This window comes from Ovis canadensis, chromosome 8 (genome assembly GCF_042477335.2).
Source record: "Ovis canadensis isolate MfBH-ARS-UI-01 breed Bighorn chromosome 8, ARS-UI_OviCan_v2, whole genome shotgun sequence".
Lineage (NCBI taxonomy): Eukaryota > Metazoa > Chordata > Mammalia > Artiodactyla > Bovidae > Ovis > Ovis canadensis.
The window spans coordinates 87,903,711-89,057,143 of NC_091252.1; the positions used below are offsets into that span (position 1 = coordinate 87,903,711).

General features: G+C 40.1%; 4 protein-coding genes, 1 long non-coding RNA gene and 2 pseudogenes across 8 annotated transcripts; 5 read left to right on the top strand and 2 right to left on the bottom strand.

The window, feature by feature from the left end:
- The first annotated feature begins 23,567 nt into the window (after positions 1–23,567).
- Positions 23,568–425,211, top strand: ESR1 (estrogen receptor 1). 2 transcript variants are annotated; one of them, XM_069598740.1, is made up of 9 exons: positions 23,568–23,708; positions 139,550–140,073; positions 182,263–182,453; positions 212,967–213,083; positions 269,966–270,301; positions 348,076–348,214; positions 386,058–386,191; positions 415,732–415,915; positions 420,606–425,211. In XM_069598740.1, exons 2-9 carry the CDS (start codon positions 139,619–139,621, stop codon positions 420,838–420,840), a joined length of 1,791 nt encoding a protein of 596 aa, XP_069454841.1. In that variant the 5' UTR covers positions 23,568–23,708; positions 139,550–139,618; the 3' UTR covers positions 420,841–425,211. The 2 variants fall into 2 exon arrangements, with proteins under 2 accessions (XP_069454841.1, XP_069454840.1); XM_069598739.1 differs by lacking the exon at positions 23,568–23,708 and adding an exon at positions 138,529–139,461.
- LOC138445164 (RNA-splicing ligase RtcB homolog pseudogene) lies at positions 227,649–229,562 on the top strand (annotated as a pseudogene).
- LOC138445006 (uncharacterized) lies at positions 409,862–434,699 on the bottom strand. 2 transcript variants are annotated; one of them, XR_011258705.1, is made up of 6 exons: positions 434,574–434,699; positions 431,539–431,800; positions 426,744–426,861; positions 426,422–426,539; positions 414,303–414,407; positions 409,862–411,920 (listed from the first exon to the last, which is right to left on the bottom strand). It is a non-coding gene; the product is annotated as an uncharacterized lncRNA (long non-coding RNA). The 2 variants fall into 2 exon arrangements; XR_011258704.1 differs by lacking the exon at positions 434,574–434,699 and adding an exon at positions 429,356–429,436 and having other exon boundaries at positions 411,357–411,920; positions 431,539–431,899.
- A 7,862-nt stretch (positions 434,700–442,561) lies between these two features.
- On the bottom strand, positions 442,562–937,859 carry SYNE1 (spectrin repeat containing nuclear envelope protein 1). Of its 2 annotated transcripts, XM_069598737.1 has the most exons (146): positions 937,420–937,859; positions 927,696–927,987; positions 852,964–853,025; positions 831,272–831,367; positions 825,928–826,011; positions 819,436–819,528; positions 817,815–817,993; positions 814,788–814,984; positions 812,718–812,827; positions 808,891–808,941; positions 805,850–805,957; positions 802,461–802,598; positions 801,299–801,463; positions 787,151–787,263; positions 786,431–786,599; positions 779,908–780,004; positions 779,004–779,206; positions 776,858–777,022; positions 776,245–776,397; positions 775,058–775,201; positions 772,516–772,689; positions 769,442–769,600; positions 768,987–769,151; positions 767,154–767,288; positions 763,373–763,531; positions 762,984–763,192; positions 761,888–761,996; positions 759,644–759,808; positions 756,719–756,886; positions 755,104–755,274; positions 753,900–754,040; positions 749,970–750,130; positions 747,888–748,038; positions 744,547–744,774; positions 744,073–744,171; positions 742,061–742,248; positions 741,586–741,709; positions 738,904–739,070; positions 736,297–736,450; positions 733,658–734,286; positions 730,927–731,106; positions 728,771–728,921; positions 728,115–728,273; positions 726,598–726,780; positions 722,544–722,645; positions 720,000–720,203; positions 718,942–719,149; positions 718,016–718,128; positions 716,061–716,266; positions 714,910–715,065; positions 710,938–711,229; positions 709,742–709,914; positions 707,109–707,418; positions 705,556–705,720; positions 702,834–703,190; positions 697,524–697,660; positions 697,129–697,306; positions 696,118–696,300; positions 693,041–693,184; positions 692,585–692,740; positions 690,906–691,070; positions 689,165–689,337; positions 688,013–688,166; positions 685,593–685,736; positions 684,416–684,580; positions 680,310–680,627; positions 679,253–679,408; positions 678,928–679,098; positions 677,714–678,040; positions 676,166–676,318; positions 675,364–675,531; positions 672,259–672,435; positions 670,131–670,277; positions 665,736–665,861; positions 664,169–664,345; positions 662,885–663,150; positions 656,519–658,679; positions 654,805–655,142; positions 654,006–654,150; positions 653,129–653,347; positions 652,091–652,350; positions 650,488–650,653; positions 649,998–650,153; positions 645,462–645,614; positions 644,404–644,586; positions 643,564–643,701; positions 639,476–639,661; positions 637,826–637,948; positions 637,002–637,184; positions 634,450–634,593; positions 629,247–629,441; positions 628,055–628,195; positions 620,770–620,937; positions 620,328–620,489; positions 611,507–611,701; positions 609,810–609,983; positions 605,715–605,906; positions 598,629–598,760; positions 597,579–597,688; positions 591,986–592,142; positions 588,007–588,138; positions 587,674–587,829; positions 586,736–586,945; positions 581,020–581,121; positions 575,370–575,489; positions 573,627–573,827; positions 571,408–571,581; positions 570,405–570,536; positions 569,621–569,817; positions 568,797–568,929; positions 568,229–568,411; positions 566,505–566,654; positions 565,172–565,348; positions 564,579–564,734; positions 559,738–559,893; positions 555,986–556,156; positions 553,612–553,745; positions 552,797–553,001; positions 550,953–551,135; positions 550,258–550,404; positions 547,975–548,129; positions 547,373–547,520; positions 545,470–545,564; positions 541,443–541,677; positions 539,430–539,624; positions 534,994–535,119; positions 531,600–531,755; positions 519,726–519,884; positions 516,606–516,772; positions 495,410–495,572; positions 481,466–481,653; positions 480,410–480,560; positions 476,335–476,517; positions 475,938–476,075; positions 472,032–472,223; positions 470,757–471,087; positions 468,274–468,342; positions 466,381–466,523; positions 464,153–464,279; positions 463,195–463,406; positions 459,753–459,953; positions 458,203–458,331; positions 456,184–456,396; positions 453,455–453,547; positions 451,988–452,046; positions 442,562–443,541 (listed from the first exon to the last, which is right to left on the bottom strand). In XM_069598737.1, exons 2-146 carry the CDS (start codon positions 927,760–927,762, stop codon positions 443,301–443,303), a joined length of 26,463 nt encoding a protein of 8,820 aa, XP_069454838.1. In that variant the 5' UTR covers positions 927,763–927,987; positions 937,420–937,859; the 3' UTR covers positions 442,562–443,300. The 2 variants fall into 2 exon arrangements, with proteins under 2 accessions (XP_069454838.1, XP_069454839.1); XM_069598738.1 differs by lacking the exons at positions 516,606–516,772; positions 519,726–519,884; positions 531,600–531,755; ... (124 more) ...; positions 927,696–927,987; positions 937,420–937,859 and adding an exon at positions 504,758–504,997.
- Positions 937,860–983,410: 45,551 nt separating this feature from the next.
- On the top strand, positions 983,411–1,000,290 carry MYCT1 (MYC target 1). The gene is made up of 2 exons (XM_069598744.1): positions 983,411–983,605; positions 997,671–1,000,290. The coding sequence occupies exons 1-2, from the start codon at positions 983,440–983,442 to the stop codon at positions 998,180–998,182; spliced, it is 678 nt and encodes a 225-aa protein (XP_069454845.1). The 5' UTR covers positions 983,411–983,439; the 3' UTR covers positions 998,183–1,000,290.
- A 19,993-nt stretch (positions 1,000,291–1,020,283) lies between these two features.
- Positions 1,020,284–1,024,609, top strand: LOC138444689 (mitotic checkpoint protein BUB3 pseudogene; annotated as a pseudogene).
- Positions 1,024,610–1,035,792: 11,183 nt separating this feature from the next.
- VIP (vasoactive intestinal peptide) lies at positions 1,035,793–1,044,772 on the top strand. Its single transcript, XM_069598745.1, has 7 exons — positions 1,035,793–1,035,969; positions 1,037,154–1,037,268; positions 1,039,050–1,039,172; positions 1,040,099–1,040,203; positions 1,041,059–1,041,190; positions 1,042,008–1,042,096; positions 1,043,916–1,044,772. The coding sequence occupies exons 2-6, from the start codon at positions 1,037,162–1,037,164 to the stop codon at positions 1,042,051–1,042,053; spliced, it is 513 nt and encodes a 170-aa protein (XP_069454846.1). The 5' UTR covers positions 1,035,793–1,035,969; positions 1,037,154–1,037,161; the 3' UTR covers positions 1,042,054–1,042,096; positions 1,043,916–1,044,772.
- The last annotated feature ends 108,661 nt before the right edge of the window (positions 1,044,773–1,153,433 follow it).

The window sequence follows — 1,153,433 nt, forward strand, 5'->3', positions numbered from 1 at the left end:
GAGGGAACAAATGGAAGATATTGAAGGTAAACTTAGACCAGAGGCTATGGAACAAGTGCAGTGAGGGGAGTGAGTGTGTGTGTGGGGGGGAGGACTTAGCATTGCAGGGAGGAAAAAAATGGCCTTGCTTTGCACTTGGCCTTGCTTTGCACTTGGAATAAAATCTAGGCTCTTCTCCTGGACCTCCAAAGCCCTCATGAACTGGCTCCTATCTGCCTCTCTAGCTATACTTCCTATTGTCTCTGTTATCTTTTACACTCAGCCCTTCACGTCCACGGGTTCTGTATCTATGGATTCAACCAACTGCAAATGCTTTCCAGAAATCTCCAAAAAGCAAAACTTGAATTTTCCTTGCACTGGCAACTATTTACATTGCATTAGGTAACCTAGAGATGATTTAAAATATACAGGAGGATGTGTACTTCCAGATGTGAAAGCTGGTTTTAGAAAAGGCAGAGGAACCAGAGATCAAATTGTCAACATCCGTTGGATTGTTGAAAAAGCAAGAGAGTTCCAGAAAAACATCTATTTCTGCTTTCTTGACTCTATGCCAAAGCATTTGACTGTGTGGATCACCACAAACTGTGGAAAATTCTTAAAGAGATGGGAATACCAGACCGCCTGACCTGCCTCTTGAGAAATCTGTATGCAGGTCAGGAAGCAACAGTTAGAACTGGATGTGGAACAACAGACTGGTTCCAAATAGGGAAAGGAATACGTCAAGGCTGGATAATGTCACCCTGCTTATTTAACTTATATGCAGAGTACATCATGAGAAACGCTGGACTGGATGAAGCACAAGCTGGAATCAAGATTGCTGGGAGAAATAACAATCACCTCAGATATGCAGATGACACCACCCTTATGGCAGAAAGGGAAGAAGAACTAAAGAGCCTCTTGATGAAAGTGAAAGTGGAGAGTGAAAAAGTTGGCTTAAAGCTCAACGTTCAGAAAACGAAGATCATGGCATCTGGTCCCATCACTTCATTGCAAATAGATGGGGAAACACTGGAAACAGTGTCAGACTTTATTTTTTTGAGCTCCAAAATCACTGCAGATGGTGACTGCAGCCATGAAATTAAAAGACGCTTACTCCTTGGAAGGAAAGTTATGACCAACCTAGACAGCATATTAAAAAGCAGAGACATTATTTTTCCAACAAAGGTCCATCTAGTCAAGGCTGTGGTTTTTCCAGTGATCATGTATGGATGTGAGAGTTGGACTATAGAGAAAGCTGAGCGCTGAAGAACTGATGCTTTTGAGCTGTGTTGTTGGAGAAGACTCTTGAGAGTCCCTTGAACTGCAAGGAGATCCAACCAGTCCATCCTAAAGGAAATCAATCCTGAATATTCATTGGAAGGACTGATGTTGAAGCTGAAACTCCAATAGTTTGTCCACCTGATGTGAAGAACTGACTCATTTGAAAAGACCCTGATGCTGGGAAAGATTGACGGCAGGAGGAGAAGGGGATGACAGAGGATGAGATGGTTGGGTGGCATCACCGACACAATGGACATGGGTTTGGGTGGACTCCAGGAGCTGGTGATGGACAGGGAGGCCTGGCGTGTTGCAGTCCATGGGACTGCAAAGAATCGGACACAACTGAGCGACTGAACTGAACTGAGCATTTTATTTTGTTTATTTATTTTTAATTGGAGTAGAATTTCTTTACACTGTTGTGTTAGTTTCTACTGTGCAGCAAAGTGAATCAGCTATACATGTACCTAGATGCCCTCTTTTTTTGAATTTCTTTCCCAACTGGGTCACCAGAGAGCCCTGAGTAGAGTCCCCTGTTCTGTTCAGTTGGTTCTCATTGGTTATCTACTTCATACATAGTGATGTATATATGTCAATCCCTATCTCCCAATCCATTATTCCCTTCCCACCCCCTTCCTCTCTTGGTGTCTGTATGTTTGCTCTTTATGTCTGTGTCTCTATTTCTGCTTTGCAAATAAGTTCATCTATGCCATGTTTTAGATTCCACATGTGTATTAATATACAGTATTTGTTTTTCTCTGTCTGACTTACTTCACTCTGTATGCACCATTTTATGTAAAAGACTTGAGCATCCGAGGATTTGGGTATCCATGGAGGTCCTGAAATCAATCTCTCCCAAATCCAAGGGAGGACTGTACGTTTCTTGCATTATTTCACCCCTGCCCAGGCTGCGCTCCCCTGGATCTTTGCTCCAGCAAGACTGTCTTCCCGCAGTGCTCTGTTTTCAGACCCTTTCTTGGCTGGCTTCTTTGTAGCACCCAGCTCTCACTTTAAATTCATCAAGGCCTTCCTGGACCATCCAACCCAAAGTAGCCAGTGTCCATTGCAGTACCCACATATCCATGTCTCACTGCACTTATTACCACTTGATGTTCTCTTGTTTATCTCTTGTCTGCCTCTCTCCATTGGTACACAAGCTTCACTGGGGCAGAGACCCCTTCTGCTCCATCAGTACAGGGTCCTTTGCTGGTGGTGCACAGTAGGAGCTCAATGAAATGTCTGTTGAGTGAATCAATGGTTCTTTCTCTAATAGGTGAGAAAAATGGAAGGCACGTCTAGGTGAAGAACATACATATTGGAGAGGAAGGAGTTGAGGAAATGGCTCATCTTACCTGTCTTTTACCTTTTTCACAGAAAAAGATGTAAAATAACATGTAGAAAGTAAGGTGGGATGGAGCTCAAAATAGATCTCAGAGGAATGTGTTCAGGGATCAAGGAGGAAGTGGAGCAGAGACAAGAGAAGAAGATATGGTGTAGCTGTGCCCCCCAGGGAATGGGAGAAAGTTCCTGGAGAATTCCCAGCACAAGGTGAGCAGGAGTTAGAAGTCCTTGCTCTTTGAAATATTTATTTTTGGCTGTCCTGGGTCTTCATTGCTGCGAGCGGGCTTTCTAGCTGCAGAGAGCTGGGGCTACTGTCTTGCTGCTGGTGTGGGGTTCTCTGGTTGTGGAGCACGGGCTCCAGGGTAAGTGGGCGTCAGCAGTTGTGGTACATAGATTTAGTTGCCTGGTGGCATGGGGCATCTTCTTGGACCAGAGATCGAACCTGTGTCCCCTGCGTTGGCAGGTGGATTCTTATCCACTGGACCACCAGGGGAGTCCAGAAGTTCTTGCTCCTGATGGCAGCTGTTCTCTTGTTACTTTTTGCTCTCTTTTATCTGTGTATTTATCTTTGTAGTTTTCTACAAAATAATAGTTAACACTTTCTGAACATGTCGTGTGCTTGGCATGGTGGTAAATCTTTCCATGTGTTTACTGCTCATCACATCAACACAGTAACCCCTCAAGTGGGCACCTCTATTAGTCCCATTTTATGGATGAGAAATGGAGGCTTTGAGTGGAGCCAATCCCAGGCCCAACTGCTGCACCTACTGTCTTAACCACTCTGCTCCACCAACTAGCTGTATTTTCCCAAAAGTGGTCGGGCAGGATTTCTGGGTGCTCTTCGTGGGGGCCTGGCTTCAAGTTTCACTGCTGCTTCGGTGCCACCAAATAAAGGTGGGAAGGTAGGAGCAGTGTTTGCTGCCCCTGGCCCCACCAGACCCCAACTCCATGCCTCTGGCCTGCAAGGAGTGGGGAGCTGACTAGGGCATTAAGGGAATGAATTCGTGTTTCCGTTATGTGTTAAACACAGGAATCAGCGGTGATCCCATAGGATCGTAACCTTATTTTCTTTTTCCTTTTCTCCTGTCTGTGCTGGGTCTTCCTTGCTGTGCTCAGGCCTTCTCCAGGGGAGGAGACAAGGGTTACTCTCTGTTGCCGTGCATGGGCTTCTCATTTCGGCGGCTCCTCTTGTTCTCTTGTGGAGAGTGGGCTCTAGGGCCTTCGCAGTTGTAGTGCACAGATGTAGTGGCCCTTCGGCATTACAGGATTTTCCTGGACCGGGGATTGAACCCTGGAGTTCCTGCATTGGCAGGTGGGTTGCTTACCGCTAAGCCACCAGGGAAGCCCCTCAACCCCACGGTATGATAATTCGCCTACTCAACTTTCCCACAATTTCTTGGGTCAATTTTAGTAATTTATATTTTTTCTAGGAAGGCCTGCCAGGACATTTTTTATATTGTTTTAGGTTTTTATGTGTAATTCTTTTAAACACTACTGCTTTCTCATTGCTAGTTTGACATATTTTAATTCTTTCTCTCTCTCTTTTTTCTTCTGTATCAGGTTTACAAGAAATTTATCTATTTTATTGGTCTTTTCAAATAAACAGATTTCAGATTTATTTATTCTTTCAATTTTTTTGGTCCTTCCTTAACTTCAGGTTCTGATTTCTCTTAAATTTTTGGATTTATTTTGCTCTTTTCTGATTTCTTAAAATGAGCATTAAATTGTATATTTGTATTTATATAATGTATAATGATATATGTTTTCATACTGATATGTTGTATGTATTATTTTATATTATTATGTATGATTATAATATAAAATCACATATATAGTTATAATGATGTCTATATAATATAGATATAATTATACAGATTATTATAAATATAAACATACAATTATACAGATAGCCTTATATTATATATAACTTATATAAAATGTATCATTATATATGATATACAAAAAAAACTTCATTTAAGTCCGCTTTTTTGCAGCCCATAGGTTTTGGTCTGAAGCATCTTTTTCATTGCCATCAAGATAGTTTGAGCATCATCTTTGATTTCCTCAATTCTAAAGGTTAGTTAAGCTTATATATCTTAAAAAGTGAAAATGAAATTCTCTCAGTAATGTCCGACTCTTTGCGATCCCATGGACAGTATAGTCCATGGAATTCTCCAGGCCAGAGTACTGGAGTGGGTAGCCTTTCCCTTCTCCAGGGGACCTTCCCAACCCAGGGTTCAAACCCAGGTCTCCGGCATTGCAGGCAAATTCTTTACCAGCTGAACCTCAAGGGAAGCCCTTATATATCTTAATTTTCAAGTAAAAACTTTATCTTTTTTATTCCAATTTTATTGGATTATTATCTGATTGTTTCTCCTATAGACCTATACTTCCTCTGAAAATTTTTTTTAGCACATTCTTTGTGCCTAAGTTCATAAGTAAGTTTTATAAATGGTTGATGGGAAAATATTCTGCAGTTGAATCTCAGGGTCTCTATATCACTATCAAATGTAGATAATTGAATGTTACACTGATTTTCTCCTACTAGAGATCTATTGACATCTTCCACTATAATTGCATTTTAATCAAATTCTTACACTTCTAAAGAACTTTTGCTTTATGTATTTAGCTATTACATCATTTAAGCCCTTCAGTCTACTGACTGTTATACATCTTTTATAAAAGCATACCACTTATATTGCATAAAATCTCTATGTTTTTTGGTCAGTTTTCCCATAAATAATTAAAATGCCATGGTGTTAACGTTGCTTTTTCAAACTACCACAGGCAGCTCTGCTCCCATCACGTTGCACTGGGCCTTTGGGTTTATCTTCCTAAGACATACAGACTCAATCTTAAGTCTATCAAAATAATCTACAAAAAATTGCATGTTACTTTCTGTACATTTAAAAGACCTGTCTATCACTGATGTGCTTAATTTGGATGTTAATTAAAGCCAAATGGTTTTTCTCTGTTACAAAAGATAATGAATAACTTTCTATTGAACCTAAGTTACAGTTCTGTTCTTATCTAAGATCATCAGACTTACCAGCCCCACTAAATACTTTCCAGACATTGGTGCAAGGACCTGTCAAAGGCAATATTAGTAAGACTGCATTCAATTTCCATTGAGAAATACTATGCTTTATAAAGAACAGGAAATGTAGAGATGTATTTTTAGATCACTATCTTCTGAGCCACTGTCTTCTGAAACCACTATCTTTGAAACGTTTTGGTGATTTATAAAAATAAATACTTTTCCTACGCCTAGGCCCATTTTTTTATAATTGAAGTATAGTGTATAACATCACATAAGTTACAGGTGTACAATAAAGTCGTTCACAAATTTAAAGGTTATACTCCATTTATAGCAGGGTTTCCCTGATAGCTCAGTTGCTAAAGAATCCACCTGCAATGCAGGAGGCCCTGGTTCAATTCCTAATTTGGGAAGATCCCCTGGAGAAGGGATAGGCTACTCACTTCTGTATTGTTGGGCCTCCCTTATGGCTCAGCTGGTAAAGAATCCGTCTGCAATGTGGGAGACCTGGGTTGGATCCCTGGGTTGGGAAGATCCCCTGGAGAAGGGAAAGGCTACCCACTCCAATATTCTGGCCTGGAGAACTCCACAGATTGTATAGTCCATGGTGTCACAAAGAGTCAGACACGACTGAGTGACTTTCACTTTCCATTTATAGTTATCATAAAATATTGACTATATTCTCCATGTTGCACAGTTTCCTTGAACTTATTTTATACATTATAATTTGCACCTCTTAATCCTCTACCCCTACATTTCTCCTCCCCTCTTCCCTCGTCTCCCTGGTAACCACTAGTGTTCTCTCTCTGCGTCTCTGAGTCTGTTTCCTTCATGTTATGTAGACTAGTTTGTTGTATTTTTTAGATTCTGTGTGTAGGTACAATCATACAGTATTGTTCTTTCTCTGCCTGCTTTATTTCACATAGCATAATAACCTCCAAGTCCACCAATGTTGTCATAAATGGCAAAATTTTGTTCTTTTCATGGACCAGTAGTATCCCATTGTCTTCTTTATCCGTTCGTCTCTTGATGAATGCTTAGGTTGCTTCCACACCTTGATAATTGTAAATAATGCTGCTTTGAACATTGGGGTACTCATATATTTTCAAATTAGTGTTTTTGTTTTATTTCAGGAGGGAAACATTTGGGTCATATTGTGATTCCAGTTTTTTCTTTTTGAGAAACCTCCATACTGTTTTCCACAGTGGCTGTACCAATTTACATTCCCATCAACAATGGAAGAGTGTTCCCTTTTCTCTACATCCTTGCCAAGATCTGTTAATTATGTTCTTTTTGATGATAATCACTCTGACAGGTGTGAGGTGATATCTCATAATGGTTTTGATTTGCATTTCCCTGATGGTAAATGACGTTGGGAATCTTTTTATATGCCTGTTGGCCACCTGTATTTCCTCTCTGGAAAAATGTCTGTTTGGGTCTTCTACTCATGTTCTAATTGAATTGTTTGATTTGTTTGTTGAGTTGTATGAACTGCTTATATGTGTTGGATATTAACCCTTTACCAGTTATCATTTTTGCTCAGTCACTCAGTTGTGTCCGACTCTTTGCAACCCCATGGACTGCAACATGCCAGGCTTCCCTATCCTTCACCATCTCCTGGAGCTTGCTCAAACTTATATCCATTGAGTCTGTGATGCCTCCCAACCATCTCATCCTCTCCTCCTGCCTTCAGTCTTTCCAAGCATCAGGATCTTTTCCAGTGAGTTGGCTCTTTGCATTATGTGGCTAAAGCATTGGAGCTTCAGCTTCAGCATCAGTCCTTCCAATGAATATTCAGTCATATCATCTTCAAATATTTTCTCCCATTCAGTAGATTTTCTTTCCATTTTATTGATGGTATCCTTCTCTGTGCAAAAGCTTTTAAGCCCTAGGTCCATTTTTGACTAGTAATAAAGAACGTGAAGGTAGGAGTAACTAAGGCTGAAGATGAAGGAGCATGCTGCCTGTAACTATCGTGCATTTGTGCATATGACACGTAGTCCTGTCACTTCCAGGCGATATAAATTAACAAAGAGAGTTTACTAAGTGAAGGTATGGGTTACAAAGTGCTGATAATTACATATGCATTCACTGATCTATTCAACAAACGCTTGTCGAAAGCCTACTGTGTACATGACTCCAGCCAACGTGCTGGTGATGTGTAGGTGAACACCTGTTTATGCTCCTGCTGTTCCTTTGGTTGTGAATGGCTGCATGGTTAACTCAGCAGCTTCAGATGCTGAAAGTTATTCTAACAAGTTTCTGAGCTGCTTCACAAACCAAGAGCCTTTCTTCCTCCTCCTTTTCTTTCTTCTTCCCACCCTGTTTGTTACTATCATAGGAAATTTGAAGTACAAGGAAAGAAAAACCCAATGTTACATAAATGTCACTTTTTGGAATTACTTTCCATTTTATACAGTGTGTCCTCATGATTTTAGAAAAGTCATCATTTTAGGCTGGACTTTTCAAGGTTTTCAACATGATACTACCATTCAGCAGTTACTTAAAAAAAAAATAGAACACTTTCCCTAAAGTGGCTCAGTCACTCATTTAACATAACTTGTTCATTAAATATGTGATTCTCTGGTAACTCAGATTGTAAAGCATCTGCCTGAAATGCAGGAGACCTGGATTTGATCCCTGAGTCAAGAAGATCCGCTGGAGAAGGCAATGGCTACCCACTCCACTATTCTTGCCGGCACAGTTCCCTGGACAGAGGAGCCTGGCAGGCTACAGTCCATGGAGTCACCAGAGTCAGCCATGACTGAGCGAACTTCTTGGAGTTCATACATTAGGTCAGGTTATGGTGAAATAAAATGAAAAAATTTCGAGTGGGTGTCAGAAATCAGATGAAGCCTGTGTTGGATTTAAGGGATTCCCTGGTGGCTCAGACAGTAAAGCGTCTACCCACAATGCGGGAGACCCGGGTTCGTTCCCCGGGTTTGGGAAGATCCCCTGGAGAAGGAAATGGCAACCCACTCCAGTACTCTTGCCTAGAAAATTCCATGGATGGAGGAGCCTGGTGGGCTACAGTCCATGGGGTCGCAAAGAGTCGGACACGACTGAGCGACTTCACTTTCACTTGTCAGATTACCATCTGCGTATGCTGCTGCGGCCAGATGGGGGCAGCAGAGAGCTGGCTGAGATCCAGGAGCCCAAGTCACAGGTGGAGGTGGCAAAGGGTTAAAAAACAGAATCAAAGTTTTGACCGTGCCTAAGAGGAAGGGAGGAAAGCAAGAGAATTAGAAACGCCACAGAGGTCAGAATTCAGGGAAACAGGGATTGAAATGGGACTGATGTAAGTCAAGAACTGGTCAGTGAAGGCCGAGGGAGCAGGCGAAACAAGAGGGTGAGAGTGGGCGGGTAGACAGTAGGTGCCACTGGGAAGCCAGCCTGCTCCCCCACAGTGTTTCCAGCACCTTCTCAGCACAGGTCTCCGCTTGGTCCTGCTTGGTCTTTCAAGGGCAGTGGCTCTTAATGGACTGAGATATGGAGGCACCAGCCACATACCTTTCTGGAGCTGAAATGGTAATTAAAGTTTTTGTTTTATTAACAAAAGCTAAAGTATGTTGAGTCCATCTGGGGCGATTTGGGAGTGATCAGAGCGTGGCAGTTTTGCTTAGACTTTTCCTTTTGGTTACTCCAGAGAATGGAAGCCCTCAGCATCCTTCCGTCCATCTTTTGGAAGATTTTTCACAACCACCCAGGCAACAGAGTTCCGTACTCCTGTTTACTTAATGGTCTACTCTACTTGAAACATCATGCTCTCCCTGTGTGGTCTTGTCATAATTATCTTCAAATGGCGCTAATTAACAGAGCCAACACATGGGCACCATTCCCACCCCGACTTGGCACCCTCGCATACTGCATTTAGCATTCCTTGTGGGAAGGCGTTCTGGAGACCCCTTATCTGCACCCTCTCTGCATCGATCCCTTACCACTCAGGGAAGCTGCCTCTCCAGGGCAACCGCTAGTCGGGAAAGAATATTACTAAGCCCTAGCAGATGGCTGCTTATCTCGACACATTCTATTCACCAAAACCCTGGCAGAAGAAAAGCCTTTTGGATCGTCCCTTAGAGCTAATTATAACAGAGTTTGAACCACAAAAGGCAGTTGGGAAATGAAGATGGAGGCTGGAATTGGAGACAGTGTGTGGAGAAAGACCAGGGGAGAGTACAGGAAGGAGCTCCTGAAGAAACAGGAACATTTGAGTGAGAACGTGAAATGATAGGCACTGATTTTCTTGCAAAAATGGATGGAAATTTTTTGGTGCGTGATGACACCAAGACACCATCAGAAATGGGCACCTCCCACTCTTACCTGTGCTGGAGGCAGCTTAACTGCCACTCAGTTTGATTGGATCCTGCCTTTGTTTTGCTTTCTGTAAAATGGGAATTTGAGTGCTTGCTGACAGTGTTTCCAAAAGTTGTTTTAAAGAACAGGGACTATTACTGACAGTCCAGTGGTCCTCCGAGAGGCTGCTGTGAATGGGTAAAGATACGCAGAGCACTCCATTAATGAACTTCAGGGTGTCCAGCTTTTCCTGGGAGAGTAAACACACGCCCCGTGGGATCCACTGGGTTTGCATTGTTCTGTCTTGTTGTTTGTAAATCTTTGGAGTGATTACCCAGTATTTATTCTCTATTGTTCGAAATACTCTTTTAAAAGCTGAATATAGAACTTCAGTCCCTGCTGGTTTGTTCTTTTCCACTTGGCGAGGATTGATTGATTTTATTTTTCTTTTGGCCTGTGTTTCTTAGTGGCTTTAAATGAGCATGGCTTTTTTTGTTTACTTCCTTACCCACATTGTCAATAAGAGAATTGCTCTTGCTCTGGGAACGGGGTGCGCTGTGTAATTTCTGCAGCATAGTTTGCAAAGGGAGGAAGTCTTGGCATAAACTTGGAATATTGTATTGTTTTAGTTTTCTTTTTTCAGGCATTGGGATGGTTGCCCAGCAGTTATTTTTTTCGACTAATGAAAGTTCACACGTTCGTTTAAGCAGTACTGTTCAACATAGCAAACTTGTAAAAAAAAATAATAAAAAATAGGTTAAAGCCAATGTAATGAAAGAAACAGGAAGTAAAGTACAAAAATAGAAATGGGAGGAAATGGCGATGTCATAGTCTGGTTTGATTGTATGTGTGTGAGACACAGGAATAGCCTCGATTGGGACAGATTTATAGAAATGGTGACAACAGATTAATCTAATCCAGAGGAGTCAATCCTAAAGGAAATCAACCGTGAATAGTCATTGGAAAGATTGAAGCTAAAGCTCCAATCCTTTGTCCACCTGATGTGAAGAACTGACTCATTGGAAAAGACCCTGATGCTGTGAAAGATTGAGGGCAGGAGAAGGGGGCAACTGAGGATGAGATAGTTGGATGGCATCACTGACTCAGTGGACATGAGTTTGAGCAAGCTCTGGGAGATGGTGGAAGACAGGGAAGCCTGGCATGCTGCGGTCCATGGGGCCACAAAGAGCTGGACACGATTTAGCTACTGAACAGCAAACGGGTTTGATCCTCTTGCAGCATATTGAATTCACCTGGAGATTAAAAAAAAATGATGCTCTGGTTTTTCTCAGAAATGAGAATATCTGAGGGTGTGGTTTAGGCATAGATATTTGTAAAGACTCCTTAGTTGACAGTCAAGTTTGCAAACTGCTAGTAACCAATGGAAAAATGTTTCTTAGAAGTGTCTCCAGGCAAGGCATATCAGCCTGGTACCAGACACCTGTCTGGGCTGACACACATTTGTGATTTTTTTTCCAACTCTCAATAGGCCTCTTCTTCTGGCACTGTTCTCATGCTATCTGGTTCTTCCCAGCTTTCAAAATAATAAACTTTTCTCCATTTGAATTTCTGGAGCATTTAGGATGCTATGAAAATGCTGAATGAAATAGTATAAAATAGTATGGTTTGCTTTTACTTAAACTGCGGTTGGAAATATATATATTTCAAAGGTCTTGATCTAGTTTCAGAAAGATTGTTTTTGAGAGTGGATGAAATGTCTGTTTTGTGTCTCAAGGGCAGTACCTTCATCCTTGGAGCCAGCTGTCTTCCTGTATGCAACTCAAAGGAGGCCGGGTGTCCCAAATGGGGCTTCTGACATGGCCTAAAGTTCCCTATTAAAAAGAATTCACGTTTGCTTGAAAGGTAATTTCCAGACATTTAGACCTATTAATTTAGTTTATATCTGCTGGCCTGTCACATCTAAAAAAGAGCCCTTTGAGGGCATGGGGTTCATGAAAAGCAAATAAATACATTTATGATGAAGAGGGAGGTAACAGCCAGGAGTAAGGAAAGCAAACTCAGTTGAAGACATAACAGGGAGATTATAGGCAGCTGAGAATAGGGAGTCTGGGACTCTGGGAAGCTAAATGAAAGAGAAGAGATGCCGGGGTCCACTCTCACCAGCATGGAGCCATTGTGTTCAAAAAGTCTTAAATCTGTGCACTGATGCGCCCCCTATTTATATCTTCATCCAAGCACTTTCTATTGACCTCAGTTGTCAACATATCCATTTGTTGTTTTTATTGTTCAGTTGCTAAGTCGTGTCTGACTCTGTGAGCCTATGAACTGCAGCACACCAGGCTTCCCGTTACTTCACTATTTCCTGGAGTTTGCTCAAACTCATATCCATTGAGTTGGTGATGCCACTCAACCATCTCATCCTCTGTCTCCCCTTTCTCCTCCTGCCTTCAGTCTTTCCCAGCATCAGAGTCTTTTCCAGTGAGTCAGCTTCATTTCAGGTGGCCAAAGGATTGGGGCTTCAGCTTCAGCATCAGTCCTTCCAATAAACATTCAGGACTGATTTCCTTTAGGATTGACTGGTTTGAGCTCCAGGGACTCTCAAGAATCTCATCCAGCACCACAGTTTTGAAAGCATCAGTTCTTTGGCATTCAGCTTTCTTTACAGTCCAACTCTCACAGCCATACGTGACTGCTGAAAAAACCATAGTCTTGACTAGATGGACCTTTGTCTGCAAAGAGATGTCTCTGCTTTTTAATACTCTGTCTACATTTGTTATGGCTTTTCTTTCAAGGATTGACTGTCTAAATTGGCGCCTCAAACTTAACAGGTCTAGAGCTGGACTCGAGCCCTCTTTTCCCCCCAACCTGGGCCTACTGGGGTCTTCCTTGTCTGAGTAAATGTCTGCTCCATACTAGGGTTCTGGAGACCCAAAGCCTCGGGGTTGTTCTGGCCTCCCTTCTCTCTCTCACTCCTTGGACATCGGCAAACGTGTTGTACCTTTCAAGTTCACCCAGAATGTAACTACTTGGCCCTCTTATCATCATTGCCCTGGTGGAAGCACTCTGGCTTCTCACCTGGACTCTGGGGGTGGCCTCCTCCCTGGTGCCTGCCCCTGCTGTCTTCTCCTGCCACCCCACTCATCCCACAGATCTATACTAATCTGGTATGGTAGGGTCTTTTAAAACTGGAGTCAGATCCTGCCACTTCTGCCCAAAGATCTCCAGAGGAAGCCAGTCCTCTTTGGATGGTCCTTTACAACGTAGAGCTCCTTTTCCCCCTCCCACCTCTCCTCCTCCTTCTACCCCTGTGGGCACCAATCTAGCCCCTCTCGCTCTACCCTGTTCCCCAGACATGCCTGGGACATTCCTGACCTTGCACTTGCTGTTGCTCGGGCTATGGCAGACTCAAGATGCTCATCCCTCACCATCTTTGGGTGGTTGCTCAATGTCATCTCAAAGGTCACCTGTCTGATTGCCGTGCTTAAGGTCAGCCTTGCTCTTATACGCCTTGTCCCCACTCCCTGCTTAATCTTTACCTTTACACTTGGCAGTGTTTGACCTACTCTATTTTCTTTATTGGGCTTCCCAGGTGGCTCAGTGGTAAAGAATCCACCTGCCAATGCAGGAGATGTGGGCTTGATCCCTGGGTCAGAAAGATTCCCCTGGAGAAGGGAATGACAACCCAGTCCAGTATTCTTGCCTGGACAGAGGAGCTTGAGGGGCTAGAGTCCACAAGCTCACAAAGAGCTGGACATGACTGAGCAACTAAACACACACATATTTTACTTATTGGAGAAGGGCAGGGCAACCCACTCCAGCATTCTTGCCTGGAGAACCCTATGGACCGAGGAGCCTGGCCGGCCACAGTCCACAGGGTTGCACAGAGTCGGACACGACTGAAGCGGCAGCATGCACACACACACGAACACACACACACACACACACATTTTTACTTATTGGTTTATCGTTTGCCTCCTCTTCTTTCTCCACTAGAACATAAACTCCATGAGGTCAGGGATTTTGGTCTATTTTATTTACTAAATACTATGTTCCCAACACCTAGAATAATACCTAACATGTTACAGGTGCTCAGTAAATAATTATTAGATGGAAAAAAAAAATGAATAGGTTTCCTAACTAATCTCTCAAATTCTGCCCAAATGACTAGCTCTGCCGTGCTTTGTGGCCGAGTCTTGGCCTTCTTCCCTAGTCTCCCCAGGGGTGGAGCTTCCCACGTCCTGGTAACCTGAGGCTCCATGGCCTATTGTGTGACTCTGCACCTGTCCTGCCCACCTGGGGCTCTGCCAGCTGCCGGGTCGGCTGCTGGTCACTTCCTTGTTTCCGCTCCATCAGCCAGCTGGGGTCCCCCTCGCTCACACTCCCTCTGTCCCTTCTTCTCCAGACCCATCTCCTGGCTGACATCTCCCTTGGGCTCACATTTCTTACTTCTTCCTTCTGCAAACCATCCCCGGCCCTCACCAGCCTGGAGTTTTGGTACGTTGGTCAACCTCAGGCTTACTGACGCATCCCTTTTAATAATTCTTAATGATACTTCAGAGAAGGAAATGGCAACCCACTCCAGTGTTCTTGCCTGGAGAATCCCAGGGAGGGAGGAGCCTGGTGGGCTGCCGTCTATGGGGTTGCACAGAGTCAGACACGACTGAAGCGACTTAGCAGCAGCAGCAGCAGCAATGATACTTCAGGCTGACTCTGTGCAGCAGACCCATAAATAATGGTTCTTTCTAAGGTTGCGTCAGGGTGTGAGAAGGTGGGAAAAACGCTTCCGGATGATTGGACCGTGGTTGTTCTGGAATGACGGCTGAAGGTGTGTGGTCAGAGGTTCCCACAGCCCTGATGAGCTCTGATGGGGGAGGGGGCAGCCGTAGGTAGGGGGAGGGTCCTGGGTCCACCAGCTCTCCTCTGGCTTCCCCTAACCCTGGTCCTAACCCCAGAGCCCAGCGCTCTGACTGTTGATCTTGTGATATAGAAGCTTCTGGGGGAGTGACCGTGGAAACCGAAGGCTGTTTCTGGACTATTTCGCAACACTTTTCTCCAGGAAAAAAAAAAAAAAGCCTCATTTTCTTCATCCCCAGGGTTACATAACCTAACGTTTCCCTCACTGGTTGAAATGAATATCCTCTGTTTGCCTGAATAAATAGGACACAAACTCTTTGGGACGGGCGGCTTCCTCTGCTGAGAGCGTCTGAGGGCTCCGCTGCTTCGGCTGGTTTAGTGGTGACCCACAGTTTGGTGGGGGCTGGTTCTCCCTCCCAGGCTCCTCCTTGGAATGGGAATTCCACCAAGACACCTTTTAAATGTTTCAATAAACAAAGACCCTCCTGTGGTGACTCTGGAAGACGGGCTCCCCATGAGGTGCCCGGGGCGTTGTTTGTAGCTGGAAATCTACCCTCGCTCCTCACACACATCTCCTAAGAAACACCACAAAAGGCACAGGAAAAAAAAGGAAAGATTAAAAACCCAGTTACAAACCCTCACATGCATAGCAATTTTCTGTCCCGCCTTTATAGGAAAGCTATTTACCTGCTTATTATTCAACCTTGATCTCCTAGGGTTCATTCTGAATGCCAGGAGTGGCTCCTTGTTACTACTTGGTAATTACCAGGATGGATCCAAGGTCTTAAAAATCAAGATCTCTTTGGACCTTTACAAGCAAATTGCTAAACAGTGAGAAGTGACTCTTTTGATTTAGTTTAGAAGAAAGGTAGAAACTATAAAAGTTTATTAATTTGGTAGAAGGTGTTAGTTTTGAAAAGAAAAGTAATCTTACCCACGATGTTAAACATTTCAAGGAAACATAGTAGTTGACAGCATGTTACAATTTACAATAAGTCCGTGCCTTTAGTAGTTCTTAATCTTGTTAGGCTTCATAAAGAATCACAAGAAGTTTCTGTTTTCCTTTTTTTTTTTTTAAAGTTTTTATGTTGTATTGGGATATAGCTGATTAACAGTGTTGAGATGGTTTCAGGTGAAGAGCGAAGGGACTCAGCCATACATGGACATGGATCCATTCTCCCTCGAACTCCCTTCCCATCCAGGCTGCCACATAACCTTGAGCAGAGAAAGAATCGTATGAAAATTACTAGACTCTCTAGACTCTCTAGATTCTAGATTCTCTAGACTCTCATCAACACGTATTGATGTAGCTAAAAGGTTGGCCATGATTTCAGAGGATTCCCAGTTCCCTGGAACCATCCATGTGGATCTTTGCTTTGAAAAGTGGAGTAAGCAAGCTAGAAAAGGCTAGATGATTTTATAAGAGAAAAACTTGATATATAGTGGTCAAGCAAAACTTGATTATGGAGAAAATGATTAAACACATTCATTGTCCAACTGATGGCAACACAATTATATTCATATTAGTATCCATTTTAAGCACATTTCACACTTACAGTGATCTAGTAATCTAAATGTTGTCTTATTGTTGTCTATTATCCTCTCATTTTACTTAATGCCAAAACTAGGTAATTTAAATATGCTATGTATTATCTCTGATGTAATTATCTAGTTTTGTTGATTGGTTTCTATGTTTTATTTTTTGCTTCCTGTCCTTACTTCAAAGATCTTACAGGTATTAGGTCTTGAGGGAAAAGTTTCCAGCACAGATTTTTATATTGTAGAGGAAGCTTTCCAAACCCTGACAGGGATGTCCTTGGGGGTTGAGACTGCTCGGTACCCCTGTGCATGGTTAAGCTGTATGGTTTCTGCTGCTTGGAGAGCAAGGTGAATGTTGGTCTCCTAGGCCACTGGGGATGATGGAGGGTTGGGGTTAGGGTTAGGGTTAGGGTTAGGGTTAGGGATAAACAGACCGTTATGTCTCTTCTACTCTAGTTGAAATTCACTTGAGTGAAAAAAAAATATGTGTCTGGTGCTGTGTGAATTACTGCCTTAGATCTAGGTGGAGAAGACACATTCCCAGGTAACCTGCAATTGACTGCAGTCAAGCGGTGGTAGGAGGTATGGGAGACGCACAAGTAACTCAGGACCAGACTGAGTTTCATTTCCCTAAGAGTCTTATCTAGTATTCAGTGAGAGTGTATTTCAGTTCTGATGCACCAGTTACCATGTTGTCTTACAATTCATCTGTTGAAGTGTCTGTTCCTTCTAGGCACAAACTCCTCAAGGTTCTGTCTGTCCATCCTTGCCTGGCACACAGGAGGTGCTTCCTCTGGACTTGTTCCTGGAGACGGGAAGTGCAGGAAATACACAGAGGGGATGCAGAGGTGGGTGAGACCAGGGCAACAGTGGGCAGTCAGGGAGGGCTCCATGGAGAAGGTGTCCTTTGAGATGAACTTTGAAGATGTGATGAGATCATAGCTAACCCAGATGGGGAGGAGGTCGTTCCTCGGGAGCAGGGAATGAGGCTGCCTGATCAGAACTTGAGTCTGGAGAGGTGTGCTGGCACCGGAGTATCAGGGAGATGGGGAGTGATTTGCAACTTTATCTGCACGATGGTGATGGTTAGTGAGGAAGGTAATCTGGTGAAGGAGTGTTCAGTGGATTAGAAATAGAGGCTGGAGGCAGTCCAACGAGACAGGACGCTCTTGCATTTGTCCAGCTCAGAGTGGAAGAAGTCTTGAGTACTAACATGGAGAAGGAAACAGAAGGGAGGGAGGCTAGGGGTATTCGGGAGATAGAGTTTGAAGTTCTTGTGGCCCATAGCTGATCTAGAATAGACCATCCCAGGAAAGAAAGTATGAGGAAAACGGCAAGAAAGCAACACTGTCTCGCTCTGCTCTCCATCGACTCTCTTTTCTTTACAACCTGAAGACCTTTCAAATTCTTCCCTCTTGTGTCCCCAGGTGAGTAAGCAGATGCTGCTGAACTTGCCCCAGGTGTTGAGAGTCACTGCAAGCTTGCTAAAGCCACCACTGTCTGCCAGAGGCGCCAAGGAGGGCAGGGTTCACTTGCCGCTAAGTGGCCCGAATCCTTAGTTTGGGAGAGCTGCTCACTCCTGATGGTCTTCTGGTTTAGGAATCAAGGCTTCCCTTTGTTCTGTTTTGCTTCCACTGTTCTTTCACTGAAGTTGACAAACTTAGTGACAAAAATCTGCGCTGAAGTTAAAAATTGTTTTTCTCTGGCACTGGCTCCTTGGCTTTGGGTGACATTTGTGGAGTTCTTTCTTCCCCCAAGACGTTCTCCTAATAGTCCATGAAAATCAACTCCTGGAAGGGCCCACCATCTCCAAATCCTGGTTCAGACCTTGCTTCCCACCAAGGAGAAGAGAGTGTGTGAGTTTGTGTAACCAGCAACTGAGATAGATAGAGTTGGGCAGTGGTTAGGGACTGGTGTTTTGGGAAAAGAGGGGAGGTGCAGGGTCTTGTGGGAATGAGGAGGATCACAGATTTTCTTCCCTTAGCAGAGTGCCTGGCTTTGCCACTTTATTTTTTATTTACTTTTAAAGATTTATTTATTTTTGGCTGCGTTGAGTCTTTGTTGCTGGGCAAAGACTTTCTCTAGCCGCAGAGAGCAGGCGGCTCCTCTTGTTGGGGTGCAGGCTTCAGTAGTTGCAGAATGTGGACTCAGTAGTTCAGAGTGTGGGCTCAGTAGTTGCCGCGCATGGGCTAAGTTGCTCTGAGGCATGTGGGATCTTCCCAAACCAGGGATCAAACCTGTGTCCCCTGCCTTTGGAGGCAGATTCTTAACCACTAGACCACCAGAGCTTTACCACTTTAAATCATGGTATCCTTCAGATGTTATTCCCTTTGTCACCCTTATCAGTATAAAAACCCATTGATTCTCCTAGCAGAAGTCTTTTCAATAATTATTTCTTCGCGTGGGATGTGTCTTGCTATATATCTCTTTCTGTGTAAAGAAGAAGCATGTGATTTATGCAGGGAGGTTTTAAAGGCCTTTCTACAGATGAAGTGTAAGGTTTAATTGAATTGCTATCTTTTTGTATACGTATTTTCTGCCTAACATCTTTGTTGTCTGAAGAAAGTTAGTCCTTTTATTCTTTTTTTTTTTTTTTAAAGAGACTATCTTTATCCCTGTAAGCTTCAACTGCTGCCGCTGCTGCTGCTAAGTCGCTTCAGTCGTGTCCGACTCTGTGTGACCCCATAGACGGCAGCCCACCAGGCTCCCCTGTCCCTGGGATTCTCTAGGCAAGAACACTGGAGTGGTTTGCCATTTCCTTCTCCAATGCATGAAAGTGAAAAGTGAAAAGTGAAAGTGAAGTAGCTCTGTCGTGTCCTACTCTTTGCGACCCCATGGACTGCAGCCTACCAGGCTAGACAGTTTCAGTTGGAGTAACTAACACTGGGAAGAGTCACCAGATACTGGTGCTATCATGTTGAAAACAGGACTGCTGTGCATTGTGACTTCTGCTATAAGCTAACACTTGTGATCTAGGATGAGTGTTTTAGTTACAGTTTTTGATGGCAAAGAACAGACTCCCTTAAATACCTGGTAATAGGGTTATGGAGAGGGAGGCCTGGCGTGCTGCGATTCATGGGGTTGCAAAGAGTCGGACATGACTGAGCGACTGAACTGAACTGAACTGAATGGGGTTATGGTAGACTTGTGTGACTTCACAACTGCCCAGTGACCAACGCAGCTGTGGCCATATCCTGCCATGTGCTCATGGGTCCAGAGCCCCATATTTGTTGATCTTGGCATTCTCTGTCTTCATGTAACTTCCTTTCAGAAAAGCCTTTGCTTACGATGGCCTCCAGTCTACCCCAAGACATTCTTCCTCCCTGTGTGTCTCGATAGCTTAGTCTAGGTTTCCAAAATTCACCCTCTTGAGAGCTTGAACGTGATTGGTAATGTTCATCCTTTCATATTAGGCATATCCTTGGTCCCTGCCTATCTGAGTTAAATGCTTATCCAATTAGCTCTGATCTGACGTGGGGACTGAGGGTCCTATGGCTGCAACTTGGTTGTCTAGGCAACAGGAGCTGAGCACAGGGCAACTTTCCTGAGAGAGATGAGTGAGTGGGTGCTAGGGCACTGACTGGTATCTCAAGGCAAGCAGAGTTTCAATTGTGATTGCTTTCATGAGGCAAACAAAATGCAGAGCTGCCTTCATAAATGTGATGAAATCATACTTAAAGCAGTGCCCAGAGGAAACATCTTTGCTAATAAGGACAAAGAATTTGGGCAATTAACCGTGTAATTGAGTCACAAACTCTGCTATCATCTGGGGCATCAGACAGAAACACTCCAAATCAAAAACTTGGGTTTTATTTTAATGCGAATCAACCAGAACACAGCAAAATTTTGCTTGAATGGCCCAGACAGATTGCATCAATTTTCTGCTTTACTTTGCTTGTGAAGACCAGACTGTTAGTGATCACTTCTGGAATGAGAAAAGTACTAAAACAAACAAACAAAAAAACCCAAAACTTGGAACCTGGAAAGATTCTAGAATTTCCTTGTTCTGTGCTTCTGAATAAATAACATGCAACTATGAAAGAATGTGTATGTTGATTTTTTTTAAATAAAGATATTGTGGGTGATGTGATTTTATGAAATAAAAGGCTTTATTGTTCATTAACAAAATGAGGGAATTAGACTTCAAGGTATGATACTACTCTTTGAATTATGAGATTGAATTTGCGCTGTGTTTGTTTCAGTCACATTGTTCCCCACTGCTTCACTTACTTTGCTGGTTCTATGGCAATCTGTAGAAACATAATCTTACCCATTCACTGATAACTTCTCAACTTTTCCTTCCAATGATACATGTAAAACATTTGTGTCCTACATGGATGGATCCAGAGATTGTTATATGGAGTGAAGAAAGTCAGACAGAGAAGGAGAAATATTGTATGATATCCCTTATATGTGAAATCTAAAAAGAAATGATACAAATAAGCTTATTTACAAAATAGAACAGATTCACAAATTTAAGAGATTGAATTTATGGTTGCCAGGGGGAAGGATGGGGATGAGATAGTTAGAGGGTGGGATGGGCATGTATACACTGCTATAGTTAAAATAGATAACCAGCAAGGACCTACTGTACAGTACAGGGAACTCTGCTCAGTGTTGTATGGCAGCCTGGTTGGAAGGAGAGGTTGAAAGAGAATGGATACATTAATATCTATGGCTGAGTCCCTTTGCTGTATACCTGAAACTATTACAATATTGTTAATTGGCTATATTCCAATATAGAATAAAAAGTTAAAAAATTTGTGTTCCCAAAGTGTGCTCCCGTATGCTGGTTTTGATTCTGTAGTGGAGTGTTAAAATTTTGGTGATTGAATCATACCACCTGAGTTTGAACTGTGACTCCAGCTGTGAAATGTTGGGGTAGGTACTTAATCTTGGTAGCCCATGGTTTCCTCATCTGTAAAATGGGTTTTCAATAGCACTTACCTTGTTGAGTTGTGGTGAAAGTACATAGAATAATGTTGGCCTCTAGTACATGCTTGGAAGGCAAAATAGCAAAAGCTATTATTTTCCCAGTTGAGAAAGCACATGTTGAACTGCAAATAAATGTCAATTGTAGTCTTTGAAGGAGGATTGATCCAATTTTTATTTTATCTGAATTGTATGTTATACATTTATATTTCTAGTGGGTAGAAAATAATCTATAACTTTCAGTTCAGAGTTAATTGGATATCTTATTTTGAGAATTATTGCTCTAAATAATTTTCTTCTTTGTATTGATCTTTGTATTTTCTTCTTTGTATTGATGTGCACAACTGATTTTGATGGGAAGCTAAATGCTATTTGAAAAGTGTACTTCACGCCTTCTGGCAAATCAAATAATTGAAAGATTTAATTAATTTAGAAAAAAATGTTTTTTCTAAAGACTTAGAGCATTTTCAGAATGCTCTAAGTCTTCAAAACATTTTAGTAAATAACTTACCTTTTGGCACAAATCATAATAAAAATGATAGAAAGCTAAGAAAACTGCCACAATGCATCAATATATATGATGGTTCTTTTTGTGAGTGAATCTTGTTGCCATTTTATGTTTCTTTAGTCAAAATGAAATACTTCACATATTAGCTAAAATACGTCCTGCTCTATGACCAACCTACACAGCATATTAAAAAGCAGAGACATTACTTTGCAGACAAAGGTCTTTCTAGTCAAAGCTATGTTTCTTCCAGTAGTCAAGTATGGGTGTGAGAGTTGGACTATGAAGAAGGCTGAGGGCCGAAGAATTGATGCTTTTAAACTGTGGTGTTGGAGAAGACTCTTGAGAGTCCCTTGGACTGTAAGGAGATCCAACCAGTCCATCTTAAAGGAAATCAGTCCTGAATATTCATTGGAAGGACTGATGTTGAAGCTGAAATTCCAATACTTTGACCACCTGCTGCGAAGAACTGACTCATTTGAAAAGACCCTGATGCTGGGAAAGATTGAAGGTGGAAGGAGAAGGAGATGACAGAGGATGTGATGGTTGAATGGCATCACTGATGCGATGGACATGAGTTTGAGTAAATTCTGGGAGTTGGTGATGGACACGGAAGCCTGGCATGCTGCAGTCCATGGGGTCGCAAAGAATCGGACATGACTGAGCGACTGAACTGAACTGAACTGTCCTGCTCTATGTGGAAATTAATCTCAGACAATTTGCATATTCAAATTACTTTACAGGCTAACTCGCAAGTATAGAGAAGATGGAAGGCAATCCTGTGTGTGCATGTGTGTGTATTCAGTCATGTCTGATTTTTTTGTGACCCCATGGATAGTAGCCCACCAGACTCCTCTGTCCATGGGATTTACCAGGTAAGAATACTGGAATGGGTTTCCATATCCCTCGCCAGGGGATCTTCCTGATCCAGGGATCAAACTCCTGCATTGGCAGGCAGATTCTTTACCACTGAACCACATGAGGATGACCATTAAGAGCCTTTATTTTCAAAATGTTTTCAAGCATGGGCTATGAGGATTTTGATTTTCTTTCCTAAGCTGATTTTGAGATGCATGGGTTGCCCTACAGATGTCAACATGCACTTGGGGATTCTAGAAGGCCTAGGAACAAGACAGACCTCTCTTACCTGTCCTCCACCATCCTCACTTGCAGAAAACCAGCCTCCTTCAGATTTGAGTAGAAAAAGCTAACGTGCTTTTAAAAGATCCTTTAAAATACATATTACGTGGGCAAATGAAAAAGTAAACATCCCTCAAACTCTTAAATGGCTGGACGAAAAGCTAGATGGGCCATGGGACGATCAGATGGCAGAGGAACGGCTTCAGAGGCAGAGAGAAGTTAACCTCAGCAGGACACTGAAGTCAAGAACCTAACTGATCAGGGACCAGCAGTGCAAAGCTGTCAAGCCAATGTTGAATGAGAAAGTTACCAAAATGCTCACTGAACATGCATCCTCACTCCTGCTCTGAGCTGTAACAAAATTTATGTGCCCAGTGAATGTTTGATTATTATTTTTCCAACCCCAAATGCCTGTCTAGACTTTAACCTTTATTAGTAGTGAAGAGAAAGTGAGCTGGTATTCATAAAAAAAGAAAAAATATTCAGGCAGATTAACAGATGACTTATACCCTCGTGAAATGTCTGTCTTGACCCAAGTGGTAGGACAGTGAGAATCAGGCCTGGTGTGGAGAAAGAAAGGCCACCCCCTCCTCTATTTCGTACAGAAGACTTTTCCACTCCTAGTCAAATGGTGGTGCTAGTTCTTTAGTTTTGAGTTTTCTGCATTTCCTAATTTCATGGTCATAACAGCCTCTTGTCTACTGCCTCAGAACGGATTTCACCAAAACTGAAAATAAAGGCTCCATGCTCAGAAGTTCCTTAACGGACTCGAAAGGTTAATGTTCCTTTCCCTTGCCCTTCTATAGCGTAAGAAGACAGTCTTTCAGTGACATTCTTCTCCTCAAGCAGGTACTCCTATTTCTTCTTCTCAGCATATATGTATATATATACTTTTTTTCTTTTTGTTATATGTGCTACTATTTACAAATGTGATGTAACTTTACAGCTTCCCTCTCCTGTGAAAAGATGTTCATTTTTCTCTTAATGCTCCAGGGATATTTTGCAAAGTTGCTGGCAAGCATTAGTATGACGTTGAAATGTTAAGTCTAAACTTGGTACAGTGAAAAATCCACTTTTCAAATAATATTCAGCTGAGTCAGAGGGCAACCCGACTACCCTTTTCTTAGCACTGCACTGACAGGCTGTCTGCTTGCTCCAGATAACGCCTATTTATTTGATCCAGCTCTAGCTAGGAGGTTTTGGATTATTGAAATGTGGCAGAATTTCAAGAATTATTAATTGGACTGATCACGGGCTAGCATGAACACACTACCTGTTTTCGTCATCTCTGGGTGCCGTAACTTCTGTGAGTTGAAACTAAGCAATCTGAATAAGCCATTACTTGTTTCCTGAAGGCAGTCAAGTTTTCTGAAAAGCTACGCCATCTAGCAGTCCAAAAGTCAGCCACCCTGTCTTTAAATTGCCCTGTGATTTCAGGGCAAGTTCTCTTGGGTCTTTCTGCCTCAGTTTGCTCTCCTGTGGAAGAAAGCTCCTGGACACTTTTTACAGGGGGTTGGTGTGTACGTAAGTGTCTCCCCGCACCGCAGAGTGCTACTTAAATAATGATGTGGCAGTCACAAAAGACAGGGCAGCGTACTTTCATTTTGGTTAGAGGCATGCCACAGGGTTCAGGAAATGCGCAGTACGTTCTAAGTTCTGTGCTGTGCTAAGAGGGTAACCAGTCTTCGCTCTCTCAGACATGCCCATAGTAGCCAACATAATAAAAAAAAAAAAATCTTAACGTAAGGATTGAGCTTTATCAGGACTTGGGATCATGGCACTGATTTCTGTTCAAAGAAGCCAGATTTTTTATTGGCTTTCTGGGCCAGATATAACAGACTTGCAAAGTAACTCCATGCACAAGATTGCTGGGAAACTCACCTGGTTTTGAATATTATACACACACACACACACACACACACACACATATATGTTTGTTTATCTCACTTCTATGATGTATATATGGTGTATATATTAATGTTGAAAGTGAGTTTATGAATATGAGGTTGCAGTGTTTGAATTTTATCTTAAAATACCCCGAGAGACGAAATGAAATTAGATGAATACTTATGAGATGTAGGCTTCAGAACCTGTTTCTACTCTATATAAGCCTTTCCTATTTCTCCAAAGCAAATGTTTGCTCCAATTTTGTTAATATCCTATGAAGATTGCCCACTAGGATTTAATGCACGGGACTATACTATTCTAGTGGTTAGATATAACACTGTACAGGGTATTAGGTTTCAAAGAAATTGGGAATAAAAATAACATAATCCTTAGAGACAACAACATGGAGGGAAAAAAAGCAAAAATTTTGAATATGAATGTATTGCCTTATTTCCTAGCTGGATATTTTTTCTTAGACTCTTGGAGATATTTGTTTTGTTTTATGGCAATGACAGTTGAGGAAAGGGATTAAAGCTTATGTTCTCAAAATTGCAGCAAGAACGAAGTCAAACAGTTATCTTTCATTTCAATTAACTCTGTATCTTTCATTCAGTTTAGGATTTAGAGTTATCGAATCTCTTCCTTTCTGCTAACACCCACTCTCAACCTCTATACGATGTAAATATTTGCACTGCAGTTCTGCTAAACATTCTCATGTGATTTTCTGTGGCTTCTCTCAGTATTTGTCCATATTCATTTAGTCCGGTTGATCAGTACAACCGCCAAGACTCAGGGCCTGGTGCCTAGGGTTTAGTTTGCCCAAAACAGAGAACAGAACTTGTTCATGGTTGCAGGTTGTACAAAGATTAGTAGGCAAGAATAGAGTGACCCCCAGCTCTGAGTAAATTATCGATATTGGTTGTAAAATATTCATAGCTTAAGTTTCCCTCATAGTGGTTGAGAAATGGTCCTGCCCATTCATGTCCATCATGGCTGTGTCTGTCCTTAATCCCACTGTTGCGCTCCCTGCACAGAGTGTAATCCACTGCTAGTTTTAGAGCAAGGTACTTGTATGTGTTAGTTGCTCAATCGTATCCGACACTTTGTGACCCCATGGACTGTAGCCCGCCAGGCTCCTCTGTCCATGGGATTCTCCAGGCAAGAATATTGGAGTGGATTGCCATACCCTTCTCCAGAAGATCTTCCCAATGCAGGGACTGAACCCTGGTCTCCTGCACTGTAGGAAGATTCTTTACCATTTGAGCTATAGGGAAGTCTTAGCAGGTGGCTTTTGATGAAGGTGATGGTGAGGAAGGTGATCTTGCCTTCTAGGCACCAATTCCGTTGACTCCCTCTGGTTTATTTCCACTGGACCCTGACAAAACCTTGCACATCAGTGAGTTTATGATTCTTTCTAAGGAGTGTAAATTTTTTTTCTTTCTCACTCTGAGACAGAGTTAGGATGCCGAGGCTTGTGTTATCCCTGTGTGCATGCTAAGTTGCTTCAGTTGTGTCCAACTCTATGAGACTCTATGGACTGTGGCCCACCAGGCTCCTCTGTCCATGGGATTCTCCAGGCAAGAATATTTGAGTAGGTTGCCATGCCTTTCCTCAGGGATCTTCCTGGCTCAGGGATTGAACCCGCATCTCTTAATATCTCCTGCATTGGCAGGCAGATTCTTTACCACTAGCGCCACCTAGGAAGATCCTTGCATTATCCATTTGCCCCTAAAAATATGTTGCTGGAAAGCATCTGCTTCTGCTCAGGTCTCCCCTAGCAAACCTCTTTGGTGAGGATTCAGATGTTCAGCAATTTTGATTCAAAACCACAGGAGATGGCTGAGTCCAAACCAGCATGCCCATCACTTTCTAGTTGTGTGATTTAACTTCTGGCCTCAAATTCCTCATCTGTAAAGTAGGGATAATAGGAGTGGCCCCTGGATTTAATTGTGTGGAATAAACGAGATTAAACCACTTAATAAACCACTTGTAGTCTTCACATGTTAGAAACTCCATAGGATGAAGTCATTTTTATTCCAAGCCTAGTTACACTGCCTGATATTAAATGTTGGTGGAATAAACGACTAGACCTCATGGTCAGTATCACAGCCACTAGGAGTTTGCATCCATTGGACCAAAGAGGGAACCTGACCTGAAAAAAAAAAAAAGAACAAAAGCAGTCAGCTGAGCCTGCCATGGGTGCAATGTTTCTGCATCTGTAATGAGCATAAAGTATTGGAAGAGAAGGTGCAGAAATCCCTAACATCCTACCCTCCATTATGACTTCTCCTTTGTGACCCTAAGGGTAGTTACATCCATTTGTGATAAGAGGAGAAGGAAAGAAAGTGGGCAAATTCTTGCTGAGACAAGTATGAATGAAACGGTACAAATGCTTCCCATTCATTTTGCTGTCAGAAGAAGTGTTCGGTTTGGTGGTTGGGTCAAGCCTGAGTCTGTACATGTGTACAGTTGTACCCTGATTTCTCATTCAATGCGATGCCAAAGACCTGGAGTGATTTCACCCTCTGGCTCTATAACAAACATTTAATGCCCACGAGGCGGTAGGAACAGCAATTGTATTAGTATTTCCCTTTTAGGGAGCTCTGATTTTGTACCATGCTTTTTATAAGCATGATCACATTTAATTCTTACAACCATTCCACGTGGTAAGCAACAGTGTGGCTCCAGTTTTACAAATGAGGACACCGAGGCTTTGCAAACTTAGGTCACGTACCCAACGTTAGGTGTCTTTACAAAGGAGAGTTCTAAGACTAGAAGATAAGCTTCTCTGTTTCCCAGGCCCACACTTCCAGCCATTCCTTGATAGAACATTCATCTCTAAAGTTTTGGATCCATATGATCCTTGCCTAGGAGATCTAACCAGTCCATCCTAAAGGAAATCAGTCCTGAATGTTCGTTGGAAGGACTGATGTTGAAGCTGAAACTCCAATACTTTGGCCACCTGATGCGAAGAGCTGACTCATTGGAAATGACGCTGATGCTGGGAAAGATTGAAGGTGAGAGGAGAAGGGGACAACAGAGGATGAGATAACCATCCGGATGGCATTACCAACTTGATGGACATGAGTTTGAGTAAACTCCGAGAGTTAGTGATGGACAGGGAGGCCTGGAGTGCTGCAGTCCATGGGGTCACAAAGAGTTAGACATGACTGAGTGACTGAACTGAACTGAATTGTTCCTTGCCTTGGAGGAGCAAGCTGAGCATCTAGGTTGATAAGAGATAAGAGCATACATCCTCAGGGTCTCAGTATCTTCATCTGCAAACTGGGTAATGATATCTGACTCATAGAAGCTTTATGGCTATTCATGGGGATTAAATTGAATAATGTAAGTACAAGAACTTTGTAAAAAGTTCAGCTTTTTGAAACATAAGTGTTAGATGCAGAATGCATAAATAATGATTTAGTTACATGTCACCACGTGAGTGAGAGTGGCCCTTGTGTGATGCTATGAAATGGGGATGAAAGGTGGGTTCATTTGTGCTCTAAAGGCCTGAGAGTGTGTGCAGTGGTGGAGGTGTGGGCAGAGAGGCTTGGGCCCTGGGGCAGGTGGGAAATGTAAGTAGGGCAGGCAGAGGGGTGGGGCTTTGGTGGGATAGTGGCAGACAGGCTGGGAGTCAGCCTGTTCCCTCTCTGTAATCCTGTCCCTAGGGCATCCCAGTAGTCCTTGGGATGCTCTCTGATTTGTCTGAGAAGACAAAGGGCCAGGAGCTGCCCTCCCAGTTTTGTTGTAAAAAACCACAAACACTGTTTCAGCTGCACACCTGGCGCTTCATTTTACTAACCTCGGCCATCAGGAGCTTCAACTGGCTTCTCTCTTCTATTTATAGTCATCAGCAACTCTCAGTTCTTTGAGGTTTCCTGCTAAGAATGAATGCAGATGGAGGCACAGCCTTCCAGCTTCCCTTTCTCACTACCTTGACGACAACACACAGCCCCGGGTGGGAACTGGCAGTCATGAGGGGGAAGAGACAGGCCCCAACAAAAGGACAACCTAGGGAAATGGACAAGTCTATGCAGTCACGGCCCCTGGTCTGGGTCCCTGTCCTTTGCTGGGACGGTAACCCCACTGGGGTTTTGGCATTTCTTTTTCTTTTTCTTCTTCTTCTTCTGTTGCTCCTGCTGCTAAGTCACTTCAGTCGTGTCTGACTCTGTGCGACCCCAGAGACGGCAGCCCACCAGGCTCTGCCGTCCCTGGGATTCTCCAGGCAAGAACACTGGAGTGGGTCGCCATTTCCTTCTCCAAAGCATGAAAGTGAAAAGTGAAAGTGAAGTCACTCAGTCATGCCCGACTCTTCACGACCCCATGGACGGCAGCCAACCAGGCTCCCCCGTCCCTGGGATTCTCCAGGCAAGAACACTGGAGTGGGTCGCCATTGCCTTCTCCAATAAATGAAAGTGAAAAGTGAAAGTGAAGTCGCTCAGTCGTGTCCGACTCTTAGCAACCATGGACTGCAGCCTACCAGGCTCCTCCGTCCATGGGATTTTCCAGGCAAGAGTACTAGAGTGGGTTGCCATTGCCTTCTCCTTCTTTTTCCTCGATCCCACCAAACTGTACTCTGACCCAATAACCAGCAGCCGAGCACTCTAAACATGCTTATTCCCCTAGGTTGGTTCAGAAGACCTAAAAGCCTTTTTGCAAATGGATGAACTACATTTCTGAGACCTTTCTTCCCTCTGCTGTTCATAGAAATAGCCTCAGTGGGGTATTTCCCTTCAGAAGTTCGAAAAAGGCACAAAGAAATCCACAAGAAACTATCTCACAGAAAGCTGTCTTTTATACTCTCATCTTTACTCACTATTGGGGCTTCCCTGGTGGCTCAGATGGTAAAGAATCTGCCTGCAGTGCAGGAGACCTGGGTTCGATCCCTGGGTTGGGAAGATCCCCTGGAGAAGGGAATGGCTACCCACTCCAGTATTCTTGCCTGGATAATCCCATGGACAGGGGAGCTTGGTGGGCTACAGTCCATGATGTTGCAAGGAGTCGGACACGACTGAGCGACTAACTATAGCTGTCAACATTCACTTCCTTAAAACCATGTACTGTAAAGTAATAGAGGTGATCACATCATATATGATGATCCATTTGACTATATTTCACCTTAAAACTATGTGACAAATATAGATTTCTTTGAAATTTTGAAAATTCTACTTACATCATTTTTTTTTTTTTTTTGCTTATTTTTGTTTCTACAGTCACCAAGTGAAACTGCTGCCACTCAAGACAAAAGGGCATACACTGCTGCCTCTGTACCTTTTTAGCAAGAAACACAAAACCCTTCCCCAAGGTCTCTACCCCTGCCCTGCCCCCAGGCTTCCCTGCATCAAATTTTACTAAAGGATATTTAGAGATTACTTAGAATCCAATATAGTTCAATTCGACACACACTGTTCAGTTTTTTCCCCCGATTTTATTTAAGGAATGAGTAATATTTACAAAGGCCCTGCTGTGGTTTATTAACGTCTGTCCAGAGTCTCTGCTCCCAACCAGACTGAAAGCGTCTCAAGCGCAATGACGGGTTTGTGCCCACCTCACTCTAGTGCCTCGGGGGTGCTGGGATGCACTGGGTGGTGGTGGTGTTTACTCAGTTGTGTCCGACTCTTTGCTACCCCGTGGACAGTAGCCTGCCAGGCTTCTCTGTCCAAGGGGATTCTCCAGGCAAGAATACCGGAGTGGGTTGCCATTTCCTTCTCTAGGGGATCTTCCCAGTCCAGGGATCCAACCTGCATCTTCTGTGTTGGCAAGCAGATTCTTTACCACTGAGTCACTTGGGAAGCCCTGCACTGGCTGTTGGGCTCATAATTGTGTGTGATAGAGCCTGACCTATTCCTAGGTCCTGGGACATTCGCTATCAGTTATGGTCACTAAGGCACATGACAGGATATATGATTATTACACGATGACCATCATGTCACATATTATAATATGGCAAAGTAGAATGTGATGAGTGCTTCATGAAAAGTCAACATGTGGTGTGAAAGCAAAGAAGGGAACCTATTTCTGGGGGAGGGGTAATGGGAAAGAGGGATGGAGAGGGAGGAGATGGTTAGGGATGGTTTCACATAGGAAGTAACATTTGCCCATGGCCCTAATGGATGGGTAATGTTTACATAGGAAGATTTAAGGAAAGACAAGAACATAAGTAAAGGCATGGGGATAAAGGATTTGAGGACTCATTTGCCAGCTTGTGGAAACATGAGTGAGAAGGGTGCAGGGAGTGGTGTGAGATTATTTTGTAATTGAGAGGTAACTGTCAGACTTCTGGACTGATGGTGTAGACACTCTAGAGTAGGGTTGGAATGAAATGAAAACTTAAGCTTAGGAAAATGCTGTGTAAATTGTAATTCTCAGATGAAGAGTGAGCATGTCACTCTGGAGATGATTAAACTAGTTTAAGAGAAAGTGAAAAGTGAAAGTGACTCAGTTGTGTCTGACTCTTTGTGACCCCATGGACTGTATATCCCATGGAATTCTCTAGGCCAGAACACTGGAGTGGATAGCCTATCCCTTCTCCAGGGGATCTTCCCAGCCCAGGAATTGAATGGGGGTCTCCTGCATTGTAGGCAGTTTCTTTACCAGGGAAGCCCCAGTTCAAGAGAGGTGTGATACAATTTAAAAAATCTTGATTGTTTATGGTTGTAAAAAATATTTTTGCTCCCAAAATGACTAGCAGAGAAAGAAATAGGTTAGGATTCAGAAGATATAACTCTGCCACTGAGGTGCCGAATAATCTCAGCAAATAGCTTGCATGCTCAAGGCTCTGTTTTCCCAACTGTAAAATGGGCATAATAACTACCAAACATTGATTAAAGATGCTCCTAGTGATGGAATGAAGATTAAGTGACAGAACTTGAAAAGTTATATATATGTTACTCATATATGTGTAAAATGCTATTAACTTGGAATATTTTTCTAGTAAAATTATTTTATTTAAACAAAATGTAGATTTAGAAGAGTTCATATTTCTATTAGATTAGATTAAGGGTTGTTTTAATTTGTTTGTAGTTATTAAATAGGTACTTTGTACTAGGTGCTGAATAGTCTTTTAAAAAAATATTTTATTGTGGTAAGAACCCTTAACATGAGCTCTATTTTCTTAACAAATGGAAGGAAGTCCAAAAGGGAGGGACCTATGTATATATATGGCTGATTTACTTTGCTGTACAGTAGAAACTAACATAATGTTGTAAAGCAACTCTACTCCAAAAAAATTGATTAGCTGCACATACACATGTATCCATATGTATGGCTGAATCCCTTCACTGTTCACCTGAAACTATCACAGCATGGTTAATTGGCTATACCCCAATACAAAACAAAAAGTGAATTAATGAAAAAACATTGTTGTTAACTATAGATGTTGTTCAATAGATCTCTCAGTTCAGTTCAGTTGCTCAGTCGCTCAGTCGTGTCTGAGTCTTTGCGACCTCATGAACCTCAGCACGCCAGGCCTCCCTGTCCATCACCAACTCCCAGAGTCCACCCAAACCCGTGTCCATTAAGTTGGTGATGCCATCCAACCATCTCATCCTCTGTTGTCCCCTTCTCCTCCTGCCCTCAATCTTTCCCAGCATCAGGGTCTTTTCCCATGAGTCAGTTCTTCGCATCAGGTGGCCAAAGTCTTGGAGTTTCAGCTTCAACATCAGTCCTTCCAGTGAACACCCAGGACTGATCTCCTTTGGGATGGACTTGTTGGATCTCCTTGCAGTCCAAGGGACTTGCAAGAGTCTTCTCCAACACCACAGTTCAAAAGCATCAATTCTTTGGAGCTCAGCTTTCTTTATAGTCCACTTCTCACATCCATAACATGACCACTGGAAAAACCACAGCCTTGACTAGATGGATCTTTGTTGACAAAGTAATGTCTCTGGTTTTTAATATGCTGTCTAGATTGGTCATCAGTTTCCTTCCAAGGAGTAAGCATCTTTTAATTTTTTGGTTGCAATCACCATCTGCAGTAATTTTGGAGTCCAGATAAATAAAGTCAGACAATAGATCTCTAGGGCTTATTTAATTGAAACTTTATGTCTATTGATTAATAACCCATTTCCTCCTCTCTCAAGCCTCTGGTAACCACCATGCCAGTCTTTAATTTTATTAATTTGGCTACTTAAGATATCTCATATAACTGGAATCATGCAGTACTTATGTTTCTGTGACTGGCTTATTTCCCATAGCATAATGTCCTTCTGGTCCATCCATATTGTCACATACTGAAAAATTTACTCTTTTTAAGACTGAATAGTATTCCATTATGTATTCCATATATATTCCAATATATACCACATTTGCTTAATCAGTTTATCTCTGGATGCACATTCCGGTTATGTTCACACCGAACAAACTACTTTGAATAGTGCTGCAATGAACATGGGAGTGCTAATATCTCTTCCAGATCTTGATTTCAGTTCTTTTGGATGTAAACCCAAGAATGGGATTGCTGGGTCATCTGCTAGTTTTATTTTTAAATTTGAAGAACTTCCTACTGTTTTCCATAGCAATTGAACCTGTTTTGCATTCCTACCAACAGTATGCAAACGTTCCAATTTCTCCACATTCTCACCAGTACTTGTCTTTTTAATAACAGCCATCCTGATGGTGTAAATGATATTTCATTGTGGTTTGATTTGCATTTCTCTGTTGATCAGTGGTGATGAGCATTATTTCATGTATCCATTTGCCATACGTTTATCTTTGGAGAAACGTTTGTTCAAGTTCTTAGCCCTTTAAAAATTGGATTATTTGTATTTCTGATATTAAGTTGTATGACTTCCTTACGTATTTTGTAGACTAACTCTTTTCAGTTATATGGCTTGCAAATATTTTCTTTCACTCTGTAGGTTGTCTTTTCACTTTGTTGAATATTTCTGTGCAGATGCTTTTTAGTTTGATGCGGTTCCACCTGTCTATTTTGTTTTTTGTTGTCTGTGCTCTCGGTGTCATACGTGTTAAATCATTGGCAAGATCAATGTCATGAAGCTTTCCCCCCTTTCTTATAGGATTTTTACAGTTTTGAGTCTTTCGTTCAAGTCTTCAATCCATTTTGAGTTGAATTTTGCATACTGTGTAAGTTAGTATTCAATGTCATTGTTTTCTGAGTAGAATCCAGTTTTCCCAACACCATTTACTGAAGAGACAATACACAGTACAGTACATCACTGTGTACTCTTGGCACCTCGTTGAAGACCAATCAACTATGTAAATGTAGATTTGTTTAGAACTCTCCCATTCTGTTGGTCCATATATCTGTCTTTATACCAGTACAATACTGTTTTGATTGCTGTAGCTTGATAATATTTTTTTTTGAAATCAGAAGGTGTTATGCCTCCTGCTTTGTTTGAACAAGTCCAATTTTGAAGTTCCATTTCCCCCATCAATTAAATGAAGGCATTGTATTAGGGGTGCCCTGTGCACCCTGTTGCTATACCACTTTATGATTCTGTAATTCTTGCTCTCAGCAATCTCCACTTAGAACAGTGACTTGAGATACTTATATAAGTAAAAGCACAATCAAATCCATGGGCATCTACACTGGGAATAAAAGACATGTCATCATTCTATTGATTTAGGACTCTAGTCAGACAAAGAAGATTCTGATATCTCTTGCAGCTGCCTGACATGCTTTGTGCTTATGGATCCTGTGATTTGAGAATAAAGGGAAGGAGTCAGATTGTGCTTTCTTTTTGGCCTGGTTGCAGATGGTGACCACAGCCATGAAATTAAAAGACGCTTACTCCTTGGAAGAAAAGTTATGACCAACCTAGATAGCATATTCAAAAACAGAGACATTACTTTGCTGACTAAGGTCCATCTAGTCAAGGCTATGTTTTTTCCTGTGGTCATGTATGGATGGGAGAGTTGGACTGTGAAGAAGGCTGAGCACTGGAGAATTGATGCTTTTGAACCGTGGTGTTGGAGAAGACTCTTGAGAGTCCCTTGGACTGCAAGGAGATCCAACCAGTCCATTCTGAAGGAGATCAACCGTGGGGTTTCTTTGGAAGGAATTATGCTAAAGCTGAAACTCCAGTACTTTGGCTACCTCATGTGAAGAGTTGACTCATTGGAAAAGACCCTGATGCTGGGAGGGATTGGGGGCAGGAGGAAAAGGGGATGACAGAGGATGAGATGGCTGGATGGCATCACCGACTCGATGCACATGAGTTTGGGTGAACTCCAGGAGATGGTGATGCACAGGGAGGCCTAGCATGCTGCGATTCATGGGGTCGCAAAGAGTCAGACACGACTGAGCGACTGAACTGAATTGAAGGAGAAATAGAAGGCAAGGATACTAATTTAAAAAAAAAAAAGAAAAGGCAAAGACTTGTTGGGGGTTGGGAGTTGAGGGGAAAGGCCAAGCACACTAAATAATTTAATTTCAGTTACAATAAATCTCAAGTGATAATACTCCACTCCTGAGGATGCTCCCTGGTGGGCAATGTTGAGGCATTTTATTTTAAGCAGAAAAGTACAGGGACAGGGTGACATCATAACATTCAGCATGAGGAACATTGCTCATGTTGGTCTGTGGGCCTACCCCTCCAGATTATTTAGGCGTCACAAATCAAGCCAAGAGGTATTTCCAAATCTAGTTTGTGAGGGAAAGGTTTCATAGAAGAATGTTGTTTTCTAGGAAATGAAAAAGCAGAAGGCAAAGGCCTCCTGCTTACTATGGCCTTCATGTTGCATAAGCAATATTAATAGAGTTGAGTATTAATCATTCAGAGAAGCTCACAAATTATCTATGTTCAGACTACACAGGGCCCTTGCTTCACTTTCTTCTCACCATCTGGAGTCTGTCCATTTGACTCCTCCCTCGGCATTTGGAAGAGAAGCGAAACTGAAGTGCGCCAATTTTCTACTTGTTAACAGCCATGATAAAAAGTTCAGTAGGGGAAGGGATTTATACTGTTAAGGAAGTTTTTGGATTGCTTAAGGCTCCAATTTGTTGATGGGATTTCTAGAATTCACCAACACCGATATTTGAGAATTGAGTACTCTAGACAACTTCGTAGATTTACGAAAGTGTAACTAACAAGGGCTGCCCTTAAATTTCTTATCCAGGGCTGTCCTTAAATTTCTTATCCAGCTCTTCAGTTCTAAATTTATTGCCAATTTTGTTTATCAAACTTATTCTCAGAGGAGTGGTATTTGCTGTGGCCACAAGGAAACATCTGTGAGTTTAAACCTTAGAGGCAGATAGCCAGTTAGAACATTTGGCATTTAAGGCTTAGATTGCAGAAGAGAAAAATTAATCAAGGAAACCCTTAAAAATATTGAGAAGGCAACTTTTAAAAAGTCTTATCACTGATGAACTGAAGTACTGAGTTCATGTTAATTAAGAAATGTCAGGATTTATAATGAATCAATGAGGACTGTCATATTATGGCAAGGTTGGAAGTTGATGTCAATCTCTGTAGCCAGGATTTATGGTAGATTATATAATGGAATCCTGAGCTCTGTGAGATCAAAGGAAAATGCTGGCTCTTTCTTCATCCATTCTCTTAGGTCAAGCCTACCCAGCAAGAAGCCAAGTTGAGAGTTGAGCAATTATCTGAAGTGGGCAGTAAAGACTGCCAAAACCAGATAATACATAACCAGAAAGTCACCATGGAGGGAAAATGTGGACTGAAAATAGAAGGGAACGGGGTAAAATGTCAAACAGTTTGGTCAGTGTCCACAATCCAAAGTCACTGGAGAACAGCCAACTCCTGGCTTCATGTAATTATCTAGAATGAGTATAAAGACTAGAGTTAAAAAAAAAGATGAATTCATTATCAAGGTTGTTGTATATTTGTGCAGAATTTCTCCGTATCTGTATTACTATCTGTGACATGTCGATTTTTGAGTATTTCCAGGGATTTTACTCTTTTAGATTAGTACGTCGAGGTGACTGAGGAAGCCCATGCACTCTATTGTCTTACATGCAGAACAAATTTTAGATTAATTAAATGTTATATTTAATTAACCTTTTCCACCTACAGCATAGGCTTATGAATTTTCCATTGAAAACTTTGATTCTCTCTTACCTTTATCCTTTCCTTATGTAGTAATTTCTGTATCTCCTTGATGTCCATAGAATTTATCAAGGAATTGTACAAACCCACTGGAATAGGGTTTGGATTATCTTTGGTTAAAAGATAAAAAATAAAACTACCAAAGTCTTAGATCAATGTCATTTTTTTCCTTCTATTTGAAATGGAAACCATAAACTACTTACTCTGAGCAGATGTTTCCTAGACCTAAAATATAGTTGTCATTCCTTGACCCCTATAAATCTGTCATTGTGTACCTGCTAATCTTGAAAACTCCTTAATTCAACATTAAACTTTCCATTTGTTGTTTTTTTATTGAGAAAAAGTTCATAAATTAGATTCCCTGCTGCTTGGAATTAAGAAAAAACACAGTCTGGCTAGTATTACAGAGAGAAAAACAAAGTTAAGGAGTTAATATTTTTTCACTCTATCATGTCTTGTACTTTGAAAGCCATTGTATACAGCATTTTGAAAAAAAAAAAAAACAAAAAACACCCAAAAAATAACCCAGGGCCTTTTTTCAATAGCTCAGGCTGATGTTTGAAATTCACAGTGAAAATTGCCCATGGAATATTCTTGAGGTACTGCTAGGGAGACCATTGGAATATCTTATATAAAGTAAAAATTCAAGAAGAATTTTGCATGAAGTCAGGATTAAGAAAGTTGTTTTGTAGATAATATGAAAATGTGTATTAAGTGGCATTGTTAAATTTCTCACTCACTCTGTATAGTGACTGCTTTTCCTGTCATAGAGCAATGTCTGAATCTCTGTGATAAACCCATACAACACAGCCACAACAGATTCCAATCTGCTTCTGGTGAACTCATGTTTGGAGATGCTGTGGGCCAGCATTTTTTGCTCTAATAGCAAAATTGATCTACAAAAAACAGAATTCATCCTATGGATCTGAGTTGGTAGAGTGGGTGGTGGTCTATGAATTTCACGTGATTGCTTGCTAATGGCATCCATGGCAAATATCTTATGCCTTCCTTAGCTTTGTAAAAGAATGTGATCAGGGTGTCATGTGCAGATGTGAGAGTTGGACCGTAAAGAAGGCTGAGCACCAAAGGATTGATACTTTTGAAATGTGGTGTTGGAGAAGACTCTTGAGGGTCCCTTGAACAGCAAGGAGATCAAACCAGTTAATCGTAAAAGAACCAACCCTGAATATTCACTGGAAGGACTGATGCTGAAGCTGAAGCTCCAACACTTTGGCCACCTGATGTGAAGAGCCAACTCACTGGAAAAGAACCTGATGCTGGGAAAGATTGAAGGCTAGAGGAGAAGGGGATGACAGAGGACAAGAGATGGTTGGATGGCAACACTGACTCGATGGACATGAGTTTGAGCAAGCTCCGAGAGTTGGTGATGGACAGGGAAGCCTGGCATGCTACACTGCAGTCCTTGGGGTTGCAAAGAGTCAGACACGACTGAGCAACTGAACAACAACAATGATCAGGAAATTTAGAGCTGAACAGTTATGTGAAACAGTGATTCACCAAAACTTATTGATAACTGAGACTGCTTTATCTTCAACCACCTTGTTTGATTTATGCAAATAATCAAACCAGTTTTAATTATGAAAATCTCTAGAAACCACCCACACGAGCCTTTCCCTCACTGTTAAAAACAAAACGAGGAAGCAAACTAGAAGACTTAAGCATACAAACTTCTTCTCATTGTCTAAGATTGTAGCACCACATCTTAGCAAGCTCTTTTTGAGAAACGATGTAGACACTAATCTGGATTTGGAATCACCACTGAGACATATGTGAATATTTTAGCTTTCTTTTTTTTTTTTTTCCTCTCCTGTCTTCCGTGAATATGTTAGACCTAATTCAGCCATTCGGTTTGAAGGAAGGTTTTTCATTTAGTTTCTTTGATTATCAGATATGTTTTGCCAGGGGCAGAGTGGTAACTGATCAGGGTAACTGATGTGTTTCTTGAGACCAGGTTCAGGATACAGTCTGTAAGCTACATCTGCTGTATGCACTGTGTGATCCGAGTTTCTTTATGTGTGATCAGGGATGTTAACCAGCGTATCTACAATGCTCAGTAGTCCACTTTACACACAGAATGCCCAAACTTTTTCTTTTTTAAAGCTCTTTTATTTTATTCTTTTCCCCCTCAGAGCTCTCCCATAGCTACTAGTAAGTAAGAACATTTCCTGATTTGAATTTCACAACCTCCTTTTTCTTTTGACAGTTGTATTGTACTAATTGGAAGCAAAATGTGTGTGTGCTTAAATGTTTTATTGAAGTATAAAACATTTACAATTTTGTGTTTCAGGTGTACAGAAAATGATCCAGTTATACATGCAAATATATACATTGAAATATATATATATTCTTTTTCAGATTCTTTTCCCTTATAGGTTATTACAAAATGCTGAGTTTAGTTCCCTGTGTTACACAGTAGGTCCTCATTGATTATCTATTTTATATATAGTGGTATGTATATGATACTCTGAAACTCCTGATTTATACTATACCCTTTCCCCTTTGGTAACCATAGTTTTGTTTTCTATGTCTGTGGGTCAGTGTGTGTGTTTAACTTAACCCTAAAATAGGAGAACATCTTCCATATATAAACTTTATTTATTCAATTACCTACCTCAAAACAGAGACATGATTCTTATATTCTCAGTCATTGAGAATCCTTTCTACTGAATTCAATTATTCAAAGTGTCAATTGGCAGGTTCATAAGAGAAAAAAAGCTGATATTAGGTGGACAAGTAACCATTTCACTTTATTTGTGATCACCAAGTAATTACATTTTTTTTTTATTTAAAATTTAAAAGAGAAAATAACTGGCTTTCCAGGCCATTCCTCATTTTTTCCGCAGAACATTTCTAAACTAATTAGCAAACCTCTTGAAAAGCTGTGCACACATTACAGTGAAAATACAAATCGCCACCATTGCCTGGAAGCCAATATGAGAGTCTATTTATTAGCAGTTTGTGAATCCAGTTCAGTTCAGTTCAGTCGCTCAGTCATATCTGACTTTTTGCGACCCCGTGGACTGCAGCACGCCAGGCCTCCCTGTCCATCACCAACTCCCGGAGCTTACTCAAACTCATGTCCATCAAGTTGGTGATGCCATCCAACCATCTCATCCTCTGTCGTCTCCTTCTCCTCCCACCTTCAATCTTTCTCAGCATCAGGGTCTTTTCCATTGAGTCAGCTCTTCACATCAGGTGGCCAAAGTATTGGAGTTTCAGCTTCAACATCAGTCCTTCCAGTGAATATTCAGGATTGATTTCCTTTAGGATGGACTGGTGGGATCTCCTTGCAGTCCAAGGGACTCTCAAGAGTCTTCTCCAACACCATAGTTCAAAAACATGAATTCTTTGGCACTCAGCTTTCTTCACAGTCCAAATCTCACATCCATACATGACCACAGGAAAAACCATAGCCTTGACTAGATGGACCTTAGTCGGCAAAGTAACTTTAAATTAAAAAACCTCTGCTTTTTAATATGCTGTCTAGGTTGGTCATAACTTTCCTTCCAAGGAGTAAACGTCTTTTAATCTCATGGCTGCAGTCACCATCTGCAGTGATTTTGGAGCCCCCAAAATAAAGTCTGACGCTGTTTCTCCATCTATTTGCCATGAAATGATGGGACAAGATGCCATGATCTTAGTTTTCTGAATGTTGAACTTTAAGCCAACTTTCTCACTCTCCTCTTTCACGTTCATCAAGAGGCTCTTTAGTTCTCCTTCACTTTATGCCACAAGGGTGGTGTTGTCTGCATACCTGAGGTGATTGATATTTCTCCCGGCAATCTTGATTCCAGCTTGTGCTTCTTCCAGCCCAGTGTTTCTCATAATGTACTCTGCGTATAAGTTAAATAAGCAGGGTCACAATATCCAACCTTGATGTACTCCTTTCCCTATTTGGAACCAGTCTGTTGTTCCATGTCCAGTTCTAACTGTTGCTTCCTGACCAGTATACAGGTTTCTCAAGAGGCAGGTCAGGTGGTCTGGTATTCCCATCTCTTTCAGAATTTTCCACAGTTTGTTGTGATCCACACAGTCAAAGGCTTTGGCATAGTCAATAAAGCAGAAATAGATGTTTTTCTGGAACTCTAATCCAGTACTAGCATGTGATATAAAAGATTAAAACCTCCTCAGGTTTGTAAATACCATGCTAACCTTCAAAATGTTTAAAACCACAGGCAGTCTGAGTCAATGGAGTAATACTGGAAGGTTTATTTTTATGTAGCCTGCCCAAATTACAAGGGAGGGCTGGGGCGCAGGACCTAGGTCTGTCTGAAAATCAGCTAGAGATGCCAGTGGAGTAAACCCTGATTTCTCTAAGGACCAAACTGGCATATACTACCCAATGAGGTCACTTCTTCATTGTAGAACTGGCCTGTTTTAATGAAGTAAAAATTTCAGGAAAGTTTTTCATTGGACCGGCTGTATAGGAAATGAAGTTTTCTGGGTGAAGACTTTATTTCGTGACTAACCAAAATGTTAACATCACCAATGCCAGGCTTGGCCACTGTCCTCAGAAGCACGGTGCGACTGGTCGGGTCAGTATTCCGAGAGTGGGGGTGCACTGTTGTTCCTGGGTCCATGGAACCTACCGAGCCTGAATGCAAGGGCCTGGCTGTTTAGCTGCTGCTGCTCAGACACTCAGTTGTGTCAACTCTCTGCAACCCCATGGACTGTAGCTCCCCAGGCTCCTCTGTCCATAGGATTCTCCTGACAAGAATAGTGGAGTGCCATTTCCTCCTCTAGGGGATCTTCCTGACCCAGGGATCAAACCCGAGTCTCCTGAATTGCCTGCATTGGCAGGCAGATTCTTTACCACTAACCCCACCTGTGAAGTCCGCCGCCTATTTAGAAGCCCTACAAAACCTCTTCTGGCTTTGGAATTCTAAACAGCTATAGTTCTAATCCTGTATTAAGAGTCTGACCACGTATGAAGGAACTCTCACGTGAATCAGAACTGGAACAGGATGAACTGCTGGAGCCTCTTACTTCCAATGAGACAGTCCTCACAGCTACTCAGCTGCCTGCCGCAGACATCTAGTTTGGAGAATAAGGAGATAGACAATGAGGAGGAAGAAAGAAAAAGGATTTTAACCAAAAAATGAATCCTCTACTCAGCTGGGACTGAAGAAAGTAGAGCTAATGCAAACCATTGGGTATTTGGTTCCTACACAATTTTCAAGGCTATTACTCCTTTCCCTCCCATAATTTTCCAGGGCTTCCCTGGTGGCACAGATGGTAAAGTATTTGCCCACGATGCAGAAGACCTGGGTTCAGTCCCTGGGTTGGGAAGATCCCCTGGAGAAGCGAATGGCAACCCACTCCAGTATTCTTGCCTGGAGAACTCCGTGGACAGAGGAGCCTGGACAGCTACAGTCCATGGGGTTGCAAAGAATTGGACACGACTTAGGGACTAACACACACACACACACACACACACACACACACACACTCCTTTCCTCAACTGTTGTGTTTCTATATGCTTGTCAGTTTCGGAATGGTCTTGAATTTCTCTTCACACTTTGAGGTCCTGGATCAGAAGCTGATTATCCTGAAAAGGCCTGACAGTGTGCCTTTGCTGGGTCTATGAAAGAGGTCTGAACAAAACCACTGAGGTTCTACAGGCCATGAACCTGGGGCTTGTTATTCCTATATCTTGTGTCTCTTGGGTAATAACACCAAAATCACTCCTCCCCAATTTTCATTGCCTTTCTAGTTGTAAACAACACAGAGCATCAGGGTTTCTCCCTCTCCAAAAGTTATTTGGCTTTATGAACAGTAAATGTTGGTCTTGAAAGAATCCAAAGTCCAAGGAATAAAATGCATAAAATATGTTAGTAGGTTAGCATAGTACCCACAAGTGGGGTTGTCTGCTACCACTGTTTCTTTCATTTTTAGAAATTTCAAACTTCTCTTTCTCTCTTTTTGGCTCTGCTGGGTGTTTGTTGCTGTGTGTGGGGCTTTCTCTAGTTGTGGTGCTCCCGCTTCTCACTGCAGTGGCCTCTCGTTGCCGACCACAGGCTCTAAGGCATATGGGCTTCAGTAGTTGTGGTGCTCAGGCTTAGTTGCTCTGCTACGTGTGGAATCTTCCTGGACCAGAGATTGAATCTGTGTCCCCTGCATTGGCAGGCAAATTCCTAACCACTGGACCACCAGAGAAGCTTCTCTCTTTTTCTCGAAGATCCAACTGTCTAATTTAAATAATCAATTCTTTAAAGGCTTGTTTCTTTTATGATCTTCTTTGCTCATCCCTGGGGTCAATCAAGTAATAGCAATAGTGACAGTAATACTACCTATTCATGGATTGATCTCTTTTTTGGCCCATCATAGTGTTTGCACCTTACAGAGAATACCTTACTTAGTCATTACAACATCTCTAGGAATGGGTATCATTATTCCCACTTTCTAGGGAGGGCTCACTCAGAAATCAAGTAATTTGCTGAAGATCATCCAGTTATTAACAAGACTTGAGCTTAGAAAAGTAACTCCAGATCTTGGCCATTATAAACATGGGTTTTCAGATGATGCTTGCAGGCAAAGGGCTTCAGTGCTGAAGGAAGTACAGAAAAAGTATTTTAAAAAGTCCCTTCCCTTGAGAACCTCATAATCCACTGAAATGAGGAGCTCAAATTTCCACTATGAAATAACTGTTTCCCTATTGCCTGGGACAAATTCTTATGATTTCCTTTTTTTTTTTTTAGTGTTTAGAACCTATCCACTCAAGTCAAGAGCTCTGAGTGTGAGCCTTTACAGGCTTTGGGCAGTGACTTTTTTGGTTTTCATCAACCATGAGTATGCTTTCCTGCCCGAAAATAACACTTAGAGTTGACTGATTATATCTGGGTCAATTTAACTTAGCAAAAAGACAATAGGTGAGGATTAGTTGACCGGTATCCTCATTTACCAAGTTCAATTCCCATTCTGACTTCTCTCTCGTGAGTGAACGTGTGTCATCAGATTTGATTTCTAGAGAGGTGAAGGGGGTCTTTGGTCAGTAAACCACAGCCATACCATCAAGTTTGCTTTGCTAAGTGAGTTTGAAGTAGGTTAATGGTAAACATTATTTTGGGGTCTCCTGGGTACATGTGAATTAAAGATGGCAGGAGATTACTCAGATGCATGTATGAAGACTGGCAAAGGGAAGGATAATCCAAAAAATTGGTAAATCACACATGAATAACCAAGAATTGAATACAATATAACAATATGTGCTCATTTTCACTATCAAATAAGCTACCTTTATCCTCTCTTCACTCTCCATTTGGGTCAGATTACTTTTCTGCTCTATTTCCATTCTTACTGGTACCTATTTGCTATTATTTCTCCTGGTTTTGATTCTATCTTTTGGCTTTAATCTTGTCTCTAAGTAAATTGCAACCCAGTAAATATACTCTAGTATCATTTATTGTAATCCCTGGCTTTATGCCAGGAGCAAAGAGAAGGGACTTCTTTTATTAATCTATTTGTCTGGATATGTGCTAATGAGAGCCCTGAATACACACTTTGATTATGGTTGGTTAAGTCTAAAAGATTCAATTTGGTTCATTCAATTTATTTTGACCTGTCTACATTACAATTTTACACAGCTAATTATAGTAGTTTTCTATTCATATTGTTGACCTGACACACAGTAGCAAGTAAGATGGATTAGAATTTTCTATCCAGTATGAAGTTATATGTATGCAACAGCAACATATTCTCATAAGAAGTGAAAATCTTAGTCATATGGAAGTTTGGGTTCTATGATACCAAAGACAGCCAGATGCTGGGAGCTAGAATCAGCTGAGGAAATATCCATTCCCACATTTTCTTCCCATTAAAACATGTAGCCATTGTTTGGGCATCTATTTAAGTTCCCCAGAGAAATGAATGGCTACTCACTCCAGTATGCTTGCCTAGAGAATTCCACAGACAGAGGAGCCTTGCGGGCTCAGTCCATGGGTTTGCAAAGAGTTGGACGTGACCGAGCGACTAACACTTTGTTTTTTAAAGCAGTGATGCTATTGCCCATGAAACTGTAAATATTTTGGTACTTTGTTGTTCAGTTTTTAAGTCGTGTCCAACTCTTTGTGATCCCATTCACTGATTCCTAAGATGTTGATGTTCACTCTTACCATCTCCAGCTTGACCACGTCCAATTTATCTTGATCCATGGACCTAACATTCCAGGTTCCTAGGCAATATTTTTCTTTACAGCATCAGACTTTACTTTCACCCCTAGGCACTCTGCAACTGAGCGTTGTTTCTGCTTTGGCCCAGCCACCTCATTCCTTCGGGAGCTATTACCAATTGCCCTCCACCCTTCCTCAGTAGCATACTGGACACCTTCCAGCCTGGGGGGCTCATCTTCTGGTGTCGTACCTTTTTGCCTTTTCATACTGTTCATGGGGTTCTCTCAGAAAGAATACTGGAGTGGTTTGCCATTTCTTCTTCCAGTGAACCGCGTTTTGTCAGAACTCTCCACTATGACCTGTGTATCTTGGGTGGCCCTGCACAGCATGGCTCATAGCTTCAACTGAGTTACACAGGCCCCTTTACCACTACAAGGCAGTGATCCACGAAGGGGATTTTGCTACTAGTTGAGTACTAAAAAGATTTTCAAGAGTTTCTTGAATTTTGCTCAGCACAAGTATGTTGAACACAGTTCTTTCAATTGCTTTGCCAATGGAAGAGATTGGCTGGTGTATTTTAAAGAAATCCACCTGTGTTTCTGTTAATCTTTCTTCAATCCCACTAGACCATGTGGACAAGATGTAGCCTGGAATCTTTGTTAGTGTCTTGGGTTGATGTTTACCTTGTTGGCCTGTTAGGGCAGGTTTTCTGGGACAAGAACAGAGCTTATTGGTTGTCCTTGTCATGCCATGAGACCTCACTAGCTCCATTCGCTGCAGGCCTGTTTGTCTAAACACCAGGGCCTTTCCCTTACAATTCAGCTGAAATCTTTCTACCCAGGAGGAAAACCAATGGAGAAAGAACAGAGGAAGTGTTTCCAATTTTGAGAGCTCAGATCAAACTAGAGATATCTGCTCTAACTGGAAATCTGAAGAAATAAACTATGAATGTTATTCACTAGTGCCCAGTCCTGTCCAACTCTTTGTGACCCCATGGACTGTAGCCCACCAGGCTCCTTGGAGATCAAACCCACCTCTCTTGCAGCTCCTGCTTTAGCAGGTGGATTCTTTACCACTGAGCCACCAGGGAAGCCCCCCTACTACATTTTATCTTAGCCAAAAGGCAGAGAAGTGAGAAGTTCAGTAAGGGTAGTATAAAAAATGACTTTGCTGGTTTTCATAGGAAGGCTTTCTATGTAGCATCTCTGGGCACTGGCTATGTATGTGATTCATCCTCAAAATTTGAGCATGTGTAGTATCCTCAAATCCCAGATGCAATTAGAGGGACAAGTTGTTAATCTAGGGGATGCTGGGCTAATGTGTGTGTGCTAAGTTTCTTCAGTTACATCTGACTCCGTGCAACCCTATGTACTTTAGCCTGCCAGGCTCCTCTGTCCATAGGATTCTCCAGGCAGTAATACTGGAGTGGGTTGCTGTGCCCTCCTCCAGGGGATCTTCCCAACCTAGGGATCTAACTGGCCTCTGGTATGTCTACCTGCATCGGCAAGCAGGTTCTTTACCACCAGGGCCACCTGGGAAGCCCCATAATGTTAACAAAACTCCCAAATAGAGCACAAATTTCCATTTGCAAAAAACATACTTATTACATATACATACACAAAGTATATCTTTTATGGATTAAAATTATGTTTGTCTTGGATTTGCATTAAAATATTTGTATAGTATTTGTGTATAACATATACACAAAATCTGCACACATATGTATATACACATATGCACAATATGGATTTTGCAAATTGAAATTATGTTTTATCTTGTAGAATTTATTATTCAGGTGTTGCAACATGCATTTTATCTACAACTCTCTTTATTTTTCTCCTTAAAAATAATTCTTAAAAGTGAAAATAAAGTGTCAAAAGTCAAAGCTATTTTTAAGGTTCTTGAAAGGGTACTGCCAGATTTCTCTTATTTCCTTCTGAAATATTATATTTCAGAAACTCTCCTTAAAAATTCCAAGCAAAAATTGTCTTAATCCCACCTAGAAATCAAATTATTATTTTATTTGGCCACATCATCCCTGGTCCCTGTCCATGAACTTACCCTATTATTCATTATTCCTATTAAGATAATGGATAGAGTTTTATTTCCTACATTTTCTTTTGTTGTTCTGTCATGTATAGCTTCTATTATTTTTTGTATTTCTTCTTCCATTTTTCCTTTTTTTTTTGCTTTGCCTACACTCCTTCAGAGAAACCAGTGAATACAGCTTGGTGTGTTCTACGTATTTCTCCATGGTCACACACTATAATACACACTATTGTACAGGGAAATGGTTCCTATTTATCTTAAAATGTGGGTCAGGCTGTATATACAGTACGTGCATGAGTGTGTATGTGTGCGTGTATGTATATTGCTCTGTCTTGATTTTCTCACTCTGAAATACATCTTGGAAATTCTGAGTCTGAGAAAGATCCCTTATTCTTTTCCATAGTGGTATGATGTACGAATTTGCTGAAATTTACTCAGGTATTCTGCTATTAATGGTCATTCTGTTGTGAATAGTGTTCAACCCATAAAAAAATATTTTCACTACAAATATCTATAGACACATATTCTTAGCTCTTGGTGGTTTTATTTTTATGGCCTAATTCCCAGAAGTAAAGTTACTGGTTCAAAGGATGTGTGTATTTTTAAATTTTAATGGGTTTTCCCATATTATTTTCTAAAAATATAATAGCAAATCACATTCCCACTAGCAATGTTTGAGAATATAATTTTCCTCACATTTCCACCAACTCTCCTATTTCTCTACTTTCTAATTTTTGCTCGTCTAAGGAGTGAGTGAGTGAGTGAAGTCGCTCAGTCGCGTTCAACTCTTTGCGACCCCATGGACTGTAGCCTACCACGCTTCTCCATCCATGGGATTTTCCAGGCAAGAGTACTGGAGTGGATTGCCATTTCCTTCTCCAGAGGACCTTCACCACCCAGGGATTGAACCCAGCTCTTCTGCATTCTAGGCAGACACTTTACCATCTGAGCCGCAAGGGAAGTCAGGCCTTATTAATTTAAATTTTCTTGACTTCTAATGAGGTTGAACATCTATTTATATTATTATGATTCCTATGGATATCCTTATCTGTCAGTTACCTATGTGTATCCTTGGGCCCTTATATGGTTGCTTTTTTTCTTATTAATTTTTAAAGCCTCTTGGATATTATAGATTTTGAAGATTATGTTAGTTACTAAGATCTTTCCCCTTCAACAATTTGTTCTTTGATTTTATTTTTTAATTTTCTTCCTCCACATAATTTTAAAAAATCTTATGATATCACATTTATCTCTCTTTCTTTACAGAATCTGGATTGCCTATCTTTATAAGATCTTCCCACCAATTTTCTTAAATTTTCTTCTAATTTAAATTCTAAATGCTATTTTTTTCTATTTTTAAATATTTTAGTATTTTCCCATCTGGAATTTATTTTTCTATAAAGCTTGCAGTTCTAACTGTATTTTCTTTTAGATGGATAGCCAATTATTTAAGCACCACATAGTCAGTAGATTGTTTTTTCTCTAGTAAATTAAAATTTCACATTCACTAATATCTGTCTAAAATTTTTTCTCTATTTATCTATTGCCAGGATTTGATTGCTTTGTATATAATAGCTGTGTAATTTGTTTTAATATCTGGCAGATTAAAGCCTCTCCCCTACATCCTTCTTCTTCTTAATTCAGTCTAGTTTTCAACACTTAGAATTCCATATATATAGAGAGAGTTCCATATGCATTTTAAAGGAATTTTATTAAAAATAATCAAATAAAAGCAACACATACTGGTTTTATGGTTATAATTAACTTAAATATGTATTCTAATTTTCAGTGATTTGACAGTTTTGTGGTCTTTACATTTGTTTAGACCTTGTGTTAGTTTCTTCGACAGGATTGATTTCTTTATACAGGTTTGGCCTCATATCTTTTTTGTTATATTTCCTTTTAGAATAAAAGTGATCCAGTAAGAGGAATGAAACTAGAAGGAAGTGGATCAAACCACTGACATTAGTTGATTCTGGTGGACTATTGATGAATAATTTTAGCTTCTTCCACTTTTATTTCCCAACTTTCCCATGTTGTTATAATGATAAGAAGTCAATAAAATTTATTTTTTGAGAGAAATTGGAATAATAGTGTCTTGGGAAAATTCTCTTTGTTAGAAAGAGTTTTGCAAGCTGGAATCAAGATTGTCGGAAGAAATAACAATAACCTCAGATATGCAGATGACACCACCCTTATGGCAGAAAATGTAGAGGAACTAAAGAGCCTCTTGATGAAAGTAAAAGAGTAGAGTGAAAAAGTTGGCTTAGAGCTCACCATTCAGAAAATGAAGATCATGGCATCTGGTCCCATCATTTCATGGCAAATAGATGGGGAAACAGTGGAAATAGTGTCAGACTTTATTTTGAGGGGCTGCAAAATCACTGCAGATGGTGACTGCAGCCATGACATTAAAAGATGCTTACTCCTTGGAAGGAAAGTTATGACCAACCTAGATAGCATATTCAAAAGCAGAGACATTACTTTGCCAACAAAGGTCCGACTAGTCAAGGCTATGGTTTTTCCTGTGGTCATGTGTGGATGTGAGACTTGGACTGTGAAGAAGGCTGAGTGCTGAAGAATTGATGCTTTTGAACTGTGGTGTTGGAGAAGACTCTTGAGAGTCCCTTGGACTGCAAGGAGATCCAACCAGTCCATCCTAAAGGAGATCAGTCCTGGGTGTTCATTGGAAGGACTGATACTGAAGCTGAAACTCCAATACTTTGGCCACCTCATGTGAAGAGTTGACTCATTGGAAAAGACCCTGATGTTGGGAGGGATTGAGGGTGGGAGAAGAAGGGGACGACAGAGGATGAGATGGCTGGATGGCATCACTGACTCGATGGACATGAGTTTGAGTAAACTCTGGGAGTTGGTGATGGACAGGGAGGCCTGGCATGCTGCGATTCATGGGGTTGCAAAGAATCGGACACGACTGAGTGACTGAACTGAACTGAACTGAAGAAAACATTTTCCTATCACTCACCATCTTAACCATAGCATCTAACTGGTATCTGGAAGCACTCTGAATATTTGGTGAATAAATGAATTTTATAAAACATTATAATGAAATGTTGTAGCACTTGGCATTTGCAGAAGAAACAAAAAATGTATTGGTTTCACAGTATGAAAAGAGAAAATGAAATTCAACAAAAATGTCTTGGTGGTGGTGAGAATATACAAAGATACATCTCCACTTCTACGAATCAGTAATAAGATGTATCAGTTCAGTTCAGTTCTGTCACTCAGTCGTGTCTGATTCTTTGCAACCCCATGAATCGCAGCACGCCAGGCCTCCCTGTCCATCACCAACTCCCGGAGTTCACTCAAACTCACTTCCGTCGAGTCAGTGATGCCATCCAGCCATCTCATCCTCTGTCGTCCTCTTTTCCTCCCGCCCCCAATCCCTCCCAGCATCAGAGTCTTTTCCAATGAGTCAACTCTTCGCATGAGGTGGCCAAAGTATTGGAGTTTCAGCTTTAGCATCATTCCTTCCAAAGAAATCCCAGGGCTGATCTCCTTCAGAATGGACTGGTTGGATCTCCTTGCAGTCCAAGGGACTCTCAAGAGTCTTCTCCAACGCCACAGTTCAAAAGCATCAATTCTTTGGCGCTCAGCCTTCTTCACAGTCCAACTCTCACATCCACACATGACCACAGGAAAAACCATAGCCTTGGCTAGATGGACCTTTGTCGGCAAAGTGATATCTCTGCTTTTGAATATGCTATCTAGGTTGGTCATAACTTTTCTTCCAAGGAGTAAGTGTCTTTTAATTTCATGGCTGCAATCACCATCCGCAGTGATTTTGGAGCCCCAAAAAATAAAGTCTGACATTTATAGAGGAGGCCAATTGTTTCCAGAGGGTTCTATCTGGAGAGGAAGCATGATATTGATCTCTTTATACAAAGGATGAGAAACACAACATTGAATTGCAACTAAAAGTCACATCTCATCATCTTACTGCTACAACACTTAACACAGAGACTAGCATTTAATAAGAGCTTATGGAGTACCAGCAGAAAAATTGAAAATATTGGATCGTTTTTGGTGAGCAAAGAACTGAGCATTATTAGGTTGCTCCTTAGTTGCTCAGTCATGTCTGACTCTTTGCGACCCCATGGACTGTAGCCCACCAGGCTCCTCTGTCTATAGGATTTCCCAGGCAAGAATAATGGAATGGGTTGCCATTTCCTTCTCCAATTATTAGGCTTCTCATTTAAAAAACATTCATGAGATTTCCATCTATTGCTAATATATTATACTAGTGAGAAGTATTATTCAAGGACTGGGATAAAAAGTCCACATCTGTCCTTGCCAGTGGGTTGAATGTGGAGGTGATGGAATGGTTTTACTGTCTAAGTGACTGAAAAATAGGTTATGGTGCCCCAAAGAAGTTTCTGTTGCTTGCTGACAGTTAGTAATGTCTGTTTAAATCACATGGTTTTATTGGGCCTTAAAAATATCTTTCAGTTTCGTTCCCATCAGGACAAGAGACGAGCTGAGGAAGGTGGATTGCGGCTCACTATTTTGTTGGAAGATTTTAGCTTCATTCCACCCCTCTCCAGATGAGTGCTCTTTGTAGTTTTTCCTTTTCTCTTTCTCATCCTACCATGTTGCTTCCCTCTTCTTCCTTATCTTCAAGCTTCTTTTCTTGTTCCTCATTTTTGGGAGGGTGAAGAAGCAGCCTGAATCAGGATGAGGTGGGGAAAAGAGAAAAGAACCCTAAACTCGCTAGTTCTTCATTTCCTCCCTATGTCACCTCCTTTTCATCAAGCTCTGCCTTTATCTACCATCTCAGACAATCTAGTTTATAATATTCAATCTTTCGTTCAGTAAGTATTGAGCTCCTACTGTGGCAGGTGGTGTTTTGGAAGCTCAGCTCCAGGAGGCAACAACATAGACGACATTTTACAACACAGAGCTTACATTTTATGGCAGAGGGAGGCAGATGATACACAGAAAGCTTGACAAGTGGGTATAGAGGTCAGAGGTGGTAGGTACTCTGGCAAAGAGCAAAAAAGGAAGGTAGAGAGTGGAGGGGCTAGGTGGGTGTGGAGGCAGGATGTGGCCTACCTGTTGGTTAAGATAAGCTTCACTGAGAAGGGAGCATTTGAACAAAGACATGGATGAGATGAGGAAGTAAGATAATGAGTATCCAGGGTAGAACTTCCCAGGCAGAGTGAAGAGCTCTAAGCCTGGAGGAGTAGCATTCTTCATCGGAGGCCAGTGGGTTTAGAGCCCAATAGGGGAGAGAAGGGTCAAAGGAGTCAGGGGAGAATGGGGTAGGTAAACTGCTTTTCAACTGGGGAGCGGAAAGAGTAATGCTTTGGATAAATTGAAAGAAAAGCTTTCTTAAATTTGTTTTCACATTATCTATAAAATGTACTTTCATGTAAAAACTTGATTAGCAAGCAGATGGCTCTCCTTGCCATTTGCTGGTTGACCTTCCCTCAGAGCTCGTCTTGATGAAGGTGAAAGAGAAGAATGAAAAAGCTGGCTTAAAACTCAACATTCAAAAAAGGAAGATCATGGCATCTGGTCCCATCACTTCATGGCAAATAGATGGGGGGAAAGTGGAAACAGTGACAGATTTTATTTTCTTGGGCTCTAGAATCCCTGAGGACAGTGACTGCAGGCAAAAATTTAAAGACCCTTTCTCTTTGGAAGAAAGCTATGATAAACCTAGACAGCACATTAAAAAGCAGAGACATCACTTTGCTGACAAAGGTCTGTATAGTTAAAGCTAAGGTTTTTCCATTAGTCATGAATGGTTGTGAGAGTTGGACCATAAAGAAGGCTGAGCACCAAAGAATTGATGCTTTTGAACTGTGGTGTTGGAGAAGACTCTTGAGCGTCCCTTGAACTTCAAGGAGATCAAACCAGTCAATCATAAAGGAAATCAGTCCTGTGAATTCATCGGAAGGACTGATGTTGAAGCTGAAGCTCCAATACTTTGGCCACCTGATGTGAAGAGCTGACTCAATGGAAAAGATCCTGATGCTGGGAAAGATTGAAGGCAGGAGAAGGAGGTGACAGAGGATGAGATGGTTGGTTGGCATCACCAATTTGATGGACATGCTATGCTATGCTATGCTATGCTAAGTTGCTTCAGTCGTGTCCGACTCTGTGCCACCCCATAGACGGCAGCCCACCAGGCTCCACCATCCCTGAAATTCTCCAGGCAAGAACACTGGAGTGGGTTGCCATTTCCTTCTCCAATGCATGAAGTCACTGAGTCATGTCCAACTCTCGGCAACCTCATGGACTGCAGCCTACCAGGCTCCTCTGTCCATGGGATTTTCCAGGCAAGAGTACTGGAGTGGGGTGCCATTTCCTTCTCCATGAGTTTGAGCCAATTCCAGGAGATAGTGAAGGAAAGAGAAGCCTGGTGTGCTTCAGTCCATGAGGTCACAAAGAATCGGACACAATTTAGCAACTGAACAGCAACAACAAAACTCCAGGTAAACTTTGTTTTGTAAAATTCTCTTCCATTTTTATTTACCAGTAGAGAGAATTGTAAGGGAGTCACGAAAAACCAAAGCCGTGTTCTCCCAGAGCAGCTGAGATAAAAATATGTTCAAGTTATCACTGAGTTTAGTTCTGTATTTCTCCTTAATGTTTGAGGGGGTAGAAGTACAGGACCTAGTGATTGTTTAGAAATGTGACTCAGCTAGTTTCATGACTCAAACGGTAGCTTTCGGGGAGAATTTAAGGTCAGAATATAGTGGTTGATAAGAGTACAGAAGAAAGCACGGATGCGCACACGTCTAGCAAGAGGACCAGGGAATATACTAGAGGAAAGTGTTCAAGGAAGAGGCAACGGGAAGCAAGTGTGGGTAACAGCATAGGATTTGGCATGAGGAGGGGGCAAGTGGTTCATCACAGCTGGAGCTCAGGGTTTTGTGGACAGACTGGGAGGAAGCTGATCACTCAGGGGCTTGTGATGACCCAGGAGGTTACCAAAACTCAAAATAAGAAAAATCAGATGCAAGTCTAGAAAGAGCACTCCACCTGGAGTATGAGCGTGAGGGAGTGGATAATTGATGGAGTGAGATTCTTGAGGAGACAGGAGGAGATTGGACCATTTAAGTTCTGTGGATATTTTAAAACAGAAATTTTCGGCAGCAAAATTGGGACAGACACACCAACCCTTTGGAAATGATGAAGCTAGAATGTATGGAAAAGAAGAAGTCAGATCATTCACTTGTTTATCATCTATGCATTGAGTGTCTCTGCTCAGACCCAGGTGGCTGCCCAGTGCTCCGAGTACAAGTCAGTGTGGAAGATGCTGGATTCTGACTCCTGCTTCATAGAACCCCAGTTCAGCAGACTCAGTGGTTTAGAGTTGCAAATATGGGCTTTCAGTGTATCCATGATAACAGGAATGCACTCTTGTTCAAAAGCGATTCATTCCTCCAATGAGTGTTTGTTAGATAAATGTGCATGGCACTGCGGTAGGTTTTCAGGGAGCTAGCTGCATCTGCCAGCGATGTTTCACTTTATTTGAAGTGAGTCACAGACATAAACTAGTCAAGTATAATTCCAGGCAAAGTCTGATTTGCTTTCCAAAAGACAGTGACACATTAGTTTCCTAAGAGATTGACCTGCCCTGGTGGCGTTGGGAGAGTCTTGTTTGGGAGATTGATTGTAGTAAGGACCTTGGGAAATAATTGGGAATAACTGAGGCAGAGGAGGAGTATATCTGAGAGGATGGTGACAGCTCTTGAGCGAGAGATCAGTAGCTTTGGGGTGAGCGCAGAGGGTGTAGGGTGCTAGGAGGGCCGCGAGGAGTGAGGGCTTGTTCTGGAGCAAGTACATGGGCTCTGACTGTGGAAACTTTGACAGACCTGCCTGCTAAGACGTGTTGACTTCCTCTGTAGGTGACAGACAGTCATTAGGGCTTCTCAAACAAGAAAGTGGCACACTGAAGAGCCAGCATTTCCACTGAGTAGTCCCCAGATATAGGGAGGATTAGATTAGAAGGAGCTGGGCCTCAGGAGAAGGCAGGGACGATGCGGAGAAAAAGACAGATGTGGATAAGACAGAAGAAAGAGCAAAGCTCTGTGAGTTGGGAAAGCCTTTGGTAGAAAAGAGAGTGAGGATATTTGAACGAGCATGGCTGAGAGGAAAGTGCATTCGGATGAAGCACCGTAGACCCTCCTCCAGTAACAGCTCTGGCACTAACATGCCCATGTGTCTGTAAATCCCAGTATATTTCTGGGCTTGAGCAACTTTAGAGTCTTGCTATATTGAAATGCAAACCTAGAATTCTCTAAACCCATTGTCTTTCCATAAAGCAGTAATATCTTTTATAGGTATTGTGTATCTTCACATGAAACCACTGAAGCAAATCCTGTTGAAAATGAATTTGTTATCTGAGTGACATGTCACTTTATAGTTGATGTAAAGGAAGCTTAGGAGGCAGAGTGTTAGGACTTTTAGCAATGTATGTTGCATGACATTTATTATAGGCCATTCTCTACCCTGGAAAGCTCATAGAAATGTGGCAGTAATATATGCTACACATCACACTAATGTAGAAACAACAGCTACAAAGTGTTAAAGGTTAGATAGTCCCAGGCTCTCGGTGATAAAGAACTATGCGTGTGCGCACGCTCAATCGCTCAGTCGTGTCTGACTCTTTGCAATCCCATGGACTGTAGCCTGCCAGTCTCCTCTGTCCATGGGATTCTCCGGGCAAGGATACTGGAGTGGGTAGCCATTCCCATCTCCAGGGGATCTTCCCAACCCAGGGATCGAATGCACATTTCCTGCATCTCCTGCGTTGGTAGGCGGATTCTTTACCACTGAGTTACCTGGGAAGCAAAGAACTATGTAGTTCTTTGAAAAGTGCCTTTTGCATCTTGCCAATGTCATACATTTTTGATCTATGGATTAGGAAAGGGATGCAGGAAGGGTGTTGGGCATATGGAGCTGTTTAGACAGAGAGAAGCCCTTTAGATTACATAAAATGTAACTAGGAGCTTTTGGCTCAACTGAGAAAATCCACTTCTTGAGAAACTGCTAAAACGACAACAGAAGATTGAGAAAAAGGCACAAATCATAAGGACAAAGATTACGAGAGAGGAGATAACAGCAAGCTGGAGTGATACATGAAATTCCAGGATGTGAAAGCTGGTAGATGACTGGTAACCAACCAAGACTATCCAGGGGCAGCCACTGAAAAGCAAGTCCATCAAATCATGAAATCCCAGAAAGGGATGGGATTTGGAGGCAGCCATTCTCCCTGAAGATAAGGGTTGGGATGGGGCTGAAAATAGAACTGATTGAAAATCTTCAAAAGGAGAAATGAGAGCCACAGACGCCCTTCCAATTTCTGAATCATTTACAGTTTAGTGGAGAAGGGTAAAGGTCTTCTTGAAAATAGAGTGAAGTCTGTCACACTGAATGAGAGGCCCTTTACCCCTTGCATCTTAATATTGACAGCAAGGCTTGTACCATCCAGGCAACGGTTTGTAGGTGCTGTCTCTGAGGAAACAGTCCAAGAGAAAGGACCCTCAGAAACTGACATAAAGAGAAAGGGCCCTCAGAAACTGACACTGAGTTTCTATGAAATGGTGAGGTCCCACCTGATTAGAGATGCTCATGTAGAAATATGACTTGGATAATCAAGGAACACCAGACAACACTGGTAACACGAGAGACAGACACCCAGATACACAAATAAGTGTATACACTCACATGCACACACATACTCCAGTTCTGTCAGAGGAGCTACGTAGGATGAGTAAAGTCTTGTATCTTTCTTGAGCTACTCTATGCCCAGAGGAATGGTTGCATGTTTGTGGCCAAGCTAACTGTAAGACAGAGCTTTGTGAGGCAGAGAAAATCTGGTTGGTTTGAGCAGCATCACTGCTTGGACTGGTTTCCTCCTGATCTCGGTACCTGGCTCCTTCTCATCTTTAGATTTAAATCCAGAGTTATTATGGGTGGTAACACCTGGAACAAATCTATGGATGTTTTTGTAATCCATTTTCTAGGAATCCCAGAAAACATAGGGGAAGGCACAAATATTTTGTTATGCTAAAAACGAAATGTTCTGATTTTAAGAATGTTATTTTGTGTTGTCGACAAATGAAATGAGAGAACACATTGACTGTCATCCTACGCATTTTGCCTCATACTTTCTCATTGTTATTCTGAGCATTTGTGTAAGGGATCATATTCAGAATGAAGGATTTAGAAGAATGAGCTTTCATTTTGTGTGTGTGATCCCATGGAAGGCTTTCTGCCATAAATTTATTATAATTTCCCACTTCTAGCCCCTGATTAAGGTATTGTAGGCCCTTCTCCATGACAATTCTTTGCTGAACAATATTGCTATACCACCATTCATGTGTTTTGAGGTCATGTGGAGGTGGTACGCTTAATTGGATCCCTCTAGTATTATTAAATTCTAAGAACACAGAATTAATTCAAAAGTCTTGAGTCTTTTTGTTTGCTCTCCCAGGAAACCTTATGGTTATGTCCTTTGATTTGAGACTATAGAATTTCTGGGTAAAGTCTCTAGTTCTTAGTTTTCTGGGTAAATTCTTGGGAGCTGGTAAGACTCCCAAGACTACTCTTTATCATACTTTTCCAATCAACAGGGGAAAAGTTATATAAATCTTAGGTTCCTAAGACCTTGGGTTATTGCCTCTACTTGTCTATTTCTTATCCACTAATTGTGGCAACATATTGTGTATAAAACAAATCACATTTTTCATGTGCATCGAGCATTTCCTATGTGGAAGGCATTATCAAGAGAAAAGCAAAGAAATATACATTATGCGTATTTGTTGTCTTAGAGTGAGTGCTCTAGTTGGGGAGATGAGTTGTGAAAAGTAAAATAACACATATTTACATAATACACACAGTTGGTAAGCATTATTAAGACTAATTATATGTCAAAAATATTAGAGAATTCAAGGCAAGAGAAATGAACTTAAATTGAGTTGCATAAAGAGAAACTTATGAAAGTGTGTAACTGTGTTGGAGGAGTGGATTTGGGTAGAAGGAGAAGGAAGGATGGAGTGAAAATAAAGAGGTGGAAAATCTTGCAGTGTATTTGATGAACAGAGGGCAAGGAAGTCAGGTATATGCGGGAGGGGCACACTCAATCCCAACCTTCTGGACCCTTCAGGGTGCTTGTGTCTTAAGAAGCTGAAACCAAATCTGACTTACTTGGGCAGAAAAGTAATTTACAGTATTGGACCTTCCAGCTCATGAAAATGATATATATAAAGAAGGCTGAGCACCGAAAAATCGATGCTTTCAAATTGTGGTGTTGGAGAAGACTCTTGAGAGTCCCTTGGACAGCAAGGAGATCAAACCAATCAATACTTAAGGAAATCAACCCTGAATATTCACTGGAAGGACCGATGCCAAAGCTGAAGCTTCAATACTTTGGCCACCTGATGAGAAGAGCTGACTCACTGGAAAAGACTCTGATGCTGGGAAAGATTGAGGGCAAGAGGAGAAGGGGGCAAGAGAGGAGAAGATGGTTGGATGGCATCATTGATTCGATGGACATGAGTTTGAGCAAACTTTGGGAGATAGTGAAGAACAGGGAAGCCTGGTGTGCTGCAGTCCATGGGGCTGCAAAGAGCTGGACACTCACTACTCAGTGACTGAACAGTGACAAATCATTTATTTAGGTCTCATTTAATCTCTCTTTAATATTTACAGTTTGAATAGTTTTCTATAAACTAGAAGATTTAAAATCTTTTAAATCCTTTTAAAATTTATTTTTATTGACATATAGTTAAATTACAATGCTGTGTTAATACTGCTATACAGCAAAGTAATGTTCAGTGTATGAACATTTTTCATATTCTTTTCACTTATGGTTTATCATATTGAATAAAGGACATTGAATATAGTTCCTTGTGTTATACAGTAGAACCTTGTTGTTCATTCATTCTAGATGTACCAGTTTGCATCAGCTAATCTCAGACTCTGACTTCTGTCCTCTCCCACCCCACACCCACTTGGTAACCGTCAGTCTATTCTCTGTGTCCCTGCTTTTGTTTCTATTCACAGATGGGTTCATTTGTGTTATATTTTAGATTCCACTTATAAATGATATATGGCATTTGTCTGTCTGTCTATACTTCATTTAGTACAATAATCTCTAGACGCATACATGTTGCTGAAAATGGTGCTGTTTCATTATTTTTTAATGGCTGAGTAATATTCCATTGTGTGTATATATTTATACACCATTTATACTTCTTTATCCACTTATCTGTTAGTAGACATTTACGTTATTTCCGTGTCTTTGTAATGAATTCCTTCTTGATCTTCTGCTTTCCTGCTAGTATAGTTTTTATGTCCTGAATTTTTGAGGACCCAGACGTTGGGCTCCTGCCTTCTCCCTGTTCTTTTTCCTAGGGCCAGGGCCAGGCATCCTGGTCCCCAGCTCTGTCACTGAAGCTTCTCTTCCTGCTCCCTTGGAGCCTTGATGCTAAGCATCTGCCGGTTCTGCCCTGCCTCCTGCCTCTTTTCTTGTTCCACATCTCAGATTCTGCCTGCTCATCACTCTTGACAGGAACTCCCTTCCTTGTCTTATTGGCCTGTTCTGGCCTGTTCCCAGGTCCTGCTCTCTCTGACCATCTTCTTTTATTCTGGTCCAGCCTTTAATTATCTACAGCTGATCTGTCCTCAAGGTCTGCCTCCTCAGAGGGACTCAAGTTCCGGCTTCTTCAAGTCCTGTAGCTGGTGCCTGGCTCATGTATATCATCTGAATTCATCACTACTTCTTTTTTGGTATTTCTCTCCTTTCTTGATCTAGATTTGGACTTACTGCATGGATCATTAACAAATAAATATGTGTCTCCACAACCAATCACTTCCAATTTGGAATTCAGTCTAGTGGATTACAAGGAAATAATAGCTCATATTGAATGACTTGACCTCATCAACAGGAACCAGGATCCCTGTGTTTCATGGACGTGTGATAATATGATGTTTATTAGAATAAAGTGTGGCACTTAAAACATTCCTACCTGTCTTCCCTAGTGAAATGTTCATCCTAATCTTTTCTTTTATCTCTGAGACCACTTTTACACAATTTTAATAGGTCATTAAATTAAATAGATTCAATTTTCTCTGTCTAGCCAAACTGCAAATAGAAGAATCTCTGTATAAAACTAATAATGAAAGACATTTTGCTTGCCTCTTTTCTCTAGAAGGGTGCCTGCATGTCACCCATTAGTGAGGGACACATTTTTTCTTTGTACCTTCTTTCTCTGTTCCAGGGAAATTGATTAGCAGACACAACTGTGGATGTAGATGTGGTTTTTAATTTTTTTTTTCAAAGAAAGAATTGAGCTTGGCTGGCACCTGGAACCACGTGGAAATGGAACAGCTCCTGGCAGCATGCACATGGCAGCCTAGCACAGTCACACCAGAGGTGGTTTGAGATGTCTTCAGGTCTCTGCATCTTGGAGGCAGTGATTCCTGCCCCTGTCCGCTACAACACCCTCTTTCCCCACCCCACCCGCCTTCACCATCACAATCTTTGTATAAACTCTCTGGGAGTTTATTCAGAACCAGTGTCTCAGTTGGGACTTACCCATGATGGAATACTAACTATATTTTAGCCAGACTTCATGGGATGCTGGGCTTCCCAGGTGGCACAGAGGTAAAGAATCTGCCTGCCAACGCAGAAGACTCAGGAGACACAGGTTCGACTCCTGGGTTGGGAGGATCCCCTGCAGAAGGGGCAACCCACTCCAGTATGCTTGCCTGGAGAATCTCATGGACAGAGGAGCCTGGTAGGCCACAGTCCATGCGGTCGTGCACACAGTTGGACACTGAATACAGGTACACACGCACACGTGGGATACTGGCCAGGAATCACTGTGAGAGCGACTCGCAGGGGTTTTGGTTTTTAATAATCTTTATCATCTGCCTTCTTCCTTTATCAGGGAGATAACATAAGGTGTCTATATTACCACTGCCATCATGCAACTTTAAGGATGGGATGAAAGTTAAATCTACAGTTGTACTTTGATAGGCTGTAGTGGGTATCTGTGGAAGATGCTGATTTCCTACACATCAGAAAAAGAAATCGCCGGTCCTAGTGAAATGGGCCCTCTGTGAACTAGAAGACAGGAAACAGACTGGTTATGTGGAATTTTGAGCAATGAGAGAGAACCACCCCCTTCATCCAATCATTAGACCAGTGTTATCAACTGGGCTGCTGTTTACTTTGAAAGTGAAAGTGTTAGTCGCTCAGCTGTGTCTGACTCTTTGCAACCTCATGAACTGTAGTCCCCCAGGTTCCTCTGTCCATGGGATTCTCCAGGCAGGAACACTGGAGTGGGTAGCCATTCCCTTCTTCAGGGGAGCTTCGAGACCCAGGAATTGGGGCTGGGTCTCCCACATTGCAGGTTGTTTACTTTGAGCTTTTTCATAATTTCTTTTCAGAAAGATAAAATCTGAAAATGTTTATTTATGGTAACATTTTAGAGCAGAGTTTTAGAAAACTATGCTTCTTTTCTTTTTCTAAGATAACATTTTTATTTCAATTATAAAATTGTCTCTTTAAACAGCCGTCAAGCGCATAGGTAATCAGTCTCATCAGGCAGTTAATTTACGTTGTAAAAATACACGAATCATTAACCTAAATTTAAAAAGTAACTGATATCTTCTTGTCACATATTGTATGTGTTACCTTTTGTCAGAGAGATGAAAAGTGGTTTCACAGCCTTGCCAATAAAACTCCAAAGAAGTAAGAACTTACTTATATTTGCTAATTGAAGTTATTCTGGTTGTGAACAAGAAACCCTGGCTGTGTCTCTGATGAAAATAAAAGGATTTTTCACTTTCAGGATTTTCTTAAGGGTAAATAGGGTCCCTTGATTTTTCTGGTGTGTAGATAATTCTACAGGATGTATACAACTCGTGCTTTTATGCTAGTGAGTGTTAATTCAATTTGGTTATCTTTTCGGTCTGCTTCTTGCATTTAAAGAGAATTTTTTCGTAGTGCCCTAACCCAGAAAATTAACTCCAATGATAAAAAAAGACTTGGGTTTTCATGGAGATTAGTAGGGGGCATATTTTGGGAAAAGGATTTTTTTTTTTTTAAAGGCATCAGATCCAATTTTGCAGACTGTGGCTACTCTAAGCATGGCCTGTGATGGACAGTATTAAACATGATACTGAGTTTGAAAGGGGTGACTGTCTTTGGATAAGAGAAGAGCTACAAACTTTTGACCCTGTGAGTCTGATGTTCCAGCCCCGTCTCCCAGGGCTGCCCGCCCACGTGCCCTGTCTCCAGTCCACCTCCCTCCTCCTGTGAACGACACCCTTTGTTTCTCTCGCTCCTTCATCTTGGCGGTCTCATCTCTTCTGGACCTGTGAAAAGCCTAGATAAAAAGAGCAGACGACATTCACTTCTGAAGCACATGTATATTGTGAGGTGTTCCAGGTACTTGACACATACCAATTCTTGTAATCATCACAGTAGCTCAGTGATAGAGGTTCTAGTCACACTCACATTTGACAGTTGAGGGAGTTGGGGCCTTAAAGGACTAAACAATTTGTCCACGATCACATGCTTAGCAAGTAGTGGAGCCAGGGCTTGGACCCAGGAGTCTAACGCAAGAACCCGTGTTATTGGTCACCACACTATCGTGCATCTTGAACCCACAGCAAATAGGTAGCACCATCATGGCATAACTAGCCAGCAGCATGTTGATCTCTTCTGCTTCATTGTTCCTATTTATTGGAGAAGGAAATGGCAATCCACTCCAGTATTCTTGCCCGGAAAATCCCATGGATGGAGGAACCTGATAGGCTACAGTCCATGGGGTCGCAAAGAGTCAGACACGACTGAGCATCATCACTCACTTCACTTAAGATGAAGAATAGGCACCATTTCCAGTACCTGGAGTCACACACATAGTAGCTGCCCTATAACCTTAATTATTGCCATCATTGTCATCCTCCTCCTCTTCATCTACCCCTTATTAGGCACATGTATGTGTCAGGCATACTTCACATAAATTAGATTTAACTTTCACAATGATCATAATGAGGTTCATCTTATCCCTATTTTATCGTTGAAAAGACTTTGCCTTTAGGAAGCGGCAGAAATAGGAGTTTAAGACCCCTCTGGTGAGTTCCAGAATTCTTTCCCTTAACCATTGTCCATTATATACTCAATAAATTAAAAAAAATTAAAAAGGAACTGAGTAGGTAAGAAAAAGGAGAAGGAAATGGCAACCCACTCCACTGTTCCTGCCTGGAGAATCCCAGGGACAGGGGAGCCTGGTGGGCTGCCGTCTTACATGGCCAACGATGTGACAAGTTTTGCCTCCCCAGGTTTTAGGGTTTCTTCCTTACTTGTGTTAGATTCTGGAGCACTCAGATCATGTGTAGCTGGGTCCCTCAAGGTATGGGCGAGGGTGTTCACCCTGGCTTTCTTGGACTCAGGATCCTTCTGTCCCCACTGGATTCTTCCACCTTACACAATTATGTTCTTCCACACATTCTGTTGATTACATATTCACTTGAGATAGCTGGTTTATCCCTTCTATTTTGAAACTGCAAGGCAGTTTAATTTCCTACTTAGTATGGAACTTTTCAGTTAGACTGTTTTGTTTGTAACACCCTAGCTTAAACCAGTGCAGAAATGCAAATTTTCATTGGTTGTAGGATTAAGAAGTTATTTTGGAGCGTGGCCGTACTTTAAGAAAGACAAACTGGCATTTAAATAATGAAGCATTTCCTTGGGCTTCCTTGGACAGCCAGTTGGCCATGTAAGAAACCTGACTGCTTATGAGAGGGGTGATCATGTACAAGAGAGATGCAGAAAAAGAAGTAGGCACGATCCAAAGTCAAGTTCCGTCTTCTTTGTGGTCCAGAGTGGCAGCTGTGACTCCAAGGGTCACCGAAAGGCATTTTCCTCAGAAATGACTTCAGATGCCAAGTTGTGACCACCTCAGCTGCTATAACAAGGTTAACCTATGAGAGCTGAAAAGGAATTGCCTTGCCTCTAGCTCACCAAGTCCCACCTGCAGCTTGATGCTCTCCTGGTGTCTGAAGCAGTCCATCACTCCTGCCCTGCCAGGGGAGGATCTCAACCTGGACGAGAAGGACTGGGGCTTTTTGCTGCACTTTTGGCAGCTTGCTGCTCTCTATTTAGGGACAAAGCCAAGTTCTAAAAAAAAAAAAAAAAAAACGAAAAAAAAAAGTAAACTGAAATGAAGTCTAGTCCTAATAGGCCTTGGGAGGATATAACAAAAATTGCCTAAAATAAAAACATATAAAGCAGACTGTGAACAGACACATTATCACCTTTGGCCATTATTTCTTTAGAGAAGAATCCTAGTTTCCATGATTGTGTTATTTTTGGGATTACTGATAGCTAATAGAACCAATGTAACATCTACAGGGGTTTTTTTTGTTTGTTTTTTTAAGAATTCTGGACTATATTTCTTAGCATAATGTGCTGTGATGCTCGTGGTCTCTAATTCCTTTTTGCCAGGCCTATTTTATCAGTCCCCCAGTGTCCCACAGATTTTTGAGGCATTGGAATCCTAGCAACAGATTTTTCATTTAAGTAGGATCATCTTGATCACCAGCCTCCCACAGGTTGGTAAAAGTTTTGTGCTGCTTCCTAGCACTCACAGAGCATCCCTAGAGCATATTTTGTGGAGCCTGCTCTCCCATCAATTTAGCAGAAAAATATAACTTGCTTGTGAATCTACAATCATGTGTCAAAACAAGATGGCCTTCTCAGCAACAACACTGCCTTAGTGGGGAGCTGGTTTTTGCTGGTTCATTTGTTTGGGAGTTGATTTTGTATAAGGATATGAATAATAGAAAAGCTTTTAACATTTTAAAATTGGGGAGGCCGAATTAATAGTAGTCTGTTCCATTCCAAGAATTTTCTGATTATTTTTATTCATTGTCCCTCAAATTTATGTATATATGTATATATATATAAAATTCTCAGCAACTTGTATTCAAGTGAAAGTTGAAATGTATACTAAATCACACAGAATGAATTTTTGAAAGATTTCCCCCTAGGTCTAAAAGTAGAAACAATATTAAAATTATGTTCCACTTTCCAGTAGAAACAACAGTATTAAAAGCTTAGAAGGCAGTTCACTTCTATTAGCTCACTGAACTCCCAGTAATGTTTTGCCATGGTAACTATTATTATCCCCATTTTGTAGACAGAAAAGTGAATCACACTGAAGCACAGAGAGGTTAGGCTCAAAAGCTCAACACAAGTAACACTGTATGCATCTGCATCCTGGGAAGTTAATTATTAGCTCACGTTGCTAATAATTGATCTGTGTTTAATGCAGAGAACTTCGAAAGCTTGAAAAAACTGCCCATTTCACCACCATTTATAGATCTGGTAAGAGTGAAAGTCGCTCAGTCGAGTCTGACTCTGTAACCCCATGGACTATAGCCTGCCAGGCTCCCCTATCCATGGGATTCTCCAGGCAAGAATACTGGAGTGGGTTGCCATTCCCTTCTCCAGGGATCTTCCTGACCTAGGGATTGAACACAGGTCTCAGGCATGGCAGGAGGATTTTCTACCATCTGAGCCACCAGGGAATGGAAACAATTAAAGCTTAGCTATAGATACGTGTATGAAACCATCATGTTGTATACAGTGAACTTACACAATGTGATATGTCAATTATATCTCAATAAAGCTGGTAAAAGACTGAGCTACATTTGCTTTCTGAATTTTCATGTGCATATAACTTTAAAAAAGAGTTTATTTGCACATACAGTTTTGTACCCCACCCATACCTCTCCATGTCAAAAATCATTCTTCTTGACCGTGAAATTTTGCTGCAAAATGCTCCATTTTATGTAAGTACATAATTTACATAATTAAATTTCTTATTAAAAAACATATAATTAACTCATGTAATAATTTGCATAATTAAATTTCTTATTAAAAACATTTATGCTATTTCTTCAGTGACCCTTTCTATTTTTTTGTGAGTGTATCTATTATAGGTTTGTGTTTTCCATGAGGTTCACATGTAAACAATATCTATAAATCTAGATAAAGATTTTTTTTAAAAATTGATGATCTCAAGTTTGAACACACTCTAACAACTCTTTTTTCCTTTGCCTATCCCAAATTTAATGTTTTTGCCATAATATTTACATCTTTTTGTTTTGTGTTCCCTTAGCTGCTTACTGATGATTTTACTATTTTTATCTTTTTAACCTTCCTGCTAGCTTTGTAAGGGGTTAATCCATTACTTTTACTGTATGCTTGCCTTGATCAGTGAATATTTTCCTTTCTTAATTTTCCCAATTCTACCTGTGGTCTTTTTCCTCTAAGAGAAGTCCCTTTAACTTTCTTTTTAAAAAAATCTGTTTATTTTTAATTTGAAGATAATTGCTTTACAATATTGTGTTGGTTTCTGCCCTGGCTTCCCTGATGGCTCAGACAGTAAAGAATCTGCCTGCAGCACGGGAGACCCAGATTTGATCCCTGGGTCAAGAAGATCCTCTGGAGAAGGGCATGGCAACCCACTCCAGTATTTTTGCCGGGAGAATTCCATGGAAGAGGAGCCTGGTGGGCTACAGTCATGGGGTCGCAAAGAGTCAAACACCACTGAGCAGTTAACACTTTCTCTTTCTGCCATATATCAACATGAATCAGTTACACGAATACATATATCCCCTCTCTCTTAAACTTCCCTCCCACTTCCTACCCCATCCTGCCATAATATTCCAGGGTATATATGTACCACAACTTCTTTATCCATTCATCTATTGATGGACATCTAGGTTAATTCCATGTCCTAGCTATTGTAAATTTCCTGTAAAGCTAGTTTAGTCATACTGAACTGCTTTAGCTTTTGCTTGTCTATAAACTCTATATTCCTCTTTCAGATCTGAGTGATAGCTTTGTTGGGTAGAGCATTCTTGGCAATAGATTTTTTTCTTTTATCACTTTGAATGTATTTTGCCACTACTCCCTGACCTGCAATGTTTGCTGAAATCCAGCTGATAGTCTTATGGGAGTTCCTTTTCATATGATTGGTTGCTTTTCCCTTGCTGCTTTTAAGATTCTTTAATTTTGCCATTTTAATTATAATGTATAATGTATCCTCTTTGGGTTCATCTTTTTTTGGGACTCTTTGTGCTTCCTGAACTTGAAGTCTGTTTCTTTTCCCAGGTTAGTGAAGTTTATAGCTATTATTTCTTCCAGTAAGGTCTTCGACCCTTTCTCTCTTCTCCTTCTGGGACACAAATGTGAACATTAGTATGCTTGGTGTTGTCCCAGAGGTCGCTCAAGCTATCCTCATTTTTAAAAATTCTTTTTGCTTTTAAGCTTGGGTGATTTCCAGTACTCTTTCAGTTCATTGATCTGTTCTTTTGTATCATCTAATTTACTACTGACTTCTTCTTGTGCATTTTTAATTTCGGTTGATGTATATATATATATATATACATTTGGCTCTGTTCAGTTCTTCTCTGTATTTTCTTTGTTGTTTAGTCACCAAATCGTGTCTGACTCTTTTGAGACCCCATGGACTGTAGCCTGCCAGGCTCCATTGTCCATGGGATTTCCCAGGCAAGAATATTGGAGAGGGTTGCCATTTCCTTCTCCGGGGATCTTCCTGACCCAGGGACTGAACCTGAGTCTCCTGCATTGGCAGGTGGAGTTTTTATCACTGAGCCCCCAGAGACGCCCCCTGTGTTTTCTAACTCTTGGTTAAACCTCTCATGGCCTTCATTCATTCTCCCGAGTTTGTTGAGCATCTTTGTGATTAGTACCTTGAATTATATATTGGGTAGATTACTTGTCTCCACTTCACTTAGTTCTTCTCTGAGTTTTTGTTTCATTCCTGTGTTTAGGACACATTTCTCTATCTCCTCCTTTACATTAGTTCTCCGTGCTTATTTCTATGTAATATGTATGTCAGTTACAATACCCGATTTCGTGGAAATGGTCTCATGTATGAGATGTCCTGTCAGGTTCCGCAGCACACATCCCTCTGGTCACCGGAGCTATATGCTCCAGGGGTGTCCCTGTGTGCACTGCGTGGGTCCTTCTGCTGTGGTTGGGCTGTGGGTGCACTTATTGGCTGTCAGGCCCTATGTCATGTGGTGACTGCTGGACTGCTGGTAAGTGAGGCTGAATCCCAGCGTGGCTGTTTGCATGGCTTGGGGAATCCTAGGACTGTTACTCGGAGAAGGCAATGGCACCCCACTCCAGTACTCTCGCCTGGAAAATCCCATGGACGGAGGAGCCTGGTGGGCTGCAGTCCACGGGGTCACTAAGAATCGGACACGACTGAGCAACTTCACTTTCATTTTTCACTTTCACGCATTAGAGAAGGACATGGCAACCCACTCCAGTGTTCTTGCCTGGAGAATCCCAAGGACAGAGGAACTTGGTAGGAGGCCGTCTATGGGGTCGCACAGAGTCAGATACAACTGAAGCAACTTAGCAGCAGCAGCAGGACTGTTACTGGCCTGGTGGTGGGCAAGACTGAGTCCAGGCATGACTGGGTGGGTGGGCAAGACTGGTATTGGCCTGCTGGTGGGAGGAGGGGCAAGCCCTTGGTGCTAATAGGCTAGAGGGAAGACTCCAATATGGTGGCGGTTAGCACAAATGTCCTTGGGGTAGAATGAGGCACCCCCTCCAACCCCCCCCCTCCCCCCGCCACATGGCTGCTTTGAGCTTCTGTGTCATCAGGGGAAGTACCAGTTACCTCCTGACTGTCTGGATATTCTCTGAGATAAGCAGGTAGGTCTGACTCAAATTTCTTTCAAATTAGCCCCTGCATTGGGACACAAAATATGTGTGTGTGTGTGTGTGTGTGTTTGTGTGTGAGAGAGAGAGAGGTTTTTTTTGGTGTCCTTACAGGATGGAGTCTCTCTTTCCTACAGTCCCTTGGCTCTCTCATATTCAAGTCCCACTGGCCTCAAAGCCAGTCATTTAGGGGCTCGTCTTCCCAGTGCAGGACCTGCGGACCTGTGGGCTGGAGAGCCCAATGTCTGGCTCTAACCTCTTGCTTCTTGGGACAAACCTCTGCAATTGTAATCATCTTCCCCTTTTGTGGCTGGAGGTATGGGTCTTGATTATTCTGCAACTCTGCCCCTCCTACCCATTTCACTGTGGATCCTTCTTAAATCTTTAGTGGCAGAAAATCTTTTCTGCTAGTCTCCAGGTCATTCTCATAGGCAGTTGTTCTATTAAGTATTTTAAATTTTAACGTACCTGTGAGAGGAAGTAAGCTTAGGGTCTTTCTACTCTGTTGTCTTTGCCAAACCTCAGGATAGGCACATTTTACGTTTCTTAATTTGTATTGTCAATTATCCTCCAGAAAGATCGTCTCAAATTACATTAATCCTAGCAGCCAACAAGAGAGCATATTTGCCTGGACACTGGATACTTCTAGGCTATTATTCTTCCTATTCTTCTTATTTAATAGACAAAACAAAAGGAAAAGATTTCTCATTTCAGTGTGTATTTTTTTGATTTTCAGGAAGTACAAAAATGAACAAACATTACTTATCCCTTGAACAAATATACATGGTTCAAGTGTTAAACAAAGATTATTATGCAGGTTTTGTACCTACAACACCTGCTTCCCAGACATCCATCAGTAACCCTCTCAAGGGGCAGCCACTCTAGCATTTTCTTGAGTGGCCTCCCCAAAATAATTATGCACATATAAGGAAAGGGAGCTTCTCAGGTGGCTCAGTAGTATAGAATCTGCCTGCCAAGCTGGAGACACAGGTTTGAACCCTGGTCAGGAAGATGCCCTGGAGAAGGAAATGGCAATCCACCCCAGTATTCTTGCCTGGGAAATTCCATGGACAGAGGAGCCTGGCGGGCTACAGTCCATGGGGTCACAAAGAGTCAGACTTGACTTAGTGACTAAACAACAACCAGGAAAGGAACATGAGAGCAAATGCGTGTGTATGCATATATGTGCGCTTATGTTTTCTTCCACAAACAGAAGCACATACCCTATACACTGGTTTTTTCCTTTTTTTTTTTTTCACTTAGCAAATTATCTTGGAGATTTTTCCATATTAGTAAGTGAAGAACTGCCTTACTACTTTTAATGTCTATACACTATTGCATTATAAAGAAAGAGCTGCAAATACTGACATCTTTTAAAATTGTCTATAGGCATTTCTTCTTTTGCAATTACCTGTCAATATTTTTGGAGCCTTTTGTCATTGTAGTTTTATTATTTTGGTATTGCTAACGATTTGTAAAACTTCTATGTGTAATATGATTACCAGTCCATTTTTACCAAATGATGCAAATTTTATTTCACATTTCATTGTTGGCCTTTCAGTTTCATTTTATGATTATGGGTTTTTTAATGGTTTGTTTTGTTTTTTGTTTTGGTGTGGATAGAAACAATTATTTTTATATAGTCAAATCTATCAATCTTTTCGGTTTTGTTTGTGAATAATTTCCTGGATGATCAAAACCTCCCACCGTCCCTTTGTTTATTTGAATTCTTTTGACATAGTATCGTAGGATTTGCACTAGAAGGACCTTAGAGGTGATGGAGGAAAAATTTCCAGTCAGTGCAAAAAGCCCCATAGCAATAATCATAGATACAGGTCTTTCTTTCTTTGAGTGAATCAGTGACCCAAAACTTACCACCTAACAAAACACATTCCATTGGCCAGCTCTCATAAAACACTTTTTTGAATAAAGTTTTAAGGTCTTTCCTTGAATCTTCTGTCTAATTTTGTCTTAGTCTATACGAAACAGATTTATTTTCTCTTCTACATAGTCATTTTATCATTTTCTCATAATTTATTCCTTTTTATTAATTTTAAAGAATCCATATATTAGATGTATTGTTTAAAATCTGTAAGATAATGCTATCAGAAAAAAATCTCCAAATGGTATGGAAGGACTACCTTAAGATAATGTATATGTGACTTTTTATCATCGTAACAATTTTTAAGTGTTCAGTTTGCTGGTTTTAAGGGCATTCACATTGTTGTGCAGCAGATCTCTAGAACTTTATCATCTTGTAAAGCAGAAACTCTGTGCACATTAAACAACTTACATTTTCCCCCTCCACTCAGCCTTTGGCAACTATCATTCTACTTTCTGTTTCTATGAATGTGACTCCTTTGGACCCGTAATATAAGTACACTCATATAGTTTTCAAATTTTATGATTGGTTTATTTCACTTAGCATAATGCCTTTGAGGTTCACCTGTGTTGTATCATGTGACAGAATTTCCTTCTTTTTTGAGGTCACATATGTCATTGTCTGTCGACACTACATTTTGTTTATTCCATCACATGTGAAAAGATACTCAGATTGCTTCCACCTCTTGGCTGTTGTGAATAATTCTGCTATGAACATGAGTGTGCAAATATCTCTTTGAGATCCTGCTTCCAATTATTTTGGATATGTACTCAAAAGCAGGATTTCTAGATCATATAGTATTCTATTTATAACTTTTTTGAACAACTGCCATTCTGTTTTCTACAGAAGTTACATCATTTTACAGTCCCACCAATGGTGACTAAATGTTCCAGTATCTCACCAATACTTGATATTTTCTGACTTTTTGGATAATAATCATCATAGCAGATGTGAGAAGCAATTGTTTTGAACATAACACATCTATCAGAATCTGTTTTTTTTTAATAGTGTGCAACTAGCAGTTCTCTAATTTTGTGTATTTCATAAAAACAGTATCATAAATTAGAATGGGTCCATGAACACATATTGTTGGAAGACTTTTGTCTTTTATGGGTTAGTTTTATTTTATATATGCCTTACTTATACAATAATTTATATGTGCAGAAACTAAAATTCAGTGTCTGTGGTCAAAGTGGGCTTGATTTGAATTGGAGTTGATTAAAATGAAATGACTTAAAAGCTTCATATTGACTTGGGAGTTGGTGGTGGCTGAAGAAAGTCCTGGGGCAATGTTGAAACCTGATTTACCTCCTACCTCTGTTAAGTTGGAATATTAGTACTGGTTTCAGCACTCAGCAGGTATTTCCTAGCCTCTTTGAGCAGCAGGACACTTCCCACCATTTTCAAAATCAAGGAATACAGACTGTTGGTAGATATTTCTCTATCCTCAATACCTTCTAGTATTTCATGTTTTATCTTATTTGTAAGATGAGGTTTCACTGAGTCCTGGCTTAACTGTCTTGGCCTGAGCACTAGGTGATTAGGAGTCAGGTTTCTCAATCTTGGTAATTGTTAAATTTTTTTAACCTTTTAAATAACGATAAAGATGCTTATACCTTATTGACAGAGTTGTGAGATAAAGTGAGTCTTCACAGAAAGATAAAACATGGAAAGCATTTAGCAAAGTCCTTGGCATGTAAGTTTTACATAAACAGAATGACTGTTGATGTTTGTTGTATCTTGTAATCTTATTGTTGAGGCCAGTCAGCCTTTATTCTCAAGATAAAGGTCTACAACCATGATGTAGCTCTTTCTTTAGGGTAATTTTGCTAGGTAGGATATCTTCTATTTATCTTCTGTGTAGAAGCTTTTTCTTTCTTGCTTCTCATGAACATGAAGGGATCCCCAGTCCAGTTTTGATTACATACTGTCAAACAAAGTGAATAACAGCTGTTTCGTCAGCAGAGTCAGGATTATAAAAGTCTTCAGTGTTGCCTTATGTGATATATCTCAAGGATTTTTCACTGAGACACTTCCGTTTATTCTCAAATGATAAGATGTCCTTATAGACTATAATGCCAAACCTCTCTGATTTCATTGGCCATGAGATCAAAATATGGCCATGCCATAGATTAAAGTAAATTATTTATTTCACCTTGTTGTTCATGCACTGACTTGATTTTTTTTTTAATTTTTTAAAAGAAATCTTTATTTTTACTTTATTTTACTTTACAATACGTATTAGTTTCGCTATACATTGACATGAATCCACCACGGGTGTACATGCGATCCCAAACATGAACCTCCCCGACTTGATTTTTGAACATCTATCTTTATAGGCACCGTAGTTCAATTTCTTGTGGCAGAAATCCTTTCCTCCTTATCTTTTCATTTCATCTGTTAGCAATCTACCATAATCCCCCATGACGTGGTCCTCATTAGCTGTCTCTTCCCTCCCTTTCTCCTTCTTTCCCTTCATCCCTCTCTTTACCCCACTTTGTCCATTCTCCATTCACACATTATTGTTGAGAAGCTGCTGGGTGAAAAGCACTGTGCTCCTTAAGATGTGGACCTGGGTACAGTCTTTGCTGGTTCTGTCACTGCAGATCTAACAAGTCAGTTGAGATTTATGGCTACATTATCACTAGATTGGGCTTCCCCTGTGACTCAGCAATAAACAATCTGCCTGTAATGCCAGAGATGCAGAAGACGTGGGTTTCTTCCCTGGGTTGGGAAGATCCCCTGGAGAAGGGCATAGCAACCCACTCTAGTATTCTTGCCTGGGAAATCCCATGGACAGAATAACCTGGCAGGCTACAGCCCATACCATTGCAAAGAGTTGGACATGACTGAAGTGACTTAGCATGCATGCATGTCTCACTAGGTCTCCTTGTACTTGTTAAAACAAATATTCCCTGAAGATAGATCCATTTCCTGCCTCGTATGGACAGGCTGTGTATTTATGCCACTCCCCAGGCCCCTAGTCCCCTGTACTGTCTCAGAGTGATAAGATGGTCCCCTACCTCTAAACGCTATCACCTTGGCCTTCACCTCTGTCTTGAACTTCCTTCTTATTCTCCAGCAGCCATTCTTCATATTTCATACAGCCTCCTTAGTTATAAAGGAATAAATTTTGATAATTTTCTATTTTTAAAATGAAGCAGAGTGTCACCGGAACTTGTTTCTGGACTGTGCACGCTTGTGGCTAAGTAAACAGTTCTTTTGTAATCGGACGCCCAAACACTCAGAATTTGGTTCACCCCGAAAATTTCTCTTCAATCATTTACTTAGCATTTCTACATCTTTTCCTGAAAGCCTAGGCTTTATTTTGAAAATGTCAAGGTCTGTGTTCTGCTCTTAGGCAGATGAATATGGCTCGAGGTCCAGCAGCGGGTAAGGCTTTCCTCTCCTCTACCCACTTTGATCACCCGTCACATCCCTAGAGGCCACCGGCAGCAGGCAGGGGGCTGCAGCTATGGATTTGCCTGGCTGTGGCTGTGTTTGCCTCCGGCAAGCTCAGTCTCTTTATTGGAAGAAAAGTGTTCCATTTCTGATAGGGGCGTGAGAGGTGGTCTGTCGCTCACTGCTGTTCCCTAGCAATCCACAGCAATGTCAATTTTCTCTCCTCTGTGCCCTGGTGGTAATCTTTCCATTATCACAATCATTTCCTCCTCGTTGTCCCTTTCTCTTCCTTTTTCTTTTCTTACTCCTTTTCCTCCCGGGGCCTTTATCAAAGCTTACCTTCAATGTGTCTCCCTCTAAAGCCTTCACATTTTTAGAATAAAATTCACTGAATCCTCTTCTGTGCTCCGACACTTACCTCTCTGTTATAGCACTTACCATTTTATATTATAGCTCTCTCTCTACCCTGCTCCCCCATGAGCTCATTCACTCTAAATGCGGGGTATTATTAATATCATTTCCCTTAAACTTAGCTGAGTAGTCATGCTGAACAGATAGAGTAGTTATGAGCACTGATTTTGAAACAACCCTGCGGAGATTGACATCTTATCCCTGCCTGTTCTTAACCGTGTAATCTTGGGCAAATTGCTTAACTTCTCTGTGCCTCAGTTTCTTGACTTACAAACTGGAGATAATAATAGTGATGCTTAGAACAGTTCCTGCTGTACAGAGCCTCTTAATGAAAGTGAAAGAGGAGAGTGAAAAAGTTGGCTTAAAGCTCAATATTCAGAAAACGAAGATCATATCATTCAGTCCCATAACTTCATGGCAAATAGATGGGGAAACAGTGGAAACAGTGGCTGACTTTATTTTGGGGGGCTCAAAATCACTGCAGATGGTGATTGCAGGCATTAAATTAAAAGACATGTACTCCTTGGAAGGAAAGTTATGACCAACCTAGATAGCATATTAAAAAGCAGAGACATTACTTTGTCAACAGAGGTTCATCTAGTCAGTTCAGTTCAGTTCAGTTCAGTCGCTCAGTCGTGTCCAACTCTTTGAGACCCCATGAATCGCAGCACGCCAGGCCTCCCTGTCCATCACCAACTCCCGGAGTTCACTCAGACTCATGTCCATCGAGTCAGTGATGCCATCCAGCCATCTCATCCTCTGTCGTCCCCTTCTCCTCCCGCCCCCAATCCCTCCCAGCGTCAGAGTCTTTTCCAATGAGTCAAGGCTATGGTTTTTCCAGTAGTCATGTGTGGATGTGAGAGTTGGACTGTGAACAAAGCTGAGCACCAAAGAATTGATGTTTTTGAACTGTGGTGTTGGAGAAGACTCTTGCGAGTCCCTTGGACTGCAAGGAGATCCAACCAGTCCATTCTGAAGGAGATCAGCCCTGGGTGTTCTTTGGAAGGACTGATGCTAAAGCTGAAACTCCAGTACTTTGGCCACCTGATGCAAAGGGCTGACTCATTTGAAAAGACCCTGACTGTGTGTTCAATTCAGTTTAATAGAATCATTATAATCAAGTTCACCAGTCATGTATTCAGTGACAGTAACTTCGTTGTATGCTGGTGATCATTACACCTACAATAGGGACAAGGATGAAGGCATTCAATCAATATTGTGTAAATGCATGAATGTGCTGGGTGTTATAGACATAAAGAAATATAAGTCCTTATTTCTTTCCTTCAGGTCTCACAGACTGGGAATACAGAAAGGACATAAGACAGTAATTGAGTGCTGCATGAATGCACCACTTATCTGTCTATGGACATTTGGGTTGCTTCTGTCTCTTGGTTATTGTGGGGAATGCAAGCATGAACATGGGTTTGCAAGTATCTCTATGAGACCCTGCTTTCAATTCTTTTGGATACATACCTAGAGTGGGATTGCTGGATCATATACTAATTCTATATATTTTGCTTCCTTTTAGACATATTCCATTAGGATAATCATGAACAAATTATTGATTCTACTTGAATTCCTGACTGTACTTTCTTTTTTAAACAGTGAAAGTGCTGAAGTTAATCAAACTTGTGGCCCTCCAAATACAAGTAGATCGATTGCTGTTCTTGCTGATAAGGTATTGGCTAATTCTTGATTACTCCAGGAACACATTATTCAGTTAAAAAATACATATTATTTCAATGAAAAGGGCACAATGATCCCCTCTCCTTTTTTTTTCTCTTGAGAAGTACGTAGATGCAATGTTTGATTGATTTAACATACGTCAAGGCTGTATATTGTCATCTTGCTTATTTAACTTCTATGCAGAGTACATCATGAGAATCGCTGGGCTGGAAGAAACACAAGCTGGAATCAAGATTGCTAGGGGAAATATCAGTCACCTCAGATATGCAGATGATACCACCCTTATGGCAGAAAGTGAAGAGGAGCTAAAAAGCCTCTTGATGAAAGAGGAGAGTGAAAAAGTTGGCTTAAAGCTCAACATTCAGAAAACAAAGATGATGGCATCTGGTCCCATCACTTCATGGGAAATAGATGGGAAAACAGCGGAAGCAGTGTCAGACTTTATTTTTTCGGGCTCCAAAATCACTGCAGATGGTGATTACAGCCATGAAATTAAAAGACATTTACTCCATGGAAGAAAGTTATGACCAACCTAGATAGCATATTCAAAAGCAGAGACATTACTTTGTCAACAAAGTTCTGTCTAGTCAAGGCTATGGTTTTTCCAGTAGTCATGTATGGATGTGAGAGTTGGACTGTGAAGAAAGCTGAGTGCCGAAGAATTGATGCTTCTGAACTGTGGTGTTGGAGAAGACTCTTGAGAGTCCCTTGGACTGCAAGGAGATCCAACCAGTCCATTCTGAAGGAGATCAGCCCTGGGTGGTCTTTGGAAGGACTGATGCTAAAGCTGAAACTCCAGTACTTTGGCCACGTCATGCAAAGAGTTGACTCATTGGAAAAGACTCTGATGCTGGGAGGGATTGGGGGCAGGAGGAGAAGGGAACGACAGAGGATGAGATGGCCGGATGGCATCACCGACTCGATGGACGTGAGTCTGAGTAAACTCCAGGAGTTGGTGATGGACAGGGAGGCCTGGCGTGCTGCGATTCATGGGGTCGCAAAGAGTCGGACACAACTGAGCGACTGAACTGAACTGAACTGAGACATAGTCTACAAAGAGGATGATAATTTAAAATTGTCACTGTCCTTCCCTGGTGGTCCAGTGGTTAAGACTCCACACTTCCAGTGCAAGGGGTGAGGATTCGATCCCTGGTAGGAGAACTAAGATTCTACATGCTACGCTGTGTGGCCAAAAAAAAATTTTTTTTAATTAAAAAAAAATTGTCTCCATAACAACTATCCATATAAGGGTTCCAATAAATTTATTAAATGGTTCGTGATGATTTTGTGTTTTACTGTTGTTGTTGTTCAGTCTCTATGTCATGTCTGACTCTTTGTGACCCCATGGGCTGCAACATGCCAGACTTCCCTCCCTTCACTGTCTTCTGGAGTTTGCTCAAATTCTGTCCATTGAGTTGGTGATGCCATCCAACCATCTCATCCTCTGTTGTCCCCTTCTCCTCCTGCTCTCAATCTTTCCCAGCATCAGAGTCTTTTCCAACGAGTTGGCTTGTCACATCAGGTGGCCAAAGTATTGGAGCTTCAGCTTCAGTATCACCCCTTCCGATGAATATCCAGGGTTGATTTTCTCTAGGATTGACTAGTTTGATCTTCTTGCAGACCAAGGGATTCTCAAGAGTCTTCTCCAACACCACAGTGCTGTGTTTTATAACAAACACTAAACTGATATGGTAACTCAACTGAAGTGCTATATGCGAAGTAAATGAATCTGGTTGAGGAAGACTCAAGGTGATGAAAGGTACAAATTTGGGTTACTATATGAATTTGATTTTCAGTTTTATTTTGACTAAAAACATTATTAGAGAAAGCATAATATGTGGCAGATCTTTTCTATATAAAACCTGTATTTAGATGAGGAGTGGGTAGACTAGGTCAAGGACACAGTTTCTGGAGTCTGAGTGTTTGGTGCTGATCCAGTGTCTGCCCCGCTTGTGAGCTGTGTGACACTGAGCAAGCTAGTCAGAACCTTGCATTCTCGTGTGTGAACTACAGTTAATAATGGGTTGTTGTGGCATTTATTGAAATTAATATATGCAACTTGCTAGATCTATGTGTTATGGAGAAAGTGCTATGTCAGATTTTGCTATTGATTTTCTAGTATTGGCCACAAATTCTTAGGTTGTTCAACATTCCTCATATCTCAGGCATCAATGTTGTCATCTGCAAAAAAAAAAAAAAATAGTTTTTCTGTTTACTGAATGGCTGTAAAATGTAGACTAACCAAAGGTCTAAACCCCCCTTTCGTTTTAGTCAATTAGTAGTGCATAAATTGAAAGAGTGATGGATGGAACATTTTGTTCCCTGAAAGCTCTTAGATGGTGGATGTGCTAGGAGAGTCAGCAAGCACAACACAGATATATTCTGGGTGACTGCAAGAGTCTTTAATGAATGAATCATTGAACAGGCAGATGGGCTGTGGGAGGCAAACCCCTAGTAACTCTTTTCTCTTACTACAGAAATATTTCTGAGTGGTAAATACCCAGACTACTATTCACGACTACAGACTTTACATTTTAAAAGTAGTCGCTGTTTTTCTTTTCTGTGTTTTGTTGTATGCAGTATCTCATCTGGTCTTTACAGCCATTGTTTCTGAGGACATATATTTCACATAATTTTTATTATATTTCACATAGTATAAAATCCACCCATTTAAAGTACATACAGTTCAGGAGTTTTTAGTATATTCATGTTTTATGCCACCACCTAGCACATCCACAATCTAATCTTAGCACATTTTCAATTCCTTTATTTCTCTATGGAGTTTTATTCTGGATATTTCCTATAAATGAAACAGTATAGTATCTGGTCTTTTGTATCTTATTTCACCTACCATAATGTTTCCAAGGGTCATTCATGGTATAGTATGTATCAGTACTTCATTAGTTATATTGCCAAATAATATTCCATTGTATGGATATAGTACATTTTGGTTTTCTACTCATCAGCTGATGGATGTTTGGGTTTCCACTTTTTGGCTATAGTAAATAATGCCACTATGAATGTTTTTATACAAGCTTTTTGTGTGGATATATATTTTTGATTCTCTTGGGTATGTACCTAAGAATGAAATTGCTGAGTCATGTGGTAGCTATATGCTTAGCATTTTGAGGAACTGCCAGATGGTTGCAGAATTTTACATTCCTGTTGTATGACGATTCCAACTTATCCACATCCTGATCAACACTTGTTATTGTCTATCTTCTGCATTTTAGCCATCACAACTAACATGAAGTGGTGAAAATATTTTTTAATTGAAGAAAATGATGGGATGGGGGCAAGGTGCTGTGGGTTTCTTCTCTTTACCTCCTTCCCAGGTTTGGGCCAATGTTCCCTAATAGCACTGATGAACATAGACCTTTCAGTCTTATGGGTGGACTTGCTCTACTTCTAGGTATTTTAAAAAGGATATTTTGTCATTTTCCTTTAGAACCAGCAGAAAGATGTCTCAGATGAAGAACTTTTTCTGGGTTACCACTGAAAACTTTTTTCATGATCAGCTGCAATTTTACCAAGCTTTTCAAAGGGCTTTTCCTTCAGAGTTAAGAAACAACCACCTTACCTTCTTGAAGTAGGAGCCCTTACTTTGGAACTCTTACCCTAAAAGCAAGACCTCTCTGACAGGTGCTTTGTTTTGGCATCAGATTAGAAGACATGGGCTTTGAGAAGCCACTGAAGCAGGTCAGCTCTGGTCTGGAAATCAGGGCTAATTTTTAGGACCACTTTTTTTTTTTTTAATCACATTCTCTCAGTTGGAAAGCAAAAGTCAGAGTTCAAACTGTTCATCCTGCCTCTAGGCAGGATGGAACCAAGATGTGTTCCAGGAACCCAAGGAGTTTTGAGAAGAAATCTGGAAAATGAACCCAAGTGGAGAAAAAATTTTTTTATATGAAATGCAGTAGAAACAGGCAATCTAGATGAACTGCAATATATTAGTATAAATGGTCTCAATACCAGCCTTCAGACACTTAAAACAAGGTCCAATAGGCAATTAAGTTTTTAAGGAAGCAGGATAGTCTGCTAGGTGTCAGCAATGAAAGTATTAGTCATTCGTCATACCTGATTCTTTGTGACCCCATGGACTGTAGCTCACCCGGCTCCTCTGTCCATGGAATTCTCCAGGTAAGAATACTGGAATAGGTTGCTATTTCCTTCTCCAGGGGATCTTCCTGACCCAGGGATAGAGCCCGTGTCTCCCACACTGCAGGCAGATTCTTACCATCTGAGCCGCCAAGGAGTCAACATTAGTGAGCTCAATTTTTGGCTAACCCTGACTTCACCATATGACCTTGGGAAAATTTGCTTGAAATGATGATACTAACTACTTTAGGGAGAGGGCTGGAATTCCTTGTGAGACATGAACTATGGGGTCCCAGGTACGAAGCAGGAAGAAGCATAATATTTATTTGTGTAATATTTATGTGTGTTTGGTCCAAATCATACTGGCCATCTGAGAGTTAAAGTCTGATTATTTTAAAGTCACTACTTTTGGATTTTTCTCTCTTCATTTATTCACTTACAACAACTCAGTTTATCCCTATAGCCTGTGTCTAATGTAGACAGTCAAAAGCAGAGACATTACTTTGCCGACTAAGGTCTGTCTAGGCAAGGCTATGGTTTTTCCTGTGGTCATGTATGGATGTGAGAGTTGGACTGTGAAGAAGGCTGAGCGTTGAAGGATTGATGCTTTTGAACTATGGTGTTGGAGAAGACTCTTGAAAGTCCCTTGGACTGCAAGGAGATCCAACCAGTCCGTTCTGAAGGAGATCAGCCCTGGGATTTCTTGGAAGGAATGATGCTAAAGCTGAAACTCCAGTACTTTGGCCACCTCATGCGAAGAGTTGACTCATTGGAAAAGATCATGATGCAGGGAGGGATTGGGGGCAGGAGGAGAAGGGGACGACAGAGGATGAGATGGCTGGATGGTATCACTGACTAGATGGATGTGAGTCTGAGTGAACTCCGGGAGTTGGTGATGGACAGGGAGGCCTGGCATGCTGTGATTCATGGGGTTGCAAACAGTCTGAGGACTGAAATGAACTGAACTGAACTGAACTGAATGAAGACTGTAAGACAAAGAGAGTCTTGGAATAAAAGAATGATGATGTACATAGGGCATTTTTATCTGACCTTGATGTTTCGTGAGATTATTCTCAGATAACAGAACTGGTAGAATGTACCGAGGGTGTAAGTTTAGGAAAAAAATGTAAAGCACTAGTATTTAAGCCAGGAAATTTATGTGGTACTGGTAAATGTGGCCCAATTTTCAAAATTTATTTTTAATTGGAGGATAATTCCTTTACAGTGTTATGTTTGTTTCTGTCACACAATGTGAAATAGCTATAAGTATACATATATTATTAAGAAGAGGTGGCAAGAATATACAGAAGAACTGTACAAAAAAATCTTCATGACCAAGATAATCATGATGGTATGATCACTCACCTAGAGCCAGACATTCTGGAATGTGAAGTCAAGTGGGCCTTAGGAGGCATCACTACGAACAAAGCTAGTGGAGGTGATGGAATTGCAGCTGAGCTATTTCAAATCCTGGAAGATGATGCTGTGAAAGTGCTGCACTCAATATGCCAGCAAATTTGGAAAACTCAGCAGTGGCCACAGGACTGGAAAAGGTCAGTTTTCATTCCAATCCCAAAGAAAGGCAATGCCAAAGTGTGCTCAAACTACTGCATAATTGCACTCATCTCAAATGCTAGTAAAATAATGCTCAAAATTCTCCAAGCCAGACTTCAGCAATACGTGAACCATGAACTTCCAGATGTTCAAGCTGGTTTTAGAAAAGGCAGAGGAACCAGATCAAATTGCTAACATCCGCTGGATCATGGAAAAAGCAAGAGAGTTCCAGAAAAACATCTATTTCTGCTTTATTGAATATGCCAAAGCCTTTGACTGTGTGGGTCACAATAAACTGTGGAAAATTCTGAAAGAGATGGTAATACCAGACCACCTGACCTTTCTCCTGAGAAACCTGTATGGAGGTCAGGAAGCAACAGTTAGAACTGGACATGGAACAACAGACGGTTCCAAATAGGAAAAGGAGTACGTCAAGGCTGTATACTGTCACCCTGCTTATTTAGCTTCTATGCAGAGTACACCACGAGAAATGCTGGGCTGGAAGAAACACAAGCTGGAATCAAGATTGCCAGGAGAAATATCAATCACCTCAGATATGCAGATGACAGCAGTATTATGGCAGAAAGTGAAGAGGAACTAAAAAGCCTCTTGATGAAAGTGAAAGAGGAGAGTGAAAAAGTTGGCTTAAAGCTCAACATTCAGAAAACGAAGATCATGGCATCTGGTCCCATCACTTCATGGGAAATAGATGGGGAAACAGTGGAAACAGTGTCAGCCTTAATTTTGGGGGGCTCCAAAATCACTGCAGATGGTGACTACAACCATGAAATTCAAAGACGCTTACTCCTTGGAAGAAAAGTTATGACCAACCTAGACAGCATTTTCAAAAGCGGAGACATTATTTTGCCAACAAAGGTCTATCTAGTCAAGGCTATGGTTTTTCCAGTGGTCATGTGTGGATGTGAGAGTTGGATTGTGAACACAGCTGAGCACCAAAGAATTGATGCTTTTGAACTGTGGTGTTGGAGAAGACTCTTGAGAGTCCCTTGGACTGCAAGGAGATCCAACCAGTCCATTCTGAAGGAGATCAGCCCTAGGTGTTCTTTGGAGGGAATGATGATGAAGCTGAATCTCCAGTACTTTGGCCACCTCATGTGAAGAGTTGACTCATTGGAAAAGACTCTGGTGCTGGGAGGGATTGGGGGCAGGAGGAGAAGGGGACGACAGAGGATGAGATGGCTGAATGGCATCACTGACTTGATGGACGTGAGTCTGTGTGAACTCCGGGAGTTGGTGATGGACAGGGAGGCCTGGCGTGCTGCGATTCCTGGGGTCGCAAAGAGTCAGACACGACTGAGTGACTAAACGGAACTGAACTGAACTGAAAGAGTCGGACACAACTGAGTGGCTGAACTGAACTGATACATATATCCCTTCCCTCTTGAACCCACTGTTCAATATTTAACAAAGTAATCTTAGTCTTCTCAGAGTAAGCATCCTACATATACACAAACGATGATATGAGACACAGGTATAACTTCACAATATTTTCCAGAACTCAAGTCTACCAGCCAGTTGGTACAGCACACTAGAGGGAAGATACTTAAGAGAATACTAATAGCATTTCCTTTTGTAGCCCACTCTACAAGGCATGAGACTTGAAAAAGCATATCATAACAAGGAGAATGTTTACTGTAGTCCTGTTTTAATAGGAATATGTAATGTGCATTAAGAGGTTCACATGTTCTTGTAGGTGGCTCTTTACCCTTTCTGTCTCTATGCATTCAAACGAAGGAGTTGGCTCGACATTTTGGTAGGCGGGTTTTGCCGATATGCAGCATTGGCAGAGGAGAGAGGGATGGTGTTGATGAGGCAGCACTACGGCAACAGTAGCTTTTAGCAGCTACCAGATTTGCTAAAAGCAGCCACATCCAATTAGCAGTAAGTGCCATACACCTGCAGTTACTAGGAATTCAGCCTCTCTAGAGGCTGAGTCTTAATATAGCTTTATTTTTTTTAATAACAAAAGCCTTACTCTCTGGGAGAATAAAGAAAAATCAGCAGTGGCAAAACGGAAGCAATCTAAAATGTTTTTATTGATTTAGAATATAGAGGGAAATGTACAGATAATGATATTTTGCAAGCTGCTTTACTTTAAAATATTGTTTTCCTAAAGGTACTTCCAAATTTTGAATTTCCTCTTCATATTAATACTGCAGTTGTTTCCTTAGAAATTTATAATGTTGTTGCAGGTCCCCCATGCATGTTTCCAAAATATTGTCGCCAGGATAATAAAAATAACAGTTTCAAATTGCAAAGACAGGGAAAAAAAATGTTCAATTTCTTTTCAAGGTGTCAAATTCGCTGCAGTGGAAAAGACTACAATATACTATTAAAATGCTATTTTAAACATGGTACTTTAAAATGTTTTCAGCATGTATTTCCTTGAATATTTGATACCCCTCCTTTTTCCCTGAAAATGTTTGTTTACATTCAGAAAATATTTCTGCAAGTTCTAACAGTATGTTTCTTCTGTGTGCTTCACTGCTGTCTCTTTTTTAAAGGGTATCATGGGAAAAAAACATCCATTGAGTTCAGCGTTTTCTGGAACTGCTAGGTTCTAGTAAGACTAATGGACTAATAAAGTAATTAATTCATTGCAACCGGAGGGTGTACCTTTCCTTTATTTTCTTAATTCTTTTGACAGTGCCAAGAACACCAAAGTAATCAAATCTAATGTAGGGCATGGTAACTTTTATTTGCTGCTCATACTATGAGATTTAAATAAATAAGAATGTTAAAATTGCACCTTTGTAACATACTCATTAACTACTTGACATCTTCAACTGCTGATGTGCTTTAAGATTTAGGATTGCAATAACATGGCAAGAAGATCCTACAGGCTCGTTATTTTGGTTTGTACTGCCAACCCCTGAGAATGAGGCAATTTTACACAAATCAGTTTCAAAAAATTATGCAAGTAGGAAGTGTTTTTCAAAATTGATTATTTGAGTGAATTTTGATGTTAGTTGCCAAACAATATCATTATTTGAGGTGCATAAATATTGCCACGCGTGCATGCATGTTTAAATCGCTTTAGTCATGTCCGACTCTGTGACCCTACGGACTGGAGCCCGCTAGGTTCCTCTGTCCATGAGATTCTCCAGGCAAGAATACTGGAGTGCACTGCCATACCCTTCCCCAGCTGATCTTCCTGACCTAGCGATTGAACCCACGTCTCTTATGTCTCCTGCATTGGCATATGGGCTCTTTACCACTCGTGCGTCTGGGAAGCCCTAGATGTTGCCATAGTGTTTATTTTTAAATGTATGCAATTATTTAATTGGTGTATGTGTGATTGGACTTTATCAACATGGAATTTCTAAATCTTGCAGTTTCTGGTTTAACCAGTTTTTGTGGAAAATAATAAAAGCACACGGTCAGCTAAGCCCACCTCCTCCAGTTTCTTCTCTCTTTTCCTCTTATTCATCTTCCGCTCACCTGCCTTTCTTCTTGCTGTCCTGTTCTTTGAATTATCATATGCTGTCAGTGACATCAATCTGCTGCTCTGAGAATATGCAGAATTTTATGATGCTGAAGATTAAATTGATTTTGATAGTGCAGAGGAATCAGAGATTGGGAAGGGATGAGAAAGGGGAGAAATCTGAGATGCTCACAAAACCTTCAGAAAACCTTCAGTATGACCTGGAAGAGGAGAAAAATAGAAAAAAAAATATCCCTCAAATCAAAACAGTCAAAGGAAATATACATTTTGTTTCATTCCAGGTATGATTTGGAAAAAATTGCAGTTAAGGAAGAAAACCATCTGTGATTTCCAAAGTCTAGGAGGCAAAAAAAAATCTGTACTTCACGTGAAATGAAACCATCCATTGTGAGCTAAGCAGTTCTATGATTAAGTCTGACTGTCACTGTAGAGAGAATAAAGCTCTCCTTCTCAAGTAATATTTATGAAAAAAGGGCCACTGAAGATGATAAGGGTTTTTCCCCTGAAGTCTAATTAATTAGCCAAAAACTTGATCGATTTCTTTTGTTCAGGCTAGTGGCCGTATTACAACAGCACTCAGTCCTCCTTGACCTGACTTGGCACAGTTGCTAAACCTAGTATCCATTTTCAGTCTTTATTTATTTGACTTGTCAGCGGAACTTGACCCAGCTAATCATCTCCTTCATCTGGAGACTTCCCTTCAGTCCAGTATACTCCACTGTCCAAATTTTTTTCCTTCTAAACTGACTGCTCTTTCTTAGCATCCTTGCCTTGTTGCTCCTAATTTCTAGTCTCCCAAAGTTGGAGCTCCCCAGGGTCTGGTCCTTGGACTTCTCTTCTTGGTGTCAATCACATTTGGTGTCATGGCTTTAAACATCATCTATCACCTTCTCTCCCCTTGAACTCTAGGCTTGTCCCTGCCTACTTGACCACTCCACCTGGATGCCTAAGAGGTTGCTCAAACTTATCATGTCTAAAAACAAACATACCTAAGCCTACTCATCTCACAGTGTGTCCCGTCTTAACTTAGAGCAAATTCTTCCATCTGATCCTGTGCCAGATATCATGGAGTAATACTTAACTCCCCTCTTCCATGCTCTCAATCTAAACACCCAAGAATCCTGTTGTTGTTCAGTTGTGTCCAACTCATTATGACCCCATGAATGGCAACACTCCAGGCTTCCTTGTCCTTCACTATCTCCCAGAATTTACTCAAACTCATGTCCATTGAGTCGGTGATGCCATCCAACCATCTCATCCTCTATCGTCCCCTTCTCCTCCTGCCCTCAATCTTTCCCAGCATCAGGGTCTTTTCCAATGAGTTGGCTCTTTGCATCAGGTGGCCAAAATGCTGGAGCTTCAGGTTCAGCATCAGTCCTTCCACTGAATGTTCAGGGTTAATTTCCTTTAGGATTGACTGGTTTGATATCCTTTTGGGTTTAGGATAAAAGCATTTCTGAAATACAATCACTTCCTATCACTTTCATGCCCATTGCCTTGGGTCTATCTACCACAATTCTTAGCTTGGAGTGTTGGAGCAGCCTGGTAACTCATTTCCCTGCTTTTTTCTTTTCTGCTCATAATCTGTCTGTCCTACAACTTAAAACAGAAGTAACATAATGCCATGACTTTGTTTAAAACCTCCCGATAATTTCCATTTACACTTAGTAAAAGCCAAATTTGTGTCCCATCCATCCTTACCTCTTTGACGTCTAACTCTTACTTATTCTGCTTTAGGCATACTGAGGTCAGTATTCCTTGAAAGATCTAGAACTCTGGCATTTGCTCTTTCCTCAGTCACATGGCTCACTCCTCATTTTCTTGAGGACATTATCCAAACTCCTCTTGGGGACAGGCTTTCCCTGACCACCGTATCCAACACTGCAGCCCTCTCCATCTTCCTCTCTTCTGCATGTAGTGCACCTTCCTCCTTACTTTATTTTCTCTCTGTGTCACCTTCAAACCTACTCTGTACTTTACTGATTTATTTTTGTGTCTCCCTACACTAGACTGTAAGCTCTGGGAGGTCAGTGTTTGGTGTTCTGTCCATTGCTGTATCCCCAGTACTTAGCACAGTGTCAGACACTTCGTAGGCATTCAGTTAATGTGTTTTGAAAGAATCAAGAATAATAAATTGTGATTGGGCAGAATCAACTAGGTGATCTCACAGTATATTGTGCCTGATTAGAGGAGAAGTTGGGGGTGTATGGATGGAGATGCACAGAGAGTACTTGGCTTTAAGGTGAGAGCTCACATCAAAGTGATCTAACCTCCCTATTTGGTGGGTCCTATTTTCTCCTCCTGAGTCAAATCAAAAAGACTCTTGACTAGGCTTTTTACTAGTGCTGAGGCTATTTTAGCATTCCACTAAAAACCATTTAAAATACAAAAACATGGCTGTATTACTTTAACTCTGACCTTAGAAGACTCTCAGTTTTACAACTGTTTAGAGAAAATGTGGAAAGGTTGAATATGTTTGCTGGCCTCAATCTTTTTTATTACTCATCTCTATAAAGAGGCTTTTAGGGACATATTAAAAAGTTTCCATCCCTCTTGTCTCTGCTTTCCTTCTCATCTTTCTTCAATGCACCCAGATGGTTGAAAGCAAGACCTCAAGGGTCTGGAGGAAGCGTGCGATGGTCAGAGCAGATGGGGGTGAAGCTGGCCTAGAACCTTGGATCCTGCCCTCAGGTCAGCTACTCAAGTCGTTACTCTCGAACAGAGTGAGCTCACGTTATTACCAAGAACTCACCAAGCTGCTGTTTCCCCAGAAGGAGAAGTTCTCATCTGGAAGCTTCGCTTGTTTGTGTCTTCTCCCACGTGTTTCTCTATGTCTGACTAGATCAAAGATGAAAGTTTTGGTTCTGAGATCAGGTGCCACACTAAGGAAGCAAAAAAAGAGATATGCTGGAGTGTGGTGTATTAGACTGAGAAAGTAGGTAGTTTTCTAGACAAACTGAAAGCCAGAAATGACATCATCTTGTAATAACTTTCCTATAATAAGGCAATGGTCTGACCTTGAGGAACCTATTAAATTCTGCTTCAAAACACAGAGGCCACTTCTAGGGCTGGATGTAGGGTGGTTTTTACCCTCAATTCTATTTGGAAACAAGGCAGTTTATAAACTTTAAGGAAGCTTATAAAACCTTAGGAATAGAAAGCTGTATGCCATCTCTGAAATCATGGAGAGTTTTGAAGTTTAATGTTCACTCCTTATGAATTCTTTTTCAAAAAATTTATTTTACCAAAGTATTGTTGGTTTATAATATTGTATTAATTTCTGCCATATAGCAAAGTGAATCCATTATACATATACATATTTCATATTCTTTTTATTCTGATTTATCAGAGATATTGAATATAGTTCTTTGTGCTATACAGTAGGACTTTGCTGTTTATCCATTCTATTATATATAATAACTTGCATCTGCTAATCCCAAACTCTCAATCCATCTCTCCCCCACCTATCTTCTCCCTTGGCAACCACAAGTCTGTCTCTATGTCTGTGAGTCTGTTTCATAGATAGCTAATTTGTGTCATATTTTAGATTCCACATATAAATGATATCCTATGGCATGTCGTTCTCTTTATGACTTACTTCACTTAGTGTGAGAATCTCTAGGTTCCTCATGTTGCTTTTAATGGCATTATTTCATTCTTATTTATGGCTTAGTAGTATTCCTTTGTATATATGTACCACATCTGCCCCCCCACCCCCAATTTATCTCTTTTTTAAAAATTTATTTTTTAATTGGAGGGAAACTGCTTTACAATGTGTCATTGGTTTCTGCCATATAACAAAGTGAATCAGCCATAATTATACATATATCCCCTCCCTCCCCTCCCCTCATCCCAGCCCTCTAGTTCATCACAGAGCATCATGCTGAGCCCCCTGTGTTATATAGCAACTTCTCACCAGCTATCTATTTCACATATGGTAGTGCATATATGTTAATGTTATTTTCTCCATTTGTCTCACTCTCTCCTTCCCCCACAAGCCACAAGTCTGTCCTCTATGTCTGCATCTCTAGTCCTTCCCTGCAAATGGGTTCACTGATACTATTTTTCTAGATTTCATATATATGCATTAATATGTATCATTAGTTTTTCTCTTTCTGACTTAATTCACTCTGTATCATAGGCTCTAGGGTCATCTACCTTGCTAGAACTGACTCAAATGCATTCTCTTTTATGGCTGAGTAATATTCCATTGTATATACATATTATATCTCCTTTATCATTTAGATTGTTTCCATTTCTCGGCTACTGCAAACAGTGCTGCTATGAAAGTAAGGGTCATGCCGTGTGAATTATTTGTAGTTTCATGTCTTGGCTATTTAGCATTCTGTAGAGACGCCTGGAGAATCCCAGGGATGGGGGAGCCTGGTTGGCTGCCGTCTATGGGGTCGCCCAGAGTCTAACACGATTGAAGCAACTTAGCAGCAGCAGCAGCAGAGACACCTGCGTGATAAAAATAGGGCAGGAATTTTTGGACAGTTTTGTTAGTTATGGGCTGGTTTGTTTTTCCTGATAGAGGTAGCAAATAGATGCCAAGAAGCAAGCTACTTTCATTACTATATATGCCTCACAGGGCCTTCTTTCATCAGTGGAGCTTAAAAACAGTCTTATCTCTTCAGTTCTTTTTTATGCATTTCTTTAATAGTCTTCAACTTGTTTGTTCTTCATAAATTATTCCATAATAATTGAACAGAAACAATAATAATTGTTCATTCAGAATCATAAAATGACTACGTTTAAGCTCCAGGGGGCTTAAGAGAAAGCCTAGCCCAATCCTTTATATTACAGAGGAAGAAAAGGGAAGATAGGGGAAGGGGTTGACTCACCCAAGGTCTTACACTGATCTACTGGCAGAATTGGGCATTATAAAAGCTGCCTATACTATTTTCTCAGCTGTTCTCAATATTAAATCACAAAGAGGTAATTTTTCAAAATGAAAAAAAAAATAAGATTGCCTCTCAAAGTAGCCTTTCTGTATCTTTTGATCATATGGAAAAATAAAAATTATTATGTACTTTGGAGTAACAACAGCAACAATGAAAACTCAAAATAAAACCAGAATATTCCTGTGATTTCCACTGCATGAGATAGTATGATTCTATTAATATAATATATTAAAAATTTATTTACAAGTTTGATTCTTTTTATTGTATTTAAATATTCAAATATTTCCTTGGCATGGCCACCCCTGAGCGCCAAGCTATGGAGCTTTGCTCTGCAGAATACCACCTGGTGGCTGGTATCTAAACAATGGATATCTTGGGACCCATTTTTGATAAAAATGGCACAACATGTGGTTCCCCTTGGTAAATGTTTTTGATGATATGAATCAGGTGACATACCTAAGTAGGAATGGTCCTTACTCAAGGATCCTTCTCAGTGACGTGTAACCTCATTCCTCCCATCATTAGGATGCTGAGTCCTTCTGGGACCTTTCTTTATCAGAACTGGAAAAGGTTGGTGGAAACCTGAAAGTTATAAAATCAGTAAAAGCTTATCAAATGTGTCTGAATCTATGCTACAAGCCAAGCCATGTAAAGTTTACAAAAAGCTGTAACTGAAGCATACATGCCTATGTGTAAACCAAGCGTGATCAGGGATCATTGTACCATGTACCATCTAGGTAAGATTGGCACAACTCTCAGTTTGTAAAGACCAATTCCCCTATGTCTTCAACAGACACATTTTCCCAGAAAACTTGTTCAGTTACTTCATTCCATGCAGATCATTGTACTTTCTGCACCTCTTGTCCACTGAGTGGAGTCAGAGGGAGAATTTATTCTTTTCCTTTGATTTCCACAAAAGCCCACCCAGGCAAGACCTTGTAGTTAATGCCAGATTTTACCAAAGAAAAAGTTTATAGCACAATAAACAAGCATCTTGAAATAGAATAGAATATTAAGTATCCCTCTTCTTAAGAAGTTCTTGAGCAATGCAGACTTCAACATTCCTGGTGCTCTCAGCTTTCCTTTCTTCTTTTCTCCTTATTTCCATCTTGAGAACAATTCCAGCCTCTGTAATATTGTGTCTGGGATTGTTATTTTATGAAAATATTCCAGCTCATCATTTGGTTTGTTTTCTGCTTCCTGGTCTTGCTTGAGTCTATGCATTTTAAAAAGCAAAACAACCCAATATGCCATTGAGTTATTTTTTTAAGTGAAGAAAATTTTCCTCCTGCAAGGTGCCACTTGTTAAGATTTTATAAATAAATATGTAAATAAGTGATTTTACACAAATATACATGACTACCATTAACATACGGCCCCCCATATTTCATAGTCCTGGTATTAATTCTAGTCCTGCTTCATTTAGAATTGATGAATGTTTTGGCTCCACGTGGCAAAGGGAAAATGAACTGCTGTATTTTAAATCTGGGTCCTATTCTTGTAATTGTCTAACTGCTACATCTTTAAATCAACCTCCTTTGGGTTTCAAATATTTTCTCTCATTTAGTACTTTCTTTTTACTTTGATGATGGTGTCCTTTGCTATGCAGAAGCTTTTTACTTTGATGTAAAGCCTACTTTTTTTTTTTTTTCTGCTTTTGTTTCCTTTGCCTATGGAGCCAGATCCATAAAACATCACCAGGACTGATGCCAGTGAGGTTATTTCCTGTGTTTTCATTTAGGAAGTTTATGGTTCAAAGTCTTACATCAAGTCATTAATCAATTTTGAGTTAATTTTGTGTATGGTATAACATAGTGGTCTAGTTTCACTCTTTGCTTGTGGCAGTCCAATTTTCCTAACATCAGCAATTGAAGAGAGTATTCTTTCTCTATTGTACATTCTTTACTCATTTATTGTCCATATTAAAAGATGCTTGCTCCTTGGAAGAAAACCTATGACTAACTTAGACAGCATATTAAAAAGCGGAAACATTACTTTGCCAACAAAGGTCCAACTAGTCAAAGCTATGGTTTTTCCAGTAGTCATGTATGGATGTGAGAGTTGGACCATGAAGAAGGCTGAACAATGAAGGACTGATGCTTTTGAATTGTGGTATTGGAGAAGACTCTTGAGGGTCCCTTGGACAGCAAGGAGATCAAACCAGTCAATCCTGAAGGAAATCAGTCCTGAATATTCATTGGAAGGACTGATGCTGACATTGAAGCTCCAATACTTTGGCCACCTGATGTGAAGAGCTGACCCATTGGAAAAGACTGATGCTGGGAAAGATTGAAGGCAGGAGAAGGGGACGACAGAGGATGAGATGGTTGGATGGCATCACTGACTCAGTGGATATGAGTCTGGGTGAACTCTGGGAGTTGATAATGGACAGGGAGGCCTGGTGTGCTGCAGTCCATGGGACTGCAGAGTCAGACATGACTGAGCAAGTTAACAACAACAATTGCCCATATATGCGTGGGTTTATTTCTGGGCTCTCTATTCTGTTCCATTAGTCTATGTGTCTATTTTGGGCTAACACCATACTGTTTTGATTACTATAGCTGTATCCGTTCAGTTCAGTTCAGTCACTCAGTCGTGTCCAACTCTTTGCGACCCCATGAATCGCAGCACGCCAGGCCTCCCTGTCCATCAACTCCCAGGGTTCACTCAGACTCACGCCCATCGAGTCAGTGATGCCATCCAGCCATCTCATCCTCTGTCGTCCCCTTCTCCTCCTGCCCCCAATCCCTCCCAGCACCAGAGTCTTTTCCAATGAATCAACTCTTCACATGAGGTGGCCAAAGTACTGGAGTTTCAGCTTTAGCATAATTCCTTCCAAAGAAATCCCAGGGCTGATCTCCTTCAGAATGGACTGGTTGGATCTCCTTGCAGTCCAAGGGACTCTCAAGAGTCTTCTCCAACACCACAGTTCAAAAGCATCAATTCTTCAGTGCTCAGCTTTCTTCACAGTCCAACTCCCACATCCATATATGACCACAGGAAAAACCATAGCCTTGCCTAGATGGACCTTAGTCGGCAAAGTAATGTCTCTACTTTTGAAAATGCTGTCTAGGTTGGTCATAACTTTTCTTCCAAGGAGTAAGCATCTTTTAATTTCATGGCTGCAGTCACCATCTGCAGTGATTTTGGAGCCCCCCAAAATAAAGTCTGACACTTTTTCCACTGTTTCCCCATCTATTTGCCATGAAGTGATGGGACCGGATGCCATGATCTTCATTTTCTGGATGTTGAGCTTTAAGCCAACTTTTTCACTCTCCACTTTAGTATAGTTAAAAATCAGGATATATGATACCTCCACCTTTGTTATTTCTAGATAGTGTTTTGTCTATTCAAAATCGTTTGAGCTGCCACATAAATTTTAGTTCTAGTTTTGTGAAACTTACCTTTGAAATTTTGATAGGAATTGCATTGAATTTCTAGATTTCTTTGTGTGGCATAGACATTTTAACAATATAAATACTTCCAATCCATGAAAATGAAATTTCTTTCCATTTATTTATGTCTTCTTTAATTTCTCTCATCAGTATTCTTATTTTCAGTGTACAAGTCTTTTCCCTCCTTGATTAGATTTATTTCTAGGTACTTTATTCTTTCTGATGCAATTGCAAATGAGATTTGGAAATTTTTTTGCTTTTTAAAATTTCATTATTAGTGTACAGAAACACCATAAGTTTCCTTATATTGATTTTGTATCCCGTGACATTACTGAATTCATTTATTAGTTCTAACAGTTTTTTTGTTTTTTTTGGTTTTTTTTTGGGGGGGTGTCTTTATGGTATTCTGTGGATAGCATAATGTACTCTTCAAATAGTGGACCCCAGACCAATTAAATCACAATCTCTGCAGGTGATAATCAGATCTTATTCATTTTTAAAGTTCCCAAGTTTCTTATAATGAGCAGTCAAGGCTGAAAACCACTTCTAAGGTGACTTCCAAGTCAAATATGATTATAATTCTAACTTAAAGGAATAAGAAACAAATCTGTCATGAAGACTCTATTCTTTACTTTTCCATGGATGGTTTATTCCTCCAGGAATAACCATTTTTTAACTTATCTTTGGAGAATCCATTGGGACATATGTTGTGCATCTTGTACCAAAACAGCATGGTATATGCTGAAATATTGCTTTGGACTTCACAGATTTTCATAAATTATTTTATAAGTTAGTTTTGCTGATGTTACTTGATTTTGGGGGAGTAATGTGGACATCTTTCTTTGCAATCCAGGGGGTTGCTATCATATTTTTTAAAAAAACTAGTGAATTCTACCAATTTATTAAAAATAATTTTTATAAACATTTTAAAATTGAAGTATAATTGATTAACAATGTTGTGTTAGTTTCAGACATACAGCAAAGTGATTCAATTATACATATATATGTACATATTTTATATATTTGTATTCTTTTTTAAGATTTTTTCCATTGTAGGTTATTTTGCCTTGTAGGTTATTACAAGATATTTAATATAGCTCCCTGTACTATATAGTAAGTCCTTGTTGTTTACCTATTTTACATATAGTAGTGTGTACATGTTAATCCCAAACTCCTAATTTATCTTCCCCACCTCTTTCTCCCTTTGGTAAATTTGTTTTCTATGTCTGTGAGTCTATATCTGCTTTATAAATAAATTTACTTATATCACTTAATTTAATATGATCATCTCTAGGTCCATCCATGCGGTTGCAAATGGGCTATAACTTTTAAAGTGTGATGAATCTCAAGTCCCAGCTCTTCCATTTACAAATTCTATGACCTTGGACTCATGTCCGCACTTTGCGCCAGTTTTCTCTGTAATTGGGATAATTACAAAACTAGCTTCATAGGGTTTTGAGATTTATACAGCTAAAGCTATTTTACGTAATTAGCACTCAACAACATTTACTTTCCAAATAACATGGAGTTTTAAAAATATGTTTGATATTGGTTTCTCATTTGGGTATTAACTTCTCATTTAAATGCTTTCTTCTCTGCAATCACTCTCTGTGTTTTTCAGTCTCTTAACTCTGTTGAAGCTTACAATGACAAAGTCAAAGATCTCTCTTGGTAAATGTTATATTTGCACTTGAAAATACGTGGGTTATTTTCAAATACTTTTGATATTGATTTCTAATATAACTCTGGTGATAACAGATGCTTTATGATTTCAACACCTTTAGACCATGAAATTTTTGCATCATGTTCTATGTCCCTGGATATGTTCCAGTGTCTCCTGGTTTATAGCTTACTGGAACTTGAATAGAATTTGTGTCCTGCTGTTGTGTGAAAATTGTATAAATATTATTATGTTGAATTGGTTCATAGTGCTTTTCAGGTCTAGTATCCCTCTACTTTTCTGTCTATTCGTTCTACTAATTTTTGAGGGTTTAATATTAAAACTCCAACTAAAAATCTTAATTTGTCTACTTAAAAAGTATTGTAATATATTGTGGAACTATATGTAACTTAGTTCTGTATTTTTGAAGTCTCCTGTAAATGTGTTATCATACTTTCATAATTTAAAAAATAAAAGAGAGAATAAAAAAGATTAGCACTCCAAAAATGAGCACTTATAATCTAGTGTTTTAAAACCTGTTTAAAATCTATTTAAATACATTTTGAAATGTTGCTATATATAAAGGTATGCAAATTTGATTTTACTATATTAAAATGAATATGTTAAGGTACATAACAAAATAAATTAATACATTAACATACATTTAGTATTTAAGTTATTTATGTATTTAAATTTTTTGTGTATTTCTAAAAGCAATTTATTTCCTTAAGTGTTATATAGTACTTTGGTTCAGTTCAGTTCAGTTACTCGGTCATATCTGACTCTGCGACCCCATAGATTGCAGTATTCCAGGCCTCCCTGTCCATCACCAACTTCCGGAGTTTACTCAAACTCATGTCCATTGAGTTGGTGGTGCCATCCAACCATCTCATTCTCTGTCATCCCCTTCTCCTCCCACCTTCAATTTTTCCCAGCATCAGGGTCTTTGCAAATGAGTCACCTCTTCGCATCAGCTGGCCAGAGTATTGGAGTTTCATCTTCAGCATCAGTCCTTCCAATGAATATTCAGGACTGATTTCCTTTAGGATCGACTGGTTTGATCTCCTTGCTGTCCAAGGGACTCTCAAGAGTCTTCTCCATCACCACATTTCAAAAGCATCAATTCTTCGGTGCTCAGCTTCCTCTATAGTCCAGCTCTCACATATAGCTTTGATTAGACGGACCTTTGTTGGCAAAGTAATGTCTCTACTTTCTAATATGCTATCTAGGTTGGTCATATCTTTTCTTCCAAGGAGCAAGAGTCTTTTAATTTCATGGCTGCAGTCAGCATCTGCAGTGATTTTGGAGCCCAAGAAAATAAAGTCTGTCAGTGCTCCCATATCTATTTGCCATGAAGTGATGGGACTGGATGCTATGATCTTTGTTTTTTGAATGTTGAGTTTTCAGCCACCTTTTTCACTCTCCTCTTTCACTTTCATCAAGAGGCTCTTCAGTTCCTCTTCTCTTTCTGCTATAAGGCTGGTGTCGTTTGTGTATCTGAGGTTATTGACATTTCTTGCAGCAATCTTGATTCCAGCTTGTCCTTCAACCAGCCCAGAATTTTGCATGATGCACTCTGCATAGAAATTCAATAAGCAGGGTGACAGTATACACCCTTGATGCACCTCTTTCCCAATTTGGAACCAGTCTGTTGTTAAAGTTACAGATCTAGAAAACAAACGTATGGTTACGGAGGGGTAAGGGAGAGGGAGGGATAGATTGGGTGACTGAGATTGACATATACACAGTATATAAAATAGATAACTATTAAAGACATACTGTATAGCACAGGGAACTCTCCTTAATACTCTGTAATGGCCTATTTGGGAAAAGAATCTAAAAAAAGAGTGGATATATGTATATGTATAACTGATTCACTTTGATGTACATCTGAAACTAATGAAACATTGTAAATCAACTATACTCCAATAAACATTCAAGAAAAATAAATTACCCAAAGCTCATGTGCCTTTCTAAAACACACCAACCTTCATCCACTCACAAATTCGGCTACAGGGTGAAGAGAAGGCACGAATGGATGTCATATCTTGTTGGTTCTGATTTCAAGCAGCTCACAGCTTATGAGGGCCCCAGGGGATGGGACAGAGGATTAAAATACAATGGTAACAATGTACCTCAGCCTGGAGGAATAGGTAAAGAATTTGGAAGAGAAATGATTGCCCGAAAGATTAATAGAAATCAGGCCAGTTAAGAGACTGGTAGGAGAAAGGTGACTGTATGGTTAAGGAGAGGCTAGAAACTGCAGGAAACACAGGCAGTGGAGTGTTCCTGGTGCACAAAGCTGATGCTTCCCCTTTTCTTGCTTTGCTGTCAACAGGTCAGATTGGCAAGTTGGGTGACCAACTGTCCTGGTTTCCAGCAAGGTGAGACTTTCAATACTAAAATGGGACAGGTTTTTGCATATCAGGAAGATTGAGCTCCATATCTCTGTGTGGGTATCTGCCAGCTGAATCATGTACCTGTTCTTTTGTTTTTGTCTTCCAAGTAACAGAAGAATATGTTGAAGATGGGGCATGGAAAAGAAAGAAAGGGGAGGTATGATTTTTGTGGCAGAGAAGAAGATAGCCTCCATGAAGGATAGGGTTAGGCTATGGGGGACTACTTCCCAGCTAAGGACAAAGAGAGGGACCATGGAGAACAATCTGTGGCCTGCGCTTGTGAGAAGGACGAACAGCAGAAGATTGTGAGGAACGGTGCTTGGAATTTATAGACTGGAGATAGGTAATGGAAGAAATGGAACAGAGGACAAACTTAATTGAAATGTCTTTAAAAATGTGTGGTTTCGGTCATCAGTTCTTTCACCATGGTAGAGACGGTTCTGTAATTATACTCATCAAGGTCTACAGTGTCTACCATGTTAAGATATTTATCACTCACAGTGAGGGTCATTGAAAGTGATGTTCGGTAAATTCCCCCAAAGTCGTGTTCTATTCATACATACAAGTATCAGTGTCTACTGCATGCTTTTTTATTAATCTCGGGGCCAGACAGGAATTAAACACTTAGGACCTAAAAATATTTTAAAATATAGAATTTTGTGTAATTCTGAACATGTTTACTTTTTTAAAAATTTCTATCTGTAAATCAGAACAATGCTGTGCAGTAGCAGTATAATATGAGTCATACATGTCACTTAAAATTTTCTAGTTAAAAAACTAAAAAGTAAAAAGAAACCAATGAAATTAACTTTGACACTTTTAATCTAACATTTCCAAAATGTCATAATTTCAAACTGTTATCGATCTAAAAGTTATTAATGAGATAAACAACATTCTTTCACTTTGTACCAAGTCTTCAAAATTTGGTGTGCGTTTTTCACTTACAGCACATCTCAATTCAAACGCAAAATGTTTATCAGAAATATTTCATCTGTATGTAAGTATCTTCAAATTTACACAATTGAAAAGGTAGATTAATATACCTAAGTAGTCACAAGCATACTTAAAAGTTTTCCAGTGATTGACTTGAATGTCAGTTTTAGAACTGAAGTCACTTGAGTTAATTAAAATGAAATGAAATTTAAAACAAAAACAAAAAACCCTTTGTTCCTCAGTCACAGCAGCTACATTTCAAGTACTTCCTAGCCACAAATGGCTAGAAGCTGCTCTACTGGACAGCAAAGAAGTAGAATATATTTAGTAAAAGAATTGGAAAGTGGGGACGTTTTATTACTCTCCATTGTCATGCTTTCTTTTTTTCCCCCCTTCTTTTTAGCTGTTTACAACTATAAAAGCCAAGACTCTCCATCTTTTTTTGTAGGCTTTAATTCCACGTACTTCCTGTAGATGGCAGCACTTTCTTCCCAAAACTCTAAGGGGGAGGAGTTGCTAGGACCTATCACTCATATTTTGGCATTTTTCATAGAAAGAGTAAGTTCTTTGGAAAATTCCTTGGTGGCATAGGTTAGAATCTTTTCAGCTCTATTGTCATTCTGCATAGATGGCTGCTGATTATGAAAACAGTCTCTTAGCCTCTAATCTAGAAAATTGCATATTCCTCAAGCTGAGGAAAGAGGAAAGCAGCTTGAAGGTGAAAGGAGAAAGCGATGCAATTACAGGACTTTTATCAAAATGCTTTCATTTGCTCAGATCCGCGTTTCAGAAATGGTGGTTCCAAGTGCTGCTTAATAAGACTTTTGTAAGCAGATGAGAGGTAGATTTTGTTTTACAGACTGTTGGTAATGTTAATCTTCTGTCAACTTTTGTAACTGAAATTTTTGGAATGTATACATTTCATATTTCTTTTCTATGGAAGACATTCACATCTACTATTAAAAGAACTTAATAAATACCATTTAGATAAAGTTATATATATAGATATCTGTTTAAAGTTCATGGTTTAACATTTTAGCCTCCCTCTCCTCCCTTTCACAATGTGTTTGTGATAATGGACCACGAGATAACAGGGGATGGAGAGATTTAAGTTGAGTTTCTCCTGGTACAGAAGTCCAGCAAGTTGTGGTGTGTTTTTTGATGCTTTTTTGAGTGGCATTTAAAAATCACAGCCTCTATTTTCTGTAATTATTACTCAGTCTATTTCTCAAAGAGAATATCAAAGTGTGGGTTTGACTTTTCATCATGATTTTGCTTATTTTAGCTTTATAGGTAGAATATTTATAGTGTAACTAATATAATGCATCTAATATCTATACTTTTGATTAAAAATTTTATCATTTTTTAAATATGCTCTTTAATTCTCAAATTCTAACATAGCCTGTGAAATGGTAGAATACAGAAGAAAGCTTGAGGACAGGAAGAGGCAACTTTATTTAGTGATAGGTGCATGTCGGAAGATGTGAAAGATTCATTTGCATGTGTTTGCTTATATTGCTATTGCTAAGTCACTTCAGTCGTGTCCGACTCTGTGTGACCCCATAGACGGCAGCCCACCAGGCTCCCCCGTCCCTGGGATCCTCCAGGCAAGAACACTGGAGTGGGTTGCGATTTCCTTCTCCAATGCATGAAAGTGAAAAGTGCTTATATTACCTTCTTTAATCTGAATAGCAATTTTTTATGGGTAAAGAAACTAGACTTGGAGAAGTACCACACCTGTCATTTAGCAAATCTCTAGGTCTAGTTCAGAAACCCTGCTGAAATAGCTACCTTTCTTATCTTTTTAGCTGAGACCACATATACAGACTTATTCTATATGAAGACATCTGAGGAATTAAAACATGGTATCATTTACACCATCATATATTTCTGATTATCTTTCTACTGTTCTATTTCTCCTATTCTGTCTGCTTCCTTAACAGTTTTTTCATCTTTTTCAAAATGTAATAATTACCCAAAGTTCAGCACTTAGTTCCTTCTCATTTTTCTTCTTCAGTTATCATGTCCAGCCCCATGGCTTCAACTCTCTTTCTATGCATATTAATTCCAAATTTGGGATTTCATTCTTTCTGTTAGTCAGAATAGGATAATTACTGAACAAATAGCATCATAAATCTCAGTGGCTTATTTCTCTCACATACAAGTTTTAATGCAAATATTCCCCACCTGCTTTCCTGTGGCTCCCCACCAAGTGGTGACTCAGAGATCAGTCCTGTCCTGCCCATTTTAGGTCTTGAAGCCCTTTAACAGATTGGTGACGCCTATGGGCCTCCTCTTACTGATTTTGATCAGAGTACTGTGGTTAAGTAAAATACAATAAACATTTTTGGGGGGATATACATCCTGATGTTGACAACTTGCTCCCAAATATCTCAGGAAAATAGAATAAATAAGTGGATACGTAGACAGATGACAGAATGATAGCAGATAGGTGATAGGATGAAAAAGTCTGATAAATTGTTAACATTTGAGGAATCTAGGTAAAACATATATGGGAATATTTTATAATATTTTTGCAAAATTTTACTTAAAATCTGAAATAATTTCAAAATGAAAATATTATTTAGACCTTATTCTTATAAAACCAAGAAGAAATGTCCAAACTTTTGTTTGCCTCGTGCTTTTCTGTTTAATAAAGGGCTTTATGAAGTGGCAAGCCGGGTTGGCCACTGGTATTTTAGTTAACCTCGGAGTATAAGTCTAGGAGTTTCTGAGCCAAGTGGAAAGAATATAGTTCTGCATATTTGGATCCCTTTTTGCTAAGAAGAGAACACTGTTGTGCTTTACAGCATGGATGTGTGTACATGCATGCTATGTCGCTTCAGTCATGGCTGACTCTTTACCACCCTGTGGACCGTGTAACCTGTCAGGGTCTTCTGTCCATTGGGATTCTCCAGGCAAGAATACTGGAGTGGGTTGTCATGCCCTCCTCCAGGGGATCTTTCTGACTCAGGGACTGAACCCATGTTGGCAGGCAGGTTCTTTACCGCTAGTGTCACCTGGGTATCCCCTAATGCGTGGATACTGTCTATTAATTTGCATCCCAATCCTGCAGATTCTGAAACATTTTATTATCTTGCTATCCTCTTACACGTTTGGGTGGATTTGAATGTCCAGATTGTCAGTGGTTTTCCAAAACTTCATTGGAAAATCTGGTCTTGCAAGTTTTCTTGCCCAAGGCATCTCTCCAGGCATGTTTCCTTGAACCACAGAAGAAAAGATCTGATCAGATTAGTTTATTAACAAGAGCTTATAGTACTGAATGGAGCCTCTGGGAGGAAATATCTGCTTTCATTTCTTGAAAGTAAATGACTACCATTTTAATCGTTTAACATGTTCTGAAAGTGATCATTACTATTAAAGTAATTCTGATGCTTAGTAACACTAGTCTTGACTGACTGTGTGCATGTACCCACTGTGTTTACGCACACACTCACACGCACACGCATACACACACAGTGAGGTTACAGTAATGAAGAGATTAAAGTGGAGTAAACATTCCTATAATTTTAAAAGATCATTGTGACGTCTCCAGGTGTTAGATTTGTTGGAACCAGTCTGACTGTCATTTGCCTTAGAAATCAGGTGCTGTGTGGTAGGAAAAAAGACATCCCTAACTAAAAAAATCCTCATATATTTGTCAAGGCTCCAAAGCAAAATAAAATCAAGTTGAGGCTATGTGAACCTTATTAAGGTTAGATCCTCATATAAATAATGTCTGTTCGAAACATGTATTAAAATAAATGCCCTTGAAAGGTTTCAGGTTTATCTCTCAGATGCAGTGCTCAAGACTGTTTTAGTATACTTGTTCTCAGGTGTTATTTCAAAAGGAATTATAAAGATATAAATTTCTATTGATGAAGATTGATTGAACTCTGTAGCCTACTGGGGGTTCCTTTGAGGAAAGCCAATTATACTTTCAAGCTAAGATATGATCAGCTAGTGACTAGCAACTTAAAAATGTTTCAAGGAGATGGTTTGACCCTCAAATTGTTTTTAAAATCTGTTTGCAAAAAAAATATAATTTATTTGCAATAGTAGATCTCATATAAATGAAATAAGCTTAACTATAAACAACACTAAAGAAAAAAGAATTTAAACCCATGCAAAATCACACCATCTTTATTTTCTTTTGAACTTTTTATTTTGTACTGGAGTGTAGCCAAATAAGAAAGTGATAGTTTCAAGTGGACAGCGAAGGGACTTAGCCATACATATATACGTATCCATTCTCCTCCAAATCCCTCCACCATCCAGGCTACCACAAAACATTGAGCAGAGTACCTTGTGCTGTAAAATAGGTCCTTGTTGGTTATCCATTTAAAATACAGCAGCATGTACAATATATACATTCCCAAACTCCCTAAAACTATCCATTTCCCCTGGCAATCATAAGTTCATTTTATAAGTCTGTGAATCTCTTTCTGTTTTGTAAAATAAGTTCATTTCCATAATTTCTTTTTAGATTCTACATATAAGGGATGTCATACAATATTTCTCCTTCTCTGTCTGACTTACTTCACCCAGAATAACACTGTCTAGGTCCATCCATGTTGCTTCAAATAGCATTATTTCATTCTTTTTAATGGCTGAGCAATAGTCCATTGTATCTATGTACCACATCTTCTTTATCCATTCCTTTGTCAATGGATGTTTAGGCTGCTTATATGTCTTGGATGTTGTAAACTGTGCTGCAATGAACATTGGGGTACATGTATCCTTTCAGATCATGTTTTTCTCCAGTTATATTCCCAGGAGTGGAATTGCAGGGTCATATGGTGACTCTCTATTTAGTTTTTAAAGGAAACTCCATACTGTTCTCCATAGTGGCCAAAAAATTGAGGTCACAAGCCTATGGAATAATGTTTTCAAATTCACATCAATAAGGGGACAGAGAAAACTCTTTATAAAAGCATGGAATGTTAGTTGTTCCCTTCAATTTAAGCAGTGTACTCACCCCGGAACCAATGGATTGGCTTGGATTAATTGGAATCTCCCTCTGAAGCTGGGTTTGTTGGTGCTAAGGGTGGGGGAATACATAATTTAAATTGTGATTCCTTTAAACTCAAGGAAAAGGATTTTGAGTTGGCATCAGCAGTTTTCACTGCAAGGAAAACATACATTTTGGGCACATTAATCACTATTTGCCATGTTATGTGGAATTTATTGACTTAAAAATTTTGTCCAGAAAACTTAAAGCTATTCTCAATGCCCATTGATCTTTTCCCAATGGCTTTTGATTTCATTGCTAGAAATAATTATAATTCAAAGTATTACCTTGATTTAGAATTATTACTGATCCTTTGGAGTTTGCATCACAAAATAACCATAAAATGAAGAGACAATGGAGCTGTGCATGCATACGTTCAGAAAATATTTACTAAACTGTAATTACATGCTATGCTTGGTGTTAACTGCTAATGATGCAATGGGCAACAAGTCAAGGTCTTTGGCATTTCAAAATTTATAATCTAGTGGACCAATAAGTTCCTATTTTCAGTGGTATGAGACAGCATTCTAGTGACTTCTTCTTAAGCTTATACTTAAACACTTTAGTTATAGTAATAAAAAAGTTTAAATGTTGTGTCTAACTCTTTGTGACCCTGTGGACAATAGCCTACCAGGCTCCTCTGTCCGTGGGATTCTCCAGGCAAGAATACTGGAGTGGGTTGCCATTTCCCCTTAGTGCCATGCAAATGGTACATTCCATCTTGTTACAGGAAATAGAAGACAAGCTCGTTTTTTTTTTTTTTTTTTTGTAGTAGTGGTATAAGTTTGTCTTGGCTAGATATTTTACCAAGAGGTGGTTGAACTCTAGCTAATTGTTATCAGAAGGAACAGTTCAGCAGAAATTACCCAGACTTAAACTCTTAGTTTGGGGTAGACGTTCCCCAACATTTAAGTGAACAATGCCAAACAGTCTAAGCCTACAAGTTAATTCATTTAGCTGCACTTATAAGTATTTCAGCTGGTAAAAAAATCCACCTGCAATGCAGGAGACCCTGGTTCAGTTCCTGGGTTGTAAAGATCCACTGGAGAAGGGCTAGGCTACCCACTCCAGTATTCTTGGTCTTTTCTGGTGGCTCAGCTGGTAAAGAATCCTCCTGTAACGCAGGAGACCTGGGTTCAAACCCTTGGTTGGGAAAATCCCCTGGGGAAGGGAAAGGCTACCCACTCCAGTATTCTAGCCTGGAGAATTTCATGGACTGTATAGCCCATGGGGTCGCAAAGAGCCGGACACTACTGAGTGACTTTCACTTGGTAAACCTGATACTAATAATAGCCTCATCAATGGATAGTTTGTAACATAGACTGTTGCACAGAACCGTCTTTATTTCTCCATGGGTTATCATAAGGGGAGTTGAAATTGTGAGTAATGGAATTGTGGGGAGCATTTAGATTAGATCTATAATTGACAGGCTTGGTGACTGATTGAATGGACTGTGAATTTCTGCTTTGAAAATAATTGAAAGTGGGGGAAGGCATATGAAAACAGAGACTCCTGAAGGGAAAACAGATTGAGATAGGCTGAAGGTAGATTATGAATTCAGTCTGGGATGCACCAAGTTTGAGGTTTGTCTTTGCCACCTCAGGAGTGCCTATGGCAAAACACCATAGACTGGGTGGCTTAAACAACAGACCATCCAATTTGTTGGCTGGTTCTGGAGACCAGGAAGTCCAAGATCAAGGTTCTGGCAGACCTGGTTCTTGGTGAAGCCCTCTTCCTGGATTGCTGATGGCCACCATCTTTCTGTGTCTTCACACAGCCTCTCTGTGTTCTTCCTCTTCTTATAAGGGCACTGATCCCTTCATGAGGGCACCACACTTACGACCTTAACTTTCCAAAGGCCCCACTTCCAAATGTCATCACATTGCCAGGTAAAACTTCAAAAGGTGAACTTTCAGGAACATTCAGTCCGTAACAAGTTTCCATAAAATGTCCATGTGAAGATGTCAAATCAGGAGTTGGCTATTTTTGTCTACATTCCCATCAATCAATGCGCTTCAGAGAAAATGAGCTTTTAAGACTTCTCCGAACAATAGAAAAATAATATCTTAATAAGATACGGTGGCATAACTGGCTATGAAAAGTTTTAAAGAAAGACACTGAAGATAGGTGGTGTAAGTCAGGTTGTATTAGCCTGGATAAAATAGAAGGGTATAGGGACAGGGGCATGATAGCTGAGTTAAGATGGAAATTCTTTATCTCAACAACCAACTCTGATGGTTTGTGAACCTAAATTATGTAGTGACATTCTAGTTGATCTAGGAAAAGTGACTTCAACATGATGTGGTCTTAATTCTTCATTTATAAGTAATAAAAATGAAATAGCATCACTGACTCAATGGATATGAGTTTGAGCAAGCTGTGGGAGATGGTTAAGTACAGGGAAACCTGGCATGCTTGCAGTCCATGGGGTTGCAAAGAATAGGACACGAATGAGCAACTAAATGACAAAGTAATAAAATATTTACTTATTTTCTATTCTTTTCTAAGAGCTGAAATGAGAGTGTTAATGCAATTAAAATGGAAAAAATATATTTTGCTTGGAAGAAATTTCATTATAATTATTTATTAAATTAGAGTATAATGCTCTAGAAATATTTATTATGCAGCATTAAAAATTTTATTATCACTAACAAAGGCAGAATTTTGACTGTATTATAACAGTCCAGTTGTTAAATATAATTAATAACTATAATATTTCATTTAACTATAAAATTTAATTTAATATAAACGTGATGAAATATAATTGATAAGTGAAAAATGTTCAAAGTAAACTATCTGAAGAGTTTTAAAACTGACCAGTTCTTTCCAAGAAGTGATGATGGTATGAGATATGTACAAAACAAAGAATTAAACCAATATAGATCATCTCAGGTAGTGTTTTTTATATTATTGATTAGTTAGTATATAATTTTGCTAGTATAAATTAGATCGAATCTATTTTTTTCATAAAGATTCTGCCACGAAAAGTGGGAGTGTTAGTTGCTCAGTCATGTCTGACTCTGGATGACCCCATGGTTGTAGCCCACCAGGTTTCTCTCTCCATGGACTTCTCCAGACAAGCCATGCCCTTCTCCAAGGGATCTTCCTGACCTGAGGATCAATCCCAGGTCTCCCGCATTGCAGGTGGACTCTTTACCATCTGAGTCACCGGGGAAATCCAAGATTTTGCCATAGTGGGAGGCAAAAAAAGGTTAGAGAGATAAAGCTCTAAAAGTCTCTCTGCACCTCAAATTAGATCTGAAGATGATTAGCTTGCCTATTTTAGTTGTTTCTCTGAGCTTAAAGAAAAAAAAAAAGGAAAAGTGCTCAGATCAGAGGGGGAAAAGTTTGAAGGAGAAAGTAAAAGAAGAAATACAAGGGAAGCATCTGGACCAGTTAAAGATGCCAGATATGCACAAGCAGCATGGATTATACTAGAATTTTCTACGAAAGTCCTGTAAATCACTGAGAAATAGTGTAAAACTTATTTGCTTAAAATTTGCAGCTAATGTACCTTTGGAGTATTTTGCAGGTAATGATGCTCACTGTCTACCTTATTACAGAGGCTGAGCTGTTTCTCTTTGTCCCATTCTCCGTCTGTGATATACTTTTTATTGCTCAAGAGCTATAGAATCATGTCCATGCTATTGTTGTCTGCCTGATGGGAATTCATGTAATTGAAAGCGTTTATCCTCTCTTAGTAGAAAAATTGGGCATTTGGAAGTAATGAAATCCCCCACCTTTGACAACAGCCCAGGAAATACTATTCACTCAGCTTCGTTCTAAAGTTTCCACTTTTTCCCAGTATAACCTGTTGAAAATTTAGTTCTGTACAAGAAATAAAGCTGAAATTTCTTGTGGCAGGCTAGCTGTCCACGTTCATGTAGTTACACCTTTGGTTGCTATTTCACCACTGATCAAAAAATAAAATTACATTCTTTGAAAAGAAACATAAAATTACATGAAGAAAGTCCATACGATATTGTAAAGTGAGAAAAAGCAACTTATAGTGCAAAAGTTGAATAAACTCTATTTTTGAGTAAGCAACTCTATACACAACATTTAAGTATATGTGTTCAGAGGTTTGCTTAATTAGAGAGTGATTACATCTGGGGAGTGAGATGAGGAAACATAAGGAAAGATTTTCACTTTTTACATTATACTTTTTATTTTATTCACTTTTGTATTTTTTGAATTTTTTAAAATGAGCAAGTGTTATGTTGTCATTAAAACAAAAACAACTGACAAAAAAACTCCAGGGAGTAAGAAATTACTTGGAATGGAATTTGTTTAAATAATTTATTTGTCAATACTGCTTGACTATTATTTTCTCTTGCTAAATCAAAACTCCCCTGCTTTTCTCAGGAGGTTGCTTTAAAAAGGAAGGTAAATGTTTCTAATTAAATGAACAGCTCAACCTTCCCACCTCCAGCCTAAATTCCTCATTTTGGTTTTGTTAGTGACAAATGCTACATGCAGATTTTTTTGAAGGTGAATCAAGGAATGTGGGTGTTCAACAGGGCAGTGCACACCACCAGAGTCAATGGGAAATCATTTTGTAACAGTTGCTTTATCAGACTGGAGCAAGAAGGGAGATGCGAGGCAATAGGAAGCAAAGTCTCAATAGGAGTCCCAACTGCTTAACTGTACTGGGCACTGTGACCCACAAATCATGGAAGAGTGGCTCTTTGAGCTTATGCACCAATCTGAATCTTAACTCTACCCCAAATTAATAAGGACAAATTAGTTGTTATTAACTTTTATAGTAACTTTTACATTATATAGAAAGGATGGGTTTTATCTTGTGTGGCCATGTGCAAAACAAACAATCAACAGAAAGTTAGAGGCTGATCTCTTTTTGGTTTTAACTTTTAAAGGCCAGGTTTAGCAAAATATGGGCTTTCCTGGTGGCTCAGATGGTTAAGAATCTGCCTGCAATGGAGGAGACCTGGGTTGGGAAAATCCCTTGGAGAAGAGAGTGGCTACCCACTCCAGTATTCTTGACTACAGAATTCCATGGAGAGAAGAGCCTAGAGGGCTACAGTTCATGGACACGACTGAGTGACTAACACTTTCACTTCACTGAGCAAAATATGAGGCAGATTCTCTGACTATTTGCCAAATAGACAGTATCTGCTTTTCAGGGGATTTACAGTAGAGGCCTCCTTTGAGGGAGTTGTGAGAGCAATGAAGCCAGAGAGAAAAAAGGGTGAAGAGTGATGATTGCCCCCATGATAATCTCCATACAGGCAAGATTCCAAACAGTTCTGCCAACTTGAAAATTCAGATTTGTAAATCAATGACTGCCAACTTTGTATTCTTATCAGCTGGGCAGTCTTAATGCCCAGTGACTGTAAAGTCACTCAGTTTGTGGTGCTTCATTATGATGGGCCGGGTAAATGAATAAACTTTCTCCCCTGTGATGACACTCATTCTCTGGAACAATCCTTTCTCATTCTTCTATAGTACCAGAAAGTCTATTGATGAAGATGAATTACCTTTGCTCGAGTATGTTTGAAGGCCGCTACTGGGCACCAACCAGGTGACTCCGGAAAGCGAGGGTTGTTTCCTTGCTTCATGGATTTTGCACAAACAGAAATTGAGGCATTTTCTCCTTTTCACTTATTTAGGGGGAGATCCTGCTTGTAAAGTCAAGAACAGAGTTTTCAGATAGAGTCCAGTTGCTTTTTAAAAAAGCTACAGGGATGCCTGGTGTGCTGCAGTCCATGGGGTTGCAAAGAGTTGGACACAACTGGGCAACTGAACAACAATCTCTTATTTCTTCTGTTGGCAAATTATTGGGCTGTGGAGGTTCTAGTTGGAAAACTGATCCCTGGGTCAAGTCCAAAAGGTGAGCTGATTTTTTGGGTTGTTACCAGTAGTGTTATGGTGTCGTGTGTGCACGTGTGCTAAGTTGCTTCAGTTGTGTCTAAGTCTTTGCGACCCTATGGACTGTAGCCTGCCAGTCTCCTCTGTCTGTGGGATTCTCCAGGCAAGAATACTGGAGTATGTTGCCATGTCATTCTCCATATGGTGTTATGGCTTTCAAATAAACACACATAACATCTCTGGTAAAGAGAAAGCTTTCTACAATAAGAATGAGGAACAGATTTAAACACAATGCTTTGCACAAAGTAGTTATCTTATTGGATAGCTCAGTGGGTAAAGAATTTGCCTTCAATGCAGGAAATACAGGAGACGGGTTCAATTCCTGGGTCAGGAAGATCCCCTGGAGTGGAAATGGCAACTCCCTCCAATATTCTTGCCTGGAAAATTCCATGTATCTAATAGCTATTTGTGGAATTGGAATAAGTGAATTAAGCAGGGCTATTATAAGGAATATTGTCATTGGGGAGTTAGAGAAAGTTTCTGGAAAGGTTTGGTCAGTTTTGGTTCATGTTGTAATGGCGTTGTGTTGAAACCATTTCACTAGCTGGTAACATTTATTAGCAACAAGAGATAGAGACTTCTGCTCACTTGCTCTTGTTTTACTTCCGTGAGGTTGCTTTGGTCACTCTGAATGGTGCCATTTTGGGAAGCACAGCATCTCAGAGGAAACAATGAAGTCAGGGTTGGTGGGGATGGTGAGAACAGAGGGCTGTTCTGCAATAATGAATAACTTTGACATTTTGTTTGAAGTTAAGTTGTGCTGTTTGAACTTTTCTGCCTCTGAATAAAGCATCATATGCCAAGAATGGGTAATAGTTTCTGGATCACTGAGGGCCAGTTAGTCATGGCTGCAGAGTGGCAGCACTGCCTGGTGGTCTTCCTTCAGTTTCTGAAACCATAGGCTGCTTGTGATGGACTCCCAGCATAGTGTTTGCACAGTACTAGGAAGGCTGGATTGTCTTTGCTTTTTACCACTAAGGAGCATCTTCAGGAGTCTTTGATGATTATAGAGGTTAGAGATGATCAGTTGAGTCTGCCTGTATTTAGGAAAAATGTCTTCCTATCTATGGTGTTTAATATTTTCAGGTGTAACCAAAAGAAACCAATGTCTCTCTAGACATTTACTGGTACATTAACATAGTTAGCTCATTAGATGGGTAGAAAAAAACCTGAGCCTCAGTGAAGTCACTGGTAACCATTAAATAAATATAGATTGACCCAAACTGCTTTTTTCTTGGTTTGTCACTGACTTCATTTTAATGTCATTTAAATGGACTTTTCCTTCATCTTAACACAGGGAAATAAGTGAAATAATAGGGCTAGGGTGGATCTTGAGCCAACATCTAGTCCAATGTATCCCACTGACTTCAGGGAATGTCAAACTTCAAAACGTTACCAGCATGACTACTCCCTAGGCATCCATTTCTGTCACGGGAAAGGTCTCAAGTGTCAGAAGAGGTAAAAGGAAAAGTCACCGTCTACAAAAAGTAGACATTAAAAAGAATGCAACCTCTCTTAACAGAGCAGACGTACCCGAAAACAACAGAACTGCTCATCAGTGGAGAAAAGTACTAGCAAGTTAAAATAGCCCTGGAGGTTACAGGGTAGAGCACCTGGCAAGGGAGGAGCAAAATCTCCTGCAAGAGATGGATGTTCAAGGCCTGTTGGCTCAAATGACACCAGCACTGAGCAGGCCAAGGGAAGTCAGTCCCAGGGATCTGGTCCACCCTGAAGATGTGCTAAATTTTTATGATTTGGAGAGCAAGGGTGGGGTCAGGGAGTCAGTCACTTAAGAAAGGATACGTAAGGCCCTTAAATTCCAAAAAGGAGGCCAAATGAAGAGGATAAGTGATGGATGGGCACTTTTAGTTGTAAGTAGAGGGGTTCTGGCCTTCCCTTGTGGCTCAGCTGGTAAAAAATCTGCCTGCAGTGCGGGAGACCTGGATTTGATCCCTGAGTTGGGAAGATCCCCTGGAGAAGGGAAAGGTTACCCACTCCAGTATTCTGGCCTGGAGAATTAAATAGACTGTATAGTCCCTGGGGTTGCGAAGAGTCGGACATGATGGAACGACTTTCACAGAGGGATTCCAGACTTTGGAGGCAGGGATGAATAGGTGATGCAAATTCAAGGAAGGAAGCTGGGTCGGAGTGGATTTGGCAGCAGGAATCAGATCCATTATTAGTAGGATGCCTGGGGAACATAGGGGAGGACTGGAGACTAGTTTGGGGAAACAGGCAGTGCCCCGGCTGACAGAGGCCAGCACAAGTAGTTGAAACCCCTACTGAAATATTAGGAAAAGGAGCCCTGGGAATTCAGTTCAGGGTGGAAAGGATTAGTAGGGGCAATACCAATGGTTACTGTGTCAATTTTACGATGGGAAATACCAAAGCAGACTCTTTGTTGTTTGTTCTTTGTCCTTCCCATGAACAGACTGACAGGATTATTTGGCAGCTAAGGCAAACCATAGAGCTGTGGGTGCTGGTGGCTATTAACTGCAGGAGCAACAGCAATGAGTTCTCACTTACACAGATGGAGGGGAAAATGTGTTCTGACCACCGAGTGGGCTTGGTTGGAGAAGGAACTGTATCAGGGAGAAATAGGGAGTCGGGATGATGGATGGGCTAGCAGGGAAGTATTTGGGTTTTATATGAGAGGCAAAACAGTTAAAATTTTTTTTTTTTTTTTTGGTTTAGGATGAGAGTAGCATCTCAGAAAAGTTAATCTAGGCTTGTGGGGAAGCTAGTTTGGGGTATGAAACTCCAGAGGAAATCGTGTGCAGCTCTGGGCTTTGGGTTTGTTTTCTCCTTTTGTCTCAGCTAATGTTGTTGGTGAGGATGGGGGGTGTGGAAACTGTGAAGAAGAGGTGAAACAAGCACTGATGTGAAGAACACGAGGTTGTGGTCAGAATGGTGTTGATGGGCATGTGAAGATCAGGAATCCCTCTGGTAAACAGAGGCCAGAGTGGTGGGAGACAGTGTCTGCCTAAAATGCATGGTAGCTTACGCAAAGGGCTTCCCTAGTGCCTCAGATGGTAGAGTCTGCCTGTAATGCAGGAGACACATGTTTGATCCCTGGGTTGAGAAGATCCTCTGGAGGAGGACTGGCAACCCACTCCAGTATTCTTGCCTGGAGAATCCCCATGGACAGAGGAGCCTGGTGGGCTACAGTCCATGGGGTTACAAAGAGTCGGACACAACTGAGTGACTAAGCATAGATTATGTAAAACCAGGAAACCCATGTGTTGGCATTCAGCTCCCCAAGACAGGATTCATTCCTGGTCTAATTTTTAAAAGTAGTTTCCACTTTCCTCTAAAATTCATGGACAACCGTCATTCTTGAATTTAATTTTTTTGTCATGCAGGTTCCCATTTTTTTCCCTTTCTTTGTGCACAGTTTATAAAAAAGCAAACACAACCAGTGCAACCCAGTACATTGCTGAGAAAAACCTGTTCTTTTTCTTTTTGAGTTTTGACAGTTCTCATTCCTTCCTTTTCCTCATATGATTCGTTGTTTAACCCAGTGATTCTCGACTGTCAGTACATTGGAATCACTCTGATTCTAAAGACAATGCATACAGGTGACTCCCCAAGGTGCTGACTTCATTCCTAAGAGGTGGGTTCTGGCCAGGAAAATGATTAAACAGCTCCTCTCATGAGTCTAAGGTGTAGCCAGGATTGAAAGCCACTGGACTTTCGAGTTTTCTCTGTTCTTCTGAAAAGGGGAAGCCCAGACTTGGGCAGAAGTCAGATGAACATTAGGCTGGTGTTTGATGCCATTGGCTGTCTCAGCCCACCCAGAGTCTTCCAGGAGGGCATTTGCCATCAAATCTTGAGGCAAAACTACTGACTCCCCTATCAGCATCTAATACTTAACAGTCCTAAAAGTGTTTTTGCTACTTTGTGTATCTAATCATAGTGCAGTGGACATTTCCAGCTGGATACTGTCTCACTTTTTAATGTGATTTTTAATCAAAATCTGATAAGAGAGTTCTTAAATATAAGTGGATCATAAATATTCAGGTTTTGGTTATCGTTGCTGTAGGAAGCAAATACTAGCAAAACTAAGACTTTGTATTCTTAAATTTATTTTTGCTTTTAAAGCTAGACATTTTCTTTCAAACTTCCTTGGAAGTAGAATTATATAGGTGAAAGATTCCTTGAAGATGATTTTAATATAACCTCTTAAATTTATAGATGAAGAGGCTGAGAGCCCAAGAGATGAAATGATTTCTCTAGGGCACACAGTCACTACACCACAACCCTGATATGCTGGTCCCCAGTTGAGAATGTTCTTTCTCCTATACCCTGTCTTTCCCCTGTTTGCAGTCCTTTGTTTTCATCTATTTCAACATATATTTACTAATTGATACATGCCCAAATTGTGTAGACAGGTCAGAACAACTTTAGGATTTTTTTTTTTTAGTGGAGAAAATAAAATGTTTTTTTGAATAAATGGTGGCAAATATTTGTTTAAAAAGTGCTGTGCAAGAGATGCATATTCAGGATAGAATTTAATTTTCCAAATAAAATTTTAGTGGAAACAGCAGAACTCTTAAGAGGAGCTGATATAACTGATTTTATTGTTACTCTGCCTTTCTGTGAGAGTCTGAAGCAGAGGTGAGTAGTATTGAAGAAATAATAACAACTAAAATCCTAAAAGATTAGATACAAATGGGCAGATTGTAATACGCTAGATAAATGATATTATATGCTATATCATTAACTGTAATATGCTATAGAAATGTATATTATAGTCATGTAAATCATAAAAAAATTGAGGACTTGGATTACTGTGATCAAACCCTTTGTTTTAAAAACGAGGACTTCTTTTCACCTTGCTTATAGTTTCCTTTGTTGTGCAGAAGCTTTTAAGTTTAATTAGGTCCCATTTGTTTATTTTTGCTTTTGTTTCCAATATTCTGGGTGGTAGGTCATAGAGATTTGGGATAATGGCATTGAAATATGTATAATATCATATATGAAATGAATCGCCCGTCCAGGTTCGATGCATGATACTGGATGCTTGGGGCTGGTGCACTGGGATGACCCAGAGGATGGTATGGGGAGGGAGGAGAGAGGGGGGTTCAGGATGGGGAACACGTGTACACCTGTGGTGGATTCATGTTGATGTATGGCAAAACCAATACAATATTGTAAAGTAATTAACCTCCAATGAAAATAAATAAATTTATATTTTAAAAAAGGGATCTCAGAGTAACCATTTTTGAAAAAAAAAAAGTTCATGACCCTTTTCTCAAAAAATAAAATAAAATAAAAATGAGGACTTCAAAATTTCCTTGACTAAAGGTCAGTCAACAACCTGTTGGAACTGGAGTTTAAATGAATTCGCCATCCTTCTTGTTTAGGATATGAAAAAATGAAAGGGAGGAATTTATCAGTCACTATTTTCCTTTTATTATAAAAGTAATATATGTTTATGTAGAAATATGAATTTAGAAAATATTAAAGATTAGAAAGAGACAAGTATCATGTGCATTTTTATAGTCCAATTTCTTCATTTTACATTAAGATTGCAAATCTGTTTTTGAGCAAATTATTTTTAAGAAAAGTATTATAATTCAATTTATAATTTTGTATTTATGGATAATGACTTTATTTAGCCAGCTCCTCACTAACAGATTTCTTTTTTTAGTTGACTTCTAAGGTTTTAATATCTGTTTGTTATTTTAGAGTATATTTTAGATTAGTTCCTTAAGACAAATAATTTTAAAAGTAAAGTATAAATATATATGCAACTCTTGACAAATACTTCCAGATTTCCTTCTAGAAATGCACACACGAATTTAGAAGTGTATGGAGTTGCCCATTTCACCACTCTCTGTTATTCTGTTTGCCTTCTAGAAATCGAGCTACCCTCTGCTATGACTTTTTTCCTGCAATCTAATCATTTAAATACAAGAAGTATATGTGTGAATGAACAATTAAGTCGTGACCAAATGTGGAAAGTGTTAAATATAAATCCAAGTCAACTGGATATTCAATAAGCCTCTAGTTTCACCACCCTGTCCACGTTCTTCTCAATATCCACTCACTGAAATTTGAAATAGAATTTAATCTTATTTTTTATGACACTTGAGATTTCTGAGCTAGTGGTTTTAACAAACCATGTAACAAACCATGTAAACTGGCTTCTGCTCCAGTGCCGTGGCCTTCATTAGTCACCCAATAGCAGCCTACGTGTCACCTTGAGTCCCCCAAGGCCACCACAAAGACGCAGGCTGGGGGAAAGGGCAGAGGGTGGCTGACATCCAGCCGTCATCTGTAACCCGAACCAAAACACCTTTGCACCGGGCTGTGTGTGCCTGGAAGAAGAGGCACATTCTGCCAGTTTCTGCAAAGGAGCTGGCAGCTCCTTGCCCATTGCCCCCTTTCCTGGGGAGATGCTGGCTGTTCTGCTGGCTGGAACAGGAAGGGCATTTTGTTGCCAGGAGCCAGGTTCTTAAATGCCACTCGTCTTTGCAGGGCGTTCAGGCAGAGGAAACCCTCTTGGGGCTTCAAGAACCTTGTAAGCGCTGAGTGTAGACCACAACCAAAATGGGATGATTCCAGAATTGTCAAACAGAAAGTGGTGTTAGCAATTCTATACATGTCTGTTTAGAAAGTAATTTCATATCTCCGTGTTTTACTTTTTATAGAAGGTATCTGTGACTGTGTGTGTATTTAAACACTTTTAGACTCACAGAATAAGAGCTTTCCTGTATACTCTATGCTCAGTTTCCTTTATTAGTAAGATCTTACATTAATACGGTCAATTTACTATGATTAAACAGGCAATACTGATGTATTATTATTAACTAAACTCCATACTTTATAACAATTTTCATAATTTTTGCCCAATAGCCTCTCTCTATTTCAGTATCCAGGTTGCCACATTACATTTGTTGTTATGTCTTGGCTGTGAGAGTTTCTCAGATTTTCCTTGTTCTGATATTCATGACAGTTTGGGGGCTTACTGGCCAGGTATTTTGTAAGAATGTTCCTCATTTGGAATTTTTCTGTTGTTTTTCTCATGCCTAGAGGGGGGTTATAGGTTTTGGAGGAAAGATCACAGAAGTGAGATGTTATTCGCCTTACATCTCATTAAGAGTATATACCATCAACATTTATGTTGCTTATGATTTGACATTGACCTTGACCATCAGGCTGAGGTGGTTTTTGTCAGGTTTCTTTATTATAAAGTTTTCATTTTTCAATACTGTATTCTTGGGAAGAAAGTCACTATGCACAACTCATTCTTAGGGAGTTGGGAGTTAACCTCTGCTTCTGGAGGGTAGGATATGTATATAAATCATTGAGAATTCATCAGCATGGGAGGTTTGTCTATTCTCCCCCATTTATTTTATTTTTTCAATCATGTATATCAGTATGGATTCATGGATATTTATTTTATGCTTTGGGTTATAATTCATTACTACATAATTTATTTTGTTGCTCAAATTGTTCCAACTTCAGAGGAAGATATATTTTTAAGTATAAAAACTTTAAAAAGAACTCTATCAAAGAAGTAAGTCAACTTCAGTAATAGAAGAAAATATTTTTCCCTTTAACTGGTCTCATTTATACCATTCTCTAGCAAATAAAACTTTGATTGCTTATAATATAAAGATTAGTGTTTGTTTTCTACTGTGCTAAGATCAGAGAACAAATGACAAGTTTTCAACGATGAGGTAGGCAATATGTGACTCAGTGTGACAAGAAGTACCTTCCTCAGGCCTCTCTCTAAATCTCCATGGTGACCCTGTGGCTCCTGGGATAAAGGTAACACTCTCAACACAGTTATTCTTAGGCTATGTGGTGTGGCCACTATCACCTCCCTCTCTGGGTTCCAGTTGCTAGGGCTTTTTAAAGTTCCTGTAACATATTATCATTCCCATGAAAAAACTTTGGCATGTACTCATTTCTTTCTTTCTCTCTCTTTTAAAAAATGTCTCCTATTCCAAAACCATGCCTTTTGCACAGATCTTCAGTAATATTTATCAGTTGGCTCACACAATTGTGGTGGCTAGAAAACCTGAAATTTATGGAGCAGGCCAGCAGTCTGGAAACTCAGACAGGAGTCAATGCTGTTATCTTCAGGCAGAATTTCTTCTCCAGGAAATGCCAGTTTTTGCTCTTTTGACCTTCAACTGATTGGGTGAGACCTACTCATATTATGAAAGGCAATTTTAAGTCACCTGACAATAGATGTTAATCATACCTACAGAATACCTTCACAGAAACACCTAGGCTAGCATCAGATTCAATCACTGGGTACTGTAACAGACACGTGGACATGTAAGATCAACCATTACAAGGACCAAGACAGAAAAGTACAAAGAGTGGGAAAACACCCTAATGATGGTTCAGTGAGAGGCTGGAACGGGGAAGAGGGAATGGAGGATGCATTTTCACTGGAGTGTTCTTGGGTGGGGGAGTCTGAGCCAAGAGATGGAAAAGTAAGGAAGAAAGAGGAATTTGTATTTGTACACATTCCTAGGTGATATTGATGAGGTTGCCTTGGGGACTGTACTTTGAGAACCATGGGTTTTAAGAGTTCACTTCTTACATTATATAGTTAATCCTGGGGAGGTCCCCTAACATTGCAGAATGTTTTTCCCCAAAATGCCTTCCTCACATGCCCTGAGAGGCTGAGAGTTTTGTTGAGGAGGTGAAATCTTGAGAAGGAAGTTTTGAAAGATCCTAGGATTGCTAGGGCTGCTGTCAGAAAAGATAAAGGGCTGCTGCAGGTAAGGACCAGGCTTCCCTGGTGGCTCAGTGGTAAAGAATTCACCTGCCAAGCAGAAGACACTGGTTTGATCCCTGGGTCAGGAAGATCCCCTGGAGAAGGAAGTGGCTACCCACTCCAGCATTCTTGTCTGGGAAATCCCATAGACAGAGGAGCCTGGTGGGCTACAGTCCATGGGGTCTCAGAAGAACTGGACATGACTGAGTGACTAAACAGCAACAACAAGAGGTAAGGACTGGCTTTCTTGGAAATGAAAAGAAACACAAGTTCCATCCATTTTTAATGAGTTATGAGACTGTGATTCTAGGTTATCACTCTGGGCAAGCGACTTAACCCCGTAGGAACTCAGTTCCCAGTCGATACAAAGAAGAGGTTATAATGGGCAAGCAAGTCTGAAATGCACTGTGGTGAAATTCTGTGTAGTGAGATTGATTGGGAGGTGTGATTCAGGTCCTTTGTTATCAAACTGTATATGTGTTTTGTGCAAAGAAGAGGTTATTCCCATATTAATGTCCTTTTAATTCTCAAGTTTTTTTTTTTAGAGTGGTATGTTGCATAGCACTTTATTATTTAATTGGAGGACAATTACTTTACAATGTTGTGTTGGTTTCTGCTGTACAATAATGCAAACCAGCCATCAAGTCTTCTTATATTGGAGATAAGTCTCGGTGCAACAAGGGTTGCAGAGAACCTGGGATTGGACAGACATTCAAGCTTTTAAGGCTCTTCCTTCATGTGAGGGGGCAGCAGGGAAGAGATTGTGGTGCATTAACCTAGGTGATCTCTAAGATCTTGTCCAGCTGTTACATCCTGGCTTGTCCCCATAGCCTGCTTACAATGCTCTTGACTTTGACCTAATTTTATCATTAAAGTCACAAGACTGGTCCAGAGCACAGCTGCTACAGAGAAGTGGCTGAGAGTGGTCCATTTCCTGAGAGAATGTTCCTGATTCTCTGGAGCCAGGATCAATCTCTAAAGTCAGATGTTCTTTGCAAACCCCATGTGCCTGATTCTCCCATCTACTGTGCAGCCAAAAGTTGCCTTTTGTGGCCTTGACACAGTTCCACGTGAGCTGCAGGTCAGGAAGCTGGGCTGGAGGGCAGAGGTCCCAGGAGCTTGAGACTTGGAGGAGTCTGGGGCTCTAACTGAATACAACCTTTCTTCATCTCATCCGCACTGGACTTGATTTAGAGAGCAGTTGATGAAAGAACATGCCCATTTTCTCCCAATTCTGTTTTTAAAACATCAACAACAAACAACCATTTATATACACAAATGTTGCTGAAGGAGACATTTGACTTCTTACAAGGGCTAAACCTCTTTATTCAAGGTTATAAGCTGAACCTCTCAGAGAGCCTTTTGTTGACTTGTTTTAAAAATCTGTGATTTGACATATGAACAGTTATTAAGACATTTTATCCTGGTAGGCATCAACTGCGTCCTTGAAAAGAAATAGTAGATATGTTGACTTACCTGGATCAGCAAATTTCACTCTTGTTAGTCTCAACTCTGTTATGGGAGCCCCCCCCCCCTTTTTTTGTATTTATTAAAGCAGTGCAGGGCAGAGCGCACGAGAAGCTTCAGTTCCTTAAAGGAAAATAAATGTTACCATTATGCCGAAAAGCAGGTCGCACGGGATAAGAGAGTATTCACTGTGACTTCAAATTTGTAGGGCCAGTTGTTTCCTTGGATGAAATGTGAAGCAAATCTCAAGACTTTCTGGTTACTTCAAGTAATAGAGGACCTCTGCTGCTGCTGCTGCTGCTGCTAAGTTGCTTCAGTTGTGTCCGACTCTGTGCGACTACTCACTAGTTAATATACCCAGTCCCATGTGAAGGGCTTCCCTGATGGCTCAGATGGTAAAGAATCTGTCTGCAATGCAGGAGACCTGGGTTCAGTCCCTGGGTCAGGAAGATCTCCTGGAGAAGGAAATGGCAACCCACTCTAGTATTCTTGCCTGAAGAATTTAGTGGACAGAGGAGCCTGGTGGGCTAGAGTCCATGGCATCGCAAAGAGTTGGACATAACTGAGCAACTAAACACACACACATACACATATTGCCGAGAATAGTATTTTACAGGGGTAATTTTCAACTGATGATTAAGACTGCCCATGCTCTCATATATTCACTTTGTTAATGTCAATATTTGTATTTGAAAAACCTCATCAATTACTTAACTGTAATTGGCAAGGAAGAACACACAAGTCATGGTAAATCTGTTGAGGTACTTGATATGCTTTGGTTCTAGCTAACTGTTGAGAAAGACTCCCATGTGAATGTCAAATCACGTGAGTTTCATGTAATATTCCATCTCCTCTCTTTCCCCAGTTCATGCTCAAACAAGTTTGCTATGCGCAGTGGGATAAAGGGCAGTTGGCTTCTTTTTCCTTCTTTACATTATATGTCTTTGCGCCGTTTGCCAGTTGAATCTCTGATCTCTCTAGGGTTGAAGGGCTTCCCTAGTGGCTCAGATAATAAAGATCTGCCTGCAATGCAGGAGACCCAGCTTTGAACCTGGGTTGGGAAGACGCCCTGGAGAAGGGACTGGAAACCCACTCCAGTATTCTTGCTTGGAGAATTCCATGGACAGAAGAGCTTCAGTTCAGTTCAGTTCAGCTGCTCAGTCGTGTCCAGCTCTTTGTGACCCCATGAATTGCAGAACGCCAAGCCTCCTTGTCCATCACCAACTCCTGGAGTTCACTGAGACTCATGTCCATCGAGTCAGTGATGCTATCCAGCCATCTCATCCTCTGTGGTCCCCTTCTCCTCCTGCCCCCAATTGCTCCCAGCATCAGGGTCTTTTCCAATGAGTCAACTCTTCACATGAGGTGGCCAAAGTACTGGAGTTTCAGCTTTGGCATAATTCCTTCCAAAGAAATCCCAGGGTTGATCTCCTTCAGAATGGCCTGGTTGTATCTCCTTGCAGTCCAAGCGACTCTCAAGAGCCTTCTCCAACACCACAGTTCAAAAGCATCAATTCTTCGATGCTCAGCCTTCTTCATAGTCCAACTCTCACATCCATACGTGACTACTGGAAAAACCATAGCCTTGACTAGACGGATCTTTGTTGGCAAATAATGTCTCTGCTTTTGAATATGCTATCTAGGTTGGTCATAACTTTTCTTCCAAGGAGTAAGCGTCTTTTAATTTCATGGCTGCAGTCACCGTCTGCAGTGATTTTAGAGCCCCCCAAAATAAAGTCTGACACTATTTCCACTGTTTCCCCAGCTATTTCCCATGAAGTGATGGGACCAGATGCCATGATCTTCATTTTCTGAGTGTTGAGCTTTAAGCCAATTTTTTCACTCTCCTCTTTCACTGTCATCAAGAGGCTTTTTAGTTCTTTTTCACTTTCTGCCATCAGGGTGGTGTCATCTGCATATCTGAGGTTATTGATATTTCTCCTGGCAATCTTGATTCCAGCTTGTGTTTCTTCTAGCGCAGCGTTTTTCATGATGTACTCTGCATATAAGTTGAATAAGCAGGGTGACAATATACAGCCTTGACGTACTCCTTTTCCTATTTGGAACCAGTCTGTTGTTCCATGTCCAGTTCTAACTGTTGCTTCCTGACCTGCATATAGGTCGGGTGGTCTGGTATTCCCATCTCTGTTAGAGCTTGGTGGGTTACAAGTCCATGGGGTTGCCAAGAGTCAGATACGACTGAGCAGCTAACACTCCCACTTTCAAGGTTGAAAGGGGTAGGTGGAAGCAGAGGAAAGGGCCAGAAAATACTGTTGTGAGCTGGGATTGTGATTTCTGGATCTGGCAGGTGTTTGAAGCTCGTGTATGGTGCTTCTGATTCAGACCCTGTACCCCAGTTCTGGGGACCTCTCACCTGTGGATCCTTCCATGCAGGTAAGGTCACATCCTCTGGCGGGTAACAGATGGTTCCCCCTCAGCCTTGGGAATCAGCATTGCTCTTGTTTCTGAGGTCACTTCTCTTTAGGCATTTCTCATGGGCTAGATACAAATTGAAGCTGCAAGTGGTTCTCTCCTGCCTGTTGCCCATATTAGCTCCACCTTTGCCTCCATAGACTTTGGGAGCACAGCCCAGTCCCAACACAGCCCGCTTTCCTTGCTTGCTATCAGAGCAGTGAGCCAAGGTCTTTATCCCTAAGATTTCCAGTGGATTAGACACATGAGGCCATTTTGTCTGCCAATTCTCAAGAGATACTTATCTAATCTTTTTTTTTTTTTTAAGGTTTTTCTGATGCGGGCCATTTTTAAAGTCTTTGTTGAATTTATTACAATATTGCTTCTCTTTTATGTTTTGGTTTTGGGGCCAGGAGGCATGTAGGATCTTAGCTTCCTGACCAGGTGCTAATGGAAAGCAAAGCCTTAGCCATTGGACCACCAGGGAAGTAGTTTGTTGAATCTTCTTAAGAGTGTTAAGGCTGCTTTCCTTGGGCTTAAGATGAGGGTGGACACATTCTACCTCTTCCACTTGAGGGGGAGGCACAGCAAACCACTTTCTCCCCAAATTCTCCCTTTTCTTGACTCCTTTCATACTCTTGATGTGTGATAGGAAAGAGTAAAATCCTCTTTGCTAACGGCTTTGTTTTACCAAACACTGCTTGGTGACTTAAACTTGCTGTTGGATTGAGCCATCTATTATTTACGGAGCTTGGCTCAACTCTGGGACTAAACAGCTCCATTTTAACATTTTGTTTGTAGATATACGCATAAAAGTGAAAACTAAAAGTGAAAGTTGCTCAGTCATGTCTGACTCTTTGTGACCCCAGGGACTATACAGTCCATAGAATTCTCCAGGCCAGAATAGTGGAGTGGGTAGCCTTTTCCTTCTCCAGGGGATCTTCCCAATCCAGGGATCCAACCCAGGTCTCCCACACTGCAGGCAGATTCTTTACCAGCTGAACTACAAGGGAAACCAGATACATTTAACCAGATAAACATGGGGCAGTTTTTTCTAATCTACTGACCATCCAATCACTTAATTCAGTTAATAAAGAGACTGAATTAATGAGGTCAGACTTTGTATCACCCAGGGTCTCCATCGTGTCATCCTGACTTGATTCCTGAACTTAATCTCCACCTTCAAGGAATATCTAACATTGTTTGGCAAAATTGGCCTTATAGTTGGAATTTCTGGACTCAAATAAAAGACAGTATAGAGTTGGATATCATGAGATTTCCCAAAAGGAGCATTAATAATAACTGCTATTTATGATCATGAGGATTTATGGTGATTGAGTAGAACAGTTGCTTCTGGTCATGCATAGAGAAAGCCAGCTGGTCTGCTGCTGTGTATACGGTACTGGCGGGCCTCAGAGGCATTCTGTTTATTCCTCTTGACTTTGTCAGCAGTGTGGTGGACCTGGGGTCCCTGGGCCACGTTGTTACAGAGATCCTGAAGGTCATTAAGAGAAGGCCATGGTGGACTGGGCTGAGATGCAAAGATCTCAGAAGTGACTCAGTGCAGCTACCACAAAGAGCCTTTCCTGAGCTGTAAGGCAGGGTGGGGACACTTGAAGACATGTGGTTTCCAGGGCATCTGTCGATCAGAACATCTCATCTCACCCTATACTTCTTGAGGCAGAGATATTGTTCTATATTTCAGATAGTAAGAAACATCTGGTCAATGCTGTATAGTCAAAGCTATGGTTTTTCCTGCAGTCATGTACAGATGTGAGAGTTGGGCCACAAAGAAGGCTGAGTGCCGAAGAATTGATGCTTTTGAACTGTGGTGTTGGAGAAGACTCTTGAGAGTCCCTTGGACTGCAAGGAGATCAAACCTGTCAATCCTAAGGAAAATCAATCCTGAATATTCATTGGAAGGACTGATGCTGAAGCTGAAGCTCCAATACTTTGGCCACCTGATGTGAAGAGCTGACTCATTGGAAAAGACCCTGACTGCAAACGATTGAAGGCAGGAGGAGAAGGGGGTGACAGAGGACAAGATGGTTGGATGGCATTATCAACTCAATGGATATGAGTTTGAGCAAACTCTGGGAGATGGTGAAGGACAGGAAAGCCTGGCATGCTGCAGTCCATAGAGTCCCAAAGAATCAGACACAAGTTAGCAGCTGAACAATAACAACAATGCTGTATAACTCAAAACAACAGGCTTGTTGTTATGCAGTTGCTCAGTCGTGTCCGACCCTTCACAACCCCATAGACTGTAGCACATCAAGCTTCCCTGTCCTTCATCATCTCCTGGAGTCTGCTAGAACTCACGTCCATTGAGTCAGCGATGCCATCCAGCCATCTCCTCCTCTGTCGTTCCCTCTTCCTCCTGCCTTCAATCTTTCCCAGCATTAGGGTCTTTTCCACTGAGTCAGCTCTTGACATCAAGTGGCCAAAGTATTGGAGATTCAGCTTCAGCTTCAGCTTCAGCATCAGTCCTTTAAATGAACATTCAGGCTTGATTTCTTTAAAGTTTGATCTCTGGTTTGATCTCCTTGCAATCCAAGGGACTCTCAAGAGTTTTCTTCAACACCACAGTTTAAAAGCATCAATTCTTCAGCACTCAGCCTTCTTTATGGTCCAACTCTCAACATCCATAAATGTGCTCAGTTGCTCAGTCTTGTCCGACTCCTGCAATTCAAAGACTGAAGCCCGCCAGGCTCCTCTGTCCAGGCAAGATTCTCCAGGCAAGAAAACTGGAGTGGGTTGCTATTTCCTTCTCCATCCATACACGACTACTGGAAAAACCATAGCTTTGACTATGTGAGCCCTTGTCGGCAAAGTGATATCTCTGTTTTTTTTTATAAGAAAAACTTTTGCTTTATATTGGACTATAGTTGATCTACAATGTTGTGTTAGTTTCAAATGTGCTGCAAAGTGATTGTTATGCACATATCTATTCTTTTTCAAATCCTTTTTCTATTTAGGTTATTACAGAACATTAAGCAGTTCCCTGTGCTATATGCTATATAATAGTTCCTTGTTGATTATCTGTTAATGTGTATATGTCAATCCCAAACTCCCAGTCTATTCTTCTCACCCCAACCCTTCATTCCTGATAACCAAAAATTCATTTTCTGTGTCTGTCAGTTTCTGTTTTGTAAATAAGTTCATTTGCATCATTTGTTTTTGGATCCACAAATAAGCGATATTGTATGATATTTGTCTTTCTCTGACTTACTTCACTTACTATAACAATCTCCAGACACATTCATGTTGCTGCAAACGGGATTATTTCATGCTTTTTAATGGCTGAGTCTGCACTGTGTAAATGGACCACATCTTCTTTACCCATTTCTCTGTAGAAGGAGTGTCTTTGCTGTCTAGGTTTGTCATAGCTTTTCTTCCAAGGAGCAAGCATCTTTCAATTTCATGGCTGCAGTCACTGACCACAGTGATTCTGGAGCCTAAGAAAATAAAGTCTGTCACTGTTTCCATTGCTTCCCCATCTATTTGCCATGATCAGATCCCATGAATCTAGTTTTTTGAAGGTTGAGTTAATTAATTCATTTATTCATGTATTCTCTTCCAATATATATAAAATGAGCAGCAAATATGTGCCAGGTGGTAAGCAAAGGACTCACAAGCTTCTCAACATCTAGTAAGAAACACAAACAGAAACAATATGTGTAATTCAAAGAGACAAATCCTGTAATAGCAGGTCAGCTACCTATTCCCCGTGAAGAATTAGATCTGGTTCAGATGTTAATTTTAGATCATGTACTTATGAGATAAAAACACATTTAAAAAATATTAGGGGAATACAATGGCACCCCACTCCAGTACTCTTGCCTGGAAAATCCCATGGATGGAGGAGCCTCGTAGGCTGCAGTCCATGGGGTCGCACGGAGTCGGACATGACTGAGCGACTTCACTTTCACTTTTCACTTTCATGCATTGGAGAAGGAAATGGCAACCCACTCCAGTGTTCTTGCCTGGAGAATCCTGGGGACAGGGAGCCTGGTGGGCTGCTGTCTGTGGGGTCACACAGAGTCAGACATGACTGAAGTGACTTAGCAGCAGCAGCAGCAGCAGCAGCAGCAGCAGCAGCAGCAGGGGAATACAATGTTATCTTTAATGCTAGGCTGTTTAATCATCTTTTAATTGATTTCTAAAAATTGGGAATAGAGTATATTTGACTGTGGAAAGAAGTCATATCAAACCTCCTTTGACATTTATGTGATGGATCAGAAAGCTTATGAATACATAGCAATAGAGTTTTCTTCTAATGTAAAAATAACTATTTGGCTTCTTTTGCAAAAATGAAAAATTAGTCATAAATATAAAACCTCTTTTTTTTTCATTAAAAATACATTGAAGGTCACAATGTATTCCTGTTTTCCTGTCTTTTATTGGGACCCACATTCTTCAGATTTGCTGGTTGTATTTGTTGAATTGGCAAGACCACAACATGGTTTAAAAAATGGGTGGTTTGTGGTTTGAACTTAATTGATAATCTGTACATAAAGGGATTTCAAATTAGACTGTGGACACATTGCCATTTGAGTTGCAAGCATTATAGCTGTATATCAAAGCATCTTCATACCTGATATTTACAGTACTTCAAAATATTTCTTTTTATTTTTGTGAAAGCCACAGTCCTTCTCCTGTCATGGCAGCCAAGATTTTGTCAACAATCTACCACTTATTTACCGAGGTTTAAAATTTGATGAGGAGTATTTACTTGTCTGTACAATGCCTCCATGGGAGCAGTAGAAGGTGGTTTCAGCAATGAGTCTGAAAACACTGTAAAACAGTTAAAACTGGCATTTCAACAATTCATTCCTCAAACACACTGGATTCATAAGTGAGTCTCTGTTTTTCAAGTTTACATAGCTTGCTTCTGGTGTTAATGTTCTATTCCACACCTAAGGTGCCACTATGCAGAATTATTTTTCATCCTCGGGGAAGCAGTCCTGATTTGCGCCCAATTTCAATGAGGTTGTGCTAAGCAAACTGTCATTTTGGAATGGCAATAAGCAAGGAAGGCTTCAACAACAGCTCTTTATTTCATCTAAAACCTTCTGGTACCACAACCCTGGCTTTTATTATGCTTTCTATTACTTCTAATACATCATTAGCTTTTATTTCTGGGGCCCCTATAGTTGTCAACTACTGGAAAAATAGTGGTGGAAGCTGGCAAGAACAACATGCATTTCCTGCATCATTGCATTTAATCTTGCAATGATTCTTTGATCTCGAAAACTTTAATTCATCCAAATTCACTCAGCCTCTGAGTGGTCAACCTAATATTCAGACTAAAACATATGAAAAGATGCTCACCCTCACTCATAGTAAAAAAGTGCAAATTAAAACTGAACAGAGATATTTTGAGAAATATGAAAAGTTCAAAGATCCATCATATATGTGAGGGTATAGGAGTTCAACCACTTATATAGAGGGCATTTAGGCAACACCTACTAAAATGTTGCTTCCAGGCTTCCCAGGTGCCTCAGTGGTACATAATCTGCCTGCCAGTGCTGGAGATGTGGGTTTTATTCCTGGGTTGGGACGATCCCTTGGAGAGGGGAATAGCAGCCTGCTCCAGTATTCTTGCCTGGAAAACCCCATGGGCAGAAGAGCTTGTGGGGCACAGTCCATGGAGTTGCAAGGGGTCGTACATGACTTAGCAACTAACCACACACAAGCTAAGATGAATAATGTGCATATTAATCCTATAAGAATTGACTTATGTACAAGATTATTAATTGTAACATTGTTTACAATTGCAAAAGACTAGGGACAAATTAATTGCCCTGGAATGGGGAACTGGCAAAATAAATTATGATTCTTTTACACAATGGAATATTATGCAGCCATAAAAATGAGGGATATATTTACATAGCAAAACAGAGAGATATATTGTTAATGAAAAAAAACGTTGATACAAAATGGAGTACGTGTTACTATTTTTAAAAAAGGATGTGGAAATATGTGTGTTCTATATGCATGGAATATCTTTGGAAGGAGTCTTTTAAAAACAGGTAACACCTGTTGCCTCTGGAAAGGGGAAATTGACAGGTGGCACACAGGGGTGGGAGGAGATTCTTTCAAAATTGTTATGGAAATATCTATTGAAGATTAAAACATCGACTCCATGACATACTCAAAAATAAAGGAAAAACAAATTTTAAATAAAATAATACCTGTAAAGCACATGCTAGATGCTCAATGAACAGGCATCAGGCTTTACCTTAGGCTTCCAGTAAGATATCAATAAAGAAATCAACTCTAGAGAAAGGCTGTTTGGGGATATCTTCATTGTAGTCAAACCAATCCGAAAGAAAAGTCTCCAAAGCTGAGTATCAGCTCATACTGCACTAGCCCACTGTGAACAGAAATAATCCCCACCCTTCCAACAGCCAAGCTTACAGAAAGGCTAAGGCAATCTGATTTCTTTTGCCAACCTCTTTCCTCCCCACATACAGACAAAGCGGGGGGAGGTGGGGCGGGGGCGTGGGGTGGCAGATGATGAAACTTCCAAGAACATACACAAAGCTATTATAGCCATTGTGAGGCCACTACAGGCTCAGAGTCATGAGATTCTGGTTGAGTTTCTACAAAAACTTCTTTAAACAATGTGAAGAGTTTGAAACTGGAGTTGCAACTGACCAGTCAGCAAATGCTAGATTACCCAAAATGGTAATCGGGCTGGTGGGCAGAGATGGAAAAGTATGTTAAGTATAGAGTGAAGGGTGAATTTGGGCTGATTGGGAAACATTCATCTGAATGAATGCAGCATTTATTTTCAAGAATAAGCATGTCCAGATTCATGAGCAAGAGCTATATTTAGTTTAATTTTTCTTACGCCCATTCTGAAAAAGCTAAATTACCACGTCAGAAAGAGTCAAAGATCACATTCTACATGAAAGAGAAACCAATGGGAAGGGGACTGTTAGACCTAAATTTTTCCATGTTTCACACAAGCATTCACAAAATGACTTTATTGCTTTTTATGGTCTTCTGCCTCTAGCATCTCAATGTACTGAGGGAGTAAATTTTAGGTATTTGGAATAGTTTCACCTTCAGTTTTTCTTTGGGAAGTAACTGCAATGGAACATATCCTATGAGAGCCACAACTTTGCTCCCGGGCGCTGTGTGGAGCTTGTTTATTACAGATCATTCATTGCTTACACAAAAACAAAGACCATCCAGGTGAGAATAAGGACATATCCTTGTTGAAATGTGAAGAAGAACAGTTCATTCGGGCACCCTGAGGGTTAATCAGGAGATAGTTTGGAATTTTTGAAAGTCTTGAGAAAGAAAAGGGCAGGATGTGCTTTACTTACAGATACCTCCTCCCAGGCCCTTTTGCAATTCTACAAGTAGAGATTTCTCTAGTTTAATAGGATTTCCCATTTAAAAAAATTCAAATACCTGCATGTGAAGTGAGAGTGGAAATTAGTTCAATCAGATACATTCCTATAAACTGCAGGCTGAAGTTAAGGCTTGGAACAAGCTAGAATTTGGATGAGAGGGGGTTGGGAGAGTGGACAATTGTGCAACTTGAACTCTCAGCACCCTGCCCCAAATCAAGGTCTGAGAAGCTTGTGTTGGAGTGTTGTGACTGGGACTGTTAAAAGGGGAGGCAAGGGAGTTGAGGACACATACCACAGATGGGAGAGAACAGAATGACTGGGCAGGATTTTTTTTTTTTTTTCCTGAATTCTGATTAGAATTCTGGGTCTAATCCATGTTGACTAGGGCTGGTCTCAGAGAAGAGGCAGGCTTGATAGCAGATAGGGAAGAGGTAGATGTTTTAAGGACAGAAAATTGAGAAGGGCAGGATGGAGAACATGGGAAGAAAAAGACAATTTGTACATTTTAGCTGTTCATTAGCATTTGGCATAAAAGTTTGTGGAATTATTTTTTTATTCACATTTATGTACAAAAGTTGCTGAAAAGTGTCACAAAAAGTTATATCTGTATTTGAGAAGCAACCAAAAGTTTGCCACTATATTTTTCTGACTCTAGTGTTTATAACGTTATTCCCAACAATTTTTCCAGTTCTTTTAAGAAGCTTTGGTTTTTAGGAAGGTGAGCACTTTTGTATCATAATATAATTTCCCTGATGAGTATGACAGCAAAATGGAAAGGTACTTGAATGTCTTTCAAATTAGATTCTCTTTGAAATTGGAATGTGTCAAATACAGGAAAGCATTTTTTAGGTTAAAGATGCTCTATTTGTAAGTTTGTACAATTTAGAAGATACAGAAAGGATATAAAGTTTGTCTCCAGCTAGAGAGTTTGATTCAAAAGATAGATATATTAATAGGTATCAGGGTCAGACCGTAATAAACTCTATTCTAAGAGTAATGCATGGGAAGTCATTTCTTTATGTTTCATAAGGCAAGTTATTTCTCTGAACACAAGTTGTTTCAATATTTTAAGCTTACATTCTCAAACTCTTCTCCTCATTTCTTTATCAGTGATTTGAGAATGTGAAGCAATCTTGCTGTGTTTTCCAGAGTTGGAAAATTTTAAGACTCTAAGAATAGCCCACTGAGCCACTAAGATTACATCTTAATTTGATTATGCAGATCACAGCCCACATAAAAAGAAAGAAGGCACTATCAACACGAAGCGAATAGGGGTGGGGTAGGATGGAGATCCAGATTCTAGTTCAGTTGTTCTGGACTAGACATTCAACAAAAATGATCTTTCTTTATGGAGACAATTCAGGTTTGGACTTGACAACCCAAAAAGGGGCCATTAATTCGAATATCCTATGTATATAAGATAAGAAATCTGAGTTGTTCTAGAAAATATGAATCTGCTTCCAGATTCTTATCTAAGCTCTAGTTCTGAATTCTAGCCCTTATAATCAGTTCTTTGGAATTAAGTTATTGAGGAATTGAGCTGGCAAAGCAAATGTGATATCAGGGAGAGGTTTAAACGTTCATTATTCAAATAGTATTTATTGGGGCCAAATATTCATCAGAAATTTACTAAGCAATGGGCTCATGATTTGGAAAAAGACAGTCCCTGTGTGCCTTTTAAAAATTTATAGGTCAGGGGGAGGATACAGAGAAATACACAGGAAATTCCAACAGCATTATAAGAGCAATGACCAGGGATTTTTAGGGAGCAATGGGCATTCACAGTCAGGCACACAGTAGAAAATCAAGGAAGGCTTCCTGGTGGCTGTGATATCCGAAGGGAGACTTAAAGGATGCATAGGAGTAAGTCAGATGAAAAGGAATAGGAGGAAGATTCCAGGTAGGATGAATCAAAAATATGAATATTTAGATTCAGACAGAGTTGAGAGAGTCAGAAACTGGAAAATAATTCAGTATGGCAGGAGCACAATTTCTGTGGGATACAACTCTGGAGAAAGAATAATAATAATTCAAGTTCCATTGCTCTCGAGATAGATTACTCTTTCTATAGTATGGTGAATGGACAGTGGAAGAAAAAGTCTGGAGGCATATCTTGGGAGAGAAGATAGTGGCCTGAAAATAATAACGGCAAGAAAATGCAATTGACTCAAAAGAGATCAAGGAGACAGAAATAAAAAAAGATTTGTGGGAGATTAAACACAGGCAGGTCAAGGCTGAAGGCTGGATGTTTGTGGCTTGCACAATTACATGAATAGCAATGCTGTCTGCTGAGACAGGAAACAGAGGGAGGAGTAGGTCTGGGGAAAAGAAACAGCAATTTTGGACAAAGTGAGTTGCAAATGGTGAGCACATAGTAGGTGCTTAAGAAGTCTTTATTGAATGAATGAACATGCAAGTAAAAATGTCTAAGAGGTATCTGGAATGGCTCCTGGCCAGCAGAGACCTTTTGGTTGGAGATTTCTATTTTATTTATTTATTTATTTATTAAAATTTTTATTTTTACTTTATTTTACTTTACAATACTGTATTGGTTTTGCCATACATTGACATGAATCCACCACGGGTGTACATGCGTTCCCAAACATGAACCCAGAGGGAGAGGGAGAGGGTGGGATGATTTGGGAGAATGGCATTGAAACATGTATACTATCATGTAAGAATCGAATCACCAGTCTATGTCCAATGCAGGATACAGCATGCTTGGGGCTGGTGCACGGTGATGACCCAGAGAGATGTTATGGGGAGGGAGGTGGGAGGGGGGTTCATGTTTGGAGATTTCTATTTTAAAGGCTTCAATGTACAGATGAAACTTAGAACCCTGGGAGTGGTGGAGACCCTGGAAAGGGAGAAGTACAGAGGGGCCAAGGGGGCCTGGAGCTGAACCCAGAGGAATACCAACAACTGTGGGCAGACAGAGGCAGGGATTCTCCTATGGGAGGCTGAGTAGGAAGGGCCCATTACAGCAGGACTAAATACAAAGACCCTTAGAAGTAAGCTCTTTGAAGGCACAGACATTTGTTGTTTATGTTTGGGTGGTGCCTGTGGACTTAATGGTGTCCTCCCTACATTCGTATGGTGAAGCCCTAACCTCCCCCGTGATGGTATCTAGAGACAGAATCTTCAGGGAGTAATTAAGGTTAAATGAGGTCATGGGTGGAACCCTCATCCAACAGGACTGTGGCCTTCTGAGAAGAGAGAGCTCTGCCCACCAGGGGTGAACACAGGGAGAAGGCCCCTGTCTGAAAGCCAGAAAGTAGGTCTTCAGTAGACTCGATGAAGGTGGCATTCTGATATTGGACTTCTGGTGACCAGCCCCGTGTGAAAATTGACTCCTGTTGTTTAAGCCATAAGGTCTATGGTCTTTTGTTACGGCAGCCTGAGCTGTCTAAGACAGGACCCAACATCTAGCAATGGTCCTGGTAAATAGTAGGTAATCAGTATTTTTTTGAGTGAACTGAATAAATGAATTATTCTTTGGCATGTTCAATAAATATATCAGTCCTTTGAGACAGTCGGATTGTAACTGAGGGTCTTGGGAGATGGGGGAGAGAGTCCACTGGTTAGCATGGGTAGCCTGGGATCCTGGGTCCTGAGGGAGCTGGTTATCCAGATGAGTGTGGTAACAAAATAGGAAGGAAGACCTGAAAAGATTCAAAATGCAAAAATCACCCCCCTTTTAAAAAACCACTCGACTAAGGCTGATTCTGAAATTTTGCCAGGTTTTCGATTACTTGATGTGTGTGTGTGTGTGTCTATAAAGGTCCTCCTTAACAGTGCATGTTACTATTTGAATCAACTTGAATTTAGGCACAATCTGAATATTGCTCTCCACAGAGAAGTAATACCCTACTTTGGCAATGAGATTCCTCAAGTAAACAATAGATAAAGGGAGGGAGAGGGGCGCAGTATAATAGTAATTGAAATAATTGGAATTCTTTCATCACTCATAGCACTTATAGAGAAAGTACCTTCTCAACTGTCTTATGCTACATCTCTTATAGTTAAATTACATTAACAGTTATCTAAAAAATGTAACATGAAAAATTACTAAATTCTTTTAAGCTGGTGAATTAAATCTGAACCACTCATTGATTCACAATAAAGTGCAGCCATTCTGCCTGACAACCAAAAATCCAAACTAGCCCATTGAGTTCTGGGTAGAAAGACAGGGTATTGCATCTGAGGTCCTGACTTTTATGAGAATTAGGATTTGGGATTTGATTCTAGGCTTAAAAATTATTAAATTAAAAAATAATTTAGATGCGCTGTTTAAGAACATGGTAAAGAATCCTGATTTCATTTGGCTCCTCATCATTAACTCGTATCTTGGCAGGCTTATGTAACACCTGACCAAGGAAAGTCTGTTTTAGTGAAAAAGGTCCCTGAATAGAGAGTAAGTAAAATTCTGGGGTCTTGAGGGAGCTAACCCCAGGGAGAGGGGTCTGACTGAGAAGATAGCTATGTGCCTTGATGCCCTTACAATGCTGTGTGCCCAGCATCGCACTGCTGTGCCCGTGGATGGAAACGGGGTATATTATGTGCTCCAATATGAAAGAAGTCACGGTCCAGAAGGCAAAATAAATCTATGATGATAGCAATCATAGCAGTGGTTGCCTGGAGGGGTTGCATGTTGGCTAGAACAGGGCATCAGGTGAAATTTCTTGAGTAATGGAAATACTGTATGATTTCATTGAGACAGTTGTCATGTGCACATGTCCAAACTCAAGCTTGTACACACAAGATATGTGCATTTCCCTGCATATCAAATTTACCTCATAAGACAAAAATCAAATGTCAGTTGAAAAAAAAAATTTAGGAGCTAATCAAAAGTCCTTAAATAGTATGAACCATTTTTAAAGGCGGAAACCTAACAGGAAATTCTTTTTCTTCTACTTTAGAGAAAAATAAATGGTGTCAAATAAATGTGCAGAAAAACCTCCCAAACAGAGCATTTTTATCATCAAAATAATGATCAGTTTGAACAGAGCTGGAGCTCCACATCTCAGACTGAAGGAACCATTTCTAGGAGTGGAAGCTATTTTGGAAATATTTCCACATTTATTTCCTTTCATGTTTCTGTTGGAGGAATAATGTTTTTGTAAATGTAAAAAGCTTTTAATGGAGCTAGAGAAGAAACTTTGTTTGGTCACAGTATTATCTGGCTACGAACTAAAAATTCAGAGCTTTCTCGTGAATTATGCTGCCAAGAATTGCAGGCTTAATCCTCAAGATTGTATGAATTTAAATTTTGACTTTATGGCCTCAGTCAGTATGAGTATACCAAGATAATCATTTAGGAAAAACAGTTTGAAGATGGTAGAATGTTACAGGGAAATAGCTTCTAAGAGAGGGTTTATCCTGATAAGTATAATATTATTTTATCCTTTTAAGTATCTGGATGAATAAATTAGCCAATATTTGGTGACCCAGTATGACTAGGCACAGTGCTAGGGACTCAGAAAATTCCCAAATACCTCTTTGCAGACCTTGTCCTCAAGGAACTTCTGAGCAGAAGGGGATATATAATGTATATATTAACACAAGGAAGAATGTAACACATGCATGAAATATCACTGGTGTTCAGAGGAGAGGAAATTACCTTTGAATAAAGAATAAAAGAAGGCACTTTTGTTGTGATAGCATTTGGGCTGAACTTTAAAAAAAGATCTTCCCCTGACAAGCCAGCAAAGCGGGGTTCTAGGCAGAGGGGATGTCATCAGGAAAGCTTTGAGTGCTTGGAGCCTCAATTTTTTTTTTTTCCTTTGAATGAAGCACAGGTTACACATGAGTGGGAGATACACTAGACAAGATATTATGGGAAGAAAGGGAGGCCTGAACTCTGGAGGAAGCTGTGATCTGGGTGAAGAATGGAGCTGATGAGAAAATGGGTCTCAAAGCTGTAAAAACAAAATATAAAGCAGTAGGATCTAGGAAGAAGTGTGCGGGGGCAGATGTCCCTAAGAGATCCTTTTGCCAGGTGAGGTAATGCAGGAGGGGCACAGGAGTGTCGGGGGAAGGGATAAATGGCAAAGCTAGAATGCTTAGGCGTGCCAAAGGCTACAGAAAGCCTATAGGAGTGCCCTGGGTGACTGCAGGGATAATGATGCTAGTCACAGACTGGGGGGTTGGAGAGGAGCCCCATGTCTGGGGGAAGGGAGAATGATGACTCATTTTCAATGAGCAGGCAATGCCCAAGAGACTGTTGGCAAAGTGGTCTGGAGATGCTCTCGATGGGGAGCTACAGAAATAGACTTGACCCTAATTCCCCAGCAAATGCCAGGAAGTCAAGGAGGGGAGTGTGAGCCTGTGCAGCTGGGGAGGGTAGAGGAGGGAACCAGGCTGTAAAGTTGTTTGCCAGAAGCACTAGAAGAAAACTGGCAAGGTTCGCTGTCCTTTCCCACCCACCATCATCAAGCCTGGGTGATGATTCTTACCAGGAATAGGAAGAGAATATGGGCAAGAGAGTGTTCTGGAAAACTGACTGTATTGGACATCTGGGACTAACTTTGATGGTTAGTTATAGAATAATCAAAGTCTGTGAAGAGATAATGAGACTTCTTATCCTTCCTGTGTTCAAGTAGAACAGTTGCAAAGTTCCTTTCCTCCCTCTTTCCCTCCTTTCTTCCTTCCCTTTTTTCCTCTCCTTCCTCCCCCTTCTTTCCCTTTCCTCTCCATTCTTTGCACATTCTTGTTTTATTGGGGACTGGCCTAGTACATGCATGGCCACGGTTGACCTAAAGGAGGAGTTAATACTCACAGCCATCAACAACAAAGGGTTCTGTGCTCTAATACTGCAATATTTTGGGACTTTCAAAGCACAAAATACTATTTGCATTATGACATTATTAACATTTTGGTAACTTTTAAAAATAACTTTTTACTTCTTTCTTTGTACTGGTCTTAAGAACCACTCATAAATCTCTCACTAACTGCATGAGGTACCAGGGCGAGAGACTGGCCACTCCTGGCATTGTGATTAGAACCATTTAATACCCAAAGCAGTGACTAATGTCTGGCAACAAAGGCTCCAGTAGGTGTCACATGTCCTTAGACACTGGTTAAGGGCCACTAGGAACACTTTCTTTGTATGTTGGTACCATGGTCAAGAGAAACATTGAGAACCTGGAGGCTCTATGTGGGCATCATTGGGAAACAGGTCCTCTACCCATGGTCAATGCCTCTACAACCAGAAAGCCTAAAATCAGTGCCAAACAAAGGCACCTACCTTTGTCTTATCTTCCTACTCTGGGATTTTAATGATATATTTTTTTTCATGTTTACTGAAAGCAGTCAACTGAGCTATTCGTGGAAAGGTTTGTGGGTTTGGTTAACGAGGTGGAGGAATATTACATTTCAGTTGGAAACACATCCCTAGAATGCCAAAACATTTATTCCAAAGTCTGGTTTCCTGGTGCAATGGGAGGCACGGCAACAGTGTGTCTGTTCAGAGGCAGGGGGATGGTGAGGAGGGACAGGGCGGGCTGGGGCCAGCAAGGCATCGGAGGCATCGGATCCAAGTGGATCCCAGAAGGCTTTTATTGTTAAATTATATTCTTCAGGAAAAACCGCCTGTGTCACATTTTGTAAACTTGATATCCACGCACTTTTGACTGGCATTCTATTTTAGCCATAAGCCTATGACTTCCAGCAAGCCTGCTTTCCCTCTTGCCTCGGATGGCAGCAGACAACATGGCACACTTTCTAGGCTCCAGGGAGAAGGAGCAGAAAGGCTTGGGAGTGTTGGTTCCATCCAATAACGCTGACTTGAGTGTGCCACCCCGCTCCCTGTGAGCAGACAGCAAGCCTCTCCTCACTCTCCACTGCCATTCATCCAGCTCTGTGCGGCAGCCCAGCTGCTCTGTCTGCCGGGAGGGGCTGCCAAGTGCCCTGCCTACTGGCTGCTTCCCGATTCCCTGCCATCCCACATGCAAACACATCCCCATACGCTCTGCCTTGCTCACACCCGGAGCCACAGGCACACGGGAGCACATTCTTCCCTTCCTTCTCACTGTCTCAGCCCTTGACTTCTACAAGCCCATGGAACATTTCTGGAAAGGCGCTCTTGATCCAGCAGGGTAGGACTATTTTGATTTCTCTTCGCAGCTTTAGCATTTTGAGAAAGCAACTCACCTTTCTGACCAGTGTCTGTTATCTGAGCAGGGAGATAAGGATTTGCTGTTTTCCCTGGGTTTGTGTGTGCATCTCCTTCTGCTTTCAGGACCCGTAGGGTTCTTTGTGTAATTTACACAGAATTCGGCAGGTTCAGATTTTTCAGAGTCCTCTGAAGTGCTTGTGCATGGGTTTTTTTCCTTAAGATGTTTGAAAATTGAAAGTGTGATTTATGGAAACGAAGTCATCTGTAAAAAGATTGCTTTGGAAAGTAATGGTTGCTGGCCATAAAGAGAAATATCTGTGATTCGCCTAATGTGTTTTTAACCCTTTCTTTGCTTATAATTCTAGTTATGGATGCTGAGCTCAGTTTTGGCTTCATAGTAAATCAGTTATATCTACATATTATCCCCCAATGCTCTGTCTGTTCTTATAAGAATTAGGTAGGTAGAATTAGAATTATGTACTTACTAGTATAAAGATATCCCCAGGTATTACTGTCAGTGATAGCATCTTTGGCATTTATATATGGAAATTTTGTCAGGTATCCTGTCAAGTGTTTGGGATAGCAATTAAAACCAAGTATCAGTTGTATCAGAATTCATTAGACTGGGGACAAGGAAGTTTATTAAAAAGTATAAACTGTCCATGATTATAGGTACACAGTGTATTTACCATAATTTTAAATATATATTTATATACACACATTATATATATATACATTATATATTATTTATTCTAATATATTATATATATATATAATGTATTTGAGCAGGTTTAACTTTTAACTCAGTACCAAACTTTTTCCTGTTTCTTTTTCAATCTGGATATTTGAATCTGCATATCCTAGTCCAAGTGAACCAAGAAGGTCCAATCGGAGTACAAAGGAACAGAAAGGCATCACTGACTTTCAAAATTTGTTGCTGATTTTAAAATTTGTTGCTGAGACCATCAGTACAACATAATTGCTAAAGATGTGGTTAATGACCTCAGGTTTTGTTTTTTTTTTTTTTTTATGGAAGGGTCACATTTCATATTCAGTTTTCTGAAGTTCTGGTTGCATAGTCCGTGGAAAGCATGAAGACCCATGTCCTCCTAACAGAAAGGTTTTGGTAAATCGTCATTCACATTAGAATTCCTAATGGACACAAGTACAGTACTGTGGTCCAACACAGACAAGGCGGGCTGGGAAAATCTCGGAAGATCGCGGCTGGAGGCGACCACTTTGGGAGAATTTTTTAGACGAGGGAAACTGAGGTCAGGTAGCACTCTCCTGAAGGCAAAACTCGGCTCTTCCTGTACGCACACCTTGAATCTCCGCCCCCTTTCCCCGGACGCCTGCGATCAGTCTCTGCAGCTGCTAAATATAGCTGTCTGCATCGGCAACCGCACACCCCACTCTATCTACCATATCTCGGTTACAGAGTGGTCCTCCCCAGGGTCATTCTATGTACACACTACGTATTTCCAGCCAACGAGGAGCGTGAATCAAACAGCACGGGAGACAAACAGAGATAGATTGGAGCCTGGCACGGGGCACATAAGGTAGCACGTTAGAGAAAGCTGGCCCCGGGATGAGTCTTCCGAGTTGGTTTGAAACCCGTCTTCTCCGGGCCACCTTTAGGAGATCCCTCGGCGCCCCCGCCCTCCTGCCGTGAAATCCAGCCTCTATCCAGCAGCGGCAAGTAAAGTAAAGTTCAGGGAAGCTGCTCTTTGGGATCTCTCCAAAACGAGTTGCGCGCCTGGAATGATGTTGAAGGCAACGTCAGGGGCAGGCAGCAGCCCCTGGCCGGGGGCCAGCACCTTTGTCATGCCTATGAGCTCGGGAGAGCTGTACTTAAAGTTGGAGACCCGAGCCCGCGAGTTGGCAGAGCGCGCTCGCGCAGGGCTGCACTTGCTCGCGTCCGGCGGCCGCCGCGCTCCTCGGGACGGGGTCGGCTCCCCGGGGCCCGGCCGGCGCTCGCGTCGCGGCGGGACATGCGCTGCGCCGCCTCTAACCGCGGGCTGTGCTCTTCTTCCAGGTGGCCGGCCGGCTGCTGAGCCCTCTGCCGCGGGGGGAGACGGTCTGCGCCGGCCCGCGGCCGCTCACCATGACCATGACCCTACACACCAAAGCGTCCGGCATGGCCCTGCTGCACCAGATCCAAGCCAACGAGCTGGAGCCCCTGAACCGCCCGCAGCTCAAGATCCCCCTGGAGCGGCCCCTGGGCGAGATGTACGTGGACAGCAGCAAGCCCGCCGTGTACAACTACCCCGAGGGCGCCGCGTACGACTTCAACGCCGCGGCCGCCGCCTCCGCGCCCGTCTACGGCCAGTCGGGCCTCCCCTACGGCCCCGGGTCCGAGGCGGCGGCGTTCGGCGCCAACGGCCTGGGGGCCTTCCCGCCGCTCAACAGCGTGTCTCCGAGCCCGCTGGTGCTGCTGCACCCGCCGCCGCAGCCCCTCTCGCCCTTCCTGCACCCGCACGGCCAACAGGTGCCCTATTACCTGGAGAACGAGCCGAGCGGCTATGCGGTGCGCGAAGCCGGCCCTCCCGCCTACTACAGGTAACCCGCGCCGCCCGCCGCGCCCCGTCGGGGTGGTCGCCGCGCGCGGGGCGGCGGGAGGGAGCGGGGGCGAGGGGCCGCGCGGCGCGGAGGGAGCGGGGCCCGCAGGCCGCGGGGCTGGGCGCCCGGCCGCAGCCGCAGCCCGAGCCGGGGCCGCGCGACCCGAGGGCTAGCGCGCCGCCCGGCCTGGGGTCACGGGTGCATCTCGTGTTCTCGAGAGTCAAGTTCTCTGGTCCAGCAGCTTAAAAAAAAAATTTTTTTTTTAATTTTAATTTTTTTTCCTTCTCCACCGCTCCCCCCCCCCCGCCCCCATGTCTGCTTGATACGCAGATCTGAAACCCCGTGTGCTTCCTAACTAAACAAATATTGGAAAACCGTGCAAAGCAGAGGTTTTTTTAGTTGGGGAGGGGGACACCCCAGAGCCAACACACATAAGGTGCTTTGAGTCCCCAGAAAAGGTCCCGCTTTGGTACTTAAGGCTGGAGGTGTTTGGGACTCGCTGAGCTCAGTGTTATTTATTTATAATAGTAGTAGTATTTAACAATTTTGTTTTACTGTGCTTGCCAAATTTCCCTGCTCCTCGACTTTCGGGTTGGAAATATGCACGCTCTGATAATGATGAGGATGGTGGTGGCAAAGGTGATTTCCTCGGGGAGCGATTCCTGGCCCGTCTTTCTCCCCGTCCCACCTAGGAGGGCTGCGGGGCTGAAACGCGCCCCTCAGAAGACCCTAGAGTTGGATGGGTCTTAAGGAGTTTTCTGATTTCTGAGTTACCCGGACTGAGTCCGTGTCAGAGCCCAGTGCTGGCAGAAGACTTCTGACATCCCGAGATTTATGTGTCCTGTGAGTTTGAAACATGCCACATCGAAGCACGAGTGTTTTGAAATACTTTCCTTACAGCTAAGTTTCATTTCTGGCCTACGGGGCACAGAATGCCCCCGGGAGTGCCGTGCCCGAGTTCAGCCCGGTTCTGTGCTTTTCCTTCAGGGGAAGAAGCAGATGGTAGCTCAGGGCACACAGGGACGTTTTTCTGACTTAGAGGCAAATGTTTTGTGTCTTCTTCTTTTTTGTTGTTGTTGTTGTTGTTGTTTTTTTTTCTTTTTCATAGAGATGACACTTTCCTTCTCCCTTCTTGCTCTCATTTTCCCTTTGACAATTTCTCCCTTCTCTTCCTGATGGACTCCAAAAGGGCTTAGGCAGGGAGTCCTGGGGAATACCAGTGCTCTAGGTGCTGCTGGACAGGGGTGCCACGGAGTGGGTTTGAGAGACCTTAGGGCGCCCACGTGGCTGGGTGTTGAGTTAGGCACTGTCTCATTGTACACTGGTGTCTGGACCTGCCTTTCATCCTTAACCCAGACCCTTCTGTATTGCAAGCTGGGATGATTTTCCATTCAGTGTTCTATTTCCAGAGATATTTATAGTAGAAGCAGCAGGAGGAAGGTGCCAAGTGGCCCCAGAGAATTTGAAGGGGAGATCATGGGCTATCTGAGCACACTCCACATCCTTTAGCCTCTGAAAAGATTTTAGAACACTCCACAGCCAGGCAGGTCCAGCCTGAGTTATTCCATAGAAGACTCACTAGGATGAACAAACTTTCACAAGTTGGCGTCTGTCAAATTCATTTTACTTGTTTTAATTCAGGGTTAAAATGGGAAATGAAAAAGAATTTATTCTGCCTGCTTTTTTTTTTTCAAGTGTTAGAACAAAATCTAACGATTAAGTCTGATTCACACCTTTTAAACTCCTTGATGTGAAGGAAGGCATTGATATGATGTGAGTTCCATAACCTCGTGGTAGACTCCAGAAACTATTTTCTTTTCCATTTAATTTTCAGTTCTTTTATTGCAAATTAATGCCACTGAATTTCAATGGGCACTAATGAGACTGCTTCTCAGTGGATTATTTACTGCCTTGCCAGTAATTACAAAGTGAGCATGGTCAAATGAAGAGAGGATCACATTTTATTCAAAATTGTTCATCATCCCAGTGGCAAATACTATCCCTATAATATGCCCCATCTTAAACTTTTTGCGTTAGATAATATTCTGGTACTTTTGAAAAAAGAAAAAGGGAACTTTCAAAAATAATAAAGGTAAAAAACTCAGTACGTATGGGATTCCAGATGGAAATTCATTTTCAGAATAATTTTTTCCTTTGGCATTTATTTTCCATAACATCCTTTTTTTAATGTTTGAATTTTGCCTTTTATTACCCAGGGAGGAAAAGAAGACTATCAAACAGAATTATTTTACACAGACAGATGTTACTTAATATTTTTCCCCATCTCAATTTTACTGTTTGAATGACTGGGTAAAAAGAAAAGAGCTGATTAGATTCTTTCAGGAACCCTTAGTTTTCTTCAGTAGTTATCAAAAGTTTGGGGGCCGAAAGCAAGTGTTTTTAGATGGCTTGTCATGATCCAGAGGATCATGAAATTAGTTTAGTGAGTCTAGAACATTTTTTTAAAGGAATAAAATATTAAAAAAATAGAAAATACTCAAGTGGGTAATATCTAATAAGAGCAGATTTTGTTTCCTGACAATTTATTTTAATTATCCATGCTTATGTGTGCTGGATGTGATTAAAATGTATTTCTTATTCTGGCTTGAGGTAAAGAAGTTTGAAAGCTACTGACCTAAAATGTTATGGTCAGTAGAAAACAAAAAGTTCAGGTAAGTGCCTGGTTGTTTTATAGAAACAAACCAAAAAACAGTTTTGATTGTTTCTGTTTTATTTTTTGCTTACAAATCAGCTGGTGACTTTAGGTCAGTTAGGTTACCCTTTATTACTTAACTTTATTCTTAACTTTTCCATTTGTAAAATGCTATTGTGTGGATTGTCCAGCTAAATGTCCCACTGGGATGTTCAAAGAATTTATGTGGCATTCACATCATTTTATCATTAAGATGCTACGGGTGCTTTCTTCTGTTGGCCATAATATGCAGCCATATCTATGTAGGAAGACATGTAACAGATAAGACTGCCCTGGGCATATAGTAACGGGAGAAAGATGGTTATATATCCCAACAAATTGTTATTGAAAGGGAATAAATTTGTAAATGGGCAAGCTGTGACCTGCAAAATATGTCTTAGCTAAAATTTCATGATGAAGGCAAGTGTGAGTTACCTTATCCTGGGTTCCTTAGCATGTTTAAACATCTTAGAAGGTTTGAATAAAACTGAAGAAGAAAATTAATTATATCCACTATGTTTTAAAAATTCAAATGAGGTGTATAACACTCCATGCTGGTGTCAGTCTTATCACTGAGTATTCTTAGAGGTGAAATATTGCCCTCTTTTCCAAAAAATTGACCAATATCCAAACTTCTACATCAAAGCCAAAGCCCTAGAAATTTGTCTTCTGGGTGTATGCATATTTTCAGTGCCTAGTTTGTGCATCGGTGAACATTTGAACTATTTTTCAACTTTAAGCAAGGCTCACTTCTAGAGAGAGGTTTGAATGGTTAAGTTTCAAGTTTTCAGTAATTCTTTCTTTGTAGTTAGGTGATATCTTAGCACCCTTTTTCCCTGGTCTTACTTTTCTTCAGTTATTTAAATTGTTACTGTGTACCTGATTGTGTGGGTCTGCGAATAGTTCAAGAGCCACGTATTGCTTCAAGATTGAATATATTTTGGATTGAAACAGGATCACATCTTAAAACCCCATTTCATTTTCACCTACTCTATGTGGCTTGTACATGTTTGGTAGAAAGCCCCCTGAAAGATAATTGTCACTTATTCTAGTCTTCTTTCTCACACTCAGCTAATTTGGATCTCTGAGTTGCTTTTGTGAATGTATTTAAGATGTAGAATTCATAATTTAGGAAAATTCAGGTTCAGCATTTTGGTTTCTTATAAATTTTAAGGATATGAAAGACAGGGGTAAGAAACTGACCATGGCAAGAACCGTAGATACAGGAAAAACTATCAAAGATATCAAACTTTTCAATAAGGCTAAGATAGTAGTACTTTCATCAAGCGAGCTAGTATATGCAAAAGCAATGCATAAGCTATACAAGCGATTTTATTCACATGTTAATATTTGTTCTGGTGTTTTATAAGCTAAAAAAATACTGTAGGGAAGAACTGGCTTAAATGGTCAGGAGTTTCACTACAAATATAGATTGATGATAATATAAACTCATTTTCTGTGGAAGCCAAATTTAAATAAAATCTTTATTACCATCTGCAACATTTGTTTGCAGTCTGGGTTTTCATAAAGAACTTTTATCTTATACATACATTTTTTAAAAAGTCAAAACCCTGATTATGTGAAAATAGTTTTATATAAGGAAGTATATGAATTATATTTTTTCTAAAATGTGTACTCAGCAAAAAATAATAAATCTAAGTCCTTCCAATGACTTCAGTATTATTTTTAATGTAACTTTAGAAGGACCCAGTAGAGAAGGCAGCGGGCTAAGTATGTTCCCTTCTTCTTTAGGTTACATTGAATGGGTAAAAGCAAATTGCTTATTTTGTTTAATTCCAAGCCCCAGTTTGCGTATCGAAGAAAGGAAAACAGAATGCCGTAACTGTTTAGAACCAAAATTCATACTCCAAAGAAAGTGCTATGTAAGTCCCCAGAATTCAGCCACTTGAACACAAACCAGCTAAAGTGAAAGTGTAAATAATTTTATGGAAAGGAGGCAGTTCACCAAAATCATCGAGTAGTTTTATTTTATATTTTAAACTCTGCTGGTGAGTTAACCTGTAAGGTCAGTTTTTAAGAAGTGTGTCTGAGCTTCCCATACTCTCTCTCTAAAACATATTCTCACAGTGTCGTCTGAAATCTGAGGATTGAACTGGACTGGAGGTGACTGCAAACGCCTTTATGATATTCTTGACCTCATGAGAGAAGAAACGAATGCCGAGTTCTCATCTTAGAGAATATTAGTAGGAATTATGAGGGGGGAGATGTTTTACCTAAATCAACAACAGTTTTAATTATGTGTATATGTTTAGACCCTGTTAAAAATACAAAGGCTAGAAAGGCAACTATTTTGGTCCCAACTGACAAAATTTTATCTATTTTAACAAAGTGATAAGTTAATCAGAAAGACTAGGATTGACTCCACAGGCATCAAGAATGATTGAGTGAAAGGAGAGTTATTTAGTAAGGTGTAGTAGCTAAGTGCAATGACTCTGGACTCAGACTGCGAGGCACCCAGTCCCAGCTTGACAGTGGGCCACCTGTGAGAGCTCAACCAAATTGCCCAGTCCTCAGTTTCTCCCTTTTTTTAAAAAAATGAGACAATAAAATTCTCTTCATTTAGGATGATTATAAAGCTTAAACAAAATACTGCAGACTTAAAAAAAAAAATAGTGCCTAATCCATTGTAAACTCTCAATGACTTAGATCTCAATGCTAGAAGAAAATTATTTCACAATTCTGTAGTCAAACATTATTTTGCACCTGGGTTAATGAAGAAGACTAAGGATTTTAATCAAAATCAGTGTTAAATATTATGCAAAATAAATCTTACACAAACTTCAGTTCGATTGTTTCAATTTACTGAGGTTCTGAGATTCTTAAATAGTGATATGGTGGTGTGATGGTGGAAGCCACGATGATGGTGGCTTTGGCAAAGGAAGGAGGGGATGGTAATGATGGTGGGTTAGCAGCAATGAGGTGCTGATGTCAGTTTGGGTAGGCAGTGTTTCTGAATGTCTATTATGTAGCCTGGAGATATCTATCCAGATAGAAATCAAGCATTTTTAATGTACTTTGCTCTTTTCTGTGGTGATATAATTTAGACACATAGTCAAAATTTTCCATAATAATACTGTCAATGACACGGATATCCTAAATCTCTTAAGTGCCTCTCATTGCCATACAGAAATTCAAAAAGAACAATCCAAACAAGCCTGGATTGCTTTCTTTCTGTGTTTCTCTCCTGAACCTTTTAGGGGAACATGGTGCATCCTTAGTTTGTTCCCATAACATCTTCTCCTTGAATCAAATATGTCATCTTTCAGGAGGTAGTAGGCAACTCCGACTTGTTATTTTCTGCTTTCTGAAACTCCTGTGGTTTAGGCTTGAGAAAATTAGGGTGGTTCAATGAAACTTAATTAAGAAAATTTCAGAACTAGACATTTCCCAATGAGCCCTCAAAAAATTCACATGGGGGTCCTTCTTTTTGAAGGTTCCCCCAAAGTATCACCTCCAAGAGGAGCCAGAAACCCCTGAGGGTTTCATGTTCAGAGTCACAACTTCAGCTTGGCCTCTACAGAGCTGCCTGTCCCAGAGGCTCCCTCTCTGTAGTTGAGGTTCTGTCTAGATTGCATCCCTCTGTCCCCTTGTCCCCAACGGTGGTGGGTGCAGGGACACAAGCTGTCTTGTGTGTGCCTGCGAGGCACTACTTCCTGGGCAGTTTTCTTGGCAAATCAATTCACGACTCATTTCTCTCACGTAAAGACTTGGAATTTCTTTTAAGACCCTGAAAGTAACAGATAATTCTCTTTTGATTCCCTGCAACCAAATAATGTTAGAAATAGTAATTTGTGCATTGGCATCCTTTCTCTTTCCTCCACTGATCTTTGTGCTAATAGTCCCTTGTATTTTGTTTCTTTGCTCTATTTTCTAACGTTCTTCCCTTTAAACATTTCTTGGCTTCTTTTCCACTATCCAGCTTTCTTTCTCTCTTTTCTGTTTTAGTCACTCCATCTGTGTAGTCTCAGATTTTTTCTTCCATCTTTTCTGGTTTATTTCTTTATTGACCTGTGTCGTCTGTTATTTTAATAAAATTTGGAAAAGGGTTCAGCAGAATTCCTCCCTAGCCTAGGAAGGCCAGTGGTGTAAGAATATGCCTTAATAACCCAGTCATGACGTTAAAAGTGGCATTAACAAGAGTAAAAGTTTCAAGAATGATTTTTGTTTCTTGTCTCTAAGGAGAGATGCTTAACAAAAATTCAGGACAAAAATTTCACTTAGTGAAATTGGTCCGGCAACTTATTCATTCATTCATTCATTTGGCCAACTACACACTTGTTCCAAAGTGTGTAAGTTCACCAGGGGCATAGATGAAATAAAACGTGTGTTTATATTCTTAGCAGTTCACACATCAGTGTTAACACGGAGCAGCCAGGAGCCTTACTGCATGGATGGCTGCAATCCCAGGGCCACAGTCTTCTGCATGTGGATTTGTTAAGGAGGTGACAGAAAGTGCAGCCTTGTATGTTATCTTCTGGCGGTCTACGTTTCAGGAGCCTATATCCACACAAACTTACACTACCCATATAGAGCTGACTATAATTTCCCACTTTGTCAACAAAAACACTCTTTTTTTTAACAGTCATAGATCCGTCCATGATTCATTTTACTTGATGTTTTTTTAAGTGTTAGGTTTTTTTTTTTTTTTTTTTGGCATAACTTTCGCTGTACAACATTGTCAGAAATGTACTTGATTTTAAAGGCTGTTTTTGTTGTTTTGGTTGCTGAGTTGTTCTTTGCGACCCCATAGACCTTTAGCCGTCAGGCTCCTCTGTCTATGGGATGTCCTAGGCAAGAATACTGGAGTGGGTTGCCATTTCCTTCTCCAAGGGATCTTTTTGACCCGGTGATTGAACCTATGTCTTTTACGTCTTATGCATTGCAGGTGGGTTCTTTACCCACTGAGCCACCTGGGAAGCTGGTAGTTTGACTTTTTTTTGAAGACCTTCTGTTTCTGCTGGACTATTTCAGGCACTTCAGAGAGAGAAGTGCATTATAATCTTGCATGCTAATTTGACTGCAAGAGTCAATTTAGTTACAATGAGAAGGTATTTTCTTCAGTTACCTGACAAAACCTGAGAGGCCTCCAGAAGCTTCTTGGATTTCTAATGGGAGGAACCCCTGAGCTCTGGTCTGAACAGAAAGCTGATCTTATATCACAGTATTTCTCTGAGCCCTTAGCAAAGCGCATGGCACATGAAGTGCCTAGAAGCGTGGTGGGCAGGAAGTACCAGTTACCCTGATTCCCTCTGGCCTCTTGCAGGGAGAAAGTCCGGTCAGGAAGAGATCTTTAGATGGGATTGGAAGAATGTGAGGAATTTTAGAATCTCCTTTCCTTCACCGGGCATTTCAAGTTCATTGATTCCCATTATTCATGGACTGCACATTTACAAATTCACCTACTCACTGACATTTTTTGTCACCTTCCAATCACTCAGTACTCTCGGTCACTTTCTCGGTCATTCGCGGCAGCACGGGCCATGCGCAAAGTAGTGAAAAGTTTGAATCATCTGACGTGCGCGGTCCCAGCTGAGGTCAGACCAGGCGAGCTCTGCCTGCTTGTTTCAGATCTCAGACTGTAAACAAGTGTCCTGGTTGAGGTCTGTTTACTGCCACTTTGTGTGTGTGTGTGTTTGCATTTTTGTGCTTTTCATTTAGTGATTTTGCTCTTTAGAAAGCCTGGTGCTGAAGTGCTGTCTAGCGTTCCTAAGTGCAAGAAGGCTGTGATGTGCCTTATGGAGAAAGTACAGATTAGATAAACTTCGCTCAGCATGGGTTATAGTGCTGTTGGCCATGATTTTACTGTAGACAAACCAGCAATGTATGTTAAATAAGATGTCTTTAAACAGAAACACACACACAGATGAAGCAAGGCTGTATAGTATTTGGTTGATGAAAATGTTACAACTAGAGGCTCTCTCAATGGAGAAGGCAGTGCCACCCCACTCCAGTACTCTTGCCTGGAAAATCCCATGGATGGAGGAGCCTGGTAGGCTGCAGTCCATGGGGTCGCGAAGAGTTGGACACGACTGAGCGACTTCACTTTCACTTTTGACTTTCATGCATTGGAGAAGGAAATGGGAACCCACTCCAGTGTTCTTGCCTGGAGAATCCCAGGGACGGCGGAGCCTGGTGGGCGGCCATCTATGGGGTCGCACAGAGTTGGACACGTCTGAAGTGACTTAGCAGCAGCAGCAGCAGAGGCTCTCAAGAACCTAACCCTGTATTTCCCCTAGGAGTAATGATTCATTATCCACTAACTCAATGATTGTGGTGCCTTGATAGAATGTAACTGCAAGTACTGAAATAAGATTGTATATAATAGAGTGATGAAGGCACTGGTTTGGGAGACAAGCACCTTATTTCTCAATCCCTGTCTAGTTGTAATCTCTGACTCCATGTGCCTCAGTTTACTCATCTGTAAAATGTCGATCAAAATAGGCCCTACATCTTTTGGTAGTTGGGAAGATTAAACGAGTTCAGAGATGTCATGGGCTTTCAACATGCCCAGCACATAGCCAGCCACAATTTTTTTTATTACTTCTTTGATGGAGAATTGAGTATTCTACACAGAAGAAGGTGAATATGAGTGCTCTTTAAGAGTCTGGAGAGTTTGTAACTTCCCTATGTGTGTTTATTTTGCCTTCAAGGGACCAGCTTTAACACCCTGTTGTGATTAGAAGTTAAACTTTTCCAACCTAAAGGAAACAGGCAGCTAATATTTTTCAAAATGCTTAGTATATGCCAGCTACTGTGCTAGCAAAATGAAATCAAGCAGCTATAGTAAACCCCAAATAAATTTTTAAAAAAAGTAAATCAGTTAAAAAAAAAAAAAAGAGCGAAAGACGTAAAATACTCTGGACTGAAGCAATTCCAGAGAGGGAAGAAGTTAAAACTCAGGTAAACAGTCTATGGAAAAGCTATGACATATAAGGTAAGGAGAGGATTTCTCTGTGATCTGGAAAGAAGGATGCAGAGACGAAAGAGGAATAGAAGCCAGAATGTACAGAGTATCTAGAAAAGTTGATTTTCAACCCGGCTGCACATTTGGATCAAAGATGATTTCAGAATCACCCAGATGATTAAAAAACTACAGATACCTGGGCCATATCTCAGCAGTGTTAATGTCTGCTCTGGGAGTGAAGCGGAAATAAGCAATTAAAAGAACAAAACAAAACAACAAGACTCCATGAGCTTTCCTCCTGGGTAGTCTGCTGATTCACGGTCTCCCAGCATTTCTGAAAGCTTTATCACACAATCTTCCTAGGCCTGTCTATCACAGCGGCCCCAGGCCGTGTTCTGACCCTGAGGAGAACAATTCAGACCCAGGGCTGCCTGCTTTCCGAGTCTCCATTTCACTGAGCCACTTGGGTTTCAGAAGCAGAGAGATAAAGGAATGCCAAAGAGAAAAATGGCAGTAACATTAATTTCTACTCCTCATCTTTCCAAAATAATGTATAAAGCACGCAGTTGCATGAAGAGTATGAGGCTGCAGGCTTTTGCCACTGGATATGAAGATGAATTTAGGAAACGACCTAAAACAGGGATGTAAATATAGTTGACCCTCAAGCAACACAAGTTTGAACTGCTCACATTCTTGTATAGGTGGATGGTTTCAGTACTAAGTTCTATAGTGCTACATAATCTTCCGTTGGCTGAATCCGCAGATGCTGAAGTAGGCATACAGAAGGAACCACAGATACGGAGGCAGACTATAAGTTATACTAGGAATATTTGGAAATAAATTGCAGTCGATTGGCACCCACAATCCCTGTGTTGGTTCAAGAGTCAAGTGTACGTACCTATGCCGATTAGTGGGCCTTATTTGGGTTTTTGTCAAAGGTTTAGATAATTGAAGGTCACTGAAGTCTTTGAACCTTCCCCTCAATAGGGTTCACTTCTCTTCAGTTCTTCTGATCGTTGCCACACACCCAGACGCTAGCATTGTTGATATAACCTCTAAATATCAATATCAGGATAATTGATTGATTGTGCCAGATTTCCAGTTGTGTTTTTGGAAAGTTCCTCAAACATTTCAATGTGGAGGGCTTAATTAAAACTCTTCCTGTGTACTCCTTTTTGTTGGGAAGTGTTTGCAGAATTCTTTCTGGAGATAAACGGCTCACTCGTTGATGAGGGAAATGGGCATCCAGGCCCCTGACCTTGGCACATCGGCAGTTTGGGTTCAGCTTGGTAAAGTTCCCTCATTGCTCAATCTTCCTTGTGTGACTCTGCCCGGAATCTGCTGAAAGCAAGCCTTTGAAATCGCAGAAACATGTATACTTGTAGATCCTCAGGTTAGAAGTGAGCACAGGGCTCCTCTGATGCCCACAAGATGATCTAGGTGCCGCATAATGAAGCGCCATCCGCCCACAGGCCCAGGGCTCTCTGGTTCTTTGTGTCTGAGGCTCAGTAGTTGAGATCAGTGAGATCAAAGTTGCTTTTCCATAAAAAGCCCAACTCTCATCAAAGGCATCTGTGTTTGACATTAGAAAATGCTAGCCAAGATGTCAGGTGGCTGGTGGAAGCATTCACAGGTTCTAGTGTTTTTAATGTTGGATAACTCTATAGTTCACAGAAAGGCTGTATGAGGCATCCATTTGCAGGTCTTGAAAACACACAAAGACACTCCTTCTCCAATGCCTCTCACGTCCTTCTCTCCTTTCTCTGCACTCAACCAGCTGTCTGTTATGGCTGTAATAATTCTGTCCAGGTTTTGCAGATTTTGAGCTTACAAACTCAAATTTTCCAGTTTACCTGAGCTTCCTACCCAAAGTATGCATTTGATTGGGTCCTTCCTCTGTGTCAAAGTCTTCAGTAGCTTCTCCTCATCACAAAACAGAGGCATATTCTGTAATGCAGCATTCAAAGACCTTGTCATTTGATTCCAGCTCGTCTCCTGCACTTAGCTCAGTGCAGCTCCACTCCATGAAGCTCTTGTTCAAAACCAAATCTGAATGGGCACCTTCCCACTTCTGTTGTTCACTCATCTCCCCCATGTACTTTTCTGTCTTCTTGTCCCGCCTATGTTAGACTGAGGGTACACACAAGTCAGGGCTCAGTTGAGTCAGTTCTTCTTGTCCCGCCTATGTTAGACTGAGGGTACACACAAGTCAGAGCTCAGTTGAGTCAGTTCTTCTTGTCCCGCCTATGTTAGACTGAGGGTACACACAAGTGAGGGCTCAGTTGAGTCAGTTCTCCAGATGGGTTTTCCACGTGGCATTCTTTCAGGTTATTGTGCATGTGGAGCACCTTCTTGGGTAACCCTATTATGGAAGTCACCATGGAATGCCTTTCACTATAGTTGTGGATAGATTTGCCTCCCCTATCTATTTAATTGTTACCAATTAATTATAGGGGCTTCCCTGGTGGCTTAGGCAGCAAAGAATATGCCTGAAATGCAGGAGAACTGGGTTCAAATCCCTGGGTCGGGAAGATTCCCTGGAGAAGGAAATTGGAACACACTCCAGCATTCTTGCCTGGAGAATCCCATGGACAGAGGAGCCTGGTGGGCTACAGTCCATGGGGTTGCAAAGAGCCAGACATGACTGAGTGACTAACACTTCAGACTTCAGAATTAATTATTAATAACAGTAATACTATATGGCAGAAATCAACACAACATGGCAAAGTGATTATTCTTCAATTAAAAAAAACTGTTCAGTTCACTCACTCAGTTGTATCTGACTCTTTGAGACCCCATGGACTGCAGCACGCCAGGCCTACCTGTCCATCACCAACTCCCAGAGCTTGCTCAAACTCATGTCCATTGAGTCCGTGATGCCATCCAACCTCCTCATCCTCTTTTATCCCCTTCTTCTCCTGCCTTCAGTCTTTCCCAGCATCAGGGTCTTTTCAAAAGAGTCAGTTCTTCGCATCAGTTGGCCAAGGATTGGAGTTTCAGCTTCAGCATCAATCCTTCCAATGAATATTCAGGACTGATTTCCTTTAGGATAGACTGGTTGGATTTCCTTGCTGTCCAAGGGACTCTCAAGAGTCTTCTCCAACACCACAGTTCAAAAGCATCAATTCTTCTGCACTCAGCTTTCTTCATAGTGCACCCATAAGGGTGGTGTCATCTGTATATCTGAGGTGACTGATATTTCTCCCGGCAGGCTTGATTCCAGTTTGTGCTTCATCCAGTCCAGCAGTTCTCATGATGTACTCTGCATATAAGTTAAATAAGCAGGGTGACAATATACAGCCTTGACGTACTCCTTTCCCGATTTGGAACCAGTCTCTTTTTCCATGTCCAGTTCTAACCGTTGCTTCCTGACCTGCATACAGATTTCTCGGAAGGCAGGTCAGGTGGTCTGGTATTCCTATCTCTTTCAGGATTTTCCACAGTTTGTGGTGATCCGCACAGTCAAAGGCTTTGGCATAGTCAATAAAGCAGAAATAGATGTTTTTCTGGAACTCTATTGCTTTTTTGAAGATCAAAAAAACTGTTAAATATCCCCCCAATGGCAATAATATTCAGTCATGTAGTATTAAGTCATTATTAAAATGAAATGATTGTTTTGTTAATTTTATGGATTCAGTTCAGTTCAGTTGCTCAGTCATGTCCGACTCTTTGGGACCCCACGAATCACAGCGCACCAGGCCTCCTCCCTGTCCATCACCAACTCCCGGAGTTCACTCAAACTCATGTCTATCGAGTCAGTGATGCCATCCAGCCATCTCATCCTCTGTCGTCTCCTTCTCCTCCTGCCCCCAATCCCTCTCAGCAGCAGGGTTTTTTCCAATCAGTCAACTCTTTGCATGAGGTGGCCAAAGTATCGGAGTTTCACCCTCAGCATCAGTCCTTCCAATGAACACCCAGGACTGATCTCCTTTAGAACGGCCTGGTTGGACCTCCTTGCAGTCCAAGGGACTCTCAAGGGTCTTCTCCAACACCACAGTTCAAAAGCATCAATTCTTTGGTCCTCAGCTTTCTTCACAGTCCAACTCTCACATCCATACATGACCACTGGAAAAACCATAGCCTTGACTTGTCGGACCTTTGTTGGCAAAGTAGTATCTCTGCTTTTCAATATGCTGTCTAGGTTGGTCATATCTTTCCTTCCAAGGAGTAAGCATCTTTTAATTTCATGGCTGCAGTCACCATCTGCAGTGATTTTGGAGACCAAAACAATAAAGCCTGACACTGTTTCCGCTGTTTCCTCACCTACTTCCCATGAAGTGATGAGACCAGATGCCATGATCTTTGTTTTCTGAATGTTGAGCTTTAAGCCAACTTTTTCATTCTCTTTCACTTTCATCAAGAGGCTTTTTAGTTCCTCTTCACTTTCTGCCATAAGAGTGCTGTCATCTGCATATCTGAGGTGACTGATATTTCTCCTGGCAATCTTGATTCCAGCTTGTGCTTCTTCCAGCCCAGCGTTTCTCATGATGTACTCTGCATATAAGTTAAATAAGCAGGGTGACAATATATAGCCTTGATGTACTCCTTTTCCTATTTGGAACCAGTCTGTTGTTCCATGTCCAGTTCTAACTGTTGCTTCCTGACCTGCATACAGGTTTCTCAGGAGGCAGGTCAGGTGGTCTGGTATTCTCATCTCTTTCAGAATTTTCCACAGTTTATTGTGATCCACACAGTCAAAGGCTTTGGCATAGTCAATAAAGCAGGAATAGATGTTTTTCTGAAACTCTCTTGCTTTTTCCATGATCCAGCGGATGTTGGCAATTTGATCTCTGGTTCCTCTGCCTTTTCTAAAACCAGCTTGAACATCTGGACGTTCACAGTTCACATATTGCTGAAGCCTGGCTTGGAGAATTTTGAGCATTACTTTACTAGTGTGTGAGATGAGTACAATTGTGCAGTGGTTTGAGCATTCTTTGGCATTGCCTTTCTTTGGGATTGGAATGAAAACGGACCTTTTCCAGTCCTGTGGCCACTGCTGAGTTTTCCGAATTTGCTGGCACATTGAGTGCAGCACTTTCACAGCATCATCTTCCAGGGTTTGAAAGAGCTCAACTGGAATTCCATCACCTCTACTAGCTTTGTTCGTAGTGATGCTTTCTAAGGCCCACTTGACTTCACATTCCAGGATGTCTGGCTCTAGGTGAGTGATCACACCGTCGTGATTATCTGGGTCATGAAGCCCTTATTTGTACAGTTCCTTTGTATATTCTTGCCACCTCTTCTTAATATCTTCTGCTTCTGTTAGGTCTATACCATTTTTGTCCTTTATTGAGCCCATCTTTGCATGAAATGTTCTCTTGATATCTCTAATTTTCTTGAAGAGATCTCTAGTCTTTCCCATTCTGTTGTTTTCCTCTATTTCTTTGCATTGATCGCTGAGGAAGGCTTTCTTATCTCTCCTTGCTATTCTTTGGAACTCTGCATTCAGATGCTTATATCTTTCCCTTTCTCCTTTGCTTTTTGCTTCTCTTCTTTTCACAGCTATTTGTAAGGCCTCCCCAGACAGCCATTTTGCTTTTTTGCATTTCTTTTCCATGAGGATGGTCTTGATCCCTGTCTCCTGTACAATGTTACAAAGCTCTGTCCATAGCTCATCAGGCACTCTATCTATCAGATCTACTCCCTTACATCTATTTCTCACTTCCACTGTATAATCATAAGGGATTTGATTTAGGTCATAGCTGAATGGTCTAGTGGTTTTCCCCACTTTCTTCAATTTAAGTCTTATTTTGGCAATAAGGAGTTCATGATCTGAGCCACAGTCAGCTCCTGGTCTTGTTTTTTGCTGACTGTATGGAGCTTCTCCATCTTTGGCTGCAAAGAATATGATCAGTCTGATTTCGGTGTTGACCATCTGGTGATGTTCATGTGTAGAATCTTCTCTTGTGTTGTTGGAAGAGAGTGTTTGCTATGACCCAGTGCGTTCTCTTGGCAAAACTCAGTTAGCCTCTGCCCTGCTTCATTCTGTATTCCAAGGCCAAATTTGCCTATTACTCCAGATGTTTCCTGACTTCCTACTTTTACATTCCACTCCCCTGTAATGAAAAGGACATCTTTTGGGGATGTTAGTTCTAAAAGGTCTTGTAGGTTCATAGAACCGTTCAACTTTAGCTTCTTCAGCATTACTGGTTGGGGCATAGGCTTGGATTACCATGATATTGAATGGTTTACCTTGGAAATGAACAGAGATCATTCTGTTGTTCTTGAGATTGCATCCAAGTCCTGCATTTTGGACTCTTTTGTTGACCATGATGGCTACTCCATTTCTTCTAAGGGATTCCTGCCCACAGTAGTAGATATAATGGTCATCTGAGTTAAATTCACCCATTCCAGTCCATTTTAGTTCGCTGATTCCCAGAATGTCAATGTTCACTCTTGTCATCTCCTGTTTGACCACTTCCAATTTGCCTGGGAACCTGGAATGTCAGGTCCATGAATCAAGGCAAATTTCATGGATTAATTTAGAGTAATTGCATAGAATTAATTAATGTGTATATTCACTCACTCAGCAAGCTTTATCCAATGTCAACTGTACACTAATCTCTATGATAGTTATAGAGATTGGATACATTACCTGTCATTAAGTTGCTCACAGTCAAGTGAGAGTGATGACAAGTGACCAGATAATCAAAAACCAGTGGAAAAAGAATGGTGGTAGAGGAGGGACCACCAGAGGTACTGAGGAGGGGCACTTAGCCAGATGGAGGGCTCCTGTTTCTGAGGGAGAGATCCAAAAACGTGTGAAGGAGGGAGGATTTAGGCAGTGAAAGAGGGTGGGTGAGGCTGTGAAGAGATGCCGAGTCTGGTTGCCTGGTCCTCCCTAGAGTTCCAGCCCGGTTCCTTGCATGGAATGAATGCTTATAATTTACAAAGCCAAATTGTTGAAGGAACCAAAAAGTAAATTGTTAAAAATAGGAGAAATAACTTTAATTAAACCAGTGGCTAGTATTTTTCTGACTGTAGTGCACTAGGCACCCTGCTGAAAGCTTTAATGGATGATCTTGTTGAATCCTTATACCAGCCATAAGAGGCTGATACTGCTATTATTCCTATTTTATGGATGAAGAAACTAAGAGAAAGAAAGTGACTTGCCCAGGGTCTCACAGCCAAGAATGGAGAAGTTTGTGTGCATTAGCTTCCCTAGTAACTCAGAGGGTAAAGCATTCGCCTGCAATGCAGGAGACCTGGGTTCGATCCCTGGGTTGGGAAGATCCTCTTGCATGGAGAATCTCATGGATGAAGGAGCCTGGTGGGCTACAATCCGTGGGGTCACAAAGAGTCAGACATGACTGAGCACATGAATTCAGTTGCTCAGTTCTGTCTGACATTTAGTGACCCTAAGGACTGTAGCCTGGCAGGCTCCTTTGTCCTTGGGATTCTCCAGGCAAGAATGCTGGAGTGGGTTGCTGTTTCCTCCCCTAGAGGATCTTCCCAACCTCGGGATCAAACTTGTGTCTCTGGTGTCTCCTGCATTGCTAGGCAGGTTCTTTACCTCTGAAGTCCCTAGGCTGAGCCAAAGGAGAATTAAGGATTCCAAATCTAGAAGGTGAATTTTGGAACTCAAGTTTTAACCTGTTCTATTCTGCACAAAAATGGCCAGAATGTCTTCTATCACTGATTGATTTACTTGGCAGTTAATTTGTTGTGTCTTTATATTTAGACAATGCTTTAATCTTAGATTATGTCCCAGAGCTGCTTCTTTTAGTTTTATGGGAAATGGCTTTTTATGCTGCTTGCTAAAAGTGTGTTTAAACATGTTTTCCATTTAGTAGGGGAGTGTTTGCTGATATCAGGGGGAACCATTAAATAAAATCCTGCAAACACTTCCTGATAGCAACCTTGTGCATTTCTCCACGTGAAACATACCCAAGGATTTAAAATCCAGACAGAATTATAGTATTCATTTGGTCCAGTCCTATCTTTACGTAATTAAAATTATAGAATCACAGTATTTGAAATTTAGGAGGAATTTTAGGTGTGATGGAGTCCCACCTCTTTATTTTCCAGTTGAGGAAATTCAAGTCTAGAGATGTGAAGTGACTTCCCTTAAGCTCCCCAGTTAGTGTGGGCAGAGCCAAGGCTAGAACCTATGCCTGCCTTCTGCCTGCAGCCCTCCACTTCATGCGTAACTGCTGGAGGTGTGGCCAACTTCTGTTCACTGAGAACTTCAGGGCCATGCCCTACTCCTTGTAATTCTATCATGGAGAATAGAAATTGAAGCAAAGTAGAATGAAGAAATGCCTGATGCTGATCATGACAAAACTGTAATAATGGCTTAAGTGAATGCACCAGCCGTCCCTGGCTAGACAGGCCATCAGTTCAACTGGTGTTTGGTCCTTGTGAGAATTTTTAATCTTGGTTTGACACTCCAGTTTTAAGAATCTGGGAGACTTTTATATTTAGATCATCCTGTCAGTTCTAGTAATTATACAAACAGCCCTCTGTATCCACGGGTTCTGAATCCAATTAACCACCCATGGAACATACTGGGGGAAAAAAGTCCAGAAAGTTCTCAAAAGCATAACTTGAATTTGCTGTGCACAGGTAACTATTTACTCACATTTTATCGTATTCACAACTGTTTATTATATTAGGTGTTATATATAGTCTAGCGGTCATTTAAGGGTCTTTGGTAGCTCAGACCATAAACAATCTGCCTACAATTTAAGAGACCAAGGTTCGATCCCTGGGTCAGGAAGATCTGCTGGAGAAGGGAATGACAACCCACTCCGGTATGTGCATAAGTTACATGCAAATACTATGCTACTTTATGTGAGGGACTTGAGCATTCATGGATTTTAGGTGGGAGTTAGGGTGGAGGTGCCCCCAAATCAATCCCCTGTGGTTGAATGTCAAGGGACAACCATATCTTGTTACTTTGTGATGGAAGATTTCCTTTCTTGTTTTCTGTTTTTCTTTTCCTGAGTTTAAAGGTTCAGGATTACCTTACTGGACTTCTCTGGAGACTTCTGCTGACTCCTTTCAGATTTCTAAAGCAGTTGGATGCTATTTTTGTTCCATAATTACCACAGTGAAAATGGAACTTGAATTATTTCATAATAGATATTTCACCTCAGTATCGGCAAAATTAAAAAATAATTCAATCTGCACTTGATCCAGCAGCCTTGTTACAATAGACTATTTTTATAACAGGGTCTCATGTTGAAAATCTTGTGTCTTCTTTGGGACTAATTGCTAAACCCAATGTTGGTTATACACTGTTTACTATTAAATTTTCCCCCTTGTAGTTAATATTGTTCCAGGAAATGAAATGTAAAATTAATAAGAATGGCTATTGATGGAACCGTATGTCCCAAGTATAATTAATGTTTCCTGATAAATGTGTTAAAGAAGGGCATGGCTGATGGGTTATAACTGTACTAAACCAAGATGATTTGAAACCACTTATTCTGTAGAAATGCATATTTCTCAGGCTGGAATTTATAGCTAAACAAAACTATAATATTTTTTCAATTTTGTTTTTAAATTAATTAAAGAACTGTTAGACTTGTCAATTAATTAATTGTCAGTTAACTATACTTACATTAGCTTTCAATGACTTTTTGTTTTTCATGAAAAGGATGACTTTTATACATGTGAAAGAAGAGCTTGACGTGGCAAAAGTTCCTATAGACTTCTTGAGGTTGCCTTTCCATTTTTCTTTTCTCTTTTATAAAAAATTGTAGACCACAATGTATTTTCTTCTGGTTGTGAAAATGCTGTCAGCAGCCTCTCGGCAAAAACACTTTTGCTGAGAAGTTGAAGACAAAGCTTCCATAGTGATTTGTGGAGAGCTTTGGCCCTGCATTCTGATTTCTGGTGGCTCCTTGCAGCCTGGGGATGCTACATACAAAGGATGATTAGGTCATTGGTCATTGTTTCTAAAGTCAATATTTCTCCTGAGAATATGATCATTTTAATCTTCTCAAGGTCTAGGATAAAACTCTCTAATTGGATCTACATGAAGGAGAACAGCAGCAGGTGGATGGAAAGTGAGAATGATCAATTAATGTGAGGTCACAGGCCTCATGGTGCGATGCGAGATCATGCTCAGCACAGAGCGAGCTTCCCTTCGGTGGCCTAATCCACGTGAATTGGATGGTGCATTAGTCTTTTGAACTCCTAAATAATTTTAGTAAATGAGTGAGCATTAATTTAATGTGAAGTCCCATTGGCTCAAGGGTTAATGCATGTTCAAAATTGCCTAAGTTTGTCTAAAGCAGTCTTTTGTCTCTTGACGAGAAAAGCATGGTTAAGCCTGTGATGTAACCTTTCCCACTGTCCTGAACTCAACTCTGTCATTGCTGCCAAACTTGTGTATCTCTGCTGCCTGCTCTTAAAAGCTTTGCATTTTGGATTGTCCGGTATATATATAGGATGCTCAAGTGAATTTGAATTTCAGATAACAAACAAAAAAACTTTTGTAGTATAACTATGTCCCACATGATGTTATACTAAAAGATTCTTTGTTGTTGATCTGAAATTCAGCTTAACTGGGTGTCTTGCATTTTTATTGGGTAAATCTGGCAGCCCTGGCCATGTTGCCTCACTGTTTACTGAGTTTCAGTTTTGAAGCCTGAAGGTTATGGTTTATGGCTCTCTCTTCCAACTAGTACACAGATGTCCGCCTGTCTTTTCCTACCAGGAAAGGAGGCACGCTGATGAGGAATCTGCACATTTAAATAGTTGTCATCATTCTTGATTATAATTAAGGATATAGGTTTAGAGTAAACCCAGAATGACATAGCTGTTCATTCTGTTACTCAGAATGATAGAGTACAAGGGAAGATATTATAATACAATATCACAGCATTATAATTCTGCATGAGGAGAAAACCAAGGATAAGGACCTAGTTTAAAAAAAAAGAGTTCTGTCATCAGAATTATTGATTAGATAACTTTTGTGAGTAATCTAGTGAGTGAACTTTTCTTGGTTGTTTGGAGGGAATTCTCTTATTTTTACAGCATTATGATTGATTTCAGAAAACAGTAGGTTAGAAAAATTATTCTTGGAAATGCTTTCCAGAGTGTCAAAGATTTAGAAGAAAAAAATACAGCTTCTGTCTAGATAGAGCATTAAACAGATCTGTACTCCCTTCTCCATTTCTTCATTTTTTAGCACATTGGGGTGGCTGACTCCCTAGCAGGAGAACTTGAGCTTGGTGGTGGCGGCTTGCTGCATGAGGGCCCTCAGTGCATGGCTGCAAACCAGGTTGTCGGGATGGCATGTGGCATGGGGACCTCCAAATGCATGGATACTAGGAGGCTTGTAAAGAAACCAAGGCTAAGGGGGGAAAAAGAGATGCTTGGGGGGCAGCGAACCAAGGAAGTGATCCAGCCATACGGCTGGATAATTGTATGTGTGTAATTTTCTGTTTAGGGGGAGTCCTCTGAAGTCTTTTGGGTGAGACCATGGGGAACAAAGTGTGAGTGAGAAGCCACAAGTCTTTGGAAACATTTCCTTTTACTCCGCCCTAACTCAAGGACATTGAATAGCTCCCAGAGGCACATGCCAAGGCATAGCTGGGCCTGGTGGGGTGGAGTGGGGAGAGTTGGAGCAAGGTTCTCAGCCGCTTGGGAAACTTGCTGCTTGAGCTGGTGGCAGCTGAGGCCACTGGCTAACAGCTGAGTGATTTTGCCCAACTGGATGTGAGCCAGGTTTGAGCAAAGCGCTGGGGATGGGAGGGGAGTAAATGGAAGGTTGGTTTGATTGTTTCTGCTTCATGGGATGCTTATACCTTGCAGAACTGTGGCAGAAGAATCAGGATTATTTCAGAGCTAAACAAAACGAGTCATAAATACCGCTTATAAGTGTAGTAAAGATGTGTAATATTGACTTCCCTCTGACCAATGCCAAGTCTTGCAGGAAGATTGAGCAAGTGAAGTAGAGACTGGGAATTTGAGCCCTTCCCCCAGAGATGTCATATTGCATCTGACTGCACCTTCTAGAAAAAGCCATCAGAGGGTACTGTCTAGAAACTGGAGGAAGCTCAAGAGGCTGCTGTCTAGAAATGAGAGGAAACTGCAAATGCAAAGGCTGGAACACACCAGCCTGTGCCGGGAGGCCTGAGGCACTGATGTTTCCCAGGAGTTTCAGAGCAGCTGTTTTCTTTTTTCTTCATCTCATAGTATTTCTTAATTCAATTTTCAGGATCAGGTCATCTAAAAATCATCCAAAAATTCTTCTCTGAAAAACAATATTCCTCTAATTTATGACTGTTATTTGATTATTCAAATGAACCAAGTCTTTAAAAAAAATTCTGCCTAATTCTGAGCAGATGTATAGAGAAGATCCCTTCTGGAGAGTCATTGTCACCTCAGAACCCCAGCCCTGACCTTCTTCTCAGCCGGAGGTGTTGGGGATCTGTAGTCTGAACTCTGCGCGGAAGCCACTATGGTGGTGAGGATACAGGACAGGCCCTTTGTGACCGGTCTGTAATCCTTAGGTTTGGCCTTCAGGAGTGTTGGGATGTTCTGGCAGGTGTGGGGTGCCTGCAGGTCCAGGGTGTCCATCACGTGATCAGGTAGTCGATGTCAGTGGCCAGCTGCTTGGTGGAGTACAAGGCCCATCTCCATCTCCTGGCTACTTGAGACTCAGGCTCTAGACACCTGTGCTCCATTAACTTTGATGACTTCCTGAGCACCACACTGGACCATAGGTCCAAGGAGTATCTGAAGTCAGTTTGTCTTTCTGATCGAGAGTGACCAATGTAGCCTGTCTGACGCACTCTTACTTCACTCTGGTGATGTTGTAGGACCTCCACCTAGGTGCACTGGATGGCTGAGTCAGTTTGCCCATTCATTCATTCAGTCAGTCAGTATTTTTTGGCCGTCTACCCTATGCCAGGCATCATTCTAGGCACTGGGAATAGACCAGTGAACAAATCAGACCGATCAGGAAAGGTTCCAATATGAAGGCAACACATAAGCCAGGATTTGAAATAGGCAAGGGAATGGTAGCAGGGAAGAGTATTTCAGGCTGAGGTCACAGCAGTGAAAAGACCCCGAGGCAGGAGTGTGCCTGCTGTGTATGAGACAGGGAGACTGGGATGATGAAGTGGAGTACCAAGTCGGAGGTGAGGCTGGAGAGGAGTGTAGGCCTCAGAGTGAATAGGGCCTTTGTAGACCACTGATGGGATGCTGGCTTTTCCTCCAAGTGAGTGAGAGATTCATCAGATGATGTCAAAGAGTGGAATGACCTGATCTGAGCTTTTCTTGTGACTATTTTAAAACCTTTACAAAAAGGGAAAAGCACAATGACCCTTCATGTTTTCATCACCCAGCTTTGACCATTATAATATAGTTTGTCAATATTTCTGTATGCATTTCTAAAGTATGGGGACTGCTTTGTAAAAATACAACTATACTATTATTATCATATTTAAAAGTTAACAATATTTCTTTAAACATCAAGAAGTTGAATTGATTTATATTTTGAAAGTCAAGCTGATAGATTTCCTGACAGCTTTGATGCAGCTTGTGAGAGAGGAGTCAAGGATTAGAGAGTAATTAAAATCCTTTTTAGTGTCATACATTTATTGGAATGCTACTATATATGTACTTCAAACTAGGTCTTTTAAAAATTAATTTAATTAGAGGCTAATTACAATATTGTGGTGATTTTTGCCATATATTGACACGAATCAGCCATGGGTGTACATGTGTCCCCCATCTCGGAACCCCTCCACCTGCCTCCCCAGCCCATCCCTCTGGGGTGTCCCAGTGCACTCGCTTTGGGGGTCCTGTTTCATGGATCAAACTTGGACTGGTCATCTGTTTCACAATGGTAATATACATGTTTCAATGCTATTTTCTCAAATCATTCCACCCTCACCTTCTCCCACAGAGTCCAAAAATCTGTTCTCTATATCTGTGTATCTTTTGCTGTCTCACATATAGGGTCATCATTACCATCTTTCTAAATTCCATATATATGCGTTAATATACTGTATTGGTGTTTTTCTTTCTGACTTCACTCTGAATAATAGGCTCCTGTTTCATCCACTTTATTAAAACTGACTCAAATGTGTTCTTTTTAATAGCTGAGTAATATTCCACTGTGCCTGTTTACCACGATTTTCTTATCCATTCATCTGCTGATGGACATCTAGGTTGCTTCCATGTCCTAGTTATTGTAAACAGTGCTGCGATGAACATTGGGGGTATGTGTATCTTTCAATTCTGGTTTCCTTTAAAGATTAACATCAGCATCTGGCTTCAGGGTTTTTAGTTTCTTTTTGTAAATATTATCCAATACCATCAATTCTTCAGCTAGAGAAAATATTGGTATTGCTATTTTCAAATGTGGAAAAGTAGCACAGAATTGCTCACTTGTTAAGTGACTTATTCTAAAGTCCCTTAAATGGTGGTTTAGAAAATCCTGGTCAACTGGGAATGACTTACCCAAACTTGAAGTTTCTTTTGCCCTCTTATCTCTTCTGCTCTAGAAGAAATTTGGGCAGACAATCAGATATATATTTGGACAGATTTCCTAATCTCTCAAGGTAGTTTAAACTATTTAAAGAGCTGTCATGGATATAGTGTATTATAACTCAGCTGAATTATTGAATTTAAAGAAAATCGAAAGATTAGTTGGCTGCCTCCTATATATTGGATGTCATGTACAAGGATTTCAAGGTCTAACAGGCTTGAAACCTTGGAACTGGAATGTTGAGCAGTGTAAATGGGGGCAGAGAGAATACCAGGTATAGAGGTAGCAGAGGGAAGAAATGAGTCTGGATGCGATCAGGAGTTCTTCTGGCTCGCAGGGGTTGAAAACATGAGCAAAGGCGTGAGAAGAGTAAAGGTGTGGCAAGCTGGGAAGTGCACGCAGTTGGCTACTGAAGTATGTGGTACCTGGCGTGTAGGTAAAGGAGCAGCAGGATGAGTCTGGAGACAGAGGTCAGGCTTCTGCAGAGAGCACTTTGCATCTTTTATCCTCAGTCAAAGAGGTAACAACAGCATCTGAAAGCTCTCCAACTCTCTGCAAGTTACATAATCACTGCCCCCGATGGGGTGTTTCACATGTACCTACCCAATCTTGTCCCGTGTTTGTCCATGAGACTGATGTCGTCTGTGGCTCTGTCAGTGTCCCACATGTTCTGCTGTATTTGGATGCCACTGTCTTCAAATGTTGCCACTGCTACACTTCAGAGTGATCTACTGTGTCTTCTCAGAAGTAAGCAAAATATCAACAGCTAAAGAATAGACAGCTCATTGAGCTTGCATCCTGTAGTGTGGTCATGCTAAGTTGATTCAGTTGTGTCCCACTCTTTCTGACCCTATGGACTGTAGCCCACCATGTTCTTTTGTCCATGGGATTCTCCAGGCAAGAATACTGGAGTGGGTTGCCATGCCCTCCTCCAGGGGATCTTCCCAATTCAGGGATCAAAACTGGGTTTCTCACCTGCATTGGCAGGTGGGTTCTTCATCACTAGTGCCACCTGGGAAGCTTCCTGTAGAGTGGGTTGGAAAAAATCAAAGTAACCCTGCAGATTTATTTCTAGCTTCCCTTTCTAAGTGAGCTCTTAGTCCCTACTCAGAGGTGTTGAAATTTCTGGTCATTGATTATGTTGGACAGTTTGGCCATTGAGGAAGGTTCCGTGCAAAAGAACCTCTGTTCTTTTAAAACCATATCCGAATTGTCTTCTATTCCAGGATATTTCATTTGCTTGTGAACTCTCTCTCCAGCCATGCATGCCAATCTAAAGAGAGCTCCAGAAGATGAATTATGTCTCCTTTGTCATTGATCAGTTCAGTTCAGTTGCTTAGTCATGTCCGACTCTTTGTAACCCTATGAACCGCAGCATACCAGGCCTCCCTGTCCATCACCAACTCCCAGAGTCTAACCAAACCCATGTCCATTGAGTCGGTGATGCCATCCAACCATCTCATCCTCTGTCGTCCCCTTCTCCTCCTGCCCTCAATCTTTCCCAGAATCAGGTTCTTTTCAAATGAGTCAGCCCTTCGCATCAGGTGGCCAAAGGATTGGAGTTTCAGCTTCAACATCAGTCCTTCCAAAGAACACCCAGGACTGATCTCCTTTAGGATGAACTGGTTGGATCTCCTTTCAGTCCAAGGGACTCTCAAGAGTCTTCTCCAACACCACAGTTCAAAAGCATCAATTCTTCGGTGCTCAGCTTTCTTTATAGTCCAGCTGTCACATCCATACATGACTACTGGAAAAACCATAGCCTTGACTAGATGGACCTTTGTTGGCAAAGTCATGTCTCTGCTTTTGTATATGCTGTCTAGGTTGGTCATAACTTTCCATCCAAGGAGTAAGCGTCTTTTAACTTCATGGCTGCAATCACCATCTGCAGTGATTTGGGAGCCCCCCAAATAAAGTCAGCCACTGTTCCCACTGTTTTCCCCATCTATTTGCCAAGAAGTGATGGGACCAGATGCCATGATCTTAGTTTTCTGAATGTTGAGCTTTAAGCCAACTTTTTCATTCTTTTTCACTTTCATCAAGAGGTTCTTTAGTTCTTCTTCACTTTCTGCCATAAGGGTGGTGTCATCTGCATATCTGAGGTGACTGATATTTCTCCCAGCAATCTTGATTCCAGCTTGTGCTTCTTCCAGCCCAGCGTTTCTCATGATGCACTCTGCATATAAGTTAAATAAGCAGGGTGACAATATACAGCCTTGACGGACTCCTTTTCCTATTTGGAACCAGTCTGTTGTCATTGACAGCTCAGCTATATTTTCTTCTACACAGGTTCCCGCCTCAATCATTGATAGAGCTCAGTGAAACAAGAATATGTCAAATATACAAGATGTATTGAATATGTCCCTCCATTTCTTTGTTTCTCTATTTCTTGTCTTTTTTCCCTCTAGTTTTTTTCCTTCCTGTTTTTTCATGCCTCATATTAGTGAGCAGTGACATTTCTGTGGGCAAGCCACTTTTATACTTAGAAACACAATGGCCATCACTGTCAGCTCTCTGATAGAATGGGTGTTTGTCATCTTTGATCGGTCGTGGGACTGAGCACTGAGCAGGCTTAAATACAGTGCTAGGGCCTCTTACCAACTTATCTTTTACACATTTTATTACTCTTGGGAAAGAGTTTTGAAAAATGGGCTGTGCACTGGCGAGACCCACTGAAGAAATCCTAGCTGCTTACAGATGTTATTGTTGGTCAGAAACATGGTCACCCAGCGTAGAGGATGGAAAGCAATTCAGAAAACATAGTTGAAACTTCTCATTTTACAGAGAAGAAACTGAGACCCAAAGAGGTTGGGGACTTGCTTAAGCCATGCAGCTGTTACTGGCAGCTTTTTATCTAGAACCCGAGAGTTCTGACTCAGGGTAGAATTTTTCCACCACAATACCCTGCCTCCCTAATTGAAGTTTATTACATTTGCAGCTCTGTGATCCCTAATGACATACAGATGACATACAGATTCCCAAATAATTTTTGTAAGGAAAACTTTCCATGTGCAACTCTAGACGTGTTTGTGTGGTCTTTTTATGTGATGATATGTTATTGTTCTATCTCTTGGATGGGGTCATCAGTTTATAATTTATGGAGTGATTTATGGATCACATTCAGAAGCAAACCAGAGGCCAGTGGTGGAGCTCCAGGACTGTTTTTGGTGTTTTGTGCCTGGAGTGCCTTTTCCCAAAAGGCCCAAGTCTTCCTCCTTGAGCTGAGTTGTCTGCTTTCCTAGGAAAAAACCTATCCTCCTTCTCTTCCTTCTGTTCCTCTCTCCTTACTGTTCCTCTTCCTCCTTCTGAATCTGTCCTATGTCCTAGGATGCTCTGTTGCTGGTAATAAGTAGACACTTTCCCAGTGCTATTGAATGAATGAATGAATAGATGGATTTCTTTTTTTTAAATAAATTTATTTATTTTAATTGGAGGTTAATTGCTTTACAATATTGTATTGGTTTTGCCATACATCGACATGTATCTGCCACAGGTATACAGGTGTTCCCCATCCTGAACCCCCCTCCCTCCTCCCTCCCTGTACCATCCCTCTGGGTCGTCCCAGTGCATCAGCCCCAAGCATCCAGTATCATGCATTGAACCTGGGCTGGTGACTCGTTTCATATATGATATTATACATGTTTCAATGCCATTCTCCCAAATCATCCCACCCTCTCCCTCTCCCACAGAATCCAGAGGACTGTTCGATACATCTGTATCTGTTTTGCTGTCTCTCCTACAGGGTTATCATTACCATTTGAATCAGTTCTAATGAAGTGGATGAAACTGGAACCTATTATACAGAGTGAAGTAAGCCAGAAAGAAAAACACCAATACAGTATACTAACACATATATATGGAATTTAGAAAGATGAATGGATTTCTTAACGTTCCTGCCTGCGAGTAGATTAGTCCTCTGCTGACGTAGTGTCCTGTCTTCTGCGGAAATTAGACTGGGAGTCAGACTTGTTTTAAAGAGTGAAAGTTGCTCAGTCCTGTCCAGCTCTTTGAGACCCCATGGACAATACAGTCCATGGAATTCTCCAGGCCAGTATACTGGAGTGGGTAGCCTTTCCCTTCTCCAGGGGATTTCCCAACCCAGGAACTGAACCCAGGTCTCCCGCACTGCAGGTGGCTTCTTTACCAGCTGAGCCACAAGGGAAGCTCTTGTTTTAAGAAGATGTGGAGTCAAACCTCTCTTCTTAGTTACCTCCTTTGTCTCACCCATGTTTCTCATTCCTTGCTTCTTATTTGGACTCCTTGTCCTCACTGTTCATTAGCACTTACAACTGGTTGGTACGAGCAGAGAAGGGAGAGGTGATGAAACTCTGATCACATCGATGGGTGGCACATTAGTAACTGATAAAAGATAAAAACATATTGGCTAAATGGTTTTTTTAGGGAATTTTATGCCAGGTTTCTCTTGTTCCCCATTAGTGTGGAAAATCAACACTTGCTTGTATTGTGGGGGTGAAGATTTTTTTTTTAAGTGAGTGGGAAAACCTCTTGACATTTTACAGAGAGACTTAAGTTTTGAATGGCAAATGTTAATATCCTTTGTGCATAAAGAATTTCAGGACTCTTGTATATGAGCACTAATAACACCTCACTTTTTGTTTGTGAGTTCAAGTAGGCATTTTCTGAAATCATATTTTTAGGAGATATTAAAACTTTCGTCAAGATGTTCTTCTGTATGGCTGTTAGCTCCATTAGCTCTGTTTTCAAGGAACTCAACAGAGTTCTCAACCTTTGCACTACAAATTGAATTAGCATTTTCCCTTAAAAAAGTGTTACTGGCCTTGTAATAAATAATTGTGGACAATTTCTAATGGGATTGCTATTTTTGAGTTTAGCGATGAGATATGAGGTAATGACTTTGTTCCTAGTTGTGACACTGTTGGCTTGGGTGAGCTGGGGTGGAGTTCTCAAGGATTCTCTTTTCTTTGGGGAGCAGGGCTCTGGGATCAGACTGCCTGGGTCTTTGACACCATCCTTTTCTGATTGGATGACTTGGTGAGTTAGCTAATCTCTCTGTACCTTGGTTACCTCATTTTAAAAACAACTGCAGTTATAATTGCGTTGCTTGGGATAATTTTGAGGGCCAAATGATTTAATTCCATGAAAACACTTAATATAGTGCCTGCCATAACTATCAATTTTGTGTGAAATTTTGCTTTCCTACTCCTCCAGCTCCTCTTGTCTTGCTAGACCAAGGGTCACACTGGGTTTTCCAGAAGTCCAGGGTGTGGTCTGAACTTTGGGCTGAAGCTGAAATAGCAGCTATAACTCTCTCCCTGGATAATTTCATAGTGTTGAAGTGAACTGCATTTATCTCTAGTCATTTTTTAGAAGGAGTTTTCTTTTGTACTGTTTAGGGAAGGACACTATCTCCCTCTGTTTATTAACCAGAAGATACAACAAATACAAATAAAAATTATACTCATTAAATGGATAATACGCAGCAAGAGATAGAGTAACTTTTCAGATAAGCAGTGTAAGTGAGCTAGAGTCTTTTTCTGACACAGTTGAAAAGACCTATATTTGCCATCCAGAAAATAATTTTTGACTGGTGTGTGTGTGTGGTCAGTTGCTCAGTTGTGTCCAACACTTTGCGACCCCATGGACTGTAGCCCACCAGGCTCCTCTGTCCATGGGATATCCCAGGCAAGAATACTGGAGTGGGCTGCCCTTTCCTTCTCTAGGGATCAAACCCATGTCTCTTGTAGCTCCTGATTGGCAGGCAGGTTCTTTACCACTGAGCCACCTGAGAAGCTCCTTTACTTGTCTATCAGAACAGAACTACCCCCTGTTTTACTGGGCTGCCCAGATGTGACCCAGGACTTATTTAACTCCAGCTTTTCTAAAAATGAGATTCAGGGTTTTTGTTCTCTAGACTACCATTTTACATCAACTTGTCTATTCTTTTCAAGAACATATATGTACTGCCATGAAAAAGAAGTGGAAATCATATTAAAATCCAAATATAAAATTGCCTAGAGAGTAGAAATACCCATAAGTTCTGGCCAAAGGTATAAACCACCTCTAGTTGATACCCATTTATGCTGATATTTAAAGCAGAGAGTGTTACATAGGAAACCATGTTCTGATTGATTTGTATGTTGGTACACACACAGACATCAATAATTGGTTTCTTGTTCTCTTGATACAGCATTCTGGTATTGCAATAGCTGTGTCTCTTGCATAGTTTTTATTAATTCTTTACTGATTAATTTGTCCAGTAAATTTTGTTAGATAGTTTTTTGCAAAGTACAATACCAAGTGCTTTGTGAGGTGGAGATGAAAATACTTGGGCTTCCCTGGTAGTTCCCACTGGTAAAGAATCTGCCTGCAATGCAGGAGACCCTAGTTTGGGTCCTAGGTTGGGAAGATCCCCTGGAGAAGGGATAGGCTACCCACTCCAGTGTTCTTGGGCTTCACTGGTGGCTTGGATGGTAAAGAATCCACTTGCAATGTGGGAAACCTGTGTTCAGTCCCTAGGTTGGGAAGATGCCCTGGAGGAGGGCATGGCAACCCACTCCAGTGTTCTTGCCTGGAGAATCCCCATAGACAGAGGAGCCTGACGATCTACAGTCCATGGGGTTGCAAAGAGTTGGACATGACTGAGTGACTAAGCACAACACAGCACAGAAAATACTTATAGTTTCCATATTGTTGAAAAGCTTACAGCCTAGCTGAGAAGGCAAGACATACAATATGAAACATGTAATCCTACTCATTCACAGTAAGCTATCAAATGCTTACTACTAGTTGTCATTACTACGCTGGAAACTAGGAAGCAAAGATGATACAATTAGGATCTCTTTCCTGGAGACTCACAGTGAATACATATAATGAGGAGGAAGATTTCAGGATAGTTATGGATGTGATACTCTAGGACTGTATGTTGATTCTATTGAGAAATTCAGTGGTTGCTACCTGAGAAGGGGCCATTTTCACTAAGGATATTTTTGCTATTTGGCCAAGATAGGAAGCAGTGTGGACAAAAGCTCAGACATGTGCTAGTCTGTTTGGGGAAGTGAGACACTTAAAATTAGCCCAGGGAGGAATAGGGAGACTGGACAAGTCAGAATGGCTGATACTAAGGACCCTGCGTTTCTCCCATAGACCTGAGGTGGGCACTCTTAGTCTAAAGTCTTTTAAGACCTATCATGGACTTACTGGTGAGTCTATTGGTGGCTCAGATGGTAAAGAATCCGCCTGCAACACAGGAGACCTGGGCTTGATCCCTGGATCAGGAAGATTCTCCTGGAGAAGGGAACGGCAACCCACTTCAGTATTCTTGCCTGGAGAATTCCATGGACAGAGCAGCCTGGAAGGCTTCAGTCCATGGGTGGCAAAGACAAGACTGAGCGAGTAACACTTTCATTTTTCATGACATTAGCGTGCCCATGAACACCCCAAAGATTATAAGCAAAATCTGTGTTTCTGGAAATAAGAGTGTTTTCCTGGAGTCCACCCAGAGGAAGAAGGTTAAGAAGCCTTATATGATGGATGCTGAAGAGATGTGATGGATTTCAAATCGAGGTCCATTTTGCTCTTGCTGTGATATGGAGGACAGGGTTGTGTTGTGGGTGTTACAGGAGGCAAGTTGGGACAACTTTCCAGAAAAGTCACTCCATCTGTACCTTAACTCAGATGACAGATGTTTATCAGTCACTTACCTATGTGTCAGACTGTGCTGAACATGAGCTGGGAGAAACCACACAGAGTGAGGTCACTGCAGTTCTGCCAAGGAAGACGTTACAGTGTATGGGGTAAGATAGGTAATTAAACAGAGCACAGCAAAGTGTTGGTCCATTGCTTCAATTATTTATTTTTGTACTTGTTCATTCAGCAAGTCTTTCTTTGCCAGGCTGTCTTCAAGGCTTTGGGGAAAGGAAGCTCATGTTCAGGGAAGACACATATTATGTTAATGTTAGCATTTAGTTTGGTATTAGATAGCTGTAAAGAAAAGCTGAGCGCCGAAGAATTGATGCTTTTGAATTGTGGTGTTGGAGAAGACTCTTGAGAGTCCCTTGGACTGCAAGGAGATCCAACCAGTCCATTCTGAAGGAGATCAGCCCTGGGATTTCTTTAGAAGGAATGATGCTAAAGCTGAAACTCCAGTACTTTGGCCACCTTATGCGAAGAGTTGACTCATTGGAAAAGACTGATGCTGGGAGGGATTGGGGGCAGGAGGAGAAGGGGACGACAGAGGATGAGATGGCTGGATGGCATCACTGACTCGATGGACGTGAATCTGAGTGAACTCCGGGAGTTGGTGATAGACAGGGAGGCCTGGCGTGCTGCGATTCATGGGGTCGCAAAGAGTTGGACACGACTGAGCGACTGAACTGAACTGAAAGAAAAACAACCATTATTAGGGTGAGCAGTAATAGGAGGCTTATGTTAGGTCAGGAGAGGCTTTCTGAGGTGAGAAACCCTGCTGGAGAGAGGAAGTATGTCAGGAAAAGAGTGCTCAGACGTGTATGTACTTGGTCTTTGTAGAGCAGCAGTAATTTTAGGACCTGGAACTTGGTGAGTGAGAAAAGGAGTGTGAGGAGTCAGGTGAGAGTGCAGCTGGGGGACAGATGGTGCTGGGCCTTTGAATTTTATTCTCGGTGTGGTAGGAAGCCATGAGGGTTTTGAATCAGTTCAGTTGAGTTCAGTTTCTCAGTCTTATCTGACTCTTTGCGACCCTGTGGACTGCAGCACACCAGGCCTCCCTGTCCATCACCAACTCCCAGAGTTTACTCAAACTCATGTCCATAGAGTTGGTGATGGCATCCAGCCATCTTGTCCTCTGTCATCCCCTTCTCCTCCCACCTTCAATCTTGCCCAGCATCAGGGTCTTTTCAAATGAGTCAGTTCTTCGCATCAGGTGGCCAAAGTATTGGAGTTTCAACTTCAGCATCCGTCCTTCCAATGAATATTCAGGACCAATTGCCTTCAGGATGGACTGGTTGGATCCCCTTGCAGTCCAAGGAACTCTCAAGAGTCTTCTCCAACACCACAGTTCAAAAATGTGATTCTGACTCCACTTTGGATGTGTGCATGTTTTAGCACACCACCAATGCCATGAACTCAGTTTTGACACTTGCTCCCTGGAGGTGACATCAAATCCCATAGGTTAAGGGCTCCATCTCATGAGACCCCCTCACTTTAAATGCTGGTCAGAAGCAAGCCCCAGTCATCACTTGTGTTTCTGACCAACCGGCTTTAAATCCTAGTTTCTGCTTGGGTTTGATTAATTTGCTAGAAAGGCTCAAGAACTGAGAGAAACCTTTTGCTTGCTGAATTACTGGTTTATTGTAAACATTTGACTCACAGGCTCAATAGCTAGAAGGAAGCGATGCATAGGGCAAGACATGGGGAAGGGGCACAGAGCTCCCATGCCTCTCCAGCTGCCCCACTCTCCCCAAATCTCCATGTGTTCACTTCCCAGAAGCTCTGAACCCTGTTCTTTTGGGGTTTTATGGAGGCTCCATTACATAGACACAACTGATTAAATCATTGGCCATTGGTGATATATACAACCTCCAGACTCTCCCCTTCCCCCTGAATCAGGTGGGTAGAACTGAAAGTTCCAACCCTCTAGGCTTGGCTGTTTCCCCTTGCAAACAACCCCTCTCCTTAGGTGGGGTCCAAAAGTCACTTCACTAACATAACAAGAGACACCTTTGTTGCTTTCATCACTTAGGGTTTTAGGAGCCCTGTGGCCTTGAACAGACCAAATATATATTTCTTTATTTAAAAAATCACAATATCATAGGGAGTAAAGACCTCTACTATAATTGGAGGAGTTTGGGGTCCATCTAACGTAGCTCATGAGGGTCAGCAAAGCCCCCTGGAGGAAGTTAAGTTTAAACTTTGCACTGGAGGATGAATATGAGTTCTTCAGCAGGTGAGGAAGAGACTGTTCTAGGCAGAGGGAACAGTATGCTTGAATGCCTCAGGTGGATCCTAGGCCAGGGAGCAAGACTTGGAATGCAAGGGTAAGAGTAGCCTTTTGGGGAAAGATCCTGACTTCAGTTTTGTACACATTAAAGTTGAGGTTTCTTTGGGTAGATCAGTAGGAGCTGCAGAGTGGGTCACTAGCATCTAGGTCTGCTGTCTAGGAGAAGAGTATGAGATAGCAGTTTCGTGTGGCCACACACAGGGCTGAAATACCCACGAACAGCTGTCAGCTGAGAAGGCGAGGGCTGGAGGCAGAGCTTCAAGGAGTATTGGCATTTAGGAGCCTGGTGATGGAAGGAAATGCATAGGAAATATTGATAGTGGTGGAGTAGTTGCTAGCGAGACTAAGTTGGTGTCCAGAGAAGTGGTGAAGACTTTACCTGCTGTAAGAATTTAAAGCTAAGCCAGTATGAGTTGGGATACATAAAATAAGCCTTATGGAATGTGGGGAAGGAAGCTTGGTTTTATCTGATAGCTGAGATGTCTATATGATAGGCAGTGATTATGTGGGGAGCATAGTGTGAGCAGTCTCTCAGAGGTGGGTTTGATAAAATTTTGCTCAGGAAGCTACAAAGAGATCAGTACTGATTGGAGCAGGGAATTCAGGCATTGGGGCTTAATTTTATTTGCTGATGATTTTTTTAACTAGAATTTCGCTGGTTTATGACTCCCCTAAAGTTATATGTAGAAGTTTGAGAATTTGCTTATGTGTGTTTTCTAGATAGTGTCAGAATTTTCATTAGTTCATCAAACAGGTCCACGAGCCCCCAGAAGGTAATGATCTCTGGGTATAGGCAATGAGAAGTCATTGAGAGATGAATATTGTCTTTGATGACAGTTCTTTGGACATTGGTTGGCAGGGTGAGTTTGAGGACTGATGGGAAAGTGAAACTGAGACTGTTAGTTCCCTAGGCATGTCTGACTCTTTGCGACACCGTGAACTGTAGCCTGCCAGGATCCTCTATCCTTGGGATTTCCCAGGCAAGAATATTGGAGTGAGTTGCCATTTCCCTCTCCAGGGGATCTTCCCGACCCAGGGATCGAGCTCCAGTCTCCTTCATTGCAGGCAAATTTTTTTATCTTCTGAGCCACTAACAGGAGACAGACATAAATTCTAGTAATTGAGACATGGAGTATTGTTTTCTTAGGCAAGAATGATGAAAACCAGAATGCAAAGAAGGATAGGCCTTGTGTTTTGCAGAAATGATGGACTAAATTTGATTATGGATTAGATGCAGGAGGTCCATTTAGCAAATGTTTATTAAGGACCTACTGTGTGTCAGTTAAAATTGGGAGCAAGTGAGACCTGGTCCCCACCTTCATGGACCTTCATGGCCTTCACAGGGAGCATATATTTGTCAATAATCACTCAAACATAGGGCTGGAAATTGGGGTAAATGCCATGAAAAGAAAGTTCAGGGAACTTGGCTCACAACATTGGGAACTTGGTGAGGGAAGCTCACAAAGTTATTCCACCAGCACTCAATTACTCCCACATTTCTAGAGAGTGGGTATTTGTTGGTTCCTTTAATTTAACTTTGCAAAAATATTTCCTTTAGAAACCAAGGCTTTAAATTTTTTTTTTTTTTCAGTGCTTGGCTAATCAGGGGAATAGAGCTTTTGGATGGCTGGTACCATGATTTATGGTTGGAAAAACAACGGTATTTGATTACATTGAGCTTCAAACTTTTCCTTTGATTAATGAAAATCTTCCCAGCAAATTCTTTTTATTAGGCTCTGTTTTTACTTGGTCCAGGAAAGTCCACTCTCTGACCCCAATATGAATGCCTTCCAACATCTCTCTTAAATCATATCAAATATGTAATATCAGTGGGGCATCCATTTGGAAATATTAGGTTGGCCAAAACATTCCTTTCCTTTGGTTTTTTAAGTAAAAACAAAAGACACATATGCCGAAAATGTTGCTTTTTTTTTCTTTCATCTAAAATGGCTGCCCGCAAATTCTTCAGTTCTAATAAAATTTTTTTTAAAAAATGCTCACTGATATGACAGCTGTTGCATTACTATCTAACAAAATTGTTTCAAATGATATTAAAGAAAACAGCTAGAGCTGGCTAAAGGAAAAAAAATTGAACTTTTTAGCCAGCCCAATATTTAATTGTCAAACTGACATAATGAAAATGGAACTAAATCTAAATCACTTGGGTTTCCTGTTTCTGTAGGTGCAGTGGTGGTGTCTTTGTTATCTGGTGCCCTCCAGCTTCTGCTTTTCCCCTGCCATTACTTTATTCCACTCCTTAGTCATTTATGTGCACCAGAGTTGCAACTTGTTAAGTCACTGATGCGAAACATCCCTCTATGTCTCACTCAATCGTCTACCCTACTTCTTTCCAGAGAATCCTTAAAGGTATTCTGTAGGGCTAAAGAACAGCCACAAGACTGGAAAAGGTCAGTTTTCTTTTCAATCCCAAAGAAAGGCAATGCCAAAGAATGCTCAAACTACTGCACAATTGTACTCATCTCACATACTAGCAAAGTGATGCTCAAAATTCTCTAAGCCAAGCTTCAACAGTATGTGAACTGTGAATTTCCAGATGTTTAAGCTGGATTTAGAAAAGGCAGAGGAACCAGAGATCAAATTGCCAACATCTGTTGGATCATCAAAAAAGCAAGAGAGTTCCAAAAAAAACATCTACTTCTGTTTTATTGACTATGCCAAAGCCTTTGGCTGTGTGGATCACCACAAACTGTGGAAAATTCTGAAAGAGATGGGAATACCAGGCCACCTGACCTGCCTCTTGAGAAATCTGTATGTAGGTCAGGAAGCAATAGTTAGAACTAGACATGGAACAACAGACTGGTTCCAAATAGGAAAAGGAGTACATCAAGGCTGTATATTGTCATCCTGCTTATTTAACTTCTATGCAGAGTTCATCATGAGAAACGCTGGGCTGGATGAAGCACAAGCTGGGATCAAGATTTCCAGGAGAAATATCAATAACCCCAGGTATGCAGATGACACCACACTTATGGCAGAAGGGGAAGAAGAACTAAAGAGCCTCTTGATGAAAGTGAAAGAGGAGAGTGAAAAAGTTGGCTTAAAGCTCAACATTCAGAAAACGAAGATCATGGCATCTGGCTCCATCACTTCATGGCAAATAGACGGGGAAACCGTGGAAACAGTGTCAGGCTTTATCTTTTTGGGCTCCAAAATCACTGCAGATGGTGACTGCAGCCATGAAATTAAAAGACGCTTACTCTTTGGAAGAAAAACTATGACAACTGTAGACAGCATATTAAAAAGCAGAGACATTACTTTGCCAACAAAGGTCCGTCTAGTCAAAGCTATGTTTTTTCCAGTGGTCATCTATAGATGTGAGAGCTGGACTATAAAGAAAACTGAGTGCTGAAGAATTGATGCTTTTGAAGTGTGGTGTTGGAGAAGATTCTTGAAAGTCCCTTGGACTGCAAGGAGATCCAACTAGTCCATCCTAAAGGAAATCAGTCCTGAATGTTCATTGGAATGACTGGTGCTGAAGCTGAAACTCCAATCCTTTGGCCACCTCATGCGAAGCACTGACTCATTTGAAAAGACCCTAATGCTGGGAAAGATTGAGGGCAGGAGGAGAAGGGGACGACAGAGGATGAGATGGTTGGATGGCATCACCGACTCAATGAACATAAGTTTGAGTAAGCTCCAGGAGTTGGTGATGGACAGGGAAGCCTGGCATGCTGTAGTCCATGGAGTTTCAAAGAGTTGGACGTGACTGAGCAACTGAACTGAACTGAAAGCACAGCTGATCTCTGAATACTTAGCTTGACAGACTAGTCGACTTCTCATCTAAGTCTTATGAGGAAGTGTCCAGGATAAGAAATGATAAGGTTTGGTGACAACTGAGGAGGAAATATGAATTTTACAAAAAAGGGAGATGTTTTGGCAGTTCGGCAAAAGGAGGTTAAATCGTCACTTAAGAAAAAGGGAGAGGGCGTGGTTAAGGCTTCTGAAGCCTCTTATTAGGAAGGCAGAAGCTGAAGACATTTAGAACAAGTTAAAGAGAGTAGTTGATATAGGTCCTATGGAAATAAAAAAGCCCAAGGCAAACAGAGGAAGAGGAAGAAAGATTGCCCTAAGTGTAATGGAAGCACTTGCCACCAGGGAGGTGTGCGGTTAAGAGTTCCGGGTCTGTGACAGCTGCAGTCAGGCAAGACCAGGCAGAGGACAGCTGGGAGAGATGAGTCCAGGATCCATAAGTCAGCTCATCCCTGGGGACCAGTCTCTCCTTGGGTTGGTGCCTGGCCCACTCTTGTGTCTTGGTCTGAGTCCAGACACGGGCACCTCCCACTCTGTACCTTTCCACTGCACTTTACCTGGCCAAGTTCATCTGCGTTCTGAGGACAGAGATCTCTGTCTGGATGCAGTTGGGCCAGATGAGCTTGGCTTACCTCAACAGCCTTGACTGTTGCATTTTAAGGCGCAACAGGGCTTCGCAGCCTTTTCACTTGCCCTTTTACTTGATCTGGATTATATATATATTTTTTTTCATGAAACCCTGGCTTGGGAGTCTTTATAGAGCAGGGCTGAGCTCAAATGATGATGGACAGTGTTATTCACGTGAATTTCCCAGTTGGATAAAAACATTGCTTAATGGAGAGGAGATGTGGCCAATGTAATTTCCCCCTCATCTTCTCCGAAGCCTTCTGGTCTTACACCCTATGTCTACAGCGAATTTTCAGTACTCCAGAGCTATCTGAAAGATAAAGTGTGGACGAAAGGCACTTTGCTGACAGCACACCACCTGCTGGGTCTGGGAAAGATGGGCTTTTGCTCTTCTATCTTTTACCAATATTCTTAAAAACAGTATATGCATAGCCTATTATATTGTTTTAAAATTGTTATATTATCGACTCAGCCATTGATTAATTCATTTGGTATTAATATTTATTGAGTTCCTATTCTGGAAGAGGCTTTGTGCCATGAACATTCAGAGTTCCAATGATGAATAAGACACAGGGAACCTAGTGGACAGCAACGAAGACGAGAATGTACAATTGAAGGAGTGATAATGTTGGAAGAAGCGGAAGAGAAATAAAGGCTGGCTATCGAATTCAGAACAAGGATATGTTGCCTCCAGTGTGTGGGGATTAGGGGTAGCTGATAAGAGAGGAATTCATGCATAGATGACGCTTAGTGAAATAAGCCAATCACAAAAAGACAAATACTGTGTGATTCTACTTATGTGAAATATGTAGAGTATCCAATGCATAGAGACAGAATGTAGAATGGTGTTTGCCAGGGGCTGGAGAAGAAGAAATGAGGAGTTGTTGTTTAATGGGTAAAGAGTTTCAGTTTTGTGAGATGGAAAATTTCTGGAGAATGGTTGTATGCCAATGTGAATATACTTATCGCTGAATGGCACATTTAAAAATGGTTAAGATGATCGATTTTATGTTACGTGTATCTTACCATTATTAAAAAAAAATCTTATTATGCAAGGATGGGTGGAAGATACTTAATACCTTGGAACTTTTGCCCATGCACATACTATTCATTCATTCATTTATCAAATGTGTATGGAATGCTTCCTATGTGTTAGGTGCTAAGCTAGTTATTAATATAGGGCTCAATACTTAAAACACTTCCCTCATAGCTCAGATGGTAAAGAATCTGCCCACAATGTGGGAGATCCCGGTTTGATTCCCGGGTTGGGAAGATCTGCTGGAGAAGGGATGGGCTCCCAATTCCAGTATTGTTGGGCTTCCTTTGTAGCTCAGCTGGTAAAAATCTGCCTGCAGTGCAGGAGACCTGGGTTCGATCCCTGGGCTGAGAAGATCCCCTGGAGAAGGGAAAGGCTACCCACTCCAGAATTATGGCCTGAAGAATTCCATGGACTGTATAGTCCATGGGGTAGCAAAGAGTTAGGTATGACTGAGCGACTTTCACTTTCAGTACTTAAAAAGCTTTATAAGACACCAAGTTTGTGAATGTCACACTTGCTAACCACCCCTTCCCTCTCTAGATGCTAAGCTTCTATAGTGAAATATTCACAACTGCTATCTGCTGACTTGACTTGTGCATGAGACACGAGTAAATAAACAGTAAAAAGATTTGAGGTTATGTAAGGGGGTGTGGATGGCGTGGTGATGAAATGGAAAGAGATTGGTAAGAAAATATGAACTACAGGCAGTGCTTTCTGAGGATATTAAAAAATAAAGAACTCCTATTTGTGGCTGCCAACCCAAGAGCTAAGTCATTTAGAATGGAAAAAAGTTGACTCAACCCAAGGAGCTAGTTGTTTTGTGAATATGGCAAATGTAGTTTGAGAACCACTGCCACAAAATTGTGGACAGTATTAATAAGTGAGGAGAGCAGGGAAGGACTGCAAAATTTGAACTAAAAGGAAAGATATGTGTGCTAAGTTTAGTTGTGTCTGACTCTTTGTGACCCCAAGAACAGTAGCCCTCCAGGCTCCTCTGCCCATGGGATTTTCCAGGCAAGAATACTGGAGTGGGTTGACATTCCCTTCTCCAGGGGATCTTCCCAACCTGTGATGTGAACCCGGGTCTTCCACACTGTGGCCAGATTCTTTACCATCTGAGTCACCAGGGAAGCCCTAAAAGGAAGGTCAAGGCTTGTGAAAGGAAGGAATGGTGGCGGTCAGGGTGGTCTGGTTATTTGGGCAGGCAGCAGAAAGCAGGAAGTGTGAGTTTCCTTAATTAAGAGACCCTGGAAGTTCTATCTTCAGTTCACTTTATCTCATCTGATTCTCTTTTTAAATGTCATAGGCATCATTCCATTTCTCCTTCAAATATTTTTCTACTTCTTTTTTCCCTCTATATACCCTGGAACACTGTTCATTCATTTCAAGATAGTATAGAGTGCCAACCACATACCAGGCACTGTACTGGGCTCTGGCCACATGCTGCCCAGCCCTCTACCTTTATTCTGTTGTGCATGCCGAGCAAATCCTGGGGTCAGGGTAATTTCTGCTCCTATACTTGGCTCCATGAGAGATACAAACCTAGTCTCATCTACTCCTTTCCTGATCTCGTTTCTCCCTGTCTTCTTCAAGGTATCTTCAGTGAGGCTGTTCCTTCTACCTAATCCCGACTGCTTTGCTTTTATTCCTGACTTTATTCTCTTTTCCTTTCCCTGTACCTTCCACTGTTCCCTGCCTGCTGGCCCATTCTTTTCAATCTCTGTGACTTCTCAGGTTCCCTCCAGGGAGAAAATCCTTTCTTGTCTTTATATTCTTCAGTGACAACCCTATCTCTTTCTCTTCCTGTTTGCATCAAGTTCTCAAAGAAATGGCCCTTATTTATTTCCCTACATTCCATCCACTCTCCACCCACTGGGTTGGCTTGTACCGTCTACTGAAACTCCTTGCCAGGTGTTATTCATGTCAAATCCAACTTCACTTTATCAATCTCTCCTTCTTAAAGCTTTCTACTTCTTTAAACTTTTTGCTTCCCCATTTCCTTGGGTCTCCCAGAACTTTTTGTTTGTACTTTCTCAGTTTCTTTTCTGAGATGTGCTTCCTCCCTAAAAATTTTCAAGCCTGGTGTAATCACTTGTGTTCTTCTGTTCTTCTCATTCTGCATGTTCATGAAGAGGAATATTGAACATTCACTAGTATGCTCAAGTTATAGCCAAGTCCAAACAACTGACGCCTAGGGTTATCTGATAACAGTAATATAAAAATTTGAATTATCTTTCTGCACTTGTTCTGTGTGGCTTATTGGTTCATCTGAGTTTCAAATGTTCCCCTTTTTTATGCTTTGTCTCCAGTTTCTAAAGACCCTTAGCATGGTCTGGAATTGGAATGAGCATTGATCTCTAATGGTTCTGAGTTCATTGTGAACCCTTAAAAAAAATGAATAAATCGAATAGAAACCAGCTAATTTCATTTTGTCATTTTCTGTATAATATATTCTGGTGTAGGCAGTCCATTTTTTAAGCAGGTTTGCAATAAACAATTTCCCCTCAAGGTTAATATAATAGGCAAACACCTTTTGCTGCAACAGACGATTGCAGAGGTAATGAAGATTAGCTTACATTATGATTCATTATTTCAAAATGTCAGAATAAAGTGGATCTGCTACATCTTCCAAGCCTCTTATTCTTTAGAGGATAGTGCGCATTTTACTTTTCTAATGTTAATGGATTCACTGTTTCTTGTTTTGTTTTCCTATTTTTTTCCCCAGGCCAAATTCAGATAATCGACGTCAAGGTGGCAGAGAGAGATTGGCCAGTACCAGTGACAAGGGAAGCATGGCCATGGAATCTGCCAAGGAGACCCGCTACTGTGCAGTGTGCAATGACTATGCCTCAGGCTACCATTACGGAGTTTGGTCTTGCGAGGGCTGTAAGGCCTTCTTCAAGAGAAGTATTCAAGGTAATAGTGTGTTGCAAACAACTTATCCCATTTTTGAATCCTAAGAGGGGAAGCAACAGAGGAAGACATATGATCAGCCATTTGTACAAAACACTACTACCTCGTGAGTCCACTAGTATCTATGAGAGAAACACGGAGGAGAGATAAGGTCCCAGGAAAAGGAGTTGGCAAATGTCAGGGTAGTTGCGGCTGAGTAATTATGCTTCCTCCATCTGGCAAGATCCCAACAGTCTTGAGCAACTCTGCAGGAAGAGGATTTCAGTAGCTGGTTCTCTGAGACGTTGTCCGTGCCATGACTGGGGGATGGCAGGTGGATCTTTGTGTGTTGTAGGCAGCTAGACTTATGTGATGTTGTGTGATATTAATTATCCATACGTAGTTATTTCTCCAACTTGGCTTTGCCTAGGTACGCATTGTGTTCTGATCTCTGCTCCAGACCAGCTCTAATTTAACTCATTCTTCTCTTGCTCTTCTCCCATTTCTTTGTTGTCTCAATGGATAACATGACCTTTTGCTAAAATGAGAAGACTCAGTAATAAGGGATGTATTATTTGTACCAAATAGTTATTAAGTATGCACTCACAACATTTCATTCATCTCAATCACAGTGTCTGCTTTGACCCTTTTCTTGTATATAGTTTTCCAAGTGCAGTTTCTCTGATAGAGTTCCAGCTACATTTCATTTCTACTCCAGGAGTGTCTATACTTTTGCTATATTGTCTATAGGGGATGCACTGGGGGTGGGACACCAATCATTTTTACTTCCTAAAAGATCTATACTAAAGATGCTTTGACAAGAACAGAGGTCTGACAGCAGTCTAGCTGGATTAATCTTTTGTCTTAATACTGGACCATTTTTCTCTGTTCTTATTCCTTTACCTTTTCAGCTTAAGCAAAGTTTAGTATATAAGTACTGGAATATTTCCGATGGAGTTTTTATGTGATTCCCTGTATAGAAACTGCTGCTGCTGCTGCTTAGTCGCTCAGTTGTTTCCAACTCTGTGCGACCCCATAGACGGCAGCCCACCAGGCTCCCCCGTCCCTGGGATTGGGGCAAGAACACTGGAGTGGGTTGCCATTTCCTTCTCCAATGTGTGAAAGTGAAAAGTGAAAGTGAAGTTGCTCAGCTGTGTCTGACTCTTCGCGACCCCATGGACTGCAGCCTACCAGGCTCCTCCATCCATGGGATTTTCCAGGCAAGAGTACTGGAGTGGGGTGCCATTGCCTTCTCTGGTATAGAAACTGAGACTGAAGTAACTTGTTGAAAACCGGACTCTACTAAATTAAGAGGTACTGATTGCAGACATTTTTGAATAGAGAATGAATCACTATTCTCACAGACTTTCTGATGTAGCTCTTCACTGCCCTAATGTGGGGTGAAAGCTGGGGAATGATACACACTATTTATTTTTCCTTCCCTTGCCAGTGGATGGATTTTTTAAAAAGCTATTCATATCTTAATAGAGCAGTGTGTGAGGTCAACTTGGTCCATTTTAAAAGCACATTTTTTTGGACAGCTATTACTTTCAACATCTTTTAGAAATATACTGTAAGCCTTGGACCTTTTTTGTCAGCATTTTACTAAAATTTATAATATATGCAAGTAAATTTTATATGAATATACATATCAACATAGACTAATTTTTACTAGCAGACACTATTTCATTTAAGAAAATGATATCTGTAGTTTGATTTAAGTTAGTATAAATCCTTAAAGGTCTTTTGACAGCCATCTTCATTTGTGGTCCTCCGTTTTATTTACTTTTATATAATCTAATATATCATTCTTTTTATCAGGTATTTAATCTGACATGGAAAAATCATCTGACAGAGGCAGATTTAGTGGATAGGTTAAACTGCAAACTTGGGCAAGTCATTTATCTGAGACTGAGTTCTCTCATCTATAAAAATGATTTAGAAGAGTGGTCAGCAAAGGTTTTCTGCAAAGAACCAGAGAGGAACTATTTCGGCTTTGCAGGTCATGCAGTCTGTAGCAGCTGCGCACCTTTGGCATTGCGGCAAGAAGTCACAGGCAGTATGTAAGTAAATGGATATGTGCCAACAAAACTTCATATACACCAACAGGTAACTAACTAGAACTGGCCTGTGGGCCATGATTTGCTGACTCCTGATTTAATGTATGAAAAGAGAAATTGATGATTTCCAAATCTAATGTTTTATCTGTTCATGTTATTGAGAACTTACTCTGTACCTGTGCTCGATGCTCTGAGAGAAACAAAAAGATGTGTAAGACATAATCCATAATCCCACAAAATTTAGAACTTGTTTGGGGAGGAGGCAAAGGTATTTGTTCTCATGAGAGAATTAGAAAGTCAGTATAAAGAGCTATGCTGTGATACAGATAGGGAAAACAACACATGAATATAGGGGAAGAAAATATTGGCAGTTATAGATGTAAAAAGACTGAGATTGGAGGTAGAAATAACCTTCCTCCAAGGAACAATGACAGTATTTTCACATAGTTCTTTTTATCACATAGGTTCAACATTTAGGATTGTGCTATGTAACACCATGTTGAACTTAGTATTGTCTGTAGACATCAAGGCATCAGAACAGAAAACAAAGAAAAAAGACTTTTAAAGATGGGGGAACCTTATAAGTCATGAAGTCCCCTAATTTATTAGTTTGTTTATTGAATGCCCCTATTAGGCAAAGCACTATGTGAGGTCCTGGAGATATAGTTATAGGCAAGACATAGCCTTCTCCAAGTCTTTATCCACATAGAGCTTAAAGGTAATAGAAGAGATGGACAAATAAACTAGCAATGAAATTACAGTATAATAAATACCAAGACATGTTGAATGCAGGTCTTATAGAGTCCAAGCTTCACTCATTCCTGGTGGGGGTGTAGTCAGGCTCTCAAAGAATGTTTCCTGTTTTAAAATTGTCTGGAGGATTTTGTAAGTAAGCAAAAAGAAGGGCAGGATGAGTATTCAGGCATATGAAAATAGAACTGAGTATGTGAGCAAAGACTAGGAGATAAGATAGGGTTTGGGGAGTTCCATGAATAAAAATTAACAAAATTAATATACAATTTGATTAAACAAAGGCATTCCTGAGCCATGTATTTATTCTTAGGCTGTGTAAAAACAAAATAATTTATTTCCTTTTTATTTTTGTGGCATTTCCATCTATTTGATTTGTTTGTGCACATAAAAGGAAAACACCAGAGCAATAGAGTCTTTCTCATCATAGTCTTATTAACTTGGAGCTAAAAAGTTTTGCTGAACTTCTATGACTCTTTATAAATCACACCGGTCCTCAAACCTATTTAAGGACAGTGAAGGGTCTGACATGATGCAGGTAGAAAGTTCTGAAGATGCTGTAGCTCTTCCTGTTTTTCTTCTTACTTAAGAAAAGAGCTAGAATTGAGTATCCATCAGATTACTCTAGTGTTCTAAGTGTTTAGTTGAAGAGGTAAAGTGTTTGACTTGAAAACATATGGAGTTTCATCCCCTGCTTAGTGTATGAGCTTGATTACTCAAGAAATTTAGTAATGGCTTCCAGTCAAACATACCTTTTTTTTTTTAAAAGCAAAGTCAAGGACATGACTTAAGGGAGATGGGTGAAATCGGATATTCTGTGAATTTATTAATCATTGCAGGTAGAGAGGCAGTGTTCCTTAAGATGTGTTGTAGGCAGAGACTCTTGGATGAGTTATATAAACTCATATGTAATATAGATATATATACTAAATAATAAATAATATAAATAATATAAATATATAAGAATAATAAATATTATTATATGTAAATATAAGAATAATAAATATTATATGTAAATATAAGAATAATAAATATTATTATATATAAATATAAGAATAATAAATATTATTTATATATAAATAATAAATATATTATATATATATAAATAGGTTCAGCAGCCAGGTACTAGGGCTTCCCTGGTGGCTGCAGTGTGGGAGACCCAGGTTTGATCCCTAAGTCAGGAAGATCCCCTGGAGAAGGGCATGGCAACCCACTCTAGTATTCTTGCCTGGAGAATCCCATGGGCCGAAGAGCCTGGTGGGCTGCAGTCCTTGGGGTCGCAAAGAATTGGACATGACTGAGCGACTAACACTTTCACTGTCACTTTCAGCAACCAGGTACTTCCTTTGAATATTATTTGAAAGAAAAAGGACTCCACAGAACTTGCTGCTTGGTCATAGTATTACAAATAAATGTTATATAGGCCCATATTACAAATGGTCATGAGGCACAGTGGAGGCTTAAACCTATTATACACCCCCCAGCTATGCTGCCACTTTTTCTTTTCTTTCTAAGGCATCTATGGAAGATGCTTAACATTACACCAAATGGACATGGCCCAGGCACACATTGGGGCTTAAAGGTTAGCTAAGGCCAGAAGGACATGGTACCAATTTTCAACACAGCAGGGGCCTTAGGTCCCACAAGGACAACCGATATTCTGGCCCTTCAGGCCTTAGACAGCTTCAGGGTGAGAGTCCAGCACCCTGGATAGCTCCCTCAACAGCAGGGGTGAGCAGAGACTGACTTTCCACGGAACCTCAGGCCTGTTCAGCTGGTCTGTGAAAAGATAACTTAGTTCATTTGTCCTTAGGAACTCACTGTTATTTGCCCAAGATGGTTTAGTTTTTATGTTTAGTTTCCCATTTCCAGTTGCTTTCTATCTTGACATGTGCACCCCTGTCTAGAAAAGGCCAGAGGATGGAGTAGAAGGGGAGGCTGCTCTCTTGTTACAGAGCTGTCTTATCTCTGGAGTCCTTTCAGGGATATGGCTCAGAGTTGGTTCTGACGGTACATTCACACAAAATTCCTGCATTTTTGGCCTCCATATTTCCCCACTTGCCCCTCCACAGTCTAGACTCCACGCAACAGCAGCAGAGATCTTTCAAATGCATTAATCAGGTCACATGCTCTTGTACTTCAAACGCTCACTGCTGTTAAAGTCCAGATCCCTCTCCATGACTTAAAGTACTCTGCATGGTCGTATCCCTGCTCACTTCTCTCCCTATCACTATAATCCAACCAGGTTGGCCATACTTCTCTTCCCCCAACACACCGCATTGTTCCTTCTTCAGCACATGTGGTTCCCTTTTATTTTTTTCTTTGCTTTCAGCTTTCTACTTGGTTGGCTTCGTATCATTCAATTCCTGTCCAAGATCGTATTTTCAGAGAAGTGTGCCCTGATTATGCCACCAAAAATAACTACAAATCTTTGCCTTCAGTTTTTTTTTTAAAAGTACTTTTCTTTAAGGCCCTTAAACCCTTAATGAACTTTAACATTTATTCACTTGATTGATTATTATCTCTCTGCAACAAGTGCCAGGCTTCCTTGGTGGTTCAGTGGTAAAGAACCAAACTGCCAATGGAGATGATGAGGATTCAATCCCTAAGTCAAGAAGATCCCCTGGAGAAGGGAATGGCTGCTCACTCCAGTATTCTTACCTGGGAAATTCCATGTTCAGAGGAGCCTGGCGGGCTGCAGTACATGGGGTCACAAAAGAGTCGGACACGACTTAGCATCTGAGCACGCATGCCTGCAGCAGGTCCATGGTCAAATATTCCTGCCCACACTTGGATGGAAGCTCAGTGAGAGCTGATTTCCAGCCCTGTTTGTTGCAATATCTCCCATGACTATAGTCATGTTGAGCGCACATCTGTTAAATAAGAGAATATGGCGAGAAGTCAAAAGAATGACAGATAAAACCTATAGGAAGACCTCAGAAAAGGGAGGTATTTCATTGAGTAAGACTAGCAAGTGAAGTGTTAACACAAGTGGTATGTTTGATATAGGCCTGAAAAGAATGGGAGGATTTTCATAGGCATTAAGAAGTTTGGAGAAGAATTCCAGAAATGTGAAATAGCATAAACCAAGAAATGCACAGTGGAAATTGAGTAAATTGACTGTGAAAGAACCAAGGGCTTCTTGTCTTCTCCCTGACTCTTTGTTTTTCCCTCTTCATCTCTCTACATGCAGGCATTCCCCAGAGTTTTCAGCCTCTGTTCCTTTCACCTTCTCATCCGTTTCTCTGCTCAGCTTCCTCAGCACTGTCACATATATCTGTTATGGTAGGGGTCCGCAACCCCTGGGCTATGGAGCAGTACTACTCCACTCAGCAGGAGGTGAGCGGCGGGTGAGCGGCCAAGCTTCATCTGTATTAACAGCCGCTTCCCATCACTGACATTACCACCTGAGCTCAGGAAAAAAAAAAGTTCAGGGAGCCCACTGGTTCTGCATTATGGTGAACTGTATAATTATTTTGTTATACATCCCAATGTAATAATAATAGAAATAAAGTGCCCAATAAATGTAATGGGTTTGAATCATCCTGAACATATCCCCCTCCCCCGTTCCATGGTAAAACTGTCTTTTACCAAAATGGTCCCTAATGGCAAAAGGTTGAGGGCTATTGTGTTATGGGTTGTATTGTGTCCCCCCAAAAGATATATTGAAGTCCTAACCCCCCAGTACCTCAGCATGTCACCTTATTTGGAAATAGGGTCATTGCAGGTACAATTAGTTAAGGTGCGTACTCCACCATACTAGAGTGGCGTGGAGGTGTAATTCAAGAGGACTAATGTTCTTATTGGAAGAGGAAATTTGGACAGAGAGGCAGAGATGATGGAGAGAGATATTGAAGTGTTGCATCTACAAGGCATGGGATCATCAAGGATTGCTGGCCAACATCAGAAGGCAAGTAATTCTTTCCTGCAGGTTTCAGTAGGAGCATGGCTCTGCTGACACTTTGATTTCAGACTTTTAGCCTCCAGAAGTTAATGTTGTTTTAACAGTTTTGTGTTAGCAGCCTTGCTACTTCATGACTCCTGTGTGTCCCCAACACTAGCTCCTTCTGACCACCTTTATATTAGTGCCCACAACATTCCCCCAGGTGTCCACACTTAGAAGCGTGGAGCTTGTTATCCTCATCTTTTCAGTTTGCACTCCTTCCCTGTGATGGTTTGCATCAGAGGTGTTGTGTAATCCTGTTGAGTCTATCTCTTTAATGTCTATCCATTCAGCTCCCACTACTCAGAGTTAGCCCCATTAACTTTCACTGTGATCATTGCAGTGATTTAATTTTTTTCTTCTGCCTTCTCCATTTAAGTCATTTATTTTATTTGCTTTCATTCTAAACCCGTCTGCACACTCACAGTCTACTAACATTAGCAAATCACTAATCATATCAACACTTAACACAGAATTCTCTAATGATGTTCTGGGCCCACAGAATAATCCTTTGACAACCAAGCATTTGAGGATTTCCACAGTCTTGCCCTAGGCTGTATTTCTAGTTGTTTTAAAATCACCATTTCTCCTCCTGAAGTAGACTGTCTCGATTGGACTACTTGCTGATACTCAAACACAATCATCCCATTTCTTTGCTGGGACTTTCTTTCCAGATCTACCTGTAAAATTTCTTCTTGTCAAAAGTGTTTGTATCAAACCCCTGATGTTAATGCAGAAGTTCTCTCTCTCCTATGACCCTCCATATAACAGTCAACACTTTGTATCTGTGGATTCAACTAACTCCAGATTGAAAATAGTAAAGAAAATTTCCAGAAAGTTCCCAAAAGCAAAACTTGAATTTTTCTTGTGCCAGCTATTTATATAGTATTGACATTGTATTTACAACTATTTGCATTTACATTATATTGGGTATGATAAGTAATCTGGAGATGATTCAAAGAATACTGGCGGATTTGTGTGACATATATGCAAATGCTATGGCTATATAAGGCACTTGAACAGATTTTGGTATCTGAAGGGGTCCTGTAACCAATTTCCCGAGGATACTCTGGGATGACTATATTCTGTTCCCATTGCCTAGGATGGCAGGTACAGACATACGGTTTTATTGCACTTTGATTTAGTGCTCTTTGCAAATGCTGTATTTTTACAAATTGAAGGTTTGTGGCAACCCTACATCAAGTGTCTTACCTGTGCCATTTTTTGAACAGCATTTGCTCACTTTATCTCGCTTTATTACAGTTTGGCAATTCTCACAATATTTCAAACTTTTAAATTCTTATTATGCTTGTACGGTGATCTGTGATCAGTGGCCTTTGATGTTACTATTGTAATTTGGGGGGCATCATTAATTAAGTCCGTATATGATAATTGACTTAATCGATTAATGTGTGTTCTGACTGCTCCAGTGATGACTGTTCCCTACTCTCTGCCCTTCTGCTTGGATCTATTAACTGAGACACAACACTATTAAAATTAGGCTAATTAATAACCATGAAGTAGCCTCTGATTGTTCAAGATGAAGGAAAATTCGATCGATGTTGCAAACTTTGTTGTCTTAAGAAATTGTCACTTTCAGCAGCCACTACCCTGATCGGTAATCAGCCATCAACACTGAGGCAAGACCCTCTACCAGCAAAATGACTGTGACTTGCTGAAGGCTCAGATGATGGTTAGCATTTTCTAACAATAGAGTATTTTTAAATTGAGGCATGTACATTTTTTAGACATAATACTGTTGTACACAATAAATGACAATATAGTATAAACATAACTTTTATATGTATTGGGAAACAAAAATATTTGTGTGACTCCTTTTATTGTGATGATCACTTGATTGCAGTAGTCTGGAACCTGGCCCTTAAAATCTCCAAGGTCTGCTTATGTTTGTGTGTGTATCTTTCTCTGTCTGTGAGTCTCCCAAAAGCAAGATCCAAATCAAGACTTCATATTACAGGAGTCACTCAATGAATAAATATAAGAATGAAAAGAAGGTTAGGATTAGGCCACACAAAACCATTACATTTTTTTAAATCATGGGAGAAAGATGACAAAACAGTCTTTAAGATTTATCTGCCAAAGGCATATAGGAGAGACCAGAGAAGGGAGCGACTAAAAAAGCATGAGGGTGAATATGGCTCTTATCCACAAACCTTAGACATACTACATACTAAATCTTGACTTTGGTATTTGTGAAATGGGAAAAGGAATAGCATGAAGAATGTTATAAGTGAAAGAATTAACCTTGTTTTAAGATGATTCAATATGAAATATCTGGAAAAGAAGGAAGTTGAACAAGTTAAAAAACAGGGAAAATGATGGTGTCATTACCTGAACTGGGAAGATCAAAAGGAAGGCTGATTAGAAAGGAGCAGCCCTCATGGCCCAGTGGAAAAGAACCTGCCTGCCAATGCTGGAGATGTGGGTTCGATCCGTCAGTGGAGAAGATCCCCTGCAGAAGGAAATAACAACCCACTCCAGTATTCTTGCCTGGGAAATCGTATGGACAGAGGAACCTGGTGAGCTACAGTCCGTGGGGTCCCAAGAACAGTTGGATGTGACTTAGTGACTAAACAAGAGAAAGTTACATTCCAGACATACTGAATTTGACATGATAATTGGATATCCGGATAGAATTATCCAGCAGCTACAGAGACAGAAGTAGTCATCTCTTCTGGTGGGATTTGGAATTGATTTCCTCAATAAATTTTAAAGGAATTTGATGACATGAATGTTTTAAATACTTCCTCACGGTTGTCCACTAATAATGAAGAAGCAACTCCAGAAACACCTTCTTGATTCTCAGGATAATATGAGTTCCTGGATCTTACCAAAACCTTATAAGAAGCACTCTCATTATTAAAAGTTTATGTTCAGGGCCCTTCTAAGTAGGAAAATCACAAATTAGCCCAATAGGACCAAATGCTGCTCTCCAGGATCTTCCAGTTTGAGAACATGCTGGTACCAAAACATTAGCTATAAAAATAGTAAGCAGCAGGAACAAATATAAGCATTTTTATGATGTTCAAATAAAAAGCAAGTTTCCCCCCACATTATGAATACTGTGGGAGTCCATAGACATCTTTTTTTTTTTTAACCCAGAAAAGTGCAAATTTTGCAAGAGAATTAAAACTATTGGGGCCAAAAGGCCAAAGAGTTTTAGTGTGTATACATATGAGCTATCATGTAATTTTCAAATGAAAGCATTTATAGTGAAACTTTCTAGAAGTCTTACCTCCAGCTATTGATAAATTTGCCAGATGCTTGGCTTCTTGTTCTGAACAGAGAAAAAGGAAGGCACAGCCCTAAAATTTAAAACCTAAAAACCTCCTTCAATAAGAATGCCATCCCTATTACCAGTTTTAAGTGCTAGTTACTCTTAAATGCTACAGTATGAAATTTAGAGGTACGTGCACAAGTGCATGTGTGCGTTTGAAGACTGGCTCAGAGAAGCAAAATCATAGTCTTTCTACCTGTGAAATAACACTGGATTTTTTTTTTTTAATATCCTTCGGCCAAGAAATCTTTATCGTGGAGATAATTAAGACAAAATGCATTTGACAAATAAAATCAGTATAGAACCCCTATTTCTTGGCAGCTCTTGTGGACACAGCTGAAGCTTTCAGAGGTCTTTAAAAACCATGGCAACAAATGCCTTTGAAAGGTAAGCGAAGGTTCCAAATGTTTTTAATCGCTGGTGTTTTTTATGCTACCACTTTAAGCATTCTTTTTCATCTTTTTGTTCATCTGATTGAAATTAAATTTCCAATTTCCCTACTAAATGGTTCTGTCCTGGTCATGGCATTGACTGTTTCCATTAAAGGAGTAGACTTTATGCCCATATATAGTGATTAAGCTTATCATCAATTCCATTAGAAAGCCTTGTTTATGAGCGGCAATGATTTCACACTAAAATTATAGATAGCCGTTAATAGATACGTTTTCAAAGGGCATTAACCAGCCCTCAAAATTATGTGCTACGTCTGCTGTTGCAATTCCTACTGATGGTGGCTCATGGCCTAATGCTGCCTGAATTTCCCTCTCCTTCACAGAAAGTTGCTGTTGACATCTTTAAAATGCTATTTCCTTTCAGGTCCTTTCAGAGAGAATGGCCTGATTCTCTCATGCTCATTCAGAGAAAAGTATACTTTGAGATGTATAGTCTGCTCATTTCTGATCTCTATATTATACTTTGCCATTTCAGAACTGTGTATACAAGTTATATGATAACCTGCTTGCCTGACTTTTTTGACTGAAAAATAACAACATTCAAGAAAAATCTATTTCATAGATCTGCCATCCACTTTGTAAAGCTTTTTCTTGCAATTATGTTAATTCTCTGCTCATGTGTAAGTTTTAGAGCAGATTTAATGTTTTTAAAGAAAGGAAATACTTTGCTTGAGAAAGAGTATAGTGGGGGAAGGATTTCTATTATTTTCTTCACATTTTCATCTTTCTTTAGCTGCAATAACAAGAGAGTTCATTTTTTTCAGTTGTTAATAAATAAAGGGACAAAGAAGTAAACAACTTAGTTATTAAATTATAATTTCTCTCTGCCATAGACACTGTTCTCTCTCTTTTCTTTGAGAAAGAGGATGTAGACTTTAAATTTTATTCAAACAAACATATTTATCTGATTCATTTGGCAGTTTGAAAATCATGTATTAAAAAGTGTGGAGTGAATGAGCAAAGAAATTCTTAAATTGCCCCCCTAGGAGTGAGTGGCTAGGTTACATTTATAAATATACATCTTTTTGTGATTCAAATTTAAGCAGAGTGATTTAAAAGAATCCTGCATACACTTTACCGCATTTCATTAAGTGAACTGAAATTCACTTAATGAATTTCACGATATTTTCCTTATACACCAGAGAAGATAAATTACAATTCGTTGTCGTCACTGACTCAATGCACTTGAGTTTGAGCAAGCTCTGAGAGTTGGTGATGGACAGGGAAGCCTGGCATGCTGCAGTCCATGGGGTTGCAAAGAGTCAGAAACGACTGAGTGATTGAACTGAAGATAATCAAAGTTTATCATTGTTTTGTCCCTTTGACACAGCAGAATTCCTAATGAGAGATTTCATTTGAAAATTATGTAAAAGTGCACTTACCACCACTGCTAACCAGTGACATGATGGTTGATTGTAGTCACCTTGGAGATGGTTTTCCTCTCTCTTTTGTTTTTCTGATTGCTAGCATGTTGATCACTCTTCCCGCTACACAAGTGCCTGCAGACCTGCCCCATCTCTGCTCTCTGGACAGACCTCATCATGTGCAATTCCTTGTATTGGCCTCTTTCTTATCAAGTTAATTTGGTGGATGTCTTCACCATCCCCTTGTGGGAGTTGTTTTCCCTCCGCCTGTGTTATCTGGTACAAGCCATTCTCTCCTCTCTCGCCACCCAACCTGACTTTTAAGAAGCGTTGTCTCTCAAAGCAGACTCAATTCTTGCTTTGCCGTAATGCACTCTTCTGAGCGCATGTTTTCTTAGCCAAAAGACCTCCCTGATCAAGTTTCTCACAGCTTTTCCACCCAAGAGGGCTAGCTCTTTGAGCTCAGATACTTAGAACAAGATTTTTTATGCAACAGATATTTCTTGAATGACCATTTTATTTTAACCCTGTGAGAAATGCAGTTTGTACAAAAATGGAAAGATTATAATAATACACACTAAACCACAGAAGCATTAAACTCACTGCCAGGGGATGCCTCAAAGCAGTATAAAGAATCAAAGGGGTATCTGAGAAGGTAAGATTCTGAGCTGAGAGGAACGCATGGGCTCTGTGCACTGGAGTGAACTTGAAAACATTTTGGTGTTTAAATTGGTCCTCTGCATCAGAGGATCAGGCTGAGTTCTACTTCATTGTAAGGGCTTCATGATTTACATTGTGATTGCATGGCTCACTTCTGCATATTTAATACTAAAGAGCATTCTATAATGTTTTAGGGGAGTATGAGTTTTTTATTTTTAAAAATTTTTTGAAGCTTATCTGTAGTTTACTTTTTAAACTTTTATTGAAATTTAGTTGATTTACAGTGTTATATTAGATTCAGGTGTACAGAAGATTGATTCAGTTATTTATATATATATGTATATATATACACACACATTCATACATATGGGTTTTTATTATTTGTAACATGTTTTAAAAACATATCTCATGTATATATCTGTACAGCTGGCATTACTAGTAAGTCTGGCATGTATTCAGAAGTTGATAATACTTTACTCATTTCCAGGATAATGTCCTATTACAGTTTGCTTTTAAAGTTGGACATGGGAGTGATGTTAATAAAAATCTGAAGATGTTCCTCTGCAGAAATATATAACGTAGCTATTATACAGGCAAATGCATTTGATATTTGATGTAGAAGAAAACAAGCTAAGATGTATTTAAGAAGGCTTAACTTAGATTCTGTAATTTTTATGCTTACAAATTTCTTTATGTTTTTTCCTGGTTTAAATTTAAAGAGATGTTTATGAAAGTGTGTTTTTAAGACTTTCACTTCAAAGCCTTGGCATAAACTTCCCTATGATGTGAACCACTTCTCAGATGCATCCTTTAATTTTTAAAATTGTGACAGTAAACTGGATCTCAGAGAAGAAAAAAAAAATGATTTGGTCACCTTTTATCAGTTTTGGACAGGGCATTCAAAGGATTTCAATTCCTCACTGCTCCATTCTTTGCATACAATACTTTATAGTATTGTATAAGATTAGTACTGTTGGTGCAATTGATGTAAAGACATGAGATGACATTAATATGTAAATTTAGATCCTAGAAATGGGCTTTAAAAAACAAACAACAAACTCTGCCCCCTGTCCTTGCTCTGTTCCTTCCTGACTCTTTGCAATCCACGTGAAGATAGGAGGAGCAGCCTGGCTGCTAGGTCAGCCCTGGGACTGAGGTGCCCCGCTCCTTTTTCTTGCTTTTGTATTTCCTTCCTGAACCAAGTGAATGCATCAGAGTCACAGTCCCCGATTTTGGATCCATTTTCCTAGAAATACAAGTACTGCTAAGGGCCCTGTGGACCATTCATGACTCATTAAATGCTTCTTAGAGAGTCACTGTTTCTGAATATAAGGCAGGATAAAGTCTTGGCATCAGAGCTTTCTTGTAAATACTTCCTTTTGTCTGTGTGCGTGCTGTGTGTGTGTTCACATACATATGTCCATCCACATGGCTGGCTGGCTTAGTCGCTAAGTCATGTCTGACTCGTGCAACCCTATGGTCTGTAGCCCACCAGGCTTCACCAGGCTTCTCTGTCCATAGGATTTCCCAGGCAAGAGTACTGCTGTGGTTTGCCATTTCCTTCCAGGGATCTTCCCGACCCAGGGATCAAACCCAGATCTCCTGCACTGCAGGCAGATTCTTTACCAACTGAGCCACCAGGGATGTTCTCATGTACATACACATAGGTATATACATAAAGACACATATTTACATGCACACATATATAGAGAGGGACAGAAGTACTTAACAGACTTTAGAAGTACTTACTACAAAATATTAGCAGTGGCTATCTCTAAGTCACTAAAAGTATGACTACATTTTAATCTTTTGCTAATCTGTATTTTAATTTTTCTAATAAGTATCTTTACATGTGTAATAAAAAATGTTTTAAAGATTGATGTCGAGTTGATTCATTTCCCACTAGTAGAAACTTGTTCCTTCAACATCGGCTTTGTTTTGGTGACCAATTAAGTAGGGTGAACTGTTATAAAAAAGGCCAATGAGCAGGGTGCAATAGCATTCTTTTAAGAAAATCTTTCCAGGTGCAGCCATCACGGGGCTTTCTGCCTCGTACCTGCCAAGCAGTGGATCCAGAAGCGTCAGGAGAACGAAGCCCTAGTATGGAATTAGAGGCAAACACTTTTCAAATTTATACTTGTTGGATGTGTAAATTATTGGAATCAACTTTCTTTTATGATCTGTTGGATTGGAATGGTCCATTTAAAATCTTGCTATGTCCTGAGAGTGACACCAAAGAATATAACCTCTGTGAGCACATTCCCAAAGAGTTCTGCCTCCAAACTGAACAGGCATTTTGCACTAAAGTCAAAGTGTTCAGTCGCTCAGTTGTGTCTGATTATTTGTGACCCCTTGGACTTTAGCCCACCAGGCTGCTCTGTCCATGGGATTTCCCAGGCAAGAACACTAGAGTGGGTTGTCATTTCCTTCTCCAGGGGATCTTTCCAACCCAGGGATTGAACCTGGGTCTCCCACATTCCAGGCAGATTTTTTTTTTTTTAACCTCTTGAGCCACTAGGGAAGCCCCATTTTGCACTAAAGGAGGAAAAAAACTCCACAGTAACCTTTGTATTAATAATTGCTGCTTCAAAATGGGAATTCGGAATGGCACCATTGTTAATCAGTTAGAGAGAATAGATTTCAAAAAACGTGATTATACTAGATCTGGCACTTCTTGAAATATCTTCTGTTAAATAAAATGTAGTCCTTCTTCTATGTTTTCATTTGTAAGCCATGAGGCTAATTCAGGAATCAGAGAATCAGGAATCAGAGTACCAACTGGCTTAGTAGTTTGGGGCTTACTAACTTGATGACTTTTGTCTTTTACCTTTTTGGACAGAAGAGGCAGCCATGTTCACTTTCAAGTCCAGAGGTGAATTGTTTTTGAGTTTAGTTCTTTTCAGAGACATGTTATGACTTTTCTGCATTCTTGGACAGTTAAACTATAATTCTTGGTTGTTTAAAAAGGTATTTGAATGTGTTTTGTTAAGAGGCTCGACTAAATAGCTATTTCTCTTACATTTCCAGTTGCTTTTTCAAGCCTTAGAATAGTTTCCAGCTCTGACAGTTGGCCTTATGCTGGCTGAAGTGAACTTTTGGATAGGATGAAGTGGATGAAGTATTCTGGATGATTTACCCTTGACTGCATAAATGTAGCCTATCACGCTACATAATGTGAAGAGAATTACTTAAGGGTAAAAAAGAGATTTTTTTTAACTATCAGGAAATGATAGGTTATTACAAATTGGTTTGAAGATATTGTCATTTATATGCTGTCCCTACAAAGTTGAGCTCTGCTGGACTGGAGACTGAGTTTTTAATAAGAATGATGGTTCATATTTAATGAGTACCTGCCCTGCACTAGGCTTTATGTTAGGGTTTCATATCAAAGTATTAGTTGCTCAGTAGTGCCCAACTCTTTGCAAGCCTATGGACTGTGGCCCACCACGCTCCTCTGTCCACGGAGTTCTCCAGGCAAGCTTTCCATTTCCTACTCCAGGGGATCTTCTCGACCCAGGAGTTGAACCTGGGTCTTCTGTGTTGCAGGCAAATTCTGTAGGGTTTCATATGCATCATCTCTCCCTGGAGTAGGAAGTGGCAACCCACTCCAGTATTCTTGCTTGGAGAATCCATGGACAGACGAGCCTGGTGGGCTACAGGCCAAGGAGTCCCAAAGAGTCAGACAGGACTGAGCGACTTAGCACACACAACACACTCATCATCCCATTTAATCCTCCACAAAAGTCTAGGAAATCAACACTAAAATTACTCTCATTTACAGATGAGGAAACTGAGGTGTATAAACCAAAACCAGTATTGAACCCAGCTATGGGGCTGCAGAATTCATTGTGTTATATTAGCCACTGTATTCTTTTGCATCTCCCAAGAGAAGAAATGATTCTAAAGGGGGTTCTGAAGGTGAGGATCGTCACTGACCATCACTGGCTTCTTTTCCCACTAGGTTAACAGGCAAGAAAAGCGAGGTACAAAGTTGACTGGTGTTAGTCCTGTTTGCCAGGGAAGAATGGAGCTGTATTACTATCCTGTATCTGTGTGCCTGTGTGTGTGATTAGTTATGACTCTTTGCAACCCCATGGACTATAGCTCCCCAGGCTCTTCTGTCCATGGGGTTTCCCAGGCAAGAATACTGGATTGGGTTGCCGTTCCCTTTTCCAGAGGATCCTCCCAACCCAGGGATCAAACCCAGGTCTCCTGCATTGCAGGCAGATTCTTTACTGCTGAGCCACCAGGGAGGACCACCCTCTGTGCCTACTTATATCCTACTGGCATGAGATAAAAGTGAATGATAACTCTACACTCAGTCTGGGGAGGGAACCAAAACCCTTTTGGGATAAAGGTTTGTGTCAGCAGAAAGCAAGGGGTGCTAGACCCAGGGAGGAGCAGAAGAGACAGATACTCAGGATGGCTTTGAAACAGGAGCGTCTGCCTGTGGTTTGGGCATCTGCTACTCATTGGAGAAGGAAATGGCAACCCACTCCAGTGTTCTTGCCTGGAGAATCCCAGGGACGGGGGAGCCTGGTGGGCTGCCGTCTCTGGGGTCGCACAGAGTCAGACACGACCGAAGCGACTTATCACTCATTATCTGCTGGAGCATCTAAAGACCAAAACACAGCTCACAATTAGCCTTTCCCGCATTCTTTATAAAAGAGATGCGATGTTTTCTCTTGTCTAGTGAGGTTCTGGTGGTTAAGTTTATTGCTTGGTGCATGAGTTGCTGAGTAGAGAGAAGTAACCACTGGATGGAAATCGTAGCAGAACCAGAAAAGAAATGAAGATTGTTGACGCCAGGCTGATGGTGGTTAGATATTTAAAAAATATTTTTCCTTTATTGATTATTTAAAAAAACCCCAGTGAATACACAAATACACATAGTTATATGTTACACAGTACAAAATGGTATATGATGAAAAGTTAAGGTCTTCCTTGGGTCCCATTCCGGAATCCATACTTCCTTTCTTAATAGGTAAGCACTGTGTTAACAGCTTCTTCCAAAAATTACCTAAATGTGTGTACACATACACTTACTCACATATGTGTGTTTTGGCAACATATGTCTGTGCTCAGTTGTGTCCGACTCTTTGCGACCCTATGGACTGCAGCCCATCAGGCTGTAGCCCACCAGGCTCCTCTTTCCATGGGATTTCGCAGGCAAGAATACTGGAGTGGGTTGCCATTTCTTTCTCCAGGGGATCTTCCTGACCCAGGAATTGAACCCTTATCTTTTGCACCTCTTGCATTGACAGGCAGATTCTTAACCACTGTACCACCTGGGAAGCCCCTTGTTGACAGAAATGGTGTTCTACTCTTCACATTATTTGGCGCCTAGTTTTTCTCACTGCATAAGGTATATTGGAGATTTGTCCACATTAGTATGTACTGCTGCTGCTGCTGCTGCTAAGTCGCTTCAGTAGTGTCCGACTCTGTGTGACCCCATAGACGGCAGCCCACCAGGCTCCCCCGTCCCTGGGATTCTCCAGGCAAGAACACTGGAGTGGGTCGCCATTGCCTTCTCCGAGGCATGAAAGTGAAAAGTGAAAGTGAAGTTGCTTCGTCGTGTCTGACTTTTTGCGACCCCATGGACTGCAGCCCATCAGGCTCCTCTGTCCATGGGATTTTCCAGGCGAGAGTACTGCAGTGGGTTGCCATTGCCTTCTCCTTAGTATGTACTAGTTTCATTTTATTTGAATGGCTGTATATTAGTCCATAGTAGTGCCTTCCATTGGCGCAGAGTTTTATGATTGATCAAGCGTTTGCATCTATTATCTTTCTGGGCCTCACAGAAACCATGAGGGAAGGTATCAGATGATCCAGAGGGGTTGCCAGGTTCACCCAGGGTAGCATAGTGCCTGAGACTCAAGTAGGAGTTCTGTGCTCCTAACACTGACATTCCCTAAATGTGCTAATATTCCTTCCATTTAGTTCCATGACCACCAGTGGATGTCAACTCTTGGAATCTGTAAAAAGAATCTTCAATCTCGAACCTCAAGAAGCTAGGTGACAAGGAAATGTAGAAGAAGAAGAAGTGTTACTTTCTCAGTTGTGTCCAGTTCTTTGTAACTATAGTCTCCCAGGCTCCTCTATCCATGGGATTTCCCAGGCAAGAATACTGCAGTGGATTGCCATTTCCTTCTCCAGGGGATCTTCCCAACCCAGGGATCAAACCCAGGCCTCCCGCATTGCAGGCAGATTCTTTACCATCAGGGAAGGCTAGACAAGGAAATGTATACCTCATTAAAGTGACAAAAGAGAATAAAAAGTTTAGTACTAGAATGGGCCCCCATGATCAACACATTGGGCCCTTTCCTCACACAGATGAGGATATGAGGCCAGGACATCAGAGAGCTTGTTCATACCCTACAGCTATGCAGTTTCCTTTCTGAGGCTAGTTCTGGAGAGCAGAGGGAAAGGAGATTCTTTATTTTTCCAGGCTCTCTCATTCTCATCAGCCACAATGGGGCATGGACAGCATATGGACCCCTGAGAAATGAGAAAACTTGACAATGAGGTGATTTGTCTAAGAGAATGCTCCCTCCGGGGCAGTATGACCAAGTAGACTTTAACTATCTGGATGCCCAGGCTTTTAATACCACTTCTGCTTTCCACTCATTCATTTATGGAGCAACTAATGTACACATAGCTCTTTGTCAGGCTGCAGGGCTCCTAAAGCATATGGTGAAGAAACTATCCCCCATCACGAGGACCATAAAAAGCATGAGATTGATTATCTGTGCTATTTTGGGTTAAATTTACCATGCAAGTAAGTACAGTTCAGTACAAAACAATTCTCCTTATGTGTAGGTTGTGTTTTGTTTTATCCAATAGCCATCCTGCAAAAGTTCACTGGCAACACAATGGATGAAAAGCAACGTCCATTTATTTCTGTTTGTTAGGAGAAATTGTTATTCAAGCTGAGACAGAAGACTAAGTCCGACAGATTGTCTTTTGATTTATTCCATGTTTTTGAACTGGACTTCAGTTTTTTAAAAAGTAACTGAATTCATCTGTGAAAGCATGCTAGAAGAGACCTCTGACCGTGGATTCAGAAGCTTCTGCTTCTTCTTTGATTACATTTGCCAGGATGCCCGAGAGGAACTTCCCCCTGGGCATTCATTTTGGAGGCCTCCTAAAGTTGGATGAAACTCTTTATTTAGCAGTTTGATGGTCAGATGTCTACAAGGGAACATTCAGATGTGGCAGCTTGAAGGACGTTCCTATTCCACACCCCACCAGATCTTAGTAAACAGTGTTTCCTTTCTCTCCTTAGAGCACCACAATGATCCAGGACAGGAGGGTAGGAAAATGCACTTTTTCGCGGTTCTAGACATCCCTGATGCTGGGAAAGATGGAGGGCAAGTGGAGAAGGGGGCGACAGAGGATGAGATGATTGGATAGCATCACTTGACTCAATGGACATGAGTTTCGAAAGCTCCTGGAGTTAGTTAATGACAAGGAAGCCTGGTGTGCTGCAGTTCATGGGGTTGCAAAGATTCAGACACGGCTTAGCAACTGAACAACAACAAGACATCCAGGACCAGAAGCACAGCTCTGCTCAGGGTCTCTGAGTATTCACCCTCTTGCTCTGATTGCTTGCCTATTTTACTTGCTCTTCAGCTTGAGAAAAGAACAGTTTAAAATTGTTTCTACTGCTTTTGGCCACCGCTGTGTGGACTTTAAGTGAATGCAAATAAGAAGAAAGCTTAAAGAACTCTCTGGAAACAGTTGAACAGAGCCTGGTGAGTTTCAGGTGGTTAAATTTATTGCTTGGTCTGTGGCTTGCTGAGGAGAGAAAAGTAGAGGAGAGGTGAGCTGAAGGCAGCCTCGCGTGGAATTCTTTGCTTCAGTTGTCACTCTGGTCTTCTCTTCATTTGATACTTGTCAGTTGTTCCAGGAGAAACAATTTCAGAAAGTCCTTCTCTGGGCTGTGGAACAGTACTTGCTTTTGTGTTGACCCCTAGGAGGCATTCTGGAAAGGGGTTCATTGTCTCTGGGCTATGACAGTGAACTGGTGGTTATTGATTTCATTATGTTTTTCTTTATTACAGCTGTTGGTTTGATCCTGTGCCAAGGGCTTAAAACAGTTGTGGTTTTGTACATCATATGCGAGGCTGGACAAGGAGATGGGTCGTGTTGCTACCCTGGCAGAAATTTTTAGAAGGTTGGGGTCTGACAAAGGCACATAGATTGAAGAGTTCCCCTTACTTTATTTAGAAAAAGAAACTTTGTGGGACAATTATCTTTCTTAGAATTCTTTTAAAATTTGTTTCCTTTAAAGCTAGACTGAGATATAAATAATGCTTTTATTTAAAAATGCTTTCATTAAAAATTAAAAGTAAAATGCCGTTTGCAGGTGGTTGTTATCACTGATAAGATATACTAGAATTGATTAGCTATAAAAATATAATTTGGGGATGCATATGAAGGCATACTGTTTTTATTTGCATGCCATTACATAGAGATATGTTTGTGAAATTTTTCAAATCATGGCACATTGAATATCCTCACTGGATTTTTAGGAATGTGTTCGCTGAGACAGCCAAATTCTATTCCATTTTGTTTGGCTCATTGCATTGGCTGTAAATCACTAAATATTCCCTTTAATATCTGAGTCAAGCTTTAGTTCCAAACACAATACTTCAGTTGTTTTTTCACATAATGTAAATTTTTTATTTACTTCCTCAACACTTGACTTTCTACTTCCTCTTTCTCTCTTTATTTTATGCTGGAGTGTGCTGAAAGGTTTTCCAAAAATATTTTTTTTGTTATGTGTTATAACTTGTCAATGAATGTATTTCATGTGATTAAGCTCGCATAGCTTTATCTGTGGAAATATTAGGAATGACAGATTTTATTCAATTTCATTGCTGCTTCTAAGACGCCCTCCCAACGGCATAATAGTAATACAGTGATTACATTAGATAGTTATATTTTTATTACAGTGTCAATTGTAACAATATTTAGGCATTCTGATTCAGTAGTTCTTGCGTTTTTTCCATTTCACCAACCCTATTATGGTGTTACTTGGGAAACCAGGATTTGTGAATGACACAGACCTGAATTTCAGCCAGGGTTCCTCCTGCTACCAGCTGAGTGACTTTCAGTAAGTAATCCAGTGTTTTGGAGTCTCAACTTCTGCTTCTATTACATGAGAATTGCCTTACCTACATCCCCAGTTATGATGCTCAGATGAGATAAAGGGCTGAAGTCATTTAGCACAGTGCCTGGTTCATGGGGAGCACAGCTGGTTCTACTAGTCCTGCCCCCAGTCATGTGGAAGGAAATCTGAATAGTCCAACTGAAAACACACAACTCTGATTCCTTTCCTACCCTGCTTGCCTCATGTAGATGCTCTTTACACCTCCGACTTCTCATTTATTTATTTATCTTGTTGGTCTACAACATGATATAAGTTGCATGTGTACAATCCTACATTTCAGCTTCTATAGGCACTGCATGTTGTCATCACCAGAAGTTTAGTTTCCATCTGCTACCAGACTGTTGACTCCTTATACCCATTTTGCCTTCTCCCTTCCCCACTTCCCTGCTGGTAACCACTACTCTATTCTCTATATTTATGTGCTTGTTTTTGTTTAGTTTGGCTTAATTGATTAATGGATGGATATATACTCCACATATGGGTGAGGTCATATGATATTTGTACTTCTGTCTGAATTATTTCACTCAGCACAATACCCTCAAGGTCCATACATGTTATCACAAATGGCAAGATTTCATCTTTTTTATGGCTGAGTAATATTCCATTGTATATATACATCACCTCTTCTTTATACATTCATCCATTAATGGGCCCTTAGCTTCTATCCATATCTTGGCTATTATAAATAATACTGCAGTCAGAGAAGAAAAATAAAAGGGATCAAAACTGGAAAAGAAGAAGTAAAATTGTCATTGTTTGCAGATGACATGATACTATACACTGAAAATCCTAAAGATGCTAGCAGCAAACTACTAGAGCTCATTAATGCAGGATACACAATTGATACACAGAAATATGTTGAATTTCTGTACACTAACAAAGATCAAAAAGAGAAATTAAGGAAACAGTTCCATTTACCATTGTATCAAAAAAATTAAAATACCTAGGAATAAATCTGCATAAGGAGACAAAAGGCCTGTACTCTGAAAACTATAAGAGCCTAATGAAAGAAATTGAAGATAACACAACAGATGGAAAGATATGCCATGTTCTTGCTTTGGAAGAATCAATATTGTCAAAATGGCTATACTACTTAAGGCAATGTGCAGATTCAATATAATCACTGTCAAATTACCAATAGCTTTTTTTTTTCAGATGTACAATAAAAAAATATTAAAATTTGTATGGAAACACAAAAGTGCCAGGATAGCCAAAGTAATCTTGAGAAAAAAAAAAAAAGCAGAGTTGGAGGAATCAGGCTCCCTGACTAAACTATAAAACTACAGTAAGAAAAACATTATGGTACTGGCATAATGACAGGCTTATAGATCAATAGAATAGGTTAGAAAACCTAGAAACAAACCCACATACCTATGGGTAATTAGTCTACAACAAAGGAGGCAGGAATATACAATGGAGAAAAGACAATCTCTTCAATAAGTGGTGCTGGAAAAACTGGACAGACATGTGTAAAAGAATTAGAACATTCTCTAACACTGTACACAAAAATAAACTCAAAATGAATTAAAGATCTAAATATAAGGCCAGATACTATATAAAACTCTTAGAGGAAAATATAGGCAGAAGTCTTTGATGTAAATTGCAGCAATACCTTTTGGATCTACCTCCTAGAGTAATGAAAATAAAAATATAAAATAAAAACAAACAATTGGACCTAGTTAAACTTAAAAGCTTTTGTACAACAAGGGAAAACATAAACAAAATGGAAAGACAACAACATAGCATGGGAGAAAATATATGCAAATGATACAACTGACAAGGGACTAATTTCCAGAAAACACAAACAGTTCATGCAGCTCAATATCAGAAAGAGCAAAAAACCCAAGCCAAAAAAAAAAACAAAAACAAAAAACAATGGGCAGGAGATCTAAATAGACTTTTATCCATAGAAAACATACAGATGGCCAAAAGTACACGGAAAGATGCTCAACACTGTTAATTATAGAAATGCAAATCAAAACTATAATGAGGTATCACTTGACACCTGTCAGAATGGCCATCATCAAAAGTCTGCAAACAATAAATGCTGGAGAGGGTGTGGAGAAAAAGAAACCCTCCTACATTGTTGGTGGAAATGCAAATTTGTGCAGCTGCTATGGAAAACAATATGGAGGTTTCTTAAAAAACTAGAAATAGAGTTGCAATATGATCTAGCAATCCCAATCCTGGGCATATATCCAGAGAAAATCATAAAAGAGACATACACTCCCCTTTTCATTGCAGCACTGTTTACAATAGCGAGGACATGGGAGCAACCTAAATGTCCAACAGATGATTGGGGTAAAAAAGACGTAGTACATATAAACAATGAACTATGGCTTGGCCATAAAATGAAAAGAAATAATGCCATTTGCAGCAACATAGATGGACCTAGGGATTATCATACTAAGTGAAGGAAGTCAGATAGAGGAAGACAAACATATGATACTGTTTATATACAGAATCTTAAAAAAAATGATACAGATGAATGTACTTACAAAATGGAAACAAACTTATAGACTTATTTATGGTTAGTAAAGGGGAAAGGTGGGAGGCAGGGATAGATTATGAGGTTGGGATTAACATATATATACTACTATATATAAAATTGATAATCAGCAGGGACCTGCTGTATAGCACAGGGAACTCTACTTAATTCTCTGTAAAATGGAAAAAGAATCTGAAAAGGAATAGAATCACATAACTTTGCTATATACCACAAACTAACACAACACTGTAAATCAACTATATTCCAATATAAAATAAAAATTTAAAAAGTCTTCCTTTTTAAGCTTGAATAGTAGTCCCTCCTTATCTGCAGTTTTACTTTCCTTGGTTTCAGATACCTCTGTGGTTAACCTTGGTCTGGAAATATTAAACAGAAAGTTCCAGAAATAATTCATAAGTTTTTAAGTGGTATATAGTTATGAGTAATGAGGTGAACTCTTTTGCTGTCCAGCCTTGTCCTGCTCAGTGATGTGAATCTTCCCTTTATCTAGTGTATCCCACTGCTAGTCACTCAGTAGTCATCTGGTATATCAGGTTGACGAGGTACTATGGTACTTGTATTCGAGTAACTCTTGTTAAACCTAATAATGGTACCAAAGAGCAAGGGTATAGGTGCTAGCAATTTGGATATTCTCTTACTGGGCCTAATTTATAAATTAAATTTTATCATAGATTTGAATATATGTTAAAAAAAAAAAAGCATGGTGTATATACTATCTGTGGTTCAGGCACCCGCTGGGGTTCTTGGAACTTACCGTCTGCGAATGGTGGGAGGATTGCTGCGTATACCACATTTTGTTTATCCATTTGTCTATTAATGGACTTCTGGATTGTTTCTGCTCATCGATTGTAGTGAATCATGCTTCTGTGAACATGGGTGTACAAATATCTCTTTGAGTCTGCTGTTATTTCTTTTGGGCACATACCTGAAAGTAGAATTTGTGGATCACATAACTTCCAGCTTCCTTTTGACTTGCCTCCCAAGCTTCAGTACTGCATTTATAATAGCTTGCTTGGTAGTTGTTTATTGGTATGCTACTGAAATCATAAATATAGTGTGTTTAAAATTGTTCTATACCTCTTTTTCCCACCTGCCTCCAAAATCAGATCCTCTTTCTAATTCATGGTTAGAATGGATTTCAAGACACCCTGGCACAAACCACGAGTATCTTTGACTTCTTTCTCCTCTTCTTTAGCCCTAAGAATTTGCAAAGCTTTTTAAAACCTCTTCGCACTTCTCTCTGCTTTGTCTACTTTACTACTCAGAGATGATTAGATCATCATATTTTGGGATGATTTTTTTCCCTTGGTATAACTTTGAATAGTTTTAAATTCTACATTTTTTAATGAAAATCATACACCCCCGTTTTCATGAAAACTCTTTTGAACTCGCATTTTGACAACAGATTCCCTGCCAGTCTTCTTTTTCCCTTTGCTGGTAGATCCTTACAACATCAATGTTTGGACTGATTCTTCAGTGCTACCCAGCAACTCTTATAACACTTCTTTCCTTTGGTCACAGTAAATGAGTGTGTGGGAGACTGCTAAGCAGAGATCAAGCTTCAGTCCTGAGTCAGGGTTGGAGTAGATGGGGATAATACAGGAAGTCAGTATTTTCCTTGGCGTGTAAGGGATGGTTAGATTTCTCTTCCTCTGTACACTCATGTCCAAGAGAGTTGGACCATTCATTTCATCCGAGTCATCTAAGTCAAATGTTATTGCCAAAAGAATTCAACATTGGTTTGGCCTTGCACAGTATTTTTCTTGCAGATATGTTAAATAGAAGACAATAACATTGGTTCTGTTAATTCCTCACTTTTCACTTTCTCATGCATGCGCTTCCTGAGAAGGAGAACATGAAGAGCTCCACCAATTGCAGAGAATCCGATCATTATTGCCTCTGGAAAGTAGATATACAGTTCCCCAGTGAAGATCTTGCCCTTTGGGAATGTTGAGCTCTCCACATATGCATGAGTTCAATCTCTGGAATAAGGAATACTTTGCTTCGAAACCCGTCTGTGCTGCTTGCTTGCTGTGTGGTTTTGAACAGACTTTATAACGTTTATCATAGTTTTGCTTCTGTAAAAGGGAGATGAATATAATCCCTTCCTCATAGAGTTGCTGGAGAATTAAATGAACTAATCCATGTATAACACAGTGCCTGGTGCGTCATAGTACTAGTCTCCTGCATTGCAGGCGCATTCTTTACTGTCTGAGCCATCAGGGGAGCCCAGTCAGCACCCAAATGGGTCAGTTTTCTTAGTCACTAGGCTGTTTCATCCGGAGAAGGCAATGGCACCCCACTCCAGTACTCTTGCCCGGAAAATCCCATGGTTGGAGGAGCCTGGTAGGCTGCAGTCCATGGGGTCGTGAAGAGTCAGACACGACTGAGTGACTTCACTTTCACTTTTCACTTTCATGCATTGGAGAAGGAAATGGCAACCCACTCCAGTGTTCTTGCCTGGAGAATCCCAGGGATAGGGGAGCCTGGTGGGCTGCCGTCTATGGAATCGCACAGAGTTGGACACGACTGAAGTGACTTGGCAGCAGCAGACTGTTTCGTTAGGCGATCTCGTGCATGAGTGTGAAATGAACAAACCGAGGAGGGGCAGTACCTGGAGGCCCCCTCTCAGGTCGAAGTGGTTGCTTGTTTATATTCAGTGCTTTGAAAATTCATGGTCAAACTCTTATTTTCCCAGTGCTAAATCTCAAAACTGTATTTTCACATGTTTTCTGTACCTGAACACCTCAAGAAAAATACCATCTGATAAAATGAAAAGTTAGAGGCTTCCTTTGGGCCATGCATGTATAACATTATGTGATTCCTATCAAATTTGAAACTGTATAAGTGCATGTTGATTCTTAGAAGGAGAAAGAAACACTGATTTTGCCATCTTATTTGGCACCTTAATTTGTGTATGGCTCTTGGATACTTCAGATTTTAATAAATGCTAGTTAATTTTATGCAAATAGCCAGTGAAAGCCTTTAATGAAAAGACTCTAAAGCTAACTAAGCTTTATAGATGTTAGCTAAATTTATGGATTAATCAGGTATAAAAGAACAGGACTTTGAAAATGAAATACTATTTTGTTGGAACCTTCCATTGAGGCTTCTAAATAGGATTAGCTATATTTGGGCCTTTTTTGGATTTGTGGTTGCTTAAAGACTGGAGATTACCTTTAATTTGAGAATTCATTTTCATGCCTTAAAAATATGAATAATTGGCTAAATGCTCATATGTGAGATAAAAAATGTTAAGTGCTTATTTCTTACCTTTCACTACTTTCCATACTTGAGTTTTTGCTTGACCTCATCAGAGTCTTCTTGATTTTAATCATTTCCCCCCTGCCCCAGAGTACTGTGTATATCTTATTGAGCTCATTTATTTAAAAAAAAATCATAAAATAAGAGTTGATATGTAATTTAAAGTTTTCTGGTTATGACTTAAATCCTGCAGCTCACTTCATGTATTTGTCCTCTTGCACTTCACATTCTGTGCAAGAGGAACTTTTGGGTTGATTTGGTCATAGGTACACAGAGTTCTTCAGTCTCTTCAGCAAAGACACTGTATGTTTCATCAATATAGTTGGTGTGAGTATTAAATGAACTTGGTTTCTGTAAGATTTTTCTCTTGCATTATTTTCACAGGCTCGAATAATAACCTTTAAACAGAAGTTTCTTCTTGAAGCAACTTAAATAAGTTGCTTTAAGAACACACCTTGACCAAATTATACTCATTAGGGAACAAACATTTTTGTTTTTCTATTTTCTGATGTAAGTTGAAGACTGACAAATAGTGGTTAATGGTGTTTGGTTAAGAAAATTTTGTTTTAAATGTATAGCTCAAAGTCATACTTATTAATTGTTTCTTGTTGCCAATTTGTCAAGTCTAAATTTTAATGTAGTTTAGGCAGGAGAAAACCCAGCTTTGTCACAAAAGGTTGGCATTACAACCATGATTCTATTGTACCTCTATTGTAATTCTTGTTAAGGGATGAATTTGATTGTACACATCCAGCATGTTTTGTCTATTAAACATGTTAGTTCAAGAACTTCATTTGGCTTTATAAAGATACGCATCTATGATGGCTGGCCAATCCAAACATAAGATTTAACCAAGTGACTTCTAACCCAATTCAGTTCTCCCATCTTCTGGCTTGCAAAACATCTGGCTTTGGGGAGAGAAACTGAATCAAAGTAATTTTTTTATTCAGATGATTGTTGACTGTTTTCTTCTGAGGGTTAATATAAACTTATTTTTAAGAGTTAAAATAAGTCAACATGTCCTGCACAAACATCATAGGAGATGAAACACTAAGAGTTTCTTTGATGTGTCAGACGAATATTAGAGTTTTAATATTTTAAACTTTTACTTAGAGTTTACATCTGCCCAGGTAAATTTTATTTCTAGATCTATTATTTCTTCAATTTGTCCCTGTTAATAGGGAAGATTCTAAAGATAATAACTGTGCGTGGGTATTTGAGACAGTGTGTGGTCTTACTGAAGTTAAGAAACTTCAACTCTGTTGACTAGTTTGTTGTTTCGTATTATGCAATAGAGGAATGCACATGTTAATTTAATCTGAAACTTGTTTATACAATGGCTTTTATAATGTATATCTAAAGGCAGAGAATCAAGTTTTATGAGACCAGTTTCTCTTGTCGATTCCCCACTCCACCCTACTCTAATTGGACTGACCCTTAAATTAAATAAAGGACAAAGAGGTCTGTAGTTTCACTACATGTTCTGGCTTACCCTTAGTAAATGAGAAAATAGAAACTTAAAACAGAGAATCTGAATTAGAAGTTCACATATACACTTACCTTTTTTGTGAATGGAAAACATTTTAAAACTGTACATATCATCTTTTTAGTCTAAATTCAGGTTGTTTTCCAAAGAGGTAAAAGAATTTAGACTTACATAAAAGGGCTTCTTTATAAAACTATGCTAATGATACTTTTTGATTTGTAAAATTTAATATTCTGCACATTATCAACCAGACTTCTTTTGATGGGTAGAAGAATGGAGGTGACTTCCAAATCTTAGAGCAGAAACTTCATGTGGCCAGTTGGATATCTTTCCCCAAAACTCAGAGAAGAGGACTGGAGTGGCAGTTTAAGTCTGTGAGTCAGACTTTAAGTCTTCAGACTTTAAGTCTGAAGCCCCAGCCTGGGAGGTAAAGAGTGCTGGGAGCATTTTGTGTTACAAAAGCCGAGGGGAGCGCATATTTTAAGAGGAAGGAGGAGCTGTCAAATGCTTCTGATGGGTCAAGCATGAAGTGGGCTGAAAGTGGCTGTTGAACTCAGCCACATGGATGGTTTCTAGGAAGCTACATTTGTGGAGCAAAAGACCTCTGGTGTAGACATCTGTGAGGAGCTGAGCTTAGAAGGAGGGGCAGGATATCTGATTAAAGCTGGCCAGTGTTGTGGGTTAAGGGGAACATTTTTGTGGGACAGACCTGCCTGATGTGATAAAAGTCAATGAGAAAGGAGCCTTTGAGTGAGAGAGATTCAGTAAACAAGAGAGAAAAGAAAGGATTTAGAGTGAAATAACAGCAGCAACAACAACTAAATATACATTCAGTGTTTGCCAGACCCAGGGCATTGGGCTAAAAATTAACTATGACATGTGTTCTCATAGTATGTATCTTACGTTATAATGTATATGATGTTATATAGTGGGTGCCGTTGTGTTTTCTAGATTAGAGTGGGGAAGTGTGATTTAGGGATGTTAACTAACCTGTTCAGTGTCCTTCAGCTAGTAAGTGATGGACAAATTTATTAAAGGATGAACTTGGCCACTGCCCCAGTCTACCATCCCTGACTTAAATTTAGATGTTCTGTGCTGCATTTGGAGAGCTGTTTAAAGAATCTTTAAATTATATTTTAACAAAGAGCATTTAGAAACTCTGTCTGAAGTTCTAACGACTTTATTGGGACAACAATTTTGATAAGTGGCCTGAGTCAAAAAAACCACCCAAACAAACTGTTGTTTATCTACTAAGAAAGCTTAACTTTATGAATATATATAAAACATTATGCCCCCAAATATAGGCTATGTGAACCAAAGTGAATTTTCACAAAGAACTCTCAAAGCAAGTGGGAGAGGCGGAAATTCAGTGTAGGAGAGGTTTGTTTTGTTTTGTTTTGTTTTAACACTTCAAGAAGGACACAAAAAGGACAGTGGGTTGAGGTAGCAAGATGGGAAAGTCAAGTAAATGATGATGGAAAACCTCCTCTAGACAGCTTCCCTGTAGATTCCCTATAGATTCAGACCAGCTAAATTTCCTGAAATAATACTAATTCTGTCCTCTTGCTTTTCATAGGACATAATGACTACATGTGTCCGGCCACCAACCAGTGCACAATTGATAAAAACAGAAGGAAGAGCTGTCAGGCCTGTCGGCTACGCAAGTGCTATGAAGTGGGCATGATGAAAGGGGGTAGGTACCTTGGGCCCAGGGCACCCACCTTCCCACCCGCCATGATGTCCTTGTCCATCACCCACCCCTGGCTGTTTCCATTCTGGCAACTGTGGGAGTGGAGTGATTTCTCTTCTAATTAATTTTTTACTATTCTTATTTTTCTTTGCAAAGAAACTATTTTACAACACATTTTCTTAAAAAAATTAGAAATTTGAGCATGCCATTTTGTGTTTCATATTTTTAATATAAATAATGATGTTTAAAATCAAAGATGTGTGGGAGGTGGTGGTGGAAGGAAAGGAAAACTGCTCAATGAGTTATGCTAGAAATATTTTTCAGTTACTGTTTTATATTGCTAATGCTAGATCATGATATCTGGGAAGACACCTTCACTTCGTTGAGACTTGTGTATGTAAAAGCTAAAGAGCTAATTTATAATCTTTCAATCCCTTCATATTCCTTAGGAAATTTGAATTTCAATTGACAGGCAGCTTTCTCCTTTAGAAGTTGAGTTAGCCAGCTGTTCCCATGATCTCAGTGTCTAGCGTGGTGCTGGGGACAGTGCAGTGATTTCCAAGCACCAACCATCACGAGGTGGCTGGGACTTGGGCTCATGTGCTTGCATCTCTGTGGCTGTGAGTATGTGTATGTATGGCTTTCTGTCTTCTCATGTATCTGGTCTTCCAGTTTTCCCATACAGGAATCCAGTGTCTTGTTCTGGGGGTATTAGGTGCTCTATAAATAGGGTTGCCTCATTGATCTCCTTGTATTCTTTGGAATCTACTTTTGAAGAGCACTTTTAGTCTTGAATAGCCTTCAAAATACCGGGAGAGAACAAAGAGGAAATGTGTAAATAAAGGAATGGGCGCATCCAGTGTTTTAGGGTAATATAAGGCTTCTCAGGTGGTGCTGGTGGTAAAGAACCCACCTGCCAATAAAGGAGATGTAAGAGACATGGGTTCAATCCCTGGGTGGGGAAGATCCCCTGAAGGAGGAAACGGCGACCCATTCCAGTATTCTTGCCTGGAGAATCCCATGGATAGAGGAGCCTGGCGGGCTACGGTCCATGGGGTCGCAAAGAGTCGGACACAACTGAGCGACTTAGCACAGCATGCACAAAGAAGAGAGACAGACCCATGATGGTGCTGCCTGCTGAGCATAATGGGGAAAAGCCTTCCAGAGAGGAGGCTTGAGATTAGTTAAGAAGAGCAAAGTTGCCATGACAAAGATTAGTGACTGTGTAAATAGAGGGCAGCTAACCTTTAACTCATTAACACTTGCACAAAGTGGGAGGCAGAGGAAAAACCAGCATCATGCTTGATGATTAGATAATGGAGCTTATAGGCAAAGATTCCTTAGTTAGCAGTCATAAATAAACCTACTGGGTTGAGATTTTTGAATACAACATTTGGCATAAATTCTCTTGATGAACAGATGAAATGTTGAATTTACACATTGTGTGAGCTATGACTATATGTCTTGAGAGTCTGAAAAAGCAACTTTAATTCAAAGGGTAATTAATTCCAAGAATTTAACAGTCACATTCAGAAAATGACACTTTGAGTCATAAAGGGATTAAATATTTAAGGAATTCATCTTTCTTTGTACTGTTGGAGAGTTAGTCAGGCTTAATTAAACTCACAAAAAGCTTCTTAAGGTAACTTGCTAAGTGACAGGAATATAACAGCTACATGTAAAAAGTTTAATTTGAAAGAGTGAGTCCAAGCTTGATATTCTTCTTTGGCAATTACAGGTAGATTAAGCCCAGCCTCTTAAATTCTCTCTAAAAGCTGGAATAATCAACTTGTAAATAGGTCCAAGACATTTTTTTTTTCTTTGAGGGTACCCATACATTGACCCCACTTCATAGAAACAATTCTGTTTTTCCTAATTAACATCCAGATACAGTCTGACTGCATAAATATAAATTATTCATACTCATTTTTAATCTAACAAAAAATTTAACATGCAAAGACATAATAAAAATCTCCCCACTGTTTTCAGATGGGACTTTGGATAATTACTGCACATAACCAATCTAAGTGTACATGCATATTCTTGTACATGTATATTTATGGCTGCAAAATACATACCTGTGTTAGTCTGCTACTGTATTAGTTTTCTGAACCTGCTGTAACAAAATCTGTAGACTGGTGGCTTAAACGTAGAAATTGATATCTCATGGCTCTGAAGACTGGAAGTCTAAGATCAAGCTGTTAGCAGGTTCAGTTTCACCCTAGACCTTTCCCCTAAGTTGAAGATGGTCCCCTTCTCTCTCTGCTCTCACATCGCCTTTTTTCTCTGTGTGTGCATCCCTGGTGTGTGTGTGTGTGTGTGTGTGCGTGCGCACGCGCGCATTTGTGTGTGTGTGTGTGTGTGTGTGTGTGTTTTCTCTTCTTTGAAGGACACCAGTCATGTTGGATTACGACCCCATCCTTAGGGCCTCTTTTAATCTTTATTACATCTTTAAAGAGCCTATATCCAAATTTAGTACTGTTTTGAAGTACTAGGGTTAAGGCTTCAATTTGATGTTTTTGAGGAGACACAATTCAGTCCATAACAATTTCCCATAAGATTCCTTAGCAGTTGTTAGTAGCCGTCTGCATAAAATGAAAACATGTGTCTTTCTGGCAGTTTATACACGTGTATAAGTTTTACGGCAAGCTTTAAAATTGTAAAACTATAGGCTGTGAGAACATCTCATTTTAATTATGTGTATAATGCTTGCCATAAAGCAATGTAATTTATATTACATTTAAATTGTGGGATAGCACACATAACCTTATAACACCTTGTGTAACAACTCCCCAAATCCCACCCAATAAAGACTTAATTTACAGCTGGAAGTACAGTTATAACCAACTATAAAATCAGAAATTACTTGTAAAGAACAGCTGTGGCTAAATAAATCTTTACAATGTTTTCCTACCAGTTTCACAAGAATCCAGTTTCTGAACAAGGCTAGAGACCAATTATAATATTGAATCTCTACATATGAAATAAAATGTTTCATTTCAGATAAAAGAGAGAGAACCACAAACTTACCCCTTATTTTTAGAGCAAGGCTGAATATGTTTATTAAAGTATTCTAGAGATCCAAAAGAGTGCATGGTTTATCTACACAAAGAAATTATTTTAATCTCTTATGATGCCTGCTATACCCTGAAAATCCCAACATCATTGTTAGATGTGGTCCTGAGGCAAAATGGTTCAGTAGGATGCAGGATGTAAGACATGCTTTAGGGGATGCTCTTGCTCATCTTAGTACCAGTGCTGGTTTCCTCATTTTCCTGCCTAGCTTGCATTTTCCTTTTCATCTGTCTCCCTCCTCTTCAACCTTAAGTGGCAGATTTAAACATCTGTTCCTTAGGGAGAGCCTCTCTGTTGCCTTGGGCTTCCCTTGTGGCTCAGCTAGTAAAGAATCCACCTGCAATGCAGGAGACCTGGATTCGATCCCTGGGTTGGGAAGATCCCCTGGAGCAGGGAAAGGCTACCCACTCCAGTATTCTGGCCTGGAGAATTCCATGGACTGGATAGTCCATGGGGTCTCAAAGAGTTGGACACGACTGAGCGACTTTCACTTTCTTTTCTTCCCCTGTTGCCTCACTCTACATTAGCCCCTTGTGTTCTCCCTTTCATAGCGGATAACTCTTCCCTGCGTTCTCATTACTGTTATTGTTTATCGCTCAACATCTGTCCATGAACTCCACAGCGGTGAGGGTTCCTCTCTCTGTCCTGTTTACTGATTAGCACTAAGCAAGTCACACAGTGAGTGTTCAAGAATTTCCTTCCCCATGAATTAATGGCATAGTTCATTTAAATAGTTATTTGTTTAGGACTGCTCAGGGGTGAGCTACTACAGAGAGTGCAGACATGAATAAACACCCAGTCCCTTGTATCAGTATCCTCACTATACAAAGAGGACGTTTGCTCATCAAGTGACAAATAAAAGTCCTTAAGACAAGTTAAGACCAAGATGGAAGACAGGATGAGAATGGAAGACCATTGGTCAGTGGAAGCTCAGAGCTTTGGCCAGTCACTACTGGGTTTAGTTCAACCCAGAGTGTTACTCAGACCATCTGACTTCCAAAGTGTATATTATTATCCAAGAATGAGGCATTTCTATCTTGGGTTGATGAAAGGGAAAAACTTCAGAGATGGAATTCTTGGTCCAAATACTGGCTTCTCCTCAGACTTGCTGAGCAATCCTGTTACAGTCATTTTTATTGAGTTTCATTATCCTCAGATGTAAAATAAAAATAAACAATTTGTACTTAACAAGTTTCTTGTAAAGATCACAACTCATGTGAAGTACTTATTAAAGTACCACACAAGTGTTAGTGGTTACAGGCAGCCCTCGGAGATATTGCAGGCTTGGTTCCAGACCGCTACGATGAGGTAAATATCGCAAGAAAGTGAATCACAGAAAAAAACTTTTTTGGTTTCCCAGTGCATGTAAAAGATACGTCTATGCTACACTGTACTCTATTAGGTGTGTAATAGTATTTTGTCTAAAATAATGTGCATACCTAGTTAAGAAATGTTTGTTGTTTAGTTACTAAGTTGCATCTGACTCTTCTGCAACCTTATAGACTGTAGCCCGACGAAGACTGTAGCCTGACGAAGACTGTAGCCTGACTGTAGACGAAGGCTTCTTCGTCCTTGGGATTTCCCAGGCAGGAATACTGGAGTGGGTTGCCATTTCCTTGTCCAGGGGATCTTCCTGGCCAAGATGTCTACTCCATGTTTCCTGTATTGCAGGTGGATTCTTTGCCCACTGAGTCACCTGGAAAGCCCAATTAAGAAATACATTAGTGCTAAGAAAAAACAAAACAAAACAAAACAAAGCTAACCATCCACTGAGCCTTTCAGTTCAGTTCAGTTCAGTTCAGTCACTCAGTCATGTCCGACTCTTTGTGACCCCATGGACTGCAGCACACCAGGCTTCCCTGTCCACCACCAATTCCCAGAGCTTGCTCGAACTCATGTCCATCAAGTTGGTGATGCTATCCAACTGTTTCATCCTCTGTCATTTCCTTCTCCTGCCTTCAGTCTTTCCTAGCTCAGGGTCTCTTCCAATGAGTCATTTCTTCACATCAGGTGGCCAAAGTATTGGAGCTTCAGCTTCAGCATTAGTCCTGCCAATGAATATTTAGGACTGATTTCCTTTAGGATGGACTGGTTGGATCTGGTGGTCCAAGGGACTCTCAGGAGTCTTCTCCAAGACCACAGTTCAAAAGCATCAATTCTTCAGTGCTCAATTTTCTTTATGGTCCAACTCTCACATCCATATATGACTATTAGAAAAACCATAGCTTTGACTAGATGGACCTTTGTTGGCAAGGCAATGTCTCTGTTTTTCATTGCTGTCTAGGTTGGTCATAGCTTTTCTTCCAAGGAGCCAGCATCTTTTAATTTTGTGGCTGCAGTCACCATCTTCAGTGATGATGCTCTCACTGTTCCCACTGTTTCCCCATCCATTTGCCATGAAGTGATGGGGCCACATGCCATGATCTTAGTTTTCTGAATGTTGAGTTTTAAGCCAACTTTTTCACTCTCCTCTTTCACTTTCATCAAGAAGCTCTTTAGTTCCTCTTCACTTTCTGCCATAAGGGTGGTGTCATCTGCATATCTGAGGCTATTGATATTTCTCTCAGCAATCTTAATTCCAGTTTGTGCTTCATCCAGCCCAGCATTTCATTTGATGTACTCTGCATATAAGTTAAATAAGCAAGGTGACAATATACAGCCTTGAAGTACTCCTTTCCTAAATGGGAACCAGTCTTTTGTTCCATGTCTGGTTCTAACTGTTGCTTCTTGACCTGCATACAGATTTCTCAGGAGGCTGGTTGGTGGTCTGGTATTTCCATCACTTTCAGAATTTTCCAGTTTGTTGTGATCCACACAGTCAAAGGCTTTGGCATAGTCAATAAAGCAGAAGTAGATGTTTTTCTAGAACTCTCTTGGCAATTTGATCTGAGTCTTCAGTGAGCCATAAAAGTAACATCGAAGATCACTGATTATAGTTTACCATAACAAATATAATATTAAAGAAAAAGCTTGAAATATTGTGAAAATTACCAAAAAGGAACACAGAGACAGAAAGTGAGTAAATACTGTTGAAAAATGGCACTAATAGACTTGCTTGTGTTGCCACAAGTCTTTAACTTGTGAAAAATACAGTATCTTCAAAGTACAGCAAGATGAAGTATGCCTGTATATCTTCCATCCTGAAAATAATCCCTATCACTGATGTGTTTTTTTTTAGGGGGCTGGGCAGGGAGGAAGAGAATGGCAATTTTATCACTAGTACTAGGTATAAATATCTAATTCTTTTGTAGAAAGTCGCACCCTAGCTAAGCTACATCTGCTTTTTCTTTTTGACTTTTTGGTGTCGTATGCTGAGTATATCTTCATGAATGGGATTTGTTTTTTTTTTTTTTTTTCTAATTTTTATTTTTACTTTATTTTACTTTACAATACTGGATTTGTTTTTTTCCTATCATTTTATGATGCCATAGATTTACACAAACTAAAATTCCTCACATAGACTCAGAAGTGTGTTGGTGGAAAGGTTTTCATTTTTTAGATGAGGAAATTGGCATCCGAACTTAATTGATGTGCAAAACTCATGCACTGCCCATCCTGGTTGTACTTCCTTTTTATATATTAAGAAGAAATTTAAGATAAAGTAATAATTGTCACTACTATTTACTTTAGTGACCATGTTGCAGTTTAATTTCGAGAAATACTCCCAAACAATAAATAAATTTAACTAACAGTACAGTTTTAAAGTGAGGAAATAAGATACTAATAATATAGATGGAGAAATGTACGTTATGTGTTTCAAATAACTGAGATGCGGAATGAAGAGCTGGAAAATAAAATGTTTCCTGTTTTTCTGAGCTTAATAATTATAGTCCTGAGTAACTATAATTAGTTTCATTGATAGGATGGGCTTCCAGTCCAGAAAATTAGGTTTCTTTTGATCCTACACTGGCTATTTTTCTTTACCAAAATAGTCAAGTGTTTATTAAAGTTAAGGACCAGAGAACCAAATCACTGAATTAAAAATGTAAATGTGAATTTCTTCCCAGGGATAGTCCAACAATTCTTGTGAGAACTGTAGCTGCATGTGAATCCAAGCTCTTTCAGAAGGCAGGGTTGAGAATTCATGTTTAGGAATTGATTTAAGAAAATGTTAAGGGAAAGCTAATTGCTCTTGACCAAAGAGATTCTGGTTGTTTTAAGAAGCAACTTAGATATTTACGATATTAAAAATATCTTTTACTACTTTATATTATGAATAATTAATTCATGCAAAACTTCTTCCTTATTATCCTTTTTCATTTTTAAACAAAGACATACACTGAATCACATATACGACCTTTAGTTCAGTTCAGTTCAGTCGCTCAGTCATGTCCGATTCTTTGCAACCCCATGAATCGCAGCATGCCAGGCCTCCCTGTCCATCACCAATTCCCGGAGTTCACTCAAACTCATGTCCATCGAGTCAGTGATGCTATCCAGCCATCTCATCCTCTGTCATCCCCTTCTCCTCTTGCCCCCAATTCCTCCCAGCATCAGTGTCTTTTCCAAAGAGTCAGTTCTTCACATCAGGTGGCCAAAGTATTGGAGGTCAGCTTCAGCATCAGTCTTTCCAATGAACACCCAGGACTGATCTCCTTTAGAATGGCCTGGTTGGATCTCCTTGCAGTCCAAGAGACTCTCAAGAGTCTTCTCCAACACCACAGTTCAAAAGAATCAATTCTTCGGCACTCAGCTTTCTTCACAGTCCAGCTCTCACATCCATACATGACTACTGGAAAAACCATAGCCTTGACTAGACGGACCTTTTTTGGCAAAGTAATGTCTCTGCTTTTGAATATGCTATCTAGGTTGATCATAACTTTCCTTCCAAGCAGTAAGCGTCTTTTAATTTCATGGCTGCAATCACCATCTGCAGTGATTTGGGAGCCCAAAAAGATAAAGTCTGACACTGTTTCCACTGTTTCCCCATCTATTTGCCATGAAGTGATGGGACCAGATGCCATGATCTTCGTTTTCTGAATGTTGCGCTTTAAGCCAACTTTTTCACTCTCTTCTTTCACTTTCATTAAGAGGCTTTTTAGTTCCTCTTCACTTTCTGCCATAAGGGTGGTGTCATCTGCATATCTGAGGTGATTGATATTTCTCCCAGCAATCTTGATTCCAGCTTGTGCTTCTTCCAGCCCAGCATTTCTCATGATGTACTCTGCAGATAAGTTAAATAAGCAGGGTGACAATTTACAGCCTTGACGTACTCCTTTTCCTATTTGGAACCAGTCTGTTGTTCCATGTCCAGTTCTAACCGTTGCTTCCTGACCTGCATACAGATTTCTCAAGAGGCAGGTCAGGTGGTCTGGTATTCCCATCTCTTCCAGAATTTTCCACAGTTTTTTGTGATCCACACAGTCAAATGCTTTGGCATAGTCAAGAAAGCAGAAATAGATGTTTTTCTGGAACTCTCTTGCTTTTTCCATGATCCAGCAGATGTTGGCAATTTGATCTCTGGTTCCTCTGCCTTTTCTGAAACCAGCTTGAACATCTGGAAGTTCACGGTACATGTCCTGCTGAAGCCTGGCTTAGAGATGAATAAATTCAGGTGAATGAAACAATATAGCAGGCAGCTCAGTGTTTCTGTCCTTCAGATCTTTTAATGTGGACTGAGCAACTTTCTTAAAAATTTGGCAGAATATGATGGGATCATCTCAGTTCAAGGACTATTTCCCTACTGATTAATGATTTCTTCCATCAGAGTTACCAATGAGTTTCAAGTTGTTAAATCCAGCAGTCAATTCCTAGTCCTCCTCTTGATAGATTAGCAGCATTGCACACAGTAGATAATTCTCTCCTTAATGTGCTGATTTTACTTACCTCTCAGGACAATGTACTTTTTTCCCCGCTCTTACCCGATTTGTCTCTTTCTCTAGATCTTCTCTGAGTTTTTCTCATCTTCTTTCCCGACTCTTAATATTGGAGTGGCCTGGGGTTCAGTCTGGGGAACCCTTCTGTTCTCTGTTTGTTCTCACTCCATTTTAGTATTCCCTAGTTCCATGGCTCTGAATACCATGTATATGCTGACTGCCCAGTTTATAGGCTTCCCAGGTGGTGCTAGTGGTAAAGAATCTGCCTGCCAGTTCAGGAGACGTAAAAGACATAAGTTAGATCCCTGGGTTGAAAGATTCCCTGGAGGTGGGCAGTATTCTTGCCTGGAGAATCCCATGGTGAGAGGAGCCTGGAGGCTTACAGGCCATAGGTCGCAAAGAGTCAGACACGACTGAAGTGACTTAGCATGCGCATGTGTCCAGTTTATACCTTTAGCTGACTTTCTCCCAAGTTTGTGACTTCTATATACAATTCCTCGTGTGTGTTCCTCACTTGGGTGTCTAATGAATACCTCAAACTCAATTTGTTCAAACCTGAATTTCTTGTCTTTATCCTTCAATGTGCTTTATCTGTGATCTTTAATCCTAGCTGATAATTTCATCTTTTGAATTGTTCAGACCCCCAAAACTGAATTATCCTCAACTCTTTTCTTTCTCCCATACATCACATTCGGGAAGTTCTGGTGGCTCTGCCTTCAGATATTTTCGGACTCTGACCCCTTCTCCCCGCCTTTATTGTTGCCACTCTGGTCTGAAATAACATCATCTTTCTCTCACTTTATTGCTGAAGTCCTACTTGCTTTTTTCCTTGCTTCCCTGTAGTCTTTCCCCTGCGAAAGGTATTTAAAAATGGAAAATAAAGCACTTGTCAAAACCCTGCATTGCTTCCCGGTTCACTCAGCTGATGCCATTACAGTGGCCAGAAGACCCTGCCTCCTCCCTCTTCTTACTTCTTTTACCTCTTTTCCTATTACTCTCTGTCCTGCCTCCTCCACTCCAACCATGTGGGCATTCTAAAATGCCAGGTGCACTTCTGTCTTGAAGCATTTACTCTAACTTTTCCTTCTCCCTGGAATGCCATGCCCCCAAATATTTGTGGACCTAACTCTGTAACCTCTCTCAAATTCTGCTGCATTATCAATTTATCAGTGAGGTTTATCCTGACCATTGTATTGATAGTTTGCTTCATCCACACATCCCGCAGTTCTCTCAGTTTTCCCGTGTTGCCATCCTGCATCTCCACCTTTTAATATATTGCATAATTAATTTCAGATGATTTATGATTTGGTATCTGTCTCTCTAAAACGTAGGCTCCAGATGGGAGCTTACAAACAAATAAAACCTGCCTGTTTGTTCACTGATGACCTTTCAAACGCTTGGGTCAGTGCCTGCATCTAATAGACAATCAAGAAATAGTTGTAGCATACACGACTTAATAGAGTGAATGAGCACAACCAAAAGTGCATTGTTAAGTGTTGAGCTGTGAATAGGTTGAGTGTCAAGAGTCCTGTTTTTCTAATTAAGAACATATGCTTGGAAATTAAAACCTGTATAGCAGTTAGCTTTTACTGCATAGCAGAACCTCACCTCAACACCTCAGTGGCAATACAACAAGAAGCGTCTCTTACTCACATGTCAAGGAGATGGCCTAGATGCTGGCATTGGCTGGGTTCCCTCCGAGGCCTGGCGGTCAGCTGGCTGTTCTGGCTGGAGCACCTGGGATGACTCAGTTTTGCTTCACTTGTCTCCCATTCTCCAGCAGGCTTGTCCGGGCATGTTCTCATGGTAGGTCTGAGGCATGGAAGAGAACAAGCCCCACACTGCAAGCCCATTCCAAGCTTTTGTTTGCATTATCCATTGATGTCCAAGGCCCCAAGCCAGTCAGATGGCTGGGTCTTTGGCTTCGTGAGAGAGACTTTCAGAGTTGTGTGGCAAAGGCTACAAAATTGGAACCATTTTTGTAATCTTACCACAATCAGAAATATGAACTTTTCAGATTTTGGACTCAAAAATAGAGACTCACGAACTCTTACACGTGGACGGGACCTATGGTCCATTTATTCTTCTTCCATACTCAGTGTAGGAACCCCCATCTAGCATTGCTGATGGCTGTGTTGGGGTGCTGAATGCAGATGTCAATTTTGTGTTCACACCCCATATACATGATGAGTGGACACAATAGGGCAAAAAAAAAAAACAACAAAAAAAACAAAAAAAACCACACAGGAGTAGATATGAGCCAGTAATTCTGGAAAAATAGGGGCTTGTTTTATATATGCCATATTTTAGTAATTCATTTAGATGTAGGTTTGGACTTCCCTAGTAGCTCAAATGGTAAAGAATCTGCCTGCAATGCAAGAGACGTGGGTTCGATCCCCTGGAGAAGGAAATGGCAACCCACTCCAGTGTTCTCCTCTGGAAAATTCTGTGAACAGAAGAGGCTGGCGGGCTATCATCCTTGGTGTCACAAAGAATCAGACAAGACTGAGCAACTAACACTTTCACTTTTGTTTTTAAAGGACAGAAAGAGGGATCTTCATTTACCTTTTCAAGGATAACCATGTCTCACCTTGAATGAGACATAATTCAAAGACATGCTGACAGATATTTACAAAAATTCCAGAACTGGGTCTTTCTTATATATTCCTATAATTTGCTTTTGCAAAAGCAAATTATTCTTGAGATGATGTAAGGACCCTTTCTGTGGATAGAACTTATAAAATGCAGAACTTTGGGGGCAGTAATTGTATGAATAAATTGCTACTTTTTAAGTTCTGTAAACCTAAAACCTCATAAATGTTCATGTGTTCACTTTTTATTTCAGTGATTGTGATTAGGATAATAAATGATGCTTAGGGCTAAAAGAACTTAAAGATCACCTAGTCCATCTCTTTGTTTTTCAGCTCATTGTTCTTACCCAAGTTACACAGCTAGGTAGCTGCTCAGACTGGAAGCCAGGACTCCTGACACCTAGTTCTTGGCTCTTTTCATAGTCTAGCACTACCTCGCTGACTTGGAGGACTTAGAGTGTCATGAGAAATAGACACGTGCATGAGTAAGATACTAATATCACACAGACCAAAATTATGACTTAGGAAACCTTACTGTGGGCCTCAAATCCTGTTCTTCTTCAACAAAAATATTAACACATTTGGCTTAATTGCACAACAGAAGCGCCAAAATAAATTTATATGGAGAGTGTGCTGTTTTATTTTAAAAAGAATTACTTAATATTTAATTACTTCCTATTGCTTAATATAATTTAAAAAGAACATTTTCTCCTTCAGGCCAAGGGTTTTCACTGTTTTGAGATAACAATGGCAATATTTGTTGAAAGCCCATCTGTTTTCTTTTTTTAAATATTTAGACTATTCTAGTATAAAAAATGGTAACTTTGCCAAGTAAAAAGGAGAGCTGGCTAAGGGTCCAGTCTGAACCTGGCTCTTTCAAGGACTCTTGGGCAGATCATGTAATTTTTCTGAACTCAATTTTCACTTGTGAAAAATAGGAGCTTAGCACTGAGCACTAGAGCATCTTTTGAATCTTAAATTTTATATTTTATGAAGAGAGAGTCAGAATCTAAAGCTAAAGTTATGTATATGAGTGTCCCATTATGAAGAACATATTGGTAAGTAACTATCAATATTTATATTTCAAGCTAAATTTTCAAAGTAGCTAATGACTGGAAAAACCTGTTGAATTGGACAAAGCTATTCTCTTCATTGATTAGCGTGAAAAGTGAATGTCTTCGGAGTGAAGAGCGTCACCAAAATGAGTTTGATGTTCATAGTGATAGGCACAGATGGCTATAACATCACTACATCAAACAGATCAAGAATAAAGTTTGTTGAGATAGATAGGGCTTTGAGAAGATAACTAAGCTCTTTTTTTGGTATTCAGTTCAGTTCAGTCGCTCAGTCATGTCTGATTCTTTGTGACCCCATGGACTACAGCATGCCAGGCCTCTCTATCATCAACTCCCAGAGTTTACCCAAAATCATGTCCATTGAGTCGGTGATGCCATCCAACCATCTCATCCTCTGTTGTCCCCTTCTCCTCCTGCCCTCAATCTTTCCCCCAGCATCAGGGTCTTTTCAAATAAGTCAGCTCTTTGCATCAGGTGCTCAAAGTATTGGAGTTTCAGCTTCAACATCAGTCCTTCCAAAGAGCACTCAGGACTGATCTCTAGAGATGTATCAATTGTAGTTGGGTTTCCCAGGTGACGCTAGTGGTAAAGAATCTGCCTGCCAATGCAGAGGTGGGTTCAATCCTTGGGTTGGGCAGATCCCCTGGAGAAGAGAATGGCAACTCAGTCCCATGGACAAAGGAGCCTGGTGGGCTATAGTCCATGGGGTCACAAAGAGTCAGACATGACTGAGCAACTGAACAACAACAGCAAAGTTATGCTTAAGATTTGAGTCCCAAGAGCAGGTGAAACTTCACAGTGTCTGCTTTGTGGAACAGAGAAAGGAAGAGGCCGAAAAGATAGTGTTTTGAGAAGTTCCTGATTAGATACCAGACAAATGAGTCTGGTGATTTTGGCTTGAAAACTTATCCAGTCGGTATGAACCAACATACATGAGATGAGATGTCTTAGAAATCTTGAAAATATATGCCAGCCCTAAAAGATATTTAAAGGCAAAGTGATGAGACACGTGGAAAGAAAGGTTCTGGTTACACCTGGAGACAACACATGGTTTAATTTGAGCTTGACTGAGCAAATAAAAGTAGTGAGAAATATGGAAATTATACTTAGGGATTTGTATCTTTAAAAGTTTGCTTAAGACTAGTTACTATTATATTTATTTTATATTAAATTTTTGGCAGTCTTAGAAAATTTTATATAACAAATGTCAGGCCAACTTCAAACTTCTTGCCTAAATCATTTAAAATAAGGGTAACCTTTATGGAGCATTTACTATGTGGAGGTGTTTGGAGACACAAGGGTAAAACATGATCACTGAACAGTGTCTAGAAACCTTGTGATTCAAAGAGACCTTTCACTTAAAAGGTGACCAACCCCCTTCCTTCCCTCAAAAGACCTGAGATTTAAGTTGGCCTAAATATTCCTGCTGTCTCAGTTTATCCACCAGTTCCGACCTTAGTGATATCTATTATACTTTGTACTCCCAGGAATCAAGCTCGTTTGCTGGCTGACCTTTCGTATTTTGTGGTTTCAACTTCTGGCTGATATTCATGGGGATATGTCCTATTGCCAAGCTAAGTCCTGTCCATCCTAGATTTATTTCCATCTCTCTGTGGGTCTCAGTCTCACAGAAAACATTCCTGTATGAATCCATTAACTGCATCATCAGGCTCTCCCAAGATCAAAGGCATGAATTATATTTTGGTGAGTAAAAGTTGGTACATGAAAGTTAGCTTTTACTTTTCATATATGATGTAGTATGATGTTTATGTCTTTAGCTTTCAGAATCAGTCTCCCTGGCTTCAAAATTTAGCTCTGCCTAGAAATGAATGAACATGAATGAGATACTTAACCTCTCCAGACCTCAGTGGACCATAATAATACCTACCTAATATGGTTGTGCAAGAATTAATCTGTAGTTTTTATTATTGTATTTGGCCCGTAGTGAGCTCTCCATATAAGTTGGTTGCAACAATAATAAGAGTACAGTCAAAGTCAGGAGTTTTCACCATGAATTGCTGTTATAATGATGAGCTGCACTTCTTGGAAAAGATCAATAAAAAATGCTGGAGAATCAAGAAGGGCTTCATGCCCAACATGCAGGTTGAAGGAGTTTGCTATGTGAATGATGCTTTGGAAAAATTAATGTTTGAAGGATTAAGGAATGCCTGTCAAGATGGTGGTGTTGGTACCTTTCTGCCAGCCATGAAACAAATTGGCACCGTGGCCGCCCCGCCTGGGATTGTTCATCGATCCGTTGGTCTTCCTGATGTCCATTCAGCTTAGGGTTTGCTGTTGGGAATAAGGCAGCCTTTGATATGAATGACCCTGAAGCAGTGGTATCTCGAGATGGTGTCGGATTTGACGTTAACTGTGGTGTCTGCTTGCTGAGAACCAATTTAGATGAAAGTGATGTTCAGCCTGTGAAGGAGCAACTTGTCTAAGCTATATCTGACCACAGTCCTGTTGGAGTGGGGTCAAAAGGTGTCATCTCAATGAATGCCAAAGACTTGGAGGAAGCCTTGGTATAGACTAATTCCTGAGAGAAGGCTATGTCTGGGCAGAGGACAAGGAGTATTGTGAGGAGTACAGAAGGATGCTGCAAGCTGACCCCAGTAAAGTCTCAGCGAGGGCTAAGAAGAGAAGCCTTCCCCAGCTGGGGACTCTGGGAGCAGGCAACCACTATGTAGAAATCCAACTTGTTGCTGGGATTTTCAGTGAGTCTGTTGCTAAGAAAATGAGCATCAGCCGTAAGAAACAGATGTGTGTGATGATCAAAAGTGAGAGCAGAAGCTTGGGACACTAAGCCACAGATGCTCTCACACAGCTATGGAAAAAGCTATGAAGAGAGACAGGATTATAGTCAATGATGATCAGTTGGCTTGTGCTCGAATTACTTCCCCGAAGGGTCAGGACTACCTGAAGGCAATGGCAGCAGCTGAGAAAGAAAATCAGTCCTGCATGTTCATTGGAAAGACTGATGCTGAAGCTGAAGCTCCAATACTTTGGCCACCTGGTGCGAAGAGCTGACTCCTTAGAAAAGACCCTGATACTGGGAAAGATTGAAGGCAGGAAGAGAAGGGAATGACCGAGAATGAGATGGCTGGATGGCATCACCAACTCAATGGACAAGAGTTTAAGAAAGCTCTGGGAGGTGGTGATGGGCAGGGAAGCCTGGCATGCTGCAGTCCATGGGCAAAGAGTTAGATACAACTGAGCAACTGAACTGAACTGAGAACTATGCCTGGGTCAACTGCTCTTCCATGACCTTCTTAACCCATCAGGCTTTTGTCAAGGTCTTCAATGCAACCCCTGACGACTTGAACCTACATGTGATCTATGATGTTTCTCACAGTATTGCCAAAGTAGAACAATGTAGTGGATGGGAAGGAGCGGACTCTGTTAGTACCCAGGAAGGGGTCCACCTAAGCCTTCCCTCCTCACCATCCCCTCACTGCAGTTGATCACCAGCTCACTGGACAACCAGTGCTCATTGGGGGCACCATGGGAACCTGTAGCCGTGTTCTTACTGGCACTGAGCAGGCCATGACTGAGACCTTTGGAACAACTTGTCATGGAGCGGGCCTTGCATTGTCTCAAGCAAAGTCAAGACATAATTTAGATTTCCAGGATGTTCTACACAAATTGGCAGACGTGGGAATTGCAATCCAAGTTGGCTTGCCCAGGCTGGTCATTGAAGAGGCACCTGAGTTCTCTACAAGCGTGACGAATGTGATGAACACCTGCCATGATCCTGGAGTCAACAAGAAGGCCATTAATCTGAGGCCAATTGCCGTTATCAAAGGACAGAATGCTGACTGCTGCCACCGAACACTGCTGATGCTCACTGAAGTGGAAATGGACGAAAACACCCCTCAGACATCAGACTCGAGACCTGACAGGCTCCAGGGTGTGGTGCTCTAGCTGCCTGTTTCAGAATGGCTGGTGGGGCAGCTTCCAATTCTGGAGTCAGTGTTGCAAACTTTTCTTCTGGAAGGAGTCATGTTGCCCCCATTTGGAAAGGAAGGCGTATGCTTCCTCTCTGATTATCCCACAGATTTTTAGGAAAATCTGTTAGTGGGTGGGGCTAAGTCAAAAGATTGCCTTACTCAGTCACACAAGTCTTTCTTCATCAGAATGAAATTCTTTACATCAACCTCTTTTTCCAGCCTGAGAGGTGTTGTGAAGGCCATTCCATTAAATAGGAAGGCTTTGGAATGTTTCTTTTTTCCCTCCATTTGTCACTTTGTTCACTTATCCGCTCTTTTATCCCCTTGCCCTGCACTGAGCAAACCCCTAAAAACCATTCTTATTTGGTGCATACCTATGATTCAAAGCAGGTTGTTGAACAGATGGATAACTCTACAAGTTATAGAGGGGGGATGTGCGTGGAGGTGTAGGGATGGGTACCCAAAAGAGAAAATCACTCTTCATAGACTTGTTACCTTTGTCTTTCTAAATAGAAGGCAGAGTTTTGACTTACCTGTAACAATGGCATCAGCTGGTGTCTGTCATTAATTAGGCCTGGTCAGGGAGACTTTTCTTGAAAAATAGCTCGCATGACTGCATCAGAGAACCCCCACAAAATACTGAGTATCTTTACATTTGTGATTGACATTATTATAAAACATCAAATGGCCACAACTGTGATGCTAATGGTTAATCTGTGTTGACAGGCTGACTAGTCTTGTGCTTCCTAATCAGATGAGGTGCTGTGTACTGTGACGCCCGAAGATGCTAAAGTTATAGGCTACTAAGTCCACAATTGAGTCCAAACACTAAAACAGAAAAACCTAATAAAGTTGTAATACATTGTCTATAGTGAAGCGAAGTCGCTCAGTCGTGTCCGACTCTTTGCGACCCCATGGACTGTAGCCTACTACACTCCTCCATCCATGGGATTTTGCAGGCAAGAGTACTGGAGTGGGTTGCCATTTTCTTCTCCAGAGGATCTTCCTGATCCAGGGATCGAACCCAGGTCTCCCGCACTGTAGGCAGACGCTTTACCGTTTGAGCCACCAGGGAAGTCCACATTGTCCGTATGTCATCCTTTATATTTTATTGCTTAGGACAGTTAGTATTTCTACTTGATTCACTTTGGTCAGTGGTCCTGTTTTCTGATTTTCTCCCTGGTTGCTTTCAGAGATGTACCTTAAAGATATTCTTTTCTAACACTTACACCTCAAAGCCTGGCGTGCTGAAGTCCATGCGGTTGCAAAGAGCCAGACTTGACTGACCGACTGAACTGAACTGATCTCTTAACTTATAATAAACCTCCCTTCCCCACTGGAGTATCTTCTAAATGCAGAGTATCTTCTAGAGGCTGGAATAAAGCTGACTTCCTCTGAAAAAATGTGATGTGAAATAGCATGGTTTTACTCTGAAAACTTGGTGACTTTAATGATTTTGATGGTAGAGTTTGAAAGTTATCAACAAGTTAGTACTATTAATGCAATAATTTATAATTATTAATTGTATAGTGTATAATTATGCCTCTGGGTTGGACCAGTGACCATTGTGCACAGATGACTTAAGGATGCAGGTTATCTGTGAACACTGGAGGGCATTTAAGATGAGAAACAGGCTTCTAGCAGGTGCTAGGTTCTCTAGAGATGAGGCAACACTGAGTGTCTGTGTGGACTCTATCTAACTGGGCTTTCCCAGTGATGTCATTTAGCAAACTCCACTGCCAAAACTGTGATGTCAGTGTAAGAAATGCTGTCAATCATCCTAGGTACATATGTTACGTCCTATTTGATGCTTTGAAAGTCACTCTTTGGGGAGGGGAGAAGGGAGCAAATGAGGAAGAGAAATAAAGAGGAATGGTTTGTGCCATGGTGTTTCTGTATTATAAGCTTTTCTTATATGTAGCATTTCTCCCAAACTTGGCCCTCTTAATGACCTTGGGAAGTAATGGTTAATATTTTGAGTTCAAAAAGAAAACTGCAAACATTGTTTTCCTTGTTCTAAAGATGTTATTTTCCCATTTGAAGCAAAAAGCCATTTTAAAATGAATGTTCAAATGAAGTTGAAAAGATAAAGAGTACACTCAATTTTTGCCTTGTTTACTTAACCTAATCTCCATATAAAATGCAATTCCACCATATTATTATAATTAATTAAGAATTATTTAGTAATCAATTATTCTGTATTTAGTTCAGTTTGGAAAATCAGTGATATGTAAAATGTAGTTGCGTCACCCCAAGGAACCTGTAATTTAACCTCCTGTCCACCTTGGCATTTAGAGTCCTTATCTTCTCAGTTCAGTTCAGTTGTTCAGTCATGTTCAACTCTTTGTGACCCTAAGGACTGCAGCACCAACTCCTAGAGCTTGCTCAAACTCATGTCCATCAAGTCGGTAATGCCATCCAGCCATCTCAACCTCTTGTCATCCCCTTCTCCTCCTGCCTTCAATCTTTCCCAGCATCAGGGTTTTTTCAAATGAGTCAGTTCATTGAATCAGGTGGCCAAAGTATCGGAGTGTCAGCTTCAGCATCAGTCCTTCCAATAAATATTCAGGACTGATTTCCTTTAGGATTACTTCTTTGATCTCCTTGCAGTCCAAGGGACTTTCAAGAGTCCTCTCCAACACCACAGTTCAAAAGCATCAGTTCTTTGGCTCTCAGCTTTCTTTATGGTCCAACTCTCACATCCATACATGACCACTGGAAAAACCATAGCTTTGACTATACGGACCTTTGTTGGTAAAGTCATGTCTCTACTTTTTAATATGCTGTCTAGGTTTGTCATAGCTTTTCTTCCAAGGAGCAAGCGTCTTTTAATTTCATGACTGCAGTCACCATCTTTAGTGACTCTGGAGCCCAAGTGAATAAAGTCTGTCCCTGTTTCCATTGTTTCCCCATATGTTTGTCTTGAAGTGATGGGACCAGATGCCATGATCTTTGTTTTTTGAATGCTGAGTTTTAAGCCAGCTTTTTCACTCTCCTCTTTCAGTTTCATCAAGAGGTTGTTTAGAGGTTCTTTAGTTCCCCTTAGCTTACTGCCATAAGGGTTACCTTCTGAATCACGTCTATTTTTTAAAATTTATTTTAATGTATTTCTTGGCGAATAATTGCTCTACAATGCTGTGTTTTTTCTGCCTTACGACAATATGAATTAGCCATAAATATACATATGTCCCCTCCTTTTGAGCCTCTATCCCACCCGCCCCATCCCACCCCTCGGGACATCACAGAGCACTGAGCTGAGCCCCTAGTGTTATATAGCAACTTCCTGCTGGCTGTCTGTTTTACAGTAATTTATATATTTCAATGCTATTTTCCCAGTTTGTTCCATCCTCTCCTTCCCCCACTGTGTCCGTAAGTCTGTTCTCTATGTCTGCCTTGCAAATAGATTCATCAGGACCGTTTTTCTAATTTCCTGTGATTATACGATAGTTGTTTTTCTCTTCCTGACTTACTTCTCTCTAACAGGCTCTGTGTTCGTCCACCTGTGATCTGCTGTCAGAATTCTGGTGTTAATCCAGGTATTGAACATCTTGAACCTTGCCAGTCTAAGGACAAGCTGAATACAGTGGTGGGCAGTCAGTTCCAACTGCAGGAGACCGGTTTCTGCCATCTTGGCACTTGACTGCTGCTTGACTTTAACATATGTTTACTTCATTGTCTGCCTTCTGCCTCCTCACTTTCATTTTGACTCTTTGGCATGATCCCATCTACATAAAGCTTTGATTTTTGACTACTAGGTTGTTTATCTGACTGATCGTTTCTCAGTGTTTGAATCATGTCTAGACTTTGCTGTTGCTTACCATGGTTATGCATACCACTCAGCTCTGGCCTCAATTCTGTCTTGGAATCTTCTCCCAAGTGGCAGACTGTCCATGCCCCTTAGCTTCGGACCCTTTTTGATTGTGCCATCTCCCAGCAGCCAGCCAGCTGCCTGGCACTGCACTTAATGTATCTTTGTTGATTAAACACTTAATTGAATAGGATATAGATTTCATCTTCTAGGTGCCATGTTGAGTTGAGCCAAGTTAGTGACTTTAGTATTTTATTTTAAAAATATGTTCATCTCATATCTATGTGTGTGCTTAGTCACTCAGTTGTGTCCAACTCTTGTGACCCCAGAGACTGTAACCTGCCAGGCTCCTCTATCCATGAGCTTCTCCAGGCAAGAACACTGGAGTGGATTGCCATTTCCTTCCCCAAGAGATCTTCCCAACCCAGGAATCTAATCCTGGTCTCCTGCATTGCAGGCATATCTATGCAGTTGGCTTTTTAATTTCTGGGAGCAGAGACTGTCATATTCTTGTTTTATTCATAGCACAGTGATATCTTATAAATAGTTGTTATTGATGGTGGGTTTAATGATAATGGAGAAAGGAGGAGAGGTGGTCTATCTTAGTGTTTAGGTAAGTCATTCTCTGGGCATTACTCTGTTGTTCAGATCCTTAAGCATGACTGAAGTAACACCACTAATCATAAGGACCTCTCCTTCCCCTTCTCTCTCTCTCCCTCTTTTTGCCTAGTGCACAGACCTGTGGAAAATTATTATGTAATTTTAGGCATAAAAAATAATGACACCAAATACTATTTATTTGAAATTCGGTGGAAGTAAGAAATAGATTTAAAGGCCTAGATCTGATAGATACATTGCCTGATGAACTATGGACTGAGGTTTGTGACATTGTACAGGAGACAGGGATCAAGACCATCCCCATGGAAAAGAAATGCAAAAAAGCAAAATGGCTGTCTGGGGAGGCCTTACAAATAGCTGTGAAAAGAAGAGAAGCGAAAAGCAAAGGAGAAAAGGAAAGATATAAGGATCTGAATGCAGAGCTCCAAAGAATAGCAAGAAGAGATAAGAAAGCCTTCTTTAGCGATAAATGCAAAGAAATAGAGGAACAGAACAGAAAGGGAGAAACTAGAGGTCTCTTCAAGGAAATTAGAGATACCAAGGGAACATTTCATGCAAAGATGGGCTCGATAAAGGACAGAAATGGTGTAGACCTAACAGAAGCAGAAGATATTAAGAAGAGGTGGCAAGAATACACAGAAGAACTGTACGAAAAAGATCTTCACGATCCAGATAATCATGATGGTGTGATCATTCATCTAGAGCCAGACATCCTGGAATGTGAAGTCAAGTGGGCCTGAGAAAGTATCACTATGAACAAAGCTAGTGGAGGTGATGGAATTCCAGTAGAGCTATTTCAAATCCTGAGAGATGATGCTGTGAAAGTGCTTCACTCAATATGCCAGCAAATTTGGAAAACTCAGCAGTGGCCACAGGACTGGAAAAGGTCAGTTTTCATTCCAATCTCGAAGAAAGGCAATGCCAGAGAATGCTCAAACTACCGCACAATTGCACTCATCTCACATGCTAGTAAAGTCATGCTCAAAATTCTCCAAGCCAGGCTTCAGCAATACGTGAACCGTGAACTTCCTGATGTTCAAGCTGGTTTTAGAAAAGGCAGAGGAACCAGAGATCAAATTGCCAACATCTGCTGGAGCATGGAAAAAGCAAGAGAGTTCCAGAAAAACATCTATTTCTGCTTTCTTGACTATGCCAAAGCCTTTGACTGTGTGGATCACAATAAACTGTGGAAAATTCTGAAAGAGATGGGAATACCAGACCACCTGACCTGCCTCTTGAGAAATCTGTATGCAGGCCAGGAAGCAACAGTTAGAACTGGACATGGAACAACAGACTGGTTCCAAATAGGAAAAGGAGTACGTCAAGGCTGTATATTGTCATCCTGCTTATTTAACTTCTGTGCAGAGTACATCATGAGAAACGCTGGACTGGAAGAAACACAATCTGGAATCAAGATTGCCGGGAGAATATCAATCACCTCAGATATGCAGATGACACCACCCTTACGGCAGAAAGTGAAGAGGAACTAAAAAGCCTCTTGATGAAAGAGGAGAGTGAAAAAGTTGACTTAAAGCTCAACATTCAGAAAATGAAGATCATGGCATCCGGTCCCATCACTCCATGGGAAATGGGGAAACAGTGGAAACAGTGTCAGACTTTATTTTGGGGGGCTCCAGAATCACTGCAGATGGTGATTGTAGCCATGAAATTAAAAGACACTTACTCCTTGTAAGAAAAGTTATGACCAACCTAGATAGCATATTCAAAAGCAGAGATATTACTTTGCCAACTAAGGTCTGTCTAGTCAAGGCTATGGTTTTTCCTGTAGTCATGTATGGATGTGAGAGTTGAACTATGAAGAAGGCTGAGCACCGAAGAATTGATGCTTTTGAACTGTGGTGTTGGAGAAGACTCTTGAGAGTCCCTTGGACTGCAAGGAGATCCAACCAGTCCATTCTGAAGGAGTTCAACCCTGGGATTTCTTTGGAAGGAATGATGCTAAAGCTGAAACTCCAGTACTTTGGCCACCTCATGGGGAGTTGACTCATTGGAAAAGACTTTGATGCTGGGAGCGATTGGGGGCAGGAGGAGAAGGGGACGACAGAGGATGAGATGGCTGGATGCTATCACCGACTCGATAGACATGAGTGTGAGTGAACTCCGGGAATTGTTGATGGAGAGGGAGGCCTGGCGTGCTGCAATTCATGGGGTCGCAAAGAGTCGGACACGACTGAGCGACTGAACTGAACAGAACTGATCATGACAAATATATAAAACTATACCTTGATTAAGTCAAAGAAAAGAAATATTTAGGAAGTAAAAAGAAACCATTTCCAAGTTTATTAAGTTACGATTTCCTCACTGTGGGATTATTTTGGTCGTATTCAGTATCACAGGTATGAACTATTTTGTTACTTGTTAAAACTTTTCATTGTTGTTGTTTAGTCCCTAAGTCGTGACCCCATAGACTGTAGCCCACCAGGCTCCTCTGTCTGTGGGAATTCCCAGGGAAGAATATTGGAGTGGATTGCCGTTTCCTTCTCCAGGGGATCTTCCCAACCCAGGAGTTGAACCCATGTCTTCTGCATTGCAAGCCAATTCTTTACCGATGAGGCACCAGGAAACTTTTTATAGATATTTGTCTTGAGAAGTTCTAGGTATAGCATCTTTACTGTTGGATAATCCCTGTTTTTCCTTTAGCCAATACTTTTATGTTCATTATTTTGTTCCTTGGGGATTCAAAGTATACATTTTGCTATACATGGGAATTTTCTATAAAATATTAGTTGTAGTTTGTTGGTTTCATAATGAGTTTTCCAGGTATTCTTTCTTGTGGGCAGATGTTAACTATATTTAAAACAAACAAACAAACAAACAAGCAAAAATGACCAGACTGTATTTATGCACATTTTTATTGTCTCCCTCTCTCTTTCTCTTTCTCAATATGGTTTCAATTCATTAAATGAAAGATTTCTTTAAAAATAAGTTTTAAGCATTTTCCTTAATAATAATTAATTTTGGAATAACTTAGCTATGTTTGCTCCAGGGCTTCAGTTCACCACTTATTTACTCCAACCCTTCCCAAAATTACATGTTGCACATGTGGAACTGATTCCCTTCACATGGATGTGCTGTTTACTCCCAAAGCAATGTCAGTTTTTGACTTTTAGTAATGGTAATGGGTCAGAAAAGTGCCCATCCACGCCCGTCAGATAATCGACATTTTTGAAATGTAAGCCATTGGGAAGGCAGGGAAATAAGTACTCAGTGACTTTTTAATTTAAATTAAGAGAAAAATTAGAGAATCATCCGATACAAAGATGGGCTTCCCTGATAGCTAGTTGGTAAAGAATTCGTCTGCAATGCAGGAGACCCTGATTCGATTCCTGGGTCGGGAAGATCCCCTGGAGAAGGGAAAGGCTACTCACTCCAGTATTCTTGGGCTTCCCTGGTAGCTCAGCTGGTAAAGAATCTGCCTGCAATGTAGGAGACTGGGTTCGATCCCTGGGTTGGGAAGATCTCCTGGAGAAGGGAAAGGCTACCCACTCCGATATTCTGGCCTGGAAGTCCATGGGGTCACAAAGAGTCGGACCCAACTGAATGACTGTCACTTTCACTGATACAAAGACAAATAAGACAAACCAAACACGTAAACTCTAGTAAGATAAATTTCAAAAATACTAAGGATATTAAAAGAATAAAATTCAGTCAGTCCTTTGTATCATGGATTCAACCAACTGTGGATGAAAAATATTTGGGAAAAAAAATTCAGAAATTTCCAAAAAGCCAAAAGTAAGAATACAATTTTACTTTGTTTGCATTTGGATAATCACATTGTCCCAGAGCTACTAACTGAATAATACATTATTTCCCCATTGATTTGTAAAGCTGCTTCCTTTTTATATGAAGATCCTGCTCTGATTCTGAGAATCTGATTCTGAGCTCTCTTTGCTATTTCTTTCCTCTGTTTGTCAATAAAACCATAGTTTTGATTTCTATAACTTTATAACTGTTTTCACTTTTTGATTCTTGTTAAAGAAACTTTGTTCTACTTCAAAACTGTTTTGGCTATTTATGGCCACTTTTGCTTCCAAAGGAATTTTAAAATCAATTGCATAATCATAAATTAATTTAGGGAATTTTGACATCTTTATGAAATCTTCTCACCCATTGACGTATAATTCTCTGTTATTTTAGATACTTTAAAATGATTTTTGATAAAATTTTAAAATTCTCTCCAAAAGATCTTACAGATTAAAAAAATTTACTTCTAGCTATTCCATGCTAGTTATATTTTAAAGATGTATCTTTTTTAAAAATTTGCTTTATCTTATTGTTTTAGACATGCAATTTTTAAAATATTTGCAAATTCAGTGTTGCATTGCTTATTCATGTAAAGTTTTCTCATGTTATTAAGTATTCTTCAACATAAGATTTTTGGGATCTCTGCATTAATATTCCAAAGTAGATATGCTATAATTTAATTATTTCCCTGATTATCGGTGTTTACATTGTTTCTAACATGTGCAATTTTAAACAAGACTATGAACAACTTTCTTGATAAGTCTTTGCATCCCACAATATTTATTTAGGATTCATTCCTAGAACTCAAATTGCTGAGTTAAAAGGTAAGCTCTTTTCCTTTGACTTTTGATATAGTTAAAATCATCCAGCAGTGTCGATTCAGAAGTCATAATATCACATAAAAGAACATGGTACGAATTACAAAATAAAATATGTTTCTCGATGTGGACTATGTCATGAAGAGAGCAGATTATAAATGGTATTTAAGTATTTTATTTTACTTGTGCTTATATTGAGCAATAAAAAGGAGAGTAAATAAGTGAATGAATACATGATTCTGGAAGGGGACTCAACAAGAAGCTAGTAAGAGTTAGCCTTGGGTAAGGGAATTTGCATGGTTTTTATTTTCTACTTTTTTCTTCTTTCTTCTTTTCAACAATGCACATGAATTATTTATAAATAAAAAAATTTTGAACTTTGATATCTTTATGTAGGTTTAGTGGAATAATATTTCTCCTTCATTTCTTTAATATTTAGGAAACTTTCTTCATGGAAATTTTTTTTTCTTCATGGCAATTTTTTAAATGTGTTTCTTTTGCTCTTTTAAGAATGAGGTTGACCAGCTGTATTACTATAACAACTGTGTACATTATGATCATTGTCTTTAGTTGCTAAATTTCACAATGATAATCATTTTATTCCCCATTAGACACTTAACTATATTTTAAGCGAGCTCAGAAATATCATGGAATGAATTCATTCAACATCAGCATTATAATACTGAAATGTCAATGACCAATGACTGTTTTGTATGTGTATATTAATATGCTTCTTGGTTATAAAGGTAGCCACTATTGCAAGTGAAAAGAATACATGAAATCCACTACTGCCTACTCTTTCCCCCTCTTTGCTTAAAACTGAAGCACAGATGACTAGTGTGATTCACTCATGAGGTACTTCATAAAGCTGTAGAGAAGTAAGTTAATTTTTCCATTCCTTATCAGAATGTTTTCAATCCCTCTTGAAGGTAAACAACACAAAGAGATTTCGTGAACAATAAAAGCTTTCCAAACAATTGAGAAGAAAGTTGTTCTGAGACAATAGCATGTGCCCCATCCTTTTATTTGAATTTGTTTTCTTAAGGCAATTACTGGCAGTTTGATGATTTTATGTTGAAAGTTATATTTTTCTCAGCAAGGCATCGCAGTAGCTCGGGTTTTCTTTCAGAGAGATTTGTAACTGACACATTATAGTTCATTCTGATTGCTTTCTCCACGTTCGCTCAGCAGCACACCCCATTCTGAAATATTATTCAGCAATGCTGAAATATTTTTATTTGGGCCCCTTCTGCAGTCAAGGTAATTCACCCCATCTTCAAAGAATAAAATGGAAAAAGGCAACCCAATCTCTGTGACCTTAAACTTTCACTGAAACTTAAGAGACTGGTTAGCTCAGCTGAGGAGAGCTTGGTGCTAATGACACCAAGGTCGTGGGCTTGATCCCATTACGGGGTGGTGAAACTCAAAAGCTCCATTGCCTTGACACAGACTCCTTGGGGCTTCTGCTAGCCATTCAGAGTGGGGCAAAGGAGTATGGATTTTTTTTAAATTAATCATGTCATAATTTTTTTTTAAGTCCCTCAGTTGTGTCCAACTCTTTGCGACCCCATGGACTATACAGTTCATGGAATTCTCCAGGCCTGAATACTGGAATGGGTAGCCTTTCCCTTCATGACTTAGGGAGTCTCCAACTTGAAGCTGGTTGTGGGATCAGGGAAGAGGGCTATCTGAGGCTGGAAGATAGGACCTAGAGTGCCTTGGGCTAGCGCACAGTGGAGGGTGAGAAAAGCTACATAGGTTTCAGGAAGTGGGTGTCAGTCCAGGCACTGTATTTAGTGGGTGAAGCAAAGAAAAGTGAGTTCAGCCACCAGGAGTGTTTTCAGATGGTGTCATTACATAAGCTGGTGTCAGGTCTCTGCCTGTAAGGAAGATAGCCATGGCAAGCAAGGGCCAAGGTCCGTGCTGGAAGATGCGCGGGCAGGTGTCATAAATGGCTCCCCAGCCACCACTGAGTTCAGGGATTAGACTCACTTCTGAAATGCTTGGGCAGAAGCCTGACGTCTAGAATGTGATCAATCAAGCCATCAGGGAGTGATGTAAGTGAAGAAAGGAGGACGTTTGGAGAACTAGACACCTGTCTTCTAAGGTCTTGGATGTGGATGTGGAATATATGCTGTTCTGTGTCTGGGAGCCTGATTTCCCCACAAGCTTCACCAGACCTGCAGGTAGAAGTTCTGCCACACTGTCTCTGTCTGCAGTGGCTGGCCTGGGGCCTGGGAGAAACTGAACTGTAGGTGTGGGCCACAAAAAAATCCAGCTGTAAGATGCTGTGGAGGAGGAGACAGAGGACAAGAGAGGGCGTTGTGACCAGGTGTCGTGACTGCAGAAACTAGGTGGAGAGAATGTTCCACTGGCAGTAACATCCTTTTCATATCTGACATAGTTCCCAAAGGATTTCATGCAGACTGTTCAGGTATAAATTTCTGCAAAGATGGAACTGTTCAGTTCTGTCCATTTTGGTAGCCACCCACTCCAATGCTCTTGCCTGGAAAATCCCATGGATGGAGGAGCCTGGTAGGCTGCGGTCTATGGGGTGGCGAGGAGTCAGACACAACTGAGCGACTTCACTTTCACTTTTCACTTTCATGCATTGGGGAAGGAAATGGCAACCCACTCTGGTATTCTTGCCTGGAGAATCCCAGGGATGGGGGAGCCTGTTGGGCTGCCGTCTATGGGGTCGCACAGAGTCGGACACGACTGAAGCGACTTAGCAGCAGCAGCAGCAGCAGCAGCAGCAGCTACATGTAGGGGCTTCCCTGGTGGCTCAGACCATAAAGAATCTGCCTGCAATGCAGAAGACCCCTGTTTGATCCCTGGGTTGGGAAGATCCCCTGGAGAAGGAAATGCTACACTCTCCAGTATTTTTGCCTGGGAAATCCCACGGACAGAGGAGCCTGGCGAGCTACAGTCCATGGGGTCACAGAGTCAGACACGACTGAGTGACCAACACATTAACACACAGCTGCATGTAGCTGTTGAGAACTTGAAATGTTGCTAGCATGACTGAGGAACTTTTTAATTCAAGTTCAATGTAGAGGGCAACATGTAGCTAGTGGCTGCTGGATTGGACAGAGCAGATTTAGATGCTAGGGTAAGTAGTAACAAACCCTATACTTAGAAGAGCAAACTGATAATTATAAATAAATGAGCAGGGCAAAGCCCAAATGGTTCTTTCCCTTTGGCCTTGGCTGTGCACCCAACCCCAAATAAGTAGCATTCATTTTTAAAATTTTTAGACCATAAACTCATCTGTCTATAGTGATCAAATTCACCTTGTTGAGATTCTGCACAGAGAAGGTATTGAATTCATTTTCTAGACCTGTATTGTACCACAGTTGGTCTTTCTGTAATATGGTGATTAAAAACCATATTGGTATTTATTGTAAGCAATAGGTAGTTAATCTATCAATTTCCAAATATTCCTGTCCAGTGGTATAGTCATTTTCCAAGTAGTTTCCGGAGCAGACAACTCAAATCTATTCAAGTACAGGAAGAAAATAATGTTTTTTTTTTTGTTGTTGTTCTTATTGCTGCTGCTGCTGCTGCTAAGTCACTTCAGTTGTGTCTGACTCTGTCTGACCCCATAGACAGCAGCCCACCAGGCTTCTCTGTCCCTGGGATTCTCCAGGAAAGAATACTGGAGTGGGTTGCCATTGCCTTCTCCATTGGTCTCACTAAGAAACTTGTATTTTAGCTTGTATGTTTTAGTCATGCAATATGTTAGTACAGTAGTATGTGCCTGCATGCTCAGTCATGTCCAACTCTTTGCTATTCCATGGACTGTATCCCTCCAGGCTTCTCTGTTCACGGGATTTCCCAGGCAAGAATACTGGAGCAAGTTGCTATTTCCTCCTCCAAGGGATCTTCCTGACCCAGGAATCAAACCCGAATCTCCTGTGTCTCTGTAATTAAAATATGTACACCTATTAGGGGTGCTTGCTCAAGTATTTTTTCCTAATAGAGATATGTAGCCAAAAAAATAAACAGCTCTCTGCTCAACAGTATATCCTACAGACAAAACTAGTCCTGTGGCTAAACAATATGATTGAATATCCTAAACTCAGATATTTTGATAACAGAGTAATGGGGAAAGTATAGTTATTAAAAGCTTTTCTTTATAGGTTTTTCAGTAACTGTTAACCAATTCCCTGATAGCTCAGTTGGTGAAGAATCCGCCTGCAATGCAGGGGACCCCAGTTTGATTCCTGGGTCAGGAAGATCCTCTAGAGAAGGGATAGGCTACCCACTCTAGTAATCTGGCCTGGAGAATTCCGTGGACTGTATAGTCCATGGGATGGAAAGAATCGGACATGACTGAGCGACTTTCACTTCAATATTAATCAATTCACTTATTTTAAGTTCCATAGCTCTTTTATGCTCAGTGAATTTTCCTGTTTCTTCCCATGTCTGTATCTCTCCAAGGTTACATTTCCTGTATCTTGATAGCAACCTCTAACAATGTCTGAAAATCAATCAGAGGCTTTAAAATTGTTCCATCTCACTTTATAACCTGCTCTGACTTGAAAAGGGCCTCCACAAGTGGTGTAAAATGAATACAGTGTCACAAACTAGTCCTGGGAGCATCTTCTTCCTTAAGCACATGTATCATTCTGATTTTGAGATAGCAATCGTGCTTCTACTGCCTCTTTCCAGACCAGTTAGGTTAGACACTCTGAGAGAGGCTACCAGAATTGTTTTCAAAACTCCCCACGTGATTCTAATACATGCTGTTTGTTTTCCTCTAGCACTGTTAAGCACCATCAGATATTGCATAGTTTTTACATCCTTGTTTACTGCATAACCCACTAGTTACCCACTAATCACTTGTGGCCATCTAAACTTTGATGAATTAAAATTAAATAATATTACAAATACCACTCCTCAGTTGCACCAGCCACATTCATGAGTGGCTAGCGGTTACCATATTGTCCAGCTCAGAAACATAACATTTCCATTATCACATCGAAGTCCACTGAGTTAAGTTACCAACTGGGAAATGTCAGATTGGAGAAGTGAAGGAGGGAGCATACGATGCAATAGAAACACCAGCCTTTCTGGGTGGTTGGTAGATGCTGGATCTTATACTACATTTGGAGCTTAGTTTATGAATCCTTTAATTTTTAGATTCAGTTGAAATGAGTTTTGGTTAATTTAAGTGAAGTACTGGTTTGATTTTATATGATTTGCTTAGACTTAGAATTGGCAGTTTTAGTCACTTGGTTGTGTCCGACTGTTTGCCACCCTATGGGCTCACCAGGCTCTTCGGTCCATGGAATTCTCCAGCCAAGAATACTGGAGTAGGTATCCATTCCCTTCTTTCTCCAGGGGATTTTCCCGACCCAGGGATTGAACCTGGGTCTCCTGCATTGCAGGCAGACTCTTTACCATGTGAGCTACTGGGGATTCCAGTTGCTTAGCCTACCTTTGTTTAACTTCTCTCCCTTGTTAGAGTGCTTTTAGCAGCATCTCAGTTAATCCCTGTCTCAGTTTTTGTTGCGCGTGTCATTTAAAAACAGTTGAATCTCAGAAGTTATCCCCTCTGAAATCTGTATTGTTTTACGGAAAAGGTGAACAGCTGGTGGAAATAGCCCCAAGGTTTCTAATCCCACCAAAGGAAAACATGATGCCAGTTACTGCCTTGTACTGTGACATTTGTGAAATCTAGGGATGGATTACTTGAAATCCAAATTTCAAATTACTTGAAATCCTATTCATGACCCGATGCTTCTACTTACACCACTGTGTAGATTTTCACCAGTATCTCGTGTTTCACATTGTATACCCTCCTGCTGTTTCGGACACTTTCAAAAAGTCCCTTCCTTTCATGTAAACAGAACACATCAGTCCATTAATGGAACTCATTATGCTCATTTGTCTTTGCCAAGAACTCTTGGAAATGATCGCAAATGACTATGTAATTATAATTAAGATCGCGGAGATGCATTCGCTTTATTTTTAACAAGTTCATTCTATTAAGTTTCACCCTATTTCAAATAATGACATTTGCTGGTACAAAGAATAATTACTAAAATGACAGTTTAACTCATATTTTTGGTGGATAAGCTGCTTATTATATTTGGTAATTGTAATGAGTAGCTGATAGTATGTAGGTAATAAATCGAGGGAGTTTACTCTCTTAGAATACCTATGAACAGCTTCTTCTGATAGGACCTGGTAACCAAAGTGATCTCTTTTTCCCATTTTTATCCACTTATCTTCAGTTTTAATTTTGTTCTCTCAAAGACGGCCGAGTCCTTCCAGTGTGATATTTTAGAAATTGTAACACTGTGAATAAGAATAACATATATCAGATCTCCTTTTCACTTACTGAGCTAAAAATTATAAGCATCACTAAATTACCAGAAAATTCTTTTAACAATCAGGTCCTTAGTTCAAAAATGATTCCTTTTTAAAAGTTGTGATAATCTTGTAATTTTCAAAGTAGCATCTTTAGAAACCCCCCATCTGCCCATTATTCTCCTTGTTTCCATTTAGGATATTTCATAAAAACTTAAATTTTTCTCTCTCCTGCTGCATGTGGTCTTTATGTGCTTTCACTGTGAAAAAATAAAATCTTTAGTTTCAGGAGCTCTGTGTTCTATTCCTTCACTTTAAAATCATGGGAAAAATAACTGTCATTTCCTTATCCCTGTCTTCAATTCCCTCATCATTTTCAAAGAGCCAATTTTCTCTCTTTTTTTCCTGTCTACTTTAAGGAACTTTTTACTTTGCTCCATTCTCTGCAATTCAGGGCTCACAATTTCTTTGAGCTTCTCAGATTATCCTTTGTCCTTGTGTATACTTTTTTTTTTTTTAATTAAAAAAAATCCTTCAACCTTCTTTGGACTTCATCATATGTACATTGCCATATTGAAAATTCATCTGCTTATTGACTGAAATTAACTTTCTGTCCTGCTTATTCATATTGGATGTGTATCTTAAGTTAAAAAATCATTATGTATCATGAAAGAATTTTCTGGCATATTCATGTTATTGCATAATATGCAGTGAAGTCAGAGTAAAATAACTCATAATGAATATGCTATCAAGAAATAATAATCGGAATCTGCATATCCTGAGGACTGAATCAATAAGCCCATAAGACATATCATGACATTTGACAAATCATAGCAGCACTGGAGATGGTATAATGAGACCCCAATGCCGGAAAAGACTGAAGGCAGGAGAAGAAGGGGATGAGAGAGGACAAGATGGTTGGATGGCATTACCAATTCAATGGACATGAGTTTGAGCGAGCTCTGGGAGATGATGAGGCACAAGAGAGGCCTGGCATGCTGCAGTCCATGGGGTCACAAAGAGCTGGACACGACTGAGTGACTGAATAACAACAATAGTGAGTAAAAGGACATGGACATTGAAATGAACAGTCTTGAGTTCTAATTTTTCTGTCAGTTCCTAATTGTGTGCCTTTGGGTAAAGCCATCGTTACTTCCCTGAGCTCTTTCATTTGTAAAATCAGAGTTAATATCTCAGATTCTTCAATGAAGTGCTGTGTAAAGTGTCCTCCAAAGAACATAGTATAATTGCCCTCTGTAATGATAATTCTGTTCCTTCCAGAAAATGGACACTTCTATTTTGAAATCAGGATAGGTGAACTTGAGCCTATTTAAAACCATTTCATTGTCATGACTTCCTTGGTGGCTCAGATGGTAAAGCATCTAGCTACAATGCAGGAGACCGGGGTTCAACCCCTGGGTTGGGAAGATCTCTTGGAGAAGGAAACCCACTCCAGTATTATTGCCTGGAAAATCCAATGGACGGAGGAGCCTGATAGGCTACAGTCCACGGGGCTGCAAACAGTTGGACACTACTGAACGACTTCACTTTCACTTTCATTGTGTAAATGTACTACATGGGTAGCTAGACCAGGAGCTGACTGTGGCTCAGATCATGAACTCCTTATTACCAAATTCAGACTTAAATTGAAGAAAGTAGGGGAAACCGCTAGACCATTCAGGTATGACCTAAATCAAATCCCTTAGGATTATACAGTGGAAGTGAGAAATAGATTTAAGGGCCTAGATCTGATAGATAGAGTGCCTGATGAACTATAGAATTAGGTTCGTGACATTGTATAGCTGACAGGGATCAAGACCATCCCCATGGAAAAGAAATGCAAAAAAGTAAAATGGCTGTCGGGGGAGGCCTTACAAATAGCTGTGAAAAGAAGAGAAGCAAAAAGCCAAGGAGAAAAGGAAAGATATAAGCATCTGAATTCAGAGTTCCAAAGAATAGCAAAAAGAGATAAGAAAGCCTTCTTCAGCGATCAATGCAAAGAAATAGAGGAAAAGAACAGAATGGGAGAGATCTCTTCAAGAAAATTAGAGATTTCAAGGGAACATTTTATGCAAAGATGGGCTTGATAAAGGACAGAAATGGTATGGACCTAACAGAAGCAGAAGATATTAAGAAGAGGTGGCAAGAATACACAGAAGAACTGTACAAAAAAGATCTTCACAACCCAGATAATCATGATGGTGTGATCACTCATCTAGAGCCAGACATCCTGGAATGTGAAGTCAAGTGGGCCTTAGAAAGCATCGCTACGAACAAAGCTAGTGGAGGTGATGGAGTTCCAGTAGAGCTATTTCAAATCCTGAGAGATGATGCTGTGAAAGTGCTTCACTCAATATGCCAGCAAATTTGGAAACTCAGCAGTGGCCACAGGACTGGAAAAGATCAGTTTTCATTCCAATCCCGAAGAAAGGCAATGCCAAAGAATGCTCACACTACCGCACAATTGCACTCCTCTCGCATGCTAGTAAAGTAATGCTCAAAATTCTCCAAGCCAGGCTTCAGCAATACGTCAACAGTGAACTTCCTGATGTTCAAGCTGGTTTTAGAAAAGGCAGAGGAACCAGAGATCAAATTGCCAACATCTGCTGAAGCATGGAAAAAGCAAGAGAATTCCAGAAAAACATCTATTTCTGCTTTCTTGACTATGCCAAACCTTTGACTGTGTGGATCACAAGAAACTGTGGAAAATTCTGAGAGAGATGGGAATACCAGAGCACCTGACCTGCCTCTTGAGAAATCTGTATGCAGGTCAGGAGGCAACGGTTAGAACTGGACATGGAACAACAGACTGGTTCCAAATAGGAAAAGGAGTACGTCAAGGCTGTATATTGTCACCCTGCTTATTTAACTTCTCTGCAGAGTACATCATGAGAAATGCTGGACTGGAAGAAACACAGGCTGGAATCAAGATTGTGGGGAGAAATATCAATCACCTCAGATATGCAGATGACAGCACCCTTATGGCAGAAAGTGAAGAGGAACTAAAAAGGCTCTTGATGAAAGTGAAAGAGGAGAGTGAAAAAGTTGGCTTAAAGCTCAACATTCAGAAAATGAAGATGATGGCATCTGGTCCCATCACTTCATGGGAAATAGATGGGGAAATAGTGGAAACAGTGTCAGACTTTATTTTGGGGGGCTCCAAAATCACTGCAGATGGTGACTGCAGCCATGAAATTAAAAGATGCTTACTCATTGGAAGAAAAGTTATGACCAACCTAGATAGCATATTCAAAAGCAGAGACATTACCCTGCCGTCTAAGGTCCGTTTAGTCAAGGTTATGTTTTTTCCAGTGGTCATGTATGGATGTGAGAGTTGGACTGTGAAGAAGGCTGAGAGCCAAAGAATTGATGCTTTTGAACTGTGGTGTTGGAGAAAACTCTTGAGAGTCCCTTGGACTGCAAGGAGATCCAACCAGTACATTCTGAAGGAGATCAGCCCTGGGATTTCTTTGGAAGGAATGATGCTAAAGCTGAAACTCCAGTACTTGGGCCACCTCATGCAAAGAGTTAACTCATTGGAAAAGACTTTGATGCTGGGAGGGATTGGGGGCAGGAGGAGAAGGGGACAACAGAGGATGAGATGGCTGGATGGCATCACTGACTCGATGGATGTGAATCTGAGTGAACTCCAGGAGTTGGTGATGGACATGGAGGCCTGGCGTGCTGCGATTCATGGGGTCGCAAAGAGTCGGACATGACCAAACGACTGAACTGAACTGAACACTCCCTTTCATCTATCAGCTAAATCCTTGGTATCAGCTGTTAAGAAAGTGTTAGATGGAATATCCCGTATGATTAAATCTCAAATAAATATTCTTTTTAGTTTTAAAAATATCTGTTATTCAAGTTATGAAGCATGTCTATCACCTGACTTGAAACAATTTCTTCTACTTTTTCTCTAGTCAGACCATACAGGCAGTCATCACTACCTTAATGGTTTGTTGTTGTTTTTCCTTCACTGTCTCCTGGAGTTTGCTCAAACTCATGTCCATTGAATTGGTGATGTTATCCAGCTATCCTCATCCTCTGTTGCCCCCTTCTCCTCCCGTCTTTAATCTTTCCCAGAGTCAAGGTCTTTTCCAATGAGTCGGTTCTTTGCATCACGTGGCCAAAGTATTGGAACTTCAACTTCAGCATCAATCCTTCCCATGAATATTCAGGACTGATTTCCTTTAGGATTGACTGATTTGATCTCCTCCAGCACCACAATTCTAAAGCATCAATTCTTCAGAGTGAAGCCTTTTTTATGGTCCAGCTCTCACATCCGTACATGACTACGGGGAAAACCATTGCTTTGACTATACATACCTCTGTCCACTAAGTGATGCCTCTACTTTTTAATACCCCATCTAACTTTGTCATAGCTTTCCTTAGTTCCTTTCAGGGAACTTAATGATTATGTAAGCCTTTTCTGGAAGACTGGAGGACCTAGCCACTGAGATATTCCCATGATAGACCTAAAAGTCCATGTGTTCAATTTTGATAACTTCTTTCTCAACTGAATCAAAGCCCTGCCAGCTTAAACAGGATAACTTCAGATTGTTTACTGAAAATTCTGGAATTGCAATAAAAATATATTCACATATACTATAACCATTTCCAAAAGTAGAGTAAGCTTGAAAGAAGTATACACTTATCAGTTGTCAAGAATCAAAGAATTTGATGAATTTGATTGTCTGTGTGGCACTACCCTTCATGAGAAAGGGCAGAAGTCCCCCTGTGTTCCCTCCAAAAGGGACAATATGCTTCTGGAGAAGCCCTTTCCTTACTAAGAAAGCTTGGAAATCTGTTAATTTTCCACCTATATATATCTTCCTTTGAAATATATCCCGATTACCTATAGTATCTTGAGCTACAAATAGTGCCTAAGAACTTTTCTCTGATTTTGCAGCAGTAGGGTTTTTTTTTTTTTTTCCATTTGGACTACAATCTTCATGCTGATGCTCAACCCTTTATCCTTTATAAAAGCTTTTAATTTGCGCTAACCATGGGCAAAAGGACTGGTGCTTAGAAATGATACAAGTGCAAATATAGACAAGGCCAGGGAACCACCTAACTGTCTTCACAAAGTATCAGGACTTCAGAGAATCACATGACGAAATGGACCTCATTCTGCAAGTTAGATTTATGATGGTTCTGTTAAGCATGCTTGATGAATTATCCAAGTCTTCAGCTCTTTGTACAGATTTTTTTTAAGTTTGCACATGTATCTTATCTGGGTTTAAGAGTCTTCTGGCCAGCTTATTTTGGAATTTCTTCTACTATCCCAACTACTGATACAAGTTTTTGCATTCTAACTGAGTTTTTGCATTCTCTTTCTCTCTCTTCTTCCATTCCCAGCTGTGAAAATCTAGGTTATGTAGGAAACCAATAGTTATGCCCGGTTGCTAAGTATCTTCCCACTGAAGGACAAATATTCTGGAGAAGCATATATTTAGCATTTGATAGTTGATAAACAAGCTTGCTTAAGATATTTTCAATAGAATTTCAGCTCTGGCAATTGAAAGCAAAGGATACAGTTGATATTTGGTGAAGCAAACAGATGTGAACACACTTCCTGCATCGAGAGGCATTAATTTTTTTCCCTGAAAAGTGGATAAGAGCTTGTGAGAGTAAATAATAGAATTCAAATGGAGCAAAGTATTTGATATTCAGGAATAAATCACAGTAAAATAAATTTGTTACTTTGTTTGGATTAAATGCTGCTGCTGCTGCTGTCACTTCAGTCTTGTCTGACTCTGTGCAACCCCATAGACAGCAGCCGACCAGGCTCGCCGATCCCTGGGATTCTCCAGGCAAGAACACTGGAGTGGGTTGCCATTTCCTTCTCCAATGCATGAAAGTGAAAAGTAAAAGCGAAGTCACTCAGTCGTGTCCGACTCTGCTCCTCGGCCCATGGGATTTTCCAGGCAAGAGTACTGGAGTGTGGATTGCATAAGGAGTTGCTAATACTGAAATACAGTCTTAAAAAAGGAAAATGGAGATTCTGTGGAGGAGAGCTGACCCAGAATGATGCTTCTACCCTCAGTGGAATGTTGTCTTCTTTGAAACGCTCTGGTTCAGGTCAGTACATGAGACATTCATTGATCATTACCTAGGAAAGCTAGTTTATTTACAAGGCACAGAGTTAAGTCTGGTGGGAAGTACTAAGAACTAGGTACAGTCCTTATCATTAAGGAGCTTTCAACTCGTGGCATGTTTCAGAGAGAGAGAGACTTCTGGCTTTGGGCAATAAGCACCTCCTTTGGCTTAAGTATGGTGAGAAAGAATTGCTCCTGTTATATCAGTGAAAAGAAATAAATATTTCCTTTTGCTATTATTCAGTCACTAAGTTGTGTCCGATTCCTTATGACTTCATAGACTGCAGGACACCAAGCTCCTCTGTCCTTCACTATCTCCTGGAATTTGTTCCAGTTCATGTCCTTTTGCTGAGCTCTCTATTAATGCAATGGTAGAATTTTGTGATCCTTAAGGCTGCTGATAATTCTGTTGTCTCCTCCTCTAACATTAGTACTTGTTCAGATCAACATTTTAGGAAAGGACCCCCAGTGCTATCTGTTAGCTACCAGGTTAAGTAATACATTCATCATTCAGTTCAGTCACTCAGTCGAGTCTGACTCTTTGCAACCCCGTGGACTGCAGCACACCAGGCCTCCCTGTCTATCACCAACTCCTGGAGTTTACTCTGACTCATGTCCATTGAGTCGGTGATGCCATCCAACCATCTCATCCTCTGTCGTCCCCTTCTCCTCCCACCTTCAATTGTTCCCAGCATCAGAGTCTTTTCAAATGAGTCAGTTCTTCGAATCAGATGGCCAAAGTATTGGCGTTTCAGCTTCAGCATCAACCTTTCCAATGAATATTCATGACTGATTTCCTTTAGGATAGACTGGTTGGATTTCCTTGCAGTCCAAGGGACTCTCAAGCGTCTTCTCCAACACCACAGTTCAAAAGCATCAATTCTTTGGTGCTCAGCCTTCTTTATAGTCCAACTCTCACATCCACACATGACTACTGGAAAAACCATAGCTTTGACTATACGGACCTTTGTTGGCAAAGTAATGTCTCTGCTTTTTAATATGCTGTCTAGATTGGTCATAACTTTCCTTCCAAGGAGCAAGCGTCTTTTAATTTCATGGCTGCTGTCATCATCTGCAGTGATTTTGGAGCACAAGAAAATTAAGTCTGCTCACTGTTTCCATTGTTTCCCCATCTATTTGCCGTGAAGCGATGAATGTTGAGTTTTATGCTAATTTTTTCACTCTTCTCTTTCACTCTCATCAAGAGGCTCTTTAGTTCATCTTCACTTTCTGCCATAAGGGTGGTATCATCTGCATATCTGAGTTATTGATATTTCTTCCAGCACACTTGATTCCAGCTTGTGCTTCATCCATTCTGGCATTTCTCATGATGTACTCTGCATATAAGTGAAATAAGCAGGGTGACAATCTACAGCCTTGATGTACTCCTTTCCCATTTTGGAACCAGTCTGTTGTTCCATGTCTAGTTCTAACTGTTGCTTCCTGATCTGCATACAGATTTCTCAAGAGGCAGGTCAGTTTGTCTGGTATTCCCATCTCTTTCAGAATTTTCCACAGTTTGTTGTTATCCACACAGTCAAATGCTTTGGTGTAGTCAATAAAGCAGAAATAGATGTTTTTCTGGAACTCTCTTGCTTTTTCCATGATCCAATGGATGTTGGCAATTTGATCTCTGGTTCCTCTACCTTTTCTAAATCCAGCTTGAACATCTGGAAGTTTACAGTTCATGTACTATTGAAGCCTGGCTTGGAGAATTTTGAGCATCACTTTGCTAGCTCAATTTTGAGCTCACTTTGTGAGGTGGTTTGATCATTCTTTGGCATCCTTTCTTTGGAATTGGAATGAAAACTTATGTTTTCCAGCCCTGGAAACTCAGGCCACTGCTGAGTTTTCCAAATTTGCTGACATATTGAGTTCAGCACTTTCACAGCATCATATTTTAGGATTTGAAACAGCTCAACTGAACTGGAATTCCATCACCTCCACTAGCTTTGTTCGTAGTGATGCTTCCTAAGGCATCACCAGTCCATGCCCAACCAGCAATGCTGAAGAAGCTGAAGTTGAACAGTTCTATGAAGACCTAAAAGACCTCCTAGAACTAATACCCCCAAAAGAGGTCCTTTTCATTATAAGGGACTGGAATGCAAAAGTAGAAAGTCAAGAGATACCTGGAGTAACAGGCAAATTTGGCCTTGGAGTACAGATGAAGCAGGGCAAAGGCTAACAGAGTTTTGCCAAAAGAATGCATTGGTCATAGCAAATACCCTTTCAACAACACAATAGTAGACTCTACACATGGATATTACCAGATGGTCAATACTGAAATCAGATTGATTATATTCTTTGCAGCCAAAGATGGAGAAACTCTATACAGTCGGCAAAAACAAGACCAGGAGCTGAGCTATGGCTCAGATCATGAACTCCTTATTGCCAAATTCAGACTTAAATTGAAGAAAGTAGGGACCATTCAGGTATGACCTAAGTCAAATTCCTTATGATTATACAGTGGAAGTGACAAATAGATTCAACGGATTAGATCTGATAGAGTGCCTGATGAACTATGGATGGAGGTTCATGACATTGTACAGGAGGCAGTGATTGAGACCATCCCAAGAAAAAGAAATACAAAAAGGCAAAATGATTGTCTGAGGAGGCCTTAAAATAGCCGAGAAAAGGAGAGAAGCAAAAGGCAGAGGAAAGGAAAGAAATACCCATTTGAATGCAGAGTTCCAAAGAATAGCAAGAAGAGATAACAATATATTTATTGAGCCCCTGATTTGCCCAGCTCTGGGCTGTTGGGTGTATCAAAGATTTCCAATATATTTAAGGTGATAGAGTTCACAAATGAGTTTATAGAAAGGAATAGACCCATTTTAGCCTCAGGAAATATGACACGCAGCCACTGGAGGGTTTGTGAAATCACCAGTGAGGGTGAACTAGTATGTTGATCCAATCGTAGGATTGTTGTAAGATGACTGTCCCACTGGCAAGCACTTCTTGTCCAAGAGAATGTAATTGGGTGGTGGTGACTCAAGCGAGGCTGGAAAGACTTCTCCACGACCAAATTAAAGACAACGGGAACTCTACTTGTACCCAGCTCTGCACAGATCGGCATGAGACAGAGGAGACCTATGGGGGAGGTGGGGAGACAAATTGTTTCTTTTTACAAGTTGAAGAAGGAAAACTGCAGGTCTGAGTAGCAGCCCTGCTAAGAAATGGGAGAAAAGCAAAGAGCTTCACAGGCTAAACCTTGCTGTCTTCTTTATTCCTCTTGGCTGCAGAATGCCTGCCAGCAGGAGACTCATCACTAAGATATTACACGGAAATGAAGCCAGGCAAGAAAAATATGTATTGCTTTTCTCCTCACCCCATAAATTTTGTTATTAATAAATCAGATTCTTATAGAACAGCCTGCCACATCTGTCTCTCTAGAAACAATGTTTTATTAGCTGCATTTTTATTAAAATACACAGTAGTTTTATGGGTGAACATTATACTTTTAAGTCAAAACGGATGTCATCAAGAACACATGTGATTGGGACTTGCTTCATACACTTGGTTTTGTGGCTGGGGTAAGGCAGCATGATTTGACATGCAGCAAAAGATATGGCAACCTTGATTGACTTCCCTTTCTTGGCATTCCCTACCTAGACCTTTGGGAAAATCCCAAAACAGTGCAATTCCTATATGAGGGCTACCTCTCTGGTCGCTTCAGAGTCCAAAAGGGACATTTTGAAACCAATTCTACAGCACGTCAGAGCAGGAAAAATGCAATCCATTTTTAAGTTCAATTTCATGAAAGTAAATTTGATAAGTTGTCAAGTATTGTCAAAGCCAGTTATCGTTTTCCAAGATGATTTGGTGAAGAGGAAGACATACTCTCTCCCCACTTGCTTTGCAGGAGGATTCCTTGTAAAAACAATAGCATGTATGGGTTTTGTTTTCCAGATTGTAAATGTAAATACATGGTAATTGCAGGGGAGAATCACTGTGTACTTCTGCAGTTGGTGTTTGTGAAGTGCTTTTCAGGCAGACAGCTCCAGCTCGACAGGGCAGAAACGTGTGTTGTTGTAAACTTCTGGGCACACGCTCTGCAATGGAGCAGGCATGACCAGGCAGGGCTGACAGCATATTAATTAAGTTTTCTTCCATCGTAGAGCTGCAGCTGCTCCCTTCCATCACTGCTAAGTCCTTACTGTCATAGCAGAGAAGAAGCTCGCTCTATGGGATCTGGGAAGAAGGGTGAAGACAGGGATGGGGTAGCATGATTAACCACCATGGTGGGCTCTGATTACTCTTATGCAAATGAAATAATTAGAACAGGTACAAGTGGAGTCCTAGTTTAGAAGGAAAGGCGGGGGTGGGATATGCTCTTTGCACCCACAGGAGGAAACACTGCTCATCTGTACACAGGTGTAATCATCAAGGAAATTGACTCACAATAGTTAATCACCCCAAAGGAGCCTACTTTTAGTAGAACTTGCCAGTTTATTTGAATTTGGGTGCTGGCAGACAGTGCCATGGGATACTGTGATTCCTCCTGAGTACTGCAGTTTGTTGAGAAGTTGATAGGCCCCTGGTCTGGAAGAGAAGGACAAAATGAGTTGGTGCACAGCACTTGGGACAATTGCTGTTAACTGTGGTGGTGACGGTAGTATGGTGGAAAAGTTGGAATTCACTACTTTCAAGGAAAACTGAACTAATTATCCAGTCTTGTCTGAGTCATGTACATAAACCTGTCTCCACTACTAACAGAGTTATCCCAAAGTTATATAAGATAATGAAAAAAAAAAAATGTGGGAAGGAGACAGAGGAATCAAGTCATGAGCTTAGACTGATCCCTACTTACTTCTTTTATTTAGCAATTTATCTGAGACTTTTGTTGCTTAAATTGATTATAGAAAGTAAGTTGCCTTACTAGAAAGAGCTATTTTAAAGACTGCGATAATAAAATTGCAACAACTGATGGTGGCCAAGATGTTTTAACATATCAAACTTGTGCTTTTAACATATTCAATGTGATTCTAGGTCATGCCAAGACTCATTTATGTGTTCCACCAACACGTCTATTGAAGCCTAGTAGATAATTATGTCTAATGGTAAACAAGACAGACACAGTCTCTGCCTTCATGTGGTTTGTAATTCAGTCATCTTTGCTACTTTGTTGTGATGGTTATATGTCTTTAACAGGAGACTCTTAAAATTTTAACTTGTGCTAACACTGAACATAACTAACTCAACTCCCTCTCTCTCATGTCTCTCTCTCTCTCTCTCTCTCTCTCTATATATATATATATATACACATACACACATACATATATATATATATACACACATATATTTATATGTATATATATATATATAAAGTGAAAGTGTAGTGGCTCAGTTGTGTACGATTCTCTGCGACCTCATGGACTATAGCCTGCCAGGCTTCTCTGTCCATGGAATTCTCCAGGCAAGAATACTGGAGTGGGTTGCCCTTCCCTTCTCCAGGGCATCTTCCTAACCCAAGGATTGATCCTGGGCCTCCTGCATTGCAGGCAGACTGTTTACCATCTGAGCCACCTGGGGAAGCCCTATGTATATTTTAGAAACAGATAAAAAACTACAACAGTGTGAAATTTATGTGCCCAATTACAAAGCTTATTCTGCATCCTGAAAACTTTTTAAACAGCCAAGATATAATCTTTGTAGGCCAGTGTATCTGACAGCCTTAAAATTTCCTATTGATCAACTCCATGGTCTTCTCCGTACACAGTGCTCTCATGAATGTAGAATTATACTTTGACTCAAGCTCTTGGGTAAGATGACACAGCTGTCCTCCTTCAACATAGCAATCTGAATGGCAGTGACTAGTTATTCCAGACAATCAAGGGGAAGTATAAAATTAAATTTCATATGATATAAAAACTGTTCTTGCTCAGGGTTTTGCATTTGACTTTTAAAAACTAAACTTTTCACTTTAGATCAGTTTTAAATTTACAGAATGACTGCAGAGATGGCACAAGGAGTGCGCAGAGGCTCCACACTGAGTTTCCTCTTTGATTAAGGTCTGGTGTTATTGTATAGTACTTTTATCACCATGAATGAAACAATATTGATATTTTATCATTAACTGAAGTCTGTAATTATTCAGATTTCCTAAGTTATTACCTAATACTTTTCATCTGTTCTGGGATCCCCTTAAGATATATTGTATTTAGTATTCATGCTTTCTTAGGCTGTCCTTGGTTGTGACAGTTTCTGAGACTTTGTTTTTGATTACCCTGCCCCTTTTGAGGATCACTGGTCAGATAGCTTGTGGAATATCTCTCAATTTGGATTTGTCTGATGTTTTTCTCATGGTTAGACTGGGGTTAATGAGTTTTGGGGGAGGGAGACCACAGATGTAAAATGCCACTGCCAGCACATCATTTCAAGGGCACACACAATCAGTACGGGTTATCGCGGTTAATGTTGACACTGATCATCTGCCTTGAGGCAGGATTTGTCGGGTTTCTATACTGTAAGATTATTATTTTCGTCGCCTTTTCCATACATTTTACTTTGGAAGAAAGTCCTTATCTGCAGCTCATACTTAAAGAATGTGAGTTATGCTTTAAAGATACAACTTAAAAAGAGAGCACTATCATTAATGGAGTCACCTGTTCTTCATTAATTTATTTATTCAATCATGTGTTTATGTTAGTTGTAGATTCATGGATGTTTATGTTTTGGGGTGTAATCCAACTCATTTATTTTGCTTCTCACATTGTTCCAGCCTTGGTACTGGGAAGTTTATGAGTTAAAAGAAGTATTCTTTTGACATATACATCATTTTGCAATTTTTTTTTTTTGAGCAAGTTCTTCCTTTTCTGTCACTACAAGATGGCTCAGATTCATTTTGTATATTTCCTGCTCCAGACCTAGAATAAGCCATTTTTCCATGGATACATGGTTCTCTTATTCGGAACCAAGATCTGGGCAATAGATGTACTTGCTGTTCAGTTCAGTTCAGTCGCTCAGTCGTGTCCGACTCTTTGCGACCCCATGAATCGCAGCACGCCAGGCCTCCCTGTCCATCACCAACTCCCGGAGTTCACTCAGACTCACGTCCATCGAGTCCGTGATGCCATCCAGCCATCTCATCCTCTGTTGTCCCCTTCTCCTCCTGCCCCCAATCCCTCCCAGCATCAGAGTCTTTTCCAAGGAGTCAACTCTTCGCATGAGGTGGCCAAAGTACTGGAGTTTCAGCTTTAGCATCGTTCCTTCCAAAGAAATCCCAGGGCTGATCTCCTTCAGAATGGACTGGTTGGATCTCCTTGCAGTCCAAGGGACTCTCAAGAGTCTTCTCCAACACCACAGTTCAAAAGCATCAATTCTTCAGCTTGCTTGCTGTTCCTGGGAATATTGTTATTTCTAGAGCCTCTAAGCTGACAGTGTATGGAGATACATGTTGTTATACCAGCCCATGTGTATACACCTATTTATAAATATTTTATTTATTTTTTTTATACAGCTTAACATCTGTATCTATTAAGTTTACCATTGAATACACACTGATGCCTCCAACTCTAATCAATTGTAGCATGAATCGTTCTAAACTTCTCTTACCTTCCATTTCTTACTCCAACAGTGTGAAACCTGGCTCTCACCATGTGCCATTCATTTACTTCATTAATTCCAATATGTCTAATAGTGGTTTCACAGTTGTTATAACATTTAAAGGTAAAAGGAGCTACACATAAACTCCATACTCTAGTTGGTAAAGGTATAACAATTAAGGAACTTTTTATGGCCCAGAATATGGTCTGCCCTGGTGAATATGCCACTGGAGCTTGAGAATAATGTGTATTCATTTGTTATTTGGTGGAGTCTTCTATAAATATCTATTAGATCAAGTTGATTGATAGTATTTTTGAGGTCAATTCCATTCATATCGGTTTTCTGCTTACTTAATCAGTTATTAAGTAACATCATTACCGTAATGATGTTTCCAACTGTAACAGTAGATTTATCTACTTTGCTTTTCAGCTCTAACCTCATTGCCTCCCTAAAGAAGTATCTTAAAAAATGGATATGATATATGAAACATGTCATATATGTTTTAAACCTTAGATATCAGGCAGTGTGGGGCAGTGTTTCATGAGAAAGGGAAATAAATGAGATGAGTCCTGCTGCTGCTCCAGCTTCCTACCTAGAAAGAAATTCAAAGCCATAGCCAGGGAGGGGGAACTCAGGTGTAATCAAACACAGAATTAAAACATGATGCTTATCCAGTGAATGACAAAGGAAAGAAAAGCTATAAGAAGGAAGGAGCTAGAGCCAGTAGGCTGGGGTGGGGTCCAAGATTGACTATGGAGGAAATGAGCTTTTACTTGGGATTTGGTGGCCAATGTAAGAGGAGTAGAAATTGCTCATGGTGGTGATATTGGAAAGTATTATAAAAGTGGCACGGCCCAACCCTATTTCATTAAAAAAAATAAAAGTTTGTGGAGGGGATTTGTAAAGAGAGCTTGGAAAAGCACTTTAGGATTATTTGTGGAAATACATGAGTCAGTGTAATGTTTGGTTTTATTCCATAGGTTAGTGGCTTTTTAAATTTAAATGCAACCGGTAAACTCTTTTAAAAATAAGTTATTTCTCATATATATATATATATATATATATATATATATATATATATATATATACATACACACACATACATACATGTATATAAGCAACTGCTTTACACACATGGGGGGAATGGGACACCAGAAGCCCAACCACACTCCTCTGATACCTGCTTAGAATTGCCGAGAGTTTTCAGAGAACAGTTAAACCACTCTTGAGGTTTTGAGAGCTTTCGATGGACAATAAGAGGATATAGTATGTGCGTAAGGGAGATTAATTAACTGACAGTTGATTTGATTGGAAGGGAGATTGAAGGTAGGCAAGGAGACAGTTTAGAAGCTGCAGCATCAATTTAGGCAAAAAGGGAGAAAGGTGTGAGCTAGGGTGGTGGCAGTGAAGACAGAGAGAAGGGGAGTAACAGAAGTCACCGTCCAGCTCAGACAGTCAATGGAGGCAAAGTGGGCTGCTCCCATTGTTGGCGTGCATCTTTCTAAGTCCCACAGTTGAGCAGTGGAAACCAAGGGAGTGCCTGGGCGTTGGTCTCTTCTGATATCTCTCCCCATTGTTAGATATGTGAGGAAATACAGGTAGGGGTGATATGCTGGATACTAAAAGAGGAAGAGAAAGATTATTAAGTAGCTTTAAATGATCTAGGTAATCCCTAGCCTCTATGTGTATCATCTTTTTGCCTTTTCATACTGTTCATGGGAGTTGGTGATTGACGGGGAAGCCTGGTCTGTTGCAGTCCATGGGATCACAAAGAGTCGGACATGACTAAGTGACTGAACCGAACTGAAGTGTATCATTGATGGTGATATATCAATGATACACTTAGAGGCTATGATAATAATAATCTGTAATTGCATAATTCACCTGGGTTGAAATCTCTGTGATGCCCTTGGTATGACTTTGGGGCATGAAAGTTACTGTAAATGTCTTTCTTCTGTTAAGTGGGGACTCTAACAGTGCCTACTTTACAGGCTTCATTTCTGGTATTTGAAAGGAAAGCATTCAAATTGATGCAGGGGAGTTTCTCTGGCTGAAGTTTCATTAGTTATTATTGTTATTTAATTCTTAACTAATCACCACTTCTGTTTTCTTCAACATGTTGAGTTAGAAAGCTTTTAGCGTGTTTCTCCGTCTGGCTTTTTAATACCTCATAAATAATGTGGAATTATTGAGAAACAAAAGAAAGGTGATTATGCAAATGCTTGAAATATTTAATAATACATTAAAGTAGTCTTGGGAAATGGGAGAAATAGCTTTATTGAAGTTATAGTAGCTTTTTGTAGAGGCAGAAGGTATTAAGGAGAAAAGAGATCATTTCAGGAAAAGAAAATTTAAAAAGCAGAATGCATTAGAAGCAAATGACCTAATAAATTCAATTAAGTAATGAATATTCAGATAGCTTTCATTTTTCTAAGATATAATGGCCAAGCCAAAGAGTTTAAAGAATGAGAGAAAAAGGATGATTGAGTCAACTCTAAAGTATTAGAAGTAAGCCTTTCAAAACTCCTAGTTGGGCACATTAGGACAGACATTTTTATTTTAGGGCCAGGGTGTAATCGTTTAAGCAGTGAATATGTCTTCAGACACTTTCTCCCTGCCAGACTTCACCCCTATAGTGCCTAACCATGAACTTCCCCAAGCCCAGGCAGTCTTAAATTCCTTAGGGATCTTAGAGAGTGCCCTGGGCGTCATCTCTCTCCCTTTCATTTTCATTCCAATGATCTGTGCTTGTTAGTTTAGTAAATTCTCTTCAATTAATGCTTCCTTGTGGATTAGAATCACTCAAATTCACATTAAGTACTGCTAAGTGAAAGTGTTATACTTGACTTCGAAATCCTTAACAACAGTGCAACAAAGATATTAAAGAAAGGCTTAACCCAAGGGCATGCAATTCAAAGTGGTGGCATTTCATATGTATAGTGGGCTTGCTGGATGAGAGAGTTTGTATCTCAAGCCTGAAGGTAATCCTTGAATTTTGCAAGTTAAAAAAATTTTTAAAGGAATGTAAAGAAATTTTCTGTGATATAACTCTTGTCTAATCAATGACACAACTTGAGATCTAATAATGTTTGTCCACTAGCAAATCTGTTACATGACGTCTGTATTGCACTGCTAAATATTTTGCTCAGTCATTCTGGGAAATGACATTTTGGGGTGCTGAATACATCTGCTTATATGATGCTACAAGCCAAAGTGCTGTCTGTTACAAATAAACATCTCAACTGTTAAGGAGTTTGTTTAATATTTGCATGATCTAAGCTAGTTGGTTTTTTTTTTCTCTCTGCTTTATGAACATTTGTTAAAATACCAAAATGGTTGAAATAATTTAGACAAAGGAAAATGAGCTTAAGTAAAATACTTATTAATCTATGTTGTCTGGGAAAACCCTTGGTAGGGAACATAGAACGAGTTTTTTAACTTTATTTGGATTTCAGTTATGCGTGCCACTCATCTGCCCTGTCACTGTGCTTAACTAGGAACTGGATGTATATTCCATAGTGACACAGGTTGTAATTATTGGTTGTGATCTGCAGTTCTCATTTAACCTAGGTTAAAATAGAACTGGAAATTTGTCCATTTTTTCACCTTTTGCACTCAATTCCAGTTTGAAATTTTTTGAACTACTGTAAATATGCATTATTATCACTGGCATGTCACAGCTAAGATGACCATTACTGCTTCCAAGTACATATGGTTGCTTTCCTCTTTGAGTTGTGCCCTGGGATCCTATCTTTGTAGTCAGGCACACAATATGTACAGCTTCCTAATTTTGCTCTGTTTGTACATCTGATAGAGCCTTTGGCATTTGAAAAGTATAGAGCATCTAGGGGTAGATTTAAGAAAATATTTGTCAGTGCTAACTGAATCTACCTTACCATATTTGACTCTTTGATAATTTTATAAATATTCAGCTCTCATTTCCACCTCTCCAGTTGTGTTTAATTGTTCTGCATTCCAAGTCTGTGGTCATTTTTGACTTGTGTTCAACAATGTGAATCAAAGATTTGAGACTCAAAGAAGTGTGGTGGTTCAGCTCACTGCTGTGATAGTGCTATACCTAAACCATCTGAAGAGCGTACTTCTAAATTTCTCCAAATTCTCTCCAATTTCTCCAATTTCTCTTCTACATGAGGAAATCTCATGTATTGGCCCAAATGTAACATTGTCCCCTAAAGATACCTTCTTTGTCTCCTATTCTTAGCTTCACTTCCTCTCTTCCATTGTGTTTTGGGCAGTTCATTCATTCATTCCACAAAGAACAGAACTTTTCATTCATGTCTTTCTCCCTCCAAGCCAAAAACGTCATGGAGGATAACATAATTTGTCTTTGTTTAGCATCACATCATCTGTGAATATATATTGTTCAGTTCAGTTCAGTTCAGTCACTAGTCGTGTCCAACTCTGCGACCCCATGAATCGCAGCACGCCAGGCCTCCCTGTCCATCACCAACTCCCAGAGTTCACTCAAACTCATGTTCATCAAGTCAGTGATGACATCCAGCCATCTCATCCACTGTCATCCCCTTCTCCTCCTGCCCCCAATCCCTCCCAGCATCAGAGTCTTTTCCAATGAGTCAACTCTTCACATGAGGTACCCAAAGTACTGGAGTTTCAGCTTTAGCTGATCTCCTTCAGAATGGACAGGTTGGATCTCCTTGCAGTCCAAGGGACTCTCAAGAGTCTTCTCCAACACCACGGTTCAAAAGCATCAATTCTTCAGTGCTCAGCTTTCTTCACAGTCCAAGTCTCACATCCATACATGACCACAGGAAAAACCATAGCCTTGACTAGATGGACCTTTGAATGTCTCTGCTTTTGAATATACTATCTAGGTTGGTCATAACTTTTCTTCCAAGAAGCAAGCGACTTTTAATTTCATGGCTGCAGTCACCATCTGCAGTGATTTTGGAGCCCAGAAAAATAAAGTCTGACACTGTTTCCACTGTTTCCCCATCTATATTTCCCATGAAGTGATGGGGCCAGATGCCATAATCTTCGTTTTCTGAATGTTGAGCTTTAAGCCAACTTTTTCACTCTCCTCTTTCACTTTCATCAAGAGGCTTTTTAGTTCCTCTTCACTTTCTGCCATAAGGGTGCTGTCATCTGCATATCTGAGGTGATTGATATTTCTCCTGGCAATCTTGATTCCAGCTTGTGCTTCTTCCAGTCCAGCGTTTCTCATGATGTACTCTGCGTATAAGTTAAATAAGCGGGTTGACAATATACAGCCTTGACGTACTCCTTTCCCTATTTGAAACCAGTCTGTTGTTCCATGTCCAGTTCTAACTGTTGCTTCCTGGCCTGCATATAGGTTTCTCAAGAGGCAGGTCAGGTGGTCTGGTATTCCCATCTCTTTCAGAATTTTCCATAGTTTATTGTGACCCACACAGTCAAAGGCTTTGGCACAGTCAATAAAGCAGAAATGGATGTTTTTGTAGAGCTTTCTTGCTTTTTTGATGATCCAGCAGATGTTGACAATTTGATCTCTGGTTCCTCTGCCTTTTCTAAAACCAGCTTGAACATCTGGAATTTCACAGTTCATGTATTGCTGAAGCCTGGCTTGGAGAATTTTGAGCATTACTTTACTAGCGTGTGAGATGAGTGCAATTGTGTGGTAGTTTGAGCATTCTCTGGCTTTGCCTTTCTTTGAGATTGGAATGAAAACGGACCTTTTCCAGTCCTGTGGCCACTGCTGAGTTTTCCAAATTTGCTGGCATATTGAACAAATGTTCACAAAATGAATATTTTGATAAGCAGTTTTTAACAACTGTCACTTTTAGAACCTGAATTGAGTTTAAAATTATTCTAGAAAACAGATTTGTCTGTAGTATGACTGCTGGGACCTTTTAAAGTGGGGACAATACTGTGTTTTGTTTTGCTTAATTTACCTTGTGTCTACTGGTCTTTATCTTGGAAATATTTTAAAATAAAGATAAATTGCAATGATAACAGAAAGCATCAACTTCATTTTTAAAAAGTAAAATGCGTGTGTCTAGTCATAACTTGATTACTTAGGTAACTTTGTTTGGTCTTAGGGTGAACAAAATCACCTTTAATTATTTCTTCTTTGTTCAGATCACTTGCCTTTATCTTTCCATGTAGACCTGATATTAAAAGATTATATTGTTTACATCTGTTTACATTCTCTCTCTCTCTTTTTAAAATTATAGAGAGGGAGTCAAAGAGTATTTGAGTTATACACATATACTGCCTAATATTGAAGAACAAAGCATTTTTTTCACCCTAGTTGCCACCCAAAGTAGGTAAATTACAATCAGCATCATCCTCTCAAAAGTCTGACCTCAAAATTTCTGAGAAATATGAATCCCTAGGAATTCTTTGCTTTTGATCTTCCTTTCCTGTTTTTCATCCAAGGCCACTGGTCTTACATTCTAACAGGGAGATCATGGAGTCCTACACTCTCAGGAGAAAAAGTACATTGAAAGTCACCTAGTACAAATACTGGGTAACTGAATGCCTTTGGTAACACCCCTGTAAAGTCTTTGTCTAGCCTTTTCTTGGAAACCTTCAGTGACCCAGCACATCCTTCCCTGTGGTAGCAGATTCCATCTTTGTTGTCAGCGTTGAGTCTTTGTAGTGAGCTCTGGCTTCTCATGATTTCCACATATTTCTTCTATTTTACTCTTTGGATTCATAAAGAGCAAGTTGAACCCATCTCTCTTAGTCGGGTTCAGTTCAGTTCAGTTCAGTTCAGTCACTCAGTCGTGTCCGACTCTTTGCAACCCCATGAATCGCAGCACGCCAGGCCTCCCTGTCCATCACCATCTCCTGAGTTCACTCAGACTCGCATCCATCGACTCCGTGATGCCATCCAGCCATCTCATCCTCTGTCGTCACCTTCTCCGCCTACCCTCAATCCCTTCCAGCATCAAAGTCTTTTCCAATGAGTCAACTCTTCGCATGAGGTAGCCAAAGTACTGGAGTTTCAGCTTTAGCATCATTTCTTCCAAAGAAATCCCAGGGCTGATCTCCTTCAGAATGGACTGGTTGGATCTCCTTGCAGTCCAAGGGACTCTCAAGAGTCTTCTCCAACACCACAGTTCAAAGCATCAATTCTTCAGCACTCAGCCTTCTTCACAGTCCAACTCTCATATCCATACATGACTACTGGAACAACCATAGCCTTGACTAGACGGACCTTAGTCAGCAAAGTAATATCTCTGCTTTTGAATATACTATCTAGGTTGGTCATAACCTTTTTTCCAAGGAGTAAGCGTCTTTTAATTTCATGGCTGCAGTCACCATCTGCAGTGATTTTGGAGCCCAGAAAATAAAGTCTGACACTGTTTCCACTGTTTCCCCATCTATTTGCCATGAAGTGATGGGACCAGATGCCATGATCTTCGTTTTCTGAATGTTGAGCTTTAAGCCAACTTTTTCACTCTCTTCTTTCACTTTCATCAAGAGGCTTTTTAGTTCCTCTTCACTTTCTGCCATAAGGGTGCTGTCATCTGCATATCTGAGGTGATTGATATTTCTCCCAGAAATGTTGATTCCAGCTTGTGCTTCTTCCAGTCCAGTGTTTCTCATGATGTACTCTGCATAGAAGTTAAATAAACAGGGTGACAGTATACAGCCTTGATATACTCCTTTTCCTATTTGGAACCAGTCTGTTGTTCCATGTCAAGTTCTAACTGTTGCTTCCTGGCCTGCATACAGATTTCTCAAGAGGCAGGTCAGGTGGTCTGGTATTCCCATCTCTTTCAGAATTTTCCATAGTTTATTGTGATCCACACAGTCAAAGGCTTTGGCATAGTCAAGAAAGCAGAAATAGATGTTTTTCTGAAACTCTCTTGCTTTTTTGATGATCCAGCAGATGTTGACAATTTGATCTCTGGTTCCTCTGCCTTTTCTAAAACCAGCTTGAACATCAGGAAGTTCACTGTTGATGTATTGCTGAAGCCTAGCTTGGAGAATTTTGAGCAGTACTTACTAGCGTGTGAGATGAGTGTAATTGTGCGGTAGTTTGAGCATTCTTTGGCATTGCCTTTCTTTGGGATTGGAATGAAAACTGACCTTTTCCAGTCCTGTGGCCACTGCTGAGTTTTCCAAATGTGCTGGCATATTGAGTGAAGCACTTTCACAGCATCATCTTTCAGGATTTGAAATAGCTCAACTGGAATTCCATCACCTCGACTAGCGTTGTTCGTAGTGATGCTTTCTAAGGCCCACTTGACTTCACATTCCAAGATGTCTGGCTCTAGATGAGTGATCACACCATCATGATTATCTGGGTTGTGCAGATCCTTTTTGTACAGTTCTTCTGTGTATTCTTGCCATCTCTTCTTAATTTCTTCTGCTTCTGTTAGGTGCATACCATTTCTGTCCTTTATCGAGCCCATCTTTGCATGAAATGTTCCCTTGATATCTCTACTTTTCTTGAAGAGATCTCTAGTCTTTCCCATTCTGTTGTTTTCCTCTATTTCTTTGCATTGATCGCTGAAGAAGGCTTTCTTATCTCTTCTTGCGATTCTTTGGATCTCTGCATTCAGATGCTTATATCTTTCCTTTTCTCCTTTGCTTTTCGCTTCTCTTCTTTTCACAGCTGTTTGTAAGGCTTCTCCAGACAGCCATTTTCCTTTTTTGCATTTCTTTTCCACGAGTATGGTCTTGAGCCCTGTCTCCTGTACAGTGTCACAAACCTCATTCCATAGTTCATCAGGCACTCTATCTATCAGATCTAGGCCCTTAAGTCTATTTCTCACTTCTACTGTATAATCATAAGGGATTTGATATAGGTCATACCTGACTGGTCTAGCGGTTTCCCCTACTTTCTTCAATTTAAGTCTGAATTTGGTAATAAGGAGTTCATGATCTGAGCCACAGTCAGCTCCTGGTCTGTTTAGTGTGCCAGAATAGAAATATCACAGATTTTATGGCTTAAGCAGCAGACATTTCTCACAGTTTTGGAGCTCGAGAACTCCAAGCTTACCAGAAGATCTGGTGTCTGATGAGTGCCTGCTTTCTGGCTTGTAGACAGCTGTCTTCTCATACCCTTACAGAGTGGAGAGAGCAAATGGCACCCTGGCCTCTGTATAGAAGGGCACTAATCCCATTCGTAAAGGCTCTACCCTCATGATCTAATGACCTCCCAAAGGCTCATACCTTTGGGATGGTATTCAAAGTGTGAAAACCATCACACTGGGGATTAGATGTCAACATATGGATTTGGGGGCGGGGGGTCACAGACATTCAGACCACAATGCCATTTTATAAGGTAGAGCCCATGTGAAGGTGACACTCATGTTTCCTCTGTCTTTTTTTTCTCTTTGGCTAACCGCTCTTAGTTCCTCAGTGGTTCTCCGTGTGACCTGATTTCACATCTCCTCCCCATCCTCATTAGTCTGAATGGGTTTGTTTTGCTTGTCTCTGCAGCATCCAGCACTGCGTGTGATAGTCCAGGTATGCTCTGATGAGCTGAGAGTAGGGTGTGTTTCGCTTCCTTAATTCAGATATTATACTCACATTAGCACATCTAGTGATGAAAAGAATTGACCAAGGACAGCAACTGGCCAAATGCAATGGTTACTCTCACTTGACCTGTTTTATTTCTTTTTTGTTTGGTTTGTTTAGTCACTAGGTGATGTCTGACTCTTTTGCAACCCCATGGACTGTAGCCCGCCAGGCTCCTCTGTCCATGGGATTTCCCAAGCAAGAATACTGGAGTGGGTTGCCATTTCCTTCACCAGGGGATCTTCCTGATCCAGAGATTGAACCTGTGTCTCCTGCATTGGCAGGTGGATTCTTTACTGCTGAACCACCAGGGAAGCCCATTTTACTTGTAGATGTCCTTAAATTTGTCAACTGTGTGGGATACAATTTTGAAACTCTGGTAACTGGGGAAAAAACACAAGCTTCATTTAGAAGCTTGGATCTTGGATCATACTTAATAGAGAATGGTCTTGGACCAGGTCATGAATCTTTCTAAAGGAGCAATTTTCTGGCATTTACCTTACAAGGTTATTGTGAGGACTAAATTAGTTGTAAAATGCATGCATGTAAAGTGTATTTAAAGTGTTTAAGCACATGGTGAGTGCTCAGTGTATGATAGTGATAATAATCTTTATGATTGTTACTCATTCCAGGAGTTCTGAGAAATGCTTATTTTGATACTGAACAAATAAGGAAGGGTCTGTGGCATCATTATATTTTTAATATCATGTAACATATCTAATCTAGATCTACAAGAATAAAAGCTATGCATAAAAACCCACCAGTGAACATTTGTCCAAACTCCTTGATAGAACAAAACAGAGCAAAATTCTGACATCAGTTATTCATTTGTTTTGGAATCAGAGGACAGGTGATCTGTTACAAAGAATTTTCCTTCTCATGTCTTTAATATTAAAAATAATTAGATTTTTACCAAAATAATTATTTCTTTTATACAAATCTAAGAGTTGTTGCTTTCTGTTCTATTTTGGAGAGATTAAGAGTTTTTGAAAATATGGCCCCTTGTGTTCATTTTTTTCCTTTAAAATATTTGTTTCTGCTGATGCATTTTGGTACTACAGCCTGGTGTTTTCTAGGTTAAGATGCTGAACCAAGCCTCAAAGAATCTCTGCCAAAAAAGCTGGAGTCTCTCTGCTCCTTTAATTAGTTAGGGGGAACCACAGCTGGTAAATCTTTGAGGGAAGACTATTTTCAACTCTTTTAAAACTTTAATATTAGGAAAATAGAAAGACATTTGTGACATCTTAGAACCTAGTCAACAAGTTGAGGCCCTTGAGTCGATTACTCAGGTGATGAGGTACAGCTTAGTAGTAATAATAGATTGACTCAACATCTGTGGAGGCTAGAGACTGTCAGATACATTTTGGATAAATGATTCCTTTTTAGTGTCTCCCATTAAGAGGTCTACTTGGGTAATAAGGACACTTATTAAATACTTTCTAAAGATGCTTTTTAAATTTGCTATTGAAAGAATATTCATAGCAGGAGCAATCTTTGATATGGCATATTTCAAGAGTAGCTAATTAATATGTTGTCTTTTTTATAGCATCTGTTACACATACACACACACACACACACACATCCTGCAACAGTATGTAAGAGCAACTTGCACTGGCTCACAAAAGCCTATTGTTAAATTTGTAGGAGTTTTGTACACTGCTTGATCTCAGACAGGAAGCTTGAAATTTGCCATGGTGGGAGTCATTACACCATGGAAATTGGTGAATGCTACAAATCAAAGCCTTTTTTTCCCCTCTCGTGGACAGCTGGTTGTTAAACACTTAGAAGCACAACTGTGTCCCAAACTATTTCCTTAAATAAAATAAAGGGCTGTTAGCATTAAAAATGGTTTTCATGTGAAAGTTTATATGAGCAAAAGAATAAGCTATTTTTGTGTGTGTGTTCTCAGGGATACGGAAAGACCGAAGAGGAGGGAGAATGTTGAAGCACAAGCGCCAGAGAGATGATGGGGAGGGCAGGAACGAAGCGGTGCCCTCTGGAGACATGAGAGCTACCAACCTTTGGCCAAGCCCGATCATGATTAAACACACTAAGAAGAACAGCCCGGTGTTGTCCCTGACGGCTGACCAGATGATCAGTGCCTTGCTGGAGGCTGAGCCCCCCATAATCTATTCTGAGTATGACCCTACCAGACCTTTCAGTGAGGCTTCAATGATGGGCTTGCTGACCGGCCTTGCAGACAGGGAGCTGGTACACATGATCAACTGGGCAAAGAGGGTGCCAGGTAAGAAGACTAAGCTTGACTTTTATTTTGAGCAGCCATTAACTATTCATGAACAGGTTGCCATACGTATCATGGGAGAGATAGTGGGACATAATAGCTTGTTATCTAGTTGATTTTAAAGTCATATCAGAACTGATTAATTTTCAGTATCTATACAGTCTTAATTCTCCTGGAAATTAGGAAATAGTGTTTTGAAATAAAAATCTAGATGATTAAAGTCTTTAATCTGACATTATTTTTTTAACCCATCAATATTCACCCCCCCCCCAAATCTGGGGTGAACACTAGATAATAAATGCATTTAATATTATATGTTCACTGTGGCAGAAATTTTTAACACGAAATGATCCATGTCCTATAAATTTTTAATGTTGAGGACTTTTGTTCAAAACACCTAAATTGTGAGTCATCAATTTTACTGTACAAGATTTTATTTTCAGGTATTTATGAGCTAAAGAAATAATAAGTTTTTTTTTTTTTACTGAGTGCCAAATATTCATTGAGCCATCTATTAACAATTTAGAAACAAGGTAATGCAATAGAAAAATCAACTAGGTTCTCATCTCTGAGGGGAGCTTGTGGAGAGATAACAGTGGCTAAAGTTATACTTGATTCTTCAGCTGATATTCTCAGAACTGGTGTTTTTATAAAACATGACTGTTGCTCTATTGTTCAGGGGGAAGAACTCTAGTTATTATGGAAACAAGACTAGAAAATGACCTCCTCCATACCCCATCATATCCATTCAGGAGCTAACATAGATGAATCAAGGCAAGAGGAAGTTAAATCTTCTTTTCTGTGCTTATAGATCAAACAAGTAATGAATTTAGATAGTGACTATCTTGTGAGTTTTCTTTTAGTTCAGTTCAGTTCAGTTCAGTTCAGTCGCTCAGTTGTGTCCGACTCTTTGCGACCCCATGAATCGCAGCACGCCAAGCCTCCCTGTCCATCACCAACTCCTGGAGTTCACTCAAACTCATGTCATCGGGTCGGTGATGCCATCCAGCCATCTCATCCTCTGTCGTCCCCTTCTCCTCCTGCCCCCAATCCCTCCCAGCATCAGGGTCTTTTCCAGTGAGTCAACTCTTCGCATGAGGTGGCCAAAATATTGGAGTTTCAGCCTCAACATCAGTCCTTCCAGTGAATACCCAGGACTGATCTTCTTTAGGATGGACTGATTTCTTTTAGTAGATGAACTTATTATCTATGAAGCATGCATTTTGTTTTTTATTAAACTAAATAAATAAGGAGTTTTGTAGTTACATTTCAGAGATTATAGGCCAAGTGAATATATATCTGGCCTTAGATTTGCATTTATTAACATGTAAGCATGTCGTCCTTTGAATAAGGAGCCAGCAATTTTGTGATCCAAACTGGATAGAAGGCATCTATTTAGGTGGCAGAGGTTGGGTTACATGGAAACATGGGGATTCACAGGCATATTTAGATTTTGAGTCAGTCCAACTGGCAAATAAAGACTCCCAGCCATATTTGGAATTAGGAGTTTTAATGAGCACTTCTCTACCTTAATATTCCTTTGTGAGGCAGATCCATGATAAGTAAATATTGGAATTTAAATGTAATGTGGTAAAGGAGGCAAGAATATACAACAGAGTAAAGACAATCTCTTTAACAAGTGGTGCTGGGAAAACTGGTCAACCACTTGTAAAAGAATGAAACTAGATCACTTTCTAACCCTGCACACGAAAATAAACTCAAAATGGATTAAAGATCTAAATGTAAGACCAGAAACTATAAAACTCCTAGAGGAGAACATAGGCAAAACACTCTCCGACATAAATCACAGCAGGATCCTCTATGATCCACCTCCCAGAATTCTGGAAATAAAAGCAAAAATAAACAAATGGGATCTAATTAAAATTAAAAGCTTCTGCACAACAAAGGAAAATATAAGCAAGGTGAAAAGACAGCCTTCTGAATGGGAGAAAATAATAGCAAATGAAACAACTGACAAACAACTAATCTCAAAAATATACAAGCAACTCCTGCAGCTCAATTCCAGAAAAATAAACAACCGAAACAAAAAATGGGCCAAAGAACTAAATAGACATTTCTCCAAAGAAGACATACAGATGGCTAACAAACACATGAAAAGATGCTCAACATCACTCATTATTAGAGAAATGCAAATCAAAACCACAATGAGGTACCACTTCACACCAGTCAGAATGTCTGCAATCCAAAAATCTGCAAGCAATAAATGCTGGAGAGGGTGTGGAGAAAAGGGAACCCTCCTACGCTGTTGGTGGGAATGCAAACTAGTACAACCACTATGGAAAACAGTGTGGAGATTCCTTAAAAAATTGCAAATAGAGCTGCCATATGACCCAGCAATCCCACTGCTGGGCATACACACCGAGGAAACCAGAATTGAAAGAGACACGTGTACCCCAATGTTCATCGCAGCACTGTTTATAATAGCCAGGACATGGAAGCAACCTAGATGTCCATCAGCAGATGAATGGATAAGAAAGCTGTGGTACATATACACAATGGAGTATTACACAGCCGTTAAAAAGAATACATTTGAATCAGTTCTGATGAGATGGATGAAACTAGAGCCGATTATACAGAGTGAAGTAAGCCAGAAAGAAAAACACCAATACAGTATACTAACACATATATATGGAATTTAGAAAGATGGCAGTGATGACCCTGTATGCAAGACAGCAAAAAAGACACAGATGTGTATAGCGGACTTTTGGACTCAGAGGGAGAGGGAGAGGGTGGGATGATTTGGGAGAACGGCATTGAAACATGTATACTATCATGTAAGAATCGAATCACTAGTCTATGTCCGATGCAGGATACAACATGCTTGGGGCTGGTGCACGGGGATGACCCATAGGGATGTTATGGGGAGGGAGGTGTGAGGGGGGTTCATGTTTGGGATCGCATGTACACCCGTGGTGGGTTCATGTCAATGTATGGCAAAACCAATACAGTATTGTAAAGTAAAATAAAGTTAAAAAAAAAATTCAGTACTTTGGGGAACCTTTAACAAGAATAAAGCAGTCTATTACACATGAAAAAAAATAAAATAAATGTAATGTGGTTATAGGTTTCCTCTTTATATTTATTATTGCTTTCATTTTGTAGAAAGGTACTTCAGGAGAAGAACACAGACAAACAAACAAGTAATGGTCATATCCCTGAGAGCCAACTCTTGAGTTGCTCTTAAGTTTTATTGTTGTATATAAGTCTGTATTTTTCCTAATGAGTTTTGGTAATGTTAGTTCCAGAGCACTCCTGAAGTCAAATATATATCTTTCGTACTTAGCAGTAGATTTCCATCTTGACATTTTTATAAATTTAAAAATTTGAAGGATACTTGAAACAATGGGAATTAAGTTCAAATACAAAACCAGTGGGAGAAGGGCATGGTGACTCACTCCAGTATTCTTGCCTGGAGAATCCCATGGACAGAGGAGCCTGGCGGGATACCATCCATAGGGTTGCAAAGAGTCGGACATGACTGAAGCGAGAGCACGCATACACATTACTAATGAATGAAGAATTCATGGCAGTAATCACCTGTGAAAGTGAGAGTGTTAGTCACTCAGTCGTGTCTGACTCTTTGCGACCCCATGGTCTGTAACCCACCATGCTCCTCTGTCTATGGAATTCTCTAGACAAGAATACTGGAATGGGTTTCTATTCCCTTCTCTAGGGGATCTTCCCAATCCAGGGATTGAACCCGGGTCTCCCACACTGCAGGCAGATTCTTATACCATCTTAGAATCTTCTATATTTAGGGATAAAATGGAAATGGAAATCAAGGGAAGGAAAATATCATGTCCATGCTTAGCCATTCCACTGTTAAACCCCAGAACTAAACACATTTATGGTAATGAGAAGTACAGAAAAACCACTTTATAACTTGATTCGTTTAGGAGACCTGAACGTTTCCAAAGTCCTTGGGCCAAACTATGTCTTGTTATTTGATAATTTAAAAAAAAAGAATTATAAAGGCAAAAATGAAATTATATATATGCTATGGTGATAAGATGAAAAATCAGGGAAAAATAGTCTTCTGGAATCATCTTTGAAGATGATTCTCAAGTTTTTCAGAGAATTTGACAAAGTCACATTTTGAAAAGTTTTTTTACATCCAGATACCATCTGTCATTAAAAAAAAAAAACAACTCACATGAGAAATCTAATAGTACGTTTACATGATCATAGTTTGAGATTAACAATAATATTAATCTAGTATAAATTTACCTTATATAGATATACTTTTTGCCTTAGTATAAAGAGTAGTAGGAAAGCCAGTTGTAGAGGTACCTGGGATTAACTGTATGATACCTGCATGGAACATTTGGATATCCTCAGACAGCTATCAGTATAACAGAGATTGTGAAGTGACTTCATTTAAAAAATTTTCAGCATTAATTGAGTATAGTTGACAAAAGTAATATTTAAAGTATATGTTACAGTCATTTGATAGACACTGTAAAAGAATTCCCTACATCTAGTTAACTAAATATCCATCACCTTTTTACTTTTTTCTTTCTCTAAGTTCTACTTTCTTAGCAAATAAATTACACAGTACAGTGTTTTATACTAGATCCTCAGGCTTTTTTCATCATATAGCTGAGAAGTTATACTCATCAATCTTTCTCTATTTGTCCCATCCTCCAAACCCTGGCCACCACTTGTATACTCTCATTCTATGAATTTGACTTTTGTTTTTAGATTCCATGTCTAAGGGATACCATGCAATATTTATCTTTTTCTGACTGGCTTATTTTTAATCATAATGCCCTCAAAGTCTGTTCGTACTGTCACAAATTGCAGGATTTCTTTCTTTCTCGTGGCTGAATAGCATTCCATTATGTGTATTGTTGTAGACACAGATTTATCAGACCTTTTTCCATTCATCTGTCGATGGTCACTTAGTTTGTTTCCATATCTTGGATACATGAGACTACAAACATTTATTTTGATATTCTGTTTTCATACCCTTTGGATGTATATTTAGAATTGGGATTGCTGGATCAGATGGTGGTTCTGTTTTATTTTGGCAGGAGTAGGGATCTCTTTGCTGTTTTCCATAGTGGTTGCACCAGATTACAATCTCGCCAACAGTTGACAAGGATTCCCTCATCTCCAAATCCTTACCAACACTTATTATTTGCTGTCTGTTTGATGATAACCAGTGTAACAGGTATGAGGTGATATCTCGTTGTGATTTTGATTTTCATTTCCCTGATGATTGCTTGAGGACCTTTTTATGTATCCATTGGCAATTGTATATCTTCTTTGGAAAAAAGGTCTATTCAGTTCCTCTGCCCATTTTTTCAATCAGACTGGGTTTTTTTCTTTCTTTTACTATTGAGATATGTGTGTTCTTCATATACTTTGGATATTAACCTTTTGTCCAAAAACATGATGTGCAAATATTTTCTCCCATTTGGTAGGCTGCCTGTTTGTTTTGTTGGTGGTTTCCTTTGCTATGCAACAACTTCTTAATTTGATGAAGTCTCACTTGTTTATTTTTGCTTTTGTTGTTTTGCAAATAGAGACACTTTGATTTCTTCCTTTTTTTAATTTGCATGTCATTTATTTCTTTTTCTTGCCTAATTACTATGTTAGGACTCCCAGTAAGTACTATGTTAATCAGGAGTCTTGAGACTGGATACCTTTGTCTTGTTCCTGATTTTAGACGGAAAACTTTCTGTCTCTCACTGTTTGGCATGATGCTAGCTGTGGACTTTTTATATATGACTTTTATTATGTTGAGGTATGTTTCCTCTATACCCAGTTTATTGAGAATTTTTATTAGGAATGGATGTTGAATTTTGCAAATGCTTTTTCTCTATTGTTGAAATGGTCATATACTTTTTATTCTTCATTTTGTTTATGTTCTATATTGATTGATTTGCAGATGTTGAACCGCCTTTATATCCCTGAAATAAGTCCCACTTAAGCATGGTGTGTGATTCTTTTAATATGTTATTGAATTTGGTTTGCTACTGTTTTGTTGAGATCTTTTGCATCTATGTGTATTGGGGATATTGGCCTGTAATTTTCTTTTCTTGTAATGTCCTTGTCTAGTTTTGGTATCAGGGTAATTTTGGCTTTATAAAATGATTTGGGGCATATTTTCTCTTCTTTCATTTTTTGAAAAAATTTGAGATTCTTCTTTAAGTGTTTGGTAGAATTCACCAGTGAAGCAATCTGAGCTTGTCTTTGTTGGTATGTTTTTGATTACTGACTCTATCTCCTTACTAGTAATGGTCTGTTAGAATTTTCTGTTTTCATGATTCAGTCTTGGTAGCTTGTATGTTTCCAGAAATTTATCAGTTTTTTTCCTGTTTGTCCAGCTTGTTAACATATAATGATTCATAGTAGTTTCTTATGATCCTTTGTATTTGTGTTGTATCAGTTATAATATTACCTTTCTTTTCTGATTTTATGTTTTTTTCTCTTGGTAAGTCTAGCTAAAAATGTGTCTGTTTTGTAAATATTTAAAAGAAAATTGTCTCTTAGTTTCAGTGATATATTCTGGTGTCTTTTTAATCTTGATTTCATATTTCCAACCTAATCTTTGTTATTTTCTTTCTTCTACTAACTTTTGACTTAGTTTGTTTTTCTTTTCTACTTCCTTGCAGTATTAAATTTATTGTTAATTTGAACACCATTTTTTCTTCAATGTAATGAGCACTTTTCTTTTTTTCCCAATGCAGCTGTAAGCTTCCTTGTTAGACTGCCCTTCTGCATTTTGTAAGTTTTGGTGTTTTATTTCAATTTTTATTTGTGTCCAAGTATTTTTTATTTCTTTTTTGATTTTTGTTTGACTCATCTGTGGTTCAGAAGCATGTTGTTTAATTTCCAAATATTTGTGAATTTTATAGTTTTTTTCTTGTACTTAATTTCTAGTTTCATACCATTGTGGTTGGGAAAGATACTTTATATTTCAGTTTTCTTAAATTTATTGTCCTGTTTTGTGGTCTAACATATGATTTATCCTGGAGAATGTTTCATGTGTGCTTGAGAAAAATGTTTTCTGCTGCTACCAGAAGTTCATCTGGTTTAACATGCAGTTTATACAGTTTAAGTCCAGTGTTTTTCTTATTGATTTTCTGTATGGGTGATCTATCCTTTGTTCAAAGTGGAGTACTGAAGCCCCCTACTGTTATTGTATTGCTGTCTACTTTCTTAAGGTCTGTTAATATTTGTTTTATGTGTTTAGGTGGTCCTATGTTGGTTGCATAAATATTTGCAAATATTATTATATATCATCTTATTGGATTAACCCCTTTGTCATTTTAAAATGATTTTTTGTCCCTCTTTAAAGTCTTTTGCTTGAATTCTGTTAATATTTGTCTGATATAAGTATAGCTGTCCCACTTTCTTTTGGTTTCCACTTGTATGGCGTATCTTTTTCCCATCATTTCACTTACAAGCTGCGTGTCCTTAAACCTGAAGAGAGTATCTTGTAAGTAGCATACAGTTGGATCTTGTGTTATGATCCATTTAGCCTTTCGTCTGTCTTTTCATTGGAAAATGTAGTCCACTTACATTTAAATGAATCATTGACAGCTATTTACTTATTACCACTTTGTTGATTTTTTCTGACTGTTTTGTATTTTCTGTTTCTTTTTTCTTCTTGTGCTCTTTTCCTTTGTGTCTTGGTGTTGTTCTTTAATGGTGTGTTTAGGTTTCTTTCTTATGATCTTTTGTGTATTTAGTACAGGTTTTTGCTTTGTAGTTACCATGAAACTTATATAACAACTTCTAAGCCTATTTTAAGTTGTTAACAACTTCTAAGCCTATTTTAAGTTGTTAACAACTTCTAAGCCTATTTTAAGTTGTTAACAACTTCTAAAGCTATATATTTTTACTCTTCTTCAGCTTTATGGTTGATGTTGTAATTTATATCTTTTTTACCTTGTGTATTCATTAGCAAGTTACTGTAGTTATGGTTTTTCTTTTTTTACCATTTTTCATACTAGATTTAAAAGTTAGTAAATACCTACCATGGTTACAACATTGGGGTATTCTGAATTTTACTCTATATTTACCTTATTATTGAGATTTATATTTTCTGTTTTTAATTGAAGGATAATTAATTGAAGGATTGTTGATTTGCCATGTTTCCAGTGTAATGTGATTCAGTTGTGTATGTGCACCTATCTGTCTATTTGTCAGATTCTTTTCCATTAGAGGGTATTATGTTGAATATAATTTCCTGTGCTATGCAGTAGGTCCTTGTTTATCTGTTTCTTAGATTTATACTTCGATATGTTTTTCCTGTTACTGTTTAACATCTTTTCATTTAAACTTGAAGGCGTACCTTTAACGTTTCTTTAAAGGCTAGTCTAGTGATGATGAGTCCCTTTGATTTTTGCTTATCTGGTAAACTCTTGATCTCTCCTTCAATACTGAAGGAAAACTTGTATTTTCCTTCAGTATTCTTGGTTGGTGCTCTCTTTTTTTTTTCAGTTCAGTTCAGTTCAGTCACTCAGTCGTGTCTGACTCTTTGCTACCCCATGAACTGCAGCATGCCAAGCCTCCCTGTCCATCACCAACTCCCATAGTTTACCCAAACTCATGTCCATTGAGTTGGTGATGCCATCCAGCCATCTCATCCTCCGTCATCCCCTTCTTCTCCTGCCCTCAATCTGTTTTTCCTTCAACACTCTGAATATATGATGCCCTGTAAAGTTTCTGTTGAAATATTGCTGATAGTCTTACCTATCTTGTATGTAACAAGTTGTTTTTTCTCTTGGTTCTTTTAAGATTATCTCCTTGTTTTTAACTTTCGATACTTTAATTTTAATGTGTCATGCTGTGAGTCTCCTTGGGCTCATCTTATTTGAAACTCTTCGAGAAGCTCAGATCTGTATATCTGTTTCTTTCTCCAGGTTAAGGAAATTTTCAGTGATTATTTCTTTAGCTTTCTACTCTTTTCTCTTTCTACTCTCTCCTTTTTTTTTTTCTGAGATCACTGTAATGTGAATGTTGGTTTACTTAATGTTGTCCTTATTTAAATTCCTTAAACCATCTTCACTCTTTTTCGTGTCTTTTTTTTTTTTACTCTTCTGATTGGATGACTTCCACTACCCTGTTTTTTAATTTGCTGATCCTTTCTTCCGTTTGATCTAGCTGATATTGAACCCTTCTATTGAATTTTTCACTGTAGTTATTAATAGTGTATTCTTTTGTACTGTGATTTCTGTTTTGTACTTATATTTTCTGTGTCTTTGTTGAATTTCTCATTTTGTTCTTGCCTTGTTCTTCTGATCTTGGTACGCATCTTTGTGATCCTAACTTTCAACTCTTTATTAGGTAAATCACTTATCTCCATTTCTTTAAAGTCTATTTCTGAGATTTTATCTTGTTCTTTTGTTTGGAACATATTCCTCTGATTTTTCATTTTCCTTGACTCCCTTCATTGATTTCTTTGCCTTAGATAAAACAATTACCTCTCCCAGTCTTAACAGAGTGATCTCATGTTGGAGATGAACCTTACTGATCAGCCCAGCCTGAGCTCTTGGTTGTCTCTCAGACATTTGTGATTTTCCAAGGTGACTTCTTTGTTTTTAGAGGCTCCCAGTACTTGAGGGATCGGGGAGACTGGTGGGCTGCCGTCTATGGGGCCACGCAGAGTCGAACACAACTGAAGTGACTCAGCAGCAGCAGCAGTAGTTGAGAGTATGCCAAGACCTGTCAGTATCTGAAAGGGAAAGATTTCAGTGAGCATGTAGATACAAACTGATTAGAACTGGACCTTCAGGTACCAGCTTTTAATGTATACAAATAGATCTCTTTTAGGGGAAGACTGAGTGATGGGATTTTGTTTGCTTCTTCTGTGCTGAGCCTTGAAAGCATAACCTCTTAAGAACCCTTTGTTGGTTTGTTAAATACCTGTGGAGCTGATAAGTGTAAGCTCTGCTGGACATTAGAGCCAGATGATAAAGTTATGTTTTCCTTAGGTGGCAGCTGCAAAACCTAGGGTACCAAGTATATGTACAAGCTCTTTCCGAAGAGATTTTAGTGACTTGGAACAGGTTACAAGGAGAATGTAGAGATGGTATGTAATGCTTTCCCAGTTTCCAGGGGAGAATCAGTCATTCTCTAGACGGTACTAAATTAGAAACCTAACTCTCAGATAACATCTTTTAAAGTATGCAAATGGGCCTTTTTCAGGAAAAACTCGGAGGTGAATGTATCTGTTTGCTTCTTTTGTTCTGGACCCTGAGAAGATTGTGAGTCCTAGTGAGCCCACTGAGAACAATTTGTTTGCTTTAGTATTGTATGGTAGATATAAGCCCTGTTGGCTTTCAGAGCAATGTGTTTTGGGGGCATATCCCTGGGGTGCTAGATATTAGGACCAACCCGTCCCTCCTCAGGGAGAAGCTAGGAGTTGTGAGTTCCCTCCTGATTGTAGTGCTGTACAAGGTTTGAGCGTGTTTATGGTAAGAGTATGTCTCAGTCTTTCCTACCCATTTCAACGTATTTTTTCATTTGCCCAAAGTGAAGGAATCACTCAACTAGTTTCTGCATTTCTTTTAGTGGAAATCACTCTGCATGTAGTGGAGATATGTCCATGAGAGGTTATGAGTTCAGGGGTCTCCTACATCGCCATCTTGGACCATAACCCCAGCTGACTTCATTTTGCATGATGAATTTTGATTAAAAAAACAGTCAATTCATTGGCCTATTTTATTCTAGAAGTGTATTTGGTAATACAATACTGCCCGAATTTTCAAATATTGGTGATTTTAAGTTGAATTTCCCTTTATCTTAATATCTAGGGCATATTTTTGACTTGTAATGTCTCTCTACTCAGACTCAAGATATGAAGAGCATTATGATAAAATACATCATACAAGAATAATAATCAAGTTCCTATCTGTAAAGTACTTGCAGTTAACCTAGCTAAAGATCACATCATGACATTAATTTTTTTCCTTTCTGCAATTTAAAAAAGCAGCAGCAAGGAGAATGATAAAAACCTACCTACCAACCCCACTCCAACAAGTCATGTTTTTTCATAACACATGTTACATACCTGCTTTTTGCTGTCTAACTATAGAGAAGGATTTTTCTCTTTATTGTTTCCAATGAATTTGTTAATCTTTAAGAAGCACTTGGGTTTCCCAGGTGGTGCTAGTGGTAAAGAACCCGCGTGCAAGGCAAGGAACATAATAAGATGCAGGTTCAATCTCGAGTCGGGAAGATCCCCTGGAGGAGGGCATGGCAGCCCACTCCAGTATTACTGCCTGGAGAATCCCATGGACAGAGGAGCCTGGCAGAGTGCATTCCACAGGGTCTCAAAGAGTTGGACACGACTGTAGCAACTTTGCGTATATGCACACAAGAAGCACTTTACATAATCTATCTGTGGATGGAGAATTAGTTTTAAGAGATTGTTAAATCTCAATTTATTATTATCATATACATGGTGAAATGTCAGCAAATGCAACATCATTATCTGAAGGTCAAAAAGGAAAAGAAATATGACTGCAAAGCTGTTATGTTTTTAATTTCTGCATCACACTCATTTGCATCTTTCACTGGCTGATTCTTAGTTTCAGTGTGAATCAAGTACGTTTGATTTTTACCCCCAGAAGCTTGACTTGCATCATGAAACCATTAATTTGACTTATAAAAAAATTATACATTTTCCAAAATTCACTATAATTTTGAATACCTGAAGGGTAATTTCATACTTCATGTTTATGTTCTAGTTCTGTCTAGTGGATATTTGGACAAATATCTAGCCCTGGGCTCTACACTGCCTTTTAAAGGCTGATGAGTAGAAGTCTGATAGTCTCACTGACCCACCGGGACATCTGGGAGGGTTATGAGGATGCTGAAGCTGCTGGCCCAGGAAGAATAATACAAAGGACATATGTTGACATTTGAGCTCAATTTCATGGGAAACATACTACATTACCCACTTCTTTCTTTCAGTGGCAAACTAGATAACTTTTCTCCTTCTCCTTTCCTGCCCAAGGCTCTCTCTACTCAATAACTAGAGAGTCCTCACTTCCTTCTGAGCCCTGACTCCCCATCATTTGACTGTGCATTCCTTTCTTCTTCTGTTTGGTCCCAGGAGGAGAGGAGAGCTTCACTTTTTCTGGGTACACCCCCCATCAGCCCCAACCATAGGTTTGTCAGGAACTTCTTATATTGTCTCTGTTTGTCTTAGCTGTTCCAGGGCTCAAGGCTGTGTCTGCCCCTGTATTTACTAGGGGTCTAGTAATTAGCTTCCTGGACTGTAACTCATCCTCCTCACTCAAATTAGAGATGAACTGAGCTCAGGACATTCTTATTAATGAATTAATAAATGAATGAATGAATGACGCTCTTTGAAACCCCTGATTTTTAAGAAATCTCTGAGCCCTGTTAGAACTCAGTTTTTCCACAAAGTTGATGCGATTTTTAAGGTAAGGGTGTTACTCTTTTTTTCCTTCCTTCAGAAACTACCCGCTGTTCTGACAGTCCTCTCACAGCTGCCTTCATGAGTCTCATTCCTAACCCTTCTTTTTTAAAAAATTAATTAATTTATTTTAATTGGAGGCTAATTACTTTACAATATTGTAGTGATTTTGGCCATACATGGACATGAGCCAGCCATGGGTGTACATGAGGGCCGGAAGCAGTATCCGCAGGTATGGACAGAGCTTGGTTTGAGGACTTTAACAGGCTTCCTTGGCCAGCAGCAGGGTAGTTTCACTTCATGAGAGTGTAATTTAAACCTTAAAATGGGTATGGCCAAGAGGAGAGCACAATACCTCAGTCTGGAAATTGGGAGTATCTTTAAGGGACACGTTTCTATTCTGGGAGGTGGATTCCAGGGACTTGGCAGTCCTACCCTGTATTCTGTTTCCCAACCTGTAATCAGACCAGTGGACCTACTTTAAAGCTGCCCTAGTTTTCCAGCCTGTTTTAGCGTGGCACAGTGATGAATGATACCTTGGAAGTGACTTGGAAGCATAGGTGATGTCCCAGAGAGGCAACAAATACTTATGTTTAAGGGTAAGATTTGTGGTTTAGATTTTGCAGCCTTTCTATAATAAGAGCCTTAGGACTTGGGTTAGAACCCCCCGCATGAATGGTGGCAGCCCCCTGGGAGCTTTCATTGGAGTGTTCCATTTCCAAGTCAGTCTTGCCCAGGTTTTCACTGCTCCTCTGGAAGCTCTGGTTGAAATCCAAGGAAAGCAGCTACTTCATTTTTTTCTTTTGCTTGAAGCTTTGAAACCCCATAGAAGCTTGTTGGTCCAGATGCAGTTAAACCTTTAAAAACCTTTTCTCATCTTGAGAGTATTTGGAAAAAATGCTCCATCTGGGCTTCTTTGCCCTGCCCTCCTCAGGGTTCTGTTTCATTGAGTCTGGGCTGGGGCCCCTGCGTTCTCAAGCCACCCTGTGGGGAACTGCTGGCCTTTGGCTCTGCTACTTCTGGGGGAAATTGGACGTGGAGAATGTCAGGGTTTTTTGTATCTATGGTTGGGAAGATTCCCTGGAGAAGGGAATGGCTATGCACTCCAGTATTCTTGCCTGGAGAATTCCCTGGACAGAGCTGCCTTGTAGGCTACAGCCCATGGGGTTGCAAAGAGTCGGACATGACTGAAGTGACTTAGCACACACACACATACACACATATATATGTGCTAAACAGATGTAATGCTGTTGAAATGTGTTGAAACAGGTGAAATTGTATCCCCCCAAAATATGTGTGGAAATTCTAACCCCTTTATCTCAGAATGTGCTCATATTTGGAAATAGGGTCTTATAGGGTAGATAAAGTTCAAGTGAATTCATTAGAGTGAGCCTGAATACTTTTTTTTAATCGTTACCATCTTTCTAAATTCCATATATATGTCTTAGTATACTGTACTGGTGTTTTTCTTTCTGGCTTACTTCACTCTGTATAATCGGCTCCAGTTTCATCCATCTCATCAGAACTGATTCAAATGTATTCTTTTTAATGGTTGAGTAATACTCCATTGTGTATATGTACCACAGCTTTCTCATCTATTCATCTCCTGATGGACATCTAGGTTGCTTCCATGTCCTGGCTATTATAAACAGTGCTGCAATGAACATTGGGGTACACGTGTCTCTTTCAATTCTGGTTTCCTCGGTGTGTATGCCCAGCAGAGGGATTGCTGGGTCACAAGGCAGTTCTACTTCCAGGTTTTTAAGGACTCTCCACACTGTTTTCCATAGTGGCTGTACTAGTTTGCATTCCCACCAACAGTGTAAGAGGGTCCCTTTTCTCCACACCCTCTCCAGCATTTATTGTTTGTAGACTTTTGGATCGCAACCATTCTGACTGGTGTGAAATGGTACCTCATTGTGGTTTTGATTTGCATTTCTCTAATAATGAGTGATGTTGAGCATCTTTTCATGTGTTTGTTAGCCATCCGTATGTCTTCTTTGGAGAAATGTCTATATAGTTCTTTGGCCCATTTTTTGATTGGGTCGTTTATTTTTCTGGAATTGAGCTGCAGGAGTTGCTTGTATATTTTTGAGATTAGTTGTTTGTTAGTTGCTTCATTTGCTATTATTTTCTCCCATTCAGAAGGCTGTCTTTTCACCTTGCTTATATTTTCCTTTGTTGTGCAGAAGCTTTTAATTTTAATTAGATCCCATTTGTTTATTTTGCTTTTATTTCCAGTATTCTGGGAGGTGGGTCATAGAGGATCCTGCTGTGATTTATGTTTGAGAGTGATTTGCCTATGTTCTCCTCTAGGAGTTTTATAGTTTCTGGTCTTACATTTAGATCTTTAATCCATTTTGAGTTTATTGTCATGTGCGGTGTTAGAAAGTGTTCTAATTTCATTCTTTTACAAGTGGTTGACCAGAAATAGGGTCTTATAGGGTAGATAAAGTTCAAGTGAGTTCATTAGAGTGAGCCTGAATACTTTTAAAAAGAGGAAACTTGGGAGAGAGACACACAGAGCAGGAAGGTGATGTGAAGGCACACAGAAAAGATGGCTTTGTAATTGAGTGATGCATCTCCAGGCTAAGGAAAACCACACTGTCCGTAAACACCAAAGGCAGGTGAGGTCAGAAAGACCCTCCTTTAGAGCCCTCCAAGAGAGCAGGGCCCTGTCACCTTGATTTTAGACTCATTTCTGTTGTTATTTTATAGTTTGTATGAAAATCCTAGCAACCGATTACCAAGCATTTATTTATTCTTGGCTGTGCTGGGTCTTCATTGCTCTGTGGGCCTTTTCTCTAGCTGTGGCAAGCGGGGAGCTACTCTCTACTTGCCATCCACAGGCTTCTCATTATGGTGGCTCCTCTTGTTAGGGAACAAGGACCCCAGGGTGAGTGGACGTCCGTAGCTGTGGCTCCTGGGCTCTAGAGCACAGGCTCAGTAGCTGCAGTACAGGGGCTTAGTCACTCCTCGGCATGTGGGATCTTTCCAGACCAAGGATGGAACCCATGTCTCCTGTATAGGCCAGTGGATTCTTTACCACTGAGCCACTAAGGAAGCCCACCAACAGATATAAAATAAAAAAGGCTGACTTTTAAGGCAAAAGAAAGAAGGAGTTTTTGATTTAAAAGGATGTTGGGCTCATCTGATGGAGGCTTGGCTAATCATTTACTCTGTAGATTCTTTCCTTTGCTTGTCCAAGTGGTTCCCTGAACTTCTGACTTTGAAGTTTGTTTAGAGCTTCAACAGTTCTATGCACCTTCCTGGCAAATGCCTGGTAAAAATTTTTGACCAACAAAAGAATGTTTTCATCTGGTCCTTTGGTAGTTTCCTTTTTACATTTATGTCTTTGATCCATTTGAATTCGTCCTGGTTTACACTGTGAGGTGCGCTCCAACATTTTTCTACACGTGGCTGCACAGCTGTTTCGGTTCCATTCATTGAACCACCTCCTACAGAAGTATTGTTAAGACTTCTTTTCTTGACCTTCCAAGTTTACCATTTGTTAAGAGCTTTTATGATTTTTTTAAGCACTTTTAAAGGAGAGTGATAGATATGACCCCTTAGTTTACATGTTTCATTGTTTTTCCCCTAATTCTGAAATAAAAAAAAACAAAGGACTTATTCACAAGCTATAAATTTTGCTAAATTTATATTAGCTGAATACATAATATGATTTATATATCTTGTGCAGATATATTTTGTAACATTCCATTGATTTTATAAATAAGGAGGAAAAGTTCATGAGAAAAGATTTATAAAAGATTACTGCTGATAATAGGTAATCAATAGAATTACCATTTAATATTCGCAGGACAGAAAAATTGTTCCCAGGAGAGAAAAAGAAGGCTGCACCAAGTTTCCCTTCTCTCTGGGGAAGGTGTTCCCTGGATTCTCCAGTACTGGGCCCTCAGCACTTCGCTGCCTTTAACCAACTTGAAAAGCGAGTCTCCTCAGAGCCTCAGCTATTAATTTTTAGGCTCATGATTCCAGATTTCTTTCTGGAGGTCCCAACACCTAAATATTCAGTTCCCACTTTCAAATGCCCACATTGCTACCAATATATCTAAAATCAAACTAGTCATTTTCTCTTTCTGCGCTTATAACAAACTCGTTTGTTTCTCTTAATCCTCCCCATTCCTGCCAGGGGCTCCAGCCTTCTTCTCCATCTAACTTCGCAGTCCTCTTTGTGTCTGGCACTTCTTCACCGTGGACTGTCACTTCTTCACCCTCAGCATCTCTGGATTTTGGCTATGTTTTCATTCCACTGTCACCGCCCTGGTCCGCATCCCCATTGTTTTGCAAGCCCCAGTCACTCTCATAGCCTCCTAGCTGGTCTGTTTTCGATTCCAACCTCTCCTCCCTTCAATTCCTCCTGCTCGTCCCTGCCAGAGTAATTTCTATAAATCATCATTTCAGAATGCTTCACTCCCCGTGTTAGTTTCACAAGGGCTGCCGTAACGATGTTTCACAAATTGGATGGCTTAAAATGCTAGAAATCGATCCTCGCACAGTTCTAGAGGCCCCATGTCTGAAATCAACATGTTAACAGTGTTGTGCTCTCTCTGAAGGTGGGGCAGCACTTTCCTGGCATCTTCTTGGCTTCTAGAGGCTTCCAGCAACCCTTGGCATCCCTCTGTTTACAGTACTTCTCTGCAATCTCTGTCCCTCGGTTGTTACAAGATGTTCTCGTGTGTCTGTATCCAAGCTTCCCTCTTCTTATAAGGACACCTGGGCCCACCCTAATCCAGTGTGATCTCATCCTACTTGATTAAATCTGAAAAGACTTTTTGAATAAGATCACATTCATAGATTCTGGGTGAATATGTATTTCAGGGGAGACAACTATTCAATTAAAAATTTGGCAGTAGACTCGACTACCTAACTTAATAATGGCTTTAACAGAAAAGTGATGGTGTCCCTTGAAATTTAAAATGCAGAATTAGACTATGCCTCAGGGCGCCGAATCCCAGGTTAATCTTTCATGGAGCCCTGGGAAGACCCACTGGCTCTTTCTCACCGTGTTTGATTTCTACTTTCCAACCCAATCCCCCTGGCTCACACTTTCTTCCTGCCAGTTTCTGCTCCGCATGGTGTGTTCATTTTATTTTTCTTCGGCTTGAATACCTGCATCTCCGTCTGTCTGTTTCAGTTCTGTGCTCATTTCCCCGCCAAAGGGACACTTCAACTTCGACTTCCTTTCTGAAACTTCAAACTAGCTTAACCAGCATAATCTTGGATCAAGTATGCCATCACAGGATAACCAATCCATGGTCCAGGGTACCTTGTCAGATGTATATAGATGAACTAAATCAACCAGGGTCTAAAGCACAGTAAGAGCTTTTAAACTGTATTCTTATTTCACTAATAGTAGATTTGAGGCTGGATCATTCATTTAACACTATGGTTGGATTTCTCCTTTTAAATGGAAAGTTGAAGTTTTTGTTGGCCACTGTCTCTTTTTGTCTAGGGAACTTTGTCAGAGGAAAAGTATTTTTACAATGTGGGTTGACTGGCTTTAGCCATGAACTTGTTCTTTAAGGGTTGTATATGTGCAAAATGAATGTATATTAAATTAATCATATTTTAATTGTAGGAAGTCTGTCTCACTTGTATAAAACTGGCTATAGATACAGATATGTGAAGTGAGCCTTCCTTTGACAGACAAGTACTTTCCTTTTTGTTGAAATATGCTTCTTCAGAAATTGAGATTTCTCAGTGTTCTGATCATTTGCTGCGTTCTCAGAATGACCCTAAAACAGTACGTCTTCTCCAAGATACACGCAGTAACTTCCTGGGTTGAGAGCACTTACCTTTTGGCTTAATCAGTTCTTTATCTAGAACCCCAGAACCCATTTATTCCTTTGTTGCTGTTGTTCAGTTGCTAAATTGTGTTTGCCTCTTTGTGACCCCATGCTCTGTAGCCCGCCAGGCTCCTCTGTCCTTGGGAGTTCCCAGGCAAGAATACTGGAGGGGACTGCCATTTCCTTCTCCAAGGGATCTTCCCAGTCCAGATATTGAACCCATGTCTCCTGCATTGGCAGGCAGATTCTTTACTACTGAGCCGCCTGGGAAGCCCCCTGCCCTCTTTCATTCCTATCAGGGGTGTTTTTAGACCCACTGTGGGCTTAGCCTCTGTGCCCTGAGCATCACCATGCCAAACGAAAGTTTCAGCTTCCCTGCTACCCCGTGAAAGTTATACCTCAGTGATGTAAGATGTTAGTTTTCTTTAGGGGACTGAAGACTAGAAAACTGCAAAAAGGAGAGAAAATCAGTATTGGCTCCAATGAAATCTAAGGAGGTGGAGCCATCAGCAACAATGAGAACCTTGGAAGCAGTAGGGGGGGGTAGAATTAAAAGAATTCACCTATTTCCTACATAACTCTATATAACCAATAATTTCTAGGCATATCTCAATAAGTAGATTTGAAATTTGTTTCATGCCACCACTCTGTTATTTCATGGGAACCAGAGAGCTCTAATCAATAGGTTTATGCTGCAGTCTTTATGTTAGACTATAGTCTAAGCAGATTATTTGGGACACAATTATTCTCTCTCTCTCTCTGTCCTTATCTCCTCGCACCCATATCTCTCAAACATTCATGTTAAACATTTTTCCTGCCAGTGTGAAAATAAATCCAGTGCCTGTGGCAAGTGCTTAAACATTGCAGTGGTTGGAAAGTATTGGTATTAATCCAGCGATATTATATTAGCACTTATTTATAGCATGTTGTAAAACCTAGTGACCTCTTAACTTTGGGGCTGAATGAACGACCTTCAGAGTCTTGGCATGGACGAAACAGCTGGATGCTGATCTCTGGACTACTGGAATCCAGAGTGAAAGTTTGGTGGGTGTAGGGAGTTTGAATTGAATATCAAGGAAGAATAGACAGAGGTATTTGCTAAGGAGGTAGAGGGCTTCCCTGGTGACTCAGAGGGTAAAGAATCTGCTTACAATGCAGGCAGACCCAGATTCAATCCCTGAGCTGAAGATTCCCCAGAGAAGGAAATGGCAACCCACGCCAGTATTCTTGTCTGGAGACTCCCATCAACACAGGAGCCTGGCAGGCTACAGTCTGTCGGATTGCAAAGAGTCAGACACGACTGAACGACTAAGCAGCAGCAGATATAGAAATGTGTTCCTTTTCTCTAAATCAAATATTTCCCAGAGAAGGCAGTGTAACTGTTCTCTTAAGGTGATTCATAGTCATTAGGTAAATAGATTGGAGAAGGCAATGGCACCCCATCCAGTACTCTTGCCTGGAAAATCCCATGGACGGAGGAGCCTGGTAGGCTGCAGTCCATGGTGTCGCTAAGAGTCGGACATGACTGAGCGACTTCACTTTCACTTTTCACTTTCATGCATTGGAGAAGGAAATGGCAACCCACTCCAGTGTTCTTGCCTGGAGAATCCCAGGGACGGTGGAGCCTGATGGGCTGCCGTCTATGAGGTCGCACAGAGTCGGACACGACTGAAGTGACTTAGCAGCAGCAGCAGCAGCAGGTAAATAGATGCTCCCTCTATACCCTGCTGCTACACAGAGGGTTCAGTTCAGTTCAGTCGCTCAGTCGTGTCCGACTCTTTGCGGCCCCATGAATCACAGCACGCCAGGCCTCCCTGTCCATCACCAATTCCCGGAGTTCACTCAGACTCACATCCATTGAGTCAGTGATGCCATCCAGCCATCTCATCCTCTGTTGTCCCCTTCTCCTCCTGCCCCCAATCCCTCCCAGCATCAGAGTCTTTTCCAATGAGTCAACTCTTCACATGAGGTGGCCAAAATATTGGAGTTTCAGCTTTAGCATCATTCCTTCCAAAGAAGTTCCAGGGCTGATCTCCTTCAGAATGGACTGGTTGGATCTCCTTGCAGTCCAAGGGACTCTCAAGAGTCTTCTCCAACACCACAGTTCAAAAGCATCAATTCTTTGGCGCTCAGCCTTCTTCACAGAGGGTGGGAATTAACAAAAGTGCTGTGGCAAAGTCCTTTTAATGCTTGTGGTATTTTCACATAGTAAGGTTTATCCAACCTTGGGCTTGTTTATACTTGATTTTTAACCTCACCTGAGCCACCACAAGCAGCTTAGTGTTAGTTCATCTTCTTCAAAAGGATAAGTGACAAAATTAGCTGTTCCTGTTGGGAACCCCTGGTTCCAGGAAATCTTAGAGGTTCGATTCTGTTGCCTTGGTTACTAAACTGTTCCATGCAGGTTGCTCAACTTTGTATGGGTATTTCTCTGAGGAACATTCTCCTTTGGAAGTCAGTTAGTTGCTTGATGTGTTAAAATCTAATTTCTGCTTAAAAATTCTTGAGTCAAATTCACCAAGATTTAGTTCAAAAAACAAATGGCCTTGTGGTTTTGGTCTAGGATTTTTCACCTAGTTGTACCTGGCAGAACCCCTAGCACAATAATATGAAAAATTAGAAGTGTGTTTGCTAACTGAAATCTAATAAAATGGCAGCAGTGCTGTTCTGTAGAGTGAACTGAACTGTCTCTTTGTGGTACAGCATGTGTTTATCATATGATCATTTCATAAACTTGAAATCTGCTAAAATGGTGGGCAGTTTCTTTCTCTGGAGGGTATTAAAAGTGTAACTTCATAGAATAGCATGTCATGTAATAACATTTGGTTCTTTTTTACCCGATCAAACTGTTTGCTAAATTTGCTTAGGCAATTTGAAAGGCATTTTTGAAAATTAGTGGGTAAATGCTATGAACTTGAAAAATTGTTCAAGACCTTGAGCTGTGGCCTTGAATATATGCATTTAAGTTGTATCTAGAGGGGTTTTTCTTCTTGTATAGATGAGGCAGAAATGAGATATAATCAGTTTGGGTTTTTTTTTGTAGTTTATTGCTAAGCACAATTCAGAGGTATAAACTGAAAGAGGTATAGCCTTCTTGGGTAGATCTGAAGTTCCCCAAAATATGATCCAGAAAAATGCTGTCTTTAGATTGGATCTGTGAGAGTAATACACTCCACTGAGACTGATTATGAAAGATCTCAAATTTAAAAGGTTTACACATGTGTAGCTATATAATCAATTAGCGTCAAACAAATGTGTGTCAAAACACATGATGCACAATCTCATGAAATCACAGTGATCTACTTAAATGTCTTTTACTTTTCCTTCCTAATAACAGACCACTTTGGTTGAATCTTTAGTGAAAAAATGATTGTCAGAACTGGAACATGGAACAATCGCCTTGTTAATCCTTTTCTGATTTGTCTTGATTATAGTAAATGGAACTTAAGGTATCCTAGAAGCTACACTTTTATAAAAGAGGTAGGTTCTGAAGATGGGTAGTGGTGATGGTTGCACAACAGTGTATTTAATGTCACTGAACTGTACACTTAAACATAGGTAAATGGTAAATTTTATGTTGAGTATATTTTGCCACAATAAAAGAAGAAGTATAATACTTTTTGTAGGAAACATGAAACGGAAAGAGGCATTGCATGGCAAAAAGGTAACAGAGAAAAATGATACTAAATTCAGAGATCATTTGTCTTATCCATAACTTTGCATTTGGTTTTTAGATAAGCATACAAGCACATTGTAAAAAGATAAATTAATAAACCAATGAAGTGAAGTGCAATAGGGAACTGGAACAGTTTATATATTAGGCTCTTACAGAGTCTTCTATAATAAGAGCACAGTTTTATTTATTTAACAGTGATTTAATGAGTTCCTCCTTTATGTTCTAGGTGAGGGAATATTCTAGAGAGCTAAAGTGACAAAATCCCTGCTTTCAAAAAGCTTCTCTTTCACTCTTCTAGCTGTCACACGAGGAGTGTGAATGCAGTTATTATGGTTTGCCCATTTTCCAGATGAAGAAGAAGTGGAGCTGACTTTGTCAGCTTACCTGTTACAAAACAGTAGCCAACTAGGTGTCAGGCTCTGTTCGAAGCAGTTAACTGATATTAAAAGCTGAGTGATTTATTGTCCCCATTTTATAGGAGAGGAAACTGAGGGACAGAGAGGTTAATAAAGTTTAGTATTAGGGAAACAGCATTCTGGAATACTTTCCTGTGTGAAATTCTTAGAATAGGCTAAAAAACTGATTACACAGTTTTGAAAAGTTATACCATTTTATCACTATTAGATTAAAAGAAAAACATCTTCTACCCCCCCTTCTCCTGCCATTTAAGACATAGATATCATCAAGAGGGTTTGTATTAATCAAAACTAATTGAGATTTGACTTTTCTTTGCCTTTGTTTTGTTTTTACATGTTGTTACAATTAAGCAAAAAAAAGAAAAAAATTCCTAAGTTATATCAGCTTCTGCCAATTTTTCTGAGTTAATATTAACTAGAGATTTTGGCTACACTTAAATGTGTTAAATTATCCTACAAGCTTAAAGTATTACAATTATTTACATGAAATTGGAAAGACTATGGGATAAAAAATAGTATCTGTACACTTAAATATGTTAAATTATCCTACAAGCTTAAAGTATTACAATTATTTACATGAAATTGGAAAGACTATGGGATAAAAAAATAGTATCTGTTTTAGAAGAAATTCCTTTCAAATAATAATTTTCTTTTTAGGGTTAGAATCAACCACATACAATAGAAACCCTCCATGTAATAGTGGCCTAATACACAAAGCTTCTTTTTGTCTCACATAAAATAAATCTGGGCTTCTTTACCAGTAGTACAGCAGCTCCAGAGTCAAAATTACCCAAACTCTTTCTGACTTTCTTTTTGCTCTAGCCTAGCCCAGGGCTTCCATTCTTAAGGTCAACTCTTCGTCCAGGGTGGCTACTGGAGCTTCACCCATCATAGCTGCAGCTGCACCGACTCTTTGTGATAATGGGCTAGCCCTCCAGGCTCCTCTGTCCAGGCCCACATGCCTTTTGGGTCTCCTGCATTGGCAGGCAGATTCTTTACCACTTATGCCACCTGGGAAGCCCCATAGGCAAGTGGGAAAGGGAAAAGTCAGTAATGTCACACATCACTGAAGCAATTTCCTTTAAGAAGCTCTTGGAAGTCTTACCCAGCCCTTCCTCTTAGATCTTATTGGTGACAACTTAGGCTCCATCTGCCTGCAAGAGACACTGGGAAATGTAATCTTTAAGCTATGCACATTGTACCTGGAATAAAATCTGAGTCCTGTTAGTAATAAGAGTTGAGCGGATATTTGGTAGACAAGTGGCAGCAGTCCCTATTATAAGTTATCTTCATATAATTTGAGAATTGGACATCCTCTTTAATGAATATTCTGACTTGCTGAGCATGAATATATAACACAGATAGATCATCGTTTTAAAAAAGAATCAGAATGTGAAAAAACAAAATTCATATGAAAGCCATATTGAGGAAAAACTAATACTTACTCAGTGTTTACCTAAGCATTGTGTAAACTGTTGTCACAATATTCCTATCAGTTACATACTATCATTGTGGCCATGTTAAAAAAAAAAGAAATAGAGGCATCAAGGTGATAAATAGCTTTTCCAGGCAGCATAAGCTAAGAAGTGGTAGAGCTTTGGGAAATCTGATTCCTAACAGTAAATCTTCAGTGCCATTGCTTCATTTTGTCAGTCAGATGTTGAAGTATTTCAGGACAGTGCAACTGGTCATCATGAGCATTGATGATCATTGTATGGTCTGGTGAGAAATTCTAGCCATTCAAATGATTTGACTGCTGGGATTCTGTACCCATGTGATTGTACTCTATGCATAATTTTTTAAATGTGGACACTAGTTCAAAATACACATGCTCACATTTACTCCTGAGAATGGTTCTTGAAAGAAGATTTCCTGTATGTGAGGGAATGTTCTGAGCACAAATAGTGAACGAATATTACATCCTTGTCCTCAGAGGGCTTAAGATGCTGAGCCCTCAGAGGCTGAGTCCCAGAACTCAGCGTCAGTGCTGGCTGAGAGCCAGCATCGGAAGTTTTTAGTTTTTGCATCACTTCTGCTTTTGCTTGTCTTTGAGGTTCAAAGATGATAAAATTGAAGTAGAGTTCTACTTCTTCCATTGCAGGAGGCAAAGTTTCTGCAACTGCATATGTGTGTGTGTAGAGTGTGTGTATGGTTAGAGAAATTTCTGGCATTTTCAAGGGGTGCTTCCATTAGCAAGTAGAGTGGCATGGAGTGAAGAGTGAGGAGGAGTTAGGGACCAAGACTGGCATCTCCCTGGGGCTCCAGAACCACTCACCTAAGTATATGACTGCAAACACCCCCCAGTGTATGAGCTGGTCATCTCAGGACAGATATTTTCAACAGGAAATGCCCCCTTCAGACCACACCTTTTCGGGGGTAGAACTTGGCTTGTTCTTTCATCTTTGTTTAAATCATCCCATTAATCAACTGTAGTGAAAGATCCCTTAGTCGTCTGTGAAAGTATAAACTCTTCATTGTTAGGAATCACTGGTGTGGCACACATCTTTTTCTGCTCATGAACAAATGCAAACTCAAAAGCTGATTTTTCTCATGAATTAAAAAAAATGTTTCTTTTGCTAAATAGTCATAGCCTCTTTTCTTTTGTCACCGCACCGCGCTAATCATCCTTTCTCCGTCTCTGTACTCCAACATGTCTCAGAAGAGGCACAGCCAGTGCTGTGCCGTGGGTGGCTCCTGTCTAGGAACCAGCTTTTGTGAGGCCTGCAGCTCTCAGAGGTCTACACATTATTGATCTGAGCATATTTCTATTGCTAAGCATTTTGCGGATCGACACTCACTAAAAAGAGATTAATGTGTGCACTTAGGGAAGGGGGATTGCAGATAGGTCCTCAAAGTCTACTGATGTTCCAGTGGAGTCCTGCCTTTTAAAATGTGGAGAAATGCTAAAGAACCCAGAGTATGGTTGGAAATGGCAACTACGAGTTTACTGATAATTTTGTTCATTTTGTGATTGTCACTGAGTATGCTGCAGGCCCGGCACTGTTTTGGATGCTTACAGTCTAGTAGAGAGACAGAAAAAGCCCAACGTGGTGAACAACCTATATTTGGAAGGTGACAGTGGGCAAAGGAGATGGAGTCAGGGCAGCAGACAGTGAGACAGAAGGAGGAGGTGACATGATTTTCCTCAGGCTGGTTGTAGAGTGTGAGAAAGAACAGTGGTAAGAATGGGTGTGGTTATTTTGGCCTCAATAATTGGAAGGTGGGTTTGTCAGCAGCTGATATGGAGAAGTCTACAGGTAGAAGTTTTCTGGGGGGAAAAATCAGTTCGGTTTTGAGGTGTTTTCAGACAGTTCAAGCAGAGATGTCCTGGGGTTTGGAAGTGATTCTGGACTTGATATAGTGTCATGAGTCCTCAGCATAGAGATGACCGAAGTCGCCAAGAGTGTGAGTATGCAGAGAAGGAGACGGATGTTTTCATCTTCATCTTTATCTCATGCATCTACTCTATTGTTAGATTATGCCACTTTTTCTTAACATCTAGAAATTGTCCAACATCTGAGAAAAAGTGGAGAAAATGGTACAGTTCCCTCTAACACACTTGCGAATATATGTGTATTTAAAAAAAAAAAAACTTCAAATCTTTTATTTTTGCAACCATAAATATTAATACCTTAGTGTGTATCTCTACTAGGGAAAGACTTTTAAAAGTAGAGTGCTATATCATAACTATATTTAACAGGCAAAAATGATGATTTTTTAATATTAAATTCCTAGTTTTTGCCAGCCATCCCCTAAATGTCCCTTTACAGTTGCTTTGTTCCAGTCAGGATCCAGTGTCCAAACCATGCATTTGGTCGGTGTGACCTTCTAATTTTTTCCTCACCACTTATTTACTGAAAAACAAACAAACAAACAGGAAATATATCCTGTAAAGTGTTCTACAAACTTGAGGCAGTCAGCTGAATCTTTACGATGACATTTAGCATAATTTCCCCTACTTTCTTTATTATCTGTTACCTGTTAATTGGATCTTAAGGCTTGATTAGATTCTTGTTCAGTATTATTTATAAGAAAAGAATGAAATCGCATCAGGAGGTGATAAGATCTGAAAACATCACTTTTAGAGATGTTAATATTAATCAGCAATTCCAGTGTTAACAGTTTGTCTGTTATTAAGTTTCCTGTCAGCCTTTCAACCTAATAGTTTTGGCTACCACTAGTTGCCTAGATTCACCAAGGTTGAAAAGAAAGATCATTTTAACAAGGTTGAAAAAAAAGGAGACTCATACATCAGGTCAGAGTGAAGAGAAGGACTTGGCCAGGGACATGGAGATGGAGTCCTCAGTGGCATCTTGAAAGACAAATGAAGAAAATACAGGCAGTGATCAGTTATATCACTCTTAGGTCAAGTACGCTGAGAATCGATAACTGGTCATTGGGGTTAGCAATGTGGAGGTCACTGGTGATCTTGTCAGGAGTTTTAGAGAGTGGTCGGGGTGAAGGCCAGTTGGAGTGAGTTCTTAGAAACTGGGAGGAAAGGAATTGCAAACAGGAGAGAGGAGAGGGAGAGGCCCCCTCTTGGGAGGCTCCAGGAACAGAATTTCTGTGGTTGCTTGAAACCAAAGTGGGTTACCTAAGCTTATACCAGACCCATACTGTGTTCCCTGTGAGGACACTGCACAGCCTCCTGAAATGGCTTTGCTGCTCTGATATCCTTCTCCCTGCTTTGAGTGATCGCAACCTTTAGCACCTACCTTCAGGTGTGATGTAGGGCTCTTAGTTGATCAAATTCCTTCCCAAATAGTATCTTGTACTATAGCAATACAGCAAGAATTAAACTGACTGAGTTTTCTTTCCTTTCAGTTCAGTTCAGTCGCTTACTCGGGTCCGACTTTTTGTGACCCCATGAATTGCAGCACACCGAGTCTCCCTGTCCATCACCAACTCCTGGAGTTTACTCAGACTCACGTCCATCGAGTTGGTGATGCCATCCAGCCATCTCATCCTCTGTCATCCCCTTCTCCTCCTGCCCCCAATCCCACCCAGCATCAGAGTCTTTTCAAATGAGTCAATTCTTCACATGAGGTAGCCAAAGTATTGGAGTTTCAGCTTCAACATCAGTCCTTCCAATGAATACCCAGGACTGATCTCCTTTAGAATGGACTGGTTGGATCTCCTTGCAGTCCAAGGGACTCTCAAGAGTCTTCTCCAACACCACAGTTCAAAAGCATCAATTCTTCAGTGCTCAGCCTTCTTCACAGTCCAACTCTCACATCCATACATGACCACAGGAAAAACCATAGGCTTGACTAGACGGACCTTTGTTGGCAAAGTAATGTCTCTGCTTTTGAATATACTATCTAGGTTGGTCATAACTTTCCTTCCAAGGAGTGAGCATATTTTAATTTCATGGCTGCAATCACCATCTGCAGTGATTTTGGAGCCCCCCAAAATAGTCTGACACTGTTTCCACTGTTTCCCCATCTATTTCCCATGAAGTGATGGGACCGGATGCCATGATTTCATTTTCTGAATGTTGAGCTTTAAGCCAACTTTTTCACTCTCCTCTTTCACTTTCATCAAGAACCTTTTTAGTTCCTTTTCACTTTCTGCCATAAAGATGGTATCATCTGCATATCTGAGGTGATTGATATTTCTCCTGGCAATCTCGATTCCAGCTTGTGCTTCTTCCAGTCCAGCATTTCTCATGATGTACTCTGCATAGAAGTTAAATAAGCAGGGTGACAATATACAGCCTTGGCATACTCCTTTTCCTATTTGGAACCAGTCTGTTGTTCCATATCCAGTTGTAACTGTTGCTTCCTGGCCTGCCTACAGATTTCTCAAGAGGCAGGTCAGGTGATCTGGTATTCCCATCTCTTTCAGAATTTTCCACAGTTTATAGTGATCCACACAGTCAAAGGCTTTGGCATAGTCAAGAAAGCAGAAATAGATGTTTTTCTGGAACTCTCTTGCTTTTCCCATGATCCAGCGGATGTTGGAAATTTGATTTCTGGTTCCTCTGCCTTTTCTAAAACCAGCCTGAACATCTGGAAGTTGACGGTTCATGTATTGGTGAAGCCTGGCTTGGAGAATTTTGAGCATTACTTTACTAGCGTGTGAGATGAGTGCAATTCTGTGGTGGTTTGAGCATTCTTTGGCATTGCCTTTCTTTGAGATTGGAATGAAAACTGACCTTTTCCAGTCCTGTGGCCACTGCTGAGTTTTCCAAATTTGCTGGCATATTGAGTGAAGCACTTTCACAGCATCATCTTTCAGGGTTTGAAATAGCTCAACTGGAATTCCATCACCTCCACTAGCTTTGTTCATAGTGATGCTTTCTAAGGCCCACTTGACTTCACATTCCAGGATGTCTTGCTCTAGGTGAGTGGTCACACCATCATGATAGAGATCATTCTGTCGTTTTTGAGATTGCATCCAAGTACTGCATTCCGGACTCTTTTGTTGACCATGATGGCTACTCCATTTCTTCTAAGGGATTTCTGCCCACAGTAGTAGATATAATGGTCATCTGAGTTAAATTCACCCATTCTAGTCCATTTTAGTTTGCTGATTCCTAGAATGTCGATGTTCACTCTTGCCATCTCCTGTTTGACCACTTCCAATTTGCCTTGATTCATGGACCTGACATTCCAGGTTCCTATGCAGTATTGCTCTTTACAGCATCAGACCTTGCTTCTATCACCAGTCACATCCACTACTGGGTATTGTTTTTGCTTTGGCTCCATCCCTTCATTCTTTCTGGAGTTATTTCTCCACTGATCTCCAGTAGCATATTGGGCACCTACTGGCCTCGGGAGTTCCTCTTTCAGTATCCTATCATTTTGCCTTTTCATACTGTCCATGGGGTTCTCAAGGCAAGAATACTGAAGTGGCTTGCCATTCCCTTTTCCAGTGGACCACATTCTGTCAGACCTCTCCACCATGACCCGCCCATCTTGGGTGGGCCCACATGGCATGGCTTAGCTTCATTGAGTTAGACAAGGCTGGGGTCTGTGTGATCATATTGGCTACTGTTCTTTGATTATGGTCTCAGTGTGTCTGCCCTCTGATGCTCTCTTGCAACACCTACCATCTTACTTGGGTTTCTCTTACCTTGGACGTGGGTTATCTCTTCACAGCTGCTCCAGCAAAGCGCAGCCGCTGCTCCTTACCTTGGAAGAGGGGTAGCTCCTCTTGGCCTTCCTGCACCCGTGCAGCTGCCGCTCCTTGGACGTGGGGTTGCTCCTCTCAGCAGAAGAAAAGCGAACTGAAACAAGCAAAAGAAAAAGCATAAAACATTTTAACACCAAGAACCCTGAAATAATCCTGTCAATGCTTAAGACAAAGCACTTCACATTTATTATAAGTAAAAATTCTGCAGCGCCCGTGCTTAAAAGCAGCTACTAATGTAACTTTATTGTCTTTACTAAATAAAACCAGTAAAGTTTTACCCAGGGGACTCTTTGAGGCTACAGGATTTATTATTAGAAGGCGAAGGACAGGGTTTTAAATGAAGCTACATGATTTCAATTTTATACAAGAGAAGATATGCTGAGATCTTATTCTACTTCTAAACAGGAAAAAATTAGCATAGATAATTTTACTGTATATCTGTATTATTGACGAACTCTGTCATCACAAAATCATGTGACATTGGGAAACATACCAAAATGGAGCTGGACAAATGATCCATAGATTTGAGCAGAGAAAGCTACTTACTGATAGTATTTGCACAATAGTCCTTCAGAGGTGGTCAGAAGCAGGCTGTCTGAAGCAGGTTGTTCAACAGTGAAGCATTCAAACTTGTTGGGTAGACAGATCCTGGATTAAAATCAATCTTTGCTACTAAATAGCTGATTAACCTTGTTTGAATCAGTCTCTCAAAACTTCTATCATCTGTACTAGTATACATGTTATAGGTTTAGAAGGGTTTGGAAGGATTGAAACAATACATATACTTAGTTTGGTACCATCATGTCAGGAACTACACATCAGAAACAAGTTTCCACTCGGTTTGCCATTTCCCTGCTGTCAACAGCTACAATGATATAGAGAATATTTGTTGTTGTTCGTTGCTCAGTTGTGTCCAACTCTTTGTAATCCCATGGGCTGCAGCATGCCAGGTTTCCTGTCCTTCACCATCTCCTGTAGTTTGCTCAATATCAAGTTTGGACTCATGTCCATTGAGTCAGTAATGCCACCCAACCATCTCATTCTCTGTCACCCCCTTCTCCTGCCCTCATTCTTTCCCAGCATCAAGATTTTTTCCAATAAGTCAGCTCTTCACATCAGGTGGTCAAAGTATTGGAATATTTCTTCTTTAAAAATTTCATTGATATTTGATTGATTTACAAATGTAACACAGTTTCTTCTGTATAGCAAAGTGATTCAGTTATACATAAATACATAGATATTATTTTTCATATTCATTTCCATTATGCTTTGTCACAGGCTATTGAGTATAATTCCCTGTGCTATATAAAAGGACCTTGTTTATCCATCCCATATATAATAGTTTGCATCTGCTAATCCCTAACTCTCAATCCTTCCCTACCTCACCCCCCTCCCACTGGGGACCACAAATGTGTTCTCTACGTCTGTGCGTCTGTTTCTGTTTTGTAGATATGTTCGTTTGTGTTGTATTCTGGATTCTGCATTTTTAGCTCTTATGGGAAGCAATGTGAATTAGATACATTCACTTGCAGCCTCTAACACTCTGAACCACTGGGTGTCAATTTAAACTAGTAATTTTAGGTGATAAGACAAAAAGTGTGTAAATACCCTGCAAAGAAGATAACTACTTTACAGATACAGTTTAATTTTTTTCATACTAAACAGAGTAGCTCATTACTAATGAAATTGTTAGGACTCTTGATAACATGCAATCAATGCTATCCATTTAGAAATAAACGTTGTTTTGCCAATCACTGGGTTGATGTTAACCTAGCAATTAAATCATACACTGTTGTAGGACTTTTCATACTAATATGGAGAACTGTCTTTGTTTAGGAGTAGTAGATCCTATTCTCTATTTTCTTAATTATGTGGTACACGCTGGCTTGCTGAAAAAAATCTAAGTGATGAAAAAGTTTATAAATTAAGAAGCAAAAGATATGTTGTCTTTTCAAAACCATTCTCCAATAGATAAACATTGTTGAATAGTGTTATGAAACTCTCTCCAGATATTTTCTAGGCATTTTCACACATATATACACCTAATTAATTTTTATACAGTTGAGATCATGTACCATCTGATCTGCAACTTGCTGTTTTTAACTTAATATACTGTGACTGTCTTTCTAAACCGTGGCCTGTATCTCTAAATTTTTTTAAACTGCTATAGTTTTTAAGAATTTTAATATCTTCATATACTTGTGTGTGTGTAAATTGATTACTTACTTATATCTTTGTCTATTTTTTCTTGTTTCTGTTGCTGTTTAGTCACTGAGTCATGGTATGACTCTTTGTGACTCCGTGGGCTGTAACCCGGCTCCTCTGCCCATGGAACTTCCCAGGCAAAAATACTGGAGTGGGTTGCTATTTTCTTCTCCAGGGGATCTTTCTAACCCAGGGATCGAACCCGAGTCTACTATGTCTCCTGCATTGACAGGTGGATTCTTTACCACTGAGCCACCAGGAAAGCTGTTTCTTTCTTTGTTGTTGTTTAGGCACTAAGCCGTGCCCGACTCTTCATGACCCTGTGGACTGCAGCATGCCAGGCTTCCCTCTCCTTCACCATCTCCCAGAGTTTGCTCAGACTCATGTCCTTTGAGTTGACGATGCCATCCAACCATCTTATCCTCTGTCGTTCCCTTCTCCTCCTGCTGCCCTCAATCTTTCCCAGCATCAGGGTCTTTTCCAGTGAGTCAACTCTTTGCATCAGGTGGCCAAAGTATTGGAGCTTCAGCTTCAGCATCAGTTCTTCTGATGAATATACAGGGTTGATCTCCTTTAGGATTGACTAGTTTGATCTCCTTGCAGTCCAAGGGACTCTCAAGAGTCTTCTCCAGCACCACAGTTTGAAAGCATCAGTTCTTTGGTGCTCAGCTTTCTCTATGGCCCAACTCTCACATCCATACCTGACTACTAGAAAAACCATAGCTTTAACTCTACGGAGCTTCAGCAAAGTGATGTCTCTTCTTTTGAATACGCTGCTTAGGTTTGCTATCACTTTGCCAGGTTCAAATTATTTCTCCCTCAGAACTTTGAAGATACTGCGCAAGTGTGTTTTAGAATCTGTTGCTGCTACTGGGAAATTTGGTTGTCCGTCTGAGACATTTCTTTTAGATCACTTGACTTTTCCTTCTAGGAAACTATTATTTATCCTCTGAATGATGAAACTTTTCTGTCTCTAGGTATGAATATCTCCTTTGTTTAAGTTCTCTAAATCTTCAAAAGGTCTTTGAAATAAGGTCTCATCTTCAACTTGGAAAAATTTTCTATGATGTTTTTTTTTTTCTTCCCCTTACTGTCTGTCTTCTCTTTTGAATGCCTTTTTGATAGATACTGGATTCTGTATTTCCCTCTTCCATGTCTTAGAGATTATCTCATATTTTTAATATCTGTGTTTTCTTTCTACACTACATTCAGAATACGCTTTCACCTTGGGATACCACCTGTTAGATCTTTAGTCATGTCAATTTTTATTAGTAAATCTATCTTTAAATTTTTAATTTCAGTTATGGTTAACTATATTTTTAATTTCTAAGAATTTGTTGCTTGTATTCTACTTTTCCCTGAAACCTGCTTTTATATCCCACAATATCTGGAAAGAATTTATTCATAGGTAAGTAGGAGTACACTCTGAGTGCAGATATAATGGGGCAAGCATTTTATTAGTTTCCCTACCAATGTCCAAAAGTTATCATGTCCCTCCAGATCCTTTTTTCCCTTTTTCTCTCTGTCTCACACCATCACTCTTTGTACTGGGACTAGTGGGCTTCCATTTAATGCTTTCATCCCTCAAATCTTCATCGTCAGTACTGCTTTGCATTCCCTTATTGGAGAAGGAAATGGGAACCCACTCCAGTACTCTTGCCTGGAGAATCCCATGGAGGGAGGAGCCTGGTAGGCTACAGTCCATGGGGTCGCAAAGAGTCGGACACAGCTGAGTGACAAACTACTACTACTACTATTTAGAGTGAGGTGAGAAAAACAGAGACTGTGAAGGGAGATGAATTCAGTCCCACTGTACTCCTTTTCCACTGTAGTCTTCGCCCATTTTATGAATGAATCAACCTGTTTCAGATCTCTCTGAGGATAGAGAAGGCAATTTTAGAAGTACTGTTTTATTCCCAGAATCATCTCTATTTTATTTCTTTCATGACTCATTGATTTCATTTCTTTATCTTATATCCTCTCTTTTTTTGCTCTTGCTTTTCCTCAAACATCCGGTGGTCCATGGTGGTCTGTTTGTTGTGTTCCCATTTATTAGTTGGGGTCAAGGTTGAAACAGGCAGCTGGTCAGCGACTTCACTGTAGTTGTGGGAATCTGTTCCCCCACCGCACCTCTCCCCATTCTGGGCAAGCTGATCTGGTTCTGGGTCAGTGGATGGAGCATTTCCTCTTGTAGGCGTACTTCAGGCTGATGGATGGGAACCTAGCAGGGAGACAGGCTGGAAAAACGTCAAGTTAGAGAAGACTTCCTCCATGCATGGTCCTGGGCAGAGCTGCCTGCTTGATTTATTGTTTCTTCTTCCTGTCTACAGTTGATAATCTAGTTTCTTGGTCTTTCTCTGGCATCAAAACCCCTGGCAGGAATGTTCTTCAAACAAATCACCCACATATTTAGCAAACAGAGCTCAGTCTTTGGGTGGAGGCTTAAAGGCTCAGGTTTATTGGATAAGAGGCAAGAAGAATATGGTTTTCAAAGCTGTTCTGAATGTAGTTCTTAATGAACTATTCTGATAATTGCTCCAGGGTGCTTAGCATTTGTGAACTTCTAGCTCTCAGTGAGAGCCCCATTAGCTCTGGTGTGTTCAGTTCAGTTCAGTTCAGTTCAGTCGCTCAGTGATGTCTGACTCTTTGCGACCCCATGAACCGCAGCACGCCAGGCCTCCCTGTCCATCACCAACTCCCACAGTCCACCCAAACCCATGTTCATTGAGTTGGTGATGCCATCCAGCCACCTCATTCTCTGTCATCACCTTCTGCCCTCAATCCTTCCTAGCATCAGGGTCTTTTCAAATGAGTCAGCTCTTTGCATCAGATGGCCAAACTATTGGAGTTTCAGCTTCAACAGCAGTCCTTCCAACGAACACCCAGGACTGATCTCCTTTAGGATGGACTGGTTGGATCTCCTTGCAGTCCAAGGGACTCTCAAGAGTCTTCTCCAACACCACAGTTCAAAAGCATCAATTCTTCTGTGCTGAGCTATCTTTATAGTCCAGTTCTCACATCCATACATGACCACTGGAAAAACCATAACCTTGACTAGACAGACCTTTGTTGGCAAAGTCATGTCTCTGCTTTTGAATATGCTGTCTAGGTTGGCCATAACTTTTCTTCCAAGGAGCAAGCATCACCGCTGCTCTGATTTCTGTTCCAGTTTCCTCTCACCTGCTTCTGACCTTGGAGAGAGGGCTCTGTCCCTTCCCCTGAACTGGAACCCCTTCTGATCTATTTTAAATAAGATTTTGTATTTTTACAGATTCATGAACTTTACTATTATAGCTTATTAGTGTTTGGGTCCAGAGTCAAACCTTTATAATTCTGTAATTTAAAAAACCAGCTTTCGCTTTCATATGGAAAGAAGGAGCAGACTGAAATCATGTTCTTCTGTATATTCCAAAATGTTTTGGAATGTTTTTCTAAATGAGTCACTCAGGTGTACAGCAGGCATGAGTCCCTGCAAAAGAGTGTGTACATCCAAGTGTGAACACACATACACACACCCCCCCCCACCACCATTTCTCCATGTCTCCTCTCATCTCACCTTGCCAGCGGGCACAGGCAGCTGAGGGATGGCTGATGGCAGTAATTTCGCCACCTGCAGTGCCTGTGGCTGTGGTAGGAATTGTGTACCGACAACAGGAGAAACAGGCCATCAGGAAATGACTTTCCCTCCCACTTACCTCTTCTCTTGCACCTGACAACTCCCCCAAACAGTCATGAAAGCAGTTGTGGTTGACTTGCTTAGCCTGTGCCCACTGGGAGCCACAAAAGCCTTAGAGAGTTTATTTCAGGATGCTGGAACTCATGAAATGCAATGAAACTCATGGTCTCTTCCTACTCCTCAAATCCTGTTCTATGCCTCTTCATAAGTGGTCCTTTCCCTCCCCACTTGACTCACCTTTTGAAACATACTGTAGTTTCCCCCTGCTTTGCTCACTGTCACCCTTGTGGATCTCCCCCTTTCTGGAGACTGTGCTATGGCACAGTCCCCGTAGTCTTGGACACTTACAGTAGTTTCTGCTGACCTTCTGCCTTCTAGTTGCTTCTCCTTCCCATGATTTCAGGCTTTGCCTCCACAGAAGCCCTTCCAATGCATGGCTCTGATGATGACCAGATTAGACCCTTTGCAAAGAGAACATCCCTGTTCCATACCCTTTTCATCCTGTGCAGGCTTACCACATGCTTGGCATTCAGTCATTCAGGTTAATGAGGATCAAAGATACAGAGCTGGCAGAGGATGGAGGTTAATGAGGGCGTGCATTCTTCTGTTGCTATCCCCGCTCTATGCCTCTTCACCACTGGCCCCTGTACTTCCGTCTTCCTATCACGACATGCCTGGCCAAGGACACTGATAAATGAGAAGCCCCTCATGAACAGATGTCTTTTTTATAGAAACAGACATAAATCTGTAAGGATCCAAATCCCTCTGAGGCTTCTTCTTTCTTGGTTCCCTGAAGATAAGCCTAGTGATGGAGTAGTCCCAGCCTTGGAACTTACCTGAAGTGGGCTTCTTTCTCTCCTACTGTAGAAAGCAGAGCTGAGATAATGAAAGATGTTACTTCAGGCAGTGCTGTGGAACTCCTTGAATTTATAATTTAAAGAGAATCATTCACAGTTTATTGCTAGTAACTGATTACCTGGGGAAACACTGGACGGCTGACCAGGCAACTCTGCACTTGAAGAAATGAAACATCGCACTCAGCAAGGTGGTTAGCCTTGTGCAGTGGCCCATCCATGCTCTCTGTTCTGCACAACAGGGTGATTTCCTATCCTGTTGAACTCACTCTTTTTTCTTTATCTTCGCCACACCATTCTCTCCCCTTCAAGTGTGCACGTGTGCATGCATGCTTAGTCTATCAGTCTTGTCTGACTCTTTGTGACCTCATGGACTGTAGCCCGCCAGGCTCCACTGTCCTTGGGATTTTTCAGGCAAGAATACTGGAGTGGGTCGTCATTTCCTTCTCCAGGGGATCTTCCCAATCCAGGGATCGAACCTGTGTCTCCTTCATTGGCAGGCAGATTCTTTATCCACTGAGTCGTCAGGGAAGCCATTAAGTGCACATAAGATCCTCCTAAACAAGCTTAAATGCTGTTTTTTCTATGACATTCCTCATCCCTGTCCCAATAAAAAAACTTTTATCCATCTAGCTGTTTGTTTACATTTTTATTATAATACAGAATTGTATCAGAATTTTTAGTGGAAAAATTTCCAGACTCAATGTATTTCATTCATTTTTGTACTCTCTATAGTGTCTAGCATAGTACCTTTTACGCCATAGATGAACAGTAGATATTGTGGAATGCATTTATATTAAATTGGCATCATTTGTTTGTCCTGGATAGTAGAGGTTTTAATCCAGAGGAGAATGTCTATAGCTAATTTTCAATTGTGACTAGTAGTCTACAAGTGGAGAAGGCAATGGCACCCCACTCCAGTACTCCTGCCTGGAAAATCCCATGGATGGAGGAGCCTGGTAGGCTGCAGTCCATGGGGTCTCGAAGAGTCGGACACGACTGAGCGACTTCACTTTTACTTTTCACTTTCATGCATTGGAGAAGGAAACAGCAACCCACTCCAGTATTCTTGCCTAGAGAATCCCAGGGATGGGGGAGCCTGGTGGGCTGCTGTCAATGGGGTCACACAGAGTCGGACACGACTGAAGCGACTTAGCAGCAGCAGCAGTCTACAAGTGGCACTAGTGGTAAAGAATCTGCCTGCAGTGCAGGAGCCACAAGAGACCCAGGTTCAATCCCTGGATCAGAAAGATCCCCTGGAGGAGGGCATTGTAACCCACTCCAGTATTCTTGCCTGGAGAATTCTGTGGACAGAGGAGTCTGGAGGGCTACAGTTGATAGGGTCACAAAGAGTCGGACAAGACTGATAGACAACAATGAAATCTCATTTAATCCTTATGACAACTTGGTGCAGTAGGTATTTATTTTCATTTTACTGAAAAGGAAACAGGCCTGGAGAAGTTGAGTAACTTGCCAAGGACACAGTGCTGGTAGGAAAGAGTAGAGCCACCGTGTTCCGTCTGTGTTTGCGTGTGCTGGTTTATTATCGTGTGAATTGTAAACAAACTAAAGAATATAGCTGGATTTTCAGTCTACTCCCATTTTGACAGCTTGGTTCACTGTACTGTGAGGCCAAAAAGGGGGACTTTCCCCCAGGTGACTTTCTGCACTGAGAGTTTGGGGTGCCCAAAGCTGTTACCATGCTGTCCATGTATATCATCATTTCCTGGGTACACATTGTGTTAGAAGCTGGAGTTAAGAAAGTCATGTAAGTTACCACCATTTGCCAGATGCTTTTGGAAATAAACACAAGTTCATCAAAGGGCCAATGAGTGTGTCTTGTTGGTAGAAAGTAAAGCTTCATGTACTGTAAACACTCAGTGAATGTTTTCAGGGGAGAGAAAGTGTTAGTCACTCAGTCGTGTCTGACTCTTTGCAACACCATGGACTGTAGCCCACCAGGCTCCTCTGTCCATGGAATTCTCCAGGCAAAAATACTGGAGTGGGTTGCCATTTCCTTCTCCAGGGGAGCTTCCCAACCCAGGGATCAAACATGGGTCTCCTTCATTGCAGACAAATTCTTTACCATCTGAGACCAGGGTGAGACAGGACAGGAAAACCTGGCTTTCTAGATTCACAGATGGTTCACAGACCCTTCGCATCTTTGTGATTCCCTCTCTTCCTGTCAGATACCTAGCAGAGTTATTTACTTGCTTTGTTTTGTTTGGATTTTCATTATTGAATGAAAGCAGAAGTTGGCAAACTTCTTTTGGAAAGGGCCAGATCGTAAGTGCTTTCAGCTTTGTGGGCTGTTTAGTCTCTGTCACTCCCGCTCAGCTATGCCACAGACAGGAAAGCAACCGAGACAATCTGTGGACAAGGGGCATGCCCGTGGTCAAATCCAATTTGATTGGGAAAAATGAGGGGATCGGCCTGGGTTGTGGCTTTTTCACCCCTGATTTGAAATGTGCTGTGTTTCTGAGATGCTTCCATATTTGAGTCTGTGTTCTTTGCATTTTTCTAAAATTTACCAGGCAGGAAATGACTAAATTGATGACACAGCCATCTAATTTCATCATTGAGATAATAGCAGCTCACACGTATTGAGTGTTTGCTAGTGGCTGGCACTTTGTGAAGCACTTTACAGGCTTCATATTATTTATAAAGCAAGTACTATTATTGTCTTCATTTACAGCCAAGAATATGCAGCCTGGGTGGCTCAGATGGTAAAGCGTCTGCCTACAATGCGGGAGACCTGGGTTTGATCCCTGGGTTGGGAAGATCCTCTGGAGAAGGAAATGGCAACCCACTCCAGTACTCTTGCCTGGAAAATCCCATGGACAGAGGAGCTTGATAGGCTACAGTCTATGGGGTCACAAAGAGTCGGACACGACTGAGCAACTTCGCTTTCACTTTGACAACCAAGAAAACTGAGTCACAGAGCGGCTGCCAGGGGTTACATGTCGCCAGTGTGTTGATACAGGCGGTCTGATTACAGGATTCATGAGCATCCATGCAGATAACAATAATACTAAACTGAGAGGGAAAAGCATGGGACTTACAATTGGAAATGGGGTTTATATTCGCTTCCCTTGTGGCTCAGAGGTTAAAGCGTCTGCCTGCAATTCCCAATTCAGGAGATCCAGGTTCAATCCCTGGGTCAGGAAGATCCCCTGGAGAAGGAAATGGCAACCCACTCCAGTACTCTTGCCTGGAGAATCCCATGGATGGAGGAGCCTTGTAGGCTACAGTCCACGGGGTCGCAAAGAGTCGGACACGACTGAGCGACTTCATTCACTCATTTCAACTCTATTCCGTGGCAAATTACGTTAAGGCTGAGCCTCGGTTTTCCCACCAATAAAAGGGGAATACTAATAGAAATTGTTCTTCCAACTTTAGAGACTCCCGGGAGGATAAGAAAGTATATGAATGTTCTTTACAAACTGTAAACACTGTACCATTGTTAGTTACTAGTCTGTTATTTGGATAATTGTTAGTCTTTTTTATTGAAATGTTAGCTTCAAGTATACAGCAAAGTGACTTGGTTATACATATGTATATATCTGTATTCTTCTGGGGATTCTTTTCCATTATAGTTTATTACAAGATATTGAATATAGTTCCCTGTGCTAATCAGTAGATCCTTATCTGTTTTATATATAATAGTAAGCATCTGTTAATCCTATACTCCCAATTTATCCCTTCCCTCCCCGCCTCAACCCTGCCCTGCAGAGAAAGACAAATATGACATCATTTACATGTGGAATCTAAAAAATTGTACAGATGGACTTATTTGCAAAACAGAAACAGACCCCCAGACACAGAAAACAATCTCAGTCGTTTTTTTTTTTTAATGTGTAATAGCAAGTAAAAGCTTTTAAGAAAAGTTGTGAAGTTCTTGAACTGTAAGAGGGTTATCAGGGTGTTGACACCTAAAGCAGTCTTGATTATTTTTCTCCTTGATCTCTTCCAGCCCTGGAGCACTTACCTTTTCTAGGTGTTTGTGGGTTATGCCTCTGGACTCCTCTCTGCTATAAAGGAAAGCTGTACCATTTATTCTTTTTTTAAAAAAATTTTATTGGAGTACAGTTGCTTTACCATGTTGTGTTAGTTTCTGCTGTACAGCAAAGTGAATCCTCTATACGTATGCTGCTGCTAAGTCGCTTCAGGCGTGTCCGACTCTGTGCGACCCCATAGACGGCAGCCCACCAGGCTCCCCGTCCCTGGGATTCTCCAGGCAAGAATACTGGAGTGGGTTGCCATTTCCGTCTCCAATGCATGAAAGTGAAAAGTGAAAGTGAAGTCGCTCAGTCTTGCCCGACCCTCAGCGACCGCATGGACTGCAGCCCACCAGGCTCCTCCGTCCATGGGATTTTCCAGGCAAGACTGCTGGAGTGGGGTGCCATTGCCTTCTCCGATATATCCCCTCTTTTTTGGATTTCCTTCCTATTTAGATCACCACGGAGCATTGAGTAGAGTCCCCTGTGCTATACAGTAGGTTCTCATTAGTTATAGCTTTTATGCATAGTAGTGTCGGACACGACTGAGCAACTTCACTTTCACTTTTCACTTTCACACATTGGAGAAGGAGATAGCAACCTACTCCAGTGTTCTTGCCTGGACAGTCCCAGGGATGGGGGAGCCTGGTGGGCTGCCGTCTATGGGGTCGCACAGAGTCAGACACGACTGAAGCGACTCAGCAGCAGCAGCAGCAGTGCGTATAAATGCTATGCGTGCTAAGTGGCTTTAGTCATGTCCAACTCTGTGAGATGCTATGGACTGTAACCTGCCAGGCTCCTCTGTCCATGGGATTCTCCAGGGAAGTATCCTGAAGTGGGTTGCCATGCCCTTCTCCAGAGGATATGTCAGTCCCACCCCCCAGTTCATCCCACCCTCTTCTTCCCCGCTTGATGTCCATACGTTTGTACTCTCCATCTGTGTCTCTATTTCTACCATGCATTCTTTCACTCCTTTGCTCTGTTGAGCAAGATTAAACTTTTTTCAAAGGGCTTTTCCTAGATAACTTAGGCTGGGTGGATATAGGGTGTGTAGAGTGAGGCTGGAATGCAGAGTAAGAGGTTCAAGGGCACAAAATATAGTTATGTTTTTATGGAGTTGAAATGTGTGATTCTCAGATAGCCATGTCTTGTTAAAGATTGTCTTGGCTGGTACAGTTCTGAGGCTTCTCTTTCCCCGTGCCTCCATCCCTCTCCACAGCCTCTGGCCAGATGTTAGTAGCTGACTCATGGGGATGCATGCATGCTAAATTGCTTTAGTCCTGTCCAGCTCTGTGTGATCCTGTAGACTGTAGCCCGCCAGGCTTCTCTGTTCATGGAGTTCCCCACGCAAGAATACTAGAGTGGGTTGCCATTTCCTTCTCCAGGGGATCTTCCCAACCCAGAGACTGAACCTAGTCTCTTACATTGCAGGCAGATTCTTTACCATCTGAGCCATCGGAGAAGCCCTGACTCACAGGGATGGAATGGTACATATCTCTCCATTTGGAAAAAAACCAAAAACACACAAAGTAAAAGAGTTGATATAACCTTAAATGCTACACCTTTTCCCACCCAAGCAACTCCTTCACAATACTGTGCTTAGTGAATCCCCCTTTAGTTTTTCCTCAGCTCCCTTATCAGCTCTTTGTGGAACAAATGTCCTTATCAATTTATTGTATTAATCAAGGGTCTCCAGAGAAATGAACCAATAGGATCTATGTATCTTTGTATCTATATATCCATCATCCATGGGCTTCCCTGGTAGCTCAGATGGTAAAGAATCTGCCTGCAATGCAGAAGACCTGGGTTCAATCCCTGAGTTGGGATGATCCCCTGGAAGTGGGCATAGCAACCCACTCCAGTATTTTTGCCTGGAGAATTCCATGGACAGAGGAGTCTGGCGGGCTACAGTCCACGGGGTTGCAAAGAATCAGACATGACTGAGCGATTAAGCACGCCCGTCATCTATCTACCTGTCTACAGAGTGATACTTATTTTTAAATAATTGACTTTTGGGATTGTGAATGCTGGCAACTCCTGTAGTGCAGGCCAGCATGGTGGAAACTCAGGGAGGGTTGCAGTCTTGAGACAGAATGCCTTCTGTCAAGACCTTGCTCTTGACTCTAGCTGATTGGACAAAGTCCATCCAGGATAATCTAGAGGATAATCTGCTCTACTTAATTTCCTGACTGTAAATGGTCATCACATCTAAAAAAGATAATATCTCAACTAGTGTTTGACCAAAAGTTGAGCACCGTAGTTTAACCAAGTTGACACATGAAATTAGCCATCTTGCTCGATATCAGTAACCTGCCATTATAGCTTATATATAAACCATATGTAGAGAGAAATGCTCGTCATTCTGAACAATGTCCTGCAGAATGCTAAGATCAAGGAACCTCCTCTTAAGTCAGAGGCAACAAGAGACATCTGGAGTGTGCTTCTCTCTACAATTCACCTGGCTGGTAGATGCTCCCAGTTTGACTTCAGGCATATAATATCACACTGACTAATTAGAAAGAACTTTTGTCAGTGATAGAGATGATGGTGTGTGTATTACTTTTACCAGCTCAAGAATTGTAAAGAGCTCTTCTTTTCAATTAAAAAACTTCACTCTAAAAAAAATGGGGGGAGAAAAATAATCTACGGAAGAGCTATTGCCTGCTATTTGATAGCATCATAACATAATCACTTACGGTATTCTGTTGTGCTTATGAGAAATCTTGGCTGAGTTCAGTTACTGTCTATGTTAGTTTCAAAATAAAATAATAAGTTTATCAACCAGTTCCATTCTCATAGATGAGAGGAGTTTAACACAACAGTAAGCCAACAGTTAACGTTTGCACAGAGACTTGATTTAATTGATCGCTAACTATGGCACCGTAATTAGTTATAGAACCTTTCTTTTCTCTTATCTGAATTCTTTCTTCTAATGACCGTAAAGTTGGGAGAGCATGCTCTGATTGAAATATTTATTTTTTTATTATTTATTGAAAAGTAAGAGTAGACAATATTAACAAATGCTTTCCTAGTTATCTCAGAATAATAAACTGGTAACAGGATGTCCAATGGGAATTTACCCATTCTTAGATTTTTTGAGGGGAGAGGGGTTTCCCAATGGCTCAGTGTAAAGAATCCACATATAATGTAGAAGACATGGGTTTGATCCCTGGATTTGGAAGCCCCTGGAGGAGGAAATAGCACCCCACTCCAGTATTCTTAAGGAGGGAGGAGGTGATGACAGAGGATGAGATGGTTGGATGGCATCATCAACTCAATGGACATGAGTCTGAGTAAACTGCGGGAGTCGGTGATAGACAGGGAGGCCTGGCGTACTGCAGTCCATGGGGTCACGACTGAGTGACTGAGCACGCACAAGCACAGATTTTTTTTTCTTTTTGTTCCTCCAGCATTTATAGTGCGTTCATTTATGCCACAATATCGCCTCTAAAATTCTGATAAATCTGGTCTGAAGTGCAAATTTATTTCTTGAAATGTAGCACCGCATCAATTTAAAGGATTCTTTAGATTTTTACAAAGCGTGAAATTTATTCAAATATAATTTACATAGATATTTTAATGTCTGTTTGATAATGGTTGCAGTGAAGCTCTTCATATTTGTGTTAGGTAACTTTTACATTAAATATCAACACTTTAGAGCTATCTGCTGAAAATGTCATTAAAGTCTGCTTCTGAAAGCTATGATGGGGGCAACAAGTCCTGGTAAAAGTTAACACAATATGCCATACCATTCTGTACACAATTCAAGCTTTTAGTAAGCTTTCAAAATGTGTGCCCTTTCTGAGGTAAATAAACAATATGGATGCAGTGTGAATAACCATGAGAACTAGAAATGGATAATCAAATATAATATCTCTAAAGAATAGAACTAGGAGGTTTTCACTTTTAATTTTGTACTTTCTGTACTCTTTGTGTGCATATTTCTGCATGCATAACTCCAACAATAATAGTTCCAACAGTAATAGCTAAAGGTTTGTCTTCTCAAATGTACAGTTGAGTGAAAAATAAAAGGCAATAATTTGAGATATAAAATTATGAAACTGTTCCAAGTGATTTTTATGTGAATGAAATTTCCTCCCATTTAAATGGCTTCAAAAAATTCTAAAACTTTCCCATCTTTTCCACTAGCTTTTAAGATATAATTGAGATATAACATTGTGTAAGTTAAAAATACATAATGTGATGGCTTGATACATGTATCTATTGTGAAATAATTACCACAATAAGGTTAATTAACACTTATTGACAGAATGTTAATTAACATTATCTGACAGAATGTGGTCCACTGGAGAAGGGAATGGCAAACCACTTCAGCATTCTTGCCTTGAGAACCCCATGGACAGTATGAAAAGACAACATGATAGGATACTGAAAGAGGAACTCCCCAGGTCAGTAGGTGCCCAATATGCTTCTGGAGATCAGTGGAGAAATAACTCCAGAAAGAATGAAGGGATGGAGCCAAAGCAAAAACAATACCCAGCTGTGGATGTGACTGGTGATAGAAGCAAGGTCCGATGCTGTAAAGAGCAATATTGCATAGGAACCTGGAATGTCAGGTCCATGAATCAAGGCAAATTGGAAGTGGTCAAACAAGAGATGTCAAGAGTGAACGTCGACATTCTAGGAATCAGCGAACTAAAATGAACTGGAAAGGGTGAATTTAACTCAGATGACCATTATATCTACTACTGTGGGCAGGAATCCCTCAGAAGAAATGGAGTAGCCATCATGGTCAACAAAAGAGTCCAAAATGCAGTACTTGGATGCAATCTCAAAAACGACAGAATGATCTCTGTTCGTTTCCAAGGCAAACCATTCAATATCATGGTAATCCAAGTCTATGCCTCAACCAGTAATGCTGAAGAAGCTGAAGTTGAATGGTTTTATGAAGACCTACAAGACCTTTTAGAACTAACACCCAAAAAAGATGTCTTTTTCATTACAGGGGACTGGAATGCAAAAGTAGGAAGTCAAGAAACACCTGGAGTAACAGGCAAATTTGGCCTTGGAATGTGGAATGAAGCAGAGCAAAGACTAATAGAGTTTTGCCAGGAAAATGCACTGGTCACAGCAAACACCCTCTTCCAACAACACAAGAGAAGACTCTACACATGGACATCACCAGATGGTCAACACTGAAATCAGATTGATTATATTCTTTGCAGCCAAAGATGGAGAAGTTCTATACAGTCAACAAAAACAAGACCAGGAGCTGACTGTGGCTCAGATCATGAACTCCTTATTACCAAATTCAGACTTAAATTGAAGAAAGTAGGGAAAATCGCTAGACCAGTCAGGTATGACCTAAATAAAATTCCTTATGATATACAGTGGTAGTGAGAAATAGATTTAAGGGCCTAGATCTGATAGATAAGAGTGCCTGATGAACTATGGAATGAGGTTCCTGACATTGTACAGGAGACAGGGATCAAGACCATCCTCAAGGAAAAGAAATGCAAAAAAGCAAAATGGCTGTCTGGGGGAGCCTTATAAACAGCTGTGAAAAGAAGAGAAGTGAAAAGCAAAGGAGAAAAGGAAAGATATAAGCATCTGAATGCAGAGTTCTAAAGAATAGCAAGAAGAGATAAGAAAGCCTTCTTCAGTGATCAATGCAAAGAAATAAAGGAAAAGAACAGAATGGGAAAGACTAGAGAGCTCTTCAAGAAAAGCAGAGATACCAAGGGAACATTTCATGCAAAGATGGGCTCGATAAAGGAGAGAAATGGTGTAGACCTAACAGAAGCAGAAGATATTAAGAAGAGGTGGCAAGAATACACAGAAGAACTGTACAAAAAGGATCTTCATGACCCAGATAATCACGATGGTGTGATCACTAATCTAGAGTCAGACATCCTGGAATGTGAAGTCAAGTGGGTCTTAGAAAACATCATTATGAACAAAGCTAGTGGAGGTGATGGAATTCCAGTTGAGCTATTTCAAATCCTGAAAGACGATGCTGTGAAAGTGCTGCACTCAATATGCCAGCAAATTTGGAAAACTCAGCAGTGGCCACAGGACTGGAAAAGGTCAGTTTTCATTCCAATCCCAAAGAAAGACAATGCCAAAGAATGCTCAAAGTACCACACAATTGCACTCATCTCACACGCTAGTAAAGTAATGCTCAATATTCTCCAAGCCAGGCTTCAGCAATACGTGAACCGTGAACTCCCTGATGTTCAAGCTGGTTTTAGAAAAGGCAGAGGAACCAGAGATCAAATTGCTAACATCTGCTGGATCATGGAAAAAGTGAGAGAGTTCCAGAAAAACATCTATTTCTGCTTTCTTGACTATGCCAAAGCCTTTGACTGTGTGGATCACAATAAACTGTGGAAAACTCTGAGAGAGATGGGAATACCAGAGCACCTGACCTGCCTCTTCAGAAGTCTGTATGCAGGTCAGGAAGCAACAGTTACAACTGGACATGGAACAACAGACTGGTTCCAAATAGGAAAAGGAGTACTTCAAGGCTGTATATTGTCACCCTGCTTATTTAACTTCTATGCAGAGTACATCATGAGAAACGCTGGACTGGAAGAAACACAAGCTGGAATCAAGATTGCTGGGAGAAACATCAGTCACCTCAGATATGCAGATGACAGCACCCTTATGGCAGAAAGTGAAGAGGAACTAAAAAGCCTCTTGATGAAAGTGAAAGAGGAGAGTGAAAAAGTTGGCTTAAAGCTCAACATTCAGAAAACAAAGATCATGGCATCCGGTCCCATCACTTCATGGGAAGTAGATGGGGAAATAGGGGAAACAGTGTCAGACTTTATTTTGGGGGACTCCAAAATCACTGCAGATGGTGATTGCAGCCATGAAATTAAAAGACGCTTACTGCTTGGTAGGAAAGTTATGACCAACCTAGATAGCATATTCAAAAGCAGAGATATTACTTTGCCTACTAAGGTCCGTCTAGTCAAGGCTATGGTTTTTCCAGTGGTCATGTATGGATGTGAGAGTTGGACTGTGAAGAAGGCTGAGCGCCAATGAATTGATGCTTTTGAACTGTGGTGCTGGAGAAGACTCTTGAGAGTCCCTTGGACTGCAAGGAGATCCAACCAGTCCATTCTGAAGGAGATCAACCCTGGAATTTCTTTGGAAGGAATGATGCTAAAGCTGAAGCTCCAGGACTTTGGCCACTTCATGCGAAGAACTGACTCATTGGAAGAGACTCTGATGCTGGGAGGGATTGGGGGCAGGAGGAGAAGGGGACGACAGAGGATGAGATGGCTGGATGGCATCACCAACTCAATGGACGTGAGTCTGAGTGAACTCCGGGAGTTGGTGAAAGGACAGGGAGGCGTGACGTGCTGCAATCATGGAGTCGCAAAGAGTCGGACACAACTGAGTGACTGAACTGAACAGATGAACCCCATGTCCTTGGTGTCTCTTTTATGTCCAGTTTTCCTCTTCTTATAAGGAGAGGGGTCAGATTGGATTAGGTCCCATCCTAATGGCCCCATTTTAACTTAATCACCACTTTAAAGGCATCATATTCCGAAGCAGTAATATTCTGAAGGAGTTGCTGTCAGGACTTCAGCATAGGATTTTTGGGAGGGCTACCTCACAGCCTGTAGCCACACAACGTTTGCAATAAAATCCCATCTTCTGAAACAGGAAGAGACCAAAGTTATTTTGCAGGATTGAAATTGGCTATTTAACCTATGATGATTTTTGAGAATATGGATATTAAATATGTCAGTTCTCTTTTTTGATTTTATTAATGATGTTGAAGCTGAAACTCCAATACTTTGGCCACCTTATGCAAAGAGCTGAGTCATTTGAAAAGACCCTGATGCTGGGAAAGATTGAAGGCAGGAGGAGAAGGGGATGAAAGAGGATGAGATGGTTGAATGGCATCACTGACTCAGTGGACATGGGTTTGGGTGAACTCCAGGAGTTGGTTATGGACAGGGAGGCCTGGCATGCTGCGGTTCATGGGGTCGCAAAGAGTTGGACATGACTGAGTTACTGAACTGGATTGAACTGAATGACTACACATGTTTTTAAAATTCAAGAAAATAAGCAACAGGCTTATAATCATAACTCAGTTATGTGCTTCTTACTTTAGTCTTATAAAACTATCATTTCTAGGGAATACCATCATGAAATTAGTATTTTAATTTATTTTCCAGACTGTATGGTGACTCATATTAAGAAAGCAGATTGTGAAACCTCCTTTTAGGAGCAACAGATAATTAAAAATTAATTAATAATTCCAAAGTTCTTGAGAATAATCTGTTTTAACCACAGTAAATATTCCTCTTCTTCAGTATAGTTTGCAATATTGGATTTCTTGATTAAGCTGGGTTTATTTCTAAATAATAGAACATAAATCTTGGACACATTTGCTTTCTAAATACCAAATTGCAATTGGAGTCAAAGCTTACTGAGCTTTTAGAGTTGTACTCTCAACAAGCATAATCCATAATCTCTGTTTGCTATTTGTTTTTCGGTAAGAAATATTTTGTGATATAATGAGAAGGGATCAGTTGCTCAGTCCTGTCTGACTCTTTGCGACCCCATGGATGGTAGCCCGCCAAGTTCCTCTGTCCTTGGGATTTTTCAGGCAAGAATACTGGAGTGGGTTGCCATTTCTTTCTCCAGGGGATCTTCCCAACCCAGGGATCAAACCCGTGTCTCCTGTTTTGGCAGGCAGATTCTTTACCACTGAGCCACCAATGAAGGCCTTTGTTGGGTAATACAGTGGTCAGCTAAGAACCATAAAAATAATCAGAAGGACAGATTTCCCAAGTTGCATAATGCTATTGCCCAGTTCATCACACAGTTTTTTTAATGACAGCCATTTTACTCAATAATTGCGTGTCAGTAGCTGAAAGATTGAGACAGACAGGGCACTTTTAGTTGTCACATTTTGGAAGCGTTCTTAGGAAAAATAATAGCCCTTTGGTTGGTTAGTAAGTGATGGGTTTCTTAGGACTTATTGCTTGATAATTTTATTAGACAAGCAAATAAATTCAAATGGTCAGCTACATTCCAATTTGTATTCTTCTAAAAGTCCTCCCCTTTTGCATTATTGGATTTTGACACTCCTACACACCAGTTACTTGTTAGAGTGTTCAAAAGAAATTGTTGCAATTAATTTCCTGGTCTCTTCTCTCTTTGATGTGTCATGATAACGCTTTGAATAATTTTCAGTGTCTGGCATTTGTCAAGGACAATTTCTTGTTTTGGAGGAGGGGAAGAAAAAATGAAGGAAAGAATATATATTCTTTCTTAAACAGGGGACAAAAAATCATTTTTGTCTAAATAGCCTAAAGCATTTTGCTAGATAGGTGACAAAAAACAGGTAACTATTTGGCATAGTCAATTATCATAAAGATCTTTTCTCTTTGGGATAGTCATGAAGGGCAGAATTAGACCAGCATTTGGTAGTATGCGATATGTCTAGGTTATCTTGCCCAAAAGAAATTCAGATAGATGAGCTTTGCAAACTGGAGCCATCTGAAGTTTAAAAATGGCTGCAGGTGTCTTCGTAGGAGACTCATTTTATTTTCTAATGATTAGAAAGAATGAGCAGACCATGAACTCTAGGGTTATGCTTGGTCTGTCATGTCCTGCACAGGATGTTCTGAGCAGTTTCTGTTTGTAATTGTACCATGGTTCTACTCTTCCTGTTCACTCTATACTTGCATTTTAAGGTTTAGAGGTATTTTACCTTTCCTTGCTTCTTTACAAACTTGTTTTATTTTTTCGTCCATAGTGCCATTCCTAAAGTAATGACAAATTTTCAGTAGTGGGTAAGAATGGAAAGAAATGATAAAACCATTGATCTGGAGGAGTTTCTTATTCATGGCCTTGTTCATTTAATAATCAGTACCTAGGAGAAGGCAATGGCACCCCACTCCAGTACTCTTGCCTGGAAAATCCCATGGACGGAGGAACCTGGTAGGCTGCAGTCCATGGGGTCGCTAAGAGTCGGACACGACTGAGCGACTGCACTTTGACTTTTCACTTTCATGCATTGGAGAAGGAAGTGGCAACCCACTCCAGTATTCTTGCCTGGAGAATCCCAGGGACGGGGGAGCCTGGTGGGCTACCATCTATGGGGTCGCACAGAGTCGGACATGACTGAAGTGACTTAGCAGCAGCAGCAGCAGCACCCAGGAGGTATTTGGTCAATTTTTGTAGGGTTGAATTGAATTCTTTACAGAGTAAATGACAATAATGAAAATAGTATTACAGAAGCTTTTCATCTAAGGGAAGCATCAAGACTAAAATTTCTATATATCCTTCTTATGGATCATGAGCTTTACCTTGTAAAACAAACTACATTTAAACATAAGACTTTCCTTAGTGACAGATCAAGGCCAACAGAATGAACTTGAGAAATATGTGTTGAATGTTTCTTTAAAAGTCTGTTGTGAAGCATAAACCTAAGAATATAAGATTGTCCCTTTGTTCACATAAAGTTATTGTTGCTCTAGCTTGAGCAGGTTCAACTATATTGACCTTAAAAATTCAGATGTGTGAAAACTTAGTATCTCTTGCTTTCTTGGTAGACCTTTGCCCAGTTTGGCTTCTCAGCAGCTTATCCATCTGTCATTAGGCTCAACCTTTCATGTTCGTAATGACCATGTTTTCCTCAAAAGGATTATATGTCTTTGGTCAAATATAAACATCAACACTAAGAAGTTCTTCAGTGTTTCCAGGCAAATCAGATGTGTCTTCATCCTCTATATATTGTTAAACTTGAGTTTAACATTATGTAGATTCTTAAATTCATTCACTTCGTGTTTCATTCAGTCAACAAGCATTCACTGGTTGCCTGCTGTGTACAAATTGAGAAAGACAGAATATGATTAAGGCAGGGTTTGTGCTCTGAAAGACCTCACAGCTTAATGAGCAGGCTAACATGGACAGGCTGTTCATTAGAATAACTCATGTTGAAGCTGAAACTCCAATACTTTGGCCACCTGATGTGAAGAGCTGACTTATTTGAAAAGACCCCAATGCTGGGAAAGATTGAGGGCAGAAGGAGAAGGGGACGACAAAGGATGAGATGGTTGGTGGCATCACTGACTCAATGGACATGGGTTTGGGTGGACTCTGGGAGTTGGTGATGGACGGGGAGGCCTGGTGTGTTGCGGTTCATGGGGTCGCAAAGAGTCGGACGTGACTGAGCAACTGAACTGAACTAAACTGAACTGAACATGTACACACCAGAAACAAAGAGCAGGTAAGGGCTGGAACTCAGAAGCCGTGGAGACCTGGGTCAAATCCCACTCCAACTTTGCTCCAGGGGATGTTACATGACTTTTATTTAGGAGCCTCTGTTTCCTTATTGATAAAACAGGTTTTAAATATAAAATGCTTATCTTAGTGAAAAGCATTTAAGAAGTGTTCATAGAATAGACTAGAGCAATGCTTATCCAATAGAAATGTAACATAGGCCACATATGTAACTTAACTTTTTCTAGTAGCCACATTAAAAAGGTGAAAAGGCATCAATGAAATTACTTTTAATGATATCCTTTATTTAATTCAGTATGCCCAAAATATTCAGTCATGTCCAACTCTTTGCATCCCCATGGATCATAACCCACTAGGCTCCTCCGTCCATTTCATTCTCCAGGCAAGAATACTGGAGTAGGTTGCCATGCCGTCCTCCAGGGGATCTTCCTGACCCAGGGATTGAGTCTTCTGTATTGGCAGATGGGTTCTTTACCAGTAGCGCCACCTGGGAAACCCTTTATTTAATTCAGTATGTCCAAAATATTAGCTTTTCCATGTGCCATTAGTATAAAATATTATGAATCAGCTAGTTTGCATTCTTTGTTTTGTCTTTGAAATATGCTTTGTATTTTACACTTTTAGCATGGATGTTAACTTTTCATTGAGGGTATTTGAATCTCTATTTAGATTTCATAAATTTTAGGGTGGAAAAAAGTAGATTTACATACCCAAGTAGATCCAAATAAAAGGTTTTTGCAAACTGAATTGAGTATCAGTTTTAAAATTTAGTCCAATTAAGAGTAAGTTAAAAATTCTGGTCCTTATTCACACTAGCCACATTTTAAGTGCTCAACAGCCTTAGGGGGCCAGTGGCTATCATACTGGGTAGTACAGTTCAAGAATGACAACTCAGTAAGATGAATGCTGTAGCAGAGGCATGAGCAGAGAGCTCTAGTGAGTAAAGGAAGGGATCTGTGAAGTGGATCTTGAAAACCCAATAGAAACTTACCAGGAAGAGAGGAGGAGGGAAAACACTTCCGTCTGATCTCTTGCAAGCATGTGAAGTAGCAACAGTAGATTCACTCAATAGTTTAACAGCGAGTCATCGAACACACATCATGTGAGATGCAGGGGCTAGGTGTTGGGGCTTCAGTTAGCTAGACATGACCCTTGAGCTTAAGGAGCTTAGAAACTAACTATGATTCTTGGGCCCTTGAGCTTAAGGAGCTTAGAAACTAACTATGATTCTTAATTAACTATGATTTGCTCAGTCATTTCAGAGAGATAGATGTGGGTGTCATTTTGGGTGTGCCAAAATGCCTAGCCTCTGTAGCTCAGATTTCTAGCTTGTCACCTTCAAAGGATCCTTGTGAATGGGACTTTTTCGAGCTGTAAGCAAATTTACTTTGCATATTAATTTCCAGTGAAAAAATGTTTTGTTGTTGTTTTATTATTGCTTGTAATTGGTATGGCCTGTAGTCATTTGCTTGTTGGCATTTCAGCTGTCAGCTGTTGGGTTGAGCTAAATCTCGTTCCTGTCTTTGGCTCTTTTCATACCTGGGCAGTGGTGGAAGTGCTTGCTGTTCTGTTAGCTATCTGGGATATTGGACCTGTCCCTGAGACAAACAGAAGATGACCTAGATTCAGATGAATCATTTCTGCTGCTAGTGAAGACCCTCATAGAGTCATCAGTACCTTACTTAATTTTGCAATTCTGAGTCCTTAGTATGGACCAAGTCAACTCTCAAATTTGCAGATTTCTATCCAGTTGACTGTGTAGATTTTGCCTGTTGCCTTGTCTTTACCAACTCTCCCTGAACATTAGGCAAAACAAACAAACAAAGACACCAGCAAAACAGACAAGACACAGCTTGGTAATTCTAGAAAGATTCTCAAGAAAAACTATTTTCTGCAAGATAATTGTCTACTCCTTAGAATATTCAGTAAAGGAGACTTCCATGGCATCCCTGATTATGTTTTTCAGTATCTCATAATCCTTCTGGTTACAGGAAGCTTTTCCTAAAATCCAATCCATGTGTCCATTTTGTCACTGGATGTCTTTAATAAGGCTACTTCCCATCAGTAATAGAGCTCTCTTATCTTCTGAGAAATATGGGCTGAGATGACATTCAAAACCAACTGTGAGAAATTAAAATATCTAAGTAGAATTCAATTTGGGAACCAAAACACTAGAAATAATAAATTTGGTAATTGATTTTGGCATTGAAAGCTAGGCTAAAGACAGCAAGTATAGCATCTATGTGTACAAATGCAAAGTTTTTTACACAGAGTAATTTTGACCTCTGTTGCTAAGCTGCAGCCATGCTGGAGCAGACAGTCGGATTCAGAACCTGTTGTCCACTCTTGGTTGTAATAATTTGAGCACTGAAGGACTACTATTTTCAAGTATTGTTTCTATGATTAAAAGTGATTTAAAATAGGTAAATTGCACATTTCGTGGGCTAAGTAGTTATTTTTAGAAAATCTATTTTTGAAAACCTTGTTAGGTATAATGTAAGAGGCAAAAAATTAAAGTGCATGTGGGTATTACATTTTAGAAATGTAAGAGTCCCTTCCTATCTTTTCTTCATTCCTTCATTAATCCACCAGTTCTCCTGGCAGCTATGAAAGTAAAAATGTCTGTTGCTCAGTCGTATCTCTTTGTGACCCCCATGGACTGTAGCCCACCAGGCTCCTCTGTCCTTGGAATTCTCCAGGCAAGAACACTGGAGTGCTTTGCTATTTCCTCTTCCAGGGGATCTTCCCAACCCAGGATTGAACCCAGGTTATAACCCAGTGGTTATGGCCATATTTTAAATGATTTGCTTGTGTCTTTCCCAGCAAACAGAGAGTCCTGACTTCCTGCTTTGGAAAATTAAGAATATAGATCATTTATTCTATTCCTTCTCCCTTCCCCTTTCTCCACCCATCAATTTTTGTTTCATGCACAAATGTGTGTGCATGTGCTTGTGTGTGTGTGTGTGTTATATGCCTGCTCTTGAGTTTATTTTGTCTGGAAGATAGCTCAGGAAGAAGATAGGTCAGAGTTGCTGCTTGCCCATCTTCCTTACAGGGAAGGATTCTCATGCTGGAAACCTTGACCTTTTCCAGGAAGATCACTTACATTTCCTCGCAGATTGTTTCTCGTCCTTCAGCCTAAGTACTGGTGGGCTTTGTTGTGAGCAGTGGCCCAAGGATTTCAGATCTCTGCTAGGCTTCTGTTTTACCCTGCCTCATCTCATCCCACCCATCAATCATTTGTCTTCCAGGAATTCTGTGAAAAGTGTTTGGTTGGTTAATGTTATATTCCTCCAGTTGGCAGCACTTTTAAGAATGTTTCTTCCCTGTATATCATTATCATTTTAATAGGCTCTTGGATTATTAGTATTAATTACAAAAACTATACCGTATCTGTCTTTTAAGCATCTATTTCTTTGTTACTTGGGTGTCTCATAAATGCATATAGTAATTCTTTCCCCAAATAATGTGAAGAATGGAAATAAATGACTATCTTCTTTGCTTGCTGTGCTGTGCTGAGTCACTCTGTCCTGTGCAACTCCTTGTGACCTCATGGACTGTAGCCCGTCAGGCTCTTCTGTCCATGGGGATTCTCCAGGCAAGAATACTGGAGTGGATTGCCATGCCCTCCTCCAGGGGATCTTCCCAACCCAGGAATCGAACCCAGATCTCCCACATTACAGGCTGATTCTTTACCATCTGAGCCCCCAGGGAAGCCTAAGGATACTGGAGTGGGTAGCCTATCCCTTCTCCAAGTTATCTTCCTGACCCAGGAATCGAACTGGGGTCTCCTGCATTGCTGGCAGATTCTTTACCAGCTAAACTACCAGGGAAGCCCTCTTTGTTTGCTACTTGGGTTTCATTGTGAGGTCAATACAATTAAAAGCTCCAACTTCAGGTAGTTTTAAAGAATATGCTTATATTTATATACGAATCTCCAAATATAATCTCTGGTCTCCTCTTTTTATTTCCTGGTGAACACCAGAAAACCCTGTGTGTATGTGTGTGTGCACGCACGTGCTAAGTTGCTTCAGTTGTGTTTGACTCTTTGTAACCCTATGGACTGTAGCCTGCCAGGCTCCTCTGTCCATGGGATTCTCCAGGCAAGAATACTGAAGTGGGTTGCCATGCCCTCCTCTAGGGGATCTTCCCAACCCAGGGACTGAACCCAGGTCTCATTATGTCTCCTGCATTGCCAGGAGGATTGTTCACTACTAGTGCAACCTAGGAAGCCCACGAGAAATCCTAGGCACATATATACCCAATAAAAAGTTGTTAAATTAAGATGGAAAATAGTCCTCCCAATAAAGTGAAAGCAAAGCATAAGAGCCCACTAAAGTCTTAACACACTCCTCAAGCTGCTGATCCAGGACCTGTGGGTTTTAAACTCCATCCCACTTATTATTTCATGTGCGACAGCAAGTAGCTTCAAAAGCCCTCCATCAAAAGTGAGTCCAGGAAACTATGTCAAAATAAGTAAAGAGGCTTTCTTGTTTTCTCTTTATGCAGTAAAGTACGTTGTGACCGGTAGTGGAAAGCTTACTAAATCACATTTTAAAAAAATCTTTGTAACCAGGAGAGAGGTGCTCATTGAGAAAGAGGCAGGAGAAAAAACAGGAGAGAGACAGAGTCATTAAGCCTGCCCGTTTTTTGCTTAGGGTACATTTATTTGAGAATTTATCACTGAAAGGATCAATTTCCCCACTTTCCAAGTCAGGTTTCTTACCTTGACTTAAAATGAATCTTTATAAATACTATTTAAATAATGTCATTTTCCCAGATGCAAAGAAGAAGTCTTTAGGCCTTTCATGTGCCCTCACATACCCTCAGCATTTCACAAACTCCAGCATGGGATCTTGTTGAGGGGATACACAAATAGAAAAGGCACAGATGGACACACACTCAGAAGCTACAGTGTGCTCATGCATCACCTTCTGTGTTCCCAAGGTCAACATCTGCATGAAAATTAGCCCTTAGCAGCAGGGGTGTTTGCTCTAGATACCTAACTCCTGAGTCTGTCAAAGGATTTTTGACTTCCCATGCTGGAAAAGGAAATAACTCTTACCTTACTGATCAGCCTAACTGCTTGTCTTTCTTCCTTCTGATCATCTATCATCCATCCATTCAGGATTTATTGAGCACTTATGTGCCAGAGAAGGCAATGGCACCCCACTCCAGTGCTCTTGCCTGGAGAATCCCATGGATGGAGGAGCCTAGTGGGCTGCAGTCCATGAGGTTACTAGGAGTCGGACACGACTGAGCGACTTCACTTTCACTGGAGAAGGAAATGGCAACCCACTCCAGTGTTCTTGCCTGGAGAATCCCAGGGACAGGGGAGCCTGGTGGACAGCCGTCTATGGGGTTGCACAGAGTCGGACACGACTGAAGCGACTTAGCCGCAGCAGTAGCAGTGTGTACCAGAAGGCACCTAGGAGATAGAAAAGAGAATTGTATACAACTCTTATAGGTGCATAAGCTCATAATTAAGAGACAGTTTCAAATGGGAAATGCTGTAAGGTTATGATTTCAAATGTATGTCTATTATTTGATGAGAGCATTTTAAAGTTCAGCATTGAAATTCTAAATATATTGTGTTCTTAATTTAATTTTTTTGGTCAAACCTTCACAAACTGAATCATCCATACTGTTACTTTATTGGATTTATTTCACCTAACTGGCAAGAATTGTCGGGGAAACTGAATACATTCGCAACAAAATTACTTGCATGGCACACTGATTTTCTCATCTTGAATCCTAGTGAGTACTATGATTATTAATAAGCTCCTACTTAATGAATGATTACCGGACACTGGGCACTATTTAAGCACTTTCTATTTATTGGCTTGTTTCCTCATCATGGCAACACTATGAGGAAGGGGCTTCTTTTTTTTATTCTCTTCTTTTCAGATGAAGAAACCAAGGCATGGAAAAGTTAAGTAGCTTTCTCAAAGTTTCTCCACTATGAAGTTGATGAGTCAGTATTCCAGAGGTCACATTCTTAAGTGCTCACATCTGTGTCACACTGAATATTATCTACTCTACTGAAGTTTCCTCTGGGGAAAGACATTGCCTATCAAGAATATTAATATCTTCTCATAAACAGCTCATCATGTTAGTCCTTACAGTATGCTTGAACCAATGTTCTTGTCTATGAAAAATGAGGACATCATGGCTGCTGGCCATGGTTACCACAGAATTGCATTAAAATTTCTCTGTACAGTATTGAGATGCTTCTCAGTTTGACTACACTCCCCTGGACAAATACTTCCTTCTCTCAGCACATACCCTCTGCTTTAGCCAGAGCAGCCGCCTCTCTGTCATCTAAATGGGTTATACTCATGCCCAGGCCCAAGTCTCTGCTTGTGTGGTTTCCGTGTTGCTTCTTCTGCCCCACTGTCTTCATTTGCGTCTTCATGTTTTCATTTACGTCTCCATGTTTTCATTTACGTCTCCATGTTTTCATTTACGTCTCCGTCGTATCTGATGGTCTGCACCAACCCCCTCCGCTTAGTACACCCCTTCTGCATTGCTTTTCCTCTCCTCAAGATGCTTTAAGCTTGTAGGTTGTGCCTCAGGATTGGGTACCAAGTCTCACAGTGCCTCATTTTGATCCTAAGAGACCATGTTATATATATAACTCTTTATAGATCATTTACTTTCTAGCAATTGAATAATAAACATGTCTGTAGAGGCAAAATTTGGGGTCTATCCCAATATGCAAAATAAATTAAAGTGCACTAATTTCAGTCCCTAATACCTGCTTTGAACATAACAGATCGTCAGTGAATATTTGAGGGGATCACATTTGTTGTATTGGTTTTCGTGAACAAATCTCATAAGTGTCACAGTTGGAGTAAAGTACGGAGAAGCTGATCCTTGAATCATCTTAAACAGGTGGGAAGCCACTGTCTCCTTAGTAAAGACGAAGGAGATTTGAGTGACAAGAAGGTTTTCAGCCCATCCGAAGGTATTTATTCTAATACTTGATCCCAGCTGGCAAAATGGGATAAATAATCTTTCATAAGCAGGTGCTATTTTCTCCTTACCTAAATGCCCTTCCTCATCCTGGCTAAAGGAAGAGTAAGATGGTCAAATAAAACAAGAAGACAATGTGAAGAGCATCTCCCTGTTTATTGTTTTGCCCAAGCTTAGTTAATAGGACTAGATTTGATCATTCTTTGGGGAAAATCAGTATTGTATATATTTGGCTCCTTAGTTTGCTCATAATATACTCATTTAGTTTTTTGCCCATTCAATTAACATATAATTTACCAATCAACTAGTAAATGAAAAGATCTGTGGTAGCCCATTCAAGAAATGGAAATTGAGACATCAAATGTCTGTAAACCCAAACTGTTGTGCTCAAATTCCACAATTGTTTTTTGGTAGTAACCTTAGGAAACTTAGAATGCTTTTACACTGATCCAAAAACAAAAAAAAAAAGCTGTTTTCTTCCTTTCAGTCTCAGTCCCAGTGTTGTAGGATGAGACAGAGGAAACGAAGTATCCTAGAAGGTTAACATTGTAGCTTGAGAACTTCAAATGGACAAGTATAACCCACTACAAACTCTAATACTGGTGCATCAGAAGAAAAATGTACCCTGAGAAGTAATGTGCAGAATAGCTATGATTGCTGGAAGCTGATTGATCCAGGAATTTAAGTTATTTCTCAACCAACTCTGGCCATGCTTTTGACTTTTTATCAAAATGCTTTCAATAATACGAATTCAAAAACGGCATAAAATACACTGTCTGCCTCTTTCTTGACACTGACTGTGCTTTTAGCAGGGCAAAAGTGATTTGAAATTTTTGTTAGAATTCAAAATTCAAATCAAACTCACTTTGCTAAAAGTCCATTGGATGGAGTAGCAGAAGAGAAAAACATAGAAATAAAAGAAAAGGGAATGGAAAAACTTTAGAAATGCTACCACCATCCTGAAAAGATGAACAAACAGGCCACTGAAAGCCAGGGGGAAGGAGAGGGCGCTTGGAGGTGTTTCTGAAGTCTTCTGTAAGTGCTGAGGGGATCCCAGCCCTCCTTGGTATTTGCTAGGATTTTGTTGTTAGAAGGATTATTTGCTTTCAGATGTATTGCTTTCATATTTTCTGTGTAGTTAAGAGTGTTCATTTTCTCATTGTGATTTCTCTGAGTCATTCCAAAAGGGAGGTAGTAACTGGCTAGGTAAATTGTATGTGTAAACATGCTATTTACATATAGCCACAAAGATATTGAGGCCTAGCCCAAGAGACTCTACCATTAGGATATTATAGTTGCCAATAAAATCAGCGTTATGTTTTTTAATTGATTCCTAGACCCTTGCAAGGGGAATTCTCTGGTGGCTCAGTTGTAAAGAATCCACCTGCCAATGCAGAAGAAGTGAGTTCGATCCCTGGGTTGGGAGATCTCCTAGAAAAGGAAATGGCAACCCACTCCAATATTCTTGCCTGGGAAATCCCATGGACAGAGGAGCCTGGCAGACTGCAGTCCATGGGGTTGCAAAGAGTTGGACACGACTTAGTAACCAAACAACAGCAACAATACCCTTGCAAACATTTATTCAGAATCTTTTAGAATGTTAGTTTTGTGAGAAGCACTGTTCTGGGTTCTTTGCGGGAAAGAAAGAGTGAGCGAGCCTGCATCTTCCCCTCCAGTAAGTTCATGCATTAGAAGGGTGGTATCTTCTAGAACTGGACAAAGGCTGACAGAAAGGATGAAAAACCTGATGTAAAATGAAAATCAATTACCTTTTTCTGAAGGCGTGTCATTAATCACACACAGTTTTGCAAACCTCAGATAAAGATGACATCATTGGTCTATTTAGCCAAATATGATCAGTTCTCCTAAGACTGAGCACTGTCTTTATGTCTTCACGCTTTTATGACTAAGAACTTTCTGCTTCCTGCCAGCTCACATTCTGAAGTTTAGGTATTCTTCACATTCTCATGCAGAATCCTATCACACACCTGCATGTGATTCAGATGATTTAGCCTCACTATCAGTTTCTAATCCTAAAATTTGAATTTTATCGTCGTCTAAAGAATATTAGAAGTCCTTCAAAGTGGACTGGGTGGCTTTTTTATTTCTTACCTCGTTTGTCCTGGCCACCCCTTATAATGGTTGTGTCAAAGTTGATGACCAAGTGGGGCGTCCTGTCCCCCTGGCCGGTTCTCAGCTGGCCAGTTACATTTGGAGAAAAGCTCACATATCTGAGATGTTTTTATAAGAGATATGAAAGTTGAAGAGCATGTATTTTTGAGGTTTTGCCTATTTTGTGTATAACTTCATGGTTGATTTTACTCTCTCAAAAAATAAATAGAATATGCTTTTTGATATCTCAAAGTCATTTTATAATTCATTAAATTACCTCTTTATTTTAAGACCTGCCATTTTCCTGTACTCTTCAAATCCTGATAAATTTTTCACAGACATTCTTTAGCTAAGTAAGGGTATATAAATGGTTTCCCTTAGTATTAATAGCTTATGAAATGAGTCACTGAATGTGAATCATTAAGGCCCATTCCTGTACATGCTCTTAAGTAGCAGTTTGTTTGTTTGTTTTTTTAATAGATCCATATCTACAGAGGAGCTTGGTAGGCTATAGTCCCATGGGGTTGCAAAAGAGTCAGACATGACTTAGCAACTAAACATCTGTATTATAACTTTTTTCCTTATCTCTTTGTCTCTTATGCACATACTATTCCAATAGTTTATAATATTCTTGCTCTTCAATAATGTTTTGAGAACATTCCAAGAAAAGCGAAGGAAGAAAGAGAACTTCCCTGCTATAATGTGATGTGCTTGAAATTATTAGCAGCCTCTGTGTATCTGGGAAGTCACTGACTGCAATCACTCCCCTACCAGGGATTCTTAACCCAGGGTCCATGGACCCACAGAGTTCTTAAAAAAGAACTGAATGTCGGTATTGTTTTGTTGTTTAGTCCTTAAGTCATGTCTGACTCTTTTGTGACTCCATGGACTGTAGCCCGCCAGGCTCCTCTGTCCATGGGATTCTCCAGGCAAGAATACTGGAGTGGGTTGCCATTTCCTTCTCCAGTGGAGCTTCCTGACCCAGGAATCAAACCCACTGCTCCTGAATTGGCAGGCAAATTCTTTACCATCGAGCCACTTGGGAAGCCCAGTTTCAGTATAACGGGCTTTATTTTGTGATTTTAAAAATATCTTCCTTTATGTATTTAGAACTCTATTCTGAGAAGAGTCCATGGACTTCATCAGACTTCTAAATTGAGCAAAATGTTTAAGAATCTTGTCGTAAATGTATTTCAGCCTGCAAATTTAGATGATGGAATGCATGGGCATGGTGTAAAAAGAAAATATGTCATAATATTTGTGGCACATTTTTTATCTTTCAAAAGGAACCAAAGCAATGATAGCTACTATTAATTTGTCAACTGCCAGTATTTTCCAGACAATGTCAATTTTTTTAGTTTTAACCACAACATACTGTAGGGATAGTATCATTCCCATTTTCTAGGTGAATTAACTGAAGCCCAGAGCAATTCAGTTATTGAAACAATACATTAAAAGCAGACATTATGCTAGGCATCACTAGGAAGTGGCAAAGTTGAGCTCAACAAAGCCTATTGCCCCCACCTCCCCATCTCACGTTGCATCTTCATAATTCTAATTCTACATTGGAAAGGTAAAAAAAATCCTATTGAAAAACACAGACCTCTAAGAAAGTAGCCAACAGATATTTTTTCCTTTGTATAAATACAAAACATAATTAAATTATCCTGCAGAATATTCGTAATTCCGCGTATACTTTTCTTCATTCTAGCATTGCCTGAGCACACCAGAGTCCAGTCAGCAATTCGCTTTTAGGACCATCACTAGTCTGTCATCATGAGACAGAATATGTAATTTTCGTGATGGTATTTGTATGTCTGGAATCCAAGAAAACATTTCTACTCCTCTGCCTCACTAAATAGTCATAAACCTTGCCTCTAATTTGCCTCATGTGCCATTGGTTTGTGTATGGTGGGGAGAGAAAGGTATGGAGGAGTGGTTTGGAATTTTTCAGTGATCCCATGATTTTCTCTTTGTCATCTGGAACAATTGGAATGAGAGACTTTACAGTCTTGAAGACAGATTATATTTTCCTTGTGGGGTGTTATCCATGTTTATGATGATAAACACAATTTCTTGGAATCAAAAGAGCCACTTCATGCCCTTGTCCAATTCTGGCTCAACTCTTCTTTGTGTATTGGTGGCTGATTTGAGAAGCTGATCTTGACACCAACAGCAGTTGAAAGTATGATGAAGAGTTTTAGCCCGTTATAACCTGGAGGATACCCTAACTGCTTCATAGGTGGTAGGAAGAGAAAAGAGGAAAAAAAAAAAAAAGTCCTTCCTTTGGGTTTATGACAGGGGGGTATAGATTAGACATCTGACTAATCCAGACTTAGTGGGCATGGATATTCTCTTTAATTTTAATTTGTAAAAATAAAGACAACTTCTCCGTAAAAGTGCTTCCCAGCTGGCTCATTGGTAAAGAATCCACCTGTAATGCAAGAGACACAGGTTCAATCCCATGGACAGAGAGAGGAGCCTGGCAGGCTGCAGTCCATGGGGTTGCAAAAGAGTCAGACATGACTTAGCAACTAAACAACAACAGTCTCCACAAGAAGAAGAAACAGTTATGTTCAAAATATGTTTAGTTCCAAGAGCTCAAAATAGACAAAGCAATTTCGAGTTTCATTTTCCTCAAACGTCATTCCAGATTGATACCTTGGTTGCCAGGTTTGTAAGAAAGAAACCACCCCATCGGCTCTGCCTGCTCCCCTCTGGGATGAGCAGTGGATGGCTCCAAGGCTGGTGGCCCCCTCAGTGCAGTCAGACCATCTCTCTTGTCCCCGAAGAGGAAGTTGGTGCAGGGTCTGCTGGGAGGCATGAGGTGACAACATTGCATAGGCCGGGACTGCGTTTGTAGTCTAAGTGGGCTTTCCCAGGGTCCTGGGGGAGGGAGAACACAGCTGCAGCGGCTCCTTGAGGCTGGGACCCTGTCTGCCCTCAGGATTCCCTTGGGATTAAAGAAAAAGAACACATGTGATCCTTTCATGCTCATCTCGTAATGTGAGAAAGTGGATGGAAGTGTTGCCTCTCAGCCAGCAATGACCAGGCAGCAGTGTATTTTATGCCGTTTTCGAATTCGTCTTATTGAAAGTATTTTGATAAAAAGTCAAAAGCATGGCCAGTGGTGTTTTTTTTTTTTTTTCCGGAATCAGTAAATAACAGATGTTTATTTTTCCCTTTCTGGACATCTGTTTAACAACTTTGGACATAATGAGTACAAAAAAAGAAAGCATATGCCAGTCCCATGCTGATTTTTATTTTCTCTTTTAAAGTTATCAAGTCATTGTTTTCAGTATGGGGGAGCAAACAGCTGTCTTCCTGATGCACTGGCATTTTTCATGGCATCTTGGTGTCCTTTTCTCTGCATATCCTTTCTAATCAATACTATCAATCACATGATTTCACTTCGCACCTACTTTTTAATAAAACCCGAATTTATGATTTCAGGCTGCACCAGGCTTCTCAGCCTCAGACTCTAATTTCAGCAATTCACTAGACTTGATCCTTTCCTGGTGGCTCAGCAGTAAAGCATCTGTCTGCAGTGCAGGAGATGCAGGAGACCAGAGTTCGATCCCTGGGTCAGGAAGATGCCTTGGAGGAGGAAATGGCAACCCACTCCAGGATTCTTGTCTGAGAAATCCCATGGACAGAGGAGCCTGGCGGGCTATAGTCCATGGGGTCACAGAGTCAGACACGACTGAGAGACTGACCACCAGGAGATTTTTCCACATGGTTGCGCCTCCACCTGGTGCTTACTGCCTTCCCCTGTGAACCTCCTCTTCCTTCTGTCTGCCCATCGCATGGCCAACTCCACTATCTAGATCCTCCGGAGATGCCGGGCCCCTCCTCTCCCTCTTTTTATCTCATCAGTTGCTAAATTCATTTTATTCACCTTCCTTAATATCTTCTCAGTGGGTCTCTTTCAGTTCATTCTTGTGGAATGAAGTCTTAATGAGTACCCTAGTTAATACTCTTATTTGTAAAATCCTCCAGTGGCTCTTCTTTGTACCAGGATGAAGCCTAAGCTCCGTGGCAACCATGTGGCCCTGTCTTCCTTCTCCAGCCCCGTTTCTGACCACACCTCCCTCTCCTCTGTGCCCTGGCGTATCTGGTCTAGGGACAATTCCAGGAATGTTCCACCCTCTCTAGTCCCTCTGAAGGTTTGCCTCCCCTTTATCAAGTATGCCATCAAGACCTGAATCAGAAATATGAGGAAGGCTTGCCACTATGGATTAGCTGCCAGTCCTGTTGCATCCAGTGGACAGTCCTCTAATGTGATCTTAGATATTACTTTTTTATTTTATTTTTAACCATTTCATAATTGAGGTATAGTTAATTTACAAAGTTGTATTAGTTTCAGGTGTATAATAGCAAAGTGATCCAGTTTTATTCATATATTTATGTATAAATATTTATGCATATATATATACTCTTTTTCAGATTCTTTTCCATTATAGATTGTTACAAGATACTGAATATAGTTCCTAGTAAGCCCTTGTTGTTTATCTATTTTATATATAGTAGTGATTGCAATCTTTTTAAAAATTGGACCGTCTTTTCTTTTAGCTTTGATGTCAGAGACCAAGACAGTGAAATTTTTGTCCATAACATTAATATTGTGCCTGACACGTGGTAGATGTTCAAAAAAGTGAAGAAATTCATTTTTCTATAACTAATTTATGCTTGTAAGTTCTCCAAAAATATTGTATGTGCAATGTGAATTGTGGTGGTGTTTTTTTTTTTCTGGTTGGATTGGGTATTTAAATTTCACTTCTTGCTCCTTAAAAATTGGGTTTGCACAAAGATTTTATGGACTTTTTAAGACATAAGGTCTAACAGTTAAATTCTCCAAGTATTCTTCTTGTCTCATTGGCACGTTCTCTCTCCCTTTGTCTTGATCTCTGTCTCTCTCACTCTTCCTCCCGCTCTGCTTTCTGCCTATTCCGCAGCAATTATTTCAGTCCCCTGCCTTTGCTACCATGACACCTTGTCATCTCCTTCTCCCCCCTAGAGACTAGTTCCCCTTCTTCTTCCCTGAGATACTGGATACCTTCTTACAGGAAGTCCTTCAGATTGCTACACCTACTACTGGGAGATAATTCACTTCCACTCATTATCTCTTTCATTGACATGTCTCCCCACCCCACCCCGATTCATTTGAGAAATGCCTTTTCTCAGCCAGGCACTGCATTAAGTACTGCAGGTAAAATGTCATCAAAGACGTAGTCCCTGTGTGCAGTCTGTTTCCATTCTGGTGAGTGATGCTAAAAAGCACAGGCGTTCACACAGATGAGAGCAACCCTAGGAATAAGAACTTAATCTCGATGCTGTGAGTGCTGAAGTCCTTGGAAGAGCGTGCTGGGAGGAGGGGAAAGAGTATGCAGTAGCCCAAGGGGTAGCCTTCTCTCCAGCCTCCAGAGATTAAGGTGTCTGTGCCTCAGATATTTTCCTATGTTTTGGCACTCGGCACCTGCTGTTATTATCATGTTCATTTTCTTTGCTTCCCCTGTAGACTAGGAGCTTTTTGAGAATGAGAACATTGTCCCATCTCTGTACCCACAGCACCCAGCCTCCTGCCAGGTTTATATATGTTGAAGTGAAGTGAAGTCGCTCAGTTGTGTCTGACTCTGCGAACCCATGGACTGTAGCCTACCAGGCTCCTCCGTCCCTGGGATTCTCCAGGCAGGAATACTGGAGTGGGTTGCCATTTCCTTCTCCAGGAGATCTTCCCAAGCCAGGGATCGAACCTGGGTCTCCCATATTGCAGGCAGACTCTTTACCATCTGAGCCACCAGGGAAGATGCTCAAGAAATATTTGGTGAATATTGAGCATGACCAGGTAAGAGGTAAAATGTTACAGTTTCTTGTTGCTGTGGGTTGAGTTGCATCTTCCCCAAAAGATATGCTGATATCCTCACCCCCAGCACCTCCGGAGAAGCGTGGTAGGCTACAGTCCATGGGATCGCAAAGAGTCGGACACGACTGAGCGACTTTGCTTTTGAAAATGGTATTTTCAGATGGAATCAAGTTAGGATGGTGTCCTACTTGATTAATGTGGACTCTAAGCTTATATGACTGGTGTCCCTATAAAAAGAGAAAAGACACAGAGACACACAGAGAAAACCATGTGATGGTGGGGGAAAGATGGGAGTGACCCGTCTGCAAGCCAAGGAATGTTAAGGATTGCCAGCGACGCCAGAAGCTGAGAGAAAGGCATGGAACACTGCTGCCCCAGAGTCTTCAGAGGGAGCCTGGCCCTGCTGCAACTGTGACTTCAGTTTCTCATTTCCAGAACTCTAGTTTGCTGTGTTCTGATTTTAAGCCTCCCAGTTTGTGGAACCTTGTAATTGCAGCCTTAGAAAACCAATGCAGCTTCTCTTTACTTTCCCTGGAAAATACTATTGTAGTTCCTGTTGTAAACCTTAGGCAGTCAACATTATTGATGAGACCCACTACCAAGCCATGGGCTGTACTGAGTTAGCATAAACATGAAATCATTCTTGCTTTGACCGTAACTGGCGTTTAGAGAATCTCTCAGGTTTTCTTAGTTACCCACTTTATTTTTAGAGTGGTTATTTAATGGAGTGGCACGAACGGCTGTGCTTATAAAAGGATCCACCGTGGGTGAAAGGAATATACTCTGACTTTCTATCTCCTTTTGGCCTCTCTCAACACTGGTGTAGTAGCTAAGGTTCATTGACTTCAGATATGGGGTGGAAGATGCTGAAATCCGTTCTTTCCCCTTTTTGTTGCTTGTTCTCTCTGGGGCTGAAATTTGTATAGGATAATGGAAAGATGTGGGCTGTGGGCATTTTGAGAAGACTGGAGGAAAGGGAGCAATCTTGTCTAAATAAATCCCCCCCACATGCTTGTGAGACCCGCAGGCCTCCACATCGCAAGACTTGCAGCCCTGCCTCTTCTTGTTATGGGGCCCTGGACCTTGTCCTCTGATTTCTCAGCAGAGGTATTCTTATGTGAATTGATACTCAGCATTTCTTTTACTTCTTGAAGATTTGGGCTTGCAAAACTCCCATTCTAACCTTCCAATTTTAAGCAAAGGGAGAATCAGCCTTTTTTTTTTTTTTTTGGCTTCTAATTCATTCATTCTAGAACTAGATGTCCTTGGGTAATTGGCAACAACAGGTGTTCCTCTAGCTTTTAAATCAAGTGTGTATGTGTGTGTGTGTATGAGGGAACACCCCCCTACAATTATTAGGGTCAATTTGGGTTTCCTTGAGGGATTTGAGCAGGGAGGATGTAGGCGGAAATCATCGTTTTTCATTTGTTTGGGGGACTTGCCCTTAAAAGGAGATTGTCTGCTTCCCTCTCAGTCTTTGAATTGATGACATTTGTAGTGTTTACTGGGAGCCCACGGTTATCCGGAAAACTCAGACTGATGACAGTACTATTTGAAATGCTTCTGTAGGTCTGCTTCGAGGTAGCCAGGGAAAAAATGTATGTTCCAAGGTACAAGTGCTTGTTGACTTTTAAACGCAGCCAGCCCGTGCTCTTTATCAGGGAACTCAGAATTGCTCCACAGCGCTGCCTTTTCTGTCCATTTGACAAGCATGTCAAAGGACAGTCTTAAGTGCTTTATAGTTTATTAATTTTTTTCCTTCTTTAGTTTGCCATCTCCTCTCAGAAACTGGAAAATAATTTCTTCGACTCCACCCCCTCCACCTTTCTCATTTAAGCTGAAATTGATTTCTTTCTGAGCTTGGAAGGGAAAAAAAATTAAGCTGTAGTTAATACAATTGCTTGGCTGAATAAAAATAAAAGACCAGTTTACTTTCAAGCTGTGCTGTATCAGAGTAAAAAGCTGTTTTGTCCCTCCGAGGAGGATTTTGACATGAGAGTGTGCAAAATTTTATAGCATCACTATTAGGATATGGTTTTGTAGCCAATACAAGAAGTAATAGAATTGTTTATTTGGAGGATGTGGGGGATGGGATATTTGTGTGTGTTGAGAAAATTGGGAAGCTAGGAGACACTCTTAAATCCATCAGCTTCTCCAGAACTCTTCTCAAATGCTTATTGTCATGACAACCATCTCTTCATGAACCAAAGCTTCGAGTATAATACAGATGGGATTGGTAACAAGGTAGAGCTGCCATCTGCTTTGTTTTCTCTGAGGGACATTTTTTTTGATTCTCAAGTATGATCCTCATATCTGAAAGTCTTGACTTATTTTTCTTTCTAGAGTCAGATAGAGTTTTGAGATTAATTCTTTTCTCCTGACGAACAACTTGTCATCACATAGCTTACTTATTGTTAAAAGTATTTAAAAAAAAAAAAAGGTAATTTTGTCTTTGGATATTCTGTCTCAGTGAGTAATCTACTCATCATATGTAAGATATTTTCAGAGGAAAGACAGTCTTCTGCATTTAGCCTTTCCCTCATGTATGCATTGTAAGAGAGACATCTGGGAACTATCTCAGGTCCTTCCAAGCGAGCTGTCTGTGGGTTCTCTTTCACTTAGATAAAAATGGGGAAGACGTGTAATAGAATTACCACAAACAGCACTGTTTGTTTTTCTTTTGGAGGAACCATAAACAGAAGCTTCGAATCTGTGCATATAAAAAGAATCCTCAGCGTAAGATGCATTCAGCTCTGTTGTCCTGTTCTGAAGGAAGTAACAATTATGTCATAGTGTCTTCATGGTGTATGTCAGCTTAAACACAGCACCCTTGTCAGGCTGCAGAGTCAAAATTGGAAAGTTCATGGGTTTATATAGATACCTTGACTTCCAGCGGGCTTCCCTGGTGGCTCAGTGGTAAAGGATCCACCTGCAATGCAAGAGATGCCAGTTCGATCCCTGGGTCGGAAAGATCCCCTGGGGGAGGAAATGGCAACCCACTCCAGTATTCTTGCCTGGAGAATGCCATGGACAGAGGAGCCTGGCAGGCTGCAGTCCATGGGGTCGCAGAGTCAGATACTGCTGAAGTGGCTGAGCACGCATACAACTTGCATCATCTCTAATTCTTTCAATGTATGGCCATCTATCTGAGTAAGGGGTGTCTGAAGGATGCGCCAGTAGTTTGAAAAGGCAGTACCTTTGTTTAGCCTAAAATCTCTGGACTGAATTCTTCAGTCTTTACTCAAACTAATTTGGCTGTCAACTATGCTCAATGTGACATATTTTAAAAATATCAACTTTGTCACATTCAATTCTTCACTTCCCACTGGTTTTTACTGCCTAGCATTGCCTTGAGAACATCACTGTATTTCCCAAGGCAGGCAGTTACCGCAGGGTAAGATCCATTCTCTCTACCCCAGGGTGAATAAGGGGCAGCGCAGTGTGGTTTTCTGAGTTCAATAGAAAATCATCAGCCATTTATTTTGGGGGTGCACAAAGACAGCTGCATTCTGGATTTGCTAAACATCTTGAAATGCTTTGCGTACAACAAAACCCCAAACGTGCTTCTTTTTCCACATATGTATTTTAGGAGAAATATAATCCACATGCTCTTGTTCTCTCCACTTTTAAATCATGAAAATGTTGTTTCATAAGAGCCATTTGATGTCCAGGAAGTCTTTTATCCTTTTTATTAGTTTTTTTTTAACATATAAATAGAAAAAAATTAACAAAAAACACAATGTGCATGACTTAGGACAAACTGCCCAATTGAATTTCGAAGTTCTGTATCTACAATATCTTAAAGCCTATCATTTTTCTTGGTGCTTTGCAAAAGCAGTCTTCCCTTCTATTGGATGGGGAGTTCCGAAATGTCAGGATAAAGTAGGGAAGAGAACAAATGTTCATTGAGAAGCGACTGTGGTACTTGGGAACATCTGCTAACTCCTTAATGTTAACAGTAGCCCTAAGTGGTCATTTTACAGATGGGAAGAGCTTTCAGAGACCTTAAATAACTGGCTGTGTGCCAAGGAAGAATTTTAAGCTAGGTCTGTGACTTTTTACTTTATAATCTTTTAATTACTTCTGTCCTCCTCATTCTGTTGCAGAGCACCGAGGAGGCATAACTTCCAAAAAAGTCCCATCTTAGGAGGTGACTTGGAAATAACTAATAACCAGGCCTGAGGATAAGGATAACCTCTGGAAAGTGGCCACTTGGTATTGGCAAGGTGGATGTTTAGGACCATGTTTGCATAAGGGCTTTGGATACATGATATTGTGCCAGATAGGCCTGGGCACCTTCTTTTTATTATAGGGGAGGAAAGAGAATACACATGGGATGGGAAGTGGGGCAGGCTCAGTAGGAGGCCCATTTCTTGCACTGTGATTCAGTATCAAAGTGATACTTGATTACCTCTTACTTTGTAACCGTGGTACATATTTGGTAAGAGTGGTACATGACATTACTTAAATGGCTTAAACTCTTTTCTTTGAAAAGAATTTTTCAGTGCTTACATCTTAAAGTATATAGGGTGAGGATCCTTCCATAATGAGGGTACATATAAAAGAGAAACCAAAATTTTATTTGGCGGGGGAAGGTTATAGTCAGCTATACCGTGGGGTACGTGATTCATAGTATGGCATTAAGTTACTATCTTCTGGAGAAAAGGAAAAATAAAATTACAAAATGAAGGATGTGAAGACTGCTTAGGGTTTGACCTAGGATCTAGGTTCTTCTGATATTATCTGTTCTATCCCAGAAATCCTGTTTTATTCAATGTGGAGCTGTTTTGTGCTACAATCTCATGTTCCATTATGTTCTTTTTTTCTTTTTAACCTTGTATTATGTTGGCATCAGGGGAAAAGAGATGAATTATTTAAATCTTCTTTCATTGAGTTAGGGCAATACAGAAAGAATGCAACAGGCAATTTTATAACTGACATTTTGGAGAACACTGGGGTCATCATATGACTGAGAACATGATTAATTTTTTGAAGGTCAGGACACTAATATTTTTTCCAGTGGATTTGCTAAGGGAACCAACCACCTGGTTTCGAGTTTTGAGAGAACTGCTCCCCAGGAAGAAGTTGCTTTTTTCTTCAGAGAGATTGTACGTTGTTTTGCATCTAAATAGAGTGTATCCCATGGAAATAAGAAATATAATTACTGTAGCATTCTTTTTTCTCATGCCTCTACTGAAGAGCCACGCTGGTTTATCTTTTATACAACCACAGTGCAGAACTTGACCGGCATTCATATCATATTAGTCATTTTGCCTTAGGCTCTCGGCACACTTTTCAAAAAGTCTTGCCGCACCCCGTACGAGCGGGTAAGTCTTTAAATGTTTCTTGTGTGCCAAGGCAAATTAAGCAATTAGTATGGCACTCCTTAGCAGAGTGGGGAAGAGGATCTTATGAAGCCCAAGGGAGGGGGTGGGGGAGACATGCCATGAGCTCTTTTCACAGTCACAACTCAGTTAAAAATCTTGGAGGTAGAACAGTTACTTTGCAACCAAGAAAGAAGGCAGGAATATCTTTACTTGGTGATGAGGCTGGAAATAATAAGCTGGTTGACTGTACAGAGAGAGTTTTTTTCCTCTGAAAGAAGGCTCCCTCAGCTTCATCAGATCTATGTCCACACAGCAAGTGGGGAACGGGACTTGAGGCATTTTTGTTTCCAGTATATCCTATCTGTGGGTACTCTGTGACTAGACCTGTGAGTTCAGACTAGAGGAAGAGGCCCTTGTTCACTGTCTTTTGAAGTTTCATTTTATAAAATGAGATTTCCTTGCATATGACTTCACTTGCTCTCAATCAACTGTTGTTATTGCTCTTGACATATGCATTCTGTCCCGCTGGTGTGGACTGCATAGCCCCAGGGGGCCCTTGTCACTGTCACTAAGATAAGGGTCCCCAAGTGACTGGTGTGAATCACAAGTGTCAACTGTAAGGAGATCTCTCACTGATGCCTCTGTTTATATCCCGTAGATGCTACAAGCTCCCAATTCATATTGGTAAGACTTTCGAGCGTTCAAGAAAGGCATAGAAACCAATGCAGTACTCTAAAGCAATTATCCTTCAATTCAAAATAAAGAAATTGAAAAAAGCAATAGTAAAGCTCTTAGTATTCTACTACTTTTTAAAAAAGGCATTGTTGGATGTCTCTAAGTTATGATAGGAGATTTCACTGAAGTTGCATATTAGATTATTCTTCCTTTTATAAGGAAAACAAGCCAAAGGATCAAAACTTGATGTCTATAGATAGTTGTTGTTTAGTCGCTGAGTCATGTTAAACTCTTTTGAGACCCAGTGGACTATAGCCCACCAGGCTTTTCTGTCCATGGGATTTCCCAGACAAGAATACTGGAGTGGGTTTCCATTTCCTTTTCCAGGGGTTCTTTTCCAACCCAGGAACTGAACCTGCATTTCCTGCCTTGCCAGGCAGATTCTTTACCCCTGAGCTACCTGGGAAGCCCCTTTAGATAAGTTCAGTTCAGTTCAGTCGCTCAGTCATGTCCGACTCTTTGCGACCCCATGAATCGCAGCACGCCAGGCCTCCCTGTCCGTCACCAACTCCTGGAGTTCGATTCACGTCCATCGAGTCGGTGATACCATCTAGCCATCTCATGCTCTGTCGTCCCCTTCTCCTCCTGCCCCCAATCCCTCCCAGCATCAAAGTCTTTTCCAATGAGTTAACTCTTCGCATGAGGTGGTCAAAGTACTGGAGCTTCAGCTTTAGCATCATTCCTTCCAAAGAAATCCCAGGGTTGATCTCCTTCAGAATGGACTGGTTGGATCTCCTTACAGTCCAAGGGACTCTCAAGAGTCTTCTCCAACACCACAGTTCAAAAGCATCAATTGTTCGGCGCTCAGCCTTCTTCACAGTCCAACTCTCACATCCATACATGACTACTGGAAAAACCATAGCCTTGACTAGATGGACCTTAGTTGGCAAAGTAATGTCTCTGCTTTTGAATATGCTATCTAGGTTGGTCATAACTTTTCTTCCAAGGAGTAAGTGTCTTTTAATTTCATGGCTGCAATCACCATCTGCAGTGATTTTGGAGCCCTCCAAAATAAAGTCTGACACTGTTTCCACTGTTTCCCCATCTATTTCCCATGAAGTGATGGGACCAGATGCCAAGATCTTTGTTTTCTGGATGTTGAGCTTTAGGCCAACTTTTTCACTCTCCTCTTTCACTTTCATCAAGAGGTTTTTAGTTCCTCTTCACTTTCTGCCATAAGGGTGGTGTCATCTGCATATCTGAGGTTATTGATATTTCTCCCGGCAATCTTGATTCCAGCTTGTGTTTCTTCCAGTCCAGCATTTCTCATGATGTACTCTGCTTATAGTTGGCCCAGTACAATTTTGTGTGGGATTTATTTCATTGTTTTTCTTCACTGGATATGAATTTAGAGTACTCAAGGACATTTATTCTACACCAAAAGAACATTTAGCTTCTGTGTGGTTAAAATAATATTGAGGTCAGTATATTGGAAGAAAGGAGACACTCCATCCAGTAACCCTCTTTGGAATCCCTCACGTTCTTTGGGAAGGTTAATTGACAGTCTTTGCACACTTCCTGCAACCCTTCCCCAGGAACTTGCAGAGGATCCTTTGTAAGAGACAGTAACCCTTGTCTGCAGGCAATATGCACAGCTGGGAAAGATAATTAACTCAACTATTTCTTTTTGAGAGATCTACATCATTTCAACAGAAGGACCCAGCAATTCCGCTGGATTCAGGCTGGACACTATTACTAGCAGACGTACTTCAGACAGATTTCATAATCACTGTGGTACAAATGGTTATGGTGAGCTTCTGAGGCTCCCCAAAGGCCACTAAAACTGTCCGACTTAGATAGCACTGAAGTTTTGATGTGAGAATTAGAAAGTATGGTTCAGTTTAATCTGTAAGGTTGGATACCAGAAAGTGCCCCTTTGGTTTCCCAAACTTGAGTGATTCAATGGCTACTATTCTCTCGTGAGATGGCCCCTAAATCTCATCCTGTGTGATTACTGAGGGCTCATGGAGGGTATAGAATAACATGGGTTGGGTTTCATTATGGGTGACATTATCACATGATTATTTTTTCCCCACGGCTATTAGGGAATGTCATGAGAAAAGAGAAAATACCTTTTGAATGTTAACATTTCTGAAAGTGAGTTGGATTTACCGGGTTTTTTTTTTTTTTTTTTTACTGTAAACTAGATAGCCAGTGGGAATTTGCTTTATTGCTCAGGAAACTCAAACAGGGGCTCTGTATCAACCTAGAGGGGTGGGATGGGGAGGGAGGTGGGAGGGAGGTTCAGAAGGGATGGGATATAGGTATACCTATGCCTGATTCATATTGAGGTTTGACAGAAAAAATTCTGTAAAGGAATTATCCTTCAATTAAAAAAAAAGAAAAAAGACTACTCCGAGAATTTACCCAGAAGATTGGGGTGAACTTGCAAAGAATTAAAACTTCTGTGTGAGTTTTCCTTTTAAGCACTGCTCACTAGAGTTTGTTTATCCCATTAAATGTTGGCTACTGATAAAAAGAAGCATTCCTTGCTGCCACAGACAGTGCTTCTTCCTAGCAAGGCTAGTCCATTTTGACCCAGTGCACACTATGGGTGCAAGATTGCAGGGTGTAGGGTTTGTTCCCCAAAGTCCTAAAACCCAGTCACAGTTTTTTAATCCTTTAATTTTTCTTATGAACAAGACATGCCCATATTCTCTCTGGTTACAAGTCATAAATGAGTGAAACCCACTCTTTCCAGGGAGAAGACTCTCTCTGGTAAATGCTACACTGTTGGCGTGGCTGAATGATGTCGCAGAAGGAGTAATAAATTGAGACTTTAAAAAGGCATAATTTGATAGAATCATGCATTTTGTGCTTCTAATGAGCACATAGTCTAGCAGAATTTACAGATACATGCATTATTAATGTGAATATAGTATAAGATAATGACCTGTTAGAAGCACATGAAAAGATGCACAATATCATTAATTTTTAAGGAAATGCTAATTCAAATCATAGTGCCAGTGTGAAACCTCTGTATATCTACTGCTGCTGTTACTGCTATGTCGCTTCAGTCGTGTCTGGCTCTGTGCGACCCCATAGACAGCAGCCTACCAGGCTCCCCCATCCCTGGGATTCTCCAGGCAAGAACACTGGAGTGGGTTGCCATTTCCTTCTCCAGTGCATGAAAGTGAAAAATGAAAGTGAAGTCTCAGTCATGTCCGACCCTCAGCGACCCTATGGACTGCAGCCTGCCAGGCTCCTCTGTCCATGGGATTTTCCGGGCAAGAGTACTGGAGTGGGGTGCCATTGCCTTCTCCCCTGTATGTCTACTAGAATGACTAAAATGAAAAAGACTGCCCATATGAATTACTGGCTAAAGAGGTAGAGTAACTTACTCTCATCTATTGCTATTGACTGGGGACAGGGGGAGAGGGGCAGCAGGGAGGCTTCCCAGGCAGCCCTAGTGGCAAATGGAACAATCACTTTTGAAAACAGTTGAAGAATTTCTTAAAAAGTTAAACATATACCTACCCCATACCTTCTATATACTCCAGTCATAGTACCTTTAATATTTACCCAGGAGAAATGAAAGCATACGTTCATACAAAAAAATTGTGCATAGATTGCTCATGGCAATTTTATTTGTAATAGCATGAAGTAAACAAGCCGAATATCCAATGAAAAGGTAACAAAATTGTATTTATTGATTGGCCATATCCATACAATGAAATATTCAGCAATGAAAAGAGTCAACTACAGTGTTTCTCTATTCAACAACATAGGTAAGTCTCAAAACAATTATGCTGAGTTAAAGAAGTTTGTCAAAAAAGGTGAGGGCCTCTTGGGAATTAAATAGATAGAGTAGTGGTGGACATATATATTGGAGAAAAATAATTTTATCATTATTTGAAAGATAAAATTTATGAGGCTTGGTTATGGAATAGTGGCTAGAGGGTCTTTCTCTAGTTTGGGTTTTTCTCTATGGATCATCATCTATTTAGTGGTACGGATTTCATGAAAGAGAACACTTAAGTATGAAAGAAATGGTGAGTTAATTGTTTAGTGTTGACTGTTTTAACCAGCATCCCCAAGAGGAAACATTCAGTAGGCAAAACATCAATACTGCTGCTTAAGGAAAAGGAGCTTACATTTTGGCTTTTTAGTAAATGCAAGCATAGATAACTAATAGAAGTATAATATTAGTGAGAAAGGAATAAAGAAGACAAAGAGAAATGGAAATCCTAGACCCAGTCTCATGGATGAGAGAGAACAAAAGAGCTGAGGGCAGAGAGGGAGAGGAAAGAAATGTGATGGGATGTCCCCGGGCAAAGCAGAGGGAACTGATTTGGAAAACAGCAGACTTTATGGACATCTCGTTTATGCAATGCCCTGGTCACTCACTCTGGCATGTCTTAATGTGCGTGGTTAGCTTTATTTAGCCACTTGATCCAAAGTCTGTAATCAATTGCAGCTCACAATAAGTGGTGGCCCTTGTGGTCAAGGGCATAGGTTCTGGAGACTCTATTCCTGTCTCTGACCTCAACAGGTATCTAAACTCTCTAAACTCTCTGTTTCCTATCTGTAAAATGGTATCCCCGTGGGTTCCTCTCTCTAGAAATTATTGTATTAGTAAATACTTTTAAAAATTGGCATGGTGGTACTTAGCATTGCTTCTAACCCATAGTGGAGGTTCAGTGAATTAATCTTCCTCTTCTTTCTCCCTCTTCTCCTCCTCCTCTTTCTCATTATTAGTAGGCATCCACCATATTGTCAGTGATGATTGGAAAAAGCTTTACTCTCTCAATAAGCCATTAGAAAACAAGAAATCAGAATGTCACTTTTTTTTTCATCTGATTCTTTCTGTCCCAAGTGATTTATGTACATGTGCTATTTTATTAGTCTTTCTTTTACATGGTGTGAAAAAAAGCACATGACTTAGTGATGCAGCAAAGAAGTAGAATTTGGGTGACTTTGGTCCTGCCTGTTCTTCAATACCTATTTGGTTTAATGCAAGTAATTTAAATTTCTTACACCTAAATATCTTCAACTGAAACAGAAATGAAGTATAATAATCATATAAGGCTATTAGAAATGCCTAAGTAAAAAGCATACACATGTAAATACCATTTAAGTTCAGAACTTTATAGAAAGCTAAGTGGGTTACATAAGTTAGTACAGTTTTGTAAAGGTGACACTAAGAAAATGCCACATTAATGTTCATTGATATACAAGGCTTAAAAAATAGTTGTTTGATTTTCTTAAGTGTGCTTCTAGTTTATGTTTTAACATCTTATAAAAAATGGACCCTAACCATTCAAATCCCTGGTTGCATTCATTTCACCAGCAATTCCTTTTCATTTGAGTCAGAGAGGTTTTCTTGTCCCATTTCAGGATTTGTGGATCTGGCCCTCCACGATCAAGTCCACCTTTTGGAATGTGCCTGGCTAGAGATCCTCATGATTGGTCTTGTCTGGCGCTCCATGGAGCATCCAGGGAAGCTCCTATTTGCTCCCAACCTTCTTCTGGACAGGTGAGTGACCTAGTTGTAGCTTGGGGAAAGTACATCCCTGAGAATCACCAGTTTTATACTGAAGCTTGTTTATTCAGCATTCCATGAAACTTCCAAGAACTTTATCAGATATGTTTACAAATGGGTGAATTCCAGTGAGGTAGGGTAATTGAGTTCACAGATAGCTAAGGTTAACTGTCTGCCTGATGTCTCTGCAGGTTAGCTCTATCATTTCTAACATAGACATATGGATATTGTATATGTGTTTATAATATACATATATGGATTTATGTATACACATGTATTTGCTTGTATTTATAACATTATGAGGGCTTCTCAGGGGTGCTAGTGGTAAAGCACCTGTCTACAAGTGCAGAAGGCCTAACAGATATGAGTTCAATCCCTGGGTTGGGAAGATCCCCTAGATGAGGGCATGGCAACCCACTCCAGTATTCTTGCCTGGAGAATCCCATGGACAGACGAGCCTGGTGGGCTGCAGTCCATAGGGTTGCACAGAGTCAGACATGACTGAAGTGACTTAGCATGCATGCGCATAACATTATAAACTGTAATTTTCTAACTCCATCTTCACCTTGTGTTATATAAAAAAATCATGAGTAACTTTCCTGTAATTAAAATCTTTTTTTGGTTCACGTACATCCAAACCATAATAGTCTTTTCATTTCCTCTTCCAATTTTTCCATCATTAAATGAGGAAATTTGATCATAGTTCCAAAGGCCACTTCCAGGTTTATGAATTCATAAAAGTTAACTTGCTTATTTGTGAAAATGGAGAATTCAGTTTTCAAATGTGCTACCTTGTTTCATGGGTTGAAACATTTGGGTTGACTCGGAATGTGAGTCCTATTGTTCTTCCTCAGTCATTACTTAGAGTAATTGGATTTAGACATTATTTAACAGCAGCTACCCCTGACAGAGTCCCTACCCAGCACCAGCTGCCGTGCTGAAGGCTTTACATACATGATCTCATTTAATCATCACGGCGCTCCTGGGAAGCCTTATCACTCCCGTTTTACCAGAAAGGAAGCTAAGTTTCAGACACATTCTGCTACTTGGGGAAATATGGAACGAGCTGATGGGGGAGCCAGGATTGGAATTCAGGATCTGTCTGGCTCTGGCATAACACGTTGCCTCCTGCCCTGTGCACGTGTTCTTCACATTCTCTCCTCATCAGTGATGCCATCTTTGGTCTGCTGCTGTGACCTTTTCTTTCCAGGTATACCTTGTCTTTATGGATGCCATAAACATGTGAATGGAAAAGAGCCATTTTCTTAAGTTTCTTGCCGACTTTGTGTGCCTCTGCTCAGCAGTCCAAGGTCGCCAGGTTGCTCTCAATGCATCTCTGCGCTTTCCTTCCTTTCGGAGCACCAGACTGCCTCCCATCTCCTTTCATGCTCCGGCTTCCTTCCTTATACCTGCCAAACCCCCTGGAGCAGACTTCTGGCAACATTGATTTAACTCTGGAGAATTGCATAAGTATTGGTTACCATGTCATCATTTTGTATTATTATAGCTTTTGAAAAACAGTGATGATGCTATTCAAGAAGCAACTCTCTCTTTCCATGGAATATAATCCCATATCATAATTTCTTGGAATGATTGAGGATGGCCACTGGTCTTGTTCCGTAGAGCCCCTCACGTGTCTGTCTTCCTTAAAGGATGTCTCTGCAGTGCTTCTCACTTCTCCTGTCTTCCTTTTCTTTCCTTTCCCTTCTCTTCTCTTGTCAAGTTTCCTTTCACTTCTTTTCTCCTTCTTCCTTTGCTCTCCTCTTACCTTATTTTTTCACCTCTCTCTTCCTTCTTTTCTCTCTCCTCCTCTTCCTCCTTCTTCTTCTATTCTTAAAAAAGTTTTTTTTCCCACCTGTTACAGTCATGTGGTTCTGTGACTGAATTATAATAAATTTGCAAATGAAAATGACAGACCGCATATAATGTTTCCCCACTATAGACTGGAAGGTATCTTGAAGGTTGAGAATTTGGGGGACATTCATGACTGAATTGATCTGCCTCATGATTTCATGATGACTACCTAGTCCATGTTTATCTTCTTGGGTACACACTTCCTGAAAGCAATCATCAATGGTTGCGTTTTAGATGTGAAAGGGTTTTTGACATCACTTCATCCCAATGAACTCACTTTGCCATGAAGTGATATTGCCTAGTTTTATCATGCACCTGCTTATCTCTCTTTTCTGCATATTCTCACTGTGGTTAATTTTCTCCCGTCTCTCATTACAGTGTGAGTGACTAAGAGTTCTAATCTCTCTCAACTCCTACTTTCTCATATTCCAGACATGCAGTTCCTACCACCTCTAGACCAGGATTTCTCAGCTTTTGCACTATTGACATATTTGGTTAGATTGTTCTCTCTTATGGGAAGCTATCCTGTGTGTTTTAGGATGTTTAGGAGCATCCCTGGACTTGACCTACTAGGTGCTCTCATAGCAGCATTCCTTTCCCTGGAGATAACAACCCCAAATGTCTCTGCATGCGTGCTAAGTTGCTCAGTCGTGTCTGACTCTTTGGACCCCATGGACCATAGCCTACCAGGCTCCTCTGTCCATGTGATTTCCCAGGCAAGCATACTGGAGTGGGTTTTTGTTTCCTTCTTCGAGAGCTCTTCCCAACCCAGGGACTGAACCCTTGTCTCTTAGGTCTCCTGCATTGGCAGGCAGCTTCTTCACCACTCGGGCACCTGGGAAGCCCATCTAGACATTTCTAAATGTCCCCTGTGTGTGGCAGGAGAGGAGGCACCGAATTGTCCCTGGTTGAGAACCACTACTCTAGATTTTCCTATTGCAATATCCTTTAAACTCTTCAGACTCACAAGAACTCTCCTTGAATCTTCCTCATCAAGTTTGTTCCTTTTCTTTATTGCTATTAGTGGCATCAACATTCACCTAGACACTGAAGTTGTCAAGTTCAAATTAACCATGGATTCCACTCCCCCAACCCCCATCAGGTTATCCAGTTAATTGTCAAGTCTTTCCTTGTCTGTTTCTGAAATCCACACTAGCCTTTGTCTCCAGGCCTCCCCTAGCACAGGTCCACATCAGCCCTCCCTAAAGTGTGGCCTGGCCACTACTACGTCTCTTTCTCAGCCATCAGCCCTCTTCCTTTCAGTCTCTTCCCAGAGGGCTGCCAGATACTTCTTTGTAAGGCACAGCTGTGATCCTGATGCTTCCTGACTCAGCTTTCATTGGCTTTCTCTCTTCTTTAGAAAGTACTCTGTAGACTTTTTATCTTGGTAATCACGAATCCCTGTTGCAAGTGTCACAGACACGAACATCTGCAGAGCCGGGCCAATGATGTAATGGGGAAAGCCAGTGACTGTGAGTCCAAAAAGGAGTTCTGGGGATTAAGTGAGCCAGGTGAGCTCTTGTTTAGGCTGAAAACACCTGGACCCTGACTTCAGCCTGAGAGCCACAAACTTAATTTCACTCGTCAAGGATTTTTTTTCCACTGCTTCTGAAAGGCCCTGGGTCTTTAGAATTGCCAGAATCTTGGGACCTTCTTTAAGGCTCTCTTTAGTTGCCACTCTTCTGGAAAAACCTTCCTTTAGAGTCTCTCCTCTTCAGCCAGAAAGTAGCCTTTCCTTTGTCTTAAGTTCTCACTAGGTTTGGTTTCTGCTCCTCTTCTTCTCCTTCTGCCTGTAAGTTATGATCATATGCCTTAACTTCTCTTCAAGCTCATGAACTTCTTGTGGGCAGGAGCCAGATCTTGTTTGTCTTTTTTGCTCCCTCCAGTGAACAAAGTCTTCATGATCCCCAATAAGTATTTGTTAATTTCACTGGCCAAGGCCCCTAGGGTGGCTCATGTCAGAGTCAGGAGAAATCACATCTTCTGATGGTCATTTTGACCGTTCTTGTCATCATACTCGCTCACCTCTTGTTCAGAGCTACTCAACAATTCCTGGCTTAGTCCCTCCTAGACTTGGAAGAAATTAAGATACATATGTTTTGAGAGGATTTTTCAAATGACTAAATGCACTTGGTTCATGCTTACATTTCTGCTTTGATTCCGCAGACCTGTTAAATTCTGAATGAGGATAAACAAAGGATCCTACTTTTCTTCCATCACTAGACCCACTATCGAGTAAAATCCTCAAGATCTACATACATTTACATATATGTTAGTGATTAGAAAAATATATAAGTAAATATAAATTATATGTGCACATGTGCTTAGTTGCTCAGTTGTGACTGAGACTCTTTGAGACCCCATGGACTGTAGCCCACCAGGCTCCTCTGCCCATGAAACTCTCCAGGCAAGAACACCGTGCAGGTTGTCAGTTCCTACTCCAGGAGATCTTCCTGACCCAGGGATTGATCTATGTCTCCTGTGTTTTCTACATCGGCAGGTGGATTCTTTACCACTGTGCCAACCCCTGGAAAGCCTCATGAGTTATGTAAATAATTAATACTAAATATGTTAAAAATTATGGCCTATAGTATAAAATTTTCTATACTTTTCTATTATCATGTACCTAAATATGAAAAAAATTTTCAATATTATTAAATTACTCTCTTGGTATTAGAAGATAACTTCTTTCAATGACATTGATATAGTCATAACAGTAAACAATATTGTGACCAGTAACTCACTTGAAATTTTATACATCTGGAAGATGGCTTTTGAGTGAAAGCTGAGAACACTGTTAATGTTTTTGACTTACAGGCTCCCAACCCCTCTGATAACATTCAGCTCTCTGATTAGCCTGTCATCCTGATCTCCCTTTTGCTCTTTTCCAGTCCTTTCTCACATTGTAAACACCTTTTGGTAACAAGCTGTAGAAATCCATGAGTTTCAAAACCAAGTGTTCGAGAGCTGGTAAGCGAAAGATGAGTGTTCAGTTCAGTTCAGTTCAGTTCAGTTGCTCAGTCGTGTCCGACTCTGCGAACCCATGAATTGCAGCACGCCAGGCCTCCCTGTCCATCACCAACTCCCGGAGTTCACTCAAACTCACGTCCATCGAGTCAGTGATGCCATCCAGCCATCTCATCCTCTGTCGTCCCCTTTTCCTCCTGCCCCCAATCCCTCCCAGCATCAGAGTCTTTTCCAATGAGACAACTCTTCACATGAGGTGGCCAGAGTACTGGAGTTTCAGCTAAGATGAGTGTTAGCTGCATCATTTTTGTTTTACCTCAAGCTTGGTGATACTACCTTTGCAAAGTCAGTCTCCCTTGGGTGCTTACATCTTCATAGGTACAGGGACGAGTGAAAGCCAGAAGTCCTAAGGAGTCCTGTCACCCTTGGATTACCAATGTTGCTAACTGGAGACAGGGATTTATCTGCAATAGATTGTATTGATGTTCTGTTTTCTCAGACCTTCTTTGCAAATACAGGCATTTGTGCTTTCCAAGGCTATCAAGAGGATAAAATGTACCCCAGTCTTTCCTTATAATTACTCAAGTGTTAGCACTGGTAAGTGAGGTTTAGTGATTATAGGAATATAAAAATCTGCTGGGTTGTCATCTCATGTTTGTGAGCAGAGGACATATTTCCTATCTTGCACCATTTAAAAAGAGTTATTGCTTGATTTACTTCCTGATGACAGGCCATGATATCTTGATTCTGGTAGTTGTAACTTTCCTGGTAGTCATATGCTCGAAGGCTAATTTTATCCTTGCCATGCTTAACCTACCCACAATTTCCAGTTCTTCCCCCATAGCCTGCAGGAGTGAGTTCCAAACACTTAATGCAGTCATCTCTTTCTGTGAAAACTAAGAAATAAAGCTTATTATAAGGTATTAATAGAGAACCCAGTAATCTCTGTGTGTGTGTGTGTGTGTGTGTGTATGTGTGTTTTACAAGAGGAGAGTTAAAGATAATAAGAACGCCTGTGAAAGTCATCAGGAAATGGAGAAAACTCATTTTCCATTCTAGCACCTAATCCTTTGGTGTGTTTTGGCACCAGAAAACACAAAATATGTCCTCTGTGTCAACTAGGAATGCGCCTCCTCATTGAGTCCTGTTTGAGCGCTCAACCTGGAAAAATAGAGACCAAAAACAGAAGCAGAAGCTTCAAGATATGTCATTCCTTGTGGGATCTCTTTGTTTTCGCAGGAGTAAAGTTTACTATCGCTGGAAGACAGATGTGATGTTAGAGGCAACAATGTGGATTGCCAGCTCAATAAGACCATCCAGTTTGCAGAGCACTGTCTAATTCTGTTTTGCTGGCGCCTTCCATGCTAACAAATTCTGAGAAATATTTGTGGATTTCTCAGGGAGGCCAAAGCACTCTCTTTCAATTCCTATTCACTCTCAGGGAAAAAAAAAAAAAAAACCTATTCATCCATTTAAAAAGCAGAGTTTAATCCGACAAGCAGAATATTCTCTCTACCAAGTGTCTGGCCAGAAGGTTGTTGATCTGGCTCTTTCCATCACTCCTGCATCAAGAGGCTCTGCCTGTAGGAAATAATATTGGACAACAGAAAGTTCTTTGACTTTAGGCATGGAATCAGAATAAGTTCTCTTCCTTAAGAGAAAAACAGGTTGCTGCCCTGGGAGGGGATATTTTGCTTCTTCGACTAAATAGCTGACTGTTTTCAGACCATAAATTCATTTTAAATAGAAAAACAAGTCATTTTCTAGGAGCAAGAACATGCTCGAGTTATTTATTGTCAATATTTCAGAAAACAAAGCATGCAAATAAAAACATGCAAATGAAACAGTGCTTCCAGCAATGCTTTTACTGGACTTTTTTTTTTTTTTTGGCCTTTTAAAATTTTTTCCTGTGTAAAACTTGATGTAAATTCTTTGCAGACTTTTTTTTTTTTTTAACTTGGAAGAGTGAAAAAAGAAAGTTCTGGAATCAGCTGATAAATTCAGAATGTAATTTGTTTAAAGGTTTCTTGGGTATAAAGAGGAGGACCTCCCTTTGTACTCCTGTTTTAAGATTTCTCTTCTCTGAAAAATGTGTCCCCTACTGAAGGGGGATGTTGTTGTAGCAGAGGCAGCAAGTGGGTGGGGATGGCGGAGTGGTTGACTTACCAGCAAAGTGAGTCCTGGGTTAGAGTTTTGGTTACTCCAGTGGCTTTGCTGGATTCCCTCATAACTTTCCAGGTGTGCAGTGGTTTGCGTACCTGTTTGGCCCACTCAGATCTCAAGGACTTAGTTCACAAATTTTATTTATTTATTTTTGCTCTACCTTGTAAAATTGGATGAAGAAAGAAAGGAAGCCGACATTTATGTAACTTCTTTAGTCTGTACAGTAGTGTGTTGGGGTATCTTTTATACTGTAGTTTATTCATGATATGAGAATACAGGGAGCAAGGGGTTTTACCAGTTTATATTCTGGCTCTGTATCCATTGGTTCTTTCCAGTTATGAGTCCTTTCTTTACTCAACAGCAGAGGCCAGGTTGACTTGTAAAAGTCTTTGGTGTAGCATTCCGACAAACTCTGGAAATATGGAACTGTAAACTGCAGAGAGAAAAATGGAGGCCAAAAGAAAAGAGAAATTAGAAAGGAATCAAAATATCTATTGGACTAAATCTCAGTTGCATTATATACTTTAAGTGGGTCAGTTATGTGATATGTGAGTTATATCTCAATAAAAATATTCAACACACATACATATTGGAGTTTTAGAAAAAATCAATTTGGCCAACAAGACCTTCAATCATGAAAGCACAGGTAGGGGTTCTACTGGAGAAAGGTGAAAACCAGACTATTCAAATCATGATTGCTCCTTAAAAATTAAAGCAGTTGAACAGAACAGTGTTATATGCCTGCTAAGCCAGAAGTCTTTTAACTCTTCAAGAGGAATAAACCTATAAAGGGTAAATATCCATTTAATATAAAATTGCTCTGGAGGAAAAGGCATAATTCCAACCAAAGAATCCTGTGTAAGAGGCTTGCTTTGACTTCTCTTACGTGTTTACCTACCACATTATTTTTGTATTTGCCATATGTTGTTAACAATTAAACATTGCTAATTGATCTAAAATGTAATCAGCATAATGTTTTTGACAGTTTAATTCTAAAATATCTTGATGTTATTTAAGTCACACATGCTCCATAGAGGTAATCATGTAATCTCCCTATCATATCTGTTTTAATCTCAGCTGCCTTTCTATAGCTGGCATTGGAAAGATCCTTTGTTTGAATGAATGCAGTTAAAATCCAGTGTCAAAAGGAGATAACACAGCTTCAACTCTGTTAGTTAGGAGTCAGTTTAAGTCAACTCAGTAGATATTTGTTGAGTTTGACCATGTCTCTAGGGTTCTGTCTGACACTGGAGGGTATAGAAAAAATGTGTAAGAGGCAGATCTGGCCTCAGGGAATTCACTGTCTAGTGGAGGAGCAATATTGGTGTACAAATGAATACAAGCAAAAGCAAGACATTGTAAGCAAACCTCCACCACATCCCACATCATCCCTGTCTAGTTTATCCTCCTTCATCACTTTCTCATGAGATATAAGTGACATGACATTGCATTGTACAGCATATGCATACAACATATGGTTTGATATATGTATATATTATAAAATGTTCACCATAATAAGTCTAGTTAACATTCCATCACCACAAATAGTTACAATTTTTTTCCTATAATGAGCAATTTTAAGTTCTACTCTCTTACCAACTTTCAATATAATGAAGTTTTATTAACTATAGTCACCATGCTGTACATCGCTATGCTTAGTCACTCAGTCATGTCTGACTCTTTGCGACCCCATGGACTGTAGCCCACCAGGCTCTTCTGTCCAGGAGATTCTCCAGGGAAGAATACTGGAGTGGGTTGCCATGCCCTCCTTCAGGGAATCTTTCCAACCGAGGGATGGAACCCAGGTCTCCCACATTGCAGGCGGATTCTTTAACATCTGAACCATCAAGGAAGCTCAGGGATGGAATGCTGTACATTACCATCCCCAGAACTTATTTATCTTATAACTAAAAGTTTGTACCTTTTGATTGTCTTCATTCAATTTGCCCACTCCCTACTTCTGGCAAATACCAATTTGTTCTCTGTATTGTTGTGCTTGGCGGATGTTTATTATTTTTTTTAAATAAGATTCCACTGTGATGTGTCTCTCACTGTCTGACTTATTTCATTTAGCATAATGCCCTCAAAGTCCATCCATGTTATCACAAATGTTGGAATTGGATTTCCTCCTTTTTGTGGCTAATTTTTCATTTTATATATATACATATATACACACATACTTTTTTTTTGTATCTATTCATCCATTGTTGGACACTTAGGTTACTTCTGTATTTTGGCTATTGTAAATAATGCTACAATGAACATGGAGGTGCAGATATCTTTTCAAAGTAGTGTTTTCATTTTCTTTGGATAAATGCCCAGAAGAGGAATTTGTTGATCATATGGTAGTTCTGTGTTTAAATTTTGAGGAAACTCCATCCTGTGTTCCACAGTGGCTGTACCAATTTACATTTTCACTAACAGTGCACAAAAGGGTTCTCTTTTCTCCACAACCTCACCAGCACTTGTTATTTCTTCTCTTTTTGATAATAGCCTTTTTGACAGGTGTGAGATAATAGCTCCAGGTTGTTTTTTTTTTTAATTTTAAAATCTTTAATTCTTACATGCGTTCCCAAACATGAAGCCCCCTCCCACCTCCCTCCCCATAACATCTCTCTGGGTCATCCCCATGCACCAGCCCCAAGCGTACTGTATCCTGCGTCAGACATAGACTGGTGATTCGATTCTTACATGATAGTATACATGTTAGAATGCCATTCTCCCAAATCATCCCACCCTCTCCCTCTCCCTCTGAGTCCAAAAGTCCGTTATACACATCTGTGTCTTTTTTGCTGTCTTGCATACAGGGTCGTCATTGCCATCTTTCTAAATTCCATATATATGTGTTAGTATACTGTATTGGTGTTTTTCTTTCTGGCTTACTTCACTGTGTATAATCGGCTCCAGTTTCATCCATCTCATCAGAACTGATTCAAATGAATTCTTTTTAACGGCTGAGTAATACTCCATTGTGTATATGTACCACAGCTTTCTTATCCATTCATCTGCTGATGGACATCTAGGTTGTTTCCATGTCCTGGCTATTATAAACAGTGCTGCGATGAACATTGGGGTACATGTGTCTCTTTCAATTCTGGTTTCCTCGGTGTGTATGCCCAGCAGTGGGATTGCTGGGTCATAAGGTAGTTCTATTTGCAATTTTTTAAGGAATCTCCACACTGTTCTCCATAGTGGCTGTACTAGTTTGCATTCCCACCAACAGTGTAGGAGGGTTCCCTTTTCTCCACACCCTCTCCAGCATTTATTGCTTGCAGATGTTTGGATCGCAGCCATTCTGACTGGTGTGAAGTGGTACCTCATTGTGGTTTTGATTTGCATTTCTCTGATAATGACTGATGTTGAGCATCTTTTCATGTGTTTGTTAGCCATCCGTATGTCTTCTTTGGAGAAATGTCTATTTAGTTCTTTGGCCCATTTTTTGATTGGGTCGTTTATTTTTCTGGAATTGAGCTGCATAAGTTGCTTGTATATTTTTGAGATTAGTTGTTTGTCAGTTGCTTCATTTGCTATTATTTTCTCCCATTCCGAAGGCTGTCTTTTCACCTTGCTTATATTTTCCTTTGTTGTGCAGAAGCTTTTAATTTTAATTAGATCCCATTTGTTTATTTTTGCTTTTATTTCCAGAATTCTGGGAGGTGGATCATAGAGGATCCTGCTGTGATTTATGTCGGAGAGTGTTTTGCCTATGTTCTCCTCTAGGAGTTTTATAGTTTCTGGTCTTACATTTAGATCTTTAATCCATTTTGAGTTTATTTTTGTGTGCGGTGTTAGAAAGTGATCTAGTTTTATTCTTTCGCAAGTGGTTGACCAGTTTTCCCAGCACCATTTGTTAAAGAGATTGTCTTTACTCCATTGTATATTCTTGCCTCCTTTGTCAAAGATAAGGTGTCCATATGTGTGTGGATTTATCTCTGGGCTTTCTATTTTGTTCCATTGATCTATATGTCTGTCTTTGTGCCAGTACCATACTGTTTTGATGACTGTGGCTTTGTAGTAGAGCCTGAAGTCAGGCAAGTTGATTCCTCCAGTTCCATTCTTATTTCTCAAGATTGCTTTGGCAATTCGAGGTTTTTGTATTTCCATACAAATCTTGAAATTATTTGTTCTAGTTCTGTGAAGAATATGGCTTGTAGCTTGATAGGGATTGCATTGAATTTGTAAATTGCTTTGGGTAGTATACTCATTTTCACTATATTGATTCTTCCAATCCATGAACATGGTATATTTCTCCATCTATTAGTGTCCTCTTTGATTTCTTTCATCAGTGTTTTATAGTTTTCTATATATAGGTCTTTAGTTTCTTTAGGTAGATATATTCATAAGTATTTTATTCTTTTCATTGCAATGGTGAATGGAATTGTTTCCTTAATTTCTTTTTCTACTTTCTCATTATTAGTGTATAGGAATGCAAGGGATTTCTGTGTGTTGATTTTATATCCTGCAACTTTACTATATTCATTGATGAGCTCTAGTAATTTTCTGGTGGAGTCTTTAGGGTTTTCCATGTAGAGGATCATGTCATCTGCAAACAGTGAGAGTTTTACTTCTTCTTTTCCAATTTGGATTCCTTTTATTTCTTTTTCTGCTCTGATTGCTGTGGCCAAAACTTCCAAAACTATGTTGAATAGTAGCGGTGAAAGTGGGCACCCTTGTCTTGTTCCTGACTTTAGGGGAAATGCTTTCAATATTTCACCATTGAGGATAATGTTTGCTGTGGGTTTGTCATATATAGCTTTTATTATGTTGAGGTATGTTCCTTTTATTCCTGCTTTCTGGAGAGTTTTTATCATAAATGGATGTTGAATTTTGTCAAAGGCCTTCTCTGCATCTATTGAGATAATCATATGGTTTTTATTTTTCAATTTGTTAATGTGGTGAATTACATTGATTGATTTGCGGATATTGAAGAATCCTTGCATCCCTGGGATAAAGCCCACTTGATCATGGTGTATGATCTTTTTAATGTGTTGTTAGATTCTGATTGCTAGAATTTTGTTGAGGATTTTTGCATCTATGTTCATCAGTGATATTGGCCTGTAGTTTTCTCTTTTTGTGGCATCTTTGTCAGGTTTTGGTATTAGGGTGATGGTGGCCTCATAGAATGAGTTTGGAAGTTTACCTTCCTCTGCAATTTTCTGGAAGAGTTTGAGGAGGATAGGTGTTAGCTCTTCTCGAAATTTTTGGTAGAATTCAGCTTTGAAGCCATCTGGACCTGGGCTTTTGTTTGCTGGAAGATTTCTGATTACAGTTTCAATTTCCGTGCTTGTGATGGGTCTGTTAAGATTTTCTATTTCTTCCTGGTTCAGTTTTGGAAAATTGTACTTTTCTAAGAATCTGTCCATTTCTTCCACGTTGTCCATTAGCTCCAGGTTTTGATTTGTATTTCCCTGATGGTTCATGGTGTTTGAGCACCTTTTCATATACTTGTTGGCCATCGGTATATCTTCTTTGAGAAAATGTCTATTTAGATCTTCTGCCTATTTTTTAATCAGATTTTTTTTTGCTATTGAGTCATATGAGTTGTTTACACATTTTGGATATTAACTCCATATCAGATACATGATATGCAGATATTTTCTGCTGTTTGGTAGGTTGCTTTTTCATTTTGTTAATGGTTTTCATTGCTGTATAAGAGCTTTTTATGTTGGCCTACTCTCTCTTGTTTAGTTTTGTTTTCCTGCCTTTGCTCTGGTGTCAAATAAAAAAAAATATTGCCTAGACCAATATTAAGGAGCTTACCACCTATGCTTGTACTTTTAGGTCTTATGTTCAAGTCTTTAATCCATTTTGAATTAATGTTTGTGTATGGTATAAAATAGTGGTCCAGTTTAATTCTTTAGCATGTGGTTGTTCAGCTTTCTTAACACCATTGATTAAAGAGTGCCCTTTTCCTATTGTATATTGTCAGCTCCTTTGTCAAATTAATTGACTGCATACGTGTGGGTTTATTTCTGCACTGTCTATTCTGTTCCCTTGATCTATGTGTCTGTTTTTATGCCAGTACCATACTATCTTGGTTGCTATGGGTTTATAGTATACTTTTAAATCAGGAAACATGATGCCTCCAACTTTGTTCTTTCTCAAGATTGTTTTGGCGGCTTGGGATTTTTTGTGCTTTAATACAAATTTTTGGACTATTTGTTCTCTTTCTGTGAAAAATGCCATTGGAACTTTTATAGGGATTTCATTGCATCTGTGGATTGCTTTAGGTATTATGGACATTTTAACAGTATTAATTCTTCCAATCCATGAGCATGGATATGCTTCAACTTATTTGTGTCATCTTCAGTTTTATTCATCAATGTCATAATTTCCAGTCCTTCACTTCCTTGGCTAAATTTAGTCATAGATATTTTATTGTTTTTGTTGCAGTTGTAAATGGGATTATTTTCTTAGTATCTCTTTCTAAATAGTTTAGGTCAACATAGAAGCTCAACTGATATATTGAGTTTGAAGATCGCAACTTTACAGAATTCATTTATTCTAACAGTTTTTTGGTCTTTAGGGTTTTCTAAATATAATATCAGGCTTCCCTGGTGGCTCACATGGTAAAGAATCTGCCTACAGTGTGGGAGATCTGGGTTCGATCCTTGGTTCAGGAAGATCCCCTGGAGGAGGGAATGGCTACCCACTCCCGTATTCTTGGGGATTATCATGTAATCTGAAAATAGTGTTAGTTTTACTTCTTCCTTCCTGATTTGAATACTTTTTATTTCTTTTCCTTGCCTAATTGCTCTGGCAAGGACTTCCAATACTACCTTGTATAAAAGTGACAAAAGCATCCTTTTCTTATTGCTGATCTTAAAGGGAAAGCTTTCAATTTTCACCACTGAGTATGATGTTAGCTGTGGGCTTATCATAGATGGCCTTTAGTACGTTGAGATACTGCACCTACTTTGTTGAGAGTTTTAATCATAAATGAATATTGAATTTTATCAAAAGCTTTTCCTGCATTTATTGAGATGATCATGTAATTTGTGTCCTTCATTTTGTTAAAGTGGTGTATGTTGAACCATTCTTGCATCCCTGGAATAAATCTCACTTGATCATGGTATATGATTCTTTTAATATGTTGTTGAACTTGGTTTGCTGACATTTTGTTGAGGACTTTTGCATCTCTGTTCATCAGAGATCTAGCCTATGATTTTCTTTTCTTGAGTGTCTTTGGTTTTGGTACCAGAATGAAACTGGGCTTATAAAGTGAATTTGGAATTATTCCATCCTCTTATATTGTTTGAAAGAGTTTGTGAGAATTTGGTATTAATCTATCTTTAAATGCTTGGTAGAATTCACCAGTGAAGCCATGTGGTCCCATCCCTCTGTTGGGATGTTTTTGATTACTGATTTATTCTCCTTAGTAGTAATTAATTTGTTCAGATGTACTATTTCTTCATGATTCAATTTTGGTACATTGTATACTTCTAGGAGTTTATCCATTTCTTCCAGATTGTCCTATTTGTTGGCCTGTAATTGTCCACAGTAACCTCTTATGATTCTTCATTTATCTGTTGTATCAGTTGTACCTCTATCACTTTCTAACAACTATGAATTCTAAGGGGAAAATCAAACCCTGATTTACACTTACATTTACAAACTGATTCATTCTTGACATTTCCATGCCATCATAACTCTACTCATTTTACATTTATCTTGCCTAAAAATGCATGCTAATATAGATAGCTCTAAAAGATCATTCCATATATTGGTCCTTTGGGACTGGTAGGAGGGCAACATGTGGTTTTAGCAGCAATTTGTCAGGTCTCTGTGCTTGATCACAATTGTAAATCACAATTTACACAGTTTTGAAATATTACTTATGACAAGGTATTAATACTGCTAGGATAGTTTTCTGTGATTACAGCTTTTAATTTTATGACTGGCCAAGGATTTAGAATTTTACTTCAAAGCAAATGAAGTTAGTATGCCTATTTCTGTTTCTTAGAGTTGAAATTGTTTCTATCGTTAGTGTCATGGTTATATGCCCTTATGATCTATAATTGAGTTCCAGTCTCTTCTTTGGTATTATTGACTTCTCCCTATGGGCTCCTAATCCAAAGATTAAGGGTCGTATTTCTCTTGTGATTCTTCAAGAGACACTTCTAAGTCATTTTATATTCTTATTCATTATTTTACCTGTGTTTTTATTTTATCAAACACAAGAGAGATGAAAAGCTCACTGTCAGTATTTTCTTTGGTCTTTTGCCACGGCAGAGAATCAGTTGCTTAACCTGCTATATATCGTGGGCTTCCCTGGTGGTTCAGATGGTAAAGAATCTGCCTGCAATGCAGGGGACCCTAGTTCGACCCCTGGGTCGGGAAGTTCCCCTGAAGGGAATGCCTACACCCACTCCAGTCTTCTTTCTTGGAGAATCCGATGAACAGAGAAGCCTGATGGGCTACCGCCCATGGGGTCACAAAGAGTCAGACATGACTGGAGACAAACACAGCAGCAATACTGACCACTCTCCACTGGCACAGATTCTAAGATCCATCATGACTTCATCATTGGAAAATATGATGCCATGGACATGTTACGATAATAAGGAAAGGTTACTCATATCCCTGATAAGAAAGTGGCTTCTTCTGCATCTCCAGGTTTGATAGGACAAACTTAATACTGTGTGAAGTGGAGCCTGTGCCTGGTCCCTCTTAGCCTTTGAAGAGAGCAGAGCCTGAGGGAGAGCTTAATGTAGTGTGGGTATGGTGGGAAGTTCAGGGAATGAAGAAAGTTTCAACATATGTGGTCCTAGGAATTGAAAGGATGGCTATGCTGTTGATAGAAGACAGAAAAAGCAAGGGTGTTGGAGAAATCTGATGAAGTTTTCCTTATATATGTTGGACTTAAGGGACAGGGAGGGTACTGAAGGCTGTGTCCTTCAGAAAGTTGGAGCTCAGAAGAGAGATGGAGATTAAAAGCTGGAGGTAAAAGATTTGAATCATCCATCTCCTTAGTTGAAAATGTGGAATGCATGAGACAAGTAGGCAAAATATTGGAGAAAGTAGTATCCAAAAGGTTGAGGAAAGACTTCTTAAAATGCTCAGCTTTAAGAGTTATAAGTGGAAAAGAATCCTAGCCTGGGGTTTGAAGCAGAGTTGTTTTAGAGGTAGGAGCCCAAAGTCTCTGATTCCAAGGGAAGGATGGCTTTCCAAAAAGGTTTTTAAATTTATTGCATTTAGGTGGACAAAGTAGTTTCTGATGAATTAGAAAATTTTTTTCTCTAGGTTGATGGTTACTTCCACCTTATAATTTATTTTGTATATTTATCTTTTTTTAGAACTTAGGTCAGCTAGTGGTTTCCCCATTTTGTCAATTCTTTTCCTTTTATTATTTTTATTAGTTCTACTGGTTTTCTACTTTCTAATTCAGTTATATTTTTAGATTTACTGAGACCTTCCTTTTGCTTCCAGTCAGTTAACCTTGTAATTCTTTCTCTAGCTTTTTGAGTTGATATTTAACTCATTTATTTTCATTTCATAATACAGGTAATTAATGCAAAGAATTTTCTCAGAGCTCTAGTTTTGCTTTAATTATGTATAGATTCTGATATGCTTACTCACATTTTTCTTAAGTAACTTTTTAATAATTGCTTCTTAGTTTTTTGTGTGTGAAATGCTGTTGTCAAAAAGTTGGGTGGCAGTCTAACTTACTTTCCTTTGTTAGGGATTTGGACTTTTATCTGAATGCTTAGATAAAGTTTGTTTTTTCATAGACTTAAATTTCAGTAGTATTTATGAAGATATATTAAGTTTTATTAAGATACGGCCTCTTAATGGTCTCCTTGTTGACCATTTTAAGTTACTTATCCCAGGTACATGGTATGTCTTTTTGAATACATTGATTGAAATCTTTTACTTCTCAAGACTCTTGATTTATAGCTTTGAGTAACTTTTGCTATATTGCTTTGGTTTGCTTCTTCAGGAGCTCGTTTATACATACAATGGGGATCCTTTACTGTACTCTATAATTAAGGCTTTATTCTAAATCTTTCTATTCTTTTTTTTTACTCTTTATCTTTCCATCCTTTATTCCCCTCACTGTGCTGTCCATGGTGTCTATTTTCTGTAATACCCTCCTTAATTTAGTCTGTCTTTCTGAATGTTTTTCTTTTATTTTAAAATTTATTTCCAAATGTCTCAGTTCTTGTTTATTTTTTTTTGTTGCCTGATCCTGTCATTTATGCATTTTCTGTTTCTGAAATGTGCAACTCTTCCAAAGCTTTGATTATTGTCTCTAGTATTTTTAACTTATCCTTAAAGATTAGGCTATCGTTTTCATCTGCTTTGTGGATAGTGGTACCTAAATGTGCTGAATTGTCAAAACAGACCCCAGTGAATCGTAGATCTCAATTACACCAAGTTTTTACTAACAACTAGCAAAGACACACTGGAGAAGGCAATGGCACCCCACTCCAGTACTCTTGCCTGGAAAATCCCATGGACGGAGGAGCCTGGTAGGCTGCAGTCCATGGGGTCGCTGAGAGTTGGACACGACTCAGTGACTTCACTTTCACTTCTCACTTTCATGCATTGGAGAAGAAAATGGCAACCCACTCCAGTGTTCTTGCCTGGAGAATCCCAGAGACAGGGGAGCCGGGTGGGGTGCTGTCTGTGGAGTTGCACAGAGGAGGACATGACTGAAGCGATTTAGCAGCAGCAGCAGCAGCAGCAGCAGCAAAGATACATGTTAAAAATGGGCATTAAACAAACATATCATCATCCTTCATTAGAAGGACTCTGAACCATCAGATGGAGCTTTCAAACGACCCTTTTTCTTTTCTGAAATGTGTTTTAAATTTTGGAGCAATAGATGATTGCTATATGTGTGGTAGAAGTTCACTCAGGAGAAGACATTTAGATTTCAAGTTACTCGGTTTTTATATTTCGTTAGGCAGATAGAAAGCCTATGAGATTAACTTCTATTCTCTAGCAGCTGCCTCCCTTAAAATTGAAAATTAGCCAGGTTTTTTGTATAGCCATGAGAAATTTAGACAGACTCGATTTATCTGGTTTAAAACATTCCTAGATAAGAACTTCCCTTGCTATCTTTCTGATATTCAATCCCATCAGAATGTTTACAAGAAGGTTTAGTTCAGTTCAGTCACTCAGTCATGTCCAACTCTTTGTTACCCCATGGATTGCAGCACGCCAGGCCTCCCTGTCCATCACCAACTCCTGGAGCTTGCTCAAACTCATGTCCATCGAGTCAGTGATGCCATCCAACAATCTCATCCTCTGTCATCCCCTTCTCCTCCTGCCTTCAATCTTTCTCGGCATCAGCATCTTTTCTAATGAGTCAGTTCTTCACATCAGGGGCCAAAGGATTGTAGCTTCAGCTTCAGCATCAGTCCTTCCAATGAATATTCAGGACTGATTTCCTTTAGGATTGACTGATTTTACCTCCTTGGGGTCCGAGGTACTCTCAAAAGTCTTCTCCAACACCACAGTTTAGTTAATCAATATGAAAAACCCAAGTCAATTTCTGCCTACCAGCAATAAATATATTTATAATTACATATATAATTATATAAACATTTCATATAATTATATATACTTTTTACAGTAATAGGATATTTAATGTATTTTGGAATAAATTTCATCGAGAGATTTCAGGAGTTTTGTAGACATAATTAGAAATTAGAAATATACTGAAAACATAAAGCATTAAAACAATATACCATGTTTATGGCTAGGAAGACCCATTATTGAAAATACATCAGTTCTCCACAAATTATTATTATTATTATTCACTGATTTGTTCAGTGAATTTATAATCAAAATCTCAAGTTAATTCTAAAATTTATATGGTAGAGGTCAAAGACCAAGTATAGCCAAATGTTTCTGAAAACTGAATTAAGGTGGGGGAGATTAGGTTAAAAATTATAATAATTGAGTTACAAAGTCATAAAGCTATTATAATTAAGACAACGTGGTACTGGCATGAAAATAAGTACACTGACTAATGAAGTAGAAAAGGGTGTTCAGAAACTAACATTTAGGAAAAATTGACATCAGATAGAGCATTGAGATTGGGAGGGAAAGCAAGAAAGCATTAATTGTTCTGAGACAACTGGTCATTTACACAGGAGAAAAAGAAAGAAGGAAATCTGATTTGATTTCATAGCATGTGAAAAAAAGAATTCCAGATGAATGAAAGATTTAATTGAGAGATAAAATTTAAAGTTTTCTAGGAAAATGTAGGAAAATATCTATCTCAAATTTGAGAATGAATTTGAGAACTCAAGAAGGACAATACTTTTTGTGTTCTGTCTAGGCAGGGCACAAAAACTACTAATGCTGGAAGAAATATTGCTAATGTTGATCTCGCTAAAATGAGCAACTTTAAAAAGAAAATAAAAATAAGGTGGGTTGCTGGAGAAATGGGTATTTATTTTTTCATTATGTTTTACCAAACATATATGATCAAAATTCTGTTGTCTGAGTCAAATATTAGGCTGAAAATGAAGTCAGGAAACAGAGAATAACCTAAACAGCCCAGAATGAGCACCCCTTTATATCCATCATCAGCTCAGTCAGGAACCTGCACCACTCTTAAGTTTTCTGAAATGTGAAATGGAAATACTTGTGAAGGGCCCTCACAGATGCATTTAGAAATGTATGTTCAGAAAATGGAATTGAAATGTTTTAGTAAGAGTCATGGGCTCAATCCTTGAAATAGATGATGGTTGAATTTCCTATAGTATGTAATTATAACACAATAAGACTCAAAAGCAGTTTCAATAAAGGGTGGGTGGAGGAGAAGCAGCCTGCTTCTAGGGCTTCATTAGCTTCTACCGACTGGAGCTCTCCAGGCTACGGGGAGGAACCCTGTTTCCCTTGGTTCAGAATCAATTTTAACCATCACTGAGGCCCCGGGGGTCAGAGTGCAGCACGGAGTCCTTGCGAATACACCAGGCCAGGAAAGAAAAGATGAAAACGTTTTTCAGGAAGCCCTGAGACGGGCTGCAGTTTTGTTGACCAGTTGTTCCCAGAACAATGTGTTGTAGTGCCAATCACTGATGAAATGATATTTAGACCCCTACTTTAGTTTCTTCAAGAAGTTTCCGGTAAATTAGAGCGATGCCATTGGCCTAGTTTAGGCTATTCTGTCAGACAAAAGATACAATTTCTACATGTTCTGCAGCCCTGGGAATATTTAATAAGGGGAGAGAGGCAGGGGAGAGAGGCAGCAAAAAAGAAAGGAGTGTCATAAAAACAAATGAACGAAAGAATGAGAAACAAAACCTTGCCCTTTATGGTAAGGTTGCCGAGAAAGACGCACTTATCCGTAAAGGACATGTAGATAATTTCTCATTTCTCTCCTGGAAATGCCAGCACACATTGCTCTGGTTGGAGTAGAATAGATTCGTCTGGCCTTTGAGGTCACATTGATGATGTTGTGTCTTGCTGTTAATGAAACTCTGTGAATTATTCTTAATTTTTATTTCAGTTTCTAATAAGCATTCATGAGCTATAACCTTTCCCTCTCCTAGATTGCATGCTTCAAAAAAATCCTTAGAATCAACCCTTCTAGAAAATAAGGTTATGTTTTAAGTAATAATTATAATTCTACAATGTGTCATACTTGTGGTTTCTAATGTGCTAACCTCCACATTCTCTCATTATCCCTGAAATGGCTCTTTGAGGATATTAAGATAGACATTATAATGTTCACCTTTCCTCTGGGAAAATGAGGTTTATAGCTGTTAATGTATCTACTTACAGTTGTAAGGCTCTCTAGTGGCAGGAATCAAAACTCCTTACTCCAGCGGCAATGTTTTTTGGCTGTTGTTCAGCCGCTCAGTCATGTCTGATTCTTTGCGACCCTACGAACTACAGCATGCCAGGCTTCCCTATCCTTCACCATTTCCGGAGTTTGCTCAGACTCATGTCCATTGAGTTGATGACGCCATCCAACCATCTCATCTTCTGTCACCCCCTTCTCCTCTTGCCCTCAATCTTTCTCAGCATCAGGGTCTTTTCCAGTGAGTCAGCTCTTCATATCAGGTGGCCAAAGTATTGGAGCTTCAGCTTCAGCATTAGGCTTTCCAATGTATGTTTAGGGTTGATTTCCTTTAGGATTGACTGGTTTGATCTCCTTGCTGTTCAAGGGATTCTCAAGAGTCTTCTGTAGCACCATATGGTGCCAGAATGTTTTTTTCACTCCACCATTAATGATCTAGATTAATAAGATCAACATTTACCTGGGAATTAGAAATATAGAGAAAAATAAGATACAAACCTGTCCTCTGATAGCATATAATCTATTAGAGGTGCGGGGTGTAGTAAGACAGTTACATGAATATATACAGCTTAACATGTGTCCGTAACAAGTAGCTAAGTGCCAAATGAGGCTTCCCTGGTGGCTCAGCCGGTAAAGAATCCGCCAGCAATGCAGGCAACCCAGGGAGTCCCTTCTGGTATATAAACTGGCCTATAGGTAGAAAGTGTGAGAAACCTCCCCCAAGCCTGAGTTGGGAGAATCCCCTGGACCCCCTGGAGAAGGGAACAGCTACCCACTCATAGAGGTGCTAAGTGCTGCCTATGGGTATACACTTAGTTCAGAACTCATCTTGAGAGAACCGCTAGTGGGGAGTGGTAGACGGAGAAACAGAAGGGATAGTTGCTGTAGGAAGATTCATGGTTCACTCCCCAGGGAAAGGAAGAAGATGGAAGTGCAGTGGAACCTTCGGTCCACGAATTTGGTGCCAAGCTCCCGAGTCTTAGTCCCAGAACTGACACAATGTCCTTGACACTGAACAAACCTTTGGAACCTGTTGAAAAGAGAGTTGTAGGAATTTGTAAAGTTTCAGAGCAACAGAAGCTTCTCCAGGCTCATGTTCAGATACATTGGTTCGAGGGGAGTCGCAGAAAGGGAAGTCCCTCTGGGAAGGGTTGGATGTGGGCAGGGGTGCAGCAGAGATAAAGGCACATGAAAGTGAGCCTAACTGGAGAAGGGAATGGTCAGCGGGGAGTGGTGGGGTGGTGGTGATATTCAGTATGCTGTTTGAGAGCCCAGGCTCTGGAGCTAGGTTGCAGGTTAACCACCCACCAACTGTGACTTTGGGTAGACACTTAAGTTCTCTGTGCCTCAGTTTCTTTCCATGGAATTTTTTTTTAATTTATTTATTTGCTTGTTTATTTATTTTGGCTGCGCTGGGCTTTGGTTGCTGCACTCGGGCTTTCTCTGGTTGTGAGTGGGGACGACCCTCTAGTTGCCGTGCACGGCCTCCTCAGTGCAGTGGCTTCTCTTGTTGCAGAGCGTGGGCTCTAGGCACGTGGGCTTCGGTAGGTGTGGCTCATGGGCTTAGTTGCTCTGCAGCATGTAGTATCTTCCTGGAACGGGGATTGAACTGGTACCTCTGCATTGCAAGGTAAACTCTTAACTGCTAGACCACTTGGGGAAGCCCTCCATGGAGTTTTATAAGGATTCAAGGAGTGAATGCCAAGTGTTTAGACCACGTCCTTGGACTGCAAGGAGATCCAACTAGTCCATTCTGAAGGAGATCAGCCCTGGGATTTCTTTGGAAGGAATGATGCTAAAGCTGAAACTCCAGTACTTGGGCCACCTCATGTGAAGAGTTGACTCATTGGAAAAGACTTTGATGCTGGGAGTGATTGGGGGCAGGAGGAGGAGAAGGGGATGACCGAGGATGAGATGGCTGGATGGCATCACCGACTCGATGGACGTGAATCTGAGTGAACTCCGGGAGTTGGTGATGGACAGGGAGGCCTGGCGTGCTGCGATTCATGGGGTGGCAAAGAGTCGGACACGACTGAGCGACTGAACTGAACTGATTATCACATAGTGAGAATGAAATAGACGTGGGCTTTCATTGCTATTCTGTTGTCATTGTTAGGACTCGTAAGTTACGACATGGTCCAACCTAGGAGACTTCATTGGTGCCAAGAGTAGCTGTATTTTAAGACGTTTCATCACCAAAAGTGAAGCTTAGTATTATAATTAAAGGACTAAGTGAACCGTTTTACTTTCTCGTAGAGGTTAGTAAGTGTACAAAATGTTGATTCTGTGAAGTATGATTTTGGAGACTTATCTTGTTTGCACTTGGAACTGTAGTAACGTTTAAGACCTAGGGCACTGCTTTTCAAATTGCCTTCTGTGGGTTTTTCCAAGGAGGTAACTAAGAAGTTGCCTTGGAGGAAGGAAGAAGATGTGGTCTCCGGGGCACCCTTAAGAGTTCTTCCAAAGAAGACGCACTTTGTTCTGCCTTACAATTGAAGTGCCACGTAGTATTTCATTTAATAAGGATACCATTGCTAAAAAGAGTTTGAATACTATTGATTCACTGCAGCCTCTAAAGTGAAGTTCTTCATCATGTCCGGCTCTTTGTGACCCCGTGGATGGTAGCCTACCAGCATCCTCTGTCCATGGGATTTCCCAGGCCAAAATACTGGAGTGGGTTGCCATTTGCCTAAGGTTATACAGCCAGCTACTGCCAGAGGGTAGCCAGAAACACAAGGCCACTCCTTCTGGTACTGGGCTTGTCACTAGTTACATAATGCTACCTACTGCGTAATCAAAAGAAAACTTCAAAAACAAATCACATATATTTAAGAGCTACACAAAACAACTCCAATCAAGAGCACATTAGTATTAGGACTTCCCTGGTTGTCCAGTGGTTAAGACTGCGCTTCCACTACCGGGGGCATGGGTTCAATCACTGGTAGAGGAACTAAGATTCTGTATGCCACATGGCGTGGCCAAAAGTTTTTTTCAAAAACTAGTATTTAACTCCAGGCATACATATCCCAGCACACTAGAAACAGCTCTCAGCGTCAATTTGATGTTGTTGTTCAGTCACTCAGCTGTATCCGACTCTTTGTGACCCAATAACTGTAGCCTGCCAGGCTCCTCTGTCCATGGGATTTCCCAGACAAGAATATAGGACTGAGTTGCCATTTCCTTCTCCATGGGATCTTCCCAAGCCAGGGATCAAACCTGCATCTTCTGCCTTGGCAGGCAGATTCTTTACTACTGAACCACATGAGTTCAGTGTCCATTACCCTTCTTCAAATTAATGTTTTCTAGCTGTATTTTTATTTGGCTAAACCTAGGACTGAAATAAATGAAATGAATTTAGAAAGTAGAAATTATATGGTGAAGTCAAGGCAAAGATCATCCGTAATAAAAGAAAAGATAAAATTTTAAAAATGAAGTAAACCAAAGAACTCCACGTGAGTTGTCAACATTAAAGAAAGATGAATTCTATCAAAGAGGATTGGTTCCAGTGTAAGCTAAGAAGTACCGCCGCCACCTTCTATAGACTGTTCATGGGCTGAGTTTGTGAACTGGCTACCAGGGAAAACCATTGTTCTCCTAACAGTTGTAGGTTCAATTTTAGCAGGAAAAAGACTGGAGCTTCTAAGAGGAAGGCAGTGTTCTGGCCACCTCTAATTCTTTTTCAATTCCAGTTTCTTGGATTATTTGGCACAGTGCTTTGTCTGTGTAGATCTGCCTTGCTGCTGCTGCTGCTAAATCGCTTCAGTCGTGTCCAACTCTGTGTGAACCCATAGACGGCAGCCCACCAGGCTCTGCCATCCCTGGGATTCTCCAGGCAAGAGTACTGGAGTGAGTTGCCATTGCCTTCTCCAATGCATGATTGTGTTGCAAAGCCAGAATACTTTTTCCTAGCCTTAAAAATAACCATTAAAATGACTATCTTAATTCTTATCCTGATGAAAAAACACTTGAAAATCTTCTCTTCTAAAATTAGAGTCTGGGTTATCTCAAAACATCTTGTTACTTGGGCCTCAGTCCAGATGTCACCGCCCGGAGGACAAGCTAGCTGGAGGTGGCCCTCTGCCACACTATCCCACTGCTCCCTGGTTTAGTTCCTGTGAAAGCACTTCTCACAGTTGGAGTTATCCTGCTCATTATTTACATTTCTTTACCTGCCTTTACCATGTGAATGGAAGCTCTTGGAAAGTGAGCACTTTGACTCACTTGCAGAGTGCTTGGGGTCTCAATAAGAGCTTGATAAACCCTAATGAAATGACTCCAGAATCCCCATGATAATTCCTAGGTCATTAGTTTAGTTCTAGCTTGTGTATTGAATATATGTCATTTGTCTTAAAGGATAGTGAACAGATTAAAGTTTTCCATATAAGAAAAGTGAGGCCCTAGAGCTCAGGGATTGGAGCACTGGTTTTGTAAACCAGGAGTTGCAAGTAAAAGACAAAAGGAATTGCTTTTTCTTCGGACATTTCAATGGCCATAAGTGATTATGTTGCATTTAATTTCTGCACCATAAAGCAGCATTTGGTGGTGCATTTTGGTTTGTTTTTTTGTGTGTATGTGTGTGTGCTGCAAGTAGAATGGCAAGGATAAGAAATATGAATTTTATATTCTTCTTGCTAAGAGTCTGCTGCAATTCAGGAGACCTCGGTTCGATTCCTGGCTCGGGAACATCTGCTGGAGAAGGGATAGGCAACCCACTCCAGTATTCTTGGGCTTCCCTTGTGGCTCAGCTGGTAAGGAATCCGCCTGCAATGTGGGAGACCTGGGTTCAATCCCAGGGTTGAGAAGATCCCCTGGAGAAGGGAAAGGCTACCCATTCCAGTATTCTGGCCTAGAGGATTCCATGGACTGTATAGCCCATGAGGTCGCAAAGAATGACTGAGCGACTTTCACTTTCACTTCATAGAGACTTGGGGCTTCCCTGGTGGCTTGGATGGTCAAGACTGTGCCTGCAGTGCAGGAGACCTGGGTTTGATCCCTGGGTCAGGAAGATCCCCTGGAGAAGGAAATGGCTGCTCACATCAGTACTCTTGCCTGGAAAATCCCATGGACAGAGGAGCCTGGCAGGCTGCAGTCCGTGGAGTCATAAAGAATCAGATGTGGCTGAGCAATAACACTTTCACTTTCTTTTGATAGAGACTTGAGGAAATAATTCCCCTGTGAGTCTGGTCTTTGAAAAACACAAATCTTGGCCACTCTTCTCTTAGGTTTCCTCGGAATTCTCTTAAAACTACAGTGGCCTCTCTTGGCCTGGGGCTGAAGATCACCCTCCAGATGGAAGCCTAAGGGCCTTGTTTCTGTGGCTGCCTCTTTACTCTGCTCAGGACCACCGTGCTTGGGGTCACAGTGAGTTCCAGCCTTCCAAAGTGTTGACCTTCTTTTTAGTGTCTCAAACTCATCAAGCACTTTGTTTTTGCTTCCCAAACCTATGTATACATCTCTCTCTTTGATTCACTCTTCCCAAAGTTTTTCCTGACTAATTCCAATTTCTGTAGGTTTCAGATTAAGTGTCACCTCTTCCCAAAGGTCTTCTCTGAGACCCACCTTTCCTCGGAGTTAAGGCAGTCAGTCCTCTTGTTGCTCTCTTGTAAGACCCTATACTCTTCCTTCTTGGAACGGATTGCAATTACTAGTTTTATTTGTTGTTGCTGTTGTAGTTGTGTGTGTGTGTGTGTGTGTGTGTGTGTGCTTAATACCTGTCTACCTTACTAAATTGTACACTGCAGAAGTACAATGTTTTGCTTATTGTTAAACCCTCAACACTCAGCTCAGTGCACGGAGCAGAGTAGATTCTGATGTAGTAAATATTCACTGAATGCATAGAGGAATGAATACATTTGATCGTTGAGTTCCTAGCACTGAATCCAACATATATAATAGACTTAAAAAGTAGCGTATAACTAAAATAAGCTAATGAAGAAGTGTTTATCATACATAAAGAAACAATTGTTGGTTTATCAAAAATAGAAACCCTGCTCTCCTACAAACCACATTCTCTCTGTTAATTGGTTTGCCTTCATTTCAATTAATGAAATCTGTTCATTGAAGTACATTCAAGAAAAACTACCTAACTTCTTTGTGTAAATTACAGCGTTTCCAAATGAAAAGTGAATAACCAGGGAATTCTTCCCGATGTTTTACATACTTGATGTGGACATCTTAAAAGATTTAAAAGATTGATTGACTCTCTTTTCAATTGGATATTTGAATAGACACAACCATTAGAGAATTTTCTTCTAGGGACTTACTTTAGCTCTTAAACTGTATACACTGAACAGGCAAACTCAAGTGGATCATTATCTATAGAAGCACAGAATTCCATCTCCCTTTGGGAAACCATTCAAACCCAGAAGTGTGTTTTACACATTCTGACAGAAGCACCTATAATAGCCAAGTGTAACCTTCTTTCTCGCTATGTTAGTACCCAAAAGTATATGAAAAGAGTGCATGTTAAGGCTTTTTCTGTTTATTAGAAAACGTCTCTTGGCTTCAAAACTCTTTTGACTATCAACCTACTAATGTGAGAAAAGTAAATAAGCAACGAATTCCATAGAGTCTTACTGCTGTGTGAGAGGTGGCTTAATAAAGACAATTGGACATGAGATGACTAAGTGTGTGAAGCTAATATACAGACACACCTTTCAGATGGGCCACTGTAATGTTCCCTGTGTAATTTTCATGATGACCATTTGCACCAGTATGAATAGAAAGGGTCTGGATCTTTCTGGGTGAGTAATAGGCGTGTCAATTATCTGTACTCTGTTTCCAGGATTGGGGGTAGGCTCACAGCGACTCTTTTGAGGCTGAAGTCCCCCCTTAGTGACTGAAATGAAGTGAGAGGAGAGTCCTCTTGGCCTTGTATCAGGGCATGATGTTGGGGGTGGGGTGGGGCGGGGAGCATGGGTAGAGTCTTCCTTTTGTAAAGGATTGGATATATGGTTAGATATGTGTGGATGGCCAGTCATTCTCAGACTTCAGTCATCAATGAGTTAATGTCTCAGCAAGGCAAGTCTCTGAGTGACAATGACTTTTCTCTTTTTAAAAATATTTATTTATTTGACTGCATGGGATCTTAATTGCAGCATGCGGAATCTCTGTTGTGGGACAAGGGCTCCGGAGCTCATGGGCTTAGTTTCTCTGTAGCATATGGGATCTTAGTTCCCTGACCAGGGGTCAAACCTGCATCCCCTGCATTGGAAGGTGGATTCTTAACTACTGGACCACAAGGGAAATCCTAAAGAATTTGTTTTTTTCTTGAGCTGAATGTATCCTTCGGACATTGCGTGAAAGAAAGCCTCATTCTTCTCTTTGATTTTAATGAGTGTGGACTTCCTTATGCTGAAAGAATCTTTTCAGCTTTTTCCCCTATTTTTTGGAAGTCCACTTACTGGGCACCAATGTTGACTAGCTTCTCTTGGTAGACTCCTGTATGTTTCTGAGGAAATCAGCAATAGCAGCAAAGCTTTATATGGATTGAAACTGAGAAAAGCAGAGTCCTGAAAACCTTCTTCCTACTGTTAACCTCTCCTGCTTCTTCAGGAAGGTCTGCTTGACTTGCAATGTGCCTTCTGAGAACTTTATGTTTCTAAGATGTTCCCAAATTGTCCCATGCATTTAATTCTCCAACTCTCCATGAAGACAGCACTGGCTTTCAGTCTCATAGCAACTCTCCTCAAGGTAATGGACCACTTGAAATCCAGTTCTTCCAAATGAATCATAGAACGTAGTTTTTATCTCCGTTTTCTCAGAGTAACTCTAAGAAGATGATCTTTTGGCCATATTCTTAAAATTCCCCTGTTGGTTTTTATTGCATTCCACTTTTCCTTTCTCTGCCTAAACACTATCCTTTCTAAGAGGAATGACATTTTTGATAGTTATCATTATGTGTTCTTAGCTTATTTGCCTTGACATATAGCCTGTGATAGGTAAAGTACACTCACATATAAAGCATAGACTTTGATCCAAAGCCATATGGGTTAACATATAAAGCATAGACTTTGATCCAAAGCCTTATGGGTTACATGTTCTCAGGTGCACAGAGGGGTGGCTGAGCCCTGAGAGAGATATGCTCTCCTTCTCGTGAGTTTATTCAGCACATCCTTGCAGATATCAGATCATTGCTTTTGTTCAGAATCATTTTCAGAAGAAAAGCCTTCAAACCTAGGAGGTTTTTGAAGACTCAGAAACAAATGAGTCCTGGGTAATTTTTCAAAACACTCAGACCTTTGGTCAACTCTAAATCATTCACTTAATACTGGGCTTTGTTATAATGATAGCAACCTTGACCTTAGTGTTCATAAGATTCTTGTTGTTATTTAGTTGCTAAGCTGTGTCCAGTTCTTTGAGATTCCATGGACTTTAGCCCACCAGGCTCCTTTGTCCATGGGAATTCCCAGGCAAGAATTCTGCAGTGGGTTGCCATTTCCTTTTCCAGGGGATCTTCCTGACCCAGGAATTAAACCCAAGTCTCCTGCTTGACAGGCAGATTCTCTACCACTGAGCCACCTGGGAAGTCCTTGTAAGAGTCTACATTTCAGTTATTTGGTTTCTTCACTCCTTGAGTGGATGTCACCAGCAGTATCATGTTTTGGAGGCTCCCTCTCCAGAAATACAGGCCCTGGAGCCTCAAATTTCTCCATCCCTTATGCCACATACTCATCAACCTCTTTCCTAATGATACCAGCTAGAAGTGTCTGGTTTCTCTAAAGCAAATTGTCACTGAGATACATTCTTTATATCCCTTTGGTCGGTTATTAGTAGTCGCCATGTCTCAGAAGCACATCTTTGCATCCTAAGTGCATTTGCGTGTCAGTTGTTGTGTCCCGAGTGGCTTGGAGCACAGAGGATGCATCTATGCATCTATTCTGTGTCACAGGGTAGAGGCTAAATATTGTCACAGTTCTCCCTAAAATGCCTGCTATTCAACACAGTGAAAAATCTGTTTCTTACTCAGGTTCCCATCCAATGCAGGCATCTTCCTTGGCAGGTGACCTTCCAATTCAAGGACCCAGAGCCTTTCTAACCTTAGGCTCTGCCCTCTACTGGGTCCGTGGAATGATCTGTATTCAGGCAGTAGGTGGGGACGGGGACTGGAGAGGCATGTCTGTTTCTTATCTATCCGCTTTATCGCAGAAGTGGTCCCAGTTGCTTCCCCTCACTTTTCACTAGCCAGAACCCAGTCCCATGTCCACTTTAACTTCCAGGGAATATTGGGAAATGTTTGCATGTCTAGGAGGAAGCCCAGGAGGAAAAGGAAATGTGTTGTGATCAATTCAGCAATCTTTCACTTCTGGTCACCAAATATCCACTCCCCCCATACCCAAAATTCACACTGTTCCTCTCCAAGAGAGAGAATTCAGAGTTGCCTCCAGCCATGTGCTTGGTTCCGAGTCAGTCCTGTACACTGATTTCTCAGGAATGTGTGGTCCCTTCTGTCCAGCATGGATATGGCTTATCCTGGTTTGGTAACCTTGATCCACAAATACATTCAGTATCACACAGTGGAGTAGGGATGAAAGAACAGCAAGAAAAAGTCAATTGAGAAACAAAGAAGTAGGAATAGCCTGTGTCATTTGTCAGACAATAGTCGGTATCGAGACTGCAAAAAACCAAAGCTTTATTTCACGTCTTAAGAACTGCAATTCAGGAGATACAGATTCAGATAAAGGGGAGAGTGTTCTGGGAAAGAGAGTCAGGAAATTCTAAAGGCAGAAGTCACAAGAAAAGAAATATTTATTTTTAAGGGATAGGCTGTCATGAGTTGCTTTAGAATAAGAATCTGATAAACATTTTGAGTTTCTGGCAAAGGTTCTGGCAATCTTCCTTAGGATAGTGAGTGGTCAAATGTCAGGTTCCATCCAGGCTGAGATGTGCTCAAGTTCCACTTCCTTCGTGGTCTCCTGGCTCCATTGCTCTCTTAGCAATAGTGGCTCCATTTTGATTTTCTTGTCACATACTCTTTCATACCAGTCATTACATCATGCTGGATAGAATGTGTATGCATACTAAGTCACTTTAGTCATGTCTGACTCTTTGTAACCCTAGGGGCTGTAGCCCACCAGGCTCCTCTGTCCGTGGGATTCTCCAGGCAGCAATGCTGGAGTGGATTACCATGCCCTCCTCCAGGGAATCTTCTTGACCCTGAGATCAAACCCCTGTGTCTTAGGTCCTCCTGCACTGGCAGGCGGTTCTTTACCACTAGTGCCGCCTGGGAAACCCACTAGGCAGAATGTGGAGGTTTCTACTCTGAGGAGCCTGAAAGTTCTTTAATTAGTTCCTAAATTTGCTGTCTGGGGAGAAGGAACTTTTCCATTCTTCTTCGAGAACCCTGACTTCATCTTCTGGGAGGTTCTTTCTTTCCATCATCCACACTGGCTGCAGCTGAAGTGAGCGTGAGACTGCTTCTCCTTTCAGTGAGCTCTGCCATGTTCATAGCACATCCTGTCGGCACATGTTCCGAGTCTTCCTGAGTCCTTTCTCCATCTCCTGTCTGAATCAAGAGCACTTCAGGGACCTCTACAGGGCAGAGCTAGAGCTTAGAGGGATCCCGAGTCCCTGAATGGGAAGTTCATTTACCAAGGAAGATGCTTACATTGGACAATGACCTGAGACGGGAATACTTGTGTTGTGTTGAGCAACCTAAATTTTAGGGTTAGAGACTTGAACAATCAAAGGCTTTTGTTTATTAGTTCAGACTTGTGATTTCTTTGGTAGTACAGTTGTCTTAAAGGAAAAAAAAGAAGAGGAAGAAGAGTAGGCTTCTATCCCATTTGCCCTTGTCAGTTTCATCTCTTGTAACTACACCCAAAGTCTTTCCTCGACACTCAAGTCTAATGTTCTCATTTGCTTCTTTGTCCTTTGGCCTCTCCCTCATGATTTATTGGTGACAACCTTGAGGCTATTTGAAACCACAGGCTTGGATGAAGAGGCAAGACCCTCTTGATGTCACCCTTTACCACATGAAGTGCTATAAACACTCTAAATCTAAACCTTATAAATCAAAAAGTCTTACTGGGCCTTCCAAATACAGAATGCTTTTTGACTTCATCTCTTTAATATTTCATAGCCATTTGGCTATGCCAATTTCATAGCCAATTTCATAACATTTGGCTTTTCCAAATTTGTAAGGTTATTTATCTTTGGGATTTCCCCCATTTCCTTCAGTTTCTGCTTCAGAACCACTTCCTTCTTACCTGAGTTCACTTCTGTTTTGTGTGGACAGCCATATACCATTACTTGGACTCCCTCTATCCACTTCTCCAGGTGAGCGGTCTGCCTTCCAATTTCTTTGAGACCATGGTTTTACCTGATAATTTGCTGACAGGGCTCTCTAGCTTGCTATGTCTGTTTCTTATTACTCAGTATCAAGGGGGTAAATATTTCTATATCAATACCTTACTTCCAGGGCCAATTTCATTATTGATCCTCATAAACCAACCACTATATCAAACAATCATATATTAATGACTTACTAATTCTTATTCAACCTACAGTCCACTGTGAGTATATACTCATTCGGGCACACAGAATTTAAGGAACTGGTTCAAGGTGACATAATTGGTAAATAATGGTCTCAAGATTTGGACCTGGCAGTCAGATTCCACAGTCTTAGCCACTTTCCTCTCAAATAATCAGCTTGAAGATATAGCCATTCAAATGTTGTATCTCTCAAGATACCTTACAGTTTGCCATCTTCAGGATTGTGTTCCATACATCAAAGCATTGTATATGTAAACCTCTTGATCATACAAATATTTATGGAGTCATAGCATGTCAGAGCATGTGCTGAGAGATTTTGTAGCATCAAAGATACAGAAACTATTTTGTTATTGGAGTATAATTGCTTTACAATATTGTGTTAGCATCTGCTGTGCAATGAAGTGAATCAGCTATATGTGTACATATATCCCCTCCCTGTTGGAGCTCCCTCCCACCCCGCCACCCCCACCCATCTAGGTCATCACAGAGCACCTGGCCCAGTTCCCTTTGCTTTACAGCAGGTTCCCGCTAGCTAGCTATCTTACACATGGTGATGTATATATGTCAACCCTAATCTCCCAGTTCGTCCCACCTTCTCTTTCCCCAGCTATGCCCACATGTTCACTCTCTACGTCTGCGTCTCTATTCCTGTGCTAGAGGTAGCTTCATCTGTGCCATCTTTCTAGATTCCACATATATAAGTTCAGTTCAGTCGCTCAGTCATGTCCGACTCTTTGTGACCCCATGAATCACAGCACGCCAGGCCTCCCTGTCCATCACCAACTTCCGGAGTTTACCCAAACTCATGTCCATCGAGTTGGTGATGCCATCCAGCCATCTCATCCTCTGTCATCCCCTTCTCCTCCTGCCCCCAATCTCTCTCAGCATCAGAGTCTTTTCCAATGAGGCAACTCTTCGCATGAGATGGCCAAAGTACTGGAGTTTCCGCTTTAGCATCAGTCCTTCCAAAGAACACCCAGGACTGATCTCCTTTAGAATGGACTGGTTGGATTTCCTTGCAGTCCAAGGGACTCTCAAGAGTCTTCTCCAACACCACAGTTCAAAAGCATCAATTCTTTGGCATTCGGCTTTCTTCACAGTCTGACTCTCACATCCATACATGACTACTTGAAAAACCGTAGCCTTGACTAGACGGACCTTTTGATGTTCAGCAGCATCTTAATTTGTAGCCTTTTTCTAACCTTGTTGTAATTTTTCTGGATAGCTAAATTGAATGTCTTATGTTGATCTCCTGGGTTTTCTGTCTCCATCTATCAATGTTCATTTATACAGAGAGGCTACAGGGTGGGCTTCCCTAGTGGCTCAGTGGTAAAGAATCTGCCTGCCAATGCAAAAGACAAGGGTTCTATCCCTGGGTTGAGAGGACCCCCTGGAGAAGGAAATTCCAATCCATTCCAGTGTTCTTGCCTGAGAAATCCCATGGATACAGGAGCCTGATGGGCTACAGTCTAAGGGGTCGCACAAGAGTCAGACACGACTTAACAACTAAACAACAATAACAACAAAGTCCAAGGGGTCGCTTTACATTTTAAGATTACTTTTGAAGATATGCAAGTGCAGGTTTGAGCCATAGATCCTCATTGGAGCTCTTTATTTCACCTGTGGAGGAATGCATACTTAAGGGCTTCCATAAAATGGGCATTCAATTCTGTAGAGGAGAACCTCCCATGAACAAACACGCTTTCCAAACCTGTTTCTTTCCCCATAACTTGAGTGCACATGGACTGCATTGGGAGAGGGTAAGGAGAGGAATGAGGGTTTCCGTCAAGGCAGTTCTGAGGTGCTCTGAACAGCAGACTGTGACGAGGAGAGTTCGCCACTGCAGGCTGACGTGTGTCAAAGTGGGAGTCATGGGCCGGTCTGCTTGGTAAACTACTCGTGATCTATGCCTGAAGCTGGGCTTCTTTTAAAAAAATTTATCTTGTTCTTTAAAAGCCCACATGTCCCACAGCCTCAGGCATACCTCAGGGATTTAGACTAATCCTGTCTTACTGTAGTCAGGTTACCTCCAGATTCTTAGCAATCACCCAATCGCTGCGCCATTGACTCACCTGTTCCTCTGATATTGAGTTAACTGTGCTAGTCTAATTGGCTCCTCGAAGTTAGTGCAGGGTGTGTCGGCAGGGTTTGAAAATGAATCGCTGACCCCAATGTGTCATGACCTCCGTGGATAGTAAATGATACCTTTGTGTCAGGCAGGTGACGAGCGTCTGTTAACCTTCCAAATCCATGTGGATTTGTACCTGACCTTAGAGTGAGAAATCAGCTGTTCACTAGCTCACTCGGCAAACCTTTTCACCTGGTGGTAATGCCAATTGGAGACTCTTACATACCATGTAATCAGTCATTTCCATGCAGCTGACATTCTAGTGATTCACTGAAAATATCATCAGGGCTCTCAGAGTACATGCTTTTTATTTATTACACAAATAACAAATTGGCTGAAGCGTTTAGACCAAATGAAGTTTTTCCACTGAAAGACAGTGAGTTCATTCTTATGGAGACATCAACGTCAAGTTTTTCCAGACTCATAGAGCACGGCTTAGAAAACTGCAGCTTCACTGCAGTGAATGTTCCCCCAGGAGCCTCAGAGTTGAAACTCACACCAGCACATATGAAGCACTTCTGTTTGCATGGAAGGTTAGACCCAGGGTCCTTCTATCAAATTGTCTCAGTGATTTATCCTTAGTGTATGCTCCTTCCATGTCCTCTAAAAGAGAACGTGCATGTGCGTGCAAACACACGTGCAAATACACGCACACAGATACACATTAAGAACTGAATTGAGAGTCGTGGGTATGTGCCATGGCTGAGGGCTTGGCCCTAAAGTGTGCTGAAGTGCCAGCATTGTGCTGTGGCCGGGTAATAACTGCTGTTTAGAAATGCCAGGATAGCATCCGATGAGAAGAGGCTGAGAAGAATACACTCTCACTGGCAGAGTGAAGAACAAACTCCTCATGAGAAAATGTAGGAGACTGTCGTAAGGGGATGAGAAGAAAAGAGGAGGATTGTTAAGACTCCACTATCTCCGTTTCTGAACTGAACTTTTGCTCACAGCAGGCAAACACAGGCTCCCTCCCACACTGAGAAGCCGTCCCCTGCCGGTGTGCAGTCTGTTAAGTAAACAAAGACTTTATACTGAGAAAGGAACATTTCTCTATTTTGGCTACGAGTTGTTATTTTTAAAGCTTTAGCCTCCAAACATTTCTCCCTCTCCTTGTTTATTTTTTCACTAGAAAGAAAAAAAAATCAGCTGCGGGACAGGAAAGCTCACTTGTAGATTAAGGCTACTTTTGGTTTAAGGCTCACTTGGGCTTGAGACCCACTCACCTTTTGGTGTAACCACCAGCTCATTCCTCCCGTGGAGCAATATATCTTTTCAAGATTCCCCTCTGCTTATGTCGAGCTCTCACGCACCCAGATTTCTACAAAGCAGAAGGCACTTTGGGAATTGTTTCCTGGATTCTTCAGGTAAAAAGGCCAGGCTCTACCCTGATATCTATGGCTCTACCTATTTATCACTATGTCTGTAGCTAAGACTTAAATATGGCCCCTGTGGTGTGCTACCTGCCATTTAGGCACTTTACATAAAAACTCATTTTTTAATGTAACTTTAACTGAGAACTTTATGACAATTGCTTCAATATTGATGTGGGTTAAATTTGGAGAAACTGTTACTCAATGTAACATACCTCTTCTGGGGAATATGCCTTGTATTGCACTCATCTTTTTCCTTATCTGTCTTGACTCTGTTTTGAATCTCTTTATTTAAAATTTATATTGAAGTAAAGTTGATATCGGAGAATACAATATTGCATTAGTTTCTGGTGTACAGCAAGTGATCCAGTTATATACATACACATATATATTCATTTTCAGATTCTTTTCCATTATAGTTTATTGCAGGATATGGAATGTAGTTATACTATACTGTGCTATACAGTCAGATCTGGTTGTTTTTTGTATGTATCTGCTAATCCCAAACTTCTAATTTATCTCATCCCCCCATCCCAATCTCTATATTAACAAGGTCCATGGTTTTCCTCCCTGTACCCTAATGTTAACACAAAGCCTCATATATAATGGGCCCTCAATAAGTCATTTTGAATGTGTCAAGACTAAACACAAGTATAGACTTTGCATGAAATGTTTGTAACAGCACAGTACTTGAAATCAAACTAAAAATCAAACGACAAAAAACTGATTAAATAAATAAAATCATTTTGTTTGGTGAAAAACCGTGCCGCTGTTAAAAACAGTTGATGAAGAACTCTAAAGTATTTCCATTAAAAGCAAAATAAAGTGCTGGACAATGTGTTTACTGTTCATGTTTTAAATTTTTATATATGTTACAAACATATGTTTGCATATGCATAAAATATCTTAGCTTCTTCCTATACCCCAAGCTCATCATGCCCCAAATTCAGTTAATGAATAACTAGATGAATGCATTCCTTTCAGGTGTATCATCTCTGCATTTAGTTTCTGTACCAATCCTATTGAAAAATATACTAATACTTTCTTTTGAAGATATTGCATGTTTTGAATCTTTGAAAGTGAAAAGTGAAAGTGAAGTCACTCAGTCATGTCCAACTCTTTGTGACCCCATGGACTGTAGCCCACCAGGCTCCTCCATCCATAGGATTTTCCAGGCAAGAGTATTGGAGGGGGTAGCCATCTCTTCCAGAGGATCTTCTTGACCCAGGGATCGAACCCAGGTTTCCCACATTGTAGGCAGACGCTTTACTGTCTGAGCTAGCAGGGAACTTCCCTTTGGGTTTGCTTATTTAATAGTTACAACTACTAATGTTAAATCCTTGACACCAAAGCTCTGTTGTACAGGGAAAATACTTAAACTTCTTATAATGATGTAAGATCTCTTTCATCTTCTTTCCTAGACTACTGCCCTATCTACTTCTCCCTCCAGATTTTCTCACACTTCCTCCTTTCCATGTTTGGGAGCTCTTCCAATGACGCTTTCATACCTCAACTCAATGAAATCCTACATTTTCTTAAAGTGTCCACTCAATGCCACCTACTCAGCATCTTTACCTGTCATCCTAGGCAACATTCATGGTTTCCACACAGCTACAGCTCATAGTTTTCATCGTTGGTCCTGAATCTCGAAATCATTTTATATACGTTTATTAATACAAATTGTATTATCTCAAGGTCATGAGCATATTGATATTAGAAGCCCTATTTTTATTCTTATTATCACAACAACTAGAATATACTAGGTGATTGATAAATATTTATTAGAAAAATATATTTATCTGAATTAAAATCATGTTTAATTATCCATAGCTTGAAGAACTTCATATTTAACATAACAAATTTGGGGACTGAACAAGACATCTTTTCTAAGAATTTGAAATGGAAGTCTTTTTATTGATGGAAAATCTTTTTTCATCTTGCCTTCTAGGATTCAAGTGAATGTTCATGCTCCATGAAGAGAATGAGCTGTGGTTTTTTGTTACAGATTTGGAACCAGTAGATTTTTTGGAATGTGAACCTTATCATGTCTTCTGGAATATTTTTGTGCTTTAATATTTTTGTCTGTGTGTGTATTAATAGGAACCAGGGAAAATGTGTGGAAGGCATGGTGGAGATCTTTGACATGTTGCTGGCTACATCGTCTCGGTTCCGTATGATGAATCTCCAGGGAGAAGAGTTTGTGTGCCTCAAATCCATCATCTTGCTTAATTCTGGTGAGTGGATCACATGGGAAAATTTAATGCCAAGTTACTGGAAGAAACATTTATTTGTATTTTTCAACCAGATACAAGGTACCTATTACAAAGGCATACTCACAAATTGAAAACAGCAACTGACGTACCTTTAAATTAGTTATCTTTTTGGCGCTAGGGATAAAGAATCTGCCTGCCAATGCAGGAGCTGCAAGAGATGCAATTTTGATTCCTCTGTCAGAAAGATCCCCTGGAGGGGGAAATGGCAATCCACTCCAGTATTGCCTGGAAAATCCCAAGGACAGAGAAGCCTAGTGGGCTAGAGTCAGTGGGGTCGCAAAGAGGCTGGCACAGGTGAGCACAGACACATCTTCTTTGTAGATGACTTATGGAGGCAAAAAAGGGCTTGCCTGGTGGCTCAGAGGTTAAAGCGTCTGCCTGGAATGCAGGAGACCCGGGTTGATCCCTGGGTCGGGAAGATCCCCTGGAGAAGGAAATGGCAACCCAGTCCAGTACTCTTGCCTGGAGAATCTCATGGAGGGAGGAGCCTGGTAGGCTACAGTCCATGGGGTCACAAAGAGTTGGACACGACTGAGCGACTTCACTTCACTATGGAGGCAAAACATGCTGATCAAATAAGATGAATGAAAGCAAAAATTCAACATTGAATCAGGTGGCCTTGTTGAAATATTAGTATCCTTCCACAGATATGAGTTTATTTATTTATTTTTTATTAAAGTGATACATGTATATGGACATAAGTCTGTTGTTAGCTGTATGTATTAGAAAGTAAGTAGAGTGGTTGACCCTATTAGGATATTGTGACCAGTTCCAAGCTTCAGATCATAAGGAAAGAGGCTTATTTGAGACAGACTATGTTCCTGGTCAAAACTGATTAGCTGAAAAATACCATTGACTCAGAGATAGAAAAACCTAATTCTAAAACCAAAGAACGTGGAATTTGGTATGTTGGTCCAGCTAAAAGAGTGGTTTTCATTTGATCCATGGTATCCAATTCAACTGTCCTTTCCTATTTATTCATCTGAGAAATCTTAGCTGAGAGTGGCATCCTTTTTTTTTTTTTTTTTTTTTTTTTGCTAGTGAGGTTGGCTGTTGCATGAGTCACTCCAGGTCATCCAGATGGAAACTATGGTTCAGCCTGAATTAGCGCCCTGACTCGTCCCAGCCTCTTCAGCAGTCAAATCTAAGCACTTGATCTCCAGCCTATAACACCTGATGCTTGACAATGGGGCATCAGGTGCACGGTTTAGATGCCCTAAACCTTGACCTTAGCCCCCCAACCCCAGGCCCACCTCCTGCTGGAGACCTTATTCTCACACAGAAATCACAGCTGCCTTGAAGCCCTGGGCCTGATTTTAGATTTAGCTTCTTACACCCTTCGATACGGTCTCAAGTTTCCTAGTAGCTGAACTAGGGTCTTTGTTGATCCCCATTTGGGGAGAATTGGCACCTGCTTGTCTTTTGAGGTGTTTTGCTGATGAATGTCAATCCCTTCCCACCTCCCCTGACAATTTTCCACTTCTCCCCACCAGTGCTTGTAACCTGTATTACTTAATGGTTCTGCTAGTAATCATTCTCCCTTATCAACTGATAAATGGAAATCTGTACCGTTACCCTGGGCAAGGACTGAATTGCAGGATGAAGTTGCGTGAAAAATAATGGCGTCTCTACTAAGGAAGTGATTACCGCGCCATTCAAGTTTCAGGTTCCACTCGCGTGCATTGTGCTTTTCATTTGAGTCGTTTGTCCTGTTGGTTGAAGGGTCCAGAGCCCACAATGGCTCTTTATTGGAGAAGAGTTCTGGGAGCAGTGCCACTCGGCTGCACCGTGCCAGGTCCCGAACCTGCTCCTTCTTCGCTGGAGGGCTGGCACCGCCGTCGGCTCTCGTGTGGACAATCTGTTAATTTCAGGGAAGGCAGGCCTATAAAGTTCTGGGACTTTTTTGCCTGCTTTTACCAGGAAATAATACCCTGGACAGGAAGTGAAATTAGCCAGAGTGATATAATCAATGGAAGTAGATGCTCTGACCTTGGTGATCAAAAATATTTCCTTTAGGTACGTATCTTATTTTCCTGCATTACTGGTCTGTGCCTGTGAGAGGGTGTATTTTTTTTTCATATTATATAATAGAAAAGGGGGAACTTTTGCCATCAAAATATTGGATTTATAAGCCTGAGTCTTTTAAATCCCAGAGGGAAAAACTTTTAGCCCTCACAAGAAAGTCTTTTATGAAAAGACTGGCACTGGCATCTCAAAAACAGTACTTCTTGCCACAGAATTTGGACCTTCACCTGCTGCCTCCTGACACCAGTTAAACTTGCCGGCTCCATTCTTGTTCCTTCACCTCTTTCTCAGGATATTCCGTGAGCTGCCTTGCACCGGGAGGGCTGGAATGCTGTTTTGGAGAAACAAGGCACCATCTCAGTGACAGTTTATAGTTGTCTTTTTTTGTGAGATGCCAGTAGCTCTTCTTTTCTCAAGAGCAGTACTGCTGGCTCATGGGCTGTAGCAAAACAGAAGCTGTCTCTCAACCTGGGAAAAGTGAAATCATTCTTTCCACCCCCAAAGTGATTTCTGTTTTGGAAAAGTGGATCTGCCTGCTGAGCACAGCTCCCGACGTCTCATATTGTTCCTGAAAAAAAAAAAAACAGAATCGAAAAGGACTTGACTCCAAAACACAGTGGTGTGGCGCTCCGGGCCTTTTTCAGAGCAGTGACTAGTGATATGAGGGTCACCACAATCAACACCTTTTTCCAACCACTGGAGGTATGGACTTTTCTTAAAACCCAACCAAGCCATAGCTCTGATCAGGGGCCATTCTTCACCTGTTCTGAGACAAACTACAAAGTGGCGCTAATTCCTGGACTCTCTGACAGAAGGCAAGCTAGAAATGATTCAGGAGAACTTGCTAGAAGATGCTTTCCTGATACTTGGGAAACAAAACCTCAGTGTGTAGAGAAACCTGGTGTTTCGTGTTGAGCCCCTGTCACTAAAGTCTGAGGAGGGTGTGTTTACATTGGCCTTGACTTTGGCACAGAGACACATGGGGAGTTGAATGGTTGTTATGAGGACCTGCTAGGAATGTGTTTCTGGAAGCCTTGAGGAGGTCTCCCAGGTGCCAACGTTTCCATGGGAAGGCCTCTTCACAGCTATTTGGGAGTGGGAGATTTTCATCTTTTCTGCGACAGAAGAATTTATTCCTTTGCTTGCAAAAGTCTCCAGTCATCCACAGGACAAGCACTGTTTTTCCACCCTCCACCAAAGGACAGAGGCCTCCCTGGTTAATCTGAAGATGTCTTTGCCCAATCAGTACTAGCATCAAGGGATTCTGAGAGCTGGCTGGACAGGGTTCAAGGTAGGACAAATGCAAACAGGGCAGATGAACTCAGAGTAAAAGGCTGTTAAGGGCGCAGCAGTGGAAGAGGAGGACGGAGCTAGAGCTACAGGGGGAGGAGGTTCTGGGCCCATTTACAGTATTCCTGCTATCCAATGGGACTTTAGTTCTTCTTTCTAATTCCAGTATTTCAAATTCTTCAAGCCCAATTCAGATCTCACCTCATTTAGGAAATCTTGCTATGACCCCATCCGTAATGAGTTTTTCTTCTCTAGACTGTTTTAGTTCTTAAAGCTAATACCTCACACTCTAGCATTTAGTCAGTTGGTTGGCTGATTTCATTCACTGATTCAGTCATTTCATTCATTTATTCAAGAACTCATCAGTGATGGAATTCCCGCTGTGAACTTTACACCAAGTATACGAAGATGTATAGAGCTTCTCTGGTAGCTCAGTTGGTAAAGGATCTGCCTGCAATGCCTGAGATGGGGTTTGATTCCCTGGGTTGGGAAGATCCCCTAGAAGAGGGAAGGGCAACCCACTCCAGTGTTCTTGCCTGGAGAATCCCACGGACAGAGGAGCCTGGTGGGCCACAAGAGTTGGACAGGACTTAGCAGCTACACCACCACCAAAAGAAAATGAATGACATGTTTTTTTTGGTTTTGGTTTTCCAGTTTTTTTTTTAAACCCAGGTGGAGTCTTTACTCATGTGTCCTAATTTCTCTGTAAACCATTAATGCTTTTTTGTATTCCTCAGAGCCTGTGAACTGCCAACAAGTGTTATGCCATCTAGTCACTTAATGGATGCTTGTTTGTTGGGCGTGACCAGAGGCACCTAAAAAGTTCCCATTTTTCCTGTGCTGTGCCCACCATGGTGAAACATGTCATCCTTTTCAGTTTATTAAAGATCTAGATAATGGGGAAAATAATGTCTGTCTCCTGAGGTTATTGTGAGATCTGGGGGAAACTGTGTATAAAATGTGTAATGCAGGGACTCCCCTGGTGGTCTGGGAGTTGAGAGTCCACCTCCCAATGCAGGGGATACAGGTTCGATCCCTGGTGGGGGAACTAGGACTCCACATGCTGCAGAGCAGCTAAGTCCATGCCACAACTAGAGAAGCCCGTGTGCAGCAGCGAAGACCCAGCACAGCCTAAACAAACAGAAAGTGTGTGATCACTTCCTGGAACATAGTAGGTCTTCAGTCAGTGACAATTGTCATCATCACTTATGAGACTCTCTGACTTAAAAGGAGTCAGCTCATGCCCCTTTTCAACATAATTAAGTACTTTGGGGCTTCCCAGGTGGCACCAGTGGTAAAGAACCCACCTGCCAATGCAGGAGACATAAGAAACAAGAATTCGATCCCTGGGTTGGGAAGATCCCTTGGATGAGGGCTTGGCCAACCACTCCAGTATTGTTGCCTAGAGAATCCCATGGGTAGAGGTGCCTGGTGGGCTACAGTCCATAGTGTTGCGAAGAGACGCAAGTGAAGTGACTTAGTATGCAGAAGTGCTTTTAGTTTAAAAGCCTCCCTCTCACTAGGCTTAAAAAAATATGCAAGGACAGGAGGGTAATGACAATAGAGTTTGCAGCTGTTCTGAGGCTTTGTTAATTGTGCTATTTAATTTTATTTAGAGAAATTTTAGAGCAAGATTTATCTGATAGATAATAATGAATTGTTATTTAATTTTGGCTAACCTTAATGAAAACTGGTGGTGTCCCTATTCCCTATCGGTTGACTGCTTCTTTGCATCCTCTCTCCCCACATATGTAATCTTCACAAAGCCTTCAGAACCCGCTCCCATTCAGAATACCACCTTTTTAGGGAATTTTTCAAGACTTGGAAAAATTCAAGAGTCAAAGCTCAATATGTATAAATCTACAGTCCCTGATAAATGTTGGATTTGGCTTTCAAATTCAATTTAATAATTATTTCTATCCATTTTCTTAACTTTCTTCTGACCACCATTCTTTATATGTCTCAATAATTCTGAAGAGCCTCACCTACTTTGCTCCCTGGTAACTTTATCCAGCTGGCTCCCTGGAGAGCCTGTCAGACCCCTGACTCCAGCTCCTCTGCCTTCTCTGTGTTATAGTGAATCTCTTTTCCTCTCCTGATGCACAAACTAACTCTTGTTACTCCAATTCTGTGTCTGCTGGATCCCCATGGTATCTTTGGCAGGCCTGTTGGTTACTCCTGGCCAATCTCCTGCTGTAGAAACATACCCTTGATTACCTGCTCATACAAAACTGATCTTCAGACATTTCTCTTTCAATTGATGGAATATTAGAGAGCAGAAAAGAGTCAAAACCATAGGGACTTAAAACCCAAAGTGAAAAATTAAAGGAAAGTGAAAAAGCCAAAAAGGAAGAATTATGACAACATCTCTAAAGTGTGTATCTTGGTGTTCATCTAAAAAAAAGGATGTGGAATATCACCCAAATGCATATATGGTAAGCATAAACATAAGAATGGTACCAGCTCTTGTGTGTCACTCAGTTCTTTGTTAATATGGCACATCTTGTTGTCTTGATGACGTTATGAAACATCTGGTGCTGAAGTTGATGACATTTGCTTTGTGTATGTTCACCAGAGGCTGCGCTCTGCTCAAAGAAGCATTCATAATCATGATTAATTACAACAGGCTCCCATCACAAAGAATACTTCCCCTTTCCAGACCCGAATACTTTGCACTCCTTCTGTGAATTATTAGACATTAGGACACTTAAGAAACATACTGACTGTAAATATTAAGGATCATTATTTCTTAACTGTTAAAGTTCTCCGATAGGAACAAGCCTTGGAATCTCATATAGACGCATTGTCAGATACGCCCATTGCTGTCACAGTGGAGAAGATTTGATTGTATTGTCTCTTGAGTTCTTTGTAATGTGAAACTTCCTGTCCAGGGAGCCCGCCTATTGTCTTGTCATAATTTTGAGATAAATGGCTCTTTATAGTTATTAAGTTGTTCACCGTCTTCTTGCTGGCTGATGGATTCTGTTGGCAGTAGATTCAACTCTTGAGCCTTTCCTTGCTCCCACCTTCTGGTGTGGCCTTAAGCCTCATGGTCTCGGTTAATTTCTTTTTTTTTTACACTGTTTATTTTTATTTATTTATTTGGCTGCACAAGGCCTTAGTTGCAGCCTGCAAGATCTTCAGCATGCGGATGCTTAGTTGCAACATGTAGGATCTGATCAGGGATGGAACCTGGGTCCCCTACATTGGGAGCATGAGTCTTAACCACTGGACCAGCAGGGAAGTCCCTGCCTGCATTAATTTCTCGAACACTTTGTGTGCCATGGACTTTGTCTTAGAAAGGCTAGTCATTCAAGAGAAGCAACGCTGCCACTTAGCAGATAAAGGAAAGCCGCTTCCCTGAGACATATCTATACAATGGAAATAATGATACTAACAGACAGGAGTGCTGTGACTATTGAAACTATGCCTGCCTGGCACATCTTAGGTCAGTTTGTAGACTCTCCAAATACAAAAACTCTAACCGTGTTGTTCTTCAGCTTAGTCGTTCAGTTGTGCCTGACTGTTTGCAACCCCATGGACTGCAGCATACCAAGCTTCCGTGTCCATCACCAATGCCTGGTGCAAGCTCAGACTCATGTCCACCGAGTTGGTGATGCCATCCAACCATCTCATCCTCCCTTTTTCCCTTCTCCTCCTGCATTCAATCTTTCTCAGCATAAGGGTCTTTTCAAATGAGTCAGTACTTCACATCCTGTGGCCAAAGTGTTGGAGCTTCAGCTTCAGCATCAGTCCTTCCAATGACTATTCAGGACTGATTTTCTTCAGGATTGACTGGTTGGATCTCCTTGCAGTCCAAGGGACTCTCAAGAGTCTTCTCCAACACCACTGTTCAAAAGCATCAGTTCTACAGTGCTCAGCTTTCTTTATGGTCCAACTTTCACATCCATACATGACTACTGGAAAAACCCTACCTTTGACTACATGGACCTTTGTTGTCAAAGTAATGTCTTTGCTTTTTAATATGCTGTCTAGGCTGGTCATAGCTTTTCTTCCAAGGAGCAAGTGTCTTTTAATTTCATGACTCAGTCACCATCTGCAGTGATTTTGGAGCCCAAGAAAATAGTCTGTCATTGTTTCCATTTTTTTTCTCCATGAAGTGATGGGACCAAATGCCATGATCTTAGTTTTTTAAATGTTGAGTTTTAAGTCAGCTTTTTCACTCTCCTCTTTTACTTTCATCAGGAGACTCTTCACTTCCTCTTCACTTTCTGCTATAAGGGTGGTATAATCTGCATATCTGAGGCTATGGATATTTCTTCTGGCAATCTTGATTCCACCTTGTGCTTCATCCAGCCTGGCATTTTGCATGATGTATTCTGCATATAAGTTAAAGAAGCAGGGTGACAATATACATCTTGACGCACTCCTTTTCTGATTTGGAACCAGTCTGTTGTTCCACATCCAGTTCTAACTGTTGCTTCTTGACCTGCATACAGATTTTTCCGGAGGCACATAAGGTGGTCTGGTATTCCCATCTCTTGAAGAATTTTCCACAGTTTGTTGTGATCCACACAGTCAAAGGCTTTGGCATAGTCAATGAAGTAGAAATAGATGTTCTTCTGGAGTTCTTTTGCTTTTTCTATAATCCTACAGATGTTAGCAATTTGATCTCTGGTTCCTCTGCCTTATCTAAATCCAGCTTGAACATCTGGAAGTTCTCAGTTCATGTACTGTTGAAGCCTGGCTTGGAGAATTTTGAGCATTACTTTGCTACCATGTGAGATGAGTGCAATTGTGTGGTAGTTTGAGCATTCTTTGGCATTGCTTTTCTTTGAGATTGGAATGAAAACTGACTTTTTTCAGTCCTGTGGCCACTGCTGATTTTTCCAAATTTGCTGGCATATTGAGTGCAGCACTTTCATAGTATGATCTTTTAGGATTTGAAACAGCTCAACTGGAATTCCATCACCTCCACTAGCGTTGTTTGTAGTGATGCTTCCTAAGGTCTACTTGACTTTACATTCCAGGATGTCTGACTTTAGGTGAGTGATCACACCATCTTGCTTATCTAGGTCATTAAGATATTTTTTGTATATTTGTGCTGTGTTTTCTTGTCACCTCTTCTTAATATCTTCTACTTCTGTTAGGACCATACCATTTCTGTCCTTTATTGTGCCCATCTTTTCATGAAATGTTCCCTTGGTATCTCTAGTGGCACACAATTTTAAAAGGCTAAGAGGCAGTTTAGTACCTTTGAGAATCCACCTTTAATTCTCAGAGGTGTGTGGAAATTAGTTTGAAAACTACTGCTATAGGTGAAAAATGTTACCTGATTAAACTGGTTCTCTAGTATATTTTAAAATGAACCATTTTGCAAACCATGAGGGAAACTGCTCAAAAGGGTGCTCAGCCCTGGGGTCAGGGATTGTGGGCCTGTGTTTCACACACTGGTTTGGGCAGGGGACACAGGCAGTTAACAGATCATTTCCATGTCAGGAGAAAAGGGGATGTCATGATGAAAGGAAGCAGAATGATACAGACAGCAGGGTCCTTACCTGAGGAAAGGAGTCTTCAGCTTTTGCTTGAGTTTGACTTGGCTAGAGGCAGAAGAAAGGCGTCGGGGGTGGGGGGAGTTCTGGCTGCATCATTAAACTAACATGAAACCACTGGACTGCTCTTCCCTGGTTGCCTCAACTATAAAATATATATAATAATTCCAGGAGCTTCCCTGGAGGTCCAGTGGCTAAGACCCTGCACTCCCAATGCAAAGGGCCCAGGTTCAAGCCCTGGTCAGAGACCTAGATCCTTCATGCTGCAACTGAGAGTTAGTATGCTGCAACTAAGACCCAGTGCAGCCAAATAAATAAATATTTTTTTAAAAGGCATAGTAATTCTAAGCAGTCCTATTAACCCTATAGGTTTGTTATGATGTAACAAGATAGCTTTAAAACATGAGCTAATATCATCATTACTAATATTATCTGTTACTTTTAATAAGGAAAATATTATGTAACCTAATACTGTACAGCGATTTTGGTGTTAAGGATCTCCCTGTTCTAATCATAGGATGAGAATTACACTCAGGCCCTATATTTGGAAGGGCCTTAAGTGTCCTCTGTCTGCCCTCATGCCTGGAACACTGAACTGTAAATCTAAAAGTGTGTCAACACTTGAACTGAGGGAAACCATGAGGAAACAACAGTAAGCCCCCACTAATTTACTGAGCTCAGAGGGAAAATGCAATATTGTTTTTTAATGGAGTTTTCTTTCCTTACATGTTACTCACTGAACAAGTAAAAGCCAAAATGGAATATGTATGTTTCCTTAAATCTTTTCATGGAAATCCAGACTGCAAAGTTTTCAGTCTAAACCAGACATCCCTACACTTAGTTGGAAGACCTACCTCTGGGCCTTGGCTTTCATGCATGGGCCCATGGTTACATCCACCTGCTTCCCTTGGTTTGAAAGAAAGACGGAAAAACAAACTCTCTGCCTCTTCTTTGGAGTCCTGGTCCTTGAACACTGCATCAGCCTCAGCTTTCTTCAGTGATTTCCTGCAGGGAGTGGATGGCTACTCTTTCCTGCAGGGAGTGGATGGCTACTCTTTCCTGCAGGGAGTGGATGGCTACTCTTTCCTGCAGGGAGTGGATGGCTACTCTTGCCTGCAGGGAGTGGATGGCTGCTCTTTCCTGCAGGGAGTGGATGGCTACTCTTTCCTGCAGGGAGTGGATGGCTACTCTTTCCTGGAGGGAGTGGATGGCTACTCTTTCCTGCAGGGAGTGGATGGCTGCTCTTTCCTGCAGGGAGTGGATGGCTACTCTTTCCTGCAGGGAGTGGATGGCTGCTCTTTCCTGCAGGGAGTGGATGGCTGCTCTTTCCTGCAGGGAGTGGATGGCTACTCTTTCCTGCAGGGAGTGGATGGCTACTCTTTCCTGCAGGGAGTGGATGGCTGCTCTTTCCTGCAGGGAGTGGATGGCTACTCTTGCCTGCAGGGAGTGGATGGCTGCTCTTTCCTGCAGGGAGTGGATGGCTGCTCTTTCCTGCAGGGAGTGGATGGCTACTCTTTCTTGCAGGGAGTGGATGGCTACTCTTTCCTGCAGGGAGTGGATGGCTACTCTTTCCTGCAGGGAGTGGATGGCTGCTCTTTCTTGCAGGGAGTGGATGGCTGCTCTTTCCTGCAGGGAGTGGATGGCTACTCTTTCCTGGAGGGAGTGGATGGCTACTCTTTCCTGGAGGGAGTGGATGGCTACTCTTTCCTGGAGGGAGTGGATGGCTGCTCTTTCTTGCAGGGAGTGGATGGCTACTCTTGCCTGCAGGGAGTGGATGGCTACTCTTTCCTGCAGGGAGTGGATGGCTACTCTTTCCTGGAGGGAGTGGATGGCTACTCTTTCCTGCAGGGAGTGGATGGCTACTCTTTCCTGCAGGGAGTGGATGGCTACTCTTTCCTGTAGGGAGTGGATGGCTGCTCTTTCTTGCAGGGAGTGGATGGCTGCTCTTTCCTGCAGGGAGTGGATGGCTGCTTTTGTATGTTGGGGTAGCTTGAGGGTTGCCTCAGTTCTAATTTCTCTGAGTTTTTAACTTTATATCTACTTTTCTTTCCGTTTTTCTTCTAATGAAAGAAAGACAGAGATCTCCTGGAGATGGAAATGGCAACCAACTCTACTATTCTTGCCTAGGGAATTCCATGGACAGAGGAGCATGGCAGGCTACAGTACACGGGCTCCCAAGGAGTCATACATGGCTGAGCGACTAACATGTTCACTTTCATTGATTTGTAAGCTACTATATATTAGGGTCTGCCCAGATGGCGCTAGTGGTAAACAATCTGCCTGTCAATGCAGTGGTTTTGATTCCTGGGTTGGGAAGATCCTTTGGAGGAGGGCATGGCAACTCATTCCAGTATTTTTGCCTGGACAATCTCATAGACAGAGGAGCCTGACAGGCTATAGTCCTTAGGGTCGCACAGAGGCGCAGAGTCAGAAACAACTGAAGTGACTTAGCACCACACATATACTAGCTTGCATTTCTCTGGTAGATAAGCGGTAAAGAAGCTTCCTGCCAATGCAGGAAATGAAAGACCGATCCGTGGGTGAGGAAGATCCTTTTAGTTCAGTTCAGCCTCTGAAGCATGTCTGACTCTTTGCAAGCCGGTGGACTGTAGGACACCAGGCTTCCCTGCCCATCACCAACTCCCAGAGCTTGCGCAAACTCATGTCCATTGAGTCAGTGATGCCATCCAGCCATCTCTTCCTCTCTTGTCCCCTTATCCTTCTGCCTTCAGTCTTTCCCAGCATCAGGGTCTTTTCCATTAAGTCAGTTCTTTACACCCCATGGCCAAAGTGTAGGAACTTCAGCTTCAGCATCAGTCCTTCCAATGAATATTCAGGACTGATTTTCTTCAGGATTGACTGGTTGGATCTCCTTGCAGTCCAAGGAACTCTCAAGAGTCTTCTGCAACACCACAGTTCAAAAGCATCAATTCTACAGTGCCCAGCTTTCTTTATGGTCCAACTTTCACTTCCATACATGACTACTGGAGAAACCCTAGTTTTGACGAGATGGACCTTTGTTGGCAAGGTAATGTCTTTGCTTTTTAATATGCTGTCTAAGTTGGTCATAGCTTTTCTTCCAAGGAGCAAGCTTCTTTTAGTTTCATGGCTGTGATCACCATCTGCAGTGATTTTGCAGCCCAAGAAAATAAAGTCTATTACTGTTTCCACTGTTTCCTCATATATTTGCCATGAAGTGATGGGACCAGATGCCATGATCTTAGTTTTTTGAATGTTGAGTTTAAGCCACCTTTTTCACTCTCATCAAGAGGCTCTTTAGTTCTTCTTCACTTTCTGACATAAGGGTGGTGTCATCTGCATATCTGAAGTTACTGATATTTCTCCCAGCAATCTTGATTCTAGCTTGTGCTTCATCCAACCTGGCATTTCACATGATGTACTCTGCATATGAGTTAAATAAGCAGGGTGACAATATACAGCCTTGATGTACTCCTTTCCCTATTTTGGAACCAGTCTGTTGTATGATGTCCAGTTCTAGCTGTTGCTTCTTGACTTGTATAAAGATTTCTCATGAGGCAGGTAAGGTGGTCTGATATTCCCATCTCTAAGAATTTTCCACTGTGATCCATACAGTCAAAGGCTTTGGCATGCTCAATAAAGCAGAAATAGATGTTTTTGTAGACCTTTCTTGCTTTTTCTCTGATCCAACAGATGTTGACAATTTGATCTCTGGTTCCTCTGCCTTATCTAAATCCAGCTTGAACATCTGAAAGTTCACAGTTCACATACTTGTTGAAGCCTGGGTTGGAGAATTTTGAGCATTACTTTGCTACCATGTGCGATGAGTGTAACTGTGTGGTAGTTTGAGCATTCTTTGGCATTGCCTTTCTTTGGGATTGGAATGAAAACTGACCTTTTCCAGTCCTGTGGCCACTGCTGAGTTTTCCAAATTTGCTGGCATATTGAGTGCAGCACTTTCACAGCATCATCTTTTAGGATTTGAAATAGCTCAGCTGGAATTCTATCACCTCTGCTAGCTTTCTGAGTAGTGATGCTTCCTAAGGCCCACTTGACATTACATTCCAGGATGTCTGACTTTAGGTGAATGATCACACCATCGTGGTTATCTGGGTCATGAAGATCTTTTTCGTACAGTTCTTCTGTGTATTCTTGCCACCTCTTCTTAATCTTCTACTTCTGTTAGGTCCATACCATTTCTGTCCTTTATTGAGCCCATCTTTGCATGACATGTTCCCTTGGTACCTCTAATTTTCTTGGTGAGATTTCTAGTCTTTCCCATTCTGTTGTTTTCCACTATTTCTTTGCATTGATTGCTGAGGAAGGCTTTCTTATTTCTGCTTGCTATTCTTTGGAACTCTGCATTCAGATGGGTAGGTATATCTTTCCTTTTTACCTTTGCCGTTAGCTTCTCTTCTTTTCTTGGCTATTTGTAAGGCCTCCTCAGACAATCCGTTTGCCTTTTTGCCTTTCTTTTTCTTGGGGATGGTCTTGATCCCTGTCTCCTGTACAGTGTTATGAACCTCTGTCCATAGTTCTTCAGGCACTCTGTCTATCAGATCTAATCCCTTGAATCTATTTATCACTTCCACTGTATAATTGGAAGGGATTTTATTTAGGTCATAACTGAATGGTCTAGTGGTTTTCCCTACTTTCTTCAAGTTGGTATTTGACCATAAGGGGTTCATGACCTAAGCCACAGTCAGCTCCCTATCTTGTTTTTGCTAACTGTATAGAGCTTCTCCATCATTGGCCGCAAAGAATATGATCAATCTGATTTCGGTGTTGACCATCTGGTGATGTCCATGTGTAGAGTCTTCTCTTGTGTTGTTGGAAGAGGGTGTTCGCTATAACCAGTGTGTTCTCTTGGCAAAACTCTGTTAGCCTTCCCTGCTTCATTTTGTACTCCAAGGCCAAACTTCCCTGTTATTCCAGGTGCCTCTTGACTTCCTACTTTCTCATTCCAGTCCTCTATGGTGAAAAGGACATCTTTTTCGGTATTAGTTCTGGAAGGTCTTGTAGATCTTCATAGAACCATTCAGCTTCTTTGGCATTAGTAAAAGAGTATACGGTTCATTAAATCTTTTCATACATATTGCCTACTGCCCCGAAAGCTTTATTAAATTACACATATGCAGAGTACATCATGAGAAACGCTGGACTGGAAGACACACAAGTTGGAATCAAGATTGCCAGGAGAAATATCAATAACCTCAGATATGCATATGACACCACCCTTATGGCAGAAAGGGAAGAGGAACTAAAAAGCCTCTTGATGAAAGTGAAAGTGGAGAGTGAAAAAGTTGGCCTAAAGCTCAGCATTCAGAAAACAAAGATCATGGCATCCGGTCCCATCACTTCATGGGAAATAGATGGGGAAACAGTGGAAACAGTGTCAGACTTTATTTCTGGGGGCTCCAAAATCACTGCAGATGGTGATTGCAGCCATGAAATTAAAAGACGCTTACTCCTTGGAAGAAAAGTTATGACCAACCTAGATAGTATATTCAAAAGCAGAGACATTACTTTGCTGACTAAGGTTCGTCTAGTCAAGGCTATGGTTTTTCCAGTGGTCATGTATGGATGTGAGAGTTGGACTGTGAAGGCTGAGCGCCGAAGAACTGATGTTTTTGAACTGTGGTGTTGGAGAAGACTCTTGAGAGTCCCTTGGACTGCAAGGAAATCCAACCAGTCCATTCTGAAGGAGATCAGCCCTGGGATTTCTTTGGAAGGAATGATGCTAAAGCTGAAACTCCAGTACTTTGGCCACCTCATGCGAAGAGTTGACTCATTGGAAAAGACTCTGATGCTGGGAGGAACTGGGGCAGGAGGAGAAGGGGACGACCCAGGATGAGATGGCTGGATGGCATCACTGACTCGATGGACATGAGTCTGAGTGAACTCCGGGAGTTGGTGATGGACAGGGAGGCCTGGCGTGCTGTGATTCATGGGGTCACAAAGAGTCAGACACGACTGAGCGACTGAACTGAACTGAACCTTATCATGTACGCAGAAGACAGAAATGGGGTATCTCCTGGAACAGCAAAGACAGTAGACAGCTTCCTCCCCCCAAGCTACTGCCCTCAGCTGTGAAGACCCCCAGGCAGGAGTTTCTACACAGAGCATATTGCTGCTACTGCTAAGTCGCTTCAGTTGTGTCCAACTCTGTGCGACCCCATAGACGGCAGCCCACCAGGCTCCCCCATCCCTGGGATTCTCTAAGCAATAACATTGGGTTGCCATTTCCTTCTCCAATGCATGAAAATGAAAAGTGAAAGTGAAGTCGCTCAGTTGTGTCCGACTCTGAGTGACCCCGTGGACTGCAGCCCACCAGGCTCCTCCATCCATGGGATTTTCCAGGCAAGAGCACTGGAGTGGGTTGCCATTGCCTTCTCCATACTGAGCATATTATAAACATCATATTGAAACGTCATATTGGAAACACCCCAAGCTCACTCTTTTTGAAGCAATTTATTGTTTCAGAGAATGTTGTCATATTTTATGATCTATTGTGTATGTAGTTGTTATGTCATTTTTCAATTTTATGACTTGCACAGACACTATGCTGGTGAACTGCTCTTATTCCAGGCAATCAGGATGCACAGAGGGCTGGCATTGAGTTTCTTACCTTCTGTCTTTGATCCCTTTGCCACTGTTTTTATTGAGGGATATTTACAAATAGAAAGCCAAGAGGTTGAATGGCTGTAAGTTTAACCTCCCTTTAAAATCTCATCTCTGGAAGGAGAACCTGGCTCTCCCAAAGATTTCATGTGCTCTGGGTTCTGGGTTGGTGTGATTGACATGACCTTTCCTCGTCAATAACCAGCTTGGATGAACAGCTTACCATGTGACCCCATGGCTGCTCTTTACTTAGTTGCTCAATTGTGTCTGACTCTTTGCAACTCCATGGGCTATAGCCTGCCAGGCTCCTCTGTCTATGGAGATTTTCCAAGTAAGAATACAGAGTGGGTTTCCATGCCCTCCTCCAGGGGATCTTCCCAACCCAGGGATCAAACCCAGGTCTCCCGCATTGCAGGCAGTTTCTTTACCATCTGAGCCCCCAGGAAAGCCCCTCTAGCTGTGCCCTTCCTTAGTGATCAAGAAACTGCTGGTTCCAAGAATGCCCTTTCTGACCTCATGGATTCCAAGGACTAAGTGCAATCTAGTCTCCAGTTCTTACAATTGGAAGCAGTCAGACAATGGGCTGTTGGACAAAGGAGCTAAGCATGACTGACAGGAGGGGGCACTGGCAGCAACAATTTGTTTAGTCTTTAAAATTGGCAACAACAGTACTAATAAATTCAATCCAGAATGCAAAATTCATCTTCATCTAGACGGTGAAGCATCTGCTCTTACTTACTTTTGGTAGAGCAGATGTTACTCTTTGAGTGAGAGAATATAATCTTCACACTCAGTGAAAGCCAGGCACTCAGCTCCATCTAGTAATACCTTAATGCTCTTCTTCCTTCGCAATTCAGCTTGCCAATCCTGGAGGAAGATGGGTTACCAGTCTTTTGAGGCTGATCTTTTTTTGTATATAGATAAGTAACTCAGGTTACCGATGACATGTTGGAAGTATTTCCAACTAAGAAATTTTTTCTCAGAAGCTTTAGTAACAAATTTGTTAGTTCCATTTTCTGCCAAAATGGCAAACTTTGAAGTTTCAGAAACGTGAACAGCCTTACAGATGATAGAAATATTATGAAAATAGTAACAAGGAATATCTCTACAGCAAGCTCCTTAGTCCTTGGAATATCCATTCTTCAGCTTGGGTTTCCCTCTCATCAGTCCAGGCATTGACAAAGCTTGTGAAATAATGGAAGTGAAAGACACTTTGATTTTGTATTTGCAATAGCATTTTCTTTCACCAGATTATGAAAGGCATGCATGCCCAAGGCAGGGAACTTGGAAAATACAGAAAAGCCACCAAGAAAAATGATCTCCCAAGTAATCAGTTTCACCACACAGAGGTGAGCGTTGTTAACATCTTGATAAACATTCTTAATTAAAGAGGCAGAGGCCTCAGTCCATTAGCACCTCTGCTCTGCCACCTTGCACCTAATGTTAGGAAATTCTGGAGTGCTCCTAAATCAACCCAGGGAAATTGTTAGTTTTCTCAAATATCTCTGGAGGTGAGACTATTGTTGGCAGTCATTTCCCGTTTCTCACAAACTGGAAGTTAGGAAATTCTTTGTGTAGCCTTTGACCACTGGCCGGGAATGAGGGATATCGGAGTGTTAGTTCCAACTTTGCCATTTATACCCACAGGGTGACCTCTGGCAAGTCCAGCCTTACGTTCTATCTGAAAACCCTTCCAGCAACAGCATCCACTAGCCCGAGCTGCTTAATCTCTCTGAGCCTCTGTTTCCCAGCAAGTAAAATAATGAGTGGATCAGTAGGGGGCCTTTTTACATTAAAAATAATTTTTTTTTGGTCGTCCAGTGGTTAAGACTTCCCGCTTCCAACACAAAGGTCATGGGTTCCATCCCTGATCAGGGAACTAAGATCCCGCATGCTGTGCAGTGTGGGCCAAGATTAAAATATAGAAAGAAAAGAAAAAGAAATTTATTTAAAGAATAGCTATGTGACTATACTTCAATTTTAAAAATTAATTAAAAATTAATAAAAATATTTCTTTATTTAAAGAATGTCTATATGTGTTTACCTGAGTCGCTTTGCTGTGCAGCAGAGATTGGCATAACATTGTAAATCAACTATACTTCAATTTTTTAAATTAATTAAAAATTAATAAAAATATTTCTTTATAAAATTTATTTTTTAGAGCAGTTTTTGGTTCAGAGCAAAGCCGAGGGAAGAGTACAGAGATTCCCCATGTAGCCCCATCCCCACCCAACCCCCAGCTGCCTTCACCATCAAAATCCCCTACCAGAGATGTATCAGTGCTTTGTTTGAATTGATAAACTTATGTTTACACACTGTTATCACCTGAAGCTTGTAGTTTAATTTAAGGGTCACTTGCACATGCACGTGCTTGGTGTTCTGCATTCTGTGGGTTTTGAAAAACGTAAAATGACATGTATCCTTCAGTACAGTATTGCACGGAGTAGTCTCCATATTGTATGATATTTAAGACATTGAGGACATTCTGCCCTAAAAATCCTCTGTGCTCTATTCATCCCACCCATTTCCATAACCCCTATAAACCGCTGATATTTTTTACTGTCTTCTTAGTTTCATCTTTTGCAGAATGTCATGTAGTTGGAATCATACATTAAGTAGTCTTTTCAGATTATCTTCTTACACGTAGTAATCTGAATTTAAGATTCTTCTATGTCTTTTGATGCCTTGATAGCTCATTTCTTTATAGCCCTGAATAATCTTCCATTGTCTGGATTTACCACAGTTTATCCACTTACCTTCCCTGGTGGCTCAGAGGCTAAAGCGTCTGCCTGGAATGCGGGAGACCCAGGTTCGATCCCTGAGTCAAGAAGATCCCCTGGAGAAGGAAATGGCAACCCACTCCAGTATTCTTGCCTGGAGAGTCCCATGGAGGAAGGAGCCTGGTAGACGACAGTCCATGGGGTCACAAAGAGTTGGACATGACTGAGTGACTTCACTTGCAAATCCACTTACCTACTATAGGACGTCTTGCCTCCAAGCTTTGGCAGTTAGAGTAATGGTGCCATAAATGTCCACGTGCAGGTTTTGTGTAGACATAAATGTTCAACTCATTTTGGTAACTATGAAGGCGCATGATTGCTGGCTTAAATACAAAGAGTATGTTTAGTAAAAATTTGCCAAATTGTCTTCCAAAGTGGCTACACCATTGTTCATCTCTTCCAGCAACGAGTGAGAGTTTCTGTCATTCCACATCCTCGCCAGCATTTGCTGTTGTCAGCATTTAGATTTTGGTCCTTCTAACAGGTGTGTAGGTGCATCTCACTGTTGCTCTCATCAATTCTCTACCTGATGTGAAGAGCTGACTCATTGGAAAAGACCCCGATGCTGGGAAAGATGGAGGGCAAGAAGAGAAGGGGGGCAACAGAGCATGAGATGGTTGGATGGCATCACCAACTCAATGGACATGAGTTTGAGCAAACTCCTGGAGATAGTGAAGGACAGGGAAGCCTGGCGTGCTGCAGTCCATGGGGTCGCAAAGTGTCAGACATGACTGAGTGACTGAAAAACAGCAATAACAATTGACATATGATGCGAAGGATCTTTTTATTGGCCTATCTTCTATCTCTTCTTTGGTGAGGTCTCTGTTCAGGTCTTTTGCCCATTCTTTAATTGGGTCATTGATTTTCTCTTTCTTGAGTTTCAAGTTTTTGTTTATTTTGCTAAGAGTCCTCTAACAGATGTGTCTTTTGCAAATATTTTCTCCCAGTCTATGGCTTGTCTTCTCATGGTCCTGAGATCCGTGGTTTTTAAACCTTCTGCTCGAGCCTTGTGTGTCAGAAGGAGCCTCCGGTCCCCCGAGGATGGGGGCGTGAATCAGAGAGGGAGAGGCTGAGGGACCAACCTCTAGTCGCCCCTTCCCCATTTATTCTGCTTTAATCAGAGAGATTTGACTTCATTCAGTTTATATGTGAGGGTTTCACAGGAAATTCACTCTTTTAAAAGGATTTTGTCCCTCCAAATGGTGTGAAAAACCACGAAACTTAAATTAAATCCACAATTCTAGAATTCTGTGTCTCCTTTTTTACAATGTAATACATCCTTTCACAAGGCTCTGTTAAGGAGAAATGAGACAGACCTGTCACAGTCACGTGACACTTTTTCAACACAATTTTCATCTAATGCAGAGCTCTCTCGAAATGATGGAACTGATATATCTGAAGAATAGGTATCATCTACATGTCCACTTATCTTTCTGAAACAGTAATTTTGGACAGTAATTATCTTTTTCAAAATAATCAGTGAGAAGTGTCAGCCATTTCACCATTTTCATTCTCTATCTAAGAAAAGGGGAGAGAATATATCTGCATCTCTGTGGCTCTGAAGATAAACATGCAAACCCAAACCAGAAGGGGTGGCCTTTACCATCACACAAGAAGGTGTCACTTCACAGTGCCCAGTGTAGATCATCACAGGATTTTTAAACAGTGCTGTTCAACTCAGAATGACAAGAACATGTGCATTCAACCAGCTGTATATTCTTAGATCATATATCATGTTTTGTGCCTTTGCGGTTAAGTCAGATGAATGTTTAATGATGTTTTATAAACATTTGTATTCACGCTAACCCTGTTTATTGCTTTGACAGAGGAGGGCGGCGTGTTCTTTATTTTGTTTATGTATTGCCTTTGTTCCACAAAGGATTTGAAATGGTCTAGTGAATTTCATGTGATGCAAAATGAAGAGAGGGAAGTCACTCAGTCGTGTCCAACTATTCGTGACCCCATGGACTGCAGCCTACCAGGCTGCTCCGTCCATGGGATTTTCCAGGCAAGAGTACTGGAGTGGGGTGCCATCACCTTCTCCGGATGCAAAATGAGGAAGGCAATAATTGACACAATCTGAAAAAAGGGAAAATAATGTGAAGAAAATAATAAATTCAGGAGTCGGATTAGCACACAGCAGTCCATCTGTACAGTTCCTAGGAGTGGGCCACAAATTTGGCTCTCAGCTTCTTTCGCTAGGCCAAAGCAAAGAGAACACATTTCATTATAAGGTCTACCGACTTTTAATAAAAATAAAATAGACTTGTTGTTCAATGTAAAAACTCTCCTTTAGGCAAATCTCTACAAGGTCTATTTACTACAACCAGCACTTGATAAGGATGCTGCAGCTGAGAATTTGAGTGTCCTATTCTCTTGCCATGCCCTCCTCCAGAGGATCGCCCCAACCCAGGGATCAAACCCATGTCTCTTATGTCTCCTGCATTGGTAGATGGATTCTTTACCACTAGCATCACCTGGGAATTCCTCTGATAAGAAAGTAGGGTGCCGATATATGAGGTTGCCAGTTAGGGGAAGATCCGTTTATTTTGATCATCAGCTGGGCAGTTGTTAGGGGTAAATACCTCCTGTGAAATTTGTTAACTGTGTATAGGGTCTGATAGGATGAGCTCAAGCCCTGACCATTATACTAACCAAAGTGGAGATTCAGGGCAAGGGCTGAGGCATCGGGAGTTGGGAAGATTCCTCATGTGGAGTAGGAAGGACTCAAATGCTGTCTCATCTCATGATGTACCAGATCAGGAGTCTAGTCTCTACTTTGCCCGTCTTGTGCAGACACCTAGGTGTGCTCTGTGCCCTGCTGCAGTGTAATAAATCGCCTCAAGACTTAATGGCTAAGAAAAGAGAAAAAAGGGTTTGGATTCTCTTAATCATGGATTTGGATAGAGCACAGAGGTCATGGACTGTTCCTCTTCATCATGTCTGGGGCCTCAGGTGGGGGTCATGCACTAACAGTAATTTGGTAGTCATTGCCTAGAAACATCTTAAAGGTCTTTGTCCACATGCTGCCTACTGATGCTGGCTGTTAGCGGTGCGTCAGCCAACAGTCAATTGTGATGCTTATCTGTGGCCTTGGCTTCTTCGTGGCCTGTTGCACTGTGCCTCTTACAAGGAAGGCAGTGAGGGCTCCAGAAGCAAGTGTTCCAGTTGACAGGCAGAAGCTGTATGCCTTAGATGACAAGCATATTGTACCTTGGAAGCCAGGCAGTGTCATATATCCCATTCTACTGATTGCAAGCAAGTCACGGGTCCACCCAGCCTCCAGGGAGGGGCATAACTCACACATCTCCATGACAGAGTGCCAAGATCACACTCTGGAAACCCATGTTGGATGGGAGATATCGTTGTGATCATTTTTGGAAAATAAATCTGCCCCCATGTGTATAAAGAGCCGCTTCCAGCTCTGCGCTATTGCTCCGTTGTCTTTGAAATGGCAAATGAGAAAAGGTGAGATGCAGGGAAACAAATCCATCCAGACTGCTTTAACCTATGTTTTCTGGGAAAAAAGAAAAAAACAAGACCTCTTGAGACCAGGCCAGCTCACCTGGACTAGGAGTTCCACATGGAACCGGTGAACAAACTCCATTGTATTAGACAGGCCACCCATTTTCCATAAAGTTATCTCTTTAGACTGTCTTCTTCCTGATCTCAGAAAGGTAGTAATTGACTGAGGAATAGGAAAATCAGAAACCTGGCTGTTTCTTCATATATTACAGACATAACTAACAAAAAGGAGGCCCCTAAGCAATATAGGGCTTCCCTGATGACTCAGGTGCTAAAGAATCTGCCTGAAATGCAGGAGACGGGGGTCTGATCCATGGGTCAGCAATATAGATTCATAATGGCTTTATCCTAAAAGGTAAAAGCCTAGGGGACTATTTATTAATTTTAAATTTATTGATTTTAATTGGATAGGGGACTATTTATTATGAAAAGTAAAGACAGTGATTTTATGTATAGGAGGGAGACACATGGATACCACTAAAATTATTTTTTTTCTTTTAACGTTTGATTTATTTTGGCTGTGCTAGGTCTTTGTTGCTGTGCACAGGGGCAAGGGCTCTAGGTGAGGGCTTTAGTACTTGGGGCACACTGACTCAGTAGTTGTGACTCATGGGCTCTGGAGCATAGCCTCGACTGTTGTGGTGCACAGGTTTAGTTGCCCTGAGGCATGCAGGATCTTCTCGGATCAGGGATTGGACCCATGTTCCCTGCAATGGTTCCCTAATTCTTAACCACTGGACTACCAAGGAAGTCCTAAAAAAATTTTTTTTAAGTACACTTTTGAGATTTCATTTCACGTCAATTATATCAAGTCATCAGTTTCACCACCTGAAATCATTTAGAGGTTTGTCCTTTGAGTCAGCTTGAAGGCATTGATATACTAAGTAGAATCTCTATTAGACTTCACTAAAAATTATGCTAAATTGATAAATGTCACTGAATCATTCGTGGATGAGTTCATAGTCATCTGTGCCATGGGAGTACTCGTGGGTATTATAGTGATGCCAAAATGAAAGGACTGCTGTGGTCACTGTTGTGTTGTGACAAGAATCCTTATCTTTGCTGTGATCCCTCTCACTATGAGACCACTTAGAAGATGACTGGAGGAGTGTGTGATCTTACAAAGACTAGAGTAATAGTAAACATTTGCTCAAGGACTGGGAGTTACGAAAAGTTCTTCACCTTTTAGTAAATAATCACACACTGCTAGAAGGATGGACGTTTCCTGCCTATGGACAAATATAGCTCAAGGCAACACTCTTTTTGTTCAGTTCATGAAATGAGAAGTCAGTTCCTGCATGCTACAGTGCAGTCTCTGAAACCTTAATAATGTTGGGAGCGGCATCTTTGAATGATGACTAACTAAACATTCTGGCATCCTGGGCTTTCCTCTTGATTCTTTGAACTTATTGGTTGCTATGAATTATGTTAGTATTCAGAAGGAATGGTTAGCATGACAGGAGATGATGAGGTGGTTCTAGGATCTAGAGAATGCTTTCCATGACAAAATGTGGTGATATCGGCATTTGGAAAGAGAAATGATTTATAACCTAAGTTATATTCCCAAATGCCAGTATCGCCACATTTTGTTATAATTTATAACTATGCAACCTAAGGACCTCCCTGGTGGCTCAGTCAGTAAAGAATCCGCCTGCAATGTGGGAGACCCAGGTTCGATCCCTGGGTCGGGAAGATCCACTGGAGAAGGAAATGGCAACCCACTCCAGTATTCTTACCTGGAGAATTCCATGCACAAAGGAGTATGGTGGGCTACAGTCCACGGGATTGCAAAGAGTAAGACCTGACTGAGTGACTAACACTTTCACTTTCATGCAACCTAAGGCCTTAGGAATGTAGAAACTGGTAACAAAAGGAGGTGTACCAAGCATCACTTTGACTTTGTCTGATATATACAGTTTATTCATTGATACAGTCAGTAAGTCATAAAATACTTCTCATCTTGCCTTAGAGTAGAACAACTATAACAGATAGGCACCAAAATGTATAATGGTGCAAACCCATGAAGGTTTGTTTCCTGTTTACTTAATATCGCTGGTTGCTTGTATAGGATAGTGCCAGAGCCTTCTTCCGTGTGGTTGTGCAAGGACTCTGCGGTATTAATTGGGTGACTTCCATGGTCATCCTGAGTTATCTCCATTCTAATCAAGCCAGCCAGAAAGGGGAAAGAAGCATAGGAGAGCACAACATGACGAGGAAGTTGGAAAGGAAATTCTCAAAGTGGTTTCAGCATTGGGATAAGACACTTCACTGAAAATATAGTCCATGTTTCTAAGAGCTTACATAGTAGTGGCCGTAAAAGAGCAAATCATGGCAATTGTGTGATTCTTAATGCTAGCTAGGCATCAGACTCATCAGTGGGGAGCTTTTAAGAAGCAAGCTCCAACTCCAGCTTTCGGTCAGCAGATTTGGCTGGAACCTGAACAGCCACATCTTGGAAAACCCCACAGTAGAGACCGAGGGACAGCTATGCTTGGGAATCACAAACTCTGGAGATAAATCTCTTAGAATTGCCAGGAACTTCAAATGAGAACCTATTGTATAGCACAGGGAACTCTGCTCAGTGCTCTGTGGTGACTGAAACTGGGAAGGAAATCCAAAAGAGAAGGGATGTATGTATATCTGTTTCACTTTGCTGTACAGCAGAAACTAACACAACATTGTAAAGCAACTATACGCTAATAAAAATTAATTTAAAAATAAAATAAAACTGTGCTTAAGGAAAAAGCTTGAATGCAGGAAAAAAAGAAAAAAAGAATTGCCAGGAACCAACACCAGTCCAATAAAACATGCATATTCCTTTAACTAGCCTAGAACGAAAAAAATAATAGTCTATACATGTACATCTTTTTAAAAAAAATGTAATTTCAGATAATTTCAAAACGGCCATAAAGGAGGAATAACATTGAACTAATTTAAAATAAAATGCTGTATCTTTCAATGCAGATGCTGAGGCTTGACTACAATACAAAAACTGATAAAGTAGTAAAATGCTTACATGTATTTATAATGCATGGGCTTCCCAGGTGGCACCAGTGGTAAAGAAACTGCCTGCCAATGCTTGAGACATAAGAGATATAGGTTCGATCCCTGAGTCAGGAAGATTCCCTGGAGGAGGGCATGGCAACCCACTCCAGTATTCTTGCCTGGAGAATCCCATGGACAGAGGAGCCTGGTGGGCTACAGTCCATGGGGTCACAAAGAGTGGGACACGCCTGAGTTACTGACACTTTCACTTTTATGCATGTGTGCATGTGTGTGCTCAGTTGTGTAAAGTAATTATCCTCTAATCAGAAATTTTAAAAAAGGAAAACTGCCACAGAACATACACACACACTCACATATACACACACAGAGAAACTGGAACTCAAAATCTTTGATGGATAATGCATCTTTATGGTATCTATTTTGGTGAGGTGCATTTCTAACTTTAAATATGAAATTATCTGCCCTTTAGAAAAAGAAAGAGAAAAGAAGTCCTTCATTCTTTGGGACTGTCCCACATATTGTAGGATATCCGGCAGAGCCCTTCTCACTAACTAGCTTCAGCCACCATGAGCCACCCAACATCCCGCAGGACCCACCGTGCCAGGAGGAGGAGCAACCTTCAGACGTGATGCCTCAAATGAATGTGGCACTCGTGAAACTGTCTGCCGAGAAGGCACTTAAGAGCAAACACACCAGTTTGATTGTGGGAGCCATGCCCAGCAGCACACCTAACAGGCTGATCTGCAGATGATTCACTGAGTCCTTCATGTGCCGAGTCCCCCCAAAAGTTCCTTTTTTATTCCAGCAGAGCAGCAGCTTTCAGGTCTAGACCACTTACAGCCAGGGCTTTAAGGAGTTTTCTTTTTTCCTTTGAGTCATCCCCTTTGCTTTTCTGGTCAAGCTGCTGTGGACACAAGGACTCTCCCAGGATCCACTGTCATATTCGTCCTTCTGGAAAAAGAAAAGAAAAAAAAAAAAAGGCCTTACTTGAAGACTTTGCTCTGGAGCATCAGTGTCTTCCTTCCTCACTTCTCCGGGAACAGCTGGATGCGCCCCCAACCCAGTGGAGGTCAGCACCCGGGCGTGTGGCCCCGGGTCCTGCTAGTGTTTCCTCTGGATACAGGCACGTGCAGGCGTCCACTGCCGTCTCCATATCTGCATTCTTCCAGCTTCCCGAAGAGAAGACGGCATCATCTGGAAAAGTGACGAAGGGGTAACAAGGGTGTTCCTGCAGGATGGAGTGGAAAAGCGGAAGGAAGGAAAGGAGGAAGAGAGTGTCCGAGCGGAGCAAGAGGAGGAAGGAGAACGCAGAAGCATGAGGCAGTGAGAGCCAGAGAGGGCGAAAGGCTGAGCTCTCTTCCCTACTGGGTGTCCAGGCGCTTCTGCTCCCCCTTCCTTTCTACCACCAGATTTTTCTCCATAGAGTCTTCCCGAGGCTCCCAGTGTTTGGCCGCAAGATTCAGAATACGTAGAAGCTCGGATTTGCCAACAGCGCTTCGAGCCTGGATAATGACATACAGATTGTTTTTTCCATCTTGGGGATTTGGAGCAGCCTGGGGAGTTGCAAAAGCCTGCCTTGTTGTAAGACCGTTTCTGAAGGCCTGCACTGTCTGATCACTGGCTCCCTGCTGCTGGGAACAGTGGCACAGCTGTCCAGGGTGGCAGGGACCACCTGGGGTATGAAAATTACCAGAAGCCGTAGTTTGGCTCTTGCCAGAGCACCTGAAGCCTTCTGGGAATTAGGATTTCTGTTGTTTCTCTCACTGGCCCCTTAGGAGCAATAGATAACAAACTGGGACCACTTGTGGGTTTTTTTTGTTTTTTGTTTTTTTCCTTGCCAGAAAAGCCCAGCAAGAAGATGGCTGCTGTTGTCGATTATTGGCATTCCAGCAGGACTGTATATTTATTTCTAAGTATATTCGCACAGCTAGGAAGCATCTGCCGACAAGGATGAGATGATAAGCTGTGTTGGTGCCAAAACAGGACTAGAAAAACAAGCTTGTTCTGAGAATGGCAGGTATCCGGAAAGTCAGTTAAGAAAATCAACCCTCTCCAGGCAGTAGCTGCTCTTACGACATTAACATTTAAGAAAAGGCGTGGAATCCCTACTTCTCAGGGAGAGCAGGCTGGAGGGAGGACCAGAACAGGAGGGGGAACCAGCAGTGGGAGGTGGGCTGCACTTCCAGGAGCCTGCATGCCAAGGCTCTGGCCTCCCCTGGCGAGGGGAGGGTGCTACGCGGGGTCTCAGCACGTCCACAGCTCTGTACTGGCCGTTCCCACCCCGGGCGCACAAGCAGGACGAGCAGGTGCAGAGGCGTGGAAGCTCCTCCGTCCTGTGGTTTCCTTGAACAAGAATGGGATGATTGGTGAGCGAGGCCAGCATCCTGGGTGGTAACAACAAAAAAAAAAAGGAAATTGGTAGAAAATGCATCAGCCAAGTTGGATTCAGTCAGCTCTGTGGCCTGGGCAGGTTCCCAGGGTATTTCAGCCAGACGGCAGGGCTTCTGAGAGACACCAGGCTAGAATGTGTGTGATGACATAGGGCAGGGAGAGGCAGGGCCGTGGGGTTCAGCAGGGGCTGTCCCGGGCCCCCCAACCCACTGGTGTACACCCCCCTGGCCACCCGTTACCTCCGGGTCCACCCCAAGGCACTGGACATGTGCCCTTTTTTCTAATGGGCACAACCTTTCTCTATCAGAAACCCACAGGGAACATAAGTAACCCAGCAATTTCTTTCTCGTCCCACTGCCTGTCCACTGCTTGCTTATCCTGGGCTCTGTTTCCTTTGGACAAGAACACCTCCGGTTACCAAAAGCTACGTTATTCTATTCTACAGCCTGTAAGCCAGGAGCCTGGCCGTTCTGGTTTTGTTGTTGCTGTATTTGTTTTGAACATTAGCCGTTTCCCATTCTGGGCAGTTACAACTGTGTTTACTATGAGTTCCTCTGTGTGGGAGTTTTCCCCATTTTCATCCTACAGGCTGCGGCGTGAGCAATAACTCATCACTGCGCCACTGGCACAGAGTCGGGGATTCATAAACTGGGGGGCCTTTAACTTGAAAATACCCAGTGCGGATGAGGGGAGGGGAGAAGGAGAAATATATTTATGGGAGGGCCAGTGGGCTAATAAGACCAAAAATAATGTTGCTAAATAGATGTATATCTGGAGGTAAATACCGTGTCATCTGCTCCCTTCAAGGGGATGTGCTTTGAGCAGGACAAGTTGGCTTCTGCAGGCTCACTCGATAGAACATCCATCGCTGCAGTCTCGAGACAAGACTGCTCCATCCTGCCTTCCTTTTGCTTTCAATACTTCTCACCTCTTATCACTCACCTTCCTTGTCTCCTGAACGTCCAACTTTAAGAGTACGGATTCTTTCGGTTGCAAGTCACAGAAATCCAACTCACACTATCTTAAGCAAACAGGAAATTTATGGATCTGTGTGTTAAAAAGGATATGATGGAAGCTTTAAGGTCCGATGAAAGAAGTAGGGACGAGGACTTTACAAGGGCAACCACGATTTCTCCCCTCCCCCTCCATCACCTCTGCGGGTTGTTACTTGGCTCCACTCAGCAGGGGGAGCTCCTTCTCCTGGGAAGGTGGCACTTACAAGCCCCATATCCTCATCCTCCAAGCACCTCCACCCTAGAGGAAGGAATTTCCATCGACAGCTTCGTATTTGTTGTTGTTGTTGTTGTGCTCACTTGTGTCCAACTCTTGGCAACCCTGTGGACTGTAGCCCACCAGGTTCCTCAGTCCATGGAATTCTCCAGGCAAGACCACTGGAGTGGGTTGCCATGCCCTTCTCCAGGGGATCTTCCCCACCTAGGGATCAAACCTCCGTCTCCGACATTGCAAGCGGATTCTTTACCATCTTAACCACCAGGGAAGCCCAAGGAAGCCATATACAAGCCCTGAAAAAGCTCTGATTTTCTAGTACGAGGCTAATACTATCCAAAGGAACCGAGTGACCAGATTGTCTAATTTTAGTCTGAAGACTATCTGTGGCTCCAAGAGCAGGGGTTTATGACCAGAAGAAAGGCAAGAGGGCACATAAATCCACACTTGGCAATGAAAACAGTGCTCCCCAGGGTCCCTTCGCCTTTCCTATCATAAACCTTTCAGCTGAGCCTGAAAAGTACGAAGGCCCCAAACCTGACCTGAAATGTAGCAGCAGATTAAGTCCTACCTGCATCACTTAATAAATCCCTTTTTCTCACTCTGTGCATCTCACCTAGGGTGTCACGTGTCTTCTGAGAGTTACCATTATAAGACTGGATGTGGAGTCGGCACATTGGGGTTATTCTCAATTCTGCTCTGTCCCGTCGAGTTCACTCCACAAGTTAATACAGTTTTTTTGCACTTTTGTTTCTTCGTGTGAAATGGAGGGATAATGCTGCCTTCCTGGAGCTGTCATCAGCGTTAACAGGATAGTTAGCATTGGCGAAAGTCCTGTCAGAGAAGAGATGGCTGGTACAACCGTCACGGCCCCAAGGCAAGCAGAGCCTTTCTAGGAAATCTTGATGACAAACCCTGGAAACTGGCTCACACACAGGAGGTGACATGAGTTTCCTAGACACATGCTCTCAGACATGTATATTCATGAGGATATTTGCATAGTTGCCTGGACCAAATAGATCCTCAACTTCTCAGTGGTTGGGCTTGGAGGGTGGGGGCTTCAGAGGGGCACTGTCTCGGTATCACCCCACACACATCCTGGACCTTATCCTCTTTGAGTTTCTCTCTTCCTCTGCACATTCAGGGGTGTACACATTTCTGTCCAGCACTCTGAGGTCTCTGGAAGAGAAGGACCACATCCACCGCGTCCTGGACAAGATCACAGACACCTTGATCCATCTGATGGCCAAAGCAGGCCTGACTCTGCAGCAGCAGCACCGGCGTCTGGCCCAGTTCCTCCTCCTCCTCTCTCACTTCAGGCACATGAGGTGAGGCCTCCTTGGGTTTCTCTCACAGCAAAGATGTAAGGGAATCCAGCCAACCCTGTGTGGCAGCGGGCCCGGGAAGGGCTGATGCCTGCGTACAGATAACACACTTGGGGCAGTTCTGGGCCCATGATGAGCATGAACACCGTGGGAGGATGGTGGAGGGAGGCCCTGAGTCTGTCCGGGGTGTGGGCGGGCGTCAGAGAAGGCTTCACAGAGGAAGTGCTAACTCACGCTCAGTTTGGAGCCCATGTAGCATCTTACATGGGGGGCAGAGTGTGCGGCTTGCAGGTCAGGGGAGGGGGAATCCTCTTTGGTTATTCACTTTGTCCCAGCCAGTCACGGGCAGTCTGTGAGCACACTCGTCCTCAGAGGGCACTGGGCACATCTGTTGCAGCTCCCGTGTCACACTCTTACTTATGGGTGTAAATTCGAATGAGACACTCTGGGTCCAAACCCCTCATGGACGGTCAGCCTCGACTCTTCTAGCCCTCTCAAACCATTCTTGTCATCCCCTTTGCCATGATCCAAGTCCGAGCCTCCATCATTTCCTCCAGGATGTCTGTCCCAGCTGCCTAACCTATCTCTCCAGATTTAATTTCAGAGCCATTAACAGACTTTCTCATCTATTCTCCACAGTAGAGCCAGTGTGATCATTTTGATATCAAATCTGATCACACTGTTTTCCTACTTAAAGCCTTCAAATGGCTTCCCCTTGCTTTTAGATGAAAATATAAATCCATTTACTTTGCTTCCATTACTTTTTATCCTCTGCTGCTGCTGCTGCTACTCTTTAGATGTTAAGTCGTCTCCGACTCTTTGCAACTCCAGGGACTGTAGCCCACCAGCCTCCTCTGTCCATGGGATTTCCCAGGCAAGAATACTGGAGTGGGTTGCCACTTCCTTCTCCAGGGGATCTTCCTGGCCCAGGGATGAAACCTAAGACTCCTTCTTGGCAGGCAGATTCTTTACCACTGAGCCGCCTGTAGCCTTACTTAACTTGTAGGACTTCCTGGGAGTCTAGGCTCTGGCCCTGATCAGCTGTTCTCTGAGTCAATGGGGAGGTGCTGCAGGCTGCAGGTTGGCTGCACAGCTCTTTTACTTCCTTGGACTCACACATCTGAAGGTCAGGTGATGGAAGCTGGGCACAGCTGGAGGCTCTGCACCAAGCTGCAGGCCTGAAGGTCAGCTGGGTGACTAACCCGAGTACCTTTTGTCCTCCTTGTACCAACAGGAGAGCTGGGACATGTTCTTCTCATATTCATGGCAGAGGCACCAGAGGGCGAGTCAGTTTGGTGAAGCGCATTTTAATCTTTTAGTTCAGTCCATGTGCATGAACATCCCACTGGGCAAGCAAGTCATACAATAACACCCAAAGTCAAGGATCATGGACACAGGGCAGAGAGTGACTCTTCCTGGACAGTAAGCTAGCCTGTCATAGCTTAGATACGACTCCTTGCAGGAAGCATCTCCTGACCCTTAACACGTAGATGGGATTTACACCCTGTTCTTCCAGATTGTTATTGCCCATTTTATTATCTGTCAGCACCATTAGACTACAAATGTAAACTCTGTGAGGCAGTTCTCACAACCCATTTTGTTTATTCTGTGGACCCAGTACCCCGAAGCATGGGGCTTGGCACAGAGTAACTATTCAATAAATATTTTCTATAGGAGATAAGAAAGGTTGATAGCAGAGGAAATAGAGCCTTTATGCACCAGAAGGTGAAAAGGGCCTTGTTTCTATTCTAAATGCTTGGCCAGGGACTTAGTGGGTACTGTTCCCATGAGCAGAACTTATCCTTCAGGGAACAGATGGAGAAAGTATTAGATTCTTTACTCCAGAAAGACCACACCTGCATGATGAAGTCCCTATGACCTTAGGCTTACTTCAGGCCTCCAGGAATGAAAAAGAGATTCTGTTTCTCAGTGGCTCTGAGGGAAGGGCCAAGGTGTCTGGAAAGAGATTAATTTTTTAAGGGGTCTTTAAACCTTGAAAAACTGTGAGTCAGGTGGCGAGAAGTTCATCCCATCAGAGTCCCAGGTGGCCCCTTTTCTGGAGCTAACTCCACAAGTCGTTAGCTTCTTGAGAAAATAAATGTGTCTTTTTTTTGTTGTAACCCACTCAGTGCCGTGTATGAAGTGTTGGATGCGGTATATGAGCATCACTTCATTACTGAGTGAAGGAGCTGTCACTCATGAAGGAACAGACAAATTACGTGAGGTTTTCCCTGTGAATCTGAAATTCAAAACTGACGGCTCTCACTTGTCAAAGTGAGTGCAGTCTGTGTTCCCAGGAGTCCCCGAGAATCCGGCCAGGTTAAGTAGATCATTGCATTTGGAGTATACATTTTCAGTCCTTTCCCGTCCATTTCTTTTGATGAATATTACACAGAGGGAAGAGGGGGATGGATCAGAATAACATAAGCCTCTACCAACTTTCCTGACTGAGAGAGTAGCCTTCCCCTTGAAGAAAATATATTAGCTTTATTCTGAGCTAGGAATTGATGGAGAAACCGTGTATCACAGATGAAGGATTTTTTTTGTTGGTGGTGGTGGTGGTTGGAATTGCTGAATTTTCAGATCCATTAACTGCTTGTCAGCATTAGGAAGCCTCGTTAGTTAATACCAAAGTATATTTGCACTGAATATACAAGCCTTGCTACTTTTACTGGCAACAGGTGGCCAAGGGCAATGGCAATGGGAGTTTCTGTTTGAATTGTGTGAAGGGCTAAAGAGGAGTTGCTGTTCTGTTGCAAGCTTTGAGCTGGCTTGCAGACTCCCTCCCTCCCTCTTTCTCTCTCTCTCTCACCAACACTGACAACAATATTGTGGTGCCTCATTACAGCCAATCTAAATTACAGAACTCTGTTGTGTTAAGCTTGGCCCCAACCATATGCTGTCATGCAGAGCATTTAACACCAGATTTCATCTCACGGTAAATGTGATTCATGGGGTTGCAAGAGAAAGATGGTGTCAGATCCAGGGGCATTTAACTTTAACAGCATTTTAAATTAAAACAAACTAAAAAAAAAAAAAAACACCCCACAAAATCCCACTTTAAAATGTAATTTTGGTGGCTGTTATATGGCCCAAATTGCTCTGAAGCCTGATTGTTTTCATGGCACGCCTCCAACAAGGGTTGACTTTCCCCTGACTGAAAATGCAAGTAATTTTTAGGAGGCTCTTGGCCTGCCTCCTTATGATACACGATTCTTTTAAAAGGAATTTCAAGGTAGATAATAGTGTTTGGGTTTGTTTGTTTGTTTGTTTGTTTTTTCTCCTGCTGGTGATGTGGTGGAGGAGACAGGCAGAAGTGTGGCTGGTGAAGCAGGACAGTAGGGGAGAGTGGTCAAAGGAGAAAGGCCATTTGCCTGCATTTCCCTGTGTAGCCCATATTTTCTGAGGGTTAACCATGTTCTTGCCACTGTGCTAGGCCTAACGGGGTGGACAAATTGCTACCCCTCCTGGAGCTTGTACTGTGTGTGTTAGGTCTGTGTGTGTCTGTGCTTGTGTGTATGTGCTTGTGCTTAGGGAGCAAGAGTAAAAATACAGGGACTTCCCTGGTGGTCCAGTGGTTAAGAATCTGCCCTGCAGTGCAGGGGACAGGGGTTCAAATCCTGGTCGGGGAACTAAGATCCCTCATGCCGCGAAGCTACTGAGCCGTGTGCCACAACTAGAGAGTCTGCACACCAGAACCAAAGATCCTGCATGCCGCAACTAAGACCCAAGGCAGACAAGCACAGGTGCTTTAAAAAGAGTAAAAATACACATGTGCATAAATACGTACATAGAAGGATTTCAGGTTGACATGCGTGCTGGGAGGAAAAGGAATGACGTTGAAAGAGGCTGGCTAAAGCCACGGGGCCTTGAGCCCTCTGCCCTTGGGGTCATGGCAGGTCTCTCAGAACCGGTGACACCCGGAGATCTGGGAGAAGTGCCTCCAGGCAGGAGCGGGGAAGAACCAGTGCAGGTACCCTGAGTCTAGGCATAAAGAACTTGGTGTTTCTAAGGGGCAGCATGAAAACTCGGCTGGCTCAAGGTATGGGTTAGGGAAGAGGGACAAAGTCTGAGAGGTGGGTGGAAGGCATGTCAGTCGGGCCTTGCATAGCACAGACAGAAATTTAGATTTTATTCTGAGTTAAATGAGAAGCAGCTGGACAGTTGTGAGCAAGGGAACTTCTTGAACTGTTCTGCATATTTGAAAAGTTCCTTCCTGGACCTTCTTAGTGTTTAAGACTCCATGGTTCCAATGCAGGGGGCCTGGGTTTAATTTCTGGTCGGGGTACTAAGATCCCACATGCCAAGCAATGTGCCCCCCCCCACTCCACCCCCATAAAAAAACCTCTTTCGTACTTGGTGGCTGGGCAACCCACTCCAGTGTTCTTGCCTGAGAAATCCCATGGACAGAGAGAAGAGCCTGGCAAGCTACAGTCCATGGGGTCTCAAAGAATCAGACACGACTTAGTGACTAGATGAAAACAACAAACACAACTGTTCTCTTTTTAGATGTAGCGGTGATAGAAGAAAGTAAGTCACCTGTATAGTAAACCCTGAACTGGCTCTTGAAGCAGGAGGAAAGTTTGGCATATCAGTGTCCTGGGGCTTTTCTTAGTTGCCCTTCCTCAGCGTCTCAGCCATCCTGGGTCTGAGGCTGGTCTGAGTGGTCCTGTCTGTGTCTCCCCTCCTGCAGCAACAAAGGCATGGAGCACCTATACAGCATGAAGTGCAAGAACGTGGTGCCTCTCTACGACCTGCTGCTGGAGATGCTGGATGCCCACCGCCTGCACGCCCCAGCCAACTTCGGGAGCACACCCCCGGAAGACGTGAATCAGAGCCAGCTGGCCACCACTGGCTGCACTTCATCGCATTCCTTGCAAACATATTACATCACTGGGGAGGCAGAGAATTTCCCCAGCACAGTCTGAGAGTTCCCCGGCTCCCGGCCCCCAGCCCCCACCGCCAAGGTTCTGAGAATCCCTGTTGCACTTTACCCACATCATGCATCACTCTAGCCGAATTCTGCCCCTGCACACACTCTTGGCATGCACCCACCACTGGCTTTCTGGTATGGATGGCCATTCATTCGCTCGCTCGGTTCTATGTGGCACGCCTTGTTTTGGGAACAGCCAAAGGGATTCCAGGGCTCATTTCTTTGTAACCGTTCTCTCTCTCTCTGCCTTTGCTACCTTACTCACCACGAGGATTCACCTAGCGCTTCATGACTGAGCTCGGTCTCCGAGCTGGGTTCAGGTGACTGTGCACTTTAGCTACTTGTGACCCAGGCCTGGAGAGTGGACATGTCACCTCCATGAACATGAAGCACTTGTTAACGGATCTGAGCATCAGCCACAGGAAAGAACTGGAAGTGGCTCCTTTAATTGCTGACTTGGAGAAAGCGAGGCCTAGGGTTCATTATAATGTCCTCTTGTATTCCTATAGGTCCATATCATTTTATTAAAGCTTTTTCTCTGTTGCATGGCTGTAGCAGAATATTCAGTGATTGTCCACCCACTTCCCCTATAGGAATACAAGATGCACACAGGGAAGGAAGGCCCCTAATTGTCAAGACTTTGTCAGCTTAGTACACTGCCCCTTCAAATTTGCTAAACGCTTTACCATTGAGAGCACTAAATATATATAGGTCGTGGGTTCCAATTAATTCTCGCTTCCCATGGATCCATGGAAAGCAGCAAAGTTGATCCCAGTTAAGTAACCTCCACATCCACCAGTTTAGATAGATACTTGTCTTTTGTTTTCATTTTCATTTTATAAAAGAAAGCCTCACCTCCCCCTTCTCCCCCCGCCCCCCACCCCAGGACTTGCAGTAAATGGGCTTCAGGACCTGTTCTAGTGTGATCTCACTCCTACCAGCAGAGGGCGCTCTACATGGCTCTTCCTGGTGTGTCACTTACAAGGTGAATTCCTAGTGCCTAGGCTGTGAAAATCCTTCTTGGAAAATCCCATGGACTGAGGAGCCCGTTAGGCTACAGTCCATGGGGTCGCAAAGAGTCAGACACCACTGAGCGACCTCACTTTCACTTTCAGGCTGTGACCAAGGGCAAAGGAGCAGGCACTCTGGTGACACTTTTAGCCCCGGGACTGTGGGCTTAATAGTAAACGTGCATGATTCTTGTAGGGGCTAGAGACCAAAGAGGGGCAGAAACTGGATAAAACTGTGAGGCTCAGGATGGCCCTGCCACAGGCTGCAGCCACTTTGGAGTGCTACGGGCTGACCCCACAGTGTAGAATGAGGCTGCCCTGGGGTCCATGGAGGGCTGTCCTCCTCCTCCTCTTCCCTTTTGTGCTCCCAGTGACCCTGGTTGGAGGCAAGTGCTCCTTGGGGGAGGAGAGCCAGCGTTGGAACTTTCTGAACTCAGCCTGCCTGGGGCCTGGTCAGACCACACCTGCCCTTGGTTATTTAGAGCTCATGCAAAAATCAGGGTTTAGCCTTGAGGGGGGAGGAAAAAAACCAAAACTTCTCCATATTCTGTTTCATTAAACTTCCTAAGCCAAGAGAAAAAGACTAGAATTGGGCCATAGGGATCCATTGGACCTATAGACTAAACAAGAAAAGCTCACTAAACAAGAAGCAGCTTCCCTGGGTCTTTGCGTCTCTAAAGCAGTTATGAATTAGTTCCCTTTCTCAGCTATAAAGAAAGTTTGGTTTCCTCTGGTGACCACACTGTCTGTAACTCGAACCCTGTTGATAGGCAATGTGTTAGGCAACAAACCCAGCCAAGGTTCTAGGGCTTCTCTTGGGATGCCTGTTTCAGAAGTGGATTTCACTCATCTGATTACCCAGTAAGTGACCACCAAAGGGCTGGGAACCTGGGAAGGCCAAAAAAATAAAAAGTTTTTTCACAAGTGCATCTAAATTTGGGGGCGATTTTATGTATCTGCAGTAAGAATGTTTAGAACATAATTCTTATGTTGTTTTTGTTTAAGAAGCACCTTATATAGTATAATATATATATTTTTGAAATTGCAATGCTTGTTTATCAGACAACTGAATGTAGTGATTCTGTTTTGGATTTAATTTGACTGGGTTAACATTCAAAGCCAACAAAAAATATGTTTACTTTTTTGGTATCACTACCTTGTCATGTAGTCATTGATGCCTAAGGCCTGGTGATTATTCATTTAAATGATGATCACATTTTCATATCAACTTTTATATCCACAGTAGATGAAATAGCACTAATCCAGATGCCTATTGTTGGATATTGAATGATAGACAATCATATGTAGCAGAGATTATGCCTGAAAAGGAAAATTATTCAGGGCAGCTAATTTTGCTTTACCAAAATATAAGTAGTAATATTTTTGGACAGTAGCTAATGGGTCAGTGGGTTCTTTTTAATGTTTATACTTAGATTTTCTTTTAAAAAAATAAAAACAAACAAAAAAATTCTAGGATTCTAGATGATGTAATACCAGCTAAATCCAAACAATAATCCAGCGGAGGGTTTTACATTTTTCACATAAGATGTTTGTACTCATGTAAAGACACTATTACATTTGAAATGGGCAGAGAGCACCAGATGGTTGGTATGTTAGCCCAGGAGTTTCAAGTAATTTTAGAAATCTCTTATTCTTAAATGAAGTGCCACTGATGGAGAGCTGACACTTTGCAGCTGATGTTACTCGGATGTAGGGAATATGCTGTATTCTTCCCCCCTACTCTGATACAGTTTAAAGTTTGAAAGACAAGGTCAATCAGAGAGGGAGTGGATGGGTTAGTAGAATAGAGTGGGGAAATGGGTTTGGGCATTTTAAGAATGAAAAATATCGTGATAAGAGTCTTGAAAACATTTTGAGGCAGATCAGCACTGGCACTTGGGGTGTGCACCAGGGTTCAGTATTTCACTTGTGTCCTGTTCACCACAAATAGCTGTATATGACAGCTGATCCTATAATGGCAGCTTGAGTTCTGGGGCAGAACTAGAGGCATGTGCAGTACAGTCCAAGAAATAGCTAGTGGTCTGTGTTTCTTTTAGCCATCGCCTAGCTCCAGGCTTGCAGTAATGATTCTGTAATGCTGTCACGGAACAATCATAGAGGTTAGTTCATCCAAAGAGAAGACCCTACGTAGGTTGCAAAACCCAGCCCCTGAGGAAGTGTAGTCATTGATTCAATTTCCCTATTAGCCTTGCAACTATGTTTAACCATGCCATAGCCCGTGCCTTTTGAGGGCTGAACAAATAAGAGGCTAACTGATAATCCAACTTCTGATCCCATTTAGATGTTCTTGCTTTAAAATCTTTATACGCTGAAATGGCTGTTGGTTTAGGCCACTGGTTTAGACTGTCCCTACATGAAACCAATCCCAAATCTCTTCCTAGTCATACTCCCCACCTCTGAGATGGACTGTGGGTACTGGGAGTGATCATTAGGACTATAGTTAACGTTTGATATTCACAGGCAGATTTGCTTCTGGAAACTAGTTATTAGAAACACATGTAGAGTCATATGTAGCTTCTGAGACAGCCGTGATTCTCTTGGGTTCAAGTCTTGGGATGATGACCCAGATGACGCTGCACACTTCCTGGGTGAACTTCCTGAAAACTTACTGTCAACTGGAGCAAATGACTTCAAGTGCCGTCCCACATATCCACCTTTTCATTAGTGTTAGTCTCTGTTTATAATTGCAGTTCCTTTCCATTTGGATTAACGTGAATGTGGCCTCCTTCTAAGTCACTGAAAATTGTTTTCTAAGTAACTGCTGCCTCTATTATGGCACTTCAAGTTTGCACTGTCTTTCAGAGATTCAAGAAAAATTTCTATTTTTTTTTTCTGCATCCAAATGTGCCTGAACTTTTAAAATGTGTAAATGCTGCCATGTTTCAAACCCATCTTCAGTGTGTTTTTACAGAGCTGTGTACCCTGGAAACCACATACAGCCCCATGAACAGGTGCCTGAGGCACGGACCCCTTTGCATTCACAGAGAGGTCATTGGTCATAGAGACTTGAATTAATAAGTGACATTATGCCAGTTTATGTTCTCTCACGGTTTATAAACAGCGCTTTTTGTGCACTACGTATTCTTCAGTGTAGAGCTCTTGTTTTTACGGGGAAAAGCTCAAATGCCAAATTGTGTTTGATGGATTAATACGCCAATGCATACTATTATTGATGTGATTCTGTTTTGTTGCAGCTTTGCTTTGTTTAATGAAACACACTTGTAAACCTCTTTTGCACCTTATAAAAAAAAAAAAAAAAGAATCCAGTGGGATGCTCAAGCACCTTAAACAATTTTCTCTACCTATTTGATGTTCAAATAAAGAATTAAATGAAAGCCTTTTGTTTGTTTTTGTGTCAGCCCCCTGCTTAGCGCTGGCTGCCCAAGATCAGAGTGGTGACATGCATCGTCAGAGCATAGTAAATTCAGGTGATCAGTCTGATGCCAGGCTCCCCTCCAACCCCCACTGACCTCCCGCCCCAGGCACAGAAGGGAATGTGTGGTCCTTGGAGTCAGGCAGACCTGGCCACACTTCTCGGCTCCAGCACATACAAGTTTTATGACCATTGGTCATGAATTTTCAGAGCCTCTCCTTCCTCATCAGCAAGGTGATAACAGTAACACCTAATTCACAGACAATTGTGAAGATTATATGAGATGCTCATGAAAATAGTAGTTCTTTTCTTTTTTTTTCAACTATGTTGACACATGTAAACCCATGGCTGACTCATGTCAATGTATGGCAAAACCCACTACAATATTGTAAAGTAATTAGCCTCCAATTAAAATAAATATATTAATTTTTAAAACTAGTAGTTATTTTCTAATGTTTAATCCCAATCCCTTCCTTGTGGGGAAGTAGAAAGCTTCAGAGTAGTTATGAGGGGATTCCCAAGTGGTGCTAGTGGTAAAGAACTTGCCTGCCACAGGTTTGATCCCTGGGTAGGGAAGATTCCCTGGAGGAGGAGATGGCAGCCCATTCCAGTGTTCTTGCCTGGAGAATCCCATGGACAGAGGAGCCTTGTGGGTTACAATCCATGGGGCTACAGAGTTGGACGTGATTGAGCACTGCGTGAATGCATCTGAAACTTACATAATCGTTCAGAAACCTTACCCCATCATGCACCCAAAGCAGAAAGGACTGGTTCACCCCAACCCCATCCCACCTCTGGTTTCCATTTCAGGACTCTTTTCCCTTTGAAGAGCCACCTGCATGTCCTCTTTGCCCCATTGTTTCTGTGATTTAACTGGTGAACTGGGGAGAGGGGGATAATGGGACTGAGAGGCAACATAATATGCCCACGGGGTCTGCAGCTGGATTAGCCCATTTGAAACCTCATTATACTATTTATGATGCAAACTTGGGTAAGGTACTTTCCCCGTGCCTCAGCTTCTTCACCTGTAAAGATGGACAATAGTACCTCTTGCCTGGAAGTGTTGCTGAGAAGACTACATGGGTTAATTCACAGAGAACACTAAAGGATAGCAGCTGGCATTGCTTCTTCCCCCTTTCCCGAATCTTCTCCAACTGCGTGTCTGCGCTCACCTCTTTATTAGCATGAGTTTAATTTTTCACATTGTTTCTCATTTGGATTCCAAAAAGCTTGTGTTCTGTCATCCCTGGGCAAGTTCTTCAATCCTGATTTTCATTGGCTTCCTTATATCTAAAATATAAATAAGAACAATACCCATTCTACAGGGCTATTCAGTTCAGTCGCTCAGTTGTGTCCAACTCTTTGCGGTCCATGGACTGCAGCACACCAGGCTTCTCTGTCCATCACCAACTCCCAGAGCTTGCTCAAACTCGTCCATCAAGCTGGTGATGCCATCCAACCATCTCATCTTCTGTCATCCCCTTCCCCTCCTACCTTCACTCTTTCTCAGCATCAGGGTCTTTTCTAATGAGTCAGTTCTTCGCATCAGGTGGCTGAGGTATTGGAGCTTCGGCTTCAACATCAGTCCTTGCAGTGAATCTTCAGGACAGTGCTGTTTTGAAGATCAAAAGAGATAAATGTCTCAAGTGTGGGTATAGGACCTACCCATAGTAAGCTCTCAATGCATGTTAGGCACAATTAGGCAACTGTTATCATGCTCTGTGAGCACTGACATTTAGTGGGATCACTGATAGGTTTGGATTTACAGTTACCACTTTGTTATTTTGAATATGTCTCCTGTCTTTTTCATTGCTCTGTTCCTCCTTACTGGCTCTTCCTTTGTTCTGGTGAAATAAATACCTTTAGGGTATCATTGATATTTATCTGTTGATTTTTTTTTTTTTTTACTATTCTAAAGTTATTTTCTTAGTGGTTGCTTTTATAGCATGCATCGTAACTTTTCACAATCTATTTTAGATTAATACTAACTTAAATTTGGTAAAATAAAAATCTTTGTTCCGCCATACTGTAGCTCCATTCTCTCCCTTCTTCATATTATTATTGTCATATTGTCTAGATGTCATAAACCCAGTAATGTTATATTTATTGGCTTGTACAACTGTATATCTTTTAAAGAAGCTTTAAGACAAAAATGAGAAAATGTATATATTTATAGGCTTTCTAATATTAATCCAAGGGCTTCCTGTGTAGCTCAGTTGGTAAAGCATCTGTCTGCAGTGTGGGAGACCTGGGTTCAATTTCTGGGTTGGGAAGTTCCCCTGGAGAAGGAAATAGCAACCCACTCAGTATTCTTGCCTGGAGAATCCCATGGATAGAGGAGCCTGGTGGGCTACAGCTCATGGGATTGCAAGAGTCACACAAGACTTAGCGCTTTTTAAAATATTAATCCACATATTCACCATTTTCAACGTTCTTCATTTCTTCCCGCAGATTTGAGTCACATGTCTGGTATCATTTTTTCTCAGCCTGAAGGAATTATTAAGAGTATTTCTTCTAGGGCAAGTCTACTAGTAATGAATTCTCTGTTTGTCTGGTAATGTATTTATTTCACCTTCATATTTGAAAGATGATTTTTCTGAATGTAGAATTCCTGGTCATCAGTTTTGTTTTCAGTATGTTGACTATATCATTCCACTGCCTCCTGGCCTCCATTGCTTATTCTGTATCTGATGAGTAGAAAGAAAAATTCCTGTGGAATTTTAAGGCAAGTGTGACTCCTAGAAATACGGCACTTCGGGCAGGATGCTTCATGTCCTGTCCTTCGAGTTTTGGGGAGACATGACCTCCTCTCTGACTAATGGGTGGCCCTTGATTAGGACAGTGTGACAATCATTTCTTCTGCCCATGCCTCTGGAACTCAGTGCGAGTGTTCCTGGTCTCTGAGGTCATCCAGGCACCCTTCCTGCCCCTGGTTGGAATAGTGGGTGAGCTGAAGAGGGATGTTCCTCTGTCCCTTGGCACCAGGAAAGGCTCTATCTAGCAGATGACCTGAGATGTTGAAGTCGGAGGAAGTGGTGCCCTCACTGGCAGCAAGCCCTGTTTCAGGGTGACAGTACCTGGGCCAGGCTCACCCCCTTCTCTTGCCCCCAGAGCAGCTCCTAGCTCATGGCCTGGGAATGGGACCACGGGCTCTGGCCTAGGCATGTTTTCTGCATAGAACTGACAAATTAGGCGCTTTCATCCTAACTAGATGAAATTGAGGGGAAAAAAAAAAAAACCAGAAACAAAATGAACAAAGAACAGCAACAAAAAAAACTAGGGCATGGAAACACTGAGAGTAAACATTTTAAAAAGTGATTTTGAATCAGGGTGGGATATCCTCAAGGGGCCAGAGGAGCAGAGGAAGGGACTCCAAAGGGACTCCAAAGCTGCCAGCCGGCCCTGGACCCTTGGTCGAGAGCCAGTCTCTCAGAAGGCCCCGGGGCAGACAGTGTTCTGAGCACCTTCCAGACTCAGCGCTCTCAGAGGCCCCTAGGCAGCTCTACAACCTGTCAGCAGATGCCTTTTTTCTGAGAAATCAATGATTGTGGAGAAGGCCCATGAAAGCTTTGTGAGCTGGTAAACATTTTACGGGCTGCAGGAATTCAGGCTCTATGGGGTGTACGCTGTCCAGATTCCTGCGTATTCCCAGATTTACAACCAGAAAACCCACATGTCAACACCCAGGGCCCCAGACCATAGGCTGGAGGGGAGAAGGGTGGGACAAGGGGACAACACATTCATGGGAGGGATTGTGCCGTGGCCTCTGGGAGCTGCTCTGTGGGCCCTCCCAGGCCCTTGAGGATACCAGGGGTAGGCGAGTCTCCGGGGCTCGACCAGGCTAAGGTGCCACTTTGTTCAAAACAAGGGAAGGGCTGAAGGTGCCACACTGGGGCTGCCAGATGCTTCACTAAGATGGGATTAAATCTAGAGCTAATGACCCATTCATTCATCTTTGAATTTATTATTAAATATTCAAAAACAGTCATTAACAATCCTTACAAGCCAAAGAATGCAAAAAACCAGCCAAACAAAAAATGATATGTAAGGAAAAGCAAGTTTAAGAAAACTCGGGAGGTTCAGATAGAGAAATCAGTTTTCAGTACTTAGCAGTGTAGAAGCAGGTACCAACTTCTTCTAGCCCAGGATCACAGAACCAGCGTCTATGAAGTATAAAGACTTGGACCCTGAAAAGACAGGTGAATCCAGGCTTAGTCCTATGGGAAAAGCTGCTGAGCCTTGGCCTTGGTTTAGAAAAGTGAAAGGGAGCCTGTATCAGAGTTTCAAGCTATATGGAGATCTCCTTGTTTATTTTCTATGATTGCTTAGAGGCAGAAAGATAAAAGAAAGCCTTACAAACATCCTGAGTCCGGTTTCAGATAAAGTGTTCTGAAAGGTGAGTCTTTTTATTCCCCGACCCCCCACCCCAACTTCTCTGTGACCTTGGAGACACAAGTTCACAACAGTCGCCAGGGCAGTACAGACCTCTGGGTAACACAAGGACCATCAAGGGAAGACACTGCTTGATGCAGTCCCCAGGGAAACGATGCCAGGAGCTCAACGAGCCAAAAGAGAGGAGCTAAAAACGCTGAACACACAAAGTTTATCACCTGTTAAGCTATGTCACCATCCTGGTACCATACTTTCCATACTTCATCCCTGCTGAGCTCTGGGTAGCCACGTATGCACTCTCTCTGCCAACAGGAAGTACCCAGCCCCGAGAAACAAGCTCTGCAGAGGGGCCCGAAGCCTCAGTTTTCTCACGTCGGCACCCACAGCTGAGGGAACAGTGAGGACCGTTGACCTGGCAGGCGCCCCAACTAGGACTTTGAACATGCAATTTCTGAGAGGCCGAAGGATTTGCAGAACCCTCTGTGCCTATTATTAATGAAAGAAAGATGCCGTTTTCATTCCAAAGACGAACATGAAAGCGCTGGCCCTACCTCACCCCCCACAAAATCCAACAAAAAAAATTTTTTTTGAGGGGGAAAAAGAAAGATTTCTTCATGGCTGCCACAGAAGTGGTTTCAGCAGAAGAATTCCCCAGGGGCAGCCAGACTGAGGGGAGGGATTTAGTGCTGAGCTGACCCGGTGGAGACGTCCTTCAGAGAAGTCATGTCAGGAGAAGGAGTCTGAAAATCTCAGGGTGGTGCTTCGGTGCCACCCTCTCACTAACAACTCCACCACAACGGTGTTTGTCTCAAGGAACCAAACTCTCTCTGTAAAGGGCCAGAGAGTAAGTGCCTTACTTAATGAGGCTGGCAAAGTTTTCATGTGTCTTTTTTAGTTTTACAACCCTTAGAAAATATGAAACCTGGGACTTCCCTAGCGCTCCAATGGTTAAGACTATGCCCTTCCAATACAGGGGGCATAGGTTTGATCTCTGTCCAAGCAACTAACACAGGGAACTTGTGGTGTGGTCACGCACACACACAAAAAAAACAGTTAAAAAAAATGGACCCCATTCTTAGGTCAAGGGCTTACAAAAACAAGCCACAACCTGTAAGCAGCCAACCAGTTAGCCTTGGTCTATAGGTTGTGACCTTTGTCAGGCATCTTCAGGGTCCAGGTGCTCTCACTCCCATCCAGCTAAGAAGATGGCGAGAGTCTGGGGAGGTGAGGTCCTGAGGGAACTGCACCTGGTGAGGCAGCAGGGGTGGGGATGGCAGCCCAGAAATGCAAACCCAGGAGATGCTCATCTGTTCCTGTTTATTGATTCCCCGGTATCAGCAGGGCTTTCAAGTTCCTAAGCGTTCTTCTCCTTCCCAAAAAGGTTAAAAATGAGTGTGGGAAGAAACTGTGGAAAGCTCTTCTCAAAAACTATTTCTGAAATCAATTAGGAGCTGGAATAAACATCAATGAACTGTCCAGCATTATCGTCCCTTAGTACCTGCCTTGCAGTGTGCAGCCCTTACATTGCTGTGGATAATCCTCATAACAAACCCCACGCAGTGGGTACTATTATTATCCCATCTTACAGAGGAAGAAACTAGGGAACAGAAAGGTTAAGTAACTTCCTCAGGTTACAGGGCTAGGAAATTGCTGAACTGTGGGTTGAGCCCAGGTATTTTGGCTCCAGAGTCTCTGCTACAGGTAGACCCTTTCTAGGATGGGGTTTGTGTTTTATTATCAATTTCTTATTCCGATCACAGAATCAGTGGGGGTGGGGGAAGAAGACGAGGGTCTGAGCCTCTCTCAAAGCCTGGTTTTAGGTGGCAGAATCTGCCAGGAGGTTGCTGAGTAGGGGCAGACTGTAAGGAGCAAGGAGAGCAGGGTGAATCTGTGGCACCTGTTCTGGTAGAAGCTGCCTGTGACTTCCCGGGCTTCCGCTTCCATTCCTTCTGTGATCAGGCTGTCCCAGGATTCACCTGTGAGCAGGGTGACTTCTGCAGGTGGAGTAAATTTAGGAAGTAGAGGTTTTTCCTGAACAAGAATCCCAATTGGAGGACATCTCTCCCGAGAAGGCTCTTCTCCGAGGATTCAGCAAGTCTCCCGATCTGGGAGCCTCCTCATCTCAAATCAGGAGCTTGTACCACCTCTGCTCATGAGTCCTGGAACCAAGAATAAATCCAGGATGACCACCTGGAGTGGAGTCAGCCATTAAGATTCTGCCACTTTTAATACATGACCTGTCACAATTTATTTTGGGCATATCAAAAAAATAATTAAAAAGCAAATCAAATGTCTCATCATGAAAGAACAGGATTACCTTTTTCTTGTCTTTTAAAATTATTATTAGTGCAGCAATTTTGAATCTCAAAAACAAATCACGCTCCTTGTCACAAGTTATTTAACACATTATTTAATGTGTTGAAAATTGTTTCTTCCCCTAAGACTCTATTCACATTGTTAAGTTTTGAATTTTATACATAACTTTCTAAACTTTTCCCTTGCCTTTAACAATTATCAGTTCTCTTTCTACTAAAGTAGGGGCATGTTCATCTGTAGCAACATGGATGGACCTGGATATTATCATACTAAGTGAAGTAAGTCTGAAAAAGACAAATACCATATGATATTGCTTATATGTGGAATTGAAAACCTGAATGATACAAATGAACTTATTTACAAAACAGAAACAGACTTGTAGAATTAGTGAATTTATCCACCGCCCCACCTCAGGGGGTAAGGGTGGGTAGGGATTAGATTGGGAGTTTGGGACTGATGAGTACACACTACTATATTTAAAACAGATAACCAACAAGAACATACTATACAGAAAAGGGAGCTCAATATTCTGTAACAACCTAACTGGGAAAATAATTTGAAAAAGAATAGACACGTGTGTATGTATAACTGAGTCAGTTTGCTGTACACCTGAAACTAATACAACATTGTTAATCAAATATACTCAAATATAAAATTAAAAAAAGTTTTCAGTGGGGATATTAAAGAAACCATTTTATATCTTTTTTTTTAAATTTAAGAATATATTGGTTTTGCCATACATCAACATGAATCTGCCACAGGTATACACGTGTTCCCCATCCTGAACACCCCTCCCTCCTCCCTCCCCGTACCATCCCTCTGGGTCGTCTCAGTGCTAATAAAATATTGTAAAGTAATTAACCTCCAATTATAATAAATAAATTTATATTTAAAAAACTAAATAAAAAAGGAAATAAATAAATTTAAGAATACATTGAAATATGTATAATATCATATGTGAAATGAATCTCCAGTCCAGGTTCAATGCATGATACAGGATGCTTGGGGCTGGTGCACTGGGATGACCCAGAGGGATGGTATGGGGAGGGAGGTGGGAGTGGGGTTCAGGATGGGGAACACGTGCACACCCGTGGCGGATTCGTGTTGATGTATGGCAAAACCAACATAATATTGTAAAGTAGTTAGCCTCCAATTAAAATAAATAGATTTATATTAAAAAAAGAAAGAATATATGACAAGACTTCCATGGTGGTCCAATGGATAAGAATCTGCCTGCCAATGTGGAGAACACAGCTTCAATCCCTGGTCCGGGAAGGTCCCACGTGTCTGGGAGCAACTAAGGCCGTGCACTGCAGACACTGAAGCCCACGTGCCCTACAGCCCGTGCTCTGCAACCAAAGAATCCACCTCAGTGAGAAGCTTCGCAGTGCAACTGGAAAGCAGGCCCTGTTCCGCGACTTCAGAAAGCCCCTGTGCAGCAACAGAGGCCCAGTGCAGCCAAAAATAAACAAATAAAATTTTAAAAAAAAATAATACATGCTTAGACAGCTTCCCTAACAAATATAGATTGATCTCATTTTAAAAAATAGTTGCATTATAGTAAACACTTTATGTATGCGCTATAATTTATTCAACAAACCCCATGCTGACTGACATTTAGTTGCTAAAAGCTGGTGATAATAGACTAGTTCTTGTTCCTGACCGGCATTGGGACAATTATCTATTTATCTGGAAGATAACAAAGTGGTTCTTTGCTTCACAGCAACTACAAAAATAATTCCAGATAGATTAGAGACCTGCTCATAGAGAATGCATGCAAAAATCTGCATAATCTTCCAGTGGAAAAGGCCATCTTAATATACAATAGCCAGAATCTCAAAAGGAAGAAGAACATGTCAGATTCGATGACATAAAAATTAACACTTCCTGTGTGACTAAAGGAACTGTACGTATAAATGATATGAATTACAGGGCTAATTTTCTAATATGCAAAGAGTTCCTTGGAAATAGTATTTAAAAATTGTTTTTAAAAGGCAGCAGAAAAACAGAGAATAAACTGGAACAATGGTCGGTCATACAACCTGGTCATGAAAATGGACATTTTACAAATAGCAAGCTGAGACTTCCCTGGCAATCCGGTGGTTAAGACTTTGAATTACCAAGGCAGGGAACATGGGTTCAGTCCCTGGTTGGAGAACTAAGATTCTACATGCCACAGGGCACTGCCAAAAGATTAAAAAAGAAGAAGAGTGAACTAACAATAAAAATAAAAGAGCTAATGCTGCCTCAATCGTGCAATATTTTAGAAAACAGATAACATCTAGTCCAGACCTTCAGGACTTGTCTACACAAGGGAATCACCCAGAGAGCTTCAGACAGATACTGATAACTGGAGACCCATGATTTAACTGGTTTGAGGTGATGCCTGGGGTTCTACATTGTAAAAGTTCCCTCAAAGAGTATAATGTACAGATTCTGAACATTAATAATTTGGGATGAATTCCCATGATTTGGAAGATACCGTTCTCGACTTAGGGAGGATCTCTGAAAAGGGTTCTCTTCTCTAATTTGGGTGGGGTTGAAAATCATTACCACTTTTCAGAACATAATCTGGCACAATTTATTACAATTTATTAAAGTTTAGAATATACATACCTTTTTTATTCAGTAATTCCACCTTGAACAGCACATCTTGGGGAAATAAAAGCAGCATTATACAAAAGATGAGCACACATATACCTGCAAGCATGATTACCGCAGCATTGCTTAAACAGCAAAAATCTGAAAGGAAACAACAGTTGAAAAAAAAGACACTGAGATGTCCAATGCAGAGGAAATAGACACATATGTATTGATATGTCTGTGGAATATTGGTAAGTGAAAAATGCAAGTCACAGAACAATAAAAATAGATCCAGTTTTAAAAAACATATGTGTATGCTGTTTGAATAAGAAAATCAAAAGACAGAAAAGTCACATCAAAGTGGGAGATGACTAAGAGGGAGATAGAAAACTTTCCTTTAGAAAACAAAAAAATGTTTTGTCATTCAAATAGTTGATCTTTTAAAACAGCCTTTAAAATAGACACATATAAAAAAGAGAAATGAGATTTATTCTAAAATGTATTAAAATGTATAACAAACTAGTATACTCTACTACACTTAATAATGAATTAAGTATATTTAATAATGTATAGTATAATAATATATAGTAGTATTATAATATATAATATAATAATAAGTATATTATACTTAATAATGAATTAAGTGTAATAGTATATAATTTATACTATTATATAATTATTCATATTTATACTATTATAATAGTATAAATAATTTATACTATTGTATTATTAGTATATATATCAATAGTATGTACCATATACTATTAATAATTAATAAAATAATAATATTAAAAATAAATTTATTTAAAAATAAGTAATATAATAATTTATACTATTATATCATTAGTATATCTATCAACAGTATATATAGTAAGCCAGAAAGAAAAATACCAATAGAGTATACTAACACATATATATGGAATTTAGAAAGATGTTAATGATAACCCTGTATGCGAGACAGTAAAGAGACACAGATGTATAGAACAGACTTTTGGACTCTGTGGGAGAGGGAGAGGGTGGGATGATTTGGAAGAATGGCATTGAAACATGTATACTATCATGTAAGAAACGAATCACCAGTCTAGGTTGGATACAGGATATAGGATTCTTGGGGCTGGTGCACTGGGATGACCCAGAGAGATGATATGGGGAGAGAGGTGGGAGGGGTGTTCAGGATTGGGAACTCATGTACATCCGTGGCAGATTCATGTCAATGTATGGCAGAACCAATACACTATTGTAAAGTAAAATAAAAATAAATAAAATTAAATTAAAAAAGAAAACCAATGTGAATCAGCCTTAAGTATACATATATCCCTTCCCTCTTGAGCCTTCCTGTGTTATAGACAGCAACACCCTGCTCTGGCCCAAGTTATCTATTTTACACGTGGTAATGTATGTTTCAACGTTACTCTCTCAGTTCATCCCATGAAGTTTTTTTTGAAGTGATGCAATGTTCTAAGATTGACAATGGCATTGTTTGCACAATTCTGTGAATATATTAAAAACCACTGAAAAACTTAAAAAATAATAAAATAATTTAATAATTAATAAAATAATAAAATAATCAATATTAAAATAAATTTAAAACAAAATTATTTAAAATAATAATTAATATAATCTATACTATTTATCATTAGTATATCTATCAATAGTATATATCATATACTATTATATCATAATTTATACTATATCATTATTAATATTATTATATAGCTTATATTTATATATAGTTGCTGCTGCTGCTGCTGCTAAGTCACTTCAGTTGTGTCCAACTCTGTGAGACCCCATAGATGGCCTCCTACCAGGCTCCTCTGTTCCTGGGATTCTCCAGGCAACAACACTGGAGTGGGTTGCCATTTCCTTCTCCAATGCATGAAAGTGAAAAGTGAAAGTGAAGTCGCTCAGTCGTGTCCGACCCTCAGCGACCCCATGGACTGCAGCCTACTAGGCTCCTCCGTCCATGGGGTTTTCCAGGCAAGAGTACTGGAGTGGGGTGCCGTCGCCTTCTCGGATATATAGTTGCATATATACATTATTACTACATTCAGTTATACTATATACTGCTCCTAATATCAGAGAAGACAATGGCACTCCACTCCAGTGCTCTTGCCTGGAAAATCCCGTGGACGGAGGAGACTGGAAGGCTGCAGTCCATGGGGTCGCTGAGGGTCAGACACGACTGAGCGACTTCACTTTCACTTCTCACTTTCATGCTTTGGAGAAGGAAATGGCAACCCATTCTAGTGTTCTTGCCTGGAGAATCCCTGGGAAAGGGGAGCCTGGTGGGCTGCCGTCTATGGGGTCGCACAGAGTCGGACACGACTGAAGTGACTTAGTGGCAGCGGCAGCTCTTAATATAATGATATGCTGCTAATACAATTAACTACATACCACTAATATAATTAAGACGGCAATGGAAAAGTAGATCAAGAACACAAGACAAAGTCCAGAATAAAAAAGTCCTGTTTTATACAGAAACCTATTATTGGATGAAGTTGACATTACAAGTCGGTGGGGGAGGTTGTGTACACAGCGTGGTGTTGTGGCAGCTGGTGAGAGTTAAAGGGTTCCAAGACAAGGAAATCCAGGACAGTGGTGGCTTGGAAACCCAGCTCTAGAGCCAACAATGGGCAGAAGTTTCCAGGTAACTCTGATGCTGCTGCTCTGGCTATAACACTGAGTCGTGTCTGACTCTTTGTGACCCCACGGATTGTAGCCCACCAGGCTTCTCTGTCCATGGGATTCTCCTGGCAAGAACACTGGAGTGGGTTGCCATTCTCTTCTCCAGGGATCTTCCCGACCCAGGGATTGAACCCGGGTCTCCTGCATTGCAGGCAGATTCTTTACCATTTGAGCTACAGGGAAGTCTAGCTGAGCTGGACCACACTGGAAACGCCACTGGCCTGGACAGACTGCTTGTAGCATGATGCATCCCTACCATTTCTGGTCAACCTGTAAATCCCACAAGGAGGTGTGGCATCGGAGGTGGGAGGTGTGCTGCGCCAGGTGGTTTGGGGTTGAGGGTAATGGTCTGGACCTGTCCTTGGTGTTGGCAGCTGTTTGGCAGCTTCACTTTCTGTGTCCAGCCACTCACTGCCTCAAGAATGTGTCCAGCAGGATTTAAGCTTGGGCTGGGAACATGCATCTGTGAGGCCCTGATGTGAGGATTCCTCTGGGAGATTTGGATTTCTTCTAGACCACCTATGGCATCAGATGCAGGCATCTGTGCAGCTGACCCAGGACTTTTCTTTCTTCTCCTGATACAACTGGGCTTTCTATATTCTGTTATGATCCTGCTTCTGTATTAGGTAACAGGTAAAAAGAGAAAAAAACTGCATCTGAGTCCTTTTACTATGACCATATTTTAGATAGATTATGTCCAAGTCCCACTGGCATCCTTGGTTCCCCAGATTAAATGTTCCTCGTTGTTCGGCCTGTGTTACGGCATATCGCCCTGTTTTTCATTAGCCAATTTTCAACTTTCCGACTTCCTTAGCCTTCCAAGATGCTCCTGCCTGACCACAGAGTTCAAGTGAATTCCTCTGCTTCCCACCTTCTACCCAATAGCAGACAGAACTCCCCCTCTGTCTGAGAAGCCCTCAGCTGCCCTGCAGAGAACAGGCTCCCGGAAGTGTCCCCCCAGGGTCCCCAGTTCCTTCACTTGCTCATCTGAATGAGGAGGGTTCTCCCTGAGTTTATGCCCCTCTGTGATATTCCCAAATAGATTTCTGGTGGATATTTTAAAACTCTGAGGGACAGGTCAGTGAGGAGCCAGAAACTGAAGCATAAAAGTCATTCCTTTTAGGTTTCATCATCTCTGGGTTACTTGAGGTACAACAGTCGGTCACAATTATCACAATGTATTATTAAATCTAAAACTATAACGGCCACTCTGGGTGAAGCACCTTCTCTCACTCAAATTAACGTCTTAGTGCTGCATCTGACTCAGCCGGAAATTGCCTCTGTGTGCTTGCAAACCACTCTACCTGCCTCCACGTCCACAGACTCTTTCAAAAAACACCCCTCTGTGACATCGTCCAGGTGACAAAGATGGCAAAGGAGAGGAAAATGGTTGACAGAACCTAAAGACAGAGCAAGCCAGGCTTAATTTCCCTTTTCTCTTCCAAATTAGAGATTGCTTCTGTTTGGTTCCCTTCTAGTGTCCTCATTTATCCTTTATCCCCAATTTCAGGACAGAATGGGCGGAGGAAAATACAGATGCTCTTGTATGTCAAAGGCCCAGGGATGGCATTTTAATGGGTAATGACACAGTAAGGGATGAGGGCTCAGCTGCAACTTGACTCCGGAAGAGTTTGAAGCATCTTTGCCACCCACTGCTGCTGCTGCTAAGTCGCTTCAGTCGTGGCCGACTTTGTGAGACCCCATAGACGGCAGCCCACCAGGCTCCCCGGTCCCTGGGATTCTCCAGGCAACAACACTGGAGTGGGTTGCTATTTCCTTCTCCAATGCATGAAAGTGAAAAGTGAAAGTGAAGTCGCTCAGTCATGTCCGACTCTTAGCGATCCCATGGACTGCAGCCTACCAGGCTCCTCTGTCCATGGATTTTCCAGGCAAGAGTACTGGAGTGAAGTGCCATTGCCTTCTCCACCGGGCATTTAATACATACTTGTGATGTGAGTGTATGTTGCTATGCTTGGGGATTTGGGGTTCTATTCAGCATATCCTCTCAGAGAGTTTGATTTCTGTCTAAGTCCCTAGGGGTATATTTGGTGACAGTGGACTGGTGGGCGGGGGCAGGGAACCCAGCTACTGGGACTGCTCTCTGGTCCATCCAGACCAGCTAGAGACCCTGCTTTTCTAGTCGTGATCAGCTCTCATAAATCTATTCCCTCCACCTTTCTTTTTTTTATGATCTCTTAACTGGCTTGCCAATAAAATTTTGTAGCTCTAATTTCTTAATATTTGGCCCTAGGGCACAGGCTGTAAATCTGTCTGGCCCCACCTGTCTTTTGACAGTAAATCTCGGCCCTCGGCTTGCTGAACTGCCCATCCAAGACTTTTGAAGGCATCTCTTCTCAGTTCTTACAAAAACAAGGGAAACTGAGCTGCCCCGTTTTCCAGGAGGCAACATTCCTGCTCCCTGGGCACAGTTTCCACAAAAACCTTGCACCTCTCCGTGGACGTTTCAGTAAGTCACTACTTTTAGTTTTAACTCTTTATTTTTCCCTCTTCATCCTAGGTTTATGGGTTTTTTCTTCCCTCAGTTTTTCTAACATTTTCTGTTTGTGCAGACTCCATTACCAAGATATTATTAATCCTACCCTTCATCTCTTCACCAGGCCCTTCCTGACTCACCACTTGGTGGGGGGCATGACTCCCTAACTCTGGGCCACAGCCGGGCTTTGGACAATCCCTACTGTGGAAGTCAGAGCCTCTTTAACAGCCATCAGTGTCCTTCTAGTCCCTTAAAATTCTTCCAAAGCCCCTTTCTCATCCACAAAGCCTTCACTGACCATCTCTCTCTCTGCTACCAGGGAAGCTGCTGGGACAGGCGAGGATGCTCCAAATGGTACCGTGTCCCCTCCTTCATTAGGCATGGAGACTCTAGACAGAAATACTCGTCTTATCTGTGGCTGGTTTGGTCCTTGCTGGACGGGTCACGTTGCCATCTGGGGGAAGACAGCACCTCATGGTTTTAAGTTTACTCTTACAGGGGATTCCCATTTCTGTCCTTTTCCAATGTCCTTTCCTCTAAGTCTTGAAAATATTTAATAGAAACACACATGATGCCTTCTGTTCAGTGTTTCACAGGGTTTTAGAAAGGCAGAAATGGGACTTGAAGACTTGTCTTAGTCAAAGCTACATCACTTTCTCAGCCACATTTAATATATGACCCTTCGGTGATGGGGAATGCGTAGTTAAGTCAGTTAACTGCCATGTGGAGAAGTGACTCTGAAGGCTGTGGGCTGGTCTCCACCATGACTGAGGCCTCCTTGTGTGGTGATTTCCATAACTGGCGACACATGTCTCTTCAAAAGCCAGACTGCTCTAGAAACAAGCCCAGGGCCTCCAGGTATCCAGAGCTGGGGTGACTGGGAAGTGAGGGAAGAGCCCAACTGAAGAGGAACCACCTCAGAGGAGGGCACAGGGCATCCTTCAACTCCAGTGTCCACCACTGCTCACAGCCTTCCCAGAAGCAGAAAGAGAAATCGTGATACACAGGTGTGTGTCTTCTTTAGAAAAGAACATCTCACCTCCGATCTGGTCCCTGAGCGGGAAAGAAGGACTAACTTGACATTATAGAGCAGAAGTATACCATGGGAGGTAAGTTCAGTCCAGGGAAGTCAGTCTAACAGTGATCTGCAAAGGCAACAGGGAGGTGGCTTGTGAGCTGAGGCTTGTGAGGCAGGAAAGAATGAGTAGCGAGAACAAAAAGTTGGAGCTAAGATGGTATAGAGGAGTGCTTTTCAACAGTTAGTAAGACTTAAAAAAAAAAAAAAAAACCCACCACCACTACCACCAAAAAACGGGGCTTCTCTCATAGCTCAGCTGGTAAAGGATCTGCCTGCAATGCAGGAGACCTGGGCTCAATCCCTGGGTTGGGAAGATCCCCTGGAGAAGGGAACACTTACACACTCCAGTATTCTGGCCTGGAGAACCCCAAGGACTGTATAGTCCATGGGTTCGCAAATAGTCGGACACGACTGAGCGACTTTCACTTCACAGGGTTAAAAACCACCTCAGGCATCTGTTTAAAATGTCAGCTCCCAGGCTGGACCCCCAGAGACTTAATTAGAAGGTCTGCTGTGAGCCCAGAAATCAGAAAGCCTAAAAAAACCTCTGAACCCCTAGGTAAGAAGGCACACAGGCTATGAACAACATGAAAACTATGGAAGGAAATTCCAGGTAATTCTGAGTTTCTCAGTTGGGTTTAAATTCTTAGTTTAGAGCAGGATTCGTAAACTAAGTAATTCTGGGAGTTAGGCTGGTGCAGGTAATGAGGGAGACTCATGGGCCGTTTGTGCAAATGTAGTAACTGTCTCCTCTGTTCTTCAAAGGAAAGCGGTCACATCGCTCCAGCTATTACTGTCATGTGGGAATATGTGTCCAGGACATGTGAGCTTTCCACTCACAAGAGAAGTCAGAAACTTGGATTTTAAATAAATCTTCCTACTTTGATTACTCAATGGTGGATTATATGACCACGAGCACCAAACAGCTCCATGAGAGCCGCGAGTTGGCAAACTGAGATGGACAGAATAAAATCTGACTGTCTGAGGACTTGAATGACAAACTAAAATTCTATTTCCTTTGCTAGATGATGAAAACAAGATTCTGGAGCAAAGAAGGGGTCTGAATGAAAGCGTGCTTCAGGGATATTCCCATGGTTTTTTCAGTAAACCTTGGGATGGAATGGAGAAGGGGCCTCAGTCAGGAGCTCACAGGTGGTTGCTCCAATTGTGCACAGAGAACAGAAAAGAAAGGAGAAGAGGAAAGGTATGAAAGATGCTGGGAGGCACCTGGGAGATAGCTGGGAGATGTGACTGGCCCTGGAAGGAGAAGGGAGAAGTTATCCAGAGTTCTCTCTGTCTAAATATGCACTACCTCTGTTCATCCTTCTTTCCTTTTTTTTTTTAAACATACGCTTATGTTTCAGCTTCATTTATTCTACAAAAGAAAGATAATTTAGGTTGCATTCTGGAGAAGGCAATGGCAACCCACTCCAGTACTCTGCCTGGAAAATCCCATGGACAGAGGAGTCAGGTAGGCTGCAGTCCATGGGAATGCTAGGAGTCGGACACGACAGTGACTTCACTTCCACTTTTCACTTTCATGTATTGGAGAAGGAAATGGCAACCCACTCCAGTATTCTTTCCCAGAGAATACCAGGGACGGCGGAGCCTGGTGGGCTGCCATCTATGGGGTCGCACAGAATTGGACACAACTGAAGCGACTTAGCAGCAGCAGCAGCAGCAAGTTGCATTCTGAGAAGTGCCTGCTTAATAGGGAAATTTAGAGTCATTTCTTTAGGAAGGAAAAAAAAAGCACAGACAAAATATTTCATAGTATCTGTAATAAATGCAAATAAATTGATACAAACAAAACTTGGCTTTAGCAAACTGTACATACATAAATATCATTTCTTTTACTATAACATTCAACTTTTTTTTCACATAAAGCCTTCCATGATTTTTATTTATTACATCCAACATTTCTTTATACCTTTAAAAAAAAGTGCCTTTTCAGATTTACAGCTTGTGCTTCTAATTGCAAGGTTAGAACATCATGCCCCCAAAGAAAACAAGGTAAAAAGGAAGCTGCCATATAAGCTCTTAAAAACTGTGTGTTTCAGGGTCTTCAAATCTCTTCAGCACTGGTTGGCTGGTAGATTGTTCGATGCCAGTGTGATGCTCAGGTAGCATCACTTGTTGAATGGATGGAGCAGCACCATGGGAAAGCTGCCCAGATAGTCTCCGGAAGTCCCTGGGTACACACAGGATGGGCCAAGGGCCCAGAGTTCACGTGTCCAGGGAATGGTAGAAATCTTGACTCTTGAGTGCTGAGGCTCAATCAGAATTTCTTCCCAGCTCTGTCCTCTATGTGTCCTCCCCCATCAACATTTAACGTCACCTCCGAAGCTGTGATTTGCACACATGGGAGGTGGAGGTGGGCATCAGCAGCCGTACCGAAGGCATCCGCCAAGACTCACGTCTTCTCTTTGCTCATTTGGGATCACCCTGGGCCAAATTCCTCCTTAGGCGACCAGCAGCAAGCTGTAGAGAACATCTGCTTGATTCAGAGAGGAGGAGGGCCGTTTGTGTATCTGAGCATGGGGTGGAATGATCGGGCAAAATTGTTGGAGAGGGCACAACTGTAGTCTTCCTCTGACATCGGGACTAGGCAGGCCAGCCCAATGAGAAGCAGCAGGAGAAGCTGAAGAGGAAGAGCCGCTCGGAGGACTCTGAACAGGAAGGCTCGGCCGGACCGGGCTGGCCGAGGCTCAGAAAGGGAGGAATCGGAGCCACCTTTTATGGACCTGAGAGAAGAATCGACATCAATAACTCAAGTATCTGCAGTGTTGGGTGGATGCTGCTGTTTGCTTCCTCCCCTTCGGTTAGGCTGAACACAACCCAACCTGGCAGTTAGCTGCCAGTCTTCTGCAGTAAACCCAGGTGATCTACCCACCACCAAATGAAGAGTTGTTTGGAGACTGCACTGATGGAAAGCAGACATTTAGTCAGTTAACAGTAACTAACTGGGTGCAAATTCCACCCCTCCATTTGGCAAAACCTTTTCCAACAAAGATAATTGCTTTACACACACTCCACCAGCATAAATTAAGTAGACCCGGGATAATTAAAATGTAGATGTTTGATGCAGTACATTTTTGGTGTAAGAATATCAAGAGCAACATTAGGCACAATTAGTGGCTGTCAGGATGACACAAGGTCTTCCTCCCGTCTAGCAGTCCTGGACGTGCCAGAGTCCGTGTAGCAAGGACAAGGACAGCTGCAGTCATTTTGCACAGACCCACAGAGTTGAATTAACCTTAGAGTATACCCTGGTTTCATCTTGCACTGAGTCAGCGACTGGCCCTAACATTAGCGGATTCCAAGGCTGTAAGAATAAGCGTGGCAGTGGAGTCAGTCTACACAACGCAGGTGCTGAATGACACTGAATCCAGGGTGATCCTTCTGGCACTGGCTCCATCAATTTGGGAAACAGACACACTGTTTCTGAAGATAGATTGTGCCTTGAAGGCTCCTTCTAGACCCAATGTTCCACTTTTTTCTATCTCCTTAAATTTCCCCATCTACTTTTGAAACAGTGCATTAGAGATGAAGCATGAACTTCAGAATTCATAAGAAAGACTGCCTGTGAAACACTGAATATGGAAAGAGGCTCTGGGTGGGGGGTACTGCTTTCTCTTTGTAAGCATCCATTAATGTTTTGGTTACTAGTGCAGAAGAGGAGGAAAGCAATGTTATTTACAAGAGGAATTGTGTACACACACACACACACACGCAACATTGCAGAAGCAGAAAGAACAGATGTACCAAGGAGACCCCCTCCCCACACCTAGACTGAATTCTCTAATGGTTTGATGGTAAGGGCATTGATTGTGAGACCACAGGAGAGGCACACAGGTATGAACACTGTATTGGTTACTCTGTATGCTTATCTCATGAGAAAACACTCTCCAGCTACCTTGAAAAAAAGAGTGAAAGTCACTCAGTCATGTCCGACTCTTTGAGACCCCAGGGATTATGCAGTCCATGGAATTCTCCAGGCCAGAATACTGGAGTGGATAACCTTTCCCTTCTCCAGGGGATCTACCCAACCCAGGGATCGAACCCAGGTCTCCCTCATTGCAGGCAGATTCTTTGCCAGCTGAGCTACAAGGGAAGCCCAAGAATACCGGAGTGGTAGCGTGTCCTTTCTCCAGTGGATCTTCCCCACCCAGGAATTGAACTGGGGTCTCCTGCATCTCAGGCGGATTCTTTACCAACTGAGCTATCAGAGTTACCTTCTTAGCTATTAATTTCGGAAGCCAGATTACACCATTATCAGTGAGGAGTGGCATCAAAGAAAATGTTAAGATAAAAAACAGAAGTAATCCCCTTAAAAGGGAACAGAGGGACTACTCAAAACTCTTTCATTAAATTCACAAAGAAATACGTGAAACAGTCTAGACCAGCCCTGTAGAAGCTCTGAGCAGCCGTGTACTATACCGGGTTTCTATTGCAGCTCTCAGAGCGTGATTGAAAAAAACAGACCCCTGGCCTAAATTGGGACTGTGTTCTTTTCCGGTCTACAAACCTTGAACAACTGACTTCACCTCTATGCTACAACCTCTTCTTCAAATCCTTCAAATTAGACTAGACAGGCTTCCAACTTGCAAGCTCCATGTTTTATACACTTTATGTCTTCTAGTAATTGGTGAAGGTAAAGAGGTTACCAACTGGGAGGCCACAAGAGTTCAATCACCATCTAGTGGTCAAATTGATTAACTGCCCTCTGCTAGGACCAATCCTCAGAAACACTGTTTTGTGAAGATATGCTGTGTGCGTGCATGCTCAGTCACCTCTGGCTCTTTGTGACCCCATAGACTGCAGACTGCCAGGCTTCTCTGTCCATGGGATTTCCCAGGCACAAGAACACTGGACTGGCTTGCCATTACCTTCTCCAGGGGATCTTCCTGAGCCAGGGCATAAAAGCGGTCTATCACATATCTGTTAAATAGAACTTTCTCTAGCTACCTAACTGTAAAATATTTTTCCTGAGATAAAGCTTTAGAGTAGCTAATCCATCTTCTGATTTTGTAGATAAATAACTAACAAAAGTTCACATTTAATCTTCTAACTGGGGGATAACAGAAGCATTTGTCTCTCGCTTCATCCCCACAGCAGTCCTCGGTGTTCCTGTCCCACCTTCATTTTATAGCCGACATAAAGGAGGCACAGAGAAGTTAGGCAACCCACTCGAGGTTACAGAGCTAGCATGGCACAGAATGAAAATGTCAACTCTGGTATTCTAACTTTTAGAACTTAGGATTTATAAATAGAGTAAATCACTTGCCCCAGTTGACAGTTAAAGGAGGAGCTGTATGGACTTCCCTGGTGATCCAGTGGTTAAGACCTTCCAATGCAGGGGATGCAGGTTCGATCACTGGTCAGGGAACTAAGGTTCCACATGCCTCAAGATGCAGCCAAAAAGTAAAAAAAAAAATAAAAAAGGAAGAGCTTCAGCAGCGTGTCTCTGTAATGTTTTGCTGTTTGGTGGCATGAATGAAGGCCATCCAGGTCATATTTACATCATGGGTATCTCCCATGTAGAGGCAAAGAAGGCAATATCTTAAAATACTTGGAGGTGAGTGGTTTCCTCATGTCTAGAATAAATGCTTTTAATCATAAAGCCTCACAGCTTTACAGAGACCACCAGGTCAGTATATGGACACAGGGACATTCTATTTTAAGGCAGCTGTACAACTGTGGGCAAGTAATTTAATCTCTCTGGCCTTCAGTTTTCTCATTTGCAAAGATGAGAGTGCATTAATCTCCTAAAACTTCTTGGTTCTGACAGTTTATGAATTCAGTGGTTTAAAGTGTCTGGAGAAGGAAGAGACAGTCACCCATGAGCTCCGGACTGAATGATCTGAAAATAGGCCCTGGTGAATAACACTCTCCGTCTGTCAGCTGTCTGACAATTTAAAACACAAAAGAGAGCTCCACGTTTCCTTATTATTCAATATCTAAATAAAATGAGGGAGATTTCAAACTGACTTTTTTCTTTAGGAGACACTTCAGGACGTTAGTGATGGGCAGATTCATGCATATCATTAAGAATCTGACTGACAGAGCTGAACAGCCTGTTTGTCAATTATTAGCTTCTTTGAACAATTAAGCCAAAGACTGAGATCAAAACAAGGGCTACACATTGACTAGTCCACTCCTGAGAAAAGCAAGACAAGGTCACCATCTTTGGATGACAGGCTCAGATGCTGTAGAGTCTACTGAAGGACATGGCACATTTAACAGCATCAGAGCATTCCGTATTAACATTTAATTAGTGCAAGCTTTCTAATGTTGAAGAATGCCAACCTGGGTAGAAATAATGGGCTAAGATGGGGACAAAGAGAACACACGGTGCTTAGTGATTTTCCATGCAGTTGACTGCTCTTGGAAATGTCCAGTTGGTCTACTGAAAACAATGCTACCTGCGTGGGGCAATTACTAAGGTTTCAACAGTCCCAAAGTTCTCTCTCCTTAGGATGAACCTGTCCCTTCTAGTATTAATACTAGCAGGTTAATGATACCAAGTAAGTGAGTACTTTTAATATTTAATCTATTAATCTAAATTCAATTAAGTTTCAGAGTCTTGGGGAATCTGACAGGAGGAAGAACAAAGAGCTCTCACTCATCCCTTTCCAAGGGCCTTACTCTACAAACAGATGTGGTGGAGGCTGTGTTGACAGAGGAAAAACGAAATGTGTAAGCTTGCTTAAGGAACTTAATCAATGGAGATATTTCGGGTAACCTTGTCCTGCAAAAACATGCTTATTCTCTACAAGTAAACATTTATTTTATAATTTTTCTCACTCCCCTCACTCATTCAAATTTGAGGGTAAAAATACTGCCTAGGCATTGTTTCATCTCTTTCCCAAAATATGTGCAATTGTGGAAATTTTGGCCAGAATACTGGAATTCTCAATGGAATTCTCCAGGCCAGAATACTGGAGTGGGTAGCCATTTCCTTCTCCAGGGGATTCTCCCAACCCAGGAATTAAACCCAGGTCTCCTGCATTGCAGGCAGATTTTTCACTAGCTGAGCCACCAGGGAAGCCCCTACCTATGAACACACCACAGCAAAGAAAGTCTCAGAAGGGCTGTGAGAAGCCTAAGGAGAGAGTGTGCACGTGGAGTGCAACTCATCTCAAAAATTTTATGTCACCAAGGAAATAAAATGAGTAAATTCTGTGCATATGTCACTGAAACACAAATGAAAAGACACTTTCAACTCATTTTGTAACTTGTGAGCAAACACTGGCAGCAAAGGAATAGAAAATTTTGTGAGGAAATATCAGGTTGTCCATGATCTTGTCCGTTCTTGTGTGAGTGATCTTTATTCCCTGGGTATGTGGTTCAGAAGACAAATTTTCAGAATCCACTTAGGGTGCGTCTCCTCTTATTCCAAAATGAATATCCTGGCTGGTCCAAAGCTATCTCAGGCAGCCCACGGTAGCCCCAGCCCTGAAACTGTTGTTTCAAGTAACCCTCTCAGGTGGTGGTGCATTGGTAAAGAATCGCCTGCCAATGCAGGAGAAGCAGGTTCAATCCCTGAATCGGGAAGATCCCTTAGAGAAGGAAATGGCAACCCACTCAGGTATCTTGTCTGGGAAATCCCATGGACAGAGGAGCCTGGTGGGCTATAGAGTCCACGGGGTTGCAAAGAGTCGGACATGACTTCGTGACTGAGCACATATGCACGCGCGCACACATACGCACACACACACCCGCACACACCCCCATTAACAGCCTACAGTTGGGTGGAGTGGTTAACAAGCTAGGATTCAGAGTAAGAGAGACTTGGTTTCAAATTCTACATCTTCATGCCTCTATTTCCTGATATCCTTGTCTATAAAATTGGGAATGAACATGTTGGGAGGATTAAATAAGGAAATGAGATAACAGATATATAACGCTTAGCATGGCCCTTAGGATACACTAAATGCTAAATAAATGTCAGCAACTTATCATTCTTATCTGTATGATTAAAGCAAGGGTGTGCTGACTCACATCCTTAGGGAAATTGCTAGATTCAGGCTTTTCTTCCAGGGAAACAGTCCTGATTTATAGCAGTACTTTCAAAGAGGTGATGTATTTTTCCGAAGTGTCTTACTTGTTCCCCGGAAACACTGTGAATGGAGACCTCAAAATATGAAAGAAACATAGTGGAGCCTGCCCCTATAACTAACTGTCCTATGCCAGGGCGTCTAGCCTGCCTTGGGGACAAGGTTGTTTTAGGCTGAGGCCTTTGAGAGCTTTGAATAAATAAATCCCCAGGGCAGGACAGAAAAGACCTGAAAAAAAAAAAAAATTCCACAAGAAATTGACCAGTGTTTACAGTGAGGCCCTCATGTGCGTGTGAAAACCCCACTGTGCCTGCTTAAAAGCTCCCTTGAACACATTTAAAAATGAGGTCCTTTTTCCCTGTTTCAGTGTCTCAGCCAGTCATTCGCCACTTATTCTGTCTCAGCTCTTTGTGTAGAAGGTGCCAAAGACTAAAGACGCCCAGGGAAGATTTACATGTTAAATTCTCAGCTTTGGAATGAAGTCATCATTTCCCTCTATGCAGACTATGGAGGAGTTTTTCCTTTGTCTTGCAGGAAATTGGAGTAGAATCTTCCCATGTGTGAACTTCAACTAATCTATAGGAGAATTTTGAATAGTCATTGGCTCTCAGGTTAGATAATTTCATATCAAAACTGGAGAAAAAGTGTCAGCTGGGCCATCATAAACATGGCTTCAAAAAGCCATGCATCTTAAGTATTTTAATTTCAAAAATTGTGAATAGTTATTGGGAATGTATGCTTTCAAATGTTTTTCAGATGTTTTGAATATTAAAGAGTCTTGACTTAGGGAATCCCTAGATTCTGACATATCGCTATTCTTTTATGACAGGAAGCCTATTGTATTAATTTTGTGGGTCCTGGGCCTCAACATAGTAGGTGTATGGTAAACACTGGGATCAATCCATTGTTAGCCCTAGAATAGCATGTAAGAAAACAGAGAACAATGGCTCTAGAATCAATCTGAAATATACAGGAGGCAAACAACGGATATTCTTAATATCTGACTTTAAACCACAATAAGAATATAAGAACCCTCCCTTCAAACAAATACCCAGCTTCTTTCAAGTCAGCCTCTTTGCTCTCAGAAAGAATACATGCCTAAAATTTTCCCATCACAGATGGCTGGGGTCAATGTTCTAAACTGTTTGTGCTTTGGCAATAACCTTCCAAGTTTGCTGGACCAGTGCAAGATCAAACGCGAGGTAATCTCCAGTCCAATGTAAAGGAACACCATGACAGCCTGGATTGTGAGAGAAGTTAATTCTTTCCCAGCAGACTCTCCATGTTATTGTCCATGTGGGTACACCCCAAAGAGAGGTGCCAAGGAGTTAAGGATCCAAGAATGTTTAACCACAATCCGCCTGCCAAGGTGTTTGCCGACGTTTGCCGTTCAGGTGAGGATTATTTGTATTTCAGGTCCTGTAAGCAGCAAAGTGGACACCGTGCTGTGTGCTCAGAAAGATGTTAATAAACAGTGCTGGACAGAGCAGAGCTGAAGGCACCTTGCGGATGTCACAGTGAGAACGTGGCTGTCCCAGCCGCAAAGCCCCATTAGGAGAATCGAAGCCCTTGCTGCCCTGAGAAATGTGGCCTTTGACATTTCATAAGGCCGGGTGGCTGTCTGAAACAACAGGGGAAATTGGGAACCAAAGGGCAGTTGCTACCAGTATGGATACTGTTAATAACATAAGAGCTTTTCCCCTTCTCATCACCATCATTTATGTCAACTACAGAGTCGATCTCTGGTATCCTTAAAGGAATGCTGCGGGGACAGGATGCCCCATCTCTGTTCATGACACATCAGTAATTTGTGGCGAGAAGATGGACGTTATGAAACAGTGATCTCTCTATAGTACATGATGTCTTTTTTTATAGGGGGCTAAGGAAACATCAGTGGACCTGGAGAAGCCCATCGTGATCTTCGAAAATCCCCATGAGTTTTTCTCCATTCGTGTTTTATTATTGATATTTTGTTACAGACCACCCCCTCAGAAAAAGCCCCACAATACTGTCATCAAACCAAACCAAAGGGAAAGAAAAAAAAAAAGGGCAAAACATAGTGAAGGGAAGCTTAAAACCAGAAAGCAGATCATGATCTGTTCTGTACTACACAGCTGAGTGGAAACGACCAGAAGCAAAGGCTGGTCCCTTTAGCACACAGCTGGAAAGCTAACATTCTGACTCAGGGCCTGTGTGCGCTTCCTCATCCCCCACCCTCCTTCCAGGAACTGAGATTCCAGCTCAGTGGTGAGACAAACCACTTTTAAAAGTGAACTTCTGGCGACTGGAATGAAGAGCCAGCTTCCAAGGACAGTATTTTCATTTTCAAAAAGTTGTCTGGGGAAATGTGAACTGATTAGTGAACGGGCTGGGGGCACAGATATCACACCGACAACGAAGAAGGCAAAGCATCACTAACTGCAGAGACAGGGACTGTTGGAAGCCAGGCATAAAGCAGAGCGGCAGCTGTGAGGAGGCTATCTGGAGGTCCCCGGGCCAGGGGGAGACTGCTCTTGTTTCCGGAGGGAAAGAGCTGGCCGAGTGTCAGGAAGGTAAGTGTGTGTGCTGGCTGAAGAGGAGTTTTAGGAGAAGCAGAAGAGAGAAGGTGCTTATAAATTTTAAGTGATATCAGATTAGGACTTGCCATGTTGAGACTCCCAAACCCACCATCTGGATAAAACACGAAAATAAAATAAAAAGCTGGGGGTGTTAGTAGATTTTATTCAGATTTGTGGGTTCTGGGGATGGTAAAATAATTCATTGATCTATCACCTATCTTATTGTAAAATCTAGAAATAAAGAGGATGATAAAATTCTGCCATGAACCAAATGGCACTGTGCCATCAGTGACGTCGAATCTTTACAAGGACACAGAATAAATACCATCGGATGAAAAGTACTGGATGGCCTATGTATAGTTGAACAAAATTTTGGTGGGGTCCAAATATTTTACACTCCGAGATTTTCTTGTACTTTCCACTTAGAAAATTTTCTCTCAGTTTATTAGGAAAGGGTGTGGACTGAAAAGAGTAGTTTCTCAAGACCAAATACAGGCCTGACTAAATCATGGACAATTTTCATCATCCTCTTGGAGTTCTAGAACAGTGTGGAAACCAGGAGAATAAGGTACCTGCTATGTGGACTGTTGACAGAGGGTCCAGGCTGTGAGAGACTACATTTGCCTCGTGGCTGTTTGCAATGAACAGGGGTAAAGAAAGAAGAATGTTCAGTCCAGGCAAATAAAGACGAGCTACTGATGAAAATTAAACTAAAAGTGCAGCAAAGGAAATTTAAATCAAACAAAATGATCAGTACCCATGAATCAAGGAAACTGGCTTTTCTTTGGTTGAAGAAACAAAATCAATGAACATCTATATTATTCATCACTGAAGAAACATGGATGGTGCTTTGGGCATGCACATCACAGAGGGGACATTTCCCGCCTTTTCGTGGTAAAAACATAAATGACTACACCACCCAAAGATCTCTGCATATTTAATTACAATGAATACAAACTGCAATAAGTTACGTGACGGATTTCAAATGTACTTTACATAGTTTTTCATCTTCCAGTACACTGGAGAAATATTACAATTCTTGGCAGGTAGGTCAAAAATAATGATAAAGTGAGACTGTTCTGTGTATAGTGATGAAGACTCAATAAATTTTCAAATAAAGGCTAAAATTTGACTTGAAAAGCCAGTATTCCTTCACATTCTTAAACTAGGATCTATAGGAAACTAGTGAATGTAGTAAACAAAAAAAAATTCTAAAAAGATAATAACATTTATCAGCATAGAATTTAAGTGTTTATAACAAAAAAAATACAAATGAAATCAATATTTCTAAAAAGTAAAGAAATGGAATGATAATCAAAATGAATATAATCATAAAGCCAGACCAGAAAAAAAACAAAACAAAACAAAAAACAAGCCTCTAATTACACAGAGAAATCAAGGTAGAGAGGGTAGCAGGGGCCAAAACTGGTCTTTTCTTCCTCATTGTGTGCCAGGGAGACAGCCCCATAACAGGCCTTGTGCGTGAGTTATCTTGAGCTGGTGCCGCTCTGGGGGCAATACAATCGCAGAGAACCTTCAAGACCACCTTCAGGAGCTTCTCTGCTTGAGAGTCAGCAGAACCCCCGTTGGTCTTATAAACTCATGGTCTCATGAGATGCTCGGTTTTGTCTACCTCTGCCTGAGGCGCCCCTTTATGTGGAGCCTACCTTTCTGAGGTGGACTATGGCAGTGGTGGTTTGAAGGGAGGGGCCGCCAAAGGGACAAGGGGCACCGTTCTATTAGAAATGGCCCTTGGAGCAAGAAAAATAATTTGTCTCCCTGCTTATGAACTGCAACGTTGAACCCTGATTCTTCTGAAAAGCAGAACTGCTCTTTTCACTCCTGAGTGCTTGTGGAGAGGGTTCAAGGCAGGACTGAGGAAACAGAGCTCTTCTGTGTCACTGAGTGACAACCCCATGCTGCCTGGGGACCCCTGCTCTGCAAGGGGAGAGCCCTTGGACCCTGCGTCAGGTACAAAGGCCGCCGCGCCCCCGTGTTCCCTCCCTTGGGCCAACTGAAAGTAACCCGTCGGAAGTTACCGTTTTCTGTCTGTTTGGGGTGCTTCTTCCTGAGGTAGGACTCACAGATCCCGAGGTGTCCAGTTCGTCAGCAGAAGACCAGGAAGACAGATCCTACGTGAGAAACAGATGCTCTTAACGATGCCACGTCCCGGAGCCATGATGGCTTTGCGATCTGCAAAGTATTTCCCACCCTATCCCCATCTTTGGGAAAAAGAGAAGGGGAGGAATAGAAATGCAGATGTAGAGAAGACATGTGTGGACATGTGGGAGTGGGGGGCACACCAGATGAACTGTGCGATTAGGATTGACATAAATACACGTGTAAGACAGATAGCTAGTGGGACTCTGCCTTATCACCCAGGGAGCTCATCTCAGGGCTCTGTGGTGACCTAGAGGAGTGGGATGGGGTGGAGAGTGGGAGGGAGGTCCAGGAACGAAGGGATGCATGTATGCAAACAGCTGATTCACTTAGTCGAACAGCAGAAACTAACAACACTGTAAAGCAACTATACCCCAGTTTAAAAAACAAATGAAAAACAGAATTGGAAGTTGCAGTAAAAACAGAACCTAATTCTTCTAGTGTGTTGGGCTTTCCTGGTTGTGAGTTTGGGCCTTCTGGAAAATAGAGGTATTTATTTAATAGCTATGTTTTAATAGCTAGGTATTTAATAGCTCTGTCATTACTGGGTCACCTGAAGCTTTGTCATCTCACATGCTAGTAAAGTAATGCTCAAAATTCTCCAAGCCAGGCTTCAGCAATATGTGAACCGTGAACTTCCAGATGTTCAAGCTAGTTTTAGAAAAGGCAGAGGAACCAGAGATCAAATTGCCAACATCCCCTGGATCATCAAAAAAGCAAGAGAGTTCCAGAAAAACATCTATTTCTGCTTTCTTGACTATGCCAAAGCCTTTGACTGTGTGGATCACAATAAACTATGGAAAATTATGAAAGAGATGAGAATACCAGACCACATGACCTGCCTCTTGAGAAAGCTATATGCAGGTCAGGAAGCAACAGTTAGAACTGGACATGGAACAACAGACTGGTTCCAAATAGGAAAAGGAGTACGTCAAGGCTATAGATTGTCAACCTGCTTATTTAACTTCTATGCAGAGTACATCATGAGAAACGCTGGGCTGGAAGAAGCACAAGCTGGAATCAAGATTGCCAGGAGAAATATCAACAACCTCAGATATGCAGATGACACCACTCTTATGGCAGAAAGTGAAGAGGAACTAAAAAGCCTCTTGATGAAAGTGAAAGAGGAGAGTGAAGAAGTTGGCTTAAAGCTCAACATTCAGAAAATGAAGATCATGGCATTTGGTCCCATCACTTCACTGGGAAATAGATGGGGAAACAGTGGAAACAGTGTCAGACTTTACTTGGGGGGCTCCAAAATCACTACAGATGGTGATTGCAGCCATGAAATTAAAAGACACTTACTCCTTGGAAAGAAAGTTATGACCAACCTAGATAGCATATTCAAAAGCGGAGACATTACTTTGCCAACAAAGGTCCATCTAGTCAACGCTATGGTTTTTCCAGTGGTCATGTATGGATGTGAAAGTTGGACTATGAAGGAAGTTGGGCACCAAAGAATTGATGCTTTTGAACTGTGGTGTTGGTGAAGACTCTTGAGAATCCCTTGGACTGCAAGGAGATCCAACCAGTCCATCCTAAAGGAGATCAGTCCTGGGTGTTCATTGGAAGGACTGATGCTAAAGCTGAAACTCCAATACTTTTGGCTACTTCATGCGAAGAGTTGACTCATTGGAAAAGACCCTGATGCTGGGAGGGACTGGGGGCAGGAGAAGAAGGGGATGACAGAGGATGAGATGGCTGGATGGCATCACCGACTCGATGGATGTGAGTTTGGGTTAAACTCCGGGAGTTGGTGATGGACAGGGAGGCCTGGCGTGCTGCAATTCATGGGGTCGCAAAGAGTCAGACACAACTGAGCGACTGAACTGAACTGAAGCTTTATTATTTCTCAGTGACAGGAATGCACTGACGTGAAGTGGGTGATGGAATCTGCCTTAGAGCTGCAGGGTGGTCAGGCTGGAGAGACAGCACATCGGTCATCCAAGAGCCACCCCTTTTAGCATCAGAGAGACTGTACTGTTTCTGGCACCTGCTGTTACTGGGAGTAGATAGTTCTGTTGCCTGCAGCGTGTTTGTGTGTTCATGACAGGATTTCACAAGTGAATGTCTGAAGTCTTACCTGTGAAAGCATTTCTTAAAACCAACAATATTAATATGATGCAGTAGATTCACCAATAAATAAAGAGATAAACAAACAAGTAAATAGATAAATAAAAGCTCATAGAGAACACTTCTGATGACTTAACTGTCATCTGTGTCTGGCGAGTTCATGCCTTCTAAGGTCTGAATATGAAACTCACATGCGCCAGTTGCTTGTGACCTCGTCTTGCTGTATTACTGAAAGCACATGCATTCTTAAATAAACTGGGTAAAATAAAATGCCATAATAATGGTGCTAACAGGGTCAGCAGTAACAGTTCCAAGAGGATTTTTGGATGTAACAGAATCAAACGTAGTATCCTGTTAACGAAAGTTTTCGAGTCGCTTTTTTATTTTGAGACAGATTTGTAAGAGCAGTGATTGAAAGAAAAGACACTCTATTCTGACAAGTGCTCCATTCAGAGTCTTTCTGAAATGGATAAAGATGGTGCTTGTTTGGTCTCCTGCAGGAAATTCGACACAATGATGACTGTTGAGAGCTTACCTGCTGACTGCTTGACATGTCTAATAACTTCTCCAGCTCCTTGATATGACGACTGACCTCCTTCAAGAGAAGTTTGAGTCGATTTCCAATCACGTGGACTTTTTCTTTGGCTTCTAAACAGTCTGTGCCTTCAGCATTCACCAACAGTTGGCAAGACATGTCTTGCAGTGAGGCCACTTTGAGTTGAGATTCCAACAGCTCATGCCTTATTTGCTAAGAATATAATAAAAAATATTTTTCTAAGAATTTTTGATACTTGGAGAAAGTCCGCATGTGCAGGATGACATCACTTTAACTCAGTGGACAATTATATGCAAGCATCACACAAGGAAGGATATAGCAGCCATGGCCTTTGGGAATCAGGGACCTAATCCTACCTCTCCCAAAAAGCACCCTATAAAATCCTTGAACCTTTCTGATCTGTTTTCTCATTTGGTGGTGGTTGTTTTTCAGTCAGTAAGCCCAACTCTTTGCGACCCCACGGACTGCAACATGCCAGGCGCCCCTGTCCTTCACTATCTCCTGGAGTTTGTCAGATGCATGGCTATTGAGCCAGTGATGCTATCTAACTGTCTCATCTTCTGTCACCCCCTTCTCCTCCTGCCCTCAATCTTTCCTAGCATCGGTCTCTTTCCCAGTTGGCTCTTCAAATCAGGTGGCCAAAATATTTGAGCTTCAGCTTCATCATCAGTCCTTCCAATGAGTATTCAGGGTTGATTTCCTTTAGGTAAAACGGTGACATTAATTCTTGCCTGGTCCACAGTATTACTGGAAGGTGCATATTGGTGAATGTATGCCAAATTATTTAAAATATAAAGTATTATGCAAATGAGACATAAAATAGTCATTTAAAAAGAAAAGTAAAACATATAAATGCAGAAAAACAGCTTGGTTGAGGTATACTCTGATATCTATTTGAGATTCTTAAAAAGGTATATGGGTGATTCATCACTCACAACTTACGGTCTGAGGTCAAAAGTCTGGTAAAAATGTAGCTGCACAGCTATTTCCTCTGGGTTTCTAAGACCTTTATAGTACTGAACTAAAAGCTGCCAATTCTGTTGGTTAGGTCACTGTGTTAAATGTTAAGAAATAACATTTTAAAAATACAGAAAGTGACAAAGTGAAAATTATTTTCTCCTAATGGAACTCAAATATGCTTCCTTATCTTCCATAAAATCACTTAAGTATATGGCACATTATATTGTCTGAAGTTCTTTGCATAAGAATCTACACAAAAATCTTGCAAATATCCTTTTGAATTTAGTACTAGAAGAAGTTTCCTATTCCTTGAGAACTAGTATATTTCCTTTTTGTTAGGTAATGAAAATCGTTTAACTTACCATGTTTCCCTTGTCTTAGATTTCAGAAAACTTGATGCTGAGGTTGAATCTACATACTTAATTCTTAAGAATCCTTAATGGTCTCTATTTTAATAGATTCTCTATTTTAATAGATTTAATGTCCTTTTATTATCAGTTATCCAAAATAGTCTTGGGACATAGATTCAATGTATAAAGTTTAAATTAGAAATAAATTGAAAATAAGCATAGAGCTGCCTTGATAAAAACAGGCTAATTAAGATGAAGACCATCTGAGGACTTTCCTGGTGGTACAGCAGTTAAGACTTTGCCTTGCAATGCAGGGGATGTGGGTTTGATTCCTGGTCAGGGTGCTAAGATTCCACATGCCTCGTGGCCAAAAAACCAAAAACATTAAACAGAAGCAAGATTGTAACAAATTCAATTAAGACTTTAAAAAAGTCTCAGAAAAAAACCTTTTTACAAAAGTCTATTAAAAAATTAGCTAAAGAAAAAGATGAAGACAGATTTTTAGATGAGCAATGGCTTTAGAACGAGATTCTAAAGCAAGCATATGCCATCTTCTATGCACATGCTTGCTTCACGGAGATGAGAAGTCATGAGGGGTAAAGAAAGACTAGGAGACTACAACATAAAAGGTAAACAAGTAGAACCACCTATAACATAAGCAGAGGCTGTCCAAGTCCACATATCTTACCTTAAGCTGTTTGTGATGGTCCTGAAGTATTTCTGCATCAAGGTTAGAATCAATGGGGAAAATTTCATTTTTCCTTCTGTCAATGTTCTCCAGCATAAGAAGCAAACTGTGACTCATTTCATGAAAATCCTATGGGGGAAAAAAAAATGGAGCATAAAATCATCTTGAATGAGACACTTTTCTTTCTCTCACAGCTTAAATATCCATGTATTACAATTCCTACCATTGATTTTCAGATCTTATATACAACTCCTTTCTAAGCAAGGCACTGAAGTTATTGTAATTATCTGAGTTCAAGTTCTTACCAAAAAGCATCTAATATATTACTCTAGGGAAAAATTAGACATAAGGAAAACCGGCATCAAATACTGAATTCCTAGGGCTCTAACACAGATTAGAGACAAGAACTCTCCTCCTTTCTCTTCCTCCTGTATTCAAATTTTTCCAACATTAAAAAAAATATATTTATTTATTTGGCTGTGCTGGGTCTTAGTTGTGGCATATGAGATCTAGCTCACTGACTAGGGATTGAACCCAGGACCCCTGGACTGGGAGCGCGGAGTCTTGGCCACTGGACCACCAGGGATGCCCCCAAATCTTTCCATCTTTGAAGGCTTAAATTCAATCCCTTCTCTCCACATCCATGTGTTCATTTAATCAAGGTATGGTTATGGAAGATCTCCATGGTGGGAGACGCTAAACTAGAGATGGGGGAAACCACAGCTTGGGTACCTGCTTTCAAGCAGCCATTACTCTCAGAGGCACCTACAATCCTGGAATACAGGCTTCCCATCCTTCTCAGATTACAACCCAAACTCCTGGCCCTGCCCACAAAGCCCTGCATGATCTGTCTCCTGACCACCTCCTGGATCTTTCTTGGCCATTCGTCTCCTATCACACCAGCCTCCTCTGTCCTTGAAGATGCTAAGCCCTTTCCTGCTTCTGAGACTTGCCACTTGCTTGACCTCCTTCCTGGCAACATCCTTCCAGTATCAGCTCACACATTCATACAACCTCCCTTCTCACCATTCCAAAGTGCTTTCATTCGGTTACCCTTATCATCATCTGGAAGTAGCTTGGTTAAGCATTTATTTGCATTTTTGTTGTCCCATCTTCCCCAGCAAAAGCAAAGGCTGGGCTGTATCCTGCCTACTTGGTGCAGAGTCTGTCATGTCTGTAAACACTAGGCAAGTAACTGTGGTCTGGATGAATGGGTAAATATTTGTAATGCTCACTTGGATGTCTCCTAATGTGCTCAGAAAATATCTGTTGAACAAATAAATGAATGAGTCAAAGGAGGAATGGTGAGGCTCAGATAAACTGATGGGAATAGTCTCTTGCAAATTCTAAAGGAGATGGGGTTTTTCAACTCTGGGTCATATGGACACATTCTCCAGTAAAATGAAAACTGGGCACAAAGTTATCTCACATGAATACTGACTTTGGGAAGTAACTGCATCCCTCTAGTGATCTTGATAAATTGAGTCACAGACTCAGCTGCACTGGAAATATTGGATTCTGGAACGTGGCCTGCCCAAAGACCCACAGACCTGGCATTGCATGAGTGCATCCTGGAGAAGACCCCGCCACTCCTCCAGCAGGGAGCACACGCGGTCCCACCGCCCGTTCATCTGGGATAAGCGATCCTGAAGATCCTGGCTCTCCTCCTGGCCAGTCTGAGTGAACTCAGAGCTGCACAGATGGATGGAGAGGATGATGGCTTTGCGCTGGTCCACAGCTTTCTGGAGCTCCTGCAAAGAGAAAGGAGAACAATCAAACACGGAAAACAACAATAAAAACGTTAAAGAGATGTAGTCTGAGACCTCTGGAAATGCTTCACCCAAATTCAAAAGATCCATTAATTAACACTGGCCTTACCAAAATGGCTAAGGTATACACCACTGGGGAACACACTGGAGCTAAAAGAACTGGATCAGATACAGACTTACTGACATAAACAGGTCTTAAGAAGATATAGTTGTAAGTGAAAGAGTCATAAACAGATTGCTATAGGTTACAGAACAGCACTTAGGCAATTTAAAGTACATTGTGCACACACGAATCCACATTTTTCAGGAATACATGTGAAAAAAGAAGATTAAAATTTTGGAATGGTTGCTATGGGTTTGAGGAATGGGGATTAAGAAACAGTGGGAGAAAAGGGATAGATAAATAAAAAAAGGAACTTTGCAGGAAGCAAAGATGATCCTGGGCAGTGAACTAAAGAGTACGATGAACTCAGCCCCTATCATGGGAGTCCAACAACAAACCAACCAAAACAAACCAAACACAGCATCGTCCAACAGTTCTGAGCAGCAGGAAATGTGCTCTTAGTTCCAGCATACAAATTGCATTTCAGTAGACTAATGCTACTCACTGGGCTCGAATATCACTGTGGACAGTGACTGCAGCCATGAAATTAAAAGACACTTGCTCCTTGGAAGGAAAGCTATAGCAAACCTAGACAACATATTAAAAAGCAGAGATATCACTTTGCCAACAAAGGTCCATATAGTCAAAGCTATGGTTTTTCCAGTAGTCCGGTATGGATGTGAGAGTTGAACTATAAAGAAGTCTGAGTGCTAAAGAACTGATGCTTTTGAATTGTGGTGCTGGAGAAGACTCTTGAGAGTCCCTTGGACTGCAAGGAGATCAAACCAGTTAATCCTAAAAGAAATCAACCCTGAATATTCATTGAAAGGACTGATGCTGAAGTTGAAGCTCCAATACTTTGGCCACCTGATGCTAAGAGCCAACTCACTGGAAAAGACTGAGAAGGACTGAGGGCAAGAGGAGAAGAGGGTGACAGAGGATGAGTTGGCTGGATGGCATCATAGACTCAATGGACATGAGTTTGAGCAAACTCTGGGAAATAGTGAGGACAGGGAAGCCTGGTGTGCTGCAGTCCATGGGGTCTGCTTCTGCAAAGAAGCAGACATGACTTAGCTGCTGAAAACAACGCTGCTCAACGTTGTACACATAGGTATGAAACATGCCGCTTGGTAAGAAAGCAGATTCCTAGGCCCTGGCCTCCAGCTGTTCTGACTTCACAGGCACCGACAGTCAGTGGTCCACAGCCTGAGAACACTGCCTTTGCCACAGGCCAGATTTTTTGAGATGATAAAGAGAATAAATAGTATTTCATCAGCTAACAAATTTAGCTTGGTTTCACAAAAACAAAACAAAACAAAACAAAAACAAATGGGTGACTGATGTGTTACTGTGTGTATTTCCCCAAAATCTAGAACTAAATTTCAAGAACTTGAGTACAAGGTTATACATTAATCACTGAATATCTTGGTACTGTTTAAATGTTCCCAGATCAAAGTAGAGTTAGTGACCCTATAGATCACATCTACCCAGGCTACATTTTTGTATAATTCTCACCATTTGTTATGTTTCCAACTTGTCTTAATTTTCACTTTTAAGCGGATTCTTAACATGTCATGATATAGAGTCAACCACAGAAACAGCATAAAAATCCACAAATATTGTAGAAAGTACTAGGTTATTCCACATATTTATCCTCAGGAAACAGACAGGAAAGATAGAGGAGGGATGAATAAGAGGGTGGCTTTTTCTTATTAAGAAGGGAGACTTTCAAGGTCTCAATTTTTCCACTCTGATCTCACTTAGGCCTCAGATTCTGGCCAGTGTTTGCTTCATCAACCTTTTAAGGAACTGATTATAATGCAACACTGCCTTACATTTTCCTGGAGAGACACTCATGAAATTTAAGCACTCTTAAAAAAAAAAATGTAATCCAGAGAATATAAATTGCATCTCCCATCTGATACTTCATCTTGAAACTGATGGAGCTGGTACACAGGCTACTCTATAAGAAGTCTGAGCAGTGGTCGGGAAGACTCATTTCACTGCTTGAAAATTTAAAACAAAATAACAGCTAAAACAAGGCAGAAGGACATCAGCCCCAAAGAAAACCAGCATACACAGAAACCAGGGAGACACAAAGGCAGTGTGCTTTGCTTAATCCTTGAGTCTAGAGGGCCCAGTAGCTACATCTGAAGAAGAGTACAGCTTGACGTTCTCCAAACAAAAAGGCAGGACCAAGAGAGCTATTAAGAAGACACTGAGCTCTCCATCCATAGTATGCTTACAAAAGTCTCCACACATGCATCTCAATAGCTGGGCTGAGGAGGATTTTTAAGATCTAGAGAGGGAGTTAGAGAAGGTTATCTTCTGTACTACACCCAACAAGGTCAAAATCAAATGGAAATGTCAGGTGTTTTAGCAGGATTACTCCACAGGTTTTGTTTAGTTGGATTCATTACACTGAAAATTGCTTCTGCCACTATCATAATCTAGTTCAGAAGTTCTGCTGATTCCAAGATGACAAGTAGCTTCCTTAGGTCTCCACAAACTCACATGTATACCATCTAGGAGAGGCTTCCTCTCCAGCTCTAGATAAGACTTGTAGGACCCTGGCCATAGCTGTGTTTGCCTTAAAAGACGTTAACTAGGTCCCAGAGGTACCTGGAGGTTTTACGCAATTTTAACTGGTCATTAAATCATAATTATTTTCATGAGGGGCTTCCCTGGTGGCTCAGATGGTAAAGAATCCGCCTGCCATGCAGGAGACACGCATTGGATCCCTGGGTCGGACAATCCCCTGGAGAAGGGAATGGCTACCCACCCACTCCAGTATTCTTTCCTGGAAAATTCCGCAGACAGAGGAGCCTGTGGGCTACAGCCCATGAGGTCTCAAAGAGTTGGATGTGACTGAGCAACTAAGACACACACACATTTTTATGGGGCTGGTTCTGCAATTAAATCCAGCTCTTAACCCTTCCAAGCCTTCCTAGGAACACTCTGACTCGGGATGGCTGGGGAAACATTCGTGTCCATTTCCACCAACCACTGGCCCACTGCTATGTGAGTGTGTAACAGCCAGGGCTGGTTTTTTTCATCTGACTGGGCATTCCATGGGGCTGCTTTCTGTCTGGCGCCATGGGAAAGGCCGAGGGCAGCTACCTTCAGCTTCTGGATTTGGAGTGCGATGGACTGGATGTCGGTGCTGAGCTGCAGGCGCTGAAGCTGTTCCAGGTCACCCTCCGTCTCCCGCAGCCAGGTCAGAACGCTATTCAGATCAGAGTCCAACTGCTGCCTCCTCTGGGGCTTCTGTTTCATCCTCAGCTCCTTGCTCAGGGCCTCTGCCTGGATAAGTTCCCAGCGGTCAATCACACCTGGCAAGACAGGACACGCACATGAGAGTGAGGGGTTTTCCTCCACGCGGAATGTTTAGGAAATGCTTGAAACCGACGGGAGCCAACTCTAAAACAGAAAAGAAAGTAACGCCACTGGGCATTCCTATTGCTGTCAGCTGTAAGTAACAGTACAGCGGCTGTAATTTTCCTATCTGAATTTTTAACAATGATGGGGAAGAAAAAATAAGCTACATAAGATTTAACACTGTAAAGAGATTTATGAAGGGATAGCATTAAAGTGAGTGAACATCGGGACTTCCCTGGTGGTCTAGTGGCTAGGACTCCCTGCTCCCAGTGCAGGGTGGCCTGAGTTCAATCCCTGGTCAGGGAACTAGATCCTGCATGCTGCAGCTAAGACCTGGGGCAGCCAAAATGAATACATACAGAAATATTAAAAACAACAACAACAATAAAGCTGGTGAAGATAACTTTCAGTTCTTAGTTTCTTTCTGCATTAGACCTCTGAGACTACTGGGCATGTATGTAGAAGATTCCTGACTAGTGATTCAAAGATGATGCTTCAAAATAAATGGGACATGGGGGAAAAACCACTGTGATACTTTGCATCTTCTTGTTCTGTCCCCAGAGATCCTTGTAACCTGGAGGAAAGTTCTCAGGACAGAATTGTATAGATTGAGGTAAGCAACACAGTGGAACTCAGAGGCATCAAAGCGTTCTGAGATCTTTTATTTCACTCTGTCCTGAATAGAGCACAACTCACTCACCAGCTGTTTGGGTTTCAGTGCTATTCAAGTTAACAAAGCCAGGAAAATGGTCCTCTTCCTCGGTCAGCTTGTGTTCCAGTCTTTTCACTGAGTCTATGCTGCCGCTGCATTCACCCAGCAGTTTCATCTGTTTAGACACAGAAAAGAGGCTCCCTTGTCACAAAAGTCTCAAGCTGTCATGAGTGCAAGAGATCCTGGGGAAAATATCTTTGGAGTTCCTCAAAAAGGACAGTGGCTAAGTGCTGCCTCTCTGTAAAGAGTAAGCTGCTCTTAGCTTCCCTGATGGCTCAGTGGTAAAGAATCTGCCTGCCGATTCAGGAGACATGGGTTTCATCTCTGGTCTGGGAGGATCCCAGAGTCTACAGCTCTAGAGTCTGTACTCCACGAGAGAAGCCACCGCAATGAGAAACCCTTGCACCCCAACTAGAGAGTAGCCCTGTTCACCACAACTAGAGACAAGGCTCTGCAGCAATGAAGACCCCGCACAGCCAAAAAAAAAAAAAAAGAGTAAGCTGCTCTGCTGGAAACAAAAAAGTCAAGTTCAAAAACATGCTTCTAAAACATGTGACTCATTCATATTTACACAAAGCAATGCCTTGAAGATACACTTGGCACACATGGTTTTGCACAAGTCCTCCCAATTTCTTTTAAAATTTATGAATCAAAACAGACTAAATCGATCTGGGATTTAACACTCAGAGCCCCCAGCTGGCAATATAATATATTGTCTTTGGCAAGCTGCTCCCTTTTTCTTACACTGAAGTGTGGGAACAGTGATATTACCACAAATCTCACAGGGACATCTATTTGCATTAAGTAATTAAAATGCTTAAAAGAATAAAACAATATTAACACCAGCTGTTTCATGAGAAAATCTAAGCAATGCTTAATGGATACTAAGGGAATAAACTTTGACATCAAAAGAAAAGCTTCCAACTCCATATTTAATATCATGCACATATTCAAAGACTAAAGGAAAAAATCACTTCAAGGCACGCCTGCTACACTGATCATAACGCTTTCTTTCAAAGCCTTTACCAAATCACGTTGCTATTAAGTTACTTTGATTGCTTTTGATTGGTGTTAAGTACAATCTCAGTGATTTCAGCACACTCATTGTGAAACTGTATTATATTTTTAAAAAGGAGATTTCACTATAATAGAAGTCAGGATAAGAGGCCAAATGGAACAGGAAGTAAAGTCATGATTAATTAATTACTCTTCTTTGACTGTGAGGATGTTAACGTCAACATAAAAGGTTCTCTCCCCTGGTTTCAAAAAAGCAGTACGTGTGAATTGTCATTAGGCTTAGGGAAATTAATTTTTCCTTCCTTTTACAAGGCAGTCTTTTGGGTGTGAAAAGACATGACAGAAGGCCTTGAAGAGATTTACTTTCAAATCTTCTTGCTTAAGTATGCGTAAGAAAACAGGTAATTCTCTGAGTATTTCTCTGGGAAGTTATTCTGTCAGTAACTTGAGCAGAGCAAAGCTATTACATACTTTACAAAAAGCTTCAAAAATGGAACTGATAATACACACAATCTCTTGTCATCTTCTCTCCAAATCTCCTTGGTCAGAATTGCTTTCCCCAGAATGAGAGAACAAACAAGAGAATAAAAAAGTCCCAGGATCATCAAGTGACTCAAAAGACACCCAGGAAAAGAACTAAGCCCATTCCATGTTAGCAATATACCGGCTTAAATCTGCTGCTCCGAGCATAACCTTGGTCAGAAAATCATTAACTGAATTTGAAAGAATGCCTAATCACCTTCCGGGGCCAAAGCAATCTGTGAAAAGATTTCACAAGAGATCTGGATTCTATCCCCTGGATCAGGAAGATCCCCTGGAGAAGGGAATGGCTACCCACTCCAGTATTCTTGCCTGGAGAATCCCATGGACAGAGGAGCCTGGCGGGCTACAGTTCACAGTGTCAAAAAAAGAGTCTGACACGACTGACTGACTGGCTGACTAACACTTTCACTTTCAGCTCTGTGTAAAGGAACAGGCTGGTTCTTAAGGCAGATCAGGGGTCTGAGCACAGACCGCTTTTGCACCAAAGGTAACTTGGTAACAGGGCTTTGTTTTGCACACACACACACCTATGAGTTCAAGGGCAGCTTGGTACGTGGAGAGCGGACACAGACCTCACGCCACAAACAGATGGTTCTTTGCCACACAGCTGTGATCACCAGGTATGTGTGAGGATCAAGAAGGGCCCGGATACTCACGTAGCCTCTGTAGCCGGAGTCTAGCTCTGGTCCTGTGGGCGTTTTGCTATGGATGATATTCTCCGTTTGCTGCATCTGAAAGTGGCTGTCATCCAAGGCTTTGCCCAGCTGTCGGATCTGTGACTCCAAGGCACCAGGGTCCCCTGCAGCGCCAATCATGAGAATCTCGATAAGCTTGACATTCGAGGGGATGGTTAAGAAATGCTACAGGCAGGGCAGCAGAGAGATGGCAAGTGTGTGGGTGATTGTAAGGCACATTTAGTACTGAAATGCTGGTGGGTTAGGAGTTCAAATGACTAGACTGATGAACGTGCTTGACCAGGAGTCCGAGCTGACTGGGTGCTGCCCCGGGGGCCACACAGTGGGTTCTCACAGCCTGTGAGTCTGCTTTCTCTTAAATCTGCATGCTGTGAGTTAGGGAGGGCCATTCTCAAAACTGCAGGTGGTCCCTTCTGCTGCCCAATAACTGGGAGTCAGTTATGTCTCAGGCTCTCTCTGCAGTCACTTATCAAACAGAAAGTCACACCATCTTATTTTCCTTTCTGCATCTCAGTAGAAGATGGTGCCCCTGAAGTCCCAGGTGGCTGCATCCTCCACCTAAGGCAAGACTTCACGTGAGCTGAGAAAAGGTATGTGTGGAGGAGCCACGCTAGGAATGACTTCCTTTTGTCTGAAACTTGACACAAAATCAGGAGAAAGTGAAAACTGTAGCATTTCCATCCAGGTGTGCTCTCACTCAGAGCTTAGAACTCCTGGCTTTCCTCCTTTGAGAGACGTGACGTTGTTTTGGAAATTTGTGTGTGCGTGTGCGGTACAGTCTTTGAACTCAACAAGAATATGATCGTCAGAGTGAAGCTAGCACAGGGTGAAAGCAGAGTAAATGTTAGTAAGCTTTATTAATTCTCTTCTGGAAAGAAGGCCTAAATGCACTTGGAAGAAGTCTCTCACTGGGAACCACTCAGGTAGTCACCAGTTTAGTAATGAGACTTTATTTCCCATCCTTTTGCTTTTCTGCAGAAATGTAAGTGTGAACTAATAATCTCACGAGTCAACAACCTGTCACCAGGGGCCAGCCCTGTTCTCTCCATTGTCCTCCAGAGTACAGACTCTGGACTACAGTTTGTCTACAGCGAGAGCCTAATTTTTTGGAGCTGAATACCTGATTCACCCTTTGTCTTTTATGGGCCCCCAGAGATCAGGAAGATACAATGGGCCTGGAGTTCCACCTAGAAGCTAGGGAACTTGGGACAGAATCCCTGAGCCCTGACTCCCCAGCCAGTGGTGGGTCTGCAATTCCTCCTTGAAGTCATAAAGTCAGAGCTGTTACAACCAAGCAGGGAGCTACAGCACCAATGCTAAGACTAGTGTTTCCATCTCCTATTTTCTGCCATTAATGGGCATCATAGTTCATACCTAGTGAGAGTGACTACCATTTCTCAAGTTGAATGGTTGCTTTATTGCACTTGCTCACTGAAGCTATGGGCTTCCCTGGTGGCTCAGGCAGTAAAGAATCTGCCTGCAATGTGGGAGACCCAGGTTTGATCCCTGGGAAGACCCAGGGAAGATTCCCTGGAGGAGGGAATGGCTACCCACTCCTGTATTCTTGCCTGGAGAATTCCGTGGACAGAGGAGCCCAGCGGGCTATAGGCCACGGGGTCACAAAGAGTGGGACATGACTGAGCGACCAACATTTTCACTTTCACTGAAGTTTTACTCTTGGTGTGGATCAACCAAGTGGTTTGGGTTTCTGTTTCTCAGACGGCAGTCAGAGAAGAACGTTCTGCCTTAACATGCTTGTGGCACAGAGCTGTGAGAGGGCAGGTAAAGGTGCTCGGAGAGGAGAAGGCTGGTTACAGGTGAGCAGGGGAGGTCTGCTTTGGCTTTGGTGCCTACCAGAGGAATTTCTGATTGCACTTTCTGTGAGTTTAACATAGGCCTCGGGACTTTCAGGGATCACTACATCTGCAAAAAGAGCACAGTCTAAGTTGACAGCTAAGGTCTGGAAACCTGGATCCCCTGATGGCAAGAAAATAACTTTCCTAGAGGGAAAAAAGGAAATTAATCATTCTGGGCCGATAATTCTTGAACATACAGAGAAGTCTGAGTCCGACCACCAAAGGGTTCCTGAAATAAGTCATAATAAAGGCTCTCATTGATGGAGAGTGTTTTATGAGCCAGGCGATGTTCTGGGCACTCGTTTATCCTCACAGAAACCCTACAGGGTGTGTGGAAGTGTTATTCTCATTTTATTGATGAAAAAAACTGAGGCCCAGGGGAATTGTTACTCATTCAAGTTTCAATAGCTAGTAGTGGCATATCTGGAATTGCAATCCATACAGGTTCTAGAGCGGTGCTGTCCAACAGAAATGGCATACATTGTTTTAAAGAGTCTAAGGGCCACAGTGACAAGTCAAGGGATGAAAATAAATTCAATACTTAATTTTACTAAATCAATGAGTCTAAAGTATAACATGTAATCAACATAAGTACTATTATCAATATTTGACACACTTGCTCTGTGCTAAGCCTTTGAATTCTGTGTATTTGTGTAAGTGCACTGGACGCAGCAAGTACCCATCTGCACAGTCGCATTTCAGTGCTCAGCTGTCACGTGTGGCTGAGGGACTGCATATTGAGTATTTCTGCTTTAGATGCAAAATGCTTAGCTATTAGGCTGCACTGTAAAAACAAAATAGAAATGAGAGAAATCATTTTCTTTCTGTATAGTGTCAGCCCCTTGGGAGTCCAAATATGAACCATCACACAAAGAAAAAGCAGAAACTGTCTTTTAGGAAATGTGTGAGGTGCGTTTATAAGGGCTACAAATTGGCCTCTGGTTATTTATTCTATTTAGACTCACCTTTCTTAAAATGCTCCTCTTTCTCTGTCCACCCCTTCACTGCACGTGCTTCCTGAGGGTTCATCTGTCTTGTTTCCCTTTGTACACTCTTCTTGTATGGTCTCCTTCCTTTCCTTGAGGACCACTGACATGCGGATAACTATCTAATCTACATTTCTGTTTCCTGACCCATGCAGCCATCCACTGCTGGCTTTTTCCTGTGGGATAGGCCTCAGCATCTCAAGTTCAGGACATGCACAGAGGAACTCACTGCCTCCCACCTCTCACTACCCTGACCCCGTGGCTCCACAGCCACCCAGAACATTCTCTCCTACTCATGGTCCTCAGAGCCTAGGACTACCTGCGTCTTTTACCAAGATGCTCACACCAGAAAAAATCACTTCAACTGCAATCCAGTCAGCCATCAGTCATGCAGGAGCCGTCTCATGATTTCTCACAGCTCTTTCATCTATTCCCAGCGCTGCTTCCTTAGTTCAGGCCATCATCACATCTGCGTCCTGGACTGTAAAGTGATTCCATCTGGCCTTTTTCTCAATGTGCCCTTCTCTAGATATTGTTGAGACAGGTTCTTTGAAAACAGACATCAGATCCCATTGCCTCCCTCCTTAGAGCCCTGCTGTGACTGTCCAGGGTCTTCATGGTAAAACTGCTTTTCATGGTAAACAGGTTGCTATATGACCAGGCCCTGGTTTGCCTTTCCATCTCCTCTTTGCTCACTCTCCACCTCTCAAGCTGCAGCCCTGTCATTCTAGACAAACTCCAGGTGACCGAAGGTGCTGAGGCTGATGGCTGTCCTCTCCTCTGGACACCGTCACATCCTCCTGACTGACTTCTACTCACCCGGCAGGTCTCAGCACAGGTCTCTCCTCTAAAGCCTTTCTCCAAAGCTCTGGCTCAGCCACCCCTGGGCTCTGTTTTCACATCACCATCTGTACCCTGCTACTCCAGCACTAAATATTTCACACAAGTGTTTCTTATTTGTCTGTATTCCACCCTAGAGTGTTAGGGCTTCCTTGCTAGCTCAGAAGTAAAGAATTTGCCTGCAATAGGGGATGCAAATAGATTTGACCCCTGGATTGGGAAGATCCCCTGGAGTAGGAAATGGCAACCCACTCCAGTATTCTTGCCTGGAGAATCCCATGGACACAGGAGTCTGGTGGGCTCCAGTCCATGGGATCAAAATGAGTTGGACATGACTTGGCGAATAAACCATCTCCACACTACCACACTACCACCCTAGAATGTAAGCTCTTTGAAAAGAAAAGGAACTGTGTATTTCCAGTACTTATAAAGTGCCAGCCATATAGTAAGAATATAAGCATATGTGGGATAAATCAGTGGTCATATCAATTTTGCATTTGTGAATCATGTTAATATCCAATTATACCATTGAGTACAAGTTCCCCTGATGGGAGAAGGAAGATGATTCTGCTTAGCCTATGGGTTTTCAGGACAGTATCCATTCTTTCGTATTTTCTTTCAAGCTAGCATACACATAGGAGGAGCTCTTTCCTACCTGATAAGCCAACAGCTCCCCTGAGGTAGAAATCTTTATCTTCTGGGCCCTCTTCGTCCTCAGATGGCAGAGTTCTGGACACGGCGGACTCCAGGTCACGGCTGAGGTCATAGTCATGGTCCCATTCCAGGGGGATGGAGTCCACACTGGCGGGGGTGTCTCGTCCAGACCTCTCGCTCCGGAGGGGCTGGGCGAGTGAGAGGGAGGGGTTGGAGGAAGGCTGCGGGGAGAGCACGCCGTCCGTGGTGTCCCGCCAGCGGAGGTCCGACAGAGCTCCAGCCTCATCCAGTTCCAGCTCCCGGTCAGAGAGGTCGTGCTCATCATCTGGGAGCTAGAAATGCGGCGAAGACAGCCCTGTTACTGCAGCGGTCAACGGGTCCCCTCCCCACTCTGTGCTCTGCCTCTCATCAACCTCCAGCACCCAAGCCAGGCTGGACCACATCCCTGTCTTGGTAGGGTTAATTTTAAACTTCCTATCATCGAATAATAAATAAGTATCTTCTGAGCACTTTTCAAAATGCCTTATATGTGAATCTAGTAAATTCTCAGTTTTATCGCTGGTAAAATGGAGATAATATTAAGACCTACATCAAAAACTTGACAGAAGATTATAGGATAGACTGTAAATGAAGATAACTTAGTACCTAACGTGCAACACAGTAAGTACTGAATGGCACAGGTCAGGAGCCAAAGGGAATCACGGATAAAACCCTAGTCTTTTACATAAAACCCTGGTCCTTTTACACCTTATATTCCAGAGAGAAAATACACTTTATCACAGAAGATGACAAATATTCTAATAATAACATCTTGACAATGAGCTATGATTGTGGTAGCAATTAGGGAAAAGGAAAAGAAAAATAAATTCAGCTAAATAACGACATCAATTGAGCCACTGTTTAACACTGCTCACCTTTACCCCCTTGTTTCCTCTAGAAGCTTCTTGATCTTCCACGGAAGATATGTGCCAAGTACTCTTCTAAGCTCTTTAAATGCATGTATGTGTATGTGTATATATATATGTATATGTGTATATATATATATGTCAGTTCAGTTTATATGTATATACATATAAACTCATTCCATGCCCAAAGCAATCTTTTCTATGAGGTAGGTACAGTTACTAAGCCAGGTTTACATTAAGGAAACGAAGGCAAGCCATATGAAGCCAAGCACTCTGGCTCTAGAGCCCAGTACCCACTAAACAATGCTACTTGATCTCACATTATTAATTCTCTTTAGATTTCATGACCATGAAAAAACAGTGTCACGTACGGGCAGGCGCATCAGTTTCTTATGGTATCTGTCCACGCGCCCGAAGACCTCCTGACAGTAACGTCGGAGCTCGTCCAGCTCTTCCTCAATGACGGCCGCATCCAAGGGCTCACTCTTTTCTATCAGCTGTTCTCCTTGGGCGATTATCTGCTCAATCTTATTGTGGTTCAACGAGATTTCCTGCTGGAAGGCCTAGGGAGCACACCGCTCATGTTAATTTTTCATTACTCACACAAACATGAGGTAACTCTAAGATACATATTAAGAAAAACCATGTAGGGGATATTAAGTTTACCATAGACAAAGACAAGCCAAGAGGCTATTACTTTCTAAAGTAAGACATAAAATTTTGAAATAAGAACAGGAAGCAGAAATGGAATTATTAGAATTCCATGACCAGAGAGGCACCTTTGCCTAATAAAATTTACCACCATGGACAGTGTGGGTAAGAGAATCATAGGAAAAAACATCCAAACCCATCATAGAGTTGAGAGCACTGGTTGTCCCTGATGAAAAGTAATGGCAAGCAATAGAGAGCCACCGAAATTAATTTAGCATTTTAAACAATTCTACTCAATATTTAAATTTTAGGTTTTCTAAAATTTCAAACATGAGTAAGAAAAACCATCCAAATCACAATTATCACAAATTCTTCTCAGAGGATTTGACTATTTCAGGACAGAAGAAGGAAAAAGTGTAATTATTTGAAAAAACAGGTAATTCTGGATTCCACAGACTTATTTTATATGATTCAAAACAGTTAAACCTCAGGGAACATGTTTCAAGGGATAAATTTTAATTCAACACAAGAATAAACTCTGGAAGAGTTGAAATTGCCCAATAATAGAAAGACTGCCAAGGGAGAAAGAGGGCGGTTATAAATGCTATGACCCTGCCAGAATCCAGAAAGAAAAGATTCAACTACCACTTCGTAGAAATTTCCTGCTGAAGCTTTTAAATAGGTATTTATCTGTGAAACAACTTGGGAGAGTTGAGGTGACGGGGAAGGATGGAGAGGCTGGTCAGGCTGCCGGGACGATTTTATGATTTTTTTATTCTGAGAATCTAGCGAAGAATCTAGTGCTGAGAGTCAGATACGACTGAACGACTTCACTTTCACTTTTCACTTTCATGCACTGGAGAAGGAAATGGCAACCCACTCCAGTATTCTTGCCTGGAGAATCCCAGGGACGGGGGAGCCTGGTGGGCTGCCGTCTGTGGGGTCACACAGAGTTGGACACGACTGAAGTGACTTAGCAGCAGCAGGATTAAAGGTAACTTCCTTGTTTTATTATGACAACTTTAAAGTCACAGGCACCATGAGTGGTGGTTTAGTTGCTAAGTCCTGTCCGACTCTTGTGACCTCCTGCACTGGAGCCCACCAGGCCCATCTGTCCATGGGATTTTCCAGGCAAGAATACTGGAGTGGGTTGCCATTTTCTTCTCCAAGGCAACATGACAATTCTTATAAAAAAAGTCTATGTATCCTATCTTATCTTGGGTTGAAAATTTCATAAGCTTCATTGCATATTATTCAAGATGTTAAACAATCTTCCTTTTAGGGAATCCTCATATCTAATATATATCCCTCGCCAGGTAAAATGCTTCACTCTCTTTTTTCACTTCCATCAAGTGGCTCTTTAGTTCATATTCACTTTCTGCCATAAGGGTGGTATCATCAGTGTATCTGAGGTGTTACTGATATTTCAGGTTAGTGAAAGTGAAAGAGGAGAGTGAAAAAGCTGGCTTAAAATTCAACATTCAAAAAACTAAGATCACGGCATCTGGTCCTATCAATCAGTTCAACTCAGTAGCTCAGTCATGTCTGACTCTTTGAGACTCCATGAATCACAGCACGCCAGGCCTCCCTGTCCATCACCGACTCCCAAAATTTACCCAAACTCATGTCCATTGAGTTGGTGATGCCATCCAGCCATCTCATCCTCTGTCGTCCCCTTCTCCTCCTGCCCCCAATCCCTCCCCGCATCAGGGTCTTTTCCAATAAGTCAACTCTTTGCATGAGGTGGCCAACGTATTGGAGTTTCAGCCTCAGCATCAGTCCTTCCAATGAACACCCAGGACTGATCTCCTTTAGGATGGACTGGTTAGATCCCCTTGCAGTCCAAGGGACTCTCAAGAGTCTTCTCCAACACCACAGTTCAAAAGCATCAATTCTTCGGTGCTCAGCTTTCTTCTCAGTCCAAGTCTCACATCCATACATGACCACTGGAAAAACCATAACGTTGACTAGATGGACCTTTGTTGTCAAAGTAATGTCTCTGCTTTTTAATATGTTATCTAGGTTGGTCATAACTTTCCTTCCAAGGAGTGAGCGTCTTTTAATTTCATGGCTGCAATCACCATCTGCAGTGATCTTGCTGCTGCTGCTGCTGCTAAGTCACTTCAATCGTGTCCGACTCTGTGTGACCCCATAGATGACAGCCCACCAGGCTCCCCTGTCCCTGGGATTCTCCAGGCAAGAACACTGCAGTAGGTTGCCATTTCCTTCTCCAATGCATGAAAGTGAACTTGGAACCCCCCAAAATAAAGTCTGACACTGTTTCAGCTGTTTCCCCATCTATTTCCCATGAAGTGATGAGACCGGATGCCATGATCTTCATTTTCTGAATGTTGAGCTTTAAGCCAACTTTTTCACTCTCCTCTTTCACTTTCATCAAGAGGCTTTTTAGTACCTCTTCACTTTCTGCCATAAGGGTGGTATCATCTGCATATCTGAGGTGACTGATATTTCTCCTGGCAATCTTGATTCCAGCTTGTGCTTCTTCCAGCCCAGCATTTCTCATGATGTACTCTGCATAGAAGTTAAATAAGCAGGGTGACAATATACAGCCTTGACACACTCCTTTTCCTATTTGGAACCAGTCTGTTGTTCCATGTCCAGTTCTAACTGTTGCTTCCTGACCTGCATACAGATTTCTGAAGAGGCAGGTCAGGTGTCTGGTATTCCCATCTCTTTTAGAATTTTCCACAGTTTATTGTGATCCACACAGTCAAAGGCTTTGGCATAGTCAATAAAGCAGAAATAAATGTTTTTCTGGAACTCTCTTGCTTTTTCCAAGATCCAGAAGATGTTGGCAATTTGATCTCTGGTTCCTCTGCTTTTTCTAAAACCAGCTTGAACATCTGGAAGTTCACTGTTCACGTATTGCTGAAGCCTGGCTTGGAGAATTTTGAGCATGACTGACTGACTGAACTGAACTGAAGTAAAATGTTTAACCACTGGCTTTGAATTATATATGAAACATACCAAATATACTTAAACATTAATTTGGCACCTATGAAAGCAGTCTGTGTGGAATGAAGTTCCAATATAAGACAGTTGAACTGGTCTGGATCATAGGAGTCAAACTATCTGAAAGTGCTTGAAACCAATCAAAAAAACCACCATCAAAAACAAAAACAACAACCCGGCAAATCAAGTTCATACTTAAAGTGCATATGTTAAGGGGAGTTGTATCTCCTGATAATGCTCTTTATTTCATTTTTAATATTTTTCTTTTTTCTGAATTTCTTCTCAGTCAAGAAGATCTACATTTTTAAAAAGCAAAGATTCTCATATGTAAAATACATCGCCAATGGGAATTTGCCATATGACTCAGGGAACTGAAACAGGGGCTCTGTAGCAACCTAGAGGGGTGGGGTGGGAAGGGAGCTGGAAGGAAGGTTCAAGAGGGAGGGGACATATGTATATCTATGGCTGATTCATGCTGATATTTAGCATAAAACAACAAAATTCTGTAAAGCAATTATCTTTCAATTAAAAAATAAAAATTTTAAAAAAGAACAGTTCTTTAGTATGCTCTTCATGAAAGTATCTATAAAACATTTCCTCTTCAGACTCTTTGCATACCAATTTGAAAAAAAAAATCACAATTATTCTATTACCTTGAGCTGCTTTATTTTAGCTTGAACATCACACTCAGAGAAGTGCTCAATGTTGGTGAGCTGCAGATCCATCTCCGTCAGCCACACCAGAATGCTGTCCCGTGCCGTCTCAAACTCCTCCCGCTGGCCAATGAAATGCTGGAGAGAAAAGAACAGAAGTGAAAAAGCCACAGACACATGCTGAGACAGAACCGCCAATTCCAGCCTCCTCCTGGGAAGTCATTTCCTCAATGAGCAATGAGAACACCACAGTGTTTTACCAAATGAATCATATGCTAGATATCCGTCTTGTCATCCCAGTCTTACAAAGTCATTGAGATTATGTCCTAACACTGCACTCAAATGGCCCCACTCTGTCCTCCTGGCCTCTAAGCTACAGAAGAGGTGCAGCATGGACCTTGAGTCTGCGCAGGATGGAGGTGACGCGCTTCTGCAGGTTGTCCCATCTCTGGTTGCCTTTGTGAACCATCTGTTTGAGGCTGCCGGCCGCGTCTGTGCGGTTCTCTCTGGCCAGGCGGCGGTACTGCTTGTTGATCAGCTCCAGCTGGGTCAGGCTCTCATGGACCTGTCGCTGGAAAGCCTGTGACCACAAAGAAGCACATCAGCCGGGGAGGCTTGAGGAGTTCTCTCAGCAAGGGCGTCTGGGCGTCCTGTCGTGAAGTCAGACAGAACAGGAGGTCGACTCTTCCTGAGAGAGTCATTTCCTAGGCAGGTTAACAAGATGTCTAGGGGTCCCCAAGGAGAGAGGCGTCTGGAATTCTCAAGGAGGAAGAGAGGACAAACTTTTTTTCCTCTACATTCCTTAGGATTATATAACAATAATGTATCCTGCCTGAGGACAGTCTCTGGACCAAACCTTCTGGCTAATCCTGTTATCTTAAAATGTAAATTGTGGGAGTAGATCTGGTGAGGTCTTTACAACCTCCAGACATCCTTTGGATTCACTGGAGAGTATATAACTCCATTGCTAACACAAGCAAAGGAGTACTCTTTCTACCCCTTTCTGATGTCTATGTCAGAAGCTTTCTCTATCTCCTTTATACTTCAATAAAACTTTGTTACACAAAAGCTCTGAGTGATCAAGCCTCCTCCCTGGCCCGGGATTGAATTCTCCTCCAGAGGCGAAGAATCCAGGGGTCTTTGGGTAATTCTGCAACAACCTTTCATTCCCCTCAAACAGGAAAAGACACTTTGTAACCAGCGTAAGCTCTCCCTTGTGAAAGAAAACTCATGTTACCCCTGTGACTTAAGAAAGGGAGTTGATCAAACAAAAATACAAGAGAAAATGGCAGACAGGAATAAATATTTGTATATATACAAATCCATATATGATACACATATAGAATATGAACATATACATGCAGAATATAGGTATTCACATGATACATGCATAGAAAATGTACACACATACCTATATATACGTATACAAATGGCAGCCCACTCCAGTATTCTTGCCTGGAGAATTCCATGGACAGAGGAGCCTGGTGGGCTTCAGTCCATGGGGTCACAGAGAGTTGGACACGACTGAGCGACTGTCACACGCTCACTCACATGTATAACACACACGATATACATATGTAATATAGCTTTTAAAATAATAGCCTAAAAAGAACTTTCCCATAAAGCAAACTGATTACAAAAATATGTTGTTGCTTAGTCACTAAGTCATGTCCTACTTCTGCGACCTCATGGACTATAGTCTGCCAGGCGCCTCTGTCCATGGGATTTCTCAGGCACGAATATAGGAGTGGGTTGCCATTTCCTTCTCCCACGGATCCTCCCAACTCACGGATTAAACCTGTGTTCCTGCATTAGCAAGCGAGTCCTTTACTACTGAGCCACCAGGGAAGCCCACAAAAATATGGATGTATGCTGAAACGTGAGTTTAAAATGTTCCAAGTTTCTGACGTCAATACTGAGAAAAAAATATCTGTCGTAAAACTGCTTCTTTTATTTATAAAATATGTTATTTCCTAAGAAATCCAGAAATTGCCTCAATTCTGGTGTCCTCTTAAAAAAAAATAAAACTACTTTTTGCAGAATGTCTTCTAAATGCAAGCTATTACTGATTTTTAAGAACAACAGCTTAGTGAAACAGAAGTAACCTTACAAAGAAAAAAGTTTTGAACATGCTCTATTGTATTTTTGCTGTGCCCACGAATGATTTGGTTTGCATGAAACATTTTAAAGCTGATGCCACACCTTACAGAGTATTACAGAGTAGTGTCTATCTACTTTGGAGGTTACCCTATGCACCCCTTACAGTTTCTGCAGGTAAAATACTTCTTTCTCTCTGCAATATAGCCTAGCCCTAGCAATAAGAGTCATTTGGCCAAAATAAAATGAAGCTTTTACATTTCAAACTTAGGTGTGTGATTTATGACCGACTTTTATTCTGGCATTGGACAGAAAAATTCTGTGACTAATTGAACTGCACTCATCGAAATCCCAAACTTTTGCTTCCTTTGGCTCATCACACTGTTTACATGCTACCAAACTCCTGCCTCTGAGATGGCTTTCCTTCTGAGAGTCATTTTAAGAGCCGTCATCCGAGTAAATCCAACCATCTATTTTATAAAACTTCAAATTATTTCCCTAGAAAAGGAAATAGTAGGGGAAGTTCAGCTTTTGCAATTACTGGAAGTCACAGAATATATTTTCTTACTGAGGTGAAGGTGGGCATAACAGATGGGGACCCCAGCACCCCTAGAGCTGTCCCCAATGTTTGTGCAATTGAACAGGCAAAAATCGCCCTCAAAATTTCATTTTTGTATTTTATTTTTCTCTTAAGCAAATTAACTACAAAGATAAATAATAAAATCAATCATTATATCTAGCTAGTTGTATAAATAGCATTTATATATATAAATAGCATATATATAATGCTATATTTATACAGCTTATATGAATAGCTAGTTATATAAATAGCATTATAAGCTTAACTATATGGCTAACCTTTGTCATAAAGTCTTGAGTCTAAAATAGCATCATAAAAGATCTTACATAATCTTCTTTGTAGTGGAAGCCGATTATAGAAGGTTTAACCTTTATGAAGCTGTGGGTAATAAGATGCAGTACAAGAATATTTCCACTAGCACTGGTTCACACCAGGATAATCTGAAATCTACTGCACAGTTTATTGTGGCTTTTTACTAGAATTTTACTAAGGCAAAGTCTTTTAGATAAGAATTTTTTCCCCCCTGGGATATAGACAAATAGTTATATATAGATCCATATTCAGACAGCAGAATAACTCTTAGTTATTTCACATAGTATTTGAATACTTGTATAGCTTTGTGTAGCTCCCCATCTATGACTCTTAGATTTTAAACCCCACAAGAACAAAAACCAAACTTTACATTTACTATAACAGGCCAAAAAAAAAAAAAAAAGCCTGGTTAATTGCTACTACAAGGTAAAAATGAATCCAGCTGAATTTGGTTGGGTTTTTTAATCTTTTTTAAAAATATCTCAGGGAGCTTGAGGCAGACTTGGCAACCAAGGATGATTTTTGTAAGGTAACATGCGTCAGAACTGTTCACGGTTAATACATATGAGAACACAACTGCCCATCAATGGATATTGACTGGAAAAGAAACTTTAAATTAAAAAATGGTCAACTTTAGGGACCAGTCCTTGGTGAAAATGAGAGGCAGTTGAGAACTGGGGTTTCATCCTATCACAGTGATAGAGCATATTTGAGACTGCCCAGACAGGCAAGGAACTAAAATCGGTTACTGAATGACTGCTTTCTTGATAAATATGATTATACTGCTGCTATTTTTCTCTATAAATTTGAAAAATCTTAGTGACTCAGTGGCACTGTTCCTCATTCATAATTACAGTTGGTTTATGATTTAAAATATTTGATCAATTCTGGAGTCAATTTTTTTTATCATGATTAAAAGATAAGGGGAGACTAGCGGGCTACAGTCCATAGGGTTGCAAAGAGTTGGACATGACTAAAGCAACTTAGCATGCACTTACACACACACACACACACACACACACACATGAACACACACATATACATATATATGTATACATACACATACACTCCAGTTAAGTGAAAAAAAATCAAGAAAATATATTGAACACACACACACACATATATATTATAGTTGTTATAGTATGGAATGGCATCATATTTGAGTCTTAGAAGCTTGATTATAAAGAACTGTGAAGTTAAAAGAATGCCAAGATCATTTTTGGGGAATCATGATTCCTGTTTTCTAAAAGTTTATCTTCATTACTACTTTATTTGTAATTCTTGATAATTTTAAAGTAAAAACTTCCTTTCTCTTCTTTGCCTATCATGATGTAATAAGAAAGATGACCAGAAAGTCATCACCACCTAGCTGTCTGAACAAATAATATGTGGGCAAACAGTTTCTTTGGGTCTTGAGACACCAAAGACCAGCTGGCTACTCTCGTAGCAAAATAAAGATGACATATTTGGCATTGAAAATCACCTCAAATTTCTTTAGTTCCTCCTTGGCAACTGTATAGAGCACCCCGGAAGAGCTGGGAAAGGCAGCTGTCCTTTCTGAGATCTTGAGCCAATCTTCAAAATGAGAAAAGTCATCCAGAAACTTCTGCCACAATCGCCATGTCTCTTCAATTCTGAGACAGAAAGGAAAGAACAGAATCTGATTGTTTGAGACTGTTTATACTCCAGAGCCCTGTCTGATGCCTGCAACAGGATTAAGAGTGCCCAAAACAAGCAACTGCTGTGCCAAACAATAACTAACTGTGCCTTGAGCCAAATTTGCCCAGACTGAAAAAGAAACAACTGTTTGAGCTAAAATGAAACAGCTGTGTGAGTGTGTGTGTATGTGTGTGTGTGTTTAAACACACGTCCTGCAGCTCTAGGTTTGGAACGAGTCAAACTGAGTCTGATAAGCACATGGTATGAACTGTTTTGGGTATGTGCAAGGAAGTTTGAAAGTGTAACACTCTGCTCTCAGTGCACACTCATCCTGAGGTTCGCTGGACTAAAACTAAGGTTTGAAAATTCACTGAACGTCAAAGTCACCCTCATCAAAATCAACCAATGATGGCAAGACAAATATTCAGCTTTCAGGAGGTCCCCAGAGAGCATGAAGATTCTGTGCCTTAAGTCATCGTGGTCACTTTCTAACACATCACTAACTTTTCACCACCTTGAATTTCAAAAGGCTCCAAGAGAAGTCCTTTTGTTTTATGATTTCCTTTTTAATGAAAGAAAGTTACTTTTTTCACACCACGGATTATGTAACATAATACTTGCTCAGCAAAGGCATATTTTAATTTTTCTAATTATATTTAAACTGTTAGGTCAGGTGTCACTTGGCTTGTTATATTTGTAAGTGACCTTTATACCTACTTCTGTTTCTAGCTGAACGTAGATGACAAGTTTGGGAAACTGAGGCTATCTTTGGACAATGCAACCAAAAGGAAATGGTGAACAGCAGATACCCTGGATAAATTTATTTATTAATTTTTTTTTGTGCTTCCTCTGTTTCAGCTGTGTACACATCCCCACTTACTTGAGCCTCCTTTCCATGGACATGGCACAGATGTTTCTCCATCGGCGGTCCAGGTTTCGAGTGGCCTGCTGGATGGAATCGCACTCGGCGTCTGTAGCGCAAGCATCACAGTCATGGAGAAGGACCTCGCACAGGTTGAGCACAGAGGCCACGCCCGTGCTGTGCTTCTCGATGTCTCTCTGAAGCTCCTGCAGGGAAGGAGACGTGCTTTAGTCAAACACTTGTTTACCGAGGGGAGAAACTGCAGCTGTATTCACGGACTCAGAAATGGTTAGGCAAAACCTTGACAAGTACTTCATCTCCTTGAATGCATGAAGCTTCTTCAACTTCCTTTGTGAAATACCGCAAGCTCAAAAGCATGAGAAAACAAGTCTAGAAATATTTGGCCTATCTGAACCATGCTAAAATATCAACTGAAAAAGTAAGACTACATCAACTGTGCAGAGTACAATGAGCTTCTTTAGTGATTGAAATATGAATTTTGCCCCAGTTTTTACTTCACAGATATATCACTTCCATTCCAATCCATAGATCAATCAACGGAGCACGTGTGCTCCTGTTAAGAGTTGGCACTCACTTTGATCTCCAAGGATCTGCAAACTATTTTAAACAGTTAATTCCACCATCATTAAAAGGTACCATGGTTTAAGGGACCTTGGTTTATTGTCCTGTATGACAACCATTATTATCAGCAGCTTCTTCAATGAACAAATTTAAACGTAGGACAGAAACTGGAAGATATGAAATAGAATGATAAAGTTCAATTCTTGTAATATTTTATGTTTTAGGACCAGCAATTAATGTGATAGATCCCATATAACTGAAAGAGGTTGTGCAAGAGAGTTGAAAGGACAGTTTAGTGAAACTGAAATATTTGAAAGAATTCATTTTCTTGTGTCTAGTTTATGAAATCTCCAAAGTTAATCAATGGCACTGTTATTGCATTCAACAGTAAAGCTACATTTTGTGAAGAAGACATTGGGATCTGGTGTTAAGGAGAAAAACAGGAAGGAGAATCTACATGCAACAATATAAATCCTACTTATCTGAATAAGTTGAGGAATTATCAAGAGAAAAGTTAGGCAAATTCAAGAACTATATAAGAGAAAAGGAAAATATATTGAAGGCCTGAACGAATAGGACAAGCAAAACATACTAGTAGGCCTCCTTTTTAATAATGGAATGCTTTGAGTAAATTGAGTTAAAAGCTCAACAGAAAAATAATGTATATTTTGTTACACTCTGTGCAGTTAATATGGTAATATGGAAGACTTGATATGGTAGAACTCTGGGCAAATTCAATGCCTTAAACAAGAAAGATAAACATTAATCTGTTGATGGCTACTTAAGTTGCTTACATGTATTCACCTGTAAACAATGCTACAGTAAACATGGCAGTAGAGATTTCTTTTCAACACAGTGATTTCATTTCCTTCAGATACATACCCCAAAAGCAGAATTGCTAGAACATACGGTAGCTCCAGTTATACTTTTTTGAGGAACATCTATATTCTCTTCCATAGTGGCTGCACCAATTTACATTCCCACCAACAGTACATAAGGGTTTCATTTTCTCTAAATCCTTGCCAGTACTTTTTAATCTCTTGTCTTTTGATAATAGCCATCCAACAGGTCTGAGATGATATTTCACTGTGTTTTTTTATTTGCATTTCTACCATGATTAGTGATGTTGAGCATCTTTACATATACCTGTTGACAACTTGACTATCTTCTTTTAGAAAATGCTTGTTCAGGTCCTTTGCTGGATAATTTGGTGTTTTTTTGTTTTTGTTTTGCTATTGAGGTGTATATATGAGTTTCTTGTGCATCTTAGATACTAACTCTTGATCAGATATGTGGTTCAAAAATATTTTCTTTCATTCTTCGGTTGCCTTTGCATTTGGTTGATCATGACTTTTGCTGTGCAGAAGCGTCAGACTTTGATTTAGTCTCACCTGTATCATTTTTGCTTTTGTTGGTTGAACTTCCAAAAGTCACTGCTAACACCAATGTTAAGGAGCCTTTTCCCTATGTCTTCCTTTGGGTTGCAAGTCTTAAATTTAAGTCTTTAATCCATTTCAAATTAATTTGTCTAAGTCGTGTAAGATAGAGGTCCAGTTTAACTCTTTTGCATGTGAATATCCAGTTTCCCCAACACAATATTTTGAAGAAACTATCTTTTCTCCATTGAGTATCCTTATTAGTCAAATATTAGTTGACTGCACATGTGGGTTTATTTCTGGGCTCTCTATTCTGTTCCATTGCTCTATGTGTTTGTTTTATTTATTATTTTTTTTTTTTTTGGTAGTCTTCTATATTTTATTTTTTTTTCTTTTTTTTTTAATTTTTAGTTTTTTATTTTTTAAATTTTAAAATCTTTAATTCTTACATGCATTCCCAAACATGAACCCCCCTCCCACCTCCCTCCCCAGAACATCTTTCTGGGTCATCCCCATGCACCAGCCCCAAGCATGCTGCATCCTGCGTCAGACATAGACTGGCGATTCAATTCACATGATAGTATACATGTTAGAATGTCATTCTCCCAAATCATCCCACCCTCTCCCTCTCCCTCTGAGTCCAAAAGTCCATTATACACATCTGTGTCTCTTTCCCTGTCTTGCATACAGGGTCGTCATTGCCATCTTCCTAAATTCCATATATATGTGTTAGTATACTGTATTGGTGTTTTTCTTTCTGGCTTACTTCACTCTGTATAATCGGCTCCAGTTTCATCCATCTCATCAGAACTGATTCAAATGAATTCTTTTTAACGGCTGAGTAATACTCCATTGTGTATATGTACCACAGCTTTCTTATCCATTCATCTGCTGATGGACATCTAGGTTGTTTCCATGTCCTGGCTATTATAAACAGTGCTGCGATGAACATTGGGGTACATGTGTCTCTTTCAATTCTGGTTTCCTCGGTGTGTATGCCCAGAAGTGGGATTGCTGGGTCATAAGGTAGTTCTATTTGCAATTTTTTAAGGAATCTCCACACTGTTCTCCATAGTGGCTGTACTAGTTTGCATTCCCACCAACAGTGTAGGAGGGTTCCCTTTTCTCCACACCCTCTCCAGCATTTATTGCTTGCAGATTTTTGGATCGCAGCCATTCTGACTGGTGTGAAGTGGTACCTCATTGTGGTTTTGATTTGCATTTCTCTAATAATGAGTGATGTTGAGCATCTTTTCATGTGTTTGTTAGCCATCCGTATGTCTTCTTTGGAGAAATGTCTATTTAGTTCTTTGGCCCATTTTTTGATTGGGTCGTTTATTTTTCTGGAGTTGAGCTGCAGAAGTTGCTTGTATATTTTTGAGATTAGTTGTTTGTCAGTTGCTTCATTTGCTATTATTTTCTCCCATTCAGATGGTTGTCTTTTCACCTTGCTTATATTTTCCTTTGTTGTGCAGAAGCTTTTAATTTTAATTAGATCCCATTTGTTTATTTTTGCTTTTATTTCCAGAATTCTGGGAGGTGGATCATAGAGGATCCTGCGAAATAGAAAATCTTAACAGACCCATCACAAGCACGGAAATTGATACTGTAATCAGAAATCTTCCAGCAAACAAAAGCCCAGGTCCAGATGGCTTCACAGCTGAATTCTACCAAAAATTTCGAGAAGAGCTAACACCTATCCTACTCAAACTCTTCCAGAAAATTGCAGAGGAAGGTAAACTTCCAAACTCATTCTATGAGGCCACCATCACCCTAATACCAAAACCTGACAAAGATGTCACAAAAAAAGAAAACTACAGGCCAATATCTCTGATGAACATAGATGCAAAAATCCTCAACAAAATTCTAGCAATCAGAATCCAACAACACATTAAAAAGATCATACATCATGACCAAGTGGGCTTTATCCCAGGGATGCAAGGATTCTTCAATATCCGCAAATCAATCAATGTAATTCACCACATTAACAAATTGAAAAATAAAAACCATATGATTATCTCAATAGATGCAGAGAAGGCCTTTGACAAAATTCAACATCCATTTATGATAAAAACTCTCCAGAAAGCAGGAATAGAAGGAACATATCTCAACATAATAAAAGCTATCTATGACAAACCCACAGCAAACATTATCCTCAATGGTGAAAAATTGAAAGCATTTCCCCTAAAGTCAGGAACAAGACAAGGGTGTCCACTTTCACCGCTACTATTCAACATAGTTCTGGAAGTTTTGGCCACAGCAATCAGAGCAGAAAAAGAAATAAAAGGAATCCAAATTGGAAAAGAAGAAGTAAAACTCTCACTGTTTGCAGATGACATGATCCTCTACATGGAAAACCCTAAAGACTCCACCAGAAAATTACTAGAGCTCATCAATGAATATAGTAAAGTTGCAGGATATAAAATCAACACACAGAAATCCCTTGCATTCCTATACACGAATAATGAGAAAGTAGAAAAAGAAATTAAGGAAACAATTCCATTCACCATTGCAACGAAAAGAATAAAATACTTAGGAATATATCTACCTAAAGAAACTAAAGACCTATATATAGAAAACTATAAAACACTGATGAAAGAAATCAAAGAGGACACTAATAGATGGAGAAATATACCATGTTCATGGATTGGAAGAATCAATATAGTGAAAATGAGTATACTACCCAAAGCAATTTACAAATTCAATGCAATCCCTATCAAGCTACCAGCCACATTTTTCACAGAACTAGAACAAATAATTTCAAGCTTTGTATGGAAATACAAAAAACCTCGAATAGCCAAAGCAATCTTGAGAAAGAAGAATGGAACTGGAGGAATCAACTTGCCTGACTTCAGGCTCTACTACAAAGCCACAGTCATCAAGACAGTATGGTACTGGCACAAAGACAGACACATAGATCAATGGAACAAAATAGAAAGCCCAGAGATAAATCCACACACATATGGACACCTTATCTTTGACAAAGGAGGCAAGAATATACAATGGAGTAAAGACAATCTCTTTAACAAGTGGTGCTGGGAAAACTGGTCAACCACTTGTAAAAGAATGAAACTAGATCACTTTCTAACACCGCACACAAAAATAAACTCAAAATGGATTAAAGATCTAAATGTAAGATCAGAAACTATAAAACTCCTAGAGGAGAACATATGTGTTTGTTTTAAATGCTAGTACCATACTTTTTTGATTACAAAAGCTTTGTAATATTAACTTGAAATCCTAAAGTGTGATGCCTCCAGATTTGTTCTTACTTAGGACTGCTTTGGTTATTAGGGATCTGTTTGGTTCCATATGACTTTCAGGATTTTTTTTTTTCTATTTCTGTAAAAAGGACCATTGGAATCTTCACAAGGATTGCATTTAATCTACAGATAGCTTTGTATGCACATTTTAGCAATATTAATACTTCCAACCCATGGGATATCTTTCCATTTGCTTGTGTCTGATTCAGTGTCTTTCATCAATGTCTTACAGTGTCAGAGTACATATCTTTCACCTTCTTAGTTGAATTTATTCCTCAAACATTTCATTGTTTTTGACGTCATTGTAAATGGAATTTTTCTCTTTATTTTCCAGATACTTCATTGTTAAGTGTTTGGAAACATGATGATTTCTCTTTGTTGAATTTGTATGCTACAACTTTCCTGAATTTATTAGTTATAAAAGGTTTCTGGTGGAGTCTTTAGGATTTTTCTATATGTAAGACCATGCCACATGCAAACAGAGACAATTTTACATCGTCCTTTCTGATCTGGATGCCTTTTATTTCTTTTCTTGCCCAGTTTCTCTGACAAGGCTTTCCAGTGCTATGTTGAATAGAACTGGTGAGAGTGGGCGCCCTTGTCTTGTTTTCAGCCTTTCATCACTGAGTATGATGTTAGCTTTGGCAGTGTCACATATGCCCTTTATTATGTTGACGTCCATTCTCTCTATACCCAGTTTGCTGACAGCTATCATTTGAATTTTGTCAGCGGTTTCCCTGCATCTACTGTGATGATCATATGATTTTTATTTCATTTTAGTAATGCAATGTATTGTATTCACTGATTTGCATATGTTGAAACATTTTTGCACTCTAGGAATGAATCCAACTTAATTACAGTGTATAATCTTTTAAAGTGCTGCTGAATTTGGCTTGTCAGTACTTTATTGAGAGTTTTTGCATCTATATTCATCAGGCATACTGGTTGATAGTTTCCTTATGGTGTCCTTATCTGGTTTTGGTATCAGGGTAATGTTGGACTCATAAAATGAGTTTGAGAGCATTCTTTTCTCTTCAGTTTTTTGAAAGAGTGAGATGAATTGGCTTTAAATGTTTGGCAGATTTCACTTGTGTTACCAGGTCATGGAAATGTCCAGTGCTGGACATTTCTTTCTTGGGAGGTTTTTGATTATTGATTCCACCTCCTTATTCATTATTGCTCTGTTCAGATTTTCTATTTCTTCAAGATCCATTCTTGGTAGATTGTATGCTTCTAGGAATTGCCCATTTTCCCTAGATTCTCCAATTTGTTGGCTTATAACTGCTCATAGTAGTCTTTTATGATCCTTGATATTTCTTGTAATGTTCCCATTTTCATTTATAATTTTTAAAATAATTTATTTTGGTCCCTATCTTTTTTTCTTGGTTCAGTTCAGTCACTCAGTTGTGTCTGACTCTCCGTGACCCCATGAACTGCAGCACGTCAAGCCTCCCTGTTCATCAACAACTCCTGGAGTTCACCCAAACTCATGTGCATCAAGTCAGTGTGCCATCCAGCCATCTCATCCTCTGTCATCCCCTTCTCTTCCTGCCCCCAATCCCTCCCAGCATCAGGGTCTTTTCCAATAAGTCAACTCTTCACATGAGGTGGCCAAAGTACTGGAGTTTCAGCCTCAGCATCAGTCCTTCCAATGAACACCCAGGACTGGTCTCCTTTAGGATGGACTGGTTGGATCTCCTTGCAGTCCAAGGGTCTCGCAAGAGTCTTCTCCAACACCACAGTTCAAAAGCATCAATTCTTTGGTGCTCAGCTTTCTTCACAGTCCAACTCTCACATCCATACATGACCACTGGAAAAACCATAGCGTTGACTAGATGGACCTTTGTTGTCAAAGTAATGTCTCTGCTTTTTAATATGTTATCTAGGTTGGTCATAACTTTCCTTCCAAGGAGTGAGCATCTTTTAATTTCATGGCTGCAATCACCATCTGCGGTGATTTTGGAGCCCCCCAAAATAAAGTCTGACACTGTTTCCACTGTTTCCCTATCTATTTCCCATGAAGTGATGGGACCGGAAGCCATGATCTTCATTTTCTGAATGTTGAGCTTTAAGCCAACTTTTTCACTCTCCTCTTTCACTTTTATCAAGAGGCTCTTTAGTTCCTCTTCACTTTCTGCCATAAGAGTGGTGTCATCTGCATATCTGAGGTGATTGATCTTTCTCCTGGCAATCTTGATTCCAGCTTGTGCTTCTTCCAGCCCAGCGTTTCTCATGATGTACTCTGCATAGAAGTTAAATAAGCAGGGTGACAATATACAGCCTTGATGTACTCCTTTTCCTATTTGGAACCAGTCTGTTGTTCCATGTCCAGTTCTAACTGTTGCTTCCTGACCTGCATATAGGTTTCTCAAGAGGCAGGTCAGGTGGTCTGGTATTCCCATCACTTTCAGAATTTTCCACAGTTTATTGTGATCCATATAGTCAATAAAGCAGAAATAGATGTTTTTCTGGAACTCTCTTGCTTTTTCCATGATCCAGCAGATACTCTAGCTAAAATTTGTTGTCAATTTTGTTTATAGTACCAGAGAAACAACTCAGTTTTGTTAATCTTTTGTATTGTTTTCTTATTCTTTATATCATTATTTCTGATCTACTCTTTATTATTTCCTCTTTTCTGTCAACTTTGGGCTTACCTTGTATTTTTTCTACTTCCTTGAGTTGAGTTAGGTTGTTTATTTGAGATCTTTATTTCTTAATATAGGTGTTTATCTCTACAAACTTTTCTCCTAGAACTGCTTTTGCTATATCCCATAAGTTTTGGTATGTTGTGTTTCCTTTTTTGTTTATCTCAAGATATTTTAAAATATCTCTTTTGATTTTTTCTTTGATCCACTGGTTGTTTGAGAGTGTGTTGTTTAATTTCCATGTATTTGCCAGTTTTCTAGCTTTCTTCCTGTTATTAATTTTTTAATTAATTAATTTATTTTAATTGGAGGCTAATTACTTTACAATATTGTGGTGGTTTTTGCCATACATCAACCTGAACCAGCCATGGATATCTAATCTCATATTATGGTTGGAAAGACACTTGATGTAATTTACACTTTCTTGAATTTATTGAGACTTGTTTTGTGGTCTAACATATAATCTATCCTGGAAAATGTTCGATGCTCTGAGGTTGGGGTGGGGCAGGGTATGCAACTGGCTGGGCCCTACAGTCACCTCTGATTGTATGAGGTCACAAGCTATGTTTACTGGCAGGGCAGTGTTACTGGTTGGACTCATGATTGGGCAGGGCTATAGGCTGGTCTCTGCAATTGCTCTTGATGGGGTCTCAGCTTGTGCTCCCAGACCGGAGGGTGATGCTGGCTGGACTCTGTGTTCAGGTGAGGCCTCAGGCTGTGCTCTGTGATCATGCAAAGCTGCAGCCTTGGAACTGGGCAGGGCCATAAGGCTTTGCCATCAGATAGGCCCCTGGCTGTGCTCCTCTGTTGGGCAAGATTACTGGCCAGACTCTCTGGTTAAGAGAGCCCTCCAGCTGAATCCCACAGTGAGTGGGTCTAGAGACTGTGTTTCACGGTCAAGCTGGGTTGTTGTCTAGGCTTTCTTGACAAGAAAGCCTTTATAGGGTGGGGCCATAGCTTAGGTTTCAGGCTGGGTTGCGCAATCAGACAAGGCCCTCAGCTGGACTCCACCACTGAGTAGGGATTGTAGGTTGGGCTGAGGCTGTCCAGGGTCACTGTTCAGGCTCCCTTGCTATGCAAGGCCAGAGGCTATGCCCAGCAGTTGGTAGGGCTACAGGCTTGACTTCCTGCCCAAGCAGGGCTCTTGGATGGGCCCCCTGGCTGCCTGGGTTCTCTGGCCAGGCTTCCTGGTGGGGTCGGGTGGAGACAGTGCTCAGCTGTTGGGCGAGGCTGGGCATCTGCCTCCCTGCCCAGGCTGAGAAAGATCAAGGCCAGTTGTCTGGGGACCCAACTCGGGTAAAGCTGCCAAGTGAGTCTGCAGGCTAGACAGGGCCACTGGCTGGGCTCTGCTGATGAGCAGAGGTGCTGGCTAGGATCTCTCTTTGGGTGCAGCTGCAAGCAGGAATACAGTTCCACCAAGACCTGAGTGTGGGTACTGTAAGCCCCCACGCCTTCTCCATCTTATCAGATCCCCTGCAGATGAGCCCTACAGTTTTCCTCCCTGTGAAGTGAGACCCCACTGGGCCTCTTGGGAAGCATCACACAATCCCAGGGGAGGTGGACGTCCACCTGGGCTTCTCTTTTCCCACTGGAAAAACCACAGGCCTGCGGGGTCCCCCTGGTACAGGGCTGTGCCAGCCTGGGGAGGGTGATGGGGGCAGAGTGCAGCCACTCCTGTCATCTTCCGATGTGGGCCTTCCCAGTCTCCGTGGTCCAGGGGGTGCTGCAGCCTCCCTCTGGGTCCTGGGGTTCTCACAGTGCTGCCCTGTCTCTGGATGGATGCTTGTTGGTCTTCTTGTGACGGGGACTTGAGTCAGGAACGGCTTAGGCCACCATCTTGGTAACATCACTCCTCTGTGTGCTTTTGAGTCTATCTCAGAGCAGAGATTCAGGAGTGGAAACCAGCACCGGCATGTGAAACCCAGACTCTGACACATGGCTGGAGGCCCAGCGCTGACACCTCTGATGGACCCAGTCATGGGCGCCCTCCATAGTTTGGTGAGGTTTACTTCCAGGTGCTTGGCCAGGTTCCCACAGTAACTATTGGAAAAAGTCTCCACGTGCTTCTGCTCAAAAGTTTTTGTTCAAATCAACGTTAAAAAATAAAGCTTGAGGGATTTTATAATTATATAAGAAACCAAACACAGATCACAATTTTAGTCTCAGCTTTAACTTCCATTGGTAACTGTCTCCAATTGCCCCACAGTGTCTCCAGATTCATTGTTTTTCATTTATAACACACAGAAATTTGACAAAACATCCTCTGAGGCCACCTCAAGCCTCTATCTATTTCTGCCCAATTAAATTTGTAAGAATTAAGTACATTGGCAAGACAGACATATAGAAAGTCCACATAGGGAAATGGAAGAAAATCTGTTCATTTAAATATTTGTCAGAATTTTTCCCCTTTGGAGACAGATTACTTTTTCTGTTTTTTTTAAAGCATGGATCCAATATGCTATATATATATATATATATATATATATATATATATATATATATATATTTTTTTTTTTTTTTTTTACAAAATCTATGGTCAAATGTTTTCCATAAAGGAAACTAGTAAATATGATATGATTAAAGTAAAACCTGCTAAGCACCCACTTTGTGCTGGACATTGTGCTAAGTGCTTTTCTTGCTAACTTCGGTAATAACACTGTGAGTCATGTACTCTGATTCTTAGCATCCTATATGCAAGGAAGTTGAGGATTAAAATAGTTCATTGCTTTGTTCTATGTCACACAAAAAAGTGGTAAGGCCAATATTTGAATCCAGAAAGTCTTTACTTTTAACTGTTAGTGTACAGTTGTTTATCTTTTAGCTCAGTTTTCTGGGTTTTATTTCTGTTTTTCTAAGTAACATGTTTATATTAGTATTTCTTGATTTTTAAACGTTAGACATTGAGTCTAGAGTAGGGAAGGAATAAACTTCTACATGACTCACCAGGCTCCAATTATTGGTTTAGCACCTCTTATAGCTAAAGCAATAATCATTTCTTTACAAGATTACAGTTCTTTAATATTTTTCACACTTGAGCTACAAAATATGCTATGGTTATATTTCTTTTCTTACACAACTTTTTGTTTTCTAAAATCAATAGTTCTTCATTTCTCTCTCTCTCTCCCTTGCTCTCTTTTTCTCTTTAGAATCTGTATTGCTAATTTGTATTGTATTCTTTCTCTTATGGTGCTAATAAAGCTCCTTCCAAGAATTCCTGGTTGCCAGGGGGAAGGATGGGAAGATGGGAGGTAGGGAGTTTGGGATGGACGTGTACATACTCCTATATTTAAAATGGGTAACCAACAAGGACCTACTGATAGGATAGGAAACTCTGCTCAATATTACGCGGCAGCTTGGATGGGAGAGGAGTTTGGGGGAGAATGAATACGTGTATAAGTATTGCTGAGTCTCTTTGCTGTTCACCTGAAACTATCACATTGTTAATCAGCTATATCCCAATATAAAATAATTAAAACAAAACAAAAAACTCCTTCCAGTATGGTTAAGTCCATCAGGCCCCCTAGTTCAGCTGTTTTCTTCCTTGGAGACGTCCCTTTTAGGGTGCCCAGACTCCCTACTCCTGTCTGGACAGGTTCTTGCTAGATGATAGAACCACTGTCATCTGGGACTTTCCTTTACCATCATCCCGGGGATTTCCTTCTTTCTCTCCTGAATATTCTTTTTCCTCTCATTTCACTATACATAAAATATCCTTCATTAGATTCTTGTGAATGTGGGCAGAGAAGGTTAACTATTTTATACATTAAGTAGCAGCTATAATATTCTAAATCATAAACAATCTTCTAACTTTTAGAAGGCATTCTGCCCATCATCCCGGGGATTTCCTTCTTTCTCTCCTGAATATTCTTTTTCCTCTCATTTCACTATACATAAAATATCCTTCATTAGATTCTTGTGAATGTGGGCAGAGACGGTTAACTATTTTATACATTAAGTAGCAGCTATAATATTCTAAATCATAAACAATCTTCTAACTTTTAGAAGGCATTCTGCCATTGTATACTAGCTGCCAGAATGGTTTTGGAGAAATCAAACTTTTTCATCTTGGAAACCTTGAAATCTCTTTATCCACCATCTTCTGAACTTTCGTAATAGCTTTGCTTTGTGTTAATTTTCCAGGGCACTTGTAGGGTTTGTGCTCTAGAAGTGCTTAGTTTTCATTTTGGGATTTTTTTTTCCTGCATTATCCTTTGATCATTTCTTCCTTTCCACTTTATTTTGGAGAGGGAGAGGGCTTTTACAGCATAACTGAATTGGATTTTGAAACTCTTGCACGAATCCTGGCTGCAGGATTAACCGGATGCAGTGTGGTGGGAGTCAGACCATTTGGTACAGAGTCTTCCACTTATTCCCTCTATTTTTAATAGAGTGGTTCAAGCACGGATGGCATCCTGTATTATCAAATTAAAGGTCCCTCTGGTTTGCCTGACTAGCTGGGCTTAGGCGGGATCTGCTCACTGAACCACTCCTTTTTCTGACCTTCGAGCAATCTTCCCTTTAAAGCCCTGCAGACTTGATAGTTCCACTTCCTGAGTGAGACTTCTGGGAACTCAGTCTGCAGCAGGAAGCAGCTGTCTTCCTCCTCCATTCTGCTAGCACCATCGCTGTTTATCTGCTATCAATCTTCCAAATTCTCTTGGATGGCTGTCAGCTCTATTATCTTCTGTTTTTTTTTTTTTTTTTTCTGTTTAGGGTTTTGACCTTTTATCTCCTTTACTATCATTTTATTGGGGTTTTAGTAACAGGTAGAACTGTAAATGCATATCAGTAATTTATCATTTTTAACTAGATACTTTTTTGGTTTTCTCACATTTGCTAAATCACATAACTGGCCATTAGCATTTTAACTCTTATCACTTGTCCATATTATTACCATGTTCTCCAGGAAAATGTGGGAAAAACTTGAGGCAAACCACAACCCCCAGAGTTACTCATCAGAGTCCTTCAGAGGATTTTAATCTCACAAAAAGTGAAAAATATCCTGCTATTTCTTACAAAAGAAATGCTAATTTAAATATCAAAGTAACCCAACTCCTAAAAACTGTATTTTAATATCCATTCTCTTTGGTTTAAATAGTTTATAAATAAAGTACATGAAACATTTCATAAGACTGAAGAAATAGGTCTGTTTATACATTTTGCAAAATGAAGGAACTTGAACAAAATGGCTTAATGTAATGGAAATAACCGAGGTCAGTAGAATTTTCAAAGATAATTTAAAAGCATGTAATAGCAACACATCTTATGGGGGAGGTATGGCGTTGATTACTGACGGCTAGAGTCTACCATGCTGCACAAGAATCAGCAAAGAGAGTGGGAAGTGAAAATCCGTTCTGCATGTATTTTTCAGGGTCACCCTCTTTTGCTTTGTTGGGTTGTGTATGGTGCTGCGTTTGCTACACACGTGAAGATGACATTATAGTCTGTGGTCTGCAGGTCATGCAATCCTTCTCGCAAAATTAAATTATTTAGACTCTAGAAACTCGATAAGTAAGTATGCACTGTGATCTCTCTCAAAAATACTGTGTGCAGAACATAGAAAAGGGCTCTGAAGACTATGGCTGCGGGTTAGTGACTCACAAATAAATAAACAAAACTGTTAGCACTGTTCCGGATATATCACTGCAGCTCAACCCAAGCTTCCACCTTAGGATGGTTTCTTGGAGGACCCGTGACATTAACTCTATGATGGCAGATCTACTTAAGAGTCAACTTTGTGAGGACTTCCCTGGTTTTCTAGAGACTAAAACTCTGTGTGCAGGGGGCCTGGCTTCGATCCCTGGTCAGGGAACTAGATCCCACATGTTAAAACGAAAGGTTCCACATGCTGTAACTAAGACCCAGCACAAGTAAATAAATATTGTCTTTTAAAAAGAGTCAACTCTGGGAGGAGATGGAACGTATTTGCCCCAAACACCTGTCTAGCCAGTGCCTCCCCTTTCTCACCGGTCTTTCCCAGCTTCCTCCAGATTTCCCATCCCAATTCTCCATCTCACACTCATGTCTCCATTCTGCCCAGGAGGACCAATTTTCAAGAACCTATTGATTCTTTCCTTCTATTGTTTTACATTTTACCTGCTGCTCGTTAAGCTTTTTCTGTATTTCTTCTGAGTCACAGGAATCGTAGACGATGGGTTTGGCCAGCTCTGACTCGATGTGGGCTAACCACGTCCTCAGACTGCTCATGTTCTTATCCAGCTGCTGGACTGCAACCAGAGTCTCCTTCAGCTTCTTTACCCTGTGGGCAGAAAAGGAGAGATGTCAACTTCAGGGAGAGGCCTCATTCATGCTTCCCTCATGAGCAGAAGCCAGTGCTGGGTCTAAACCCAGAGTCCATCCTGATTCAGCTACCTACTATCTGTGTGACTGTGGGAGGTGGGATAGCCCTTCTGTGTCTCTGTTTCCTTGTCTATAAAATAGAGAAGAAGTAACAGTATTTATGAGATTCAAATCAGGTGAATAACGAAGGGGCCAGTACATGGGAAACATTAAAAAGAATATCAGCCATGGTTATCCTCAACACAGCTATAATGATATAACAACCTCATGGTTGTCACAGAAATTGTGACTTCATCAATAATATAATCTATACTATGTACTTTCACAAATAATATAATGTATACTTCTACCAAGAATAACTGGGAGAAAAAGTTAACATTTCCAATGATTTGTCACTAAACAGACCACATATCCATGGTTCTGATCACTTCAGCTCCACTGTGACGTGCTTCAGCAACACTGTAGCAGAAACTTAGTTCAAAGAAGAAGCCACACTTAAGACCCACTATCAGTGAGTTATTGCATGCACTTATGCAGTTTGAGTTTTCACAATGCCAGATCATGTCAAAGGTAACTAAGGGCCTATGGGATTGTCAAGCGGCAGAAGGCAGGTGCCAGATCTACTGTTATCCAGTCTTCTACCTGCAGAGCCTAATTCGGTCCACTCTTCACTACGGCGGTGACGGCATGCGTGCTCAATTGTGTCCGACTCTTTGTGATCCCTTGGACTGTAGCCCAGCAGGCTCCTTTGTCCATGGAATTTTCCAGGCAAGAATACTGGAGTGGGTTGCCACTTCCTACTCCAGGGGATATTCCCAACCCAAGGATTTAACCTGATTCTCTTTTTATCTCCTGCCCTGGCAGGAGGATTCTTTATGGCTTTGCCATGAGAAGCCCAGTATTCACTACATGGCATGCCTAAAAAAACAACAATAACAAAATGCTATTTTCCCATTCTTTCCAGGAAGGAGTAAAAACTCATTTCTTTAAGACTGCCATTTCTCTAACAATAACGTGTGAACACTTTGGAAGTAAGGTGCCAGAAAGACAAAATAAATGATTTGATTATTTTCTTAATGAAATGTACAATCTGATCAGAAATCTGGCATGGAAACAATGAAATATAACAATATGGTAAGAAGTACACTAAAGAAACGAACCAGGTTTCTGGCTAATAAATAAGGAATGATCAGTTCTGTCTTGCCATGTTCAGTAACTATTCATTCATTTACCATGTGTTCATTTCTTTATTCTTCCTACAAACATGTACAGTGCTAGGTAAACACTGACAACGGAAGTCTCATCCTTGCCTTTGAGGAGCTTAGATTTTGATGAAAAAGAGAAAATGAAGAAATGATATGTGAGCTGCATCTTGAGAGGCAGATACAAGCCAAGCAGAATGCTTCTGGCTTCCGAAACATAAAAAAGGAAAGTTGAGATTCTGAAGGTGAAGAGCGTCACAGCACCCAGGAGATTAGGGGAGAAAGAACGGGGAAGAGAAGTGGAAAAGAGATGAGATGTGCTAAGATACATGACTGACGGGTGGATGGGAGTAAGATTATAAAGGCTCCCAGAGTGACATGATAATGAATTTGTCTGTACTTTTAAAGATTAATAAGAACTTTTCCCAAGATCTATTTATGGAGGAATGATAAGATCAATTCTGATTTTGAGTGCAGAAGTTTGAGGCAAGGCTGTTGGAAGAGTCAGTTTAGGAAGTAAATAAAATAGTTAAAGTGGTTTACGTCAAAAGCCTACTTTTAAACAGTGGGGGTGAGAGGCAAGGACTGGATTGCTAAATTCACAAATCGTCATGATGTGAGACAGAAGGAGCTAGAAATGATGTCTTTTCCAACCGAATGATTAGATGGATGCTGCTGCCTCAGAGGATACATGATGAGGAGCAAGCTCTAGGGATTAATGGGGCACAAAGTTTAGGATATGATGAGTCTGGAAATAACAATTCTTAGGTCCAGAAAAGATGACAGAATGTATTGCACTGAGTTACATACTGTGGCATAGAGTTGAAGCCCAATGAAGGATGTGTTTCATTCTGAAAGGGGGTAGACTAAGATGAATGAACTTTAAAAGGTTAAAGGAGGAGGAATCATAGGTGAAGAAAAAATAATTAGAAAGGAAGGAGGTGAAGCAGGTAAGTGTAGCAAAAAACTAAAGGTGGGAAAAGTTTCAAGAAAGAACTTGTGGACTGGGGAATAAGACTGATGGTATTTAAGGGTACAAACTTGTCATGAGCAGTAATAAGCCACATGGATTGAATGCATAGTAAAATGAATATAAATAACAAGAGCGTACTATAATTTCGTACTGTGATAAATATTGCTACAATGGCCACCACATTCTATATTATTGATGTATCAAAATAATACATTGTACACCTTAGAATTACAATGCTGTGTATCAAGTACATTCAATTAGAAATAATTTTTAAGTAGTGTCATATATACGTGTAAGTGAATCACTTTACACTTGAAACTAACATAATATTGTAAATTTACTAATTAAAAAACAAAAAGCAGTATCAGGACATGGTTATCAGGTGTTTAGAAACCTAGCGTGCCACAGTCAAGTGATCTTAAAAAATGATAAATATTTATTAGTGTGCAGGTTATTGGATATGTCTGCATGTTTCCAAATTTTATGTTACACAAACTAGCTACAAAATTACTTTAGAGTCACTAAAAGTTATCTTAAAATTAAAAAAAAAAAGAAAAAAAAATTTAAAAGAAAGTGTTGGTCAGGATATGATCTAAATGCCCTCTTCACTGGAGTTCACCTGGTTTCCCTCATGAAAGTGTAGCTCCCTAGACCCCCACTGTCCTATGGAGCCAGAACCTCAGGGGATATGGCCAGGGAATTTCCATTTTTAAGAAGCAAGCCTTGGGTGTGCTGAATTGTGGAACCAGAGGTCTGCTGAGTCAAAGGCAGAGCAGGACAGCATGATGAGGCCTAAAGAGAGTCATTAAAGAGGTCTGCTGACCCCAAGTGAGCAGCTCAGCAAGCGCCGTGGAAGCAGCACACAGGCGGCGTTTGGCTTCAGAAATACGCTTATGATAAAAGAGGATTGCTGATTATTTTAAGAAAGCAGGCAGGGAAGCTGAGTAAATATGGTTCAAAACAGGTAGAATTATCTGGCTAAAAGAAAAAAATTTGATTTTTCGTTCTGTTTAATGTAGTTGAAGGCTTGGAATCACTTTAGAATGTTTTTAGGCAGAGAAAAAGGAACTCATGGGATAAGAGCCAAAGACAGAAGAAAAAGGCGGGAAGTGATACGTGAATATAGATGATGGCGTGAGGATGCACAGGAGGTAGGGTCAAGGGTACAAGGGTGTGGATAGACACATGAGTTTTGAAAGGAATTTCCCAGTGAGGGCAGAGTGTGAGCAGGAGTTTGGGAGGGACACAGATAGTGCTTTTCAACTCTGTTAATATCAAGTAATAACAGCAAAAAACCCTTATTGAGTCCCTGTTGATGGGCTGACACAGCTGCAAGTATGTACACGGAATGCTCTGAAAAGAAAGGGGATGGGGAAGGGGAGCACATGATCAATTATTTCTGATGCAGCCCTCATTTGAAATTCAGTTTTGCTTTTTAAAAAATATATTGTAGACTTTTTTTGTTCAGGAAATGTGGTCACCTTACTGACACTGCTTATAACAGAAACAAATGGCACATAAGCAAAATACTGCCATTTCCAAGGTGTCAATCCGGCTCGACCAAAGAAGTATCTGCTTGGAAAAAAAATGTCAAGAGCATTATGTCTTTTAAAACTCTAGAGATGTGATAGGGATTTCTCTGGCAGTACAGTGCTTAAGATTCTCTTGATTCTACTGTAGGGGCCACAAGTTCCATCTCTGGTTGGGAAGCTAAGATGCCGCATGCTGAGCAGAAAAAAGAAACAGCAACAAAAACTCTAGGGATGTGATATGTTTCAGGAAGGTATCTGCAATGGAATGTCCTCAAAGATGGATAACCTGCACTCAGAATGACCAAATCTCTCTATTCTGTTACTCCCAGATGGTAAAGAAGGGATTCTCAAGCTAGAATTGGTCGCTTAGGGGTGTCTTCCTGCCACACAGGCCAAAGCTAACTCTCTCCCCACCTCCTCGCTCCCATGACTCTCCAGAAAAATCTGACAGGCTTCTCCGGTCAGGAGCCACCTTTCTGAAGAAACTCTCATAACCAAACTATGCTGAGAATTTTTATTCATTTTTAATCACTTAAAATAGATATCATCACTTCTGTTACATTTTCTGTAAATCAATGTTTACAAAGGAAAATCTAGTTATGACACCTTCACTTTTCCTTTTTGAATGCTTAAAAGGATTTTCACTATGCTCAGTTCTTGATAGTATCTATATTTCATTAATTATAATAAAACCCCTCATGTTTGAATAACATTTTCAGTGTGTAAAGGCATGTTAAGGGGTGTTACCTTACACTGTTTAAAAAATGTGTATTAAAAAATTATATTTATATTCTACAATATATTCAATCGATAGGGAACAGAAAACATGCATTACAATATATTTCTCATGACTTGTAATTCCATTCAAGATAAGACTTCTTTAATTAGCTTTCTAAGTATAATTTGTACCTGTCTTGAGAGCCTTTGAAACATTAGCCTTGAACAATAATTCCAAGCACTTTTACACACAACCCACTCACATTTCTCTCATACATCAGACAAAATTCACCTGAAGGTCAGTTAGAGAAGCTACTGGGTATAAAGTTCAGGATGCATATCCTACTAACAATGATCATGGCATGGGCTTGGGGTTTAACATGACCTTGGCCTTCCTGTCTCAGTGTCCCATATGGAAAGGACAGTCTACAATCAATAAAGCCACTGGAATAGGACTGAAGAGTGGCTCATTGATCTGAGATGTCTGTCTTGGTTTTACCCCAGTTAAGAATGTCCTCGCAGGAACCTCTCCCACTGGACCAGCTTCCTGTCTTCAGATCTGGCAGGATGGGAATGCTGACCATGCTTTGGGATGGGGCTTTACAATAAACTTACAATAGCATCAGGCTTTTGTGTAGAGCTAAAGGCTTTGAGTTGGTGACGGACAGGGAGGCCTGGCGTGTTGCAATTCACAGGGTTGCAAAGAGTCAGACAAGACTGAGCAACTGAACTGAACTGAACTGAAAGGCTTCGAGGGTACCTCACTCAGTGCCTGCTTCCTTCTTGCTGCTGCTGCTGCTGCTAAGTCGCATCAGTTGTGTCTGACTCTGGGCGACCCCATAGACGGCAGCCCATCAGGCTCCCCTGCCCCTGGGATTCTCCAGGCAAGAACACTGGAGCGGGTTGCCATTTCCTTCTCCAATGCATGAAAGTGAAAAGTGAAAGTGAAGTTGCTCAGTCGTGCCCGACTCTTCGTGACCCTGTGGACTGCAGCCCACCAGGCTTCTCCGTCCATGAGATTTTCCAGGCAAGAGTACTGGAGTGGGGTGCCATCGCCTTCTCCTTACTCTTGTTCAAACTCTCTATTGTTATTTATGTCCGTGTTCTTCCTTCCCATGAGAAAATCCCTGGAAAGCTAGAACTGTGAATTTCTACTTTGAGTTTTCCCTTTCCATTTTTGGCTGCCATACTAAGCTCAGTACCTTGCACAAAGCTGGGTTCTATTTAAATATCTACTTTCCCTGATGGCTCAGCGGGTAAAGAATTTGCCTGCAATGCAGGAAGACACAGCAGATACAGGGTCAATCTTTGAGTCAGGAAGATCCCCTGGAGAAGAAAATGGCAACCCATTCTAGTATTTTTGCCTGAAAAATCCCATGGACAGAGGAGTCTGGCGGGCTACTGCCTAACAGGTCACAAAGAGTCGGGCCCGTATGGTACTGGCACAAAGACAGACGTATAGATCAATGGAACAAAATAGAAAGCCCAGAGATAAATCCACACACATATGGACACCTTATCTTTGACAAAGGAGGCAAGAATATACAATGGAGTAAAGACAATCTCTTTAACAAGTGGTGCTGGGAAAACTGGTCAACCACTTGTAAAGAATGAAACTAGATCACTTTCTAACACCGCACACAAAAATAAACTCAAAATGGATTAAAGATCTAAATGTAAGATCAGAAACTATAAAACTCCTAGAGGAGAACATAGGCAAAACACTCTCAGACATAAATCACAGCAGGATCCTCTATGATCCACATCCCAGAATTCTGGAAATAAAAGCAAAAATAAACAAATGGGATCTAATTAAAATTAAAAGCTTCTGCACAACAAAGGAAACTATAAGCAAGGTGAAAAGACAGCCTTCTGAATGGGAGAAAATAATAGCAAATGAAGCAACTGACAAACAACTAATCTCAAAAATATACAAGCAACTTATGCAGCTCAATTCCAGAAAAATAAACGACCCAATCAAAAAATGGGCCAAAGAACTAAATAGACATTTCTCCAAAGAAGACATACGAATGGCTAACAAACACATGAAAAGATACTCAACATCACTCATTATTAGAGAAATGCAAATCAAAACCACAATGAGGTACCACTTCACACCAGTCAGAATGTCTGTGATCCAAAAATCTGCAAGCAATAAATGCTGGAGAGGGTGTGGAGAAAAGGGAACCCTCCTACACTGTTGGTGGGAATGCAAACTAGTACAGCCACTATGGAGAACAGTGTGGAGATTCCTTAAAAAATTGCAAATAGAACTACCTTATGACCCAGCAATCCCACTTCTGGGCATACACACCGAGGAAACCAGAATTGAAAGAGACACATGTACCCCAATGTTCATCGCAGCACTGTTTATAATAGCCAGGACATGGAAACAACCTAGATGTCCATCAGCAGATGAATGGATAAGAAAGCTGTGGTACATATACACAATGGAGTATTACTCAGCCGTTAAAAAGAATTCATTTGAATCAGTTCTGATGAGATGGATGAAACTGGAGCCGATTATACAGAGTGAAGTAAGCCAGAAAGAAAAACACCAATACAGTATACTAACACATATATATGGAATTTAGGAAGATGACAATGATGATCCTGTATGCAAGACAGGAAAAAAGACACAGATGTGTATAACAGACTTTTGGACTCTAAGGGTGGGATGATTTGGGAGAATGGCATTCTAACATGTATACTATCATGTAAGAATTGAATCGCCAGTCTATGTCTGACGCAGGATACAGCATGCTTGGGGCTGGTGCATGGGGATGACCCAGAGAGATGTTATGGGGAGGGAGGTGGGAGGGGGGTTCATGTTTGGCAACGCATGTAAGAATTAAAGATTTTAAAATTAAAAAAAAAAAAAAAAGAGTCGGGCCCGAATGAGTGACTAAGCAAGCAAGCAAACATTAATAACTGGTATTCTAATTAAAATATTTTTATTTTGTTAACATATTTTATTTGACATTAAATGTATACTTAAATTTTCTTCTAGATCATTTGCTAATGATATATTTGTTAAGGACAAAAATTAATTGATTTTCTTGGTTCAAAATTCACTTACAAAAATGAACCAAGACACAAAGGCTATGAATAAACACTGTTCCACCGGATATTATCTACAGTAGCCAAATAATTTACAGATCAGTAATCCTGTATAGTACTGAAGGAGTTCCAGTAGTCAGAGCAGTTAGTGTAATATGTCAAGGGCATTGTGACATGGAAATGCTTGTTCATATAGTCCATTAAGGACAAGTTCCTCTTTCAAATGAATGTGTAAATCTTAGTAAAGTCAGGGAGGTTGAACGCTTAAGTGGTTCTCCCTTCCCATTTTAAAAAAAGTGCACTTTACCACAAATAACAAAATACATTGTGTGCGTAAGTGTTGGGGTAGGGGGAGGGGTGCTGATATGAGCTGAGAGGAGGTGGGGGATAAAGTCCCCATACATCACCCTTGAGCTATTAAAGTTGATATTGGTGGGACAAGGGATCATTCTTTTTTCAGAGAAATGTCCTACTTTTTTTTTTTTTCATTATTTCTTTAAAGGCAACTTTGACTAAAGTGTCAACAATAGTTTTATTTATCTACCATTGTAAGAAGCTTGAGCAACATTCTTTTTGGTAGCATCCAGGATTATAATTCAAAATAAGTGTTTACGGATGTCACTTGTCTGGGTAAGTTTAGCAAACCTGGTCTATCTGTAAGTCCCTGCACCTGGTCCCTCTTTCAGAGTCCCCTGTGCTTCCTGAGTATTTGATCTTTCTTGCGAAGGGTTCTAATACCAAATCCAGTTGTACGGCTTCTTAATATTGCCACATGAATACACACATATACACATACATACATACACATTTCATATATACCTCACTACTTTCCTTCAGACAAATTTAGTATTACATACACCAAAACCAAAAAAAAAAAAAAAAAAATTCATGTGCTCAATATATCAGAACCAAAAGTACCATTAATAAATTCTACCCATCAATAGGGGTTTATTTGGGCTATGTTATGGTACAAAAAAAAGTTGAAAAATAAAGTGAAAATTCCTGATGTAATGTTATTCTAACTGAATAAAAATCATTAGGTAAATATCTGCATTATGCACTAAATTACCATTTTAGACATGCATTTCCCCATTTGCACATACATTTGAAAACCTTTATACTAGTCAGTGACCAATACCTACTGCCATACCTAAAGAGAAACAACTTTCTCTCATACACACAACCCTCCAGGCTGCTGAAACATGAGAGATTATTTTATTTCATAAACGGAACACTTTCAGTTACAAAGCTGTGAACTGGCCATGACTGAATTTTAGTTTCAGCAGCAGCCGTCCTTGAAATAACAGACGGTGGACTGACAGGATCTTTCCACTGGACCTTGTTTCTGAATCCCTTTCCTGTGTCTCAGACTCTCTACTGTAACCATACCCCTCATGTGACGATTCTAATCCAGAGACAACTGGATACCGAGCCATGACAAAGCCCATTAACCTTTCCATCTAGCTTCACAGGCCAGCAGAGGGACAAGAAAAACCAACAAATAACTCTTAGGAGTGCATGGCCAACAACCTCCTAACACCAGTTAGCCCCACTTCACACCGGCAAAAACAATTACAGACTAAAACGCCAGCATCCATCCTATCACCCCTACGTAACAAGAAAATTATGCCCAAGGGAAGAAACTCAAGGAGGTGCCTGCCTTGCGACATTGCAGTTACAGTCCGGGAGGTCTGCATCCGCACAGCCATCGTCTGCCATCCTCGGGCCACAAGAATCTTCCGCCACCACCATGAAGTATCCACTTGCAAAAGTTAGGTTTGCAGAGCAAAAGGCTGAATCTTGCGTGGGGATGAAAGGTTCCCTGGTCTGTGTATGGAAGTATGAAAATGCTCCCTCCAGACAAATGTTGGTAAGTCTCTGCCTGATAATATGACACTGAGCAGTGAGTGACAAGTGGTCATGCTTCTAAATAAAACCTACATTCATTAACATGTGCCAGGCTTGATCTCCTGGAATGTAGGCCACGAGGGTAAGAAGGGGAAAGGCTCAGGGTAATCTGGAAGGAGGGGGAGGCTCCAGGTCTAAAGAAAGAAGGGAGCAGAAATAAGACTGGCTACAGACACATCGCCATTCTGGAAGGACCTTCCCCCTTTTCTAGCAGGCAGTCTGTTAAGTTGGAAAAGATATTTGAAAAGACAAATTACCCAAACACAAACAAGCAAAACCGCAAACTGTAATAGCAAAAAGGAGCAACTTCTATTTTTCTTCAGTTTGCTTGCCAGCTAAGTGATGTAAGTAGGAGTCTAAGGGGTTGTTTGGGAAGATGGGATGGGCTAGAAATTCTGCTCAAAAGTGATTGGTCTTCACCTTGACAAATTACTCATCCTCTCAGTACTTCAATTATATGGTGTAAAAGGTTATCAGGAGGATTAAATGAGGTGGTACCTGTAAACCACTTAGCACCTCCCTGACTGTAACTGCAATGTTGAAAGGCAGGCACCTCCTTGACTTTCTTCCTTTGGGCATAACTTTCTTGTTACTGGGGGTGATAGGATGGATGCTGGCGTTTTAATCCATAATTGTTTTTGCCAGTGTGAAGTGGGGCTGACTGGTGCTAGGAGGTTGTTGGCCATGGACTCCTAAGAGTTATTCTTAGCACAATATATTTATTCCAATGAACTAAATATAAGGCAAAGCTTTATAGACAATTTGAGCAGGAAAAGAAATGAAGAAATACCATTCTCCACTTTACCTCAACCTTTGTCCTTTTAAAACTAATGATATAAAGTGACAAAAATAACATGTTCATTTTAAGGTAATTAAAAAAAATGTTCATTCGCTTTGTGGAATTTCAGTTAACTTGAGAGGGGGGATGGAATTGCAAGAATTTCTAAATTTTCTGCACTGATTCTATATAAACTTCATAATTTAAGCTTTTAAAGAAAATAAGCTCCCAAGTGATTCATTACTGGTAATTAAAAAAAGAAATGTGACCAATGCTGTCTGCTTTAAATCCTTTGAGGATTTTAAAATACATATACACAAATGACTTATGAATAAATAAATAGGCAATAAACATTTGCTAAGCTTTTTTTAAGGCCAATATGATGTTTTAACTAAAATAAAACAAAGCACTTGGTTCTAGTTATATGAGTTGATTGCTTTTAAAATAATAATACATTTTCTCTATAAAAGAAACAAACCTGAATTTTTACATTAAAAAAAATCCAGAAAACTTAAGTTAAAAATAAAATTATTTTTAAAATGCTATTAAAGATATAATATTTTTATTCTTTATAAAACAATCACTTCACTGATATATTATTTTCATCAAGATGGAAAATATTGGTTGCAATTCCATAATAGAAGGTAAATTTGTTTTTTCTTGATTACTACCAACATTAAAAAAAACTGAGACCTTTAAAATTTCTTATTGTCATTATTTCCTTAGAAAATTCCCTTTTACTATATTTGCATTTTTCCATGGGTTACTTTTTTTTTCCATGTTCACTATTCTTAGCACAATATATTTATTCCAATGAACTAAATATAAGGCAAGGCTTTACAGACATGTTTATCATAGTAGCAAAAAATGACAATAATATAAAGTTTCATCGGTAGGGAAAATACTAGATAAGTCACATTATATAAAACTATGGAATGATCTAAAAGAATAAGATTGGCACATATAGTATATGAGAGTATACATGATCCTTTCCCCTGTGTTGTCTCACTGGAGAAGTGGCAGTTATTTTAATGAACATTTTGAAAATGAGGAATCCGAGACTCAGAGAGGTTATACAGTAAGCTCTAGGTCACACAGCCAGAGCAAGGTGAACTAAAGCTAGGATGGTGTCACTTCTGAGCTTGCTGCATCAAAGCATTTCCGATTCTGGCTTGACTTTTCTGAATGGATCACCATGAGGCAATACCAGCTACAAATTCCAAGAATTACTTTTTCTTTTTCTTCTAGTTTGGGCAGAGCTCCCACTGGACTGAAATTCCTACTGGGGGCAGCTGATTCAACTTTGCAAAGCCCTCCTTATTCTCCATGAGCCTCTAAACTCCCTCTAGGATGAGAGCTGACATTTATTGATTGAGCTGCTTCACTGTGCTAAGTGGTTTACAGGTACCACCTCATTTAATCCTCCTGATAACCTTTTACACCATATAATTGAAGTACTGAGAGGATGAGTAATTCATCAAATATCACAGTGCAGGTGAAGCAGAAACATTTTATAATTCAAGCAAGTGAAGCCCCAGGCCCAGGCTCTGCTGTATTACTATCTGCATGTAGGGTGCTTTTCACATGCTGTGTCTCAGGCTGAGAAGCTCAACAAAACACTGGAGGGACTACTACCTGCAAAGAACTACATTAGGTTCTGGGGTTACTGTGGCCATCAAGCTTGATACACTGAACATTTCAACAGAGGAAAGAAACTTTCAGTAATCTTCAAAATGGGATATTGATTATAAACAAGGGAACTGCTACCGACCGTGTACAGAAAGCCTAGATAAGAAGTAAAGTAAAGTAAGTAAAGTCGCTCAGTCATGTCCGACTCTTTGCGACCCCATGGACACCAGGCTCCTCCGTCCATGGGATTTTCTAGGCAAGAGTACTGGAGTGGGTTGCCTTCTCCTTCTCCAGGGAACTTCCCAACCCAGGGATCGAACCTAGGTCTACCCGCATTGTAGACAGACACTTTAGCTTTACCGTCTGAGCTACCAGATAAGAAGGGTGTGATCTAATCTGGAGAAAAGGAAGAACATGAAGAAGAATTAGGAGCTGGCTGGTCCAGACAGAGAGAGAGAGGGCAGGAAGATGAAACAGAAGAAGGGAGGCTCTCAGGTGAAGAGCCCTGAATCCTTGCTTTATCACTCTTATGTTTGGGGAATCCTTTTCTTTTTCATCTTTATATCCCCAGAGGTGTCTGGAAACTATGCCCGACTACCTGCTTTGGTAATAAGATGTTATTGGAATCTATTATGTTTCTCTACACACTGCCTAAGGCTGCTTTTGGGATTTTTCGGCAGAGGGCTTTGTCAGAGGCTGTTCTGCCCACAAAGCCTTGAATATTAGTCATATAGTAATCCAGTCCTGAGAGAGTTTGCAGCTTCTGCCATGTGGCAATATGCAGAGGAAGTATTAATAGTTAATACACTTTTGTATACAGGAGGCATTCCATAGTTTTTAAAAATTGTATTTGTTTTTCCTGTTTTTGAGATCCATGAATTATGGTAAAGTGGACATGATCAAGCAGGAGATGGCAAGAGTGAACATCGACATCTTAGGAATCAGTGAACTAAAATGGATGGGAATAGGCGAATTTAATTCAGATGACCATTATATCCATTACTATGGGCAAGGTGCTGCTGCTGCTAAGTCGCTTCAGTTGTGTCCAACTCTGTGTGACCCATGCTGCTGCTGCTAAGTCGCTTCAGTCGTGTCAGACACTGTGAGACCCCATAGATAGCAGCCCATCAGGCTCCCCCACCCCTGGGATTCTCCAGGCAAGAACACTGGAGTGGGTTGCCATTTCCTTCTCCAATGCAGGAAAGTGAAAAGTGAAAGTGAAGTTGCTCAGTCGTGTCCAACTTGTCGCGACCCCATGGACTGCTACCAGGCTCTTCTGTCCATGGGATTTTCTAGGCAAGAGTACTGGACTGGGGTGCCATTGCCTTCTCCACTATGGGCAAGAATCCCCTAGAAAAAATGAAGTAGCTCTCATAGTTAACAAAAGAGTCCAAAATTCAGTGCTTGGGTGCAGTCTCAAAAACAACAGAATGATTTCGGTTTGGTTCCAAGGCAAATCATTCATTATCATAAGCAATCCAAGTCTGTGCCCCAAACACAAACACTGAAGAAGCTTAAGTTGACTGGTTCTATAAACACCTACAAGATCTTCTAGAATGACACCCAAAACAATGTCGTTTTCATCACAGGGGATTGGAATGCAAAAGTAGGAAGTCAAAGATACCTGGAGTAACGGCAAGTTTGGTCTTGGAGTACAAAACGAAGCAGGGCAAAGGCTAACAGAGTTTTGTCCAGAGAACACATTGGTCATAGCAAACATCCTCTTCCAACAATACAAGAGAAGTCTCTACACATGGACATCACCAGATCGTCAATACCAAAATGAGACTGACTATATTCTTTGCACTTAAAGATGGAGAAATTCTATACAGTCAGCAAGAACAAGACCCGGAGCTGACTGTGGCTCAGCTCCTTATTGTAAAATTCAGGCTTAAGTTGAAAAAAGTAGGAAAAACCACTATGTGATTCAGGTATGACCTAAATCAAATTCCTTATGATTATACAGTGGAGGCAACAAATAGATTCAAGGGATGAGATCTGATAGAAAGAGTGCCTGAAGAACTATGGACAGAGGTTCGTGACATTGTAAAGGAGGTGACCAAAATGATCCCAAAGAAAAAGAAATGGAAAGCAGAGTGGAGGCCTTACAAATAACTGAAAAAGAAGAGAAGCGAAAGGCAAGGGAGAAAGGGAAAGATACACCCAACTGAATGCAGAGTTCTAGAGAACAGCAAGGAGAGATAAGAAGGTCTTCTTAAATGAACAGTGCAAAGAAGTAGAGGAAAACAATAGAAAAGGAAACTGACGATCTCTTCTAGAAAATTGGAGATATCAAGGGAACATTTCATGCAAGGATGGGCACAATAAAGGACAGAAACAGTATGGACCTAACAAAAGCAAAAGAGCTTAAGAAGAGGTGTAAGAATACACAGAAGAAATTTACAAAAAAGATCTTAATGACCCAGATAACCATGAAGGTGTGGTCATTCACCTAGAGCCAGACAACCTGGAGTCTGAAGTCAAGTGGGCCTTAGGAAGCATCACTACAAACAAAGCTAGTGGAGGTGATGGAATTCCAGCTGAGCTATTTAAAACTTCTAAAATAGAATGCTATAAAAGTGCTGCATTCGATATGCAAGAAAATTTGGAAAACTCAGCAATGAGTGGCCACAGGACTGGAAAAGGTCAGTTTGCATTCTAATCTCAAAGAATGGCAGTGCCAAAGAATATTCTAACTACCAAACAATTGTGCTCATTTCATACGCTAGTAAGGTTATGCTCAAAATCCTTCAAGCTGGGCTTTAGCACTATGTGAACTGAGAACTTGCAGATGTACAAGCTGGATTTAGAAAAGGCAGAGATCAAATTGCCAACATATGCTGGATCATAGAGAAATCAGGGGAATTCCAGAAAAACATTTACTTCTGCTTCATCAACTACATTAAAGCCTTTAATGGTGTGGATCACAACAAACTGTGGAAAATTCTTAAAGAGATGGGAATACCAGACCACCTCACCTGTCTCCTGAGAAATCTGTAGGCAGGTCAAGAAGCAACAGTTAAAACTGAACATGGGACAATGGACTGGTTCAAAATTGGGAAAGGAGTACGACAAGGCTGTATATTGTTGTCCTGCTTATTTAACTTATGTGCAGAGTACATCATGTGAAATGCTAGGCTGGATGAATCACAAAATGGAATTAAGATTGCCAGGAGAAATATCAACAACCTCAGCTATGCAGATGATACCACTCTAGTGGCAGAAAGTGAAGAGGAACTCAAGAGACTCTTGTTGAGGGTCAATGAGGAAGTGAAAAAGATGGCTTAAAACTCATCATTCAAAGAACTAAGATCATGGCACCTTGTTTCATCACTTCATGGCAAATAGAAAGGGAAAAGATGGAGCTACTGAGAGATTTTATTTTCTTGGGCTCTAAAATCACTGCAGGTGGAAACTACAGGCATGAAATTAAAAGACACTTGCTCCTTGGAAGGAAAGCTATGACAAACCTAGATATCCTATTAAAAAGCAGAGACATTATTTCGCCAACAAAGGTCCATATAGTCAGATCAGAGCTATGATTTTTTTCAGTAGTGATGTACATATGTGAGAGTTGGGCAGTAAAGAAGGCTGAGTGCTGAAGAATTTACTGCTTAGGAACTGTGGTGCTGGAGAAGACTCTTGAGAGTCCCTTGGACAGCAAGGAAATCAAACCAATCAATCCTAAATGAAATCAACCCTGAAGATTCACTGGGAGGACTGCTGGTGAAGCTCCAATCCTTTGGCTACTTGATTCGAAGAGATGACTCATTGGGAAAGACCTTGATGTTGGGAAAGATTGATGGCAAAAGGAGAAGCGAGCAACAGAGGATGAGATGGTTGGATGGCATTACCGACTCAACGGATGTGAATTTGAACAAACTCGGAGATAGTGAAGGACTATCGGGTGTGTTGCAGTTCATGGGGTCACAAAGAGTTGGACACAACTTAGTGACTGAGCAACAACAATGATGAAAGGTGCAGAGTTCTGTGAACATACTAAAATTCACTGAATTGAATACTGTTGATAGATAAGTTGTACGGTATGTGAATTATATCTCAATAAAGCTATTATTAAAATAATAACTTTACTGGATTCCCTGGTAACTCGGATGGTAAAGAATCCGCCTGCAATGCAGGAGACCTGGGTTTGATCCCTAGGTTGGAAAGATCTCCTGAAGTAGGAAATGGCAAGCCACTCCAGTATTCTTGCCTGAGAAATCCCATGGACAGAGGAGCCTGGAGGGCAAATGTCCATAGGATCTCAAAGAGTTGGGGGACTAACAATTTCATTATTGAAGTAACACATAACTAATGTGTGCTTTGTTTTGGTAACGAGTATTTTAGGTTTGGTGAGGAGAGAAGAATATTTTTCTATCGGTGAGTCCAGTTAACTAAAGAAAAGGAAAGTCATCACAACAGAGGAAACAACTTGAATCTGACCTTCCTAGATACCAAGATGGGAAATGTGGAATAAAGCATTCTCTATTTATTAGAAGCTCTGAACAACTAAGGCTACAGGACATTTTCTGTCAGTCCAGGCTCTGGCAAATTGCCATTTGGGTTTTTGCATAGGGTTCAGAAATGAGAGCTAGAATCCTTGAAGACAGTATTACAGAAATTATCAGTTACACTGATGACTGTTAATTACATCGACTCTTAATTAAAGGCGAAAGCTCAGAAATGCTTTCGTCTAGGCTAGCACTGACCAACAGAGCTTTCTGGGATGATGAAAATGTTCTGTGTCTGCAGGATCCAATAAGGTGGCCACTCTCCTCGTGTGGTTTCTGAGCACTGGAAACGTGCCTTGTGCAACTGACCATAATTAAAATTAAATTCTAAATGAATTGTGTTCCATTTCAGCTCATTTAAATAGCCATTAAATAGCATGTAGCCAGTCACTGTTACGTTGGACTGAGTAGGACTAGAAAGCATACTGGAACCTTATCCATTGAGCCCTAAAAATAACTGCAAATTTTTTTGTTATCTTAAAAAGCTGACAATGCTTGGTGACAGTTTAAAAATTCAATGCAAAACACATCTACTGTGCACTTAGAATGGTTTAAACTAGCTAATTAACTAGTAATAGGAAGCTGACTCAAAGGTATGCATTCTATTCGTACATAACAGGTTATTATCTGTGAATCTTCTTTCTTTTTCCCCCCCATTTTCTGTTAGCTGGAAAGCTGTTCACCTGAAAATATGATCATCTTCAATAACAACTTCTCTATTCCCCCAAAAGCACCAAAACAACATAAAAATATCAAAAGACAAGTTATGTTCTGGTTTAATGAATCAATGTTAAAAAATTTTTTTAGAAGAGGGAGGCGGATGGAATGAGACTGAATCATAGAAACTTGTATTTCAACCGGCAGGTCACAGCTGAAGACGGGTGTGGGAGACGGGCATCTAGCCTGTGCACTAGCAAAATGCCAGCAAACCAAACAATGGAAAGAAAGCAAATGTGATGGCTGGGAGCCATTTAGGAGACACTCCAAGAACTATGAATTCAGCGTGGCCTTAAACCTCAGGACAAACCAACAGTCAGTATGTCATACCGTCCATGTTGGAAAGAGACAATTAGAAATGCACAATATGTATTACATCTGTGTATCAGTCATGTCCGACTCTTAGTGACCCCATGGACTGTAGCCCACCAGGCTCCTCTGTCCATGAGGTTCTCCAGGCAAGAATACTGGAGTGGCTTGCCATTTCCTAACCTAGGGGATCTTCCCAACCCAGGGATTGAACTCATGTCTCTTGAGTCTCCTGCATCACAGGCAGATACTTTACTGGGCCACCTAGGAAGCCTGTATACCCTGTATTCAATTGATTCAAATTTACTGATATGTCTTTGGAGGAATAAACTAAGTAATATCTAAAAAAATTCTTGATTAAATAAACTATACAGAGGACTTCCTAAGTAGTCCAGTGGTTAAGACTCTTCCCTTCTAATGCAGGGGTGAAGGTTCAGTTCCTGGTAGGGGAACTAAGATCCCACAGGCCATGTCATGTGGCCAAAAATACCCCCCAAAAACAAAAATGAACAGATAAAAACTAGACAGAAAAGTTATAAATAAGCATGACTTTGAGGAGTAAACACCTAGTTCATTTTATATAATGTTGTCCAACAGCTGGGCATACACTGAACTAATTGCTTGTGATTAAATTTTATTAAATTAAAAAAATTTTGATTTCATGCAGCCCCATATTCCACAGCATTGAAGCACTAAAAATTGGAAAAGAATATTAGCTACTTTAACATGGCATTGCAAATTACCATGGATCACATGGCAATGCAAATCAATCTTTGAGTCATAATCCGACCAAAAAAAATCCAGGGATGTTTACCAAGTAGGTGGCTTCCCAAAGAAGGGTATTTTTTAGCACAAAGGCTTCAGATCCTCCCTCTGAAATAAGGTTTGGTTATCAGTGCCTGAGAGTGAGGCTAAACACGGTATTGAGGTTCTAAAACCTACATATGCCTAAATACTTCAAGTAGTTTAAGCTGAACCGTTAAGTTTCCATCTCTTTCTATACTTTTATCAGGGCATTTAGTGAGTCATTTTACTTGAATTCTTTGCATGTCTATATGCCCACTTGAAGAAAAGGGCCTCTGTCTTTGTATCCCCGAAATCTCTCACAGTCATTATCAGTCCTTTACAAACAGAACCGGAAAGTTCGGTTATAGAAATAAATTGTCATTGTTCAGCCACTAAATCAGTCTGACTCTTGAGACCCCATGGACTGTAGCCTGCCAAGCTCCTCTGTCTATGGGATTTCCCAGGCAACAATACTGGGGTGGGTTGTCATTTCTTCTTCAAGGGATCTTCCTGACCCAGGGATCGAACTCACGTCTCCTCCATTGGCAGGTGGGTTCTTTATCACTAAGGCACCAGGAAGTCCTGTAGAAATAAATAACAACCTAATTTCCTTTTAATCGCATTTCTTAGAACAGGGACAAAGAAGTCACAAACTTGGCAGGCAGAACTGTGCAGGGCATGGGCTGTAGAGTCAAAGAATGCAGACTCTGCCACTCAGTATGTGCATGACCAGGAGCAAGCCTGAGCCTCAGTATTCCACACCTGGAAAATGGGTATAACAATAATACCCATCTCAAAGGATGTTGTAAACACATAAGAAGATGCACATGAAGCCTATAGTGTGGTCACTGGGACAAGCTAAAGGTTCAGTGTTAGCTACTAGAGTCCTGCTGTCTAACATTTTAAAACCTGGGTAACACTTGTTCCCTTTTTATTATATTCTTACCAAAATTATAGCCTCATCTGCTTCATAAATTAGACCCTTTTTGATAACTCCCTTATAGAAAAAACCTAAACTAAATGTTTTCAAAATCAACATATGGAATTGTCATGCCCATATGCAGTTTTTAGGGGCACACAGTATTCAAAAGGCACTACTTCACATCTACCTTCATTGTTAGGGGAAATAATCCAGATTTTTTATAAAGTGTATTGTGGGATGGCTCCAAAACAACTGTGAATCAGAAGCATTTGTGACATTCTAACTCTCCTAACTTCTATAAAGAAGACTGTCCATTCAAATATTCATCCATACATTCATGCAAATATTTACTGAGTCCAAACTGTGTTCAGGCACTGCTTTTGGTGCTAGTGATAGCCGGTGAACAGAACGGACAAAGACGCCTGCCCTCATGGAGGCTATAGGCCCACAGGAAGCAAAGTTCACTTCAAATAAAGCATCTATCCAGCTTTTGCCTTTAAAAATAACCCTTATGTCAGATAACAGAATAGTTCATTCAAGCATATCAGACTTATATACTGCTAGTAAAGTTTCTCAGATATTATTTTTTCTTTTTGACTTTTATATTTCTCTCACTCTGCCTTCTGAAATGGAGCAGAACCCTATGGTCCTTGCACCCCCCCACCTCCCACCCATGTCCTCTGCCTGCCTTTTGTCTTTGGAAAACCTTAGTCAAAGAATAAGTTTAATCAGAGAAGTAAGAACTGTGGAAACAAAGGAAAATAGAGAAGACTAAATAATAATAATGTGGTCATTAAGCATAGTCAAGGACCTTTAGTCCTTTCTCAAGGGCTATAGATAATATTCTGAGCCATATCCTGTGAGCTGTCTTATAGATACCACAACACCAGGTGGAGAAGTTACCTACATGGTGATCAGACTGTACCCAGAACATGAGTTGTCACAATTCTGAGAACTGGCCACAAAGAAATGGGAACAAATGGACCTTGGCACTGAAGATTAACTGCACCTAAACTAAAACAATCAAAATGACACTGGTCAGACCACCGATGACCAATCTGAAGATGACTGTCGGAGCTGAATGTGCTGTTTCTGCATGTAGCCCCCTCCTTCTGTCTATAAAAGCTCTTGCCCCCTGGTTGCTCTGTGTGTGTGTGTGTGTGTGTGTGTGTGTGTGGTGGTGGTGCGGGGGGAGTTGGCCTTTAGACAGATGTCCACCCCACCTCCCCAAGTTGGTGGCATCTGAAATAAAGCAAACTTTCCTTTTCACCAACCTGGCCTGTTTATTGCCTTTTGAGCAGTGAGCAGCTGTACCCCACCTTGCCCTTTCAGTAACAATTCCACAACAAAAATTGATGTAATATTCCTCTCAGACAAGAAGCAGATGCTTACAGATATCACTAAAGCTAAGTACAAAATACAGTAATGCAGCAGGTTATTTTTACATCTAAGCAAAGTGACAATAATTAGCTTCATTCCCACATCTTACTAATAAGAAATATAGTAGGAATATAATTTTATATATTTTATAAATATATATAATATATAAATATACACTGTATGTATAATATAATATAATATATATGTATATATATTTTTTGTCATTTCAGACAAACACACCCTCCACAGATACTTGTCAGTGGTTTCACTTTCTTTCTTATAGGAAGTTGAGTACTATGAAGCCTCAGAATAAAGACTTTTCCCTCGGGAACGGATTTTGGTTGGATATGACTTTCTCTCTTTTAGTTAAATGAAAACACCACTGAATTTGTGAAGCAAGAACGGGAATTTTAGAGTTAATGAAAGTGACATTTATGAGACAAACATGAACTAAAGCAGTGGGATGAGGAACGCAGAGATTTATCAGATGACTTGCAGCTGAAATGGAAGGTGGCCTGAAGGCGCTGAGATTCTGCACATGTGTCCTGTTGACAGGGGTTCTTTTTACCTGGCTGCCATGAGGTCCAGCAGGTGCTGCCACCGGTCATTGATCTTGCCAAGTTTGTACTCAATCTCAGACGCTTTGCTTTCGTGGCTGGCTCGGGCCAGCCGTTCTCCCATTTGCTGGAGCTGTATTTTGTTCTCTTGGGCAACTGCAATTTCCTCTTGATAATCCTGAGTAATAAATAGCAATCACAGAGGTCAGAAAGCATGCTCTTGATGTAGTCAGCCTAGCTCTACTAGAAACAGGGTAATTACAGTTTTCTACAGCTTGGAAATAGTTTGGGCATCGGGAACGCTATGTGAATATGAGTCCTAGTACACAGGAAGTAATGGTACCTGCTATTTTCAGTATTTAGGCAAAGTCCAGATTTTCAGTACATAGGCAAAGTGCAGATTGAATTTTCATATAGATGTTTTTAAAGGGAATAGATGTTCTTAAAGGGGGGGCTTCTTTTTACTTAAAATAGGCATTTAAAAAATGTAAGTATATACATAGAAGCAAAAGACAAAACTTGAAGAATTTCAATGCTGGGAAGTTATACCTTATTGCTGTAATCACCAACCACGTTATATTTAGAATCAATCCTCCTACAAGTTAACTGCCAAGAGGCTTATAAGATGTGTCTGCATGTATGTATATCTATATATATGTGTGTGTGTGTGCCTGTGTGAGTGAATGTCGACTGTTACTTGTGTAGAATGTTTTAAAAGATTACTTTCATTTTAAGGAGCTATCCTCTATACGGTGTAAAATACTGATTTTATAACCCATAAATCATTGACATAAGTCTTCTCATAGAGGATCAGTGGGCCTCAAATCTCCCTCATTTACCCAGTTTCTATAGGAGCTCCTCCGAAAGACTGTTTTAGGTAAGCAGGACAGGCTCTCAATACGGTCTATAGTAAGGTCACTGAGATAGACCACTGAACAGTATGATTTAAGGGATGATAAAGGCCATCTCCTCTTGACCCCTATCTGTGCCCCTCTTCCCTCCCCCCAGCCTCTGGACCAATGGTCCTCTTAGTTTCTTGTCATAGTGACAGCATCCAAAATTTAGAATCAACTTTTTCATTTTTGGTTTAAGCTTCTGTTAGGCAGGCAGCAAATATTTTCTCATGAAAATAATATACAAACACAGGTATTATAAGGCTATGGGTATTTCAACCTTCTATTGCTCTAAAATTACCTTGGGAACAGAGTTACCTTTTCAAGTCAGTAAAATGGGCCCCCAAAGAATGGGAGGAGCCAGTGAAATTTCATTCAATTCAGGGTTGAATGCTGTCCTCAGGCTCAGTACCCCACCCACTCACCTTTCTATGTTACTTCAACCCGGTGGGAGTCAAAGACCAATGAAATGAATGCTTATTAATAGTTACAATATGCCATTACAAATTTGAGATCATTTTACTGAGAAACGTTTAATGTCAATGGAATCACTCTAACCCTAGAAGAGCACTTATAGTAAAATAATCTGCCTACGTTGTCTTTTAAAGCAAAATGCTGAGTGTTAATGCCAGTAGGTACCCATATCATAGTTACAGTCTGTTTATTAATTTCTTTATCCTAAGTTGAAAAAATTACCAAGACTATTATTTTTCTTTACAAAAGAGACACCACATAGTGCAAGCTCATGAAGATTTTTTTAGAGTCCATAACTTATTATATATGTATACAAAATGGTATAGTTGATATTTTAAATGTTACTAAAGAGTATAACAAAATTATCTGTGTGTCAAGGTACAGTTTTTCTAAATTTTAAATTATGATTGCATTTTGCTCAAGAGACAGTTTTTTCCATACCCCCAAAACATGGATCTTAAATTTCATGATAAAATTAATTGGAGTATAAATACACTTGGTCAAAATTTATTCTATAGCAAATTTCACTATAAGACCTATTACATTAGTCATGTCTAATAGAACATTCTCTGACACCCATAAGCCAGCAAAGGGTAGAACTGTTACAGATGCTTAAATGAAATATGTATTGTCTCAGACCACATTTTAAAGCTTTACAATATTAAATACATTGGGTTAATCAAAAAGTTCATTTGGGTTTTTCCATAAGATGTTCTATTGAAATGCTGATGCTTAGAACTTACACTTTTAAGTGTAAACCTATAAAGTTATTGATATCACATCTTGGCTTTGGAGTTTTTGTTTTTCTGTATATGTGCCTGTGCACACCCATAGAGAAAAAAAAATACAATTCCCAAAGCCAACATATAAATAACTTCATAGACAAAGAGAATTTTTCCTAATACTTATTTATATATTTTTTCAGAATGAGTGAAGCTATTGTTTATTTATTCAATAAATAATGGCTGAGTACTTCCGAGAAGTCAGGAGCTACACCAGTGAACAAAACTGACGAAGTTCCTGTTCCCATAAAGCTCACAGTCCAGTGGGGCTTCCAGTGTAGACAGATAGCAAACAAATAAATCAGGAACATGCCCGGTATCTCAGGTGGCAATAAGTGCTTAAGAGAAATATAAAATTTAAATGATTAATTGTTCAAATGCAGTGTGGAAACACCACTGGAACCATCAAAAACATTTTAAAATGCTATTAAATCTCACCAATCCTATATAGACATGAAAAACATTCTTGATACATTTGAACATAAAAAAAATACTCTCATCATCATATATAACTTGAAATTAAGATGAAGCTAAAATTCCCAGAAAAGTTCTCATTCCTGTAACTGTCTATAAATCATGTTTTATAGAGAAAATGTCAGTTTAATGGGTCCTAGGAATTTTTTCTTTTCGTTCCTCTCTAGTGATTTTTACCTCTTTAAAAACAAACAATAAATCAATTATACTCTGATTAAAAACAAAGAAAACGAATACACATAAATAATTCCTACTGAACAGGCAGACAGAATCCAAAAACTGAATGTTATCTATCAGCAGACAATCTATTTCATCACAAATTGAAAATATTCTATATAATTTATATGCCAAGGAAGCCTTTCCAGGCACATTAATTTTATATCAAAAAGATGAAGTGTTTGTAACAGAGCGCTCCTTTGTCAGGAAAGTAACTAAGAGTAAGGCCATCTTCTGTACCAATGCCTAAACACTACAGAGAGTGAAACATATGTAGCCACACATCTGTTACCTTCCTGAGCTTCTCAATCATTTCTTCAATGAGAATGTCTCCATTCTGAGAAACCTTGCTTTCCATCTGAGTCAGCCATTCGCAAAGCTCCTTGTTCTTTTCACTGAAGACGGCCCACTCATTCAACCTCTCACTTACTTGCTGTCGCCTTAAGGAGAGCTGAAAAGTTCAAAATGGGAGAAAATGCAACAGGATAATCAGAGTGGAACTCATAGCCTGAGGGAAGACGCAAACGAAGTTTGTTGGGTGGACTAAGACAAGCAGTGGTTGTGAATCTCTTTAGGCCACTGTTCCCAGAGGCTCAGTCCCAGGACACTGCTCTAGCCTAGTGAGTTCCACAACCAGGATTTGCTATTAAGTAAGAGTGGGAGACACTGAATCCTCTACTTCCCTCCCAAGAGCCACATGCCTGTTCTCTTATAAAAGGTTCTGAACAATCCAGCTTCTCACTATAGTTGGTTCTGTAGCTATGATACGGGATCACTGAATGTACTTTAACTAAAAATATATATATAAACAAGAAACAAGAAAAGAATAAGAAAAGGGGGAAGGGAATGGGCAGGAAAAAAAGAAAAGACAAAAGAAGGAAGGAAAAGGGAAAAGAAAGAAAAATAGGGAAGAAGGGAAGGAAGGAGAGAAGGAAGAATGAGTTGAGCGTTAGGTGTCTGAAGAGGGTGGACCAAGGGACACAGTGGGAGAGCTCGGTTCCTGATCAGCTCTATCCTGACCACTTTACTTTGAGCAAATTCTTTTATATCCCTGTTGGTTTTCTTTTTTATTTACGTATCCTTGTTTCTTTTTCATATAACAGCCTTACTGAGATGTAATTCCACACCATTCAATTTGTTCTTTTATAAAGTGTACAACTCAGTGGTTTTTTCATTTATTAACAGTTTTACAAACTACCAGCACAATGAATGTTGTAAGATTTTCATCAATACAACTCCCGGCCCCTGCCCCATCCTGTACCCATCAGAACTCACTCCCTTGCCTACCCCAGCATCTTCCTCCCAAACTTAATCTACTTCCTAATAAATTTGGAAAACTCAGCAGTTGGCCACAGGACTGGAAAAGGTCAGTTTTTATTCCAATCACAAAGAAAAGCAATGCCAAAGAATGCTCAAACTACCGCACAATTGCACTCATCTCACGTGCTAGTAATGTCATGCTCAAAATTCTCCAAGCCAGGCTTCAGCAATATGTGAACCGTGAACTTGCACATGTTCCAGCTGGTTTTAGAAAAGGCAGAGGAACCAGAGATCAAATTGCCAACATCCGCTGGATCATGGAAAAAGCAAGAGTTCCAGAAAAACATCTATTTCTACTTTCTTGCCTATGCCAAAGCCTTTGACTGTGTGGATCACAATAAACTGTGGAAAATTCTGAAAGAGATGGGAATACCAGACCACCTGACCTGCCTCTTGAGAAACCTGTATGCAGGTCAGGAAGCAACAGTTAGAACTGGACATGGAACAACAGACTGGTTCCAAATAGGAAAAGGAGTATGTCAAGGCTGTATATTGTCACCCTGCTTATTTAACTTATATGCAGAGTTTATCATGAGAAATGATGGGCTGGAAGAAGCACAAGCTGGAATCAAGATTGCCAGGAGAAATATCAATCACTTCAGATATGCAGATGACACCACCCTTATGGCAGAAAGTGAAGAGGAACTAAAGAGCCTCTTGATGAAAGTGAAAGAGGAGAGTGAAAAAGTTGGCTTAAAGCCATTCAGGAAATGAAGATCATGGCATCTGGTCCCATCACTTCATGGGAAATAGATGGGGAAACAGTGGAAACAGTGTCAGACTTTATTTTGGGGGGCTCCAAAATCACTGCAGATGGTGATTGCAGCCATGAAATTAAACAACACTTATTCCTTGGAAGGAAAGTTATGACCAACCTAGACAGCATATTTAAAAGCAGAGATATTACTTTGCCAACTAAGGTCCATCTAGTCAAGGCTATGGTTTTTCCAGTAGTCATGTATGGATGTGAGAGTTGGACTATAAAGAAAGCTTAGTGCCGAAGAATTGATGCTTTTGAACTGTGGTGTTAGAGAAGGCTCTTGACAGTCCCTTGGACTGCAAGGAAATCCAACCAGTTCATCCTAAAGGAGGTCAGTCCTGGGTGTTCATTGGAAGGACTGATATTGAAACTGAAACTCCAGTGGTTTGGCCACCTGACGCAAAGAGCTGACTCATTTGAAAAGACCCTGATGCTGGGAAAGATTGAGGGCAGGAGAAGGGGACGACAGAGGATGAGATGGTTGGATGGTATCACCGACTCAATGGACATGAGTTTGGGGGGACTCTGGGAGTTGGTGATGGACAGGGAGGCCTGGCGTGCTGCAGTTCATGGGGTTGCAGAGTCAGACATGTCTGAGCTACTGAACTGAACTGAATCTCTATGCATTTTTTTATTCTGGACATTTCATATAATCAGAATCAACTGATATGTGATCTTCGAGAGTGGCTCCTTTCACTTCACATAATGGTTTTAAGATTCATCCATATTGGAACATGCATCAGTACTTCATTCCTTTTAACTGCAGAATATATTTTTTTCACGTGGGTATAGCACATATTTTGGGACTCCCTTGTGGCTCGGCTGGTAAAAAATATGCCTGGAATGCAGGAGACCTGGGTTCGATCCATGGGTTGGGAAGATCCCCTGGAGGAGGCCATGGCAACCCACTCCAGTATTCTTGCCTGGAGAGTCCCCATGGACAGAGAAGCCTGGCGGGCTACAGTCCATGGGGTCACAAGAGTTGGACACGACTGAGTGACTAAAGCACAGGACAAAGCACAATTATTTATCAATTCATCTACCAATGAACATGTGAGTTGTGTCCACTTTTGGGCTGTTATGAATAATGCTGCTATGAACATTTGAGTGCAAGTGTTTGTCTGGACATAAATTTCACTTCTTTGGGAGTGTATACCCAGAAGCAGACTTGCTGAGTTGTACAGTAACACTACAGATTGTTTTCTAAATGCCTATACTATACCATTTTACATTCCCACTCTCAATAGAGCTCCAATTTCTTCACATCCTCACCAATACCTGTCATTATCTGTCTTTTGGATTACAGTCATCCTAGTGGATATAAAGTGACATTTCACCGTGGTTTTGATTTGCATTTCCCTGAAGGCTAATGATATTGAGAATCTTTTCATATTCTTGACCATTTGTATGACTTCTTTGGAGAACTGTCTGGTCAAATTCCATGCCCATTTCTTAAATTTTTTTTTTTTAATTGCTGACTTTTTTGTTGTTGTTCTTTATACATTATAGATACAATGGATTTATTTTCTTATTTCTAGGACTAGAATGATCCTTTTGAGAATTCGAAACTTTTCTGACTTCATAATACTCTTGTCTTTGCAGCACTGGTTGAGATACTATGGAATGCTTCTAGTTGAATTAAACGGCATATTAGTAAAATACAATGTTATAAAAAAAATACAATGTTATTTGAGTGGCAAGAAGATGATCCACTTTTGCAGACATTCTGTACGGTCAAGTTGATAATGCTAGACTTCTGCCATCCATCTCACTGCATTAAACACTTACCTCTCAATTTTCCTTTTTACAATAAACATTTTATTATGAAAAACATCAGACATACAGAAAAGTTGAAGGAATCATGTGGTAAACAGCTATGACATACTCCCTAGACTAAAACTGTTAACATTTTGCTACATTTTGCTTTAATACATATATGCCATTTTTCCATATATCTATTTTACTTTTCAATGATTATTTAATGAATTTTCTTTTTCAAATGAATGTGAAAATATTTCTAAGGTGTTATACATTTCCTAGTTAGCAATTCTGTCAGGGTTGGCTCTGTTATTGATTAGGTAAGTAATATTCAAGGTTCCTTACAGCCCCAAATCTCTGTGATTCTGCCTCTTAGAAAAGGATGGGAGCTAATCACATGAAAAAGAATAAAATACCTAGGAATAAACCTTCATAAGGAAGCAAAAGATCTGTACTCTAAAAACTGTAAGATGCTGATGAAGGAAATTGAAGACTATACAAAGAGATGTAAAAAAAACACAAAAAACAAAAAAAACAAACTGTGTTCTTGGATTGGAAGAATCAATATTGTTAGAATGACCATACTATCCAAAGCAATTGACAGAATCAATGTAATCCCTATCAAATCACCAATGGCAGTTTTTACACAACTGGAACAAAAAATTTCAAAATTTGTATGGAAACACAAAAGACTGAACAGTCAAAGAAATCTTGAGAAAGAAAAACAAAGCTGGAAGAATCAGGCCTTCTGCCTTTAGACTATACTACAAAGCTACAGTAATGAAAACAGTATGGCACTGGCACAAAAGCAGGCACATAGTTCAGTGAAAGCCCAGAAATAAACCCATGCACCTATGGTCAGTTAATCTACAACAGAGGAGCCAAGAATATACAGTGGGGAAAAAAACAGTCTCTTCAATAAATGTTGATGGGAAAATTGGGTGGCTACATGGAATGAAATTAGAACATTCTCTAACACTGTCTACCAAAATCAACTCAAAATGGATTAAAGACCTGAATGTAAAACTGAATACTATAAAAACACTTGGAGGAAAACACAGGTGGAACACTTACTGACATAAATTCCAGCAATATCTTTCTCGATCCATTGCATAGAGTAACGGAAATAAAAACAAAAATAAACAAATGGAACCTAACTAAACTTAAGAGCTTTTGCACAGCAAAGGAAACCATAAACAAAATGAAAAGGCAACCTACAGAACAGAAGAAAATATTTGTAAACAATGCAACTGGCAAGAGATTAATTTCCAAAACTTACGACCAGCTCACACAGCTCAATTAAAAAAAAAAAAAAAGATGAAAGAAATTCAAGCAACAAATGAGCAGAAGATCTAAATAGACATTTCTCTATAGAAGACATACAGATGGCTGACAGGCATATGAAAAATGTTCAATATCACTAATTGTTTGAGAAAAACAATTTAAAACTGCAATGAGATATCAACTCATACTTGTCAGAATGACTATCATCAAAAAGTCTACAAATACTTAATGCTAGAGAAAGTATGGAAAAGGATCCTTCCTACACTGCTGGTGGGAATGTAAATTGGTGTAGCCACTATGGAGAACAGTATGGAGGTTCTTTCAAAACTAAAAACAGAGTTGCTGTATGATCCTGCAACTCTACTTCTGGGCATAGATATAATTTGAAAAGATAAATGTACCCCTATGTCCAAAGCAGCACTATTTAGAATAGCCAAGACATGGAAGCAACCTAAGTGTTCATCAACAGATGAATTATTCTTAGCTATAAAAGATAATAAAATAATGACTCTGAAGTAATATGAATGGCTTTAGAGATTATCATATTAAGTGAAGTAAGTCACAGAAAGGAAAATATTATATGATACCACTTATATGTGGAATCCAAAAAAAATTATATAAATGATCTATCTTATTTACAGAACAAAAGTAGATTAACAGACATAGAAAACAAACTTACGGTTACCAAAAGAAACAGTGACTGCGGGGAGGGAATTAACATATATATACTACTATATATAAAATAGATAACTGACAATGCCCTACTGTATAGCACACAGAACTATATTCAATCTTATAATAACTGATAATTGAAAATAATCTGAAAACTTATATATATACACACACACACATATTCTGAATCACTGTCCTAAAAACCTGAAACTAACAAAACACTGTAAATTAACTATATTTCCATTTAAAAAACAGTTGAAAAAAGATACTGAAGAAGTTTTCTCCAAAAAAAAAAAAAGTTGGGAATTAGACTATAAGCCCAGGATATTCATGCCAGGTCCAGCTTAGTGAGCTGCCTGGACAGCAAACCCCACAACCTGCCATAATTTTTGAAATGTTACCATTAGAAATTCACTCTTTTGAGTTAATATGATATTTTAAAATAAAAATTTCTCTGGGTAGAGGTGATGCTTATGAATCTATTAAGTATTTCCCCATTGGTATAATTCAGTTTACCATTAATTTTTCTTCGAGGCAGAACAATCGTGCATTTACTTGTTGTGGGTATTGATGGGAATGGAAAAAAGAAAACACAGATTAAAAGTTTTAGACACAAATTTCACCTATATCAAGTTCTACCAAGACAGTCCTGAAGAGCACAATTCCTCCAGCACCAGTTTCCTCTCAACCTCTGACAGCAGAGTATAGTTCCATCTGCTGGAATGCTATGATTTTGAACTTTCTGGTGTATGTAACTTTCTTTTTCATTCACAGAATATCAGAATCGTGCTAATATTACAATTTTTGCTTTGACTGCTATCCAAGCTGAAACTATATTTTCATAGTTGAAATTGCCCAAAGCAACTGTTTACCATACAAAGTTTGAAATCCCTGCCCTTCAGACTTTAGATGCTGTGTAGCTCTGCTTTGTGCAGTGCCTCTGAGTCTTCCCTCGAATCCTGGCCATGAGCAAGAACAAATTCTAGGGCTTTTAGCAACAACACTTCAGGGAAGACAACCACACAACAGAAAATATTATCTACTTCTTTGAGAGGTGGGTATTAGGTCAAAAGAGGGTAATACCTACCCTGTTTTCAGAGACAGGGAGAGAGGAGGTTAGATACATTTGAGGGTCACGTTGACCAGTAAAGCTTGAGTTTTTGATACACGTTGCAATATAATGTTATGGTCAAATACCAGAGGCAGGTGAGATTCGAAAACAATCTCTATCACTTACTACTGATTATGACCAGGGCAAGATTATTCATCTTTCTTAAGCTTTATTTTCATTGTTTGTAAATTAATTTTTCATTTGTCCCAAATTTCATTAAATGTTTATGGCTTAGAGTAAACATGTGCCTGCTATATGAAATGTCTTATGCACTGGAACACTGTAGGCTCATAACAGAATATATTCTTCAAACAAGAAAGTAATTCAAGAAAGTGACCAGTACATCCTAGAGCTAACAAAAGTTAAATGCTCAGTCACTTCAGTCATGTTCAATTCTTTGCAACACCATGGATCATAGACCACCAGGCTCCTCTGTCCATGAGATTTTCTGAGCAAGAATACTAGAGTGGGTTGCCATGCCCTCCTCTGGGAGATCTTCCCAATCCTGGGATCAAATCCAAGTCTCTGGTGCTTCCTGCATTGCAGGTGGATACTTTACCACCTGAGCCATCAGGGAAGCCCAACAAAAGTTACTACTAGTAGTACAACTATATACGAAATTTACGTTTTTAACACTTTTTTCTCTTTGACACACATGTATTCATGAAGCAGCTTTAATACATGTTTCTAGTCTTTTTCACATACCACGCAAATGTTATTTTCATTTTACTTGCTTTCACAGAGTAGCAGTTGAAAGAAGGAACAGGTAGGCCATAAACACTGGTTACAAACTGGTGCCAAAAGCTTTTCAAAAGATTTAAATTGATAATGGGGACAGCATTTTCCTTTTGGTTTGTTCTTTGAGGTCAGTGGAAGCCCTCAACTTATTTATCAGTTTAGCACATACTTGTGTTTTCTCAAGGGTTTAAACACATTGCACCACCGACAGCTGACAAACACCAGCTAAAACCTCCAGACTGTGAGGCAGCTGAACAGGAAACACATCCTCTTCTGCTTCAAATATTTTTACCATGACAATCTGAAAGAACACCGAGCAATTACAATGATGATATATTTATATCTCAGCTGGAATTACACACAGCTCTACAAACCAAAGCGGGAATGAAAGCAAGTGGAAGCCATGACTATCTACAGGCACAACAGTCCTTCCAGGGGTTCTACTTGAAGGCAGGACACTTTTCCGTTACCTCAGTTCTGCAGTGGTCACGCACAGGGCGGCCCTCTCCTCCTCGTCTGGAGCCCCAGTCAGTTCGTACTTCTCACCAGTTGCTTTCATTGGAATATGAACACACTGCTTGGTCTTTAACAAGGGGATTATGCCTTGCTTCACTAAAGTTTTTAACTTTTTAAACTGAGACATAGGCACAAGCTTGTTTCCTTTTGTGGTTGCATGCTTGACAGAAGTTCTCCGGAAACACTAACTCAAGAAGTAGTAACTGGTCTATACTTCTCCTTCCGGTTATATCCTGGCAACTCTGGTATGAATACACATGACTAAACTTTTGCTGATTTAATTGTTTGTGTGCTGTGCTTAGCCTTGTCTGTGTCGTGTCTGCCTCTTGCAACCCCATAGACTCTAGGCTGCCAGGCTCCTCTGTCCATGGGATTCTCTAGGCAAGAATACTGGAGTGGGTAGCCATTTACTTCTCCAGGAGATCTTCCCAACCCAAAAATCAAATATGGGTCTCCTGCATTGCAGGCAGACACTTTACCGACTGAGCTACAAGGGAATCTTTAGACTGAAGCAATGTGAGAAGAGTATGCTTCAGCTTCAGGCCTTAAGACATTCAATATAGAAGGTTTCTAGACACACTGTTTCTGCTTCCTCTTTTTTTTACTTGTCTTAGTCTACTCACAGGTGCAAGGTATTATTCTCTTCACAGAATGTTATATGATCAACAGGCGCTTTCAGAATGCATTTCTAAACAGACTGTGGCCTAGCTATATGTAAGTCTGCTGAGAAATTTTACAACCTAACTTTTTGTCCTTTTCTAGCTTTAGTGACATATAGATGACATATAACATTGTATAAATTTAAGATGTACAATGTGATGATTTGATACTCATATATACTGTGAAATGATTACCACAAGGTTAATCAACACTTCTAGCACTTCACATAATTACCATTATTTGATGTGTAGTGAGAGCACTTAAAGAAAGCTGAGCACCGAAGAATTGATGCTTTTGAACTGTGGTGTTGGAGAAGACTCTTGAGAGTCCCTTGGACTGCAAAGAGATCCAACCAGTCCCATCCTAAAGGAGATCAGCCCTGGGTGTTCATTGGAAGGACTGATTTAAAGCTGAAACTCTAGTACTTTGGCCACCTGATGCAAAGAGCTGACTCATTGGAAAAGACCCTGATGCTGGGAAAGATTGAAGGCAGGAGGAGAAGGGGATGACAGAGGATGAGATGGTTGGATGGCATCACTGACTCAACGGACATGGGTTTGGGTAGACTCCAGGAGTTAGCGATGGACAGGGAGGCCTGGCGTGCTGTGGTTCATGGGGTTGCAAAGAGTCAGACATGACTGAGCGACTGAACTGAACTGAACTGAGAAGACTTAAGATATACTCCGTTAGCAACTTTGAAGTACATAATCTGGTCTGTTGACTGTAGTCCCGTGCTGGACGTTAAATTCCTGGAACTTGTTCAGCTTGTAACTGGAAGGGGGCATCCTCTATACACGATGGTTTTCATACATAGTACCAGTCTTCCTAAGCCAAAAAGTATTACATACTCATAATCTTCTCACTCTCCAAAATATTCAGAAACCTTGTCATTATTTTACATTTAGAGGAATGTAAGAAATAAAATAAATGTCCTAAAATCCTATCTTGATAACCAACAGTATAAATGAACACTCAGCTGTTCTAGGTACTGGAGATGCAAAGAAAAGGTTTGTCTTCAAGAGCCTCAGAGTCTTCAAATCAAGTTGCAAACATAAAAAGAAAATGAGAAGAAGGGAGCAACAAAGGAACAGTGTACTATCACACGATGGCATAGACCAGAAGATATTCAGGAGTTCAGAGAAACAGGAAAATACAGAGGTCTGAGCATCTCAAACAGTGGCAGCATAGGAGTGTTGGAATTCAAGAGAAGGGGATAGATTAGAAAATCAAAAACGAAGGAATGAATAGTCTAGGCAGGAAGTTTAGGCAAGAAGAATGGCCTGAGCAAGATCTTGGGGTAGAGGATCTCATGGTAGGTTTGAGAAAGTGATGGGAGCCAGTATTTAAAGTGTTATGGCTCTGAAAGCTTCACAGACCTCAATTAGCTAGAGAAATGGATCTAGTCTAATTCATTTCACATGATCTATTAGAAAGTACTGAGTCAGCAAGCAGTGCTAGACTTGTCTGTTTTAAGAAAAACGGATGAATAAAGCTCACACGGGTAACTTAACACTGCTATGATCATTCTCAAATGACTATATCCACCCAATGACTTTTATTTATATATGCTATGACAAAATCTTTACATTAAAAAAATTTTTTTAAATTTACTAGATGGTATAGATTCTGGATTGAAGACTCAGAAAAGAATAAAGTGTGACGAATATCAACACACTCCATTTAAGTACCTCACTGGGTTCACTGAGAATGTACAACCCTGGGAAACGTGATTAAATGAATTTCGAATGCAAATCATTGACGTGCTTAACGAAAATCATCTCTTACAATTCTTTCTTTCAAAAACACACACACATACACACACACGCGCGCGTGTGCACTTGCTAAGTGTACTCCAGAATTTTTCTCCATTTCATCCTTCCCACAGCTACTTTTCTCCAGCCAGGTTCTCTCTCTGCTCTATTCCTGTACCTTTTTCAGGCTCCAACCTTGTCTAACACATCCACTTTTCCCCCTATACCAAGCCGTCTTTTCCACTCTGATCTCAGCGCTCAGTTCAAGATTTATCCAGTTCAATAAGCACTTCCTTTATTCTTTGCAATCCACACAGTCCTTAGTTTGCTTACATTCTGTATATTGTTTTACTTATACCTGGTTTTCCTCTTCACTGTATAAGTTCTTTTTAACCGATTTTAGTCTCAGCTCAATGGTAAACTACACAGTAGGGACATCTACTATAGCTTGTGAAATTCACAATAATTAATGTGACTGATTCGTTTAACAAATATGCATCGTAACCTATTTCGTGCCAGGCAAGGCGATGAAGGTACAGTAGGGAACCCTACAGACATGGTTCCCGCTCCCTGAAATGTATGATCTCCACTCCTTGTCACTCCAGCAATCTTTCTCTTTCATTTCCAAATCAAAACCCATTCTGGGATCTCTTTTAAGGTATTGTGCACACAGAATGTGGGCTTCCCAGGGGCACTAGTGGGAAAGAACCCGCTTCCCAAAGCAGATGATGTAGAACATGCAGGTTCGATCCCTGGGTCAGGAAGATCCCCTGGAGGAGGGCATGGCAGCCCACTCTAGAGTTCTTGCCTGGAGAACTCCACGGACAGAGGAGGCTGGTGAACTACAGTCCATAGGGTTGCAAAGAGCTGGACACAACTGAAGTGACTTACCCTGCACGCCCTTTGCATGCACTTATTAAATGAGTCAAATATGGCTAAAAATGTCATATACCCATGAATTGTGAGGAAACAACTATCATAAATCAAGAGCAATAAGAAATGTTAAATGTACAAAACCGAGTTTCCCCAGTCACTCAGCAGTAAAGAACCTTCCTGAATGCAGGAGATATGGGTTTGATCTCTGGGTCAGGAATATTGCCTGGAGAAGGGCATGGAAACCCACTCCAGTATTCTTGCCAGGAAAATCCCATGGACAGAGGAGGCTGGTGGACCACAATCCATGGGGTTGCAAAGAGTTGGAAACGACTGAAGTGACTGAGCATGCATACACATACAAACCACTCATAGCATCAGCTAAAACTGCAAATAAAACCATGCTTTTTTACCTATTTTAAGTATGAAAGGGACCACCAATATCAACCTAGCAAAACCACATCTCTGTACCACATAACTGTACTTCCTTTTAAAAATATTTTGACAGCCAGTAAAAGAAAGAGCAAGAGAATCCAGTTTGGATACATTTAAAATAGAGTGTTAAGAAATAATTGTCTAAATTTGAAGCATTGTCATAATAAGCTCAGAGTTTTCCTCTATCCAAATGGGATGGGTCCAAATGTGGACACAGCCACAGACATTTCAAATAATCTAGTTCTCAGCCTTTTTGAGCGGATGCTGAGTGTCTAGAGTTTGTCTCACCTGGTGGCATAGTTCTTCCCACTGCCTCTGCAGAAGCTCCATGCGTTCATTAAGGATGGAGATATCATCTGCGCTGATGTAAGCACAGAGAGCCTTCTTCAGCACTGTCAGCTGTGCCAAGTCATCTGTCCAGCTCCCAACTGCGTTTTCCAATTCCTAGATTTTTTTTTTAAGGAAAGCACAAAACTTGAATACCCACGGGCATCTATCATCACCAATTTCTCAAGCGTATTTGAACTCCCCTCTTGATGTCTCTGGGCTTCCAGGTGGCACCCGGGAATGCAGCAGTCATGAGGCTCAGGTTTGATCCCTGGGTCAGAAAGATCCCCTGGAGGAGGGCACGTCAACCCTGTATTCTTGCCTGGAGAATGCCATGGACAGAGGAGTCTGGCAGGCTAGAGTCCACAGGGTCGCAAAGAGTTGGACACAACGAAAGTGACTTGTCACTGGCACTTTATGTCATTACCTTTCCATTCCATTCTATTTGAACACCCAAACTGGTATCTTATTGGGTTGGTCATGGAAAAACCTGAATGAACTTTTTGACCAACTCAACACTTTATTTGCTTCCTACATAATCTGATAATTTGCCAGGTTCTTCTGATACAGTACCAGGTTGCTTGCAGAATCTTTCCTAACTGGAAATGGAGATCTATTTTCCACTTCACTGACCACTTCTGATTGTCTTTCCTAGTTTAAGTTTCATCACCGTATTGATCTTACTTTTAAAATCAGCTTTCTAAAATCCTTTACCTTTGTCTCTAGTGACTGATCATGTTTGTGAAATACTTTTAAAAAATCCAAACTACTAGATTTACCTCTCCTCTTCAAACACTATCAATTGCTACAGACTTATTGATATACTGTAGCTAAAAAGATGTGTTGCTGGTATTACTTGATTTAAAATAATGAACTGAATATGTCTACTGCAGAAGAAGAGAGATTGTTCAGTTACTGGTAAAATATGTATTTTGTCCTTTGGGGGAATAATTTCAGGAAAAAGAATCCATATAACAATATTTGAATGTTTTTTCAACAGTTTTTGCAATGCTTTGAGCAGATGACTAGTTTTACAATTTGTATAGCTCTTGCTTTTTGCCAGCTGTTGATGTTTTTAGATTCCAGCTAATTTTGTTCGTGAGTAGAATATTTCACACGGCTTTTACCTTCTCTTTTGTCTCATCAAACAGGAGACAAGTTTCCAAAGGAAAAGACAATTAACGGTAGTCTGAGGCTAACTTCTCAGGCAATTTAAGCAAACTAGGTTTTAGCCAGAATTTTCTAGGTAATTGCTTTGTTTTGCTGCTAAGGTGGTTTGGGGGAAAGAGTAGCAAAAAGCTGGACTGAAATGCATCCTTCTAATCTCCAAACTTAATAGCAGGGCGTGTTTGTAACTGTTGTGTATTTTGGGACCTAAGGTCCCATGGTAACAGTGTTTGGCTGAAAGACCAAACCATCCGGGAGTATTATTTTTGCAGCCTTTCTGTTTATATCTGTAGTCATATTAAACTCCCATATCAATGTAAAGATTTTCTTCTTTTTTATACCAATTTCCAACTCAACCCCAAACCCAAATATCAGATTTGGTGTATGCATTTAAAAAAGAAACACCACCACCAGGGACCAGCTACTACAGACTCACGCACTCCATTTTAGATGTTTGTGTGATAAAAATACAGCCTTTGGATTCAGGAAACTCTGATAATTACCAACTTTGAAAAGTTATTAAACTTCTAGCTGCCTCATTTTCCACATCTGTAGAAGGGAAATAACAGACTGTCCTCAGGAGCTTTGCGTTTATGCCAACTGAGATAACACTGGTCAGCCATGGGCACACAGGGGCCCACTAAATGCCCATTCCTGCCTGTTGAAAGTTTTCTTTAATCATTTGTCATAGATTTACAGTCAAAGACTTAAATATTTTTTAATCTTTGCATAGTACTGACTTTACATCTCTAGATAAAATTTCACTCCCTTATCATCTGTGACATAAAGAACACTACCTTTGTTTTTCCTAAATCTGCCTCTTTTCAGTTTCAAAGATCATCTTCACATTTTAATACTGAAGAAAAATTCTTATAGCTACTCTGTTAATGATTTCTGGACTTCTTTAAAAATTAACCTTTCTTGGGACTTCCCTGGTGGTCCAGTGGCTAAGACTCTGAGCTCCCAATGCAGGGGAACTGGGTTTGATCCCTGGTCAGGGAACTAGATTCTACATGCCTCAAATAGAGATCCTGTGTGCTGCAACTAAGATCTGGTGCAGCCAAATAAATAAATAAATCTTTTTTTTTTTTAATTAATCTTTCTTAAAGGCTTCTGACTTCTTGGACAAAGTGAAACAGAGAACTTCTGATCAAAATCTAAATCATTTATATCTGTGTGAAGTTTTAAACACAGTCATTCCAGTATAGTAATTTACAAATGACTTGGAGAACATGAGGACATGTTTCATTGGAGGGAAAAAGCATCTTTAAAGATAACTTTATTTTGATCTGCATATTGCTCAGCAGAGAACTGCTGTCTTGGCACTTGACTTGGCTACACAGGAGTGTCCTGCAGACACTAAATCATGTTGGTCTCACTGAGTGCCCCATGCAGGGAGCAGCCTGTATTAGCTACTGATTGGCCTCCAAGTGCCATTTGAGGTGTTGATCACAATCTCTAAATTGAGAGGGCCCTGAAGATACAAAGGACTGTGCGTCTCAACGCAGTAAGTGAAATCAGCTACTGATAGTTCCTATTTTTCTTACAGAAAAGAGCCTAGAGGGCAGGTTGTGTTTCTCCAAGGACCATGGTCTACAGAATTTCCATGCTGCCGAGCCTCACTCTTCTATATGTGAACTAGACTTTTCTGCTGAATGACTGTCCAGTGTGGACGGTTTAGAAGGATTGTCTTTATTGCTCTTAATCTAGGTTTTAAATGTCTTTTAATGTTGTGGTTTACATTTCCATTGACTCACTCATGGTAATCCATAAACTAGTTTATAATTTCATCAACTGCAGTAAATCAATAAGCAAGTTTCACCAGAGCTGCCTGCCCTAATGCAAGATACCAGAAACTTGCAGCTACATGTAGACAGTTCCAGGAGCTCAACTGAATTATGCTTTCAAAGGCATCACACTAGAAGCACAAGAAAGTGGAAGTGTTAGTCACTCAGTTGTGTATATCTCTTTGTGACCCCATGGATCATAGCCTGCCAGGCTCTGTCCGTGGACTTCTCAAGGCAAGAATACTGGAGTGGGTAGCCATTTGCTTCTCCATGGCATCTTCCCAACTCGGGGATTGAACGCTGGTCTCCTGCATTGCAGGCAGATGCTTTAACATCTGAGCCACCAGGGAAGCCCCAAAGCACAGGTAGGTGACAGTTAAAAGCTTAGTCCAGTGGCTTACCTTGCAGCACATCTGCTCCGCGTGGAGCTCTTCGTGATGATCTGGGAGAGGCTGGGAAAGCCTCTTTTTGAAAGTTCGTAGTTTCTCCAGAGAATCAGCTATTCCATTCTCACATTTTTCCCAGTCCTAGAATGGGCAGAGAAAGAAATTTTAAGGAATAGGAAGTTAGAAAACAAGAAAAACTCTCTTCTCAACTCCCAGACAATGGATTAAAGTTACACTGCTGAGTACTGCAAAGGCATCCACATCCATAGCCATCGAATCAATAGCAGAAGAGCTGAGCTCTAAACTTTTCTCATTATCTGCGTGACTTCAAGCAGGTGAGGGCTATGTCTCAGTGTTCCTTGCTGCTAAGTTGCTTCAGTCATGTCCGACTCTGTGTGACCCCATAGACAGCAGCCCATCAGGCTTCACCATCCCTGGGATTCTCCAGGCAAGAACACTGGAGTGGGTTGCCATTTCCTTCTCCAATGCATGAAAGTGAAAAGTGAAAGTGAGGTTGCTCAGTTGTGTCTGACTCTTAGCGACCCGATGGACTGCAGCCCACCAGGCTCCTCCGTCCATGGGATTTTCCAGGCAAGAGTACTAGAGTGGGGTGCCATTGCCTTCTCTGCAGTGTTCCTTATGAAAACGGAAATAACACAAACTCTCAAAAATTGTGAGAGAATGCAAGGAAACAATAGGTGTCAAGATGTCAAGGACAATGCCCAGAATATAATGAGTTTTCAGAAATGTTTTCTGCATCCAAATCAGTCTACAGAGGTAAGAGTATAAACACACTACTTTGCCTCTAAGCCCGCCCATAACTGCACTCATGTCTTTATTATCTCAACACACTATAAGGGGTAGAAAAGAGGATATGGAATCTCTATCAGGGTGAAAATACATATTAGGTAAGAGAAGTGATATGAAATGTAAAGGTAATATAAACCTGGCTCTGATTCAGTTCAATACATAAACAGTATGAACTAAAGCAAAAAATGTAGAGGCAGAGAGAGAATTCAAAATTTTTAAATGCACATTTTATATGTCAGTACGGATCAGTACTCTGAAGGAGAATGTAACAGGTAAAGAGGTAGAGTATTGGGACTTCCCTGGTAGTCTAGGGGATAAGACTGTGCTCCCAATGCAAGGGGCCCAGGTTTGATTCCTGGTCAGGAACTAGATCCCGCATGCCACAGCAACAGAGCCGCATGCTGCAACAAAGACTGGAGATCTAGCAACTAAGACTCAGAGCAACCAAATTAATTAATTAATTTTAAAAAAAGAGAAAAGAACATGATTGTAAGGAATGTGGTAGATCTCTGCTGCTGCTGCTGCTGCTGCTGCTGCTAAATCGTGTCAGTTGTGTCCGACTCTGTGTGACCCCATAGACGGCAGCCCACCAGGCTGCCCCGTCCCTGGGATTCTCCAGGCAAGAACACTGGAGTGGGTTGCCATTTCCTTCTCCAATGCATGAAAGGGAAAAGTGAAAGTGAAGTCACTCAGTCGTGTCTGACTCTCAGCAACCCCACGGACTGCAGCCTACCAGGCTCCTCCGTCCATGGGATTTTCCAGGCAAGAGTACTGGAGTGGGGTGCCATTGCCTTCTCCTAGGTGCTGACAAAAGAAAGCATACATGCTGTGGTTGTGTTTCAGAATATTACACACCATCGGTAACAAAGGTTACCTCTAAGAAAGATACTAGGAATTGGATTTGAGTGATAGTGTCATGTAGGGGTAATTTAATTTTTTTTACTCTCTGTACTTCAGTTCTTACCTGAATTTTTTTTTAGCCACATGACTTCTTGGGTAATTAAAAAAAGAGTAAAAGAAAAAAAAAAAAGAGAGAGAGAGAGAGCAACCATGATGAAGACCTGATTCTTTACAGCACCCTATGTACAAATCGGAGAAGGCAATGGCACCCCACTCCAGTACTCTTGCCTGGAAAATCCCATGGACGGAGGAGCCTGGTAGGCTGCAGTAAATTGCCCACATCTGGGGTCTCTGTGCCAATTAAATCCAACTCAACAAATCCCCTTCAGTTTGTCTGATACTCTACACTCCTGGTCTCCCTTCGCCCTCCCACAACTTAAATTACTGAGTTCCAGAGACAACTTGAGTTGTTTTTAGTCATCAGTCTAGTGCCAAATTCTGCTACTTTTCTCTTCACATTATTCTTTGGACTATCTTTCATCACCAGTCTTTTCCTGTCTGAGTTCTTTCTATCTTTTCTCCTGATGCCTTATTTTCACCATAACAACATGCAGTTGCTATTTCAACTGTCTTCTTTGAGACATAATGGCCACCTTACCTCCTTGCTCATAATGTCTTTTGGTTTCTAAATGAACTGACAGTTTGGCCCAAACTTTTCATTTTTAAAAAAAAATTCCCTCAGGGAACTTCCTAGAGTATATAACCACATTCCTTCTTCCCATTCACCAGAAAGAACAAAAACAAAACCTAAAAGTCCCAGCTGTCTGTTTTGGAGAGAACTGTTCCAACTTCCCTTTATTAAAATATCTTGGTGTTCCCAGGCTATGCTTAGTTCATCAACACTAAGCACGGTTAGGGCAGATAACAGACTCTCTTTCTGCTTAAGCTGAACAACATTCTCAATTAAATCATCTCACATACTGAAATCTCAACATGTGCGCAAGAAATGTTCACTGATCTAAAAAGAGACAAGGTCAGCTTTTATTCTTCATAATGGAATTAAGAGGTAATAGTGAAGGTGGTCAACACACAGGGCATAGAAATATGATGACTGTATTTCTGGCATATTTACTCAGCATTCAATTAAATGTGAAAATAGGTAAGCATCATGGCTGTGGTGAAAAGATACAGTAACATGAGACTGTAGAAACATAAGAATTTAGCTCCATAAATTCTTTCTTAGGCAAATAGGATCTAATATATGATCCAAAAATAAAAAATACAACTTTAACAAGAGAATAGGGATTCCCCTTCCCAAAGATGGATTAGATGCTAAAGCTATAACCAAGAATTTTACTAAATGAATTATAAGGAAATAACTAAATGTTATGGTCTGCAAACATTTATCAAAGCAGATATTTTATATGCCAACAAACAACAGACAAGGAAAGCAAATGAAATGACTCAGCCATCTCATCTTCGTAAGTCTTAGAAATGTGTCCAAAAGTCAATCACAAATAAAGAAAAATATATGATTAACATGCTCTCTACAGAATGATTTACAATGTTTTTAATCCTTTACTGAAAGCCAAAAAAGAAGAAAAAAGAATAAGGCATATTGTATTACTGATGAATTGTGGTGTGTAAATAATGATTCTCTAACATATGTTGGGCGGCATTTTTGATTCATTGCTTCCTGCACAGAAGGTAATATATTATTCAATAAAATTCAATAGAAAAAAAAGAGTGTGCAAACATTAAGTATTCAGAGAAAAAAAAAGCAAAATGTGTTTCATTAACTTTATTATTATTACCTTTGATCTAAAAACAGACAGGCCAGATTTAATAAATGATCTCATTAAAGTGCTGGTGATTATCAATGTATATAAAACTTTAGTATTTAGTCATGTTCAGTTTCAAGATGTTAATAATATTGACAATAATTACCATCATTTGTTGAGTACTCAGTATGTACCAAGTATTTTGATACATAATTCACTTTCATTATTTCATTAAATCTTCACAAGGTCTTATGAAAGAGATGTGATCATATCCACTCTACAGATTAGGAAACTGAGGCTTTGATAGGTTGAGTTCACCAGGTGACCTCATTTCTTATGGTTTTAACTTAGGTTTATCTGAGTTTAGAGCCCCATACCTTCATTCAACTGCTGATTTAATTGTGTCTTACGCAAAGAATTGGAAAGTGAGGGAGAAAAGCACATTGTGGGAGGTCTGATAAATCTACATTTCCCTACACTTTCTGTATTATCAGCATGCTGTTTGTATCCAACTACGGGCTTAATATACCTCCTTGAGATTTTATCTTACAGCAACCTGCTTGGATAAGCTAAGATCAAATCAAGAGTGTCTTCTTGGATAGTTTTCCCTTGCTATAAAAGAAGAGATATCAATCTCGAAAACCAGTTTAGACTCTTAGATTAGGGAGTGGAATCTGCTCTTTGCATTCTTGTCTGGATTTATAAAGTCATCTCATGGCTCCTGGCTTAGCACTCATCATGAATCAAGAGTTCATCACTTGGACGGTCTTATTAGATTTAAAACTACTTTGTTGGGGGATTTTCCTGAAAGACAAACTATTGAAGAATGGGAAACTTTTCCCGTTGAGGCAAGACAGGACAAAGTCTTAAACGAGACACAGGGGATCAAAATACTGCAAGGTCTGATGTAATGATCAGCATTATTTGATTCACAGGATAACGACATTGAGGAAGCAGCACAAGTGTTACGAGGGCGTTTTAAACCTCATGAGGCCCATAGGAGGGAAGAGCTGAACTTACCTGCAGCAAGCCGGCCAGTTTTTTCTTCTGCTCCTCCAGACACACACTTGCTGACTTCCATTTCTCTTGGATCTCAGCGAGTTCGGCCTGCAGGGTGGCCTCAGCCCCGCTGTCAGCCGAAAGCAGAAGCTGCTTGCCAGCCTCCACGGTGAGGATGTAGCTGCCTTGTTGCCGCAGGAACACTTTTTCTTTGAACTGAAAGGAACCGGAGATTTTTGACTTTCTCATTCTTCTCTTCACCATATCCCCGTTAAAAGTGTTTCTAAATAATCCTAAATTTCTGCATCCATAACATGCCTTTTGCCCCTCAAAGCTTTACTGACCCTATGAGTGGGCCCATATGGGCCCGAGTGAAGGAACATATAAATAAATGAGAAATCCACAAACAGGGCTTAGTTTCTGTTGCCAGCTTTTAAACAGTCATGATGCAACAGGAAGACTTCTCTATGAGGCTGATGCAAAGAGACACAGAGCGACGTCTGACCCACTTGGAGGGCACACTGAGGCTTCTTCAAGAGGCAAAAGCTTCATGAGTCTTAAAAGACATGGGGATACAACCAGATGAAGAAGGATCTGGTGTGATGAGGCCAGAAGTCAAGGAGAGAACACCTTCCGCATAGAGAAATGAGGATGGGCAAACTCGCGCGACAGGATAAATTATGAGTTCAGGACACTGGACTCAGTTGCCAGTGGCTAGAATGTAGGATGTCTATAAGTGAGTGGTGTAAGATAAGGCAAGACCAGACCTTGAAGAGGAGATTGATGTTTATAGTAAAAGTGACTGAGATTCATGGAAGAGTATTAAGCCATCAGGTGGAAAATGGAGTGGAAGATGGTCATATATCGGATACTCTAAGACATGTTAGGGTTTCTCCGGTGGTTCAGTGGTGAAGAAAGTGCCTGCCAATGCAGGAGATGCAGGTTCGATCCCTGGGTCGGGAAGATCCCCTGGAGAAGGAAATGGCAATTCACTCCAGTATTCTTGCCTAGAGAATTCTATGGACAGAGAAGCCTAGTGAACCACAGTACATGGAGTTGCAAGAGAATGAGTCAGCATGATTTAGAGACTTAAGCAACAATAACAAAGATAGGTTAGGAAGTGCTTGCCTATCTAGGGAAGAAAGCATGACCACCTCATCTAAGGCAGTGGCAGTGGGGATGAAGACTTGAGGGATATAAGCTGCAAGAAGCGTGAGAAAAAAGAAGAGTTGAGCTCTAGAAGGACTCTAGGGTTGCTGATGGATATAGACCAGTGATGACATTTTCTTGGTTTGGACACATGGAATGGATTGATGGAGACTGGTTGGTTCAGGGATCATAGATGCTATTGGAACCCACCAAGTATCTTATGTCTGTTATGCAGATAAAGCTAAAAGGTGGCTGGATGCATGAGCTGGAGGCTCAGGAGGTAAATGTGACCAGAAGATCCAAAGTGACCCTTCTCCGCTGGTAGGGAGTCGCGGAAGCCATGTGCAGAAATGGGGTTTCTCAGAGAATCAAGGAGGAGACAGGAAGCAGAGAATGACCTTTAAGAAAGGAGAAGCTCACGAAATATCCTGGGAGGGACCGATGAGAGGATGAGGAGGTCTCTATTTAAGAGGCTGGAGTCCCAAACTCCCAGGTGGTGAAAGTAAGGGGAATGGACAAACAGCCCACCCAGGGCTGACCCTTTCACCTTTTCTGGAATATTTAAGGTTCATGTTTAAACGGCTCATGAGTAAAATATGTATTATCACTGCCAGGTTTTCCTGTCCTTGCCACTGCATTTCCATCCACACTGGGACTCAGTGAGCTGCCGAGAGGGCTTTGGGGGTGAAGTCTTTGAAGAAGCTGGGACTTTCACTGTTAAATACGGACTCTGTAATGGATCATTTTGTATATTTCTGCGGACATTTGAGAACAATGTTTGTTGCCATTCCAGTGTCACTCTAGAATCCTGAAGAACCGGGGTTAGGGTAAAGCATGCAGCGAACACACGGAAGAGGCTTAGAAATTGCCTGCTTTGTACCTTACCTGCACTTGATCAAAGAGGGCCCTTGCTTGCTGCAGTGGTATCCGGACACTCCCCAGACCACTCACGGGCAGACAGGACACCTCCACCAGCCATTTACGGAGCTTTTCTGCCATCTCCCGGTAGCGCTGCCACTGGCGGATCTGGCTGTCGATGATGCCCCGCCTCTGCTGGGCCCGGCGGATCACCCCCTGCCACTGATTACTGAGGAGGGTCAATTTCAGGTTGAACTCATCCCTGGTGAAGAAATAATTACATAAGGAAAACCACGGTTATCCTGATGAAAGTGTTGTGAAAGTGTTAGCCGCTCAGTCGTGTCCAACTCTTTGCCACCACATGGACTGTAGCCCACCAGGCTCCTCTGTCCATGGAATTCTCCAGGCAAGAATACTGGAGTGTGTAGCCATTCCCTTCTCCAATGGATCTTCCTGACTCAGGGATCAAACCCAGGTATCCTGCACAGAAGGCAGATTCGTTACCATCTGAGCTGCCAGGGAAGCCCTGTCTAGGACAGGGGTCTTCATATATCATGCTATGATCTACCGTCAGCTCTTCTGAATGTAATTAGAAAAATTAAAAAACAGTCAAACCATCAGCCCACCAGGACTTCCCTGGTGGCTCAGAGGGTAAAGCGTCTGCCTACAATGCGGGAGACCCGGCTTCAATCCCTGGGTCGGGAAGACCTCCTGGAGAAGGAAATGGCAACACGCTCCAGTATTCTTGTCGGGAGAATCCCATGGACGGAGGAGCCTGGCGGGCTACAGTCCCTGGGGTTGCAAAGAGTCAGACACGACTGAGTGACTTCACTTTCACTTTATCAGTTTGCAGATAGTCAGTGTGTCAGAATAGGTAGACATATGTGTAAGGTCACTGTCATTCACTCTGAGTGCATGAGAGGGGATAGAACATAAGACAGCAGCTTCAGTGGGAATGACCCCCCTGGACACGCCCATCACAACGTATCAGCACGTGGCAGCATCTTATGTATGCCACAGCAGGAGAAAGTGAAGAGACCAGCTTATTTACAACCTCTGTCTCCAGCTACACTTATAAACCGCTTTGGATGAACAAAACTGGGTTATTTTAGCTAGAAATCATAAACCACTCAAATAAAATTATGTTGTTTAAAAATACTTAAAAAACTGTACTCCATAAACTCTCACTATTCCCTCACAAGGGACAGCCCTAATCTTTAGCAAATTATTTCACATTCTAAAACATCCCTTCTACATTTTAAGCCCACTTTACTCGTTCTTAGAAAAATGTAAACTGTCTAGTCATCATTTTTGAATAAAGATTGTCCATATACTTAGAGACATTAAATTTTATTTAAGCTTTCTCAATATAAGGCTGACTAATCTCAGAACTTTTAGTTGCTTCTTCCTACCTCTGTGTTTCCTAACTTTAAAAAATGTTGGTGGTTTTTTCTTTTTTTAAATTATGTTTTCTTTAGCAGCCAACTGTGGCTCTAGAACTGGTTTCTCCAGTACCAAATAGACTGTAGCAGATTATAGTTCTAGTCATATATTTTAGTACTAAAGTGTAACATTACTTGCTGTTTCTCTATTTTACTCATTTTGCTTTTCTTTCTTCTTGTGGATGGGTTCTAATCTGAATTAGATTTATTATTCTGGACTCCTATATTCTTGATATATTACCCAGGGCTACTATAAACTTGAGTTTCCCTGGTGGCTAAGACAGTAAAGAACCCGCCAGCCAATGCAGGAGATTTAAGAGACATGGGTTCCATTCCTGAGTAGGGATGATCCCCTGGAAAACGGAGTGACTACTCACTCCAGTATTCTTGCCTGGAGAACTCCATGGACAGAGGAGCCTGGAGGGCTACAGTCCATGGGGTCACAAAGAATTGGACATGACTCAGAGACTAACACACACACTAAAAACTTTGATTTTGTAACCAAATGTGTTATTCAGTGCTTCTGTTTCTGAAAGAAAATTCTGATGTTTATCATCTATTTGCAATAGAACTAAATATGACAAGTTAAACAGTAATAACAGTTAGACTATCAGTGTTTTCAAACAGTGAGTGTATCAGAATAGGTGGACATATCTGTCAGGTCAAATATGATGAATTAGGTTCATGACACTTCCTTAACGATGCAAGCATCTGTCATCTCTGACAACATCTCCAGGACTTGAGGATGTTCTGTAAAAATGAAGAATACCATACATATTGTTTCCCTATCGGCTAGCATTCAGGGTCTCTCTGGAGCCTCATCTTCACTTTGTAGAACCAAGCTGTCTGGAGCTGTCTGACAGCATGAGGAACTACTCAAGATCTGACACTGGGCTCAGGGCTGAACCTGAACTCTCAAAAACAAGACGGATGAGCAAACCTTTAAAACACAACACTTTGGTAATCTAGGACCTCTCTTATTTGTTAACATGCTCTCATTTGAATTTTTTTTTTCCCACTAGCAACGTTCCAAAATTATCCTCAGATCCAATCCTCATATTTTCATCTCCTTGGTGTTTTTCCCTGCTAACATTTAAAATGAATAGATGTTGGCTTGCACATGAATTTTAAATTTTACTTTACTTAATGATGTGAGCTTTTATAATATTGTCACAGAGAAGGGAGGATAAAGCAAAAGATAAGTTGACTGCATTTGAATATGTCTTATTCTAAAGGCCTTAAATTCTTAGTTAAGCTCACATTTAAGTTTGGCTTCCTTGGAATAAATATGGCATCAAATTTTGTTGTTCCAAGTTTAACCATGAAAATCTTTCATGTACTTCCAAAGAAATATCCACTTAAGACTAAAATTGGTTCCAAAACATGAAAAAAAAAAACCCAACACACTCTTAATCAAAATAATGATTTATTTTCTATTTTGGGTGGGGGGGACTAAGTTAATTATAATCACAACTAGACTCTTGAGAGTCCCTTGGACTACAAGGAGATCCAACCAGTCCATTCTAAAGGAGATCAGTCCTGGTTGTTCTTTGGAAGGACTGATGCTAAAGCTGAAACTCCAATACTTTGGCCACCTCATGCAAAGAGTTGACTCATTGGAAAAGACCCTGATGCTGGGAGGGATTGGGGGCAGGAGGAGAAGGGGATGACAGAGGATGAGATGGCTGGATGGCATCACCTACTCAATGGACAAGAGTTTGGGTGAACTCCGGTAGTTGGTGATGGACAGGGAGGCCTGGCGTGCTGCAATTCATGGGGTTGCAAAGAGTCGGACACTACTGAGTGACTGAAATGAACTGAACTGAACTGGTCTTAATTATGGAAAAGACATACAAATGTGATAAAAGAAATGAGGTTTGTATTCCAAATATCACCATAGAAAATTGATTGGGTAGAGTAAATATTGTTCCTAGGAAAGGTAACATAGGACGAAGCTGCCAATTCACATACCATAAATCTAAAAAGGGGCTAGTTTTTACCTCTGCATTTTTAATACAGAGATACTTTGTTAAGTAATAAAGAGAAAGCAGGGTTTCAGACTGAGTGTAATCTGACTTAAGGTAGCAAACCATTTCCAAATCATGGTAAGGGAAACCTGGCTTTTCCTGAGTACAAACCAGGTACATAAGGGCTAGGCTTGATTCTGTTGCTTCTTAGTTATGTGACCTTGGTCAAATGACTTCACGTTTCTGGGCCTCAATTTTTCATTTGTAAGTAAGAGAGATGGTCTAGTGACCTCTGTGCTCCTCTGAGGAATAAAATTTCTGCAACTGTATGAGAATCTTACCAGCATCTGTTGACACATCATTGACACAATTCATTCTGATCTATTTTAATTCCAGTCTCCTCCAGACCACTAGCAAAGGTTGGCTAGGTGATTTCCACTTACTCTATGTCCTTCATATAACACAACAGAGGTTCTTTAAAGAGATTCAATACTCAGTCATTTCAGCAGTTCAGACAAGTCTTTCCTCTAATCACTGAGGGTCCTTTGCAGGACACTTGCTTTAGGCATATGTTCTCTAATCTGCTCAAAGAAAATGACTAATTTACTGGAACCTTTCTTTGTGATACAATATCAAAGATCCTACCTGTCATCAACTTGACCTTGTTCTAGAAGGTGCTGTCCATCAAAAATGATTGAGTGTAAAATCTGCTGACGGCTGAACATCTCTGCTTGAAACAACTGTTATTAAAAAAATAAATAAAAAAACATAACTTAGAGTTCCTAATTTTAGTGACCAGTTCTCCAAAAACTTTCCAAAAATTCTGGTTTAAGCAAGACTATGAAAAACACTTCCAGATGAATCAGGCTGCATTAATATAAAAAATCCTGCAATGTAAGAACATTTTAAAAACTATCTGTTAAGATAAACTTAAAGATACAGTTTAGTTTTTGTTTACTAAGACTGTGACTAAAAGTATAATTATGTTTCCCTTCTTTCTTTCAAAATCACCCAGTAAAGTTAGTTAATACATGATTTGTATTCTGGTTTATTTTATATGCAGAATATGGTCCATTTTTAGACAGAATAGTTCTAAAACCTTTTAAAAAGTTGAAGAATGGAAAAAATCTATCATTTTTAATAAACTCACTGTTTTTCAATTTAGCTTAGTTAATAAAATTGTTTCACCACTAAGACTTTCAAATTTTCACTGTTTTTTTAAACAGGTTTATTGAGATAAAATTCTATATCCTATAACTCACTTGATTAAAGTATACAATAATTTTTCTTATATTTACAGTTACACAACTATCACCACAATCAATTTTAGAGTATTTTCACAATCCCCTCCCAAAGCTCCATACTCATTAACAAGTTTCCAGCTTTTAGCTTTTCTCTGCCCTAGGAATCCTGGATCTCCTTTTGTGTGTATTTCATAAACACATGGAGCAACTTAGTTATACCAGTAAACAGCAAAATAGAGACTAACAGCAAATTTATTAATTTGCTTTCTGGATCTAATTCTCTCTAGATGTTTCTTGAAAAAGAATTATAATGCAATTTGATCAGGAAGTACACTGAGAGATGTTTGGTAGCTTGATTTTCTAGTATAAAATATGTATGTGCTTTTTAAAGAACTCACAATTTTATTTTATTTTTTATTATTTTTTTAAATTTTTATTTTTACTTTACTTTGCTTTACAATACTGTATTGGTTTTGCCATACATTGACATGAATCCGCCATGGGTGTACATGAGCTCCCAGTCCTGAGCCCCACTCCCACCTCCCACCCCATATCATCTCTCTGGATCTTCCCCGTGCACCAGCCCCAAGTATCCTGTATCCTGTATCGAACACAGACTGGCGATTCGTTTCTTACATGATAGTATATATGTTTCAATGCCATTCTCCCAAATCATCCCACCCTTTCCCACAGAGTCCAAAAGTCTGTTCTATACATCTGTGTCTCTTTTGCTGTCTCACATACAGGGTTATCATTACCATTTTTCTAAATTCCATATATATGTGTTAGTATACTGTATTGGGTTTTTCTTTCTGGCTTACTTCACTCTGTATAATAGGCTCCAGTTTCATCCACCTCATTAGAACTGATTCAAATGTTTTCTTTGTAATGGTTGAGTAATACTCCATTGTGTATATATACCACAGCTTTCTTATCCATTCATCTGCTGATGGGCATCTAGAACTCACAATTTTAATTTATTAAAGATTTTTGACCAAAGTGTAATCTCTAAGCAACTAGCCTCAGAAATATTATTGTAGTATGTCACTCAACTTGGAAATTATCTTACCGTAATTCTGACATGATACCTTGCAGGGTATTGAAGCCTGTCCCATGCTTATAACCAATCACATTTTGGGGATTAAGATATCAAAACTTCAAGCTTAAAAAAGACGAAAAAAACATGGCATGCATCTGAGCAGACTCAGTGCACAGTATAGGACTTTCTTCCACACGGCACTTTGCAGCACCTTCCAAAGGCCTAACACTGTTTTATCAGCCAAAACAGTACTGGCATAACTTACCTCATGTGCTCTCTGCTGCTCCAAAAGATGCTGATAATTGCCTGAAATCTCTACTGCTAACTTTTGTTCCGTTTGAACTAGGAATTCCATCCATGTTTCACATTTTTCCAAGAAAGTCTGATGTTGTAACAAAAATGACTGTAACTTACTGACAGAACAAAAGAAAAAGAATGACGATGTTGCTGCTTTTTTCTTATGCCTGTAGCACATAAAACTAGATTAAATATTCTCTGCCTCCAATTTTAATTTGACCTCTACAAAGCTCTCCCATGAGGTAGTAAAGTGTTTTAAAAAATAAAAAGAAAATCGAAGAAAAATATTTTAGTGATAAAATTATATATCTTTTACATATTCTTATATAAAGGGTTTCCTTGGTGGCTCAGAGGGTAAAGCATATATAAAAGCTTTATTTTTTGATAAAAACAAGATTAAACATTCTTCACTACATTCAACATGGGAAACCGTATCACAATTTGAGTTGCCCACTTTTAGTTCAAATTTTTGTATCACTGGAAAGACCTAGAATGTATAAATATACACAAATCATGAACTTATCTGTACGGATATTTCAGAGTGGCCGAAACGTCTCTGGGTTACGCTACCTGAATCTTTCCGTAGTCTGGGAGGAGATCAGAGCCCAGTGCCGATTCAGATTCTGCACCCTTTTGATTTCTTTATCGTTCAGGGGCAGCCTGTATCCAAGCTCATTCAGACGGTCTAAATCTGGGACCATGCTGCTGAATTTCAGCATCTGTCCCTGGAAGCAAGATGCAAAAGTAGGTTTAGCACCACAGTCAGAAAAGGCAGAGGACTTTCAGAGTGGACAGTGAACTTCTGATTTCAGGGAGAAGCTGGTCTTTGGTCTCCTCTGCATTTCTAGGCACCCACTTGCCATCTCCAGAGTCACAAAGAAAGCAAAACGGCATCTCCCCAACAGCTTTCAGTGCTGCTGCTGCTACTGCTGCACAGCTACTCGCTGTCCTCTACTGAATGCTTAGTAGTTTACATGTGTTATTTACTTGCATCACTTACTCAGCAGTAATGCTTGCTTGAACTGATAAAGGACGAAAATTGTGTTGATGACTGAAAAAACTTATTTCTTACCCTTTATATGTCATTTATCTGTGTTAATCTACTCCATTATTATTTAATAATAATAATAGTTATAGCAGTAATAGCTAACATCTTTTTGAGCCCTTATAAACCAAGCACTGTTGCAAGAGCTTTACAGATAATAACTCGTTTCATCCTCAAAACAATTCCATAAGGTAAGAACCACTACTATTCCTGATTTACAACAAGAAATATGAGGCACAGACTCTTTAAGGAAATTGCTTAAGACCACCCAGCTCATGAGAGAGCCAGATAAGCAACACTTGATGGGTTCTCCCTGGATACAACACAAACTCACTTAAACTCTGAAATTACCATGTGTCATCTCAAGAGCTTTAGCTTTAGCTTCTTGACCCCATCCCAAAGTTGGTGAGATTCAACTGAGAAAGCAGTCTATGCTTTCTGATTTCTTTTGCCCTTCCACACACAGGACAAAGCTGCCTGTCCTGCCTTTTCCTGTGGGTATTCTTAACTCCATTGAGGAAACTGGCTATAGGAAGAAGAAAAGGTCCGGCCACCTTTGGCTGTGCGTGTTTCCACTTTATGTCCTCTGAAAAAAGGCTCATAACCCCGAGAGAGAATCAATCTTTCCAACTGTCAAAGTCAAAAGCGACCTGTTAGATGCCAGAATTTCCACGGGTACGTATCAGCAGTGAACAAAACTGACATGGTGCTCACAGAGTATAAGACACTATTCCAGTAGTGGAGAGAACAGAAGTCAGTTAATCATACGAGTGTCATTAGAAGATACAATGAAACTGAAGAAAAAGAACAGTAGGTCTGACAGTGTGTTGCTGGGGAGCCTGATCATGGACAGAAGGGGAGGCTTTCTGAGAGCGCCATTGAACGAAAGGACCAGGAGCTGATTCCTTTCGGTGGGCATGGGGTTGGTGGGGATAAGGAATGAATTCCAGGAAGAAGGAAGCCAGGGCACATCCTGCCCAGAGATGCTGGGAAACATCGCAGCTCCCCAGTGGCTGGAGAGTGACATGGATGGCGGTGAAGATGAGATCCTTAGGAGGGTGGAAGCTGGGTATTTCTCGTTTTGATACTTCACCACATCTTTACCCTGAGAGCAATGGGAACCCACAGAGGGTTTAAGCAGAGGGATAATATAATAATAAAAATGGTCATGTCTATTGTATTATTTTACTTACTTTAATATAGTTCATAATTAAGTAAATCCCTGCAAAAGGAAAAGATCATTGTAGCATTATGGGATGGAGGGAGAGAGAGAGAGATTCAAGGAGGTCCATGGAGGTTGGAGCTTGGCCTTGGCCCCCGAGAGAGACTGGGCAACTTGAACTAGGAGCGGATGAAGGTAGCGATGAAGCCGAAAGGTTTAAGAACATTGACGGAGGTCATGGACTAGGTGTGAGGAGGGACCAGGGGGAGGAGGAAGAAGAATGAGATGCAGACAGGCACTGCTCCTGGGGTCCCTCATCACGGACCATGGCATCCGCTGTGCTCACAGACATCAGCCCTCTCAAGAGAACAGGAAGGAGAGCTGGCAAGAACTCTCTTGGGAACAAACGGCAGGCCTATGTCAGGAGTTCTGAGTTACCCGTAAGATTCTGAGCATAGAGGATAGACCTGGGGGACTTTCCTGGCGCACCAGTGATTAAGACTCTGCGACTTCACTGTAGGAGGCATGGGCTCGATTCCCTGGTAGAGGAAGTAAAATTTCAACCAATTAAAATGCACATGCTTGGCCAAAATAAAAAAAGAAGCAGCAGAAGCTAGATCTGGGACAAGGATTTGAACACACTTACCTTCAGCTCCTCCATTCTTTCCTGGATGGTCGAGAGGTCAGATGAGTGGCTAGGGTCCTGCCCTTGTAGTATTTCTTCAGCTTCTACTATCCAAGTCTCCAAAGCTTCTAAACTCTTGGTAAAGGTTTCATAGTCAAGAACGCCAGCCTTTGTTTCCACAAAAGAAAATTGGTATTTAGAAATCTAGGGAAAGGGCAAGTGGATGTTAAAATTATTTTTCATATTCTTGCATCAAATTGCCATTCTCCAGATGTCATTTCTAAAAAGACAAGGTTGCCATGATTTACACTTTCTTCTTTGTATTAATGTAATTTTCCTAAAGCTTAGAATAATTTTATGTACCATTGATTAACCAATTAAAGTTATTTAAAATACATTATCAAGAGAGATATATTGATTCTTACAAAAGCTGATGTAACCATGAGTGTTAACATTAACATTACTTAACATTTATTAATTGAACACATTTTGCCATGGAACAAATCACTGATTTTAGGGCAAAATTATATGATAGAGAACAGGGCAAGACTCCCAGCTTTCCTTGACCCCACTGGAACTTTCAAATTTGTTTATTTTTAATTTTTTTTATCTTGAACGAAGCATTGTTTTGATGATGAAAGTTCTCCTTTTCCTATTTACGCCCAGGTTTTACAGGATGCCTAATTCGTAACATCCGCTGAATATAAGCTCTGTACCTGTAACACAGTCTGCTGTTTGCAGAGAGCCTGTTCTAGGGCATGTGATTGTTGCTTCAAAGAGAGCCAATCGGACTGAATGGCTGATGCTGCTGAAGCATCCACTTGTTGCTTGAGTTGCCCTCCCAGCTCATGAAGAACTACAAGAGAATCCTGAATCGGCCCCAATCCTTTGAGGAGGTCCTACAGAAGATGAAAATATGCACATCATGAAACAATAGGTTAAGTGTACTCATTATTGTAAACAATTACAGACACTCATTCTTATTTGTCCAATTATTACACTAAATAACCTCTCCCTGCAAGGGGGAAAAAAAAATAAGAATTGAATTCCATTTTTAAAAACGTGCGTATTAACATTAAAAAAGTGCTATTCTGATTATAAAAGCCACATAGGTTCCTTGTAAGACATAGAGGAAATGCAGAAAAACTTACTTAAAGAAGAAAAAAAAAATTAACTACAAGTAGAGCCAATCACTAGAAATATTTTGGCAGTTTTGTTGTTTTTTCCCCTTGCCTCTTCATGTAATTGATATCAAGTTGAAAATCCAGTGCTACATTTTACCTTCTAGGACTTAATATATTTAGACACACAGGGAGGAGCTGCGTGTGTGGTCACACCCTAGTGGTTACAGTACCCCCCTCCCTGGCCGGTGGGCTTGGAAGCCTAGGTACGGCTCTGTGGGCAGCAGCAAGAGCGGGCTCCATCCTTTTTCGCTGCATCTCTTGCCTCCATGCTTTGTGGGACCCCCGTATATACTCCAAATAACAAGCTGGTGGAAATTCCCTCTTTCAGTTCCATCTACCACTTAGGGATGACAACTGACTGGTTCTTCTCTACCCGTTGCTGATGACTCACAGATAGATGGAAAGAGCAGAGCCTGCCTGGGGACTTCAGTGAGAGGGGAAAAGCAAAGGACAACTTTAAGCCTGACAGAGAGATCAGAAAATTCACAGCCATCATTTGGCGCCCTTGACTATAAAACAAGATCTCTCAACTCAGGAGGACTGAAAATGGAAAATGAAAAATCTCATAAAGATGAGCTATGTGGAAAGAGAAAAAAAAACAAAACACTGAATTAACTTTACAGTAAAACTTAAACTCTAGCTTTCAAGGGATTATTCATTTTTCATGTGAAGGCCTTAGAACGAGTTAAACTTTTATTTATATGTCTTTTACAACCTGCCTAATTCTAATAAACTGATTTGGGAAAGTTTATCAGAAGGTCTTTGAAATAAGTTCATTAAAATAAAGACACAGGGCAAACAGTAAGAGGCATGTGATAGGTGAAATGAGAGAAGAATAATTCCTGAAAACTTTAAGTAGGTTATTGGCAGCTGCAGTGAAAAAGAGAAATATTAAAAAGCTATTAAAAAGAAGTATACTCATAAATCAGGAGAGAAAGACTTCTTCTTACCATTAAATTCTTAGAAGAAATTATTGTGTTGAGGCTTACATAAGAGATAATGGCCCTAACTGGACGATATCTTTTAACAGTGGATTTTTGAAAGATGTAACATTACTTTTCATACAGTCATTTCTTATATTGGCCATCTCTATAAAATAGAGATCCTGAGTCTTTCACACGGACTGTATTCTATTAGGAAAAATGGGAAAATGACTCTTTAAAAAGAAAGCAATGGGAGGGGATCTCTTTGACTCTGATACATGTGCAACTGGTTCTGAAAACCTAGCAGGCTCTCTGATATTTGAAACAATTATTTTTGGAAAGCTGTCCCACACAGAGCAATAACAAAAGCTTACACACAGCAGCACTCGCTCTGTTAAACTTGAGAAGTCTAAGCCTGGCAAGTTGAGAACTCGCGATAGTTCTTGAACGTACATTGCAATCTTGGATCCAGGTGGCAACTTCATCATCACTGATGTCCTTGTCGGTGGCTGCCTTCAGGAACTCGTTGGTTCGTCCCTCCTGTTGTTGAACTGTAGCAGCACACTGTTTGAAGTAGTCCTTGTATCTCTGCCAAAGCTGAAGTAGGGCCTTGCTGGCACGCAGCTGCTCGGCAATCTCTTCCAGCAAGTTATTCCATCTGGAAACGATAGCCAACACTCATGGGTTGATTCCCACCTCTCACCAAATGCTGTTATTTGCTATTTTATTTTTCATGATCCTGGTTCATGTGAATATGGAAATAATGCAGATGTCTCGTTTCTATTTAACGTAATAAAAAGTAACATTTCACAGTCATATTTCAAGGGTAGATAGTAGAAAAGGGGTCAATCTTGGGGTATATTGCAGTTATAACTCCTTTCCAAATGTCTTCACTGCATTTGTGTGTGTGTGTGTGTGTGTGTGTGTGTGCAGTCATAGCCCGCCAGGCTCCTATGTCCACGCAATTTCCCAGGCAAGAATACTGGAGTGGGTTGCCATTTCCTTCTCCAGTGGATCTTCCCGACCCAGGGATTGAACCCAGGTCTCCCACACTATAGGCAGATTTTTTTTACCAGTGAGTCACCTGAGAAGCCCCATCTTGACTACATTTGTTTCTCCTTAAATTCATTTTGTGAAAATAAAAATATTAATAGAATAGAGCCTATAAGGCTCAAGTTCAAAATGTTAGGGTTTTAATTGTATCGTTATTTATAATTAGACTGTGATATAAATAATGAGCAACACTGTAAAACCAGTATATTCCATACCTCATGTTGACTTCTTTTAGTGTATTCGTAAGAGTTTCTGTCACAGGTGGGTGACACTCTTTTAAAAGTTGATTGGTCACAGAGCCAAACTTCTGCAAGCTCTTTTCCTGTTTTTCTAGATCATCTTGAAGATTCTGCCCAAAGAAAAGGCCACAGATGACATGCTAGAGTCTAAAAATTCGAATGATCAAATTTTAAAGTAATATAGCTGCTTTCATACAATACGAAAATATGCACATAAAATACATAAACTGTGACTTTTGCCCCAATGCTTCATAGCTTTCCTTTAGATAAGCATTTTTCCTTTTTAATGAGTTTCTTCTTGTGGGTGTGAGGAGGGACTCTTAACAGTTGAGCCTTGGAGTGGGATGGGTAATTCTGCCAGGAAAGTTCACACAGGGAACCCGTGTTCATCATCCAGGAGGAAGCCGCGGGGCTGGTGGGTGTGTAACCTGGCACATCGTGGTTCTCTTCGCTGCTCAAGATCAAAATCCAGATCTGTATTCTATCACTTACCGAGAGCTGCTCTACCAGAAACTTCTGATAATGACAGTTTAAGATATCATAGCTTTTCTGCACGCGTGCATGCTCAGTTGCTTCAGTCGTGACAGTCTGACTCTTTGCGACCCTGTGGACTGTAGTCCGTCATGTTCTTCTGTCCATGGGATTCTCCAGGCAAGAATACTGGAGTGGGTTGCCATGCCCTACTCCAGGGGATCTTCTCCACCCAAGGATCAAACCCGAGTCTCCTGCGTCACCAGCATTGCAGGCAAATTCTTTACACACTGAGCCGCCCTAGCTCAGGAAGCCCCCTAGCTTTTCTGAGTACCATCTAAGCTCTAGCTCTGAGTGTTCTTCCTGGCAAAGAATCTTTATTACACAGGTTATAGGCTTGGCGGAGTCTTCCACCAAGAACCAGTGAAGAAGGATATTTCCCAGGAAATGCTGAAAGGACAGATTCAGTTCTTAGTAAAACTCCTCAGGGAAATCAGGCTGCAAAAATCCACCCCTACCTGACACTGCTTTCTGGTCGCCATCAAATCAAAACACATGAGGAATAGACCCTGAGTTCTTTCATATCTTAAGATAGAAGAGGTGAAACAGAGTAGGCTAAATTAAAAGGTGTTTCTCCTCAAAGGTATAAAATGTGTTTTTAAACTTACTAGTCTCAAAATTGGAGAAGGCAATGGCAACCCACTCTAGTACTCTTGCCTGGAAAATCTCCTGGGCGGAGGAGCCTGGTAGGCTGCAGTCCATGGGGTCGCGAAGAGTCAGACACGACTGAGCGACTTCATTTTCACTTTTCATTTTCATGCATAGGAGAAGGAAATGGCAACCCACTCCAGACGGGGGAGCCTGGTGGGCTGCCGTCTATGGGGTCGCACAGAGTCAGACACGACTGGAGCGACTTAGCAGCAGCAGCAGCAGCAGCAGTCTCAAAATAAGTTTTAATGATTTTTAGTATTTACAATAATTATTTAAGGTTTCACATGTAACTGTACATAACTCATTTTATCCTTCCTGCCTCCTGAAAAAAGGACATTATCTTCAGCAAGTCTGCACATCAGATAGATCAGCAACATATAAACTTTGATTGCCAAGTGAGAGATGTAAGTCGAGGTAAGGAGGGTCCATGCTGGGCTCTTGCTGACCCCTCATCCCTTAGGCCTGCCATGCCCATGCCATCGGCTGCACCATTCAGCCGGGGAGAAAGATCAGTAGCAGGTGAAGAGTGCCCAGTGCCCAGGAACATAGGGGATGAGGGTAGCAATCAACTGAGGGCGGTGGCCTGAGTGAGGAGATTGTGCTTTTTAAGGCCAACAACAGTCATGTTCTTCTGGATGAAGGACATGATAACAGACACACAGGAAACAAAGCAGAAAGTGCTAGAAAATGGGGATGACGTGCATGCATTGGAGAGACAACTGACATTTTGCTGAAAGCAAAGAAAATAACTTAATGGTTTAACAATTTACTCTTTTGCTATTTTTCTTTCTGTCTTCTTTTAAATCCCTTAGAATATGTTTGGGAAAGCAGGATTAAAAAAAAAGAGAAAGGGAAGACATAAAAGGCAGTGATAATAGATACAGAAGATGGATTTGGGTATAAAGTCATTTGATAAAATACATCCATCAGGATATTCATATAATTTAAAAAATCATTTACTTATATACCAGCTATTCCAAAATCTGGTATCCACAGGTAAGTTTGATTATGTAACAAATAAAGTAAAATTAATTTTGAATATTTTGAAAATAATTAAATGCAAACAATATAGACCAACATTCCAGCACGATGTTTGAATTTGTTCACTTTTTAAAAAAATTTCTCTAATTAAAAAGAATGCTAAGGATGGGGTCAATTCACTCCTTACCTGAAGACTGTCCACCTGAATTTGCACAGCTTCTAAAGAGCCAGTGAGCAGACAGAATCGAGAAAGAGAGTATCGGGCCTCCATGAGGCAACTGTTTATCTCATCAAATGCCACTTTATGGTGGCTCCACTGGTCAAGCACAGATTTCAACAGGATCTTGAGTTGGCCAACCTTTCAGAAGACAGAGACTTCTTATAATTGCATACTATTTTACATGATAAAATATATATTCCTTTGGTGGAAAAGACATTAACATTTAAGAACTTCACTGGGGTTTCAGGCATTGCAAGCAAACTCAAATTAAAAAAAAATTATACATTAAAACAAAAAGTTATAAAATATGTTTTTAAAGTAAAAATGTAGCAATGTTGAAATTTAAGCCTTTCATACATGTGATCACATAGTCTAAATTAAAATGCTTAAAAAGGTTACACATATAACCTTGACCTATAGTATCACTTCAGTTCAGTTCAGTTGCTCAGTCATGTCTGACTCTTTGCAACCCCATGGACTGCAGCACACCGGGCTTCCCTGTCTATCGCCAGCTCCTGGAGCTTGCTCAAACTCAAGTCCATTGAGTTGGTGATATCATCCAACCATCTCATCCTCTGTCAATTCCTTCTCCTCCTGCCTTCAATCTTACTCAACATCAGGGTCTTTTCAAATGAGTCAGTCCTTTGCATCAGGTGGCCAAAGTATTGGAGTTTCAGCATCAGTCCTTCCAATGAATATTCACAACTGATTTCCTTTAGGATTGACTGGTTTGATCTCCTTGCAGTCCAAGGGACTCTCAAGAGTCTTCTCCAACACCACAGTTCAAAAGCATCAATTCTATAGTGCTCAGCTTTCTTTATGGTCCAACTTTCACATCCATACATGATTACTGGAAAAACGACAGCTTTGACTAGATGGACCTTTGCTGGCAAAGTAATGTGTCTGCTTTCTAATATGCCGTCTAGGTTGGTCATAGGTTTTCTTCCAAGGAGCAAGCGTTTTTTAATTTCATGGCTGCAGTCACCATCTGCAGTGATTTTGGAGGCCGAGAAAGTAAGTCTTGTCACTGTTTCCACTGTTTTCCAATCTACTTGCCATGAAATGATGGACTGGATGACATGATCTTTGTTTTCTAAATGCTGAGTTTTAAGCCAGCTTTTTCACTCTCCTCTTTCACTTTCATCAAGAGGCTCTTTAGTTCCTCTTCACTTTCTGCCATAAGGGTGGTGTCATCTGCATATCTGAGGTTATTCATATTTCTCTCCACAATCTCGAATCCAGCTTGTGCTTCATCCAGTCCACACTTTTGCATGATGTACTCTGCACTTTGGTAAATATGCAGCATGACACTATACAGCCTTGATGTAGTCCTTTTTCAATGTGGAACCAGTCTGTTGTTTCATGTCAGGTTCTAACTGTTGCTTCTTGACCTGAATACAGATTTCTCTGGAGGCATGTAAGGTGGTCTGATATTCCCATCTCTTAAAGAATTTTCCACAGTTTGTAGTGATCCGCACGAAGGCTTTGGTGTAGTCAATAAAGCAGATGTTTTTCTGGAACTCTCTTGCTTTTTCTATGATCCAATGGATGTTGGCAATTTGATCTCTGGTTTTTTTGCCTTTTCCAAAACCAGCTTGAACATCTGGAAGTTCTCAATTTACGTATTGTTGAAGCCTTTCTTGGAGAATTTTGAGCATTACTTGGCTAGTGTGTGAGATGAGTGCAATTGTGTGGTAGTTTGAACATTCTTTGGTTTTGCCTTTCTTTGATAGTGGAATGAAAACAGATCTTTTCCAGTCCTGTGGTGACTGCTGAGTTTTCCAAATTTGCTGGCATATTGAGTGCAGCACTTTCACAGCATCATCTTTCAGGATTTGAAATAGCTCAACTGGAATCCCATCACCTCCACTAGCTTTGTTCGTAGTGATGCCTCCTAAGGCCCACTTGACTTCACATTCCAGGATGTCTGGCTCTAGATGAGTGATCACACCATCATGGTTACCTGTGTCATGAAGATCTTTTCTGTATAGTTCTTTGGTGTATTCTTGTATAGGCATATTCTTTGTATAGTTCTCTTCTTAACATCTTCTGCTTCTGTTGGGTCCATACTGTTTCTGTCTTTATTGAGTCCATCTTTGCATGAAATGTTCCCTTGGTATCTCTGATTTTCTTAAAGATATCTCTAGTTTTCCCCATTGTATTGTTTTCCTCTATATCTTTGCCGTGATCACTGATGAAGGTTTTCTTATCTCTCCTTGCTATTCTTTGGAACTCTGCATTCAGATGGGTGTGTCTTTCCTTTTCTCCTTTGCCTTTCAATTCTCTTCTTTTCTCAGCTATTTGTAAGGCCTCCTCAGACAACTATCTTGCCTTTTTGTATATTTTTTTCTTGGGGATGGTTTTGGTCACCACCACCTATACAATGCGACAAACCTCCACCCATAGTTCTTCAGGCACTCTATCAGATCTAATCCCTTGAATCTATTTGTCACTTCCACTGTATAATTATAAGGGATTTGATTTAGATCACATTTGAATGGTCTAATGGTTTTCGCTACTTTCTTCAATTTAAGTCTGAATTTTGTAATAAGGAGTTCATGATCTGAGCCTATAGTATCTATATATATTTATATGAATATACATATATATTTATTTTTATAATATGTATATATATTATATATATTGTTTATAAAATATATCGGAGAAGGGAATGGCACCCCACTCCAGTACTCTTGCCTGGAAAATCCCATGGACGGAGGAGCCTGGTAGGCTGCAGTCCATGGGGTCGTGAAGAGTCAGACATGACTAAGTGACTTCACTTTCACTTTTCACTTTCATACATTGGAGAAGGAAATGGCAACACACTCCAGTGTTCTTGCCTGGAGAATCCTAGGGATGGCGGAGCCTGGTGGGCTGCCGTCTATGGGGTTGCCGAGAGTCAGACACAACTGAAGCGACTTAGCAGCAGCAGCATAAAATATACATATAAAAGTGATAAAAGCTCAATATATTTAGTACCACCATTTAGGAAACATATTAACTGAGTGTTTTACATTCATTAACTCATTTCATCCTGGTAACAACCTTTGAGGTAGATGGAATCTTCACTTATCTTACAGATGAGGAAACTGAGGGATGAAGAGGTGACTTAGACCTAGGTGTTGGCTGCACAGATAGGGACAGAGGTCAGAGTCTAGTCTATCCTGAAATAGGGCTGACAAGACTGCTGATGGACTAGAGGTGGGTCTGAGAGAAAGAGGGGAATGAAGAACAACTCCAAGGGTTTCAGCCCATGCTACTGGATGGGTAGAATTGTCATGAACTGAGATGGCAGAAAGCGTAGGTTTGAGGGGGACTGATGGGAGCTGGGCAGGAAGCTTGAGATGTCTACTGGCCACGTGAGTGGAGACGATAGAGGACTTCCCTCTCTGTCTGTCCCTGACTGAGTTTAGCAGAGAAGTTCAACCTGAGTATACACATTTGAGAACCATCTGTGCCTAAATGGTATTGATAGACCAGGAATAGATAAGATTATTGAGAAAGGAATGTCCATAATAATGTTAATTATAGGAAACATCTGAAGCTAGACTCTTTTTGAAAGGTTAACAAAGTGGACTTAACAGTATAAATACACACTGTTTAGATTCAGTGATTATTTCTTCAGTTACTTTATGAAAATCAAAGCCCACGTCACATTCACATTTGGACACAAGATGGTAAGCGCAGTCTTGGAGCCAACTCTCCACAAGCAACATTACCATGTGGTCTAAATTTGCCCAAGTTTGGTTGAGCTCCTGAAGCGTGCTCCTGACAGTGCCAGAGACTTCTTCTTTCTTGTTCTGAACCAAAGCAAGTCCATTCTGCTCAATTTTCTCTACCTCTTTCTCTTTTGCTTTAATCAAGTCTTCCAGATCCTAAAAGATGAAGAAATAGTCATCTTAAATTATTCTGTTATGGAACTCTGGGGTGCACTGAAATTGAGCCATGATAGTCTCATAACCCCAAAAAACCTTTTACTAATCCAAAAAGCTTATTGTTCTCAGGAGAGGGTTGCCAGAATGATATTTCTTCCTACATTTAACTTTTTAAAATTCTCTTCTCATTCCATGAGAGGTGAGTGTAACTTAAAAAATACAAAATTTGATTACATACTAGATAAGGAAATGGCAACATGGAATTTTTTTTCAACAAGCTACAAGGAAAGAAATATACATTGGAAATGGTAACATGACTTATATCCTTAAATTCATTTATCTTGCTATTGGAAAAGGTTCACAGTCCTAGTCTCTGGGATGAAATGCGATAGAATGGTGTTCTGGACCCCAGTATCTGAGATTTAGCTCCACTTCTGTGACCATTAAGTTGAGCCACTTTGTGCAAGTGAGAAACTCCCATAGGGTCTCAGTTTCTTCAAATGAAAGAAACGAGAATCTCCATTAACCTCCCTTTCTCCCTAAAATACTCTGATTCAAGTGATTCAGAAACACTGTATGGGTTTTTTTTTCATGAGTCAATTCCTCATCTTCCTTAGGATTTGCGTTTATAATGGTCAGCACGAAATGTCCGGGCTTCCCTGGTAGCTCAATTGGTAAAGAATCGGCCTGCAGTGTAGGAGATCCTGGTTCAATCCCTGGGTCAGGAAGACCCTCTGGAGAAGGAAATGGCAACCCAGTCCAGTATTCTTGCCTGCAAAGTTTCATGAACAGAGGAGCCTGGTGGGCTATTGTCCATGGGTTCATAAGAATTAGACACAACTTAGCGACTAAACCATCTCCACCACCACCATGAAATGTTCTAAAAAGAAAATGAGATGATGATAGAGAGGTCATACTTAACCATAATCCTAACTCATATTTTAAATTCATTAGAAAATTTTGAAAGCACCTTGAGCCAGGTTGAGACTGCTATCAACATTTTATGGATGAACAAGTGAGAGATTTAAGTCATACAACGTGTCTCAGGTCACAGAAAGGCCAGAAGCGGAATTAGAACCCGAGACTTTTGAGCCTACTGACTCTCAGCCCAGTGCTGAAGGCGGGTCATTGGCTAGGAGTCATGGAGAAGGTGTAAACCTATGTTGGGGTGATGTGAGCAGCTGTAGTATACGGAGACCTGGTTATATGATCATATTCAGAAGTACATCCCCAGAACTAGGTATGCAGATGTGTAGGCCTTGGGGCTCAGCATGAAGAAAACTGAAAAATATTTTAAGCTTGGATAATGTCTCCATTCTGTGAAAAAGATTTCCACCTCCCTGTCATGATCCACACACGGATCACTCTATCAGTCTTGGGTGGTGGTATGGGTACGGGTAGGGTAACGTCCTGGTCTCTGTTACTTTAAATGAGCCCCTTTAGTTTTTGTTTCTGTGTGGTCCAATCTTTTCATCACTCTCTGTGTGTCTGTGTGTGTGTGTGCCCAGTTGCTAAGTCATGTCCAACTCTTTGCAAACTCAGGATGGACTGTAGCCCACCAGGCTCCCCTGTCCATGGAATTTTTCAGGCAAGCATACTAGAGTAGGTTGCCATGCCCTCCTCCAGGGGATATTCCTGACTCAGGAATTGAAACTAAGTCTCCTATGTCTCCCGCCCTGGCAGGTGGATTCTTTAGCACTGTGCCACCTGGGAAGCCCTGGACCTTATGTACAAAATAGGAATAATAATACACTTGGCTCACCTCAAAGAGATAACATTGGATAAATAAATCTATGAAATCCTTTTTAAGCTGTTAAAAACTAGGCAAATGTAAGAGTATTATTTTATTTAGCCATTTGGTAATTTGCCTTGCTTCAGTGCAAATTTATTTATTTTTCTCTCCTTAATTATTAGGAAGCTATTTTTGTCTTGATGTATTAATTAGAAGTTCTTACAGTCAGTAGCCTAAAGAGATAATTTTTGTTTTTAATAACTGGTCTTTTATTTACAATTTATAATTTTGCCAGTCTGTTGACAGCTTTGATAATTAACCTGAGAATGAACATAATGATTAATAGGGTTACAGGTCCTATATACAGTGAAGAAAACATAATCAACTTTATTATATAAGGATTTTTTTTTCTCTACTTCTCTAAAGGATTACATAACCAAATAATCCTTCCAACATGTCTTTAGTATTATTCTAAAATTCAACCACTAGAATTAACCTTATTCTCATTTATCCATAGATGTTAGCGTTTTAAGTGAGCAATATTAAATAAATGATCCATTGCTTAGAAACACATCTCAAAAGTGTCCTGCACATTTATGTTGGCATAAAAGCACAACCCAGGAGAGAAACAGGAATGAAATATATATTTTGTGCAAAACAAAGGTATGTTTTCATTTCTCTCCAATAATAATTAAAAGATGACTCTGTTTCTGATCAATGAAGGGAAAAGCCAAAACTAACATTTTTTGCAATAATAAATCATTCTTAACTTGGGCTAATTCAGAAATATCAGTTTTTAGGTTGCTTTGAGTTCATAAATTACTCCTGGAAAAGTAAAAAAATATCCAAGACCTTTTAAACAAAATAAAGCTTGAATCCAGTCACCATTGTAAGTATGCTGGCTTGAATTCTATACTTTGGTCCAGAGGAAAAATTTCTCAAGAATAACAATAAATTTTCACCAATGTTTGTGGTGCTGTCAGTGGAACTTGCCAGTTAGGCTACTGTGATTTATCTGTGATACCCCAAAATAAATGTGGACTACTTTAATTCTGTTGTTGTTTTTTTTTAATGACTTTTCATTTGAAATCATGGATTGGCATTGGGGTGAAGTCCTTTCAACCACACATGAAGCTTTCTTTCTGACACTGCCTGATGTGACCCTCTGGGAGACTACAATTTGGGTCGGAAAAGGAGTAAGACTTGGTCAAGTTTCTGCTATATTTTCCATCTAGCAATCTCTCTCTCTCTCTGTCAAACAGAAGACACTACATAAAAAGAAAATGGAAAATGGCAGAAGAAAAGTACATTAAGGAGAACAAAAAATAGCAAGCAAGAAAAAAATAAATGAGGAGAAGGAAGAAGGAAAAACAAAGGACAAGGAAAGCTAACCTATAATTTCAGTCTTTCCATAGTCAAGTTTCTTACAACAAGGTCATAAGGAAGCACTCATCTTTCTCATGTTCATTCTGAAATTATGTTTTAATTTTAATAAAGACACTTGAGGAAGTCATCCTTCAAAGTAAAATTCTGAAATTCTGGCTTACTTGTACATTTTAGAATTGATAGCCTAAGTTAAAAACACTACTGGACCCTGGAAAATTGGAAAGGCAATGAGACTAGCTAATGCATGTTTTTGGTCTTCCATCTTTTACACAACCATCTTATTTTGCAGGGAGAGGGGTTTGGGGGGTGTGTGGGGGCATGCCACAAGGCATGTGTGACTTTAGTTCCTTGCCCAGGGATGGAACCAGTCAGTGTCCCCGGCAGTGGAATTGCTGAATCACCAAGGAAGTCCCTACACACCCATCTTATGATGTGAAGTTTTTTCAAACTATTTCTCTGTATGATAGTTTCCTTTGCCATTTTCATGCATCCTCAAAATTGTACTTCATTAGCTTGTCAGCCCAGTACAAAAGCCCGTGCTCTTTTCTGAACCAAAAGGCTTTGATTGAGAGCTTAAATATATCTCTTTACATATACCCCCTGAAGAAAAAACATTGTTTCAAGGGAAGATCATTAGGAAAGGCCTTTCTTTTTGAAAGCTGAAATAGAAAAACAGATTTGGGGTAAGGAGCATTTCTGTAGAATTGCTTCACAGTTTAGTCTTCAACTATCCTTAGGAAATACTATAGAGAACCATCACAGCTAATCTGTAACACATAAATTACTGAATTATTTTTTTTAATTACAGCATTAACTGTAATAGCTTATATTTCTTTCATATAAACAAGAACCCCTAAGGAAATATTAAGGAGTCCCAAGTCACTGGAAAACATTTAGTTAGCCCACTCCACCTGAACCAACATCCTTATCACTAACTGCGGAATAAGCAGGCGCTGTCTGGTCTTTCTGATGGGACACAGTAGTGGGGGCAACACTGTCCCCTGGGAAGCACTGGCTCACTGGAGTTGAACCAGAATTCAATCAAGCCTCTAATGCTGACTTCCATTTATACAGGAAAGACAGGTGAGAGAAGCGCTTCTTAAGGAAGTGTGTGTGTGTGTGTTCAGTCGCTTCAGTCCTACTCAATACTCTTTCTGACCCCAAGGACCGTAGCCTGCCCTGCTCCTTTGTCCATGGAATTTCCCAAGCAAGAAAACTGGAGTGGGTTGCCACTTCCCACTCCAGGGGATCTTTCCGACCCAGGGATCAAATCCGAGTCTCTTGTGTCTTCTGCCTTGGCAGGTGGATGCTTTGCCATTGCGCTACCTGGGAAGCCCGAATGATCAGTATGGGGGGTTAGAACCATTCTCTATTAATAAATTCAAATTTATAAAAAAAGGTGGAAAAAAACCTACTAGGTGGAAAAACATTATAATTCATGTAATCAGAGAAATTTGTTACCAAATGCAGCATTTTTTAATATGTAACTCTCAATTGTCATGACTTGCAAATTTGGTGTATGACATCAAACTGTGAAGGGTGCTTGTCCGCCACTCAGACAAGTTACCTGACAGTCTTTCATCGCGTTCTGAACTGAAGCCTGGTCTCCAATGCGATGCTGTTGTTTCAGTCTCTCTTCCTGGGTTTCAAACCATGTTTTCAGACACTGTACGTTATTTTCATACTCTGACCAAGATTCCAATAAGCCTTCCAACAACTGAATCTGAACAAACATAACAAAATTTGCAATTTTGTTTTAGAATCCAATTATTGGCAGATCACTATTTCCTTCAGATAAAGAATTCTTAAAAAAAAACAGTCCATTGTATCTATGATTAAGAATGAATGTTAAAGAGTGTAAATCAATGACTATTATCGGTAAACAAGTAAATCACTTAAGTCAACTTTGAAGCAAAGGAAAAAGATATTAAGACCTTAAATAAAGGAAAACAATATGAAATATTCAAAGAGAAGAGGGTACAGAGACAAAATAATGAACAAAGCTGAAGAACAGTTAAAATGAAAACCTCCAGGATCTATCCCTTCAGAAGCAGTCCTATGCCCAGTGGACCCATACTACTTTGTGGAATGAGTTTTCTCTACCGAGTATACCTGTTCTTGGAGTTTTCATGAAACATGGATAAGGAATGCTTGGCTCACCTTCTCAGTGACCAGACCCTGCAGGATTTGCCAGCTTTTATTCATTGCTCCAAGTCGCTCAGCAAAATCAGTCTTGTCACTGCGTTTACTTTCCACATCCTGACTGCTGATCTGTAGCACAGACTGGTTCACAAAATCAACAGTCAGCTGCTTACAGTTAATGTCAATCTGAAAACCCTGAAAAGGGAGAGGAGAAAATAAGAAAATAAGGTTATATGTATACATTTCTTATATGATTTTATACATATCAGCTTCCTTGATAGCTCAGTTGGTAAAGAATCCACCTGCAATGCAAGAGACCTTGGTTCAATTCCTGGGTTGGGAAGATCCGCTGGAGAAGGAATAGGCTACTTATTTCAGTATTCTTGGGCTTCCCTTGTGACTCAGCTGGTAAAGACTCCACCTGCAATGCGGGAGACCTGGGTTTGATCCCTGGGTTGGGAAGATCCCCTGGAGAAGGAAAAGGCTACCCACTCCAGTATTCTGGCTGAGAATTCCATGGACCATATAGCCCATGCAGTTGCAAAGAGCGGGACGCGACTTTTACTTTTTAATATTTTACCAGGAGTTGGAAAGCCTTAAGCAAGCTTAAGATGAATATTATCACTTCCATGATTTTAGTCCAAATGGCACAGTCTGTATATATTAATATAATCTATTATTTTCAGAAATTGAATATATATGTAAATATGCAACATATGAATATACTGAATATAAATTGATTTAATACATTTTGAATGTATAAATATATCGAATTTAAATTTGTGAAAATTTGAACATATAGATATATTGAGTATAAATATGTGTGTGTGTATTAGTTGCTCAGTGGTGTCTGACTTTTTGTGACCCCATGGACTGTAGCCCACCAGGCTTCTCTGTCCATGGAATTCTCCAGGTAAAAATACTGGAGTGGGTTGCCATGTCCTTCTCCAAAGGATATTCCCGATCCAGGGATTGAACCCAGGTCTCCTACATTGCAGACAGATTCTTTACCATCTAGGCCATCAGGGAAAACTTGAGTATAAATATATATATTTTTTAGGAAGAGTACATAGAATTGGACAAACTACATAATCCCACTATATCATATAAATAAATTATAGTATTTATTTTTATGACTTCTTAAAATGACACAAAATCTTATTCAAAATTTTGTCCTTATACTGGACGATGCTCCTATGCCTATAACGAGGGAGGCAGTTTTCTTACTATCAGAAACCTCTCTGGTCACTATATTTCAGACCTGATTTCTATAACTTGAGTTTTTGAGTTTCTTCCAATAAAGCAGTCTTAAAACACAAAGAGCCAGAAACAAACAAGAATGTTTAATTACCTTATATTTCTGAAGGTACTCATGAATTGTCTTGTAACCAATGGAATTTTTAATATTCTCTTCATCCTTTTGAATAACACTTTCCATAAGAGAAATCCAAGTCATGACTTCAGAAATGGCGTGGCGAGAAGGCAGTTTATCCATTTGGAGCTGCTCATGTCAGAGACAGAACAAGTCACAGTGTTAAAATTCAAACTGATTTCTGTTAACTTAAAATTCTACTAATTCCTACTAAAGTACCAACAGAGTAACACTTCTTAATGACATTTTTGGCTATTAACCTCGTTAGAAGCTGGAAATTAAACATCAGGCAAACACTGAACAGTAATAGTCCTCATGTTCACTTGACATCGAATACTATAAACATTGTATTAACACTACCCAATTAATCAAAACACCAGCAAGAAGAAAATATTATTCTTATTTTATAGCTAGTTTTATGAGTATTAAAAAACGTAACTACAAAACATTCAACAGATGTATTTTATTAATTATCTTGTAAAATCTCTGTGTATTACGACTCAGGAATGTTCAAAGAAGGAAGAAAAATACCACCACACGACAAACTATCATTTTCTAGATTTTTGGCACTCTGATATTTGTTCCGAAGAGTATAGCCAATTTCCTCCATCTTTCACTAAAATATACTTAGAATCCTGAATCTTCCTTAACATATCAAACATTTATGCAAATACTTAGAAGGATTGGGGGGACAAAAGCAATCATTCAAAATATTTATGGACTTCTAGGTAGTGCAGAAAGATATAGAAGTCAATGTGAGATGTTTCCTGCTCTCTAGAAATGTTCAGCCACTGATTAGGAGGGATGAGACGTTTATATGAAACACGCCTTTTACACAGTGATGAATGTCAAAGAGAGATACAGATAAAACAGCTGGGAAGTCAGCACTAAGAAGCCTATTTCCAGATAAGGAAACTGCTTACTTTTCCTTACTCTATTTGTTGCATGTCAGCTCTATTGTAGGTAAGATTATAGGTCTTTTACATATACTATTGGGCTTCCCTTCTGGCTCAGCTGGTAAACAATCTGCCTGCAATGCGGGAGACCTGGGTTCAACCCCTGAAGAAGGGAACAGCTATCCACTCCAGTATTCTGGCCTGGAGAATTCCATGGACTGTATAGTCCGTGGGGTCGCAAAGAGTCAGACACAACTGAGCGACTTTCACTTTCACATATACTATTATTAAATCTTCATAACTACTTACTTTTTGAGAGAGGCATGGTCACACTCATTTTATTTATGAGAAAACAAATAATTTAAACATGGACAGACAAGGATTCTAACACACACAATAAAGAAGCCATTGGAAGACAGGGAATTGGTAGATTGGGCATTTGTAGAATCATTCACTCTTTTCTTTTTGGGGGGCATGGGGCACATTGATTTACAATGTTGTGTTACCTTCTACTGAAAAGGAAAGTGAGTCAGTTATACAGATAACACATTCACTCTTTTTTAGATTCTTTCCATACAGGTCATTACAGAATATTGAGTGAGGGTCCCTGTGCTATACCATAGGTTCTTTTTGGTTATCTATTTTATGTCTAGCAATATTAATATGCAATATAAGGGAAGACATAAAAGACAGGGTGTCCAAGACATAGCTGATTTAAATTTGTGAGCAAAAGCAGATAAATGTACTTTTCCATCTAATACCATTTACATCAGTTATGAACAATTAAACTGATGATTATTTCTGTACCTGGTGAAGCTTTTCCTGTACGGCTGGAATATTTGTCAGCAGGTCATTCCACTGGCCATCAATGTGGGACAGCTCAGAACGCAAGGCAGCTGTGTCCACTTTCTTTAATCGAAGAAGCTGATTTCCAGTGCTCAGAACAGACGATTTTAGTGTGGACTTGGCATCTACCTCTTTGGAAAACTCCTAGAAGAAGTACCAACAGTCAAATCAGGATTAAGTAGCCAGACCTTACATTTACAGAAAGGGACTAACTTATTACATAAAGTTTTTTCTTTCCATCTTGAAGGGGAGTGGCGATATTAAGCACTCTGAGGAAAATAAAAGCAACAGGCCCTTGCCCTGAATGAAAGCCAACCTCCCTTAGACACTACTCTAAAGAGGCAATGTGGAGGCTTAGTATTTTGCAGAATGATTGAACACACAGAGTTAACAACGACAAATTCTCTATAGCTTGACTTACTACTATATCCACTTATAGCTGATATTTTTACTGGTGTTAAGTCAGGTTTTACCTAAAGGCTTGAAAACAGTTAAAACCGAATCAAATGCTTTAGATTCTTAAGCTTACCAGAAAACCATTCAGGTGATCACGGACCATTTCCAGTTCTTGTGGGACTGTCACAGATTGCTGAGTCCAAAATTCTAGCCTGTCTTTTGCAGACTGTAACCAGTGGATTAGATCTGCAGATTCACTTTGATATCTGTAAGGATAATAATAAGCCTATTAAGTAAACATCCAATCCCAACTTTATGCTAACCTATGTTGTTCGCAAATGCTAATTTTGAAAGGAGACAGGTCAGGATTTGGGAGAATCATGCCCTGGGTGGACACTCTCAAATTCCCTTCTCTTAATATCCATATCTTAAGAGGGTCAGTCTCTCTGTTTCAGTATTCCCATGTCTAAGCTGAAAATTAAAAAATATCTTTCTCCTACTCCTTCACATTGAGGCTACCTACTGAGAAAATATTAGATGATTGTTAAAGTTCTTAGACATAAAGGTGGCATAAAAACAAGGATTTTGTTATATAAAATCAACCTTCCACCTCTCTTGATTACCTGCTATTGCCCTCAAGGAAAACTCTATCTTTTCAAAACACACTCTCTCTTCTTTCTCTCCTTCTAAGATTTACTGTGACCACCCATGTGCATTGATAGGCAAGGGAGACGACAGCTCAAAAGTTAGATGTATTGCATAATGCCTGCCTCCCTCACCCTTTTTTTAAGTACATGTTTACACAATTACACAAGAATCCAATTTGAAGCTTCGTGTTTGGCTTTCTTTTCCAAACTCTGTGGTATGTTCCTTGAGGGACCACATCTTTTTCAACTCGGAGGCCCAACAGCCTTATAAACACTGCAGCAGTAATTTAAAAATTTGCCCAAGTATTACCTGGTCCAGTGTTTCAATATTGTTTCCAGTCTGTGAAGTTCCTTAGACACTTTGTTGGTATCATTTAACCAGTGTTCTCCAAGTTGATTTAGCTGGCTTTCCAGATCTGGGCAGCTAACAGATATCAGAAGTCGTTTTCCATCATCTATTACCTGATATAATTTGGGCTGGTATTCATTAAGGCTGGATTTCAAATGCTAAAATGATCGAAAATACTGGGTCAAAGTTCAGATAATGCAATTTTTCACCCTAAAGATTATAATTTCTCTATAATGTTCCCCTTACCCCTTAGTCAGATTTTAACTATTTACACTGAAGTTTCTACTTCATGTTTCTATATCTAAGTATATAACTTTGGGGGTACTTAAAACTATTGACGTATCATTATTTGAAGAATATTGTGACACCAACAAAAAAATACAAAGTAATGCTTGGTGGAGGCTGAATTTTCAAAAAGAGCTCTCTCTCATTAAAAATAAGAAAAAAAGTGGGGGGGAGGGCTTTTTGATGCTCTATCATAAAACAACCATCTGTAATTATTTCAAGACAGTGAGACTTCAGCATAACAAGTGGAAACACTTGCTGAAGGCTACATTTTCAAAAGGGGCTCTCATTAAAAAAAAGAAAAAGATCTTTTTATGTTCTATTATGAAACAAACACTGAAAGTAAAAGTACTTAACAAAATACTGGATTGAAAGTTTGAGTAGATCTGTTAAAAACATGGGAAAGCTTCAAAAAGCGATGTGGCAACTTCTTATACCATGCCGTCATCTGGATGCTGACCTGGTAGAGTGCAATCCGGTCGATAAGCCTGTCTTCGCTCTCCTCCACCAAACCCACACTTGGGGTGCTGCCCTCCACCACCTCCAGCTGCCGGCTAAGCTCCCAGTGCTCCTTCTCCAGTTGGGACCATGTCTAGAAACACGACATCAGTGTGTGAGCTGAAGACCCGCATTAAGAAACAGCATCCTTTCTGCGTGCATACATGCACCTGATGGAGTCCTTCAAAGACACGTCTGAGGTGCCTGCGTTGGGGCTTTTCTCTGGGAAGCAAAAGATGGCTTTGAAGGAAGTCATCAGAAAGTCACCCTGCAAAGCACCACGCATGGCTCTCACATCTGTAGCTAAGCAGCTGTAAGACCTGGGCAAATTATTGACGTCTCTGAACCTCACTTTCAACATTAAAAGAAATGGTGGCGATACTAACAGTCTTGTCCATTGTGAGGCTTAAATAGAATAATATATGCAGCACGTCTGAATACAGTGGGCATCTGAAATGCACGGTTTCATCCTTCCCCGCAGTGAGGATAAACCAATGACTTGAGTGAAAGGAACAGGCTTGTTAACTTCCCAGAGTAAGTGAACTAAATACTTCACATTTGCAGATAAAAAACTGATACAGACAGTTAAGAAATATGAATATACAGTATAGACAGTCTATTAAGAAGAAATTTCAAATCACTTATTCTAAAATTATTTTTTTATTTAAAATTGGAAAAAAATTTTTTTAATCATGTGAAGTCTTCTTCAATAATTTATATCAAAGGCAAGTCTATCAAGAGTGTAAATATCACTGTGCCCATTCTGGAATCAGTCTTCTTCTGACTGAACTTACAGAAAGGCACAGCCTTTACCTAAATGTAAACGGGAAACACTAGGGACACACACCACATGTGATGCCCAGTCTGTGATGTCTCCGGGTCATAAGAGACAAATCGCAGGAATGAAGATGTCTCGCCTGCCAGGTCTGCCGAGCAGCCGGAGTGTGCTGAAGGGGAGGTCTCACCTCGAGGATGTATTCCAGCTCCACACCCCTCTTGTGAGCCCCTTTGAGCACGGCGGAAGCCTGCGCCATCAGGTCCGTGTGGAACTGAGTTTCCCTTGGGACTGCAAAGCTGATGATCTTTCTGAAGAGGGTTTCGGTCAAGATCATGTGAGATTCCAGACCCTGAAAGTATTCCTGCAATTTTTCAAATAGAAAGGGGTCAGCAACTCATGTGTTTACTACCTAATGATAAAAACCGTGTCAAACCTGGAAGCTGCTGGAGCTCAGCCAATCCCTGGGAAACAGTGGTCCTCCCCTGCTGGCCTCCACTCACCCAGGCACCCACAGCCTTGTTCAGGGATTGGGGAGCTCTATCTCCTGATTGGGCTCTTCTGGCCCCTCACTGAAAGCATCTACACAATGGTGAGCTGCAGGTACTCTGGCCCCCGAACAGAACCCATCACACATGAGCAGCTGCTAAAAAACTCATCCACCCTCTCAGCTCCTAATCCCTGTACCACCTGGGTGGACACTCGCTTCTGCCACCACACAGACCAGCCTCCCTTGGCCCTGGGACACATCAGCGCCTATCCCTCACCTTCAGCCTCTGCTCACGCTCTGCTTCCTGCAATGCCCACCCCTGACAATGTCACGACTTTCCTTCCTCCAGGGTGGGGCTGGAGCTCTGTTCCTTTGAATTCTCAGAGCATTTGTTGTACTTCATACTCAATGCCAAGCTTAACTGGACACACACTGATTGGCATCAATATATTTAAATTTCCCTCATAAAATGCCTACACACAGTAGAACTGTAGGCCTTGCACAGCCCTACAAATGCATTTCAAAATGTTACTTTCTATACGGAAATGTCCCCAGAGGATGTGTGCTAAGTTACTTCAATTGTGTCCGACTATTTGTGACCCTACGGACTGTAGCCCACCAGGCTCCTCTGTCCATCGGATTCTCCAAGCAAGAATACTGGAGTAGATTTCCATGCCCTCCTCCAGGGGATCTTCCAGACCCAGGGATCAAACTCACATCTTTATGTCTCCTGTATTGGCAGGCGGGTTCTTTACAAGTGCCACCTGGGAAGCTACCCCAGAGGACTATCCCATTTCCTGTTCCCAGCACCAAGGATGGAACTACGACTGGGAATTGACAACATCAGCTAATACTGAGTGTGTACTATGTGCTGGGCAATATAAACACTCTAGTGAGTAACTTGTTGAATCCTTATCACAGCCCTAAGAGGGAGATAGTTTTAATTTCCCATTTTCAGACTGAGCCACTCACGCAAAGCTCTCCCTCAGAAAATGGTCTGGTCAAGAGGAACTAGAACCATTATTTTTAACGGACAGTTATGATATCATAGAATCTCCAAGTTGGAAGAGAACCTGGAGGTCACTTAGCCCAACATTCGCAGAAAGCTGATACTTGTTTCACAACTCCATCTCCCCCGACAGCCTTGGACGGACTTCTGGCCAGGAGGGCTATCAGTTCAATGGCAGCCTATCCTTTTAGAGTTCTTCATCTATTGAGCTTTATTTCTTTGTTATTTATACTCATTGATCCCAATTCCCCCTCTGGAATAACTCAGGATGATATTTTATTGCTATGGTCAAAGATTTGAGAAAAACCAGCTGTTGACTTTAAAGCACTGTTTTCAAAGCCAAATGATAAGGCTTTAATAAATCACAAAGTTTTGGACAAAAACCTCTGGGAAAAATAGCACGAAGTATAGTTCTCTGCCCCTATCCCCAAACCCAAATCTACCTTTATAAGTTACCAAAGAGCTACAGAAAGGTAGAATGTCAACCATCTGTAATCCAAGGGAATTTTAAAAGTTTCCCTATGAGAAATTTGCACTGTCTGGGAAGCTGAGTCTTTGAAGTGGCAAAACCTTTATTTTTGCAATGTCACTAATAATGCAATTTGTGTTTCTGAATTAAATAGGCATTCCGTGGACAGAGGAGCCTGACAGTCTATGGTCCATGAGGTCGCAAAGTGTTGGGCATGACAGTGCACACGCATACTAAGTGTGTGCTTAGTATGAAGGGAACAGGGTCTAACCTGAGGTTGGTTATCGTACATACTGGTGGAACAATCTCAGGTCTACCAAGTTTGGTTATGTAGTAAAAGCATTTGTTGTGCGCAGGAGGAAACTCATGAGGCCTACGGCAACCAGAAGAACACATATTTAAGGACATTTTCTGTTTTTTTTTTTTTTTTTAATATATAACCTTATGTTTATCAAGTAGTTGTTGGATTTCCTCTTTGGAAGACACAATAATTTTCTGGTCTCCTGCCGTCTTTTCTTGTCCTGTTTCCAGTAGGTCAGCCAGATCCTGCAAGGCTCTTTCATACTGACTCTTGAGGGCAAGATTTTGGTTCAGCCCACTCCGCCGGGAGCCAATAGTCATCAAGAGTTCATCATACATGTCCTAAGAAACAGATAAAACTCATGTTCAATTCAAACTCACTCTACATGGGGTACGTCTGACACCTGTCCTCACAGAATATCAATAATTGATGAAGGTTTAGAATGATGAAAAGCTATTCTTGCAGCTAAGGCACATGTCATGGAGAACACAGTTCTAATTTTTATCATGCTCTCAACTTTTCTAATTTTGAAGTAACTGAATAGAGTATCCTTAACATTGGGTCTGCTTAAGTAATAATCAGATCTGAGACTATTCCTTAAATAAAGAGCTCCAGAAACAGCAGTTTCAAGTGAGCAGAAAGACTTTAAAACTTAAAAAGGCAATGTTTTCTGGTGGGTTTTCTTGCCAAATGTGGTGGAGTAAATAAATAACTATTTAACTGGAAAGACATTTTAGCAGACGATGATACACCAAAAACAAAATTTATTTGAGCCATATGGACCTGATTAATGTATCATATTAAGGTTGAGTAGGCCAAAATGGCTCAATCTGGAAAAGTTCAACTTTAATGCCTATTTACAGCTATGACGCTTGACTCTTACACCTGACATTTGAGTACTGTCGGAAAACTATCTCAAAAGGACAGAGTGGGGGCCATGGGCTCATCACATTATGAAATCCTAGATAATGGAATGAGACAGTTGAAATAAAAATGTTCTTTTAAAATAAGAGGTATTTTATTTTCTCAGAAGAATTTGTGACCCTATATTGGACTCAACAGGGCAGAAAAAACTAATACATGCACATTTTTTTCTTAATATAAATTATCTGTGTTATCAGATGCTACACTTCATTGGCTTTGCTATCTAATTATCTTCCTACCAATCCTATACCAGCTATCTGCCTAGGTGCCAGATTTAAAAACACCAATTCAAAGTGTTATTCTCTTCTCCTGGAAGATGCTAGGGAAGTCGGTTTGGATTTCAGCTACCTTCTAGCTTAATTTTTTGTTGTTCTGGAATTGAAACAATCTCTCTTTTCCATTCAACCATGTATGAAATATAAACTATAATTTTGAACACTTGAGAAAATACACTTTCTAAAAGGTATCACCTTAAGTATTTTTTCCTTAAAAACTTTTTTTTGGCTGCGGTACAATATAGGGTTTTCTAGGTATCTAATAAGATTGCCAATTAATAAATTTTCTGGAGTAGAAAGCAATAGGCCACAAATAAATTATACCATAATATTTAACCATCAGAATAATAGTAACACACACACACAAAAATCTTAGAAGCATAAGACTACAAGAAAAATACAAGAAAAGACCTAAAGATTTGACACAAAGTTCTCCAACAAATAGCCCACACAGATTACCTTTCAGTAAATCTCAAAATGTGTCCATTTATTTTATTGCACTAAATATTAATATGATAAATGTTTTAGAAAATGTTCTAAGAGTTACTTGGGAAAAAATTAGGGCCTAAATGACATGAATTTTACAGAAAACCTGACAAAAATGGAGACTATAATTTTTATTTTTTCTTGACTTCCAATTAGGATGTACCATTGAAGCTGAATGCCATTAGTAGAAAACTGTACCTGGAGTTTGGAGAGTTCTTGCATGGACGGCTGCTCAATCTGCAACTTGTCAGCACGCCTTTTTAACTCAATGATTCCCGCATCTAATTCCTTTAGCCCATCTTCAGCCTGCTGTATTGCCTATGGAGGATTTATGACTCGTCATTAAAACTCCCATAAACAATTTCCCATGCATAATATGATTATCGTGGCTTCTTACTTGTTCCTCCCTTCTCCACCTAAAACATTTTCCATACAACAATAAAACAATGTTCCTCTATTATCTAGAAAAGGGAAGAAGGCCCTTTATTATACTACAGATCAGATGTTTTAAAGGTAAGGAGGTTGGAAAGGTTTAATGTGGAGGGTTGGGAGAACAATGGCTTCCTTGAACAAATAAGAGAAATGGTGAATAGCAACCTGAAAAAGAAACATGATTTTAAGACAAAGTTAGAAAAGGGCATTTGCCTAAGATGTTCTAGGGGGATCACATTCTGCTTTTCTGAAATGCAGTTTTGAGCATCTTTGGAGAGAGATTCAGTGAGGAAAGGGGAAAGTACATTACAGCATGGTCAGGGAGAGCGTCCTCATTGTAGGGCAGAAGGACAGGCAATAAAGCATGAAGGTGACCGCCAGAGCTGAGCCTTGTCTTCCCAGAGTGAGGTCTACTGAAGCAGGACAAGACCTCAACCTGGCCTTCAAGGAGCTTCCAGTCTGCTTAGGAAGCTGGAGTAAAGAGAAGAAAATGAAACAAGGCTGACCACAGTTAGGTACTAAACTTGCTTCTGCTCCTCCCTGTGAGAGGACTTGGGAGCAGGCAGTGAATTCTGGAACAGTCAGAGAAGGCTTTTGGAAGACAAGCAACCTCAGCTGCCTTTGAAGGAGAAAAAGAATACGGACTCCAGATGGCAGATAAAACACATGTGTCCTATTTTCTATCTCCTGGGTTGCCAATATTTTGTTTGCTTGTTTTCTGGTGTGTTTTCCCCCAATAAATCTACAAGAGCAAGGAAAAAGGAAAGAAGATGATACTAACAAAAGTTTGCAAGCTGAAAATCAGAAGGATACACAGGAATTGACTTAGGGAATCTGAGAAAGCTGAATTCTAAGATGGCAGGGGTTCTTCATCACCAGATTAAAGCAAAAGGAATCTCAGGAACTTTGGGAAATGCAGGATGAGCACTAACTATAATTCGAGGGTTGGTGGAAAGATGCTTGAAGAATACTGATTCTCAGACCCTCTTCCTCACTTCACATTGGATCTTTCCATCTTCTGAAGAAGGTATTGGATTGCTCAAAAAGTTTGTTCAGGTATTTCCATTACAATGCACTTTTTGGCCAACCCAATAAGACAGATAGTCTCTGGACTGGGGCACCAGATGCTTGAGTCCTTGACTGCAAGGGGATAAAGTGACCAAATGCCCAATGATTGCTGAATGTGGGTCTCCTGCATCTCCTAGAATGCTGAAGCCTTGTCTCTATTTTCCAGACAGATGAGGGTAGGTGGGAGAAAATGAAAAGATCCGAAAAAAACTGAGACAAGGATTCTCCATCAAATGGCCCACATAGATCATCCTTCAATAAATCTCAAAATTGTCAAGCACCATCTATTCGTGAAGCTCCCATTCAGCTGATTACTCCCTCATCCTAAATGTGAAGAGACAGCATGTCCACGTATCCTAGAAAAGCCTCTTACATGAAAGATAGAAACTAAAATAAGCAAACAAATAAAAGCAACCTTGAGGGAAATAGATTACGCAAGAAAAACGAACAAAAACAAAAGCCTTAAAGTCTCCCAAAATATCTTCAACTCCAAAATCATTAATTTACCTAGAGAGATCACAGAAGGCAATGCATCGATTTAAAAAAGAATAAGACACTACTACCAAAGAACACATCACTTGGAGAACCAAAAAGAGCTCTAGGAAGATTAAACGCATGAGAGTAGAACCGAAAAAGTCAATAGAAAAGTTTGGAGCTGAAACCGAGAAAGTCTCCCGAAAGCAGAACAAAAAAACAAAGAGAAACGTCCCTTGATAAGAAAGTTAGACGACTGGACCAGAACATCCAACATCTGCCTAAAAGGAGTTTGAGAAAGGGAGACAGATAAAACAGAAGGATGCAAAATATTTCAATACTCTCATAAAATGTTTCAGAATGGAAGGACGAAGTTGCCACATCAAAAGAGCCCACTGAGTTCTCAGCCCAGAGGATAAAACAGACTCTCCAAGGCATGTCATCATGAAATTTCAGAACACTGAGACCTTTGGGATTCAGAACAATTTTACATTCCTCAAGCCAACATTGGAAGCTAGGAAACAATACAGGAGAAGCCTCAAAACTCTATAAAAAGAGTCCACCAAGAATTCTATAAAGAGCCAAGGTATGAATAGAATGTTAGTGCAGTAATAGAACACTTTGAGACATGGAAAATATTGAAAGATACATCTAGCATGTATCCATTCTTAGCAAGGATGTACACTGATAAAACAGGGAAGCAAGACAATAAGGAGGAAGACGTGGTGTGGACTCAGGGAAGACAAGAGCCAACAGAAGGGAGAGGTGAAGGGGATTCTCAGAACGACAGTAAAAGGGCCATCCCAGGAGACAGCTGTGCACCAGGGTTCTGACACAGGTCTGTTCTAGGTCAGAATGACATGACTTAGAATACGAACATATCCCCTTGCCTTCTGCCACTGTTACCTCCTCAACCCAAGGAGGGTAGGAATGGAATTAGAAATAACTGAGTAATTTTTTATCTTTGAAATTTACATTGGTTATGTTGGCCAACAGTGTTACTTGTAATGATACCTATCCTAAATTTCACGTTAGAAATTCAAAGCAAAACATTCTTTGGACTGCTCAATTTTTTTTTTTTTTTTTTTTACAATCAGATAACATTGCAAGCCAAAACATAAAAATTAAGGTCCTTTCAAGTAGGAGATATGACATGAAAGAATTATTTTTCAGTTTGGGAAAAATGAGGGATCTTTTTTCTTTTAAAAAGGTGAAATTATGGTAAAGAAAGATACATATTCATATGTAATTTTGTAACTTATGTTAAATGGTTAGAGAGAAAAAGAGACATCTCCTTCTATAGAGAAATATTTGGGGTGACTTCTATGGTATGTATTTATGATAGTATGATCACAATTAACACTTTTACTAACTACTGACAGATATAACCAACGTAAATTCAAAAGATAAAAATATATTTCTTGATTAATTGAACAAATGGTGATTTCTATTTCAGGGGATTTCTTAGGGCCTACCCATAGAACCATTATCAGTCTGCTGAAATTAAGGTATGCCATTCTATTAAAACACATGTTTTCATAATGACTTAGCTTGTGAAATGGGATATTCTTTGTAGCATCCTTGCCATTTCTTGTCTCTTCCCTGTTTTCACTGCCACTGTGACAGTTTGAATTCTTAGTCCTTCTCCTCAGAGTAGCTATGAGAGGCCTCAGGATGGATACCCTGCTTCCTGACCCTGGAGTTGCCATGCCAACCACTTAGAAGCAGAAGATGACACTACCACTCATCCTCACCCTATAAACACCCCAAGTGACTTTCCGCTGCCAGTGGTCTCTGAGGTGAGTGCAGTACTCAGAAACGAATAAGGTCTGTGAGACAGAAACACTATGTGTTTCATTTATATTCAACCACATGCATTTTAAATGATCATTTGCATGTATACTTTATGACACAGTACCCACTTACAATTTATAAATAAGTAAGCATACATACATTGTGGTGTGTGCCTATTGTTTTAACCAATGAAGCATGAAATCAATAAAGCTGACCACTCATTCATGGAACAAGCCCCAATTCTCTGACATTCAATAGACTCCACAAGTTGCCTCAAATTTTCTCTTCCCATCCTTACTTCCCCTCAGTCACTTTGGTTCATTGTTCAGTTCAGTTCAGTCACTCAGTCATGTCTGACTCTTTGCAACCCCATGAATCGCAGCACGCCAGGCCTCCCCGTCCAGCACCAACTCCCGGAGTTCACTCAGGCTCACATCCATTGAGTCAGTGATGCCATCCAGCCATCTCATCCTCGGTCGTCCCCTTTTCCTCCTGCCCCCAATCCCTCCCAGCATCAGAGTCTTTTCCAATGAGTCAACTCTTCGCATGAGGTGGCCAAAGTGCTGGAGTTTCAGCTTTAGCATCATTCCTTCCAAAGAAATCCCAGCGCTGATCTCCTTCAGAATGGACTGGTTGGATCTCCTTGCAGTCCAAGGGACTCTCAAAAGTCTTCTCCAAAACCACAGTTCAAAAGCATCAATTCTTTGGCACTCAGCCTTCTTCACAGTCCAACTCTCACATCCATATATGACCACTGGAAAAACCATAGCCTTGACTAGACGGACCTTAGTCGGCAAAGTAATATCTCTGCTTTTGAATATGCTATCTAGGTTGGTCATAACTTTTCTTCCAAGGAGTAAATGTCTTTTAATTTCATGGCTGCAATCACCATCTGCAGTGATTTTGGAGCCCAAAAACATAAAGTCTGATACTGTTTCCACTGTTTCCCCATCTATTTCCCATGAAGTGATGGGACCAGATGCCATGATCTTCGTTTTCTGAATGTTGAGCTTTAAGCCAACTTTTTCACTCTCCTCTTTCACTTTCATCAAGAGGCTTTTTAGTTCCTCTTCACTTTCTGCCATAAGGGTGGTGTAATCTGCATATCTGAGGTGACTGATATTTCTCCCAGCAATCTTGATTCCAGCTTGTGTTTCTTCCAGTCCCGCGTTTCTCATAATGTACTCTGCATATAAGTTAAAGAAGCAGGGTGACAATCTACAGCCTTGCCGTACTCCTTTTCCTATTTGGAACCAGTCTGTTGTTCCATGTCCAGTTCTAACTGTTGCTTCCTGACCTGCATACAGGTTTCTCAAGAGGCAGGTCAGGTGGTTTGGTATTCCCATCTCTTTCAGAATTTTCCATAGTTTATTGTGATCCACACAGTCAAAGGCTTTGGCATAGTCAGAAAAGCAGAAATAGATGTTTTTCTGGAGCTCTCTTGCTTTTTCCATGATCCAGCGGATGTTGGCAATTTGATCTCTGGTTCCTCTGCCTTTTCTAAAACCAGCTTGAACATCAGGCAGTTCACGGTTTAATCGTGGTATATTGTTAAGTCAGCCAAACAGGATTACTTGCTTTTCTCCCAAAGTGTCCTGAATGATACAACATTTATGCCTCTGTTCTTCTGCTCTTTGCTAGAATATCTTTCTTCCCAATCTCTGTGTGTCCAGACTTCTAAGTCCAGTTTGAATTTCCCATGACAAAATTTCTCCCTGATCCTACGGCTGGCTGGAGGTAATCTACCCATCTTCTAAACATCCACAGTGCTTCATCTGTACCGCTACCAGGATGGTCTGACTGCCTGTCAAATGTCATTGAGGTTCACGTCTAATCTCACATGCCTTCAGGTCAGCATCTGTCACTGACACCTTTTCCTCTCTCACATTTCCTGGTCACACAGAAGTAAGTGGCAGAGTCAGTGTAATCTGATGTAAACCTGGCACTTAAAAACAACACAGATGACAAACAAAAAATGCTACAGTAAGTCATCATATTCCATCGGCTGTGTGGAATTTCATAGTAAACCAGATACACTCATTGTGCTTGCTCTTATGGAAAAAGCCGCAGCCGTAAATACCTCTATTTGCTCTGCCACAGGTTGTTCAAACATTTTCGCCAGCTTCTGCAGAATGATGTATTTGTGGTCAGCCAGTGATGTAACGAGCACCTTCAGATCATTCTAAGGAGGAAAGCAATAGGAAGACTTAATATGAGCAATGGGAAACTTAAAATGGTTATAAATATAACACACATTCTCAGAAATAATATATAGCTGTAGGAATTGAATTGTCTCCAGAAGAAACAATGTTATCTTATGGGAAGATAAAAGGAACTGGTAACAATTTATACAAGTGCTAAAACTGACTTTTGAAGAATTTTACAAAGCATTTCCAACTCAACACAGATGAAGGAGACAAAGTTTACAAACAAAAAGCAATACTGGTCACTTTAATCTTGTTATTTCTGTAATAAATGAGCACATTTAAACCGAAACATGGCAGCAGAAGGGCTGCACTAAAGACTTCTACATGTAGATGTTTCCTTGTTTGGGGGAAAAATATTATTCTTAAGAATAATTATGATCCCTTTTTTCCTTTTTCCTCTCCTTCCCTCTCTGCCCTCACTTCCTTCTTCCTCCTATTTTCAAAGAATTTGCACAAGCCTATTAAAAGCCATCCAAAAGTTTAGAAAATATGCATTATTTACAGTGGCCAAAGGCATATGAAAAGACAACACAAAAAGCTCTTAGCTAAGCCTATTCATAAACATTACTCATTTAAATGTCCAAATATGCTTATCTTGAGCTAACTTTGTACAGAACGGAGGTAACTATCAGAATTTTGACACTCAGTTCTAAAAGGAATAATAAACTGGAACAAAATATGAATTATAAATTTTTACATTTTTCTCCTGAAATATCAACAAATATGCTCTATTTTTTATTACTTAAAAATGTCTCTGATGGTCTGGTTGCTCATCATTGTGTGAAGTTCAGCTCATCACATTTTCTTCGCTGGGAACTGATCACATGTACATATATGTCACCAAGATGCAAAAATTCTGTCTCAGGAGAATGATAATCACACCAAGGAAGAAAGTTTTTAAGGATACATGGAAGCATTATAATACAAAATGCAAGGCTAAAGCAAATTAGTAGATGAATTATGCAGTTAAAAAAAAAAAGAAAAGTAAAGAAACAGCACTGAGCATGAGATTTAGAGAATAGCTATACTATCCTAAGAGGCAATAATTGTCCCAAAGTGAAAGTCGCTCAGTGTCTGACTCTTCGCGACCCCATGGACTATACAGTCCATGGAATTCTCCAGGCCAGAATACTGGAGTGGGTAGCCTTTCCCTTCTCCAGGGGATATTCCCAACCCAGGAATTGAACCCAGGTTTCCCGCATTGCAGGCAGATTCTTTACCAGCTGAGTCACAAGGGAAGCCCAAGAATACTGAAGTGGGTAGCATATCCCTTCTCCAACGGATCTTCCTGACCCAGGAATTGAACCGGGGTCTCATGCATTCAAGGCAGATGAGCTATCAGGGAAGCCCAAATCAACACTCAAACATATCTGCAAGCCTAGCTGCAGACTTAATGAGAAACTGCAACAACGGAACTGAAGAATGTTGCCAGAAACAAGGGTTCTGCTTATGAGTTATGCTAATACTTGTGTCATTCAGCTGTGTTGAGGGCCAGGTCACGTGGGCCATTAGAACCAAGACACAGTTATCTGTTTACATGCACAAGAAGAGATGTTCTCATTCACTTCAACAGATTCAAAAGAAATCAAGTTCCTGTTATCTACATGCATTTAGAAAAACATTAGTTCAGTTACTCTAAATGAGAAGATAAGTACAAATAACATGAGTTAAGAAATGAAGAGGGTGTGTGTATTATCTGTACATCAATTTCACATTTTTAAGAGCATATTTTCTATCTTTCTAACATATTCTCCTCCAGGTAAGAGAGAAGAAAGTTCACATTTTCGGAAGCTGTAATAATTACTAGAAGAGATTAGCCAAGAAGATAGTAAAGCAGAGAACAGGACTGATTTAAAAGTTACTAATAAAAGTAACTTTTATTTTATCTTATTTAATTATTTTTTGGCCATGCTATGTGGTATGTGGGATGTTAGTTCCCTGAACCCATGCCTGCTACATTGGGAGTCTGGAGTCTTGTTCACTAGACCACCAAGGAAGTCTCTAAATAAAGGACTTTAAGAGAAGGAAGTAGGAACCCACTCCAGTATTCTTGCCTGGGGAATGCTATAGACAAAGGAGCCTGGAGGGCTACAGTTGATGGTGTCGCAAAGAGTCAGACATGAATTAGTGACTAATCAACAACAAATTGTCCGGATAGAATAGTTTGACCATAAGCATATTCTATTTAAGATGTGAAAAATAATTTGTGTTATAATACAAAATAATTATTTACAAAAATAAAAGACTTTAAGAGGTGCATATAGCCAATGGATGTACATATTTCATTAAAAATAAAAATCCAAAGGCTTTAACCATTTCTTAATACCACACTTGCGATGTGTGTTCAGTTGCTCAGTCACGTTCGACTCTTTGTGGCCGCATGGACTATATAGCTTGCAAGTCTCCTCTTTCCGTGGAATTTTCCAGACAAGAATACCGAAATGGGTTGCCATTTCCTATACCAAGGAATATTCCTGACCCAAGGATCAAATCCGGTCTCCTGCCTCTCCTGCATTGGTAGGGGGATTCTTTACCACGGAGCCACCTGGGAAGCCCTACAATTGTGATACAGCAGGTAATTAAGGCATCTATATACTACACATTTAATAGACATCACAATTGTTTTCCTACAGTTCCTGGAATTACTTGGAGAGCATGAAAAGGCAGGCTTCTAGCAGTTTAAGAAATAGGTCCAAAGAAAGTCTCGAATTTTAAAATCATTTCTGCTGCCCTGATCATTTAATAAGAAATTCTTTCATTTTTTTTCCTTTTTAAATAACTTGAAATATTCAATTACAAAAGTGTCCAGAAAATGTATCTTGGCTTAAGTCTATAAAAAAGCTTTTAAAATATAGAAGAGGTGATAAATAACTTGTGATTACTTGTAGATAACATATATCTACATAACACCTACCCATTCTCCCAGATAGGTATAAGGTAATATTAGCAGTCTTGCAAAAGCTAATGCTCAAAAGTTAACTGGAAAATCAAGGCTGCAGCTCCAATAAGCACTGAACAGTGATAGTGCACCAGGAGCTCAGTGCAACGTAAAGTAAAATGACCTGTGACTGGTCTTTTGGCTTCCCATGTGGCTCAATGGTAAAGAATCTGCCTGCCAATTAAGGGGACATGGGCTAGATCCTCAAATTGGGAAGATCCTCTGGAGAAGGACACAGCAACCCACTCCATTATTCTTGCCTGGAAAATTCCATGGACTGACGAGCTATAGTCCATGGGGTCTCAGAGTTAGACATGACTTAGCAGATATGCATGCACGCACAACTTGACTTTTAATTATATTAACATTGGAAGTCTTTCTCCCAATTAAATTGGAGCACAAACATTTTGAAATGCCAGTGTTTGTTTGTGAGCTGGCCACCAACAAATAGAAACTTGCTGGCAGAAGAAAAATAGAGAATGTGATTGAAACAGAATTTCAAGATGACTTGTTCTTCTCTTGGTCCTCTACTCAAAATAAGTTCCAGAGTATTCACACTTAGTTCATCTTTTACTCTGTCTGTGATTACCAAAGACACAGTGAATGCAATTTGAAAAAGGGAAACATGGGCCCTAGGGATACACCCGTTTGCACTTTTAACCCACCTCAGTCATGGCCAATAGACTAGAAAGCTGTTAAAACTTGGTGTGTTCTTTTACGCAAGAGGAATTTTAGAGTAATGAAACAAGTTTCTATAAGTTGCATACCAGTTTCGCTGATTTTAGACATACACTGTGTACACGTACATGCAATCAGATCTTGCATTCAAGACAGAGTACTCAAATAATCAATGCCAGGTTTTCAGATTCCAAGGGAAATGCTATTTCCTCTCTGTGTACTATACAACACAAGGGATACAGACGCAATGATCCAATGTAGGTCATTTTTCTAAGCCACAGATTTGAGACTATTCACCCAAGTATCTTCATTCTACCAGACAGGGTTGCCCCAGCAGTGGTCCTGCCAGCAACCCAGTCCTTCCCAATGGTCAAGAGCACTGATCCCACATGTCCTCACTGTTGGCCAGTGCCTGCCCCCCCTTCCCTGCCACAACCCCTGCAGATGCTCATGTCAGAGTCCCTGGAGTTCCTCAGTTGTCCCCCTTTCCCGTGTTCCCCAGATCCAAACCATCAACAAGTGCTCCCCTACTGATCCTGCCTTCCAAATATACCTTGACTAGGTTTTCTTTTCTCCATCTCCCTTGCCATCACCCTAACAATATAAAATACACAAATATCTCTGAGTCAAATCCTGGCTTTAGTTCTCGATGGTTAGATAAACTTGCAGAAATATTTAACTTTTTCATTGGTTTCAGATCCTGTATCTAGTATTGTAAGTACTACTATTAACAGCAACACAGTAAAAAAACATGCTGAGTATTTACTATGTTTCAGATACTTTGCAAAGTATTTGACACATTTTAACTCATTTTATCCACACAAAAGCCCTAAAAGGCAGTTAATAGGGGCATGATTTAATAGTTGAGGACACTTAAGTCAGAGAAGGAGCTAAGGTTATACTGCAGCAGGTGATAAAACTATCATACTATTATTATGTCAGTAATACACATGAAAATTTTTTTGTGAATAGAAAAATGATACATAAATGCCTACAAATGTTTACAGATTTAAGAAGGCAAACTGCAGGAAGGCAGGGATAATTTGTCCGTCTAGATGGATATCTAGAAAATTCCAGTTCCTGGTTAATGGTACAGTTACTTGACATTTTATAGTACTTTTTTCCTGAAAATCAAAATTTAACATTAATTGCTTGGCTCTAATTACATGTATTACATAAATCTATTTTATAAATCTTATATGTTTGCTAAAAATAAAGTCCAATGAAGCCTTGAGTATTCCTCAGAGATGGTTTTTATTAGAAATGAAAATCAACCCTAAAGTTTATCAGTGGCTTTTGCATTTGTTGAAGTTAGTAGTCCTAAGAAAAGTCACTTAAGCACACAATTATTCAGTTGGTAGTGAAACTCCAGTCTGGGGCTAAAAGACAGTAAGTCTATGGAGTGAAGACTGGGAAGTAACAGAATGCATTTGTGACACAGACAGAAGTAATGGGGCACGGTCACTTTCAGCGCCCCCAACCGGTATTACGTGTGTAGGGTTGATTCTGTGTTACAGCACTTCCTGTATGCTTCTTTGGTCTTATGAGATGTTTGGATGGCATCATCAACTCTACGGACGTGAGTCTGAATAAGCTCTGGGAGTTGGTGATGGACAGGGAAGCCTGGTGTGCTGCAGTCCACGGGGTTGCCAAGAGTCAGACACGACTGAGCAACTGAACTGAAAAGAACTGAACGTCAACTGGAAATGAGCATTATAATGTGCCAGAAATACGGCTTTTACTGGTTGAATTTAAAGTTCTATTCAGTCCTCAGTCTGATTGGCTAGTTTCCTCAATGAAAAGCATAAAACATTTTGTTTTCTATTCCTCGAATTCAATCTCTTTGTTTTTCTGTAATGGTCATGCATTTTGTACCTTCGAAAAAAAGTAGGTCTAGATTATACCTCAGTAAGATCCTGTTTATTGTTGAATGTAGCTGGAAGATGGTGCAACACCTCTTGATAATGCCTTACCTGGAAATTTAGTATCTGCTGAAGTCTTTCCTTCATCTGATGACATCGCTGATTTACTACTGAGTCTAGCAAAGATAACCTGCCCAAGAGACAACCCAAAGTGTCTTCAATAACATCTAGGTTATCACCATTCTCCGGAAAGGCTTGGGAAAACAAGTTCTTGTTCTTATCCATTTCTTCAGACATTTCCTTAATATCTTTGGCAAGAGTCTGGGATTGATAAGAAAGTGCATGTCAATGTTTAGATCTATGAATTTATATAAGTCATTTCTTCGAAGAAAGCCCATTACATTTCTCTTACTATTCAGTGATAATTATATCCAAAGCAAGCTGGACCACTTTCATACACTTCTATAAACATTTGGCAAGTTACTGCTGGAGAGATTTTTCTCAGAAACTTTATATCATTCACTAATAATAAAATATAATATTAATATTTGGTGAAAACATGAGTTTTCTAAAGTGGTATTTAGAAATTCATAATTATTTTTAGTCTGTTTTTCAAATGTATTTATGCATATAATTCATATATTTCTATATCATTGAAGATCTGCAATATAGAACAAGGCTTCTACAGACTCTTCAGTGTTTTCTGCCTCCTGCATACATACACAAAAAAAAGCATAAAAATTCAAAGCCTATGAGGGAGGTGATATATGTATAATCATGACTGATTTGTATTGTTGTAGGGCAAAAACCAATACAACACTGTAAAAAAATTTAATTGTAAATCTAAAAACAAAAATACAAAAACTAGGTATCTTTCAGAGCTTGTTCTACTTAGGCAATTCTTTTCTGCTCTACGCTGCTTGGAAATGCACATTTGTACTTTAGTAGAACTGGTTTCTGCTTCACCTTCTTTATACATAGCATTAATTAATGTCAGCATTCCGAGTGCTCTGTACCGTGCCCTCATAGACGCAAGCTGCCAAGCTCACCTCTTGGTTGAAGATGCAGGTTTCCGGTTCTTCTGCTAGAAGGGCTGTGGCAACAAAGAGCCGTTCCTCTATATCATCCAGCCAGGTAGAGGTGGCCGAGACCCCGTCATACAGCTTCCGTTCCAAGTCAACGCTCTGCTTCTTTGTCCCTCCACCCTGAGAGACAAAAGGGAAGGACAAAGAAGTCATCACAGCATTTTGAGGAGTCAAAGAAAGATATGAGGATGAGATGTGGGGGTCCAGGGCCTCTGACTTTCCAGTCTCAACAGCTCAGCTCAGGGGATGGGGAACCTCATGGGGTCCTGGATCCACAGACCAAGCACACAGCCCCACCTGGGATGAAACCTTCTCGAAGACCTGGTTCAATCCATCCAGCAAAGACGTCACCGCAGATTTATCCTGGGCCTGCCCGTCCCCTTTGTACAGTGGCACGCCAGACAGGAGCCGATTTGGTCTGCTGTAGAGCTGGAGGCAGACAGGAGAGCTTCTTTAGGACCAGACGTACTCTGTCCAGGTGTTCTCATTTAGACGTGCACACTGAAACAGATGCTGGAACAACTGTGTTTATGGAAACCTCTGCTAGAGAAGGCAGTGGCACCCCACTCCAGTACTCTTGCCTGGAAAATCCCACGGACAGAGAAGCCTGGTAGGCTGCAGTCCATGGGGTCGCTAAGAGTCGGGCACGACTGAGAGACTTCACTTTCACTTTTCACTTTCATGCATTGGAGAAGGAAATGGCAACCCATCCAGTGTTCTTGCCTGGAGAATCCCAGGGACAGGGGAGCCTGGTGGGCTGCTGTCTATGGGGTCGCACAGAGTCAGACAGGACTGAAGTGACTTAGCAGCAGCAGCAGCTGCTAGAGAAAGATGACCTCGACAACACACCATGTCCACTAAACATGGCGACCACATTCAGTGGTGGCAATGTTTCCTGTGATGGACCAAAAAAGTGAAGAAAACAGTGGGGAAACTGCCTGAATTCTCATTATAGCCTTCCTCGCAACTTATCTTGGTTTTAACACTTACTGTTTTAGTCAATCAGTTGTGTCAGACTCTTTTGCAACCTCATGGACTGGAGCCGGCCAGACTCCTCTGTCTGTAGGATTCTCTGCACATGAATACTGGAGTAGGTTGCCATTCTCTTCTCCAGGGGATCTCTTCGAACCAGGGATCGAACCTGGGTCTCTTACATTGGCAGGTGGGTTCTTTAGTGCTGAGTGACCTGGAAAGCCCTGGTTTTAACACTACTCATGATAACTAGGGGCTTTCCAGGTGACACTAGTGGTTAAAAAAAAAAAAACCCCATTTGCCAGTACAGGTTGACATAAGAGACTGGGTTCAATCCCTGTGTCAGGAAGATCCTCTGGAGAGGGGCATGGCAACCCACTCCAGTATTATTGCCTGGAGAATTCGTCGGACAGAGAAGCCTGGTGTGCTATAGTCCATAGCGTCGCAAACAGTCAGACACAACTGAAGCAACTCAGCACGCACACACGCATGATAAAAGAATCCACCCAAAATCCTGTAACTAGATTGATCCCTTGGCTCTCATGATCCCTTTACTTCCCTCCCTAAACTCTAGGTGGCTTTCCTGGTGGCTCAGACGATCCCTGGGTTGGGAAGATTCCCTGGAAAAGGGACTGACTACCCATTCCAGTATTTTTGCCAGGATAATCCTATGGACAGAGGAGCGTGGTGGGCTACAGTCCATGGGGTCACAAAGAGTTGGACATAACTAAAGCGAAAGAGCATGGTGTCTCCCCAGTAAGGACCATGCTATGACCTAGCACTCAAACTCTTAAATGATGTTTCCAATCAAACTCAGCGCCCTATAGTTTTTTAGATCATCTCGTCCTCATCTTACTTTTCAGCTTGATTACTCATTATCCTCCAAACACACCAGCTTCATTCCCCACTGTGGCTGGAATGCCCACCACCCAACATCTCTCTGTGATCCACTGTCTTAAATTCCACATAGACCCTACCTAGCTGCTTTCCACTTTTTAATAAATTGTGTTTCCTTTTTAATTCCCTTATGGAGCCTCCCAGGCTGCTTAATTTTTCAGAAATGTAGAACACATTTTCTTAGTTGTGTTTACGGGTACCTAGGAGCAGGAAGTCATATCTCATCCTGAGGCCAGGTGGGGTGTTCTGCACAGAGATGCTAAATGCAGTGAAGGTGAGCAAAGAAACACTGCTCGGAGAGAGAGACACGCCTTTCAACCTAGTCTACACGAGGCCAAAAAAAAGTAAATAAGTATAAGTGCCTACTTTTACAATTGAGAATAGTAATATACCATCCAGCGTACAAACTGTCAGTAACGTAACGCGAAAAAGGAGGAAGTTCGGAGTTAAACACACCTATGTCCCCACCCCAGATCTGCCTCTTCTTAGTCATGAGACCCTGATCTTCCCAAGCCTTGGGTGCATAGGTGGTTCAGCGGTAGAATTCTTGCCTGCCATGCGGGAGGCCCAGTCTCATTTCCCAGCCCATGTAGCCACAGGGTCCCCTGTTTTTATTCTGGGCTTCCCAGTTGGTGCTAGTGGTAAAAAACCTGTCTGCCAATGCAGGAGACATGGGTTCAATTCTCAGGTCCATAAGACCCCTAGAGGAGGGCATGGCAGTCCACTTCAGTGTTCCTGCCTGGAGAATCCCATGTGCAGAGGAGCCTGGTGGGCTGCAGTCCACGGGGTCACAAAGAGTTGGACACGACTGAGTGCCTAACACTTATACTTGACTTAGAAAAATCAGAAAAGGCTGCAGTCCCCGATGCAGGACTATACATGTTTCTCATAAACAAAGGAAAGGGGAAATCTTACAATATGCATAGTGCTGTAAAGCCCAGGAGAACTGTATCAGAAACCAGGAACTCAAGCCATGAGTCTGAGCAATGTTTGATCAGAGGTGTGAAGAAGCGTTCTTTCAAAGAGAGGTAGGAAGTCCAGGCAAAAGGTACAGGGTCCCGTGTGCCAGGTGGAGTATGCCTCCAGGACAATGGCCTCTGGGAAGGGAGGGCTTTCTACTCCCTAGGACCAGAGCTAGTGACATTCCTCTGAAGGCGTTAGTCGCTCAGTCATGTCTGACTCTTTGTGACCCCATGGACTGTAGCCCATCAGGTTCCTCGGTACATGGAGTTCTCCAGGCAAGACATTCTTGTGGATGGAAGCAAAGAAGACTCCTGGACAGGGAGTGAGAAGGTATGAAACATCCAAAATTTTATAAAAGGAAACAGAAATGAATGGCTCTGTAGGATTTATACAGGGTTCCCAGCAGATGTGGGGGGGGACACATTCTGACCTTTAGGTTGGCCCCCTGCAGGTAACCGGGGCAAGGTGCACCTGTCTTAGTTCCTGCTTTATCACCTTCTGCCTTCCCCTCCTCTGGCACTCTGTAACTACTGATACCCTTTCTCTCCCCAGCTCAGTCTCTCCCAGCTCCTAAGCTAATGCTGGCCAGATCAGTAACAACAGCAGCTCCCCAGATTGCCAGTAAAGGTCCTAGAATGTACTGATGATGCTCTCTCTGGGGAGTGGCCAGTGCAGAGCTGACCCGGGATCTGGGACAAGGCTTCTATCTTCACCATCCTGCTGTACCACAGCTGTGGTGAGCATCATAGCCTTCCCCTATTAGATTTTAAGGGGTGGATTCCTCTGACTCTCTGCTGTTCTCTGGCTTCTGCTTAGGGTGAACTAATAGCTATTATCTGTCTGGAACCTTCTGTTGCTATACTTAATTCCACTGGATTTGGCTTGCTTGGTGGAATCAAGTCCAATATCACACAAGGACCCGCCCATCTTGGGAACTGGCCTATAGAGGGGTCAGCAACCACTGTAACTGACTCTGAAATCCCCTTCCTTTAGCTCCACTGAGGTCCCAGTATGTTTCCCATTAAGATCTTCTGAAATGATTAAATACTGGAAGTAGCAATGGAAAATAAGATAACATGATAATTTACTGACAGATTCGTAGCATTTCTTTTGGCCTGGATGTGTATATCCTTAATTTTCAAAGCTGTGGGGAACAAAAGCAGGGGCGGGGCATTTATATTTAATGGTTTTTGCTAATGAGTCATCAGATATTAATCTTCTCTGAGAACAGTATCTAGCAGTCACATAAATTTCTACATATAAATATATAATTATAAAGGGATATGTGAAACAGGCTTGTTAAGAGTGTAGGATGAGTCATTTGTTTCCTGTCTTATTTTGGAATTGATAATGAAATATGGATTGCTGCAGTTATATTCATTCCCATAGCATAAGCTGCAAATCTTCTCTGTTAGTTAATATGGAAAAGGAAAATGTTCAGTACCACTTGCTCTTGTTCCTGCTCCAGAACATTCTGAAGTAGTTTCTGCTTGGTGCTAAATTCTTGATGTAGGCTTTCCCATTTCATTCTCATCTGGTCTTCAGCAGGTGATTTCTCCCCTTCCATCCCCAACTCCTGGGATAACACATCAGGTTTTTCGCTATTAGAAGAATAAATAATCTAAGTTTATAATGTGCATAAAAAGGCAGTAAGTTCTAGGTAATTTATTACGTGCACTAGATCTGGCCTCTACAATTGGAACCAGATTATCTCAGACATTGGCTTACACTTTAAAAATATAAATTAAAATAGTAAAACAAGTATATTCTTACTGATCTTAAAATTGAACCATGAGGACAATAAATTTAAAAAAAAAAACCTGAAAATAGCTCAGCATTAAAGATAAAAGTAATTGTAACTTTTAGAATCAGAAAGCATATGATCAGAGTAGTAGCCTTTGACAAAGAGCCCACAAATTAAAAAACCCTAACCATATTGCCTAGTCTATTGAGAGTTTTTATCCTGAGTCTAAAGAAAATACTACAGACCAGGTCTCAGGACATGGAACAGCAGTACAGAAGGCGGAAGGAAGGCACAGCAGTATCATCCTTAAAGAGGCAGCAGTGTGACCTCTGAGATGATTGTGGCTTTGGAGGTGAGACAGATCAGGGTTACAGAACGTTAGATCTGTGACTTTGAGCAATTTGCTTCATTTCTCAGAGCCCCAGCTATCTCATCTTCAAAATGAAGGCCGTACTTACCACGCAGAATTATGAGAATTAAATTTAGAGAAGAGAGGAATAATGCCTCTGACCCTATCTGATGAAAAAACAGCCACTAAATCAGTGGGGCCTAGCGCTGATGGTTGGAGAAGGCAATGGCAACCCACTCCAGTACTACTGCCTGGAAAATCCCACGGGCGGAGGAGCCTGGAGGGCTGCAGTCCGTGAGCTCACGAAGAGTCGGACACAACTGAGCGACTTCACTTTCACTTTTCACTTTCATGCACTGGAGAAGGAAATGGGAACCCACTCTAGTGTTCTTGCCTGGAGAATCCCAGGGACGGGAGAGCCTGGTGGGCTGCCATCTAGGGGGTCGCACAGAGTTGGACACGACTGAAGTGACTTAGCAGCAGCAGCAGCAACGCTGATGGTAACGGCAATGATAAGAACCTGGGAGACTCTAGTTTCAGTAGGTCCTAGTTTGTATCCAGGGATTTTGAAGTCCTAACTAGAATCATGTCATCCAAAAGCCATATTATGCTAGAGAGTAATTGTTATTTTGATGGAAACTTTTGATCAAGTGAAGGAAAAAAAATAAAAACTTTATTGGCAGAATATTACACACTACACCAGATCCAACTCATTTCAGATTAAGTATGGAATACAATGGTTTCTTCAAGTAAGTTTGTTGAAGAAAGCCTTAAAAAATGATCTATAAGGCTATGAGGCAAGAGTTCTTCTTCTAGGATATATCTTAGAGAATCTTTCTCACCTACACACTTAAAGACATGTGAGAAAGTTAAGTTCAGCAGTACTAGTAAGGACTTCCCTAGCAGCCCAGTGGTTAAGACTCTGTGCTTCCACTACAGGGGGTGCAGGCTTCATCCCTGGGGGGAACTAAGGTCCAACATGTCACAGGAAATGATCAAAGATTAAAATTAAAAAATGCTAGGAAAAGCGAAAAAAAAATGCCAATAGTGTAAAGGCCCATCTAGAAGAAAACAGGTGAGTTGTTATTATCACAAGATAAAATACTCTTAAGCAGTTAAAATGAAAAAAAAAACTAGATCTATAGGTATCAACATGTATTGATCTGAAAAAGTAATACTAAGTTAAAAAATAAAACTGATACTTCTGATTTTGTTGGTTATATTAGTCTCTGGATTTTCTGCTTTTTAAAAATCTTTTAAAATAAAAAACACTTTAAAATTCTTCTGAAATTAGGGCTTCCCGGGTGGCTCAGTGGTAAAGAATCCACCTGCCAATGCAGGAGACGGGGGTTCAATCCCTGGTCTGGAAAGATCCCCCATCCCATGCACTAACTCAGCCCATGGGCCAAGTAAGCCCATGAACTCACTATAGCCCATGGGCCAACTCAGCCGATGAGCCACAACCACAGAAATTAGAGAGCAGCCCCTGCTCACTGCAACTAGAGGAAAGCCTGAGCAGCAGCAGAGACCCATCACAGCCAAAAATAAATAATTAAATAAAAATCACTTTTAGAAATTCTTCTGAAATTACATTTCTTTATTGTGTTCTTTTGAGATGGTGAACTATCATAACACTTCTAATTCATTCATGTTTATATAACAGTTTAGTATATGAAACCAGAGGATATTTAATATCTATATAGTCTTACATTTAATCACTGACACATAAAATGCCACCAGCAGATCAGTTTTAAATTAGAATACAGCTTTTATTTTCCCATAGAAAATATTCTTCCTTCCCTTTGATATTTATATTGATTAATTTCCAGTTGAATTTCCTTAGTAATCTTGGAAGGACCCCTTCAATTCTCCAGTACATCACAAAGTACTTCTTCTTGATTCAGTGAATCTGTAACCATGAAGCAAGTCATGCTGCTCCCAAAGGGATTTTTACATAAACCAATTCATAGTTGATAGTCTTAGAAAATCAGCTAATATGCTGAAATCTGAATATATACTTTTTTCCCACAAACATTATTCTGTTTTTTAAAAAAATATATACGTGTTTTTCTTTTAGCTTCTGGATATTATTCAATTTATGTTTGTTTGTTTGCTTGGTATATTACCCAAGGCTTGAAAGGCATGACTGAACTGTAATCAACTAGATTTAAAGATTTTTCTAAAGAATTTGCAGAAAAATTAAAGAAGTTACTCTTTAGACTAAATCTTACACAGAAAGCCAGTACTGAACCACCGATTTCTCTTTAAAATAGTCTTAGATTTGAAAGAGCAATTTATAGTTGTTTGTCTTTCATCTGGGCCCTTTCCAAAGCTAAAGGCCAAGGAAAGAAAAAAAAAATGGCAAGAAAGCTGCAGAAGGTTCTTACAGCTGCTTTTCATGATTCTACGTATGATGAGGAAGCAACGTGTGGACTGGTTCTTTGCAAATATAGAGTTTGGCAAAAATATTCAGAAAACCATGAGGGGTGAGTAAACACCTTAGAAGAGCCAGAAACGGAAAATGCAAAGTGGCAGCAAGTCTCGACTTAGTCACCATGGAAGAAACAGAGTTCCTCATTTTAGATTTATACAGATACATGTTATGGTCTTGTCAGCATTTCTAAGCATGACCATAACAGAAGAATTTTAAAATTCTATTATATTTTAACACAATTTTTACAGTATTAGGGTTATCTTTATGGAGTTCCTGATTATAGATGTTATAATCTTATTCATCTCTGTTCCTTTAAATTGATTATCTATTAGCTGTTATCAATATTTTTTATTCCTTTTTTCCCCCTTGAATATCTTCCTATTTCCTAGATGTATAGACACATAGAGTCAACACTTTTGTCATATGTCAGCAACATTATGTCATTAATTAAATTTAAAAAAAAAAAGAAAAGGAAAGAAAACTCTCCAAAGCTGACCTTACTAAAGTTACTTTTGATCATCTACATCTAGTCTGGGTCTTACCCATACATATACTATATACTCAATTTTACATCACATGTTTTACTTGATATCACAAACTATTATTGATACTGTTACATAATTTTTGTTAAGATTATATAGGCAAAAATATTTTCTTAGGCTTTTTTTTTTTTACTAATAGGTATTTCTGTCTTTTTATATGGTATCATAAATAGTATTTCCAAAACCCTCTTTATAATATGCATTTCCTCCAAACAAATGTTCAGAACTGAGAGCACTGGAGTCCATGGGATTAAAGCTATTTGTGACATGATGGTTGTCAAGGGATTTTACTACTGAATTTCAACCTTTAATACTGCACAAACACAGAGGTTTTGCTGAAACTTTTAATGTTTTAGATTTTAAAGATAGTTCTCCTATGCATCTTTTCAATTGACATTCACAGTGTTCACAACCTTTCTGTGATGATGGCAGTCAATTATTAGTTTCATTCTACTGGTAAGCAGACGAAGTCTCGGGGTTGAGTTCCTTTTCCAGACTGACACATGCAGAACCAGAATAAAACCCAGACCTGCCTCACAGCACAGGGACCCTTACACTCTGCTTCAGTTTCTTTTCCTTCCTACCTTTTAAACCAGACTCTTCAACTTGAAAATTCTCCCCTTTCTTTAAATTTTCTTTCAACACTTTACTTTCCTGCTGGTAAGACTTTCAGTCTCACTCTAAACCAGAACTCAAAGCTCAATGACTTTATATATAGAAATTGTAGAAACAGATCATCAAGAAAAGTTCCCTGGGGGTCCAGTGAAAAGGACTCCAGGCTTTCACTGAAATAGTCCCAAGTTCAATCCCTGGTTGGGAAACTAAGATCCCACAAGCCTCATGGTGCCATCAAATTAAAAACAAAAAAAATGTCAAGATACTTATAAGACACATACATTTATTTTTCAGAATGATATTAGAGGAAAATAGATAAGCTCTTATAAGGGAAATGTTTTGCAGTTAGGTAAAATCATTCAGTCATAAACATCATGAATCCAATTTTATAATGCATTTATTATTTGACTTTCAAAACTGTAGTATTAAATAAGCATCATCCCTGGTCAGATATGCTAAGCATACTAGAGAGAGGAAAAGGAAGTCAGCCATTATAATTACTAGTTATGCTGCTCAACTAAACGTTCAAAATACAAGATTTACAAGTAAAAATGAAATGATTAAATTTTTGTAAAAGATGTTCAAAATAAAATTGTAAGGAAGATGTTTACTTTTATTATTGTTTTGTCCACAGGGCATGTGAGATCTTAGTTCCCTGACCAGGGACCGAACCCAGGCCCTTGGGAATGAGAGCTGGAGTCCTAACCATTGGGCCATTTTTCAAATGTCAGGACAACAGCAATAAGAAGAGAACAGTAGACTGTCATCCGAGAAATGTAAAGCGAAACCACAGTGAGGCATCACCTCACACCTGTCGGAAGAGCTGTCATCAAAAAGACCATACGTAGCAAATGCTGGTGCGGATGTGGAGAAAAGAGACTCATGGACACTGCTGGTGGGAATGTAAGTCAGTGTAGCCACTATGGAAAACAATATGGAGGTTTCTCAAAAAGCTAAAAACAGAACTGCAGTAGATTCAACAATTCCACTCCTGGGTATATATTTGGAGAAAATAAATTCTAATGCAAAAATATACATGTACCCTAATGTTCAGATAAAGCAACCTAAGTGTCCATCAACAGATGACTAGTTAAAGAAGATGTGATATGTGCGCACACACACACACACACACACACACACACACACGGAACACTACTCAGCCATAAAAAAGAATGAAAAATGCTTCTATCTGTAGCAATACAGACAGACTTGGAGAGTATAGTTATGCTTAGTGAAATAAGTCAGACAGAGAAAGAAAAATACTGTATGATATCACTTAAATGTGGAATCTAAAAAACAAAACAAACTGGTGAATTAAAAACCAAAAAATCCCAAAGAATGAAAGAAACATACCCAACACCACCAGAGGGCTCTGGAGCTGAGTGTTGCGTTAGAATTTCCTCTCCAAGGCTGGCTACTGACTGGAGGAGGCTCTTCTGCTCTGCCAATCCCTGTTCCAACTCCTGCTCAAGGAAAAGGAAAAATAAAAACATCTTTGTTACTTTATGATTATTGTCTCCAAACACAGTTGTATGTCTAGAAAATCCTCAGAGAACTTTGGTACAATAGCATGTTTTTAAGTTAGCACATTATATAAAAAGTGTGGCTTAGGTAACTGTTCAGAGGTGCCTCCAAGTCCTCTGTAGCTTTCTTTGGCTTTGATAAAATAATGTCTAAATAATCTTGAGTTGGGGGGGAGGTTAAAAAAAAAAGAAAAGAAAAGAAAATTTTGCTTGGCAATGGCGCCCCCAAGTGGTCCAAAATGTACTTTCACTTTTCAAACTCGATACTGCCTTGTTCAAGCTGAGATAGAGAAGGCAACAGCTCTCTTCAATTTCCCACTTGCTTGATAAACTGGATCACCACTGGACTCAGTTTTATTTTTTCACTATTGGTGAAAAAGTCTCTACTCTTTGAGAAATATTTTAATATGCCATATCCATGAAGTGAAGGTACTAATGAGATGTCATTCTTTGAGTAATCAAAGCTCATTTGCTTCATAGGCAGTAGTTTGCAATGCTGTTTTGTGATGGCATCTACTTGAGAGTTGAAAGCAAATTTCATTAAAAAAAATGCAACTTAGATATTTACCAATTCTCAGAGGCCTTCCTGGGGCTTTTATTATATGTAACAGACTCAAATTGGGGCAAGCTAGAAATAGAGGGGAGATTATAATTGAGTTACACTATTTTAAAACTAAGCTTTTCTTAGAGAACCGACTTTAAAATGACCAGTTTTCCCAGTGGTCACAAGTAAATGGAAATAGCCAGGTTCTGCTTCTGTCCAAAATGAAGATACAGGGGCACTCTGTCTTTAGCACAGAAGGAACTTGTCCTTCTAAAACATTTCTCTCAAGGTGCATGCTTGGCTGATCTGCAGGCGAAAGAGGCAGGAAGTGCGTACTTTTTGCTGCTGGAGGCTGCTCTGCCGCTGGTGGGTCCATGTGCTCCGAGCTTGAGCCAGCCATTCCTGAACCCCGGGGCTCTGAGTGGCAGCCAGATCAGCATTGCTCTCCTCCTTCTCCTGGGCTGTCCCCTGCTTTTAAGGAGGGAGAAATCAAGAGTCATACTACCCACAGGAAGACCTTAACCAACACAGAGGGATGGCTCCTTTAGTGTGGTCTGAATAATAAAACCAAAGTGACTCCATTTGGATGTGAAACCACATTAGAAAAAAAAATGGTAACGCAAAACCCATGGAACTTATTATGGCATTTGCAGGAAGGAGAACAATAGATGATTATACTCAGAAATATTAAGGGAGGGGGGGAACTGCCACATTGAGGCTAGGCTTTTTAGCTGACTAATGTGGTCAGCAGACATTATTCTGGAATTTATTCCACAAGAATATAACTCTAGGTCTTACTCCCTTTCCTATCTCCACCAGGACTAGACTCCACTGCCATCTGTTGCCACTCTGGCTTCGACAGAGTGTGGCTACAGGAGAAAGCCAAAGTAACTACCTACTACCTGGGCAGGGGTTTATTATTCCTGCTAGACTATTCCGATGGAATTTAACAGGCCCTAAAACACTGCACGGGCTTCCCTGGTGGCTCAGCAGTAAAGAATCTGCCTGCCAACGCAAGAGACATAGGAGATGTGGGATCAATCCCTAGGTCAGGCAGATCCCCTAGAAAAGGAGATGGCAACCCACTCCAGTATTCTTGTCTGGACAATCTCATGGACAGAGGAGCCTGGTGGGCTACGGTCCATAAGTTGCAAAAGAATCGGACAGGACTAAACAACAAACAAAATATTTTGTATTAGAATGGAATTAGCTCTGAGTGAGCACCTTTCTACTAACATGTATTTATATGCCAAAGGTTAAATTACACCATGTTGGTAAGACGCATTCACTAAGTGCTTATCAGCACCCACTGTGTGTCAGGCACTGTTTGGGGCACTGGCGGGAACTGGAGGGGATTTATTTGGCTCAGAAGACAGACAAAGGCCCTGCTGGGATGACAGACAATAAATGGACAAGATAAACTGGGATGGTGATAAGACTTACAAAGAATGTGAAACTAGAGAATGGGCTGGAAAGTGAAGGGGGAGGGTTTCTTAGGCTGGGTGGCAAGGCATCTTCAGAGGTGACAGCTGTGTTGTGTGTTGCCAAAGACGGGGGCTTCCCTGGTGGCTCAGATGGTAAAGAATCCGCTTGCAATGCACGAAACCCGGGTTCGATTCTTGGGTTAAGAAATACCCTGGAGGAGGCCATGCAACCCACTCCAGTACTCTTCCCTGGAGAATCCCATGGACAGAGGAGTCTGGTGGGCTACAGTCCACAGGGGTCGCAAAGAGTCAGACACGACTGAGCAATTAACCCTGATACTGACTGACTGAAAGATGGGGTAGGGGCCTCCAGGCCTATGGAACCACTGGAGCAAAGGCCAGAGGGGAAAGAAACTTGGTGTCTCAGAGAGAGCAGAGGCGGGGCAAGTATGATTGGAGCATGGGGAGGGGCCGGGGGCAGGCACATAGGAAGAGAACGTTCTTGGGGGTGCTTTCATGGAGGAGTCATCCTACTGAATCGCAGCCCCCCTGGCCTCTGTTCTCTGCCAAAAAAAAAAAAATCTGACCTCAGCATGGGGTCCAGCCACAACAGCTCACCGCACCTGACTGCCCATAGGACCCTTCCTTTCTTTTTCTTTCCAGAATTTTACACTAACTCTTACAGAGAAATAGATGGGGTCTGTTTCCCTCTGTCTTACTTATTAGAATATCATGGTTAAACTGTTTGAGATCATTTGGTATCAGCACTTGAGGTGCAGTGAAGGCAACAGTGAAGCCTAGTGAAGCCCATTCATATTTATACTTCGTCCCTTCCCGGATTCAGAACCACCTCAGCTCACAGGTGCTTTCTTTCCTTGAAGATGATCCAGCTCGCCAGTAAAAGAATGTGCTTCAGATAGAACAATGGTAGCGCCATTGGTCTAAAACATGCTACCTGCATTTTGCAGGATCTTCAGAATAGATGACAAGTGTTCAGTAGGTTCCCCACCCTCCCAGGAGCGCCTCTTTCGGGCAAGCAGTGATTTTCCTGAAGGTGGGAGGTTTGGGGTGGTCCGGCATTCCTCCAGGACCAAAGCGCACACATTTCTGCATGAAGCAGAGTTTTCCCATCTGAGGATGCTCCATTGACCCAGAATAAGCTCTGAGATATGCTAGCTTTTCCAGGCAAGGATGAAACAAAAGTCAAAAGGGATCTGTAGAGGATGATCCCAAAGAAGTCAGTGGGACAAGCTGAAAGCTGTCCCTAGTCAGAGCCCCGGTGACAAACCAGTGGCCATAGCCACGACCTGCTGACTCTCTTTTGTGAACTCCTGCCACTTCCTGTCTGCCTTGCCCTTTAGTAAAGGTTCGCTTTCATAGCCCAGCCTGGAGACTCCCCTGGAAACTTCTCAGGGCTCCAGCTCACCCTTCTCTGCAGGTTCACTACAGCTGACTGAGAGCTCTGATTTCAAATTCCTCACACCAACGAAAGAGACCAGTTGTGCTTGGGAAAATAGCAGTTGACATGTCAGGTCTACAGGGCGGCGTAACCACATTTACACGCAGAGACACATACTTAGATTCTCAAACAAAATCTAAGAAAGGGACTCCTATTTGACTAATTGAATCCACAGCTTTAGAAAAAAGGAAATTTAGCAGTATCAAAAGCATATGACTAGTATGTATTTTCTCTGTGGTTAGGTTTGGTTTCTCAGTTAATGCATTTTTCTCTGGTTGATTTCACTGTTTTGAAACCTAACCCTTGGACCACAGGAAGCAAAAAATGATTAAGGAACAGTTCAAATTTCCTTCTCTTTCCCCTTGAGATATGAAGGTACTGACCTAAGGAATAAAATAATGGTAATTACACTCTCTGAGATCTGATAACAGTTTTCTGACCTATCTAGGGAATAGGAAATAAGGTGGCTTTTATTCTCCACCAGGCTCCTGCTTGGGTGGGGCTATGTAAGCTGTTTATTTTGGAAATACTAGAAGAATAACCATTTTTGCCAGGAACATTCCTTGGAAGATTAGTGAGGGTAGGAGAACGCTAAACATTAAATAAAACACTTCTTTAGAAGGCATTTTGTTATTTATACAGGATGAACCCTCTGCTCCCTGGATGAATGATAACGTGTGAAAATGACAAACTTACAACAAATGAAGATATGTAATTCAAGAGGTATTATAGGCCTGTGTCATAGAGAAGGACGAATGAGATGGTTGGATGGCATCACCGACTTGATGGACATGAGTTGGAGCAAGCTCTGGGAGTTGGTGACGGACAGGGAAGCCTGGCGTGCTACAGTCCATGGGGTCGCAAAGAGTTGGACTCGACTGAGCAACTGAACTGATAGAGAAGTAAACAACTTTGGGGTGGGGTCTAAAAGTCAGACACAACTGAGCAACTTCACTTTCACTTTTCACTTTCATGCATTGGAGAAGGAAATGGCAACCCACTCCAGTATTCTTGCCTGGAGCATCCCAGGGACGGGGGAGCCTGGAGGGCTGCCATCTATGGGGTCGCACAGAGTCGGACACGACTGAAGTGACTTAGCAGCAGCAGCAGAGGGGATTCACTGGAGTGGATTATTCACTGGTAGGCAGCATTCATACGTGTGTGTATGTGAGCTCAGTCATTCTATCATATCGAATCTTTGTGACCCCACAGACCGTTGCCTGCCAGGCTCCTCTGCCCATGGGATTTTCCAGGCAAGCATATTGGAGTGAGTAGCCATTTCCTACTGCAGGAGATCTTCTCAACAGGGGTCAAACCCACAACTCTTGCATCTCCTACACTGGCAGGTGAATTCTTTACCACTGAGCCACTGGGGAAGCCCCTTTATTTTTTTCAATAAATTGGTTTTTTTTTTACTAAATTCTTCCATTGCTTTTAATAGTTTTCTGTTGACTAGGTTTGGTTCCAGATCATATAATCATATGATTAGCAAAGAACTGAAAATACATAGTTTAGTCCAGAAAAAAATCATTACACTGAGAAAGCAGAAGCAATCACAGTGAATGCGCATTAAGCTCTCACCCCAGTGTGTGTGCCGTGTCCCCTGCCAGCATCTCTGCTCAAGTACAGTTGCTCCCCTCCCTCCCGACACTGGTTCCAAGACCATTCCCCTGCCCCTTGGATCTTATTTTCTCCCTTTTACACAAGACCTTCCCTGGTGGCTCAGATGGTAAAGCATCCACCTACAATGCGGGAGACTCAGGTTCGACCCCTGGGTCAGGAAGATCCTCTGGAGAAGGAAATGGCACCCACTCTTGCCTGGAAAATCCCATGGACGGAGGAGCCTGGTAGGCTACAGTCTATGGGGTTGCAAAGAGTCGGACACGACTGAGCAACTTCACTTTCTACACAAGAAGACTTTTGCTGCAGTCTCACTTCTTTTTCATCAATTTTTCCTCTACTGAGTTGTTTCTGTCTCCCTGTAAACATGTCATTGTTCTTCTGATCTTAAAATGGAATGAATTTCTTCTAACCTGCTTCTTATAGCCTATTCCATTCCTTTGCTCCTATGACAGTGAAAACCCTGTTTCCTGCCCTCTTCCTCTCTAACTCCTCTCTCCATTCTTGCTTTCATTTCAGAGTGACTTTTGCCTTTACTATTTCACTGAAATAGTTGTAGCTGGGGTCACAGAAGACCTGTGTGTTGCCAGATCCAGTGGTCAGTTCCCAGCTCTCATCTTACCTCACTTACCCTCAAGTGTCTCCCAAACCCAAACCTTGGTCTTCTTCCCACCTCACTGGTATTTTCTTCTTACTCTTTTTTTTGTGGGTTCCTCTCCATCTTCTAACTCTTCACACTGGAGTGCCCCAGGGCTTGCTCCTCTTTATCTCTCCTCACTCCCTTGGTGATCTCATGGGCTCTCATGCCTTTGAAGACCATCTAGGGACTTCCCTGTATTTCAGGGGTTAAGACCCGGAGCTCCTAATGCAGGGGTATGAGTTCGATCCCTGGTGGGGGAACTAAGATACGACTCATGGCACGAACAACAAAGAACCTCTAAAGGCTGATGATTCAGTCTAGATCTGTCTGCCGAATCCCAACAGCTGATTGACATTAGACAGGCATCTCAAAACTAGCCTGTCCAAAATGAAACCAGTGGCCTAATTACTTCTCCTTCCCCAAGTTCTGTTCCTCAAGTTTTCATTTTCCTAATTATCCACAACCTGATAAGTTCTCATCCCCTCTAACCTCCTAACTGGCCTCTCAGCTTCCACCCTGGTCCCCTAGAGGAGTTATATCTGATCTTGTCACTCCTCTGTCCCCAAACACTCCAGTGGTTTCTCATTTTCCCCAGTGTAAAAGCCAAAGTTCACACGATGCTTATAAGGTCCTTTGCAGCCTGGGCCCTTGTTACCTGTTGGACCTCTCTCACCTTGTTCATGCCACGCCAGTTGCTGGGCTCCCTGAAGAACCAGGTAGGAGCCTGCCTGGGAGCCCCTGCCCTTGCTTCCCCCTCTCTGAGCCTGGAGTTCTCTTCCTCCATGTCTGCATGGCTGACTCCTTCAGACGTGAGCTGGAGAGGCTTCACTGATCACCCTGTTTAAAACTGCACATCCACCCAGTCCCAGCTTTCTGTATTTATCTGCCTTATACTATTTCACCTACAGCTCTTATTATCTTCTAACTTAGCATATAATAACACACTTTAATTTTATATTACTATCTGTGTCCTCCAAACATAATCTCTTGAAGATGGACTATATAGAAATATACATATACAGATAGATTTTGCCCTTGCTCCTTCACTCTATCATATAGAATGGTGGTTGGCACATAGTAGCTTCGCAATAAACATTTGCTTAATATTTGTGTAAGATAATAATTCTAATATGTAGAGATGAAAAACAAACAAAATCAAAATATTTGACAATACTAGTATGCAAGGTGCATGGGGAGAAACCTGAGTGAATGTGTTATGAGTTTCTTATGTTGATCTGGAACAAGAATAAAATAAAAACTTAGAATTTATTAGGTATGCATGGTAAAAAGTAGGGAGAAAAAACAAAGGAAAAGTTAGAAGCAAAAGTTAAAATGGAGAAAGAAGAATAGAAAGAGCAGGACAAAATAGAAAAAAAAAAAGTAAGTAATCACAAAGAATTTAAATAGATTAAACCTGCTCTTTAAAAGTCAGAGGTTTTCTTAGATGTGCTTAAAACCAACAAAATATACCTAAATGTTCTTTATATGAAACAAAATCTATAAGGACTCAGAAAGGGTTAAATCAATGGAAAAGTGAAAGATACAGCAGGAAAATATTATCCAAAAAAAAGCTCTAGTCATCTAAAACAAAAATCACTATAGGGAAACATGAAAGACACTGCATGATAGTAAAAATGTTCAATTCTCCTGGAATACATGACAAGTTTAAACTTGTGGGCACTAAATAAAACAGTCTACCTGAAAAGTAGAACATAGGAGATACAAAGGAGAAATATAACACTGCCACAGGGTATCTTAATCTATGATTTAATCTATGTTTAATCTATATTTAAACATTTTCTTTTAAATGATACAGCTGCTAGCTTTTGGTAATTATTTTCATTTTCTTTTATTTTCCTATGCTGTAATTTCCAGGTGTCTGGATTCAAACAACTTTTACAAAGCCTATTTGGAAACCTAAGCTAGGGACTTCCCTGGTGGTCCAGTGGCTAAGACTCGGAGCTCCCGATTCAGGGGGCCTGGGTTCGTCCCTGGTCAGGGAACTAGATCCCACATGCCACAGCTAAAGACCCTACACATCCCAACGAAGACTGAAGATCCTGAGTGCTACAGTTAAGACCCAGAGCGGCCAATGAATAAATATTAAAAACAAACAAACAAAAAACTACGCCAGAATGTGTGTGAAGCAGGTACGTACATAAGTATGTGCTGTTCCCCAGCCATCCCCTTCATGTATCCCGTGCTCAGAGGGGAGGCTAGTCTTGTGCAAAGATGAGCCTCCCTGTAGCGCCATGCTCAGGGTGTGGCTGGAGCCTCACCTGGATGTGGAGCTGCCGGTCCTGCAGTGCCCTCTGCAGCTCTAGGAGGCTCCCCTTGAGGGTTCTCAGCTTCACTGCCAGCTGCTCGGCCTCATCCTTTGTGTGAGCCTTGCCCTCCAGCAGCAGGTTTTCATTGTGGACCGAGAGCTCTGATAAGGCCACCACCTTCTGCTCTATTTCCACCAGCATATTCTAGAACAACAGAAATAAGGTTGAAACTGACACGGCCTGGGCGCCTCTGCAAAGACCGCGTCTCACACAGAAACCCACTGCTTCATGAAGTCTTTCATCAAAACAACATGACTCCACGTTTGTTTTTATTCCCCCTAGTTTTCATACAACCTTCAAGAGTGGTATATAGGTTTTAACAATTCTTTGAACCTCTTAATTTTTCTCTTATTTAAGATTAGATATTATACAAAAAAAAAAAAAATAGGGGAAGCACATTTTATGTAGCCAACAGATAAGGAGAAAAGACCAGGCCTTAGCATTATCCCATTATGACTGTTCTGTTATTTTAGTCTTAGAGGTAGCTCCCCATGGTAAAAGAATCCACCTGCCAATGCAGGAGATCCAGGTTCAGTCCTTGGCTTGGGAAGACCCCCCCTGGAGGAGGACATGGCGATCCACTCCAGTATTCTTGCCTGCAGAATCACAGAGAGCCAAGAGCCTGAGGGCTACAGTCCAGGGGGTCGCAGAGCTGGACACGACTGAGTGACTGAGCATGTATGGAATGCATGTTCACACGTTATGCTTGTGGCTAATAACAGTGAAGACACCACATGATTGGCTCTTTGTGTCAATTTAAAAAGGACTCTATTTTTTTTTCAAAGAAAAATGTTTTAAAGGGAGTTTTCCCAGACTAGTGCTCTTTTACTTGATTTTTATTATTTTTGTCTTTTTTCTTGGCCATGTGACCTGGCATGTGGGATCCTAGATACTCATCAGGGATTGAACACGTGCCCCCTCCATTGGAAGGGTGGAATCTCCACCCACTGGACCACCAGGGAAGTTCCCCTGTTTTTATCTAACGCATTTTTAACTTCACATTTCTGAAAGTTTTCCTAAGAATTTCACATTCACTTTCTAGTGTTACAAGGATTTTTTCTAAAATGGAGGCTAAATCCAGGAAAGAAGTGAAAACAGTCTCCCCACTTCCCAAGTAAGATTTAAAACAAAAACCAAAAATAGAAAAACTAAAAAAGTCAACCAAAACAAATAACAGCCATGTTATTTTCTACAGAAACTGTTCTGTTTTTCTATACCTTAAGTCTGAACTCTTTGAAATGTACTTTTTAGTTTATATTCAATTATATATTAATAAGAAAAGATTGTACAAAATCAGAATCACTACCATCAGCTTCTAAGAACATAAGTGACATCCCAAAACCTAGAAATAAAAGGAAGAGTGAAACTTTTCATGAAATGGGCCTAAAAGGATCATTTCCTGAGGATTACTTTTGAGGAATTAATATTCTGTGCAGGACTGCCTTTTCCATTAGGCATGGCTGTCACAGAACTGAAGGCCCCTAACACTTCAAGGGGCCCAAGAAAATGTCTTTCATTTCTTCTAAAACCAGAGGAAAAAATGATTATGATAATAATTAATATGTAATGATATCACCTCAGGCTTCCCAGGTGGTACAAGTGGTAAAGAACCCACCTACCAATCCAGGAGACATAAGGGATGTGGGTTCAATCCCTGGGTCGGGAAGATCTCCTGGAGGAGGGCGTAGCAACTCCCCGCAGTGTTCTTGCCTGGAGAATCCCATGGACAGAAGAGGTTGGTGAGCTACAGTCCACAGGTTCGCAAAGAGTGGGACACGACTGAAGCAATTCAGCAGGCACCCACTATAATCTACCCTAGATTATATTAGCCTCTGTACCCAAAGCAGCTACAAAATACAAATATAACTTTTAGTATTTCTATAGAGGAAGAGAGGTTCGTGGAAACAAAGTACCCTGGGCCCCAAAAGTCATAACAGGACCCTAATTCCATATAATAGCCACAGCTATGATTATACTACTGGCTCAAATGCCAGATTTATTTGCATGAGGACCTATCACGTATTTGTGTGATTTCATAGGCTCTGAGTTTTGAAAAATATTGCCACTTCAGTACTTTGAAGTATTGAAGTACCACTTCAATACTTTGTAAGAGTCCTGAAATATATTATCTCAACTATGCATCTCATGTATAACTATAAAAATAGAGATATCAAAAAGGAAGAGGTGGGAGTAATGATGAAACATAATTGTGAAATGCTAGTACATGTGGTAATTTCAAGTGCTAGAAGGCAATGCTAAAAATACATGTCTCTTTTCAGAAAAGTAACTTTAGAAAAGATGATATATTAAATAGAAAACACTGGCACATGGCTCTCTATTCTCTACCATCAAGGCAGAAATGCTTTGAAGACACATAAATAAATTGTCCACAGACTTCCCTGGTGGTCCAGTGGCTAAGACTCTGTGCTCCCAATGCACGGGGCCCAGGTTTGATCCTTGATCCAGGAGCTAGATCCCACGTGGTGCAACTAAGACCTAGCATGGCCAAATGAATAAATAAAATAGTTTAAGTTGTACAAAGAATTAAAAAACCTAAATTATAATAATTAATAGTAAAAAATCTAAATCATAAGGGATGATCAGAATGATATACTATGTATTAAGAAAAAAGATGGCATTCATAATTAATGGCTATGCATATTTCCTTCAGTCCCACATGTATGAAGTCACGTACCCTGATATTTAACCTTGCAGATTAGACTGGGTTTTCTAGAGACTTGCTGGTTAAATGAAAAAGCTTTTAAAACAAACTTCACCCACCCATAGTGTAATGTCTACTATGATGATACTCTTTGAAGTCAATGACTGGTACAAGGGACTTCAGCATTTATTCTCTATGCTTTATACGTGTGCTTGGATGTTTCCATAATAAGGAGGTAAGAAAATAATATTACAGTAAAAACTTTGATGTCATGACCCCTTACATTAATTGCTAAAGACCACACATTGAGGAAGGAAATTCTCTGCCCCAGAAGACAACCTTCCCATGTTGAGTCTGCCTGCCTATATCGACAGTTTTGCCAAGTTTTCCAAGTAATATTTCTAAATTTAAACCAAAATTTCAACAGCCCACCTATTCTGTTGTTTATCCACAGTCACTGATGCTAATTCTGTGCAAAGGTACTTATACTCCTTATTAGCCACCAAAACAGATACTATCAATCTGACATGAGTTTGAGCAAGCTCCGAGAGATGGTGAAGGACCGGGAAACCTGGCATGCTGCAGTCCACGGGGTCGTGAAGAGTCGGACGTGACTGAGTGACTGAAAAACAAGTCTTTAAAAAAATGTCCTTCAGGAAGCTGAAAATTTTCTAAAGAGTAGATACTCTTGGTAAAATTTTCAAAAGCCTAAGCCCACATCTGGATTTCATTTAAGCTTTTATAAGATATTGTTTTTCTCCTAAACATGTAAAGTATATGGATTGTGAAAAATCACATATCCATACCACAGTTCGTTACCATTATACTTTTCTGTACTTAAAAAACATGTCTTGGGGGACCTTCCCTGGTGGTCCAGCAGTTAAGAATTGGCCTTGCAATGCAGGGGATGTGGGTTCGATCCCTGGTCAAGTGTGTGTACATGTGTACTCAGTCATGTCTGACTCTTTGCAACCCTGTGGATTGTAGCCCGCCAGGCTCCTCTGTCCATGGGATTATCCTGGCAAGAATACTGGAGTGAGTTGCCATTTTCTCCTCCAGGGGCTCTTCCCAACCTAGGGATCGACCCTGTATCTCCTGTTGCTCAGGCATTGGCAGGCAGATTCTTTACCACTGAGCTACTTGGGAAGCCCCCTGAGATCCCTGGTCAGGGAATTAAAATCTCATGTGCTAAGGAGCAACTAAGGCCGTGTGCTATAATTACGGAGCCCACATGTTCCAGAGCCCATGCACCACAGCTAGAGAATCTGTACTCCCCAATGGAAGATTGCGCATGCTGCAACCAAGACTCAGTGCAGCCAATAACATGCATTTCTAAAAAGTCTGCCTAATGATGTTGGCATACTCCTCTGAGACCATTTTTGTACCTGGCAGTCCACTAACTGGGCCTCCATGTCCATGGGCTCCTTGGGTGACCCCAGGGCAATGTCCAGAGTGGCTTTCGTGCTCAAGAGCCAGTGGTCCAGCTGATCAGCTTCACAGCGATACCTGTGCAGGGCTTGCTCCTGTCTCTGTTCCTCCAGCTGATCGTTGAGTTTCTCCTGATGAATTAAGTAGGATGGAAGACAGATCATCCTGAGGCAAAATCACCAGGACTCAATGCATAGAGCAATGGTTCCCAGCCCTGACTGCACACCAGAACCACCTGTGAAACTTCAAAAACAATCCCCAGTGTTTAGACCACGGTACAGATCGGTAAATCAGAATTTCAGGAGGTGAGCCTCAGGATTAGTATTTTTTTAAAAATTCCTACAGTGATTGTATGCCTGGAGATATCCTTTCTTAAATAATACACCTGCAGAACAAGGCAGATGATGTGGATGACAGAAACTGGTCAATGGTGTAAGACAGTAGGCAACTTGACTTCAAAGTTTAGGAAACTGTAGGGTGTAGTGGGGACTATGGCAACCGAAGAACATACTTGGTTGAGCTAAAAGGGCAGAACCATGCAGTTTCAGGCAACTGATCTCCTACAGGAAGGAGTGGCCCAGTGCTGTCGCTTTCTAGAGCAAAGGCAAAACTTCAAAAACTTTGGATAGGTCTCTGAGGATTCTTTCCTGATGGCAAATAATCCATTTTTTTTTTTTAAATCCAGGCCAATCACTTCATTTCACAACTCCACATGGGTTTCACAGAGTGACTGGGGACAATATCAATGAATTAAAAGGTTAATTATTAAGATACTCTAAGTATTTTACTTTAAAAGTTATTTTATCAAGAATCCATTATTTTTAATTAATTTTTATTAAATTGTTTAGAGATTAGAGTAGAAACACTGATTTAAAATTTCTCCAAAACAGGAAAATATATGGATACATGATTTGATCAGCTTTAAAACAGAGAAAACTGGGAATATCCTATGTCCCTAACAATAGGACAAAGGTTAATTGAATTATGGTATAATCTGCAGCTAAATAAAATAATGTTAAGCGGATAGCAATAACTGATTTTGTGCCAGAGAAGCTGCCAGACCCTAGAGATACAAGGACACAGACACTTCATAGGATCACCAATATGAACATCATATATGTTTAAGGCGAGGAAATGTAAGAGAACAGCAACAACAAAAGGAAAATAACTTATTTTTAACACGTATGGTAGTGTAACTAACATTTATCTATTAAGTATTAAAGTTAACATGAGAACCAGAACTGCAAGAATATTCTCATGAATTAACGTGCTTGAATTGGCTTCCAGTGACTAAGGATTTATTTTTCACAGCATTAGCAATGCTATTCATAAAAATGGTCTTATTTAAACATAGCAAACTATTATGCAAACCTTCTATAATTATTCCCCACAAAGCTCATGTCTACCCAGTACTGGCTCTCCGCTGCCTCAGTTCTGCAGGCCTGAAATGAGTCAGAAACGGGTGAAAAGACACATTCATGGCTCCACACTGACTCAGAGCTCTATTCACGAGGCCCTGCACACACAATATACCGGCTTCTTTTGAGTGGGAAACCATAGACATGTCAATCACGTAAGTAGCTGGACATACTTGTCAACCCAACCCCAGGAGTTAATCTGGACGTGAGGGGCACCCCCCAGGGTGGCCTGTTACCTCCAGAAGTTGCCGTTTCCCGGATGCCTTCATCTTGATGGTGGACATTCGCTCCGCCAAGACGGTGAGCGTGGACTGCAGGGCCAGCTGCTCTGCTGGCTCGGACTCCGGGGACTCGGACACCAGCTCGTCCGCGAGGGCCGACTGCAGCTCGCTGATCTCCTCTTGGAGCATGAGAATCTCATCCATCAGAGCCTGAGGGAAAGACTGTGGAATCACACTCCTGTGTGCAGTTTTTCGCACTGAGGAATCGTGGCACTTAGCCAAGCTTACTTGGAAGTCATTTAACCAACAAATAGGGGGCCTTCTAACCTAAGTTTCAAAATGACATTGCCAGACTGAAAGTCAAGAAGTTTCTGACTTTAAGATCATCTGCATCAGTAACTTAAAGTTAATTAATCTGGGACAAATTAATTGATCTGGCTTTCAACAGGCTCGTCTCTAATCTGATGGGACGCGGCCGGGGTGAGGGTATGCGCAATTAATTCTGAGTCCACAATTTTGTGTTGAAAATAAAATTCATCACTTTCTTCCTCAACATGACTCCTCCCACTCCAAATTTCCCTGAGTCTGGAACAAGGCTGCATTTTAATCGCAAACTCATCTCATACAGACAGGAAGAATCTGTCACCTGCTTCTATGCCATTGCCCTCTCCTTACTTTTCTCCTCTTCCCAGGTCTAAAATTGGAAGCTTCTCAGGGCTTCTTTCTAGACCCTGTTTTCCCTCTTCACAATCTCTCCCAGGCCTTGTTCATTGCCAAGGCTTTAATTCCTTTCTCCCGCGGGACACTTAGGTAGGAGAACAAAATCTCCCACTCCAAAAGGTCTCTGGTACGCAGATTATTTTGAGCTGAGAACAATCAAGGCCCAAAAGACTCAGGAAAAAACTTGGACCTAACTACCTAAAGAATCTATCTTGGAGACATTTGCAAAGAATAGGAGTGGGTGTGGTGAGGGAAACTCTTATGCAGTCCAGTTTGCATCCCTCTGTCTCTGAATGGCCCAGCTAACACACGCTTCCCAAGCATTTGCTTTGTGTCTCTTCGGGCAGTTCATTTCTGTGTTAGACAAGAGCCCACTTTTAGACTCTGGAAGGGGTCCCCCTTCCTGCAATACAACTGCTTTCACCACCAAAACATCTTGTTTGTCTCCTCTGCTCCCACCTAAGTCACAACCAATTCCTTATCTGAATTGCTCTCATAGTCTACTGCGTGTAGTATCTGCTTAAACCCCTTTAAAAAGATAAATCAGATCCTCTCACTCCCTTGATTTATAATACTTTGTGGCTTCTTGCCTATGAAATAAAATCCAAACTCCTTACAGTATTCATGCATTCTCACACCTGGCTGCCCTTGGTACCAGGCTTCCTTCTTGCTCACCGCATCCTTGCCTTCAATCACTCCAGGATCCCCAGTGCTTTCTGCCTCACGGCCTTTGCACATCCTATTCTCTCAAAGTCTGGAATGCTCTTCTCCTTGCTCTCCTGAGATGGGTCTCTTCCTCCTTGGAGCCTTAGGTTAACTGCCTCATCTTCAGAGAGGCCTTTCATGACTGCTGCTGCTGCTGCTGCTAAGTTGCTTCAGTCATGTCCGACTCTGTGCAACCCCATAGATGGCAGCCCACCAGGCTCCCCCGTCCCTGGGATGCTCCAGGCAAGAACACTGGAGTGGGTTGCCATTTCCTTCTCCAATGCATGAAAGTGAAAGGTGAAAGTGAAGTCACTCAGTTGGGTCTGACTCGTCGTAACCCCATGGACTGCAGCCTACCAGGCTCTTCCCTCCATGGGATTTTCCAGGTAAGAGTACTGGAGTACTGGAGTGCCATTACCTTCATGACTACTCATTCAAAAAACAAAACAAAATAAAACTCTATTGCTGTCTTTGAATAGCATCCTATTTCCTGTTTAACAGTCATCACAATCATACACTGTATTTCTCATTTTTTTGTGTGTTTTAAGATTTGCTCTTTAGCTGGAATCTTTTTTTTTTCTTCATTTTTGTGGCTGTGCCATGCAGCTTCCCCAACCAGGGATGGAACCCATGCTCTCTGGAGTGAAAGCACAGAGTCTTAACCATTGGGCTGCCAGGGAAGTCCTTAGCTAGAATCTTGACAGGAGAAATTCTTATTTGGGATTTCAATGATGCATTAGGAAAAAAAACAAAGCCCTTCCACAGGAGGGACAATCATGACCCAAGTAAAGAATCACTGATTTTATAGTTGCCAATATTTCATAGTTTGCAGTATAACCCTACTTGCATGATTCCCATCTCTTCCTCAGGCTTTGCTGGAGGCCGAGTGCCTCCTCAGAGTGGGCTGTCAAGAGATATTAAAACCAAAAAACAGACCCTCTTTTTTCCCTAATATCAGGATGTTATCATGTCCAACGGCCATTTAAGTAAACTATGATACTGAAATATGTATATACATCTAGAAAAGAGCAGACAGTAAGTGTATAGTTCTGTGAATTCTCACAAACTGTATTACTCATGTTCCTGCACCCAGACTGAGAAAGTGAACTTTCCCAGGACTCTGCAATCCCCTTGGACTTCATTCTGTTACAGACTTCCTCCTTTCCAGAGATTACCATGGGGCGGACCTGCAAAGCCACAGATGCTTCTGTCTGGTTTTGAGCTCTCCAGAAATAGTCTCTCCTGATGTACTGTTCTGTGTCTGGCCTCTCTCACTCCCTCCACGACTGTGACTATGCAGGCAGAAAGAGCTGACCCTTTTCAGGGTTGCATCGTATTCCACTGTCTCCTAGACTTTCTAGCGGTATCTCATCACAGCTTTAATTTCCATTTCCCTGATGACTTTCCTGATGGCTCAGATGGTAAAGAATCTTCCTGCAATGCGGGAGGTCCAGGTTTGATCCTTGGGTTGGGAAGATCCCCTGAAGAAGGGAATGGCAGCCCACTCCAGTATTCTTGCCTGAAGAATTCTGTGGACAGAGGAGCCTGGAAGGCTACTGTCCATGGAGTCACAAAGAGTCGGGCATGTAGTGTGAGGGGTTTCTGGCTTCTAATTCTGTTCCACTGACTCATGTGGCGTTTTTGTTAATATAACACTCTCAAAATTATTATAGCTTTATGTCTCACTATCATTCTTCAGTTTTATTCATCTTCTTCAAGGCTGTCTTGGTGATTCTTAACTCTTTTCCTTTTCAATATATTTTCATACATTTGCAATATATTTTAGAATTATCTTATCAATCTCTACCAAAGAACTTGCTAGGATATTTTCATAGGATTGTAATACATTTACAGACTATTATTGCTTGTTATACATTCAAAATGCTTTTCATCCAGTAAGTTATTTTCTCTTATTTTATAATCATTTTTGGTACTTGATTGCCAAAAATATAAAATTCATATCATTTGGTCTGTTTCAAGGGTTTCTCCATAACTAGACTGACCTATTGTCCTTTTTTTTTGCACTGATTCTCTGTACAAGATGAGCCCCCTTTGCTAGTGCACACCACGTCCACTCTCACTCCCTCATTCTATGCCTTTCCTCACATGTTTAATAGTGCCTCTACCCACTCCTGTTACTATTCCAAACTTTCAAAATCCTTGCTTTCCCAACAGATCTGTTAGAGTCTCCTTTCATTTACCTCCCACCACTGTAACACAGTCATCTCATTGGGATATGTACAACGTGCTGGTAATTCACTTCACCCCCTAAATCATATGTTAATGAAAAAGTCTATTTCAGCTGTGAACACAGTAGGCGCTCTGCATATCTAGTTGAATTAATTCCAATTCATTACGGACAAAACAGGTATCTGAATCATAAAGCAACCAGAAAAAAAAAAAATAAAGCTCCCTCATTCATTTAATCTCAGTGGATTTGACCAATAAAGTATAGAGTGAAGTGAACTACTTCCTTTTCAAACTCGCAGTGTTGTAAAGCAGCTATCTGAATGTCCTAAAGTAAGGGATAAAGGAATTAGGAATCCTAGAACTGCTAATTTCCATACTGTTGGAGTCAAGCCTCTCTGTCCATGCTTCAGTTTACTCTCAGGGGAGAGTGGATATTTTGGGAAAGGTTGTTAAGTTTTAACTTCAAGACCCACTAGCCAAACTTACCGGGAGATGGGATTTCCTTTTGCAGTGATGTAAATGTTTTAAAACCGGATAGAGGGGGGTGATTGTATGACACTGTAAAAGAACTAAAAGTCACTGAACTGTACACTTTAAAATGTGATGTGAACTTCACTTCAATAAAAAACAAAAAAATCCAGCAGTTGAACATGTCTTTGATCTGTAACTCGTTCCAGCTGGTGGCCAGCTGCTTCCTTCCCTACAGCACCTGACTCAAAACTAAGGAGAGGAGATGAAATGTTCCTCTTTGTGTTTCTAACTTGTGTTTACAAGGAGGGCATGTGTATGATCAGTCTGGGTTAAAGTACCATGGGCTTTTCTAAACTGACTCTGGGGAGAACACGGAGTGCACGTCTGGTTCAACAAGAAAGGTGAACACGAATTTCATTGTGACTTTCATAACTGTCCACACCAGCTCAGTCCATCTCAAACTTTGAGCAGTTACATATATTAAACAGAACCAAAATAACCTCAGAGCTCTGCCTCCAAACCACCCTGGATTCGGGAGGCAAAGATAACATACACCCACAAAGGATTAGCTGCCCATGATAATGAAGGTCCCGTAACACGTGGAATAGCCACAAGTCAGCTCATGAACTGCACTGATGACTCCAAATTAAACCTGTTGTTCAATTTCAAGAGGGTAACAGGAAAGGCACAAGACTCCATCCAAATTCAATAGATTTAGACAGGTGTTTAGAGGAAAAGCATAGGAATTAGAATAGCTCTTTAAATTACTCTTTACATTAGAATAGCTCTTTAAATTAGAATAGCTCTTTACATTACTTCCAAGAGCATGTTGGGGAAAAGAAAAAAATTGAAGTATTTTTATTAACTTTTGGAAAGTACAAAAATCATATTGGCCCCTCTTACCCACATTCCATTGGACTTTATTTAAAAAGAGTAATTCTTGAAGTGCACTCAACAGTCCCACAGATCTGTCTCTTGCTTCAACAGTGCTTGGATGGAACAGATCCAGGGATGCCCCTTGCCCCAGCCTCTGACCACCCTCCAACCTTTTTTCCAGTCGCAACCTTTGGCATCAGCCACTCAGCTGTCCACTATCACCGGGACCAGCCACCATTTGTTGAGCTTAACTCCTTATTAACGATCAACCATGAGCTCTCAGTGTGTCAGAATTATTCCACTGAGGTGGAGGCCGCCGTTCACTGCCTGGTTAACATGCATCTGCAGGTCTCCTACACCTCCCTCTCTCTGGACTGCTATTTCGACCGTGACGATGTGGCTCTGGAGGGTATGGGCCACCTCCTGCGAATTGGCCAAGGAGAAGGGTGAGGGTGCAAAGCATCTCTCTTTATTGGTCAAATCCACTGAGATCACTGCCGTACAAAATCAGTACGGCAGCCACCACCTCTTTCTGGATGTGCAGAAGCTGTCTCAAGATGAGTGGGGGTAAAACCCAGGATGCTAGGGAAGTGGCCTTTCTCACAGAGAAGAACCTGAGCCAGGCTCTTTGGGATCTGCAGGGCCTGGGTTCTGCCCATGCAGACCCCCACATCTGTGACTTGCTGGGGAACCACTTTCTAGATGAGGAGGTGAAACTCATCAAGAAGATGGGTGACCAGCTGACCCACCTCCACAGGCTGGCTGGTCCCCAGGCTGGGTTGGGCAAATATGTCTTTGAAAGGCTCACCCTCAAGCACAACTAGGAACTTCTGGAGACCAGTGGCCATTGAGAAGTCCCCCTAACGTCAGGGCTGCCTGAAACCCCTCTCTGCAGCCACTAGGCAGCTTTTTAACACTCTGGAGCCCTCTCTCAAGCCATGGACCAAAGGGAAACGATAAAGTGTTTTTGCAGCATCAAAAAAAAAAAAAACTAGAGTAATTCTATCATATCTTAGGATTTTTTAAGTATCATTCCAGAAGCCAAAAACCAATTTAGATATTATGATACCATTAGCTTTCCATGTAGGCAGCACTGTCCCAGAATTTGCAGAATTTAGGTACAGACAGCAAAAGTTAGCAAAAGTAGGTCAGATGGAAAATGTTAGATTTGTGGTGATACAAGAAATTATACGTTATTTATATTTCCTTCCCTCTCCTTAGAGCATTAATATACTTGTTAAGTTCAAATGATGGGTAAGCACTGAATTAGAATTACATCTCCTCAGTGCTATAATTGTTAGCATCACCACTCTCAATTTAGAAAGGGATGAAAATCATGTGGTTGGCCTTAATGACAAGAAAAGTCACAGGATAGTTTCTAATTTATGATGCTTAGCATTAATGTGCAATTTTGAGTTTTCACCATTAGATCCCTTAAACAAAATAATAATTCTGCTCTACATTCAGTTTGTGTGTGTTTTCATACTAATGCCTGAGAGGCAGGGTGATGCTGGTGATTGGGAGTTAATTTGAATCTTAATTATGAACTCTGGAAGGTCAAGGCAGACCACCAGGATCCTACTTTCAGTTAATAAATGCTGTGGGACCCACTGAAGGGTCTTTGAGAGCTGTAGTCTGTCACCTGGGACACAAGAATGATGAGCCCTGAACAAACACAGTGATCTTCAGAAAGTACCTGAAAGCAGAGAGAGTCAAATTTTGTAAACCCTCTTCTGGGACACTGACTAAGCCTGTGACACTTAGATTCACTCTAATCAAGTCTTTGGACAACTTATCTTCAATACTTTTTGTGCGTGCGTGCTGAGTTGCTTCAGTCATGTCTGACTCTGTGCAACCCTATGGACTGCAGCCTCCCAGGCTCCTCTGTCCATGGGATTCTCCAGGCAAGAATACCAGAATGGGTTGACGTGCTCTCCTCCAAGGGATCTTCCTGACTCAGGGATGGAACCCACGTCTCTTACGTCTACCTGCACTGGCAATCAGGTTCTTTACCACTAGCACCACCTGGAAAACTCCCTAATCCTTTTTGGTTGCTTAAAAGAAGCTGTAATCAAATGCATGGATGTTCTCTGGCTAGTACAGGTACAGTGAAGCGTTGGAGAGCTGGGGGGCAGACAGAGCCCTGGGAAGCATACTAGGGCCACCCAGAGATCCCCCTCAGGTGAAAATGAAGTGGATGTTGACAATTACAAAACCAAGGTATCAGTTAAAAAGGACTGCTTTTTAACAGTGCTCACGGGGACGCAGCAGGGTAGTAACAGAGACCTAAGTCCCTGACTGTCCTTGTGATCAGCTTGATCCAAGCAAACAAAGGTTAGTTTTAATTTTGTATTTTTATAGCACCCTCCCTAAGCCAAATGGACTGTGGGTGATTTTAAGACAGCAGAAAGACCCACAGACGGTCATTTTACCAAAACAAGGCCTGTAAAAATGGATGCTGTACACTCTGATGTCTATCTTAAGAAGCTACAAGAATGTCAAAAACCCGAAACCACTATTTCTCAATACTGTCTCTAGATGAAATGTTTTCACTTTTGTGTTAATACTTCAAGGCCCTTTATTGTAAAATAGTACAATTTTATCTTGGACTATACATATAAACAGGCAATGTATACCAAGGTTACCGTGGGTTCCAAAACTTTTTATAAAGATATTAAGTAAAGATAGAGTACAAAGTTTCATTCTTAGAGCTGACAAATTTCCCAGTCTTTATTTGATAGACACATATATCATAATACACTTTCACAGCTCTAAATTAGCATCTAAAAGTATCTCTCTTTCCCTCTGCCTTTGATAGGGTTGTTATATGCTTCTGAGATCTGGTCAGGGGCAGGCAACATTTGCCTGCACCATGGTGACTGAATATTTAGGTGACTGTACACCTCAGTATCTTGGACTCAGTTACGCATGAATAGTAATCTGATAATGTTGCTAAAGCATTAACCAGACCTTAACCTATGCACTTAGCATGCATTATAAAGTGATGCATTTCTAACAGCATCTGAGCTAGGTTAATGTAATCATCTCATCTCTGCTTCTTACCTAAAGCAGAAGCATCATCCAGTGTACCTTTTTTCTTTTTTTCCCAGTGTACCTTTTAACAAATGATTGAAGTCTGGGACAACCACAGGATTATAACTTGGAAAGCCTTTTTCTTCAACTGCTTCTTTGCCTGCTGAAGTCTCAGAGCTATTCTAAGTGATAAGAAGGTACCAGGTACACACTCAGTTGCTCAGTCATGTCTGACTCTTTGTGACCCCAAAGACTGTAGCCCACCAGGCTTCTCTGTCCATAAGATTCTCCAGCAAGAGTACTGAAGTGCGTCGCCATGCCCTCCTCCAGGGACACACTGGCTAAGTTTCTTTAAACAACTCACTGGAAGTCCAGTGGTTAGGACTCTGTGTTTCCACTGCAGGGGGCACAGGTTTGAACCCTGGTCAGGAAACTGAGATCCCATAGGCTGGGCAGTGCAGCCAAAAAGGATAAATTCATTAATTTAATAATAATAAAAAAAACAATACCCAGAGAGGGTAGATGTGGGGTGCTTTTCATTCTTATGATAATAGTTCAAAACAAAATAAAAATAATGTGGCAACAATAAGGAAAGACAGTTTATGTAACAATAAAGGTAAAAAAGCAACACCAATGCCTGAATTTCTTTCTTCCCCCCTTAGATCCCTCCCTGAAGCAATGATGGAAAAAAAACCACCACTTGGAATCTTGCTGACTCTGTAACAGTTGACACAGTGAAACATGCCAGCTTGCTCTCTTATGCACCAGCTTGACCAGTCAGTCATAAATAAGGGTGCACCAGTTTGATCAAGCAGGAAGCTGAAGTCATGGCTGTTCTTACCTGATGTTCGGCCATCTGGCTCTCGGGACTCCTGCCCTGCTCCAGACTCTCACTGAGTTTCATCTCGATGGCCTCCATTTTCGTGGAGATGGACTGGAGGGAGTCCTGGTACTTCTGCTGGCGTTCCAAGGCTTCATAGAGTGTGCGCTGCTTCTCGCTGATCTAAAGAAGAAAAGGGATATTACCAAATGGTTCCCACCCCTTATCTTCTAGATTACGACATTTCTTTCCTCACTGCTTTACCTCTGTGACTCAACAGAGGCTATTCAACTGTACATGGGATGTGTAAACATCAGGCATTTCTTTCATAAGACAATCACTAAGGAAATCTGATGCCTTGCGTGTGTGGTCAGTTGTGTCCGACTCTTTGCGACCCTAGGACTGCAGCCCGCCAGGCTCCTCTGTCTCGTGGGCCAAATAATCCCACATTTGGCAGACTTACCACATTCTTTAAGGTTTCCCAAGAGCGCTGCAAATCATCCAGCTTTGCAGTAGCAGAAGGCTCCAGTCCTGGTTCATAGAGCTCTTGGGGTGGCAACGTGCTGGGGGGAACCTTGGCAGCATCGGTCTGTAACCTCTCAGGAGATAAGGCTTGGTAATAAGCGATGTCCTGTGAGAGCAAGGTACAGTGTTAGATTCAAGAGGAAGACAAAACTTAGGTCACTGTGCTTGTCATGCAGAGGAAAGTTTTAGGATTCATACCTGGCCCTGGGGGCTACAACTACTATTAAAGTTAGTAAACTCTTGCGATAAGAAGGTCATATCACAGCACACTGTAGTTGCTTTCAAATTTTGATTCATATAAAAAGCAATTTACCAATATTTCAAGTTGCCAAAACTCATTCCTATTTTATATTTGGCAAAATTAAAATACAAAGAATTTAACTGGTATACACACTTTTATTAACCAGATTGATTTTATTATTTTATTGATTTTATTGATATTAACCAGACTGATTAACCAGAAAAAAGGAGAATCTAAATGATGTATTTCCTAAAATGTTGATGAATGTTCATCAGTTTTGAATAACTTTTAAAAACCTTTGATTTAAATACATTTAAATCTCTGAAAAGTTTTTTTTTCAGGTATAGCCAGATTTTCAATATTTGAGTTCTCTATTCACAGAAATTAATTTAAATGTTAATAAGTTATTTAAATATGTCTTAATTAAACATGTTAATACATATATTACTTAAATTATAAATATATTAATATTTAATAAGGGGACATGTAATAGGGAGGTTAAAACTACTCTAAGAAACAAATAATAAAGAGGTTTTCTTCTATTCAATTCCTGGAAGAACACAAGAAACAAAGTGGATGCTGAAACAGGAGGCTTTTGAATTTTTTATTTCTTGGGCAATAAGTAATTTTATTAGTATTGATAACAGAATTTACTATATCAAGATACATAATTCATATGCTTTTAATTGTTTTTATGGTTGTGTATCTATATATTTATAGAAATTGAAGGGAGTACTGTTTATATTGTGGAAAATACTATTATAAATTTCACTACTTCACAGTTGCACTATTTAAGATCAAAAACCTGAGCCTTATTGATGATAACGTCTTGGTAAAAAGTACTGAAGGCCCCAGATACCTGGGAAAAACCAAGGCAACATCAGGAAGGAGCCTGGTGTCTTGGGGTCAATACTAGGGCAGAGGCAGGGTCATATAGTAGAATGAATTCAGACAGGAGTCTGACACTGGAGGAGTCAGGACACCTGAGACCCCAGGTGAAATTCACCTCCTAAGTAGCTAGAGAATTGGATCCTCACAGCTCAGTTAGTAAATCATCTGCCTGCAATGCAGGAGACCCAGGTTCGATTCCTGGGTCGGGAAGATCCCCCGAGAAGGAAATGGCAACCCACTCCAGTATTCCTGCCTGGAGAACCCCATGGACAGAGAAGGGCTACAGTCCATCGGGCCTGTCCACTGGTGGGCTACAGTCCATGGGGTCACAAGAATCCGACATGACTGAGCAACTAAACCACCCCCACCACCATGGAAACGGAGCAGGTCACTCACGTCTTGTGCATGGACTCCCTCATCTGCACAACCCTGGGTGGATTCGAGGATTAAATAAAGTGATATCTGAGTGGCCGTGAGACCCTCTACCATCTTCTTCCCATTGCTGAGGTCTCCAGGTAAGTCCTCCACATTTATCGATGACACTGGAGCACGGAGACTGGTTCCTTTTCATCCCTAACCCTGTCACTCATCTTGAGCAGATCATCTTGTTATTTCAAGTCCCTGACAACCTTATATCCATCCATCCTCGCCCACGTGCCCTCCTTGAACATGATAGGCTGTCATCACTGAACTGATTCACCCTGAGTATATTTCTGACTAAGTGATGTAAACCATTCTCTTGCCAACAGCTGTGTTTCCTTCGCCCCTTTAAGTTCTGCTTCAACCACTTGGAAAACCCCAACTCTGACTCAATCCAACTTTTCCTTACAGAATGCATGTGTGTGTGCATACGTGTACACACACACAAATTGGGATATTTCTGCAACTTCTCAAATTTTCAAAGGTCTGTCTATATTCAGACTCACCTCTATTTCACTCTTTCTAGTCCTTTTGAGTAAAGATAATGCTTTCACCTACCCCTACAGCCCCATCCACCTTCCCTTTCTCAAGGATCTTGGTTCATTGATATCTACTCCATCTCCATTGACCTTCCCCTTAGCATATAAATAAATCTTTTCCATCTGAAAACACCTACACACAGCCTTCTTTGTTTTTTTCTTTTAGGGTATCATATATTAGAAAGTTCTACAAATCATAACATAATGACTCATTACACACAGATACAATTTGCACACACGTTTGTAACCATCGTTTTCTCCCTTTTGCTTCATAATTCAGTTTCTGAAGATGGCAGTTTACATTTGATATGTTCACCCGTCCGCTTCTAAATACCCAACTGAGCCTTGATTCTAGTGACTCCATTAAAAGTGCTCTGGCCATAATCATCAGTGGTTGTTTTCTGTGATATAAAATGATTATTTTTTGAATCTTCTCTTGCCTGGTTTCTCACTGGAATTCGGTACCACTGATCATCCCTTCTTGGAAAAGACTTTCCTTTTACCCTCTCTGTTCTCCTCCTACCTCTCTCGTCATTCGGTCTTTCTCTTTTGTTCTGTGCACTCATTCTTAAACACTGCTATATTTATGAGCTCCAGACTCACATAATGAGTTATACAAGTTGATCCCAAAGTCTCTTCAAACTCAATACTTGCAAAAACAAAACAAACCAACCAACCAAAAAAACCACATGGAGGATAAGAAATGGATTTAGGAAAAATGATGACGTTTTGTCCATCTTTCAATGAAAGGATGAAGTTTTATCCATCTTTCTAATCATCTCATTTGGGATTTATTCTCCATTCCTTGTCTCCCTGACCACCACTGCGCATGTAAGGATGAAGTTCTATACCTTTGCCACAGCACAGGCAGGTTGGGTTCAAGTTCAAGTTCACGTTATAGTGACAACTTCCTAACTCTCAGGTTGCAAACTGGCGGCCTGCAGGTTGCCTCTAGCCTGCATTTATTTAGCTTGGCTTATACAGTGTTTTAAATCGTTTAGAATTTCTCTTCAACCAGAAAAGGAGCTTTTGTAAGAATCCCGATTCATGGCTTCCCCTGTGAACCGGAAGCCAGGTAAGACAGGATTCCACGTTCATGTGCCCACAGTAATTCTAAGAGAGGAAAGGCTGCCTAGTTCACGTGGGGAGGCTCTGTCAGGGCCCCACAGCCCCCCTGCCTGTTTCTTTCATTTACATCATCAGTAAATGACTGGTGACCAGTCATCAGTCTGAGTGTGTAAACTTTTGTCCCTCACTCACTTCCCTGGCTCTGGATTTGTCCATCACCACCCTCCTGTCTACACTGATACTGAAGAAGCTGTTCTAAAGCTCATTTCTGTGCAGAGCTTCTAGTTAAATTCCTTCAGTGGTTAACTATTAGCTCCTGGACAAAGTTCAGATTCTTTTCGTGTGGCATCAGGGTGTGTTTCCTATATCCCCCTCAGCTTCATTTCTCCCCCCACCTCCTTCTCCAAATCTATGCTTCTCCCCTTATACTGATGTTATTTGCAGTTGCCTTGCTAGGCCGTTTTCCTTCCTGCTGCATGAAAAAGCTTCCTATATGTGCTTCTTCCTGCCTGAAAGACTTCTCACTCCAGAGCACTCCAACTGTGCCTGACTTATACTACTTTAAAACTAAAGGGGGGAGTCCTCGACCCGCTGAACTCCAGCCTTATGTAGGAACTTACCCTGTGTCCTTCCTTCACATTCTGCTTCCCACCCTCATAGCACTTGCCCCACTCCACGGTCACCATGTGCCTGCTCTCACACAGACTATGAGTTCCTTAAATACTGTGCAAGTGGCTGAATCTGAGCATACCATGGAGTGTCTGGCAGATAACAAGCAAGTATATACCTTCATTGGGCTTCCCTGGTGGCTCAGCGATAAAGAATCCACCTGGAATGGAGGAGACTTGGGTTTAATCTCCAGGTCAGGAAGGTTCCCTGGAGAAGGAAATGGTAAGCCACTCCAGTGGAGAATCCCATGGACAGAGGAGCCTGGTGGGCCACAGTCCATGGGGTCACAAACAGCCAGACACATCTTAGCAACTAAACAACAATAACATATATGTTCATAAAAAATTGTATATGTAAAAGCACTTTTTTTTTGTTTTTGCTGCACTGCATGGCATATAAGATCTTCTAACCTCCTCAACCGGGAATCAAACCCACATCTTCTACACTGAAAATGGAGAGTGTTAAACACTGACCACCAGGGACGTTCTCTAAAAACACTTTTTTAAACTCTATTATTTTGCTTACACGGATGGTATTAATAGTACTATGAGTGCCCACAAGGAAAAGCAAAAAGTTGTTTTGATATAAAAATTTTAAATACTCTATTATAAATAATGAAGGCCCAAAAGAATAAAATGAAATAAATTTGTTACCAAAAAATCTGTTTTCTGGCTTCTGTGTCTCAAATTTCTTAAAATAATTTGAAAATATCACCTTTTATAGATTAATAATTTGCATCTATTTTAGGACTACATAGATTTAATAAAATAAATTGATCAGTTCTATAAGTAACTGCTAAATACGTTATAGTGAGGACCCACCCCCAGAAATATCTCTTGTTGGTTACATGTCTACATTAAAGGAGTTATTATCTAGCAGATTCCTAAGGAATTAAATTTGGAAACTGCTACATTTTGATTCCTTTTCCAGTCTAAAATGTGCTTTCACAATCCACATCGCATTTAACTTTCACAATGTGGTGAATTAAGTAGCAGCACTGCTTCCCATTACAAATGAAGGACTTCCCAGGTACATGCAGCTTAGCAGAAGAGCTGGGATCCATCCCCAGCTTTTAAACTGGAGACAGGGATTCTACTTACTACAATACTGCTCTTTTCAAACTTCTACTTTCTTCAACTCTTCCGAGGAGGAGCCCAAGTCTTGGCTTGCTTTTAATAGGATCAAGAATCCTGCAGCAAAGTCTGGGGATGTATCTTTATTTCTCGCCTCAAGTAAACTAAACCGCTATCACATTTCGGCTAATAACTACCGTCAGGGACAGAACACACTGACTGGGGAGATCAGTGAGTTATATAATGGAGATCTACTTACAGAAGTAGCAAGCACAGTCTTTTTTTTTAACAGCTGCAATTTTATAAAGCAGTTATATTTGGCCTTTTCCTTGAAACAGCTGTGTACATTCTGTGCAGTGTTTTGAGTCTGCAAACTGGAACTTATGGGAATTCTAAACTCTTTCCTCAGCTTCAAGAGAGTTTTATAAAAGCAGGCATCACTGGCCATGTTGCAGTATTTGTTCATTTTCCTCTGACTTACGTCACTTGACAAGAATTGCATGTGGCTGGAATGACGGGGTCAATTTGTTTGAATAACACCAAGCATAACACTTTTGCTTTCTAACAACTTCCTGGGAGTAAAGTTGTCTGACATGAAAGAAATAAAGATCTTTTTCCCCTAATTTATATAATACTATGTCAGGTTAATATTAAAATTTAAATCAAAGTTTTCCTGTGATTTGGGAGGGGGGTTAAAATGGGATTAAGACAAAGTATAATTTTGCTCATAATTTGGGGATTTGATTGAGCTTGACAGTTAAAGCAATTGTAATGAAAATGCTTGCATATAATATCATTTACAGAAGACTTTCACCTGTACAAAGAAAGACACTTCGTAAGATGCAGCACTGAGATTTATAATTTTAGAAGAGGGATATTCTTTCCATAGTGTTAGTCCAACAGTCAGTGTTCACTGTTCAATTTGGAAATTTTAAGAACATTAAACCCATCGTATAGGATACATTTTCTTACACAGTAAAAAGCTGACTCTAGCCATATTTCTATGATTCTAATGACATCTGCGGCCACAGGGAAGAACACATCGTCAAAGAATGAGTAATTCATATTTTAAAATCAGAATTTGGAGAACAATTTCCCAAATCCTCCAGAACACCGTGAACTTCTCCTTTTTTAAAATTTCCCCTAGCACTTTTGTTATTATAACTTTTGTTATTATTCAAGTTATGGCCACTTTTCTCACTCAACTATAAGGCACTTGAAAGCAGGGGCCACTGCTGTTTCATCCTTTGTTATATCTCTGGATCCTAGCACAAGATTTCATGCCAAGCAAGCTACCTAGCTGATAATGAATGAACTGATACCTTTCTTAGAGCTCCATAGATTTTTACCATGAGAATTGTTTTATCAAAAGATTTCATTGCTTTATTTTCCTTGTTTGGAGGGAGGTGGGCTCAAAATAAAATAATATGATTGGTTTGTAATATAGCTTATAGAACATTTGCTCTGGTCAATGTTTCTCCCTTGATAATAAATTTCAGCATTTTTAAACACAAGTAATTTCATAGTAAAGCAATTAAAAATTTTTTTTTGGTTATTTGGCTAAAGAAAAGAAAAGAAAGCATTATTCAATATGCATTAAACAATTCTGATTATTATGAAAACATCCTTTTGATTTCTATGCAATATTTTTCATGAAAGCTTTTGAGATATTTAATTTAGTATGATCTATAGTTAATGGAATGTACACTCAAAAGGCACCTCATAATGAGAAGCTGTTGTCCCCATTTTATAGAAAATAAAACTTAAGGTTATTGACAGATAAGAAAACTCAAAACACAGATCTAGTTAGACACTAATGTGTATACTGACAGACGGCCTTTAAATTGGTTGGCAACTAGTAAATAATGAAGAAGTCTTTGTTATATTATATGGTGAAGATAAATTTTCCATCTTCAAAATCCGAGCTGGCAAGTGTCAACACTTTGTTCAGTGAATGTTAACAACAGCAATAGAATCATGTTATTTTACAAAGGTGACATGAACGTTTCATTTTCTATTAGGATGCAGTACTCCATTACAAACAGCTGTTAGATGCTAAAGCCATAATGCCTTAAAACAGGCCCTTCTGCAGCTCCCATTTCTGTGACCTAATTTTTTGCTCATCTCATCTCTGTAGCCCAGGAGAGATGGTAGGTGAAGCCAGCATGGGTCTCACATGATAATCACAGTTTATGCAACTGTCACACCTAATGGTGTGATTCTCAAAGTCTATGACCCATACCCACAGTCTAATAAGAACAGAGAATGTAGTCCTGCATCCGTTCAGAGATCTGAGCTAGAGGAATGTCAAGTGGGCAGTACCTGGTTAACAGAGGCATCTGTATTAGCCACAGGTGAAGGGGAGCGACAAGCAGGCGGAGAAGAGATCTCACTGTTGGTTCCCTCCTCCCCAGACTCCTCAGTGACAGGTGACAGCAAAGTGTGACAGCGACCTGCAGTCATCTGTCACATAGAATGTGGCCCAAAGGACACGAAAATTGGTTAGTTATATTAACAAAACACCTGACCAGGCACCGGTTAAAACAGAGATAACCATACAACAAAAGTTAAGAGTTACTGAGATCTCAATTTACATACAAATTCTGTGTTACTACTTGAAAGTTTCGTCCTCAAGTGACTATGACAGTAGGGACCACTGTAAAACAAACGTCGGTCGGGGAAACAAGTCACGTTATGGAGTTTCACTGTCGATTAAACATTTCTTTAACTTATGTTCCCTTTCTTGATTGTCTGTATCTCTATAAATAACGATTAAAAATCACAAAGCAAACACATGAGAGAAGGGTCTATGAATTAAAGCTTGGTCTTTTGTAGGTATTTCGAATTCCAACTATTCCAGCGAGACAAATGCACCCAAAGTAATATATCACAAAAAGAGGTCGGGTTTGGTTATACACTACTGAAGACATAGTACATATGTGTGAAAATATAAGTGCTGGAAAACAATGAATTAAGAGGATAATGAACTCATTTTAGGTGCACAGTGATGGGGGAAATAACATTGCAGATAGAAATGAATGGAATTTATTTTAATCCAAAGTTAACTGTTGGATTTTCTACTATCTTATTCTTCTAATAATAGCTTTTCTTCGATATGTTATGAAACATACAGAATCGGCAAGCATACCTAGTCACTCAGCATATATGTAGCGTGATTCTCCCATTTCCCCAGAAAACTAGAAAACTGCGCAAAGGAATTTTTTGACACTCAGAGCCTCTGAGCATTATTGCTAAATTATAAACAAATGCAGGGCTGACCTTCAGCACGTTAAGTAATTCAGGAGTCTCAAACAAACAGCTTCGTTTCAACTGCCACTGATACAGCGTTAAAGACTGGCCTCGGCCCAAATGTAGTCAGAGAGTTAAGGGGACTGTTCTTCAGTTCATATCTGCAAGATCTCTAATACCAAGCCCCTTGAAAGGAGCTCAGGCCACTAGCCAGGAGGCAGTAGGAAGACAGCGCATTGGCAAGCCGGCCTTGACCCTTACTCACCATGACCACAGAGGGGTGGGCCGAGGTCGCGGGGAGGAGCTCCCCGGCCAAGTCCTCCGTCCCCTCTGCCAGCCCCTCCACCTCGGTCACCGTCAGCAGCATGGTGGCGTGCTTGGCTTTCACGGTCAGCATCTTGCACTTGGAGTTCAAAGAGGCGATCTGCTCCTGGTAGCCCTTAATTTTCTGAGCCAGCTCCTGAGGAAACATATCCCCCCGCCTCGGGGTGTCACAGCAGCATCAGAAGGAAACAGAGCTAGTAGCGTTCATCTTCCTCCGGGGCTGGCCAATGAAATCACAGAGCCGCGCCAGACCGAGCGGCGGGGAGGCAGGATGTGGACGGTGCGAGCGCGGAGCCTGCCTGCCGCGCGCCCGGAGCCAGACCACAGCGCGCCGGGGCAGGGAGGGGCGGTGGGGACCGCGCGGCGGGAGGCACGGAGCCAGGCGGCCGCGATTCTAATCCCAGAGATGCTCGGGGCTGGACTGGCATTTGGGTAACGTTAAAGACTGGCAACTTTCTTTAAAATGCCCGAGGAATCTGAAATTGCCAGATGGTTCATGCCATGGAAATTAGGTCATGTGATGACTAAAACTGCCAAAAATGCAATGCTCGGTTCTTACCACCTCGAATATGTCAAACAGAGCAGTCATTTGTGACAGACGAGTCATAAAGTAAACTGCTCCTGAATTCCTGTGACCCCGGCGAGTTGTTTTTTGCAGATAAGCTAAAGACTACTTAGGAAATCCTTAATTTTGATGCATTTTACTCCCCAAAGAAAATTTTGTGCAGTCATGAAATTTTCCATCATGCACTCCATTATGCCTCTAATGTTTCTGATGCCTTAAACTAGAGCTTTGAACTTGAAGTTCTGTTCAGTTTTAATGTCTTTTGATTTCCTTTGTTAGTCAAAAAAAAAATTGTTTTGAGAGATAGAGGTTTTAAAATTTTTACAAGGAGCTAATTGAAAATATATTTTGAATAGCACATAGCTCTTAAAAATGAATATTATAGTATTAAAATTCTAAAATAATCTAAAATGGTAATCTTAAAATGTTAAATTTATACTTTATTTACTTCAAAGACTAAAAAATGAACATGTAAGCATTCTCTTTTTTTTACATTCATGTAAGCAAAAATATTAATCCTAAAAGTACAAAATCTCTGCTTTTTTTTCTATTCCTTTTATTTGGCTTCTTCACTTGAAAAGCTGTCGTTTAGTACAGTACACATTTTGTGAGTCTTTAAAATGTGTGTGTATACACTCAAAGGCAATGGCTCCCCACTCCAGTACTCTTGCCTGGAAAATCCCATGGACGGAGGAGCCTGGTAGGCTGCAGTCCATGGGGTGGTGAAGAGTTGGACACGACTGAGTGACTTCACTTTCACTTTTCACTTTCATGCATTGGAGAAGGAAATGGCAACCCACTTCAGTGTTTTTTCCTGGAGAATCCCAGGGACGGGGGAGCCTGGTGGGCTGCCGTCTATGGGGTCGCACAGAATTGGACACGACTGAAGTGACTTAGCAGCAGCAGCAGCACACTCAAAGGAGAGCTTTGAACTTGACAGTCAAACTACAGCTTTGAACTTTAAGTTCAGAAACAAAATAACAAAATGATACACGTGTATCTATATACATGTGTATATGTATGAAGAGTGAAGTCACTCAGTCTTGTCCGACTCTTTGCGACCCCATGGACTATAACGTACCAGGCTCCTCTGTCCATGGGATTTTCCAGGCAAGAGTACTGGAGTGGGGTGCCATTGCCTTCTGTGTGTATATGTATATGTACACACAAACACACCGTTTTGTGATTGTTGTCACTTTGTGTTTCCCCTCCCAAACAAAACCGACTGTGTCAGCATAAGGGAAAACAATCCAGGAGAATTCAGCTAGCAGCCTGTCTTCTTGACTTCTAGTAGAAAGTACAGGAATTTTTTTAATCTAGGATTTAAAAAGTAGAAATCATCACTTCTTTACCTCTCGGGGTTGCAGATACTTAGTTAAACCTATTAGGTCTAACTAGGATTTTTTTTTTTTTTTTGGCCAAGTCACACAGCTTGATGGATCTTAGTTCCCTGGATTGAACCCAGGCTCATGGCATATTGAAAGCACCAAGGCCTAGCCACCAGACTGCCAGAAAATTCCCCTAATAGGATTTTTAAAATAATGATTAAATAGCTATTTATCACATATGCTTTAGTGCCTAACATATGAATACTCTATAATTACTAGTAAACATGCATGTTTGGAAGTCATCTACCAGCTCACTGGACTCCTTGAATTCTGTTTTCAGCTAAAATTTTGTGCATTCATGAAAATTTCCCTCGTATACTCCACTGAGCCTTCATACCATGGCTGCCCATCTGGTAGAATTGAGGACTCTGTGAGAAACAGAGTTAGCCTCAGTCCTTCCACCATTCATGCCCACAGGGGTGGTCACATCCCCTATGGCAGTACCCTGCTTAGCACACTGAGAGCAAATGCCCGTTTTCTAAATCTCAAATTATTGGGTATAAAACTCATCTTGTTAGCAATGCAGTTCTGGTCTAGGCTCCAAAAGATTTTGATTTATTAGGCCTATGAAAATCTGCCTTTTATCATTAATCCAAGAGACTCCCTTGAAGAAATAGTTCTCTAGAACTTTTTTCTGTAAAAAGAAACCTGCCAGTGTCCCAGGAGCTTTGTGGGTTGGGGGTCAAATTCACTAAATTAAAATGGAGCATGGATGGGTTAATGAGTTCTCCATGCTCAGGAAGCGTATGTATGTGTAGTTTTAACTGAGTGTTTCTGAAGATCAAGACAAGGGATGAGTGTACAAGTGGGAACTCGGGTACAGTGGCTGCTCTGAGGGACGGTGCCCTCTGGGCAACCACCTGCGCCCAGGAGCATGCCCTCTGTGTCACGTGGAAAGCAGCTCTGAGAGTCTCTTCTATGCTTTAAAAGTGACAGGATCGCTTCTTTTTTTTTTTTTTTAATTAAATGTAACATTTGAAAAATTACAGGGAAAAAAGTGAATTTCCTAGAAATAAACAAATGATTATTCATCTTTATGAGTTAAAGTTAAGTATATGGAAACTAGCCTTACCTCAAGATGAAAATCCATTAAAAACACACAGAAAAAAACAGAAAAAAACATTCTCCCAGAATTCCGTTATAAATCAGGCTATCAGGCTTCCCCAACAACTCCCACCACCCCCGCCTCCACTCCCCACTGCCCTCCACAGCACTTTCCTTCCTGTGTTTGTTTTCCACAAACAATGAGCCTGATGCAGGACTATGTCATTATAAACATGCAAGTACACTCTGAATCACATGCCAAAACCAACACAAGTCTGCACTAATGTTTAGAACTGGGAGAAGAAGCGACAAAATGAACAGATCACTGAACAGGAGCCAGAGGACAGTCTATGGCTGACTCTGCTGAGAGCTGGCAAGTCGTTTATTCTCCTGGACCATCATTCTTTCTTTTTTTTTCCAGTCTTAGTTCCCTGACCAGGGACTGAACTCGTGCCTCCTGCAGTGGAAGCTCTGAGTCTTAACCACCAGACCACCAGAGAAGTCCCCAGATATACCAGATTAGAATCTGTTTTCTATCAGTTACTACATCTGGAAGCTTAAGAAGTCATTCTAAAAAATTTATTTCTGTTTTCTTATCAGTAAAATGGAGACAATTCACACCCACACAAATTCTTAAGCTCATCAGGTTTTTGTGAAAGATAAACCAAAAACACTGTAAACTGTCTTAAAACACATAAAACAACAAAAAATCTATAGTAATCATAATTATTGTCATTCCAGATAGATTAAAAAATATATATATTTTCGGTGCTGTAGTTGAAAAGTTGTTGCAACAAAATTCTGGATCTTACAATGTGGGATTAAAAGTAGTTTCAGAATAAATGTGTATTATGAAGTCTAATGTATGCCTTATATATAGTTTTCAAGTATTTGCAGAACATCTTTTCATTTAACCAGTGACAGAAGAGAAACGAATAGTTAACATAGATGATAATCTACAGTATGGGAGTAAATGGAGGTAGGCTATTTATTTACATTATTTTATAAATCATACATGAATGTGATGCATTGGATGTGACAAGAAATTAAAGAACTGCATTTGCCAAGGTGGGGGGAGTGAGATTTTCCAACTGTTTAACAACAATTGTTAAAAATTCAACAATTGAATCTTATGAGAACCTTGCTATGATATTTTGTTTGGAAAATTTTGTTGCTCTTATGAGAACATAGTTAAAATAGAGTAGATGGAAGGATAAGCTAAATGTCTATCCTTGGCACAGAGAAAGAAGACACGCCCTCCTCTAGTAACTTTCCAAAATTCATGATGCTGTAATCAGCCCTCAAGGAACAAGTCAACGTGACCTATACAGGATTTAACAAGTCAGGAAAGGAAAGTCACTGCTCTCCTGAAGGAACTGAAACACTCGAGGTATATGATCTCTGAGACCAGGTTTGCACACAGGGTGTTCAAGTTCTAAGGTCATAATGATGCCAAAGATACAAGGAAGGAGGCATATCTGAAAATGGAAAAGCTGTTAAGAGTCATAACACGGTAATCATCAAAATCAACAATATGAGCCATTCACTGATTTTGGTAAAAGGAGGTGAAATGACCTATACATGAAAGAGCAAATGATTTTCTCTTTAACGTGAAATATCCCTTCTTTTTAAAGAAGGCCATCAAAGCAGCAAGGCTTTAAGCATTGCTGTTCCTTATGATCTGTAAAGACAGGGAGTACAGGGACTTCTCTGGCAGTCCAGTGGTTAAGATTCCACACTTCCAGTGCAGGAGACACAGGTTCAATCTCTGGTCGGGGAATTAAGATCCCATATGCAGCATGGAGAGGCCAAATGAATAAATAAATAAAGAAGACAGGGAGTATAGTGTGTTTTGGTGTATGGATTGTGAGAATTCTGCTGGAAGCAGTCAGTGGGTCATGGTGGAGACAGACATGTCATGAATGTTGTGTCAAAAGGTTTTGGAATTAAGTGGAGGACTCATGCTACTGGGTCTTAGAGAACATCAGGAAAAATAGCACTCAAAATGCAAAGACAGCCAAAGAAGCTCTCCAAGAACCCAACATGTTATGTCCCGGACAGGGAAAATCTTTCCATTTCATCCGCTAAAAACCAATCACATATTCTCACCAAGCCAGGGCCCTGCCCTTGAACTTGGCTTGTCTTACCTCATGCCGAGAAATCTGGGCTTGCAGTTCCTGGATGTTGCTGGTGGCCACAGGCTTATCCTCAATCTCTCTGTGAGCTCCTTCTATGAGTTCCTGGAGGTGCTGCATTTCTTGCTCATATTGTTCATACTGCACCACAGCCTCCTTTGAAGGAAAAAACAAAAGCATAGACAATTATCTGTCAATATTAGTAACTGTATGCGTGCTCCTGTGCAAACTCTGACAAACTCTGGTGTTAATGTTTATTTACCCATGAGTCAAGGGAGCAAAAAAATGATGCCGAAAATTCCTAGAGATTCAAATTCCCAGTTTTCTGCTGATATTTCAGAGCCTTCTCTCTAAAACATTTTGTCAAGATTATTGATGGACTGAACATAATGGTGCTGGAGAAGACTCTTGAGAGTCTTGAAAGTGAAGTCGCTCAGTCGTGTAAGACTCTTTGCGACCCCATGGACTGTAGCCTACCAGGCTCCTCCATCCATGGAATTTTCCAGGCAAGAGTGCTGGAGTGGGCTGCCATTTCCTTCTCCAGAGGCTCTTCCCAACCCAGGGATTGAACCCGCGTCTTCTGCATTGCAGGCAGACGCTTTACTGTCTGAGCTACCTTTGGCCGAACATAGTGGTGCTGGAGAAGACCCTTGAGAGTCCCTTGGACAGCAAGGAGATCAAACCAGTTAATCTTAAAGGAAATCAGTCCTGGGTATTCATTGGAAGGACTGAAGCTGAAGCTCCAAATACTTTGACCACCTGATGCGACGAACTGCCTCACTGGAAAAGACCTTGATGCTGGGAAAGATTGAAGGCGGGAGGAGAAGGGAACAACAGAGGATGAGATGGTTGGATGACATCACCGACACAATGGACTTGGATGGCACAACCAAATTTGATGGACATGACTTTGAGCAAGCTCCAGGAGTTGGGGATGGACTGGGAAGCCTGGCATGCTACAGTCCATGGGGTGGCAAAGAGTCAGACACAAATGAGCGACTGAAGTGAACTGAACTGAAGTGGTTAGATCCTCCTTCTTCTCCTTATTGTCCTAAAGATGACAATGTTATGGTCCAGAACATGGTAGAAAAGTAGTACAAAAAACATGATTACTTCATTTTTCTGTCAAGTAAATTCTGTGAGGGACTCAACTAAGTGCTGGAATAGGAGATAGAAAAAAATGAATGAAGTATGTCATTTGTAGCAAGAAAGGTAGAGGTTGTCTAGAGGTCATTCTGAGTGAAGTAAGTCAGACAAAAACAAATATTATATGAGATCACTTATATGTGGAGTCTAAAAAAAAATGGTACAAATAATGAACTTATTTACAAAGCAGAGAGTCACAAATGTAGAAAATAAACCTGTGGTTATCAAGGAGGGAGAGATGGGGGATAAATTGGGAGATTGGGATTGCAGATTCTTTACCGTCTGAGTCACCAGGGAAGCTCATGTATAAAACAGATAACTAATAAGGACCTGGGGCTTCCTTGGTGGCTCAGATGGTAAAGAATCTCCCTTCAGTGCAGGAGACCCAGGTTTGATCCCTGGGTCGGGAAGATCCCCTGGAGAAGAGAATAGCTACCCATGCCAGTATTATTGCCTGTAGAATCCCATGGACAGAGGAGCCTGTTGGGCCAAAGTCCCTGGGGTCACAAGAGTTGGACATGACTGAGCAACTAACACTTTCACTTTCATACAAAGACCTACTGTATAGCACAGGGAACTCTACTCAATACTCTGTAATGACCTATATGGAAAAGGAATCTAAAAAGGTGTGGATATGTGTATAACTGATTCGCTTTACTAGACACCTAAAACTAACACAACATTGTAAATCAACTACACTCCAATGCAAATTTATAAAAAATGAATGAAGCGTGACTTCTACACTCAGGAATTTACTGTCTTAACAAATCAAAAGATAATTCAGGAAGAGTTGACCAAATAGACCATTAGTGGTTTAATGAGAGGGTATGTTTACAATTTTTGGATAAAGTAGGTGAAATATTAGTTGAAAGCAGATATGAGATAGTTTCATTTCTTCAATATGTGATAGTTTCATTTCTTCTTAGTAAATAATTGGTCTCTTAGGTGAAGGGACTAAGAGTTATAGCTGGGTGTACTTCTCAGGCAATAAAATATATCATAAGCTGAAATATGAAAAAAAATTCTATAGTGTACCTTAGCAGTAAAATCTTATTACAAAGTTTTAGATGATTTTCAGATGAATAATAACATAAAAATATATGGTTGAATATAAAATTAACCTTTACAAGTTGTTTTTTATTATATATATATATATATATATGCTGCTAAAAGATAGTTTTCACCAAAATATATTTTTAATAGAGCTTGCCCCAGGCATTTGCGGGTGATCTAAATGATAGCATTTCATGTCCCTATTTTATATAATCACAACAAGCTGTCAGAGTTAACAGTCTGGATGTGTTCTGATGGCTGAGCCCACGAAAGCGCTAAGAAAAGCAGCCGGTGACTCATTTGCTGCTGCTCTGCCGGCGCCGTGGGGGCCGCCTGCAGACGCTGGCTGGCCCAGCTGCACGTGCCTGCATGATGTTGCACTGCTGGATGGCCGTATGCTGGAGCCGGCTGGCCTCCTCCTGCAGGTGCAGAGCTGCGTGGCAGAGCGGAAGGCTGGTGACCACGTCCTCAGGGATCCGGAGCGCGCTCTGACAGACCTGCACCGCGTGGACTTTTGGCTTGAGTGACTCCATCTCAGACAGCAAATGCTGAAAGTGCAAGTTCACATTCTAAATTTTAAAATTCTATATTTATACAATTTGATATCAATTTATTTATACAAGGTATTTGTAGATATAAAATATACATTTTTTCCTGGGACTTTCCTGGGTGGTCCAGTGGTTAAGAATCCACCTTCCAATGCAGGGGATTCAGGTTCTATCCCTGGTCAGGGAACCAGGATCCCACATGCTGTGCCTACACGCCACAACTCGCCCTACACGCCTACACGCCCGTGTGCCTCAACTCCTGAGCCCATGTGCTCTGGAGTCTGTGCTCTATAACAAGAGAGGCCCACAAAAAAAAAAAAAAAAAAAAAAAAAAGAGAGAGGCCCACACACCACAACAAAGACCCAGAACAGCCAAAAAGAAAAAAAAAAAAAAATTCCCATTTAAAAGATATATTCTAAAATATTTTTAAATTTTACATTTTAATAGTTTATTTCAAAAGCAAGAGATATTAACTAAATTACAGGTCTGTCCAAAGTTATAAAAATTTTCCCAGGAATTGTTTTTTTTAATACTGCATACAGTGCTCAGACAATAAGTTTAGAAATCACTTTTCCTAACTATCCTTTCTTTTTCAAAAATATAGCTCCCCCCTCATTTCCCCTGAATTATTTTTGCTTGCCTGTCGGTGAGAGAGTTGTTCCTTGAGACTTAGACGTCCAATTTCTGGAGAAGTCAGGGTTGTCTGGGCTTGCTCCAAAGCAACTTGTAAGTTTCTGAGCTCTGCTTCAAATTTTTTCATATCCTGCAGAGTAAGAGTGACATCAATGTTGATATATAAGCACTTGAAGTCCAAAGTCATAGGTGGAGACTACTATCATGTAAACAGGCAGTGAAACAAGAGGGAAAGGGGGAGGGGTACAACCATTAAAACAATGACATAGCCATAGGACATGACAAAAATGGATTAGAACCAATTAGGTCCAAGATGGCAGAAGATCTGACTTACAGTAGCCCTTGAGCCTCGTTATATTCTATTGGTAATACATCAGCATCTAAATGACACGTGCACCAGCACCAGAACAGTTTTGAGGCCAATCATAAGTTAAAAAATGGGTAGTGGCCCAGTTCCTGGAAATCTCCATTCTTTCCCCCCAAAATAATTGGAATAATCCTCCCACTCATTAGTCTATGAAACTTCCCAGCCCATAAAAATGAACCACAATAGTTCGGGGCTCTCTCTCACCTTCTATGATGGCCCACACTCTGTGGAGTGTGTTTCTCTCTAAATAAATCCACTTCTTACCTATAACTTTATCTCTCACTGAATTCTTTCTGCCTCAAGACATCCAAGAACCTCAGATTCACCAGGAACAGCATGACCCCCTATTGGGCCTTCTGGGGCAGATCCTTCCCCCTATACCCTCTATTTTAGCTCCTCTTCGAAGTACCCAGATAATAGTATCTGATGTACATTTCCTGACTTGTTTTACAGATGTTAAAATCCCCCACCAAATGGATGGTGTTAACTACTTGATGACCAAGAGCACACAGCTCCAGGCGTCCTGGAGCTTAAGGACTGATAATGTTAAGCCACCACCCTGTCACCCCACCATCAGCCAATCAGAGAACTGTGCATGAGCTGATCACAGATGCTTCAAAACTCCTTCCTCATCTGGCCTTAAAAATGCTTTGCTGAAACCCTTCGAGATGCTATGGGTTTTCTGGACATGAGCTGTCTGCTTCCTTGCACAGCCCTGTAATAAACCTTTGTCTGCTCCAAACTCCAACGTATGGTACTGTGTGACCTCACCATGCGTCAGGCCTAAGAGGGTAACATTCATAGTCAAGAAGGCTCATTAGATGTGAACACTCTACATGCACTTTCTGCCACCATTTGATTTTACCTTAAAAATGTATCTATGAATTTTATTTTATTTTATGGTCACAGCATGTGGGATCTTGGCTCCCCAGCCAGGGACTGAACCCACGTCCTTTGCATTGGCAGCACAGAATCTTAACCACTGAACTGCTAAGGGCCTCCCATCATTGTTGTTTTTAATGATGTGTGTGCTCAGTCACTCAGTCATGTTGGACTCTTTGCGACCCCCTGGACTATAGTCTGCCAGGCTCCTCTGTCCATGGAATTTTCCATGCAAGAATACTGAAGCGGGTTGCCACTTCTTATTCCAGGGAATCTTCCCAACCTAGGGATCGAAACTGCATCTCTTGAGTCTCCTGCATTTCCAGGAGGGTTCTTTACCACTGTGCCACCCAGGAAGCCCATAATGATACACTTTTCCATTTAAATAACCTTTTTTTTTTTTTTTACCTTGGCAGCATCATGGAGACTCTGTAAACGAATTTTGATCACCTGTCGCAGCTCCTCAGTCTCCCGTCCCAGGTCTGCCACTTGCTGAGACATTATTTCTGTATGGTACACACTATCGAGGTACTGTAATTTCTCAGTCATTGCTTCCAGATCATTGTGAATATCTTCAGATTCTTCTAGCATGGTCTAGAGGGAATTATCAACATCCAGGACATTGGTAGGTAGGTAAAGAGGTAATCAGGACAGTATGGTGTAAAGACCATCAGATTGGGAAAGGGATAAGGAGATTTAATTTACATTTCCCATGCACACTGTGTATTTTATCGTGTTTAAACGTCACAGCTCTGTGCCTGTTTCCCACTTCCTGTCACCCCCTTTTCAGAGAAAAAGAAATCAAAGGTGAGGAGCTGTAAACAATCTGTTGAGGCCGTATGTGTTGAACCATAAGGCTAGTCCTCAGTCTGCCACCCCAAGCTACTCAGGACAGGAATATTCTAGCAGTGGTAACGCTCTGAGGCACTGGGTGTCTTCATCAGCTCACTGGCCTCTCTTTTCTCATATTCAACTAAAGAGATGCTTTTCAGCTCTCATATTCTATAGCTAAGCTCTAAGCATATATGGATCTAAGAAACGAAAATAAGACTCAAATGCTTAAAGTGAGACAAAGGGGTAGAAACTATTTGTGATTAAACAAAGCCCTTGGCATTCAGGACAGCATCATCTATTGAGACTAACAAGCATATGAATGGAATAGTAAGCATATAATATACATTGTATGAGTAGAGTGAAAGGGAAGAAAGGGTTAAGGATGCCAGAAATGAGAGGTGGTATTACCTGTAGGAGGGTTGGGAGAAGGCATCCTGGAAAAGTCACATCTGAGCTAAGTCAGAGAATGTTTCTATTTGTACAGATGGAGAGGAAAAGGAAAGACCTTTTCTGCTGAAGGGACAGCGTAAGCAAAGGCACATAGGTGAGTGGGCACAAAATGTGCAGTTCCTGGGGCGTGCAATGCGTAAAGAGGAGAATGGGAGGTGGGACATCACTCTTTTGCAATAGATCCCTTTTTAAAAAGTAAAGTACATTGTTTTCTCTTGCAATATCATATACATATATTATAAAGCTTAGAAAACATTGAAGAATAAAGAAGATAAAATATTCCACAATCCCATACTCCAGGGATGACTTTAAATAAGGGATAACTGCTGTTCAATTTGGGTATAATTTTAGGTGACTGAGATCATAAGATACCTACAATTTCTTATCTTTTTCGCCTGGCATTAAAACACGTGCATTTTCTATGCATTGTTTCTGGATAAACTCAGTTTTCATTAATTCTTAAGGCAGGCAGACATGAAAGAACTCCCTGGAACATTGTGTACAGGCCGAGTTCTCTCCTGAGCATGTGTGAGGTCACCACCGACACCTGACCTCTGTCCCCCTGTGCCCTCGATGCACCCAACCCAGCCACCTGCCCAAGTCAGAAAAACCTGGCAACCATCCTGGGCTCCTTTCTCTCTTTTACCCACATCCAGAAGCCTCCAAGTCCAGATTTCTCGCTAGGTAAAGCCCCTTGATTTTCATCCTCTCAGCCTCCTAAGTGAGACTTTGTCACTGTCTACTGGAATATTGAAACCACTGTCCATGTTGTCTTACCTTCATCAATCTGTCTTCCACAGGCTTCTAAGTCATCTTCCTTAAACTATAGGTTGGAGCTTGTCACCTGCCTGCAGAATGTCTGTCAAAGGCTTAGAGTGACTTCAGGAGAAAGGCCAAGATCTCCATAGGCTCTCATGGCCTGTCTTTGTCTTCTCTTATCTCTCTGGCCTCTTTCCAGCTCTCAGCAAAGCCCCTCCTCAGTGCACCAAGCAGAGCACCCCTCCCTCTTTCTGCTGGGATTTTCCCGTGCGTTTTAGGCTGTGTGTCTTTCAGCTCAGAGTCACCTTTTCCTTCCTTGTGCTGTTCTCTGCTAAGTCGTTTCAGTCGTGTCCGACTCTTTGTGACCCCCAAGGACTGTAGCTTGCCAGGCTCTGCTGTTCATGGGATTCTCCAGGCAAGAATACTGGAGTGGGTTGCTATGCCCTCCTCCAGGGGATCTTCCTAACCCAGCAATCGAGCCCACATCTCTTGCATCTCCTGCACTGGCCGGTAGGTTCTTTCTAACTAGTGCCACCCGGGATGCCCAGTTTCTTTCCTTCCTTAATCTAACCTGGCTCCTGGTGCTTAGTCACTCAGTCATGTCTGACTCTCTGCGGCCCGCTGGACTGTAGCCCACCAGGCTCCTCTGTCCACGACATTTTCCAGGCAAGAATACTAGAGTTGGGTGCCATTTCCTATTCCAGGGGATCCTCCCAACCCAGGGAGCGAATCTGTGTCTCCTGGGTCTCCTGCATTGGCAGGCGGATTCTTTACCACTAGTACCACCTGGGAACCCCATCTATCTCTTTTCTCCCTTCAATTATCAACTCCCTGGAGGCAAGGCAGGGAATATTCTTTGTATTCTAAATGCCTAACAAAATTCCCAGCTTTGGAAAGCACTCTATAAACGTTTATTGAATAATAAATGAATGAGAATAGGGGCTATTTTTAAAAACTAAAAAGAAGAAAACCTTCATGGTCAATTAAAACCTTCATGGTCTACATTCTATCTTATTAAATCCAAAAATTTATTCAGAAAACCTTTTTTAACATTATTTAAGTTTTCTTTAAAATTTCAGTATAGTCATTAATACTCATATAAAAAATTTCCTACATTTTGGATTACAGGGTAGTAATGTTTTGATGAGCATGATACATTTTCCAACTGTTTTTCAAAGAGATTTTACCAAGTTACCAACAGTGTCTGAGAGCTCTAGCTTCCTTCAATATGAGCTTTTAAATAATAGTGTTGACAATGAAAATGCTTTCTTTTAAGTTTGCATTCTAGATCTCTCATGAGTATTTTCTTCATTGTCTACAACCAGTTGTAACTTAAATCTTGTCTGTTAATGCATAATGCAGATCTTCAAGCAGAACAACTCTGCAATTGTTTAAGAAAGACTTCTTGAGAGGAGAGTGCAAGATTGATTAGAGAAGAACGATAAATACAGGGAAACCAATTAGGAGCCTGTTAAAGCGGGAAAATGAGGTTTTGATCTAGAACTCTGTCAACAGGAATGGAAAAGGGGATGTATTTAAATGACATGAGTATACATAAATCAGAACAAAAAAGAAAATCTAACATACTTGAGGATATCCATGTAACTTAAACAAGGACCATTTTGTATTTGATGCCCTGATAACTGGGCTAAAAGATATCTGTATCTAACTCAAGCCTAAATTTAAAAAAGATGAAATAATTTCCTGGATGATATGGCCAAGAGAAAACTTCAGAGGAAGTGAAGTCATGCAGCCTCCATGTGGTGTGGACTCATTCCAGCTGGCCCCTACTTCCCGCAGGAGGTCAGCCCGCTGTGACCAGGCAGAAGCGCTGGAAGGAGGAGGCATGAGATTCAGGCTCTGACCGAGCCCACAGGTGCCAGGCATTGTGCTTGATGATTGCACACATGTTAAACCATTTGATCCTCGTGACAACTCTGCCATATGCATATCATTTACATCTCCATCTTACTGATGAGAAGACTGGATTCTGAAAGGCAAAGTAGTTTGCTCCAAAGTACACAGCCCTAAGTGGCAGGATGTGGTTTTCCCATCAGTTTGAATCTAGAGCCTGTGATCCTTCCACCTGTCCCTACATCTCTTCCTAAGGGTAGAATTTCCCACCATATCCCTGTGTACAATTGTTTCAAAGAAGCTGCAAAAAAAAAAAAGATACTATATGGATGGTTATTTTTGGTCTTGGGGAATGGAAAATTTAGAGGTGATAGAGGATATTTATTTACTTATTCAGTCTTATGAAATCTCATGGGTAGCTGCTTTTTTTTTTTTTTTTTCAGTCCCCAGGACAAGTTGTTAAAGCTACCTTGGCTTTCATTTCTCTTGGCATCTTCAATAATTTTTCATCATGTTCCTCCAAATTTTCTGTCAATCTAGCCAGTTAAATCAAATTACCCTCTTAGTTACCTTTTGAAAACTATTTTTCCTAAAGTTACCTGATGTGAAATGTATTGTTCTCGAAGCTGGCTTGCAGAATTCCATGCAATCTTTCCATGTACCAAGATTTTAGTTTTCTCAATCCACCTTAAAATTAACTCAAGCATTTCATTGTATTCTTCTAGATGGGATGCTGCCTGAAAAATAAATCATTACCATTCAGATAAAAAATGGATACTCTGCTTCTTGAGCTAGAAATCAGTCTTCTATTTCTCTTTGGATACAATAATCCTGGCAGTTGATCATTATAATATCTATGATATCTAAAGGCATAATGAAAAATAATTTCCTTATTGAAAACCTATTAAAGACTTCCCAGTGATGTTAGGATGAAGTCCCATTTCCTAATATGCTTGAATAATCTGTCTTAAAAAAAAAAAATCTCCACTCTCATCTCTTATTCCTCTGTATAGCTCTTCTCCCCTTTTTCATACTCTTCACTGAGTAAGGAGGTGGTAGGTGGGGATTATAACTTTCAATATTATAATTTACTGGTTTCAAATTCTGATTTAACTCATGTTTGACTGCAGAAAAACAACACTCAATTTGTAAAAGTTCAGCCTATACTCAAAAATTATGATGAAGTGTGACCTGAACCAATTAAGTAAAGATCAAGTAAAGACGAACATATATATATTTATTAAAATGTCCATTTATATGAACACCTTTGTGAATGAATTTATAATATGGTTTGATATGAAGTCAGGTTTACATGTATAAATAAATCTTAGGAATACAGGCATGATATGAGATAAACTACACTTAAATTACTCTAATCATTGATAAGAAAATTGAATTTCGGCCATAGAGAATATTGATTGCCAGCCTGGGAAGCATACCTGGTTGAGCTTGGAGAGCTGGTTCTCGGCCTGTCTGATGGTCTGCTGGTGAAGTTCAGTCAGTTTTCCTATCTTCTTGGCCAGTGGCTTACCTAGCTGGCCATTCTGTTCAGAGAATTTTTGCACTGCTTTATCCAGTTCCATTAATTTTAAGTGACAGCCATCTAATTCCTCTCCTAGCACCTGGATGGTCATCAAAAAGAAAGCACATTAGACTACTGAAAATACATTTTCCCAGAAGGATTGTATTTTAAATGATTTTTATAAAAGACAAACACTGTAAAGAAAAATTCTACTATGATCTGCTCATTTCTGTTTCTTTAGTTGGAAAGGAAGAGCAGGATGTTTTGTAATTCTGGTGTTTATTTCCTATGAGGCTGAGAGAGCTAAAATTTTCCTTCTGTCCCACCCAAAAAGGATTAGTCACTTCACTCACTGGCAGAGTGAGAACACAGTTTTAAGTACCAAGAACATCCTTCATTTTGAAATGTATATATGTACTTAAGTTACTCAGCCATCATTTAGGCCTTTGACACTCTTCCTTCTTACCTACATATACATGCATATTTATGAATTCAGTTTAACTGTGATAATACATTATACTATTGTATTTATAAAATTTCTTTGTGCTGTGCTTAGTCACTCAGGCGTGTCCAGCTCCTTGAGATCCCATAGACGATAGCCCGCCAGGCTCCTCTTTCCATGCGGATTCTCCAGGCAAGAATACTGGAGTGGATTGCCCTGCCCCAGGGGACCTTCCCAACCCAGGGATCAAACCCAAGTCTGAGACACCAGGGAAGCCTAAGAATACTGGAGGGGACAGCCTATCCCTTCTCCAGGAAATGTTCCCAGTCCAGGAATTGAACTGGGGTCTCCTGCATTGCGGGCAAATTCTTCACAAGCTGAGCTACAAACTGCGTGCCTTTATTGTCTGGTTTTGATGAAGCCTGATAAGAAAGGTTTTATTTATTTTTTAGTATCTTCAAAATAAACTAATGCACCTAAAATATTTAAGGCATTGAATAGCACCCCTTATATTTCCACTTCCCCTTCCTTACCTTTTGGTCAGTTTTAGCTTGAACTAAATTATCTGTCTTTGCTCTCAGCTTGGTTAGAATAGTTGTGATATCTCTGGCTATCTTCTGAATTTGCTGGCTGAATTCCTGACTCATGGTCTTGCTCTGTTCAACTTCTTTTACTTTGTCCTGGATCTAAACAATCAATAAAAACAGGAAAACCAATCATGATTAAAACTGAATAATTAATACTAATAACTTCAAGGCATTGTAGGTCATCAGTGCTGCTTTGGTATCCATGTACCTCCTCAAACCATCCATGTGCTGTTACAAGCTCTCATGGTGTTCCTTGCAGCCTTACCTCCGGCCATTTTTATGTATTCACTGCACTTTCTGCTGCTATTTCAGCAAAGGAACTAGCAACACATGTACAATGATTCACTCATCAAATGTTTACAGATAGCAATGTAGATAGCTGAGTTTGAATTCTATCTTCTCCATTTACTGTGTGACTTAAACACACAAACTCTTCTAAGGCTTTTTCTTCATAAAATGGAAAATGCTTCCAGATAACTAGAGGCACACATATTTGCTTCTGTGCACCTTTTCATAAGTAGCTGTTAATGACCTGTTAACTCTTTTTCTAACTTCCAATTACCATCTTATAGTATGACCCTGAGCACATCCAGTGGAAAGGAAAATGAAAAAATAACAGCTAATATTTATACATTTCCAGTGGCTTTAATTTGATGTGATAACAAACATTTATATTTTGCTTCTGATGTTGAGAAGATGGTAAAGAAATATTTCCTTTACATAAATGAAAGGCCTTTAAAAATATCTTTAAGTCTTGGGGATGTAATATATAGTAGCATGGTGATTATAGTTAACATTTCTATGTTGCTTACTTGTAGGTTGTTAAGAGAGTAGTTCTTAAAAGTTTTCATCACATGAAAAAGTTTATAACTATATGTAGTTTTGAATACTAACTAGATTTATTGTGCTGCTCATTTCATAATATATTGTTGTTGTTCAGTCACTCAGCTGTGTCTGATTTTTTGCAACCCCATAGACTGCAGCATGCCAGGCTTCCCTGTCCTTCACCAACTCCTGGAGCCTGCTCAAACTCATGTCCATTGACTTGGTGATGCCATCCAACCATCTCATCCTCCATCATGGCCTTCAATCTTTCTCAAAATCAGGTTCTTTTCCAATGAGTCAGTCCTTTGCCTCAGGTGGCCAAAGTATTGGAGCTTTAGCTTCAGCATCAGTCTTTCCAATGAATATTCAGGACTGATTTCATTTTGGATGGACAGGTTGGATCTCCTTGCAGTCCAAGGGACTCTCAAGAATCTTCTCCAACACTACAGTACAAAAGCATCGATTCTTCAGTGCTGAGCCTTCTTTATGGTCTAACTTTCACATCCATACATGACTACTGGAAAAACAATAGCTTTGACTAGATGGATTTTTGTTGGCAAAGTAATGTCTCCGCTTTTTAATATCCTGTCTAGGTTGGTCATAGCTTTGATAGCTTACAGTGAACAGTATCGGATTCCTGATCTCCGAAAAAGAATAATTAACTTCAGAACCAGAGACCAGGCTTGATCACTCAAGAGCTTTTGTGTAGCAGAGTTTTATTAAAGTAAAAAGGGACAGAGAAAGGTTCTGACATAGACATCAGAAGAAGGATGGAGAGTGCCCCCCTCGCTAGTGTTAGCAAGGGAGTTATATACTTTTTAAATTACTTATTCAGTTCAGTTGCTTAGTCGTGTCTGACTCTTTGCGACCCCATGAATCGCAGCATGCCAGGCCTCCCTGTCCATCACCAACTCCCAGAGTTTACCCAAACTCATGTCCATCGAGTTGGTGATGCCATCCAGCCATCTCATCCTCTGTCGTCCCCTTCTCCTCCTGCCCCCAATTCCTCCTAGCATCAGGGTCTTTTCCAATGAGTCAACTCTTTGCATGAGGTGGCCAAAGTATTGGAATTTCAGCTTCAGCATCAGTCCTTCCAGTGAATACCCAGGACTGATCTCCTTTAGAATGGACTGGTTGGATCTCCTTGCAGTTATTACAATAAATCAAAAGAATGCCTCAAGTTTTAAAAACTTGACCAGACCCACTCCCACAATTTAAATTTTAGGATAACAGGATTAGAACTTAACAATAGAAAGATCCTATTAGACCCACTCCCATAATTTACATTTTAAGATATCAGGATTAGTCAGAAGGTTTTCAGGAAGGAGAAACTGTCCTCAAGCAGGATACACTGTTGTATAATCCCTAGTATACAACAAACTGAGTTGTTTGTTGTGTAACCATCAGTTCTGGGCTTAAAGAAGAAAAAAACAATTTTTTTATGTGACTAAGACTAAGGAATGTAGAGAAAAAAATAAAGTTTGTCCTTTCCTCCTCCTCCTTGAGAACCCCAGACCCCTTTCTCCTCCTCAGGGACCCCAGACTTCTTATCAGTTAGCCTAAGAATTGACTCTCTCAGCTTTTCTTCCAAGCAACAAGCATCTTTTAATTTCATGGTTGCAGTCACCATCTGCAGTGGTTTTGGAGCCCAAGAAAATAAAGTCTCTCACTGTTCTATTTTTTTCCCCATCTATTTGCCATGAAGTGATGGGACTAGATACCATGATCTTTGTTTTTTTGAACGTTGAGTTGTTTTTTTTTTTTTTATTTTAAAATCTTTAATTCTTACATGCGGTGAATGTTGAGTTTTAAGCCAGCTTTTTCACTGTCCTCTTTCACCTTCATCAAGAGGCTCTTTAATTCCTCTTTCTGCCATAAGGGTGGTACCATCTGCATATCTGAGGTTATTGATGTCTTTCCCAGCAATCTTGATTCCAGCTTGTGCTTCATCTAGTCCACCCTTTCGCATGATGTACCCAGCGTATAAGTTAAATAAGCAAGTCTACTTCCTTGACGTACTCCTTTCCCCATTTGGAACCAATTTTTGTTCCATGTCCAGTTCTAACTGTTGCTTTTTGACCTGCATACAGATTTTTCAGAAGGCAGCTAAGGTGGTCTGGTACTCCCATCTGTTTAAGAATTTTCCACCATTTGTTGTGATCCACACACAGTCAATAAGGCAGAAGTAGATGTTTTGTCAAATCAGATCTCCTTTGTTGTTGTTGCTAGTTGTGAGGTCCTGTCTGACTCTTTGTGACCCCAAGGACTGCATCATGCCAGGCTCCCCTGTCATTCACCATCTCCTGGAGCTTGCTCAAACTCATGTCCATCGAGTTGGTGACACCATTCAACCATCTCGCCCTCTGTCACCCCCTTCTCTTTCTGCCTTCAGTCTTTCCTAGCATCAGGGTCTTTTCCAGTGAGTTGGCTCTTCATATCACGTCGCCAAAGTAAAATCTCCTCAGTAGCAAGGAAATATATCAAGAAATGAATACCTTTTTTTGATTTCATTATTTTCAGTTGAGTGCTAACATAAATGGAATGCATGTGAATAATTTTATAATAGGGAAATTTATCCAGAGGGGTTAAAAAAAAATGAGATTTGAACTTCTTTTTTTAAGATCTGAACTTGACAAGTCATCCTTCCTGACAAACCCTCCAATGTCTAAGAAGAAAAACCAAATAAGTAAATTAAATATTTAAAACAGAAAATAACATTTTAATTTACGTCAAATGCATGATACAGTAGAATTGGATTTTGATGAGAATTTTTAAATACATTGCATCATACACTGGCAAGTTCAAAAGGTACAGCACATTTGCATGAATATTATAGTTTCTATAGTGCAATACTACTTTCCATTTCATGTAGCAGTTTAGAACTATCTTCTCTTTTTTCTACTGACCAGTTTTAACTCAATTGCTTTAACGTTGGGCCACCAAGCAGGTCTTAAAACCCATTATGTTTCCATATAGATGCTACTGAAGCTATTTTCATGAAATACATGGAAGTGTGTCCTCCTTATGAGGTCTAATATAAAAATCTCCCTGTTCTAAGTATTATGAATGGCTGTGTATCACTTTCCTTAAAAAGAAAATATTTTAAAAATATATATTTATATATATGTATTATGTTTCATTCCCTTCCTTGGTTGTTTGGGAGTTAGACTGACAGACCTTCCTCTAATACAGGACCTTACAGCATTAACTTTGGATAAAAATCTCATTCCTGATTCTACTTTATTTTTAGCTGTTTTCCTTTTATTGAAATACCTTCACCTACTACATCGTGCTGAACCACTGAACTAAAACAACAGATAGAAGAGTGCCTGGCAGACTCTGGGTACTCAATAAATACTTGTTGAATACATGAAATATATCTTGCTTTCTTTGTTTCTTTGAGTAATTATTTTTTGGGGGAAAGGTTAGGGAAATCATATAAATTATCTTTAATGTTTGACATTATTGTTTACACTTAATATCATTTCATATGCTTCTTGGCTACAAATAAAACCTTTAATTTAATATTATTGTTTAATCCTGACCTGTTTTTTAACTCTGTTTCCATGAAGACATGACTGAAAATCCTGCACTGTCACACAAGAGTGCTAAAACAATAAAGAATGGAAAGCTACTCTTTCTGGACTGTAGGTTTACCTGATCATGGATAGTTCCTAATTCCAAGGCCACTTCAGCTAGTTGAAGCGAGAGCTCAGAAGGTAATATAGTGTAAAGACCAAGGTACTTATTCTTCTGCTCTTCAGCCATTTTTTCAACATTCTGTCGGTGATTTATGGCTTCTGTTAGGAGAATCTGAAGGAAAGATCAACATAAGAAATTTCTAGGAGCCAGATAAGGAAATTGATTTTTACACATACAGAGACAAGGATATGTACGGTTCCTCAAAACTGGGTTAAGAGTAGAATTAGAGAAACACATTTACAAAAAACAAACATTTCTATAGTCTCTAAATAAGAAGCATGTCCACTTTATATGGAACAAAAGAGTGTCCAATGAACTAACAGCCTTTCATGTAAAACATTTCTAAAAGATTTCACTTCAATATCTCATTGAATATAACCAAGAATATCAGATTAAAATTAGCACTGTTTTTTTAAATGATGAGTCTAGGGAATGAATTTGGTACCTTAAGTTCTTCAAGTTGAGCATCTATTTCTATTGTTGGATTCCCCAAGTATTCCTTTGTTTCCTGAACCCAGGATTTTACTGAACTGATTTGTGTCTCCACCACTTCTCGCTCCTTGAGCTCTTGCTTTACCATCTTCCCATTCTTCTTGACTTTCTCCTGCATGCTTTAGAAACATTAAGGGGAGAAAGCCAACATGTATTGAAATGAAAGGAAGCCTCTAGTACATGACATCACATTGTCAAAAACAGACATTACAAAGTAAAAACCTTCTATTTTTTTCCAAGTAAAGGAACTTCCCCCAATCTGCCAGATAATTTTCAGTAACATTTAAACTTACTTTAAATACAACAAGAATACCCTTAATGTGAAGTGACTGATTTATCCCTGGAAAAAGGAGAGCTGACATACTCCCCTGCCACTACACTGCAATCCATTTTCCTGTCTAAAATAACCTGGAGATTGTTTGATTTTTTTATTTCCTGTTTAGAAATCTACTTATATGGTACAGAATCATCAGCCCCCAAAATTAATGTAGAATTGGAATAGTTGTGCCTATTAGAGACTAGCCTTTAAATAAAGAATCAAATTTTGGATATTTTATGATTAATAATGTTCAGCATCCAAATTATAAGTCTTTACTTGAATTGACATAATTTGGTTGCAAAGTTTAAATAAGTGGAGTCAGATTATCCTGAATTCATCTATAATTGAAGGGGTGAATATAGGATACATATGAGTGATATATTACTGGGGCATGGCAACCCCCTTCAGTATTCTTGCCTGGAGAATCCCCATGGACAGAGGAGCCTGGTGAGGTGCTGTCCATGGTGTTGCAGAGTCAGACATGACTGAGCAACTAAGTACACATAGTATTAGTCACTTCAGGAGTTAAACTATATAGTGACATTTCCTCTTTGGTCCAATAAGTAAATCAAGCTGGTTATCTATCATTAAGATTAACTTTCTCTACGTTCACTATCAGTAAATGACTCTTATTTACCTGGACTTTGGTATCATCCTTGCTCTAATGTCTCTGTCATCCAATTTAGCCAATGAGCAATCAAGAGTTATCAAAACAAAATTCTCCATAGCTCCCAACTGTTAACCTTTCAAGCTTCATTTCTCATGAATTACCCCATCACCCAAGAGTTCCTTAAAAGTGCTTACTTCCAAGCTGGCTTACTTGCTGTTCCCTTGTCTTCGGAACTCTCCTCCTACCTCACCGGCTGGTTCAAACCTGCTTAGTTTTCAACTTAAATATCCCTTCTGAGGGGAAGCCTTATTTGACTCCTCTCCTAGGTTAGTTGCCTCTGCTTCGATTTCATTTAGCTCCCTTCAAATGCTCCACCTAAATGCATCTTTAGCTGTCTACCTCTGCTGCCGGACTGCAAACTGCCTGAAGGTAGAGATTGAATCTGTTTGCTTCATCACTACATTTCTAATCTGACTAGATATGTGCTAGATAGCAAGGATGATAGGGATAGACCCCATGTCTTAAAGGTGGCATGGTGGAGCTCCCCCAAGACTCTTAATACCACATTTGTCCCTTTTGGTCACGGCCACATTTAGAAACAGAGAATGAGGGCAGGTGTATAGTTACTTCAGGCACCGGTCCTGCATGGCTGTGATCTCCTGCACCGTGGGTGGCTCTCCCCCAGGGGACGGTGTGACTCCATCCTGGAGCATGCTCAGCGCTTGTTGCCGCAGCATCCCTAAGGCCGACTGTTGCCGTTCCAGCTCCAGGGTGAATGTGTCATGGTATTCGAGAAGAGTTACAAGTTCTGCTTTGGAGGCCTTCTCTGCTGAGCTTCCCGGTAATTTATCTTGCAGCTGATCAATCATTTCAGAGGCTTTCTTAACCTGATGACAAACGCACACACTATGATGTTCAAAAGTAAATAAAATGAAAAAGAGAGGACTATTCCAACAAATGCCACATTTGACACTAAAACACTGATGCACGGTAGAGACGATGGCGTCAACTCTAAATCTTGGGAAGCTAAAACATGAACAATTCTCTTAACATGGAAGAAAAGACCACTTCAATTATTCTGGGTTTCAAGACTTAATCTCAAAATACTATTAGGGCAATCAGGCACTTCATAACATAGAAAAGGGTTTAATTTTATTTTTTACTAAACAGATAAGAGAAAGACTCTTCTCAATATTTATGTTAACATGACTATGTGCCTTTGAGTCACAAAGGAAGATGTGGCTTAAAACACTGAACCCTGTTTAAAAAATAGAAGATATTAAACATGATTTGAAAAATGAGTTAGATTCCTTCCTTATTTCATGGAAAGACAAAGTGTTTTGCACTTCTACAGGGCCAGGAAAGAAAGTTTCGCTAAGAGCCCCACAAATGGGGCAAAATCGGCTTGCTCTCCTCTCAAAATGCAGTTGCTTGGTTTCTTTCTTTCTTATTATAATAAATGGGCCTGGACTTGGGACCAAATTGCACATTGCATTCTGTATTTTATTTCATGATTTGGTTTTCAAGTCATGGAGATAGAGATTTTTTGAAAAAGGCTTTTTACTTTCATAAAGCCAATTTCAAAAAAGGGACAAAACATTGCTTTCAGGATACATTCTCCTCAGTGAGGAGACACTACTTTGACCCATCAGTAATGGTGATTACCTTATTGTTAAAGCTCGTCCACTCATCCACTGCATCTTCCAGTAATTTCTCCTGGTCCTGGGCCACAGCGCGGAGTCGCGTCCAACGCTGCCAGACAGCTGTCGTTGACCTGCTTATGGCTGCTTTGCTGGCATCATTTCCGGTTCTTTCTAGTTCTGAAGCTTCACCCTCTAAAGCCACAATTTTCTCATGGAAAGAGTTTATTACTGACACTAAAGCCTGGAGTGGGAAGAGGAGAAAAGAAGTTGAAGAGAAAGATGATTTTTTTTCAAAAACTCTACGGATTTTGGTAAAGTCCAAAATTACCTGCAAAAGAAAACGTTCCTACATACATTTATTTTCCTCTGTTAATTCTTACTTTTACATTTAATTGTAATTGAGTTAGGCTTGAGTTTTCTAAAGCAGTACAGTGAATACTTATTAAAAAGTTGACATGCTATCTATCTGAATGACATTATCCTAATTAGCAAAAGGATAAGTGAACAGAATTTAATATTTAAGTATGTCACATTCACCTTTATATTGCTGTGATATATGAGTGAGACTCAAGTTGTTAACTTTTGAATTTCAATTGGAGTAATCTAAGTTACATCAGAAAGTATTTACTGAAATCTACTGTGTCACATCTTATCAGAAGCAAATTTCTCTGAATGTACCTTTTGAAAGCTAGCTATGCATTTCTAATGGAATGCTAAATGAGTGACAGCACTTAATTAAGTTAAAACTGCTCTGAAATGTGGTTAAACACATCCTTTTTTTGTATAAGAAGCCCTTGTGGAAATGAGAATTTATTGACTTGTTTCTTGAACTACCTTAGTGCAAAGACCCGTTACAGCTAGAATGACAAGAGTATTAAAAACACCGACAGCACACTAACCTTATGTTCTGACAACTTTTCTTCCGCTTCGTGACTGGAAGAAGTCTTCAATAAAGAAAACTCAGACAATTTCTTTTCAGCTTCATTCATCAGTTCAATAACCTCTTCCCTTGCTTTCTGATAATCCTGCCATTGAGCTGCACATCTTGAAAAACATCCAACAAAAGTCAAGAGACAACTTAAAATCACATATTCCTATGCGAGAGCTCTGAGGTCAGCATGTCTAGGGATACTCACGTCTAGGGATACATCATGAATTTACATGATCATCTACATCCTTGCGCTCCTGCTCCTGCTTAGTTGCTCAGTCATGTCTGACTCTTTGTGACCCCATGGATTGTAACCCACCAGGCTCCTCTGTCTGTGGGATTTCCCAGGCAAGAATACTGAGTGAGTTACCATTCCCGTCTCCAGAGGATCTTCCCAACCCAGGGATCAAACCACAGTCTCCTGCATTGCAGGCAGATTCTTTACCATCTAAGCCTCTAGCAAAACCCCAGTGTACATGCTTAGTGTGTTAGTCGCTCAGTCATGTCTGACTCTTTGCAAGCCCATGGACTGTAGCCCAGCAGGCTTTTCTGTCCATGGAATTCTCCAGGCAAGAATACTGGAGTGCGTAGCCCTTCCCTTCTCCAGGAGATCTTCCCGACCCAGAGATCAAACCCAGGTCTCCTGCATTGCAGGCAGATTCTTTATCATTTGAGCCAACAGGGAGGCCCATGTACATCCTTAATGCATTCAAATTTTCCACGTGAAAACCCATTTTACTAGAATATAAAGAACAAAGTAATTTCTGTACCTCTGCAAGAGCTCTAACTGGGCATGTGAATCCTGTATTATTGTCTGGCTCTTCTCTTCCAGGGAGGCCATTTTCTGCACTAGGTCCTCTTTTCCAGTCGGCTTGATGAGTGGGTCCAGGTTGGCTACCAGGCCTTGGAGCTCCTCCAGATTGCTGTGGAACTGATCCTCTGCACTAAAAAATTCCATGTGGCTTTTGAGACTCTCCTCCGCACTCTCCACATCGAGGCCATTGCCTGTCAGTTGTAACATTTCATGAGCATCCTCAAGCCAGTCGTTAGCAGCTTGAAACACTTGATAGTACCTTTGACACTGACTGTATATTTGGGTCAAGGTAGTCTGAAAAACAGCAAGAGCAGGCACAACAAACACTCATTTGCAATGTGTTTCCCGAAAATAGTTTACATCTTCCATTTCTTTTCAGGTCAGTCTCGTGGTGGTATGTCTGCAAGTGAATTGATAAGCTGGTGACATTTGTTTTTTACTATTCTCTACTTTCCCTTCAGCCCTTCTTGTTATAATTTTATTATCTCAGTTAAAATAAACAAGAAAGGTCATAGAATAGAAACTTATGATGGTTCTGAAACGTCCTCTCTCTAAAGAAAAAGTATAATGCTTAGCAATAGGTGGCAGAATGAATATTCACCAAAGTGAAATAATGCCTTAGGTAGTGTGTGTGTTCTCAGTCACATTTGACTCTTTGCACTCCCATGGACTGTAGCCCACCAGGCTCTTCTGCACATGTTAATTTTCCAGACAAGAATGCTGGAGTGGGTTGCCATTTCCTCCTCCAGGGGATCTTCCTGATCCAGGGAGTGAATCCACATCTCTGGCATCTCCTTGCAATGGCAGGCAGATTCTTTACCTCTGTGCCACCTGGGAAGACCCAGTTCCTCAGGTAGGAAGGAGTGTAACCATACCAGTGGGAATGTGAACTGGTATAACCACTATGGAAAACAGTATGGAAACTCCTCAAGAAATTAGCCACCAATATGATCCAGCAATCTCACTCCTGGGTACTTATCCAAAGAAAACAAAATCATTACCTCAAAGAGAAATCTGTACTTTCATGTTCATACCAGTGCTATTTACAATAGTCAAGGTATAGAAATAACCTAAGTGTCCATCCACAGATGAATGAATTAAAATACACATCTTGGAATATTTTGGCTGGTTGAAATTCCATAGAATCAGAATGACTGAGAACAGATGTGGGGAAAACGGACCAATGTATTAAAGCAAGTAAACTTTTGGGCAGGCTAAGGTCCATAGGGTCATACAGAGTTGGACAAGACTGAAGCAACTTAGCACCCACTCTATTATTTATTAGCTCTCCAAAAGGAGAGAGAGAATCAAGGTGTTCCTGTGTTAAAACGAAAGTCATATCAACATGGAAATCACTTGAAATGAATACCATGAACATAAAAACTCACACCTGTTTGCTACTGCGCTTAGTTGCTCGCTTCATGCCTGACTCTTTGCAGCCCCGTGGACTGTAGCCCACCAGGCTCCTCTGTCCATGGGGATTCTCCAAGCAAGAATGCTGAAGTGGGTTGGCATGCCCTCCTCTAGGGGATCTTCCCAACCCAGGAATTGAACCTAGGTCTTCTGCCTTGCAGGCAGATTCTTTACCAGGTGAGCTGCCAGGGAAGCCCCACACCTGTTTACAAAGAAGCAAAGTGAGACAAATGGAGCAGAAGCCCCATGGCACCCACCTGTCTGGTGCGGAGAGCTTCCTGCAGGGCCCCATCCAGCTCTGAGAGCTCAGCCAGTGTGCGCTGTAGGTCGGCAGAGATCAGCTCCTTGGCTCTCATGAATTTCTCCTGCTCCTTGTTACTCAGTGCATTCATTATCCTCAGGCTGGACTGCACCTCTTCCTGATGGATCTGGACCTTTCTGATCTCCTCTTGGATGTCCCGCAGGTTTGGGTCCAGGCACAGCGGTCCACTCAGGGCCGCCTCCACGCTCCTCAGCCAATCCAGGGAGCGGCTCAGCTCTGTCTGGAAGTCTCTACTCTGCACCATGCGGCTCTCACACTCCGTCACTGTCACGCCAATGGCAGAGGTGAGCAGTTTTAACTCCTCTTGCCAGGCCTGGAGCTGATGCTTGGCTTTCTCGTAAGCTGCGGGGTCGAGATGCGAAACGAGATCTTCGAGATGCCTGGTGACACGTTTTAGGAGAATTCCGGAATTCTGGAGGCTTCCCGCCAGGGAGTGATATACTTTGAGCTTCTCCTCTGCGGGCAGCGTCTCCTCGTTCACCTTGGACTGCTCCATCCTCACGGCCTCTAGCTGTTTCTCTAGCTGGAGGCACATCCTCTCGTGTTCCTGGTAAGCACTGGTGGTGTCTTCTAAGAAGCTCACCCTCTGTTCTGTCTGGCGCTTCAGCCTGTGGTACAGGGTGACGAGCTGCGGCATCTTGTCAGGTTGCCACGGCTGCCCAGTGCTGCGAAAACTTTCTTTCTTCTGGTTCAGTTCGTCCATGGCTTCGGCGAGGCCTGCCACCTCACCCCCCAGAGCTCGCCAGCTATCCTGAAGAGACAGAGCCTCCTCGACGCTCAGGTGGCCGGGGATTTGGCTCATCCTGGAGAACTGGTCTTCAAGGTCATGCAGAGACTGGCTTGTCAACTCGATCAAGGAGGCGTATTCTTTCCGAGCCAGCATTGCCTCTTGGACTTTATAGAACTTGTCTTTAGCCAAGTCAATGATCACGTTAAACTGCAGGGGCAGTGCATGGAGCTTTTCGTCGAGGTAGGAATGGTCCACTTCATTCAGCGTAGGCAGGATGGCCTGTCCAGTTCTCTGCAGGGAAAGTAGGAGGTTTTCATATTCTGGAGACTGTTCGAGAATGTGTTGGTATTTGGCCAGCTGTGTGTGCAGCTCAGCAGTCTCATTCATTAGATTGATCTCAGGAAAGGTAACAATATCTGCTTGTTTGAGCCAGTGACAGGCTTTATCAAAATCTTCCTTAAAATGCTTCCTAGAAACCAGATTTTTCTCCAGCTCTTGTAGCCGATGGCTGCACTTCTGTAAAACGGTGTCATAGACGCTCTGCAATTCCTGGAGCTTCCCTAGTACCTCACTCTTTTCCTGCTCTGTGACTCCTTTCATTAACTCGCGACCCTGGGCCCAAAGTCCAGTGACCTCGTTTTGGTAAGTTTTGAGGCTGGCTTGTGCACTCTTACATGTTTTCACCTGTTTGCTCACGTCATCTGGTAGCAGGCAGATATGTTCACGGAACATTATCTTGCGCTCGTGTTGCTGAATCTGGCTGGTCGCCTGGAACACCGCCATGAGAAACTGGGTTTTCTCGGACAAAGCCTTGTTTAAGTACTTTCGTCTCTGGCCCACTAAGTCGCTGAGACTGCTCACGTGCCTTTGTGCATCAGACAGTGCCTTCTGGATTATCTGCCTCTCGTTGAGGCCAAGATCAGCCATCACCCTGTCAGCATCCTTTGTGAGAGACTTCAGGAGCATCTGTTTGGCCTCCAGTTCGCTGCAAATGGCAAGGTGATCCATGAGCAGGTTCTGAGCCATGTCAGGTGGGGGGCTCTGCTTAAGAGCCTCAGCGATATTGGGCTGTTGCTCTTCTGCCCACTCCATCAGCTCCTGAAACCTGGACCGAACCACACTGAGCTCCTCCAGGTTGGTGATGGACACTTGGATTTTTCTTTTAACGAGGTCCTCTAGCTGAAACCAGCGTTGTTCAAGGTGACTCGTCTGTTCTTTGACTAATTCTTTGTCATCTAAATTCAGATGTTCTATCATTTTCTGCTTTTGTTCTTTCAGATCTTCAATAGCCTTCTTTCTCTCCTGCAATGCCAGGGCCAACTTTTTCAAAGCTTCCAGGTGAACAGCTGTACTCTCTGCATCAGATCTATATTAAAGCACATAAAGTCAAGTTAACTTTAGTCCATATCTGTGCTTGTTTGTATCATGTTAAATTGCACATTACCATCTTCTTTAAGTGGGTGTTCTTAGCTTAGAGTTACTCAATTCATGCCTCATTGACAGAGATTCTGTAGTTACTATGAAATATGGTGTTAGTCACTCAGTCTTGTCCAACTCTCTGTGGCCACATGGACTGTAGCCCACCAGGCTCCCCTGTTCATGGGATTCTCCAAGCAAGAGAGTGGAGTGGGTTGCCGTTTCCTTCTCCATTATAGAATATAAGACCCATGTATTTTCATAGCAGAAGTTGAACCAAGATAGTTTGCCTGGATACTTCTTTGCTCTTCATCTTTTAGCTAAGGCTGCCCTCTCATCACATCTGACATGTACTTGTAGTTTCTTCCCCTGGCTCTCATCAACAGAACAGCAACTGCATGTTAACAAGACCCCTTGATGATTTGTGGAAACACAACATACTGAGAAACACTGATCTACTGCATTCGTGACAATGGCACTGAAAGGAATTAAGTGACCTGTGATTTCTGTGCTTTCCTGAGAGAAGTTCCAGCAAACAGTCCAGTGGTAGACAATATGCCATGTGTAAGCTATAACCAATGACTCTAACAGCCGCTCATTGGTATAACTCAGATATTTTTTTATATATCATTAGAAGCTTTAAAAGTAAGCGTGAAATGCAAAGAATTCTCATTCCATTGACTACAAGACACACATAAGAAAAACTGAATCTTAGAATCTTTTTCATTTACAAAACAATTAGTTCTGAAGCATGAGGAAGAGTGTTGGGAGAGTATATGATGACTTCCATTTGAGACATATAGTACTGCTCTTAGTCACCCAGTTCTGTCGGACACTTTGCAACCCTATGGATGGTAGCCCGCCAGGCTCCTCTGTCCATGGGGATTCTCTAGGCAAGAATACTGGAGTGGGTTGCCGTGGACATATTATCTCTGTCGTGTTTGTGGGTTAACCAGACCCAGGTGCTACTGTCAGTCTGAAATACAGGCTTTTGCTGACACTGGATTTATCCCAAAGACTAGTAACATGTTGAGCATCAAAAAAAAAGCAAACATATCAGAAAGTAGTGTACTTCCCCTAAAACAGAAATCCACATAAACAAAAAACCCACAATTGAATTACACCTAAAATATGTTTTCAGTTTTAATTGCTACAAACTACTAAATCTGGGCAGAAAAAGTACAGATTTTAATAAATCATAGTGATCAAAATTACAGAAAGATTCTATATAAGACTCTGTGGAGCTGACTGTGCCTCAGATCATGAACTCCTTATTGCCAAATTCAGACTTAAATTGAAGAAAGTACAGAAAACCACTAGACCATTCAGGTATGACCTAAATCAAATCCTTTATGATTATACAGTGGAAGTGAGAAATAGATTTAAGGGACTAGATCTGATAGATAGAGTGCCTGATGAACTATGGAATGAGGTTCGTGACATTGTACAGGAGACAGGGATCAAGACCATCCCCATGGAAAAGAAATGCAAAAAAGCAAAATGGCTGTCTGGGGAGGCCTTACAAATAGCTGTGAAAAGAAGAGAAGCGAAAAGCAAAGGAGAAAAGGAAGGATATAAGCATCTGAATGCAGAGTTCCAAAGAATAGCAAGAAGAGATAAAAAAAAACCTTCCTCAGCGATCAATGCAAAGAAGTAGAGGAAAACAACAGAATGGGAAAGACTAGAGATCTCTTCAAGAAAATTAGAGATACCAAGGGAACATTTCATGCAAAGATGAGCTTGATAAAGGACAGAAATGGTATGGACCTAACAGAAGCAGAAGATATTAAGAAGAGGCGGTAAGACTATACAAAAGAATTGTACAAAAAATATCTTCACGACCAAGATAATCACGATGGTGTGATCACTCACCTAGAGCCAGACATCCTGGAATGTGAAGTCAAGTGGGCCTTAGAAAGCATCACTATGAACAAAGCTAGCGAAGGTGATGGAATTCCAGTTGAGCTAGTTCAAATCCTGAAAGATGATGCTGTGAAAGTGCTGCACTCAATATGCCAGCAAAGTTGGAAAACTCAGCAGTGGCCACAGGACTGGAAAAGGTCAGTTTTCATTCCAATCCCAAAGAAAGGCAATGCCAAAGAATGCTAAAACTACCACACAATTGCACTCATCTCACATGCTAGTAAAGTAATGCTCAAAATTCTCCAAGCCAGGCTTCAGCAATACGTGAACCGTGAACTTCCAGATGTTCAAGCTGGTTTTAGAAAAGGCAGAGGAACCAGAGATCAAATTGCCAACATCTGCTGGATCATGGAAAAAGCAAGAGAGTTCCAGAAAAACATCTATTTCTGCTTTATTGACTATGCCAAAGCCTTTAACTGTGTGGATCACAATAAACTGTGGAAAATTCTGAAAGAGATGGGAATATCAGACCACTTGACCTGCCTCTTGAGAAACCTATATGCAGGTCAGGAAGCAACAGTTAGAACTGGACATGGAACAACGGACTGGTTCCAAATAGGAAAAGGAGTACATCAAGGCTGTATACTGTCACCCTGCTTATTTAACTTCTATGCAGAGTACATCATGAGAAACCCTGGACTAGAAGAAACACAAGCTGGAATCAAGATTGCCGGGAGAAATATCAATAGCCTCAGATATGCAGATGACACCACCCTTATGGCAGAAAGTGAAGAGGAACTAAAAAGTCTCTTGATAAAAGTGAAAGTGGAGAGTGAAAAAGTTGGCTTAAAGCTCAACATTCAGAAAACGAAGATCATGGCATCCAGTCCCATCACTTCATGGGAAATAGACAGGGAAACAGTGGAAATTTTCACTTTATTTTTTGGGGGCTCCAAAATCACTGCAGATGGTGACTGCAGCCATGAAATTAAAAGATGCTTACTCCTTGGAAGGAAAGTTATGACCAACCTAGATAGCATATTCAAAAGCAGAGACATTACTTTGCCAACAAAGGTCTGTCTAGTCAAGGCTATGATTTTTCCAGTAGTTATGTATGGACGTGAGAGTTGGACTGTGAAGAAGCTGAGTGCCGAAGAACTGATGCTTTTGAATGGTGGTGTTGGAGAAGACTCTTGAGAGTCTCTTGGACTGCAAAGAGATCCAACCAGTCCATTCTAAAGGAGATCAGCCCTGGGATTTCTTTGGAAGGAATGATGCTAAAGCTGAAACTCCAATACTTTGGCCACCTCATGAAAAGAGTTGATTCATTGGAAAAGACTCTGATGCTGGGAGGGATTGAGGGCAGGAGGAGAAGGGGACGACAGAGGATGAGATGGCTGGATGGCATCACCAACTCAATGGACGTGAGTTTGAGTGAACTCTGGGAGTTGATGATGGACAGGGAGGCCTGGTGTGCTGCAATTCACGAGTTCACAAAGAGTCGGATACAAATGAGTGACTGAACTGAACTGAACTGAACTGAACTGATGTGGGTGGTGAGGGAATCCTTTTCAAAGAAAAAGTGAAGAAGTGTTCAGTTGCTATAAAATGAAACAGTGTTAGTCGCTTAGTCATGTCTGATTCTGTGATTCTATAGATTTCAGCTTTCCAGGCTCCTCTGTCCATGGATTTCCCAGGCAAGAATACTGGAGTGGGTAGCCATTTCCTTCTCCAGGGGATCTTCCCGGCCCAGGGATTAAACCCGGGTCTCCTGTACTGCAGGCAGACTCTTGACCATCTGAGCCATCAGATTATTCACTAAGTTCTAAAATACCACAAGTACAAGAAAAAACTAGACTGAGTTACACCGAATGTGTTACTTCACAGAACTGGCAAGAAACCTGCGGAACTTCTTTCAAGAAGGATTTGTGTCCTCAATTTACAGAGTCCCATAACAGGTAATTAAAATTAGAAATATTCTTGGGAGGTACTTTAAAGTCAAAGTTTTATAATAGCCCTGAAATATTCCTTGAGGTCACAGGTAGAATCAGTGCTGTTTTCAAACATTTTCCTTTTATCCACTGCTTAAAGTAATATTGGGTGAGGAAAGTCGTGATTCTGTGTGAATATGATCACACTAGACTCTTAATAATGTTTTATCAGTATTTAAATTTGATTCATGCATCCATTTAAAATGGATGTTTAAAATGTAAGAAAGATATTTTCGATTTTTATAGAATTAAGAAATTTCTGGCTTAGCATTTTGGTGACCCCCTAGAGAACTGCTGTTACCTGGCTAAGTTATCCCATTCTGTAGTAAATTTTTCTAAGAACCCTTCGACAACATTCATACGGTCATGGTAATCTCGTGTTCTCTGGAGATCTTCTTCTCTTTGCAAGCACAGATTGTTGGAATGAAGGCACAGATCCAGCCACTGGTCATTTAAATGACTTATTTCCTTGTGTTCAGGGGACTCTTGCTTCTTGGTCAGTTCATCCACTTTCTCTGTAATAGTGGTCACTGATGCCTGTTTGCACTGTAGCTTCTTAACAAAATCCTAAAGGATGACAACAATAAAATAAACAATACGTTATAACCCACTCCCCAAATAAATACAGATTGAAGCACAGATACAATACCTCTGAACACTTTAAGTAACTGAAGAATGTATACTGAGGGACAAAGAGAAAGCCATCATGCTTTTTTATAAACACAAATGTCTAAGTATATAAGAGTCAAAGGGAAACTGTGGTATCTTCTTGTGTTACTTCAGAAAGTAAAAAGAAAAACTGATAAATGTGGAACAATATTGTAGTCATTATGAGAAAAAGTTAACAGTTTATCTTAAAGCGTATCCTTAGTTTTCTAAAAAATTTTAAGGTTCATGATTTTCAAAAAAAATCTAATTTATCTCCAGGAGGTATGTCTTCTGCTAGAGACAACATTCCAGCAGAAAATAAAAATGACTGATTATCACAGGGAAAATATAAATCTTAAAGTTTGTTAAAAATCTGGTACAACTTCCAATCAGGTTAATTTAATAATTTTCTATTGCATTTTAAATATATAAATATTTTATTACATTTAAGTTAGCTATGTTAATACATATACATTACATATTATATTCATTTATTTATTGGCTGTGCCATGTGGCTTGCAAGATCTTAGTTTCCCGACCAGGAACTAAACCCAGGACCCAGCAGTAAAAGTGCCGAGTCCCAACCACTGAAGTGCCTAAATATACATTTACAGTTCTACAGCTTTAGCAATTTTTGTGATGAGAAGCTAATAAATAGTAAGGCTCTGTGTTTGTTTAATGATACAGCCTTCTGGTTCTGCCAGCTGAATTATAGTTGCTTTGTTCATAAACAAGCTACAGAGTGAACGTTCTTCAAAGCAAGTAGCCAACGGGAGCTCCAAAAAATATCTGAATGTTGACTTTCTGATTTGTACTCTTCTGGTACCAAATGAAAGTGGTTCTGATTCTGTCTTATTCTTTAACTATGTGTATGGATTGGCTGACACATACCCATGCTGGTTGCCTCTGTTTCCCCTGGAGACACATGAATTCCTACCTTTACTTGAGACACCATGTTCTGTGCGATGTTTAGCTCCAGTTCTGAGTGCCTCCTCTTCATATTCTGCAGCTGCTGATCGGCATCCTGGAGGTAACTCCAGAGCTCAGCCTTCATGTGCTTGATCTCCTCCCAGCCCTGAGTTAGGTTCTGTGCCTGGGCAAGCCTTTGTTCAATCTGGAGAAAACACAGAGGCAAAAGTCAGCGGCAACAGACAGAAACATTTATGTTCAGTGAATCAGCCTGTCCATGTACGCAGACCAACACTTGGGTACACACACAAACACACACACACACACACACACACACACACAGTGATAAATCTCCCCCAAATTATTTGCCCCAAGAAAAACAGATTTTATATTTTGGTTTTCTAAAGACTTTAAGTGTCAAAGACTTATGCCATATGATTTCAATCAGTACTGTGAGGCTTTAGAAGTTCTACCAATTTATTAGGTCAGAAGCTGCCCTGATGCTTTTTCACATTGGGCATTTCACAGATGTAGACACATCTGTTTGACAGACTCTGCACTGTGGTCTTGGGGTTAACTAGAAAAGACTTATATTGTTCTCTATCACACATTTGCTGACATCTCTTATAGAACACTGAGTAATTAATGTTTTGGATATATGTTTAGACCTACTTCACTGGTTTTTGAAATCATGCAACTTTTTTCAATAAATAATTTCTGTAAAAAATATAGAAGCTATATCATCTTTCTTAAAGATTTAAAAACAGACTTGCTCTGATAATATAGTAAAATATAAAAGTAAAAAAAATGCTATTTTAATTATTTATATTATAATGATTTATCTTAATTTCTTTTTTTCCTTTAGAATATTTTACTCTTCTGGAATATTTAATCAATTAAATACCAAAATCTTTTTTTTTTTTTTAATCCAAACACATTGAGTTGCAGAGATTAAGGCAGCAGCAGAAGGCACTTGACCTCTATGGTGCCATCTATCCGCTGCTCACAGGTACTGCTGATTCATCACAACCCTGTCCAAAGAGCCCAAATACAGCTTCAGGATCCTTATCAACACCACCCTCAGCCACTGCCGATGACTTAGAAGGATCATGACAGATGTTTGCTATCCTAAGAGAATGTAAGCGTCAGGAGTCTCTTTCATACTAAGTACGACCCTTTCATACACACTTTATATGACCCTTTCATACCCTTTCATACTTTCTTTAGGTCATACTTACTAAGTATGGAAAAATGATGGAAAAGAACAACAACAACAAAATGATCAGGAAAAAGAAGAAGAATGCTGATTGAAGAGAAAAGAGGAAAGAGGCACAAATGTTCAGCAGTTCAGTGGGACTAAATATTTCAGTTCCAATTCAGAGGCATCAGTATCAAAGTGTGCCTATTATTCTGTGACTCAGTTGAAATTCAATACATACTTATTATAATAACTGAAGGAGCATTATAGCAAGAATAACCTAAGGAGAATTTTTTTTCACATCTAATTTAACAGCAGCAGCAGCAGCAACATGCAAGCAAGAGAATATGATCAAAGAGACATATCCAATGTCACTTTTTTTTTTTTAACTTTTTACCATTTGTTCTGTTTGTTGAATGTCTTTTGCTGTGGTTTTCACTGAAGAGTTTGACAGGTCACACATGGAGCAAAGGAGATCTAGGTAGGTCCTTGCTTGTTCCTGCAAAGCTCTGAAGTGTTTGACCTCAAAAAAAAAAAAAATTGTCAGAGTGCAAGAGAGGCATGCTATATTTAGATAGCAAATATTTGTACATTTGCGTGTTTTGTTGACATTTCAAAAATAATCTTGCTATACTCAGTGTTTTTACCATGGCTATAAATGACACATAATAAGTACTCAAAAGAAAGCTTTCAAAGCACATTGGCAGGGAGCCATTTATCCACCAGCCATTTCTTATTCTAATTAGCCTGTAAGTTCTGGGAAAGGGGAACACCCAAGAAACGTCCACAATTGTTTCAGATTGTTCACATTCTAGCTTGTTTTCAGTTTCAGAGAATCAATAGACTATTCTGGTCTGTTTCTTAACACGTTTTTGCATATTCTGTAGACATAAAAGGTTATTGTGCATTTGTAGGTTTCACTGGAGTTTGGTGAAAATGCACATGGCTGGGCTCTTTCTCTCTGCAGAAAATTCACATCGTATCTTCCCTTTTCATAAGCCCAAGAAAGGCATCTCCAGGTGAACCCTTGATTTACACACAGAAACACAGAGAAATGGATTTCTTTGAAAATGTTTAGAGGCCCTGTGGGCTCTGTTTTAGATGCTAGGAACACAGCAGTCTCCAATATAAAACTGTTGCTCCAGTGGAGCTTATACGAGAAAGACAGATAATACATAAACACAGAAACAAATATGCATTGCCATGTTTAGTAGTGATAAAATAAACACCATGGAGTAAGGGAAGAGTTCAGTCCAGTTCAGTTCAGTTGTGTCTGACTCTTTGCAACCCCATGAACCGCAGCACACCAGGCCTCCCTGTCCATCACCAACTCCCGGAGTCCACCCAAACCCATGTCCATTGTGTCAGTGATGCCATCCAACCATCTCATCCTCTGTCGTCCCCTTCTCCTCCTGCCCTCCATCTTTCCCAGCATCAGGGTCTTTTCAAATGAGTCAGCTCTCAGCATCAAGTGGCCAAGGTAAGGGTAGGGAAGTATAATATAATGAAGAAGCACTGTTAATTTGGGATGAATGTATCCCCAAGACCTCTCTGAAAAAGAGTCTTGAGTTGTAGAGGGAGCAAGTCATGCCATGGGATAAGAGCATTCCAGGCAGTTGGAGGTGATGGGTGATGGCAAGTGCAAAGCTCCAGGCTAAAGCAGAGGGACCTAGGTAGGAGCAGAGTCTAAAAGGTAGGCAAGGGCCAAAGCATGGAGGACCTCATAGGGACACTGACCATACATCCCAATTTGCAGAGTTTATATTTTTATGCCTTCTCAACTGTGGCACTATTGACATCTGAAGACAAATCATTCTTTGCTGTGGGACTGTCCTGTGCATGGCAAGATGTTCAACAGCATCCCTGGCTGATACCAGGAACATCCCCACCAGTCATAGTTGTGACAACCAGAACTGTCTTCAGAGACTGTTTCAAATTTCCCATGGGCAACAAAACCACCTCTCCTTTTTGGTTGAGAACCACCAGTCTAATCTCAACTGCAACTATGAAAAGTGGCCTCCTTATTAGCAAATATTCAGTTTTGGAAAACAAATTGTTCAACCAAAGTATTCACTGACTGTAGTAAGAAATTTGGAATTTATTCTAAGTGTGATTGAAAGGTAGGCTTCCCAGGTGGTTTCAGTGGGTAAAGAATCTGCTTGCCAATGCGAGAGTTGTAAGTTCAAATAGTTTTATATTTGTACCCTTTCCTGGGTCAGGAAGATCCCCTGGAGGAGAGCAAGGCAACCTACTCCAATATTCTTGACTGGAGAATCCCATGGACAGAGGAGCTTGGTGGGTTACAGTCCACAGGGTCTCAAAGAGTTGGACACAATCGAAGCAACTGAACATGCACACATGTGATTGGAAGGTATTGGGAGAAATGATCCAACACAGGTTTAAAAAAACCATGCTTACTATGGAGTAAGGGGTGACAGGAGCAGTGAAGTAGGTGACCAGTTTTTAGGCTACTTTAGGCATCACATGAAAAGTGATGATGGCCTGATAGAAGGTGGTGGAGAGCAGACGTGGTGATAAGTGGTTACTACATCTTTGTGATAAATGGGGAAAGAGGTATAGACTGCAAGTTGTTTAGGATAAAGCTGACCTACAGAAACATTAGGTGATTCTCCAAAATCATAGTTAATAAGGCAGCCTAACTTTTTGATCTTTATCTTAGTGTCTTTTTCTCTGAGCTGTGTGGATTGCCCAGGCACATCATTCTCATGTAGATGTAATAAGCATAGATCAATTTCCCATTAAGTTAAAAGCAACACCTAAAGTTTTATTCATTATACAAATTGACTGGTATTTCACTTCCCGTTAGCATCATTAGCTGCTAACCTAAAGCACCCCACCGTGTACCTGTGACTCAGAGAACATTATCTGTCCCAAACAGCTTTTGGATATAAGAAGAGAACAAGATATCAGAATTTTTATTTTATAAATGTATTTACTTTTTTAAAAAAATAGTGATTTATTTTAAAATTTACAGAGTTGGCCTGATTCTAAAAGCATTGGAAGCAACTTGTTGATTGTCAATGACAAAACAGTTTCAGAAGATTTTTGCTAAAATCAACTTCAAGGGCAAATCTGATAGTGAAAGTGTTAGTAGCTCAGTCATGTCTGACTCTTTGCGACCCCATGGTCTGTAGCCTGCCAGGTTCCCCTGTCCATGTATTTCTCCAGGTAAGAATACTGGAGTGGGTTGCCATTCCCTTCTCCAGGGGATCTTCCCAACCCAAGGATCGAACCCAGGTCTCTCACATTGCAGGAAAATTCTTTACCATTTGAGCTACCTGGGAAGCCAAATCTAATAGGACTTTTTCTTATTCTCCCAAATTTACATGTCATGCCTTATGAAAACAAATGACATTCTTATGGAATTCAATCAGCCTGTCATTGACCAGTGGTAGTGGGGGCTATGTTATCATTACATATGTATTGAGTGTTTACCGTGTGGGAGGCCCTAGGGGGTACACAGTGCGTCTGGGACCATGACCAAAGTCAACTGCAGACTGTTGAAGCAGTTGATTTGGTGTTTCCAATACTTCTCATTCTCTTCTCTGGCTGTTTTCTCTAGAGGGCAGCCTATTTTGAGAAATAGTGCCGAAAGAGCAGGAAGCAGAAACCAAACTATACAGTCATTGCATCTGGGCCCCTAGAAGAATCAGTGTCTTCCTGTAATCATGGCTAATGCAGGGAGATGTAGAAACCTCCTGTTCTAGGAAAGGTTCATTGGATTAATACTATTTTACCCCCTCTCTTTTAATTCTTTTTTTGGGAACAAAGGAGAAAAATCAAGCTTTGGTCTGGATTGTTCTGAATAAACCACATTGGAAACAAATAGCCATAAGACAATAAATGGCCTAAGAAACTCACAATCTAATGAAAAGGCAGAATGCAGACAATTTTTAATTCATTTCTTGATTCAAGAAAAGTCTAGATTTGTTCGTCCAGATTCTGTCTATATTTGTCCAGATTCTATTCTTTACCAGGTATAATAGGTGCACTTCTGTGAACCATTTCATGACTTAAATAATGTAAATTATTTAAGCCAAAAGGCATACTTTGGGGGGCATATAAACTGAACACATTTTCTTTGTGAACTAAATGAACAAGCATATTATTTTAATCTCAGTTTGAGGTAAAAAATCAAATTTTTACTATTATTTCATATCTGGCAGCAATAACCTTTATAATTAAATACCTTTGAAATATTTTCTTTGAACCACATAGAAAAGTTGCTTAGTTCAAAAGTTTTAAAGACATATCTCAAATATTCTGATGAAATCTCAGCAGCAACGTTTTAAGCATGTAGATGTCAAATTAATATGCCACAGAATCCTTTACATGACAATATTTCATTCAGCATTCATCTGATAATTAATAAGCTACTTGTTCTGTGCCAAAAAAGGTGGAAAGGCTAATTTTGCTTTTCTGTTAGCAAATCAGGTACATTATGGCATGGCATTTGAATTTCTTCATAACCTTCCATCCTATAATCACTTAGGACATTAAGGCACAGATAAATTCAACGGTTTATCCATGGTGACCCTACTGAGTAGGTACTAGAAGCAATCTTTTGGCCATAGTGCCCATGCTCTATTTATTCTACCAGATTGATCCTTAGTTGTGTGTTCATCTTCCTGGCTAGAATGTGAACTTGACTAGGATCAAGCTCAGATCTTATTTATATTTTGATATTCAGCACAATTTGCACATAACAAGTATTTAACATGTTTCCATCAAATGAATGAATCATAGTGCAATATAAACTTTCAGGAACTACCTGCTTGACAGCTTCTGCCCTGCTAAGAGGGGGATTCACGCTTGGCTTTAAATCTGGCTGTACTGCAGAAAGCCAGGCCTGGCACTGCTGAAGGGTGTCTTGTCGACTAACGTGCTTCTGAAGTTCATGTTCCAAACTCTGGTACACCTGAGACAGAACAGTCATGCTGCAGTTGTGAGAGCTGTTTTATACTGCTGTAAATATCAGTAGAAGCAAATGAAACAAATCCACCATAAATGGGTCCCCGTTCACCACGCTCCCTGACATCAGACACACATCGACGGAGTTTGCATATGTTCCAAAACGTTGCAAAGCACGTGGGCCATGCCCCAGTTTCTAACTTCTCAACCCATGCATTACAACACTAATATCCTGATTATGGAAAGAGAAGCTGGGAAGGGTTGATATAACAGTAGAAATGTGTTAGAATGTATAGAATCTTTGAAGTAAATTGGTCAAACCTAAACCAAAAGCTTTTTCAGCTTCTCCGGATTGTATAAAGTTGCCCTTTTTGTTTAAATGAGGAACTAAAAGTAACAATAAACTGCCAGTTTACGAAAAGATAATCAATATCTCTCAGCTGAAATGCTTCCTCTTTAGGGGTAGGGTAAATTGGAACTAAATTATAACACAGGAGAGGGAAGAGTTTGATGCCCTCATTTCATTCAGAAGCAATATTCCAGGACAACAATAACCCAGAATAATCCAAAATAATATATCCAGAAAAATCCAACATTTTCTAATATGTCATTTCAATTAATAGTTCCTCAACCAGCCAAACAATTTTTATTTTATCCATAAAGACATGTTGAGAAACTATTACATGTTTCCTTGAAACCAAGGTAAACGTACCTATGATGGTTTTTTGAGCAAGTTACTCATCAAAAAAAAAAAAAAAAAAAGGAAAGAAAAGAATATGAGAATATGAGGTTATGAGGTTAGACTGACTTTTCTTTGGTTATTGAGACAACAGAAGGAATAACTGAATTCTGCTTTTCTCTTTCATTTATTAATCACTTTATCTGCTATCGGGAATATCCCTTATTTTTATTTCAAGGAGAACGAAAAAGAAAAAGGTGTTTTGTTTTCTTTAACAGTTTTGCAAACTTAAATTTAAGGTTCTGACTCTGTTCTTAGAATTTCATCTGCTTTTTAAACTTTTATTTCTAAAATATGCTTGTCTTTCAAACATATACCACCTTTAAAAAAAATTAAGCTATATCCCTAACGCACAAAAAAAGCCTGCTACAAAGATGGTATTCAATAAATCTCTGTTGAGTGAGTGAATGAATGAGCTCACCAGAAAGTTTCATGATGCCATTTTCCTTGTCTCATTCTCCCTTTCCCCTTCATCATCTTCTGTAGTTATTGTTAGATTCCTTTATCCCTCTTTTTTTTTAATAAACAGTTTGAAAGTGAATTTTCCAAGTCTAGGGATCAACTAATATCCTGCATTTTTCAAGTATCATAATGAACACAAATAGGTTTCCCTGTGTCACTTATATTTTTCCAGTTCTTACTCAATAGCCCAGCGACAAAAATACATGGATTTTTCTCAGTGTCATTTATAGATTCTAGAATAAGAAGAAGTAATCCACTAATTTTACTTAGTTGCTGTTAAAAAAGGCAATTCTTATGTATCTTAGACTTATATCTATAACATTAATGATTTCATTTTATTGGAAGAATACCCACTGAAGTATACTTCAAAATTGGTGCTTTCTTCTTTTCTCAATTTCTATATGAATACACAGAAATACTGAATTAGAGTAGAACCTGGGTTACAGAGGGTTAAAAAGAAAATAATTATTGTGAGACATACAGAACACACTTATTTTGGTGTTATAGAAAAAATGGCAAATTAGAAGTATTGACGGTGTGCAAATAAAAACAAGCAAAGTTAAAATTTTTTTCATAATCAATTCATGGAATAAAGGGATTGCGTAAAACCAAATATCTGAAATTCACTACTTCATCACATTAATCGAATATATGTTATTTCTGTGTACACATAGACTGGGAAATCTATCCAAAGGGTGAAGCATAAAAACTATTTCAAAAAGCCTTCAGCCTGCACAGCCTTTCTCCTTAATTCTTTATCATTCTAGAACGTTCCGGCAGTACTTACCCTCTGGGCTGTACTGCAGATGGCTGAATAACTGTCCTTTGTGCCCTGCAGGTGAGCGTGTACGTTTTGTTTAAGTTTCGCTTGAAGGTGATCTGCACATTGGCTGATCAAATTGTCACCTTTAGTTTTAAGGTCGTTCAAACGGTCTTCAAAACCAGCAATTTCTTCCATCATTGCCTTCAAAAATGAAACAAATACGCAGTTCTCATTATTCCATTTTTAGTCTTTAAATATTCTATTCACCAAACAGAAAGTTTAAGATCAATTATCTCACTGTTTAATATGTTTTTAAAGGAGTTTTGCAATTTGTCTTGGTATCAACGCAATGAAATAAATGTCTCGGTGTCTTCATATCAAATTAAATTAAAAAATGTATACTTTCAGGGATCCTCCAATAACGGACTAAGTTACACAGAATGATGAAGTAACCTTTAAGAGTGAATTCATAAGATTGACTTCAGTTAGAGATCTGCTCTATGGAAATATTACCAGTGAAAAGGATGTCCATACATTTTTCAACTCTAAAAATTATAATTCTGGTATAAATTATATCTGTGTGTTGTGCTTAGTCGCTCAGTCATGTCTGACACTTTGCAGCCCGCTAGCTCCTCTGTCCATGGGGATTCTCTAGGCAAGATACTGGAGTGGGTTGCCATGCCCTCCTCCAGGAGCTTTTCCCAACCCAGATATTGAAACCAGTTCTTCAGCATTGCAGGAAGATTCTCTACTGTCTGAACCACCAGGGAAGTTCTAATTTATGTCTGCTGCTGCTGCTGCTAAGTCGCTTCAGTCGTGTCCGACTCTGTGACCCCATAGACGGCAGCCAGCAAGGCCCCCCTAGCCCTGGAATTCTCCAGGCAAGAACACTGGAGTGGGTTGCCATTTCCTTTTCCGATACATGAAAGTAAAAAGTGAAAGTGAAGTCGCTCAGTCGTGTCCAACTCTTCGCGACCCCATGGACTGCAGCCTACCAGGCTCCTCCATCCATGGGATTTTCCAGGCAAGAGTACTGGAATGGGGTGCCATTGCCTTCTCCAAATTTATGTCCAAAATAGCCTAATTATATTTTAATTTAATTAACTAATGTCTAATTTATCTAATAATATGATACCTAATTTATGTAATAGCTTAATGTCTAAACTGTGTAAGATCTAATTTACATCTAATATTTATATTGATAAAAGTAAAAACAACATTTACCACTTAACATTTATTAAGTACCGATAGCCCAGGGACTGTATATAAGCCCTGATAAATATTTATTATTATTGTTGTTTTACAGATGAGGAGACTGAGGCACAGAGAGATTATAAAATGTATTCAAGGTCACACAGGTAGTAAATGGCAGAGTCCTGGCTTTGGACCCGTTTCTGTCTGACTCCAGCTCACACGCTATTCCTGCCTCTGTTCTCTAGTGAGCTTTCTCAGAGATCACTTAGAGAGGGAGACCCAACTTTCTCAAGTCAGGTACTAACTTCCTTACTGCAATACAATGCTAGTGACTAGAGACACATTGCAACACAAAGTTTCCTAGGCTGACACATTGATATCTAAGGGAAACCATGGTCCTCCAGCAGTGCAGGGCTCATCACTATTTCCCCCAGTGGTGTGGGGTTAACAGTTATTATACATGCCATATTGAAAAGAACCAATTTATCTTCAAGCTGGAATGGAACCACTGCATCATGTGGTTACTGTGGCTATTTCAGTTCAGTTCAGTTCAGTCGCTCAGTCGTGTCCGACTCTTTGCGACCCCATGAATCGCAGCACGCCAGGCCTCCCTGTCCATCACCAACTCCCAGAGTTCACTCAGACTCATGTCCATCGAGTCAGTGATGCCATCCAGCCATCTCATCCTCTGTCGTCCCCTTCTCCTCCTGCCCTCAATCCCTCCCAGCATCAGAATCTTTTCCAGTGAGTCAACTCTTCACATGAGGTGGCCAAAGTACTGGAGTTTCAGCTTTAGCATCATTCCTTCCAAAGAAATCCCAGGGCTGATCTCCTTCAGAAAGGACTGATTGGGTCTCCTTACTCAGTACCAAATGGACTATATTATATTATTACTTTTCTGTTTGGATTTGCTAAATAAAATGTTCTCTTACAGATCTTGAAACCTGGAATGGTTAACTGGTTTTCCTAAGACACAGTGGTAGATGTTGATCAGATTACAACCAAAATTCAGTTTCCTATTCAGTTCAGTTCAGTTCAGTTGCTCAGTCGTGTCTGACTCTTTGCGATCCCATGAATCGCAGCATGCCAGGCCTCCCTGTCCATCACCAACTCCCGGAGTTCACTTAGACTCACATCCATCGAGTCAGTGAAGCCATCCAGCCATCTCATCCTCCGTCGTCCCCTTCTCCTCCTGCCACCAATCCCTCCCAGCATTAGAGTCTTTTCCAATGAGTCAGCTCTTCGCATGAGGTGGCCAAAGTACTGGAGTTCCAGCTTTAGCATCATGTTTCCCATTAAGCTTACCAAAATAGCTTCATAAAGTTGTGAGCATATGATATCTGTCATTTGGCACATATGATTACTAAAAAATACATATTAATAAAGATATAAACATCACATAACGGTACTGTACTTTGTGGTCTACAAAAGACTTTCAGATATGTTATCTTCTCTGATGACCACAGTGGCTATGTAATGGGACTGATGTCATTATCATCCTTTACAGAAGAGAAAAAGGAGGCTCAGAGAGGCTATGTCCCCCTATCTAGCAAGAAGAGACTTTGGCTAGAATTTAGACTCTTTGATTACTATTTCTGTATCCTATCTTTGGCTGTACTTTTCTAGAATAAAGATAATTTATCTGATAAATTACTCCATATAGATTACATTCTGAAATTTAAAAAAACAACAACAACTATTAGCTGGGAAATATGCTACAACGTGTTCAGAAGTTGAATGCCAGGATTCAGCTGTTGTCGAGTCACTTAAATATTAAATTGAACTGTTCTCAACTATCAGGCATTCTTGGGACTCAGACCTGAGTCTTTAAGTACAGTCATTATGATCCAGAGATTACCCCCGCCCCCCAACACACACACGGCGTGCCTGTCAAAGCCGCCCTGTGTTCTTCAGCTCCTTAGAGATCAGGCCTACCTTGTGGCGGGCCAGTTGCTGGGTAATTGTCTCAAGGCTGCTTGTCTCCATGAGGTCGGGCGCCACCAGCCTTCCTGACATTTGCAGCAGCCACTTTTCCACTTCTTGGAGCTCACTGTTGTAATCTTCGTGGTCTTTGACTTTCGCCTCAAGACTGCGGACATGCTCCTGTGAAGCCAGGTGCCTGTTAGAAGTGACTTTCCAGCCAAAAATCTACTCAAAACTTTAACATTTAAAAAATCCCAGGGCAACTCATAGAGTAGGTAGACTTACACACATCAGAAAGTCACTACACACACACAGACACACACACGCACACATACACGCACACACACATACACGCACACACACGCACACAGACACACACACACACGCACGCACGCACGCACACACACGCACACACACACAGACACGCACACACACAGACACGCACACACACACAGACACACACGCACACACACTCACACAGACACATATGCACACACACGCACACACACTCACACAGACACATACGCACACACGCACACACACTCACACAGACACATACGCACACACACAGACACACAGACACACAGACACACAGACACACACACACACACAGACACACAGACACACACACACACACAGACACACACACACACACACACACACAGAGTTGCTACTCCATTTAAAAATGCCCACCTGAATGAAAAGGAAAAATACTGACCCATACCAGTGCTACATTTTCTGACAGATAAAATGGAGGCAAGACTCCCTCGGTGGAAAACACCACAGTTTTCTTCTGCTTCTGATCTTTCCATACCTTTGCTGCACTGCAGAGATCCTGGTAATCACTTTGAAGCTGATCGATTTTGTCCTTTAAAGTAACATCTTGCACCAGCTCCAAGAGGGCTTCACCTTTCTCTCTCACCGACTTTACTGATGGTTCGTGGGACAGCACTGTTTGTTGAAGTGACTTGAATTACAAAGGAAAAAATAAGAGCCAGCTCATTCATGTGATCAAGGAGAATACAGACACATGCATTGCCATATATAAGATAATCTATCTCAAACAAAGATCTGATATATATTTTGTAAATCAATAAATGTAAAACAATAAAAAGAAAATGACTTTTATGGCTAATACAGTTTTTTTCAGAGTAAAAGTAACACATCGAATAGTCCTCACACGTGCAGAGAGAAGTATAGAAAATAATTGTGTTTGGCTGAATTTGACATAATGCATCTTGCTGGCTTCCACCTCATTCCTTTCTGCAGAGAAATAAATCTTAATGCTATATGAAGGGAGAGAGGTGTTATCTTTTGATTTTGGATCGTAAAGTCAATTGTAGCTTGACTTGGATGTGACGTTTGGGAGACAAATTCCAGTTGCAACGTTGCTGTGACAGCCTTAAAGTGCTATTTAAATATATCAAGAACTCAGGGAGAAAAAAAAAAGGAGAAGCAGTCGTGCTTCTTATGTTACAGTTTCAAAGACACACTGTCAGGCTTGGCAAAAAAACCAAGGGCAGGAATAGACATATTGGCTGGAGGAGGAAAAAGCTTCCACCAGGAAAAGCTTTGAGGTAATTCTCAAAGACCATTGCTAAATAATTTGGGTCAAATTTTAAAAGCAGACTATTCCATGTATAAGCTTTAATAATTATTTCACAAATTTGAGCAGGTGAAAATTTATATCTATAGCATGTACAGCAATATCTATATCATCATTTATTTTTTCAAAAATTAATTTCTAAAATGTTTTACCTACAGTTGGTTAATTAGAATTTATTTTCTTAGGAGTATGAAGTCTCATTTGGAATTTACCATAGATCTGCTTATAGGATTTCTGTACCAAAAGATGAAGGAGAGACTCTAGATGAAACAGAAAATCTATAGGTGTGAGATCCTGATGCCAGAAAGTTTATCTGAAGGATCCATGTACCTGGATCACACTGTCAGAACAGATCTCCATCCACTGATACAACCTTTGACTATCAGACAAACATAGTACCTGAACAGAAAAATAAGTCTGACGAAGTGTATGTGCTTAGTTGCTTCAGTCGTGTCCAACTCTTGGCGACCCTATGGACTGTAGCCTGTCAGGCTCCTCTGTCTATGGGATTCTCCAGGCAAGAATACTAGAGTGGGTTGTTGTGCCCTTCTCCAGGGGATCTTCTCGACCCAGGGATTGAATGTGTGTTGCTTATGTCTCCTGCATTGGCAGACAGCTTCCTGCCCCCAACCAGTAGAACAGGCATGCTAAGGACCTCTCCCAGTACCCACTAAGGGTGACACACACCAGAAATCACGTGCCTCCTGTTCAGTCCTACGTGACCTCCTCACGCATCTGTCAGTAATGACACACTACCTTGTATTTAGATAACTGAGCTTTTTTCTCATATAACTCCATTTTGGGTTCTTCAGGACCATGTAGAATATCTCGGTATTCTGCTATCCACTGAGTTAGTGCTTTGTATTTATCCGAGAATTCCTTTGTCAAATGAAGGCCTTTCTCCAGGGTCATGTGCTCCTTCCGCACAGTGCCGGTCAGTTCCTTCAACTGCTCCATGTGGTCATGGATCTCTTTTCTTAACGTCTCTGCCTCACCATCTTCCAAGTATTTAAGAGCCCTCTCGCCTTTCTCTCGGGTTGATTTGAGCAAGCTCTGGCCTTTCTCCATGTCTTTCAGCAAACCCTGAGAAAGAATGGGAAGAAATGTAATACAGACAAACAAATAAACAAATTCAAATTGGTTGGCATTATGCCCATCCTTTTAAAGAAAAGCCTTGCAAGTCCCATTCTTGAGTTCACCAGTTTCCCCTTACCATATGTTTTTGAAGTTTATAAACAGATTTGGCCCACCAGCAATCAGGATGGAAGATGTTAATCAGATTTCAAGTTTATAATCAGATTTGGCCCACCAGCAAAGAGAAGCCTCTTTACTTCAACATCAGTTCAGTTCAGTTCAGTTGCTCAGCCGTGTCCGACTCTGCGACCCCATGAATCGTAGCACGCCAGGCCTCCCTGTCCATCACCAACTCCCAGAGGTCACTCAGACTCACGTCCATCGAGTCAGTGATGCCATCCAGCCATCTCATCCTCTGTCGTCCCCTTCTCCTCCTGCCCCCAATCCCTCCCAGCATCAGTCTTTTCCAATGTAGGTCCTTTAAAATCTCGATTAGCACATCATTTCCAAATCAGAGACTTATGGAAGAACTTGATGCTTTTCTCACCCTTAACAGAGCTCCTAGAGTTCTGAGTTAAAACACAACTAATGCACAGTGTCATGAGTTTGAGATTTTTTTTTTTCAATATTTAGTGTCAAACTGGAATTTGGTTAAGAATTTCGTGCACAGTCGTGTGTAAGTCATTGGGATAACATTACATCATAAGTAAATGGAAGGCAATCTTTGGCTTAAGCGATCTTAACTTGGAATTTAGAATGAAATGAGGAACCAGGGATCACCAACCATACTGGGCAGGGATGAACATACATGCTCCCAGTTCTACGTGGGAGATGGGAACATCTCAGTGAAAGAAGAATGAACAGTTAGCAGACAACTTTGATATTTGCATGCCTACCTCTAACATCTTCATTTTTTTCCCCATCATCACTTTATCTACTTTATCAATTTTGGCAGCCACATTCTTGAAGTTTTTATGAGTAGAGCTGTACCAATCAGAATAGGAACTTAAGGATAACTCTGATTCCTCCAAACTCTGGATCTCCTCTTCCAGGAATTTTATTTGTTCCTTTGAAAGAAGAGACAACATGGAATAAGTGAATTAAAGACCTGTGCCTGTGCCTTTCTTGATCAACATGTGCCTTCATTGGAAGTTAGTAAAAGGAAGAATGTCTGGGTTGTGAAGTCTGCTGGCCTATAATGAGCCGGGGTGGCCCACTCACCAGCACTTGGAGGAGTAGCGCTTGGTATCTCGATGTCAGCTGAGTGGCCTGGCAGCCCATCCGGCTGCTCACGTGGCTCTCGTCCAGGATCTCCTGTGCTCTGGCTCCCACTTCCTCAACCTCATCTCTGTATGCAGTGATCTCTTCATGCCACTTCTGAAATGACACCGTGTAGGAGTGGAAAGTTCAATCTGAGGGATTCTTAAGTAAGACAAATATTTTGTTTAGCCCTTAAATCCCTAAGTCACGACCCCATGGACTGTAGCCCGCCAGGCTCCTCATGGAATTTTCCAGGCAAGAATACTGGAGTGCGTTGCCATTTCCTTCTCCAGAGATCTTCCCGACCCAGGGATTGAACCCATGTCTCCTGCATTGGCAGGCGGGTTCTGTACCACTGAGCCACCTGGGAAGCCCTAAGACAAATATATATATCTATATCTTCTTACTAGAAAATGATTTCTACGATTTCTTCTTACTAGACAATGATTTCTATGAATGATTTCTATATAATTTTGAAAACCCATCATGTATAACCTTCATAAGAAATTATAATAATATTATAAAACTGCACAGGAGTTTGAATGCTTTTCTGTCTGTATTACATGTATTTTATATCTTTTGTTGTACTTAGACACATTTTAAAACAGATGAATAAGGAGAATGAATTCCAAAGGCCTAAGCATGATTTTGATCGTGTGCACTGAATCTGCATAAAATGTAGTACATTAGAGCAATTTCAAGACAGAACCATAAACTTAAATTATTGCAACACTAGCATTCATGTATCTTTACCAAGCAAGGTAATAAAGTGTGGGGAAAATATAAAATACTTCATTAAACTATATTCTATTATCAATAAAACAGACTACCTTAGGATTCTAATAAATAATTTCTCACAGAAGAATGCCCCATTGTAATTTATATCAAATTTCTTGCAAGTAGAAAGAGATTGTTCAAAATCTAAACCTTGGACCAACATTTATTAAATAGTTGAAGAAACAAACTATGCAAGGCAACTGCTACTTTGACACACATCAGGAATTCACACCAATAGTACCTTCATCTGATGTAACTGCATCTCCTTGGCAGCTCGGCTAGACTGACGTCCAGTTCTGGGATTCACTTTCTCCTCCATTGTTTTCAGCCACTCATCTACCTGCTGAAACTTTTGTTCCACCAGTCTCAATTTGTTGACCACATTATTGAACTGAGTTCGGGTCTCCGACAGCCGCTGCTGGTAAGCCTGCCAGTCCTGCCGGAGGGACTCTAGAGCCCGGTCCTCTGTCTGCGGGATGCCTGACGGTATCACCTCCTCTCTGGTGTGCAGTGCTGAATTCAGCAGGGCCTGCCCCTCCGCACAGCGCACCTGGAGCTCCTGCAGGGGAAAGGCGTGGCTGTCACACCTCGTTCACATTTCACACCTGCACAGGTTGACTGTGTCTCACTCAAGCCAACTGCGCCCTCTTGAACTTCACGTTAGGAAAGAACAAGCTGATTCCAACAAAAAATGTGTACCTAACACTGAACCCTGTTTCCCAAGTCAGGAGAGAGATTCTGAAATGTTTCCAGTTAAAACAGTCAAACTGCACACACACACAGACAAATATACACATAGCGAGAAGTATTTTTCTCAATCATGTTAGAAACAACCTCTGAAATCTGGCTTTTTAGCTTGAAGGCAAAAGCACCGTGATGAAAGAATTACTGTTTAGTCTAATAACCTAGGAGTTTTGTGGCCCCTAATCTGTTTAAAGAGCCTAAGTCTTCTTGCTTGACATTGAATTTGATACTGAATGGGATCAGAGCTCCACTTTTAGCTGAGAAAAGAACAATAGACCTTCTTTCTGCTGAGGAGGGATTCTTTGTTGAAGCTGTTCTAGGGAATGTGATAGTTAAGAGAAGCTGGCCCTGGAGGGTACAGAGCATATAAACCTGCAAGGCTGAATTATCACACGTGCCCATCAGTTATGTGCACGCGTGCTAAGTCACTTCAGTGGTGTCTGACTCTTTGCCACCCCATGGACTGCAGCCCACCAAGCTCTTCTGTCCTTGGGATTCTCCAGGCAAGAACACTAGAGTGGGTTGTAATGCCTTCCTTCAGGGGATCTTCCCAACCCAGGAATGGAATTCATGTCTCTTATGTGTCCTGCACAATATCTATATATATTTGGCAGGAGGGTTCTTGACCACTAGCAGCCCCTGGGAAGCCCCCCGCCCATCAGGTACTCCTAGGTACAAACATATTTCCCTCCACCAAAGCATAGTCCCGGAAATGCATCCTACAAATTTTGTATGAACCAAGTTTTTAAGAGCATCAGCTATTTTTGATATAAAAATCATAACCTTAAAGGTGTTGGCAAAACACTATCTCCTTGTGTTACTTGATCTGATCATCTAAGGTTGAAAGGGGCCAGGTCAAATCCCACCAAGAGTGTTAAAAGTACCATCACATTTATTTAGAATACAATATCATTCTTAAAAATCTTTAATACTAAATGAAATTGCTGATATCTGACCACTTTTACCTACAGAAATAGTGATCTTCTATAGTTCAGACTATAGATACACTTTCCTCAGCTATGATATCACTACAAAAATGTTGTAATTGGAAAAGAAGGACAATTTATATGGTAAAATATTAATCAATATAACCACAAACAAATTTTATTTCAAAATTTTTAAAAAATTAAAGCTAATTTTGTACAATCTCTTTCCTTAATTCAGGAGTTGACAAACTTTTTCTGTAAAGGGTTGGATAGTAAATATTTTAGGCTTTGTGGGCCATACAATCTCTGCTGAAGCTACCTAACTATGTAATCTTGCTATCTGTGGCATCAAAGTAGCCATAGATGCTACATAGATGAACAGGTGTGTCTATGTTTCAGTTTAAAGAACAGCTTCTGGGATACAGTGTACTGATCTGTGCCCTAGTTAATCTCAATGTATCACCCTTTCCCTATTTTATAGCAGTTTTCACTATTCTACAAATCACTACTGTATTAGAGAAATTCTTATATATCCCACATTTCAAGGATTTACTCTGAGAGGGAAATATGGTTCAATATATCTTTTTAAAATTTACTTAGTTTTATTTTTTGGCTGTGCTGTGCAGCATGGGGGATCTTAGTTGCCTGACCAGGGATCAAACCCATAGCCCCTGCAGTGGACCACCAGGGAAGTCCCCAAAGGTACTAGTTTAGAATCTGGACTCAATATTTTAAAAATCTTTATGTTCTATGATCCAAATTAAACTGTTGGTGACTACAAAAGGAGCCTGGCAGACTGTAGCCCACTAGGCTCCTCTATCCATGGAATTCTCCAGGCAAGAATACTGGAGTGGGTTGCTATTTCCTTCTCCAGGGGATCTTCCTGACTCAGGGACTGAACCCATGTCTCTTATGTCTCCTGCATTGGCAGGCAGGTTCTTTTTACCACTAGTGCCACCTGGGAAGCCCAAATACAAAATAATTTTAAATGTGGTCCACACTGCTGGCAGACCCCCAGATCACTAAGCCAGCTGTGGGACATTAGGGCCCTGAAGGAGTTCTGCTGTGTAGGTGGCATGTCACCCTTCTCCACCACCAGTTTTGGCCTCTAGTGTCTCCCCTCTTTTATTAAAATTTGTGGTGACTCATAATAAGACAGTGTCAATAAGAATTAATACACATTGAAATGAGAGGTTGGAGTCTGGTTTTGGTTTGAGCCAGAATAACGTTGACTGAAGTGAGATGTTTTCTTCTGGAACAGGAGAAATATCTGCTGATGACAAGTGACCTCTTGGCCCAGTTCCTCCACAGAAGTCTGGAGAGCTTGGTATTTGCTTGCCAAGAAAGTCTGCAGTGAATGCTGGGAGAGGTCATAGACAGAAAAGAAAGCCCATTTGGCTAAGATAAATTATAACAGCTAAACCTAAGAGACCTGGATATGCTACTATTAAAAATAAAATGGATGAGATCTTTAAAGAAGCTAATGAAACTGTGAGCCTTCCAACCTCTACTATATATTTATTTCACGAACAGACTACTGTTCAAGTAAGATTTTTCTCCCATCTCATTTAATCCTTCCTCAGAAAACGGAGTCAGGGAAGCTCTTCTCTGCCCAAAGTCATCCAGGACCAGGTCTCACCGTGAATCGGAGTCTGAACTTCCTAATCCCAACCCTGCACTCCTGCCATCATTCAATTCTCCCTGAGAGCCACTGAAATAGGCAGAAATGTTATATGTCAATGACCACCTCAGTCCTGCTTTTCCACCTTGTTTGAGCAGTGGGTAGATCTTGCCCAATCCTGAACCAATTCCAGTGAGGGCTGACAGCGGAAGTTCCAACACGGAGCTGTCTTATTGGCCTTTCTCTCCATTCTCTACTATGTGTCTGGTCTCCCCTTCTTGGGAACCCCCTGATGGCTACCTATTGCTGCAGGTAAGATTAGGGGCTCTCTCTGATGCTTCCATAAGATCCCCAATAATAGAGTCGTTCTATTATTGTCCTCATCACATTGTGTGTAATGATCCATCAGTGGGTCTGAACTTCTTTAGAATGCAAGTTCTTTGAAAGCAGTAATAATATTTTAATTATCTTTACCGGCAGTAGCAATAAGTCAATGGGTTAGGACCACATTGCCCATGAGGTTTGCCATCTCGCCCTGAATCACAGCCTGCTGGCCCGAGTACTGGTACTTTTCTTACCTCCTTGAATTTCTTCTTCTAGGTCCCTGACTCTAGGCCTGTATCCTCAGCAATGTGGGTGATTTGGGTTAAAACCAAAGGGCCTACGATGATGCCACCAATTTGAATTTGAGAAGTGTCACACGCTGTTGACTCCTGCAGCTGTGTCCCACATCTAATTCAGTCCTTTAGGGAGCAACAGGCAGGTGGGCCTGTTAACACCATAAATTAGACCACTAGCCATTCCTATCAGAGGCCACCCTGTAGCTGGACAAAGTCCTCAAGTCCCAGTCCTGCTAAGTCTGAACTACCTATCAAATGATTTCGACTAGCATTCTCTATTGAGGTCCCAGAATGCTCTAGATCAGAACGTACTAGGATGTCACTTAATAGATATCAGCTATTTATAGGCTTTAAGGTCATAGCGACTTCTCACTTAAAATAACGGTTCCATATTCAGAATGAGAAGTCCTTTGTTTCACGATGAAGCAGACTTTACCTGAAGGTCCCGCAGTGCTGCCTCATGAGTGTGCGCGTCCCCTTCCAGAACTGAGTACCGATCAAGCTTCTCTTGCTCTTTCTCAAGCCAAGCTTCAAATGCCTTCAAGTCTCTCTGATACTCTTGGTGCAGGCGAACTAGTTTTTCCAACTTGGTTACTGCTTCCTGTTGTTAGCATTTCAGATGATTAAGATGGGAAAACATTACTATAGTCCGCGGTTTACATGGACCGTTAAGAATTCACTTTTGTAATACTAGAAAAGCATGATTATTAAATCATTAAAACATGAATCATTTCCTAGAAGAATAAAATGTCAAGATTTATGTAAAGAAAAAAACATAATATGAGTAAAAAGGAAAGTGAAAGTCACACACAGAGTCATTTCTGACTCTTTGCCATCCCATGACTGTAGCCTGCCTGGCTGGCTCCTCTGTCCATGCACTTCTCCAGGCAAGAGTACTGGTGTGGGTTGCCATTTCTTTCACCAGGAAATCTTCCCAACCAGGAGCCAAACCCAGGTCTCCTACATTGCAGGCAGATTCTTTACCAGCTGAGCCACCAGAGGGGATCATAAAGATCATTTCATTAACTTCTTGATCTCTGGATTCCTTATGAAATGTAAAATGGATATTCAAAAAATGAATTAATGTTATTTGTCATAAAAATACATTTTTGCTAATGAAGAAAACTGAAATTTTCATATTGTTCCTTGAGTGAGAATTTGGATTCACTGTAGATTCAATTTTCCATGTACTCTAACAAAGTAGGCTGTGCTCTGAAAAGTTCTTTTTATTTTCTTTGTGAGATTTAAGCAAAGAATGATAAATATTATTGGCAATTTTTCCCTGCTTTAGAAAGTCTTCATCACCAGACACATGAAGATATTTATGATTCTTCCTTATGAAGCTCCCCCCAATTTTTTTTTTCAATAGGTACATTTGGAGGACTTTTTAGTTGAGAACTATTTTCCTCCAATAACTTTCATATCCTAACAATAGTTGAGAGTTTTTGTTTGCTTTGCCAGTAGGGTATTCCAAGCATTAAAATTCATTTTGCTTTTTTTGTCCTATTTGCTTTCACAAGCCTGTCATTTCCCCCAAACAAATGAGTCTTTAATAAGCACAACTCCAAACACCCCTCTTTCAGTAGGTCTGCATGGAACACAGTGAGCCATACCTTGGTCCGCTCTCTGATGGCTCTGTACCGTTCCTGCAGGTCCTGGAATTCTAACTGGGTGACATAGTGCTCCGTCATGCCAGCCCCTTTCACTTCAATGGTCTCCAGTAAGCTGCTGTGACTCAGCACTTCTTCATTTAATAACTAGAGAACATTTTTTTAAAAAAATAAAGGAATCACTGCGTATATCGTCATATCAATGTTAACTTGTAAAATCAGTATATTTTAACTGCATAGCTGACAAGTGATCTCAGGTTATCTATCTGCAGTCTACACTCTATCCACCATCTATCTCTACATAGATATATGAATGGTGTGTGTATTTGATATCGGGCCCATAACTTTATCTGAGTGGACTTGGAAATCTCAAATTTAATTTGTCCAAATTTGGCTCCTGAGCACTACTCCATTCCCATCCATCCCCAGCCACCACCGAACCTCCTTCCACTCGGTCTTTTTGTCAAACAGTAAATGCTACCGTTCTCACCCAGCTAATCAACTGAGAACACTGGAGCCACCCTTTGTCCCTCCATCCATGGTGAGATCCTGTTAGTTCCGTCTCTTCACTGTGTCCTGACATGTGTCCTCCTGCTCCTGCAAGCCCCCTGGCCCCTGCTGCTATCATCTTTTCCTTGGACTTTTGTGATATCCTGCTGGGCAGATTCCCTGCCCTCAGCTCCTGCACTGTTCCTTTGTCCACCTTCCACACAGCAGCTTGAGTGATAAAAGGCTTTAATATTCTAAAGGGGATCGTTTTGCTGTCCAGTTCAAAGCATTGATTATCTTCCCCAGGCTGCGGGGATCAATTGTGAAATCCACAGGCTTGGATCCTCGTAACAACGTGAGATCTGGTCCTGCCACCTCCACCACGTCACCTGGACATCCACTCACTGAGTCTCTGCTCCAGTAACAGCCAGCCTTTCTTACAGTTCCCTTTTATCCAACCCAGGTTCTCTCCTCCCCAGGGACCATGGACATGTGGATGATCCCATCTGAAACCCTCCTTTCCCACCTCCTCCCCAACCTGATTTCTCTGCACTGAATTCCTGAGGGCATCATCTCCATCTCCTCTTTCAAGAGGCCTTTCCTGTCCCTCCCCACCCCCGACTCCTTGATGTCTTTATCAACCCAATCCCAATAAATCTCTCATCACTCTCAACGTTTTCTTCATATCACTCATCCTCAGTCATAATCATTTACTTATTCAATCATTCTCAAATGAGTCCATGTGCAACCTCCAGAGTGAAACCTTGGTCTGTTTTATTTACCTAGAATCAAGCACAATGCCTGCATGTAACAAGTTCTCTGTAGTATTTGTTGACTAGATGAATAATGTAACAAATTAAGTAATCATCATAATAATACTATGAAGTCAATAATTATAATTATATGAATTTTCAGATGCAAACAACAGAGCCAGAAATGTTAAGTGGCTTGGCATAGGTCATGCAAGGCCATTTAGTTATTCAGCTAACCTTTACTTAGCATTTGTTCTGTGTCAGAGAGCCACGTGCATAGGATAAGAAGAAAATTGAGCAACTTTATCCACTGAGAGAGAGAGCAATGTAAGTATAGAGTCTATAAAATTCATCAGAGATGAGAAAGACAGAGAACAGAAGAACTAATTTAGCCTCCAGTGGTGGTGGTTCCGAGCAAAGATGGGGGCTTTTGAACTAATTCAGAAAGTTAAGTACAAGGTTGCTAGGTACAAGGGTAGAGCTAAGGTATTCTGCGAAAAACGGAAGATGTGACAGAAAAAAAAGTTTTACTTCCTAAGGATGAACAGGCTAAAGATACCAAAAGTTATTTGTAGTTGTTGTCTAGTTGCTAAGTCATGTCTGACTCTTTTGCGCCCCCATGGAGTGTAGGTCACCAGACTTATTTGTCCATGGGATTTTCCAAGCAAGAATACAGGAGTGGGTTGATACTTCTTTCTCAAGGGGATCTTCCCAACCCAGGGACTGAATATACATCTCCCGCATTGGCAGGTGGATTCTTCACCACTGAGTCACTAGGGAAGCCTGATTAAAACAAACTACAAGTTGCCAAACTTTAAATATTTCATAAAACATAGGTCTATGAAGTTTTCCTGGAAAGGGACATTTTCATTCATTAATAAAACAGCCACAAACAAAAGTTTGTTTAAGAAGCCATTAGAAATCACAGTAAACTCCCCCAACAGAGTTCACCTATGTGGACGGCCCTAGCCTATAGATGGGCATGTTTTTGTAGTTGCTCATTCATGTCTGACTCTTTGCAACCCCATGGACGGTAGCCTACCAGGCACTTCTGTCCATGGGGATTCTCCAGGGAAGAATACTGGAGTAGGTTGCCATTTCCTTCTCCAGAAGGTTTTTGTATAGCCATGGCAATTCTGAAGCACAGGCAGAGGACAAATCGAATGTGAAACCCAGCCCCACCTTGGCCTTCCCGAGAGCTGCTGTTTTCTCCCGCAGTTCCGCGTGCTGCCTCTCAGACTCGTTCAGGCTGGCCTCCACGCCGCCCATCCAGCTGGAAAACTGTCGAACATCATCCTGGTAACTTGTCCACTTAGAAAGAGCTCCTTCAAGTTGACTGAAAGGTAATTGAGAGGACAGTAATCTACACTGAGAAGCCGTCTGCATGCAGGCTGCCTGATCTCTCTCACCCTATCTGCTCTGTCCACTTCCCCAGCAGGAAGCCCATAGATCAGGTCGGGGCAGGCTTGAGGGGGGCTGAATGGTCACAGCTTATCAAATCCAAGCCTGGGTCTCTGGAAAGCACAACTTTGAGAAGCAAAGGATGGTGAAGTCTAGGCTGACAGGTGGAGAAGTGGGACAGGACATAAAACTTGGATTCAGTAAAAAAGTCACGTGAGATGCTGGAAGAGGTCTGAAGGCAAAAGGAGAGATGTCCCAAGGAAGGCTTTTCTTGAGCCAAGACTCAAGAAAATAAGGGTATCAATATTTAATTCCACCAGAGGAGAGAAACAAAAAAGGAATAAAAGACAGGAAACTGACTCAGGGCAGTTTGTTTACAAACATTCCAGCTTCACCCCTCACCCCTTTGCTCTCCATGGGCAATCTCCAGAGACGCTCTGTCTACACTGGCTCCCAGCAGTGCCTTTTGTGGGGGTAAATTCCAGCTCCCACCCTTTACTGACTGCCCTCTTTTCCTCATGGCTCTTTCCCACCACCCACGGGTGTGTTCTGGGGCTACTTCCCAAGGAAACAGTTTAATTTTAACTAATACATCTTCCCATAATTAAACATTTATTTATCCTGTGGGTTTTTTAAGCAGTGAACACCAACATGTAGTTATGTAGTTATAGTTGCATAAAAACACAGACACAGTACTGCAGGTCAACGTAAATACAAGGTCGCACCTGCCACTTTCTTTTCTTCCAAGAAGAAAAAAGAAAAGAAAGGAGGGAGGGAATGAAGGAAGGAAGGAGGCCAAAAATAAGGGAGCAGGGCAATAGAGAGAGTGAAAGAGACACCAAGAGGGGACAGGGGAAACCCTGGACGGTGTTACTGAGCTCTTCTGCAGATCTTTTAGCAATGACTTGGCAGTAGCCCTTCAGCTTTACTAACCTTTTACAACGAATTGCTGCAGACAAAAGGGACGCCCACATATCCTTCACACTTGCCAGCTGCTGCTGAATGGCAGGGATGCCTTCCGGGGAGGTGTTCTGAAGGACAGATTCCCCTCTGGTCACTATCATCTTCATCTGGATCTCTTTTTCCTGTTTCACTGATAACAGAGCCTGTAAAAGCCCATACAGAAGTCCTTTGTCATCTGTATGTTTAACATGGCTAGCTTTAAATGTTTCAGAGTCCCTGTGCATAGCGGATGACCTGCAGTCCTGTTGAGCCCTGGATCTCTTGGGCTGATCGGAAGGAGGCCAGGAGAGTCCCTGGCTGGTGGTATCAGGAACCAGTAACCAGTCACCCAGTGGTCTCCAAGTGGCCTTGGCCTTTCAGATCTTTATTATTCTCTGAATGAACGATCCCTGATTGCCACTGAAGTTTAAGTTCACTGTTTTTTAATAAGTGAAAAATAGACAACAATAGGATTCCTAAATTCTCAAAGATCACAGGATGAAGAGCTCTATGAATGTTAACAACAAACTGAAAGAAACAGATAAATTCATAGTCTATATTAATTTATGCATTTCAAGTTCTTCGCAAGCACTGTTCTTTTTCTATATAAGAAAGATGCTTGAATTCAAAGTTATAAAACTGGTGTTTATCACCTAAAAGGTAAAGGTTCATCTCTCTCCCTCATCTGGACCTTGCCCATCTCTGCAGATTGAGATTCAGCCACTCCTGGCCATCAGCTTCTGCCGCAGCAGAAAGGAAGTGCTAGCAGCGACTCACACACCACACCATTGGCTTTCTTCAGCTTTTGCTCATTGGGTTCCATCCTCAAGTCTCAGGTTTCCTGAGAAATCTGCTCCAACTCTCAACACCATCTCCATCTCAGCTCCATCAGCACGCCCCATCTGCTATTACTGTCTCCTGTGCCTCAGCCTCTAGCCTCAGACTATAAAATCCTGAGGACAATGACCATACTTTATTCATTTTTCAATCCTCGGTATCAAGACAGAGTGCCAGTCTCCTAGAAGACACTCAGTGTATAAATGACAGGTGAATGAATGAAGAATGATGGCCTTACCACAAACGTAAACTCATGTTGAATGAATTTCTTATGATGGGAGAAGAATGGACTAACTGATACAAGCAGGCAAGTTAACTGAACAAGATGGGAAATGTTTCTGCCTGATAAAATGTTTCATTGAGGTATTTTCTCAGAATAGATATGTCTGATATCTCTTGAAACTAGCCTATTCACTGGCCATATCAAGCAAATAACCACCTTTGGGTTGTTATTTCTATTTTTGTAAAGTTGATGGGCATGTCTATCTGGGCTCAAATGATTTGGGAATGCTTAGCCAAGGCCTCCCTGTGTCAACAGGATCATAACAGCAAAGTATTCTTGGATTTCTTTTTTTTTCTTTTTAATATTTTATTATGTTTTCATTTATTTGGTGCATAGAGTCTTAGCTGTGGCACACGGACTCTTTTGTTATAGCACACATATTCTCTAGTTGTGGTGTGCGGGCTTTGAGATGCTCCACGGCATGTGGAATCTTAGTTTCCTGACTGGGAATCCAACCAGTGTCCCCTGAATTGCAAAGCAGATTCCTAACCACCGGACCACCAGAGAAGTCCCCATTCTTGGGCTTCTTATCACACCAGGCAGATGGAGAGTTGAGAAATTTTGAGAAAAACAAATTCTGTAAATGAGAGACATTTCTTGTAAAAGACACACCTCAAGCTTGAGCATCCTGCTGTCCAGCACACTCTTGTCAGAGGTCGGGTGGCAGTACGAGTCCAACATGTGGACCGTGTCCGTCATCCAGTCCTGCAGGTCTTTAATTCCCAGGGAGAACTGATTGTGTTCCGCAACAATCCTATCCAGTCTTGACACTTTCTCCTAGAAATGACAGAGACCGTCATCCAGCTGTCCCTTCCATAGAGGCTTCACAGCCTACAGCTATGCAGACTGTAAAGCTAACCCCTGGTCTAAATAACTGTGATCAGCTATAGGTTCGTACTCTGCATAGATATGATAAAGCCTGTGTTAATCTGTGAGATGGGAAATAGCTTTCTAAAGAGTAAAACTTTGAAGATAATCAGGTCAAGAAGCAGAAAGATTACAATGACAATTTACTGCCCTTCAATTTACTTGCTCTTTATGACAACTGGGGATACTTTTCAGAAATTTCATTAGTTCATTCCTCACACCTTGTCTGGGAAACCCACTGAAGTAGTTTCTGCTTTCAGATCTTCATATTTGGGTCAATACCGCATACTCACGTGACCTACATGATAGCCAATTCAAAAAAACCCAATTATCTGAGATTTTGTAATACCCCTAAATTGGGACCATAAATGTGGATTTATTTATTAATTAAAGTTAACATCCAACACAATGAAGATTTTATGAATATAATTTTTAGCACGTAAAGCATTTGAATATCTGTTGATTTTTTGGTACCTAAATAAATACAAAGCAATAGAAAGATGGTCTTAATTTACTCTAGATTTTCTGAATTTATGCCAGATTTTCTAAAAACAAAAAAAGTAACAAAAATAGGTCTAAACATAGTCTCTTCACTCCCAGGCTAATACTATATGACTGTCTCAACGATGTTTTATTGGGGATGCAAACAGCAGGCCAGGAGTAAGCCCACACTCAAACAGGTGAAGCCAAGTTCCAGCAGATTCCCTACATTCTCAGATCTGAAATGCAAAAGAGAAGTATAGGGAACAAATGTCACAAGGCCGTAAAATTCAAGGTGGTCTGGCCCTCCGCAGTTCAGGATGGGTCTGCTGATTGCTCTAAGTGAGGTCACTGTCGGATCCCATTTACTTTTTTTCTAAGTTGTTAGAAAAGAACTTTCATCTGTTCTTTCAACTGACGGGAATCACTGCCAATTTTGAGCTCTGCTCCAGAATCTGAACTGAAACTCTCAATCAATGCATCTTTGATGACTATGTAATAAATATAAAGAATTGAGACAAATGAAAACAAAAAGTACTATCCGTAAAACTCACTCTTGCTGAGTCCACTAAAATTTAAAAATAGCTTCAAATTTCTGTTTTTTTGAAAGTAGTTTAATCTGTGTATCTTTAGACCCAGTACTCTGCAGTCTGCCTTCTATTTATGCTTTGAGTCTTCAAAACAAGAGCTCTGGGGAACCATTTCAGGATTAAAGGGAATACTTGGTGTAACCACAGAGATGGAAAGTCTCTTGGATGTTTGAAACCTCCCTTGCTGTTTTCAGACAAGCATGTTGAGATGACGCAGCGCACATGTTTGGCCGGGGTTGCAAGGCTAGGAAGAGCACTTACACGCCTCAGCCCTGCCCCGGGGGCCCCCGGGACACCTGGGCCCCAGCTCTGCACCAGGACGCACACTCACACACAGCACATGGCAGGCGTTACCTTTGTTACATTGCTTAGCGCTAGATACTGAGAAGACAGCTGCGACACCCGGTGCATAAAGCTCCTGTTGGCCGCCTGGCCCTCCCACAGCTGCTGAGCTTTCTCTTTCAGCCTGCGGAGCTGAGGCTCGTAGCAGTTTATTTCCTCAAGGACAGACTGAAAAGCACAAGCAAGTCACTATTAAGAGGCTGCGGAAGAGCACACGGCAGACAGAGCTTTGGCCCCAGGACCGCGGAAACAAACCCTGGAGAGTAATAGACGTGGCCCAAAGGCATTATTATTTCCAAGCTACACACAATGGAGGGCTCCAGAACCGGACAGATTACACCTCAAAGGAAAGCGGGAGCTCTGAACTCAGGAAAGGGTGCACCCAATCTCAAGACAGCACCGTCTAACTCCAGGGTGCCCGAATGCCTCTGATCTGAAGGCGGGTCAGACCGGCCAGGGGCTCGTCACCTGCAGCTTCTGCTGTTCTCGTCTCTTGGCTGGCAGATCATACAGGCGATTGCTGCTTTCATGAACCATCTTCTCGGTCTTACTCAGCCAGTCCTGTACAGGCTCAGCACTTACTTCAAAGTCCTTCATTTGGATCTTTAGATTCTATGAGGTTTTAGATAGTGTTAGGGACCAAAAAAAAAAAAAAAAAAGTTAATAGTAAGTCTACAGTCTTAATTTCCTCATTCATAAAATAGAAATATGGTGATGAAGACTAAACACATTAATACATGCTAAGCGGGCACCTACAACAGCTTCACCTTCACTGTTTTGCCAGCTCTAGCCTCTCTCTTGAACATCACACTTATGTTCATTCCTGTTTTCCTGGCCATTACCCACTGGTTATCTTGCAGGCCCATTAAATTTAATATATATTAAATTGAATGAATCTTTCTATCTCTTCCCCAAACACTTTTTCTACCATATTCAAGACTCCCCTAATGGCATCATCATTCAAGCTATCTTCCAAATGAGAAACTAAAGACTTAAACTTAACTTCTTCTTCCTTGAGCCCCTTGTTAAATCAGCTATCAAATCCTGCCATGTTTTCTCTTAGAGAGAAATCCTTCATCCATTATCATTTCTTTAATCCAGGCCCTTGTCTCTTTCATCTGGACCATTTTGAAAAGCTTTCTCTGGTCTTCCAGCTACTTAACTATTTACCATTCTGGTCTACACTATGGCTAGAGAGTCAAGATATTTGTCTCTGAAAGACCAGTAGATTCTTCACTCAGCTTTTTTCAATCTTAGAATTAAGCCCTAGTGTCCTAAAACATTCTTTGTATGTAATGAACTAAAAGGGGCTTCCCTCATAGCTCAGTTGGTAAATCATCTGCCTGCAATGCAGGAAACCTGGGTTCGATTCCTAGGTCAGAAAGATTCCCTGGAGAAGGAAATGGCAACCCACTCCAGTATGCTTGCCTGGAGAATCCCGTGGACAGAGGAGCCTGACAGGCTACAGTCCACAGGACCGCAAGAGTTGGACACGACTTAGCGACTAAACCGCCACCAGGGAACTAATAATATCTCTTCTATGCATCTAGAATGGTGTGGGTTAGGTTGCATCCTTGGGAAAACTGAGAAAATAAGTGCTGTTCTGGGGTTCAGAAAAGGAATCCTATCTGAGTCAAGGTCAAATTGTTTAGTATGCAAGACATTCTACTATCAGGTCCTAATCTTCATCCTTGGTCTTATGTTTGTTGCTCTTCCCACAGTATTTCGCTTGAATGCCGAACATCTCAAAGTCTCCCACTAATAGCTGACACTTAACACCCTGGCCCTGCACATTCACTTCCTTCTAACTGAAATGCACAGAGGCCTCTGCAAATTCAAAGAATGTTTAGTTTCCAGATTCAACTAGAATGTCGCCTTTCTGGATACCTTCCTTGATTTCTCCAAACAGAGTCAGTTGCATCCTTCTTTGAGTGATTCCCACATCCTGAGTATACCTATATTGCAACCATTGATTTTTATACTGTTTCCCTCTCCCTGAGGAGAAGGGAAGAAGGTTGCTGCTACTGCTGCTGCTAAGTTGCTTCAGTCGTGTTCAACTCTGTGCGACCCCAGAGACGGCAGCCCACCAGGCTCCCCCATCCCTGGGATTCTCCAGGCAAGAACACTGGAGTGGGTTACCATTTGAAGGAAAGGTTAATACTTTCATATTCCTAACGTAGTGCTTGGCACATAATAAGTGTTACTATGTGTATTATTGTGTGTATTAATATAAGTGAAGGAAGAAAGGAGGGAAGACAGGAAGGAAGGAAGGGAGATAGGCAGGAAGGAAGGAAAAAGAGAAGGAAAGAAAGAAGGAAGAAAAATAAGAAAAGCAGGAAGGCAAGCAATGGCTGACCTACTACTGGACATTTCTTGAATTAGGTAACCTCATTATACTATATGCACTGCTTTCGACAGAAGATGCTCAGGCCACACTGCACTAATGATCCCTGCAGGGTTGAGAGCAAATTTCTAGGCACTGCAAGATGGTTCTCTTATCTGTGTCAGATGCTCAATTGTGTCCGACTCTTTGCAACCCCATGGAGTGTAGCCTACTAGGCACTTCTGTTCATGGGATTTTACAGGCAAGAATATTGGAGTGGGTTATCATTTCCTTCTCCAGGGGATCTTCCCAACCCACGGATTGAATCTATATCTCCTGTTGCTTCTTCATTGCAGGCAGACTGTTTACCACTTGAGCCATCTGGGCCTCTGCAAAATGGTTATTACTCTCTATTACATGGAGGATGCCTGCCACGAAATGATAGCCACCATTACAGGAGAGAACTACGATGGTCTCTGGTTAGGGAAGAATTGAGGAACCATGCATTTTCTCTTTCCAGATATTAATTCGCTATTATTAGTTTTCCATCTTTCATTGATTATGGCCATAATTAAATTAAGGCTCTCTTCTGCTAGGAAGCATTTTAAAAGGAAAAAAATAAAATACTTGCCATGATGCTTAACTTTCCTCTAAAAGAAGAGTTGGTACACAAAAGAGATTATTTCAAGAAAAAAAATAATTGCATTATGGGGTAATTATGACTATAATAAATTCAAGTTATATTATCCCTAGGTAAAATAAAATTATTTTGTCTCTCTGTATACTGAACTCCTAAAATCTACTGTTTAGTACTTGGTATCTGCATTAGTTATAACACACTGTCTCATCCATAGCATTTTGCAGCCTTGTGTGGATATTTCTGTTCAGTTCTCCTAGAACAACTTTCACAAATGAAGGACTTCAAGTGAAGATTAAATGATATTGCCTAAAACTAAAACCAGTTGTTCCTGATGGGCTGGTGCATGGGCAAGCCTGTGATAACTGCCTCTATCATGAAGGAAGCTATTAAATTCCTCAGTGAGGTTCACACTTCAACACAGAGCTGATTCTTAAGGTTATCCAGTTATCCAGTCATATTCAGAGAGGGATGACCAAAATCTCTGACAAGGATTTCTAGATGTACTGGATATAATACACTGGATTTTAACAACAACAACAACAAATAACACAGAACATGTCCACATGGTTGGCTATAGTATACCTCCAGAGCAGATTCCTTTTGGTGGAGATTCGAATGAAAATTTTTCCAATCTTCTTTTGCAGTTGCAATTTTGGCCTGGATGCCACTAGCTTTCTCTTTGGTCAACAGAGTACACAAAAGTTCTCCTTTAGAAAGCATCATGTTTAGCTTGTGCTGTCCATTTTCACTTTCTGAGAAAAATTCCTTAAAGAAGAGATTAGGCATAATAAAAAGCTCTATACATTAAAATACATGAATTTCCTATTTATTTCTCAATAAAATCAAAGAAAAGAAATTAACAATTTTTTGCATATAATTGACTAAGATTCTTTTACCCTATTTGTACAATAACACTCTTATGCATTAGTGTATTATGTATGCATTGTATCTAATAATAATCTTATGTAACTGTTACAGGTATTGTGAAAATTAATAAGAAAATCTGCCTAGCATGCTCAAGCACAATGTTTCTCACATACAAAGAGCTTTTATTATCTCCTAAATCCCTATTAATATATAAAAATAGCATGCATTTAGATGAATGGACTAGTTTCTTTTCACTTACACATCAATTGTTTCAAGCAGGGATTTACTTGAAATCTGAGTTTCTTACACAAAACTTTAATAGGATTATAATAAGATCTAGAAGTCAGTGATGCATACTCAGTCACTTAGTCATGTCCGACTCTTTGAGACCCCACAGACAGTAGACCAATAGGCTCCTTTGTCCATGGAATTTTCCAGGCAAGAATACTGAAGTGGGTTGCCAAAAACCTCCTCTAGGGGATCTTCCTGACTCTGGGATTGAACCCGAGTCTCCTGCACTGGCAGGTGGATTCTTTACCTCTGAGTCACCCGGAGCCACTGTTATTACATATTTTCTTTTTTGGCCATATGGTTTGTGAGATTTTGGTTCCCTGACCAGGGACTGAACCCATGCATGTCCCCTGCAGGAGAAGTACAGAGTTCTAACCACTGGACCACTAGAGAATTTTCACCACCATTATTAGAATTAATTGATCACACTATTACCTGTATTTTCTGAAGACTCATTGAAACTTCATTGATATTTTGAGGTATGTCAAAGCACTTAGCAGTTGTGATCTTTGCATTAACCAACCACTGTTGGAAATCCTTGAAGGCTCTCAGAAATCTTTGCTGTAAAATCTGTTCTTTATTCTGACAGCCCTTGGATGCTTGCAAACAAAGACTGGAACCATGATTTGCAGCATTTAACAGGAGAAAAAAAGTAATAAAGTAGATCAAAATAATGGTCAAGAAAATCAACAGCCCTTAGTATACACTCACATCATTTGATAATATATTTAAAGATTAATTTATATTATTACTGAACTCACAACTTAAACAAACCTCTGACTTCTTATCTGTATAAAAATATTGTGAATGCCCATAAGGTTTATGCTCACCAGTTATACTCTTTAATCAAGCCAGAAACTTTTCCGCTGTATGTACTCAAGTCTCCGGAAAATCGACAAAGTTCATTCAGTTGAGACTTGAGATTCTCCGTCTGAGGCTCTGCTTTTTGTAGAGCATCCAGTATCTCCTACCAGGAAATAACCAGGCAAAAGAGCAGCTGCTTAAACTGGGCAATTTCCACATCCTCATACGATACACATGTAAATCACATAATAAATTATTAGTGGAGGAAGAACCAACCCAGTAGATTCAGTAACGAGATGAGGCCTATTTTCAGGATTCCCACTGGCAGATGATAGCACTTGGTTATTTTGCATCTTTTTCTAGGAAGAGCTAAGTTCTCAAGTATCCAGCATTGCCAGATAGTCAAATGATCAAGTGGTCAAGTAACTTACAGTGGAATGAGAAAAAGAAAGACAAGAATAGCCTGCTGCTAAGTCACTGCAGTCGTGTCCGACTCTGTGCGACCCCATAGACGGCAGCCCACCAGGTTCCCCCATCCCTGGGATTCTCCAGGCAAGAGTACTGGAGTGGGGTGCCATTTCCTTCTCCAATGCATGAAAGTGAAAAGTGAAAGTGAAGTCGCTCAGTCATATCCGACTCTTAGCGACCCCATGGACTGCAGCCAACCAGGCTCCTCCATCGATAGGCAAGAGTCCTGGAGTGGGGTGCCGTTGCCTTCTCTGAAGAATAGCCTAAATTGTTCAAAAACATTCTGACTAGGCCATTGGAAGATGTGCATGGATATATACAGTTTAAAGGTGAAAAGAAATCATTCCAAAGCAAAGCAATACTAACTTTGGATTAAAAAATACATGTAGCAACTGAATTTATGTAGTATATATACAGTTAACTTTTACATTAAGAATCTCTTATATTTCAGAGGTCTAATTTAAGTAGTAATTTATTCCTTTCATAGTTTCATTCATCTAGTCATCAAATATCTGCTAAATATCTAGTATGTATCAATCATTTTGCTGGCTTCTGGCACTCTCAAAACAACTAAAGGTATGATTTTTGTACTTAAAGAGCTCACAATTTAATAGATGAGAGAGAGACGTGATGAGTCACAATATTGTGAATCCTAAATCCAAAACAAAGTATTGGGACTTGACAAGGACACCTCTGAAACCACATGGTCTACTGAGTTACACAAGGTGCTTTGCAACAGAGTTTTCTTATAGCATTGTTGCAAGGAACAAGTGAGATCTTCCTGGCACATCAATAGCCTAATTAGTAAAGACAGCAGGCTATTTAAGTGGGACTATGTAGATAATATTATCTCCAAGTTAAAAAAAATATTAAGGAGGAGGGGCAAGAAGATGAGTAACTACTCAAATAGCTGTTGCCGTTACTATTACTGTTCTCAGAGATATTTATCAAGACATGGCCTAGATTTGTAGGAAAAACAAGGCCCCTCAACAAAGTAGATCTGTGTTGCATTTCTCATCCTAGAAAATGGCACCACTGTTATCCCACTGATCTAAATCAGAAAACTTCTCACTCCACACAAGATGAATGAGGTCTGATCTATTATAGGTCTTAACTCTTAATCAGCTCTCTTTCCCTCTGCTTCTTGACTCTCAGTGCCCCTATCTACTCTCGAATGGCACAAGGTTCTCTGATTGTGAATCCTGTTCTCCAGTTGTTGCCTGTGTTTTCTCATTCCTCAGTAATTCTGGATCTTGATACTGTTCCTCCACCTCTCTCACCTGGTCAATTTGTAATCAAGACTCAGCTCAAATCAGGGCTTCTCTAAGGATTTTCTGCTCTCTGTCCCACCTCTTAGGGGATTATCTTGACGACACACAGCACCATGTCCGCACTCATCACCAGCCAGCGTCCGCACTGGTCTTGAACTTCTTGGCTTTTCTACCTAGACCGTGATTCTCAGAGGAGGGATGAAGTTCCCTTGGTTTGAAAATTCTTTTTAGGTTAGTGGCTGGGCTACAGAGGAGTATAAGATGTTTTTATTTATGAAATTCACAAATAATTAGAAAGTTTCTCTCCAAAACTCCAAACACTAGTAACTACTATTTTACATCACATTGAACCTTTTATTTAAGGGAAAATGTTATGAGAACTAAAGAAATTTACCACATACCAAAAAAGTAAAAAGAACCAGAAAAGCTTTTGACTAAAAACTTATACTAAAAAAAAAAAAAAAAAAAATCACCTCCCCTGGTGGCTCAGAAGGTAAAGCGTCTACCTGCAATGCAGGAGACTTGGGTTCTATCCCCAGGTTGGGAAGATCCCCTGGAAAAGGAAATGGCAACCCACTCCAGTATTCTTGCCTGGAAAATTCCATGGACAGAGGAGCCTTGTAGGCTACAGTCCATAGGGTCACAAAGAGTCAGACATGACTGAGCAACTTGACTACATTAAACAAATTAAAGCATTTTGGCAGTCTTTCATCTTATAACTATCAGGTTGTATAATTCTGTTTCAGTTAAGTCCTAAAATGTATTTTTTCCCCCTTAGAGGTTCTATAGGTTAATAAAATTGTTAAATCTCTAAGGTTAATAACCTTAGAAATTAAAAAAAATATGAGTTTTGCAAACATAGTAAATAAGATACTTTGCAACATGATTTAACATAGTTTATAGATGATGATCCATTTTTATTTTTTAAAGATTTCTTGACTCTCATCATTTAATTGTGGAATAAACACTTGTGGAATTTTATGTCTATTACTGTGATTTTCAACAATGACAATCCCCACCTCCAACAAACGGCAAAACAATGTCAAAGAACCTTGGCAAATCCATTATTTTGTAAAATGTCCTATGCATCCATTGTCATGGAAGTATTATCATTATTTTTTAAAATTAAAAGCTTTTCCTAGCTTTTAAGGTGTACAATGTGTTGATAAGGTACATTTATATATTGTAAATGATCATCACTAGATCATTAGCTCACACCTCCATCCCATCACATAATTACCATTTCCTTTTTTGTGTGTGGTGAGAAAATTTATTATGTTTTTATCTTTTATTTTTTCCTGGTTTTATTGGGATATAATTGACATACAGCACTGTTTAAGTTTAAGGTGTACAGCATAATGTTATCTGTGTTAAGATTAAAATATCATTATTAAAAATAAAAGGAAATCTGAATATTGGGAGGTGATGTAGTATTATCATCTAAAGTATGAACTTTGGAGCCAAATCTGGAAGTAGAGCTAAGCAAAGGGCTGGCAACTTTGAATTACCAGCACAAATAATAATCTATATTCTTTTCTTGAGATTCCAAGGAATGTTAACATTGTTTTAACATTAGTATAAATGTGCCAAACCTGTCCTCTTTTAAATAGAAAATTAAAAAGGCCACTCTCAGGTAAAATCCAGGGAGAAATGTTATCTTAGTTTACCATGCAGTTGTCTACCAAAAATAGAAGAGGAGAGTCTTAACTTTTGCTCTTGAATTTAAGTCAAGGTACTATATACAAGTTATGTAAAATCAGTATGGAAATTCAAGGTTGTTTTTCTTGCTCAGTGATTTTGAATAAATTAAGCAGTTCCAGTATGTTTTTTTTTTCTTAATTTTCTGAATTACATTCCTATGACCACCTAAGGCATACCTCTATGTATTGGCTACTACAGTATTTCGAAAAGTGATTGGGATATTTCTTTAAATTATGTACAACCCAAAATGTTGGTGTTTTGCATGGTCACAAGTGCAGCATTCCTTAATTATTTCTGTTATTTGTCACAAGTGTTACTTAAAGAACAAAGTATCTATTGCATGAAGACATTATGACCTTTATCTCTTTGTTTAAACAAACTTCAAGGTAACTGGACTTCTAAAGCAAAAGAAAAAAACAGTTCATATTCTCTTTACATTATCATGTGCATTTTTTTTATAGGTTTCACTGATTACTTTCATTAGTAGTATGAATAAAAATGATAGCTCAAAACTAATTCAATCTAAATATAACCAAATCTTTCTTTAAAAAAAAATTCATCATATTAATGGAAGAGAAAGAAAAGGAAACACAAAAGAACTAAAGCATAATAATTCATTTTTTTATACCAGAGTGAATAATATCGACCACATGGGACAGTTACTGACTTCCTTCTCCTTGTTTTACAGAACTACTTTCTGTGCTTTATTCTAGAGCTTAAGCCTAAAGGATAGGAAATGCAAGAAAACAAACAAAAATCCTAGAAACATTATAAATTAAATAGTATAAGAGATGATTATGAAGTTTTATTTTGTGAAGAGATGATTATGAAGCGAATAATATTGACCACATGGGACAATTACTGACTTCCTTCTCCTTGTTTTACAGAACTACTTTCTGTGCTTTATTCTAGAGCTTAAGCCTAAAGGATAGGAAATGCGAGAAAACAAACAAAAATCCTAGAAACATTATAAATTAAATAGTATAAGAGATGATTATAAAGTTTTATTTTATTTTGTGGGTGTTATATTTGTTTCAGATACTTGACTTGAGACAATGTTGGAAATACTGCAAGACTTTCTTACTAGCTGGAGATATTTTGAAATGAATAACATAAATAGAAACAGAGAAGTTTACTAAACTTCCTTTTAAGGACATCTATGATTCACAGCACTCTAAAACTGCACATATCGAAAGGTTTTCTGAGATATTATTTAACAGTAAAAGAATGAAAGAAGATTTCAAGCTTCTGCCCATTATTCAATCTTCCTTTTATGCTTTCCTTCCTCACATTCTGAAAGGGCGGCTATTAGTTAAAAAAAAAAAGTTCACAAGGCAACTGGCGAGCATGACTAGGAGTTCTGTTAACGGATTAATTCAAACACAGCTGTCAAATCCACACACAGGAGAGCTAATCAGGGTGAAAACTATTAGTTGTGCTTTAGGAGATTACCAAACATTTCTTTCAAAGCTATGAATTCAATCATTTAATTGTTGGAAATAATTCCCTGGCAGGAAAACAGCTCTGACTCTCTGTCTATTTATGCCTCTACCCACAGGCCACTGTTTTCAGACTGAATAGCTGAAAACAACATTACAAACTCTTACATCATAAGAATGAAAGTAAAATATTCCCACTATCAGTAAACGCTTCGTACGGTAAAATGAAAGAAAACCTCTTTCTCCCTTATGTCTGTATTTTTACAGTACTTTGACTTATGAAAAAAGGAAATGGAGCAGCTTTACAAATATAATTAGATTAATACTTATTTTTCCAAGTATGAATGTTGCATGTTTTTAGTTAGCAAGGAATTTTTTGTTGTTGTTGTTCAGCAATAAAGAAAGGCAAACAAACATTTTAGCATAATCCCCCAGCAGACACAGGAAGCCAACTTACCCTGCCCTTCTGCCAGCATTCCACCAGCTCCTTATCTGTGTTCTTGCCTTCCAGGAGGGCTAACTGCTGAGTCCAGCTTGTCAGGAGGGCACTAAACTGTTCAAGGGCCTGCTCCAGCTGAGCCACTTGGCCTGAGAACTCCTGCTCCGAAAGGGCCATTTGGCTAACCAGGTTCTCCAAGCTGGTCTGCGTTTGGAAAACGCTGTCTTCCCACTGCTTCCAGTCCGCACGCAAGGCCTGCATCTCCGTGTGCAAGAGCTCACAGCCACTGGCAGTCGTGTTCTGTTTCACGGCAGGGGCCAGAGACTCCACTCTGCTTAGGCGGCTTGCACCAATCTCTCTGGAATCCATCAGCTCCTGTAATGGAACATCACCATGGCAACCGAGGAGGCTCTGAGTCACTTGGCCTGCAAGTTTCCAAATGTGTACAGAGGGGGACCCTGTCCTGCTAGGAAGTTTTAGCAAGTGTGCCACAAGGAACCGGATTCAATTCATCCGCCCCCTCCTAAGTTATTATAGTAGAGAATTAGCATTGTGAGTTTCAAGGTCTGTTGCGAAGTAAATTGAGGAATCTGCAACATCCTGAAACAGACTAAAGGGGAACCCTGAAATCCAGCGTTGTTAGAATATGTGAAACTATTTTGATAGTCATTTGAATGTTTACCTGTGGTGTATTGCTCCTATAAAGGTGTGAATCTTATTTTTTCCTAAGTTGACATCAAGACAAGTGAACAAGGATTGTGGCAGAACTGTCCTCTGCTCTTGTCTCTACCCCATTTCCATCTTCTTCCCCGAGGTGGTGGCTTAAACGACACTTCTCTTCCACTAGGAATCAAGCTAACCCATCACAACAAAAGAATAAGCCCTCCTCAATTTCAAATACCTCAATATGTTAATATTTTCATATGACATATTTTAAGTATGAAATAGTTCAGTGTGCAGGCTTCCCTGATAGCTCAGTTGGTAAAGAATCTGCCTGCAATCCAGAAGACGTTGGTTAGATCCCTGGGTTGGGAAGATCCCCTGGAGAAGGAAACAGCTACCCACTCCAGTTTTCTGGCCTGGAGATTTCCATGAACTGCATAGTCCATGGGGTCCCAAAGAAATGGACACAGCTGAGTGACTTTCACTTTTACTTTCACTTTCAGCATGTTAACTACATATTTTTTATAGTAACTAAAATAAATCATTCACAGACATACTTAAGCTGAAAGCTCAAAACAACCTTTATACAGCATTCATTTATTACTATTCTTCTTACTTTTGAGAACCTCACTAGAAATTCAACAATTTAACTGCAACTTTTAGGCTTAAAGCACACAAATACCCTAAAAGATAACAAGATAAACTTATGTATTGCTAATTAGGTAAAATAGTGGTATTTCTTGCTAAGAATAGATTTCTCTACAGAATCTATTCTGATGTTTATATATTTATGTATCCATTATTTTTGTTAATTTTAATACAAATTTATGACTTAGCTCCTGGACTGCTAAAATACTTTAGGCACATGATCTAATTTAGTCCTCAAAATGACTCTTTGAGGCAGGTACTATTGTTACTCTGATTTTTACTGATGAAGAGAGAGGTTGAGGCTTGAGGACATCAAGTAACTTGCCCTAAGAAAAGCAGTAGGGATAAGATGTAGCATTAGGGTCCGATTCTAGAGCCTGAACTTGTGAACTAGGGTTACATTTGCTGTATGATTTTATAAGCATCAGTTTGTGCATCCTCATTCCTTCCCACACTTCAGGTTCCTTGAAGGTTGTACAGCCTTCATTGAATAAATGGATAGAGGTGAGTGAATGGAGGAACAAATCAAAATATTAGTGAAGAATATAGCAAAGCGTTTTATGGAATCACACAGGTAATAAGAATTTTAGAAGTGGCTTTCTGTGGTTATCTCATTTAAAACCTGTGCAGTCGTAGTAAGATTTAAATAAGATAATGCTTTCTGAACATTTAAGAGTAAACTTTCAAAATGTATTTATTGTCACTATCATCAAAGAGTATGTTTATGTTCTGATTTCCAGGTATCAGAATACAATCCCAGTCTTCTATTCCTGACCCCATTTATACTATGTATTCCAACATTTCCTCATGTACAACTGAACAATTGAAAATATCACCATTTCCTAGTTCTCAGATTAAAATCTATTACTTCCACAGACAGGAAATTAACGCAATTTAATATTCAAGTAAATAGAAATATACTTGTTCCAGCTCCCTCAGATATGTGAACTTCTTTTTTTTTTTAAAGTAGACCTTATAAGCAGGAACCTATTTTAATGCTCTTAAAATGACTGTTTTCTACTATGTTGTCATACTGTTGGCTAAGAAAACAGAATAAAACAAGTGAATTATTCAAATACTTCTAACCGAGTTACTTTATAAACTTTTCTTCCACTGTGCTAGAAAATAGTATCTCATTTCGTCAGCCTAATCTGGTGCATATTTCGTAGGCCTTGATGCTACAATAATAAGCACATTTGCACACAGAAGCATCCATGGACAGTGGTCCATTTTCCTTGCAAGTGTACCATGTTTTGAATTTCCTTTTTCCTCCTACTTATATTTTTGATTCATGAGGTACAAGGTAATAAATGCCAGCTAATAGAAAACAGGACGAAAATATTTTAAATAAACTTATCCACAGAATCTTCATCACAGGAATGTGATACCCAAGAACCAACGCAGTTATACCATCCGTCTGTTTTCTGACCTTAATTTTAGATAATTTTTTCTGGGTGGCTAGTGAATCTCCTGACATATCTGACCACCGATGAAGTTCTTCCTTTGCTGAATGGAGCCAATCCGTGAATTCTTGGACTGCGTCTAAATACACTAGATGGTCTTTCACAATCTCTTCTACTTTCCTCATTTTCTCCTGGTAGAGAAAGAAGAGTACTTTAACAGTAATCATTATTCAGAATCTGAAATCAGACAAGGCAGCAGGTGTCTTAATGATCTTAAAAGATTTTTTTCTCATTTTTGAATTTTCTCTATGTCTAATATCTCAAAATGAAAAAAAATCAAATCTTAATTAGACTGAAAGACTGCGAAGAAGCAATCATTTTCCTTTAAGTTTTCCTTGGTCTAGCTTAGAATAAAAACCTATGCTTAATGAATGTTGACTAACATCCCTCACTAATAATCCACTTAATTATTACTATTATTATCACTGTTCTTATTGTTCAATAAATTATTTGTGTTGCCTATGGATACAGTATTCTGCTCAGCACTTAAAATAAATTTGCTCATTTAATCCTCATAACAGCTATGTGATATAGATAATATTATTTAACTATATTATGAGAAAAGACCTTTAGAGGTTACGGAGGTTAAGTAACATGCCCAAAGTCATACATCCGAAAAAGCGTCAAAGCCAGAATTCAAATTTGTAGGTCTTTGTAACTGAAGTCATAGCTCTTAATCATTACCAAAATAAAAATTAAGATAAACTAACACATATTTTAAAAACTGTAGTACTAATAATACAAAGATTTCCCCAAAGGAAGCAAGAGAGGGAAAAAATCTTCTTCCTTACTTTCTTTAACATTCTCACATACATGCAAAAGAAAAGTCATGGAGGAAAGTAATGATTCAGAGATAGAACTGAGAGAAAATCTTCATATTACACGAAGGAGCCAATTTCTTGGAGAACAGAAAAATGAATGTTTTACTAAAATGAGAAATAGAATACTTGGTACATGACTGAAATCTGGGAGGTGAATAGACTTGCACCTAACATAACAAATATAAGTGGCAGGAAAAGCAAAAGAACTCTAAACTGACAACTGAGCCTCAGACAGTCTTACAAAGAAAAGAAATGGGTTGATTAACATTCTGAGTGGAGCTGGATGAAAAACAAAGAATAAAAAATCATCCCAAAATTGCATAGAGAGAAAAATTCATGGGCATCCATTGGTGAGAAATGACCCTTTATGTAAGATATCTGTTCACTACAGATATAGTTTCATGTTTTATTTCTATTTTTAAAATTTTTAATTGGAGAATAATTGCTTTACAATGTTATGTTGGTTTCTGCTGTACAACAAAGCGAATAAGCTGTATATATACGTGTGTATATATACATATACATAATGTGTAGATATACACATAATGTATATATAATATACATATTATGTATATATTATATATATATCCCCTCCCTCTTCAGCCTCCCTCAACCTCCACACCAATTCCCCTAAATTTTAACCTACAGTGTATTCTTTACTGAACCTTGACGTGTTTCCTTTGCTATAAGGCACTAACCTTGGAAACGGTCAGTATGTCATTAAACTGTGTTTTCAGCTCCTCTTGAGCCGTATCCGTGAAAGCCTCATCCTCAGTCTTCTGGTAGAGCTCCCTGGCCTTTGCCGTGAGTCGCTGCAGGGCTCCGGCGTGGTCTTCTGCCTCTGATACAATGGACTGAAAGTGATCCAGGAGGGAAAACTTCTCTTTCAGACCAGGCTGTAGTTGCAAGGGATGTTCTACTTTTTGATCCACCGATTCCATCCACTGCTCCAACTGGTTTTTCCACTCTAGATAGTCATTCCACTGGCTAATCACAGATTCTAAAGTGCTAGAATCAATGTCACATATTACAAAAGTAAGTTATCGTCACATCTCTACTAAAAACCAACCATGAGGGCACTGCACCTATGTAAGCTCTTTTACTGAATGGTATGGCAAGTGATGAAAACACTGTTTTCAAGTGAAGGGAAAACATTACTCTTCTGACCTACAACACAGCTTCTTCCAAATAAAAATAAATTTATGCCAAAAATTGAAGATGTCTTAGTCGCATATGCATCTGGAGATTTGTCTTCCAAATGCTAATTGCCCTAAATGAATAGACACATATGCATGTTACATTGTCAAAATATCAGCCCGGGAGCACCAGTTAAATTTTATTTAATATACATTAATTCTGTATTTTCTTGGATTTGGTTTATCCTATTAAAGATGATGGAATACAAAATGTAAAGTATTCTTTTGGGTAAATGACATAATTAGATTGATTTTTTCACTTGCAGATATAATGTATAATGTTTAGTGCTTCTGTGTTGAATGTGTGAAGGGATGAAGGCTCAATGTGCTAATAATACTAGAAATACAGTCACGTAAGTTAACAGTCAAGTCAAAACCTCTCCCGATAGTCAACTAAAAGGCTTTCTAAACTGGCATTTTTAAAATACCTCCAACATTTAGCTTTACAGACTATTCTAACTCATCTTCAGTGACCCCTCCCACTGTCCCTTGCATATAATTCTATGATCCTGAAGTTATTATATCTGTGGTGCATGTACTTCTAAATTGTTTCTTTTGCTCAAATTTTCCCCTTTGCACCAATATATACCTCATCATATATGCCTTAAAGCCCTATTCTTTCTGCAAATAATTTTCTGGAAAGTCCAAATCCATCTCACTTCTCCAGACACCATCCAAGCCCTACTCTCTTCCACAGTCCACAGCATCTTAGGAACACAATCTGAGTCAGAGGCTTGGTTTTATTTATTTATTTTTCTGAATGTACCCTACCCTAGCTTTTGAGCACTGAGAGAGCAAAAACTACTTTGTTTCATTATTTCAGCACAATAATTTGAGCACTGCTACTGCTCAAAATGCAGTTTCCAAAGTTAATTCCTCGCTGAAAGAGAAGAATCAAGGATTTAAATCCGCTTCCTGTATTTAACATCTTATTCTATTTAACATCTTATTTAACATCCGGAAAATATTCACACACATTGCTATTCACTTTTATGAAGTTGGCCTGTTACCAAGCATTGGGGAGTTTAGTCCATGCCCCAGCAGTCTGATCTATAGAATAATAGAACTATGGAATCTGATTTTTTTTTTCTTTGCTGACCATTATGAGTTGTGATGAAGATTCAAAATCCTGCTGACTCTTTGGAGTTACCACCTACCCTCCATCTTCAAAGGGAACAAAACAAAGCACAACTCCGCAAGTTTTAGCTGTCACCGTGGTTCACTGTTTACACTGCAGTGAGTAACTGGAGTGTTATTTTGTTTTGCAATGAGCTCTAATCTTCTGTTCATCTATTTATGAAGATCATTTTGAGCACATACTTCTTCAGCGATTGAACAGTACATATAACCTTTAGAATGTGACTTCTGGAATGTGTGTTAGTATAATACTGACTGAAAGTCATTTGTCCAACCAGCCAGTCAGATTATTCGTAGATCCTCTGAGAAGAGGGAAGAAGATGAAAGTCTTTCAATCATAAATGTAACACAACAACACCACCTTGTGTAACAATTAGAATCTTCTCTATTTTCTCATCAGCGTCTAATGCAATGGGGTTATGTGGTCTGGTTGTTGCTCATGTGAAGGTGTTCACACATAGCAAGACATTGGTTCCCCTGGCCTTACTCTAAATGTCAGGATAGCCCATCACTGGGGTGATCACATACTCTCCCAACATCTCTGCAACCCCACTGTCAGGGATATTACTTCAGTTGAGGAAAACATTTGTATGTAAGCTCAAAAGTTGCCAATGACTTAACTTTCCTTAAAAAGCAAAAAGTTATTAAAGTTGTTTAAGTTATTAAAGACATATTCTTTCTTTGATGAATTTAGAGGAGGTATCTGATTAAGCCCATGTGTGCCAGATTCCATGAGAGATGTTATGGGAGATGTAAATATTACACACACGCACACACACACACACACACACACACACACACACACAAAGCAAGCAAGCAAACAAAACCAGCCACTGCAGTTACAGAAAATTCAATCAGGCAGAGACAGGCATCCATAAAACTATCTAAAATAACATGCTTGGTGACTCTCTTACAGGATACCTTCAGCACTGCTGCATCATTTCACTAAGTCACTGGGTTTGACTCAGGCAAAGACACACTAAAAATAGGCTCTGTACCTCTGGGCATGGACGGAGGAGCCCATGATGTTAGCCCACACGTCTTTAAGGGTCTGCAGCTGAGTCTGGATCACCTTCTGACCCTCCTTGTTGCTACTTCTCAAGGCCTGTTCCCCTTTGCCAATGGCCATGTTCAACTTAACTTCCCCTTCACCTTTCATCAGGAGAATTTCCTGTGAAGGAAGAATGAATAATCATCAGCAGGATTACTAAAACCTTCTGATGTGCTGTTTCCCATGAGAATCAAGCTAAGGCATACCTTACCTTAAAATTAAACAACAACGACAATATCAAACTCTGGACCCTATGGCCCTATAACACCTTACTTAAATATTAGAAGTCCGGGAGTCTGGAAGTCAGAGACAAACTCTGATTTAAGTTCCTGGAAAACTTTGGACCACAGCCTAGAAGTGGAACTTTATTGACTTTTGCATCAGAGTAAAGAGAAGTCATTTTGAAAAGGAAGGCACCCTTGTCCAAAACTTGACAGATCCCTATTTCCATTGCCTGGGTAATATCTGCCTTTCAAAGGAAACTTCACTGACTGCAGGCTGGTCTGTGGCCTCCTCTGTACTTCATTCACGGCCCCTCCATACAGGCTGCACTGAAAGTAACAATTTACAGGTTGATCTCTTCCACTAACTGGGAACTTCTAGAAAGCAAGAACTAATTTTTGTCTCCATATTCTAATCAACTTGCATGGCGCTTGGAGTAAAGTAGCTATTCACAATGTTTGCTAAAAATGTTTACTAATTTTTTTAAAATTATTTTAAAGCTATTAGAACAAAAATATTTCTTGACTGAAGAGAAAAACAATCCCTCCAAATCCTTTTTTTGCCCATTTTCTTCATTTTGCCCACATAATCCTGAGGAGGCTCACTGTTGAACGATGAGGACCTAACTCAAACACCTGCATGTGTGCATGTGTGTGTGTTAATCACTCAGTCACGTCCGACCCTTTGTGACCCTACAGACTGTAGCCCACCAGGCTCCTCTATCCATAGGATTTCCCAGACAAAACTACTGGAGTGGGTAGCCATTCCCTTCTCCAGGGGATCTTCCCTACCCAGGGGTTAGACCCAGGTCTCTTGCATTGCAGGCAGATTCTTTACCATCTGAGCCACCAGGGACACCCCAAACACCGGTGAGTCTAATCCAGCAGTCTTCGGAAGGCCTCAGGCTGGCGCCCCACGTACCTGCACTTGTAACAGCCGTCTCTCCAAGGCGTCTTTGCTCCCCACGGTGCTCTCTGCACTGGCCAGTCTGTCTTGCATGTCCTTCACCCAAGACCACATGCTCTGCAGCGCCTCCTCCAAGGCCTCGTGCTCCTGCAGGGCCACCTGGCAGCTCCGGAGCTTCTCCTTGGTCATCCGGAGTAAATTCTGATAGCTCATGAGGAGCTGGGAACACAGGCGGCTTTCTTTCCCAGCACCGTGGCCTTCTTCACTGAGAAGCTGCCCTCTCTGGGACAGCTTGTCCAGAGACTCTCTAAAGAAAACAGCGGGGAAAAAATGAATTCTGACAGTCAGGAGCACAGGGGAGTGATACATGATTGCTGACACTGGAGCAGCCACCAGACCAGAGCTCACAGCTGACATGCCTTTCAGTAATGGTGCTGGGCGCCCTCAGAGGGCTGGCTACCTGGCTCTCCTTGGTTTATCTGAATGCAGTCACTTCCCATCTAGGGATCTCATTCAGTCTGTGCTATGCCTGGATCCCAGCCTTCTGTATTGTCAGGGATTCACTTCAGGAAATGGCTCAGGCTTGTCTCTCCGGGCTGATCCCTGACTTTTCTTCATTCCTAGTTAATGCTCTAATCATAAACAGCTCCCTGAAATTCCCCAAGCACTCCACCCTGCTGTATACACACAAAGACTCCTCCTTCATAATCACTCTTCAACTTCTGTTCTAAGAGGCCCTTCAAATCCCTTGTGCAGGGCTTACATCCTCAGGAAGCATGATGCTAACTCCCCTTCCGGTGCCCTCTTTCCGTCTTTCTCTCACCTCATACACCCTGTCTGTCTCCATCCACAAGGCTTTCACCTTCTAGAAGCCACGGCGATTACATTCATCTCATATCCCCAGCATCCAGCACAATGTTTGGCAGAGATAAAGTGCCAAAGAAAGCTTCTTTCGAAAGGCCATCTTATGAATACTGTGGGTTTCTTTGTTGTATCTTGGGAACTCTGCTCATCTCAGTTTGAGGTTATGTTAATTAAGTCAAGGGAAAACTTAATTTTCTATGGCTGGGTTGGCTTTATACTGTTTTACAGATTTCTGAATCAGCATATCTCTCAGGAAATGCCTGGGATATCAGAAGGGAGACTGTAGATGCTATCACACAAGCTGTTGTGAATGTCAGAAAAAGGACAGGAAGCCCATTTCCTACCTTGTCTTTTTCTTTTTCTTGAGCAGCTATTATCTAAACAGAATCCTATGTGCTTCAGTGAGATATATAAGACTTAGACAACATTACATATACTTTAAAATGCATCTCTTATAATACTGAGAAAGACTGAAGGTGGGAGAAGAAGGGGACAACAGAGGATGAGATGGTTGAATGGCATCACTGACTCAATTGACACTAGTTTGAGTAAGTTCCGGGAGCTGGTGATGGACAGGGAAGCCTGGCATGCTGCAGTCCATGGGTTGCAAAGAGTCAGACACGACTAAGTGACTGAACTGAACTGATACTTGTAATATGCATGAGACATGAAGGTAAGATATGAAGATGGTTTAAACAATGACTTTAGTTAAATAATAATTCAAGAGGACAGATATCACATGTTACCAAATAGGCAATAAAAATCAGTGATTCTTAAGTCTGAGGTTCTTTTTAAAAATACAGGACATTCCCCCAAGATATGCAAAGTACTTGCAGAATATTATGATGAAAAAAAAAATTCAAAGGACTCGGAAGAGCAAGTGGCCAGCAAGTAAAAGAAGTCAGGTGACTCAGTTGGAGAAGCTGGGATACCAGCGGAGCACATTAGGATTGTCTAGAGAAGCTGCCAGATGGAAAGAAGATGGGAGCAAATATATCTAAATTCCCAGCATCTGGTCCTGGAATATCAGAGTAACAGCTCAAGAATAATATCAAACGTTTAAAAGGAGGAGAGAAATAGGTTTGGCCATGTTATATTGTACCTAGACAAGAGTCAAGATTTTAAAAGTAAATAAAAAGCTATGTAATTTTAAGAAAGTTTTATGGTTAGAATAATGCTACTATTCTATTAATTTAGCAAATATTTCCTATTGTTGGCACTATACTACGGATCATAAAGACCTGATGGTCCATGACCTTGAGAAATTCACCATTGGGTTGGGGTGAGTTTCAATTTATAATTGAATCACTATTGGGTTCAATTTATAAAAAACTGAAATTGAGCAGGACTCTGTGGTGCCTTCCCTTCTGTGTCCCTTGTCTCTTGTTTGTAGAAAAGCTGTAGTCTCCCAGGTCTCCCTGAGTCACAAAAGAGCAGGCTCAAGCGGTTAACAGTTAGGACAACACAGTCACAGAATCTTTAGCTTCTCCCTGAAGGATATAAATAACAAAGTCTGATTCACATTCTTGAGTTGTTTTGCAGCCACTAAAATGGCCACCAGAGGGAAAAAGCTAACTGCCCGGTAGCTCAGCTGTTAAAGAATCTGCCTGAAACGCAGGAGACCCCAGTTCACTTCCTGGGCTGGGAAGTTGCCCTGGCAAAGGAATAGGCTACCCACTTCAGTATTCCTGGGCCTCCCTGGTGGCTAAGATGGAAAGAATCCTCCTGCAGTGCAGGAAACCAGGGTTTGATCTCTGCATTGGGAAGATTCCCTGGAGATGGAGATGGCAACCCACCCAGTATTCTTGCCTAGAGAATCCCAATGGACAGAGGAGCCTGGTGGGCTACAGTCCATGGGGTCACAGAGTTGCACACTACTGAGTGACTAAGCACAGCACATGATGGCCGGACTGTAGTCGTGACATAGACGCTCTGTCTTGAGCAGTACTGAGTATGTGGCTTGTACAACTCCAGGAACTGACTTCAAGATACTGGTAACAAGCTGATCTTAGAACTGAAGATTGATTAACTGTGCTTAAAGCAATCAAGATGATGCTGACCAGACCACTAAATGACCAGTTTCAAGATGATTCTCAAAGCTAACTGCTCTGTTCTGCTGGTGGTCTCTGCCTACCCACCCTTCAAGTTTTCCTTTAAAATCTGCTCTCTGATCAGCAGTGGGGATTGGTTCTTTGGGACATGAGTCCACCTTCTTGCCAGAATTTCCAGCTGCCTCAATAAAGCCATCTTTCCTTTTATTCAACACTTGTCTCTCACTCTTAGAGTCTTGAGTATGAGCAGCTTAGCCTGAATTCAGTAACAAAATCAACAACTTGTTTCACAGAGGTAGGACCAAAGGTTCACAGAGGTAGGACCAAAACAACGGTGAGACAGAGTTTTGGGCCAAGCTTCCCTCCCTTAGTGACAAGTGTTCTATCTTCCAGTGCAACAATTTCAATGAAGCAACTGAAAATGCCAGCGGTGTCGTGTGAATTGAGGGAGCAAAGCCATGAAAGTGAAGTCCGAAGCACAGGCCAGAGAACTGCCTGAGAAGGAGCCGGAAACATTTGCTCAGTTGACAAGCAATGGGAAGCCAAATACTGCAATGAAGAAAGTGAATCTCTAGGGCAGTCAGACTTCATGACAATACCTTTTGCTTTACTAACAATATTATCAGCATATGGTGGATTGGAAATAATCCTGGAGGCTGAAGTGTGTGAAAAATATATGGAAATATATTGTTATTTTGTAAATGAAGGATATTTTTATAATCTCCTTATATCCTTATAATAACCTCTGGGAGGAAAATATATTTATTATTATTCTCCATGTTTAAAAGATAATATCAAGATATACAGGAAATGAGTGGACTGTCCAATTTGTTGAACAAAGGGAGATATAACTGCAATGGAGGTCAGCTCTTTATCTCCAACCCAATACTCTCTCCAGATCACTCCACTGCCATGGAAACACTATACAATCATTTGTGTGCTAGATATAGAAACATAACCACCCCAACTAACCATCTCACCAGCCAATGAGCAACCCGAATAACCAACCAACCAACCAGACAAACAAGCATTTGCTAGTAAGAAAAGCTTCTATTCCACTTCTGCATCCTACCTTGCAGCCAATAGTTCTCCCAGAAACATTTCAATTTTATGGACTTCGTTTTTCTTCTCAGGGATGTGTTGCTTACTCTCTCCTAAGTTTTCTGTACTTAATCTTTCTTCCATTTCATGGATCCATAAGTTCAGTTTTCTATGCTGATCTTCAAAGCTAAAGAAAAGAACAAAACACGTTAGAGAAATTTTTATATGTTCACTATAATAAATGAATTATAATATTGAGGTCAACAATGTCTGTGGCAATTAAGATCTCATCGATTTTCAAGTAGAGTAGAAAATTTGACAATAATCCCATTCAAATAATCACTTATTTCAGTAGTAAAATGACAAATTCTGGATACTTTTCTTGAGATCCAAGCAGAAAAAGAAGCATTCTATCTTGATAATTATAGCTGGTAATTAAGATTACATTTCCATGCCTGTGTGCACTTAACTTTGCATCTTACTACAAAGACCCTGAATTGGGGCCAGTGGAAAAATGGGGCAGTGGAAGCCCTTAGAAAGGGAAGGAAAGTCATCTCTGGGTCTTTGTATCTTATGGGGATTTGAATATGGCACAAGACTCTAGGGTTCTCAAGTTTTAAAAAACAATGTAAATTCTCTAAGAAACCTTGACCAAAGTCAGGCAAATACCTCCAACCAAAAAAGGCATTTTGATTATACTGACATCTTTCCTTTCTTAGCAACAGAATATTTTTTCTAATTTTTTATCCAGCCCTGTTGATACAGCTTCCTGATTGGAATCTTGACTCAGAGAAATATAATAAGTGTTTTCTGCCATAATTCCGACCTCACTGAAGTAGACACAGTGAGGAAAGGACTTGGATATTGAAAAATTGAGGTGTCAAAATTCTAATATCTAGAGTTATTGCCAAACAGACAAAAAGTACATATGTTTACATCATTCAAAATTATTAGTGAATATAATTCTTTTCTTTTTCTCTATAGAAAATAAAGCCAAATGATACCATCAGAATTTGATCAATCAGTTATTGTCCTAGTATGAACATGTACTTAAAGTCAAAACATTATAATTTAAACTCACAATTTAAAATATTTTTTGTTTATTCCCAATGGCTCTTTACTTTAAATCACTGAAGAAATAGTCCGCGCATGATGAAATCTATACCTGTTGAAAAAACTTACCTCCCAAGTTCCAAAGCACAGTCTTGTAGAGCCTGTTTGTCTTTAAGGCACTGTTTCAGAAATGCTTGAAACTCTTCATTAGCTTTTGTAACTTGTTCCTGAATGCTACTGACAATTTGTTTAGATAAATGTGCATACAAAGTTTGTCCTTCTCGGGTCACCGCATCAAGCTTGCTCTGTCCATCACTGACCGAGTCCAGAATGTTCTGTTTCACGAAACAAAGGTAACACAAAGCATTTGCTATTATTCAAAGATTCTACTGCATAAGAGGATTAATTACAACTCTGACCTGAGAAAGTAAAGCAAGAGAAGAAAAACAGCCTGAAGGAAGAAGGCTTTTAATAAGCTTCAATGAGAATGATGTATACAATTGGATACAGTCAAGACTGAGAATGGAGGATGGTGCCAGCCAGTCACTGGGACCGCTGAGGACCAACTGCAAGCAACATCGAGCTGGAAAGAAGGATGTTCTCATCAAGGTCTGTTCTCAGTCCCTCTCCATTCTCATCATCTCAATCTGGTCCAGCCTCCACTTTTTCAAATGGTTAATGTGACATCTTTCAATTGGTTAATTGTCTCCACCCTGCCTCCTTGTCTGACCCACACTGCACACAAAATCCTGTGTTCAGATTCCTTCTTTTCTTGGTATGCACCTCTTCCTTGGAAGATCATATACATGGGCATGGCTTCAACTGAGCAAAAGAAGTCCAGAACCGCTATGCTGGTCTTGCCTCCACCTGAGCTTCACAGAGGCATTTGTGACTGTCACTCAGACTTTGCTTCATGGAGATCCTCTGCATTTCAAGCTTTAAAGAGCCCAGCTCCACATCTGAATTCACCATGCCTCCAGCAAAACCAGCTTCCTGTATTATAATGATCTTCCTCCCTGGCTGCTAATGAGTTATCTGCATAATTGCCATCACATCACCCATTAAGCCACAAAATCCTTATATTCCTCATTAATATTGTCCCCCATTAATTTGTAGAAAATATTTTGATAATACTTAACACAGTGCTTTGCTCAGATTAACCATTTGAAAAACTTGGCCAAAACTTAACTTGAACTTAGGCTCCTGACAATCATTCTTAATGTTGCTGCACAGTGGCCCTCCCTTATCGAAATTTATACAGTTTTCATTGTCTGTCACACCTTTAAAACCTACAATATATATTGCTTTTACTTGAATATATCCTAGCTCCAAATTCAGATGCTAGGTTATTAAAAAAACACAAGCCATGTCTTCTGTTTAAAACCTCTTCATGACAATGATGTAAAGTAGATACAATTATTTATGCTTTTACTGCCATAAAAACTAAAATTAGGTTTAGTTCTGAGTGATTGCCAAAGAATGAGTAATAGACTAAAAAAGAGAGGAATGGGATCTAGAAATTATGAAATTTTAACTTTTTAAAAAATGTATATATTTCAATATTTATATATTTTCAAGGGGTAATTGCTTTACAATATTGGTTTGATTTCTGCCTTACATCAACATGAATGAAATTCTAACATTTTTATCAACTTACTTTTCATACTTCCTATCTCTTTCTGACCCAAGAAATCTAATTCTGTTAGGGAAGAAGAAAAGTTAGAAGAAAATAAGGTTTGGGGAAATAGATGATTTAGGTCTGACCTGAAGTCACTTGAAGGCAACTTAGGAAAAAGTAGTGATGGCAGCCCACTCCAGTTCTCTTGCCTGGAAAATCCCATGGACGGAGGAGCCTGGTAGGCTGCAGTCCATGGAGTTGCTAAGAGTCGGGCACAACTGAGCAACTTCACTTTCACTTTTCACTTTCATGCATTGGGAGAAGGAAATGGCAACCCACTCCAATGTTCTTGCCTGGAGAATCCCAGGGATGGGGGAGCCTGGTGGGCTGCCATCTATGGGGTTACGCAGAGTCAGACACGACTGAAGCGACTTAGCAGCAGCAGCAGCAGCACCAGCTTGCATACCTGAAGATCATGGAGCTTTGCCTCCAGAACCTTGCTGTCCCCAGTTCTATCTGATGATTCCTTTGCTGCTGCCTTTATTCTAGAAAACCATTCTTGGAATTCCTGCATAGACTCTATGGAAAGTAACAAAAATAAGGAAAACATAGAAAACATTGAAAGAGCTTCAAGGATGACCATAATGAATTAATTCTGGTGATCAGCCCATTACATCCTGCCTTACAATATGTTCCAGAAAGAAAACTGTACTAATAATAGTATAGAATATAATACAGTAAGACCTACAACCATGATTTCTCATGGTAGAACTGAGAAATTATCTCAGATGTAAGACTGAAAAGAAATTTGTATTCCTGACATATTTGATTTCCCACTGTGTTTTTTTTTTTCTCTTGGTGAAGAAAGATAATTGCTTGACTATGTAAGAGTGAGCAATGCTCTTGAGGTGTTAAAGCCATTTCTATGGTAAAGGGAGGAACCGTCTCCCCTGCCCACCATGCTGACTTAAAGCGTCACACATTGACACCAAGGCAGAGACACAGCAGTGCTGGAGGCCGAGTTAGGACATAAATGACCAACAGTTCCCTGAATTACATGCCTGCTGTTTTATAGGCTCTCCTAATATCCAAGTTTATTGTGTCATTTCCTCATAGCAGTGGGAGTCATTTTCCACACAAAGGAGCTCTACTTGGAAAATCCGCATTAAGTTCAGATTCATCAAGATGGCGGATTCCTACTTAGGGAGAAAGAAGAAGAATCCTGCCAACAGTGAGAGCCCAACCACAATAATTTTATTGCTCAAATCTCAACGCAGACACAAATTTAAAATGCTACTCTTGTGGAAAGTTTTCTGGCCGTTTCTAGGCAGCGTTTGGTTTGGACTATGTCTTGTAAACAAACTACTCATGCTAAGGCCTGTCGGAACTCACCATTGAAGTGTTTTTCCAGAGAATCCTGAAGGCTGGCCTGTGTCTTGGAGCAGGACTGGCTCACAGCCTCGTGTCTCTTTATCAGCCCCGTCATCGCACTGCCCAGGCTCCCCAGCTCCACTGAATGGTACTTGCGGCACAAGCTATTGAGATTTTCCTGGGTCGTACTGATGTTGCTTTGCTGACTCTGAAGTTCTTTTTGTATGTCCTAAGAATAAAAGTATGCCATGAAGGATATTCATTACATTCAAGAGAAATATCTCATCTACCACACTCTGGAATGTTTTTTGGAAAGTGACGTTGTTGAAATCCACTCAATAATATATACAATTTTGTCTACACCTGTAAACAGCTGTTGAGAGATAGGTAGGACTTGGGTTATAGTCTAGGATTTAAAACAAACTGAAAAGATCTTCTGTGGATTCCAGCCCAGAATCTTGGGTTTAGTTAATTGATTAGAAACTATTAATAGAGTCAGCCTCCTGCATTCACATTTTCCCCTGGGTTACGTGGCCTTTGTTTTAGGATCACAGGCCACACCAAAAGCACCAGTAGCAAAATTTAGAAGTATATGTCCTTAGTCTCAAGAACAGTAAGAAAATATGCTAAAAGAGCACAAACTACATATATCGTTTTCCCAACCATTTTAAAAACGTAGATCCTTCTCAGTACGAAAGCAGTCATGCTGACCGATAAAAATAATTCAGTGATGAAAAACTATTAGGCATTCAAGTTTGAAAACTTGTAGAAATTCAAACAGTTCTTCTATAGGCTCCCACCTTTTTACTGAAAAATATGTATTATATATTAACAAGTATTTTTGAGCAGGCCCTATAGCAATGCATGCTTTCCATTTTTAGAGCATTCGTGTTTAGTTTCTGACCACCTGCATTCAATTCTCCATCTGTTACTTTGCTGTCTCCTATATCATGAATTAGTTGGTTTGCTGCTAATATGGGTAACAGAACAGAGGTTACATTTTTATTACCGTCACTGAAAAGCAGGAGAATTAATATTACTACTGAAAGGTAAAGGCTTAGTAATAGTTTATGACTTACCTTCACTTTTTTCAATGCTTCACAAGTCTCAGTTTGGGCACAGTTCATCAGTGATTCTTCTAATTTTGTCAGCCAGGTTGCCGTGTCATTAATAAACTTCTCCACTTGTGCACTCTGAGTAGTGAACTCTTTCAAGGTTCCTTTTGCTTCTTCAGTAATTTCTTTGGCATGCTCCAGTTTCTGCCTTAAGTCAGCTTCTATAAACTAAAACATAAAGTGAGATTTCATTAAAATCTGTAAAGACCAGAGCCCTTGTTCAGTAGGGATTCCGTTCATGTGCAGCTTAACAGTAAAAATCAGAGAAGCCTCACCAAGGATGCTAATTCAACTTTTTTAAGAGGAAAATCAGTGGTTTCAAGTTGCCAAATATCTTGAGTAATGGGGAAATGGAAAGAGTGAGGATTATAGTTAATACTGGGTTTTTAAAGTGGAAGTTTTGACTGAGATTCCAGGAAATCCACAAGATCTCATTTCAAAACAGAACTAGACCTACACAGAGTTACCAAGTTGGCGACTGAAAACCTGCTCTTCATTCTCCCAGGGAAACACATATTTTTCACCCTGAGGTAGCTACTACTTTGAACAAACACCACTTTGGGATTCTATCATGAAACAATGTCATTTTTGTCTCCCGTTTAAAATATTCACTGAAGTTAATTCTTCTCTCCTCCCCAGATGAATGATTTTGGGAAGCCCTGGACTTTCCCACACATAACAATAAAAGGATTTATAATCCTGGTCAACTGCAAAGCGGTTTCAACTCCACACTGAGAACATCCAGGCTGATTTAATAATCAAAACTTTGAAGGTAAACTTAGAGATTCTTTTTCTTATCCTCTGCTCAGACCTGCTGCAAACATGAAGCCTCCAGAGGAAAAAGGGGCCAAGTGCCTTTTTTTCACCTTTCTTCCCTACTCCCCCACTTTCAACAGCCTTTGACACCTGCAGGCTTGGACAGGCAGGACAGTGGTGAGCACCGCTGGGAGCTGGCCTCTCTGCTTTCTGGGCTGGGTGAGTTCACATTCATTCCTGTCACAGGCCTCGTGTGTGGGGCTTTCTGAGGCTCCCCTCACTGCTGCCCCTCCTACTGAAGTTCCCCAGAGACAGGCAACACATTCCTCTCAAGTTCTTTACTTCCTCCTTGTGCAGCCTTACGGCATCTCTAAATCCCTGCTGGAGGCCTGTTCATCACCCAGAAAGCCTCTTAAGCCTGCAGAAAGCCTCTGCAGGACCCTGAGATGTCCACACCGAAGCTCTTCTCTTACCTTTCCTTTCATCATTCACTTCCGGGCCAGAGGTCACACACTGGCATTTCACCCCAGATGACTCTGAGATGTAGGCCACTCAAAACAATCATGTATCCTTGGCAAACACATCAGCAGTCAGCCAGCCTGTCTCCCACCCTTAATGTTTTTTGTGGGGGATTAGATACTAGTCTCCTGTCTGCCAACCGCACAGGGCACGTGTCATGCTCTCCAGACAGTATCACTGAAATCCTTTCTGTTTTGAGGTAAGGTGCAGGGACCTTCACATTTCCTCCATGGGCATGGGTAGGAGTGTGTGTGTGTGCATGTGTGTGTGAAAGAGAGTGAAAGAGAGAAACAGGGCACAACAGTAGCTCTCTCAAAAAACCCTGCCTCCATCTTCACTCTGCCAAAATCCAACTGTCGTCCATTTATGCCCTTGATGAGCACAAGCTCTCCTATTTAATTTTGCTGATTATTAGCACCCCTTTTGCCTATTCTTGCTTCAGGTGAAGCATCTAACCTTCTGGTACAAGTATATCATCCACCGATATAACTAACTGATAGATAAACAGTCTTGGGCCAGAGCAAAAGTACAGGTGATCAAACAAGATTGATCGGTTAGTAAGAAACAGTAGATAAAGGAGAAAGGCAATATAAGAAGAGAGAAAATGTAGAGAAAATGAAAGCAGCAACAAATAGCTTAAAGTAATGAGTCAGAACTCCTGGCCCTGAGAACTGGTGCTGGCTGTGCCCAAGCTCCCTCACTGAAGCACCCCCGGTTCCTGGTCAAACCCTGTCTGCCTGGCCTGCCTCCAGTACCTGTGGATTTATGCCATCTAAAGAGCCTTGTGGAATGAAGGGAGACATTGTGATGGTAATCCCTCCAAATGCAATTATTCAGTAAGAAGGATTAGAAAAATATGAATTAGGATATCAATATTCATATATATGTCTGTCTAGACTTAAAATTGTCCTTGAGGAAAGCTGAATGCTATGACTTCCAAAATTTAGTAAGGGAAAAAAGAACTAATCTTATTATAATATTTGGGTTGGAACTAGCACCAGGAATTCTAAAGATGCTGTATTTTGACTCTCATGTCTGATAAGGTCTATGTGTCTGCTTGGAATTATGACAATGATAACAATAAGAATATACACACACATATACATATACATGCACTTATAAATAAATACATAGAGTGTGTATATATACACACACACATATATACACACACACTTTTTTGAGGTTTTATATTAATAGTATATAGAGTTATCACAAACTTGATGGAGCGCTTACCTGAAGGTCTGGAGGTGTTTCTGGATTTTTAGTTAATTCTTTAAGATCATTAACTTTGGAACGAAGTTCTTCTAATCTCAATGTTTTCTTTTTAACTTCAGACTGCCAGGTAAAAGACAAAGGGGAAAAACATAACTTATCAACTAATTACATGTCGTAAACAACTAAAGACATGTTTTACTTGGCATTTCATAATTTCAAGCATTAACTCTGTCAAAAAGACCCAACTTTAACCCAGGGTAAAAAACAAAAAACAAAATTCTGCTCCATTTTCTGAGGATTCTCATTATTTGTGAATGTGGAAAAATATCATCATTAACTTTCACTGGGAATGTGAGGGAGTATGCAGAACTTTCTTCCCACCCTCTTTTATTGGGGAAAATAAAAACTTCTGGAAAAAATTAAACACTAACCGAAAGTCTTGAGTCAGTGGGAATTTTCAGCAGACTAACTGTCATTTACTTATTAGCATTAATATCACTGGCTACTATGGCAGCATTTAAGCCTTAGGGAAGCATTTCAAAACAAATACACATCAGGAGTGCCTCTTTAGTACTATAGACTATATGAAATATAGTATGTATTACAGTATGTATTACATATATATAATGTAATATAATATGTATAATATATGTAATACAGTCTACAGTAATTGAAGAAATACTTCGATTAGAAATTTCAAGGGTGTTTAAAACAGAATTCAGGTTAATTAGGAATTGACATCTAACATTCTGCCTTTTGCCTTCTTTTTTTTCCTCCCATCAACACTAACACAAGAAGAAAAAAGAATAACCAGAGAATCATTATAGAACAAATTAGATGCTTGGAAACCTCATTATTTATCTGGACCCACGAAAGTGAAAGTATTATCCGCTCAGTCGTGTCCGACTCTTTGTGAGCCTGTCAGACTCCACTCTCCATGGAATTCTCCAGGCAATGGACCCATGAAGGAACATTTAGTAAAGTGTCCCTTTCAACTGAAATGTGGTATTGCAGTGCTTTGTAGATACTAACAAACCTCCTGATGTCTTCAATCTAGAAAGCAGTTTCCTCACCCAGGAAGAAATTTCCTGTCAGGCCCACTGGCCTTCCCCAGGAGCAGCCTGGGCAATTAAGGGGTCACACATACACAGCTCCCCTTCATTTCCTGCATTGCAGCAACGAAACTGTTAGGCACCGAACTGAATCCAGTTCACTAATCTTATTAACTTGTGCACCACAGAGATAAAAAACTGATCTCTGTGAGTGATCAGATCTGACTTTGTGAATGTGGCTGACACCCACTGGCTCCTTGCATCCCAGAGGTGAGCAGCAGGAGCGTCCTCCAGGCTCGTTGAACAACTGGCCCAGACTTATAGCATTGACCACCATTTTGAGCTACAACATGATGCCATAGCACGAGGAGCTGGAAGTACCATGTGGTTGCACATATTCTGCAGTATTTTCATCGTATAATGAATGTCAGTTACTTCAGAACTGAGATAATTGCTGAAAAGTAATGAGGAAGTGATAAGTTTTGAGAATTTATTGCTTTCATTTTTAATACAGTGTCTTTACTAATATCAGTTCAGTTCAGTCACTCAGTTGTGTCTAACTCTTTGTGACTCCATGGACTGCAGCATGCCAGGCTTCCCTGTCCATCACCAACCACCGGAGCCTACTTAAACTCACATCCATCATGTCGGTGATGCCATCCAAGCATCTCATCTTCTGTCATCCCCTTCTCCTCCTGCCCTCAATCTTTCCCAGCATCAGAGTCTTTTCCAATGAGTCAGTTCTTTGCATCAGGTGGCCAAAGTATAGGAGTTTCAGCTTCAGCATCAGTCCTTCCAATGAACATTCAGGACTGATCTCCTTTAGGATAGATTGGTTGTATCTCCTTGCAGTTCAAGGGACTCTCAAGAGTCTTCTCCAGCACCATAGTTCAAAGCATCAATTCTTCAGTGCTCAGCTTTCTTCATAGTCCAACTCTCACATCCATACATGACCACTGGAAAAACCATAGCCTTGACTAGATGAACCTTTGTTGGCAAAGTAATGTCTCTGCTTTTTAATATTCCATCTAGGTTGGTCATAACTTTTCTTCCAAGGAGCAAATGTCTGTTAATTTCATGGCTGCAGTCACCATCTGCAGTGAATTTGGAGCCCAAGAAAAGAAAGTTTCTCACTGTTTCCATTGTTTCCCCATCTATTTGCCATGAAGTGATGGGGCCAGATGCTATGATCTTTGTTTTCTGAACGTTGAGTTTTAAGCCAGCTTTTTCACTCTCCTCTTTCACTTTCATGAAGAAGCTCTTTAGTTCTTCCCTTTCTCCTATAAGGGTGGTGTCATCCGCATATCTGAGGCTGATATAGCTATTTACAATTTAATTTTTTATATTTATTTATTTGGCAGCATGGTCATCTTAATTGCTGCACATGAGATCTTTGTTGCATCATGTAGAATCTTTCCTTGTGGTGCATGGACTCTCTAGTTGTGGCCTGAAGGCTCACTAATTGCAGCATATGGGCTCCAGAACACTCAGGCTCAGTAGTTGCAGCTCTCGGGCTTAGCTGCTCTGCAGCATTGGGATCTTATAATAGTTCTCCGATTAGGGATCAAACCCATGTCTCCTGCATTGCAAGGCGGAACCTTAACTGCTGGACCAGCAGAGAAGTCCCTAAACTTAATTTTAAATAATGATTGTGTTTAGCACTTGCAAAGTTCCTGAAAATGTAACAATTGACTTTTGTGAGCTGGTGCAAGCTGTACTCTAGCACACACCACTGTCTGAGCTGTTATGTTAATTTAACATCAAAGATAACACCTAAACAGGCTGTGCGATCCCTCTCCTGACTGTACTTTTAGTCTGAATAATTTGTTCTTATTTGTTTGGTTTTAGAAACAGGGATAATCTATAGCATGTTCTTGGGGTCAAAGACAGGTGATAACTTAGGACATACAGATGATTCAGCTACATTGCATTCAGACTGCAGTCACCTTTTCAGGTGTCTGTGAAGGTCCAACCATGTGCCAGGCCCTGGGCTGGAGCCCTGAAGACAGAATGCGAACAGTCTCTTCTCTCACCAAGGGCGCAGTCAGTCCCATGCTTTGTGAGACAGGTTACCTCTGATTACTCTATTTCCTCTTACCTTGCTTCATTTTTCATCATGGCCCAGTTACTGCTTGACAGTTTACATATGATATATGTTGTAATGCAGATACTGTGAATACCATGAGGGTAGTAACTTTGTTTTAGTAGTAAATTCTCAATGTCTAAAACAGTGCTTGTCATATTTTAGGTGCTCATTGGGAATCTGATGAAAGGATGAATACATGAATGCAAGAAATGGGAATAAAATGAGTTATTAAATTGATCACCAGAACTTTAGAAGCCTACTTTCCATGGAAGCCTGTGACACTCCAGTCTCCACTTTTCTTCTATTTCTGAAAAGCTAGTGGAAGAATCTAGCACCTAACATAAGTGGTCGGGGTGTGGTGACTGTTCAGTTAACATTTTGTTTGAATAAAGAAAGAATACATAATAAATATTATTAGGTTATGAACACTTTCCATTTGATTCTCTGATAGGAAGGTGCCATAATCTCAGAAGAATGGGACAAAATATAGATTCGATGAATCTTTACTAGTCTATTAATACTTTAAGTAAAAGAGCCTCAGTTAAGAAGTGGTAAAGACACACAGAAGAAAACACCTCTCGTATCAGTAGTCTGTTCAACATTCAAGTAAAAGAATATGATAATTAAGAGTTTTATTACACTCATATTTGTCTTAAAAGGAAGAATTAGCTTTATTTTTCTCCCCAGTGGTCTGTTTTCTTTTTTAAAAAATTGAAGTACAGTTGATTTACAATGTCATGTTACTTCAAGTGTACAGCAAAGTGATTCAGTTGTACATACATATGTATCTATTTTTCAGATTACTTTCTCATATAGGTTGTTACAGAATATTGAGTATAGTAGGTGTCCTGAAAGCAATTACAAAAGACAATTTTTTCATATTCTCGTCAATGATGTACCACGAGCTCACATAGGAAGGTTGCAGTCATTTTACCTCAAATTCTTTCAGGAATTCTTCTGCTCTAAGGCTGTCATTCAGGTTGCTGATGCTTTCGGTCATCTGTGGAACAGAATGGTTTGACCATCCGTCGATCTCATCTTTACTTGTAAGTACATCATCCCAGATAGACAGGCTTACCCTCAACCTGTCCATGTTCTCCTCAATCTTCTCTGATATCTGGGACAGAAAAGAAAGACCTTATCATTAAATCCAAGGCTTTAAGATGCTCTCTGGCCACTGAAGTAGTAAATCTGCCTATTCCGACAGAAAAACAAAGTTTTACGAAAATTTTTTGTTGTTGTTTTTGTTATTGTTACTCGCAATGCTGAGATATAAAAATATGCATAATTAGACTTGGATATATTTATAGAATAAGTAAATACATAAGAGAGCAACCCACTCTGCATGGCTAAAGTGTTCCTGTTTAACAATTTAACAATTCTTGTCATACTAAGAATGCCATTTTATTTTATTTTTTATTTTTTGGCTGTGCCATGCGACATACAGGATCTTAGTTCTCTATAGTGATAAAACTCATGCCTCTTGTATTGGAAGTGCAGAGTCTTAACCTCGGGACCACCAGGGAAGTCCTAAGAATGCCATTTTTTAAAAGTGTAGGCAGAGAAAGTTTTCCCAAGTCCCTAAATTATCTCATTATAATATGCAAATATCAATATCTAACTTCGGTAATTTAGCTTAAGTGAAGGAATCCACTGTAACTTAAACTTATGAACCTAGATACTAAAATAAGAGGGCAGGGGTAACAGAATCACAGGATTTATGTGCTGGAAAACAATGTAATACATGTATAGATTGAGATGTAGAGCTCCAGAGAAATCAAGTATCTTCTTGTATAACACAGGCACACAGCTAACAAATAACAGAGCAAGAACTAAAAGCCAAGGACGTAAATTCCAGTGGTTTTCAATGCACAATTACAGTCTTATTACTTTATTTTATATTACAGTTTAATATCCTGAAAGATGTTTAAAAATTATTCTTCTATTTTATCCATGATCCCAGAGTATGTAAAAGAAAAACAAAGTTATTAATATGTTATGACTGAAGCTATCATGTGAAATTCTAGAAAATCTGCCAATAAGTTTTAACAAAACAAATAAATTTTTAACTATGTATAAATTCTATGTAAACTATTTTCCTTTAGAGCATGATTTTGAATTTAGTATTAAAAGTTAACAATGAAAGTCACATTTCTAAATTATCCTTTTGCCCAAAAATGTGATTGAAAAATGTAAATATTTAAATTATTCATCTTCCCCCAGTGGCTCAGCAGTAAAGAATCTGCCTGCAATTCAGGAGTCCCGGCTTCAATCCCTGGGTTGGAAAGATCCTCTGGAGGAAGGCATGGCAACCCACTCCAGTATTCTTGCTTGGCAAATCCCATGGCCAGAGGAGCCTGGCGGGCTACAGTGCATAGGGTCACAGAGTCGGACACGACTGAAATGACCACGCACGCAAACTGTTCATAGAATCACAGAGGATGAGCTTACATCTAGCCATTTGTCCACTGTGCTTTCCAGGTCTGTTTTCACCACGATGAAATCACCACTGTGAATTTTTTTCAGCTCAGACAGCAACTGTTTTCCTTTACTGGTAAAGTTATCCAAATCTTTCTGTTTATTACACATTTCATTCTTGGCAGCTTCATGCTGTGGACATAAATGTTTCCTTAGTTAATAAAACAGCCAGTAATAAGTCAAGTATTTAGAATCATTTGTCTTTAAAAAATTTAATTTGTGGTTGACCTTAAGCAGAAACTAGTGATAATAATGAAAAAAATATATAATTTTCTTGAATTGCTATGATCCTAGGATATAAGTATTCATTAAAAAATAAAGGTTGAGCTTGTCAGCATGAATTAGCTATCTCTAAATATACTCATTGGAAAAGACTGATGCTGGGAGGGATTGGGGGCAGGAGGAGAAGGGGACAACAGAGGATGAGATGGCTGGATGGCATCACTGACTCGATGGATGTGAGCCTGAGTGAACTCTGGGAGGTGGTGATGGACTGAGTGACTGAACTGAACTGAACTGAACTGAAATATACTGTCAAGAGTCGAAAAGAGAATACATTATGAGTAAACAACAAATCTACTGAAAAGTCTAAAAAATACAGTATGTCTAAATACATTGTGAATTATTACCTTTGATAAAGCCCACTTAAGGTCTTCCTGATCTTTTACAGTAGTTTTGGTTGCAATCACATTGCTGGCATTTTCTAGGACTTTTGTTATGGCTGACTTCAAATTCTGATACTCTCTCATTAAATCAATAAGTCCACAGCATTGACCCTGGCTGTAATAATTAAGAAAATACATCATTTATTGTCACATATCAGTATCAGGAAGAGTTCCCTATGATTGACCTGATACATAATTGCACTGCTGTATTTTGGTGAGTGCTGGAATGAAGGGAAAACCATATTTTTACTGAACTGAGGCCAAAAGCATTCTGGTCAGTTGGACAACTCTAGTGTCCAAAATGTTCTCCACGAATGAAGAATCCACACAGCCATTAGCCATAGACATTATAACAAAGTCTGCTAAATTAAAAAAAAAATTTCTTCAAATGAACTTACTTACAAAACAGAAAGAAACTCACAGAAAACAAATTTAAGGTTGCTGGGGGAAGGCATAGTTAGGGTGTTTGGGAAGGTCATGTACACACTGCTATATTCAAAACTGATAATCAGCAAGGACCTATTGTATAGCACATGGAACTCTACTCGATGTTTTGTGGAAGCCTGGATGGGAAGAGGGTTGGGGGACAATGGATACATGTGTATGTACGGCTGAGTCCCTTCACTGTTCACCTGAAACTATCACAACATTGTTAATCTGCTATGCCCCAATATGAAATAAAAATATTTAGGTTTGAAAAAAAAGCTTATAGTCTAGTAAGGAGCTCAGACATCAATAAAATAATTCCAAAAAGTGAAAAAAAATTTTTTTCCATGATTTAGTTACTTCATAGTTATATGTTGTAGGGAAGAAAACCCATCTGCCTCCCTTCCACAAAAAACAAAACAAAGAAAATATACTGCTCAATAATTAAAGTTCACAAGAGATTTTCTTTTCTATTTAAATTATGCAAATTTTCATTGACTATGAGTCCCCTGAGAACGGCTAAAATATGAAATAGTTTTTGTTTAAAAGACTAAAATGCCTTTGAGCAAACAATTCTTCATCCAGGTATTTTTCCAAAGAAAAAGGTGTGCACTAAGATTTGGGTACAATTCTATTCTCTACAACATTATTTATAATAGGAGAAAAATTAGAAATAACCCCAAAGTTAAAAACGGGCCAATAACTGAATAAATTGTGATACATTCTTGTGATTGAATACCATGCAACCTCTACCAAATCACAATTTAGAGAATGTTTAATAACACAGAATAAAGTTCGTGCAGCAGGATTATATTTTTTAAAGTTGACATTAATAGTCTACAGTATAATAAAAAATTATGTACACATAAAAAAATAAATGTTTACAGTTGCTTTTGTAGTAATTCAAACTGGGAAGATCCCAAATACCTATCAACTGGTGAAAAAATCAACTTCAGTACACTTAGTAAATGGAATATCACTCAGCTGTTAAAAAAAAAGAATGCACTTTGTGGATACACGTCACAATGTACTTGTGCTCAGTAAAAGAAGGTATTTGACTAAGTGTGGTAAAAACTGATGTACACACGAAAAGTGAGCATGAGTGTTTAGAGATGCTTTATTTATAGTCATTCAGACTGGAAAGAATCCATTTATGTGTGATTCTAAGAAAGAAGACACTACAGAGACAGACGTCTGATCAACAGTTGCCAGGGGTTGGAAGCGAGGAAGGACCGATCACAATGAGACACGAGGGCATTTTTCAGGTGGTGCAACTCTTACTACTTAATAGTTGTAACATTTATGCAACTATATGAGTTTGTTAAACTCTTATAGTTTAAGGGTATACACTTAGGGTGAATTTTACTGTATGTAAATCATATGTCAATTATAAACAAATGTAACAAAACAAAAAAAGAAAATCAGTGGTTAAGACTCTCCTACTGGTACCCTGTAAACGCTGACAATTCTTACTTCCTAGTATCGAATTTTACATGCAATTGCTGTCTCAAGAAAACTTCCTCAATAAAATTCTGTAGGACTAAATTTTTAATGTTATTAAAGAGAGAGCGAATACCTAAGATGGCAAAAGATATTAAACTCTTGATCAGACCAACTCAAATCAACTGGCAATGGCCCCATGTCACAAAATAAATAGGAAGTTAAAAACAAAAACTGAGAAGTTTTTTACTTACTTTTCATGAATTAGTTTTTTGGTATCATCCCAGGTGACCTCTAAGCGGTTTATCTCCTTGTCAACCTCAGGTGCAAAGGCTACATCTTTCTGAGCAATTTGCTTAGCTTTATCTTTCAACCAACATAATTCATGCTCATGAGAATTCAATTCATCTTCTAACTGATTGAAGACTCTCAACCTGCAAATTAAAATGTTATTTTACTATTAGTTTACTACAAGTGTTGAACTACTATTTCCTTTCTGTAAATAAGGGCTACCCTGGTGGCTCAGACAGTAAAGAATCCACTTGCAATGCAGGAGACCTGGGTTTGATCCCTGGGTTGGGAAGATCCCCTGGAGAAGGGATAGGTTAACCACTCCAGTGTTCTGGTCTGGAGAATTCCTCTCAAGGACAGAGGAGCCTTGCAGGCTAAGTCCATGGAGTCACAAAGAGTTGGACACAACTGAGTGACTTTCACTTTCATAAATAAAGCATGCATATCAATAGCTAGGAAAGCTTTTAACACAGCAATTTATGTATATCAATGAATAAAGATGCTTTTACGGTTAATTTTGCATAAGTCAGACTGTAACTTAGAAAACATTTGAAGTCATTTTTACCACTGACCTTCAAACTTCTATTAAGTTTGTATTCTTTTTCTATTTTCTTTTGATGATATAAGAATTTCAAGACCAGGGCCAACATTTGAGGTTAAGTAGTTGAGTACGTATCACAAGGTCATTGGTAAGAAATTCTTCCATGCTGTGAGGTTTGATTCATATTAAAGTAATATTTAAAAATCACAGTCATTTCACTCAAAATAAAAATAGTTTTACTGAGCTTTACAATAAGTATGTTTTTAAAACTTTACCTATCTTTTTTTTTTTTTAAGATTACCATAGAAAGGGTTTTTTTGGTCCTTAATATTTGAGTATTTGTAAAAAGTGCCCACGGAGAGGCAGCCATTGACTCTTTTAATTTTTGCAGTTTGGTATAGAGATGATTGTGTGCATTATCCCATTTAATTCCCCAAACAAAGTGGATAGGAACAGGTATTATCAATAGTCCCATTTCATAAGAAGATTTGTTCAAGGTCACCCAGTAATACCTAGGCATGGCATGACTGGAATTTAAAAAACTACCTAGTCCAGGCAACATTTTCCGTAGCCTCTGTACAACTTTGGTGAGTTTAGCGTTGTGTGTACTGAGGTGGCCCTTGAACCCAACCCAGGGCAACTTCAGCAGTTTCAGGATCTCCCGGTCAGCTTGGCCTGAGCAGGCTAGGGAGGGTCCTGCAGCACCAATCTTATTGCACATTTCCTGGGTGAACTCTTGGCTCCTTTGTCACACTTGGCTCTTCCTTCTATCCCTACTCTGGAGGCCATTTTTCCTTTCCAAATCTTATTTCCTTTTGTAAATTTTTTGTTAAAATAGTCAGATAGCTTATTGCCCATGAGGAATACAACCTCAGTAGCCATTATCACCTAACAAACACCTTTAGCTTAATGTTTGATTCTGGTTAAAAGGAAGCAAATGGCAATGATCTTGACAGGGTCGATCTAATCCTTATCAATTATGGATGTCTTGGTATGACTCATCCCTGCTGTTTCTTTGCCCCCTGAAAAAATGGAAGAGAAAGTGATGCTGAGATGAGTGGGAGAAGTTCTAATAAGAAGGAAAAAAAGGATTGCAAGGAAGCCTATAGTAAAATATTGCTTAGAAAATTTACTGTAAAAACATACCTTTGACATCTTAGCTTCTCTATTAAACTTTTCTGACAAAACAACAAACTTTGCTTACATCTACTTCTCTGCCTTCTCCACACTTCTAAGCAAACTGTTAAAAGTAGCTGGGGAGAACCACCTTGTCAGGCTGATTGGTTCCACTTTAAGTGAACAAATATAAATCTCAAATGGCAGCATATCACTTACCAAGTGCCAGAGGCTTCCCTTCCATTTCTCGCCGCATTTTCTACCCACAGTTTCCTATCACTCACTGTCAACTAATGAATTCACTCCAGTACTTTCTCATAGTACTGGAAAAATTCCCTCATATTTTTCCACCAGAAATACAAATCCATTTCACTTCCTTTCTCCTCAGCTTGTCATTCTTGCTAACGAAGATGAGTCCCTTCTTCTATCAGCTAAAAACTGCTTAAAAATAGATAATATGATCAATATACTCTATTGTAAATAAGATCTCAAAATGGCTTATATATAGCTCTTAGGAAAGTCCTTAAGGAAAACAAAGACATTTTAGTACTTCTTAAGTGCTAAAATAGTCATTAATTTTATCCTACGGTGGCTAAGCCAGTAAAGAATCTGCATCCGAATCAAGAGACCTGGGTTCGATCCCTGGGTTGGGAAGATCCTCTGGAGAAGGGAATGGCTACCCACTCCAGTATTCTTGCCTGGAGAATTCCATGGACAGAGAAGCCTGCCAGGCTACAATCCATGGGGTTGCAAAGAGTCAGACACGACTGAGTGACTTTCATTCACTCATTCACATATATGCAAGCCCTGTGGCATGTGGGAATCTTAGTTGCCCGACCAGGAATCAATCTGTGTCCCCTGCAGTGGAAGTGTGGAGTCTTAACCACTGGGCCACCGGGGAGGTCCCCTCAAAATATTTTAGAAACAAGTAACTAAACATGGTACTATTATAGTTTTGCACAAGAGTTAATTCCAGAACAAATGAAAAGCAAAGGAATTAACTCTTGGCAACCGACTTCCAGGCAGTTGCCATTCACCTCTGTTGAAGCGCTTGTCGGGTTAGATCTTTCAGCCTCTCTCTGTCAGTCCTTTCTTCGATGTCCTCAATGCTTTTCAGCAGCTCCTCTTTCTGATCTCGGAAGGCCTTCTTCAATACTGCCAGGGCATCCGCCTCACTCTGCTTGGTTCCCAGAAGGTTCTGGATCCTCTCTAATTCCACGCTGAGGTGATCTGAGGTTGCTCTGCAGGATGTTCTCTGCTCAGAACCTCCACTTTTGAGATGGTACTGGGCTTTGGTAAGAAGGCCGTCGAGACTGATGGCAGCAGATTCTAGTGTTTTCACATTTCGAATAGCATCGTTTAGGTCCCTTTCTAATAAGTCAGACTGTTTCTTATTCATACTGTGGGTTGCTTCCACTGTTTGCCTCAGTTGGTGGAGACTCTCTGACAGAGAGGCGTGGCTCTGTAGGAATTTGGCCAGCTGGGACAGGGCATGCTGCCGCCTCTCCACAACCTGGCTGGCCTCCTCAAACAGCTGCAGGCAGTCCTCCGCCTTGCCCTGGAGAAGATGAAGGTCCTCGGCGCGGCTCAGGGCACCCAGCTTTGCCAGGTGACCCTGCAGACTCTGCAGTTCTCCCTTTTTGCTCTCTACTTCCGCCACGTGGTCCTGAAAGAGCAGAGAGAGTTAGTGATTCCCCAGATGCAGTGTGCTTAACTCACACAGATACAGATTTGTGATGTCAAGATATATTTTAAATGCAACGGATGGCATAGTACTTAAAGGTCAACTATGATGAATCTTGTAGAAACATTCTTAAATTTTCTCCTGTTTTGTTTATCTATATATTTCACATAAAACACAGCTCTCATTTGAAAATAATTCATTTCACAGAAAATAATTACTCCATGGACAGAAATAGTTACAAGAAATTATATATGGGTTTCCCAGGCAGTTCAGTGGTAAAGAATCTGCCTGTCAATGCAGGAGTCATGGGTTCAATCCCAGAGTAGGGAAGATCCCCTGGAGAAGGAAACGTCAACCTTCTCCAGTATTCTTGCCTGGGAAACACCATGAACAGAGGAGCCTGGTGGGCTACAGTCCATGGGGTCACAAAAGAGTCCTACGTGACTTAGCAACTAAACAACAAATATATATGTGTGTATGTATATAAATACATCATACATATATACTTTTAAAATCATCCAAATTTTCAATTTTTCTTTTAACTAACGTGCACACCACATGCTAAGTCACTTCAGTCGTATCTTACTCTTTGCGACCCCATGGACTGTAGCCTGCCAGATTTCTCTTCCCATGGGATTCTTCAGACAAGAATACTGGAGGGGGTGCCATGCCCTTCTCCATGGGATCTTCCTGACCCAGGGATTGAACCCATGCCTTTTAGGTCTCCTGCACTGGCAGGTGGGTTCTTTACCACTATTACCACCTGGGAAGCTATTTACCTATACATATATGCAGGATATAACTAAAATATTTACAGAATTAGCTGTACTTTAGAATAAATTCATCAGATTTTATTTAGAATTACTAACTTATGGAATTAGCTCTATGATCTATGATTCATGTTATATTAAGTTGGCCAAAAAGTTCATTCAGGTTTTTCCATAATGAACTTTTTGGCCAACACTTTAAATTTACATTTTATATATTATAATAATTCACTTACATGCAAATTATAATATATATTAGAGCTAAGCTCTATTATATATAACACATATATTTACATTTTACATATTATAGTAATAGATTTATATACATATTATAGTATTTATAATTAGAGCTAATAGCAACAATTTCTAAGGAAGGAGTATAGGAACAGATTAACATTAATGCCTGTTCTCCTTAGCTTGACTACTAAACTTTTGAGGGCTTTTTTGAGCATTTACACTAGAAAATGTACAAATTCCCTCTCTGCCCCTTTGTGAGATAGATATTTTTAAAGCCTCTGGCCAATTTTACAACTCAGAATATCTTTCTCAGGGACTGGGGGAGCCATTTCTTTGGAATGTAAATCATTAAGGAAGATACCACCCCTGTCTTGTAACAGGAAGATACGATAAAATACTTTTCTTCCAGGTAAAACCAATTAGCAAACCCAGCATAGAGTTAGCACTCAATATTAAATGTTTTGTTACTAAATGTTGTTATAAACTTATTATATAGCTTATGTCCAACTATCCCAATGCTTGATGGTCAGAATCTTATTAAATATTTTATATTTTGATGCCTCAACAGCTGTTTTACATAAATTATAAATAAGGAAAATAAATCATGAATTTTAAATAACTTTCAAACTAAAGGGTAATTCAGAAAAACTCTATCACTAAAGCATCAGAATTCAGTATTAGTTTTCAGCACTGTAACAAAGCAAACTAGAAGCTTAAAAATGAACATTATCATATCATTCATTCTAGAAATCATTTGCTCTACTTTGAACGAGCAGTCTCTTAAGGTGGTTGCCTATTTTATCTGAAGTGGCTTTATGTGTTTAATTTGTCTGCATAACATGTTGCCTGGACCCATATACTCAATTATTAAAACATTTGCATATTAATAAGAAGTTAAATATGTTGCCAGTGTTCTTTAATGTTGCATCCCTTTATAATTCAAGAACTCTATTTTATGAATAAATTCTTCAATCTTAACAAACTTTACCTTGTGCCGTGTAAGAGCTGCTTGATGGTCAACTATGCTTATCTCAGAAGTAGTTTGTAATTCACTGAGGAACAGCTTAATCCAGACAGAAAAGGAAAGCAGCAATTCATCAAACTGCTGGTGTTCGGCAACCACAGACTGAAGGAAGTTAATCCTATGTACAGAAAAGTGTTAACGTTAAAATGCCTCGCATCTGGACAGAAAAAATTAATGACATGTTTCTAATCAAGGGCAAAAGCAATGCTGTCATACACGGCCAGACCAGAACTCTTGACGTTTTCTACTTCTCAAGCCCCATATCTCTCCCCATCTCAGTTAACGTCCTCACCATGCACCCAGATGATTTTGCGAGTCACTCTTCATCCCCTTGTCTTTACCACCACGTCTGATCTGTGTTGATCTTGCCAGCACCCCGTCACGGTATGTTCTGTGCTCTTCTCTCCCTTTCTACACCCTGGCCTAAATCTCTTTATCTCTTGCCTCTACCAGCCTCCTTCCTGCCACCATGGCCTCCCTACCATCCACTTTGTAGGTAACAACCAGAAATTATCTTAATATAATCAGAACATCCCTGCCAAGCTTAAGCATGGGGGCAATTTTCTGTTGCATACAAGGAGGCAAAACTCCAAGGCTCCTTACTGTGGTCTGCAAGGGATCCCAAGTAATCAACTTCTCCGACCTCATCTGATACAGTGCTGCCCCATGCTTCACTCATCTCTGTTTCCTCAATATCCCAGCTCATGACTGTCTAAGAGCCTCTGCTCTTTTTTGTTCCCTCTGCCTGTATGTTTTGTCTCCAAAGTACCCCGAACATGCTTTGTATATAGTATTCAGATCTTAATCTGATGTCAAGTCCCCTGAGAGGCTTTGCTTGGCCACCCAATCTACAGCCCCTCCCATGTCATCCTATTTTGTTGTCTTCATATTACCGAACACCACTTGAAATGGTCTTGTTCATTCTTTTGATTAATGATCTATATATCTTCCCCTTCACCCAATAAGACATAGGTCTTGCTTTGCTTACTGCTATAAATTCAGTAACTAGGAAAGTACGTGGAATAGGGTCAGGGATCAATCATTGCTTGTGTAATGAATGAATTAGATCGACAATCAATAGGCGATCGGAATTCAGAGCCCAAGGCTGGCATTAAGGATAACCTTAGGACTTCCATAGTGGTACAGTGGATAAGAATCTGCCTGCCAATGCAGGGGACACGCTTTTGATCCCTGGTCCGAGATAATTCCATCTGCTGTGAAGCAACTAAGCCTGTGCACCACAATTAACTGAGCCTGAGCCCAAGAGCCCAAGAGCCACAATGAGAGAAGTTGCCGCAATGAGAAGACTGCTCACCGCATCTAGAGTTGCCCCAGCTCACTGCAACTAGAGAAAAGCCTTCATGCAGCAAAGAACACCCAGCACAACCAAGATTAGGCAATTAACTAATTAAAAAAGAATAACACTTTAATAAAATATATTTGTTACAATGGCTCATATCCGAAGTTCAACTCTTTAAATAGAATCTCATGCTTTAATCCTTACAAAATCTTCTACATGTTATCTTTACATGCATAGATTATATTTTGAATGCTTTCATACATTTGTATCATTTGTAAAATCCTTTTACTTTTTCTCTGGGAGGGTAGTGGAGGGCAGAGCCTTCTCTATTTTGTAGAAAGTTACTCATCTTTCAAGACTTTGGCACCAAAATCCTTTCGTCAGCCTTTCATGAACCCATTCAAATGTTCTTTGTCTTGGCTTCTGTAATATCCTGCGCTCCCCTCTCATTGGGTTTCTTGTTATTCCCACACTGATCTATAAAATACTTGCCCTTGGGTTTACTGATTTTTATGGTTTCAGTGTCTGATAGGTTGTCTCACACTCAACAGGTACCCAATAAATATTTGCTAATTGAGTATTTGAATGAATAGACAACAGAAAAATACAAGCTCCACAGAGGTAAAGAGAGGAACTCTGTTTACATTGCTAACCTCAGCACACAGACGAGTGTGCTACTCATTAAAACTCAGTAAATATTTGCTGAAAAATAAATTAAAAATTGACTAAAAAGGTTAACTTTTTTTCCACATTACATGGGTAATCAATACCAATTCAAGACAAAAACTTGTTTTCTGGCATATTAGAAATATGTAGATGTCAATTGTTAACCATCTAGTCAGTTAAGATTTAATCTATGTTTGTCTCCTTTTAATATGATAATAATAATTTTCCTGTTTTCTATAAGACTGGCATGAAATGGGAAAAATACATATCCTCTGTTGAGAAATATGTGAGGTAAAATTTTATTTACCATTTTTTTCCTATATATAAACAACTTGAGCAACAATAATTAAAACATGAGTAATCCTGCACTCTTTAATATCATTCAACTAATTTGATCATTTGCCTTGATTACAAGACAAATTTTGAACTGAGGGTCATTTGAAATACTAGTTTTAAGCACTTTGATTTATAAATGATGATTAGTTTTCTTCTCTTTATGCTCAAACAATGGGGTTAAGTAAAAGTAAACAAAACTAAGCTTGCTTAATTTATATGCTCACTGTTTTAAAAAATGAGCAAAACTAGAAGTTTGTTTGAAACCCAACCTTTTGCTAATTATCTGGGGCAAATCTCTCCATCTCTCATCCAACTGCTCCAATTGCAGTTTCATCATTTTCACATCATCTTTGGAGGCCACTGAGAAGAGGGATTCCTTTAGTTGCAATAGGTTGCTGTAGATGGAAGCCTGGGACACAACTTCATTTTGCAGCACCTGAGAGAAAAAGAATGGATTGCAGATTTCATCCTAACAAGACTGATCAGGAAGGACCACATGACACAGGTGGTTGTTGTCCAAAGGCTTTGTGTTCTTGCAAAATGGAGGTCATTAGGACCAGGCGAAGAAGAGTTTTTATCCCCTTGATTTAGAATTGGATCCACTTAACCTCTAATGCAAGGCTTCCCAGGTGGCTCAGGGGTAAAGATTCTATGTGCCAATGCAGGAGACCCCAGAGACAAGGGTTCGATCCCTGGATTGGGAAAAATCCCTTGGAGAAGGATATGGCAACCTACTCCAGTATTCTTGCCTAGAAAATCCCATGGACAGAGGACTACAGTTCACGGGGCCCCAAAGAATCAGATGTGACTCAGCAACTGAGCACACACAGCACGACCTCTAATGCAATGTTAAAAATGGTTCTGAAACCTGAATTAGTTTTCCAACAGTCTGAGTTATATTGTTAGGCAAATTTAGAAGCTGTAGAGTTTCTTTCAGAATAAAGAAACTGAATAGGTGAAAAGAATCAAAGAATAACCTGCTGAGGAAAAGCTATGCATATCTCTCAATGCCAGAGGTGCAAGTCTAGGAACTGGGAACATGGTGAGTCTCTGGGTTTAAAAATGACATTAGGCCAAAGCAGGGAGCTTAAAGGCTCTTCATTTTATTTTCATACAACAGAACAGGAAGCACTATATGGACAGCTGTAGCATGGCACATAGATGATGCTCTTTCCCCTTTGTAGGGAGGTCACATGTGTGATAAAACCACTCCAGTACTCTTGCCTGGAAAATTCCATGGATGCAGGAGCCTGATGGGCTGCAGTCCATGGGGTTGCTAAGAGTCGGACACGACTGAGTGACTTCACTTTCAATTTTCCCTTTCCACTTTCATGCATTGGAGAAGGAAATGGCAACCCACTCCAGCGTTCTTGCCTGGAGAATCCCAGGGAAGGGGGAGCCTGGTGGGCTGCCGTCTATGGGGTCGCACAGAGTCGAACACGACTGAAGGGACTTAGCAGCAGCCACAGCGTGGCACATAAATGATGCTCTTTCTCCTTTGCAGGGAGGTTAAATGTGTGATAAAAGCAAAATTGCTAAAGGTATCCAGGAAGGACTGTCTATGGAAGCCAGGAAAGATAACAAAGCAGAATCTGAGTAAGATGAAGGACACAAGGCCAGGAGGCTGGAACGTACATGGAAGGTTCAGACTGGGGCAGGGAGCAGCTTAGTTGACACAGTTCCTGTATGTGGGCCTGCAGCCCTCTTTGTAGCTAACTTGAATAGACCTGTTTTCCATTCAGAGACACGTAAGAATACATTTTGATATGGGCAGATAATTTTATGAACAGGAGCAATGACTTTCCCTCTTAGAATTCCCCACACTCTAACTGTAAGAAGATAAACGCCAGATTGCGGATTGTGGATTACCCAGACAGGACAGTTACCGGAGAGTTCTGAGCAGGAACTTTTGGAGAGATTAATGCAGAACTACTGCATTAATAAACTGTGTTTAATAAACTAGAAAAGCAAGAGAACCAAGAGCATGGGAAACCCTCAAAGTCAAATTAGGAGAACATCTGAAGCTGGGGGAATAGGACCAGAAGCTACAGGCGTGCACTGATGGAATTTTTAGAGAAGAAATTATGAAAAGTAAAAGAATCCATTTTCTTAAGTGTTTTATAAAAGGGGAAGGGAGAAAATTGGGCTGCAAATCTGTTACACAATAAATCTCTTTGCTGAAGCAATTGTGCTTGTCGAATTTTCTGGCACAGATAGCATCACTTAAAGCAAGTTATTAATCTTCAGAAATCAGTAGCATTGTCTGTAGTTTCAATAATACTGAGAGATTCTTTAAAGTTTAAAAAGTTGGCTTCTTAAAGGATGTAATAAGCTAGAATTCTTCGTCTTTTGATCTCCTGTACTTTGCTTATTCACTTTTCAGCATCTTGCTTGAAAATAATCATTACTGTGACTTCTTTCTACATTGTATTACTTCTCTCTCTCTCTCTCTTTTTGTTAAACTTATCCCAAATTTATACAAATACAAAAGTATAAAGAATATAGCTATTATCCAATTTCAAAAACTATTCATTGAGGGATTTCCCTGGTTAGGACTCTGCGTTTCCATTACAAAGGGCATGAGTTTGATCCCTGGTTGGGGAACTAAGATCCCACATGCCGTTGAGTGCAGCCAAAAAAAAAAAAAAAATCACTCATTGAGAGTCAGCCTTGTTTCATCTATGTTTCCACCCACTTCTCCTTCAACTCCCTTGCCAGATAGTTTATATTCAAGTGCCAGACATTATGCTACAGGATTTTCTAGTATCCTGTGGAGAGTGGTCATCACAAAGTTTACTGTGACTTTGTCTTTCAGGTCAGGGCTGTTCTCTTTAGGATCACGAAATGAAAACAAGAAGCTAAGTTGGAGAGAAGGTTTGGTTCTTCATTTTGTTTTTACAATGCAGCCATGACAAAGAGCATTTCATTCCCTCGCACTTCCTTGAACTTGCCTGTATTGACTGAAGTTCACTCTCCACCTTGACTCTGTCTGCAGAAATGTCGGCTTCTGGTGAGCTGGCTATAGCTTCACACCGCTCTAACCAAGTCAAAAAGGTTGACAGTTCTTTCTCTAGCCTGTGGAAAGCAGAGATCAGAAACAAAGTCTTGCAAAATTATCATACGTGAAAACTAAACCTTTCTGAAGTCGGGGAGTTCAATAGTAACCATGATAAATGCCACAGTGTTGGTTGTCTTTTTCCGGGTGTGAAAGTCCAAAAACCTCTCTTTTTGCGTTTGTGTATGAACTTGCCCACAACTAGGGGACCTCATCTCATAATGAAGATCGGTGTCTTGGCATGGTAGGCACATGAGTTGAGGAGTTTTACGTGTGGGATGATCACTTCTCATGCCTCAAAGTTCAGAATTTTCCACTAAAGAGTAGCTATTGATACCCTGGCTGCCAATGGGAGAAGGAAGGCTGCTCACCTCTGCCAGCAGGCCAGCAGCTTCTCCAGCTCTGTCTGTCTCTCCTTCGCCCGACCGAGCAAACCCTCATAGCTCCGTTGCATGGTTGCAGCCTCCTGGATGGAGGCGTCTCTGTTGGATACCTTCCGAGCGCTGGCTGACAGGGCAGCCACCGTGCTGGTCAGCGATTCCAGGGCCTGACAGAGATCCTGATGCAAGGGCGAAAGAGTGCAATAAAGTCCCAGCACCAAGGAAGGAGACCCGTATTTTCCCTTGAGACCAGTTACCACCAAACATTTCCCCAATGTCACAATAAACAGTTGTGGTACTAAAAAATGTCTCTGGGTGTGATTTTCAGCAAGACAGAGTGACAATTACTTCATAAATGCAGAAGTCAAAGATGAGAACAGAAACTATTCCCCAAATAAGAAACTGTCCCTGTTTATTGGGATAATTTTAACTTTCCCTTAAGGATTTAGGTAATATGTGAACATTGTTAGTCATGTTACAGCGCAAGTATTTAAAAACACTATTCCTGATTTACAAGAGGTACATGCAACATGCTGTAATTTTATTTAAAATATCTATGGGAAGTTATGACTGACATAGCTGACATCAAGAATCCATGATAACAACAATTAGGGTACCTGAGAATGTGGCAGGCACTGTGTTATACACATTACATACATTAAGTCATTTACTCTTCAGAAGAACCCTAAGAGATATGCTCTTTCATTATTCCCCATTTTATAGATTAAAAAGTCAAGACAAAGAAAAACAACTTGGTTTAGGAAATCCAAAAGGTAAAAAAAAAAAAAAGAATGTATTATTCTCTCTGGTACTCAACTGTTAATTTAGTTGTCTATTAAAACAATTCCATCAAATCCAACTTTCCTACTTTTTCTCATTTGGGGGTTAGTTCTTAAGAAATTGTATAAGTCACAATATAATGCATTTCTTACCATAAAAATTCAAATGATAGAAATTCCACTTGCCCTTCCAGTTGTGTTTTTGTCAATTGTTTGTTATTACTGCATCCTCTTCTCTGCGTTTATATACACATTTTCATGCATGCACACATGATAGGGATGCTACATATATATATATGCACATATATATATATTTGTTGGACGTGAATTTGAGCAAAGTCTGGGGGACAGTGAAGGACAGAAGAGCCTGGGGTGCTGCAGTCCGTGAGGTCACAAAGAGTCAGTCGTGATTCAGTGACTGCAACAGCAGCATATTTTTTGTGTTAATGAACACACTTCTTTTGAGTATCTTTGCCCATGTTCCCTTGCTTTGCTCCTTCCTCTAAATTCTGCCAGAAGCATCTGTTGCTTTGCAACATATCTCACAGTGGTTGGGATTCTGTGGTGGCTCAGACCGTAAAGAGTCTGCCTGCAATGCAGGAGACCTGGGTTTGATCCTTGGGTCGGGAAGATTCCTCTGGAGAAGGAAATGGCAACCCACTCCAGCTTTCTTGCCTGGGAAATCCCATGAATGGAGGAACCTGGAAAGCTATAGTCCATGGGGTCGCAAAGAGTTGGACACGACTGAGTGACTTCACTTTCACAGTGGTTACCAGTTCAGGGACCAGACCAAAAAAGCTAGCCACTGAGGAAAAAAATCAGTGAGTACATAGTCTTTGCACATCTGAGTGTATTGGGTTAAAATCTGAAATCTGTTATGCAAATATATGCATATTTTCTGCACATTTCATTTTTTATAATGTTGGCAAGAGGTAACAGGATTTATTAAAGCTGTAAATCTGAAAAAGCTACATGTTTTAATTATGAGAGAAAAATACCTTAAATGACTACTTTTTAATAAATATTTTTAACAAAAACTTATTTGTATAGTTATATTTCTTGTAGTATATGAAGTGAATATATTTGATCATATTATTCCTCAAGAAACATACAATATTTTTTCAAATTTAACTGTCATAGAAATATTTACTGTTTTCTTTTCAAACAGGAATTATCACATTTCTGAGCAGATAAATAAGGAGAAATGTTGAAACATGCTATTACCATATGTTCTTGGAGAACTTTGTATGTTTCTGTAGCTGAAGAACATATTTTAACTGGATCAGCAAGTTTATCTTCAAATTCAGACACAGACTGCTGGATCTAAAACATTGGTAAAATATGAAAATATGGTGGGGAAGACATACATCAAGACAGAGAAGGTTGCTGGGGAAACAGTATGCTTATCTTTTTTGGATAACTTTCAATGTGATGATAAAATAAATTTAAAAAAAATCAATGTATCCCACTATTTGAAAGAAATCTAATTAAGCCATAATATCTTTCTGAACACAATATATAATGACATTTTTATATTCTCCCCCAAAAGGTTACATATAAATGATACTCTCAGTCATCACTGACAACTTGGTAAGGAACTGGCAAATTGTGTCTTTTTCCCTCATCCCATTATTTCTGGGTGATTTATAAAATGCAGTCTGAAATAGGTAACTTTAGCATGAATGGGCCAGTTCTTACCTTTTTGAGATTCTCTTCAAACTTCTGCTGCTGAGATAAATGTCCCAGGATTATTCCTTGCAGACTCTGTGCATGTTCTCGGAGCTCTTCCCAGTATCTTCTTATTTGTGTTAACTTGGCTTTGATGCGAGCAGATTCTCCAGTGGTAATAAACTGAGCAAAAGACTGAGCTTCTTCTTCTAGTCCTGTAATGCTGCTGATCTTACTTTCTATTTCCTTAATCATGACCTAATATTTAAAACAAGAAAAATGACAAGGTAGGCTGAGCAAGCTTGCCTTCCTGAAATGATACAATCATCTGCAGAGAGAAAATCAGCAGAATTTTCCCTAACTGGCATTTCAACAGATTTGCACCACTGTAGAGCAGCTACAAACACACACCGTGGGTTCCCTGACCTCGTGTGGGAAGGATAGGCACACAAAGTCGGATAGACACACACTGACAGTGGGCGCGCTCTCTGGCTGGAGAGTAAGGAGAAACACCCACCCTGCTTGAAGGGAAGGCAGCAGAAACGTGACCCAGGAACTCTTACTGTTTGTTTGAAGAAAACAGTTCAGAAAGTTCTCTTCTTATTCTATGAGTTGAGAATTTTGACCAATTGGTCTGGGAAGCAATATGTTCCCAAACTCACAGGAATGCTAACATTGACATACATTTAATTTTCCTAGAATGTAGTTTAGTTTTTCATACTTTATCAAGCTAAAAAAATTTTCTGCTTCTGCTTCAACCTAGTCTTTTAAAGTTTATCAACTAATTTTTATGCCAATGATGTCCAAATTCGGAATACAGTAGGGACACCTGGCCCCATCCTCAGGGACTCAGACTCGCTGGGTCTAAGGTGAGGCCCACTTCGCAGCTGTACAACTTCTGGGGTGATTCACTGCTGCTGACCCAGGAAATCCACTCTGGGAATCACTGCTTTATTCGCTAGCTACGGACTTGACAGTAAAGAACCTACAGACTATGATTTCTGTTTGGGGCAGGAGGACATTTTATCTATTATGCAATACAGAAAGAGTATTGAAAACTGTGAAAGAACTGAGCGTGTGTATGTGTGTGTGTGTGTTGGGGACAGAGGTTTCTTATAAACATAGATGAAAAACTATTTCTCTGAGAAAAAATCCAAATAATCCAATCAAAATAAAGCCAAAAATCCAGACAAGTTTCAGTTCCAAATAATTTAAATAGAAAATACTGTTACCCCAGAAAAATATATGACTTCTGTCCAGGTGAAGCAACAGAGTAAGAAACAACTTCTGTCTAGATAAGACAGTCAGAAATAACTGGCATCAGATTAATGCCAGGGATACTTCATTTATTTGTTTGCATTTTTATGTTTGTGACTAAAGTGATATAGCTAATGGACGCTTGTTGTTTGAGCATTGATACAATCTTTCTTTGTTTTGCTGTCTTTTAAGATGATTTTTCTGGAAAAGTTACTAAAAAATTCAACAAATATATTTTGAGTTTTTTAATGTGCTAATAGTTGTAGTAGGCTCTTCCAACACCTTAGTGAAATAATCTTAGTTAAGATAAAAATTTTTCGTTTTCAGCATAATACATGCCATTAACAAATTCATAGATGCTAACTATATAATTATACTGCTGGGTTGTGGCAGAAAAAATTCCAGTCCAAGAAGAGAAGATGGAAGATGAACATACTGAATGTTTTTATCATTTTTGAGTTATCATTAGGAATGAATAAGAAATTAGTAAATCTGGAACAGCATGTAATAAATAACAAAAATGAGATTTTAGATATCTTCATGGTAACATGCAAATGCATTATTAATTTTAATCCTAAAACTGTTTTAAAGTGAAAATACTATGACAAGTGTTAACATATTTTGAATATTTCCTATAACTCAGTCTTCTGTTTGGAAATAGAACATGAACTTATGATTCCACTGTACAATAAATTCAACTCTATCTTTGCTTATTTCTAGCAAATATATTTTTCCTGTTATTCGTATTCATTTTTAGATACTCTTCAAAGTGCCATATCAGAATATTAAAATGTATTTCTAGCTTGATGGCATGGCAATCCACAATTGAATGCTTATACACTTAAAAATAAAATACATGATTATTTTGTTTCTTCAAGAGTAACAATGTGATACTTTTGATTACTGGTGTATTTCAGAAGTTGTGGAATTAAGGTTTAAAAAATAGAAAAGTGAATTTAGAGAAAGGATAAACAAGTTAAAAGGGTTTATGTCAAAGTTTTTTGAAAGAAAAATTTTGAGATGAAATTATTTAAATGGACTATTGTTTGTTTTCTTAGAATTTAGTGGAAATTATTAAATGGCAACTTTACAAACAGTTTTAGAAATTAAACATATTTCTCAGATATTCCTTAATGGCTGGGTAGCTGTTTTTCCTGGTGTATCACATAGGACATAAGCTAGACTGCAGACACCAAACTCCGGGTACCCTTGACTGCAGAAGATGTTTGATAGGCAATCTGTCCAGCATGTAATCTTAGCTAAACCATATTGCACCTCCCACCATGCACATGGCAATGACTTCTTCTGAGTCATAATGTGAAACGTTCCCTTACCTTGTTATTCATTTTACTATATTTAATCAAATGAAATGGCAGAGGGTTTTCCCATTCCAAAAAAATGAGCTGAGACAGAAAAAGAAGTGGCTGGAGTTTGAAAATGTGTTGTGTAAAAATAGCACAGAAGAAAGAGAAATGAATGCTCGGGATTCATTTCTTTCAGCTCATTTTTTTTGGTACACTATTTGAATGAAGTGGATGATGACAGTTTATACACATGGTTATCTGAGAACTGTGGGACAGCATATCAGAACATCTCGGTCCACACCCCCAGAGGCGTCATAAATGCTAGTGTTAAAGCAATGGAATCTGATTGCTTCACCTAAAGAAAGCAATTTCTTGAACCCTTCTTTGTGGTTGGTGAGGGTAAATGCTACTAATACTTAAGCTAGACATTTAGACTTGTTCTTACAAAGTAAGGTTGTAGATGATGAATATATTTCATGGCATATAAATCCATCAACAGGGGACTCTAATGGCGCTAATTCAAAGTCAAGGAAAAGAATAATGTAACCATAAAAACATTTTAATGATATTGCACACAAAAATGACTTTGAATGCATAAGTCAGTCAGTATTAATACATAATTCCATCTATTAAGCGTTGCCCAGTATCAGTCAAGACCTCTTAGCTCAGCATTTTGTGTGAATTTAATTTTAATAGAGTCACATGGCAATGAAATATTTGTCCTGGGGTCAGATAGCATTTGATGAAACGTAAGAAAGGTGCTCTTAAAAGCTAGAGATGGATTATAAATATAACTTGTGAGCAGGTCACCTTAATTTGGTTGATTTGTGTGTCCATGGCAGATGATGACGTCTCCAAGGCATTGAGTTCTTTTTCTTTCTCAGTTATCCAGATGGACAGGGTCTCAAAGTTAGTGCCAAAATGATCCCACTTGTTTTTCACCATTTCCATGGTTTTAATACTAAAATTAACCAAATTAAGTAAATAAAATGCAGTATTTTAATAGAGAAAAATACATCTCCCTTTAAATCACCAAGTGAAAGGATAGTGAAGACATTTGTGACCACATCGAAGCTGAAACTATTAGAACAGGGGGAAAAAGTGCACCTTTGACCTGAATTAGTCAGTCCTCAAGTCTTCCTGTCTCCTCTGAGGTAGCACTACTCTATATTATGAACGGAACTGTGCTTTGAAGAAAATACTGCTGGATCCAAACAGTTTGAATCCAGGTATAATCTAGCTAAACACTGCATGTGACCAGTAGTTGTCAAGGCTTATTTTTAGTAAAGTGCCCGCCTTGATTACAGAGCACATAACATTTTTAACAGTCCCACTTTTGTCAACATGGTCCTTTGGCTCTTGAGGAGAGATGTTTAGTGATGCTTTATACTCAAAGATCTTTCTAAAATACATCTCTGTGAATCAAGATAGAGCTTGTAGTCTGAATCCCATGCTGTCATGCAGGAACTGTTTCTATTATTAGAGTGAAGCCTGCAATCTACTATCAATCACAATTTCAGCTATTCTTAGAGTCTGGATGATCTCGATTCCAAAAGACTTTATAAATTCTTGTACATGAGCACCCTAACTGTTTTTAGACAACTTGGGCTTTATTTGTAATAAATCTAGTGAATAAAATTTCAGCTATACATTCCCAGTTTGTATTAATTATGTATATATAACCATGTGGTAGTTATACATATCTAAGCAAGAGATTATGGCTTTCAGTTTAGAAAAAGACTAGGAAACTAAGAGGATATCATTGAACTATTAAGTCCTTGGGTTAAAAAAAAGAATTTCCCTGTTTACCAAAAGGCACTTGAAGACATCAGGAAAATACAATGGCATCAATGATTGTCCAATTCAATAATATTGCAATCTCAAATGTATACCCTGGATATACCTATGTTCTCATCAGCACAGGTAATGAAAGCTACATTATATTGCAACTTTTTAATGAAATACAGATTCAAAAGGATATTTCTAATATAGATAGATGTAGCTTCCTTTCAAATAAACTGTTTTACTATTTCTACCCAATAGATAATATTTAAAGTTTTAAGTCACAATTTGTTTTAAATTATTTAACAAATTTTAAAGTTTAGATAAATGTACAACATTAATTTTAAGATATTCATAGTATTAAAAACAAATTTTGCATTTTAAAGCCCATCTTAGAAATTATGCCCTATACCTTAAAAACAATACGTGTTGGTGATATGCCACTAAATAACCTTTCAAGTAGAACTGTTAAGCCATATTATTTTGGTTATTGGCCATATGTTTATCCCCTCCAAATCTGTGTGTTTGTCTGTTTTGTACAAAACAGGATACCACAGGCCAAACTATAATTTCTTTCTTTTAGATATTTAAACATTAAATGTTTAAAAATAAAATATATTTTTGAAGTTAATTTTTGGAAATAGTATACAATCAGTGACAATTTGAATATTGAGGCACTGTAAGTAAGCTCTGTGAGCTTCTTGGAGTTGGAGATGCTTGGTCTATGTGTTTAGACCTAGAACCTACACAACCAAAAATCTACCCTTCCCTCTAAGTGGTGACAGCAGAATAACAGAGTAAAAAAACTTATTTTAAATATTGGTTCTTTTTTGAGATTCTCCTTTTCAGTGTATGAAGGCCACTTGAATTTTATAGATATGGCTTTCTCATGAACAGAATCAGTTTACAATGCAAAAATCACGCCCCTCACTTATAGATGTTGGATTCTCTATTGCCGATGCTTTCTTTTGAACTGCAAGTTGCTTCCTCAAAACATGCTGAAATACACAAACACTTTGATTTTAAAAGAATGTTTTGAATACAATATACAGGAAACAGCGTTATGAAACAATCTCAGAGAAGAAAGTCTAGGACTTGTCAAGCACATACTCTTCTTCAAGGGTGTCTTCTAATTTTTTAACTTGCTCCTTGATTGACTTGGCCTGCTGCTGAAGCAGCTGCTTATTCTTGGGCCCAAGTGGGATCTCTGAAGCTTCCTTCACAAGATTCTCAGCCTGGACTGCAATACCTTCTGTTCGTTTAGAAAACTCCTAAAAAAAGATATTATAATTATAAAGGCAGCCTCTTCTGTTAAACTCTGCCCTCAAATAAACTGAAATACAGTCTCACCGGATTAGATGGAGAGATGAATAGATAGATTCAAACATGTATGAATATTGGCATATGATACTTTTAGCAATAAAACAGACATTTTCATTATGGCCAAAATAGACACTTTGTTAAATTATTTTACTTTTATATAAGTGAAACTACAACCAGACCTTCATAGTTAGAGAACTACTTTCATTTTTATCCAACAATTCCCCAAAAAATGTTGACTCAGTGGTCACCAGGTTTGTGTTTACTGGTTTGTGTTTAAAATTCTTAGCTGCATGGTAATAACTGTAACTTGTTCATGCCTATATCAGCTTATTGCAGGCTGTTGGGCAATGGTCAACAGTGACTGGTAAAGGCAATGGCACTCCACTCCAGCACTCTTGCCTGGAAAATCCCATGGACGGAGGAGCCTGGGAGGCTGCAGTCCATGGGGTCGCTAGGAGTCAGACACAACCGAGCAATTTCACTTTCACTTTTCACTTTCATGCATAGGAGAAGGAAATGGGAACCCACTCCAGTGTTCTTGCCTGGAAAATCCCAGGGGCAGGGGAGCCTGGTGGGCTGCTGTCTATGGGGTCGCACAGAGTCGGACACAACTGAAGCGACTTAGCAGCAGCAGCAGCAACAGTGATTGCTTTTTTTTTTTTCAGTCATAAAGATAACAGACTTCTAGACCAGTGCCTATAAATACTTGTTTATTTAATTGAAGGCTATTTTGATCAATACAGAGTATCACTGATCTTTAAAGAAACATTTTGTTAACTAGCTTTCTGAAAAGAGCTATAAACTGATCTTGATGCTGTTAAATCTTATCTACCATATATCCATATGCTATACAAAGGAAAGAAGAAAAACTTTGAACCAGTCAAACCTGAACTTGGATTCTGGATTTGCTAATTACTAGTTGTTTGACTTTGACAAATTATTTTTCAGGCTCTTTTATGTAAAATGCAGATAGTAAAATTGTTCTAACTAAGGTCACTGTTAGCATTTCACTAGTAACTTCATTTTTAAGTACCTGGCACTCTGACAGGTATCTATTATCATTTTTTTAATGTCCATCACATAAAGTTGAGGACAAAAACATTTATGAAGTTCACACACTGATTTTCAATGATAGTGAACAACCTTAATTCAAAAATTAACAATATATTTGAGGTATCAGTAAATTTTAGTTGTCTCAATTTTACCAGGTAAATGTATTGAATACTGAATTAGGAAAGGTAAATCCAGAGACAGTTTCGAGTAACTTAGCATCTCATTTCTTCTCCTGGATTAGATCATAGAAGGTTTACATTTTGATCATAAACTCCTCTCTCTTAAATAGGTAATGCAAATGATTTTGAAAAATCAAACTTCTGATAGCTGCCTTTTCTTACATAGCATCTCTCAGAATTATTACATAATGCAATATAATATAGTTACTACATAATACTATTGCATCTTCATGTTTGAAAGATTTAACGTCCTCATAGAAATTATCAATATTACTTCAGAGAAGTACCCTGCAATTTGAAAGAATAAAAGATCAGTAAGTACAGGTTCTTTATGACAGAGAGATTTATAATATTCTAAAATACAATATGTACTGTCACAACATTAAATTCTGTGGTTATAAGCATCTATTAAATTATTAAATGCTATCGCTATATGTGAACTCAGAGTCACTGCAGATTCAACTGTGAAACTGTGAATAACAGCAGAACCCCATGAATAAAATCAGAAGTGTAAAATAGTGTTTTTCCCTCCTAGTGTTTTTCAGAACCCAGAAAAAAATGGAGAAAGCAGAGTTATGTTTGAAAATGCTTATATACATTCCAAAGAATTGATGATTTCAACTTGTGGTGCTGAAGACTCTTGAGAGTCCCTTGGACTGCAAGGAGATCAAACCAGTCAATCCTAAAGGAAATCAACTCTGAATATTCATTGGAAGGACTGATGCTGAAGCTGAAATTCGAATGTTTTGGCCACCTGATGCAAAGAGCTGACTCATTGGAAAAGACCATGATGTTGGGAAAGATTGAAGGCAAAAGGAGAAGAGAGTGGCAAAGGATGAGATGGTTAGACAGCATCATGAACTCAGTAGACATGAATTTGAGCAAACTATGGGAGACAGTAAAAGACAGAGGAGACTGGCATGCTGCAGTCCATGGGGTTTCAAAGAGTCAGATAGGACTTAGCAACGGAACAACAGCAAAAATACACATTCATCTAAGAGCATTCTGAGGGAGCTACATATGGGGAAAGCAGTGCAGAGGAATCCAGAGAACAGAATGATGCTGATAAAAACCAAGTTCAATAAAACTAGAATACTGTCATAAGGCTTTATCTCTAAATTTCAAGAAGACATGAGTGGTGGCAGGAAGCAGCAGGAGAGAATGGATTCTGACATCAGCTAGGTCTTCAGCCATATAACTCTTAGGTGTTTGAGCCACATAACTCTGAATTCCCATTTCCTCATCATTAAAACCTTGTTATGAAGACTAAATGTGACATTGCTCTAAACACGCAATGGCAGACAGAAAACCCTCAAGTTCCTCAGTATAGCCACTCGAGGATTACAACAGGCATGAAAGCTGTATTAACAACAAGTAAACAAAGAAATAGAGAACAATTATTCCAGCTGTCATATGCGTGTGCAGCAGCATATATAAACAACCAGTAAAGTAGCTCAGTTTTTTTAATGAAAATATGATACAGTTATATATGAGGTTATGGGCTCTAGACTCAGAGTTCTTGAGTTTGAATTCCAGCCTCAGCAATTAGTAATTCCAAGATCTAGGATAAATTCAGTAACAATTTTGTACCTTATATCTTCTCATTTATACAACATGATTAATAATGGCACCTATCTCTAAGGACTGGTTTTGTGATTAAAGAAAATGATAGCCATCAACTAATTAGATCAGCAAAGAGTAAATGTGACTTATCTTCCTCTGCTAACAGCTAACCCAATTTCCTGTTTTGCTACCATTATCTCTGTCAGGCTCAGAACCTTGGGTATCATCCCCTCTTTCTTTACTCTGTCCCTTTTATATCTGTCCTTATATATCCATTGTCATCCCCATTACCCTAATTCATGTTCCTATTCATGTACACAAGCAATGGATGACGTTATAATTAGATCCCATGACTGCAGACGTCTACCCTTTCAAAGTTCTACACCAGCTTAAAAACTCATCTCCCTAAAGTACAGCTTTTCTGGTCTTTCTTACAAAACTTTAAGGGTAGACACCTTCAAGAATCTTTGTGATGCAGTCCAAATTTCCTTTAAAACTTCACTTCTCTGTTTCTGCTTTACAACAGCGAATTCCCATTTCTCACACTTTAATACTTCATAGCATTTCCTGTTACAGGAATGCTGGTTTTCTGCCCCAAACTCTGCTTTTCTGTGTCTTCTCTGCCCTTCAAAGTTCAGTTAAAAATATCACTGTCTTCAGAAAGAGGTTTTGGAACTTTCTCCATCTACTAGGAAACTAATCATTTTCCACTTTAATGAAAACTTTCTCCTACTTCTTGATGTTTAAATCTTATTTATGTTTTCATTCCCCAGAGTGACTTGACCAATGTATTGAAGAGTGGACTGTAAACAGTAAGAATTGACTAAATGAATAATTATAATAATTAATAACATGATGAAGTAGAAACAGCTTTTCATGGAAATTAAGGGTACCAAAGGCCTATATGGTCTTGCCAATATACCTTTGTCTGTTCCAGTTCTGAAGATAAGCTTTCCAAACTGCTAAAACTCAAGAAGCGTTCATGGCTGGAACCTGTTTGAAAAAGGTATCTGACCACTGTCTCTTTGTTTGTTTCAAATCTCTCCCATTTTCTTAATGTGACCTGAATTTGAAAAAAATAACAATATATCATGTTATGAATTATCAGAATGCCTCACAAAATACAGTCACATTTTCATTCATTTGTTAGGCTGTGAACTTCCAGTTAACTCAGTTCCAATGTCAAATGACTACACTGACTAAAGATCATCCTTACTTCTTCTATAGGAATTTCCCTTCTTGAGTCTCAGTTCACCTACAAAAAGGATATGTGGCCTAGGACTCAAATTTTTCTCTCTGCTACAAAGCCCTATGACTCTAAGGATATTACTTAATGTAGGTATGGGACAAAGGAAAGAAACCCTTCAATGTGTCTCAAGAAAATAAAGGATTAAAGGGAAGATAGCAGAGAGAAAAGGGAAGATAGAAGAGAGAAGGGAGAGACAGAAGGAAGACGGGAGAGAGAGAGAGACACGAAAATAGGAGTGGGCAGTCAGTAGGTGGAAATAAAAATCCAAGAACACATTAACTTGTATGTATTAAGGGCACAATAAATCATAAAGATGAGACTGTTGGGCTGTCCAGAAAAGTGAAATTATCCAGCAACAAATTTCTGGATTCAGACAAGAGTGAATTCAAACCCTAGCTTTACTATTGATTTTCAGGGAAAATCCTCAAACTCTCTATTTTTAAGCTAATTACAGTACCCATCTCACAAAGCTGATGCTATGATTAAAAGCGATCACTCAAGGAAGTGTTTAACAGATCGCTGGCACCTCAGAGGCAGGAAAAATAAGTATTTGCTCCCACTAGTACACTGAGTGACTTCACTTTCACTTTTCACTTTCATGAATTAGAGAAGGAAATGGCAACCCACTCCAGTGTTCTCGCCTGGAGAATCCCAGGGACAGAGGAGCCTGGTGGGCTTCTGTTTATGGGGTCGCGCAGAGTCGGACACAACCGACGCGACTTAGCAGCAGCAGCAGCAGCAGCAGCAGCAGCAGCAGCAGCAGCAGCAGCAGCAGCAGCAGCAGCAGCAGCAGCAGCAGCAGCAGCAGCAGCAGCAGGAGAGGTAACTTGTGACCCGGAAGTTAATGCAGCCTATGATGAAACTTCCGGTTTCCTACCTGGATACGGCGCTCCTGTTTCTCCCGACTGTGCTCCACGCTGTCCAGGGTGCTCTCCAGCTTCTGCAGCTCCTCTTGGACTCGCCCAGGCAGCCCACCTTCTCCCTGCTGAGCCTGCGCGATCTGCTGTTGCACGTCCTTCTTCTTTGCATTGATCCTCTTTGTCTTTTGCTGGAAGCATTTGTTCAACAGATGGACAGAAATGTTAACTCTCTTAAGCAACTAAGTACGGACATAAACACCCACGCTATAATGGAGGTACAGAAAGGTAAAATCTCCTGAGCGGGAACCTAAACTGCATTTTAAACTTAAGATGGATAGTTAACATGGTAATGAAGGCTCTGTGATAGTCAAAGACGGGCATTATTTATAAATATTTTATGTTTTTTAATGGGAAACAACATAATTAATTTGGCCTGCATGTTTTGTGTGCAGATTTAGACAATATGTGATATTTTGTGCAATACCCTAGATGGAATCTGGCAAAACTATTCATTTGACATAATTCTCTTTGAAGAACTATATTCTGCCTAAAAATACAAAGCCTCAATTTCAATTTTTAAAAATCAATCATGTTCTAAAAATGCTAATATGAAGAGATTTAAGTCCGGGGTATATTCGGTATTATTAATATGTGAAGATATCTGAAGAAAGGTGTGTTTTAAAATAAATATTTTATTGAAGTATGATGTACAAACAAAAATGGTACACAAATCTCAAAATACAACTTATGAATTTTCACAAAGTAAACACACCATATAACCAAGAAGTTGGTTCAACAAATGAAGAGTTTTAATATTAATATATTACTGTGAATATCTATAATTTCATCTTTCTCTGATTTAAAGTAAACTGAAACCCAAACAACACTCTTACCAGTGATTGAGAACAATATAGCACTAAGCATTTTTTTTTAAGTCTAAAGGCTTCTCTTTTACAACTACTTCAATGCAACTTCCATTTTGACATATCATTACATAGACAATTACTTAACATTTTCCTATACATTAAGTTAGCTAAAATTCTGCCATTAGATTAATTTGAATCATACTTTCACTTCTGTTGAATTTGACAAGTAAAGCTGATTAAAATTGTTATCAATACATGTACCAGAGCTTCTTTAGTTCCAGTTTTAATCCTTCATGGGAGCATACTCTTTAGAAAGGACTGATACTTCATGCTAGTTATAATTTCCCAAACCAGGATGTATTCAAAGTTGTAAACTGAAGATCAAAGGTTGTAACATAATAAAAGAATAGTCATCTCAAATATATGTTAGTTTGTTTATGCTTTCCTTCTCTATTAAGAAAAGGATAATTTAGTGTTTTATGAAAGTTTTCATAGCTAAATCAATTTTCCTTCCACAATATTCCTTGAACATTTTGGTATCATCAAGTCATGCTGGCTAAGAATTTTCCTTGCAAGATATTCTGAGATATTTAATATTTAATAAAGAGAACAGAAGAGCCAAGTTCTTTTAAATATTCGACTGATTTCCTTCCCAAGCTCCCCATCTTCCCCGCTCAAGTCAGTGGAGAGCCTTATTCTTCATCTGTCTGGTTCTCAGTAACTAAGCAACTTTGCATAAATGCCCCAGAGTAAAGAGGCATTCTACCTGGTGATGAAGGAGTAGTTGTTGGGCTTCAAACAAATTTTCAGTGTCCAAGATCTTCTCGGCTTCCTCCTGGACTTCTTTAGAGCCAGTGATTAACTCTTCCAGGGAACTTTTGACTATTTCTTTGTACTGGACACAGTCTCCAAAGTTGCTTAACATCTTTTCAACCTAGATTTTCATGAAAATCAATCAAACTGTTAGATTAGGAACATCTATAGAGAATTTCAGATCTTTCAGAATCAGGGAACTATGTCAGCCAAATGATTATTTTTTCTATGCAAATTTATAAACGATTTCAAGAAATCCTAATAACTATTTGTTGTACTTTACATTCTTACATTATCTTCCCATATACAAAGTCATCAGATTCATAGGACAACATGGTCAGTAAAAATATTCTTGTTAAGAGTAAATGTGGCCTTGTGCATGCATGCTAAGTTGCTTCAGTCATGTCTGACTTTTTGCAACCCTATGAACTGTACCCTGCCAGGCTCCACTGTACATGGGATTTTCCAGGGAGGAATACTGGAGTGGGTGCCATGCCCTCCTCCAGGGAGTCTCCCTGACTCAGGGATCAAACCTGCATCTCCCGAAGCTTCTGCATTGCTGGAGGATTCTTTACTGCTGAGCCACAGGGAAGCCAAATGCGGCCTTACTAGAAACGAAATAGATGGTCTTGTATAGTATACAAAGGACTATAAACATTGAAATGTATATAAAGAAGTTTAAAGTGAGTAGATCTTGCCTAAAATATATTTTACTAGCCTGCTGGCTCAACATGAACGTGTTGCTATTATTAGCTATCAGTTATTTGGGCTTCCCAGGTGGCTCAGTGATAAAGGAATCCTCCTGCCAATGCAGGAGATGCAAGAGATGCAGTTTCAATCCCTGGGACAAGAAGATCCCCCAGTGTAGGAAATGGCAACCTACTCAAGTATTCTTGTCTGGAAAATTCCCTGGTCAGAGGAGCCTGGCGGGATACAGTCCACGGGGTCCCAAAGAGTCGGAGATGACTGAGCACAGCACAGCATCAATTATTTACTCTGTTCCAGGCACTGTACAGGCTTCCCCAGTGGCTCAGCTGGTGAGGAATCTGCCTGCAATCAGGAGACCTGGGTCCAATCCCTGGGTTGGGAAGATCCCCTGGAGAAGGGAAAGGCTAACCAAAACTCCAGTATTCTGGCCTGGAGAATTACAGGGACTATATAATCCATGGGGTTGCAAAGAGTCGGACATGACTGAGCGACTTTCACTTCACTTCAGGCACTGTCAGTTCAGTCAGTTCAGTCGCTCAGTCATGTCCGGCTCTTTGCAACCCCATGAATCGCAGCACGCCAGGCCTCCCTGTCCATCACCAACTCCCGGAGTTCACTCAGACTCACGTCCATCAAGTCAGTGATGCCATCCAGCCATCTCATCCTCTGTCGTCCCCTTCTCCTCCTGCCCCCAGTCCCTCCCAGCATCAGAGTCTTTTCCAATGAGTCAACTCTTCGCATGAGGTGGCTGAAGTACTGGAGTTTCAGCTTTAGTATCATTCCTTCCAAAGAAATCCCAGGGCTGATCTCCTTCAGAATGGACTGGTTGGATCTCCTTGCAGTCCAAGGGACTCTCAAGAGTCTTCTACAACACCACAGTTCAAAGGCATCAATTCTTTGGCGCTCAGCCTTCTTCACAGTCCAACTCTCACATCCATACATGACCACAGAAAAAACCATAGCCTTGACTAGACGGACCTTAGTCGGCAAAGTAATGTCTCTGCTTTTGAATATACTATCTAGGTTGGTCATAACTTTTCTTCCAAGGAGTAAATGTCTTTTAATTTCATGGCTGCAGTCACCATCTGCAGTGATTTTTGAGCCCCAAAAAATAAAGTCTGACACTGTTTCCACTGTTTCCCTATCTATTTCCCATGAAGTGATGGGACCAGATGCCATGATCTTCGTTTTCTGAATGTTGAGCTTTAGGCCAACTTTTTCACTCTCCTCTTCCACTTTCATCAAGAGGCTTTTTAGCTCCTCTTCACTTTCTGCCATAAGGGTGGTGTCATCTGCATATCTGAGGTTATTGATATTTCTTCTGGCAGTCTTGATTCCAGCTTGTGTTTCTTCCAGCCTAGTGTTTCTCAGGGTTGTACTCTGCATATACGTTAAATAAGCAGGGTGACAATCTACAGCCTTGATGTACTCCTTTTCCTATTTGGAACTAGTCCATTGTTCCATGTCCAGTTCTAACTGTTGCTTCCTGATCTGCATATAGGTTTCTCAAGAGGCAGGTCAGGTGGTCTGGTATTCCCATCTCTTTCAGAATTTTCCACAGTTTATTGTGATCTACACAGTCAAAGGCTTTGGCATAGTCAAGAAAGCAGAAATGGATGTTTTTCTGGAACTCTCTTGCTTTTTTCATGATCCAGTGGATGTTGGCAATTTGATCTCTGGTTCCTCTGCCTTTTCTAAAACCAGCTTGAACATCAGGCACTGTACTGAGTGCTTTACATACAGTATTACATTCAATTCTTGCAGTTAACTTTTGGGGTATTTTTTATCAATTTAAAGCTCATGGTTAAGTAGGAAATGGGGTATCAGAGTTAAACTCTACCAGTGGGCTTGTCTGACTCTCAAACTTGGGTTCTACCTGAAACTGACCATGAAATAATGCTTCTAGTAAAAGTATGGATTTAGAAGCTTTGCACTTTAAATATAGATGGTGAACCTGAACTATTAATAACATATCCAATAATGGCACAGACTACCAAAGCAAAGATTCTGCTCATCTTCCCCGCCAATCTTCATATACATAAGTGTTTGTTATAACCATTCAGTTTAAACTATTAATACACATTTTAAATAAAATTATTTGTTAAACTGAAACCCAAAGGAACCTTCCAGACTCCATCCAGAGCTTCCGTTTAGTGTGTGAATAGTTTACCTCTGACAACAAAGTCCCGAGAGCCTTGAAAGAACTAGATAATTTTGCCAGCTCGTCTCCTTGCTTTTGGGCTTCATCCTCAGAAGAGACTTCAATCAGAATTTTAAGCCTGGATTTCAGCCAGCTGAGAGTCTCCCCTTTTTTGGTGATACCACTTCTGATCTCCTGGAATGAAAGAACACTTTTGATGAGCAAAATAAAACTGTGAATCATAACTTTCCAGCAAGAAAGAACTCAACGTAAGAAGGCTTGTAACACGCAGGTAGAGGAGCCAGACATTCATTCACCAACACAGTGCCCACTTATTTCACTTTTTGTTCACATCTTTAAGCAAAGTCTATGAATGCTAGAAGGAACTGTTTCCCCTATGCCAAAATCCGATGTGTAAAATCAGTGTTCTCTATACCAAAAAATTCCCTCCGTAACTATCTACGTATTTACAGATATTTCCTTGATCACAACGAAGATGCTTCCAAAAGTACTGTAGAATATGTGAAACCAGAACTGGAAATTATAACATATACTTTTTCACCTTATTTTCTGTAGCTGTAAGGAACACTGTATTTTTTTGAAAAAAAGAAAAAAGAAGAAATTGACAGAGTCCTTTATTAAATTAGTGGGTTTCTTTTATTGAAGAGTTTATTTGGTGAATATTACTATGGATACTCTAAAGATTTATGGTGCTAGTGGTAAAGAATCCACTTGCCAGCGCAGGAGACACAAGAGATGCAGGTTTGATCCCTGGGTCGGCAAGGCTCCCTGGAGTAGGAAATGGCACCCCACTCCAGTATTCTTGCCTGAAAAGTGCCACGGACAGAGAAGCCTGGTGGGATACAGTCCATGGGGCCGCAGAGTCAGACACGACTGAGCAGCTGAGCACAAAGATTTATTTTAACTTCATTAGCTCATATTTTATGTTTCACTTTGGTTGGTTTTTGCAAGTCAATACTCCAGATGGTAAGGTGCACAAACAGGAACTCAGCTCTAATCCAGGAAGAGAAGACTGACTGGCTAAGATGATACCAGAAAGACCCTAGGCATCAGCACCTGTAGGACTGGGGACCAGGGGAATGGTGCCTAGGGCTGCCTCTCCCTCCTGCACCTGCTTTGGGTAGCTGAGAGCTGTGGACTCCGACTGCTTGTGTTGCTACAAGAGGGTCTTACAGGGCCAATACCTACAGAGGAAATAGTTGGTTTTAGAAGCAAATGCTTTCTTTGTTCCAAGATGTGAAATTTTTGACACCATAACGGCAACCAAGAGCAAATATAGATATCCGTCTACAGATGGACATGGTATTGTTGAGTAGTTTTAGCATGTCAAGGGGTTATAAATTTAATAGGGAAAAAATGAAAATCAGAGGATGGGAGTAGAAGGGAAATGCATTCTTATCAGGGCTTCACTGGTGGCTTAGCAGTAAAGAACTTATCTGCCAATGCAGGAGACTCAGGTTCAGTTCCTGAGTGGGGAAGATTCCCTGGAGAATGAAATGGCAACCCACTCCAGTATTCTTGCCTGGGAAATCCCATGGATATAGAAGCCTGGTGGTCTAAGGTCCATGGGGTCACAAAAGAGTCAGACACGACTTAGCAACTAAACAACACAGCATATTCTCATCAACAACTCTGTGACTTGCAGTGGTTCAAAATACTGAAAGATAAATAACATTCACAACAGTGTGTGTCTACAAAGCCAAGAGCCAAGATAAGAGGGAGAGGGTTGCTGTGTGCCATTCACAGACTGCAAACTGGATTCAGGCCTGAGGTTCTGTCGCCCTGGCTGGGTTTATCAGGCAGTACCCATGCTCACAGGGACTGATCCAACCCAAGCTGCAAGTGACATAGAAACGATGCTTAGAGACCATGCCCAGTTCTCTCATCTTTTGTAACCCAGCTTTTGAGTGGCTGAAAATGCACAAAAACCTGCAGTGTTCTTGTTTTCCATGACTATTCTTGAGCTCCACTGTGTTGTATGCCCATGCATACAATTTTCCTCACAAGATTCCCCATTAGCTAAAGAAGCATTAGAGGCACCACTGAACATGACTAAATCTCAGAGCTAACAATAATTCCATAGAGAACACCCCTACAGCTCTCCACAGTAACAGGGGGAGACTTCTTTTAAGACAATTTTCAGGAAGTCAATTTTTTTATAGAAAGAAAACAAGACATCAGTTAGACTGTTGCCATTATTGTTTTTATTAATAGTTATTTTTCTAGTAACAAAAAAAGTGGCCCAGAACTTACCTCCAGAGCACGTTTAACTTTTCCTTGATTAGCAGTATCAATGGTCTCATTCTTAATCCCCTTTAACTGGGTCTCCTTTGCAGATATCCAAGAGGAGAACTCAGAAATTCTGAAATAACAGGTATTTTCTTATTAAAGGGAGAAAATACCCCCAGGGTTAGAATACATTTTCTATTTTGAGTTTATGCATGGAAATTTGATAATCAACTGATGAGAAAATGGATTAACACATTTCTTTCAACTCATTAGCAAACTGATTAACAAATTTCCCAGCAATGGTTTCTTCCACATGAAGCTCAAGGCTGGAGAGGCTACCCCTGGGCTCAGTCACTTGAACCAAAGGGGAAGCAGAGCAGATGGAGCTCAGCGGTGGAGGAAGATGCATCTCAGAATCTGGGCACATGGAAGTGAGGAAGGTACACCTGAGGTCTGTCCTCATGTGTCTCCACCAGACACCCAAAGAGGCAGAAGTCCCTTTGGCAGGGACATGAGGAAATCAGAGAGAAGGAGATTGCCTAATTCTGATTCAAAGAGACAACATCTGGGTCACCTGGAAGTAATGTGCTTCACTCTTGTTTCCGACTGAAAGTGAAAGTGAAAGTCACTCAGTCGTGTCCGACTCTTTGTGACCCCATGGATACAGTCCATGGAATTCTCCAGGCCAGAATACTGGAGTGGGTAGCCATTCCCTTCTCCAGGGGATCTTCCCAACCCAGGGATTAAACCCAGGTCTCCTACATTGCAGGTGGATTCTCTACCAGCTGAACCACAAGGGAAGCCCAAGAATACTGGAGTGGGTAGCCTATCCCTTCTCCAGGGGAACTTCCTGACCCAGGAATCAAAATGGGGTCTCCTGCATTGCAGGTAGATTCTTTACTGGCTGAGCGACCAGGGAAGCCCCCTTTCAGTTTTCTAACTGAAAGTTATTCTTTAAATTTTATGAAGCATTTTTGTACAAGAGCATGTACACAATCATACCATCTGATTTTCTTCATTGCGTAAGATGAAACATACTTCATGACTTGTTTTGCAACGATGTCAGAATTAAAATAATTATGAAAGACCACGTCCTTCTCTGAGAGCCACCCACAACTACCTGCTCGTGTAGTCCTTCCACTTGTCTGGGTCTCCCACCAGCTTCACGTAGGTGCAGTCAATAGCAGCTCTGAGCTCCTTGAGGGTCACGTGACAGGTCTCAGGTGTGTTCCGGACTGTGTCCCGGACTGGAAGTTTCAGACACAGTTCTTCAATGAGCTGTAACCTTTTCTCACAGAGATGGTGAGGGCCCTTGTCACTGAAGAAGATCTAGTGAGCAATAAACATTTATATAATCTCTGTGAGAATCCACACAAGACTGCTGTATTTTCGTGGCTGATTCCCATCTAGTCTAGCAGTATAAAGGAATTAAGCTACTGAGTGTTTTCAGACCCAAACGCAAGCATCAGTGATATACTTGAAGGGACGCCGGGACTCCCTGGGACATACCCTGTGCTCTTTGATGATTTTTTCGCTGCCTTCCTGGGGCACCAGCTTGGTCTCTCGGTCCAGCTCAGCTCTGCACTCTTCCACAGAAGCTAAGAACCTGTTCTTCTCCACCTCAATCTTCAGATGAAGCAAATGATATGGAGCTTCTGCTTGAAGATCCTGCATGCCATAGGAAGAGTCCGGAAAATAGGATACCATTCCTGATCGTGTACATTTCCCATTTAAGTGGCAGAAAATATGAGATAGTTCCTCTTCCAGGGGATCTTCCAGACCCAGGGATTGAACCTGTCTCTCTGACCTTTCCTGCACTGGCAGGCATATTCTTAACCACTGAACCACTTGGACAGCTTAGCGCAAATGTGACTTAATCCCTTATTATCAGCACTGAGACTCTGTGCTTTGTACTTTTCCAAGTACCAGGACCACAGCCAAGCTTTTCAGCCTGCTGTGAGTTGGGTGTTTCCACAGTGATTATCCTATTTATCTTTAATAGCCCTATATGGTATTAATATTCCTATTTTAAAGATCAGACCCTTGAGGCTCAAGGTTAAGCCACATACTGATTTCATATTCCCACTCCCTAGCATGTGTCCTTTTAAATTTTGTCAACAGCGCTATGAGGTAGGAAGGACAGATATTATGCTCACTACACAGGGGTTGAGGGGGGCGCACAAGGAAACCTCATTAGTGAAAAAGCCAGGATTAAGCAGCCCACGGCTCTGACCACCTGTTATGTCATCTTTTACTTGGAACATACACTAAGAAAACACAAGCAAGCTAGCACACGAACAATGGCACCCTGACAATGGGAAATGTTTTACATTCTTCTTTGATACAAGTATAAGCTTCATCATTCCCTTTAGTTGTACAATTTATTTTTAGCTAACTTGTCTCCTATGGCATTTAAAAGATTAACATAAAACACTGAAATAACTGATGAGAAAAATGAGTTAAGGCTTTGGAAAGACTAGGACAGATTATATCTCAGAGAGTTGAATGTGTGTGTGTGTGTGTGTGTGTGTACGTAAAATAAAATACAGCCTTCAATTATAGTCCCTATTCCACAGTACATTTTTGATAATGTTAAACCTCAAAGACATCTTTAGAAGCTTGGATTTCTGTAAGCATCTTTTTTTAAAAAAATCAAATTTAGCAAGTAAAAAGGTATTTATTTTTTATTTTTTTGAAGCATAACTGATTTACAATGTCAGGTGTACAGCAAAGTGATTCAATTATTATACATATATATATATAAAAGTGTATACACACATATATATTTTCAGATTATTTCCCTTATGGGTTATTACAAAATATTGATTATAGTTCCTTGTACTATATAGCAGGTTCTTGTTGGTTATCTATTTTTAAAGGTATTTCTTTAATTGTGTTTTTCTTATGCAAAGGGCTGAAATTTTTAGCCTATGTTACTGAGGTTAGAAAAACAAAATCCAGACAGTGACACAACCTGATGGAGAGTGTTCCAGCTGCCTATTTTCTGGATCTCCTGACTTCTTCAGCTAACACACATGAAATTTACCACTCAGTATTCCCTCAGAACATCACTTGTGGGTCTGCTGCTGGTGTAGTTTCCTCCAGTCTGCCCCAAGGATGACACCTTCAAAGGGCCCCGTCACCTACAGCTGCTTCCCCTGACATGCAGATTCGGAAGTCGGCTTCCATGCGACAAGCCCACGCAAGACGCTCCAGTCACACTGAGCCCAGTGGAACCCGCGTGCCCCTGGCACACCCTCCAGCTTGCTTTCTTCCTCCTAGCCGCCCCCAGATCTCTGCTGCTTCTTTAAGGCCCTAGCTCAAAACCAATTACCTGCCTTATTCTTGTCTGCTGTCCAAGTGGTCCACTTCTCTCTTTCAAAGCTTTCATCAATGTATTACTTACACTTTTTGGAACTTATTATATATTGTACTTTTATTATTTTGCAACTAATTATCTCACTTACTGGACTCTAAGCTCTCTGGGGAAAGGATTATGCTTTGTTCATCACTGAATCCTTAACCAATAAATTGTTTTCATTTATATGTTTCAGATAATAACAAGCTAAGCCAGATGGGAAAATCCTTGAAAACCTCAAACATATAGGTGTGTGTATATATATATATATATATATATATATATATATATATATGTATACATATATATATATACACACATATATGTATATACTTATCTATGCATAGTACATAATTGCAGACTTTATATACAAATATATATATATAATATATAGGACTTCACTGGTGGCTCAGATGATAAAGAATCTGCCTGCAATGCAGGAGACCTGGGTTCTATCCCTGGGTCAGGAAGATCCCCTGGAGAAGGAAGTGGCTACCCACTCTAGTATTCTTGCCTGGAGAATTCCAAGGACAGAGGAGCCTGGTGAGCTTCAGTCCACGGGGGTCACAAGTGTCAGACACGAGTGAGCAACTAAACACTTTCACACTTTCATACATAATGTATATATATGATGCTTTCATATGAAATATGAATACAGAATATATATTTCCTATATATATGATGTATTTCATACACCGTGCTACTGAAATTATAAGAAACATTTCTTGTCACTTCAATAGCATACCTAACATACTAAGATGGGAAGAGTTTATGAAATGTCACTAAAAAAGTTAAATGCCTTGATGTTCCCATCCCCAAAAATAATCAGGAAAAGAAAGCATACTCTTCAGTAATATAATGAAATTGATAATACTTAAAAATAGGAAAAGCAGGACTTCCGTGGTAGTCCAGGGGTTAAAGACTTTGCTTGCCAATGCAGGGGATATGGGTTCAATCCCTGGTCCAGAGGATCCCCTGTGCCACTAGGCAGTAAGCTCGTGTGCCACAATTACTGAGCCAGAGTGCCCTAGTGCCTGAGCACTTCCACAAGAGAAGCTACTGCAGTGAGACACGCACACACTGCCAACCAGTGAGCAGCCCCTGCTCACCGCAACTTGGGGAAGCCCACACGCAGCAAGAAGACCCAGGGCAACCACACATAGAATAAATTTAAAAAAATCTTTGAAGCTGTGGTACATATACACAATGGAGTATTACTCAACCATTAAAAAGAATACATTTGAATCAGTTCTAATGAGGTGGATGAAACTGGAGCCTATTATACAGAGTGAAGTAAGCCAGAAAGAAAAACACCAATACAGTATACTAACACATATATATGGAATTTAGAAAGATGGTAACGATAACCCTGTATGCAAGACAGCAAAAGAGACACAGATGTATAGAACAGACTTTTGGACTCTGTGGGAGAGGGAGAAGGTGGGATGATTTGGGAGAATGGCACTGAAACGTATAAATGCGAAACGAATCACCAGTCCAGGTTCGATGCATGATACAGGATGCTCGGGGCTGGTGCACTGGGATGACCCAGAGGGATGGTATGGGGAGGGAGGTGGGAGGGGGATTCAGGACGGGGAACACGTGTACACCCGTGGCGGATTCATGTCGATGTATGGCAAAACCAATACAATATTGTAAAGTAATTAGCCTCCAATTAGATAAATTTATATTAAAAAATAAATAAAAGCAGAGACAAAAAATTAAAATAAAAAAAATCTTTAAGAAAACAGGAAAAGCAAAATTCTATCATATTCCTGTTTTATTCAAGCTCAGCATTTTCAATGGCAAAGGTATTAAAAACTATGATAACTTTCCCAGGTTTCTACATTTCTGTGACCAGTGAACCTTCATGCCCTCATGTTCTCTTCCCTCATCCATGACACATGACCTTCCCATGTGGTCCTGACTCACCTTCCACTGTTTGTGGAGCTTTCTGACGGCTTCCTGCAGGCCCCGCTGCTCCTGCTCAGGGAGAATGTCAGTGAGCTCGTCACATGCTTTCAGGAAAGCATTGAGCACCCTCTGGTCCAGCTGACTGAAAAACTCCTGGCGTGGAGAAGGGGGAGAGTGGTCACGAGTGTCAGGCAGAATAAAAGGCAGCATCAGACACCAGACAGTGAAGTAGTCATGCCTCTAAACAAGCCTCTTAGCCAGCTGCTGCCCTCTTGAGACCTTCCGCGTGACTACCATTTTGTTTTCAGGAACAAACTGTAATTATCCACAATGATGAATCAGAAGCCGTTGAATCTGAAATTCAACTAGGACTTTTCTATTTTTTAGAAAAAAAGTCATTGCAGTTTTCAAATTTGATAGATTATTCTAGAGAGCCAATGGGAGATCCTAAAAACTTGATCCCACAGGGACAGAGTTTCAGTTCCTCTTTGGTAAAAGTCAGAAGAGCTGAGTGGAAGCCAGGACTAAACCTCACCATCCCTCACTCCCTAACTGCAGTGTGTTCCAGGCCTTGCTGGTTCATTATGAGCCATCTCTGCATTCACACCAAGCACACAAACTGCGGACTGAATTGTGTTGCCCTGTCCCCACCATCCCATCCCATCAAAGTCATATATTGAAGCCCTAACCTGCGGTGTGATGATATCTGAGGGTGGGCCTCTCATGAAGGAATGAGTGCTCTTTTTCAAGGCGAGGCATTGAAGATCTTCCCCTCTATCTTTCTCTGCCATGTGAGGACACAGTGAGGTAACCAACTGCATATCAGGAAAAGTCCTCACCAGAACCCAGCCAGACTACTACCCTAATCTCAGACTTAGTTTTCAAAACTGAGAAAATAAATTCCTAGTGCTTAAGCCACTCAACCTGTCTTTATTATTATTATTATTATTTTATGGTAGCCTGGGCAGATGAATACAACACCTGCACAAATATACATGGCTAAGTCTCACAAAGTCTTAAGATTATGGATGCTGGGAAGCCACAGTGATTCAAAAGAAAGAACAGCAGAGTAGGGGTGTATAAATTTGAATGAGATGTTGGATGGTCATGGACATCAAACCTAAATCCATCAACTGCATCACAAATGCATTGCATTCATCATTTGAGAGTGTGGCTTACATAAATATCCACTGAAATTTCAGGAAAAGAGTATACATTGTTAGAGGGAATCATCTCCATACACCCTTTAAGAGATTACTCATATTCTCAATACTGATATAATTTAAATGAGTATGATTAACAGGGAGATGGCTTCACAATACAGGCTCAAGCTGTAGACCAGCTTTCAAACTTCAAGTGACATGGCACCTATTCCATGTGTGAGATGGCAGAATTATGATATAAGCACAAAGACTTAGCCAGGCCCCTAAACTTCTCTCTTCGAAAGCACATGTTGGTCATGAAAGAGTGTTTCAGCTAAATAATGAGTTAGTGGTTTGGGGAGTCTGAATTATCTCTCGCATGGTTATCTGCTACTCCAAGGGCTCAAGAGTGGCCAATTATAGGGCAGCTATCAACTGTTTCTGAGGTTCTTTTTGCTGTCATTTCTTCGGGTCTCGTATCTAACAAGTTCCTGCTCCTGCCTCATTTCTCCCTTTCCCCTCCCTTTCTCCCCTTCTCCTCTCCCCTTCCTCCTCCTCCCCCTCCATTTTCTTTTTCTTCCCTCTCTCTCTGTCTCTCTCTTCCTGTCTCTCCTTCTCTGTATTAGAACATTACGCTCTTTTTATTTTTCATCCTAGATGGCTTGCTCATGTCCTCACGTCCTCAAGGGCCCACGTTGGATGCACTCACGGTGTGTCTCTTCAGCAAGTCTTCCGGGTCCCCCTTTTCCTCCAGGCCCTCCTGAGCGACCCTGAGCACCTTCTCCAACTCGGCTCGAGACTCCTCAAACTTCTTCATCAAGCGGCTGTTGGTTTCCACATGTTTCTTCCAATCTCCAGTTTTCTTTACCATATTCTTGATTTAAAATAATAATAATAATAATGGGATATTGATCTCTAGTCATTGAAAATGTCATTTGTTAAAGAATGCTATTTCTTTCAAAAAACACTTGGAAGGAATATATGTCATTATGATGAGAATAATCAATCCTTCTAAAAATTAATAACAGAGAAAGAAGTAAAATGATTGGTTTCCAAACACCAGTAGATGAGTTCTTTGTCAAGAGTGAAGACATGATATGGGGTAATTACAAGTCTTCTTGGAATTTTCCTCATTCACATCTCTAAGGCAGGCAGTGAACCTACCTGAAAAGCAACATGCATATCTGCAATCTTTCTCTGTAGCTTCGTCTGATCAAAATGCTTTAACACGTTGCTCAAGGTCACAAACTTCTGAACACTCTGGCTGCCTTTCTCAATTTGAGTCATGGCTTTCTTACAGCTTTCTTGACAAGCCAACAATTCCTACAAGGAAAGGGAACTCACAACAATAGTATTTAAAAGGGCAAGAAAGAATGAGAGTAATCATTACAAAACATTAACAGCATTATATAGCTTTTAGGCTTTTAATCAGCAATAAGTAAAACCAAAAGTATGGAGAGGTAGTGCTTTTCAGAAAAGCACAATTTTAAGCAATCACTGAAGTCAGTGCCTTTTATATAAGGCATTTAGATGTCATGCTGAGGTTTCTGAAATCTTTTACGTTTCATGCCTACCTTATTAATATCAAGAGAATGACAAAGCATCAAAATTGTTATCTGCCTGGTGCATGCCTTCCTCCTACCAACCAACAGGTCCATAATTTATTGTATAAAACAATAATGAAATCAATCTACATATCAGGCTATAATCTGCCTCAATAAATTTAATACCAGTGCATATTATAGTTTACTGAGTTGGTTGAAGCAGTATATATAATTTGTATATCCTAAATTATACAACATTTGAATTCTTAAGGTTTACAAACTATCAACCTCATTAATAAAATGGTGGACCCCAGGTTGGTTGGTGGATTAGTTGCTAAATTATGTCTGACTCTTGCATGGACTGTAGCCTACTAGGCTCCTCTGTCCACGGGATTTCCCAGGCAAGAATACTGGAGTGGGTTGCCATTTCCTTCTCCAAGGCATCTTCTCAACCCAGGGGTCGAACCCAGGTCTCCTGCATTGTAGGTAGATTCTTGCGTTACGGGTGGATTCTTTACCAACTGAGCTACCAAGTGGACCCCAGATTCTAACACAAAAGGCAGCAGACTAGTGGGCCTGGGAATACTTGCCAGCTGTCACACGTTTGCAGATGAAAAGCAATGGTGACTCATAAGCCTTTTACACCTGACTATATCCTGGGATCCTGGCAATTTCTGCCTTAGACAGCATGGAAATTATGCAGCTCCATGGCAAGCAGTCATTTTTTTTGACTTGAATCTACACCATTTGCACTTCAGCATCCTTGATTACTTTGAAAAAATAGTTCAAACTGGTAATATAGATACCAGTTTGGGTAACTTAGATGCAAATATTAAGAGCAAGATTTCTATTTTATTTGGGGAAGACAGAGTAAGGATATACTTGTTCATTTTGAACATTTAGGAAGTAAGAGAGTAACATATGTTAGAAAAATCTTGAAGTGAAAGTGAAAGTTGTGCAGTTGTATTTGACTCTTTGTGACCCCGTGGTCTATACAGTCAATGGAATTCTCCAGGCCAGAATACTGGAGTGGGTAGCCTTTCCCTTCTCCAGGGGATCTTCCCAACCCAGGGATCAAACCCAGGTCTCCCACATTGCAGGCAGATTCTTTACCAGGTGAGCCACCAGGGAAGCCCAAGAATACTGGAGTGGGTAGCCTATCCCCTCTCCAGTGGATCTTCCTGACCCAGGAATCAAACCGGGGTCTCCTGAATTACAGGTGGATTCTTTACCAAGTGAGCTATCAGGCAAGCCCTAGAAAAATCTTACTCATATTTTATCATTAAAAGTAGTAAATATAATTTTAATTGTGAAAGGATTATTTGGTGGCGACATATAGCAATTTGGGAACATAGGAAATGGCACTATGATTTCAAACTGAAAGACAATCTTTAATCAATAGGATGAGAAGCCATTAGAATAGGTTTTGGTGGTATAATCATTGCGTGTGTGCTGAGTCGCTCAGTCATGTCTGACTCTGCAACCCCACGGAATGCAGCCCACCAGGCTTCTCTGTCCATGTAACTTTCCAGGCAAGAACACTGGAATGGGTTGCCATTTACAACTCCAGGGGAATCTTCCTGAATCAAGGATTGAACCCACGTCTCTTGCATCTCCTGCACTGGCATCATCATTGTGACTTATCATTAATAATAATAATTATGTTAATTGCTACCAGTTATAGAGTATGTGCCCTAATGTGTTAGTCCTATTATAGAATATTTAATATAATCTCTACAACAAGTTCTCAACTTAGGTACCACCACTCGCATTTCAACATGAGAAAGCTAATCAAGGCTTTGTAATTTGCTGTATCCGTTCTGAATACCTGTCTGACTCACTTCAGAGGTTCTCTGCCCTTTCTGCTAAGTGATGCTGACTTCCCTCCGTGAGTCTATTTTGATGAATACAGTGGCAAACCTTTTGCCCATCAGTTTCACCCTCTGTTGCTTAAGTTCATTTATAATAAACCAACTAAATAAGCCAATTAATTGTCACACTCAGTAGGAGGCTGTTCTGCATGCAGATTTGCTTACTAAAACTGAGACAAAGAAGAATGATTCTCACTCCAAATACATTTCCAGAATGCTATGGTCATGTCGATCGGTCTAATCCTAGAGGCGTGAAAAGATCTCATAAGACAGACGACAGACACTGGACAGAAATGGAATGCAATTATTTATTTCTGTACATAGCTAAATATATACAATTTAAAATTTATCTATACAATTTTTATCTACATTAATACGCAGGTATGCCTAAGTTACTTCAGTCGTGTCTGACCCTCTGCGACCCATGGACTGTAGCCGGCTAGGCTCCTCTGTCCATGGAATTCTCCAGGCAAGACTACTGGAGTGGGCTGCCATGCCCTCTTCCAGGGGATCTTCCCAACCCAGGGATCGAACCCACATTTCCTTGGCTTCTGCATTGGCACATGGATTTTTACCACTGAGCCACCAGGGAAGCTCCTATGTGAATATGTCTATATATAAATATATATAGAGATAACATTTTTTATTCTATCTATGGTACATAGGGTTTTCATCTTTGGCCACGCGTTTTTGTTTTGAGTTGCCAGTACTATTCTATTAAAATTTTCTTCTCCTATCACTGAATTTCTATCATTATATGCACCTCAGTGTTACTGCCTATGCATTCAATTAACTAGGTCTCCTGAAAGAAAAATTTCCTTACCTGATGTTTCTGTTTAAAAAGAGGACTAGATTGTGCCTCGTGTTCAAGAACTGTCATAATTTCATCGATTTTCCCAAGTGAGTCATAAAAGGCTGTCATCTGCTTTTCCAATTCCTCCAACGGTACCAACAGCTGTTGAGACTCAGAAAGGAGTGGGGAGTAACAGTCTTTGACCTTTAAAAAGACAAAGACACAAATTCCATTGAAGGCCATGAAAGACCATAAGCTCGGGGCACTATTCATAGCTCTTAGGAATGTTTTCTTTATTATAGGGTCGTTTTGTGCATACAGATCTCCAGAGATACTCTTTAATGATATTTCCTGTATATTGTTAAATTTTGATGTTAAAAAAAAAAAGCACTACTATTGTACCACTGAGACAAGTAAATGCTACAGAGCTTTCTCACGAAAATACAAAATATATCTGTAGGATGTATTTGCTCGTTTGGATAGGTCTTACTCATCTAAATTATGTCAGTGAGCCAGATGGCATCAAATTCCATTTTATGAACTCTGCAACCTATCTTCACATTGCTCTCAAAATCTGACCTAAGACAGTCATGTATGACCATTATCTAAGCTGACCTGGACTTTCCAACTTCATTTCTAAGAACTCCACTACTTGACCCCTTAACTCTAGACAAACCTACAGCTTGTTGATGTATTCCTCCCAGGGAGGTCCTGTGTCTCTCATAACCTCCTTCAAGCTCCATGCTTAGCCACTCTTTCCCCATCGATATCCCACTCACACCAAGCACTCATGTCATATACAAATTTATTCACAAAGGTTCTCATGCTGGTTCTCCCTCATCTGAATTGGCCCAGCTCTCATCTGTTACTTTTCTTTTTTAAAAAATGTTATTAATTCATACACCTGCATTGTCTTTATCTTCATGACAAGCTCCTGAAGATGAAGATCTCCATCAAATTTCTGCTTTGTCATATTTTTTGGAATCCAGGAACTCATACAATCTTCCAAGAACTTCCTATCCCCCTCATTTTATTTAGAGTTACTCCCAAAGTATTATGGGTTGACCAAAATATCCATTTGCATTTTCCCTAAGGTGGTATGAAAAAAACCCGAATGGACTTTTTGGTCAACCCAATGCTTTTGGAAACCAAGGAAAGGAAATTAAATATCTGTTAGTAGATCATTTATTTTTTTCTTTACCTTGTAATTATTCTCATGCTCTTGGATATACCAAATGAAGGAGAAACTCATAGAAAGCAAGCCACTGTCCTGTTGCCACAGGGCTCTGTTAAAATTACTGAACAAGATAAAGATAATCTGCTGACATGAGTAATAATTGGTATGCTTTCTAAATCTTCTCAGGACACAAAAGGAATCTTACCAAGATGCTACATCTGACACAGCAGTTAAGAAAGTGTGATGACTTACTTGTGTCTAAAGGAGAAATTTGCCCTCTCAGAATTGCCCTAAATCACTAAGCCCAACCTAGGCTGAGATGTGCCAGTCCAAGACACAGCTCTAAAGGCTACTTGAAGGTTATCCAGTTGATAATGTTGACTCCAAATTGTACCAAATCCTTATAAATCATCTTGGATATTTGAAAGGATTTAAAATTAGCATTCTCATATATACCAGTTTGACAAAATTTTATCTTCTTTCCATGGCCTTGATTCTTCCTATTTCTACCTGTCTCATTTATTCATTTTTTATTTATTCCTTTTTAAAATGAATTCTCCACAGTATGAGACCAATATTCTCATATTGGTCTTTCTCTTTCTAAGTTTCCTTTCCTAATTAACAGGGTTTTCTGTTTTATTTCCCTTTGTTTTCCAATTCTTCATTACAAAATTTTCTTTTCACTTACATAATCACTCCTTTTTTTTTTTTAAGGAAAAAACCAGGTATTAATTACCCAGTTAAATGGACTTTGAGAACAATATCATCTTTATAAAATGCAACTTTAGATAGATAAAACATCCTAATGAAACTTCCAAAGCTGTTAAGGAAAACCCCTCAATAGAATAGAAATGACTTATGGGTCATTTTATATTCTTTGAGTTTCCTGCACAGAAGTGGCATCAATGTATGTATCCTAAGTCCAAAGTGAGCTCTGTGAGATGAAGAGGGAAGAATTTCACTATTCTGTGGTTGTGCAAGTGAAAAAAATCGTGTAATAAAGAGCATGTAAGTATGTCTAGTATCAATACAAGAGTATGCTGGAATTCTTTCTCACTTAAGTATATGATGTCTTCCTCCTCCTCCTCTTCTCCTCTTGCTTCCCATTTCATTGCTTCTAACTGGTCCTCTGTTGTTCCAGAGGAGGTTTACCTTCCTATTAAAATACACGCACTAGTACTTCTAATGAAAGAGGCAAGGCTTTAGTTATCATCTCCATAGTTTCATTTTTTAAAGCTCATGACAAAGTTACTAGATGAAGCATCCCAATAAGAAATAAACACAGGATCTGCTAACAGGTGAATGAGTTGCCTGCAGTGACAGAATAGTAGTAAGATGAGCTGAAAGTGATGTTGGTCCTGAATGGAGTTTCATGCTTTAAAAATATTTTCCCACCTTGGTTAGTTGCTCTTTGAGCCCAGACATGGTTGCAAACATTTCATTAGCTTCTTCTTGAGAGATCTCTTTGGTAATGAGGTGCGCTGTCTTTGTTATCATCTTATACTGAGCATCCATCACAGGTACCCTCTGTTCAATATCCTACATGAATCATTGAAACAGCTATGTTAACACATGTTACATTTACTCTTAATTTCAAGAGTTCACAAATGGATACAGATCAGTATGTACTGAATAAAATTCTATACTTGTAATAATATTTTGGAGAGTCCAATGATTACTTTCCTTCATTACTAATATATGATATATTGATATAAGAAAATAAATTAAGAAAATAAATAGAAATAAATATAAGAAAATAAATAAAATGAATAGAATTTAACAAATAAATTTCCTTAAATATCACCATAAATCCTTAGGTTAACATAAAGATAAGCAGAAGTAATCTTTACACTTTCAAAATACATATTAATGTAATCTGTAAACATTATATCAGGTAAATGCATGTTAACAATTTGGGGCAATTCTGATTTTAAAAATGAAACAACTTACTTCTTTAAAATAAGTAACACATTGTCATTGCAAAATTTTATAAATTAGAGATAACAATGAAAATTTAATACAGTCTTCTCACACCAGAGCCAACACCCTTACCACCACAAAGCTCTGCTAAAATTACTTAAGCAAAATTAATATTTTTCCTGTGTGTATTTACACCTATTTTTTATTTTTACAAAAAAGGATGATGCTTTGTTTTGCTTTTCTTACTTAATGATGTATTGGAAAAGTCTTTCCGTATCATTAAATATTCTTTCACTGCTTCATTTTTGAGAGCTGCAGGGTATTCAAAATATATAAATAGCATAATTCATTTAGTAAATCCTTTATTGTTGGAGGCATTTGTTTAGAGGTATCTCCAGACATCTGTTTTTCCCTAGTACTTTATAATTCGGTTGTAGAAAATGAAAATTTCTATTAAAAAACTATTTTGAAGTTACCCTATGGTCAATCTTGAAAAATTTAGATAGCTTTTTTATGAGAGGCAGAAATCAGGATATGCATACATGTCACAGTGATGTCAAGGAGACATAGAAACAGTTCTTGTAATGACCTAAGTAACTTCATGATCTTTCTTTACACAACAGAATAGGTTTTTCACTTTGTGTTCCAGAAAACCAGCTCACCTCCAAGTCTTGAATTAATAACTTGACATTAATAAAAGAGACTTCTAAGGGCTCTGAAAGTTTCCTGTGGGCTTCAGTTGCAAAATCAGACAAGACAGTAACACAGTCGTTGTATTCTTTCTTCATTCTGTCCAACTCATCAGCTCGAGCATACTGTTCAGAAAAGGGAGTGGGGCAACACAGAAAACCATTAAGCCAAGACTCAGGAAGTTTGTTTAACTTCCATTTCTACATACTATCTGGAATTGTTAGGTGGTAGGAAAGACTCGGATTCCTGATTCTTATTTTAGATATACTTGAAGTTAGTCAAATTACTGTGAAAAGAAGAAAGGAGATAGCATAGAAGCAATAAATTACAATTTAAAGCACGAATCATTCCATGTAAGTAAGCTCCATCTGTCAACATAATCCTTAGTCAAACATTTCTGTTATGTTCCTCCATTACTAATTGGAAAGAATAAAGGACCAAATAGAAACATAACAGTTCTAAACACATCTGTACTCTGCCTTCATAAGCCCATACTATAACGATAAAGAGTCTCTAAACAGTCGGTTTATCACAACATTTATGACACACCCATGTTCTAGGCGTAAACATATTTGAAAAACATACTTGCTTGACTTCCATAAACAACTCCCTCCATCGCCCATTTAGCAATAGTAATTGCTGTTTGAGATCACGGGAAACCATCTCATCACATGTTTCGATTAAAAAATTGCCAGCATCATTCATGGCAGTGTGCTGCTGTATCCAATGAGGCAAATTTCGGAAAAAATCCTAAACAAGAAACAATGCATACTATTGTAAATCATAAGTCAAATGTTAATAAATGATATGAAAGTAACCAGACCAGGAGAAACACCTTGGTTCTAAAATTTGTGCAAATTCTAAGGTGAATTTTAACTTTTTGTCAAAATGGAAATTTTTAATAAAATAGTTAAAAAATGTGAACTAGAAATTGTGCCTTTTCATACATTTTGCTGAAAACAAAACAAAACATGATGACCATATTCTGTTATTCCTATTTTACAGATGAAAAAGCTGAATTTCCGTGAGTGTAATGGACTTGTGCCTCTATTCTTCAGGCTAGTAAATACCAGTGCCAGAGTCATATAGAAGGTATAATATTTTTAGGGAATATATAGCTTTAGGGAATATATATATCTTTTTCAAGAAACACTTTACTGATTACTTTTGATATTAAAATCAAATTTTAAAATCTGAATACAGTACATGAAGATAATTAACAATCATGAAGATAAACTCTTCAAGGAAAATTTAAAAAAAGTAATTATCTGGGCCAAGAATACATAATACAATGACATCCTTCCTTATTTAAGGTTACACATTTGATGATGGAGCAGCTTCCACTGGATTTCAAATCGTGTGCATGAGCACACACACACATATACACTATGGTAAAAACCACGAACACCATTATTCAAAATCGATTTCACAAGTCGTGTGTGGGAGGACTTCCTACATAAACCGGTGAGAACACTTCTGTTTCTGGTGGTTATATCCCCTTGGATGAAATTAACACATATGACATCTGCTAGGGCACTGCCAGTCTAATCAGAAAAGCCAAAATCTGTGTGGGTTACAGTGCTCAGGTACATGAAAGTACTTAATCTACATGAAATATAGAATGGGAAACATATAAAAATTATACAGCTGCTTGTATAACATAAGAATCAAAGAACCAATCTTGAATGGCAAGCAGTAATTCTAATGTAAGTGCTATACCTCTTAATGGGGATCTGGCATTTTAATGTTTTACATAAAAGTTGTTTTTCCACGAGAAAATACCAGATTCCCATTGAGAAGTATATACAGAAATCAGTCCATTTCATGTGATATTTTAATGTTAAGTGATATCAAAGACAGGGATTCTTGCACACACCTGTAACTGGAGGAAAGAAAAGCACTCCTACCCAGAAAACCTTGACTGACAGTTGATAAAATCCAAAAACAAACTTCCAGAGAGACAAACATGTGTTGACCCATCTGTTGAATCTGTGTAATGCCATCACACAGATTTTGGGCGACGTTAGCCAAAATTGTTTTAAATGATCAGCATTCAGTCGCTCAGTCTACCGGACTCTTTCCGACCCTACGGACTGTAGCCCACCAGGCTCCTCTGTCCATGGAATTTTGCAGGAAAGAATACTGGAGTGGATTGCCATTTCTTTCTCTAGAGGATCTTCCTGACCCAGGGATCCAACCCGTGTCTCCCGTGTCTCCAGTGTCTCCTGCGTCAGCAGGTGGATTCCTGGGGAGCCCAAAGTTGTTTTCATCCTCCCCCTTTTTTTTAGCTTTTATTTTTATTTTTTAATTTAAATTTATTTATTTTAATTGGAGGATAATTACTTTACAATATTGTATTGGTTTTGCCATACATCAACATGAATCCGCATCCTCTCTTAAATTAGGAAATCCACAGAGGCTGTGCTCTTTTAAGTCACAAACCTTATTGTGCGTATAGCGCCCTCTGCTGCCCACTGGGTTTGGATGCCCCTCCATCGGTTAATGGCTCTCTGAATGCAAAAGTCCAACGCTGTCTTAATGTTAAGCTTTAAAAGCAGAACATTTCTTGGTCTAAAGTAATTTACTAACCTGAAAGTGCAGCGTTTAAGGCAAAGTCAGGATTTGTGTGACGCGTATGCAAACGCATAACACTCCCTAGGGAAGTTTGCTGTGAAAGTCCCCTATTTCCAAATTCGCCTGTGCTTGTTTCCTGTTTAAGTAGCAGTCTTACCTTTTTGGCATGTTCTGACTGATTTAGCATTTTCTCAGCATCCTCAAGCCAAGCCTGAAGACTAGCCACGGTATTGCCGTATCGGTCCCAGTTAGCGATGACTTCCTCCAGCATGCTCCGCACGCTCCTGACTTCCACGGAGAGGTTCCTCCACTGGGCAGTAGTTTCATTCATGAATTTCATCACATTCTCAGCTTCTTCCACTGAAACAGATAAGTTATATATATTTTAAATCCACAACACCTTTTTTTCTAGGGTCTATTGGAGGGCATTCATGATTCTTCTTAGAAGGATTTTAAATTTAACAGATGTAACGGTTAGAATCACATTCAGCTAATGTTGGGGATAGTTATATCTTATTCATAGGTATTTATAAAGATTAAAGAATGAATATTTAAAATTTCTGATAAATGGTATATTAACAATTGCATATATTTTGTTTGCATTTTATATGCATTCAGATGGACACATATATAGTACAATCATAAATGCTATAGTTCATTTTCAGCAAATATGAGAAATATATCTGCAAAATGAAACAGACATATTTTACAGTTGTGTCTTTCCATGAAATTAAGTTTTCATTTATTTCATTATAATATTCAGGTTAGTCCAATTTTGCCTTTAACCATTGGAATTTAAAATAGGTTTGACCATTACAATTTAGAAAGAGAAAACTTATTTTCCTTTCTTTTAGAAAATCATACACACACACACACACACACACATACACAGGATAGGCATAACACAAAGTCAAGGGAACTGAATCCAATATGACTTTTCAGGCCAATGGCATGGTCACACAAAGATTCTGCAGAGAAAAACTGATTGAATCATACAGAAACATGCGGGTTCTAAATTCTACTGTATTCAATACCACAACAAATTCTGTCTTGTGTTTTACCTGAACCATCAGCTTTGACATACATCTCAGCTGTCTGTTTCAAGATCTGGTATGTCACTTCATATTGTTCAAAGAACTTGCTATTTTCTATAAAAGACTAGAAAAAAGAGGGAATGGTTAGATGATAACTAATATAGGCTTATGCAGACATGCCAAAGTCAGTCTTCAGCAGTGCAGGTATGTGGCCATGTTATTCAAATTTACCAACCTCACTTTTTCTTCAAAACATCGACTTAATTCAACTGCCATAAACAACCTGATTATTTCTAAGAATATAACTTTATTCCCCACTTTTGCTTCTAATTCATCCCTGGATTGAGAAAATATTACACTTCTTCTCTACCCAAGGGTTTGTTTTTAGAAGAGACAGAAGCTTCTCCAGAGTATGTGGGGCTAACATTTAGAAAGCACTAAATTTGGAACAACATTTGAAAGTGTCCCACTGGGTCTTAGCTGTGGGATTCTGTTGCTCTTTGAACAATAATTCTGGTGGATGATGATTCTGGGGTATTTCAGAGTATAAATAACTGGCACAAGGCACACTTTCTTAAAAAGTAAATACAAAAATATTTCCAAGTAGAAAATTGCTAAATAATCAAACATTCTATCCATGTTATCCATGTTCTCATATTTCTATTAATCCTTCTCCAGGGGATCTTCCTGATCCAGGGATCAAACCCAGGTCTCCTGCATTGCAGGCAGATGCTTTTTGACCTCTGAGCCACCAGGGAAGCCTCAGCAGAAAAATTAAAGATAAGACACATCTATATCTAATATGGTGGTGGTTTGGTTGCTAAGTCATGTTCAACTCTTGCAACCCTGTGGACTCTAGCCTTCTAGGCTCCTCTGTCCATGGGATTCTCCAGGCAAGAATCCTGGAGTGGACTGCCATTTCCTTCTCTGGGGATCTTCCCAACCCAGGGACTGAACCCACGTCTCCTGCATTGTAGGAGCATTTTACCGCTGAGCTACCGGGGAGCCCCTATACCTAATATGTCTGTATGCAATTTACGTATGCATTAGAGTTACTATAAGCAAATGGAGACGAATGGAGGACACACAGGTGATTTTCATTATTGCTAACTCCAGGAAATATGAAATAATTCCTGTTTCAAAAATTATTCCTACTTTTCTAAAAGTAGAAAATTAAAGCAATTATAGATAACAACATATTACCAAAGGCTTCTTAATTCCTTTTAATAGCGTAATTAGTTCCTATGATTTAAACTCAGTAAAATACTTTGTGTCACTACTATAAAATATAAAATTAGTCTTCAAAAACTAGCTGAAGTTCTGAATAGGATGCTGATGAATGCTTAATGTGGAGATGCAAAATGCTTGTGTGCAGATGCAAAACTATTCATACAAAAATTTCATAGGAGTCCCTAGATTTTATTAATAGAAATTTATAGCATTTCATGACTTTACTTAAAAAGTTACATATAATACATTTCATACCATTTTATGTTTGCATTTACTACATAGTAACTATTCTTCATAGATATATTGAATAAAGCTGTGAATTATCTGGAATGAGGGATTCCTTGATGAATACCTTACCCAATAAGGGAAATAGGCTTTCTTATTTTTGTTGAGAATTGGTTAGCTCATTATTTAGCCTTATGTCCTATTCCCTTAACCTTTGCCTGCTTCCTAAATGGAGAAAGAGTAATTTAATGGAATTTAAACTTTGAGTAATTTCACAAATAAGTAGGTCCTGATTTCATCAAACATGGATGATTACACCTAATTTTCAAGACCTTGTAAGAAACTGAAGAAACAAATAAATATATTCAGCAAAGTTTTTAAAAATAGTGTCCATTTAGTTTGGACACAATTTCAAGGAGCTAATGGGAAAACAATTGCTCAAAGTGTCAAATAAATGGAGAACAGTGCCTACATCAGACATTAAAACACACACATGCTTTTGCTAGAGTGATTTACAAATTCATTATAAATGAACAAGAGAGAAAAGTTATTTCCAGTTCAATTTTTGGTATGGGTGGGGAGAAGAATGTTTTAAGAATATTATAAATGTAGAAACTCATTAAAGTACTTTTGAGTTTTCCTATAAGGACAAAGACATCACTTTGTTGACAAAGGGCATATGGTCAAAGCTATAGTCTTTCCAGTAGTCATGTACGGATGTGAGAATTTGACCATAAAGAAGGCTGAGCAGTGACAAATTAATGCTTTCAAAGACTCTTGAGAATCCCTTGGACAGCAAGGAGATCACACTAGTCAATCCTAAAGGAAATCAACCTTGAATATTCACTGGAAGGACTGATGCTGAAGTTGAAGCTCCAACACTTCGACCACCTGATGCGAAGAGTCAATTCAATGGGAAAAAACCCTGATGCTGGGAAAGACTGAAGGCAGGAGGAGAAGGGGGTAGCAGAGGATGAGATGGTTAGACAGCGTCAACGACTCAATGGACATGAGTTTGAGCAAGCTCCAGGAGACAGTGACGAACAGAGAAGCCTGGTGTGCTGCAGTCCATGGGGTTGCAAAGAGTTGGACATGACTTAGCTACTGAACAACTATGAGTTAAACTAAATAATAAATTTTTGAGGAAGAAGCCTTATTTGTTATTTTAGTTTTAAAATTGTTTCATTTACTTCTGCCCTTTCTTTCTGAGTCCTGAGTAACTCCACTTAGTAACACGAATTATTTTGTCTATTAGAATCACTTCAGCAGGAGGACTGCTAACTCCCTTTTTCACCGTGAGCCATCTAGACAAAGTCTTTCAGAAGAATGCCAAAGTAAGCACAAATGTGTGTTTAAAATACCAGTGATGGGATTAGTTTATTTATTTATTTTTAATACAGCTTACATTTGGAAATCAAGTTCAACAAATGAGCTGTGTTGGTCAAGGGACTTTTAAAGTTGATGGCACTTCAAGAAAAGGAAGCTATTTCTTTATGTGGCAAAATTCAAAGAATTGGAAGGGAGTAAATTTCTACTTTGAAAAGAGAAATATAATAACTACAAAGCTCATCAATTTCACTCAAAGAGAGCTAAACCAGGCAATTTAAGGTTTTAAAAAATTAACTGAGATGTGAGAAGTACTTTCATTAGAACTGCCTATTGACTAATAAAATCATTACAAATATTAGACTAAATGTTCATATTACATATGCTGCACCCACTTTATCTACACTTCCAAGAGCTTTTCTTCTATGTGAAAGAATGAAATACTGTCTCGTTACTTCCACTATAAAATTGGAGCGTGTGTTAAATAACACAGTTATGTCATGAACAGTTCTGACATCAAGAACCAAACCAATCATCTTATTTACATTACAGTATGTAATCTCTTACCAGGATCCTGTGGCCTAATTTAATCAACAAACATTCGTGAAGTATTAACATTTTCTAAGAATTCCTTGAGCACTTAGGGGCTGTGTACCTCAGTGCCTTTTAAAAGAGGCACTTTTTAAAGAAGGAAACACAGTCTCTAGTTTCCCAACTCTTAAAAAAAGTATCTTTTTTTTCTTGCAGATAAATAGAATAGAATTGAGAATTCAGAAGAAGGAAAAAGATAATTATGGAACTCTTATATCCCAAATATTACTTTGCTTATTTGATGATGTAGCAGCATATGGCTCATTACAATAATGTTTTTTTAGAAACCAAGTAAAGGATTATATTTAAGAAACTGATTTTATGGTTTTTGTTTTTAATCTTCATGCACTTTGAAACAGTCTCTTCTGAGGACAATGATATTCTCGAAAACTCCAGAAGAATGAGAGAAGCTCTGTGGCGTGTGAGATAGAAGGAAAAATAATGAAGTGTCAGTCTTTGTTCCTTAGAAGAATTCTTATTATTAAAATTTTGGAAAAGATTATGTCTTCTAGACATTAAGTTATGTATAAGGTCACATAGGTAGTGAGGAGCTGAATCCTGATCCAACACATTCCTATGTCACTGGTGGCCACACAGAACAATCTATAGTGTCCCAATAATCTCCCCAAGAATCCAACCACACCCTGCCCCAATACCATGCTGCCTATAATAACATAAGAGTAACTAACAGGCTGCAGCATGGAAATGTAAAATATTGTCCATTATGGACCAACATTAAATGGAACTGATGCTTATGTGAATGACATTCTTTAGTTCACTGAGCTACAGCATATCATTTCAATTATTTGGACTTTTCAGTTAAAAAGAATTTTTTTTTCCCCAGCCAATTTTGTTAGAGAGTAAAGTTCAGTGCATACTAAGTCACTTCAGTCATGTCTGACTCTAAGGACTATAGTCAACCAGGCTCCTCTGTCTGTGGGATTCTCCAGGCAAGAATACCAGAGTGGGTTGCCATGCCTTCCTCCAGGGGATTTTCCTGACTCAGGGCTTGAACCTCTTATGTCTCTTGCATTGGCAGGTGCATTCTTTACCACCAGTGTCACTTGGGAATTCTCATAAAATTCATAAACACAAAGGCTTTTGATGCAGAAAGATGTGGATTCAAATCCAGATTCCACTTCTTATTAACTATGCCACTTGGAACATGTGACATGAACATTCAAAAGTCCCATTTCATCAATGAAACAATGTGAAAACACCCAGCCCATAGGGTCGTGATTGAGATGGAAGATGACCCACGTAAAACACTTGGCACATGGAAAACATACAACATCCTCCAATTATTAAAACTGCTGCTACTGCTGCTAAGTCGCTTCAGTCGTGTCCGACTCTGTGCGACCCCATAGACGGCAGCCCACCAGGCTCCCCCGTCCCTGGGAATCTCCAGGCAAGAACACTGGAATGGGTTGCCATTTCCTTCTCCAATGCATAAAAGTGAAAAGTGAAAGTGAAGTCGCTCAGTCATGTCCGACTCTTAGCAACCCCATGGACTGGAGCCTACCAGGCTCCTCCGTCCATGGGATTTTCCAGGCAAGAGTACTGGAGTGGGGTGCCATTAAAACTACTGACCTATAAATATCTTAAACCTCTTTTGGAATAGAAGTTTAGGTGATAAATATATATCTTTCATCAGGAAATATTCATTAAAGCCCACTATATTTATAGAGTTATTAGCAATCTTACAAATAATTTTGCGAGTCACATTACAAAACAGTTTACAATTACCAGCTCAATGAATGTCTATTTATGAAGTAGGTAGAAAATACTGATTTTTTATCATTAATAATAATTCTTTAGCTACATATGCTTCATGTGAGAAGTTAAAAGAGAATTATTAACATCTTTGTGTTGGAACATTATCCTGGTGAAACAGTCTCATTAAGCATTTCAATCTAATTGGCTGTCCTTAAATAGCGAGAACAAAGACGGATCCTGAATAATTACCTACTGAGCTCAGAGTGTATGATTTGACATGACTAAGCCAGAAAATATACATGCATATCTGTATTTAATATTTGTTGGACTAATGTAAATGCTCAAAGTTAAAAAGAAAATCAGATTTCTCATTACTTTCCAAAATCATTCAAAATGAATAAGGGAACAACATATTGTCACATATTTCACATTTTTGGACAAATGTTTCCCAGAAATTATAGTAAATCTAGAGAAATATTTTTATTGCAAACTTGTTAAATTTTTTTAAATGCACGTTATTCTTTTAGCATGTAGAAAATAACATTAAAATGTAGCAAAATATATTATGGTTCTGGGATACTTCAGTAAAAATCTGATTCAATAAATATTCAGTCATGTTGGTAACAGAACCACTGAAACTAGTCAGGTTAGAAACGGGGTTATATTTTAAATGAATTAATTTATCAGTTAAAACTTCTAAATAAATACAAATGAAACAAAGGACTCAGATGTTCTATTAATTTTGTGAGCATATCTGTGTTGCTAATTAATTGAGGAGCATGTTTAAGAGAAATAAACTACTTTTAATAATTATAATTCTCTGATTACATGTAAATGGAAACTTAGGTCCTACGGTGGGACCTACTTCTCTCATTAATGCAGGGCTACTAGTCTATGTACATGTAGGATTATGTATACTGATAGCCCAAGTAGAAAATACTCTTCAAAAATTAAGTTCTTACAGGTTCACAGACAAAATTTTACTTTTCTTAGGTGCACACAGGAAGCAATGAATCTCACAGCATGGCCATAAACAAGGCATGCTTGAACTAATCTAAATAAAAGAAATTAGTTCCCACTGAACAATTGAGAATTGTCCTAAACTACTCATGATTGGATTTTTAGAAAGCTTAACATAATGTCTAAGTATTTTAAGTCAGCTTCAGTAGTGAGCTCACAATCAGTTGTATGCAATACAAAAACTTTCTTTTTTTAAGCAAGAAAGCTCATCAAAATTGGTTCAATATGATTAATGCTGCAAAACATTTTATACTCCAAAGAATACAGGTGTATATTTCAGATTGCTGTGAAAAGCTCCCAGATTTACATTAAACCCATTTTACACACTGGTAACTTAAGGTTGAAAGTCAAGATAAAAGTAACACTGTCCAATAAACTGGAAGGTATTAGGTACTAAGCCCAGGGGACCTCTGACCTCTGTCAGAGCTGCAGGGAGACTTACGATGTAGTTTTGCAGAAGTAGCTCCACTGAATCTCTCCCCCCATACTTGATGATCCAAGACTTCAGCTTTGACTCTGCAAGAACCAGCAGTGAGAGCAGACGGTACTTTAATTCCAGAAATTCCATTTTCATTAAGTGTAGCTCTGATGTGGAGGAAACAAAATGAAACCTAGAAACAAAACACCGAGAATTTACAGAATGTAACTAATAGTAACAGAACGGGGCTTACTTAACCTGTTACACGTCAATATTAAATAAAATGCAGGTACAAGGTCTTCTAAACTCTGGCTGATCAATCACTCTCAGGAAAGCTGGTTCAGTTTCTAGCTCTGGGTTTAAAGGCAAATCACGATTGATTGAAGTCTTTGATTTAGTTCTTTCTCCTGCCAAGATCGCTCGCTCTCATCTGTTTCTTTTAGAAGCTGTTTTTGCAATATTACATAATGTTCCTCACAGTACTGAATAAAAATACAGCCTCTGAAGAAACCATTTCTGTGATTTTTTTCAGGCTGTGGGTACATGCTGGTTTACTCTTTTCAACTAATCATGTATTAGAACGTTGGCATTCTCAGCACATGCTATGGGAACCCAGGTTTTATGTACCAAATGCAAGCATCTACGTTAAAAAAAATTTTTTTAACTCAGAAAGAAACGACATGGAAAAAAAGCATCCACTGAGCCTTTTAACTACACTTCATTCAAAATCAGACATTCTCTTACCTCTCAGCCATGTCCTCTAATTGATCAGGTGGCACTGGGATCCCGTTCACAGACCTGGTTCGGTAGATTTCATGGAATGCTCTTTTGTGGGCATCTGTGTTTTGAAGCAGATCCTAAGATACAATTTTTTAAAAAAATAAAAAATGAGGAAACATGTTCACAGGAAGCTAAGAAGCATAATTTTCAGCCTGCACAGATGAGTCAATGTATTCAACAATTTGATGGTGCTGCCACAGCCGTACGCGGCTTGGTGCCGAGCACAGGCTTTTACCTTGTACAGGAGCCTGGGTGCTTGTCCATAAGGCCCTGTGCTAGAGCCGTAGCTAATAATTATGGCATCTTTTAAACACACATGACACTTGCACAGCAATGCATTCAGACATTTTAAAGGCACATGGTCCAAAGGAAGATGTAGTTGGTGCTATAAATGATAAATGTTAGCATTTTTCTCTTTCTCTGATTTTGAATCTGTTGGTTTTCCAAAGCTTAAAACTAGGTACAACTAGTTTAACCCTTTAAAGGTAAAACTAAAAATATTAAATTCTCTATTTTATTCTGAGTGTGTGCAGGCTACCCTAAAGTCATGCTTGCTTGCCATCTTAAAGTAAATCGATTACATTACAACACATTATGAAAACACTCTTATGGTTAGAAGATTTCAAACAAGCACAGGGAATGTCCCATTGATATCACAGTGGGAAGAGTAAATATGATGTTTATAAAGACTCTGTCTAGATTGTACAGAACTCCAAAAACTTTTACTAATTTATTTAGATAGATTTGTTTTCTGAGTTTTTCTTTGTTAGAAGATATATTTATATGAAGATTTACATGTCCTTCACAGTTCCTAGCTAATTTCTCACATAAAAGCAAAGAAGGAGAGAGGTGAAAGCAGATTCATGCCGTATTTTCTAGAGCTTCAGTGATTTCTCAATAGCAGAGTAAATAGCCAACAGATTGTCACTCATTGAAAAATAAGATACATTAAGCTACCAGAATGAATTAGAAAAATCAACACTCTTTTGGGACCTGCTGGTCCAGGGGCTAAGACTCTGCACACCCAATGCAGGGGGCCTGGGTTCAATCCCTGGTCAGAGAACTAGATCCCACATGCCACAACTAAAGGTCCTGCATATTACACCAGAGGTCAAAGATCCTACTTGCTGCGACTAAGACCTGATGTGCTGAATTAAAAACATATATATATATATATATATATATATATATATATATGTTTTAAAATTAACTAATAGTGTTTCACACTAAGATTTAGTAGATTAATCAAGGAAAATAAAAGCAAGAAAATAGCCTAAAACATAAGACACTTGATAGACAGGACAAATGAAGGCTTTCATATATAAATAAAGATGCTAAAGTCATTTGTGTTTGTTAACATAAAGGATTAATTTTCTTTTAGTTCAGAGGATGTTATTTGTTACAGTGTAGAAAAAAATTCCAGCCCCCAAACTATTTCTATCTTGATATGTACTTGCTATTATCACCTTCTGATGTGCTTTGAGTCTGTAGGTAATGGCACAGATATTCACAAGTTCCCTGTTCCCAGTGGGAGGGCACCACAGGCATCTCAGAGCTGATCACAGAGAAGGGCGGACCATCCTAGAGTAGCTATTGCCTTGAGTATTTCAATCACTTGTCTGCCTCCTTCTTAACCTGTAGACACAGTTCTATAGCTTATATCTTGACCGAAACTCCCCCAAATGACTTCAGGGCAAGCTTAGAGCCACCACCACTCTGACCTCTTATTTGTTCTGTGTGACTACATGTTAATGTATGGGTGGGGGTCTGTGACTCTATTGGAATTTCCAAATGTCCAGTTGTCTTCCGAGAAGCTTTCCCTGTTGTAGTTTTCTATATCTGTTAAGTCACTTCAGTCATGTCCAACTCTATGCGACCCCATAGATGGCAGCCCAGGCTCACCCATCCCTGGGATTCTCCAGGCAAGAATACTGGAGTGGGCTGCCATTTCCTTCTCCAATGCATGAAAGTGAAAAGTCAAAGTGAAGTCACTCAGTTATCTAATGACTTGAAAAAAATCTTGACAAGAAATCAAAACAAACAAAAACATTTTTAAATGCGACAAAATACAGATGCTGTGATGCTGCTGGGTCCTCTGAAAGGCTGTCTCACTACAAAGCAACCAGATGCTGAGCACAGCGTATGACTTTAGTTTACTCGTGGGCCCACAGGAAGTAACTGAAACCTTTAAGTCTCCCATTTTCAGCAAAACATGACCCAAAACTGAATCACAAACCTATGAACAAAATCATTGAAAAAGCTGATTGTCCCAGACAAATATCAATACCATGCAAATCTTGGAACTTGAATAATGTGAGAAATATTGAAAGTGAGAACTCAACATTTAGCCGGAACCCTCAAAGAGAGCTGATGTGTCCCTGGTTGATAGCAAATGCAAACACAAAAGGAAGAATGCAAATATCGCCAAAGACAGGAGACATGCTACCATGAGTGAGAACCAGCAGAAACAATACATTCACAGTGTTAGACACATATAAGTAATTAATACTTGACAATAACAGTTTGCAAGTTAGAAGAGTAGGACCTGGTTAAAGTGTTCTTAATTCTTTATATGGATTAAGAGGAGGTCAAGACATTGATTTTTCAATTTCATTAAGTATCTATGGTATAATTTCAAGGACAATCACATTACACAACTACAGTTCATAACTTGAAGACAGTTTGAGGGAAAACATGGAATAAGAAAAATAGGCAAGCAAGTGAACAATGACAACAAAACCCCTCAATCAAACATTTTAAAGCAATTTTCCTCCAATTAAAAAAAATTCCTTCAATCAACTTATAAACAGGAAGAATGCAGGGGAAAAAGAAAGAAAAAAAAGTAGGGCAAATAGAAACAAATTCAGATATATCAGTAACTATAAATAAATATGAATGGAATATATATTTTCTTATCAAAAGGCAGAGATTGTCAGATTAGACAAACAGAATAGAACTATCTGTTTTTTAAAGGAGATATTCCTAAACATTAAGAACAAGGATAGGTTGAAATTAATACAATAAAAAACAACAAGCCAGCCTATATATAGAAAACTATAAAACACTGATGAAAGAAATCAAAGAGGAAACTAATAGATGGAGAAATACACCATGTTCATGGATCAGAAGAATCAATATAGTGAAAATGAGTATACTACCCAAAGCAATCTACAGATTCAATGCAATCCCTACCAAGCTACTGGCAGTATTTTTCACAGAGCTAGAACAAGTAATTTCACAATTTGTATGCAAATACAAAAAAACCTCGAATAGCCAAAGCAATCTTGAGAAAGAAGAATGGAACTGGAGGAATCAACCTGCCTGACTTCAGGCTCTACTACAAAGCCACAGTCATCAAGACAGTATGATACTGGCACAAAGACAGAAATATAGATCAATGGAACAAAACAGAAAGCCCAGAGATAAATCCACACACCTATGGACACCTTATCTTTGACAAAGGAGGCAAGAATATACAATGGAGTAAAGACAATCTCTTTAACAAGTGGTGCTGGGAAAACTGGTCAACCACTTGTAAAAGAATGAAACCAGAACACTTTCTAACACCATACACAAAAATAAACTCAAAATGGATTAAAGATCTAAACGTAAGACTAGAAACTATAAAACTCCTAGAGGAGAACATAGGCAAAACACTCTCCGACATAAATCACAGCAGGATCCTCTATGCTCCACCTCCCAGAATACTGGAAATAAAAGTGAAAATAAACAAATGGGATCTAATTAAAATTAAAAGCTTCTGCACAACAAAGGAAACTATAAGCAAAGTGAAAAGACAGCCTTCGGAATGGGAGAAAATAATAGCAAATGAAGCAACTGACAAAACAACTAATCTCAAAAATATACAAGCAACTTATGCAGCTCAATTCCAGAAAAATAAATGACCCAGTCAAACAATGGGCCAAAGAACTAAATAGACATTTCTCCAAAGAAGACATACGGATGGCTAACAAACATATGAAAAGATGCTTAACATCACTCATTATCAGAGAAATGCAAATCAAGACCACAATGAGGTACCATTTCACGCCAGTCAGAATGGCTGCAATCCAAAAGTCTACAAGCAATAAATGCTGGAGAGGGTGTGGAGAAAAGGGAACCCTCTTACACTGTTGGTGGGAATGCAAACTAGTACAGCCACTATGGAGAACAGTGTGGAGATTCCTTAAAAAACTGGAAATAGAACTGCCTTATGACCCAGCAATCCCACTGCTGGGCATACACACCAAGGAAACCAGAACTGAAAGAGACACGTGTACCCCAATGTTCATCGCAGCACTGATTGTAATAGCCAGGACATGGAAGCAACCTAGATATCCATCAGCAGATTAATGATAAGAAAGCTGTGGTACATATACACAATGGAGTATTACTCAGCCATGAATCAGTTCTAATGAGATAGATGAAACTGGAGCTGATTTTACAGAGTGAATTAAACCAGAAAGAAAAACACTGATACAGTATACTAACACATATATATGGAATTTAGAAAGATGGTAATGATAACCCTGTATGCGAGACAGCAAAAGAGACACAGATGTATAGAACAGACTTTTGGACTCTGTGGGAGTGGGAGAGGGAGAGGGTGGGATGATTTAGGAGAATGGCATTGAAACATGTATACTGTCATGTAAGAAATGAATTGCCAGTCTAAGTTCGATACAGGATACAAGATGCTTGGGGCTGGTGCACTGGGATGACCCAGAGAGATGATATGGGGAGGGTGGTGGGAGGGGGGTTCAGGATTGGGAACTCATATACACCCCTGGTGGATTCATGTCAATGTATAGCAAAACCAATACAGTATTGTAAAGTAAAAAATACAAGCCAGGCAAATTCTAATAAAAGAAGTCTCATATGTGTGCATCAATATCAGACAATATACTCCAGAACAGAAGTCTTTACAATTTATTAACTGCTTAATTAATTATTGTTTTCTTGGGCTCCAAAATCACTGTGGATGGTGACTACAGCCATGAAATTAAAATATGCTTGCTACTTGGAAGAAAAGCTATGACACACTTAGACAGCATATTAAAAAGCAGAGCTAACAGTTTTGCTCTAAAATTAATTGTATATCCTGGAATTTTGTTCTAAAATTAATTGTACATCCTAACAAGTATCTGTTGAATGGAATTGGACTTCTTATAAATCTATTGAAAATCTGAGCATCCCACTCAGTTCAGTTCAGTTCAGTTGCTCAGTCGTGTCTGACTCTTTGTAACCCCATGGACTGCAGCACGCCAGGCCTCCCTGTCTGTTACCAATTCCCAGAGTTTACTCAAATTCTTGTCCATTGAGTTGGTGATGCCATCCAACCATCTCATCCTCTGTCATCCCCTTCTCCTCCCGCCTTCAACCTTTCCCAGCATCAGGTTTTTTCAAGTGAGTCAGCTCTTCACATCAGGTGGCCAAAGTATTGGAATTTCAGCTTCAACATCAGTCCTTCCAAGGAATATCCAGGACTGATTTCCTTTAAGATGGACTTGTTGGATCTCCTTGCAGTCCAAGGGACTCTCAAGTGTCTTCTCAAACACCACAGTTCAAAAGCATCAATTCTTCAGTGCTCAGCTCTTTTTATAGTCCAACTCTCACATCCATACATGACTACTAGAAAAACCATAGCTTTGACCAGATGGACATTTGTTGGCAAAGTAATGTCTCTGCTTTTTAATAAGCTGTCTAGGTTAGTCATAATTTTTCTTCCAAGGAGCAAGCATCCTTTAATTTCATGGCTGTAGTCACTATCTGCAGTGATTCTGGAGCCCAAAAATAAAGTCTGTCACTGTTTCCACTGTTTCCCCATCTATTTCCCATGAAGTGATGGGACCAGATGCCATGATCTTTGTTTTCTGAATGTTGAGTTTTAAGTCAACTTTTCACTCTCCTCTTTCACTTTCATCAAGAGGCTCTTTAGTTCTTCTTTGCTTTCTGCTATAAGGCTGGTGTCATCTGTATATCTGAGGTTATTGATATTTCTCCCGGCAATCTTCATTCCAGCTTGTGCTTCTTCCAGCCCAGCGTTTCTTATGATGTACTCTGCATATAAGTTAAATAATCAGGGTGACAATATATAGCCTTGACGTACTCCTTTCCTGATTTGGAACCAGTCTGTTTTCTATGTCCAGTTCTAACTGTTGCTTCTTGACCTGCATACAGATTTCTCAAGAGGCAGGTCAGTTGGTCTGATATTTCCACCTCTTTCAGAATTTTCCAGTTTGTTGTGATCCACACAGTCAAAGGATTTGGCATAGTCAGTAAGCAGAAGTAGATGTTTTTCTGGAACTCTTTCGCTTTTTCTGTGATCCAGTGGATGTTGGCTATTTGATCTCTGGTTCCTCTGCCTTTTCTAAATGCAGCTTGAACATCTAGAAGTTCACGGTTCACGTACTATTGAAGCTTGGCTTGGAGAATTTTGAGCATGTCTTTGCTACCGTGCGAGATGAGTGCAGTTGTGCAGTATTTTAAGATTCTTTGGCATTGCTTTTCTTTGGGATTGGAATGAAAAGTGACCTTTCCAGGCCTGTGGCCAACTGCTGAGTTTTCCAAGTTTGCTGGCATATTGAGTGCACCACTTTCAGCATCATCTTTTAGGACTGGAAATAGCTCAACTGGAATTCCATCATCTCCACTAGCTTTGTTCGTAGTGATGCTTCCTAAGGCCCACTTGACTTCGCATTCCAGCATGTCTGGCTCTAGGTGAGTCATCACACTATCGTGATTATCTGTGTCGTGAAGATCTTTTTTGCATGGTTCTTCTGTGTATTCTTGCCACCTGTTCCTAATATCTTCTGCTTCTGTTAGGTCCATACCATTTCTGTCCTTTATGGTGCCCATCTTTGCATGAAATGTTCCCTTGGTATCTCTAATTTTCTTGAAGAGATCTCTAGTCTTTCCCATTCTATTGCTTTCCTCTATTTCTTTGCATTGATCATCGAGGAAGGCTTTCTTATCTCTCCTTGCTAGTCTTTGGAACTCTGCATTCAAATGGGTGTATCTTTCCTTTTCTCCTTTGCCTTTCACTTTTCTTCTTTCATGGGCTTCCCTCATAGCTCAGTTGGTAAAGAGTCTGCCTGCAATGCAAGAGACCTGGGTTTGATTCCTGGGTTGGGAAGATCCCCTGGAGGAGGAAATGGCAATCCACTCCAGTATTCTTGCCTGGAAAATCCCATGGACAGAGGAGCCTGGTGGGCTACAGTCCATGGGGTCGCAAGAGTCGGACATGACTTAGTGACTAAACCAACCCCAACCCTTTCTTCTTTCATAGCTGTTTGTAAGGTCTCCTCAGACAACCATTTTGCCTTTTTGCATTTCTGTTTCATGCGATGGTCTTGATCACTGCCTCCTGTACAATGTCATGAACTTTCATCCACAGATCTTCAGGCACTCTTGTCTATCAGATCTAATCCTTTGAATCTATTTGTCCCTTCCACTGTATAGTTGTAATGGATTTGATTTAGATCATACTTGAATGGTCTAGTGGTTTTCCCTACTTTCTTCCATTTAAGTCTGAATTTGGCAATAAGGGGTTCATGATCTGAGCCACAGTCAGCTCCTGGTCTTGTTTTTGCTGACTGTATAGAGTTTCTCCATCTTTGGCTGCAAAGAATATAATCAATCTCATTTTGGTGTTGACCATCTGGTGATGTCCATGTGTAGAGTCTTCTCTTATATTGTTGGAAGGAGGTATTTGCTATGACCAGTGAACTCTTTTGGCAAAACTCTGTTAGCCTTTGCCCTGCTTCATACTGTACTCCAAGGCCAAATTTGCCAATTACTCCAGGTATTTCTTGACTTCCTACTTTTGCGTTCCAGTCCTCTATAATGAACGGGACATCTTTTTTCGGTGTTAGTTCTAGAAGGTCTTGTAGGTCTTCACAGAACCATTCAACTTCAGCATCTTCAGCATTATTGGTCAGGGCATAGACTGGGATTACTGTGATATTGAATGGTTTGCCTTGGAAATGAACAGAGATCATTCCCACAGAAAAGCACCCCACTATGCTTCTTTATATTGCTAATCTAGATACTGTTAAGTATCCCATCACTTCATAGCAAATAGATGGGGAAAAGTGGACACTGGACAGGTTTTAGTTTCTTGGGCTCCAAAATCACTGCAGACGGTGACTGCAGCCATGAAATTAAAAGACGTTTACTCATTGGAAGAACAGCTGTGACAAACCTAAATACTGTATTAAAAAGCAGAGATAGCACTTTACTGACAAAGGTCCATATAGTCAAATCTACGGGTTTTTTTAGTACTCATGTGTGGATGTGAGAGCTGAACCATCAAGAAGGCCAAGAACCAAAGAACTGATGCTTTCCATCTGTGTTGCTGGATAAGAATATTGAGAGTCTCTTGGACTGCAAAGAGATCAAACTAGTCAGTCTTAAAGGATATCAATGCTGAATATTCATTGGAAGGACTGATGCTGAAAGTGAAGAGCCAATACTTTGGCCACCTTAAAAGACCCTGATGCTAGGAAATATAGAGGGCAAGAGGAGATGGGGCAACAGAGGATAAGATGGTTGGATGGCATCAGTGACTCAATGGACATGAGTCTGAGCAAACTCTGGGAGATAATGAAGGACAGGGAAGCCTGCTGTGCTGCAGTTTCTGTGGTCACCGAGAGTCAGACATGACTTGGTGACTGAACAATAGCAACAATAACTATAAGCACTGAAGCTTACTTAATACTGGCTTCCCTCAGGGCTCAACTCTTGACTAATTTTCTGTCTATGCTTATTTATTTAATCTAAGTCTCCAAGCTTTTAACATCCCTTTATATACCAAGGACTCTGAATATTTGGCCCCCTCCTGTCTCTTATCTCCCGCTACCCATTCTGTATATTTGCTGGGGCCTGAAACAGTCTCCTACTTACCTTCCCCCAGACAGAACTCCGTCTTTCCTCCCAAATCTGCTTCATTGCCTTTCCATCTCAACTGATGGAAACTCCATTTTTCCAACTGCTTGGTTGAAAAATCATAGTGTCATTTATGACTCCCCTTCCTTCATAATCAATATCTAATGCTAAAAATTCTCTTTGTTCTGCCCTTGAAATATACTCAGAATCTATTTCTTAGCATCTCTATATCTACAACCTTTGTTCAATCCACTCTGCCTGGATCATTGAAATTGTTTCTCTGACTTCTCCCCTCTATGACCAGTCTAGCCATATCCTCACAGAGCACCAGAATGATGCTGTTAAAAGAGTGATTCTGTCATGCCTCTGGTAAGAAAGTAGATGGGAAAAGATCTTTAAGATATAACAGAGAAAATTAAGGATGCTGAAAGTGCATTTAAGGAATGTGACAAAGTGCAAAAAAACAAAACTGGGGGAAAATGGAGGCTTAACTACAGGCACAAGAATATTTTGAATAATTTTATGTCAATAATTTTGAAAACTTAGTCAAAGGAACAAATTCTCAGAAAGTAGGATTAGCATTACTGATCCATCTACAATTTTGAAAGCCTGACTATTTCTAAAACCATTTTTAGAGGTGTGTGTGTGTTTTTTAACAAGAGTGAAAAACAACCAATAATCAATCATTGCTCTTACAGAGTTGAGATTACACTGTAAGAGATCAAGCAATAAATAAGATAAATAATTGAATTAGCATTTGAGATAAAGATAATGCTAAAGAGAAAAACTGAATAGGGAAGGGGAAAGGATGTTGTCCTTTCAAAGAGGTGGCCAAGAAAGGATTGACTAAAAAGTGACCTTTCAGTAAAGGCCCAAGGAGATGAGGAAGAATGCCTGGAAAATATTTCAGGCAAAGAGCCAAGAACATTCCAGAAATGTTGGCAAGGGCAAAGGCCTTCACATAGGGACACACTTGCATGTTGGAGGTTCTCTTTTCAGTGTGGTTTCACTGCGGACTCCCCTGCTTAAAATTGCAACACCATCTTATCTTCCTTGTCCTTCTATCTTCTATTCTAATATAAAATGTCTTTGTTTATCATATTTATTATTTCTTAACTGCCTCCTCCTATGAAAAGGCAAGTTATATTAAGGTAGAAGTTTTGTCTGTTTTGCTTATGGGTATATCACAAATGCCTAGAACACTACTTTGCACATAGAAAGAGCTCAATAAATATTTGTTGAAAGAGAAGGAAAGACCATTTTAGGACCATATTGTCCTGTTCAAAATTACCACAAAATATCTGGTTTATGCCAAAAGGTCCTTGATAATTGGTCATATCTGGTCCTATCCAAAATGTCCGTGGAGATATCTGGTCCACATCAAAAGGTCCTTGATATTTGGCCCTGTCCAAAACTATTTGTCCCATGAACCAAATACACTCATGGACATTTTGGACCAAATGCGGGCTAACTGAAAACACTGGAAAGAACAGAAAAAAAATTAAGAAACCAAATGGATAAAGTAGTTCAGAGTCTAAAATAAAGGTAAAGGTAAAATGAGGACTGAGAACTGATCACTGAGCGAGGAACAAAAAGCACCCTCATGAACCTGCCATGGAGAGACGGGCAAGGGAAAATTGGAATGGGTTCTAGAAAGAATGAGATTTCAGATAGTACTTTCAAAGAACCTCGCTTTTGTAAAAGAAAGAAAACAATGGACAGTAGCTCACTATATACATTATCCAGGATATGGAAGCAACCTGAATGTCCATAAACAGAGGAATCGATAAAGGTGTAGTGCATATATACGATGGGACATTACTCTGCCGCTGCCATGAAAAGGAACAAAACTGGGCCATTTGTAGAGATGTAGAGGGACCTAAAGACTGTCATACAGAGTGAAGAAAGCCAAAAAGAGAAAAACAAATACCATATATTAATGCATATATGTAGAATATGAAAAAAATTGGTATAGATGATCTTATCTACAAAGCAGAAAATAGAGATACAGATGTAAAGGGCAAACATATAGATACCAAGAGGGAAGGGAAGGAATGGGGTGAATTGGGAGATTGTGATTGACATATATACAGTATTGAGCCTATGTATGAGATTGATAACTAATGAGAACCTACTGTATAGCACAGAGAACTCTACCCATTGGCCTGTGATGACCCAAGTGGGAAAGAAATCTAAAAAAGAGAGGATACATGAATATGTATAGAAGATTCACTTTGCTGTACAGAAACTAACACAACATTGTAAAGCAACTATACCCCAACAAAAATTTTTTAAAAAATGGACAATAGCTGAAAGGAGGGGTAACGTTAACAAAGAGGCTATTAAGAATAATGACACTATATTTCGTGTGGGTGGGAAAAATCCAGCAGAGAAAGAGAGAGAAAAAATAAAGAAGCAAAGTACTACAGGAATTATCTTCTGGAACAGAGCTGGGAGGATGGGATCCACTGTACATGTGGAGGGCCTGGCCTCAGCTCGGAGCACAGATGGTTCATCCATAGTAACAGGACAGGAGACAGAGTATTCAGTCACAGATGCGTGTAGGTGGGTTGATGTGGTCGTGGGAGCTTGCGGAAATTCTTTTTTGATTGCTTCTATTTTCTCAGAGAAATAGGAAGTGGTGTCATCAGCTAAGAGTAAGGATGAAGGAGGAGGTGTAGAAGGTTTGAGGAGAAAAGGTATAAAATAGTTGTCCCAGAAATGCAAAGGGAAGAGAGTCCAAAAATGCCTTTGGAGTGCCGGTGAGCATTAAGGGCCCATTTGGGTTAGTCAGCATGCCTGGGGGTGTGTTTATCTCCAACCACAGTCAACTGCATGAACGTGGGCAGAAGCTAAGCTGAGAGCTGGCTTTAACCAAAAAGTCTCCTGATGGCTCAGATGGTAAAGAATCTGCCTGCAATGCAGGAGACCTGGGTCCAATCCCTGGCTCAGGAAATCCCCTGGAGAAGGGAATGGCAACCCACTCCAATATTCTTACCTGGAGAATTCCCATGGACAGAGGAGCCTGATGGACTACAGTCCATGGGGTTGCAAAGAGTTGGACATGACTGAGCAACTAACACTTTCACTTTTTCTTGTATAACCAGGACAGAAGAACAAAGTGAGACCTGGTTGTTGGTTTATTTTCCACATATACAGTTAACCCCCACCATGACTCAGTAAATGAGATACACAAATTCAACTGCACAAAATGCAGGGTTGCATTAATGAGATGTTAGTGAAAAAAATAGCATTTTAAGTTAGGACTGTACTATTACAAGACGCAGAGGAAGAGTATTAGAACTTACGAAAGCACAAGAAAACATGCAATGAGAAAATAAAGTCGCAAATGGCTAAGAGATCTTCAAGGCCTAATCCCACCACTTTCTAAGGCCACTAGTAACCCCTTCCCCTACCCTGATCCTCACTTCTTAAGCACCAGGACATAAGAACTTGGTGACTTGGTTTGCCTTCCTGTGAGAATGGAGGAGGAAAAGAGGTCTGGAGCCAATGGCCAATCCCACTGTTATGTAAATACACACTGTCTATGGCCTTATATTTTCAAAGACAACAATATAGCAAGAGAAATAACAAAAGTAAATGCAGATGAAAAAATAACACGGGGCTACTGGAAAAAAACTCAGGAAATGAATCTACTGGGATTGTCATAACAAGTACAGAAGGGGGAAATGCAAATCAAAGAATTTCTAGGAAAATGGGACATCTCTGAACCAGAATGAATGGGTGCCTGGGAGACCTGAGTCGGTGCAAGTTCCAGACTATACTAGTGAAACAAGAGTATTATCAGTTAGCTGTTAATAAACAATAAATTGTAACCTGCTGAAGTTCCAGTACCTTGACCACCTGATGCAAAGAGCCGATTCACTGGAAAAGACCCTGATACTGGGAAAGATTGAGGGTAAGAGAAGGGGGTGACAGAGGATAAGATGGTTGGATGGCATCATTGATTCAATGGACATGAGTTTGAGCAAGCTCCAGGAGATGGTGAAGGACAGGGAGGCCTGGTGTGCTGTAGACCATGGAGTCACAAAGAGTCAGACACAATTTAGCAACTGAACAACAACAATCTACCTTCACTGATCAGGTCTGCTTTATTTTATTTTTTTAAATATAAATTTATTTTAATTGGAGGCTAATTACTTTACAATATTGTATTGGTTTTGCCATAAATCAACATGAATCCACCACAGGTGTACACGTGCTCCCCATCTTGAATCCCCCTCCCACCTCCCTCCCCATACCATCCCTCTGGGTCATCCCAGTTCACCTGCCCCGAGCATCCTGTATCATGCATCGAAGCTGGACTGGCGATTTGTTTCACATTTATACCTGTTTCAATGCCATTCTCCCAAATCATCCCACCCTTGCCCTCTCTCACAGAGTCCAAAAGACTGTTCTATACATCTGGGTCTCTTTTGCTGTCTCGCATACAGGGTTATCATTGCCATCTTTCTAAATTCCATATATATACACGTTAGTATAGTGTATTGGTGTTTTTCTTTCTGGCTTACTTCACTCTGTATAATAGGCTCCAGTTTCATCCACCTCATTAGAATTGATTCAAATGCATTCTTTTTAATGGCTGAGTAATACTCCATCATGTATATGTACCATAGCTTTCTTATCCATTCTTCTGCTGATGGACATCTAGGTTTGCTTTAATAAAATTTGTAGGCCCTCCAAGTTTCACACAACCTTAACAAAAAGATGTTGGCCAAGCTGAATTTAGGAACTTGGAGTCAGCTGTGTCCAGTTTGAGCTCCAGCTGGTTAAGACTGGTTAGGTCCACTGACCCTCCATGACCGTGGGTGAGTGTCATGGAGTGTCACATGGTAATCTTTTGATGTCAGAGGGCCCCAACTCCACCCTCTGATCACACTGATGCCATATTTTCTGAACATGGAGCCCATGAAGAGGTCTGTGGCTTAGTTGCATCTGCACAGAATGAGGATCACCTCACCCGTTTCTTATCTCCTGTGACCTTTCCCACATTCAGCTTTGTCCCATAAACACTCAGAACCCCTCACCTTCAGGGAGATGAAATTTGTTCTCTCATCTCCTCAACTGGCTGCCTTGTGAATAAACCCTTTCTCTGCTGCAAATCCTAGTGTCTCAACCTTTGACTCACCGAGTAATGGGCAAACAAACCTGATTTGGTAACACTACAACCATTACGCTGGAAGGTTTTCCAGCCAGAGTATTTACCTTGTGTTGCTCACGTTTCCGTTGTATTGTGTTGGCTGTTTCCTCGTGAACCTGCTGAATGGTTATTTCCTCTCTTAGGGCCACCTCTGCTCTGTATAGCCAGGCCCCTATGGTGCCCAGAGGAGCAGGAAGAGACTTATCAAGTTGTATATGCCAATCAAAGAGCTGAAATACAAAGTAGAAAGACAGTGTCTTAACACAAAAGACAATTCCTAAAATTCCCCCAAATGATTTTAAAGCCTACAAAATGCTGTAAGTTATTAATTCTGGGTTAATTTAATAAATACCAAGTAAGAAAATATCTGTGTCCTAATCTAATGTTTTGAAAAGTTCAGAACACAGATACTTTCCTTCAAAATCTCCCACATAATGAGAACAGGTCCAGAAAAATCAAGTCATCTAGACATCTCGGGAGGAAAATGAGAATTCAGGGTTCTTTCTACAATAATGTAATTCTGTAATGATTTCATCATGTCTCCCACTTATCTGATTCTCAGGTACTGCCTCACAGCTTATTGGGATGATGGGGGGATGGGTTTGGATCTAACGTATTCTTTAATAGAGCTTAATGGGGAAAGTTGGATTATAAAAATGAAAATGGAATAAGTACGAGGCAAATATTCCCATGAGGGATAGAAGTTTCAGAGGTTTTGAAATCTCAGACTTAATGTTTGCAAAATATTAAAATGAAAGCTACAGAGCAATGTTCCTTCAAGTTCAAGGCCAGATAAGAAGATAAGCTTAAATTAAAGAATACACAAATAAATGTGAATACAGGAAGATAATTAACTGTTGATGAAACCTGGTTACAGAACTTGGAGAAGCTGAGGCCTCATTCATGGGGAGTTACTTCTAAACAATCCAGGATTAAGTTGTATAAAAGGAGAAGTAACCCAGGTGATCTTTCAGGATTTCAGTGGATTGTCTTGTCAACGGTGATATTACAATAAGGCAGGCAAAGCAGGGAAAGAGTTGTGAAACAGGCACTTCCACTAACTTATAGGAAGACTTGACAAGAGGACAACGGCCATCCCACTGGTAAAACTTCCAACCACAGACAGAGGCATGAGGACCGGATGTAACATCATTGTGAAGAAAAAGATGACAGAAAATATTCTTGACTAAGTTAAGTCCTAATGAAATGAATTATCAGAGGACTTACCCTGGAGGACACTCTATCCCAGGCCTGTTTTACCAATGCTTGGTCAAGTGACAATTTACCGTCTCTATGTAATGGTTGTAATAAGTGTTCAATCTGTTTCCTCTTCATTTCATATTGAACTCTGAAGTGCTTAAATGACTAAAAGAGGAAAAATAGCAAGAACATGGCAGCTAGTCAAAAAAAGCAAAAGCGAAGGAAACCGTGTTTCCTAAATAACAATCCTTTATATTTGGATAACGTTCAATAAATGTTGCTGATAATAATAATGACAATCGTGATACAGCCAGCATTCATCTAGCCCTGATGATGACCTTGCCCCCTGCTAAGTGCCTTCTGCACATTATCATCTCTGGCTTCCCATCACGCTACAACGTAGACAAGCCCGTTATTACTACCACAGTAAGCCCAGAGGTGACTTGGCAAACACAAGTAGTAGAGACAGCACTCAAGGCTAGGATTTCTCATTCCTAGGTAAATAATCTACAAGCCAGTCCCTGCTCATGAAGAAATAATAAACAAGAGTATAAATCTATGTTCATAATCAAAATTGCTGTTTTACTTTAATGTACCAGTTTACAAACAGAAATTGCATACATCAAAAAAATACAGAATTAGTGGCATCCTAATTTATATTTAAGTAAATTTGTATAAAAGGTTTACTTTATGTAATAACCCCTTGCTTTAATTTTATGATATTAAAATACTAAATATCATATCTTTCTTTTGTCACAGTATGGTTAACATAAATTTGTAACATGTAGACTTAACTGTAAGTCTAATATTAATATAACCTAAGAAAGGTAGTGATTTTAATGAAAGCCCTACATTTTACATTACATTGCTGCTGCTGCTAAGTCGCTTCAGTCGTGTCCGACTCTGTGCGACCCCATAGATGACAGCCCACCAGGCTCCCCCGTCCCTGGGATTCTCCAGGCAAGAACACTGGAGTGGGTTGCCATTTCCTTCTCCAGTGCATGAAAGTGAAGTCACTCAGTTGTGTCCGACTCTTCGCGACCCCATGGACTGCAGCCTACCAGGCTTCTCTGTCCATGGGATTTTCCAGGCAAGAGTACTGGAGTGGTGTGCCATCGCTTTCTCTGTATATTACATTAACCCACTCTAAAATATGTTTCAAAGTCTACATATGAATTGAAAATGTCACTGAATGTGCATTTAATGCCTTTAATATTAAAAATATTAAGGAACATGAGAATAGCCCCCATAGAATCTAACAGATACCATATTTGAAAGAACTTCTAAGTCACTAAGTACACAAACATGTAAATTCACATGAAGAACACTTGGGGGAGATGGTGAATAAATATTTTACCACAAATTTTACCTACCATTCACTATAACTTAATGTAATTTTAAAGTACCAAAACATAATCAGTCTTAAATTTTATTCTACAGAATTCCACATACAGAAAAACTGGAAAATACGCTATTAATTGATAAGTACAAACATTAGATTCTGATTACATAATAAACATACAAATGAAAGAAAACATTCCCTATGTGGTCTAACCCTATTTAAGAGACTGATATGAAAGGAATGCTTCTGTTTTATACTTTTCTGATACTTAGATTTCCTCTTATAAATTAACTTCTGTACAATGGTAACTTCATAACTTGGAATTTATTTTTTGATAATTTATGTTAAAACTGAAACTCACTAATGGGCTAAATAAAGACATTCATTCTTTTCTTGCATTTATAGCCTCAATTTACTGATTTAATCATTTTAATGTTCCCAGAAAATTATCTTTTAGGGGAAAAAATTATAATGAGCTTCAGCAAAAAGAACACACATATAAGAATGTATTTATTGCATTTCCAAATCCATCAAATATAATACTGATGAAAGCATCCATCTAAATTCAGGCACACTTTATAGATATGATTATATAAAATCACACACTAATTCCAACAGCTAAATCTTTTATCATCTGCCATTTCACATCTCTTACATCATTCACCCTTTTTTTGTAGCAAAAATTGTCAAAATACATTGTAAATTAGAATATACCATAGTTTTGCCACAGAAATGCAATGATATTTTAAGCAGGAGAAAATGTCAGTGCTACACAGAGTAAGTCACAATTCAATGGAAAAAAAAAAACTTGTTAAAAGATTTTAGAAGTGGAAGTTGGAAGCTGAAATCTAATTAATGACAGTGTGATGAAACTGGGAGAAAGAGTGATCACAACAGCGGCAACACTGGACTCCACCCGAATGCAGCAGTGTTGAGAGAGGCAGGAAGCAGGGGAAACTGATCTTACTGAGGGACCTACTCTAGCTCCTCACGTTGCAATTTTTATTTAATTCAGCTTATCCTATAGACATTTTCAATTTGCCACTGAAGTCACATTTTGGTGGAATTTCTTGTGAGGTAACATCTGTAAGGTCATGTGTTATATAAAAGCAATGGCTAGATTTGTGTTTTGGATCATCTGCAAGACTGAGTTCTGGGAAAGTGATGAAGCCTCAGAACTCTATATAACGTGGCACATACAATTTAACACTACCAACTCCAGCTCTGGGTATATATCCAAAGCAAATGAAAACAAAGTATCAAAGAGATAGACATGCACTCTCCTGTTTATTGCAGCATTGTCACCACAGTCAATCGATGGAAACAATCTAAGTGCCCATTAACAGAAGAACTGGCAAAGAAGACGCGGTGTATATATACAACGGCATATCGTTTAGCCATGAGAAAAACGGACAGCCTGCCATAAGTGACAACATGGGTGAAACTTGATTCATGTTGATGTATGGCAAAACCAATACAGTATTGTAAAGTAAAATAAAGTAAAAAAAAAAAAAGAAGATGTTGTGCTAAGCAAGATAAGTAGAGAAAAACAAAGATTGTATAATATCATTTATATATGGAATCTAAAAAGTCAAACTCCTAAAAACAGAGAGCAAAATGATGGTTACCAGGGGATGGGGGGTGGAGAGGACAGGATGGATATTTAAGTATACAAACTGGAAAGGTTTAGGGTATATAAGTCCTAGATTCCAAATGCACAGAACAGTGAATATGGACAATAGTATTGTATTATGATCATCAAAATTGCTAAGAGACTGGAACTTATACATCTTACCCACTAAAAATAAACGATAATAATGTCACATGATAGAGGTGCTAATTATTGTTACAATGGCAAATATATTACAATATATAAATGCATTAAAATTTAAAAACTACCTATTTACATAGAAATATGATTAAATTATATGTAAACTTAAGATAATGTATATTATTTTAAAAAGACATTTCTCATTAATATCACTTGAAATATTAAACATAGATTAAATGACATATGTGGCTCTTACTCATGAAAGGCTTTGAAGAAAAGTGAAATATCTCTTCCATACATTACCTGATATTTATCCTGCAAACTTGAGTCTGTCATCTGTGCCCTTGTCAAATCTCTTTCAAATTGTTCTATCCAAACTTTCATCTCCTTCAGAATTAGCCTGTCTTCTCTCTAGAAACCAGCAGACATCACAATTTTATTAGTAACTGTGCATTTACTTAATTGCTGATTAATGCCTGACTGATCCTAGAATACACTGAATATTTAATAAGCTCCAAATGTCTCTGAAAAACTTTCTCCTTCCCTGCCCTCACCTCTTCCGGAGAATAAGAAGCAAAAATTAATTCTATAAAAAATCTTAATTATCATACTGAATACTGAAATTATCTACCTCCATTGTTCTTCTCAAGAAACATTAATTTAATTAAGAAAATGTGCTCCTGAGGAAATGTGCTAAGCACAAAAATACTCAGAAAAAGTAGTGGCTGGAATGGGAGTGCAAATAGGCCTATGGTTGCGTCTTAACCCAAGGCCACTGATAACCTAGAGGACTGATCAAGATAAGATTAATTTTGACTGAATTAAAGGAGCTACAGTCAGAGTAACATTGGATTAGTTGTGTACATTATGTTTAAAAACATTATGCAATAATATAACATAAGCCCCATGAGGCCAGAAAGCACATTTATCTTGCTCAATACGGCATTCCCAAACCCTGGCAACATGAAACTCTAAGATATTTACCAGATCATCTGCTGAATGGATGCATACAAGCTACCACTCACATCTTAAAAATGAAAAAGAACTGGAGAGTTACATACTTGTTTCCACAAATAGTAAGAGCTATTCTAGCACTGATGTAGTGAAAATATCCTAAATTGTCATTAAGACTTCTTATCAGGTAAGAATGCCAGAGTAATCACAAACACATTTTACATGACTTTTTGGCACTTAACTTTTCATTACAACATCTCATCTGATAATCACAGCTATGACAGATTGAAATGGCTGTCTGCAGACAGGTGAAATGGCAGAGGAGAAAGAGAGCTGGCTATGGAGGCAGGTGGAACTGGTTTCAAACTCTGGTCCTGACATATATTAGCTCTGTGAATTCAGATACAATGTTTTAAAATCCTCTCCTGCTGTACCATCATCTGGGTAGTCATGGCACCCCCTTTACATGGTTTTGAGGAGAATTAGAGATTCTTTGTCAACACATCCATAGCAGAGGTTGCTACAAGTGCTATTGTGATATGTGTCCTCTTTCACTTCCTGGTGTTACAAAGACAACCCTCTTCTGCCCGGAACAATTTCCCCTGGGTGATGACTTCCTCAGAGCTCAGCTCAGGTGCACCCTTCTCTAAGAAGCTTTTTTTTTGATCCACAGATCTGAGTTATGAGTTTCTCTTTTGCCAGTGGTGCTCAAACTTTAGTGAACACTAGAATCACCTGGAGAGCTTATGAAAAAGATGACTGGGCACGCCATCAGGTTTTCTGGCTTAGTGTATCTTGAGAATGTATATTTAGTACAAGTTTCCAGGTCAACCTGATGCTGCTGGCTTAGGGACCACATGTTGAGAACATTTTTCTATGATCTTGCAACAACCTGAGCTCAAATATTCACCCAAAATACATTATATTTCATTGTCTCTCCTCCCTCCTCCATTCAGCATTCCAAACCACATATGTATCTTTTTTTTCTCCAGACTAACATAGCAATTTGGCACCTGGTGTCACTCAATAGATAATCGTGGAATAAATGATTGATTGGTAACATAGAGGACAAAATGGAATAGGGAGACTCCAAAGTCTCAGTACTTCCTATGATGGCTCTTCTGAATGAATAAGGGAATGGTATCAAGGCGCATGTTCTGTTATTGGTTGACTTTCATGCCCACAACAGCACTAATGACATATTTTCTGAGCTTAGAGGAGCACAAAGCTCTCGTTCTACCTTCAAGGAACCTGAGCTCAATACGACCACCAGTGGAGCTCACCAAAGTGAGCGTGGGGCTTTGACTGTCCAAAGACAGGCTCATCATTTCTTCACCAATTGAAGTTATTTCACAAAATCATCTGAGAGAAAAAAAGTATGTTCTTAAAATAACTTTGCTAGAGTATGTTCAACAAATGACTTTTTCTTCTGGTATGGAAGTGCAAATTGCAATAAGGTTGAAAAGGATGCAGCTCTGTATACACTTAGCATTCTCCTTTTAAAGGAAAATGAAACATTTAGATTTAGATTTCAAAACTCATATAGTTTAGTGGTTTTTCTTCAATTGGTAACTTCCACGCATATTCAATGACATGGAGATCTATTTGCCTAGAGACCATCTAAGCGCCAAATAACCCAACTGTTAGCATTCTCACTGCTTCTTCCTTTCTCTCTCACTCACTCACTCAAATACATGCATTGTATGTTTTGTAGTGTACTTATATATACTTAAAATCATGCTTCATGAAGCATGAAATAAAAATTTTTACTTCTAGTTTTTTATTCCAGTGTTAGCACAAAGTCTATTGTGTTGATAAATCTTTAACTTCAGGCCTAAGTAGAAAAATGGAAGTAACTTGCATATGGGAAAGAATTCTTAATCATGAATTCCACAAATATTTTTTGAGTACTTAACCATGTTTCATGAATTTTACTAAACCATGTTACTCAATATTGAGCAGAAGAGTTGTGATGAAGCTCAGGGTTACAAGCTAATTGAACACTTACCTTGTTCAATTAATTATTTCCTATTAATACTTTAAAATGAAAAAAATAAAGCTTTAATGTTTATTTTCCATGTCACACATAAATAAATAATAGTTATTTTAATTTTTCCTTTTGTTAGTGCTATTATTATTAAAAAGAAATTAATTAATGCCATCTTATAATTAGAGATTAGTGGGAAAGTCCATGGGAGTAGCTTAGACTGTAACTAATATTTAAGAACACATATGTTATTTTCCTATTAGAAAGGAAAAGAAAATAACAGAATTTAGGTATTAAAATAAATGTATATAAAAACACAAGTACATGCAAAGGGATGGCTAACAAGCTATAGAATGCAGAATGTTTGAAAGAAGTCACTAATTCAAGATGACTTAAATCTTACCTTAAGAATTTGGATAGAATTTGTAAAAGATGGGAAACTTGGAAGTATTTCCTAACAATGTGAAAAGATAACATATAGAAAAATAACATAAATCAGGGACAAAAGTCATATAGGAAACACAAAAAATGAAGAGGCATCTGTCTATAAATAAATAGGTAACAATTTGAAGGGTATAGTTATTTTAAGATATTTTCACAACTTTTGAAAGTATCAAACTATTTGAATCAAATAAGGCAATGTAGAATTCTGGCATTTGGTGGTTTTGCTTTAATTTTTAATAGTCATATGTGGTTATATATATTATACATATGTCTTATAATAGTAAATATTTTGAAGGGACAACAATGTAAAGAAAAGGTATATGGATTCATATTTTTCTCTATACGGTCCTGATATACATCTGTGTATTCTACACAACTAAGACTGAGCTGTGGTTAATTTAAAGTTTGAGAAATGAGAGCGATAAACCAGTGGGTCTATTGCATTTATTAATAATTTAGTACTAATTATCCAAGGAATACTTTTAAGGAATTATCAATTTTACTGACTGAAGTAAGAAAAAAATGGCACTATCTATTTCCAATCAGAAAATCAGACTTAGAATCTATAAAATAACTAATTTAAATAAATTCATGAAGGGGATATAAGAATCAAAAAGGAAAAATGAAAGTCTGACAGATATGTTGATGCCAGTATTTTTTAAAATGAATTTAAAAAACTATTTACTAAAACTTGAGTACAAAAGTAATGAGGACTTCAAGGGGATGACATCAACCCTAATGTGTATAGTCTATAAAATCTTCAAGGTTCATTAGACAGAATGAGAGGGCCACTAAGTTGCGTTAAACAAAAATAAATCATACATCATAAAAAATAAAAAATCATTCTTCTATTTAAAATATTCATATTTAGATGTTCATACTCTACATTATCTCTCATTTAAAAAAGGGTAACATAACATGCTTTTTTTTGAAACTTTCCTGAAGCATGCTTCTTTTAGGAAAGAGATGGAAGTTTTTAAAAGAAAAATCAGAATTTATCTTCTAGAGAATGAGATTAATTGCTTAACAATAAAGCTCTTTAGTCCAGTATATTAAAAAGTTTAAAACAGGAGTATATTTCAAATCTCTGAGGATTTTTACATTAAATCCTTGCTCATGAGCATGAACATAAGTATCTCCCTTTATTTCTCAGACATTACCAGCCACCATGTTTACTGATCTGGAGAGATGATTAATGTCAGAGAAATTAAAACAGTACAAGCTAAGACATCAGGTCAGAAATAAATCTAACTGGCCAATAGAAGAACTTTAGATATGACAATCAGATGGAAAACTGATTTTCTCTGTGCCCTATGAGGGAGTTCTAATAGACCTCCACACAGTTTTTTATTTGCAGAGCACCATCTGTACCCAATCACATTCTCAAAACCCAGCAAACACCAAATGAATACCACACACATGACTCAGTCCACACTGGAGTTTGCAAGCAGAGTCTTTCGTGTTCAGTGGTGCTTCTTAGGAACATTATTTTGCCTATTGTAGAATAAGTTACTCTGGTGATCAATATTTGTTCCTTCCAAGCTTGGCAAGGAACAAAGAAAACAGTTTCTTGAAACCACAGTTTTTTAAAATAACTAACATAGTTCTATCAAATACCAGATTAACTTCACCCAAGTTACCTAGGAAATGCCAGTTATTGTTGTTACATTTAATTCTTTTACAAAGATTTCTATTACTGCAAAACCTTTTCCTACTTGAAAACATTGGGTTATGTTTCTCTGATCTTTTCCTTCCTTAGATCTGTTTCTAAGAAACACAGTGCATTTTTTCGTTTGTTTGTTTTTCTTGTTTATCTTCATTATAATCTTAAACCTCTCTGAAAACCCTAGCTCAGACTTGAACGGTAAATCCTAGTTGAGACCTGAATGGTAAGATAGAGAGATTGTTTTTAAAGTGTCTTGAAAATTCATTTATTACTTTCCCTGATGTCATTTAAATAATAAATAATTTTAAATTCAGTAGTAAATCCACCTCTCTCTCTAAAACCAAAAAACCCCAAAACCTAATAGAGTATTTTTTTAAAAATAGGAGAATGTAACATCCACTGGTTGTTAAGGACAGAATATAGGCATTCTGGTATGCTGGCTAGAGTATAAAATGAGACACCTCCTGAGAGGATTTGACAAGACTCTGCATGCTCTTTAGTCTAGGAATTCCTCTTTAAGAAAGAGTTGAAGAACAGTTCTTATTACAAAATTGTTCATGGAAGTATTCTTATAATAGCAAAAAATCAGAAATTTTCAACAATCAATATTAGATAAATTATCGTCCACTTTTATGAAGTTTTAGAGAGAATGGCATGAGAAAGGTTTTGTATCACTGAAAAAATAAAATTATATGTATACTATGATGCTATGTTCTAAAATTGTATTTATTTACTTATTTTTGACTATACTGGGTCTTGGCTGCTGTGCGGGCTTTTCTTTAGTTGTGGAGAGTAGGGACTACTTCTAGGTGCCATGTGTGGGCTTCTCATCGTGGTGACTTCTCTTGCTGCAGAGCACAGGCTCTAGGGAACCCCGGCTTCAGTAGTTGCGGCACGGGGGCTCAGGAGTTTCGGTTTCCCAGACTCTACAGCGCAGACTCGATAGTTGTGGTGCATGGGCTTACCACCATCAGGTAAGCTGCTACTCATTGTAAACATATGGAAGTCACATGTGGGATCTTCTCAGACCAGGGATTGAGCCTGTGTCCCTTGCATTGGCTGGCAGATTCTTTATCACTGAGCTACCAGGAAAGCCCCATGATTCTATTTTTGTTAAAATATATTATATGTCTACATATACAGGGAACTCACACCAAAGTATTGATTTTTTTAAGAATGGATTCTCTACAGAAGGTTGCTGCTGCTGCTGCTAAGTCGCTTCAGTCGTGTCCGACCCAGTGCGATCCCATTGACAGCAGCCCACCAGGCTCCCCTGTGCCTGGGATTCTCCAGGCAAGAACACTGGAGTGGGTTGCCATTTCCTTCTCCAATGCATGAAAGTGAAAAGTGAAAGTGAAGTCATTCAGTCGTATCCGACTCTTAGCGACCCCATGGACTGCAGCCCACCAGGCTCCTCTGTCCATGGGATTTTCCAGGCAAGAGTACTGGAGTGGGGTGCCATTAAGTACAAATAATTTTCTTTTCCTTTTCCCCTCAATTTTTGTTTTTCTTTATTCATGACAACAAACATATGTCATTTGAGTAGTATGAAAAATATGTTATTTAAACTACCAAGTGGCTGAAAAATCTAAGCACAGGGAATAATTAGAACTTTCATAAGTCTGCTTGACTTTTATATGTTTACAATGAGTAGCAACTTACATGGTGGTGGTGGTTTAGTCACTAAGTCATGCCCGACTCTTTGTGATGCCATGGACTGTAGCCCACCAGGCTCCTCTGCCCATGGAACTCTCCAGGCAAGAACACTGGAGTGGGTTGCCATTCCCTTCTCCAAGCAATTTACATGATAAATCTAAAAGTCAAAATTGGGTTTTATCAGATTGAACAGAAGAAGGAAACTCAGGATGTAAGTGCATAAATAATATGATGATACAAAAATAATTCAGTGGTCTAATTGCTAAAATAAAGTTTCTCAACACTCTTATCTTTCCTAGATGTCAATTCATATTATACATATTATACATCCAGCAGTTATTATTAACAATGCTTTCTCTGATTCAGCCAACACATCAGAGAAATTTTTCCCTCTGATTTCCTCCCAAGTGTGGGTGATATCGATCTAGTGTGTTATCAGTGCTCAAAGAAAAACAAATACTTACATCAATCTCTTGCCCATCAGAGCCTGTACTGTGGACATCAGGATACTGCTTCAGAAACTGGGCTACATAGGTCATAATAGACTTCTCATCTGGTTTATCCACATCAACATCTGAAAAAATCAAACCCAAATACGTGAAATTAATAAGCATTTTAAAAGATTTTAATAATATAAACTTTGAAATCTAGCTAATATAGCAAAAGACAGTGTCCTAAATGCAGAAGAAGAACAGAATACTATTTAGAGATGGAGAGAGGGAAAACCAGTTTAGTCTGGATAATATACAGTGGAAATTTTATGACTCAGAAAGCTGACACATTTTAGCCAAGAGCTGTTAGGAAAGTAGTACATGTTTCATTTAAATAATTTCAACACTCATCAGAAATATGAGATAGATATATAAAATTATTCATACATTTTGTCTAGTTACTAAAATACCTATAATATGTACATTACAGAATCAGACTAAATGGGTAGTAAAACAATTTATAGGCACCATACTGAATGATAAATGACTATATAGTTTGTATACTATATATGGTCACGTATTAATTTATTTCAGAAAAGAGGGAGAAGCCTTATGTCCAAGTCCTTACACAGCTTCTCCATTGTGAAGCCTTCTGTCTAAGCTACTGTAAGCTGAACAGTTAAGTACTCTTTAAGTACATAATTTGAGAGCGGAAAAGATCTCAGTCACTGTCATTTTTAAGTATATAGATGTTTATCTAAAAAACCAGTAAAAAACAAGGATATTTATACAAATTTAATAATTATAAAATCAGGGTAAGACTGGATACATTTGGAGATTACAAATATGATATATACACTTATAGACCAGCAACAACAAAAGAAACCGAACCAACAGAAACCATGAAAATCAAAACATAAAACGTCCCTAATATTTTGTATTGTTTCTTGTGATTTGAAATATAATTTATAGGGATTATCAGTGTAGCATTTAAGAAGTGGTACAACTCAAGAGACTTAAAAATAAACAAAGATAATGTATTTTGGAATTCATGAGATGACTCAAAGGGGATTTTAGAAATAATAAGATCACTGATGTGGAGAATGCATGTGAAGAGTAAAACTTTCATAAATTGTAAAAGTGGAAAGAAAACAACATTTAATACATGATTTACTACAGTACCTGCTTTTAGTATACACAGGACTAAATCATAAAACAATTGTTGATTGATATTGATATTTGGTCTATTTAATCTGTATTCCTACAAGTTTATACATTCAAATTGGCTAAAAATTTGGGAGGGGGAGTTTTCATTAGGAAAATAATTACTTTATATCTGAGTTAGGCTTGCATTTGGGAAAACTCAATTTCTGATCATCAAAGAAAATATTAAGATCCTCTGGTCTAGTGAATCTGAAAGAACCATTTATATCTTTCTCCTATTCTACTATAGGAAAAAGTTCAGCTCTGATGTATTCTCTGAAGTTGAGGAATAGGATATTTGTGGTCCTTCCCCTTGAACTGAGGTGTGTCCTGGATACTAGTGGCTTGTGCACGTGTGTGTGTGTACAGAAACAAGGTGGAAAGCCCGTGGCTACCCTAATGAAATTGGGTAGGGGTGCAGGCAAGGAGGGGAAACAGGGTCACTAAAATGGCAAGGGATCTCCATGCTGGCCATCATCACATGGAAGCCAAGCAGGCAGACAGTGTTTTGAGAGCTAGAAATATCCATTCTGAAATCTTATCAAACAGCCACTCTGGTGGCTCAGTGGTAAAGAATCCGCCTGCCAATGCAGGAGGCCTCAGTTCGATCCCTGGGTCAGGAAGATCCCCTGGAGAAGGGAATGGCAACCCACTCCAGTATGAATGCCCGGGAAATCCCAAGGACAGAGGAGCCTGGTGGGCTATAGTCCATGGGGTTGTAAAGAGTTGAACACAACAACATAGCAGCACATATTTCTCCAAAAGAAAATCTGTGCAGAAAGATACTGTTCCTTCTCACTTTCAAAGTTTTCTGAGCTCTCGGACATGTCTGTAGTTTCTGGGTTTAGGATGTAGCCCGCCTGAGTTGAGGGACACAAGAGACAGAATCACTCTACGTGCCTTCAGGGTCCAGGAGTCGTGGGATTCCCAGTTCCGTTTCAGCAATGGTGAAAGCCTCCTCCAGGTTTTCTCGGTTAGGCCTTCCTTTCACCTTCTCCAAGTCCACTAGTTCCGGCCGAATAGCGTGGATGACAGAATGAAAGGCCACTCCACTTCTCCAACTCCGGCCGAAGTCTTTTACTTCTATTCCACTCTGCCTTTAAAAAAAAAAAAAAGATAATGTCACTTTCTAAACAGGTAATGCACACTTCCTCAAAGACTCAATCCAAACTCCTCCACAATGGGTAATGTATGGTCAGCTATAGCAGTTAACTGGTCTTCAGGAAAAATACGCAAAACAAAATTTTTAGTGGGAAATTCTGGTTTCATATTTAAGAGTTTTCTGATTTCTGATACAGCTCTATATCAGTTAACTGGTTTTGAGAGAAAATAATCAAAATTTTTAGTAGGTAACAAGATGTGTGTGTGTTCCATCGCTAAAGGGTCCAGCTCTTTGTAACCCCATGGACTGCTGCACCGGAAACAGGTTAAGAAGTAGAAATTCTGGTTCCATACTTAAAGAGTTTTCTGGATTAGAGCTTTCAGGCGTTTGAAAGCCTCAATGTAAAGGACATTTTTCAACTGAGAGAGAAAAATACCTAACAAAGTAAAAAAAGAAACATTTTAAAAACACCTCAATTGATAATAATTCACCTGTGTATTTTTTTAAGAAGCCTCTATCATATTTTAATGACAATGACAAGCAGCCTGTTTTTATATGCACAGATCATATCAGACAAATATAATGTGGCTGAACCACATTAAATGTGGTAGAATGAACAAAATGCAGAGGGATGTGGTCGTCTCTCTAAATTAGTCACGAAAAAGCCTATACTCCACACAAGTACCAGCAAGATTAATTCACCCTACCAACCAAACTGTTTGATCAAATTGTGTTTTAAATGCTTCTTTTTAGAATTGCCGTGAGGGCAAAGCACTAGTGACAAATCTTTGCTCTTTCATAGTGGGTTTAATTCAAAGTAAGAAGAGATTCAAGTTGGTGATAATATTTTGTTGTTGAAAACAGAAGCGAGGCAAGCTCACAGTGAATGATTTTTTTCCTACATGTAACTTATCAACTATAAAGACAGTTTCAAAAGTGTTACAAATATATCTTTGAACATATTTTTTGATTAAGTCTAGAGCCTTTAAAGGTGATCAGCGAATTAGGTAGCATTTAATAGATAAATACTCTGGTAATTTCTTTTTAGAAAATTAGCCTCATTATAGTTGTTTCTAAATAAAGCAGAAATAATACCACTCAATTCTTGTTATTTACCATATTCTCAAAATTTACTATATTCTCAAAATTTCCACAAACTATAAAATACCATATATCTTACACTGATTAATATAAAACATTGGTAAATGCCCTTACATTTTTTTCTCTGCAAACGTTACAGTTCACTTAAAATCTTGTTTTACCAGCACACACTCAGCTTGTATAATTAAATGCCATGCGAATCAACAGACAACAGACTATCATACTGACATTACTGCAAAGTTTTATCATGACAGCATCGTGATAGATGTCACAGCATATATGTGATCAACATCCTCTCCTACCCAGCACGTTTCTTCTCCCTGCTCCATTAGGCTTAAGATAGATCAGTGATGCCCATTGTGGATGGAATGTAAAGAGCGTGCCAGCAATGTAGGAAGGGTTTTCCATTTCATCCCTACTAGAGTCCCAAGAGCCACAAAGCTTTGCTTTCAGAAATATTTTTGATTGCAACTTGAATCATCAAAATATACCCCCAATTAGAAAACAACCAACACGCTTGAAAAGTTAAACAAAACTATATAAATTAGTAACACTAATTATATCTTCTCTATGTTTATTTTTTTCACTCCTTATTTTTGCTCTTCAAACGCTTTAAAAATAGAACTCCCTATGTTTAGTGCCTCAGTGTTTCATAATGATAAGTACTTGTTTACAACTGTTTTCCAGAAGTAGAACATTAAATTCAGATTAGATTTAGGCATGCAAAGCAAAATAGAAAGTGAGTCAACTTTACATTTCATTAGGAAAATTTACAAAAACACAACTTCTACGTGAATAGATCTTATTACTGACCACATCTGACTGCAAAATGTTGGTATGATCAATTGAAAACTCTACTGAAACTGCTATGAGAAGGTACTTTGTGAGAGTAGGAATTTTATATCCAGTATTAATGCATATGGCCTTCCTGGTAGCTCAGTGGAAAAGAATCTTCCTGCAATGCAGAAGATGCAGGTTTGATCTCTGGAGAAGGAAATAGCTACTCATGCCAGTATTCTTGACTGTGAAATCCCATTGACAGAGGAGGCTGGCAGGCTACAGTCCATGGGGTCACCAAAGAGTTGGACACAACTTAGTGACTAAACAATAACAACATTATCACATATATGCACACACATGTAAATTTATGCTCTGAGGCAAACAAAACTAGAAGTAAATTCCCAGTCCATAAGCTGGAGTTGCCAAAATAATCTACATTCCAGACAAAAGATGAGATCAAAGGAAACACTGAAAAATAAAATTGCTGGCAAGTTTCAGGACATAGAAATAAAGTATAATTATTTCAGAATGTGGACCTTAGTTCATAATATTACTGAATAGCACGTAGTAGTCTCATGAAGAGATAATCACGTTTAAACCTCTAATTTATTTGTGGAAAGATTATTTAATAGCAGCAGAAAATCCAAACAATGACCTAAATAGAATTAGTCCTCATGCTAATCAGAGTGTAGGGATTAAACAACTTAATCGGGTCCCATCACATAAGTGAAGAAGGAATTAGCTTTATTAGAGCATTTTTCTAGAGTATCAGGGGTGCTTTCTATCCACGTTTTAACTCAAGACAAGAGTGAAAGGAGACCTGAAGCAAAGCCAGTCATTCATATGTCTCCACAAATTTTGCAACCACTGCAATGAGCGCTCAGTCATAAACTAACTTCAATTTTTCAAGGGTTTCTTTAAACAAATTCCTGCTAGGAACTTACTTGGTGACTGTGTACTGGACCCACTTCAGTAGCGCCTTCTTAGCGTTTCCTTGGATCTTGGTGGCCACCTTCCGTTTGCTCGGGGGGCTGGCGGTTTCAGAGCTGACCATGCTGTCCACGGAGGATGCGCTGCTGGACAGAGCCTGCAGCTGGGGCAGGTTGCTGGTCAGCTCCTCGATCTGCGTGTGCAAGTCAGCAAAAACATCAGCATTATCCCGGTTCTCGAATCAGATGTTTTACTTTAACAGCTTGATTGATCTTAACATCCTTAACACCCCCTGACCACGTAGACTCTTAAAGGACACAATTGATGTCTTACTCTTCTATCCACTTCCTGCTGCTGCTGCTAAGTTGCTTCAGTCGTGTCCGACTCTGTGGGACCCCATAGGCGGTAGTTCACCAGGCTTCCCCGCCCCTGGGATTCTCCAGGCAAGAACACTGGAGTGGGTTGCCATTTCCTTCTCCAATGCATAAAAGTGAAAAATGAAAGTGAAGTCGCTCAATCGTGTCCGACTCTTAGCGACCCCGTGGTCTGCAGCCTTCCAGGCTCCTCCATCCATGGGATTTTCCAGGCAAGAGTACTGGAGTGGGGTGCCATTGCCTTCTCCGTGTGCACTTCCTACCACATCTAAAATGGGACCTTGGACCCAGTAATGAACACTTGTCAAATACATGCATGAATGAATAAAAATAAAACCTAATGGTTTTCCAAACTCATAGAATGTACACATCAAGAGTGAACACTGTTGTTTTAGATTGACGTATATGCAATGTTCAGTGCAAAGTAGCTAGCTAGCGGGAAGCTGCTGTGTAGTGCAGGGAGCTCAGGTCCGTGCTCTGTGATGACCTGAATGGGCGGGATATGGGACTGAGAGGAAAGCCCAAAAGGGAGGGGACATATGTATACATATGGCTGATTGGCTTAATTGTGCCGCAAAACTAACACAGCATTGTAAAGCAACTATACTCCAAGTTTTTTAAAAAAAGAATGAACCCTCATGTAAACTATGAACCTTGAAATGATAGTGATGTGTCCACAGAGGTTCATTAATTGTAACCAAAGTATTATACCACTCTGAAGAGGGGTGCTTGTTAAGGGGGAGGCTATCTATGCATGTTATGGGTGCAGGAGGTACAAGGGAAATCTCTGTCCTCTTTGCTCAATTTTTCTGTGAACCTAAACTACTCTAAAAAATAAAGTATTTTTCTTTTAAAACTAACCTATTGGCTAAAAGAATTATCCTGGATAGATTAACAAGTTAATTTCTTCCTTCAATATTTAAAAGGAGTATAGAACCTCTTCTTTCCAGAGGACAAAGTAAAATTTCCTGAAGTCTTTCTACACCAATATTTCATCTCCATCATGTCCTGACCACTTTTCAGGTTGGGTATCTAGGCCAGAGTTCTTTGGGGACTTCCATATATAACACTTTAACAGAGGATAAAGGACCTTTTCCTGCTCACACACAAAAAATAATATATATGTGAAGGTCACATTTCTGCTAACTTGAGGATTAACCACAGAAGTATGGAAAATGAAGGTATCTTCATTATGGAAATGTCCACCACTATCTCCATCCATGACCTTCTATCAACTGAAAAGGAAGCTGAAGTGCAATACCTGGAAATACAGGATAATGGTCCACATCAATCCAAGAACAATGGAGGGTCGACCATCAGCTATATCAGTGGAGTTAATGTTGACTAATTTAATCTGTTCAAAAAGAAAAACTGTACTAGTAATGTACTAGAAGATTACAGACTATTTCATTATGCAACAAGGAGCAGTTTATTAGACATAATAACATCTGGTCATGCCTGTGCAGTGGTACACAAGAGTAAGTAAGGTGAGCCATAAAAACCAAACAAGCACATGGTTTCAGTGGAAATTCCAGGGGCATTCATTAGGTGCATACAATCAACACAACTACAGAAATTCCAAAAACTAGTTTGAATTTGAAAAAAAATATGACATCATGCAAGGAATTACTAACAAAATACCAGACAGGAAACAAAAAGGGTTATTCTTTACATTCAGAGGTTGACTGGAACGTAAAAGAAACTGTGAGGGGTATTTTAAGAAGATACACTTACTTTGAAGTTTGTTACCAAATAGCATGAAACTTATGTTCTCTTTTACCTATAAAAGTCAGGAGTTAAAAATTCTAAAATTTGTACTAACCGGTGATCCTCTGTACATGGACTGACATGAAAAACAAAGGAAGAAGATGATACATATACATAAATAGTCTTTCAAAATCCGCGTTATTTGTTCAAAGTGGGTAAAAAATGTAGGTGGTGAAGGTAGAGCATAATTTGCAGAATACATTTTAAAGACAAAGGAAAGCCAAGAAAGAGTAAAGCAGAAAGTGATCGTGGGGCTCAGTTCCCTGCTTTGGGGCACTGACAACCGAAAAGCATTTAGGATTAATCCGCCTACAGCTGTCCTCACTTATTCATTTAACGACTTCCCAACTGTTGAGAAATGTGACTTCCTAAGTCTCAGGAAAATGGACTCGTATGGTAGGCCCAGCTTAGTTAGTCTACAGAACAGAACTGACAACTGCTCCTCGTCCTCTTCACAACCAATGAACAAATTAGAAAAAAATAAAGTACTCCTTAGATTCCAGTTCAATAAGGATTTAATAAGATGTGCTATTAATGATAAAATTCAGAAGTTTGTAAATGGTTTACCTTTTTAAATTATCAGAAGGAAAAATATCCCACAAATACTTTACTCTTGACTAATAAAAGTTATTAGTTAGGTATAAGAAGAGTAAGGTAAAGGCTAGCACAAAAGTCACTGTAAATAATTTGAGACATACCCATGGGATTTTGCTTTACTAGTGAAGTTCATTCATCAAGTTCAGAAAGAAAACAAAAAAAAGGAGAATTCCCATAGATTACAAGCTTAGGTGTTTATTTCTTTAAAACCTAGCACATAAGATATGTAATACTTTTTATCATATTAATAATAATAAAAACTTAAAGTATAAATCATATTTCTTTAATCTTTTATGGCAGAACCTATTGCAATCTCATATTCATTTTAATTGCTCTGTTTTATACCCTCTCCAGAATTTTCTCCACATCCATTTTAGTATCTGCAGGCCACAGATTTATAATATATGCTAATAACCACAAGATTAATGCATTTAACAGAATACAGTTTTTTTCTCTTTCCTTACATATCATTTTTTTAAATGTAATTGAATATATGTTATATTTCCTACCTCAACCCAGTTCCAATTATACTATGAAGTTTACATATTCAGCTTACTATAGAATCTAAAGATCTTTTGCTCAACTTGTGAAGAAAAAATGTTTTTCAAAATTATTTTTTCTCTTAAAAACTGTTCCATAATGGGTTTGAGGAACACAGGTTTTATGTTTGTTTTACCTCTTCTACCTTGAAAAATCCTATAAAATGTACAATAACTTAATAATCTAAGATTGTAAGACAGGCAACATAGAGACATCCAAAGAGACTAAAGAATTCCAGAGACCAGAAAGGACCCCTCCATGGAGAAAAACTCATGGAAAGTAGTGATGAATCTATTCATCAGTCATACAAGTCTTATTAAATGCTAACATATCCCTTTTATGTAAACTAGTGGAAAATAAACAGAAAACAGGGTTTTCTTCAGTAAAACTTGAAGAGTGTTATTCTGTAAATCAAGCTAGAACCCAAGTACTAAACAAATCTATCATGTAAGGAAAAAACCTAAATGGGGAACAAAGCAAATATAAACATTAAAGAAAAATTCTTGAAAATATGTTTGAGACATAAGTTCTTAAATTATAAAGAACAAAAATAAACAGTGAGAGGGAGGGAACCAAAGAGTTTTCAAAAATTCCTTCTATCCCATAGTCAATTATTTTGTGAGCCAATGGGGTAAATAAATGCAAGAAAAAGAAGCCTGAACCATGCATTTCAGGTAGATTTTTAAAAATTAAAACAGGTTTTGAGATTTGTGGAGACAAAAAATACTTGGGTTTTTTGTCCTAAGACTCAAATGTATTGCTTTTTGTCCTTAACAAATATAATATTCAAAATCTGAATTCTCTACTTTCTAAAATTTACTTAGGTTTGTTCTGTGAAAATGGAGATGGTACAAAGAAGTTTTCTGTGAAAATAAGACTTTTTGGTTTTCTTTATAAATGATGCTTTTCATAGCGAAAGTGAAAGTCGCTGAGTCATGTTGGACTCTGCAACAGTCCATGGAATTCTCCAGGCCAGAATATTGGAGTGGGTAGCCTTTCCTTTCTCCAGGGGATCTTCCCAACCCAGGGATCGAACCCAGGTCTCCCGCATTGTAGGCAGATTCTTTAACCTGCTGAGCCACAAGGGAAGCCCAAGAATACTGGAGTGGGTAGCCTATCCCTTCTCCAGTGGATCTTCCTGACCCAGGAATTGAACCAGGGTCTACTGCATTTTTCTCCAAGCCATTAATTAGTAAAAAGAATTTTGTTCCACTTTCTAGTCAATGACTATACATCAGAACAAGAAGAGCGGACATGTTCGCCCTGTCAATGAATACAAACCAGAACAAAGAAGGACACTATTGTTATATCAGTAAAATAGAAGTCAGAATGATTTGGCAAACTCTAGCTACTCAACCCACTCCAGTACTCTTGCCTGGAAAATCCCATGGAGGGAGGAGCCTGGTAGGCTACAGTCCATGGGGTCGCAAAGAGTTGGACACGACTGAGCGACTCCACTTTCACTTTCAACTATTCTGTTAAATAAGGCTTTGTTCAGCTTTCCATGAAAAACTCGTTGAGCAAGAGAAGGAAGAGAAACACTCCATTAGGATGATGTTAGAGTGAACTGGAAACAATGTCCAGTCTTCTACAAGAAACTAAGATTGTTTTTTTACACATCGCAGTGCCTAGACTCTCTGGTGTGAAGTTAGCACACCTGACTGAGCTTTATCCTGACTCACTGCACTATCAACTCATCAAAATGCAAATTATTTAAGAGCCAGAATATATTTTATTTAATTTTTTAATTTTTCCAGAGTTCCTATTTTATAAAAAACATTCAGATATGCACTTGTGGAGTAAATGAATTAATTTAGCGCATAGAGATAGAGAAGTAAATAATTGAATTTTTTTTTTCCAGAAGTATCTGGATATCATTCATAAAACTGATTTTGGTACTGCCAAACACAGACTTTTCTTGAATTTTCACAAGTTAGAAAAGGCTAAATCTAAAAGGACTAGTGCAGCCCTTTTGGAGGGAAATATGTCAACACCTAACAAAACAAAATATACACTTATGTTTTGATCCAGCAATCATACTTCTAAAAATTCACCCAGAAGATGCACTTCCAATAATATGAAAGTACTTATGCACACTTATTAACAGCATCATTGATTCTGTTTGAAAAATGCTAGAAACAAGCTAAATGCTCATTCATAAAAGAATGGTTGAATGAACTCTGCCATATCCAGACAATGGAATAGTATGTAGCTGTGAAAATGAATGAGGAAGATCTCTATGAATTGATTTGAGTGATTTCCAGAGCATAATGGAAAATGAAAATGGTAAAGTACAATTGGTTTATCTCTAGAATGCTACCCTCATGTAAGGAAGAAGGTGGTATATGAAAACATACCTGCAAGAATGATCTTGCAAAAGAAATATAGAAAAGATAAATCAGTAGAAAGACTGGTGAACAAGAGATGAGAAAAGAAGTGAAAGGAAGGGAGTGGGTATGGAGAAGTAGGGATGGGGAGGAAATGCCACTTCTCTAAGTATAACTTTTACCTTGAATCATAGTAATGTCTCATTCTCTAAAATAAAAAAGTCAACTATGGCGTGTGTGTGATGGTTACCCAAAGTGGAATATAGCTCTATTAGGGAAGTGAAAGTTGCTCAGTCACGTCCGACTCTTTGTGTCCCTGTGGACTATATAGTCCATGGAATTCTCCAGGCCGGAATACTGGAGTGGATTGCTGTTCCCTTCTCCAGGGGATCTTCCCAATCCAGAAACTGAACCCAGGTCTCCCACATTGCAGGCGGATTCTTTACCAGCCGAGCCACCAGGAAAGTATAACTCTATTAGATAATTCTATTACAAATTAATAACACAATTACACTGAAAGGGATGTGGAGAACAGAAGTGATCTAAGGAAATTTGGACAACAGTCTTTTGACTGGATATTGTAATGCTGAAGACGGAAAGAACTGTACATAAATACTGTTCTCCAGTTAGTAGATTTGTTATTCATACAATTTGGGTTAACAAAAGTAGTTCTGAAACTACTTTGTGTATATATATTAGGGATGAAAAAGAAAAGAATATATTGTAGATGAGAGCCAGGTTTCTCGTTGTCAGAGAAAACAGAAAAGAATCTGCATGAAAAGGATCTTGAGGTGTTGGACTGAAATCAGAACTGTCAGTTTGAAGTAATGGTTTACACACATCTATAACAGCACAAATTAAACACAGAGAGAGAGAGAGAGAGAAGGAGAAAGAGACATAGATTTCTATGTATACCCAGATCAGTAAACATACACTTTTCTAGATCTGTATGTGGGCCTGGGGCAATGAAACCTCAGTAGCAATGAGCACACACAGCACCTAAATCTTGATTTCTAAATGCTATTCACTAATGAAAGGAACAAAGCCCCATTAGAGAAGTGGTTGATTCCAGGACTGGGGTAGGGGAAATATAAGATAAACCTTGATAAGCTTTCATTCTAGAAAATAAGGAAATGCTTATAAAAGAATGGGTCCATGTCAAAAGAGTACAGGAGTCAGCATAAAGGAAATCTTAATGGCCAAAAGTAGAAAAATTTGAGCAGCAAAATAATAATAACAACAACAATAATAGTACTCATATTGGATTAAAACTATAGAATAAAATAAATATACATGAGTCCACAATGAAGCAAATAAGCAATTGAATAAATAAATGGGGAAGAAGAAAGATTGTCTTTTTCTTACCTAACAATTCCAATTAATTAGTATAAAAGAAATGAGGGAAAAACAAAACCATCATCAGGTGAGCAGCACAGAAGTATTACTGAAGGCAGCTGACAGTAAAATCAGTGAGCAAAAGTTTGAGGAGAAGCAGAATATTAGCATAATCTCAATTCTCTTCCCTAAGTTATTTCTCAATTATGAAGGGAAAAGTAGTGCTTTTACCACTAAAAAAACTCAGTCGGTGACTTCATCAAGTATTTGAGGGTAGCATCACCAGCAATAAGCCATGATAGAATCCTGTCCCTTCTAATATGATATATTGAGAAGAATATATCGTTTCCTTGGGATTCTTGTCAAAAGTGAATAACCTCAATCTAATCATGAGAAAATATCATACAAACCAAGCTGAGACATTCTGAAAAATAACTGCCTAGCAGTTACCATCAAGATCAGGAGAGACACAGAAAGACAAGGTGGTATAATGGAAAAGACAAAGGAGCAACTGAACACTAGGTGTGTTCCTGGATTGTGCCCTGGAATAGAAATAAGACACTGGAGGAAGAAATGACGACGTGAGATTAGTTTCTATGCTTTACTCGACAGAAGCATATCAATTTTAATTTTCTTATTTGATAGCTCTCCTGTTACGTATATGCCACATGTGTGTTATACTATTATATACATGCATAAGGGACCAATACACTAGTGTTTCCTATGTACTGCGTGTGTGTGTGTGCTCAGTCATGTCTGACTCTTTGAGACCCCATGGACTCTTTCAGTCCCTGCTAGGCTGCTCTTGTCCATGGAACTTTTCCAGGCAAGAATACTGGAGTGGGTTGCCATTTCCTCCTCCAGGGGATCTTCCTGACCCAGGGATTGAACCCGAGTCTCCTGATTCTCTTGCATTGGCAGGCCAATTCTTTACCCATGCGCCACCTGGGGAGCCCTACATATATGTGCCATGTATATAAATAAGTGTTTCACATTAGAGAAAGCTGACCAAAGCACAGACATGACATCTCTGTGCCGTTTTTGCCGCTTCTGCAAGTCTAAAATGACTTTAAAATAATACCGCACTTTTATGTCATATCGATTGCAAGCAGTATTTCTAGCCCCAAAACCAATGTTGAAAATATTAGTATGGCCACGCCTTCTTCTTTTGTCTCCGTTTCTCTTACCTTCCTTCCTTCAAGAAACTTCAGTGCTGTGCCAATGTTTGCCACGGCATGAATTCTCTTCATCCGGCGTCCTTGTTCACATGGCTATGAAAGGGAGAAAGACAATAATAAATAAAAAGGCACACATTAAAATGATAGTTATAAAGAGCTATTTAAATGGATTCAAAATATACTTGAAGAATGTTTGAGAACAGCCAACATCACTCCATTTCTATAAAGGTTAGCCAATACCTCCAGGAACATTATCCCCACAGCACTTGGAAGGTGTGTAATTGACTCAATAAATAAACATTCATTCTTAGCTTATGAATGCACTTACCCTTAGGGTTTCTGTATGCCTAAGGTTAGAAATTCACAAAATTCCTATGCTGTCTATTGAGACTGTTCCCCCTGTAAATTAGGAAGTATTTTTATGAAAAGTCCTCTTGGTGCATGTAAGGGGGCTTGAGAAACATGGGAAATCTCTCTCCTTTCCTCTCAATTTTGTCATAAACCTAAAACTGCTCTGAAAAATAAAGTCTTGAGAAGAGCATTGTTGGCCACTCACATTTTTTTCAGCCATATCAACATGAAAGGCACTAACAGTGTCAGTGATATTTCGGTTTGAACAACCAAATGCCTGGTGCATGGGCACGCGTGCCACGTCACCTCAGTCAGGCCTGAATCTTTGCAACCCTACGGACTGTAGCTCTCCAGGCTCCTCTGCCCATGGGATTCTGCATGAAAGAATACTGGACTGGGTTGCCATTTCCTACTCTAGGGGATCTTCCCAACCCAGGAATCGAACCCACACGTCTTATGTCTCCTGCATTGGCAGGTGGGTTCTTTACCACTAGCACCACCTGGGAAGGCCACATGGTTTATATGAGCCAAGGTTAAAACGAAGGAAAGCGAGAAAGAAAATGTTCTGCACAAAACAGAATGATCTGGTACAAGGATACTAAGTTACTTGCATTTAACTTAGCAAAATGTAATAAATTAATACATATTTTAATAAATATAATAAAATAATAAGTGACTTCTATGTGCCACACTGTTCATTTTAAAATTCAAAATAACTTCAGTAAAGTCAGTAGCATTACATTTACAGGGCCTGAGAGGATAACAAGTCCATGATTGCAGAGCTGATAGACTGGTCTCTTCTCCGTGACACCAAAACTCTATAAACAATTTCCTGTTAGAGCTCATTTCCAATTAGTAACATAACAGGTGATTTCTATGATATGATTTTAAACAAATATTTAAATAGAAAATATACTTAACTTAAAAAAAATTTAGTCTTTTCTTGCATGGCTCACTTAGTTATTTAATTAATTATCTTTTAAAACGTACAAAGCGTCTAGGAACCTGCAACTAAAGCCAAGTCAGGAGCCAGAAATTAAGAACAAATGCCAGATCCCTCAACATGACCCTTCATCTCATCCTCCTGCCTTCCTACCCCATGGCAACTATCTCATATTTGCATCAATTTTAACACAATTGACCTGCCATTAACTAACAAAATGATCCTCCCTACCAGGCTACAAGCTCTTTGAGGGCACCAACCATACCTCATTTATCTTTGTTCTCCTTCGAGGGCAAAAGGCAGTGCCTTATCCATAATAGTGACTCCAGATATGTTAGCTGAACAGTCAATAGATAATGCTAAACCCAGTTACACACAAGTTCTACTATAAATGTATGATCGATGCCTAACAAAGTCACCTGATGGACGCACAGGAGCCTGTGATGATCTTAATTTCCTGAAAATGCCCACTGGGTAGTTTTAAGTGGCTTTTTAGACTCTTTTTAAATGCAGAGTGTTAAGGAGTCTTTAAAAGGACTATACAGAAGATTAACAAAATTGATAAGAAATAAATTTCTCTGCAGTCCTTCAGCTTTATTCAAATTGCTTCTACTATTTTAAATTTTTCACCAGCAATTCTTCACATTCTTTAAAAAAAACCTGAGTATAAAATTAAATTTAGTATTCCTATCTTTATGTGTGATTAAAGATATATAATCATGGATCCATTCAAAGAGTAAATGTTCTATAAATAATAATCAAGTGATATAGAGAAACCCAAGGATAATAATTCCAAAAAAGTTAAATTCCCTAGTACTTGAAGTAAAATCACAGATAGGAGAGTCACAGTAGGTTATTAAAAGAAACTAAGATATTGAGATTTTTCTCTTACATTGAGATGCTGATGATAAGAGAATATTAAGGTATTTGGCTGCATTTCCCAGAAGATCATGGTCAAAGCCAGAGTCCTAGGCTATCTGAATCAGGATGTTAAGTATAGTGTTCTTAACAGAGCTCTACGTATGAGATAATTATAGAGTTCCTGAATTCTGCTAACACTCCTGAGGGAAATGCTTTTGTTCACATTCTGCTTTTGAAAGCTCTATAAGAATGCCTCAGATATTCAGCCCCTTAAATGATGCTTTTCATCTAAATGTAGCCCTGGATCAAAATGCCCACCTGTACAAAATTTAAATAATGATCACCAAGATTTATTTATAATTTCGGAGTAATTTCCTTTTATGCAATTCAGAATTTTGAAGGGTTTAATAAAAATAAATAATGAAAGGGACTTCCCTGGAAGTCCAGCGGTTAAGACACCATGCTTCTACTGTAGGGGACATGGATTTGATCCCTAGTCTGGGACCTAAGATCCTTCATGCTTCATGGCACAGTCAAATAAATAAATTAATTAATTAATTTTGTTGTTGTTCAATCACTGAGTCATGTCCGACTCTTTGCGACCCCATGACCTGCAGCATGCCAGGCCTCCCTGTCTTTCACTATCATCTCCTAGAGTTTGCTCAGACTCATGTCCGTTGAGTCAGTGGTGCCATTCAACTATCTCATCCTCTGTCACCCCCTTCTCCTCTTTCTCTCAATCTTTCCCAGAAACAGGGTCTTTTCCAATGATTTGGCTCTTCGCATCGGGTGGCCAAAGCACTAGAGCTTCAGCTTCTGCAACAGTCCTTCCAATGAATATTCAGGGTTGATTTCCTTTAGGATTGACTGGTTTGATCTCCTTGCTGTCCAAGGGACTCTCAAGAGTCTTCTCTAGCAGCACAGTTTGAAAGCGTCAGTTGTTCAGCACTCAGCCTTCTTTACTGTCCAACTCTCATACCCATACATGACTATTTGAAACACTATAGCTTTGCCTAGATGGACCTTTGTGGTCAAAGTGATGTGCCTGCTTTTTAATACACTGTCTAGGTTTGTCACAGCTATTGTTCCAAGGAACAAGCGACTTTATAATTTCACGGCTGCAGTCACTGTCTGCAGTGATTTTAGAGTCCAAGAAAATGAAATGTGACACTGTTTCCACATTTTCCCCATCTATCTGCCATGAAGTGATAGGACTGGATGCCATGATCTTTTTTTGAATGTTGAAATTTAAACCAGAAACTGTATTTCTATGTCCCAGTTTCCTCCGTGTTAAATAAGAATGCTGACATTCTTTCTGAAATTGCTTCTAGCTTCAAGATTCTAAAATTTTTACCATGGCACTTACCAGGGCACCTAAACAGAAGTAGAATTATTATGTCAAAATTATCTAGATTCATTTAGCTTGGCAGTTAATGCCCATCAAGGTTTCTGTATACTGTTGGCCAAGTAGAGTGGCACAATTATAATGACACTTTGAATGAGACACTTCTTAAATTTTGTTTGAATTATAATGAAGTTTCCTTCATATAAGTAAATAGCTTAATTCAGGAGGATACATGAAGATGGCTAGTTACACCTGACCATCAAGGAGGTAAATGTTTCAGTTTGATGACTCTCACATCCTAATGCTAATCCAGTTTATTTAGCTCATGCATGCATCTGTTGATTCCAAATTGGATTGTCACATGTGTCTTGTTTGATTTCTCCCAAAGCGGAGCCTGAGATAAGAACATGGGTGCATGCATTGACTAGGGAGATGGTCCCAGGTAGCAAGAGTGAGGATGCATGGAGAGAGAGAGAAGGAAGGAAGAAAAATTAGTTAACAATAATCTGTAATAGTTCGGTGTGCTGTTGAGGGTCTCTTCAGTGGGCAACTGGGGCTCAACTCTGCTGAGGATCCAATGGAGCACTCCCTGATGTGTGAAATAAGCCTTGAAATGGTCCCTCCTACAAATGCCAGGCTGGAGTTTTTATTCACAGATTCCCATCCCCTTTGAAACCATTAACTTTCCCACACTTCAGGGTTGCCTTGTGCAATCTGTGGCTTTGATACAAGCCCTGGGGACAGAAATTCAGACAGGTGTTGTCAGAGCTTGAATTGCGATGCTAATGGAGGGTGTGGGTCATGTCCACCTCTGCCGTGGCTAGACCAGAGGTGAGCTGAGATGGCTCACCAGAAGCCTCTGCTATAATACGAATGCAAGTAGATAATGACTTACACAAAAATCATCAGTTTGTATTTTCCAACAAACAACTATCTTACATTTATAAAAGCTATGTTGAAGACTCCTACATGAAATTATGACTAGGCAAAAACTAGGAAATTGATGACTAGGCAAAAACACTTTAAAAACCTCAATTATTCAAGTAATGATGATCAAGCAGCTCTTTGTCAAGATGCAACAGATTAAGAAAAAATGAGTACATCTAATTTTGGACAGTGTCTAGTGTTATACAATATTCTGAAGATTACTTCCTAAGCTCTTTTTAAAAATTGTGGGAAATGTCACATAAATAATTTATGTTTGCAAACTACTTCTTTACTATTCCAAAATGAAAAAAAAAAAAAAACATAAGCCAGAAAGAGCTAAATATTTTATTATTTTAGTAATGAAGAAAAAGACATTTTATAGGTCAGTGGCAATTTGTTTTTCACTCTGCTAGTTCTGCTGAATATAAAATCAAATGATTCTGAACATGCTGTTCCCATTACAAATGACTGATGATGGAGAATGTCCATCAATGGATAAAAATGCCATGTTGCTTTCAAGCTTAATTTTCAATACTATGGAAACAACTGGACCAACAATCCTTTCCAAATGGAAAGTAAGCACTTAAAATGTGTTAGATACTAATTTCCAACTTATCTTCCTGGTTACCGTAGAGATAGATGCAGCAATTAGCCGGGACTGACTATTGATGAAGCTCTTTACCTTTACTTGTAAGTTGCTACTACTATACATAATGTTTTAAAGCTACTACAGGTGTCCAGGAACAAGAAAGAAAATTTATTCCTTGCTCCCAGAAGTGACCGATAGACTAGTGTTTCCTATGTATTACCAACTACAAAAGAGAAAAGCTTTTACATGGGTAGCACGCTTTACACTCCCCAATCTACACTTCTCAAATTTCAAATGGGAACAATTTGACAAATCTGATCACAGAAAACATCCTTACCAGTTTCTGCCCAGACAGGACTTCCAGCAAAGCAAGTAGCTTCACACCATCTTTCATGTCTTCAAAAAGATCATCTACCACCATCGGGGGTTTCCGCTATAAAATTTAAAAAATGAGTTAATGCAAACAATGCTTCTCTCACTCTCTGGCAGACATTTGGTACTCACTGTGGTGAAATCTGGTGAAAAACGTCTAAATGTCAAAGTCCTTTATTAAGGATGTGATTGGCAATCAATTTCCATAGATGCAAAGAGAAAAATGATCCTTTGGAGATAAACTTAACATTCAAACAACCTCCTGTTAGGGTTTTTACATACACACCAATGTTGTTTAGAAAGGGAGTATTTTTTAAAATTTTCTTCCTTTCATTCTTTATTTACTTTTGGCTGCTCCAGAGCTTGCTTGCTGCTCCATGGGCTTTTTCTAGCTATGGTGAGCGGGGGGCTACTCTCTAGTTCTGGCGCTGGGCTTCTAACTGTGGTGGCTTCTCTTGTTGCAGAGCAGGGCTCTAGAGTGCTCGGGCTTCAGCAGTTGTGGCCCATGGGCTTAGTTGCTCTGCACCATGCAGAATCTTCCAAGACCAGGGATCAAACCTGTCTCCCCCGCATTGGCAGGTGGATTCTTAACCACTAGACCACCACAGGAAGTCCACAGAGAGGGCGTGTTGACAAGAGAGAGATGGTGTGGGATAAAGGAGGAAAAGAGGGTGCTATTAACATAAAAGATAAGAGAGGGGTTAAAACAGGATGTATGCAGGGAACAGGAGGTACCCCAGATAAACTGGAGCAACCTCCTTACCTGAGTGAGCACACTGCTGGACCGAGGCAGGTGCCAAGTTTCTATGAACATTCTCTCCAAGGTAACCTCGTTAGCTCAGGGACCTGCTGTGGGGACACTGTTAGCTCAGCCAGCGTGGCAGATTGACTCTCCTGTGGGTTAGCTGGCCACAACCGTTCTGTTTCACAAGCTGGCAAATCCTGCAAACCCTCTCTCACTGTGTGGCATTGAACCCAAAGGATTGTAAGCTCAAGAGTGCAGACTGATCAGGGCAAATCTATGCCACTACTGGAAAAATAAGCCCATACTTAATTCACAGGGAATTTTTATTATTTTACAAAGGTTATGTAATACCTGGGCTTCCCTGATGGTAAAGAATCTGCCTGCAATGCAGGAGACCTAGGTTTGATCCCCGAGTCAAGAAGATCTCCCAAAGGAGGGCATGGCAACTCATTCCAGTATTCTTGCCTAGATAATCTCATGGACAGAGGAGTCTGGAGGGCTTCAGTCCACAGGGTCGCATGAAAGTGAAAAGTGAAAGTGAGGTCGCTCAGTCATGTCTGACCCTCAGTGACCCCATGGACTGCAGCCCACCAGGCTCCTCCGTCCATGGGAGTTTCCAGGCAAGAGTACTGGAGTGGGGTGCCAATGCCTTCTCACACATATACTAGAGTTTATGAAATCTTGGATTAAGGTATCTTTTGGATCAGAAGGAAGCAAAAAAGTGATGCTTAAAGTTGATGGTCAACAGAAGTTAGGTGACCTCAGATTTCTCACAGAAGATGAATTTCAAAGAAGTCTATAGCTGATTCATGCTCTGTAATTTTCTAATTCTCCCTGATCATGTTAAAAACCTAATGCTGTATACCTGACCTTCAATTGTCTTTCTTTCTTTTCTAGAAAGTTTTTTTCAGAGATATTTAATCACCAAATGTTTTACTGAAACATGATTTTTTCTCTACCCACTGATAATGGCACATTTATATTGCTCTTATGACTGCATGAATTACTGTCTCTGAATGGTATAATTCTAATTTTAAATGCATTTTTCTCTTTATAAAATAATAGCTGAATACATTATGTTCTCACGCTGTGAAATACACGTTCAAAAATAACAGAGTTTTCATTTTTAAGCTTTGTCTTTTAAATTCCACTATTCACACTGCTTACTATTTATACACCAAAAACGTAATAGTGACTTTATATGCTAAGCATTTAAATAAAATTATTTGGAATAAAATGAGCCTTTCTTAATGAAAAATATTCAACATGATAACAGTTAAAATTGTGGAGCCGGTGATGGAGAAGGAGGTTTGGAATGCTGAGGTTCGTGGGGTCGCAAAGAGTCGGACATGACTGAGTGACTGAACTGAACTATCGTCATTAAAAATATGGTCTATTTGTCTTTTAAAATGTCCATTTGTATCCTAATAATAACAGTGAAATAACGAGGGGAAAAGTTAATAAACACATGATACATTCTGCAAGCAAATACAAATGGGGGTTTTCATATATTGTGTTAACTGCAAACATATTTTAAAAATTAAACAAGGCAGGGAATTTTCATGAAATAATAAAGATTCCAAGAAATTGGACACCAAAAATAAAAGATAAATTGCATCCATCTATTATGCCTTTAAACATACACAGGTGGTGGCTCAGGTACCAGCAATGCGCGAGACCTGGGTTCAATCCCTGGATTGGGAAGATCCCCTGGAGAAGGAAATGGTAACCCACTCCAGTACTCTTGCCTAGAAAATTACATGGATGGAGGAGCCTAGTGGGCTACAGTCCATGGGGTCGCAAAGAGTCAGACACAACTGAGCGACTTCACTTTCTGTTACTTTGAAGAACATTTTCTTTTTTTGCCATATCACGAGGCATGTAAGATCGTAGTTCCGCAACCAGGATTTGAACTCGGGCCCCCTGTAGTGGATGTGTGGAGTCCTAACTGCTGAACCACCAGGGAAGTCCCTGAAGAACACTTTGTCTTCACCCCACCTCTGCCCCTCATTTGTGTTCTCCTGCATCCCTACCTGTCTTCCACATGCTCCCTGCCCCTTTCGCCACTAGAAGTGGCCTCCAGACCAGCACTGACCTCTGAACAAGTCAGTGAGCCCTCATCCCACTGCACTGGGCCTTGATGTCACCAGCAGTGGTGGTGGCTGAGGCCTTGTTGGCCTGTCCGTGAGCTGCTTCTCCCCAAGCCCTTTTGATCAGCCTGCCTGGTTCACAGGCCTCGTCTACTTCTCTCTCGCTCTCCTTTCTTCCTGACTGTGGCCATTCACCAAACCCAATCCCAACTCCTCTGTTGTTTAAAAAATTGTCTGGACAGGCATGATTCTGGAGTCCTTCTTTCCAGGTAAGTGTTCTCTACTAAACATTGTCGAGCACAAGGCAGGCACTCAACAAATACTGTTGGCTGATGGACTGAATGAATAAAGTTTTCTTAAAAAAATGATCTTTGCCCTATGCCCATACTAATGGTTCTCAAAATGAGGCGCATATATGATGAGTAAAGAAAAATGATCTCCAGGTTCTTGGCAATCCCAGACTACAATGCAATGCATAGAAGCATCTTGTTTCTGAGTGTTTTATTCATAGGAGGAACTCATTAAAAACTTGTTGAAGACATGAATGAAGTTTCTAGCCTGCACATGGGGGAAAAAAAGCAGGTGGTTTTTATCGCAAGAACATGGATACTTAGAATACTCTCATTTCCTACTTTCCCATTTAGCAAATTCCTGGTCAGTTTTATGACACAGTCAGTCTTGCATTATCTTTTCCAGTTTTCCAACTGGAATTAAGTCACTTCTTTTGTGTTAGTGCATGGTTCCGATTATAATAATCATACTGCATTACAGTTAGTTATTCACAAGTCTGTGTCCTCAGGAATTCAGATCACGGACTTCCGGAGGATAAGGAAGTTGAATATGTTTATATACTTAATACCAAGACCAGGGCCTCGCCCATAGGCAGATATCTCAGCAGAGATATGTGATGCTTATCTGCAAGTTACCTGTTGGAATCTTGGAGAGATAACAATATGAAGCAAAATAAGGACATGAAGCAAAATTTTCTTTTCTAAGAGGAAGTATGAGTTGCTTCTGAAAATTTTTCACCAATATCTTCCTACACAAAGTAAAGAGATGCAGTCTGACGACTATTAGCAGACTAATTAGAAGCTGGACAAAATATTTTTCTTTAAAATAAAAATGTTTATGTTATTTATAATATGCAACTATTATATTTTCAATACACAGAATTATAGAACCTAGTATGTAATAAATTCTTGACTTAATACCTCAACCCGTAACAGAGGAAACAAACAAACCTTTGACTGCAAAGAGCTCGCAAAAATGAATCCCAGAAAATGATCTCTATATTTCTATAAGCTCTATCCAATTTTACATAATGTACATGCTGTGTAAAATCACTTTATTTATCAAAAGACGTTACCAGAGATTATACTAGAATAAGACATCCTAGCAATTATTGGACAAGTTTTGCTCTCCCATTTTGTATGAAGTACCATTTATCTAGAGCAAATGGTCAACTAGAGGGGACCTTTACTATCCTGACAATAGTGCATTTACTTTTGAAACAATCTTTTAATAGAATATCTCTCATCTAAAATCTCTCTCTTGTCATATATATATAAGTATTCACAGCATCAATATGATTTCTTGGTAGGATTCAGGTCATGGTGCTAGAGGCCAAAAAGAAGAGATAGAAATGAGGGTAATTCACTGGAGCCTGACTTAATGGAAAATAGAGATAATGTGGTTTGTTCCGACGGCTTGACAATGTACAGTTTCAAGCACTAGACAGAAATCTACCAGGCACATTTTAAGACCATAGCTATCTATTTTTGATTAAGATAAAATTACAATTAGCTCTTAGTTTTGTACAGTGTTTGGAAATACTATACTCTTTGCTCTGGAAATCCCATTTAGATATTCTGCAGATACTCATGACGAATCTGAGATTCATGATAAATCTCTAAGAATGGAATGTACTGACTGAGAGGAGAGGGAGATGGAGAAAACAAAAAGAGAGAAAGAGGTACCTGGCTTCTGTGGCTACTCCATTCTAGAAGCTCTCCTCAAACTAGGCTTAAGCCCTAAGTTTTGGCTGTCAGGGGATTGTCTAAAGTCTCTGAAACTCAGGGAAAAGGCACATCCTGGCTGTGCCCTCAGTAGTTAACTCATGAGTGGAACAGATCCCACAGAGTATTTTTCTCTAATTTTTTTCTCCTCCTCCTTTATTTTGTGGCCCCTTTAATTTCATACAGTGAGATCTATTCCTTTACTCTTAGAACTTAAAGGAAGGAGACCAAATATTTCTCCTTCAACTTTATGAAATCTGAGAAAACACAGGGATCTTTGGCATCACTTTTACTGAGCATTGCCTATATTGGGGAAAAATAATCTATTCTCTGTCACTGTGTGTATGAGAATAACTTGTGACCGTTTACTAGTCTATAAGTGCTAGTACATGCTTAATCCTTATCTACCATTACTTTCATATTTTCACTCATATAGGAAGATCATATTTGCTAAGCCACATGTTTATTTTATGTCCGTAGAAAATTGCCTTGGGTTCAATCCCTGGGTTGGGAAGATCCCTTGGAGAAAGGAAAGGCTACCCATTCCAGTATTCTGGCCTGGAGAATTCCATGGACTGTATAGTCCATGGGGTTGCAGAGTCAGACATGACTGAGAAACTCACTTTCAGCAAGTTGCAATACTGAAGAGAAGAAGGAATATGAGAATAATTTTGAGGAAAAAAAGGCATAACTACTGGTTATGAAATGAAAATTTAAGGAATTCTCACATTTTAAAAACCATACAGAAATCATAATTGCCATTCTGACAGGTGTGAGGTGATATTTCATCATGATTTTGATCTGCATTTCCTTGATTAGCGATATTGGGCATCTTGTCACGTGCCTGCTGGCAATGTGTATGTCTTCTCTGGGAAACATCTATTCAGATCCTCTGGCCATTTTTCAGTCATGTTGTGTTTTGGATATTGAGTTGTATGAGTTCTTTGTATATTTTGGATATTAACCCCCTCTAAGATATGTCACTTGCAAGTATCTTCTCCCATTCAGTAGCTGATCTTTTCATTTTGTTGATCATTTCCTTCACAATACAAAGGATTTTTAGGTTGATATAGTCCCATTTGTTTACTTTTGCTTTTGTCTCCCTTGTCCAAGGAGACATATCAAAAACAAACAAACAAACAAAAAAACCCTACTAAGAATGATGTCAGTGAGTGGATCGCCTACGTTTGCTTCTAGAAATCTTAGGATTTCAAGTTTGATATTTAGGCTTTTAATCCATTTTGGATTTATTTTCAAGTATGACATAAGAAAGTAGTCCAATTTGATTTTTTTGCATGTAGCTGTCCAGTTTTCTCAAAACTATTTATTGAAGTAGCTGTCATTCTTCCATTGAATATCCTTACCTCCTTTATCATATTTTAATTTCCTGTAGAAATGTGCATTAATTCATGGGCTCTGTATGTGTGCATGTTCAATTGCTAGGTCATGTCCAACTCTTTGTTACCCTGCGGACTGCAGCATGCTAGCCTTCCCTGTCCTTCACTATCTCCCAGAGTTTGCTCAAATTCATGGGCTGTCTATTCTGCTCTATTAATCTATGTGTCTGTTTTTGTGCCAGTACCATACTGTTTTGATTACTGTAGCTTTGTAGTATAGTTTGAAGTCAGAGAGTATGATGCCTCCAGTTTTGTTCTTTCTCAGGATTGTTTGGACTATTCAGAGTCTTTTGTCTTTCAATACACATCCTAGAATTATTTATTCTAGTCTGTGCCATCAAGAGATGAATTAAGATGTGATAAATATACAATGGAATATTACTCAGCCATAAAAAATTATGATTTTTTTTCCACTTAGGACAACATGGATGGATCCAGAGAGTATTATGTTGAGTGAAATAAATCAGACAGAGAAATACAGATACTGTATGATTTCACTTATAAGTGAAATCTTAAAACAAAAACAAAAACAAATGAATAAACATAACAAAACAGAAACAGATTCACAGATATACAGAACAAACAGGTGGCTGCAAGAGGGAAGGGGGTTTTGGGAAGGAGAAAAATAGGTGAGGGAGCATAAGAGGTACAAACTTCTATTGACAAAATAAATGAGTCACAGGTGTGAAATGCACAGTGTGGGGAAAACAGTCGATAACTGCTTAATGTCTTTTTATGGTAACACTAACTAGATTATTGCAGTGATCATTTTGAAATGTACAGAAATACTGGAATAGACACAAATCAACCATATATGTTGGAATAGACATAAATTGGCCCCACTCACACCATGTCTCCTGTGGCCATGTCTGCACATTTAATAATATAAAACTTGTAGCATTTTACTTTACATTGCTAAATACCTATCTCAGGCTTGAAAATTTGTGATTTCTACATATCTAGTGATATCAATAAAACTGAACTGGAAAAGACCTAAAGGAGAAGTCTGGAGTACAGATAATGCTTCACTCCAGTTGAAACACACATGCTGCTGGGCACGATCAGGCTTGCTGACCATGATGTATAATCATAGCCTGAGATAGTCCCCAGATGGCCTTCTATGCAGTATATAAAGACGTCTGAAAGCAAAGGCTGGATCTCAAGGTGTATTCTGTGTACCTCAATGCTTCTGTTAACACAAAGGCTTCTCACTTCTACAGCGAGTGAGACGAATCACTCCCGCCTCTGGTTTATATGAGTTCCAGGTGGGAGCTATATGACAGGCTGAGAAACAGGGCATGGGGAGACATCTCATCCCAGGACCAGTCGAGCATGTTCACATGCTCTGCCGGTTATCTGATGGGCAGGGACAATAAACCAAACAACAGGAACAGAGAGGAGAGTGGGAAGGGAAGTGAGGTTGACCTGCAGACACGGAGCAAGTTACCCCCAGTGGTTGGCAAGAAGCCCACCACACAAAACTGTCTAAAAATGCAGAAACCGCTGGACTAGGTGAGTAAAACTGTGACTATAACCACTGACAGGGGCCAGATAAAATTAATCCAACATCTAAAAGGTTCTGTCATCTTATTCAGAAAATCTAATTAGACATTACCAATATCTCCAGAAACAAAGTGAAATAATTAAAAAAAAATGCTATGCATAATCTGTTTATCCTTCTCTCCCTTTATAACAGCACTATTGTGATTATTTTCCACCTCCGTTTGGCAAAAATGAGAAGATAGTTCCCATTCTTTACTGCTTCCTATGACAGATAGCATAAATATTTCCATTTCCGTAATTATTTAATTTGATTTGGAATAAATATCCCAAAGGCAATAATTTTGCCCTCCGGCTCAACTTTAAATCTGCTTGAAAAACTACTCTTAACAACTTTCACATGTAATCTTTCTTTTTCATTATATAGTTTAAAAGAAGCATACTCCTCAGGTTATTTGTTTTATTCAGGACGAAGCTGTAGTTACCCTTTACCCATCTCTGTTCATACTCCACAGCTAATCCATCAACAAATTATTGATTTTATTTTCAAAATTCACCCAGAATCCAGCCATTTCTTACCACCTCCACAGCTGTGACCTTGGTCCAAGCCAGTCCTCTCTCACCTGAATGACCCAACAATCTCCTGTCTTATCCCCTTCCTTCATCCTGTGTCCTCTTCAGTTTATTCTCAACAGAAGAGCTATGTTCTTTCTCTTCTGTTCATCTCCTCAAATGGGATAAAAGCATCATAGTGAAAGGGTTACTCCTCCTGTTTCATTCACTGTTGCAGTCTCAGTATCTAGACTCTTGCTAAGCATACCAAATGACATTTTCAAATATTTATCAAATAAATGTATTAAGAAAAACTATTTCTAAAAGAGGGAACTTTGATAAACATTATCAAAACGTTTGGCAGTCTGCATAAACTTTGCTACGTCTCCATCTGTTATTAACAAATCAATGTTACTGTTAGTTGCTCAGTCATGTCCCATTCTTCGTAATCCCATGGACTATAGCCCTCCAGGCTCCTCTGTCCATGGAATTCTCCAAGCAAGAATATTGGAGTGGGTTGCCATTCTTCAGGGGATCTTCCCAACCCAGGGATAGAACCCTGGGCTTCCACATTGCAGACAAATTCTTTCCTGAGCCACCAGGGAAGCCCAAAACGTTGGTTTCTCAGTCATATCCAACTCTTAATAAACGTCATTTATTTTGAAATGACGATTTTCTTTTTAATCTTTTAGTTGCATATTTGGAAACAATTTATCAGTATGTTTAGGATTACCAAACTAGTTTTACAAAATCAACTAAAGGATTGTTTCTGGGGTGTATTATTACATTTGCTTTTTCCTCTTTGTCTCCTTAATCTCCTCATCTTAGTTCATTAATAGTCCCACCAAAGTGAGTACAAGAAACTGAAGGATCAAATTTCAATTTTGAACATTTCCACGTTATCTTTTAATACCAGTGGTGGAAAGACAACTGAAGAAGAACAAAAGCAGCCAACGAAGTGATATTTTATGTCTGTGAGGATGTCGATCAAAGTCATTACTAGTATGGATTATTAAAAAGCATGGAGTGTCAAAAGTGTTCCTTTAAAAGGAGTCTATGTATTTGACTTGGTTTCAAAATGCGCTCTTAATAGAACCTACTATGGGTTGAACTGTGTGCTCCCTCCATGATACATGGAAGTTTAAACCCCAGGTACCTTGGGATGTGGTTTTATTTGGAAATGGGATCTTTAGAAAAGTGATAAAGATAAAATGAGATCATGGCGGTGGCGGTGGGGGGAGATCCTAATCCAATATGACCAATGTCCTTACATAAAGAGGAAATTTGGACACTGTTTCACACAGGTACGGGGGCAGAGATTGGACTAATGCAGCTGCAAACTAAGGAATCCCATATACTCCAGGCCACCACCTGAGGCGAGGAAGAGTCAAAGAATTCTGTCCAGAGTCTCAGAGGGTGGCATGGCTGCCTAACCTTGAGGACGGTGAGATAATAAATTTCTCATTTGAAGGTACCCAGTATGTTGCACGTTGTTATGGCAAACTCACACAGAATGTAAATAATGTTTTAGTGCTTTTTTTTTTTTCTCCGCTCATCTAAAAAGCGAGAAGATGCTTGTGACTGAGGTCATCCAAGAGTCGGTACTTCAGTTCCTATCCTTCACCACCCCTTAGATCTAAAGCTGGCAGATGTGGAGTGGGTTGTTTATTGCATCCTGAAAGAGATGCTCCTTTTATAGAAACATGAAACAATGGCTGTTTCAGACCTATCTTTTTTCCCAAAGGACTTAGTGTCAAACCATATATTTATTTCAAAGCCATATATCATAAACAATGAATCCAAGGTATTTAAATACAGATATAACATTCTATTCCATTTGACAAATTTAGAGAAAAGTAAAACTATAACCATTTGATAACAGAGTGTAGCCAGTGTTAATTTTAAGATTATTTATACTATCTTTTTCTAATTAAAAGTAAAACTTCACGGGAGATATTTTTGGAAAAACACATCTTTAAACTGGTATCTTTGGGGGCAACGTGACACTATACAATAGCTTTTGAATCTTGCTTAAAATTTAGAAATTTGCCATGATAGATACATTTTAAAATGTGAAAGAACATATTTATTTAGTTCTTTTTTAAAATTTATTTTTAATTGGAGGATAACTGCTTTACAATATTGTGCTGGCTTCTGCCATACATTAACATGAATCAGCCATAAGTTTACACATGCCCCTTCCCTTTTAAACCTCCCCCTACTCCCCACCCCATTCCACCCTTCTAGGTTGTCACAGAGCACCAAGCTGAGTTCCCTGTGCTATACAGCAACTTCCCATTACATACGATAATGCATATGTGATGTAATGTAGTGCATATGGATATGATAATGTATATGCTTCAGTGCTACTCTCTCAGCTCTCCATCCTCTCCTTCCCCTGCTGTGTCCAAAGTCTGTTCTCTGCCTCTGTGTCTCTATTCCCACTCTGCAAATAGGTTCATCAGTACAGCTTTTGTAGATTCCATATACATGTGTTAATATACGATATCTGTTTTTCTATTTCTGACTTACTTCACGCTGTATAGGACATTTTAACTGTCGGTTTACCCACTGCTGGGGATACACACAGAGGAAACCAGAATTGAAAGAGACATGTGTACCCCAATGTTCATCGCAGCACTGTTTATAATAGCCAGGACATGGAAGCAACCTAGATGTCCATCAGCAGATGAATGGATAAGAAAGCTGTGGTACATATACACAATGGAGTATTACTCAGCTATTAAAAAGAATACATTTGAATCAGTTCTAATGAGGTGGATGAAACTGGAGCTGATTATACAGAGTGAAGTAAGCCAGAAAGAAAAACACCAATACAGTATGCTGCCTGCCTGCCTGCTAAGTCGCTTCAGTCGTGTCTGACTCTGTGCGACCTCAGAGGTGGCAGCCCACCAGGCTCCCCCATCCCTGGTATTCTCCAGGCAAGAACACTGGAGTGGGTTGCCATTTCCTTCTCCAGCCAATATAGTATACTAACACATATATATGGAATTTAGACAGATGGTAATGATAACCCTGTATGCAAGACAGCAAAAGAGACACAGATGTATAGAACAGACTTTTGGACTCTGTGGGAGAGGGAGAGGGTGGGATGATTTGGGAGAATGGCATTGAACCATGTATACTATCATGTAAGAAACAAATCACCAGTCTAGGTTGGATACAGGATACAGGATGCTTGGGGCTGGTACACTGGGATGACCCAGAGAGATGATATGGGGAGGGAGGTGGGAGGGGGGCTCAGGATTGGGAACTCATGTACACCCGTGGCAGATTCATGTGAATGTATGGTAAAACCAATACAGTATTGTAAAGTAAAAAAAAAAAAATGTTTTTCAAAACTTCGTCTGCTCAGAAAGGTAGACTATTGTATTAGATCTAAAAAACCTGCATGCAGTCTTCAGGAGGGAATCTCCTCAAATTCAAGTCCACCCTACTCTGTGCTTCTCTCTCCCTCATCTCAAACTTGGGCACATCCACATGCTCCTTCCATCACCACTCTAGCCTCAGAGATGGGGACTTTGGTGAAAGTATTCTTTATCTCTGTAGAAATATCCACCCTCTACCTGAGCTCCAGATTTTCTCCCCACCATGCCTCCTCAGGAGACTTGTATCTTAAAATAATATTGTCTTCTTTCTTTATCAGCCTATCCCTCTCTACCAGTTCTTGAGCTTTCCCTTCCATAAACACACGCTTAGGACCACTCTTTATGGAAACAGCTCTTACCAGATCCTATGTTCTACTTTAGCTAATACTCCTGAACGTGTAATACACACTCAGATCCCAGCATCTTCCCCTCTCGTTTACTCATCAGTTTGCTAGAGTTGGATTTCTGCCATGACTTGGTCACTCCCAGTGATGGCTAATGACTTCCGAACTGCCAAATCAAATGGGTCCATCTCTACCAAGTTAATTTCTCCATCTGTGGAAAATTCTGAAAGAGATGGGAATACCAGACCACCTAACCTGCCTCTTGAGAAATCTGTATGCAGGTCAGGAAGCAACAGTTAGAACTGGGCATGGAACAACAGACTGGTTCCAAATAGGACAAGGAGTCCGTCAAGGCTGTATATTGTCACCCTGCTTATTTACCTTATATGCAGAGCACATCATAAGAAACGCTGGGCTGGAAGAAGCACAAGCTGGAATCAAGCTTGCCAGGAGAAATATCAATCACCTCAGATATGCAGATGACACCACCCTTATGGCGGAAACTGAAGAGGAACTAAAAAGCCTCTTGATGAAAGTGAAAGAGGAGAGTGAAAAGGTTGGCTTAAAGCTCAACATTCAGAAAACAAAGATCATGACATCTGGTCCCATCACTTCATGGCAAATAGATGGGGAAAACAGTGGAAACAGTGTCAGACTTTATTTTGGGGGGCTCCAAAATCACTGCAGATGGTGATTACAGCCATGAAATGAAAAGACGGTTATTCCTTGGAAGAAAAGTTATGACCAACCTAGATAGCATATTCAAAAGCAGAGACATTACTTTGCCGACTAAGGTCCGTCTAGTCAAGGCTATGGTTTTTCCTGTGGTCATGTATGGATGTAAGAGTTGGACTGTGAAGAAGGCTGAGCACCGAAGAATTGATGCTTTTGAACTGTGATGTTGGAGAACACTCTTGAGAGTCCCTTGGACTGCAAGGAGATCCAACCAGTCCATTCTGAAGGAGATCAGCCCTGGGATTTCTTTGGAAGGAATGATGCTAAAGCTGAAACTCCAGAACTTTGGCCACCTCATGCAAAGAGTTGACTCATTGGAAAAGACTCTGATGCTGGGAGGGTTTGGGGGCAGGAGGAGAAGGGGATGACAGAGTATGAGCTGGCTGGATGGCATCACTGACTCGACGGACGTGAATCTGAACGGACTCTGGGAGTTGGTGATGGACAGGGAGGCCTGGCATGCTGCGATTCATGGGGCTACAAAGAGTTGGACACGACTGAGCGACTGAACTGAACTGAACTGAACTGTAGTTGAACCCATTAGCTTTCCCCCAAAGTCTCTTATATTCTCTGTCTTTGTGAATGATCCTAATCATTTGTTCAAGACAGAAATTTAGAAGTCATTCTTGACTCCTTCTCCCTGAACCTTCCCAGGAATGACTCGATTGTATCAAATCCACCCCTGGATAACACTTTTCAACGCATCCACTTTTCTCCACCCCCCCAGCACTGTTTCAGTCCAGAGTATCCTCACCTCTCATCTGACTTACTGCGAGTTCACTCCAACTTCACTTTTACTTGTTTATGTGAGAGGGTGTGCGGAAATGAGAGAGGGGGCAGGAGAGAGACATGAGAGGGAGAAGAAAGGAGGGAGGGAGGGAGAAAGACAGAGAGAAGGAGATTGAGAGAGGGGTTTAGCCCAGAGTGACCATTTCTTTTTCCTAAGATTCTTTAATGTGTCCCAGTGCCCCTAACACAGCATCCGAACCCGTTTAACGGGTGACCTTCGATTGAGTCTCAGTTCTCTCTGTTGCCAACCCATCTCTGGAACCTGTATTTGCAGGTATTCTGAGCTTCCTCCATCTGCTTTACTGTACCAAGCCCTTTCTTACCCTCAACTTTTGAAAACATTAGCTCCTTTACCTATCCAATCTCAAGACATTTCTCAGGTTCCAGATGTTTCTCCCTCTGAAAACCTAAGGCCCTCCATCAGGTTACTTGAGTGGTTGGTTGCAATTTCCCTGTGTTCCCTAACACCCTTGACTTCCCTACTCGTGGGATTTCACACTCACACACACACACATACACACACACACACACGTCTGTAATTGCTGTCTCTTCTGTGACACCATCAGTTCCATGATAGCGTGGATTATAGCTGTTTTTGTTCACCATAGTACCCACAATCGGTAGCACATAAGAGGTGCTTTAAAAGTATCTGCTACATGACTAGCTCATCAAATGAAGCAGGGGCATATAACACAGTGATTAGTGCCCAAACTTTGTAGTCGTGGGATTGAAATCTAGTTTTCCACCTACTTGTTATATGACCTTGAGCTTATTAACTAATTCTAAGTTTCAGGCTCACAATCTATAACGTGGTGAAAATAATACTTATATTTGATTGTTGTTGTGAGATTTAAAGAAAGATAAAGTAGCTAAGGCACAGTAATTGGCACAAGGATAAGAGTTCAATGAAGAGCGGCCCTGGAATTTAGAAAGATATTTAGCAACGAGTGGTGATAGCCAGCGCTGAATCAGGATCCAACTTTGAAAAACTATTACATGGATTGCTATTGGGCTAATTAAAAAACAAATACCCTACCTTCTTTCACTAACAGAGCAGACAGAACAGAAAGAGGTTTCTTCTTAAAAAGGAAGAAAATTATAGGGTCCATGTTTAAATATGAAACTCCCTTCCTGAAAGGAATAACCAGGTATATAAAATAAACAGAATTCACTAACATTTGCTAATGTTATATCACACTGTATCGACAGTTTGTGATGTTTAGCATAATCACAAAAGCATAGTGTTCAATCTGAAAACAGCAAATATTTTTTAAAAAACTGATAATTGTATCCACAAATTTGAACAATCTACAGAAAATTATCAGGTTTTTTTCTTTTAATAAAAATTTTGTTTTGAGAAAAGCACGCTTTTTGAAAACAGATTGTTCTCTCATTTGCACCCTATCACTTCATACTCTTGTCAAAATATTTATAAAGAATTTTACAATCGGATAAAATGTCATCCATGAAAGAGTTTATTCTTTTATTTAATTAGCAGTAATTACTTTACTTATTTGCAACTGAGAAAAGCAGCCTAGAACAAAACTGAAATAAAAAGCCTCCCCAAATTCATGTCCATGAAGCATCTTTTGAACATCTCCTGTGTAGCCAAGACTAAATGACCACAGGACAGAAAAGGAAATTTTCTTGCTTCTCAATTCAACATTACAGCTCTTAAACCTGTCACCACCTTTTTTTGGAAAAGGTCAATTTCCAAAAAAGATTTTGAGAAAACAGATACAATCGTTTTTTTCCAATTTATTGAAATATAATTGACACACAAAGCTTTCTTTCTAAATAAGAAGTCTTGTAAATTGTTCTTTAAAAGCTTTATTTATTTTTGTTTAGTTTGTTTACACAAACTATAAAACTTTGAGTTTTAAAGAAGGCACTATAGTAGTAAGGCATTATAACAGAATTTAGGGTGAGATGGTTTATCATCCTAGTTTAAATCCATAAAAATCCTCATGACTTATATACAATCTCTCAAGGCAATAGAGCTCCTGCAAAATATTTACAACTTGCATTCTAGAAAAAAGTCGGAACTTTTCTTTTTCCTGCCAATTTAGCACTTTTCTCCTTTCTCATTTTTAGAGAACTGGGAACTGAATTTGTCGACACACTGATCTTGAACTTCCCAGTCTCCAGAATTTCAAGAAATAAATTTTCCTGATTTAAGCCACATAGTCTATGGCCACAGTTGACTAATACCAGGTCTAAGCCGGCTGCATATTTACTGGACAAAGTAAATGAACACAAACAGTACACTAAACTGGACTCAATCTGACCCAACAAATTACAAAACACCAGGTCGTTTCAAGGCTGACAGCAATTAGGGCTCCATCCTTGGAGCAGACTGTCAGTTACAGGACAAACTACTGGCCTTTGGTATTTAATAAGCAAGAAGCAAGAAGAAAAGTTGGCTCCTGGATCTCTAGAGGATAAGAAAAGACCTTGAGGCAGATCAAATTGCCTCTCTGTGGTTCCTTCTCTAATGATAAATATTTTTATTCTAAGTATGGTTTGGGGCCTGCTCTATGACTGAAAACCAGAGGCTAGGGAAGATATCTATGTATCATTAAAAGATAAAACAGATAGCTATGGGAACCTGCTGTATAGCAGAGGGAGGTCAGCTCAGTGCTCTGTGACCTAGGTGGATGGGGTGTGAGGACTAGGGGAGGAGATCCAAAGGGAGGAGGATCTATGTAAACATATGGCTGATTCACTTTGTTGTGTAGCAGAAATTAGCATGACATTCTAAAGCAACTATACCCCAAGAAAGCAACTATACTTTATTTAAAAAATAAAACAAGGAGGACAAAAGGGTAAGTAGGAGCTGAGGACCAAAAATCTAAGAAGCTGCTTTCACGGGAGACTTAATAAGACTCTGGGCATGATACATGCTTCTGTGGAACCCAGGTAACTAAGATGTGTGTGTCTGTGTGTCTGTACAGGTGTGTGTTGTCCACACCTGGGGTGACAGGCTGACAGACACACTCCAGCATCACACAATGGCTTTGGGAGCAAGCCTTCTCACAGAGACAACAGGAAAAGTGACACAATGTCCAGAAAGTGAAAGTGAAAGTCGCTCATTTGTGTCTGACTCTTTGTGAACCCATGGACTATAACAGGCCAGAATACTGGAGTGGGCAGCCTTTCTCTTCTCCAGGGGATCTTCCCAACCCAGGGATCAAACCCAGGTCTCCTGCATTGCAGGTGGATTCTTTACTGGCTGAGGCACCAGGGAAGCCCTACAATGTCCAGAGGCCAGATCAAAGATATGAACCTGATCCTGCTTGTGTTGCAAGAAAGGCATTAATCTCAGAAGCAAGTGAGCACATTGCATTGGGGAGGGAAGTGTGTATTTCCATTTAAATTTGGGTGGATATGTATGGTGATTTCAACCATACTGTGAAGCCTAGTTTGCATATATATATATATTTTTTTTTACAGAGAAGGGATGCAGAGAGAAATAGAGATGGAAACAGGGATAATGCAGGGACTCGGGATTGAGATACAGATGGAAGGGAGTTGGGTGGAGGTGCGATGGAGGAGGAGATAGGGTGGGAGAGATGGGGGTGACACAGAAATGGGAGCAGGGTGGGAGGGAGAATGAGCGAGAAACAAGCCTGGGGGAAACTCAGACAGGAGGAAACTCAGATAGGGATAAAGGTGAGCAGAGGGTGGGGACGAGAGAGAAGGGTGAACAAGGAACCACGGCATCAGCTGCCAAGACAGTCACAGACATGAACAGGCACTCTGTAGCTCTCCTAAAACTCTCGAGTGTCAAAGCAGGGTCATGGGGTCAGATCTGATTTTCAAAATGTTTTCCAACTATGAGTGAATCATAAACAGGAAAATATTTTCCAAAGAAGCTGTGCTTTTGGCAAGATACTATGCTGTCACTATAGATAAGTTCTGGATAACAAGTATCGGCATCTCTGTTTCAGTTGTCAAGAGACAGGAAAACAAAAAATAACAAGAACAGAGGAGAAAACAACAACAAAATCTCTATGGCAGTAAGTTTCTAATGGGGTAGTTGTGGAGATAGCAATTTTCTGGGTCTTTCCAAATGATACCATCAACATAAAATGGTGTAAAGTAGGGAAACCAAGTGGACTTCAGGCTTACATCTGCATTAAAACCTCAGCAGCACCAACGACCAGGTGTATGATGAAGTTCGCTATAAAATAACCTGGGTTAAGCACCTAGCACAGTGCCAGAAATTAATTGTTATTTTTCCTCATGTGATTGATGTCTTTACTAGTCTCATAAAGTAAGGAAAGATAAAGACTCTTTGCTGTTGCTGTTTTATTAAGCAAATGATGCTTAGTGTTGTGCTCAGACCTATTGCGGTTTCTTTGTTTGAGTAAGTTGCTTTACAATGTTGTGTTAGCTTCTGCTGTACAACGAAGTGTATCAGCTATATGTATACATATGTCCCCTCCTCCTTAAACCTCCCTCCCACCTCACCCTCACGCCATCCCTCTAGGTCACCACGGAGCACTGAGTTGAGCTCCCTGGGCTATACAGCAGCTTCCCACTAGCTACTTACTTACACGTGATAGTGTATATATGTCAATCCCAACCTCCCAGTTCACCCCACCCATTCTCCCCCTCCCCGTGTCTCCACATGTCTGCTTCCTGTCTGCATTTCTATTCCTGCAAATGGGTTCATCTGTACCATTTTTCTAGATTCCACATACACGCATTAATATATAATATTTATTTTTCTCTTTCTGACTTACTCTGTATGACCTGTATCCTCTAGGTCCATCCACCCCTCTACCAATGGCCTAAATGTATTTCTTTTTATGGCCAAGTAATATTCCACTGTGAATCCCAATAATTAGCATATGTTAGAGATTTCACAGCACTGTTGGGAAGGTGAGATAGGAAATAGTATGAAATCACTTAAGACACTGAACTTCTCCTCCTGCTGCAGGTTCTGGAGAAGTGCTGAGACTTCATATTCTAACCAAACCAGAGGCAGGAATAGCAGAGAAGACAGGGGGATGGCACTGGGGGATGGCTGCCAGGGAAACTGCTTATATTCTGGAGCATCTGCTGGGGCCTGGCTCACTGTTTCACATGCGGTCAGAAATGACTTCATGAATGAGAAAGGTTTGCACTAAACATTAAAGGTAGGACTTAGATATTTAGACAGGAAATAGCAGGAGCAAGGTTTCCTAGCAGGACTAAGAAAAAGAATGGAAAATGATACACACTGGTATTCCAATACCCATTCAGCACAAAAACATGCAAAGCAATTTGAAACAATGAAAGAATGGTGATAAATGTAAAGTAGAAAATGAGCTCCTGGCCTACAGTCTCTCCACAAAGGCCCTTTGTATACTGTGTGCCATGGCACGCATTCTGATTTTAACTTCTTTTTAAGAATTCAGTATGTAAATAAGTATATCTCAGGAATTCTGCTTTAAAACCTCCCACAAAGATATTCAACTCCATGAAAAAATAAAGATGAAAATAATTAAAAACTTTTTCACCACTCAGATTTAAAAATACTGCTAATCTTAAAGATTATTAATAGTGTGAGGGAAGAGGCATTCTCCTAAGTTCTTGGTTATTTATTAAATTTATAAGTGTGCCTGTGCTGTGCTCTACTCAGTCATGTCAGATTCTTTGCAACACCGTGGACTGTGGCCCTCCAGGCTCCTCTGTCCATGGAGATTCTCCAGGTAAGAATATTAGAGTGAGTTGCCATGCCCCTCTCCGAGGGATGTTCCCAGCCCAGGTATCGAACCCAGTTCTCCCACACTGCAGGTGGATTCTTTACTGTCTGAGCCATGAGGATGCCCATGAATACTAGAGTGGGGAGCCCATCCCTTCTCCAGGGCATCTTCCCAATCCAGGAATTGAATAAAGGTCTCCTGCATGGCAGGCAGATTCATCAGGTGAGCTACCAGGGAAGCTCATAAATGTGTATACTTGTGGACTATCCACCTACTTCTAGAAATTTATTCTAAGTAGAAAAAAATAACACATGTGCACAGATATATACATGCCCAAGGACTTTCACTGTGGTATTTTATATAATATTAACCAATTGGTAACAATCTAAGTGATCATTAATTGGCAACTATTATAGCTAATTTGTAATTATAATTTTATTATATTTATAATAAAAATGTTATTCAGCCATTAAAATGTTTCTGTGACTCTGTATCTATTGACATGGGAGGATGTGCTGAGTGAAGTCAGGCATCCAGAACAGTATCCTCTAGAGGCATTTACATGAAATTATGCATGCCCATGTGAAGGGAAACAGTGATCAATACTTCAGTAATGGTTGCATCAGGATTGTGGGATTTAAGGTGATTTTTACTTTCATTGGGCTTCCCTGGTAGCTCAGATGGTAAAGAGTTCACCAGCAGTGCAGGAGATTCGGGTTCGATCACTGGGTTGGGAAGGTCCCTTGGAGAAGGGAATGGCTACCCATTCCAGTATTCTTGCCTGGAGAATTCCACGGATAGAAGAGCCTGACAGGCTACAGTCCATGGGATCGCAAAGAGTCAGACATGACTGAATGACTAACAGTTTCACTTACTTTCATTACATTTTTCTAAGGACTATTAAAATGATTTACAATGAGCATGTAAATATTTCACAATATGAAAAAACAATAACTCTATTTTTATTTTGGAAAAGCAAGAATTTTGCAAAAGATGACCAGTCTCTAGTGTAAGTAATGGCCATAGAGAGATGGCACCCTCCTAAGCTTGAGAAAATGGGCCCCAAAGTCCTTCAGTGCCTTATCACAGGGCAGGTTCTTGGTGCAGCCACGGGCCAGAGAATTCCCATCTCACCAAGAGGTTTGTGGAGACAGATCCTAGAAAAGACAAGCCAATTAAATCCTGTATCTAGACTTGTTATGCAAGTCTCCAGTTTTTGCTGGACTGTGAGCTTCTCAAGGCCTGGGAAAGTGTTTTACAATCTTCTTTCCTGTCTCCAAAGCCTAGCAAAGACACACTGCTGCTGCTGCTGCTAAGTCACTTCAGTTGTGTCCGACTCTGTGTGACCCCATAGATGGCAGCCCACCAGGCTCCACTGTCCCTGGGATTCTCCAGGCAAGAACACTGGAGTGGGTTGCCATTTCCTTCTCCAATGCATGAAAATGAAAAGTGAAAGGGAAGTCGCTCAGTCGTGCCCAATTCTTAGCAACCCCATGGACTGCAGCCTACCAGGCTCCTTCGTCCATGGGATTTTCCAAGCAAGAGTACTGGAGTGGGTTGCCATTGCCTTCTCTGAGCAAAGATACACAGTAAGCAGTAAATGTGTACCATACCACTGAAATTAGTTGTCGTGTTTTGCTTCTGAACGATAAAAGAAGCTTTGGGGAAAGTCCCCAGTCAAAAATTGCTCATATTAATAGGATTATACCTTGAACACTACAGGTGAGCACCTCAGCAAAGATCCTCTAACTGAACACAGAAAATCATTGTATCATCGACATTATTTTTACAAATGCAGTGTTTTTTGGTTCACACAGTTGTTCACCATTACAACAGATTAATTTTATTGTAATGTACCTACCTGGGAATTTGCTTTACATTAGTATTTATGTTCAAAATAATTACAATGAATGAATACATAGTCGCCTGACACCATCCAACATCAGTATGCATAATCTCAGAATGATTAGTCTTTGTAGTGTCCTGACCCCATAGTTACTTTTCTCTAAAAGCACTTGAGAGGGGAGTCTAGACACCATTACAATCTCTTCAGATTAAATTCTCTGCTCAGGGTAGACCATTCATTGTTTCTTTCTGTTCCGAATAGAAACAAATACAAACAAAAATCTAGCATGAATTCTGCTTCTGGTATGGCACACAGGTTAGTTCAGAAGAAAGGAGTGGATGAAATATTCCATCAGGATTCGTGGAACTGACATGAAGTAACTGCTCTTTACTCTGGTTATCTGTTAATTATCTAAAGGCAAGGTTAGCAAATACCAGACTTAGGTGACAATCAAATTCGTAGGACTGCCAACACTGACTAAGAGTGCTATTTTATACTGCAAATTTAAATGATTTATTGGCTCAAACTAAATAAACATAGAACTCTGGGGAGTTTTATTTACCTTGGCCAGATGAGAGTTGATCCATTTCGTGAAAGTACGTTTTTGTACTATCTCTTGTTCATCTAGAAGAAAAAGAATTATCTGGTTAGATAACAAGTCAGGAAGTTGTATCATGAAAAAATTCATAGTCACACAATTCTAGAAATGATTATTATATATAATATAGATGTCATATATAAGGCAGATTCTTTACAACTGAGCCATCAGGGAAGCCCTAATTATCTATAATAATATATATAGATTATTTTATCTTATAATTCATCTTGCCAATTATTATCTTGAAGGAAAAATCAATAAAGCTCCAAATATATTAAGCAATTTGACTATCTTTTTAAAAAATCATCAGCAAATGCTTTAAAATTTGTGAAATTTTAGCCATATGTTTATTTTCATTCACTTACTGAAAACTCATTGAATAATTAAATTCAATACACTGTTTTTTTTTTTAAACTAACTTCTATGGGATGCAGACAGATAAACAGGACATGGTCTCTACCACGGTGACTCTAAAGGTAAATATCCAGAAGAAAACATAGGCAGTATGCTCCTTGGCACTGGTCTTAGTAACATATTTTTAATACTCATCCTCAGGCAAGGGAAACAAAAGCAAAGGTGAACAAATGGGACTATATCAAACTGCAGAGTTTTTGCACAGTGAAGAAAACTATCAACAAAACAGAAAGGCCGCCTACAGAATGGGAGAAGATATTTGCAAATGATGTATCTTGTAAGGTGTTAATATCCAAAATATACAAAGAACTCATATCACTCAACATCAAAAAAAAAAAAATCCAGCTGAAAAGTGGGCAGGGGATCTAAACACATATTTTTCCAAAGAAGACATGTGCATGGACGACAGGTATGTGACAAGATGCTCAACATCACTAATTATCAGGAAAATGCAAATCAAAGCACAATAAGATATTATCTCAAACCTATTATTACAAAAAAACAACAAATAACAAGTGTTGGATAAAATAACAAGGATGTAGAGAAAATGCAACCCTATGCACTACTGGAAGGAACATAAATTAGCGCAGCTACTATGGAAAACAATATAGTGATTCCTCAAAGAATGTAAAAACAGAACTACCATACAATCCAGCAATTCTGCTCCTGGATATTTAGAAAATGAAAACACCATTTAGAAAAGATATATGCACCCTTATGTTCACTGTAGCATCATTTATAATACCCAAGCTATGGAAACAAGCTTAGTGCCCATCAATAGATGAATGGATAAAAAGCAAAGAACATGATGTGGTATAAATCCATATTTATAAAGTGGAATATTAGTCAGCCATTAAAAAGAATGATTTCTTGCTATTTGCAACAACATGGATGGATCTAGAGGATATTACGTTAAATGAAATAAGTGAGAAAGAAAAAGATAAATACTAGATGATTTACTTATATGTGAAATCTAAAAATTAAAAAAAATAATAGATACAGAGAACAAACAGGTGGTTGCTTAGAGGCACTGAGGGGAAGAAAGAAATAGGAGAGTGAGATTAAGAGGTACAAACTTTCAGTTGCAAAATAAATGAGTCACAGGTATGAAATGTACAGGGTGGGGAATATAGTTAATTACTATGTAATATCTGTATGGTGACAGTTGGTAACTAGAGTTATCATGGCGATCACTTCAAAATGTATGAAAATAGTGAATCACTGTGTTGTGTAACAGGAACTAGCATAGTATTTATACTTTTCAATTATACTTCAAAAAAAAAAAAGTCATAGAAAAAGAAATCAGATTTGTGGTTAGCAGAAGTGGTGGTGGTGGGGGGGAACTGGATGAAGGTGGTCAAAAGGTGTGACTTCCAGTTAAAAGATAAATTAAGTACTTTATTGTTGCTGCAATGCAACGAACAATGCACTACAGTAATATACAGCATGATAAACACAACTGACCCTGCTATATGTTGTATATGAAAGTGGTTTAAAGACCATCAATCCTAAGAGTTCTCATCACAAGGAAAAAAAATTTTTTTTTATTTCTTTAACTTTGTATCTATATGACATGAGGGATATTCACTAAATTTACTGTGATAATCATTTCATAGTGTGTGTAAACCAAATATTACACTCTACACCTTAAACTCGTATGGCGCTTCATGTCAATTATATCTCCATAAAACTGGAAGAAAAAGGTAGGCAAGTCAAAATAGAAAAAAAAAATTATAATAAAAGTAAATATTTAGAGGTGGAGAGAAACAAGAAAGGGAAAGTATACAGTGGAGGGTACAGTAATGTAACAAGATAGAAGCATTACAGGGACTCCATCCCATGGGGAGTGTGGTGAACATACTATAGGGTAACCTCCAAGAATTCCCATGTCCTAGAGTCCACGACCTTTGTGTGGACAACTGCAGCCAGAACCTGTGAATTGCTTCTAATCAACAGAAGACAGCAAAGGTGATGCCATGCCACACCCATGAACGTGTTACTTCACGTAAGACTCCTGAGCTGACTGGAGTGAGAGACTCTCTTTTTGGCTTAAACAACCCACCAGCCAAGATGTGACCAATCCCTGGAGAGGGTCCTGGAGCAGAGAAATGCAGGCTGCCTCTGGAAGTAGTGGGTGAGGGGGGCAGCCTCCAGCCAAGAGCCTGGAAGAAGCTCCATCCCACACAAGGAAATGAATTCTGGATGAGTTTGAAAGTGGATTCTTCCTTATTCAAGCTCCAGACGAGAGTGCAGCCCAGCTAGCACCCTGACTGCGGACCCATGAGACCATGAGCAGATGGCACAGCTATCTGCACAGACTCCTGACCCACAAGAATCTGGAGATAATAAATGAACATCATTTTAAACTGCTAAGTTTGGTAACTTGTTATGCAATAAGGGAAAACTAATATACAAAGAAAAACAGGTCTGCTTCAAGAAGGCTTTAATTAGAGATATATGGAGATGAATGCCAGGGGACTTCCCTGGTAGTCCACTGGTTGGGAGTCACCTTCCAATAGGAGGCATGGGTTCATTTCCTGCTTGGGGAACTAGGATCCCCCATGCCAGTGGCAACTGAACCCATGCACCTCAATCACAGAGCCCACGTGCTCTGGAGGCCTTGGGCTGCAATGAGAGATGCCGCAGCTAAGACCTGCAGCAGCCCAAAATACTAAATAAAATAGATAAAATAGTTTTTAAATGATTGAAATGGTATAATGGCTTTCAAGGAAAAGGTGAATTCTACTCTCTACACCAACATCTATTGAGTGTCAACTGTTTGCTATAAACTGATTGTTGTAAGGATCACAGATGAAAAAGATATCACCTCAATTCCTCACCTTTGAAAGGTGATGCTCAAAGAAATGTAATGTCAACTTTCTAAACTAAAAAACAAACAAAAAAGAAACCTTTTGGCTGAAGTCTAAACATAAGCTCTAGAGAAGTAGATTTCATCTCTGGAGCTGACCTCTCCTGGGCTTCAGGTCAGAATCCTGGACTGCCTGGTAGAATATAAACCCCTGAGGACAGTAACTTTGTCCCCAATGCCCACAAATGTGACATATAAATCCTACTGAATTAATAAAGAAAATACAAAGCAAAATCTTTAAATTTAGAGAAAATCTGGATATATTAATAAAATTTAAAGAAACCACTATTTGTAATCACATTAAACATGCCCTTTTAACTTTCAAGTACCTACCGGAAACAAACCCAAATAATAATAATGGTTAAGTCTTCCTATGTATCAGGCACTTGTTTCCCTATCTATTTATAGATCATATTATATTTAAATTGATTAATTATTATGTCTTATGTAATAAATATTTATTAACTCTTTGAATTCTTATTAAAAAATCTATGAGAGGAACTACTTTAATGTCCATTTTACAAAGAAGAAAACTGGGGGGATTCCCTGATGGTCCAGTGGTTAAAAATCCACACTTCCATGACAGGGAGCACAGGTCTGCAAGCCGCTGGTGTGACCAAAAATCAAAAAGAAAGAAAACCAAAGTACACAGAGGTTAAGCATTCTGACCAAGGTTACTCAGTGGCAGTGCCAAGTTTTAGACGCCATAAGTTCCTGAAATAAGAAGAAAAAAGAAGGGAGGGAGGGAAGGGAGGAAGGAGGGAAGAAAAAAGTAGCAGGTTTGAGAGGGAAGATTATGAGAATTCATGGCCACTGCAAATGCATCACGAAATATCTGGATGGAATAGCAGCATCACACAGAGGAGAGATGAGATGAGAAGCCAGAATAGGAGGTGGGTGCCCCCCTGACAGGGACATGCAATGCACTCTGATTCAGGACCAAGTTCTGGTCTAGGTGAGTGTTACTGGGCAGATGCAGCTCAAAATCCCCTCTCCTAGAGCTTGAACTTGATTCCTTTCTAAAAGCCACACTGTGAGGATAAAAAAAAAAAAAAACCCACAAAACTAGTTATGAAAATTCTCTAGGTCCTTCAACCCTGTGGCTTCCATCACTGCCTCTGTTTCAAAAACAGCTGGTCCTCGGAGTTACAGAGATGTCTATCTAGGAAAGCTGCTGGCTGCACACAGCCCTGGGTAATGTTATGTGTGATAATCCCCAAATCCCACGGCAATATCCCTCTCTAAAAAGTGAGTGAAAAATAAAGAGAGCTAGCTCTGATATCCAATTTCTGTATTTCTTGGCCCCGTCTATATATTTCCTCAGTACTCTGCTGTTTCAGGGCAAGATCATGACACGTGCAGACATGGGCCTAATGCAGCAAAGGGGATTACATCTAACTATTCAGAAACTGTCACCTGACTATAGCCAATAGCTTTTTTCCTGATGAGTCATAGTAAAAAAGACTGGCTGATTTCTCACAACCATGGTTTGTCCTAAGAGACTTACACATGCACCTGGAAGCCCAGAGACCACAGGAAAAGGTGGCCTGGGTTATTGAGAGACTTTGCAGCCAATCACGAAAAATTTGCTGCCTTGAAGTATGTTAATTGTATTTTCATTTTACCAATTTAATAAATTTATTCTACATAAATATGTTATATACAATTGTGACTAGCACTACCAAATTTTTAAAAAATTAACATAAATGCCAATATCCTCTTAACAGATGGTCTCATTTAAAATGTTAACAGTAATTAAAATCAGCTTATTTCAATATATTTAACAAATTTGTCCATAAGAATGTATTTCTGAGATACACAGCATTGCATTCATGGGTATGCCTATAAACATGAACATTTTTATCACAGTTATGAACAATCATAAACAGCAAAATACTGGATTTCTAGGTATATCCATTCTTAATCAATGTCATCTTTAATATAGAAATACCAAGAAGAAAGACTGTTTAAATAGATATAGTTGTTAAGTCTGACACTGCCATCTCTAACAAAGACATTAGGATATCACATATTAATACATTCACGGTTTGTTATAAGTTATGATTAACTTTTTTAGTTTTTGAAGACTCTAATTATACCCTTTGGATGCTTAAATGACAATGATGTCTAAGTCTCCTAAGAGTAAATAAGTTAATTTAAAACAAACCAAATATTTACAATAATATTGTTCTTAATTGCAACTAATACAGTTTTTTCATCATTTCTGATGCAGATATATTCACCTCAAAAAAGTTGGAAAGCAATTTATAAATAGAAATAAGCAGGTTGAATTTCTCAACACAATCAAATATAGCTACAAAGGAAAAAACAACAAAAAGATATGATGGCAACATAACTATAATTCATTTAATAAAAGCCTCAATTCAGTAATCTAAATTAAAATTTTAGTTGTTTTGGGATCAAAATTACATGATCCAAATTGTTGATTTATAGTTACTAAAATCATCACTAGTTTTGTTATATAATATGGGTACGGTCTAAGATATATCGAATATTTCAACAGAAAGAAACAGTTTAAAATTACCCAATGCTAGATTTTAAATTAAACATACACATGAAAAGGGGCTTCCCAGGTAGCTCAGCTAGGAAAGAATCTGCCTGCACAACAGGAGACCACAGTTCAATTCCTGGGCCTGGAAGATCCACTGGAGACAGGAACAGCTACACACGTCAGTATTCTGACCTGGAGAATTTCATAGACTGTATAGTCCATGGGGTCGCAAAGAGCTGGACATGACTGAGTGACTATCACTTCACTTTCACTTATACATGAAAAAAATTACAGGAGCAGGCTATCAGTTCAGTTTAGTTGCTCAGTCATGTCCGACTCCTTGTGACCCCATGAATCGCAGCATGCCAGGCCTCCCTGTTCATCACCAACTCCTGGAGTTCACCCAAACTCATGTCCATCGAGTCACGATGCCATCCAGCCAGCTCATCCTCTGCTGTCCCCTTCTCCTCCTGCCACCAATCCCTCTCAGCATCAGGGTCTTTTCCAATGAGTAAACTCTTCGCATGAGGTGGCCAAAGTATTGGAGTTTCAGCTACAGCATCAGTCCTTCCAATGAATATTCAGGGCTGATTTCCTTTAGGATGGACTGGTTGGATCTCCTGGCAGTCCAAGGGAGTCTCAAGAGTCTTCTCCAACACCACAGTTCAAAAGTATCAATTCTTCGGTGCTCAGCCTTCTTCACGGTCCAACTCTCACATCCATTCACGACCACTAGAAAAACCATAGCCTTGACTAGATGGACCTTTGTTGATAAAGTAAGGTCTCTGATTTTCAATATGCTATCTAGGTTGGTCATAACTTTCTTTCCAAGGAGTAAGTGTCTTTTAATTTCATGGCTGCAGTCACCATCTGCAGTGATATTGGAGTCCCCAAAAATAAAGTCTGACACTGTTTCCACTGTTTCCCCATCTATTTCCCATGACGTGATGGGACCAGATGCCATGATCTTCGTTTCCTGAATGTTGAGCTTTAAGCCAGCTTTTTCACTCTCCTCTTTCACTTTCATCAAGAGGCTTTTTAGTTCCTCTTCACTTTCTGCCATAAGGGTGGTGTCATCTGCATAACTGAGGTTATGGATATTTCTCCCGGCAAACTTGATTCTAGCTTGTGCTTCTTCCAGCCCAGCGTTTCTCATGATGTACTCTGCATAGAAGTTAAATAAGCACGGTGACAATATACAGCCTTGACGTACTCCTTTTCCTATGTGGAACCAGTCTGTTGTTCCATGTCCAGTTCTATCTGTTGTTTCCTGACCTGCATATAGGTTTCTCAAGAGGCAAGTCAGGTGGTCTGGTATTCCCATCTCTTTCAGAATTTTCCACAGTTTATAGTGATCCACACAGTCAAAGGCTTTGGCATAGTCAATAAAGCAGAAATAGATGTTTTCTGGAACTCTCTTGCTTTTTCCATGATCCAGCGGATGTTGGCAACTTGATCTTTTCTAAAACCAGCTTGAACATCTGGAAGTTCATGGTTCAAGTATTGCTGAAGCCTGGCTCGGCAACCCACTCCAGTACTGTTGCCTGGAAAATCTCATGGACGGAGGAGCCTGGTAGGCTGTAGTCCATGGGGTCGCAAAGAGTCGGACACGACTGAACGACTTCACTCTCACTCTCACTAGCGTGTTAGATGAGTGCAATTGTGTGGTAGTTTGAGCATTCTTTGGCATTGCCTTTCTTTGGGATTGGAATGAAAACTGACCTTTTCCAGTCCTGTGGCCACTGCTGACTTTTCCAAATTTGCTGTCATGTTGAGTGCAGCCCTCTCATAACATCATCTTCCAGGATTTGAAGTAGCTCAACTGGATTCCGTCACCTCCACTAGCTTTGTTCGTAGTTTGTTCTTAGTAGTTCTAAGGCCCACTTGACTCCACATTCCAGGATCTCTGGCTCTAGGTGAGTGATCACACCATTGTGATTATCTTGGTGGTGAAGATCCTTTTTGTACAGTTTTTCTGTGTATTCTTGCCATCTCTTCTTAATATCTTCTGCTTCTGTTGGGGCCATACCATTTCTGTCCTTTATCGAGCCCATCTTTGCATGAAATGTTTCCTTGGTATCTCTAATTTTCTTGAAGAGATCTCTAGTCTTTCCCATTCTGTTGTTGTCCTATATCTTTGCATTGATCACTGAGGAAGGCTTTCTTGTCTCTCCTTGCTATTCTTTGGAACTCTGCATTCAGATGCTTACATCTTCCCTTTTCTCCTTTGCTTTTCCCTTCTCTTCTTTTCACAGCTATTTGTAAGGCCTCCCCAGACAGCCATTTTGCTTTTTTGCATTTCTTTTCCATGGGAATGGTCTTGATCCCTGTCTCCGGTACAATGTCACGAACCTCCATCCATAGTTCATCAGGCACTCCATCAGATCTAGTCCCTTAAATCTATTTCTCACTTCCACTGTATAATCATAAGGGATTTGATTTAGGTCATACCTGAATGGTCTAGTGGTTTTCCCTACTTTCTTCATTTGAAGTCTGAATTTGGCAATAAGGAGTTAATGATCTGAGCCACAGTCTGCTTCCAGTCTTGTTTTTGTTGACTGTATAGAGCTTCTCCATCTTTGGCTGCAAAGAATATAATCAATCTGATTTTGGTGTTGACCATCTGGTGATGTCCATGTGTAGAGTCTTCTCCTGTGTTGTTGGAAGAGGGTGTTTGCTATGACCAGGCTATAGCTGATTACAAAATATGTGCACAAATTCCTGCCGTTCTGGTCAGCACACTCTTTGCAACATGGTTTTGCTGTTCCTCCTATCAGGACAGAGAGACAGCTTCCCTCACCCCGAGCTAATCTGGCTGGGCTTCCCTGGTGGCTCAGTGGTAGAGAACCCACCTACCAATGAGGAGATGCGGGACTGGTCCCTGGGTCAGGAAGATCCCCCGGAGAAGGAAATGGCAACCCGCTCCAGTATTCTTGCTTGGGAAATCCCATGAACAGAGAAGCCTGGTGGGCTACAGTCCACGGTGTCACAAAAGAGTCAGACACTACTTAGCAACTCAACAACAACAACAGAGTCTAGGCTGGGCCTTCAGACTTGCTTTGATCAATAACACGGCTAAAGTGATTTCATCCAATTTCAGAGGCTGGGCTTTAAAAGGTCTTGAGGCTCCATCGTGGCTCTCTATGAACTCTGTCCTGGTGGTGACACAGCGTCCTAGAGGAACAAAGACACTTGGAGGAGACCTAAAGCACCCAGGGTGACAGCCACCACCAACTGCCAGACACGTGAACAAGGGGACTTGCCAGCCCTGCTGATTTTCCCGCTGAACGTAGCCAAGTGAGTGTTTCCAGGCACAGTCAACAGAGGAAACGCCTAGCCCACCCACGGGACCAGCGGAAACCATATGTATTATTGTGTTAACTCTCTAAGTCCTGATGGTGGTTTAGCAAAGGCTAATTGAAACAGAAATTGTTACTGAGGGTCAGTGGTGCTTTAAAAGAAATTGAAAACATGTGGCATTGGCCTTGGGATGAGGTGGGGAAGGAGGCTGCAGGTCACAAAGAGACTGTTGGTCAAGGCTGAAAGAACAGTGAGGAAACTGCCAACTGGGACTGAAGGAGAACTACACATATTTTATGCGTTTATATTCTGTCATTGGAAGTAACTTGAACTTTTGCAACTGGCTAGGGGGGTTTTCCTGTAGAAAGCTGTCAACTGGCTCTTTTTAAACTGCATATTATAAGGTCCTGGGGTCGCAGAGTCAGACATGACTGAGTGACTGAACTGAACTGATAAGGTCATGGAAGAAAGGGAGATGAACCGAAGAACAAACTATTAAGTTTGCAAACAGAATTTAGAGGAAACATAGAAAGCCTTTGATATGGCGCAGTGGAAAAAAATATTGTTCTGTCATTGTCAGTCTCTCATGGAAAAAGATTTGCAAAGCAAAAAATAGCTTCAGGATAACAGTAAATCAAGAATGTGACTATAAGACCATTGTGAAGAACTTGGAAAGATTTAAGGCAGTGCTTGGTTGATGATCCCAACTAGACAAACTGGCTTCTGAAAAACTTAAGGGCACTGCCAACTGCAGTGGCCTGTGATGCAAAGTTTAATTCAGACTTTGGGTTTGGAGGGCACAGGAAAAACTCCAAGCAAATTTAGGGAAAGCCAACAGATCTGTTAAGCAAAAATGCCACCCGTTGGAACTAAAGGGACCAGATAATTCAAAATGAAGAGAAGATTTTGGAACCACAAATATATGTGGCTAAGAAGAAGCTGAGAAGACTATCAGCCACAAACATGAGCCACTTCTTATCAAAAAGACAGGGAATGATCCTTGTTCTTGAATGAAAGGGACGGGCCACCTGTGCCTGGCTGGATTTCAGGATAACTTCAGAGCATGATTGCCATCTCCTTTCCATTCTTCCCTTTTCTGAACAGAAGCATCTGTTGCAATGGTCCCTCCCTGTCTCAAGACTGCATGTTGGATGAATGGGAAGCAGTAACCTCTCTTAGTTTCCAGGCCTAGGGATTGAGAGGAGTTGCACCTGAGGAGCCTCACCTGTGTCTGGACCAGATGAAGATCACACAGCACTGGAGCTGGAGCTTGCTGACATAATTGGATGACATTTTTTATTTCTTGAGAGGGGATGAGTGCATTCTGATGTAGAAAGAATATAAATCATAGTGGCCAGAGCACAGATTTTAAATTATGGACACAAGCGCCTCCAGTTCCAAAATACATCCTCTTTTGCAATGTGACTTTGTCCTTCCTCCCTTCAAAGGTAGAACTGATTTCTTCTCTCCTTGAATCTGATCTTGCATTGTATTGACTTTGATCAATAATGCAGCATAAATGACTTTATATCATATGATTCTAGGGCTTAAGAAGTCTTATAGTTTTATTTTAGCTGTCTCTTCTATCTCTGTACTAAAGTCACCAAGCAAAGCAAGTGGTCTATATGGGAGGATGAGAGTCCAGGTGGAGAAGAACTGAAATGCCCTATCCAATAGCCAGAACCAACTGCCAGACATGGTGTGAAGTCATCTTGGACCTCCTAGTTTGGCCAACCCTGCAGATGAACACAGGCCAGGTGAAACCAGCAAACTGAGACCTATCTAAGGCTTCAGAGTTGATACATCTGTTAACTCCTCCTTCCCACACGCCCAAACAAACCTGCTTACAAATTCATCCTGGGAAGAAAGCGTTTCCCCCATCATTGTATCCCTAGAAAGTAACCCACTGCCTGGCACATTGTCTCAGGTATGCACTCCTCAGAAAACCATTCATTTTTAAACTATAAACTAACCAGCCAACCCACAGATCATGAGAAATGAATTATGACTGTTCAAATCACAAAGTTTTGGAGTGGTTTGTAACACAGCAAAAGCATTTACTTGTGTGACAGACAGACACACACACACACACACACACACACACACACACACACACACACCTCCTTCAGAAGACCCTTCTGTCTTCTGTAATAAAAAGAGTCTAGACCTGCTTGATTGGCTCCATCTGCTGGGTCTTTGGTTTTCTGATCAGATGAGCCATGCAGAGAAAAGTGGCAAGGAACAAGGGCATCCAAAGTTACTCTACACAAGCTCAGCATAGACAAAAGGGGACAGAGAAGGAGAGGAGAAGAGAGCTAGTGAAAGATTGAGATTGAGGAAACAGATGAGTAAGGGAATTTTTAAGGATCTCTGCTTATACTGAGTGCTCTAATCACTGGGTCCATTTTTTTCGAGCACATGTTGGTAAAGATAAACTGCCCTGAAGATTTCTGGAAGTGGAGCTGTATGTCATATATACGTAAAAGCACTGACTAGATTAAAAGAGCCCAGTTTTATTAAAGTTACATTTGCAAAATTTAGTATCATCTCAGTTTAAATCTAAGGCACAAGGGATGAGAAAAATATAAATATCTTGGCTCCCAAATTAGAAATTCCTCAGGCTCTACACTATTGACAGTTGGGGCAGGATAATTACTTGTTCTGAGAGGCTGTCCCACGCACGATAGGATGTTTAGCAGCATCCTTTGCCTCTACTAATTAGTTACCAAGAGCATGCCTCTCTCTCCCCACCCAACAAGTTGTGACAATAAAAAATGTCCTCACATTGTCAAAACTCTACTGGGGAAAACTACCCCAGTTGAGAATCACTGGCCTAAGCTGTGTCCTTTGCATTTATGTGTATGAAGTGATATGAACATTTGAAAATTTTATATTGGTTTCAATTGAATTCTTACTGTCCAATTAACTACATCCAAAAGTCAGGATCATATTGGGTTATTCACACAGTTTATACATTTATTTAGACAAAAATTAACCCTGAGATATATTTAAGAAATGGCAGAGTGCAGTAAATCTAGCATATTTGCTAAAAGGATTACATGATTTTTCCAATATGAATACAATATCCTACTATGTCTGCTGCTGCTGCTGCTGCTGCTAAGTCGCTTCAGTCGTGTCCGACTCTGTGCGACCCCGTAGACGGCAGCCCACCAGGCTCCCCCGTCCCTGGGATTCTCCAGGCAAGAACACTGGAGTGGGTTGCCATTTCCTTCTCCAATGCATGAAAGTGAAAAGTGAAAGTGAAGTCGCTCAGTTGTGCCCGACCCTCAGTGACCCCATAGACTGCAGCCCACCAGGCTCCTCCGTCCATGGGATTTTCCAGGCAAGAGTACTGGAGTGGGGCGCCATGTCTGCAGTACTATCATTCAAATCTGGAAAATCTGGTCAGACGTGATGGGGAGTGGGTGTGTATATATCCTGATATTGTGTTTGATTTATTTAACTTTTCTAAACCTTTTTAAGCTTTTTTTTTTCAGAAATGTAGAAAACAACACAAAACAGAAGGTAATTTTTCAGCTTCAGTTGGTTTCTGTTAGTTAAAAATATAGTCTGAAACATTCATTATAACATTTTAATTTTATCACTGTCAGGCAAGGAAAAGCATAGCATATGTCAGTCAGCAATTAGAAAAACATTTAAATATTTAGAGAATTTTCATATATTTGTTTGAGAGGCAGTTAAATAAGTTTTCTAAGGACCCCTAGACCAGACAGTATGCCAGGAAGTAGCCCAGGCAGTGGGTTAGTCTCTGAGGACAAGCCATGGGGAAAGGAAATGCATTCTTACCACGAGGAATTTCAATTAGGTATGTATGGGGGTATGATGGAGAGAAGGTAACAGATACATCAGCTTTGAACACTTAAAGAGGCCTCTGTTTCAAATATTTTTAGTAAAAATCATTTGGTGGGGAAGAAAAAAACCATCGAGAAAGGCTGTTTATAATCTTTCTTTACTCTGCTTAATGTTAAAATTCGTACTTTTCTTTGCATAAATGTTAATGTCTCTGATTACAAAGTGCTGTCACAGTCCCTGACTGGGGATGATACACCGAACAGCATGCCTACCAGATTATGTTTCTAAACTCCAAAAGATTCTGAATTTGAAAACAACAAAGCTTAGACTTCTGCACAAAGGACTGTACCATGATAGAGATGCATCCTACAGAGGAGTAATGACAATATTAAAGCAATAGATATAAGCAATAGATATAAGAAGAGATTGAAAGCAACAAAGCTGATATGGCCACTCATCCTGGGGCTTCTTTCAATATCTTCTAGTTCCAAACAAAGACAATAACTGTGAATAGTTCTGGCAGAAATGTGGTGCCTTTCTCTACCATTTTTCTCCCTCTGTTTGTGGGTATAAACATTGCAAAAGAAGATAATCACATGGCAAATTAATAAAAATACCTTATATTTTTACAACTTGAATTTACTCTTGTCTTCACGTATACTTCTCATTTAAATTCACACAAATAGCCTGGCCACACAGACAGAGGAGGTATCATTAGTCCAGAAGGAATTAAGGCATTGAAGCATGGTGGGGTTGAGAAATATGCCAGAAATCTAGAATCTAGAATGTGGGTAAGAAAGTTACAAAGCATGGCCAGAGTTTAGGAAGACTGACTCCTAATTTCGATCCATTCACTGATTGTTTGGTTCATGTGTTTAATAAATGTCAATATGCCCCTGTTGTGTACCAGCATCCACCTCTGACCAACCATGGGTGCAATCAGAGAGGGTGGATGTTGCTGTGGTTCCTTACAGTCCAGTAAGGAGGACAAGATTCAAAAGGAAGTACATCATAGCCCAAGTTTTGTACATGCAGTGCAAAGTAAGAACAGGGGCATGGAATATGTGAGTGGAAAAAAGGAGACCACAGTGAAGGAAATTAAAGGCAACATGAATGTGGAAAAAATAAAAGCCAGTACTTACAGTTTGCAACTAATGGGAAAATTCTGCTTCTATATCTAAGATGTTTCCTGATAAGTGAAATATAAAGGAAAGTGACAAAGCAAAGTAAGGACAAGTGATCACGATGAAGCCTTATTTCCAATTAGCACAGGAACTGTGAAAAGACCTTCAAGTTGGCCCTGGATGAACTCCCCATTGTAAAAAGGGGCTTGTCTCCTGGTTTTGGAAGAATGTTATCATAACTTTGAAATCTTATCCTGTTGTGAGCGCTTAGCAACACCAGCACAGTAGAAGAAAAGTGAATATTCAAAAATGTCCTGAAGTATTATTTTCAGACAAACACTTTACTTCAACATTAAACTGTACTACTGTTTCAAAAAACAAAACAAAACACAGTTTTTAATTCTGAGTAGGGAACAGTAATTGACCAAAGTGTTCATATATTTTACATCTAATATTTAGTCTAGGCTTTTAAAAAACATATCGCTCTCCCAAATATATATGACTTTTCCCCAAGATAGTGCCTTCAAAGTCTGCTTGTTTGTTGTACATTAAATTACTACCCTTCATTTTAAACAGGTTTAGGATTACAATCACATACTTTGGGACTTTTATTTTAAACACTACTAATTTTATTTTCTCTTTTCACCCTGTGATCTAAATTTTCCTTTTCTTTTCTTTTCAATCCAAGCACAGACACAAACATTTGACACAACTGCATTTATCTTCTACTCTATATTGCACGTCTTCTTAAGAAGCCGTGCAGAGAGCTACAATTTTAACGTGAAAATCCCTAAACGTGAAAAGGAGATGAAATGATTTAAAACAGGAGCTGAAAAGAGTAAAATTGAAAAAGAAGATCAAAGCGCAGAGTTTGAGGAGCAGATGCTAGAAATTTAACCCCCACATAACATTCAGTGAGCCCTTGGGAAGATGTGCGTTCAGTGTTCAGTCACACACAGAACACCAGATGGTGCTGGAACTTTCTGTTGCTTCCGGACCAGGGTGACACCAGCGACCCTCACCGTAAAGGAAGATTCCCCATCACGGAACCTGTGACCACCCTGCCAGTATCAGGGGTGTCTACGTGAGACAGCAGCTGGTGAGTGTCACAAGCGGGTCCTGGGTGTCAGCCCAACCTCACAAGTTCAAGTTTATTTTTATAGCAAGCTATGGTTTTAGTTATGTACGCATGTGAGAGATGGGCCATAAAGAAGGCTGCGCATGGAAGAATGGATGCTTTCGAACTGTGGTGCTGGAGAAGACCCTTGAGAGTCCCTTGGACTGCAAGGAGATCAAACCAGTCAATCCTAAAGGAAATCAACCCTGAGTATTCATTGGAAGGACTGATACTGAAACTGAAATTCCAATACTTTGGCCACTTGATGTGAAGAGCCAGCTTACTGGAAAAGACCCTGATCCTACAAATGATTTCCCTTCCCCATCTGTATATTTGTATTTGCCACAATATGATCATTTATCAGGGTCCGGATAACAGGGAAAACAGACTCTAGAAGGATTTTTGTCAGTAGAAGGTGTTTGGGGGATGTGCTCTCAAAAACAGCACTTTGAAGGTGTAGGGGAAGTAGCATTGAGCAGAGAGAGAGACGCAGACCTGAGATGCAGAGAGCTGAGGCAGTGCTTCAGGGATGTCCTACATGGAGGCAAGAGCAGCGACCCTGTGCCCGTTGGCTGGGTAGGAGCTGCCCTGCGCAGGAGCACAACTCAGATGAGGCAAATCCCTGGGACTGAGGACACATCCTGCCTGGGGACTGTGAGTAGCACTCTGGGAGCTGGGGGAATCAGGGCCCCAGAACTGAAGAGCAGCACCCGGGCTGCTCCTGACAGCTTGTGCTATTAATATATCAGCTACACTGTTAGCTACTAAGTCTCCAGAACGGCTGCTTTCAAACAACAAAGAAAATAAAGCTCCCGCCAGTTGTGTTTCGTGGCAGACACAATGAATACAGATGGAGGGAACATTTGCTTTCATATCTGCTTGACACCAGAGTTAAACCCTTTATCACTATGAGATGCTTCTTTCTCCATTTGTCTCTAAATGAACACCGTTTCTAAGTCCCACTGTCGAACTTTGCTAGGGACTCAATTAGCAGTGTGGCAGCAATGAGAACTGTGCGAAGACAGGGAAAGGGCCACATCTCTCATGAGACAGCCAATTACATGGAGGTCTCCAAACCATCTCAGATGTCTGTTTTTCTAACAGTTTGAATGGTTGCTCAACGATCCCAGTGGTTTCTCTAGCCAACGAATCAAGGCTGGTTCCACCTTTCTCCCCTCTAAGTCTGCCTGCCTGCCTAGGTACCTTTTCTACTTCTCCAATCAGACAACTCCAACAACTAGTCCTGCCCTCTGTCTGGCTCCATATCACTGTCCATCCTGTGTGATTCCTTCTTCCACAGATAATCTCTCTCCCAGCTCTTAAACCCAGCACTGACCAGGAGCCAGGTGACTGGGTAATGAAGGTGTGGTACATACACATAATGGAATATTATTCAGCCATAAAGAGGAATGAAATAATGCCATTTGCAGCAGCAGGGATGAACCTAAAGATTCCCTATCCACTCAGTGAAGTAACCCAGATAAAGACAACTGTCATATGATATCACTTATATGTGGAATCTAAAAAAATAAGTAATACAAAATAGAAATAGACTCACAGACATAGAAAGCAAACTTATGGTTACCAAAGGGGAAAGGTAGGGGTGGGGGGATAAATTAGAAGTTTGGGATTAAAATATATAGACTACTATATATAGATGACCAAAAAGGACCTACTATATAGCACAGGGAACTATAATCAATATTTTATAATAAGCTATAGGGGAAAAGAATCTGAAAAAGAATATATATGTATGTGTATATATATCTTAATCACTTTACTGTATACCTAAAACTAACACATTATAAGTTTACTATATTTCAAATTCTTAAAAAAAGGAGTTGCCAAATAGTGGCATGCAGGCAAGAATCTGGGCTGAAAATGGGCTTTCACCAGCAACATTCTAAGAAAACATTTTAATTTGAATGTTTTTTAGGTGTGACTTAACATTTCCTAGTTTCCCATAGATTCATTACTCTAGATTTCTCTAAACCAACCACATCTCAAATCACCTGAAGGTAAATGAGTTTAAAACATGTAGAAAAGAGAAAGACTTGACTTCCATATACTCACAGATGGGAAGGGAGGTAAGGAGGGAACCTGATGAGAAATCATAGGAAGAGGTAATAAGCAGAATAAAGACTGTCCCAATTTAAAAAGAAGCTATTGCAATTTTCTGATATGGTTATTTTAATTATATTTTGGGGGAAAGTAGAAGAAATTTCCATTCACTTTTTCCACTCCACCATCTAGTACTTTAAATTAGTATAAATTTAAATAAGTGTACTATTTCAATTGAACTATTTCAAGCAAACTCAGATCAGAACTAAATAAAAGTTATTTGTTAGTAATGTAAAGATATAAATACAGGAAATGTATATTTTGATACATGCATAAAAAGTCTAAGATTTTGGTGTTTTTATATATAACCAAGCTCGAAATCCCAAGTTTCAATCAGCTATAAAACCTTTTGATACATTTTATATAAAAGTTTGGAAATCACCAAAGCACATATAAACAGCAATTAATTGGTATATTTCATGTAGCCAAGTATTAGCATAAGACTTGACTTTGTATCTATATTTGTTTCCTAGTAAGTAAAATGGCTCAGCTATCTATGTTTTTGAGGGTCACCACGTAGGAACAGTTGTTGGGAGTTCAGAAGCAAAGTTGGATGCATATTTGGTTATCATCCTTGAGAAAGGAGGTGAAATTTTGAGTCATCCTCATTTTATAAGAAGTCTGAAAACAATAAATTAAAAATAACATGAAAAAACCCCATTAGGTTCACATAAAAACATGAAATGTCAGGGACTTTAAAACTTAGAATTAAAAGACAATAACTGGAAGTAAAAAAAAAATTAAGTCATAACAGACTATGACAGATTTTTGGCCTGAAATTAAGGCTCAAGAATAACTTTTGTTCATGAATTTGAGAAAGATATTTAGCTCTGTCATAAATGGTACTTATGACACTGATGTCTTAACTTTCAAGAAGCATAAAAATACTTACCAATAAATCATCTATATTTCTATTTTAAAATTTGGCTTATATCTTAGTATTCCTAGGAAAATTGCACAGTTCAGGCTTTTACTATCAATAATGGTTTTAGGTTTCCCAAAATCATGAGCATAGGTCAGTAGTATTCATTTTACTTCTTTGATTTTCAGGTTCAGATAAGATAGGGAGAAAAAAATGCGTAGAGTTGCTTTAAAATCTACTTTACATAACCCCAATATTCTCTACCAAGGATTTAGACTGAAATATTATTAGAAGAAAGACTGCACACACATACACACACACACAGAAAGACAACAACAACAAAAAGTACCTTTTATCGCACCAGGAGTCTTCAAGGTTGTTTTTATCATATTCCACCTTTTATGGTGGCTTTTGGGAGTTGTCCTAATTCAGTCAGTATCTAAACTAAACACAGCTTTCACCAAGGGAACTTCCAGCTCCCCCAGAAGCTCTCCCCTCAAGTATCCCTATAGCAACCCCTCTATAAAAGCATATTATTCTCCTCTCATTCTTTAGCCTCACCCCCTGCTTACTGACCAAATGCACCGCTCCCTAATGCCAACATTTCAACAAAGACAGTTTTCACATTGATTAATAAAAAGTGCTTCAGATGCATTTTCAAGGGGAAAAAAATGACACCTTTTTCAGTCAGTGTTTAGAATTCTGGCATTCTTCTTATGCTGAAAAAAAATCATTCAATGCATTCAAAGTCCACAGTTTTAATCTTAGATATATATGGAAAGTTTTAATTTCAGAATTTGAGAGAAAGAAATTTGTAGACCAATACTACATTGGCATTTAATTTCTCATATTCATACTTACACAGCATATAAACTGGTTTATTTCTAATTTGTTCTTTGAATTTGCTGGATTTTTTCCAAGTGCCATTGTGGGACACATATTAAAAATTATAATTACTATATTAGAAATATACCTGATAGCCAATTACCAAGGGAATCACACTGTTTTTTAAAATATATATATGCAAATAGTATTGGAAAGATTTTACATTATGTTACATAAATATCAGTTAAAGAAAAAGCCATTCCAGAAAAAAATAAACTATACATATATAAGTGCAAGAATCCACAAAGAGTATTTTTAAAATCCCATGTTATGCTTCTGAAGGCAATTAGATTCCCAAGCAATAAATGTTTACAGACTTATGCATCTCTACAGGCTAAAGTAAAACAATTCTTTGACCGAGGATTTCAAGGCAAAATAGACTCAGTTGCAGCCATACTCATACCCATTAAACAACACTACAAAATTATTAATAATAACACTATCTTCGTGTTTCTGTCTTGTTTAGAGTAAGCAATGTTTACTGTGAGATAAAACTTAATCCCCAAAACTTGTTTATATAGAATGCCATTTCCATGACTTAAAGAAAAAAAATCCTTGCAGTTCAGTAGAGGCAAAATGGAATAATTAATTTTCCCAGTCAACTTTGGACTCTGGAAGTGAAACAGACCTGATTTGGAATCCTAACATCAACATTTACCGTGAGAACTTAAAAAGGTGACTCGGCCAATTTATGCCTCAGTTGACTTATGTGTGTTAGTTGCTCAGTTGTGTCTGACTCTTCGTGACTCCATGGACTGTAACTTGCCAGGCTCCCCTGTCCATGGAACTCTCCAGGCAAGAATACTGGAATGGGTGACCATTCCCTTCTCCAGGGGATCTTCCCAACCCAGGGATTGAACCCAGGCCTCTCACACGGCAGGCAGATTCTTTACTGTCTGAGCCACCAGGGAAGTCCTGACTCATACGTGAAATGGGGATAAAAAGAGTAACACAAACCCCACCGAATCACTGTAATGATTTAACTGCACACGTGATTTATTGTACACAAATTGCACGCAAGGCAATGACTAGGTATAGTAATGATTTTGGAAGGTGACAGTGAGGCAAAGGTAGCCAAGGAGGGCTTGTAAACTTAGCCCCTTCATATCCCATAAAAGTATTTCCCCCTCCCAGCAGCATGGCTGTGTCTGTGTGCATGTGTGCGCATGTAAGGGGGAGAAACTTCATGCAAACATGGTAGCCTCCGTTTAGTTGATTGCTCCAAAAGCTTGAATCTATGGTGCACACGGAAAGACAGTTAAACCACTAAGCCCACTGAGATAGAGCGAAAAGGCACTTCAGTTGCTATAACCTAAGGGTCCATCTGAAAATAAATGGATAAAGAATAGGAGACTAGCAGGCTACAGCCCAAGGGGTCTCAAAGAGCTGGACACACCTGAAGCAACTTAGCACACACACACACAGGGGAGAAGGAAGGAGGGAGGGTCAGTTTAGGGGTAGGGGAGTAAGCAGAACAAAGTATTAGGTAGAAAGCGAGCTACAAAGATACATTGTACAACACAGGGATTATAGCCAATATTGTAGAATAACTATAAATGTAGTGCAACCTTTAAAATTATGAATCACTATATTGTACACTTGTAACTTATAAGATATTGTATATCAACTATGCTTAGATTTTTAAAAAGTTATTTAACAGAGGGAAAAGCAACAGTCAAAGCTGTGGGCAAGATAAAGATGCTGGTTTGTTTGAGGATAATGCGTTCCCTCTGCTCACTCTGGAGCAAGCAAGGAACATGACCTTTCCTTTTATTGTAAGTTCGCACTGTCAAGGGCAATTTTACTTCTTTTCAGGAAGAAACAATATTAACATGGAGAAAAAAATATCCACATTAAAAAATAGCAACAACAAAGAAGTTGTGATAGGAAGGAGGTGAGAAAGGGTCAGAGGAACACAGAGCAGGAAAATATAGATGCAGAGGTAATTTGAGTCCAATTCACCTCCTTTCAAATTACATTAAAAGCATGGTTGAAATAGCATTTTTGGCAGTACATTTCCAATTCACGACACTCTAGGATAAGGCTTAGTGGAATTATCAAGAGCGTGGATGCCAAATGGACATCAGGCAGGAAGAGAAACCACAGGCTCATTTTCAGCAAGGTGTCCTTACAGCATCACATCACGTAGAGCTTGGCCTGACTGAAATATTAATTTCACAAATAAATGCAGCTATAAGAGAGACTCTTCATCATTTAAGGTTATAATTTCAGTGGTAGAAAACCAATCTCTTGGATTTTTGTGGCACTGTAAATTAACCTGTGGTTTACTACACATTATTTTAAATATTAACCAAACCATGCTAACTCTTTTTGCCTTTTCATTGTGTTCATTGTGTTCATGGACACAAATCTCAGCAAACTCTGGGAGATAGTGAAGGACAGGGAAGCCTGGCGTGCTGCAGTTCAAGGGACTGCAAAGAGTCAGACATGACTGAGCAACGGAACAAAAATGTTAACTCTTCATCAATGGAATAGATTTTTTCCTTTCTTATAATAAGATAAAAGTGTACATTCTTTTGTTGTTCTGAAACTCACAGTTTTCTTTAATACCTAGGACCTTTATCAGTGGATTGTTCTGCAAGCCTTGGTGAAGTAGAAACAACAGGTACTTTGAATGCTTCTGTTGAATTCTTTGTCTCCCTTTTTACCATTCCTCGAAGCAGAGGCAACAGAGAAGAACAAAAGAATATTTTTCATTGGTCATGATCTCTAGCCTGAAATCTCCTGTTATCCCAGTGTCAAACAGTTATTACAACAGTTGCCTTGAATATATAGATATTTCTGCAAAATCCAAGACTTTAGATGTCTTTACTGAATGGTCAAGAAACAGCTTCTTGCCTGCTTTCTGAAAAAAAAAGGAGGGAGATCTGACTCCTTTACAAAGATAACCTTGGTTATAGAAAAGACACGTAATGATGAGGAAAGCAAAAGATTCATCTTACCAAGTATGAAAATAAAATAAATAGCTAAATTAACTAAAACATTGTGCTACCAGAGAAGGAACAAATCACAGAATGGAATGGAATACATAATCCTGAAAGACACTCCAGGCTCATTTAAAAATGAGAATGATTACCTAGCCTTCAGGAATGATTACTTAGGTTAAGGGAAAAGTAGAGGGCAAATTAAACAGAAAAATCCACTTACAGCCTCACTTTGCCCCCAGAAATTTACAAATGGGTTAGGGAATTAAAGAAAATAAAATAACTATAACAACTACCTATCAATATCTATGTTTACCAAATGAAGAAACATATTCTAGGTGTAACAGTAACAATATTCTAGGTCTAAAAAAAGTAAAGATATTCTAGGACTAAAAGAAAAGGGAGAGTATTTCATTGCATAAAAACAAAAATTGCATACTCAAGAAAGCATAAGCATAATTAAAAGTAAAGCGTATATGAGGAAATATTTGCCAAAAATATAATAGCAAAAATTTTAAATAAAAGCAATGGAAAAAACTTTAAATCTTATTACACTGTTAAGCAAAGATATGAACCAGCTCTTTTGGGGCTTCCCTTGTGGCTCAGGTGGTAAAGAATCTGCCTGCAATGCAGGAGACCTGCATTCAATCCCTATGTTGGAAAGATCCCCTGGAGAAGGGAAAGGCTACCCACTACAGTATCCTGACCTGGAAATTCTATGGACTGTATAGTCCATGGGGTCACAAAGAGTCCGACACAACTGAGCAACTTTCACTTCACATAAACCAGCAATTCACAAAGTGGCTTTTAAAATATGTGAAATAAGGTTTGTGATTACTTGAAAAGTGGAGATTACAACAGTGAGATAAGCATGAATTCCAGGGGTAATTTTTAAACAGGAAGATCTTGAGTTGCAAAGAGCTCCTATTTTTGAAAGCTAATATTTTCAATTATTATAATAAAGCTTAAGCAACATTGATAAATTAGCTATTTCTTTCCCATAGTCTCAGTATTATGGGAGATCAGTGGTTCTCAAAGTGCCTTCACAGCATCACCTAGGAACTTGTTAGAAATACACACAGTTCCAGCATCACCTCTTTTTCTCCGCCTTGCAGTTCCTCATCTGTATAATGGGGAGAGTAATGTCACCTGCCTCACACGGCCATTAGGAGAACAGCACAGTGTGTGTGTGTGTGTGTGTGTGTGTGTGTGTGTGTGTGTGTGTGCTCAGTCACTTCAGTCATGCTGGACTCTGCAACCCTATGGACTGTAGCCCACCAGGCTCCTCTGTCCATGGGATTCTCCAGGCTAGAACACGAGAGTGGGTTGCCATGTCCTCTTCCGGGGGACTTCCCGACCCAGGGATCGAACCCAGACCTCTCATATCTTTCCCACATTGGTAGGGACCACCTGGGAAGCCCCCAGCACAGAACCCAAAGGACACAAAACAGTGCTTGGCATAGTCTAGCCATATTGCCAAATAAAAATTTAAAAACAAATAACTTTTAAAAGGGAAAAGATCACATTCAAAGTTTTTAAAAATAGTAATTACACTATCAAAAACGACACTAAATGGTATATCTATAATAGTAATGTAGGTTAGTAAGAGAAGTTAGGAATGGTAAGAATAGGAAAAAGAAAAAAGAATAAGCACAGGCTGCATCCAGAATATTCTCAAATACTCTGACAGTCGAGGGCCATACATAATTCAAGGAACTTCTTAGAGGTAAGCCTAGCAGTGCAAATTCCTATGCTCAGTCTAAAACAATTTGGGAATAGAAAACTCATTATGATGATGGCAAAGATTGTGCTCGCTTTGTTTCCTATGCTAATAAAGCAGCTGTTGGAGACGTGGCTTGAAGCCCTATTTTAAAAAATAAATAACCCTTTATTAATTTATAAGTGAGGCAAATATGATCTGAGCCTGTCATCAAAATGTGTTTTTAGTGAGTTCAGTCCATTAATTGTCACTCTTCTGATTTACCATTTTGTTACTGAAATAATTTAAAAACAAAAAGTGTAAGTCTAGTAATTGCTTCAGTGTTGTCTAGACACTGTCTGACAACTCCACTAAATTTTTCAATTATTTTGTTGTTAACAATAACTAAATAAATTATCCTGAAGTCACAGCAAAATAAGTGGAAAATACAGTCTTGCAGTTTCTAGTTTTAGCCACTTTTGCTCAAGACTAAATGAAATAAAAATTCAAGTATTATTTATTACTTTCTCTGTATTGTGCAGGTATTTGATTTTTCAAAATGTTAAAATATCTTTGGTTCTGCTTTCAAAAATCTTTTGAATACTTGCCTATAAAATGTTGACTCTCTCAGATTTCAAATGTCTTCTCTTCCATCTCTGTGCATAATTTTTAGCTCCTTTCATAAGAACAGATTAACCAGGGAGCTAGTTACCTGTGCATTTGGGGTCAAGAGCTTAAAGCATCTGCCTCCAATGTGGGAGACCCGGGTTCGATCCCTAGGTCGGGAAGATCCCCTGGAGAAGGAAATGGCAACCTACTCCAGTATTCTTGCCTGGAGAATCCCATGGACAGAGAAGCCTTGTAGGTTACAGTCCACGGGGTCGCAAAGAGTCAGACACGACTGAGTGACTTCACCTCACCTCAAGATGAGGGAGTCACGAGGGCTCATGAAAAACAAGAAGAATGAAGTTGCCAATTTGAACCTCTTGGGGAAGCCCAACCTTAGCATCACTAGGAAATGGGTTGAGGCCATATTAAGCCTTGAGTGTTTCTTCACAGCAAAAGAAATAGAGCTGGGTCCTTTTCTTCCTTCACAGCTAACACATTTGGGATGGGAAGGTGTGTTCCATCTGCTCCCACCAGAAAGTCAGACTCCCAAACTATAATTGTTCCTTCAGTCAGAGACAACTGAAAAAGATGGAATTCATTTCCTCCTAGTTGCTGCTGCTGCTGCTAAGTTGCTTCAGTCATGTCCGACTCTGTGCGACCCCATAGATGGCAGCCCACCAGGCTTCCCCGTCCTTGGGGTTCTCCAGGCAAGAACACTGGAGTGGGTTGCCGTTTCCTTCTCCAATGCATGAAAGTGAAAAGTGAAAGGGAAGTAGCTGTCATGTCCGACTCTTCGTGACCCCATGGACTGCAGCCCACCAGGCTCCTTCGTCCATGGGATTCTCCAGGCAAGAGTACTGGAGTGGGGTGCCATTGCCTTCTCCAGGTAAGAAGTTAGGCATGAGCAAAGAGGTGCGGCCTACCTGAAAAACATTCAAATTGATCTCTTAAACCCCACACCAAACATGCCCCAATGTGGCTCATGAGAGCTACACTACAAAATAACCACAGAGATTCTGCGCCCTAAGCACAGTGGATACAAACTAGCCAGAGGGACTTCTCCAGCTCCTGCATATGTGCTGGTGATGCACAGCTCTGTCCTCAAGTGACCTTAGGCAGCCAGGAGCCTATTAAGGGTTCATAAATATTCTATACCTACATGCATCTGATTATACCAGACTGAATTATGGGAAAGACATGCGCAATAGAGCCTGTTGTTACATAACTTGGAACTGTCCATGAAAACCATCAGTTCACACGCACACAGACAAATATGTAAAAGCCCTGTCTTGAAAACCCTGTGTACCTCAACATTCTGGGCCCAGTGCTTCCCTTGGCATGGTCCACCACTCCCTTGAGGTGTTCTTTCTGTTCTTTCTTCAATAAACTTGTTTTTGCCACAGGTAAGACCTCAGATTCATTTTTATGTCCTTACCAAGAACCAAGGCCCATGAGGAAGGGTCCTCTTCGACTCTCCTTATCTGGTAACACTACAAATTTATAAAGAACTGTCGAGGATATTTCAGTTCCTAGTAGCAAGGAAAGAAACCTTTCCAGTGGTGCCCACATCCCTAAAAAGGAAAACAAACCAACACCCTCCCCACAGCAGTATAAGAGCCTCCCAGGACCCTCCCCCTAATCAGGCCCGGGTCTGGAGGGATTTGAGTGTGATCTCTCTACCCAAGTCTCAGGAAGGGATGAACAAGGGGATTTTCGTCCATTTGGTTTGTAAACTAGGAGACATAGAGGTTCTCGCTCAGAAATCAAATTGTTTCTTTAATCTGCTTCTTAATCTGGACTTTTTGGGCCCATGTAGGAATACAGAGTTTTTTTGTTTGTTTGTTCTTTTAAACTGACAATTTATCTCAGCTATGTGCTCCGAAGCTCAGTCATGTCTGACTCTTTGTGACACATGGACTGTAGCCCACCAGGCTCCTCTGATCATGGGATTTCCCAGGCAAGAACAGAGGAGTGGGCTGCCATTTCCTTCTCCAGGGGATTTTCCTGAGCCAGGGATCGAACCCGTGTCTCTTACACCTTCTGCACTGGCAGATGGGTTCTTTACCACCAGTGCCCCCTGGAAGTCCTTATCTCAGCTACCTAGTTGCAATAAATTTAGCCAGCAAGTGTTACCTTGCAATGTGTTCAGTTTGGGGGTTCCTCTTAACCCAAGATACTAATGGAAATGTATTTTCTTGTCTTCTGAGATTGCTTAAAAATGAGTACTTAAAACAAAGTACTCATTACTATTCTTGCTTTTTTCATAGCCTGAGCAATACACTCCACGTTAGAAATGGCACTTTAGAAAAGCAAACCAAAAGAAGAAAGAAAAACACATCACGTAGAAACAAAAGAGGCCCGAGATTTCTCAAAGAACGGATCATATACCTGTGTGTGTGCATGAATCTTGCAGCATCTCAGAGGTTAAATGTTATACACATAAAGTCCTTTGGCGGCATTTCATAAGAGCTGCAGTATAAGGGAAGAATATGTATTTAATTTTCAGATGTATATACTTTTTTACTCTAACAAAAGAACAAAGCACGCATGTTCCATTCTTATGAAAAACAGTGTGATCTAACTTATTTGCAAAATTTGGGACTGTGATGTGTCTGTCCACCGGAGGGAAGAAGGGAAATAGTTCTTAGACACACAACTGTCTGATTATATCCGTATTTGTCTCGGACCAATTACTATGATGACAGAAGGGTATTTTCTCTGGTAGAGAGAATATCAGTGCTTTATTTTCTTAAATAATGTAAAAAGGAAAACATAACCTGTGATTCTACTTACTTTTAAATTTGTTTCCTGCTTATTTGCTAGGTGCAACTGACTTGTTATTTTTAATGGACTTTTGAAAAAAGTATTCAATGCTAGGCTTTTCATCATAACAGATTTTTCACAACACCCTTGTGAAGAGGCGATCATATTTGTAGGTACAATGACAAAACTCTCCTCAGCAACTTCCTGAATAAGGCAGGATGGGGACAGAGGGTACCTTCAAAATCACAATCTTGGACTGGCTTTTTGCTTTAAGCATCTGAGAAGGCAAACAGAAATCGATGTTTTTAAAAATAAAATGTCTACATCCTAAGTGACATTCTTTAAAAGTGTCTGAGTGATATTTCCATTGTCATTACAACACTTAGGATTTTACTGTAGTAGACATGACAATTAAGGTCTATTTTTACTAACATAAGGGGCTTCCTTGGTGGCTCAGATGGTAAAGAATCTGCCTGCAACACAGGAGACCCAGATTCGATCCCTGGAGAAGGGAATGACTACCCACTCCAGTATTCTCTGGAGAATTCTATGGCCAGAGGAGCCTGGCAGGCTACAGTCCATGGGGTCACAAAAAGTCAGACATGAATGAGCAACTAACACTTACTAACATAAAATGAAATTTCTACAAGCCAATGTTTGTTCATATTTTTGCCCGTTTCGTCAGTTGATGATCCCTTCTCATTTCCCAGGGTAAAGGTGAGATCCGTTAATTATACATATCCACAACACACAGGGATCCACCTAGCTGTTAGAACAATTCAGTTCAGTTGTAGATGACTTGCTTCTTGTAAAGCAATTCATTTCATATGCCTTTACAAGAGGAACTGCTCAGACAGGACTGGCTTCAAAACAAACAAACAGAATCAGAGGACTGCTAGAATAAAAGAATTCTAGAATCGAGCACTGTGTATGAGTTAGCTCATGTCTGTGACCTGCCCAGAGTCACAGAACCAGGTAGCCACAGAGAGTCAGAGATGATGCTCTTCCCTGACTGATACCCCAGAGCTCTTTCCTCTACAGTCAGAAACATGAGCCAAAGGAAAAGTCTTTCCCTAAGGACAGCTTATTACAAAGCATATTAAACATATTAAAAAGCAGAGACATTACTTTGCCAAGAAAGGTCCGTCTAGTCAAAGCTATTGTTTGTCCAGTAGTAGTCATGTATGGATGTGAGAGTTGGACTGTGAAGAAAGCTGAGTGCTGAAGAATTGATGCTTTTGAACCGCAGTGTTGGAGAAGACTCTTGAGAGTCCCTTGGACTGCAAGGAGATCCAACAAGTCCATCCCAGAGGAAATCTGTCCTGAATATTCATTGGAAGGACTGATGCTGAAGCTGAAACTCCAATACTTTGGCCACCTGATGCAAAGAACTGACTCTTTGGAAAAGACCCTGATGCTGGGAAAGATTGAAGGCAGGAGGAGAAGGGGATGACAGAGGATGAGACGGTTGGATGGCATCACCAACTCGATGGAGATGAGCTTAAGCAAGATCCAGGAGTTGGTGATGGGCAGGGAAGCCTGGAGTGCTGCAGTCCATGGGGTCACAAAGAATCGGACACGACTGAGCGACTGAACTGAAAACTGAAGGACAGCTCACTTTCTGTCAGGGGTAGAGGAGTTCACTTAAAAAGGAGCAGAGCAGAGGTAAAGAGAATCAATTAATGAAATGCCCAAAATTATAAACTAAAACTGATTCTATGATATTTGCTCATTGGTGTTTTGTGTTAAATGGAATCTGTATGTCTTTCTGGTCACCTGGCTTCCTAGGGGAGGCAGGAAGTACACCAGGGAAACCTATCTCAGGCACAAATTCTGAAGCAGGGAGATGTCTTTGGTCTAATAAACACTTCAGGGATGAAAACACCTCTTGGGAAGGGTAGGCATTTTGTCATTCACACCTCACAGTCAATTGCTCTAATTAGACAACACCTTGCTCAGTAGCCTCTGGCAATGAGAAATAAGGGATGGGGAAAAAGAAAGGAATCGTTTTCTAAGGGCGAGGCACTTAGAGGTAGTTTAGGTACCTACACTAGAGAGAGGATGAAAAAGGTGGGACTCCATTTCTCACAGTTCCCCTTCCCTTGTGTAGGCCTGAACTATCATCTCCAGTTTTGAACATGAAAATAAACGTCTGGGAAGGTTTTAGAAAGCTCATTCTCAAAAAATGTTAAGCATGTAATCTTGGGATTTTCACAAATTATAATTTCTCTATGAATTTGCTGAGGATTTACCTATAAAAACTCATTATCCTAGCGCTCTAATGCATATGTTTGAAAATCAGGTCAATCATTTAAAAAAAAAAACTGATTAAGATTAGCAAACTAATTGTGATAATAGCACCTGCTTATCCTAAAATAACATTTATCCCAGGAGGCTAACTTCTATTACTAAGAAACAGAATGGGTTCATTTTCAAACATGTTTTCAGACTAGCACTGAAGCTGTTTCCTCTAATGGAACCACAGAATATATTTTAAATTTATACACATACACAAAGGTAAAACTTTAACAATATTTATTCAAGCTCTGAGTCATCTCTTTATCAGTTACAGCTTCTCAGTAATAAATGATAAGAAGGTCCAGGCATGCAAGAATCTCCTGATTATGACCTGCAAAAGTGGACATGGATACCAGTTTTTAACTACAACCTGAGCCACAAAACAGGGGAAGAATGAAAGAGGGACAAATCTATGTTTTATATATCATAGTTACATACATCTTCTATATCATATATGTATATATTTGTTGATGACATTGGAGCGTGTCAAAAAAATGTGTGGTGTCCCCAAGCTCAGTCTTGCTTGAGAACAGCTCAGATGAGGCTTAGACATACTCCTCATGTGAGTCTTATCCAAACGAAGTTTAAAATCCAGTGCATTAGATTCTTAAAATATCTGTATGATTATGTCATTATGTTAATTGCCGGTAATAGTCAAGAGAGCAGTGATATTTTATCTCAAGAGGCTCAGTGGTAAAAAATCCACCTGCCAATGTAGGAGACTCAGGAGACACAGTTTCAATATCCCCTGGAGGAGAAAATGGCAACCCACTCCAGTATTCTTGCCTGGGAAATCCTGTGGACAGAGGAGCCTGGCGGGCTACAGTCCATGGGGTTGCAAAGAGTCGGCCACAACCGAGCACATAACCACATATACATAGACCAGTGTTTCTCCACTTTTAGAGTCCAATGTCATGGGAACAAGCATGATCTTTGGAATCAGAACCACATAGGTTTCCCGCCATTTATGAGCTGTGTGACCTAGAGCAAGTTTCTTAACCTATCTGGGCATCAGTTTCCTTGGCTTTAAAATGGAGGAAGTAGCAACAGCTACCTCACAGGGTGGCTGAGAGCAACATGTGAGTAAATCAAACAGCAAAGTGCCTGGAGCACGATAAGTACTTAATCTATGGTAAACTTATTATTATTACTACCCTACATGTGAGCAACCTGATGTTAGTATTAATCTCTTTAAAAATACCCACTTTAGACAAAATTTCTCTTATAAGTCCTGCAGCACTATCAGCAGTGTTCTGAGAAACAACTCTTGCATAATCCACCAAATAAGAACAAAGTGGACCTTGACTAATCCACAAACATGCCTGTGCACGCCTTTCTGGTAGCCAGTCAGTCAGCTATGTAATTGTTCCTTCTGCGATTTCTTTTTCTTTCTGTTTTAAATGTGTACCAACCCATCTTTCTTCACTAATGTTAAATCTAATCTGCTTGCTGTGTGCAGTTTGGGGTATGTATTTGTATTCTATAGCTTTAGGGAATACCCAAAATAAATAAAAATTGTTATGCGTATGAGGATTCTCAGGTGGTCCAGAGCAGGCCAAAGTTAGGGTGCCCCAGCTCACACCACAGACACAGAATAACTGATTAGTAGGGACTGAACTGAACTGAACTGAAGGCATTTATGGCAGAAATATTAGCACATACACTAGTCTGATTTCTGAGTTCTGTTAGGCACAGGACAACACTTTTATATAGATTATGTTATTTTTTTTTTCATTTCAATCAATTAATTTCCAAGACTTCATTATATGCTAAGTTCTTGATGACTAATCCTTTGTAATTTAGCATGCTCATGCTTCAGTCATTTTTTCATAAAAATAACTTCAAAGGTATTTAAATTTGTCAGAGCTAACTAAAGAAACTACTACAAAATGGTGATTCTCCCCAAAAGACACAGGTATTTCCAAGTAACACAGTGACAAACAGACCAAAGGGCTTTCAAAACTTCAGCTAGAGGGACTTCCCTGGTGGTCCAGCGGCTAAAACTCCAAGTTTTCAATGCAGAGGGCCCAGGTTCAATCCCTAGTCAGGGAACTAGATCTCACATGCCACACCTAAGCTCTGGTGCAGCCAAATGAATAAATAAAGATAAATAAATGTCTAAAAAAACTTTGATTGAATACTTTGAGTCATAACAGGTATAAAAACAGATGGTCAGATTCTTGACCTTCCTACTGAAATGAACTAGAGGAACCGCAGAAATTATCTTATGTCTCCCAAAGCTGACTGTCAAAAGAATCAGTGAGAAAGTCTGGCTTTGTCTCTGGGATTCCCCAAATCTAATTCCTATTTAGTCCAATTATACTAAAGACTAGTGGATAACACTCAAAGTAAGCAGAGGAAATGGAGATACAATTTAACTTAATAATTGAGCATTAACAAAAGATCTATGGCAAACAGATTGTGAGCAATGCAAATATGTTTTATACTAATCATTTTCATACAAGAAGGGCTTTTAAAAACAAATTGAGGATACATAAAATGCCAGCTTTAAACTGTCAATCATCACTCTTCATACATTAAATAAATATTCTCTTGTCTTTAAATTAAATCAAGCATTGACTAAGATTGGAGAAGAAAATGGCAACCCATTCCAGTACTCTTGCCTAGAAAATCCCATGGACGGAGGAGCTTGGTGCAGGCTACTGTCCATGGGGTCACAAAGAGTCGGGCAAGACTAAGCAACTTTACTTTCACTTTCACTTGACTAAGATGGCTATTCACAATCACAGGGGATAATGCTTTCTATTTTTTTTTTTATTGAGAATAAAACCTGTTGCAAGTGGTTCAATAATAGAAAGGATTTTTTTCATTTATTTGTTTATTATTTTTTCATTTATTTATTTTTTATTGGAAGATAACAGCTTTGCAGTTCGTGTTGGTTTCTGCCACTCATCAACATGAATTAGCCATACCTATGTCCCCTCCCTCTTGGACCTCCTTCCCACCTCCCACCCCATCCCACTCCTCTAGGTTGTCACAAAGTACTGGTTTGAGCTCCCTGAGTCATATATCAAATATCCATTTTATATATGGTAATGTATATGTTCAATAATAGGAAGGATTTTGTTGGGAGCTGTAAGGAATGTTAGAAAAGTCACACAGCTAAGCTAGAATCCCATGTCTGCAGGCAGAAACATGGGCACAACCACCATACATTTTGAGAAAGGTGGTGTATGCTGCTGGTGGTAAAGAAAACTCATCAAGATCCATGAAAACAGCTGAGTCTAAAAATGACATGGTTGTGATATTTTAGATCACAATCATTTTCTAACACTGAAATGTTTCATTATGACAATTTTTCAGACCAGCTTTAGACTGAAGAACTCCAGTCACTGGTATCACATCTCACTCTTACAGATGTGAGTGGCTTGTCTTTTTTTTTTTGGCTTTACAAAGCAATAGGGCAATATATATATATATATATATATATATTTTACTTTTTTTTTAAACACTGTTCAGTATCCAGTTACAAGAATACTAGTAGGTCTCACAGAGAAAGCAAACAACTGAAACAAACAGTTCTTGGAATAAGCCCCACTTCTTCTTTTACTTCTTGCATTTTCCTTCCCTGAGTATACTAACTATAACGTAACACAGCGTTGATGTGGCTGCTAGTACATATATGTGTGTCTATGTATGCCTGTGTATTTGTAAAGTGTCATCCTTTCTATTACACATATACATCTAGACAGCAGAAACAGTTATTTGCTATCATCATCAGCAAAACCATAGCAAACATTTTTTTAATACCTATTTTATCATATTTCCCTTTTCTGGCCATGCTGCACAGCATGTGGACTTTTACTTTCCCAACCAGGGATTGAACCCATGTCCTCTGCAGTGGAAGGGCAGAGTCTTAACCACTGGATGGCTAGGGAAGTCCCAAACTTTTTTAGTCTTCACTTCCAATATTCTGACTTTGATTTCACGGTTCCCTACTTTGAAGGTTTGGAGCTGGTCATCCCTGAGAAGTCTATAGCCTGGCTTTCCGACTAATTTTCAAAATGAATAATTTTGACCTCTAAGCACTATGAATAGATCTCTTCTATAAAATGTATGTATTATTCATAAAACAATATTTTATGTCACTGTCACTACTACTTATTTCACGAACATTTTTAAACAGTAAGAGGCACATTTTATTTCTAGGTTATCCACTTAAAAACCTCTGAAGTCTTTAGAAATGGGTATTATTTAATTTGTTTCAGAAGACGTTTGACTGCACATGCCTAAAACCGAGAAATGTAAATCTACAAGTGTAACGATGTTTCACGGCCGCTTCTCACTAAATAGGTTCCATCAGTTGAAATTTAGTAACATAAGAATATTCTCTTTTTTCACCATTCTGAGGAGTATTTCTAATGCTCCATGCTCTTGTAGAACCTTGCTACTACCACTTCATGAGGAGGTAAAGAGTACTTCTCCTCCCCGGGACACTGGGAGGGCATATAGGACCTGCTCTGTCAAAGAGGAGGGCTTCCCTGGTGGCTTAGACAGTGAAGAATCTGCCTGCAATACAGGAGACCTGGGTCAGGAAGATCCCCTGGAGGAGGGAATGACTACCCAGTGACAAACAGGATATATCTGGAGTGATGCCCTGTGACTTCTGAATCTGGGTCTTAGAGGCAAAAAGGCTCTTCCCTGGCTCTCTCTCATCTGCCCTTAAAACCCAGGCCCTATATTCAGAGGTTGATCAGGCCACATGCAGAAGCCACAGGCAGGTGCTCCAGCTAAAGTCTCAGCCAAGAGCCAACCAGCTGCCAAATGTGCTCAGAGAGCTTCGTGATGGTTCCAACTCCAGGTTTCAAGTCTTCTGGCTGAAGACCCAGACATGGTGGAGGAGAGACAGGCCATCCCTCCCAAGGCCTGTCCAAATTCCTAATCGACCAAGTGCCTGGGCATAATGTTCTCTGCTACGAAGCTTCTGTAGCCTGTTACAGAGCCATGGATAACTAGGATGCCCATGTGCGTAGCGTTCAGCATGTGTGAAAGGCTATTTGGCACCTAACTTGGGCATGCATTAACATCTATGTCACTTTTCTCTTGGCTGTTTAAACAATGTGTCACTTTCTTCATTGACCAGTTTCTCTTCACTTGGTAGACTTGACTAAAATCTACCCTTGCAAAGCCAGTCACAAAGGAAGTATTTGAAAAGCTGTCCCAGGAGGCCTCAGGAGCCACTGATGGGTGAACCCAAGTGTGCAAAGAATTGCCTGCCTGAGACTGTCCCCCAGGTGGCACTCGCAGTGAATTGAATTCCTGGCTAGCTGCTGATGGGCCTAGTGATGGAGCACTTTGGGGCACACAGGGACAGGGCGGGGAGAGTCTGAGAGGGCTCTTTCATGAGCCATCATGTTCAACCAGTGCCTCCAGCTGACTGAATTCCCAGTTGGTCCTCCACGAGAGAGGCTAGATCGCTGCAGGCATCTCTGAACCTGCAAGAGATCGTGCCATTCCACAAACACTTCCTGAGTGTCCACTGTGTCTTAAGAGGAGCTAGGGCAACTTCAGGGCAGGAAATGTTCGTGTAAACACACGGGTACGGCGTGATGAGTCCCAAAACTAAGCCACTCTCCTGGGCCCAGTTCTCAAACTCGGTCACCTTTGACAGTTTTCAGTCCTTCTCTCTGCAGGCCACTCCCATTTCATTTGTAGTTCAAACACCTCCTCACTTTCTCTCGATGTTTCTTAACAGGGTACCGTGTCCACCAGCCTAAGCCTCATTTGGGGTCCCACAGGGCCACTTCAGACTCACTGAATCAGAATCACTGCCTGGGTGTAGATGTGTGTAGATGCTGCAGCTGATTCTCATGTATCTCTTCCAGTCTCCCCTGATTCCCCCTCTCTTTGCTGTCTGCATCACACTACTCACTAACACAAGATTAATTTTTCAGAGCATATCTCTTGACGACATCATTCCCCTGCCACCTTAAAATGGGTTACCACTGCTTAGCAAGGTGCGTACTTCATATCCCAGGACTCAAAGCTTTTTCTAAACAGGCCCCAACCTACTTTCTGGTCAGGTCACCAATAACCCACACAGAGCTGGGTGCACTGCACTGCAGCTTCCTTCCGCCAATCTGTACCCCCTCCACACTTTCTGAATACAGCCTGGGCTTGTCTTTCCAGCTGCCTGCTGACTCCATCTTTTTTCAAGTTGGCTCTGCCACTTTGGACACCTCCAGCTTCTCTTTTGCACCTGGTAAAACTCCTTCTCTTCTTCAGCTCCAAGTTCAAAGGCAAGCTCTCCCATGATACCACACCTGGGCGTTCTCTTTCCTTTCTCTCAAAATCTGTAGCATCTTGTCTTAAATACTTTCATAGTAGGTCTCATATCCTTCTTTGTATTAATGACATCAATACTAACCTATTCTTCCACATTAGCTAGCCCTGCTCACTCCATAAAAGTGCTTAGAGATCTGTGTGTGTGTGTGTGTGTGTGTGTGTGCAGACACACATACACAGACTGTTAAGTTTAAAAAGAAAGATGAAATGTATAATTTATGATGGTCTTGACAGCTGCAAATATGAAGTTATCTCAGCAGGAAATTCAAAAGGAAATCATGTTATATCACCTTGTGATGATTTATTCTATTAATGTCTAGCTTCAAAGGGCTTTTGAAATGTAAATAGCTATCTTGACTCATAAATAATATAGCACAAAATGTAATTTAAAGTTGAAATCAGTCTAAAAAGAAACTTTTATTTATTAATTTCTAGAAAATTATACTTCTTTTCTTGACAAACTATGACTCATCATATAAATACTTAATAACCCCAAATACAAAGGTTATACTTTCCTTTTCACACAAGAGTGCCTACATCGGTTCCTTGCACTTCAGACATGACTGGCCACTTATATTGCTGCCTTTTCAACATTTGCTGACAGTCATAATTCTGCAATGCAAATGTATTTCATTATTTCCAAACACTTTATGGGAGGTGGAATCATTCAATATTTTAAATGTTTTTAACCAGATCATAATATCTAGATTTGTTTTGCTATAAATATGGACAAAATCATGGAGGGCTATAAAAATTTAATTAGTACTTTCATTAGAGTAGAAGACTTTTGAAGTGTTACAAATCTTATCATACATTTTATAACTATTTTATTGATAACAATAAATAAGTCGTGCCCCGGTGGCTCAGTGGATAAAGAATCTGTCTGCAATGCAAGAGATGTGGGTTGGATCTCTGGTTGGGAAGATTTGCCAGAGGAAGAAATGATAACCTACTCCTGTATTCTTGCCTGGGAAATCCCATGGACTGAGGAGCTTGGTGGGCTACAATCCAAAGAGTCACAAAGAGTCAGACATGACTGAGTGACTACACGTGAATGCTAGTAATGTATTTACCAAACTAAAGTTATTTTTCACTAAAAAGGAATATATTAAAATATATTCCTTTCTTTAAAAAGGAATATAATTATTATGAATTGTCTGTACTCAGATTCTAAATAGTGGTCCTCAGTAGAGAACCAGAATGAGCCAAGGCTTCCAGTACATCATGGCCTCATGGTCATATCCTAAAATCAAGGAACTTAGAGGGGACAAGTCTGTAGGAGCATCACAACTGACATTATTTCTCATGGCCCCAAGCCACAGATATAGACTTGTGACATCCCTTTGCTGTTCAGTTGCTAAATGGTGTCTGACTCTTTGCGACCTCACGGACTGCAGCACACCAGGCTTCCCTGTCCTTCACCATCTCGTGGAGTTTGCTCAAACTCATGTCCATTGAGTCAACAATGCCATCCAACCATCTCATCCTCTGTCATCCCCTTCTCCTCCCGCCCTCAATCTTTCCAAGCATCAGGGTCTTTTCCAATGAGTGGTCTCTTTGCATCAGTGGCCAAAGTATTGGAGCTTCAGCTTCAGCATCAGTCCTTCCAATAAATATTCAGGGTTGATTTCCTTTAAGACTGATTGGTTTGATCTCCTTGCTGTCCAAGGGGCTTTGCCATTGCTAGTTGAATGACCTTGAGCAAGTTCCCTAATTGCTATAAGTCTCCATTTCCTTAATTCTAAAATGATGATAATAATAGTGCCCACCAGCTTCCTAAGGTTATTGTGAGGGTTGTGTAGAATAATACCAAATCTATAAGTATTATATACTTTATCTACAACAATCCCAATATGTGGTATTAAAGCCTATATCAGAAAAATTGGGGAACCAGGAAATTCTGGACCTCAGAGGCTAAGAAACAGACTGTATCTATTTTTACAGGTTCCGGAAATGTTCTTCTTTCAAATCCCAACTATCAGCCTCCAACCCTAGGACACAGAGAGCCTTCCAGTCTAGAATCCATGCTTCGTGCTCTTCTTACAGAAGATGGTGTTTATTGAAACCTGCACAGCTCTTGCGGGAGAGCACCAGGTCCTATTTGTCATTTGTCCCTCTCCATGACTGAATTTATTAGGTTCTTTCCTGAGAGCGGACATGGATGGATTAGACAACGTATGAGCCCTGGGGCAAAGAGTGAAGACACAGGAATGGACTGGAGGTCAGGTGTCATCAAGAACATGTTTCCACTACTCAAAACTTCCTTGAAAATAGACATGACCACATAACAAAGGGGAAAAACAGAAAAATATGCTCCATGTAGGGGAATAAAAGCCAAAGATTAAAAAAAAAAAGAAAGAAAGAAAACCTAACGTCTTATCTTTCTCAGTAAAAGCAAAACCCACGAATTCCCCAGCTGAGCAACTGATAACTTGTTAGGCTGAACTACATGGAATTGCTAATTTTGTGGATCTAAAACAGTCAAATGAAGGCAACTTCACAGGTTAATATACTTAGCCTGTGCTAGCCATCTCCTATGAAAATTGCATCTCTTTAGCCTGGAGTCATCCTCGGAGGTGAGATGCCCACACTAAGAGGTAAGTGGACACTGAGACGGACTGGGAGAAACACAGGCTCTGGACTCTCATCTCATTCTTCCCAGACTCAGTCCTGAGCCAGGAAAAGCCTGGCAGAGCCACCAGGACCATTCGGACCAACATTCATTCTCTTTCTCCAACCCTTTCAGGTTCAATGTAAAGTCAGGTTAACTTACTTAGGTGCCCATCTAATGCAATAGCTGATGTTTATTGAACATGCCGATTGCTGTTCTGGGCAGTTGACACTTGATAAACATTTAATCCTCACAATAAATCAAGAAGCCCATTCTTTTCACAATACACATGTTATACAGGAGCAAACAAAGGTAGACAGAAGTTATGTAACTGGTCCAAGGTTGCACAATGAGGATGCAGAGGAGAGAATCACATTCCAGCAGGAGGCCCACAGAGCCATTTTCTCAGTGAAAGTATAAATTTAAAATCCCACAGATAACATGCTAGCTTTCTCCTCCAGAGGACAAGGCAGGCCTGTGTGCTTTAGATTTTTTGTAGTACATAATAGGGAACTAGGCCTGATTAAAACAAGCAAACAGGAGCAAGACAGTACAATTGTATAATTGCCACAGACTGTGTAATGACATACAGAAGTACCAATAAAAGCACTCTATTAAAAAGGCCCTAAAGCTATATTCTGCCAACCACTTTTTCTGTGTGAAGCTGTGTGATTGATGCACGCGTGTATAGGACAGCATGACTGCCCAAGAGTTATGAACATAAGCTCTAAAGCCAGACTGCCTGGTTTCAAATTCTGGCTCTGGCATCCACTAGCTTTCAGATTTTTGGCAAATTATTAAGCTCTATACTTCAATATCCTCATGGCTAAACTGGGAATGTGTTAATAAAAAGTTTTCTTTGGGGTGGTTTTAAGGTTGTTGTGAGATTTCAATAAGATTACCCATATGAGGTACTTACAACGGTGCTTGGTACCGTTTCAATAAAGTTTCAATAAAGGCAGTGAGAGAGAGGAAGGAAAATGAGAGCACAGATAAAATCATATTATACTTGACCTAACTTTTTCTACTTAATTTATCTTGATGTCAGTGAATATTGACAGCTTCTTCGTTAGCCTCACAATTTTAATAAACTGTTAAATATGGGTGCTAAGTTGCTTCAGTTGTGTCCAGCTCTTTGTGATCCAGTGGACTGTAGCCCACCAGGCTCCCCGTCCATAGGATTCTCCAGGCAAGAATACTGGAATGGGTTGCCATGCCCTCTTCAAGGGGATCTTCCCAACCCAGGGACTGAACCCGCATCTCTTATGTCTCCTGCATTGGTAGGTGGGTTCTTTACCACTAGCGCCACCACAAGGTAATATTTATATGGCTTCCCTGCTGGCTCAGAAGGTAAAGAATCTGCCTGCAATGCAGGAAACCGAGGTTCAATCCCTGGGTTGGGAAGATCCTCTGGAGAAGAGAATGTTTACCCACTCCAGTATCCTTGCCTGGAGAATCCCATAGGCAGAGGAGCCTGGCAGGCTATAGCCCATGGGATTGCAAAAAGTTGGACACGACTGAGCGACTAACACTTTTACTTTCTTTCAATATTTATATATGCTCACACATCCTTAACATATGCAGAGATTACTTTGGAGTAAGAGTACATATACTTTCACAACTTCACATTACATCAAAACAAATCTTCCTCACTTTTAAAATAGATTCATAATATTTCATGGTATGGATACATTTTACTATTTATAAAGAGCTCCCTATGGGAGAAATTAGGATGTATAAACGTATATATTAGGATACACATATATTAGAATATACATATTAAGATACATATATTAGGCTATACATATTAGGATATATATAGCAAAAATTCCATAATCAACAAGTCTGTAATACAGCTTTGCATACAAGTATGTGTAGATCCAGGGGATAAAATCCTAGAAGGAAAATTGCTGGTTGGATGTTTTTATGCATCTTTACTTGGAGGTATGTTGCCTAAGTGCAGATATTTCTTTTTTGTTTTTAATTGATAATTTTATTTATTTATGGCTGTGCTGGGTCTTCCTTGTTGCACAGTCTTCTCTCTAACTGCAGCAAGCAGGGGTTACTGTCTAGTTGCGGTATGAGGCCTTCTCATTGCAGAAGCTTCTCTTGTTGCAGAGCACGGGCTCTGGGGCATGCAAGCTTCAGGAGTTGCAACACCTGGGCTCAAGAGTTGCAGCTCCCAGACTCTAGAGCACAAGCTCAGTAGTTGCAGCACACAGGCTTAGCTGCTCCTCGGCATGTGGGATCTTCCCAGACCTGGGATTGAACCCATGACTCCTGCATTGGCAAGCAGATTCTTCACTACTGAGCCAGCAGGAAGGCCTCATCACTTACTTTTATAAAAGATGTCTACTTTAAAAAAACGTTTAAGATTTACTTATTTATTTTTGGTTGTGCTGATTCTTCATTGCTATGCACAGGCGTTCTCTGGCTATCTCAGTGGGGGTTATTCTTTAGTTGTGGTGCCTGGACTTCTCATTGCAGTGGCTTCTCTTGTTGTGCAGCATAAACTCGAGGCACCTGGGCTCAGCAGCTGCATCCAACAGACTTAGTTGCTCCACAGTAGGTAGAATCTTCCTGGACCAGGGATTTAACCCCTATCCCTTGCATTGGCAAGTGGATTCTTAACCAGTAGACCACCAGGGAGCCCAATGCCTACTTCTTGAGAGGCCCATGCCTTGCTTGAGTGCTGGATAAGTGTGTGTTGGTTCTCAAAGTCCTTCTCAATGATCCAAATGTCACTATTCTGGCTGATATTTTGGGATTTTGGGGGTGGGGGTGGGGGGTAGGGTTGGATTATGACTAGTATTTTCAAGATTATTAAAGTTAACATTTTTCCCATTGTTTTTACATTCTTTTTTGTTCCCTTTGATAAGTCTCAGGGAGAGATGTAGAAAAGAATCCTTCTTCACAGCCTTTTACCAGAACACCTACACTATTATTCTAAAGGCTGCCCAATGTTGCATTGAACGGCTGTATTTTATAAGATATTTAGGTTGTTTCAAATTTTCACTGTGATAGATATCATTGAAAAGAAGGAGCATTTCAAAAGACCAGGATGAGAGAAGATCCAATTCAGTTACACCAAATAAAGACTGGCAGAAAAGCAGAGGATGCGTGAAAAAGGTTCTAACTGGTGCTACTTTTAAAGGGTAAGCTATTTAGGCAGAAAGGAGCATAAAGGGAACTTTATCTCTTGGGCAAGTTCCTCTTGTTTAATATCTTCTTCTTTTTTCCTCCCCACATCCTCTCTCGTACAAGATCTGCTGTGGCAATATTACTGTGAGAGACTAGAATGCCACTCTCAATCAACGTGTAAGATGCTAAGTTACCAGGGCTCCATTAGCAATTACAGAAATGTTTTTTAGGTTAGACTTGCCATCTGGAAGAAATTCCTTTTATGCCACATGGAGTTCAGCTCCCGTAAATTATGATTATGGGGACACTGCAGCAATTTAGAGTCACCCTGAATAAAAGAAGCAAACTCTAATTTGGGTTTGCCTGTGCTGTTTTCTTTAGGACTAATGATAGCAACCAGTCAGTCTTAAGGGAAATCAACCCTGAATACTCATTGGAAGGACTGATGCTGAAGCTGAAGCTCCAGTGTTTTGGTCATCTGGTGCGAACAGCTGACTCATTGGAAAAGTCCCTGATGCTGGGAAAGACTGAAGGCAGAAGGAAAGAGGGCATCAGAGGACAAGATGGCTGGATGGAATCACCAATGCAATGGACATAGACTTGGGCTCACCTCACGAAATGGCAAGGGACAGAGAGGCATGGCGTGCTGCAGTCTATGGGGTTGCAAAGGGTTGGACATGCCAGGGTGACTGAACAACAACAATAGCAACATTTTATTGGTCACCTATCTTAAATGCAAGTTCAGTTCAGTTCAGTCGCTCAGTTGTGTCTGACTCTTTGTGACCTCATGGACCGCACGCAGCACGCCAGGTTTCCCTGTCCATCACCAGCTTCTGGAGTTTACCCAAACTCATGTCCATTGAGTCAGTGATGCCATCCAACCATCTCATCCTCTGTCATCCCCTTCTCCTCCTGCCTTTAATCTTTCCCAGCATCAGGGTCTTTTCAAATGAGTCAGCTCTTTGCATCAGGTGGCCAAAGTATTGGAGTTTCAGCTTCAGCATCAGTCCTTCCAATGAACACTCAGGACTGATCTCCTTTAGGATGGGCTGGAAATGCAAATACCGCAATAAGTTTTAAATGCTTCACTTTAATCCTTTAACGACCTACAGACAACCAGTCTGGTTGGCTGTCAAGACTCTGTGACTCCAACCATCCACCCACTGCTTTAAATATAGATGCTTCAAGCCAGATTGAGTGCTAAAGGCAGAGAGCAGAGAAGAAAACATCAGTTTCAGCAATAAAAATCACAGGAACTTTTCAGTAACTGCTATGTTGAGACTCTGCACTGGGAAATAAAAGCTAAGAAATGTACCATATGATCTGTTCCTTGAAGAGTCTCCGACTGGTGGCACTAGTGGTAAAGAACCTGCCTGCCAATGCAAGAGACGTAAGAGATGCGGGTTCAATCCCTGGGTTGGGAAGATCCCCTGGAGGAGGAAATGGCAACCCACTCGAGTAGTCTTACCTGAAGAATACCAAGGACAGAGAAGCCTGGTGGGCTACAGTCCATAGCATGGCAAAGAGTCAGACATGACTGAAGGGACTTAGCACAAGCACCACTGTACCAGATTAAATAGATCACTTCCATATAGATGACGATTTACAATACATAAAATATTCTAAAATTGAAATGATCTGTGGCATAGTATCACACAGAAAACCCGGAGCTATTCTATAGGTTCTCTTGTTTGAATTGCTTTATGGCTTCACTCCTTGAGTTGATACAAATTGGACCACCAATAAGAATCCTGACCAGTGGTTGACAGGGTTCGGGGGCAAGTAAGGTCAAGATGAGACTTGAGGAAGGAAAAAGCATCCTCTCAGGGGGTCATTACAGATGGTATTGATGATGGAGGTGGGGAGAGTGGGTTATAGCAGACAGACCAGAGTACCAGCAGAGCTCCTGGACAGCACGCGGGCCTTGGCTTCCTCCTGCTGCAGTTCTGGTAATTTTAGGGGGGTCAGGGGAGATACGCAGACAAGTTTTAAACAAGCTCCCTCCCTACTCTGCATCCACATAAGCCTGGGGCAGTGGTGGGTTGTATGGGGGTCATTGTCCTGGAAAGATTCCCCCAGCTGGGCCCCTGGAAGAGCGGCCAGCTTTAAAAACATCTTCTGAGACAGCCGACATCCTTCCACAGGCACATAGTAAACAGAGTTACTCAGCTCTTCTAATAGACAGCAAAAGCAAAACTGGGAAAGCCCAGAGTTTTTAAATGTTTCAATTTCAGTCCTTCTTTTTAAGAGAGATTGGGAATATTTTATAGCCATTCTGTGGTGTTATTGAAGGAAGATGTAATAAAGAGATGGTTTATTAATAGCTTCAATATTCTAAAAAAAGGCAACTAGTAATCTCAGGAAACCATTTCCTATCAGGAAATTTAATATAAATCTAGCTGATTTCAAATTCTTAGCTTTTACAGGCTTTAAATAAAAACCCATTAATGTGAAAACTTTTCATCCTCTTACTAGAAAATCAATCACAGAAATGAATTTGGATATCAAATGGATCTAAACAGACAGAAGTGCATGATATAAATTATAATTTGAAAGGTACAAAAATAGAACTGAAGGGGGACTTTTTGTCAGAGAAGTCTGCAGTCAACATTTTATCCACCAATTCAGATTGCCATTAATTTTTGACAGCTTTGAGTCAAACAAGAATCATGTTCCCAACCCTAAGGGATGTCAGGGGGACAGCAAAGGGCCAGTGTGACAATCCAGTGTGGTTTTCCTAACTAACCATGAAGTACAGTTATTTACCTGGAACATTAACTCAGAATAAAGGGCTTAGTAAATCTTAATTGAACCCATTATTTTTTCCCTTGTACAATCTTTCATATTTAAACAGTTTGCTTGCTAGTTTGAACCTACAGTCTTTATATATAAAAGTACATTTCACTTACCATGGGAATCAGAATTGATCAAATAAGTTTTATTTTTTATCACCAATGAATTTGCAAGATCTAAGATTGCAAGAAAACTCGAGAAACTGATGGGGCAAATCCATCAATTCCAAATGGGTCAAAGCACATGACCTGTTCTTACATGTTAAATGGTGGCTCAAACGGTAAAGGATCTGCCTGCAACGTGGGAGACCTGGGTTCAATCCCTGGGTTGGGAAGATTCCTGGAAGGAGGAAATGGCAACCCACTCCAGGATCCTTGTCTGGAGAATCCCACGGACAGAGGAGCCTGGCGGGAGTCCACAGGGTCACAAAGAGTCAGACACGACTGAGCAAATAACACTTTCACTATAATTAAAGATGTAACTTCTCTTAACAACACAAAAAAGTCCCAAGTCCAAACAGTCATGAGCCTCCTATACATACTACAGTCACTACCCTTCTTAAAAAATAAATCCTGAAAGGTTTCTTATTACCAGGTGCATAGCAGTCACACTTTTGCCAGTATGGTCCTGTCTTTCCTACTGATAAGCTGTCTATCATTTATCTCTAATGGGCCTCTTTTCCTCCAGCTAAATCACTAGATGCCTCCTAGCTTATCTTAAGGTTTCCCACTGTCAAGCTGTTCTTGAGTCGTGGCTATGCCCCACCTTCCCCTGAACAATCTCACTCATTCATCCTTTCAAACTCATCTCACATTCTAACTTTTTCATGAAGAATGTCACGGTCTCCCACTTGATCACGGCCTCCCCTCCCCCGTAGAGTTCTAGAGGCAAGAGCACTCACTTGTGCTGCTCTTCAGGATCATCCATCCTATTCTGCTTTATACAATCATTTGGGTTATCTTTTCCACAGACTCATCAACCTCTGAGGGTCAGGGATTGAGTTTTTCTACCTTGAATAGAGCTGGACCCAGAGAAGGTGTCAACAGAATAATATAATGTAATATCTTAGAAAATAAAACATCTGATGAAAATAGTATCATGAACAGCATACCATAATAAAAAGTATAATATAATGAAACAAGCTAAGAAATGACACAGCTTAATCACTTATATGTGGAATCAAAAAAAAAAAGATACAAACAAACTTATTTACAAAACAGAAATAGACTCACAGACAGAAAACAAACTTATGGTTACCAAGAGGAAAGGGAGAGGGAAAAATTTGACATCTGGAATTCACAAATACATACTACTACACACAAAACAGATAAGCAACAAGACCTACTGCTTAGCCCAGGGAACTATATATAATGTCTTGTAATAAGGTATAATGGAAAAGAATCTGAGTTACTTTGCTGTACACATGAAACACAGATAGTATATCAACTATACTTCAATTTTTTAAAAAATTAAAAAGAAATTATACACTTTGAAGACCCACAGAGAAAGGAAAACATCCAAGGTGCCCCAAGCCTATGATCCAAGCACATTGCCAAGAACTCAGGTGGAGTCTAAGAGAGTCTCTGGAGTCGGACAGACTTTGGTTTAAATGTCAATGCTGCCACTTGCAAAGCATGTGACTTTGAACAATCTGTCTAGAGTTTCTGGGCCTTTATTTCCTTCTTAATTAAGCAGGGATTAGAGACACCTGCTTATGGAGTGGCGAAACTTACACTTGATTGCTCTGTGAGCACCTGGACATGTTCACGGCACATATAACACAGGGTTCCTCAAACACGAAGGTCAGAAGGCAACTGCGCTGGGTCCATAAGCCAAGGTCCCCACCAAGAAGCACCCGCTCACCTTGTCATTCTCTTTTTTTTAACCAACATTTAAGATCAGAAACACACTCATTTCCTCCCTCCATCCCCATTCTGTTCAATTCCTATTTATTTGGATTCCAGAGAGACTTAGGTGACTGAATACAGGGATTTTTTAGAAGAGACAAAGATCCATAGAGGAGATCTGCTGGTTATGCCCCTTGTATGTGGGACCTGGGCCAACAGAAAGGATTGGTTGTCAGACTGGTTAAGGGATTTAAAATGATATTATGCAAAGAGTGGATGGGGGATGGGAGTGCTGGCCCATAAAAGAGAGGCACCAGGGACACCCGGTCATCTCAGGTGCAGCCAGACAAGGTTTGTGTGGCTCAATGGGATAAAACTAGGATGCAATGTGCTGCCTTATAGGAAGGGATATCGGTCTGGGAAGAGGTTAGAGTATTCTATCTTTAGAATTTATTTCAACACTGATATTAAATAAATCTATGAAATATTTAGGGAATTTCTTTTGATCTGATGCCACACAACATATAACATAGCAAACATGGGAATTCCCTGGTGGTCCAGGCGTTAGGACTCTGTGTATCCACTGCAGGGGCCATGAGTTAAATCCCTGGTCAGTGAACTAAGATCCTGCATGCTGCCTGGCATGGCCTACACACACACACACACACACACATATTTATACACACACACACACACACACACACACACATAGAGAACGCAAACAGTTATTATTTTAAATTACTGAATTCTTGTTCAGTCGTGCCCGACTCTTTGTGACCCCAAGGACTGCAGCTCACCAGGCTCCTCTGTCCATGAGATTTTCCAGGCAATGATACTGGAGTGGGTTGCCATTTCCTTCTCCAGGGGATCTTTCCAACCCAGGGATCGAACCCAGGTCTCCTGCACTGCAGGCAGATTCTTTACCAAGTGAGCTACAAGGGAAGCCCATTATACACACACACACACACACACACACACACACACACACACACACACACATAGAGAACGCAAACAGTTTTTATTTTAAATTACTGAATTCCATAGCAAATTTACTGAAAATCCTCTAAAAAGATTCATTACATAAATACCCCTTTAGATGTCATGTCTCCATCTATTACCATCAATTTCCATAGTGTCTTGTGCTAAAAAAAAAACAACAACGACAACAAAACTCTTCCAAGAAACTTTTAATACATCAACCTCCGCTTCCTTTCCAGTCTCTCTCAAACCTAATCCAGTCAAACTTCTTTTCAATGAAAACACTCATCAGAGCCACATCTCCACCTTACCAAGCCCAGCAATTCATTCTCAGGTTTCAGATTACATGATGTCTCAGCTCACAGGCATTGCTAGGTACCCTCCTAGTCTTGAAACTCTATCAGACTTAAATTCCAAGTCATCCTCTTCACTTGATTGTTTAGTTGGGTTTTTTCCCCCTTACTTGCCTTTCCAGTTTCCACAGCTGTCTGCTCTCCTTTTGCTGAACTTCAAATATTGGAAAGGACCAACTGAGCAGTGATCACTTTGTTCTCCTCTGACATTCTTCTTTCAGTAGCTGGCATTCAGCAAGACATCATCCATATGCTCCTGAATCATCAACATCCATCCCCAGCCTTGAATTCTCCCCTGAGTTCCAGCCTGTTTGGTAAAACTGCTTTATAGACTTCTCCACTGGATCTCACAACATCTCACCATGAACAGTTCTAAGGCACAGCACCTGAATCCATACCTCTTCTTCTTTTCTTAAATTATTATTTATTCCTATTGAAAATACTATCACCTGTGTGCCAATCCAGTTCATATGCCATTGACATGCTCCTGGCCCTGCCAGATCAATACCTTCCACTGAAGACTATAGAGATGACTTTTTCCATTATCTGCCCCTATTCCTCATCTTCACAATGGGAGATGTTTATAGTGGGATAGAATTTTCAGTTTTTTCTTTTTCCTTTTTTAGACATAATTCTTTTTCTTATTTTTGGCCACACCACATGGCTTGCAGGAACTTACTTCCCTCGACAGGGATCAAATGCAGGCCCACGGCAGTGAAAGTGCTGAGTCTTGACCGCTAAACTGCAAGGGAATTCCTCATGCCTCGTCTTCTAAATCCCAGATACACTGAACACATTTGTTCCATGGTGCTTTATATTTGGGCTTATATGACCTGGAATGCCATCCTCATTCCAAGACTCCGTCCCTCTTGTTTGAGTCTCTGATCAAATGTTATCCCTTAAACATGCCTTTGCTGGCAACCCTAGTTAAAAAAGTGTTGCAGAAGTTTATTAAACGGTTAGTAAATGAATAAATGAGCAATCACTGATCTCTTTTTATCATAATACTTAAAAATGCTGCCACTAGCTATTCCAAAATGCCTTGCCAGAAACTATATATTCTTTCTCGAATTTGGAAACACAGGAACAGAAATCTGTTAACAGAGCTGTTGTGGAAAAATCTACTTGGCTCTTTATCTGCCCCTAGAGGGAACTCTGGAAACTCAATAAAGTGGGTGTGTCAGCAGCCGCTAACCCAGAGTCTAGGTTTCAACAAAGCCCGAGACTTCAAGGCCACAGCTGCCTCCTCTACAAAGATGCCGCTGTTGGGTCTATGCTCTGTATGGTCCCATCCAGTTCTAAAATTCTATGCTTTCACATTTCAAATACCCTGTGTCCTAAGTAAGTAATTGGGGATGTTGGTCTGACACACATTTGTACATGGGAATGAGATGAAGGCTGAGCTAGTGCTCTAATCAAGACCATCACAGGTAGAAGGCTGAAGTTGATCTTCTTCACTATTCCTTGCACTTCTCTCTCAAAAAGATGTGAAGGGTGTACCTGGGGCAAATGACAATCAAAACCAGAAAATAAAAAAAAGATGGCCCACTCCAATCTGTGCTTCTTTGGCTAGAACTTCCCTACAGAAGAAAGAATTGTCTAAGGCCAACTTCGCATGGCGGATACTTTTCAATTATTTTCTCATTTTCAAAATCTTATAGTATTGTTTTAACTGGATTCTCTTTCTATACTTCTAATGATTTAACTTAGAATACAGATGGTAACTGCAAGTATTAATACTGCAAGTTAATACTGTTCAATTATACTCAAGGGGTTTCCCCAGTGGCTCAGTGATAAAGAATCCACCTACAAAGCAGAAGACACATGGGGCGCAGGTTCGATTCCTGGGTCAGGAAGATCCCCTGGAGTAAGAAATGTCAACCCACTCCAGTATTCTTGCCTAGAAAATCCCATGGACAAGGAGCCTGACTGGCTACAGTCCAGACCCCAAAGAGTCAGACAAAACTTAATGATTAAACCACCACTATACTCAAGGCAAATGTTAAATGTAAGCAGAGTGAAAGGAAAGGCTACAGGAAGCATGCTTTTTATAGGATTGTTTCATAGAAATCATCTTAACTATGGGATGTATAAAACAAAGTTTTCAAAAATTAATTGGAAAAGAGATCTTCCTTCCTATTATCTTCCCTTCCTGTTGAATTTAACAACCTAAAGTAAAGTTGACATTACAGACTTTCTAATATACTAGAATACTGCTTTATTTCATAACAAACTGGTTCTCTATTAAGGTGCAAGATCTATGCCAGGAACATGAGTGCTTCATGTGCCCAAGGAAATGTGGATATCAAACTGGTAGATAAAATAAAGTCCAATAAAACTATTCTTACCATATTCCTAAATCAGAGATATTTATTTAGTAATATGGATTTTTTCCCCCTTTTTGGTCCTGCTGCCTAGCTTGTGGGGTCTTAGCTCTCTAACCAGGCATTGAACCCAGGCCCTCTGCAGTGAATGTGTGGGGTCCCAGCCACTGGACTGATAGGGAATCCCCTAGATGGCTTTTCTTAAATTGAATGTGGAATGGTGGGTTCTTGTTTTTGTGCACTAATCTGGATGATCTTTTAGTAAACCAACAGACATTTGAATTTTTTGCAAAATGATGATTTTCCACTAGGCAAATTTACCTTTAAATGTCAAGCAGACGTGTATCTTAACAGTAACTAAAACTCTGTAAAGCCTTTTCCTTTTTGCCTCAAACTTTACACCTTATGAAACCTGTTTCAGCAAGTGCAAGATAAATACTTGCTGAATTGTATCTAATTGCCCAGTCCAGATACCTGTGATGCTAGGACTGAGTGAGTATAAGCTCTAAAGACCATATTATTGACTATCATCCCATTGTAGAGTGCATGTCTAATGAGAAAATAGCCACAGGTGAGGAATTCTTTCTTTCATTGTAAATATTATGAATATATTCATAAGAAAAAGATCAAAATACATGCTTGAATACGTAGTACACATCGCAGTCAAATGGAAAGTTTTTTCTCCTTAAGAATAACTCCCTTTTTCTTTCATAGTCCCTGTGACAACTATGGTATTGAGGATCAAAATGATAGATTCTTTTTCGTTTGTGTGTGTGCTCAGTTTGGAGAAGGAAATGGCAACCCACTCCAGTGTTCTTGCCTGGAGAATCCCAGGGACAGGGGAGCCTGGTGGGCCGCCGTCTATGGGGTCACACAGAGTCAGACATGACTGAAGTGACTTAGCAGTGTGTGCTCAGTTGCTCAGTCGTATCCAACTCTTTGGGACCCTATGATCTGTAGCCCACAAAGCTCCTCTGTCCACGTAATTTTTGCATGCGATACTGGAGCAGGTTGCCATTTCCTACTCCAGGGGATCTTCCTGACCCAGGGATAAAACCCAGAAATCTCTTGTGGTCTCCTGCACTGGCAGGCAGATACTTTATCACTAGCACCACCTGAGAAGCCCCAATTCTTTTGTGTGTGTTAGTCGCCCTATTGTGTTTCAACTCTCTGCGACCCCATGGACTGTATCCTGCTAGACTCTGCTGTCCATGGGATTCTCCAGGCAAGAATACTGGAGTGGGCTGCATTTCGTTTCTCAGGGGATCTTCCTGACTGACCCAGGAATCTATTATTTTTATGCAGAAAAAGAATCAGGTAGACAGAGCATCAATAATGTGTACACATATACTCATAACATGTTGGTTGTTTTTTTTCTTTTTTCTGTGAACACATTATTTAAAGACACATGCCCCTCCTTTACTCCATGGCATTCCCCTAGGCCAGAGCAGCTTCCAGGTACCATTACTTTTTGGTCCAGAATTGCTTGTCATGCTCCACTGACCAATAAGGGTATTTTATGGCATAAGTCATAGTGCTGGTTTTCATCCAGCTGCTCTTCCTTGCTAACCCAGATGTTTTGTTGCTGTTCACATGTGTTGTCCCAGAGAGAAGCAGAATAGTTAGTATATTCAAGTGATGTCATTCTCTTTTGTAAGAGCTCAGAGGCCTCTTCTATGTTGTCCACATTATTCAGAAAACAAATTGAGAACAAACAGGGGATTTGATTTTCAACCATCACATGAGATAAAGAAGCAACATGGTTTGCTGGAAACTGTGGGAAAAAACAGGAAAGTTTACTGCTCCTTTAATAATTTCAATAATGAAAATTCACAGGGCAGAAAAACTATCATTTTGACCTTATTTAAAGCTCTAAGTACAGGCTTTTGTGAGTCTCTCAAAGCATCATAAATTTTAGAGTGGAGAACCCACTGGCTGATAAATGCTCTACAAGCCTGCCAAAGAAAACATCATTGTGACTTGTTCTAATAAGTGCTTGAAACACAGAGGAAGGATTTGTTTTAAACTCCTATTTGGATCTTCTTATCTGATGGCATTAGGTTATCGCACATCCACACCTTTCCAGAACGCCTCCCATTTCCCTCTCTTGACAAACTGAGCAATCCTACATGGGTGACACTTTTAGTTCTTCAGATCAAAGAACTAAAAATAACTTTGTTCTTAATGTCAATATGAAATGGTGGATCTCATTTAAATGCACCTCTCTGGGAGGCTCTAGATATGTTAGTAAACCAACAGACATTAGACTTTTGAACATGCTTTCCTGTTAAGAATATAGAGGTAAATTTATTTTTAAATATGGAATAGATATGCACCTTGGAATCAGGGCTAGAGACTTTATCTACCATGGCCAGGTACATCAGTGTTTTCCCTCTTACTTTGCAGATAAAGATGAATAAACTACAAAAACATTCCCTAAAAGCTTGGTCAATTCCTTCGATAAAAATCTTCAAACTGTTGATTATAAAACTGATCATTTATACAACTGAGTTTCTAGCACTGGTCTAGGGCAAGAATTAAAATCCATTTGTTGGGTTCACTTGAGTCAAGTTATTCACAGATATTATTTTATTTATACCACTAGGTCTTCTATTGCTTACTCATCCTAAGAAAGCAATGACAAGCATTAAATTGTCTATTTGTTTTATAGCCTTTAAGGTTAGTACTCTATCTAGTCAGATGCTAGAAATCAACAGATGAGTATTAAATACCTGGAATGATATCTGGTAGGTTAAAAGTGAAAGATAACATAAGTGGACACACAAGAACTACTTGGATGATGAAGAGCGCTACTTGAATTGAACCTCAAAATAATGCGGGACTTGAAAAGATTCAGTCAACTATTTGAAACATCTCTCTCAGTAGCAGCAAGAGCCAGCAAAGCTCAGTCATGTTGGGACTGATCATTATATTAAGTGTAGTAGCAGTTGACAAGCCCTGAAATTGGCATATAGTAACAGAGGTGAAGAGCTGAACCATAAAAGGACAGCTCTGATGTGGCAAAAAAAAACTTTGAAAAGATGACAAAGCAAGACAACAGATGGCGAGAGGCTACCAGGAGCAGCTGCCGCCACTGCGGTGACAAGCAACTGATCATCCAAACAAACCTCACCTTTGCATGGTTTTCTTTTAGACACAGGACAATAAAGTGTACTATCCAAATAAAAATTTGTATTTAAGCTGCTAGCAAATGGCAATAATTGTGGGTTGTTTTTGTTTGTTTGTTTCCTAGTTAAAACAAACAAACAAACAAAAAAAAAAACCCAAAACAGAAACCATTTTTCAGTGTCCTCTATCTTCTCTGAAAAATAAGAGCCAAACTTTAGGATTAGTGAAGCTGTGGACTTTTGTCCCTTGTAGTGGAAGTGTTTATGTGCTGGCAATAGTTTTTTTGGGTTTTATTAAAAAAACAAAAAAAGCAGCAAATAGATCTGCTGAAAATCTGTCTTTGCATTTTCCTGCTGACTAATGATACTCTTTTAGCTCCATCTACCATGATTGGTTTTTTCCTTTTTTCCTGGCCTTGACCTCAAGCAGTCTAAATTCTCCTTGATGTTCAGAGAAATTGAGAGATGGGAAGGAATTGGAATCACTGGAGAAAAGTTCTTCTCTAGATAGCTCTTTATTTCATGAGGGAAAAATGTAATCATGAAGTTCTCAGATAGTCTGAATATGAATCTATGCACCACGAAATTAAAAAGCTCTTACTTAAAGGTGGCGATGCTAAAAATGAGATTTCAATCCAGAACTAAATGTCCAGTGAGGGCAGGAACAAATAACTTTCTTCTTTTCTTGATGGAAACTATGCTTTCACTTTCCACTGTAATTATATTGCCTTCAAGTTGCAAACCTAAAATTAGATAATTGGGGAAGGTCACCTTCCAAATCTAAGGAGGCACCAAAGAGAACCTAAGAATGAGAAAAACACTGTTATTCTGACATGAGGAAGCTTCGCTCATTCAACTGAGTACAGGGTATATTCTAATGATTTACACCAAGTAAGGAAGCACTTATACCAAAAGCAGGAATATTGGTAGAAGTTCAACAGGCAGTTATATGCTTAAAAATAGGAAGAAGAGAAGCCTCTGCTAACAGGTGAGAGAATTTATAGTGCTAGTTGTCAGAACCTTGAACAACAGTAGACCTAGCTGGGTACAGGGTTAACAATTGAAGAAACTGGGGCTCACCTAAATTGGGCATTCATCCTTAACCTTGGGCTGATCAATACATTTGAGGCAAACCAAAAAGGAAGCAACATGTTAAGGTCAACTTTCAACAAGCAATGCCACTAAGAAGCAAATGGTAGGAGCAAGTGAAGCAGATGAAAGACACCAGCCTAAGGCAGATGAGAAACCACAGCTTGATAAGGAAGCAAATGTGTTTCTTTCCCAAAGAACAAAGGATCCTGGTAGGATTTGGCTCTGCTGAATAGCTGAAGAATAACATGACCTTCAGGCCACAGGCCGAGGGCACCCTGAACCCCTGTGGACAAGATGACAAGTCATGATCTGAAATGATTTGAAAGTCACTGCTGCTGCTGCTGCTGCTGCTAAGTCGCTTCAGTCATGTCCTACTCTGTACAACCCCATAGACGGCAGCCCACCAGGCTCCCTCGTCCCTGGGATTCTCCAGGCAAGAATACTGGAGTGGGTTGCCATTTCCTTCTCCAATGCATGAAAGTGAAAGTGAAGTCGCTCAGTCGTGTCTGACTCTTCGTGACCCCATGGACTGCAGCCCACCAGGCTCCTCCGTTCATGGGATTTGCCAGGCAAGAGTACTGGAGTGGGGTGCCATCGCCTTCTCTGAAAGTCACTAGATTTAGCAATAGTTCCGGTAGGGATAGAAATGAAACAGCACTGAGAGAAATGGCTCATATGATGAGATCTAAGCACTGGGCAATTGGGGATATCTAAACAAAGAGTGAGGCTGGCGGGGAGGTGGGTGGGGTACATATTCCTTACTGATTCCATCTTGACAATCAGTCACAGGGTGTATGCAAAAGGCTACAGAGGCTTTGTAAATTCACCCCCAGGGTTCCCCAGCCACTCTGTTTATCCAGATGTTCTTTGTCCTGGGTTGTCCTGACCCCCAATTGTCCACTCATATTATGTTCCTTCAGTTGATGCCAAAGTCTGGTGCTCAGCAACCAGGAAATAAGACACTCAGTGCAGCATCTCCACCCTCCACTCCTCCACCAGCCTGACTCCTTCAGCGCTCAGCGGGAAAAAAACTTGGACGCTCTGCGTGAAGTGAAGAAGGAAAGCAATGTTAATTAGTACTTTCCATGGCTCTCAGTATCTTGCCTCCTCCTTTAAAAACACATTGCAACTGGTTGTGCACACTTCTGCTATTTTCAGTTCTTTCTGGGACAAACAATATAAATAAAAAAAAAATTTGTCATCTGAAACCAGATCCAGAGGTGCTTCCTTTTTTTTGGTTAATATCTATCAAGTTTTAAGTAGCGACTATTCAGAGATAGATATAGAAGTGAGGGAGGCCAGGAAGAGGCTGAATGAGTCCTACCATAAGAACTAACTTGGAGAGAGAGGCACCCCTTTTGGGGGCTGCTAACCATGAGCTGAAGAACAAAACAGGAGCAATTGTGAGACAGGACAGAATGGAGAAGCAGGGGCCGGGGCTAGCCGGGGACGAGGATCTGGGTATGTCAGACTAAAGGAACTGGCCTGCAGGTGAAATGAGCCCCGGAAGGAATACAAGGCAAGACCGTAGCATCTCGGCCCTGATCATTTTCCTGACTTCTCACAGCTGCTTCTTCCCACTCACAGCATAAAACTGAGAGCTGAGCCAGTTGTCTGGGTGATTTAAGGAAAAGGAAAATAAAACTACCTCAGTTGGAGACTTTTTTTTCTTTTTCCCCTGCTTCCTTAGTTTCCAGGTTATATTCTGCAATATCGGGACTAAATTCAGTGTTATTACACAGGTAGTGCTGTTCTGCACACGTTTGTATTATTTTGAATAAAATGCTGCTGATGGCACTGACCTTCATATGGGAATCAGTCTGATCAAAGGAAAGGATACATCACCTCCTGACAGAAATCTCCTTTCAGAAGCACCCGTTTAAGTCAGATACGGATACCAGAAGAGCAAAACTCTTCTTCTGGGTTAGGTAGTTTGATTATATCTGAAGAAAAATGTTTGGGAACATCATGTGAAAATATTTCACAGTAATTGGGTATTACACCAACTTATATTCAAATTTTTAAAGGGTATCCCTAGCTTTAGAATTGGAGAAGGCAATGGTACCCCACTCCAGTACTCTTGCCTGGAAAATCCCATGGATGGAGGAGCCTGGTAGGCTACAATCCATGGGGTTGCTAAGAGTCGGACACGACTGAGCGACTTCACTTTGACTTTTTACTTTCATGCATTGGAGAAGGAAATGACAATCCAGTGTTCTTGCCTGGAGAATCCCAGGGACGGGGGAGCCTGGTGGGCTGCCGTCTATGGGGTCGCACAGAGTCGGACACAACTGAAGCGACATAGCAGCAGCAGCAGCAGCAGCAGCAGCAGCAGCAGCAGCGACTCAGCAGCAGCAGCAGCAGCAGCGACTTAGCAGCATATTCAAACCTTAAGTCACTGATAATGATCATTAGATTTTTACCATCTTATTCTTTGGAAAACTTGTTCACTAAAATAATTATACAACTGATTCTTAAAAGGCATAAAACTGTCTCACATTTAGTCTATGCTTCTTTTTCATTCTGCCAGGTATATGGGATCTCAGCTCCCCGACCAGGGATCAAACCCATGTCTCCTGCATTGGAAGCGTGGAGTTTTAACTACTGGACCTCCAGGGAAGTGTCTAGTCCATGTTTTGTAAAGTAAAATCCAACACAGAAAAGAAGAGTGTCCTATGTTAAAGGATTATTATTCTTACCTACAATAGTGAAAAGCGAGGCACCAACAGAGGAGAGTTAAATCAGCCATGGCACACATCTAAAATGAAATATTGGCGGGAGGTGGGAGAGAGGTTCCCATGCGGGAGGAGGGGACACATGTATACCTATGGCTGACGCATGTTGATGTACGGCAGAATCCAACACAATATTGTAGAGCAATCATCTTCCCATTAAAAATAAATTTAAATTAAAAAATAAAATGGAATATTATTTAGCTATTCAGTATCAGTGTAGATTTATACTTATTGATGTGTGGAGAAATATACAATATATTGTTCCATTAAAAAAAAAACTACAAAGAACAAAGAGTATTCATAGCATGTAGCCATTTGTCATCATTTATAGGCTGTGTGCACTGAAAAACATTTAGAAGGACACCTACCAGAACACTTGGTCACATCTAGCTGTCATCTTCGGGCATCTATTCATCTACCTGGGTGTATTGGAGATATTATCACTTTGTTGTTTATATTTTTCTATGCTGGTTGAATCTTAACAAACATATTATTTGTATAAGCTGAGAAAATTAAGCTATCTAAATTTTGGAAAAATATTATAGGCCTATCTAATTTTTGCTTTGTTTAATCTCACTGAAAAAATGCTGAAAACAATCACTGTAGTTTATGAAGAATATTTTTGTTTAAAGTACAGCAATCTTCCTAGCTTTCCATTTGGACTTATTTCTTTCAGTTCATGTGGCTAAAAACGTAATGATAAAATCTCTGTATTTTCTAGACATCACATTTTTCTATGATAAGTTATTAAGTAGCCAACCAGCAATGAAGATGTTTTTGAAAAATAGACTCGTGTTTCCTCTCTAAAACCAGAAACAAAAGCCACTGGCTATTTTCAAAGCACTAATTGCTCTCGAAATGTAAAGGCATTGATAATTTGACCCACATCGAAGCCACTTGAGATAACGGGAAATATTTATCTTCAACAAACACATAAAAGCCCTCATTAATGTGTAGCTGGTTATGAAGCAATAGTGCCAAGAAGAACTGCATTACAACACGTGAATCCAGTGGTTTGACCTTAAGGCTGATTTGACTTTTCCCTTGTAAAACTCCCTTTCTTAGGCATCAATAACTAAACCAATTAAAACTGACATCAGGTTGGAACCACACATAGCTTTATGGGTAGAAAGGCTTTCTTCATACTTTGGAGCATAGGAACAATTTTTTTTCTTTCCTAAATGCAGATGTTTAAAGACATTTTTATAGTTACGATTAAGGCTTGGAGCTTTTTACTTATTTAAAAAGTATTTTAGACCATTCTTGAAGCTATATGCATTCTTTAGAGTAATGCTTGGTTTTTTAAATAAAATGGGCAGAGTATGCCATTCAACTAGTCCATACCTTCCCCATAAGTTCGGGAAAGTAATGATTAACAATTACTATTCCTATAAGTCTTGGACATGGAACCACAGCCAGCTTTCCCTGGTATAATGAGGACTAAAATAATGTTACAAGTCTGTGGCATAAATGCACCGTGGATGCGTGTGGGGAAGGAAGCGAGCATCTTTCACCCCTCCGTCCTCCCAGTCTGTGACTTGGCAGTTCTTGGAGAGAAGGAGCCACAGTTTGTTGTCCACAAACCAACATTCCATCTGGAGCGTGGCAAGACGGGGCACTCATTGGCAGTTCTGTCAGACTGTGGCCTAGTTCCCAAAACCTGGCATGAGAATTCACACGAGGAAGGACCAGTACCCAAGGCAGAGCACAAGAACCGCGGTAGCTAGGGAGACTCCTGGGGCCACAGCTGGCATCAGCCCAGGAGGAATCTCAACCAGCCTCCAAGGGGTGTTCTGCCCCCTGTCCAGAGTGACTTGTGGCGGTTGTGGTTACAAGCAGGTCACTAGCTTTGCATCTTGGAAGGGCTAGGATACGGATGTCAGTTTCACAGTAAGATCCTCTACACTTAACACAGGATCTGGAACACAGGAAGTACTGAATTATGTTTGCTATAGGAATGGAATATCTGCTGAATGGCCATCCTTTATTGCATGTTACAAACAAAAGATCACACAAATGCAAAGCAACTAGTATGACAAAGCTTTCAGAAGAAAAAGCATTCTTGAGAGTAACATTACTTTCAAAACTATAGCCCATAGTTAATATTTGCTAGTTCAAGTAAGTAGTATCCACAGAGAAATCTTTTGCAACAGCCTTATAGAAACAATAGTTTAAAAATCAAGTGATGAGCTAAAGACCTCTTTTTCTGTCCCTCTGACTCTATGTCTCTCTCTTCAAAGACTCACTGAGGAGGAGGTGAATTTATTAATGTAACTAATGTAACATCCATTCAGCAGATGCTTGGTGAACATTTACCATATTTTGCAAAGCTGAGAAAGACAATAGTTATGCCCCCAACAGCACCAAGTATTTGTAAAAAGTGCTCTAATTAGAAGTAAATATAAGGTGCATAGTTTTATGTGAACTAAACACACACTAAATATCAGCTTTGCTTTTCAACTCAGAACAAAGCTAAAGAGACAATGCTTATTAATGGGTCATATAATTTTATCATAAGAAGAAAATTCATAAAATTTCATAATTCTGGAGACAGTCAGATAATCTAAGGTTCAAGTCCTATTTTGTCTTAACTAAATGCATGATTTTGTACAAGTCACTTAATCTTTAGGAATCTGTTACTTATCTTTCAAAATCAGAATTAGACAAGATCTTTTAAGGTTTTTCCCTCAAAAATTTTATAACCCTTTCAGGATACTTAGCTTTCAATCTTGAGTGTCACCTAGAAAATCTTTAAAAATGAAGATTTTTTTACAGGCAATGTCAAATAAACAAAGTGATATTTTTTAATATAACTGGTCCTCTTCCAAATATTTATAGATACTTATGTGATCATTGCTATCATCATGTTAAACTCAAAAAAGTATCACCAAGACTGAATGCTGTCATGAAACTATTCTTTCTAAAAGTATAAAGTTTCAAAAGAAGAAAATATATAAGGTTTAAAATTTATCAGAAATACCATTCTTTTTTTGTCTGTCAATTACTGTTGTAGTGGTGAGCTATTATTTTGAAAAAGAGTCATTTTATCACAAAGATGAGACACATGTATTTCATAGAAAATAGACATTATAAAACCAAATAGAAAATCTTAACAAGTGCTATATGTAAATGGGAAAAAGATCTAAATAGACATTTCTCCAAAGAAGACATACAGATGGCCAACAGGCACATGAAAAGATGTCCATCATTACTATTATTAGAGAAATACAAATCAAAACTACAGTGAAGGACCAACTCACACCGGTCAGATCAGCCATCATTAAAAAGTCTACAAACAACAAATGCTGAGGAGGGTATAGAGATAAAGGAACCCTCCTACACTGTTGATGGGAATGTAAATCGGTATAGCCACTATGGAAATGGAGGTTCCTCTAAAAACTAAGAACAGAGCTATCATACGATCCAGCAATCCCATTCTTGGGCATATATCTAGATAAAACTACAATTTGAAAAAAATACATGTGCACCTATATTCATAGCAGCACTATTTACAACAGCCAAAACATGGGAACCGCCTAAATGTCCATCAACAGATGAATGGAGAAATAATGGGTCTAAGGGTTAAATATACTGGGGACCTGGGAGCCTCCCCATCACTTACAATCTTATCTTTCTGGGTGCAAAACAGCTTATCAAAAAATGATCCATGGCCACGTAGTGAATCAAAGCTTGCTGACACATTTCCTCAAGAGGAGACATCATTTGGATTTTTAATACACAATGGAATAAACTCAGCCATAAAAAAAGAATGAAATAATGCCATTTGCAGCAACATGGATGGACCCAGAGATTATCATTCTAAGTGAACTAAGTCAGAAAGAGAAAGATAGGCACCATATGATACCACTTATGTATGGAATCTAAACAATGATACAAAGGAATGCATCTAATGAAACAGAAACAGACTCACAGATATAAAGAACAGACTCATGGTTTCCCAGGGGAGTTGGGGAGGGATGGATTGGGAATCTGGGATTAGCAGATACAAACTGTTATATACAGAATGAATAAGTGACAAGGTCCTACTGTATAGCACAAGGAACTATATTCAGTATCCTGTAATAAACCATAATGGAAAAGAATATGGAAAATAATTTTTTTAAAGAGTGCTATTTGTTTACAATATGTCTCCAGTCTGATTTAGATAAGTTTTATATTAATTTATTAAATTCACTAGTTATACATAGGTATTTTCCCAGCACAATTATGAAAATAAAGAAGTATCACAACATCAGAGCATGAAATTATCTCAGAATATCTGACTCTCACTGCATGAGATCTATGAATTTGGCAATGCTTTCAAACTACATGTTTTCACACCTTTTGACTTGTAAACACAAGAGCCATGCACTCTTTAGGGAATTTTCACAACTTTACTGAATAAGATGAGGTCAAGAGACAAGAAATTTTCACCAAATTTTTCTATACACCCTATATCCCATTTCTTACAAACCTCACTGTAGTGCTACTAACTGTAGAACAGAGAAATTAAAGGGATATAATTAGCAGGAAAATACCTAGAAATAAGAAAATTATTGCTAGTTTCTTATCATGATTATTCAGTACAACCCAAATGTTTCTGGTAGAAAACTGGATATTAAAATAATTGATAACCAAAACGATCTTTCCTTTTGAGGAAATATATCAGCAAGCATCAATTCACTAAGTGGTCACGAATCATCTTTTTGATAAGTTATTTTGAACCCAGAAAGATAAGATTGTAAGTGATGGGAAGTATGTTTAACCCCAGTATGTTTAATTCACAGATCAGTTGACTGATTGTCTCTCGTGCTCAAGGACTAGCTTTGTGTTCTGGTCAAGGGAGAGTTGAGATGAGGATGAGAGAAAGAGTTCTCCTTTTATAGGCTGTTCCAAATGCAATTTGGATAGCTAAAGGATGGCTTTGATTTCTTCCTTCCTCTTCTCTTGACCCTCTTCCACCTTTTAATTTTACTTTGCAATGGCCCTGATATCCCTAGGGTCCCAAGTCCGGTCACCAGTGCTGGCCTCATGGGGGTGTGACTGAGTACTCTTTGGGGTCCTGCACTCAGACGGCCCCACACATGGCTTAAATCTCTGCTGCAGAGAAGGCAATGGCACCCCACTCCAGTACTCTTGCCTGGAAAATCCCATGGATGGAGGAGCCTGGAAGGCTGAAGTCCATGGGGTCGCTAAGAGTCAGTCTCAACTGAGCGACTGACTTCACTTTCACTTTTCACTTTCATGCATCGGAGAAGGAAATGGCAACCCACTCCAGTATTCTTGCCTGGGGAATCCCAGGGACGGGGGAGCCTGGTGGGCTGCCGTCTATGGGGTCGCACAGAGTCAGACACGACTGAAGTGACTTAGCAGCAGCATATTAACTATTCTTAATAACTGCTGAATGAGGGTCCCACATTTTTATTTATAACAGACCAAAACAAAACCAAAAATTAAGTAGCCAGTCTTGTCTCCTGTCCATAAGGATACAGTGATCATTAGTAACTATGCAAAAGGATAATCTTGAAGGAATATGCACTAACGCATGAAAAGCAGGTTATCCCTCAATTTTCTCAGAGACTGGAGTTGCTCAAATATCTACTTATGACCTTAGCTTACCCTTCCATGCTTAACAACTCTGTTATTTCATCTGTAGAATAAGTACATCGAATTATAAATGCTAAGTCCCTTCTCGAAACAACCACACCAGTTCTATAAAACTAAGGACCTGAGCTTGCAAGAATAAGGTGTTGTCAACATGCAGAGCAAAAGATTACATGAAAATAATTCAGACCGTTAAATGGTCTGCTAGTCTGGTCAATGTACTTAATTACATCTGAGCGTTTTGTGGAAATTTAATTTAGTCATTCATTATTTTATCAAACATATACTCACCCATCATATCTATCACCCAGTTTATAAATTCCTTGTTAATTATCATGTCACTCCGGTAGACTCCAGCCCCATGAAGATAGGATCCCCATGTTATCATATTCACATCTGTTGTCAGAGGACTTGGACATAGCAGATGCTCAAAATATATTTGTTAAATGCACGCATGAACAACTGAGGATTTACTACACGTCAAGTTTTATGGTCAGTGCTGGAGATCCAAAACTGATTAAGACAAGATCCCTACTCTCAGGAATATTCTAATGGGACACACAGAGAAAGAAACAAACCATGACAGCTTGATACAATCGATAATTTAACAGAAACATATTGAAAGTAGAGGAAAAGGAGGAGTCCTTTCACTTTGGCTGGTGATACTGGAAGAGGTGTCACAGAGGAGACAGTGTGTGAGCTGAACCATGGAGCCTGAGCAGAGTCTAGATAATTAAAAGAGAAGAAGGGGAGAGAGAGACAGAGAAAGAGAATGTGCAAAGACATGGAAGTGAGATGGAAGTTATAAGAGGAGATGGAAGTGGTTCATGGTGATGGAAACGACATCATCAATGGAGAGTGATTGGAAATAAAGAGAAGTGAAAAAGAGACACATGAAGATCCTTTTTGAATAATAAATTGTAAGCTTTTATCTGTATTTTTTAACCAAGTATTTCTTTAAGTCGTTATTGAATTTGTTATAACACTGCCTCTGCTGTTTTATGTTCTGGTTTTTTGGCCCCAGAGGCATGTGGGATCTTCGCTCCCTAACCAAGGATCAAACTCACACCCCCTGTACTGGAAAACAAAGTCTTAAGCACTGGACCACCAGGAAAGTCCAAAGTCACTGCAGGCTTTTAAACAGGGCAAAAGACCCACTTGGAGTTGTACTTTGAATGATCTCTCTCATCAAAATATCTAGGGTACGGTGGAGTTTAGCTCCCAGATTTCTGGGTAAGAATTCTATATTTTTCTGTTCACTACTAGAGCAACGAATGCTCATATCAACCACAAGGGGATAAAATGAGATAATTTTTGAGAACTCGCAAAGAAGTAAAGAAGATGAAAATCTGACCATGAGTATGTAACTAGTGTAATTCTTGGCAACATGAACACCACGGCTCATAAAATAATAACATCAGTAACAACAACAAAAAACTCACAAGATAAGTCCTGAAAACAAGTCGTCAGTATAATAAAGAATAAACAGATAAAAGAGATTCAAAATGTCATGTGAACAATGTTGGTGACACAAGTGAGGAGAAAGGAAGCAAAAGAATGGAGAACAACTGTGTAGTTCAAGGTAAGTGATTTTTTAAAAACATGGGTGGAGACCAATGTTTACTAAACATGAAAGATTAATATCAGTAGAGGAAGGAAGTTGTTTGTTTTTACTCCAAGAGGTCATTACAAACAATGGGGGGAAAAAAGAACACAGGTTACCATAGAAACCATTTAAAAAATACTAAAGCAGACTTCATTACATCCAAGGAATTAAAAACGTTACATAAAACATTTGTCTTTGACCCTGCTTGAGGCAGATGTCAATTCCTTCATTTCCCTGTTATTTACATTCATTGATTTGAGTAAGACAAACAGAAAATTACTATTTGCCTTTCCTTAGAATCATGGCAAAACTGCATAGATTCTTACATGATAACTTCTAAACTAAATGAATGCTTGATTAACTGAATCCTATGATTAACAGTTGCTTAATTAAATTACAAAATGCCATGCAAAGATGAGGAACTATGTATTTATGTGTGAATAACATAAAAAAATGTGGCAACATTTCTCATTAGCTCCAATTAGAAGGAAAATATAAGAGAAAAATAATAACCTAGGGTGTGTGAATTATTTTTGTAAGGCTCTTAGGATATATGAGGAACTTATCACATGACATTTAAAGTCTAGCATTCCCACTCCAGTCCTCTTGCCTGGAAAATCCCACGGACGGAGGAGCCTGGTAGGCTGCAGTCCATGGGGTCGCTAAGAGTCAGACACGACCAAGCGACTTCACTTTCACTTTTCACTTTCATGCATTGGAGAAGGAAATGGCAAGCCACTCCAGTGTTCTTGCCTGGAGAATCCCAGGGATGCGGGAGCCTGGTGGGCTGCCGTCTCAGGGGTTGCACAGAGTTGGACACAACTGAAGCGACTTAGCAGCAGCAGCAGCATTACCTAAATTATACATTCATAAAAGTCTTCAGTTCAAGGACACCTGAACTTTTCTTACAGAGGACAACACACGACCCCAGGTCTGACTTGACACAGGCAGGGTTAAATAGCTACCAGCACAGTGACTCAAAGAATTCCCCTAAATGCAAACATGGGTTTCCCAAACTCAGTTACAGTATTTGGGGGAAGGGCTTCCCAAGTGGCTCAGTGGTAAAGAAGTCACCTGCCAAGCAGGAGACAAGGGTTCAATCCCTGAGTCAGAAAGATCCCCTGGAGAAGGAAATGGCAACCCACTCCAGTATTCTTGCCTGGAAAATCCCATGGACAGAGGAGCCTGTTGAGCTACAGTCCACGGAGTCGCAAAGAGTTAGACTTAGTGATCAAATAACAACAGACCACTACTGAATGAAACAGCTGTGCAAGTTCTCACTGCCTTTGCCTTGGGGAAGTGGGGCAAGATGCAAGACTTAGCAACTAAATAACAACAACCTACCACCTCAGTCTTGGTGGAAAATCCCAGAACCATCACAGTGTTTCAAATAATGCAAACACCCCTAAAATCATATTTTCATTAAGTCCTACAGGAGCTAACTCAACCATGACCAAAGCAATGAAAAGAGATGACACCGACTCCATAAAGACTTTCTCCAAAACATGAGGGGAAGGCTATTAGTTTTGTTATGTGGAATGAATCTAGAAAGATAATGCCAAGGGAGGCAAGTAGAGATTATGAGTGGAGGAGGCGTGCTGAGACATACACACAGGCGTCCAAAATGGCATCAGTGGGCGCACCATTCTCACGAGGACAATCCTTCAGTTCACAGCAGGGCCGCCAACTCCACGAGGATGGAGAGCTGATTAGAGTCTGAGTGAGAGCTATTTTATCTTTAGGATGCAATTTTAATTGGGCTCAACATCAATACAGAATTAGATTTCATTAATACTTAAGGAATTGCTCGTATCCCGACTTCACTTTCACTTTTCACTTTCATGCATTGGAGAAGGAAATGGCAACCCACTCCAGTGTTCTTGCCTGGAGAATCCCAGGCATGGCAGAACCTGGTGGGCTGCCATTTATGGGATCGCACAGAGTCAGACAGGACTGAAGCAATTTAGCAGCAGCAGCAGCAGCAATAATGAACTTCCAAGAACCTTGTAACTGTCTATGGGCAACACACAGGACCATTCTCTTATTCCTCCAGAACAGATTTTGAAACTATATGCATATGTCCTTTAACCAACTTGGGCTTGATATTTATGTATAAAAAACACACAATCTTTTTATATTCTATAAACAATGAGTCCTGCACATGCTAAGAACTTTAATGGTGAGAACACGGTTGATCACTCCCTCCTTGAACTCTCTCCTTTCAGCTTCTGTCTTCTTCCTTCTGATCATGTAGGCTGCAGCTCAGTCTCACATGTGGGGCTTTCCTCAACCTCCAGTGCTGGATGTTCTATTTCTCTAACCTCTTTTCTATCTGTTCTTGCTCCCTGGGTGGTATCAGCCCATCTCCCAGCTTTAAAAACTATGGTGCCTATGATTTCCAAATTTTTTTTTTCCCCCAGCTGTGTCTTCTCTCTTGATCTCTACAGTCATAGACATTCAATTACCGTCCTGCATGTCCAGCAGCCATCTAAAATGTTTTATTTTAGATTGATTCACTGGCATGAATTTGACCTAATTTCTGCCTTCAAGGTGGTTTATCCTCTGAGTGGGTGGATTAGACACATGTGACTTTCTTGATTTTCTTTCTCAGCCTTGTTTCCAGCAGTCTTATGTCTTTGCTCATTTCCAAATGAAAAACAAAGGGGCTACCCTGCACTCTTCTTTCTCACAGACTACCTCCAATCCATCAGCAAAATCTTTCAGCTTTACTTTCACACTATATCTACATTTTCACCACTTCTCTATCCACTGTTTAACATCTAATCGAAACCATTCTTATCTCTTCTGACTTACCAGAGTTGACCCTCCAGGTCTCCCTGCTTCCACTATTGAAAATCAGTATGATGTTAAGTATTCATATTATATGCTCTCAAACAATACTTATGAAGCACCCATATTATGACGTGCACTGTGCTAATCAACGTATAAGGGCACTGGCATGAATTTGACCTAATACCTGCCTTCAAGGTATTTATCCTCTGAGTGGGTGGATTAGACACTACACGTGCCATAATGCAAAGCAGTCCCAAACAATGGACAGAAGAGTGCAACAAGGTATTTAGAAAGAGGGGAGAGAGTTTCCAATTGTATTGGCGGTAAGGTCTTCATTGCAGACACTGTATCTAGATTGGGCCTTGAAGACAAGTGGAGTTTTCGGTGTAGTCTTTCCCAGCACTGTCCCAGCTGGAGACAGAAAAGTCATACATCTTGAGAGCACTGCTAGTGTCATTTGACAGACATCTGGGGCTAGGTAGGGGCTTCAGAGGAGACAGATGCTAGACAGTTAACATGGAATTAGAATAGGATGCCAAGCCAGGAAGTTGGGATTTGATAGGGAGACCAAGAGTCTATGAAGAATTTCATCATGAATGTAACAAAATCAGTAGTATGTTAATGAGAATTAATTTGGAGGCAAAATGTAGGAATATTTTATGTTTTATTGGTAAGTCTTAGAAACCCTTATGTTTAAAGGCCTGCCACACACTGTATCAATAGCAAGAAAGTGCACCCATACCCCATGTCAAATACACTTTATACATAAATAATTGTTGAATTGGCTGAATTTACATTTGACTAGTTCACATAATTTTAGTATTTCCAGTGGTCATGTATGGATGTGAGAGTTGGACTGTGAAGAAAGCTGAGCGCTGAAGAATTGATGCTTTTGAACTGTGGTGCTGGAGAAGACTCTTGCAAGTCCCTTGGACTGCAAGGAAATCCAACCAGTCCATCCTAAAAAGATCAGTCCTGGGTGTTCACTGGAAGGACTGATGCTAAAGCTGAAACTCCAATACTTTGGCCACCTCATGTGAAGAGTTGACTCACTGGAAAAGACCGTGATACTGGGAGGGATTAGGGGCAGGAGGAGAAGGGGACAACAGAGGATGAGATGGCTGGATGGTATCACTGACTGGATGCACATGAGTTTGGGTGAACTCCGGGAGTTGGTGACTGACAGGGAGGCCTGGCGTGCTGCGCTTCAAGGGGTCGCAAAGAGTCGGACACGACTGAGCAACTGAACTGAATTGAACTGAAACCCTTGTTAATTTTGATTTAGCAGTTTACTTTTTCTATTTGAGAGTTAATATTTTTACAGGCCTTTAAAAATCCTGAAGGCCCCAGGCACTTTCTCCATAATACATAGTGGATAAAAAGGCTCTGCAAAAGGAAAGGCTTGCAGGACAGGGCATTATTCAAATGTAAACACTTTGATGCATTTAAAAGTAATAGGACTGTGTAATATACCTTTAGGAAGGAGAAATGTGTTTAAAGCACTATAGTTACAAAAACCATGCACATATCTGAGGGGTCAATATAGTCACCCACTCAGGCTGGACATGTGTCCTTAAAATGATTTTATGGTCAAAACCCAATTCTGATTAAAACTCAGAAAAAGATTTTTTAAAAGAAGGCAAATAAAGTAGGATCCAATTTTAATGGTTTCTTCCTTTGTTTTAACATATGTTTTGACTAATTTCATCTTCAGTTCTTTAATTTAGAGATCATGACTTATCTATTCATTCTTCAAAGTTATTGAACTAATATGTTCCAACGTATCACTGTTTTGTGTCTCGCTTTGTGTTACATTTAAATTTGAGATGCTACCATATAATATCCATTATAGGAAGAAAAAGATTAAAAGCAGAAGCTCAACTTAGATGCGATAAATGGATCTTTGACACTACTTTGTACTTTAATAAGAAGAGTCATTAAGTCAGAGTAACAAAGTATAAAACTTAATCTTTGAGGCACTATAAAAAAATCAGAATCGTTACAAGATGACAAACTTTTACACTCTACGCGATGTTTAATGTTAAGTCAAAAGAAAATCAGTTATTCTACTTTTCACTCATCTTTTTCTTTTTTAGTCTGAGGTCTTATTTTTAACAGTAAAATGAACACAAAACAGTATCTGTAGGAAATACTATATGTAGCCAAAAAAGTTTAACATTGCTCCTAAAAACAATTTTAGGGGAAGGTCATGATTATGTTTTTTGAACAGTTAGCAAATTTCAGAGCTATGTCTCCAAGAGTAAGTGTTTACCCCCTTTCTCACTTGTTTTTCTTTGAATTTATTCACAATGTTTAAACATCAAAGCTTAGGGTCTTCCCTGTGGCTCAGCGGTGGAGTCCACCTGCCAACGCAGGAGACACGGGTTTGAGGTTTGATCTCTGGTCTGGGAAGATCCCACATTTCGTGGAGCACCTGATAAGCCTGTGCACCACAACCACTGAGCCTGTGTTCCAGATCCCAGTAAGTGCAACGACTGAGTCCATGGGCAGCGGCTACTGAAGCCTGCGCACCTTAGAGCCCGTGCTCTACAGCAAGAGAAGGCCCTGCCGTGAGAAGCCTGTGCATTGTAGCCAGAGAGCAGTGCCCATTCTCCAAAACTAGAGAAAAGCCCTCGTGGCAAAAAAGACCCAGCATAGCCAGAAAAAAAAAAAAAATCAAAGTTTAACCTTACAATCAAGAATCCTTCTTTTCACTTAATTGATCTCCGTGTGACACCCTAGCAGGCCCATCTGGTCTTCACTGGCATTTACCTCTTGCTCTACCAAGTTGCATGAATGCTATCCTGCCTTGAAATAATCAACACTGATACTTTATATAAAAATCTTTCTAGATGATCTTCAAATGAAAGCAATGTAATTGATAAAAGTCAGTCAACAAACCCTTTTAAAGCAAACATTATGCAGAAGCCCTAGAGAAAATGACAAAAGCCTTAACCTCTTGTCACTACCTTAAAGAAATGTATGATCTGAACAGTTCAACATTCCCTTTTTCAGATGTGATTATAAACTAAAGTAGCTTCCCAGGTGGCGCTAGTGGTAAAGAACCCACCTGCCAATGCAAGAGATGTAAGAGACGCAGGTTCAATCCCTGGGATGGGAAGATCGGGCTTCCCTTGTAGCTCAGTCGGTAAAGAATCTGCCTGCAATGCAGGAGACCCGGGTTTGATTTCCGGGTTGGGAAGATCCTCTGGAGAAGGAAATGGCAACCCACTCCAGTATTCTTCCCTGGAGAATCCAATGGACAGAGGAGCCTGGCAGGCTACAGCAAGAGTCGGAAACGACTTAGCAACTAAACTACCAGCATAAACTGCAGTGACTCCGTGAGCCACCTGTTAAACAGATCCCCTTGGTAAGCCTTCAGGCTTCCCAGGTGGTTCAGTGGTAAAGAATCCTCCTCCCAATGCAGGAGACATGGGTTCAACCCCTGGGTCAGGAAGGGCCCCTGGAGAAAGAAATGGCAACCCACTCCAGTATTCTTGCCTCAGAAATCCCTCGGACAGAAGAGCCTGGCATGCCACAGTGCATGGGATTGCAAAGTCAGACCTGACTTAGCAACTAAACAACAACAGTAAGTCTTTTAAGAGCAGAAAATGTATGTACATATTATGCGCAATTAAAATTTAATGCCCTGTACTATGCCAGTGTCTACTATTTTCTTTTTTTTAAATATTAAAATGCTTATATTTAAATTGATGAAAGTTACAGAAACACTCATTTTTCTTAACAGCAAATGAAACTCTGCATTGCAGTCTGTCTGCTTATCCATAATTCAGGATCCCAGCCTAAAACACTAAGCCCAAACAAGCACAAATATTGGCAAAGGTGAAATATTGAACTGCTACAGTAGGAGCTAATTTATGTCACAATCTGTGCACGCACTTTAATTTCCTAGCACTGGAAACAAAAACTAAGACAAAAAAAAACAGACAACAACTATGAATGTAAACTAAATAAGTAAGAGAGAAAAGCCAAGGTGTCATTATTCAGATCGCCATACTTTTTACTAGTTATTTATGGAGCTGATATGACAATAAAACACGAGAGGGGAAAAAACACACACAAAACCTTAGTTACATGGATTATCTATCCAGGCAAAGTAATGAGGATTCTAGAAGAATGTTCCTATGGAACTGAACTTTGAAAATATTAACAGTAACTCTGATTCTATATAAGTTAATAGAAATAAAAGAGTATATAATAAAAGAGTCGTGTCTCACTCTTTGCAATCCCATGAATTGCAGCCCACCAGGCTCTTCTGCCCATGGGATCCTCCAGGCAAGAATATTGAAGTGGGTAGCCATTCTCTTCTCCAGGGGATCTTCCTAACCCAGGGATTGAACCCAGGCCTCCCACACTGCAGGCAGATGCTTTACCATCTGAGACACCAGGGAAGCCCAATAGAAATTTACTTTTCCTCAAAGAAATTTCACTCATTTGTCTTAATTATCTGGGCAATAACGGTGGCCCCTCGTTTATTAGGATCTTGGTCATTGGTTTGGAGATTCTAACAGGCAAGAACAGTTACTCAATACCCTTGGCAGAAGACGGGTCTCCTCCATCAGAGGAAGCTGACTCTTCTCTGGGCTCAGAGCAACAGTAGGAAATAGTGAGAGCTAAGCTGAGGAGGAAACCTCTCTGGCTGAATCAGCAGAATTAACCCAGGAGATCAGTAGGTTAGCAGAGAAGTCCTCCTGATCAACTTTCCTTCCAACTCTCCCGTTTGGCTTCCACTAATGCAGGTTAGATGGGTAGCATCTTGTAGCTGAGCAGACCTTACGTTTCACTGTCACCAATTAACCTATTTTATGAAGTACTTGATGCTAAAAGTTAATGATACCTAGTGCAAAGGAATTTTCTCTCCTGAATTGTAAGATTTACTGTTCTAAATGTGTCAGGTACCCTTAAGACATGTTATAACTCTTATACTACAAAGAAAAAAAATTATACAGCAAGTACAGTTTATTATGTAATAAAATGACTAGCTTTATACAGTACAGAATGTATTAAAAAGTTAACATTCCTCCCCAAATTTGCATGCTGAGCCCAATGCGTGACAAACCATTAGGCTCACATCTTCTCATCCAATTTTCTTCCGTGACTGCTGGGACAGTTTGTCATATGGCAGTGTTCACAGTTTTAAAAGCACTTTTTGTCTATTATCTCACTGAGCTTGACAACAATCTTGAGAGGGCTAAGCAAGGTGAAAACAGTCCACATTTTGCAAGTGGGGGTCCCTAAACTCACAGATGTGAATTAGGACATTTATCATCACAGGCCTAAGGTGGGGTGAGGGTGGGGCTCCAGGACTTTCCCACACTTCACTCACCTCTCAAGAAAAACCACTTATGTCCCCACCCACAAGAACAAACAAAACACTGAGGCATCAGTACCCTTCTCTCTCCTCTCACCCCTAAACCTTACCTTAATTAAATATTTTTACTGAAGCACAGTCACTATACAATATTATATATTATACATACATAATACAGTGACTCACAGTTTTTAAAGGTAATACTCCATCTTCCTGATGGGAGGGACTGGCTGTGGGGAAAACTGGGTCTTGCTCCGGTGGGCAAGGCCATGCTCCGTAAATCCAATTTCCTGCTCCTGGGTGGGGCTGTACTCCCTCCCTGTAGTTTGGCCTGACGCAGTCCAGCCCTGGAGTCTGACTCTTTGCGATCCCTTGGACTGTAGCCTACCAGGCTCCTCTGTCCATGGAATTCTCTAGGCAAGAATACTGGAGTGGGTTGTCATTTCCTTCTCCAGGGAATCTTCCCCACCCAGGGATTGAACCCAGGTCTCCTGCATTGCAGGCAGACACTTTACCGTCTGAGCTACCAGGGAAATCCCTGCAGACTCTATGGCAGGGCTGATGGTGTCCTCCTTCAAGAGGACTTATGCCAACACACCACGCCTCCCAAAACCACTGCTGCCATGCCCCTGACCCCAGTGGCAGGCCACTGTCGACTCCATCGAGAGCTATCATAAAACACTGGCTAATTTCCCTGTGGGCTACAATACATCCTTGTAGATTACTCACTTTATACATAGTAGTTTGTACCTTTTCCTCTCCTAGCCCTACACTGCCCCTCCCCTCCGCCCTCTCCCCACGGGTAGCCGCTAGCTTGCCCACTCTGTCTGTGAGTCTGCTTCTTCTCTGTCACACTCATAGTCTGCTGCAGTTTTGTTAGATCCCACATATAAGTAATATCCCATAGCATCTGTCTTCCTCTGCGTGATTTCTTTCACTTAGCATAATGCCCTCCAAGTTCATTCTTGTTGCTGTACTACAAAAAGTAAACAAAAAACACTGAGCCATGTATTTTTCCTTCCTCTCATCCCCAACCACTACCTTAATAAAAGAACTTTCATTCAAACCAAAGTAAGTATAAAGAGTAGCGTGTTCATAGGACTATAATCTGATTCTGAATTAAGTGTTTTGAAATTTACTGTCTACAACTTTCCATTGTTGTCAATATGTATCTTATCCAGAGAAATTTCACATTAAATCACTCAAAGGATAATCTGCTTTATTACCTAATTATCTTCCTCGCACTTTTGCTTATCAGTCCATCATTTTGAAGCTGAGGTTACTGAGGCACAAAATGGTTCAGTCCTTTGCACCCAGGCAGACATAGACAGTGGGCTGGAACTCCAAGTTCAGTGTTCCATCCACCCAAGAAAAGATACACAACTTAAACTGCAGATCCTCGGCACTGGACAGACCCAATCGGAGGTTTTTTCAGCCTGTGGAGGAGGTTTCTGCACATACTAAGCAGTGATCTGTCTTTCATCCAACCAGGTTCTTTCCAGCAGGACAAGCGGGATTTTTCAATAGTCAATGTGAAACAAGTACCACTTGCACGGACGCATCACAAATCAGCCCAGGCAGACAAATGCGGGTGGGGGTCACACAACTGCATCTGACTGCTTCAGGCAGATTGCTGGTCTCTGTGCAGGCAAGGAGAACATTCAGCTCTACTGATCACCTGATTTTCTATAACTGGAAGCGTGTACCAGGTCATGAACACCCAGATGTAGTAGTTCGGTCTGTATTTGAAAGTCAAAAGTGCCCAACTGGAAAAGACTACAATGCACATTAAATGCACTATAAGCAAGGAAAGTCGGGCTTTCCCACTTAATGTGATGGCTGTGGTGCCAAACCACATGCTCACTGGCTGGAGACACGAGAAAACCTAAAAGCCAAGCTACTGCATTATGTTCAAGATCTCTTGACAAAGATTAGAGCAAAACCGTGCTAAGTATGGATATCTTTATATCCTGAAAATAGCCACATGAAGCCTGAGAGAAGTGATGACTGGGACAAAGAAGCAATATTTGTATATATGTGCACATGGTTCTTTTTTTATGATTCCAGGAATACACATATTAAAGAAAATTCAGAATTAGAAATTCATCTATCAGCTGCCATAACATTTCACTGCTAACTCTCTTCTATAGAACAGTTTGCTGTCCGAGAAGGAACACAGGTAAGGGATGTGGTTCCAGTCCATCCAGGCTACTAGTCATTAACCTCATCACATCACACGACCCCTCTGGATCTCTTTGTCTCTTACTTACAGACTTTCTAAATATCTAAGAGCTTTCTCCCTGGGATAAGTGAGCCACTTGCCTACAGCACACAGGTAACTGTTCGCCACTGTCATCATATCCTTATTCAGGGCCTTGGCATGGCGCTACATCGTCATCTCTTATTGAAGGATAGGTTGCCAATAACTCGGAATTCCCATATGGACACTGGACTAAGAGCCATTACGGTCACGCTCACCCAGACACAAAACCAAAACAGGAGCTTTGTCTTTTTTTCTGCTTGAAGAAGACAGCATCTTAAAATAGCGTGGATACTAGTTTGAAAACACTAGGATAAAAGCCATCATTGTTATTCCCTTGCTGTAGTTTCATAAAATTGAATAAAAAGGCAAGAAAATTTGGAAAGAATCTGAGGTAAGTCAGTATTGCAAATTTAGAGCCTCTAATAAAATAAAACAAAAAACCCTCGAAGCCTTGTTTACCTTGCAGCCTCTGCATCACGTTGGCGATGTCCCGAGGGGACCGGGAGGCTGCCCTGGAGGAGGCCATGGCTGCCCCGGAGGGTGGAACCACCACGGGAGACTCTCTGTCCGGCGGGGTGTGTCCCTAGACCACTCCAGAAAACATTCTTGAAGTTCTCCAGTTCTTTCAAGTGACAGACGATTGCCGAGGCCCAGGCACTCACAGCAGTCTGGGAGGAACTCTCCCAGAGATCCAACCACTTCTTTTTCTTCTCTTGCTTTAAGACTGTCTTCTCAGGATAAACTCAGGATTCTGGAAACCAAATAGAAAAAAAGGTTCAATATTTTTCAAAAAATCAATATAGGTCACCCAAGTGCAAAAAGTAGAGCTATGCTTATTTAATTTGAAGAGATGATTCATTACCAAGTGAAGTAACTAATATAAAAATACTTAAAAATCTATAAAGTGGTGGGCAAATATGAGGGCTTCCCAGGTGGCTCAGAGCTAAAGAATCTTGCCAATGCAGGAGACGCAAGAGGCGCAGGTTCAATCCCTGAGTTGGGATGATCCCCTGGAGTAGGAAACAGCAAGCCACTCCAGTATTCTTGCCAGGAAAATTCCACAGACAGAGGAGTCTGGCAGGCTACAGTCCATGGGGTCTCAAAGAGCTGGACCCTACTGAGCACAGCATAGCACAGGCCAAATGTGAGAAATTCCCATGATGCTTGATAAAATAAACGAGCACTTGAAACATACACAATATGTTTTGGCTGCTAAGAGGAGAAGTGTTCCCGTTTTTCCATGTTTTCTTTTTAAACTAGTCTTTTTCTCACCAATCTATGAAAATAAAAGTACTTTTACCCAAAACACCAAGCATTTCTCAATATTCACAAGTTCTCTTATCTGGGCTGTTTTAGCCGGCTTTGCACATCTACTTTGCTTTGTTTTGTCTGTACGCTTTTCAGGAATGAGATCAGATCTTAGCTCCTAAAATGTGATGAACTGAAACAGGATAAATATAAAATTTGCTGTTCAATTGCTAAGTCCTGTCTGATTCTTTGTGACCCCATGAACTGCAGCACTCCAGGCCTCCCTGCTGAGTTGGAGACTCTGTCATTTAAGGAGACAAATGGGTTTGATTTTGTTTTTTCCTCCCCATAGAAAGATTCTAAAGTAAACTGTAAGGTCGTGGTGGAGTTGGGGGCTAAGAGAGAGGACATTTTTCTTCTAACCTCTTCCTGAATTTTCTACTTTGGTCAAGTCTAATTCATCATGTTAGATGGGAAAGCAAAGAAGAAGTAGGAGACCAGTTGATGAAATCTTGACATTGAGACACGTACTTTGAACAAGGATTTCCTCACCCTGCTGCTGCTGCTGCTAAGTCGCTTCAGCCATGTCCGACTCTGTGCGACCCCAGAGATGGCAGCCCACCAGGCTCTGCCATCCCTGGGATTCTCCAGGCAAGAATACCAGAGTGGGCTACCATTTCCTTCTGCAACACTTGCATGCATGCTAACTCACTTCAATCGTGTCTGACTCTGTGCGACCCTATGGACAGCAGCCCACCAGGCTCCTCTATCCACAGGATTCTCCAGGCAAGAATACTGGAATGGGCTGCCATTTCCTTCTCCTTTCCTAACCCTAGGGTTGACTGAAGAAGAGGTCTTGCCATGAATAGGACAATTAATGACAGAAAAGGAGCATGAAAAATGTACACAGAGAAAGAAATTTAACCAAGACGCCAAAGCAAGGGGGCTGATGTGAACATGACACTTTTACATTCATACGCATCTCTGGGCTGTGATGATGAAGGTGAAGAAAGGAAATAGAGTGAGTCAGGGGAAAAGGGCAAAAGCAAAACTGTAAAGAAACAGTTCCTCTGTGTGGGACAGTCCACTTTTAGCAAGGAAATAAGAAGAGTCTGTGAGGGCAATCAAACATCATAACCGGAATGTGTGGTCATAAAACCTGCAGTATTTATGAAGAATTGGTTAAGTAATACAGTGTAATTACAGATTACAACGGATTTTTAAAATGGCATTAATATTAGCATATACTGATACCTGAATAAGCTGAGAGCATCGTTTTTAGACTACCACCTTAAAAAGGATATTAAACACTCTTACCCTGCTCCTACCTTGCACATTTCTGGGGCCAGAAAGGGTGTACTGGCCACTTAACAAGTTAGGGGGCTGCGATGCAGTGAACAGAGTTACCTCGTAAGAAGGTAAAGACAGATTTCTCTTGGCTACTTGCAAAGATACTGGAAGTAGGACCCAATATTTGGCAGCTTCTGAGCTAGACAGGTACCTGTGTGCGGGCAGCTCCCCCAGGGATTCTTAGAGAAGAAATAATTACTACCAACCAGCCCTCATCCATCAAGATCGTAGTCCTGCTGGAGCTGTGTGCCCATTAGTAGCCTCCATGTCCTGAGGAAAAGCATTCCACCAGCCGACATACCAAAGCTACCTTAATTTGAAGGCTGATGGACAGTGAGCAATGCCTGAAGGATCTTACAAATGGCTTTCCTAAACTGTTACAAATTAAGGTTCTCCAAATACAAGATTATAACTTTCTGAAGTCTAGCTAGCTAGCTACAGATATACTAGGTAGAAATGAGGGAAGAAATTCATTTTAATTTAGCTATCCCACGCCAGACCCTGCTCAGCACTGGATTTCACAGATGATTAAGACAAGGCCCCTACCATCAATCAAGAATTAGAGAATTAAAAGGGATTTCTTCATGCCATTGCCTTACAGATCACCCTTCTCCTAGCTTTTCTAAATCATTTTCATCTTCTCAGTGGAGTAATACTGAAATAGTTCCCTCTCTCCCTCCCTCCCTCTTTCTGTCTCTGTCTTTATTTTGATACCACATTAAACTCAAGGCGAACTTTAAAGTGAAGAGGAACTAAAGAGCCTCTTGATGAGGTGAAAGAGGAGAGTGAAAAAGCTGGCTCAAAACTCAACATTCAAAAAACTAAGATCATGGCATCCAGTCCCATCCCTTCTTGACAAACAGAAGGGGAAAAAGTGGAAACAATGACAGACTTTCTTTCTTGGGCTCCAAAATCACTGCAGATGGTGACTGCAGCCATGAAATTAAAAGACACTTGCTCCTTGGAAGAAAAGCTATGGCAAACCTAGACAGTGTATTAAAAAGCAGGGACATCACTTTGCCCACAAAGGTCCATATAGTCAAAGCTATGGTTTTTCGGTAGTCATGTAGGCATGTGAGAGTTGGACCGTAAAGAAGGCTGAGTGATGAAGAATTGGTGTTTTTGAACTGTGGTGTTGGAGATGACTCTTGAGAGTCCCTTGGAATGCAAGGGGATCAAACCAGTCCATCCTAAAGGAAATCGACTCTGAATATTCATTGGAAAGACTGATGCTGAAGTTGAAGCTCCAATACTTTGGCCACCTGATGCAAAGAACTGATCCACTGGAAAAGACCCTGATGCTGGGAAAGACTGAGAGCAAGAGGAGAAGGGAATGACAGAGGATGAGATGGTTGGATGGCATCACTGATTCAATGGACATTAGTTTGAGCAAACTCCAGGAAACAGTGAAGACAAGGAAGCCTGGCATGCTGCAGTTCGTAGGGTCACAAAGAGTTGGACATGACTTAGCAACTGAACAACAACATTAAGCTCAGAATTTCTCTGAGTCCATCTTTAGTTCATGTACCTGGTGTTACTTCCACAGTATAACTAATACATTCTGAGTGCCAGAGTTCAGTGCTAGATAAACAGGATGAATACAACACATAACCTATTGTTTAAGAAGCTTAGAATAGAGAAAAGATAATTCAACAAAAAATCATGGCTAAGTGCAAATACAGAAATGAGGGATATAAAGCATGGGTACTAAACCAATCTGGAGGTTCTGAGAGTGTCCTGGGAGGGAACAGCTTCTGCCCTGAGCCTTGGTAAAGGTGTTAGAGTTAACCAGGTGAAAAATATGGGATGCATTCCAGGCAGAATGAATAACTTGAGCAAAGGCATGGACACAAGAAACAGCTTGACCAACAGACAGATAGTGAGGGACTCAACCAGGTGACATTCTGGGGCTGAGGCTGGAGAAGGAGGGAGCAACCAGATGGCTGAGTGCTCTGCTCAGAAGTAGGTTCTGATTCCCCAGGAGGCAACAGGAAACCCCGAGGGATTTTAAGCTGGAAGCGATCACGTGCAATTTAGAAGGAAACGGCAACCCACTCCAGTGTTCTTGCCTGGAGAATCCCAGGGTCCAGGGAGCCTGATGGGCTGCCCTCTATGCCGTCGCACAGAGTCAGACATGACTGAAGCGACATAGCAGCAGCAGCAGCAGCAGCAGCAGCTACATTTTTAAAGGGTGTATTTGAGGTTAACAACACAAAGCTCCAGGAAGATCAGTTAGGAAAGCATCTTAGGGACCCAGCTGAAACATGATGAGAGACTATACAAGATAGCGAATGAATGGAGGGTAAGATCCAAAACATCTTAAGAAGGCAAGGTATGCAGGACTTGGTGATTGGTGGGGGAAGGGAGACAGGAAGCGGGAGGTGGGGCCGTCAGGGGATCTTGAGGACTCTCAGGGTTCTGACTTGAGATTCCGTGTGGGCCATGGTTCCATGGGCTGAGTTCAGCACTAGAGCGGCTGTGCAAGTTATTATTTCCCCAAACTCTGCCTTTCATGCCCTCACATTCTTGCTGAGCAGTTTCTTAATGACTCCTTCACACTCCCAGCTAATCTAACCCAAAGGCTTCCTGGACCCATCACCCATACCGCCTGTGAAGCCACACCTAGACACAGCACACTTTCAGCAACTCTCTCCATTCCTTCTGCATCAACAATCCACACTCTGATAGAGCGATTCATCTTACATCCCTCACCAGTGAGTCTCGTCTCCCTCTAACCACGCTGTGAACCTTTTGCAGGCGCAGAGATCACAACTATCGTTGCTTTGACATCCTACCCACTGATATCAACTACATCCCTGAACACATCCTAGCCCCTAGAACATATTTCTGTTTTACTGAACAATGTTCACATTACTTTACCTCTGCAGGGCAACCCCCAGAGAACTTGTTCCTCCCTACAGTAAAAGATGTTGATGCAACATCCTTCCCTTTTTGGGCATGAGATTAAATATTTTGCTTTCATCATTCATGTACACACATTATTTCCTATTTTGTGAAATTCTGATATTCTTGCTTTTTACTGATACTGAAATTTAAAGGGGAAAATATGCCCCTTTGATTTGATAAGAAATTTCAAATGAATCAAACAATGATCGTAAAAGGAGGTTTTACAAGATATGTGTTCGGGAGGTTAGAAGATGTGAGTGTAAACTTAGCTTTGCTCTGATTGGGCTTCCCTGGTGGCTCAGACTGTAAAGAGTCTGCCTGCAAGGGACAAAACCGGGTTTTGTCCCTGGGTTGGGAAGATCCCCTGGAGAAGGGAATGGCAACCTATCCAGTATCCTTGCCTGGAGAATTTCTGGGACAGAGGAAATAATCAATGGGATCCCATAGAGTCAGACACAATTGAGTGACTAACACTTTGTTCTGACAATCAGGATGATTCTGAGCTGGTTCTGTGTAGGGAGGTTCTCAGCCACATCTTCAACAACCCCCCGACTGTGGAAGATGGTCTGCAGAAAGGCACAGACTCTGGACTAAAAAGACATGGAAGTGACTCTTAATTCCGCCTCTTCCTGCCCATGTGGGCATGATCTACAGAACTAGAACATCAGAGGAAGGTCCAGCACCATCAGTGAGCTCACTACCCCCAGGGTAATTAACAGTTTTTAATTGGGTGCAATATACTGTAGAAGGTAGAGAAGGAAGAGGTGGAAAGGGTTGGGAAGAGAGAATTAGAGAGACATTGATGGGTCATGGACCAATTAATAGTCCGGAGACCATCTCCAAATCCTCTCCAGAGAAGGAACTAAGATTATGAAGTGGCAAGCAATATCCACTCACCACAACATACAGGTGAGATTCCTGTACTGATTATTTCATACAGAAATGCATTGAGAATTCACGTGTAAAGGACACACTGGTACTGGGTAAACAGCAGTAAACAAGATAGATAAGCCCCCTTAGAGTTTGTGTTCCAGAGGGAAAGATGATATAAACAGCATTATAACAAAGTAGGTCATGTATTGTAATGGAAAAATGCAGGGTACTGTGGGAGCAAAGAGAACATCTAATCAATACCATCTGCTGCATTTATTGTGTGGGCTGCAGAGGGAATTTAGACTATCTGCTGTCTGAACAATGGGCTCTTCTTAACCCCGGTACCTGTGAAAAGCACAGGAGTGAATCATTACAACTTGACTTTTCCAGTCTCTAAGCAGAATGGACAACTGACTGCTAAAGCAGTCTCCTGTTTGTGCTATTAAAAAAGAATTCAGTATCATCTCTGAATATCCACTGGAAGGACTGATGCTGAAGCTGAAGTTCCAATACTTTGGCTACCTGATAAGACGAGCCAGCTCAGTAGAAAAGACCCTGATGCTGGGAAAGATTAAAGGCAAAAAGAGAAGAGGGTATGCAGAGGATGAGATGGCTAGATAGCATCACCAACTCAGTGGACATGAATCTGAGCAAACTCGGGGAGACAGAGAAGGACAGGGGAGCCTGGCCTGCCGAAATTCATGGGGTCACAGAGAGTCGAGCACGACTTAGTGACAGAACAGCAACACCCGAAGAAACACTGCTAAGCCACAAGACTATATCCTCAGGCAATGTAACAAGTTTTTAAGTATTAGGAAACTACAGCAGAAAGTTACAGCCTCTGCAACCACCAGAGATGATATGGCTCATTTCTAGGTGAAAAAGATGAACTGAGACCATAAAACAAACACAGATTCACAACTGTATGTAGCATTTCATTAGCTGTCTCAGTATGTACAACGGTACTCCTATTAATACTTCCCTGGTGGCTCAGATGGTAAAGCATCCGTCTACAATGTGGGAGACCCGAGTTCGATCCCTGGGTTGGGAAGATCCTCTGGAGAAGGAAATGGCAGTCCACTCCAGTACCACTGCCTGGAAAATCCCATGGACAGAGGAGCCTGGTAGGCTACAGTCCATGGGATCGCAAAGAGTCAGACACGACTGAGCGATTTCACTTTCACTCCTGTTAAAATCCACTATTAAACAAAAAATTTTAAAACCTAATAAATACATTTCAACACCAGCTTCTATCAATCCTTAGCCAGAGTGAGTCACATAGTGTCTAATTTTACATTTAATTATTGTTTTTCTCTATGCATCCTTTAGTCATGGCACTAATTAATGAATACCAAGACAGTTAAATGGCTGGGAAAAGAGGGATATCCTGTAGTCAGTACAAATATATTACTAACATCTGTGTACTGGCTATCAGTGTGTAGTGCTGGTAATTATTCACTGTTATGAATGTTACACCTCCCCACAAGATGGCACAGTGGTAAAGAATCCACCTGCCAATATGGGAGAGGTGGGTTCAATCCCTGGGTTGGGAAGATCTCTGGAGAAGGAAATGGTAACCCACTCCACTATTCTTGCCTGGAGAATCCCATGGACAGAGGAATCCATTGAGTTGCAAAGAATCAGATGTGACCAAGCACCCACAATTCATAAATATTACAGGGTAACAAACAAAAATTGGTCCTGTCCTTGGAAGAACAAAAATATGCAGAAATAACTAAAAAAAGTACAGAGCTGATGTGCATGACAGATACTGTATCATAATTGAACTTTTTTTCGGTTCGCCTGGAGTGTAAAATCCCGCCCAGAGATATCTGCTCCTTTCCTCCCCAGCTTGGCTAGAGTCTAGACTGCACTTTGTGCCAAATAGAAGTTCTCACTGGTTTAGACCACAAGGAAGGACACATTTAACACTTTTAAGAGAAGATAAGCAGATTTGCTCAAAGGGGTGTCTTGGGTCCTGCAAGACTGCTGTTCAGACCACAGGGTGTGGCTGCAGTCTCTAGGCTGGTGCCGCCTGCCCTGCAGGAGAAGTTGTCACCAACCTTGCCCAGTCATGGGCTTCTTACATCCGGTTTCAGCGACACCTCCCTTCACCTCCAAGTAGCTGTGTGGGCTGCCTAATTATCAGAAATCAGGTCCTACTGCAGCACCCTCCCCACTGAACACAGCAATTCTTGAACATTTTTAAACAGCAAACCACCTTTTCCCAATCCTTACTCCTTTGCAGAGAAGAATCAAGTGGGGCGGGGGGGGGGGGGGGGGGGGGGGAGGGAGGGGGGCGGAATCTTACAACAAAAAAAAGAAATAAACCATTTTGTGAAGAAATCATTAGTAGTTAAGACAGATCAAAGTGAAGCTCTAATGTAATAACTGAGCAAGTATTTCCAAAGGCTAGCAATATTATTATCTGAGTCAGTCTGAGGCTGTGCCTTTATCTTCTGTGTGAAATAAATATATTCAGTTAGCATTGATTGGGCACTTTTGTTCTCAATTTGCCACAAAGTAATAAACAGACTAAAAAATGCAAGACAAAATAGCAATGTGGCTTTATGACACCTTTCTGGTGATGTCAGGAACTTTTTATCCATCCTATTAATCTTTTTGCTCATGGAGAACAGCAAGCCTCTCCAAGAACAATCCTCATGACTCATGGTTAAGTCAGCATTTTATACAGATGGGGGTCATATTAACAACCTTTGCTTAGTCGAAAATTATCATACTTTCTCTTGCACAAGTCTGGCTCCTGCATACAAATGCTTTCTTTGGAAAAGTGGATCTCAGATGAAGACAAAAATAGACAAGCATTAAGGAAGAGGGAGGGAAAAAAAATCACTCATTTTGAACTTTCTTAACATGCACAGAAAAATTTCAGATGCATACAGGTTTTCTATCCCCAACCGAAAAACTCAGAAATGAACATTCTAGGATGCTAAACCTCGCAGCTGGTGTCTCCCCACTGCCCCGCACGTCCTCACCTCTCCAGTCCACGCCCCCCACCCCGCACCCCTGCTGAACCTGACTCTATTTATGAAAAAGGGCCTGAACTTGAAGCCTTTCAGATCTGTTATCCCAGACAGTCCTCCAAACCCCCTTTCTCAACCGGATTTCTTTCCCTGATGGCTAATAGCTGCTTTATTTTACATTATTTTCGTGCCCTTTGCCATACACCTGCCACTCGGCGAACCACCATTTCACAGAACTCCCTCTGGCAGTGATGCAAAAAATCTGTCTGAAACGTGTCTTTCTGGAAAGGAGATGAAAGTTATCTTGCCCTCTAGCGTAGGCTCCGCCTGCCTGCCATCGCAGGCGACAGCTGGAGTAATCTGAAGCCCCGGCCTCCTCGGTTCTTCAAGCCCCCGGGGCTGCGCTACCCATGTCCCCTCCCCCAGCCCTTCCTAAAATAGTCAGTGGAGGAAGGGAGGCTCCTGGAATTTGTTCAACGCCCTACATCTCCCATCTGATAGTAGCAGCAGCCCCGACCATCGCAACAAGAAGGCGGCTGCCTTTTGCTTCTGCATCTCTGGACCCCGGGAGAAGTGCCACAAGCCGAAATGTCAAGCCGGGGTGGGGAGGCGGAGATTAATAGCAGTATGTACGTAGGAGAAGCTGGCAGGACGCCCCCCACCTCCGTATCTCCCCGAGTACCACACACGTAACACACACCACCGCCACCATCACCACCTTCTCCCTCCCGTTAAGCACGCACGACCTGAGCCTGCAAGTGCAAACTTGCTTACAATCTGTCTGCAATTTGTTCGGCTGGCACCCAAAGCCTCTCTCTTACCTTCTCTCTCTCTGGCTCGTCCAGGTGCCGGGCAGCGCAGCGGGCGAAGCCGCTGCGGCCGGGCGCGCTGGGGGCCGGCGGCGGTGGCGGGAGCCGGGGCGCGCGGCTGCGGGGCTTTGCGGGGCGCCGGGCGGCCCCGGTGACCGAGGACGGCACGCAGGGGGCCGACTCCCCGGCGGGTGGCGGATCGCCCGCCGCCGCGCTCTCGGGCCGCTCGCACGCTCACTCACTCCTGCGCCCAGCGGCTCCGCGACTCTGCCCTCCCTCGGCGAGCGGGTCCTCCTTCCGGGTGCACCCGAGGAGGAGGGGGGGTTCAGGCCTCTCCCCGCGACCCGCCACCCCCCGCACCCGCCCCCCGCGCTGGGGTTCGGCTAGGGAAGGTCGGGGAGGTTCCCGACGCGGCCCGTGCGCCGCCACGCCCCTCCCCGCGCCCCGCGCCCGGCGCCCGGGATGCGCTGGTCCCCGGCACCGCTGGGGGCAGGCGCCCAGGCTCCCTCCCCGGCTTCCCCTACCTCCCGGAGATGCTCGGCCGCCTCCAGCGTCTTGCTGCAGCGGCAAAGGCTTTCCGCCTCTGTCTTTCTCGGGGAGCCTTTCCCCCCGGTCCACCTCCCCGGGGGTCGAGGAGGAAAGAAATGGCCGAGAGCGCCAGGAAGGAGATGCTCTGCCCCGGCTGCTAACTTTTGCTTGGGATTTCCACCGCCCGACTGACCTTTCAGGGCAGAACCTATCTTGAAAGGCTGGGGAGGTTCGCTGATGGTCCCAGGAAGGAAGTGATGCGGTTCACTGAGGACATTTCTCTGGCCCCTTTTCAATCAACTTTCGAAAAAGATCCTAACGGCTGACCTCTTCCGTAGCATGCAGTTTTAGGGAGACGGGCCAGACTATACAGGCTTTTGTTCTTGTGGTTTATAAAGCTTCGGTTTCCTGAGGAGACACCCGACCTCTTAATGATATTTCTTCTCGGTTATTCGTCCAGATGACGCTGGAGAACTGCCTTCAGGTTCTTCCCTCGCGCTCTCGGCGAGTCTGTCATCACAAGCCCTTCTCAAGGTGTCGAGGAGATCCTGGGGTTGCCGGGTAGCCTCCTGAAGAATTTATTTTGTTGTGGTTTTATGGTCTCCAAGCAAAGTCAAACACAGTCTCTCTTCACCAACAAGGAAGCCCAGGTCCAACAGGACTGTGGGCAACTCAAATAATTACAGCTTTGTTGCAAGAATCTTAAAAAATAATAATTACTCTCTCGAATTTTCAATCTGAACAAATCGTTTTTCCCATTATCTACGTTTGCAGAATGGGAGGCTGGAGCTTTTCAGTGGATGAAGTTTTCCTTTGCTTGCTGCCTTCCCTAGCTCACTGCCAACACTACACTCTTTAGCTTTGCATTTTCTTCAGAGGCTTTTCTTTCTGGATTCGAACAAAATAATAATATCTGAAATGAATCTAGTGAGTTAATCTGACGTGTTTCCTTGTGTTTACATATTTTAGAGACCAAGGAATGAATCTCATTGGAGAAACTGGTTGCGGCAGGGAGTCGGGCCTGGAGAAGGTGGTGTCGGGGGTCACTCTGAACATATCCTCTGCCTCAGGGTGGCACTCCGCATGGCTGCCCAGAACACCTTGTCGAGGTGACCATAGCCTAGCCATGCAGTTGCCACCCTCTGCCTGCATATGACTGGACTGAGATCCAAGCTGCAGGCCTGTCACTCAGGAGAGGGTGAGAGGGCAGCTGAGCTCTTCCTTGCAGTCTGTGCTTTCATCTAACCAACTCACTCACCAACTGAAACTCCCTCCCTAGACTTAGCTGCTCTTCTCCCAGGAGCAGATAGGCAGGAGTCTAGGGCTTTCTGGCTGGCATTGGTTGCCTGATGAACTGAATGTTCACTCTCAGCTCATTTTTATCCTCTACCGAAGGACTAAGCATATCATTGACTTTTGGAAAAGGCTTGACTTTTTTTCATAAACCCCAGAGAAGTGTGTTGTAGCTTCATTATTTGACTATATTGTTCAAACACCTACCATATCACAAATATTGTCCTAACTTTTGGAGCCACAGTGGTAAATAAAACCAAACCTGGCTCCTGCCTTCACTGACCTTCCAGTATAATCAGGAAGAGAGACATTCATCAAAAAAAAAAAATGCAAATAATTATAAAACCCCAGCTTCCAAAAGAAGGCAAATACTTTGAGAACCTCCAATGAAAGGAATCAATTTAAAGATAAGGAAGACTTTGCTAAGGAAGTGACTTTTGAACTGTGAGCTGCAGGAAAAGAAACTTGAACTAAGAGGAAGGCAGATAGACTGGGGTCTAGAGTACCGCTCCAGGGCAAAGGATCCATGGAAGCAAAGCACATGGTGCTTTTGAAGAAGTGAAAACCCATGGGACTGCAGAAGAGAAAGCAAGGGAGAGAACAGGAGCTTCAGGGGAAAATGGGCCTCTTGAGACTCAAAACAAAGTGAAGGGCAGATTGTGGACATCTTAAAAACCAGCCCAAAGAGATGGATCATTAGGGGAAGTCTTTACAGTGTTCTAAGTGGTGCAATGTGATAACACTTAAGTCCTGAAGCTTTTCCTTTGGCTACAGAATGGAAAACAGATTAGAAGTGGGGCCAGAATGCGTAAAGGTGGATCAGTTAGGAAGTTGTAATCTTTTAGAAAGATAATAGCCCTCATCATTGCGGTGATGGTGGTGGTGAAAGTGCTTGGGTTCAAGTGATGTTTAATAGATAAAAAGTGTGTGAGACATAAGGTCGTGTGTGGCAGAAGGAAATCATAATAGTATAAAGTTAAAGTCTTGGGTTTTGAAACAAGAAAGGCCTGAGCTTAAGTCTCAACTCCACCATTAACTATCTGTCTTCATTTTAGCTGGTAATTTAACCTCTCACAAACTCAGACTTTACAAACCCATAATCAGGATTATAACAGTGTACCTCACAGGGCTATTGTGGGGAGTAAATGAGCTAATATTGGCAAGATTTCATAGATCAGAGTCTGGTGAAATCAGGAAGTGCAATATAGTTAATGCCATTTTTATAGTTATAGTTATTATTGCCATGATTCTAGATGTTTCTAAAGTTGTCAAATACCGACTCTGCTTTGCAATAGGCTGATTGGACTGATTGCAATGAGAACACCAGTTTCTGAGAGCAACAAAATAGAACCCATGGGGCCATCACAGGCTGAGAGAGAGCAGTCTGGGTAGCAACTTGATTTCCTCCCCCATGGAGCTCACGGTCTGTCCTCCTCATCTGTCTGTTCTTCAGACCCTCTAAGTTTACACAGAATCCTATTCCTAAGCATCATGGCAGCAGGGCCACCAATACCTCTTCTCTGCATTTACGGGAGGTGGAAAACAACAGCAAAAAAGTACCAACTGGTTTCAGTTCAGCGTTATCCCAATGGCCGCATCACTGTGTTCCTTGTATTTGTAAAATAAACCCCAATGGCCAAATGAAATCAACAGTGAATCCCTTATATGACTATCCTTTCCTTTTTATGTAATTGTGTTAATACCACGGCAGAGATTTACCACAATTAAATATGTTGTCGATTTATTGAAAGCAGCAACCCAGGGTCTTACCAGAGGTGCATCTTTCAGAGATGTGCACAAGTGAAATTCAATAAGCGGGCCTCTTCTTCCACCTGCTTCCATTAGTCTTAAGTCCCTTCAAAACAAACTTTTATGCACAGTGCAGGGAAACACTAAACAAAATGGCTCTTGCTTCTTAAAGGTAAAGGGGCTTTGCATTGTCTTGACACCGTCAGTAATGGTCTGCTTGGGTTAGGCAGCCCCTTAGTGGTAATTACCTCTGTGGAGTTAGTACAGTCTGCTAAGCAGTGGGGAAGCGCAGACAGGGTAGGAGGAAGGGGTTTGCCTGAAGGAAAGCTCAGGAGGATTTGGGGTCCAAAGAACTAGGATTCAACCAAATCTGCCGAAATGCCCCTTTTGCAGTTCTCAACAAGGGCCTTCACTTTCGCTTTCAAAGGCCTAGCAAGCCTTTGAACTCACTTTACATTATAAATCTGCAAGCTGCAGCAAATTTAGGTCTGTCTGATTTTTCGCTCTTCCAGCACTGTAATAACTGCAAGGGTAAGGTTCTAGAAGCTACCTGCCTCTGACCATGCCTTGATCTAAGATTGTAAAGTTTCTAAACTTATCTTTTTCTTTTCTTTATGGTCTTCATTGTCAGAAGTAACTGACCCATCCCATAGTTCTCCTAGTTCTCTTTCCTACTGTAATATTCCACAACAGTAGTCAAATTGGTCTCCAAATTCTCATCTTCAGTAGGCCGTTAATTTCTTCCCCCCTCCTTGTGATGTCCCTTTAGAATTCTTTTGTGCAGTGAAATCATATCATCCTTCATCCCTGTATGTGAACCCAGGCAGGTCAACTAACCAGTTTGAGATTCTCACCTTTGAAGGTCTGGACTGTGGCATGGCATGAAATAGTGTGTCAGCCAGGATTCGTTAAAGAAAAGTCAAAGCAGCTTGAGGTTTTGAAACAGGGATTTCGTTGTTCAAAATTTTTGCTAAGGCTGGGTGAGGTGAAGTTGCTCAGTCGTGTCTGACTCTTTGTGATCCCATGGACTAAAGCCTATGGGTCCTCTGTCCATAGAGTTTTCCAGGCAAGAGTGCTAGAGTGGCTTGCCATTTCCTTTTTCCTTTGTCTTTCATTGCACCTGCCATTGCAGGTGCAATTCAGACCTCGGTGACTCACTGCTGCCACCTAGAGGTCAAGGTGCTGCAGCAAATGGCTAGCAGCATCACAACTGCCTCTGCTCTGACTCCTGGTGATGGAGCTTGGTGTCAGCCATGGTAGAACTACCGTCATAGCTGCTGGAGGGCCAATTTCTCCACGTTCCATTTGCCTTCCAAGTCTCACGTGAGAGCATTGGCAGAATGTATATTTCATCCACCCCACCCTTCCCCAGGAAAGAGCCTGGGAAATGTAATCTCCATACTTCCAACCTCTGAGATGCAGGGAGAGTGCATAGAATGGATAGCGACGATTGTTTTCCAACAAACAATATTCAGTACAAACACAGACTTGGAAAGAAAAGCAAACTTATATTTAAATTATAACTTATAGGAACTCCAGTTTAAAACAGTGAGTCTTTTAAATCTGTTAACTGCCATATTGATAGTATTTTAGAATTTCAAGAGCTACAATTTTAAGACTGTTTTTTAAAAGAACACAAAAAATAGCATATCTGATGAATTTTGGGATGACATCTACCCAGTGTAATCTTGTCACTTTCTCCCCATTGTTCCTTCAAGAGCTGTTCTTCTTAGACCAGGGTTGTCTCTCCCCAGCTTTAACCATACACTCCCATGATCATGGCCTTGATTTTGTCACTATCAATAATAACAATCATTTGATACTGATAATCTCAATGTTAACACTCCACTCTCTGACTGCTTCCTCTTTTGTTTTCAGCCCATTTATTTTTTTGCTTCAATTCCAGGAGTTTCTCAGCTAAATAGGACCTTATAGCCCCTGATAAGGCCACTGCCAGCCCTTACGATGACTTTGTGTTAGAGAGGGAGCCTTCCTCAAGATGTTTCAGTTCATTCTTTTGTAGACTGTTATAATAGGCCATTTTGTAAGAAGTAAAATCATTACTGTCTGCAGATGACATGATATGATAGATAGAAAATCCTAAAGAGACCACCAGAACACTATTAGAGTCAGTTACCTGCCAAAAAATCAATCTGGAAGGCCATTTGCACACCATATACAAAAATAAACTCAGAATGGATTGAAGACCTAAATGTAAGACCCGAAACCATAAAACTCCTAAAAGAAAAAGAAGTGGTAAGCTCTTTGACATTTCCCTTCATAGTATTTTCAGAAATTCCTCTCCTCAGGCAAGAGGAACAAAAGCAAAATAAACAAATGGGCCTGCATCTAACTAAAAAGCATTTGCACAATGAAGGAAACTGTCAACAAAGCAAAAAACTTGTCTACTGAATGAGAGAAGATATTTGCAGCATGATTTACAATAACCAAGATATGGAAGCAACCTGTGTGTGTCTGTGGATAGAAAAATATATCAATATATATTTATAAATATAAAATACATACACACACAATTATTCAGTCATAGAAAAGAAAGAAATCCTGCCATTAGAAACAACATGAATGGACCTAGAAGGTATTAACCTAAGTGAAATAAGTCGGACGAAGAAAAACAAATGCTGTATGATTTCACTTGTATGCAGAATCGAAAATGTCAAAACAAGGGAATAAATATAGCAAAACAGAGTAGACTCACAGAGAACAAACAAATGGTTGCTAGCAGAAAGGGAGGTTAGAGGATAAGTGAAAAATAGGTGAAGGAGATTAAGAGGTACAGACTTCCAGCTACAAAATAAATGAGTCACAAGGATGAGATGTACGGCTTGAGGCATATAGTCAATTTTATTGTGATATCTTTGTGGGCGGTTATAGGGTAACTAAACATATCGCAGTGATCATTTTGTAATGCATAGAAATATCGAATCATTATGCCATGCACCTGGAACTAACATAATGCTGTAGATAATTTTATTTCCATTTTTAAAAAATATATAAGACTTCCCTGCTGGTTCAGTGGCTAGGAATCAGCCTGCCAATGCAGGGGACATGGGTTCGGTCCCTGTTCCAGGAAGATTCCATGTGCCACAGGGCAAGTAAGTCCTTGCACCGCAACTACTGAGTCCGTCCACCCGAGAGCCTGTGCTCTGCAACAAGAGAAGCCACCACAGTGAGAAGCCAAGCACTGCGACTAGACAGTAGCCCCTGCTCACCGCAACTAGAGAAAGCACACACCTAGCAACAAAGACCCAGTGCAGCCAAAAATAAAAAGAAATCTAAAACATTAAAAATAAATAAATAAATATGTAAACACTGGAAAGCAATGAATCAAAATACCAATTATGCTTATATGTGGGGAGCAGGGGATTGTTGTTGGGTTTTTTTTTTCACTTTATTTTGTACGTGTTTTTAGTTATCAGAAGGGCTTCCCAGCTGGCACTAGTGGTAAAGAACCTGTGTGTCAATGCAGGAGACGTAAGATACATGGGTTTGATCCCTGGGTCAGGAAGATCTCCTGGAGGAGGACATAGCAACCCACTCCAGTATTCTTGCCTGGACCATCCCATGGATAGAGGAGTCTGGTGGGCTACAGTCCATAGGGTCACAAAGTGTTGGTGTGAAGCCACTTATCATGCAGTTTTCAGAAATGAACATAAGAAAGAAAATGCCAAATGTCATAAAAGGCACTTTTTAAACAAAGCAAGACATTTGAGTGCCATCTGCCAGATAATCATTATAATCAATACACAAATAATATTTCAAATATGAACAGTATCCAGTTAGAAGGGGCATCCCTAGGTATATATAGTGCATAGCCTATATCAGTCGTATGTGGTAGCTTGTGACTATTGATCCTACCATTTTTTTTTTGTTGTCCACCACCCCTTTTATGTTTATCCCTCTTTAAATGATTTCAACTTCTTATTTTCCTTGCATTTCTCCTTAACTACCTTTCCTCTCACTTCCTCCTACTCACTTGGCTGAACCACACACCTCTGCCTGTTTGGTGCCAGCACTCAGAGTGCCGAGTATGGCTGGAGAAAAATCCAGTCATACTGACTGTTCTTTGCATTTATGATCACAGAACCACATACCCCTGAATACTCTGCTTCTCTGGTCAACACATTCTCCCACTTTCCTATACAAATTTTATACACACAAACTTCCAACAGTCTTCCCTACATCTAAGTTTCCAAATGTCAACCTTTCTTCTTATTTCTTTTGACCAACTTAAGCAATCCGGAGAATTTCCATAAGCTTCCACTGACATCTGCACTATTTGCATCAGTGATTTATATAATATTCAAACTTGTCTGCTATTGTTACGCAAGAGTTCTTCAAGCTCCTCGATAATGCAGTTCCTCCACTTACATATTCAATCCATCCTTCTTGCCAACAATACTTTCCTCTCTTCCCAGAATCGTTTATTTTTTTTTCTTTACTTGTTCTTTCTCATCAATATGGAAACATGCTGCTATTTATCTCATACTAAAAAAAAACAAAAGACAAAAAAAAACCCTTTTGATTACCATTTGAACTCTAAATTCTACCCATTTCTTTCCTTATTTTCAAGGGTTGGCTGTACTCACTGTTACCAATTCTCTTCCCCCACTTGCTGTGAGTTACCTACCTTATCAGGTTTACTAATCACTTATTTTCTATGTAAGATTTTAAACATTCATCATTCTACCTTGAACTTTCTATCCTTATTTCCACTTAATTTTTTCCTTCCAGCACTTAACACCAACACTGTGCGTATATTCCCTTACTTATCTGGTTTATTTTCTGTCTAACTGCTACAGAGGCAGATATTTTGTCTATTGACTCTTATATTCCTAGCTTTTAAAACAAATGAATAAAAGGTAGCTCAGTAAGTATTTGCTGAATAAATAAATGAATGATATATCAATCTCACTATACATTATGAAATTCTACAAATCAACTATATTGTTACAATATTATCAATCTACATTTGGAAAATTGTTACCCAAACCTCCAGGGTATCTAGGTCCTCAGTGGGCCATCAGCACAGAATAACCCATGTTTCAGATGTTGATTTTCTCTCTTTTCAGCTCTCCATTCTATCTTTTCTTTTTTGGAGTAGAACAAAAAGTGCTACTCCAAACCACTCTGGTCACTGTACATTTGGCTCTATTTGGATATATAGTTTTATGCCTGCCATGGCTCCTGATAAGTAGACATCTCTGAAATCCCCTGATAAATTCACTTCAATTTTGTGCTTTTTTTCATATTTCCCTTGGGTTTCTGTCAAGGTCTAGTCATATTGGAGTCTTTTCTTTGTTCTTTGTCTTCTATTGTGATGGTTTAGTCACTAAGTCATGTCTGACTCTTGTGACCCCGTGGACTGTAGCCCACCAGGCTCCTCTGTCCCTGGGGTTTTCCAGGAAAGAATACTGGAGTGGGTTGCCATTTCCTTCTCCAGGGGGTCTTCCTGACCCAAGAATCGAACCCAGATCGCCTGCATTGCGGGCAGATTCTTCACCAGCTGAGTTATGAGGGAAGCCCCCATGTCTTATATTAAGGCCATCTATTTTTGTCCTTATTCCTTTCTTTTTCAGAAAAGTATTAACATTTTCTGGATACGTTAAAAAATGATTTCATTGGCTGCCCCCATTCTTCCTCACTGTTGATAGTGACTTTCCTAAAGCACTGTTTTGAATGGAGCTTTTGTTTACAAGATAACTGTGCCAGTAATGACATCAGGTTGTAGATGGGTTTGCAGTGGGGAAAGATCATGTGGATTGAAGAACTTCTTAATTGGATTCCTACAAAGAGTGTTCCAGAATGGCTGAATGAGCTCACTGTTGCACACAGTTTTATTGGCTTCTTGGAAATACTTCAAGGAGCCTTGCAGAAAGGAACAGAGAGAATTACTTGTGAATTTCTTCTTTCTGGTTTATTTCACTATCCATGCCCATTTCCAACTGAAAAATTTGTGAGAAATAATCAAAATCAAGTCTCCGTGTGCTCACGTTTCACATTATGATGCAAGCCGCAGAAAACCCAACTGAAACTGATGAAACCCATAAAGAAGATTTATTAGCTCGTGAAAGTCTGAAAAATAGGTTTCAGGATTCACCCAAAGTTTCCATCAAGGATTTGGTTTCTTTTCCTCTCTGTTCTGCTGCCCACGTGTTGGCTTCACCCTATGGCTGATTCCCCTGAGGGTTGTAGACTAACTCTAACAAAATATTGGACTACGTACATCTTGGTTCACCCGTTAGGAAATGACACACTTATGTCTGTCTAAACGTCAGAGGTGAAGTTTCTAAAACCCACTCCAAATGGACTGGCTTAGGTTATATGCCTAACATTCTCATCCCAACCAACTTCTATGGCTAAGAAGAATAAAATGTCCTCATTTCGCCAACAAAGACCCATACTGGGTATTAAACGTGACAAAATATTTCCCCAAAGTCAATGGTCTAGATGAGCATACTGTAGATATCTGTATTTGTCAGAGTCCAAACAAGGACCAGAAGTCACACATTCAGTTCAGTTTAGTCACTCAGTCATGTCCGACTCTTTGCGACCCCATGAATCGCAGCACGCCAGGCCTCCCTGTCCATCACCAACTCCTGGAGTTCACTCAGACTCACGTCCATTGAGTCAGTGATGCCATCTCATCCTCTGTTGTCCCTTCTCCTCATGCTCCCAATCCCTCCCACCATCGGGGTCTTTTCCAATGAGTCAACTCTTCACATGAGGTGGCCAAAGTACTGGAGTTTCAGCTTCAGCATCATTCCCTCCAAAGAAATCCCAGGGCTAATCTCCTTCAGAATGGACTGGTTGGGTCTCTTTGCAATCCAAGGGACTCTCAAGAGTCTTCTCCAACATCACAGTTCAAAAGCATCAATTCTTCGGCACTCAGCTTTCTTCACAGTCCAACTCTCACATCCATACATGACCACTGGAAAAACCATAGCCTTGACTAGATGGACCTTTGTTGGCAATGTCTCTGCTTTTGAATATGCTATCTAGGTTGGTCATAACTTTTCTTCCAAGGAGTAAGCATCTTTTAATTTCATGGCTGCAGTCACCATCTGCAGTGAGTCACACATCAGATTAGGATAATTTGAGGTGAGATGTATTGGTTTTTGTTTTCAATTCAAAAGGCTAGATAATGGAGGCGTGCAGTAGAACCATAAGGCCTAGCACAGAAACTTGGAGAGAGCAACCGCAGAGCCATTACTGATCCTGAGGCCAAAGAAAGAGGGGAGGGAACCTGGAAGGAGGATCGTGTGGAAGACAGTGTGTTGACAGGAATAGTGAAGACATACAGATGCCTAACAAACACATGAAAAGATGCTCAACATCACTCATTATCAGAGAAATGCAAATCAAAACCACAATGAGGTACCATTTCACGCCAGTCAGAATGGCTGCGATCCAAAAGTCTACAAGCAATAAATGCTAGAGAGGGTGTGGAGAAAAGGGAACCCTCTTACACTGTTGGTGGGAATGCAAACTAGTACAGCCACTATGGAGAACAGTGTGGAGATTCCTTAAAAAACTGGAAATAGAACTGCCATATGACCCAGCAATCCCGCTGCTGGGCATACACACTGAGAAAACCAAAATTGAAAGAGACACATGTACCCCAATGTTCATTGCAGCACTGTTTATAATAGCCAGGACATGGAAGCAACCTAGATGTCCATCAGCAGATGAATAGATAAGAAAGCTGTGGTACATATATACAATGGAGTATTGCTCAGCCATTAAAAAGAATACATTTGAATCAATTCTAATGAGGTGGATGAAACTGGAGCCGATTATACAGAGTGAAGTAAGCCAGAAAAACACCAATACAGTATACTAACGCATATATATGGAATTTAGAAAGATGGTAATGATAACACTGTATGTGAGAGAGCAAAAGAGACACAGATGTATAGAACAGTCTTTTGGACTCTGTGGGAGAGGGAGAGGGTGGGATGATTTGGGGGAATGGCACTGAAACATGTGTAATATCATGTAAGAAACGAATTGCCAGCCCAGGTTCAATACAGGATCCTTGAGGCTGGTGCACTGGGATGACCTAGAGGGATGGTGTTGCGGGGGGAGGTGGGCGGGGGGTTCGGCATGGGGAGCATGTGTACGCCAGTGGTGGATTCATGTTGATGTATGGCAAAACCCATACAATATTGTAAAGTAACTAGCCTCCAATTAAAATAAATAAATTTAAATTAAAAAACAAACACGACACACACACACACACACACAAAGAATAGTGAGCTGTTAGGAGCACACATAACTTCAGAGGAGGTTGAGAGGGCGCCAGGGGAACTAAGGCTCCAATATTCTTGTGTTTTCCTGTTACTGCTGGGGCTTTCCATTGTCCAAACCAGATCAGCACTGAGGGTGCAGAAGCCCTGTTGGTGTGTCTCATACTATTCTTTCTTCTGGGGCAGGACACACAGTGGAAAAGGGCAGAGAACAGAGCTGGGAGGACAAATGGCTTATGCTCTGAACAGTATCTGAATCAAAATTTGAGTACTTTGAAGAAGGATGGAGGGAATAATAAATCCTGGGGAGACAACCAGCCAATGTTCCCTACAGATCAAAAGTATCTTACTCACTAATCTAACTATGGACTCCTACAATATTCAGGGAAGCACCTATGTTTTCTTTAAAATACTTACAATAACACATTATATGGCTAGGAGTATTCTCTTATCCCAACTGAGGTGTGGGCCAACTACTTTTCCTAGTTAATTGTGTTTATTGTCATCATGGGCTTCCCTTGTGGCTCAGCTGGTAAGGAATCCACCTACAATGAGGGAGCCTGGGTTTGATCCCTGGGTTAGGAAGATCCCCTGGAGAGGAAAAGGCTACCCACTCCAGTATTCTGGCTTGGAGAATTCCATGGACTGTATAGTCCATGGGGTCACAAAGAGTCAGACACAACTGAGTGACTTTCCCCCATATTGTCATCACAGTATCAACAAATACAGAAAGAATATTAGCTAATTGATGAGACATACAAGAGAAGACTCTACACATGGACATCATCAGATGGTCAACACCGAAATCAGATTGATTATACTCTTTGCAGCCAAAGATGGAGAAGCTCTATATAGTCAGCAAAAACAAGACCAGGAGCTGACTGTGGCTCAGATCATGAACTCCTTATTGCCAAATTCAGACTTAAATTGAAGAAAGTAGGGAAAACCACCAGACCATTCATATATGACCTAAGTCAAATCCCTTATGATTATACAGTAGAAGTGAGGAATAGATTTAAGGGACTCTATCTGAAAGACAGAATGCCTGATTAACTATGGACAGAGGTTCATGACATTGTTTAGGAGATAGGGATCAAGACCATCCCCAAGAAAAAGAAATGCAGAAAAGCAAAATGGCTATCTGAGGAGGCCTTACAAATCGCTGTGAAAGAAGAGAAGCCAAAAGCAAAGGAGACAAGGAAAGATATACTCATCTGAATGCAGAGTTCCAAAGAATAGCAAGGAGAGATAAGAAAGCATTCCTCGATGATCAGTGCAAAGAAATAGAGGAAAACAACAGAATGGGAAAGACTAGAGATCTCTTCAAGAAAATTAGAGATACCAAGGGAACATTTCACGCAAAGATGGGCACAATAAAGGATAGAAATGGTATGGACCTAACAGAAGCAGAAGATATTAAGAAGAGGTGGCAAGAATACACAGAAGAAATGTACAAAAAAGATCTTCACAACCTAGATAATCACAATTAGTGAGTGAGTGATCTAGGTGATCACTCACCTAGAGCCAGATGTCCTGGAATGCAAAGTCAAGTGGGCCTTAGGAAGCATCACTATGAACAAAGCTAGTGGAGATGATGGAATTCCAGTTGAGTTATTTCAAATCCTAAAAGATGATGCTGTGAAAGTGTTGCACTCAATATGCCAGCAAATTTGGAAAAGTCGGCAGTGGCTACAGGACTGGAAAAGGTCAGTTTTCATTCCAATCCCAAAGAAAGGCAATGCCAAAGAATGCTCAAACTACTGCACAACTGCACTCATCTCACACGCCAGTAAAATAATGCTCAAAATTCTCCAAGCCAACTTTCAGCAATATGTGAATCTTGAACTACCAGATGTTCAAGCTGGTTTTAGAAAAGGCAGAAGAACCAGAGATCAAATTGCCAACATCCACTGGATCATTGAAAAAGCAAGAGAATTCCAGAAAAACATCTATTTCTGCTTTATTGATTATGCTAAAGCCTTTGACTGTGTGGATCACAATAAACTGTGGAAAATTCTGAGAGAGATAGGAATACCAGACCACCTGACCTGCCTCTTGGGAAACCTGTATTCAGGCCAAGAAACAAAAGTTAGAACTGGACATGGAACAATGGACTGGTTCCAAATAGGAAATGGAGTATGTCAAGGCTATATATTGTCATAGTGCTTATTTAACTTATATGCAGAGTATGTCATGAGAAATGCTGGGCTGGAAGAAGCACAAGTTGGAATTAAGATTGCCAGGAGAAATATCAATAACCTCAGATATGCAGATGACACCATCCTTATGGCAGAAAGTGAAGAAGAACTAAAGTGCCTCTTGATGAAAGTGAAAGAGGAGAATGAAAAAGTTGGCTTAAAACTCAGCATTCAGAAAACTAAGATCATGGCATCTGGTCCCATCATTCATGGCAGATAGATGGGGAAACAGTGGAAACAGTGAGAGATTTTGTTTCTTTGGGCCCCAAAATCAATGCAGATGGTGATTGCAGCCACGAAATTAAAAGATGTTTGCTCCTTGGAAGGAAAGTTACGACCAATCTAGATAGCATATTCAAAAGCAGAGACATTACTTTGTCAACAAAGGTCCATCTAGTCAAGGCTACGTTTTTTCCAGTAGTCATGTATGGATGTGAGAGTTGGACTGTTAAGAAAGCTGAGCACTGAAGAACTGATGCTTTTGAACTGTGGTGTTAGAGAAAACTCTTGAGAGTCCCTTGGACTGCAAAGATATCCAACCAATCTATTCTAAAGGAGATCAGTCCTGAGTGTTCATTGGAAATATTGATGTTGAAGCTGAAGCTCCAATACTTTGGCCATCTGATGTGAAGAACTAACTCATTTGAAAAGACCCCGATGCTGGGAAGGATTGAAGGTAGGAGGAAAAGAGGGTGGCAGAGGATGAGATGGTTGGGTGGCATCACCAACTCGATGGACATGAGTTTGCTTAAGCTCCAGGAGTTGGTGTTGGACAGGGAAGCCTGGCATGCTGCGCTTCATGGGGTCACAAAGAGTCAGACACGACTGAGTGACTAAACTGAACTGAACTGAGACATATTGCATGTGGATGAGACAGACCTTCTATTACCTATCTATTATGAACATAAAATAAGAGGAAATGAATTTACTTTTAGCATGAAATATTTAGATTAAATAGAGGAAGAACTTTTGACAGTGAAGTGAAGTGAAGTCACTCAGTCGTGTCCGACTCTTTGCGACCCCATGGACTGTAGCCTACCCGGCTCCTCAGTACATGGGATTTTCCAGGCAAGAATACTGGAGTGGGTTGCCATTTTCTTCTCCAGGGGATCTTCCTGACCCAAGGATCGAACCTGGGTCTCCCACATTGTAGGCAGAGGCTTTACCGTCTGAGTAGGATCTGTTAAATCCCCAATTTTTTTCCCCTGAATTTTTTTTGAGCACAGTTTTGTGATTCCTCTGCCTATGGTTTAAGATAAACCTGGCAACCAACCGGGCCTATAAATGGATAAAATTTAATTTTTCTTTCCAGGCAGAGCTACAAGGTGTCCCAGGGTGACTATTATTGTGACAGTTATTTTGGTTGTTGGACCAGTGGATTATATTTCCATCTTTTTCTAGATTGGCCATAAGAAATTCAGATGGCCAAGGCATTGTAATGCCTAACAGAGTCCTCAGATTTCTTTCCAGCCTTCATGTGGCATGACAGGGACACAAGCATAGAATGACAGGCAAGATCAGAAAAGGCAGGGCTCAAAATGTAGAAAGATAAGCATAGTTAGGGCCCAGAACATTCATTCTTTCAATATTTACTAAGTGCCTACTATGTACAGGCTAGGCAATGTTTCTTGTGCTGATTAGAGCAGTGAACAAAACAGGAAGCATTTTTTCTTTCATACAGTTATCTTTTAGATGGGGAAGGATACAAAAAATATGCACATAAATATATGCAGCATTGTATAATGATAAATATGTTGGAGACAAATATGAAATAGAAAAGATAAAAATTGTACTCAATAAATGGCTGAGATTTTAGTTAAGGTGGTCAGGAAAGAGAGCTCTAAAAGTGTAACTTGTGAGAAGAGTCCTGAAGGAAGCGAATCAAGAAGTGATTGCATAACTGGGAAAAGCATGTCAAGGAGAGCAGAGAGCAAGTGCAAAGGCCCTGAGGTTTAAAACTTGCTGTTCCGCTCCCGGGATAGGTAGGAAGCTGGAGTTTTCGGAGTGTAGAGAATGATAGGGAGAGCCACAGAAGAGGAGGCCAGAGAAACAGTAAGCAGTGGTGGAGGATCCTTTAGTCCTGGTTAGTCATTTCAGGGGTTTTGTTGTTACTCAGCAGTGTGGAAATTCACTGGAGAATTCTGAGCATAAGAATGAAAGGAAAAGTGTTAGTCACTCTGACATGTCTGACTCTTTGCGACCACGTGGACTGTAGCTCCCACCTTCCTCTGTCCATGGAATTCTCCCAGTTAGAATGCTGGAATGGGTTGCCATTCCCTTCTCCAGGGGATCTTCTCGACCCAGGGATTGAACCCCAGTCTCTTGCACTACAGACAGATTCTTTACTGTCCAAACCACCAGAGTGTAAGAATAGCATGATATAATCTATATTTTAGGAAAACTCTGGCTGTTGTGTTATCAAAGGCAAACGCAGAAAAACCAGTCAGGAGGCCCCTGAAGAAGAAGAGGGGAGAGATGGTTGTAGCCTGCATAAGCATGGTGACTGAGCGGTGAGAAGTGATTAGATTCTGAATGTATTTTGGAGGAAAGATTTTGAAATTTATTCACAGACTGGCTGTAGCTCATGAGAAAAGTCATTAAGACATTAAAAGCAGCAGAGTGTGGGACTTCCCTGGTGGTACAGTGGATGAGAATCCGCCTGCCAGTGAAGGGGACATGGGTCCCATCCCTGGTCCAGGAAGATTCCACATGTGGTGGAGGAAGTAAGCCCATGCCCCACAACCACTGAGCCCAAACTGTGAGTCTGTGTGCTGGAACTATGGAAGCCCACGTGTCTAGAGCCTGCGCTCCACAACACAGAGTAGCCCCTGCTATAAAAAGTAGACCCCAGCCCCGCTTACCACAACTAGAGAAGCCCTGCATAGAGCAACAAAGACCCAACATGGCCAAAAATAAATAAAATTATTAAAAAAAAAAAAACAGAGAGTGTTTCCAAAGTTTCCAAAGGATTCTGTAAAAAACATGAATTCTTACAGGTCTGAAATTGAAAGCAGCCCATTCTCCTGGAACAATAAACAAGCAAAACTCTGGGCCAATTGGGAATAGCAATGGCCAATGGACGGAATAGCAAAATTTCTTAATCCAGGATGAGATTGAGAGTGAATTAAGGTGAGGCCAGAATGGCTGGGAAAAAGCAACTGGCAGGTCTACACCAGGTGACCAACACAGGCTTAGGCAGAGAGGCTTCAGAGATGCCTAGAAATGTGAACCGTGGTCATTTTGGCTTCAATAGACTGAGTTGGAGAAGGAAATGGCAACCCACTCCAGTATTCTTGCCTGGAAAATCCCATGGACAAAGGAGCCTGGTGGGCTACAGTCCATGGGTCGCAAAGAGTCGGACTCGACCAAGCAACTAAACAACAACAGGACTCTGAGCATTGGTCAGTAACTTGATCATCGTAAAACAAGGAAGCAATTCATTGGTTCTGAAAGAGATCTAGTTACAGAGAATCAAACACATCACTGGGACAACCCAGGCTGGAGCTGGAGCAACTTTATAGCCAATGTGATGCTTAGATATTGAGCTCTTGTCCTAAGGCTCTTTGTACTGTCTCTGCTAAGCCAGGGCTGATGTTGGGATAAATCCAACTGGAGAGTAAAGCAGATTTCATGACTGGAGGCCAAGCAAGTTAAAAACCAGAGGCTTATCGCTCTCAAAGACTCAAGTGTTGGCAGGACTGGAAGGTCAGGGATAAACTGCAGAAGGGTTTCTGTCCTGCTGCTGCTTTGGCTGCTGTTCCCATGACTTTTCGCGCTCAGTCTGCTCATCATGCTTATCATGGAAGTGGCTCCCTGGGACTTCTCTGGGTAGGGCTCCTCCTACCCCTGCCTGTCACTGAGATTGGAGAAAAGAAGTACATTTCCTCAGAGAGCAGCACAGACTGTGAAAGCCGTGGAAGGAAAAAATTATTTGACCTGCGAAGAAATGGTGAGGAATGATATTTCCCTAAAACAAGGGGATGGTGAAAGGCAAATCCAGGAAGAATGCCTTTGAAAACCAAGGTGAGAAATCCCTATGGGGTGTCACTAGTGCTTTGGGAGGAAGAGAGTAACAGTATGAGCGCTGCAGTTTAAAACGCATTAACAAAACACCACAGACTGCAGGGCTTAGACAGCAGAAGCGCATTTCCGAGATTAATGTGCCCGCAGGGCTGGTTTCTACTGAAACCTCTTTCCTTGGTTTGCAGACAGCTGTCTTCTTGCTGTGTCCTCACATGCACACTCATCCTTGGTGGCTCCTCCTCGTCTCATAGGAACCCTTACAACCGCATTTTACCTTCACAGCTTCTTTAAAGGTCATATTTCTAAATATAGTCCCATTGCTTAGGGCTTCAATATATGAATTCTGCGGAGATACAGTTCAGTCCATAATAGAGGATTATGAAAACAGAGGCAAGAACATGCGTTAGCTGCTTTGCTGTGTCTGACTCTTTGCAACCCCATGGACTATAGCCTGCCAAGCTCCTCTGTCCACAGAATTCTCCAGGCAAGAAAACAGGAGTGGGTTGCCACTGCCTTCTCCAGAGGGAAGAATAGCGTTGTAAGTTTCTTGCTGTTTGTTTAGTCTTTAAGTAGTGTCCAACTCTTCATGACCCCATGAACTGCAGAATGTCAGACTTCCCTGTCCCTCACCATCTCCCAAAGTTGCCCAAGTTCATGTCCAGCACATTAGTGATGCCATCCAACCATCTCATTCTCTGTCACTTCTGCCTTCAATCTTTCCCAGCATCAGGGTGTTTTCCAGTGAGTCAGCTGTTCGCATCAGGTGGCCAAAATATTGATGCTTCAGCATCAGTCCTTTCAATGAGTATTCAAGATTGATTTCCTTTAAGATTGACTAGCTTGACTTCTTTGCTGTCCAAGGGGCTCTCAATAGTCTTCTCTAGCACCGAAGTTCAAAAGTAGGAGGAAATTGGGATCTGAACCAAAGTAATCATAGTGGAAAGGAAAAGAAGATGGATAGGAAAGTCATTTCATAAAGGCTACAATGACTAAGCAATTGATTGGCTATGGAGACCAAGGGAGGGGAATAAATGAGAAATCACAAGAGTTGAGGTTCTGTGACAAGGAGAATGATAACGTCCTTAAGCAAAAATACAGCCTCTTTATATTAAAAAGTGTATTTTCCTCTTTGACTTTGTCCTTCTGTTATTTTCTCTAGAAACCACCTCCACACCATTATCTTTCTCTGCTTTCCATCTCCTCAAATTGACTACAGCAGCAGAAATTCTGATATTCCCTATGAGGTTAATCTTCCTTGACAATGCCAGGAAACAAATCCTTCATGTCACTTCTACCTGTCTCTTTCCTGCCCCTCTTCCTACATTTTCGGGCATTGCAGTTGTTTCTTTTGATTGCTTTGTTTGTTTACAAGTTCATCTCTTTTTCTTGGTTAATCTTCTTCCCTTCCCAATGTCTGCTGTCATTTCTTGTTAGCTTTCAGTTACTGCCCTCGAGAATCATTCTGTCCAAGCTGTTGCTTGTAAAGTGATCATAGTGTCCATGTAAAGAAATCATTTGAAAGGAAAGAGACATAATACAAATAAAGAAGCATTCCTTTACAAAGTATAAATTGTGCTTTTGGAGCTAAATTTTCCAAAGTGATGCTGACTAAAATATGAATAGGTTAGTACAAAGTCAGAAATGAGGGAACTCAGGATATTATAAGAATGAAAGCTTAGAAAAATTTGTGAAAAATTGTTAGAAAATAGATTACAGTGGAAATTATTTTCCTTGAAGGTATTTTTCTAAGTTCTTGAGATGCATATAATGTTTTCCAAATATTATTATATCTGAATAATCTTAGGATCTTACTAAAAGTATGGTGTTTTATTGGACTCCCAGCCTCCTACATTTTGATTTTCTAGATCTAAGATAAGGCATGAAAATTAGTGCTTTACATAAACTCAGCAAGTCTGGACACATAGCCAGGTTCAGAGCCAATTTGAGAAAAGAATGACTATCCTCCAGTGTCTGACATAAGACCTGAAGACTGGTTCAGGTACAACAATGCTGGTTTTGATATGACAAGGTTAGAAACTACTGTAATTTCTTCTTACAAAAAATGGCTGATAAGATATTCTGTTGACTTTGCCATTTGAAGTCCACAAAATGGAACAATCTACAGGCAACACTAGGAAAGAAATGTCATGATAATACAATGAAAAATGAAATCCTTGCCCTTAAATGGAAACAAGACAACAAAACCTAAAAAGCTGCTGCATCTGGGTAAAAATATCTTCTCGTTATATTTAGAAGACACTGATCACAGTAGACAAATGAAACTACTTCTTAGCTTCTATACTGTTTGTTAGGTGCTGAAGATAAGAAAAAAAAATAAGCTTCAACTTCATTTCTAAGGCAATCGAACCACTTCTACCTCTATTATATAGAAATTTAAATTAGAAATTATTGTTGATAATAAGGGCTTCCCTGGTAGCTCAGCTGGTAAAGAATCTGCCTGCAGTGTAGGAGACCTGGGTTTGATACCTGAGTTGGGAAGATCCTCTGGAGAAGGCATAGGCTACCCACTCCAGTATTCTTGGGCTTCCCTAGTGGCTCAGCTGGTAACGAATCAGCCTGCAGTATGGGAGACCTGGGTTTAATCCTTCCCCGGAGAAGGGAAAAGCTACCCACTCCAGTATTCTAGCCTGGAGAATTTCATGGACTGTATAGCCCGTGGGGTTGCAAAGCGTTGGACACGATTGAGCGACTTTCACTTTCACTTAGCAGGCTTCCCTAGTGGCTTAGTTGGTAAAGAATCTGCCTGCAATGCAGGAGACCCGGGTTTGATCTCTGGGTTGGGAAGATCCCTGGAGAAGGGAAAAGCTATCCACTCCAGTATTCTTACCTGGAGAATTCCATGCACAGAGGAGCCTGGCAAGCTACAGTCTTTAGGGTCGCAAAGAGTAAGACATGACTGTGAGACTAATTTTCACTTTCATTGATAATAAATCTTACAAAATATTTTAACTTTCTTAATTGCACAAAAATATATGCCAACCTATTAACACTTGGCAAATTAAAAACTAAATGTGTAAATGAATATTGTGTTATTAAAAGAAAATTTGCAGTGGCAAGCATCTATAAAGAGTAATCCAAATAATTACTCTCATACTGCACATGATTCAGCCAGGATTTCTGATTCCATTGAAGGTAACCTCCCAAATCACCCTACAATCTGAAGGTACACATCTCCTCCCTTGTTATTTAAAGCAAAAGAAAAAGAGATTCAAATCCTCTGAAGTATTACTTCCTTTTATTTTTCCCTCCCCAGAACCTTCAAGTTGAAACACTTACAGCTATACTTAATTTGTATTTATCTCCATATCATTAAATGATGTGTTTATAATGCTGATTCTTGATTTTGACATACTAGGCATTATCTTCATGGAAGACTTCATTATATGCTTGGACACCTCTGCTGTCCACACAGAACTGGAGAAACTCACCATGTGGAAACTACAGCCCCTCAGATGTGCTCTGAGCACAGAAACAAGTGTTTTCTTTGGGGGAGGCTCAGAGAATGGCATCTCCACCCCCACTTACAGGAGACGCAAAAACCTCAGCCTGCACTCAGAAGAGAGACAAAGGCACAGAAAAGAAGCCACGTGAAGATGGAGACAGAGACTGGAGGGAGGTGGCCACAAGCCTAGGGATGCTAGGAGCCCCCAGAAGCTAGAAGAGGCAGGAAGGATTCTCCCCTGGAGCCTGTTGAGGAAGCAGGACACTGACCTTGGGCTCCGACTTCTGTTCTCCAGAACTAGTGCTAGCGCTCAGTCACTCAGTCACGTCCAACTCTTTGCAGCCCCATGGACTGTAGCCCGCCAGGCTCCTCTGTTCACGGAATTTTCCAGGCAAGAATACTGGAGGGGGTTGCTATTTCCTACTCCAGGGGATCCTCTCAACTAGGGGAGGATGAACGTCTGTTGTTTAAGGCCCCAGTTTGGGGTATTTTGTTATAGCTGTCCCAGGCCACTTACCCACTGATAACACTCTCACATTCATTTCCATGTCCTGTCTCCCCATGTGTGTATCCTCTCTCCAGCAACAGGAAACAAGATTCCCATCCCTCGTTAAATTCATTCATTAGCTTAACAAAATAACCAAGGAGACTCACTATTGCACAACCTACCCCATGGTGGGCTGGGCTAGAAGCAGCAGCATCTCTCTGGAAGAGACCTTTTGATGTGCCTCTATTGCTGGGAGCCACCACGGGAGATCCTACCCATGACAAGGTCATGTGGAAGAGAACTGTTGAGCAAGGCTTCAGGACTCAATGGGCTCCCTAGGCTTTCTTGAGCATCTACCCCAAAACCAGAATCTGTCTGTTTTACTATTTCATGACTTCCACCAACTCCTCTGACATTAACAGGGGGCTATTCCTGACCACCTTTCTCTGGAGAAAATGAACTTAGGGCTATAACTAATAAGTCTCCTGGACATGAGAGGAATATTTCCAATCAAAACCCTTCTGTTAGCATTATAGCTTGCTTGGCAGGTATATCCAGACTCTTGCAGCTACGCATGTGATTATTTACATCCTCCCAACTGTGAGAGGCATGGAAAGCCTAAAACATAGAGCCTTTTAAAGAGTTAAAAGTTATTAGAGTAGTGCTAGGCATAGGATTTCATTATTGGGCCAATGCTTGTTGCTAAGTTCCTGTATCTCTTATCCACTGTGCACCTGGGAGTACATTAGTTAACATAGTTGGAAAATAAGAAAAACAAGTATAACCTTGAAATTAACCACATCAGACTTTTGAGCTAATTGGTTCTTTCTTGTAACTCACTGCACCTTTGCTTCCTGAGAATGTAACTCTGTTTAATACTTTTTGAGGCTGACATAGATTAGAAATATAAGAAAAAACATTTCAAGGGAAAATAAGTTTTCTGGTTGAGAAGCCTTTATCAAAAGAGGGTCATAAAATGTTCACAGGCCTCCAAGGCCAGAAGATAATGTACACAATATTGTTTATGGGAAAGGTTTGCAGAAAAATCCTGGTTTCGATAAAGACAAAACAGATGTAATGTTTGGGCTGACTCTGTATGACTTTGCATCTTTTATTTCCCTCTATGTATAAGACAAGGTATAAAAGTACCTTTTAAAAATAAAGCTATTGGGCCTCGCTTGAAGAAGCTTGGTCACCCTGTGTTTTTCTTTTTTCTCTTTTTTTCTCTCTTACTTTCTTTTTCAGGCTGATCCCTTGGAGCGTAGAGGCTCCCTGCGTTCACTTATCTGCCCGGGTTTCTAAGACCTGAACAGGAAGATGTTCTGCGTCTTCACTCCCTCAGGAGACTGGGAAGGCACCTGTGGCCTCCATGAACAGGGTGAACTTCTTGTCTCAAAGTTTTATTGGCTTTCTATGTAAACCAAGGAATATCAGCCTCTTTCTCTCCTCTGTTTTCTTATCTACAATATTCTTTCCTTATCTCTGTCTAAATCATCCGCCGACACCGTTTTCCTTCAGGTTCCCCTGGATCCTGCGGGGGCTGGACCCCGGCACTCTATCACTTGGCTTCTAGACACTTTACCAGCGAGGCAGGTTCTTGAACATCTAGAACATTTATCTGCCTTCTGTGTGTAATTAGTACATATTACTGGGGAATTTAGACTACTTACAGCTTCCTGCTCACCAAGGTGGATTAGAATAATATTAGGAGAGTAATGGGTCTTCCTGATATTCTGTGGAATGTTGAAATGATTGATGCTCCCCTGGACTATATTATGATAGCCGGACAATGGATATAATCCATTAAAAGTATACTTTGGGGGCTTCCCTGGTAGTCCAGTGGCTAAGACTCCACACTCCCAGTGCAGGGAGACCCAGGTTTGATCACTGGTCAGGGAACTAGATCCCACATGTGGCAACTAAGAGTTTACAAGCTGCAACTAAAGATCCTATATGTGGAAAACAAAGAAATAATAGTAATAAAAAGTATACTTTGGCCTCTGGCATATAAATGAAAATTGCTTTCAATTAAATTTCCCTTGAAAACAAGAATGATTGCCAGGTCAGTAACTTCACAGTAAGAACCAAAGGCTTTTTTATCAGCTCCAGCAGAGATACCACATCTGGAAATGCAGCTGTAATTGGTTTCACTGTTTGATTACAGTTGATGTAATCTACTGTTATTCTCTGTAACCCATCTGGCTTTTGCTCATATGTTAAACGAGGATATGGAAGAATCACTAGCCTTTCATGTCTCAAGTCTCTGGTGGAGGCACTTGCCTAGACAATTCCTCAGGTATGTGACATTGCGTATTGTTCACTCTCTTGGAGGAAGGTGGAGGGGAAGGGGAAGCAATTCAGTTCTAGGGGTTTCCAGTCTGCCTTTTCTTCCAGAATGAACTTTTCTCCATGCATCAGGGAGTTAAGATATCTATCTGGCATTAATCATATCTGTTTCCAGTGGACATCTTAGGACTAAGAAAATAACTATGAGATAATACTCGTAGGTTTAAATATGTCATTAGGAAATGTCTTGAACATATACAGGAGAGAGAAGTACCATATGCCCGTCCCAAGTCTAGAAGACAGCCATGGACAGACAAGACCGTCACAGACTCCACAAGTCCCGCATCTGACAATGGACTAGGTATTTGGTGGTCACCCAGAATCAGGACAGAACCCGACTGCTTCTGGAAGGCCTGGCTATTCCCCTGTCTCCAGTAATCCTGCTAAACAGCCTTGAGTCTCTGAAGAAACTTCAGGCAAAGAGTCACAGTTTTCATCTGTGGTCAGTTTATATGACCCTTTCTCAAAGAAACCCCTTCAGTCTAAACTCTCCTTGCAAAGTGGTCTGGGTGTGAAAATTAATTAAGAGGCTGTGAATATCCACACTGGCCGTTTGAATTCTGTTTCTGCCAAATTACACCTAAATTTTTCTTCCTATAGAAACTTGTTCTTTCTGTATGTCATTTTCCCAAAGAATTTTGAAACTGGTTGTCTTGTAGACTCTGAGGTCATAAGAGAGAAATCTGAAAAAAACCTGAGTCAGTTTGAGTCCACCCATCACCCTTCAGTCTTCCAGAAATGTGTTGGAATCTTTCTTATACTAAAGATACTCTCCCCTATTATCTGTCTCATTTTGTGGTTATTCCTTTTTCATGCTTTATTTTTTAATTTCATTGGAGTGTCAAATGGATGAGAGGCAAATAAGTATGCTACTTGCTGTCTTGAACCAGATGCTTCCTTGCGTGTTATATTAACAAGATTCTATGTGTGGTTTGATACATTTTGTTATGAAAAAATTTCAAACAAATATAAAAGCAGGGAACTCCCAATATACCCACCACCTAATTTTAAGAATCTTTAAGATTTTGCTTTATCCAAACTTTTAACATGTTTAAAAATACTTTGATAAAGTATTTTAAAGCAAATCTTAGGTATTGAATTGTTTCATCCTTCCATACTTCAGTATGCATCTCTTAAAATTTTTTTAAAAATATTTTATTTATTTACTTGGCTGTAGTGGGTCTTAGTTGTGGCAGGTGGGATCTTCGTTCCTCCATGTGGGATCATTAGTTGTGGCGTGAGGGATATAGTTTCCCACACATGGACACAATCTGGGCCCCTTGCGCTGATTTCCTTTTCTCTTTTTTAGACTCGATTCAAACATGGTCTACACAATGTATTTAATTATTGAATTTAAGTCGATTTCTCTTTGGAGCAACTGCCCTGCTCCTCCCTCTTGATTTCTCCTGTCATTGTTTCTTACCGAAACTAGGTCAACAGTCTTGCATAATGCCTGACATTCTGGATTTATCTCTTTACCTTTTTGTAGTGTCGTAGTTCATGCAAGTGGAAATTGGGTCCAAAGGTTTGATTAAGTTCAGGAACACTTTCAGGTTACAAATGTTTCATCAGTGCTGTTGTGCGCTTGCCATCACCTCATGTATGGAGACACATGATGTCTGGCTGTCCTTTTTGTGAAGTTAAAAATGACTGGTGGGGGTTTCAGGCAGAAAGCTGGCATTGAGAATAATAAAATAGAAAAGTTAGAAACACCAGATGCTGTAAGGCCATCCTATCACCTCTGGCAACCTGCCTCTGCTATATTTTATTTGATGGAAAATTACACTCGTGTATTTAAGGTTTGATAATTCTCTGCTTTTACCAATAAAGCCTAATTCTAATAACCTGGGGGGGGAAAATGATTGGTGGGTTCAGATGACAAAACACTCTTACTTTTACAGTAATATTTCATTTTAATCTCTCTTTTGATGGGTTTACTCAATGATGACATTTATTTTTTCAGTAAACATTGCAAAATGGTGCTTTAAAAAAAAAAAAAAAACTTGATCATTTCTTTTACATTTCGTAGCTGGGATTCTTCTGTAAGAAAGCCTTTACTTCCTCAGTTGGAGTTACCCAGATATATATATAGTTCATTTGGGAAACACAAAACAAATAGTTATTTTCTCTGAGTTTCCAGTTTTCAGAGAAAAATCTTCATGCTTTGATTAACTCCAGTGGTCGTTATCAACTTGTTTTTGTAAAAACTATTTTTCTCTCAATTTCTGTAATTGTCATGAAGGTTTTTTTCTCTGAAAGAATTATTGTTTGAGAGAGTATTCAAAGGGTCACATGGATGGGTACTTTGATATCTTGTGTGTTGTTTATTCCTAGTTTTATTGCTTATTTTTTAACACTTTGTCCAAATATGATAAACATTTAAACTGTTCATTTTTATCGCTTTTGACAAATGCCTATAATCAAGTTAAAAAATAGTTTAATTATCCCCTACAAACTCTTGTGTCCCCTGGTAATCCATCTTTCCCTCCCCAGGCAACCACTGTTTTACTTTCAGTTATTACAAATTTGTTTGCATCTTGTAGAATTTTGTAGAAATGGAATCGTATGATGTGCCTGGCTTCTTTTACAAAGCAAACAAAGCATAGTGATTCTACAATTCATTCATATTGTTGCTTTTATCAATAATTTATTACTTTATATTTCTAATTATCATGCTATTATATGAATATGTTGCTTCCCAGGTGGCTAAGACATTAAAGAATCTGCCTGCCATGCAGGAGACCTGGGTTCGATCCCTGTGTTGGGAAGATCCCCTGGATACCCAGTCCAGTGTTCTTGCCTGGAGAATCTTATCTGGGTCATTAAGACCTTTTTTATATAGTATTTCTGTGTATTCTTGCCACCTCTTCTTAATCTCTTCCGCTTGTTTTCTTGAAGAGATCTCTAGCCTTTCCCATTCAATTGCTTTCTTCTAATTCTTGGCATTCTTCACTGAAGGTCTTCTTATCTCTCCCTGCTATTCCCTGGAATTCTGCATTCAGTTGGTTATATCTTTCCCTTTCTCCCTTGCTTTTTGCTTTACTCTTGGGTAAATACCTAAGAATAGGAAAATTTTTTCGTCATTGATATATTTTTGTAGGTATATGGCTCAGACAGTAACGCATCTCCCTGCAATGCAGGAGGCTGGGGTTCAATCCCTGGGATGGGAAGATCCCCTGGAGAAGGAAATGGCAACCCACACCAGTACTCTTGCCTGGAAAATTCCATGGACTGAGGAGCCTGGTAGGCTACAGTCCATGGGGTCACAAAGAGTCGGACACGACTGAGCGACTTCACTTTCATATCATATTTGTAGTACTTAATTGGATGGTGGATAGATTTCACAATAGAACCTTAACATGGCTGACTTTCCTAATTAATGTCCTTGTCAATATGAATATATGAATTGATTAAGCTAACAAAGTAAAATATGGCTGAAAGAGAATTATTTATTTTTAATTTTTCTTTTCTTTTGATATGCCACTTGGCTTGGATCTTAATTCCCCTTATGGGATATTAGTTCCCCAACCAAGGCTCAAACCTGGGCCACCAGCAGTGGAAGCCCAGAGTCCTGACCACTGGGCCACCAAGGAATTCCGATAGAATTACCTACTTTTAGACGCAGACTGCTTTTAAGTGTCAAAGGGCTAGGATTTTGATTGTTTTGTTCATCACTGCATCTTCAATACCTAGCACTATTTATGGTACAATCTGGGTATTCAGTATATGTACAATAATAATAGGTTTTATTATTGCCTTATATAGTCTGACTTTAGGCTTTTTAGAATCAAATGGAAACTGATTCCTGAGTCTGAAGCCTCTGAGCTGTCTCACAATTTTCTAAGCTCCTCACCTTGTTTCTTTTTTTATCCAACATATCTCTATTACTTCTGGCTGTTAAGCCCCAGTATGCTATGAAAGAGGTGACTTGTTTCCTCTTTCAAAATCCTGCTTAATTTCAAGCACTTTAAGTTATGACCAACGTAGATAGCATATTCAAAAGCAGAGACATTACTCTGCCGACTAAGGTCCATCTAGTCAAGGGTATGTTTTTTCCAGTAGTCATGTATGGATGTGAGAGTTGGACTCTGAAGAAGGCTGAGCACCGAAGAATTGATGCTTTTGAACTGTGGTGTTGGAGAAGACTCTTGAGAGTCCCTTGGACTGCAAGGATATCCAACCAGACCATTCTGAAGGAGATCATCCCTGGGATTTCTTTGGAAAGAATGATGCTAAAGCTGAAACTCCAGTACTTTGGCCACCTCATGCGAAGAGTTGACTCATTGGAAAAGACTTTGATGCTGGGAGGGATTGGGGGCAGGAGGAGAAGGGGACGACCGAGGATGAGATGGCTGGATGGCATCACTGACTCGATGGACGCAAGTCTGAGTGAACTCCAGGTGTTGGTGATGGACAGGGAGGCCTGGCGTGCTGCGATTCATGGGGTTGCAAAGAGTTGGACATGACTGAGCGACTGAACTGAACTGAACTGAACTGAATGTTATCCCCATGGAATAATACATGGACAATGCCTGAGATCTTTCTTTCATGGTGAAATGTTATCTTTTTAATTTGTTTATTTTCTATTTAAAAGATTTGACCATAGTGACCTGTGACAGTTCTGTTCTCCATGACTGTGTTAGTCTTCATGCATGCTTCTCTTGGAGTTGGAACTTGTGTCTTTTCTGGGTTGCCTCTTTCTGATGAAGGCTCTCAGAGGATGCACATTTAGGTTGTCAGAGCTAAACTACTCTCTGTACATATTACATAGTGAATCTAGAGGGATTAAATATCAATTATTTACCAAATGCATTTTGTTTTTCATAAAACAGCAGCACATCAGTTTAGAGTGATTTATTTAAAGCTGAAAGGACACCACGAGAAGATATTCTTCACCAATTTTGCCACTTTTTTCCTCTTGAATTTTTTAGATATATGGGCCTCTCTAGCACAAGAAAAATAATTTTATAGAAAAGCTGTTTCCTCCCAGTTATGCAGTGAGAGATGATTTTTCCTTCCTTATATGATTATGTCATTATGTTTCACACTCCTTTCTGGTACATTTCCAAGAGGAACTATTTTTCCCTTTTCTACCTGGTATATCTGTATCCTTTCGCTTTTACCCTCTCTCCTTTTTCCATTTCATACCAGTTCATATTCTCATTATCCTCTTCCTGACTCACTGATTCTTTTGTGCTTATATATTTTCCTGTCCTAGCTTGGTCACTTCCCTCCTATCCTGTGATTACCATGATCCTAAACATTTCTGGTATGAAGCTTCTGATATGAACTGAGGCCTTTTAAGACACTTTTTCTAGCAAATAAAAAACCTCACACTTTATTCAAAGGTATGATTTTTGTGTATAACTATTAACAACTGTGCTCTCTTCCCAATTCTTAATTGAAAGCAATAGTAACTACCACAATTAAATCCCTAAGCCTTCCTCAGTGATCAATGCAAAGAAATGGAGGAAAACAATAGAATGGGAAAGACTAGAGATTTCTTCAAGGAAACATTTCATGCACAGATGGGCACAATAAAGGACAGAAATGGTATGGACCTAACAGAAGTAGAATATTATTAAGAAGAGGTGGCAAGAATACACAGAAGAACTATATAAAAAAGATATTTGAGACCCAGATAATCATGATGGTGTGATCACTCATCTAGAGCCAGACATCCTGGAATGTGAAGTTAAGTGGGCCTTAGGAAGCATCAATACAAACAAAGCTACTGGAGGTGATGGAATTCCAGTTGAGCTATTTCACATCCTAAAAGATGATGCTGAAAGTGCTGAACTCAATATGCCAGCAAATTTGGAAAACTCAGCAGTGGCCACAGGACTGGAAAAGGTCAGTTTTCATTCCAATCCCAAAGAAAAGCAATGTCAAAGAATGTTCAAACTACTGCACAATTGCACTCATCCCACATGCTAGTAAACTAATGCTCAAAATTCTCCAAGCCAGGCTTCAACAATATGTGAACCATGAACTTCCAGATGTTCAAGCTGGTTTTAGAAAAGGCAGAAGAACCAGAGGTCAAATTGCCAGCATCTGCTGGATCATTGAATAACCAAGAGAGTTCCAAAAAAACATCTGCTTTATTGACTATGCCAAAGCCTTTGACTGTGTGGATCACAATAACTGTGGAAAATTCTGAAAGAGATAGGAATACCAGGCCACCTGACCTGCCCTTTGAGAAACCTGTAAGCAGGTCAGGAATCAACAGTTAGTACTGGACATGGAACAACAGACTGGTTCCAAACTGGGAAAGGAGTACGTCAAGGCTGCATATTGTCACCCTGCTTATTTAACTTACATGCAGAGTACATTATGAGAAACACTAGGCTGGAGGAAGCACAAGCTGGAATCAAGATTGCCAGGAGAAATATCAATAACCTCAGATATGTAGATGACACCACCCTTATGGCAGAAAGCGAAGAAGAACTAAAGAGCTTCTTGATGGAAGTGAAAGAAGAGAGCGAAAAAGTTGGCTTAAAACTCAACATTCAGAAAACTAAGATCATGGCATCTGGTCCCATCACTTCATAGCAAATAGATGGGGAAAAGTGGAAACAGTGAGAGACTTTATTTTGGGGGCACCAAAATCACTGCAGATGGTGACTTCAGCCATGAAATTAAAAGACGCTTGCTCCTTGGAAGAAAAGTTATGACCAACCTGCACTGCTGCTGCTGCTAAGTCGCTTCAGTCGTGTCCGACTCTGTGCGACCCCATAGACGGCAGCCCACCAGGCTTCCCCGTCCCTGGGATTCTCCAGGCAAGAACACTGGAGTGGGTTGCCATTTCCTTCTCCAATGCATGAAAGTGAAAAGTGAAAGTGAAGTCACTCAGTCGTGTCCGACTCTAGCGACTCCATGGACTGCAGCCTACCAGGCTCCTCCGTCCATGGGATTTTCCAGGCAAAAATACTAGACAACCTATTAAAAAGCAGAGACATTACTTTGCCAACAAAGGTCCGTCTAATCAAAGCTATGTTTTTTCCAGTAATCATGTATGGATGTGAGAATTGGATTATAAAGAAAGCTGAGCACAGAAGAATTGATGCTTTTGAACTGTGGTGTTGGAGAAGACTCTTGAGAGTCCCTTGGACTGCAAGGAGATCCAACCAGGCCATCCTAAAGGAGATCAGTCCTGATGTTGCAGAAACCAGTACTCTAGAAACCAAGCACACACTTGGAGAGTTGGAGAGTTGGAGAGTTCAGGTTTATTATGCAGGCGGGCCCAGAAGAATTAATGCTCCAAGCTCTGAGCCAGGAACAAAGGTATTACAGGGTTTTTATAGACAGACTGTAGTGGGCAATGCTAGATGTTAATAGGCTGGTTTAAACTAAGGGTTTTTGCACACTCAGGAACAGCAGTCAAGATGGGGAGAGAGATGTCTGGCCTTTAACACAAACAGGCATGATTAAGCAAGTTCACAGGGGCCAGATTATTGCAAAGAGCAGGACAAGAGTGAGTGAAATAAACTCTAGTTCCTAGTATTCCAAGTCCCCACTTTCTGAGACTATGTGACCTAAGTGATCTAGACTTTGCAAGGGGCAAGCTGAGTTACAGAGACAGAAGGAGGAGGTTATGTAAAATTTTAACTTTTTCTCTTCACTGAATATTCATTGGAAGGACTGATGCTGAAGCTGAAAGTCCAATGCTTTGACCACCTGATACGAAGAACTGACTCATTAGAATAGACCCTGATCCTGGGAAAGATTGAAGGAGGGAGGAGAAGGGGATGACAGAGGATGAGATGGCTGAATGGCATCACCGACTGGAGGGATGTGAGTCTGAGTGAACTCCAGGAGTTGGTGATGGATGGGGAGGCCTGGCGACTCAATACATGGGGTTGCAAAGAGTTGGACACGACTTAGTGACTGAACTGAACTGATATTCAGGTACTGTTTAATCCCTTTCCATACATTATTTCTAATATTTACAAACTTTTTATTCGGTAAGGTCATATTGTGCACATAAAAGAAGAAAGGTTCAAACACTAACAATAATATATCCAAGATCAGTCAGCAGAGGTAATATTAGAACTCAGAATTAATCTGATACCAAGTTTTGTGTTCTTCTCATGAGAGTATATAATCTTTTAAAACCAGGTTTTGTAGGAACCTAAATGGTAGAAGCATATTTCTATCTCATCACTTCTTTATAAAACTTGAATAACCTCAAAGACATTTAAAAATAGTACAAGTTTCATGGAAACTTTCTTCCGAACTGTAGGCCAGCACAGTCCAATAAAGCTTTCTGTGATGATGGACATCTATATCCATGGTGTCCAGTATGGCAGCTGCTTGCCACATGTAGCTTGAGCACGTGAAATGTGGCTAGTATGCTGATGCAACTGACAAGGGATTAATCTCCAAAATTTACAAACAGTTTGTGATGCTCAGTATTAAAAAAAAACCAGCCAGAATGGCCACCATCAAGAAGTCTACAAACAATTAATGCTGGAGAGTTTGTCAAGAAAAGGGAACTTTCCTAACATTGTTGGTAGAAATGTAAACTGGTGTGGCCGCTACGGAGAACAGTATGGAGGTTCCTTTAAAAATTAAAAATAAAGCTATCCTATGATCCAGTAATGTCTGGGCAGACATCCAGAGAAAAACATGGCTCAAAAGGATACATGTACCTCATTGTTAATTACAGAGCTGTTTACAATAGCCCAGACACGGAAGCAACCTGAATGTCCACTGACAGATGAGTGGATAAAGAAGAAGTGGTACATATATATACCAGCCACCGGTATACACCAACCACTGAAAAGAGAGAAAGAATGCCATTTCTAGCAACATGGATGGACCTGGAGATTATCATACTAAGTGAAGTAAAATAGACAGAAAGACAAGTATCATATGCTTATATGTGAAATTAAAAAAGAAGAAGAAGACAAATGAACTTATTTACAAAACAGAAACAGGCTAACAGACTAACAAGTCATGGACTTAGGTAACGAACTTATGATTAATAGTGGGGATGAGTGACTGGAGGGGAGATGGACTAGGAGTTTGGGGCTAACATACACACGCTGCTATATTGGAAAGAGATAACCAACCCTATTGTATAACACAGGGAACTCTGCGCAATGTTCTGTAATGACCTAAATGGGAATGTAATTTGAAAAAGAATGGATTCATATACGTGTATAACTGAGTCACTTTGCTATATACCTGAAACTCATGCAACATTGTTAATCAATTATAATCCAATATAAAAATAAAAATCAAACAAAGAAATGTGGCTTGTATGACTGATAAGCTGAATTTATAATTTAATCTTAAATCATTTACATTTAGTTTTAAATAGCCAAATGTGACTACCACGTTAGATAGGGCAGCTATAGGATGTGCAAGCTTTCTTACAATTGTTTCCTATTGTAGTAGTTTTACGGCATTGTTCGCCCTCTTTTAGATCTTCCTGTTCCTTTTAGCCACTTTGGAATCACTGTGAGAAGGGCAAAATAAATTATTAGAGTCTTTGATTATAATCATGGTCATGGATATTAGTGGAAATTATGTTTAAATTTTAATTTCTAAGAACTATATTATGTCATCACAATACATCCTTGCTCTTGCTTAGCTTCTTTACAATGAATGTTAATGACTTAACACTTTTGTCTTTGAGACTTAATTAGCGTCAATGTGTAATGTAAAGGTTTTCTTTAACACCACTAATTCATGGCAGGTTTTTTCTCTTTTTTTCACTCCATGGCATCATCTCTTGCTCTCTTTATGCTTTGTACTCATGCATTTAGTATTCAAAGCTAAAAAAGGCTGAGGTTATGTACTCTACACTGTGGATATCATCTCTATGCCATGCAATTTATATATCAAAACATTAAAAAAAAACTCAAAATGAATTGGGGGTAAGATTGTTATTCACACACATTTTTTAAAAGATGCTGTTCATGAAATATATCTGCTTGGGGACTTCCCTGATACAGGTATCTGTGTGTGGGGGGGTATATATATATATATATTTATATCTACCTAACACACCAAAACACACAATGAAATCTGTTTGCAGTACATAAAAATAAAATTATGTAAAGTAGTAATGTGGACCCATATAATATGTATCCATCTTGTTTTTACAATAGTATTTATTGTTTGATTTTTTGTATTATAAAATAAATCATTATCTCACCAAAAGTAATCCTCTAAAAGCTCCTTTAATAATGAACTCCCATGTTTTATTAGAAAGAGATTATATAATTAATATCCATTGCCTACATATAATATATCTGAAATTATTTTGATAAGGGCCAATTTAGGATATAGTAACGAAAAACCAGAATTGTTTCAAGGAAAAGTTTATACTTGGAAGTGTATAACACAATCTCAGTTACAAAATGAAAGTATCTGGGCACTGAGAACTTTGAATATATAGGCATTTGTTGTCCACTAATGTAAGCTGTGCACAATTTAAAAAAAAAATCACTTTCAGGAACATACAATTCTACTGATTATACATAGATTTTTCAAGGACATTTCTCCGCTGTCTCCTCCGCTGGAATTCTTCCCTTAGGGTGTGAACCAAGTAAAAGGAAATGAGCCTTTAATAAAACTTAAAAACAACTACTCCAGTTCCAGCTCGCTTTTTGTTTTCAAAAATTTCATGACCTATAAAAGATAGGGGGAAAAGGTGGTGGAAGCAAATGTCAGAGGAAAAATAATAATTGTTTAGAGTATTATATTTCTCTTAATTTAGTAGCACCATTTCAAATCTTAGACACACTTTATTTATAACCAAAAGTACATTTTGTAGAGACTGCTTTTGAGAATATTTTCTGTCAGGACAGTTCATTCAAGCTGGTTAGCCATAAGCTTCTACATGTCATGAATTCTCCTGAAACAAGTAAATGTGACAGAGGTATTTTACCCACATGTGGGATAACACCAACTATCTTTCTCCTTTTTTGTGTAAGTATATTATCTTCAAGTAAAATTTATTTTAAATTATTCAAAATTATAAAATCATGCTACTGTCACATGTAAGAAACAACAGTAAATTATGTTCAAGATTTAATATTCACCAAAAAATACTACCATTGTTTTCCTTTTCCATTTGTACAAGACATGTATTTTTTGTCACTGTACATAAAGTAATTTCTACTAAAATATGTATTTAGATATTGAGGAGACCCATTTTAGGCTTCCCTGGTGGCTCAGATGATAAAGAATCTGCCTGTAATGCAGGAGACCTGGGTTCGATCACTGAGTTGTTAAAAATCCCCTTGAGAAGGAAATGCCAACCCATTCCAGTATTCTTGCCTGGAGCCTGGTGGGCTATATCCCAGGAGGTCACAAAGACCCATTTTAATACTCTTGAAGTCTACTACTACTGTTTCATTTTAACTTTTTTATCTCCTTGATAAATAGCCTGACAGTTAAAAAATGAGAACTCAGTATAATAAGTCACTATAATTAGGAAATTATCACCATAAAATTAGCTAAAATCAGAACTAGAATAGTTCTTAGAGATTTTCTATTACAAGTAATTTTATAAGACATTACGAATAGAATTTGTATAGGTCAGGCACTAATTATAGTTACCATATATTGACCTTGGGATCTGAACGTTTTAAACAAGGCCTTTCATTAAATCACTTGTCAGTTCTAGGATGAATATTATAATCACCTCAATTACTGTATAAGGAAGCTCAACTTCAGAGACCAAGGAAAGAATGGGAAAAAATGAAAAAAAGAAATCAACAGGCAAAAAACAAAAGAGGTAAACATCTGTTATGCATGATAAGCAAGAAGAAATTAAATTTCTAATCTATGATTAGAAATGATTTGAAAGATAAAATTGAAGCTCTCTTGCTTTCTGAATATTCCATTATAAAACATTTTTTTGTCTCAGACAACTGATTTTCATGTAAAATAAATTTATAGGGCAAACGAAGTTTAAGTATGTGGTTGTTGTTCAGTCACTAAATCATGTCCGTTTGTTGGGACCCCATGGACTGCAGCACGCCAGGCTCTTCTGTCCTTCGCTATCTCACAGAGTCTGCTCAGATTCATGTCCATTGAGTTAGTGACACTATCTAACAATTTCAAATCTGCTGTTCCCTTCTTTTACTTTCAATCTTTTCCTTTCAATCTTTTCCTAGATCAGAGTCTTTTCCAGTGAGTTAGCTCTTCGCATCAGGTGGCCAAAATTTTGGAGCTCCAGCAACAGTCCTTCCAGTGAATATTCAGCATTGATTTCCTTTAAGATTGACTGGCTTGATCTCCTTGCAGTCCAAGGGACTCTCAAGAGTCTTCTCCAGCACCACAGTATGAAAGCATCAATTCTTTAGTGGTCAGCCTTTTTGTAAACATTACTGTGGAATTAAAATCCTCTCAGTATAATAGAGGGGATTTTTCCTTGTTACATTAACAGATTTAACAATATTATTATTAATCAAATCTTGCATTTTTATTTGTCAAATGCACATGGCATATGATACTTTGTAAAGTTATAGGTTTTTCTTTTACTAACCAAATTTTGCATAGCCTGTCAACATTTCTTGAAGTTACATTCATATCTGTTCTCTTCTTTAATGGCTCAGCAGGTAAAGAATCCACCTGCAATGCGGGAGACACAGGAGATCTGGTTCCATCCAAATCCCTGGGTCAGGGAGATCCCCTGGAGGAGGAAATGGCAAACCACTCCAGTATTCTTGCCTGAACTACCGGACAGAGGAGCCTGACAGTCTACAGTCCATGGAATCCTAAGAGTTGGACATGACTGATGCAAGCATGCACATAACCATCCATGCCTTGTATTAGAGTCTCCGCTTTACAGATACAGCCTTTGCTTGACCATGAGTGGATGGGGAAATTGGAAGCAGATAGGATTGCAAGGAAGGGGGCGTCCCTGGAGAAAGAGAAACAGCCATGGCCTTCTTGACCTGGCCACAGTCCTTGCTCTTGAATAGATCTCAGGTAATTAATGATCTTAAGGGAACAAAAGAATGCAAAAACAAATGACTGTTATCAAGCAAGAGTGTAGAATTCCCCCAGTGGCAGGAACCTCGGGAGACCCAAGTTTGATCCCTGGGTCGAGAGTATCCCCTGGAGGAGGAAATGGCAACCCACTCCAGTATTTTTGCTTGGAGAATCGCATGGACAGAGGAGCCTGGCGGGCAATGGTCACAAATAAGGTCACAAAGAGTCGGACATGACTAAAGCGCCTTAGCAGCAGCCTACAAGAGAAGTAACTAAAGCAAAGAAATTGAGTCAGTTGTAAAGGCTCCCAGGGATGTCTCAATGATCAAGATTTGTCTGAAGCACTCAATCACCAGAACAGCTGTCATCTAAGGGAGGATGATGTTGGCTTTAGCCCTCCTAACTTCAGTCAGTTAAAACTGGAACTCTGTCAAGTGCCCAAGCCTGTTCATGAATATGCGTGTACTGTTAGCTTAAAATTTCCCCAGTTTTGCTGTTCAGGGAGACCCCTGTTTTGCTTTGGGGAAGATCCCCTGTGTTCTCCTTAGTTGCTGGAAGTAATCAATCCTTCCTTCTCCTGCTCTTTGGCTTGGTTATATCTTGTGGCCTGGCCAAGGGGTAAACCCAGTTTTTAGGTGACAAGATGGTTGTAGCTCTGTGAAATCCTGTAAATGCTAGAATTCATCAGCTTTGCTCTGGAACACAGACTCCCAGACTAGGTGCTCTAGTTTTCCCCAGAAACTATATAGAATCACTTTAGAAAAGAAAACCACTTTTTGCAGGATGGAGGAGTAGGGGAGTAGTGGTGGAGTAGGAGCTGGGAGGTGGTAGAACCTGCTTATCTGGTTTCCAGTTATTCTTAGGTTGGGGGACTTGTTGGGAAATTGGTATTGAACTGCAAAAATGTATTTACAGTCAATCAACTTATTTTGATTCCCACATCTCTTGTATTTTTACTCAAACCAAGCATTTTTGCCTCCCAAGATTCTCTGAGGTTTGATGAGGTAGTGACTTGCTTGATTCCTGGAGGCCTCGTCTAGGTAACCACTTCACAGTTCATTTCAATCTTTCACAAAGTTTGGAAATTCTTTTTCTTTGTTTTTCGATCATTGTAGACTCACGCGCAGTTGGAAGGAATCATAAAGAAGGATCCCATGTGCACTTTACCAAGCATTTTTAAATGGCAGAGTATTCATATTAACATTAATTCAATCCATTGATCTTATTTAGATGCTCCCAGTTTTACATGCATTCATGTGTATGTGAGTGTGTGTATGTGTGAGTGTGAGTGTGTGTGTGTGCTTATTCCTTTGCGATCCCCTCAAGATTCATCCAACTTGCATGTTGCAATGATTTGCTCCCCCTTTTTGCTGGTTTCTACATACTGGGAATCTGGATATCGACTTATTAAATGTGAGTTTAGAGAGCCATGGAGAATAGGAAATTTTTTAGTTTTAATAAGAAAGAAATTGGTTCCTACAATTTAAGGTAAATTTTTGCCATCAATCCTAAAAGTTTTAGAATGAGTTTTTGAATGAGGGTATTGCTCGAGAATGAACACTGATAATTGCAGGAGCGTGTATTATTGCAATAAAAGCAAGTCATGCCATGTTAAATTAGTTTTATTATTAAAATATGTCTAGGCTATAAGACCTTCAATATTAACAATGATTGTATCAATCCAAGAGCTGTCATCCATCAAGGAGCCATTTCTGAATTCTCTATTCTGCATAATTGGTTTGCTATTCTACTCCTGCACGGATGTGAGAGTTGGACTATAAGAAAGGCTGAACATCTGATGCTTTTGAACTGTGGAGTTGGAGAAGACTCTTTAGAGTCCCTTGGACTGCAAGGAGATCCAACCAATCAATCCTAAAAGAAATCAGTCCTGAATATTCACTGGAAGGGCTGATGCTGAAGCTGAAGCTCCAGTACTTAGGCCACCTGATGCGAAGAACTAACTCGTTAGAAAGACCCTGACACGACTGAGCTACTAAACAACCACAGCAACATTCTACCCCTGAATCAAAATTTTACTGTACTGAATACAGCACATTATAAGGAGCCACAATATCTTTTGAAAAAATATTAGCTATTATTTATTTATTTAAAGTTCTGGTCACACCCCACGGCACGTGGGATCTGATTTCCTTGACCAGAGATCAAACCCACAACTCCTGTAATGCAGAAGAAGGAGGCAGGCAGTCTTAAGCACTGGACCACAGAGGAAGTCTGTCATAATATCTTTATGTCCCTTAAGAAAGGTCCGTCTAGTCAAGGCTATGGTTTTTCCTGTGGTCATGTGTGGATGTGAGAGTTGGACTGTGAAGAAAGCTGAGTGCTGAAGAATTGATGCTTTTGAACTGTGGTGCTGGAGAAGACTCTTGAGAGTCTCTTGGGCTGCGAGGAGATCCAACCAGTCCATTCTATTTTTTTTTTAATTTCTTTTTTTTTTTAATTTTAATATCTTTAATTCTTACATGCGTTCCCAAACATGAACCCCCCTCCCACCTCCCTCCCCATAACATCTCTCAACCAGTCCATTCTAAACGAGATCAGTCCTGGGTGTTCTTTGGAAGGAATGATGCTAAAGCTGAAACTCCAGTACTTTTGTCACCTGATGCAAAGAGTTGACTCATTGGAAATTACTCTGATGCTGGGAGGGATTGGGGGCAAGAGGAGAAGGGGACAACAGAGGATGAAATGGCTGGATGGCATCACTGACTCGATGGACATGGGTTTGGGTGGACTCCAGGAGTTAGTGATGGACAGGGAGGCCTGACATGCTGCAATTCATGGGGTCACAAAGAGTCAGACACGACTGAGTGAACTGAACTGAAGCTAAGTTTTCTTCTTAAGTGTCTTGGCTGTTTCTAGCCCTTTGGTCTTTCATATATATTTTAGAATAAATTTGCCAAATTTATTAAAGAATGCCCTTAGGAATTTTTAAGGAATTTTAAAAAATGCCTGAAAAATATATGTATGTTGAAAATGGACATCTTTTCCGTATTGATTACTCCCATCTATGAATATGTTGCATCACCACATTTTAAAAGTTTTCCTTCACATCCTTCAATAAATGCTATCATTTTCCATATAAATTTTGCACATTGTTTTTTCTTTTTTGTATTTTGTTGCTATTAATAACTCCTTTCATTTGTAGATTTAGGTTTTCAGTTTGTGGTAATGTAGACAATCATACAATGTATGCAAAAATACAGTTTCATTTCTGTCTTTCCAATTCTCTTACATCATATATTTATTTCTTTTCCTTATGGTACTGGCAAGTCTATGCAGTCCAATGTTGAATGCAAATGTTGATAGTGATCAGAATCGTCTTGTTTCTAAAGGGAATGTTATAAAGGAATTATAAAGGGTGTGCTTTAGTATTTCTTTATATTTATAATTTTAACTGAATTTTTCTTAGTTCATACTACATTTCAGGTTAAGAAAAGCTTCTTTCTTTCCTTTAGATTATGTCATCAATATCTTTATCCCTTTTTTGGACAAGTAAGTCATCTGAATATTTTAGCTCATTTTGTACCTTTTACTTATAGACTCTATTTTCCTACAGACTTTTAGTTCTGTCTTGATTTTTTATCCTGATAATTTAATAATTTAGAACTTATTGTTATTATTTTCATAATATAAACATTTGGGTTGACCCACATATTATTCAGTTTTTATATCAAATTTGCTCTCTAGAATGATTTTTTTTTCTTTCTGATCTTTATTCTTCGGTAATTCTTAGAATAATAAAATCACTCAATTTCTGTTTTCCTGAAACTATCTGTAGTTCAATTTTATCTTTGAAAAATGGGTTCATAGTATATCACTTGTTTGGGTACCCAGGTCACCTTTTCTCTTGAACCTTGAAGATAATATTTCATTGTTTCTGGTTTCCACTGGGATGTCCAAAATACTTTTGAAACTGAGAATTAGATTCATTAAACTCTAACTTGCTTGTCTAATAAACAGTAAATTATAACCTATCTTCACTAACCAAGCTCACTTTAATTGTTCTTGCAGACTGTATAACTTCAAAGCTTCACATAGCTTCTTAGTATATCACAAGACTCCTTTAACCGTCCCATATAGATAACACCTCTAATGTGTGGGCCAGAATACTAATGATTGCCCAAGTTGTTTTTCAGCAACTTGGAACTGGTTCTAGCCCAGCTCAAGTTAATCTAAACCACTCACCATTCAATTGGACCTATGGAAGATCCCCTGGAGAAGGAAATGGCAACCCACTCCAGTACTCTTCCCTGGAAAATTTCATGGACTGAGGAGCCTGGTGGGCTACAGTCCATGGGGTCGCAAAGAGTCGGACATGACTGAATGACTTCACTTCACTTCACTTCAAGTGTCCAACCTTTCAACATCAGAGGGCCAAAAACTCCACCCTCAGGTTATGTTAATGCTGCTATTTTCTGAACATGCATCCTAGGAAGAAGCAGGTAATGTAGATAGATTTGTAGACAGCAGCAATTACTTCCCTTTTTCCTGCCTTCAGTCACCTTCCCCTGAACCTCTGACCACCCTGTACTCTGCCTGTAAATATCCCGAGCCCCTCACCTTTGGGGAGGTGGATTTGAAGTTTGTTTTCCCTTCTATCTGCTTGGCTGCCTCTTGAAAAAAACCTTTTCTGTGCTACAGATTTCAGCATTTGTCTTGCTGCACATCAGACAAGCCTGGTTTAGTAACACTTTCATCTTCGGAGTCCTTGGAATTATTTCATTCCCTCATTAAACAGATATTTAATATGAGCCTGTTACTAAGCCTGTTTTGCTCTTAATAACATTGTATGTGTGTACACATATACAGCATTATATGTGTGTATGCTCAGTCGTGTCTGACTCTTTGCAACCCCATGGACTGTAGCCCACCAGGCTCCTCTGTCCAAGGAATTCTCCAGGCAAGAATACAGGAGTGGGGTGCCATCTCCTTCTCCAGGGGATCTTCCTCACCCAGGGATCAAATCTGTGTCTCCTGCATCTCTTGCATTTCAGGCACATTCTTTACAGTCTCAGCCACCTCTATAAGGAAGAACAAGCCTCCAAATGTGTTGTATGACTACTAGGGATTCCAGATCTAAAGACCTAGCTTCTGAAAAATGAACAGTAGAAGAAAAGACCTAACAATTTTTTTACAGATAAAAATCAATTTCCTTTTTTGTCATTAGAAGCCATTTGAAAGATATCTGAAAATGGCCTAGACATAAATACTCACTTCTGTAGATCTCTGCCAAGAAAATTATGAATCTTTTACCAAGCAAATTATATGCACAGATAAGAGCAAATGTTACACACATCTGTATACAGAAAAGAAAAATATTCCTAGGCCATAAAGTGCTAGAAAATAAATTTCTTCAGAGTTTTGACTGGCTTCTGAACATCTGCAAAAGTGAAAACTGGGAGAAAATCTAGATAATTAAACATGAAACAATGAAAGGAAGTCTCAAACTGTATCCCAGCCTTGAGATGGAGTGAGCACAGCTTCCACACAGAAGGCACTTCCACCAAACCAGACTCATCTCCTCCACTCATCTGGTTTGTAATTTTAGATCAAATGCACTCTATATAACTCTTTATAAAAATATATCCATTTTTGTAATTAGTGTGTATTGAATCAGGTAGCCAATAATACAACATGTGCACTTAAAAATAATGTAAGTACTTCCCTGGTGGTCCAGTGGCTAAGGCTAAGTCTCCATGCTCCCATGCAGGGGGACCTGGGTTCAATCCCTGGTCAGGGAAGTAGATCACACATGTCACAATTAAGAGTTTGTGTGCTGTAACTAGAGATCAAATAAATAAATAAATACTTAAAAAAACTAATGATGGACAAATCCCACAAGAATTTAGAATTCAGAAGTATTTCAACACATTTTCATCCTGATTATGTTTTTCCAGAAATAAGATAATTTTAAAATTTTATGTTTTTATAAATTCTGTCAAAAATATTGAAAAGTAAAGGTAACTATTAAAACGTGAGTCCCTTTGTTTTGTTTGTTTTTCCTAAGCAAAAAGATGAGTATCTTACTTATTCAATTATATGGAAATAAACCTTAGCAAGAATATTATAGAGATGATGACTTTTCATATTTGCACAGTGGAGTCTCTAAATATTCTATTACATTCCATTATTCTCCTTTCAGTTCAGTTCAGTTTAGTCGCTCAGTTGTGTCCGACTCTTTGCGACCCCATGAATCGCAGCACGCCAGGCCTCCCTGTCCATCACCAACTCCCGGAATTCACTCAGACTCCAGTCCATCGAGTCGGTGATGCCATCCAGCCATCTCATCCTTGGTCGTCCCCTTCTCCTCCTGCCCCCAATCCCTCCCAGCATCAAAGTCTTCTCCAATGGGTCAACTCTTTGCATGAAGTGGCCAAAGTACTGGAGTTTCAGCTTTAGCATCATTCTTTCCAAAGAAATCCCAAGGCTGATCTCCTTCAGAATGGACTGGTTGGATCTCCTTGCAGTCCAAGGGACTCTCAAGAGTCTTTTCCAACATCACAGTTCAAAAGCATCAATTCTTCAGCTTTCAGCTTTCTTTACAGTCCAGCTCTCACATCCATACATGACTACTGGAAAAACCATAGCCTTGGCTAGACGGACCTTTGTTGGCAAAGTAATGTCTCTGCTTTTCAATATGCTGTCTAGGTTGGTCATAACTTTTCTTCCAAGGAGTAAGCATCTTTTAATTTCATGGCTGCAGTCACCATCTTCAGTGATTTTGGAGCCCCAAAAAATAAAGTCAGCCACTCTTTCCACTGTTTCCCCATCTGAAGTGATGGGACCGGAAGCCATGATCTTGGTTTTCTGAATGTTGAGCTTTAAGCCAACTTTTTCACTCTCCTCTTTCACTTTCATCAAGAGGCTTTTTAGTTCCTCTTCACTCTCTGCCATAAGGGTGGTGTCTTCTGCATATCTGAGGTATTTGATATTTCTCCTGGCAATCTTGATTCCAGCTTGTGTTTCTTCCAGTCCAGCATTTCTCATGATGTACTCTGCATATACGTTAAATAAGCAGGGTGACAATATGCAGCCTTGACATACTCCTTTTGGAACTAGTCTGTTGTTCCATGTCCAGTTCTAACTGTTGCTTCCTGACCTGCATACAGATTTCTCAAGAGGCTAGGCAGCTGTATTTTAACTTCCAATGAATTTAAAGTTGATGCAAATATATCGAAATTTTCAAAATGAGCGGAAACAACCTAATTTTAGAGAATCAGGACTGTAAAAATTTATACGGGATCAACTTCATATTATGGTTTTTCAGATTTTCCTAGAGCTACTCAGGAATATATGACAGGTTTTACGAAGATGATCATTGCTTCACACTAAATCATATTATGATGACAATTGGGATGAATGAGAATTATACAAGAGTTAATGCTGCTGCTGCTGCTAAGTCGCTTCAGTCATGTCCGACTCTGTGTGACCCCATATATGGCAGCCCACCAGGCTCCCCCGTCCCTGGGATTCTCCAGGCAAGAACACTGGAGTGGGTTGCCATTTCCTTCTCCAATGCACGAAAGTGAAAAGTGAAAGTGAAGTCACTTAGTCGTGTCCGACTCTTTGCGACCCCATGACTGCAGCCTACCAGGCTCTTCCGTCCATGGGATTTTCCAGGCAAGAGTACTGGAGTGGGGTACCATCGCCTTCTCTGAGTTAATGCTAGAGGTGATCAAAGATGGGGGAAACCAGATTCTTAACAGTTTAGTGCTGTTATAAGTGGTATGGTACTGTTGTTCCTAATTCCAGTGCCTTCCTAATGCTCAGAGAATCCAGTCTAAGTAGTAAAACTTGCAAAGAGTCTTGAAATTTTAACTAACTTGTGTTTCCCGAGATGTCTCATGTAATTCTTTCTCAAAGCCCACTTACCCACTTTCTGGATAGTGATATCCAGAATACCCACAGTGTTGTCATAACTCCTCTCTTTGTTGATGTTGCTTTCTGTCTAACTCTTTCTCCAACTGGTACAATTATTTTCAAGTCATCACTTCATCATGAAGAAAAACAGTTATCCTTGTACTCCTTACAACATAGTGCTTAACATTCTGTTGTAATTAAATGTTTACAGTTAGGTTTCCCCTAATTGGTTTTAAAAAGGGCCCATCCATATAGAAAAATTTTTTTTCTCATACTTACACACCACTTTATATTAAAAAAGTTAAATATAGATTATATTTTAGAGGTATTTATGAAAACAAGCATTCCCTTTTCAAAATCAATATGCAAAATAGAGCCAAAGACATTAGAATTTTAGTAAGTAACTGAAAATTATAAAAAATAGGTATTGGATAAAATTAATTGCTTTGGAACAGACTATGGATTTCTGAAGAGTTCCCCCCCACCCCCAACTTACTGTATAAATATAATTTTTAAACATTGGAAGGCAGTCTTTTTTTTTTTCCAGTCTATTTCTTTATCCAACACAAATTAAACCCAAAGTGTTGTAGCTGAGAGTTTGAAATCATCCTCTACATGTCAGTAGGAGATGAGGAAAGGACAGAAAAGTAGTCTCATGTCCCCAAAGCAGTTTGGAGGTGGGGGAAAGGCGGGTACTTAGCAACTGAGCTGAGGAAATGACGAGAAGGAAATTGTTTTGTGTCTCAGGAACTGTGTGGAATTCCAAGATAAGAAAAACAGTTGCTAATTTGAGTATAAAAGCAGGAAACATGAAACACTTATTTCCTTTCATGCAAACACAAGTATATGAGAGGTTGTGTGAAAATTATTCGTCTCCTGCCGAACTACAAAGACACAGACTCAAAGTTCTTCTTCTGGACACACTGGCTTTTCTTCTCTCTTCTCTTCTTTGTGGATATTATGGCTAATAACACAACAAGTTTAGGGAGCCCATGGCCAGAAAACTTTTGGGGTAAGATTTTCTTTAGCTGTTTTTAATTTAAAATTAGAAATGCACTGCCTAGAGGTGATTAAAACCTTGGAAATCCCTGAGCCATTTTGCTTACTCTAAATTGACGACCTAATGTTTTCATAGATTTAGTACAAAAAAAAGTGTTCATGTAAAATGTCTGTAAGGTGGGCTGTGAAATCATTGAGGTAGAATCTGGGCAACAAGATTTTGGCTGGTGTTACAAGATAATTAGAAAATAAGAATAAAAATGAAAAAAATGAAAGTCATTGCTGTTTAGAAAATACTAATGTGGATTTTGTTGGAAAATTGTTTTGTCTTATGGTTATGCAGATTATGTATCTTATTTAAGGAAACTAAGAATTTCTACAGAGATTAATTTTAACTTACATTGTCAGTGTTATACTCTTTAATTTCCAAAGTGAATCTAAATAATAAATATACTGAAGGAATGTGATGACATGATCAAGTAAAAAAATCATATTATGAAATTAGAGGGAAAAACTGTAACAGAACAAGTTAAGTGGAAATAACATCACAAATAACATTATAAAGAAAGCTTATCACAGGGAAAAAGGGAACAATACAAAGGTAGTTTTTGGCTGGGTTCCGACACAACTTCTGGTCAATCAGCAGCAACAGAATAGAGCTGAGGTAAAATCCATGTCTTCCAAGGCTGCAGACTCAGGGAAGAAGGGCTGAGACATGAAATTGATGCAGGTGCTTGGGTTTAGGGAAATTTAAAAAATAAAGGGAGAAGTTGGGTTAAATCCAGGAAAAAAAAATTTTTAAAGGAGAGAATGGAGTTCATGAAGAGATCACTTCCCCAAGGGAACTATTTAACACTTTCCGCTGTGATTCCAAGGTATGTTTGGGGAGCTCTCAGATGAAAAAAAAAAAAAAGAAAGATGGGCAGGGGTGCCACCTGCCCCTAACCACCTACCTGGTCTTCCACCGTCACAGAAATTTTCATGGAGGAAATGAATTCTCTTTTGACCATCAACATTTATGTTCATTTCATGTCTGAAAATGAGAGATATTAGTATATATCCTATTGTAATTCTTAAAGAATTAAGAAAAAGAAAGTAAATTATATTTGCATATTGTAAAGAATAGCTTTTGGTAATGTTATTCTACTTACACCAAAAGACAAGTCTGAATTGTGAGAGTGTTAATTATATGGGTTTCTTACAATACAGTTTGCTGTCCTCCTTCATAGAGTACGTGAATGTGCTAAACAGATGCTAAGAAATAGTGAGAATGTGTTTACATTAAATTCATCATTGCAAAAATGATGTATAAATTATTGAAAAGTAATTCTTACTGCAAAATTACCAAATCAACTTTTTTTTCAGACCAAAGTAAAATTTTCAAGACTATGTAAAGATTTAAGGGAAAAAATAATTATCCACTAATTAAAACATGGAGCATAGTCATAAAATAACCCCAGTTAAAAATGGAATATTTAGTGGCAATTTACCAATCCTACAATCATACTTTTTTAGTATAGAAATCTATGCTTAAGAAAGAATTCAAACTTATTATTCCAAAGATAGTTCTGAGTGTTTCTTTATCTTACTTTGTGAATACAATGGAAAATAGATGGAAATAATGAAAACCAGGAAGGGGAGTGTTACATTGATAAGCATTAACAAAGCCAAACAGATATGTTATGCAGATATAATATTATAATGTTTGATGATGTGGGGAAAATATGTAGAAGATCCCATTATTTCTTCTGGGGTAAAAAAAAATTAAGTGCAAAATGCAAAAATGTGTATCTATGAAAAAGTTTTCTAAAATATAAATGTTGACCTTTAAAATTTTTATCTCCTTTTTATGTCTAAATTGATATCTATCATGTCCACTGTCTCCACAAAAAATGTTATTTGAAAATACTGCAAAGAGCAGTGCAATGCATTGTCTATTGCTTCCAAAATCAATTGTCTGCTTGTTGGCATTTTGAATTCAGAAGATAGGGAAAGAACAGTTTAGAAAAGCAAAACTTGTACATCAAACCATACAAATTTCCCAGACTTATGCTAAAGCTGCATAAAAAATTGCTTTCCAAATGTAATTTCCCTGGTTTACTTTAAAGAATATTGAAAAATTAGATAAAGATACCAGGTTATTACCAATAATGATAGTGTACATTTTACTGATAATCACCCAGTAAAATTTACTAAATGTTGTACAAACATGACAGTAATTAATGCAAAGGCGATTGATAAAATTGGCCTGACTTCACAGCTGAAGACTCACATTTCTCACTTTTCCTGTCTTTCATGCATTCCCCTTCCCTATAAAAAATCCCAGTGAAGGCAACAGGAAACATAACCTGTTAAAGTTTGCTGCACTCTGCTTTAATGAAATGTAGACAAGTGTCATTAAACTTGGTTAGTCTTTTCATATTTAGAGTCCTAAATAAGACCATTTGGTAATACTTCTTGCCTTACCATGTGTGGTTTTGGCTAGTATTGTGAAAAATTAGAGAATTTATGGGTTTAGGAATTTGCCTTTATTCACCTGATTTAATCCTCATCAAATCTATAATGTCTATCCTAAAGAAGATTACACTTCTGCAAACATATGTATGCAACATATGTCTATATTGCTATGGAATTGCTAGATAATATTCAGTAAAATGGCAATGAATGTTATGAGTTAGAAAAATGAAAGTGTTAGTCCCTAAGTTGTGACGCCATGGACTATAGTCTGCTGGACTCCTCTTTCCATGGCAAGAATAGTAGAGTGGGTAGCCATTCCCTTCTCCAGGGGATCTTCCGGACCCAGGGATTGAATCCAGGTCTCCTGCATGGCAGGCAGATTCTTCACTGTCTGAAACACCTGATCCCTAAATACTTTTTAGAAAAAAAAGTGAGGCTTTACCTGTTTGTATAAATCGGACAAGGTTCAAATAGGGAGACCATTCTAGGAAGAACATTGTAGTCATTCATATTTCTTATATTATCTTATTAAATCATTCTTTCATCTGTTTATCTATCCAGTTCATTAGTTTACTCAGAAGTATTGACTGACCACTCTTTATATATTAGGCAATGTGCCTAGTATTTGTGAGATAAATATGGCATGGTTGGAGAATTTCAGGAAAATCAGGAAACAATGTTATTAACAAATATACACAAGTTAAAAATACACAAGCCGAGTTTGCAGAGAACTGAATGACTTGAGAGAGATTTGTGTAGTTTTGGCTGTTAGTGTAAAAGTTTACTGGGAGGAGTGAATGGCTACCCACTCCAGTATTATAGTATACTGTAAAAGTTTGCCTGGAGAATTCCATGTACAGAGACCTGATTAACCTTGGCCTTCCCTAGTGGCTCAGAAGTAAAGACTCTTCCTGTAATGCAGGAGATCTGATTTAACCTAATTATTTTATTTTTTAGTTACTTCAAGCTTCCCCACTCCCCTCTTAACTTTCCTCTACAGCTGGAAAGGGGATGAGACAGGACTGGGAACCCTACACTATCAAGGGTGTTGGAACAAGCGGGCTGTTGGTTCTTGGTCAAGTTCTGCTCTCTGTTGCCTCTACTGATGTGTATTTCTCATCTGCTTTAGGGGCATTGCCCTTTTTTCTTGCCTTTACTGCTGAAGATTATTACCATAAAATCTGATGATCTGTGTGACATTTGCTAATGGCATGATTTTTCCTTTCTAGTCTATTGGCTCTTTTCCATCTGTCTCAGCTGGCACAGAACAATATTGAATGCTCTTTCGTAACCTTGGACCTGAGGGCATTGGGGCTGTATATAAGACCCTTAGATCTGGATATACTAATGTCAATACTCCCTCATCCCTACTCTGCTTTTCAGGGATCCAGAGTTTCTCAAAGGGGTTTATCATCTTTCCCATCTGGATCCCAAGAAGTTGGAAATGGATATCAATTTCTCTGGGATTCCCTAAACAAATCTGTAGCTCATTCACAGGCAGAAATGGAGTAATGGCCCCTTATCCAGGACCCTCACTGGTCACATGGATGCATAGCCCTTTTTCGGTCCCCAAAACTTCTCCTCTTCACACTGCTTCTGAAAATTTACTTGTTACAGATTGAATATTTAAGTCCCCTCCCCCATTCAGTGTTGAATCCTTAATCCCCTAATGCAATGTTATTTGGAGATAGGGCCTTTGAGGCTTCACTGGGATCAAATTAGAAGGTGGGTCCCCCATGATGGGGTTAATGGCCTTATAAGAGGAGAAAGAAATAAGTGTTCTTTCTCCATCTGTGTGCTAGCACTGAGATGAGGGTGTGGGCTCTCACTAGAACCTGGTCATGCTGGCACCTGGATGCTGGGCATCCTGGTTCCCAGAACTGTGAGAAATAAATGTTGTTGAAGCCACCCAGTCTGTGGTATTTAAACAGCAGCCCAAGTTAACCTGGGCGTGACTCATGGACCACAGTTCATTTTTCCAGCACTGTTCATTATATTAAAAGCTATGTTCTTGAGTCTTTCAGGCGCTCAGTATTTTGAAATTGCAACAAATAAACAAACAAAACAAAAAACTCAAAACACTCTTGTGTCTTTCACAATGTCTACTGTTTGGAGTAAAACAATTTGTTTTCAAGACTATCTTCTATTCTAAGTATTTAATAATCCTGTTAGTAATTCTGACCATCAGTTTTTTTCTTTTTTTTTTTTTCTGTGCATCTTTGATAACAGCTCTAATCCTCTCCAAGATAATTGAAGAGACGGAGGATTGTTAATTGATTTCTTGGGCAATCAAGTGCTGTCAAGGGCAGCAAACTTTGGTTGATAGCTGAAAACTTTATTTCATAACCTGAGAAAAATATGTCACTTAAGGATCTACCCCAGAAGATGAAAGAAGGTTGTTTCTAGAGAGGTTGAGGAGGGAGAAAGCTTATGGGCTAGGAATGCTCCCCAACAATGTTCTTTGTATTCCCTCTTCCCAAATAGTAAACAATTACTGTGTTTCAAATGTGTATTTTTAATTTCTATTTTAAAAACTCTTGGACATCTATGCAACATTTCATATTAACAGCCTAATAACTACTTGCTTTATATCAGTTACCTAGGAAGTTTGATTGACAAGTATTTACAAATGCTTGTCTTTAAAACTGCTGTATCTCAGTTCCACAGACAGAAGTTTCATGATTCATCTCGCACTGAACTCCATGCTCAGAGATTGGCTCAGTAGGATGAGGCAGAGCCTAGAAGAATGTAATTTTTTAATAGGTTCCTGACTTTAGAACTTCTGCATTTATGTTAATGATAGAAATTTGCTTATAGTAGTCTTTTCTTACAATAGCCTTGTCAGATTCTGGTATCAATGTTAGGCAGGTTTCCTAAAACAGGTTAGGAAGTGAAAAAAAACTCTATTATTTGGAAAAAATTGTGTAAGAGTGGCATTGTTTATTGTTTAAATGTTTGAAAGAATTCACCAGTGTAATTATCTGTAGTATTTTTAATAAGAAGGTTTTAAGTGAAAAGTCAATGTGTTTAACAATATTGGATAATTCAGATTTCCTACTGATCATTTGATTACTTTAGGGCAGTTTGTGTCTTGTAGGAATTTGCCCATTTGAATTAAATTTCTAAATGTGTTGCCTTAAAGTTGTTCATAACCTTCTCTCATATACTTTTCTAAAATTTATTATGAAAGAAATATACAGAAAAAATGGAAGAATTTTGCAGTGAATATCCATATACTTACTCCTAGATTATGCTATTAACATTTTTATAATATTCATTTTATCAACCAATCTTAGTTTATATTTCCAAGAAAATTGAAGATATCAGTATGCTCCCCCCAATTAATTTAGCATTTATAGTATTAACAAGAATTTAATATTTTTAGTTTTTTTCTTTGAAAGTCAAACATACATCAATAAAATGTGTAAATGATCAAAAAATGAAGTGCACAGATCACAACTGAATATTTGCTGAATTTTGATAAAGACTTACACACCCGAGTAACCCAAAGCCCAGTAAAGATATAGAACATTATCTCCAATCTGAAAAGTCCCCTAATGATAATGACACTTCTTAGTCAACCCCGTTTACATCATCCCCAGAGGAAATCACTACTATGTATTTATTGAAAAAATATCCACGTATAAGTGGACCTGTGCAGTTCAAACCTGTGTTGTTCAAGGGTTAACTGTATTCCTATCTTTGTGAGGTCTACTTTATTCCTTATTCGCTATTACTCTTAGGGAGTAGCTCTCTGGAAACCCAACTTAGAGTCTAGAATATTTCCCAAAGTCTACCTTCCTTGGTATCACTTGTGTTCCAGACCTACAGAGATTTCACAGAATTCTACTCAGACTTTTTGCCTCTCTTTACAGATTATTGTGATAAGGCATTTCCTTTTCTCTTAAAATTTTCTCCCTCAAGTTAGCAGTTTGGGTAGGTCTCTAATGACTACAAGTTAAGTCACTGCAACCAAGTCACTTTGTGACCCTAGGGACTGTAGCCCGCTAGGCTCCTCTGCCCATGAGATTCTCCAGGCAAGAATACTGGAGTGGGTTGCCAAGCCCTCCTCCAGGGGATCTTCCCAACCCAGGAATTGAACTTGCGTCTCTTATGTCTCCTGCATTGGCAGGTGGGTTCTTTACCGCTAGTGCCATCTGGGAAGCCCCCTAAAGACTACGCTGAGATTTTAAAATATGTATTTTTGATCTGTATTTTATCATTGGTCCCAGCAGTTTGATACAGTTGGTTTATCACACACAGAAAGTGATGGTCTACCTGTTCCTTCTGAGCATAGTTTAACTTACCTTCTACTCTAACAGTACTGTTGAATAATTATATTCATAGTATGACTACACTCTGGCTACTGTACTGAGAACTGAGCAAGGAGAGAAGCAGGAACCAGCGAGAAGGCTATATGGTAATAGTCCAAGTCACAGATGGTGGTGACTTGGATCAGGAAGGTAGCAGAGTAGATAATGAGAAGTTGAATTCTGGATACGTTCTGATAATAGACCCAATGGGATTTTCTGGGAGATGAGATACACATAAGAAATGCTTGCTCTTTGTTTAAATTATTGTAATTAAGTTTTCTGAACCTTCAATATAATTATTCCTAAAAACAATTTTTGCCAAAATCTTATTGTCTGAACTGTCCTGCTATATTCTCTAGGATACCAAGATAAGCACAGTCTCCTTCAGTAATAGCTAAGCTTAATGATTCTTAAGATTGCAAAGGATTTTGTGAATTGATCAATGTTCTACTGTCAAAGAAAAAATCACTGTTCAGATATTAGAACAATTCAACTGAAGGCCACTAGGTGGTGACGTTTACTAAATTTTGATAGTAGTGGCCAGAATTTTAGGTACGGATTAGATTTATCGAAAACCAGATTTAATATTAGAGTCTTAGAATTAAAAGGCACTATAGTGACCATTATTATTAGACTAGGAAGAGTCAAATGACACAGGAAAGCTATACATCCATTAGTAATAATGGATGTCGTTTTTTGAGGACCAATGTGCCAGCCCCTTAGTAGATATATAGACATAAGTTATAAAATAGGATAACACTTAAGTTATATGCTATGCCTTACTGATGTTAGAGTTTGTTTCTTTTTTTCCTCTAAAGGGAGATCTGTCATTTTTAAAGCAATCATTTGATCTTTTTAGTTGCATTATAATTGTTACTTGAAGTAAACAATTGTAAACAAGTTTACAATTGTAAACTTGAAGGAAACAATTGTTTCCCCTTGGTTTTACATTTTAAAAGTTTCTAATTTTTTCTTGAAATGAAGTTTATGCTAATTTTGGCTATAGATTAATCTTTTAGAACACATTGTCTGAAGAGGCTGTGGTAGAATGGCTCAGAGGGCATATGCACTGAGATGATGTTAAGGAACTCTTGGAAACTTTAAATGCTTTTATGGAATTTTAAGATTTTAGCTTCATTGAGTTGAAATAAAGTAAGTATGTCTCTTTATCTCATCTATTATGCATGCTTATATACTGAGATATTCAGAATCTTCCATCAGACTCTAGTGGTTACACAGGTTTATACACAAAAGCAAGAGCATGCTTGGTCAAAAGTCTGCTTGGGTTTTCTGTAATATCTTATGGAAGCACTCAAATGAACTTTTTGGCCAACCCAATATTTTGTAGACTTTAATATTTATTTTCTCACTTTATGTCATACCTGAGTGAATGCAACAGTGCCCTGACTAGTGTTGGTTGTCAATATTCAATTATTAAAATAAATATTTAATTTATGTGCAGTGGTTGGCTCAGATAGTAAAGAATCCGCCTGCAATGTGGGAGACCTGGGTTTGATCCCTGGGTTGGGAAGATCCCCTGGAGGAGGAGATGGCAACTCACCCCAGTATTCTTGCCTGGAGAAGGCCATGGACAGAGGAGTCTGGTGGGCTATAGTCTATGGGATCACAGTCAGACACGGCCGAGTGACTAACAGACACACACACACCCATAGCATAAATCTTCTTGTTCAGTTGCTAAGTCACGTCTGACTCTTTGCGACCCCGTGAACTGCAGCACACCAGATTTCCCCGTCTTCACCATCTCCCAGAATTTGCTCAAACTCATGTCCATTCAGTCAGTGATGCCATCCAACCACCTCATCCTCTGTCACTTCCTCCTCCTGGCCTCAATCTTTCCCAGCATCAGGGTCTTTTCCAGTGAGTTGGCCGTTCATGTCAGGTGGCCAAAGTATTTACTGGAGCTGCAGCTTCAGCATCAGTCCTTCCAATGAATATTCAGGGTTGATTTCCTTTAGGACTGAGTGGTTTGATCTCCTTGCTGTCCAAGGGACTCTCAAGAGTCTTCTTCAGCACCACAATTCGAAAGCAAGACTCTGTTTCAATATAAAAAAAAACAAAACTCAGAGTTTGAGCTGAGGCAAGAGTTTTAGTTGATACATTATATCTCTGATTCTATATCTGAAGTTGTTGATATTTAAAATTCTCCGGTGGAGGTTGTTGATTCAGAAATGTAATTGCAAAATATATAACACTGCTTTACCATTTCTTCCAAGTATTTCTATCTGTAACTGGCTACCAAATCTGGTATTAAATCAATACAATTCTATGCATTTCAAATTTTTTATTTCAGATTAATATTTTCTTACAACACACCAAAGATAAAGAGCTTTTCCCTAATTGGGGTTGTTTGACAATTAAGGGATGTAATACACTTAAAATAGTGTCCAAGACCCTACATTAAATTAATCAATTTACAAATGCATATTACTGTTTACCAAAATAATAAAATAAAAATAGGGTTGCATTTGTAAACTGTGTTCATTCCAACATCAAAATTTTCTTAATCTTAGTTTTAGTGAAACCTTTCTAACTTAGAATAATAGAAGTTCAAATTTAGAAGGAGCTTACAGTTTACTAACTCTCAACTTAATGCATTATTTTTTTACTCAAAGATACAATAACATTAAAATGAATCATAGTATATCTCTCATTCATCCATTCTAAATAGAAAGACAGAATTTCTGAGTGACTTTATTCGTATTCTTTGATTAAAGTGCTTATCATGGTAATCCACTTACCGATCCTCTGGAGCATAAACTACTTAATGCATAAACTCTTCCAGAGACAACCGACCACTTAATAATGCCCAATAAATTATTCAGATTATGTGCAATACACCTCACAAGAACAAAGATTGCTAAACCTCACTGAAATATACTAAAGTTAGGTATTTTTCTTAACAAAAGAACCGAATTTAGTAAAATTTCTGGATTCACACACTTATTTGCAAGAAGACAAAGGACTGGGTTTTATGAAGTATTTGAGTAGTTTATGATTTTTACTTAGTTCTCTTACAAGAACAATGAAAACATTTTTCAATGAAATCCAGAATTTAGATAGCAATTATAAACAACACAAAACTTCAAGGAAAGATGTAATGGCTATAATACAAATTAAAATTTTATCTAGTAAATCTATTCTCTGATAAACTACTGTTGCACAAAATGGCAAAGGCAAGTAAATATAAAGTAATCAGATGATAGAATTTCTAAAACATTAAAATTTGATCTGATTATCAAATTACTACTATAAAATAACATTACTATTTAGGTTTTAGGAGCAAGAGCTTCTAAGCCTCAGTTTATCACCATTTTTCTCCTCAATGTCTTATCTCTAGGACATTAGATGGTGTGATACTATGGAATAATTTTTATATTCTTTTCACTTTGAGACTCCCATGATCAGATTTTTTCCTATTCTTACTACAGCTTCCCAGTTAAGCCATTGTTATTTCATGTTCGAATCATTGTTTCCCTCACCTCCCTGCTTCTCTGTTTTCAGTCTACCACAGATATCAACACCAGCTGCATCTTTATCCTTCTTATGGGTAACTGTTCAAGCCTCTTTGCCCACAGGGAAGGGGTTGAACTTCTTAGAAAAGTACTCAGGGCTTTCCATCATCTGACTCCCAGCCTACTGTGGGTAAAGTGGCCAATGACCCACTCACTGTCCCATCTAAAGGGCATTTTCTTACTTTAAGTCTTCTAGAATGTTAACTCCACTACAGATTATTTTCTTCCCTGCTCTTTCTGTACTTAGCAGTACTGGGTATCTAGTGGTTGCTTTATATGCTAACAAATGAATTGATTAAATTTCTCTGGGTCTCCTGGTTGCTAATCACTTCTCCCTAAAAGTCTCTTCTCACTTTGATTCAGTGCTAGTAACCTTTCTTGTCTCTGTGGGCCATCCTAATTAGCCCTTCTGTGTTTCCCTGGTGTTGACCTCTGCCACCTGTTAAATTCTGGTTTTCCTGGAAGTTTGTTGTCAGCTCACTTCTATAAACACATTTGTTTCTTTTAGTAGAAGTGCGTTCCTTGGATAGTTGAACTCTCTTGCAGCATGAAGAGCCCGAATTTTGCATCCTTTTAAACTCCATATTTATTTAACCCTGAATTCCCTAATATACACTCCAGGACACGCAAACTCAACATCTTCCTAATATCAGTTCCAGCCCCAGTTCTACAGTCTCACATTACTTCCCTATTTGGACAAACGATACTAGTAAGCACCTATCCACCCTCACTTGCCCACACCAGAACCTGAGAGTCATTCTAGGTTCATCCTTTCCTCAGGGTAGCAAAATGTGGTGCTTTTACTGGCTGACTGTGTGTGCATGTGTGTGTGTCTGTGTGTTTGGTTGGTTGCTTTTTGCTGGTTGACTTTAATTTTTAGAGAATGGAGTTGGGAGGAATTGCATGTCCTTTGTTTTAAATTTTCTTTTGTTTTGAAGGATCCTCCAGTTTCCCCTCAGTCTTGCCTCTTCCCTCCTTCATTGTGTGGTTTCCAAAAAGCACCTGTCTTTTCTTTCTTTTTTTAAACAACTATATTGAGATATATTCATAGACCATATAGTTCCCCCACTTAAAGCATACAATTAAATGGTTTTGTTATAGGAGTTGTGTGACCACCACCAGCATCAGATTTAAGAACATTTTGTCCTTCAAAAAAGGGCTTCCCTGATGGAGAAGGGCTAGGCTCCCCACTCCAGTATTCTTAGGCTTCCTTTGTGGCTCAGTTGGTAAAGAATCTGCTTACAATGCGGGAGACCTGGGTTCAATCCCTGGGTTGGGAAGATCCCTTGGAGAAGCGAAGAAGCAAAAGGCTACCCACTCCAGAATTCTGGCCTGGAGAATTCCATGGACTATACAGTCCATGGGGTTGCAAGGAGTTGGACACGACTGAACGACTTTCACCTTCACTTCTGTCCTTCAAAAAGAAACCCTGTCCCAACTTAGAGGTCCCTCCCATTCCCTTCCACCTCACCCCCTTGCCCTAGACCATCACCAATCTGCTTTCTTTCTATGTAGTTTGTGTCTTCTGGACATTTCCTGTGGGTAGAATCATAAAATGTGTGATCCTTTTGTGAATGGACTCTGCCTCTTCTCATTCCTATATTCACTTGTAAGTCCCTTTCCTGGTCAGCATGCTCATGGACCAAAATACCTTTTCATTTTATTTTTATAGTATTTCCAGAATTGCTCTTCTTCTCCATGACAACATGGTGGAAGTATGGGAGATAAATTATTGATTTTTATTTTCCATCATTTATTTTTTAGATAAATTGAAGTTTGGATATTTGTTGTCTTCTAATTATGCTGAAAGCATAGTTTTGTATATTTTTATTTGGTCGTCTTGTTGTCCTCTATTGTTTTTCAGAAGAAACTTTGGAAAATCCTGATTTACATGGTCTCTTTGTGTTGGCAGCCCAGATTTTCTATAATTCCCTTTTTTAGTTCTGAATATTTGGGGGCACTGATAGTTACAAGTTAATTTGGAATTTTACTGTATTATCGATAAGGCTAATTTTAGGTTCTGACGGTGCTTATTGCTTTTTCCAGATAAAGCCTAACTCTATAAAACTCCAGTCTCAAGAGATTTCACTTTAAGGCCATGACTCAATATTAGATGAGAGACAATTTTGAAGAACAATCCTGAGTCTAGAAGATCTGCTATAAATCATCTTGTATTTCAGAAGTCATCTTCCTGTTATAAAGAATTCATTGCCTAGATTTGACATGAAGAGTTGTTTTAGAAATTTTGATACAAGCATTTGTGATAACTGTAAACATTGGATATAACAAATATGGTCTTTCCACAGGAGAAAAACATGACAATATAAGATAGAAGGATGCTAAAATAGATCCAAAAATGAAGGAACATGAATATCCTTTTTATTTATTAATACCGGCTTGTTTTGTTATTTCTATATTATAGATTTGGTGCATACTGTCATAGACTATATTAACAAACTGGAGAGAACTTTTGTTGTAAAATCTAACTCCTTCATTTGAAGAAAGTAATAAAATAAGTGAGTTTAAATAAATTTTTATAAAAATCACACAGAATGTTTGGAACCCTGAATCAATTAGCTTTTGCTGTGTAACAATCCACCCCATTTACTTAGCTCACAATTCTGCAGCAGGACAACTTGGGCTGGAGTCAGCTTGATGGATTTTCTGTTGGTCTTTTTTCATGAACCATACTCAGTTGCTAGGTTGACTGTATTTAAAATTCAGCACATACTGAGTTTTCCAAATAGAAAATTCTAAAATTATATCCAGGTATCAGGGGGAAATATACTGAAATGTTTGGGATTTGAGTGAGAACAACAGACTTTAGGATAGTGTGAAAATCAATATGGGTGTGTGTGTCTGTGTGTGGTGGATGATAAGGGTGGAGGGGTCTTCTAATATTCAGCATGTCTTTCCAGTTAATGCAGGACTCTGCTACCCAGTGTTATTCAAGAATATATTTTTAGTTCACAAAAAGAAGCAATAAGGTATTTGGGAAAGGCATTTTCCCCTCCTTACAACAGGAAATCTGGACAAGTTCTGTGAACTGGAGGATACTGGTGTATAGCAGAGATTCTATGGAGGTTCAGGGGATAGGAATTTCATGATCACAAGGGCATGATAATAGCGTGAACCAGCTTGGGGACCAAGAAAGAGTTCAGCAGTCTGCAAAGCTCATGTCATCAATGAGTGAAAGATAAAGGTGACAGTCCAGGAGTTCTGGAAGTAATACATAAATCAGTCAGCCCCCCAGATGGTTCTAGCCCAGCACTTCCTGTCTCAGAATGAGAACGGATGTGAGGCATCATGCAGCCTGCAGGGTGGGAGACACTGGTGGGGGATTTGAAAGTGGACAGAGGAAAAGGCAAAGTCAATGTGACTATGAAATTCTTTATCGATTTTTGGCACATTGGTTACTACTGTAATTAAAAAGGAAGTAATCTTTGGATTATATTCGCAACTATAAAAATTTATGAGCTCAATAAAGAAGAGCCTTTTTTCAAAATATGAGACTTTTTAATTATCAATTTCTTAAAGATAAGAAAATAGTGTAAGCAATGTGGAATGTTGCAGCTAAAAAGATGTCGTTTTACATCCTTTATTGTTTTTCTTTGATAAATGAAGCCTAACAGCTTCATTTATTTATACCCACCCAACATCAAATCCAAAACCTAAGTTAATCAAATATTCCATAGTCCTCATTTGCATTTTGCCTGTATATTTAGTTGAACACCTATCTATAAATCATATTACCTATTTGTTTTCTTGGTTTCAGAGGATGTGATAATGTCCTTCACAGTATCCGTGGCAACGGTACTTGTAATCGGAGGATTTATTTGGGCTTTGTCTGTCTGTTTGTCTCGAAGAAGGGCCAGCGCCCCCATCTCGCAGTGGAGTTCAAGCCGGCGATCCAGATCTTCGTATACCCACGGCCTCAACAGAAATGGATTTTACCGCCACAGTGGCTGTGAACGTCGAAGCAACCTCAGCCTGGCAAGCCTCACTTTCCAGCGACAAGCTTCCCTGGAACAAGCCAATTCCTTTCCAAGAAAATCAAGCTTCAGAGGCTCAACTTTCCACCCCTTTCTGCAATGCCCACCACTTCCTGTGGAAACTGAGAGTCAGCTGGTGACTTTCCCTTCATCCACTACCTCCTCCACCATCAACACTTCCCACAGCCTGGGCCGTCCAGATTTCCACTGGTCCAATAACAATCTTCGGATTGGCATTTCACCACCACCCCCACCTGCCTATGAGTCCATCATAAAGGCTTTCTCGGACTCCTGAGTAGGGTGCTTCTGTTTTCGTTTCTTTCTTTTCTTGTTTTTTATTGAAGGGAAATTACAAATAGGCAAAACAGAATTTTGAGGACATGGCCCAAATGCCTAGTGAGTTTCCAAGCTGAAATATGCACACACAAGTTGGACATCACAATGTAAAACAGATTTCCTTTTTTTTTTTTGTCTCACACACAAAAATAATATTTTTCCAAATAGTTATATATTTATGTATTTTGTATTCAACGTGGGAATTTTTAAAGATAGCGATTCTTACCAAAGAATCAACTGGATACAGTATATATGTCTTTTAGACTAAAACAAAAACTTTGGATTTTTGTGGTTTACAATTTTTATTCAATGTCCAATGTGACTATAAAGGGGAAAAATTACTGTGTAACTTTAAAAAATTCCTGTCTTAAGGGATTTTAGTTTAACTTTCTTAAGAAAGACAAGTGAATCATTTGACAATCTTGGATTTTTAGTGATTTTATGGACATAAAATGATGGAACATAGGAGATTCTATAGTTTCTTGATTTTACTCATTTGTGGCAAGTGAGGAAATCAAGCAAAGAAAGCTGAACTCAGTGAGTGTTACAGAATAGTGCAATTCTGACACTTATTTTTTCCCCCAACTCCTTTTGTTCTTTTCCCAAGAATAGTTATCCTCTTTACTGAGGCAAAATCCTCAGATTTACTCACTTGATGATTTGACCTTTCTTTACTGTTTTTGTTATATTGTTATAAAAACAATAGCAAATCCAATTCATTTGCTCTAAAAACAAACTCTAATACCGAGTTTACGTTTTTCTTAAGGGATAAACTTTATTCCTTACATTTAAATCTAGCAATGGGGAAAGCTTGTTACCTAAGGATTTTCTGTAACTTCAAAGACAAATAAAGGAGGGCTAGTAGAGAGAAAGTCTGTTATCCAAATTAGATGTTACAGCCGTGAAGAATTTTCCTTCCTGGATGGGCCCATCAGTCATCATCTTTTATTTACTTCTCTATGGATTTCAACCTCAGCTTCTGTGAAGAGTCTTTGTACAAAGATGAAACTATGCCAGCTGGTCCTTGGTGCAGACAGTTATTTAAGGAGTCCATCTCCACAAGAAGCCACCCTTTTAAAGGAAAAGAGCTTCAGTGGCCAGAGATGACTGGCTGGTCTTTTTCATTTAAGGACATGAGTTCCCAGAATTATTACTCAGAAGACCTGGGGTTTGTTTCTGATATAGTGAATATTTAGCTTATGTTGCTGTTTCTTCTCTGAACACTGGGATTTTCCGTGAAGAAAAATGTCCTCTCATGATAATTTCTGCAATGCAGCAGTCCCAGCTAATGGTGTCTGAATACGATTCAATACTGTAATAGATATTTACTCAATAAAAGATTCTGCATAGCATTTTCTTTATTTTTTTTTTTAGCTTACATTTTCCACTGTTCCTCAAGAACAGTTATGCTTAATGATGTCTATAGTAAATGTCTATAAATAGATGCTTTCTAATGCAATATACCTGAAAGGAGGAAGGAGGAGAGAAGGAAGGGACAGAGGAAGAAAGGAAGGAAAGAGAAAAAAAGCTCGAAAGATAGCAAATTTGTTGTAAGTTTTTTTTAATAAAAACTTAGTTATAGCCACATAAAATTTTAAGAGATCTTTGCTTGTTGCTGTTCAGTCGCTAAGTCGTGTCCAAGTCTGTGGGACCCCATGGACTACAGCACACCAGGCCTCCCTGTCCCTCACTACCTCCTGGAGTTTTCTGGAAATCATGTCCATTGAGTCAGTGATGCCATTCAACTCTATCTTTGCTTGTATGCCATCTTTAATGTCTAATATGCGAGGCAAGCAAAGTATATGGTTTTTGTGTAGAATTTATGTTGAGAGTGAAAACTGCTTCATCTCTCTTAGATAAGGAAAATGAGAGCAGAAATCCTCTCTATTTAACCATCTGAAAGAATTATTACCTCTTCCCTCACCAAGTTATGAAATGATCAAAATGAGTATGTTGTAAATGTGCAATGTATAAAACATGAAATTAAAAACTGGAGGCCTTCTCTTAATGTAATTATTTTATTTGAAATATTTAGTTGATTATGAAATAAAATTAAACTGATGTCAATTTTGATTCTGAGTTTATTTATTGAATAGCTTGTGACTGTTTCCTATTTATATGGTATTTTAACTTAATCAAGATCATTCTCTAAAAAATGGGAAAAAATCATTCTTTATAAACTATTCTAGAGACACAAACCTTGTTTTATCTAATAATGTATAATAGAAAAAGGGTATGATCACAAAGAAAAAACCCGAATTTTTAATGAATTAATATAGATGAAAAATAAGTTATTTGTTAAAAACATGAATTTAGATTCTTATCTCACTTAGATAAACAATTCCAGAATTGTTTAATTAATTTTTTTAGAGAATAAACTTTTTGAGATATAATTTACTTTACATGTTATACTAGTTTTAAGTGTACAACATAAGGATTTGACATATGAATGTACTGCAAAACGATCACCATAGTCCACTCTAATTAACATCTGCAGCCACATTTAGTTACTTGTGATGAGAACTTTGAGGATCTACCCTCAGTTCAGTTCAGTTCAGTCGCTCAGTAGTGTCTGACTCTTTGCGACCCTATGGACAGCCGCACACCAGGCCTCCCTGTCCATCACCAACTCCCGGAGCTTACTAAAACTCATGTCCATCGTGTCAGTAATGTCATCCAACAGTCTCATCCTCTGTCGTCCCCTTCTCCTCTCGCCTTCTATCTTTCCCAGCACCAGGGTCTTTTCCAATGAGTCGGCTCTTTGCATCAGGTGGCCAAAGTATTGGAGTTTCAGCTTCAGCATCAGTCCTTCCAATGAATATTCAGGACTGATTTCCTTTAGGATTGACTGGTTGGATATATCCATCTTTACAATGTATATGATCTATTTTTAGCAACTTTCAAATATACAATACAGTACAATTAACTATAGTTACAATGTGGTACATTACATCTCCAGGGTTTATTTATTTCACAACTAGATGTTTATGCCTTTTTTGACAAGTTTCACCCTTTTGATCTCCACTCCCCACCCCCCCCCCCACCTTGTCTGGCAGTCTGTTCTCTGATATCAGTAGACAGTCTTATTGGTTCATTTGGAATTTTGTCTAATGTATATATTGCCTAGTTTTGAAACAACTAGAAATAAACTTTCTGAAATTAAGAAAAAGAACCCTAGTAATGCATGAAAATCACAAGAAAAAGAAACAACTGCAGAGCTACAGAAGTGTCTAATTTTAGTGCAAATAGTATCTGATTTACACATAAGAATGAAAAAAAAATCAAGCTAGAAATTACAAAAATTAACTAGCTACTGGGTCGGGAAGATCTGGAGAAGGAAATGGCAACCCACTCCAATACTCTTGCCTGGAAAATTCCATGGACAGAGGAGCCTAGTAGGCTCTACAGTCCATGGGGTCGCAAAGTCGCACACGACTGAGTGACTTCAATGTCAATGTCAATGTCAACTAGCTACTGGGTGTTGGGGACAAAAGAAGGGATAGGTTGTCTCTCTTTCATAGTGAGAGTACAGGACATGCTCTTTTGGCTGGCAAATCCTCTACTAGTCTGAAAACCAAATTCCTTTCCCTGACTACCTACCCATGTGATTACAGCAGGAACCATAACCACATCCAATGTAACCTCATTGACTGGTCTCAAAGGCATCTGATTAAACCAATCCTGTGGTCCTTTGCAAAGAATTTTGTGGTAGGGATCCCGAGAGAGATCAGTGTCTCTTTTTAGATGGTTAAAACTGTAAGCAAGATGTAAAAGCATTTTTCTTGCCATGTGATAGGAAAGAAATTAAACTGATCCACAGACAGTAATTAAAAAATTGCATAGTCAATGGATTTGAAATCCTTAGTTTTTGTAGCTCCGGAAGTCTGGACACATTCCTTGCCTTCATAAGGCAAGAGTAATGAAATCTTTCCTGGATTCAACTGAATACTATAATAGCTTTCTAGCAAATTCTCATTTTTCTATAGATCAAATTGAGTTAGACTACAATCACTCTCTGAAAAGGTTTCTAGCAAAACAGAAATTTAATATATACTGCTTTATTTCTGAAGCTGATAAATTAAGAAATATGGGCATAAGTGTATTATGAGAAATTTTATTAGCAGCTGCTGGTAAAATTAGAGTATCTATTTTAAGAAAATAGGCAAAGAACAGATGAGATAACAAATGATAGAAAACAAAGGAAATAATGAAAGTGAAAGTGTCAGATATCAGATTTAAAATAAAATATCAACAAAATGAATTTAATAAGTCTACATAAATATTATTGAAATAAAATCTATTCTTTCCAAAATCAACACAAATGAGATAAATATACAAAAGAATAGCTTCAATTGGATCAAAAAATTCCAACTGTAAGCCAACTGTAAATCTTGCCTAAAATGAAGTGATTCAGAAAAACTGAAAGTAGAGACAGGGACTTCCCTGGTGGTACAGTGGTTAAGAATTTATCTTCCAATGCAGGGGACACAGCTTCTGTCCCTGACTGGGGAACTGAGATCCCACATGCTTTGGGGCAACTAAGCCCACGTGGCTCAACTACTGAGTCCACGCCTAGAGCCCTTCGGCCACAAGGCTAGAGGGAGCCCACGGATGCCACAACGAAGAGGGTGCTGAAACGAAGACCCAGCACACACACACACACACACACACACACACACACACAAAGTAAAGGCAAAGATATAATAAAGTATACCTACTATCAACATCAGAAAAAGTTATGTGAATAGAATAAACAGTATCACTTCATGACATTAAAAACCACAATCCCAAGGAGGATGTAAATTATCTTGAAATGTAGGTAGCAAGTATTAATAGCAAAGTACCAGAAACGTCTTCATAAAGCAAACTAAAAACACACTGAGGGATATAAAGAAATATTTGAATATATATGAGGGACATGCCTTAATTATAGCTAGGAAGCCTCAATATTTTAAGATATTTTACACCTAAATTAATTAATACATTCAACCTACTTCAGTCAGAATCCTTCTGTAAGGGTTTATGCTTTGCTTTTTGTATCTGTTTTTGTTTGTATTTTAACTTAGGTGAAGATGGAAATCATGTTGGAAGTAAAACTTGAAACAAAGTCATCAAGACTCTGACAAAGAAAAGTAAGGAGAAAGAATTCGGGCTATTAGATATTAAAATATTCTTAAAGCTAAAGTAATCATTCAACAAAAAAAATAAAAAGAAAATTAATGTACAAATCAACTTAATGGAATACGTGATACATAAATAGAATAAAGCACATATGGAAAATTACTTAAGTTGAGGGTAGAATTTCTAATAAATGAAAAAACTGATTCAGAAATGTTTTTGTGAAACTAGATGGTGAAAGAGAAAAATATCTCTCTCATGTACCTTAAAATAAGTTTAAAATAAATAATAAATGTAACCATTAAAATAATGGCATATAATAAAAATAGAAAAATATTTTAAAGAATATTTATATGGAAATAATTGTTCTGAGTGAGTTTGGGTAGTCGGTAATCAGATTTTTTTTCTAATTTTGAAGTTTAATTTTTAAAAATAAATCTTGCTATTTACAACTTATACTTGGAGTCAACGTTATGAGATTTAATTCATATACAGTTAGATTCATTACATTTTAAGTGTTGAATCTGATCCATTTTATTTTTATTTTTTTTTATTTTTTGTTTTTTTGTTTTTTTGTTTTTTTTTTATTTTTAGTTTTTTATTTTTTACATTTTAAAATCTTTAATTCTTACATGCATTCCCAAACATGAACCCCCCTCCCACCTCCCTCCCCATAACATCTTTCTGGGTCATCCCCATGCACCAGCCCCAAGCATGCTGCATCCTGCGTCAGACATAGACTGGCGATTCAATTCACATGATAGTATACATGTTAGAATGTCATTCTCCCAAATCATCCCACCCTCTCCCTCTCCCTCTGAGTCCAAAAGTCCGTTATACACATCTGTGTCTCTTTCCCTGTCTTGCATACAGGGTCATCATTGCCATCTTCCTAAATTCCATATATATGTGTTAGTATACTGTATTGGTGTTTTTCTTTCTGGCTTACTTCACTCTGTATAATCGGCTCCAGTTTCATCCATCTCATCAGAACTGATTCAAATGAATTCTTTTTAACCGCTGAGTAATACTCCATTGTGTATATGTACCACAGCTTTCTTATCCATTCATCTGCTGATGGACATCTAGGTTGTTTCCATGTCCTGGCTATTATAAACAGTGCTGCGATGAACATTGGGGTACATGTGTCTCTTTCAATTCTGGTTTCCTCGGTGTGTATGCCCAGCGGTGGGATTGCTGGGTCATAAGGTAGTTCTATTTGCAATTTTTTAAGGAATCTCCACACTGTTCTCCATAGTGGCTGTACTAGTTTGCTTTCCCACCAACAGTGTAGGAGGGTTCCCTTTTCTCCACACCCTCTCCAGCATTTATTGCTTGCAGATTTTTGGATCGCAGCCATTCTGACTGGTGTGAAGTGGTACCTCATTGTGGTTTTGATTTGCATTTCTCTAATAATGAGTGATGTTGAGCATCTTTTCATGTGTTTGTTAGCCATCCGTGTGTCTTCTTTGGAGAAATGTCTATTTAGTTCTTTGGCCCATTTTTTGATAGGGTCGTTTATTTTTCTGGAGTTGAGCTGCAGAAGTTGCTTGTATATTTTTGAGATTAGTTGTTTGTCAGTTGCTTCATTAGCTATTATTTTCTCCCATTCAGAAGGCTGTCTTTTCACCTTGCTTATATTTTCCTTTGTTGTGCAGAAGCTTTTAATTTTAATTAGATCCCATTTGTTTATTTTTGCTTTTATTTCCAGCATTCTGGGAGGTGGATCATAGAGGATCCTGCTGTGATTTATGTCTGAGAGTGTTTTGCCTATGTTCTCCTCTAGGAGTTTTATAGTTTCTGATCTTACATTTAGATCTTTAATCCATTTTGAGTTTATTTTTGTGTGCGGTGTTAGAAAGTGATCTAGTTTCATTCTTTTACAAGTGGTTGACCAGTTTTCCCAGCACCACTTGTTAAAGAGATTGTCTTTACTCCATTGTATATTCTTGCCTCCTTTGTCAAAGATAAGGTGTCCATATGTGTGTGGATTTATCTCTGGGCTTTCTATTTTGTTCCATTGATCTATATGTCTGTCTTTGTGCCAGTACCATACTGTCTTGATGACTGTGGCTTTGTAGTAGAGCCTGAAGTCAGGCAAGTTGATTCCTCCAGTTCCATTCTTCTTTCTCAAGATTGCTTTGGCTATTCGAGGTTTTTTGTATTTCCATACAAATCTTGAAATTATTTGTTCTAGTTCTGTGAAAAATGTGGCTGGTAGCTTGATAGGGATTGCATTGAATTTGTAAATTGCTTTGGGTAGTATACTCATTTTCACTATATTGATTCTTCCAATCCATGAACATGGTATATTTCTCCATCTATTAGTGTCCTCTTTGATTTCTTTCATCAGTGTTTTATAGTTTTCTATATATAGGTCTTTAGTTTCTTTAGGTAGATATATTCCTAAGTATTTTATTCTTTTTGTTGCAATGGTGAATGGAATTGTTTCCTTAATTTCTTTTTCTACTTTCTCATTATTCGTGTATAGGAATGCAAGGGATTTCTGTGTGTTGATTTTATATCCTGCAACTTTACTATATTCATTGATTAGCTCTAGTAATTTTCTGGTGGAGTCTTTAGGGTTTTCCATGTAGAGGATCATGTCATCTGCAAACAGTGAGAGTTTTACTTCTTCTTTTCCAATTTGGATTCCTTTTATTTCTTTTTCTGCTCTGATTGCTGTGGCCAAAACTTCCAGAACTATGTTGAATAGTAGCGGTGAAAGTGGACACCCTTGTCTTGTTCCTGACTTTAGGGGAAATGCTTTCAATTTTTCACCATTGAGGATAATGTTTGCTGTGGGTTTGTCATAGATAGCTTTTATTATGTTGAGGTATGTTCCTTCTATTCCTGCTTTCTGGAGAGTTTTTATCATAAACGGATGTTGAATTTTGTCAAAGGCCTTCTCTGCATCTATTGAGATAATCATATGGTTTTTATTTTTCAATTTGTTAATGTGGTGAATTACATTGATTGATTTGCGGATATTGAAGAATCCTTGCATCCCTGGGATAAAGCCCACTTGGTCATGGTGTATGATCTTTTTAATGTGTTGTTGGATTCTGATTGCTAGAATTTTGTTGAGGATTTTTGCATCTATGTTCATCAGAGATATTGGCCTGTAGTTTTCTTTTTTTGTGACATCTTTGTCAGGTTTTGGTATTAGGGTGATGGTGGCCTCATAGAATGAGTTTGGAAGTTTACCTTCCTCTGCAATTTTCTGGAAGAGTTTGAGTAGGATAGGTGTTAGCTCTTCTCGAAATTTTTGGTAGAATTCAGCTGTGAAGCCATCTGGACCTGGGCTTTTGTTTGCTGGAAGATTTCTGATTACAGTATCAATTTCCGTGCTTGTGATGGGTCTGTTAAGATTTTCTATTTCTTCCTGGTTCAGTTTTGGAAAATTGTACTTTTCTAAGAATTTGTCCATTTCTTCCATGTTGTCCATTTTATTGGCATACAACTGCTGATAGTAGTCTCTTATGATCCTTTGTATTTCTGTGTTGTCTGTTGTGATCTCTCCATTTTCATTTCTAATTTTATTGATTTGATTTTTCTCTCTTTGCTTCTTGATGAGTCTGGCTAATGGTTTGTCAATTTTATTTATCCTTTCAAAGAACCAGCTTTTGGCTTTGTTGATTTTTGCTATGGTCTCTTTTGTTTCTTTTGCATTTATTTCTGCCCTAATTTTTAAGATTTCTTTCCTTCTACTAACTCTGGGGTTCTCCAACTCTTCCTTTTCTAGTTGCTTTAGTTGTAGAGTTAGGTTGTTTATTTGACTTTTTTCTTGCTTCTTGAGGTATGCCTGTATTGCTATGAACTTTCCTCTTAGCACTGCTTTTATAGTGTCCCACAGGTTTTGGGTTGTTGTGTTTTCATTTTCATTAGTTTCTATGCATATTTTGATTTCTTTTTTGATTTCTTCTGTGATTTGTTGGTTATTCAGAAGTGTGTTGTTCAACCTCCATATGTTGGAATTTTTAATAGTTTTTCTCCTGTAATTGAGATCTAATCTTAATGCATTATGGTCAGAAAAGATGCTTGGAATGATTTCGATTTTTTTGAATTTATCAAGTTTAGATTTATGGCCCAGGATGTGGTCTATCCTGGAGAAGGTTCCATGAGCACTTGAAAAAAAGGTGAAATTCGTTGTTTTGGGGTGAAATGTCCTATAGATATCAATTAGGTCTAACTGATCTAATGTATCATTTAAAGTTTGCGTTTCTTTGTTAATTTTCTGTTTAGTTGATCTGTCCATAGGTGTGAGTGGGGTATTAAAGTCTCCCACTATTATTGTGTTATTGTTGATTTCCCCTTTCATACTTGTTAGCATTTGTCTTACATATTGTGGTGCTCCTATATTGGGTGCATATATATTTATAATTGTTATATCTTCTTCTTGGATTGTTCCTTTGATCATTATGTAGTGGCCTTCTTTGTCTCTTTTCACAGCCTTTGTTTTAAAGTCTATTTTATCGGATATGAGTATTGCCACTCCTGCTTTCTTTTGGTCTCTATTCGCGTGGTATATCTTTTTCCAGCCCTTCACTTTCAGTCTGTATGTGTCCCTTGTTTTGAGGTGGGTCTCTTGTAAGCAGCATATAGAGGGGTCTTGTTTTTGTATCCATTCGGCCAGTCTTTGTCTTTTGGTTGGGGCGTTCAACCCATTTACGTTTAAGGTAATTATTGATAAGTATGATCCCGTTGCCATTTACTTTATTGTTTTGGGTTCGGGTTTATACACCCTTTTCGTGTTTCCTGTCTAGAGGATATCCTTTAGAATTTGTTGGAGAGCTGGTTTGGTGGTGCTGAATTCTCTCAGCTTTTGCTTGTCTGTAAAGCTTTTGATTTCTCCTTCGTATTTGAATGAGATCCTTGCTGGGTACAGTAATCTGGGCTGTAGGTTATTGTCTTTCATCACTTTAAGTATGTCTTGCCATTCCCTCCTGGCCTGAAGAGTTTCTATTGACAGATCAGCTGTTATCCTTATGGGAATCCCCTTGTGTGTTATTTGTTGTTTTTCCCTTGCTGCTTTTAATATTTGTTCTTTGTGTTTGATCTTTGTTAATTTGATTAATATGTGTCTTGGGGTGTTTCGCCTTGGGTTTATCCTATTTGGGACTCTCTGTGTTTCTTGGACTTGGGTGATTATTTCCTTCCCCATTTTAGGGAAGTTTTCAACTATTATCTCCTCAAGGATTTTCTCATGATCTTTCTTTCTGTCTTCTTCTTCTGGGACTCCTATAATTCGAATGTTGGAGCGTTTCATATTGTCCTGGAGGTCTCTGAGATTGTCCTCGTTTCTTTTAATTCGTTTTTCTTGTTTCCTCTCTGATTCATTTATTTCTACCATTCTATCTTCTATTTCACTAATCCTATCTTCTGCCTCCGTTATTCTACTATTTGTTGCCTCCAGAGTGTTTCTGATCTCATTTATTGTGTTATTCATTATATTTTGACTCTTTTTTATTTCTTCTAGGTCCTTGTTAAACCTTTCTTGCATCTTCTCAATCCTTGTCTCTAGGCTATTTATCTGTGTTTCCATTTTGATTTCAAGATTTTGGATCATTTTCACTATCAATATTCGGAATTCCTTCTCCGGTAGATTCCCTACTTCTTCCTCTTTTGTTTGGTTTGGTGGGCAACTCTCCTGTTCCTTTACCTGCTGAGTATTCCTCTGTCTCTTCATCTTGGTTATATTGCTGCGTTTGGGGTGGCCTTTTTATATTCTGATAATTTGTGGAGTTCTCTTTATTATGGAGCTTCCTCACTTTGGGTGGGGTTCTATCAGTGGCTTGTCAAGGTTTCCTGGTTAGGGAGGCTTGTGTTGGAGTTTTGGTGGGTGGAGCTGGGTTTCTTCTCTCTGGAGTGCAGTGGAGTGACCCGTAATGGGTTATGAGACATCAAAGGTTTTGGGATAATTTTGAGCTGCCTGTATATTGAGGCTCAGGGGAGTGTTCCTGTGTTGCTGGAGAATTTGCGTGGTATGTCTTGTTTTGGAACTTGTTGGCCCTTGGGTGGAGCTTGGTTTCAGTGTAGGTATGAAGGCATTTGATGAGCTCCTATTGCTTAATGTTCCCTGAATTCAAGAGTTCTCTAATGTTTTCAGGCTTTGGGTTTAAGCTTCCTGCTTCTGGTTTTCAGTTTTATTTTTACAGTAGCCTCTAGACTTCTCCATCTATACAGCACCGATGATAAAACATCTAGGTTAAAGATGAAAAGTTTCTCCACCTTGAGGGACACTCAGAGAGGTTCACTGAGTTACAAGGAGAAGAGAAGATGGAGGGGGTAGTTAGAGGTAACTGGAATGAGATGCGGTGAGATCAAGAGAGGAGAGAGCAAGCTAGCCAGTAGTCTCTTCCTTATGTGCGCTCTATAGTCTGGACTGCTCAGAGGTATTTACAGAGTTATACGGGGAAGAGGAGAGGGAGGAAGTAGACAGAGGTGACCAGGAGGATAAGAGAGAGGAATGAGTAGGAGAGAGACAAATCCTGCCAGTAACCAGTTCCTTAGGTGTTCTCTACCGTCTGGAACACACAGAGATTCACAGAGTTGGATAGAGAAGAGATGGGGGAGAAAAGAGACAGAGGCCACCTGGTGGAGAAAAAGGAGAGGCCAGAGGAGGAGAGAGTGGACAAGCCAGTAATCTCGCTCTCAGGTAAACTTGGGTAGTGAAGTTTGGGTTTTTAAATGTACAAAATTGACAACAAAGATTAAAAATCTGGAGTAGAGGTTGGATTTTCAAAGATACAATATTAAAGAAAAGCAGAAGGAAAAAGGAAGAAAGAAAAAAAAAGAATTATTAAAAAACAAACAAACAAACAAACAAAAAAAACCAAAACACCAACAACCATCCAAAGAGTATATAGGGTGTTTGCCTTAAAAAAAAAAAAAAAGTTTTTTTTTAAAAAAAATAGTAATACTAGGTTATAGAAATAAAAATTAGAGGAGAAATAGAAGACTTAACAATTAAAAAAAAGCTTGGAAAAAAAGAAAAAAAAAGCAAAAGGCAAAAAAAAAAGAATGATTTTAAAAATATTAAAAAATTAAAAATATATCTGGCTCTTCTCTGATGTTATGGGCCGTGTGGGCTCACTTCCAAGGTGGTTTCCTCTGTTTAACTTCTTCTGTTTGCTGGTTTTTAGGCTCACTAGTTCAGTCGCGCTGTGGGGAGGGGGGATGCTGCAAACAAATAGCACTGTCGTGTGTACACAGTATCTCTGCCCCGCTTGACCTGTCCTTTCTCGCGGCGCACAAACCGCTCCGGCTCTACGATGCTCAGCCGGGAACCGTCTGGGGCCGGCCCTAGGCTGCGTGCACTTCCCCGGTCCAAGCCGCTCAGGTTCGGCCCTCAGGCAGCCCTCAGAGGCACAAATGCGGCTGGGACTGCGCTTTGTGCCCTTCCCAGGTCCGAGTAGCTCAGGAGTTTGGCGAGTGCAATCGCCGGGGCTTGTCACCTTTTCCGCCGCTGCTGCTCAGCTTTCTGGGTGGACCGCTGGCGCACCCCGTGAAGCAGACTGTGACTGTCCAGCACCCCCTGAAGTCTTAGCAAAGGAGCCTGCTTGCAGTTAGGTAAGTAAAGTCTCTCCGGGTCTGCAATTGCCCCTTTCCAGTCCTTACGGCTCTGGCTGCCTGTCCCCGGCGGGGAATGGTCTGCAGCCGGCTTTTTCCGCTCCGTCCTTTGTTCTGTGCTCAGTCCTGGCGGTGTCTTATGTTCGAGCTTTTCGTGTGGTAGCTATCCCACAGTCTGGTTTGCTAGCCCAGGTTAGATCGTTCTGGTTGCGCGTGGGGCATTCCTGCCCGATTCTTACAAAGCTCTGCAGCCCGCGCCTCCCGCGCGTCCCTGCCCTGCCCCCACTTCCCAATGGCGGATGCAGGCGTCTGTGCTGCTTTTCCGCTGGGGGAGTTACTGGTGGGCTTGTAATCTCTTGGTTTTAATTATTTATCTATTTTTCCTTCCTGTTATGTTGCCCTCTGTGTTTCCAAGGCTCGCCACAGACTCGGCAGGGAGAGTGTTTCCTGGTGTTTGGAAACCTCTCTTCTTAAAATTCCCTTCCTGGGACGGGCTTCCCTTCCCGGGACGGAGCTCCCTCCCCACCTCCTTTGTCTCCTTTTTCGTCTTTTATATTTTTTCCTACCTGTTTTGAAGAGAATGGTCTGCTTTTCTGGTTGCCTGATGTCCTCTGCCAGCCTACAGAAGTTGTTTTGTGGAGTTTGCTCGGCGTTGAAATGTTCTTTTGAGGAATTTGTGAGGGAGAACGTGATCTTCCCGTCCTATTCCTCCGCCATCTTTCCCTCCCTCCCTGATCCATTTTAAAATAGGTAGACACCCATCTTAAGGGCTTCCCTGGTAGTTCACCTGGTAAAGAATCTGCCTGCAATGCAAGAGACCCTTGTTCAATTCCTGGGTCAGGAAGATCCGATGGAAAAGAGATAGGCTACCCACTCCAGCATTCTTAGGCTTCCCTGGGGGCTCAGATGGTAAAGACTCTGCCTGCAATGTGTGAGACCTGGGTTCGATCCCTGGGTTGGGAAGATCCCCTGGAGGAGGGCATGACAACCCACTCCAGTATTCTTGCTTGGAGAATCCCCATGGACAGAGGAGACTGGTGGGCTACAGTCCATGGGGTCACAAAGAGTTGGACACAACTGAGCAACTAAGCACACACACAACACAGACATTGTCACAATATTCAGGAGACATAACACTGGGAACTCCCTGGAGGTCAGTGGTTAGGGCTCTGTGCTTCCACTGTAGCGAGCACCAGATTGATCCCTGGTCTGTTGGGAAGCTAAAGTTCCACATGATGCATGGCTTGGCCAAAAGGAAAAAAAAAAAAAAAAAGGGAGAGAGAGAGATAACAGCTCCATCATCACAAAATGTTCTCTCATACTCCTTCCCAATCAACCTTCATTTTCTAATACCACCTTTAAACATACGTCGGCTTCCCTGGTGGCTCAGATGGTAAAGCATCAGCCTGCAGTGCAGGAGACCTGGGTTCTATCCCTGTGTTGGGAAGATCCCCTGAAGAAGGGAATGGCAACTCACTCCAATATTCTTGCCTGGAAAATCCCATGAACAGAAAAGCCTGGTGGGCTACAGTCCATGGGATCATAAAGAGTCAGACATGACTAAGCAACCAACACTGAAACATACTTAGATGTACTTCCTATCATTATGGATTAGGTTTATTTGTCTCCAAGTTCTCGACAAATGAAATCACACAATAGGTGCTATTTTGCCTCTGGTTTCTTTCTCTCAAGGTAAGTATTTGAAATTGATCCATGTTGTTGCATATTTCAAAGATTCACTTTCAATTTTTTTTACTTTTTTTAGGGATTCATTATTTAATAGATGAATAATACTCCACTGAGTGCATATACTATGACTTGTTTATTTGCTAGCCTATTCAGCATTTAGGGCTTCCCCAGTGGCGCAGCACTAAAGAATCCTCCTGACAATGCAGGAGCTGCAGGAGATGGGAGTTTAATCTCTGTGTTGAGCAGATCCCCTGGAAGAGGAAATGGCAACCCACTCCAGTATTCTTGCCTGGAAAGCCCCATGGACAGAGGAACCTGGTAGGCTACAGTCCATGGGATCACAAAGAGTTGGCCAAGACTGAGCAACTGAGCTTACACACATCCACCCTGAAGTCAGAAAGATCTCTGACCTAGTTTGTTCCTATTGTGTAACAACTGTGCCAAGCCTTACAGTTGCCTTGACACCCCTGAACCATGAACTCTCTCCTCAGCTTGGTGAGACCAGTGTGCTGTGCTTAGCGTTCCTTCTTCCTGCCCTGGAATACACCTTCCAAAAAAAGAAATAGGAGTGATTGTCAGGCTTCCCTCATTTGTTTAAAAACTGCCTGTAGCCAAATATGTTCAATTTTTTAGCTTGTTTGTTGTCAGAAGATTAATCTTATGTCTTTTATCTATTTTGACTGTAGGTGGAAATCTCTGAAAAACTTTTTTTTAAGAATAATAATAATAAAAAAGATTAAACATTACCTGGGTAGAGGATGCTCTTAAACCCCATTAAAAGACAAATTATGAACTGTGAGTAAGAGCTTTAGTATGGATTGAATGTTCTGTTCAATTTAGAAAAATAATACCTTAGTGAAAAATGCACAATGGATCAGGTCTTTTGCAAGATAAAGATATAAAAACGGCTAAAATAGCCTTGAAATTTACTTTTCTGGAGTGGACTTTGGCCATATAAATATTCTTTGAGGATTAAACAATCGTTTGCCATAGAAAAGTAATCCTAGCTACTATAAAATTTTATGTTGTAACTTACTTCCTCAAACACCTGATGATTATTAAACCAAAGCCTCCACTGACTAGACAGCATAAAAACAAGCCACTTTCCCAAATCCAAGCCCACTTACGTCTCCACTGGACTAAAAATGTGCTCTTGACCTAGAGGTTCCTCAGTCATCATTTGACTGGTGAGATGAGCTGGGATTTGAATTTACAGTCAGAGAAGGAGTGAGTGAAAGTTAAAATTCTCACTGTACACTGTGCTATGTACACTGTACTGGGAAAATAAACCCAAATCTCTGAACTCAGATACAGGTCACCTTCTGCAAATACTCAAGCAGAAAAGCCTGGTGTCCTACAGCAAAGTAGGTATTAAACAGGGGTTACAAATAAATTGCAGGACCTAGAATCAGAGATCATGGAGAAGTAAAAGATGAAGTGGATAGTAGAAATCTGTTAGTGTTGGTTATTCAGTCATGTCCGATTCTATGGGACCCCAAGGACTGTAGCCTGCCAGGCTCCTCTGTCCATGGGATTCTCCAGGCAAGAATACTGGGGTGGGTTGCCATTACCTTCTCTAGGGGATCTTCCTGACCCAGAGATCGAACCCACATCTCCTGTGTCTCCTGCAATGGCAGGCGGTTCTTTACCACTAGCGCCACCTGGGGAGCCCGTATGAATCTGACCAGGGTGAATAAACAAAGTGGAAGGACAAAAAGGAGAGCAGACTACCAGAGAGACATGCCTGAAGCGGGAAGACAAGAGGCAACGGGAATCCTTCCTGTTTTCCCCACAGCTCTCTAGTCCTCCGGTTTCCAGCTCATTCTGAGATTTATTTTGCGGTCTTGAGTTCCACCTGTACTGGACAAGTGTTTCACTTGCTTGGCTAACATATGTGTCCCTTTTTGCTTACCTGATTTTCTTAGAGGAACCATTCTTCATTTGACGTGGCCTTATGATAACTCTCAGTTGTCCTTTCCCACCTGTCCCTATGCCCTCCACCCTGCTTACCAAAATGAAGGTACTTCCATGCTGGCCCAGTGGTTAAGATTTCATCTTTCAAGGCAGAGCTTACAGGTTCCACCCCTGGCCAGGGAGCTAAGATCTCATATGCTTCGTGGCCAAAAAAACAAAATACAGAAGCAATACTGTAATTCAGCAAGGACCTTTAAAAAATGGTCCACATCAAATAGATCTTATTACAAAAAATAGTGGCGAAAATGTCCCTCTTTCAATCAATATTTGACTAGTGCTTTCAGTTTAATTCCCTCTTTCCTTCTTAATGATTTCACTGGTTCAAGTACTCCTTGTCTTTCTGGCATTAATACTTCCAAATTAAATTGAGATCACTGGAAATTAGACTCAAATACTGATCTGTATGCAAAAATTTGTAATGGAGGATCTCAGGAAGAGTATAAATGAGCCAGGGAAGCAGGACAGGGTGGAAAGAAAATGAGTGGCTTTTCCAATACAAATCTCAGCCAGTCTTGTGGACAGAGCTAGCATGGTCTTCAGAGGGGTCCCTAAGTGAGGCAAAGGGTTAGACAGTGGTTAGGGTTAGGGCTAGGGATAGGGTCGAGCTTCCCTGGTGGCCCAGTTGGTAATGAATCTGCCTGCAATGCATGAGACCCAGGTTCGATCCCTGGGTCAGGAAGATCCCCTGGAGAATGGAATGGCAATCCACTCCAGTATTCTTGCCTGGAGAATTACATGGACAGAGGAGGCTGGTGGGCTATTGTCTATAGGGTCACTAAGAGTCAGACACGACTGAGCCCCTAACATTAGGGTTAGAGTTAAGTGTGCTCTGAATGAGGCAATATAAAGATATGCCTTGTAGATGGACTTTTCAGGGAGTTAGCTGCCAGTCAGGTCAAATTGTTGGAGAAGCCAATGGCAACCCACTCCAGTACTTTTGCCTGGAAAATCCCATGGATGGTGGAGCCTGGTGGGGTGCCGTCTATGGGGTCGTACAGAGTCGGACATGACTGAAGCGACTTAGCAGCAGCAGCAACAACATCAGGTCAAATTGTAAACATGGGGCTTTGTTGAACTCGAAATGGACAAAGATTCTCTCTTTGCCTAAATTCTACTCAGGCTTCCCCCAGTGCTCTTCTCAAATAGACTCTGGCTTTTGGGCTTCTGTTTTTGTCTTTGCATAGTCCAAATATAGCAAGAATCCTGCTAAGGCAGTTTACTCATATTCCTCCACACTTGATATTCGATCACTGTTGGTATCTAATCAGGTTCCTCCTCCTCCACCACCCCCCAGGTAATGTTTGGTCTTCTGGCCTGTCTTAACTAAGAATCTCAATAGGCCAATCTAGCCAGTTTCCCCTCTTAACTGTGATGTTTCCTCTTAGTAATTTTCCACCCACTGAACCCTACCCTGCTCCTTGACTATCGATCGTGAGTATTCTTTATTGTATTCAGCATTGAGCCTAGTTCTCCAGTGAGGTCTCTTCTCCCCTTTGCTACTGGCTTTTCTGAATAAAATCTGCTTTTACCACTTTACTGTCCAGCTCTGTTTACTCTTTGACAAAACCCACTTTCACTTCTCCAGGGACTGTTAGGCTGTTGATCTTCATTGCCAGTGCGGTTGCAAAGGCTGCTGATGTTTGAGCTATGACAAAATTGGCAAGAAAGAGCTGGAAGTAGGTAAGTTAAAAATACCACACAGTTCAGTGTTCTTACCAAGATTGTGCTGTTTTTCCTGAATAAATACTCCTTGAGTTGTTGCAAGTATTTAGCTAATTTCTAGAGCACTGAAAAAGTTCATAATTTTGATCTGTGTCTTCTTCACTAAGCGCAGGTGGCTGCGAGCCGGCGCACTAAGCCTAAGCGCGGCCAAGAGGAGCTCCCATACGTCCAAGGTCAGGGGCAGAGGCCTAGAGTGCCAGGCTGTGACGGTGCAGGAACGACTGAGAGGAGCCACCCCGAGTCCGAGGCCAGGGGCGGCAGCTGGGAGGAGCCACCAACGCCAGGGCTGGCGGGGTGGAGCAACCCGAGGAGCAGTGGCTGCGCGGGCCCAGGAGAGCCTAGAGGAGCTATCCCATGTTGAAGGTCAGGAAAGGCGGCGGTGAGGAGATACCCCTCGTCCAAGGTAAGGAACAGCGGCTGTGCTTTGCTGGAGCAGCCGTGAAGAGATACCCCATGCCCAAGGTAAGATTAACCCAAATAAGATGGTAGGTGTTGCAAGAGGGCATCAGAGGGCAGACACATTGAAACCACACTCACAGAAAACTAGTCAGTCTAATCACACTAGGATCACAGCCTTGTCTCACTCAATGAAACCAAGCCATGCCTGCAGAGCAACCCAAGACAGGCGGGTCATGGTGGAGAGGTCTGACAGAATATGGTCCACTGGAGAAGGGAATGGCAAACCACTTCAGTATTCTTGCCTTGAGAAACCCATGGACAGTATGAAAAGGCAAAATGATAGGATACTGAAAGAGGAACTCCCCAGGTCAGTAGGTGCCCAATATGCTACTGGAGATCAGTGGAGAAATAACTCCAGAAAGAATGAAGGGATGGAGCCAAAGCAAAAACAATACCCAGTTGTGGATGTGACTGGTGATAGAAGCAAGATCCGATGCTGTAAAGAGCAATATTGCATAGGAACCTGGAATGTCAGGTCCATGAATCAAGGCAAATTGGAAGTGGTCAAACAAGAGATGGCAAGAGTGAACATCGACATTATAAGAATCAGTGAACTAAAATGGACTGGAATGGGTGAATTTAACTCAGATGACCATTATATCTACTACTGCAGGCAGGAATCCCTCAGAAGAAATGGAATAGCCATCATGGTCAACAAAAAAGTCCGAAATGCAGTACTTAGATGCAATCTCAAAAACGACAGAATGATCTCTGTTCGTCTCCAAGGCAAACCATTCACAGTTATCCAAGTCTATGCCCCAACCAGTAATGCTGAAGAAACTGAAGTTGAACGGTTTTATGAAGACCTACAAGACCTTTTAGAACTAACACCAAAAAAAGATGTCCTTTTCATTATAGGGGACTGGAATGCAAAAGTAGGAAGTCAAGAAACACCTGGAGTAACAGGCAAATTTGGCCTTGGAATGTGGGATGAAGCAGGGAAAAGACTAATAGAGTCCTGCCAAGAAAATGCACTGGTCATAGCAAACACCCTCTTCCAACAACACAAGAGAAGACTCTACACATGGACATCACCAGATGGTCAACACCGAAATCAGATTGATTATATTCTTTGTAGCCAAAGATGGAGAAGCTCTATACAGTCAACAAAAACAAGACCAGGAGCTGACTGTGGCTCAGATCATGAACTCCTTATTGCCAAATTCAGACTGAAATTGAAGAAAATAGGGAAAACTACTCAACATCAAATCCCTTATGATTATACAGTGGAAGTGAGAAATAGATTTAAGGGCCTAGATTTGATAGATAGAGTGCCTGATGAACTATGGAATGAGGTTCGTGACATTGTACAGGAGACAGGGATCAAGACCATCCCCATGGAAAAGAAATGTAGAAAAGCAAAATGGCTGTCTGGGGGAGCCTTACAAATAGCTGTGAAAAGAAGAGAGGCAAAAAGCAAAGGAGTAAAGGAAGATATACGCATCTGAATGCAGAGTTCCAAAGAATAGCAAGAAGAGATAAGAAAGCCTTCTTCAGCGATCAATGCAAAGAAATGGAGGAAAACAGAATGGGAAAGACTAGAGATCTCTTCAAGAAAATTAGAGATATCAAAGGAACATTTCATGCAAAGATGGGCTCAATAAAGGACAGAAATGGTATGGACCTAACAGAAGCAGAAGATATTAAGAAGAGGTGGCAAGAATACACAGAAGAAATGTACAAAAAAGATCTTCATGACCCAGATAATCATGATGATGTGATCACTAATCTAGAGCCAGACATCTTGGAATGTGAAGTCAAGTGGGCCTTAGAAAGCATCACTACGAACAAAGCTAGTGGAGGTGATGGAATTCCAGTTGAGCTGTTTCAAATCCTGAAAGATGATGCTGTGAAAGTGCTACACTCAATATGCCAGCAAATTTGTAAAACTCAACAGTGGCCACAGGACTGGAAAAGGTCAGTTTTCATTCCAATCCCAAAGAAAGGCAATGCCAAAGAATGCTCAAACTACTGCACAACTGCACTCATCTCACACACTAGTAAAGGAATGCTCAAAATTCTCCAAGCCAGGCTTCAGCAATATGTGAACCGTGAACTTCCTGATGTTCAAGCTGGTTTTAGAAAAGGCAGAGGAACCAGAGATCAAATTGCCAACATCCGCTGGATCATGGAAAAAGCAAGAGAGTTCCAGAAAAACATCTATTTCTGCTTTATTGACTATGCCAAAGCCTTTGACTGTGTGGATCACAATAAACTGTGGAAAATTCTTCAAGAGATGGGAATACTAGACCACCTAACCTGCCTCTTGAGGAATCTGTATGCAGGTCAGGAAGCAACAGTTATAACTGGACATGGAACAACAGACTTTTTCCAAATAGGAAAAGGAGTGCGTCAAGGCTGTATATTGTCACCCTGCTTATTTAACATATATGCAGAGTACATCATGAGAAATGCTGGACTGGAAGAAACACAAGCTGGAATCAAGATTGCCGGGAGAAATATCAATAACCTCAGATATGCAGATGACATCACCCTTATGGCAGAAAGTCAAGAGGAGCTAAAAAGCCTCTTGATGAAAGTGAAAGAGGAGAGTGAAAAAGTTGGCTTAAAGCTCAACATTCAGAAAACGAAGATCATGGCATCTGGTCCCATCACTTCATGGGAAATAGATGGGGAAACAGTAGAAACAGTGTCAGACTTTATTTTTCTGGGCGCCAAAATCATTGCAGATGGTGATTGAAAGCATGAAATTAAAAGATGCTTACTCCTTGGAAGAAAAGTTATGACCAACTTAGACAGTATATTCAAAATCAGAGACATTACTTTGTCAACTAAGGTCCGTCTAGTGAAGGCTATGGTTTTTCCTGTGGTCATGTATGGATGTGAGAGTTGGACTGTGAAGAAGGCTGAGCACTGAAAAATTGATGCTTTTGAACTGTGGTGTTGGAGAAGACTCTTGAGAGTCCCTTGGACTGCAAGGAGATCCAACCAATCCATTCTGAAGGAGATCAGCCCTTGTATTTCTTTGGAAGGAATGATGCTAAAGCTGAAGCTCCAGTACTTTGGCCACGTCATGCGAAGAGTTGACTCATTGGAAAAGACTCTGATGCTGGGAGGGATTGGGGGCAGGAGGAGAAGGGGACGACTGAGGATGAGATGGCTGGATCGCAACACGGACTCGATGGACGTGAGTCTGAGTGAACTCCGGGAGTTGGTGATGGACAGGGAGGCCTGGCGTGCTGCGATTCATGGGGTCGAAAAGAGTCAGACACGACTGAGCGACTGAACTGAACTGAACTTCTTCGTTTTTATGAAAGAGAAAATTTTCACAGGTCTTCATTCCATTCACTCCAAAAGTGCTTCTGCTTATCTTGGAATTTAGACAATAGTGCTGTAAAAATCTAAGGACACAGGTTCTAAAAATTAGAAACAGCTTATCATTTCTTCACCCAAATACCGTAGTGATGCTCCTGTCTCTGCTTTTCTTATGATATGAAATGATAGGTGAGAGTTAACCATCCTTTGGGAATAGTTGGCTGATTTTAATGGCAACCCTTTCTCAACCATGAATCTCGTGAGTTGAAACAGAATGGTGTGAAGTAAGTTAGAAAGAAAAACACCACTACTGTGTATTGACGTGCATATATGGAATTTAGAAAGATGTTAACGATGACCCTATAGGCAAGACAGCAAAAGAGACATAGATTTAAAGAACAAACTTTTGGACTCTGTGGGAGAAGGCAAGGGTGGGATGATTTGAAAGAATAGCATTGAAACATGTATGTTACCATGTGTGAAACTGATGATCAGTCCAAGATCGATTCATGATGCAGGGCACTCAAAGCCAGTGCCCTGGGACCACCCAGAGGGATGGGCTGGGGAGGGAGGTGGGAGGGGGTTCAGGACAGGGAGACACACGTACACCCGTGGCTGATTCATGTCAGCGTATGGCAGAAACCACCACAAGATTGTAAAGTAATTAGCCTTCAATTAAAATCAACAAATTAAAAAAAAAAAAACAGAATGGGGAGTTAATGTTGAATGGGAACAGAGTTTCAGTTTAGGAAAGTGAAAAATTCAGGAGATGAATGATGATGAGGGCTGTACCATGGTGTGAATGTACACAGTGCCACTGAACTGTACAGTTAAATATGGTTGAGGGAGGGAGTGAGTGAGTGAAAGTCACCCAGTTGTGTCTCACTCTTTGCAACCCCGTGGACTACACAGTCCATGGGATTCTCCAGGCCAGACTACTGGAATAGGTAGCCTTTCCCATCTGCAAGGGATCTTCCCAACACAGGGATCAAACCCAGGTCTCCCACATTGCAGGTGGATTCTTTACCAGCTGAGCCATCAGGGAAGCCCAAGAATACTGGAGTGGGCAGCCTATTCCTTCTCCAGCAGATTTTCCCAGGAATCAAACCGGGGACTTCTGCATTGCAGGCAGATTCTTTAGTATAAAACATTATGAGACTTTCACCACGATAAAATAAATAAATAAGAATGTGCAATGCCTATTGTTGGCTAAAAGACCATCACATTGTATCACAGTTTCAAAATCTGGACCATTTTCCCAAGGTTCTCTTTCAATCCTCCAAATTGCCTGCTAAATCCACAATTTCATTTAACCTATTTCTTCTGGACAACTATAGAATTCTATAGTTCAGTCCCTTTCCCCAAAGGTCTTTGAATGAGGAGATGCTCACGTGTAATAAACATCAAGATCAAAGGTGCTGCTTGAGATAATTTCAGTTTTTATGTTTAGACATTTCTGTTCACCTCACTGGAAGGACACACAGCCATCCAGTTGTAGAAGTAGGTGATGAGACTTGTGTGCAGGGATATAATATAGTTTTTTTTTAAAATTCTGAGTCCTACCTTGAAGCGTGTGCTTTTCCACAGTTTTTTCCTCTCTGAATTCCTCATTAGATGAGACACTTTAGTAACATTCCTCACATGCTTTGACATCTTTTTTTTTTTTTTTTTGAGGAAAATGTTTCATCCTATTAGGTTAATTCCCCCCAGAGGTATTTGCATAAGTGGTGTGGGTCTGGCCTTTTGACGTTATCTTCCTGAATGATCTCTTACTGCTCACTCAGGCCTGTTGTATTGTAGATGCAGGGTCTGGCCTCACTGAATCTCGTGCTATCTTTACCAAATCAAATCTGTAAAGTTCACTTGCAATTTAACGTATTGTTTTTGAGTCATCTTGACATTTTGACTTCATAAGTGTAAACTGAAAACTGCATTTACTGGAAATTTGCTTTTAAAAATAAAACAGCATAGGCCAGATCCCTGATCTACAGCTGCTTTATAAAATTAGGCAATGCTTATGAGATCATGCTCCTCAAAGAAATTTTTAAAGAGAAATTTATAGCTAACATTTTAAAAATGCATGAAGAGTATGACTGTCTTCAATAGGAGCAGAAAATATACAAGGAACAGTATAAGTTATTATGATCGAATCTAGTGTTTTAAAAGGGAGTCAGAGAGCATTATCAAATGTTAAAGGGGAGACAAAATTTAGCGTTGTTAAAAAAACTGACAGAGAAGTTTCTCTTCCTTTCAAAGTTAAAACTGCTGGGATGTTGTGGGGAGGGAGGTGGGAGGGGGGTTCATGTTTGGGAATGCATGTAAGAATTAAAGATTTTAAAATTTAAAAAATAAATAAATAAATAAATGCAAAAAAAAAAAGTCACTAAAAAAAAAAACTGCTATACATAAGTAAGGTTTTTGGTACATTTAACCTATATTTAAAAGCCAATGCATATCAATTTTATTTAATATTTAAAACCTTTGGAAAATGCATAATAAATGACATCTTATTTTGTAGTAATATTCAAAATTGAAATTTTCCTAGAGGATAATTTTTATTAATGACTTAAAGAGTCTTGAGCTAACTCTTACTGTTGAATGGGACCACAATACAATCAATTTCATCATTTTGTTTTTCTTAACCATTTAGAGATACCCAGATATATTGACATTTAGAGGTGAACAAAATGGTTAAATGGAAGTGAAGAGGAACTTTGAGTAGCTTACTTCATATAGTCTACGATTAAGAATTTGGGGCAGTTATAAAAGGTATTTGGATAACCGGGTAGTTTGAATATAGTCTGTATGGATGTCCCTGGTGGCTCAGAAGATAAAGAAACTGCCTGCAATGCAGGAGACCTGGGTTCGATCCCTGGGTCAGGAAGATCCCCTGGAGAAGGGAATGGCAACCTACTCCAGTATTCTTGCCTGGAGAATTCCATGGACACAGGAGTCTGGCAGGCTATAGTCCATGGGGTCACAAAGTCAGACATGACTGAGCAACTAACACACAGATGACACACACACACGTTTGGTGACATTAGTTTTAGTGTGACACTAGGAGATTATTATAAATTTTAATAGGTGTGAAAATCTTATTGTGATTTTGTAGAAACAGATGTTTCCATTTCAGAGATGCACGCTAACAGGTGAAAACCTTAATGTCTGAGGGAAGTCAGGAGGAGATGGCGGTGAAGTCACTTCTGAGAGAAGCCCATGAGTTCAGTCTGAACCACCCACTAAGGATGATGTCTCCTTGGTGAAGTTCAGTCCCAAGACCAGCTCCTGCTTGTCTCCTCCCGGGATTCGGCGATGCATCTCTGCGATGTTCTGGTTGTTCGACTCAAGTACCAGCATCCAGAGCTGTCTGGGATGTGTGTTCAATGATCCAAAACACACTTTGAGTGGAGGACTAAACCTTCGACTGAAAATGCATGATTCCAACACTGATCAAGAAAATCTTGTTGGAACGCATGATGCCCCATCAGATGTGGTAAATTCTGTCCAGAAGTGGTGGTGGTCACTGGGCATTGGGATCAGACAGTTAATCCGTGGAACCCCAGAACTTCTTACAGTGCTAGAAACTTCTCTCCGTCTGAAGATGGCAAGGTGGGCTGTAAAGTATTAATGTGGGCTCACAGAACACGGATTCTGTGTGACAGTGCTGGATGTCCAACCCAAAGTACCAGGCTCACTGCTTTGAGCATTTTCAAACAAGCAGAATTATGTATTAAGCTCTTTAGAAGGCCAAGTGACTGTTGAATACTTCCTGCTGAGCTCTGAGGTACAATAGAAGCTTGTTTTCAAGTGTCCAAGGCTGAAAGAAAAGAATACCAAGCGGATTTATCTAGTCAATGCCATTTGACAATGTACAACATTGACAATGTACTTGCCATGAGTGGTTCTGATGGATTTATAAATATATCCGGTCCATAGATACCCCTCCAGCATGACATCAGTTGTCTTCAGTAATGATGAGACTATATTTGCAATCGCATCATCACCAATATATAAGATGGATGACATAAGATGTCCTGAAGATGGTTTCTCATTTGCCAAGTGACAGATAAGAACAAAACCCAAGTCTACCTAATCATCTCCTGAAAGTGGTTTCTCTACAGAAAACTCTTCTGCTTCCTACAGATACATGTATATCTCCTGGGTGTGTTAGAGCCATTGTTTTTGATATGTTATTTAGTATGAATTTCTCTGTTTTCTGTCTAACAAAAAACTTGTCTGTATGTCTTTTCATACTGACTTTGTGTAGAATGAAGAGTCTTTATGTGCTTTGTATGCCAGTGACTCTAAAATACTTTTAACAGAAGAAAACTAAAGAAGCAAATATGGCAAAATTTTAAAATCTAGGCAATGGATATATCAAAGAGTGTTCATGACACAATTTTCTCTACTCATCTATACATTTGATTGTTTCAATAATAAAAATTTTAAAACATGTTTCTTAACTAAAAAATGTTTTAGCAATTGAGATTTTACTTGTAAATTAACATCTTATTGCCATTTTTTTTCCCTAAATTTTCTAATGACTTTTAAAAATAAAATATAAATCAGAATTAAATATTTGATTAATTGCTTGTTTTGAAAGAAATTGCAACTAAAGGAATGTAACAGTTAATTTAAGAAAACTTTTCTACATTTTCCTTTGTTCTCTTTTTTCTTCCTTCTTTCTACTGTCATAAAATTTTTATAAAAGGTTTTAAACAAAGTAACATAAATAAGAAGTATATGACAATGTTAGGGCTAAAGGAAGTAAAATAGAGCCAGTAATGAGATTAGTGCTCAAGTGAGAGAGCCTTACATCCTAGACACTTACCAGCAAAGGGCCATGGATTTGGTTTTTAGCTTTCTAGATGAAAATTTAAAAACAGAAACATAAGTAGTCATATCATTCAGAGTGCTCATAAAATAAAGGCAAATTATTCACAAAGAAGAGGCACAGTAATTTCTGATTTGAAGTTTATCCTAAACAGGATTTATGTGATGAAATGAACAAAGCCTTAAGCAATATGCTTAGGATAGCTACTGCAGAGTTTTATGAGAATGTGTCTTAATTTAGGCAACTGTCCTTATAACAAAAAATAATCACTTAAAACCATAGAGGAAATGCCATAGTATCATCCAAATAAATGGCATCTTAGAGATCTTGAGAGATTTTGGAGTATCTGGAACAAATCTTTTTAACCAGTTTCAGAAGCCCAAAGGGAGTTGATGAATAAACATTAAAAGAAAAGTTCTAGGGATCCTGTAAGTTGTGTACATAAGTGGGTGTGAGTGGGCATGAATGCATTTTTCTGAGGACAAGATTTGTGTCAGTATACTGACACATATATACAGAATTTAGAAAAATGGTAATGATGACCCTGTATGTGAGACAGCAAAAGAGACACAGATGTGTAGAACAGACTTTTGGATTCTGAGGGAGAAGGAGAGGGTGGGATGATTTGGGAGAATGGGACTGAAACATGTATGTTATCATGTAAGAAACGAATTGCCAGTCTATGTTCGATACAGGATACAGGATGCTTGGGGCTGGTGCACGGGGATGATCCAGAGAGATGATATGGGGTGGGAGGTGGGAGAGGGGTTCAGGATTGGGAACTCATGTACACCCGTGGCAGATTCATGTCAATGTATGGCAAAACCAATACAGTATTGTAAAGCAAAACTAAGTAAAAATAAAAATTTAAAGATTTTTTATTTATTTTCTTATTTTTGAATAGGTTGAATCTAACTTGAGGCATACAGGCTCAGTAGCTGTGGTGTGTGGGCTTAGTTGTTGAGAAGTATATGGGATCTTAGTTCTCTGACCAGGGATTGAACCCACTTTCCCTGAATTAGAAGGCAGACAGCCACTTGACCACCAAGGAAGTCCATGGATACCTTTTTCTTAAAGAGCTTTTCAAAAATATATATGATAATGAGTTTTGAGATTGTGCTCTCTACTTCTCAGAATGAAAAAAATTCTGCATGTCACCTAAAAAAAGAAAACATATGTCCTACAAGTCAGTTCAATATAGCAGACTTATGGGTGCATGCTAAGTCGCTTCAGTTGTGTCCGACTTTTTGCAACCATATAGACTGTAGCCCGCCAGGCTTCTCTGCTTATGGGATCCTCCAGGCAAGAATACTAGAATGGGTTGTTAGTCTTTCCTTCAAGGGATCTTCCTGACCCAGGGATTGAACTCATGTCTCTTATGTCTCCTCTATTGGCAAGCGAATTCTTTACCACTAGCACCACTGACTTGACCTCTTATAAAATCTGAGGCACTGATTTAGGACTGATTGGAAGAGAAATCTGCTTCATATACGCTCAGAGGTAAGGCCAAGTGTATTTTCAAGAAAGATAAAGATTTTTATAGAAAATTATTTTGCGTATACTCCAAATGAAATGAAAAAAAGTTCCCAGTGTGTTGATAAGCATAACATGAATATTTTTAAAGCTGGTGTAATCAGGAGCTTATCTTGAACATTACAAAAGAAATGTTGAATAAATCACCCATAGACAGTCTGGCTTTGAGTGATGCAGTTTCCTGGAACAATATACTAACGGAAATTGCTTTCAAAATGTATTCCTCTGTAAATGAATGAGCTACCTTGCTGAATGGTATTGTTAGCTTTAAAGAAATTAAAAGTTTTGTTTCTAGCAATAGCCAGTCAGGCCAGAAGTTTCCTAAGATCTTGTTTCAATCATAAGTATAAATATTTATTGTGTATTTTGTGTGTGGATGCAACTTAAATTTTCATATATATTTTATATATTATGATAGAGAAGTCAGTCATGTCTGATTCTTTGCAACCCCGTGAACTGTAGACTGCCAGGCTCTCCGTCCATGGGATTTTCCAGGCAAGAATACTGGAGTGGGTTGCCATTTCCTTCTCCAGGGGATCTTCCCAACCCAGGGACAGAATCTGGGTCTCCCACATTGCAGGCAGACTCTTTACTGTCTGAGCCACCAGGGAAGCCCTGATAAAAGATATATAGTCAATATATATTTTCATTTATGTATATTCATATATAAAATATATATGAAATCTTAAGCTGTTCTCACACACAAAAGATGCATAATAAATTTTTATATTTGTAATCTAGCCAAGTCCTTAAGACTGCATATATATTAAAGCTATATAAATATAGTCTTAATATTTTTCCTAATATAAAATATAATTAATTTATATTTAATATAAATAATGTATATTATGTTTATATAATTTATATATTATATAAGCATAGTAAATATATGTGTGTATATTCTAATATGGACTTCCCTGGTGGCTCAGATGGTAAAGCGTTTGTCTGCAATGTGGGAGACCCAAGTTCGATCCCTGGGTTGGGAAGATCCCTTGGAGAAGGAAATGGCAATCCACTCCAGTACTATTGCCTGGAAAATCCCATGGACAGAGGAGCCTGGTAGGCTACAGTCCATGGGGTCACAGAAAGTCGGACAAGACTAAGCAACTTCACTTTCACTTTCATATTCTAATATATTTTTCTTAATACATAAAATATACAAAATATATGGGACTTCTCAGGTGGCACTAGTGGTAAAATAATCCTCCTGTCAATGCAGGAGACACGAGAGACATGATACGAGAGATGTGATACAATAGACAAATACCGTCACGCTATTTTCTTTTAAAAGAATATGCCTTTCCGCCGTGTGTGTCTAGAAGAGGAGCAACATATCTATTGCACTCAAAATGCTATTCAATTATTAAAGAACAAGATAATAGGGAAGATCCCCTGCAGCAGCAAATAGCAACCCACTCCAGTATTCTTGCGTGGAAAATTCCACGGACAGAGGGGCCTGGCAAGCCACAGTCCATGGGGTCGCGAAGAAGAGTCAGACAGGACTGAGTGTGCAAGCATGTTCTTCAAGAGCAGCTGTACGGTGATCATTCTGTTTAAGGTTGCATGGCTGAGAGAAGTTGAGAGCTGCTAGCAGAATAGCTGGGCATATCCTTTTAGTCAGCTACTGTTTAAGTATAGGAAGTATTGTTGCATTTGTATGTAATTAAGAGCATCTACTTAAATGGTTTATTCTTCAACCTTTCAAATTTCTCCAGCCAGCTGTATGACTGTTTACGCCAGAGTTGACACAGCAATTCTACTCCAGGGTTGTATCCCAGTGAAGCTATTTAAGGAAAGCAAAAGAGCTATATATATTCATGAAGATATCCAGCATGTCTTTATTTATAAGAGAATATAAGAAAATATTGGGAAGAACCCACCTCTCCCACCTCCTAGAGATGCTATATTAAGGGGGATGTCTGTGTGTGCCCAGTTGCTTAGTTGTGTCTGACTCTGAGACCCCATGGACTATAGCCCCATCCATGCAATTTTCCAGACAAGAATACTGGAGCTGGCTGCCATTTCCTCCTCCAGGGGATCTTCCCAACCCAGGGATCGAACCTGCATCTTTTGCATCTCCTGCATTGGCAGATAGATTCTTTACCACTAGCACCACCATATCAATGCAGTGCAATATTATAAAAATATTATGAAGTTCTAAAAATTTGTAAACTCATGAAAACATCTGACTAAGCATCAAGAAAGGATATCAAAATACTAAGTTATAGACATATACTTAACAACTGTTATATTCAACAACTAAAAACATATATGTATAAAAATGTGAAAGAAATGGAAATAGTCATTGTGTAATGGGATTATAAATATTTTTCATTCTTTCCTTAATCTTGTGATTTTTATTTCATAAATATTTGAAAATTCCTTGACAAATTCCAGGGTTTTCATTAGAGTTTTTCAGGATTTCATTAGTCACTAGTGGACTTCCTATCTTTTAAATACTGAGTCCTCCACTCATTAGTCGGACAATATTGTGCCAATTAATTAATTCCTCTAGATGGCATTTTCTTTTCCCTGCTGAAGATGGAGAAAATAACACTTAGCTCATAGTATTGTTTGGATCAAATGATATTGTATTTAATACAATGTCTCCTACTAGATTGTATGTGCTGTGCCGTGCTTAGTTGCTCAGTCATGTCCAGCTCTTTGTGACCTCATGGACTGTAGCCTGCCAGGCTCCTCTGTCCATGGGGATTCTCCAGGCAAGAATACTGGCATCGGTTGCCATGCGCTCCTCCAGGGCAATCTTCCCAACCCAGGGATAGAACCCAGGTCTCCTGCATTGCAGGCAGATTCTTTACTGTCTGAGCTACCAAGGAAGCCCACTACACAGTATATGTTTAAAAAACAAAACAAACCGAAAAGAAACCGATAAGCAGGGACTTCCCTGGTGGTCCAGTGATTAAGAATCCACCGCCTTCCAGTGCAGGGGATGTTGGTTTGATCCCTCATCAGCGAACTAAGATTTTACATGTCGTGGGCCAACTCCGCCTGCATGCCACAGCTAGAAAGTCTCCCACACCGTAATGAAGACCCAGAGCAGCCAAAAACAAACAAAAGAGAGAAAGAAAGAAGGAGGCAAATTCAGTTACCATTTTATGAAGTGTTTAGCATTTTGCACTAATGTGCGAGACAGTTCAGTAAACTACGCTGCTTCAAAAGAAGCTGAAGTTTAGTTATTATAAACGAGTGGGCTTCTCTCAGAGAAAATCATTTTCAGGTTGAGGTGTCTTACTGGGAAGGAAGAAAATGACAAATGTTCTTCATCTTTGAAAAGCTAGTACTTTATATAAAAATGAAAGCATATTTAGTCATCTCTGATTTACAGATATATTTTCCGTTAGCCATAAACACCTTGTTTAGAAGAATAGTTTTAGGGATGCAAGGTTAATTTTGAAAACTCTTTATAGGTTAATGCTGTCAGGAGAGTTAAAAAAAATTTTTTTTAAAGATTTTCTGTTTCCTATATCTTTCCTTTCTAATAAGCCACCCACCATCTTCACTTTCACCTCTCTTACCCCAGAAAAGGAGACAAGCAAGCAGGCAATTATCGTCCAATTCAGAGGCACTAGCTTTAGCTTTCGACTATCTAATATTGTATAGTTTTTGTGATACACTTGATATTTCTCTAGTTTGAGATTCTCCACATTTAGTGACTGTCTTGTTTAATTTATTCTAATTATCTTGCTGTTTATTTAATTACTATTTTTCAAACTACGACATTTTCTAGGTCCTCCAAATTGGTTTCTAAGAATGAGGGAAACATGCAAGGTTAAAGCTATTTAGGCAAAGCTAAGACATATTTTTTTCAATTTGGCTTTATAAAGCATTTAGCTTCTCCATACCTGTATTAGCTTAGTAACTTAAGCCAGCTACTTAACTGATGCCACGTGGATTAACAAAAGTTGTTTGTTGTTCAGTTGGTAAGTCGTGTCCAACTCTTTTCGACCCCATGGACTGCCGCATGCCAGGTTTCTCTGTCCTCCGTCTTCTCCTGGTGTTTGCACAAACTCATGTCTTTTGAGTCACATAACAATGTTGAGAGGGAGATTTTTGAAAGACCCTGGCCATTTTTTACACTCTAAATCACAATTTCTGGATGAATCGACTTTGGGGGAATCTTTGTAAAGACAGAAGTCCTTATACATTTGAAACCTACTATCTCTTAGAAGAAGCTACAATTGATGAGAGGATCCAATTTCTAACTCTTATTTTTAGAAATGATTAAACAGTTTCTCTCTTTATTAGATCCCAAGGACTCTGTTTCTTCCTTTCTTCTTTGGGATAGAAAATCTGCTTTAGTATCCTCTGGAACTAGAACACTAGTCTCAGCAGACTGACATTCTGGTCTTTCTATATCCAATAAGTTATCTGTTATAGCAGACAAAGCAAATAGAAGCTCATATCATCCCCCCACCTGTTGGTGCTCCTTTTCCTTAAGATGAAGTTTCCATATCAATTTCTCATATATGTCATACCTCCAGCTCTTCTAAAATGTGTTATTGTTTTGCTTTTATACATGGAATGTTCGTCCCTCTCTTTCTCCTTTAGTTTTTAAGCCAAAGCTCATGCCCTCAGTAAATCTCTTCTTTGATATCATGCTCTCAGAAATACCTGCTCTGCCTTTCATAAACTTTATAATTGTGTACCCAGTGTCTATATTTTCCACTGATCTTTGCTCCCCTTGAGAGCTAAGATAAGAAACAGAGTTTGGCTTTTCAACTCTGTGGCCCTAAATGAAATAGAAACTGATGCCTCTTTTGGATATCGAAGCCCAACAATCTCTCAAAACAAACTGGCGGATAAGATAAAACACTATCTTACATTCTTTTTAACCTAAAAATTATGGTTTTATGAGTCAGAAATTAGAACATCAGTCTCTCAGCCTGGGAAGTACAGAGAAATGACTACAGATACAGGATATTAGAATGATGATTAACTAAAAAATAAAGTTTATCAAATAGCCACATCTCCTGCTTCCTAGACAGTGAGAGTCTATTTCCTGAGGACCAGGCGCCAGGAGCCCTGGGAGGTGGAGGCTGTGATGCCCTCAGATGTCCTTCCCAGAACCACTGTGCTGCTCACCACAGAGACCCCATCAGGGTTTGGTGTTTGGCTTCTGGCAGTACAATGACCTTTCTTCCTGATATGTGTCACAATAGAGCCAGCCTCTTTTCCTGGAGGGACCTGAGTAACAACAAGGGTCTGAAAGGGCTTCTTGTTTATTTGTGTTTCACAACCTTCAAAAACTAATTGTTCACCAGTCCGGCAGACATGCTCAGGGCTAGAGTGACCTTCCTATAAGCGTCCACATTGATTATTCGAAGGATTCTCTCAACTTAAATTTAGTATATTAGAACTTTAAAAACAAGAAAGCTTTCTAAAGTTTTGTTGTTGTTGTTCAGTTGCTCGGTCATAATCCAACTCTTTGCCACCCCATGGACTGCAGCACACCAGGCTTCCCTGTCTTTCACTGTCTCCTGGAGTTTACTTAAACTCATGTACATTGAGTCAGTGATCCCATCCAACCATCTCATCCTCTGTCTCCCTCTTATCCTCCCACCCTCCATCTTGCCCGGCATCAGGGTCTTTTCCGATGAGTTAGCTTTTCCATCAGGTGGTTAAAGTATTGGAGCTTCAGCTTCAGCATCAGTCCTTCCGATGAATAGTCAAGATTGATTTCTTTTAGGGTTGACTGGTTTAATCTCCTTGCTATCCAGGGACTCTCAAGATTCTTCTCTAGCACCGCAGTGTGAAAGTCTCTATTCTTTGACACTCAGTCTGCTTTATAGTCCAACTCTCGCATCTGTACATGACTACTGGAAAAGCCATAGCTTTGACTGTACAGACCTTTGTTGACCAAGTGAAAGTCTCTGCTTTTAATATGCTGTCTAGATTTGTCATCGCTTTCTTTCCAAGGAGCAAGCCTCTTTTAGATTTGGAGCTGCAGTCACCATCTGCAGTGATTTTGGAGTCCAAGGAAATAAAATATGTCACTGAAAAAGTGGAAACAGTGACAGATTTTATTTTCTGCAGCTATTGAATCCTTAAATTTCAATGTCTTCAGTTACTCTTTGAAGCGTGAGGTTGAGATACGGTCTGAGCAGGACACACATGGCTCTCTCCAAAGGTTAGATGAACAGAGTTTCATGAAGATATGGTAGAGTTTAATAAGGATTGAGGAGAATTTAGTAAATATGTTGAGAACTAATGAGATGGCAAAGGACCCATGGAATAGCCTCAGCCCCTGAGCTTTTGGCACCTGTAGGGCTGCAGGAGAGGGGCCACTGTGCAGATTCTGGGTCTTGAGAGAGGAATGTAGTCTCTTCCAAACCATGGCTTATGGAGAATAAATATTCAGAACATTTCTTTCTCTGGTCTTCAGTCCCTTAGTTTTCTACTAGTGCCTCCCTTTGGCTAAGTCCAACCAGAAGCCAGAGGACCACAGAGCATAGTAGAGCGGAGAACAGATGCAAAGGGGCAACGGGAGAGTATTCAGTAGACGGAGGCTTTCGATATATGTATACATTATGTATAAAACACATAGGCATTTACATACAAACATATTATCCAAGAAAGTGAAAAGTGAAAGTCACTCAGTTGTGTGTGACTCTTTGCAACCCATGGACTGTAGCCTGCCAGGCTCCTCTGTCCATGGAATCCTCCAGGCCAGAATATTGGAGTGAGTAACCGTTCCCTTATCTGGGAGATCTTTCTAACCCAGGGATCGAACCCAGGTCTCCTGCATTACAGGCAGATTCTTTACCATCTGAACCACCAGAGAAGCCATATTATCCATAGTGTATATTAAAAGTATATATATATATGATACACATGCATATATTTCCCAGTACAAGTTACTGAAATCTAAAGGATTTAAGAATGCTAAGTTTAACACAACTTCTTAAATATCTTCCTTAACAGGAGGCTCTAGGCCAGATGTCCACAAAGCTTATTTGTGGAGGGTCAACTAGTAAACATTTTAGGTCTTGCAGGCTATACGGTCTCTGTCACAACTATGCAGCTTGGCCGTTGTATCACAAAAGCAGCCACAGATAATACATATTTGACAAGCATTTCCGTGTTCCAATAAAACTTCGTTGATGAGCACTGAAATTTTGTTTCATATAATTTTCAAATGTAACAAAGCATTTTTCTTCTTTTAATATTTTTCAGCCTTTTAAAAATGTACTTTCAGGCACTGAAATGAATCTGTGTGCCTGTTTTTTTTTTTATAATATCATTTTCATGAAAAGTCTTAGGTAGGAAATAAGTTCTGCTACAGATGTGGGAACATTGTGGAAAGATGTGCCAAGTAGGGGGGAAAGCAGATTTAAACAGTAAATTCGTATTTGTAGTTTTGTGTTTACTGAATTTTATAGTAACAAAGTGTTCAGGATAAACTCAGCTACAGTATTTTTTCACATGGTTATTTTTCTGGAAAATTCCATAATTTAGCTGGATAAAAGACCTCTGGTTTACATCTATTTCCTTAAAGAAAAGAGAAGGAAAAAAAAAAAACCCACACATTTTTTAAAAAATCTGTGATGTAAGACTTATGAGCCTGCAGATGGTGCTATGATCCCATTTTGAAATTCAGTTTTGCTTTCTATTAGTTTGAATTCATAGGAGAAAATGCAGTTCTTTGATTTAGTTTACTTTTATTCAGAGGTATTAAGGTTGAATTAATTCTATTTTGTGTTTGATTATTATAATTTATTGTTATAATTGGAGAGACTGTCTTCACCATTAGAAAACCTACTGTGGGTACTCTGTGTGAAAGCTAAGTGCTTGCTTAGGCCAAGTAATAAATAAACTTTTATGTCTTACTTTTAGGTTTTTTCTGCTTACCTTCAGCGTTCGATTTCCTGTGACTCTCAATCAACATATTTTGCTGTTGCTGTTCTTAAATAAAATTGCTTCCCTGGGAATTAGGTGACGAAAAGCTAAAGATAAAAAGATTCCATATGAGAATAATGTCAACCTCTAGCTTGTAACCATCAGGTAAAAAAAGATTTCCTGGAATTAAGCCACAGGAACTCTGGCTTAAGTCAGAGCTGTCAACTGGGAAACAAATTTCCAGACATTTTGAAATTTAATTCATTTAATTTTTCTTGTAACTGGGTTAGAAAGTATGATGAAGCATAGCAGGATATTCTTTTACTAGATTTGAATGAAGCAAATAGATGCTGAAATCATAAAGTAGAAGGAAAGGAGGCTTAAGAGCTGTTACCCCTTCCCTCAGGAACTTACAGAGAAAAATGTAAAAATACATATCCCGGCAATTTTTTTAAATAAAATGAAGGATACCATTTTACTTTGTTGTCCATGAAGTTGTTCAGGCTTCTGTATTTTTTACCTTAAACTCTGACTGAATGTATGCTAGGCTACTTTGAATTAGAAACCCACAAATAGAAATTAAGTATTTGTCAAAGTACTCCATAAAGGCTTTCCAACCAGTTCTTTGAAATCACCTGTCAAGTGACTGAGTCGGAAATGTTATAAACTGCCATGGATGTTGGTATATGTCCAGGGACACATAAAATTCCACATGGGGGCAAGAACTTAAAAAATTGATGAGTATGACTTTTAAAAAGAAAGAAAAAAAATGACCCTTTGGGGCTATCTAGTATGATAATTTATTAAGTTTTTTTGGATCATTAAGAGCATGTATGTGAAAATGCATTAGGAGTGATGACATTTTCTACCAATATGAAACAGCAGTACTGCTACTATTCTATGCTATAGTGTTCATACTACACTGTCTTAGAGGCTTTTTGAAAATTTACCCAGGGATTAGTTTCAATATAAGGAAAATGTAATAATAGAAAGAATGTGGAAATCTATTTATGGTGGTTTTACAATTAAGATAGATCTCAGAAAAGATTAAGTCAGAGTCTATATGAATAGTATAAAACTAAAAAGGCTTTAGGGCAATTGATGACTTGTAATAAAGGAGAATTATATATTGGAAAGCCCATGAGCCTAAGTATTTGTTGCTTTCTGCATCTGTTCCTACACATAAAATTCTTATTTTCTAGAGGCATTACCAGTGGCCCTGCTGCTGCTGCTAAGTGGCCCTGGGCATAATACTAATCAGTCTTTTATTTCATTACTACTAATTAGAGATTAAAATATTTCACATGAAGCTCAGTACCTTTTTCTGTTTAAAGAAAAGTAAATTTCCTCTTTATATCTTACATCTTGAAGTTACTCACTCTGAATTTATATAAATCAAGCATAATGACAATTTAATAAGAACTTCAAGTCCTATTCATCCCATGAGAGTACTACTGTGACGTCTTTCCGAGAGCTGTGTGATTGCTCAGCCCAACGCATAAGCCCTATAAAATGATGGGCTTGAAATGCTGGTCAGGGTAGAGTGAGAAGCAGTTGCTGGCAATAGTAGCCAACCTCAGCCAGCACCAAGTTCTGGTTCAGCTGTAAGGGCAAGAGAACTCGTGAAGACTGTCGACTCCCAGGACTTCAGCACCTGAGACAGCTCTCATAGTCCCAGAAAAGAAAGCTCTCGAAGAACACTACTCGGCAAAGTAAGTGAAAACTTTACCTTTCTTCTTTTTTCTCCCCCTGACTCTGGAACTTTTCTCGGGATATACTGAGTTTTTATTTCTCTTGAAAAATAACTTTACAGTGTTCCTTCTTTACAACAATAAAAATGCAAGTTTTTTAAGTCACCTGGTAAGTATAAAAATGCCTCAACTTCTCACATTTGAATGGGTTTTATGAATCCTTTAGTTGGAAATGCTTTATTTTGTTTTTTCACTCAATGCCAACTTTAAAATAATGCCTTCAAGTAGGGTTTTTTTTCTTTTTTGGCTTGTTCATAAATTTTTAACTGAAAATTCAGTGGGTACAAATGTATTGAAAATTTCAACTTGTTACTTAGTGCTGTTCTCTCCATTTCATTTTTAATTATGTGAACTTACAAAACCTTTATTTTCTTCTGAGTTTAAATGCTGTCTTACAAACAGCACAAGAAACAGGCACCAAACTCTGAAGTTTCAATCTGCACCCTATTTACAAATGAAATGTGTAAGTAAATTCGATGTAAAAATATACAAGCTTTGCATTTGTTATATTTTTCCTTTAATGGCAGAAATTATGTTGGTGGTAATATGAGCCTCAGTGATTTTTTGGTATTAATTTACACCATTAATTGAATTAGTTTGTTCAGACACAAACTCCTTAAGGAGATTAAGCTCCCAGTAAAATCTATAATTAAAAGAGGAAAAATGTGTATACAAAATAATTTTACTGATCTGTATCTATATACACAAATTATTAAATTGATGACGCTCCACCTTTCCATCACTCAAGTACTAAAAACTTAGAGTAGAAAAAGAAACGTCAGTTTCTTGAAGCTGCTTCATAGTTACAAAATATACCAAATGTGGATGTTACAACTCTGTTATAAGAAAATGGCCCTTACGGTTGCTTCCGGTGCTGTAAAAGTATTGCATTCAATCTTGTGCCTAGCTAGAGACAGGCAGAAGTTGAAAGGATCCTAATCTCTATTCAAGCACTGTTCACACACCCAAAAACCTTCTTGATTTAAAAAGTAATCATACTGCAGTTTAACACTTTCTGTAAGATGTAAATCCCTTTTTCTAAACTCTTCATGAGTCCTCAGGAATTACTGCTAGACACACAGAATCACCTTTCAGGCACAGCTGTGGTTGGAAAAACTTACAGCTGTGATTGTCTCCCCTTCCAGGTCCTGCGATGGAAACAAGAAGTAAGTCCCAGCTTCTCGTGTTCCTGACGCTGTTCAGCGTACTCTTCTCCCAGACCTTGGCATGGCCTCTTTTTGGAGCACCTTCGGCCCTGAGGTAGGCTCTCTTTCAGTTCAGACAGTTGAACATTCTTCCTCCACGTACATGGGGATTTCTGATATGTTATTTCAGATAGCTCAGTTTTGTAAACTATGTATTAGTTATTCAAATCTGTCGGTTGACTTGTGAAGCAAGTTTTTGTCAACTTCAGGGTAACATGGTTGTTCTGAGTTTTGGAATTCACTCTCAGGGCCAGAAAGACAGTGTTGATGACTAGTTTTATGGGTAAGAAGGATCACATTTCCAAGCAAGGCAGAAAGAGATCTTGGATTTCCTTTCATTCAAACCAGTTTCAGTTGAGTAATTAGCTGTTCTCCATTGTCACCTCAGTTCAGTTCAGTTTCTGATAGAAAAATAGGTGTCTAGTTGCCCACTTCATTTGAGTTCATTTTTCGAGAGATCACTCAGCAAATAATCACGAACAGTTGATTAGTGGAATATGTATAAAATCATGTTGGACAGACTATCTAGGCAGAATCAATTTGTCAATGTTAAAAATTGTGAGATAATTAATCTACTGAGTTACCCTTCCCCAGTGAGTGAATTTCAAGGTGCTTAGTTTTTACCACAAATCCTTTGTTTTACTGCTCTCTACATTGCCTTTCATATTTCAAATTCATATAATACAACTCACCTTTAAAGCTTTATTTGAAATAAATTTATGCTAAAGAAGGAAACAGTAAAAGGAAACTGCATTAGCTTTATTTTTCTTTCCAGTTTACATGTCATTGCTTATTTTCTCATTTCCAATTCTTTGTTCAAGGTAAGCATATGCTCAATAGAATGAATAATCTCTTAGTGTTAATGGTTTTCTGTGAAATTTGCTTAAAGCCAGATTGCATGTTGCTTTGATAATTAAATAGAACTAGTCTATCAGAATAGTTATATCAAAAGAGACGAATAATCTCAAGAATGCTGAAGCTTACAGTAATTGCTAAACTTCACTCTTAAAGAAGGCTGCTTGCTCCTGACTACCAAGAACTGCCTCACCCAAAGATACGCAAATGCCCAGCAGCCAGCACAGTTCTTAACAGGGTAACATTGAAGACATGCACACACATAATTTTAACTGTGTTGGTGTTCAAAATGTGCGTGTACCCACAAAGTCCATGTATAGGCAGGACTATTCTTGGCCTTCCAGTAAAGCATTGTATATCCTATTAAAATTGTGCTACTACATAACATTGAAAACAAAATTCACTGAGTTTGAATGACTATTCAGAGAGGGAGACAGTCTTTGGACTTGGTCAATATATAGAAATGCACCACACCAAAGTGAATCTTTGAAATAAAATTTATGGGCTCAGAGAAAGAAAAATAGTTAACACTCAGATCTTGAGAAATGTTGAGACACATGATACTGGCCATCAAGAAATATGTGAATTGCTTTCAATTTCCATACTGAATATAAAAAAATTTCTGAAGTTTCTATTTTGTGTAAGATCTTTCTACCTGTATACTTTGCAAAGTGAAGTTACTTATTGCTAAGGAAGTGTACTTTGCTTAATGTTCTGAAAGACTGAGCTAAGTAGCTCTAACTTCTGTTACATACAGCTTGTAAAAGTTGTATGGCATCTGTTTTATGGGATAAACAAGAATTTTACTATTTATACTTTCATAAACTACAGAAGTCATTAATTCAATTTTGCCATCCATATATTATGAGTGGGTGATATTTCCTAAGATTTTGAGTATCTCATCTCAAATGACTGTAAAGCTGTAAGCACCAGCTTCTGAGAAAGGAATGTATTTTACTTTACTGTATCTTTTCCTACCAGGATGGGGGACAGAATACCATTTGAAGGAGCAAATGAACCTGATCAAGTTTCATTAAAAGCAGATACTGACATTTTAGAAGATGCACTAGCTGAAAATGACACCCCTTATTATGATGTATCCAGGTGAGTTCATTTTTATTGAGTTTTATCTCAGCAAATCCTTTTTTGAAATCTAAACATTTTATTTTTGTGTCACCATGAAGCTATTCTCACAGCATTGCACTATGAGTTTCCATGTGTTGTGGCTTCATTCAGCCTGATTTATTGAAACTCTTGATGCTTGCATGATTTTTACTTGTAGAGATTGTAACAGGCCAAGCTGAGCAAGTCATCCACCTATATAATGTTGCATACATTTTTAACATCAGAAATTATGCCCACAGTAGTAAAACTACAGCATTTGAGATTCCATGATGGAAAAAGTTCTAAGGTTAGAGTTTCACTTCTATGTAAAGAAAGGGTGTCTAATAATAAAAGCTATTCATTTCATAGAATATTATCTGCAGCAACATTCCAGTTTAGACAGAGTAACTATCCAGAAGGCAAAGCATGAAGTATTTTTCATTTGGATGGGAAATTTGGTTGATAGGCTTTTAGAGTCTTTCTATCTTAAGAGATTTTGTTTACAACCTTTTGGCAGAAGAAATAGCAAAAGGGATAATAAGGTTTGCTAAAATCAAAATAATTTCCCCTTGCATATATCTTTATTCAGAGTAGAAGAAATAAATCACCATGAATAATTAGAAAATAAATATATCTTCCCACCAATATTTCTTGGAAAAGAATTAGTTTTACAGATTCTACCAGGGAGCATTAATATTGAGAAATGCTCCTTAAAAACCTAATTTCTTCAATTTTTAAAAATTTGGGGCTGGAAATAAGTCACTAGGCTATATTATTTATTCAGTTGTTTAAAAATTTCCATTCAGACTTAAGTTTGAATGAGAGGCTATCAAATAAGTTGATGTTTCCTTCTTATTTAATGAGCCAAAATAATCTTTTAGCAAACTATTTATAAAATAATGGCTATCATTTTTTCTTTGTTTCAGAAATGTCAGACACGCTGATGGAGTTTTTACCAGTGACTATAGTAGACTCTTGGGTCAACTTTCTGCCAAAAAGTACCTTGAGTCCCTTATTGGAAAACGAGTTAGGTAAAGAGAATTTATTACTATTAAAAAGCATGTTATGGTTATTAAATTAGACAATTATATCTTCACTGTAAGCAACTTGTTTTATTAAAAACTGATAACTCTTAATAATGTTTAATTTCATTTAAAAATAATTTATGTACTTCAATAAAATATACTAGACCCATGGATTAAGAAAATAAGGTTTCTTAGTAATATCATATTTATAGGCTCCAGACACACTTATTTTTCTTAAATAATAATCATTTATAAATTGGCAAACAAAGTAAACTAGACACAGTAAAAACAAAACAAGACATATTCTAAACTGAAGCAAATTTTAAGGCTAGCGTTAAAATATAGCGTTTGTATTTTACTTCCTGCTCAAACTAAGCATTGGAAGATTTTGTCTTTAAATGGTTAATAACCGAATTTTATATGGCATTACTTAAACTGGCATCTCTTCACGAAGAGGCATTCATTCATGTTTTTAAGAAGCGTTTACTTTTAAAGAACTCTTTCTTTCAATGGAAGAACACAATTTCAATTAGCCCTCTTTTTTTAAAAAAATGAATTATTTGCTCAGTTAGGACAGAATGTCTAAAGGCACCCTGCTGCTGCTGCTGCTGCTAAGTCGCTTCAGTCGTGTCCGACTCTGTGCGACCCCATAGACGGCAGCCCACCAGGCTCCCCCGTCCCTGGGATTCTCCAGGCAAAAAGCCACCCTAGTAAAGGTCAAAGTACACTGGATTATTCCATGCTCCCCCATCCTTAAGCTCAGAGACTTTTTGGTGATAGAAAATGAGCTGGCTGTTGGAATTCCTTTTTATCTGACTCCAGGAAATTATTATTTGACGTCCTTATCCTCATGTTTCTTAGCAATAGCATCTCAGAAGACCAGGGACCAATCAAACGCCACTCAGATGCTGTCTTCACTGACAACTACACACGCCTTCGAAAACAAATGGCTGTGAAAAAATACTTGAATTCAATTCTAAATGGAAAGCGAAGGTAAAGAAATGAGAATTTGCTAACATGAGAAATTATAACTGAATTTCAAAATAGTAGTTGCATATGGAAACATATCTCCCTCTCTACCTTTGAAGCAGTAATTCTCAACCTTAGCTAACATTAGATTACCCTGGAGAATATAAAAAATAGTGATGTCTGACCCTAACCCTAAACCAAATGCCAGGAAATTAGTGTCCCTAGGCATGTGGCTGTGGACACTGGTATTTTCTGAGTTCCCCAGTTGATGCTAATGTGCCTCCAGGGTTAAAAATGATGACTGTAGAGACATCTAGTCTGGGTCTAGGAAAAGGTTTTATCAAAAGTGCTGCTTTTTAAAACACGTGAAGGACAGTCAACTAGCAATTTTTTACCATGTGGAATTCCCTTTTTACCTGCAAATTCAATTATCTATACCAAATTAAATGATGAATTATTTTGTCTTCTTGGATTCAGTAAAACCTGTGTCTTTCCATGGTATGTAAATATTGGAACACAATTTATGGGAAATGAGATCCTTTCTCTCTTTTATTAAAGTTATTTTTATTTAGATGGGGAGTACGCAAGACAATTCTGTTTGGGTGAGATCAAGCAAGATGGATCTCTTTGCCCACCAGATTATAATTCTTTAAGAAAGCTTTTAGACAGTTTAGGACTGAAGAGCCAGTCAAAGGTAATGGCTCACCTGAAACAGAAGTGTTTAGCCCCCAGAGCACTTAACCGAGCACCCTGTGCAGTCTAGGCCATTCTTCACATTTTCTTTAGAAGCTTTCTCATCCAAGAGTCTTCACAAGTTCAGTCCTCTCTTTCTCGTCTGCAGCAGCGAAGGAGAGTCTCCTGACTTTCTTGAAGAGTTAGAAAAATGATGAGAAAGCTCTTTGGAGCAAAGCTGCTGACAACTTCCCAGTGGTGAGTATATCTGTGTGTTCTTATATGCTAGTAGGAATCATCTCAGTATTTAAGTAGGTAGGACTCACTTGGTAAAAAACATCATAATGTTCTCCCAGTGAGACCTTATCTAAGAAGGACGCTTCTGCCTAAGTGGATCACAGCTTAGTTGACCTTGAAACTGTTCTTACAGTGTTCTGATAGCATGAAAGAGACAGTTCACAATGAATAAACAGTTCAGTACCTCCTACTTTGCTCAGACTCATTCCTGTCATTTTGAAGAAATATTGAAAAAAGAGACTGAATCACACTACTGAGAAAACTGGCTTTCTCTTTGATAGTAAAGCCATGTTGCTTTTATTAAAGTCCAGTCTCACAATTGACTGTTAGCATCTCATTTAAGTATAAGGAAATACTACCAAATTACAGTGTGGCTTGTTACTGTGAAAATACCAAGACACCCTGGGTCTCATTATGTTTCTTTTTTTTTTTTTTAACTTTTTATTTTGCATTGGGGTATAGCCGATTAACAAAGTTGTGATAGCTTCAGGTGAACAGCAGATGTTGTAGTTCTTGAAACATAATAAACTTCATGGAGTAAAAGTCAAATTTAGCTTATTTTATCTATAAAGTGAGTGTAGATACTACAACTCTAGTAATATCCACTGTAAAACATTTTTGGAGTAGAGAAAACACAAATAGATTGTTTTTTTCTTTGCTAAGTTGACAAGGTTGTTATCAAAATTGTTTTGTGTGAACATGGACACAAGGCATATCTTTCCTGAGTTACATTAATGTTTATAGTAGCTCATAAAATATTTTTATAATGCTTGGCAAGTCTTTAAAGAAATTTTGTAGCATCACTGTATCAAGTTGTCACAATTTTTCTCTAAAGGACTCTGAGGACAAACTTTTGGTTTTGTGTATTCTACAGTTTCTGTAACATCTGTCCAACTCTGCTACTGTAGCATGAAAGATCCCTGTGGGAGAGGAAGAGGGTGGGCTGATTTGGGAGAATGGCATTGAAACATATATAATATCATATAAGAAATGAATCGCCAGTCCAGGTTCAATGCAGGATACAGGATGCTTGGGGCTGGTGCACTGGGATGACCCAGAGGGATGGTACGGGGAGGGAGGGGGGAGGGGGGTTCAGGATGGGGAACATGTGTACATCCATGGTGGATTCATGTTGATGTATGGCAAAACCAATACAATATTGTAAAGTAATTAGCCTCCAATTAAATAAATAAATTTAAAAAACAAAACAACACAACAACAACAACAACAAAAATGATCCCTGTAAGAGAGATATGCGGTCAAGGGTGCTGCAGCTGCCCTTTCCTCATCATGCACAGACATTTCAGAGAAACAAACTCCTCGAATGCTCAAAAAAGAGAGTAACATACAGATTCTCAAAGAAGTTTATCAAATAAGACTTTTCCATTAAATTAAGAAATACAGTAGGCACTACAATATAATAGAGGATTCATTACTCTGTCCCTTTATGAGATTCCATCCTCCATTTTTTGCTATTTTGAATGGGCAACATTGGGCAAATTCTTTTAACAGGAAACTTTGCTGGTCAGCCAATTGGGAAAATTACAAATAAGTAATTATTTATGAGTAGTTAAAGAACCCCTTCACATTCTGGCTCCCTTCCCAACCATAAGTTCTTTGGAAGACTCCCTCTTGATATTCCAAAATGTGATCCCCTCTCAAAAGCTGCTGATCAAGTGCAAAGATAAATATTTATTAAATGAGTGGATCAGTAAATGAAAGTCAGAGGCTGTAAATAAAAATGATTTTATGCTTAAAACACCAATTCTTTCTTTTTCAGAATTCTTGAAGGAAAACAATAAGTGAAGTAATTTTATTTTGAGTTCTACATAAGTAATTCAAGAAAACTACTTCAATATCAAAACCAAATAAAATCCATTGTGTTGTGAATGTTGTGATTTACTTTACTCTGATGTAATAACTGTGATGTTTACACTGTAAATATTATTTGTGAGTTCTGAAATTTGTTTTTAACTCATGAGAATTCTGTGATTTCATGTGCCGTGTATCCTTTCTAATAAAAATATATTTAATGATAAGTAAATACTAGGTTAATTCCAATTATATGAGGCTTTTTGGAAGGATAGTAATCAAGCAAAATTGATGTGTTTATTTATAGGACATACTTAACTATGCAGAAGAGTGGTGGAGGAGATAATTAGCACATCTAAATTTGAATGTTGAGCAGATAGAATGCTGTGTTAAATAAACTTCAGAGTATCTAAGAGAATACCAAAAGCAAAGATTAAAAAAAAATTCTTTAAAAAAAAGATTTTCAGAAAATGTTGTGTGTTTCCGTGTTCTTAGGCAGCATTTATTTTGAATGAGATTTTTAAATCTTTCAAATTTGAATCTCTAATTGCCAAATACTCTTCTGATAGAATGTTTCAGTGAAGGAGAATGGCCTCTATTTCTGACACCGAACTTTTCCTTTATGCTCGTGTTAAGTACGTGTAACGTGTAAACTGAACAGAACACTTGTTTTTCAGTGATAAATATTTTTTCCATTGTCTCTCAGATAATGCTTAGGTCATATCAGCTTTATTCCGTGAAAGTACATTTGGAGAAACAACTATTTTTCCAAAATGATTGTAAGAAATTAAATATAGAAAATAAAGACCTTTGATTATCATTGCAGTCACTTTCTGTTGTTTTGATTCTTTATACTGTTTTAATTCTTTGCAGTAATTTGTTGTAGCTCCAAAGTTCCAGGAACTAAATAGTTCTTGTGATGTTTAGGATAGAATTATATTTGACTTTGGGTGTGTTCTAAAATAACTATGACTTAAGTAAGAGAGAAATTTCTTTCTAATACAAGGCCAGAAGTAAAATGTCAAGGGTTAGCATGGTGGTTTTGCTCCATGAGTCCCTCAGCAGTCTAAACCCCTTCTAGCTCACCCCTCATTTTCTAGGACATAGCCCTTTTCCTCATTATCCAAAATTGCAGCTAGGGTTCCAGCCATCACACCTGCATTTTAGGCAGCAGGATGGAGGAAGAGACCTAGAAGAAAAGGGAAAAAAGAGTGCATGCTGATTCTCTCTTAACTGATATCTTACATTAACACTCCCTTGAGTAGAACATAGTGTTACAGTCAAAGTCATCTGCAAAAGAGGCTGGAAATTTTTTTTTTCTGGAAGATCATGTGTTCAGTGAAAAACCAAGGTTCTATAGCTATAAATCCCTCCTCTATAACTCTATAAACTCTAAAACTGTAACTCCTCCTCCCTAGAGGAGGGCATGGCAATCCACTCCAGTATTCTTGCCTGGAGAATTCTGTGGACAGGGAAGCCAGTGGGTTATAGTCCATGGGGTTGCAAAGAATCAGACACGACTGAGCTACTAAACAGCAACAACAACAATAACTATAAAAGCCCCAAAAAATGATTAAAAAAAATGAATAGGTCCATGCAGGGATTTTTTTAAAATCTCAGCCTACGCATCTTAAATTCTCACCAAAAAGGCTTAAAGAAATGACAAGGAAAATCAAGTTAGGTAGAATCAGGTAGCCCCTAACTATTAATGAACAATCATCATCATTACAGGCAGAACCTTTCTCAGTTTCATTTGCTACCATTAGAATAAATGGCTACATGAGGAGAGACTAGTCTAAAATTACTAGTAATTGGGAAATAGTTTATACAAATTGAAATGAATTGGACTAACTGTACCTTTCCTTCATATCTGATTTCACAAATTATAGGTCTTTGTTAAGTGACTTTTCTATGCAAAATGCTCACTGCAGTGAAAACAAAACTTCTAGATGCTATTTGCAGACAAGAAGCTTATAAAGATCAAAGTTGGGCATCATTAAAGTGCAATTTGAATGTGAATCTAGAGTTTTATTTTATTTATGTATTTTTTTGGCCATGCCACACAGCATGTGGGATCTTAGTTCCCTGACCAGGGATCAAACCCAGGCCCTTGGCAGTGAAAACATGGAGTCCTAAACACTGGGCTGCCAGGGAGTTCCCTAAAGAGTTTTGATTTTATCTCATTAATACGAATCTTCTCAACTGACTCCCTATTCCTTCAAGAGACATTTGCTAAATGACTGTGATGTACCAGGAGGACATGTGGGAGATGAGTGCTCTAGGCAGAAGCAAGATCAAGAGCAAGTGAGGGAACAGTCTGGCACACCTGAACAGCAAGGAAGGCAGGATGCCCCGAACAGTATGAGCTGGACAAGGGCTGAGGAGGAGACAAGGTCCAGGTGTTACCAAGGACTAGAACTTGTGATGCTTCCCTGGTGGCTCAGTTGGTAAAGAAGCTGCCTGCAATGTGGGAGATCTGGGTTCGATCCCTGAGTTGGGAAGATCTCCTGGAGGAGAGAATGGCAACCTACTCCAGTACTCTTGCCTGGAGAATCCCCATGGACAGAGGAGCCTGCAAGGGTACAGTCCATGGGGTCGAAAAGAGTCAGACATGGCTGAGTGACTAGGCACACAGCACAGAACTTGTGAGGCCTCACGGGCCACTGTTAAGGGCTTGAGGAGTGAGAGGAAGAAGCAATGCAGAATTTTGGATTTGCCGAAATGCACGTTGTCACGATCAATCTGACTGCTGTACTGGGAAGACGGTGAAAGGGGGCTAAGTATGGAAGATGGGGACACATGAGGAGACTGCTGCTATGAATCACGGGAGAGACAATATGGCTACCAGGGCACCAGCAGGGCAGGTGGTGAGAAGTGGTCTGAACACATTTCAAAAGGAGAATCAAGCTTTTCGCTGATAAATGTAAGATATGAAAGAGAAAAGTCCAGAATGATTCCAAGGTAAACGACTTGAGCAACTTGAAGGATGAGGTTTCCATTAAGTGAGATGAAGAACACTGTGGGTAAGGGGGTTCCTGAGGAAGATGAGATCTGTTTTGGGTGGGTTAAATCTGATGTTGTGTAAAGTTGGGGATAACTGTGAGGAGTTGAGGAGACACTGGGTTGGAGATAAATTACTGAGAGTCTTCAGTGTGTAGATGGGATTTAAAGACACAAAAGAGTGAGATGACCCAGGGACTGAATGTGGCTAGAGAAGAATCTCAACACCTGAAACCCCTGAGTATATTCATTCACTGGGGCTGGCATCACAAAGCACCACATACAGAGAGCCTCAAGCAGCAGAAGGGTATTGTTTCTGGAGGTTAGAAGTCAGAGTTCAAACTGTTAGTGGAGTTGGTCCCTTCTAAGCACCGTGCTGGAGAACTGAATCCTCTTTCCTGGCTTCTGGTGGCTTGCTGGCAATCTCTGCTTGTGGAAGTGTTACCTCAATCTCCGGCTTGATCTTCCCATGGGGTTCTCCTTATGTGTTATGTGTCTCCAAATTTCCCTTTTTTTATGAGGACACCAGTCATATGGGATTGCAATCCTTCCCAATGAACTCACTTTAATTTGGCTACTTCCATAAAAACCAATCTCCAAGTAAGTTCACTTTCTGAGGCTCTGGTGCAGCATATGGATTTGGGGGTCACAACTGAACCCATGGGCTTCCCAGGTGGCTCAGTGGTAAAGAATCTGCCTGCCGCTGCAGGAGCTGTGGGATATGTGGGTTCGATCCCTGGGTCGGGAAGATCCCCTGGAGTAGGAAATGGCAACCCGCTCCAGTATCCTTGCCTGGAAATTTTCATAGACAGAGGAGCCTGGAGGCTATAGTCCATGGGGTCACAAAGAGTCAGACATGACTGAACACACAACAATTGAACCATAGCAGTGAGACTTGCCAACATTAATAGTTTGGGCTATTGAGGAATAAATGGGGTAAAAAGGACTACAAAGAAAAGCTAGTGAAATGGACCGTATGGTTCTTGCCCCCCACCACACACAGACAGACCATGTCCCCTGCCTGCCTTTTGTTTGTGGAAAACTTTAGTCAAAGAATAAGTTTAATCAGAGAAGTGAGAAATGTGGAAACAAAGGAAAACAGTCAGAGGAGGCTAAGTCATGATAAAGTAGTCATGAAGCACAGTCAAGGACCTTTTGCTTTCTCGAGGGCTGTGGGTAATATTCTGAGCCATATCCTGTGAGCTGTCTTATAGATACCAAAATACCAGGTGGGGAAGTTAACTACATGATGATCAGACTGTACCAGGACATAAGCTGCCACCATCCCGAGAACTGGCTGCAAAGAAATGGGAATAAATGGGTCCTGGGAGTGAAGATTAGCTGTATCTAAAACAGCCATGATGATGCTGGTACGACCACTGATGATCGATTCAAAGATGACTTAGAGATGCTTGCACTGTTTCTGCATGTAGAACCTCTCCTCCAATCTGTGTGTTAAAGCTCTCACCCCTTGCTTGTCATTGTGGGGGAGTCAGCCTTTGAACAAGTATCTGTCACCGTCCCCCACCAATTACCAGCATCTGAAATAAGCAAATTTTCCTTCCCTCCAACCTGGCCTATTTATTGGCTTTTGAGCAGGATGTAGCTGGACACACACATACCTTTTGGTAACACTAGCAAAATAGCAAAAAGAATAGAGTAATTCTGGAAAACAAGTGAAGAAAATGGTTCAAGGAAGAAAGCACCCTTAACAGGTTTAAATGCTGTTATTATGTAAAATAAGATTCATTTATCGATTTCTTAAGCAAATATATCTAAGGAATCTGCTACGTGCCCACCACTGTTCTTTAACAGTGAAAAAAACAAACATAAATTCTTACTCCCATGGAGCTTACATTCTCTTAAGCAAAAGATCTGATAATCAAATAGATAAGTAAAATACACGTTATGTTAGAAAATGATATATGCTGAGGAGGAAAAAAGTAATGCAGGGAAAGAGAATATGAAATGTTCAAGAAGTTTAAAATTTCACTTGAGATTCCCAGAGAAATTCTTACAGAAAGGTAAATTTGAGATACACCCTTAGAGAAGTGAGGAAATCAGCTGTGAGTTTCTATGAGAAGATCATCCTCAGTTCAGTTCAGTTCAGTCTCTCAGTCCTGTCTGACTCTTAGTGACCCCATGGACCACAGCACGCCAGGCCTCCCTGTCCATTACCAACTCCTGGAGTTTACTCAAACTCATGTCCATTGAGTCAGTGATGCCATCCAGCCATCTCATCCTCTGTTGTCCCCTTCTCCTCCTGCCTTCAATCTTTCCCAGCATCAGGGTCTTTTCTAGTGAGTCAGTTCTTAGCATCAGGTGGCCAAAGTATTGGAGTTTCAGCTTCAACATCAGTCCTTCCAATGAACACTCAGGACTGATCTCCTTTAGGATGGACTGGTTGGATCTCCTTGCAGTCCAACGGACTCTCAAGAGTCTTCTCCAACACCACAGTTCAAAAGCATCAATTCTTCGACACTCAGCTTTTTTATAGTCCATCTCTCACATCCATACATGACTACTGGAAAAACCATAGCCTTGACGAGACAGACCTTTGTTGGCAAAGTGATGTCTCTGCTTTTTAATATGCTGTCTAGGTTGGTCATAACTTTCCTTCTAAGGAGTAAGCATCTTTTAATTCCATGGCTGCAATCATCATCTGCCGTGATTTTGGAGTCCCAAAAAATAAAGTCTGTCATTGTTTCCCCATCTATGTGCCATGAAGTGATGGGACCAGATGCTATGATCTTAGTTTTCTGAATGGTGAGTTTTAAGGCAACTTTTTCACTCTCCTCTTTCACTTTCATCAAGAGGCTCTTTAGTTCTTCTTCACTTTCTGCCATAAGAGTGGTGTCATCTATATATCTGAGGTGATTGATATTTCTCCCGGCAGTCTTGATTCCAGCTTGTGCTTCTTCCAGCCCAGCGTTTTTCATGCTGTACTCTGCATATAATTTAAATAAGCAGCGTGACAATATACATACAGCCTTGACATACTCCTTTTTCGGTTGGAACCAGTCTGTTGTTCCACGTCCAGTTCTAACTGTTGCTTCCTGACCTGCATGTAGGTTTCTCAAGAGGCAGGTCAGGTGGTCTGGTATCCCCATCTCTTTAAGACTTTTCCACAGTTTGCTGCAGTCCAAACAGTCAAAGGCTTTGGCATAGTCAATAAAGCAGAAATAGATGTTTTTCTGGAACTCTCTTGCTCTTTCAATGATCCATTGGATGTTGGCAATTTGATCTCTGGTTCCTCTGCCTTTTCTAAAACCAGCTTGAACATCTCGAAGTTCATGGTTCACATATTGCTGAAGCCTGACTTGGAGAATTTTGAGCATTATTTTGCTAGCATGTGAGATGAGTGCAATTGTGTGGTAGCTTGAGCAACCTAGAGGAGGGAACACCAGGTGCAAAAGCCCTGGCGTGAAGAGCAATCCTAATACAGTGAGGAACAGAGAGGAGGCCAATTTGGCAGAAGTGGACAGAATGGTTAAGAGAGGATGGAAGAAACAGAGTGGTTACGAGGAACCAGGCCACAGAGGACACTATAGGTCATTGCAAAAACTTTGGCTTTTATTTTGGATGAGATGAGAAGCCATTAGAGAACAGTCATCAGTGACCTTCACAATAATAGTCCTGGTCCACTGATGGAGGTGAAAGCCAGGTCAGAAAGGGCCCAAGAGAATAGGGAGGAAGGGTCTATACTGTGAATAGCTATAACTCCTAGAGTTGTTTTCCTGCATAGAGGAGCAAAGAAAAGAGGAGAAACTTGGGGCAGGGGGAAGAGGTCAAATGATTTTCTTAAAAATTTTTTATATTTACTTTGGTTGCGTTGGGTCTTCATTGCTGGTTGCAATGAGCCAGGGGTATTCTCTTGTTGCAGTGTGTAGGTTTCTCATTGCGGTAATTTCTCTTGTTTTGAAATTATTTTGAAAGTTTAATAAAAGTTAAAGAGCTTTTCTCAGAAATACACACTGTGTGCATTCAGAGAATTCCCTGAATGTTACAGGTCCACGCCTGGAATTTTAGGAAGCTCCCTGATTGGTCTTTAAGAAGCCCCACTCTAACTGTTAAGTCCTGGTTGGGGTCACTGCAAATGGGGAAATGGTATGGAGACCATTGTTATTGCGTTCAGTCATGTCTGACTCTTTGCAGCCCCATAGACTGTAATTTTCCATGTTCCTTTCTGCATGCAATTTTCCAGGCAAGAATACTGGAGTGGGTTGCCACTCCCTACTCCAGGGGATTTTTCTGACCCAGTGATTGAGCCCTTGTCTCTTGCATCTCTTGCATTGGCAGGCAGATTCCCCTTTAAAGTTATCTGACAGAGAAATGATAAGGATTTGAGCTAGAGTGGTGGTAATGAGAAACGAAAGGAAATGGTAGAGATAGCTAACAGCAGGGACTTTTCTAAGGACTTCACATTGTTAAACCATATCAAGTCTAGAAGGCATGTATCTTCAACCCATTTTTTAAGATGAGGGAGCTAAAACATAAAGGAGAAGCAGGCTCTTAGCCCTGGAAGCTCATGTGGAAATATTCCATGCAGGCTCCTAATGGGTCATTAATCTATTATGTTGTTTTTTGTTATAGAAACCCTCTGAAACACTGACCCCTTAATGGGTCTTCCTTAAGACCCCAGAAAGACTAAGTGATTTTTCCAACATACCAGAATTATTTAGTGGCAGAGCAGGGACTAGACCTCAGATGCTTTCTTCATCTTACTCTCTCACACTCAGTACTGAAATTGGCAAAATTCAATGCATAGTACATGGATTCCCTCAAAGGCCCCTGCAGTCTCAGTCCCATCTCTGTAGAGGCTGCCCTGCCCTCCTAAAGGATCTCAGGGGCCAGACAGGTAAGAAGCCAGAGAGCTCACCTCGCCAGTGAGGCTTTTCCAGACATGGTATTCTGCTTCTCTTTTGCTCAAGAAGCATGGAGGATACCCGGCCGCTCTGTGCTTTAGCAGCTGTGCTGAATTGCAGCTTTTCCATGAGGGTGGAGCACTATCTCCCTTTATGGTCCCACCCTGCTGGCACCTCATGTATACTCAGATTTTCCTCAACTATTGCCTTTTCAGAAGCCTGGCCCTAAAACCCAGCCTCAGCTAGTTCTTTGTTGGAACATTCCTGGAACTGCCCTGTACTCTTCCTTATATCATCTTCAACACAGGGATGATATGATGATGTCTCAGATGGACATAATCTGAGAACATCACCTTTGCCTCCCTTTTCCCTTTTGTATTCCAGCTCTCTCTTTGGTACTTGATCTCTTTCTGGACTTGGACAGAACTTGCTACAGGTCACAAGGATTTCATCAGCGATCACTAGTCCCATTCCAAGCAGCCTATGCTATTTTATTTCTCTATTCAAGTCTCACTTTCCAACTGTTCCTTCCCTTCCTTCTCTCTCTGTTCCCTGCAAGTTCTTTGCTATTGCAAACTAATACTTTCCTGAGTAGTCGCATATAGCTGAAATCTCTGGGGGTTCTGGGTTATGCTGTTTCAAAAGATAAGCCAGGGTGGAAAATGCCAATCATTGAACATACCAGTTTATTGCTCTTGAAATGATACAAATAGTTTTTATTGCAAAAGTTTCTAAGAAGACAATCTCTAAAGGAGTTATCTCTTGTTAAAAAGGACGTTCAGTATATTAAACAACACTGAATTCAGTGCTTGATCTTTGCATGGAATCCTTAACATGGCTTTGAAGCTGGTGGTCGACTTGGGGAGCAGAGAAGCTTTCATTTTTGTCCTGGCTTATATTTATAAATTAATGTTGATAATGCACAATTAAAAACATGAGGTGGCCAAAGTATTGGAGTTTCAGCCTTAGCATCAGTCCTTCCAATGAACACCCAGGACTGATTCAGTTCAGTTCAGTTCAGTTCAGTCATTCAGTCATGTCCGACTCTTTGCAACCCCACGAATCGCAGCACGCCAAGCCTCCTTGTCCATCACCAACTCCCGGAGTTCACTCAGACTCACATCCATCGAGTCCGTGATGCCATACAGACATCTCATCCTCGGTCGTCCCCTTCTCCTCCTGCCCCCAATCCCTCCCAGCATCAGAGTCTTTTCCAATGAGTCAACTCTTCACATGAGGTGGCCAAAGTACTGGAGTTTCAGCTTTAGCATCATTCCTTCCAAAGAAATCCCAGGGTTGATCTCCTTCAGAATGGACTGGTTGGATCTCCTTGCAGTCCAAGGGACCCTCAAGAGTCTTCTCCAACATCACAGTTCAAAAGCATCAATTCTTCGGCGCTCAGCCTTCTTCACAGTCCAACTCTCACATCCATACATGACCACAGGAAAGACCATAGCCTTGACTAGACGGACCTTAGTCGGCAAAGTAATGTCTCTGCTTTTGAATATGCTATCTAGGCTGGTCATAACTTTCCCTCCAAGGAGTAAGCATCTTTTAATTTCATGGCTGCAGTCACCATCTGCAGTGATTTTGGAGCCCAAAAAAATAAAGTCTGACACTGTTTCTACTGTTTCCCCATCTATTTCCCATGAAGTGATGGGACCAGATGCCATGATCTTCGTTTTCTGAACTTTAAGCTAACTTTTTCACTCTCCTCTTTCACTTTCATCAAGAGGCTTTTTAGCTCCTCTTCACTTTCTGCCATAAGGGTGGTGTCATCGGCATATCTGAGGTTATTGATATTTCTCCCGGCAATCTTGATTCCATCTTGTGTTTCATCCAGCCCAGCATTTCTCATGATGTACTCTGCAGAGAAGTTAAATAAGCAGGGTGACAATATACAGCCTTGATGTTCTCCTTTTCCTATTTGGAACCAGTACATTGTTCCATGTCCAGTTCTAACTGTTGCTTCCTGACCTGCATAAAGATTTCTCAAGAGGCAGGTTAGGTGGTCTGGTATTCCCATCTCTTGAAGAATTTTCCACAGTTTATTGTGATCCACACAGTCAAAGCCTTTGGCATAGTCAAGAAAGCAGAAATAGATGATTTTCTGGAACTCTCTTGCTTTTTCCATGATCCAGCGGATGTTGGTAATTTGATCTCTGGTTCCTCTGCCTTTTCTAAAACCAGCTTCAACATCTGGAATTTCACCATTCATGTACTGCTGAAGTCTGGCTTGGAGAATTTTGAATATTACTAGCATGTGAGATGAGTGCAATTGTGCGGTAGTTTGAGCATTCTTTGGCATTGCCTTTCTTTGGAATTGGAATGAAAACTGACCTTTTCCAGTCCTGTGGCCACTGCTGACTTTTCCAATTTTGCTGGCATATTGAGTGCAGCACTTTCACAGCATCATCTTTCAGAATTTGAAATAGCTCAACTGGAATTCCATCACCTCCACTAGCTTTGTTCGTAGTGATGCTTGACTTCACATTCCAGGATGTCTGGCTCTAAGTGAATGATCACACCATCGTGATTATCTTGGTCATGATATTTTTTGTACAGTTCTTCTGTGTATTCTTGCCACCTCTTCTTAATATCTTCTGCTTCTGTTAGGTCCATACCATTTCTGTCCTTTATCGAGCCCCTCTTTGCATAAAATGTCCCCTTGGTATCTCTAATTTTCTTAAAGAGATCTCTAGTCTTTCCCATTCTGTTGTTTTCCTCCATTTCTTTGCATTGATCACTGAAGAAGGCTTTCTTATCTCTTCTTGCTATTCTTTGGAACTCTGCATTCAGATGCTTATATCTTTCTTTTTCTCCTTTGCTTTTCACTTCTCTTCTTTTCACAGTTATTTGTAAGGCCTCCCCAGACAGCCATTTTGCTTTTTTGCGTATCTTTTCCATGGGGATGGTCTTGATCCCTGTCTCCTGTACAATGTCATGAACCTCCATCCATAGTTCTTCAGGCACTCTATCTATCAGATCTAGGCCCTTAAATCCATTTCTCACTTCCACTGTGTAATCATAAGGGATTTGATTTAGGTCATACCTGAATGGTCTAGCGGTTTTCCCTACTTTCTTCAATTTCAGTCTGAATTTGGCAATAAGGAGTTCATGATCTGAGCCACAGTCAGCTCCTGGTCTTTTTTTTGTTGACTGTATAGAGCTTCTCCATCTTTGGCTACAAAGAATATAATGAATCTGATTTCGGTGTTGACCATCTGATGATGTCCATGTGTAGAGTCTTCTCTTGTGTTGTTGGAAGAGGGTGTTTGCTATGACCAGTGCATTTTCTTAGCAAAACTCTATTAGCCTTTGCCCTGCTTCATTCTGTATTCCAAGGCCAAATTTTCCTGTTACTCCAGGTGTTTCTTGACTTCCTACTTTTGCATTCCAGTCCCCTATAATGAAAAGGACATCTTCCTTGTGTGTTAGTTCTAACAGGACTGGTTAGGAGAACATAATTGAGTCCATATACCACTATTGGCAAGTCAAAAGCAAGAGCAGGAGACACTGTGGAGCATCTTTCTTATAATGTTTTCTATAACCAAATGTCTATTAGGGAAAAAAACAGTCTTCAATATGATTGAAATGTATCATTTTGTCACAATATATCAATATATAATAATAACAAACTGTGTCTTTATTATTATGTTGTCTTTGTTATAGAAAACCTCTGAAACTTTTAGTGTGATCTTATCCTAAGAAAAATCTTCACTCTTGTTATTATGATTATTTATTATTATTTTAGAAATATCTAAATATTGTGAAAAATAAGAAACAACTTACAATTTGGGAATTTCTTAAAGAATTCCTGTCCAATTCTAGTTGATCTTTCCTGCACATGAAAGATTAATATCTTCAGAAATTTGGAAACATTACAACTGAGGGCAAAATTGTGCATGGGCTGGCACCAATGCACATACATAGGAGGTTTATACACAGGATTGCTGACCACCCATGCTTGCTGCATGCATGCGTGCTCAGTCATGTCTGACTCTTTGCCACCCCATGGACTGTAGCCTGCCAGGCTCCTCTATCCATGGAATTTCCCAGGCAAAAATACTGGAGTGGGATGCCATTTCCCACTCCAACTTATGCTTCCTACAGAATATTGAAACACCTAGATGCCTTGAAGGAAGAAAATTTGCAGGTTATTCGCTTTAAAAAATGGAAAATAAAAACTGGATGGGGAGAACTAGCATGGTTAATGTGGGAGATGATGCCCCCAAATTAAGATTTGTTCCTTCTGGGCCACTCAGAGTTGCATCCGGCTCAGCTCAGCCTATAAAGAAACCTGCCTTCAAAGAGCTTCATCCACTCACAGCAACTCAATTCAGACTCTCGAGCTACTCCTCCTCTTGCTTTTTCTCCCTTTAGTGTTTTAATCACTTATCCAAACAGGACTTAAGTTAATGAGAGAAGGTGCTGTTATAAATCCTGAATATGAGTGAACAACCAGGTCTCTCCAGGCACTTAAGGAAAACTTGAAGCAGAAAACACCCAAGTTAAAAACTGAACATGAAAGAAAATAACGTCGGAGAAGAAACGATAAAGTCTAAGAGAGAACTAAGAAAATACTACATGCATACTATAAGAACCTGATGAAGGAACAGAGAAGAAAAACCTCTTGAACTATAAAACTGCCTGAATTAAAATTGAAGAGTTATAGGTCAAAATCAAGCAAATTGCCTAAAATGTGAGGGTTAAATTTAGAAATTTTTTTTAAAAAAGAGTCTTAGTCAAAAGAAGTACTTGCATCTGATAAAATAGAAGTTTTAGAAAAAGGGAATGGAGAAGACAGGAGAAAATGATTTTTTAAAAAAATCAGAAAACTCATTTTTACCTTCCGTTGATTGTACTTCCTGTGAGGTCCAACAACACGCCTATTTTATTTATCAGTGAATGCATGCTGTATATTCTGTTCACTGTCCCATGATGTCTAATTAGCATGTTGAATTTGTCAATTTAGGACTATATTCTTTTGTAAAGGGTATCACATTTTCACTGATAATGATAAGCATCTTAGGCATGTTTATATTATATGCATATATTATAACTTCTGGGTGTGATAAATTTCAAAAAACTAGTTTTCTAAAACCCTGTCTGAGTTAAAGTGAATCTATTCAGTCTAGATCCAACCAGTCCATCCTAAAGGAGATCAGTCCTGGGTGTTCATTGGAAGGACTGATGAAGCTGAAACTCCAATACTTTGGCCACCTGATGCAAAGAGCTGACTCATTTGGAAAGACCCTGATGCTGGGAAAGATTGAAGGCAGGAGAAGGGGATGACAGAGGATGAGATGGTTGGATGGCATCACCGACTCAATGGACATGGGTTTGGTTGGACTCCAGGAATTGGTGATGGACAGGGAAGCCTGGAGTGCCGTGGTTCATGGGGTTGCAAAGAATCGGACATGACTGAGCGACTGAACTGAACTGAACTGATTTAGTCTAGTAAGCAAGGTTACATATTTTCTTCCATAAATTTTTATGTAAAAAAGTATATATTACTATTATATTACTATGAAAGTGAAAGCAAAAGCAACTCAGTCATGTCTGACTCTTTGTAACCCCATGGACTATTAAGTCCATGGAATTCTCCAAGCCAGAATACTGGAATGGGTAGCCTTTCCCTTCTCCAGGGTATCTTGCCAACCCAGGTATCGAACCCAGGTCTCCTGCATTGCAGGCAGATTCTTTACCAGCTAACCACCAGGGATGCCCTTATATTACTATATACCATAGTATATACTATACTATCAATATTAAAACAGTATAACATTAATTACTGTTAACATTACTACATACTATTGTATGTAAAATACTCTATAGTAATAATAATAGCACAAACAGGCACATTCTGTTTCTGGGTTTCAGAAACTATGCTGACAGGAGATCTCAAGGACACGAAGACTAAAATGTCTATAATAATATCTGTGAATTCCTGAGAACACTTGGAGCTACAAATTTTAGTAGAACTAAATTTTTAGAAAAAGACATTCCAATTATTTATTTGCCTATTCTTGTCTGATACTCCACACTCAGATGGTACCCCCTCTGGTTAACCGATAGCAGCTGCAATTGTTTGAAAGGACAGAGAGGGAAAGACACATAAAAAGCATCTTCCTTTTGACTGTCCTTTGTTAACAGCTTTCTCTCCCTGACTCTGAGAGAGAAAACATTTCCTGTGTCTTTCTCTTTTGCCTTCTGTAATTGCAAGTCGGTAGCAAGATTCATCTCCTTTCATACTTTAACATTTTTCATTTTTCCGCCACACAATTGTGCTTCTATCTTTTTTTCTTCTTTCTTGGAAATTCACCCTGGTTTCAGAATTTTGTTCCTTTTCCCTTTGCTCTTCCATTCTCTATAGATTTGTGGATTCGTTTACTTGGGCATCTTGCTCTCCTGCTTGCCTTGAGAGCGAGCGTGCATGCTCAGTTGCTTCAGTTGTGTCTGACTATTTGCGACCCTGTGGACTGTAGCCCACCAGGTTCCTCTGTCCATGGTATTCTCCAGGCAAGAATACCTGGAGTGGGTTGCCATGCCCTCCTCCAGGGGATCTTCCCCACCCAGGGATCAAACACGCGTCTTCTGGATTGCCTACAGATTCTTTACTGCTGAGGCACCAGGGAAGCTCCTCCTGCTTGCCTTACCTACACATTAATCTCATTTGTTCCAGTGACAGAATATTCACATAGATCTCCCAAGCTTTCTTTTTGTCTCTTAGATTTTCTTTCCGTTGGACCTTACACACAGGTGACACTTATTAAAATAGATTTCCTAATTTACATTCTATTCATCTTTCCAGTTAAAAAACATAGCATCTTCAAGCTAGAAGTTGCCATTGCATATAAAGTTATAATTTACTCCTGGGGAAATAACTATGTCATTATTCACAGTTTTTATTAATACCTGGAAGATATTTCCTTCTTACCTTGACACTTTACATAGATGAAGAACTTTAGCTGTGTCTTTGTAGATGAGTAGAGAATGGAATAGAGGTTTGGAGGAGCAAACATATTCTCAAAAAGAGAGAATTTATCAGAGATGGGTAAGTTTGAAATTGTGTGCAGGTAGTGAAAATAAGGGCAATGAATACAACTGAGAAAATTCCTGTTTTAAGATCTCAGGTCTTGTTAAGCAGCTGGTAAGGAAATAGACCTGCATCAACACAATATTGTAAAGAAATTATCCTCCAGTTAAAATACATAAATTAAAAATATATATACCTGCAAAGTAGAAGAAAAATGGTAAATAAAAAGGTAATAGCAAAAGTTGGCTTCCATGAAGGGGCTACTATAGTAATCTTATTTTAAAGTATTATGATGATACATAATGGTTTTTTAAAATGAAATGAGTATCTTATTTCCCAAATTTTACATGGATCATATGAACTTAATGAATGGTAGGTGAAAAGGTAAATTCGAGTTTATGTCACTGTTACCACTTTCTTTTGGGGAGTAATGCACACCTATCAATAGTAATAGATGTATTTGAACAAACAGTAAAGCAGAAGCAGCATATTTGTTCAGTATCCCATGGCTCTCAGTGGGGTACTCATGACAGAGGCTAAGTAGGAGAGACTTGTCTCAATGGATAATGTTCATCACGGCAAGTGACCAACACTTTCCACACATTAGCTTGAATAAACCAGGAAGTCAGTGTCATCACTCATGTGTTTGTGATAAGCAAAATTGCTGATTAATGCCACTTCTTGAGTCCATATTATGAGAAAGAAAACATGACTCTAAAGAGATGGGTGACTAGCAAATAACATGTCCTGGTTTTCTAGCAGGGTAAATACTAGTCTATGTGTTTGGGTGGCTCTGGGGTATAAAGATGAGTGTTTCAGGGACCTCTCTTTTCTATAACTTCTGATATCACTATACATCCTCACTGGCACCCAGGAACTCATTCTTGGGTCTGACAGTGAAGCGTTGGTCTATGACTACGAAAGTGAAGAGTATTAGAATGTAACCAGAGCCAGAGCGTGTTACAGAATCACAGTAAACTTCACACCAGAGCAACCTAAGTGCCTACACTGAAACTGAGCATGTGAATCAGGGGTTGCTGCATAAATAATAATAAACTGCCTACTTTATTATTTGGGCTTTCCTGTGGCTCAGACAGCAAAGAATCTACCTGCTATGCAGGAGACCTGAGTTTGATCCCTGGGTTGGGAAGATCCCTGAGAGGAGGGCATGGCAACCCATGCCACTGTTCTTGCCTGGAGAATCCCCATGGAATGTAGCCTGGTGGGCTACACTCTGTGGGGTCACAAAGAGTCAGACACGACTGAGCAATGAAGCACACTTCATTATTCCCAGTTTAAAGTTTTGAGTTCCTATAAGAAAGAGCTGAGTCCAGCTTACCCCCACTGACTCAGGGAGTCCAGAGGATAGCATCTTTACCTTCTGGATTCCTAAAAATAATGTTAGCTTCAGGATATTGAAATGAATGCTCAGGAACTGTCATGCACGTCTACATCTGCAGGCAAGCTGAGAAGCAAGACGAACTTTTCCAGGAATCAAACGCTGAGGGTACTAAGGTGGGAGACTGTTTGCATAGGGCTCCTTCCCAAGGGCTGCTCTGTAGCTCAAGAGCTGCCCAGCTCAGGGCTTGTATTTGGTCTCTCTCGGCCCAGTGACCTTTCTCCAGTCCGTTTGCCAGCATGAGGCTGGCACTTCTGCTCAGAAGGAGGTTGAATGGCCCCAAGAGCCGGCCTTCAATTTGGGTCAACAATTTACTCCTGCTCCCACGACAACTTGCAAAGATTCTTTGCTTACAATTTCTACCCACAGGCCAGCAGAACCAGAAATAGCTCTTCCTGTTTCAGTTTAACTAAAACACAGGGAATATCGACTCTCAGTGTTTATTTTTCTCTGAAACATAGCTACAAGAGTCCACACAAATAGATCTCTATTCCGTGCCTCCATTTCCCGTATTTCTTTAGCTATTCCTCACTTATGCTCAAAATGCTGGTGAAGATTTCATAGAATAGGATTTAGGGAAAAGAAAATTATTGGTGAAAGTAATTCATGTGTGAAACATAATTCATTTCAGATAAAAGAAATCCAATCCCAATTCTAACTGTGAGTCAGAGCATAGAAAATAGTTTCAGAATTTGGGATTATTCAATATGAGCTAATCCTGCTCTAAATCATTTTAATGAGATTATTTTAATTCATAAATTATTACTAGAGTCAAAATTAAAATAAAGAAATGTTATTAGATATCTGTAATGAATAGAACATTAAATGTTCTAAATATATGCTTTATTATAGTCAAAACCCAGTGTTCTCAGTAGTAGCATGGCATACCAGAGCCAAAACAAATTTCAAATTCCCTACTCCAGTGAAATAAAGTAGAAATTAGTTAACTTTATATGTTTAGAACTGCGTTTCTATTTCTATTGCTACTATAAAAACCTTTTCTTTGTTGATCTTCTCAGACATTTAATGACAGTTTTAAAAAAACAAAACAACAAAATCATAAAACTTGTGGTCCAACAACAGGGGAAATTAGAAAATTTAAAGGGCTTGGGAAAATTGTGGTGATAATTGGATTCTCAGAGCCACTGCTAGTCTTCCTACCTGTCCTTAATACTCTGAGACACTTCTCAAGAGTATTGGATTATGTAAATTATTTCCCACATCTGTTGACTAGAAAGGTCATAGTCTACAAACTATATCTAAATTTCTGGGTCTTCATAGCCAAGAAGAGGTGAAATTGGGGCATGGCTCAGATGGGCAGGGGTTTGTGGGAATGGGAAAGTTGTGGGGATCACAGATTACCACCTAGTTTCTTACTGTACCCTGACATAGATCAATTGATCCCACTGTTCATAGAGTGATCTCAAGCAGTTTGAATGGAATGGCTACCTTCCCACATACAAGAGGTTTGACTTGTTATCTCAGATTAGCCTGCTCTAAGTGAAGCTTATGAACCTCTGACTTGGACGTTCACTTTCTTGGAAGTCAGGCTGGAGTACATGCAGGACTCACTGAGAGGTCATGACAGGGGACACTGAGAAATGCCCACAAGAAATCCTGGGAAGTAACCTACTGGGGATGCTGGGAAATGCCCACAGGGGATGCTGCTGAAACTGGCTGGAGGTGAACCCCACTGGGTATCATACAGGTTTAGCCTAACACTGCAGACCAAAGGAAAGAAACCACACCTCATCCAGGGAAAATACTTTCTTCTACAGTATTCCTTCCAGTGTCCTCCAACCCCAGTATCTCAAGCAGAGCAATATACACTGTTTTTGGAACTGAAAGGCAAGAAAGTAACAACTAGTATAGGTATACACCCAGAAGAGAGTCATTATCTTTCTATTCTCTTCTAAATTAGTGAGAAAGTAAGAAAACCAATAAAAATGATAGAAAAATGTACTTAATGTCTCTTTCAATGGATCTTTTATGTTTTATTCATAATGTTTGAAAAATATCCTTAGAATAAACTATATTGGGAAAAAAATAAAGGCAGTAGCAGGAATCAATAAAGTAGAAAATAAGAAAATAATAAAGGTCTATAAGAGCTGTGTAATCTTTCTTGTTATTTGAAAATATTAATGAAATTTTAAGAGACCTCTAGTTGTGCTAATCCAGAAAAGAAGAAATAAGATCAAAGTCACATATAAAATTTTAGGCATGAAAAGGATAAATTGTGTATAGAAAAGTGATTAAAAATAAAAGAATAAAATAGGGAGAGTAACTTCTATGTCAATAAATTTGAAATTATAAGTGCAATGGACACACTTCTACAAAAATATGATTTTATCAAAATATATTTAGGTAGGATTAGAAGAATAAATAACCTTTGCAACTATTAAATAAATTTTTTAAAAGTTAACATTGCTGTTGACTGAGTGTGTCACATTCAAATTCATATGTTGAAGCCCTAGTTCTCAGTGTGGTGATATTTGGGGATGGGATCCTTCAGAGGAAACTAGGGTTACATGGGGTTGTGAGGTTTGGTGGCTTCATGATGGGATTAGTGACCTTTTAAGAAGGAATACAGAAAGATTGCTCTCTCTTTTCCCTGCCATGTGGGGACCCAACAGGAAGGTCACGTACAAGCCAGGTGCTCACTGGACATGTGGGCCAGTTGGTTTGGGTTTCTAGTCTACAGAACTGTAATGAAATACATTTCTGTTGTTTAAGCCACCTGTTCCACGGTATTTGTTGTGGCAGGCCCAGATGAGTAAGACAAACATAATTTCATAAAGGAAACCCCAGACCCAGTGTCTTATATATTTGAATTCAATCAAAGTTTCAAGAGACAGATCAGTCCAATCTTAAACCAATTTCCAGAAATTTTAAAAATGATCCACTATTAAACTTATTCTATGAAGTCATAGCTTTTGATAACAAAACTCGATTTTAAAAAAAAAGCAAAACCAAAAACAACACACATGGAAAAGGGAACACTATAAGCCATGTCATTCATGAATACAGATGAAAAATCCCAAACCAAGTATTAGCAAAATACATTCATTTGGGTTTAAGAAGATAACACAAATCAATTAAGCTGGGTTTATCCCAGAAATGTAAGAATGTTTTCATATTAACCTAAGGATGCTATTCATCACATTAACAAGTTAAAGCAGCTAAAACCATATGATAAGAAGCAACTATAAACATCTGATAAGTTCCAGTACCTATCTATGATTTTAAAAAATTTAGCAAAATAGAAACCTACTTGGAAAAGGTTATATACCCCAAGCCTACACTACATCATTCTCAATGGCAAAGCATTAGAATAACCTCTTTCAAAATTAGGAACATATTTGAGATGTTCAAAATCATTGCTTTTATTCAACTTCATATTGTAGGCCTTAGGACAAAAAAGACAATAACAATAAATTCTTATACATGTCCAGCTACACATTTGTACATGAATGTATAGCAGCACTGTTTGTAATAGGTTCAGCTGGAAAGAACTAATAATGATACATGTTAAGTTCAGACACTCTTTAACTTTACTCCCTTAGAATCCTTGTATATTTAAATCTACTTTAAAAAATCGGGGTATAGTTGCTTTACAATGTTTTGGTTTCTGCTGTACAATGATGTGCATCTGCTATATGCATACATATATCCCCTCCCTCTTGGGCCTCCCTTCCCCTTGTGCCTTTTCTACCTCTCTAGGTCATCACAGAGCACCAAGTCGAGCTCCCTGCGCTATACAGCAGGTTCCCGCTAGCCACCTATTTTATATATAACAGCGCACGTGAATCAGTCCCAGTCTCCCTAATTATCTCGCCCCTTCTCCCCCCACAGTGTGTCCACACATCCATTCTTTATGTTTGCATCTCAATTCCTGCCCTACAAATAGGTTCATCTGTGCTATTTTCCTAGATTCCACATATATTCATTACTCTACTCTTCCGGCTGCATACAAATTATGTTATCTTCCTTGTTTGAAAAGGAGAGATTGCTTCTTTTGGGAATGCACAGTGCTTAGCCCCAAAATCAATACATTCTAAAATATTTTAAAAAAATAAGTAGCAAATCAGTGAATGAATAACAGTAGCAATTACCTATAGAAAAGTTAGTATTTTCACATTTCATGTAACATATATATTTTGTAGTTTATGCTTATAAAACTATCATGTATCATTTGAAGTCAAACTTATTTTTAAATGTTTATACTTAATTTTTTTTTCTGGTGACTAGTTTCACATAATCCTCATTTGTATCTTTGTAACGTTGAGAATGAATATAATATAGATTTTTTGAATGGAATTAAGTATAAACTTACTTGAATATCTTCGGTCCTTTACAGATACACAAGTTATAAAGTTGCTCACGAAGGAAAGCATAATGATCCCTAAGAGGAGAATAAATGTTGACGATCATAAGTAATTATACTCTCAAATGCTCATGGAATTGGTTAATCACATTCATGCCTAGCAATGCACTCACTAAAATTTCCGATACACCCTCCATGCCAGCGAACAATTATAATGTTTCCAACATAAAAATTTAATGTTAGGAACTTATGTGATTTTAGTTGAATTACTGTAGGAAGGCTTCATGTAATTCATGTACAATTGAGATATGGTACAGAGCCCAAGAAGATAAGAAAATAGAATGCTCTTGGGATGGTTTTTATTTTCAGTGGGCAGCACAAGCCAAGCTGAAACCACAATTTAAATTGTGAAGTAATTGAATGTTAGGTTCTTCACAGAGTTGCCCTAGTAGGGGCACTCTTTCTCTTCTCGGTCACAGGGCAGAATGTAATAGGGATAATTTTGAACTTTACTTAAAATCCCATGATCTGAAACATTATCCTGTTTTTAAATATACTCTCTTAATTCATCCCTAGGAGTTAGAGATATGTCTTCATGAGTGATAATGAATGCTTAAATAAAATCTGGGGAAATTTAATGGAAGTCTTCAGGCCCAGCACTGAGCTGATATACTGACGTCATTTGTTTTTTATTTGGTCTGGAACTAAATTAAATCTTCCCAGTGGCTCAGCAGTAAAGAATCTGCCTGCAATGCAGGAAACACAGGAACCGCAGGTTCAATCCCTGAGCTGGGGAGATCCGCTGGACCCCTACCTTTCCACAGAGACTGGGAAATTGAGGCATTGTTTCCCTCCATGATTACATTTCAAAGGAAGGGCTCCCAGGTCCTTATTAAATCCTGGGTTTAAACTCATTCCTGGGAATTAAACTGAATTGTCAGACCCACGGAAAGGTTTGATTCTGTCTCTGAAATCATATTCTAGAAAAGAAAGGATTGTTACATTAAAATGTAAGCTCTATGATAGTAGAATTCCTTGTTTAATCTGTGTTGTTCACTTTTGTATCCCCAGGGCCTAGAAAAGTGTCTGGCATAGTTGTTCAGTAAATACCTTTGCGAGAGAAAAGAGAGAAGAAAGGAAGGGAAGGGACGAAAGGAGCGAAATACACGTATTAGTAAGTGTCTTTAATGCAAACCACCCACCTACTTAGCCCTTCCACTGATCTGTCTGATTGCCCACATCCAGTGCTTCAATTCTCTGCCCAAACTTCCAGATTTCTACAGTTAAAACTTTCCTAAAAGACTTGTCCTTCTCTTGGAAGATCTGGCTTCCCATTTTTAAAAAGCACTTCCAGCATCCAGTTATCTAACAAGGAGGAGTCAAGCATTAGATTTGTCCTGCTAACCAAGCCATTTTGAAAAATATGCTCCAGTGAAGACAAGCAATTTAACATTTCATTAAGATGGACTAAGTGATTGACCCATTTAGTTAAACATTTCAGTGAAATTAGTTATAGATGTTAAAATTCCAAGCAGTATAAGGGCATTTGGAGAACAAGGAAAGGCCATAGGTAGTAGGACACAGCTAAACCCCAAAATATCTAAGGGAGTAAAACATTTTTAAAAATCAGAAAATTGTATTTTTAGATGTAAGTTTAGTGACTTAGTCTTTTGTTTGTCTTTTTATAGGCAAAGCCGTCCCTTAAACAACCCTAGCATTTGAAGATCTTTCATGTTCAAGGGGTGGATGGAAGGTAGTTTGGCCAACTTCTCAGCTTTGGTCATAGAAAGTCTGCAAAGCTAATGGCATGCATTCATTCTTTTGGGATGCAAAGCAGAATATTATCTTCTGCCAAAGATACTGCCAAACGGATGCTCAATTGTATCATGTCAAAGAAAAACTGCACAAAATAGAATTAAACAGGCCTGGGAGACGTTACTTAAGACCATGGCAATAGGGGAGAGAGACTGAACTCTGCGGAAACAGAAGGTGAGAGAGTCTTGAGCACTGAAGTGAACTGGGGGAAAAAGACTGCAGGGCTTTAGGAGACTGATCAACGTGAGTGGGCCATCTATGTTTGCTGATAGATGCTCATCAAAGTTCGGCTCCTACTTTTCCACTGAGATTAGGAAACTGAAGCACTGTCCTTCCATGATGGCATTGCAAAAGAATGACTCCCAGGTCCTTATTGAACTTTGGGTTTAAACCCATTCCTGAGGTGTAAAACTGGTCAGAGGCTAAAAGATCTGTCTACATTTTAAAGTGATGGAGGCAGAAGGCAACACAGGTAATTTGAAGTGGAAACTGAGAAAAGGGAGTTTTATAGTGCACAGTCAGGAAGAAATCTGCCTAAAATTTAGTCATACTGAAAAAACATGAAGGTTGTCTTGGTCAGTTAGTAATCACAAATAATTTATATAAAGCCCTCATGTCTCTTCATTTCTCTTCACTGTTCTGTGTGCTGCTGTGCTTGTGCTTAGCCACTCAGTCATGTCCAATTCTTTTTTTAAAATTTAAATTTATTTATTCTAATTGGAGGCTAATTACTTTACAATATTGTATTGGTTTTGCCATACATCAACATGAATCCACCATGGGTGTACACGTGTTCCCCATCCTGAACCCCCCCCCCACCTCCCTCCCCTTACCATCCCTCTGGGTCATCCCAGTGCACCAGCCCCAAGCATCCTGTATTCTGCATTGAACCTGGACTGGTGATTCGTTTCTTATATGATATTATACATGTTTCAATGCCATTCTCCCAAATCATCCCATCCTCTCCCTCTCCCACAGAGTCCAAATGACTGTTCTATACATCTGTGTCTCTTTTGCTGTCTCTCATACAGAGTTATTGTTACCATCTTTTTAAATTCCATATATATGTGCTAGTATACTGTATTGGTATTTTTCTTTCTGGCTTACTTCACTCTGTATAATCGGCTCCAGTTTCATCCACCTCATTAGAACTGATTCAAATGTGTTCTTTTCAATGGCTCAGTAATACTCCATTGTGTGTATGTACCACAGCTTTCTTATCCATTCATCTGCTAATGGACATCTAGGTTGCTTCCATGTCCTGGCTATTATAAACAGTCCTGCGATGAACATTGGGTCTCTTTCAATTCTGGTTTCCTTGGTGTGTATGCCCAGCAGTGGGATTGCTGGGTCATAAGGCAGTTCTATTTCCAGTTTTTCAAGGAATCTCCACACTGTCCTCCATAGTGGCTGTACTAGTTTGCATTCCCACCAACAGTGTAAGAGGGTTCCCTTTTCTCCACACCCTCTCCAGAATTTATTGCTTGTAGACTTTTGGATCGCAGCCATTCTGACTGGCGTGAAATGGTACCTCATTGTGGTTTTGATTTGCATTTCTCTGATAATGAGTGCTGTTGAGCATCTTTTCATGTGTTTGTTAGCCATCTGTATGTCTTCTTTGGAGAAATGTCTGTTTAGTTCTTTGGCCCATTTTTTGATTGAGACACAATGGACCAGAGACCACCTGGCATCTCTGCCCATGGGGATTATCCAGGTAAGAATACTGGAGTGGGTTGCCATGCCTTTCTCTGGGGGATCTTCCCAACCCAGGGATCAAATCCAGGTCTCCCTCATTGCAGGCAGATTCTTTACCATCTGAGCCACAAGAGAAGCCAAGAAATCACCCTTCTGAGAGACGTGTAATTGATCATTCATTTACTGAACAATGTTTCCTCAAATACCTATCCTATGCCTTGAGCCTGTGTAGAGAATGGGGAACATGGGCTTGAGGTACAGGGAGGAAACAGACAAGAGATAATCATTGGTATAAATGTAAGTTATAAGTAAGGCAATTTCTATCCATAAAGACATACTGCGCTCTGGGAATCTGTAACAGGGGGATTGCACATAGTCTCGGTGGCAAAGAAGAATTCCCTCAGTATGTGATATTTGAGCTGAGATCAGAAGGACAAGTAAGACTCAGAAGGCACAGGAAACTAGGATGAATCATGGACCACTGGAAAGGCTCTGAGAATAGAGCTGGAGGAGGGCTGGAAAATAGGAATAAAAGGAGAAGAAAACAAGTCTAAGGTGGCTGCAGAAGACATTGTCAGACCAAACACAGCCCGGGAGGAAATGAGATAGAGGCCTGTGAGCAGCATTAAGAGCTGTCACTCCATGAAGTAATGGACTAGTCTTGTTAAGGATTTAATGCGGCCGAAGAATGCCAAGGCCCATAACAAAGAATCTCCCATGTTCTGCGGCTTCATCTGTTATCCAGAGGTGCAGTTTGGAGCATCCACACCTAGAATCAACTTCTCTGTCTCTCTAGCAACAGGATGCCCTTCAACTTTCTTTATTCTCTTATAAAACTTCTTCAAAACGTGTCACTAATAGATAGATGGACTTCCTTGTCAGTCCAGTGGTTAAAACTTCCACTGCAGGAGACACAGATTTTATACATATAGATATGCAAATTTTATACATACAAACAGCTCCCTGTATGCTACAGCATACACAACAAAAACAAATCAGAGAGAGAGAGTAATGTCAGCCTTAAAAGGCTGAATTATTATCACACACTTGGCAAAGTTAAATTGCTAACAAGGGATGTGCTCTTTTGCATAAAAGTCACAGTCAGATTTTCTCCTCTAGTTTCCATTTTCCACTTTGGCTCTGAGGCATCTCTTCCATCCTGTTGCATCTATATGATCTGGCTTTCTGACACTCCTAAAAGGCAGATTACCAATACTGAAATGTTAAGCCTAGTCCATTACTTCAGGTCCAGAAGATGATTTCAAGTTATATTTTTCAAAAGCATTGTGAGGTTCTTGTAATGGTATACATGTGACCCGTACCATGTGCTGAACCAAAGCCTGCAATAGTACAGAGAAATACAAATATTTGGAGCAATTATTCAATGTCACCTTTTCGAGATTACAGACTGATGCTTGGAACATAGGAGCCTCAAGAATTGAAAGAGTTTTGCAGAGCCTCAGTCCTTACGTAGAGCGCTGAGCACAGTGCCTGGCATATAATGGGCATGCAATAATGGTAGCTTTTTTATCATTATCATTTTGTTCACTGTGATCTTAATGCTCACAGTATTCCCCTTAACCTTACTTAAAAGTCAGATGTAAAACTTTCCTGAATACAAGTGAAAGACATATTTACAACTGGATACTAAAAAAGATTATGTACATTCTGTTGAAAACATACCAAACTTCTAGCTTGTCTGTCTGAAAATATCACATTAAGTAAGCACCACAAGCTGAGGAAGAGATAAAAGTGTCCATAAGTTAACAAGCAAAACTTTTCTCCAAGACTAAAACTCATATAAACTTACTCCCCAGATTTTGATTACATGGGATTAGGTTACTGAGAAAAGTGAAAGTTATAGCTCAGCTGTGGCTGACTCTATGCACTGTAGCCCACGAGGCTCTTCTGTCTGTGGGATTTTCCAGGCAAGAATACTGGAGTGTGTTGCCATGTTCTCCTCCAGGGGATCTTCCCAATCCAGGGTTTGAACACAGGTCTCCTGAATTGCAGGCAGATTCTTTACCATCTAAGCCATCAGAGAAACACAGTCTTTCCTTTTTCCTTTCCTGAAATAGGAAGTCTAGAACCTTTAATATATAATCATGATCCTTGCTGAATTGTGGCAATTTTACCAAGATTTCTGTGGAGTTGGATCAACTTATTTTTTCCCATTTTCAATCAAGATTCAACTATAATTTGAAAATGTTCATCAAAAAAGCAAGAGAGCTCCAGAAAAACATCTACTTCTGCTTTGTTGACTACACCAAAGCCTTTGACTGCATGGATCACAACAAACTGTGGAAAATTCTTCAAGAGATGGGACTATCAGACCACCCTCACCTGCCTCCTGAGAAATCTGTATCCGAGTCAAGAAGCAACAGTTAGAACTAGACGTGGAACATAGACTGGTTTCAAATCGGGAAAGGAGGGTTTCAAATCAGGAAAGGAGTATGTAAGGCTGTATATTGTCTCCCTGCTTATTTAACTTATATGCAGAGTACATCATGAGAAATACTGGGCTGGATGAAGCGCAAGCTGGAATCAAGATTGCCAGGAGAAATATCAATCACCTCAGATATGCAGATGACACCACCCTTATGGCAGAAAGTGAAGAAGAACTAAAGGGTCTCTTGATGAAAGTGAAAGAGGAGAGTGAAGGTTGAGTTTAAAACTCAACCTTCAGAAAATTAAGATCATGGCATCCAATCCCATCATTTCATGGCAAATAGATGGGGAAATAGTGGAAATAGTAAGAGACTTTATTTACTTGGGCTCCAAAATCACTGCAGATGGTGAGTGTAGCTATGAGATTAAAAGATGCTTGCTCCTTGGAAGAAAAGCCAGGTTGATCATAGACAGCATATTAAAAAGCAGAGACATTACTTTGCCAACAAAGTTCTGCCTAGACAAAGCTATGGTTTTTCCAGTAGTCATGCATGGATGTGAGAGTTGGACTATAAAGAAAGCTAAGCACCGAAGAATTGATGCTTTTGGACTGTGGTGTTGGAGAAGACTCTTGTCTTGAACTTCAAGGAGATCCAACCAGTCAATTCTAAAGGAAATCAGTCCTGAGTATTCATTGGAAGGACTGATGCTGAAGCTCCAATACTTTGGCCACCTGATTCAAAGAACTGACTCATTGGAAAAGACCCCAATGCTGGTGTCATGCGAGTGTATGTTCCTCGGTTCTTGTCTCGTCACAACAAAGATTTGGAGTGATGCTGGGAAAGATTGAAGGCAGGAGAAAGGGATTACAGAGGATGAGATGGTTGGATGGCATCACCGACTCAATGGACATGAGTTTGATTAAGCTCCAGGAGTTGGTGATGGACAGGGAATACTGGCATGCTGCAGTCCATAGGGTTGCAAAGAGTGGGACATGACTAAGGGACTGAACTGAACTGATATGGTCATTCTAGCTCTCATTCTAGAAAACCTCCTGGGGAAAACAGCAAACAGAGTAACTAGACACCAAGTGTTGATGATTTTAGAAAATGAAAGGATTCAGGTGTGTTTTGGGTCATTTCCCAAAGCTGTGGCATGAAAATCACGAACCTTCCACAACACAGGTTGTTTGAGACTGACCAACTGTGCTCTCTGAATGCACAAAATTGAACCTGCCATAAGAGAATTGAACCTACAGAATTTTTCAGAATTTCGTTGTGGGTCATAAGAAGCCTGGAAGCTCACCTAATGGCCTTACCTGAGTTATTGAATCTCTGTTCTAACAGGAGCAACCTAGCTTAATACCCGTCTGTGTCTATTGGCAGATTATTTGATTCTTCCAAATTAACATTATTATTCCACCGGTCTTCAATTTGTCCATCTGTCCATCTATTTGCTCATATATTCAATCACTTACTGACTGGTTCACCATTGATTCAGCAAACCTTTGTAGAATATCTATCTACTATATAATTGGCGGGGTGGGTGGTAAACTGTGAAAATAAATATAAATAAAACATAGTCTCTGTCCTCAAAGACATCACATTTGCATTCAGGAGCTTATAAAATTGGTTTCTAGTTCTATCTTTTTCTTCCACTTATAATTTGTTTTGCCTTTCCTCTCCTGTTTCTTTGACATTTACCTCCTTTCCCATTCTTTGGTCACTGCAGACTCTAATCTCCTATCACTGTTTTCCCTTGGTCTCCCATTTCAATTTATGTGTGCTAACAATCAACTAACTTCAGTGATTCTAACACCTTTCCTCTCCCACACACCAAAATATGCCTGATGTTAGAACAACACTCTGATTTCCCTTCGGGAGAATTATCTTTACTCCACTGAATACAGTCTATTTTATTGTCTTACTAACTGCAGTCTGTCAGTCAAGATACACGGCTGTTCCTGGGCCAAAGACTGAGCAAGTGACTGACATTAGACTAATGAGTTGTTCTTCCTGGAATTTATATCACTGACAGATTGAGAAGAGGCTTCAAGGTAGAGTTGAAAAGTATAGAGGCAGCAGGTCTGAGACCAGACTATCTATCTATAGGTGCCCACAGCTACACTGGTTCTTGCCCAGACATCCTACTTCCCCCTTGAATGTGGGGGCTCCCAACACCCCCACCCCTGTGTTGATTGCTCCAGTGTGTTTCTTTTCTGTTGAATCACATGAGTTGCTGTATGTAGTTCCCAAGCAGAAAATCTTAAATTGTGTACTCTCTACTTGTAAAATCTCTGGATCTCTGAGGATTGTGTGCAGAGTCTTGCCTCCAGCATTTTCTTGGAAACCCTGGAAAATATCTCCTATGTGATCACCACTCAATCCTTTCAAAGTAGGGTGGTACCTTGGGGGTGATGGGTCCTGCTGCCTCCTGAAGCTGACCTCTACTGTGCAGCTAAGCTCTTCATGTGTCGAAGATGGCTCCTCTGATCTCCTGGGACCTTCATTATTGAAGCTATGCTGTATACTTTGCCAACATGGTGTGTAATTGTACTGACAGTGTTGTTTTGCTGTGTGGTTTTAAGAGGGATGCTGCTTCTTTGCCCACTATCTTAGAGATACTTAAATAAAATGACACTTGCTATTTTCTCTTAAATTTCTTGTCTAGAGGACTGAGACAGAAATCCATGGGAGCTGGGCCCTTGGAGAAACAATAATTAAATAAAACTTTATGTCATTATATTGTGGTCACAGTAATTAAAAGTGTTCTCTGTGAACTAAAGTATGTTTTCTTTGATTGTACACTGAAAGGTTTTGAAATTATTACAGAAACAAACACCTGCTCGCCTAAATAATGCATTTGAGTCTCACTGAAGATTTGCGTCACTATCTAAAATATTTAGCTTTTTAAAAGGTCAGGTGGGAAACACTCATGAATTATGAGATCGTATTTGGAATCTTTCCTCTTCTATGATATTGAATAATAGCCACTCCTTTTAGTTTCCAGATGTGTCAGTCTGAGTCTTCTGAAATATTCCATTCTCTATCCCAATTGCCTCATATATTCTAGATCATCATCCAGTTTATTTGCTTTCTATAAAAATATAATTAATCACTTCTGATTACTTTCCTATCTTTTGTTCACTGCAAGAAAAACAATCCATTTTATGGTTGTTGTACTAAGCAAATTTAAGCAATTATAAAATGTATGGTGTGTTTATTTTTGTTTAATATTTGTTTCTTTATTTATTTGGCTGTGTCAGGTCTTAGCTGTGGCTCTAAGGATCTATGCTGTGGCATGTGAGACCTATCGGAGATCCAACTTGTGTCTCGCTTTGCAAAGCCAATTCTTTCTTTTTAACTTTTTTTTTAATTTTATTTTTTTACTTTACAATACTGTATTGGTTTTGCCATACATTGACATGAATCCACTACAGGTGTACATGAGTTCCCAACCCTGAACCCCCCTCCCATCACCCTACCCATATCATCTCTCTGGGTCATCGCAGTGCACCAGCCCCAAGCAGTGTATCCTGTATTGAACCTAGACTGGCGATTTGTTTCTTACATGATAGTATACATGTTTCAATGCCATTCTCCCAAATCATCCCACCCTCTCCCTCTCCCACAGAGTCCAAAAGTCTGTTCTTTACATCTGTGTCTCTTTTGCTGTCTCGCATACAGGGTTATCATTACCATCTTTCTAAATTCCATATATATGTGTTAGTATACTGTATTGGTGTGTTTTTTTTCTGGCTTACTTCACTCTGTATAATCGGCTCCAGTTTCATCCACCTCATTAGAACTGATTCAAATGTATTCTTTTTAATGGCTGAGTAATACTCCATGGTGTATATGTACCACAGCTTTCTTATCCATTCGTCTGCTGATGGACATCTAGGTTGCTTCCATGTCCTGACTATTATAAACAGTGGCAAAGCCAATTCTTAACCACTGGACCATCAGGGAAGTCCTTATGATGGTTTTAGATTTTTTAAAAATGTAAAATCTCATATTCTTTATCTTTCACAGTTTACCTAGTGGAGAATGTCGGATGGTTTTCTGTGTCATTTGTTCAAATGTTTTCACTTCTGCCTGAAATTATTGATTGTTCTTTGTGGCTCAACTGGTAAAGAATCTGCCTGTAATGCGGGAGACCTAGGTTCAATCCAGGGGTTGGGAAGATCCCCTGGAGAAGGGAATGGCTATCCATTCCAGTATTCTGGCCTGGAGAATTCCATAGCCTGCATAATCCATGGGGTTGCAAAGAGCTGGACACGACTGAGCAACTTTCACTTTCACTATCAATAGAGAATTTCCATGATTCATTCTTATTTTCCTATTGATTTTAATTTTCAATTTTTTCAATTTCATTCAGTTTCTGTTGGTCTTTGATCAGTAAAGTATTTATTATAAACTTAGAAGTATAGTATTAATAGTAACTAATACTCCATAGACTGCAACTCCACTAACCACCTCATGCCTCTTATTTTCAGGCAAGAGTCCAACACCGTGACTTAAAGCTTGAGAAAAATCAACTCTTATCCTTCAAGTGCCAAGACATAGAGTTGGGCAGACAAATTATCATATATAAAATTATTGATAAGCACATTGAAATGCCCCAGTTCAATCCCCTGTGAAGAATGAACTGTAAGTGTGAGGGAGTTATGAGCTGGGGGAAATCAAGGAAGATTGAAGTAGCCTGGGGTTGGCAATGTGGAATTGGTACAAATGTTACAGGGACCCACCCAGATCACCGCAGTCACCCATTGCCCAGGCACTGTGAAGGTTGACTTCTGACCTTATGGTTGTATCTTTTGTCTGACAATTGCCCTTGGTTCAATGGGTGTTGCCTGTTAAAGTCCAGTTCTTAAAGGAAAGTCAGAGGTTCAGTCCAGTCATGTCCAACTCTTTGCAACCCCATGGACTGCAGCAAGCACAGCAGGCTTCCCTGTCCATCACCAGCTCCCTGAGCTTGCTAAAACTCATGTCCATCAAGTCAGTGATATCATCCAACCATCTCATCCTCTGTCATCTCCTTCTCCTCCTGCCTTCAATCTTTCCCAGCATCAGGGTCTTTTCCAATGAATCACTTCTTTGCATCAGGTGGCCAAAGTATTGGAGCTTCATTTTCATCAACAGTCCTTTCAATGAATATTCAAGACTGATTTCCTTTTGATTTCCTTGCTGTCCAAGGGACTCTCAAGAGTCTTCTCCAACACCACAGTTCAAAAGCATCAATTTTAGGTGATCAGCTTTCTGTATAGTCCAACCCTCACATCCATACATGACTACTGGAAAAACCATAGCTTTGACTACATAGGCCTTTGTTGACAAAGTAATGTCTCTACTTTCTAATGTGCTGTTTAGGTTGGTCATAGCTTTTCTCCCAAGGGGCAAGCCTCTTTTTGTTTCATGGCTGCAGCCACCATCTACAGTGATTTTGGAGCCCAAGAAAATAAAGTCTGACACTGTTTCCATTGCTTCCTCATCTATTTGCCAGGAAGTGATGGTAACAGATGCTATGATCTTAGTTTTCTGAATGTTGAGTTTTAAACCAACTTTTTCACTCTCCTCTTCCACTTTCATCAAAAGGCTCTTCAGTTTCTCTTCACTTTCTGCCATAAGGGTGGTGTCATTTGCATATCTAAGGTTATTGATATTTCTTTTGGCAATCTTGATTCCAATTTTTGCTTCATCCATCCCAGCATTTCACATGATGTACTCTGCATATAAGTTAAATAAACATGGTGACAATATACAGCCTTGACGTACTCCTTTTCCTATTTGGAACCAGTCTGTTGCTCCATGTCCAGTTCTAACTGCTGCTTTTTGACCTGCAGATAGATTTCTCAGGAGGCAAGTAAGGTGGCCTGGTATTCCCATCTCTTGAAAAATTTTCCAAAGTTTGTTGTGATACACAGTCTAAGGCTTTGGTGGAATCAATAAACCAGATGTAGATGTTTTCTGAAACTCTTTTACTTTTTCTCTGATCCAACAGATGTTGGCAATTTGATATCTGGTTCCTTTGCCTTTTTAAAATCCAGCTTGAGCATCTGGAAGTTCACAGTTCATGTATTGCTGAAGCCTGGCTTGGAGAATTTTGAGCATTCCTTTGCTAGCGTGTGAGATGAGTGCAATTGCGCAGTAGTTTGATCACTGCCTTTCTTTGGGATTGGGATTAGAACTGACCTTTTCCAGTCCTGTGGCCACTGCTGAGTTTTCCAAATTTGCTGGCATATTGAGTGCAGCACTTTCACAGCATCATCTTTTAGGATTTGAAATAGCTCAGCTGAAATTCCATCACCTCCATTAGCTTTGTTCATAGTGATGCTTTCTAAGGCCCAGTTGACTTCACATCCAGGATGTCTCGTGATTATCTGGGTCATGAAAATCTTTTTTGGACAGTTCTTCTGTGTATTCTTGCCACCTCTTCTTAATATCTTCTGCTTCTGTTAGGTCCATACCATTTCTGTTCTTCCTTGTGCCCATCTTTGCATGAAATGTTCCTTTGGTATTTCAGATGTTAATGACTGATTTACCTCTGAGATAGAGGTTAATGATCTCTGATGGAGGTCAGAGGTTAATGACTGATTGATCCAAGAAGACAAAAAGCCACCTTCTTTGTGTTAAGGAGCAGCAAACGCTGGGTTATAATTTCTGTGTTAGAGCCCCTCATGAGAGCAGACAGACTGAGGTCCAGTTTCAGCCAAGCTGACCACCCTGTTTAGCTTTCTTCCCATTCTGCTTTTCTCACCCCCTTCTTCTAGAGCTATCCTTGGCACATCACCCTCACAAAAATCCCTCTCACGAGGTTTGATTTGAAGAAACTCTACCAAAGATAACTAGTATCAGAAGCAAACCTGGGAAGCAAGTTCTAAGAACGGGATTTTGGATGAAGAGCAATGCCTGGCCAGATGGCAGTCAGGGCATTGTTCCTGGTGGAAGGCAGACTTTGAGAGTGCTGTCATGCTATAGCAGAGGAATTGTTAACACTTCCTCCAGTGGTGAAATGGGGTAGGGAGTAGATGGAAGTCTGTACACGAGTTGGTCAAATGTCTCTAGCATTTGAGAACTTCAAGAGAGAAGTAACTCAAGGCTGTAAAACTGGATGGCTTTTAATAAATGCCACTGATGCCTTGAAGAAGGAATCAGTATAGAAAAAAAAGATGAGCATCGGGAGCATCTTGAGATGCAATGATGGAAACTCTTATCTCCTGTAGACAGGCAGCACACAGAGCTGGATATCAGACATTGGAAGAAAGACACATTTTCCAAGACCTAATTCTGAACCTAGAATGTTCTTCCAAACCAAAGCCCCACTCTAACAGAGAAGAAGGGAGATTTGAGGCTTGTGATGAGGTTACTCTTAAGGATCTTGACTTTCCTGATTCCTCTTGAGCCTTTTATTGAAAACGATGCAGAGATCTTAAGGAAGACACTGCACAGGATAACCAATGGTTGTCTTAACTGTGGATCTGCCCTTCCGCGGGCACCAAGTAGGAAACCAGGGTTGGTAAAATATCCACCTGACCCTACTGGGCAGTGATGGGCTTGCAAAAGAAGACACACAACCTCCCCTGCACGTGTTGACAAGAACTGGAAGAGCAGTCTTTCCAGAGAGAGATTCTCTTCTACGGCAGCCAAGGAAGCAAATTAACCAATAAAGGAAGCTAAATTTCACAGGGAAATTAATATCTCTGTTAGATTGCATATTGCATTCTGGTGCAATGTTCTGCAGATTATGTGTTTTTCTACACTTTAAAAATGTTTCCCATTAAAAAAAAAAATGTTTCCCATTAACAGCTACTTCATTTGAACAATGATCAGTTCAGTTCAGTCACCCAGTCATGTATGACCCTTTGCAAACCCATGGACTGCAAACCCATGGACTGCAAACCCATGGACTGCAAACCCATGGACTGCAACCAGGCCTCCCTGTTCATCACCAACTCTTGGAGCTTAATCAAACTCAGGGCCATCGAGTTGGTGATGCCATCCAACCATCTCATCTTCTGCCGTCCCCTTCTCCTCCCACTTTCAATCTTTCCCAGCATCAGGGTCTTTTCAAATGAGTCAGTTCTTCGAATCAGGTGGCCAAAGTATTGGAGTTTCAGCTTCAGCATCAGTCCTTCCAATGAATATTCAGGACTGATTTCCTTTAAGACAGACTGGTTTGATCTCCTTGCAGTCCAAGGGACTCTCAAGAATCTTCTCCAACACCACAGTTCAAAAGCATCAGTTCTTCGGTGCCCAGCTTTCTTTATAGTCCAACACTCACATCCATGCATGACTACTGGAAAAACCATAGCTTTGACTAGATGGACATTTGTTGGCAAAGCAATGTCTCTGCTTTTTAATATGCTGCCTAGGTTGGTCATAGCTTTTCTCCCAAGGAGCAAGTGTCTTTTAATTTCATGGCTGCAGTCACCATCTGCAGTGATTTTGGAGCCCAAGAAAATAAAGTCTGACACTGTTTCCACTGTTTCCACATCTATTTCCCATGAAGGGACCAGATGCCATGATCTTAGTTTTCTGAGTGTTGAGCTTTAACTCAACTTTTTCACTCTCCTCTTTCACTTTCATCAAGAAACTCTAGTTCTTCTTCGCTTTCTGCCATAAGAGTGGTGTCATCTCCATATCTGAGGTTATTGATATTTCTTTCAGCAGCCGATTATACAGAGTGAAGTAAGCCAGAAAGAAAAACACCAATACAGTATACTAACACATATATATGGAATTTAGGAAGATGGCAATGACGACCCTGTATGCAAGACAGGGAAAGAGACACAGATGTGTATAACGGACTTTTGGACTCAGAGGGAGAGGGAGAGGGTGGGATGATTTGGGAGAATGACATTCTAACATGTATACTATCATGTGAATTGAATCGCCAGTCTATGTCTGACGCAGGATGCAGCATGCTTGGGGCTGGTGCATGGGGATGACCCAGAAAGATGTTATGGGGAGGGAGGTGGGAGGGGGGTTCATGTTTGGGAATGCATGTAAGAATTAAAGATTTTAAAATGTAAAAAATAAAAAACTAAAAATTAAAAAAAAAAGTTAAATAAGCAGGGTGACAATATACAGCTTTGACGTACTCCTTTTCCTATTTGGAACAAGTCTGTTGTTCTATGTCCAGTTCTAACTGTTGCTTCTTGACCTGCATACAGATTTCTCAGGAGGCAGGACAGGTGGTCTGGTGTTTCCATCTCTCTCAGAATCTTCCACAGTTTGTTGTGATCCACACAGTCAAAGGCTTTGGTATGTGAACAATGATAGTGTTCACTTTATGGTCTCTGAGACAGCTATGTGAAACCATGGGTTATTCTGTGGCTAATTGTATTCTTCTTAATAAAAAATAAAACTAGACTTCATAACTTGCATACTTATATAATCTAGCTACATTTTTATTATTGGCACCAGAAGAATAGTATTTTTGAGCTCTTTTTTTGTTCCAAATCCGTGCTTAACATTTTGTGTTACTTCATCTATAAGGAAGGTCATATTTTTGCGCCTACTTTAGAGGTGAAGGAACTGAACCACTAAGAGGTAAGTTAAACTCCCCCAAATAACCCTGCTTAGAACTGCCCGGTCAGAGGGTAAACGCAAGCAGCCCTCCCCCAAGTTGTGCTTTCAAATTTTACTTTGATCAAGTTGTTTTATTGTGCCTCTGTTCTTTATTCACTGAGTCATGCCCCACTGTTTTGTGACCCCATGGATCGTAGCCTACCAGGCTCCTCTGTCCATGGGATTCTCCAGGCAAGAATACTGGAGTAGGTTGCCATTTTCTTCTCCAGTTGTGCCTATAATTTCCATCATTTCTTTTGTGTCATTTTTCATAGCCACACCCTCTTTTTATTGGTGCTTTTTTTAAAGCCTTTTTATTTTATATGGGAGTATAGCTGATTAACAATGTTGTGACTAACAAAGTGTTTCCCGTGCACAGCAAATGGACTAAGCCATACGTATACCTGTATCCACTCTACCTCAAACTCCCCTCCCATCCAGGCTGCTGCACAACACTGAGCAGATTTCACCCTGCTTTGCAGTAGGTCTTTGTGGCTATCCATTCTAAATATAGCCATGTGTACATGTTGCTCCCAAACTCCCCAACTATCCCTTCCTCCCTTTTATCAGTGTTCTGGCTTTGATACTCTGTCCTTTCTTTCATAGCTTTTTGATCACCAGTGAAGTTTATTATATCTGAACAGAAAAACACAAGTGGGTATTTCTTCAGTGCTTATCAATGATAACAAAACACTCACATTAAAATGCCATTTTGTATGTATAAAGGTAAGAAAAGTTCTCATAGGTTTGTCTGTATGAATGTTCTAATTTGAACTGCAAAGCAGCAATGAGCTGAAGTTCATTTAAAAAAATAGTCATAGACTGGGGGAAAATAATATGAATATGAAGAATTGTCTCTTTCCATGAGGCAGAGTCATAATTGAAAATAGGCTTGGTAAATATCATCTATCTATATTGAATAAGGAATAAATTCTGTGTATACGCGGTTTGTGAGGAATGTATAGTGAGATAGTTTCAGCCAATTCTTCATATATAATTACCATTCTATATATGTCGCTAAATCCAAATGAAAAGAACAGCCATGCATCTCACAAGGTAATATTTAGAACTGGCTGTTTCTAACAACCCATTCAGTCACTACTCACAACAATCCATTCAACTCACAACAGCCCATTCAACTCACAAAGTCAAAGATATGGGAAATAGTATGCTCACCATTTTGGAAAATTTGAATGTTATCCAGAGAGTTGATCTTTATATAAGAAGAGAGAGGAGAAAAGAGGATTTGCTGGTGAAAATTTTATAACTTCAGTGTTTAGCCTAAGAATTTTTTTTTCCTTTGTGGAGGAGAATGCTTTAAACAGTTTTGGTAAAAGATGAAACCTCCAGGGCACAGGTATTACCAGGAGTCAAGGTAAAAATGATCAAACTGTTTTGTAATAGAGTGATTTGATTTTAGTTGATAGCTTGTGAGAGAGAGAAAAAGACTGAAGCAATGTAAGCGAGAGAAAGAATGAATCTGGGCGGTACGCAGAAAGCAACAGGCAGAACAAAAATTTGAGTTGGTCAAATAGAGGACTTTTAGGAACTAGAATGACTGTGTTGAAGCTGTATTGGTATGTTGACCATCCTCCACCTTGTACTGGATTATTAGAATGCCTGTTCAATTTCTAATGGTCCAGGGGACAGTTTGGAGGGAGGGGTCATATGTAGCATTATTAAGACAGATTTCATAATTGATTCAATGTATTGCCTCAACAGGGTCAGAGCTTCTGAGATGGTGAGGCGACTCATAACTGAAACTAATTTGAGCAGCGCAGGAGAGTGACGCCCTGGTACACTGCCCATTTTACCTGTTACCAACTTAGACTCCAGTAGAATTCGGAGAAATTTTAGGGGAAATTGGGACTTTGAAAGGAAATACATTGCAACTGGAAGAGAAGACAAGGCAACTTTACTTATATTTCAAAGATGGGGGAGTCTTCAACTGTCATCTTGTTAAGCGAACACTCAAGGTGGATAAAATGGTGGGGGCAGAATGATGTTTAATTGGGAAAGAATAACAAATCCAAATACTTAGTCAATGTGCTGCATGTGACTCTCTCATTTTCAGTCACTTCAAACTGACTCTTTGCAACCCCATGGACTGTAGCCGGCCAGGCTTCTCTGTCCATGGCATTTTCCAGGGAAGAATACTGGAATGGGTAACCATTCCCTTCTCCAGGGGTTCTTCCCAGACCCAGGGATGGAATCTGGGTCTCCTGCATCGCAGGCAGATTCTTTACTGTCTGAGCCACCAGGGAAGGCCTTAACTAATAACTAAAATAAGCATCGAATAGAGTTGAAATTCTTCTTCCAGTGAATCCTTTTTAATAGAGTCCACCACCCTTATAGCCCCCTCAAGCCTCTCAAAATGAACATTGTTTTGCTGTAAAATGAAGAGCATCTTCTTTCCAAAGATCCTGACTTCTCAAAGGGAGACATTCCACCTAAGTGTCTGTCAATGGATACATAGATAAAGAAATTGAAGTATATATATTTATATTCAATGAAGTATTATTCAGCCTTAACAAAGACAAATATTCTGCCTGTAGCAAAAATATGAATGGAATTGGAGCACATTATGCTAAGTGAAATAAACCAGACACAGAAAGAAAAACCTGTTTGATCTCACTTGTACTTGGAATATAAAAAAATGGAATGCATAAAGCAGAGAGTAAGCTCTCCTAGGAAAATAGCCCTGATACAGAAACTGTATATAAAATTGCAAGGATATATTCGTAATAGCATCCTAACTTCAGTTCAGTTCAGTTCAGTCGCTCAGTCATGTCCGACTCTCTGCGACCCCATGAATCGCAGCACACCAGGCCTCCCTGTCCACCAATATCTCCCAGAGTTCACTCAAACTCATGTCCATTGACTCAGTGATGCCATCCAGCCATCTCATCCACTGTCGTCCCCTTTTCCTCCTGCCCCCAATCCCTCCCAGCATCAGAGTCTTTTCCAATGAGTCAACTCTTCGCATGAGGTGGCCAAAGTACTGGAGTTTCAGCTTTAGCATCAGTCCTTCCAAAGAACACCCAGGGCTGATCTCCTTCAGAATGGACTGGTTGGATCTCCTTGCAGTCCAAGGGACTCTCAACAGTCTTCTTCAACACCACAGTTCAAAAGCATCAATTCTTCGGTGCTCAGCCTTCTTCACAGTCCCACTCTCACGTCCATACATGACCACTGGAAAAACCATAGCCTTGACCAGACGGACCTTTGTTGGCAAAGTAATGTCTCTGGTTTTCAATATGCTGTCTAGGTTGGTCACAACTTTCCTTCCAAAGAGTAAGCGTCTTTTAATTTCATGGCTGCAATCACCGTCTGTAGTGATTTTGGAGCCCCCAAAATAAAGTCAGCCACGGTTTCCACTGTTTCCCCATCTATCTCCCATGAAGTGATGGAACCTGTTGGTGATTACGAGTGAAATGACACAGAACATACAAGACACACAAGAGACAGACAGGACACCACTCTGGCCAGAGGAACAGAACTGCGCAAGCAAGCTTGCGATTTATTTTATATAGCTTCCCTGGGCAGAATTCCAGACTATATGACGAAGTCTTCTCAGTATAGCACATGTGCATAATTGTTATCGTACAGCAAAAGGGAGTGAAATTCCGGCCTACTGCAGAATCTGTCCAGAGCCCTTATCACAAGAAGGGAATGTTCCCTTATTTGCAAGGGACCATTAATCTCAAGGCTGTGTCCATCTCCTTGGCAGAACATACTGTCTGCAAGCAGCACATCTCCACTTTCCCTACTGTGGCCGCATTAACCCTTCAGAACCAGATGCCATGATCTTCGTTTTTCAAATGTTGAGCTTTAAGCCAACTTTTTCACTCTCCTCTTTCACTTTCATCAAGAGGCTTTTTAGTTCCTCTTCACTTTCTGCCATAATGGTGGTGTCATCTGCATATCTGAGGTGATCGATATTTCTTCCGGCAATCTTGATTCCAGCTTGTGCTTCTTCCAGCTCAGCATTTCTCATGATGTACTCTGCATATAAGTTAAATGAGCAGGGTGACATCTTATTTTACTTAAGGATTATTTTTAAAATTAGCAAGTAAGGTCAAAAAAGTATTAAGTCAAAATCCCTCTTCAAAAAAAGAAATACCTGAAACTGCTCATAATGTGCATTATACGTTGTTCATTATATTTATATATTTATGCACAAACCTAGGTGTGTGTACTCAGTCACCAATTATTTAGGGTCTTTGGAACCCTATGAACTCCAGCCCACTAGGTTCTTCTGTCTGTGGGATTTTCCAGGCGAGAATCCTAGAATGGGCTGCCGTTTCCCCCTCCAAGGGATCTTCCCAAGCCAGAGATCAAACCCATGCCTCCTGCATCCCCCATATTGGCAGGAGGATTCTTTACTATTGAGCTACCTGGGAAGCCCCACACAAACCAAACCTAAATATTAATTAATCCATATACAATATACCACAACATAGAGTACCTATGTTAAATATATTTGACAATATTTTAAATTGGAAAAAAGAGATAACATATATAATTGAATTTGTGTAAACCATATTGCAAAGCTTTATGTATACATATTATTTTAAAAATCATTGAACATATGCTTTTTTCTGATAAAAGTATCCTGGAATGAACAAGTTTGAAAGAAAAGTACAAGTAGAGATTTTCACAATCAATACTTTTATAGAAGTGTAATAAAGTGGATTGGGTTGGGGGTGGGGTGGAACTTTTAGACAAAATTACCTTTGTAAAATTGTATGAAAAAAGTGATTCCATAACTTGTTACTACAAAATTTTATTCTTCTCCAAACTCTGACTCAACACCATAACATTTCTGCTCTTTAAGACTCATTCCAAGGATTCTGTTCATAATGTGTTAGGTTAACCATTTTAAATTCTCCATCCCTGTCCCAAATGTCAGTGAACTAATCTGGAAGTAACTGACTTCCCTCACAGATGAGTGCTAGTGTTCAGGCTCCAGCTAAGTCAGAAATACAGAGATGTAAGCATGACCCTTTATGAGGCTCTTCTTCCCCAGTTCACAGTGAAAAAATAAGAGTAAAAAAATTGAGTCTCAAAATAGAGGAATTTAGGTTCTAAAGGAACAAAGCGTTCTGCTTTTGTTTTTACAGCGTCTTAGTTCCCCTAACCTGGGCCCTCAGCAGTGAAAGTTCTAACTGTTGGTGTGTGCTAAGTTGCTTCAGTAATTCCTGATTCTTTGCAACCCTGACTCCACGGACTGTAGCCCACCAGGCTCCTCTGCCATGGGATTCTCCAGGCAAGAATACTGGAGTGGGTTGCTGTGCCCTTCTTTGGTCTTCCCGGCCCAAGGATTGAACGCTCATCTCTTGCATTGCAGGTGGGTTCTTTACCACTAACTCTTGGACCACCAGGGAATTCCCAACAAAGTTTTCTTTTTAATATTTTTCATTAAAAAATATTTATTTATTTGTAAACAAAGTTTTAATTCATAATACTTCTTGGTCTTCAGCCTTAAAAATGCAAATTTTTTTCTTATCCTATCATAAATATTTGTATTAATAAATTTTAACATATGCTGTTTTCACCAAAAAAAAAAGGATTCATAGTAGATTTAAAAGTCTAGCATAAAGCTAGGCAATGAGAGTGACATGCTTGTTTTACTCAGAGTTGCTAATGGGGCCACATACTCAGTACTTGTGAAAGCAATTTGTACCTTCAAGATGCTTGGGTGTGAATCTTGCAATCACAGTTGGAAAATGGGAGCTGGAGGTGGATGTGGGGTTGAAGGACAGTTTTTGAGCTTCTGTTTCTCAGCGGATTTTTTTTTTATAAGATGGCTGCTAACCTCTGGAAGAAGCCAATGCTTGGTGCAGACTCTCAGTCCTGCTTAATAAGCAGCCAGCCTTGAAAGGCCTATGTTTCTTAAGATTTCTCTGCAGAATTAGACATTTTCAGAGAGACCACAGTATTTCCTGGGAACTTTCTGAGATGATCTGTGGTCACGTGACTGCCAGTTAACATTTGTTATGTCTCATTGTGGGAAATGGCTTGTGTTTGCCTTGTACTGAAAACAGGAGTGTCACTCCCCCCGCCATCCACTGGCCCAGAGAATCTCCCCTCTGAGATTTCCTCAGAGATTTGAGCCTGGATCCTGCTCAGCAGTAGTGTCTATTTGATCAAAGAGGAATCCATATGTGAGCTCTCAAACCAAACTCTAGTCTCCTCTAATAAGAATATGTTTCAGGGGCAAAAAAATATATTGTCCCCCAAACTAAGAATTCTTTCCCTTGTCTCAGAAGTATGATGCCTTTGTAGATGTTAGATGGGTCCCTATTCAAAAGAATTCTCAAGCTAAAGGGTATTATTTGGGTTCAGGCTTAAATGATTCAAAAATGACAGAAAATTCTTATTGTAGTCCTTCAATTCTCTACAGGATTCAAAAAGGATAAGCATTTATATTGAGCATTCACTCTGGATTTACAGGGTCTTAGGGAGCTTTCTTTCTTGCATGTTGTTCATTGAGCCTGCACATAGCTAACCTGTTGCCCACCCAGGCCACCGTCTAAGACCAGCAGCTTGGATCTAAAAATCTAAATGTCAAAAATCAGAATAGGACACAAGCAACTGTGTTGTGTGTCAGTTGTTTGCTAGGGTAACTTGGCAAATGACATTGGGAAATTGGTTTAAAAAACACATAGTATATATATTTTTCTTTCTTAAGAATTCAAGAAGAGGTGATGTGAAATAAATCAATTGGAGAATATGATGATCTTTACGAAAGTGTTCATCTTTGCCCGCTTACCCAGACACATGCTCCCTTGTGTGCAGAAGATATGTATGTGGACTCGCCCTGCTCTGTGAGGAAGGAAAGATTCCTTATCCACAGCCCCGAGGAACATTTTCCCCAAGAGGTGCTGCCTGGGATATTTAAATTTAATGAGAGAGAGCTGGCAAGTCTATAACCTGCACCACATACCCTATGCCAAGAGGCACCCTTGTCATCTGTACATGAAGGATGCTTTTGTTAATTATTATTACTCTGTGTTAATTCCACTTCTGTTTAATTCTCAGAGAAAACCAGCTCATCATCCCACTGTCCCTCTGGTCAAATTGTCACACAATTATCTTAGAAAATCAACAACATATTTGATGTTATTTACATATATCAAACAGCTGCATTTCCATGCAGAATGTGCCTCTTGTCACTTAAACACCCTCAGGGACATCATATGTGCTGTGTGCTTAGTCGCTCAGTCGTGTCCGACTCTTTGCGACCACATGGACTCTAGCCCACCAGGCTCCTCTGTCCATGGGGATTCTCCAGACAAAAATACTAGAGTAGGTTTCCACGCCCTCCTCCAGGGGATCTTCCCAACCCAAGGACTGAACCCAGGTCTCCCTCATTGCTGGCAGATTCTTTGCCAACTGAGCCACCAGGGAAGTCCATGAATACTGGAGTGAGTAGCCTATCCCTTCTCCCAGGGGATCTTCCTGACCCAGGGGTCTCCTGCATTGCAGGTCGATTCTTTACCAACTGAGCTACCAGGTTAGCCCCAGGGACAGCATCCGTGGAATACTAATTCAGTATTATGTATTGTGCCTTCCTCTTCCATTTCTCTGACATTGCTTCTGAAATGAGTTTCTTTTTCTGAGAGCTGCTGTATTTATTCTCTTAGTTGTATATTTGCTGCAGTCTTTATTGCTGGTTATTTTTCCTAAATGTTTGTAGACGTTTGACACTTACTCCTTGGAAGAAAAGTTATGGCCAACCTAGACAGTCTATTCAAAAGCAGAGACATTACTTTGCCAACTAAGGTCCATCTAGTCAAGGCTATGGTTTTTCCAGTGGTCATGTATGGATGTGAGAGTTGGACTGTGAAGAAGGCTGAGTACCGAAGAATTGATGCGTTTGAACTGTGGTGTTGGAGAAGACTCTTGAGAGTCCCTTGGACTGCAAGGAGATCTAACCAGTCCATTCTGAAGGAGATCAGCCCTGGGTGTTCTTTGGAAGGAATGATGCTAAAGCTGAAACTCCAGTACTTTGGCCACCTCATGCGAAGAGTTAACTCACTGGAAAGGACCCTGATGCTGGGAGGGATTGGGGGCAGGAGGAAAAGGGGACGACAGAAGATGAGATGGCTGGATGGCATCACTGACTCGATGCATGTGAGTCTGAGTGAACTCCAGGTGTTGGTGATGGACAGGGAGGCCTGGCGTACTGCGATTCATGGGGTCGCAAAGAGTCGGACATGACTGAGTGACTGAACTGAACTGAACTGAACTGAATCTATCACTAAATAATATAATGCTTTCTTTTGAACATGGGCTTTCCAGGTGGAACTAGTGGTAAAGAATCTGCCTGCCAATGCAAGAGATGCAAGAGATTCAACCCCTGGGTTGAATCACTCCATTGTTTTGCCTTAGAAAATTTCATGAACAGAGGAGCCTGGCGGGTTACAGTCCATGGTTTGCAAAGAGTCAGATATGACTGAGCAACTGCGTATACACAAATACTACTTTTGAACATAGCGGTTTTACATATTTTAAATTCCGAAGCCCTGCAGATTTTTTAGATGTATTTTCCGAGGTAGACAGAAGCACCTTGAACTTTCATAATTTCACTTACTTGCTTCCTCCCCACTTGATAGTCAGCAAACAAATTCTCAATATAAATCTGTCAATATATTAATGTGTAATTTGAGAAATAAAATTGTGGGAATGAAAATAAGAAAATTCAGAGGGTAGATAATTGTGAGTCTCAGCAAGTTTGTGAGTAGATGAAGTAGGGTTCCCCCAAATATTGTCCCATTTGTTAGAATGCTTTTACTGAAGAGTCATTTGAAAATGGTCACACTTCTTTATGTAACAATGGCACAATTCTCTAACATTGTTCAATGTAAAAACAAAAATGCCTCTGTTTCATTAAGTTGTTGGTAAAAAAAAAAAAGGTAGTAAAAATCTCAAAGAGGGAAGCAATCACTGACAATTGGAAATATTAAGTAAAATGATAAAATCATTCATTTTATGAATGAGAGCTTTCCAAGAAGCCCCAACTCCTCCTTAAATAACCTTACCTTCCTCCCTCCCCACGTGGCTAATTTTTATGAAGAATCATCTCTACCTTCTCTTTTCCTTTGAGAATAGTTATTCTTTAACTTTTTCCAGTATTGTTTTACCCCTTCTTACCAACTACAATCATTCTTATGCTAATTTCCCAGTAACAGCCCCAAAGTGAAATCCAGTTCAAACCTCTTAGTGAAGATCCATCCTCACCTTCCAGGCCACTCTTTGGCTTATGACACTGAATAATCTATATTCTCGCAAATCTCCTTGTTCCTTGGAATCTAAGACACCATTCTCTCATGTCTTCTTCATATTTCTAAATTTATTAGTTCTTAGTCTCTCTGGACTGGAGAAGGAAATGGCAACCCACTCCAGTGTTCTTGCCTGGAGAATCCCAGGGGTGGGGGAGCCTGGTGGGCTTCTGTCTGTGGGGTCACACAGAGTTGGACACGACTGAAGTGACTTAGCAGCAGCAGCAGCAGTCTCTCTGGACAGTCCTTGCTCTTGAAAGTGGAAGTGAAAGTCACTCAGCTGTGTCTGACTCTTTGCAACCCCATGGACTTTTTAGTCCATGGAATTCTCCAGGCCAGCATACTGGAGTGGGTAGCCGTTCTCTTCAGGGATTGAACCCAGGTCTCCTGCACTGCAAGCGGATTCTGTACCTACAAAGACACCAGGGAAGCCTTGCTCTTGAATTTAACCTAATTGAGGTAGAAACAACACCTTATAAATCACAATGTAATTTATCATGTCTGGTATGTTGCTAGCTAGCAACATAGGTGTCTAATATTCTTTAAAGGAATGGGTTTTTTTTAATTGATTAATATTAGAAATGAAAGAAAATTAGCATTATGTAGCCCATTCTTGAGTTATCAAAACAGATCAATGAAAGTTCAGTGACTTGTACCTGGTCACAGAGTCAATCAATGGCAAAAGAGGAATAAGAAATAATGTAAATCCTGCATTCTCTTATTTGTACCATATGCTAAGCATTTCTTCCCTAGCAAGCGTCCATAGTCTATATAATTCAAGTCCTGGCCAGTTTATCTAAAATCCTATAGAGATTTAGGAATGGAAAGAACTTAAGGGAGCTCTACTACCCACATCATTCCTTATTCATATAAATACACAAATAGCATACCACTAAAATGCCTAGTTTATCCTGCCACTGTGAATTGTCTTTTTAATTATTCCTCCAAATGCCTGTTATTTTGCTTGAATAATTTCCAAACTGAATCTGTTTTGCTAATCTTACTGGTTTCATTTGACAAATAAGTTACAAATTGCTCAGCCAGTTTGGCAAACAGCAAAAGGGTTACAGTGAATCAGAGAATGATGTTTGTCCCTAAAGCCATTGAGTCACTCTAGGATCATGTCTTAAGGAATATAAGAATCCTAGAATCTTCTGACTGAAAGGGACCAGATAGGTCATCTCTGAACTTTCCCTAAAGCAGCAATTCTTTCCTGATTGATGATCATTTACTCTGTAATAAGAACATAGTTCTGAAGTTCTGTTTCGTTTATTCTTGTCTGTCTCAGCAGGAGGAGACGGTGGTGAATTTAATATCACATACATACTCTTTCTTCTCCAGACGTCAGATAGAGAATACATCACCACATATTATTAGTTTTTTTTTTAAAATTCAACAATAACACTTGAAATTATTTTCTGAGATATAGTATGGTTTTATAAAAGAATTTAATTTCTACTATTTTCCAATCTCTTTTGTAGAAAGAAAACATTAGTGTCAGAACAAGCTTCTTAATAAAATTTCAACAGATGTTTTACAGCTTTTTATTTAAAGGTCCATTTCTCTGCTGATTAATGCTAGTGTCTAAACTTTTACTTACTTTACGCCAGGGAAGACTTACATGAGTTTAATCTAAGAAATTTACATGAATTTAAACTTTACATCTCATTTAATTTTCATAATAACCCTATGAAGAAGGTGATATAACATATCCATCTTACCAATAAATTAAATCAGACACAAAAGTTAAATAACTTGTCCAAGTGGCTGATCTAGGATTTAATTCAGGCAGTCTGTCTCCAGAAGCCATTCTTTTAACCACCAATTCTATGCAACCTCTGCTGTTTACACTGGTATAAGAGCTTAACATTTCTGACAAGTCAGTAGAAAAAAAAGAAAAACACTAATTTATTTGCATAACAGTTAATGTTTGTGTGTTAGAGTAATAATATCACAACACAAACACACCAAAAAATGCACTTTTTTCAACTGTCCAAAACCACAGTTACACATCAATAAATGTTTGGAAGAAATACTTGGAAAGGTTTATGTCAATATTTTCTTTTCAGTTCACTTAATTTTAACTTCAATTTACATGAAATGGAAAAGCAAAATTAGAAAAAAAATTTTTTTTCTATTGCTTGGCTTATTTTCATGAAAGTTTATGAAGGAAACATTTTGAATAAGCAGTCCTTTTGGGAGCTCAGAAAATCAAGATGTAACTTCAACAATAATAGCACTATTTAGTGAATTGTAGATACCAAAGATTTAATTCTAATGAGGTAGGATAGATAATATTTTCTCTCCATCTTATTTATAAATTAATACATTATTTCTCATTAACCTGAAGATTACCACTTTTAATTTTTTCCATTCAATAATAACACAAAAACATCTAAAGTTACAGCTGAGTTTGAAAAAAGAATTTGATTCTACTATTTTCTAATCTCTTTAGGTTAAATTTAAAATATTTACAGTGGAAATTATTCAATTTTTAGAGTTTACAAAATACCTCTTAATTTGCTAGCAAAATCATGAGATTATTTTCTAAATAAGTGTATTCACCATGTCTGAACACTTTTTAATGCTTTGTTGTTGTTCAGTCACCCAGTCACGTCCAGCTCTTTGCAACCGGATGGACTGCAGCATAGCAGGCCTCCCTGTCGCTCACCATCTCCCAAAGTTTGCCCAAGTTCATGTCCATTGTGTTAGTGATGCGGTCCAGTCATCTCATCCTCTGATGCCCTTTTCCCTTCTGCCCTCAATCTTCCCCAGCATCAGGAACTAGTCCAGTGAGTTGTCTGTGCATCAGATGACCAAAACAAAGGAATTGATATCATCCCTAAGTTAGTATGGCTACTCACTCCAGTATTCTTGCCTGGAGAATTTCGACAGAGAAGCCTGGTGGACTATAATCTATGGGGTAGCAGACTCAGACATGACCAAACACATACACACACACGCACGTGCACACACACATGCACACACATGCACACACACACATACCCTTGCCTTTCTAGAGTGAAATCATCCAATGTGACTCATTCTTGTGTACCACGGAGATAGCATCTAAGCAATCTAGCCTTTATTGTCTGGACTCTTAGAAGTGCTTTTAAATGAGCTCAGATAAAAAAACATTGCCAATGATTGGCAAGACCTGGATGCCAGCCAGATGTAGACACTAAGCAGACCTCTCAACAAAAATCATGATCAGTCTTTTCATGACGTTATTATCAATAGTTCACTTCAATCACATTTAGATTCATGATCTCTCCTTGTTATTATTTAATTACAAGGGTACATTATTTGTTGAGTAATACTTCACATAAACAAATGCCACAGAAGCCCATAAAAGTCTTTTAAATGCAAATTTGACTTCTATATGAGATTCACTTTCAAAACAAATATTCATATTTGACTCTTGTTTTCAAGGTAAATTGTACACTGATTTTACGAATGGATTCCCATATAAAATAAATGTATTCCCCAACACAGAACAAAATTGATATTTCAAAATACTATTATTTTTGGTTAAAATTCCTACATATCTAAGATTTTTCAAGAGAATAATGGAAATTTACCACAGAGCAGCATACTTAAAGTGGTGAAATACTGATAACAGAATAGAATGATTGATGAAATAAAGTTGAGAAAGTAAGACAAATATACACAAACTAAATACATAATGAAGGTAGAATGTCAAAACACTAGGTGGAGTATTTAATAAATGGGGGGAGCAATTACTCTTCTGTCCCTACCTCATACCATACAGGAAAATAATTGCCAGATGATTAAATCATTCAAGTACAAATAAATAAAGCCACATGCATGAAAATGGAGGAATCTCACAAATAGAATGGTGAGGAGGAAAAAGCAAGTCATAGAAGCATACAGGCAATTCTATTTATAGAAAACTTAAAGGTAGACAAAACTAAACTATTGCTTAGGGATTCATATATGTATGATACAATAATAAAGAAAACAAGGGAGTACTTAACACAAAACCCCAATATAGTGGTTACCTTGGAGATTGGATGAAGTCAGAGGGAGAGGATGCTGATCAGGAAGTGCTGGTGCCAGAGAGGGCTTTGAAAGTGCTAATGGGTACACAAAGATTTTATTTTTATTACTGTTGCCATTTAAATTATTAAATGTATGTCATATATACTCTTGAATGATGGAGAAATTTATAAAACAGGACAAAATGCCGATCAAAAAAAATATAAGGAATCCATTTATATGAGTTTTGTTTGCTGTTCTTTAGTCATTAAATAGTGTCTGACTCTTTTGCAACCCCATGGACTGAAGCCTCCCAGGCTCCTCTGTCCATGGGATTTCCCAGGCAAGAATACTTGTAGCCAAAAAAAGAATCATGCCACTTCGTTAGGTTGCCACTGGGAGCTGCTGAGGGCATAAAGAGGCAGATAAGTGTGTAAAACATCATCCTGTTTTTTAAAAGAATTATGTGTCCTAGGTTTTCACCATGAAAACTTGTACAGGGAAGTATAAATTTGGTGGGACACAGAAAGGAGAAAAGGAAGAGGGAGCCAAGTGAAATGGAGAAATTTATGACCTCCTACAGTCATGAAGCACAAGCTGGAGTCAAGATTGCCAGGAGAAATATCAATAACTTCAGATATGCTGATGACACCACCCTTATGGAAGAAAGTGAAGAAGAACTAACTTGCCTCTTATTGAAAAAGTTGGCTTAAAGTTCAATATTCAGAAAACTAAGATCATGGCATCTGGTCCCATCACTTCATAGCAAATAGATGGGGAAACAGTGGAAACTGTCAGACTTCATTTTATTGGGCTCCAAAATCACTGCAGATGGTGATTGCAGCCACGAAATTAGACGCTTACTCCTTGGAAGGAAAGCTATGACCAACCTAGACAGCATATTCAAAAGCAGAGACATTACTTTGCCAACAAAAGTTGTCTAGTCAAGGCTATGGTTTTTCCAGTGGTCATGTATGGATGTGAGAGTGGGACTATAAAGAAAACTGAGCACTGAAGAATTGATGCTTTTGAACTGTGGTGTTGGAGAAGACACTTGAGAGTCTTTTGGACTGCAAGGAGATCCAACCAGTCCATCTTAAAGGAGATCAGTCCTGAGTGTTCATTGGAAGAACTGATGTTGAAGCTGAAACTCCAACACTTTGGCCACCTTATGCGAAGAGCAGACTCATTTGAAAAGACCCTGATGTTGGGAAAGATTGAAGGCAGGAGGAGAAGGGGATGACAGAGGATGAGACCGTTGGATGGCATCACTGACTCGATGGACATAGGTTTGGGTGGACTCCAGGAGTTGGTGATGGACAGGGAGGCCTGGCGTGCTGAGGTTCATGGGGTCACAAAGAGTCGGACACGACTGAGCGACTGAATTGAACTGAACTGAATAAAGTTAATTCTTAAAGATTACTGAGAGGAAGATTTAAAAGAAGCATTTAGAAAGTGCATGAAATAAGTTTAATTACTGACAATAATATAGATATTTTTTACACCATAGAAACATGGAGAAATATTTGTAATACAGCATTAAATGAAAGAGCAAATTGGTAAATTGTATGTGGGTTATAACTGCATATAGACAAATCAGCACAGGAACAAACATAAATAGAAAAAGGCATATTATAATGTGAAATTACAGGTAATTGCTTTACTTATCCATGAAACTTAAATAAAATTAAAAGAACTTAAAAACCACACTCAATGTTATTGTCATATTATATCAAAGTGTGATTTAAATTTTTAAATATGTCAAAATTCAGTTTGAAGACAAAGTGCATATTGCCACTTCTAAGAGGAGTGGCTACAGGAGAAAAAATTGCTTTCTTTATCAATATTAAAAGCATGTAGAGAATAACTCACTGTCTCATATTTTTACATTTTTACATTAGAAGATAGATATTTGCTGAGTCTATACCATATGTCCATGAAGGATATTTTTGCAGGAGAATAAATAGATCTTTTAAACCTGGAAGGGTTTCTAACTCAATATATACTTTGTGCAGTTTGTAGAAGTGAAAACAAAAGGTCTGTATGTGACATTTGCAGGTACTAAAAATGATACTTAAATACAAACATGATTTTCCCACTGGAGAAGGAGGGTTTGCTTTTAAAATAAGAGCATTGCTTTCAGAATCCTCTTCTGAACTCTAGGCCAGCCTCTATGATTAGTCTGCTTTTGCCAAAATCAGATATATTACCGAACTTCAGGTAATCCAAGATTGAAAATCACTGGGCCCCAAGATATTAGAGATCATGGGAAAACTTAGCATTTAGGAAAAATGAGAACATCTATAGATATTGAGTGAGTGAGCGAGTGAAGTCGCTCAGCCGTGTCTGACTCTTTGCGACCCCATGGACGGTAGCCTACCAGGCTCTTCCATCCATGGGATTTTCCAGGCAAGAATACTGGAGTGGGCTGCCATTTCCTTCTCCAGCAGATCTTCCCAAACCAGGGATTGAACCCGAGTCTCCTGCATTGCAGACAGACGCTTTACCATCTGAGCCACAAGTCTGAGCATAGATATTGAAGAAGATTTTAAATTATGGTAGTTACTCATTTTATTCATGATCTTAATTTTTTAAAAATCAATCTTTCTTCCCTTCCACCTTTCTCAAGCATCTTCCATTCCCAAAAGGTTGTCCTACTCTCTATAATCCAAGCAAACCACCACATCCAGCATCCACATCTTTGTGTACATTGTCTTTTCCATTTTCCATCTCCCACGTCTCCAACCATTAAAATGTCAATAACTCTACAAAGCCCACATTAAGCCACAGTCACTCAAGGTGGGATACCAGTCATCCTTTTGCTCTCAGCTGCTATAATCCTAGTTTAATGTGTTCATTTATTAGTGTGAAGTTCACTAAAAGTACTTTCTTTTCCAATCATTTCTAGCTTAAAATTTGCTCTGAAGTGTACCTTGTTGTTGTTCAGTCCTCTGGTCAAAACTAAGGAGCATACACAAGGGCTTTCACTTGTTGAAAAATACTTTGTTGACTTTCCTTTAAAAAAAAAAAAACTAAACTAAAAATAAGGAGTAGTCCTCAACTTCACTCTTCATGTTAAACAAATGGAGCCTTCTTTGCTATTGTGTGTGTATTTAGTTGGCCTTGATTCCCGCTTGGATTCCTCCTTTCTACTTTCAGTAGTGTTAGTCAAAAGCATTGTGCAAGTGGCTGTATATTCTCGTGGACCAGCAAAAAGGATGTTCTATTTGTACAATTGTGTGCCTGGGATCACATATATCCTTAAATAAATCTGAGGGCCATGGCTTTATAAAAAGCCTTTGAATTTCCCAGCTTCAAGTCTCCCTTCTAATCATTTAAGGCAATTGGAATTCTCCTTCTGGGCATTTCAGAGACTATTATAAACTGTTACTATCTACAGGCCTTTCGGACTCTAAAGCACTTATAGCTTTCCCCTTTATCTTTGAAAGGAGGCAAACATCTCTGTTGTCACAATCTGCCTCCACACAGAATGATGGAGGTGGCCACTTTTTTCTTCTGAGAGTATTGCATTGCATTTGATCTGCCCAAGGTTTGAGATGTGGTGTTTGTAATCCGAACTTCCAGGAGCCAGCAAATAAAATTAAATAATTCTGGTGAAACCAATCACAGAGATCTGGGCTAGGACATTTACTTCATCATTTAATTACATACAGAAAGAAACATTAATAGAATAAGTTAGATTTTAATCAAACAAATATGCAAATATGGAAAACATTCCTCACATTCCCCAGCATGTCCCATCTTTATTTTTGCCTCTGTCTTTGCTTTTGTCCTTTCTCTACTGATAACATGGAAATATTTTCCCATATCTGTTCCATTATACAAATCACAAAATCCTACTTTCTAACATAATTTTTAAAAATTTTCTGAAGTCAGTAACCTGCGACACTTGACTTTAAAAAAAATTTATTTTAATTGGAAGATAGTTAGTTTACAATATTGTGATATTTTTGCCATACATCAACATGAATCCGCCATAGGCAGACATGTGTCTCCCCCATCCTGAATTGCCCCTCCAACTTCTGTCTCCACCCTATCCCTCTGGGTTGTTCCAGAGCACTGGCTTTGGGTGTCCCACTTCATACAACTTGCATTGGTCATCTGTTTTACACATGGTAATGTGCATGTTTCAGTGCTGTTCTCCCAAATCACTTGACTTTTGACTACATCTTTTTTTTCTCTAGTAGTTTCATTCACATGTCTTCTATTTCTAAATAGTTGCTAAGCATCTGAAGGGTAAGAATCATGAAGGAATAATTTACAATCCTTTCTCCTTATTATATATACAAAGAAACTGGGCCCAGAAAACTTGAAATTCATTCAATTTACTTATTCAGTAAATGTTTGAGCATTCGTGCTGTGCCTGACACTTTGCTAAGTGCTGGATATACAATGCAAAGTGACAATTAACAGCAGTCTTGTTGCCATGGCTTTAGTCAAGGGGAGGGATTCAGCCCCTCATCAAATGATCACTTAAAAGGTGAAATTTATGGGGGAGAATGGATACATGTATATGAATGGCTGGGTCGCTTTGCTATGCACCTGAAACTTTCATAACATTGTTAATTGGCTATATTTCAATATAAAATAGAAAGTTTACATAAAAAAGTGAAATTTATAGATATGAGAAGCCTCCTGAGGAGAGGTGTGTGAAAGTGTGAGTGTCACTCAGTCGTGTCCAACTCTTTGTAACCCCATGGACTATATACTCCGTGGAATTCTCCCGGCCAGAATACTGGAGTGGGTAGCCTTTCCCTTCTCCAAAGGATCGTCCCAACCCAAGGATCGAACCCAGGTCTCCCACATTGCAGGTGGATTCTTTACTAGCTGAGCCACAAGGGAAGCCCAAGGATACTGGAGTGGGTAGCCTATCCCTTCTCCTGTGGATCTTCCCAACCCAAATCAAACTGGGGTCTCCTGCACTGCAGGCAGATTCTTTACCAACTGAGCTATCAGGGAAGCCTGAGGAGAGGTGTAAGGTTATATAAAAAGATATAACCAGGGCAATGATCATTTCATAGGTTCTATCATTAGTTAGAGCATAAATCATAGCACAGATCTACTTCATAGAACCATTCCCTAGATTGCCCACCATATTGTGTGTGTTAGGGAAATTTCTCCTAACCAGTTGATTGATCTACTGTCCAGGTGATCTAATGTTGAAAATATCAGTTGTATATAAATCTGAGGACTGAGGCCAGTTGTCACTTTAGCCATGGTTTCACATGACTGCTTTTCTGAGCTCTTGAAACCAGTTCTGACCAAACCTATAGAAGTTGTCATTTACACTGAATTTTGCCAGCATGGCACAGGTCAGTTAATCAGACACCTAGCTGCTGTGTTCTGTGACAAAGCTCTTAACATTGGGACTTCAGAGTCAGCCAAAACATGCTTAACCATCACCAGGTGCTTGAAATTCCAATTGAACATCACAGCTACATGGATTTTTAGTGTATACAGGAATATTTCAAGTGTTGAGAAGATCCCTCTTAAGGCAGCATGTCCCATGTTCAGTGAGTTCTTTAGAATGGTAAAGATTTTTTTACCAGGGTCAGGGGAATACTGGTTTAAGGTATACCTACATCCTGAGAATTAAAACTCAGTACCATTTGCTAATTGGTACTGAATCCCCACTCCAGTATTCTTGCCTGGAGCATTCCATGGTCAGAGAAGCCTGGGGGGCTATAGTGCATGGGTTTGCAGAGAGCCGAACATGACTGAGTGACTAACACCTATTCTAATACACTGAGACGCATGACCACAATGGAAATGTGATGCAGAATACATGCATACACGTGGATATGACAGTCCAGGTGTCCAGCTTTAATCTTGTCAGTGATGGTGTACTTGACAATGTCAACTCACAGGAAAAAAAATATCCAAAGTTTGCTCTGGGTATTAAAATATCCATTTAAAAATAGTTAGAAATAGCCAACAAACACCTGTAAGCATATATGCATATGCAAGCAGTTCTCTTTGGCCTGGAAAATATTCAAGCTACTGCTCTGTTTCATAAGTAACAGCAATTTGTGACAATCATGGAACGCTGGGCATCATCAACTTGCATTGTTATCTGCAGCACAATTTAATGAGCAAGCCTTAGTTTGATTATGGGCCAGTGCCTGCTACCTTAACTGCTCCCTTCCAGTTTGAGGACTAAATTTTATCTCATCATGTTAATATATTTGAGAAAATACCTAAACATTCTCAAGTGTTTTGCTTGCCATATTATACCCTCCCATCAAGAAAATCATATTACAATGCTTGACGTCAGCTTAAAAATGTTCTCAAATGAGTTAAATAATGATTTCTGGACATAATAATACCTTGACTTCATTTTGGGTATGATTTTCTAATCTACAGTGTTGTTTATATCAAGTGAATATGAGACTGTATTGATGACTATGATTTCAAAATACTCTGTAGGTTTTTCTGTGGTGTGTATATGTGCATATGTATGTGTGAGAGATGTTTCAGAATGAGTGTTTATACTTTAGAAATTAAACTTTTATCAGATATATCAGTTCAGTTCAATTGCTCAGTCCTATCTGACACTGCGACCCCATGGACAGCAGCAACACAGGCCTCCCTGTCCATCACCAACTCCCAGAGTTCACTCAAACTCATGTCCATTGAGTTGGTGATGCCATCCAGCCGTCTCCTCCTCTGTCACGCCCTTCTCCTCCTGCCCTCAATCTTTCCCAGCATCAGGGTCTTTTCAAATGAGTCAGTTCTTCCTATCAGGTGGCCAAAGTATTGGAGTTTCAGCTTCAGCATCTGTCCTTCCAAGGAATATTCAGGACTGATTTCCTGTAGGATGGACTACTTGGATCTCCTTACAGTCCAAGGCACTCTCAAGAGTCTTCTTCAACACCACAGTTCAAAGGCATCAATTCTTTGGTGCTCAGCTTTCTTTATAGTCCAAGTCTATACATGACTACTGGAAAAACCATAGCTTTGACTGGACGGACTTTTGTTGGCAAAGTAATGTTTCTGCTTTTTAATATGCTATCTAGGTTGAAGGCAGGAGGAGAAAGGGACAACAGAGGATGAGATGGTTGGATGGCATCACTGACTCAATGGACTTGAGTTTGAGTAAACTCTGGGAGTTGGTGATGGACAGGGAGGCCTAGCATGCTGCAGTCCATGGGGTCACAAAGAGTCGGACCCGCCTGAGCGACTGAACTGAACTGAGGTTGGTCACAACTTTTCTTCCAAGGAGCAAGTGTCTTTTAATTTCATGGCTGAAGTCACCATCTGCAGTGATTTTGGAGCCCCCAGAAATAAAGTCTGACACTGTTTCCACTGCTTCCCCATCTATTTGCCATGAAGTGATGGGATTGGATGCCATGATCTTTGTTTTTTGAATGTTGAGTTTTAAGTCAACTTTTTCACTCTCCTCTTTCACTTTCATCAAGAGGCTCTTCAGTTCCTCTTCACTTTCTGCCGTAAGGATGGTGTCATCTGCATATCTGAGGTGATTGCTATTTCTCCTGGCAATCTTGATACCAGCTTGTGCTTTATCCAGCCCAACATTTCTCATGATGTACTCTGCATATAAGCTAAATAAGCAGGGTGACAATATACAGCCTTGACATACTCCTTTCCCAATTTGGAACCACTCCGTTGTTCTCTCTACAGTTCTAACTCTTGCTTCTTGACCTGCATATAGATTTCTCAACAGGCAGGTCAGGTGGTCTGGTATTCCCATCTCTTTCAGAATTTTCCAGTTTGTTGTGGTCCACACAGTCAAAGGCTTTGGCATAGTCAATAAAGCAGAAGTAGATGTTTTTTGGAACTGTCTTGTTTTTTTGATGATCCAGCGGATGTTGGCAATTTGATCTCTGGTTCCTTTGACTTTTGTAAATCCAGCTTGAACATCTGGAAGTTCAAGGTTCATGTATTGCTGAAGCCTGGCTTGGAGAATTTTGTGTGTTACTTTACTAGTGTGTAGGATGAGTGTGGTAGTTTGAGCATTCTTTGGCATTGCCTTTCTTTGGGATTGGAATGAAAACTGACCTTTTCCAGTCCTGGGGCCACTGCTGACTTTTCCAGATTTGCTGGCATATTGAGTGCAACACTTTCACAGCAACATCTTTTAGGATTTGAAATAGCTCCACTGGAATTCCATTACCTCCACTAGCTTTGTTCATAGTGATGCTTCGTAAGGCCCACTTGACATCATGTTCCAGGATGTCTGGCTCTAGAAGAGTGATCACACCATCGTGATTATCTGGGTCATGACCTTTTTCGTATAGTTCTTCTGTGTATTCTTGCCACCTCTTCTTAATATCTTCTGCTTCCATTAGGTGCATCCCATTTCTGTCCTTCCTTGTGCCCATTTTTGCATGAAATGTCCCTTGGTATCTCTAATTTTCTTGAAGAGATCTCTAGTCTTTCCCATTCTATTGCTTTCCTCTATTTCTCTGCATTGATCCCTGAGGAAGGCTTTCTTATCTCTCCTTGCTATTCTTTGGAACTCTGCATTCAAATGGGTATATATTTCCTTTTCTCCTTTGCCCTTCACCTCTTCTCTATTCACAGCTATTTGTAAATCCTCCTTGGACAACCATCTTGCCTTTTTGCATTTCTTTTCTTTGGGGATGGTCTTGATCCCTGTCTCCTGTACAATGTCACAAACCTCTGTCCATAGTTCTCAGGCACTCTGTCTATCAGATCTAATCCCTTGAATCTATTTCTCACTTCCACTGTATAATTGTAAGAGATTTGATTTAGATCATACCTGAATGGTCTAGTGGTTTTCCCTACTTTCTTTAATTAAAGTCTGAATTTGGCAATAAGGAGGTCATGGTCTGTACCACAGTCAGCTCCTGGTCTTGTTTTTGTTGACTGTATAGAGCTTCTCCATCTTCGGCTGTAAAGAATATAATCAATCTGATTTTGGTATTGACCATCTGGTGATGTCCATGGGTAGAGTCTCTCTTGTGTTGTTGGAAGAGGGTGTTTGCTATGACCAGTGCATTCTCTTAGCAGGGCTTTGTTAGCCTTTGCCCTGCTTCATTCTGTACCCAAAGGCCAAACTTGCCTGTTACTCCAGGTATCTCTTGACTCCCTACTTTTGCAATGCAGTCCCCTATAATGAAAAGGACATCTTTTTTGGGTGTTAGTTCTAAAAGGTCTTGTAGGTCTTCATAGAACCATTCAACTTCAGCTTCTTCAGCCTTACTGGTCAGGGCATAGATTGGATTACTGTGATATTGAATGGTTTGCCTTGGAAACAAACAGAGATCATTCTGTCATTTTTGAGGTTGCATCCAAGTACTGCATTTCAGACTTTTTTTGTTGACTATGATGGCTACTCCATTTCTTCTAAGGATTCTTGCCCACGGTAGTAGATATAATGGTCATCTGAGTTAAATTCACCCATTCCAGTCCATTTTAGTTTGCTGATTCCTAAAATGTTGACGTTCACTCTTGCCATCTCCTGTTTGACCACTTCCAATTTGCCTTGATTCTTGGACCTAATATTCCAGGTTCCTATGCAATATTGCTCTTTACAGTGTCAGACTTTACTTCCACCATCAGTAACATCCACAACTGGGTTTTGTTTGGCTCCATTCCTTCATTCTTTCTGGAGTTATTTCTCCACTGATCTCCAGGAGCATATTGGGCACCTACTGACTTAGGGAGTTCATTTTTCAGTGTCCTATGATGTACACACACATGAAAAAAGGGGTTCGTCTTTCTTCCTTCCTCCCTTCCCTCTTTCCTTCCCTTTTTTGCAGGTGGATATTCAGTATTCCCAACACTGGTTGTTGAAGAAACTGCTCTGTGTATGTGTTCTTTTCTCAATGATTGGTTAACTGTGTTTGTGGGTTCTTATCTAGGATTGTTATTGCATTCCATTGGCCCATATAATCTATCTTTATGCTGGTATCATACTGCAGCTTTGTAATTTATTTTGAATTCAGGAAGTATGATGCTGCTAGTTATGTTCTTTTAGAAGATCACTTTGGCTATTGTGGGTCTTTTGAGTTTCTATATGTATTGTGGGCTTCTTTTTCTATTCATGTAAAATACTGAACTTCTACAACTCAGTAGCAGAAAAGCAAATAATTCAGTTTTTAAAATGAACAAATGATGTTGTGATATTTTTCATCCATATCCTTTGCCATATCCTTGAGTTCTGTGAGTTGCTCTAGCAAATTAATTGAACCAGAAGAGGGCGTTATGGAAAACTCTGATTGGTAGCCAAATCAGACAAAAGTTGTCGGTAACCTTGGAATTCTATTATGTACAAATGCATTTAAATGAGGTGGGAGCAGTTTTGTGGGACTAAGAACTTAACCTGTGGAATCTAACACTATCTCCAAGTCTACAGTACTGAAATTGAGTCCAATTGTAGGACACCAGGCTGGTGCCACAGAGTTGCCTGGAGGTGGGGAAAACCACCTCAGATTTGATAACTAGAAGTATCAGAAGTGAAGTGTCCTGTATGAGTGTGTCAGTAAGTAAAAAGAGAGATGTACAGGAAAGAAAGACACAGAAGGGAAGAACTGGATTTTTGCCCTACACAGATGGAAAACTGGGTAGGAGTTTTGCTACTTAAACTTGAATGACATGTCTCCAAAGAAGACATATACATGGTACAAGAGTATATGAAAAATACTCAGTGTCATTCATTACCAGGAAAATGTCAATCAAAACCACAGCGCAATATTACATCACACTTATAGGACAGAAAACAAAACAAAGCAAACAAAAGACAAAATAACAAGTGTTGGTCAGATTGTTAAGAAATTTTTACACTGTTGTTGTTCAGCCACTGAATCATGTCTGACTGTTTATGACCCCATGGACTGTGGTGTGCCTGGCTTCCCTGTCCTTCACTCTCTGGTATAATACTTAAGGGAAACAGTGCAGAGATTCATCAAAAATTAAAACAGAGCTACCATGTGACCCAGTAATCCTGTTTCCGGTTGTGTCTCCAGAAGTCAGGATCTGTAAAAGATGTATGCATGCATTGCAATGATATTTGTAATAGCCAAGATATAGAAACAACCCCAGTATCCATTGGCAGAATGGATAAAGAAAATGGTTTATGTATATGCAAATAAAATGTGTGTTGTATACACACACACAGCCTTAAAAAGGAAGGAAATCCTGCCATCTGTGGCCACATGGATGCATGTTGAGGTGTTAAGTGAAACAAGCCCGTCATGACAGAACAAGCTACATGATTTTCCACTTATATAACCCGAACAGTCAAATGCACAGAAGCAGAAAACAATAGTGGCTGCCAGGGTCTGTGGACTGAGAGTATTACAGAGTTGTTCAATAGGTAGAAAGTTTCAGTTATGCTAGGTAAGTAAGGTCTAGAAATCTGCTGTACAGCATAGAGCCTATAGAGAACAAAATTTAAGAGCGATCTCTTGTTGTCTTCTCACCCTGTGTGTGTGTGTGTGTGTTTCTTGCTCAGTCATGTCTGATTCTTTGCAACCCCACGGACTACAGCATGCCAGGCTTCTCTGTCCATGGGATTCTCCAGACAAGAGATCAAATCAGTCAATCCAAAAGGAAATCAACCCTGAATATTCATTGGAAGGACTAACGTTGAAGCTGAAGCTCCAGTACTCTGGCCATCTGATACGAAAGACCAACTCTTTGGAAAAGACCCTGATGCTTGGAAAGATTGAGGGCAGAAGCAGGCGACAAGGAGGAGATGGTTGGATGTCATCATCGACTCGATGGACATAAGTTTGAGCAAACTCCTGGAGATAATGGAGGACAGGGAAGCCTGGTGTGCTGCAGTTCATAGGGTTGCAAAGAATCGGACATGACTTAGCAACTGAACAATAATAAAAATTCTTTGTATATCAATTATACCTTTATAAGGTTGTTAAAAAATCAACAAGTGCTTATACATGGTCCCCACCAAGAAGGAGTGAAGCCTAGAAACTTAATCAAGTAAGGCTGAGTAGACACTAAAGGTATTTCTGTCTTCAGACAAAACAAGATGTTTAAATTGATTAGGAGAGAGCATCAGTCAGTTCAGTCACTCAGTCGTGTCTGACTCTTTGTGACCCCATATATCGCAGCACGCCAGGCCTCCCTGTCCATCACCAACTCCTGGAGTTCACTCAGACACGTCCATAGAGTCAGTGATGCCATCCAGCCATCTCATCCTTGGTCGTCCCCTTCTCCTCCTGCCCCCAATCCCTCCCAGCATCAGGGTCTCTTCCAACGAGTCAATTCTTCTCATGAGGTGGCCAAATTACTGGAGTTTCAGCTTCAGCATCATTCTTTCCAAAGAAATCCCAGGGCTTATCTCCTTCAGAATGGACTGGTTGGATCTCCTTGCAGTCCAAGGGACTCTCAAGAGTCTTCTCCAACACCACAGTTCAAAAGCATCAATTCTTTGGCACTCAGCTTTCTTCACAGTCCACCTCTCACATCCATACATGACCACTGGAAAAACCATAGCCTTTACTAGATGGACCTTAGTCAGCAAAGTAATGTCTCTGCTTTTCAGTATGCTATCTAGGTTGGTCATAACTTTTCTTCCAAGGAGTAAGCGTCTTTTAATTTCATGGCTGCATAGTAACTAGAAAGATACATGAAAGGTGATAAGAGATTGTCTGGGCAAAGCATCAGAATCAAGGAAATCCAGGACAAGGCTAATAGGGCATCTTCTGGAGAAAGAAAATGAAAGCAGATAATCACATCAGCAAGGATTGATCAGAGTAGTTTTTGTCTCAAGTTTAAATTCTAGAAACAAAAAACAGGAGGATTTTGACCTTTTCAGTTTGGCTGTTGATGGAAAAATTTTCTATTTGAAGAGGCTGTCAAATACTGATTGTTTTTATTGGTATTCTGTTCACTCTCATGTTATTAATAGGGATAACTAGAAGGGTATCACCAGATCCAATACACAAAAAAATGGACTCAAAAGAGAATTATAAGAGGTAGCTGAAAAAAGTATGAGAAATTCATTGAAGTTTTCCTAAGGTGACACAAATGTAATATTTGAAAAATTGTTTCATATGAATATTGGCTGAATTTATATTGTTAACTGACTTCTGTTTGGTTGTATAACTCAAAAAGTACTTATATATTACCTTGTTGTTGTTCAGTAACTAAGTTGTGTCTGACTCTTTGCGATCCTATGGGCTACAATATGCCAGTCTTCCCTGTCCTTTACTATCTCCCTGAGTATGTTCCTTGCGTCCACTGAATTGGTGACGCCAACCATCCATCTCATCCTCTATCACCCCCTTCTCCTCTTGCCCTCAATCTTTCCCAGCATCAGCAGATTGTAAACCCTAGCAGGTTGAAAAGACAGAGATATGCCTTATCTTATATAACTTGTGCCTTCCATCTTACTTAACACTTTGAATTATATTGCATTGGCTGAATCTATTAAATTAGCGAAATTTAATATTTAGCATATACATCATTAACTAAGATTACTAGTAATATCTAAATGCAGTGTAAAATCATTAAAGGAAGAAAACAGCAAGATTCACACCATGCTACTTGCATCTCATGTGAGTGTACCTGGTTTACTGAGGCAATAGCTCAGTAGGATAGAGACATGAACATTTTCTTTTTCACCATTCACTGCCTTTAACAAAATCCTGTGTAATAGCCTTTTCCCATCACATCATGGCATGTCTAAGGTTTCAGTTTCAAACAACTGAAGGCTACCCCCCTTTCCTATCTAGGAGAAAACAGGTGTGAGGATGACACAAAGTTTGATTTTCTTCCCATCCTTCTTTACCAGGGTCTTGAAGTGGATAAGATAGGGGTGGATGGACGAGAGTGGAGGTACTTGCACTTCCATTAGTCACACACCTTCTTCTTTCTCTTGGGGATCTAACTCTTGTGGGGTCATGGTAGAAAGGAGAATGGGGTAACTAAAGAATCTTCACGTTTGTCTATCCTGGCCATGTATTGGTGATGAAGAGGCAACTCTGGCCCCATGTTGGCTCCATCAAGTTACCCAGGTCTCCCTCTGGTGCAAACTATTTTTTCAGCTGCTGGTGGTCTCCACACCTTGGAGCATCCCTACTAGTCATATGGATGGTGTTCTTAGAGGATCTTTAGAAACTTCCCAGTGAGACACAAACTCTTCTCCTTATAGCACCACCAATGGCTAGGCCCACTCACATTGAGCCTCTATCTTGCTTGGTGCATAAATGTCCAAGGTGGGACATGCTCTGCTCTCTCGCCTAAATTCATGTTCCTTCATATAAGAATACAAGAATCCTGAAGTTCTCTTTCACCTGTCTGAGGACCTGGAACGGAGTGATGAGGTTGCCTCCATCTTCTCCCCTGGCACAATAGAGCAGGGTTCTTCTCACCATGTTCTTATGAATTCTTCAGGTAAGTGCTATTCTCAGAAATCTTTAAATGAAAATCAAACACCTGTGTCTCCTTCATTCTTACCCACAAGCTCCAAAAACAGGTAGCAGGCTTTTTTTCCTCCCCTCCCTTTCCTGGAGTCAGAATTCCTAAAGGGAGAGTTAATCTTTCTCCTGGAACTCTTGTTTTTGCCTCATAGATAATCATGAAAAAGCTAAAAGAAACTTATCATTCTGATTTTTGCACTTCACAAATATTGTTCTTAGAACTGAATAGATTCCTTTTACCTATCTCCATATACTTTTACTCTAAATCTATATTAAATAATAAAGCTATAATTTAAAAAGACAAGCAATAATCTATTTGTAGCATTGAAAAAAATATTATAACAAGGAATTCTTGGCTTTAGATATCAGAGTGAATTCCTATTTTGAAATTTACAATCTGACTAAAAGTCATTAAGATTTTTTACATGTAGAAATAGTGAAGAAAATAGTTTAAAAAGTTGTGTTATACATTAGTTCTAAATGTCTTAGAAAAAGGAAAAATTTTGCATTATGGCATAGTTATTAAATGTATGGAAATTTGAGTCAGAAGTACCTGGGTCCAGTTTACTAACTGTGTCCTTGAGCATGTCATGCCACTTTCCTAAGCTGTTCTATAAAATGGGCACAACAATCTCTAATTTGTATGATTATTATAGGAATTGAAGTAGGCAATGTGTATAGACATACAAGAAGCTCTTAATAACAGTAGTTACCTTTTTATTATGGTGAAAAACTTACCTTCTATGCTTGATTTGTGAAAAGGCAGAATAAAACAAAGATAGAGAAAAGTTCTTCTAATACTTTTGGAAATGTAGATATTTCTTTTTGAGAAAGATAAGATAATTCCTTCGCTTCAAATTAATAACTTTTCTTTTAAGGACTAATGATTTTATTTATTTAGTACAGAATCCCAGGAGTGAAACTGCTGGGTTGAAGGGCATATACATATTCAATTTTTTTTAAATCAGCGTACAGTTGCTTTACAATATTGTGCCAGTTTCTACTGTATGATGAAGTGAATCAGCTATATATATACATATATGCCTTCCCTCTTGGACCTCCCTCCCACCCATCTAGGTCATTAGAGAGCAAACAGCTGAGCTGCCTGTGCTACACGACAGCCTTCCATTAGCTATCTATTTGCTTCATCCAAAGAGATATCAGGATAAGATAAATATACAAAATGTCTCTGAAACAACAAAAACAGTAAGTCTGAAATGGTATGGTCCATTAAGTCATTTGCTTTATATAACAGATGTATAGTCTTTCAGGTGAGAAATCAGGAACAAAGTTCACTGCTGATGAGTTTGATACAATTTCAGTCCCAAAGGTATTGATATGGGAGACAAGTTTTAGATATGCTAAGACTCATAGTTTTAAGACCAAGGTCTACCTTAAGTGGTATGGGCTTATGTGAATTGGCATTACACCTTAAAACATGATGTAGGTATAAAACTATATATTTTCTAGGATGCCTTCAGGATAGTCAAATTTCTATGACTAAGTGAGTGGAATCCTGCTGTTCCAAATTTGTTTCATTTTTGTCCATCATTTTCCTAAAGACAAGATCATCTCATCCAATGTCCAAATCTGAAGAACTGTAAAATGTTTTTTCCTAGTCAGAGAAGACCCACTTAGAACTCTAGAATTTTGTGTCCCTGCTCTATCTAAATGAGTATTTTCAGTATCACTTAATTAGCAGTTCCTATCTATTCCTTTCTGGAAAATATAACAAAAAGAACATCCTGACTCTCTATATTCCTTATTTTTACTTCCTAATAAGACAAATCCTTTGTCATATGTAGGACCCTACTACTCTAGAAAATGTGTGTGTCAGTCACTTAGTAATGCCCAACTCTGCTCACCAGATTCCTCTGTCCATGGAATTCTCCAGGCAAGAAGACTGGAGTGGGTTGCCATCCCCTTCTCCAGGGGATCTTCCCCACCCAGGGATTGAACCTGGTCTCCTCATTGCAGGTGGATTCTTTACTGTTTGAGCCACCAGGGAAGCCGCAACTTACTGGTCTTCAATAACAAATGGAAAAATTTCTTTGGCAAGTTGTGATATCCCTTTCATTAATTCATTTCACAAAGTGAAAAGATTAATACAGTAATTGAGCTCTGTTTTGAATTCAGAACGACCCAGTTTATTCAATGTGAGAAACAATTCAGACAAAAGACAAATGTACTTGCAAGTGGAGAACCCCATGCAATAATGATAAGCAAGATGGTTAACACTTGCTGGTTTTGGCACTTGCTGTGCAACAGGCAGCGTTCTGGGCACTTTGCACATGTCCATTCAGTGGGTCCCTAGAGGTGGATACCAATCATGTCCTCATTTTATAGTGAGAAAAGTAAGAAATGGAAATTTCAGTTGCTTACTCGGATTTGCCCAGCTGGTGAGTAATACAGACAATATACTGAAAGAGATGACGTTAGTGGAAATATTTTGCCTATCATCCTGAGTTGTTAACATTTTTTAATTGCACAATGTACTTTCAAATGTGGTGATAATAATTCATGATAGCAAGTATGCTGTAAAATAAAATGCTTTAAAAATTATAAGAAATTTAAAAGGTTAAATAAATAACACATAATATGTGTATTAAAGTGATGGGAGGAAACTAAATATATTTACAATAAACAGTGTTTAGGGTGCACATGATTAGGATGTTGTGAGAGTACTCAATCTTCCCCTTTATAGAGTCAGGGGAAATTCTGGCTTTAAGAGTCTCTGATTTCTACAAGCTCATTTGATTTAAGCGAAAAATTGGTGGTTAGAAATAGCCACTTGTAAATAATTCTCTACTTCTACTAGGTAAACACCCCCACCCCTACCACCCCTACCCTCAATTCCAGGTTATAAACTTGACCCTAATCACCCTTCCCCTCCAATTATTTTAGAAAATCGGAAAGTGAGTAGCCAATCTGGACCACTTTTCAAAACAGACTACTATTTGGATTAAATTTGTGTAAAAGGTTTATAACATTAACTGACATCATTCTCACAGCGCTCAAGCATAGAACTTAAAATGACAGCAGTGCAAATGAGAGGGCAGCAGGCAACTGCAGAATGTTCCTAAGGGGAGAAGAGAGGCACAAGGCTGAGGCAAAGATGCAAGGAAGCTAGAGTCTAGTCATGAAACTGAGCAGGACCCTGTGGAGCCCTCGGGACCCACATTCCCTTACCTTCTCCCATTTCTTATTTGTAGGAAATAAGTTTCATTCAACTTCCTTGACCTTCACAGAGCTCCAAAGGGCATATTCAAACAGTTGCTTATCCGGGAAGGGAGGGAATGCTTCAAAGGAGAAGCACTTAAGAAATAATAGTGTAGCCTTGGGACAGGATCCCAGTTCTTCCTCCAGGAAGATACAGACATCTTTGAGTTCTCTTGTGGAGACAGAGGTCCTCACCAAGGTGGAGGATGGTCATCTTGAGCTGAGCACAGGATTCCTGGAGCACCACTCTGTTACCTCACCACCAAACAATCAGGAGAAAGTCTGCACACAGTGGAAGATAATTAAGGCTCTGATTGCTTTGGTTTCCCGGGTAGCACCAGTGGTAAAGAACCCATCTGCCAATGCAGGAAACATAAGAGACATGGGTCCCTGGGTGGGGGATTCCCTAGAGAAGGAAATGGCAACACACTCCAGTATTCTTGCCTGGAAAATCCCCATGGATGGAGGAGCTTAATGGGCTAGAGTCCCTAGCCTCGCTAAGAATCAAACTCAACTGAATGGGTCGCCGTTTTCCTCCTCCAGGGGATCTTTCTGACCTGGGGATCAAACCCGAGTCTCCTGTGTCTCCTGCATTGCAAGCAGATTATTTATCTGCTGAGCCATCCAGAAGCCCATCGAGGACTCTGACTCCCTTCCTCAACTGATACGCCCTTTAAAAACTTTCACAGTGGAGCAGAATCTTTGGAGTTGGTTTTTGGACAAAAGAATGTCATCTCTCCAGGTTGCCCACCTCCCAAATAAAGTCATCTTTCCTTTCCAATCAATGAACAGCAAGCAACCAAACCTTACTTTGCTAACACGACTAACAAAATAGTAGGAAAATAGTGGACTGATACATAAATGTATCTACACAACAATATTTATAATTGATGATGATGAATCAATTTATCATCTCTGTGGTTCTGAAGGAAGGGATTATCTTAACTCTTGAATGTAAAATCTAGTTCATTATAATGTAGCCTTTGACCAAGCCAATTCTATTCAAACAAGGGCATTTAATTTAAAACAGCTAAGTGTGAGCTTTGCAGCAATAATGTATTCATCAAATCAAAGTTTGTTTGCAATTATTACAGGAATATTAACTGAGATGAACCAGAATTTCTTCTAGTTAATGTTGTAGTCAAATTATCTTTAAAATGTTTTCATTCTGAAAATTATTTTATCTGTAAATAAAAAATAGATTTCTCACTTTATAATTATGTAAGTTATAAACACTGAAATGTCCCTCATAAACCTTATCCAAATTATGGACATATTTATAAACCAAAGTTATAGTTTTAAAAATCATTTGTATTTTTAACCAAGAAATTTTAAAAATATTTTTTTATAACTGCATGACAAAGCATGTTCACATATGGGACACACTTCCTCCTGTGCATGCTATTAACTTTTGATGAAAACCAGTATTTATACAGATATAAAGTACTGTAATGATTCACGCATGCCATATTTATTGATGTATAAATTATAGGTCAATCACAGATTGGAGTATCAGCTGCTGATTGTATGCAATTTCCAGTGCCTTGGCCTCTTAGGAAAACTTAAAAAAAAATCAGTGTTATCACTAGAGTGGTGCACGCACTCGTCCTCAGTTACTAAGGCACGTCTCACTCTTAGCCCACCAGGCTCCTCTGTCTGTGGGATTCTCTAGGCAAGACTACTGGAGTGGGTTGCCATTCCCTTCTCCAGGGGATCTTCTCTGCCCAGAAATGGAACCCAGGTTTCCTGCATTGTAGACGGATTCTTTACTGTCTGAGCTATCAGGGAAGTACTCCCTGGTAACTGTGCTCTAATCTACAAAGAAAAATAATCAAATTAAGTTTTACCTTATCAGTTCAGTTCAGTTGCTCAGTCTTGTCCAACTCTTTGTGACCCCGTGAACCACAGCACTCCAGGCCTCCCTGTCCATTACTAACTCCCAGAGTCCACCCAAACCCATGTCCATTGAGTTGGTGATGCCATCCAACCATCTCATCCTCTGTCGTCCCCTTCTCCTCCTTTCCCAGCATCAGGGTCTTTTCAGATGAGTCAGCTCTTCGAATGAGGTGGCCAAAGGATTAGAGTTTCAGCTTCAACATCAGTCCTTCCAATGAACATCCAGGACTGACCTCCTTTAGGGTGGACTACTTGGATCTCCTTACAGTCCAAGAGACTCTCAAGAGTCTTCTCCAATGCCACAGTTCAAAAGCATCAGTTCTTCAGTGCTCAGCTTTCTTTATAGTCCAACTCTCACATCCATACATGACCACTGGAAAAACCATAGCCTTGACTAGACGGATCTTTGTTGACAAAGTAATGTCTCTGCTTTTTAATATGCTGTCTAGGTTGGTCATAACTTTCCTTCCAAGGAGTAAGCGTCTGTATATTTGTGGAAATAAACTACTTGCAGCACACCATATGAGTACGTGACCAAACTGAGATTAAGAATTGCTGTTTGAGATTATAGTCATTCTCTATTCAGTTTCTTGCCATCAATTTTCTTTTAAAAACAAGGCAAGAGTTAGCTTATGCTTGCTATGTGAAGTTATTAAGTATGATGAGACAAATGAGTGCATGTATATTAAAAATGCAGTTATATATATTTGAAACTCAAGGAGATTACTAGTCCATGCTCAGCTAGAATTGGAAACACGGTTTTGTCCATTTCAATTTCTTAACTTTTCTCTAAAATCTGTTAATAAGTCCAAGATATAAAAGCAAAATTTACTGGATTATGTAAGGCTTGAAATTCTTACAAAGTCAAAAAACATTCACAGTCATTAAAAAATGGAAGAAATCATAAAATGATTTCTATAATATTTTCACTAAAACTTCTCCAAAAATTGTCATTTTACCATGTTTGCTTTAGGGTCTCTCTGTATATATATGTTCTATATTATATGTAAAATGTACATATATAAATTTGTTCTGAACCTTTTAAGAGTGGACAGATTTCCATTTACACTTGAACTCTTCAGTTTGCTTTCTCTTAAAGCGAAAACACTATCTTATATAACCACCTAACAATGATAAAAATCAGGAAATTAATTCTAGATATAATACTATTATATCGTGTACAAGGTTTATTCAAATTTCACTAATTTTCTTATTAATGTTCTTTATAAAAAAGATAAAATGTATTTTTGCATGTGTATAAAATCTAATCCAAGATTCACCTTTAAATTTAATTGTTATAAAAAATTTAATTGTCATGCATTTTCAGTCTCCGTTGGGATCTTTCCCTTAGTCTTTCATGACCATTCCATCTTAATAACACAGGCCATTTATTATAAAGCATTTTGCCCACTTCGTGATTCTCTAATGTTTCCTTATGATTAGATTTATGTGTTTTTGACAGGCAATACCACAGATTGCATACTTAGTGCATCACATCAGGGTGGAAGTTGTATCTGTTTTCCACATAACCGTTCCTCTTGATCTCCTGGTTATGGCGGCATCTGTCAGGGTTTTCACTGTAAAGTCACTATTTTTACTTCGTAATTAAGAAGTATCATAGGGAGGAGACACTCTAAGACCATGTAAGTATCCTGTTTCTTATCAAATTTATATCTTCCAGCTTGGGTTTCCACTGAAGTTTCTTGCCTAAAACAGTTAGCATCATGGTGGTTGCCAAATAATCAATCTTGCATTTACGTTTCCTTCAACATATATTCAGTTCAGTCACTCAGTCATGTCCGACTGTTTGTGACCCCATGGACTGCAGCACGCAGGCCTCCCTGTCCATCACCAATTCCCGTAGCTTGCTCAAACTCATGTTCATCAAGTTGGTGATGCCATCCAACCATCTCATCCTCTGTCATCCCCTTCTCCTCCTGCCTTCAATCTTTCCCAGCATCAGGGTCTTTTCCAAGGAGTCAGTTCTTTGCATCATGTGGCCAAAGTATTGGCCTCCCTCAGTTTTTATTAAATAGAAACCACTGCTAACCACAGATGTCTCTGCAGCAGAGATTTTGACAGAATCTTAACTCTTAGTTGCTTGGGCAGGTGAGTGGTACTTCTGATACCTATTAGCATCTTTCCATAGTTTAGTTTCAAATATGCAAAGTTGTTTCAGGGTCACAGTATACTTAATTGAAGATAATAAGGGATGCTCATAATTAGATAAAAAGCTACTGACTTCATTGGGTACAACCTTTGTTAATCAGCAGTTTCCTGTGTATAAATGGCTTGGAAATTGGAAATTATTCAGGAAATTGCTAAAAAATGACAGAATGGCTTCATAGTTTAATGTCAAGTAGTTTAAGCAATTCTACTGGAGACATACCAAACCCAGAGATCAATGCTGAATGGCACAATTGAGTTATATGCTTCAATGTCTAAAATCTATTCCAGCAGAGGAGGTTGGGACTTAATCATGAAGTACCTAGGAAGATGGATGAAAACTTATTTTAAAAGAAAAAAAAAAAACCTTATTACAAAAATGATTATATCTGGGAAAGAGAGTAGACACTGTAACAGATATAAAGCCTTAAAATCCTAGATTGAGAATCTATTTCAGTGGCAAAATAGTCAATTAACTATTGAGTGAAGGCAAGGTTATTATAAATTCTAAAAGGTTAGTGTCAGCGTTTCTGAATTAAGCACGGTAAACCTCAGGTAAATTCTGGACCATGGCAACTAACCCTAAAGTCGGATTTTTTGTCAACTTTTCTTGGATTGCTCAGTTATAAAGTGGAGGTCTTCTCCATGTTTAGACAGGTCTCACTTATTCATTTTAACAGAGATGCACTTATTGCAAGAGAAAGATATGAATTGTGACATACAAACACAAAATATTTAAGACAAGCAGAAAGAACTAGAAGTTCCTGATTCAAGAACTAAGATGAGTCTATGATATAAACTATTAAAGAAATATTTCAGAAAGGACATCCTTACTCTCTTTGCACTATATATTACTAAGTGAAAGTGAAAGTATTAGTTGCTCAGTCATGTTTGACTCTGAGACTCTATGGACTGTAGCCTGTCAGGCTCCTCTGTTCATAAAATTCTCCAGGCAAGAATATTGGAGTGGGTAGCCATTTCCTTCTCCAGGGGATCTTTCCAGCCCAGGGATCGAGCCCTGTCTCCTGCATTGCAGGCAGATTATTTATCACTGGGCCACTAGGTATGTTTAACTCTCATACAAATTGGGAACATTAGGTCAGAATTACACCTGGGGGTAGGAGATAAATGTTAAGAGATATAAACCTGAGTTTGACTTAGGGTTTATGTACAGTTCATGTTACACCTTCTTATGTGAGGAGAGTATAGAGTTCTTAGAGAAAAAATATAGTGGCTGGTTAATTACCTCCAAACATATGAATTACCCCAAAATTAGTGAATAAAAAAAAAAACCAGATACGCATATGTAGAGAACAAATTGGTGGTTACAAGTCAAAAGAGGGAAGGATAAGGGGTCATAGAGGTAGGTTATTAAGAGGCACAAACTACTATGTATAAAATAAGCTACAAAGATATATAAAACAGGGAATATAGATAGCATTATATAATAACTATAAATGGAGTACAACCTTTAAAAATTTGAATGACTGTAGTGTACACCTATAACTTTTATTGTAAATGAACCATACTTTGATAAAATTTTTTAAAAAAGAAGAAAAGGCAAAATGGGAAAGAGACTCGAGATAAACTTCACACCCTCAGACACAATGTCTTCCTGTCATCATTAAATCTTCAGTTAGAACTGTTAACCTCACAAAAGGCCTTCCATGTATTGATTTCCAATGAAAAAATGTAAAAAGATTAAGATCTATGTCTGGGCTGATATGAACAAAACAAGGCAAGCCACGTGCATCAGGGAGTCTGGTGCAGAAGAGAGAGCTAACTCTGAGAAATTCAGGCTAATAAGAGAATGGCTTTGAACTTCTAAAGACAATCTGAAGATGCCTGACTTTGAGAGCAACAAGAGGGCACCAGCTGACGTCTAGGGTGTAAAAGCTGCTGCTGCTGCTAAGTCGCTCCAGTCGTGTCCGACTCTGTGCGACCCCCTATACGGCTGCCCATCAGGCTTCCCCGTCCCTGGGATTGTCCAGGCAAGAACACTGGAGTGGGTTGCCATGTCCTTCTCCAGTGCATGAAAGTGAAAAGTGAAAGTGAAGTCGTTCAGTCGTGTCCGACTCTTCGCGACCCCATGGACTGCAGCCTACCAGGCTCCTCCATCTATGGGATTTTCCAGGCAAGAGTACTGCAGTGGGTTGCCATTGCCTTCTCCGAGGTTGTAAGAACGTCTGCTGATTTGTACGTAACTTTCTGCTTTATAGAAATTAAAATCTTCCGTAGTGATTTGTAAGCAGCTTCCCTGGGGGCTCAGTGGTAAAGAATTCACCTGCCAGTGCAGGAGATGCGGGAGACATGGGTTCGATCCCTGGGTTGGGAATGTCCTCTGGAGGAGGAAATGGCAACCTACTCCAGTATTCTTGCCTGGGAAACCCCATGGATAGAGGAGCCTGGCGGGCTGCAGTCCATGGGGTCACAGAATCACACACGGCAGCACATTTGTAATGAAGGAAATGAAGAACTGCAAATTCATAACTGAATCTTTTTATCCTGTTTAATAACTTCTGGAAACACCATTGGTAATCACAGTTCTCACTTTCTCTCTTTCTCAGATTGATAGACTTAAAAGTAACCTTTTGCCTTGAATGTGATTATACATCCATCACTGGGTGTACTCTTTACTATTAAAAAAAAAAATCAGTGTACATAAGATGGAACCTGAAAATAAAAAATAAATAAATAAAAATATCCTCATGAAAATGTTCAGTTTTTTCAGTTTAATATGCTGCTGGTTTTACTTCAGAGAATTGCCTGCTGCTGCTGCTAAGTCGCTTCAGTCCTGTCCGACTCTGTGCGACCCCATAGACGGCAGCCCACCAGGCTCCCCCGTCCCTGGGATTCTCCAGGCAAGAACACTGGAGTGGGGTTGCCATTTCCTTCTCCAATGCAGAAAAATGAAAAGTGAAAGTGAAGTCACTCAGTTGTGTCCAACTCTTCGAGACCCCATGGACTGCAGCCCACCAGGCTCCTTTGTCCATGGGATTTTCCAGGCAAGAGTACTGGAGTGGGGAGCCAGTGCCTTCTCCGCAGTGCCATTTTGATCATGTGATCCCAATGTCAATAAGTTTGCAATAGGGAAAACTACAATGCTTAGCAAATGAAAACTTCTGAAGGTAGAAAAATAAAAGACTGTAATATCTTTCTTTTAGATATAGAAAACATATTTTCCTTCCAGTTGTTTTTAAACAGAGGGCAGAATACATGAAGGAAACCAGTTAGCCTACCCTCACCCTCTCAGCTTTTGTAGTTTTAGAAAATAACTCCATGTCTAAGAGCTTGAGTTCAGCAGATCTTTTTATGTCAATCTTGAAGTTTTTCTCTCTAGTTCACTATCATGTTTTATTTACAACACTTCTCAAACTCTGAATCATTCTGTATAAAAAGCAAAGACAAATATTGTCATGGTATACATGCCTTTATTCCATAACCTCTGTTTTTTTTTTTTCTTTTTGGGCTTCATCTACTTGTTCTCGTTTCTCTATTAAGTAATACTTTAACAGCTGAGAAAGATTATTCAACTCAGTGGTTTCCTATTTGGTTTGTAAATTTATACTACATGTTATATCTTTATTTGCCAGGTCACTTTATATCTCAAACATCTTATACTTAAAGTTTTTCTTTTTCTTCAGGTATTCTGACAAGCAGAATTCCTTTAACATATTTTTAATTTAATTTTCTAAAATTATCATTTTCTGCTTTGTCAGATTAGAGATATGTTTTTGAAATCAGAAATATTTTGCACCTTCTGGATGGGAGACCAGAGTTTTTATTAAAACGTAATCATTTTCTCACTCTCAAAAGTCCATGGATTTGAAATGTTCCTAAAGAGAGAACAGTTTTTTCTGTGACTCTTTATTTTTCTATGTCATCAAGAATCAAGTGGTGGGAGCAAAACACACTGTGAGAACATATAGCATTTTATGAGATAAATTCTAAAGCAACATCAAATAAAGTTATCAGTGAGTAATGAAATAGAAAGAGAGATACATGAATCTGTAGCTGCTGTTCACAGACTCAGAAATCTAATCATCACAATTTAAGTGAAACAAATCCAACTTAATGAGTCATTTCGTATCCCCTGGAGATTATAGTACTTAAATATTTAAAAGCAAGTAGCCTCAGCATCTCTACACATTCTTTTTTTTGTTCCCTGGAGTCCTGGGAGAATCAAATATCAATTCTTTTCTTGCCTAAAGTACTGGAAAATTATAACTCTATAAAGCAATTTCATTTCATGTACTTCCTCTATGGAAGTTCATTGGCCTATTGCGGAGCTTATAGCATTTTTCAAAGGTAAACTCTTAAAGGACAAAAACAAATCCTTTACAATATCTAGCACATGCAAATCCCAGGAAAGTACACAGTAAATAGATTAACATGAAAACTTCTGAATAAGCTGGTCTTTATTTCCTATGCAGAACACTGTTATGAAAATATTGTATGATTTTTGAAATTATTTATAGCCAGAATATTTTACTTTACTCATATGTTAGTCATTCAGTCATGTCTGACTATTTGCAACCCCATGGGCTGTAGCCTGCTAGGCTCCTCTGTCCATGGGTTTCTCAAGGCAAGAATATTGGATTGGGTTGCCATTTCTTTCTCAGGGTATCTTCCTACCCCAGGGATTGAACCTGGGTCTCCTGCATTGCAGGCAGATTCTTCACCACCTGAACCACCAGGAAAGCCATTGTACTCATGATGTACAGCTAAATCTACACATAACTAAATCTAATTATTATTAAATAATCTAAATTATTGACTTAAGTAATGAAATTACTAGCTAAATGTGTTTTGAAAATAATTCTAATTTCTTTTACATGCCTATTTAGATTGTTTTGGTGGAAAACACATGGGTATATTGGAAGAGGAACATAAGGTGAAAGAGGAGAGTGAAAAAGTTGGCTTAAAGCTCAACATTCAGAAAACTAAGATCATGGCATCTGGTCCCATCACTTCATGGGAAATAGATGGGGAAACAGTGGAAACAGTGTCAGACTTTATTTTGGGGGGCTCCAAAATCACTGCAATTGGTGATTTTGCAGTCATGAAATAAAAAGATGCTCACTCCTTGGAAGGAAAGTTATGACTGATCTAGACACCATATTAAAAAGCAGAAACATTTACTTTGCCAACAAAAGTCAGTCTAGTCAAGGCTATGGTTTTTCCAGTAGTCATGTATGGATGTGAGAGTTGGACTACAAAGAAAGCTGAGTGCCGAAGAATTGATGCTTTTGAACTGTGGTGTTGGAGGAGACTCTTGAGAGTCCCATGGACTGCAAGGAGATCCAATCAGTCCATCCTAAAGGAGATCAGTCCTGGGTGTTCATTGGAAGAACTGATGCTGAAGCTGAAACTCCAATCCTTTGGCCACCTGATGTGAAGAGCTGACTCATTTGAAAAGACCCTGATGCTGGGAAAGATTGAAGGCAGGAGGAGAGGGGGACAACAGAGGATGAGATGGCTGGATGGCATCACTGACTCAATGGACATGGGTTTGGGTGGACTCCATCAGTTGGTGATGGGCAGGAAGACCTGGCATGCTGTGGTTCATGGGGTTGCAAAGAGTCAGACATAACTGAGTGACTGAACTGAACTGAACTGATGTTGGAAGAGGAAATTTCTACTGAGATACTAACAGCAATTGGGTTTAGTGACCAGTAGGATTTGGGAAGAAGGTTCAGTTTTGCCAGGAAGGAAGCCAGGTGAGAAGGAGAAAACACAGAAAGTGATGAAACAAAACACTTGAACAGGTCGAGAATTTAGGCGAAGGGATTAATCTTTGCAAAGAGGGTGATCTGCTTATCTGAGAGGAAAAGATGGGCTCAGATACACTCAGTTTTGAGAAGGAGAGGAGAGGCTTGAGGTTGTTGAGATTATTTATTGTAAATAACCTTGAACTGCATAAAATCTCGATAAATCACTGGCAAGGAATAAAGGGATAATAGTAGAGTTGAGGAGAAGGCAATGGCATCCCACTCCAGTGCTCTTGCCTCGACAGTCCCATGGATGGGGAGCCTGGTGAGCTACAGTCCATGGGGTAGCTAAGGGTTGGACATGACTGAGCGACTTCACTTTCACTTTTCACTTTCATGCATTGGAGAAGGAAATGGCAACCCACTCCAGAGCCTGTTGCTTTGGGCTTTTTGTTGAAAATGGCTATATAGAAAGATGTGCCAACATTTTGCAGAAATGATGGACATCTGGAAAGAAATAGTGACTATTTATTAATGGAAGAGTTCTAGAAACAAGTATGTGTGGTTGAAATTTTTGAAAATGACTAAAAACTTTCTTGTAGTTAGAACTTCTTCCAGACTCAACTTTTTCATCTAGGAATAATAATGATCCCGTGTACTATTTCCAGGCACTATTTTAAGCATTTTGCATATAGGATTTCATTTGATTTTTCAATAATCCTAAAAGGTAGGTGTGATATTCTCCATTTTACAGATGAGAAAACTGAAGATTAGAGTAGTTAGGAAACTCAAATTCATGTATCAGGAAAATGAAGGAGCTATGTTTCAAACCCGGATCATCTGACTTTCAAGCCTCCATACCTAGGAACTATGTTAAATATATATTTACATACTTAAAATAATTAATTTGGAACTTTGAAATTTAAAAGGTCATTAGGGGACAAGACTATAGATGGTCACCAGAAATGACTTATAAGGCTGTCATAAATATCCTCCAAATTGAGAAAGACTAGCTTTTCAAGAAGGTAATAGAAAAGGAAAGGAATGTTATTGGATATATACAGGGGCAACATGAGTCATGGTTCCTTGTAAGGGATCTTTCCCCTTGCTTTCTGCAATGTAGGAGACTCGGGTTTGACTCCTGGGTTGAGAAGATCCCCTGGAGAAGGAAATGGCAACCCACTCCAGCATTCTTGCCTGGAGAATCCCATGGACAGAGGAGCCTGGCGGGCTACAGTCCATAGGGTCACAAAGAGTCAGAAACATACATCCTGATTCCTTGTGAGGGCTCTTTCTCCTTGCTTTAGAAATCTGGAATGCACAGGGGTCAGCCATATGAGAGGATGTGCCAAGGTCTCCTCAAATTCATGGCATAAATTTCACACAAGATTTGTACCATCATTTTACCCTCTAGGCAGTAATTTGAGTATTGTGAAGACATGGAAAATTATCTTTTTTTGTTGGAACATAAAGGTAGTATAGTTTTAAGCTAAAATTTGGGATTAAATTGTTTTCAACCTTCCCATGATCTTATGCTGTGTTCTGTCTCCCATGATGAGTATTTACTTTCTTCTACCATTAAATGTATACTATTGAAAAATGTTAAAAGTGCTCTTTGAAGGCAATGAATACAGGTAGTAAATTTATCTGGAGATTAAAGGTAAAAGAATGCTCTCTTTAGGAAGAAGATTTGGGAAGCCACAAAGAATTTCAAAACGTATGGAGGCTATAGTTTCTTTATCTCTGCTTCCTGATGGTTAGAATGATCTGTGAATTGGAAGGACTTCAGTGTGCATTATAGGGAAGGGAGTACCCAGTCCAGATCATTGGAATAATGAATTTGCCATCAGTACTCTGTACTGAGAATACAAATGCAGAATAAGAGGCTGAGATGTAATTGCTGACAAATATGCTGTGTGTATTGAAAACCAGAAAATTTGCAGCTGCCACCCAGACTTCCCCATTGTGTGAATTGACAATGAGCCACAAAAGGGACATGAGGTAAATGCAGGGTGTGTGCCACAAGCCATTTTGATGAAATATTTGGGGGACAATTTAATATGTAATATCAGCTGGTAAAAGAGACCAGCTGCCTCTTTAGAAGGATGACACAGGCTAAGAACTCTAACTCCTATTTCATAATGAAAGATCGCCAATATACAAACCTTCATTTGAGGAGATAAAAAAGTTCTGGGTTTGAAGACATAATGGGTATGCCTTTGTAAACTTCCAAAGATTCCAAGGAATAGTTCTGAGTCTAGTCAAAGTTAAAATTTACTTGGAAATCCAGTACACAGAAACTTTCTTAGGTGACTTATCTTTATTCCTAAGTCTTTTTATAGCTTCCCAGGTGGCTCTAGTGGTAAAATATCTCCCCGCCAATGCAGGAGATGCAGGAGACACAGGTTTGATCCCTGGGTTGGGAAGATCCCCTGGAGAAGGAAATGGCAAGACAGTTCAGTATTTTTTCCTGGGAAATCCCATAATCCATCTTATCCTTATTGCACGTCATGTTGCACAAACACCAATCTTCCACTGGGACTCTTCTTGGGTCTAAAGTATTTCTACCCTACCTAGCATAGGTTACTATGTTAGCAGAAACATAACTCACAATCTCCCAAAATATCTCTGATAGAATTGAAGGGTCGTTACAGCTATTACCATTTCTAAATCAAGTGTGTTCAAAAGTGGCCATAGTGGCTGAGATTCTTTTCATTTAGTTTCCAAGCTCCCCCAAAGAATTCACCTCTCCTTCCCCTCCATGTTTCTCTCATTAGCTCAGGATTCCTCTGTTGCTCTCCTTATTAGCTATGTGTTATATTTCCGTCCAGCCTTTTTCTTAATGCAGAAGTGTAAGTTTCCTTCCTTTCGTCCTCTCTCCCATTTTTAACTTCTGTTCCATTCTATTTATACTTTTTTTTTTTTCTGGAGTAACCAAATTAATCCTCATGAAAATTTTGGAACTTGAATTCTAGTCTTCCCATGTGGAAAGTGCTCTGTATATGATTGCCTCCTACTTGCCACCAATAATAGAATAAACAAAACTCTGTATGAGTTGACTAGTACATATCTGTAATTAAATATCTTCCAATTTCATTAAATTTAAAAGAGGAGACAGAGAAAGAACAAGAGAGTCAGTGAGAGTGCCTTAAGGCTGGCAAATATAACTAAAAAAAGATAAATTTTGAGAATCAAAGAGATTATTTAATGCAAAGTTTTATGAGGGAAATAAGGAAATTAATAAGAACTACCAAAAAGTCAGTTACTAAATAGATTCCGAAATATGCTTGTTTTTTTTTTCTTAACATACAAATGAAATAATTAGTGGTTCCCTTAATAATTTATAGATTTGTAAAAGTCTACTCTAAGAAAAAGTTGGAGAGAAAATTCATTTAGAGTAAGTAATTTAGAGTCAAGAAAAAATTGTGAAATAAACTAGATCTCTCTTAAGCTTGCTCTTGCAGGCAAAACTGGCTTTAATTCAATACCTAGTTGAATCTGTACTACTGAGTAGGTAGAGTCCATGGCAACCAGGTCATATGGAAACTCTACCTCACCATCCCCTGAGGCAGAGATTGTTGTTCTCCGATGACTTTGTTACCCTTTGGGGCAAAGGTTGGCACCATTGTTATACCCGAATTATATGGCATCCTATAAAGGGATCTTTTAGCTACATCTGTCATGAGAACAATTCAATCTGCTTTTCCTTCCTCTCCTCATTTGATTTCCTATACTTAAATGTGTATCTCAGATCCTAGAGAGGACCTCCCACATTCATTCATTAATTGATTAATTCAACAAACACTTGTAATGCTTAGTATGTACCAGATACTAGACTATTTGCTATAAAAGAAAGATGAAGAGGTATCTAATAAATGGTTGCCTACATAAATATTCAAATGTCTTAGATGACCTTACACCCTTTTGACCTCCTGCCACCAAACCCACTGTGTCCTGCCGAGGTGACACCTCTCCCAAACTTCTACTCCTCCTGCAAAACAAACCCATTCTGTATCTTAAAGCCCTTGGATAATGGATGTCAATAAGCATGGGAGCCAAGTTGAATACATATTCATTTGTTGCTATTCCCTGAGAATATGTAACTTCTAAGAGAGTTCCGGAAAAACATCTACTTCTGCTTTATTTACTATGCCAAAGCCTTTGACTGTGTGGATCAAAATAAACTGTGGAAAATTCTGAAAGAGATGGGAATACCAGACTGCCTTACCTGCCTCCTGAGAAATCTGTATGCAGGTCAAGAAGCAACAGTTAGAACTGGACATGGAAAAACAGACTGGTTCCAAATCGGGAAAGGAGTATGTCAAGGCTGTATATTGTCACCCAGCTTATTTAACTTATATGCAGAATACATCATCTGAAATTCTGGGCTGGATAAAGCACAAGCTAGAACCAATATTGCTGGGAGAAATATCAATACCCTCAGATATGCAGATGGTACCACCCTTATGGCACAAAGTGAAGAGGAACTAAAGAGCCTCTTGATGAAAGTGAAAGAGCAGAGTGAAAAAGTTGGCTTAAAACTCAACATTTAGAAAACTAACATTATGGCATCCGGTTCCATCACTTCATGGCAAATAGATGGGGAAGCAATGGAAATAGTGACAGACTTTATTTTCTTGGGCTCCAAAATCACTGCAGATGATGACTGCAGCCATGAAATTAAAAGACACTTGCTTTTTGGAAGAAAAGCTATGACCGACCTGGACAGCATATTAAAAAGCAGAGACATTACTTTGCAGACAAAAGTCTGTCTAGTCAAAGCTATGGTTTGTCCAGCAGTCATGTATGGATGTGAGAGCTGGACTATAAAGAAAGCTGAGTGCCAAAGAATTGATGCTTTTGAACTGTGACATTGGAGAAGACTCTAGAGAGTCCCTTGGACTGCAAGGAGATCCAACTAGTTCGTCCTGAAGGAAATCACCCTGAATATTCATTGGAAGAATTTCAATATTCATTGAAGCTGAAGTTCCAATATTTTGGCCACCTGATGCGAAGAGCTGACTCACTGGAAAAGACCGTGATGTTGGGAAAGATTGAAGGCGGGAGGCGAAGGGGACAAAAGAAGGTGAGATGGTTGGATGGCATCATTGACTTGATGGATATAAGTTTGAGCAAACTCCAGGAGATGGTGAAGGGCAGGGAAGTCTTGTGTGCTTGCAGTCCCTGGGGTCGCAAAGAGTCAGACACAGCTAAGTGACTGAACTGAACTGAACGCCATGGAAATCTAAGAAAATAGTAAGTGGGCAAGATACAAGTGTGAAACTTTCTCCCATTCTGCTCCTTTTAATACTTAACAATGACACCAAAGGGTATACTGTACTCCACCAATATTTAGTTTTGTCTCTACTTTAAGTTTAATTTATATACTGAGTTTTTTTCTGACTAATGTATTTCAAGTTCATTGGAAAAAATAAGAAAATCAACAAAATCAGAAAAAATTACCATTTGACTTTATTTTTCTACAGTCATAAATACTATTAACAACTTGCTGCACTTTCTTATAAACATTAAAAAGTGGGATTTTTAAACAAAATAGTGGTTATTTTTGTTATTTGTTGTATCATTTTACATTTATTATAATATTTCCAAAATCATTAAGTAATCTTTTAAGTGCAATTTTAATAGGATAAAATTCAATGTGATAGGCACTGCAAAATTGGCTAATTCCATTTCTTAATTAAATTTTCCATTACAAAGTATTCTGTGGTGAACTTCCTTTAGATATATATTTGCATAAATCTATATATGCATAAATATAGTACAATCAACTTCGGTTGCCTGCCTGATGCTATCTTATTCTTTAATAAAAGATTCTGAGCAGCAATAGATGCACTGAAAATACCCTAGCCCTACCTGAGATTCTCTAGCAGCTTGGGATGTCACAGGACCCAATGCTAGACAAGATATAAGCAGACTCATACTGGGTAGGATGGCCAGATAAAAGCAACCCGAATTAGGACATCACATGCCTTTGGTCCTTCACTTTTCTCCTTTCTTTCTGCTTGGAATATGGTTTGATACCTAGAGATGTATCAGCCAGCTTACAAGCCTGAAAGCAGGGGCCGCACCATAATGAAAGTGAAGCCCAATCCTTGATGGATGATCTTGCATCAGCTCTCAACAGAGTGTCCCTAAACACCTGTTACCTGAGAAATATAAACTTTTTCAAATTTAATTTTGTTGAAAATTCCCCCAATAATTATGTTTTCATTATCTTCCTTGAATGGGGGCTCAGTAGAATACAAATATTTTACAGAGTTTGCTATTTAAAACTGTGTTCACTTACAACTTACTTATAAAAGAAGGAAGCCAAAGATGATCAAAAGATTTAAATAGATGAAAGAAAGAGAAAGGAAGGAAGGAGGAAGAAAAAAGAAAGAAAAGGAAAAGAAGGTAGGTGAATTGCTCATAACCACGTAAGAACATATGAAGAGGGAGCATTTCATATGAAAATGACAGTTGCTCAGTCATGTCTTACTCTTTGTGACTCACGAACTGTATCCCACCAGTCTCCTCTGTCCACGGAATTCTACAGGCAAAAATACTGGAGTGGGTAGCCATTCCCTTCTCTTGGAGATCTTCCCAATTCAGGTATCAAACCTGGGTCTCAATCTCATTCAGTTCAGTTCAGTTCAGTTCAGTTCAGTTCAGTTCAGTCACTCAGTCATGTCTGACTCTTTGCAACCTCATGAACTGCAGCACCCCAGGCCTCCCTGTCCTCCCTGTCCAAAACTCCCGGAGTTCACTCAAACTCATGTCCATCGAGTTGGTGATACCATCCAGCCATCTCATCCTCTGTCATCCCCTTCTCCTCCTGCCCCCAATCCCTCCCAGCATCAGAGTCTACAAAATAAAATCACAATATAAAACAACAAGTTTCAGTCTTCATCCATTTGAAAGTAATTATAGAGTGTGCTTATAGTCTTGTAGGAATAGGTTAAAACCATTAACTATAATTTTTTCTTAAGATATATGGGTCTTCTATTCTCAGTTATAATGTTAATGGGTGTATTTTATAATGTGGGTCCTCCAGAAGTAATTCTATTTTGTTGTTGCCTTTAGCTAAAGCAGTGTTCCAAAACTTAGGTCCTGGCTAACTGGTACTCACTTAGGGGATTAACCTTAAACCAATACAGTATTGTAAAGAAAAAAAAATAAATAAATAAAATAAAAAATTAAAAAAAATTAAAACTAAAAAAAAAATAGAAATACATAATTATGCCATCTTTCCCAAACTCCAGCTTCCATTTCTCCCTGATTGTCCAGACAGCAGGTCAAATCCTTTGCACCAAATGGTCTCCTCTTCCTCAATTTCTTACTTCCGTAAAAGGCAACACAATTCTCCCTGTCACCCAGACTTAGAAACCTGATAGCTATACCAAGCAAGAGTCCAGTTCCTATCATTTCTAGCACCACATGTCTCTGAAACTGTCTAAACCTGATTCCTGTAAGTAACATTCTCATTCGGTACATAGCATCTCACGTCACTGGTTTCTTATTACCAAAGAATTGATCTCTGGTTGTCAATGTATTTTTCATCCTATAGAGAATTTTCCTAAGAGATATTTCTTAATATCTTGTCAACTCTAACTCAGTTTCTTCTGAACATGGTTGATTATAACTCAAAATGAAATCAGAATGTCTGAAACCAAGACAGGTGCAACCACAAGTCAAATGTCATGTCAAAGAGCTTATATAGCATATGCTGTGTGTCTGATGCTGTTTATTGTTGTTGTTTGTTTGAGTTTTCCATTTTTGTTAAGGGAGCTTTGATTAAAGCTGTTAAATTGTGAGCTGGTTCTGGATATGGCAAAAGAGCAGTAAGTGTTGGGAAATGAGCTGGAAATACCTGCTTGCAGTATGTTGTAGAGGATGTCGAAAGTCATGCTAGAGAATGTGGGCTTATTTCTACACATAGAATTAAATGTAAGTCAGAAGTTACTGAGTCAAACATTTAATACTAATTGTTTATTTTATACATGGAGAAATATATTTCTGTTTGAAAAAGGCATCATTTTACTGCAGAGAACTAGGCAACAAGTTATTTAGAAAAATGAAATCTCAGAATTAATATTGAAAGCATAACAATAGACATAGTGTTTTGATTTTCAAAAGATTTATCCATTACAAAATTAATTTTCCAGCTTATGTTTACATGCACACTCCACAGTGATACTGTCCTATATTCAGAGTTCATGGATACAATTTGTGTACACAGATATTTGTGTACCTAGGTTCACAGATATTTGTGTACCTGAACATAGCTTCCAGATGTCATGTGCACGGGGAACACCTCAGAATTTCATTTTTGTTGGACTTTTCATGTGAACTTCACATGGAATTACATAAACTTCTGCCACTGTTTCAATGTATTATTTGCTTGTCAACTGAAGGATGTTTTTAATTCTCTTTAGGTTTATATATGAATTCATTGTTAGGGAGTGTATTTATCTTGGTTTCTCTGTCGAGTCTCATCTAAGAATTCTGCATTGCCCTATAGACTGTAAGATATCATTCTTCAAGGATATGAAGGGTGAGTCATTCTACTGCTCAGCTTTCTTCAGCTTTCTAGTAGTTGCCCAGGCACACTTAGCACACCAGTTAATTGTTCTACATTCTGGTATCTTCTGTCATTTATTATGACTGCACCAACTTTAGCATACTATTAAGATACTCACTACTGCAAAATCATGATTGTAGTTATGATTTCTAATATCTATGACTATTATGGTCAGGTTGGCTTTTATCAGAACCTTTTGGCTCATGCTGAGAGTTTCTGTCATCTGCTAAGAGCTTTTTAATATATTAAACTTAAAAAACACATACTGAGCACTTACTTTCTGTCAAGAATTTGACTAGAGCAAAGAGAATTCAAAAACAAGACACAAACATTTATCTCAGAAAGGATAAAATATAGTAAGACAATAGCTCTTTTCTTAAATAATTATGTGAGCTAAACATAAATTGCTTGCTTGCATACTCAGTCATGTCCCACTCTTTGTAACGCTATGGACTGTGGCCTGCCAGACTCCTCTGTCCATGGAATTTTCCAGGCAAGAATACTGGAGTGGATTGTCATTTCCTCCTCCAGGGAGTCTTCTGGACCCAGAGATTGAACCTGCATCTCCTGCTTTGGTTGGCAGATTCTTTACCATTGAGATACCTGGGAAGCCAAACAAAAATTACCACTTGATTACTTTTTTCTTTTTTGCTATAGACTTGGGAAATTATTGGTTGTTTATTTTCTATGGAGAAATACTATAAGAAAACAGAGATCATTATCTGAATTCATTTGTCTTGATGATCTAATGATATATAAAAAATAGAGTGAATTAAAACTAGAATTTATAGTTCTAGAATTTCAAAATTACTTTTACATGAATTATCTCACTTGTTCTTTACAAATCCTTTAAGTTAAAAAAACAAAGCAAAACTCCACAGTTCTTTTCCTACCTAGTTTACTAATGAGACAAAAGTACTTACAGGGTCCAATATTACATGTTTGAAGATGTAGATATATAAGTCTCCAAGTCATTTTATTTCTGACTGAGGTTTTTGTTCCAAGAGATTATATGAGTTGGTACTTATACATGAAAGACATTTAATAAATATGTGTATGTTAGTCTTTCAGTTGTGTCCAATCCTTTGTGACCCCACTAACTATAATCCACCATGAAATTCTCCATGCAAGACTATTAGAGTGGATAGCCATTCCCTTCTCCAGGGGATCTTCCCAACCCAGGGATCAAACTCATGTCTTCTTCATCTCCTGCATAGGCAAGTGGGTTCTTTTCCACTAGAGCTACCTGGGAAACCCCAAGTATATATTGAATGAATAATATATTTTTGATACTTGATGACACAAATTTGATCCAATCCAAGATGTTTACACGAGGTCTACCTCAATGAAGGTTTTTTCATCCATAATCCATAAAAGTAGGTCAAATTGAGTGCAATAAAGGGTCAAAGTTTCAGTGGGAAAATCTTTAAACTATACTGTACATTCAGATTAAGTTAAAATTTCACTAGAAAATCATAATTCGATTCATCTTACAGTAGCAAAAATACTTAAGTATTTATAGACTGTGCTTATTAGGGTTATTAATATTTTACAACACAATCCTGCCATACTATTGTTTCTTCTTTTTCCTTTGCAATCAATAATGAAAGGACATTTTATACCATAATGTTAGGTTTTAGAAAATTGAAATTATACTTCCAATATTTATACATTGCCCAATATGTATAAAATATCATCTGGTTTTAAAGTCAATCTCTTCTAGGATTTTTATTTAGCATAGCCTCCGTATCTGTTAATTCCATTGGTGACTCAGAATTCTTTCTCCTTCTACCAAATATCAGTTACCAAGCCTTATTTATTTTCCAGTCCTGTCAGCTCTTTTCCTATTAAATTGAAGAATCTGAGAAGCTATGGAAGGAATTACAATTACCACCTTAGAAGATTTGTGTCAAGATGAATGAAATTATAGACTGCAAAGTGCTTTGAACTTTCACAAGAGATGTGCTACAATAAATTTAAAGTTTTATTCATTCAACTAAAGTAGCATCATTTTATACTTTGTCAGAAATTAGAATGTGGTATAAAATCTTCCAGCCAACTGCCCCTAAAATATGAGCATCACATTCATTTCTTATGACTGAGATATATCTGTATTCTGAGTTTTAACAACTGATAATCACTGACTCAATGGACATGAGTTTCGGTGAACTCCGGGAGTTGGTGATGGACAGGGAGGTTTGGCATGCTGCCGTTCGTGGGGTTGCAAAGAGTCGGACATGACTGAGTGACTGAAATGAACCGAACTGTATCTTCACAAACTGTAATAGCCTGTGTCTTAATAAGGACTTTCTAGGTGTATGTGATGGATGGACTATTATGTATTCAAAAACATTGTGCCCGTGGCTAAAGTTGGTTACGGGGGCTGCTGCTAAGTCGCTTCAGTCGTGTCCGACCCCACAGACGGCAGCCCAGCAGGCTCCCCCATCCCTGGGATTCTCCAGGCAAGAACACTGCAGTGGGTTGCCATTTCGATGACTCATGATGCCCATTTCTACAACCAGGCTAAGGGTAAAGAGCTGCAGTGTGTAGATAAAGATGTAGAAGTTGGCCACTTCTTCTGTCAGTCAGCCTTGGCCATTTAAGGGACACTCCTTGAGAGTTGGAGAGTTCCAAATCTTTTTTTTCTTGGCAAAGAAACTTTGTAGAGAATTTTTGAAAAGTCAAGATGGTACATTTACCAAGATTGTGGATCAATTTAATATTTCTATAGCCCTCAGGTTACTATGTTAAATACATGAACAATTATAGATGAAATGTGATATCCTCATATCATAAGTGATATTGCCAAATACGGTCACCTAATGTAACATATGATTATGTTGATGTTTAGTTGCTACGTCATGTCTGTCTTTGCAAGGCAAAGAACTATAGCCTGCCAGGCTCTCTGTCCATGGGACTTCCCAGGCAAGAATACTAGAGAGGGTTGCCATTTCCTCCTCCAGGGGATCTTCCCAACCCAGGATCAAACCCATGTCTCTTTCATTGGCAGGTAGATTCTTTACCACCAAGCCATCAGGGGAAACATTAAGGATGAGGTAAAAGCATGTTCACAATTGCTACAAGCTCATAAAGAAAACTTCATAAAAGAATTGAGATTTTATGTGGTATTAAATATTTAAAGGTAGAAATGAACAGTGAAAGGGCATTCTAAGTTGCTAAGTAACAAGCCAAATGAAGCACAGATGGGAGACTATGTAGTGAAACAATGAACAGAGGAGAAATCCAGCAAGTTAGACTGATGTCAGGAGCAGACAATACTCAGGATTCAGAGTGGACTTTACCCAATAAGTAATGGACCCCTAAGAATTGTAACAGCAAAAGTTATTATGAAAGGTATATTTTAAGATTCATCTGGCAATTGAGTGTGCAGTGTATCAGTGAAGACAAATTAGAAGAATATCATCGTAATTAAAACTTGGTGATAAGAATCTGAATTATGGCAGTTGGTAAAATCTGTATAAGCAGAATTTGACAATAGCTTATTCTACATACATCCTTGAATAAATGATGCTATTACAAAGGAATTAGTAAGTATACGAACTAAACAAAAATGATTGAGATTTGAGAACTAGTATGAATATATGCCGGAGAAGGCAATGGCACGCCACTCCAGTACTCTTGCCTGGAAAATCCCATGGACGGAGGAGTCTGGAAGGCTGCAGTCCATGGGGTCGCTGAGGGTCAGACACAACTGAACGACTTCACTTTCACTTTTCACTTTCATGCATTGGAGAAGGAAATGGCAACCCACTCCAGTGTTCTTGCCTGGAGAATCCCAGGGACGGGGGAGCCTGGTGGGCTGCCGTCTATGGGGTTGCACAGAGTCGGACACTACTGAAGCAACTCAGCAGCAGCAGCAGCATAAGTATATGCACCCTAGAAAACTAAATATTACCATTAACTACTAAGGAAAAATATGCCAACCATTCATTTCTACATTTCGTATTTTTAATAATATCACATGAGCCTAAATAAATATAGAAATTAACTTTCCTAATTAACTTATTTGATTTCAAATTTTTAACTATACTTTTCTCTCTTCTGTAACTATTTAAAGATTCAAATGAGAAGATTGCATTCAATTAAAAAGTGAATTCAATTTAAAATATTAAAAAATATAGACATGTAAGTTATTTTACATCTAGTGAAATAAAATATGATATTGTATTATAAATGGAGAAATATAAAGTTATATATATGTGTGTAACTATATATGGGGGCTTTCCAGGTGACTCAGTGGTAAGGGGTCCACCTGCCAAGCGGGAGAGTGCAATTCGAGCCCTGGATTGGGAAGATTCCCTGGAGAAGGAAAAGACAACTCAATCCAAAATTCTTGGCTGGCAAATCTGGTGGACAGAGGAGCCTGGTGGGCCACAGTCCACAGAGTCTCAAAGAGTCAACCACCACTTAGTGACTAAAACAACTGTGATAGAAAGCTACATCAAAATGTCAACACCCTTTGTGTTTAAATATGTTGGAACCAGAAGGATCTTTTTCATCTTTTTCTTTTTTTTTCAAAATGTCTATAATGACAGTGGTTATGTTTTGTAACCGAATGGAAACACATGCATTAAAAAGGAAGTTCTAAATAATTTTTCTAAAGTTCACATTGCTCCTGATTCTTCTGGGATCAGTTTAAATCAATTTGCCTACTCAATGCCAATTCTCTCACAGTTCTAAGTGCTTTACATGGAATTCAAAAATTGAAGTGCAGGGTTCTAATATATTAACTGAAGTTTGAATTGGCATTTAGATAATTAATTGGCAGAGAAGAACATGGGAAAGAATGTATTGAATTACTTAGATAAGGCAGTAGAATTCATACATAAGAATTGTCAAAAGAATAACACAGGAAACTCGTTTCATGAAATCCACTCTATACATGAGTGAAAAAAATCAGTTGTTCTGATGCAATAAACATTGTATTTACATCTGACTAGTTTGAAGCACAAATATCCAATGCATCGTGCAGTTCTTAAGGACTCAACCACATTCTTCAAAGTACTTCCTTCATTAGAGGTATATTATGTAATAGTAGAACACATCCACGTTTGCTACAAAAATTCAATAAAACAAGCTGATAATCTAAAATATTTATCTACTTGAGTGAATTAACTAATACACAATGAAAATTACTTTAGTTCTCCACAGCTATTTACCCATGCGGTGTATTCTCTGCACAGATTTCACAAATGCTTCTGGGAGATGAAGGCTGCATTCTAGATGCACTGAATGAAGACTGTGGTACTGACCTAAATGTGTAGATGAAGACTCCACAAAGTAATAAGCAAGGTAAAGCATAATACTGAAGTACATTGATTACATGCTTCTTTTAGTCACAGTTGTATATTTTCCTTGGGGAATAACTCTTGAAAGAATTTGAGAGCCAAACTGAAATTTTAAAGTATATGACCAAAAACCACAAACAGCAAGGTCAAAAGACAGATGATAACAGATTTCAAAAATTAATTTGGCTTCCCAGGTGGTGCTAGTGGTAAAGATACCTCCTGCCAATGCAGGAAATATAAGAGACATGGGTTCAGTCCCTGGGTCAGGAAGATCCCCTGGAGAAGGAAATGGCAACCCACTCCAGTATTCTTACCTGGAGTTTCCCAGTGATATAGGAACCTGGTGGGCTACAGTCCATGGGGTTGCAAAGAGTCAGATACGATTGAAGGAACTCAGCATGCATGCAATATATGTTATAATAAAGGTCTATATTCCTAATACATAAATAACCTAAAATATGAGAAAAAGCATAAAAACTAAAGAAATGTCAATCAAAATCATCCTGAAGAAAATAAAGTTGGAAAATTTGCACTGCCATAAATCAAAATTAGTAATAAATTAACAATATTAAAATGAGATAGTACTGGTGAAAAGCTCTAGACCAATTAAACACAATAGAAAGAGACTCACATATATAAGAAAACTTGATTTTTGTCAAAGGTGGAGTTGCAAAGCAATAGGGAAAGGATGATGTTTTTCAATAAATAGTGTTGTTCTAAATGTAAACTGAGAAAAAAAGAATCTTGACCACTGAGATGATATTTTACATAAAATATGAAAATAAATTCCATATGTAAAAGAGAAAATAATAAAGCTTCTGGAAAATATTATAAAAGACTGTATATATGACCTTGGGGTTATCAAACATTTCTTAATCAGAACACAAAAATCATAAAATAAGATATAGATAAATTAAGATTCATTAAAATTAACTTTTTCTATTCACCAAATGAAAACATTAAGTGAAAAATTATAGCCTGGGAATAGATATATGCAATTTATATATTTAAAAAGCACTGATTTGCATATCTAAGAACACTTGCAAACCAATAAGAAATAAACATAAAATGCAATAGGAAAATAGACTAACTGGATGGACATCCCCCCCTCAGAAAAAGGAAGTGGTCTCATCCTTATTTTTCAGGAGGTAAATGAAAATTAAAATCACAATAAAATGCCACTACACTTTCACTTCAGTTCAGTCCATTTCAGTTGCTCAGTCATGTCCGACTCTTTGAGACCCCGTGGACTGCAGCACACCAGGCCTCCCTGTCCATCACTAACTCCCAGAGTTTACTCAAACTCTGTCCATTGAGTCGGTGATGCCATCCAACCATCTCATCCTCTGTCTTCCCCTTCTCCTTCCACTTTCAATCTTTCCCAGCGTCAGGGTATTTTCAAATGAGTCAGTTCTTTGCGTCAGGTGGCCAAAATATTGGAGTTTCAGCTTCTGCATCACTACTTCCAACGAATATTCAGGACTGATCTCCTTTAGGATGGACTGGTTGGATCTCCTTGCAGTCCAAGGGACTCTTGCTTTCACTGGAGTGGCTAAAATTTAATGACTGATTATAACCATTGTAAAATAATAGAACTCTCATGCATGGCTGGTGGGAGTGTAAATTGGTACAACCACTTTAAGAAACTGTTTACTCATATCTATCAAACCTGAATATATGCAGGAGTATATATTCTCTGGACTTCCCTGGTGGCTCAGTAGTAAAAAGTCTACCTGCCAAGCAGGAAACACAGGTTTGATCCCTGGGTCAGGAAGATCCCTTGGAAAAGGAAATGGCAATCCATTCCAGTATCCTTGCCTGGAGAACCCCATGGATAAAGGAGCCTGGTGGGCTACAGACCATGGGGTCTCAAAAGAGCTGGACACAACTGAGCAACAATAATAATATGTCCTATGCCTCAGCAAATCTATAATCCACTCCTGATAGACAACCGATAGAAATGTGTATGCACATTAAAAGTCATGAACAAGAATATTTGCACAGTCTCAAACTTTAAAAAGTCCAAATATCTATAAATGGTAGAATGAATAAATAAAATATGGTATGTTCATTCAGTAGAAAGCGAAACAGCAATGAAAAGAACTGTTTCTATTTAAGACAACGTAAAGAATCTTATAAACCTAATATTTTTAAAAATACAGATACAAAAGCAAAAACAAAAAACAACCATACTACATGGCTCCATTTATTTAAGCCAAAAATAAACAATAGTAATATATGATATTAGAAGCCATGAAAGTTGGGTTGGTAAGAAGCTGTTGTTGGCATAGAGCACTGGGGCTTGAAATGCTGGTAATTTTAATTTCTGATCTAGGAGTTGGTCACATGAGATTTACTTTATGATAAGTAATAAATCTATTACAATTTTTACAAATTTCTGATTATATTTCCTGTCAATAAAAATTTTTTTTTTACTGTTTTATTTTTTTTATTTTTTTTTCTTTTTTTAATTTTAGTTTTTTATTTTTTAAATTTTAAAATCTTTAATTCTTACATGCATTCCCAAACATGAACCCCCCTCCCACCTCCCTCCCCATAACAACTTTCTGGGTCATCCCCATGCACCAGCCCCAAGCATGCTGCATCCTGCGTCAGACATAGACTGGCGATAGTAGTAGTATCATAGTAGTCATGATAGTATACATGTTAGAATGTCATTCTCCCAAATCATCCCACCCTCTCCCTCTCCCTCTGAGTCCAAAAGTCCGTTACACACATCTGTGTCTCTTTCCCTGTCTTGCATACAGGGTCGTCATTGCCATCTTCCTAAATTCCATATATATGTGTTAGTATACTGTATTGGTGTTTTTCTTTCTGGCTTACTTCACTCTGTATAATCGGCTCCAGTTTCATCCATCTCATCAGAACTGATTCAAATGAATTCTTTTTAACGGCTGAGTAATACTCCATTGTGTATATGTACCACAGCTTTCTTATCCATTCATCTGCTGATGGACATCTAGGTTGTTTCCATGTCCTGGCTATTATAAACAGTGTTGCAATGAACATTGGGGTACATGTGTCTCTTTCAATTCTGGTTTCCTCGGTGTGTATGCCCAGAAGAGGGATTGCTGGGTCATAAGGTAGTTCTATTTGCAATTTTTTAAGGAATCTCCACACCGTTCTCCATAGTGGCTGTACTAGTTTGCATTCCCACCAACAGTGTAGGAGGGTTCCCTTTTCTCCACACCCTCTCCAGCATTTATTGCTTGCAGATTTTTGGATCGCAGCCATTCTGACTGGTGTGAAGTGGTACCTCATTGTGGTTTTGATTTGCATTTCTCTAATAATGAGTGATGTTGAGCATCTTTTCATGTGTTTGTTAGCCATCCGTATGTCTTCTTTGGAGAAATGTCTATTTAGTTCTTTGGCCCATTTTTTGATTGGGTCGTTTATTTTTCTGGAATTGAGCTGCATAAGTTGCTTGTATATTTTTGAGATTAGTTGTTTGTCAGTTGCTTCATTTGCTATTATTTTCTCCCATTCAGAAGGCTGTCTTTTCACCTTGCTTATAGTTTCCTTTGTTGTGCAGAAGCTTTTAATTTTAATTAGATCCCATTTGTTTATTTTTGCTTTTATTTCCAGAATTCTGGGAGGTGGATCATAGAGGATCCTGCTGTGATTTATGTCTGAGAGTGTTTTGCCTATGTTCTCCTCTAGGAGTTTTATAGTTTCTGATCTTACATTTAGATCTTTAATCCATTTTGAGTTTATTTTTGTGTGCGGTGTTAGAAAGTGATCTAGTTTCATTCTTTTACAAGTGGTTGACCAGTTTTCCCAGCACCACTTGTTAAAGAGGTTGTCTTTACTCCATTGTATATTCTTGCCTCCTTTGTCAAAGATAAGGTGTCCATATGTGTGTGGATTTATCTCTGGGCTTTCTATTTTGTTCCATTGATCTATATGTCTGTCTTTGTGCCAGTACCATACTGTCTTGATGACTGTGGCTTTGTAGTAGAGCCTGAAGTCAGGCAAGTTGATTCCTCCAGTTCCATTCTTCTTTCTCAAGATTGCTTTGGCTATTCGAGGTTTTTTGTATTTCCATACAAATCTTGAGATTATTTGTTCTAGTTCTGTGAAAAATGTGGCTGGTAGCTTGATAGGGATTGCATTGAATTTGTAAATTGCTTTGGGTAGTATACTCATTTTCACTATATTGATTCTTCCAATCCATGAACATGGTATATTTCTCCATCTATTAGTGTCCTCTTTGATTTCTTTCATCAGTGTTTTATAGTTTTCTATATACAGGTCTTTAGTTTCTTTAGGTAGATATATTCCTAAGTATTTTATTCTTTTCGTTGCAATGGTGAATGGAATTGTTTCCTTAATTTCTTTTTCTACTTTCTCATTATTCGTGTATAGGAATGCAAGGGATTTCTGTGTGTTGATTTTATATCCTGCAACTTTACTATATTCATTGATGAGCTCTAGTAATTTTCTGGTGGAGTCTTTAGGGTTTTCCATGTAGAGGATCATGTCATCTGCAAACAGTGAGAGTTTTACTTCTTCTTTTCCAATTTGGATTCCTTTTATTTCTTTTTCTGCTCTGATTGCTGTGGCCAAAACTTCCAGAACTATGTTGAATAGTAGCGGTGAAAGTGGACACCCTTGTCTTGTTCCTGACTTTAGGGGAAATGCTTTCAATTTTTCACCATTGAGGATAATGTTTGCTGTGGGTTTGTCATAGATAGCTTTTATTATGTTGAGGTATGTTCCTTCTATTCCTGCTTTCTGGAGAGTTTTTATCATAAATGGATGTTGAATTTTGTCAAAGGCCTTCTCTGCATCTATTGAGATAATCATATGGTTTTTATTTTTCAATTTGTTAATGTGGTGAATTACATTGATTGATTTGCGGATATTGAAGAATCCTTGCACCCCTGGGATAAAGCCCACTTGGTCATGGTGTATGATCTTTTTAATGTGTTGTTGGATTCTGATTGCTAGAATTTTGTTGAGGATTTTTGCATCTATGTTCATCAGAGATATTGGCCTGTAGTTTTCCTTTTTTGTGACATCTTTGTCAGGTTTTGGTATTAGGGTGATGGTGGCCTCATAGAATGAGTTTGGAAGTTTACCTTCCTCTGCAATTTTCTGGAAGAGTTTGAGGAGGATAGGTGTTAGCTCTTCTCGAAATTTTTGGTAGAATTCAGCTGTGAAGCCATCTGGACCTGGGCTTTTGTTTGCTGGAAGATTTCTGATTACAGTATCAATTTCCGTGCTTGTGATGGGTCTGTTAAGATTTTCTATTTCTTCCTGGTTCAGTTTTGGAAAATTGTACTTTTCTAAGAATTTGTCCATTTCTTCCACGTTGTCCATTTTATTGGCATACAACTGCTGATAGTAGTCTCTTATGATCCTTTGTATTTCTGTGTTGTCTGTTGTGATCTCTCCATTTTCATTTCTAATTTTATTGATTTGATTTTTCTCTCTTTGCTTCTTGATGAGTCTGGCTAATGGTTTGTCAATTTTATTTATCCTTTCAAAGAACCAGCTTTTGGCTTTGTTGATTTTTGCTATGGTCTCTTTTGTTTCTTTTGCATTTATTTCTGCCCTAATTTTTAAGATTTCTTTCCTTCTACTAACTCTGGGGTTCTCCAACTCTTCCTTTTCTAGTTGCTTTAGTTGTAGAGTTAGGTTATTTATTTGACTTTTTTCTTATTTCTTGAGGTATGCCTGTATTGCTATGAACTTTCCTCTTAGCACTGCTTTTATAGTGTCCCACAGGTTTTGGGTTGTTGTGTTTTCATTTTCATTAGTTTCTATGCATATTTTGATTTCTTTTTTGATTTCTTCTGTGATTTGTTGGTTATTCAGAAGTGTGTTGTTCAACCTCCATATGTTGGAATTTTTAATAGTTTTTCTCCTGTAATTGAGATCTAATCTTAATGCATTATGGTCAGAAAAGATGCTTGGAATGATTTCGATTTTCTTGAATTTATCAAGTTTAGATTTATGGCCCAGGATGTGATCTATCCTGGAGAAGGTTCCATGAGCACTTGAAAAAAAGGTGAAATTCGTTGTTTTGGGGTGAAATGTCCTATAGATATCAATTAGGTCTAACTGATCTAATGTATCATTTAAAGTTTGCGTTTCTTTGTTAATTTTCTGTTTAGTTGATCTGTCCATAGGTGTGAGTGGGGTATTAAAGTCTCCCACTATTATTGTGTTATTGTTGATTTCCCCTTTCATACTTGTTAGCATTTGTCTTACATATTGTGGTGCTCCTATATTGGGTGCATATATATTTATAATTGTTATATCTTCTTCTTGGATTGTTCCTTTGATCATTATGTAGTGGCCTTCTTTGTCTCTTTTCACAGCCTTTGTTTTAAAGTCTATTTTATCGGATATGAGTATTGCCACTCCTGCTTTCTTTTGGTCTCTATTCGCGTGGTATATCTTTTTCCAGCCCTTCACTTTCAGTCTGTATGTGTCCCTTGTTTTGAGGTGGGTCTCTTGTAAGCAGCATATAGAGGGGTCTTGTTTTTGTATCCATTCGGCCAGTCTTTGTCTTTTGGTTGGGGCGTTCAACCCATTTACGTTTAAGGTAATTATTGATAAGTATGATCCCGTTGCCATTTACTTTATTGTTTTGGGTTCGGGTTTATACACCCTTTTCGTGTTTCCTGTCTAGAGGATATCCTTTAGAATTTGTTGGAGAGCTGGTTTGGTGGTGCTGAATTCTCTCAGCTTTTGCTTGTCTGTAAAGCTTTTGATTTCTCCTTCGTATTTGAATGAGATCCTTGCTGGGTACAGTAATCTGGGCTGTAGGTTATTGTCTTTCATCACTTTAAGTATGTCTTGCCATTCCCTCCTGGCCTGAAGAGTTTCTATTGACAGATCAGCTGTTATCCTTATGGGAATCCCCTTGTGTGTTATTTGTTGTTTTTCCCTTGCTGCTTTTAATATTTGTTCTTTGTGTTTGATCTTTGTTAATTTGATTAATATGTGTCTTGGGGTGTTTCGCCTTGGGTTTATCCTATTTGGGACTCTCTGTGTTTCTTGGACTTGGGTGATTATTTCCTTCCCCATTTTAGGGAAGTTTTCAACTATTATCTCCTCAAGGATTTTCTCATGGTCTTTCTTTCTGTCTTCTTCTTCTGGGACTCCTATAATTCGAATGTTGGAGCGTTTCATATTGTCCTGGAGGTCTCTGAGATTGTCCTTGTTTCTTTTAATTCGTTTTTCTTGTTTCCTCTCTGATTCATTTATTTCTACCATTCTATCTTCTATTTCACTAATCCTATCTTCTGCCTCCGTTATTCTACTATTTGTTGCCTCCAGAGAGTTTCTGATCTCATTTATTGTGTTATTCATTATATTTTGACTCTTTTTTATTTCTTCTAGGTCCTTGTTAAACCTTTCTTGCATCTTCTCAATCCTTGTCTCTAGGCTATTTATCTGTGTTTCCATTTTGATTTCAAGATTTTGGATCATTTTCACTATCAATATTCGGAATTCCTTCTCTGGTAGATTCCCTACTTCTTCCTCTTTTGTTTGGTTTGGTGGGCAACTTTCCTGTTCCTTTACCTGCTGAGTATTCCTCTGTCTCTTCATCTTGGTTATATTGCTGCGTTTGGGGTGGCCTTTTTATATTCTGATAATTTGTGGAGTTCTCTTTATTATGGAGCTTCCTCACTTTGGGTGGGGTTCTATCAGTGGCTTGTCAAGGTTTCCTGGTTAGGGAGGCTTGTGTTGGAGTTTTGGTGGGTGGAGCTGGGTTTCTTCTCTCTGGAGTGCAGTGGAGTGACCCGTAATGGGTTATGAGACATCAAAGGTTTTGGGATAATTTTGAGCTGCCTGTATATTGAGGCTCAGGGGAGTGTTCCTGTGTTGCTGGAGAATTTGCGTGGTATGTCTTGTTTTGGAACTTGTTGGCCCTTGGGTGGAGCTTGGTTTCAGTGTAGGTATGAAGGCATTTGATGAGCTCCTATTGCTTAATGTTCCCTGAATTCAAGAGTTCTCTAATGTTTTCAGGCTTTGGGTTTAAGCTTCCTGCTTCTGGTTTTCAGTTTTATTTTTACAGTAGCCTCTAGACTTCTCCATCTATACAGCACCGATGATAAAACATCTAGGTTAAAGATGAAAAGTTTCTCCACATTGAAGGACACTCAGAGAGGTTCACTGAGTTACAAGGAGAAGAGAAGATGGAGGGGGTAGTTAGAGGTAACTGGAATGAGATGCGGTGAGATCAAGAGAGGAGAGAGCAAGCTAGCCAGTAGTCACTTCCTTATGTGCGCTCTATAGTCTGGACCGCTCAGAGGTATTTACAGAGTTATACGGGGAAGAGGAGAGGGACGAAGTAGACAGAGGTGACCAGGAGGATAAGAGAGAGGAATGAGTAGGAGAGAGACAAATCCTGCCAGTAACCAGTTCCTTAGGTGTTCTCTACCGTCTGGAACACACAGAGATTCACAGAGTTGGATAGAGAAGAGATGGGGGAGAAAAGAGACAGAGGCCACCTGGTGGAGAAAAAGGAGAGTCCAGAGGAGGAGAGAGTGGTCAAGCCAGTAATCTCGCTCTCAGGTAAACTTGGGTAGTGAAGTTTGGGTTTTTAAATGTACAAAATTGACAACAAAAACCTAAGAGCAAAGATTAAAAATCTGTTTTTGAAGACAATGGTCTGCTTTTCTGGTTGCCTGATGTCCTCTGCCAGCCTACAGAAGTTGTTTTGTGGAGTTTGCTCGGCGTTGAAATGTTCTTTTGAGGAATTTGTGAGGGAGAACGTGATCTTCCCGTCCTATTCCTCCGCCATCTTTCCCTCTCCCTAAAATTTATTTTTTAATGTAATTTATTTTTAAAGCAATTACCCTCCAATGCCCTCTCCAGCGCCCACCTTCACACACTTTCTTTTTTCTGTATATCCAGTTTCAAAACTGGCACATCTGACTCTTGTTCAAATACCTATGCCCATCTGAAAATGTATTATCCTAGCCTCAAAAAAACTCACAAAAAGTCATGTCCAGTTGCTGAAATGTGCTCTGAGTTTAAGATCTCTGGAGGCTGTGAAGTTCTCTTGGTGAGTTTCAAATGTGACTCTTTATGGTCCAGCAAGTGATAAATTGGTCTAGCTTAGCAATGAAGCTGATCATCCCAACAAGCTCACAAAGCCACAGTAAGGATAAACAGCAGCACAATCACCAAAAAAGCTTCCATGTGAAAGACAGAGAAGAGGAAGGGCCATGGAGAGTGGAGTGGTCTGAGGTGTGTATCCCAGTGGGAGGAAGAGAAGTGATTTCCTGCTCTGTATTAGAATGAAGTCCACAGGGGACAGCCTGATTTTGAGGACCTTCCTGCCACACCTGAAGGAAGCAGAGAGAAGACTCCTTTTCTGAAACTGCATTGCTTTGGCACCTCTCTTCCTGTTGGTATATTTGAAAGGATGATGATTGGCTTTGCTTAGGACCATGTATGGTTCTCTTTTCAGACGCTGGAACTTACTGGCAGTGTTGCTGCTGCTAAGTCACTTCCATCATGTCCTACTCTCTGTGATGCCATGGACTTTAGCCCACCAGGCTATTCTGTCCATGGGATTCTCCAGGCAAGGATACTGGAGTGCATTGCCATTGCCTTCTCCAGATCTTCCCAAACCATGGATCAAACCTGCATCTCTTACGTCTCCTGCATTTGCAGGCAGGTTCTTAACCACGAAAGCCACTGGCAATAAACTCCCTTAAAATTCCAACTCAGTGCTAAACCATTATTCATCCCACAAATATTTACTAGCTGTATATAGTTTTCCAGATATTATAATTATACTAGATATTATTATATTATATTGTTATAATAGATAATATTATACTATTATACCAGATATTATGCTTGGGGTACATAAGGGAGCACAACAAATACAAATCCTTAGCTTCAAGGAGATTAAATTCTAGTGGGAGCAGGCTGACAACAATGCTTTACCATCTGAGCCACCAGGGAAGCCCCAACAAGGAACACAATAATTACTAAATGTGCACTTCAGAAAGTAATTCGTGCTGGTAAATAAAGAAGTTGAGCTTGATCTATCAGGGAAAGGAAGACTAGGACCAGAGGACAGAGAAATAGCAGAAGGAGAGTTGGCAAATTTTAATATTTGTATGATCAGGGGAAGCCATTTTGCAAAAGTAAGATTTGAGCAAGGACTTGTGGGAAAGAGAGTCAGCCAAACAAATACCTAAGACAAGAGAATTCAAAGGGGTGGAAAATAAAGAAAATTCCCTCAGAGGTCTAAGGAATATAAGCTGAAAGGATTTTTTGGCTTGGTTTTTGTTTTGTTTCTAATTCTGACTCAATGGACTATTCAAATGATTCCTTCTTTTCTGAATTTCAGACTCTATTTTGCAATTGTTTCACATGTCTTATTTTACATTTTACATCCAACTCAGGTTTACTGCTGAAAACATTTGGTTTTCTGTTACAATTGCAAAGAATCCTTTTTATTTCCCCTGACCATATATTCTATTACATATAGTGCAGTAGTTTACAAAATGGATTTTGGTGTAAGAAAGACCTGGATTTGAATCCTGGCTCTCCTGTGGGCTAACTGGGTTGTCATCGTTCAGTCACTAAGTCATGTCGACTCCTTGTGACTCCGTGGACTGAACTGGGTATCTTCTAGCAATTTACTTAATCTCCTTGAAACTTAGTTTTTCTAATCTATAGAACTGGAATTCTAATAGGATCTTATTATAACCACATCCAGTTCAGTTCCTGTCTGAACTTCAGTTCATGTCTCAGTCATGTCTGAATCTTTGCGACCCCATGGACTGAAGCACACAGGCCTCCCTGTCCATCACCAACTCCTGAAGTTTACTCAAACCCTGTCCATTAAGTCGGTGATGCCATTCAACCATCTCATCCTCTGTTGTCCCCTTCTCCCCCTGCCTTCAATCTTTCCCAGCATCAGGGTCTTTTCCAACGAGTCAGCTCTTCGCATCAGGTGGCCAAAGTACTGGAGTTTCAGATTCAGCATCAGTCCTTCCAATGAATGTTCAGGACTGATTTCCTTTAGGATGGACTTGTTGGTTCTCCTTGCAGTCCAAGGGACTCTCAAGAGTCTCCTCCAACACCACAGTTCAAAAGCATCAATTCTTTGGCACTCAGCTTTCTTTATAGTCCAGCTCTCACAACTATACATGACTACTGGAAAAACCATAGCTTTGACTAGATGGACTTTTGGTGGCAAAGTAATGTCTCTGCTCTTTAATATGCTGTCTAGGTTGGTCATAACTTGCCTTCCAAGGAGCAAGTGTCTTTTAATTTCATGGCTGCCATCACCATCTGCAGTGATTTTGGAGCCCAAAACATAAAGTTTCTCACTGTTTCCATTGCTTCCTCATCTATTTGCCATGAAGTGATGAGACTGGATGCCATGATCTTAATTTTCTGAATGTTGAGTTTTAAGCCAGCTTTTTCACTCTCTTTCATTTTCATCAAGAGGCTCTTTAGTTCTTCTTCGCTTTCTGCCATAAGGGTGGTGTCATCTACATATCTGAGGTTATTGATATTTCTCCCAGCAATCTTGATTTCAGCTTGTGCTTCATCCAGCCCAGTGTTTCTCATGATGTACTCTGTATATAAGTTAAATAAGCAGGGTTACAGTATACAGCCTTGATGTAGTCCTTTCCTGATTTGGAACCAGTCTGTTGTTCCATGTCAGTTCTAACTGTTGCTTCCTGACCTGCATATAGATTTCTCAGGAGACAGGTCAGGTGGTCTGAATTCCCATCTCTTTTAAGAATTTTTCACAGTCTGTGGTGATCCACACAATCAAAGGCTTTGGCATATTCAATAAAACAGAAGTAGATGTTTTTCTGGAACTCTCTTGCTTTTTTGATGATCCATTGGATGTTGGCAATTTGATCTCTGGTTCCTCTGCCTTTTCTAAATCTAGCTTGAACAACTGGAAGTTCATGGTTCATGAACTGTTAAAGCCTGGCATGGAGAATTTTGAGCATTACTTCGCTAACATGTGAGATGAGTGCAATTTTGCAGTAGTTTGAGCATTCTTTTGCATTGCCATTCTTTGGCATAATCATGTTATATTAACTGAAACAATCATAAAGATTTTAGTGCAGTATTTGTCATATAGGAAAGATTCAAAATAGTTAACTATTAAATGTTACTACTATTAATCAAAAGAATTGCTTTGGGGAAGATGAAAATAATTGCAAAAAGACCGTAAATATTTTAAATATAGACTTTATAATTCTTAGCTTCTGATGAGTTATTAAAGTCCACAAGTAACCTTAGCATCATTTATTTATAGTTTTAAGATGTAAGGAAGAGAAAACCAGAGACATAGTGGACCAATCAGGAGACCAATTGTTGAGAAGAAAGCATATAAATATACTTGATATACAGTATCATTAAAATGTATGTCTGCATTTTAATTATAACAATAGTCAATAAATCTACCAAAACTTTATGAATACCGTGGTGCCAGGCAATGCACTTCATTTTACAAAAGGTCTGGATTAAGGATCCAACTTCCGTTCAGTGACAAGAGCATTGTTGAGCATTCTGCTGACAATGAAATATTATGCAATTAGTGTCAAGGACTGTTTGAGTGGAAAGAAGGGTGAGCTGCATAATTAGAAGCTAATTACAGGGAGAGATCCAGGCTGCAGATATTTGTAGAATATTTTTTTTCTGACAAAATGCAGAATATTATGTGACATTATGGTAATAAGCTGATTTCTAGGATGAAATGGGGCAGCAAATGATTGTTATTCTAAATTAAGAGGAAGTGCTCCCTGTGTCCATTATTTCATACTTAAATTTCATGTTCTTTTGTAATCAACCAAAATATAAATGATTTTGCCACCAGCGTGTCCAAGAAGAGCTGAGAAGGAGTGATACGAAGCTATTTTCCACCTGAAACGATAGCGAATTTGCAGACTCTTTATGAACTGTTTTCTGATTCTTCAAGTTTGTAATAAACAAATTCTTGCCCACAAAATGAAAACGTAGAATCAGAAACTGAGTAACACAGCTTGCATTTTCTTTCCTGTATTCAATGACTCTGTCTCTGCTCAGTGCGTCTAAAATATCTCAAAAGGTATGACAACAACCATGCTTCCTCTCCAAGAAGGTCACAGAATCAAGGACAGAATTTCTAGCAGGAAAGTTAGAATAAATGAATCTTGAATACCAAAACAGATTGGCGGGGCGGGGGCGGGGGGGGGGGGGGCTCTGAAATGTTTTCATTACTTTTAGTAAGTCTAGGTCCCAGTGAGTAGGTTTAGAAGCTGACTGTGATGCGTAGGATTATAGCTGATTATTGTATATTCCAAATCAAAACTCAAATGCTATCATTTAACACAAAGTGTGAAAACAGACAGAAAACATGAAGTTCAGGCTGCCTCAGAGTAAGTTATTTGAAGGGAATGAAAAATATAAATCTAAAATGTAAGAAACGAAGTGCCAGTCTATGTTCGATACAGGATACAGAATGCTTGGGGCTGGTGCATGGGGATGATCCAGAGAGATGATATGGGATGGGAGGTGGGAGGGGGATTCAGGATTGGGAGCTTGTATACACCCGTGGTGGATTCATGTCAATGTATGGCAAAACCAATACAGTATTGTAAAGTAAAATAAAGTAAAAATTTAAAATAAAATAAAATAAAATGTACCGAAATAAATATATGAAAGGGGCTTCCCAGGTGGCTCAGCGGGTAAAGAATCTGCCTGCAATGCCTGAGATGCAGGAGACTTAGGTTTGATCCCTGGGTCAGGAAGATCCCCTGGAGGAAGACGTGGCAACTCATTCCAGTATTCTTGCCTGGAGAATCCCATGGACTTAGAAGCCTAGTGGCTACAGCCTATAGGGTCACAAAGAGTCAGAGGCGACTGAGCAGACACACACAACCATATTATAAATTCACTTTTATGCAGCACTTTGTAGTTTGCAAGCTGCCTTCATGCACATGATTACTTTCCCCAGTATCTTGTGAGTTATCTCAGGAGCTGAGACTTTAATTCATTCATCTTGTAACCTTCAGGCCTCCCAAGTTCCCTGGGTGCCCAGCTGGTACCAGTTGTAGTCGGGAAGCCCTCTTCTTCCCAAGTGTTGGTCCCAACCCTATAAAACTCTCCAATTAACTTCTAATTTTTTTTCTTTTTTATTGAGGTATAATTGCTTTACTGTATTGTGTTTTTTTCTGCAGTACAGCAAGGTGAATCAGCTATCAGCTGTATGTACACATGTATCCCCTTTCTCTTAGACCTCCCTCCCACTGCCTCCACAATCCCACCCCTCTAGGTCATCACAGAGCGCTGAACTGAGCCCTCTGGGCTGTACAGAAGCGTCCCATTAGCTATCATATGTCAATGCTCCTCTTCCAGTTCATCCCACCCTCCTCTTCCCCTCCATGTCTGCATGTCCGTTCTCTCCTTCTTTGTCTCTAATCCTGCAATGGAAATAGGTTCATCTGTACCATTTTTCTAGATTCCACATATCTAAATTTAATAATCCCAGTCATTTACTCTTTTATCCCAGCCATGGAGGTGAACGTACTTCCTTCAGTTACTCCCTCTGTGAATCCATAATCCTACTCATTTGAATTTTTCACTTCTCTAATATCTGACTGGTGATTTTTCATATCAAGTCCTATTAAATTAACTCGTGTGGTTTCTCTTTCTTGACAGAATCCTGGCTGATAAAGGAAAGAGGATTTAAATAAGGTACAGAACTGGAATAGGGCATTGGCTGAGTTTATCACTTCGAAATTTTACTATCTATTCCCTTTACATCCAGATCTTTGTACACAAATAATTTTTTAAAAACTTTTTTCTTCTTTAAATGGGCTTTTCCATTGGGATCTTGCTGTAAAGTTGAATCAGCTTCCATATCCCACTCTTCCAACTGGTGAATGCATTAGAGCTTCTAATAATGATCATTAGAAATTTTCTGATGCTGGCTAATTTTCTGGGAAATAGATGCCTTTGACTTTAGTTTTTACCCCTTCATTTTGAGAGTGACATGCCAGAGCTGATATAAGAAAGAGAAATAAGTGAAGGAACTAAGACAAATATTTCCTTTAGTCTATTTCCTTGATGAAAAGGAAAAGAAATACATTAAACTGAGAGTCCAAGCCCAGTCATCAGCTGCTCAGTGGGAGAAATGTCTGGTGTTATTGGTCTTTTGCTTTTTGAGGTTTTATTAAGCACTCTGAGAAACTTAGGTCTCTTTGTGTTGAAATGGAACAATCACATCAAATGTTGAAGCAGCTCTTTAAAGAAAGCGTTTCAAACATTTTGAAAAAGTGTTTCTAAGGGGTCAGTTTCTGAGGCTAGCTAATTTAGTTTGTTTTGACCTAAAAACAAGCAACCACTATAGAGACTAAGATACCGTAGCACACTCTTTTAAAGAACTCTGTTTGGTGGCTAAGTCAAATAATTCCCAAATCTGATCCATCAACAACCTCCTAGTTAAACCTGTGTTTCTTTAGAAAGGCTCAGCTTTGTTACTTTTATAGGTCTTCTTGCCGTATTCCTTCTCTTGCTATTACAACCAACAATTCCTTTTAGAAAGATTTTCCTTCTTACTGACATTTTCAAATAAAATCTTGAAAAATCTTCAAATCACTACTTTCTAAAAAGAAAATAAACTTCTGGAAGTCATTTAATTTCCTCATTTTTCCAGGTCCAAGTCTGGCACCATCCTTCTCTCATTCAGTAAATACTTTTGATCACCACCGTGTGCCGAGTCCTGTGTTTCTGTGCCAAGCATTGGAAATAGACAACTTGAATCCAGAGCCTGCCCTCAAGGAGCTGTTTCTTCAGGTGAATAAATGTTTATGATACAAGATTTGATATAGTAACTAGCAAAAGAAGGAAACAGAGTAATGAAAATCCAAGAAAGGACACACTGATCTCAATTGAAGAGGGTCAGAAATAGAAAACATGACATTTAGATTTGATTCAGTGCTGAAAAATTTCATCACACTGCCAGGTGGGTGGCATGTTAACTATAGCAGAATAGACTAGAATTAAATGAATCAAGACTTGAATTAGGTATACCCACAAAATAAGAAACAAACTTCAGGAAATGAATTTAGCTATAGCTTCTCATACTTAAAGTATGGTCCAACAGTAACAATTGACAAAGAGCAGTGTTGAGCATGATGTTAACTTAAACCAAACAGTATTGGCAGGGTTAAAATATTTGTTTGCTCCATGGCCCCACATCCCATTATGCTATATTTAAAACAAAATTTGCCTTTAATTTCCATTTTTATTTTATCTCTATCTGAAACACAAATGGCGTTAATAAATCACACAGAAGTTAAGTTTGAGCTAGAAAGACATAACCAAGCTCAGCATCGTAGCAAATGAAGCTGCTCCTGAGAAGAAAAGGGCAGTCTTGTCACAGTATAATCGGTTTCAAAAATCAGGACATTTATGCTAAATTGTGTCCAATTCCATGGGGCACCACCCAGCTGAAATTGAGCCAGGCCACCTGATTCCTTCTTCCATTGGAAAAGACCATGCCATATGAACCAGCTGCCATGGATATGGTTCAGAAATCTGTCCCTAAAAAGAACTCTGGGCCATCTGTGCTTGTAGTTCTATCAATAGAATGTTCTCCAAATCATAAACCTCCATCCAATAACCTCACATCAAGACCTTCTCCAACATGAGATTTCAAGACCAGAACTCACTGGCATTCCTGTATTCCATTGACAGGGTACCTGGTTTGAAGAAAAGGGGGATCAGGAGTATGATGGGAACAAAATAACACTGTAAAATCCTCGAGAACAGCAGTGGATCTTTTGACTTTCATTTTGCTAGGGTCAGGCACTGTGCTTGACAAAAATAATGTATATTGAATTTTACCGAAGCAGCTTGTAGGTGCCAAGCACAGTTTGGCAAGTTTTACAAGGTTAATCCCTTGATGGAAAGAATAGTTTTTACAATCCTAAAGAAAGACAAGGAAATTTAGTCTCATTGGTTTAGTAATTTACCCAAGTGGACGTACATGTTAGGGACCAAACGACGGGCTCTAGGACCTGAGTCATGTTTACCAGAAAGAGACAGGATATGCGCTCATCCTGCCTGGCCAATCACGTAACGCCAGCTACTCCTGTAACTGAGACAAAGAACTGCCTGTATATAAGCCGCCATACTCCTTTGTTCGCGGCTCTTGTCAGATTCCCTTGTGTGGGATGAGACTTGAGCCCTAGCGCGCTAGAGATAAACTCCCTTCTTGTTTTTGCATTACTGTGGTGGACTTGCTCTCTCGGTGGGTTCAGAGATACGGGCTCGGAGCATAACATTTGGGGTCTCGTCCGGGATCTCCGTCCCGCCGGGGAGGACAACTCTCCTGGTAGAAGGGAGTAACCTCGTTAGGAGATAAGAGCTCTGAGCACCGATGCTAACGTTGCAGAAGCCCAGATTAAGTCCGAGGCCTAGTATCTTACTGGGGAGGCATCTGGCTGTAAAGTGCAGAGGCAAGTCAGCGTAAGGCCGGGGCCTAGTTTCATGCTGGGGAGGCAGCTGGCTCTGATACTGGATTAAGTCAGCATAAGGCCGGGGCCTGGTTTCGTGCTGGGGAGGCGGCTGGCTCTGTGAACATCCTGCAGGTAAGATTGAGTGCATTGTCGGTGGCCACCTTGCGTTTGTTATCTGTTTGTCTATTTGTGGTGTCTGCGTTGCTCTTTGTGTGCTCTGTTGGCTCCCAGTGTACTTTTCTGTGGTCATGAGACAAACAACTTCTACTCCTTTATCTCTTATGAGTAACCACTTCTCTGATTTCAAGTCTAGAGCACAGAATCTATCATTGCTGGTAAAAACAAGAAAAAAGCAAGTTAGTAACTTTTTGTTCTGCCGAGTGGCCTGCTTTTGATGTCAGCTGGCCACAAGAAGGCACCTTCAGCCTGCCTACTATTCAAGCGGTCAGAGGGAAGGTGCTCACCCCGTACCCTTCAGGACACCCAGCCAGACAAAACTCCATACATTTTAGTCTGACAGGAGCTGGTGGAAAACCCCCTGGCCTGGCTAAAACCTTTTGTTTTTCAGCCCCTCACTTCCCTTCCCTCTTCCCCGCCCTTGCTTCCACAGGTTCCACAGGTTTCATCGGGAGAAACCAAAAAGAGAACCAAGCCTTCAGCTCCTCCCAGAAAAAGGGGCCCCACCTAGGGAACTCGGAGAAAGGCAAAAAAAAAAAAAAGGCCGGCGTAGCAGAAAAAGACCCGGAGGTTCCCTCCTCCACCATTCATGCATTTCCGGTCTGGGCTGGGCCAGCCAGAGAGGGTAGAAAAGGGACATATCAGTATTGGCCCTTCTCCACTAGTGATTTGTACAATTGAAAAACCCAGACTCTCTCCTTCTCTGAAAAACCGCAGGGTCTTATTGATCTTTTAGAGTCTATCCTGTTTACTCACAATCCCACTTGAGATGATTGTCAGCAACTGTTACAGGTACTTTTTACTGCAGAGGAGCACTAATGGATCCTGTCAAAAGCCCGGAAAAATGTGCCAGGGGTGGATGGGAGGCCCACAATACAGCCTAACCTCATTGAGGAGGGGTTCCCCTTGGTGCGACCCAACTGGGACTTCAAACGCGCTGAAGGTAGGGAGCGTCTCTGAGTGTACCGTCAGACTCTCAAGGCTGGCCTTAGAGGGGCTGCCAGAAAGCCAACTAATTTGGCCAAAATAAATCCAGTGAGACAACAGCCAAATGAGAGCCCAGCAGCCTTCCTGGAAAGGATAATGAAAGCTTTTAGACAGTATACCCCTATAGACCCACAGGCAGATGAGTCACGAGTGGCAGTTATGTTAGCATTTGTAAGTCAAGCAGCCCCCG

What these genes read in the sequence shown, in the direction of transcription:
- SYNE1 (XM_069598737.1), bottom strand. Translation starts at nt 927,762, where the DNA reads ATGGCCTCCTCCAGGGCAGCCTCCCGGTCCCCTCGGGACATCGCCAAC. An exon ending in GGGCAGAAGCTGTCAAGCAG is followed by an intron (nt 665,862 to 670,130) that starts GTAGTTCCTGAA and finishes TTTTTTTTTGAG; the next exon opens with GTCAAACACTTCAGAGCTTT. An exon ending in ACCGGCAGCTCCACATCCAG is followed by an intron (nt 598,761 to 605,714) that starts GTGAGGCTCCAG and finishes CCTTAAAAGCAG; the next exon opens with GGGACAGCCCAGGAGAAGGA.
- ESR1 (XM_069598739.1), top strand. Translation starts at nt 139,276, where the DNA reads ATGATGTTGAAGGCAACGTCAGGGGCAGGCAGCAGCCCCTGGCCGGGG. An exon ending in GCCGCGCTCCTCGGGACGGG is followed by an intron (nt 139,462 to 139,549) that starts GTCGGCTCCCCG and finishes CTCTTCTTCCAG; the next exon opens with GTGGCCGGCCGGCTGCTGAG. An exon ending in AGTGGGCATGATGAAAGGGG is followed by an intron (nt 213,084 to 269,965) that starts GTAGGTACCTTG and finishes GTGTGTTCTCAG; the next exon opens with GGATACGGAAAGACCGAAGA.
- MYCT1 (XM_069598744.1), top strand. Translation starts at nt 983,440, where the DNA reads ATGAGAGGTTGTGTGAAAATTATTCGTCTCCTGCCGAACTACAAAGAC. An exon ending in ATGGCCAGAAAACTTTTGGG is followed by an intron (nt 983,606 to 997,670) that starts GTAAGATTTTCT and finishes TCTTGGTTTCAG; the next exon opens with AGGATGTGATAATGTCCTTC.
- VIP (XM_069598745.1), top strand. Translation starts at nt 1,037,162, where the DNA reads ATGGAAACAAGAAGTAAGTCCCAGCTTCTCGTGTTCCTGACGCTGTTC. An exon ending in GGAGCACCTTCGGCCCTGAG is followed by an intron (nt 1,037,269 to 1,039,049) that starts GTAGGCTCTCTT and finishes TTTTCCTACCAG; the next exon opens with GATGGGGGACAGAATACCAT. An exon ending in ATTCTAAATGGAAAGCGAAG is followed by an intron (nt 1,041,191 to 1,042,007) that starts GTAAAGAAATGA and finishes TCTCGTCTGCAG; the next exon opens with CAGCGAAGGAGAGTCTCCTG.